Source organism: Callospermophilus lateralis, chromosome 3 (assembly GCF_048772815.1).
Source record: "Callospermophilus lateralis isolate mCalLat2 chromosome 3, mCalLat2.hap1, whole genome shotgun sequence".
Classification (NCBI taxonomy): domain Eukaryota; kingdom Metazoa; phylum Chordata; class Mammalia; order Rodentia; family Sciuridae; genus Callospermophilus; species Callospermophilus lateralis.
Genome location: NC_135307.1, coordinates 113,930,953 through 114,814,609, shown reverse-complemented (window position 1 = coordinate 114,814,609; position 883,657 = coordinate 113,930,953). Strand labels below are relative to the sequence as shown.

Genomic DNA, 883,657 nt, shown 5'->3' with positions numbered 1-883,657 from the left:
AAAGCTAAATATACCTGTAGTATAATATACTACAGTATAAATATATTACAGATATATTTCCACTGTGGTGCCCAGGTGGAAATAAAGATAATATTGCATTACAAACCAATACCCAAACTATCTTTAGGAAAGCAGCTTACTAATAAAAGTAGTAGAGATATCTGACCACCAATTACACAAATCTCAATGAAGGAACACAAGAAATATGAAAAAAGAATTGACACCTCCAAAAGATTGTAACTCCCTAGTAACATATTTCAAGGAAAATGACGAGTGAAATTTTTTTGAAAGGTTCTTTATTTATTTTAGTAAATTTATTTTTATTTTTTTAATGTGCTGAGGATTGAACCCAGTACCTCACATGTGTGAGTCAAGCACTCTACCACTGAGCCACAACCCAGAGGGTAAGCTACACTATATCCTTGTGTGGGAAAGACACAATGCATCTCCTGATTGTCCACGGAGAGCTGAGACAGGAGCCATATTTCTGCTGGGCTATAGCATCTGGTGTTTGTGGCCCAGGAGCCCAGACTTGTATAATCCAAGCTGGGTCCAAAAACCAGACCACATGACTCAAAGAGTATGCCTAGGAAACCAGGAGAAATTCAGGCATGAATACTGGTTTACCCAGTGGAATATAGGTCATTGAGACCAAATTAATCCTGAGTCCCTCTTATCTTTTGAGTCTGGAGGCTTGCAAGAACAACTAGGGCAGGCCAAGAATTTGATCAGGTGTGTGGAAGTGATTGTGCGCTTGGAGACTGAGCCCAGCAAGCTGGAAAGGATGGGATCTATGGGTGGTAGAGGGGGCGAAGGATTGGCTCCTCCACCACAGGAGTGTAACCCTGGGAGTGGAGACTCCTGGCATGCAGACTCCCAGTATGGAGTGGCAGCTGCCAGGCTTTTGAGGTGTGCTGATTTAAAATCTTCATACCAATCGCCATTGAATGAAGCACCTGGGGCCTACCTAGATCTAAACACGACCTTCAGTAGCTCCATCTATGGGAACTCCTCTCATAGAACTCTACAGTAACTCTACCTGGAGAGTGGAGCAGACAACACTCTCCAAACTGCCCCCACCTCATGCTGCTGAGATGGGAAGCCGAGAATTTTTGAACTCCAATCGGCAACTTGGTGAGCAACATAAAAAGAGTAAGGATTGATAGGCTGTGACTGATACTTTTGTGCATGATACATACCTCAAGAAAAAATGGAAAGAAAGCCATTTGGAAACAGACGATGAACATATATTCTCATTGACAATTTTTGACCACTGCAATAGGAAAAAAATTCCTTAATTTTTCATCAAGAAACTTTTTTAAATTAATTTTTTTCTCCCTCTTTCTTTTTCTTTGTGTGCTGAATGGTTCATGGATGTGTGTGTGTGTGTGTGTGTGTGTGTGTGTGTGTGTGTGTAACATTTATATATAAGCACATATTTTATATATTTGTCTCATTTTTCTCATTTCTAGATTTTTTGAAGGTAGTTATCTTCCATAAGTCTTTTGAGGGCCAGGGTTTTTGATTAGTATAGTTTGATTTTGTTTTCTGTTGTTTATCACTTGTCCATTTCTATTGATTCTTTCTTTTCTTTTGCTACCAAATTCTATTGTTCTCTCTTTCTGCTTTCTTTTTTTTTACTTCTCTCCTCCTCCTCATAATCCTCACATCCTAAATATCTTCTTCATTCTCCTTGTTGAACTTTTGAAATAGCAAACACTTTTACAAACTTACTGTTTTTACTGTTGTCAACTGTTTATTATACAAGTTTATTGTACCATTTCTGCTTATTGTACCAGTTAACATTGTAGATGTCATAATAAGAACTAAGTATTTAGTTTAATGCTTTATATTGTTTCCATCAGTTGTCATTATTTGTCTCCCCCCCACACTGTGAGGCACTAGAAACCTTCAGGGACGTGACAAGTTCATAGGGTAAAAGCTCTGCCATCTCAGATTCATACTGATAAGTGGGTAGACATACAAACAATATGAAAAAGGGAACAAACCATCCCAAACAAACCAAAATACCTCAATAACAGATCCACCCCTGTGGAGGAAATGTCAGAGAAGGAATTTAGAAAGTTCATAGTTAAACTGATCTGTGAAGTAAAATATGATGTAGGAAATGAAATCAGAGAGAAAATACAGGAAGTGAAAGATCACTTTAATAAAGAGAGATTCTGAAAAAGAACAAAATGAAAATCCTCAAAATGAAGAAGTCAATAAATCAAATTAAAAATTCAATGGGAACACCATTACCAACTGATTAGACAACATGGAAGATAGTTTCAGGCCATGAAGACAAAATATATAGTCTAGAATATAAAGTTGACCATGGAGAAAAGATGTTAAAAGACCATGAACAGAACTTTTTAAAAAATATGAGATAATATGAAATGGTCACATGTAAGATTCATTGGGATAGATGAAGAATCTGAAATACAAACTAAAGGAATACATAATCTTTTCAATAAAATAATATCAGAAAATTTCCCAAATCTTAGGAATAAAATGGAAAATCAAGTATAGGAGGCATACAGAACTCCAAATACACAAAATGTCAATAGATCAACACCAAGACATATTATTATGAAAATTCCTAACAAACACAATAAGGATAGAACTTTAAAGTCTGCTAGAGAAAAACAACAGGTCATATTTAGTGGTAAATCAATACAAATTTCGCTGATTTCTCAACCCAGACCCTAAGAACGAGGGGGTTTTTGAATAATATATACAAAGCTCTGGAAGAAAATGGATGCCAATCAAGAATATTATACCCAGCAAAATTTTCAGATTTGAAGATGAAATAAAACTTCCCATGATAAATAAAAGCTAAGAGAATTCACAACTAGAAAGCCTGCACCAGAAAACATACTCCATAAAATGTTTCATGAAGACCAAATGAAAAATAAAAATGAAAACCAGTTGCGGGAAGAAATAGTCAATCAAATGAGAAACTAAATCAAAATGACAGAAAATAAAAATCATCTCTGAATAATATCATTGAATGTAAATGATCTAAACACATCATTCAAAAGACATAGACTGGCAAATTGGATTAAAAAACAAGACTCAACAATATGCTATCTCCAAGAGACTCACCTCATAGGCAAAGACATCCACAGACTGAAGGTAAAAGGATGGGAAAATGGGACTGCAAATTGTTGCAACCACTCTGGAAATCAGTATGGAGATTCCTCAGAAAACTTGAAATGGAACCACCATTTGACCTAGTTATCCCGTTCCTCGGCATATACCCAAAGGAATTAGTGATGTGGCCACAATAATGTTTTTAGCAGTTCAATTCATAATAATTAAGCTGTGGAACCCATCTAGGTTCCCTTCAACAGATGAATGGATAAAGAAAATGTGGTATACATACATAATGGAATATTACTGTGCCATAAATAAAAATGAAATAATGGCATTTGCTGGTAAATTAATGGATCTGGAGATGATCATGCTAAATGAAATAAGCCAATTCCCCAATACCAAAGGTTAATGTTCTCTCTGATATGTGGATACTAATACACAATATGGGGGAGCAAAGGAAGAATAAAAGTTTATTAGGTTAGAATAAGGAGAATGATGGGAATAGAGGGAGGATGGGAATAGGAAAGACAGTAGAATGAGTCAGACATATGTTCACAAATGAATACATGACCTGTGTACTCCACATCATGTACAACCACAAGAATAGGAAATTATACTTTATGTATGTATAATATGTCAAAATACATTCTACTCTCATGTGTAATTAAAAAGAACAAATAAAAATTGAAAATAAGAAAGGATGGGACAAACATATCATTTTCATGGATCTCATAAACAAGCAAGGGTATCTATCCTCATATTAGAAAAAGTGGACTTCAAGCCATGATTAATCAGAAGAGATAAAGGCCATTTCATACTGCTTGAGGGAATTATACAACAAGAAATAACAATCATAAATACCTATGCCCCAAACAATGGAGCATCTACATACATCAAACAAACCCTTCTCAATATCAAGAATGAAAATAGACCATAACCCAAAAACATTGGATGACTCTGACATGCCTCTCTCATCACATGCATCTCTCATTCCAAACAAAACCTAAATAAAGATGGTGCATAATTTAAAAATACAATTAATAATTTAGACTTAACAGATATATACACAATATTTCATCCATCAATGACTAAATACACTTTCTTCTCAGCAGCACATGGGTTGTTTTCTCAAACAGGCCATATCTTTGGCCGAAAAGCAACTCAAAAAACTACAAAAAAAAAAAAAAAGAGAGAGATAATACCTTGCATTTTATCATAACATAATGGAATTAAATTAGAAATAAACAATAAGACTAAATAATATGCTATTGAAAGATAAATGGTTAGCAGAAGAAATCAAGGGTGAAAAGAATACTTAACAGGTAAATGAGAACATGACATAACAAAATCTCTGGGACATACTATGAAGGTGGTTCTAAGAGTATAGTTGATGACATTGAGCTCATTCATTAAAAGAAAGACACCAAATAATAATGTAACAACATTATTATATCTCATGATCCTAGAAAAACAAACAACAAAACCCAAATCAGTAGAAAACAGGTAATAATTAAGATCAGAGCTGAAAACGATGAAATTGAAATAAAAAAACAATTCAAAAAATCAAGGAAACAAAAGCTGATTCTTTAAAAAATAAACAAAATTTATAAGCCTTTAGCCAAGCCAAGGATTTTTTTAAAATGAAAAATAAATTTTAAAAGATAGTGGGGGAAAACTAATATTGTTAAAATCCATGATGAAAAAGGAAATGTCACTACAGATAATACTGAAATACAGAGGATAAATAGAAACTATTCTGAAAATTTATACTCCAATAAATTAGAATATCTTGGAAGACATCAACAAACTTCTAGAGACAGATGACCTACCCAGATTGAACCAGGAGGACCTAGAAAATTTAAACAGATCAATTTCAAGTAATGAAATTGAAGATACATCAAACGCCTACCAACAAAGAAAAGCCCTGGACTGGATGTATTCTCAACTGAGTTCTACAAGACCTTTAAAGAAGTACTAACACCAATCCTCCTCAAATTATTCCATAAAATATTAAAATAGGGAGCTCTGCCAAATATTCTATGAGGCTAGTATCATCCTGATAACAAAACTAGACAAAGACACATTAAGAAAACTTCAGACCAATATCCCTGATGAACAGATGTAAAAATTCTTAATAAAATACTAGCAAATCACATACAAAAACAAATTTAAAAGATAGTACACAATGATCAAGTTGGTTTCATCCAAGAAATGCAAAGATGGTTAAACATATGGAAATTAATAAATTTAACTCATCCCATCAAGAGACTTAAACACAAGAATCGCATAATTACCTCAAAAGATTCAGAAAAAGCATTTGACAGGAGAGGCATGGTGGCTCACACCTGTAATCCCAGCAGCTTGGGAAGCTGAAGTAGGAGGATTGCAAGTTAAAAGCCAGACTCAGCAATAGTAAGGCGCTGTCTCTAAATAAAATACAAAATGGGGGCTGGGGATGTGGCTCAGTGGTTGAGTGCCCCTGAGTTCAGGACCTGGTACCAAAACAAACAAGCAAAAAACTTTTTGACAAAACACAGCATCCATTCATGTTCAAAACACTAGAAAAACTAGAGGTAGTATGATCATACCTTAACATCATCAAAGCTATAATGCACCAATAAACCCAAGGCTAACATCATTCTAAATGGAAAAAAACAAAGCATTCCCTCTTAAACCTGGGACAAGGCAGGGATGCCCTCTTACCACTTCTATTCAACAAGGACCTTGAAACTTTAGCCAGAGCAATTAGGCAAAAGAAAGAAATTAAAAAGGATATGAATAGGAAAAGAAGAGCTCAAACTATATCATGTCATGACATGATCCTATATTTAGAAGTCCCAAAAAACTCCACCAGAGAACTCATAAATGAATTCAGCACAGTAGCAGGATACAAAGTAGCAATATACATCCACAAATCAATGCATTTCTATACAACAATGATGAATCCGCTGAAAGAGAAATTAGAAAACTATTGCATTCACAGTAGCCTTAAAAAATAAACACTGTAAACTACAGAACATTAAGGAAAGAAATTGAAGAAGACCTTAAAGGTGGAAAGATCTCCCATGTTCTTGGATAGGCAGAATTGATATTTTTAGAGTAGCTGTACTACCAAAATTGTTATATAGATTTAATGCAATTCCTATTAAAATCCCAATGATGTTCTTCATAAAAGTAAAAAAATCAGTCAGGAAATTCATTTGGAAAAAATAAGAGGCCCAGAATAGCCAAAGCAATCCTTAGTGAGAAAAGCAAAGCAGGAGGCATCACAAAACCAGATGTTAAATTATACTACAGAGCTATAGTAACAAACAGCATGTTATTGGCACCAAAATAGGTATGAAGACCAATGGAACAGTAGTCATAGAGATGAACCCACAAATATGGTTATCTGATACTAGACAATGATGCCAAAAACATACGTTGGCGAAAAGAACCTTTTTAACAAATGGTGCTGGGAAAACTGAAAATCCATCTGTAGAAGAATGAAATTTGATCCCTATCTCTTACCCTGCACTCAAAGTGGATCAAAGATTTAAGTATTAGACTGGAAACCCTGCACCTATTAGAAGAAAATGTAGGCCTAAGATTCCAACATGTTGGCTCAGGAACCAACTTCTTAACAAGACTCCTAAAACACTAAAGAATAAAATGAAGAATCAATGAAGGTCAGCATCAAATTAAAAAGCTTCTGAATAGCAAAAGGAACAGAGCATGGAGAGTGAGTGTGCAGAATGGAAGAAGATCTTTGCCACCTGCTCCTGAGGGCATTGATATCCAGAATAAAACAAAAATTCAAAAAGCTTAACACTAGGGGCTGGGATTATGGCTCAGTGGTAGAGCACTTGCCTGGCACGTGTGAGGCTCTGGGTTTGATCCTCAGCATCACATAAAAATAAATAAGATAAAGTTATTGTGTCCATGTACAACTAAAAAAAAATTTTTTTTTTTTTTTACAAAAAAACTTAACACCAAAAAAACCCCACAAATAACCCAATCAATAAATGGGCAAAAGAACTAAACAGACATTTCTTAAAAGAAGAAATACAAATGGTCATTTTCTCAGATGTTGAAAAAAATGTTCAACATCTCTAGCAATTACAGAAGTGCAAGTTAAAACTACACTTGTTGGGAGTGTGTATGAACTATGGATTTTGTTTGAGCCAGTAAGTCAGGGAAGCTGCTTTTCTGTGAACTCCTGGGTGAAATTCCCTGTTTTGAGAAATCCCAGATCACTCTGGAACCCTGCCTTAGCTCACAGCCACAGGTTCAAACACAGCCACCTGGAGATGAGCGTAACCTGCCAAGCACCAAACAACCTGATTTTTCCTGAAGGAGCTCCTTACTGATTCCCTTTGTGGTCTATATCGCTATCAATAAAGCAAGAGTGGGTTTTTCTCTTTGTTAGGGTCAGATCCATCAGATCTATCCACACATAAATGTCCTCACTTGTGAATATATAATTCTCATCTTTTGTCTTTAATTACTTAATATTACTTTCATAGCTTTTATACCATAGCTGGCCCATCTCCAACAGTTACTTACTCCCTCCCCACACAGGACACAGGCAGAATACACTGAGATTTTACCTCACTTGAGTCAGAATGGCAATTATCAAAAGTATAAGTAACAATAAATTTTGGCAAGGATGTGGGGAAACAGATACACTCATACATCGTTGGTGGGACTACAAATTAGTATAACAACTCTAGAAAGCAGTATGGAGATTACTCAAAACACTAGGAATGTAACCACCATTTGACCCAATTATACCAATCTTTGGTATATATATATCCAAAAGATTTAAAATCTGTACACTATAAGTGATGCAGTCACATCAATGTTTATAGCCGCTTGATTCACAATAGCTGATTGTGAATTCACAATTCACCAACCTATGTACTCATCAACAGATGAATGGATAAAGAAAAATGTGATTTATATATACAATGAAGTATTATTCAGCCATAGAGGAGAATGACTATGACATTACCAGTGAATGGATGGATCTAGAGACTATCCTGCTAAGTGAAATAAGACAATCCCCCCAAAACTAAAGATTAAATGTTCTCTCTGATGTGTGGATGCTAACATACGACAAGGGGTGGGGGGCTAGGGGAAGAATACAAGTTCATTGAGTTAGACAAAGGGAAATGAAGGGAAAGGGTAGGGGACAGGAATAGGAGAGTGGAATAAATCTGACATAACTTTCCTATGTACATATATGAATATGCCATAGTGAATCTCAACATCATGTACATCCACAAGACTGGGATCCTAATTAGAATAAGATATATTCCATGCTTATACAAAGAAATATGTCATGTATACCTAAAAAGAACACATTAAAATTTTTAAAAATGAAAGGTCAATTTCAAATACACAACATAATAAGAACTTAGAAGAGCAAGGACAAACCAAACCCAAAATTAGAAGAAAAGAAATAATAAACATAGAAGCAGAAATAGAGACTAAATAAAAAAATACAAAAGATCAATGAAACAAAAAATTAGTTCTCTGAAAAGATAAACAAAATTGACATACTTTTAGCTCTACCAACCAAGAATAAAAGAAAAGATATAAATACACAAAATTAGAGATGAAAAAGGAGACATTACAATTAATACCACAAAAATAAAAGGGACCATTAGAATTTTTTAAAAAAGTATATGCTTACTAACAAATTGGAAAATTGTGAAGAAATGGGGCAAATTTCTGGATATATACAGCCAACCAAAATTCAACCAAGAGATATAAAAAATCCAAATAAACCAATAACAAGCAATAAGAGTGAATCAATAATAAAACATTTCCTAAGAAAGAAAAGCACTGGAATGGATGGCTTCACTGGTAAATCTTACCAGGCTTATAAAGAACCCTTCCAAACTCATTCTATAAGATTAGCAAATAGCATCACCTCATCACCAAAACCTAACAAGGATTCGACCAAAAAACAGAAAAATTATAGAGCAATATCCCTGAAGAAGATAGATGTAAAAATCCTCAACAAAATGCTAGCAATCAAATTCAACAACATATCAAAAGATCATGATTAGGTTGGTTTCATTCTAAGGACAATTCTTCAACCAACACAAATCAATAAACATAACACACCATGTAAACAGAATGAAGGATAAAAATCATAGATACAATAGATATAGGAAAGGGCATTTGATAAAATTTAACATCCTTTCATGATAAAAGTCCTGAACAAATTAGGATCATATCTCAGCTTTATGTAAATGTATTATGACAAGCCAGTAGCCAGGAGCATACTGAATTGGATAAAACTGAAAGTATTTCCTTTAAGATCAGAAACAAGGAAAGGGTATCTTCTCTCATCACTTTTTATTCCACCTAATACTGAACTTTTTAGTTAGAGCAATCAGACAAGAGAAAGGAATAAAGGCATACAAATAGGAAAGGAGGTAATTATTTTTTGAAGATAATATGATGCTCTATATACATACCCTAAAAACTCCACCAAAGACTATTAGAACTGAAATAAGAATTCAACAAAGTGAAAGGATACAAAAATTGACATATAAAAATCAGAAGATTTTTCTATATGCCAATAATGAATTTATGAGAACTAAATCAGGAAAACAATTCCTTTCACAAGAGCCATAAATAAATGAATAACCTAGGAATAAGCTTATCTAGGGAAAAAGAAGACCTGTACAATGAAAAATTACAAAAGACTTATGAAAGGAATTGAAGAAGACATTAAAAGACGGAAAGACCTCCCATGTAGCTGGACTGGAAAAATCTTACTAAAATGTCCATACTTCTCAAAGTGATCTACAGATTCAATGTAATTCTATCAAAATACCAATAACATTTTTCACAGATCTAGAAAGAATTCATTGGAAGTCAAGAAGACCCCAAATAACTAAAGCAAACACAATTGTGTTAGTCTTTTTTTTTTTTTTTTTTGTCACTGGAACAAAATACTTGAGAAATAGAAGAAAAGGTTTACTTTGGCTCATGGTTTCAGTGAGTGGTCATCAGGCTCCAAGGCAGAAATGTTACAATAGAAGGACATGACAGAGGAAAGCTTTTCAGTCCATTGCAGCCACAAAGGAGATGGAGAAAGTCAGAGAGAAAGTCCATGAAGAAGACATACCCTGCCAGGGTACACCTCCAGTGACCTATTTCTTCTGGGAGAAGGGCTCACCACTCCCTCATACCAACCCCACCCTTAACTGCCTGCATCAGGACCTGCCCTGCTCTGATTCCTGAGCCTGCCTCATAAAAATCCCAGACTCCAAGCCTGTTTTACCTCTCTCCGTCTATGGAGAAATGGCCCTTATTTGTCAACTCTGACAACTAAACGGTCCTGTGTATCTCTGCCTGGTCTCTGTCTTTCATTCTTGCTCGCCCGTCTCCTGGTTCCTCCCTTTCCTTTCAGTTCTCTTATCTGGAAGTTAGATTTCCTTTCCTGGATAAGTCCTACTGACTCTCAGTTCTCAGTGTAAAGGGCACTGGGAAGTTTCTTGAACCTTGAACTGGTTTAGGTTTCTTTTTTCTTCTCAATAGGTGCTAGTATTTGCTGGCAGCTGTGTGTCAGCAAGTGTGTGCCTGTCTTGTTGACTCTCAGGTCCCTAGCACATAATGAAAGGTCCTGGGCACTTAGATATTGAATAGTATCAGTTCCCAAATGCCAAATCAGGTTTAAGGTGAAATGGGGAAAAAAAGGTAGTGAGTTTTTCCTTAATGCCACATTACTCAAACTCTAGAATTCAGGTTCCATGTGGCTATTCATCCCTGCACTCAACAGACACTGAGCACCTGTAGGCATTGTCCTTGGTGCTCGGTGCTCGGTTACAACAAAGAACAAAACCACAATGAAGGTCCCTATACCCTGTGGCACTTGCATTCCAAGTGGAGAAAAAATAATGATGTCCACTGAATGCAGATCAGACATCCACAGTGTCTGGGTTTGACTCTCAGATGATAATTATCAATTTCAACATTTCTTCATATCTTTAAGTAGTTCTCTGCCCTTCCTTGTTTTTTGGGGGGAGAGGTGTACTGGGGATTGAATTCAGGAGCATTTGACCACTGAGCCACATCCCCAGCCCTATTTTGTACTTTATTAAGAGAAAGGGTCTCACTGAGTTGCTTAGCACCTCACCATTGCTGAGGCTGGCTTTGAACTCGCGATCCTCCTGTCTCAGCCTCCTGAGTGGCTGGTATTGCAGGCATGTGCCACTGCACCAAGTCTGAAACTGCAGTTTCAGTTGAAAAGAAAGGGCTGTATATGCCCATGAGGATGACTTCTGTGGTACTTCCCAACCAGAGGCATTTCTGGCATTAAGGACAAGAAAGAAGAGACTTCAAATTATCCCCTCTCCTAGCAAGGGCCTAAAATGCAATAAAAGAGCCATTACCCATCAGAATTTCAGTAGAGCCCATTTATCACAGAGTAGAATCAATTCTGAAGTCAACTGTATCATATTAGTCAGGGGAAAAAAAAAAGTCACTCAGTATACTCCAGGTGAGAAGGATTGACATAGAAATTAGGAGCTGACATAAACACTGGAAGAACAGCAGTCAGAAAAGTTCCCAGGAAGGTCAAGAAAGCCAACACTGGATCCAGCTGAAAGTTGTGAAGTTCTTAAGTGCTCATCTAGAAGCTACTACAGCTCTAAAGAAGAGCTAGCAAGGAGGCTGAGGTGAAATCTCCCAGGGCCTCACAAAGCTGGTTGCAAACTCTCCAGAGTAAAATCAACTTCTCTTTTGTTTTCCAAACCTCCTGTGAGGGCCATCCATTAGCAAATCAAAGGGGAAGGGCATTCTGAGAAATATGATATGTTAGCTTTCTGGCATGTGACAAAATACCTAAAATAATCAATTTATGAGGCCACTGCACCCCACTGGGGTAAAATTTTGATGGGGAATGATAGATAATAGACCATTGGGTGATAAACCTTGGATGACCCAAGTAACCAAGGACAGTCTGATGTTTTTAGAAGATAGAGAATCTCAAGCAGCTTGCATGCTTTGGTGAGAGTTCACTGTACTCTCTGGGCCCAGCCTAGCTTGTCATTTGCAGAGTAGACATGATATTTCACTGCAGCTGGCAGAATTCAAACAAAGGCCAAAGGGCAGGGGACCCCTAGGATTTCTCACATGACTCTTTCCTTCTTGACTCATATATTTCTTCTCTGAAGGAAGAAAATGCAATGAAATTATTCAGCCATTTCCAGAGTAGAGGGGGAGAAGGGAGCAGGTAGTGTCAGTTAAGCAACATTAAGTCGAGACACACCTAGATGTCAGTCCTAAGTCTCTGTTTTTTATTATAAATGGCAGTAATCAGTTCCTCCCCTAGAGTTAATTGGAGATTAAATAAGAATGCCTATTAAGTGCCTGGCTCACTACCAGCTCACTACCTGCTGTATATTTATCATATGTTTGCTGATATATAAATATAAACATGTTTTGACTTTTTAAGTTATTTTCTAGGTCTCCTGAGGGATGAGGATTTTTCCTGAGCTTCATCTTTCCAAGAGGAATTAAGAAGTAATAGCCTTTTTTTTTTTTTTTATAAAAAAGTGCCTGTAACTGCCTTGAACTGAGTTGGACAATGTTCACCTTTTGTTTCTGAAGGGGATGAAGAAAGATAAGTGAGATAAAGATTGAGAGATGCTGGGAAAGGTGAGGTGCCATGCTGATTGTTGAATCCTGTGGGAGATTTTCCCACTGAGCTTGAATTCACTGCACCTGGACTCTGACTTAGATGAACTCATTCCTTCATTGTCTTTGAAGGGACAGGCTTGACCACATTCATCTTCCTGTTTGTTTGTTTTTTAACTTTTTTTGTTTTTAGCTTTTTTTAGTACTGTGGTTAGAACCCAGGAGCGCTCTACCACTGAGCTAAGTTTGCTGTAGCTGGTCTTGAACTTAGGATCCTCCTTCCTTAGCCTCCTGAGTCACTGGGATTACAAATGTGAGCCACCATGCCCTGCTGTCTTTTCTTTCTTTCTTTTTTTCTTTCACATTTTTATTGAGGTCAAAAGAAGTGCAGAGAAGTGCACAAGTCTTAAGTGCACAGCTCAAGGAATTTTTAGGTATGAATCCCTCTATGAATTTCCCACCCAGATCAAAACGAAGGGCATTTCTAGGACACCAGAAGGCTCCCTGGGGCCCCTCCCTCATCAACACCCACCCACCCATAGGTAACCACTATTCCAGCTTCTACCACTATCAGTCTTGCTCAGTCTTCAACTTTGTGTAAAAGGAACTTGTATCTGGTTTCTTTCCTTCAACTTTCATGCCTGCCTATGACATGTATCCATGTGGTCACAGATATCTGTAGTTCATTCTTTTTTATTGCTAGTTTCAGTATGAGAATACACCACAATATATTAATCCATTCTACTGTCATTGTGGAGTTTGGGGCTATCATGAATGAAGCTACTATTAATATTCATATCTTTTAGGGGACATTCCTGCTGGGCCCTCATACCTATTAGTGTAATTGCTGAGTCAAGGGGCAGGCAAATGTTTAGCTTCAGCAGATTGTTGCCCAGGGTAGTTGTGAACATTTATTTCTACTCCCACTAGTTTTTAAACATATCACAAAGGAGCTTCTCCATTGGCGTATTCCCTATGGTCTTGCGGAAGAAGAGGAGCTCAATGCGTTCAGAGGTGATGAACCTCAAAGACGGGAGGAGTAGGAGCAGTTTCCCAAACCTGAACAGGAGAGAGGGACCATCAGTTTTATCCCCAGCTTCTGAGCACTAATCCTTAGGGCAGCACCCTCCCAGGAAAGACAGGGAAGGAAGTTGGAGAGGATCTCCCAGAAAGGCCCCATTCACTACAGGGCTTGTCTCCACCTACCTGGAGCCCCAGAATGGGATGAAAACAGTGAGTGAGTATTGTATATCATGTGGAAAGATTATAAAGCAAGAAGTCATTTATATTAACTGTGTATGTGAATATAGTATTATGAGTATAACTGTATATTATGATAATTACATGATCAGTTTTGTATATAAGAATATAAATTCCTGCCCATAAAATGCATAGGATAATAGTAGCCATTACTGGAAGTGAAGTCCAGGGAGAATTTGGCTGACTGAGATCCTTGTCCAGAAAAAAACTTACTGTCCTCTTAAATCAGAGCCATTTGCCAAAGCAGGTGCCCTTAAGGCAAAAAAAGAGACAGATGGTGGAATCAGACCTTCCCTGGGTAGATGGCCTTCAACTGGGCCAATGCCCAGTGTCCAGGAGAAAGCTCCACAAGGGGCAACTGCTGGTTCAGCACCCACCTGCAGCTCCATGGGAAGACCCTCCACTACCCATGAGCCCCTGAGCTCACCTTGCCTACCAGGGGCTTTCTTTTGTCATCTCAGGTGAGTGACAGGGAGCAATGATATCCCTCCTATCTGCCTCCCTCTTATGTCTTTCTGATCCGAAGAGTAGGAAGAAGAAGTAACTGTATGATAATCAGATTATTGTTTTCAAACCACAGGTATCAGTCCACTTAATGGGTCTGAAGTTAAATTTAATGGGACACAACCCACCTTTTATTAAATAAAATAGAATCAGAGTAAATTGTACAGAGCAAAGGTAGGTATCACTTGGTAGAACTGTCTTTCAGAGTCTATATGTATATTAGGTTACAACAAAAATGCATTTCTTCTTTAGTCCTGAATTTTTTAAAACTGAAATGAGCTGACTTAAGAGAATCCAACCACTATCTTAACACTCAGTGCTGCCTACAGTAGGTAATGAACTGCTATTGGAAGTAACAGGAAATCTTAACCAGCACTTCAAGATTTGACACAAAATCAACAGGCCAGGCAGGACATCTCTGGGAGCTGGTCTCAACAGAAACTTGCCCTTGAAGGCTCAGCTGCTGAATGTCTCTGACTGTCAGGTCTCAAGGTACTAGTGATGAATTGTTCTACCTTAATCTTCCTGGGCAACTCAGTGTAGACCTTGTCTACTTGGACTCTTCTGAAAGGGAAATTACCTCTTCTTATGATCAGGTCTCAGATGAGAAGTGATTTGAGGGTGCTTCTATTAGCTCACTTCTTTAGTGACAACAGCCAAGAGCCCCCAGAAAATGCAGATAATAGATTTAAAATAGCCCACAGATGCCTGGTGGCCGAGTGGTTCAGCCACGGCTCCTGTGTGTGTCCTGGTGCTGGGTCAAGGTGGGCGGTCCCAGAGCACTGGCTTCTACCTCGCTCTCCTCTGCCACACTCAGCCTGCAGCTATTGTCTTCCAAGCCACTTTCCATGTGAGTGAGTGCGTTGAGTGCCTGCTGGCTTATGCAGTGCATCTCTACAGGATGTCCACTGTGCCTCCCTCAAGACATTGTAACCTCCCTCAAGACATTGTAACTTCCCTTTTACTTTCAAATTTCCTCTTTATTGTTTGAATACTCACTCCCAAAGAGTTCCTCTTCCCTCATTCCTTACCTCCATCTAATTGCTAAATCTGACTCACTCGAACTCCCACGGCATCTATGGCCACTCTCAAAGATCAGAACTCCACGGAATCCCTGGAAGGTGGCAGTAGCTGCTCTGGCCCCCTGGGAATACACTCTGTCCCCACTGCCATGCCAGTCTTTATGAGGTTCAGCCAGTATATGACACCTTCCTCTGAAAAACCTGTAGGGGTCCCCTCTGCCTCCCACATCAGATGTGGCCCTTGGGTGGGGGGCATTCAAAGTCCTGACCGGTCTGGTCCCAGGGGTCCTTTCTGGCCTAACCTCCTATCTTCTTGCTGGCAGGAATCTGTTATAACTTCTGAACTGGACTTCTAAGAAGAAGCCTCTCAAACTTTGTAAATGATGCGTTCTTTTCTGTTAGACCCTACCCTTCCTCCCAAATCCAGCCCTGCCTTCACCAAGTCCCTCCTGATTCTGCCTGCCACCTGCCACCCTTATGAGTCTGTGTGTCCCAGACACAGACAACCCTCTCTACCCGACTAGGGAAGTTGTGTTTTCAGTGTGGTCACTGTGTCAGGTGGCCCCTGGAAGGCAGCAGCTCTGTTTTATGAACACTTGGTCCTCTCTCAGGATCTGGCACTGTGCCTGGCCCACGGGAGATGTTGGGTAGATGCTGGTTGGATGGAGACCTTTGTCCTATTAGGGGACACTGGAGGTGATGTGAGAGATGCGAGCAGGGTAAAAAAGAGGAAGGATAGGGGGGTGGGTAGGCATGTGCTCAGGTCACCTCACGGGCTGGCTGGGGTGGTGGGCCTTGCTGTGCTGGCTCAGCATCACTTGGGACTGGTCCTGCAAGGCCTCCACGTGCTCAGGATCCTTTAGGCCCCGTGTCTCTGGGGGAGAAGTGGCAACCGTGAGCTCCCCTTCCAGGACCTCCCCAGCCTGCTCTACTCCTCACAGTCATGGAGAGGAGGCCTCTGGGGATGTCACACCTCTCTCCTCCGGCGTACCCCCCACCCCTTAAAGAAACTGGCACATCTGTGCACACATGTTGGGTTGTAGAGAGATAGTGAGAGGCAGAAAGAAGTCCCTGGAATTCCTAGTCTCCATCCCAACCATTTCTCTGGAAGGTTTGGGCCCAGACTTATTACCTGGTTTGAAGAGGACAAGGGCCTTCATACAAGCAAACTCTGTGGGGTCCACGGCCAATGCCCGGAACCGGGAGATGGTTTCCTGCAGGAAGCGTGTCTCCATGCTGGCCAGTGCAAACCGGCCCTGAGAGCTGCTGGTAGCAGAAACCTCTGGTGGGGCCAGTAGTGGGCAGCTCTCCAGGGGCAGAGACCACTGTATGGCTCCAAGGAGGAAGAGTTCACTCCATGCCTCTTCCAGCAGGATCACCTGTGCTCAGAGAGGGTGTGAATGTTGCAGGGCACACTCAGCTCCTCCAGACACCCTGGAGCCTCTGCCACCTTCTCCAGGAACAGAAGGGCTGGTCCTAGTTGCTCAGAATGCTCTCCTGACCTCTGTCTGGCATTTGGCTCTGGCATTTGGCATTATCTGGCCCAGATGCTTAGTCTCTGAGACACCATGGGTTCCATCCAGAGCTGGGACATTTGGAAAAGCTGAGAACCATGGGATGCCAGGCAGTCTCAGGGACATGCCCAAGAGTGACCAAGCTGAGTGTGCTCAAAGACTCAGCTTGAATCTTCTGAGTTGCTTCTTCCAAACACAGACTGGTTGAAGACTTAGCCCTCTGTGCCTCTTCCAGGTTCATCGAGCTCTGCTTGCCCATCCAAAGCCCAGAGGCCATACCAGATGTGGAGAGGTTGGGTTTACACTCAAGCCCTGATATCACGGGAACTCATGCTCTAAGGGGGCCTAGAGTTGGCCACTCGTGGTGTTCAGGACATGCATAGTGCTCTGTGCCACACAGAAAGTCTGTGGGCCCAGCAGTCTATCCAGGAGGAAAGAAGACTCTGGGAGCTACAGGCACTGCCTTCAAATCCTGGGCCTCTACGCACCCTTGGCCATCATTATCCCCTAGGTGTACACTAATACTGCCACCTTTGATTATCACCAACTCAATCAGAGAGGTCTCCAGCTGTCACTATCTGAGCTGTGCACACCACCACTCCTCACCAGCACAAGGGTGCTAGTGTCCCCAATCTGGATGACTCTCATGGCTGCTGGCCCCAGTCCAGCCAGCTCTAGCAGGCAGGCTGCACAGTGTACCTGATCCCGGAAGGGCAGGTTGGAGAACACGGGCAGGTTTTTGGCCCACTTGACAGCCATGAAGAGCAGGCGAGCTGAAGTCTCATGGATATTGTCCAGGCTACAGGGGGATGAGGGGAACTCAGGATCATTGCTGGTGACATCAATATTCTCATCAGCTGTTGGAGAAAGAAGTTGTGACCTTAGTCTCTGCACCATGGAGATGGGCGAGAAGACTCACCACCTGGTTATGAGGCTCTAGAATGAACAGAGGCCCCTGGTCCGTCCCTCAGTCGTCCTTCCACTTACCATCCTCTGGCTCCAGTTTGGCACAGGATTCGGCCGTTATGAGGCTGGCCATGAAGTGGTGGCCCAGGCCTCTGGCTGTAGATGCAGGTGTGGAGCCCTGTGGGCTGGGCCCTGCCTGGGCTGGAGACACCACCAGGGCCTGGGGGCGGGGCTCACCATCTGACTCCACACTGTCCAGCCGAATCTGGGCCGTGCTTCGGGGCTGGCGCTCGTTCTGCACGGCTGGGGAGGGAGGAAGTTTTAGAACACTGCAGTGGTCATGCTGCCTGTCTCTTCTGTCCTTCCCGGCTCCCTGTGCTCCCCACTCACCATCCTGGTTCATGCCCGCTTGCAAGCACTTCTTCAATCGGCAGGCCTGGCACTGGTTGCGATGGGCCTTGTCCACAGGGCACATTCCTGCCCCAACTTGACACCTGCAGGGGACAGGGAGCCCCAGGGGGTCAGTGTCCCAGGCTCTGGACCATGGATTTGGACATTTTGCCCTAGCTCTTTCATCCCTGACCAACCTCTACCTGTCTCAGGCACCCTAGTGGGCAGGAACCCAGTAGGGCTTACCCTCCTCACCTGTAGATGAGCCTCCGCCTCACACTTCTCTTGAAAAAGCCGCTGCAGCCGTTGCAGGCATAGATGCCATAGTGCTTCCCGCTGCTGCTGTCCCCACATACACGGCACTGGAGTGAGGGGCCCACACCTGAAAGGCAGAGGCAGTAGCTGGGCCCCTCAACCTCTCCACCCACCCTCCACCCCCACATCCCTCTCCCCGTCCACAGGTTCCTGATCTCCCACATTTAGATGTGCCCTTGTTGCTCCCAGCTGGAAAAATGTTTCCCTCTTATGCTTCCCTGCCCTCCTCCTTCCGTGTCCAGTTTTCAGCAAGGGCACACACCCTGCATCCACCTACCCAGCTCCAATTCCTTCCCTGTAGGTGACTTTAGATTCCCATAAAATAATTCTTGACCTCACCTCTAGGGACCCCTTTGCTGCCAAGTCCTAAGGGTGCTTCTTGGTTTTTCCCTCCCATCAGCTCAGTATCCTGTCCTCTCTGCCCACCTCCATGTGTCTAGGATTCTGGGTTCACCTCACATTTGCCCACAGTCCTTGGGGCTGGACCTAAGTTGGTCTGGCACATATTCTGTTCCCTAAGGGTCCAGATCTCATCTCCAAGAAAAGCCATACCTGTTGGATCCTCCCCCAGGCTCCACCTGCCTGGAGACTCCTTCCTGGAGGCAGTCACGGTGGCAGGCACAGCTGTGGCCACGCTGGAGCTCATCGGAGCTGCTAGCCTGGCCCTGGAGGCCCTAGGGCTGCCGAGGATGGTGGCTGAGTGGCTGGGTGGGCCCAGTCTCTGCCTCGCTCTCCACCTGCCCCTCTCTATTCTTTTCCCCTTCTATTTCTGCTTCTCCTTCTCCCAGGCCCTAGCAGTCTCCCTCTGTCTTTGGGTCTCTTCTCTGTCTGGACTCGGGAGCCTCCCAAACTTCCCCAGGCCCCTCACAGCAGCAGCTCTGGCTGGAGGAGATTTCTCTCAGGGAGCCGTTGGGCACAGTTTATGATCCTCTTAATCTTTACTGTCTCCACAGGGGATCAACTGGCCACACCTGCAGTGTTACCAAGGTGCCCCTGGGAGCCAGTAAGTCCTGCTGTCCCTATGCTAGCTTTGGGGTTATCCAATGTCCCCAGGTCCCAACTATGCTGTGCTCTCAGCTATTTGTCATTCAATATCAAATCCTGAGAGGTGCAGTTCCTCTAATTTTTTTTTTTTTCCTGTGTGTGTGTTGAGGACTGAACCAGGGCATTGCACATGCCAGGCAAATGCTCTATATCCCAACCCATTTTATTTTGACACAGGTCTCTCACTAAGTTGCCCAGGCTGGTCTCACACTGTCTCAGTCTTCTGAGTAGCTGGGATTACAGGTGTGCACCACCATGACTTTAGTCTTTTTGAGGTGCTTAGCATGTGTCTGAAGGCAAGTGTGTGTGTGTGTGCTTGTGTGCATGTGCACATGTATGCACATATGTGTGGCCCTGTGTTTGTGTGGGCCGCTGTGTGTAGGTGTTCACTTTTTTGTCCTGAACAGTTGAACCCTCTGCCCTGATGATTCTCACCTCAGCTTCTTGAAAAAAGACCTGCTTGGGGACCATGATTTGAGGATTTTGCCCCCTCCAAAAGGCCAGCAATCCTCAGATGCCCAAAGAATCAGGTCCAGTGTAGGTTTTGAGGCTAGCTGGAGGCTGGAGGCCTGAGAGGTGGCAGAAGAGAAGCTGATAGGCATTTTTATCACCTACCTGGAGCACTGGGCCTGCAAGATAGGAGGGAGTGAGGACAGAGCTGCCTGCACCTGGCTCCAGGATCTCAGGTAGCTTCCCCCTTCCTCCCTGACCTGGCCTCTAGTCCCTAGGCAAGCTGGTCTCTGCTGCCCCCCAGGCCCACCTTCCCAGCTCAAGACCAACAGCAGTTCTGAGGGGTGGAGCAGGGACAGACCAGATGCTGGGCCCCAGCAGGCAGAGGGGTGTGAGGGGAGAGCGTGAGGACTGACCCAGGCTCATATTTTTGCTCCATTACAAGCCACATGTTCCTGAGCAAGTGTCAGCCTGCCTGAACATCAGTTTCCTCATCTGTGAAAGGGATTGCAGCATGTAGTGTAGGTGGGACCAGTGGTTCTCACAGAATGCTTCAGTGCCTGGCACTTACTAAAAGCATTATAAATGGTGGGGCTCTTGCTATTACTCACATTTCTCAGGGTCACTGAGAAAATCAGAGCAACACTCAGGAAACGTATTTTCTTTCCTGCTCCTCCACCTCCACCTCCACCTCCACCTCCTCCTCAAGCCCCACCCCATGCCCAAGACAGATAGGAAATCCTCATGTTGGCCTAGGTGTCTGCACAGGGGATAGACATGGGGAGGAGGCTAGCCTAGCCTTAGAGCCCAGGGAACATGCAGCTTCTAGAAGAATGATAGAGTTAAGGGGACAGGCGCCATAGGGCATGGCCCTCATGTAAGCGGGGTTAACCCTCCCTGTGACACAGAAGCACTATTGGGGATTTGGAAAGTCAGTGTGGAGGCTTTGCAGGATAATCTGCTTTCTGGAGCCTCAGGAGATCGAGGCCACAGGGTGGAGGTCATTCACTGGCCCTTCTCTCTTCTGTCCTTGCCCTTCCTGCCCTCCTCCTGCCAGGAGGCCCCTCAGGACCCTCCATGGACAAGGTCTCCAGCTCCACCTGGCAGTCAGAGCCAAGGCAGTGTCTTTGAACTTGGTTGAGCACATCCTGCTTCCTGAAGGCTATCACTTGATCCTTCCGGAGAATGGGTCATCACCTAAACTTGTCATCACCTCCACATGCCCAGAGGTGGCCCCGCAAGTCGATCCCCCTCTCCATGGGCAATCTTGTGTACATCCACTGCTTCCAGGACCACATGATCCCAGACTCCCACGTGCTTCTCTGCCCTGAGTTCCCCTTCTTTAGATCCACCTGGGTTCCATTGTGAAGTCCAACTTCACTGGCCCCACAGCCAACCCATCCCCAACAGATATGCACAAAGATGGGAAGTGGGGTCCCAGGATTGAGGGATCACCAGTGCAAGGAAAGAATATCTAGGGATGAGCTGAGGGTCTGTAACTGAATAGGAATAGGCAGAGAGGAGCTCAGGACTCCTGCGCATGTGGGAGATGAAGGAGAGAAATCAAGATCGGAGCTTCACCAGCCAAGTGCTCCATGAGGTCCCTGCCAATAGTGAGATGCAGGAAGTGCATGTGAAGAGTTCTTACACAAACACTTGCAATGTGTTATTCAAACATTAAGCAACCTTAGGTGGGAGCTGCCCTTATTAGCCTCAACTCACAGCTGAGGAAACAACAGAGGAGGCTAAATAATTTGCTTCAAGTCACACCGTTATTGAGCGGTGGTAGAGGTTGGAGACAGAGATGGGGATTGCAAATTTGCATCTGATCCCCAAACTCCTGTTCCCCACAGAATCTTCTCCAAGAAGCAGCCTGAGCAGCTTCCTTTGGTGTTTGCCGCCAGAGTAGCTGAGCAGGGACCAGGGAGGAGAGGGAGAAACCAGAACGGCACACAGGCCATGAGGGAAGGAGACAGAAATATTTTAAAAGAGAAATTCATTTCTAAATAGGAGATACAAAGGAGAAGGCAAGGGAGAGACACAGTGAAGCCCCAAGAGGGTGTGGACCAAACGCTGATCCACCCTGCAGTCTCATGGGGGACAGAGAACATGCCTGGCAGGGGGTCCTATGAAGGAATTAGGGGACCCAGGGCCTTCGGGACAGGTGTGGGGCCAGCACACCTTCTTTCAATTCTAGTTTTGGTGGGATTAGAGGAGGTGCTCTGTAACATGGTGAGATGGAGGGGAGGAAGGGGTGAGGCTGGTCCAAGAGCAGAGGATGGAGTTTTTCCCTTTTCTGAGGCACAGCAGGCCTCTTTTGGGGGGTGGGGACACTGAGCAGGAGCTGAGGAGGAAGGGCAAGTTGTGAGGCAGCCTAGTAGGGAAGGGGCCCAGCAGAGTTTTGGGGAGCTTTGCGGACAGCTGAGGTTAGGGACCTTGACATTGGGGGTGTGTGGTCCTGGCAGGTGTAGGATTTTCCCCGAGGCCCTCAGCCGGGTGGCAGATACTGGGAGAAGGCTATGTGGGGACTGATCCATGGCACAGGAGACCCCACAGATGGACAGTCGGGAAGGTGTTGAAGTCAGGGCACGGGGCTGGGCAGAGAGAAAGGGTTTCTCCCACTCTTGCTTCACCTGCCCATTCTTTAAGACCTGTTCGGACCTCACCGTAGCTCACTTGTTCTCTCCTTCTAGAGAGATTCTGTCCCAGGTCAGGCTTCATGTTGAAATCATTCCAGGTCAACTTTCTCTGTCCAGATGGGAGATTGCAGGGATGGGTTTATTATTTTAGTTTAGCCGAGTATGTGGATCACAAAGCCCTTACTGGATGGGAGGTCTGTCTTTAAATTTGTATTTTCCTGATATTCTATAGTCAGTATGTATTACTTAGAATGACAAATAACAACAGTAAAACCCTACAAAAGAACCTGCAGGATTTGCCTGCCTATTCTTACTCTATTTTTATTTTGTCAACTCCTCACATCTTCAATGCCAGCTGAGCTCCTCTGTAAGCCTGGACCTCCATTCTGGGTTCTCTGGCAAGTGAGGCCTGGCCCCAGCTGAGCCCTATGCAAGGGAAAGCAGAGCCTGGAGGTTGAGGGGGGTGCAGTGGCCCTCAATCTGTGACCGCCAGCTGCTGGGGCAGACGCCAAAGGATTACTCAGCTCAAAGCCTTGAATCTGCTGACGGAAGCCACCAGAGGCCACCTTATCATTAATACAATTATTCCCCCAGGGGACAGGTCAGCAACTTCCTCTGACTCCCTGAAGGCCTGGGTGGGTGGGGGTGGGGAAGAAGGTGGTGTGCATGATAAAGGCTGCAGAACTGACCACCTTCTTGGGGCCATGGCAGGCAAATCACCTGCCCCAGCCAGCTGGGGCCATCAAACACAGCATCACTAGGTCCCAGGCATGGCCTGGGTCCTGCCAGAGGGAGTGGGGAGTGGCTCCTGGATGATTTGGCCAATGGTCAGGCAAGCTGGCCTCAATTTCCATCCCAGCAGCTGCAGGCTTTGGGTCTGGGACAAGTCCTGTTCACAGCATAGGGAACATGTTTCAATCTGGGAGTTCTTGAAAATGCTCCCTTCTGTACAGTTGTCTTCACTGCCTTTGACGCAGAGCTCATGGCAAGTGCACGGGCTTCAGCGCTGGCCACCCAGGAACTCTGCTTCTGGTAACTTTCCCCACAGACAGTTTCACAAAGATTTAATTAAACTTGCAGCTGCAGCAATTTTAGTAAAACACCCATCTGCAGTCAACTGGCTAAAACAGGCTCCATCCCTGCTGTGGCATGCCAGCAGCCATGGTGGCATTTCTATACTCATTTACATGGACGTATGCCCGCAGCGTTTCCACCTCAAAGCCAGTTACAAAACAGAGCTTATAGGTCGATTTCATGTGTCCCAGGGGAATTTCTGGCCAAGATCATGGGACGACTTTCTCCTTGGCAGGACCTCTGTGAATCAATGGCTTCTTTCTCTAGAGCAAGTTATAGAAGATTCAGAACTCTAAGAGGCAGACACCAGCAGGAACGCTTCTCAACAAAACCTCTTTATTCTCTTCTCAAGATAACATTTAGAAATAATCAGATACTTCCTTGAGCAATCTTCGCAGCCCTTGGCTAGTAAAGTCCCCTTGAAATTTTTCAAAGGCCTGAACAGAACTGGAGGGTTGCTGTTCATCGGACAGGCAGATACAAAGCAGTCTGTCCTGAGGCTTCATGGCCAGGTGACCCCCTGCCTCCTTTGCACCGGAAATGACTGGCAGGGACATGTCTAGGTCAGCTGCTCCCTCCTCTTGGGTCCCGCTTTCCCCAGAAGAGCTTCTCGGTTCTCTCGCAGAGCATTCTGAAGACTCCACTGCAGATTTTCTCACCACAAGCAGAAATTTCCCTTTCTCATTTCACAGTTTCATAATAAATATGTATTGCAATTACAGTCAGGGCAAAAGAAAGTTCATTTCATTTCTAGAAAAGAGAAAGGGAACTTGGAGTCAACATGACCTGTAATAAGACTAAAAGGAAATATGTATGAAAAAATTAAGGAGTGAGGATGCAAAGTTGGTCATGTCTCATTTTCTTTCCCTCATTAAACCAGGGCAGGGCTGAAGTCTCCAGCAGCTGGTCAGGCCTGGGCCTCCGCTGATGGGAACAGCTGCAGCCTACAGTGGGGGTGGGCCCATCCTGGGGATTCCCCTGCACCTGCTGTACCAGGCATAAAACCTTGGCTAAGGAGAGGATCTGGGTTCCCCAGGGAGTGGGGTGGGGTGGAGAGCTATCTGAAAACTAGCACAGAAGTATTTTAAAAATTGAACATGAGGCACAGCCATTCCAGTGCACACTAGCTGACTGACCCTTCTAGTTATGATATTTATTTCTTCCCAGAATGAAACAGCCTACGACAGGGTTTTTCAATCTTGGCACTATTGACATTTTGGGCCACTTTACTCTTGGTTGTGGGAGCTGATCTGTGTGGCATAGGATGTTTAGCAACAGCCCTGGGCTCTACCCACTCCATGCCAGGAGCACCCCAGTTGTGACATCCAAGATGACTTCAGACATCACCAAATGTCCCCTGAGGGGCAAAAGCAGCCTGGGTTGAGAAGGGAGATTTTGCAGGACTGGCCTCAGCTGTGTTCACAGGACATTCGCTGCATCTGTTCTCACAAATGCAGGAAGCACATGTCCCAGGACCCCTGGGGCTCTCCCTGCCCTGGGAGCCCCAGGTTCATGAGGCTGCAGCGCTCTTCCTCATTATGTTGTGCAGACTCAGGAGCTATCAGGAAGATTGATCAAAGTGTTCAAAGAGTTTTTTTCTGAAGGAATCTTGTACTATTTTTCTCTTTATAGTTTTCTGTATTATTTAATAATGACCATGTATAATTCTAATCAAGATAAAACAACTTTTCAAATTTTTGAACGAATTTCAAAAATTTTTTCAAATTTTCAAATTTTCAGTTAATTTGAAATATTTGTGAATAATACTTATAGAAAATATCTATTAAGAAAATTTAATAAATTTAAATTCTCAGGGTTTATATGTGTAAACTTACATTGGAGAGGTATTATCATTATTTTAATCTTACAGAGGAAACTGACAACACAGGGAGGTTGAGCCACTTACCCAAGGTCACACAGCTAGTAAGTGACAGAGTGTAAGTGACAGATCTGGTATCCAAATTCAATCACTTAAGTTGGCTATTTTATACTTTTATACATTTAATAAAGGAAATCTTCTCCAGATGCATCTTGTCTCTGGGTAGGCCTAAAGGATAAAGCAGATATTCTGGGCTTTATTTGTGGAAAGTCACTTTTTAAAAAAATATTTATTTTTTAGTTTTAGGTGGACACAATATCTTTATTTTACATTTATGTGGTGCTGAGGGTCGAACTCAGTGCCTCATGCATGCTAGGCGAGCGCTCTAACACTGAGCTAGCCCTGGAAAGTCACTTTTGAACTGGCATTTCTGTTCTCAGTTTTTCTATGAGATTGCACATTCTTTTTTTTTTTTTTTTTTTTTTTTTAATATTTTTTAGTTGTAGTTGGACACAATACCCCCACTTTATTTATTTTTATGTGGTGCTGAGGATCGAACCCAGGGCCTTGCACTTACTAGGCAACCACCCCAGCCACAGATTGCAGATTCTGAATGCAGAATATAATAAAATTCATAGAGAAAGGCTAAAGACATTCTGTGGGGAAAACTTTCATGTTTTCTGTGTCTGCTTTTAACGGGTAGCTCTGGGGAGGCACTGGGCACAACTGGGAGTTGCTGTGGTTGTGTGCATGTGCGTGTATGTGCAGGAATGCACACATGGGGTTTGAGACTGTCACATGACCATGGATGGCTGAGTTGTGCTGTGCTGGCACAAGGAAGCCACTGCACCTGTGTCTACTGTGGTTTGTTCCTGAGGTCCCAGACAATGTCATGACAGCTGCAAGGATAGACAGAAACTTCCCAAATGGAACTCTTAATCTGAACAGTATTCAAAGGTAATATGTGGCATATTTTCCTACATGACTTTTAAAAATATAAGTACATTAGTTATCGTTATTTTATTTATGTACTTTTATGTGGTGCTGAGGATTGAACCCAGTGCCTCACACATGCTAGGCAAGCTCTTAGCCGCTGAGCCACAACTCAAGTCCCTTGCATGACTTTTGGTATTGAAGTAAGTTCTGTTTTCTCATATTCTTTATTAGCTATATTTATTAACTTGGCAAAAATGCTAAATTGAGGTAACACATATCCAATGCCCCTCCACAGAGATGAAGGATATGTTCTTTAGAAAGACAGTCTAGAAAAAGCACATGCTCAAAGCATTTCTCCCTAAATCATAATCTGTAGGAGGGTCCTGGTGGCACAGCTGCATCCTGCCCTGCTCCGTGCTCTGGCCACAAAGGTCTCTAGGATCCCTGTACCTCGCACACTTCTTCCCAACACATGGCCTTCACATATGCTCTCCTTTCTCTTTTGAGCTATTTAGACAGAATTTCTTACATGAACTCTGCGTCATCATCAGTATTGAGAGTTGAGTTCAGGGGCATCCAGTTCTTTTTATTTATTTATTTTTTAATTTTGAAAGAGGGTCTTGCTAAGTTTTCTGTGCTGGCCTTGGACTTGAGATCATGTTGTCTCAGCCTTCCCAGTCTCTGGGATTATAGGCTTTGCCATGGTGCTAGGCTTTGGCAGTCTAATTTCAAAGGAAACTTCTAACAGTAAATTTGTGACCTATCATTGTTTGTTTGTTCTGGTGTGTGATTTATCAGTTCTTCCCAGAACATGATCTTAAGGCGAGGCTCCTGCATAAGACAGTGAAGCTTAAAATATTTTTCCTGGACGTGTGAAAATATTTTGAAAATAAATGTTTAAAACAAATACAATCAAAGCTCTTTAGTTTCTATGACGATGGCATTGCAGTTATGTCTAATAAAAAAGAATCCTTACCTGCTAGAGATTTATCCTGAACTACTTACAGGAGTTTCTCAGTGTCTTGGATTTGCTTTTGAAGCTTACAAGCAAAAGTTACAAAAAAAAAAAAAAAAAAAAAAAAAAAAAAAGAATGAAAGCAGGTGACTGAACTGAGAATAATTAAAACTGATGGCTGATGACAGTGAGGAAGACTTGTATTTTATCCACCTGTTATTTCTAATTTTGTTTGCCATTGAAATTCTACATAACAAAAATGAAGCAAGAAAAGAAATGTGGTTGATGACTTTGGACACACTCTCCAAATCTTTTCTCCTTTTCCCCTCTGCTTCCACCACCTCCACCCTAAGTCTGTCTTCACGGACAATTCTCACCTCTCTCTACGCAGTTTGTGAGGCGTCCGCCAAGAAACCGAAGAGGAGAGGAGAATCCGGGCGCTGGCGCGGAGCGCCTTGGCTATTGTGCCTCAGCGCCCCCTCCTGGTCGGAGCCAGGTACGGCGCGCCGGGGCGGAGCCGCGGTGGGCATTGTCCAGGGGAGGGAGGGCTTCGCTTCCTCTCGGTCTACTCCCGATGTTGGAGACTTGGAATGCCCTTTCCCTCCTTCTCCAGCTGACTCCTTCTCGCACCCCAACAGCGGCTCTGATGTCTCTCCTCAATCCCGATGGCTGCCCACATCCCAGTCATGATCAGAAACCAACAATCACTCGTGATGGCCTGGGACCTCCACCGAGACCACCAGCTTTATGAGAGCCGAAAATTTGTGTCTTGTTGAAGGGCCTGATAATTACCTGTTGAGATACTGAGTGGAGGCAAGGTAGCCAGCCCAGGGTCCCTGAAGATTGCCGCTCCAAGCTGGGCACCCCTCTCTGACCTGCAGGAGAGGGTCACTTGCCCCCTGGTGTCCACGGCTCCGGCCAGCACCCAGGCCCTGCACGCTGCTTTCCACTTCCCCACCGCCGGCACCACTGGCCATTCCGTCCTAAGAGGTCAAAACATTTACTTGCAACTGAAAACAAATCAATTTAGAGACTCTGGGAAGAAAGATGTGAAAATGAAGAATTGCTAATAATCGATATGTGTTTTAATAAAAGGGCTGAAACAGAAAACTGGACAAAGTGATCAGTTCCCTGAGATTGGAATGCTCTTTTCCCAGGGATGACTCTTGAGTTTCCAGTCATGTTTTTGTTGGCCAGACACACAGCCCCTGGTGTATGACAGTGGTTTTCAAGATGGGCTGGCAAGGGTGGTCTTTTTGTCACTTCCACCAGAACACCCTTGCTTTTGATCTTTTATACTTGCTAGAATTTTGATTACAGAAAGGTTTCTTTTTCCTAAAAAGGAGCAAGAGGATTGCAGGAACCTTGGGTAAGAGACCACCTATTAGCTGGGTGGGGTGGATAAGTCTCTTTCCCTCTCTGGGCCACTATAGTGAGTAAATAGTAAACAAGTCTTACCTGGGTGAGGGCAGAGAACTTAAATTAAGGACCCCTCAGGTTCTCTCCAGATGTAACACACGCACCAGTTAATTACAAAATATGAGTAGTTTGACCCACTTGCGACACCCAGAAAGACCACAAGATGGAAGCATTATCCCGTGAGAGAAGCTCTCCCCGGCTTTATAGAATGTTTTATTCCCCCCAATTCTAGCACAATCGTGGGGATTTGAAGTTATAGAAAAGAAAATGTCATCAGTACATACTTGCAACTTGAGGCAGAGGGTTTAAACTCAGTGACGAGTCTTGGCAAAGTTTTCCAGTGTTTAATGCACAATTTTGTTTCCTTTACCAAAGAACTAAAGAGGAGCTTATATAATGGGATCACGAGACATTGTATAACATTGTGGTGGCATTTCCATCCCATTGGAACATTTCCTAAATTTTGTTCTGATACATTGGTTCATGTGTGTTAGAGCTCCTAATGTTTCATAAACATCCAGAATATGGGTGTTGAATGGAATGGAATTAGATTTGTTGCATTGAATCACCGAATGGCACTTTGGCATTAAAATATACAGTATTTCCCCCCAAAAGGATTTCCTTTGCTACTACAAGAATTATTGAGATGGAGACAGAGTTTTGGGTTACACTTTGGTTTTTGTGTATTTTAGAGGTGATTTCTTTAAGGATCAGATTACTGGAAATTGGTGTGCAATGAGCTGGAGGAATATTACGGAATTAAGATGAGGTGCAATCATTAGGTTAAACCTGGAAAACCTGTCATTTATGAGGGTCTGTTACACCTGATGAAATTCTGCCAGTCATGCTTGGTCCAGAGTCTTTGTCATGCTACACTTTACAGTAGGAAAAAAAAGTATGAAAGCAACAGGATTAGGAAAACATTGTACTGAGAGGGCACCTTATCCAGCAGATGTTCAGAGTAAGGCAGGGTAAAGTAGAGGAGCCTCTTGAGTTAACTTCTAGCGGCCATGACAGGCAGGGAGCTCTAAAGTGCTTGGAGGAATAGCGGAGATGATGGTGGCTTCCTGGGAGCACCTGTCATGCTCGGGAGTAGATGCCCGGAACCTGAGAGCCTGGGAATTTTCTGGACACAGATCTGCCTGCTGCTCCCTCACAGTGTGGTCACCGGCAGAATAAATGAAATGACCATTTCTGAATCCAGGCTGCAGCACCTGACCACATAAGAGCCCTGGTGCGGTTGTGGACAGGCCTGGGCGGGTAATGACTGGCCTTTTGTCATCTTGATTGCTGCTGAGGCTTCCTGTGGCAGAGAGCTTACAGCACTTCCTGAGTAGAAGGGTCACTCTTAATATGATAGTAAAATCAAAACGAAGTTGCTAACTAAATAAAAACATGACTTCAAAGCAGAATTAAAACCAACATTGATGGGAGAATGTTTTGCTGAAACTCAGTTGCCCTTCACAACATGGAGATAGCAATCAACTGAATGGTGGGAGTTGCTTTGGGCTGGGCAGGTAATAACACTCTTCTGGGCCTGCTCTGCTGCATTCTTTTCATATTGGCTTAGCTCATGGCAGTTAAGGAATTATTACCTGAATTTGGTGCTGGATTAATGGTGGCACTGGGGTAAGGCGGTTTGTCATGCAGCCGTAGATGATACACACAGGAGCAGGACCTGAGAGTGTGGGTTGGTTGTGAGGGGCATGGTTCTGAGCTTCGAGGAGCCACCAAGCAAAACAATAGTGAAAGCCAGACTGACAGCACTGGGGGCTCATGTAGAAGCAGCAGCCAGGAATTCTATGGTCAGGGTGAGAAGCTTGAGGCTGGCACTGGCATCAAGTTCAAACAAATTGAATTCTTTGGGTCCCAGTACACTTGTCCCCCTTCCCCCTTTGGTTAGCCTCCAAACAGAATTGACCCTGGGCTTAGAAAAAAGAATGTACACGTTAAGCAGGACAGAGAAGTAAAGGTGGCTCCTTGGAGCATCTTCCCTGGAAGAAATGGGTGTATGTGTAAATGTCACAGGAGTGTGGGGCCCATTGTCCTGAGTCTCAGAGTGGGAGAATCTCTGTGAAGCCACAATAGTCAACAACAAGGTCTGCCGTGATCAACGCCACATGTTCAGGAAGCCAGTTCTGGCTGAAGTTCAGTTTTAAAGGGAATTTTGCCTCACATATGGATGTGTGTGGTGCTTTAGGACAGGCAGTCCCATTCAAAGGAACAAGACAAGCTCTGAAACCAGACAGATGTGGGTTCGAATTCTGCCATCATGCATGATCTATGTGATTACAAGACAGTTCCTTACCTGGCTGACACCTGGTTTTCCCAGCTGAAAAATGGAGCAGAAGGTACCCTGTTGCCCGGGGCTCTCTGAGTGTTAAAGGACATGTGGATGATGTTGCCCAGAGGCGCTACAAGTGCAATCTCCTTAACCATCTGATCAGGAGTCAAGTCTGTGTCACCCATTCCAGCTACAGAACACAGCCAGCCCCGTAGTGTTACTTTATAGTAGGTTCTTTGCAGACACCTAGCTGCATCTGCCTCTTCACTGGCCACTCATCCAGGGTGTCCTCTGTTTGCAAGTGTTTTAGGTTACACAGCATTTGTAGGATCTGTTGGAGTTATGCATTTCTAATGCCCCAAAAAAGTGCTGGACACATAGTGGGTGCTCAATAAATATTTGGCAGCCTAAACCTTCATTGGAGAGGCTCCCCAGTGGGTGGAAGATGATGGACAGACACTGCAGTGTTTGAAGTTCTTGGCTTCTATCTCAAAGGGTGTAGGGATCAGACATCCTTCTCATCTTCCTTCTGGGCTAACAGAACACCATTGTGTCCAGCAAAGTCGTGTGTCCAGAAACCAATGATGGATCCTGATTGGTTCAAGCTAATCAGGGCAAAGCTAATTTGGCCAATAAGAGGAAATTTGCTGGATATAGGAGGGGGTTCTGGGGCTGTTTGCTTTCTTGGTAAATGGAGACAAGTGCAACTGCAACTGCTCTTCCTGTATTCTTTCCTAAAGTCAGATGTGGTATATATACACAATGGAATATTACTCAGCCTTAAAGAAGAATGAAATTATGGCATTTTCTGGTAAATGAATGGAACTGGAGACTTTCATGCTAAGTGAAATGAGCCAGAGGTCGAATTTTTCTCTAATATGTGGAAGCTGATCCAAAATATGAGGTGGGATAGAGGGGAGAAAGAAAGAGAGAGAAAGAAAAAAAAAAGGGAGAGGTAATCTCATTAAAATCAAGGAAAGATCAGTAGTTAGACAAAGGGGATGGAGCCGGAGGAAGGAGAAAATGGGAAAGGGAAGACAGTGGAATCAATCTGACACGCATACATGAATATATCACAGTATCCCAACATCAAGTATATCCATGAGACACTATAAAAAACTATAAATAAATTGCAGAAATATCAGTAGCTGGAGGGGAGCAGAGGAAGGGAGGAGGGGGAGGTGCTGGAGGCTGAACTAGAGCAAGTTATATTCCATGCTTTTGTGATTATGTGAAAATGTGTCCTAATGTTAGATATAATTTAAAAGAATCAATTAAAAAGTCAATTAGGCATATATGTCAATAAAAGTTTTAATTGAAAAATCAATAAGAAAAAAAAGAATCTACATTTTGCAGAAGAAAGTTGTATAGAGAACCTCAGAAGTCATTTGCTTATCTTCCCAGTGGATCCAAGAAAGCCTGCAACATTCCCACAACACTCAGTGTCTCACTGTCCAAAGTGTGATCCTGGACCAGCAGCATCAGCCACACTAGGGAGCTTGTTTAGGGTCAGGGCCCAGCACAGATCCCTGAGTCAACACCTAAATTCAACAAGGTCCCCAACTTAGACACACTCTTCCCAGGGGCTCTCAGCCCCTGCTAATATTTCCTGAAGAAATATTAGTTGTTTGGTCCCTACCCCAAACAACTGAACTCTGGGATTGCAGGGAGGGGCCCCTCAAGATCATGATTCTTTTTGAAGGTTCATTTTATTTCATTACATTATAAGGCTTAAAAAAACACTAAGCCAGATCCTGCCATTTAATAGCTGTGTCTTCAGGCATGTTACTTGTTCTCTTTGAGCCTTCATTTATTTTTCCATAAAATGGCCACAGAAGAGTGCTCACTTCATGAGAGTTGTTGAGAAGATGAAATTAAATGATGAAAAGAGCCTGGACGATATCTGGCACATAGTAGGTGCTCAGCTAATTAGAGTTTCCTGGCCTCGATGATGATTACCAGATCATCTGGTATCTGGAATCCCATGCAGATTTCCAGGCCTGTTCTAGTGTAGGCACGGGCACCTGGCGGCTGATTGAATGGGCAAACCAGGTGATTCTTATTAGACAACTTAGGGAAAATTTGCCAAAGGTGGGAGTTCTCCTTTGCTTTTTTTGGTACTTTGTTTTCCCCCATAACTTTTTGTTTTGGAAAAATTGACACTTCAGACATGTATAGTATAAAGGATATATACCTCCATTAATAGGCATTTGGTCACCTAAATTCATTTTACCTTATTTGTGCATCTTCTCTCTCTCTCTCTCTCTCTCTCTCTCTCTCTCTCTCTCTCAAACACACACACTCGCACATAAAAGCAAATGGCAGACACCATGAGATCCATTGCTATATGTATCACATGCTTCAGCTTCCACACCCCACATCACATACAAGAAGTTTTACACAGATTTGATCATATTATATTACATACAATCTACATTCAAAACTTCCCTCTTCCCCAATGTTTCTGATAACTCCTTTTTTGAGGGTCTCACTGTCTGTTTTAATGAGCTTTTTTTTTTTTTTTTTCTGCTGTGACTAAAAGATTCTGACCAGAACAATTTTAGGGAAGAAAAGTTTATTCAAGGGCTCACAGTTGCAGAAGTCTTAGTCCATAGAAGATCATCTCCATTCCCTGGGGCTGGAGGGGAGACAGAACATCATGGTGGAAGAGTGTGGCAGAGGGAAGGAAGCAGCTCACATGATGATCAGAAAGGAGAGAGAGAGAGAGAGAGAGAGAGACTCCACCTCTAGATACAAATATATACCCCAAAGCCACAGCCCCAATTCCCACCTCCTCCAGCCTCACCTACTACTTCAGTTACCACTCAGTTAATCCCCATCAGGGGGTTCAATCACTGATTGGGTTAAGGCTCTCACAACCCAATCATTTCTCCCCTGAACATTCTTGCATTGTCTCACACATGAGCCTTTGTGAGATACCTCACATCCAAACCATAATACTGTCTCTTACTCTTTCCCACTGTTAAGCCTCTCTGATTGCTGGGAACATCTCATTTTGAACCAATCTGACTCCCTGTCACTTACCTGTTCTGATCTGTTGAGGGTATCCAGGTTCTGGTTATCTGTCCCTGATAGTCTTGAAGTGTCTGAAGGTTGAAGACACTCAGTTCCCCCATCAGGACCATTCCTGCCCTGGTTGTCATCCTCTGGGTTCTTTCCTGGTGGTCAATAAACCTGCCTGTCAGTATCCCCTATAACTGGAGACTGGTGATCTACGCTTGGACCTGGCCCTTATCACAGAGTGGACTTATTTACTCCTGGTGGCTCTGAAACTTCCATGGCACTCTGAGGTCACAGTGGTCATACTGAACTTGGGCAAACAGTGCTGCTCTTTTTCATCCAGTTCTCGTGGAATCTATATTCATTGGCTGGAACATGCGAATATATCTTGAGACCATATCATTTGTCAGGTCCTGGGGAGACAGAGATGGGGATGATACAAGCTCCAGCCTCTAGGGGGCGCTGTACGATCCCAGCACCACCAAGTATTGGCTGGGCAGAGGGAAACCTGGGTCTCTAACTTTGACCTATGGCTGTGAAGAGAAGCTAGTGTATTCATCATGTTCTCTGGCACATTGTGAACTTCGGATTTGGGCGCTGAAGAATAAATGGAGTTTGGGGGGATGGTTGCATAACATGGTGAATGCACTAAATAACACTTTGTTGAACACTTGAAAATGGTTTTAATGATGAATTTTATGGTAAGTGAATTTTACCAGGATAAAATATAGAGAACAGATGGAAGTTTTCCAGGTAGAAAAGGTGCATGGGAGCAGGAGAAGGTAGCATCTTAGGTAAAATAATGTTTCTGAGACTTATTGGTGAACTGTTGCACAAGACAAGAGTCAGGAACAGAGCTTGTAGGCATTCCACCAGAGACATGCTAGCCAAGGACAACTTCCAACTGACGTTAAGATCCAAGTCATAATTTACTTTATTATGCACCAAGATTAACTTGAAAGATTTGCCAAACATCCTGCTAAAATTGAGACCAAGGTGAGGTTAGCTCAAGAGGATTTTGAAGGAACTTAATTCAAGTGAGAGATGGAACCGACTGAACAAGGAGGGTGGTGTTTAGTCTTTCCTGCACAGTAGAATTACCTGGGGGAGGTTTAAGGAAATACATGTGAAATTGCAGTCCTGGGAGGTGGTACAAGTGCCCAAGTGTTTAAGCATCTCAGGTGATTCTGACACACAGCCAAGGTGCAGAACTTGGGTCAGCTAACAGGCTTGAGTTCTTTTTATCAAGGGTGTGTCCTGTTCCCCATTGGCCCAGTTGCCCAGAGAGCACCCAAGTCAACATCTGACAAGTCAACTCCCTCTGAAGGGCTCCATTCTTCTTTTTGGAGGGGGGTGGTATTGGAAATAATGTGGATAGAGCATGAGTAAGGTCAGAGAAAACTCATGTTACCAAAGCAGATCTTTTAACCAGTTTATTGTATTTTTACAATAAAAATAAATTAGTCATACACAAAAATAGTTGTCATTTTTGCTGAAGAGAAAAAAGACTGTATTTACTCATAATTCACCTTCTACTTACCACCTTCTTACATAATAATTTAACACTATAAAGGAACATGGAATTGATGGGAGCATTTAGTGAGCTTCTTGCTCTGAGTCATGTGGTTCACAGGACATCCCCGAGGAACTGGCCCCAGCAGTCCCCAGCAGGGACTGTGGAGGTGTCATCAGAAATGAGGAAACTACCACATCCTGCCAGGTGACCCTCCTCCTTCCCAGCTCTGACCAGTCCTCCTGAGCAACAGATGCTGGTGAGCCTAACAGAGAGGGCAACAAAGAAAGAACGAGAAGGACAAGACACTTGTCCTTCTCCAAATGTTGGGGGATGAGGAGAGAGCAGATTATATGAGGAAATATAATATTTAAGACAGAAAGGTGGCAATCCGGTTCAGATGCAATACCAGGGGTGAAAGTCCCTTGAACGAGTCAAAAAGCAGAGCAGTTTATACTTGACCTTAAACCCCAAGGAGTTTGGCTAATCAGTATTCTAAACAATTGCAAAAAATGGACTTAGAATCTCTTAGGCATTATTGTGTGCAACATTCCAGGGAACTGGGTTAGTATGATCAGATGATCTTACACAAAATGTGGATGGCATATGTAAATAAATACCTATTAGGTCCCTTTAAAATTAACATACTCTAAATAATAGAACTATTTTGGTGTAGTGACTCATTCTGCACATAGAGTTCAGAATACATATTTCCTATAAACACTTTGTATTTACAAAGAACAAAATAATAAGTTATAACAAATTATATCCTTCTGTCAAACTGGATGGCGGGGAGCTGGGGGTCAAGGCATGTGGGAGTCAGTTTGTGTAACAGAATGGGTTTCCTCTCACTGGGGTGAGGGACTCATTGTCCGGAAGATGCTGAGAAGGTTGGCTGGAAGTTTCCACCATCTCGTGGTCATTTTTCCATGGCATGATGGGAGTTGGATAGGACCAGGAATGGGGGACAGATGGTTCAGGGTGGACAGAATTACTTTGCACCACGCAAAGGTGCAAGAAATCAGAGGAGGCAAGAGAGTTCTGTTAGGTAAAGGAGCCCAGCCAGAAGGAGGCTCAGCCTCCATCAATGTGTGATCCCAGAGAGGCAGCTAGGGTCACAGCATGCCTGCACACTCCTCTGTGGCACAGGACCAGATGAGGCAACGCTGACCGTGTTGTTAGTGATGCTCTGAGATACGAGGCCACAACCAGCTCAGGGGAGTGATGTACTGGCGAGCTTGAAATGGCTGACAGGGTGGCAAAAGTCAGGAAGGGGGAGTATGTAGGCAGTGCACTTGCCATCCCAGAACAGATGGATTAGAGAAAACTGTGCTTCTTACAGAATCACCAAAGCCCAGAACTGAAAATGACCTTGAACATCATGGTGCCCAGCCAGATGTCTGAATCCCTCTCCTGCAGCCCAACACATGGCCATTTGGCCTCTGCTGACACCTCCATGACAGGTCAGTCACCACCTGCCCTAGAGTCCCTCTGCCTTCAGCAGGATCCAACTTGGGGACAGTTGGTTTTCCTGCAAGAGTTAAAATCTGGCTCCCTGCAACTTGTACCTCCTTGTCCTAGGATGGCTTTCCTGGTGCCTGAGTCTCTGCTCCAGGCTGCACGTTCTCAGGAGGTCCTTTCTGCTGTTTCTGATCATCTGCACTCTTCACTTGGACTCAACATTCTCATCTGAATGTTACACGTGATCAACAGTCTTCCTAAAGCATGGCTCCAGTGATCACAGACAAAACGGGGTTTGACTCTCGTCCATGTTTTCTCCTTGCATAGTCTAAATGTATTTTAAGTTTTGTTTATTTTTTTGGTGGCTTCCTCCTGCTTTCTCAATACACTGAGGTGAGTTACCTGAAACTCTTACATCTCTTGCACCCGTTACTTGTGTAGTTAAAAAAAAAAAATCCAAATGTAAACCTTTATGTTGCTTCCTACTGACTTGTGAAGCTTTGGGATTTATTCTAGCTTCCCTGATCTTATTTGATTCAGAACCTGTTACCCAAGCCATTAGCTCCACAATTTCATGTTATCCACAATTTCTATTGGTAGGGCATCTATTTTCCTAAGTCATATTAAAAAATGTCTTGTACGGCAAGGGATCAAATGCTGGTCTCTGCCTTCCAAGCTGATACAATAATTCAGCTTGCCTTACATTTATGTTTTCTTCCACATTAGAAATTGATATTTCAACTCTAAAATAGGTGTATTAATGAAAAAAAAAAAAAGACAGTTGCTTAGGAAGGCTGGCTTGAGTTTGAGATTCTCCTGCCTCAGCCTCCTGAATCACAGGATTATAGGCATGAGCCACCATGATCAGTAATAGTGGCCTGGAAAGGCAATATCTACATTTCTCTCTCTGCCTTACAGCTCCATGAAAATAAACCAGACTGGTGTCCCTTTTACTCCTTTATAAAGCCACACTTTCTAAAACAAAAAGTGCTGAATCTAAACACTTTGAGAATAAGTGGGAGATACATATTCAAGGACAAAAAGAAAAAAACAATATCCAATGAACTCTGGGCCAAAGAAGTGAGACAAAAGGACAGATATTGCAGTTCTGAGCATGCCTGCCACATACAGTGGCTCTTGTGACTCCCAAGAGCGGGAAGGAGTCTCCCTCACTGTGGTTTCCCACCAGCTGGCAGCTATGGCTTAATGAAGGGAACTGATGCCTTCTAGTGGCCAGGTTGACAACGTGTCTTGTTAGTGTTATTATGAGGTCCCTTTTCTGTGGCAAGAACTACAGGTGGTGGTGAGAACGTGGAGGATGGATAGGTCAAGTTGGCTCCTACCTAGGGCAGCAAGAGGCACCATTTCCTTTTCTGATAGTGAAAGAAACAAAGCAAACTACTTTTGTTGGAAGTTTTGCTTTTTTTGCAAGAAAAACATATCATAGCTTTAGTTTATCTAATTAAAAAACTCAGATCATGAAATGGGGCAACCCAATGCACAGAAAAAAAAACAAAACTGTTAAGATAAAAACTTCAATACCACATTATGGAAAGGTAGGAAAAATGGAGAGACCTGAGAAGGAGATGGCAGATAATAAAAGGAGAGGGTGAAAAAATGGGGACAGAGGAAGGAGACAGAGCCACCTGGAGGGAGAGGGTCATCCCAAGGCGGGCTTTTCTCAGACTTCCTCCCAGGAAAGTGGTCTGGAAACACCCGACGGTCTGACTGCATGGGTTGTGCGATGGAGAAGGGCATTTGGATACCCGAATAAAAAACTAGGGAATTAGCAAGAATTGGCTTTCTAAGACAAAAATGTCAACAAACCCTCTGTTCTATAATCTACAACCTTCCAAAGACTAACAAACTCCAAGAACATCTCAGTTGTTTGTTGTAAGAATAACAAGACCCCTTGCTGAGGTGCCCTTTTTCCTGGAAGACATGTCCCTTTGTTCCTACCTGGCCGTTATTGTGGGAGGATCATAGTCCTTTGAAGAAACTGTTAGGTAACATTCAGGATCACAGGACGCTGTTTCATGTCAAAGAGACAAAGCCATGTTGACCTCACCTGGTCATGAGATTCCTGAGTTGGAAGGACCAGCATGTGCCCCTTCCTTCTACTTGACAGAGAAGTCCCTTTGGGAACAGAGAGACCATGGGGTGTGGTGGCCCATGCCTCCGTTGGGCAGCTTTGATGGCTAGAACATTTTCCCTCACTGGAGCTAAAAGTCAGCCTTCCTCTCTTCCATTCTGTCCTGTCTCCAGCATGTAAACAAAACCTCTTCCAGATAATCTTTCAAATGACCAGCTTGTTTAGTGATACTTCCCTGTGACAAGAAGCAAAAGCAAGTGGCAAGAGGGAAACAGAAGGTACTGGACAGAAACTGTCCATATATGTGGCTTCTCACATCTCTTTTTGTTTGGTCAGCAGGGCAGGCTGGGCTTCTGCTGGGCTGTGGACCTGCAGGAGTCACATGAGCATCAGGGGAGATGGAGATGCTGTGGGAAGTGGTGCCTGTGCTCTCCAGGAAGAGGAGGTGGAAGGGACCCTCAGAAGGCTCAAGGCTGGTGGGAATCCTAGTGGCATGTGCTGGGCCAGGCTGGTGATATCACCTCCCAAAGCTGCAAATAATCATCAAGTTGGCAGAGATCCAGGTAAAGAGCTCATGGGAGAAATTCAGTTGCTAAAAATACAGGCTTGCTTTTCAAGGGTAACATGCCCAGGGCCAAAAATAAGAAACATTTTCTATAAGTTTACAGTTATTTAGCTTGATACCTTTCTTAATGGATAAAAGAAAAGAAAATGTTGCTCTTAAGTGGTTTTTCAGTTGGTTCATCTTTCAATATGTGCTATACCTTGCCGCAGGTGTGAGGTCTCTGGAACTACATAGTTGGATAAAGTAAGTCAGGAAATATGGGAGGGGCTTCACAGCTCCTTTTCCCAGGCTGACTGCACAGGTAAGGGTCTTCCTGGTCAAGTCTGGGAGGAGGTAAGGATTGGGAGTCATGTGATTTAGATGTTTTTTGGGGGGACCTACCGGCTTGACTTTCTACTAGGTGGTGAAGAGCCTGGGAGAGATGGTTGAGGAAGGCAGGAGCCCAGAGCCCAGAGCCCAGAGCTGTGGGCCTTGGGAATCTGCTTTGCCACATGGAAGGCCCATGATCAGAGGGACTTGTCAACTTGAAATGGAGCCAGAATTCCAGGCAATCACCTGGTTCTCCCTCTAGCTTTCTTGTTTCATGGGACAGTTCTGCTGAGGGTGGAGTTCAGCCAAACCTGCAGAGTCCTGTCACTAGGGCCTGTGACTTTGTGGGGAAAATGGAAACAGAAATCTGAATCCTGGGGATGAGGACTCGACCTCCAGGTGGAGGCCTGGGCTTTGTTGCTGGTGGAAACTTCAGGCTTTTGGTTAGAAATGAAGCTGCATCCTTCACACCTAAGACCTCTATAGTGGTAGAGGTGCGGTTGGGTAAGGGTCATGTGCAGGCGATTGGAACAGGCACTCAGTTCTGCCACGGAATGGCAGGTCAATGACCTGAGCTGAGCCTCAGATATTTCCTTGTCAATAAAGTGGGACGATTATTTATCCCCTGCTTCCCATTCTGGGACATTGTGATGACTAATGAACTAATATCTGTGAATACACCTGCTAAACAATGAAGCACTACATTCATGTGAGATATCTGTGTCATAAGGCAGCAAAACAGTCTAATGTCTTTGAGAATGAAAACAGGCACAGCCAGGCTGAGGTGACAGAGGGTGCACAGGTCTCAGCAAGGCTTGGCGGGTCTTTGGGACGGAGCACTGCCTCTGACTGTCCAAGGATACTAATTTTGGAAGGCCAGTCACACCAGGGATGAGGCAGTGCTTGGTTAGTGGCCTGTCTGCTTTCGTGCAAAGCACCAGGGCAGGAGTTGGGCTGAGAGCTATGGAGTTTCCCATGGCTTGGTTTTCAGAGAGCACCATTAGCAGATGCCAGGTCTTAAGGGATGGGTCATCAGTACATGACGATGACCCACTGTCGCTTTCTAACATCCGGGGCACAAAGCTCCTGGTTACACTTGACCAAAGGCAAGGGTGGTGATGAAGTTGACTGCAATGTCCTGGGCCAGGGAGCCAGCCAGGCACATTGCTTACAGCCCCCCGGAGGGCAGGGATGCTGCCCTGCTGACGAGATGCGGGATGTTATCTACTCCCCAGGAACCCCGCATGCCTATTGGCCACACGCGTGCAAGAGGCACAGCAGGCAGTCTTGTAGTAGTTGTAGACACAGAGGCGGGCCTGGACCACCACGTTGCAGTTGTAGTACTTGTCCTTGCAGTTCTCATCTGTAGCGGGAGAGAGAACACAAGACTCCTGAGCTCAAGAGGCAGTCTGGACCAGTGGAAAGAGGAAGGGTGGCGGATATGGCTTTTCGTCCTGTTCCTGCTATTTTGTTAATCTTGTAGTTCCCTTTTCCCTTAATTGGATTTTACATAATTGGTAAACAACCAAATACTTTTTCCCCATTGAAAAGACAGCATAGGGAAAAATAAATGAACAAATTGGAGGGGTAAAACAAAAATTCATATCACATCTTATTAGTTGGCAACTTTTGCCAAATGTGTGCCAGCTGAGTGACAGGCCTTCAGAACAGATGACTTTGTTATGCCAATCATTCCTGCTTTTGAAACCTGCATAAGCAATTCCAAGGATCTGGCAATTCAAACTGTCTTTAATCATCCATATCCATGTGCCTGAGACAAGCAGGCAACTTAACATATACAAGTATTCTTTTCAATCTTGCATTATAATATGACCTTAAAAAAAACAATGTGAGGGACAATTTGTGATCCAAATTTAAATTAAGTGTTCAACTCTGTGGTGTTGCCAAGGCAAGTGAACATGTTTGTGTGTGTGCACACACACAGTAATTGGCCACAGTAATTATTTCAAACTTGTTCCTCAGCTTCCTGGCTGGACATTGTGTTTTATACTGATGGTAACACATTCTCCTAAAATGTGTTTTGGATATTTTCTCATGATCTTTCCTATTCTCTTCCTCTCCCTCTTTGTTTTCCCCTTCCTTCCTCCCAACTTGGGCTATGACATCCTAAACAGGAAAACAGCTTTTAACTTATTGTGTTCTCATAACTAGCAATAACATCTAGGGTTTTGGGTTTAGCTTATGAAGGCTTTAACCAATTCCAAGCTATATATAGTTTTTTTTCCCTAGCATTTAATTTTTTAAAACTTATAGTAGTTGATAGACAAAATACCTTTATTTTATTTATTTATGTGGTGCTGAGGATTGAACCCAGTGCCCCATGCATGTGAGGCAAGTGCTCTACCCTTGAGCCACAACCCCAGCCCATTTTTTTTCTAGCATTTTTCTAGTGTTTTCTGTTAGGCTCTTTAATCTATTGGGCACTTGTATTTATTTGTATATGGCATGATGTAAGATTTAAGGTGTCTTGTTTAATAAAAAAACAAATTGTCTCAATACAATGGAAGTTTCTCCTTTCCTCAATTAACTTTCAACCATTATCCTAGTTAATTTCCCTTGGATAAAAAAGACTGTTTCAGAATTCTGTGGTGTAACAGTTGGCTGTCTCTGCCAGTAACAGTACTATATAGTTTTAGTTTTTGTAGCTTTATAACATGTATAAATAAATGGAGAAATACCATGGAGATGGTTTGAATATGGCTTGTCCCCCACCCTCTTGCAAATGTTTAACCCCCAGGATCATAATGGTATCGAGAGGGTGGAAACTTGATCTGGCTATAGTGTTTAGAGATTGGGTCTTGGGAAAGTGATTAGACTTGGAAAAGGTAATTAGGATGGAGTCCCATGAATGAATCCTGGTGGCTTTATAAGAAGAGGCACAGAGACCAGAGATGGTGTGCTCCCTGTCTCTTGCCACATGATGCCATGTGCTGCCTTGGGACTTTGTTAGCAAGAAGACCATCACTCAAACTGAGCCAATGTCAAGAGCTCAGCTTTGAGACTCCCAAATGGGAGATAAGTAAATCTCTCTCTTTCTCCGTCTGGTCCTGGGAATTGAACCCAGGGCCTGCATGACAGCCTACTGATGCATTACCATGTTTCCTTTAATGTTACTATGGTGATGAGGAGAGTAAATAGGTACCTAGGGACCCAGAAGAATTCTAACAAAGGGGGTTAGAGTTAGTCAGTTTTTCTTCCATGTGGACTAAAATACCTGACATGAACTACTTAAAGGAGGAAATGTGTATTTTGGCTCACAGTTTCAGAGGTATCAGTCCACGGTTGGCTGACTCCATTGCTTTGGGTCTGAGGAGAGGAAAGCTGCTCAACTCGTGGCAGCTGGGGAGGAAGGAAGGGGTCAGGGACAAGATGTCATCCCAAGGACACACCTCCAAAGACCCTCTCCCTCCATCTAGGCTCCACCCTAGAGTTTCCACCACCGCCCAAAAGTCCATTCAGATTATGAATTCAACAATGGATTAATCTTCAAATGAGGTCAGAATCTTCACAATCCATTCACTTCTCCAAAGCCCCACCTCTGAACAGTGATGCACTGGGGTCCAAGTGGTTAACACATGAGCCTTTGGGGGGATTCCAGATCCAGACCTTAATAGGGCGTTATGATTTAGATATGAGGTATCCCCCAATAAGTTCACATGACAGGTAAAGTAGGAACGTTCAGAGGTGTGTCAATCAGTGAACTAATTTATTTGATTGATTGATAAGTTGAATGAATTATTGGGTGGTAATTGTAGGCAGGTGGGGCATGGCTGGAGGAAGTAGGTCATTGGGGGGGGGGTGCCCCTGGGATGACATATTTTGTCCCTGGCTCCTTGCTCTCTCTGTTTCCTGGCTGCCATGAGCTGAGAAGCTTTCTTCCTCCATGCCCTTCTGCCATGATGTTCTGTCAGCTGACCATGGAAAAAACTCTGAAACCGGGAGTCCCGAGTAAACTTTTCCTCCTCTAAATTGTTCTTATCAGGCATTTTGATCACAGCAGTGAAAAACTGAATCATCATCATCATCATCATCATCATCATCATCATCTGAATAATAAAAGCTCAGCACATTTCTATTCTGGAGCCAGTCCTGGCAAGCCTGGCAACATATTCTGAGCAGACTGGGGGGCGGGGGTTGGGGGCATCCAGTATGCCTCTGGAGCTGCATCTTCACCCACCTCACACCTTCTTTTGCCCAGTAGATGTGTAAGTTACCTTCTTTAGTTTTCTCACTGTAATTCAGTTCTACAAGGATTGGGACCATTCCTCATGAACACACCCCAGGGAACCTGATTCCATTTCTAGGTTATAGATGGGGTGGGGCCTTCTGAATTGCAGGGCTGTCATTCCCTGCAGGACTCCAGCCATGTGGTGGCTAACTCTCCCACTGGGATCTCTCCATTCTTGATTTGAGATTCTGGACTGTGCCATGCAGACATCAGGTTGGACTCTCCATCACTGTCTCTATCTGTTCTTTAATCTCCCCTTCCTCCCTTCTCATCCAAGCTGCTGTGAGGTCTCAGCATTCCTCTTTATGGACAAGCAATACTGGTTTGCATATACAATTAAAAGTTGGAAATTTTACTACTTTGACTTTAAGAATGATAGAACTAAATCTTTGGATGCACTGTAAAGTTAATGAATTCACAGTAAAGTTTTTCTTTTGGCTGGGATAGCCATTCATGCTGTGAAGAGTTAACTTTTTTTAATATTTATTTTTTAGTTGTAGTTGGACACAATACCTTTATTTTATTTATTTATTTTTATGTGGTGCTGAGGATTGAACCCAAGGCCTCACATGTGCTAGGCAATCGTTCTACCGCTGTGCCACAACCCCAGCCCTGTGAATAGTTATCTTAAACCCTTTAACTTACAATGTCAAGAGTTTGACCCCGGAACTGCATGACTGCATGAGGTCACAGACACACCTACATCAGTTTGGCATTTTCAGAGTTTAAGAAAGATGAATATTTTCTCTCTCTTTTTTTTTTGGGGGGGGTACTAGGGATTGAACTCAGGGGCACTCAGCCACTGAGCCACATCCCCAGCCCTATTTTGTATTTTATTTAGAGACAGGGTCTCACTGAGTTGTTTAGCACCTCACCATTGCTGAGGCTGGCTTTGCGATCCTCCTGTCTCAGTCTCCCGAGCCACTGGGATTACAGGCGTGTGCCACCACGCCTGGCTGAACATTTTCTCTAAGACAGGAACTTAGGGGACTTACCAACTTCAGGGACACAGTCCTGGGGATTACAAGATTCTCTCTCTTCTGGTTTCAACTGAGGGTCACAGAGATTACTTAGAGTCATATCATCTGACAGACACCTCACTTCCCGGACCCGGAAGCCACCCTGGCAGCTCTTGGAGCACTGCACGGCAACAAAGAGGAAATGTCAGTCTATTAGGTCCACACACTGGAGAGGGAAGATATTGAGAAAGTTCAAACATTTCCAAAATGGAGACAGAATATTAAAGCAAACTCCCATGCACCTATCACCCAGAGCGCAACTCATGCCGTGTCCCACCTATGCCCCTCTCACTTCTACTCCTCATACTGTTTTGAAGCAAATATAGGGATCATATCACTCCTTCCATAATATTTTAGTTTATAGCTCTAAATGACAAGGATCCTTAAAAATGATAATACCATTGTTACACCTAAAAACTAACAGTTCCTTATCATCAAATATATATTCAGTGTTCCTATTTTCACTTGCCTTATGAATCTCACAGGTTTTATAAGTACTTGCTTTTCTTTACATTCTAGGATTCATATCAGGTCTGCACATGGCAATTAGTTGATATCTTTTTTGACTCTTAATCCACAAGTTTCGTTTCCAGTGGCTTTTCCCACTTTGTACTTCAAACATTTTTGGGTAAAAGAACTGAGTTATTTGTTCTGTGGAATTTTGAAAGAATGGATTTTGCTGAATGGATTTTACATGTTCCTCTGTTCTCTGTGTTTCCATCCATCTAGAAGAGGCCTCAACAGGTACAGGATTGATTCAGAATTGTGTGGCTCCCTCTCTCCTGGGGATGTTAGCAGCCACTGACATGTAATGCCCAGATCCTTAGATCATTTGGGGCTGAAACATGATACTGTAGTTCTCTCATTCTTTTTTGAATTTTTTAATATTTATTTTTTAGTTTTCAGTGGATACAACATCTTTATTTTTTAATTTTTATGTGGTGCTGAGGATCGAACCCAGCACCCCACACATGCCAGGCGAGCGCGCTACGGCTTGAGCCACATCCCAGCCCCTCTCTCATTTCTTCTTAAGAATCCCTTCCCCAGATTTACTTTTTGCTTACCCAGTGGTATAATTAAAAGAAAAAAAGAGTAAATGCTTGATTCTTTCTCTTTATCACTTTTCAGAATAATGAGGTGATTCTCTAACATCTTTTAATGGTGATCTATTAGTTTGTTTTGTTTTTTAAAAAAATATTTATTTATTGTGTTTTTTCTTCTTTTGCTTTTTCCTGTAGTGCAGGGGATCAAACCAGGGCCTTGTGTGTGCTAGGCAAGTGCTGTCTCTACCACTGTGCTCATCCTGCAGCTCTTACTTTTTTTTTTTTAAATTGCTATAAACCTATTACAAATTGATGGATTTAAACATATATAATGTGTTTCATTGAGTTAATTGTACTTATTATTCTTACCAATGCTCAAACTATCCATCAGTGTCTAGCCAAAGACAGTAAAAGTTGCCTCCTAAGTATTTTGGACATGAATTCAGCTGTTTTTGAGAAGGGCTGATGAAAAGCTCATATCTGCTGTCTCAGATCTGGAATCAGCCATTCCTTTAAGAATCTCTGGTCCCCACTTCTGGCAAGAGTATTTCAAAACTGCAATCTGGATGTCAGGAGTGCCCTTTGCACTGTATTTGTCACTGTTCCTAGGCTCTTTCAGTGGATGAAATGAGAAACTAGAAAATGCTCTTTAAAAATGTATTAATTTATAAGTTATAATATTAGTACCTTACTTTTTTTCTTTACTTTGTTTATTTTTATGTGGTGCTGAGGATCAAACCCAGTGCTCACATGTGCAAGGCAAGCGCTCTACCACTGAGCCACAACCCCAGCCCAGTACCTTACTTCTAAGTTATAATATAGTACCTTTACCAACATTCTTTAATCCAATCAGCTACTGTTCCTCTGCAGCAGTGTTTATCAGAATGCAGACCAAGATTGACTGCATCCTGCTTATTAAAAATACAATCTTTGTCCAGGATGGGCCCAAATTTGGTCTTTTCAAACAAGATCCCCTGATGATTCTTATGCACACGGAAAGAGTCACTGCTCTACAATTTAGAAACCAAGCTTCAGATTCACCCCCACTGAGCAGGGCTACCCCCAGCGGAGCTACTTAGAGTAGATTGCCACAGAGAGTCTAGAATCCACTTTTCAACTGAGCCCAGCCTGGCTCAGAGGTGGCTCTGGGGGGCCAGCAGAGGAACACTGTATTAAGACAATCTCTATGAAGAGCACCATGACTTACCATGCTCCATTCTGTGCTAAACCATTTAGCTCCACAAGGCTGGAGGTGGCACGATTGTTGGCTGGGGGGTCTCTCCAGGAAGGAGCATTCGTAGGGGTCCAGCACTTCAAAAGTGTCTGCGTTCTTCCTCACACAAATCACCTCCCTCTGCTGTGTCCCACTCCCACACCCGATGGAACACTGGAGAAAGCAACAGAGGAAGATGGTGCCATGTGAGGGAAAGGGGACAAGAACTACTGTCCATCGAGGGACAGCACCCACTCTGCCACCAAGTCAGTGAGAAAAACCCAAGGGAACCTGAAGATGTTTTTGGAGGAGGAGCTACATGTGGATTCCAATCTTCCTAATAGTTCTGCTCTGGAGTGCAGAGTCAGTGCCCTTGGGCTGGCACCACTCAGGGACGCTGGTCCCTGATACCACGTTGTCTTCTGTGCTGGGCGGAATAGTTTCTCTTACCCTAAAGGAACTTGCCAGCTAGTTAATTTGGCTGTTTCTATCCAGTAGACTCTGACACCTCTCAGAGATGCTAAAACAATGAGCTGACATTTTTGTTTTAGATTCTTAGAGGGTGGATAGCATGAATGAATTAACCTCCCAGAGCCTGCACACCTGTGGGAGAAGGGCTACATTAAAATTCTTTGAACACATAAACTGAGGAGAAGACCCCAGACGTGGGGCAATGTCCCCTATGGCCATTCCTCCCTTCCCAACAGGCAGGCCCCAAATCCTGCTCCCTTCCTCTCTGCTCAGCCTGGGCCACTGAGTCCAACTGAACTGTGTGACAGCTGTGATCTGACACTACGGTTTCACAGAGGTCTCTTCCATTGCTTGTTTGGATAGATATATTTAGAGTCTAAATTATTTGGGAATTTAGATCCTAGGTGCTTTGTGACCAATAAAGATTAAAAAAAAAAAAAAACTGGTTAAAAGTTGCCTCACCCAAGACTCTAGCTCTGAGCACCCTGATCTGGGCGTGGGGTCCCTTTGGGGTGGGACAGAGTCTCTTGGCACTTAGCCACCCTGGTCTCTCAGCTAAGAACTCTGAGTACCTAGCCCTGCCCTGGGGTTTTGGTGGGTCTGGGAGGTGAGTCTGGGGGTGGGCAAGCAGGGGAGTTACCCCAGCCTGTACTTTTCAAGTTCTTGTCATGTCTCTGCTGACCCCCATCCCTTGATTCACCTGAGAGGGACACTGGGCCTGGGACTTCAGAGAAAGGGATGAGGAAGGTGCTGGCTTGACAGGCTCCCCACCCCCTCATATCCAGCCTGCAGGACTTGGTCTCCCCGGGACTCAGTTCTGACAGCAAAGTTTACTTGGCTTGATGCAAGGTTCTAAGTGGGATCTCCACCCATCCGTTCCCCTCTCCAATTACAGATGCACGAAATGCGCCTCAGAGGACACACCCGGGGCATCATTTAGAGGCTGAGCTACTTCTGTTTGCATCAGGGCTGCAGAGAGTGCTCTGGGTATTGCTCATAAACCCCCGATCCATCTCTTTCTTGGGGGTACCCTGTACCTCTTCTCTTGCTGGGGGAGGGCTCATAACAATGTCCCCTGGCCCCTAAGACCTGAAAGAGGAAGCCACAGCAGCACTGTGGGAGGGTCCCCAACATGTTGCCTGTGTTTCTGTTTCTGGTCAGCAAGTCCTGGGACGCAGGCTCCATCAGGACCCTGAGAGATACACAGAGAGATCTCCTGACTGCCTCTTGTGCCCTGGGGAGCCGAAGGCCCTGGCTTGGCTATGCTGTCTGCCAACCCTGGAGATAGCAGGGATTAGAGAGATGGCAGGGAGTCACAGCAGAGGTGAGGCAGACAGGTTTGGTGGCAGAGGTCAGGAGTGGTGCATATGTGCTGATCTACCTTGGCACAGCAGCAGGCCTGGCCTCCGATGGAGAATGCTTTGTGGGACTGGGTCAGTGCCAAGGGCCAGAGGAGACGGGCCAGGGCCTGGGCCTCAGAGGACTCTGAAGGACATGGGGTTACTGCCCAAGGATAGGTCCATCTTACCCCATGGATACCAGATACTGGGGCCCCTGACTGCTTGGTGCTAGAGGTGTGGTGGCAGTGGTGGCAGCCACAGTGGGCACACTGTGACAGTCTCTGGAGCATGCATTTGTCTTTTCCATTCCACTGTGGCATGTGCCCCTTAGGGGGACAGTGCTGCAGCTGTTACTTAGTTCTGAGCTCTGGGTTTTATAAGCAATGCAGCTCAGGGCCAACCCAGCCTCTGTCACTTTGGGTCACCCAGGGTGGTGCTTCTGGCTTGCAGTCCTACGGCAGAGACCTTTCCCTGGCCAGTCTGTTCCTCCTCCTCTGCTGGTGAGCTTGGGCCTGAGACTCAGCCTCTCTGGGCTGGGGCAGGGGCAAACATGTGAAACAGCTGTCAGAAAAAAAAATTAATAAAAATGGAAACAGAATATTTATTAAAGATTCTCCATGTTCCATGCAATGAGTAACTCCCCATATGTGTAGCATCTTATGAAACCTGTTAACAGCATGAGGAGATTGGTGCTATCCTTATATTCAGATGAGGAAACATACTCAGGGGGGTTAAATTACCTGCTCCAGTCAGAAAACTAGTGAGAAGGGAAGCCGGAATAAGTTATCAATGTGTCTGACTCTGACGCTCACCAGAGTAGGCAATGGAAGTAGTTGAATTCTCTTTTTTTTTCCCTTAAATTTTCTGTAATTTTATGGATTATATTGTAAGAATATTAAAGAAAAATGTAAAACATTTTTCCACGCTGTTTACATAAAAACTATGTATTGAGATTTCGGGTTGACATATTTTCATGTTGTATTTTCACTTGCTATTATCTCACACATACTTTTTATATCCTTTAATGATCATTGTCATTGGTACACAATATTTTACTGAGTCTGACATCCCATAATATCCCTAGCCATCCTGCTGTCATGAACATCTCTGTTGAAAAAGTCTTTTTTCTTCTGTTAATTATTTCCTTAAAGCAAATCCCCAGGAGTAGGGTGACTGGGTGAAGGCAAATGAACATTTTTATGGGTCTTGACTTTTATTGCCAAATTGCTTTCCAAAGGGCTTGTATCAATTTACAAGGACAAGGCAGTCCATTTTTTTCCAAGGTCTGTTTTTAAAGCTACTTAAAAGGAATAAAATTCTATATGGAGCCAGAGGTCCTGATAATGTGTAAATCATGAGCATCAGCCAAAATGTCCTTGGAGAACCAGCCAGCCCCGGGAGCCAAATGCTAAGTGGTCCAAGAACTCCAATACCAAGGGGAATCACAGCAGGGCAATCAGAGGGGATGACCTGCTACGGTTTCTCAGGGGGGTCACCTTCAAAGTTGGAACAGTGAGGAAAGAATTGATTCATCCATCAAGTTACTTTTTTAAAGTATTCAGTATTCTCTGTTCTTTATAATGTACAACTCCAGCTTGTAAAACTTTCAGCTCTGACACTGTGGAGTGCAGACAAAGCTGGCCTAATTAACAGTAACAATACCAGAGCAGCAGCAGCAGCAGGAGCTGCAACTCCCTGTGTTTATAACTCCGAAGGCGTGGCCATTGCCATCATTTTATAGATAAGGAAACTGTGCCAGGCCATAGCTCCCTGAGAGCAGGGATGTTTGTTTTGCTTCCTGATGTAGCCTAAGTGTTGAAATGAGCACACAGTAGATGATTAATAAATACTTTTGGTGCATGAGGCACAAGAGCCCAAGTAACTTCTCCAGAGTCACGGGAGCCACTGCACAGCTGGGATTCAACGCTGGGACACCTGCCACAAAGTTCGGGTTCCTAAGCCCTCTGGATGCTGCTTCTTGCATGGGACAGACAGACACACCCAGTTCTGGCCACTCACCTGACTCCAGCTCCCAGCGAACCACTCCACCTTGCCAGTGCAGGGTCCATTGTCACATGGGGTGGCCTCCGCTGGCCGGTTGTTCCCGCAGCCCTCCAAGGGCAGGCTGCTGACGTGGTTGGTCATGCACACCACTGAGCGAGTCCTCACTCCGGCCCCACACTCAGCTGAGCACTGTGAGACAGGAGGAGGGCAGGTGAGAGAGGCAGCACCCCAGGCTCGGAAGCCCCTTCCAAATGATGCCAAGGAGGGAGGAACACCTCATTTCCCTACCAAGTTCTTTCCGTAGATACACCTGACTACTTCCCACGCACAGCCTGCCCCATTACAGTAGCCTCCCCTTATCTACTGTTTTGCTTTCTACAGTTTTGGTTACCAACAGTCAACTGTAGTCTGAAAATATTAAATAAAAAAATTCAAGATACAAGTCTCACATTTTAAGTGCCCCCAATCTGCTCCTTCTTTTAGACTAATGTTTCATCACTCCATCCCACACACTTCCCACTGCAGAACCAGGGTGGCTGTGATTCAGCAGTTGCTCAAGGTCAATAAGAAGTAAGTGGTAGTCAGCTGTGGTGGTGCACACCTGTAATCTCAGCAACTTGAGAGGCTGAGGCAGGATGATTGCAAGTTGAGGCCAGCCTCAGCAATTTAGCAAAGCCCCAAGCAACTCAGTGAGACCTTGTCTCAAAGTCAAAAATATAAAGGTCTGGGAATGTGGCTCAGTGGTTAAGCACCTCTGGGTTCAATGCCTGGTACAAAAAAGAAGAAGAAGAAGAAAAGAAGTGGCCACAGAGATGATTCCAAAGGCAACGAGCTGTCCCTAAACCCAACAGCATCTTCCTACCACTCAGCCACTCAGCCATTCTAAAGTTCTAAAGAAAGAATGGACATTTAGGGATAATTTTATATTCTAGAGGTAGACAAAGCAAAATTTATTTACTTACATCCTGGCACCAAACTTACATGTCTTAAAACATCTCCATAAAAACCAAAAAAAATTCTCTAAATAGAAGAATAAAGGGCCCATTCTTTGCTCTATTTTAATTGTAAGATAGGGGCTAGATGCAGCAATTACTTATGTTAAAATAAAAAGCAAACTGACATTAAGGGGAAATTTAGAAGTTGTTACTGGAGGGAAAATAGCCGATGTAGAAATCCTTGGAAAATTTATGTGTAGAATTTTACTACACTAAATAAATAGGGGAGACACACAGAGGAATGAACCATGGCAGGTTTTTTTTCTATCTACATAGTTGTTTTATCTCTGTATATATTGCAATCTGAGTTCAGTGCCTTTTTCAGAGAGTGGCAATATAGAGAGATTCAATTAAAAAAGTATAATGATTCATGGAAATAAACTGATTATTAAAATGCTCCTAGTTTCTGTTGGAGAGATTATAAATTGAAATAATCTTTATGGAGACAAGTTTGTCAAAGTGTATTGAGTTCATATTATACATCCATAACCTTTGGTCCAATAATTCCGCTTCCTAGACACATTTTAGGGGAATAAGAAAAGGCCCATATAAAGAGTGATACAAAAGAATATTCACTGAAAATCCTTTTGAAGGTTCTATTTAAAATAATAGAAAATTAGAAAAATAACTCAAACATTTAGAAATGGGGGACTGGTTCAATTACAATAGCTATACAATAGCTTATTCTTATTAAAAACCATGCATTAAAGACTTTTAATACTATGAAAATGTTTACAACGTGTAAGTGAAAAAAGCAGGTTATCAAATTATGCCTGCATTATGACTTATATCCCTAAAACATTTAAAAGTAGTATAAGCCCTATGTGCAAAGTATGTATGAGAAGCAAAAATATATATATATATATTAGAAAGTGTAGCTAAAATATCTCAAATTATTATCTTTTAGTGAAGAGATTTGGGGCCTAGTTTTCTGAATTTTTCATATTTTTTATAATAGTGTATTACTTTATGACTAGAAAAAATGAACATCCTTCAAAAATAATCCTCAATAAAAAAATGAAACCCAGTATGATTCTTCTCATCCATTTTCTTACACAATATATTTATCAAGTTTACTATGAATGCAAATAGATTCTAGGGTGGCTGGAAACCCAGAAATGAAGTCACTGAAGGATTAATTAAAGGAGCTAGGAATTTTTAGTCTGGAGAAGTGGAAGGGCTCTCCAAATTGGCACAGACTACTGTGCAAGCAAGGGCACTCAGATTCTGTAAAGGACAAGTGGGCACCAGCAGCCCTTTGGAAACCTCCCGACCCCTTGAGCTGTATGAGAAACAGATGATCGAGTCTGGACATGGGGAGAATTTCTGACCAAGGAATCAGACAAGAACCTGAGTGACCCTGGCAGGAAGGCTGCAGAGCATCCCTGTGCTGGCAGGGAGCTGACCAAAGCGACCTGGCCAACACCTCCCTGCACCGATTCCACAATATTGCCAGCTAATGTTTAGGCTGGGAAGCTTGGAAAGGGGCGATGTGCAGGCAGAATTGGGATGAGCTCCTCTGGACTCAGCAGTCTGAGTTGGTGGATGCCTTTCTGTGTGTTTCCCTGTGGGTGGAGCCTCCCAGGTGGCTAAGCTGGGGCTCCTTACTGTCTACCCCTGAGACCCAGGGCCCAGTTAGCTCATCCCAAGAGCTCAATGTTTACACCAAAGGCTCTCTATCTGGGGGCGTCCTGGGGCTAAGGGGCAGCAATTGTGTGCCACCAGGAGTGCTGAATCCACAAGAAGACAAGCCGCTGCATGGCAGTCTCCAGGACCATCTCTGAGGGTGGACCAAAGGCTGCATTCACAGGTTGTCCTTTCTTTCTGAATAACAAACTCACTGATGTGGATTATATGGTGAAGAGAGGGACAGAATTAAATGACCCTTCTCATCTCCTTCCCCCTTGTCTTTTCCCCACCCCAACGTACACTCTTCAATTTTGCTTAGTGTTTTTCCTTCAAAAATAAAAATAAAAACTTATTTTTTATTTTTTATGTATATTTATACATAAGACATGCCATCGTGACCATTTTTAAACTCCCTTCAGTGGCACTAGGTGCACTTCCTGTGTGGCCCTCACCACCCATCTCTAGAATCTCTTCCTTGTATAAACCCTATTTTTGCCTGTGACAGATGAACTCAGTCTAATGCTGGTTTTCCTGGACTCACAGTGAACTTTGCATGCCTTTGGGTTTTTCATGGACACCTGACACTTAGGAGGCTGAGGGAACCAGGCTCCTGGGGAGAGGGACAGTGTCTAAAATGTTTTTAGTTATTGAAAAGCATGGGAGGTGCTACCTTTTGCTGAATGTCTGTTATTTGCCAGACACTCACGAAACATGAAAGGTGTGATGTAATTATTCCCTATATTTAGTATTTCATTATTTAATCATACACAGTGCTAAGGAGAGTTAAGTTCATTTTTTTCTCACACCCACTTCTCAATCTTGAAGTTTCAGTCCTCGGATGAGGAGACAGAGCATATAATAATCAATCTCTGGTCCTTTTTTTTTTTTTCCAAAGTCAGAAATCAGCCTTGGGATTCTGAGCTGGTGATTTGTCTTTGCGTGGTTTGGGGATACCCTGTGACATACAGCTCCTGCCTACTTAGCTTAGTGGCTTGGTCTCAGGCTGTCTGCCACCATTACACTCACCCTTTCACTCCACTCGGTGAGGAACCAGCTCTTTGCACAGGGTCCCATGTCACAGTTCTCGATGTCATTTGGCCGGAGCTTCATGTTGCATTCCTCATCATCGACCACGTCTCCAATGTTGCTCACACACTTCACATCTCGGGTCCTCTGTCCCACTCCACAGGGCACTGAGCACTAAAACACAGCAAGCTTACATCAGTGGCATGTGTCCTCATTCTTCTGTCACCTGTGTCCTGAATGGATAACTGTGGTGAGGTCCCCAGTGTTGCTAGGTACCCCTGGGGGAGGATCTTAGCCTTAGGAAACTTCACGACTCTTTTTTTAAGATCTTCTTTGATGAAATCTTGCCTACTTTATTCTGATGGCTCTCAGTTTTTCCATCTATAAAATGGGAGAGTTGGCTGTGCTAGTGGTTGTCAACCTCACTCCACCACGACACCTGGGTCAGGTGAGGTCAACAGGCACAGGGCTCCCATGGGCTCACCCATGAAGTTGGCTGTGGGTGATGCACACCAGCCCGAACTCTACTGAGTTCTTGGTACATCCCAGGACCTGCAAACACAGCTAACCCCAAGGATGGGTTTCCTCCTGGGGAGCTGAGGGTTATCTTGTCTCAGGTCCTGGTGGGAGGAGGTGGGAGAGTGGTGGTAGGTCCTGGAGATGGGGGTCTGCAGCAGGCTGCCCTGCTCCATACCGAGGTCCAGTCAGTCCGGATCTGCCACTCGCTGCAGATCTTGAGCTGGCAGGTGCTGGTGGTCTCAGGCTTCTCCAGGTGCTGGCAGCGGTAGGGCTGCACCGTCAGGCTGCGGTTGGCGTACACCTGGCGGCATAGAACCTGACGGTGCTGCATGCCCAAGCCGCAGGTTTTGCTGCATTCAGACCACTCCCCGATGTCCCAGCTGGCTCCGAAATGAGGTGGGAGAGGGCATGGGGTGGGCGGGGGTGGGGGGGAGAGAGAGAGAGAGAGAGAGAGAGAGAGAGAGAGAGAGAGAGAGCCTTCAGAGGGAAGCGTGAGCCCAGCCCATTCATAATCATCAGAATCCCTGGGGGACCCTCCTCTTGGATCATTGGTTGCAAATCTAAGGTCATCTGACTCATAAGGGAAGCGAATTTAGTTTGACACACTATTTACCAGTGACCAGGGCCCAGATTCTATATGAAGTTATAGAATACTGAGAAGGTACAAAGGATTTCTATCTAGTAAACAAGGTAAAACAGAACCCAACCACTCCAAAGTGGAGTTTAATTACGCTGGGGAACATAACCTGGTTTGGAACTAAGAGACCTCCCTCCAGCAGCCCTTCCTTTGTAAGGTCTCCACATCCGTTTTGCATTCTCCTCTGTCCTCCCAACTCAGTGATTAGTTGCATGTGACATCAGCACATGCTCATTATGCATTTAGAAGAGAGTATTATTTTTATTACTCAGAGAATTAGGTTTTGACCTTTCAGGGCCTTTCCCCCAGTTCTTTTAGAAGTGTCTAAAGACCTCTCTTGAGACACTTTTTCTGAATTTTCCAGGCCCACTCTCAGTACCCTCTCTCTTTACTCAGCTCCCTGACAGCACTGATTTTTGTACCAGGTTCCCATTCTTTGCTTCCACTTTTTTTCCTTACCAGGCTAAACCCCAGTTGCCCCAATTTCCCAAAGGGTGGGCTTTCTTGCTCAGTGTGCCACTTGCTAAAGGCCAACAGTTCCCGGGTTTCTCCGGAAAGACAGGCTTGCTAAACAGACCACAAGGCATGCACAGTCCAATTCTGGTGTTTGTAAATCCGACTTAGACTAGTTTAATAACTAGATTCTATCTGCTATTAAGGTCTCATGCACACCAACCAGAAGTGACCCGACAATAGGCGATCTAGACAGAGGCCTCTTACAAGGCTGGGCAAGGGAAGAGGTTGCAGGGCTCCTCCTCTGGGGTTGGCTTCATGCTGGAGTCACAGAAGCTCTCTGGAACCTCTTCATGAGTGTTTCTGTGCACACAGCGGAAAACAGGGTACTGTGATCCTGTAAGGACAAGGAGAGCGCCAAGGTCAGCCTCACACACTTGAAGCTGGGCTCTGGGATGGTGCACAGGTGTTGAGGTGCCAGTGAAAGGAGGACCATCCCCACAGGCCCTCCTTCACCAGTGTGTCGATATGCACTTATTCACAGGACTTTGCTAGTGACTGTGGGCGTGCAAAGGAGAGTCCCACACAGCTCCTGCCTCGGAGAGTTTATATTTTATTTGTGGACATGGTTTGAATATATTCAAAGGCAGATAAAAGCAATTTTCACAATGGTTTGAAATAACAAAAAAGAACTCACTAGGTTGGGAGTGACTACAGAATGAACACAAATAGTTACTTTCTAAGGTTCTCTGGAAGCATCCAAGAGAAATTGTCCTGGAAGGGTGAAGCCATGTTTCAGAGAAAGGGCTGGGCTTGGGTAGTTTATGTGCACCTGTATTGGGGGAGGGACTGCCCAGATGGTTAATCTGGAATAAAAGTACCTGCTTGACAAACTGACTTTCTAGACTAAGTACACATGTGTGGCAGGTTGAAGCAAAGCAGGAAGAAGATTCAAGATTCAAGAATATCTGCTGTCTCCCTTTGTTACATATTTCTATATTACTCTAACAATGTCCGAATCCAGTGGTAATTCTGTTTCAGGTATGTCTGCTTCTCATGAAGACAGTGGGCTATTCAGGGACAAGACTAGTTCTTTTTCATTTCAGCAAATCCAGGACATAGGAAAGTAGCAGGTGCTCAATACAAGCTTGTAGAATAAACATTTATTAGAGGTTGTAATAGTTTGGATCTGGAATGTGCCCCAAAGCCTTATGTGTTCAAGGTCTGGTCCTCAATTGCAGCAATATTTAAAGTTGGGTATTTGAGACATGATTGGATAGTGGGGGCTCTAACCTAATTGGTGGATTAAACCACTGATAGAGTCATAATTCAATGGTATTATTGGGAGGTAGTGGATACTGTAGGAGGTAAAACCTAGTTGAAAGGAGTAGGTCCTTGGGGGTGTGCCCTTGGGGGCTATATTTTGTGTGTCCCCTGCCCCCCACACCCTGACATAAGCTTCCTGGCTGTCATGAGCTGAGCAGCTTTCCTCTGCCATGCCCTTCTGCCATAATATCCTACTTCACCTCAGGCCCAAAGCAATGGAGCTGGTTGACTGTGGACTGAAACCTCTGAAACCATGAGCCAAAAATAAATCTTTCCTCTTCTAAGTTGTTTTTCTCAGGCATTTGTCACAGTGATAAAAACCTGACTAACACAGAGGTATTATACTTGTTTTTGGTATTTTGGTATTTGTCTCATGGTTTTGTTTTAGAAACATAGCCAAGTTTCACTGGCTTAGTTAGGATAAAACTATTTTGAACAACAAGCCAGAATTTTTTTTTTTATTGATTGTTCTAAACATTACAGAGCTCATGATATATCATCTTTCATACATTTGACTCGATTTATGAATTCCCATTTTTTCCCCAAATACAAATTGCAGAATCACAATGGTTACACACTCACATTTTTACATAATGGCATTAGTGACTGTTGTGTTCTGCTACCATTCCTATCCCCTATTATCCCCACTCCCCTCCCCTCCCCTCCCATCTTCCCTCTCTACCTCATCTGCTGTTGTTTAATTCTCTCCCTTTTTTCCCTCCTCCTTTCCCCTCACAACCTCTTATAATATTGTGTAACATTGAAGGTCTCCTACTTTTTCCATATGCTTTCCCTTCTCTCTCCCTTTCTCTCCCACCTCTCGTCTTTGTTTAATGTTAGTCTTTTCCTCATGCTCATCCTTCCTGTTCTGTTCTTAGTTAACAAGCCAGAATTTGATCAGTGAAATTTCCAGCTCTCAATTCAGTTCTGTCTTCCTCTCTGCTGTCACCTGCTGACAGCACTGGGGTACTACTAGTGGAATTTTAAGAAGAGAGAATACTGTCTGAATCAAGCTTCTGAGATTGCTTCTTCACAAATAGGTGTCTACCTCCAGTCCCAGGTGGTGCACAATTCCTGCTGGGAAGAACACTATAATTTATTCTAAAACTACTTATTTCTGTTGCTAATTTGCCAGGCACTTATATTTTCTGGAGCTACGACTTACATGTCTCGATATGACATCAGTCATGCAAGTGTCTCAGATATCCTTCATATTGATTTTGTATGACAGAATGAGCCAGAGAATAGGTTGTTCTCATAAGAAATTTGTCAGTTTGTAAGACAATTTTGAATCTGAAATAATCATTTGTTTAAATGACTCTGGTAGTAAGATTTTACAGTGTAGCTATAACTTGAGACCATTATTTAAAATAATGTTCCAATTAGGCCCAATTATTAGCTCAGTAAAAAGCAGTACTGACTGTAAAATTAATGGGAAGCAAAAACTTTTGAGGAATTAAATTTTGTTCAACTACGTATCTCCTTCCATTAAACAGAAGAGATTTCTTAATTAAATTCAACAAACATTAAGCGTATTGTGCTGAGTTAAAAAGAAGAACAAGACTTAGCTCCCAGCTTGCAGTGCACCCATTTAGGACCTAGCTATTAAGGGCTTAAGTAAAGATCTTATTTAGCCTATTCCTTTCGCTCTAGACCATGTGGGTTTAACTTTTCCACTTATAAGTTTGTGGATTGGAAAGCAAAAGTCACTACCCAACCACTTGGCATTCACATAGGGGGAAATATAATATTTTTAGCTAAAAGGATACAGGATACCATAGGAATGCTCTTGCTTGGAAGGATGGGTCCTGCTTGGGGGGTTTTGGCAGGTGGCCACTGCTTGCCTTCCCCCACAATTTTATTGCATTTATGTGCATTGTCCATTGTCCATGGTCCAGCTCCATGGAAATGAACCAAGGAAATGAAATCAGAGGCTCTTTGTCTCTCTAATGGTGAGGAAACACTGGACCTACAATTCTTGACTCCAGCAACTGCAATGGTTTCTTTCTTTAGTTCAATTCTTACATCCACAGAAAGGGAGATTGTCATTCAGAAGGGCACCTGACCACCTCACATTGTCCAAGATTACAATCCAGTGATTCCTATCATTGCCCGCAAGCAAGGACAGGGTGTTGAGGGCAGGTGCTGGCTAGACTTCGGGCAGAAGAACAAATGTGGGGTTGGTTGGTCTGGCTGGTCTGTGGGAATGCTGGTCAAAATAGAAGTGTGTTATGTCAGAATTGGGAACTGTACCTCAGGTTATTAGTTTATAATAAATGGGGTTAGTGAATTCAAGGGATGGGGTGGAGGTCAGTGAGATATTATGGAGAGATGGATGTAAGATGGATCAAGTAAGAGGTTAATAACTCTAGCACCTGCAGGAATCAATTGAGCCATGCCAGGACTTTGACCGGGTAGTTGAGTATGGGCTACTCTTGGCTACCACCCTAAAAGGCTAATACCATGATTGGCATGCTGCTGCTGAAGCATTTACATAAAGGGAAATGTAAATGTGGGAGACACAGACATGTGTGGCTGGCTCCTCCAGGGAGGATAGGCAAGAGTGTGGGAGAGGGTTTATAAGGCACAGATGATGAGATCGAAAGAGGTATGGATTTGGGTTGTGCAGAAAAGGGTTGGACGATGCTGGCACTCTTAGAATTTCTTGGTCACAACACACTTGATAATTCTGCTGATGACTGTTCTATGCATCCACATTGTTTCCCTGGCCTTGCACATCTGGTGACATCACTTTAAAGGGTGCAGGGAGAGGCACCCATGGGCTGCTGGCATTTGTCACATGAAAGGAAAAGAGAGCTAGGATTATAAGAAAAGGGAAGGTAGGGAAAGAAACACCCCCATTTTTGGTTTATTCCCAATGTACCTCTGCATTATCTCTTTGGCTTCCAAACCAGTACTGTTTATCAGGGAAAAGAAGAGGGTAGGAATGTCACCTCAGATACTCATGAGTGGCAGATGCCAAGTGTGGGTGTGAACATGTGCAAGTGGGTATGTACAGCCTAAATATTTAAAATGGGTATGGATGTCAAATTCCAGATCTCACAATCTAGAAGACAGTGTGAATCCACAATGTCAAGGAGAGCGCTACCTTAAAGATTACATAGAGTCATATGGAAACATAGAGACACAGACTATTCTTTTTGTGTGTGTGTGTGTGTTTGGTGATGGGGATTGAACCCAGGACTTTGTGCATGCAAGGCAAACTCTCTACCAACTGAGCTATATCCCCAGCCCCAGATAATTTTTGAATATATGAATCCACATTTTTTATTTTACTGATAGCACATGGGTAAAGGCAGGAATAGAATCGTGTATCTAGGATATAATAAAGATATAAAAGCTGTTCTTGTATCTTTTCTAATAGCTCATACAGCCCACATTTGAAATATAATGATCTATTCACTTATCCTAGACACATTTGAGATTGGCTGCTGTGCTATGGTACCAGATGCAGAGGCTACAAACTACATACTCATGGAGCCAGCCCAGCCAGGCAGGGTGGGGACAGAGATGTGTCCTGAACTGCTGGGAGTCCCAGATGAAGAAGTGCCTATTTGCATCTTGCAGAATCAGGAAAGCTTCACAGAGGAGGTGGAATCTGAGGTAGGTAGGTCTTGGAGTAGGAATAGGAGTTTGCTGGTTCGATACCAGAGGATAAGAGGGAGAGTTTTTACCTCAGTGTGGATCACACATCCAGGGTAGGTTAGGGGCCAAAATAACTGGAAACTTTGGATATTAGGTCTCTCCATCATGTCAAGTATAGAATAGAGAAAGGCCTGCTGAATGGCTACCTAGACGAGTGAACAGCATCCATCCAGTTATTGCTGGACACATAGAGTATGGAGAATGTGTTGGCCAAGGGTACATACTTTATCCTTATCTCATTATGTCCACAATGCAATGCCTTATGGTGGCTGGGTGGGGTGGAAGAGAAACTTCTATCTATGCCACCCTTGATATGTTACCACATGATGAGCTGGACCCAGTGGTGCACACCTGTAATCCCAGTGGCTCGGGAGGCTGAGACAGGAGAATTGTGAGTTCAAAGCCAACCTCAGCAATGGTGAGGTGCTAAGCAACTCAGTGAGACCCTGTCTCTAAATAAAATACAAAATAGGGCTGGGGATGTGGCTCAGTGGTCAAGTGCCCCTGAGTTCAATCCCCAGTATCAAAATACAAAACAAAAAAATCCCACAACCCCACCCCCCAAACCCCAAATGATGATAATTTTCATCCTTTTAATGACTTTCTCTCATCTTCACCTAGTTCTGAGTGTATCTGGTTCCTTTTCACAGGCATCACACCACTATACAGATGGCAGAATATTTTAGAAATAATACATTTTGATCTTGGGTTCCTATGTTAATTACATTACATACTACTTATCTCTATAAATGTCATAGCCAGAGTCTCATTAAAATGATTTTGGCCTTAATGCAGAATTACTCCTATATTTCTACCTCTCTCAAGACACATTCTACAGGCATTTTCCCTCATAAATGTATTTTCCCTCATAAAACTTACAGAAGAAGTTGGGTTCAACGAATTGCCAGTCCACATTCTTTACACATGTATCAAGCATGAACACAATAAAATTGGAATAAAACCTTGTAAATTAATACTCTAGTTACCAAGTCTTTATGGAATTTCAGAGATTCTGAGCAGGAAGAACTCTAGCTCCCAGAAGAACCCAAAACTTAAATTTTATTCTCAAAGCCACTAAGTCAAAGCTTTAGAAGCAATTGTGAGAGATTTTTCTATGTTCGAATTATGTCAAGATTTCCAAATTTCATACTCTTAGATTCAAGTCTCTTGAAGAAAAGAAAAGAAAAAAAATCCCAAAACAATATGTTGGGTGTATCACATAGTGACACAGGTTGTAGGAAATCCTAGGGGCACACAGTCTTTTTGTTTCTATAATAACCTCCCTTCAGACAACAGCCATTTCAGGGACAACAATAGAATTTTAGTACAAATGAGAGGCTATTATTATATATGTGAAGGAAATGATAACTACCAGTTTATAGATGTATTCTTGTAATGAGGATCAAAGTTACCTTGAAGCAGAAGCACAGTTCATTTCCTATCAAGGGGACAATGTCACATAAGGAGTTTTTGGATATCATGTTCCATACCTATCCTAACTTTGGAGCTTCCAAGGAAATGGGATGCCGGGTCCATCCATGTTCAGGCCTCATGTTGGCCCCTTGACACAGCCATGCTTTGAGCCTGTCAAAACCCTGCTTTATTGAAATGACACCAAAACTCCATCCATCTCCCAAATCCTGTAACTCCCTTTTGTTTAGAGAGACAGGCCATGCCTCTTCAGGTTTCTAATCTCCCTTCTTGCAATAAGTTAATAAACCCGACTTTGTTGGGTACGGGTTTGCCCCTTGGAGGTCCTATCTGATTGAGTTAGGCTAATGGATGAATCTGGAATTAAGATTTTTACTGGGAGAGTATGGAAAGGAAATCGTGAGTATAAAAGCCAGTTAATTAACACCTCAAGCCCTCAAAGTATGTTTTACTCTCCTAAAATCATTAGATTTGAGAATGAGTTTCAAATGGCATTTGTGTAAAATCTTCTACAACCTTGACTTGTATATCAATTTTAGACCTGAAATGTGTATTCTGTAATTACTATGAAAAAAAAAAAAAAAATATATATATATATATATATATATATATATATATATATATATATATGCCCAGAAAAGGCTTAACTCAGCAGCCTGGGTTGCTCAAACCCTGCACATTGCATAGAAAGGTCTGTCCTCACAACTGGCCCTGAATCAGCTACTGGGAGATGACCTTGGAGTCCCTGGAAAATTCTGCCTGGTGAGAGTTTTTCTATGCCTGAGGTCTTGGGCCATGTGCATGGATTTGTCAGGATAATCTGTGCCGACAATGTGATTTACAGGGACTGTCTGTATTTGTATGCCTCAAGCCTTGCTACACTGTATTGGTTTGACCTCGGGGGTACTAAAGGCTATGTAGCTAATGCCAGCCATGTGGGAGCTATATGCCTATGTGACTAATGCCCAGTAAAAGTCCTGGACATTGAAACTTGGGTGAGCATCTCTGGTCAGCAGTACTCAGGGTGTGTTGTCCCACATCACTGTGGGGAAAATAAAGGGTATCCCTGTATGGCTCTACCAGGTATCTTCAAGGAGGGGACACTTGGAAACTGGCCCTTGGTTTCTCCAGGACTGTGTCCATATGCTATTTCTCTTTGCTGATTCTAAACTGTATCCTTTTATTGTTATAAAGTGTAAACATGAGCACAACAGCCTTTCTGAATCTTGTAAGTCCTTGTAGTAGATCACCGAGCCCAAGGATCATCTTGGGGACCTCTAACCCCGTCTGTTGTGCCAATGAACCATTTCACAGGTAGGTCACGGAAGTGAGGATTTGCCACACACCCTGGGACATACTTCCTTGTTTGGGTTCTGCAAGGACACTCTGTCCCACAGGCAGGCTCACCTTTCCCACAGGTTGTTGAGCATTCTGTTGTCCCCAGCTGCTTCCAGTTGTGATCCCGGCTTCTTCGTGGGGGCTGTGGCACTGGTGGTACCAAGTTGTCTGGTCGATGGGAAGAAAATCTATCTGGATGCCTGACGGGGAAGGTCTGCCCTGATTCTGAGGTGAAGATTTCAGATGCCTCCCCGTGCAAGTCTTCCTTCTCCCCGTTCTTCTCTTTCTCTTCTCCATCTTCCTGGCTTCTACCTTCTTCATCCAGCTGGCCATTGAGGGGTTCCCCTAGGAGAGGCCAGTGCACACACAGAGAAGGAAGATCATTTGGGACACTGAGTTGAAAGAGGAAATTGCTTCAACGTTAGAAATTACGTGGCATGAGATCATTTCTAATCTGCAACACTTAAGTATAGGATATTTAAAATAAGCAGATGCTTGCTTTCTTAATATTCAAAATATGAATTAAAAATCAATAAGAAAAAAGATGAACATCCCAATAGGAAAAGTACACAAGGGCCTTGGAGAGGCAGTTTCCATCAAAAGACATGCAAACAGCCAAAAGCCACACAAAAATGTTCACTTCACTCCTAACGAAAGAACTACACCTGAAAATATGAATAAAAACATCAATAGCTCCATTTACCTAATGATAAGGATCAGAAACTCGGAGTTTCTGATCAACCCCAGAGTCCCAAATCCCTGGCTGAAGGTGCATGAAAACACTTAAATCCACTGTTTATGAGCCTGCAAATAGATGCCAATTTTTAGAGGGTGATTTGACTCTAGTTATCCAAAATTTAAATTCACATACACCCTTTGACCTAGTGATTCAGCTCCTAAAATCTTTGTCAGACAAAGATTCTCATTCTTTGATGTAAAGCTGAACATACAAGTATGATTATTAATATGGTTATTATTTGAAATAGCAAAACAGTAGAACAGACTTCAATGTTCACAGAGAATAGTGATAAAAATATACTATGCTGCAACTGCGAAATGGAATACTATGTGAATTTTCTTTTTAAAAGAATGCAGCTCATACATGTTCTGACATGGAGATATTGACTGTGATATGTTGTTTGATGAACAAAAAAGGCATAGAATTCAGTTTGCACACACACACACACACACACACACACATGTGGCAGGTCACTTTTGGTATGTTAATTTGTGTTTGGTGGCCTATCTTTGTCTCCTGCCTTCCTCCCCTAGTCTGAAAGGGGAGCCATACCCTTAGATTTTTTTTGCTTTGTTTTTTTGCAGGAGACAAAATAAAGCTGCTTGAAGTTGATGGCTCTCCTTTAGCATAGTACAAGGCTGGGCTCTCAGGGAGGGCAAAGTGGAAGTTCTGTCAGCTAAGGATGAGGAGGAAGGGGAGGAGGAAGAGGGGGAGGAGGAGAAGGAGGAGGAGGAGGAGGAGGAGAAGGAGGAGGAGGAGGAAGGGAGGGAGGGAACAGGGAGAGGGCTTTTTCGAATGTAGGGAAAGTAGGAATCTGAGGTCTTGGGTTTCCTGAGCACCATGGACCCTTCCATGCATCAGGAAGAATAACCCAGGAGGAGACCACATCTGGAGTAGGGTTGGGGACTGGCTGTTGGCTCATGGGCATCCTTGTCCCCAGCAGAGGCTGGAAGCGGCAGAGCCCCAACCCATAGTTCCCATGCGACTGCCCTCAACCTACAGTTTTCAATGAAATTGGCATAAATAGACCTTCAGAGGGTCTAGCCAGTGCTCTGGTCCTTCTGAGATTCTGGGATCTTTCCTCATAGAGAGAGAGAGAGAGAGAGAAAGAGAGAGAGAGAGAGAGAGAGAGAGAGAGAGAGAGAGAGAGAGAGAGAGAGACCCCCCATACTGACATACTGAATTTTCTACCAGTTTCAAAGAAGGTTAACATTGAGGTTGGATTTAAATTGAGTGATGGAAAATAACATTCTGTGATATTCCTTGTATATTTGAGATTGTAGACAAAGATTCAGATTGTCTGCAAACATGTTTGTGTATGCATATAAAGGGGTGAGGCAGAGTCCCTTCAAATTGTTCTGAGAGATTCCCTCTGGGAAGGGGATGGGACTGGAGGCTGTTGCTTTTTTAAATAATATTATTTTTTAGAGTGGTTTAAGATTCAAAGCAAAACTGAGCAGAGGGTGCAGAATTCCATATGTCCGCTGTCCCCACATGTGCATAGCCTCTTTCACCATCAACATCCTGATGGCATACATCTATCTATGGTTTTGGACAAAAGCATAATGACATGCAAGGGCCATTATAGTGTCATAGAGGATAGGTACACTGCCCTGAAATCCTCGGCTCTTCTGGTCATTCTTCTCTCCTCCTAACCCTGGCAACCACTGATATTTTAAATTTTTTCCTTAATTCTGACTTTTCTAGAATTTCATAGAATTGGAATCAATAAGCATATAGCCTTTTCAGATTCACTTAGTAATATGTATTTTAGGTTCCACCATATCTCTTGTGTTTTCTTTTTTCTTTTTTGTATTGGGGATTGAACTCTGGGGGTGCTTTACCACTGAGATACATCCCCAGTCCCTCAGTTTTTAAATTTTTAAACACAGGTTCTCACTAAATTGCTAAGGCTGGCCTCAAATTTGCAATCTTCCTATTTCAGCCTTCTGAGTCACTAGGATTATAGGTGTATGCCACTGTACCTGGTTCTCCATGTCTCTTGGTGGCTTGGAACCTGATTTATTTCACCACGGAGTGCTAGTCCTCTGTTGGATGTGCCACTGTTTATATATTCACCTACTGAAGGACATCTTGGTTGCTCCCAAGTTTCAGTAATTACATGGGAGCTGTTTTGACTTTACATATTTCCATTTTGATTGAATATTGTTCAAGCATGTATCATTTTAGTATAAAATAAGAAGGCATATTCTAGAGTTACTATAAAGCACAGTTAAAAATATAGGGCTTTCTCCACCCCTTTACCAGTGCTTTTTTACTTTGTTGGTTTTAAACAAACCACTTTGTGGTTTAAAAATTTATGTGCAGATTAGGCAAACAGAATGAAGATCAAGACATATGGATATACATGATATTATGTAGATTGTTACTAGACAAAAAACATTTAAAAATCTTTTTAGTATCTTGTATGAAAGAAAAATGAATTCATCCAATATCCACTCATATCTCCAGAAAGACTACTTTTGAATGCAGTTTTACTTTTCCCCTTTATTGTTTAGACTGAGAATTTGTTCAGAGAAGTTACCGACTTGCCTGAGGGTGTACAGAAAGAAAGTGGCAGAGCTGGATTTAGACTCTGGCCTCCTGATTGTTGACATGGAGGATGGAGCCTGGTCCATATGTCCTCTTCCCTCTATCACCTTTTACAACTGCTCCCTTCTGGCCTGCTCTGTTCCTGGAAGCTGATCTCAGAATCCCCTGCTATCCATTTGCTGAGGTCCATTAGGCCTGTTATCAATCATCATGATCCTATTTGACTTCAGTCTATCCAACTGTCCCTAAAAATCAGCAACAGATCTCAGAAATCCCAGTATTTTGCCATCTGTGCTTGATTTCTCAGACTGTGTTTTGCTCCTGGAAATAGCATCAAATTTTGTGTGGGTGTTGTGCTGACTTGAGGTTTGGACAACACCCCTGTCCCATGTGCTGACCCACCACATACCCTCTCTAGGCAGCCAGGTGGCTCCTACCCAGACTGTGGCAATCAGAGAGCTTAGTTTTCCAAACTGTAGCCCACAGAAGGATGGATGGGCCAGGTCTGGCACCTGTTCCCTCTCTTCTTAGGACAGGTACTGGACCAGGTAACCTTCAGGCAGGATAATAGCACAGGATAGTCACACAGGCCAATCTGAGGTCACTGCTCAGGCATGGAACCTGGACAAATAACTCAGTCTCCTGAAGCTTCCATTCCCTTGCTCTTAAATTGAGGCTAATGATAGCAGCTGCCTCTGAACTCTATTGGGAGACCTCAGAGCCTGGACCCAGTGCATGTGAGAGATCAGTCTTTGGCATTTCCAGTCTCCTTCTGGGTGGTGGGCTCACTCATCACCTGGTGGGGCCATGTCTGCAGAGAGCAGCACCATACCCAGCACCACCACCCTGTCTACCAGCAACACCCCTAGGAAGCAGCAGGGTGGATCATTTGGTGTGAGCCTTGTGATCCTGTTTTAATAGGTCAACTGTTATTAACAGAAGCATCAGGGGACCAAGAGAAATGGCATGTGGAAGACAGGTAATCCACCCTGCCCCCATACAGGACCACGGCCTACTTCTTGGAACCTGTGATATATGTTACTTCATATGGCAAAAGAGACTTTGAGGATATGATTAAAGATTTTGAGATGAAGTGATTATCTGGGAGGGGGCTATCTAATCTTAAAGGTCCTTGAAAAGGAAAGAGCCAGGAGGATGAGACTTAAAGGAGATGTGATGGTGGAAGAGGGCTAGAGTCAGAGAGATCTGAAGGTGCTACTGTCTGGTTTGGAGGTGGAGGAAGGGGCCAGGAACCAAGGAAGGCAGTGGGCTCTTCAGGCTGCACAAGCCAAGGGAATGGGTTCTCCCCTGGAGCATCCAGAGTGAGTCTGGCCCTGGCCCTGCTGACACCTTGACTCTGGCCCAGTGAAATCCTTTTCAGACTTCTGACCTCTGAAACTGTGAGACAGTAAATTTGTCTCACCCCGAGTCACTAAGTTGGAGGTAATTTGCTTCAGTTGCTGTAGGAAATTAATGTGAGACATCTCAAAATGCCGGACTAGAAAGGCAGACTTGGATGTTTACCTTGTTTTTGAATCAAGTGAACAAAATGGTCTTATTAGTAAGGCTTACACCAGTGGTGAATTATGCTGCGATAGTAAGGCCCACTGACTTTGAAACGTGGGATCATGGTTTTCTACGTTTTTACAAAGAGAGCAAGAGACAGAGAGAGGAGGCAAGAAGAGGAGAGGCCTTTAAAAGGAAGTGTCCCAGTGCTTGGTGGTAAAACAAGGGATTTTACCTGGTCTCCTGTGAGGCGGCACCTGTGGGCTGATGGCATTGGTTCCCATGATGACATACTCATAGTGGACTCCTGGGTTGGGTTGCTGGTGTATCATCTGATGGCAGAAAAGTCAGTGTCACTGCTGTGGCACACATGTGCATCCCCTTTCCTGCTGACGTGGGTTACAATAGTACGAGTGGTGCTATTGCCACATGAGAAGGTTCATTCACATCTAGTAATGTTAGTGACCCTGTGGCAGATGAAACCAAACTATTTCCAGAGGGCTTCTCATCATTTGAGGAATGAAGAACTTGATTCTTGAGCAGATCTGGAGCAAACTAGGCTGAGAGTCAAGATTTTATAAATACCACATAGGAAGCCAAATCTTTTTGTTGGCTGCCAGCCATTCTAGGCCATGGCATTGCATTTGCTCTGTGCTCCCTACATGTCCCACATAGATAAATATGTTTCCACTGCAGGAGAACCTGTTTGAACACTAGGTGGTGAGACATACAAACAAGGATGAAACCTCCTTGGCAGAGCAGGCCTGGAGCATTAAGTTTCTTTAAAGTCCTCTACTTGGTCAGGGAGACTAGCTCAATCTATCCCTTGTTGGCTTTCTGCATCCCACCCCTTTTTCATTTATGGAAAGTTCTAGAATCACAAAGAGATGGGATCAGAAAACTGGTTCATAAGGGAAGTAAGTCTTCTTGGGTTATATTCTTTCAGGAACCAGTGACAAAGAGACAGGACAGCAAGCAGGAAGCTACTGGAAGTCAGCCCTGGAAGAGTATCTGGGATGGAAACACAACCTCTGTGAGCAGGGCCTGTGGAGTAAGCGCCCCCTATTGTCTTTGGAGCATAAAGTCCTAATGCCCGTGGCTGTCACGGTGGGGTGGGGGGAGGTGGGGGGAGGCAGGGCTTGGGCTCAATGAAGCAACAGAATGAGGATTTACAGTATTTGAGCCAAGCAAGGAGACGCTGCCATGTTTGATGAAGTGGCTGTCTATCTGGCCATCTGTGATCTAGAGCAAGTCTCTGAATCCCACAGTTTTTGATTTCTTCATCTGGAGAAAAGAGGAGGTGAGAGTCCAGTTGGTTTCTTAGGTCCTGTGTTCCTATGGTACTGCTGACTGGCTCCAGCACAGGGTGTGGGGAATGTGAGGGGGTGGGGGGATCCTGTGCCTGTCCTTCCTATTTATGTAATCATGCCATCATCTCTCACCCCCGCCTCCTTGTGGAGTGGGTCTCCATCCCATCAGTCACCCAGAGGTAGGCCGACATGAAAAGCACTGGGCTTCCTACACCACGAATCCATCCCAACTCATGAGTGTTGTGTGGGAATATGGTAGTGAGCACAGAGCCCTGAAGGACACAGTTGTGTGACTGTGGGTTCCTGTTCTCTACCCCATCCCCCTCACCTACACACTCTGTTATTGCCCCCATTCCTCTCCTGCCTCTTCTGCCAGTCCAAGCCTTGTCCTGTTTATGAAATTATTGTTGGCCGCCTTTCCAAGACCACCCACAGCAGGCCTTTCACAACCCCAGTCTCTGATACCATTTCAAATTTAACCAGAGTGAACCCACCAAGTGGATAGCTTTAAAAAAAAACCAAAAAAACCCAAATTGACTATAACAAGGCTTTCTTTGTAATTTCTAGTCCACTACATAGACCCAAGAGGAATGGACACAGAACTGTAGAGTTGAAGAAATAATCACAATGCAATTAATTATATTTCTAAAACTCTGACACAGCAAATATTATGTAGACCAGCAAGGCTTTGGGGACAGAGTATGTATATTTATTGGTGAGCTCATTCTTTTTTTTTTTTTTTCTTTTTTCTTTCTTTCTTTCTTTCTTTCTTTCTTTTTTTTTTTTTGTGAGCTCATTCTTTTTACCCAAACATAATTTTAAGCTTTTATTTCTGGTCATCCTTTATTTCCTGATCTTTTCAGGAGACTGGATTCTAGTTGTTTCTTTTTTTAAAAAACAGGGATCTTTAAAAACTGTTTGGCAACTTGATATTCTAGTTTTAAGTAAAGTAGATCACAGTTCTCCTTTGTGAAGTGGGGAACTTCTAGTAAACCTCGAGACTGTTGCTCTAAGCTTTATCGTTTCATCTGGAGGGGTCTGGAGCGCTGGATTCTTCATTTGCTTTAGCAGAGTTTGAAGAGGGCTGGGAGCTGTGAGCGGTCTTGCATTTGGCATTTGCTTTCTTTTGCCGTGAAAAGAAAACATGCCAAATTAGCTTGAGGAGGGAAGTGCCTGGAGGAGATCCAGTGCTCATGAAATAAAGGATATGTTTGCCTCTGATTTGGTTCAACAAGTAAAATTGGTTTTACTGGGTCAATAAACTCTGAGAGTACCAAGCATCTGGTAGAGTTTAAAGTTTCTATGAGCGGGGTACGTTCAGGGGTAAATGACAGCCATGAGTGCCAAGCGTTGAAGGGGTACCTCCAACAAGCTCCACGCAAATGATTTTATTGAGCCCGAGGAATGATTTATTGCTTATTTGCCCTAAGTGTGTTCTTTGGAAGCAACCAGATACAAAGTCTAGAGAACAGCCCAGCACCATCTGTACTCACATAGACATCTAAGATTTCGTTCGTGGGACCTTCGGCCAAAAAGGACTCGCCAGCCGTGCTCGAGATCTCATTGGGACGCTTGTAGGTGAACATGGTCCCTCCGCCCTCGTATTTCCCAGGACGGTCAATCGCCCAGTTCCCATTGATGATGGAGCGGCCAGAACGACTTCGTAAGGCTGTGGAGGAAAACGAGAGCCACTCAGATGAGTCCCTCAGATGGGTCCTCCAGAAACTGAGCTCACCCCCCCAGCTGCTGGCCTATTCCTCCGTCCAGGGTTTTGTCCTGGTCCCTCTCTGGGCCGCGTTCTTCCACACCCCCGACCAGCGCCAGGCGTGGAGAACACCTCCCTCAGGCTTCCCCGACTTTACCCGCTCCGTTTCCCTCTACCACTTGGAGTTAGTATAGGCCCGGAGGATGGGAGTGGTTAGGAGAAAAGGATGCAGAAAGGGAGAAGGAAAGAAGAAAGTTAGGGGTGGGAGACAAGAAGAGGGAGAAGGGCCACAAAGTTGAATTATATGCCATTATCTAGGTGAGAGGTTGCATGTGGGCCACCCAGTCGCTGATTTTAGCCTGTAGATGGGCTTGTTGTGGCTTATGTAGTCTTTCTTTCTTTTAAAATAAGCCCAAATTTGAGAATTGAGAGGTTTACACAAAAATTTAGAGTTCTGTTTTTTCCTGCGAAGCAGGAAGACATGTTAGCATTGGCTCCACGTTCCCTCCTGACAACATTGCTAAGCAGACTTATTCTCATTTTTTCAGATATGGGTTCAGAGATGCGAGGGGACTTGTTGTAGTTCACCAGGACCAGAGTGACAGATCTGTGCTTTGGAATCCACACTCAGGAAGCAGGTGATAAAGGAGAAAAGGGGCAAGGAACAAGGTGTTTAGATCAGTGGAGAAGAAAGTAGAATTTCCTCAGATGCATCTGACACATTGAAAATGGGAAGCCAATGGTGGATTGGGCTGAGAGATGTTCCTGTTTTAATTTTTTAATAGTTTTTTTTTTTTAAATTATTTTTTAGCTTTAGGTGGACACAATATCTTTATTTTATTTTTATGTAGTGCTAAGGATTGAACCCAGTGCCTCATGCATGCCAGGCGAACGTGCTAATACTTGAGCCATATCCCCATCCCCTAATAGTTGTTTTTTTAAAAATAGTTGGATAGAAAGCCTTTATTTTATTTATCTTTTTAATGTGATGTTGAGGATTGAACCCAGTGCCTCACACATGCTAGGCAAGTGCTCTGCCACTGAGCCACAACCCCAGCCACAAGATGTTTCAGTTTTAAAAGCCATATACATAGTGGCCCCAGGATGGCCACTGGTTCCTTGTACCTTCATTTTACAGAATAATTAATTTAACTTTTTATAATTTAGTATAAAAAATTTTGTCCATAAAAGTAGAGAGAATAATACAATAAATCCTTACATATACATCAACAAGCTTCAACAATGATCAACTCATAGCTTATCTTGTTTCACTTTGCAAATTCCAGATCTTATTTATCCTTAAATCTTTCAGTAGGTATCACAAAAATATAAGGATTCTTTCTTTGTCAAACCCACTTTCGGCAGGATTTCTATGATGGGTCTTCCCAGAGACCAGACCTGCACAGGCAGAAGCTTCATGAGGGTGCAGAAGGGTCTCCAAACTCAGGCATCTTCCCCTGCACACACCACCCTTGGCTGGCTTGTTGCCATGGATACTGGGAGAGCACAGGTAGGGAGCTCAGAATACTGTGTTATAAAATCAATTCAACTTATTGAGTGGCAAAGAAGAGTCAGGGGTGAAGATGAGGAAGGACAGGTTTGAAACTGTTTTTTTTTTTTTTTAATTAAAACAATTAAAAATAATGTCCCCATTATTTTGCTGAAAAAAATCAAATAAATGTCACCAAGGCCTCTATGCTGCTAAACCCAGTGGTTATTTTTGAGGTCTCATTTTCCTAGATGAAGGAGAGGCCTTGAGCTCTGCTTCATTCGACTGCAACACTCTCCTGTTGGATTCTGGGACCCTGCATTCAGCTTGCTTTCCTCCTGCTCTGAGCCTGTCTGGTTTTCTGTTTCATTGTTCTCTAAGTGTTAGAGTTCCTTAGGATTAAGAGTAGACCTGTCATGGGCACTGAATTCTTTTTCTGAGCAATTTCATTTATGCCACTGCTTTAATTAGTATATGCCAGTGACTTCCAAATTTAGTTCCCAGACTTTGCCTCTGGCTCCAGACTTTTACATCTAATTGCCTTCTTGACAGCTTCATTTTGGGTGTCTTAAGGCTGAACCCATGCTGGACCTTTCAGTTTCTGATCCGAGGAAATGTATCATCATCTGTCTAACCAGAAACTCAGGAAATATCATAGGCCCAGTCTCTCTTTTTAACATCTTGTATCTAATCCATCTTAAAAATTTTATTTAATCTCCTCCATATTGCTTGAACCATCTACTTCTCTTCATGTCCACTTCCATAATTCAGGGCCAAGATACTATTACATCTTATTCAGACTCATTCAAGAACCTAATTGTTCTTCCTATTTTCTTCTTCTCAGTCAGACAAGATTTCTTTATTCTTTTCAGAATTCAGATTGGATTACCAACTATGGCTTAAGCTCCTTGAATGACTTTCATTAAATCTCAGGGGTAAAAATAAAGCAAGCCCCACTGCTGTAGCCCCAGGCTCCCCTGTCTCTCAGTGCTCTGTTCTACTTATCAGCTCATCAAAGACATCATGTTTTCTCCACAGTGCTGTCCCTTTTTTCTGGAAATTCTGCATCAACTCCAAATCCAGTTCATTCCTTAGATATTGGCTGTCCTGGGGAGGTTTTTTCCCATCCTGTCCAGTCTGCATCTTCCCTGGTATGCTCTATGAGATGCAAGAGGCTTCCTTCAAGGCCTTTAACTCAGTTTGCATATAAATCTATCCGCATAACTATTTGATTAATGTTTATTTCCCAGGACATTGTAAGCTCCAAAAGGGCAAAGACTGTGGTGTTTATTCATTGTTACAGTTCTAAGGCTCAGCACAGTGCTCACATAATAGGAACTTAATATATATTTGCCAAAAATGGTAGAATGCTCAAATGATAGACAGGCCAAGAAAGATAAGTAGGCAATTCACAGAAAACCAGGTACAAGTATACTACAAGCAAACAAAAAGTCGTTTTGCCTTACATATAATTTAAGAAATGTAAATCAAAATCTTGTTTATAGCCAAAGCAATCCTTAGCAAGAAGAGTGAAGACATTTTGACCCACCAGATTGGCAAATATTAAAAAAAATTACTATTGCCAGTGCTGAACCTATCTAGCCATGCTGGAGATCAATTTGGTTACACTAGTAAAACTTTAAATGTCCACACACTTTGATGCAAGAATTCTACTTCCTCTAGTGATAACCTTTTGTAAGTATACAAAAATATTTTATTTCTTTTAAAAATTTAATTAATTAATTCTAATTATGCATATATGACAGCAGAATGAATTTTGATTCATTGTACATTGCAGCACAATTTTTCATTTCTCTGGTTGTACATGATGTAGTGACACCCATATGTGCAGTCATACATGTACCTAGGGTCATAATGTCCATCTCATTCAACCATCTTTCCTGCCCCCATACTTCTTCCCCACCCTCCCTCCCTTTGCCCAAAGTTCCTCCATTTTCTCCATCCCCCCCCCCCCACATTATGGATCAGCATCCACTTATCAGAACGTTTGGCCTTTGGTTTTTTGGGATTGGCTTACTTCACTTAGCATGGTATTCTCCAACTCCATCCATTTACCTGCAAATGCCATAATTTTATTCTCTTTTAATGCTGAGTAATATTCCACTGGGTATATATATATCTCAAGTTTCTTTATCCATTCATCTATTGTAGGACATCTAGGTTTGTTCCATAGTTTAGCTATTGTGAATTGAGCTGCTATAAACATTGATCTGGTTGTGTTACTATAATATATTGATTTTAAGTCCTTTGGATATAGACTGAGGAGTGGGATACCTGGGTCAAATGGTGGTTTTTCAAGTTTTCAAAGGAATCTCCATACATGCTTTCCAGATTGGTTGCACCAATTTGCAGTCCCACCAGCAATGCATGAGTGTGCCTTTTCCCCCCACATCCTTGCCAACACTTACGTTCATAACTGCCATTCTGACTGGTGTGAGATGAAATCTTATAGTATTTTTGATTTGCATTTCTCTAATTACTATAGGTGTTGAACATTTTTTCATATATTTGTTGATCGACTGTATATCTTCTTCTGAGAAGTGTCTGTTCAGCTCCTTAGCCCATTTATTGATTAGGTTGTTTGTTTTTTTGGTGTTTTTTGAGTTCTTTGTATATCCTGAAGATTAGTGTTCTATTTAACATGCGTGTGGCAAAAATTTGCTCCCAAAATGTAGGTTCTCTCTTCACTCATTGATTGTTTCTTTGGCTGAGAAGAAGCTTTTTAGTTTGAATCCATCCCACTTATTGATTCTTGATTTTTTTTCTTACACTTTAAGAGTCCTGTTAAGGAAGTCAGGGCCTAATCCTACATGATGAAGATTTGGGCCTACTTTTTCCTCTATTGGGCATAGGGTCTCTTGTCTAATTACTAGGTCCTTGATCCACTTTGAATTGAGTTTTGTGCATGGTGAGAGATAAGGGTTTATTTTCATTTTGCTGCATATGAATTTCCAGTTTCCCCAGCTCCATTTGTTGAAGAGGCTATCTTTTCTCCAATGTATGTTTTTGGCACCTTTGTCTAGTAAGCGATAACTGTATTTATCTGGGTTTGTCTATGTGTTTTCTATTCTGTACCATTGGTCTACATATCTATTCTGGTGCCAATACCATGCCATTTTGCTACTATAGTTTGAAGTATAGTTTAAGGTCTGGTATTGTGATGCCTCCTGCTTCACTCTTCTTGCTAAGGATTGTTTTGGCTATTCTGAGTCTCTTATTTTTCCAAGTGAATTTCATGATTGCCTTTTCTATTTCTATAAGGAATAATGTTGGGATTTTAATTGGAATTGCGTTGAATCTGTATAGCATCAAATCTATAGTTTTGGTTAGTATGGCCATTCTGACAATATTAATTCTGCCTATCCAAGAGCATGGGAGGTCTTTCCATTTTCTAAGGTCTTCTTCAATTTCTTTCTTTAGTGTTCTATGATTTTTCATTGTAGAGGTCTTTCACCTCTTTTGTTAAATTGATTCCCAAGTATTTTTTTTTTGAGGCCATTGTGAATGGGGTAGTTTTCCTAATTTCTCTTTCAGAGGATTCATCACTGATGTAGAGAAATACATTTATTTTATGGGTATTGATTTAATATCTAATATCCTGCTACTTTGCCAAATTAATTTATTAATTCTAGAATTTTTCTGGTGGAGTTTTTTGGATCCTCTAAGTATGGAATCATGTCATCAGCAAATAATGATAGTTTGAGTTCTTCTTTTCCTATTCATATCCCTTTAATTTCTTTCATCTGTCTAATTAATCTGACTTGAGTTTCAAGGACTATGTTGAATAGAAGTGGTGAAAAGAGGACATCCCTATCTTGTTCTAGTTTTTAGAGGGAATGCTTCCAATTTTCTCCATTTAGAATGATGTTGGCCTTAGTTTTAGTATAGATAGCTTTTATAATGTTGAGGTATGTTCCTATTGCCCCTAGTTTTTCTAGTATTTTGAACATGAAAGGATGCTGTATTTTGTCAAATGCTTTCTCCGCATCAATTGATATAATCATATTATTCTTATCTTCAAGTCTATTGATGTCATGATTAAATTTATTGATTTCCATATGTTGAACAAACCTTGCATCCCTGAAATGAACCTGACTTGATCATGGTGCACTATTTTAAAAATATATTTTTGTATGCAATTTGCCAGAATTTTTGCATCTATATTCATCAGAGATATTGGTCTGAAATTTTCTTTCCTTGATGTGTTTTTGCCTGGTTTTGGTATCAGGATGATACTAGCTTCTTAGAATGAGTTTGGAAGGGCTCCCTCCTTTTCTATTTCATGGAATAATTTGAGGAGTAATGGTATTAATTCTTTGTAGATCTTGCAGAAATCAGCTGTGAATCTGACTGGTCCCAGGATTTTCTTGGTTGGTAGGCTTTTGATAGTGTCTTCTATTTCCTTGCTTGAAACTGATCTGTTTAAATTGTGTATGTCCTCTTGACTCAGTTTGGGTTGATCCTATGCCTCTAGAAATTTGTTGGTGTCGTCCAGGTTTTCTATTTTACTGGAGTATAAATTTTGAAAATAGCTTCTAATTGTCTTTTGTATTTCAATAGTGTCTGTTGTGATATTTTTTAATCACAAATTTTTAATAATTTGAGTTTTCTCTCTTCTTTTTGTTAGGGTGGCTAAGGGTTTGTCAATTTTATTTATTTTTTCAAAAACCCAGCTTTTTGATTTGTCAATATTTTGAATTTTTTCTTTTGTTTCAATTTCATTGATTTCTGTCCTGATTTTAATTATTTCCTGTCTTCTACTACTTTTGGTATTGGTCTGTTCTTTTTCTAGGGGTTTGAGATATAATGTCAGGCAATTTATTTGTTGGCTTTTTATTCTTTTAATAAATGAGCTTAATGCAATGAACTTTCCTCTTTGCACTGCCTTCATAGTGTCCCAGAGATTTTATTAAGTTGTATTGGAATTTTCATTTCCCTCTAAGAATTTTTTTTATTTCCTTCCTGTTGTCTTTGGTTGTCCATGTATAATTCAATAGCATATTGTTTAGTCTCCAGGTGTTGGAGTAGCTTCTATTTTTTATTTTATCATTGATTTCTAATTTCATTCCATTATGGTCAGATAGAATGCAGGGTAATATCTCTATTTTTTTTGTATTTGCTAAGACCTGCTTTGTGGCATAACATGTGGTCTATTTGGGAGAAGAATCCGTGAGCTGCTGAGAAGAAAGTGTATTTGCTTTTTGACAGATGGAATATTCTATATGTCTGTTAAGTCTAAATTATTGATTGTTTTATTGAGTTCTCTAGTTTCTTTGTTTAGTTTTTGTTTGAAAGATCTATCCAGTGGTGACAGAGGTGTATTATAGTCACCCAGTATTATTATGTTGTGGTTTATTTGGTTCTCATATTTGAGAAGTGTTTGTTTGATATACACAAATGCCTCATTGTTTGGGACATAGATATTTATAATTGTTATGTCTTGTTGATGTATAAATCCCTTAAGCAGTATGAAATGTCATTTTTTTTTTATCCCTTTTCACTAGCTTTAGTTTGAAGTGCATGTTATTTGATATGAGGATGAAAACCCCTGCTTGTTTACGGGGTCCATGTGAGTGGTACCTTTTTTTTTTTTTACCACCCTTTTACCTCCAGTCTGCGGATGAATCTCTTGAAGGTAGAATATTGTTGGGTTTTTTAAAAAAATCCAGTCTGTCAGTCTATGCCCTTTAGTTGATGAGTTTAGGCTGTTTACATTCAGGGTTATTATTGAAATATGATTTGTATTCCCAGACATTTTGGTTTATTTTTGGTTTTTAACTTGACTTGGTTTCTCCTTTGCTTGACCTTTTCTTTATTGTAGTTCTTCCCTTTGCTGATTTTCATTGTTGTTTTTCATTTCCTCCTTGTGGAATATTTTGCCGAGAATGCTCTGTAGTGCGGGTTTTCTTGCTATGAATTTTTAAAACTTTTGTTTATCATGAAAGGTTTTTATTTCTTAATCAAATTTGAAGCTTAGTTTTGCTGGATATAAGTTTCTTGGTTGGCATCCATTTTCTTTCAGAATATGTTGTTCAGTATATGTTGTTCCAGGATCTCTTGGCTTTGAGAGTCTGAGTTGAAAAATCGGCTGAGATCTGAATTGGTCTCTCCCCCTATACATAATCTGTTTCCTCTCTTATGGCCTTTAAGATTCTATGCTTATTCTGTATGCTAGGCATTTTCATTATAATGTGACTTGGTGTAGATCTGTTGTAATTTTTACATTCAGTGTCCTGAAAGCTTCTTGTATTTGATTTTCCAATTCACTCTTCATGTTTGGGAAATTTTATGATATTATTTCCATTGAAGAGATTGTGCATTCCTTTGGTTTGAATCTCTGTACCTTCCTCTATCCCAATAAATCTTAGATTTGGTCTTTTGATCCTATCCCATAATTCTTGGATGTTCTGTCCATGGCTTTTTATCATTTTCACTTGTGTGGCCAACTTTATTTTCAAGATAGTATATTTTGTATTCATTATCTGATATTCATCTTCCATGTGATCTAGTCTGTTAGTGATGCTTTCTATTGAGTTTTTAAATTTGGTTTATTGTTTCCTTCATTTCAAGGATTTCTGATTTTTTTTTTCAGAATCTCTATCTCTTTCTTGAAATAATCTTTTGCTACCTGTATTTGCTCCCTTATCTCTTTGTTGGTGTGATCAGTTGTTGCCTGTATTTGTTCTCTAATCTCATTGATGGAGTGATCAATTTTTGCCTGTATTTGCTCTCTTATGTCTTTATTTAATTTGCAGATCATTTTAATTACATACATTCTGAACTCCTTCTCTGACACTTCAATCAACTGTGCTGTCAATGGATTCCACTATTGAAGTATCTTGGTTTGTTTGGGGCACTTTCTTTTTTTTTTCTTTTTTTCTTTTTTATTTATTCATTTATTTTTTTATTGGTTGTTCAAAACATTACAAAGCTCATGACATATCATCTTTCATACATTTGACTCAAGTGGGTTATGAACTCCCATTTTTACCTGTTTGGGGCACTTTCTTCCCTTGTTTTTCCATGTTGTCTATGTGTCTTCCTTTCTTGCAGTACAGATCTCAGGTATTACGTTTTTACCTGTAATCTTATAGTTTCCCTGAAGATTACCAGTACCTCCCCTTGGTGTTGGCTTCTAGTCCCTAGCCGGTGTCCCAAGATGGATGCTACTGTAACTAAAGGTGGTGGCAGCGATAGTAGAGGTAATTCAAGATAGCAGTGAGGGTGTCCCAAGATGGATGCAACCACTTTCAGAGATGGAGCTAAAAGGGTGGACCTTACAATGGCTTTGGGCTGCCTGTTTGGAGATGCAGCTGCTTCCAGGCCCTGAATGTTGTCCCAAGGTGGAGGCTACTACATGGGGAGGACTATGGCGATGGCTGCGGTGTCCCAAGATGGAGGCAGGCTGGGGGAGCAACATGTTGGTGAATGAGGAGTCCCAGGATGGTCTTCCATTCTGAACAGGGACGGTCTTGGGTCTGGGCTCTCATTCAGGTCAGTGGGGGAAGTTCTGGTCTGACCTGGGCCAGGGCTCTGGTGTGGGTCAGTGGGTGGGAGAGGTGGTCCTGGGCCTATTCTGGGCCTGGGCTCCTGCAGGTGTCAGCGGGGGGTGGTCCTAGGCCTGGGCTCTGGTGTGGGTCTTCAGGTTGGCAGGGGCGGTCCTGAGCCTGACCTGAGTCTGGGCTCCCATGAGGGTCTGTGGGGGTGATCCTAGCTACAAAAATATTTTCAATGAAGATGTTCTTTACAGTTTTTTTTTAAAATACAGAAAACCAAAAACAACTTAAATGCCCATCAATAAAAGAGTGCTCAAATAAATTGTAATGTTAGATATCCACAAAATGAACCAAGTGGCCTTAAAAAGGATGAGATGATATGTGGACATGGGTGTGGAAAGAACTCTGTGATACATTTTAAAATGAAACAGTGTTTTTGATATGACCCCATTTGTGCATACTTTTATATAAAAGCATATACATAATATAAACATAGAACTATTTAGAAAAGTCTGGTTATAACACTGTTAATATTTGGGGATGGGAACTGGTACTTAGGTAGGGATGGGGATGAGAAAGGAGACATTTATTTCCCATTTTGTCATTTTACCACCATTTAAAATTTTTTTCCTATATGCATGTATTACCTTCATTAAAACTTAAACATTTTTAATTGCTATAAAGGACATGGTCCAAGCAGAAATACTCCTGTGGGGTATAGTCATTTTCCCCCTTTTTTATAGCTTCTCCTTAAAATCCAATTCACAACATTAAAAGCTTTGAATTGAGGTAGTTTCTGGCTAAGATTTTATTGCTGGGAAAGGCAATAGTGTAGAAGAGGTTATTATTTGGAAACTAAAAAGTCCATTAAAGATCTATTTGAAATACTAACAGGAGAAAGCTGCAGGAGCTATCCTAGGAAATAAAAAAGTGAGACCCTGAACCTTCTTACCATTGACTACTCTTATCCACACATCCTCTCTAAAGGGTTAGATGAATATTTAGCCAGACAATAGCAAATGATTTTAAAATCACATTTTCAGCAAATGTGGTCCCAATTCCACATGCCATGGGCTGCTTCTGAAACCGTTCCAAACCTAGCCCCCACCTGGTCTTGCATATAGAAAACAGCTGCATCTATAATTTATGTGTCTGTAAGCAGTTCCAGGGCCTGTAATGGTGTCCAGAAAGTCCTCGCAAAAGATGCAGGTGGCCTGTGGCTCTTGCTAGAGGGTGTGTTCAGTGAAGACCAAGCTTTGGTACAGGCTGATCAAGAGGTAAAAATAGCTTTGTCAATGTGAGGAAATCTTTACTTTGGCTTGACATTTGGGTTTCATTCCAGTTTTAGTAGTTAGTTCTGGGCATATATTTTGGGCCTAAATATCTGTATCAACAGACCCCTTCTCTAAGAACCATATAGGAATAGTTTGTACATGTAAGCACTGATTCTCATACCCTTGATGCCACAATCTTAGTGCCCACTATAGATGATGACCAAACCCTTTGCTCCCACAGCCAGACGAAGAAGGTGATTTCCTTTTACAGACAGATCTTTGTGAACTAGCTATCTGTTTCTTCCTTTGAGAAATAAAGGTTAAATTCTTCCTAGTGACAAAAATCCCAAGCTTCTTAATGTTTCAGCAGTTCTATCAGGGAAGTAGCAGATATAATGTCCAAATCCAAGGTCAAAGTGGTCACACGCCACTGGCCACTGTCACAATGGTGACTGAAGTCCTGGAGCCTGGTTCCTTTGTCATTATGGTCTGGTCCACAAGCCCCCATGGAAGCCTACACATAGGCATGCACTCAAGTGACTCAGACAGCTAAACTGGGAAGCCTGAAAATGGAATATAACTATTAACTTCATATGACCGCCTTGGAGGGGTCTATGGATTCCATCTTTATTTTAACAACTTCCAACAGATATTTAGCATTTCCTTCTGTTATGAATGTCAGCAAAAAACTATAAGTATATGCAGTACTATGACTTTTGCCATCAGTATTAAATATGTTATAGATATTTTGAAATCTTATTTAAAACTCATCACTACTTTGAAATTACAATAATTATTAGACCCTCCAGGGTGACTCTTATTTTAATGTTAAAAAACCAAGTTAATTTATAGCAAAATTTCTTTTTAAAAATATTTTTATAATTATATTTCGATATACTTGGTTTCCTTTGCACTTTTCCATATTTTATGCTGTGAATTTGAGCATCGTCCATAGATTGCCAAGGAATCTTGGTCACCTGGGAACATTCCTATTTAAGAATTCTAATCTAAAAATTGTCCTCTTATCCTCTGGACCAACATGGTAAGTACATGCAATGATGCATAAAAATTCTTTTTAAGGCAAAAAAGCAAATGTATCTTCTGATATAGATTGGGTCCAGTTTGATATAAGGTCCAAATCATGGTTTCTGGTAAACATGTATGCACACCTATCACACAGCAATCTTTCAGTTTGGATTCACTTTGGCATCCTAAGTTAGGTAAACTTGAACCTGAGTGATTTTCTACACTGTGATGTCACATATTTGGATGGAAATCAGAGAGTACCAGAGAAAGAAGGTTGCCTTTCTTTCTGGCATTCTATAACCTTAGGTTGGGAGGGGTTGACTTAAAGGGAAACACCAAGGCTTTGTTCTTATTTCATTGCTGAATTAGAGCTAGGTATGGCTAGTTCTTACTCCTTAAACTATTTGAACATCTGATTTATTTTGTCTTCAATTTTCCTTTGAATAGTCATTGACTTTAAAGAAAGTTTGTGCATTTTAAAGTCTCAAATAAGATTCTGTGAAATAGATCCTACTTGTGGTTTAATTAAGAAAATAAATTATGCAATGAAGTGTTGGAGACTTGAAAAGGGGGGACACAGCCCATGTGTTTGGGAGCTCTGAGTCCTTGGAGTCGACACAGCATGAAGAGAGCCACGGTGACATTTCTAAGGGATGCAAAGGATCTTGGGAGGGGTGTCATTTGAGTCAGGATCTGCAGCATGGGATGTGGTTCCCCAGACAGAGGATGGGGCAGGGGCCCTGGGGACAGAAGAGACAAAGGTAGAGGCTGGAAGGTGCTGGCCTTGGAGGACTGGTGGGCTGGTATGACTGGAGAAGGTGAGTCCTGGGATGTGGAATAGGAGCCCCCGCTGAAGTGGAGGGGAAGACCTTGGCAGCCTTGATGTGTCAGTGGGGAGGCCTGGAAGGGTTTTAATCAGTGGCACCTGAGGTCTGGGTTTAGGAACTAACACAGGCTGCAGAGTAGGAAGATGGGTAGAATCTAGAGTCTGAAGTCTAAAGGTTCCTCATATCACACACAGGTCCTGGAGTAGGCAGCATCTCATCTCCCGCTCGCGGATGGCACTGTCTAGGCCACAGTCTCCTCTACAGGTTCATCTGTCCCTTGCCATGAGCAGGGAAAGTTACGTATGCACATTAGAAGTTCCAGGAGGATCATGTCTCTAATGGGTCTCTGATAGCTCAATTCCTTTAGAGATAAACCCAACATCTTTCTTGCCCCAAATTACCCTGCTTTCTGATCACCTGCTTTAAAAAAAAAAAGTTCTCCCATTCCTCAGACTCACGTTTTGGCCATCATCCTTGATGCTTCTCTATTTTTCTTCCTAGCTCGTCACCCACCAGACCATATCAGCTCCTTTAAACTGCTGCCACACTGGTCTCTGTTTCCCCTCCTGTCCAGTCACCTCTCACAGCCAGGTTGTCTTGGTTTTCCATGTGGACCATAGCAGAAGCCTTGCCATGGACCTCCCTGCATGATACCCTAGGTTAATCCTCCAGAAATACCCATTTCCTCTCGTCTCTCCTCTACTTCTAAATTTCCATGCCTAGAGAATAAAGTCCACCTTCCTCTGACTCATAGTCAAGGTCTTTTGTAATTTGACCCTAACCTGCAATCATTTCACACAGATCTCTTGTTTTGACTCAGTTAAGTATAGAAAATGATGGTGATTTATGCCTTTGCTTTTTCAAAAGTTCTACTGAGATTTTTTTCATAGGATAGGATCCTTGTCTCATTTAGTACTTGAAGACACTCAGCAGATGTTGCTGAATAATGCCCAACTCCCAGACTAATCCTGAGGGTCTTGTCCAAGTGCTTGTCATTTAACAGCACATGACTCCTGTGTCTCATGCTGTTCTCTGTTAGTGTCTATGCTCTGTCTAAGCCCTCCTGCCACCTGCTTCTAAACCTCAAGAGCAGAAAGTGGAACTCATCAGACTCTTCAGCTCATGGTGCTTTTGTTGAATGAGTTTGCCTCTCTTATTTTATTTCCCACTTTATTTTGGATTTCCTTGCCATCACCCCCTGTCAGTCTGAACAAGCAGCTATATGATGTATATAACCTACACAAATGTTACTGCTTTAAGATATGTCCTTCTGTGTCATGGACATCTAGGGGTAATCATTTTCTAATGGCTACAGGCTACTGCACAGGGTACACCTTCTTTGGTTGACCCATCCAACCTACTAGTGTGGGACTGGCTTTAAACTTTCTCTTTATGATCCCCAGTGTCAGGAAGGAACTGATACTTAATGAGAACTTGTTGGGTATTAGAAAATACCAGAAGCCAAGAGGGCTGAGTTTGAAAAACAGCAACCCCCCTCAATAGCAAGAGGAGAGGTATTTAATCAGGTTCTTCATATGCATACAAAATGCAGCAATGGATACCCAAGGAGGCCTCCTCTGGGCACCGTCAGGGAAGACAGAAGCTGTCTGAAAAATATGTCAGATATGTTGGAGGTGGGAATTCAGTTTCTCCTGCCTCCCATTCTGGTTAGTTGTGCCCCAGAGGTTCCCATGAAAGAACTGTATATTGGGATCCTACATGTGGGGATTCCAGGATTCTACAAGGTGATCAGATCACATCAGAAGAGGAAAGAAGCGCTCTGCATATTCATCAAGTGTTGAATCCCCGACAGGTGGGTGGGCCCTGCCTGACTGGGGGAAGAAGGTGATGGTGGTCAGGTGGATGGTACTCTCCTGCTGTCAGATGTGTACTTCAGCTGGACAGGGTAACTCCCTGGCCAGGCACCACCCCACAAGTACTGTCAGCTAAAGTTTAAAGTCATTTAATCGGCCCAAGAGACAAAACGACAACAACAACAACACACACACACACACACAACTTTACAAAATAGGAAAGTACTCTACCAAAACAAGAAGGAGACGGACACTCCTCACAGTTGTGCATGTTTATGTGTAACTGCAGAGCCACAAAGATACCGTACTGATTTGAATGGTGTCCTTCTAAAACTTGTGTCCATTCAGAGCCCGTGAATGTGACATTATTTAGAAACAGGGTCTTTGCAGATGAAATCAAGTGAAGATGAGATCCTACTAGATGAGTTCTAAATCCAATGTGGCTGGTGTCCTTAAGTAAGAGGGCAATTTGGACAAACAGACCAAGAGATGTACAGAGAAGGCCATGTGACAACACAGGCAGAGGCTAGAGTCAGGCAGCCGTGAGCCAGGGGTGCCAAGGGCTGTCAGTGAGCACCAGAGCTCAGGACACCCAGGACGGCCTCCCACCAGGGAACCAACCCTGCCAACACCTGGATTCCAGAGCCCTGGTCACCAGAACTGTGAGAAAATGAATTTCTGTTGTTTTAAGCCATCCACTTTGTGGTATTTTGCTATGACAGCCCTAGGAAATGAAACCAGATCCCTGTTATCTAATTTACGTGTGCTTCAGAGTTGTAATATTTGGTGGTTGTAGACTAATGGGTGTTGAAGTTGGCTTGCAACTGAGTAAAACACCAATATTTGAAGCCAGAATTTAAAAATTAAATAGATCTATTCCAAATAGAAAAAAACAAACCAAACAAAACAAAAAACCAAAACCCCAGGGCCTTATCCAAATCCTTAGCACCAATCCTGTGGCTAATTTGGGATGACATTGGGCAATAAGCAGAAGGGTTGATTTTCAACATCATGGGATGGCTAGTATTTTACATTTTATTTCACTATGAACCAAAATATTTCTAATTTTACTCACACACACACACACACACACACATACACATACACACACACACAAATACACACAAATGGCTCCCACATTTTACTCTAACTACATGCTTTAATTTTAAAGAATACATAAATATACAATCATACTTAATTCCATTTCTGTTCCAGGCACCCAAAAGCTACTCAATGCTGGGGATTTATGGATTTGTTTTTAATTACAAAAATTGGTGACTAAAAGTGGAGGTTTGAAGCATCAGCTTAAGCCCAATGAAAAGAGGCAAAATCATGAAGGAAATTCCAAACAATCTATTCAGAGTTGTAACTAACTGTCCCAGTCACTGAGAATCTCAAGATGATGGTACTAATTCATGCCAGATGAGCGAATTGGTCATGGAAGTGGCAGTCTATCTAAGACACATGGGATGTCCTTAGATGCTACCTTAATATGAGAATTAGTTGTAGAGATACAAATGAACACAAACTTGGGTGATTTTTTTGAGTATGAGAACTCCAAACAGTAACTGAATATCAATTTCAATGTCCATTTGGAACAAATGTACAGAAAGAAATTCCTGTTTAATTATTCTGTCAGGTTATGATTTTGCACATGATCCTCCTCTAAGACTGAACACTTATGTCTCTGTAGTTACAGGGTTACTATCCAAGGATAACAGTTCATCCACCAAGTTTGAATGGGTAAAGAACATTTTTGCAACAATAGTAGTTTAAAACATTATTTTTAGATTGAACCATATGGATGCAAACTAAAATGCAAAATCACATTTGGAAGATAATACACAAGATTTCAAGCAATGTTGAATTGGGGGTAGAAGAATCTTGAGTTAACTCTTTACTGCCAGGTAAGGATTAACTTTCTGAGGCTACTATGGACTTATTGGAAAAGTGTAAGTAGCACTCAGGATCAAGACTTTAAATTTTATTATAAATTATTTTTATTATAAATATTTTATTATAAATTATTTCCCATGCCTAGCACAGAACCTCCTTTAAGCAAGGCATCACCATGGCAACTGGGGCAATCTTGACCTGTACCTTTCCATAGGAAGTTCCCATCACAGGTGCAGCTCCTGTTGTAAGACCATGATTCAAATCACAGCTTCTAGCACTTCTCTGGGAGGAAAGTCTTATTCTTTCTTCTGGAAGTAATCACTCAAAGACTCCAAGAACATAGATTTTTTTTTTAACTTCTCTACTTTCATTCCATTTTCCAAATTGGGTTAAGGAACACAAGGTGAAGCTTGAAATGTTCTTTACTCCACCTGAGGACTGCAGCTGCCATTGGGGTACGAAGCACCAAGAGATAGAGGGGTCCAGTTGCAGTGGCCTAGATCTAGAGCCATGGTTTTCAAAGTAAGATCCCTATACTAACAGTATTGGCATCATCTGGGAACTTGTTAAAAATAAAAATTCTTAGGCTCCACTTTGGACTTTCTTAATCCTCTTGGAGTTGCTATAACAAAATACTTGATGTTGAGGGATAAATAAAGAAAAGAGAATTGTTTGGCTCATGATTCTGTGGCTGAAAAGTCCTAATAGCACAGCACTGGTATCTGGCAAGGGCCCCTGGTTACATTACAACATGGTGGAGAAGTGGAAGGGAGAGTGCATAGGTTTGTGAGAGAGACCAAGGGAGGAACCAGACTTATAACAATGCACTCTCACATCTCATGGTAACCAGTCCAGTCCCATGAGAGTGAGAATTTACTTCTGCAATAAAATTATTCTTTCTCCCCCTTTTTTTTCCTGCACCAAGGATTGAATCCAGGGATGCTTAACCACTGAACCACATTCCCAGCCCTTTTTACTTTTTATTTTGAGACAGGGTCTCCCTAAATTGCTGAGAATGGCCTCAAACTTGCAGTCTTCCTGCCTCAGTCTCCTGTAATCCCTCAGTCACTGGGATTACAGGTGGGGCCCCACACTTGTCTTATTCTTTTCTCTAAAGGCCCCAATATCTCTCAACACTGTTACACTGGAAATGGGTAAGGCAATCTGTTGGTAATTCTGCTGCAAACCAAGTTGAATAACCACTGCTCAGGAGACTTGGATAACTTGAGATGTGGACAACTGCAAGAATCAGCGACATGATACCTAGTCTACATTCTGTGAATACCAGGTACACACCATGCACGTTCACATAAGCATATTCTTACTTAAATAGCCTAACACTTCTACATGATACATGGAATATAAGCATGAGAAGGATATATATAAATGAAAATCCCAAGGCAAAACTTAAGCATCCTTACTCTATATTTTATCTTGTTTATTCTGTTTGTAAATTTTATTATAAATTATGTGCAACAGACGTCTCTGAAACTTGCTTATTTGAGATCTTAATCCATCCTGAAACCTACTCAATGGTCATTCAACAGATAGGTATTTAGTGCCTACTCTATTCTAGACTCTGTCCTGGGAGCTGGGGATATAACAGGGAACAAGCCACACACTGAATGTCTCCCAAATACTTTTGGCTGCATGGACCTTATGTTTCTCTTACTTGCAGAAGTAAATGTAAGTGTTTATGTAAATTATCTTATTTACTTTTCACAATCCTGTGGGACAGAGTTTTGTAGATGAGAAGACTTAAGTTCAGAAAGGTTAAGTACTATGTCAACAGTCACACAGCAAGCAAGTATCAGAGCCATGACTGACCTCTGGCCTGCTGACTTTTTCTATGCCCACTCTTCTATTTTACACTGGAATGAGGAAATATAGTGGGTGTGTAGGAAAATGAGCTACATAGCAGCTACTCATAGTTTTAGAAATATTTTTAAGTAGACATTCAGTGTTATCTACAAATATTCTAATTGGTTAGGGCCCCTAAAATATTAATACATTTTTTCTGATATAATATATCCAGTCACTTCCTATTTATTACTTAAGGTGGCTCAAATTATGTCTTTACAGCTTGGCAGAAGTTATAAATGAATTTACTTGGGGTTAAGGTGGTAGGAGAAACAATATCTAAATTCTACTTTAATCTCCAAATTGGTGGCAAAGTTTATAGTAATGGACTGATTCTTCTTTGATGATGCCCTGGTTTTCATGGTGATAGGAGAAGACTGCAATAGCACAACAAAACCTCACTTTAGTCTTTACCAAAAAAAAAAAAAAAAAAAAGACACAGTTCCATGCTAGATGGGAGACACTCCAGCATGGCATCAATGACACTGTAAGCCAGACTGCATCTCCTTTATAGAACCCAAGAGCAATGGCTATGGAGTGGAGCAACATGGGGGAGGCAGAGGGCTGTTGGGTACAGTGACCTCAATATAGCAACTGCTAGAGCCCTGGGGAGGACACTAGGAGCTCCTGAGGAGAGCAGTAAGAGAGACTTGGGCAGCTCATGAGGGCAGCTCCCAAGGGCCAGAGTGTGGCCACTGCACAGCCCTGGAATAGGGAAAACTAAATGCTTGGCAAAGAACTGTGTGAGCTGTCCTTCCCTGTGAGAGGTTTCACGGATGGGATCTTGGATGAAGACTTTTCCAGGCATTGTTTGCTATAGTTGCTTCACCCTTTTTGGCTAAATTTCCCAGGTTGCCTTGGCTCAAGAAATCTGGGTTCCTTTGTTATTGATCATAGGGTTAGACAAGGATCATAGCATTATGCTGGTTCAAAAAGTGATGCAACTTTTAAAGATATGAACTTGAGATGTTTTAAAATTCACGAGTCTCATCTCCCTGAAATATTCTCTTGGGTTACCACTTTGCAGTTAAACCCTTCCCCTACTTTTCTTCCCTGGCAACCACTTTTCTCCAGACCTCAACAAAGTGATGCCTGTGTTCTTTCACTGAGCATATTGCATTTGAGATTAATCCACGCTTATTCTTTATATTGTTGAATAGTATTCCATTGTATGGATGTGCCACACTTCATTCAGCTGAGGGATGGTGGGTTGTTTCTAGCTTTTGGTGCAGCAGAATAAAGCTGCTTTGAACATTCATGGGTAGATTTTTATGTGAATGTAATTTTTGTTTCTCTAGGATAAATACCAAGGAGTGGGGTTACTGGGTAATATGAAAAGCATACATGGCAACTTTATTACAATGCAATCCCCATCAAAACACCAATGGCATTCATCACAGAACTAGAAAAGAATTCTAAAATTCATCTAGGAGCGCAAAAGTTACTGAATAGCAGATCGGGCTTGACCAAAAAGAACAAAGCTGGAGGCACCATAGCACCTGATTTCAAGATACAAAACAGAGCATAGACAGCACAGAAAGAGACATAAGCTAGACAACTGAACAGAGAACCCAGAAATAACATATGCATCTATATCTAACTGATTATCAACAAAGGCACCAAAAATATGCAATGCAGAAGGGAGAGTTTCTTCAATCATGATGTAGGGAAAAGTGGATATGCACATGTAGAAGACTGAAGCTTGATCCCTCTCTCTCACCTTGTACAAAAATCAACCCAAATGGATCAAAGACCTGCATGTAACAGCTGAAACTCTGAAGCTACTAGAAAACACAGGGGAAACACTTCAAGACTTTGGTATAGGCAATGATATTCTGGATAGGACCCCTAAGCATAGGGAACAAAAGCACAAATTAACAAGTAGGGTTACACCAAACTCAAAAGTTTCTGCATCAGAGTGAAGAATAGGAGAAAATCTTTGCTAGTCAGATGTGACAGAGGGTTAATATCCCAAAACTGATTAAAAAACTTAACAACAACAACAAAACCCATACAAATATTCTAATTAAAAAGGGAAAATCATCTGATTAGTTACTTCTCAAAAGAAGGAATACAAATGGCCAATGAATACATGAAGAAAATGCTCAATACCACTTGGTATCAAGGAAATGCAAGACAATGTTATAATGAGACATCATCTTACCCCAGTTAGAATGGCCATTATAAAAAAAACCCCAAATTAACACATGCTGATGAAACTGTCAAGAAAAAGGAACTATTATATACTGTTGTTGCATTATAAATTAGTATAGCCACTATGGAGAACAATAGGAGGTTCCTCAAAAAACCGACAATGGAACTATCACATGATCTAGCTAGCCCACTTCTGTGTATATATCGAAAAGGAATGAAGCCAGAATACAAAGCAGACACTTGCATATTCATGTTCATTGTACCTTGTTCACAATAGCTAAGACATGGGATCACTTAGGTGCCCAACAACACAGATTAATAGTTAAAGGAAATTTGGTGTGTATGTGCGTGCGTGTGCACGCGTGCATGCACACACACACACATACACACACACACACAAGTATTAATCATGCATAAGAAGAATGAAATCCTGACATCTGCAGAAAAATGGATGGAACTGGAGGACATTATGTTAAGAGAAACAAGCCAGACTGAAAGACGGGTACAGCATGTTTTCTTTCATAGTGAAGCTAAAGACATTAACCTGAATGTAGAGGTTGGGAAGAGTATTTGTTGGGGGAGGGTGGGTAAAAAGTGGTTGGATCTGATCAGTGTAAGTTGTATGCGCATATGGAAATATCACACTGAACCCCATTAATGTGTATAATTAATATGTGTTAATAAAAAATAAGAAACTGCCAAATTCTTCCAAAGTGGCGGAATCAATTTTCATTTCTGTCATCAGAGTGTGAGAATTTCCATCTTCACCAGCACCTGATACTGTCAGATATTATACAGGGTTGCTTTTTGCTTTTGATCATTTTAATAGTTACACTGCTGCATCTCATCATGGTTTTAGTTTGCATTTCCTTAATAACTAACAATGTTGACAATCTTTTCATGTGCTTATGTGCTCTCTTCAGAGTTCTTTGGTGAAGTGCCTTTTACAACCTTTCCCCCAAGCTTTAAGTGGATTGTTTTCTTACTGTTGAGTTTCAAGATTTCTTTACATATCCTGAATACAGAACATTTACAGAGGCAAACATTTTTAATTTTGATGAAGTCTGATTTATCAATACCTTCTTTTTATGGATCTAGTTTTGGGTGTCACATCTAAGAAATCTTCACTTCACTTGAGGTTAGAAAGAGTTTAACTTGTTTTCTTCTTTATAGGTTTACAAGTAGTTTTGACATGTAGTTCCATGATTTATTTTAATTTCATTTCTGTTAAAGTGGGAGTTAAAGATTGAGGTTCACATTTTTGCATATGGATATTAAAGTGCCATTTGTTTAAAAGTTGACCGTCACTCCTTCTCCACTGAATTATCCACTTAGTAAAAACTCAATTGTCCATATCTGTGCAGATCTATTTCTAGACTCTATTTTGTTCCATTGATTTGTGTGTCTGTTCTTTGACCAATACCACACTCTCTTGATAACTGGAACTTTATAATAGTCTTCAGATCAAGAAGTATGAGTCCCCAAATTGTTCTTATTTTTCTAAATTATTGACTATTCCAATTTTGTTGACTTTCTGAACATATTTTAGAATCAATTAGTTGTTATTTTTAAAAAATCCTGTGGGGATTTTGATTTGGATTGAATTAAACATATTATCACTTTTGAGGGAAAACTGACATATTACCAACACTAAGAACAACATATAGCCATATAAATTTAAGTCTTTCATATGTTTTGAGTTTTCAGCATATAAATTGTGTGATGCATTTTGTCATATTTGTATCTAAACCTTTAATTTTTTATGCTATTATACATGGTATTTAAAGCATTTTTGATTTCCAATGGTTTCCAATTGTTCATTACTTGTATGCTGAAATACAATAGATTTATTTACGTTGTATCCTGATATTATACTAACCTTAATTACTTCTAGGAGTAGTTCTGGAGATTTCATAATATTTCTGCATAGATGGTCATGTTTTATGTATTCCTTTCCTGTCTATTTGCCTTTTCTTTTTCTTTCCTTAAAGCTTTTGGGAGAAATTTCCAGTATGACATTGAACAGGACTGTTGAGACTTGTTCCTGACTTATGGGGCATATATTCCGTCTTTTACCACTCTTTTGCAGATCCTTCTCATCAGGTTAAGGAAGTTCATTTCTATTTCTGATTTGCTGAGAATTTTGTGTTTTGTTTTGTTTTTTAACATAAATGGATATATATATTTTTTTCTTTTTTGCTGCACTGGGGATCAAACCCAGGGTCTTGTACATGCCAGGCAAGTGCTCTACCACCAATGAACTACATCCCCAGCTTTTGATTGTTGATTTTTAAATTGCTTTTCTGTACTATTTAAAGGTATGGCTTTTCTTCATTAATCTGTTATTACAGTGAATTACAGTAATTAAATTTTTAAAAATGGGCACAAAATTATACATTTTTATGGGATATCATATGATGTTTCAATACATGTAGACATTGTGTAATGTTCAAATCAGGGTAAACATATTTATTTCCTCAAACATTTATAATTTTATTATAGTAAAAGTATTCAAAATCATTTTTTCTAACTTTTGAAATATATTATCTATAGTCATCCTACTATACAATAGAACAATATAATTTATTTCTCTCATCTAACTGTAATTTATTGACCAACATTTCCCAGTACCTTTCCAGTAACTGAATTTTGAATGTTGAACCAGCCTTGCATTCCTAGGATAAATCCCACTTGATTGAGATACATTTCCTTTTTTATATATTTCTGGATTCTATTTGGTAATATTTTATTTAGGATTTTTACAATTATGCTCACAACAGTTAGTGGTCTGCAGTTCTCTTTTCTTATAATGCCTTTTCTGGTTTTGGTGTCAGGGTAATGAGGCCTCATAACATGAATTGGAAAGTATCCTTCCTTTTATGATTTCTGGACAAGATTGCAGAGAACTGGTATTATATTTTTCTTAAGTGTGTGATAGAATTAATGAAGGCTTATGTCTTCTATATTGGAAGATTTTAAACTACCAATTCAATATTTTGAACATATATGGGACTATTCACATTATTTGTTTTTTGTTGAGTGAGTTTTGATAGTTTGTATTGCTCAAGGAATTTACTTCATCAAAGTTATTCACTTTATGGGCAGAGTTCTTCACATTATTCCCATTTTTTCTATTTAATATTTGTAGAATCTGTAGGAGTATCTTTTTTTCATTCCTAATACTGGTATTTTATGTTTTTTCTCTCTCTTTTTAAAAAGCCTTGGTTAGTCTGATAGAGGCTTATCAATTTTGTTTTAACAAGAGATTTATTGAGATATAGTCCACATATCATGAAATTCACCTTTATCTAAAAGTACACACAGTTCACTTTTTTTTTTAATATTTATTTTTTAGTTGTAACTAGACATAATATCTTTATTTTATTTATTTTTATGTGGTGCTGAGGATCGAACCCAGGCCCTTGCATGTGCTACGACAGCGCTCTACCTCTGAGCCACAGCTTCAGCCCCATTCACTTGGTTTTCAAAATTTTTTTTTAGCTGTTGAGGGACCTTTATTTTATTCATTTATTTATAAGTGGTGCTGAGACTTGAACCCAGTGATTCACACCTGTGAGACAAGCATTCTACCACTGAGCCACAACCCAGCCCCTCATTTGTTTTTAATTCATAGAGTGGCATAATCATTGCTACTATCTAATTTCAAAATACTCCCATCACTCCAAAAAGAAGCCAATATCTTTTAGGAATCACTCCCTGTTCTCTGCTTCTCTAGCTCCTGGTGAACTACTAACATACCTTCCATCTCGACAGACTAGGCTCTTCTGGATATTTCATATGAATGGAATCTTACAATACATGGCCTGGTCACTACTTCTTTCACTTAGTATGATGTTTTCGAAGTTCATCCAGATTGCAGCATATATCATTATTTCATTTCTTTTTGGGGCCTAATATCGTTCATTGTATGGCTATGCCAAATTTTCATAATCTAATTAACAATTGGCTTGTTTTCACTTTTTGTCTATTATGAATCATGCTGCTCTGGATATCTGTATGCAGGTTTTTGTGTGGATATATTTTCATCCCTCTTGGGCATATGCCCAGGAAAGGGATTGTTGACACATATGGTATTGTTATGTTTAACATTTTGAAGAACTGCTGAATTATAATCCTATCTTCCAAGTGTAATGGCTCAAAATTCTCCACATCCTCTTCAACACCTGTTATTGTCTGACTTCTTTTTAAACTTATGAATTATTTATTTCTATAATCTATTGAATATTTTTAGATTGCAGTTAACTGGGGGAAACTGAAATTGTGAAAAGTGAAACAGTGGATATGGGGAACTGCTGTGCTTTCATTTTACATAAAAGACTCGAACATATCTTAGTTGGTGCAAAAATAAATTTGTAATCTGATGTTTTTTTCCTTGTGTTGAATTGGCTAGTTAAATAAAGGTCATATATGATCGAGAATTGCTCAGAATGGGTACAAGACTCTAATAGTCCTTTCCTGAGTCATGCTGTCTCTATATTAGATGGCAATGAAGATAGTTTCACTGTGATATTTTTCCTTCTTTTTTGGTACTAGGGATTGAACCTTGGGGTGCTTAACCATTGAGTTATACTCCACGTCCTTTTAAATTTTAGTTTGGAAATAGGGTCTTACTGAGTTGCTGAGGCTGGTCTCAAACTTGTGGTCTTCCTGCCTCAGCCTCCTGAGATTACAGATGTACACCACTGTGCCTGGCTTACTGTGATATTTTTCAAACCATTTGATATCAGCGCTTCTCTTCAAACTTCCTTTTAAACATTTAGTAATTCAGGCAGACTAAACCTTGGAAATAATTTCTTGAAACTAAGTAGTGGTACTTGATTTTTAAAAAAATTACTACTTTCCTTTTTGAAGACTATTATTACATCAGTCAGAATAGTGAATGTTATTTAATGGAGATTAAATTTTACTGGAAATAACTTCTATACTATCAATTCATTAATCTCAATGAAATTTGACAAAAAGATGATAATCCATGGCAGACTATAAATAAAAATTTCTTGTAAACAAGAGTGTCAGCTTTCAGATTTTTTTTCCTTCTTTGCAGTGTTGGGGATTGAACCCAGGGCCTATCCAAGTACTAGGCAAGTGCTCTACCACTGAGCCACATCCTCAGCCCAGCTTTTAGACTCCCTTAGTGACATATGTAACACATTCAGTTAACTTAACTGAAATGGAGAAATTGGGTCCTCCAATTTGGATTTGTCTTTTATTTTAGCCATGCTAGTGAGAGTGAAGTGGTGTCTAACTGGATTTGATTTGCATTTTCTACTGACTAATTATTAGAGCATCTAAATGTTTACTGAACTTTTTTTTTTTTTTTTGGTCTTTGGAAGAAGAGCTATTTAAATTCTTCACCCACTTTTAAATTGCACTATTTGTCTTTTTATTGTAGAGTTATAAAAATTCTTTGTATATTCTGTGTATAAGTCCTTTATCAGATAAATGATTTGCGATATTTTCTCCCATTCACAGCCTGTGTTTTCACTTTGTGATTGGTATCCTTTAAAACAGGAAACTTGTTAATTTTGGTGAAATCCCATTTATTATTTTTTTCTTTTGTTGTTTGTGCTTTGGGTGTGTCACATGTAAGACACTACCAACTGATCCAAAATTATGACTATCTACTCTTTAAAAAATTTTTTTTTTGGTATTAATGATTGAACCCAGGGGTGCTTAACCACTGAACCACATCCCCAACCCTTTTATTTTTTATTTTGAGACAAGGGCTCACTAGGTTACTTACAGCCTTGCTAAGTCGCTGAGGTTGGCTTTGAACTTGTGGTCCTCTTGCCTTAGCCTCTGGAGTCACTGGGATTAGAGGCATATGCCACTGTGCCCAGGAATCTACTCTTCTATTTTCTTTGAAGTTTATAGTTTTAGTCTTACATGTATGTCCTTGATCCATTTTATGAGTTGATTCTTGTAAATGGTAAGACATAGGAGTTCAGCTTCATTCCTTGTCATGTGGCTATCTAGTTATCCCAGCATTATTTGTGGAAAATAATATTCATTCCCCATTTAAAAATTTTGTTACCTTGGTTGAAAATCAATTGACAATAAATGTAAGGACTCTCAATTCTATTCCATTGACATATATGTCACTCCTTAGGCCGATACTACACTGTCTTGATTATTGTAACTTTGTGGTAGTTTTGAAATTGAGATTTGTAAGTACTTCATCTTTGTTTCTTTTTTGCAAGATTTTGTTGGCTTTTTTGTTGCATTTCCACATGAATATTAGTAGTAGCTTGTCAATTTGCAAGAACACAGCTGGGCTTTAACAAGGATTGTATTGAATATGTAGATTTGTTTGGGTAGTATTGCCATCTTAACAATATTAAGTTTTTCAATCCATGAACATGGATGTTGTTCCATTTTTTTGAGGCGGGGGGGGGGTACCAAATTTCTTTATTTGAAGGAATGGTACAAATTAAAGAGCTTAACTGGATGTTTTGGTATAACTTATAGAAAAGGTAAAGATAACCCAACATGCATGCACTACCTTGGTGACCAGGGAAGTCACTTCCACAGCTATGGGAAAGTCAGCCTAAGGTTTAGCTCTCTTCATCACTGTCTCCCAGGGTGTGCTTGTCAAAGAGATAACTCTGCCATGCCAGATTCTGGGCTCCCATCTTGCCCAAGGTGGTTACACAGTCTCCCAATTCTTTGGTGCATTTCACCTGCTTATTCAGGTAATGAGTCTCAATGAAGTCACACAAGTGAGGGTCATTTTTGTCAGTGGCCAGTTTGTGCAGTTCCAGAAGTGACTGGTTCACACTTTTCTCCAAGTGCAAAGCACATTCCATGGCATCGAGCCCACCCTCCCAGTCATCACGGTCTGGTTTCTTGATATCCTGAAGGAAGATTCGTCCACCTCGTTGGTTCTGCAGCTTCATCAGTTTCTCGGCATGTTCCCTCTCCTCTTGAGATTGGTGAAGAACATCTTTGGCAAAGTTCTTCAAAGCCACATCATCACGGTCAAGGTAATAAGACATGGACAGGTAGACACAGGAGGCTAGAGCTCCAGGTTGATCTGGCGGTTGATGGGGCCTCCGAGTCCTGGTGGTAGTTCTGGCACACCTGTGAGGGGGACATGGTCGTCGAGGGGCGGCTGAGGAGAGGCGCGATGGCCTTGGGGCGTCCGAGGGCACTATGCAGGGTGGCTGAGGGCTGGGACTCTGAGCGCCAGCCAGGTGGGGTCCAAGCATTGTCGAAGCAGGAAACTGCAGCGACTCTGGGCAAAGAACGTCTGTTTTTCCATTTTTAGATGTTTAAGTCCCTTAAAAATGTTTCAGAGTTTTTATTGTCCATGAATCACACTTCTTTTGTGAAACTTATTCCTAAGTATTTTATTCTTCCCATTGCCTTCATAAGAGGGATTTTTTCCCTTATTTTCATATTCTGATTATTTGACCTCAGCGGATATAAATACAATTGATTTTTGTATATTGAACATGCATCTTTCATTCTTGCTAAAGTCATTTATTAATTCTAATAGTGCTTTTTTGTGAGTTTGTGTATTACTTTTAAATTTTCTACACATAACATCATGTCACCTACACATAGAGAGAGTTTTATTTCTTCCTTTTCAATATGGATGTCTTTTATTTACTTTTCTTACCTAAGTGCCCTGACCGGAGCCTCCAGTATAATATTGAATAGAAGTGATGAGAACAGAAATTCTTGTTTTCTTTCCGATCTCAGGGGGCAAAGCTTTTGGTCTTTGATCATAAAATATAATGTTATTTGGGAGTTTATCAATTTCATTAATATTTTCAAAGAACCAGTTTTTTTGTTTTATTAATTTTTTAATTGTTTTTCCCTGTTCCCAATGTCACTGATTTTTGCTGTTTTCTTTATTTTTTCCTCTCTTCCACTTGCTTTGAGATTGGTTTGATTTTTCCAGTTTCTCAAGTTTAAACATCAAATTTTTGACTTCAGAACGTTCTTCTTTATCAATACGGAAAAACAACAATGGGGGAAGCCATGCGTGTGTGAAGGAAAGGAATTAAATGGGAAATTTCTGTCCTTCCGCTCAATTTTGCTGTGAACCTAAAACTGCTGTAAAAAATAAAATTCTATTAAAAATTTTGAAACCATATAAATTTCCTCTAGGTACTGCTTTAGCTGTATTTTACATTTTGACATGTTGTTACTCTCATTCAGTTCAAAATATTTTCTCAAGTTTATCTGAGACTTCCTCTTTAATGCATCAATTATTTAGAAGTTTGTTGTTTTGTTTCCTTGTGTTATTTAACTTCAAATATTTGGGAACTTTAGGTCTCCTTTGGCTACCAATTTGCAGTTATATTCCATTATGATAGAAAAGCCCCCTATTTACATGATTATAATTATATGAAATTTGTTAAAGTCTATTTTATGGCCAAGAATATATTTTATCTTCATGAGTGTTCCATGTGTACTTAAGAATGTAGTTTCTGCTGCTGTTGGGTAGACTGTTGTATCAGTTAACTTTGTCTACTTATTCTGTCAATTATCTTGAGACAAATACTAAAGTCTCCAATATAATTGTGGTTTGTTTATTTCTCCTTTCAGTGCTATCAGATTTTGCTTCATGTATTTTGAAGCTTTGCCCTGTAGGTTCATATGCATTTAATGTCTGTTTGTTTTCTTGGTTAATTCTCCTTCATCTTATTGTGTTATTTCCCTCTTTATATCTGATAATTTCCTCTTGTTTTGAAGTCACTTTGTGTAAGGTTAAAATAACCACTCTGCTTTTTTTGATTAGTATTTTCACAAAATATCATTTCCCCCTTAAATTTTTCTATTTTTATTTTTCATTGATTTTTTAAAATAAATGACAGTAGAATGCATTACAATTCTTATTACATGTATACAGCACAATTTTTCATATCTCTGATTGTATTAAAGTATGTTGATACCAATTCGTGTCTTCATACATGTACTTTGGATGATGATGTCTATCACATTCCACCATCCTTGCTAATCCCCTGCTCCCTCTCCTTCTCTCCCACCCCTCTGCCCTATCTAGAATTCATCAAATCTCCCATGCTCCCCCTCCCTACCCCACCATGAGTCAGCCTCCTTATATCAGAGAAAACATTCTGCATTTGTTTTTTGGGGATTGGCTAACTTCACTTAGCATTATCTTCTCCAGTGCCATCCATTTACCTGCAAATGCCATAATTTTATTCTCTTTTATTGCTGAGTAATATTCCATTGTGTATATATGCCACATTTTTTTTTATCCATTCATCCACTGAAGGCATCTAGGTTGGCTCCACAGTTTAGCTATTGTGAATTGTGCTGCTATAAACATTGATGTGACTGTGTCCCTGTAGTATGCTGTTTTTAAGTCTTTGGGGTATAGATGGAGGAGAGGGATAGCTGGGTCAAATGGTAGTTCCATTCCCAGATTATTACATTTAGAGTGGGTTTCTTATAGACAGCATGCTGTTGGACCTTTCATTTTCAATTCAGCCTGACAATATCTATCTTTTTTTAAAAAAAATATATGTATTTTAGTTATAGTTGGACATTTATTTATTTATTTTTATGTGGTGCTGAGGATCGAACCCAGTGCTTCACATGTGCTAGACGAGCACTCTACCACTGAGCCACAACCCCAGCCCCACAATGTCTGTCTTTATTTGATTATGTAGATCATCTACATATACAGTAATTACTTAATAGATATAAGTCTACCATTTTATAAGCATTATTCTTGCCTTCTTTGAAGTTTGTTCCTCTGATCTCCCTTTTCCTTTCTTCATTTGAATTTGAATGAGTTTTAGTATTCCATGTAATTTTATCTATTGGATTGGTCATAAATCTGTACTATTTTTTAATTGTTGTCTGAGGATTATACTATATAATTTATCACAGTCTACTTAGAGTTAATATTTACCATTTCCAACAGAATAGAGAAGCCTTATAAACAACAGTGGGAGAAACTATGCATATGCGAGGGAAAGGAATTATATGGGAAATCTCTGCTCCTTCTGCTCAATTTTGCTATGAACATAAACCTGCTTTAAAAAAAAAAAGAAAAAAGTCTACTAAAAAATCTGAAACCAAAACCAAACCAAAGGTTCTTCTACCTTCCCCTACTTATGTTATGTTTGCCATATTTACATGGCATACATTGAAGTCCTTTTAATGTTACAGGTTTTGCTTTTGATAATCATGCACATTTGATAAAACTTAAGAGGATATGACTTTAGCTGTTTTTTAATCTCATAATAATCTTGTAATAGATAAGAGAATGCAGAATTCTGTTTTTGAGGGGGAAAACCGATAACAGATGACTTGTCTGCACATATATATCCAGCTAAGAGCAGAACCCAGAACCCTACATCTCTTTATTTTCTATTTCTTCCTCCAATACTAGGCTGCCTTTTGTTAATCAGATGTAAGTTATGGTTTTGGTACAGAAACTAGAGACTGGGCAGCACAGAAGTTCCCATAATATTGGCAAAAAGACATTGGCAATGAGATCACCTGGGTTCAAGACCTGCTCTGTACACTGCAGGGCGTAAGGAAAGAGCTCAATCCAGGTGGAGCTTGGAACACAAATCTTGGGAACTTCCAGCAAATAGTATATTACAGCATTATTCCTGTAATAGCAAAGTGAACCAGACAAGGTGGCTTTTACATCTACATGTGGCACCAATGTAATAAGCAGAAATGGACCTGACTCATTTCTAAGGCACTGGGTCAACCACAAACTGGCTGATGCTATTCATGTTCCCAACTAACAAATAGCTTGGTTCCATGGTCATTTATCTTGGCTTTCTTCCATTTAGGATTTGCTACTTCTATTCATCAAAATAATCAAGATTCTAACTACAGATGGTTGAGTGTGGAATTCGTTTCTGTGGAAATTCGATTTCCCTTCCTTGGTGGTTTTAAAAACTGTGTTCCTTGGAGTTTAAGAGATTTTCATTAAGTTTCCAGATTTCTATGAGGTATTCTCACAGGTCATCATGGAGAAGAGGGTGGAATGGAGCAGGATGGGGGCCAATATTGTTTTAAATATTTTATTTGAACAAATAGTTCCTTGGCATTAAAGAAATTTGGAAGCCTCCACTTCAGAGCATTGACTTGGTGCTCCCAACCCTGGATGAGAAGGAACTTGAAGTTCAACTACTTTGGTCTAACAATCCTTTGAAGGTATGAATTAATCACCACTGAGTGACATCCAGCCTGGATCTAAGAATCTTCAGTGGCAGGGAATTCCCCAAATCCCCAGTAGCTCGTCCCACCCTTTGCTTAGCTTCGATGCCATTAGTCCTTCTGTAGATCACTGCTTCTCAAACCTGTCCATGCAATCATCTGATGAGTTTCTTCAAAAAGTGTACTGATGCCTGGGCCCCACCCCCCAGAGATTCTGGTTTAATTGGTTTTGGGTACAGACTGGACAATGGGAAATTTAAAATCTTACCAGGTGATTCTGATTTGTAGCAAAATTTAGAACCCATTGCTTTAGATGAGCTGAGATCTGTGCTTTTTAAATGCCACCTGGCACTTTTACTCCCCTTCTGGAAGGCTCAGATATAAAGGCAGATCTATCTTCCACCTAAGAACCTTTAAAGCACCCAAAGACAGTTTCACTTTCCTCCCAGAGTCTTCCTACTAAATCCTGGTGCTTTCTGAAGCCCTCCTCCTGCGACATTGTCTGACTCAACATTGTCTGACTCATTTCTTTCTGAGGATCAATGGGGACTGCCTCAGCCTACAGCGCACCAGGATGGATCAATCATTTCATTGCTGTGACTTTCTATGGTGCTACTGCATTTGGATACCAATTAGTGGCTGAGGGCTAACAACACCCAGAACACCAAATCAGAAAATCCCGTAGACAATTCACCTTTACATTACTGTAGCATTTTACAGCTCACAAAGTAAATTCACACACCTTATTTCAATTACTTCTCCCCTTAACTGCTCTTATTCCAATCCTGGTTTTCAGGTGAGGTGAGAGAGTTAGTTTTAAGGCAAAGTCATCCAAAGCTCTCACTTCCATATTTAGTGATCCTTATCCTGGGCCTCACTGTGTCCCACAAAACTGTGCAGTCCGTGGTGGGCCAGGGACAGGGCCTCACAGAACACAAACCTCCGATTAGTCCTGCTGTTTTACATGGCAGTTCTCCAGGGCCACCCAAGCTGTATGCACAGTTGTGTGCAGCACCATAACCGCAGGACAGGGGTCTCTGCCACAGTGCTGAGAAAACGGGCCAGGTTTCAGGGCAACATTATACGCTCTTCATTCTGGATGCTGATAGAAATGTGTTGTGACTTCAAAACCTCCTTGGAGAAAGGCCACAAGTTCATGGATAAACTCAAAACAAACAAAAACCAGGTCAGAGTGGCAAATTGTTCAGCAAAATTTCGCACTCCGTCTCAGGATGGACCCTTCCTGCATATCCATGAGATGCCTTATTTTCCTTTTAGTCCCTGACATACCTTTGCCATAAGACTTAAAAAAAAAAAAAAAAAAAAAAAAAAAACAAAAAAAAAACTCCTCTAGAAGATGACACTTTCACTATATACCCTTTCAGTTCTAGCTTAGCTCTGTCCCTGAACTTTGGTTTTCTGGTTGCACATTTAGAATATTCTCAGGACTCCCTCATTTCAAACTCCCCTGGCTGACCCCATAACAGATCTTAATTTCCCTTATTTCACTGATTGGACTGTCATTCTCTGTCTTTATTTAAAGAGTGACACCACTGGTAGGGGAAGTAGGCCTGGTGTGTTCCAGGAGCATTAAGGAGGTGCATTACCTGTGGGGATTTTATCAATCATAAAACTGTCTAGAAGTTGGTGCTTTTTATTTATCACTGTGATAAAATATCCCTACTGTTGGGTTGGAGACCTTGATCTATCCCTCCTTCTCTACCTTGGCATGCCAGGTGCTGTTCAATCATAGATGGCCATCCCAAGCTGACCTGGCTCTGGGTTCTGTTTTCATATGTGTAGTGTGTTGGGCAGGGCAAAAGTCTCATCTCACCAGGCTCAAGGAGTCCTTCTACAAAACTCTGTTAACAGTTCTGATAGAATGGAATTTGATAACTCTGTTAGAAACAGTATATTTCTAAAACATAGGGCGGCTGGCTGCTATGGCAGAACAGAAACCCAGAGAAAACTGGATTTTAAGAGCTCCAAGAATATGTCTTGCACAACACACTGGTTATTCCCAAGCACTGGAAAGTATTGTGCTGGAAAAAGAGGGCATGAAATTGTTTTTATTTGAAAAGCATTTGTTTGGGAAAATGATGCTTTCTCCAAGCAAAATGTTAGCTTGCTTGGTTAGAAGTTAATTACAATATTCATTGCTTAAAGCCAGCCTGGAATTTTGGCTTGAATTCTTAGAAGCCTGTGATTCAGGGTGGAAATTACCTATTCAACCCAAGGCCAGTGAGCTAAATGTTGATCTGATAACTGCTTGTTTCAAAGGGACCAAGAGATAAGAAATAGTCTCTGACAGATGAAAAACAAAACTGTGGTTTGAAATCCGGGAACATTATCATGGATATGCAGGAATGTTTGTTACTGAGATTGGAGCTAAATGAGGAAATGATTTAAAAGAATAAAGTGGTTAGTTGCCTTGATTCCCAAATTAATAATGTCCTTGTTCTTTTGATATCTCTCATATTTACATGTTGGTTTAATTAAAATATCTGGAGGTTGAAATCCAGTGCAATCAGAGAAATCATGCGTTTGATATGTGGCTTAATGGACTTTAGCGTTATCATTCTAATCTGACTTTAAAGGCAAACATTATCCTTGTTGGTCTTCAGCCCCATCTTCTGGGCTGACCAGCCTGTTTGGGCCTCTGAACATCACAAGTGTTTTTCAGCTGTCCCTCCTTAAGGCCTTTTTGACCCTTAACTTTAGGTTCTGAGCTTCCAGCTTTGATTTTCTTCCTGCTGCATGATCTGATCCTTGGGGGTTCAGGGGTTGCCCCTGCAGGGCTCTCGAGGCTGTCCCTCCCATCTCAGTTCAGGACTTTAATTCCACTTGTGGACAGGCTGCGTCCTTGCCCTCATTCCTCTAGCCTCTCTCAGGATCACCTTCCATCAGGCATCCCTTTTTTCTGTCTCTAATCTTCCTCTCCATCCCCCAAGAAACATGTTTAAAAAAAGAAAGGAGAAACCGCATCTTGCCTCAGTCCTGGCACCCCCTAATCTCCCTCCTCCTCTTCACTGTCAAACTTCCTAGATAACATTTACTCTGGCGGCCTCACACCTGCAAAGCTCATGAGTCATGTTCCTGGATCCAGCTGCCTGGTTCCTCAGGGGTCATGTTTGTGGCATGTGAACCTTTTGTGCTAGGACACAGGCTGCTCCTCCCTGAATCTCTCTTGCCCCTCACCTCCAGGACACTGCATCCTCGGGGCTCTGCCTGCCTCTCTGACTGCCTGCCTCTCTTCCTCTCCAAACAGACTTTGGCCACAGTCCTTGAAAGGCATCTCTGCTCACCACTGTGCCTCCAGAGCGGTTATCGTTTCTCATCAGTTTCTATTTATCCCTTGTAAAATACCTACTATTCACTTTGAAGAGCCAACTCTTAATTTATATCTTTGGTTCTGATCTCCTTTCTGAGCTCCAGCACCAGGTTTCCCATGCCTACTAGAACTTTCCCTGACACATTTCATAAACGCCTCCACTTCAACACCTTCCAAATCCAACACAACCTTTTCCCTCTCAGCCTGCTTCCTCCATTCACTGGCTCAGGTGTCCTTCTGCTCATCCACTACAAACCTCTGGTTTTCCCTGGTTCTTCCTTTATTCCTGGCATTGAAACAATTGAACTCCTGTCGTCCTCATCCTGCCACATGTGGTCAGGATGTGGATGCCCCCGGCCTGTACCCACACTACTTTCTGTCTGGAGGGCTCGCCCCTTTTAAGGAAGGTGCTGCTTGGAGAGATGGTGCATTTAGGTAAAAGCTCCATTTGAAGACCTTTCACATATCAGCATGGACCTCAGTTTTCTCACATGTAAAACAAAGCTTTTGACAGACCTTCTCTGAAGCTTTGTGGCTCTCTGGATGCAATTTCTTTCTGCACATCCAAATCCTATCAGTCCTTGAAGATTCAAGCAGTTGCCTTCTCCTTTCTAAGCACACTCGGAGCCCCTCTGAAGCCCACTCAACTAACTAGAAGGAAGGTCTTCTTGTTCTGGTTTCCTGTAACATTTTATATAGTTCTTTTAAGGGAATCTATGATTGTTTACTTCTTATCTCTCTCATTAGATAAACTGACCACTCTAAACTCTTGGAGGGAAGAGCCCACATCTCCATCTTCTTTCTTAAATCTCTATATACCACAGGCAACCATGACATAGTTGCATCACTTCTACTGATCACTCAGAAATCGACAGCCAGCAGGTGTCCCAGCTGGATCAAAGCTGGCCTTGGGCTACTTTCAGTCTATCATCCTTCCCTGTTCCATCATGTGTCGCTGTAGCTAGGGATTGTGCCTAACTGGCCTTTGCATGTCCAGACCTAAATGCCTGGTTCACAATGGTTGCTGGATAAATGCATAATAATTATATAATTTATTATAAACTTGCTATCTTTATCTTGTCATGTTGAGTTTTTCACTTAGGTGATGATGCTAAGAAAACTGGCTTCTTAGGGCAAATCCACTTTGAGTTCTGTTAAAAACTGTATTGACCAAAATTTGCCAAGATTCATGCCTCTCACCAGAGAGGGGGCAGAATACAGTCCTGACAAGGAAGAAATTGAGGAGGCTCCCTAGGAATCAGAACCTTTTCTATCCATCCCTAGACCACAGTAGAGTGGCCCATAGGGGAGCCCGATGGCTAGACTGAGCTCCTGTCCTTGCTCCAGACACACACAAGGCTGAAGACCAGCTTCTCTTGTTCCCTGTGCCTGCACTGCTGGCCTAGAGGAGCCATCTTCTGTGGAATGACCAGCAAGAGGCCCAAGGAATGGTCTGGCTTTAGCTATCTGTCAGTGTGCACTGAGGCCCTGCCTGGGGCCCTGTTCCTGATGCTCTTGAAGACCTCCATGAAATCTGTCCCCTCTCTGCTGTGTCTAGGCTCACCACCACACACAGGTTCTCCCCCTGCGGACTCAGGCCACCACCCAAGAATGACTGAGTAAAACAGGAAGATGCCAAGGAACAGCTGAGAAAATGCCACAGCCAATGGGAATGTGCTCCATCTCCAAAACCAATTAAGAATAATAAAACTTACAAGTTTTTGCTTGCCATATAGTTAAAAAAATGACAATATACATTTCATGTACTACAGGAAGAAACAATCATAGAAGAGCAGGGGCCAGAAAGCTTTCAAGAGTAGGTGTCAGATGTACTCATTCATTTGCTCAGCAAACTCTGTGATGTACCATGTGCTGTGCTGGGTGCAAAGGGTACATCAGCGGGCAGAGGCACCCACTGTGTCTTCTATGATGGGAGAAGGAATCTAGATGCAAGGGTCAGAGAAGGTCCCTCCAAGGAGATGCCAAGTGTGGGGAAGGAGCAGCTTTGTGAAGTACTGGGAAGCTCCTTGCAGAGAGGGAACAGCCCATGCAAAGGCTTCAAGGTTGGAAGAACTTGGGTCAAAGAAATTCCTGCAGATCTGGCTGATGGCTTTTATTCTCATGAATAGATATGACCACATTCACCCTTCTGGAAGTGGGCAGGCAGCAGGGTGACAATAACATTCTCAAATAACATTCTGCATAGCCGGGACAGGCATTGGCTCTGAGAAAAAGCAAGAAACGTAAGGAGACTGAGTCGCAACATTCAGGGTCTTAAATCTAATACAGTTGACTCATGGTCCTTCCCCGGGCCTCTCGTTCCTCATATTTAAAATGTTAAATTGAACAAGAAAATGATCTCTAAGGTCCCTTTAAGTGAAAAATTCTTTTAAAACATTCAATTTAATTAAAATAATAAATTCAAAATGATGAAATGAATCAGTTAATTCAGAGTTTAAATTTGATGACGAGCTCCAGAGACTTGGTGGCAATTTCCTCCCTCCTTTCCCTGGTCCTGTGGCAAAGCTCCAGGCTGCGGGTCCAGCGGTGTTTGGAGGCCTTGGATGAGGCTCTGCACTTGGGAAGAATCCTGAAGGACAGGGAGAGCCATGGGATGGGGCACCTGCTGCCTGTGGGGACTCACAGCGCAGTCTGCAGACAGTCAAGCCCTGGGTTCCGGAGACTCAGATGGGGAGGAGGCCTGGCAGGGGGCTTCTGGGCCAAAGACACTTTCCAGATTTGATTTAAAGTCTGTGCAGCAGTGTTACCTCTGGCAGTTTTCTTTTCCATATGTTTTTCATCAGGACAATTTAATTTTGTTTTATAATCACAGAAATAATTCATGATCATTAAAAAAAAATTAAGTGTCCTAAAAGAAGTGGAAGTTCTCCTCATCCTCTAGCTCACTTCACTCCCCTGGCATAACCCTAATAAATGATTACTGAGGATCCTTCTGGACCTTTCTGTACATATGAAGATGTAGACATAAGTATGATTATACATCCTTTCACATGGCGCATTGTTATTGCAGTATGGACTTTGCTGCACATTTTTTAGCCCACTATCACTTCAGGGTTCTTCATCCCACGATGTCATTTAGAAATAGAGATATTCCATTATTTTTAATGGCAAAAGAGGGTTTCATTTAATCATTTTCCTATTGTTGGTTAGTTAGATTACATTTGATTTTTTTTTCATTTTATAAAAACTGGGTGCAATAACATCTTGTACAGGTCTTTGTGCTCTCAAATGATTATTTTTCTTGATCAGGGTTTGCAGACTGAGGTAGATTATACTCTCAATAAGACTTGATGAGAGTTACTAACTTTCCCCCACTTCTCTCATGTTCTGTGTTTTACCAATATCTTAAATTTCTGCAATCTGCTAGGCATCATTTGTAATGTACTGTAGCAATTTGTATCATCCTGATTATAGTGGGGTTAAATACCTTTTCATATATTTTTAGGTTGTGGGCACATCCTCCCTGGGAATTACTTGCTTAAATCCTTTGCCTCTTTTACATAGGGTTGGTTTATCTTTTCTTAGAGAATTGAATTGTAGGAGCTTTTAAAAATACATTAGGGATATTGGACATTACCTCGTTGTTCCATGTTCAGAAATATTTCTCAGTCTTTAATGAGATCCTTTGGCATAAAAAGTCTCTCATTTTTATTAAACAAGATTTGTAAATCTTTTAAATGTTCACAGAGGTTGAAAGGGATCTTGTTAGAAAGTCTTGGGATCTTGTTAGAAAGGCTTAGGGTCTTGGTAAAAAGTCTTCCCTCCCCACATTATTTAAAAATATTTTCCTTGGGTATTTTTGTCAATTTCATTTTCCTCTGTTATATTATAGTTTTTATCTTGGCATATATTGTAAACAGAGATTTAACCTTATTTTTTCATAATGGTAACTAAATTACCCTAGTGCCAATTATTGAATTGTCTAACCTTTCCTCGATTATTTAAGATGTATCTTTTATCATGTACTATATTCTTACACATGCAGGGGTCTTTTTCTAGATGATTCTTTCACTACAACTTCTTTGGGATGCCTGTGTCTGTCCCATGTTGTTTTAATTGCTATGGGCTTATAAAATTTGGACATATTCTCACTGCCATCTTTATTCAGTAACATTTAGCTATTCTTAAACATTTGCTTTTTCATTTGAACTTCAGAATCAAATAATTTTCATTAAAATTTCATTGTAATGTTGATATGTTTTTAAAAATTTAACTTTGAGTTAATTTTGGGGAAATTCATGGCTCTTTCATATGGAATTGTTTTAGAAATATGATCAATTTTTCATTTATTTAAGTTTCCTTTCATATCCTCTAGTATAATTTCATCATTTTCTTCATATGGCTCTTGTATGCTTGCTCCATTTATTCCTAAATATTTAAGATTTTTGTTGCTATAGTGTTCAGTATCTTTTTAAACTTACATGTTCTGGTAATTGCTTATATATAGAAAACTATTGATTTTTGAGTGTTTACCTTGATCTGGGTTCTGTCATGAACCTATGATTAGGTCTGATAGGTTTTTGTAAGCTGTTAATATTTTTTTTTGTAAAAATGTAAGCCATATGTAAGTAAGGAGAGTTTTATTGATTTTCCACAATGCTTATACTTCATTTATTTTTCTTGTCTTATTTCACTCACTGGGGTTAACCTTTGCAGTAATATTAGGTATTCCTATCTTTCTCCTGGAATAGGATTGTCTCTTGTTTCATCATTAAGTATGATGATTACTGAATTTCAGTAGATATTTCTTATCAAATTTAGGAATTTCATCTCTGCTCCTAGCTTATTAAAAGTTTTATACAGATTGGTGTATGTTATCAAGTCATCATTTTATCATCTATTAAAATGTTATTTTCTTTGAATATATTAGTGTGGCAATAGGTATCCTAATATTAGCCATCTTTTTATTTTTATTTGGATTTTTAAAATTAACTATGTTTCCCTTGGTCCCCTGCAACAGGCTTCCTGATAGACTTGTCCGTGAAACAACAGGGACTGTCACTAATACAGAAAATGAATTCCATAAATGACAGAATGCTGGACCAACCATCTATCCACCAATTCCTTCTCTGTTTGGCACTTTTAGGCATGGAAGTGATAGACATGTTAGCTGCTTCCATGTCTTGGTTATTGTGGTTAATGCTGCAGTGAAGAAGGGAATGCACATGCCTCTTTAGATTCTGATTTCGAGCTGGAAGACCTGGGCATGCACTTGGAATTGAAGGTGGCTCTGGCAAAATTCTGGCCCTTACCTGTCAAGTAAAACGTGGAATATCCAACACAGAGGAACAAAGGGAATGGCTTTAAAGGCTAGAAGACCAAACCTACTTTATCTAAGTATGATTGACATACAAAAAACTATGTTTATACAAACCTATCAGTTTGGAAGCATCACTGCAATCTATGCCACAAACATATCCGTTACTTCTGAAGTTTCCCCTCAATTCCTTTAGTTATTATTATTATTATTTGTTCTTTTTAGATATATATGACAGTAGAGTGTATTCTGACACACATACATGGAGTATAACTTCCCATTCTTTTGGTTGTACATGATGTGGAGTTACACTGGTCGTGTATTCACATATGAACATAGGAAAGTTATGTCTAATTAATTCTACTGTCTTTCCCATTCCTGTCCCGCCTCTATTCCCTTCATTCCCCTTTGTCTAATTAAAGGAACATCTATCTCCCCCTCCTTATTGTGCATTAGTATCTGCATATCAGAGAGAACATTTGACCTCTGATTTTTTTGTGTGATTGGCTTATTTCACTTAGCCTGATAATCTCCAATTATTTTTATTTTTGATAAGAACACAATTAAGATTCATCCTCAGCAAAATTTAGGTATACAATACTATGTTGTTAAATGTAAGCCCTGTGTGGCTCCAAAGATTTCTGGAACTTAGTCATCTTTCATAACTAGCAGATGTGAGGTGATATTTCCTATGGTTTTGATTTGCATTTTCCTGATGAGTAGTAACGTTCAGATCTTTTCATATATCTATTAGCCCTCTATGTGACTATTCGGGTCCTTTGATAATTTATTTATTTATTTATTGCTATTGAGTTGTATGAGTTCCTTATATGTCTTGGATATTTATCCTTTATCAGATTATGGTTTGTAAACATTTTCTCCCATTCCATAGCATATTTATTTTGTTGATTATATCCTGTGCTGTGTAGAATTTTTTGAGTTTCATGTAATTCCACTGATCTATTTTTGCTTTTGTTACCTGTATTTTTGGCACCATATGCAAAAACTCATTGCCAAGGCCAATGTTGAGAAGCTTTCCCCACTATGTTTTCTTCTAGTTTTGTGGTTTCAGATCTCAGGTTTCAGTCTTTAATCCACTTTGAGACTTTTGTGTATGGCATAAGATAAGGATTCAATTTCATTTTTCTTTTGCATGTAGATATTTGACTATGTTATTTTTTAGAAAGAGGATAACAGACACTAAAGGCTAATAACATTATTAAATATTAAAATATTTGCAGAAATCTTGCTTTAAAAGTTGAAGAAAAACACTAGATTTGAAGATACAAGATTTAAGATACACACATTCTTAGCTATGAAAAAATCCCTAAATAATTAGTTTTATTGTCCCCCCTAAAAACATTTCCTGCTCCTGGGTTTTAGATAAGAGTCTTGCAAGAGTCCATAGGTTCAAATGCCATCTTGAATCCTAAAAAGTTAACTGGGCTGTACCCATGGGTCAATCCTGAGACCTTACCAGTCTCATTTCCACCTCCTTCATGGTTATTCTGTGTCCTTAGAAGTTCCAGACACTGGCTCCATAACACTTTTGGAACATCCTGTGCCCATTTCATGTTAATGTATTTGCCAATTTGTTCTCTTGGTCCTCAAAGGTCTTTCTCTGTTCTTACCTGGGGAACTTTATTTATCCTTCACAATCTTTTTTGAGGACTTCCTTCACCCCCTTTCTCTCCTTTCCACTCCCTCCTGGCAGAGTTTATTTCACCCCTTTGATTCCATCTTAGCACATACCTCATTGCATTTCCCAGCCTTCTGCCTTCCCTCCAGACTCTGAGTCCTTTGAGGGAAGGAAATTGTGTTTATTTATCTCTTGTGCTCCACCATGTATTATAATAGGCACCAGGAAGTGGCAAGCATCAAATGGTTCTCAAAGAGTGTGCCATAGAACCCTGTGGTCCTGGGAACATCTAGAAGGACCCTGGGGTATAAGCAGGGCTGAGCTGAGGACGCTGCAGATCCTTGAGTCCCCTTTAGTGACAGAGCTGCCTTTTGTGTCTCCTTTATGTACGAAGTGGGGGGATCTGTGCCATATACCATCTACCAAATTTTCACTGCCATAAAAACAATAAAAATGAGCATCCCCACCCCTGTCTACTTTCCAACTAGAAAAAAATACTAGGTATCCAGCTTTAAAAAAACCTGCAAAGATGTGATCCTACATCCTGCTGCACAAAATGGACTTTTGTTTTATAATGGGAAAGATGTGATATTGTACAAATAACCAGTAAAATTTTCTCTGTAAATACCAGTGCAGGTTTTGCAAACTCAGGGCAGGTTTTGAAACACTATAATTTTAAAATCCTCAATCAGTGCTACCAAGATTTTTCTCTCTTCCTTCTCACATTTATGTGGTGCACATTGGACTCAGGATTCTCTAGATTTTTCTTCTATGGTGTTTCTAATCATCCTACTTTTCCCCTCTCACCTTTCACCTGGGTCCCATATGCATACACCTTTATAGCAGAATCCCTCAGATGTCCCCTATTCCTTTCCCATGCTGGCTGGCCCTGGAAACCTCTGCAGGAGCTTTCTGGGAGACAAGGTGTCTATGTCCATGTGTTCATGAACTCACTTCCCCAATGAACACTAAGTTTAATGAAGGATGCTGTGTCCTATAACAGATGCTGCGTCCTACGGGCTCATTGCTGGCTCTGGATTTCACACACCCCTCAGATCTCATTCATGCCACTGTCCTCCACCGTTCTCTTCCACAGTGTCATCACAGTTATGGAACAGCTCCCCCACCTCACTTTTTGATTGGTTTCTTTTCAAGCTCTTGGTTGTAACATTCCTTTTGATGTTCTTCCTGTACACCTCTCTCCTGCTCCCTTATTCTGGATAATGACTCTTCTCTGTGTGCCCTTATCAGTGCCTACCTGAACTGCCCCCTTTTGCTCCCTCCCTTGTCCTCATTTCAAAGGCAACCTTTTCAAGTCACATTGGATCTCCTGCATGCTTTGTTTTAGCACCTTCCTGCGTAGAGTGGATTTATTTGAGCCTGGAAGTGGTTTTAGGTTTTAGATGGTTTTAGTTCTCTTTTTCACTCTTCCCTGTACCTCATCTCTTGCATGCAGCTAGGGCTGTCCTGGTCATCAGGTGCACATAGGCTGTGGGAAGGTGCTGGTGGGGTGTTGTGGGTGGTTTGTTGTCTTGTGGATTCTACAGATGTGGTGCTATGACAGGGCTGTGAACTGCCTTAGAGTTGTGTCAGCCTTCTCCAGACAAAGGTACCTATAGACAGTGTGACCTGATATTCGCACTTTTTCCTGGGACAAGATAATTATTTAATTTTCTTCTTTTTAATGATTCTTTTATTTAAGAGCAGATAGTTTCACTCAGATAAAATCTGAAATAATACTGAAAGTATTTCTTACTTGCATGTGAAACCATAATTATTTCAACTCAAATGTCAATTAAACTGTACAAAGAAGGGGAAAATTAAGGGCTGGGGATGTGGCTCAAGCGGTAGTGCGCTCGCCTGGCATGCGTGTGGCCCGGGTTCGATCCTCAGCACCACATACAAACAAAGATGTTGTGTCCACTGAGAACTAAAAAATAAATACTAAAAAAAAATTCTCTAAAAAAAAAAAAAAAAGAAGGGGAAAATTAAGTTGCTGAGCAACTTGCTGAACAAATTGAAGGTAAATATTCAACTCTTGGAAAGCTTAACGATGCTAAAAGAAAATAGGATGACCCAAAGTCACACTTAAAGGATGCCAGATCTTTTAAAGTCACTAGAGATAGCCTATCTTGGAGGCAAATGATGAAAAGCTAAACAGATTCAAAACTACATTAGGTTAAAATACATTATAAAGAAAAAAAGGAAAGAAATCTAAACATTCTGAACTAGATGAACAGACTGTGACATTACAAGAATAAAGTGACTAGTACAGAAGTGGATATCCATTTGATCACTGGTGGCTTTTCCAATTGGAGCATGTGACCAGGAGTATTTCTGTTCCATATGCTTTTCACCCCAGGGCTGACCTTCATCTGAAGGGGACCTTCAAGCTGGCCTCCACTGAATCCCACTCGGCCACTGGCTCATTCCATTGCCTCTTCCTCTAGCTCCTTGCTGCCAGTGGATTCAAGGGGACAGCCCTGAGATGAGGACCACCTTGTCCTCCCTCCTCCCGGACAGCACCTCTGCACCACCCAAGAATGTTGCCTGCCCAGGGTTTTTCTGGCTCCACACCCTTTGCTAGCAATGAGAAAGGCTCAGCCACTCAAGAATGTTCCTGATTTCCTTCTCCTGCTGGGTTTCCCTCTTCTGTCCCTATATCTTGAAATAGTGAGTTAACATCATAATTCACCCAGTCTACAGACAAACTGATTACTAAACATCCAGGATCACAGCAAGAAATCTGAGATGTTTGAGTCTGTCTTCAAAAGCAATTTTGACTTCACTCTTGTTATTGGTTTAGGAAACTGCTCTTCCTTAAATGACTCTTCTTTGCTCAATTAGAAGTTTTGTGGAATCAAAATTCCAGGATAGTGATGTATAGAGTTTACTTACCTAAAATGTAGTTTGAAACACTATACATTGCCTAGGTCAGCAGGTCTCAGTTGTCTTCAATGGAACATGAGAACAGGTATGAAGCAGGATTTCCTATTGCCAGGAATTGAGCCAGCAAACCTCCCCCGCAGCACCCGGGTGCCTCTCCCTCCCTTCCCACTGTCTCCTGCTGGTTCCCTAAGAGTCCCTCAGATGTCAGAGCTACACTTGAACTCAGGGACTCCTGATTTCCCCCTAAGCATGGAGCAGGTGATTGAACCAAGTTCACCACAGCTGGAAAAATTCAAAGACCAACGTGAGGCTCCACAACTAAGACTCTCTCCACTGCCCAGGGATGCTAATTCTGGAAGGCCAGAGCTACTAAGCATCCTGAAGAACCAGAGAAAGCAGGCCATGCCAGGTCTGTAATCCATCTTTGATCTGACTGTGCACATCTCCTTGAGGATATTGAGAAGTTTAAAAACAGTTTTTGAAGGTTAAAAATACTTTGTAGAAACTTCCAGTAGGATTCTTACTTTCTTTCAGATTTTAGACAAACAATTTTTCTATCATAATCTCATTGGAGAGGAAATAAACTGAAGAGTTCTGCAGGTCCTTGTAGGCATAGTGTCAGAGTGTAGGATCCTTGCTAAGATCCTAAAACTCAAAGATGGAAAAAATACCTTTGTGTGCTTCATTTGAAGGGCCTAGATGGAGAGGAGGCTGGTAAATGGCCTTGCTCTAGAGAAGGACCACAAGCATGTGGTTCTGAAACATCTGTCACAACAGCGAATGGAAATGTCAAAGTGAATGATTAAAAAAAAAACAAAAACCCTGGCAGGAGGTGATTATTCCAACATGTTAACATTTTGCTCTCAAGAGTAGGTTTTAAAAAAATTACAGGCATCTCATAAGAAAAAAAATCCACCTAAGGTTATTAAACAGGTAACTTAATAGAAGAGTGTTATTTTTAATTATGGCAGTTTTAATTTCCCTTTTTTCCTTCATTATTTCTGCTAATAAGCTTGTCATCTGGGCTGGAACTGATTATACAAATCTGGGAAAAGATTTTTACTACCTGGAATCATGGTTTTACACATTAGCATTTTACTTTTCAGTTTTATGAATCAACTGTAATATGGAGTCTCTTTAACAATTAGGACACAATTCAGAATATTACTTCAGGATTACTTCATGCAAGCATGTAAATGCACCCCTCTTTAGGGTGAAGTCTGGGTCCCAGTGATGACTAATTCCATACAAGTTCTTAAAGGCAGAAAGGAAAATGTTCTTTGCAACCTGTGGGAACTACAGGAAAAGTTAAGGGAAGAATTTTGTATGGGGCTTAAGATAGAACTGGGTTATAAAGGTTTTCTATCAGTCAGTAAATCAAAGCCATGCACTAAATATTTACTGCATGAGGAACATCTAGTTTGGAACTGTGGAGAATAATGAAGGAATGGGAAAATGCAAATTTGGGCTTACAGTTTTTGTTGTTTTTTAATCAAAAGGGAAGTAGAGGGAGCTGTGGCTGTGGCTCAGTGGTAGAGTGTTTGCCTAGCACGCATGAGGCATGGGTTCCATCCTCAGCACCACATAAAAATAAAATAAAGATATTGTGTCCACCTAAAATTAAAAAATTTTAAAAAAGGGAAGTAGAAGCAGTTGTTATGTAGTTGTTTGTTTTGCTCATATGTGAGCAAAACAAACTTTCACAGGAAACTATAATAAACATACAACTGTGACCTAAAACTGACTGGCTCATAACAGATTCTTAATAAATGTCCAATGAATGACTAAACGAGTGAGTAAAAGAATAGGTATCATCTGCATTTGTAATTTGCAAATATTTGCCCTCAAATATTTAAAATTTTTTTTTAGTTAAACATGAACACAATATCTTATTCATTTATTTATTTTTATGTAGTTCTGAGGATTGAACCCAGCGCCTCGCCTGTGCAAGGCAAGCGATCTCCCACTGAACCATAACCCCAGGCCGTCCTCAAATATTTTTGACTGATTAATGGTTGATACAGATGAATTTCTGAGATGGTATTTTTAAGGTTAATTTTTGAGTTTAGTTTCTTGAGTGGTGATTCATTTTCTCTTATGCCTGTTTCCTAAAAATACAAAGGAGGAAGCAATGATGGTCCTGCTTATGGTCTTCTGGACCAAATAGCCATGAATTCACAACTTTTAAAAAAATTAAAGCAGAATTAGCACAACTTATTCATATAAAGTAAAATTCCCATTTAAAACAGCAGAATGTTAAGAAATGGACTAAATAGTCCTACAGCTTAAGCAAATGTAGAAGGTGAACACTTAGTAAGAAGGTGGTAGTTTAGTTTTAATTCTTTAAAGGTTAAGAGTCTCCATTTAGCTTTATGCCTCAGATTTGACTGAAATTTTTCTAACTAAATGTTGGAAGAGGAGAGAGAAAGAGCTTTGGTACTTGCTAACAGACAGGATATATGACTGTCATTGTCCTGGTTACTCCTCATCTGCTGCTATGGAATTCCCTGTTAAGATGGTCAACTAGTAAAGAGTGACCATCTAACTAGTAAAGAGTAACTCTGACTTATCCATAACTCTTAGCCAGTTTTTGGAGCCACCAGGCCTTCATTTAGGGCAGGGGATGGCAAACTATCACCCATGGGCCACATGGGGCCTGCTGATTGGTTTTGTCAATGGTTGGACTGGACTCCAGTCACTGATTTTGCATTACAGATGGAAAGTTGAGTAGTTGTGACAGAGACCATATGGCCCATGGAGCCATATCTGGCCCTTGACAGGAAAAATCTTGAGCAGCATGCCTAGAAACCTTCACCTTATGTTATTGTGGTTCCTTCTCCTCCCAGAGGTTGAAACGACAGAATATACCACCCAGACCATTGTAACTGCCACCACACCACCATCACCACTACCAACACCAAAACCACCACCACCAACAACAACTTCACTTTCACAGCTTCAGGGATTCTTCCTCTTTCCTGACCCCCACAGCCAGATGCCTTGGGCGAGACACCGTGCCATCTCTCTCTACATCCCCAGTGTTCTGATTTCATAATTTAAACAAGAAGATGAACTGATGAGGTGATGAAGTAATTGTGCTCTGGCCAACTCAGAACAAAGGTGCTCCCATGTGGAAAAAACATGGCCTCCATTTTGTCTACTCTAAACCCTGCAGCACTGTCAGGAGACAGAGGTGGAACACTTTTTCCTACTTTTCTTGCTGACCCCAGTCCTTGAAATTGTACTGACCACATTCTCAGAAGGAATAAAGTCAGATCTTAACCACACAAATATAACCTTTCAAACATGTAAATATTAGTAAATGCCTTAAATAACTTGGGCTACAAGGTAAAAATTTATTTATAAAGGGCATAGAGTTTTAGTTCGAGAAGATGGAAAACGTTCTGTAGGTGAATGGCGGCACACCACATGAACTTACTTATTGCCCTGGAACTGGGCATTTAAATGGGAAATTTTATATTATGTCTATTTTACCAAAATTTTTATAAAAGTTCCTATCAGAAGAAGTTGAGAGAAGGGTAGGTCAATGGGACCTCTCTATACTATCTTTGCAACTCTTCTTTAAACCTAACATTATTTGAAAGTAAAAAGTTTTCAAAAAAAAATCATACATACTTCTATTTAGTTAGAACAGTGTTTCTTGAAATATGGTCTCTGAGACCCTTCCAGGGAGTCTGTGAGCTCACACCTATTTTCATAATAATACTAAGGTATTATTTGCCCTTTTCCCTCCCCTTCTGTCCTGAATGTAAAGAACACAACAAAATTGTTGCTACAGTTTCAGACTCCACATTACAACTAACATTTAAGAAACTACCATTTTTCTAGTTTGGTGTAATATCAAAGGAAAAGATCCACAATTGTCTGAAAAAACTGCTAAACTATGTTAATATTTTCCAACTATATACATGCAACCAGATTTTCTTCAGACACTGTAGCCAAGACAACATATCACAATAGATTGAATGCAGAAGTAGATCTGAGAATCCAGCAAAAATAAAATTGCTACATACTGAGTTTATGAGATATGCCCAAAGCTTTAAATACTCTTATTTCTTAAAAAGAAAGAAAGAAAGAAAGAAAGAAAGAAAAGAAGGAAGGAAGAAGGGAAGAAAGAGGAAAAAAGAAAACCAAAATAAAAATCTTAAAACAGGATTTTATGAATTCAAAAAAGAAAAATATTTAATAAAATCTAAGAACTGTTCTCCAAAAAAATATTTAATAAAGAAAAAAACCAATAAACCCAAATAAACAATATTAGCACTAAAAAAGAGACTACATCAAGGACACTTTAATTATAAGTGAATTCTATATTATTCTACACTACCACATTGGAAAGTCTCCTTGAAAAAGATAGATTTAAAAAATTATCAAACTAACTGGAGATGATCAAGAAAACATGATAGACTAACAGACATAGAAAGATTTTTTAAAAGTTACAATAAGTAATTTCTTCCAAAAAGATTCTAGGGCCAGATATTTTCTTCTTTTCTGAATTCCATAAAAAATCTAAAGTAATAGAATATTATGTAAATCTTTCCAGAACATATAAAAATTGGAAGTCTATCCTGACCTATTCCTTAGGCAGCACAAAATGAAAGCTAGAGGCTAAGTCTCATGAATGTAGATTTTAAAAATTCTAAGGAAGGTACTAGGAAACTAGATTCAAGAGAATGTTTAAAAAAATCACCAAGCAAGATCAAGCAGAGTATATTTCAGGAATGCAGGATGATTTAATATAGGAAACTGTTAGGAAAATAATTTAAATAGATGCCAAAATGGTATCTAAAACTCATCCTGGTAAAAAAATAAACATTTACAAAATTAGAAACAGACTTTTTCAACCTGATACTGAGCATAGAGTCATACATTCATTTAAAATATTTATTGAGCAAACATCTATCTTTCTTGATAGTGAAAAACAGAGGCATTCACATTAAAATCAAAGACAGATTAGGGATGTCTGCTGTTACCTACTAACCACTGTTTTGAAGTTTTGGTAACTCTATCATAAAAAAGAAATCAGAGGTATGATTATTGGGAAGGAAGACAATGTTATTATTTCTATATGATATGATTATATTATTAGAAAACCATGAGAATCAATTCAAAATATTCAAAATTTATAAAAGTTCAACAAAGGGTCTAGAGACAGATAAACGTAAGCAAGCTATAGCTTTTTTTTTTTTTAACATATTGAGAATAACTTTGAAGATAAAAGACAACCAGATTTCCTTCCCTATGGTTATCATCATATCACCACAAAATACAATTAAGTACCAAAGACGAATCTTCACAAGAAATGCTTGATGGGTAAGGTCCAAGCCTTATGGACAAATATAAACTATTAGAATGCATGGAAATAATGCTGTGTTCTTAGACTGAATGTTTTAATTCCATCTCTTCCTTCCAAGTTGGTTATAGAGCTAATGTGTTCTTGGCATGCCATGGGTTCAAATTCAAGCATCAATTCCTTTGAGAGACAGACCACCTAACTCAAATAGCTCCCCCTCCTCCAGTCAGTTGCCCCTTCTCTTCTTTCCTGGCCTAATTTCCTTGCCATCTGACATGATTTTTTGGTCCCTTTCTCTCCCCGACTAGAAGAAGAACCCAGGGGTGTCTTTGTACTCTGTGCTATTCCCAGTGCTCAGAACAGTCCAGCATACAGTAAGTGCTCAGTTCATGTTTACTGAGTATCATGCAATCACATGAAAACACTAATAGGACAGAAGGAGGAGGCAAGGGAAGGGGGAAATACTCAGGAATGATAATGACCAAATTATATTGCTATATGGTGTACGAAAATGTATCAACAAAGTCCACCATTATGTACAAGTATCATATTGCACCAATAAAAATATGGAAAAAAAAAGAAGAGGGAGCCTTGCCATGTAACATATTTAAACACATTTCACAGCTACAATAGTCAAAATATTCAGTGTGGTACAGAGATTATTGGGCAGATAAACAGAACAGAACAAATAGCCATGAAACAGATCTAGGCTAAGTATGAGGACTTAGCACATTGTAAACATTCCAGTGTTAAACAAATGAATTATTCAACGAACTGTTTAGAAAACTGACTGAATAATGGGGGGGGGGGAATCTACATCCTCATTTATTCTATACTTCAAGGTAGATGTTAGAAATGTTGAGTTCCCCACTCTGCCAAAAGAAAAAGAAAACACTAGATACAAAATAGTTCATATTGTATTATTCCATTCATTTAAGGTTTCTAAAACTGATCATGGTGTAAACAATCAGAGGTTGGGGGTTCTCTAGGGAATTGGCTGATGACTCTATTCAGATGTAAGGCTTTGGCACTAAACAGGTGTTTCTTTTTCACTTTTTGCTTTGAGAGAAGGAATAAAGTTCTGTGGTAAAAAGCTTAAATAATTTATTGTTACTCAAGAAACTAGGTAGGTCCATAAAGACCTTGGACTGAACCATGTTCCTACCAGGAGGGGTCGGGACTATAGGGGTCCCAAGGAGTCCCCTTCTGAGTAGCACTAAGGGTCCATACCCATGACTTCCACATGCTCACAGCAGAAATCCCATTGTTCTCTGGGTTTCCTAGGTGCAGCTGAACATTATAAAGACCGACTCATTACAGAAAAGAAAGTCAGTATTTGTGTTGAAAGTAGAACATCTGAAGCCCTCATTCCTCATCCCAGACCTTCAATGCATGCATTGATCAACCACTGATTGCACCTACAAAAATCATGGTACCACTTTGATCCAAGAACTGCATTGGGGGACGCCAGAATTACTGGGTACAATCCAAATAGCTCTAATCTAGTTCATCATCAATCATAAATGCATGTGCCATAAAACTTTGATTGCACTATTGGCCTGATATGGTTTTTTTTGGGAAAAAAGTCTTTTATTTTTGAAAGGTATTTATTGTCCAGACAAAATCTCAAAGCACAAATATTTGGATCAATAGTCATATTATCCTGGACTAGTTTGTATAATAGCAACAATAAAAATTATAATAATAACATCTGATACTCATTGAATAAGTATTTTTTCCAGTCACTATCCTATGTGTTTTACCACTTTTCTTATTTAGTCTTCCCAACAACCCTATGAGATGATTATTGCTGCCAATTCATTTTACAGATAAAATGATAAATGGAGGTGAAGTAACTTGACTGAAGGCCATGGAGACAGACATGCATGCTGAGCGTAGAACTCTTAACCAGCATGAGCCTGCTAGTATTGAAATGTTGAGACTTTGTACTTTAGATCTTTTTGCCAGTGATACTGATAACCACTACTTTTTCTTAAAATTCCACATTTGTCTTAGCCATGCCCAGTACTCTGCACTATTCCCAGCGCTAAGAATAGAGTCCAGTCAGGAGAGACTAAGGACACTATGAGGTATCCATTTTGAAGAAATCTCAAGTCAGTTGATTAGATCCTTTTCTTTTGATGAACTAATTAAAAATGATTTTCAGGGTTAATATTAGTTTTCTTATAGCAATTCTAGAAACTTAGCCAATATGTGATTTGTTCTGCATACTTTAAAACAGAGGAATGCAAGTTACAGCATTGATGCAGGTGAGAGTGGATTCTGTGCTGCCTGCTGAGAACTGTTCTCAGGGTCAGATCCTTCCTGGGGTGAAGGTCTGGACCCCATTAGCTCTGGTGGCCCCAGAACTTACCAACAAGGAAGGAAGGACTGGGCTAGGTTTCCAAAGTGCTCCTTCAGAAACAAGGAAAGGGTTTAGCTTTTCTCAAGTGCAGTGTGGATTTCCCTTTGTTTATTATCCCGCTCTCATGACTCTCTTTTTAAGTAGCACTGATTGCTTAAGCTCCCAACTCCTGAAGTTGATCATCTGTCTCTCCTTTTCTTAATTGTTCCAGATCATCTCAAGATGCCAAGAGCAGTTCATTATTTCACTTGGTGTTTTACATTCTTCTGTAAAAAGATGCTTAACCCATGTTTCCTGATTAAAAATGCATGCACACAAACTCTATTTTGAATGAAGGTTGAGATTATTATTTGGAATCACTAAGCTCACTGATAACACCTGTATTCTGGCTTACTCGTTATCCTGCCTAATGCAGATTCTTGGTATGGACCTGGCATTTCTGTAGCAGTTACTCGCCCTTCCCCACCTTTCCTAGTACTGCCCCAAACTGTCTTTGTAGCAGAGGCACAAACCTATCACAAGCCTCCTCTAGCCCCATGGTTTCAGTGGCTGACCACTGATCAGATTTAATCCAAAGGATGTACTTTTGGAAAAGTGTTCCACAGTCTGGCATCTGGCCACATCCTGTAGCCTCAGATGCTAAGGCCACCCTTACTTCATTTATAAGACACCAGGTCTAGAGCATGCCTCACATCCCCTTCTTCTCTACCTTGGCTCATGCCACTGCTTCAGACAGAAATGGTCTTTCTCCTACTTCTTTCTTATAAAAGCTGGCCTATCCTCTAAAAGGGGAGTCGACACTACAGCACGAAGGCCAAAGGGCATCGGCCTTTCTTAGACATTGAGTTTTATTGGAACATGGCCATGCCCAGGCATCCACATGTTATCTGTGGCTGCATTCTCATTACACAGCAGAGTAGTGCAACAGAACTAAATAGCCCAATGTATCTACTATGTGGCCTTTGGAGAAACAGGTTGTCACCTCCTGAGCTGAGAGCCCAGTTTGCCACCTCACCTATGTGGCTTCTCAGATTACCCTGTTAGAAGTAATTTCTCCATTTTCTGACTTGCCTAGTACTGGGTTGGGTCTCTTCCCAATGTTATCGAAAGATCCCCAGATGGACTGTAAATACTTTGCAGGGCAGGGACCTTGTACTATTCAACTCCAGCTCTCTGCAATCAACACATTGCACAGAGTAGGTGCTTATAAATGTCTATTGAAATGTTTAATTCTGTTACATAAATGTCAATAAAAGAGCAATGTTATACTTAAAGAAAGCAAATCAGTTCCCAACTCAGATTACATAAAAATTAGATAATAAATGAAAAGATAAATATGATCAAGGAGGCAAATTTTGTTCCTAAAGCATAAAAAAATACAGGTATGATGGCAACACCACAAGGGAATTGAATGGGTAGAGCTATGTGAAAATATATTTTTCAAGGAAGGACGTGAATATTCACTCAGTTCAGAGAGATGGAGTGGATCTTTCCTGTACTGACACTTACATGATTTCTATTCAAAGAATAGAGTCTGGTTTAGAGAAAGGGGAGAGTATAATGAGGAGATTCCAAAAATTATTCTTAGAGCTGTTGATGCTAAAACAGTGGGAGAAGAGCTATAAAGGCAGAATCCGGTTAGAGTTCTGCTCAAGAGAAGAAGGGAGAAGTGTGCTCACTTCCTATCGGAAGGCAAGACCTGGGGAAGGGAGAGAACGGGCTCTGAAGGCAGATCGTTGAGCTCCCACTTCTGAGGGAAGTGCACTGTCAGACACGAGGTGGAAAGTATGTAATGCAAAATTAAGTCCAAGGGGGTGAGGGAGGGCCAGGTGAGAGCAGTGGCCTTGGAGAGGCAGGTGGGCTGTCTCCACTGCACAAAGACATCCTTGAGACTACTGTTTTCCTCAGGTGTTTCTTCTCTTTCATGTAGTCAAATGTAGGTACTCAATGTCATTTAAACCTTAGATATCTCTTCTTTTGGCTTAATGTGTATTAATTCCCTAATGTCAGAAATTAATGATTTAACTCTTTGCAGAAAGCCAGACTTTGAGTCATACAGGGAAGGCTTAAATGCTCCAAGCAGGCGAGGGAATGGATGGATTTAGAGACAGCGCGGGACTCATAGATCAGGTGTTCTGAGCTATTATCCTAAGCCAGGTAGGAGCCCTGGGGGTGATCGGAGCCCTGCAGATGCAATGCTCTCTGAAGGTGCTGCTGGGAGACAATGTTACTTTTTCTGTAAGGATGGAGGTGTCAAATCACTTCCATAAAATCCAAGAGTCAGCCCACTCAATGGGCTACTTCCTATATTTGAGGAAAGTGTCCCATTAGGTGTGGAAAAGCAGGTGTAGGCACTTTACATATTTCTGAGACAGACAATACAAATGAAAGCAAAAAACAAACAAAATAAATAAAACCCCACAGCTTAACAGTTCCCCACAAAATAAATGCAAACACAAGCACAAACAGGCAAATGCAGTCTTATACTTCCAGGGGAGCTAGGTGCTAACTAAAAAGCAGAACTCTCCCACCCCCTCCTGTTCATTGAAGTGACAATGAACAGGAGGGGATGGGGGAGTTGATTTCACTTTGTTCCAGTATATCTGAGAGCTTTTCAAGGCAGAGCGACTGTGGAAGGAAAAAGAAAGCCCCTGTAAACAGATGTAAGGACATCAGAGCTTTCCTAAATCAAAGGGAAGTGCACTGTCAGACACCAGGTGGAAAGTATGTAATGCAAAATTAAGTCCAGGAGTGCTAAAACAAACAATAGCATCTTTCCAAATCACAGCAAGAGGGCATGGGCTCTTTGGCATGGGATCTTTGTTTTGCAAAGCCTGGGTTTTGGATAGGAATCATAAAAGCTTGTGCTGAAGGAAAGGACAGAGATGAGTCCAAATTAAAAACAAATTCTCAAGATCACCTTTCTCGTCTGCCAGTGTTGATGAGGAACATCCCGAAGTCAGACCATCCCTTTGAGTTGTTTGCAGTTTTCCTTGTCTTCTGAGGCTGCCATGACCCGTGGCAGGTAATCAGGAGGGTCAGAAAGCCTATCTCAGTTATCTTGTCGTGGATTCTGAAAGCAAAGCCCTAGCGCTTGCCATGTCACCCGATTAAATAATCTTTCAAGAACCCATCTGAAGTGCTGAGGAGGATGCAGAGAAAGTGGAATTCTAGGGGAAGGTAAAATGGTGCATCCATCATTCAACTGGGGAAAAAAGTTTGGATGCTCCTCAAGAAGTTAAATATAGAATTAACATGTGGCCTAGAAAGTCTACTTCTAGGTATATGCCCCAGAGAACTGAAAGCAATGGATTCAAATAGGAGTTGGACACCAAAGTTCATAACACCATTATTCACAACAGCCAAAAGAGAGAAAGAGCCCAAGTGTCCATCAACAGATGAACAGATAAACAAAATGTGGTGTGTACATAAAAAGGATACAATTCTGATATATGTCACAATGTGGCTGCATCTTGAAAACATTATGCTGTGTAAAGTAAGCCAGAAATCAAAGGACCAGTTTGTGATTCCACCTGCATGAGGTTCCTAGAATAGGCACACTCATGGAACAGCAGAACAGAGGCTTGGAGGAGGGAGGAATGAGGAGTCATTACTTACAGGGTACAGCTTTTGGGATGACATAAAAGGCCTGGAAATGTATAGTGTTGATATTTGCATAACATTGAGAAGGTACCTAATGCCACTGAATTAGCATATAGAATAATTAAAATGGTTAATTTTATGTTTATATATATTTTTGCAATAGAAAAAGTGAAACCACAGGATTTCTTTCGTTTCTCCAAAATGTTCTATTTTTTTTTTTTTTTTTTTTAAGAGCTGGATGTTCTTATAGAAGTAGTTCTAGAAGAAGTCTGTTGAGAAAGTGAAAGTCTAGTGACTAGGACATAACTATGGTGGGTCAGCCCCAAAGGTGGGACCCATGGTTTCAATCAAGTATGAGGGAATGGTGAGGGTAGGGACAGAGCTGGGTGTAGAGGCAAGAAGACTATAAGGAGCCCTGCAGGGCGTGTCTTTCTTCTAAAATGGAGGAGGAGAACAAGGACACCTGGCTTCATTTTCCTTGCTAAAGGCCATGGTAACACATGTAGAATGTAGGTCTTGAGCAAGGCCTGCACTTGGGTGAAGTTCGGACTCCACTGTCCACAAACCATTGGTTATACACAGGTCCCTCAATCATGCTGGCTTGATGTCCTCACCTATAAGACACAAGTGTCAGCACTGGTTCCCACCTTGTATAAATGTTGTTAGGACTAAATGAGGCTGTGGAACCAGGATTCCAACAGTGTAGTGCAAAATAACATGCATGGGGTCTCAGGACCACAGTGGGCTGAGAGTGTCCTAGCAGAGACCCTGAAGATGGGCCACACACAGCCTGCATGGGCCTCAGGAGAGCTAGCACTGCCTTTATCTCCAAATCCTCAATACTCAGTACATTTCCTAGCTTATGGTGGGTCCTTGAGAGAAGGGATGTCCAAGGCTGGCCTGCTTGTCTTCAAAGAGTGCTCAGCCTCACTGGGAAAAGCACAAACTTATAAACAGATAAGGTGCAATAAAATATGGTAAGTGCCAAACTGGGGATAGGATCAAAGTCTTATAAGTCTAAAGAAAAACTTTCTTTGCTTTTCCTTTTTTCCTTTGATTCTTCTGCCATGTATTAAGAAATCAAGAAAGACTCCAAATGCCAGAAGGGCAGGTTATGGAAAACATTTGAGGCTGGAGCTTCTGTTGCTGGGGCTGTTTCCCAGCTGCTGAGAGATAGAAACCTAGAGGTCCCAGCCAATCCATTGAGTGAAATCTTGAAAATAAACTGAAAGAGGGATCTTGGATTGGAAAATAAGAATTCAGAATGACTGGATGGATATAAACTTAATGGTAGATAACTAATCATTCCAACAGCACCAGATATTTATTATAATTATAACAGATATTTATTATAATTTTAAATTCTAATTTGTTATATATGACAGCAGAATGCATTACAATTCATATTACACATATAGAGCACAATTTTTCATGTCTCTTGAGTGTATATAAACTATATTCACACCATTTGTGTTTTATTATCATTTTTAAACCCCATTCCGAAATAAGTACCCATAAGGCTTCAGCACCAAAAGTGATCTTAGATGACCACATAGACCAGGGTTTCTTGACTCAGCACTATTGATGTTTGGGGCTGTCCTGTGCATTGCAGGATGTTTAACAGCACTCCTGGCCTCTATCCCCTAGATGCCAGTAGCACCTGCTGTTCCCCAGTTAGAACAATCAAAATTGCCTCCAGCCATTACTCAATATAATGGGGGGTGCAAAATAACCCCCAGATGAGACCCAGTGACATAAGGAAATGGTCTTCGACTCTGAAAGAATATTGAAATGATCTGAGAGATTAAACCGTCCTGACACTCAGGCTGTGCCCCACACCAAATTAATATGCAGGTGACATTCAGGTACTGATATATTTCAAACATGCCCCAAATATCATACCTCCTGTGATTCCAATTAGGAAGCCAGGGTCTAGGGAGATAGGGGTACTATCAGTTATGAGAGGCTATGTGTTTACATGATTAAAGTTCTATGAAATTATAATTGTTTTCTGATCATACCTATGAGGTTACTGAGTCTCAGGAAGGTTAAGGAATTTGTTCAAAAGAGAATCCCATCTGTTGATAGCAGTTCTGCAAAGGTCAATTTCAAAGGCCAAGAACTGGAGGCAGATAGATGCAAGAACCGAGAAATGCCTCTCAAAGCCCTGCTGCAGTCTGAAGTGAAAGGGAAAACACATCGCCATACAGTTATACCCCAGAGGAGCATTTTCTGATTGAAACAAGGTCAGCCCAAGTGAGACACCAAACAAGCAACTACTTTTGTTTCCTTTTTGTTCTGTGGGAAGAAGAAAGTCCCCCTAGACAGACACAGGGTGCAGAAGCCACCAGGATGCTCAACTAGAGCAATGAAGTTGAATCAGGTGGCTTTTATGTCTGAGAAGAAAGGTGTACTCTTGACCGGAGGAGGAAGATGCGCCAGGCGCCCAGCCAGACTGGAGGAGGAAGTCCGCTCCCCCCTCCCCCGCCCAGTGCTAGTCCGGAGGAAGCCCATCAACCCTTAAAACCCATCAAAGGGGGTGTGGCTACCAGCACGGTTCTGCGGCTGATCCAGTATGAAAAGACAAGGAAAGAAAGGACCACAAACAATACAGGTCAATTCAACATTAGATGAAGTAATATCTGCAGCTGATGGAATGTCAGACAAAGAGTTTAGGATATACATGCTTCAGATGATCTGGAGTCTCAAGGAAGACATTCTACATCAAATTCAGACAATGAAAAATCACTTTGACAATGAATTCCATAAACAAATCCAAGAAGCAAAAGATCAACTCTATAGGGAGATAGGATATAAAAAACAAACAAACAGAAATCCTGGAAATGCAGGAAACAATAAACCAAATTAAAAGCTCAAATGAGAGTATTAGCAGCAGAGTAGAACACTTAGAAGATAGAACTTCAGACAACGAAGACAAAGTTTTTCAACTTGAAAAGAACATAGACAGCTCAGCGAGAATGTTAAGAAACCATGAGCAGAACATCCAAGAATTATGGGATAACATCAAGAAACCAAACATAAGAGTTATTGGGATACAAGAGGGTACAGAGGTCCAAACCAAGGGAATGAGCAATCTATTCAATGAAATAATACTAGAAAACTTCCCAGACTTAAAGAATGAAAAAGAAATCCAAATACTAGAAGCCTACAGGACACCGAATATACAAAATCATAAGAGATCCACACCAAGACACATAATAATGAAGATGCCCAACATACAGAATAAGGAGAGAATCTTAAAAGCCACAAGAGAGAGGAAGCAGATTACATATAGGGGTAAACCAATCAGGATAACTGCTGATCTTTCAACACAGACTCTGAAAGCTAGAAGATCCTGGAACAACATATTTCAAACGCTGAAAGAAAAAGGGTTCCAACCAAGAATCATGTATCCAGCGAAATTAAGCTTCAGGATTGAAGATGAAATAAAAATCTTCCATGATAAACAAAAGTTAAAAGAATTTGCAGCTAGAAAACCAGCTCTTCAAAACATCCTTGGCAAAACATTACAGGAAGAGGAAATGAAAAATAACAATGAAAACCAACAGCGGGAGGTAGTACAGTAAAGGAAAAACTAAGCATAGAGGAAAAACAAATCATGTTAAATCGTACATAACCAAATATGGCTGGAAATACAAACCATATCTCAATAGTAACCCTAAATGTTAATGGCTTAAATGCACCAATCAAAAGACATAGGCTAGTAGAATGGATTAAAAAAAAGATCCAACAATATGCTGCCTACAGGAGATGCATCTGATAGGAAAAGATACACAGACTGAAGGTGAAAGGTTGGGAAAAATCATATCACTCATACGGACCCCGGAAGCAAGCAGGGGTGTCCATACTTGTATCAAATAAAATAGACTTCAAGCCAAAGTTAATCAAAAGGGATAAACAAGGACACTACATACTGCTCAAGGGAACCATACACCAACAAGACTTGACGATCATTAATATATATGCCCACAACAATGGTGCAGCTACGTTCATCAAACAAACTCTTCTCAAGTTCAAGAGTCTAATAGACTACAGCACAATAATCATGGGAGATTTTAACACACCTCTGTCACCACTGGACAGATCTTCCAAACAAAAGCTGAATAAAGAAACCATAGAGCTCAATAATACAATTAATAACTTAGACTTAATTGATATATACAGAATATACCACCCAACATCAAGCGGATACACTTTCTTCTCAGCAGCACATGGATCCTTCTCAAAAATAGACCATATATTATGTCACAGGGCAAATCTTAGTAATTACAAAGGAGTTGAGATACTACCATGCATTTTATCTGATCATAATGGAATGAAATTGGAAATCAATAATAAAATGAGAAAGGAAAAATTCTACATCACATGGAGATTAAACAATATGCTACTGAATGAACAAAGGGTTACAGAAGGCATCAAAGAGGAAATTAAAAAATTCTTAGAGGTAAACGAAAACTCAGACACAACACATCGAAATCTCTGGGACACTATGAAAGCAGTACTAAGAGGAAAATTCATTTCATGGAGTTCATTCCTTAAAAGAAAGAAAAGCCAACAAATAAATGACCTCACACTACACCTCGAAGCCTTAGAAAAAGAAGAACAAATCAGCAGCAAATACAGTAGAAGGCAAGAAATAATTAAAATTAGAGCTGAAATCAATGAAATCGAAACAAAAGAAACAATTGAAAAAATTGACAAAACTAAAAGTTGGTTCTTTGAAAAAATAAATAAGATTGATAGACCACTAGCCACGCTAACAAAGAGAAGAAGAGAGAGAACCCAAATTACTAGCTTACGGGATGAAAAAGGCAACATCACAACAGACAATTCAGAAATACAGAAGATAATTAGAAATTGTTTTGAAACCCTATACTCTAATAAAATAGAAGATAGTGAAGGCATCGATAAATTCCTTAAGACATATGAACTACCCAGATTGAGTTAGGAAGATATAAACAACCTAAACAGACCAATATCAAGTGAGGAAATAGAAGAAGCCATCAAAAGACTACCAACCAAGAAAAGCCCAGGACCAGATGGGTATACAGCAGAGTTTTACAAGAACCTTAAAGAAGAACTAATACCAATACTCCACAATCAATTTCAGGAGATAGAAAAAGAGGAAGAACTTCCAAATTCATTCTATGAGTCCAATATCACCCTGATTCCCAAACCAGATAAGGACACCTCAAAGAAAGAAAACTACAGACCAATATCCCTAATGAATTTAGATGCAAAAATCCTCAATAAAATTCTGGCAAATCGTATACAAAAACATATCAAAAAGATCGTGCACCACGATCAAGTAGGATTCATCCCTGGGATGCAAGGCTGGTTCAATATACAGAAATCAATAAACGTTATTCACCACATCAATAGACTTAAAGATAAGAACCATATGATCATCTCGATAGATGCAGAAAAAGCATTCGACAAAGTACAGCATCACTTTATGTTCAAAACTCTAGAAAAACTAGGGGTAACCAGGAACTTACCTCAACATTGTAAAAACTATCTATGCTAAGCCTCAGGCTAGCCTCATTCTGAATGGAGAAAAATTGAAGGCATTCCCTCTAAATTCTGGAACAAGACAGGGATGCCCTCTCTCACCACTTCTATTCAATATAGTTCTCGAAATACTGGCCAGAGCAATTAGACAGACAAAAGAAATTAAGGCATTAAGATAGGAAAAGAAGAACTTAAATTATCACTATTTGCAGATGATATGATCCTATACCTAGAAGACACAAAAGGGTCTACAAAGAAACTACTAGAGCTAATAAATGAATTCAGCAAAGTGGCAGGATATAAAATCAACACGCATAAATCAAAGGCATTCCTGTATATCAGCGACAAAACTTCTGAACTGGAAATGAGGAAAACCACTCCATTCACAATATCCTCAAAAAAAAAAAATAAATAAAACACTTGGGAATCAACCTAACAAAAGAGGTGAAAGATTTATACAATGAGAACTATAGAACCCTAAAGAGAGAAATAGAAGAAGATCTTAGAAGATGGAAAAATATACCCTGTTCATGGATAGGCAGAACTAACATCATCAAAATGGTGATATTACCAAAAGTTCTCTATAGGTTCAATGCAATGCCAATCAAAATCCCAACGGCATTTCTTGTGGAAATAGATAAAGCAATCATGAAATTCATATGGAAAAATAAAAGACCCAGAATAGCAAAAGCAATTCTAAGCAGGAAGTGTGAATCAGGAGGTGTAGCGATACCAGATTTCAAACTGTACTACAAAGCAATAGTAACAAAAACAGCATGGTACTGGTACCAAAACAGGCAGGTGGACCAATGGTATAGAATAGAGGACACAGAAACCAATCCACAAAATTACAATTATCTTATATTCGATAAAGGGGCTAAAAGCATGCAATGGAGGAAGGATAGCATCTTCAACAAATGGTGTTGGGAAAACTGGAAATCCATTTGCAACAAAATGAAACTGAATCCCTTTCTCTCGCCATGCACAAAAGTTAACTCAAAGTGGATCAAGGAACTTGATATCAAATCAGAGACATGGCGTCTGATAGAAGAAAAAGTTGGCTATGATCTACATACTGTGGGGTCGGGCTCCAAATTCCTCAATAGGACACCCATAGCACAAGTGTTAATAACTAGAATCAACAAATGGGACTTACTCAAACTAAAAAGTTTTTTCTCAGCAAAAGAAACAATAAGAGAGGTAAATAGGGAGCCTACGTCCTGGGAACAAATTTTCACTCCTCACACTTCAGACAGAGCCCTAATATCCAGAATATACAAAGAACTAAAAAAATTAGACAATAAGATAACAAATAACCCAATCAACAAGTGGGCCAAGGACCTGAACAGAAATTTCTCAGAGGAGGACATATAATCAATCAATAAGTACATGAAAAAATGCTCACCATCTCTAGCGGTCAGAGAAATGCAAATCAAAACCACCCTAAGATACCATCTCACTCCAGTAAGATTGACAGCCATTATGAAGTCAAACAACAACAAGTGCTGGAGAGGATGTTGGGAAAAGGGTACTCTTGTACATTGCTGGTGGGACTGCAAATTGGTGCGGCCAATTGGGAAAGCAGTATGGAGATTTCTTGGAAAGCTCGGAATGGAACCACCATTTGATCCAGCTATTCCCCTACTCGGTCTATTCCCTAAAGGCCTAAAAAGAGCACACTATAGGGACACTGCTACATCCATGTTCATATCAGCACAATTCACAATAGCAAGACTGTGGAACCAACCTAGATGCCCTTCAATAGACGAATGGATAAAAAAAATGTGGCATTTATACACAATGGAGTATTTTTCTGCATTAAAAAATGACAAAATCATAGAATTTGGAGGGAAATGGATGGCATTAGAGCAGATTATGCTAAGTGAAGCTAGCCAATCCCTAAAAAACAAATGCCAAATGTCTTCTTTGATATAATGAGAGCAACTAAGAACAGAGCAGGGAGGAAGAACAGGAGGAAAAGATTAACATTAAACAGAGTCATGAGGTGGGAGGGAAAGGAAGAGAAAAGGGAAATTGCATGGAAATGGAAGGAGACCCTCATTGTTATACAAAATTACATATAAGAGGTTGTGAGGGGAATGGGCAAAAAATAAGGAGAGAAATGAATTACAGTAGATGGGGTAGAGAGAGAAGATGGGAGGGGAGGGGAGGGGGGATAGTAGAGGATAGGAAAGGTAGCAGAATACAACAGTTACTATTATGGCATTATGTAAAAATGTGGATGTGTAACCGATGTGATTCTGCAATCTTTGTAATGTTTTGAATAACCAATAAAAAAAAAAAAAAGAGAAAACGGAAAAAAAAAAAGAAAGGTATACTCTTTTACACCTGAGCTGCCATAATCCTGGATGCTTCTCGCACTAGGATAGCAGAAGGGCTGTCTTCTATTTAGCCACCACATGCTAGGCCAAATTTGTGTTTGTTATCTTATTGAATCCTCACATCTCTTTAAGAGATGGTGGCTTTGCATCTGCTTGCCTGTCTGCCCCTTGCCTATGCACACTGGGAGGAAACCTGCCACAGCCTGCTCCATTGGAGGAAAGGCCTGTTGCAAAAACAGATGAAGGTACCTGTGGAGGAAACTCAGTGTATTGATACTAAGCAACATTCATTAATTTCATACATATCAACTGACAACTAAAGATCAATCATCAGATATTCAGGAGAAAACAAAAGCTTTCAATAAAAATACGTAAAAAGCTAGTAATAGAAAGGAAATTCCTTGCTTTGATAAAGGCATCCATCAGAGACCTAAGCAAACATCTGTTAGAAGCATTCTCAATGTCAGAAACCAGATAAGGAAGTCAATTATGATAATTATTACAAAGATGTTTTGAGTCTTAGTTTCTAAGTGCAACAAGGCAAGAAAGAAAGTAGAAGCAGAATAATAAGAGGAAGATAACGATACTATTATTTATAGATGTCATGATTGGCCACTTAAAATCTCTTAGTCAAACAACTAAAAATCTAAAAGAAGTATTAAAAGAGCCTAGAAGAGCATTCAGATAGAAAATAAATATATAAAAGAAACTGTTTCACATACACCCACATGACTAATTGAAAATATAGTGGAAATTAAGATGTATTATACCATATTAAGCAAAAACTATAAAATCCATAGGAGCAAACCTAATAAAAACAGATGCAAAGTTTAGATGAAGAAACTTTATTAAAGAACACATGATAGGAGACATACTATTCCCCATTTCAAATTAATCCATATGTTTACTGCAATCCCAATTAAAATCTCAACAGAATCTTTATGGATTCTGATAAGATGATTTAAAAGTATATTTAGAAACAAATCTTTGAGAAGTTTTCGGAAAAGAATAAAGTATTGGGCTGGGGTTGTGACTAAATGATAGAGAGCTTGCCTAGCATGTGTGAGGCACTGGGTTCTATCCTCAGCCCCATATAAAAATAAACAAATAAAATAAAAGTATTGTGTCCATCTACAACAACAAAAAAGTTTTAAAAAAAGAAAAAAAATATTTGGATAGAGAATTAAAGAGGGGTCAGAGAATTGATCTACAAAAGAATAAGACATATTACAAAACTATAATAATGCACACAATATGGTACTAAAGCAGAGGAGACAAATAAAATGAGCATACACTGACAGTCCACTAGTGTATCTAATTATATTTTGATTTAATATGTGGTAGAGATGGCATTTCAAATTAGTGGGAGAAATTTAATAAATGGAGTTGTGACAACTATCTATTTGGAAAAAGAAAGTTGGATTTCTACCTCACACCATACAACAAAAATTGATTCCAGATGCATTATATATTTAGATACAAAATACAACCATAAAGGTAATAGAATACTACTTAGAGAATAATTTTATGATGTTGGAGGTAGGTAGGTATTCCTAAATAATATAAAACCTATAAGCCATAAAAAATGACTGACAGACTTGACTTCATAAAGATTAAACATTTTCAGTAACCCAAGACAAAGACTATAATACTTTCAAAAGATATAAGCAGAAAGTGATTACTCATAGCGTATCTAAGTTCTTAAAACTAGTAAGGAAACTACAAACAACTTAAAAATGGCAAACTCAAATTATATTGTTATATCATGTACAAGTATGGGATGTAACAACTCCCACCATTATGTTCAACTATAATGCACCAACAAAAATATGGAAAAAATAAATTCTGAAAGCAACAAAATGGCAAGCTCATAGGAGTACAAAGAATGATAAAAGTCCATCAGAAAAATGCAAATAGAAAGAATTTACTGATTGAACAACTAATAATAAAAATTAAAAAAAAAAGAATTTACAGAGCTGGAAACTCAGCACATTCATGTTGAGTGTTGGTAAGGGTGTGGAGCAAGGGCTCTTTTATATAATTTTGGTGAGAATGTAAATTGGTACAACTACTTTGGAAAGGAATTTTGCTTTAGCTTTCAGATTTTTGTGTGCCATTTGACCTGTAAATTCTACTTCTAGGAATCTATCCTACAGAAATATTTATGTAAGTATGAAAGGATATATGTATTAAGATATTTATGGAAGCATTTCGTGTTAGAGAACCTTTCTTTACTTTTCTTCTCCAAGAACTCACTGTTTCTTCCAGAAACAACTTTTCCAGTTATTTACCTTGGGTTTTCTTGTTCATTCTATAGGCGTTAAAAAAATGTCTAATGACCCTTAGTTGTTCATTCATGCTATTTTCAGTTATCCACTGATATGTAAGACAAGAACCATGAGAAGGCTGCCTGAGAACTTCCCCCACCATTATTAGACCTTATTAGCAGGCCAAGTTCCAGAGAGTGAGGAAATGGGGTCCCAGTCATAACGGCTCCTTTTTCCAATTCCAGAACCAATACTGACATCTGTACTTGGAGCATCAACTCCTCACCCATGCCCTGCTTCCTTCAGTTTCTTGATGAGGAGGTAAATGCCACATTCTGAATGTGTGTGTGTGTGTGTGTGTGTGTGTGTGTGTGTGTGTGTGAGAGAGAGAGAGAGAGAGAGAGAGAGAGAGAGAGAGAGAGAGTGTGTGTGTGTGGGTGCCGGTCCCATCTTTAGTTTTTTTCAGAAGAAATCAAAGTTTGGAATGGCTTAATTGGTTCAGCTTATGAATCCTTCCACATTACCTCCTTCCTCCCAGGCTCAGTGGCTCCTAAGCTCTGTCCCACAGGTCCCGCCTCAGCACAATGCCCTCTGCTCACTGAGCCTGTGATGCCACTGCCCTGTCCTGTTAATGAACCTTTGTCCATCTGCTTTCTGAATTTCAGAAATTTGTTACAATCATTTGTGCATAGATGCCACCTTTCTGGGCAGCCTGCTGATTATAGGTTATATATCTCTATATTTTTTTCCTTTAGCCTTATTTTGATGGAATCTTGGGAGAAGAGGAAGAAAAACTCATGTGTTCAGCCTGCCATCTTGAGTCCCAAACTAAAATATTTTTGCAATATTAGAAAACTGAAGACAATCTAAACATTCCCCAATAGAGAAGAACCTAAATACATTATATTACATTTCCTATATGGAATACTCTGCACTCAAAAAAAAAAAAAAACAACACAACAATGAATCAGCTTTATATGTATTGATATGAAAAGATACCCAAGATATCAATGTAGCAATTTTAAAAAGTAGGTATAATAGTATCAACTTTAGAAAATATATATTTTCATTTGTATCAAGGGCTGGATAAGACACACTGAGCTGCTAACAGTAGCTATTTACCATTGTCTTTACAATTGAGGACAGAGAACAAGTGTAGGATTCCCAGCAGGAGGGATTTTATCTTTTTGCTCTAGATTGGCTGTATCATTTGAAAATTTAACAACACACATGAAAAAAAATGTCTTTGGGATGAATCATCAAACAGACTTATTATTTATTATTATTACATTATTTAAACCTTGTAATCTTTCCCCATATAGAAAGCTGCTCACCTAATAAAGTTTGAAAATAATAGGTGATCCATGATACTTCTTCCTTTTAAAATGCTGAACATTTTTACTGTTTAAAAAGTTTATGAGAACAGGCTTAAAATTAAATGTATTGTCAATTTATTTTTAAAAGCTTACAGACCTTCAAAAATTCCTTCCAAGTCTACAACTCTATGACAATGTAACATGTTGGCAGGTGGTAATGTTCTGAATAATCAATTTCTGCTTGGTATGCTTTCATGTCTGATTTCTTAACTGTTGCATAATGACATTAGTAAACTGAACTGACTGAACTATGTTAAACTTGGATAGTTCAGCTAAAATAATTTTAAAACATCTTATTAAGGAAGAAAAAAAGTAATATAAACTGTCAATCATTTAAATAATATCAGATTCAACTTTTCCCCCCAAATAGCAGGATTGAGAATAATTCACATACAGAGGGAGAATTCATAACTTAATAACAGAAAAAGAGAGTTCTAGAATCCAGAACCCATTAAACAGTCAGAATTTTGGAGGAGGTAGGTAAACAAATTCAAATAAGCACAGAATTTTGAAGCTCAAACGAGATGATTAAACATTCTATCTCCTAAAATGTGCATGCCACTAAATGCCAGCTTTGCTCAGAGAAAACATCGTGACATAGTGAGCTGACCACCTCCCCCAGCTCTGCGTGGCCAGTCCTCCTATAACAGGGCAAGGACCAGAATCTGAGGCTGGCAGGTCTGATTTTGTTGGCCAAACTCAAAGTAAAGTTTAATGTGCCATTGCTATTAATATATAAGCCAAGATCTCTGATGTACATGCCTCCTTCTATTTTGTTTTTGATTTTTAAATTTCAGTTTTCATACCCAAACTCTATAATTGTAACTTTAGTAACTCCAAATTCTTTTTTAATCAAGCAAAGTAAACAATGTTCAGTTTGAAAAGGCAGAAGATACACCTGAAATTGCTTTGGAGACTAAAGTATCATATATATATATATATATAGAAGATATATATATCTTCAATATGGTGTATGGTATGAACACTTGAGCACTATCATTATCCATATGAGTAGGGTAAGTTATTTAAATATTGAAAACTTTAGAAATCTTTTAAAATTGAGATGATTATACCTATATCTCTAGCACTAAAAATACAAGATACAAGTCAGACTGTTTTTATGGGAATCTATTTTCTATTGCTATCAAGTTTAGGGATTCAGTCACTAAAGAATATCAGCTAGTTCACAAGGAAAGTTTGAATGCTTTTACAAATAACTAAAGATAATTCTGGAAAACAACAGGGAAACTGAAAAAACTTGTTAATAGTTGTGCAATTTTTAAAAGTGACAATATAAAACTTGAACAATTAATATCCTAATAGATTGCCTATTCTAAAGAATAAACTTATTCACATGGATGAGACAATGTTGGGTATGAAATCAAATTTTACAGAAAATGCAATTTGCAGGTGCATCCAGGTGATGTAAGTTCAACAGAGCCTCCTGGGTGACATGGTGTTAGAATGGAAGCTCCACTTGTCACCTTGGAATCTCCTTTCTCTAGAATCCGCCTGCTGTTTCTGCTCTCTCCTAGCCCACATGGCATCCTGTAATGCTGTCATGGACACTATGGCTTTCTCGTGCATCCCACTGGTCTAAAGGCATGGAAAGTTCAACCTGATGTCCTGAATCACCCTCCCATTCCTTTTGCTACTTCCATTCTCTCTTTTCCTCTTCTTCATCTCTTTTATGGGGAGAGGGAACTTTTATTCCATGAAGTTTTGACGTCCTGACAGGGGCTGAGACAAAAGAAAGGCAGTGCCAACTGCTTAACAAGTGTCAGGGGCTCTGTCGAGCATCTGTTATCTTACTGATTCCCACGACTGCTAATGAGGTTGAGATTCTGATTCCCATACTCCAGATGGAAACACCAAGACCCCGAGAGCTGTTTCCATTCAGGCACCTAGTGGATAGTCACTCAGAATATCTATTTTGTCTTCAAGTTTACTACCCGAAAAGTGCTTATGGAATAGGAGTAAGTACAGCCAGGGAAAATCCGCTATCACACACAAAGCTAATCAAAAGCGGCATTGTTTGTGGGAACATTTGAATACAATCGCACTTCAAATCATCCCAGGAAGGTCAATTTCCGTTCTAGGAGACAGGATGTTTACTGAGATATGATCTCATAAAAAAAAGTACAAAAGAAATGAGTATTTTTTTTCTCTTGCTATTAAAAATAACATATGAACCACTCACTGGGAAACTAGGCATTCTGCCATTTTGGTGGCTCCTGGATTTGCCAGAGCAAATATAACAGTTTTCTGCTTTAATTGGGTTTGTCTCAGAGACACATCTGCCATCCTTCCTCCTCCAGCCAATAAAATCAAGTGGAGTTAGCTTTGTCTACATTTGGCTGACGGGGGAAGGAAGAGTTGCAGAATAAGGTGGAGGTCCTGGGTCTGGAATTATCTTCTGGGGTGATCCTGGTACTTGAAAGTTGAAAAATTAATGGTCTTTCAATGGATGCAATCAATATTGTATGCCCAATAGTGTACCAGGGGAATTGAGAATCTGAAACTGCTCTTGGGTGTTATCTTTTAGACTACCCTACCTGGGCTACTTGGGTTCGAATCCCAGCTCCACCTCTTTCTGGCTGTGTGAGCTTGGCAAGTTACAATAACCTACCTGTACATATTTCCTTATCTGTAAAATGGGGCTGGGAAGAGATCCTATGCCCTAGGGATGTTGAGAGGGTTCAAGATTTTATACATGGAAAGCCTTAAGAATATTGCCTGGCATATAGTTTGTGTTAGATAAATTTCTAACTAATGAATAATCAAAAATAAAAAATATTGCTCTTCACTTAATGACTTTAAAAATGGCTTCCTTATATTATCTCTAACTGATTTGTACATGCTTACACGAATTGGAAATCAGCAAAATCAAATTCTTATGACTGGTTTGTACCAGATGGAATGTAAATGGCCTGGAAACCCAGAAGTAAATATCAATGAAGATCTCCTTTGGCAGGAGTAAAGTAGATTAAAAACAGCCTTCCGATATTGATGATATTGCTCAACATGATTGCTGAAGGGTTTCACAGCTGTCAGGAAGATACACATACCACTAATGGCCCATGAAGCAGAAAGAAAGAAAAGAAGGACACAGCTTTAGACCTCCAGAATCTTCAACTGCCTCTGGCCACCTCACTCCCCAACAGAATGAAGACCAGCAGACCTACTTGTTCTATAAAGAGACCTTCCCATCTCAGAGGGTCAATGTAGTCTGTTACCCACTTCACCACCATGTTTCTCTCAGGCGGAATAACGGCTGGTTTAAATGTAATATGTCCTATTTAGTTGCAAGAAGGATTTTCCCTCTCTTTCTCATTTGGGGCAGGCCAGGTGGTGCTTGGGGGTTCCCCAGAGGAACTTTCTAAATGTCCCAAGGCCTCCGGATACCACCATGTCCATCTCACAACCCTGGAAGGAAAATTTCAACCTGCAGCAACAGATGATTTCCTCTGGAAAAAGACCAAGCTTACCCAAGTAGTTGTTGCTTTTGTGCATCTCGGTGATGTTGATTTTTGTGGCTCCTTGGGGAATCTCCACAACGCGGTGGTATCCCAGGCTGGTAAGGGCATGCTTAAACACCCCCGACACCACCTGACAGCCCGTGTTATCGCCTCCGCATACCCCGCATTTGTCCACGACTTTATCGGAGCCTAGGTAGTCATCACAGCCAATGCTCTGCAAAGAGGTAAGACAAAAGAGATTCTTGAAGCATGTACCAGAAGCACCCAGAAGACCAAGGGAGAGGGACAACTGAAGATCTACTGGCAGGAGTCAAACTGAGGTTCCTGCTGCCCTTGCACTGACAGATAAGCGAGTTCATGCTTGCTGTCACTCAACAGATATTCACAGAGCACCTACTCTGGGCAAAAACTGCCTTTTTTTTTTTTTTTTTGCTATTGTTGAAATATACATTCCAAGGGCAGGGTGAGGGCCGCAGACAATAAAGAAGTAAATAAAACAGTACATTTGGTGGTGGTAAGTGATCTGGAGAAAAATAACACAAGGGAAAAGAACGGAGAAGAGATAGGGGATAGAAATCTATTTTTTACAGGTTGGACAATGAAGTTGTTCTGAGAATCTTTACTGGACTATGGGAGGCCAAGGATGCTCCATGCTGTACATTTCAAATGAAGAATTTTTTTGGAATCTTTTTTTTTTTTTTAAGTACCACACTTAAAATTGAGGTTGGCCTCCAAATCTTCTGTTCCAAATTATAGACACTACAAGTACATAGCAAAGTATCCCACCCCCAAAGTCGTGTTCCCTGACCCAGTTTCTTAGGAAATTAAATAGTCTGAGATCTGAATCTTTACTGATAACTGGCTCTGGAGAGTCAAGCAGCAGGAATTTTGCTTGATTACCCCAAAGTGCTTTTCCTGGAGCAAAAGGCCAGAAACACCAACAAAGAAGATGGTAAGCTTCCAAATAATGGAGTGCTCTTTGTACAGTTAGTCTTGTTTAAAGGAACTCTGTCTTTCCTGAATTATCTCCCCAAAGAATTTCCATTACTCATTTTAAGATCTTTTGGCTTTTTCCACTCCCACCCCCATGTTCCTGTTGGGAAAATTTTATTTTGCGTTGAAAAAAAATCAAACTTTGAAACAGAATGGAATAATCTTCATAAAATATCTTTCTCTATTTCTGGAGCTCATTCCATAGGGCTCTCGATCATGTTTCCCAAACCTCAAATTGGGACTCATGGTCTGAGCAAAGAATTCTGTCACATTTCCATGGGAAGTAAGCCGACTGTAGTTTCGATGATGAAATATTGGGATTACAAGATTATTCACTGAGTTGTGGGGATACATAAAGATGCTTGAAATTAGAATGTTATTCTAAAACTTGAGACATATGTTTGCTGACTCACAGGTTTGTCTTGGTTCTTGAATTCTAAGTAATTATCAGACTATTCTGAGGGACAACATGATCATCAAACCATCCACAGCCCACTTTAGACTTGGTTAAATAACTCTGGATCTGTTTTTGTGGGTCCTACAGGTCAAATCCTGTAGGCAGGGTCAAATTAAAAGGGGTTCATTCATTCTTGCCCCTCTAACTTCATGTTTGATTGACATCTTTCTGCAGGCACTGTATTCCTGCATTATTGCTTCCATATACCTATGTGCACATCAATCCATCAATAATAACTGGTCTTGCTTCACAAATAGCCTCTCTGTAAAACATTATTTCTGACAATAACAGAATATCAACTCAATATGTTCATCCACACCCAATTAGCCTTTCAAAATGCCATATTTGCTATATATTTCTCCTCCCTCAAATATTTCTTGCCCCTGCCCCATGAACATTTTAACATGAAAATAAGGAAAATGTCTTCCGTGCATGATTTCCATACCCCCATTACCTTGGTTTCTCCCTTGCTTTGAAACAAAGAATTGTACCACCAATAGGGGTTTGGGAAAATAGAACCCATGCTGCTAAAGCAAGATTCTAACTTATTTAAGGAGACTGCTCTCACTGTGACAGGAGAGCTGATCAGCACTCCTTTTTACACTGTATGATTACATCTCACCCTTCTCCCCTTTCCCAACTTCTGTTTCATTCCTGCTAATCCTAGGCCCAATATCTCCCAGCCTGAGCTCATTCTCCTGGGACATGCACACAAGGCAGAGAAATCAAGAGCAAAGAAAGCTCACAGAATGACAAGGCTAACGGGTGGAGATGCTGGGAGGGATGGAACGAGACTGAAGAATTCAGCTGAATTTAAGAATCTTGTTTGCCAGGGTGAAGAATTAGAATGTTATCCTATGGAACCAACCACTGGATGTCTGAAGAAAGGGAGGGCCATGCTTAGACCTGGCTGCAGTGTGGAGGGTGTCCATCCTAATGGACGTGGTGGTGGGGTGGTAAATAGGCAGTTGAGTGAATCTCTCTCTTGTCAATGGGGTGTAGAGGATAATTCACAAATGAACAAGAGTCACCAAAGCTGAAACAGATTATCACAACAACCCTTGGCCCCAGTTCAGTTAGAATGGGATCATCACGAGGAAATCACACAAATTTGCATCACTTTAGACAACCACAGACACAGACAAAACGTTAGTTGATCTTGTGAATCAGATATTACATTCAAATACTGTGCAGAGTCTGATGGACACTGCACCAGATTTGCTATACCACATGGTCACTCTGGATGAATCTAGACATGGGGACAGAGGGCTGTAGCAACTTTCCCTACTCAATGTCCCTGTATCCTGGAAGTTGACTTCAAGAAAAGATGTGGCCCCACAAGTGATGCCAAAATCTAACAGTGATAACCTGTCTCCTCAGTCGCATCCTGGAATCTGATCACCCACATTTTGCTTCTCAAAACAGAAGTCGGATGAGGGGTATGCAAACTTTCCCTGAAGTGTGGAAATACCCTTTGAGTGTTCTAATGGCTGCCCAGGTCTCTGAGAGACTGAGTTACTATGAACTTACAAAATACCCAAATCCACTCCACAAAGCAGAAAGGACAACCCTAGAATGACAACCGGGAAGATGGTATGTTTTTAAGACCTTTATTTTTTAGCTGAGGCCACAGGCAATTTCACATGTGACAGTTGTCCCTTTGCACAGAGCTGTTATAAGGATCAAATGAAGAATTCAATCCGATATAATTGGTTATGATTTGGATTGGCTGAGAAAATTACCTTTGAGCTGAATGACAAGAAAGACTAACCATGACAAGATCTAAACACACAAATGTATTTTATCACTGATGATGTTGAGTGACTACATGAAGCCAGCCACCTCGGGACTCTCAACCTGAATCAGACACAAATCCTGCCTTGGGGAATTTGAGCCTAATAGGCAATTAGATAGATACATAGATAATTAGAAGCCATCAGGCACCAACCACTCTCTGCATCCTCTATGCCATGCTGGTGGAAGATCAGATCTCCTTTAGAAAGTTATTCATGAGTCACTAAGTACACATAGTCGGGAGGAGTTGCAATATCTCAGCCTAAATTAGGGGAATGGGGATGGAAGGAGAAGGTTTGAGAGAAGTTTGGGGAGCACAGTGAAGAGGCTTTGGTGACCCATAGGTCAGGACAGAAGGAAGGGAGCCTGACCCTTCCTCTTCCCCTCCCCTATCCCCTCGACTTTATCATGTCTAATGCTCACAGGGTCTTAACTATATATTCCAAGGTCCTTTAAATATCTGTCTTTCTCATTTAATCTTAAAAGGAGTCTTGAGAGGCTGAAAAGTATAAGTAACTAAGACTTAAAGAGAGAGGTTAGGTACCTTTCCCATGGCCAAGCTGCTAGAAAAGGGAGAGTCTGGATTTGAACTCAGGTCCCAAACCAGAGCCCACACTTTTAGCCATTATGTGAAGACTGGAGGTCAGAGAATCAGTGGTCACACTGAGGGTTCTAACTTTGTGGAAGGAGCAGATGGTGGCAGTGACCTAGGTGTAGAAAACAAGTTCAATGAGCACTGGGGAGAGCTTGGCCCAGAAGTGACTCTATCACCACCTCTTCTAGTCTTGGAAAGGACCTGCCACATCATGTATCTCTCCCACTTTGGCTGTTTTAATATTATACTCTACGCATAGTAAGTGAGTAAATATTTTAGTTCATCTTCCTATTACATTAATTTCTTATTTAACTTAATGGCATTGTCTAATGATGTACACCATTGACATCAGTACTAAACCATTAACTCAAAATTGGAGCTTATTTGGATTTTTCCAATTTTTTTATATGCACTTATTTGGGCATTATCACATGCCTAGATTATATGCTATGTTGTTTTCTTTAAAGCAGCTGATGTTCTCCTCTAGAACACTGCTATGTAATTGATAAGTGCAGCTGATGTCATTTAGCAGGGAAAGCAATTTAAAATGATGGAAAGAACGATGGGCCAGGAACCAGGAAGGCTGGGTGTAGTCCTGTCCCAGTGCCTGACTTGCCATGTGATGCTCTATGGGTCACTTCCCTCTGGGGTGCTGAAAACAGTTCCACCGCACTCCAGATCTTTCCAGGCACAATATTCAAAATTGAATCTGTCCTGAATTTTGGTTTGTGTTTCAGAAGACTGATCAACTAGCCTCTGATGTAGGAGACTTAATAATGGTGACCTATTTTCAAATTTTTTCAGGGGCACCACCAAAGCGTCTTCAATAGGTGCTAAAGTTTGGCACCAGAGTCTTCCAGACCCAGGTTGTTGTACTGGCTCTTGTAAGTGCTGCTCTTTGGACAAGTCAATGAGATTATCTGAGCCTCTACTTTTTAAAAAAATGTGACTGGGGATGGTATACTATCTACCTGTCCAGACTGTTGGAAGGATCAAATGAGGTAAACATGAAAGGTACTTAGAGCAGAATGCTTCAGTATGGTGGTTTCTCAGAGAATGCTGGGTTTAGTTATCATTATCTTCATAGATCTGATTTTGTCTGGGATCTAGCCACTTTTAAGTAAATATCATTATGAAATCACTGTGCCCGCCTCTATTTGCATAGCATTTCCTATTACTTCTCAGTCAGAAAAATTCTTTTTCACTTGGATAAATTGAGAAAATTCTGAAGATAAAATAAAAAGAAAAAAAAAAAGAAAAAAAGTCATGGTTGACTACTAAGGCAAGAACTTTATGCTCTTCCTGTTTCAATAATACTGAAAAAAGCCAGAGAGAACGCTATTCCCTTATCTACCTCATTTGAAGTTTTTTGCTCACCATGTATTTTAGTTCTGAAGAGGCATTTCTTGCTGTTGCAAAGGGATTGGACAAATATCAGATATCTTTAGTGTTTTTCCTGTGATTTTTTTTGCACTAAATTGTAGGAAATTTTTACATGTTGCAAGCTATCATAGGAGAAATTACTTAAGAATTACTCCCAATTGTGTGCCAAAATTAACCTAAATGAAATTTCCTGAGGGAAATGAGTAATCTGGATGACATATTTGGTGGTGAATTTCACAGGGAGGAGGCCTCTGTCCATCATGGTAGGCAGGCTGGTGCCAGGCAGATAGTGGAGGTCCCATTCCCTAATGGGAAGCAGATGTTTCTGTGTGTTCTCCATAAACACATGAGCCAGGGTAACCTCAACTGGCTGGTTAGATGACCTCAACAGGTAATACAACATGCATTAACAATCATGCCATTACAACAGTGTGGAAGAATATTAAAAGGACTCTTAGTTAACACTGATTTACTTTTATTTATGGTGAGAGAATTCATGGCAATACATATGGAGGCCAAAACTTCTATTCATAACCTTCTGTTGAAAGAAATCCTTTGCATGATAAATCTCTCTCTCATTTAGTGTTAGGAATGTACATCAATAGCACCTTTTTGGAAAGCAATTTAGCAATATAGACTGCTTGATGCAATCAATTCTTCTTCTAGGAATTCATGCTGAAGAAGTGATAAGAAACGATGCCAACAACTTAACTATAAAAGAGTACATCATAGTATTATGAATAATGGAAAATTGGAAGCATCCTAAATGTTCCACGTAGGGAAATAGTTAAACAATATACAGAAACTCCCTGAGAAGTACAAGATGGATCTTTTCCAAATTGTTATTCTCATTAGAATCTGCTAGTGTTTGTGCTTGTACAATTGACCTCAGTATTGTTTGGCAAATGTTTCCCGAGCCAACCCCAGCTGTGTGCCAATATAAGGTTAGGCAGGTCAGACAAGAAGGTGAAACAAACCTGGTTCCTACTCACAGCTGAAATCAGGGGTCAGCACACTACAGCTTCCAGAACAAATCTGGCCCACCGTTTGTTTTTGTAAATAAAGATTCATTGGGACATGGACTCTCCCATTTGTTTGCTTGTATGATGGTTTTTGGTTTACAATGGCAAGGCTGGGTAGTTGCAAAATGGATAGTATTGTCCACAAAGCCTAAAATATTTATGATCTGGCCCTTTACAGAAAAACTTTGCTAATTTCTGTTCTAAATGGAAGACTGACACAATCAAATCACTTCCATATAGCCTGCAAATGTTGAGAGGGAAGTGGGTACAGAGTCCTGGGAAGTCAAGATTGAGGTTCACGTAGATGCTGCCAGTTTACCTCTGATTGCCCCCATCCGGTCTCATGTAGGCCTAGTTTGATTTGTTCCAATTACTAATTATACAACAATGCAGAGTTAGCATCTTTTACCAAAGTGCTTTTCAACTTTTTAAAGTAGGAATATCATTCTTTTTTTTTTTTTAATATTTATTTATTTTAGTTCTAGGCGGACACAACATCTTTGTTTGTATGTGGTGCTGAGGATCGAACCCGGGCCGCACGCATGCCAGGCGAGCGCGCTACCGCTTGAGCCACATCCCCAGCCCCAAGAATATCATTCTTTTGAAACAAAACTTCATGTAGAAGCTTTGCATAAGCTTATAAATGAGAAAAGCAAAATAACTTTGATTGAAGAAGGGAAGACAGAGTCTGGAAGCCCAGAATCTCACCTCCCTGCCTGCTCTTCCTCCTCATAGCTAGGGTTTCTCAACTCCAGTTCTGCTGACGTTCTGGCCCTGAAGGCTCTTTCTTGTGGAGGCTGTCATGTGTGTTATAAGCAGCATCCTGGCTTCTACCTATTAGATATTATCATACTTCCCTCTCCATGAGGGAAAAAAATAGTCTCCAAATATTGCCTAATGTCCCCTGTAGAAGCAAAACCATCCTCAGTGAGAGCCACTTTCCCCCAGCTCATTGACATCTAGGAGCACACACTATATCCCCCAGAAGGCTTTGAAACAATGACAATTGTGAAACAATGACAATTCACAAAAGTGCAAAAACAGTCTCTGTAGAAGTCAGGGAAGCTAATGAGCTAGTAATTTAACCATCCAATTTTAAAAAATAGTTCCTTACTACCAACAAACTTCTAGAATTCTCTAAGATTGCCTTTTGTCTTAATTTTCAGCATTAGTAGGATTATGTACTGGAAATAGCATAGCATAGTATTTGGCACATAGTAGGTTCTTAACAAATATTTCCTGAATGAAGAGTAGCTGATTGAGAAATCAAGAGATCAAAGTTATGGGACCGTTTCCCGTTTTGAACTAGATCATCTCTAAGATTCCTCTGGTGCCAAATTGTTTATGGAAAGAAAGAGATAAAGCTCTGATGTGAAGAATCCTGCCATGTTTAAAGTCAAGGAAATTTGCTTTGTGTAGACAAAATTACACTGGAACCAGGATTCAGTGGAAAAAAAAACTGACAATGTCATTCATTTGAAGAGAAGAAATAGTCCATGGAATAAAAGGTATTTTGGCTTCCCTAATGAAGGCAATTTTGAGACTAGTGATCTGCTTCTAATTACATTTCAGTCCCTCATCCTACTTCATCAGGGAATAGCTCCTTACCAAGCAACCCAAAGGGAAGAAAACACTGGTGCTCCAGTAGGATAAATTTGGGTAGGAATCAAGGGCGGCAATGTTTACAAATCTGAAGAAAGGAGCCCTGACAGGCAAATCATTTTGTCTCTGTAAAAGAATCACCACCCCCTCCCTTCCCCCTAGGGTCATCTTTCTCTCAAGGATTAGGCGATACCAAACTCTAAAATTCCAATGTTTTCTTTCATGATCTTCTTCACTGAACTTCTACTTCATGTTGAAAATCTAAGACTGAATGGTGAATTCTGATTAAAGAGACCAGAAAGTATTTGGCCAGATTGTATTAATTTATTAGGGGTTCAGGAGAGGCCAGCACAGGAAAACCGATGTGGGACAGGTCTGTTAGAGGCTGTTTGGATTGCTCAGGGGCCAGGGCTGGGAAGATTCCTGCAGAAAGCAGCTTGGGGACCCTGTTTGCACTCCATGGGGCCTCCTGGGTGCAGGCAGTATGAGTCCACAGGGGTGGCTCACAGCCAGAGGCCCTGGGGGACCAGGTGAATCCCAAGACCAGAGGTCAGTAGTGGAGATGCTTGCTGGCATCCTGGTCATTTCCTTTCCAAACAGTCCACCCCCAAATACGCCTGTTTACATTTTTCTCCACAAGATGGCACCTATAAGCCTTTGTAAGTGATCATCATTTAAACAATTAGTTTAGGGATCAGAAACAGTGGCTGAACATTTAAAGGAATGGGCATACCTAGAGTTTCAGCTGATGGCATCATCTTTGTGTTCTTAGGTGCAAGTTAATGCCACGTTAAGGCAGATATTATTTCTTAAAATGTTTTTATGAAACTTTAAAAAATGTGGGTGGAATATGCAAGCCTTTTATTTTCAGAAAGTTTAAGAAATACTGTGAAAAAATCTGTGCAAATGAGTCACAACACTGGGGGCTGTATGGGCTTTTTAGATGTCACTGGGTGGTCTCCAGAGAGATGTACTAGCTGAGTTTCTGGGATGAGATGAAGAGAGAGAAAGCGAGCGAGAGCACAGTGTTTTGAATTCCGAGACTGACAAGCGGGAGGATGGAATGCTGAACACTGTTTTTAGATGGTGCTTGGCAGGCATAGATGCTGTACTGGAGACGAAGAGACTAGAGATTGAGAAGCACATGGTCAACTGCATTAGGATAGGCACAAAGTGATGAGGGCCTGGGCCAAAGAGATGGGATGAGAATGGAGGGCAAAGGCACACTGGTGCTGAAGGTAGGACCAACAGGACTGAAGGTGGAGGGTCTACTGCAGGTGAAAGTAAAGAGGATCAAGGTCATTGCCTGAGATCTGGAAGAATATCAGTGCCCTTTAGGTGGAAGTTCCAGTGGGGTGCAGGGTTTGAGCATGGATCTTTCGATCGTTTTTTCATTCATTGAATTCAGTCATACTAGTTCTCTTGCTCTCGTTCTTTCACTGGAACTTTCTTCTAAAACCAGAAACTTTTTGTTTTTAGCTCTTGTATGGGACTCCTTCTAAAGTATACTTTATAATCCTCAGTTTCTTTTACTTTTTATAAAATCAAGATTAGGAAGCATTATTTCATCTTCTCCAGGCCCTTGTAACTCAAGCTGTGGTCATGGGCCAGTCACATAGGCATCACCTCAAGACTCTTTAGAAATCTGGAGTCCCATCTCAGACCTACTGAATTGGAATCTGCATCATAACCGTGTCCCCAGAGAATTCCTGTGCACATCCAAGGTTAAGAAATGTTGCTCAGATCCAAGGGTTGGCCAGCTTCTCTTGTACAGAGCCAGATAAGAAGCATCTTAGACTTTGCCATCACCTGGTCTCTAGTGCAACCACTCAGCCTGGCACTGCAACCAACCAACTGCAGCCAACCACTGAAGTGTGAAAGCAATCAGGACAGCTGAAGGCCAATAAAACTTTATTTACACAAATGAGTGACAGCTTCATTTGGTTTAGCTACATTTGGTTCACCTGTCAGGTGTGCTAGACAGGATACAGCTTGCTGACTTCTACACTAGATGACTCCAAGACGTTCTGAGGCGTGAGGGATTGTCACTATGTTTAAGTGGTTCCACCTGCCAGAGGGGCTGTGCCGTCTCCCCTCTGGATGCTAGAGGTTACTTCTTGCAGCAGGCATGCCCTTCCTATCTTCCCAACTCACTGATTATTGTCACCTGGAAATAGCTAAAAAGCAAATGAAAATTTCCAGAACTTTCTGGACCCAAAGATGTGGGGGTGACACATCTATGCCACATCTTCTCTGTATGGTCTTGGGCAAGTTGCTCACTGGCTCCAAGTGTGTGTCCCCTCACCTTTAAATGTTTCTCATACCTCTCTGCTTACTAAACAGAAGTTCTGGGAGGACGAAGAGAGAGTATTTAAAAGCGGGGAGGTTGGAAAATCATAAAGCACTCAACAAAATCAGAGTTTTGAGTCATTTTCGTTACTCCTATACCATGGAGTTCCAGGACTGCTCAGACAGTCTATCCCTCGTACCATTTAATTCCCACAGCAACCCTCTTTGTTGGGAACCCAGGTCTTAGGGAGACTTAGGAACCTAAGTTGCCATAGTTGCTAAGAGGCAGAGCTGGCACCCTGCTTCTGTCCGTCATTGGCTCAAGTGCTGGCTCCCATCACTACACACACTTCCAGGTCAGTGAGGAGGTTATGGGGGAGATTTTGTGCTTCTTTATGGGCTTCCTGACAGCCAATTTAAAATAAAATCTTTCTCTTGTTCATATGCTCCTGGAAGTCTGAAGCTGCTGTAATCTGGGATCATTTGACCTGGTAGGTCACTTCTTGTTTACTGTATGTTCTTTCTCCTTTTCTCAAATTGCACCCCCCCACCATCCAGTCAAAACAAAGACAACACAACATGACCACCCGGAACATGGTTTCGTAGGGAAAAGAAAAATGCCTGTGGAAAGCTTTTGCCTGTGAGGATTTTCATGGGCGCAAAGGTGAAGAGAAGATGTCCACAGACTCAGCCTCCTGAGAATCCCCGTCCTGGAAGGGGAATGCTCTGGAGCCCCAGCCCCTCGCCTCACCGATGGAGAAACCAAGTCCCAGGCAGTGAAAAGACTTCTCCAAGTTGACTTCCTGCCTGGAGAGTCCTTTTCACGACACCGAGATGCCTTCCTGATTCTTTGGAGGCAGGTTTTTTCTATTTCCTCACATCAAATGATCTCTTTTCTCTTACTCTGTCCCTGTAACAAGGTGAGATCAGTTTTATCCTAAAGTGGAATACTAGCAACTCCCAGCAAACTGTCACTGTGAAAATACTTGGATAAACTGCTTGGGGTGGAAGATGGAAGCCTGAGGCAGAAACCAAGGCCCCAAGAGGTAATGCTAATAGGGCTAAGTAGAAAAGTCTGGCTTTGCTTCTAGGGCTGGTGAGGAAAAGAACTGAGAAGGAAGTCAGGAGAGAAAGTAGGAGATGGTGAGAGGGAGGGTTGCTCGAGATGGACCTTGAACCTGAAGTTTGCTTTAAACCTCTTTCTGTTCCCAGCCCTGCCAAATCTTTATTGTAGTTTTACACCTAGGTTTACACTTAATTTTCAGCCTTTAGATTTCCTGGTTTAGGTTCTTGTCACTCCCTTCCCATTTCCATAAATCCGAATTAAAAATTTCTGCAATGGTCCTGTAGGTTGTCCCTCTAGGTCTGTGGCTGTTCACCCAAAAGCATCCCTAATGCACCCGACACTTTCTGAACCTTACTTTCCTTACCTATAAAACAAGAGCATTCAAGGATAATTCATAAATCTCTTGTGAGGCTCAAATGAAATATGCAGATACAGGCACTTGGCTCAGAAATGGCATGGGGCTGACATGCCTTTCGTTCTCGAGTCTGCCTCTATCTGTCTCCGTAGCCCGTTCCTGGGCAATCTGGCCATGGGATCCCTTATCTCACACAAGGTACATACACTTCTGCCCCAGCATGGCAGGCTGGTCTGTTTGCACTGTCCCCTGAGACCCCACTTCTATTTGTACACAATTCTTGAGTAGTGTTCGAAGACAAAGCTGTAACAGGTGAACTGCTGCAATCTATTTGCATTTTAATAATGTTCTGGGGTAACAGTGATCAAGACTCCACAGATTTTTGTACAACCTTTCTACCTTTCTATTTTTAAAAATAGGTATTTTCTTCTGTTAGTCCTTCCTGGCTTATCTTGGAGGTCAGTTCTGGAAATTCTCAAGTGGGACAGAGGTCTATTCATTTTGAAATCAGCAAGAAAAGTTGTTAGATGGAGTCCATAGCTCAGGCATGTTGGAGCACAATCTTAGATAAATTGTAGGTGGAAATTAGATGCAAGCAGAGATTTAAGCATCTTGCAGGGATGCAGGCAGTAGGAAGCCTCTGGAATATATGACAGCTTTTGGCTAGAACCCTCACCATGTGCTCAGCACCTCACATATATTATCCTGTTTAATCCTCATGACACCCCTGGGAGGTGGGGAAATACTATTCCTATCTTACCAAAGCTCAGAGAAGGTCATATGTCAAAGCTCACATGGAAGTGGGGATGGTGGGTTTGAAGGAAGGGCTTTGTGGCTCTTTCTCCTTGCTAGTTGCACAGTCCTTTAGGACAATGGAAGCTCTTTCTTACCTGTAAAAATAAGGCCTGGTAGGCAGCTGATCAAAGCACATATATACCAGTTATATTTCCTGGATTGTTCTTTGACTTTCCCTTCCTGGTGGGCCCTACTCCAGTCTAAGTCCCCCTTTTCCATAAGGACTAACTGAATTGTTACAGCCTCTTCCACGGTGTCCCTTTATTTTCCCACTCCCCTGAAGACCTGTGCAGTGTCCATTCATCCAAGTGAAGAGACATCTCTACACCCTTCTTCCCATCATGAATTCCTATGTTCCAACTACCCACTGAAACAGTAGTGATTTTTCTCATTTGTCTTCCTAGGAAATGGAAATTGTTTGTTTACCAAGCTGGGAAATATTTATGATTCAAGGAAAAATATCAGGTTCTTTGGGAGATGTTATTAAATGTTTGCTCAAATTTGGGGCTAGAATGATTAAGAGATTAAATCAAGTTAATATCTTCTTATTCTCTTTTTTAACCATAGATGCATCCAATATGAATACTTATTTCACTAAGAAATAAAGACATTGTGTTTCATGCATTCTCAGAAGGAAGAAATTTGGCAAAAAAATATTTAAACACGAAGGCTCCTTCATGCTTCTTTTTAAGGATGGCTAAGAACAGGGTTATCTGTCAAATTCAATGTGTGCCATAACAATAAGTCAGGTGGCAGCCAGATGAATCATGCTCATGTTGGCACAGCATCTCCCTTCTCTTGCAACTTTAAACCAAAAGGTAGGGCAATAGCTGATCCGATGTCCACACATGGTTTCCAAGTGACCACACACTAACAATATGCACTTGTATGGATAAATATTTAGGATATGCAAAGCAGTTGGATAAACACTGATCCTTCACCTTCTTTGGTGGAACCTTGAAATTCTTAATTTTCACCAGTCCCTTCTTTAAGATCCAGGTCATATTTATGAGCTTTTAAATCATGCCCCCCAGATGTGTAAGCATGAGAAAGGCTAAATATTGTGGTTTCAGGTAATCTATCCTGCATGTGGCTGTGAAATTTATCTTCCCAAGATGTTGCTGTCATCATGTCATTCCTCTGGTTCAAAAGGCTTCCTGATGTCAGCTGTCACTTAAACAAGCTGACTATTTCCTCCTAAGCATTATGCATATATTTGAGTCCCTGATTTCAGTTGGAAAGGAGTGCCTGAGGCTGTAGCCATTTAAGGATAAGCCTTACCCCAGGTGTGGATAACTGAGTGAATGTAAAATAATAATATTTTACATTTGAAAATAATCTCACATCCATATGCTTTGAGAGCAAAAATACTTTGTTAAGGTGATTAATTAGCAATCGTGATTTTTAATTACATAGTCTGAATTCACTGTGTTAGTTCATAAGGATAATGGGTGCTTATGTTTGTAAGAAGCATCTGACACATGGAAGGAACTCACTGCATGTTTTATTTAAAGTCAAGTTCAAGATAACATTAAGAACCAATTCCAAGAAACACAAACAAATGATATCCATTCCTAGCTTAAACAATAGCTGCCCTGGAATGTTATTTAGCTAAAGAATGGCCTACGCACACTTTAAAGAATGTGGAGCGGCAGCAGATATGGAAGAAAGAAGAAAAGCATTTCTCCAGCAGAGTAAAATAAACCCTAGTTCAAAAAAAAAAAAAAAAAAAAAGCCAGAGCTAAAAAGAATCAAAGATTCAATTTTGGTATTTGATGGTCTCTGGTCTCTTTGGGCCCCACAAGTAATGCTGCTCTCATTGTTCAGAGAGTTCTATAGAGATGCTCATGAGCACCAAGCAAAGCAAGAGGAAGAGAGGAAACTGGCCATTTGTTGAAGATCGAATAGAATGGAAATAGTTACCTTCATCTTAATAGAGGAGGAAAGAAAAGGTTAAGTAACTTGGTTGAGATCACAGAGCCAAATACCAGGATCTGAACCCCAAACTTAAAAGCAGAATGATAAGTGGAAGCCAAAGAGGCAAGGTTATTGGGTGAGCACAGGGCAGGAGGTGGTGAGCAGCAGACTCCAAGAGAAGGGGTGCACTGAGAGACCACGGCAGCCTGGGTGGGTGGGGGGAGCCTGGCAAGGGGCTCTAGGAGCCTTCTGAGTGCTTGCTCTCACTGGTGTTTCCTAGAAAGGAGTCCTCTCACCACCACCACAGCCTTCCCCTTCTACTCAGCAGGAAATGCCAGTTTCCCAGAAGCCTTGCGTTCCTCATGTCCATTGCCCACACAGCTGCCTGCAGCCCTGGTATTAAACGCCCCTCAAACATTTCTTCCTGGTGCAACAAGGTGGGGGGCAATGAAGGCTTTTCTCCCCATTGCACACCCAAGGGCTTGGGACTCTAAATTTGGGGGGTAGCTTCTATTTTGTCTGGTGGCTTACTGTGCCTAAGGCCTCCAGAATGTTTTTTTGATTATTAGAAAGGGAATCAAGACTCATGGCATCCTACCCTTATAGGCCTGGATTTCCCCAGCACCATCTTTCCTTTGGGTTGACTGGAGTCATCCTAGCAACTCTGGAGTTCCCCTGTCTGAGGTTTAGGGTCCCCCTCTTTGAGGCTGTATTCTGTACACTAATAAGGGCTACAATGAAATCATTATATTATTTCAATATGTTCAACTTGTGTTTTAAAATAATGTTATTAAAATAGCCTATTCCCTTTAAGATAAAGGAACATGTAGAGACCTTGAGCAGGGGAAGGCTATAAGCTTATAGCTTTGTAGGACCTGTTGTAGAATATGGACTTTGAGTTGTCAATGCCTCCCGTGGGTTCCATAAGTGACCACATCATTGTTTTTGAGCAGAAGAATGGACTAAATTTTAGACAAAATTTACTGGAAGGGTGCTACTTGAACACTGGAAAGTCCTTGCCTCAAATAAGTTGATAATGGATATGTTTGCTACAAAGCTATTCAGATGATAACTGGTAAGGTGACTGTCTTCTTAGGTTAGCTGGAAAACCATGTCAATCAGCATAGGTGGGGGTGTTTGTCTACATCTTTGCTGTAACTCAGACATCAACAAACTGAACCAGCTTTGTTTGTTGTTGTTGTTTTAATAGACGCTAAATTGTCAAGGGAACATAATACAATGAATGGTGGCATTGGGATCTACCTAGCTGGCTGTGAAGATCAAATTTGGATTCCCTTGTAAATTTGGAGTTTACAAGTACAGTGTGCCTTAGTAAGAGCTACTAAGTCTCCTTGTTGAAGATCAGAGTTCTCTATTCTAAATAAACATCACTAAAAGGCACTGGAGCAAAAAATAAAAGTGAGGGGGCTGGGGTTGTGTCTCAGTGGTAGAACGCTTGCCTTACATGTGTGAAGCACTGGGTGCGATCCTCAACATCACATAAAAATAAATATATTAAATAAAGGTATCATGTCCATCGATGACTAAATTTTTTTTTAAATTAAAAAAAATAAAAGTCAGTTTGAAACAAAGGACATCTATCCTTTTCAGGAAATATAACTGTGAAATTTCATTTCATAATAGATTTCTGTAATATTAAGAAGAATTATATTTGTAATATAGTAAATTCAGGCTTATTGGTAAGATTTCTCACTAAACATAGAATGCTAGAATCATAGGGTCTCAGAGTAGAAGAAAACATGGAGGGTTTGGGGAGTGTAGCAAGTAGGACCACGGTTCAATCCCTACCACCACACACACACACAGAGAGAGAGAGAGAGAGAGAGAGAGAGAGAGAGAGAGAGAGAGCAAGGAGAGAGAGAGAAAAAGAGAGGGAGGGGGGAGGGAGGAAGGAAAGAGACAGAAAACATAGAGACTATCTGGTCTAATCAAGTTCTGTTAGACTTAGATGGCAGCCTGGTCCTGGTCCTGTTGTTCCCTGGAAAGCTTCCCTGAAGCTAATTCAACCCTCAAAATATGTTTGCTAAATGAGAAAGGTCAGTGGCTTTCAAGGTATTTCAAGGTCTTGCTTTAATGTTTCTATGATCTCTAAATTGTATTTTTTTAAATGTATTTTTATCGTGAAGAACTGTGATAAACATCCTCTTCCTCACCCATTGTACTGCTGAAGGACGATACTCTGGACATCACATTTACTCATTTTTGTGTAGCCCTCAGGGCAAACTGCTCCCATTTATACTGAATCCAAGAGATTACCTGTCTCTCATTTACATTGTGAATCAAGAATGCCTCAAGAAAAGGTAACTGAAGCAAAACAGAAGCAAATCGAATGCCAAGGCATGTAAATCATATTCCTTATTCCCTTTGCTAAATTTTTTAATTTTTATTTTTATTTGTACCAGGGATTGAACCCAGGGGCACTTTATGACTGAGCCACATCCCCAGTCCTTTTTTTTTTTTTTTTTTTTTTTTTTTTAATTTAGAGACAGGGTCTCACTAAGTTGTTTAGGGCCTCACTAAGTTGCAGAGGCTGGCTTTAAACTTGTTACTCCTCCTGCCTCAGCCTCTCAAGCCAGTGGGATTATAGCTCTGTGCTAGAGCTTCTATTTGACAAAATAGCCACCTGCTCACAAACTGCTTGCATAATAGTTAAAAGTTAATGTCTTAATTAAAAATCAACACATACTAATAAAACACATTAGTGGCTTTTAAAATTTTGTATTATGTACTTGGATTCCCTATACCACTTTCTTTGCAAAGAGCATTCCTGCTAAAACATATGTGATTCACCAACAACCTGGGCCCTGAGGGACTTGATGAGCAGAGCCCTTGCTGACTCTTTATTGACTACTTGAAGAAAGAATCCCTTTGTGTTAAGCCACAAATATTTTGTCATCATATGTCACTCAAGCATAACATAACCTATTCTGATGGACACAGAATTTCTGGTTAAATTCTTTTTGAGTCAAAAATTCGCATAGAATTTCATGCTCAGTCACAAAGACTAAACCATACTAATTTCCCATAGTCAATAAAGTCAAACTGTGCCCTGGATTCTTTCTTTCAAATGCCCCAATAAGAGCTGACAATCCCAACCTTCATGGTAGCTCTAAATTTGATGCAAACTCCACCTTTAAAATACACATAACTCAAAGATTACTATCTTAACCATTTTTCCATGTATAATTCAATGGTATTAAATTCATTCATGATGTTCAGGACTATCACCATCGTTCACCCGCATAACACCTTTGCATCCCTAAATCTAACTATACCCATAGAATAATAACACCCCGTTTCCTCTTCCCTGGTAGCCCTGGCAACCACTACTTCCCCTGCTACCCTCTCCACTGCCAAGATCTTGAGCAAGCATCGACTTTCATTGATCATTTTCCCCTTAGCCTTCTGTCGCAGGCTGTCACCCTCACCTGGTTACTGATATTTTTCTTCTTCAAAGGTATCAAAGGACTTCATCTTCCCTCTTGGAGTGGGGACTTCTTGCTTCTTCTTGTCCCTCACTTCTTTTTTTTTTTAATATTTATTTTTTAGTTCTCGGCGGACACAACATCTTTGTTTGTATGTGGTGCTGAGGATCGAACCCCGGCCTCACGCATGCGAGGTGAGCGCTCTACTGCTTGAGCCACATCCCCAGCCCCTGTCCCTCACTTCTTGACTCCTTCTCTGCCTCCCCTGTCAGAGGGCCCTCCATGCTCTCCTTCCCTTCCTTTCCTGTGCTGTGGCCTAACTGGGGGCTTCCAAAGGCTCAGTCCTCAACGGCATTTTCCAACTGTGTACACAGCACAAGGTGTTATTTTGAAAGCCAAATGCTTTAAGATTTTATGAAAACTATTTCAGTTTTGATCTAAAACTTTAAGTGCAGGTGCCCTGAAAGTAAATGAGCAGTTGAAGATCTGTAGACAATGGTTAAAAGGAGTCACTCAGACTTGAAAAGAACATCGATCCCTCTGGTGGGTGTTCTCCCAAGAGACCTGGTCACCTCAGAGCGTCACCTTCAGAGTGCTATCAGTGAGCTCAGCCAGTTGCTTCCTCCTCTACCCCAACTCCAAATCCAAAAGTTCTCGTATCTGAGGGAGCCCTTAGGGGCCCATGTTTTTCAGCTATAGTCCTGGAGTACATCGGAAAAGCTGCTACTAATAATTGTCCTTCTTCTTTTTTACTCAACCTCCAGGAAATTCAGAAAACATCCTATGCTGGGAATTCCAAAGTGTGTCTAAGAAATACAACTTAAACCTAGAAGGTAATTCTTTTTTTAAAAAATACCTTTATTTTGTTTATTTAGTTTTTTTTTAATGTGGTGCTGGGGATTGAAGCCAGTGTCTCACGCATGCGAGGCAAGCGCTCTACCACTGAGCCACAACCCCAGTCCCTAGAAAGTAATTTTGAGGGAGAAAACAACTGGGGTTCAGAGCTCTTCTCTTAGGAACCTGCTCACATGTAAGAAATCCTTGAACAACAGGGTTTGCTGGGCCCCCGCAGTCCACTGCGGACTTGGGGTTTCCGTGATGTCATGGGAACCTGAGAAGGGAGCTGGGACCTGCTGATTCCTGGGGGATTGTCCGGGGTCAGGGGGTCAAAGGCTCAGCTGTAGGCAGTGCTAGGGAGTATGGAGCAGTAAATGACTTCCCTGTGCTGCTGAGAATGGAGGGACCAGGGAGCAGAGAGTGGTGGGAGCTTCAGTCCAGGATCAGGAAAAAGAAAAAACTGGGATGGAGCGAAAGAGCAGGAGTGGGTTAGGGGTGCACTGGGGGCAGAACTCTCCTAAACTGTCTGAATTCACTGTCTGAATGCTTCTGGATTTCGTTTATCCTTGTTTAGTCCTTAAACACTGGCCCACGAGGCAGCTATTATTTTTTTCCTATTTCATTTCAGTTAAGGAATCAAAGTTTAGAAAAATTAGGCAGTCTGCTGAAGGTCGCAGGAGAGAAACCCTGGTCTGTTCCAACGGCCATGTGTTTCCCTCTGTGTCAGGATAAGGAAAGGTTAGGAGCAGGAGTGTCACGGCCAACAGACCTCACTGAGATCTGGGTGTTAAGTTTGCCCAAGCCTCAGCGTCCCTGTCTACGAGAGGAGCATATTAGCACTGACCGCATGGTTTTTCCAAAGTCAAATGAAATAATTCATAAAAATGAATGCATTTAAAGTGTCCCATTGTAAACATCTAATAAACATGAATTTCATTAGCATTATGACTGAATTTTTTAGTCTCATCTCCAGAACCATACTTGCTCCAAATCACGCCACTGGGAAAAGAAATCAGTATTTTAATTTCTTTGATAATGGGCAATCTTTGTGTAGTATGTTTTTCACTCACTATTAATTAAAGCATTCGATAACTAGATCATGTATTCGGACCAATCCATGATGCGTTCCCTTTGAGAAAGACACAAGAGAAAACACACTCAGTTCTTTCACTTTCTAGCAGAGAATTGTAAATTGGTCTATTCTTTTGTGCTTTCACAGAAAAACCAGCTGCTATCTTCGAGACCATCTTCTCACATGATTACTTTTCCCAGATAGCTTTTCAATTTTCCAGGGTGCCTCAAATACAGCCGTGAGTGTGTGTGTGTGTGTGTGTGTGTGTGTGTATGTGTGTTCCCACCCAATAAATTTCCTGCTTGGCAGAGAATGTTAATGGTTTCTATGAAAGAGTCTTTTTGTCCCTTTTTGTCTAAGAAGCTTTTTCATTAGAAGGCTGGAAGTCAAGGTAAGTGCCTCGGGGATACAAGGATCTTGGCTTTTCTCCGATGTCCAAATTATCTCTGGAAAAATGAAGTCCTACATTCCCTGTGGTCAATTAATGGAAGTGACAGCTCTGAGAGCTTCAAATCTGGCCTTAATTAATGGGCTCTGCACAAATGTAGACCAAAGCATATTTGTAAAGAAGGGGCTTTAAATAGCATCATATGTTTGTGAGCACAAGGCCATGAGATGGCAGGAAAGCACTGGCCATCTTAATGGGCTAGAGCTTTTGTGTGTTGACAATAGTGAGCAAACCGCAGCCCAGCTGAGAGCCATTAGGACAGTTATCATTGGGTGGTGTGTGGAGGCTCTTAGAGTGTCACTAGTCAGAACAGAAAAATAAACACTTGGCATGATGCGACAGTATTAACACTGGGCACCCACGAGAGTGACCCAAGTAGGTGTCCACGCAGCCTACGTGGAATGGTCTCCCACTTCACCTTGCTGCCTTTCTCGGCACAGGGACACATCCCCTCCTTCAAGACCCTCTTCCCTGACCTCTGAGGTGAGCTTTGCTCTTTCTTTTGACATATCTTTCCTCAATGTGTTCCTCCTGTCCCCTCAGTGAGGCCGTCCCCAGGGCTCTTCTCTGATCTGGTCCCTTATGTAAATGATTCCTCAGGGAAGATCCCATCTTCCAAATCACCTGGGGGATTTAAGAATGTCACTTGTCCAGCGATGGCCAAAGTACTGGACACGCCCCGGGTCTTGTTTGTGCTCAGGCTTCTCTAAATACTCATGCCGAAGACAGCGCAGAACCGAGGGTATGGCGTGATGCTCAGGGTTCCTCCCAGACACGTTCGTCCTCAGAGATTGGTCTAGAAGCTGGTGATGCAGACACAAGACTCCAGCTTCTCAAGGAACTCACACAAACCACTCATCACTGTGGCCATGGGTCATGTGTGTCAAGACCCCCACACCAGGTGCTTCACTCACTCTGTCCCACTCGATGCTCGTAACCACCTTATGAGGTGGCACCTACACTCCTGTCATTCAACAGGTGACAAAAATCAATTTTGCACAATCCAATAACGTTCCCAATCTAGGGAGCTGGTAAGCAGCAGAGGTAGGATGAGACGCAGCTGAGCTGCTGTGAAATTCCCACGGTGCTGCCCTGACCTTCCTTTCAATGGTTTGCCTCCCAGTCTGCAGAGGGAAACAGACAAATAAGTTCACAACTTGATTGTTAATACCCAGCAGGAAACCTAATTAATTGGAAGATAAATATGAATAATTTAAACAAATATCTAGGTGAGATGGCTAAGGAATCCAAATTTGTCCCTTTAAAAGAAACATGACTGACAAACACCATCATGCCCTCTCACTTACATGTGGAAACTAAAGTGGATCTCAAGGAAGGAGGGGGTGGGGTATTGGTTACAGAGCCTGGGGAGGGCCTGGAGGATGGAGGGATGAAAAGAGATGGTAATGGGCATGAGGGTACAGGTGGATAGGAGGAATAACTAAGTTCTATGGCACAGTAGGGTAACTATGGTCAACAATAATTAATTGCATATTTCCAAATAGCTAGTAGAGAGGGTTTTAAAAGTTCTTACTAAGGAGAAGTGATACATGTCTGAGGTGAGATGCTGATTACCCTGAGCTGATCATTACATATCGTATGCACATATTGAAATGCCACGTTATACCCTATACATGTGTACAAGTGCCATGTGTCAATTAAAAATAAAAATACATTATTTTTAAAAAGAAATAAAAAAGACAGGAAACACTGTTTCTAAATTCAAGGCACAGTGCTTCCCAATTAGACCCATCTTCGCCCTCAGTGGTATCATTCTCAAAGTTGGGGCTGGTCATCTGCATACCCCGTAGATGGCTGCTGACTGAGAACAAGAATCGGAAGACTCTGGCTTTTAGAACAATGCAACCAAATGTTTTTGGAAGCATTTTTCAGTTGAAGGTCAACCAATGCCCTGAAGTTCTGAAGAGTTTGGTCTTTTAGTTGCTTTCCTCCTTCCTCTCTTTTTTTCTTTCCTGTCCCCTCTTGACTCCCCCCAAAGGACAGGCTATGCCAAACTCAGGAGACCTGTGATAAAGTAACTGCCTTTCATAAGGCATGTCATTTAGGAGGCTTGTGGCCGTGACTGGCTCAACAAGGACTGAAAGAACCTGGATTTCAACTTCCTCTCACTCGGGAATTAGCCTTCATCATTGGCCTCTGTGTAGTCAGGAGAAAAACGTCACGTGTAAGCCGTCAGTGTGGTCTTTTTGTTAGTGTAAATAAACAAGGCCCTATGTGAGATGCAGAAAAGAAATTAATCAGGACCAGGCAATACTTCCAAATAACTTACAGCACTTGGTGGGAAAGCAAAACTTTAAAACATAATAAGAAAAAAAAAAGTGCAACACTTCAGTCCAAGGCATATAAACTGTGGAGAGGGAAATTCATTTGACCAACCCTTAGAGTGACTTGAAAACACACAGACGTTTAAAACACAGCAAGGGAAGCCAATCAGCACTCTCTGGTCATGGGAAACCAGACCAATGTGCTGGGGAACCACGGAGGAGCCAAAGAAGCAGGTCCAGCCCATATGGCGTTTGAATTTCAGCCTGTTGGTTGAAAACAACCCTGGAAACTTGAATTAGGACTCACATGATCCAAAGACACCTGGTGAGAGGTCAGCTGGGTGGCAGAGAAAGGCAGACATTCCAGAAGGGGTGAGTGGGAGCACAGACTTAGACAATGCCAAAAGGGACAGGAAAGTCGATTTTCAAATAGCATTTCCAAGGAACAGAGAACGGGACTTCTTGACCCGCTGGATGGTGAGGCCAAACTAATGCTGGTAACTAAGATTCAGAGAGTAGGACACCCAATGCTTGTCATGGATCATCTCATTTAATTTTTCTGCCAACTCAATGAAATAGGTATGATTGTTATTCCCATTTTACAGATGAAAAAACTGATACATAGAGAGGTCAAGTCGCTTACTTTTCTCTAATATCTTTCAGTTAGTAAGACATGGAGCCGGGAAGTGAACACACGCTCTCCCTGCTATAGTGAAAATAACAGTGCCAAATGACTAGATTGGGGACATAGTGTCCTGTGATAGAAACCCAGAAAGACAATACTGGAGCACCTTTCTTCTCCCCTTAGCATGCATCTGATGTGCGTCCCTGAGCCAACACTGCTGAAGGAAGCTCTCTCCTGTCCCATCAACTGGAAACAAGTGGCCAAGAAGCGCTGACCGCTGAGTGGCAGGGCTACTTCCGCCCCCCCACTCCCCTGTCTCTGCCTGCTTTATTCCCAGAGGCCTTAAAGGCTCCACCTACTTTTCCCTTTAAAATCTCCAAGAGCCCTTCTCCTCTCTCACAGCCCAGCTGTGAGGTGTCACCCAGTCTCACAGCCCTTCCTTCTCTGCTGTCCCTGAAGAGCGCAGTCCTTCATTTCAAGAGTTCTGACCATGAAGGAAAAACAAAACAGTGCACCCGAGGCCTCAGCAGGGCTGCATGTTGTCCTCAGCCTTTCTTTTCTGACTCTCTTGTTAATGAAATTGAGATGTCCCCAACCCTGCTCCTCTGTGAATGGAGGTCATGAGGCCAGCCTTGCCTTCCCAGCTCTCAACCCCGAGTGTGTCCTAGAATTGTTCTGGGGGCCTTTCAAAGGCACAGATGCCCAGGCCTTGTCCCCAAGATTCTGACTGACTTGCTCTGGCACGGGTCTGGCCATGGCACTTGGTTAAGTGCTCCTGCCCGAGTCTCAAGAACCCTGCCTCCTGTCGGTGGGCTCCTCTTTCCAGTTCACACAACACAGCATTTCTGAGTGGCAGAGATCTGCTTTCCCAGGGGACATTTGCAAAGGTCTGGAGGCATTTTTGATTGGACACTTGGTGGTAAGGGAGGAGCTGCTGTGGACATCTGGTGGGTGGAGGCCAGGGACACCGCTGAACATGCTAGAATGCACAGTGCACCCTCTGCCATGTAGAGTGGTCAGTCTGAAAGGTGAATAGCGCCTCTGCAGAGAAGCCCTGTAGCAGCAGAAACGGAGACTCAGAGACGCACATTCTTCATTCGAATCCCTCCATCTCCAAAGGGATCCTCAGGGCCGGGGGAGGCCCTGATTGGAGGGCAGCATCTATCTCTGTGAAGCCCCTCCTTGCCTGGACAGGCTGGGCTGTGGTTACTATTTGGATACGTGTAGGGAAGGTCATTCTGCCACGCTCTTGTGGACTCCGTGCCTGGAAAGGTGGGGAAGCCGCTCTCTGACCTCAGAGAAGGGAGTGAGCTTCGTGTTCTCCTGCGCAGTCATGCTCAGGGCACTCACACCTCTTTAATTACATAAAGAAATTTCTCAAGGAAGGCATGACAAGAAACAAGAACCCTGAAATTGGGGGTAAAATATAAACAAATGTTTTGGCTGATGTAACGCACATTTTTTAATCACAAAGTGTGTTTTCAGAGTGTTCTGAGCTCTGCCTAGAATGGCTCAAATTAAAGATCAAAGGCGGTGCCGTGACGAGCCGGAGCCGAGCTCTGTGCCAATTTACCATGCCCCGCTTCCCCTCCCTGGAAATATCCATGTGGTCATCCATTTGCCTAAGAAGTGCTTGTCTGAAGCACCAGTCAAGACAGCAAGCGATGATTAAAGCAGAGAATCTTTTTTTTTTTTTTCTTTTGGACTGTTTGTTTTCTTTTTTATTGGGGGAGCTTTGGAGTGTGGTTAGATAGCAAAGCAACAAATTTGAAGAAAAGGAAGAACATGATTGAGAGCCAACTTTCAAAGACATAAGTTTGAGGTTCACAGAGTGGAAAATATCGAGTGATTCCAACTTGAGGCAGGAGGAGGGAAGCTGGCCAAGGGGGACAGAGGCCCCTCTGAGCACACAGGGGGCCTGGCCACGTGCATTTGTGGGTAGGTGCAGAGGAACCTCCCTGGGTCCCAGAGCCAAACCATCACTGCTCACAGAGGGCTGGCTATCCTGCTCTGCAGGCACAGTGACCAGAAGCAATAAGATCTTGAGTGCTGAGGTTGCCAGCAAAAAACTCCAGAAGATGCACTAGCAGCTGCACACAGGATGAATTTATTTGGGATGAGGATGGGAAGGTAAATAAGCAAGGAGAAGCTTCCAGGGAGGCTGGCGAAACAGTAGGTGTGAGATATGGGGTGGGCTGGGGGCTTTACTGATCCCCATGGGGCAAGTCAGGCAACTGATGTAGTAAGAGAATAACTGTGTGTGTGTGTGGGGGGGGGTGGTTCAAGAGCAGTATATATGATTTCCTCTAGAGTTGAGCCTCTCAAAGTGTTTCCACAAACAGAATAAGTCTGAAGATGAAGCCAAGGGGTTTTTGGTGCTGAGAAGAAACAAATATGGAGTAGGTGAGGGCAGGTGGGTGAGAAGGCTGCTTCCTGGTGCGGCAGTCAGGGAGGGTGGTATTTGAGTGTGGCCCCAAAGACAGAAGGAACATGAAGGCAGAGGTACAGCTGGGGAAAGGCCCTCAGGGTCCTTGGGGTTCTTTTGCCTCAAAGCAGGATCAATACTGCTAGTTTATTGAACAGGGACATGGCCTCCTCCCCGTCTGGCTGCTTTTCCCTGGAAGAGGCCCAGTTTGTCACAGTTCCCGCCAAGAAAGAGGTCCTAATGTCTGAAGCCCGTCAGTGGTGCAGCCCTAGACTGACCGGCCAGGGGGAGCAGGACTGTTCCACGGCTGGTTCAGGACACTTCTGTTCATGCAGACGGAGCCTCGCTAGTTTCTGGCAGTTCCACTACACTGTTTATTCATGTTGAGCCAACCTGGTGACAGATTGGACATAGAGGGCGGCAGAGTGAGAAAAGTTAGGGTATTCTCCAAGGGTTTGGGCCAGGAAAATCATAAACTACACACGTTACCAAACCTCGTGATAACTGTTTTGGTTTAGACTCACTCTCGTAGATTACACAGATGTCTTGTTTATCTTCACAGCTCATGTGTCTAAAACAGTGTCCAAATCGCTGAAGGCACTCCACAGATCCAGTGGAACAATGAGATGACCGTCCCGAGATCCATCGTTTCTTCTCGTTTCCCAGGGAGGCTCTGCTGGTCCCCCAACAGTCAAGTGAAGGTTCCCCCAACTTGTATGGATTCCAGGGCCATTTCCCTCATTCTCTCACTTTTCTCATTTGGCAAACAATCATCAAATTCATGTGCAATTGAAGAATCCTGAACAACCTGATGAAGACTGATAACTCAATTCTCAAATGACTGACAGCCTTGATACCCAGAGCGTCACCTGTAGGCCAACGGCACCAGCATCACCTGGGAGCTCATGACAAATGTAGATCCTCTGGCCCCTCCCAAACCTCTTGAAACAGAATCTACACTTTACTAAGATCCCCATAAGACTTATATGTACACACGCCCTGGTCTCCACCAAAATGAGCCTAGACTCAGTGTGCCTTGGTTCAAATCCTGCTTCTTCTATTGCTGTGCAACTTTGGGCAAATGACTTAATTTTTCTGATCTTTGGTATCTTCATATATAACATGGAGTTAAAAAATGCACAGGGTTGTTATGAGACATTAAAGAGGTCATGGATATAAAACTATCCAGTGCAGTGTCTGGAATGTAGAAAAGCCAGTGAATGTTGGTCTGGTTGACCACATGTGACCCTTCATATAACATTATTTTCCTTAAGGCACAGTCTACCTGGTGTGGCCCTCACCTGAGTTTCCTTTTCATGGACGAAATTAAATTTCTGCTTCAAACTAGGAAATTCTCTTTTTGAATCCTCCACATAAACTCCTCCAGCAAAGGAGCACACACAGCTCAGCTGGAAAAATCTCTTTATTTTGAATCTCAATCTGCTTCCCCCACCACCTGTGCAACACAGTCACTGAAAACAATCTTTAAATGTAAGATGTCTATCACAAGGTGGTTCTGATCACAGGCTGTCCTCACAAGAGATTTCCGGCCCCCTCACAACTCTGGTCAAGCTCCTCCAAAGGCAAGTTATTGGCCATTTGATATCCACTGTCCTTCTCAATGATAAACTTACTTCTCATCCAATGAAAGGGTTGCCATTTACAGCCAAGGTGCTGACAATGTATGGCCTGAGCTTATGTAAACTCAGATTTTACCAAAGAAGTCATTGGGGGACCAATGGTTCATTACTACCTGGGGTCCAAGTCGGTGATCAAAAACAAAAAAAAAATCTAAAACAAAAAAAAACAACCCAATGACAGAATTAAGAATTATTGACTCTTGTCACAGGTGAAGACATCAGAATTTTTCATACTACACAAACCCACATGAACCAAACATTTTCCTCCTGAGAATTTCTCTTAGGACAAACATATACACTGATCAGAGATGAGCATGTAAGTCCCCTTAACAGACACTCCTTCTGCCAGCCTAGTGATAGGAAGGCTCCCCCTAGAGGGCCATCAGGGAACTACTTCCCTTCCTGGAACCCCACAGGGACACCATCCTTTCCTTCCAGGAATACCTAACAAATAAAATGGGCACCAAAGCTAACAAAACACAAACAGAAAACATGTAGACCCATATCCACTCAGTAAGGGAAACAGTAATAAGACAATCCACCTATGCTTTCTGCTCCCCAACACCAGGCCCAGAGAGTTTGACAGATAAGTCCTACCAAACATTCAAGGCACATGTGTCCCACTTTCAAAGTTGTTCCTGATTATAGAAAAAGGAAGGCTTTCCATCTCATTTAATGATGTTAGTATCCTTGATTCCAAAACTGGATAAAAACAGCGAAAGAAGAGGGAATGTTCCCTACTTTACAATGGCAAAATCTTGAATACTAGTTCATGAAATCCAGCAGTGTATTAATATAATACATTATATTCCAGTGACTTTTATTTCAGAATGTAAGGATAGTACAAAATCTGATAAAATCTATCAACATAATTCATTCACAATTTATTATATGTTATCAACGTAATTCATTCCACCATTGGTACTAAAGAAAAAAATCACATGAGCATCTTAAAAGATGCAATTTAAAGACAGTATTTATTAAAGTTCAATTCATATTAATATTAAAATTCTTTGAAAAACTTAGAAGGGTGTTTCTGGAACCCCAAAATTATTATTTACCAAAATGTACCCATTAAAAAAAAAAACAATTTTAAGAGAGAAAACTTTAGACTCATTCCTTTTAACCCATTAAATCCTATTGTCCCAGATGTGGGACACCTATAAAAACTTAAATTGAGCAACAAATATATCCCTTACAGTGATTTTTGAATAAATATCATGTTTTTAGAGTTTTATTTTGAGAAAAATTATAGGCAAATGCTTAGAGAGTTTGAAAAAATATATAATTTGAAAAATATTTTGCAAAAAAAATTTAAAAAAATATATATCAATATACATAATTCCATATGTAACTATATATAAAAGAAATTTATGCCCTAGATTAAAATTTTTGGCCTCCAACATGTACCTGTGTCAATTTTATTGACATATTCACAGAATTGAAAGCTTGGAATGTAATGGGTTAAGCTCTGGAAGAAAAGAAAGATACTCACAATCGCCATGCCATACACTTATGGAAGTCTGGCCTGTGCAATGGACACAGGAACGAAGTCAATAAATATGAGAAAATATTACCATTGTTTGCAAATGATATGTTTGTCTACTAGAAAACATAATAAATAAATAAATAAATCTTAAAACTAGTCAGAGAGGGCCAGCCGTGAGTTTGCAAGCTATGCAGTACCATACCAAAATCAACTGTATTTTCTATAACCAATGATAACCAACTGCAAAAAGAATATAAAATAACACTCTTCCCAATAACATCAAATTCTGTGAAGGATTTGAAATTAAGCTCACAGACACCGTATAAGATCTTTGTGGAAAAGGTATAAAAGTCATTTTAAATGATATAAAAAGAAGATCTAAAGAAGGAAGAGATGGGCCACAATTTGGAATGGATAATCCACTTCCTACTTGTCATTTCCAGTCCTGAAGATCCCTCTAGACATTCTCCAGGGAGCTTCCTCTGACCCTCCGGCAGGTCAGGGACAGCCAGCCTGTGCTACCCCAACTCCCCTGCCACTCACCTTTAGCACTCTATCATCCGTTGGTCCCTTCCTCTTCCCCAGTGTCTTCAGCCAAGCATTGACCACCCCCATCCTGAACTCCTAGTTTCCTACTTGGTGCTCAGAGTATGGTGACTGCTAAATTAATGCTTATTACATGAATAAATAAAAGAGACACAGATCCTTGTTTACATGTTCCGGCTTGTTTGCTATCCATCAAGAGAAACATGAGAGCCATTTTCATCTAAGTGTAATGGATAAGGTTATGAAAAGAAATAAAGGAAGTTTGAGAAGCTCTATGAATCTCAGAGGTTTTTCATAGTCCCTATCCCTGGTCTCTAGTTCTTAACTCTGTTCTATGTTTTCTTGTTCTTTTTTATTTAAGGGTAGAGTTTTTCAAACTTATCTTCACCTTCCTTTTCATTTCTAGATGATACTTCATACTTCCTCTAAGAAGATCTTTCATTTTGAGATTCAACCTGTTAAAGAGCCCCCAGTTTATCCACTGGGGGATCTCACCTTCAAGGACCTCATAGAACAGATGAATTATCAAAAGTCTCATTCACCCACTAAAGAGAGGCTCTCAAATTCTGGTGAATCTTACAAGCTGTAAAAAGTAAGTATGCCTGGATCCCACTCCAGCCTTTAAGATCCAGATCCCTTGGAGGTACAGCCCAGAAGCACCGGTGTGCTTAGGATTTGTCAAAATCCCCAGATTATTCTGACATAAGACAACTTTCACATGGCTTCTGTCTGTTGGCAAGGCTAGCCTGGCCTTTTCAATGGATTCAAAGGATGACTTCACAAGACCATATAACTTGGATACCTGGTCATGAAGACACTCTATGGCTTTGTTTTGACTGGAACAAGGAAGCCAGATTAGCCCTGCGTTTAAACAAGGCATCATAAAACAAGAGAAGGTGTGGAAACAGTATTGGATTTACACATTAACACCAAATGAGCCCCTAACGTGTTTCAATTAGGCGACACACAAAATGCCTCAATGACTTTCATGTAGAACTAAGGCCACCACTCCATGGCAATGAATGAATTGACATATTTATTGGAAATCTTCTCACCAAAAATGTACTTTAAAATATTTCCCCAAAGTGAAATTGAAGGCATTTACATGTTGAAGAGAGGAAGTTAACAATACAACATGACCTTGTATTTTGTTACTGTGGGTGCTGTTAGCTGTCGTCCAGATTCACTTCAGGGTGAAGCTGGAGAGTCAAGCTGAGTTCCTCCCTGGAAGCTGGCATCAGCAGAAGGAGGCGGCATTGCTCAAAAGCTATCCTCCCTTTCTGGGGGCAGCAGTGTCCATCCACTCACTGCTTGATGGAGGGGTGTAAAAGCCCTGCCCCTTTGCTGACCTCGATTGGGACAACTCTGAAAGGTTATTTTGGCTCCAGACTTCCACGTAGGATCAGGTGAGGTCTCTGCTGCATCTTCCCATTCCTGCATCTCTCACCCCATAAGGGTGTTATTCCTGGGCACTCCCTCAAATACATCTCTGCACACAAATCCCAATCCATGACATCTGCCTGGGTCATGAATTATTTCACCGTTGTAGAACTTGTCTGATTATAATAAATGCTTATGATAAAAATACTATTCTTTCAAAAACAACATAATACTCAATACAGTACTAAGTAAAATAAATGTTGACTAGTTTTCATTTCTACCTTTCAAATATTTCTAATGTTCCTCTTTGATAGCACGGGCTCAAGTATCAGATGGCAGAGTCAAGGATCTAATGCTACCAATCACCTAGGGGAAATCGTTTAACTTTGTTACATCTCATTTTTTCACCTGCAAAATGGGATTCAATTAAAATACATTTTAAATTTTATTTTAATTTACATATAAATTTCCATTGGAGAGTTGGGAGGTGGTTGTTGGAGGAGGTCTAGAAGACTGGCTTTGGAAATGGGTAAATCAAATAAGATTTTAAATGTGGTGAATAAAACATTAACTTGGGACACAGTAGTACCTCTCTCGTGAGATTGTGATGACTAAGTGAACTAAACCACACAAAGCACTTGGCACAATGCCTGACATGTGGCCCTGAATGAGAGGCCACTGCCGTTGTTGTTAAAGGCCTAACACTGGCACTACCCTGGGGACCTTAGTGGTCACCTTACTCCTTCATTATTACAGTAGAAACTAGTTTTCCCGCCTCTCAGTTTTGCTCACTATTATTCTTTCCTTCCAATGGTGCCAAATTAACTCTCTTAAAATTAGCTTTCACTCTACTGGAAATTCTCCACTGGAAATTCCTCAGGGACTCCTGGTCACCAAGACCATTATAAACGGTCACTGCCATAGCTATCCAACCATTGTTCTGATGGAGAAGACTCCTCTTCATTGTTCTGGAACCATCACTTGGTCTGGATCACTCTCTCCTATTTTATTTGTCAATCCAACCCTGCCCAGCACCAAGTGGACCCCCTCAATCAACTTCCTCTCAATTCCACAGCTATCCCTGTTTTAAGCTTTCACCTCCCTTAACCTTCTCCCTGACTCCTAACACTGCATGACTGAAGATGTCCTCTGGCTTTATAACTGAGTCAAAAATCTCCCCCGATAATCTCTTTATCAGTATTTCCCATAAAGATTGCTTTTCTGGGCTTTTCCATTGGTCCTTAAATACTTTCCATATCATTAAAAATGACAAATGGATGGTAGTAAAATAATGCGATGGACATTTCAAGGAAAAAAAAAAGAAAAAATTTAGAACATATTAGGATTAAAAAAGTGAATCTCACCCATAAATAACACAAAAGACCAAATGCTGAGCTGGGTTGAAGTAAGGAGACATATGGAATTTGTCTAAAAGGAGTCAACTGGCTTCCAGATTTGGGGGATTGATGCCTCTGAGTTATTTTTGCTGGTAGAGATTCCAGTTTATGAGTAATATGTGGGGCAGAGTATCAACAGTCAACAGTTCACAAACTCTTGAAAAAGTCTCTTAGCAGAAAAGGTTTAATTAAACTTGACAGAAACTATCTAGCAGCTTTCATAAGTAATTGCTATTACCCAAAATAGGACCAACTCATAAATTGCATGATTTCAAAAATGATGAATCAATAAAAATGCTTATAGAAATAGCATTTTGATTAATTCCTTCAGACTAACAAATTCATGGCACATGTGATAGAATGAGATTTCTACTGTCAATTAGGAAAACTCAGAAATCAAACCCAGCCCTTTGAATAAATGATCCCAGATTTTTCCACTGGGACTCACTTTCTAAGTAGCTTCTCCAAAATCAACTGTTCCACACTTCTGGGCCTTATTCCTGAGATGGTCAAGTTCAAAATTGCTTCAAATTTTCAGCCAGGCTAACAGTCAATTGACACTGACTACAAATAATGTGTCATGATCACTAACAAAGCTTGGTAACAAGTTAATTTATAAATAACCAATGGCTTCTTATTCTGCATAGAAGCTCAACCACCACAACAAAAAAGTCATTAGCAGTTATATCTCCTCTATTGCTAAGTGCAAATTCACACAGATGATTCATTTATTTACAGTATGAATAAAAATATTTTGTGTTATATGGTGCTGTGCTCATAGCAAAGGACTCTTGAGCTTCTACAAGAATCTAAAGACTTGGAAAGCCATCCACAAATAGGAAAATACTTTCACAATAGTTTCAGTGTACAAATATACCTATTTTAAAATAATTACTATGCAGTATCTTTGGTAACACTGAACTAATCTGATCATCAATACCTTAACACTCCAAAGGAAATTTACAAAGGATTGTTTAATGGCTACAATATTACCAAATAGTTCCCATAAACAACCTCCATTTTTTCCTAAAATGTTTTATACTTAACAAATGAGTATGCAAGACAGCTAACCAAATAACTGAAATAAAGTTAGCAGGGCATAACAAACATCTCAGGGTTGAAAGGGACCTTGAGGGACACCCAAACCAGTCTTTGCTTGGGGAAAACTGTCCTAGCAGATCCTCTTCTGTTTTCCATGTGGACCATCTCCACTGGAGTTAAAAGTATGGCATGCTTCCGTTTTCAGTCAATATTTTGACAGCAATCTTTATTTTTTCCTATATAAGCTCTCAATTTATATTTATTCTCTGCACCTTCATACATTTAATTATATATAGCATTTCCCAGACGTCTAAATTACCATTAACCCTAAGTTGCATCCCGACTTCCTAGATGTTAAAACATGAAAAAAAATGTACGTTTTAGAACCAACAACACGCAGTATTTTTAGTGTTTAATTATACATGCAAAGAACATGTATAATGTGTATCATCTCATCAAGCATCCTACATTCCCGTTTTTAATATCTAGAAATTTAGGGCCAAAGAAGATTTTTGCCCAAGAGGATACAATAGGGAGACTAGAAAGCAGGTTAGACCACCAGCCAGAAGTTAACTCCAGTGGTTGTTAATCTTTTAAACCATCCACCCTACTTGAGAACTCATGTGTCCCCATCAGCAATGGTGGTCAGTGAGGCAGGGCATCTGTGGAGGGAGGAGGTAGGAGGGATGGTATGGGATGTTTGCAGCTTGTATCCAACCACCCTAGGCTTTCCCTTCTTAGCCTTGCACAATGTTATTCACAGAATTCATAGATCTAATTGTGCTATTTGTTGCCACAGTTATCACTGGGGTGGCATCAGCTGAGTCACTGGGGCAGAACACTGAGCTCCTCTTGATGCCCTCCTTGGGACAAGTCATTATTTGAGAAGATTATCATCATTTTGGTAAGGAACCTATCTATGGTTAAAATGTCCAGGAAAAATCTGGGAATACCCATCTGGACCAATAATTTTTCTATGTTAATGAATGATGCACAAGTTGTGGGTCTTTATAGATAGGCACAGAATTCATATATCTCTACCTGTATTTTGTGTCAGGGACAAGGAAGAAGAAACTATGAAGCTTTCAAATATCAAGAACATTACTAAGTATTTGACATTACTTATCATCCTTAATTCCTACCGCCCCCCCCTTTTTTTCCAAGTCAGAGTTGGGATCCAAAGCCTGGTTTGCCCGATCCCAGACACTGGGCGTTCCTGCATACCTCCCCCTTAGGACTTTCAAAGACTTTGAAACCGCGGCATCAGTACAACTTGCAGGGTTTCAGACATTTTTCTCCTGACTAGTTTCTAGGCTGCACAAGAATTTCTTAAGAGCCATATGTAACTCTAGTATTAAAGGCTGGTCACCTTTGATTAAAAATATGTTGAATATCCACCCAAAACAGGCATTGCATTAAAACATATTTAAATAACTTCAAACCTTAGTCAGGATTTCCCATTAGGTGTTAACTGAATGAGTTAAAAAAAAAAAAAAAGAGCAATCACTCTCAGACCTCTTCCCACATGTGTGCACAGGTTGAGCACCTTTTATTCAAAATACTTGGGACCATGAAATGTTTTGGATGTCGGAGTCTGGAATGTTTGCATTTAAACAATAAGATATCTGTGGGGGAAGCATCCAAGTCTAAATATGAAATTCATTTAATTTTCATTTATACCTTACATACATAGGCTGAAGGTAATTCATACAACATTTTTAATGAGCCTGTGTTTTGATGGTGACCTGTCACATGAGGTCAGGTGTGGAATTTTCTACTTGTGGCACTATATCAATGCTCAAATATTTTTGAATTTTAGAGCATTTCAGATGTTGAATTTTTGGATTAGGTATGCTCCATCTGTATTAATTCCCACCTGTCAAATAAAGTTCTCCCTAAAATAAAAAGTGGGCCGTCCTATTTGTTTCTATGTCCTATTTGGGGCTCTACATTTGAATATCATGCACAGAGAAAAATTGCAAAGAGTCAGAATAGATGGGGACAAAGGAAATTTTAATTTATATTATCATCAAGTGGGATTAAAAACATTGTGCTGGGTAAGCAGGAAGTGAGCAGGATACAAGTCATTCAACAGTAAGCATTTATAGAATCTCTGGAGCAAACTGTTGAAAGGGAAAAATAATGAGTTGGTTCACGCATAACTCTCCTGGGACCTCTGTCTTCTGAAGATCAGGGTCTTGGCTTGTCTTCCCAGATGCCAATGAGTTCTGCTCTGCTGGGTTTACGGACAGCCCTCCTGGGTGCTCCACACTGCCTTCATTCTTTGTGTTTAAATCCTGGTTTGGCTTTATACTGTATTTGTAAAATATGTAAAGATGTAGAAAAGCATAGAAAATAATTCCCAAGTACCCATCAAGTTAAGTTATGGTTATATTTGCTTGGATATATTTTTTCTTTTCTTTCTTCTTTCTTTTTTTTTTTTTTTTAAGGAAACACATTAAAAATGTTAGAGAAACTTTTGTATCCTTCTTCATCCTCTCCTCTCTCCAGAGCAGCCTCTGAACCCAGGACATATCCACACACTCGGACGTATGTTTTGTGTTTTATTTAACAAATTGCATAATGGTAATGTACCTCGGGTAGCTGGCTCTCTTCCCTCTGTGGTTCTTGAGATCTCTCCATGTCCACACTCTGGACCTAGTTTATTCATTTTAACTGCTGTTGAAGTGTGTACATGTGGGACAGTTGCCTAAAAGACTCCATCTAGGAGGGGGCTTGCTTGCTTTTATGATGTGCATATTTTCAGTTTTACTAGAAAGTGTCTCTTCCTTTAAGTTTCACTGATGGGTTCACACTGTTCTACATCTAAATAACTCTACCTCCAATGGTACTAGGTTAAGAGAGATGTTTATGAAAATGGGGGTTAAAGGAGCATCATAATTTTCTTCAAAAGACCACTTTAGATACTTGATTTTAGATCTTTCCATGACTCAATGTGTTTCCAAGCTTTGGGCGAAGACCAGAGATGGAAAAGAAGGCCCTTGTTGTTCAGAGGTGTGTGCTGATTGTTTAGGGTCTTTGGACATCAGCTCCTGCCAGCCGGGTAGGGATTGGTAAATGGCTCCTTTGAGGGAAAAGATAAACAGAAATAAAGAAATGCCAGTGCTAACTGGAAAATTGTTTTCATAATTTGATTTTGTTTTACATAACCTTGCTCCCCAAATGTTAGCAATTTAGCTCAAAGAGCTGTTCGTGTTATTAAATAGTCACTAACTTTTGCAGAGACAGGTCAGCAAAACTCACGAATCGAGAAACCATTTTATGACCATTGTTTCACCTCTGGGGTGGCTTGCTGCATTTCATTCCAGATCCCCAGAGCCCAGAGGTAATAACATCTGTATTTTTAAGACCAGCTTTGTACCACACCTGCATATCAATTCCCTTTTTCGACTTTTGCCTCTAAACCAAAGCCAAATGTTTGGCTACAGATTTGGTTTCCAGGCCAGCTGAGTATTAAAGGCAGCAGCTCCAAGACTTTGTTGGTCCCCCACACAAAATTTTTAAGTGATGTTAATTGAGTCCTGGGAAAGTTTAAAAACTTCGAATGCTTAGAGGAAAAGAAGATAAAAGGAAGTGAAAGAAAAGAAGAAGAAAAAGAGCGGGCAATGAGAAATTAGGTCAAAAATGGAAGTTAAATCTAAATGATGGTGGAAAGTTTTCAAGCTGAAATAATTTAAGGAAAACTTTCATAGTTTAATTTCATGTGCTTCCTTTAATTTATTTCTGACTTCTACCTGATTTTATTTAAAAGATAAGATGATTGCTACTAAATATTCTAAAAGCAACTAGTGGAGAGGAATTTGTGGAATTTAATAAATCTTGAAGAGTTCATGTTAGTTGATTTATCACTATAAATTTCTGCTGATAGTCCCCATAATATCACGTGATCAGATGTTAATCAATTCTCTAAGCAACAAATTGTTTTCTCGTAATTAGAAGTAACTACAGCTGGGCATGGTGGCACACCTGTAATCTCAGTGGCTTGGGAGGCTGAGGCGGGAGGATCGTGAGTTCAAATCCAATCTTAGCAACTAGCAAGGCCCTAAGCATATCAGCAAGACCCTATCTCTAATAAAACATAAAAAAGGCTAGGGATGTGGCTTGGTGGTTAAGTATCCCTGGGTTCAATCCCTGGTATAAGAAAAAAAAAAGAAAAGAAATAATTATATATTGGCCACTCCTTGGTAACCAGAACAACTCCCACTTTTATATCTGTAATAATAATGCACTAATTAAAATAATAATAATAAAAGGGAGATCAGTAGAGCAGAGCAAGGAAGGGAGGAGGGAATGGAAGGGAAATGGAAGTTACTAGGGAATGAGATTGATCAAATTATATAATGTGGATGTAGGAATACAGTGTAGTAAATCCCACTATTATGTTTAGTTGTAATACACTGATAAGAATAAATAAATAAGAGAAAGTCACTTTAAATTAATGGTTAAACTTTTACTAGTCTTTCTAGTTTCTATTATAGATATTGGTGACTATAAGGAGCTGACCTAAAAAATAATGTGAATGGAGCATTCAAAGGGCTTTGCCACATAGTGGCCCTCATATAGAAAGGCTTCTTGTAGAGAGTTAACCCTGTTCATGTTGAATGAAGGGAATTGTTGTGGATGCTTGAAGTTGTAGATCACCGAGTCCAAACTTCTTACCTAAAGTAGGAATTCCACCTACACTTCTTGTATGTGTTATCAGCTGTTGCTAGAACATTTGCAATGAAGGGAACTCTTTGCATCTGGAGACAATTTTACTTTCTAGAAAATTCTACCTTCCAGTGCATTGAATGTTCCTTTTACTTCTACCCATTGCTCCAAGGTCTGCATTTCAAGTGACACACAACAGGTCTATCCTTATTTTCTAAAACTTTGCATTGTGGCCTCCTCCTCCTACTTTTACCTATTCTTCAGGTTAAACCATATCATTTTTCTCTCAACTGTTAATAATAGGAATAGGACTTATTGATATGTCAGTCATCTTTTCTTACTTCTGACAATATTGAGTCTTTAGTCAGAAGATACACATGGAGCCATATATGTGAGTCACAATCTCTTTACCCAAACCTCTTTTTCTTTGTTATAATTCCCCATTGAAATAATTCCCACATATACCCAAGCAACACTAGTCTGACCACATCTTCATGTTTCCCTCCACAACCTCTTTACGAACCCAGACTCTCACCAGTGATGGTGCTCTGTGGGTCTTCTTCTATCAACACACAGGAGCATATCTCATCTAAACAACTAAATCCATCTAGAACTCAGGTACTTTCAATAAACCAGTCTTGATTAGATGGAAAATAGTAACATATTTGGGCCAAATTCCCAAATGGCCATATGACTCTTTTATGTAGGTGTAAGTGTGGCTCATCTGGCTTTGCGTGTATGTACCTGTATCTGTCTGTGCTGTGAATGGGGGTCTATTGGTGTAGACTAGACTGTGAACTCAAGGAATAAATAGATCCTTTTCTCAGTCCTCCCTGTGAATCTTAATAAATGTTCACAGAGTATATTTATTAATACAACTTTTAACCATAGAAGCTTCCTGATGATTATTCTCTGAAATGCCTTATCTTTCCCCAAAACTCAGCAACTCTAGGTTAAATATTTTCCTATCTTGCTCTAAACACTTCTTTGAAAAGTGTTTGGGAAGAACTTGTCCTACTTCTTACTTCCTTGCCACCATTTATTTCTTTTTGTTACCCATCCCAATATTTAGAGGACACAGGACAATGGCTAATTATTAAATCCAATTGACATATTCCCAGCTTCCTTTTTTCTACCTCGTCAGGGCCTCCTTGAGACTTGTATTCTCCTGACTAAGAGGATTCTGAATTCTCCCACTCCTGAGAATTCAAGTGGAGCTTGTGCAAATGTTACACCCTTAACTGTGGTCATTAGCAAATGAAAATGCTTTTGCTCTTCCATTAGCCAAGGTGAATGTCACTATGCTTTATAATTAAGGAAACAGACTCCACAAACTCTTTACCCTGTTTATACATGTGATCATGTGGTAAGGACCTGATTTAAACAAATAATATCCCTCAAGATAGAATTATTGCACAATTTATGAGTTTGCTAACTCCTTCTTACTGATAGTAATAACATTCTGTCTTCAGCCACATTTAGCAACCATCAGAAATTCCAAGAAAGCAACACTTGTCCACTTTGCTCCAAGTTCTCTGGAGTATCCTGGATTGGACTTTGAAATATATCACCGCACTGACTCTTTGGGGAAATAATTTCACATCTGGGGCCTCTTTCTGAGTGTGACCCTTTCAATTGTCAAATTCAGAAGTCAGAGCAAACGTGAGAAGAAGTTGAATGGCCTCCCATTCCAGTCCCACAGCAACGTGTCGAAAGTTTAAGCAGCTGCATATCCCTCCTTCTCTGTCAACAGCTGTGCAGTGGAACCCATCCCCTTTCGGGGTGTCCACCTAGAAAAAAAAGTCTAACAAGTATTAGCTCACACTAACAATCTGAGCAGCCTCACAGAGCCTGGGGCACTGTTCCGTTTCCTCTGGCCTGCTCTTTGAATTCCAGATCCTGCATTTGAAATATCCATTTGTAGAAATCCTTTCAAGGTACTGTATTATGCTGGAGGTGTGCAGGTTGAATCTGGCATCGTTCCCACTGGAGAGTGAATAGTCAAAGTTATGAGCTCATCTGGCCTTAGAAAACCTCATTATCTCTTTTATGAATGGTATTAATTTGCCTTCAATGATTATACTGACAAATGCACAAAGATATTGGTCATTCATGACCCCTTTCCAATGGTCCTTAAGCCTCTTTGCCCTTTCCTGACCACCCAGCTAGTCTCTCCCAAACCTTTAGAGCTTATCCTTTTCCAGGGAACTGGCTTAGAGGGATGCCTTTCAAATAACCCAGAACTCCTAGGATCCTCACATCTTAGCTGCAGATGATATATAACATGCACTGACTTAAAGGCCTAGACCCAGCCGCAGTTCTTGGCAAAGGCACTCGCTGAACTGCTCAACTCAAAGCATCCAAGACCCAACCCCTGTCTAATTTTCCAGTCTAATTTATAGCCATTTCCCACTCTTCCCCAGACTTACATCCACGGCCAGCACCCTTGGGATGCAAGCATTCCAGACCTGTTTCTGGTCCTTAATCCTGCTGTGAATGCTCCTAACTCCAGGCTTTTCCCCTGCTGTAGGCTCTGCCCTAATTTTCATCATTGGGCTGGCAAGCAGCATCTTATAAATTCCGACAGAAATGTCACTTCCTCTGAGGCCCTCCTTGATCTCCCTAGGCAGGGTTCTTCCTTCTCCTTCTCCACAGGTAACACAAACCGCTCACCTGTCATCTTAGACAATGCTGGTTCTTATTGATCTGTGTCTTCTACAACTGGGTGTAAACTTCTCAGGGGTCCCCTGTGTTTAGCACAAAGTAGGCATTTAGTTCATAGGATGTTCACAGAAATAAAAGAAGAACTGTGGAATTTTCACTGTGGTTGGGCACAGGAGATGACAAGGGAGAGTCAGCTTCCCTAGGAAATGTGGGCTGTGGGAAGTAGGAAGCAGTAAAATGGAAAAGGCTGGCCTGGTCCCACCCTTAATCTATTTCTAAAGGGAAAATGGGAACACTTTCGTATTCATTGAAAAATTTGGAACTCTCCAAATACCTGATGCAGGAACATGAGGTCAGTACCGCAAAACTAAGGAACTAGAGAGGTAGCGGATGCAGAAGAGAATCTGTTCAGTGGAGTTGGCCCCTTTGGATACTTCCATGCTACTTAGTGAGTGCAAGACTGGTAAAGTGACATAACTGAGGTCAAGCATATTGGCTGTAAGTTCATTGCCTTTTCTTCTACAGTTTTTGAAAACACTTATAAAATTGCCATGGATTCTTAGTTTTCTGCTAAGAATAAAGAACAGCAGGCTGTTTATTCATGCAATCTTCTCCATACCTCAGTCTTTCTCCTTCTCTCCATACACATACAAATACATTTACATAAATGTAAATGCACACATACACCTAACGTGTAGATGTTACTCAGCTGGGATGTTCCTCTAGATCCCAACTCCCACGACACAACTCCCGCCTCTCTCGACTCCACTGCACCACCTTCCAATTTGTATGGAGGAATGACTCTTAGAGGTTGTCTTTCATTACGTAAACAAAGAAGTATAAAGATGGGCATTTTAAACATGGTGAAGGAGACTCTATTAAACATACGTGTATACCGCAGTAAATATGTATATAAATGTATATAAGTCACCCGTGTTTACACTTAAGCACAGTATGTTAGTGAATTATTGGAATGTTCCGTATATCTGACACCATGTGAAACTCATATCCATTGGAACCCACTTCCATTGTAATCTCCCTGTAGCTAATCTCCCTAGACACTATCAAATAGCAGTCCTTTTGCTAATTTGAGCTCTGATGCCACAGAATTTTTATTATGAAAATATTCCCATTACCCCAAGTGTACATCAGGACCCTCCTAAGAATTGAAATTCACCATGGGTGGCTCTCTGCTGTTCACACAATACTTTATGAATTGTGATGTCCTCTCTCAGCAATAGGAGTGAAGAATGGGGAGAGGTAGGAGAGGGCAGAAGGCCTCCTATGTAAAAGGGGGCCTGCAATGGGGATGACCCATCCCACTAGGTTCTCTGCCTCTCTGCAACATGTATTTCCTCTGAGAAGCATAAGTAGTCATTACTGTTAATTAGATGTTTTCCTCTTATTTAACATAGTGTGTTCTTGAAGTGAAGGAAGAAATGTGCATGACTGGATGTGTTGGAAACAGATTATCTAAATCTCTTCGCAAACAGTTTCCATCTCTTTATTGTGGATGACAGTATTGGATGTTATGCCAGGGAGCCTGTATTTAATTTGATTTACCTACTGGGCCCCAAACATGTGAGAGGGAATTCACTTTCTCAAAGCACCTGACACATAGTAAGCACTCAATAAATGGTACTTCTTGAATGTTACTTTTTTTTGCACTCTTTCCTTCCATGTGTGACCATGAGATTACTGGCCCCTATGGGTCTTTGAAAAGAGCAAATAAAATCCATGTGACTAATCTGGTCACAGCCCAACTTAAATCTTGAGGTGACCCTGGCCCCTGGAAGTTCATTACTGCTGACCTTCAGGTTTGAAAAACTGAAGAGATGAGGCGGAAATCAGAGTTGTGGCTGAGCTAAGAGCAGTTGAGCTTTATCACTGGTCACACGACCACTTCTACAATTAGAACTGCACAACACTCTTTAGAAAGTGCAGTGAGTCAGGTTTGTTAACGGATTTGTGTGAACTCACAGGTATGTTACTTATTAGCATTAATGACTTAAATCACATTTTTCTGTTCTTTGGTTTTCTTTCCCTCTCCAAATAGCCAGTCCTCAGTTGGTAAAAGCTCAGCAGAAGTACAGTATGCTCTGGGGTTAGTTGGCAGTGAATCTTCAGACTCATCACCAACAAAGAAGCTAGCACTAAGAAGAGCAGGCAGGGGACCTGGAGTTCATGCCACTTTCTGGATTTAAAATCCTCCAGAGGTCTGTTGCCTGAACAGGGAGAGAAGGATGTGGCTTGTGAGTTAACCAACACAGGCCTTGGCTCTGTCTCTGTGCCTTACAAGGTATGTGACTCTAAGATAGTGAAAGAATCTACTGGCCTTATCTTAAATTGGGATAACAGGACAACCCTGCATGAGATTACTCATTGCATGAGGATATAGTGAGGATTAATTGACATCACATTTTAAATTATGATTTTCAAGAGCCATTCAGCTTTGATATAAGTGATCAAGAGACTCCAAGTGCTCATGCCTTTGGCCCAGTCATACATACCTATTGTGGGAACTAGTTCTACAGACACAATCCAGAACAAGGCCAAGGATTTATAGATAGGGGTGTGTGTCACAGCTTTGTATTCACATAAAACTAGAAACAACCCAACTGTGCAGCCCGAGGGGAATGATTAAGTTATTGTATACTCACATGATGGAATAGCAGACATTATTTAAATGACATTATTAAGGAATTTTTAATAATATGGGAAATCCCCTTTGTAATATTAAGTAATAAAAGAAGTACATCGGATTTCTAAGAAGGGAGGACTGTTTCCTTCTTTGTACTTTTTGGGATTTATAATTTTCTATAATGATCACATATTTAAAAATATTGAAAGGTCATAACTAAAATGGAAAAAATTTGGAAACCTTAGCAAAGGGCCTGTCACTCTGTAGGCACCTAACAGTCCTTGGTTCTGTCTTCTTCCCCCTTAGGTTTGGTCTCTACTAAACAACGGATGATTTGGCTCTTACACTTCTTTCCTACTTCTCTAGATTCCAGGTACTTCCATAATTCTCAACTCCTCTGCCTCCCAGGACCTTTCATGCTCCTCCACCTGCCCTGGTGTTTGTCCACGCTGGAAAATGTTATAGGTCCCTCCTACCCACACCTGCTTAAGGCCCCTTCAGTGGGACTCAGATGCCACACCTGCACTGAGACTCACTCCACCAACACTGGGCTCTCCTGGGTGCCCTCTTCACCCCCCGCCCCCATTAAAGCCCTTATGATCTTGGTACAGTGATGACGCCACACTTCGGCTTCACCGAGATGACATGATCTAGAGTGTGTATGGACACTGTGCCTCTCTCACCTTTGAATCCTCAGCACTGGGCATGATACTTGGGACTTAGTAGTTCGTCGAATGAGCACAGGAGTGAGAGTCTCCTCTTCCAATACCTTAAGTTATTGCAGTCACTTCTCAAGGTCCTTGTCCTTTACAAATGCCATTCTTCCAACCTTTGCCTTGGAAGGTTCTGGGAAGCTAGCCATGTGCCTGTGATCTTTCTTATTCTCACATATTTCTAAGACAGGAAACTGCCTTTTCCCAACTTTTGGAATGGCTCCTAGGAGCCCATCTCTCCTTTGAAATGTGATTTTCTCTACTACCTCCTGGATCCACATTTAGCCACACCAGTTCTCTGCTCTTGATTGTGAGCAGGTGACAGAGCATCTCCATTTGCATCTTCTTCAAAGGTTCCAAACTCATCTTGCCCTGTGGCTCCCGCTGGTCTACCTTTCTCTACCAACACAAAATCTGCTGGAGTGCTGCTAAGGCTGTGGCTCCCCCCAAAGCTTTGGAATATTCTTTCTTTTCACCTCGCACATCCTTAAAAGCCAAGCTGTCTTCCAGCCCTGTCTGTTTTCCCCCTCTGAAATGTCTTCAGATTTTATCCCCATTTTCAGGACAACCACAGTACAAGTGTCATTTGAAATGTGTGTCTTCTGGGAGGTCTTGTTCCTTTGAACATTTTACCCTGCCTCCTCGCCGGAGTTTGCCCCCTCCAACTGCACTCACTCTGTTGCAAGAGCTTAAGTGACAAGGAACACAGAATGAGTTGTCACACTCATTTAGCCACAGAGTCTCCCCCCACCCCAGAAGCCAGACGCCAACAGCAGAAAACAACATAACTTCTGTGGTCTCTGGTCAGCCACTGCACAAAGTAGTTTAGAAGAGGTTTCGTGGAGAAATTTCTCTTGCCTTTTGCTTTTCACAAGGACCAAAGAGAATGCTGAGGATGGGAAAAAGAAAAACCAAAAAAAAGCCCAATGACGCCAGACTACTAAATACTAAATCTGATGGCCAACTCTGACACTCAGCTCTTGTTACTCCTTCTTTCTTGAAATACTTTCTTCAGTTGGTTTCTGGACTTCTTCACTTGGACTCCCTGGGTGTCCCCCCCTCCTCCGCCAGCCACCCCCAACACCGGCCCTCTCATTGCTACTTTTCAGTCTTGTGTGTTTCTTCCCCACTTCTTGGACTTCAAATATTGGAGACTCCCAGGGCTCAGTTCTTTGACCTACTTCTTTCCTGTCTATACCTGGTAATGTCATCCAGGTTCTTGGCCTTAAATATCACATTTACATCTCCAGCCTGAAGGTCCCTTTGAACCTCAGAACTGTAGGCTAGCTGGCTCTTTGGTATCTCTGCTTAGGGATTCAAAAAACCCCACAAACTTCATAATCCAAAATCTCAGTTCCCACTCTTCCCTCCCAAACCTGTTCTTCCTCGTCTCCCCATTTCATCTGTTAACTGAGATGCTTTCAATTGTTGGGGCAGAAAACTTTGACACCATCCTGCCCCGACTTGCATTGCCACCTTGTGGCCCTAGCAATGTGGGTTTGTTCAACAGTCAGCTAGCTGGAGCCCCTTCTTTTGTTCTGCCCACTCAGCATCTATTCTCCCTGTGACAGTCAGAATGATTTGTGGTCAAAACCGCCAGAGGCTTCCATCTCAACCTGTGTAGAGGCCCAAGTCTTGAAGTGATCTGTACTTAGGTGACTATCAAAGTTCTCATCTGAAGTAGGGCATTTTTGAGAACACAATAATATCCTGACAGTTAGTATACATTTGTCCCAGGCAAACAAGATATTTATCCTTTCTAGAATGTCCTACACAACCTGGTCCCCTGTTAACTTTAGGATGTCGTTCTTTTTTAGTCTCTCCGTTGGTCCCGCAGCTGTGGTCACACTGGTCTCCTTGTTTCTGAAACATGTCTAATAAACAGCCTTTTCAGGGCCTTTCTGTTCTAACCCCTCTGTCAACACGCTCACCCTCTCATCTTCTTCAGGTCTCTGAGCAATCACTGCCTCCCCAGAAGGGTCTTCCTTGTCTGTGCTACTTAAACTGAGACTCCACCCCCATGCATTTCCTACTAACCTTTCTTGCTTTATTTTTCTTCACAACATTTCTTCTGTCATCATTGGTGAAGAATTTTTTTTTTTTTTTTTTTTTTTTTTTTTTTTTTTTTTTTACCAAATATGGAGTTCTAGGTTACAGTTTGTTTTTTCTTTCACCACTTTCAAAGATGACATTCCACTGTCCTCCGGCTGCATACTATAGTCTACATTTTATACACCTTAAAATGGTGAACAAGTGGCACTAAATAACATATGCATTTCTAGTCCTTGATTGCTGGAACTTTCCCAGAGCTCCTCTCAGAAAGAGACATTTGTCAATTTTATGCAGATAATATATATATAGTTTGCTAAGTGACATTCAAATATTCAGTGCCTTTCTGATTCTTCCTCTTCAACTCCCTATGCCACTCACCTGAAGTCACCCCTTGGACTTTAGTACATTTTGTGTGAGATTCTCAAACTACTACATAGCAAATCCAATTATTCAATTATATATTTCATAAGGAAGATTCACCATTGTAAAAGGATCATGATAAACTGTGTGACAATAAATAGAACAAAAGATGTCGAAGCAATCTGAAAATTATAAAGTGCTAGAAAAGTGCCCTGGCTTGCTAGCATGGTTATTCTTTCAGATTGCTCTGTGCACAGAAATCAGATCTTGCCTTCCTAGGGTGGATGGAGAGAAAAGGTCATGCTTATCTGGGCTGAGAGTCTAGGTCATGATAGTAAAACTCTCGATCCGTCTTCCTGTGACACCACCCCAAACTCATTAGGTCCTAAACTTATTTCACGATCTTCTCCTCAGCCTGGGCCTCTCCTTTCCAGTCACAGCTGTGCCTACTGCCCAGGCTTCTAGCCTTCAGGCTGGAAACCTGGAGTCTAAAAGGAGAGAAGCTCAGGAGTGTTGAGTAGCTCCTTCCTCTTCATCTGCAGCTGAGCTATTCCAGGGGAGTCCTTCAGCCACATTTTGCCCTCTGTGATTTCAGTTGCCCACAGTCAACTGAGGTCTAAAAGTATTAAATGAAAAATTCCAGAAGTAAGCAATTTATAAATTTTAAATGATTTTATAGCTTGTTGTTAAAATATTCTATTTTATTATTAGTTATTATGGCTAATATCTTACTGTGTCTAATTTATAAACTATCATAGGTATGCATGGGTAGGAGAAAACAGTTTTTATAGGATTTGGTACTGTGTGTGGTTTCAGGCATCCACTGGGGGTCTTGGAACATCTCCCCTGAAGATAATGATCAATTTTTTCTGTGTTTTGTCTATAGTCAGCACCTCTTTCCATTTCTATATCAAACCCATGAGCTAAATTATCCTTAACTCATGCCCAAGAATCTATCTTCACACTAACCCATACTTGTTATACCTCCAGAAACTTGCAAAAATAATCTCCCTCATGCATCACTTCCTGCTGCATCAAAATTCCCTGACCAGAGCATAGAGTATTTCAGCCTATGTCACAACCCACCTCCCCATCACAATCTATCAACCGCTGACACCAAGAATATCTAATCACCAGGCTCTACCAGCCCCTGAACCTCTGCAAGTCCACAGACTAGCATCCCTATCCTGACTGACCAGGGGTGGAGTCCAAAATTGATCCTGTTGTCTTCAAAGCCAGTTTCCTGCATATACCTACAACTTGACACTTCACGGTGTGTCTCCTGCCCCACTGATCCCACATGGGGTCTGCCAGACAGCTTCACTGCATTTGCAACAAAAATACATTTCATTCTTTGACCAAAAGTTTCTATCTAACTTCCCTGAGAAGCCCTATAAGGTCCTGAAAGGACAGAAAGTAGCATTATATACAGGAAAGAGCACAACTTTGAAGCCATGAAGCCCTGTGTTCAAATCCCAGCCCTGCTTAACACCAGCTTCCTGGTCTAAGGAAGGTCACTTGATCTCTTTGAGTTCAATTTTTAACCTTTATTATTTTTTGTTATAATTCATACACTACACATATTACTCTTTTAAAGAGTACCATTCAGTAGTTTATTCAAAGTTTATAACCATCATCATTATTCCATTCCAGAATACCTCATCACCCCCAAAAGAACCCCAAGTCCACTAGTAGTCCCTCCCTGCCCCCTCCTCCTCTCAGACCCTGGACACTAACACTCTGCTCTCTGTCTCTATGGATTTGCATGATTCTTAGATTAATGATCTCTAAATTTACCTTATAAAGTTGCTGTGGGGATGGGGGTGGATTTTGTCAAGCTTCTAGGTCAAATTTGGCATTTAAGAGGACTTTATTAAATTACTAATAGCATGCTTTTTTCTTTTCCCACATTTTTTATTGGTGCATTATGTTGTACATAATGGTGAGTTTTGGAGTTACATATTCATACAGGCACACAATGTAACAATAGATTTTGGGCAATATCACTCCCCAGCACCCTCCCCACTAATGGGTTAATTACTCCTCTGGCTTCTGCTGACATGCAAGTATGGAACCCTTAGCTGCAGACAACCCACATTCTTTACCATCAGTGGTAAGCATCCACCTCTTTTCTTACCCCTTGGCTCATTTCTGACTCCTTGATGTTTGCTTCTCCAGTCCCAACATTTAAGACCCAGCGGAAATCCTACCTCCTATGTGCAAAAGCTTCTCTGGTATAACTCCGCTTTTCATATGGTTTTCCTAATCTACCCCGAAGAAGAAGGAAAAAAAGCCTTCCAGCTGAACTTTAAACATTCGCAATATAATGAGATTCTGGCCATGACTCCAGGCTAATCAAACTTGTGTTTATTCTAGATTTTGCTCTGTGACACATACAGGACTGCATATACAACAGCTGCTTAGTTACAATAAAGAGAAAGGGTGCTATGATATTTCAGGAGGGGTTTCTGATCTTGAAACTATACTTCCATGACAAGATGATGCCAAAGCAATAAATAGTGACATTTCAGTAGCTCCATACACGGCAGCTCTATTTTTCCACATTCTTGTGATTCACAAATTTGGAGCCATCAAAGATTATAACCTCTTCAGAGTTTATTTGTTTTGGAAACCTTTTTAATGAGTATGACATTTTTATTAGGCTCAAAGTCATCGACCAAAGCCTGGTGCAATTATAGTCATTTATAAAGTAGCCAACTTGAAAGAGGCTTGGCAGGCCCAAGACAATGCCTTGCGAAGTCCAGCAGCCTGGGAATACTCCCCTGTTTTCCATTCCCTTGTTTTGGAAGCACCATGGCGGTCTTGGGGGGCAATCCCTGGAGTCCAGTAGATGACTTGTACTGTTCTTTCTAGCTGCCAAGTGCTTCCATTCAGGGCTGATTTCACAACTGCATTAATTCTCCCCACTACCCTCAGCCAAGCCCTTGAGGGAATAGAGATAAGATCTGCTCCCACACACACAGCAGGAACTGTTCTGTGACCACCTTTAGTAAGACAGACTGGTTAAATGTTCTGGTGAATGGTTTAGAATAACAGTGGTTAATGGCTCTTGCTCTGTAGTCATATGGACCTGGGTTCAAATGTTACTTTTATCATGTATTCCTTCTAAAAATCTCATGGATTCCTTTTTTCTTTTTCTTTCTTTCTTTCTTTTTTTTTGGTATGGGGGATTGAACTCCAAGATGTTTACCACTGAGCCACATCCCCGTTGTTTTTTATTTTTTATTTTTTATTTTTTGAGATAAGGTCTCACTAATATGCTTAGGGCCTTGCTCAGTTGCTGAAGCTGGCCTTGAACTTGCAATCCTCATGTCTCAGCCTAAGAGTTGCTAAGATTACAGCCTCCCGTGTTGCTGAGACTGAGCTACCATGCCTGGCTCCATCTTGCAGATTTTTTGTGTGAGAAATCATTTTTATTGATGAAATTAGCAATGTTTAAGATTGTTTTTGATTGACTAGAGATATTAAGCCCTTCTTCTTTTTTTATTTATTTAAAAATTTTTATTTATTTATTTTTACATGAGCTCTATTATTATTATTATTATTTGCATTACAATTCTTAATACACCTTTATACCACAATTTATCATATCTCTGTATACAAGATATGTTGACACCAAATTCACATCTTCATACACGTATTTTGTACAACACGAGGGTCTCCTTCCACCATCCATTCAATTCCCCTTCCCCTCCCTTTCCCTCCCACCCCTCTTCCCTATCTAGAGGTAATCTTCTTCCCTTGCTCTTCCTCCCTATCACATTTTGAGTCACCCAGATTTTTTTTTAACTATTTGTTTTAGTGTAGATGAACATAATATCTTTATTTATTTATTTTTATGTGGTGCTGAGGCTCAAACCCAGTGCCTCACACATGTGAGGCAGGTGCTCTACCACTGAGCTACAGCCCCAGCAATTTCACAGATTTTTTTTTAAAGAGGGAGGGAGGGAGGGGGAGGTAGGGGGAGAGAGAGAGAGAGAGAGAGAGAGAGAGAGAGAGAGTGAGAGAGAGAGAGAGAATTTTTTAATATTTATTTTTTAGTTTTCGGCGGACACAACATCTTTATTTGTATATGGTGCTGAGTATCGAACCCAGCACCCCACGCATGCCAGGCGAGCGCACTACACTTGAGCCACATCCCCAGCCAATCTCACAGATTTTTGAGTAAATTATTCATTCTCTTCAAACCCAAGATTCCTCATGTTTAAGATGGTCATTATAATAGGGAATCCACGAAATAATATATGTGAAGGGCTTAACGTGGTATTTAGAATGAAGCAAGTGTTTACACTTAATGATGGCCATCATTACTATTTTAGTTGTCATTATCGTTATCATCAGACAACATACCCATAAACAAGTTGGGGTTGGGCATTAAAAATGGTTGGGAGAGATTAATTTAAATAATCCTTCATCATTCCTTTTCCAGGTCCATCTAGCTTAAATGTTTAGAAAGTGCCTTGTATATGTAAAAATACTATTGCACTGGTACCGTGGGCATGGTGACAATCAGGACACAGATTCTTCCCCCAAGGATCTTATAGAAGAATAAAAGTCAGGTATTAAGACAAAGGAAATGAAAGAACTCCAAGAGAATTAAGTCAGAATTAGACAGGCAGTCAATACAGATAGGTCAATTGAGTCAGGTGGATGAGGAGACCAATTTTTTGAGACTGTCCCCTGAGGGATTGAAACGTTAATTCCTTCAGAGCCCTTCCTCCACCCTTATCAAAACCTGCCCCTGCTCCAGCCTGTTGCCAGGGTAACCTGTCCCAGGAATTGCCCCTCCTACAGGGAGCATAAGGTTGTTAATTAATGTGTCCTGGGCTGCTCCGTCCTCCCTTCCCCCCTCAGCCCACCTTTCCCACCTTTTGGCCAGCCACCAGCATTCCAGGGCCTGGCCACAGTAGGCAGGAAGGAGAAAGATAAGGGGAAGAGGGCAGGAGAGCAAAGGAAGCCTGGACATATAAACAGGGCAGATCCCTCCCTTCTTGGGATGCCAGGATACCAGCCATGGATGGCCCCCTTCTCCCTCCCGGGAGAAGTCTATGTTACCCCTTTAAATATAAGTCCTGCTTTATGTGCTGGCCTCAGCGTGCTTCTGTAATGTCGTACTTCAACATGTGGGGAGCAGGACTTTTCAAGAAGAGCAAGCGAAACCACCTGGGAATTCAGAAGGGGAGTGCATGGAAGAACAGAAGTCAGAGAAAGCTTTCTAGAGGAGGTTTACCAGAGCCAGTGAGGCAATGTTAAACTTTGACCACGAGAGACAGGCACACCAGGAGGAAGGCAAGCTTTTGAAATAAGGACAGAGCTCTCTGCGTGAGTGACAATCCTGTATGGAATACAGTTTAATCCACAATATGGACTGTAGCTAATTAGTGGTATTTTCCCAAGGCTACACTGCTATAAAATCTTAATTGATGTTTTAGTCTTTAAAAAAAAAATGTTTTTGCTGCTCAAATCAGTCACTTTGGAAGGGAAATTAAACAGGCTTTCACCAGATGGAGTCATAATAGAAAGATGACACTAACTAAGCCGGGATGTTTCAGAATTTGAGATGTGAGAGCTTATAGACAAACGGAGAGCCAAAGTGTCTCTCGGTGAGATTTGTGGCTCTGCCTTTGAAAAGGAGCTTCCCATACCAGGGCGCATTGTGCGGAAGACATTGGGGCTTTATGCTGCTCCCAGTCTTCAGGCACAAAGCCGGCCTGTCCACACAATGAGGGAGACCGACATTTGCCCTTGAATGCACACGCATTCCTTGGGGCCCTGAGGCCAGAGTCCACTAGAGCAGCTAAGTGGCAGAATGTAACAGCTCTTACTTTATAAAATGCTCCTCATCAGGTTTTATGAAGAAAATGGAATGGGACTTTGCCAGGGGTGTGCATACCAGCAGACTGGTGGAGTGTGATCGGCCTGCGTTATGATTTGGCCCGGGATCTGGGTGTAAGGGCCTTTCCATCCTTGAGATACTCCACTGCATTTCTCTTGTTTTTCATATTTTTTTTATTGGTGCATTATATCTGTACATAATGATGGGATTTATTATTACATATTTGTACCTGTACACAATATAATTTGGCCGTTTCATGCTCCAGCACATCCCCCCCTCCTAACCTCTTCTCATCCTTTGGTCCCTTTCCTCTACTGATCTCCCTTTCATTTTCATGAGATCCTCTACCTTTCTTTCCCTTTTTCTTTTCTAGCTTTCACATATGAGAGAAAACATATGACCCTGGACCTTCTGAGTTTGGCTTATTTTGCTTAACATAATGATCTCTAGTTCCATCCATTTTCCTGCAAATGTCATAGTTTCATCTTTCTTTAGGGCTGAATAAAACTCCATAGTGTATGTATACCACGTTTTCCTTATCAATTCATCCATCCAGCTAGGCTGGTTCCATAGTTTGGCTATCCTCCACAGCATTTCTGTGACCTCACAGGTGGCCAACAACAGTGAGGAGTTTGAGCGTAACCTTCAACTTTAAGAGCTAAAGAAAACATCATGATGTATATGAAAGGACCTGGTGTCTCAGGGGCTCAGTCTCTGTTGCTAGTAGGTGACAATGTCAGTGAATACACTCACTGATAGGCACTGGGCCCTGTGTATGACATCGGCTCAGTGGACTTGGACCCTCCCCAGGAGACAAGCATCTCTTTTTTGGGTGGGGGGCGGCGCTGGGGTTGTGGTATCTCTCCTGCCTCGCACTCATGAGGCCCCGGGTTCAATCCTCAGCACAACGTAAAAATAAATAAATAAAAATTAAAGATATTGTGTCCATCTACAGCTAAAAATATTTTTAAAAATGAGTAGCTAACTACATTAAATATTCCTGCAGTTTTTTAAAAAAAGCATCTCTATTTCTACTTGAATAGAAAAAAATACAGCAGATCATCAATCAAGTATTTACATTGCACATACTGAGCAGCCATCACTGCACCATGCTAAACATAATGGGCTGGATTTGAAAGAATATACAACATAGTTCCTGTTCTCAAAGATCTACAGTATAGTTTGAGAGACAAAATTAACTATACAAAATACTTGTACCAAATATCCTTTAGGGCCTTAGGGAGGTTTTTAAGTGGACCTAACTGAAAATACTGACTAAGCTGCAGGTGGAGCTCAGAGGGAAAAAAAGAGCAATTCTGAGTAGTTAAAAACCTGTTGTGGTGGGAGCAGGGCTTAGGTTAGTTTGTTCCTAACATAGGTGACACATAGATTCATCAATCTCTAAAAAGTAATTTTTAAGAGAAAAGGTATGAATATTCTTTATTACATTATCTCTATACTCAGAAACTTTGTGAGGTAATTACTGACCAAGATTGTCAGTCAAAGTTGAGATGGATTTGAACCCAGGGCTGTTCTTGAACTTGAACCTAGCTGCACAAGTATTGTTACATATTTGTACCTGCACAAACTATAACATTGTGAAACTTGCTTAAGCCCTTTATAATTCTAGGAATTATAAAGGTAATTTGGTTCTTTGAGAAGCATAGTCAGATAACCATGGTTTTTCTGGATCCTGCATTATGTAACAGGAAGGGATTGAGAATGAAAAACAGCATTCAACAGAACAAATCTATTGTTCAGTGAGTACAAAATCATGAATGTATAAAGGAGCTTCATTCTCCCACTTGAGAGCTCAATTATGGAAATAACCATTCTTGGCATTGGCCTGAGACATCTGCCATCTTGAATATCAGCAATTCAATTAGAAAAGATTACGGAGAAGCTTACACAGCATAGGACAGTGCTCCTTGTAGTGCCATGTAGGATTTTCTCAAACCCTGAAGACCTGTTGGTTCCTGCCTCAAAAGAATATCTTAATGACTGTTAACATCCCTGAATCCCTGGCTTTGAGTAAAAGACTTCAGCACAAAGTGCAGGTGGTATGTGGCAGGGGTGGTAGAGGGAGGGTAGCAGAGCATGGGGAAACTAGACCCAATAGAAAGTGTGACTCCTCTCCCCAGCCTTCAGTCAAATCCTGGCTTTTACAATGCACCCTTGAGTGTATTTATACTTGATAGCATATATACCTTCTGGCCTTTCTTTTCTCTCTCTCTCTCTTTCTCTCTTTTATTTTTCCTGGGCTTTCTCTTTCTAAAACCTATCAATGCCTAGAGATTAAAGGTCAAACTCTTGGTCTTGGGGATGTGTCCTACTGACCTTTCAAATAACTTCATGTAGCCACACTCGCCTGATTAGCACTTCCATAGTTGCATCCCTTCCATCCGGGTTCTTGCTCTTGCTCCCTAAGACTAGAAGGCCCTCTCACTCCTCTCCTTGACCAACTCTTAGCAGCCACCTAGGGCGTAACCTAAAAGTGACCAGCTCTGTGAGACTTGGTCTTCCTAGTCCTACCCTCCCTGAGAGCCCCTCCCACCCTCTCTACAGGCCTGCTTCTTAATTAGTTTGTACTAGTTAACACTTTTTGTTCTGCCTGGTGGGCTGGGAGTGCCAGAACTATGGCTTATTCTTTAGGGGCCAGGGGCTAGCAGTCTCTTGTCCAGAGTGGGCACTCACTGTCTCAGGGAGGAAGAAAAAGGAGTTCAAGGGGGTATCTGAACCCACTTCCTTTGAGGCTGACACACAGACTCATTCCCTGATGAAATACAATATATATAGCCCTGGGGGCTTGGAAGCTGTGCTTGAGGTATGGGTAGGGGTCTGCTTTCCCTCCTGAGGAGGCCTTGAATGGAATAGACCCTTCTCATTGGGGCACCGCAGCTTGTTTAAAATCCCCAAGTGTCATTCAATAACTTGGGGGGAAGTATTAGTGATGGTGGGAGGGCAACTTGGACAGGACCTCCTTATCTTGTTCTTTCAAGTGAAACATGAAGGATATATTCTCTGGACACATGTGGGTTTTTTTTTTGGTGAAAAGCTTTTTCTTTTTAGAACTTAAGGTTATCATCACTTCTGTTTTTATGCTCTTTGCAATATGTATTGTCTATAAAAAGAGATGGTACAAATATTTTGTATTAGGAAGTCAAGAAGGGCTGTAAATAACCATAATCATTCTATTTTCTATTTAGCAATTCTTTGAAAACTTGCAAAATATCCATCAGATTCTAAAGAGTCAAACTTTCAGTTTTAGCCAGGTTGTTTTTACACATTCTTGCTTACTCAAGAAAGGAAATTCTGGGTAGCACCACGGAAGACCTATGATAGAAAGCATACCCAGGAATTTGAGAAATTTGATGCTACAATTTAGAAATAATCTAAATAGTCGATGGTTCCACCCAAAACAAGATTAAAAGCACAATATTGTTGGAACAATAAGAAAAGAAACAACTTCAAAGCCAGACTTTCAAGCAAAGAATTTGGACTGAAAGAAAAAAGTGAAATCTAACTAAATATTTTGGTTTAGCAATAGTTCCTCTTTGCCTCACCCAGTCCAGTTCCCTAAAGCTTGTGGCTTCAATGTTCCTTGGCTGCTTTCCTTTGTCCCCACCTCCCTTTCTGGCCGAAGCTCTTAAACAACAGCATTCCAAGCCTGGAGGGTCGGGGTCACCCCAGGGCCCTGTGAAGCATTGCCATTCTGCCATCTCCATCTGCTCCTGCAGGGTTCTGCCCCCCAACCCCCCAAACAGAGCAACACCCCCCAGCTAGGAGTCTGCAGAATTCTAACCCCTCCTGGCAGAGGAAGGGACAATGGTTTTATCACTGATGGATTGGCCAAAATGAGCTTAAAGACCTTTATCCAAACAAGTATCAACCTAGAACTTTTCAACAGTAGGAAACTTTAGAATTCAAAGAGCCACCCCTCTTCCCCTGCCAAAGTGACTCAATCTGGAGGAACTAGATAGAACTTAGAACTAAGTATCTTAGTTTATCCCCATCGGCCAGCCTTAGTTCACATTATGAACAATCAGTGCCTCGTGGTTTATAAAATACAAAGCTCTTAACAATAAATTTCTGCTGAAACTGAGGAAAATGGACACTTGGTACATTTATTGGGTTAGAGAAACAGATGGCTACTTCTGGAATGTGGGGGAAGATTTTCATTTAAAAAAAAAAAAGATCCTTTGGATAATTACCATGTGTTTGTCCTTGGAGGAGAGAGAGAGAGAGAGAGAGAGAGAGAGAGAGAGAGAGAGAGAGAGAGAGAGAGAGAGAGATTGATCACAATGATGTCATGATTTTGACTACAGACCCACCCATCACAGGGTGGCACATGCTTAGTTATTTAGACAAGGTCACTTTCTCCTCAAACCACACAATAAAAGTGGCCTTGATGCTTCACTCATCGCCACAGACACAGTGATGCCTCCAAAGGCATGTTTTTAATAAAGGAGGGAACACATATTCCTCAGTAACAAAAACACGGAAAGGAATACCTCAAGAAAATTCTGGTTATGATTTTATAAACATAAAACAAACCAAACAGAGTCTTTCCTGGGAAAGAAAAAGCAGCCATGAGGTCAGACAGAGGACTTGTGACCTGACTTAAGGGTTAGGAGATGCTCAAACAGTCACCAATAAAAAGGGGGGGGGGACTCTCTCAGCAAACTAATGCAGACAGACTCAAATCCTTCTGTCACTTATCCAGACAGTATGCAAGTGCCTTAGCTCTGGGTCTTGGTCTCCTCATCTGCAGAATGGGTATGACAGTACTTAACATCTTTAACTGGAGGGAGGGCATTGATCTTGGGGTGATGAAGAATTTCTAATAATTCAAGGAAGAATTTCTCCAGTGAAGTACATTTGTATTTCATTATGAACAGAAATCTTTGGAAATATAATAACTAGGAAAGGATGTATCTGCCTCCTCTGCACCTGCATACACATATATGCTATTTTAGGACCTTGGATTTACAGAGCTCTAATGATGTTGCTTGGTAAAACAAATTTTAGGATTCACAGTCTGACTTTGGGCCCTTTCTTCCCATGATGCCTAGATTCATCCTCCATGATATCTAGTACCAGCACCCAGTTTCTGATCCCAGTCTGATTAAAGAGGACACACACAGTTTTAGTTGAGTAAGAATAATCACCTGATTTTTCACATGTGCCTCATCTTTGTCCTCTACACCAAACTCCTCTAGTTCACACTGTAGCCACCCAGTTCCCGGCACTGAGACGGCCCCAGCCCTTACACAACTATAAACTCTTCCTCCTTCTTCAGTGCCCAGCTCAGACCTCATCTCTTCAGAGAAGGCGTCCCTAATTTCCTCCCTCCCAGGGGAATCTCTGCTACTCACTCACCTCTGCTCCCAGATCTTTGTTCGTCCTTTGTACATAAAACATACTATTTATTTCTCTCTTAACTGCAAACTCTAGACCAAGGCTAGATCTTATTTTCTTTATGCTCCAGGATGTCACATGAGCCTGACACACTGCAGGAAGCAGATTAATATTTGTTGGGTACCACAGACCTGGAATGCAGCCTTCACCTGTCTGCTGTCATAGCCAGGGAGGCTGTGGCAACTCCAAGGGAAAGGCCTAAGGTGTCCACCTGGGGCAGTGGAGAGCCCCTTTGATCTGGGGAGGGGGCATCACCTGGTCACACACAGGTCAGGCTGGATACTTCTGTGCTAGGGCAGAGACTGCCTTACAGAGGGTCAGAAAACCAGCTGGGGAGACCCATGTAGGCTTGGGAACAATGTTGGGAGTAACTGTCCAGTCGGTGCCTGTGCTGTAGAGGGTGGGAGGACAGTGGAGGCACTTGGCAGGAAAATGTGGCCCCCAGGCCATGTTGTACTCAGAATTCCCGTATATGAGTCCCCACATCACTACTCTCTTGGTGACTTTAAACAATCACTGGTTTGGGTAAGAAGAATTTCCAGCCACATACACAGGAGAAAGAGGAGATGAGACAGAGGGGCAAGGAAACTCAGAGGAGGTATGGTGCCTCACCATCCTGCAGTGAGTGCCACCCTGTCTCTAGCAAGTCAGGGTGGTTTTAAAAGCCACCTGTGAGGCTCTTTCAAGGGCTCTTTTTAAAATCACACTGATGCTAAGACAAGGCTGGCAACAGGATGAAAACCTCTCTCACTTCTTCATTCAACTTAGTTTTAGCCTGAACTCCCTCTGGAAAGAACTTGAGCTTCAAACCTCAATTCTCCCAAGTTTCACATCCTGGAAAAAATTAAGTGTCCTCTGCAAGATTCCATATCCTCTACACTAAAATGAGGACACTCCTCCTGACCTTACAGAGCTAAGTTGGAACTTGACCAGAGAGGGTACACAGAACACTCAGCTCAGCGCCCAAGGCATGTGGCTGCTAAATGTCACTCCTCAGCCCTCTCATCAGTGAGCCCTACAATGCCCAATTAGCAACACCTTGATGCTCAATATTCTTCTAGCACAGACTGCTCTCAACTGACTGACAGGCCATGTTCCAAAGGGTTATGTGAAAGCTGAGCTACCAACACATTTTCTTACAAGGTGATTGGGTTCCCAGACCTGCCCATGAAAACCACTCCAGTCCACAGTGGATTCTGTCACTGCTTGGCAGATTAGAATTCAGCTACCAAGGAGGACAGAGTTTCCATGGGAACATGTGTTCTGAATTACCCCTTGTGATGCCTGCCATATGCTTTTCCTGCTCCTCCATAGAGAGGTGACTGCTGACTCGTGGGTTGGCAGGGCCGTGTGGCTGTACACGTGCCCAGATGGCTCCTCAATTGGGGAGATGCTTGGAGAGCTGCTGGCAGCCCCCTTCTCTCTGTTGGGGTGGGCTGCAATTCCTGCCCATGGCACCTACAGTGCTGGATGGAACATGCAAGAACAACAACCACTCATCAACTATCTGCTCAAGAACCTTGAATCATTTTCTTGATGAAAGATCCAAATTTCCTCTTCCAGAATTCCAGGCCCTCCAAAGCCTGCTTCTTCCCATGATGACCACATGTTGGCTTACAGAACATGTTCTTTTTCCTTTTCAATTTTATCACCAAGTGCTTTAGAGGGAACATTGTGAGCTATGGAGCTAAACTCTAGTTCAAATCCTGGCTACATCGTGTAATAGCGGGCATTCTTGGACCAACAAGCTAGTCTGAGCTCTTTATCTCATCTTTAAATGAGGGATATCAACACCTGCCTCATAGAGTTGTTGGGAAAAACTATATGAGATAGTGTTCATAAATACACAACAAGGTGTCTGTCACACACGAGGCCTGCAAACATTTTTGACTTTTCTTCCATTATTTATACAGTGAACCCACTTCTAACGGTACCACTGGCTTTCTTGCCTTTTTCCTGTTACACGCCCACTTTTCTCTTTGTTAGTTTGAGGTATATGGAAGATATCTGAGTTTGTTGTATTTTTTGCTCGGGAAAATGTCTGGCTCCAGTCTAAACATCACTCCTCACAAATGGGCTGGCCACAAACATTCTTCCAGAAGGTTGCACTGGGCCTCATTCTTCCAACAGCAGCCCTCAGACATCCCCTGAAGTTCTGCCAACATGAGCCCACCAGGTGGTTGCTCTCGAAGTCTCCATTTCGGTGTCATCTGTCATACATGGAACATACTATACATGCCCCATGGGGAAGCCCCAGGGAATGGCTTGTTCTACATGGGAAATGAGAGAGAGCCAAGAGGATAGTTACAGTAATATTCTTGCTTTGAAAGAACTGAAATTGATTGTCTGCATAATCAAAATCTCATCATATGGCCTTGTGTTATGACATGCATAAATGAAAAACGGAAAGAGATTTAAAGAATGACAGTTAGGCTTGTGCCAACTCTGAAAGAGTGGAAATGCCCTGGCCAAAGGGTTCAATTCCCAGCTGCAGTACATGGTGCTGCCTTATTGGAGACAAGTCACTGAAATTCGCAGCTTTCTGAGATTAATAATAACAAATGACTTGGGCTGGGGTGTGGCTCAGGGCTAGAGCGCTTGCCTAGCATGCGTGAGGCACTGGGTTCGATCCTCAGCACCACATAACATAAAGTAAAATAAAGGAAAAATAAAGACATTGTGTCCACCTATAACTAAAAAAAATTTTTTTAAAAATGACTGCCCTGTCTATTTTGAGACCAAATGAGAGGATGTCTGTAGAAGTGCTTTTCTATTTTCAAAAGCTCTCCCAGAATGCATGGTACTGTTATTGTGGCTTTCATATGCACTATTGTGTGGGTACGTGGCCTTAAAGCTATGCCATCTTGAATCTCCAAATCATGCCTGCACTAACTCATAAATAATCCTATAATTCTGCTCTAAACAAATGCATTATGGAATATTTCAAGTCTGTAGAAAAAGATAGGAAATGATGCCACAAACACATAGCTGCTCATCACCTAGATTTGTTTCAACCCAAGAGCTGAGGCTGAAAGTCCTTCTTCCTGATCTGTTCCCCTCTCTCCATCAGCCACCATCCTCAATTTGACATTTATCATTTGCATACATATTTATACTCCAACTGATATGTACAAATCCTCAAATAGTTCATAGTATTGTTTTGCTTGTTTTAAAGTGTATATAATAATACATTTACATCAGAAATAATTCTTTCAATTCTGATTTTTTTTTGCCCATAACGATACATGTGGCTCTAGTTTCACTCATTTTTAAGTGTCACTCTGTACTTCATTACATGCATAATCCACAAACTATTTGTCTACTCTCCTGAGGAGGGATATTGAGAATGTTTTCAATTATTGGCGATTATCAACAGTGCTGCTAGCACCATTACTGTACTTGTCTCTGTGTAGCCATGTGCAAGAATTTATTTTGGCAGCATTTTAAATTTTATTTTTACTGAGACTCACAGGAAAAAAAAACATGCATTTTATGTCACATTTTACTACACAAAACATGAAAGCACATATACATAAATTGAAGTTATTTTAAGAAATAAGGCTTGTTATTCTTATTTCATATTGTGTCCTATGTTCTCTAATATATTTCATTCCATTCTATTCTATATTTTAAATACTTATTGAAATCCACTAAACTAATTTCATGAACCATCAATGGGCCTAAGATATATACCCAGAGACAACTGCTGAATGGATAGAAGGCTATGTGAATCTCCAGCTCCTCATCATAACACTATTTTAAATTGCTCTCTCACTATAAAAAACAAACAAACCAAACCAAACCAAACAACAACAACAACAAAAACACAATAGGTCCCTAGTGCTTAACACTCTACAGTACTGGGTCTCTCTCACAAGGCTATCCATGACTAAGCCACCTCCCTAATCAAACTGTCAATGCTCACCAATTAACCCTATGACAGGTTTTCCTTCTGCCCCATGACATAATTTGTTCCTGCCCTAACTCGGACTGTGTCCCCTGCCTTTAGTGCTGTACTCTGAATACCTGATACCCATCTCCCTAACATGTATTCCAAGCTACTCTAGAACCATGCTGCCCTTGAACTCAAGCTGCATTGAAAAGTGCCACTACTGTATCTTTTCCTTCCCCGGTGACAAGATTCTCGATGGTACAGAGGTGCCACAGTGAAAGTTCTTGCCTTAGAGTCACAGGATATCACTCTCCAGTCAAAAGTCCCACGTGCAAACAACTGGATTTTGCAACTTGGGTTAATCTTTCAAACTCTCTGGGCTTTTCAAACTCTCTGGGTTAATCTTTCAAACTCTTTGGGCTCACAAAGAGAATAAAAATGTAGCAGTTTTTCTTTTCCTTTTTTTTTTTTTAATGGGAAAATGAGATCACAACTGTGGAAGCACTCTGAAAACTGTTAAGGAACAAAAAAGGGATTATTCCCATGTGCAATTTATACCCTCCACAGGGCTTTGCCTGCAAAAGGTGTGACATATTGGTTCTAATAAGCAGCTTTCCTCCAAGGATGCAAACAGCTCTATGAGGGAAATTGGGAAGTGTGGAGGCAGAATTCTAGGATGAGCCCCAGATTTCCTGCTCCTGTTATCATACATACCATGGAAGTCTAAGGACTATGAATGTGATGGAACTTATTCCCATTATTAAGTGATAGTAAATGGCACCGCTGATCTTCAGATTTAGAGATTATCTGGGTGACCTGTCCTAATCACATGGCCCTCAAAAGCAGAGAGTTTTTCTTGCTAGTCACTGCTTTGAGCTAGAAAAGGATTTGTCCTATAGTTTCTGGTTTGAAGATGGATTTCAGTCCAGTGAGACCCTGAGCAGGAAACCTATCCATTATGTGACAGACCTCTGGTCTAAAGAAACTGGTATAATACATTTATGTTAAGTGCAGTGATATCAGCAGCATGGAAAAATAGGAGGTCCCCAGCCCATGTTCCCCCAGAGGGATAAATATTTGGCAGTCATGTGTGAATAAGTGTGCTTTCTTAGGAACTCTGTCATCCAAGGAGGTTATAAAACTCTGGGGCAGCCCAAGGATCGGGTGGCGCTGTTTTGAGAGGACAGGCCTGTTCTTGTTGGCAGGTGTTCCAACAGTGGTCCCATCTGTGGATTAGAAGTAGTATAGTCTCCTTGTGGACTCAGTCTCAGCCCTAATTGTCTGTAAAACTGCCACTATCCTTCTCTAACCAAGGACCTATAACCCACCCTGTAATAGGGTCTGCCAACTTTGGACCTGAATGTGATTTTTTTTCTTTTTCTTTCTTTCTTTCTTTTTTTTTTTAAAGGTGAATTCCCACAGCATTTAGTTGTTTTTTTTTAATCTTTTTTTTTATTTTATTTTATGTGGTGCTGAGGATCTAACCCAGCGCCCCGCACATGCCAGGCAAGCGCATTACCACTTAAGCCACATCCCCAGCCCCTGACTGTGATTTCTTAAGCAGTCTCATGACTTGGGTCCAGCCCCATTCTACCTGGTCTGGGGGCAGTTCTGCCCACTCAGGGACCTGTTCAGGGACCAGCAGGGTACGCCAGGGGTCCAGTGGAAGCCATACCTGTTTATACCTCTGGTAACAGGCTTGTCAAAACTTGACCTGCCTGCAGACCTGGCTCAAGTCTTGCTCTACCATGTTCCCAAAGGCAGTCCTATTAGCCAAGAGGAGGCTTTTACGTGCTGAAAACTGTCTTTAAAGATAGGAAGAGGTATCTACTCCTTCAAATGAACTGACACCAGTTCAGGTTTATGGATCATGACAAATCAGACACACATGATATCATCAAAGGAAACTAATAAAATGCCAGTAATCTATTTTAAAGAAACGGAGACCCATGAACTTCCCAACAAAAATTAAAAAACAATCATCCTAAAGAACACTATGATCTATAAAACCATGGAAAAGAAATAAAACCAACAATGTGCTTAATAAAGAAATATGAAATTGTAGAAATCCTAGAACAAATTCAGTTATTGAACTAAAAATTTGAATAAAGAGCTTCTATAGTAGACTTAACTTATGCAGAAGAACCAATGAACTCAAAGACAGAACATTTAAAAATTGTTTATCTATTGAAACAAAAATAATGAAAAAGAGTTAAGAAAGCCTACAGGAACTACAAGACACCATCAAGTGAAGCAATATATTCAATATTGGTGTCTCACAGGGGCAGAGAAAGAGAAAGGAGAAGAAAGCTTATTTAAAGAAATAATGACAAGGAACTCTCCAAGTTTAGAGAGAGTTGATGCCCAAAGAATGCTAACTATGCCAAACATTAAAAGATAATCACTAAGATACATTCAAATCAAAGTATCAAAAGTCAAAGACAACCAGCAGGTCGGGAGGCTGAGACAGGAAGATCACAAGTTCAAAGCCAATGTCAGAGAAAGTGAGGCACTAAGCGACTCAGCGAGACCTTGTCTCTAAATAAAATACAAAATAGGGTGGGGATGTGACTTAGTGGTCAAATGCCCCAGAGTTTCATCCTGGATACCAAAAAAAAAAAAAAAAAAAAAAAGAAAAGTCAAAGAAAATCAGGCATTATTATCCTATGTACATCTATGATTACACAGCTGGTGTGATTCTACATCATGTATAACCAGAAGAATGAGAAGGTATACTCCATTTATGTATGATGTGTCAAAATGCATTCTACTATCATCTACAACAAATTAGAACAAGTGAGAAAATAAAAACTACAAAAAACGTCAAAGACAAAAAGAGAACTTAAATGCAGTAAGAGAAAAACAACTCATTACATACAAGGAGACTCCATAAGAGTATTTGCAGATTTCTCAAGAGAAATTTTGCAAAAATCTAATAGAGTCTTCTGGACTACAAGAAAGTGAGAAGATATATTTTCAAAAAATGCTAACCAAGAACAGTATATCTGGTAAACTATCCCCCAGAAATAGAGAAAGAAAAACCTTCTCAAAAAAAGGTGGAAAGATTTCGTCACTATCAAATCTGCCTTACAAGAAACATAAGTCTCCAAGTTGAAAGGACATTACATAGCAACCTGAAAACATATTAAAGTATATGATACTCACCCATATAGGTAAGCATATAGTCAAATTCATAATACTATAATATTGTTATGGTAGTGCATAAATCACTTCCAACTCTATGTTAGAAGTTAAAAGATAATGTATTAAAAAATTATAGCTACAGTAATCTGTTAATGGATGCACAATATAAAAAGTTATAAATTTTGACATGAGTAACACAAAATGTGAGACGAAGAGAGAAGTAAAAGCATAGGGTTTTTGTATGAATCAGTTGTTATCAACTTAAAATAGACTGTTACAACTATAAGATACTTTATAAAAGTCTCAAGGCTCACAAAGATGAAGATTGTTAAATACACAAAAGATGAAGAGAAGGGAATCAAAGCATATTATACATACAAAAATCATCAAATCACAAAGGAAGGCAGCAAGAGAGGAAGAAAGGAAAGGAGTTAAAAAACAGTCAAAAAACCACAAAATGACAAATAGTAAATGACAATAGTAAATCCTCACATAGCAATAATTACATTAAATGTACATGGTTTAAATTCTCTAATCAAAAGACATAGAGTGGTTTAGTGGATTATAAAAACCAGAAAGGGGGGATCCAAGATGGCAGGCTAGAGGGAGGTTGCATTCTGTGTTACTCCATGGCCTGGGACTCAAGTAATGGGTATACTGTTTCTCTGTGAGTGAGTAGAGAACCCCCAATAGCTGCTCCTATGCAGAAATCATGGCTGCTGTGACCATGCAGGTCTCCAGGACTCAGCATCAGCCAAGAACTACTGGCTACTCACCCAAGCAGGACCTCCAGGTGCTAGAGCAGGACCAGTGACATCAGTACCCACAATGCCCACCCATGCAGGAATCCCAGCCACTGCTCCCGTGCAGGACATCTGGCTGCTGCCCATATGCAGGACCTTCAGCAGCTACTCCAATGTGGACCCACATCTACCAAAATGGGGATCACCTAGTCACCTCCATCTTGGGATACTGAAACCACTGCCATAGTCCCCTAAACATGGTAGCCTGCACCTGGAAACACTGCACAGGGTCTAGAGACAGTCGCCAGCCACAACACTGCATGCCACAGAGTTGCATCTCTGAACACACTGCCCACTGCCACCACGCAGCTCCATCCGATCCAATACCCCATCATGTAAGCAGACACCTCCATCTTGGGACATCTTCGTCACCATCTTTAGTTGCTTAGAAGCAATTTCAAGGTACCTGTAGTCCCCAACTCTCCCCTCTCCCCAGCAGCCGCTAACCTGAAACAGTCCTTGTGTCTACGTGACTGGTCTGTAGCTCGCAAAAACCTGGTTCTGAACTGCCCAATACAAAAGAGCTCTCTGCAACAGGTGCACAGTCCCCAGAGTGCAGCCCATAAGACCTCTGGAGAGAAATGTTTGTGATTGGGAAGTAGAAATGGAGGGAGTAAGTGAGATACAGTTTACAGACTAAATTAGAGAATCATGAGGTCTACAGGTGATATAAGGAGATAAGACCAGGTGCCCACATCACACAAGCAGGCCACTAAAGGGGATCCTTGGGGTGCTGTCTCCCATCATCTATACCTCACATCCAGGAGCTCTGCCCCCAATACAACCCTCCCACCCTAATAACCTTCACCATACTGAGGGTGGAGATACCAGACAACCCCACCTATTAGATGAGAAGAAAAGCAGGAAAGATACTGATCTCCAACAAAAACAATCCTTGTATCTTCCTTTGAGATTTTTTTCTCCCTCTCTAATAACTCTATATCCTCACTTCCTACCCCCTCAACATCTCATCCTATACTCACTCCTGGTTCTTTGTCAACCATCAGAAACTGTAGGCACTTTTGCAAACCTACTGTTTATATTGTAAATAATAATTGAACTCACCATTTCTGTACATTGTGACAAAACCATATATGTTTTAATAGCAGCTATTTGATTTAAGCCTGTACATTGTTTGTATTTGGATCGGTTAATATTGTTCTCCCCCTTAAGGGAGAGGTATTGGGATCCTGCAGGGACACTATAAGCCTATAAGGTAAAATGCCTTGGATCCACAGAACTAGAAGGGAAAACACACGAAGAACATGAAAAAAGAAGGGAAGAAAGTGCCTCAAACAAACCAAGATACTACATTATTAGAGTCCATAGCCATCACAGCAGAAGAAATTACAGAGAAGGAGTTCAGAATGTATATAATTAAAATGTTCTGTGAATTAAAGGATGATATAAGAGAACAAATACAAGCAGCAAAAGATCATTTCAATAAAGAGCTACATAAGTAAATACAGGAAGCAAAAGATTATTTCAATAAGGAGATAGAAGTTCTGAAAAAAAACAAACAAAGAGAAATCCTTGAAATGAAAGAAAGAATAAACCAAATTAAAAACTCAATAGAAAGCACCACCAACTGATTAGATCACTTGGAAGACAGGACCTCAGACAATGAAGACAAAACATATAATCTTGAAAAGAATGTGGACTACACAATGAAGATGGTAAGAAACCATTAGCAGAACATTCGAGATTATGGGATAACATAAAAAGACCAAATTTAAGAAGATTGGGATAGAGGAAGGCATAGAGTTACAAAATGAAGGAATGAACAATCTATTCAATGAAATAATATCATAGAGTTACAAAACGAAAGAATGAACAATCTATTCAATGAAGTAATATAGAAAATTTTCCAAACATAAAGAATGACTTGGAAAATCAAATACAAGAAGCTTACAGGACACTAAATGTACAAAATCACAACAGATCCACACCAAGGCACATTATAATGATAATGCCTACCATTCAGAATAAGGAGAGAATTTTAAAAGCCACAAGAGAAAGGAATCAGATTACATACAGGGGAAACCAATTAGGATATCTGCAGATTTTTCAAACCAGACCCTGAAAGCTAGAAGATCCTGGAACAACATATACCAAGCTCTGAAAGAAAATGGAAGGCAATCAAGAATCTTATATCCAGCAAAATTAAGCTTTAGGTTTGATAATGAAATAAAAACCTTCCATGATTAAACAAAAGTTAAGAGAATTTACAACTAGAAAGCCTGTACTACAGGACATCCTCAGTAAAATATTCCATGAGGAGGAAATGAAAAAAAATAATGAAAATCAGCAAAGGGAAGTATTACACTAAAGGAAAAACTAATCAAAGGAGAAACTAAGTCAAATTAAATACCAAAAATAAACAAAAATGACCAGGAAAACAAATGATGTGACAATAATAACCCTGAATGTTAATGGTCTAAACTCACCAATCAAAAGGCATAGACTGGCAGGTTGGATTAATTAAAAAAGACCTAACAATGGCTGCCTTCAAGAGACTCATCTCATAGGAAAATATATCCACAGACTGAAGGTGAAGGGTTAGGAAAAAACATACCACTCACATGGACTGTATAAACAAGCAGGGGTTTCTATCCTCATACCAAATAAAGTAGACTTCAAGCCAAAGTTAATCCAAAGGGATAAAGAAGGACATTTTCATACTGCTTAAGGAATCATACATCAACAATAAATATATATGCCCCAAACAATGGAGCATCTATGTCCATCAAACAAACTCTTCTTAAGTTAAGAGTCAAATAGACCACAACACAATAATTCTGGGTGATTTTAATACACCTCTTTCACCACTGGATAGATCTTCCAAACAAAACCAAAAACTACAGAACGCAATAATACAATCAATAACTTAGACTTAACAGACATATATAGAATATTTCATCCATCAATGAGTAAATAAACTTTCTTCTCAGCAGCACATGGATCCTTCTCTAAAACAGACCATATATTATGCCACAAAGCAACTCTTAGCAAATACAAGAAAGTAGAGATACTACCTTATATTTTATCAGATTATAATGAAATGAAATTAGAAATCAATGATAAAATAAAAAATAAAAATTACTCTAACTTCTGGAGACTAAATAATATGCTATTGAATGAACAATGGGTTGCAAAAGATATCAAAGAAGAGATTAAAAATTCTAAGAGGTAAAAGAGAATACCAATATGACATATTGAAATCTCTGGGACACTATGAAGGCAGTAGTAAGAGAAAAGTTCATTGCATAGAGTTTATTCCTTAAAAGAAGAAAAAGTCAACAAATAAATGACTTAACATTATATTTCGAAGCTCTAGAAAAAAAAGAACAAATCAATACCAAAAGCAGTAGAAGACATGAACTAATTAAAATCAGAACTGAAATCAATGAAATTGAAATGAAAGAAACAATTGAAAAAAAATGACAAAAAGAGTTCATTCTTTGAAAAATAAATTGATAAACCCTTAGCCATGCTAATGAAGAGAAGGAAAGAGAAAACTCAAATTACTAATATCCGTGATGAAAAAGGAAATATCACAACAGACACTACAGAAATACAGAAGATAATTAGAAATTATTTTGAAAATTTGCACTCCAATAAAATAAAAAATATCAAAGGCAAATTTCTAGAGTCAAATGATTTGCCCAAACTGAATCAGGATGTTATACACACGTTAAACAGATCAATTTCAAGCAATGAAATAGAAGACACCATTAGAAGCCTACCAACCATGAAAAGCCCAGGACTAGATGGATACACAACTGAGTTCTTCAAGACCTTCAAAGAAGAACTAATACCATATTCCTCAAGTTATTTCATGAAATAGAAAAATAGGGAACACTTCCAAACTCATTCATGTTCAAAATATTAGAAAAACTGGAGATGATAGTAACATATCTCAACATTGTAAAAGCTATCTATGCTAAGCCCCAGGTCAACATCATTCTAAATGGAGAAAAATTGAAAGTATTCCCTTTAAAAACTGGAACAAGGGCTGGGGATGTGGCTCAAGTGGTAGCACACTTGCCTGGCATGAGTGAGGCACTGGGTTTGATCCTCAGCATCACATAAAAAGAAAATAAAGATATTTAAAAAAAAAAACTGGAACAGACAAGGATGCCCTCTTTAACTACTTCTGTTTAACATGGTTCTTGAAACTCTTGCCAGAGCAATTATACAAAGAAATTAAAGGATACCGGTAGGAAAAGAAGAACTCAAACTATCACTATTTGCCGACAATATGATTCTACACCTAAAAGATCCAAAAGATTCCCCTAGAAGACTTCTAGAACTAATAAATGAATTCAGCAAAGTAACAGGATATAAAGTCAACACCCATAAATCAAAGGCATTTCTGTACATCAGTGACAAATTCTCTGAAAGAGAAACTAGGAAAACTACCCCATTTACAATAACTTCAAAAACAACAACAAACAAAACAAAAACAAAAAACTTGGGAATCACCTTAAGGAAAGAGGTAAAAGACCTCTACAATGAAAACTACAGAATGCTAAAGAAAGAAATTAAAGAAGACCTTAGAAGATGGAAAGATCTACCTTGTTCTTGGATAGACAGAATTAATATTATCAAGATGAATACTACCAAAACCACCATATAGATTTAATACAATTCCAATCAAAATCCCAATGATATTCCTCACGGAAATAGAAAAAGCAGTTATGATATTCATCTTTAAAAATAAGAGACCCAGAATAGCCAAAGCAATCCTTATCAAGAAGAGTGAAGCAGGTGACATCACTATACCAGACCCTAAACTATACTACAGAGCAATTGTAACAAAAACAGCATGGTATTGGCACCAACGTTGGTTGGTCTACTGTTGTAGACCAACAGTACAGAATAGAGGTTACAGAGACAAACCCACATAAATATGGTTATCTCACATTAGACAAAGGCACCAAAAACATATATTGGAGAAAGATAGCCTCTTCAACAAATGGTGCTAGAAAAACTGGAAATCCATATTTAGCAAAATGAAATTAAGGCCCTATCTCTTACCATGTACAAAACTCAAAGTGGATCAAGAACCTAGGAATTAAACCAGAGACCCTGCACCTAACAGAATAAAAACTAGGCCCTAATCTCCATCATGTTGGATTAGTCCCCAACTTTCTTAATAAAACTGTAGCACAAGAATTAAAACCAAAAATCAATAAATGAGATTCAAACTAAAAAGCTCCTTCTCAGGAAAAGAAACACTCAGTGAGGTGAATAGAGAACCTACAAAATGGGAGCAAATTTTTGCCACATGCATATCAGATAGAGCACTAATCTCTAGGATATATAAAGAACACAAAAATCTTAACACCAGAAAAACAAATAACCCAATCAATAAATGGGCCAAGGAACTGAACAGACACTCCTCAGAAGATGATATACAATCAATCAACAAATATATGAAAAAATGTTCAACATCTCTAGAAATCAGAGAAATGCAAATCAAAACTACTCTAAGATTTCATCTCGCTCCAGTCAGAATGGCAGCTATTAAGAATACAAACAACAATAAGTGTTGTGAGGATATGGGGGAAAAGGCACACTCATACATTATTGGTGGAACTGCAAATTGGTACAGCCAATCTGGAAAATAGTATGGAGATTCCTTGGAAAACTTTGAATGGAACCACCATTTGACCCAGCTATCCCACTCCTTGGTTTATACTCAAAGGACTTAAAACTGCATGCTACCATGATGCAGCCACATCAATGTTTATAGTAGCACAATTCACAATAGATAAATTGTGGAACCAACCTAGATGCCTCTAATAGATGGATGGATAAAGAAACTATGGTATTTTTACACAATGGAATATTACTCAGCATTAAAAGAGAATAAAATCCTGGCATTTGCAGGGAAATGGATGGAGTTGGAGAATATTATGCTAAGTGAAATAAGCCAATCCCCAAAAACCAAATGCTAAAGGTTTTCTTTGATATGTGGATGCTGAACCATAATGGGGATGTGGGGGGGGGGGTGTAACATGAGAAGAATGGAGGAACTTTAGATAGGGCAAAGGGGAGGGAGGGGAAGGAAGGGGTATGGTGGTTTGAAAGATGGTGGAATGAGATGGACATCATTACCCTAAGTACATGTATGAAGACAAGAATGGTGTGACTCTACTTTGTGTACAACCAGAGACATGAAAAATTGTGCTCTATATATGTACTATGAATTGAAATTCATTCTGCTGTCATGCATAATAAATTAAAATAAATAAATAAAATTTTAAAAACCAGAAAATCCTACTACATGCTACTTACAAAAGACCCACTTTAGGTTAAGGGCACACATAAGCTGAAAGTGAAGAAATGAGACACAGCATGCAAATGGTAACCAAAAGAGAGAAGAGGCAGCTTTACTTTTATCAGACAAAATGGAATTTAAGTCAGAAAATGTCACCAAGAGGTAAAAAGAGTCACATAATATGAAGTCAATTCATAAAAAGGATATAATAATTATCAATATACATATGATCCAATATCGTAACACTTATATAAAGCCAATAATAATAGGACTGAGGGGAAATAGACAGCAATATGATAATTTCAGGGATATTTCAAAAGTTGATAGATCATCTGGACAGAAAATCAATAAGGAAAATAGTGAATTTGAGTAACACTATAAATTAAATGGATTGAACACAAAAATGAAGAATATTCTATCCAACAGCAATGGAACACAACTTTTTTTTTTTTTTTTTTTGTACCAGGCATTGAACACAGGGGCACTCAACCACTGAGCAACATTCCCCAGCTCTTTTTTTTAATATTTATTTTTTAGTTGTAGTTGGACACAATATCTTTATTTTATTGATTTTTTTTTTTAATTTTTATGTAGTGCTGAGGATTGAACCTAGGGCCTCACATGTGCTAGGCAAGTGTTCTACTGCTGAGCCACATTCCCAGCCCCTCCCCAGCTCTTTTTTATATTTTATTTAGAGACAGGGTCTCACTGAGTTGCTCAGGGCCTCACTAAGTTGCTGAGGCTGGCTGAACTAATGATCCTTCTGCCTCAGCTGCCTGAGCCTCTGGGATTGCAGGCATGTGCCACCATACCAAGCAAGAATATGCATTTTTATCAAGTATACACAAGACATTCTCCAAGATATATCAGATGTTAGGAAAATATCTTCACAAATTTAAGGGCATTGATATTATATCAAGTATACTTGGGAGCATAATAATATAAGATGAGAAGTCAATAATAAGAAGAAAATTGGAAAAGTCACAAATATATGAAAATTAAACAACTCACACCTCTGGATACATTACTGAATAGTCAACAAGTCAAAGAAGAAATCAGAATGGAAATTAACTATATATAGAGATGAGCAAAAATGCAAACATGTTTGAAAATGTATGAGACACAGCAAAAGTGATCTAAAAAGTAAAATTTATAGCAAGGCCAGCATTACCTGGAAACTAGCACTAGACAAGGACACTGTTAGAAAGTAAAATTGCAGGCCGATACCCCTGATGATCATCAAAGTAAAACCATCAATAAAATATTAGTCAGTTGAATTCAACAGTTGAATTCAACACTAAAAGGATCTACAAAATAATCAAATGGTATTTATCCTTGATGCAAGGATGATTCAAAATACACAAATCAATAAATGTGATAGACCCTAACAGAATGAGGGACAAAAGCCGTATGATTATCTCAATAGATGCAGAAGAAGGATTTGACAAAATTCAATGTCGTTTAATGGTGAAAGATTTAAAATAACCCTGATGTATTAAACACAGAACGAATGTCTCGCAACATTATAAGGGCCATATATAACTAGTCCACAGCTAAGAGCACAATAAAAATCTTGAAAGCTTTTCCTCTAAAATCAGAAATAAAACAAGGATGCCCGTTCTTGACACTTCTCTTCAATTTGGTACTGGAAACCTTAGCCAGCACAACAATAAAATGAAATAACAAGCATCAAACTGATCGTATATAAATAAAACTCTAAGGACTCCACCAAAACAAACAACAACAGCAACAAAAACAGGAAAAATACCTTTTAGAACCAATAATAAAAGTGAAGTAGCAAGATACAAAATGAACATACAAATTAAGTTGCATTTCTACATAGTAACAAAAAATTATCAAAAAAATAAGTAAATAAAACAATACCATATAAAATACTTAACAAAAAATGCCTAGGAAAAAAATTAAACCAAGGTAGTGAAAGATCTATACACCAAAACTACAAAACATAGATTTAAAAAAATTTGAAGATACAAATCAATGGCAAGATATCCCATGTTTGTGGATTGGAAGAGTTATTATTTTTTATTGTCCATACTACTGAAAATGATCAACAGACTCAACACAATCCCTATCAAAATTCCAATGGCAATTTTCACAGAAATTGAAAAAATAATTTCTGAAATTCATATAATACAATAAAAGACCCACAAAAGCCAGGGCAGTCTTGAGGGAGAAGAACAAAGCTGGAGGCATCACATTTACTGATTTGAAAATATGATATGATGATACAACAATCAGAACAGTATGGGCACAAAAACACACATAGACTAATGGAACAGAACAAAGATCCCAGAAATAAATCTATGCATTTATAATCCGTCAGTCTTTTGCAAAGGTATGAAGAACACACAGTGTGGAAAGTAAAGCTTCTCAGTGATTGGTGCTGGGAAAACTGGGGGTCCACAGGCAGGAATGAAGCTGTCCTCCTGACTCACAGCATGTAGGAAAAAGCAACTCAGCATAGATTAAGGACTTAGATATAATCCAAAATAAAACCACACACTGTAAAATACCAGAAGAAAACATTAGGAAAAAAACCCCATTACATTGGTCTGGGCAAGAATTTTCTTTTCTTTTCTTTTTTAAAATATGACCCTGAAAGCACAGGCATAAGCAAAAAATAGACCAATAGGATGGCATCAAACCAAAATCCTTGTGCAGGCCAAGAAAAGAATTAATAAAACGAATAGACAACCTACAGAATGGGAGGGATATGCGCAGATCATTTGTCTTATAAGGAGTTAATATTCAAGATATATTCATTGGGATATATCCATTTGCTCAATAGCAAATTTAATTTACAGTGTTATATATTAAATAATCTAATTGACAAAAATGAGCAAAGGATATGAATAGAAAATTTTTTCTAAAGAAGACATATAAATATCCAGTAGGTATGTGAAAAGTCCTGTACTCACTATCAGGAAAATCAAAATCACAATGAGATGTCACTTAACTCCTGTTAGGATGACTGCTATGGAAAAGACGGATGACAAGTATTGGCCAGGACAAAGGCAAACACTTGTATACTGTTGATAGGCGTGCAAATTGCCATATGGAAAACAATATGATGGTTCCTTTTAAAATGACAAAGAATTACCACATGGTCCAGCAATCCCATTTCTGGATATATAACCAAAGGAAATGAAATCATCATCTTGAAGAGAAACTGCATTTCCTTGTTCATAGCCATATTATTCACAATAGCCAAGATATGGAATCAATTAATATGTCCATTAAAGGATAAGTGGATAAAGAAAATGCAACATATATAATGAAATACTATTTAGCCTTAAATGAGAAGGAAATTCTACCATGTGGAACACCATGAATGAACCTAAAAGACATTATGCTAAGTGAAATAAGAAAGTCAAATACAGCATGATCTCACTTGTATGTCAAATCTATAAAAATTGAACTCATAGAAGGAAAGAGCAGAGAATGGTGGGTAGCAGTGGCTGGAGGGTAGGGGAAATGGGGAGATTTTGGTTAGAGGGTATGAAATTTCAGTCTTGTAAGATAAATAAGTTCTAGAACTTTAATTTAGAGTATGGTGGTATAGTTTATAATACTATGATATAGAATTAAAATTTATTGAGAGTAGATCTAAAGTGTTTTCACTACACACAAAAGAGGTATCTATGTGAGGTGATGGATATGTTAATAAGACTCATTGTGTTAATCATTTCAAAATATATATCAAATCATCACACTGTATACTTCAAACACAATTATTGTCAAACATATCTCAATAAGCCTGGTTACAAGGGCAGTTGTCTGGCCATTCAAAGACTTCTGCAATTTGTATTTGGGGTAAAAATGGGAGTTCATAACCCACTTGAATCAAATGTATGAAAGATGATATGTCATGAACTTTGTAATGTTTTGAACAACCAATAATAAAAAAAAAGACTTAACTCCTTTTCCTAAGTCATTTCTCACACTATAATCTGGACAAGACTACATCTAAACATATCTCACTAGCTTTTAAAGTTCGGGTCCCGTATCAACTTTCCTACTTCCCTGAATTTATCCTCAGAACTGTCTCAGCCTGACACCTATGCAGCTTAGTACCTGCTTTGCACAAACTACCTGGGCTTTAAAACAATTATTCTAGGAAAGGATAAGTTTCCTGAGGTCAGGGTATTCTTTTTTTTTTTAAATATCTCCAATAAGTCACGTTGACTTGCAGACTGTGATTGTTTAATAAATGCTAAGTGAATGACATTGATTTATAGAAACAAGTCTGACACTGAGCATCAAAAAACTCACTAAAAACATTAAAGTTGATTTAATTCACTATATTTTTGGTAACTTGTTATACAGCAATAAAATACCAGTAAACAGAAAGTTGGGCAGGTTTTACTAGGTAGGTTTTCCATTTCTCTATCTGAAAAATAGGTGACTCTCATTGCTGTTGTTTTTACCTTCCAAACCATGGTGACTCCACTTCCCTGAAGATTATGAATGGGAAATAAAACCAGGGTTGAGGGCAGAGAGGGATGGAAGACCTGGAGGGAAGGCTCCACGAAGCGGGGACTTGCTACTGTGAGCAGAGGGGAGCAGCGCACTTTCCTAAGTGGGAAATTGCTTTAATAACAAATCTTCTGAGCTGGGCTAATTAGGGCTAAGAAGGGGAATCCCAAACATTGAATTATCATTTCACTCCTTCTGGGGACTTCAGATAGGTAGATAGATCATCAAGGTGACAGGGCTGGTTTCCTTTTTGGAAGGACATGCTGGCTCCAGGCGATGCTCTCTCAAATGCCAAGTGTTCTCAAGCAAGTTAATTATAGTCACTGTGCTCCTATGGACAACTAGATGTCATGGGGTGTACAAAAAAAATAAAGTAATAATAGTCTCCTTCCTAAATCAGTTTCTCCCCCATATACAATGGCAACTTGTGAAACTGAAAACATAATTACTACTAATCTCATAAGAAAAAGGTTAATGCAATCCAGAGTCCTCCCAAACTAAATACTGCAAAGAAAACACCAAATATCACTGAAATGGTCATAATTACTTTACTAATAATATTAACTAACAATAATTATCATCATAATATAACTTAACCAGTATTTTCTCTTTATTATTTAGCTTTATCAAATGGTTGTTTGTCAGCTCTCCTAGGCTATTACCTCCAAATACTTAAGACTATACTAAAAAAAATTGCTAAAAACTCATGTGTCTGATTCTCAAAGCTTATATAATTCAACCTTCAATTTAAAAAGGCAAATTCAAAAATCCAATGAACAGAATACAAATGACACCATAATTATCAAACCAGTTAACATCCAGAGCATCCTCACTGCTATAAACCAGCAAACCAGGGGTCATCTGAATGGACAGCATTCAGCCAGATACTGGTGCCAACCACCCCACTGCCCAGATGACCACCTGCAGGTCCCACATGTCAGCAATCCAAACTGGTTTTCATACATGCCAAGATAGCCCCCTCAGAGTTCAATGAGGGGCACAAGTGAAAAGTTTAGGAAAACTAAATGGTTATAAACCAAGTGGTACAATTCCATATCATTTTACAGTTTACAAAGCATTTCTCAGTCTTGGAAGCTTCTCCAAACGCCAATTTATTTCTACCTCCATGAATCTAAAAATTGTTACCACCATTCAGTCTCCCCTCTGCTCCTACTTTACAATGGTCAAGTCCCAGAATGTTATAGGACCTTAGCCATCATGTTAAACATGTGAGAAGCCAAGGATGAGAGAGATGAGCACCCTGTCCTCCCTTGAGCCCCTTGGACCTCTGCTAAGAAAGCTTTCCAAACTCCCAGAACACAGGGATAAGGCAATCAGCAAGTGTGCATTGAGCGTGTCTCAGGCCTGGCATGGATCTAAAAATGATGAGGGATTTAAAACAATACATAAGACAAAGTTGCCTCCTTCAAAAGTAATTACATTCTAGTCCAATAAACAAGGCGAAATGATTTTGAATATGAGAAATATTTAAAATGTTAAAGATTTTTTGTTAAGACAATCATAGAATATACTCTGAAGACATATATAGTTATATTGTATAATCCAGTACTTTCCCCAAATACCATTTATTATATAAAGAATCTTAGGTATTTTTGAAAGTATTTGTGTATCATTTCAACATAGGCTTTGGAATGTTTATAATAAAAATGTTATGCAGTTGGTTTAAAAAATATCATGAGGTTGGTTAAAAGAAGAAACTTGGAAACAGAAAATGAATTAATCTAAACGGCAAAAAAAAAAAAAAAGCTGTTCTGGCTGAGTATCAAATCTGAATCTGAGGCCACAGGCAGCCAAGTCAAAAAAGGTAAAAGTTGTTAGCTTCTTATCTAAAAAGAGGAGAAAAGGAAAAGTCACAGAACATTAGAAAGAATCCTAAAATGTCCTTCCATAGGGTTTGCAGGTATAGTGTGCAAAACAAGAGAAAGTATGCTTAATAACAGTTTTAAAATAAAGCAAGGTGATTGGTCATTTCCTCTATTGATCTTCATAAAAGCTAAGAACCCAATAGTAGAATGTAGTTCAATAGACATGATGTGTGGAAGGGGCTGAGCTATGAGGTCCAAGGAGTCTCACTTGCTCAAAGAATAGATTCAGAATTCTCAATTGGGGGTGGGGAGGACAGAAACCTTGGACTATTTTTCTAAATATCTTTCATATAGAACACAATTTCTAATGGGAGCCAGGCTTAAATGATATGAGGCTACGTAAGGCACATACATATTTGCATACATTGAGAAGGACTCAATGCTTCTATATTGGTGCCTGCTCTTACTTGACCACAAGTTTCCAGAATTTTGGATTTTTAAGTCAAAATTTCAAGATTTCCAAAAGGAACTTTAAAGGCACTGCATTTGCCCACTTTTTATTGTCAGGTAGAAACTTTAACGCGTACTTACCATTAAACTTTTACTATTATCTCATAACAGCACAAAAATAACAGAAAGGACATAATCTCAGAGTAAAAGAGAATTTATAATAATGAATAAATTTAGCCTCATGTAAAACTCTACAAATGGCCTTCTTTTTCACACTTTGCTCAGGGTCAGGATCAACTGCATTGAGAAGCTTTGGGAATCTCTGACTTTGATGGTAAGTTCTTTGCAGGCAGGCATCAGCTCACACACAGTGATACCATTCCAACTCTTTTCCTTCCCTTGACAAATATTTGTCCATCCAACCACACATAAAAGAGACATATGCTACATGGTAGTAAGGGCCATTCATAACTTCTCCACAGTCTTCTGGAAAGAGTCCATATAGCTGGATTCATTTTAGAGTTAAAACGATGTAGCGTCACCTAGTGGCACTAAAGGTAACTGCAGGCTTTCAAAAATTCTTTCTAGATGGTATACCAATTTTCAGGTATGAAATTTGGCTGTGTAGGACTTTCCATATTGCTAATTACAAAACAAAAAATGTCATGTTTTCAGTACATTTTTATGTATGTGAAGGCAATCTTCTTTCTAATTGATTTAATAAATTTTGTTTTTATTGTTTTTATTGATCCTATTGTATCCAAAAAGGATCAAGGCAACTTATGAAAATATGCAATGCAATAAAACAAAATAAAATTTAAAGTAAATGGGTAGGAGTTATATTAAAAGAAAATATAATATGAAGCCAAACATATGATCAGTACCAAAATACATGTCACAAGGTCTTTATGGTTGTCAATAGTGGATCACATACTCCACTTTAAACTTTATAGCAAACAACTTGAAAGAAACCAATTAGCTGCACAAGTCACAAGTACATAAAATTAAAAAAACAACAACAACAACATTGTGCAATGAAATGAACAACACCCTCAAAAAGAAGTTGGGAATAAATAGAGTATGCTGTCCAGCTCGGTTTCCCATAGCTTTCCCTTGGTGTGGGCTAACACATTCCTAAAGCCCCATCCGTAAAGGAAACTTGACAGAGGACCATAATGTACCAGTCCAGGTATGCAGCTTCTGTCAGTCCAACTTAGTTAGAAGATGGCAAGAGAAATTGCGTAGATTGTATTAGCCGAGATAGTCACTATGTTAGATTTCAAAAAGGGCTGCACTTGTGCATGTTTCTCTATATCACAACTGTGGTAATGTGTCCATGCTGGTCCTGCTACACAGAGACAGAGTCTATTTCCTCACCCTCACCCGGGAAGATCTTGCATACTTTTGCTCAAAATCTTGTCATGGGAACAAGTCTGGGCAAGCCTGGTACAGGATGAGGGAGGTGGGGTTTGTTCACCCTTGTCACCTGGATGGCCATCAATATCCAGCCATGTGGGCAAAGCTCTCTTAGATCATCTGGCTCCTGGCCAACCACAGACACATGAGGGCACGCAGCTGAGATCAGCCACACACAGCCTGGCTCTGCAAAACTATCCCAGCTGGCCCTGAGGCTCACGGACAAATCACTGTCATTTTAGGATTCTCTTTTCTGTCTCAGATTGCAGCAACCATCATGCCCAGATGACTTCTTAACAGCTCTTGGGTCCAGCTGTTCTTCTCTCTCTACTCTGGTGCCCCTCAGTTTATCAACTTTCCCCTAGGTATGACACAAAGAGGTTCAGAAAGAGGTAGGGACTGCTCAGGAAGATGCATAGAGACAGGGACTCAGACACATGTGGGACAGTCCCTTCTGACACTCCGCTTCATAGTGTTGGTGAGAGGAAACAGGGAAGCCAGTTTGGGTACCATGAGGACGTAGGTGAGAGCCAGGGTCCCCTCTGACTTCATGACCTTGAATACACAGCTTACTATTTCCAAACCTTTTCCTAAAAGGGGACGATAATGATATCCACCAGAGTTGTTGTAGGGTTCAAAACTTGAATACATCATGTATGTTCGCTGCTGTGTTCACACACCATAGGTGTTTCATAAATGCTGAGCACACACTTAAAGAGATGCATCCCTGCCCAGTGTACTGGCTTGAACTAAGAGTCATTGTTCTCCATCAGACACGAGGACAGTAGGGCTGGTCATTCATCTGCTACTCAACCAGTGCCTACTCCGTGCCAAGGTGCTGGGATAGAGGAGTGAGCTAGAGATGGGCTATGTTACTTCTTCAAGGATCAAAATCTTGGTTTCACATCTTAAGTTAATCCCATCTGAACTTCATTTCTCTCTAACCTCTCTGAAATTCCTCTGAGAAGCGTTTTTAAAGGACTAAAAGACCCTCTTCATTCAGTGGACATTTATTAGGCACCTTGCTTGTTTTAGGCACTCCAGTAGGTGCTGGGGATACAGTTGAAAATCAAAGGTAATCAACGTGACACAATTAGTATTGAGTTACTAAATGAAGTCACAACTATCGAGGCTGCAGGAAATCAATCAGAGCTCATATTGACATTTATTACAGGTCACAATCCTTCAAAAATGGCTGATTCATGACCTACCCCCACGGCAGTGGAGTGCACGTGAATGGCGCACATTGTAGAAGGGAAATTAGATTATCCTATTCCCTGAAGAATAATTAATTTATACAGTGGATTTGAGGAAATATTTTTACATTAAAACAGTATGGTGTTTAACTTATTTCACAGGTGGCATTTTGGGGAAAAAGAGACCTATTGAATAAAAGCAAACTATGTAATTCACAAAGCAGAGATTAAAGTTCTGAAAGGCCTAAAAACATTCCCCTAGCTGATTGGTGCCCGAAGTCAAAAGACCTTTTCAAAAGTCACATTCTCATTTTTTGCTCTTGGCTAAAACATAATGTATGTTGGGTTTAAAATCAATAAGTCTCATCCATGTTCCTTTTTAAACTTCCCTTTATTTGGGTTTCTGCCTTCTATTCTCACTGATGTCACCCTTGGGGTCCCCGCCTGGATTCTTGTAACAGCCTTTTTCAGATCTAACAAGTACTGAGCGTCCAGTGTGTGTCAGGTGCTGGGCAAGGCTCTGGGTTGAGGTCAGTAAACATCACAATTCCCCAAGCCTGGGAAACTCAGAGTCCTCACTTACCAGCTGTGCCCAGAAACCTTCAATCTGTTGCCTACCCCCCTGCCCCCCACAGAGACCACAGTGGACACCCTGAGGAGCACGTCTGCTGAGCTCAGGCCCACTGTGCTGCCCTTGGCAGCTTCACCAGCTTCTGTCCCTGGTATCACTTTGTCCTTCAAGAACTGGCTCAAGAGTCAGCTTTTCTTGGGGAGTTTTCTCCCTACCCCTTAAAACCATCTTTCAAACTTGGAAAACAGTAAAACAGACATAACACTAAGGTTATCCCAAGCATGACCTAGGACGTGATGACTCAGCCAGCCCTCATGGGCTCTGCGGTGCCACAGGGGCTGGCTCCTAATATTAAGTATCACTTTAGCAGATGCGATGCATGCCTAATGCCAGCGCTCCCCACCCTTCTCCCCAGGGGCACACTGGTGTCTTTACTTTCTTTGTCCACAGAGCCAGCTCTGTGCCAGGCATGCGCTCCACACTGTGAGTGGTCCCCATTCAACAGCAGCCACCTTAAAGCTGGGTTTGAAGCAAAAAGCTACAAACCGGCAAAAGACCTGCACTCAGGAAAAGGTTCAAATGACTGCTTTGCCTGCGCAACTGAATGTCACACAGCTACCAATAACCGAGGTTTTGAAGACAACTTAATGATATAGGAAAACTGCTTGCAATATGATTTAGTTATTATCTTCTAAATGGAAATTCACATCACAAGCAAGCGTTGAGGATGAAGGACTACAGAAAAGCACACTTCTGTAAATCTAACATGAACAGCAATAAACTCGTTGTGATGGCATTTGATTTTCTAAATTTCTCTCTGCAGTCTGCCTCTGTCTGCCTCTTTCTCTCAACAATGACTGCAACTTTCTTTTGTAATAAAAGATAAACATTTTAGGGGGAGAGCAGGTGGGATTGGCAGAGACACAAAGCAGAGAAAAAAAATCCATTCTTCAAGATGCAGGAAGAAAGAAAATATAATTCATGGAGACACAACCAGGGCACTTCCTAGATGTCAGGCTAGTGAATGAGAAAAGCCGTTTGGGGTAACCTTCTGCAGTCGAGTTCCACCGTTGTGAAGAAGAACAGATGGCTACACAGAGGTGCAAGAATGCACAGTATAAAAAGATCAGCGTGCCCGGAAGCCAAGCATGTCTGTAGACAAGAGCAGAGACCTCCTGTGTGACCCTTGCAAGGAAAGGATAGGGCGGATTAGTCTTATTCGGCTACTCTATCCCCGCCACGGGACTTACAGGAGAATCCTGTCCATGATAGGTACTCCAAGTGTGTTCCAGAGGCTAAAACAGGCTTTTTTTTTTTTTTTTTTTTGAAAAGTGTACCAGACATCTGAGGATTTGGTGAGGCAACCTTGCTTAATGCAATGGGAACATGGAAATCACATTTTGAAATATAAGCCTGGGGATCTCTTTTTTCCATTAAATAAAGAATTTCTTGGGATTTGCTAAACATTTCTGTCTTATTCAATACAGAAACTTTCAGGCAAAGAGATGCCAGAAACAAACCTGGAGCCTAGAGCTAGGACAGGGTTTGTTTATTTGGGCACAGGAAATGAACATGCAGAGTTCTCCCCCAGGGAAGCTCTTCCATGGAGACACAGTCAAGAAGCCAAGATGTGCACATGGGATCTTTGGACTCAGAACAGGTTTCTCTCTCTCTCTCTTTTTTGTTTTAAGTGATTTCTTCACCAGGTCTGGTGCCAATGTCAGGCAACTCCCAGCTCTGAATCTTCCTTAGAAAATCCACAGAAGATGAAACATGTCCATCAATACCATCAAGACATGTCCTGTGGATGCCAAGGAGACGCCCTGTGGAACACCTCGGGCTCAGAGAGAGCTCTGGCTTTTCTCAGCCTCGCAGCCCCGAGGGCTTCCAAGCAGGCTGAGGTGACAGCGAAGGCTAAATGATCCACGGAGGCTCAGAGTCCTACCACAGAGCAACTGCTAATGTGAAAATGACTAGGAACACCCCGGAGTGCAGTCTGGGAAACCGCCCAGAGCCACAGAGACCAGGAGACAGCAGGCTGTCGCAGCTGGAATGAATCTTCCCCAGACAAGTCATCCACGTTCTCATTTTGCAGTTGAAGCTCTGAGAAGAGAAGGGACTGTCCCAGCACCACACAGCCAACTCACGGTGGGCCGAAGAGTGGGATTTTAAGATCCTAAAGACAAATTCCTATTTCCATCATCAGGGTTTTGCCCCCCCCAAATCCTAATTGTAAAAGGTCTGTCTGAAAGTTCTGGATTTATATTCCAGGTCCATCGGTGATTAACAATGTGACCTTACTTTCCTTGTGGAAAAATCTCTTTCTGGCCAATATCTCACAGACTACTGCGAGTAATTAACACATACAGGAGAGCTTTCTGTAAAGCATAAATTCTACTTTCAGAACATAAGTAGCTATACATGCATGGTGTTCTTGTATCATGATTTGGTTAGGACAGTGCCTGGCAGATATGAAGAGTTTGACTGATGTTAGGTAGTATCGCTTAGGAGCCTCATAAATAGTGGTACTGACTTCCTGGGTGAAAGGGCTCATATTTTTTGTGCCCTTTGTCTTATTCCCCCAACTTACTTACCTCAATAACCCACCCCAAACAAATTAGCTTTATTTATTTGTTTTTTTTTTTTTTTTTTTTTTTGTCCTATGAATCACATGTTTGATCGTGTTTCCTTCTTTGCCTCACTTCTATGAAGCTCAGAGTAAAAATTGTGACCCCTTCCCAGTAGGATCTAAAGATGTGGATTTTTGGTTCCAGTCTTATATTCACGTCTTATTTTTCTACCCAAGTTTCCCCTGCACTCCATTTTCTTCCTGAATTTGTTTTCCTATACATTACATTCACTGAATTTTAAAAGGTTGTTTTAAATCCTTTTTAGAGTGAAGGCATCATAAATAAATAACTTTTGAGATAGGCTGAGTTAACAATATTGGTTATTAGAGTAGAAAAGAAAAAAAACAAGAGTGGGGTTTAGGCTTTCAACTTTCTCTTTCTCCTCTCTCTCCTCCCCTGTCTCTCTTCTTCCCTCTGACACCAGCCTTAATGTTTTCCTTGAGACACAAAACCAAATGGCAAAGGAACACTTAGTGTGGGGCTGCACCCATGTCTGTGAGTCTCAGAGGGCAGGATCTTCAGTTCAGGCCTCTGCAGGGAAGAAAATAACCAAGACCTTAGATTTCTGAGTGTCAGACCACATTTTACCCTGGATACCTGCAGCAAATAAGACTTTTAGAGAGATGTTTTTATAAAAAATACTCAGATATTCAAGTAATACATGCTCATTAAGGAAAATTTGTGGTGTACTCTACAGACAAGCATTAAAAATTAATCCATACGAAATATGCACAGGCTGGATGAGGTGGTGTATGTATACCTGTAATCCCAGTGGCTCAGGAGGCTGAGGCAGGAGTATCATGAGTTCAAAGCCAGCCTCAGCCACTTAGTGAGGCCCTAAGCAACTCAGTTGAGATCTTGTCTCTAAATAAAATAAAAGGGCTAGGGATGTGGCTTAACGGTTAAGACCCCCTGGGTTCAATCCCTGGTACAAAAAAAAAAAAAAAAAAAGCATGCATAGGAAGAAATATTTTAAACATGGGGAGGGAGGGAGGGAGGGGGGGAGAGAGAGAGAGAGAGAGAGAGAGAGAGAGAGAGAGAGAGAGAGAGAGAGAGATATTGAATACAGCTTTGAAAAGTTCTGGAAGCTACTTGTGCCAGTACTTGCTTTCATTTATTTTTCTGTTTGCTGTGTTGTGAAAAGGGTCCTGAATCCTGGCTCATGCGATCCAGTTGGGCCTTTGGAGACCTCTTATGGCACCGCCCATGTAATGCAGGGACCCTTCATTTTACAGCTGTTGGGGAATGATAGACATCCTGCTCCTGTGACCACTTGAAGAGCACATGAGTTCTACTTCCTTTGTAATTTTCTGGTGACTCACAGCACATCTGATGCATGGGCAAGAATCCTATGGTTTTCCAGAGCTGCCGAGACCTTCATTGTGGAGACTGGGGAATCCTGATTTTTAAAACAATCTTCTTTGGGTAACACCAGAGGAGCCAGCTGCGTGGCAGGTCTGTGACTAGTCCTGGGCTGGTCGTTTTTCACTGGGTAACTGGCTTTTGTGCATATCCATGCCCATCTATGGCAATGAAAGGCTTCTAGGGAGCTTTCAAAGGCATAAGCAATTAGGCTAAGGAAAATATCAAAGGAATTGAGGCAGAAGGAAAGCAAACAAGAGAAATAAAGGGTAAGTCGGTGCAAAGCTTTCATCCCTTTAAGGTGTGATGCAATAGCTACAGGAGGGCATTAAAGTGGTTCTGAGCTTCAAAATTGCCAAAACCAAGACGTGAGCTTGATGGCTCATCAAAATCAGGGTTTGTAGGTAAATCAATCACAAATGACGATGACAACAGCACAGGTGTTCGGGCTTCCCTGGTTTGGGTTATGATAGAGCCTCCTCTCGGGGATTGCTGTGAATGGCTCCGCTGACACCTGTGTCCCTTCCTGCCTTCCACACTCAGCTCCTGAGGGCAGCTTGCCGGAAGGCCTGTGACCCTCTTGCCTGGGGACTTTGTTCCTCTTGGGAGCAAGCTGGAAGTTCTTGGAGAGGTAAAGCTCCAGAAGCAGCCCTCAATTAATTATGGAGAAGGAGCTGGTGGACAAATATGCTGGTTTCCTTGCTCCTTTGCTGGATAATTCTAAGGTGGGTGCTACACTGACTCCCAGAAATTCCCAGCAGGATTGAGCCTCGGAGAACACAGTGGCCATGACTTGACGTTGCTCAAGGAGTGACGGGGGTCATCCCTCTCTAATTTCTCTCCCTTACTATTCCCCCTGGTAGGACTACTTGCCAAATGAACTAGGGGCACTCGGGTCTTTGGCTATGGTCTGTGCCTGGGAAATCCCAAACTGAGCAGGGACTGTGTGGGTTCCAGTAAACAGTGGTCTCATGACACCTCTAGTGAACACAGTGACGATTGTCACACATGGCCTCTCCTGAAGTCCTCTTGCACAGCTGAGGAAGTTCCCACTTCAGTGCCAGGCTATCTGGCAGTATCCTGGGTGAAGGGTCCACAGCACAGATGCACCTTCGGCATTGCTATGTACAATTGAGCCAATTACTTTTATTTGGCCCTCAGTTTTTTAATGTCTAACAAGACAGCACTGGTCATTTGTCCCTTCTGATTCTACAGTTCTTTCACAAAAATATACCACATAAGTTTTTAGGAAGGAAAAGAAAAAATCACAGTGCTCTCTGCTGATGTGTTTTTCAGAGAATCGTAGTCTGTTCTGTGCACGTCCTCAGGGTGGGAAAACAGGGAGTTGTCCCTGAAGGAATGACAAGCCAATGTCGCAGTGGCTGTGACATCTCTCAATGTGATGACTGAAGGGAAGGGTGTGGAGAGGGAGGAAGAAGGGGCCCAGGGGTAATTTGTGAACCAAGAGAGGAAATGACAGGGCCCTTTGGAGGCACAGTGGCCAACGCGATCTTCTTGCAGTATGCGGAGGGAGGGACAGGGAATGATGGGGCAAACAGTCCAGGTCTGTACTATGGAAACTCAGGGTGGGAGGATCATATGTCTAAGGCACAAAAAAGAATTCTAGCCCCAACTGCAACAAGTTAAAGTCAGCAAGTTACTTCTCTAACCCCAAAATGCATTAATAATCCTGATCACAGAGGGTATGATGGAGATTAAATGAGAATATCTAACACCTGACCACAAAGTAGATGTTGAGTAAATGCTGGTGTTGCAATCTGCTGTCTAATCCTGAATTCGGGAAACACTTTGACACCACCTTTGACCACAAACTTCTCAGCACTCTAAAAAGTAGATATTTTGACGCAGCTATTTCCAAACTAGTTTGCATTTTTATTTGATTAAATCCCTATAAAGAGAAAACACACACAACATCCAAATCATGCACTTTTATAGAATAACCATGCCTTAAGGATACTTGAATTCACTATTGAATTTCAGAAAAAAAAAATCTTAAAATAAAACCAAATGAAATGGTTTACTCGTTACTTTAAGAACTAGCTATGACCATATCAAGTGTTCCCCTCTTTGGACCTTGGATTTCCCAAAACTAAAATCACAGGGCATTGGGCCAGATGGACTTGAAGTGTTCTTTCAGGTCTTCGGTTTGTTTTAATTCTAGAACTCCCTGGGAAAGCAGAGAAATGAGACCTTTATGTGGTCATAAAGAGCTACTTCTGTCTGCCACCATAATGTTTGTGTTCAGAGTACCTCAGAAGCCAGTTTAGGGGGTCTTACCCTTAATGGGGCCTTTGCTTTTCTTTCCTTGTCAATACATTAGAGAATGTTTCCCCCTTGTTAGCATTCCCCTGTAATTTATGTCCTATGGTCTCAGAGGTTCACTCAAGGTCCAGGAAAATCTTTCTGTTATTCCCTACTCAATATTTTGATGTTTGCAATTAAAAGAGAGTCTCACCAGCAAAAGTCAGAGAGATAACAGGTCTCTACCATTATGTCCAACATGTCTTTCCAGGCTCAAGGTCAAGCTCACCCACTCCAACCCTCAATACTCCAGCCTACTCATTTCAACAAATGTTCTCTGTACTCCACATATTAGTATCTTATTATGCATTTTGCTAAGTTCTAATTGTCTGCATCAGATAATTGAGCAGTGGGTTACATAAGGGTAAACTGTGTTACTCTGATATCTGTGAGCAGCCTGGTCTAACATGGGCTCTGGAACCAGATAGATGGGGATCCAAATCCTGGTTCTGCTCTTAGGACTGTGGCACAGGTCATATTATGTGGATACATCTGTGATTCATATACAATGGACACTTATGATTTTTACCTACTTTAGTATCCCTTTTTCTGGAAATACCATCCTGACATTAATTTGTGATCTGGGCAGGTTGAATCCATCACCCAGTTCCAGGGCTGTGCCCAAGACTTGAGCTAGCCAATTGATATATTAATCCCCAGATGCTTGGAGATTTTCATATGGCTCAAGATAGCTTGGTGAGAGAGAGCTCTCAGAATCTGCTGGAAATGCAGCCACCATCCTTTCAGTCAAAAACCCCAAGTCCTGAAAAGGCACACTTATACATGCTGGTGGGACTCCAAAATGGTGCAACCACTCTGGAAAGCAGTATGGAGATTCCTTTGAAAACCCTTGGAATGAAACCACCATCTGACCCAGCTATCCCACTCCTTGGTCTATACTCAAAGGACTTAAAATCAGCATACTGTAGTAATGCAGCCACATCAATGTTTATAGCAGCTCAATTCAAAATAGCCAAACTGTGGAACAACCTAAATGCCCTTCAATAGATGAATGGATAAAGAAACTGATATATATATATATATATATATATATATATATATATATATATATACACACACACACACACACACACACACACACACATACACACACACACAATGTAATATTATTCAGCATTAAAAGAGATAAATTACAAAATATGACATATAAATTTATGGCATTTTCAGGTAAATGAATGGAGTTGGAGAATATCATGCTAAGTGAAGTAAGCCAAGCCCCAAAAACCAAAGGACAAATGTTCATAAGTGGAAGCTAATTCACAGTTGGGAGGGCATGGGAAAAATGGAGGAACTTTGGGCAAAGTGGAGGGAGGGACGGGGAGAAGGTATGGGGGCAGGAAAGATGGTGGAATGAGATGGACATCATTACCTTAGCTACATGTATGACTGCACATATGGTGTGACACTACATCGTGTACAATCAGAGAAATGAAAAGTTGTGCTGCAATTGTATACAATGAATCAAAATGCATTCTGCTGTCATATATACCTAATTATAATAAATAAATAAATTTTAAAAAATGAATCTCGCAAACAAAAAAGAATCCACTTAAAAACTTAAAAGTGTCTTTATTATATATGGGACATTTTTGTTATTTACTTAATTGTTTATTTATTGGTAGGCTTGGTATTCAAACTTACTTGGTAACAAACAATGGGTTAAATGATGAGACATTATTAGTAATACTCTTCATTAATACCACGTAGCATGTCTGTTAAAGCTTGTTCTGGATATATTCATATATTTCACTAAAACCTGCTGAGTGTGTTATATAATATACAATATATGTACCATATTACCATACTTACATCCAAAAAAATTAAACTTTGAAACACATCTGGGTTTTGCATAAGAAACATGAACCTGTACAGATTTTCTGCATTTGTACATACTATTCCCTCTGTCTGGAAAGTTCACCTGCCCACTCCTACCAATCTTCTTTAGCTGACAAATTATTCTATGCGCCCCAACCTAAATGTCCTCTCCTCTGTGAAGCATCCCCTGACTCTCCTCAGTAGAATTAGTCATGCAGTCACCTGGGTTCTCATGACCTCAATCCATATGCACCATAGTGGTTTTCACACTGTATTGTGGCTCTCTGTGTTCAAATCTGTCTCCTTCAGTGAGCTCTTTATGAAGAGCAGGGACCCATTTTCGAATCTTCAGTTTCTGCCATAATATCCAATATAAGTAAGGGGCAAAAGGTCATCTTACCTTTACTACTTTTTGGAGAAGGAAATAGGCAGAAATGTTATAGAATCATCAAAATACACATATCTAGTTCTGCAAATTGTGAAACAGAAGCTTGATTCTAATCTATTCTGTGATTCTATAAAAACTGCAGTTTCTATCAACATAGAAAGATAAAATTATATACTAGCATCAGCACACTCTAGAACTGGCCTGATGACACATTGACTAACACAACTCATGAGGGGCCCATCCCCCACCACCCACAAACCAGGGCTGGCTCGAATTTATAACTCAATCGACACTTCTGGGAGCTGGCACATTATGTGGCCTCAACACACATTTGCCACATGGGAAGAAGGGCTTGCTGATCAGTTATTTAATTTATGGGAGATGGGAACGCTAACTGGGAAGAAGGGGGCATGACTGGATAGCAACCTTTTTTGAGGGTGACAAGGTTGTATCTATGAAAAGCATCGATAGACATACTAGGAATTATAGAAAACAGGGGATATTATATACTAGAATCAGGCTATTTAGGCCCAATACAAATTACATGATTTCATTCTTCTTTATGGCTTAACAATACTTTCTTGTGTATATACCTTATTTTCTTTATCCAGTTATCTGTTGATGGGCATCTGGGCTGCTTCTATACTTCAGCTGTTGTGAATACTGCCACAATAAACATGGATATGCAGGGAGCTGTTTTGTATGCTGACTTCATTTCCATCAGATAAACACATAGTCATGGGATAGCTGAATTATATGGTATTTCTATTGTAGGTTTTTTGAAGAAACTCCATTTTCCAAAGTAGCTGCACTGATTTACATTCCCACCAACATGGTATAAGGGTCTCTTTTGCTCAGCATCCTCACCAGCCTTTGCTATTTATTTATTTAACAATGGTCATTTGACTGTTGGAATCTCAATGTAGTTTTGATTTCCTTGATGGCTAAAGATGCTGAACATTTTTTTTTTTTGATGTATTTATTGGCTATCTACACGTCCTTTGAGAAGGCTCTGTTCAAGTCACTTGATTGGATTATTTGTTCTTTTGTTGTTTCTTGAGTTCCTGAAATATTCTGTATATTAATCCTTTGTCAGGTGAGTAGCTGGCAGACATTTTCTCCCATTCTATAGGTTGTCTCTTCACTATTGATCATTTCCTTTGCTGAGCAGAACTTTTTAATTCAATGTAATCCTGTTGGTCAATTCTTGTCTCCTGAGCTACTGGAGTCCTATTCAGGAACTCTTTGCCTGCGCAGTATCTTGGAGTGTTTCCCTTAAGTTTTATTCTAGTAGTTTTGAAGTTTCAGGTCTTACATTAAGGTCTTTGATCCATTTGGTGTTAAGAATTTCTTTTTTAGTTGTAGATAGATACAATACCTTTATTTTGTTTTTTAATTTTTTTATGTGGTGCTGAGGATCAAACCCAGTGTCTCACACCTGCTAGGTGAGAGCTCCACCACTGAGCCACAACCCCAGCCCCTCTTTGATCCATTTTGAGTTGGCTTTTTTATTCAGGGTGAGAGAGAGGAGTCTAGTTTCAATCTTCTATGTGTGGATTCCTGTTTTTCCAGCACCATTTGTTAGAGTCTGTCTTTTCTCCAATGTATGTTCTTGGCACCTTTGTGAATAACCTGTTGACTGTAGATTCATGGCTTTATTTCTAAATCCTCTATTCCATTCCATTGGCCCTCAGGTCTGTTTTAATGCCAATACCATTCTGCTTTTGATACTATGATTCTGTGGTAGGCTTTGAAATCGGGTATTGTGATGCCTCCAGCTTTCTCCTTTTGCTCAGGGTTGCTTTGGCTAATTGGGGTCTTTTTTGCTTCCACATGAATTTTAGTATTATTTTTTCATGTTCTGTGAAGGGTACTATTTTGATATTTTGATGGGGATTGCATTGAATCTATAGATCACTTTTGGTAGTGTGACAATTTTAATTCTTCCAGTTCAAGAACTTTAGAAGAAATCTTCTAGTTTCTTGTTTCACTGTTTTGTAATTTTCATCATAAAGGTCTTTCACCTCTTTTACTTAGTTTATTCCTAGATTTTTATTTTTTGAAGTATTGTGAATGGCATTGCTTTCCTGGTTTCTTCCTCGGTGAGTTCATTATTGGCATGTAGAAAAGCTACTGATTTTTGTATGTTGATTTTGAATCCTTTTACTTTGTTGAATTTATCAGTTTTAAGAGTCTTCTGATGAAGTTTTTGGGGTTTTCAAAGTAGGAACATGTCATCAGCAAACAGGGATTATTTGATCCCCTCCTTTCCTATTTGTATTACTTTTATTTCTTTCTCTTGCCAGATTGCTGTGGCTAAAATTTCAAGTACTATATTGAATACAAGTGGTAGAAGTGGATATCTATACCTTGTTCCTGATCTTAGAGGAAATGCTTTCAGTTTCCCCATTCAGAATTGTTGGCTATCAGTTTTATATAGGTTTTATATGTAGCCTTTATCATGTTGAAGTAGAATTCTTCTATACCCAATTTATTCAGTACTTTTATTGTAAAGGTATGTTGGATTTTATCAAATGCTTTCTTTGCATCTATTGAGCTAATCATGTGCTTTTTATCCTTAATTCTACTTATGTCCTACATTATGTTTATAAATTTGCACATTCTGAACCGTCCCTGCATGATCTTTTTAGCATGTTGTTGAATTTGATTTGCAAGTATTTTATTGAGAGTTTTTGTGTTTATGTTCACCAGGGATATTGGTCTATAGTTTCCTTCTTTCCTTTTGTTGTTGTACCCTTATCAGGTTTTAAAACCAGGGTACTATCGGCTTCATAGGATGCATTTGGAAGGGTCCGTTCCTTTTCTATTTTATGGAATATTTGGAGGAGCCTTGGGGTAAGTTCTTCATTAAAAGTCTGGTTAAAAGTATGGTTTTGTGGTAAAGCATTAGCCTGGTATGCATAAAGCACTGGGTTTGATCCCTAGCACTTAAAAAAAAAAGTCTTGTAAAATTCAGCAGTTCACCCATCTTGTCCTGGGCTCTTTTTTTTTTTTTGGTTGGTAGATTTTTATTACTGCTTCGATTGCATCACTTGTTATTGATCCATTTAGGTTTTGAATATCCTTTTTGTTAATTTTTGTAGGTTACATATGTCCAGAAATTTGGTGGAGTTTATTTTTCTTGACTGTCTTTCTACTTCAGTGTGCTTTCTCAGGAATAAGAGCCAAAACGATTAAGTGTTATTTGGCTTAATCATTATGATGTGTATCCGGCTTTAAGTATTGGCTTATTTGTGTGCATGTATGAATATGTAACAATGAATCCCACAGTTATATATAATTACAATACACCAATAAAATTTTTTTAAAAGTATTGACTTAGAATTCTATTAATCATCAAAATGCTTCATAATTAGAGGGTGCCCTTCATCTGGAAATCTTAAAATGCTTACACATAGTTCTTACATGTTTTTAATGGTGTTTGGGATTTCAATTACCTTTGAATGGTTTTTTCAGAGCATCCATATGAAATGGTTCCAAAATAGCTGGCTTCATAGCGCTAGTTGATCTTCATGTCCTGAGGCTCACACTGAAGTTTCTTATAGTGGTTTTGCTACTAGATCTCCTAGCAAACCTCTGTGCCCCTTGTCTAACAGGTATCCCCATAAGTCATGACACAGCTTTTCTGTCTCAGTGTGATACGATGGTTCACTCAACATGTGCTACATGCAAGCCTGACACATGCAATGCTATGTATGATGATGTGGGATATGGGAGAAGGTTCCCTTGCCTTGGGTGCTTACACAGGTGCTCACAGGGGTAACAACAAGAAGGCAACTGTCAAACTAGATCTGAAGATTGATCTTATACAATATGCCAAGCAAAGGACCCTCTGAAACTAGAGATGGCATACTCCAGTGTCCTAGAAGAGGGGAAACGGGGGGGGGGGGGCAGAGTGCAGGAGCTATGATGAAGTGGACGTAGCATGGCAGCCAGACCCTGGCCTCAAATTCCTACCTCTCTGTTATATATACCTCCTGGGAAACATAAGCTGAATGTGAGGCCAGGATCTTTGTCTGTTTGGTCTAATTATATATGCCAATCACTTGAAATAGGCCCAGCACATAGTAGGCTTTTTGTAAATGTGTTGAAAAATGACAGTGGAGCCTTGGATCCACCCTCTCTTCTGCTTCCCTACCACCTTCTAACAGACGGTTGATGTTCAATCTAACCATCACTACAGGGTCAGCATACTTAGAGAACAAGTAAGTCTATACACTTGTGGTCTACAAATAGTTTGGAACACATTTGTTATGGTTTAGATATGTGTCTCCCAAAAGCTCATGTGTGAGATAATTCAAGAAAGTTCAGAGATTAAATAATTGGGTTATGAGAGCTTTAACCCAATCAGTGAATAATCCCCTGATAGAGATTAAGTGAGTGGTAATTGTAGGCAGATGGGGTGGGACTGGAAGAGGCAGGTCAGTGGGCATGCCTTTGGGTATATATTTTGTTCTTATTGAGCAGAGCTCTTTCTGCTTCCTGGTGTGATGTACTGAGCCACTTGCCTCTGAAATTCTGCCTCACCTTGAGCCCCAAGGAATGGATTTAGACCTCTGAAACTGTGAGCCCCCAAATAAACTTTTCCTCCTCTAATTGTTCTCATCAGTTCTTTGGGTCACAGTCATGATAAAGCTGACTAAAACAACTTTTACAGTATCAGGTTTAAATAATAAGTGATTTAAATCTACAGACCTTCTTTCAAGTATCCTCAAACTTTCACTTACCCGAGGGTCTCAGATGCCACAACTGGGCCAGTCGAGATTGTGTTGTTTCTAGATCACTCTGAGCCACTGTGTGGTCCTGGGCAGGCCACAACCCCTCTGAAAGATTCCTGAGCCTCCTATGTAAAATAACTGGGTTAGACTAGAAGACCTCCAACAGTCCTTCTCCAGTAATGATTCAAGAGACTGGAATTCAGGAATTAACACTGCTTATTAGCTCTCAGAAAGAGAAAATGTTTTTCATTCTAATCCCAGTTCTACCCTTTTGCTGAGAGAATCGGAGACTTCACAGCCCTGTCCTTCACCAACTGTGAAGGCATGGCCAATTTGTTGTAGGGTTAAGAATTCTGTTTTCATTCATTTTCCTTCCCGTTTTAAAACATCCTAGGTATTTTCTTCTCTATCTCTCCCATCAAGCCTTTGACTCCACCAGATTTGGGTAAGAAATTTGGAGCTGCATTTTAGGTTTCTGACTGTAAAGAGGAGCTCTGCAGCACCCTTTGTGTCTATTTCCATTCTCATGGATGCGTCCACCTCCTTCAATTCCATAAGATTTCCCTCTCAGTTCTCTCATTTCCATTCTTCTCTAATTTGACACATTCCCCCTGCCCCCACCATAGCATTGCACTAATACCTTGGCTCAACTAAAATTTTCTTCTCCATTAGACTTGAGATGTAAAAAAAAAAAAAAAAGATTTTTTTATATCAGTGATCACTGCTGTCCATTGAGCATGGAAAAAACTCTGAACCAAACACTTTAAGTGGAAGTCATATCCTTAATCTTTACTACAACTCTAGGAGGTGACATGAGCCTCCTGTTTTAAACATGATGAGAATGATGCTCAGGGAAGTTACTGAGCCTGCCAAAGCAAAATCATGGAGGCCCAGGGATTGAAGCTCGGGCCTGGTAGGTTTCTCCTACTGTATAAAAAACACTAATACTATCTATTCAGGGTTTCATGATATGCATTTGTAGCTTGGAGATCAAACCTAGATTCAGAGAATTTTTAAGTTGGAACATATTTAAGATATCATTTCATTTTAGTGAGTTCTTATAGAACATAGGAAATTTAAGAACATATCCAAACAGAAGAGAGGAATTAGATATAATTACATGGAAGAATGCACACATATTATATACATCTATATTTTTAATACACATGTAAATTATATTTCTTACAAAATTCCATGGAACATTTACAAAAAAGTGGTATATTTGGCCACAAAAAAGCCTCAATCCTTTTTTTTTTTAACAGCTGGAGCTACATTGTGTACAACATGTCCCCAGTGTTTTTTGTATAGTAGGAGAAACCCACCAGGCCTGAGCTTGAATCCCCAGGCCTCCATGATTATGCTTTGGCAGGCTCAGTACCTTCCCTGAGTGTCACTCTCATCATGTGTAAAACAGGAGGCTCATGTCACCTCCTAGAGTTGTACTGAAGATTAAGGAGCTGATTTTAAAATGTCTGGTGCAGAGCCATCTCACGTGAATTATCTTCCACTATGAGTACTTAATATTCTAGCCAAGAGTTTAGAAGAAGAAAGAAGGAAGAAGAAGAAGAATTTGCCACTATCTAAATATGCCTTTACCTTATCCAACTTAACACTCTCTATTCCTGTTCTTCCTGAGGCCTAGAATACCTTCTTCCAGTATCTGTCTAGGGAGTGTCTTAGTATTCTCCAGTCCCATCTCCAATGCTATTTTCTCTATAAGGCTGTTCTGATCCTCACTAAAGGATGTGATATGTTTATTAGAATAAATTATAGAATAGTCTTCACTAACCTATTTATTGGTGCCCACCTTAGAGGAAAGAGGGAGTCTTACCTCATGAATTCCACAGCACTTAGCACAAAACCTTACATACAAGATAGTACTCAATATGTAGCTTTTAAATTCAATTCAGAGTTGCTTATTTTGCCATAGTGGAATGTAAGAAAATGAAAAACATATAGATAGGCAGATTTCAGGACATTCTAATATGAACTACTCTACCTTTTACATCACTTACTCATTTTGTCCCTTGAATATGTCTGGGTTGAAATTTCAGCATTCTTTCTGTCAATTCATATTAGCTTTCCAAGCTAAAATAAATAAATTCATATAATATAATGAATCAGCAAATATGGCTTTTTAAGTAAAATAATATTATTTTTAAAGGAGGAATGCCTAATTGAGTATGCATTCCAATAGTACAGTATAAGAAAATAAGAAAAAAAAGGTCACCCACTGTAGCCCTAAATAATATTTCCATTTATAAAACATGTGACTTTCTATTAATGTACCCAATAGTTTCTTGGCAAGTATTTTTTCTCAAGAAATGTAAATAAAATTTTGTTTGAGCCTGTCATGATATGCCAACCACAATTAATCATTTTTTTTAAAAGAGAGAGTGGAGAGAGAGAGAGAGAGAATATTTTAATATTTATTTTTTAGTTTTTCGGCAGGCAGAACATCTTTGTTTGTATGTGGTGCTGAGGATCGAACCCGGGCCGCATGCATGCCAGGCGAGCGCGCTACCGCTTGGCCACATCCCCAGCCCCAATTAATCATTTTAATGTAGCTAACTCAAAGGAAAGCAAAGTTAAAGGAAGTAGTTAAAGGCTACCTTTTGCATTTGAATCAATCTTTACAGCTTGCAAAACACTTTCATTGACATGATTTTGTTATTGTTCCTTATGTTATTAAGACAAGCATTATTATTGTTCCCATTTTGTAGATGTGACAACAGAGGACTAGAAAATAATTTTCTCAAGAAACTTTGTTGGGAGAAAAATTAAAGGTGGGAAAAAAAGAAGAAAAATGTGTCTTGCAAAGGGTCAATATGGTAGACTGAGCAAAGGTATTTGTTTTTCTCTTTCCTCTCCAAAATTCCATTCAATTTTCAGAAAAGATACACATGTAACAACAACTATAAAACAAGAAAGAATATGATCAGCAGATAAAAATTTCTGAGGAACTTCTTGATGTTAAAAAGTTTATGTTGGCAAGAAACCACAGAAGAAGAAACCACCAAAACAAACTATTGAAAAAACAAAAAAAATCCTAAACTCAGAAACCAATGGTTCAACGAGCAGGAGAAGTGGTGGTACAAGAGTGGTCATTAACATCAAGGACAGACTGCCTGAAGACTGACTTCATCCCTTCCCATCCGCTCCACAGACCAACAAAGCAGCCAGTAGGAGATTTCAACATGTCTCCCTTAAACATTGATAGATGAAGCAGACAAACTTTAGTAACGATGAAGATTTGAGCAACATAGTCTAGAAGGTCCATTAATAGATTCATAAAAGTTTCTGTTTATTGTAGCACTATTCACAACAGCCAAGATATAGGACTAACCTAGGCATGCATCAGTGAATGAATGGATAAAGACAATGTAGCATATATACACAATGGAATATTATTCAGCCAAGAAAATCAAATCTGTCATTTGTAGCAATATGGATGAAACTGAAGGACATTGGGTTAAGTGAAATAAGTTAGGTACATGTTTTAGTCAGCTTTTTCACTGCTGTGACCAAAAGATAAGACAAGAACAATTAGAGGAGAAAAAGTTTATTTTGGAGCTCAGGGTTTTAGAGGTCTCCATCCATAGATGACCAGTTCCATTCCTTATAGCTTGAGATGAGCCAGAACTTCATGGTGGATGGGTGTGGAGGAGAAAAGGAGACCAGGCATGACACCAGGAAGGTGGGGCAGGGGGGGAAAAAGAAAGGGAGAGAGGGGGGCAGAGAGAGGTGCTTCCCTCACCACTGACAAAATATAAACGACCTCCTCTAGCCACACCCTACCTTCCTACAGTTACCACCCAGCTAATTCCTATCAGAGGATTAATGCATTGATTAGATTAAGGCTCTCATAACCCAATCATTTCACCTCTAAATTTTCTTGCATTGTCTCACACATGAGCTTTTGGGAGACATCTCATATATAAATCATAACAGCACAGATAGACAAATACTCCATGTTCTTACTTACACATGAAAACTAAAAAAGTTGATCTCAGAGACAGAGAGTAGAGTAGTGTTTTCCAAAGGCCAGAAAGAGTAGGGGAGGAGATACAGAGGTCAGGTAACAGATAGAAGGCTGTAGCTGGAGAGGAGGAATAACTTCTAATGTTCTATAACAGTAGGATTGCTACAGCTGACACCATTAATTATAAATTAATGTGTCATCCCCAAAAAGAGAATTTTGAATGTAGCCAACACAAAGAAATGATAAATATTTGAGATGCTGCAATACCAAGTACCCTGATCTGATCATTACACATTGTATACATATACATGTATTGAAATACCACACCATACCCCACAAATATGTACAATTGTTATCAATTAAAAATTTAAAATATATTTCAAAAAGTCCCTGTACCCAATTATATGCATCTAAGTGAAGAATCACTTGGAATATTTACAAAGACTGTCCACATGCTAAGCCATAAAGCAATTCCCAACAAGTCTAAAACCATCAGTAAACAGATACCATAGTTTTTGACCACAATATAACCATGTTATAAATTAACTTGGGATTAAAAAAAAACACCAAAAATAAAATTTAATAATGCATGGGTCAGAGAAAATACCACAAGGACCATTAAAAAAAAACTTTAAAACTGAATAACAATGAAAATACTATATATCAAAATGTAAAAGAAGGAGCAAAGGTGGCATTACAAGAAAAACTTATCATCTTTAATGCTTACATTAGAAAAGATTAAAGGCCAAAAATTAAAGTGCTACACATACGTTTAAAAAATTAAAGAAGGAAACAAAACAAAACAAACCCAAAGAAACCAAAAGGAAAACCAAAAATGGAGCTGAATGGGAGAGAAAAGAAAGCTTTATACAGAGGACCAACAAAGCCCAAACTTGACTTTTCATAAAGACAAATAAAACCCACAGGCTTCTGGAAAGAATGATTGATAAAATAAAATAGGGACTCTGCAAAAATGAACAGTGTTAGGGAAGGGAAGGGACTCTGCAGTAGATGCTATAGATAACCAGAGGACATGAGAAACATATTTATGTCAAGAAACTGAAAAATTCAGATGAAATGAACAAATTCCTACATATTTAGCTTTTGAATAGTTTCCACAAAGAAACAGATAGCCTTAATTTCATTATAATCATTAATAAATTGAATAAGTTGCTTAAAACTTCCCCAGAGTGGGACAAACACACAAAACCTAGCCAATTTTCTGGGGTGACTTTGTAGAAATACATTATAATAAGTTTAGGTACATTCTTCCAGACATTGGAAAATAAGGTGATACTTCTGAAATGAATTTGTAAGACTAGTATAACTCTTTGGTTGGTTGGTTTGTTTTTGGTATCAAGGATTGAACCCAGGGGTGCTTAACCACTAAGCCACATCTCCACTCCTTTTTATTTTATACTTTGAGACAAGGTCTCACTAAATTGTGAAGGGCCTCATTAAGTTGCTGAGGCTGGCATTGAACCTGTGATCCTCCTGTCTCAGCCTCCTGAGTAGCCGTGATTACAAGAGTATGTTTCCACATCTAGCAAGATTGGTAGAACTTTAAAACAAATCCAGAAAGTCTAGTGTAAGAAAGAAAAATTTATAGGCCACTCTTGAATAGATATTTTTTTAAAAGAAAGGTCTTAAAATAGTCAGATGTTATAAGGCTAATTTAATAAAAGTTGAAATGTCTCATAATTAAGTTAGATTTATACCTGGAATGCAAGGGTGGTTTAATATTATAAAATCTATTTTAGTAATTTATCATACTGACAGATTAAAGGAAGAAAACAAAACGATCATCTCAAGAAACATAAAGTGTATTAGATAAAATTTAACATCTATTCATGATTGACAAATCAATAACTGATTAGGAATAGAAGAGGGTTTATCAAACTGAAAAAGTATACAACCAAAAATTTACAGAAAACTTCATTTTCAATGGCAAAATAACACTGTCTCTATTCAACATTTTACTGGTGGTCCAGACCAGTGCAAAGATTAAAAAATAAAAATACATTTGCAAAAATACAAAGATATAAGATGGCAAGGAATATATCTAAAATAAAAACATATAAGACCTTTATGTAGAAAAACAAAACATTATTAAAAAATGTTAAAGATCTAAGTAAATGTAAAGCTTATAGTAAGCTCATAAATAGAATAGCTTGATGTTAGAAGGATGTTAGGTATTCTCATATTGACATACAGATTCAGTACAATTCTGATACAAATTCCTAAAGGATTCTTTAAGGAAAACTGGGACTATAACTTTAAATTTCATAAATTTATGATCCTTCCAAAGAATAAGAATAAGGTGAGGAGACTTTCCCTACATAGATTGAGACTCACTGTCGAGCTATAGTCATTAAGGCACCGTGTTACTTGTGCAGACACAGACAAATGACCAAGGGAGGGAACAACAGAGGTCAGACATATACAAGGGTGGGGGGTAGGGCAAGCACGTAGCTCAGTGGTAGCACTTGCCTTGTATGTGCGGGGCCTTGAGTTGGATCCCCAGCACCACAAACTCAAAAAACAACAAATGAAATCACACACATATGGAAACTTGATCAATAAATTCCGAGTGTATTAAAAATTTATACTTGAAATTAAAAGCTTCAATAATTTTATAAAACAAAATAGAAGGATATGCCTATAAACTTGGGACAAAGTATTTCTTAAGCAAGAAATAGAAAGTGCTAACAGAAAGAAAACTAATAAATAAAATAACTAAAGCTGAAGGCTTCTGTTTAGCATAAAACACTATAAAATTTTAAATACAAGTCACAAACTGAAGGAAATATTCCATGGAATAAACAAGCAAATGATTCATATTTAAAAGATACAAGGAACTTCTAAGTCAGTAGCAAAAAAGCAAACAAACAATTTAAAACCAGAAAATAGATATCAACAGGCATTTCACCGAAGAGGAAACATGGTGTGGACACAGACACGGATCACATGATGGCAAGAGTTAGGGAGCAGGAAAGTCAATCACCACAAACCAATACCATTCTATGCCTGATAGAGTAAAAATTAGCCTATCTGATATTCCAAATATTGAAAAGAAGATAAATTCTTGAGAATTTTTACACACTGCTAGTGGAAATGAAATGATAGAACTTCTGACAAAATCATCTTGACATTATCTCATCAGGGTTGGGCACACATGTATTCTATGACCCAGCAATTAGACCCCTAGGTATATACCCTCAAGGAATCCTGTTCATGCATGTGGGGAGGCATATTCCAAATGTTCATAACGGCATTGTTTATAACAGAAAAAAATCCACTGAGAAAAATCCAAATATGTGCCAAGGGGAAAAAAGGTGGTGTATCTGTAGGGAAGAATACTACACTGCAGAAAAATGTAAGATGCACAAGTACATACATCATCATGTGAATAACAATTCAGGTTGAATAAAGAGTTCAAGGTATCAGGTTTACACAACTCAAAACCAAACGATATATTCTTCAGAGACACATGCATGTATGCTAGTATTATTCTTAAAAGCAAGGAAGCAATGACCATTAAATTCTGGGTGATGTTTCTCTCTGCAGGACTGTAGTAAGGGGGACTTGGTGTGGAACAGCTTACAGGACTGGAAATGTCTGATTTCTTCAGTTGGGAGGTGGGTTCACTGATGTGTGTTGGGTTATTCCGCTTCATTATTTGCTTATATACTAAATATATTCTCATATATATTAAATATTACACTTTTTTAGAAACAAAAGAAGTGGCTACAAAGGTACTCAGAGATGAGGCTTTTGAGTTTATTTTACAAAACTATTAAAACTTTGGTCTAGCACAATAAAAGAGCCACAAACCAATAATACCTATTTACAAAGAAAAAAAAACTGAAAATGAAATATTTGGATATCAAATCCAGTGGCAAATTTAATGAATAATTCACCAGGATAAGGATAATTAAGTCCAAGTCAGCAAAAACAATCCAGCATGAAGAAATCTCTAATGGGGCTGGGGATGTGGCTCAAGCGGTAGCGCACTCGCCTGGCATGCGTGCGGCCCGGGTTTGATCCTCAGCACCACATACAAAGAAAGATCAAACAAAGATGTTGTGTCCTCTGAAAACTAGAAAATAAATATTAAAAAATTCTCTCTCTCTCTCTCTCTCTCTCTAACTCTCTCTTTAAAAAAAAAGAAAAAAAAGAAATCTCTATTATAAAAACCACCATTAACTAGATTAAAGGAGAACACTGGTGGACATTTTGATTGAGGCAAACAATGTCAAATAAAATTCAACAAAGATTCCTGCTCAAAACTCAGAAAGGAACTTATATCAGGAATAAAATTCATCTACCTAAAATAATTGGCCAGCATCACTCTCAGTGATGGAATATTAGAGTCATTCCCATGTAAGTCTGGAAGGAGTTGTGAATGTTGGCTGTCTTTGCTCTGATTCAACACTGCCTTTTGGAAAGCCCAGCAACTACAATATGACAAGGGTCAAGAAATAGGAGGCACAGGTATCAGAGAAGAAGAAAAAGGCTTGCCAGTTTTGAAGGTTGTACGCATTCACACAAACTCATAGGCAACACATAAACCCATGGCCTTGTGTTTATAAATGTGTAGGGATGGTTCTAGGAGGTGCCAAACTGTGAACCATGGCTTCATCTGGAGAGGGAAGAAGGAGCAGAAGGAATGAAGGTAAAGAGGAAACTTGAACTTTTATTCTTTTATAGTTTATTGTTTGTAGTTGTTTTTAAAATGACAGCTTTCATAAATAAAAAAAAAAAAGGATTTAAACATCAAAAGTTAGATTCAAGGCTCAGACTCAGGCCATAAGTTATCAAGTTAGTTCCACATAGTGGGTTTTGTATTTTAGAAATCAGAAAGCGAAAGAAAGGTGGAGCCACTGAGAATTGCCCACCAAGAATTAGTCATTAAGGGCATTGCGCTGGTCCTTCATTTCTACTTGAAAATAATACTCCAGGGATGAAGAGGGATCCCTAGCTTAGGAAGCAACTCTGCATTCATAATTTAATTTGACTCATTCCTTATCGGTGACAAGAAAATGTCTTAAAGCGGTGACCCAAAGGAACATCCTAAACAGATTATTTGAGACTAGATATAGACTGCCTCCAACTTTCAAAGCCACAGAGAACCTCCACTCAAGAGACCCGCTGACAGACAGATGGAATGGGTCCCTCCCACTGTATGCTTCCCAGCTATGCCTTCATTCCAGAACACACCAGGTTCTTTCTTATTTCTAGGGTTCTACGGATGTTTTCCTCTGCCTGGAATGTCCTCCCTCCCCCTGTTACACTTAAAATGCGCACCCACCCATCAGAAACAAGCTAACCAGCTGTCCTGACTGCTCCCCTTCAGAAGATCTGCTTCCAAGGTTGGCCCTTGGCTGGCATCTGGGAACATGGATTTGGGGAGGGTCCTGCCATTCCTGGAACTGCTAGGAGCAGCTCTCTGTGCCTATACTGTACAAATGGTTTATGCTGAACACCTGTTTTCCTTCTGGGTGTCTGGAAATTTGGCATATAGCAGGCAGAGGGTGCCTATGTGGTCAGTCCTAATAAAGACCCCCAGGCCCTGAGTCTCTTAGAAGCTTCTTTGGTTGCCAACACCTGCTCTCCTGCCCCAGCCACCCAATGGCCCTCTCTGTCTTTATATCCTTTCTCAGAGGCTGGACAAACACATGAACACATTTTGTGTAATGGCTGCATTTTAAACATGTTGTTCTACCACTTGCTTTCTTACCTAACAACAAATATTGAATTAAAAATATATTTACTTTTGACTTTTAATCTTACTAATGGAGATATAATTCACATCTTATAATATGCGCTCTTTAAAGTATGCGATTTGGAGTGGAGGTGTAGCTCAGTGGTAGAAAGCAGGGCCCTGGTTCAAACCCATCACAAAACAAAACAAAACAAACAAACATAATAAAAAACCCCAAACCAAACCAAAACAAAACAGGATACAATTTCTGTGATTTTTTAGTATAGCCACAAAATTGTGCAAGAATCTTTACTATCTAATTCCAAAACATTTTCATCACCACAAAAAGAAATCCTGTATCCATTAGCAGCCAGGATACTTATTTTTAATTTCGATAGGTTTTGCCATATTGCTCCATCAAAAATTTTTTAAAAATCCTTTTGACTAACTTCTGGGAATTTATTTCATACAATATATAGATCTGAATAAGTTTCCACTTGCCTCTCTTTCCCTCTCCCTCCATATAACAATATCTCACAGGTCTTATATGACAAAGTCCAGAAAAGAAAAGGCAAGTCTTCCACCCCTCCCCCCCCCCCATTATTTTGGGCATGCTGCACAGAAACTGGGTCCTGACAAGTCTCACACTCACAAGTTCACTGCAAGTCCAGCCTGACTAACCATTCCTTCACAGTTTTAAAGGATACATCCAGTCTGTACAAGTATTTGCCACCCTGACCTTGTCAAGGGCAAAGGCATTATATTGACCTCAGTGTTCTTAGTTTAAGGAAATCAGGGGCTGAAGCTATACCAGGTTGTCCTGTCCTTGTGATGGTGCCAGCCATCGGATGTCGAACAAGGCTTGCCCTCCTCCCCGCACCTGCAGGCCCCCACTTATCTGGAAGAACGGTGCACCCTAGAAAATGGACTGTGAATTGTTCCCAGGATTTGCTGCTTGGCTGCCAGCCCCAGTCTGAGAGCACAGCCAGCCAAGCAGCCCAAGGTGGACGACACCTTCTTCCCCTTTCTTCCTTTCCTCCTGTGTTTTTAGGAACGTCCAGAGGGAAGATAATTAAAACCTGCAAGAAATCTGGCTGGCAGAGAAAAAGAAAACCTTGGTGACGACGCCACATGTTTATGGGTAAGTTTTGTAAGTAACACGGCAATAAAAAAAAAAAGAGGCTCTTATAAATAAATGCCACATTCTTCAAAGCTCTGTATAAACGACATTCTTTTTAAGGAGGTAGGGGGGCTTATGCATACTCATGTTCCTTCTCCTCATTTCATTTCCAGCAATGGGAAAGGAATCCTAAATGTACAATTTCCTAGGAACACAGCAGTTGTAGAGCCAACAGCACAGAAATACACACACACTCATATATGCGTACAAACACCCCCCCTACACACACACACACACTTTCAAAGGGGGCCGGTAAAGAAAAGAGGAGAAGGTACTGGAAGATCTTTATTTCACAGAGCTGTTATCACAGAACCAAGGGGCAGAAGGGCAGGCATCTCCCCACTCCTGCTAGGGTTTTCTGACTGTTGAACACACACTTTTAACTCAAGAGAGAGAAGCTCTGCAATCCTCTCCAGTGAGTGTTGAGTGCTGTCTGACCAACATCAAGATCAGGGTGAGCCTGTGTAATCCCCTTTCATTATTCCTCTGCTTTAGTGATTGTAAGGTGAAACAGAGCCGGCTGCCTCTGGCATGTGACACAAGGCTCAGGGACTCACATTCCAGAGTGGCCCTCCCCAGGAACCAGCTGCGGGCAGGTAACTGAAGCAGCCCTTGGCCTTGCTGTTAATAAGAGTAATTGGCACGCCACTGAGGGGCTGCTGGAACACAGTGATTTTCTCAGTAAGGGGGTCTCCCTTGACCATATGTGCAGGCAGCGGTGATAGAAATATTTTCCATATGAGCTTTCCCCTCGCCTGCTTAAGTGCTCAGGGCTGAGTTAGGCCAGCCCATTTGTCATTTACTCTACACAGTAAAAAATCAACAGGGAAGTTGCGAACCTCAGCTACAACTAGAGGGCAATGGTCTGCTTTCAGCTTCCAGCATCACTAACCCATTCAGTTCCTCCAGTTCCCATTCAAAAGCTCGATCCCCCCACAGGCCCAGCCTGTATCTGGAGAGCAGAGGACATGGGTAACTAGTAGGCGAAAAGCCTACAACAAATGACCCGTTGCTGCACGCCTCAGAGCCGCATGTCTATTTTGAACAGAGCAACAAGCCTGCTGAAACCACAGCTGGCTCTGTAGCCGGGCTGGGGACTGCTCTCACTTCCAGATCTCTCAGAAAAGGGAAAGTAATTACATTAGGCTTTCAGAGCCAGCTTGGTCCCTGACAAGGCTAACAAAAGGCGAAGCTGTGAAGTGGCCTCGTGGCCTTTTCTAAGAGATACACTTTTCACTTGGCTTTTCAAAGAGGAAGACAGATTTGGGAGAAAGGCTGTCCCTTCATACTCAGGCATCGGTCTCTGAGCTTTTCCATCAAGGCAAGGAGTGACAGGAGTGGAGGAGGCAAACTGGTCACAGGCTTATTTGCAGGTGAAGCACTGAGTGCTTTCTCTCTGGGCTGAGGATCATCCCTTCCAGTTCTCTGCCTGTATCAGAAACTGGCTCCCAGAGGTCTCAGGAATGTTAAAAAAAAATGTAACCAGTAAACACATGAGCTAAACCAATAAGAGTAAATCATCTTCATGGCCTTAAAACATGCCTCTCTCTATGGTAGATCCAAGCACACTCCTAGCCCCACTGGACATCACTGTCCCTCTTCAAACCTACGATAGAAAGTTATGCACAGGTCCTCCAAGCACATCAAAGCAAAATAAGAGAAAAATGTGGTGTAGAAGCAGGAAAGAAAGACCAATCCCTCTTGCACGCATATTCTCTCTGCAGCACTGGAGAAAATTTCCCCAAAGGGAATTTCCTTTCCTGCCTTTATACCAGTCCCTACTGGAATCTGACATACCACATATTTTGTTCTGCAACAGCATCTGTCACCCAGGCCAGCTCCCCAGTGTGGCAACTATACAGACAGGCTCAGAATGAAATTTTAGAAAGTACAGGATTCTTCAAGAAGAAAAGAAGTCTTCATATAAGAAAAGGCAAGAGAAGCCTAAAAAAAGCAATAGCAAGCATTATTCTCTGCACACCATAAAAACCCATTGCCTGATCCCTGATGGTAGATAGAAGATGAAATTTAATGCTGACAAAAGTATAACTTCTGACAAGATATTTTATTTGGCTTACCTCTCCCCCAGGTCTTGCTAACATTGCTGTTTGAACGTGGAACAATGTTAATATCAGGTAGCTGACAAACATTATTACCCAAAGTTAGAGCTACCCTAGAGGAGAACTCCGTCTGCCAAGTGCTAACAGCTAGCAGATGCACTTGTGTCTCGGGATTCCAGCCCTGGAGTTCCGCTAGGCACCGCGCTGGTTCCCTCGGCTCTCCCTCACTGTACTACCCGGCGCTCCGAGCTCAGCCTCTGCTCTGAAGAAAACTGGTAAGCTGATCTCTTCATGTAATAACTTCTCCCGGCTGGGGGAGGGGACAGGAGCCAGCTGGGAGCTGGGGGGCTGCCTTTAACAGAAAGCAGAAAGGGGAGGGACAGAAATGATCAATGTGGAGGTCTGCATCTGGTCTCATTCATAAAAAGGGCTCCAAGGTAAGCACTTCACATGCAGGGAGACAGCCCCTGCCTCATCAATTGAGGTAGGCAGGAGGCAGCGAACTGCAGCAGAATGAGCTCCAGGCTGGGAGCTGGGAGGCTGGGGCCTTCCTAGTCCAGGATCTGGGGCTGACAAGAGCTGTGTGTACTGGGCCAGTTGCCATCCCTCTCTGGGTACAGTTGCTTGTTCTCACTAATACAGTCAAGCGTGGGTGGATGATTTCTGAATTCCCTTTTAATTCTGGGTTGATGGTGACAGAGACCTAGGCAATCTGAGTTATGCATTATGAAGGGCAGCCTCCAAGGGGAAAGAAGTCACCAGGGTGCTGTGTGTTTGTGCAGCAATCATATGGATGTGAATGGACCAGAGTTGGGGAATCCACTATATCTTCCTCTTGCTGCATTTCTAGGCCACTGTGTCTAATTACTGTTGCCTGTAATGTAAAAAATAAGTGGTAAGGTGGGAACAAGTGACTCCCAGGTATGAGGTAAGGCTAGCAGAATGCATGGAAATGCAGGATGGCTTTAAAGAAATAAAAGAGCTACCTCTTAGTTGGCTCAGAATGACCATAAAAATGGTGGTTGGGGACAGGAGGAGTGTGGGGAGCAGGATGGAGAACAGGCCTTGCTAAAGCTGACACAGGTCCACTTGAGACACAGTTCAGGGTCAACTCTGATTCAATGCCATAGCAAGGATCATGTTCAAAATGGGTTGAAAACTAAGCAAGTATTGGATTCTGCTAGAATGGGCATATGAAACCATTCTGAGGTTGTTGGTGTCTACAGGGGACAGAGTGACTGCATGGAGCAGTGGAAACAGCCCAAGAGTCCTAGAATCAGGCAGGTGTCACTTCAAACCCTAGTTCTCCTAACTCCCTGTGGGTCTCTGGGTGAGACACCCCAGTGAAGCCCAGTCACTCCTCCTGTGAAGTAAGACCCCCCAATGGTCAGGATGATTTACCAAGAGATCACTTAGGCACAAAATTGGCATTGTTCACGGCACAAAGTAAGTGCTAAAGACACGGGCTTTTCTCTTTGATCTGAAGTAAGTATTGGCACTCAGTCCCAGAAAGTAAATTAACAAACACTTGAAAAGCCTTAGGTTATGGGCATTTCCCTAAATTAATGAGAAAACTTTAAACCTAACTGCAGGTTTTAGTCATCTTAGAGTTTATTATCACCAGTAACATGATGATTTACTGGTGAGGAGTTTTTCTGGGGTCCTGGGGAGGCAGCTGAGTAAGGGGGACTCACAATCACTTTTTTCAAGTCTGTGAGAGACAGAAGGTATGGTGAAGGGGGAAGAAGGAAGAAATGCACCCTCCTCCCCTCTTCTTCCTCCTTATTCATTATTATTATTGACATTGGGTCCATTCTGATACCAAACCAAAGAGACACTGCTGTTGACTCAGTAACTTCCCAGAAATGAAGGAATTATTTAAGAAAGTTAAAGTTTTTGAAAGACCAGGGTGTTTCTTAGCCAATGGTTAGGAATCTTTCTAAAAAGGGCTGGATAGTAAGGATTTTCAGTTTCGCAGACCATATGGTTTCCGTGATGACTACTCAACTCCACCATCACAGCACACAAGCAACCATATATGGGTATAGTTGCATTCCAATAAAACTTTATTTATAAAGAAGGTAGCAGACCAGATTTGGTTGTAGTTAACCAACCTCTGGTCTAGACACTTGCCAATCACCCTTCAGTCCATTGCAGTGGACATCTCTGACATCTCTGCTCCACTACAAGGGCTCTGAAAGTGTCACCAAAAGCCCCTTTGGTCACAAAATACAAAGGATAATTTTTCAGCTTTTATGTAATTTGACTTCTCTGCAGCATTAGCATGCTCTCTTTTTTAAAAAAAATATTGTGGTAAAATATATGCAACCTAAAAGTTACCATTTTAAACATTATTAAGTGTACAAATCTGTGGCATTAAGTATAATGTTGTGCAACCATTACCACTATTTATTTCCAGAACTTTTTCATCATTCCAAGCAGAAACTTTGTACTTATTAAACATTACCTCTCTACTTCCCATGGTCTTTGGCCTCTACTAACTTTTAATCTTCTTTCTTTCTCTCTGAATTTGCCTGATCAGTATTTTACATATGTGGAATCAAACATTCATTGTCTTTTTTTGGTCTGACTTATTTCACTTAGTACAATATTTTCAAGGTTGATCTATGCTGGAGTGTATATCAAAACCTCAGTCCTTTTTAAGATTGAGTGATATTCCATTGTACAGACACATCACATTTGTTTATCCACAGATCTGCTGATGGATGCTTATATTGTTTCTACCTTTTTGGCTATCATGAATAATCCTGCTCTGAACACAGGTGGTTATGTACCGGTCTGAGTCATAGCTTTCAGTTCTTTTGTATATATGTATATGCTGGATCATATAATAGTCCTATGCTTAATTTTCTGAGGAACACCAAATTGTTTTATACAATAATGGCACTATTTGACAGTCCTACCAGCAATACACAAACGTTCAATTTCTCTACATGCTTGCCAACACTTATTATTTTCCATGTTTTGATATTAGCCATCTTAGTGGGTATGAAATATATGTTCTCCTTTTTGAACCACTGTGTTCCCATAGCTTCTTGGAAATCACTCTAGTCTTCTTTTGCCTCTGATTAGCCAACATTGTTTGATCATGTTTTATCCTTGGAAGGAAAGAAGGATGGTAAAAATACCATGACTCTCAAGTTCTCCACTCCATCCCAAGGACCTAGCCAAGTTAAGAGAACAATGGGATCAAGCCTGGGTCAGAATATCCAGATAAATGTTTTCTAGAAGGATGCCGGCTTTCTATCATGTATGCTGGTAATTAGGGAAAGTTAGTGTCATCTGTTGGAAGCTGCCTTCTCACATGCAGCTTTGCACTTGGGCTGCTGGTCATAGGGGGACAAAGCAAGGTAAACCAGTATTTCCACTGCTTCTGTGGCCCACCTTATAAAATCCCTCTTCCTGTGATAACTGGCATGAAACAGAACACCTTGACTGGATGCACACAGCTGGTTGCCACTGGATAGAATGGTGAGGGATGGGAGGCACTATTTTCTGGTGAAGCACCAGAGCCACCATGTAAACTAGAGGTGCACCTGTCCAAGCCCTTGCCACCAGTCTTCCTGTAAAAGCACCTCTCCAGCCTGTTGCCACTAGACTGTCCCCATAAGCATTTTTCAATAGACCTTATGTACCACATTTCATCTCTTGGTGTCTCCTTTGGTCTCTCAGCCACCTATTCCACTGGCCTAGCACAACTGAATCATGGACAGTATAGAGCACTATAATCCTAGCATTATTACAAGAACTTTTCAGATAGTATCTCCTAAAACACTGATAACAGCCTTATTGGACTAAATAACTTGCCCCACGTCACACAATGAGTAATAAATGGCAGAGTCAATGTTCTGCTCCAAGCAGCCTGCCCCAGAGTCAATCTCTGCATGGCAGCATTGCAATGCCACCATTTTCTGGACTCTCTCCATTCTCCTTGACGTCTCCTGGGCCAATTTCCTAAATGCCTGTGTGCTAGGCCCTCTTTTTCCTCTGTCCGCCTTCCTTGGGCCATCTCATCATTTCACTGTCCTTAGCCACCCTTTATATACCCATGATTCTGACGTGCAGGCCCACAGACCCAGGTACCTAGTGGATGTGAGGCTCTCTCTAATGTTCCAAATTCGATGGGTCTAAATCAGAGCTTGCCTTTCCCTGAAACCTGTTCTTTCTGCCATTCCCTCCATCTTCATGAATAACATCATTGCCCATGACTCCCAGAGGCTGAAACCAGGCTGTTGTCCTGGTCCTTCTACCTCCTGACTTCCTCACCCAAACCATTGCCAGGCCTTTTTACATTTCCTTCTCGAGTCTCTCCAGATTCCTTCCACCCTTGCTCCCATCCTGTCTTCTACCATTTCTTCTTAAGAAGAAATCTCCTCTCATCTGCAGCAACCTCCTTGTTCTGTCTTTTCTCTTTCCAGCCTCCTTTCCCAGCACAACCATTGAGATTCTTCTCAAAAGTGAGTCAATCATGTAACTCTTCTAATTTGTTAAATCTTTTTATTCTGAAATAATTATGTATTTACAGAGAAGTTGGGAAGATCGCACAGAGCGTCAATATTTTCAAGCAATCTCTTCCAATATTAACATCTCAAATGACTATGGCATATTTATAAAAGCCAAGAAGTTAATATTATTACAATAATATTAGCTAATTTTATGAGCATTTTAATACTCATCTGCAGATCTTGCCTGTGGCAATTATTACTATAGTGTTCTAATAGTGGTTTTCTGTTTCCCTCATGCTTTCTATATTTATTAATCAGAATTCATAAGAATGGAAGATTTGTCCCTCCTTTCCCATTAATTTATTAGTTCCATAATTTATAATTGTCACATTAAGCATGGGAGTATAAGACTGCAATGTGGTCTCCTCCTGCTCATCCAGCTTACTGTCCCTGTCTTCTGCTCACACACAGCCATTTTGAGCCTCAAGAATTCACCCTAAATGTCCATGTCCTCATGCTCCATGTCTCCTCTCACGCTAGCCTCTTCCTGTAAAGTGTCATTCTCTCAAACTTGCCGAGTTAGAGCTGGTTGCTCTTTGCCTCTGAAAACTCAGCTCAAACTGTTTATAAGCACCAATTATTGGAAACCACTTAAACGTTCATTGGTAAGGACTAATTTGTGACATCCTCAAAATGAGACACTTTGCAACACTTAAAAAGAAAAGGGACCAGGATTGTGGCTTAGTGGTAGAACACTTGCCTAATATACATGAGGCACTGGGTTCGATCCCTGGCACTACATAAAAAAAATAAACAAATAAAATAAAGGTATTGTATCCATCTACAATATATATATATATCCATCTAATATATATATATATATATATATATATATATATATATATATATATATATAGAGAGAGAGAGAGAGAGAGAGAGAGAGAGAGAGAGAATGGGCGGGGGGAGATTGCTTCCAGTGTAATGATAGGAAACATATCCAAGACTTATTTTTAAGTGAAAAAAAAAGTTGCACAACAGTATGAGTAAATCTTGTTTTTTGTGGGTGCATGTTTTGAATTGTTTGTATATGTATCAACTCTGTAGAAAAACACACTTGAGGCCATCAATAATGGCTATCTGTAGTGGGGAAAGTGAGTAGTTTCAGGGCAGACACAAGAGGGAAATTTACTACTACGTATCTGTGCTGTTTCATATGGTGGCGATAGACACATATGACTACTGAACACTTGAAACCTGGCCATTCCTACTCGCAATATAGTGTAGTTTTAAGATACACTTTGTACCAATTTGAAGGTCTCATTAATATGTTTTATGCTGGTTAATAGTCAAACAATATTTTGAATATGTTGGTTCAAATACAGTACTAAAATTAATTTTTCAATGTAGTCATTAGAAAAAATGTAAATCACAAATATTTTTATTGGATAGCCCTTCTGTATGCTCTTTCATACTGAACTGTCAAATGTGAATGTATTCCTATTGAAAAAATAAATAAAATAATAGTAATCCAAATGTATCAGTATGGAATGTTTTTCCCTCTTGTCCCACTTATTTATTAATTCCATCATTTAAACTCACCTTCTTCTCACAATTTTCTCCAAATTATATACTTAAGTGTTACCTTTTCAGGCTCCCTACCCAGCTGAGGGCAGTGCCTTGGCCTCAGTCCCCAGCCATCCTCTGATTACTTCCAGTGAAGACCTATCACGGCATATTGTAATTGCTAACTACTGTTAGCCATTCTTCTTGTAGAAGAGATCTCTATATATTGATGAAATCTGCAATATTGCAGATTGATGCAATCATCAATATATAGAGTGAGCCCTCAATGACAGAAGACATGCCTTTCTCTGTGTCCCCAGACTCAGCACATAGTCCACCTCACTCAGTTTGTGCTGAGTAGGGGAAATGTGTGCCAAAGTGGGGTCTGCCAGGAAACTCCTCTGCTTTTGATGGGAGGAGAGGCGTTCTAATGGTGCATCTTAAAAACCAGGGAGGGGACAAGGGAAAGGAAAAATTCCCAGAAGGTATATCTTTTAAGGAAATGCAAATAATTTCCACTTTAACTTTTGGGTAACTGAGGTAGGGAAAATATAAGTGAATGGGGGGAAAGTAAAAAAAACAAAAAATAAGGAAAACAAATATCTGAAGTCCAAAGCCACCTATGCCATGTAGAATATAATAATGCACTTTGTTTTACTAACAAAGAAGAATAAACCCACAGCAGATTTTCTTCTCTGAGGCTATTTAACTTTTCATAAAGAATGTCCATCCCTCCGTGAAGGATGAAGGAAGTGTAGCCTCTTCACAGAGTATATACTATACACTGAAACTGTACAAACTGTTTTTTCTTTAAATATGCTTACATTGTGTGGAATAGGTGGAAAAAGTCCTTGTCAGGGAGGCGCTGGGCTGTCCATTAGGGAGCTGGCCACTCTGCAGGATAGCAGGAGCAGGTGTTAGTAATTAACTCTCCCTTTGTGTGAACCAAGGAGCCATTAAATAGTCACAGAGGTGGGGAAGGGAAAGCACTCAGCTGCTGCTTTTCCAGCAACAGCTCTACAACAAAGAGAGTCATTGGGCCCTTACCTTTCTCTGGTTTAGACCAAAGCCTGGCTGTATTGGCACCTGTGACCAGCAGGTAGCCATGGGGTCATGCCCAGCCCCTCAAGGGTTCATTGAAAGGAAGCCTATGTGGCTGACTCAGCTGAGTGAGGACTTTGCAGTAGAGATAAGAGAGTAAGGCCAAAGACACCACCAGGAAGATGTCCACAGAAAGCACACCAGGTAGGATCCTAGCCATGAGAGCACACCAGGGCATTCAGAAGGTGTATCTGGACCATTCACAGGTTGGCCGTATTCTTTATTTCAAGTACTATCTGTAAGGTAGGGGGTCTCAAGATGTGGTTCCTGGATCAGCAGCATCTGAGAACTTGTTAGGAATGAGAATACTTGGGCCCCAACCCCGATTACTGAATCAGAAATTCCAAGAGTAGAGCCTACTGCTTTGTGTCATAACATCAGTCATGTGCTCACTGAAGTATTCTCAGCAATGATCTCTGCTCTGATTTATTACTATAAATTTCTGCTAAGCAATAATTCTTTGTCTAATAACCTTAATTCAAATTTAAAGTATTATTTCAAACTTATTTTGAAGTAATACTTTAATAATTTGAATTAAAATATTAAAATATAGCATGAAGCTACAATAATTAAAAACAGTACCAACAAAACTCAACTCCAAGTGGGTCAAGGACCTAGGAATTAAACCAGAGACCCTGCACCTAATAGAAGAAAAAGTTGGCCCAAATCTTCATCATGTCAGATTAGGCCCCTACTTCCTTAATAAGACTCCTATAGCACAAGAAATAAAATCAAGAATCAATAAGTGGGATGGATTCAAACTAAAAAGCTGCTCCTCAGCAAAAGAAACAATCAGTGAGGTGAATAGAGAGCCTATAGAATGGGAGCAAATTTTTACCACATGCACATCAGAACAGCACTCTCTAGGATATATAAAGAACTCAAAAATCTTAAAAACAACAATAACAAATAACCCAATCAATAAATGGGCCAGGGACCTGAACAGACACTTCTCAGAAGAGGATATACAATCAATCAAGAAATATATGAAAAAATGTTCAACATCTCCAGCAAATAGGGAAATGCAAATCAAAACTACTCTAAGATTTCATCTCACTGCAGTCAGAATGGCAGCTATTAAGAATACAAACAGGGAGAAGGGGAGTTGCACGAAGATGGGAGGAGAACCTCATTGTTTTACAGAATACATATATGATGTTGTAATGAGTAAAAGAAAAAAAATAGTGTGTTACATTAGATTGGATAGAGAGAAAGGATGGGAGAGGAGGGGAGGAGTAGGGAGAATAGGAAGGGCAGCAGAATAGAATAGACAATATGATTGATGTATGTACATTCCATGTATGTATTATATATCAAAATGCATTCTACTGTCATGTATGACTAAAAATAAATAAATAAATAAAAATTTTTAAAAAAGAATACAAACAACAATAAGTATTGGAGAGGATGTGGGGAAAAAGGCACACTCATACATTGCTGGTGGGACTGCAAATTGATACAGCCAATCCTGGAAAGCAATATGGAGATTCCTTAGAAAACTTGGAGTGGAACCACTATTTGACCCAGCTATCCCACTCCTTGGTTTATACCCAAAGGACTTAAAAACAGAATACTATAGTGATGCAGTCACATCAATGTTTATAGCAGCACAATTCACAATAGCTAAATTGTTGAACCAACCTAGATGCCCTTCAATAGATGGATGGATAAAGAAACTGTGGTATATATACACAGTGGAATATTAATCAGCATTAAAAGAGAATAAAATCATGGCATTTGCAAGTAGATGGATAGAGTTGAGAATATTATGCTAAGTGAAGTAAGCCAATCCCCAAATACCAAATACCAAATGTTTTCTCTGAAATGAGGATGCTGATCCATAATGGGGACGGGGTTGGGGGGCATGGGAGGAAACTTCAGATAGGGCAAAGGGGAGAGAGGGAGAGGGAGGGGACAGAGGGGTAGGAAAAATGGCGGAATGAGATGGATATTATTACCCTAAGTACATGCATGAAGACACGAATGTGTGACTTTACTTTATGTACAAACAGACATGAAAAATCATGCTCTATATGTGTACTATGAATTGAAATACATTCTGCTGTCCTATGTAACAAATTAGAATAAATAAATAAATAATTTTTAAAAAACAGTGCCAAATATGACTAGTGAAGAAACAGACAAATCGTTTACTTAACATGTAAAAGGATTTGGTGTGCAATCAATGAGTCAATTCAATTCAACAGGAAAGGATGGAAAAGGTTGGGAATATGGCTAACCTTTGGGAAGTAAATAAAGTTATTTTTCTAACTTATACCACATGCCCGTATAAATTGCAGGTGGATTAAAGATATTATGCAAATAATATACATATGGAAAGATTAAAGGAAAATAGGTCAATATTTCTATACATTGAGGAAGGACTTAAAAAAATTTTTTTTTTAGTTGTAGATGGACACAATGCCTTTATTTATTTATTTATTTATTTATTTTTATGTGGTGCTGAGGATTGAACCCAGTGCCTCACATGTGCGAGGTAAGTGCTCTGCCACTGAGCCACAATCTCAGCCCCATAGGGAAAAATGCAGAAATCATAAAAGGAAAGATTTATATATTTCTGTATATTTTAAAAATTCTGAAAGTCAAAATTACCATAGATAAATTAAAAGCCAAAATACACAGCATTAATGAAATCTGACAAATGCATATGAAATTGCAATGTGAAAACGGCTGCAAAGAAAAGATAGGTGGATATGTAAGAGGTTTGGCCTCATTAGGAAGATGGCTTGGGATAGAAGCAATAATGGCTTTAAAGAAAAACCAGAGAGCGAACAGGCTTCTATGAAAAGAGAGTGAGCAAGAGGGAGTTCAGAGTCTGTTTGGGCAGAAAAGACAAAGGGAGGGATGATGAAAAAGAGTTTTGTCTTGTTCCTAATAGAAACCTATTGTAAGGAAAGTGGCAGAAGTTACAGGACAAGATTTGCATTTTGCAAAGGCCACCATATTGTGTGGGGAAAGGATTGGAAGGAGACAAGAGAAGAGCTGGGAGACCAGTTAGATTATGCCTATAGTCTGGATGAAAACAGATACGAGCTTAAAGCAGGATGGTGGAAATAAATGAAAAATTTCAAAACAAACTTACAATAGACATAATGGAAAAAGATTCATGTTCATAATCTATCTTTTAAAAATCTCACAAATCAGATAAAGGCAATTTTAACAGTGAAATGTTGGAGGAGATGTCCGACCATAGGAGATTTGCAAACTCCACTATGGCATACTCCCCAAATGAAATCCTACCCAATCAATTAAGATGAATATGTCATGTATCTATTGATATTGGCACATTTTGCTGTAGGACAGAAGTAGGCCACATCAGTGGGGAAGTACAGTCTTTTTCAAGAAATGAGTTCACAAGTGAATATCCACATGCAAAAGAATAAAGTTGGACCCCTACCTCACACCACACACAAAAATTAACTCAAATTGGATCCCAGATTGTACATCACGATGACTGTAGTTAATAAGAATACATTGTATACTTGAAAACTGCTAAGAGTAGATTTTAAGAGTTTTCACCACACACAACAAATAAAAACATGAGGTAATTAGCTATTCCACAATGTACACATATGAACACATCATATGATAAATCATAAAATAGTTTTTATTTATCAAAAAATAAAACAAATTAATGGATCATGTATTGGGGTAGCCCCCAACGAGTTCTAGATTTATGAATATGTTACATTAAGTGGGAAAAGGGAATTAAGGTAGCAGATGGAATTAACATGGTTGATCGGATTACTTTAAAATAGGGAGAGTATCTTGGATTATGCAGATAGATCCTTAAACATGGAAGAATAAGACTGATGAGGAAGTTAGAATAATTGGACATGAGAAGAACACAACCTGGCATAGCTGACTTTGAAGATGTAAGACAGCTATGTCCAAGCACATGAATATGTGAGCAGCCTCTAGTAGCTGGAGGAGGCAAGAGGATAGGGATTCTTCTCTAGAGCTTTGTCAGGGCACAGTCTTGTGGATACCCTGATTGCAGCCTAGTGAGACCCATTTTGAACTTCTAACCTCCAGAACTGTAAGATGATAAATTTGTGGGCTGGGGCTGGGGCTCAGCTGTAGTGCACTTGCCTGGCACGTGTGAAGCACTGGGTTCAATCCTTAGCACTACATATAAATAAATAAAATAAAGGTCTATCAAAATTTAAAAAAATTTTTTAAAAATGATAAATTTGTGTTGTTTTAAGCCACTATGTTTGTTTAATTTGTTACAGAAACCATAGACATTAATATTAGGCCTAAATGTAAGAGCCTAAAACTTTAAAAACTGTAGAAAAAAACACAGGAGTAATTTCATTTCCTTGGGTTAGGTGAAGACTTCATAGGTATGTTACCATGAGTGACAGAGGAAAAAATAAAACTTTATCAAAATCACAGACTTGTGCTGCTCGTAATATTATCATGATATTGAAAAGACAACCCAGAGAATGCATAAAATATTTGTAAATCATGTATAATAAGGAACTTGTACCCAGAATACATAAAAATTCTTGCAACTTAATAATAAAAAAATAAAACAACAGCCCAATTTAAAAAAGGGAAAATATTTTGAGTAGACATTTCTCCTAAAAGAAAAAACAAACAAACATATGAATAGCCAAGGAGCATAAGAAAAGATGCTCAATATCATTAGTCAATAAAGAAAAGCAAATCAAAGCCACAATAAGATATTACTTCATAACCACTAATCAAAAGTACAGGTGTATGGAGAAACTGGAATTCCTATATACTATTGGTGATAATGTAAAATGGTACAGCTTGGAAAACAGCCTGGCAGAAGCACCATGAAGTGGGAGTTCATAATCCACTTGAATCTAATATATGTAATACGAGATGTCAAGAGCTTTGTAATATTTTGAACAACCAATAAAAATAAATAAATTAAAAAAATTTAAAAAAATAAACAAAAATATGGGGAAAAAAAAAGTTAAAGGTAGAATTACCACATGATCCAGTAATTCTACTCTTAGGTATATTCACAAGAGATATGACAACATGTGCTTGCACAAAACCTTGGACATGATTGCTCACAGCAGCATTATTTATGAAAGCCAAAAAGTGGAAACAACTCGAATGTACCTCAACTAATAAAAGAATAAATAAATGTGGTATATCCATACAACAGATTATTATTTGGCTATAAGAAATTAAATACTCATACAAGTCTCATGACGGATGAGCCTTGAACATGACATGCTAAGTGAAGGAAGTCAGTCCCAAAAGACGATTTGTTGAATCATTCCATTTATATGAGAGATCCAGAATAAGCACATTTACAGAGACAAAAAAAAAAAAAAAAAAAAAATAGACAGAATGGTTTCCTAGGCCTGAGACCCATGAGGAAGAACTGGGAGTAACTGCTAATGGGTATGGGATTTCTAATGGGTGATGAAAATGCTCTGAAGTTGGACTGTGGTGATGGCTGCAAAACTCTGTGAATACACTAAAAAACACAGAATGGTACATTTTTAAATAAGTGAATTATATAGTATATAAATTAGATATTAATAGAGCTTTTTTTCAAAGAAGGTCATAATATAGCACCCTTTTGGGTAAACATGTTCTTATTTTTAAAATTTCAGTTATTGTCTAGTTTTTTTATAGTGAGCAAAAAATAAATATAGTAATCCTCCCCCAAATTATTCATTTAGAAAAACAATGAAATAAATATGGGAAAGACTATGAATAAGCAACTGGCAAATGAAGATATATGGATGCAATATGAAAATGTGATATGAAAAACAGTTTAACATCGGTAGTAACTACAGAGATGTAAAATCAAATAACATGTGGTTTTGCTGAGGTAATACACTGAAAATAATTTCTTTGAGTGATAAATATACATTATTGGTAAGTGTTTAGGGAGGGAAGTGGGTGGTCTGACACAGGGCTGGCAAGATTGTCAGTATAGGTCCTTTAAGGGCCAGGCTTCTTTTATTGTTTTTGGTACAAGGGATTGAATCCAGGGGTGCTTACCCACTGAGGCACATCCCTACCCTTTTTTATTTTTAATTTTAAGACAGGGTGTCACTAAGTTGCTTAGGGCCTTGCTAAGTTGCCAAGGCTGGCTTTGAACTTTCTATCCTCCTGCCCCAGGCTCCTGAGTCACAGGATTACAGGCATGTGCCACAATGCCCAGTTTGTGTTATTTCTTTGATACTGAGTCTTAGTCCCTAAGGTCAGCTTAATTGAATGCAATAAGCACACAATTCACATGGAATCAAAACAGGATCTTAATCAACAGATCTGGGGTGGGGCCTGGGAGTTTGAATTCCAATAGACCCTGGTGATACTGGTGTCCTTGTTACCTGGTGTCCACACTTGGAGTTACAAGGCTCTAAGCAGGAAATATCAGAAGGTTCAATAATGTATAAACTTTGAATGAACATCAGTTACTTTTCTAGGAATGGCATGGAAAGTTTCCATCTTGGAATTGTTTATAATAGTGAAAAATTTTAATATACATGTTTAATTACAGTATCTCAGTTGCTTTATTGTATATTTTTTACTAAACTTAATTATAAAAGTAATGTGATATAATATTCATTGATACCAACTAGTGTTTACTATATTTATGTGACAATTTTGTTAAGTGAGGAAAAGTTACAAAAAAAGATTTTGTGGATAAAACCATTTTCATTGTAAATACATATAGAAAATATGATTAGAAGGCTATTCTCCAGCATGTTAATGCAAGCTACCTCTGAGTGGCGATTTTTACTTTCTCCCCATTGCTAATCTATATTTTTTTGGTGTTCTACCCACAAACACACAAAGTTTTTGTTATATAAGAATGAGTCTTCAATTTATTTCGATCCTGCTCAGATTGCTGGGGATTTGCCTCATGGCAACCCAGCCAAAAGATGCAACAGCTCCATCTAGAGGTTACTCACTAAAACTGCGGACACCTGGTCCCAGAAACCCAGGGAAGGTGTACAATATTGGTTCAGCAAATACAGCTCATATTGCAAAATGCACACACTTGTCGGGTGACTATCTCAGAGGACTAACTTTCCCATCAGCAAAGGTATTCATTTTCTTTGTAAAGGTATGACTTTAAAACCTTCACCAATAGGGCTGAGAAAATATTTTTAGTGGATTTGCAACAGGGAGATAAGCAATTCCTTAGTTTTCTTCTAAGGGTCTTTTCACCCCCCTCCCTCTAACATTAATTTTAATTAAATAGAGTTAATTCTCTGACTTTTGAACAGAGATGATTGTTATTTTCTGGTTTAAAAAAAGGAAAAAGCTTTGCATGTATTAACAAATTTGTCAACCATCTATATCACAAACGGATAGCACTGAATATTCTGTAGAAGAGCTCAATGAACATATGTAAAGCAAATTCTAGTTACACAGTCCTGCCTTTGAGTTCTGGCCAGTGTTAGGAGTCTTGGCATTCTGGTGGCTGAGAACCTCCTGGATCCTGTTTCTCTTCCTGCCTTGCTTCCTCCAGGCCACGGCAGGAGGGCAAGTACTAAAGTTTTCAGTAATCACCATTGCATTTCTGCCCATGACACAGCAACACTACAGTGTGACCCTGCGTGGGCCCTTCTGTTAGTCTGTAGAACTCACAGAAATTTCTGAGGATGTGGAGAAAGTACCGTAAACTGGAAAGACTGATGTTGCCATAAAAGCTCCAGGCTGGAGTTATGAGTGAGCTGGAGAAGAGAACAGGAAGGGAGACAGAGATGGTTTGCATGTCCATGGGGGGTTCTGATGCAGCCCTGGGCTCCCTCCCACCACATCATTCACCAGAGTTCAGGGTCCAGCTGTCGAATTTATGCTTCTCTTATTTGTCAACTGGAAAATATTTATGATTTTGATCTTACATATCTCCCAACGGCTCATATGCTGAAGGCTTGATCCCCAGATGTTGGTATTATTGGGATGTGGTGGAAACCTTAAGAGGTGGGGCCTCGTGGAAGGGAGTCAGATCCTGGGGGGCATGCCCTTGAAGGGGATATTGGGACCCTGGCCCCTTCCCCCCTCTCTCTTTGCTTCCTGGCCACTATAAGGTGAGCAGCCTGCTCCACCACACACTTCCCACCACAGGGTTCTGCCTGACCACAGGCCCCAAAGCAATAGAGCTAACCAACCATGAACCGAAACCCCTGAAACTGGGAGCCAGTTTATAAGTTAATTCTTTCAGGTATTTGTTCACAGCAATGGAAAACTAAGAATATATGAGGACCTAATTCAGAGAAAAGAGCTAAATAAGTGACCACTGAATTGAAATAATACCTCTCCCTGCATTTCAACAAAAGAATAATGATAACATTTAACGAGTGCTTCATTTATGCCACCATGTTGAGACCATGAACGACCATGTGGCATTCAAATCACATAACAAGTTAAAGTTCAGGTCTTTTTGCAGACGAACAGACCAAGGCTTAGAGAAGTGAAGCTCATAATCACAAAGCTAGTCAGTCAGTGGCAAAGCAGAGATTCTGATCCAGGGCCTCTGTCCCCACAGTTGAGACTCTTACTCATAGTGCAACAGAAGAGTCTTGCTGACTCCAGTTCTACCAGTCCCCATCATCTCCCCTCACTTTTTCAGTAGCCTCCTAACTGGTCTCCAAGCTGCTACCCTGAGTGACATTTTAAAACAAAAGTGGAAACATGTCATTTCCTTATTACTTCAAAGGCTTCTGATTGCCCTTAGGATAGATGAGAGGTTTTTAGTCCTGAGTTAGGAAGTCCTTAGGCAGGTTCCTGGGGCAGTAGGATCTGGCCCCTAGTACACCATTCACCACCCCCTTAATTTGCAGGTCTTTCTATAGTTTTGGCTTCTTCCTGCTGCAACATTCGCATTCACTTTTCCTGTAGCTGTAAACTCTCTTCCCTCCCTTTGCCCAGCAAGGCCTGCATGTCTTCAGGGTCTCAAATGCAAGCACACTTTTCCAGTGAGGAATTCTGACTCTCAAATCTAAGCACCCCTCCTCTGTCCACTACCCTGTTCCTTTCTCTCCTGGCCCCTGCTCTTCCTCTTTGGGCCCTTTCATTATCCACAACACAGATTCCTCATGTGTTAAATAATCTCCTCCACTAGACTATAAGGTTCACGCGGGGGTGGTGGGGGAGCACACCTTAGGCGCCAATACACACCTACTAGGCAGACACTACCCTAATTCACAGGGCTGAATCCCTAATCAAGGCACACTAGATGAGGATATAGTTTGGTGACAGGTCCTTTCAAAGGTTTCTCCAATCACTGACAAAAATGACACCACTATGTAGGAAGGGTCTGCTGCCATTTTTGTGCTGGGTGATGAATAATGGCTTTAAATACACACACATGTCATACTTACCTATAACCCATCCCTCCCCACCTCCCGGCAAACAGTAGCCCAAAGAAGACTGTTTGGCCTCCTCAATGTACAGCCAGCCACCAGGGTGACCTCTGACTGTGGGCTTCTTGTCCTTCTTCAATCTCTCATCTTTCCTGACCTCTTTCTCTTCCCCCTTCTCCCAGCCACAGGAACTAAGCTGGCAAAATGTGCAGCAGTGCCATCATGAGCAGGGAGTTCTGACTTCTGCTGACCTCCGCCTTCTAGAACCAGCCAGGGACTTGGACAGGGTGAAGGGGCATGAGCTGCAGAAGTGGCCATTTCAGAGGATGACCGCCTGTTCTGCTGGGGGCACCCCAGCTTGCATACAGAACTTGTTCACGTGTTCAGAATAATTTCTACTAAGGTATTTTATTTTATTCCTCCAACAAGGTTTAGAAGAAGATAATTTAAAGCCGGCAGCTACTAGCAAAAGTAGCCAGAGGGAATCAGTAAAAATGGCAGTAGATGCCATAGCAAAATCACCACCATCTAGCAGCATGGATGTGGGAGCCCCGGTCAGGGATACTGCTCTGAGGGTCTCTGAGGGTGGTAACTCATTCTTGTAGCACAATTTCAAAGCAGGCTCCCACAAGCCATAACCACAATTCATATTTCCTACCATCAATACACACAGCATGTTTGCGTGTTTTGAATAGATAAACCATATAATTTTTAAGGTCTTTAGCAAAAGATGGGAGGTTTTAATATTATTGTGCATGTTCTTTATTATTGGGTTAGGCATTAGGCTGAGAGGTAGATACGATCCCTATTTACTTCTCAATCCTATGGCTATGTCTCCCTCACTTCCCAGTTGATGAAGCTGAAGACAGGGAAAGGTTAAATTGTTTTCAGTGCACTTTAAGACAATATGGAAATGTAAAAAATAATTTGGATAAATTTTTAATAATTTTCTCACTTCTAAGTTGGGAATATTGTTGAAAAATAATTTCCTTTATTTCTCCTGTCTTTCTTTACTAAGCTCCACCTTCTCAACCCAGCACCTGGCATCCAGAGTGTTTACTCTAACATAAAACACAATACTGTAGTTAATCACTAACCCAAGCTCTCAGCTGAGTCTGTTAGGTGAAAAATCAAACAGACCTCTTGCTTACATAACCACAACTCATATTTCATATGAGCAACACACAACAGGTTTTGAACAGATAAACCATATAGTTAGTTTTCAGGCAATTAGGAAATTTGTTTTCCCGTGGTAACAAAGAACAAAATGGTGCCGGCACGTTCAGAAGAATGTCAGATGCTATCAGAAAAGGGGAAAGTTTTAAAAACTCATCTCTTGTTCCATCAAATTTATTAGTGAAGGTACAGCTAGCTGTTGTGACAGATAAACCGTCAAGTCTTGATGGCATGACACGTTCATTTCTTGCTTAGGTTAGAGAGTCTAATTGATACTTTGGGGAATGAATCAATGGCTCGGAACCTTTCTGTGTGTGTCCACAGGGCACTTTCAAATACTCAAAATTTTGGCTGTACATCTGAAAGTATTACAGTGAATACTGATTATAAAAATGAAAGTTTTGGGAAGTTACAGAAACTTTCTACTATTGTCACTTTATTCACTTTGTTGTCCTCCATTTGAGAACTGTTTACTGACCTGACCACATGCTTTTTTGTATAGTCATGAGAGGAAGTATTTACATATTTCAATAAATAGCTGTCTTCATGCATTTGTGCTACTATAACAAAACACTTGAGACTGGGTGATGTTAAAAAATAGAAATATATTTCTCATAATTCTGGAGGCTAGAAGTTCAAGATCAAAGTACCAGCAAGTTTGGTGCCTGGTGGGGGCCTGTCTCTATTTTCAGGATGGTGCCCTACTGCTGAGTTCTCACCTTGGCAGCAGGCAGAAAGGGAACGGTGAATCCTGTGTGGAAGCTCTTTTATAAGGACTCTAATCCCACTCACAAGGAGGGAGTCCTCGTGACCCAATCACCCCCAAAAGTCCCACCTCTTAATATGTGCCATTGGAGGTTAAGTTTCAACATTAATTTGGGGGGACATTTGGACAATACTACTAGTCATTTTTTATATATATTGTAACTTGACATGATACCTGTGTCTTACCCCATGGCATAGCACATTATACCTCATTCTGTGCTACACCCCTAACTTGTTCAGGTCAAACTACCCTCCATCCAATGCTATAAGAGAATCTATTTTACAGTGAAGCAAAAATAAATTTTCCATCCAGAGCAAAACTTGGTAGAATACCTGCGTGCCCTTGCTCTGCAATAACCCACCACTGGCTCTAGGGATTCATGTCATCTAATTGGAAATAAGTTAAATAAAAGCCACAACATTTGCACAAGTGATGTATTACGCTTCCTTTCACATACACAGTCCTTTGTCCAGCCCATAAATTTGTCTAGAGAGATTCAACATCGTGTTTCCAACATAGCATTAAGAAATAGTTTCTTTCAAGAACCAAAAAACTAAACACAACTTTTAAAAAAAGACCGAATCTAAAAACAGCTCCATAAAACTGCCAAGAATGCCTAGGTTTCTACTTGGTAGACCTTTAAGGGACTGTCTCCTAAAGAGAAAGAAGTAACTTGAAAATATTCTGCCTGTGCCAGTAATGTGTGATTTAAGAGAGGAAATACTTAGAGGCTTAAGAGACCTTTGCAGGGAGCCTGGAAGCTGGCTGCAAGTTTGAAGACATTTGCATTCCCTGGAATCCAGGCTCATTTCTCTCTGGGAACCACCAGGAAGTAAAGTCCATAAACTGAGATTTTAGAAGGACTCTGAAGCTGGCCATGAATCAGAACAAATGAAACTTGGTGCAAGTGGGTAGCAATTCATCGTGATGTTGTCCCAGTCTACAGGGAGAAAATTCAGACATTTACAGTGAAATAGTGATGGGTCAGTGAAAACGCTTTAGCATTTGATATCCGGGAACAGAACATAGCTGAACAGGGTTGGTTTCTATTTCCATGGCTCAATAGATTCAGCTATTGTTTACTGGGAATCTGCAGAGTGTCAGTGCTGGAAGCTCCTGCACAAATGACACTCAGCCCCTGACCTCCAGGGGCTCAAGGTCAACAAGGATTGGGGAAGGCTGTGAGTCTATAGGGATGTTATAGCAAAGCTACACTTAAGAGGCCAGTGAGATTTCTCTGCTTTTCAAAAACCCCAACAGATTCTGGCTTTTCAGGATGATTTAGGATGCAGACTTTTGAGTCCTGTTTCCTTTGAGCTAGAATGTTCTATCCATGGTCTAGGATAACGGCAGTCAGTTATTTCTAACTCATTACTTGGGAAAATATCCCAGTAATCCACAAAATCTTTGCATGAAGTTCTTTCTGCATTGTAAATCTCCCTGACTCTTGACTGCATAGCTTGCATGAACTTATCTATGGGCATCTTCTGACCATCTCCCCTGTTGGCTCTGTGCCCAGGCCTGATTTCATCCAGTTCCATCACTGCCTTCTGCATATTTCCATTGACAAGTCTTACCAATGTTTCAAATCCAAAACTTCTATAATTAAACCCACAGTCTGGTGGTTATGAGTGTCAGTTTTAACATTAGGCTGCCGAAAGTCAAATCCAGGTCATACCACTTAACTGGCAACTAAATTGATCTCTATGGGTCTTATGTCCTTTTTCCCTTCTTGGTACCAGGGATTGAACCCAGGGACACTTACTGAGCCACATCCCCAGCCCTTTTAATTTTTTTTGAATTTTGATATAGGGTCTCACTAAGTTGCTTAGGGCTTCACTAAGTCATTGAGGCTGGCTTTGAACTTGGGATCTTCCTGCCTCAGCCTCCTAAATTTCTGGGATTATAGGCATGCATCAACACCTGGCTTTGCCTCATGTTCTTTATCTACAGAATTAGGTGATTGATAGTCCCTATTCTTTAACACTATAAGAATTAATTGAGGTATTCCGTGTAAAATATAGCATGATATCTGATGCACAGTAAGTGATCAGTAAATATTATCTATTTTTATTATTCATTGCAAAATTGATGTCTGTATTTCTGACATTGGTAACAACTAGTTTTCTTGTAAATTTGGCAGAGTATGCTAAGGATTGGAGAGTCTAAGATTACTGTGGCCATGGCAGTATCTGCTCCTGGTTGGCCCCTTTTGATGCATGAAGAGGGATGAGAGGGTGGGTGGGAAAGGCATGTGTATAAAGCAAGAAAGTCTCTGATCTCACCCCTATCATCCTCTTCTACTCATGGAAGATACTGCTAGTCATTTACAGCACCCTTGCTCCCCCTTCCTGAGCTCAAGATCCTCTCAAGGCAGCATGAGCGTCAGCATCCAGTGGATCAAACTTGGCACACTGGAAGAAATTATCTGTCATACCTCCTCAGAAGCAGCAGCTTCTACTGTGGAGAAGGTAACAGAAAAGGAAGAAATCAAACCACAAGTCAGTTGCACAGACTATTAAAAATCAAAGAGTCAACTGGGTACGGTGGTGCACACCTGTAATCCCACCGTCTCTGGAGGTGGAGGCAGGAGGATTGAGAGTTCAAAGCCAGCTTCAGCAATGGTGAGGTGCTAAGCAACTCAGTGAGACCCTGTCTCTAAATAAAATACAAAATAGGGCTGGGGATGTGGCTCAGTGGTTGAGTGCCCCTGAGTTCCATCCCAAGTACCAAAAAAAAAAAAAAAGTCAAGGAGTCACTGTGTGAGTCTGCCAATGGTTTCTGCCAACTGGCAGTTGTGGGTGTTGGTCTCTCTCGTTCTCCTTAGGGCCAGCAGCAGTCTTAGGAAGCAAATCTGGCCCTCAGCATAACACTTGACTCAATTTTCTGCACTCCATTTTTCTGTCCCTCAGTTTTATTCTCTTTTCTCAGAGGACACGGAGCTACACAGCAGTATTTTCCAGAGGTGTGTGGACCATTTCTTCCTTGGAATAATCTAGATAAAACATGTCCATGGTCAAAGTCAAACAAGTCTGGGAGAGACTGTCCCCCAGGAAACTCTGTAAAGGTCACAGTAAACATGAAGATGTCAAAGGCTTAGAGAAGGCCTGCAGGACAGAAGCCTGTTGCCCTATTTAACCCAGGGTTCCCCAAATGTTTGTCATCAGAACCCTTTTCCCCAACCTAATATTTCTTCATATCCCAAGATCCAGTGTGCTATTGCACACATTTTTGGGAAATGTACCAAATTAAAACAATTTTTCTCTTATTCATCACACCAATTAGTCATCAAGTCCTGACTAATTTTTTTTTTTTAAACAAGTATCTCCCTTTTTTTCTTTTCTTTTTTCTTTTTTTCTCAGGGCTTCCACTCTGCTTTGTCCAGTGGGTCCAGTGCTTCAGCCCCCTTCCCCTGGCCATCCCTGACTCCTGACTCCCCCATCTACCACCTTCCTATTCCACTGTCAACTGAGTTGGTTGAATGGCGATCCCCAAAGGATATTCCTATGTCTTGATCCCCAGAACCTGAGAGTGGGACCTTGTTTAGAAAAAAGAGTCTTTGCAAATGTTACCAAGTTCAGGATCTCACAATGAAATCATCTTGGGTTATCTGGATGGGCCCTGAATCTAATGACAAGTGTCCTTTTAAGGGACACAAGGAGTCACAGAAAGAAGGCCTGGTACAGATGGCGACAGAGATGAGAGTGATGCAGTCCTGAGGAACTGCTGGGGTCACCAGAGTCTGGGAGAGGTAAGGACAGCGTTTCCCCAGAGCTGTAGGAAGGAACGCAGTCCAGCTGATACCCCGACTTGGGTGTCTGGCCTCTAGAACTGTGCGAGGATGCATTTCTCTAGTCGTAAGCCACCACCTGTGTGGTGACTTCTTGCATCAGCCATAGGAACCTCTGAAGTCCTCGCAACATCTGTTCACCCATCTCCAGAAGGAAGCAGCATGCGCCCATGCTGATTTGTCACTGAAGTGTTGACTCCCCGTTCCCACAACGTGCCAGGCAACACCATGTGGTCACCACTGTGATGCTGAGTCCATGTGCACTGTCCAAGTGCAAGGGGGTCAGCACGGAAGGCTCACCTGCCCCTGTCCTGGTGTCAGACTAGAGTCTCATGAAGTCACTGGCTTCAAGATCGCCGCCTTCTGAACTTACTCAACCCTCCTTCTCACCTCTCAGGTATATCCCCACAAAACCCACTCCCTCACCAAAAAGCACTGAAGGACACCCTGGAAGCCTTCCAATTATATTTAGAGACAGAGGGTTAAAGAGTGCATTCTGGGAAGTGCACCAAAGGTGGACGGCGATTCTGGTTTGCTTGTTCTCTTTGCTTTGTATTCCTCTCCCCACATTCTTTCAGTCAATCCGTCAGTGAATGTATGTTTGTTGACCACATGTTAAGTGACACTATGTCCTGAATTGGTCATATTTAAGTATGAGTTTCTGAATGAATCTCTTTCAGTCAATCAGCAGTATTTTCCAGTTGTCTGAACACTCAATTGGCAGGTATATTGTCCCCCTTAATGTCATTTGTCCTGGATCTCCTAACCCCGCACCTTCAAGGAGAAATATCTTTCATGGTCTATCCCGAGCTGTGCATGTCTGGGGAGGCAGCCCAGAGGACAGATTTTAATTTGCTTCTACTGAGGGCTATAGTCAAACATGTTGGCTAATCTAAATAGATATTGGCAATAATAACAATACTAAGATTTGGAGAGGTTTAAAGACATTCATAAAGTGTACACAGGATTTTAGTTTAGATAGAAGAGAGAAATTCCTCAAGTAGGAATTAGAAGTCTCAGGCCTGGGTCTGCCATCTCCCAGCTGGGTATCTCTCTGGTTTTTTCACTCCATCTCAAAGGCCTTCTTCATCTGCAAAGCCTGGTCCACACCAGGAATCACTGTGTGCGCCTATGACAGGCACATTTTGTGAAATGGCAAGACAAGAAGCCCCTAACTTTCAGGGAATTTGTTACACAAAGGGACACAGACTGGCTCACTAACAGGTGGCTACACATGCCCCTTACCAATTTTTGTAATCATTCCTTCAAACAAAGAGCTCTTAAGAAGAAAGATCTCATCTTATTCATTTTGATGTCTGGAGTCTGGAATCCAGTCGGCACCCAATGCACATCTGTAAAACTTCTATTATTCATGAAAATGTTTTCCAAAGAGTTACAAGGAACATTCAGTGATAGCAAAATCTGATCCACCAGGTGGATCAAAAAGAAGACAGTAATTTACAGGTTAATGATTATTTTGGAATACAAAAGAGACACTGGGAACAACCCAAGAGACCATCTTCTTACTCATGGCCATTTGGCAGAGAAACTCCCAGCCCTTCCACAGTGGTTCAGTTTTCCTAGAAGCCTAGGTGTTTTGGAATCAGAGTACCAGACATGTGGTTAAAAAGCAGCTTTGCCAAGATCACAGAGATTAAGAAAACTGAGATCTGATCATCCACCCATGTTTTTGGATAGGAATAGATGAATGTCAAAGAAAATACATTTTTTAAGTGATGAAATGGATTCAATTAAATATGATACCTAAAGAATCTTATGTCATTTATTGAAATAATTTCTTTAAAAAATACCCGCATATTTGTTTTCTTTTAAAATCATGGAAAACTAAAACCACCAAATTATCCACAATCCTACCACATTTTTTTTTTTTTTTGGTCTGGGGGGAGAGTGGGGAAGTAGACAGTTTTTTGGAGTGTTCATTATGTGAAATTTAAAGGAGGGAAAAGTGCCAGGTGCAGTGATACATGCTTGTAATCCCAGGGGCTCGGGAGGCTGAGGCAGGAGGATTGCGAGTTCAAAGGCAGCCTCAGCAATGGCAAAGCACTAATCAACTCAATGTGACCCTGTCTCTAAATAAAATACAAATAGGGCTGGAGATGTGGCTCAGTAGTTGAGGGGAAAATCTTATACCAATAGTGTTACTTTTAGAGTCAGAAGTGGAAGACAAGTAACTGATAACTTCTTTCCTTTCTAGCCACAATATTCTCTGTTCACAATATCCCATTTCCACCTTTATCTTCCCTGAGTCTAACACTTTAGGTTCCTCCCTGGCCTGGTAGTTGGTCTATCAACATTTCAAAATCAGTATAGTCCTGAAAGGACACCATTGGCCACTCATGCCCAAGATTTCTCTTCCAACTTTGTGTTGCTACAGTCATTCATTTGGACTTACCAACTCTTCTTGGGAAACACTCCCTGAGCCCAGCTTACATCAGCACTTCACTTGAGGCAGACAGCATGAGAATGTGACCTCTATCTAGTGTCAGGTTGCCAGGGTTCAAATCTCAGGTCTACTTATAAGGTGTAACTAATTTTGGGCAAATTGTGTAATCTATCTGGAGCTCAGTTGGTCTATCAGGAAAAGGGGAGCAAGAATAGTTACTAAGCATAAGATGGTTGTTTATTGAAGAAATAGTGTATGCTAAGTGCTCAGCATATTGGAACAAAGTCACTCCATCGGGGCTGTGGTGAGATAGTGTCTAGCACCTAACCCATTGCCTGGCAGAGTCCAAGCCCTCCATGAACACTGGTTATAGTTACTATTATCCAGAGAACAACATCAACCTGAGATCTTACTAAGATTAGGGATATCTACACTTGGATATGTTTATTTTTTTTTCAGAGTGGAGCAGTATACAACCACTCCCTTTCCAACAGGGTCTTCCACTTTTGGAAAAATGCCTCTTTTGTCTGAGAAAGAGAGCAGATCATCCCATCACCTTCCTGAGAATAATTAAGCCCATATTTAAGGGTGTAAGGCCAACAGAGGAAGGATCCCCAGGTATCATAACTTCTTGTATAAATTAGCAAGAGGAACAGCATTTTCCATACCCTAATTGAGTACATTAAGAACACGGGATTAAAGAGAACATGTTTCCCTGCAGGGAATAAGGTTAACTTTCAACTCTCTACTCCTAAGGAAGGGTTTATTTTGTGCAATCCAACAATGCATGTACATTCCCCAAAGCATCCTGCACTTCTGAGGTCTCACCGATCCACTTCTTTACTTTCCTGCCTGGGGTCTCTGGATAATTAAAATAAGAAGGGTCTGATCTGTTCCACTCCTCGACATTTGTGGTTGACAGAAGAAGCTGCATATGTCCACAAGTGTTCCCCTCCTTCCGGGGACCCTCCAGTAGCTTCAAAGCTTCAGCAGAAGTTCTTTTTTGTTTTGTTTTTCTTTAAATAGAAATGGCACCAAGCCTTCAAGGTAATTCTTGACTTCTCAGCCTGCTCAATAAAGGCAATCAATTACTCAAAGCGAAGTTTAGACCTTTGTCTATGGGCCTATAGGAAAGACTAACAAAGGAGTCATTTTTCAATTTTTGTCACAGAACAGTGACAGAGAAAGGAGGTATGAGATTGCAAAAATCTACCATGAAAGCAGAGATTTAGGGAACGCTAAGCTGAGCTCTTGGACCCATGTTGATGTGATTGGGTCACTTGGCACCAACTTTCTAGCTCTTGCAAATACTTGTTAGTTAAATTGTTAGGCCGAAATGGCAGCGATGATGCCAAAAGGGAAATATGTGTAAACAGCACGTGTCAACCGAGGCTGCAGCCTGAAGCGCACCAGATACAAATGTTCTTCTACTTCCTTCTGTCCTTACTTTGCTTAGTGTCATATCCTCTGTGCCTGTGTCTCACAGCTACTTTGTTACAGGAATAGGAATCACTATTAAACTTTTAGCCATCCTTTTCCTGAGATACACTGGCCAGTGTTTCTATTCAGGCCCAGGAAAAGTGCCCCATTAAAAGCCAAGGCCTCTGACTATTGGCTTGATTTGGATTGTAAATGTAGACAGTTGCCCTCTTGCAAGGAGAGCAACTCACAGGTCATTACATCTGCTTATCCTCTGAAAAAGATGCCAGGATTTTGCCAGAGTGTGCCCTGAAAAATAGCCAAGGCACAAATTAACACCCACTTTCCGGCAATGGGAATCATTCCTGAAAAAGCCACTTCCGCAAAACCCGAGGCAACTTGGAATAATCCAGGAGCCAAGACACAATTTATTACTTCACAAAAAACATAGAATTCTGATCCAGGAGCAAACTAGCTGCTGGGTTTTTTCCTTTCCCACACAAGCTGCATTTCAAAGGCCTGACACTCTCAATTTACAAGCCGAGCCTTTAAGAGGAATGCTTTAAATAGCCCAAGATTTATTAAACGCCATAACTGAAGATGAAGTAGAGACCAAGAGATGGGGATACTGAGTCCCAGGCAGGGCCAATGAGTCACTCACCCAGGATCACATGCAAAAATAGATGGTGAGCCCTAGAACCCAGGCTACTCCTCTTTCCAGCTCCCTGATTTTTCTATAGAACATCAATCATGTTCTAAATTAAAATCTGTTTTTTTTTTTTAAATTTATCTGATACACAAAAACATTAATTTTGAATGGGACAGAATAACAGTCAATACGTGCCTACATTGTATAGCACTGAAATCAGGTTAAACATACCTAGTTCCTCAAACGCTTATCATTTCTTTGTGGTGAAAACTTTCAAAATTTTTCTCGAGCTTTTTGAAGTGAACAGTACAGAATTGTTATCTATAATTGCACTGTGCAATAGTACCCAGAGTCAAATTAACATTTTTAGAGAAAGGTTTTCCATTTCAAGCTAGCAGAATTCAAAAGGGATTCAGCCATTACTTGGGAGAGGGAGCTGGACAACTTCGAAGGTTTTTTCCTATCCTGATAGATTATGTGTCTATGGAAAAAGGGAGTATTTAACATAGGGACCAAGGTATAGATCACATGTCAAGGTGACACCATTTAAAAAGAAAAACTGACAATATGAATTAAATGCCTTAAAGATATCAAAGGCTTTGACTCAAAATTTTCACTTCTAGAACTTTCCTTAAAGAAATACCGAAAAGGTGAGCAAACAAGATGTTCAAGATGCCTTCTTATCAAAAGCTAGTAGATAGTAGCAAAAAGCTTGAAACAACTATGTAAGAGCTGAGATTTGGGTAAACAGATTTGGATGTTATGTACCTAGTAGACACAACATCTATTTATAACCTTCACTGATTATTCTTTAAAAGGAACATTATTATCAAATGTGTATATGCAATGACCAAATTTTTATTAAAATGATGTATTTTTATTTCCCTAAAAATAAGAGATAGTATAGATTATCATTGAATTTTTGATTTAAAAAATGTAAAGTTCATAAGAATGAAACAGGTTTATTACTTACTACCCAAGGTGGTACCAACAGAAGAGTAACCTTAATTCCTTCCCTTCTGGCAGGCTCTACTGATCAGAGGTGATGCTTATCTCTACTCCAACATCTGTCAAGCCTTTTTAATTACTCCCACAGGTGGCCAAGATGGAAATGACTCTTTCCATCTCAGCAGGTGCCATTACAGATCTCCAGTCCAGGTCAGAATTGTGACCTCGGCAATTCTGCCCTTCGTTCCCCTAGTGCCTGCTTCCTTCTGTGCCCTGTTGCTGTACTTGGTCTTCCTCACCTCCCTTCTACACTGAGTGGGTGATGTAGCCAAAGGGCCTGGGCTGGGACATCAGGTGGCCTGAGTTCAAACATTAGCTCTCTGTTTGTCTGTTGCCTCTATTTATTTCCAAGTATCTTCACTTTTTTTTTTTTTTTTTTTTAGTTCTGAGGATTAAACCTAGGATCTCATACATGCTAGGCAGGCATTCTACCATGGAATTACATCTACAGTACTTTTTAAAATTTTATTTTGAGACAGGGTCTCACTAAGTTGCTTGGGCTGGCTTTGAACTTCAGATCCTCCTGCCTCAGCCTTATAAATACCTGGGATTATAGGTGTGCACCATCATGCCTGATTGTCTTCACCTTTGAGATTCAAAGGTATGATTTACACATAACATAATGCATAATGCTCAAGCATACAGTCGTTGTTTTAACAAACATTTACAAGTCAGACATATTTACACTGTGAATCTACCACTTTAATCAAAACAGAACCTTTCCATCATCCCAGAAAGTTCCTTCCTGCCCCTTTCAAGTCAACTTCCCTAAAATGAGGCAACCACTTTCTGGTGTACCTGACCATAGCCTAGTTCTACTTATCCTAGAACTGCATATAAATTAAATCCTACAGATCAGCTCTCTCATATTGACTTTTTTTTCATCAAGGTAATGTTTTGAGATTCATCAATGTTGTACAAGTATTTATGTCATTTTGTTGCTGAATACATCTATGGTATGCAGAAACTGCAAATTGTCCATTCACCTATTGCTAGCTGCTTGGGTTGTTTCCAGTTTTGAGCTACTACAAATAGAGCTGCTGTCAATTCATGTTCAGGTTTTCTGCATGTGTGCATATGTTTTGGTTTCTCTTCAGTAAATACCTAGGAACAGAATTGCCAGTTCAGTTCTCCAAAGTGGATGCACCCTGTCCATGCCTGCCAGCTGTGTGTGAAGGTTTCCTTCTCATTCTCACCAACACTTGCTATCTCCAGTGAAGTCACATGAATGACACTACAGGAAGGTTTCCACTTGCATTTTCCTGATGGCTTATGATGTTGAACATCGTCATGCAATTATTAGGCATTCATATATCTTTTCCTGCCAATATAAGCTTTTTGTTCATTTTATTGGGTTGTTAGTCTTTTTAAGATTATGAGTTCTTTATATATTCTAGACACTGGTCTTTTGTTATATGAAATGATTTTAAAGGTACTTTCCTCAAACAAAATGAGGAACAAATGAGATAATACTGTGCCAGTCTATGAAAATTTATCTGCTAGATTTAAGGGGCAGTAAAACTAGACTAGGAGCAATGCCAGGATGGCACATCTCCCATGTTGAGAGATGATGGAAGTCATCAGTTCTCACCATCCTGAAAAGCCTCTAGCAGTAGCGGATGAATGTACGTCTGCCACATGGCTCCTCTGATTCTGTGTCTTCCTCAGTACCACTTCCCATCAGCTCCTGTTAAGCTTATCATTCCTGAGTCACTGCTTAAATTTTGAATCAATTTTTTTTTGCTTTGATTCCTATTACTTTATTTCTGGAATATTGGGTTTTGAGCTTGCTGCAACTAAAATTTGTGTTTTTATTTTCTTGCATGACTTGCTGCTCATTCTGAGTCCTGTCCTTAAGCCCAGCTTCCCTTCCACCCACCTGGCTCCAACACACAGTCTTGCTTTAATTCCTCTTTCTATTCTGGACAGTTTGCATGGTTTCAGGCCCTTAGCCCTGTCTTGGGTCCAGCCTATTTTTATTTTCTGCATGTCCTGATTTGCCCATGAGCCACAAGATTTAATTGCACATTCCATACCCAATAAATAATATTGTTGAGTATGAGGTAGATTCTGTTCCCCAGGACAAAATATTAGCTTTTGGTGCTATTATTTAAGGTCTTTAATGATTAACTTCTTGCCAACTTTCCCTATCTCATTTTTGTTGATTTTGAAATAAATGTTCCAACAGGAAAATAAATTTGTATTTTTTTCCTCATTACATGGGGATCAATCAAAAGTAGAACCCAAGGATCATGAGAAGTGACCATCTATAGCTATTTCAATACAAGTTATTGTTAGCTAGAAGAAAGAATCTAGGACTCCTTATATGTTCATTCCTCATTCATTCATTCATGATGGATCACCTGCTTGATGTGAGGTTTTGTGCTTAGAACTTAAAATGTAAACAATTCACACACAAAAGCTTGTACTGAGGGGCTTATTAACTGGTAAGGAAATTTGAAAAGAAAAGAACTTTCCCTCTATTACCCAAGTGTTACAACTGTACAAGGTGCTTCAGGAATTCAGGGGAGGAATGGAAGATTGATTCCTGGAGGCCAGCAGGATATTGATAGCAGCAGGGATCTTTCACTGGAAAGGCAATATTTTGAGTTCTGCATACGTGAAGGGATAAGTAAGAATAAGAGAGAAGACAAGGAAACAGTATCAACAAAAAACATCCAAACTCTTAAATCTAGGATGCTAGGAAAAACTAGGTTCAGACATCATATCTAGGTAAGTTATGCTGCGGTGAGGTATGTCCCCCTGGACTGATACTTAAAGTGAGTACATGAGAAAATTGGTAAAACACACAAACATGGATGGTCTCAGTTACAGAGCATCCCAGACTGTTCCCTCTTAACACTGGCTAGTTTGATGGTTTGACTAATTTTGCCCTGACAAAAAACTCTGGGAAAACAAAGCACAGGTCTGTTTTAATCCTAAAGCCTATGCCTGGCACAGCACAGGTGCTTTGTAGAGAAAGATGTGTACAAGAGCCCCTGACCACTAGATGGCAAAAGATGGAATTGCCCTTGCAGGCACACTATGTACCCCAGGTGGCAGAGTGTTCTACACCCTGACTTCTATCTATCCACTGTTATCCAATGTTAACATTTTGATATTTGCTCTGCATATTTAAAATACTTTAAGCCATTACAATTTGAAGGTGATCTTAGAATACTGTATGATTGTTTTATTTTATTATTTTTTTAAAGAAAGAGTGAGAGAGAGTGAGAAAGAGGGAGAGAGAGAGAGAGAATTTTAATATTTATTTTTTAGTATTTGGCGGACACAACATCTTTGTCTGTATGTGGTGCTGAGGATCTAACCCGGGCCGCATGCATGCCAGGTGAGCGCGCTACCGCTTGAGCCACATCCCCAGCCCCCTGTATGATTGTTTTAGAAAGGACTTTGAGGGCTGGAGATGTAGCTCAGTGGTAGAGTGCTCACCTAGCATGCACAAGGCCTTAGGTTTGATCCACACTACTACAAAAAAAAACAACCAACCAACCAACCAGAAAGGACTTTGAGGGCAATTCTTTCGAAATAGAAAATTTTAAGTTTCCTAAGACATCTATGTATTTTCTAGGACTGTGTCAGATAGGTTAAACATCCCTAATTCAAAAATCCAAAAGTGGGGCTGGGGTTGTGGCTCAGAGGTACAGCGCTCGCCTAGCATGCACGAGGCACTGGGTTTGATCCTCAGCACCACATAAATGTAAAATAAAGATATTTTGTCCACCTAAAACTTAAGAATAAATATTTTTTTAAAAATCCAAAAGCCAAAATACTTTTTACTGCTAACATGACACCACAAATAGAAAATTCCACACAAGAAACAATGATTCATATACAAAATTATTAAAACCATTGTATTAATTTACCTTCAGGCCACGTAAATATGGTGTATATGAAACATAAATTAATTCTGTATTTAGACTCCGGTCCAATCCCCAAGATGTCTCATTATGTATATGCAAGTATTCCAAAATCCAAAGAAATCAGAACTCTGAAGTACTTCTGGCCCAAGTATTTTAGTAAAGGATATTCAACCTGTACTACTTTTATGAAACAGGGGCTGCTTTGAGGGGAAGCAGCCCTTCTGAGGAATCTGACCCAGAACAGTACAAATGTACTCAACATCCAACTTAACATGAAAATGGCTAAATACCACCTAAGGTAGAACTTGCTCTTTTCTTGCAAAAATGCATCCCCAGGGCAAATGTACCTGTAGAATAGGCCTGAGCAGAATGAATGAACAGGGGCAAAGAGCAACCTGACCATCAGGAAACTGCAAATCAAAACCACAATGCATTAGATATCACTTCACATCCACTGGGACAGCTAAAATCAAAAAGACAGATAATAACAAATGTTGTGCAGAATGTAAAGAAATTGCAACCTTAATCCATTGCTCATGGGAATGTTAAATTGTGTATCTGCTATGGAAAACAGTCTGGCAATTCCAAAAGGTTAAGCAGAGTGTTGTCATATGAACCCTCACAAAGGGAATTAATGCCCTCATAAAAGAGGCCTGAGGGAGCTTGCTGGCCCTTGTCACCATGTGAGGGTGCAGCAAGAAGGTGCCATCCATAAAGCAGACCGAGCCCTCCCCAGACACTGAATCTGCTGGCACTTGATCTCAGATTTCCCAGCCTCCAGAACTGTGAGCCATAAATTCCTATTGTTTATAAATTGCCTAGTCTGGGTTGTAGCAGCCGGAATGGACTAATAGAAGAGCTGAAAGTGAAATCGACTCAAATGATCAACTGGTAAATGAAGAAACAAATGTGGTCTCTCCATACAATGGATTTTTTTTTTCTTTTTTGCCACATAAAGGAATGAAAGACTGGCACAAGTCACAACATGGATGAGCCTTGAAACCCTTTGTCACATGAAAGAAGCCAGTTAGTCACAAAATACCACATATTAGATGATTCCATTTACATGAATTATTCAGAAAAGATGAATCTATGGAGACAGAGAGCAGAGTAGTGATGGTTGCCTAGGGCTGGGATGTGACAAGAAATGGGGAGTGATTCCTAATGAGCACAGAATTTCTGTTGGTAAGGAAAAGATTATAAAATTAATAGTGGTGGTGGTTGCAAACCTTGTGAATAGAGTGAAAACCATTGAATCATATATTTTTAATATAAAAACAATACAGTATGTGAATCTCATCTCAGTAAAGTTATCATTCAAAGAGAAAACACACAGCCAGGTGGAATATTGAAGAGAAGCAGGGACAAAGTTCAACCCTGAAGACGGGTCCAAGTAGCCCCAGGCCTCCGCACTCTGCAGGTGAGGGGGCTCCAGGGAACATAGGAAGCACTCCAGTTTTCAGCTGCACTTTGCTGTGTGCATGGTGGTATATGAATGATGAAGCTACCTCTTAGGAAACTATCCATCTGTGCTGTCTGACATGGTAGCCATGAGCCACACATGACTATTTAAATTTAAATTCTTAAAATGAAATAAAATTTAGAATTCAGTTCCCTATCTGCAATAGTCACATTTCAAGAACTCAACAGCCAGGTGTAGCCCAGGTAGCCATACAGCACAGTGGGCAGTTCTACTGTTGCAGGTTTTGCTTGTTATTTGGGAGGGTTTGGTGCTGGGAATTGAACCCAGGGCTTCCCGCATGCTCAGGACAGACTCTACCACTAGATTCTACCCCAGCCCCTAGAGGAAGGTTCTTATCAGACAGGGATGCTCCAGGTAGCTCCTGTGGCCACCGTGGGCCCCATCATTTGCTGCAAAGCCTTTTTACTATGTTGAAAGCCAAGAGTTAAAAGAACTCCTTCAAGAATGTGGCAGCTAGAACTCTGTATCCAGACCAGGGAAAGAAGCAGGTCACTGTAGAGAAGGGAGCCCCATCAAGCCCCACTCCTGTGTGGCTATATTGCTGAACACATGCAGTGGCTGTGACCTGCAGGGATATTGGATGCTTTTTGTTTAAACACATACACACAAACACACACGCACACACACCAAGAAAGAAGGAAAAGAATTCTAGTACTGTTTTTATAATACTGGTGGAATAATAAACAACTGTTTAATGTTCTGTGTAGCAAGATTAAGCCCCCAGGGGAACAGGAGGGAAGATAAATCAATATTTACCAGTAGTCTTTATCCTATGTTAAATATTAGCTTAAACTTAAAAACCCATGGTTTTGGTTGCTGCCTCTCCTTCAGGGCACATTTCACTGGTCCTTTGCTCTTGTAGAGAAATAATCATTTCAGAAGCAGTGGGAAATATTTGAACCATGTCCATTATATATGTTTTACAGTCGTCTGTAACAGCTATTGTAAATGTAGGGGTCACAGGAAAACATTGCCTGATTGAAATGGTTCAACCCATGCAACTCAGCCACCCATAAATCTCAGTGGGAGTCACGGGCAATACTAATAAAGCTGGAGGGTGAGCAAAATTGAGAGTCATTTGCTAGAATGCTCGAGAAAACCTGTGAACAGAACGGGAGATTTTGCATTTCACAGATTTTCATTAACCTTCAAAATCAGAAATGTTGGCAGTTGCTGTTCGGCTTCAACAGACAGAATTGGAACCTCCACACTGAAGAACACACTGGGCGTAGGATCTGCCATTCGTTCAGCTTGGGCAGCTACATCTCTGATTTCTTAGCTGTGAGGAGGGCAACCAAAAACCCAGTCTCCAAAGAAGCAAGAGGAAGATTTCTAGGGGGAATTACAGAGTCAAAATTATATAGGGCATTATATAACATTGCTAGATGGTCCAAATAACAAATTTCCCATTACATATTGAAATATACTCATGGCCATAGCCCTCCAGTGGTCTCCAATAAAGATCCTTTATAAACACTAACCAAATAAAATTCCCTAGAGCATTTCTGTGTGTGTGTGTGGGGGGGGGGGTGGTATATTAAATACTGAGCTTTTCTTATCAATGCTACAGCTAAGCCCTGAGAGGTGAAATAACTTGCCTTAAATCACTGAGTGCCAGGAGGAGCCCAGGTGTGCCCATGTCTGAACCTGCTTTGTAAAACCCCATTATAGCGGCTCAGAATATGACAAGAAACGCAGTCACCAGACAAAGAATTTTGGAAGCAAAGCGGTTATGTAATCAAAGTTGCTTAGATGATTTATGACTGGAAGGATCAAGGAATTAATGTTACAAAATGGAGCAAAAGCCAAAACAAAGAACGGGGATAAGTAGCGGGTAGGGGGTGGGGGGTGAGATTTGGTTTTCCCACATTTAGCTCTTTTGTGAAAACGAACCCAACAAATGCTTCAATATTTGCAGTGAAAGTAAAATGGTTTTCTTTTTCCCGGAAAAATGACCAAAAAAAAAATTTTATGATTTTCAATTCAGTGAGAGCACCCCAGCCTTTGAGAAATCCACTAATCCTGCAACCTTTATTTTCAACCTTAGCTATGGCAGGGGAGATAATCTGTTATGACTGTGTTATGCCAAAAGCTGAGAGAGAGGCTGATGGAGATGGCCTTAACCTCTAACACAGACCAATACCAAAAGCCCATTAAGACAAGGGCTTTTGTTCTTGAAATTATAAGAAAGTTACCATTTCACAACCAGGCCACAAAGAGCACAGCTACCCCATTTTTCCTGGTTCTCTTGGCTTCCCATTATTTGGTGCCCTTTCTATTTGATTGGCTCCCCTGAGCACAGAAGCCAAGTCCGATTTTTTTTTCTACCTGCTCAGATTCTTCCCCATGCTCCTTACACAAAACTTCACTTGACCGTACCATCCAACATAGACTCCTTATCCTCTGGTATAAGAGCCAAGCAGGTAGCAATATTCTATGTTCAAATAAAAATAACCATTTCTACTTCTCTGATGGCACCCTGGAGGTAAATCATGAGACTTCCAATCCTCCATTCACAATGCCAAAAACCCTGCCAGCTCTGTTTGTCTGCACAAGGATTATTCCCAGATTACTGGTGAAGGCCCACAGGGAGACCAGGGTCCAAAGCAGAAAAGAAGGGTAAATTGCAAAGAGACCTGGGTCCTCTTTAGGTCAATCTCATGCTTATTCCTGCTCTAAGGTAGTATGACTGCACCTCCTCTCTGCTTGCTCCCAAATCTTGCTTAGGTCTTAAGCAGATACCATATCCATGCAAAGGCCACCTCTTTTCACATAATCTAAAACAGCCCACTTATGTTATCTCTCTCTAGTCCTTTTCTACTTAAATTTTCTTCAACTGGGCGTGGTGGTGCATGCCTGTAATCCCAGTAGCTTGGGAAGCTGAGGCGGGGGATCACAAGCTCAAAGCCAGCCTCAGTAACGGCAAGGCGCTGAGCAACTCAGTGAGACTCTGTCTAAATAAAATACAGAATAGGGCTGGGGATGTGGCTCAGTGATCGAGTACCCCTGAGTTCACTCCCAAATACAAAAAACAAACAACAACAACAACAAAAAAAAAAAAGCAAAGAACTTCTTTAGAGAAGCTATTATTTCTGACATTCCATGTTCAAGTGCTTATTTAAAACATTACCTGACTCCCCTCTAGAATACAACAAGCTCCATGATAGCAGCAACTTTCACTTTGCTCACTGTTATATTCTCAGTGTATCATTTTAATAAATACTTATGGAATAAATTATTGGATGAACAAACAACCATTATTCATTGAGAAAACATTACTAACTACTAAATCATTACAATGTCTACCAATTACTGAGTGCTTACTAGATACTAGACACTGTGCTGAGTACTATCAGGAAGTTCACTGGGTGTTTTGTCAACACAACAACCGTGTCAATGGGCAATGTTCTGTTTTTAATCAATCAGAAGTCCCTTGCCCTAGTATAGCCCTAGTGACACACATCCTTAGGGTAATTCATTACTTTCTCTTCACTCCAGTTAGGAAAGTTTATAACTTCTGCAATATGGACATCATAATGACTCCTACTGTATTTATTTCATTCTTAAGAATATCTATCATATTTAGGTCCTGGAGCCTGGATAAAAAATGATTCCTTTTTAAGCCAAGAAAACACCACAATAACCAGATTTAAATGTTTTCAGTCTATATCAGTTGTGCAATTTGATAGTTGAATCCTCAAAATAGGTTTAGATGCTAAACTTTTCTGGGAAATATAGCTTCAGATTTAATGTCTAACTAAGATCAACTACTTTTCACTCATTTGAAGTTCTAGTTAACTTCATATCAAGTGGCTTCTATTGACTAGAGGGTAAAGTATGCAAAAGCTGCCAATAAAATCTGTAGGGTTTGGAGTCCAATTGACCAGGTTTGACTCAAGTTCCATCACTAGCTGTGCAAAGTTAAGCAAGATGTTCTATCTCTTGAAGTTTAAATGTCCTTGCTGCTTAACTACCACTGTATCATTTGCCTGTAATAATTTCATTTGGGGTTTATTTTAACCTATTTACAAGCCAGGTTAACCTTTTATGGTTCTACAGATGCTAGAAGAAGGTATGAGAGTCCTGGACAAGGACACAAAGGACTTTATTTTTCCAGGCACAGCATACAGGATGAGCATCAGTATTTGCATTGGTTAGCTTTGTCCCCAATTCCACAAGGTAAAGCAGAAAGGGCACAAGAGACACTGTACATCTAACAGAGTCTGCATTTCAGCCAAGGAGCATGGAGCTTGAGAATGCACTGTTTTTATAGCAAGCAATAAGCAAGGCTGCTTTTCATCCTGAGAGCACTTAACTCATTTCTAAACATTATTCACTGAAAACACAATCCTGAAGAAGGGCCAGGTGAAAAGCAGTCATGGCCTCATATTCTTAGCATATTCATCAAGACAGGTGGGAGCATGGGAAACCTGTGGAGGACTGCAGCCCAATACATAATAACATGATTAAATTATGCTCCCCCCACCTGCAACACTGCGCCCAAAGACATCACCTGCCTCTCTCCTTGCTTTTTTCAGACCTGCTCCTTTTCATTAAAAAAAACCAAAAACACATTTTCCCCCTTTTTGTAACTTCACTCAAAGAATTCTAAAATGTTTGTGATAGGAGTCATTTTTTCAAACCAAATGGTTTGAAAGTTTTAAAACACTAATAAAAATTTCTATAGGTTTTTTGGGCTGGGGTGGTGGCTCAGTGGTAGAGCTTATGCGAGGCACTGGGTTTAATTCTCAGCACCACATAAAAATAAATAAAATAAAGGCCCATTGACAATTAAAATTTTTTTTTAAATTCCAAAGGTTTTTTTTTAAATAATGCATGAAGAAGTGCTTCATATAATGATAAGAAGCAGGATCCAAAATGGTATTTATAATATCTACAAATACATTACATATGCATGGTTTTTTGTCTTAAAATTTCTGCATTGAAAATGTGTCATCTTGCTTTTCTACTCAGGAAAAAAAAAAAAAAAAGTAGAAGAAATGCTCTTGTTCAGCCTCTTTCCCGTCACAAACATGGAACGGAGGAGCAGGCAGGCTAAGTGACCTGTCCCAGAACCCCAGCAGGACCTTTTCCAAGTGGGTGCTGCAAGGCCCAGCCTCTGATGCTAATGCTGTGGCTTCTAATTGTCCTCTAGGGACTTGGGAGAAGCAGCAGGGCAGAGCAGGGTAGGAGGGTCTGGCCAAAGTAACCATGAGCATCTGAACTTTGGGAAGGAAGCCCTTGGCATATTGAGTGACTGCTGGCAGCTGGACTCCAATTTCCCCGCCCAGTACAACAGTGAACACAAGGGAGGAGATGAATCCCCTTAGGCCCAAGGTTCTCAAGGCAAGCTGCTCATTGTTAATAGTTGGCACCCAGTGGAGATGCGGCTTACCCCAAGGCAAAAAGAAAACCCTGAGACTGCAGCAGGCGGGGCTGAGGTTGGGCTCTGGTGCAAGCTCCTGCAGGGCTGGCTTCAGCCTGAGCTATCTGAATTACTTGTCTAGACAGTTCCCATTTCACTGGATCATTAAGTGGTCCTTTTGCCCCCTTAGCAAGGTTCACAAGTCATGTAAAACATCTTTCTCAATCATTGTCTTTAAGTGACCTTATTGCATCATGATGCTCTTTATTTTATATTTTGGTACTAATGACCAGGCAATTCCCTAATTGCAGGAGAACCCAACATAAGTTATTAGAAGATCTAATTGGAGGACTGGTTAATTGGCTCAGTGGTATCAGAGTGGACCCCTTGGAGCTTCATGGCATTTGTCTCTAAAAGTCTTACAGTGTAATTCTGGTCACTGTCCCATGGGGAGTACATCTGGGGAGGGAATGTAGCTTTCTGATGCCCGTGACGGGGAACTCAAGGTGACATTCAATACTGAAGTAGACTTTTCTCCAGACGCTAGGAGCATGGAGTCCAAAGATTTGGTCTTTGGCTTCAGGAACTTGAGGTGTTGAAGGAGGCAGATGAAATCCAAGGTGGCAATATGATGAGGTAACTGCCAGGAACTGCTGACTCCTCCCCTTCTCGCTTTAGTCCCCACCCTGCAAACTTTAGGGCAGTGGAGGGAACAGTGTCCCCAATTGAGAATATACCAGAGAGGGAAGGATCTGAGGGAGGCTGAAAGGAAAACACACAGTCCAGGACGAGCTTTCCAAAACGCTTCCTGCAAAAACTTGTGTTCCACAAAACAGTGCCCTAAAAATAGTGTGGTTTATGGGAAAATAACCATTTAAAACTTGTGCGACTTTGTAATCAGAAGCCAGCAAAACCAGCAACTGGATCCTGGGATTATAATGTGATATCCCAAGTAGGAAGCTTAGGACTCTGGAGTCAGCCTCAGGGCATATAAGAACATAACAGTGCTGGCAGGCTGGCCTACAGGTGTGAGGAAGTCCTGGAGCAGACCTTGGAGCACAGGGCTCGAGAAAGGGGCATGGGCAGGGGAATAAGCAGACATATCCCTGGAATCCCACCAAGCCAGAGGCAACCCCAGGCAGGTGCTCATTTCAAAGTGGCTTAAAATTGATCTGAAAAGGCTCCTGTCTATTCAGCATCCTTCTGAGGTAGGGGTGTGTGTGTGTGTGTGTGTGTGTGTGTGTGTGCGCGCACGCACACAAGCGTGAGCATGTGTGTGTTGACAATTCTATTTCCACTAGGCTTCCCAAGTCTAGGAAAAATTATGCATGAATTAACCTAACTACCATAGTATAACGATTGACATCATTCTTTGTCCTACCCATAACCTGTGAACTAAATAATGTTACACCACAAGTTACGTGGGAGCAGGCTATCCCTTAGAGGACTGCTGAGTCTGGAACAAAAACCCCAGGAAGCTGGCAGAAGTCCCTGCTGTGGCGGAGACCTTGACCAAGAAAGACAAGTCACAGTGATGGAAGTAGAAAAACTGAAATAATGGGAACTGGGGAAAATAGTGGGATCCCCCATACCTTTGTGCAACCTGAAGGTTTAATGTATTATTTTGTGTGAATGTGAATTGTTACAACTACTGTGCCATTCTTGTATAGGATGGGATGTCTGTGTGGGGCACTTGTGCTAGATGGAACTAAAGGTTTAACAAGCAGGCCACCTGCAAACCACGTGGTTTTGGTTGGCATAGCGGCTACAGAGTGAAGCCAACCTATGGAAACAAATTTACTGTGTCTGTACCAGGTGCATGGAAGGTTCCTCTTGCATGCATGTGGGAAAGTGTGGGGAGATCATCAGTGCCCTCCAGAACCTTGCTCCCACAGGGGTTGGAAGAAAAGGATAAGCAGATCACTCAACTGAAGGATGGTACCCTGTTCCATATACCATGGTGCACCACCTGCACTACAGAAGGAAACCAAAACAAAAAGACTAAAACTTGCCTGCAAAAGAGATTTGATTCCCAAGACATAAATCAGCAAAACCACAAAAAGGAGTTAAGGAATAAGATGGGCATAAAATAACTGGACCATAAACTCCTCATAGGCAGAAACCAGTTCCTGACACAGCACCTGCACAGAGAAGGTGCACAGGGATTTCTTCTGAATGAAAGAAAACATTCAGTATGACACTGCAGGCAGGAGCCACATGCAGAAAACATGCTCTTGCATTCCCTGCCTCAAAATAAACAAACAAAACACCATTTTTCCAACCTAATATTTTTTAAAGATTTCTTGCAGTTTTTCAAGTTCCTTTGTGTTTGTTTCTCAAAACAAAGCAACAAGCTGAATCTCCTGCTCACACAGAGAAAACAGGAGCCGTTTCTAGTCTTCTGGACCATTCGTAGACCTCTTCATTAAGCCTAAACTGATAGCTATTAATCACTCAGGGGCTGCCAAGAGTTTCTCACACTTTCCAAATTATAGCACTTTCCTTTTGCAAGATCAGATAACTGTATTATTTGGCATTTCATTAACATTTGCCTTACCTATTTGAAACTTATTTTTCCAGCGCTGTTTCTGTTCCTATACAAACTTGAACCACTTAAATTTCCTCTACTTTTGCAATTTTTATTTCAAAGTTGGAAACTTTTGATTATTTTTTAGCTTTTGCTTTTGACCACTGCTTTTCCATTTTTACATTTGCTATTTTAATCACCAATGGTGCCCCTATTTGGTTTGGCTCTCCACTTTGAGCTGCCATTTCCCTCCCATCTTGCATTTCGGTTCTTTAGTTTCCTTCCCCAAGCCCTAAGAAAATCTTTTAAAAGTGCATGTCTGTTTCATTCATTGTCTTTGACATGCTTAAGCAGATACTCAACAAACTCCCATAAAGAGAGATTACTATAATAAGGACGATAATTGTGGGAACAGGTCTTAGTGATGGGATGGGTCCTGGGTGTCTTGGAGAGTATTATAGAGTGTCCTCTATACCACTGCTATCAGCTTGCAAAAATGGCAGTTTTGCCATAAGGAGAGGAACATGCTGGGGTAAAGACAAGAGGTCAAAATGAGTTAAAAAAATTAATCAAGGCAAAAATGCTCAGCAATGTCATGTACATCATATGCCCCCTAAAATGATGTGACAAAGGTACTTTACCTCTGTGGTATTCATCCCCAAATCCTCCCCCCAGTATAACTGTGAGGAAACATCTGACAAGCTGTTGAGGGTATGAGAAATTGGAGAGGCTGAGGAGCTGTTGCAGAGCTGAGGAGACATGATGACTGAATATAGAGAGGGATTCTGGGTTGGATCCCAGAGCAGGAAAAGGATGGTAATGGAAAGACTGGTGAAATCCAAATAAAGTCTAGAATGCAGTTAATAGTCCTGCACCAATGTTGGTTTCTAAATTTTGACGACTGAACTTTGGTACATTAAGCGGTTAACATTTGGGGACACTGAAGCTGATGAAGAGGTACACAAGAACTCTCTACATTATCCTTGTGACTTTTTTGTAAATCCAAAATGATTCCAAAATAAAAAGTTACTTTAAAAAGTAAAACCAAGGGGCTGGGGATGTGGCTCAAGCAGTAGCGCGCTCGCCTGGCATGCGTGCGGCCCGGGTTCGATCCTCAGCACCACATACAAACAAAGATGTTGTGTCCTCTGATAACTAAAAATAAATATTAAAAAAATTCTCTCTCTCTCTTTAAAAAAAAAAAAAAGTAAAACCAAGGGCTGGGGTTATGGCTCAGTGGTAGAGCACTTGCAAGTGTGTGAGGCCCTGGGTTAAATTCTCAGCACTGCATATAAATAAATAAAATAAAGGTTCATTGACAACTAAAACATATTAAAGGAAAAAAAAGTTAATCCAAATAATAAATTATTCAACTTGTTCTAGTTCCTCAACTTGAGGCCTTAACCATAGGTTCCACTTTCTATGGGAAGTACTAACTCCCAAGGGGTGAGCTGAAAGTTCTGACGTGGAACAGTCCAGACGCAGGTCAGGTCACGAGGCCTTTGCCGTGGGGGGTGACAGGGAAGAGGGGTGTGCACTCAAGTTGGGTGAAAGTGCTTCCTTATGTCCTATGAGCTCATTGCCTGCCACTCACACATTAGCAACGCAGGCTTCTTTCTACTTCTCCCATAGCTGGGATCTTTCCTGATGCCTTGTGCTATTCACACTTCCTGAAATGGTCTTTCCAACGATCTTTACAAGGCTTCACAGAGAGGGATCGGAGAGGGCTTCAATCCTGATAATCTAAAGTGACCTCTAGTCACTGTCACATGAACCTGTTCCAGCAGCTTCTGAACATTCTTGGCTTATGGCACCCGATTACATCTGGAACTCTTTGCTGTTCTGAACTGTGTATAAGTCTATGCAACTAATATAGATTCCATATATATATATATATATATATATATATATATATACACACACACACATAAAGGTGAGGTGCTCTCAGAAGATAACTTCAGGCTCTTAGCTGTTGTCTATCTTCAGATCAAATAAAAATAGGAAATGTTTTAAATGCAAGTTGGAGATAGAAAACAAATCATTCTGTAAGTGGAGTCTTTCTGAAACATGGTCAAAATATTATATACATAATACTGTGTGTATATATATATATATATATATATATATATATATATATATATATATTTTATATATATACAATACATTATGATTTGTCCATTATTTTTCAAGTCAACAGTTCTAACCCTTTTTGTATTTTTCATTTCTAGTGTTTTAATCACTCCAAGTTCTTGCTTTTCTCTAACTTGTGAAGCACTAAATTTGATCCATTCTGACCATACATGGCTAATTTCAAATTGGAAGATCTTTAGTAGGTTTGTAACTATGAAAACATTTTTTGAATTTGCTTTTGAATCAATTCTCGGGCCTCCTTCTCATCTGTGACCCACAGTGATCTCTAAATTGTTTTGTACCATAAAAGGTCTCAAAGAAGCTCATCCATTATTTTCATCCATTTCCTGGCCCTAATTATGATGAACTTTAGTACTCCTTATTAGTTTCAATAATGCATAGAAAGTGTTGAGAATGTATTTGTAAATGCTTTCTGGACTGACCCCATATTATTACATTTGGGCATCTCCAAATAGCCCTGATATGTTAAGGAACAGATTTACCCCATTATGCTCCATTCCTTTCAGTAACTATATCAACTCTAATGACCATGCTATTTATCCTTGTACAATGGAGCTCTAATTAGGATCCAGTTCCCACAAATGTTCTGGAATTTTATGAAAATATTTCTCTATGAGATCAGTATCGTGGATTAGTTCTACTTTATTCCTAAAATCAATCAATGTCAAAGCCTTCATTCTCAGTTTTATATTTAAACATATTCCACATTCCTGGGCAGATCTTAAACATAGTTAAATAGGTGTGTTCTCTGCATGAATTATTCCTTCTTCGGTGGTAGAAATTATGTAACTTGTACTAAATGGAGAAAGCAGAGATGGGAAAGAGAAGTCACGAGATAACTCAAGAGCACCCAAACAAAAATCATCCCAGAGTTTCAAAAGGGTCTCTGGCATGTGAAGGGTTGTCTGCATCTTTAAATTGAAATCTGCCTTCAAATGTTTGCAGTTCAAAAGACACAGGCTTCAGTGAATCAAGTCAGAGGACACTGGGCTGGTCTATCTGCTCATCCCTGTCACAATGACATGCCTTCTCCAAATGACCTTGGCATCTCCTACCCCTGATATGAAGGCAGTCAGCAGCTCACAGTGGCAGAACTGGAAAATAGCTACATGGAGGAGAGACGTGGAGGGTAGAAAGGGAAGACTGAGAATGAAAATGAAAACGAACAGAACACAGGCTGGGAAGTCAGACAAGCCCCCGTTAGGCCTGCCCAGGCCCTACCAGGTACTAGCTTGCAACCTTTAATAACAGAGGTTACTAAATGTGAGTCTCAATTTCTTCTTCTTTTTTCTTTTTTTCAAAACAAGGACACTACACTCATAGGTTTATACTAAAAATAATATATATTTAAAAAGGTGTTAATTTCTTTCTTTCTCTTTTCCTGCCTCCTCTAAAAGAAACACACACACACACACACACACACACACACACACACAGAGAGAGCTTTGGTGGTTTTATTTTCACACCCTTTGATCATTAACAATAATCTCATTGTTATATATAAAGAACTGTTCTAAACAGAAAGATACATCATGTTTGTGGATTGGAAGATTTAGTATTATTAAAATATCCATACTACCTGAAGTGATCTACACAAGCAAAGCAATCCCTATCAAAATCCCAATGGTATCTTTTGAAGAAAGAGTTAAAGCAATCCTAAAATTTATGTGGATTCATAAAGGACCCTGAATAGCCAAAACAACCTTGAGGAAGAACAACGCTGGAGGCTTCACACTTCCTGGTTTCAAAACACATTACAAAGGTACAGTGGTCAAAATAGTTTGATAAAATAGCTTGATAATGTAATAAAGACAGACATAAAGAAAGGGTATGAAATAGAGAGTCCAGAGGAATAACACGTATACCGTCAAATGATCATCAACAAGGGTGCCAAGGCTACACAGTGGGGGGAAGGACAGTTTCTTTTATAAATGGTGCTAGACAAACTGAATTTCCACCTGCAAAGGAATGAAGTTTATATCTTACATTATACCCTACCCAAAAATTAACTGAAAATGGATTACAGATTCAGACATGAGATTTAAAACTACAAAACTCCTAGAAGGAAATTTAGGGGAAAAACTTTATGACATTGTATTTGATAATGATCTCTTACATATGACACCAAAAGCACAGACACACTCACAAAATTAAAAAAAAAAAAAAAGGAAAGAAAGAACAGTAGAAAAAGAGAATTACATCAAACTCAAACACTTCTGCTCAGCAAAGTAAATAATCAATAATATGAAAAGGCAAATTCAGAATGAAATATTTGCAAATATTTCCCCATCTCAGATATATGATTTGCAAATATTTCCATATATTTTCAAATCATATATCTGAGATACAGCTAATATCCAGAATACATAAAAGAACTCCTCCAAATCACCATCAACAACAAGATATTCCAATTTTAAAATGGCCAAAGGTCTTGATTAAATATTTCTTCCAAGAAGATATACAAATGATTAATAAGTGCATGAAAAGATGCCCAACATTAACAGCCATCAGGGAAAATGCAAATCAAAATCACAATGAGAAATGAGTCTCACATTTGACAGGACTGTTATTATCAAAAAAGTCAGAAAGTACAATATTAGCTAGGATGTAGAGAAATTTGAACCCTTATGCATTGTTAGTGGAAATGTAAAATGGTATAGCTGCTATGGAAAACAGTATGGCAGCTCCTGAAAAATTAAAATTAGAACTTTCATGATTCAGCAATGTCATTTCTGGATATCTATCCAGAATAACTGAAACCAGGATCTTGAAGAAATATTTGCATACTCATATTCATTACATTATGATTCACAATAGCTACAACATGAAAACAATCCAAGGGTCCAACAGTAGATGAATTGATAAAGAAAATATGGTTTACACACATACAATGAAATATCACTCGGCCTTAAAAATAAATTAATCCCATCACATGCTACAACTTGGATAGAATTTGAGGATCCTATGCTAAATAAAATAATTCAGTTATTAAATGACAAATCCTACGTGGTTCCACTTAGATGAGGTATTTAAAGGAGTCAGATTTCTAGAACCAGAAAGTTGAATGGTGGTTCCCCGTGGCTGCAGAGAAGGAAAAGGGGAGTTGTTCAATGGGTGTAGAATTTCTGTTTTGTGAGACGAAAAAGTTCTAGAGATCTGTTGTACAACTATGTGCATGTAGTTATCACTACTGTACTGCACACTTAAGAATGGTGAAGATGGTAAATTTTATGTTTATTTTTTTTACAGTGAAAAAAGGAGTAATAATTGTGTGATGCACTTAAGATATTTAAACATGGTTCTCAAGTTGCTCAGAAGATAAATGTATAGAAAACAGTGTATGATGTGTCCTGTGTGGCATAGCAAAAATGTATCAGGGGCAATATGTCCTTCAAGACTCAGCCATTGGAGAAACCTCTATTCCTTGAGCATACAGGGAAAAAGGAGAGTGGCTTCCTCTTGGGCCTTGAAGGAGGGACTGCTCAGAGGACAGCATTAGGCAAAACCACAGGGGGAGGACAGCACCTCTGGGGACTAGGAGTTCTACAGATTGGACAGATTAGACACTGAAACTCTGTATTTAGAAGTAATAAGAGACAAGGTGGGAAATGAAGGACCCATCAGATCAATGCCAGGCTACAATATGAGAGTTGATATGTCATCAACCAACACTAATAAATGTTCTTGAGTTTGGTGATCAGATAACCAAGGTCATCTCATATGAAGATGAACCTAGTTGCAGTGCATAGGATCCAAAGAAAATGCAGAACTAAGAGGCAGAAAGCAGCAGGGGCCTCCTGCCCTTTCTGGGCTTAGGGTGGTGGTGGGAGGGGAGGAAGGCAGGATTCCAGACAGACCACAAGGAAGAGCAGCACTGGGCGAGGTGGCCAGGGTGGTTTATTAAAAAACAGAAACAACAGACCATTGTTTCCCAACTACTATCAGCAAGACATCATCATACCAGCACAACTGGGGTGAAAAAATGTGAAATATTCCAAAATACATTTCAGGCACTTGCACACAGCAGGAAGGTTTTGTGGATCTCAACTTGCAATGGACCCTAAAATGTTAGCATTTTAATTAGGGAAGAAATAATCAGCTTTCTCAAGAGGAATGAGCTGTTTCCCTCTTAAAGCATGATAAATTACCATGCTCTGTGGATTAGTCCCATGGATTCTTTTGTTTAGAAAGTGTTACAAAACTTAATATTGTTTTGAGCAATTTAATCCAACAGCAGGGTTTCTATTTGTTAAAAATTACATAATCACGAAATTCAAGTATTAGTTTTTTATCACCAATCCTTGTTGGCTTGAAGCTACTCCTGTTAGGACAAGCACCTAAATCACCGAGAATCACCTTCTTCCTTGTAAAAATCCCATCTCCTTGAAATTCAACTTTAACCCAAACATGTTTAATTCCCCACTTTGAAAACCCCATTGGCATGAACCAGACCTTCCATCTACCAACTGCATTAAACGCATGATTCGAAAGCAACATTTTCATGCATAGAGCATCAAAAACACTAATATTTCTAAACAATGACACTAAAAACCTATTATGAGAAATCTTTAGAGCCCCAAAGGTTATATTCAAAGACTAACAATCTTACGTTGATAAACAAAGAAAAGAATTACACTAGATACTACAGTGTTCTGGGACCTGTGCCTTGGCAAGTAAGGCTTTTTTGTACAGTAAATATCAGTCAACCTTAAGAGACTAAACTCATCTCTGTAAACAGGATCCCTGGAGCAAGAAGTAAGATAGTAAGCACTGTAAAATAAAGTAATCAAAATATTTTATATATATATATACACACACACACATATATAAACTATTTGCATATGTTTACATATTACTTTATGGACATATATACCTTCAAACATATACCCAACTCTCTTTCTCTTCTTATTATTAATAGAACATTTTGAAAAATATTCAAATGTGTACAATTGTAGTCTTACCACAGAAGGATTTCATTTTGGGTACAAAACCTTCCGAATCTACAAACCATCCTTCCTTTTTGAAAAATGCTCTTCAGGGTTTAGAATCTACATCAGGACTGACATTCTCATTTCTTGGATGGGGAGTTCTGAAGTTTGCCCAGTATTCATGCATTTCCTTCTCTCTTGTGGTTATTAATCAATTTATTTATTTATTTATTTATTAATTCATCACCCTTCTCAGAGCTCACATTTTCCAGAAAATGCTCCTGGGTGGTTCTCTCATTGTCTCATTGTCAGCTGCTACCACCCCAAATGGAAAGGGGGTGGGAGGTCATGCCACAGTCTCTGAGTCACTTTCCCACACTCACCCTTCCCCTCTCCTTGTGGATACAGCCCCAGTTTTTGTTTTTTAGTTGTAGTTGGACACTATACCTTTATTTATTTATTTATTTATTTTTATGTGGTGCTGAGGATCGAACCCAGGATCTCGCACGTCTCGACGAGCGCTCCACCCCTGGGCCACAATCCCAGCCCTGAGCCCCAGTTTTATTCCACACACTACTGGGTCTGGTTAAAGACTATAGTTCCTACCCTTTCTTGTAGCTTGGGGGTGTCCAGTGGGATGTCAGTGGAAGTTGTACGGTGAGTTTCTGGAAAAGGTCTTTAGCAGGGAACAGGTAATCGTGTACTTTTGCCTTCCCCCTTTTCCTTCAGCCTGATGACTAGAACGTAGTTCTGCTAACAGGAGCTCCAACAGCCACCATGGGCCCTGAGGCCACCTGGATGAAAGCTGTATGCTGAGATGACAGAACAAAAAGACCTGAGAAACCTAGGATCCCCATTGTCTATGTGCAAACTTCTTTTATGTGAAAGAAAAAGAAAACCACCTTTGGGACTATAGACCACCATTAGCATGGTCATTTTCAAGTTTTCTGTCCTCCAAGCTGATTTTAATCCCAATTAACATAGTTTATACCAACAACTTTCTACTGTACATTGTCAACTTTTAGTATGAGAAACTCATTTTGTTATATCATGAGGTAACATTGGAATCAAAAACTATAATTCGCCAAAGTTACAGGTACAATCACCCATTCCTAAATTAGCTCAGCTTCACCTCGGATTCACACGGAACAAGTGATGTTCCAAACTGATCCCAAACTTAGGAGACCAAAGGAGACATTCCGTCATGACCCATCCCTTCCTCCAGGGAAGCAGCCTCTGCTGCCAGGCAGAGTGGCACTGAGCTGGTGGTGACTGTGCAGGGAAGGGATGTGTGGAACCCTGGCTGCCACTCCCAGGAAAAGCAGGGAAGGCTCTGCCCTGAACACTTCCAAAGCCTGTGCTTCTCCTGGGTCCCTCCAGTGACTCTACCAGGGTCCTGCCAGGTGCACATTCTTTTCTTGAAATGAAACCCTATGGAGAAACTAAAAACGAAAGGACAGGGAGAGGCCTTGGGGACAGGGAGATGTGTTTGTGAAATAAGAATTGTACCGGGATTAAGCTTTAGATTTAGTCCTCTAGAGCCCTCATGGGAGGCTTCTTAATGCACATTCTTGTCCGTTACAAAGGTAATAATATTAGCCCTCATCTGCAGCCTGCAGTTTCTGTGCCTGCAGAACTTGAGCTCGTCCTGTTTGATTGGCTGGGTATCAGAACCCTGAGCACGGGGGTGGGGGGGAGAAAGAAAGAAAGAAAGAAAGTTTCATTCGCTCCTATATCATTTTTCTTACAAGGAGAAACTCTACTTTTAGTGTTTTATTTCAGTTTAGCGTGTTATTGGGCTGGTGGCGGTGGGATGGACACTGGGGATATTCGGCCAGTCACCGAGGGCGGCCCGGGTCTGCGCCTCTATTGGGTCAGAGCTCTGCCCCAGGAGAGGCAGCTCCTGGCTCTCCGTTAAAGGGACATGGGTTTGCGGGTCTCAGCATTCGAGGGCAGGGCTGGCACTGCTCCAAGCAGTAGGAGGGGAGGGTTCCATTTTAGCATTCTCCAAAATCACCCGATGATTCGGATTTACGGTGAGAAGAGCGAGGTTGGGCTGCTATTGGCAGTTGTCAGCTTGAATTGCTAGCAGTTTCCGCCTTTCGAGGAAACCGTGATGAGGTCACTCGCACTTCTTCTCCCTCCTTTCTGAAAAGCAATAAACTGTCCACATTTCCTCGGGCCTCCCTCCTCTCGGCCGCCCCTGCGCCTGAGCCGGGTCAGCTGTATCAATACTTTGGAAGGTGCGGGGCCCATTAAGCGGGGAGTCAGAGGGGCCCCTTCTCCCAGCACCTCATCAGAGCACATAAATCACTTCCCAGGCCCTGGAAGGGAAACATATGCCCAAAATATGCCGATTTACAAAATGTTTTCATATCTTTAGGGTATTTTATTTCTCCTGCTTCTTGGGACATAAATAGCACATAACCCCTGACCCCGGGATTTTTTAATAACCAGCTGTGAAATTTCACTAGCACTGGCATAAAATCAAGAACCGAAAATAATTCATCCCCATGTATAGAGGCTTCTGTCCTCCTCTGATGGGTCTTTGATTTGGTAATGGTTTATAAAGCCACTCTTCTTCCTGAACTGCAACAGAACTTAAAAGAAAAATATCGAATTCATTCACAGGCACGATCCAGACGGTATTTCTCTTGGGATCCATCATCTGCTAGTAGGGAGGAGGGTCAGAATAGCGAACAGTAAAGAGGAAACCTTGTATAATACAGACTTAGATTACTTGAAAGTTTTGCTTAAAAATATTCCATTAAAAACAGTGTTGTGTTGGATTGGGAGCTGTTTGTGTTTTGTGGGTACCTTTGGAATGAGACACTGGGGCCAAAGGTGATTCAGGAAATCTGACAAATTTAGGGTACAAGTTTTCCCAGCTCAGAAGATGGGATTAGAAAGGAAAAGATGGGGTCAGAGATGAGTCTGGTCTTTCCCCTTTTTTTAAATGTTAGTGTTCATCTATTTTATTGTAATTTTAAAAAAACTGGCACCCTCCTTTATAAGAAGCTGTGCAAAGGTAAGAATAGTTGTTGTAACATTTTTCACTTACAAAGGTTCAGGTATAGCTTTTCAAATCTCCTCTTACTGAACTAGCACTATAATTTTCTTAAGAAGTAGATCCTCACAATTTCTAATCAAATAAAGTCAGGGTCCCATTATCAGGTGCCACCTAAAAGCAGTGTTATAAACTAGAAAAGGTCAGGGTCAAGACAGCTCAGGACAACCCTCCCCTCATTAGTGCTCACAGTGCCAGTGCCGGGACCACACGGGGCAAAGTTCATATCTAGTGCAAGCTCCAGCTAGCTGTGCTCTTGGGAAAGGTGACCGCTCACAGCCTCCCTACCCACGGCTGTGAAAATGGCAATAGCCCTTCCCCATAAGGCAATGATTCAACATACTGTGTGTGTAGCGGGGTGGGGGGGCGGTTGGCAGGGTAGGGGTAGCTAGCTGAGTGGTCAGAATACAGTGCTAGCTCAGGATACACCAGCTGTCTGAATGGAAATGTTGTCCATAGGACAAAGAGAGTTCTTGCCAGGTGATCCAATTGTGCTCTTGGTTCATGTTGAGTAGTACAGAGGTCCCAGAGTTAAACCAAACCCAGGTTCATACTCTAGTGCTGATGCACACTAGTCCAACACCCCATAACAGGATGGTAGGCATCTTGGAGACTCGGTTTACCTAGCCATCAAATGGGGACAATGCCACATTTTCTTCACAGATAATTAAGACTCTATGAAGGAAGCTCTTGGTATCCAGGTTCTTTGCAAACAGGGTTATTATTTAGTTTGAGATGGTTCCAGTTCTACCTTAGAGGAAAGGATTAAAATTATTTCTTAAAAATCAAAGAAATGGTAAGAGGGAGAGTTACACAGATGGAGCACTGGTTTGGCAGCCTCAGAAGAGGTTGTGGATGGTCAAGTTAAATGTCAAACTCTAAGGTTCTGTCACAAAACAACACCACCACAACCCTGCTACCATCGATTACCCAAAACACATGGAGACCAGAGAAGCCCAAGCTGGTTTAGTGTTGATGCTTTTATGCAAACCCAACTAAAATCTTCCAAATCATTGCTGCCCTGGGAAGCCTAAGCAGGGCTTCTTGTTTCAAGAATCAGGAACAGCCATATGTCTCAGAAATACCTTTGTGTCAACTCCTCTCAGCCAAGATGCCACCAGAAGTCACAAAATTTTATTTGGAAAGTCTGATATTTGGAGCAGTTTTCTGAAGGACTATTTCACTCATTATAGTAATGAATACTTCACAGAACTTTGTAAATAGTTCTTTACATGAACTACAAATAAGTAAAATGTTTCATGGGAGAGCAAAAGATTTAAATGTGGCATTCTTCAGAAATAAAGTTGTCTACAAACAAATCAACTTCTGCTTCTAGGTTCTGTGAGGATGGCGTTCATTTGAAGAAGGTGCTGGGTTAACTCTGGGCCTGAGCAAAGAAAGGAAGGGGTTTGCTTCCTCCTCTTTCACATTCATTTTCTGGAAGTTTTCCTTCTCTCAGATTTGGGAAGGTGAAGTCAGGTCTTCAGCAGTTTTGCTTTCTCTCACACATACGCTTCATGGGGTTCCCTTCAAAACAAAACCTAAAGCTATAAAAACCACCATAGACTAATGGGGCCCCATCCACTGTGACTGTGGATGCTGAGACAACAGTGTTTTAAGCAAATCTGTCCAACATCCAAAGCATCAAGTGGCAATATCCATAACCTATAAATAGGTCTTGCAGACTATGGAGAAAACAAGTCACCCAACAGGGAAATGTGCAAATTGCATGAGCAGGCAATTCAAAAAGGAACAGAAGTGACAAGTACACAGAAATATCCCATTCATTTCACTATTCACCAAGGCAGGCAAACAAAAATTTGACACCATTCTTCAAGTTTCCCAAATTTATAAAGATTAAAAATATAATTATGCCCAAAGTATGGGATAAAGGGCACATTTGACATTCTAGCAATAGCTAATAGAGAATTAACTTTTGTGACAGAAAATTTGGCAAGTACCATAAAGATATTCACATCCCTTCCACCAATGGAAATCTATTTCTTAGGGTTTCTGTTGAGAAAATATGCAGATTACCACACAAAAATAACATGGAAAGATGTTTACCATGGTGCAACTGGAGTTGGAAACTTTCTCTAAAAAGGGCTAGATGGTCTATATTTTAGGCTTGGTAAGCCATCTGGTCTTTGTGTTACTATTCAACTCTATCACCATACCAATAAAACAGCCACAGGAAATACATAAGCAAATGGGTATGGCTGTGTTCCAATAAAACTTTATTTATAAAAGCTAGTGCCAGAGGGCTAGATTTGGTCTCTAGACCGTAAATCCACGAGCCTATATGGTACAAATTATAATAAAATACCTAAATATCGAGTAATCTAGAAATAATAAAATATTTTATGCTGCTGTTATAACTTTTTCCCCTTATATAGTGATATAGGAAAATGCTTATTTGAAAAATAAAAACAAAACAAAAAGAGGACACAAGACTGTAGGTTTAGAGTGATCCTAATTTTCTAAAGCAAAGAAAAAAAAAGTGAACATGGAAAAAGGATTGGAAAGACATATACAAGGATTTTTAACAGTGATGGTGGTTTTAATTTTCTTTTTTACACTTCTCAGGATCCAAGTTCTCTGGATTGTGTATGGGTTTAATTTTTAAAATAGAAAAAAGTTTGAAGTGACAGAAGTGGACTTCTGGTGTGTGCATCATTGCATAAGTCAGCATTCTCTCCTCCTTTATGTGAAAAAAATCCAAAAATGAAAACAAAGGGGGAAAAATGCTTTCCATTTCTGGCAAAATCAGGAGACAAACACCCAATTTTTAAAGCAATACAATAAGCATGCAAATTTTCTCCAGAGCTATAGAGGGGAAAATGTAAAGAAAAAGAGAAGGGAGATTTTAGAGGCAGCATATTTCACAAAGTCCTAAAAGTCATGCACCTCTGGAGGCCAGGGGCACTGCAGAGGGCCCCAGGTCTATCCTTCATCTGCAAAGGTGTATCTGTAGAAGGCAGTACGTGGGGCAGCAGGCAGAAGCTCCAGGGATTGTGGCCTGAAGCTTCTACAATGTGAGAGCAGTTCCTTTTAAAGATAAATGATACTACATTTAAAATACAAAATGAGCTACAGACAAGAATAAGTATTTTGAATGCAAAAAGAAATAGCAATAATTAAATTGTAAAGCTGATCTACTCTTCACACATCAATAAGATTTAGAAAAAATATGATTCCAATAATTAACTTCAACTAACAGAGGTGAGTGCTTGAGCCACCTTTATCATACCCTGCTTCTGTAATACCCCACCTCCATATACCTTCTTTCCCTATTTTTAAATTTTTAGTTGCATAGCATTAATCAATTCTTCATAGGATAATAATTTTTAACATGCAGGAACTCAGGGAATATTATTCCCGTAACATTTTCTGGGGAAATTTCTAGAAGGTGAACCTTAGCCAACTGAAAGATGACTGAAAACCATGACAAAAGGAGTAGTGGGATGCTGTGATTACACTAACCACAAACCATAAATTTGGGTATTAGAAAAGGAAAAATATACAAATGGATGCAAGGCAGAAGGAAGGAATTAATAAAAATACAGCAGGTATTAATGAGGTGGAAAAACTCACAAATAGTAGAATAAATGAACTAAAGATTTTGGAGAGGAAAATAATAATCTGCCAGCTTACTTAATCATAAAAGGATGAAAACAGTAAACATTCAAAGAAATTCTATTAAAAAGAACTACAAAATCTAAGCAAATTAGAATCATAAAAGACTGCATGGCTAAACACAGGTAAATACATCTGAAAACCTAGAGGAATGGACAATTTTCAAAGAAAATATAATTTACCTAAACTGACTCTAAAAAGAAAATCTAAACAGACCAATTTCCATGAGGCAGGGGAGGGGGGATGGTGAGGATAGTTTAGGATCTCCTGAAAAGTACCAGATCCAACTGGTTTCATATAGGATTTCCACCCAGCATTACAGAACAGAAAGTCCCAAAGTTATTTAAGTTATTCTAGAATATAGAAATAGAGTAAATCTTGCAAATTCTCTGATGTGAGCAATAAGAAAATGCAAGAAAGATTTCAAAAGTAGCATTGCAGACCATCTCTTATGAATGCTGATGCAAAAATCCTAAATGAACTATTAACAAACAGAATCCAAAATATTGAGAGAACAATGCATCATAATCAGGTGTTAATGCCAGGAATAAAGACAATGTAAGACTGGGAGATGCTTTCATATATTTTATCATATTAATATATAAGAAAAAAGCATAAATCAACACCTATTTGTGATAGAAATATTCAAACACATAGAATGTTCCCTAAATTTTTAAAAAAAAAAACAAAAAAACAAAAAACAAAAAACACTGCCCTAGAATTTGCATTATGCTGAGAGATATAAGAAGTATCTTTGATGAAGTCAGGAAAAGGGCAAGAACTGAACTCTGATTAACTTTGTACTAGAAGTAGTAGCCTGTGTAAGTGGATAAGAAAAACAAACTAGGGGTAAAATATTTAACCAACAGGAGGTAAAATCACTACCTACATATGATATGGTTATACACCTGAACACTTGAAAGGGCAAAGAAAACCCTGTAGTAATGAAAGAATTTAGGAAAATAAAGTACAAAAATACATAGAATTCAATAGCAATAATAACCAGAGTGATGATATATTGGAAGAAAAGACAATTTACAAAAGTAATTTAAAAAGTTAAAATACACAGAGGTCAATTTAAGAAATATGAAAGCCACTTACAAAAAAAAGCCTTAAAATATTTCTGAAGGCCCCCAAAGAACATCTGAACAAATGTAAAGTTATTCCATGTTCTTATATGGTTTACTTGATATATATATATATATATATATATATATATATATATATATATATATATATATATATATCAACAGTTTCTCTCCTTGGAGCTAAACAGATGTCTACACGAAAGGTTCTGTGCTGGGTTCAGGGGGTACGCAGACACAAGTTAAACAGGAATTGCTCTGTACCACATTGCTTAAACTCTGGTTGACAATTTCTTAAGGTTCTACTATCAAGATACTTTAAAAAATCTATTATGTCTACCAAGACTCAGAAGAAGTAATTGGATTTAGCAATGCTGACCTTCCATAATGCAGTTTCCACCAAGTAGTGGGGCCGAAAACTGGTCTGCAGTAGTTAGCAAAAGCCACTCCTTCTAGTGCCAGAGGGAGACAATAAAACCTTTTACATGCTTACAAGAATGTGAAACAATGCATCTTCCTCCTCCAAACACATAGATAACTTTGATCTCGCTCTCCTTCTCTTTGTTTCATACACACACACACACACACACACACACACACACACACACACACACACACACGGTATAGCCAAATTCAGAATAAGAAAGGGAAATCTCAAGGTGTCAGAAATAAAGAAAAAACACAAAGTCAGAGTGCTCTAGCAGAAAGCTGAATGTCTTACAGACCCTAATAAACCCTGCAGGACTGGGATTTTGATGCAATTTTAATATAGTCCACAAGTGAAACTAAAGCCATTCACTTCCCTGCTGAAAGAGAGCTGGACCTGCGGGGGTTTCTCAGCATATAGGTGCTTTATGAACCAGTGCGGAGGAGTTCAATAGGCAGTGTCTTAAAAAGAAAGAAAGAAAAGAAAAGAAAGATAGGAAAAGAAAAAAACCTAGGATTTAACATAAAAGATGGTTCAGTAGGATCTTCAGAGGCAAATTCACATGTGTGTGCTCCTCTTGAACCCAGGAAAAGGACCCCTGCTAAACTAGCTTATACCCCAAAAGTATAAAGCATGGGAGAACCCGCACCACATGCCTCCCAGCATCAGCATATTCAAAAAACAACAACAACAACAAAGGAATTAACACCCAGGGACTGCAGGCAAGGGGCCCATCAGAAAAGGAGGGGAAAAAAAAAATTTAAAAACAAAACAAAACAAAAAAACAGGAGAGAGAGAAAGGGAGGTAGACAGCTAGTCCATTGCAGGCCTCAGGGAAATGTTAGTGATGCCTGCAAAGTACAATCACAATGGAAAAGCAACCAGTTAGGGGGAAAATGAGGGAGCTGTGGCTCAGGTAGCACCCTACATGTAACTTCCTCATTTCATTCACTTGACAACGACTCTGTGGGGTGAAATCATTATTCTCATTTTTTTTTTTTTAACTGGACCTGGGAGAACTGAACTTTCCTAAAGTCACATACTGGCATTAAAATTGGAATCTCATACTAGCAAACAGGGAGAAACTATAGCTGCTAAAGAAAAAAGTTGAGAGCTTAAATCTCCAAGGAGGAAGGAGAGAATGAATGAAAGTTTGATTTTAAAGGAAGATGGAGACCCCCCTTCAGCTCTGTGTAAAAAAGAGAAATAGTTTACCATCAAGGGAGGGGTTTATAAGAATATCAAGACTAAATATAATCCAGTATATAAAACTGCCCACGTCCCCAAACTGAAATCACCTCTTACTCATGCAATCATTTTAGCAAGAGAGGAAAAAATGATCTGACTTCAATTTGTTCAGCATTTATTTTCTAAAAAAAGGATATTTGCCACAAGTAATCACTGTGAAAAGGGAGCTATGCCTGGTTAGAAAGTTTTTAATCATGAAATGGTATTTGACGATGTAATTATTTCCACAGCATGAAAAACAAACTTGTCATTGAGCTGTAGCGCTCAGAGAATGAGCACAGAAAGATCGGTATGCAATGCTGATACACAGGGCCACTCATTTTACAGGAATAGCTTCAAAATATCTGTTAATAAAGATTTGCCATTATATGACAGGCATTATAAAAAGAATGTAGGAAACCAAGTTTAATTCTTGTGTTGTTTTTCTTTCTTTCTTTCTTTCTTTTTTTCCTTAAAAGCTGGGAGAGGGGGCCTTGGGGCAATTATCTGGGTTGTGGTCTCTTCTTCTGCAGAAGGCAGGATAAAAAGTGTAGGATCTCTAGGCATTTCTGCCTCCAAATTCCACTTTCCTCAGGCCTCCTTCTGCCCAGCAAGATTAGTAACATCAAATGCTCAGGAGGCAACGGTGAGCTCAGTTTTCTCTTAATGATTTCAAAACACTTTAAAGACCAATTTGCAGTAAGTTCCTTTCCTACCACTGAACCACAATAATTTTGAGCCAAAAATAGTCAGCGATGGAGAACTGTAACTCTACTCAGGGAGGAAAAGATATCACAGGAAAATTCTACAGGGGGTTTCTAGTTCTGCCTTAGCTTAGAATGTGAGGCCCAGCGATGGGGAGGGAAGTAGCCACTAGGGGCTTTCCTTGGCCTAGAACCCATCTCTTCTGCTTCCTCAACTAGGGGTCCATACTATGTGGGGGAGAATCAGGTCAGCTGAAGAATGTCAGAAATATATGCATGAACGTTGAGCCAATCAGTTCTGGAAAAAACCATTGATGTTGACGAGGATAGCAGAAGAGAAAGTGGGGTTACTCATTCAACACCCTTCCTCAGCCCAACACTCTTGTTCAAATCTAGAAGCCCTATCTGGAGGAAATGGGGGAAAGTGTTGGAAATAGAGTGTGTGAAGGCACAGAGTGGTTTTAACATTTGTGGAAGGTCAATAAGCACTGGTCAGGAGAACAGAGGGCTTGACCAGAGGGCAGTGTCTGAGATGGGATGACGTAAGTCACCTCAACCAGAATCTTATTTTATTAGGCAAGAAACATAGGGCATCTGGAAATCCCAACGCTTCCAAATGTTTTGGAGGGGAATCTTGGCTCCAGGTCTCACACCACCATGAGGTTTCATTCCGTCATGAATTCCACAGGGTCATAGGCAGGCCACGTCTTGTCCCTGAGCCTCAGTTTTCCCATCTGTAAACAGTGACTAATAACTCCTAGGTCCACCAACCTCACAGAGGTGACAAGAGGTAATATAAGATAAAGGGTATGCTTAAAAGATGAGAAGGAGGACAAGGAAGAGGAAGAGGAGGGATTCTGGGTCAACGATGTTACCTTTGACCCTTGATGGGCGCTGAGGTTAAGAACGCTGCATCGGGGTGATTCCGATGAGGTTTCAAAGACGAGGTTCTTATAATCATCTACTCTTTTGAACCTCGGTTTCCTCAACTTCAAAGTTGGAAGAATAACAGTTACCTATCTCATGGGGAAAACAATTTAAGAAGAGAGCCATGGCCAGTTTAGTCTCCTGACGTTACTCATGGAAACAGCAGCATGGGGGCCTTTCTGAAAGCTAATTTAGAAAAGCAGAACCATTCTCCGTGGAGGCTCTCCATGATTCAACGATGCCGATGGAATCAGTAAAATCAGCAGACAGAAGCTCCCTGGTGGTTAGAACTTTAGGAATTTCATAGGAAAATATTCTAAAAGTTTCCTTTGGGGACTATAGTCTTGCATCCATCTCAGTTTCAAAATCCTGAGAAAACCCAGATTTAGAGAAAAGCTGTTTTGATGGGCCCAATGTGAAATGTACACCAGCCGAATATATACTTGAAAGGTTCTGAATTCCCTTTACAGGACATTTTCTCAGTTCTTGCTCACAACTCTATGAGGTAGGCAGAGTGGATGTTGTCTCCACTCCCCAGAAGAAGAAACCAAAGCTGTGAAAGCTCAAGTTCACGTTACTTTCCTAAGTAAATTGCCAACCAGCCAAATGGTCTTCTCATGACACCACTTCTTTTACTCCACTTGACCAAGTTTAAGAACATTACTCTCACTGAAATAAAATGTCCAATCACAAAACAAATATGCTTCACTAGAAATCATCAATCTTTCACTTATTATGGAATCAACATGTAGAATTAAATTCAAATAAGATACAAGCCTCGTATTTACATATATTCACATATATGAAGCTTGGGGAGAGTTTAAAAAGAAGGTATTTGTATTAATTAGCTTCATATCTCTGTAACAAAATAACTGGCAATAATTAACTTATAAAGAGAAAAGGTTTGTTTTGGTTCACAGTTTTGGAGATTCTAGTTCAAGATCAGGCAGATCCATGGCTTTGGACTTCTGGCAGGAATGCAGCAAGGGCAGGAAGCACATACAAAGTAAACTGCTCACCTTGTGTCCAGGAAGCAGAAGAGAAAGAGGAAGGAGCCTGGGTCCCTCCATCCCCTCAGGAGCACACTCCAATGACCTAAGAACCTCCAACAATGTCCCTCCTACAAGTCCATACTACTTCCCAATGGTACCACCCTGGGGACCAAGGATTTAACACATGGACCTTTAGGGAACATTCAACACCAGACTAGGGCAACACCCAAGAGAATTGAGGGGCTGATAATATGTAACCAATTTAAGGCCCTGCAGCCTGCAGTAAGCCCAGATCACCTTGGGTCTCTCTCTTCTGTGTGTCCCTGGATGGTGCTTTTATGAACTCCCTCTTATATCACTCCCTCTTACCAAGAATGGGCACATCAGCAGTGCTGGCCAATGAGATATAAGCTGAACTCTGCTGCTGCGGGGGCAGTCATGTGGAAGTTGCAACACTGCCCCCGCCTCCTTCTGTTTGCTGTGAACCCTTACCATGGCTGGAACTGCAGAAGCCCTCTGGTGACCATGGAGGAAGGCTAAGAGCATCAGAGGAGATGACACCCTGTTAAACCACTGAGCTGATGTTGACATTGCCCACCTCCAAACTCCTTGTTATGATAGGACATAATCCCTCTTGGTTTAAGCTACCATAAATTGGTTATGATTACTTGAAACCAAATGCTGTGATCAAACCATGGTCAGAAAGAGAAGGGGTTATTTTTTCCCCATGTTTTCCAAGTTGGTGCTATATTTTGATGTTGAAATTTGGGAATTCTCAAGGTTTCACATGTTGTTGTTTTGTGTGTGTGTGTGTGTGTGTGTGTGTGTGTGTGTGTGTGTGTGGTGTTAAAAGTAAAAGACTGAATTACCAAGTAATAGCTGGAAACACAGCAAGAGTCCTTACTTTCTCAAAAGTCACTTAGTGGGGGATGGGGGGGTCACCCAAAACCTTCATTTATTAGAAACTACAGTGCCCTCTTGTTGTCTATAGAATGAATGATTCACTTAATGAGGAACAAAACTACTACTCCAACAAACATATAATGCAGGGGCTGCTCTCCCTAGCCGTGTGCACAAGCACAAGCTCTTGGCTTCTCCTTCTTTACTTCCCTTTTTCTTTTTGAGTAATTAAAGACTTAATGATGAAGGAATCAGAGGAAGAAGCTTTTTTCTTCTCTTTCTGGGCTGTCAGAAAAAATCATTCTCCAAGGTCGTTACTCTTTAGAATTTAATGAAGGTCCTTAGTTACCTAGAAAAATCCCTGAGAGTGCAATGAAAGACTTGATCTCCTTGAATTTTTCAAATGTTAATGCTTTTTTTTTTTTTAAAAAAAAATTCATTTTGCAGGAATTCTCAAGGTGCTCTGTGTGTTTGTGTGTGAGTGTGTATGAAAATATAGATATCAAAATTTATAAAGTACTTAGATACTAAGAGGCAGTCTGACCACATGTATAAAAATAAAAACTTTATAGATGCTTTGACCTTTGATCAAATTTCACTTCTATTAATTTACTCTAAAACACATCAATCAGGCATGTAAATTGCATGCATAGAGGTGTTCACGGAAATGGAGACAACCATGGTATTCTAGTGTTTGGAAATATTTACTGCCTTCTGTGTCCCTGTGGCCCATGACCTCAGGTTTGGTTGTGTAACTTACTTTGACCAATAGAACATTGGTGAGCTAGATGCAATCCAAGGCTTTAAAACATCTATGTGACTGGGCTTACACTCTTGCAATTTTGTGATCACCATGACAAACATACAGAGCACTAGCCATCATTACTGTGAAAAGATCCCGGGAGGGGGATGGGAGAATCATGGTGCAGCAGCCTCACCTGCCTCACTAGGCATCAGGGTCACCCCAGCCATCCTGCAAACTCATGAGCAAGGAAGAAGTGCTAATTTCTGTGTGTCACTGAGATTTTGTGATTGTTACACAGGTATGCCATGACAGTAGTTGACTGACATACAACCTAAATTTAAAAAAAAAAATTAAGAATTTAACAAATTGCAGTATATATATATACACACACACACACACACACACACACATACATATAGTATAAAATAGCCATTATCATTAAAGTTAGTGACCTAGTTAAATATATATTTACATATAGAGAGATATGGATTCTATCTGAAATATATTAAGGAAAAAAGCTAAAAAAGCTACTTTTTTTAGACTACTTTTTATATAAAATATAAAAGCCTATGTGTGTTTGCATGCACAGGGAAGAATCTGGAAAGAAATATACTAAATGTTAACAACGCTTTTCTCTGTGTGGGAAGAATATAAATATTTTCACTTTCTTCTTTATGACTGTCTAGTTTTGCATTAAAAAATAAACATACAGAAATTTTAAGTGAGAATAAAAATAATTGTTATTTCATTTAGAAAAACAATTAAAACTTACTGATAAGACTAGCTGTAAGTTACCATGTATTGATGGCCTTGTCAAGGAAAAAAAGCTGATTTATTTTCCCAAACCTCCTAAAGAGTTAAAGGTATGTTAGCTGTGTGTTTGTGTGTGTGTGTGTGTACGCACGTTTAAAATCTGGCAACCAAAGGCTGATACAGTATACTTTAAAAGTTTAACCAAATTCCATTCAAAATACAAAAAGAAAGAAAAAAAGAAACTCTCAGCCTATTTCTTTCTCAAATTGTCTGTTTATTACATCAACTAATGAAAATTCCTTGTTTCAGATTTTGAGTAGCATATCTGTGACCAAGGGCTTGTATTCTTTCCCAAAGGTAAAGTTAAACTTCTCTCTGTGTCTAACTCCTGATGAGTTGTCCTTGATCTACCCATAAAATCCCAAATCCAGAAGCAATGATTAGGAAACTGCAGACTCTAATAAAAATAATTTCATTAGTGTCAGGGAGAGAGAAAGGTTACCTAATTAAAAGGACTAAGGCTTGGCATCAAAAACAGAAGCTATGAATATAATGAGTAACATGGATAAAGGGACATGGCAAATGTTATTTAAGTCTACTTGGAATCTGTGTCAAATGTGTCCTCCTAGGACACCTTTCAGGTATAGGGCAGTCATTGAAAACATTTAGAAAAAAAAAAAAAAAAGGCAAAGAAAGAAGGGAAGAAAGGAAAATCTAGCAGTGATCAGCCAGCATTTGCAGATCCAGACGTGGCTTGCAAAAATTCTCTGCCTAATTTTCCCGCAGGTGTTCCTGTTCCCCTAGACTGCCACTGGACTCCTGGGGGCCCACTGCTCTCTGTGTTAAGGATTATAGTTGTTTGAGTTACAAGACATGAAGCAGACCTGTGGTTTCAGGAAATATTAAAGACCTGTTCTCTTGCAGAAAATGACAGAAACTTTCATCTCTGTTAACCAGAAAATAGTCCCTTTTTCTAATGTCCCATTAGGGAAGCCCAGGAGGAACAGGTTCTTAGGACATTTTTCCACCCAGCCCAGCATCTGGAAAAGGTTCATATGGCTCTCATCCCTTGAAACCACTCATTTGGTTGCCAAGGACCTCCCATTCTCTCTCTCTCTCTCTCTCTCTCTCTCACACACACACACACACACACACACACACACACACATACATGTATACAATATATATACAATATATACTGTATATTCACACCACACATACACATATGTTACATATTACTTAATTATACCCAGTGTAGGTATGTTTAAAGACACAAAAAAGTGACTTTGATTTTGACCTACAACTGAAATTCTACCTGCATACAACTGAAATTCTCTTCAGTTGAAGTCCAAGACCGAATTCTCTCTTCACTGTGCTGTACTGTTTTAAGACAGGTTACTAAATGTATTATTAACTGGATTTTGGTCATCCTTTGGGTAAAGTCCATTGAATTATGTTGTCTACAAAAAAGTTGCATCTTTCTATTAAATAAATATACTTCTACAGATACTATATGTTTGTGTTCATCTATAAAAGTACAAGAATGGAGATATAATTACATACATTCTATATTCTACATTAAAGGTAGCTTACATAAATATAAGTCATAATACCAAAAAAAATGCAGATTAAAATAAGTAGACGAGAACAATAAAGCCAGGAGCATAGAAAGCATAAAACAGATCGTTGTACCCAACCACATACTTGCTAGAGGTAGATGCTGGGCTTTCTTGACTAGTCAGATGACATGGCATCTGAATGACCAGGGCAGCCACTTGCTTGGGACAATGACATCTAATCCTACCTGGCCAAGCCTGAGGGAAATTTCTCCCATGAGTCCTCATTAAGATGCTCATGTGGAAAGTAATGAGCATGCCTTCAAAGAAAACAAGCAGCAAGCAGATGTAGGGGACTGTTTCTTCTAGCAGTGTCAAGCAGGCTAAGAGCCATCCTTGGGGACTAGAGCCATTTGATGGGGGACACAGCTCTGCGGCATGATGCCTGAGCCAGGGCCACATTTGGGAGCATGCAGAATAACTGTCTCTATATAGCAATGTTTGAAGCTGCAGAACTCAGTCCTCGAATGAAGACTTCCTTCAGAGTGGGAAATACAGGGGAAGGAAAAGCAGGCCAGGTGTGCAGGGTGACGCGAGCAGTTTTAGGGGTGTGGGACTTTCAGCTAGAGGTATGAGGTAGAAGTGGGGAGGGAGACCAGGGCTGCCTGGTGGTGCAGCCTGGAGAATCTCCAGTGTGGGGGAGGAGATATTGGAGAGGTGCTCAAGAAGCACAGGAAGCAGCAGCTTTGATTTCTTTTCCATCATGTGTAGCATAAGCTTCCCAACATGGCCTCCAGATCCTAATCCCACTCCTATACTTTTTAAGTGTCTGTTCTATCTGTCCATCTCCTCCTCCTGGGCACCAAAGCTGCCTTCAGTGTGGGGAAAATGAGTTCAATACACAGGGCAGTGGGTGGCACGTCCACTTCCTTCGCCTCTGGGAAACTTCTAAATGTTCTTAATGTAATTTTCCGCACATATGTGCAGTTTTGCTGGCTGTCTGTTTATGTCTTTGGTCACACCACACTAAACATAAGAAGAAGACAACTTTCCATGGAGCCAGCCATGTCACACCTGGCCTCCTCTTAACACCTTGATGCTTAGCCTTTGTTTTTTTTTTTTTTAATGTTGTTTTGTAAACCAGGATATGTATTAAAAACTATTTGTATTTTTGCCTTAGTGGATAGTGCTGTTTGGGGGACCCAATTTGCATATCAGGAACAGGCTATGAGGAATCCATACAGGTCAGAGTGGGTTTGGCCAAGTTCCTTAGAAACCTGAGTTTGTATCCTTTCATGTAAAAAATCATAGTTGGTGAATGGCTCAGTGAGGATGGGGATTTGAACCCACATCCCATCCCTTAACTTCCTTTATGCTTACTCCCTGACACCTGCTACTCACAGTGTGGTCCACAGGCTGGCAACAGCAGTGACATCTGGGAACTTGTTAAAAATGCAGAATCTCAGCCTCTGCCCCAGATCTCCTAAATCCGAATCTGCATTTTGACAAGATCCCCATGTGATCTGTGGGCACCCGAGTCTGAGCAGCATGGCCCTGACATACTGCCACTCTGTTTAATTATCACTGAAGTGGTAACACATGTGAAATAAATAGGCACCAGTTTGGTAAACAGTAAACTGGGACAAAAATTGGGGAACAATTGGCAATATATACCCAAATGTAAAATGCACATTCCTTAACCTAGAAATGCTACTTTGAGGAATTTGTTCTACTTGTAAACACACAGATGTGCAGATCTATAAACAAAGATGGTAATTGTTTGGAATAGCAAATGAGCACCCAAAAAGCCCACTCACAGGTGCATCAGGCAGAATTCCAAGAGGAGACATTCCAATTATGACACTCTTAGGAGGGCTGAATGAAAGAATCATTAGCAAAGTTGAGGATAGGGACCAAGAGGAAGGCATAAAACGGGGTTCTCAGACCCTGATGTGCATCTGAGTCACCCAGATGGCTTGGCAAACCAGAATGGTGGATCGACTTCCAGAGTGGTTCTCGGGTGCAACTGGGAATTCTCATTCCTGATGAATCCCCAGGTGATGCTGATTTTGCTAGTCCAGCAGTGACATTGTGAATCATCTGCTGTTATTATTTGGATCTTAAAAGTCCCCTGAAGTCTTGATCACCTGCCTGTGGCACTCCTGAGATATAATGGAACCTTTAGGGGGTGGAGCCTAGTGGAAGGAAGTAGGCCAGTGGGGGCGTGACCTTGAAGGGTTATCAGCACCTTCAGTTGCTTGCTCTCTACATCCTGGCTACCTTTAGGGGAGCAGCTTTGCCCCACTGTACACTCCCTGACATGATGCTCAGTCTCACCACAGGCCCAAGAATGATGGAGCCAAATGACCATAGACTAAAACCTCTGAAGCCACGTACCAAAATAAAGCTTTACTCTTTTTCAATTGTTTTTTCTCAGGTATTTTTTCATGGCAACGGAAATCTGACTAACACATATGTACAGTGAAATAAACTGGGACAAGCAACAGTGGAGGAGCTGCCCCAGGCCCATGGGAGACAGCGATGGCTGGAATCAAGAGGAGATGGAGAGAGAGCACCTTGCAAAGAGCAAGCCGGGGAAACAGATTCCCTAACAGGGATCTATGAGGAAAGGAGGCCTGTGATGCAACCCCTATGGAACACATTCTTGCAGGGAAGGGGCAGCAGGGAAGAGAGTGGCTGATGGATTGGGAGGGGAAGAGGAAACATCTGGTGTAACAGTGGACTGGTTTCAAAAAACCATGGCACAGTCTGCAGTTGAGAACAAGAACAAAATAGCAACATGCCAAACTATGTGCACTGTCCTGCTTCCATGTGCATGCAAATAATGAATAATATCCTTGTAAGGTCACAAGTGTGGCTGCCTCTTCCTCTGTAGAACCAATCAGTTCACTGGGATTATGTGATTGGGTAAAGCCTGAGGGGCCATGGGTACAGCTGACCATAGAGCCACATGAGGAGAAGCAGCAATAAGAGCTGCTTAGCAAGACTTGGCACAGAGACCCTCGGAAGCTTTGAAAACCAGCATGCAAGCCAGGCCCCCAGATGCACATCAGGGTCTGAGAACTCCTGTGGTTCCTCTTGGTCCTTGGTCCCTGTCCTCTTCCTCTTGGTTCCTGTCCTCAACTTTGCTAATGATTCTTTCATTCAGCCCTGATGTTCCCTGATGTTCTAATCTCACTGGTCTGGGGTAGGTCTGAGACTAGAAAATAAGAATGTCCCCAGGTGGTTCTGTTGGTCCCTGAGCTGGTTATTTTTTGATGTGGCTTCACTGGTGGTGGGCTATACAGCCATCTCTGCATCATATGGCATGCACAAGGGAATTGCTGGCTGTACTCCAACTGTTCCAAGCTTCAGTGTCCCTCACTTTTAGCAGACCCCCCCAACAGAGGGCAGTGCCCTTGATTCGCCCTGACCTCAGGAGCAGTGGCAATGGTGAGGGAATGCTCCCTGTCTCTTTTCTCTGTGCAGGAGCTGGGGCACAGTTGTGAGACCCCTCTTCCCACCTACAACCGCGTTTCAAGGGTATGAGCATGTTAGGCATTAGTGTCAAGGTTGTGACTATTATTAGAGCAAATAACAATTTTACCAACAGGTAAATTTGAAGGCTTGGGAACAACAACTGAGTAATTCATTCCTGAGTCTCAGTTGGGGTGTGGCTTGGAAAAAAATAAAAGGTTGTGGCTCTTAAAATAATATCAAGTGGACTATAACCAGGTTATGAACTGCAAATCTGAATACAGTTAATAAAGAGTACAAAAAGATTGGGTAACATTTGGGAAAAAAAAAAAAAAACCCTGAAAGTGTACATATTCAAAATGAACCTCACCAGTCACAGCATCTGCAACCACCAGTATACCTGCCAAGCCAGGTGTTCTCCCCACCAGAGTTATACAAAACAACTCCCACCACCTCCTCCACCGATTCAAAGGTTAGGCTTCCTCCCCCTGAGAGTTTTTCGAAAATTGGAATGCAACGTTTACCATTCACACAGTTTCGATTAAGAGGTCATTTGCTTTATGAGAATAACATGCAGTCAACCTCCTGCAAGATCAATCTCTCTTAAAATCCCATCCCATTTCCATGAAGGTCAGCAAGCAGGACTTCCAAAGATGCATCAAGAGAGGGGTTGTTTCTGGAACACTCATTTTGCAATGAAGGAAAATTCCTCAGGGAGACCAGCGCTGGTTTGTCTGCTATGAAACTCTGCCCATTAGGGAAGCAAAGCCTCTGTTCACTAAGAAATGTAAATGAACCTTCCACTGAGGGAATTCTAAGAGGGAGTTAGGAATGAGGACAGAATTAAAAGCTTACGGGGTGGGGGTGGGGGGGGGTGGAGTCTGAGCCTCATTGGAAAGTCTCTGCATCCAGATGGGCCTTTCACAGGTACTCCGAACAATTTCTCTAGAATGGAGTAACTCTTGATGATGATGATGATAATGATGATGATGACAATTAAACAACAGCAATTACTGTTGATTGAAGACCTAATATGTACTAGATGGTATTCTAAGCCTTGGACTGTATTCAGCTTGTAAGCATATCTTTACATCAATCCTGTAACGTAGATACTGCCATGATCTCCATTTTACAAAGGAGGATAAATTACAAATGTATTCAAGGTCACATGGTGAGATAGTGGCCAAGAGGGATCCAAAGCCACTGTCTGCCTCCAGAGCACAGATTCTGTGCCATTATCCCCATCTCATCTGTTTTCTCATCTGTAAAATGGGGAGAATAGCAGTACCTCCTCAGAAGGTCATGATGAAAATTAAATGAGTCAATACAGGTGAAATTCTTAAACTCGTACTACTTTCTGCCACATGAGTGTTAATAATTGTTGTTGCTATCTTCTAGCTGTGGTTCCTACTTCTGAGATATGGAAAGACCCTGGTTTCTCCCACCAAGCCTTCCCATCTAACTTGCTGCCTCCAAAAGAATGTCTCCACCAATGACCAGATTCAGGGGCTGCTGACTCCTCCCCCCAAGCTTTCCTGCCACCAGCATGTGCACAATATGACCAAACCTGATCCATCTGTGACCTTCCTGGTGATGGTAGTGAGCATGTCCACCTTGGTTTGTGAGCTGAGTGCAGACAATAGACATGAGCAGATGGCTGTGTCAAGTGCAAATCCTGGGGCTGAAGGAAAAGAACTAGCAAGACACGTGCAGAAGTCCTGGAATGGTGCAGGATGGCTGAGGACGCATTTAGTGAGCTCACCCTTTCTGCTTATATAAGCTTTACTCCTCAGGTCCCTGGGGAGCAGTCCCAGGATCCTGCCCCAGGTGTTTGCTGTTCCCCTCATACACAAGCATAAGCTCCAATCAAGCCTCATTAAGATGGTATTTTTTGCTTGCCTCTTCATGATGCCTATTTCAAATTAAGCAAAAGAAACCAAGGCTGAAATGATAACACTAATAGCTGTTGAGACCGGTAACACTTGGATTTTAAATGTTCTTTATATTGTGATTACTAAAATGAAGCATTCATGTGGCTCCAATAGGCTAAGCTCTCGGAAAGAAGCAAAGTCTTCAGGTTTTTTTTTGGTCACCCTGGGTGGGAGTTTGTAAGACTTCAACAAACTGTTTGATGTGGTGTGGTATATGCCTATAGTCCCAGCGACTGAGGAGGCTGAGGTGGGAGGATGGCAAGTTTGAGGCCAGTCTCAGCAACTTGGTGAGACCCTGTCTCAAATAAACAAACAAACAAACAAACAAACAAATGAGAAAATAAAAACTCCAACAGACTACTAGATTTTATTTCATAACCTCTGGATGCAAATCATTATTCTAAATCAAAGCTCTAACTTTGATAAACTATGAGTCACTTCTTGAAAAAAAATAAAGTTTGTTTTTATTTTAACTGCTTTATAAGGTAGGAAAACTCTTATAAGTATCTTCTGAACATGTGAGGCCATTCATACCTTGATACCTATGCACAGATTGGTTTTTCTTCCTGTAATACCTCCATCTCTATCGACCTGTGACTATCGAACTCCTATTTATATGTCAGACTCCAGCTGGGCATCTCCTCTGTCCTCCTTCCATGCTGTGTCTATATTTATTGCGAACTTTTCTCTACAGTGTAACTATGTGCCATTCCCCCACCTGAATCTCAACTGTCTTTGTATATCCATCCACCAGGTGCTCATTAACCTTAAACACAGTGATGGAAAGCCCACTGGACATCAGGCACCACCTGAGACACTAAGGGAGTATAAACAGTGAGTAGACCAGCAATACTGAGATCATGGGGAGGGAGATAACCAGACTCTGGATTTCCTGCCTTCTTCCCCCAGAAGGGCAGACTTCCAAAGCTGTATTTGATGCAGATGTGCTGAGCATAGGTTGCACACACATCTGGCTAAGCATATTCATGTGGGTGCTGTTTCACAGATAAGTACCGTCTGTGCCTCACCTCACTGGAAGGGGGCTGTCGGAGGACCAGAACACATTGGACGGCAGGTTCTGGGCCTCAAAACCAGCCACTGGTATGTATCCATGGGACTCCGGGGGTGGGGCAGGCACACCACGACATTCTCACATTGCTCATTGCTCTCTCCGTGACCTTGAGCTGCAGACACTCGAACTGTGAACCCATGGCTGCATGCTGAGAACCGCTGCATTGGAGACTGCAGCAGTGGTGCATGTGTGGAGGCCAGTCCATGTATACAATCTAAGGTGACCACTGGGACAGACCTGGGACAGCACCAGGGGGCCTGGGCAATGCAGGTCATTGCAGGAAAAGTTAGCATGGTTTATAAGACAGAGAAAAGTGTATTCAGTAGAATTCTCTTTGGAAGTGAGCTGTAGGTGTTTAAGAATGATATTCAAACAGGCTCTTAAGCTAAGTGTGAGGACCCGTGAGAGACTAATCAGATGTCAAACCAAGCAGAGTGAGAAAAGGGATGGGCATGTATTGTCACAGGTGTGACAGTCTGCTGGTTACCCCTAATATTTATTATCTTTCTTTCCTAGTAATGGAAACCCCAAGTTTTAGCAAATCAAATGACTTGCTCAGAATAACAATAACACTTCCCAGTCCACCTTGTATGGCCATGTGACTGAATTCTGGCAGTTGGGATAGAGGCAGGTGCAGTGCAGAAAACTTCTTACACATTCTTAATAAGTTTCTTGCTGGCTGGAATGTACATGAATGGCAGGAGCTGCAGCAACCTCTTTGGATGATGAAATCATCTTGAGAACAGAAGCCAGGCATGGAGGAAGAAGACAGAAGAGGTTTTAAACATACCACTGTCTCAAATTTTTAGTCCCAGATTTTTAAAATGTGAGACAGTTAATAAACTCTTTCAGATCACTGCTATCATTATTATTTCTTTGATTATAGCTGAAACTAATGTTGCTGGCATATAGGGAGAAGGGAGTGGAATGAGGGGTGAGTCTGTGAAGGGATCTATAGGCAATTCTTTATTTAAGTCACCCCTGTGGTGTTCAGGACATACCCAAAACATGGCACCATGTTGGATTGTTGTTTTGTTTTGTTACCAGGGATGAAACCCAGGGGAATTAACCACTGAGCCACATCCCCAGCCCTTTTTATATCTTATTTAGAGACAGGGTCTCACTGAGTTGCTTAGGGCCTTGCTAAGTTGCCAAGGGTGCCTTTGAACTCACGATCCTCCTGCCTCAGCCTCCTGAGTTGTACAGGTATGCGCCACCACTTCCAGCCATACTGGATATTTTAAGCTGCAGGAATCTAAAGGAGAGCCTGTGCAGGGTGGGGGTTTCTCTGACCTTCTGCCATCCCTCTCCCCTGAAGCAGGTCAGAACACCTAGGAGGGATTTTCTGACCTTTCCCTATAGCAGGTCCTAAGACGTACTTGTGAGAGGTGCTCTCCCTATACCCTGAGAAAAGGCACATCCTTCCCTCTGAAGACTCAGAGACACAAAGAAGAATCAAAACCAGAGGACCTCGCTGATTTATCTCAGTTCATCACCATTAGCGTATACTCTTTTGCCCTATTATATTTCTCTACAACTGTCTACTCTTCATCAAGCCTAACATGAAAATATGCAGATTTAACCACTTCTTTGGGTATTTATTTCCCCATGAGGGTTCTTTTTGTGGGTCACATAAAATCTATACCGAGTAAACTTTTAGGCTTTTCTGTTGTTAGACTGCCTTTTTGTTATAGAGACCTCAACTTTGAACCTAGAATGGTCAAGGAAAAGATATTTTTCCTTCCCACCACATCTCATGATCAACCTAATCTTTAGTAAAATGAGTCAACTTATGAAAAGTCAGCCAGCCATGTGGATTTTTGCCAAGAATGGATTCTGGAGCTTTGCTGATGAGGAGAGAACCCCAAGATGGTCCATGAGGTTGTTGATGTGGAGAGACAGAGAAAGCAAGCCCTGGAAGTCCCTGGAAACCATGGGGAATGCTTTGGGGTTTGTGGGCCTTTCCATCTGAGTTTAATGACCTGCTGGGGAGAAAGCGGCCCCCAGACGCAAGGTCAGCGTCTCAGAGGGGCCACCAAGGAAAGGTTCAGAGAGGGAAACTCCCTGGCAGACACAACTCTGTAGCTCAGACCAGAGGCCCCCGAGGCAGAGGTGGGAGAGCTCCTGTCCAGCCTGGTATGGCTGGACAGGGCATGAGGCCGGGCTGTGGAAGGCCTTAGCACTGGTCAAGATCCACCAGATTTGATGAGAGGAGTTGAGATCAGCATTACCTTCCAGAAAGACAGTCCTAGTGGCAGAGACCAGCCAACTGGAAGCAGAAAAAGCAATTATCGGGGTACCACAGGGATCTAATCAAGAGGTGGCAGTGGCTCTGACCAAGGGGGGACAGGAAAAAGAGGGACAGCAAGAGAGATCTAGGAGTAAGGAATGCTTGAGGGGTGAAGAAGAATGGAGACAACAGGAGGACCCTGAGCACTGCCCTGGGAGAGGCAGGTAATGGACACGGCCTCTTTGTGGGTGTTGTCCTTCCATAGGTCCTGGGGCTAGGGGTGGAGGTGGGCAGCATGTTCACATCTGACCCTTTATCTCCCCCTCAGGCCTCTGCCTCCCTTTCCGTTCCCCAGGTCTACGTGGAAGAAGAAAAGGAGGAAGAGAGGAAGACACACCTGCCCTCACTCTCCAAGAGGAGTCGGTCAGACCCTTTCCCTGCACGCTTTCACCCTCGGCCCTGCCACAGGGGTCCATGCCACCCTCCCCTGGGAGTGCCAGTCAACACCGTGAACAGGCAGTCTCTTACCCGCCATTATTTTCAAACCAATTAAGTGACAGAAGCAAGTTTGGGGAACAAAATGTTGGGAACAAAGCAAGTTTTGAGAAATAGCTCATTAGGTGGAGATTCTCCCGAGAGGAGAGGAAGGCACCAACCAAGCCACTGATGAAGTTTGATTTATATGTAGGTAACTTGGGTCACAGGGATTAAAAATTCTGGACAAATATAAATCTTGAGTTCAAATGTATGGTCTCCCAGACTTTAAATAATCAGTCCTCATTTCTTTGTCTTCCTTCCTTCCTTTTTTTTTTTTTCTTTTCCTCTTCTTTTTTTGGTACCGGGACTGAACCCAGGGGCACTTGACCCCTGAGCCACATCCCCAGCCCTTCTTTTTTAAAAATATTTTATTTTTGAGACAGGGGCTTGCTAAGTTGCTTAGGGCCTCACTAAGTTGCTGAGGCTGACCTTGAACTCACAATCCTCCAGCCTCAGCCCCTGGAGCTGCTGGGATTACAGGCATGCACCACCATGCCTGGCTAAGAGCCCTCTTTTCTTTGGACTCATTAAATATGGTCTCATTAAATATGAAGCCAAGGAGGGAGACTTGGGAGAAAATGAGGCATAAAAATATCATTTATCTTTATAATATAGAAAGAACTTCCAGACTATCCCCTGACAAAAGTAGTGGGAACAGCTTCCCAACCCTGCCTTTTCTCCTGCCTTCTACCTCTCACAGACACCCTAATTAACTGTGGCATAGGTGTCAAAGTAGGGAGCCATGGCCAATGCAGTAGGAGTCTGCACTGCTATTTTCAAAGGGGGCTCATTTGTTTCTTGCTATTAAGTAATGACTGACTCAATTGCACTGAATATCCTGTGGGAAGCCCTGCTTCAATTAATAAAAATCTTGTTTGCTTCAAAGCAAAATGTAAGATGAGATTTATAAGTTTAAAAGTGAGTAGAAACAGGCTAGTTTACTAAAGAATCTCAGTGGCTGAGATCTACTGAGTTCAAATGTATGTCTAGCTAAATACTAGCAAGCCTGGGGAGTTTGATTTCTATCTCAAACAACCTCACCCACCAAGGAAAAGTTAACTCAGGCAAGGGCCACACACACAGGTACAAATTTTACTAAATTTGGAAAGTTGGAGATGTCCAGTTTTATTTATTCATTTTGGAAAATAAACTGACACTGAAAATGCATATATTATTCGCTTTTCTAAGCAGGGAATTGAGGATTTAAGGGAAGAGGTGGTGTTTCCTCCTCTAACGGCAAATGAAGGTTGTAGTTTTGGAAGACCTTGGAACAAATGGGAAGATGGTAGCTGGGTACCTCATGGGGGCTTATGAATAAGTGTCCTGTGAATTCTTGGGCAAAAACAACAGTGGCAGTCTTTCCAAACTGGGAACATGATGGCTGAGGAATTTTTGATCTAGACGGTGGAAGCTTAAACTTTAGAGAAGAAAATGTCCAGGTGAGATGATGAGACTATAGTCAGAGATAATGAGTGTGTCCCAGGAGAAAGTGCTAATGCCCTACATTTTTAATGAAAAAACTAAAGTGAGCTGATGGTGTCTGCTCCATAGGAAAGGGCCTACAAGTCAGGTGTGGTGGGGCAGGCCTGGAATCCCAGTGGCTTGGGAGGCTAAGACAGGAGAATTGTGAGTTCAAAGGCAGCCTCAGCAACTTAGTGAGGGTCTAAGCACTCAGGGAGGCCCTGTCTCTAAATAAAATACAAAAAAAGGGCTGGGATGTAGCTCAGTGGTTAAATGTCCCTGGGTTCAATTCCCAGTACTCAAAAAAAAAGAAAGAAAAAAAGAAAAATAGACTGTAGGTAACGCAGTAACCTTGGATTGTGCCCCTTGGTGGTATTTTTTCCACTGGTATCATGAACAATGATGGTTGTGACTCAGTGTTACAAATATGGGGAGAAAGAGTACACCTTCTCTTAATTAATAGGCACTATACAGTATGGGATTGGTAGCACCTCAGTGGAACCCCGTCTTTTCTTCCACCACTGCCTTTCCAATGTTTCTGACAGGTGAAGGGCCCAGGGAGGGGGCAGTGCAGTGTGCCAGTGCAAGTCACACCCTGATGAGGACCAAGGCCCGATCCAGAGTGAACTGTCCAAATTGAGGTGCAATGTACAAAGGGCAATATCAGAGGTCCTAATGCATATGGCCAGACAACAGGATGGTGACAGAGGCCCGAGTTTGAAGGACTTGCTAAGATAGAGCAGAAGTGACCAGGGCAGCTTGTTACAGATTCATGTTAGGGAGTCTGGGGAGCTGCTCAGGGTGCACTGAAATACATTCACGTGGAATGGACATAACTTGCATAGAAACTTACATTGGGGAATCAAATATCTGGTGATTTCAATTATGAAAATTCATGAACTTGAAAATAGAAGCGTGGTGGGGAATGAGGTTAAAAGGTGAGGGTGCATGAAGCCAGGCCACTAGGAAAGTAGCTACTTGGGACTGAAGAGGCTTGGAGTCTCATCAGGATTAGAATAAGCAATGAGATACCCTCCAGTCCTAAAGGTCAGGGCAAGGAGTCAGTCAACAGCTCTACCTTCATGAACCTAGCATTCCCCTAGGCTGAGCCTGGAGGTTCTGTCTCTGAGCAGAGTACAGAACAGTTCCCAGGTCGCTCCATTCCCCTGCTTTCTCTGGAGCAAGAAGCAGGTCACTCCAACTGACAGCTGTGGATGTCAGAGACCCAGAATGTATTGATTAACCAAGGCATTTGGCAACGTCTCTCAGGAAATTCTTGTGGACAAGATGGAGAAATGCAGACCAGATGACAGTATAATTTGGGCAACTCGTAGTTGGCCGAAAACCTGTTCTCAAAGAGTGTTGATGGAAGGGGGAAGGGAGGGGTCCTGGAGCCTGCCAAATGGCTCGGTTGCGGCTCCTCTTCTACTAGTCATTACTCTGAGTGACTTGGATACAAAGATAGGAGGAATGCTGACCAGAACTGCAAATGACACAAAGCTGGGAGAAATAACTAATATGATGAAATCAAGATTTAAAAGTTAGTGAATCTCAAAGTAACTTCAATGGGCTAGAAAAATGAGCTAGACCCAAGAGAAGGAATTGGATAGAGAGATAAACCTTTCATTTAGGTTCAGAAAATCAATTACATGCACATAGAATAGGGAATTCCCAAACTGATAACAGTTCCCTTCAACAAAAACTGATTATTTTAGTTGATCATAGCCAAAAAATAATCCAATATTATGTCATGGCTGCAAAAACAGGCTAGTGCAATCTTTGGTTATATCTATAGAAACACAGCGTCCAAATCAATTGGAAGAAACGGTCTTACCCAACTCGGTCGTGTTCAGACATCTGGGCTGGGCACAGGGCCTTGCCAATAGACAGCTTTCAATAAATACTTGTCACACAAATGAATGGATACCACATTTTCAGATGGACCTTGAAATGAAGACAGTAAGGGATTTGGAGATTGTTCTAAGAAGAGAAGGCTGAACAAACACGGAATGTTTAGCCTGGAAAAGACTAACACGAGAGCCACATGAGAACAGATTTCAAATATTGAAGGAATTTCACGTTTGGTTTTGCTCCAGAGGACAAAAATGAAAGGTCAGTGGTCAGCAGATTACACAGAGATAAAAGTTGGCTCTAGTAGATAATAAAAATGGTTTTTAATAAAACACAATCAAAGGTAGAGGAAGTAGGTGTTTCCTCATCAAAGATATTAGAGCAGGACAATCATCTGTTGCATTTTTAGAGTTAAGAAGATGTATCTGCGCCCATTATAAGTTATGCCTGGAAGGTTGTTATGAGAGCGATGATACTGGGATGCTTCTGGTCCTATTCCTTCAGCTCCGAATGAGCTTCCAGTTCATTGGAGGTGGCTTGCCAACACACAGCTTCGCACCAGGCTCTTGGCTGTGGATTTCAAAGCAGCGGCTAACAGAAGAACTTGGCCCACTGTCCAGGATGGCAGCCCATGAACGGTAACTCTGTGAAAGCAGGTTCAGCTCTGATTTGTTTGTTTAACTTTCCTGAATGTGGACACTAGTGAAGAAAACTCACAGTGCCCATATGGTTTCATCATAGTGGAAGAAAATCCCACATGGAAATTGTGATCAAAAGTACACTCTAACCTTGACTCTTTGGGACCATATTAAATATTTAGAAAGGAACAGCTCTTTTAATAGGATGACATTTAATGTTGACATTGTTCAAGAGCTATATTTAATACTGATGGATCTTACAGATCCCAAAAGGACGTTTGGTGCTGCATTTGAACTAATACTATAAAGATTTTCTGCTAAAGGGGACTGGAAAATCTGAAAGGCCATAGAGGGAGTGGTAGCCCATCTCCAAGCTGTTCTCCAGTGATCCCTGCTTAATGGTATTCATGTCTGTTGTACACTGGATCTTAAATGCCCTCAAAGGCCTGTGTGTTAGAGATCTGGTTCCCAGCGTGGCACTATTGGGATGTGGTAGAACCTTCGTACAGTGCGTCACAGTGGGAGTCCTCAGGTCATTGGGCCATGCCCTTCCTCTCTTTTACATCCCTGCCATGAGATGAACAGCCTTGCTCTGCTCTGGGCTCCCTGACATGATGTGTTACCTTGCTACAGACCCAAAGCAACAGGGACCAACTGACTATGAGCTGAAGCCTCTGAAACTGCTAACCAAAATAAACCTTTTCTCTTTTAAAGTTGATTATCTCTGGTATTTGTTATAGTAACAGAAAGCTGACTTACACAATGGCCTTCTATAGTTCCCTCACACAGTGAGGAAAGCTAATAAGTGCAACCAATAAAATACTGCTGAAATAGTGAGGTATGACTTGCTAGGCTAAGTCATAAAATACACTGGGGCTGCTACCTGGTGCTTTCTTGTGCCATCTGGGAAAGTCAACGCCATATCATGAAAACACTTACACAGCCCCAAAGAAGTGTATGTGGTGAGGAACTGAGGTCTCCAACAGCCAGGACCAACTTACCAGGCACATGAGTGAACCTCTTAGAAGCAGACCTTTTAGACAAGGTCAAGCCTCAGGTAACTGCAGACATAGAGGACCTCCCCACTCCAACTCCACAAGGATCCTAAGTCAGAAGCCCTCGGTTAGGCTCCTCCGGGATTCCAGACCCACGGAAGCAAAGTGGGATAATAAATGCTCATTCTTATCTTTAGGTTTATAAGTCTTGGTGTAATGCTGAGCTATAACTGGTGAAACCTGGAGTTGGGGGATGTAGCTCATTGACAGACACAAAAAGGCCTGGGTTCAACCCCCAACCAAAAAGAAAAAAGAAAAGATAAAACTCAATTTTTCTTTATTATGCTTAAACATAGTCTATTGGGAACATAGAAAGCCCTACCAATGACAGACAACTTTTACCTTGTCCTGCTAGGTTTGACACCTTGTGCAGTGAATGCTTAGGTCCAGGTCTCCATCTAAAGATAAGACACCAGCAAGGCCAAGTGGCTTTGCTATTTATCATCAAACGTGGTGAAACAGGTAAGCTCATTGTCACAGGGACCTCTTTTTGGAGTGGTAATGATCTCTTTTCACCAGTCCAGGAAGAGAAAGTCCAAAACATGGACACTGAACAGGTCTGTTGGCTCTACACAGTCCTGGGTAAATCATCTGGGACAGCGCATTACTGCCGGCTTTGGATTTGAGTTCAGAACTGGAGGTGTCATAAACCAAACTACTGTTTCTAGAATGTGCAAATGTGTCCACATGCCATCTGTCCTGCTGGCAGGCAGAGGCATAATAAATTTACTGCAAAATGTACAATGTACATTCATGCATTAATTTTGGGAGAACAGGCATGTTACTGGAGCACCTTTCAATATACCATTTAATCTACTCCTGGGGTTACCTGGGGCTAATGGCATACTTTTAATAAACTTAAGACAACTTGTATGTCTTCTCTTCTTGTTTATCTACTTACATTTTTGTGAAGGTTGGAAAGCAGTCTATTTCTTCTCCTAGAACGAGTAGGCTCAGAACAATTGGCCTAGGAGTTTTAAACTCTGAGAATGTGCTGGAGAAAAAAATTATACCATCAGTATTGAGGGCCACAGAGATCAAAGGGTAAAGAGGGGACAGCTCCAGAGAAACACAGAAAAGGTCTGGGGCACTTATAGTAGAGACATCAGTGTGGTCATAAGTGACAATTCAGAGATATGTTCATATGCTAGTCCCTCCAGGGCCACAAAAGTCACAGCTGAAAAATTAAAAGTATAAAGCTTATTTGCTTAATAATACCTCCCTAGAATGTATTAATCCACCCTCTCTAGGTCAGAGTTGTGCACAATGAACTATTCCTTAATAAGACAAAATGGTACTTCAGTTATTATATATAACTCCAGTGTGTGTGTGTGTGTGTGTGTGTGTGTGTGTGTGTGTGTGTGTTTGGCATGCACGCATGCATACTTACAAGTTTATAAGTTTAATCTGAGAATTATAGGTGAATTTTTGCTTTTGGAGTGTGTTACTTCTTGGAGTTTTCAAGTTTAGAAATTATCTTTAAAAAACGCAACAACAAGCCTTGCTTTCAATATTCTGTTTCATGCAAGAGATACAACTTTTTGAGGAAAACCTACAGAAGAAATATTTCAATCCACCTGTACCAAGCAAAGTGATCAGACAAAACCCTGATCAGAGAGAGTTTAGAGGCCTAGTTCTGGGCACCAGCTCAGGAGTGTCCTGGCCAAAGGGGGAACGAGAAGGTGGGGACAACGGAAGATTCAAAGGGAACCAAAGAAGACCAGGTTTGGAGTTCACTGAAGAGCATCTGAAACATGCCTTCATTTCTCTCAAATATAATCCCAAACTATTTTCAGTAAAAGCTTTATCGGTAGGTAAAATGTTGGACGTTAATGCTGATAGAGTCAAGGATTCAAGCAGAAGAAGTCCAGCTAGTTAGAGAACTTGGGATTGGCCATCTGCCCTGGGTTCCTTTGTTTTCCAAGAACAAATAAGCTTTCAAAAAAATTCTGTGTGAAATATTAAAAAGTTGAGAAAACCTCACATAATAATGATGACCCTATTTCAGTAATACAAATGTCTCGAGTGGTTTTTCCAATAACATTTAAGAATGAACAAAATGTTTTGCCTTTATTTCCCTTTTAGAAACTTCTCGGATGTCCAGTGTTTTGAGACACGACAATCACATGACCAGTTAACTTTCACATTAGGCTTTCTAGTTCATGAAGTTCTTCTGGTGCCTTACTTTATTTGAGCTCAATAATACCCACTCCCCAGGAAGTAGGTATAATATTTTTATGTGTGAGAAAATGGGGTTCAGAAGTCAAAGCACATTTATCAAGCACCTGCCATGGTGTGCTGAACTCTGTAAAGTACTTTCTATTCACTATTGTAGATAGTCCTAATGTAGTCCTTAAAAAAAAAAAGACACACATTCTAGAGATTAAAAAAAAAACACTAACATTTAGAAAGGGAAGTATGTTGCCTATGATAACATTGCTACAAATATACTAAACCCACAAAATAAACCTTGGCTCCAAGTGCTAGGCTCTCTCCACTACATAACAATAGATTAACAAATTGTATTTCCATGTGTATTTATATCACAAAATCCATGTTCAAAGGTTACATAATTTGAATGAGTCACTGAATTTTCCTAAGATTCAGCTTTATCATCTATGAGAGAGAAATACGGATAACAATTATAATAATTTACCTATGTCATTTAAGAATTAAATCAATGCATATGCAAAACAGATATACTACAATAAGATTACATTTTCACAGATTGTATCACTTTTAATATTTTATCCCAGAACTGGAAAAGCCCACAAATCCTCTGGAAAAGGATTCTGGAAACTGCTGATTCCCAGATGCCTCGGATTCGTTTGTTCCTTCAACACAGATGTGCCAGGCACTGCCATGGTACTGGAAACCCCCGTGGTGAGCAGGCTGGACCCGAACCCCACTCTCACAAGGCCACATTCTGGTGGTGAAGGCAGTCCACAAACATACAGCCAAAGGAAAACCATATACTTAGATGGGGGAAAACTTAGGCAGTGTTCTGGGGTACAGTATGGCAGTGATATAGGGTAGAGGGACTGGCCTTGGAGACAGGTTGGTCGGGTCAGAGAAGCCCTGTAAAGACCCAGCGTTATGCTTTGGATGTGAGGTGTCCCCAGAGCTCATGTGAGAGACCATGCAAGAAGGTGCAGAGGTGAAATGACTGGGTTATGACAGCCTTAACCCAATCTGAGTGGTCACTGTAGGCAGGTAGGATGTGGCTGGAGGAGATGGGTCCCTGGGAGCCTGCCTTTTTGTCTCACTCACTCCCCTCCGCCCTCCTCTCTGTCTCCTTCCTGGTGTGATGTCCAGGGTACTTTCCTCCACCACACCTTTCCACTATGATGGTCTTCCTGGTCTCAGACCCTGAGTAATGGGGTCGGCTGTCTATGGATGAAAACCTCTGAAACTGTGAGCCCCCAAATAAACTTTTCCTTCTCTAAAATTGTTCTTGGCGTGTCTTTTGGTGACAGCAGTGAAAAAGCTGACTAAAACAGCCAAGGTCAAAGGCTCCAGGCAGGTATCACAGCAAGTGTCAAGCCCCAGAGGTCAGCAGTTTCAGCCAGACCCGAGAACGCAAGGCTGAGGTGACTGCAGGGTGAAAATGGGCACAGGAGGCTACAGCCATGGGAACAAGCCAGGTGACCTGTAGTCCATGGCAAGGAGTCTGCATTGAATTTCAGGGGATAATCTCTACCTCCCAACCCCATGTGGAATGGATAAGGTTGGAATCACCTGCATCCCCACTATCCCAAGGCCAATATTTTGCAGGGGGAGAAGGGCACCAGGGATCGAATTCAGGGGCACTCGACCACTGAACCACATCCCCAGCCCTATTTTGTATCTTATTTAGAGAAGAGGTCTCACCGAGTTGCTTAGCGCCTCGTTAAGTTGTTGAAGCTGGCGTGATCCTCCAGCCTCAGCCTCCTAAATTGCTGGGATTACAGGCGTGCACCACCGCGTCCGGCCCAAGGCCAGTTTCTTTATAGGGAGGAATTCCACACATTGGTGGGTCTTCATCCTCATCTAATGGGTGTTTATGATCCTTAGTGTGACAAGGTTCACAAAGCAGTCTGACAACCTTGGCTCTGGGATGTTAGAACAGCAATAGTTCATCAACAAATCCAAGTGTCCCAGGATGGCATTTTGAAGGGTAAATTTCTTGGTTGTTATATGAGAAGAAGTGAAAACAGGGAACCCACCTGCTGTAATACAAAGCACCAGTTTAGCTCTCATCAGTGCTCCTAAATCCAAAAGTAACCACCAACGGTGTCTCCTGCCCATTCCACCCCAACTCTTACAGTTTCTAGAATACGGGTCTGTTGCAACGGAAGCAGTGGAGCCTCAAGCGGACCTCGCAGACTCCGAAGTCCCTTGATGAGGTTCGATTTCTGATCCAGCCGCTCAACACTATGACATTTTAAGCAAACTGCTGTGTGCCTCAGCATCCCCATCTGTGAAATCAGGATTATAACAGGACCTACCCAACAAGATCATTTTGGGGTCAGGTGCTTAGCATAGCACCTCAGTCACTACCGGGGAGCATCCAGCAATGTTCTTCCTCTTTCTCTTGCTAAGTATGATCGCCTAGGCATGTCACCATCCACGGAGATTTTCAGGTAGCTCCTTTTGCTACTGGTAAAAATTCTCTCAGGAAGTAGAAGAAACTGCCTTGGAGAAGGACCTGGGGTGAAGAAGAATACATGGGGTGGAAAAATAAACAAATAAACAAGGATGTGCTGCCTTAGCACTCTTTGGATGATTAGCAGGGAATGCTTTCAACCTATTTATTCAAGTAATCCGAAAGTAAACAGCCTAAGGAAAAGAAAGGCAGACAAGTTCTTTCCTCCTTCCAAACTAAGCACTGCAAAGTAGCGCTGCCATTCATACTAGGGGAGTCTAATTAACCCTGAGTTGGTTTACAAAAGGTGGGGTCCTACAGGGCTGAGGTGGATCCTTGACTCTGGCAGGCTCAGAAAGAAAGGAATCTGACCACGGTGAATCAGGGCAGGATCAACAGCAGCCACTGTGGTTCCAGAGAAACAATAAAACCTAACAGAACTTTCAGGAAACGCACAAAGAACTGCACTCTTGACTGTTCCGTCCAGGCCCACCCGAGGTGAAGAGAGCAAGTTTGCCTCTGACACCTCCACCTTCCCTTTCAGCGTCTATTTATGTCAAATTTCTGCCCCCTCGGTGCTCCTAATTCCTCCCCACCACCTCTCAACTAAATTGGGGTTCCCCTGGAATGGACTGCATCCCCAAATGCACTTTCACACAGGCCAGGTGTCAGACTGGGGGAGAACAGCATTTTTATTGAAGGCCGATGGAAGGAGGTCCTGATGCTGGCATGAGGCTTCAGGTGAGAAGAGGGCCCACCTCAAGAGGCAGCTGCCCTGGAAGGATGCATGATGGCTGCTTAAGACAGGAGCCTCCCCAGCCAGGAAGCAACAGGGCCAAGGGCGTGGCCAGCAGAGAGGAAGGAAACTACCCCCATGGTGCTCTTCTTTAGACCATTCCCACCCTCAGACCAAACCCTCCAGGCCAACATACCATCCAAGCCAACACCTCTTGGTCCACCCAGCTATACAACAAGCCCTGGAACACCACCTTCCCTGCACACTGTCAGTCCACTCCCTTCTGATTTAGTCACTGAGCTGTGCTACTCCATCCAGTATGAAAACCTTCCAGCCACGAGGAGGACAGCAAAGTTCCGCCTGCTCCCTGCTCTGCAGACCTCCAATGAGCACACATGGCCACAAAAGATGACCTGGTTCAGAGAAACCAGGTAGGAACTAATTCATGGTAGAAAATCAACTCCAGAGGACCAGCAGGTCAGGTATGGATGGAAGAGAGAGGAAGCCTCCAATCCAACCAGAGAAGATCTGCACTGAAAATCAAGACAGAGCGTCCCAAGGGTGTCCAGCTTGGGAAGATGAATCCATCTACTACTCCCTTCCCGATCCCTTCAACTGGGCTTTGGAGACGTTTTTTATTCAGTCGATTTAGCAAGCCTTAGTAACAGATACGTGTTGATTTTGTCCCTCTTTGGAAGGACCTGAGTGTCAGGGAGAGATGGTTCCAGAGAGGTGGGCAGAGGAAGGGGAACTGGGCTACAACGTCTCTCGGAGAAAGCCTTCTTTTACATTACCTTCCTGGCCACTTAGAATGAATTTTAACAGGCTGTGCTTTTCCTGGGACATTTTTTCTTTGAACTCCCAGGCTTCTCTTTACTGCAAGTTGCTATAATATGAACCAGATTTTTTTTTCTCCCTCTTGTTTGCTTAAAAGGCGTTAACTATAAATTAGAGTATCTTAAGAGTGAGGTGTCACACGGGGGGCCTCAGGCTCCTCCGGCCCCGAGCCCCTTGGCTGGGAGAGGGGCCAGGCCGCCTCTGTCTTTGGCAGACAGACTCCAAGACCCGGGCCAGGGATGAACCCACCCTCCCTTTCAAAGCTATCCAGTTACATCAATGTACAGAAACTGCCTTGTTTGCCTTAAACATTAAGTTTTATTCCCCCCTTTTTTTCTTTCTTAGAGGAGCGAGAGAAGGAAGAGTTTGAAGGGTTTTAAATGTACGTTTCTTCTGAGTTATTTTCCACAAGATTCTTTCATTCTGATGAGCGTTCACCCACTGAGGACGCCAGGGTTCATTTGCAATGTGGCCATGCATGGAAGAGCTGCCTGGAGTCCCTCCTCTGGGGAGCTGCCAGTGGGCAGCCGACACAAGAAGGCAATGACCATACAGTTTTTTAATTTACCTATTCATTAGATTCTCATCAGTGAATCTTTACAACGGCACATAACCACTTCCCTCAGAGTTTGAGTATCATGCCCCAGAGTCAGCAACAGACAGACATTTCTCATTTTAGTGGAGTTCAGCTGTGTTTTTTATGACGCCCAAGTTCAAAGCTGTTACTCAATGTCAAAATTTAGGAAACAGTCACTGTACCAACTGTTCAGTGGGTATGAGTGAAAAGATAGAGCAAGCCCTCGGATATCCTTCCTCCCTCCCTCCCTCCCTTTCTCTCTCTCTCTCTCTCTCTCTTTCTTTCTTTTTTGGTTTGGTACCAGAGATTGAACCCAGTGGTGCTTTCCAACTGAGCCACATCCCCAGCCCTTCCTATTTTTTATTTTGAGACAGGGTCTCCCTAAGTTATTTAGGGCCTCACTAAGTTGCTGAGACTGGTTTTAAACTTGCGATCCTCCTGCCTTAGCCTCCCAAGTGGCTGGGATTACAGGCGTGCACCACCTCACCCAGCTCTGGTATCTTGTCTTACAAGGACACTAATACCATCACAGGGGTCCCACCTTTGAGGCCTCACCTAAACGTCATTAACCTTCTAAAGGCCTCTCCTCCAAATACCACCGCATCAGGGTTCAGGCCTTAATACAGGAAGGATAAATCCCTTTGAGCACTGGGAGGGAAGGGGAGACTGGAGGGCAGGGGCGAAAGGGCGAAAGGTGAGCTCTTTGCCTTCAGCACATGCAGGCTCCCATCCAGCCCAGGTAGAAACACCAGGGGTGGAATGAGAAACCTCCAGAACTTTGGGATTCCAAAGCCAAAGGGATTGTGTCTGCCTTCCCACGAAAGTGGGAGTAGGGGGACCACCCTACAGAGTGTCCCCAGCAACACACGCCAGCTGTAGGAGGAAAGAAAGAGTGTGTGGTGAGTTTAGGCAGAGAGCTGAGACAATGGCACAGAGGCCAGCGAGGGGCTGCAGGAGGTGTAGAGGCTTGAGGTGGACAGCCCAGCCCTGGGGAGCACAAGGGCAATCCCGGGGGCCCATGGGCATCAGCTGCACTCGCAAGGCCCAAGATGGCCCTGACCTGTGAAGAAGGGCATGAGATAGGCCTGGAGCCCATCAGCCCCCTACTATGCTCTGAAACAGACCAAGAGCTCCAGGTCTGGAGCAGCTGCAAAGAGCTGAGAGGGGCGAGCTCAAAGAGCAGGCCGAATGCACCAGTCACTTGGCCAGCAAGAACCAGCAGAGAAGGACGGGGACCAAGTCCCTTCCGCCAGGACGGCGGCACTGGGCAAACTCCTTCCTGCTCCACCCCAGCTTGACCCAGGAGAACAGATGAGAAAAGAAAAGAGAAGGAATCCTTGAGAAGTAGGGAGGAACTCAGAGCATGAGGCCCCCCCACTGTCTAGAAGATGGAGTGCCACCTCTGCCCCAGCCCTGCACCTCTGTCACCCTTATTGTGTGGAAATGGGGCTCAGTCATGAACAAAGTGGAGTCTCAAAGTGATATCCCACAGACTCCATTTGATGGCTGATACATACTTCTCATACTATGTTGGGTGCTCTAAAATTATCAATCTCCATTTTACACACGAGAAAACATGCTCAGAGAGTAGCAGGAGTACCAACATTACTCTCCTGGGCTCACGATCACAGCATGTACCGGCAGAGAGAGCCTCCACTTTCCTCCTGGCATAGCAATGCTGACCAGCTTGTGGAGCACATGAGGCTACAAGGACATGTAACTCCCACACTCACTAACTATGACCGCAACAGGTCGCCATCCCAGGAGTTCTCAAACACGCGTTGCTGGATTGATTATTTGTCCGACATCAACATCAAACCCTCCTTTCTTTGTTCCTTCTCTTGATTCCATCCAGATTTGCAAATCACAGTCCCTAGGGCCACCGTGTCCACGCTCAATGACTGGCCTGGGCCCCGCTCCCATCCACCTCTCTGCACCGTCACATCGTTTTGATATGGGGAGTTTGTTCTTTTCCTACTTTTAACCCTAAGTGGTTTTTCCCCCTAAGTGTCTACAAATATTATGAATCTGAGGCAAAATTTACCCAAAGAACTAGGCAGACTTCAATCATTAAATCTTACAGACAAAAGTTGGTGTGAAAATGACCTGCTTTTCATTTTCTAGTACTTTAGGTATTTGGGGTGCAAATCAATTTGCTCCTAATTAAGTCTTTATTTCTACAATGCTATTTTAACTTGAACTTAGGTTTTTACTGCATTACTTTACTTTTCATTTTGTCCCTGATACTTTTTACAACTCGTTATAGTTATTATGTATAGTTGCTATGTAATGGGGACAATTAACATCAGGGACCCCTGAGACTTTCATGTCAGATTTGATGGCAATACTAAGAATAGCTGATGTTGTTCTGCTACTTACTTACAAGGTGCTAGGTGGTTCACAGAACTGTCATTCAATCTTCATTTTTCTGAGACACAGAGAGGTTAATTAACTGACCAAGGCCAACAGTCATAGGTGATAGAATTGAAACTGGAACCCAGATCTCTCTGACTGCAAAGCCCATGTCTCCATTACAATATTGTACTACAGTATAGATATATTGTCCAATATACCCCCAAGTAATTGGGTCAGTCAGCAGAACCACCATTCTATATGAGTGATGTTGAATAATATGTTCATATTTGTTAGAGTAATTTCAAAGCAAGTCCCCTTATTACTAATTCAATGCACAAGGCTTTTCCCATCTAAATAGCAAAGTCTTGATGTGGTCACTGAGCCTCCTCTGTGATGACCAACTCTGGGTATGTGGCCAGCAGGAACGGGCTTCCCTGGGCACTACAGGGGCGCTGAGGCTGCCTGCAGACCAGGCAGGCAGGCTCAGGTAAGGCCAGCCAGCCTGTTCCCTGGTTCGCCTGTGCTGGTCCCTACAACGGAGAATGAACAGAAGGCAAGGGGATTTCTGTGTAATCTTTGAATGTGTTTACAACCAGTCCCCAGTTTTCACCACCTCTCTTCTGACCAATCCATTCACCCAGCCACGCCTGAAAGCCACTGATGCTTAACTTTTCACCACCTTGACTCAAGAATTTGTCAGTTTCTAGCAAGTGGTTAATAGAAGAGGAGGGTGGATTCCAGGTCAATGTGTGAGTGCCATCTAGTGGTGGATGGTGTAACTTCAGGCCACTGTGGGCACAATGTCTTTCCTACATCTTTCTATAAATGCCTGCAGACAAAGCATTAGGATCATCCTGAGGTGAGTATCTAACAAGAGAGGCAACAATGGTGTTTGGTTTTGGAGCCTTTGTTATGTAAAGCTGTAAAAAAACCAAGTTAGCTAAACTAATTTCTATCACTTCACGATCACTTGCACTGAAATCATCGAAAGCCATAGAATGTTACAAAAGTTAGACTTGGGGTAAGATTAGGATCTTTCCCAAATTGCCTTTACCATAAAAAAAAAAAACACCTAATTTTGTCTTGGAAAAATGACATCTCTCTAGGCTGTAGTCTTCTCGACATTATCTTCTCCATATTCTGAGTGAGGCTGGTGGACACACTATATATAGACGCCATCCTTCCTAAGGTCCATTTTAGGATAACATAAACATCCAAACAACTTTCAGCGGCTGCTGTTTTGTTTCAAGCAAGAAAGTGGGTGAATAAAGAATAAATCTTCTTGACACGCTTTGGAGGCGACAATGCCTAACTGCATTGTCCAGTCTTCCCATTTCCTAACGATGTTTGTGTGGGCAATGTCCCCATAGAACCATCTGGATAATGAAGTCAGCTAGCTGCCTCTGTTAATGCAGCTGTTGTTCATCTGAGGACAAGCACCTTGCACCCTTAGCCCTTCTTCCTATTTGGATAACGGGCTTGATGGAGAAAGAGCAGGCAGCTGATGCTCATGAGATCAGGTTGCCACATAGGACAGAGGGGCCTGGACCCTTGATGATGAAGATGCAAGGACATCCTCATTAGCCCAGGGCCTCTTCAACTGAAGCTGTTTCCCTGTGAAAGACAAACCCACTGATTACACCTGATTTGGGGTTTCTGTTGCAATCAGGACAGTTATACCCTCATTGGAACAACACAGGTTTGGTCATTTCTTTTCCGTATTTTTTTTTTTCCTTTGTGGTACCAGGGATTGAACCCAGAGGTGCTCTGCTCTACCACTGAGGTCCATTCCCAGCCCTTTTAACTTTTTACTTTGAGACAGGGTCTCACTAAGTTGCTGAGGCTGGCCTTGAACTTGTGCGCCTTCTGCTTCAGCCTCCCAAGTCAATGGAATTACAGGTGTGGACCACTGCACCCAGCTTATTTTCTTATTCAACGAATTTTAGAGCATGTGCCTATAATGATGTGCCAGGAACTGTCCAGATACTAAAAGACACTCTAATCTTGAGGACCTGTGGTCTGGTGGGATTAGTTCCAGGGCTGTGTGAGCTCTTCCAAAAGAAGGAGGTGGTCAGAGAAGTCACTCCCAAGGTGATTCTTAGCGGAACCTTCAGGTAAAGAAGGAGAACAGGGCAACAGCAGACATGATTGTTTGTCAACACAGCAGGTGCTTTCCCTTCCTCTGAGCGGATGGAGTCTTAGTTTTCATTCTATGTCCTTCTGTCCCTGAGCCCCTCTTGATTTCATTAATTCCCTCTGCTGGTAAATGGTGTAGAAATGGCTCTGAGAATATGATGGTAGGCACATTCTGCTTTGAGGGGTTCCAGAAAAGCTTTGTGTGTTCAGAAGAGAATGCTCCAGAAAGAATGGGCTCCTCCTTCTGATGAACCTCATGTCTTCACAAAGTGCAGCTGACACCCTGAAAACTGACAGAGTGAGTCTGAGTAGCCCACCCAAGGCCACCAGGGTGGAAAGATGAAGGGAAACAAGACCTCCACTGGCTGCACTAACTAGTCTTCAAGCCACAGATGCTTGCACTGTTATATGAGTTCACGGATCCTCCTCACCTTGAAGCCTAAGAACTGGATTTTCCGTTACCTGAAGCCATACATGTCCTGCCATGAAGGCATTCCAGGCTGAGGAAGGAGTACATACTGAAGAGCTGAGAGATCTGTCAGAAAATGACATTTTTTCCTGTATTTTTCGTTGGCGCATTACAGTTGTACATATGGTGAGATTCGTTGTTACATTTTCCATGCATGCAATATAACTGTATACTTTGGCCAATATCCTTCTCCAGGATTTCCTCCTTCCCTTTCCTGTTGGTCCCTTTCCTCTACTCTACTGGTCTTCCTTTGATTTTCATGAGATCCCCCCTTCACTTTCTTTTCTTTTTTCCTCTCTAGCTTCCACACATGAAGGAAAACATACAACCTGTGGAGAAGATAGCATGTTTTAAGAACTAGGGGCAACAGTCAGGCCCAGTGGTGCATGCCTGTAACCCCCACGACCAGGGCAGGAGGATCACAAGTTCAAGGTCAGCCTTGGCAACTTAGCAAGACTCTGTTCCAATATAAAAAGGGCTAGAGATGTAGCTCAGTAGAGGAGCATCTCTGGGTCCAATCCCCAGCACTGCAAAAAACAAAAACAAAAACAAAACAAAACAAACAAAAAAATCTAGGGGAATTATGGACCAATCAATGAGGTGAAAGAGTAAAAGAGTCGCGGGACAAAATGACCTGGCAAAATAACATGGCCACCTGAAGACCACGGGGGAATTATTGGCAGTGTCCTCGTAGGGTAGAGACACATTAAGATCCATAATTTAGAAAATGATACTCACAATTTTGTATGAGAAAAGGCAACATTGGAGACAGGAAGACCATTAAAGGTTTACTTTACTCATCTACACAAATAAGATGAAGACTTGAAGTCAGGAAGTGATGGTGGGAAGACAGACAAAGAGCATAACACCGAAAACTGCCAAGGAGCCAGTTTCCCTGGGGTCACATCACCACTGGTGTGGTGGGGTAAGGAAAGAGGAGTTGAGGTTGGCATTCATATCCATCCTGGCTGACTACCTGGACATCGTTTATGAAGACAGGAGAAAGCTTCTATGCTGGTAGGGATATTTTCTTTGGGGGAATTGAGGGAAATAAGGGTAAATTCTGTTTTAACTCTCCCAGGGGTCTACCCTGTTGCATGCAGTTGCTCAGGAGGGTAAAGGACAGACTCATACCCCCGTCGAGCTTAACAAATACGCTCAATACTTTGACGTGCATGGCAAACACAATACCATAAGAAACTCATGTACTTCCATGATGACATCTGAGTTATACAACCTGAAGAGACCTTTCTGAGACTTAACAGAATCATCACTTCTTTCTAGTGGCCAAAACAATGATCTTGACCAAGGCTTTGAGCTTCAGACTTGTGTATCCTGTTTGCTACCACCATTTGGAAATGACTTAGGAGGGCCATTTAAAGACATGGAGAACCTCTTGCTAATCAGGTTGATGTGGGGTGAGGACATGGTCTCTGGGGATGCCTCTGTAGGTGTGACACATCTGTACCAGGGCTTGTAAGGTCGGGGGTATCCAGTAACACCTGGTGAAGAATGAACAAACTGTGTGGGGCTAGTCACTCCAAATGAACAGTGCTGCTTCCCATGGTAATCTCAGGGCTTGCTGAATAGCAGGTTGGTTTGTTGAACATCTGAGTTTGTTAAACATCTAAGTAAGGACTATGTGTTAACAAGTTTGTTAAACATCTGAGTAAGGACTATGTGTTGACTCACTGTGTTAGATACTGGAGGATCAAAAATGAGTAAGACAGGGTTAGTTCTGAACATCCCTGGATAGGCAAATGTATGAATCAAAACGGTCAATAATCAATTACAGGTGTTTCCATGAATCTCTGATTGAGATACAGCAGGCAGAGGCAGCTGCCCACTCTGGAGCCTAAGAGTAAAGGCATTATGGGAGAAATGACACCCCATCTGAGACTTGCCAGGTGAGCAGCTCTTTGGCAAGTGTCTGGGGAGGAAGAGGCATTCTGGGTAGAAGCAGGGGCAGAGCCTAGCAGCATGCAGCAGAGGTGTGGTCTGGCTGCAGTGTGACCAGGGAGGCAAGGGCTAGGTCACCGAGCATACTGAATGCCATGCTAAGGACCTTGGGCTTTCACCTGCAGGCAGCAGGGGGAGGCTCAGAGGACACAAAAGCAGGGAAGTTGTTTACCCTGATTTAAATTTGAGAATCCCTCTGGCAGCAAAGTGAAAGCTCAACTGAAAAGGGTAAGAAAAGGGGTAGAAAGACCAGTTAGGAGCCCACTGCAAAGGGGCAGAGAGCCAGAGTGAAGAGCAGGGATGAAGCAATGGATGAAGAGAGCCAGGAAGGGGTAGGACTTCCAGGAGGTAAATGGAGACAACTTGGTCACCATGGATACGGGGAGGAGAGGGAAGGAGGCATGTAGCTGATCCTGCTTGGGATACTAGTGGAATGGAGGCACCACTTGCCCAAATCGGAAGACCAAGCAGGAGGGCAATAGGAAGGAGATATAATGAACGGGATTGGACTATGGTGGCCTGCGGAGCTGTGAGCCACGTAGACCATGGAGTGAGTGTGTGTCTGGAGCTCAGGGGACAGGTGGGGCTGCAGAGGACTGATTCTCTTGGTACATTTCTGTCTTCTGACCAAGGATTAAGTTGATATGTGACTGAGCAAAACTAGTAATGTCACCCATGGCCATAGAAGAGATGACATCCCTCGGGAACATACGAATTAATTCAGAGTTTCAGATGTTCCATTGAATTCTTCAGAATTTCTGAAGTGCCCTAAGGTGGATGGGAAGTGATCCAGCAGTGATCTTGTCCTACCTGCACTCAGTGTAAGAACACTTCTCTGGTATACGTTTATCCGGCTTGTCAGTTTGTCTACACTTATCTGAATCCCTGTCCCCATCCCACTGTTCATCACCCATTTTCTGGGAATTCACATCATTTTAAATAGGGAAGGCATTATCAGGAATGGAAGAGGCCATCTCATGCTAGGAATCTGATTTCTTAGGAATTTTTTCTGTTATCTCAAAAAATACTACCTTGGCCTTGAGTAATCAGGACAGGCAGTGCCTGTTCTTCAACAAAAGGGGCATATGGCAGTCCTTATGTCAAGGACTTGTCCTAGGACCTTTCTTCTAAAAAATAAAATAATATAAAATAAAATAGAAGCCTTTGAAGAGCATCTGTTATGTACCTTTGCTTCAGTTTTAAAATTACATTTGCCCATTGTGCTTCAATTCCATACAGAGCTTCACAATGTAAGCAGGGGATGCCCCAGAGGGAATTGGCTAGGATACAGGTTTGAACATGAACCTTTTAAACTTTTCAAAAAGAATAGAAATACAGACACTTATTTATTTATTTTTAAGAAGTGGTCCAGGATGACGCTGTTCTGCAAATGCCAGCAGGGGGACTGGAAAGTGACAAGACACAGGAGGTTTTTTTTTTTTCTTTTCTTTTTTTCTTTTTTGCCTCTGAACTTAACATGCATTTTCAAAGGACTGTTTTAATGTTTCCTCTTTGTAAAATTCAACTTTCTCTCTCCTTGCCCCAAATTCAGAAGTACACTGTGGATGATGAGCAACATCAGGGGAATTGCTCTCCTGTATATGCAGAGGGATCTATTTTTCTCTTAATTGTAGGGTTGAACCTCAATTGACTGGAGCCTATTTGGGTAGAAAGACCTGCCAGGGGAGGGGACAGCTTTGCCCTCTGGTTACAAGGTTTATGAGCACCCAGAGCAGCTCAGGGAGGCCAGGAAGGGGGGAAGGGCAGCATAAGACAGGTGTCAGAGCCCAATCTAATCTCCCTAAAAAGAAATGCTTTGAATGCAATAAGGAAAACGGAAGATCTTTCATTTTTTTCCCTCTCCAACTTTGTCTTTTGAAAGATTTCAAGCCCAAGGAAACAGTTGCAAGAACAGTTCACCTAGATTCAATTAACAGTTTGTCTCCTGCACCTCCCTCTCTCTCTGCTCCCCCTCCATCTATATTTCTCCACATTCATCAATTCTATCAACATTTTTTTTTCCTGCAGCACAAGGGGATTGAATCCAGGGCCTCACACATGCTAGGCAAATGCTCTACCACTGAGCTACATCCCTATTTTTTATGTTGTCCAGGCTGGCCTCAAACTTGGTGATCCTCCTGCCTCAGCCTCTCAAGTAGCTTGGATGACAGGCATGTGTATATCATAAAGACACAGATCCTGTTGCTCATTAATCCCAGAATCCAGTTACAATATCATGGATAACTTCATATCTGGTCACTGTCTGTCCTTGCTACCCTAGACATCAAGATGCACATAGATGAGTCCAGATGCTTCCCCCCACTGTCACCAGCAAGGCCACTTAGTATTCACGATGAACATCACACTGAGTTCAGATCTTTACACATGAACCAGTATCTCATTTAATTCTCTCAGAATTTTATACAGTGGTCTCAGCATCTTTAATTTACAGATTGGGTCTCAGAAATATATGACCTGCTCAAGGTAACCTGGCTAGTGAATTTACACACCTGGTTTTGGAAGAGCCAAAGGAGGTTTGATCTAAAAAAAATGAACAAAAAAAAAAATAAAACTAATTTGTAACAAAGACTGGATAGCAGTTGATTTTGTGTCTGTACACACCTGCCCTCAGGTGTCATTTACAGCTCTTGGCAATGTCAACAAGGAGAAATCATCCATTTAGTTCAAATTTCCCCCACTTTTTGCCCTGCACTGCTCTACTTCTGTTTAGTTTATTTAGGCCAGGGTATTTCCAGCCCTGATTTAAACAGTGATTCATGCTAATTTTCCTTAAGAGATGCTTTTAAAATGCTGTAATTTCAGCACTGAACACTAGATGGCACAATCAACCAGGCTTACAAAACCTTCCTGACCCATCCTTCCTCCATAAAGCATCAGGGGAAAAGCCTTCCACAACTGTCTGGTCTCACAGTGACTTGATATTTCCTACACATGTAATCTCTAAAGGCTGAAACACAGCACTAGCACACAGACTTTCACCTCAAAATAGGGGGTGATCCCTGGCCTCACTCTAAAGAGACCAAATGTCCATGGGGGAAGAAAGAAAAGAAAAAGCTCATTTTTTTCCAAGAGTACACCAAGTACCACTGAAATTCCAGGTATTGCACTTCAGTCACATCCTACATTTGAAACCTCCCATTGTATGTAAGGGGGATTTAAATTAGGCTTCTAGAAACTGGAAGCCCAAAGGATAAAAAGATTTTTCATCCCTGAAAAGCTTATCACAGCTTCACAAAGGAGACAAACACACATTCAGGTTTTGTCAAGTACGATTTTGAGAAAAACACTAGTATTTGGAAATCAAATATTTGACTCTGTGACATCTCCAGGACTTTTTTTTTTTTTTTTTTTTTTTTTTTTTTTTTAATTTTTTTTATTGTTGGTTGTTCAAAACATTACATAGTTCTTGATACATCATATTTCACACTTTGATTCAAGTGGGTTATGAACTCCCATTTTTACTCCGTATACAAATTACAGAATCACATCAGTTACACTTCCATTGATTTATATATTGCCATACTAGGGTCTGTTGTATTCTGCTGCCTTTCCTATCCATTACTACCCCCCTCCCCTCCCCTCCCCTCCCCTCTTCTCTCTCTACCCACTCTACTGCAGTTCATATCTCCCCCTTGTATTATTTTTCCCTTTCCCCTCGCTACCTCTTGTATGTAATTTTGTATAACCCTGAGGGTCTCCTTCCATTTCCATGCAATTTCCCTTCTCCCTCCCTTTCCCTCCCACCTCTCGTCCCTGTTTAATGTTAATCTTCTTCTCATGCTCTTCGTCCCTACTCTGTTCTTAGTTACTCTCCTTATATCAAAGAAGACATTTGGCATTTGTTTTTTAGGGATTGGCTGGCTTCACTTAGCATAATCTGCTCTAATGCCATCCATTTCCCTCCAAATTCTATGATTTTGTCATTTCTCAATGCAGAGTAATACTCCATTGTGTATAAATGCCACATTTTTTTTATCCATTCGTCTATTGAAGGGCATCTAGGTTGGTTCCACAGTCTTGCTATTGTGAATTGTGCTGCTATGAACATCGATGTAGCAGTGTCCCTGTAGCATGCTCTATTTAGGTCTTTAGGGAATAGACCGAGAAGGGGAATAGCTGGGTCAAATGGTGGTTCCATTCCCAACTTTCCAAGAAATCTCCATACTGCTTTCCAGATTGGCTGCACCAATTTGCAGTCCCACCAACAATGAACAAGTGTACCCTTTTCCCCACATCCTCGCCAGCACTTGTTGTTGTTTGACTTCATAATGGCTGCCAATCTTACTGGAGTGAGATGGTATCTTAGGGTGGTTTTGATTTGCATTTCTCTGACTGCTAGGGATGGTGAGCATTTTTTCATGTACTTGTTGATTGATTGTATGTCCTCCTCTGAGAAGTGTCTGTTCATGTCTTTGGCCCATTTGTTGATTGGGTTATTTGTTATCTTGTTGTCTAATTTTTTGAGTTCTTTGTATACTCTGGATATTAGGGCTCTGTCTGAAGTGTGAGGAGTAAAGATTTGTTCCCAGGATGTAGGCTCCCTATTTACCTCTCTTGTTGTTTCTTTTGCTGAGAAAAAACTTTTTAGTTTGAGTAAGTCCCATTTGTTGATTCTAGTTATTAACTGTTGTGCTATGGGTGTCCTATTGAGGAATTTGGAGCCCGACCCCACAGTATGTAGATCGTAGCCGACTTTTTCTTCTATCAGACGCCGTGTCTCTGATTTGATATCGAGCTCCTTGATCCATTTTGAGTTAACTTTAGTGCATGGCGAGAGAAAGGGATTCAGTTTCATTTTGTTGCATATGGATTTCCAGTTTTCCCAGCACCATTTGTTGAAGATGCTATCCTTCCTCCATTGCATGCTTTTAGCCCCTTTATCAAATATAAGATAGTTGTAGTTTTGAGGGTTGGTTTCTGTGTCCTCTATTCTGTACCATTGGTCCACCCGCCTGTTTTGGTACCAGTACCATGCTGTTTTTGTTACTATTGCTCTGTAGTATAGTTTGAAGTCTGGTATCGCTATACCGCCTGATTCACCCTTCCTGCTTAGCATTGTTTTTGCTATTCTGGGTCTTTTATTTTTCCATATGAATTTCATGATTGCTTTCTCCATTTCTATAAGAAATGCCATTGGGATTTTGATTGGTATTGCATTAAACCTATAGAGAACTTTTGGTAATATCGTCATTTTGATGATGTTAGTTCTGCCTATCCATGAACAGGGTATATTTTTCCATCTTCTAAGATCTTCTTCTATTTCTCTCTTTAGGGTTCTGTAGTTTTCATTGTATAAGTCTTTCACCTCTTTTGTTAGGTTGATTCCTAAGTATTTTATTTTTTGGGGGGATATTGTGAATGGAGTGGTTGTCCTCATTTCCATTTCAGAGGATTTGTCGCTGATATACAGGAATGCCTTTGATTTATACGTGTTGATTTTATATCCTGCCACTTTGCTGAATTCATTTATTAGCTCTAATAGTTTCTTTGTAGACCCTTTTGGGTCTGCTAGGTATAGAATCATGTCATCTGCAAATAGTGATAATTTAAGTTCTTCTTTTCCTATTTTTATGCCTTTAATTTCTTTCGTCTGTCTAATTGCTCTGGCCAGTGATTCGAGAACTATGTTGAACAGAAGTGGTGAGAGAGGGCATCCCTGTCTTGTTCCAGATTTTAGAGGGAATGCCTTCAATTTTTCTCCATTCAGAATGATGCTAGCCTGAGGTTTAGCATAGATTGCTTTTACAATGTTGAGGTAAGTTCCTGTTATCCCTAGTTTTTCTAGCGTTTTGAACATAAAGGGATGCTGTACTTTGTCGAATGCTTTTTCTGCATCTATCGAAATGATCATATGGTTCTTATTTTTAAGTCTATTGATGTGGTGAATAACATTAATTGATTTCCGTATATTGAACCAGCCTTGCATCCCAGGGATGAATCCTACTTGATCATGGTGCACAATTTTTTTGATATGTTTTTGAATCCGATTTGCCAAAATTTTATTGAGGATTTTTGCATCTAGGTTCATTAGAGATATTGGTCTGTAGTTTTCTTTCTTTGAAGTGTCTTTGTCTGGTTTAGGAATCAGGGTGATGTTGGCCTCGTAGAATGAATTTGGAAGTTCTCCCTCTTTTTCTATTTCCTGAAATAGCTTGAAAAGTATTGGTGTTAGTTCCTCTTTAAAGGTTTTGTAAAACTCTGCTGTATACCCATCCGGTCCTGGGCTTTTCTTAGTTGGTAGTCTTTTGATGGTTTCTTCTATTTCCTCAATTGATATTGGTCTGTTTAGGTTGTCTATATCCTCCTGCCTTAATCTGGGCAGATCATATGACTTAAGAAATTTATCGATGCCTTCACTATCTTCTATTTTATTGGAGTATAAGGATTCAAAATAGTTTCTGATTATCTTCTGTATTTCTGAAGTGTCTGTTGTGATATTGCCTTTTTCATCCCGTATGCTAGTAATTTGATTTCTCTCCCTTTTTCTCTTCGTTAGCATGGCTAAGGGTCTGTCGATTTTATTTATTTTTTCAAAGAACCAACTTTTAGTTTTGTCAATCTTTTCAATTGTTTCTTTTGTTTCGATTTCATTAATTTCAGCTCTGATTTTAATAATTTCTTGCCTTCTACTTCTTTTGCTGTTGTTTTGCTCTTCTTTTTCTAGGATTTTGAGATGGAGTATGAGATCATTTATTTGTTGGTTTCTTCTTTTTTTAAGGAATGAACTCCAAGCAATGAATTTTCCTCTTAGAACTGCTTTTAATGTGTCCCATAGATTCCTATATGTTGTGTCTGTGCATTCATTTATCTCTAAGAATTTTTTAATTTCCTCCTTGATGTCTTCTATAACCCATTGATCATTTAGTAACCAATTGTTCATTCTCCAAGTGATGCATGTTTTTTCCTTCCTTCTTTTATCGTTGATTTTCAGTTTCATTCCATTATGATCAGATAAGATGCATGGTATTATCTCCACTCCTTTATATTGTCTAAGAGTTGCCCTGTGACATAATATATGATCTATTTTTGAGAAGGATCCATGTGCTGCTGAGAAAAAAGTGTAACTGCTTGATGATGGGTGGTATATTCTATATATATCAATTAAGTCTAGGTTATTAATTGTGTTATTGAGTTCTATAGTTTCCTTATTCAACTTTTGTTTGGAAGATCTGTCTAGTGGTGAGAGAGGTGTGTTGAAGTCTCCCATGATTATTGTATGTTGGTCTATTAGACTCTTGAACTTGAGAAGAGTTTGTTTGATGAACATAGCTGCACCATTGTTTGGGGCATATATATTTATGATAGTTATGTCTTGTTGGTGTATGGTTCCCTTGAGCAGTATGTAGTGTCCCTCTTTATCCCTTTTGATTAACTTTGGCTTGAAATCTATTTTATTTGATATGAGTATGGACACTCCTGCTTGTTTCCGAAGTCCATATGAGTGATATGATTTTTCCCAACCTTTCACCTTCAGTCTATGTATGTCTTTTCCTATCAAATGCGTCTCCTGTAGGCAGCATATTGTTGGGTCTTGTTTTGTGATCCATTCTACTAGCCTGTGTCTCTTGATTGGTGAGTTTAAGCCATTAACATTTAGGGTTATTATTGAGATATGGGTTGTTCTTCCAGCCATAATTGTTTATTTATGTTACTATACATGGTTTGTTTTCCTTTTTGAATATTTTTCCCCCCCTTTACTGTCCTACCTCCCACTGTTGGTTTTCATTGTTATTTTCCATTTCCTCTTCCTGTAATGTTTTGCCGAGGATGTTTTGAAGACATGGTTTTCTAGCTGCAAATTCTTTTAATTTTTGTTTATCGTGGAAGGTTTTAATTTCATCTTCCATCCTGAAGCTTAATTTCGCTGGATACGTGATTCTTGGTTGGAACCCATTTTCTTTCAGTTTTTGAAATATGTTATTCCAGGATCTTCTAGCTTTCAGAGTCTGTGTTGAAAGATCAGCTGTTATCCTGATTGGTTTACCCCTAAATGTAATTTGCTTCCTTTCTCTTGTAGCTTTTAAAATTCTCTCCTTATTCTGTATGTTGGGCATCTTCATTATAATGTGTCTAGGTGTGGATCTCTTATGATTTTGCACATTCGGCGTCCTGTATGCTTCTAGGATTTGGGATTCTGTCTCATTCTTCAAGTCTGGGAAGTTTTCTCGTATTATTTCATTGAATAGGTAGTTCATTCCTTTGGTTTGGACCTCTATACCTTCCTGTATCCCAATGACTCTTAAGTTTGGTCTCTTTATATTATCCCATATTTCTTGGATGTTCTGCTCATGGTTTCTTAACAGTTTTGCTGAGCTATCTATGTTCTTTTCAAGTTGAAATACTTTGTCTTCATTGTCTGATGTTCTATCTTCTAAGTGTTCTACTCTGCTGGTAGTATTCTCAATTGAGTTTTTAAGTTGGTTTATTGCTTCCTGCATTTCTAGGATTTCTGTTTGTTTGTTTTTTATTACCTCTATCTCCCTGTATAGTTGATCTTTTGCTTCTTGGATTTGTTCATGTAATACATTGTCGAAGTGGTCGAAATGATCTTTCATTGTCTGATTTTGCTGTCTAATGTCTTCCTTGAGGCTCCAGATCATTTGCAGCATGTATATCCTGAATTCTTTATCTGACATTCCATCTGCTGCAGCTATAACCTCTTCTAAAGTTGAGTTGACCTGCATTGCTTGTGGTCCTTTCTTTCCTTGTCTTTTCATATTGCTCGTGTTTCTTTCTGCTTAGTGAAACTGTTGTGTTTTTGAAATTTTCCCCCTATATATTTATATTGCTCTTGTATAGTTGAAAAGTCTCCCTTGCAGGGGCGGGCGGCAGCTCTGCTCCTCCTCCAAATGGGGTGATCTGTCTACCACGCTGGCGGGCCGCTGGGACTGTTCTGCCAGTCGGTCGCAGGTCTGCCTACCTTGGAGGCGCGGGCAGCGGCTCTGCTCTGCCCTTCCTCCTATTGGTGTGACTTGTCTACCACGTCATCACGTCCGTGAACCCCTGGGCCTGTTCCACCAGTTAGTCGCGGATCTGACTACCTTGCAGGCGTGGGCGGCGGCTCTGCTCTGCCCCTTCTCCAATTGGGTTGTCGTGACTACCACGCCGGCAGGTCGCTGTGCCTGTTCTGGGCCCGGGCTGCAGCTCTACTCAGCCCCTCACCCAGGTGGTGTGACGTGTCTACCACGCCGGCAGGCCGCTGGGCCTGTTCCGCCAGTCTGTCACAGACCTGCTTACCTTGCGGGCGCGGGTGGAGGATCTGCTTTGCCCCTACTCCACTTGGGGTGTCTTGACTACTACACCGGCAGGTCGCTGGACCTGTTCTGGGCGCGAGTGGCGGCTCTGCCCTGTCCCTGCTCCAATTGGGTTGACGTGACTACGACGCTGTCGGGCCGCTGGGCCTACACCGACCGCGGGAGAAGGCTCTGCTCTGCCCCTACTCCAATTGGGATGACGGGTTACGTGTCTACCACACCAGCAGGCCGCTGGGCCTGATCCGCCGGTCGGACGCGGGTCTGTCTACCTAGCGGGCTCCGGGAGGCAGCTCTGCTCTGCCCCTCCTCCAATTTGTGTGACGTGTCTACCACACCAGTAGACCGCTGGGCCTGTTCCGCCGGTCGGTCGCAAGTCTGTCTACCTTGCAGGCTCGGGCGTCGGCTCTGCTCTGCCCCTACTCCAAATGGAGTGATGTGACTGCCACGCTGGCGGGCCGCTGGGCCTGATCCAGGCTCGGGGAGCGGCTCTGCTCTGCCCCTCCCCCAAGTGGTGTGACGTGTCTACCACGCCAGCAGGCCGCTGGGGCTGTTCTGCCAGACTGTCACAGGCCTGCCAACCTTGCGGACGCGGGTGGAGGATCTGCTTTCCCCCTACTCCAATTGGGGTTTTTTGACAACCACGCCGGCAGGTCACAGGACCTGTTCCGGGCGCAGGCGGCAGCTCTGTTCAGCCCCTGCTCTAGCCGGAGCGACGCGACACCACGCCGGCGGGTCGCATGGCCTGTTCCGGGCTCTGGCGGCGGCTCTGTTGGGCCCCTGCTCTAGCTGGAGCGACGCGACACCACGCCGGCGGGTCGCTGGACCTGTTCCGGGCGCAGGCAGAGGCTCTGTTCGGCCCCTGCTCTAGCCGGAGTGACGCGACACCACGCCGGCGGGTCGCATGGCCTGTTCCGGGCTCTGGCGGCTGCTCTGTTCAGCCCCTGCTCTAGCCGGAGCGACGCGACACCACGCCGGCGGGTCGCTGGACCTGTTCCGGGCGCAGGCAGAGGCTCTGTTCGGCCCCTGCTCTAGCCGGGGCGACGCGACTCCACGCCGGCGGGTCGCTGTGCCTGTTCCGGGCTCTGGCGGCGGCTCTGTTCGGCCCCTGCTCTAGCCGGAGCGACGCGACACCACGCCGGCGGGTCGCTGGACCTCTTCCGGGCGCAGGCGGCGGCTCTGTTCGGCCCCTGCTCTAGCCGGAGCGACGCGACACCACGCCTGCGGGTCGCTGGACCTGATCCGGGCTCTGGCGGCGGCTCTGCTCCGCCCCTCTGGCCTTCACAGTATTCAGCAGGACCCGGACCGAGAGACAGTTTCCGCGGGATCTTTATCCCTGGGCCAGAGCAGTTCCGGGAGCCAGAATTCGGCCTCTCCGGACTTGGTGCTTGCTCCGACAGGAGCAGGCTCCAAGAAGCAGTTTCCGCGGGTTCTATAGCCCTGGGCCAGAGCAGCTCCGGTATTCGGAGCTCCGCCGCTCCGGGCTCGGTGCGTGTTCTGATAGGAGCAGGCTCCAGGAAGCAGTTTCCGCGTGTTATTTAGCACTAAGTCTGAGCAATTTGTCTGCGAGACGCAGACAATTGTCAGCCTGAAATTACCTGATCTATAGCTGAAAGAGCTGCAATCAGTCAAAAACAAGGATGGTGACGTCAGCTCTCCAAGATGGTGGCCGCTGGCTTCCTCCGTGGTCTGACCGGTGTGGAGAACCGAACTGGACCGTTTCCTTCCCCGTCTCCAACCCAGAATTCAGCTCCGAGCTCAGCAAATGCCTAGCTGGCAGGAGCCCGCAGAATCAGCATCGCTGTATCTCTGCGGCACCAGCCCGTCGTTTCCCAGTGCGCGCCGCAGACTCCAGCCGCAGGGCGATCTGCCGAACAATCAGCGCTCCGTACGGACAAATCGCTCGCTTTTGAGCCCCTGAAGCTGATCCTCGTGCGATGAAAGTCCTTCCACTAGGTTTTGGAGCACCCCAATTTTGCTGGAAATTCCTGACAAGATAGCTTTTAGCCGTTCTAACTCATCATTTTCCCTCACAGTGACGCAGTACTCGGAGTTACTGCACTCCCTTCGCGGCCATCTTCTAAATCCTCTCTCCAGGACTTTTAAATGGCAATCATAGCCATTACTGATCCTCCTTCCTTTTTGTGGAGTCAGGGGGGAATAACTAGGCCTTTCTCCTGGTACCCAATCAAGGTTTTGTTAGAAGACCAGGTCCACAATATCCTCAGGCATTACAATTACTAGCATCTTCCTTGGAATCATGAAAATAAATCATGAGAAAAGTAGGTAGGAAAATAGTAAATTTCAAATCATCAGGAGATGGGTTGATAAATAAAAATTTGATATGATCCATATAAGATAAAACAGAATTCATGGAAGATACTATTTACTGAATGACAGAAAATTACAAAAAGAGCTATGCTGCCCACAGTAATTTTTCCCCTCTCAAATATAGTTTGTTCTAAAAGCAAACAGTCTCTTGAATGCTTATTCTGTGTTTTCCAATAAACTTCTAATTATTTTTTCTTTCTTATGCTTTTCCCCTAGGACCTTTATCTGACCTTTCATGGTTTTGTCACCTGGAATACTGTCCATGATTGTATTTCTGCCATTCCGACCCTGCGAGTCACAGAAGATTCATTTTTCAATCAAGTTAAAAGCATAATGTAAATCTGAAGTCTTTCAAAGGCTCCCAAGCACAGGTGGCTTTTCCAAGTGAAAAATGAAGGTTTCCATCTAAAGGTGTTAGCCCTAAGCAAAGAACAAACCTGTCATAACTAAATTTCAGTGTTTTCTTTCTCTTTCAAAATGTCTGTTCCAGTATGTGTGTATGAGCAGACATATAAACCAACAGACCAATGGATAAAACAGAAAGCCCAAATCTAATAATTCCATACAGTAGTTAAGATGGAGCCTCAAAATAATGGGGGCACTGATCAATTATGGTACAGGCAGTAATAGGCAGCCATCTGAAAAATACTAAAATTGAATCCACACCTTGCAAGATACACTAAGATGAATTCTAAATGGATTAATGTAAAATGTAAAAAAAAAAAAAGTATCAGGTGAAGAGGCCCACACCTGTAATCCCAGTGACTCCGGGGGTTGAGGCAGGAGGATCACAAGTTTGAAGCTGGTCTGGGCAACTTAGTGAGACCCTGCCTCAAAATTAAAAATAAAACTGGGGTTTGTAGGAGCTGGGGTTATAGCTCAATAGTACAGCACTTGCCGAGCATGTGTGAGGCACTGGATTTGATCCTCAGTACCACATAAAAATAAAAAATAAATAATAAAATAAAGGTTTTAAAAAAAAACTGGGGTTGTAGCTCAGTGGTAGAGCACCCTGAGTTCAATTCCCAGTTCCAGGAAAAAAATACATAAACACATAGAACCATAAATTTCTGAAAGAAAACACAGGGGAATGTTGCTGCTGTTGTTGTTGTTAACGATTTCACAGTGTAGAAAGTCTTTCTAAAGCACACAAATCCAGAATCAAAAGACAGAAAATTGCTCAGTTTGCCATTTAAAAACTGTTAAACTTCGGCACAGCAAAATAGTAAACCAAACCTCAGGAGCCCAGGGCTAAGTCAAAAGGCTTCCAGCTAACCAAAAACCCCAAACAAACACCTCCCCACGAAATTTATATCATAAATAACCTCTTTAATATATGAAAAAGTCCTGCTAGTTAAGGAAAAGATCAACAACTGAAGAGAAAAATGTGGGAAGATTATAAGAAGGCAGATCATACAAAAGGAATGTAAATGGTTCCTGGTCAGGAGGGCAGGGGGCCTGGGGCTGGCAGGTGAGGAGCCTCAGGCACACCTTCCAGGAGACCCTGAGAACTGAGCAGATGCCTCCTGAGGTTTTGTACCCAAGGCTCCTCAATCACCTGATCCTAGTCCAGGCCCCAGTGGTTCTTATATATCATTCAAAATAAGATAAAGACAACTGAGAACTACATAAGACATGATTTTCCACCTATCAGATGGGCAAAGATCCAAAAGCTGGATAACAAACCAGCCCCACTCACTGCCGGTGAGAGTGTGAGTGGCTCCAACTGTTCTGCAGACCAATATGCCACCTGCCTGCCAGCTATTAAATTCACAGACTCTGGACTCCCCTCTAGGAATTTATCCATCAGATACTCGCAAACATGTACAGAAACCCACATACAAGTAGATTTACTGCCCCACCGATGGTAATGGTACGACATACATGTGCATCACAGCTGAATTATGATTGATTCATACAGGGCAATACCACGCAAGTGTATAATGAAGGATGCTTCTCTTTAGATTGAAACAAAAGATCTCCAAGGTACATTAAGAAAGAAAAGCAAGGTACATTGCAGTGTATGAGATACGCTGCCATATGTGTCGATAAGAAAAGTAATAGAACATGAATAATTGACTTGTAGACACATAAAAAGATCTGTCTTAATAAAGAAAGCATCAAAGAGTAGCAATTTCCTGTTGGAACATGGGGACACTGGGTAGATGATGGGCAAGGGTCATACTTTTGATTTTAGAGTTATGTAAATATCTTATCTATTAAAAATACAAAATATGTGGTGGTACATGTTTGCGATCTCAGCTACTTGGGGTCTGAGGCAGGAGGATCCACAAGATGAGGAGCAATCTGAGCAACTTATCAAGACCCCGTCTCAAAATAAACAATAAAAAAGGGTCAAGATGTACCTCAGTGGAAGAGGGCCCCTGTCTTAGATCCCTAGTACTGCTAAATAAGTACACAGAACACAGTTTAAAAATTGTCCCATGTGTTTCCCCTCTAACACCCATGCCTACCTGGAAGCAGCACACCTCGGGCTGTGCTTTAAATGCCTTCCTATCGTATTAGTTGCTGCTCATTACAAGGTTTGACCTGACTTTTGGCAGGAATTTACAGGAGCTGCCCAAACTTGGTGCTAGGATGATAGATGCTCCCTTCACATCTTCACCCAGACTTCCCGGCTCTACCTGAGTCATCATTAGGCTTGAGCAGACTGTGTCAGTCCTAATAAGCGTGATGATGATAAAGGCTGACCCTACATTGAGATCACCAATAAATAATGAGCCGACTGAGCAAGAAGGCACAGGAACCAAAAGGGAACTGCAGCTTGCTTTGACCCTTGAGTCTGAATAGAAACTGCACAGCTTTCCACATGCAGTACAGGTTTCTGCACTCCTAAAACTTTCCTTTATGCCTTGGGGAATGGTATCTGTAGAGCTGACCTGGTATGTGGGCATTGCATAGCCCCACGCTGCCTGTACTATGATGGATGGTTCCCTGACAGTACTGGCCTGTGCTTGGTTGAGGGGCAGAGGTGAGGTAGGGGTGGACTATTTGACCCAGAAGAGTCTTCTCTGCTGAAAATTCCCTCATTTCTCCCTTATAAGTGCCAGTCACCACCCCTGATGGAAGGATTTAGGGAAAGGGCCCTTGAACCTCTCTGTCACTATGATCCACAAAGGACCAAAAGGAGGGCCAGGACAGGAGCTCTGTGTATCCTGTCCCAATTTGATGGACGCAGCCTCTCTTTTAACCGTTTTAATATTGGAGGTCCTGGCTGATCCCAAAGCCCATTCTCAACTCATGATATCATCCCTTCTCCAGGAGAGGCTTTCCGGGCTTGGATAATGATCTAATGGAGCCTTTCCATGGCTAAAGCCAGCATGTGTTTAGGAAGATGTGGGCTCTTGGGAGGAACCAAGAATGGCACCATCAGGAGGAGAGCAAACCAACCCAGGAGAGCGGGGCACAAGCACACATGGTCACCTCCTCGTCGGTCAGGCCCTGAGTACCTCAGTGTGCTGGGTCCTGGGTTAGAGGCCTCACTATTTTCCCCCCAACCCCTTGGGTCCTTAGTGTCACCACTTGTCACCTGGACCCAGCCCTCCTCAGAGGGATTCCTCTAATGCTCCATTTAACATGTGCTTCCTACCATCATCTGCTATTGAAGAATTCGGCTGCATACTGCTGGTCAAAATGTGTCATTCTTTTTGCTTATAAACCAACTTTTTGCTACTTTCCCTCCACCATACATTAAGCTCAATGTGTGGCAGGAACCATGTGAATCTTTTCTACTATTTTGGTGCTGGTGCCTGGCCCAGTGTACATCAAACAGCTGTTTATTAAATTAATAAATATGTGTAGTAATTAAGTGTTTACCAATTATTTAAATATTTATTAATCAAGAAATCTAAACAATTTTTATGTTAGGTAGTTGTTCCAATGGTTGAAAATGAAAAAAATAATAGGTAATAGGAAAAAAAAATGGGTTATATAATTAAAAAAAAAAAAAGTCCAGTTCTGGGAATTAAACCCAGGGAAATTTTTTTTGAATATTTATTTCTTAGTTATAGGTGGACACATTTTATACTTTTTTGGTGCTGAGGATCAAACCCAGTGTCTCACGCATGCCAGGTGAGCACTCAACCTCTGAGACATAACCCCAGCCCCTAAACCCAGGGAAATTTAACCACTGAGCCATGTCCCTAGTCCTTTCTTAATTTGTTTATTTTGAGACAGGGTCTCACTAAGTTGTTTAGGGACTCTATAAGTTGCTGAGGCTGGCTTTAATCCTCCTTCCTCAGCCTCCAGAGCTGCTGGGATTACAGGTGTGTGCCACCACACCTGTCCATTTCATCAGGTTTAAGTTCAGTTTCAATTTAAGATTTGAAGAGGTCCTGAGAGTAAGGACTGTGAAGGTTTTAGTGCTTGGTTATACCTACTTTTGATTATTTTCAGGAAAGGAGGTTTCACAACCAATTTCTAACTAATACCTTTGTTCATTCATTTATTGTATTTAAAATACATTTATTGGGTAATTTCATCTATTAATTACTGGGGATACAAACACAGTCTCTTTCCTTTGGGTGCTCAGATACATGTCCAAACAACTATAACACACGATGATGAGATTTAATAGTCCTAGATTAGATGGAAAGTACTTTTAGAATACAGTTTACTGGGGGCAGAAATAAGAAAAGGAATCCACAAATGGTCACATAAGGTTGGAATTCACGTATATTAAAACTCTCCACCCTATTTCAAGGCTGAATCATGCAACCACTTGGCAAAAGAGGACAGTTTATCCCATGCAATTATTCTCTTGGTTTCCTTCAGGTAACAATATAACTCTAAGCGAAGTCCACAAAAATAGAGCCAGTAAGCACAAGCAGAGAAAAAGCAATTTAGAGCAAATGGGCAGAGAAATGAGCAAGAGCCACTTGTTTAGTTCAGGAAGGCACAATAAAGTTTTTAAAGGGGGAAGATGGAAATTTGGCACCTGAAAACAGACACACACACACACACACACACACACACACACACACACACACATTATGTCATCCTTTCCTAGTCAGGGCAATACAATGGTCCAGAGCTTATCTCTGAACATTTGCAAACAGTTGCCTTGCTTTCATTTATTGAATAGACATGACCCTGTCTGCTGATGTGTCCTGATGGAAGCCAAGCGGTGTCCCAGCACATGCTGAGCGTGGGCAGATGGCGGAACTGCAGGAAGGGCCCTACAGCCCGGTGATTGATCACTGACTGTGGGGGTGAAGGGAGAAGGGAAGGTCAGTAGCAGGAGGGCTTCATGGAAAGCACGGGGTGGGGTGGGGGAGGATGCACTCGTACTTTTCTAGGTTTTTCCGCCATTAGCTCAGAAGGGGCTCAAGGCATTAATGGTGAACAGAAAAAACAAGGGAGGGAGGCAGGAACTTGAGGAGGTGCCAAGAGCTCTTGCAAACCTTCAAGGCCTTGGGCTCTGGGGACTCGGCCAAGGGGGTTTTCTCTCCTTGTTTTATCTACATTCAACTGCCCATCCCAGGTCTAAAACAGAAAACTGCACTGGATTCAAGACTACTTTCATCTGGGTGAAATCCAACACACTGAGTCACAAAATACCTTAATTCATTTCCACATTTATTTTAAGAATTCGTTCAAATGATAGGCATTTTGCTAAAGCCAAAAGTACACATGGCACTGGATTCCAGGCTGATGGGAAGCATATGCCTTCCCATGGAGGCCCACACTGTGGAGGCCCAAACTGGAGGCCCTGCTAGGTCAGGGATTAACTAATTGTAAATGTTTTGTAGTAAAGATGTATAGTGTTTACTACAGGAGCCAGGAGACCTGAACTTCATTCCATAGACGATAGGGAGCCACAGATGGAATTTAAGCAAAAGAGAGGCATATCCTGATTTGTTTTTTGGAAAAACAGTCATTTGGGAAAGAGGACATGAGGAAAATAAACCCAGAACTGTAGAGAGGACATGGATGTTTTTCCATTACAATACACTACCTTTTCTGTTCTGATGAGGTTCAGCCTGAAAAACTACCACTAATTGTAAACTACACAGAAGTGCTTAGTAGGTACAACTCTCTTCAACTTCACGATAGTCCTCGGTAACTTAGGGATATACAATTCCCACTTAACTGGGCCATTGTCAAGGTAAATGTATGAATGAAATCACTTGTATATAAAGTGTGCAGCACCGTGCCTGGTACATATTAAACTCTCAGAAATGGCTCCTTGATGGCTTGTCTCAGCTCCAGTACCTGTCCCCTTTGTGATTCGGAAGCCACCTATTCTTGGCAAAGCACCTACTCAAGAACTGTTCCTTCATAATCCCAGACTTCTTTTTTGTTTGTTTGTTTATTTTTTAAAGCAGGGCTGGAGATAGGTCTTAGAGTGATCCTGACTCTTTTAGGATCCTTCAAGTTGGGAGGCCTAAGATTTCTGACCGTTGGTCTCCAGAAAGCTAAGGATTTTTTTTTTTCCTTAGTCCTCGACCCAAAATGACCCTATTCTTTCAAATGCCTGATATGCCTTCAAGTTAAAGTTTCATCTATTTTTACTGCATTGTCAGCAAAAATAATAATACATACATATCAAGTAAAATTCAGAGAAAAAGTTTAAAGCTGAGATTAATTGACTGCTTAAGAACAAAAAATATGTTTATTGGTCTAATTGCTATTTCATTCCCATAAATGACATCATGACTGGGCAGGGCTGGAATTGTCTTTGAGGTGTCTCTGAAGACTGGTCATATATAACCATTTGATATCAAGAGGGCTGAGGGGAAGCAGGTGGAATCTCTGCAGCCTCCTATACATGCTCCTGCTTTTGGAAAGCCAGCGTAGGAGTGCTAGTGCCCTTCCCCTTCAAGGCCCATCTCTATGCAGCCAGGGACCTGGAGCCAAAGTTTGGGATCCTTCTGTCCCTGCCAAGGAAGGGCGAATGTCCCAGCATGGAAGGCCTGGAACGGCTCCTCCATATTCTTCCTTGCTCCAACCCCCACAAAGCCAGTCCTAGGATATTTGCTTCCTTCCCACGTCCTTCCAGCTCTTGGGTCCAACATGCAGAGGAGCTCCAGGGACTGGGCAACACACTTACTCCCAATCAGAATTTAGCTAAACTTGCACTGGGTGGGCACGGCTCTTTGTTAGCCTTGGTGTGGGACAGGGTGCTGCTCCCCTTCCCAGTCTGTGGGCTTATCAAATATTCTCATTTGATGCTCGCTACCTCTCATTAACTCCTGTTGCCAGTCTAGCTATTCTCTTCAACTTCACATGGTCTGGGGAGGTTTGTGGGACCATTGCAGAGACAAACATAACCCGGGATTACTCTCTGTAAGTGACAACTTTCTCAGCCACAAGGCAGGGGGACAGAGATATCAGTTTCAATTCCAGGCGTCCAGAACTTCAGCTTGGGAAGCAATGTACTTGTTATTTAAATTGAAGTTCTAGGGAGGAAGGGGTAGTCAGCAGCTCTGCCAACTTCCATAATGGGATTTTAGGCAAATGCTCAGAGAAAAATATAAAGAAGGATCAAAGTGGTCCTTGTAATATCAGATTCGTATTAAGATATCCATATCATATCAGCCTTTGAGCAATTATTATCTGCAAACTGTGTTGCCCTCTATTTTGAAAGTTTTTTTTTATCAGTTAGAAGAAATCTATATCCATCTTCTTGGTGTTTGTTTTTCTTTCATGTCGCCAGTCCAGAAACCCTTACTGCAACAGAGGAAAAAACACTTCTTCCCCAGTGAAGAGGCCACGATTCATCTTCCCTCCAAGTCGCCTCACCATCCCATATTGACATGCCTGGCCCTTTGTTAACTATATTTAATCAAAGGACCCCTCAAAACTTTGCTACTCAAAGTATGATCCAAGGACCAGCAACATTATCAGCACATGGGCGTTCTTAGGAAAGTGGACTCAGTCCCTTCTTCAGATCTACTCCCTCAGAATTCACAACACCCTGGGCATGCACATTACAATGTAAAAACACTTCCTCAGAAGATAAGGGGAATCTCACAAATCTATGATCTGCCACACACATGCCCCCCTCAGAAAAAAAGCAAGTACTTTTGCATAGAAAACTCAAGTACCATTAGATATACATGAGTGTAGACAGTGAGTGCCAGGTTCTGTTATAAGGGTCATCATGATTCTTCACTTCATCCTTCTCAATTTGTAGAGGGTAAACAGGGTGCAGAGAGCTTAAGCAGCTTTTGCAAGGTCACGCAGTAAATCAATGGAAGAGACAGGATTTGAATCCGGGCACGCCTGACTCCAGAGAGCAAGTTTCTAGCCATGACACTATCCCTCCTCCCAATAGTGAACTTGCATTCAGGAAATTAAATAATTGATCCAGGACCTGGGAGAAAAGGCTAGATTCTCTAAGGTGCCTCATTTTGGGGTCAGTGGCATTTAGAAGCAGTGAGCATTAGAAGTGAGGATCTCAGAACTCCCTTGGGTTATCATCTGAGGATGCCAAAGCTTAAAGAGAGAAAATGTGTGAAAACCAATGGTTTTCCCATAGGAGTAGAAAATTGGAGGCCAGGACATGTCTGAGCCTCTAGTGAACTCCCTATCAAGCTTCCTGCCTCCTGGGTGCCACATCTTAATTCTTCCAGGGTTTGGCTCTTCCAAAGGCATTTCCAAGTGACATTTCCTTTCATTCCAAATCTGAGAATATCAGTTCTGCTTCCTTGTATTCCATTTTGTCATTTTGTATCCTATGTAAAACCTTCTTTTAAAAGGTTAGTGTGAGGGGGAGTTTGTGCTTATAAATCACACTTCAAAAACTCTAATAACAAATAGATGTGTGATCTACAATCAAAGTTTAACAGGAACTTTCAGATGTTACAGCCAAAGCGCTCTCTTCCTTTGATGAAAGTCAGTCCTGCTAGCTATTGAGTGTTAATTCAGGTCGAATCTTAGTTTGGGCTCCAGAGTCATTTGCCAGCTAGGTCTTAGCTCTGCTAATGCTTTTATAGATGAAAGCAGGGTAGAAGTCCAGGACCAACGAATGTGGCTCTGGAACCTGGGCCATCCCATCTGAGATGCCTATATTTAACCAAATGGTACCTTCTGTCAATGTTGACTATCCCACAAGGAGTGTCTCCAACCCCAAATGTTTGCAGAATATGGGGCGGGGAGTTTCTGGAACAGACTTCAGAAGCCCAAGGAGGTGAAAAACTCTTCCTGTTTAAAGTACAATTTCTGCTATAAAAGGCATTAAACAACTTTCCTTTGGAAGACTGCCTCATCTGGGAGAGGCAAGATAAAACACGCCATCCCCTTAAAATGCCACCCTTATGATGCCACCATTTCTGAACTTACCCGGCAGCGCCCTCTCCATAACCTCTACTCCAGGGGTAAGGAAGTTGTTCCAGACCCCACCACTCAAGACTGCCCCATCTCTTGTGAGACGTGTGGTGTGAACATCAATCACTTAAATGCCTGAAATGCCAGAGTGGGTCAAAGACCAAAAGCAGAGAGCTGACAAGCAACGTCCACCTCAGCCCAGTTCTCCCAGAGCTCATGGTTCCAGGGACCCCGTGTGGGCTGGGGAGCCATAGCAGCTGCTCTGTGAAAACAAGAGACTGGCAGCCATGAAACAAACACCCTAAGATTCCACCCTGAACACCCTGTCCAGGGGACTTACCTTGCACTGTCCGGACACGCAGATGGCCGTTCCATTCTGGTCACATGGGGTTCCATCAATGACCTTCTCCGCTTGCCGTACATAGAAGCGGTAGCCCATTGCCTGGCAGTTCAGCTCACACTTGCGATTACCCTTTACTGCCCCAAACAAAAAAAAGATGTCAGTGCTGCAGAATCAATCAGCACCTTTTATCACTATGTTTTTATGTTTTAAAAATTCACATAACATAAAATTAACCATTAACTAAAGTTTACATTTAAGCACATTTTAGTATATTCACAAGGTTGGACAACTAGTACCACTGCCTAATTCCAGAATATTTCCATCACCTCAAAAAGAAACCTCCTGCCTGTTAGCTGCCACTCCAATTCCTCTCTCCCTCCAGATCTTGGCAACCACCAGCCTACTTTCTGTCTCTCTGGATTTGTCTATTCTGGACATTTTGCAAGCACATACTTTTTCAAGTTGCAAGGAAGTATTGATACTCTCAGATTTGACGGCTTAGGGAAGGGCTGTATCTTGGTCTACTGGCATGGTAGAGATTCAATGCTAAGTGAACATCATAAAGAATCTTCTCCATGTTCTGTTTATAGATCATCGTTCCACACTTTGTCACTGTCATAATTATATTTTGTATATCCGTAATCATACAACTTTTATAATATAACCTATGTAGTTATATGATCTTTGTGCTCTTCTTAAAGGCTGCTGTTTCCTGTAAAATTTCATCCACTAAGAGATAATTTAAGGGCTTTTTCCATCACCTTAAGCTGCCGTTCAAAGTCCTAAACAATGGACAAAACATCTTCCAAGAATTAAACCTCGCCTACTTTTATGGTCTCATTTCCTGCCATTGTTCCTCAAATCCACATTCTACATCCAACTAACCATTTCCTCTGTCTAGCCATTGCTCAGCTCCTTCTGCCCTTCCCTCACTTGGCTAGCATCCAAATTGACCTTGCTTTAGTGCCCAGGTCACCTCTATGGAACCTGATTCCACCTGTGCACCCACCCATCACAGGTTGATTTGCCTCCTCTATTACAGCATGAACCATGCTTTATTGTTGTACGGTCTGAGGGAGCCCAGGAATGTGTCTTTCTTCATCACTTTTGCATTCTCAGTACCTGGCAGAGATCTTTGCACATAGCAAACACTACAGATCACTGAGGAATAAAAGAAGGGATGAATACATGCATGTTTTCCCCCAATTTTTTGTTTTTTCCTTTTTCTCCCCTCCCTCTGCTAGATGCATTCCCCTTTGTCTAAGCCTTTTTCTATACCTTTGTTACTTCACACAGAGCTTGATACACAGAGGGACTCCATAAATGCTAACTTAATTAAGGAACAATTTAGCTGCTTCCAAAATAAGAAAGAGAAAAAAAAGTTTAGGCAAAATATATTTCCATATCCAAAAGAAACAGACAAGCCAAGTACACACTGATTTTTTTAAAAAAACTGTTTTTGGAGACAAGACTAGTGCTATGCTTAGCCATAGAGAGAATGTTCCAGGGTCGTGCCTTTGTCTAAACATCAGATTACTGGATTGGGCAATACTGACTTTTTCCTACACAACATAATACATCATATTTTCCCTCGTGTGGCTGCCTGACTATTACGGCAATGAACTTCCTTCTATTCCAAAGCCATTGGAAACCACTAACAGGAAAGAACATGGCACCTCCGGGACAGCATGTTCATGGAAGATTGAATTGTGTGTGCGCACTCTGAGCTCTATCTTAGAAGTTAAGAGAACTGCTTTCCTATCCTGGCTGTCCTAAAGATATAAGACGCGATCTTGGAAAAACAAAAACAAAAAACATACAGAATAAGTGAGGCCTTAAGTAACTTAGCAAGAAGGTGCCTCAAAATAAAAAAAAAAAATAAAAAGGGCTGGAGATGTGGCTCAGTGGTTAAGAGTCCCTTCGTTCAATCCTCAGTACGCAAAACAAAAAATGCTAAGAGGGAAGCGATTTTGGAAATGATCCCAAACCAGATCCTTTTGTAGACTTAGAAAACCTCAGGCTGGGGGCCTGATGGGTGTGAGGCTCTGGGTTTAACCCCCAACACTGCAAAAGGAAATGACAAGTTAGAGGCAAAACTTGCCTCTACAGCTTGCCTTCTCCTTTCCTCCATCAAGACCTTGTTCCTTCTCCTCTTAGGTCCTCACTCTAAGTGCTGGCTGGGGCTAGCCAGGCACATCACATTTCAATAGAAAGAACATGGCACCTTGGGGACGGCACGGTTCATGGAAGATTGAATTGTGTGTGAGCACTCCAGGCTCCATCTCAGAAGTTAAGAGACCTGCTTTCCGATCCTGGCTGTCCTGTGAAAGGCAGCCTCCCAGTGGGCAGGAGTTTGGGGTTCTCACTTCTGGCTTCCTCTCAACGACTTCTATCCTTTGGGATGATATCTGCTACAACTGCCATTTTATTTCTCAGTATTCGCAGCCATAATACAAAGGAACATTCTGGGGGGTCGGGGTGGTGGGTGGAAAAGCTAAACATGAAATAGTTACGGCAAAATCTCCAAGTGGTTAATGGAAAATAACCCAGAGGAATGGTTCAGACCCAGGCTCCTTCCTCCTGCGGCTCAAACCAATCACTGAGACTGACCCTTCCCTGTCCTTAGATGGTGTTCTTGCCTTCTTAGATCTGCAACCAGGAGATCACTGAAACTTGAGCTCATGTGACTCCGCGACAAAATCGACCAGAATCCTTTTGCCTTAAAGAAACACTCGCTGTAGTGTTTCTCAGATTACATCAGGATGCTACTAGACCCTGCATATACTCCCCAGCCTTTAGGGTTCCACAGTAAAATACAGGCAAGGGCCTCTCTTCATTCCTTTTGTTTCTCTCTCAAACAAAATTACATTTCTGGGGCTGGGTGTAGTTCAGTGGTAGAGCGTGTGTTTAGTGTGTACAAGGACATGGGTTCAACCCCCTGCACCATTAAAAAAAAAAAAATTACTGATTGCCAGAAGATGCTTCTCTAAGCGGACTTCATCACATTTTTATTGGTGCACAGGAAGGGGAACACAGGAGAGGAAGCACAAGCAGGGAGCCACGGTAAAGTACAAATGGGCACCTACTTCTCTTCCCTGATTTTCTCCCTCCTATTCCTCTCCCTCTCTGTTCTCATCTGCTTCCTAAAGTCCTCCCAGCCCCCAGAGGGGACACTTCACCTTCCACCCAGTAATCAGTGGTTCTCAGTGTGGTTCTGGGAGCAGCAGCACCAGCATCTCTTGGGGACTTCCAGAAAACGCAGAGTCTTGGCCTCACCTCAGGCTGCCTGAATCAGAAACTGAGGAACAGCCCAGGCCACAGTCAGGTTGGGAGCCACTGCTCTAAAGAAGATCAGGGAACAAAGAGACTTGGAAGCTCCTGACTATCCTTATTTAAATCAAAGATGTTCCAATCCCCACACCTAAATTTAAAAGATAATATAACCCCAAATATAAGCATTCTAAATAAATTGAAGATATTACCAAGTATCTGGATCCCCGATATTAAAGAAGCCTGTGATCATGAAAGAAATGTTGAAAAATATAGAAGCAAATTTAAGTTACTTAAAATAAAGCAGTGAGTAGCTACTTGATTTACCTACAAATAGAAATTAAAGATTTAAAATAGTCATTGAGGTCTGTTCCCTTGGGAAAAAATCCATGGATGTATTAATAAAGAGTTTTTTGTTTTGTTTTTAAGTAATAAAAAGTGATAGGACAAAAAAATATATAGAAAGGAGTTAACAGTTTCAAAATGTTGAAAGCTAGACAGCAGAAGGACCCATGGTAAAGATTCAGCCCAGGAAAGCTGGTCCCAAGCAAGAACTGAAGCAGAAATGCCACCTGGCATTGCAGAGTCTCCTGTTTGGACACAGGAGACAGAAGAGGCTTAAAACCAACAAAACCGTTGGGATGTTTGAGAAGTGGAGGTTCCGCTTTCCAGAATGGCTGCCTAATGCCTCTGGAAATCAACCATCCATAAACACAAGAACACTGGAGTGGTTATTCCAGTATCAGACAAAAGAGACTTTAAAAATGTTACTAAAGACAAATAAAGACATTTTAAATGATAAAAGGTTCTATCCCTCAGGAAGACAGAACAACAGAGCCCTAAAGTACATGAAATAAAAACTGGTAGAAGTGAAAGAAAAAATAAACAACTCAGCAATAGCAGTTTTCTACTTTTATAGTCCACTTTCAGCAATTTATCAACAATAAGAAAGAAAACCAACAAGGAAAGAGAATACTCAAATAACAGTGTAAATCAAGCAGGCTTTGAAGATACCTATAAACCACTCCACCCGACAACACAGAACACACATTCTTCTCAAGTGCACACCAAACATATGCTAGGAGGAAACAAGTAACAGCCATTAACAAGACTCAGGAAGTTTAAAGGACTAAGACAATAAAGGGTATGTTCTCTGTCCATATTAGATTGATCTTAGGAATCCATAGCAGAAAGAACTTTGGGACAAATACGTGGAAATTCAACAACATACTACTAATAAACGATCAAGGAAAACACACCCACAGACACAGACACAAAGAAAATTAGAAAAAAAACATCATTTGAAATTAATAAAAGTGAAAATACAACATACCAAAGTTCATGGGCTATAGGTATATTGGTGCTTAGAGGGAAAACTTAAAACTATAAATATCTATATTTAAAAAGATCTCACATCAATAATTGAGAGTTCAGAAATAAATCTTTACATTTATGGTCAATTAATTTTGACAAGGGTTCCAAGCCAAAATCAATATATCTTTGCAACAAATGACACTGTGACAACTTGGCACATTACAAGCAAAACAATGAACTTGGACCCCTACTCATACCATACACAAAAAAGAACTCAAGAAATATCATCGACTTAATGTAAGACTATGGCTATAAAATTCTGAGAAGAAAATATAGGCATTGGGCTGGGGGTATGTAGGTCAGTGGTAGAATACTTTCCTAGCATGCTCAAGGCCTGGGGTTCAAACCCCAGATTCAGAAAAGGTGGGGGGTTGAGAAGGAAGAGGAGGAGGAAAAGGAGGAGGAGGAGGGAAGAGAAGGGGAGAGGAGAGGAGAAGGAGAGGAAAAGAGGAGAGAAAAAAGGAAGGGAGAGGGGAAGGAGGAAAGAAAATATAGCATTAATCTTTGTGATTTTAGATTTGGCAATAGTTTCTTAGATGTGATATCAAAAAAAGAGAAAAAAACAAGTGATAAAGAAAAAATAGATAAATTAATTTTCACCTTAGAATTCGAAAATGACATGAAAACCCACTGAATGGGCCAAAAAGACATATATCATATATCAAGTCATATATCACATATGTGACTTATATCCAGAATTTATAAAGAATGCTCAATAAAATACAATAAGAATTTCTCAATAAAAAGGCAACACAATTAAAAAGCGAACAAAGTTTTTGTTTTTGTTTTTGGTTCTAGGGATGGAACCAGGGCCTTGTGCATGCAAAGCAAGCACTCTACCAACTGAGCTATATCCCCAGCCCAGACAAAGCTTTTGAATGGATGTTTCCCCCAAGGAAGATATACAAATCATAAATAAGCATGCAAAAAGGTATCCGACATCAACAGTCACTAAGGAAATAAAAATCAAACCACATTAAGAAACCACTTTGCATCTACTAAGCTAAATTAAAAAAAAGTAACAATAACAAGTATTGACAATAATGTAGAGAAATTAGAGCTTTTTTATAAGACCATGTAATGCTGGCAATGTTGTAAACTGGAATCGCTTCTTTGGAAAATATGGCAATTCTTAAACATGTTAAACAGAGTTACCTTGTGATCTACATATTCTACATCTAAGTTTATACTCACAAGAAATGCAAATATATGTCTACACAAAAATTTATATGTAAACATTCATAACAGCTATCTTAGTCCAATTGGGGTGCCAAAACAAAATTAGTCATTTATAAACAACAGCAATTTATCTCTCAGTTATGGAGGCTGTGAAGTCAAATATCAAGGCACCAGCAGATTGGATGTCCAGTGAGGGCTCTCTGCTTCCTACATGGGGCTTGTTACTGTGTCCTCACAAGGCAAAGGAAGCAGGGGGGCTCTAGTGAATTCTTTTATGAGGGCACTCATTCCATTCCTGAGGGAGGAGCCCTTGCAATTTAATCACTTCCTATCTTAGTCTATTTTCTGTTGCTATAACAGATTATATCTGAGACTGAATAATTTATAATAAAAAAAGTTTTATTTAGTTCACAGTTCTGGAAGTACAAGAGCAGGCTTCTTCTGCTAGGCTTCTAGTGAGGGTCACATGAGGCTCCATGCAGGGCAGAAAAGTGGGAGGGGAAGTAGGTGTATGAGGAAGAGAGGTAGGGGACAAAGAGGCTGACTTACTTTATAAGAACCTGCTTTTGAGAGAACTAATACATTTCACCAAAAACGAATCCAGTTTCACATTAAAGACATTATCCTTGTTAAGCTGCCACCTCCCAACACTACCACATGGGCAGTCAAATTTCAATATAAATTTTGGCAGGGACAAACCACAAGGAAGCCACAGCACTTCCTAAAAGTCCTCCCCTCTTCAGACCATCACACTGGGTATTAGGTTACAACATATGCATTTGGAGGGGACACCAATCTTCAGGAGCAGTATTCAGAATAGCTAAAAAATGGAAACAACCCCAATGACCCTCAACTGATGAATGGTTAAACCAACTAGGTTGTATCCAAACAAAATACGTTATATCCATAAAATGGAATATTATTTGGCAACAGAAATAAATGAAGTATTCATACATGCTATGGCATAGATAAATCTTCAAATCATTATGCTTCGTGAAAGAAGCCAGTCATATAAGGACACATATTGTATAATTCCATTTATATGAAAATGTTCAGCACAGGCAAATCCATAGAGAAAGAAAGTACATTGGTGGTTTCCAGGGATGGGACAGAAGGGAGAATACAGAGTAGCTGGTAATGGGGGTGGACTTTCTTCTTAGGGTGGTGAAAACTTTCTGTAGCTATACAGTGATGATGGTTATATAATACTCAAAATATATTATAAACCACTAAATTGGTGATTCTTATGATATATAAATTAAAACACACACACACACAAAAAAAAAAAAAAAAAAACAGGAGAAGCCAAAGCAGTTAGTTTCCCAGATCCAAAGGAAACCATCAAATAAATAACTCCAGAAAATTTGTTTCTAGATTGGAGGAGCCTATCTAGGGCCCAGGAAAATTGTGCCAGAGGTGGGATTTTAATTTTATCCTACTTAGAGTTAAGATGTTTGCCAATCACTGTTTCATGAGTACAAATAGAAGATAGAAAACTCCTGGGTCAGAGATAAAGAAACTTATCACTCATGGACGAGCAAGCAGTATGAACACTGGCATGTTTGTGGCAGTCCCCTTGGCTCCCAAGTCCTATCTGAGCAATGCACAGAGGCCCAGGTGGATACTGCACCGGCACTGGTGTGGCCTTGCAGCTGAGGAGCACTGAGCTTGGGAGACCCCACTGCTTTTTGTCCCGTTGGAGACTTATCTCCTCCCTCAAGATTGTTCACTGTGAACACAAACTTAAGAAATGATCCTGTTTTAGGGGACTTGCATTCTTAATCACACTTTACAAGACCTATAAGAGCAGAGAAGTGTTTACCAATAAGTGGATTAAAAGGAAACCCACACCAAGGACACATCTCTGTGAAATATCAAGGCATTCGGAACAAAGAAAATGCCAGCTTCCAAGAGGAATCAAATAAACAAAACAGTATTAGAATTCTCAACAACAACTTTGAAAGCTGGATGATAATTGAGTAATAATGAATTAAAATGTTGGAAGGGAAATAATTTCCAAATTGGAACTCTACATCTAGTCAAAGTGTCAATTCTTAGGAAAAGTTAAGCATTTTCAGAAAAGCAACTTGTGCAATTTACCTCACATGTACCATTATTGGAGGATGTGTTCTGCCACAAGAAAGGAGTAAACCAGGGGTCAGAAGATCTAACCCCAGAAAGAAGCAAAGAAAGCTTGAGGACCTTGATGAAAGACCCTGACAACCCAGCGGAGCACTGGGAAGGACTGGAGCAGGTCAGAAGGCTCCGGGAGAGACTTCCTCAGAAAGATGAAATGGCTCCATGTTGAGATTTCAAGATATTAAGTAATTGAAAGAAGATTTACGCAATTTAGATCTTGGGGTTGAATTAGTATGAAGTAGAGATAAAAGTAGGCACAATAAAAGCAAAAGGTTTTAAAAAAAGAGAAAGGATTTCAGGAAAGGAAAAGTAGTCACAGTATATGCAGTAGATGCTTCAGTGTGGTGCCCAAATAATCCACCTCCCATCACCCAATCCGACTCAGTAATTCCTCCAGGGGCTGGGAGTTTGCTCACAGGTGTCTTTCTGGAATTTGCTTTCAGCCTAAGGCTCCCTTAGGTCAAGCTTTGTCCCCAGGGAAAACCTCATCTAACGATTGATCGACATGGTACAAAGACAGACCCTCCCCGTCTCAATGTCAGATAACTCTGCAGGTCTCTCCCCTCACAGACCTTCCCATGAGACCAGCTGACTGAGTCACAGTTCAACAACTTCCCCACTGCCCTATCCTGCCTCCTACATCACAGGTGTTGTGCCCCAATAAACACTGGACGCAAACCTCAGGCTCAGGACCAGTGTCCTGGGGTCAGCTCCCATTGTCTACACTATAGAGTGGGCACAGTTGTTACCAATGTAAGCAACTATTATCCATCTAACCAAAATTACAGCACATCGCTATTTAGAGAGTGTGGGGCGGGTGTGCAAGGAGGTCAAAGGAGCAGCTGATGAAGAGGGCAAAGCCTACATTTTTAATAGAAAAACTTTTAAATAGAAAAATGTAGAAGTAATAATATAAGCATCACTTAGAGATAAGGTAAATATGGAAAGAATAACTAAAATAGGGAGTACGAAACATTAGGTAAGGAGCAAACAGAACTTTTTGAATCTGTAAGATATACATGTATAACTTTAAAAAATAAAAATTTTAAAAAATATTTTAAAATCACCTCAATAATTCAGGTTCTGAGAAATACAATCCTTCTGTGCAGTTACTATCAATGGTCTCTCCCAATTTTATTCAAAATTAATACAAAAGCATAAAACTCCCTGCTGTCTTTCCAGGAACTTTGCATAAGTGCAAGAGAAAAATGTTGTTTCTAAGAAAGCAAAACATGGGGAGGTTTTACGTTTTAGTGAGCTTTGCATTCACTCTAAGGAAGCAAGAGGGAGACTGTAGGGAGACTGGGTGGAAAAGCGGCAGGAAGCGAGGTTTGAGCTAGTCCCACGACTGCAGAGCTTATCCACTTTCATCAACTGGGGAGAGAATTTCAGGTAAGCTAAGAGGAGAGATTTCATGCCTGAAGATCGGAGTCTGTTCTTAGAGAATGGGTAACATCTGGGCCTACTTTCAAATCCATTCAAATTTCACAAGTTCACTCCAAGTTTAGTACTGAAGTCCTCATTTCTCAGGCTCAAGTTCCATTTTGGGGGTAGAATATATATGATATCCCTGTTCAAGAAAAGCAGCCTCGTAAACACAGCCCATAAAACTTGGACGTGGCAGGTTGCTTACCCAACACATGCTGACGAGTGAAGTGTAAATGAATTAGAAACATGTGGACACAGGTCACGAGTGTGTGTGTGTGTGTGTGTGTGTGTGTGTGTGTGTGTAGAGGGCTTAAGTTAAATAAAAAGCTATTTGCTCAAAGCAGAGCCACAGACTCAGGGTTTGCAGTATTTGGTCTGGGGAATAATCCAGAAGCAGGCAGAGCAGGAGCAGCGACTGCATTATCTGTGTGGCATGCCTCCTGTTTAGGACAAAGGATCTGCCTGCTATGGATTTCACGTTCTGCACTAGACTCAGATGATGATTCCTCTTTAAACTGATTTCCCCAGACTGCATTTTCCAGGACAAAGTTATGGAAAATAAGATGAAGAGAATTCTTCTAAGGGACCAGACTCCGCTCAGAAATTTAAAAATGGTTATGAAAAAGTCAGAAGAGAAGAGGGACGAGACTGTTGAATTCTTAGCTTTTCCTGTTCTGAAAAGGAAACTGTTTCGGGAGCATTCCATCACTGAAGCTTAAACACAAAAACATACAGTTTATCAATTACTTACTATCCCAGAGCTTCCATCCCACACTTGGAACTATGTCGTTTGAGCTTTTGAAGTTCACGTGCAGTGCCCTACTGAATCTTATTTAACTGACAGTCTTAATAGGCTTAGGTACCAGGATTAGAAACAGTGAACAAAAACGTCTTTTTTAAACCCTGAAAAATCACTGGCTTAATGTTCCATTCCTCCTGGTATTGCTCGCACTTAGACATAGTTCTGTTGGTTACAGTCTGATTTAGTGGTTCTCAAACTTAAGCAGACTTCAGAATCACATGGTGGGCTTGTTAAAATAGATTGATAGATCCCGGCCTGAGTTTCTGATTCTGTAGGTCTGTCCAGGAGCCTGAGAATTTGCATTTCCATCAAGTTTCCAAGTGATGCCAATACAGCTGGTCCAGCAACCACACTTTGAAAACCACTGCTCTAACTGATGCTAATGAACCCGGATGGAGGAAGGAGACCTACCTACAACCAGGTCCCTAGCTGACATCCTGGGAATGCAATGCCAAAACTGACATACAAAAAGATTTTTAGCTACCTAAATAAAAAGGTTACAGTTTTATAAGTGCAAGCCAGTCAGTCAAGGTTATAGCCGTTAGGAGGCTTTGCTAAGAGGAAATGCTTTGAGTTGTCACATATGGCCGGTACCTTGCAGAAATCTGAGAGAGGAAAGGAACTCCTGTTTCCCTAGCATCTGCATTTGAATTCAGCTGTCTAACCCAGATCTAATTTCACAGTTTTTATATGTCTTCTTCTTACTAAGTACTTACGATATGCTGACTTCTATATAAATCAACTCAGCTAATCCTCACCTATGAGGATGAGGGCACTGAGGTTAGGACAAGCTGAGTGACTTTCTCATGAGCATGTTGGTACAGTAGAGCCCAGCTCTAAGCAGGTCAGTGAGACTCCAAAGCCCTTGTTAACCCTGCATCCCACCCTCACTACCCCATGCTGGAACCCAAAGCTACTCCAGAGCTTCCAGCTGCTGTGCTGGGTGGCCAGTGTGTTGTAGCTGTGATGCCACCGGGACATGCCTCCACCACCCCAAAGTCACCTACTGGAGGCCAGGTTACCTATCCTGAATCATCCCAGCTAGATTTCCTGGCTGCTGGGGATCTCCTCCCCCTACCCCTTGGGGCAGCTGATTAAAGGAAGCCTGTTGTTCCCTGCCTCGCTCTCATGGCTCTCCTTTTTTTTTTTTTTTTTCCTGGATTTCTAAAGCTGCACCCCTGCCTCCTACCCAATTTCCTGGTCTATTCCCATCCATTCCATGACATAGTGTGGAACTGGATGGGTCTGCCCAGGGCTGGCCATGGGAGTTGGTTGCCAGTCCCTCCTCTGCCTCCTCCTTCTCCACCACTGGCTCCCAGCTTTCCACTGGCTTTTCCATCGGCTCCACCAGCTTTCCGCTGGTGGATCTGAGGCCCTCTGTTGGGTTGCCAACCACGGATGCACATTTCTAGGACACAACCCACTTTCTGAAGGACAGGACACATTTCTGGGAGTGGCAGCAAACATTCTAGACTCCTCTTGCACTCCTTATATCTGGTCTGACACCAGGCTGTGTCATTAATTCATTCTGGATTCTCCATGTCCCGGTTGCTCCCCCTGTCAGCCCCAGCCAGGCCTTCATCAGTGCCAGAATGCCTACGCATCCTCCCACCTCATTTCCCTGACTCTAAGCTCCCTGATCTCTCCCTTTTCTCCAACTTGATTCATAATCCACAAACAGCCCACTCTCCAGCTACCCTCCTTTCCGCCCCCATGCCCATGGTCTTCTCCACACCCCCTGGCCTTGCACAAACTCTTCTCTCCACCGGTATGCTCCACCTTCTGTTCTTGGCCTAAGCAAACTCTACCTGACCTTCCAGATGTGGCCTGGCTGCCTGTTCCTGGAAATTTCCTCTACCAAGTCACTCCCACTGATCTTGCCATCTCTACCTCACCCCTGGAAAGAACCCAACTATCACCTCATCCTCTCATGTTGCACAATAGAAAACTGAAGTTCAGGAAAATGAAGACTTGCCTGGAGTCACACTGTTGGTCAATGACCTCACCACACTTGAACCACTGAGCGCTGTTAAATCGATCACGATGACACCTAACATGGATAGAGTACTTGCATTGTACCATGTCCTGGGTAAGACACTGCATATATATTATTTCATATTAACCTTACAACTCGTTGTTTGTGTAACTCACTAGAAAACCACACTGCTAGAAGTGGTAGAGCCAGCAGGATTCAAATCCATGTTTGACTCAGATACAAAGGTCTTACACCCAGTGTCCCCATTGAACTGTTCATTCTTTCATCGGAATACATATTATCTAAGTAGAATCTCAACTCCTCAAGATCAAGGACATAATGTCATATAAGGAACAATGCTCATTTTTTCACCCCAAAAAACATTTATTGGGCACCTATGTTATGCCAGGCACTGTGCTGGGATCTAGATGTAACTGGATTTCTGTGACAAGAGTCTGCCTTCTTGGGACAATCAGCATTCATGGCATTTGTGATTTTACTCACTCAGAAAATATTTGAAAGTCTACCCTATTCCAGATACTGTAGTAAGTGCTGAGAAAATGACAAGAAAAAGGTATCAGGTCCTCAATTTCATATGTATAATCTCATGGGGAAGACAGATATTAATTAATCACATGAATAAATGTAAAATTGTAACTGTGAATGATAAGTGATTGCCTAGTGTGTGAAAAGAAGAGCATTATAGGCAGAATGTATTAGTTGACTTTGTGTGGCTGCAATGAAATACCTGAGGTTATTCAAAGCCATGATGTGAGAGTGGTGGATGGCAATGGTAGGGAGCATGTGTCAGAGCAAAAGGGTTACATTTCAAGTCAGGAAACAGGGAAAGAGAAAAGACGTGATATCAGGGTCCCATAATCCCCTTTGAAGGTACACTCCCAGGACCTAAGGACCTTCTGCCTCATGACCCACCTTCCAAAGGTTATACCATCTTCCAACAGCTCCACCCTGGGGACCAAGCCCTAACATATGGATCTCAGGAGGAATATCAAACCATGCCCAATCCACAGCATAGAGAGCTACCAAGAGGCGAGGACATGACCCACTCAAGGGGCCAAGAGACATTCTCCATGTCTGAAGAATGGACAGAGGAGGTATGGAGGTAGGTAGGTCAGCAGTCCAAGTCTTGCAAGAACATTGTTCTTGCAGAAAAAAAAAATAAAAAATAAAAAACAAATTTATCTCCGGTCCTGTGAATCCCTTAGCTTGCCTTCTGCACACTTTTCCAGAGGGACCTGGGAAGAGCAGTAGCTTCCTATTTGTAGAAAGTTCCAAGACATGTAGTTTCATGTAATTTCTTGGGAACTGGCTAAGCCAACTTTGTCCAAATTACCCAACGATCTTCTGAATGTTTCCTTTTGCTCTCATGTCATAGTAAATCTACAGCTGGAAAAAAAAAGACTGAAAACAAATGTCATTATGGAAAAAAAACACCATGCTGTTCTAACCTCTTCAAGCTGTGTGACATGTGGAGTTGCATTTTAAAATGTTATATTTAATAAAAAAATAAAAGTCTGAAAGGGGTTCTGTCAGTAGAACACTAGTTTGGCCAACTGTCAGGAAAGCAGCTTGACAGCATCAGTGCAAGTGGGAGTCGTAACGAGCTTCTTATGGCTGGGAAACCATATATCTATCGGAGCAGATATGGCTATGTTAAAATGCGGAATACATACATCTCCTCCAGAAAAACTCACAGGTTTTTTTCTTTATTTTCTTTTCTTTCTTTTTCTTTGTCAAGGATGAAGTCTGTCAAAAGCTGTAAGAAAGAACTGGGGAAAGTGAACTCTAGTACAAACTGTTCTATAAAATTCTCAGAAGCCAGAGAAACTCAGGCAGAGAAAGCGGTGATACTTCTAAGAAGCAATACCTAGAGGAGGATGGCTTTCCTTCCCTTCTACTACCACTTTGTATTTGTGCGTGAACATAAGTGTGCATGTGTGTATGTGTGGTGTGTTTGTGTGGGTTTATGAACTATGTGTGTATGTGTGCTTGTGCCAGTATGTGCATATAACTGCAAGGTGTACATGAGTGAATGTGCATGCAGGTTCAAACATGTATCTTTCAGAGTCTGTTGGTCAAAGTTGTCAACAGTAATGAGAAGTAAACATGGGGTAGCTCATCAGGTGGAAAAACTTAATGCAGATGTAGCAAATCTACATGCCTGAAAACCAACCAGTGGATTCTATCAACAAAGGCTCTCTGTCTCCTCTAAACACTGGAAAGCAGACACAGAGAGACATTAGGGGAAAAAGGTTTCCGCAGGGTGAAAGTCTGGGTGGCTTCGGGAAAGGAATGTTTTGAAATGACATCTCAGAATTCAGGGGGAAACCTCAAGAACTCCAGCTCACATCATCTCAACTCTGGACCGCAGGAGCCAGTGAGGTAGGAATCATCTGTGTTCCTGCTGGGGTCCCTGGGAATGGCCCGAGTGGCAGCCTCCTGGAGAGCTGACTCTGGGCTTTCTCTGATGGGGTTTAATAGAACCACCATGGAGCCGGGCACTGTGGTACACACCTGTAATCCCAGCGGTTCAGGAGGCTGAAGCAGGAGGATCACAAGTTCAAAGCCAGCCTCAGGGAATGGGGTTGTAGCTCAGTGGTAGAGTACTAAGTGGATTCGATCCTCAGCACCACATAAAAATAAATAAATAAAGATACTGGGTCCATCTACAACTAAAAAAAAATATTTTTAAAAAGCCAGCCTCATCAATGGCGAGGTGCTGAGCAATCAGTGAGATTGTCTCTAAATAAATACAAAACAGGGCTGGGGATGTGGCTCAGTGGTTGAGTGTCCCTGAATTCAATCCTCAGTACCAAAATAAATAAATAGACCCACCATGGAGTGACTTTCTCCAGGTCACCCCTCTCCTCACTATCTGCATACACTTTCACTCTCTGAGCACATCTGTGTCCAGCCACTAAGATGGCTTTGAGGACACTGCTCTCCACAGCTGGGTCTGATGCTAACCACTCACCAGCTCTCTTGCTGTGCTGGAAATGCACCATGTTATTCACCCCCCAGTGGCTCTGTGACTTTTGCTGGCCCATCCAGACACTCCCATGACACTCCAATCTCCCTCTACAAACCCTACCTTCCCACCAGACCTGTGACCCCTTGGAAGCCTTTCATCCTGTCATTTGTTTAAGGAATATCTGTCTAGGGGTGAGCAGAAGGAGGTGGAGAGGGACTGGCATTGATGTTATTAAATACACAAAAATGCAAACAGCCACATAAACTACAAGTTGTGGCAGGTGCCAAGCATACTGAGTCTCCCAGGGGATCTGTGACAGAGCAAGTGGCTTAGCCTGGGGCATCAAGAGGGACTTCACTGAGGAAGTGGTCTATGAACTGAAATGTGAAGGGCCAGGAGAGGGGGGGGGCATCCCAGGAAGTGGCACCTGTGCAAAGGGAGGGGCAAGGCCGGAGTTGTGAACAGCAGGTGGGGCAGTGTGGAGACCAGGCCCTCCTCCAAGTGCCCAGTTCAACAATCTCTCTGGATCAGAGTTAGGGAACAGACAGATGAGGATGGTGGGAATATGAGGTTATGAGAATAATTCTATAAAACCGTCCATGGTGCTGACCACCACATGCTTTCTTTTCCAAGAAGTAATTAACCGGCAGCCCTGCGTGGCCTAAGTGGACAGGCTATATCACATTCCTCAGCAAACTACCTGTTCACTGCAGGTGAAATGCAGGCCCAAGGTAATGTCAATGAGAGGAACCCGGAAGATTTTTGTGACCAGATCCTGAAACTAGGAGATAAGGACAGTTCCCACCATAAAATCTGCAAGAATTAGAATCCAATTGGAGCTCCTCAGCATGGGCCAAGGTGACCTAGAATTGCCATGGCAGTGGGGACTTGAAAGACTGATATCACCCTGCTGTCAGCTAAAAGTCAAGAGGACCTGGGTGGGAGTCACTGAAAACTTCTCTGGGATCCCCAGTAAAACTGGAGTGCAGGAGACCCACTCTTTCCCTTTTCAATAAAGTAATTCCTGTTACTCTCGGCGACATGTTGGAAATCTTTCTGACTTGATTGCAAGAATCAGGGTTGGCAGGGGGTGTCTTTGCACTGCCTCAGTTTCTCAGAAGGCCCAGCTCCGTAACATTGCCAGATAAAATGCATGAGGCTCAGCTAAATAGCTCACATGTGCAGTCTACAATGCATGGGACCTACTTAGCTAAGTGCTTAAAATAAAAGGTATTATAATCTAAAATTCTAATGTAACTGAGAGTCCTGTATTTTTATTTGCTAGCTTTCTGCTGGATACAACCAAAGAATTAATCTCTCTACATGACCCAACTGTATTCTTTATCACAATGGTTCTTATCTTTTATCTAGCCTGATATCTTGCATCTCACTGACTTCCTGCAGCTAAGACTCTAAGAGCACGAAGAGTCCTAAAGAAATCAGGAGACCTGGAGTTGTTCAAGGTCACACACAGAGACCCACTGGGGCTTTTTTCATGCCTCCCTGCGGTACATAGGACAGCCCTGAGCACATTAAAAAACAGCTTAATCAATTGCTTAGTTGAATTAACAAGCTCATTTACATGCCTCTGTACAGAGGGGGATGAATAGACACAATTCCAGATACCCAGGAGCTTTCAAAACCAAAATAAACAGCAAGCCAGACAGGCTAAGGGCCATCTACACATGCACAAACACAGGGACAGACACAAAGGACACCAGAAAGTGGCCGCTTCCACTCCAGCATTTTCCCTGAGATTGTACAAGAGCCTGGGAGCCAAGTCTCGACCCTCTCTGGTGGCTTGGTGAGTTTATTCCTGATGCCAATTGCATTTAGAAGGCAATTGTGGAAAATGAACGCTTTTACCTTAAAATGGAAACTGACCCTGAATGGACTCTTTGGCCAGCTTCACTGAACCCATTCAGGGCTCAGTTATTTGCTAATAGGTTTTTATTTCCCCCAGGCACAAATTTGCAGGCAGAACATGTTCCATCCAAATATGCACACCCACCAGAAGATAAAGGCGGGTGGGTCCCTCCACCACTGTTTACCAAACCAATGCAGCCCTCCACATTCAGCTCCACATTCAAAGGAATGCAGGGGGAATAATCCCCCAGTAAGCTTGGCTTTCATTCCTCCAAGGGACTTTAAAAGACGTCAATCCATCCCAATCACAATCAAATGCAGACAGCATTTCACTGCCCCCAAAGACAAACAAGGGTTTGGACAAATGAGAAACGGAGGTTCCCTTGAGGCAGCATGAAAAGGGGAATTCAGCAGCCCAGGCTCCCTCTCAAAGGAAGCACCAGGAAGGATGCTCTTGTCAGGGCCACACAAAGCGTGGCCTGAGCTCATCATGCCAGAACCTAATTGAAACCTCAGGCTGAAAACAGTAGTTTGTGATATTTGGGGGAAAGGATGGGCAAAGACAAAAAGGGAAATTAAAGGATGTGTACAGAAGAAGCATGAAAAAGCAGCCCACTTCTTGACTGTGGGACAATTTGGACAGTGGCCATTGAGTTAGATGAGGTGTAGCCTTGCTCTCAAATTCTCTGAGATCTACGATTGCTTTGCAAAAATTGGCTGCTGCCAGTGTTATGACTCTATAGTCAATGCAACTGTATGCAAAGAAATGCAGCAGGATAGATGCTAGCTAGATCTTCAGATAAACTACCTAGCCCTTGAGAATCTACTAAACTGCATACAAAAAAAAAAGACAAAGAGCACAATTTTTGCACAGTCCTCACCTGGGTTTGCATGTGAGTTCTGCCACTAACTAAGCCTGTGTCACTTGACAACTTGTGTCTGTGAGCCGTGCTTTTCTTATCTGTCAAAATTGCTATTACTATGCTGATCTCAAAGATCTGACTGAAAGTCAAATAAGCAAAGGCTTGTAAAAGCACCGGCACTCAATAAAAGCTAACTTCCTTTCTTCTGCCCTGAAACTGGATGCCCAGGGAAGTGGTGGAATGTCTGCATTTAGAAGCTTTGCAGACACAGAAACATCCACCTTTATCACAATGCTCCAAACTTTGGAGGGAAGAGCTGGGCCAGGTGGCAGTGCCCAGCAGACTCAGGCTTTATTAAAAATCGTCTTTCGCCCTTAGGTAGCGAATTGCTAGGATGTTGCCAGAGCCCTTCTGAGTTGTCTGTTCTTTTAATTTTGTTTGATAACTGTCAAAGGAGCATGGCCACATTAAAATATGCCTGGAAGAACAATAGGCAGGGCAGCTCCCTCGCCTCTGGCCACACTCCAGGGCTCTAGCTGCTAGATAGCCAAACCTAGGGAGCAGCACTCAGGGTCGCATTACTCTGTTTTCTTTCTCTTCATGGCCATTGCAAATAGCCACCTGCAAGTTCCATTTCATTATTGGATCCACTCACAGAGAGAAAGTTTTTGTCTTCTTGAAGGAGTCTCCTGTTTTCGGAAAGGCTCCAGTCTCCTGTGATTCAGCCATCCTCCACTGACAAACCCAAGTCTCAATGAGGAACTCACTACTCTTTCTTAGCAAATGTTCTCACCAACAAGCACACTCAGCTTCCCTGAAAAATGTGACAGCTGACTGAGGTAGCTGTAATGACACCCGCCACCCTACCATGTCCCCACTGTGCATAACCACAGTCAGCAAAACTGCGTGACATGGATCCTTTCCTGGATTCAGTTCCTAGCTTTGCCTTAACTATGTAGCCATAGCCTGATGCTCCACTTTCCCTTCTGCCGTAGTCCAGATGGGCTGCCTAAGTCCGGCTGGGCAAAATAACCGAGAGGTGACAAGCAACTTGAAGGTTGAAGCAGGAACTACTTTATTGCGAGTGAAATCAGCAGGAACTGAGAACTCAAAGTAGCGGGCACCCAAGGTATCAGGAGCCGCTTCTCTACCGGACCGCAGAGGTACATATACCCAACTAATTACACACAGCTTAACTTAATTGACATCATCTAGACACAGCAGTCAGTCATTAAGGAATCCTCATCATCTTAATGGCTCGCTGGCGTTGGCTCACAAACCACTCCTCCTGGCCTACTGCCAGGTGCCATCTTAACTTGGTTGTGGCCCTCAACACCCTTCCATAGACTTGGCCAGCCACCATGACCTAAAAGCTTGGTGGGGGGTGGGGGTGCAGAAAAAGAGAATTCTCTCCCAATGCCCTATGCACTTGCAATGAAAGAACATATTTCTGAGTAACTCCAGCTCTTTCCTATTCTCCTTCCCACTGTCCTATAAGATCAGGATCCAAGAGCTATTACTGGGTAACTCAAAATGGCAAGTGACTCCTCAGGACGGGGCTCTGACAAATGGACCAGCACCAGCTTAGATCCAGGACAGTCAAGGTCTTTCTCTGTGGGTTTGGAGTGCTGGATGTTGGAGGAAGGCTACATGACAAAGGAGACAGGGAGATACCAGATCCAAAGTTAGGTTTAAGCTCTGTAGCCTTAGGAAAAAAACTTTCTGGGGCTCCCAACACTTCTGCTCTTAACTGCTCTCTAATCCTTTCTTGGTTTCCTTGTCCAGTTAAATTCACACGGAAAATTCACCAAAAGCAGATAGTCCTGTGAAAATCAAATTAGATAACACATAAGCTCTCTTAAGCCTTTGGCCTAGATTCCACTGGGCCCATCCTGTTTGGGTTATGATGAAATTTGCTTTTTGATAGTGGGAGTCTAAAGGCCAATGTTAACATTTCCTGATTTGTATTTCTTTATCTGAGAATGGAGGCATTGCTTAGGATACGCTGTTCATTCTTGTTATCATTTCACCCTTAAAAATAGAACCAATATTGGACTGGGGTTATAGTTCAGTGGTAGAGCTCTTTCCTAGCATGTGTGAGGCACTGGGTTCAATCCTCGGCACTGCATATAAATAAATAAAAATAAAGGTCCATTGACAACTAAAAAAAAATTTTTTTTAAATGGAGCCAATACCTTACACCAATCAGGATGGCTATCATCAAAAACAAAACAAAACAAAATGACAAGTGTTGGCAAAGATGTGAAGAAATTAGAACCTTTGTCCAGTATTGGCGGGAATGTAAAACAGTACAGCTAGTGTGGAAAACAATGAGATGGTTCCTCCAAACAAACAAACAAAAAATAGAGTTACCATATGATGGTCCAGTAATTAATTCCAATTTTGAAGATATACCTCCCCCTCCCCCAATTGAAAGCAGTCTTGAAAAATATTGTATGCTCGTGTTCATGGCAAAATCACCCACATAGCCAAAAGATAGAAGCAATCTAGTATCTATCAGTATATAAATAAATAAATAGATTGTAATACAAATATGCAGGAGAATATTATTCAGCCTTAGAATTAGAATTGTCAAAATGGCTATACTATCAAAACTGTTATACAGATTGAATGCAATTCCTGTTAAAATTACAATGCCATTATTCATAGAACTAGAAAAATCAATCATGAAATTCATTTGGAAAAATATGAGACCCAGAACAGCTAAAGCAATTCTTAGCAAGAAAAGTGAAGCAGAAGGCATCACAATACCCAGACCTTAACTTATATTACGGAGCTATGGTAACAAAAACAGCATGGTATTGGCACCAAAAGAGATGTAGAGCAAAGGTAAAAAATAGAAGACATAGAGACAAACCCACATCAATACAATTATCTCATAGTAGACAAAGGTGCCCAAAACATCATCTCACTCCATTCAGAATGGCAGTTATCAAGAACACAAGCAATAGAGAAGAGATAGCCTCTTCAATCAATGGTGCTGGGAAAACTGGAAATCCATATGCAGCAAAATGAAATTAAACCCTTATCTCTCACCATGCACAAAATTCAACTCAAAGTGGATCAAGGATCTAGGAATTAAACCAGAGACTCTACGCCTAATAGAAGAAAAAGCAGACCAAATCTTTATCATGTTGGATTAGGCCCCGATTTCCTTAACAAGACTCCTAAAGTGTAAGAGATAAAATCAAGAATTGATAAACGGGATAAAAATTCAAATGAAAAAGCTTCTTCTCAGAAAAAGAAACAATCAATGATGTGAAGAGAGAGCCTAGAGTGGGGAGAAGATCTTCACCATATGTACATCAGACACAGCACTGATCTCCAGGATACATAAAGAACTCAAAAAAGCCTACCACCAAAAAAACAAATAACCCAATCAATAAATGGGCTAAGGAACTGAACAGACACTTCTCAGAAGATCAACAAATATATGAAAAAAAAAAAATGTTCAACATCTCTAGCAATTAAAGAAAGGCAAATCAAAACGACTCTAAGATTTCATCTCATTCCAGTCAGAATGGCAGTTATCATCTCATCCCACCAAAATTGTAGCTCAGTTGGTAGAGCATTTGCCTTGCTATTATACGCTGATCTCAAAGATCTGTCTGAAAGTCAAATGAAGTTAGTAAGAGGCACTGTGTTTGATCCTCAATGTTAGAGTCTGTAAACAAGTCAGGATGGCGCCTGGCAAATGTTAGAGTCTGTAAACAAGTCTGGATGGCGCCTGGCAAAATGCCATTAAGTGTGGAGATTTCTTATTGGTTGACTGCTGTATCTAGTTTATGCTAATTAAGATAAGCTGTGTGGAATGTATAAATACCTCTGTTGTCTTACAATAAACGGCTCCCTCTCCTGCTTTATCAAGGTACACATGTTGTTCATCGCCCCCCTGGCTATTTTGCTGCAGCTGGACTGCGGCACCTCAGCACCACATAAAAACAAATAAATAAAATAATGGTATTGTGTCTGTCTACAACTAAAAGAAAGAATACAAGCAATAATAAACGTAGGCGAGGATGTGGGGGAAAATCAAACTCTTATATTGCTGGTGGGACTGCAAATTGGTGCAACCATTCTGAAAAGCAGTATGGAGCTTCCTCAGAAAACTTGGAATGGAACCACCATTTGACCCAGCTATCCCACTCCTAGGTCTATACCCAAAGGACTTAAAATCAGCATACTACAGTAACAGAGCTATATCAATGTTTATAGCAGCTCAATTCACAACAGCTAAACTGTGGAAGCAACTGAGATGCCCTTCAATAGATGAATGGATAAAGAAACTGTGGTATATATACACAATGGAATATTGCTCAGCATTAAAAGAGAATAAAATTGTGGAATTTGCAAGCAAATGGATGGAGTTGGAGAATATCATGTAAAGTAATTCAACCCAAAAAACCAAAGGCTGAATGTTTTCTCTGATTACTGGATACTGATCCTTAATGGGGCGGGTGGAGAGGCGCATGGGAATAATGGAAGAACTTTGAATAAGGCAAAGGAGAGGGTAGGGAGGTGAGGGAGTATGGGGCTGGAAAGATGGCAGAATGAGATGGACATCATTACCGTAGGTACATGTATGATTGCACAAATGGTGTGACTCTACATCATGTACAACCAGAGAATTGAAAAGTTGTACTACATTTGTGTACAATGAATCAAAATGCATTCTGCTGTCAATGAATCAAAATGCATTTTAGGTTGAATAAATTTTAAAAAATAAAAGAAGGAATATTATTCAGCCTTTAAAAAGAGAAAATTCTGACACATGGACGAAACGTGAAGACATTATGCTGAGGGAAATAAGTTGCAAAAGGCCAATACTGTATGATTCTACTTTGATGAGGTACCAGTGCAATCGAGTTCATAGAGACATGAAGCAGAATGGCTAACGGTGGCCAGGGGCTGCAGGAAGTGGGGAAGGTGTAGCAATAGCAGGATGGAGTTTGAGTTTGGTGAGATGAGGAGAGTTCTGGAGATGGTTTGCCCGATGGGAATATAACACTGCTGAACGGCAGGCTCAAAAGCGGTGAAGATGGTCAATTTTATGCTTTGTTTCATAATTTAAAAACCCTAATATGCCAGAGTCCTTACAAACAGCCGAAAGCTTGTTCCCCCATTCCTGCATATCATGTTCCAAGGAATCTAATGATCGCTCTAACAAAACAAGTGACTAAAAGTAGTGTCCAAATTCTAGGAGCTGAGATGATTTCCAACTAGACCAAACTGCCATGTAGGGATTTGCTTTCTGATTTCTACACTTCCTACTCCATCTAAAGCTGGGCTTGCAGGAAGAGCTGATCAAGAGCAAACCTTCAGAACATGTTCTGTTAGATGGGAAAAATCAGCCATCCTTCACAAATGAAGAGGATGCGATGGGCCCTGGTCAGAAGAAGCCTGTGCAAAGGTTGCTGTGTCCCTGTTACTAGGAACTGGTTTCTGCCACACCATCGCATTCTCCTTTGATAAAGCACCTTGCACACCATGGGTTCCATACAGTTTTCATGAGCAAATTAATGAGTCACAGAAAGAATAAGGGGAACTCACCAAGCAGCCATCCAGCAGAAATCTAAGATACCTCAAGAGTGTTAAAAACCTAAATTAATGGCCTCTTTCTGGACAAATTCAAGGGTTGATTTATGTGAAACAAGGTAAAGTAAGCTCTTGTTAACGTGTGCTATCCTGAGAGTGACTTTGATTGTTCCAATGTGTACATTACCTGTGGAAACCCCCAAGCTGCTAACTGTTGACAATCAAATAACAAAGGCCTCTGGCCCTTCCCAGGGGGAGACAAATAGCTCTGGGTGGAGAAAAAGGGTAGAAGATCAAAGGAAAGTCCAGAGATCCCTGGCTGGCAAGCAGCAAGAGGTCCTGAGCCTGGGGGGGCGGGGGTGACCTTTGCTTGATCCCAGAGGAATTTAGAAGAGGGCAGTGGGATGGCAAGCAAATCTGTAAGGTGCTTCTTCTCAAGTGTGCTGATTAGGATTCTAAGCCACACGCTTGACATGCCCTGATGAGTGCACAAGATTTATTTCCAAAACTTTGCTATATATACTTACAAGTATATATAAGGAGAGATTTCTTTCCTTTTTAAATTAATGATAGCACATAAGGTAAGCTTGGCATGAACATGGTATCTTGGCACAACTGGTACAATGGCTTCAGAAAGTAAAGCAGATGCCAGGTGACACGATCCACACCCACTGACCCATCCACATCCTCCTCCTGGAATATATTCAACACAAAATGCTGAAAGCATCTTTCTGAAAATGTATCTGAATAAAGTTTGAGTTTTTGGAAAGAGACCCTAGGGAAGAAAACCAAGTTCTAAAACAACCCGCTTCCGGCCAAAGGCCATGTTGTCTGTCTATTGCTGATCCCTGTGTAAGTCCAGATTCTTCTGTGCCTTTTGGTTTGCAGTGAGAGAAGCCTGGAACCTCAGCATCCAGAGCAGATCCGAAAATGTTTCCCTACCACCTGCGGTCACCCGGACAACAGTGTCAAAAAGATCCCTCCCTCCAGCCTGCAGGCAGGTTTTTTAATGTTAATGAGTTAAGCTGGAGGGAGGCCGTGGCCGGTGCTCAGCTATTCAGTCCTTTACACACGTGATGGAAGCATCCGGGGAGTCCTCAGAAGCCCACCACAAAACACCAGCAAGCTGTGAAAACAACTTGACCCTCTGCCATGGCCACAAGCAAATCTCTAGAGACCAGGAAGAAAAAGAGAAAAGACAATAAAAACAAAAAACCTGAATGAAACCTTGACTCCCAAAGAAGTGAGCATTGTGATGCAAATACGGCGGAGGAGAAGGCAGGCAGGCAGAAGGCTCTTCTGCCCACAGTCTGCAAACACAGAGCTCAGAAAACAGAGGAGGAGGCCAAAGGCCCCAAACAGGGAAACAGCTGGCCAGTGCGTCCAGGATCCAGCAAGCAAACTCCGCATCAGAGACCTGAGGCTCACTTAAGGCTTCTTTTCAAAAGTGCTACTGATTTAAAGCTCGGAGTCTAGTTATTTTAGGAGTCCTCACTGCCTTTCACGCCTAAGGAACAAACCATCCTGTCTAGGGGGGGGGGGATTCTGGGGCTGGCCCACCACTCAGACTTCTCTTTCATGTGGTAACATCTCCATCTGCTGGAAATTCAGATGTCTGCATAAGAGGCCAATGATGGCAGTTTTTCTTCGTGTAAATCTATGTCGAATTTACATCTCTATTTTCTCTTTCAATATGTGTCACCATTTTATTGAAAGCATCTGCCACTTTGGCTTCTTCTGAGGTCCCCAATGGCCTTAGCCCTATGGTGGTTGGAGTTCTTCCCTCACCCCCTCTGGGCCTCCTCCCCACAGGTGGGCGGCCCCCTCTTCTTCCTTGACACCCTAACCCCTGGGCTGAATCTGGAAGCTGTTTACCTGGAGGTCAGGGCCTTCGGGTCCTCCTTGGGCTGGTTTCTTTGAACTTTGACCTTAGCTGTTCACAGCATGAGCTCCTGAATTTCGCTGGGTGAACTGTTAAATATCTGCCTGTTTCTTCTTTAGTTTTTAAACCTACAAACCTGCGGGAGGCAAGGACAACAAGGCTGTGCTTTCCACTCTCATTTCTGGTGCTGCCAGCGGTCTTGCTCTTCTGTAGCTGGGCATTCATTCAGTCTTGACCAAACGCCCACTCAGTAAACAGCCTGCCACAGTTGGGTCTTAACGTATCCCATGTGTTCAGAGTTTGGTACCTGAGAGGCGCTCCTGGGGGAGGTGGAGTCCTGGGGAGGTGGAGCCTAGTGGCAGGTCTTTAGGTCCTTGGGGAGTGCCCTGGAAGGATTCCAGTCCCCTCCTCTTCTACTCTTTGGCTTCCTGCCATGAGAAGAGTGGTTTTGTTCCACCATATACTCCCTGTCACCATGCACTGTGCTGTCATGGTCCCAAAGCAATTAGGCCAACTGGTCGTGTACTAGAACTGTGAGCCAGATAAACCTTTTCTCTTTCTAAGTTGATTACTTCAGGTGTTTTGATACAGTGACAGGAAGACGACCAACACACAGCTCCAGAAGATTCCAGTACATCCAGGACAGGGATCCTTTCTGTCCTCAAAAGTCACGAGTCCTCTGCTGTCATTTTTTTGTCTCTTCATTAGCTCCCTATTCATCACTTTCCTCGTCTTCCTCTGTAGCCCAGTCTCCATTCTGCCAGGCCTTTCTTTAAAGCCAACGAATGAGCAAATCCATCGATCAATGGTTGCTTCCTGGTGTTCAACTCACAGTTTGAACTCCATCGGCTCCCCGGGCCTCTCTTTCTCTGTGCAGTGAGGAGGTCGGGATGACCTGTAGTCCATTTCATTCATGAAGGTCAGAGGGCAGAGGCACAGATGCTTAAAGAATCTGCTTCAGAGGTCTCCGAGACCCCCAATATGGCGCAGTCAGAGATGGGCGAGAACAGTCCTCCTCCTAGAACGGGGGGCTGGTGAAGGACAAGCTGGGTGAGAGAGCCCCAGACCGAGGACACGGCAGCCACATAAACCCAAGAGAGCGGACCCCACCACCCTCTTCCCAAAGCCCAGGGAGACCTGGTGCCGCAGGGGTGAGCAGTGAGATTCTGAGCTCCCACCCACGGCACGATGGGGCCTGTCTCTCATCCCTGCCGCCCCCACACAGGTCCTCACACCCACAAGGGGTGGACCAACCACAGCCCATGCTAACAGCCCACCCCCGAAGAGAAGCTGACTCGCATGCGACTTGCCAAAGCCCAGCCCCTCATTCATGTGGTGGGAGCTCCCTAGGCCGCCTCCCTGGTATCCCTCCCTTCCTCAGCACACTTCACTTCCTCCTGACAGAAGATTGTCATAATGTAGTGATAGTATTAGACAAAGCCACTTTACTGCCATGTGGCCAGAAAGCCACCTTAGTGACTATGCAGATCATATGTCTTTAGATCCAACACAGTTATCATATTGTGAGATAAAGAGAATATACCTGCCATGTAATGCTTCCCCCTTGGGTGGAGTGCCCTGGGGCAGTGCACAACCTGGACAACTATGCAAAGCAAAGGACTTCTTCCTGGGATCAATGTGGTTGGACCTGAAAGACCAAGTCTTTAAGTAAGTGGCAAGAGGCAGAATAAGTTATGTTCTGCTACCTTCACATTGGCCTTAAGAAGAGTCACCAGTGGAAAGAAGAGGGAATGTGCATTGTGTGGGTGTGTCCGGGGGCAGGGAAGGGGGCAAGAGTGTGATTCCAAGTCTTCTGTCACAAAGTTCCTAGGCCCAGGGTGACCTGCAAATTTGTCAGCAGAAGGATCCCCCCGGAGATACGCCCTTAGATTAGCATTCCGGGTGCTGTTCTTTCACCCACAGGCACCCTCAGCGGGCCTGCTCTCCCCCTCCTCTTCCTCTCTAGGGACTTAATACTGCAGACCACACCCCTTGTCCCCACTATAGCCTCCTGGCTCTGCTCCCAGGTCTCGCCTGGTTCTGCTTCCTGGAGCCCAAAGCAGGCACTCCCCCGAGGGTCATTGGCAGAGTCCACTCTCCTTCCTCCGCTCTCCTCTCTCCTGCTGTCCCTGGAAGGGGAAGGCCCCGTCCTTTGATCCAGCCTGGGGTCCTGATCTCCACGCGCCTGCTCATCTTCCCCACCGGTGGATCCTGCTTTCTCCTCAAACCCACTGATCCTGAATCTCAAATTCCCAACTCCCTCCCCCTCGGCTCTGTCCTCTTTCTGCCGGGGCAACTATAACTCCAGTGTCATGGATTCCCCTGTCCCTTACCTGTCCTGTGAAATCGGCCATCCTGCTCAGCTCACTCCCTTTCAGGAGTGTCTCCAGCATTTCTTCTGCACATCAGTTTCTTTCCACTCCCACCACCAGTGCCACACCAGGCCTGGAGAGCTGTGCCGCCTCCGCTCCATCCCTCCCTGCTCAGCCCCCTGCGTGGACTCCATGTCAGCAGGCCCACAGCTTCTCCTGAATGCACCACCTGCCCCGGCACAGAGCCCCCTGGCTTCCTCCTGCAGCATGAAGTCCGAACTTCAGAGCCACGGCATTAAGACCCCACACAATCTGATCCTACAAACTTTTGCCAATGTTTTGATCCAATGTGCTCTTAACCCATCAGACCAGCCTAAGATGGAACCCAATCATATTTTTTCACACTGAGGATTCAGTTCTTTGTTTCTACTGGTGCCATCACCTGGGATCCTTTTTTTTTTGGAGAATTGGGGTTAAAAAGGAGGGGACAGCCAGGACTAGGGTGTTAACATTAGCTGCCTGATTTGGGCTAAGAGTTTATACGTGGAAGCAAGAGGGACAGATTTGTTTTTCTCAGGGTGGATCAGAATTACATATGTCCAGGGAGAGCCAAATGACCTAATCCGACCTGGCTAGAGGGTGGTTCCATGGGCAGCTAGGAGAGGCCACAACTCAGAACAATGGCCGAGGGTCTAGTACAATAGTGACAGGGCAGGCCATCAACCAAGACCAAGCGGGGTGGTGGGATGGAGCTCCAGTGGCTGGTGAGAAGGCCCAGTCGTGGCAAGCACAGCATTAATAGGAGGTCACCCAATAGGGGGCATAGGAGGACCTGGGTCCTGGGAAACCACAGCATGAAGGTCAGAACAGAACCCACAGCCAGGAAGACCCTCGGACTGGAACACTGCTCCATCACATCCTGCGTCCACTCAGGATCGGTGCTGGACTGGAGGCCGCAGCTGCAAGGGTGAGAGGAATCCTTCCCCCTGCGCTGTGGTAGGCCTTACGCATCCATTGTGACCGTTCTTCACCCTGGGTTCAGTCATGGCCTCAGGAGTTTGATGTGAGAGCTCCACATAGCCACCACCAATCAACCCAAAGTAGCACATGAGATCCATTCTGTTGGCTATGCCTGGTTCCAAAATCACAGGTAGGGCCAAATCAGTATGGGTGAGCCCGGGTGGTAATAACAGAATCATAGTAGCAAGGTGCTGGGCCAGTGGTTCTCAAACATGGATGTGCATCATAGCCTTGGGGAGGGCTTATTAAAAAAACCCAGACCGACAGGGTCTCCCTCGAGAGTCTCTGATTTCGGAAGTGTGAGATGAGGCCAGATTTTGCATTTCTAAAAAATTCCCAGGTGATGCCAATACTTCTGGTCCAGGGACCATACTCTGAGGTAGGTAACCACTTCATCTCTCTGTTCTTAACATAATGCCCAGGGCCAGCTGGGGTCCTTTCTCCTGGGCTTAAAATGTCCACATCTCCAATCTCAGAGAATATCATCGATTCTGTTTATAGAATCTGTCAACAAACATTTATTGTTCCAGAAGTGACACAGACAGGCAAAGTCCCTGCTTCTACAAAAGTCAGAGTATGGGGCTGGAGGATGGGGAGAAGACACAAACAGTTTAACAGGCAATTAAAACTCAGAGTGAAAAGTGGCACCAGAGGAAGTACAGGCGGCCTTTGGGATCGCCTAGCCAGAGCCCCTACCCTGGTCTTGGAAGGTCAGTGGAAGACACTGACCCGGGGCCTGAAGGGTCAGAAGGAAGCAGTCTGGAAGAGATGTATGTATCACTGGCATTGGGTTGTTTACCTTTTGCACACACTTGTGCCCACAGGTACACACTCTGCCTCATTGCCCCACCTAAACAGCAACCTACCTGGGCAAAGAGATCACTTTTACTCTCCACAGGCATTCCTCAGGGTGCTTGAACCCTAGCAGACAGTTTTTATTCAATAACTGAAGGCAGACCTTTGCAACCATCTGGAATTGTTCTGTATTTAAGAAAGAGCAGGAAAGGAGAAAAGGGAAGTGTGAAGAGATGTGGATTTGGTTGAAATCCCCTCAGTGGGCTTTCAGTGATTTCTGTGGCTGCAAAGATTTCACTAATTACTTGCAGGACAGGTGATTTGACATTGAGCCCCTACAGAACACCCGGCCTCAGATCAGCATGCTCATTTAAACCCAGCGGTGCATCTGCAGATGGTGATTGATGGTCTGTGGTCCTAGCCCTGTATCCACTCAGCCCAAGCCCATCTGTGAGTAGTCTCTAGCTCAAGTAATAGCTTGTCTACAGAATCGTTTTGCACGTTTATAAACAAAGATAGGGCGTTTTCCTTTGCTGCCTTAATTTCAAGTGATTAGGCTGACCTCATTCCTGCAAGCAACCTCTTTCTTAGAATTCAGAGATTGAAGGTCAGAGCCATTGCTCATCCTCAAGATTCATTCCACAGTGCAACTCAGAGGCAGCTGCAGGGAGTTCCAGAGCTCTGCCGAGGTCAAGGCAGCCTTTCTGACAACTAAGTTAGTAAAACGTGACTCCTTCCCCCAGAACTAACCCTTTCTCATTTGGAAACTCAGATGAGCATTCTCTTCTCATTTCCCCCCCTTTTTTTTTACTGCCCCCATTTGATCTTATACAGAATATGAATTAGCTCATGTCTAACTTTAGGTAGGATAAGAAGTGACAAATACCCACTAGCCCAGAATGCTTGTCTCTTATCCATCTATTTCTACCCTGGAGATAGCACATAGTCTGACTCATACTGAATGCTCAACAGAGGGAAAAGGCAGTAACTAAGGTATTGATTCAGTGGTCCATCTGGAATGAAGAAAATGAACTGTGTGTTTTGCAAAGAAACTTACAGCTCCCTCTGTATCCTCTGTTTGAATGCTTTCACCTCTCCATAGTCAAGGGCGTCGGGGGAGAAGGATGCAGCACTGAGCACCACAAACATGTGTCTGCACCACTTTGGGGGGAGCACACACGTCACGCAGCCCATGCACAGCTGTTCTAGATGAGAAAACATGAGCCGCAGTCTGCAAAGCATCCCAATCTACCCTCTGAGCTAGTTTGGAATTGAATTCCGTCCAGTGTTCATATAACATCCTGATGAAAGGGTTACCCTGGTGACTTCACAACGGATTACAGACCAACAGTTCTAGCATCTTTTAAAATAATGACTTTTAATTCCCAGGGACCAGGGTGCAGCAGTCATGTCTGCACAGTGCTGTCTCCAAGAAACACTAGTTCTCAGTGGGAGCACCCTCTTTCATGAACTGCCTATGACCCTCAGGCTGAAAAGCCAGAGACCCACCCGCCAGAGTCAGAGGCTCTGAGAAGGAGAACATCTGTCTGTACCCCACTATTCATTGAGAGGCCTGTGGTTTTCCCAGGGACAGGTCAGCAGCGGTGTTGGGCCAAGAACTCAAGAGTCCTGACTCCCCATCAAAGTTGTTTTAGAAGCAGAAGAAAAAGCTCACCACCAGCTCTTAGGGGTCTAGAAAGGGTTTCCTACTTGACTGGAAATGCAGTCCTAAACAAGTAGTTGGGTTTCAATATGCCCATGTGGCTCAGTGATCAATGGCTGTTCTAATTATAAGCACCTCCAAAATATCTCTTTGGCCACTGGGATCTCCCTGAACTAGGAGTCCTGAAAGTCTGAATTAAGAGAAAGTCCCAGAACTCTTCCCGAAAGCAAATACACAGTCTTTTCAAATATCCATCACTTACTACAGCTGCCCATGCGTCAGGCCCCAGCACAAACTCCACTACATTCTACAAGTCCGAATACACACAGGGATTTATTTATGATTACCCCCACACCACCCTGCCAATAAAAAGGAAAAAAAAACCTAGAAATTAGTAATAAAAGAATTGATTTTAATCCACCCATTTCCAAGTCACATCTTTCTAAATAACATCTTGATTAAAGAAGATTCCCAACCCTAACACTATCTGAATACTCTCAGATAAGTCCTTTAGACATTTTTTTCCCCCTCAATGTTCTTCTCCCTAAAAGGAAACTGTTACAAGGATAAAAAAAGAGAACAAGAAAGAGGACCTGGCAGACAGTAATAAATGTTGTGATAGCACAAAGGCCAAGCTTGTAGAAGTGGATGATAAAATAAGGCTGTTCCTGTCTCATTTTCAGTTAAGATACTGAAATCTTACAGTGGAAGCTCCATTTTGGGTTTTTTGTTTATTTGTTTTTTTGGTACTGGGATGAACCCAGGGGTACTTTACCACTGAGCTACATCCCCAGTCCTTTTTACCTGTTATTTTGAGACAGGGTTGCTGAGGGCTGGTCTTGAACTTGTGATCCTCCTTTCTTAGTCTCCCAAGTTGCTGGGATTACAGGCGTGAGCCACCACACTTCAATGGAAGTTCCATTTTGAAGTGACAAAAACTTCAGAGTTGACAAGCCAACTTATTACATGACTCTTGAACCCCTTATTTGAGCTTTGAGATAATGGAGCTCAAAAGAGCATTTCTTTGGAAAGAGCTGTGTTGGCATTTCCTCTAATCAGGGCGAGGAATGGGTCCTTCTCCCTCACGGTAAGAGAAAGGGCTTTGTTGAGACCATCGGAGGGCTTGACTTGGTCTCCTTACAAGTATTGGAACACAGAGAATGACGGCGTCAGGGGAGTCTCCTGCCCAGAAAATTTTAGATTTCTCCTGGAAAATCTAAAAGATTAGAAGCTTTGATGGTGTAAGCAAAGGGGAGGTGCCTACTGAGAGCTTTTTTCCTGAATGTGGTCAGGGCAAATGATTGGCAAGTGTTTCTTGCAGACCAGGTAGAAGACATGCTGGGGAGACAGTCTGGATTCTGTTTCAAATTACAACTAAGAGGATTCTATGGGAATGACAGAACCCCAATTAAGAGGCCGAATAGAGTGCACTATTGGGGAAAACAGGAGAGGAAGGGGTGGCCAGCCAGAGGAATGCAACAGGTGGGTCAGCGTTGTTAGTCCGGGCCTCTGGAGAACCAGAACAGCCCATGGGAGCAGGAGTCAGCTCTGAAGGCCTAGAGGTCCATCCAGTGAAGACCCTCACATTGGTGTGGAGAGCAGGCTCTGAGAAACTCCATGATGTGCAGAACAGTAATTTTTAGACTGCATCCAACCCTGAGTTATTGCGCGGTGACCAGCACCCTGCCAGGGTAGGTTCCTGCTCAGGGTGTGAGCTGCCTGAGAAATAAAAAGTCTGAAATAATTAGTAAGAAGTAGAGAAATTAGAATAAAAGGGGAGTGCCTGATAGGTCTTCCAGTCCCGACCGGAGCTAGAACTGAACACTGAAAAATGGCCTGGATTCTTTATTTAAGGGGGAGTACATCAAAGGCAGGAGGAGTCTTGGTAGTCTTGCTTCAGTGCTTTCTTCTCTGTGTGGCGGGGGTCTTGCAGTAAACAGGCAAGCCAACCCCGTCTCCCAGAGGCTGTGTGGTTCCAGGGGGTCTCCGCATCTCCATGCTGTGCTGAGCTTCTGATGGAGCTGGGCAGGAAGTCACATGAATTGGGCTGCTCTCAAACCAGGGTTGCTGCTGGGAGCTCCTGACACCAGGCTTTCCTGCCTAATGGCTTCCACGTCGTTTTAGTTCGCGCACAGTTCATGGGGGCTCCTGGACGGCTTCTGGCACTGAGTTACTCCATTTTGTAAAGCAGCTGTTTGCAGGAGTGTTTCCATTGTGAGCCCAAGGGCCGAGGTAGAATGACTCCACATCTTGTTTGTACCAGCCAACAACCACCATCTGCCTGGCCCCACGATAAGCCACAAGCTGATAATCACGCATGCTAATAAAAACGATCACCTGTCGTTGATCAGAAGCACATGGATGAATGGGCATCCGAAAAACCAGGCCCATGGACTTATTGAAACTCACAAGAAACCCCCTCTTGAGACCCATAAAGGAGGAGACCCCTGAGACCAGATATAGCAGTACACTGACCCCATTGCCTGGTCACAAGTCTTGCGCTGGAAAGTCATCCCCAGCAAGAAATCTCTGAATCTCTGTCCTTCGACTTCAACAGAGCATGGTTTCTCTTGCTTGTGACATCCAAGCATGACACATTCCAGGCTGACCATCTGAAACTGCCAGTCTTTCTGGATCCTGACCTAGAATAAGTTCCTGTGCTTTACAGCTCTGCTCCCACAGCTGGTTCACAGTCTTATCTGACCACCTACAGAGACTCTCTGCATTCTTATCTGCTCTCTGCCTTTGATCTCAGTTCTCCCAGCTCCTGTGGCCACCTTAACCCTTTCTTAGACTTTCTGTTTTACATACGTATAAAACAATCATACAAATACATAGACATATATCTAATTATAATATGTATAATTGTGAAGTGTGATGTATGACTTGAGTGTTACAGATATTGATAGTTAAGATTGGAATAAAAGAACCTGTAAGAACCTGTGATTGCCCGGTTTATGACTATCAGGTGATGCCCAAGTACTTGGGGAACTGCCACCGGCTGGAAATGGTGTGGCCTGTGAATTTTTTCTTCTTATTGAATGAATTCTGACACTAGAAAGACACAGTGTGTTTGGTCTATGTTAATGGCATAACTTGCTAATGACGGTAGGAGAGAAGAAATTGAAAAAAAAAAAATAGGTAGACAGGAGACAAAGGAAAGGAGAGGGGAGGAGACCTTGTGCCCACGTTCCTGGTACCTTCCCTCCGGAGCCAGCTCTCTCTCCCAGGTCTGCACTCCCAGATTTCTGGGAAATCAACACATCTTCACTCACAATCTTAAAACTACTGGAAGTTCACCCACTTATGAAAATCACCCTGTGTGCTCTTAAGTAGTCCACCAGTGCAGATATTTTTAAAACAGATGGAGCAAAGGGAAATAGGAGGCCTACAATATAGTTTACTTCCCAATGGTATCTATCAACCTAATTATCACCAGATCACCGTAAATCGTCTTGTGATCGCCTGACTGATGCCACGCCCACACGCCCTCCTGGGCATACCCTCACCAAGCTTCCTTTAAAAAAGGAGCCCCAGACCCCAAAAGTGCACCCTGTTCTCAAGATGGCCCACAGTCTCCCTTGAATGTGTACACTGCTTATTTTCCTAATAAATCTTTCTCGGTATCTGACACATGCTGAAATTCTTTTCTGTCATTCATGATAAAGTCCCTTCTCTGGGACCTCTTTGAATCCCCTCCAGTGACACTGTCACACTGGTCACCAATTTGAGGGAGGATATGTAAAAGGAGAGCAAAAAGGAACCCACCCTGTCTTCACAGAGAATTGGTTGTGGCTTGAAGAGGAAGCTAAGTTTAGAGCGAGTCAGAAGTTTTGATTGTTGTACAGACTAGATACCCCCCACCCTCTGTACTGAGGACGGAACCCAGGGGTGCTTTACCACTGAGGCACATCCCCAGTCCTTTTTTGTGTGTGTTTTTTTAAAATTATTTTTACTTTGAGATAAGTTGTTGCCCAGGCGCCCTTGAACTTTCGATCCCCCCATCTTAGCTTTCTGAGTCATCCGTCACATGTGCCAACAAATCAGGCAAATGGACACTCTTCACAGTCAAATTGAGATGCTGGCAAGTTCCTGTGGGTCCTGGGAATTTATGCTACTTGGGAATGATGAGAAGAGTTGTGGGACTACCTGAGTTTTCAACCAAGGGCAGGGAAACACGTCCTTCTGAACCACTTTTGGTGGGGAGGTGGGAGGACGGGAAAGAGAGAGAGAGAGGCGTGTAATTCTGTTCCATGAGTTTCTTGTTCAGTTTGCCGGTTATACATATAAGCTTGATCTCCATCCCAACCAGCGCTCTCCTGAGGATTCTAAGGGCTCCAAAGAAAGCAGGACATTAGATCTCCTTTCATTTTATAAGACCTCTTCCCTGCTCCCCACTCCCCTCCAAGATTTCTATAAAGTATCTGCGTGTTGTGCTGTTACGGCTCTCTCTCTGCAAAGAGGAGAATACCCCACACCAGAGGGATTCCAGGATGTGTGAAAAGGCTGGAAGGAGGCTTTCTAACAGAGGGGACAGAGATGGCAACCATGGCTAAAGAAAGGAGAGGACAGGAGCCCTAAGCAGGCAGAAAGAGGCCGAGGCAGGGGAGCGTGCCTGGCGCTGGGGCTGAGGCTGAGGCTCCGGCTCTGGAGTCATGCTGAACCACTGTTTTGTCAACCTTATTAGTGCTACATCAGGCACGGTGACAAGAGGCCCAGACTGACCACTCCAAGGCAAGATGAGGGAGTGGGGAGCAACGGCTTTGCTTCACTGCATCTCAAGCAAGCCCTTCAGTGTGGCAGAGTCAGCGAAGCAGTTCAGGAACCTCTCTTCACCATCAAAGGGGTGGGGCAGGGGGATACATCTCCATGACTCAAGTAAAATGAGCATCATTTTCCAATGATCTGATAATTTATTTTGTATTGTTTCCAAAGGAGAGAGAAAATATGGGAGATGTAATTCAGGTGCCAAAATTAAAAAAAAAAAAATTCCTAGGATATTTCATTGTTTAGGTGGAAGCAACAGCTGAAAATATTTGTGATTAGGGCTATACCAAAATACCAAAAAGGGCTGGGGATATGGTTCAGTTGGTAGAGCACTTGACTCGCATGCACAAGTCCCTGCGTTCGAATCCCAGAACACACACACACACACACACACACACACACACATACACATACACACAAATGTATTGGGCTGGGGTTGTGGCTCAGTGGTAGAGTGCTTACCTCACATGCTGGGTTAAATCCTCAGCACCACATAAATAAATAAAATAAAGTATTGTGTTCATCTACAATTAAGCATTTGAAAAAAAAATGACAAAAGCTGTACACTCATACACTACTGGTGGGACTGCAAATTGGTGCAACCACTATGGAAAGCAGTATGGAGCTTCCTCAGAAAACTTGGAATGGAACCACCATTTGACCCAGTTATCCCCTTCCTTGGTTTATACCCAAAGGACTTAAAATCAGTATACTGTAGTGATACAGCCACATCAATGTTTATAACAGCTCAATTCACAATAGCTAAGCTATGGAACCAACCTAGGTGCCCTTCAACAGATGAATGGATAAAGAAAAGGTGGTATATATACACAATGGAATATTACTCAGCCATAAAGAAGAATTGAATTATAGCATCTGCTGACAAATGGGTGGAACTGAAGATTATCATCCTATGTTAAATAAGCCAATCCCCAAAAAACCCAAAAGCCAAATGATATGCAGATGCTAACTCACAGTAAGCAGGTGTGTAGGGGTGTGTGTGTGTGTGTGTGTGTGTGTGTGTGTGTGTGTTGGGGGGGGAACAGAAGTACATTAAACAAAGGGGAATTAAGGGAAGGGAGAAGGGAAGGGAAGGGGAAAGACAGTAGAATGAATCGGACATAACTTTTCTATGTTCTTATATGAATACATAACTAGTGTAACTCCACATCATGTACAACCACAAGAATAGGAAGTTATATTCCATGTATGTGTGATATGTAAGAATACTTCCTACGGTAGTAGATTTTTAAAAAGCTTCAATTTAACGATTTTAAAGAATATCTTATGCATGTTCACACACATAACACACATTTCATGATAACCCACCTCTCCAAAATGTTTGAAACAATTTCATAGTGTTTCTCATTTACTCTGACACAGTGCGTGGCCCTCATCCTGACATGCTTTAAAGCTCAGTGCTCTACAATGGCCAAGAAGAAAACAACAAACGGTCCAAAAGTATGTGATGAGAATCAACGAAATCTTAGGAAACCTGGAAATGCAAATGTGCAGAACATCTGCTCATCCATCCAGACTTGGCTTAAAGGCTTCCTCCTCCAGGAGGTCCTCAGAAGCGACCTAGCACTCACTGGAACCACTGCCTCTCAGCTCCCCAGCTGCCAGTGGGGCAGATATCAGTTTCTGCGTTTGAATAGATGAAGAAACCAAAGTTCAGAAAGGAGAAGTAGCTGGTCCAAGGGCGGTGAGTACTGAAGTCAGGCTCTAACAAGTGTTCCAGATGGAAGGTGAGAAATGGACATGGATCACAAATGGCTGCAGCCAGGCCAAAGGCTAGGTGTAAGTCAGGTGCCATTTAATACAAAGGTGAGGCAGTTAAGATCCCTCAATCACAGAGAGCAAACTGGCCCCAGCCTGCCCAATGTTGCAAGTGTGGTAAGCAGAAGGCTGGGACCACGGTAGGCTTTCTGACTCCAATCTGATGGGTTTCTGTGTCACCATACTAACCTTTCTGTCACAGTCCCTGGAATTGTCCACTGCACCCCACTTCTCCCAGTCAAACCTCAGTCCTCACCTGGATTGCTGCTGGTAAATGTGTCTCCCTCCTGAACTTTGACCTTGCTCTCTCAGGCTCATACCTACCAAACCAAGTCTGAAAACTTTGTGCTTAGATTTCACCATTTTCTATAATTTGTATAACATAACTGCATTGAATGCTACTTCTAAAAAAGACAAGATTGTGAAAAACTTTTAAAAAACTGGGTATAGTGTTGTACACCTGTAATCCCAGCAGCTTGGGAGGCTGAGGCAGGAGGAGCTCAAGTTCAAAGCCAGCCTCAGCAATTTAGTATGACCCTGTCTCTAAATAAAATATAAAAAGGGCTGGGGATGTGACTCAGTGGTTTTAGTATCCCTGGATTCAATCCCTAGACAAAAAAAAAAAAAAAAGATTTCGGAGTATATTTTCCAGGGAATAATAAGGTATCGTCTAAGGAACCCTTTCTGAATCATCAAATTTTATAGGTCTGCTTCTTTCATTGTCTTTTAAACTGAGCTACTTTTACAACTCTATAAATTATAGGCAACTGATAGTAATGCAAATAGTTTTGTCAGGGGAGATGAAAATGTAAGCCTTTCTTGTTCCCCAAGAGGTCAGTTTTACTGAGGGGGCAAATTCCTTTCAGCTCTCCTGATGGCCCTTGTGTGAGCCTGCTCTCTCCTCTGAGCCAGTTAGAACACATTGGTTCCCTCAGTAATTAATGAAATGGAATCTTTGATATATGTTAATTTTATATTTGAAAGTGAGTCATGATTTTATCTTTTCTAAAAATACTACTCCCTAACAACTTCTACGGCTGCCTGAGATCACCAATCTGTATTATTCCATTCCATTCCATTTCTGTAATATGTTGGCTCCTCCTTTCCCCTTCAGGTATATTCTTCCCGGGGACCACAAACACACATTTATATACCCACAAGAGACACATGTACACAGATACAAGTACACACACCAAGAACAACAGCCTTCTTCCAGGGAGAGACAGGGAAAGGCAAGAAATCTAAAAGGGAATAAAATAATGAATTAGATGAAGGTCAGCAAGCTTTGGTCCTAATGAAAGAGATCCACAGAATATTATTCTACCCCAGATCTGAAGCTCCCCATGTTGATATTTTATTGGTTCTAATTCCTTGTTTTTCTTTTGTTTCATTTTTTTATTTTTTAAAATAAGATTCAGAAATTCTGAAACTTCAAAAGATCCAAGAGTCAACAGTGAAATGTTTTCCTACTTCCGTACCCTAGCTACTCATTAAGAGGAACAATTTTATAAATTTCCATTTCCTTCCAGAGATACTTTATGCATATTTGAGCAAAGATGAGTGCATATTTATTTTTGTACCCCATTCTATGGATTTTTTTTGTTCTATCAACACTTTGCTTTGGAAATTCATCCAGATAAGCAGGTACAGAAATTCTCAATCTTTCTTCAAGATTTCATAGCATTCCTTTGTATGGATGAAATGTAATTTATTTGACTGGTTTTCTTTCTATGGCATTTAGATTGATTCCAATCTCCTGCAATTACAAACAAGCCTATAATGAATAATCATGTGCATTCATTGCTTTCTCCAAATATAAGAATAGCTGTGGACGGAAAAGTAGGATTGCTGGATCAATGAATATATGTACTCATGATTTTGATAGATTGCCAAATTGCTCTCCCTAGAGGAGATCCCAAAATTATAGTTTCACTAGCACCATCTGAGGAAGTCCATACCTGGACCACCACTGTGATCAGGGTTTTTGATCTTCAGCACTCTGAGAGGGGATGAATGTTATCTTAGTGTAGTTTGAAATTTCATCTTTCTCATAATTAATGAAGCTGACCATCTTTTCACACAGTTAGAAAAAAATTGTGTTTGCAGCTATAAGAACCATATATTCATGTATTTTTGGGTCCATTTCTTTTGGGTGATTGGTCTTGTGGCAGAGAAAGGAGTAGCATTTTAAAGTCCACCCAAAGTGACATAGCCATGAGAGTGTCTGGGGACAGACAGGTAACTCAGTTAATAGTTACTTAAAAACTCTTCCCCAGATAAATGGTCCCAGTTAAAGGACAACATGTAGGTCTTATCCTTCAGCAACTCCCTATTTACTACATAATCAAGTCCAGGCCCCGTGGAATGACATCCATGGACCTCCAGTCTCTGGAAGCACCAAATAGCACGCACTTCCACGTCAACAAAGTCCAACAAAATCGGACCCAATAAATGTGGCAATAATAGAATAGAGCTGCCAAAGTAGACTTTTAGCAGCAAAAACGTTTATGGGCTTTGGTGACTGCTAGGATAAAGATGGTCACAATTAAAGCTTTCCTCACTATATACATCTGCCGCTTCTTATATCAAGAGATTGAACCTAATAACCCATCCTGTTGAATCTGGGTTGGCCCTACTAAGTTGCTTGGCTAATAAAATGTGGTGAAAGTGATGGGCTGGGGCTTCCAAAGATGGCTCATTAAGAAGGCTTGCAGCCTGGTACAGTGGCACACGCCTATTAATCCCAGTTATGCAGGAGGCTGAGGCAAGGGGATCACAAGTTCAACACAAGTCTCAGCAGCCTAGCAAGGTCCTGTTTCAAAATAAAAAATAAAAAGAGCTGGATGTGTAGCTCAGTGGTAGAGTGCCCTGGGTCCAATTCTCAGTCACACACACACACACACAGTCTCTCTCTCTCTCTCTCTCTCTCTCTCTCTCTCTCTCTCTCTCTCTCTCTCTCTCTCTTTTTCTCTCTCTCTCTCTCTCCAACTTCTGGTTGGATCTTCAGAATGCTTGCTCTGGGATGCCACTGAGTCTGTCAACCCTAAAACCACCATATTTAGGAGGAAGCTCAAGCCAGCAAAATGGAGAGGTCATGTGGGGAGAGAGAGAGGGGACCAGTCAGCCTCCAGTTCCTCCCAGGCTAGGTGCCAGACACATGATGAAGGAACTTTGGATGCCTCCAGCCCCAGCCACCACCTGAGTGTGGTCAACCTCCAGGACCATGACAGGTGATGATAATAAGCAGTAAACTGTTGTTTTAAGTCACTCCATTGTGGGGTGGTTTGTTCCACAGAAATGAGAGCCAAAACAAAGGAACCAGCAGACTCAATGTAGCAGAGTGGGAAGTACAAATGACGGATTCTCACAAACTCAGGTTTCAGTCCCAGATCAGCTTATAATTGAGTGGCCGCTGGCAGGATTCTTAGCCTCAGTAAGCTTCCATTTGTTCATCTATAGATCCTACCTCCCAGGGTTATTGTGAAAATGGATGAGACAACATAAAGGAAGTCACTTAGTATGGTGACGACAGAGGTCTTATAACAATAGATGGAGAATCAAGGATTATTTGCTAATGGCAGCATGGGGATACCAAGGATGCAATGGGGTCAGGAAAGAATTTTAGGCAGAAGTCTGGCATCCAAGAAGAACGTCTCATACATCCTCTGTGACACTAGGCCTCCTAGCACCAGGTTGGACATGCACAAGGTCCTGGAGATTAACCACCGGACAGATTCTACCAGAAGACAGAATGCAAAGGGGAGAACTGGAGGGTGGGAAATGGTAATGACCATTTAGACTGAGGATTATGTCAACTTGTGCCAAATTAAAATTAGGATCCTTGCCATTACACAGCCAGAATGCTACAGTATGAGCCTTTAACCTGGAAGCTGACAGGATCAGGTACACTGAGGCAGGCTGTGTAGGGGAGGGACATGGGAACTCGTTTTCACCCCTTCTACTAGGGGTCAAATCCTGAGCTAAGTGTCTTCACAAATAGCTTCTCTCTTAATCCTCTTGACAGCTCTATTAGTATCATATCTATTTTACACCAAGGAAGCAAAGGCTCAGAGGAGCCAAGTAACTTGCACAAGCCCACCCAGATAGTAAGTAAAGATGAAAATGGCCATGACTATGATGATGCTAGAGAGAGTCACGTGTCACTTAACCATGGGGATAAGATCTGAGAAATCCATCCTTAGTTTCATTGTTACATGAAAACCACAGAGTGTACTTAACATAAACCTAAGTAAGCAAAATCGTGGAAGGTATGTTACTCTCCAAACAGTCCTTTGCTGCACTGGTACAGCAATTTAGGAGAGCATCTCGGGAGAGAAGGGGGTCGTGCATGATTTCTTATAGCTCCTGGTGAGTACTGCAATAGTGCTTACTGGTGTGCTGAAGGCCCTGAGTTCTCCCTTGCAGGCTCACAAAGGGCTTCAATTTGTTGCCAGCAACACCACCCCCAATCAGAGTGGTTATCCTTCCTTCAAAGCCTTGCAACCCAGCATTGACATGGCCTTCTTTGGACAAAACTCCTTCCAGGCACCTGTTTCCACAGTAGGCAGCTTTCATCCACACTGAAGATTTGCTCTGGCAACTAATTTTCTTCCACAGTTAGCTTCTGTAGAATTTCTAAAACTGCTCCAGCTGCCTCCCACCAGCATTCGCAGACACCACTCGCATTCAACAATGCAATGAATATCAACTTCTGAACCCTTTCAACTACCAGAGCTGGCAGCGAATTCAACACCATGATCAGGTCTGGCCTTTTCTTTCAACATGCAAACAACCTTTCTGCTTTGGCAGTGATCCTCATGGTGCTGAGAGAGATGCGCTTCTGTGTTTGGTCTTCAATCTAGGTCCACGTCTGACACAGGCCCTTCTCGAAATTCTGATGGTCTCATTGTCTTCATTGAAGCAGATTCATTCACTGCTTCCCTCACTTTGTTCTTGTCTTTCAGTTTCACAGCTACCGTGAGCTGAGACATGCCTGACTGTCCAGGAGTAACCAGCACTGATGTGCCACCTGCATACGCCTTAATCACTTTTACCTTCGTTTCCAGGTCAATCACTTTATGTGGCCTCTTGCTGGCAAAATGAGCAGTGGATTTTATATACTTAGGGGCCACGATCAACAAAGCAACAGGAAATTAAACCAAGTGAGAGAAAAGATGATGCAATCAAGGCAGTAAATGGGTCTTATGAGGCCGCCACAGCCATAACTGTTCGATACTAAACTTTTTAAATAAGCAGGAGCACACTCTGAAGTAAAGATTAAATTTTTAGTATGGTACATGCAGAAATCAGGAACATGGTCATTTATTATTGTCATCAAGTACCGCGTTGTACACAGCGCTATGCTTGCAGGGCAGGTCTGTTTACACCAGCATCACCGTGAACATGTGAGTACCATGCTGTGCTACAGTGCTAACAAACACTCAGCCTCCTTCCTGTGGTGGTTTCGGGAACTGTTCAGCTCCATCACGATCTGATGCCACCACCCTCAGCTGTGTGTGTTCCATCGTTGACTGGAATGCTGTTAGATGACGCATGACCATCATGTTGATCGAGCAGCAGCAGACACTGTTTTGAGGACTTCATGTGCATGATTTCATTCACTCTTGATGGCAACCAGAAGAAAATACTATTTTTGTATCTATTTTACAGTCGGGGAAACCATGGTACAGTGAAGTCTTTGCCCAAGATCATATTGTTAATAAGTGGCTTAGCCAGGATATCAGTTTTTGAAATCTGGCTCCAAAGTTGAAGCTCTTGGAAGTCCCATGCTTGTTCTTGTTTGTCACCCAGGGAGGACAGGACAGTCCCATCAAGTGGGTCTGGAGACCCATCTAATGGGATTTCTTTCTTTTTTGGAGGGAAGGGGTTCTGGGGATTGAACACAGCTACTTCCCCGGTCCTTTTTATATTTTATTTAGAGACAGGGTCTTCTGAGTTGCTTAGGGCCTCACCAAGTTGCTGAGGCTGGCCTTGAACTTGCGATTCTCCTGTTTCAGCCTCCTGAGCCCCTGGGATTACAGGTATGTGTTACTTTACCAGGCCCTAATGGGATTTCTGTTGGATAGAAAGTCCCAAGTCCCATCCTATCCCACTCCACAATTAAAGTAGAGTTATTCACAGTTACCAAATATTTCTTGGGTGGCTAATAAAAAGGCCTCACTGCAAGGGCAAGCCTACCGTGAGACCTACCCCGTGACCTCCATGAAGAGAGGTCAGGGCAGAGTTAAAGGAACAGCTCTGAAGGAGGGCCAGGAGGTGAGGCAAGACAGACAGCCCCGAGGGCTCCAGCCAAGAGTAACTACACCCTTCAAAGCTGAGAAAGAGGGACAGCAGCAAGGCAGTATGATGGCCCTTGTCTGGAAGGGAGGGATCCGCTGCCTCTCCCAGAGGAAGCCGGGTCTCCAGTTCTCCTTCGGCAGCTGAGCCCCAGTCTTAGCAGACAGCAAAGCCACCTCTTAGAACCTCGCCCAAATTTGAGGTATTTGGTAGGAATCATAGCACAGGGCCCAAATGAATGCTTTTTTCCCCTCTTCAAATCAGTAAGACACTTGGTAGTATGATGGGGAACAGGAAAAACCTCAAAACAGATTATTTTACAAAATAACATAACTCAATTATTTTCAGACGGCAGAAAGGGAAAATCCATTTCTCGCCACATTTAATTTTCTCACTCTCTTTCCTTTATCCTTCCCAAATCTCCATCCCTGCATCTGGAATGTGATCCTGATGTGCGCTCCCTTTCCTCTGCCAGAAAGGACTCTGGTTGCTGGATTCTGCCAAGACACTTAATCCATCCCCTGCCCTTATTAAAACTGCAGGCAGGCCAGTGAGGGGGTGGGGAGCAAGGGTGTGGGGCTCTGCTCAGGCCTCCCCAGCGCCTCGAATACTTTTCCCCAAACCTGGCAGCCACACCCGCTGCTCTGGCTGCCGCAGCCCACGCCCCTCTGGAGAAGCCGCCGACAGGGAGTCCCAAGGGCTGATGTGCTGAAATACACGCTGAGCAGCCAGCCTGTCAGCCCCACCCGGGCCAGGAGTGGTAGCCAAGGAAAAGCACGCTCCCTGGAAGGCCATCCCAATGACATCCCAGTGCCAGTGCAGATGTCCTGGGTTAGCTGCCTGCTGTGCAGTAGCCACCAAATCCAGAGACAGTGAGCAGTGAAAGCAGCTAGGGTGGGAGTCAGGGAGGCCGGAGGAAGAGCGACATTCCTTTGCATCTTCTGCACCTGTTAGCTAACAATGAGCCACCCCTGCAGGGCAGGAAGGGGCAATCCCTGGGCAGATGTGCAGGACACCAGCAGAGGGGCTGCCATCTCTGTACCTACTAAGGGCTGGGAACGTGGCATGAATAGGCTCTTTTTTTCCCCCAAAGCCACAAGGAAAATGTTGTTCACACTTGAGATGTGCAGTCCCTTTGTGCTGCCAACCCAGGGTGGGGCTGACTGCCACCCTGTACATTGTCCCTTGATGTCTTCGTGGTATATGGTACTACAGAAGCGCTGGGGGGAAAAACTCCCTGGGGAAAGAGCCGTGAATGTGGAGAAGGTTGGGGAAGGGAGAGAAGGGCACTTCAGACTCCTGCGCGCTAGACGAGCAATGACAGACCCCATCAGACCTAAGACACAGCTGTGGGGCCACCTGAAAAGAAGATACTTCCATGAGCTTTGAGGTCTTTGTCTCTTCAGCCCCAGTTTGCTGAATAAAAGAGTACTATCCTGCTGAAGCGCCCTTCCTCCTTTCTTCTGTCCCTCCCTCCCTCCCTTCCCTGTTTTTCCTTCCTTCTCTATTTTTCTGTTCATCTATCCAATAAATTTTCACTGAGCACCTATTATGTACACAGGAGAGAATGAGGCTGATGGGTCATTCTTGGCTCTCAGGGAGCTTCCATTCTATTGAGAGCAGAGGAGACAAACAATTCCTAAATAACAAAAACTTGCCTCCCCATGTGGCACTGTAGTAAGCATGAGAGACCTGAACAGGGGCAGTAGGCAGAGAGGGACCTAAGGGCCACTTCAAGCTGGGTGTTTATGGGAGGCCTCTAAACCTCAGAAGCCACCATCTACAGAGAGTAGTCGTCAGCCTCACTGGCAAAGAGGCTAATTAGAACAAATAAGGAAAACCCAAATTAGAACTTGTAAGACTCCTTTTTTGACACATAAGGAAAATACTGCATGCCCTGCCCTGGGTCCTGTTGATCCAAACTCAGGCAAGCAATGGCATCCTCCTTGGACCCTTCCCACCTTAACTCATCTCTCTGAGGCCCTGACCTGACTGTCTCAGAGCACCTTCCCAGCTGAGCAGCTTCCCTCCACTGGACTGTCCAGCAGCAGGACAGTGCTCTTTACTTCCTGATCCGTGCCTTGGGCACCACCAACCAATGCATGACCCGGGAACCCTTGGGACTACAGGTCCACACTTGCCACAGAAACAAGATGCAAGCCACTGGGCAGACAGGGAAATGCAAAAACCAAGAACTATCCCTCCAGAGCCTTCCTTTGGGGCACATTCATATGCACAGTGCGTGTGTGTGTGCACACACACATACACCCACATCCCCACCCCCCCAAAAAAAAAAAAAGAAAAATTTCACACCAGCCAGAGGAAAGCATGTCTTGTTCAGAGAGTCATCAGGTTTGGAAGCCAATTTCAAGTAAAGAAGAGCTCCTTGGTGAGTTGGATGCAAGAAGGCCAGGATTAACACTCACCTTCAGTCTTTTATTACATGTGGTTTTGCACCAGGAAAACCTTTACTTAAACATGATTTGATCTGCAGTGCACTGAAATCTCCATAGACAGGATTTTTACCCCAAACAAGGTCATGGATGTGAAAGAATCTAGCTGGGCCCTGGATCATGGTTAGCATTTGACATATGTGATTTTTTGCTTTTTAAAACGTGTGATTTTTCCACATTAAAACAACAGAATTCCACTGGGTGGGCGGGGAGGGAATCCTCAGATGCCACAGATTTATCCGCTTAGCCCACGGGAGCATACACACCATTTGGGCACAAGAAATGCAAAGATGAACAAGAGGATTGGGGAGTTTCCTGGAGGGACATCATATAAAACCAAGTGCTTAAGCATAACCAGAGGTGAATGTATTATGTGAAAGGTATTTATTGACCACCACCCACTACTCTCATCTTGTCTGGGCAGTGACACAGGATTTATAATACACTGGTGACACTTAGGAAAATTTAGTCTCTGTTCCTTAAGCCTGGGCAGGTCATGTGGCGTGCTCAAGGCTACACAGCAAGTCTGTGAGTTGTCCAGTCTGCTCAGTCTATGCTTATTAGCAACTGCAGGTGTAGAAATAATGTTAGAACCCAAAGTAGCTAATGGTGGGACCCCAGAAAGGCATTAATGGCTTTGCCTGGCACATAATGGGCACCCAGGAACTTTATGTTGAATTAATGAAGGAGGGTCTTTAGTTCATCAAACACTTCCTGAGCTACAGTTTGCAAAGTAATGACCTGGGTGTAAAATGAAAAACCAAAGGTGGCTTCTCCAGCCTTATCTAACAGGTCAGCCTAAAGCCACTATGGTGGCACCCTGCTTGACACTCCCTTTCCTTGGCTTCTGGATGCTTTTTCCTCTGGTGTCCCTTGGGGCTCCCTGGCTTCTCTTCCTCAGTCTCCTACATTGGCCCAAGTTTCTGGAAGGATCCATGGTACTTACACTCTTTGGGGTTCTGCCCTTGACTTCTTCCCTCCTCCATCACCCAACAATCTCATCAGCTCTCTGTACTTCAACAGCTGTTCGACTGTCATCTGTTCCCATATTGCTTTTCACATTTTTGAGGGAGGGAACTGAAGCTCAGAGATCACTCTGCAGAAAATGGCAGAGGCAGCATTTCAATCCAGCTCAACCTAATCGTTCAGTCCATGCCTCCCAGGAAACGAAGCTGGGAGTTTATCACCTGGGCATTGAAGATGTGCTGGGGATATGATGTTACACTGACAGCCTATAAATCAGGGGCTCCTATTACATTGGGAACTAAGCGGCCCTTGTGAGAATGATATAAAAGCAAGTCTTCTCCATAGGCGTGGCTCATATGTAATTATCAGCAGAGAAAAAATTTTAGACACCACCTAAAGAGTGTCCTGGATCTCCTGGAAGCTCATCAGTGACTCCTCTGGGTCAGGAGCCTCAGTTCTGAGAACTCAGTCTGTAAAGACTCAGAAAACACTTCTGAAGTATTTTAAAGAAAACCACAGCTTAGGTGTTCCTTCTCACCTGCTCTGACTTGCTCTAGGAAAGCAAACTGAAAACTGCATCACATTTTGGATTTTTTTTTTTTTTGGATCTGATTGTTTGCTAATTAAAACTGAACAGTTGATTTTTATTAACATAGCCTATTTATTATCGAAACCAAATCAGCCCAACCAACCACAGATGCTGTGTCATATGAAGATTTTATTTTCCACACTCCCTACTGCTCTGCTAGGAGTGACATCCCTGGATGAAAATGGGGTGGTCTTCAAGTGTAGGAACTTTATGTGTCATGCATCTGTTGATCCCTGTTTTTGGACTGGGATTCTGTGATCACAAAATGAAGCACCAAGTGTAAGCTCAGCAAAGTGTCTGGTACGTGAGATGATGTTGAATGAATGTGAGTTATTGCCAGCAAAATCCTTGGAAAGCTGCCTTGGCCTTCTTGCCAGTCTCATTTCCTGGTCCTGTCACCTACCCGACCTCTAGAAAAGCCACATAGGCCAAGTGGCATTACCCCAAGGATTTGGGCTTCTCAGTCATTGTCCATGCCATTTCCTTCATCTAGAATGTCCTTCCACCAATGTGTCCAGATGGAAAACGCCACTGAGACCCAGCTTACATGCTAAGATTTCCTTTACCCTCTCCCAACACTCTGGTTGGAACTCATTTTTCAATAAGGGCTCATAAGAGTACTATGGAAAAACCTCAACCATAGCACCCAGGACATGGTGTCACCATTATTTATTCCTCTCCTCCTAGTATCTCTGAGCTTCTGAGGCAGGACCCATGTGCCTAACATTTATATCCCTAACTGATCACATAGGATCTCCATAAATGCTTTTTGCAATAAACCTGATTATGCCAACAGATCCTTTCTAAGAACCCAGGGTATCCAGAAGTCTTAGTAAAGTTTCACCATGTTCCAGTTTACCTGGTTTTTAAAGACCCATACTTCCCAGCCCCAGAACACACAGTAATGATTGCTACTCAGCTATGGGGCCATGACTATGTGAAACATTCTGCAATTTATCTCCATACACACTTGTTGCTAAGGGAAAGAAACAGGTCTCCTTCTCAGAAAGAATAGCTGGCAACAAGCAGGGCTTTGGATAAACTCAGGCCATGCATCTTCAGCCAGAACTTTACCTTGTGGACCAATCTCCAAACCTGGCTGAGAACTGCATGTAACAGAAACAGGAACACCAGGAGTGGTGGGCCTGGAAACTTCAGTCTTTCCAAATGAACATTCAACATGTCTCTGGTTGGGAAAGGATGCTAAACAAAGAGGGAGAGGACAGGAAAGGAACAACTCTGTTCAAATCATGGACCTGCCAAACAAAGGCAGGAAAGGTCTGTAACCTTTTCTTTGGTTGAATGACTAGGCCCACTTTACAAGCCAAAGAGGAGAGATGTATGAGAATTGGAGGGTTGGCATGATTTTCTTCAAAGGGGATTTTATTGAGTAGCTGCATGAATGTATTGAGAAGTATTAAAGAAAACACCAGGGCTGGCAAACTGTGCATGGAAAAGCCAAATGACAGAAAGAACAGGGTTCCTAATGCGACCAGAGTAAACAAGTTTCAGTTACTTGGTAATTGACTCCTGAATCTATAACGACCCCAGGAAGGAGTAGGAGATAAAAGCCTGACACAGGCTGGGACACTGGATTCCATGTTGTTTCCAGGCCAAGCTGGAGAAAACCATCACCAGCCCAGGGAGGGCCAGTCAAATGCCACCCCCTCTCCTTGGGGAGAGTCTACATAATACACCAGAAGTAGCCAGGACCAAGAGCCTGCAGCTCAACCCAGGTAATGAAAGCAGAGAATCCATGAGAGTAGCATTATTATTTTGCGGTTACAACAGACTTTCTTAGTTTGTGTAAAAGAAGGAACTTAAGAACAGGTGGCTGGGAGAAGCTCTGGGGTTGGAAGTCTCGTGAAATCTGCAAATTGAGAGCAAAATCAGTATTGAGAGGGCACAATCAATCAATAGAATCAATATAGTTTCAGGGGCCTAGAGTTCATGTGTATTTTTCTTATGCATACTTTCCCTAAAAAAGGGATTTTACTTTTCTTTTTTATCTGGAGAAATGATGTCTTTATAGTGTTCTAGTGAGAAATGCAGACAGTGGGGCTCAGGTCAGGGATCAGATTGACCTTGCCCCTCACTAGCTGAGGTTGGGCCTCTTGCCCCTATTCCACAAAAGGCAGCCTGGGCCAGATGATCCCCAAGAACTTGCAGGGCTCACATGCTGTGATGGATTTACCACGCAAGGCTGAACTGCCATGCAAGGATGTTCTCCGACAGGGCAGGTGGACTTCCGCTACTCTCCGGGGCTGATTCCCAACCACTTACCTGATTACCGCAGGACCACAGCAGGCCTGCAAAGCACTTCCCAGAGACCACTGGTCCACAGCCAGTGCCCATAGGAAAGCTGTTCCAACTGCAGCATGATGACAGATTGGGCTCCTGGAACACAGGGACCTGGGTGGCCTTACATATCAGCTCAGCTTTAAGGCAATAAACCACCAACAGGCTGAATTCATGAAAAGTGTGACAGTGTGGCCTGGGCATGGCCTACAACTGCAAGTCCTCCTATACAGAGGAGGCTCCCACATCTGGGGTGGCCTGCCCTTGCCACCAACTCTGGGTTTCCTCCCACCCCTACCCAGGGCCTCAGCTTATCCCTCCTGGACTCCTCTGTGACCTGCTCCTAAACTTTCATGGCCATCTCAGTCTTGTGGGTCATTCTGTCCAGCTGAACTTCTTTGAAATTTAAAAAAAAAAAAAATCGACTTTAGATTTCTATAAAGGGCTGTGTTGGGAGAATTTTATTTTAAGGGATGAAGGAATAAAAAGAAAACTTGAGTCACAGTATGTTCACTCTAAAAGTTACAACACCGTGGCTCCCTGTGTGCCAGATATCCAGAGGGGAGGTCACTCTAGCAGCCAATGGCAGCTCCAGGCGCAGAGCTCAGGGCTCCTGAATCCCAGCAAAGGCCCCACTTCCTCCTGCTCCACTTCTTAACGGGGCGGGGAATGGCTGTCTGAATTCTAGGGTGCTCGGCTTCCCACCAAGAACAGGCGCTTCAAAGCAAAGGTGCCAAAAAGAAACATTAAACAGAAACCCATATCCCCTCATTTCATATACTGGAAAGCATGACTTTGGGATATTTTTAGTGAGTGAATGTGGTCAAGCTCAAGGACAAAACCGAGTTCAGCTTATAATAATGAAGCTTAAGTTAATGTACCCCATCTTGTTTTTGGCATCACAATCCCCACTCTACTTTTTTTGGGGGGGGGATACTTTGCAGTTTATATAATTATAAGGCTGGAAATCTATCACACCAGCTGGGCAAGGATACACTATAAATGTGCTAGAATAAAATATAGATGGAGATTTAATTATCATGCTACTCATGCTTTTTAAATAACAGCATGTCAGCACTTCCATAAACCGATTTGCATTGCGTTAAAATTAATGGACTGGAAACCTGTGCTCCCGCTGAAAAGGACCCTACCCGTCTTCCCTCCTGCTCTCCACCTCCTTCCTGAGACCAGCTGTGGGTCGCCAACACTGACTCTCCTCTGCAGTTATAAAGCCCCTGTGGCCTCTAAGAGCAAAGACCCCTATCCTCTCCCAGACCCACTGGCTCAGACACGCAGGGCTGACTGGTCATCTCAGACAAGCAACAGCAGCAGCAATTGAGGCTCATTAAAACACAGTATCTCAGGCCCACCCAGACCTGCTGAATCAGAACCCACGTTGTAACAGTTTTAGGAGGCTTTTCTGCATATTAAAGTTTGAAAAGCACTGGTCTAGAGGAGGAGGCCCTAGGCCAAGGGTTGAATGTTGGGGAACTAAAAAGATAAACTGGAATTGAGGGATGACCTAAAAAACAAGCTTTTCAAAAACTCGGGCGAGCAGGAGGGATTAATCTCATTTTATAATTACTGTGGTTATTGGTCCAACATTTTCCAAAACAGTCTCAGTTTTGAAGATGTGTTCCGTTTGCAGCCCATGTATTATGGCTATTATGGCTAGAGCAGTTGGGGTGGACCCAGGGGCATTGGGTCTGAGTACCTAAAGGTGACATTAGTGGTGAAATTGCTACCATGCTGGTAGAGACAGGTTAGTTGGCACAAAGGATTCCCAAGGGTTTGGATGACCCAACTGATCACCTAAACAATGAAACTAAGCTGAAATACAGATGAGGGAAAATGAGGAAGGATCAATATAAAATTAGGGGAAAACCAGAATAGGTTTATGCAGTACATACCAGAGCTGACCGAATTCTCGGCAATAATGATATGTTTTATGTGTGTACTGTTCAATGTGGTAGCCAGTAGCCAAATGTGGCACTCAAACTTATATTTTATTTAAATTTAATTAGTTTATTTTATTTAAGTTTAATTAGTTTAAAGAGTTACATGTGAATATTGGCTGCCTTTTTTTTTTTTTTTTGGTACAGGGATTAAACCCAGGGGCACTTAACCACTGAGCCACATCCCCAGCCTTTTAAAAAATATTTTATTTAGAAACAGGGTCCTGTTGATTTGCTTAGGGCTTCACTAAGTGCTGAAGCTGGAGTTGAACTCACAATCCACCTGCCTCAGCCTCCGGAGCTGCTTGGGATTACAGGCATGCACCACCTCACCCTGCTTGGCTGCCATTCTTGACAGCACAGGTATATAAACACACCATGGCAATCTCCTATGCCTGCCTCTGGCCTGGATGGACCAGCCGGGTCCCCGTCAAGGAAATGGTTATTGATGGGACTCCAGGAGTACCAATCAAGTAAGGCAAAAAGGCTTGAAGGAGCAAATTTATACATGTAGAAAATGGAGACCTTGATGAAGTCAAACTCTTTGCCTTTAAAAGGATGCGTTGGGGGGCCAAACAAGGAAGATAACCATGTGGTATTAGTCCAAAGCAAGGTGGCAGAGTTCTACTGGGAAGAAGATGGTATTCAGATGAGAGGGTAGCCTGGCCCTAAGAGGCATTTCCACAGGGTGGGATAATGGGGACATTGGAAACCAGCTGCATTCAGGTGATTGAGCAATAAATAAACATACAAAAATAAAGGGAGCTGGATTTCTCATCATCAAAGAAGGGATTTATAACTATGGAAAGAGAGAAAAGTACAATCATAGCTTTCTACTGTCAAAAAAGACACTGGAGTCAGCCTGAAATGGCTGGTCAAATGCAGGATAACTGAATCTCTAAGTAATGACAGTAATGGATGACAATCCATTGAGCAAAAGAAAAACCGTGTCCACACCGTACAAAGAAATGAGTGATACAGGAATCAACTGACATGTACCTTCAGATAAGATACAATAAGAACCCACCTTCACTTCTACGATTTTCTTGCCCCCAAAATTCATAACCTAAATGTAATCATGGAGGAAACATCAGACAGGCCCAAGTCAAGGACCACTCTGTATTTTAAAGGTCTGTACTCCTCAAAAAAGCCATGGTCCATGCCGGGTACGGTGGCGCATGCCTGTAATCCCAGACACTTCTACTATAAGACATTATTAGAACAATTGGTTAAATTAAATGCTTGAGGTTAGATGGTAGTAATATACCAATATTAATTTTCTGATTTTGACAGCTATTTTTCTGATTTATGGACTTTCTTAATTGGAAACACGGTATGAGGGGTTATGATGAACAACACTGGCAACTTACTCCCATATAGTTCGATCAAAAAGAACTCTGGGGGTATAGGGCTCCCACTTTTCTATAACTCTGAGACTTTTCAAAATAAAAAAAAATATTAAACTAAAACAAAAGACTATATTTACCTCTCTGTGGCCAGTGCACTGTCAGGTCTTTAGGGGCATCTCAGAAAGGTGCTCTTCCCTGGCCAGAAGAACCACGCGAAGGAAAAGCACTTCCCTTCCCTGTGACACAGACATTTCAGTGTCAAAGCCGAGGCCTCTGTGGCAACCACCTTCCAAAGTGGGAAGACACCACTAAAAACTCCCGGAAGCCACCCAGGGACCTGATATTGTCAAGTGACTAAATTAACAAGGCCTCAAGTTGGCTACATCCAGCTTTCTTGTTATATGTGATTTATTACCAAACCCAATTGTTTAAAAAAAGTATTTATTTATTTATTCATTTGAGCTAGTGTTCAAACAGCACTGGCTCTCTTATGTGAAGAAAGGGGTCAATCACGGAGTTCAGACCTCCCGTTACAGGTGTCTTTGGCTCCTGGGCCTCCCTGTTCCAGTTTCCCTCCTACACCTCCCCCCACCCAAGATAGGAGCTGCTGGCATGGGAAATGCCCTTCCTGTTTGGCAGGCTCCTTACTCACAGTCAAGCCCTACACACACACACACACACACACACACACACACACACTCACCTGCCCACTGAACACAAGAATACTATATATAGATATGAGAAATCACATATATTTTTACAGCCAGTGTCATAGACACTGGTTACGCTAAGAAAGGGTCAAGGTTGAAAAGAAACCTGGAAAAGTTTTTTTTTTTTTTTTTCTACTTCATCTTTTGTAGTTCATCCCTGAATATTTCACCCTCTTCTCTCTACACTTCTCCCTCCTGACCACCCACATACTCAGAATTCTTGGCTTGCTTTCCCACCACCACACCTAAAGGGCACCTCCCCCCTCAGCAGCTCTTGCAATCTGAGAAATAGATGTCAATACCACACCATTTTCGAAATCCTTCCCACAACCCCAGATTCTTTTTTTTAACCACCTTTATTTTTGTATTTGTTCTTATTTGTTACACATAACAGTAGAATGTATTTTGACATATTATACGTGTATGGAGTATAACTTCTCATTCTTCTGGTTGTACATGATGTCGAGTTACATAGATTGTGTAATCATATATGCACATAGGATAGTAATATTCAATTCATTTTACTATCTTTCCTATTCACATTCCCCCTCCCTTCCCTTCATTCCTCTTTGTCTAATCCAAAGTACTTCTATCCCTCTCCCTGCATTGTGAGTTAGCATCCGCATATCAGAGAAAATTTTGGGATTTTTTTTGGGGGGTGGGGTGGGATTAGCTTATTTCATTTAGCATAATAGTCTCCAGTTCCATCTATTTACCCACAAATGCCATAATTTCATTCTTATTTATGACTGAGTAGTATTCCATTGTGTATATATACCACATTTTCTTTATCCATTCATCTATTGAAGGGCACTTAGGTTGGTTCCATAGTTTGGCTATTGTGAATTAAGCTGCTATAAACATCAATGTGGCTGCATCACTGTAGTATGCTGATTTTAAGTCCTTTGGGTATAAACCAAGGAATGGGATAACTGGGCCCAAATTTTCTGAGGAAACTCCATACTGCTTTCCAGAGCACTTGCACCAATTTGCAGACCCACCAGAAATGTTTGAGTGTTCCTTTTCCCCCCACATCCTCCCCAACATTTATTGTTACTGTATTCTTGATAATTACCATTCTGACTCGAGATAGAATCTCAGTGTAGTTTTAATTGCATTCCTCTAATGCTAGAGATGTTGAACTTTTTTTTCTTATATTTGTTGACCAATTGTATTTCTTCTTCTGTGGAATGCCTATTCAGTTACTTTGCCCATTTATTAATTGGGTATTTGGTTTTTTGGGTGTTAAGTCTTTTGTGTTCCTTATGTATCCTAGAGATTAATGCTCTTTCTGAGGTGCAGGTGACAAAGAGTTTCTCCCATTCTGTGGGCTCTTTCTTCACATTCTTGATTGTTTTCTTTGCTGTGAAAAAGCTTTTTAGTTTGAATCCATTCCATTTGTTGATTCTTGATTTAACTTCTTGCACTTGAGGAGTCTTGTTAAGGAAGCCATGACCCCAGATTCTGGTGGGCAAAGGCCATGTTGATGAGCAGATCTCAGAATGCACAGCAACAGAGCATCCATAGGGTAGAGCACAAGAAAACTTATTGAATGCTCATGATATCACATAGTACTTCCATATTTTTTCTTATTATGAAATAATTCCCCTACTTGAGGTCAGAGAAACTTTTATACATTTACTCCCTCCCCCCCCCAAAAAAAACTAGCATGTCTAGCAAGAAACAACTGAAGATAAGCTTCCAGCATGATACTAGGTATCAAGGAGGATAGAAGGATAGAGTTCATGAGGGTTTTGGAGCAGGCATCCAGCTCCTACCCTGTGTGTGTGTGAGGGTGAGATGGCTCAAACATTTTTGGAGTGGTTGCCAATGTGGTGAGTTGGATGATGCCCACTTCCCCAAAATATGCCCACATTTGAACCCTGGATCCTGTGAGGATAGCCTTCTTTAGAGTCTGCAGATGCTGTTAAGAATACCTAGCCAGGCTGTTAAGAATACCTGTTATCCCAGTGGCTTTCGAGGCTGAGGTAGAAGGACTGTGAGTTCAAAGCCAGCCCCAGAAATTTAGCAAGGCCCTAAGCAACTCAGTGAGACCCTGTCTGTAATTAAAACATGAAAAAGGGCTGGGGATGTGGCTCAGTAGTTAATCACCCCTGGGTTCAGTCCTCAGTAAAAAAAAAAAGGAATGCCAAAAGAAGATCATCCTGGATTTAAGGTGACTTAAATCTAATGTCAGTTGTCTGTATAAAAGAAAACCAGAGGGAGATTTGAGTCAGAGACACAGAGCACGGAGACGGAGGCAGAGATCACAGTGATGAATCCATAAGCCAAGGAAAGTCCAGGGCTGCAAGAGCCCCCCAAACTGAAAGAGGCAAGAAGTCTCTCCAGACAACCTCCAGCAGAGACCAAATCTGCTGACACTTTGATTTTGGACTTCTGCCCTCTGGAATAGTAAGAAAATCATCTGTTTTAAGCTGCTAATTTGTGGTAATCTGTTATGGAAACTAACATGGTGGACAAGGCTGGTCATTTTGGAGTGGGCTTAGAAGAAACAGTTTTTCCTTCTAGTTATGGTACCAAGAGACCATTAGGCACAGAAGCCCTGGCCTACGGGGCGATGGAGCCTGTCATGGGCTACACAGCGATGGCTGCTTCTCTCCAGACCCATTTTTGTATGCAGAACTAGAGAGAGGGAGGAAGAGAGCAGAGATCTTCAGAAACAAACCTGGGGACCTCAAACACCTTCTGAAACGTAACACTTGCCACCTCTCTGAGATCTGGTAGGTCTGAGACAGGAAAGCCCAGAAGAGAATTCACCTTGAGGAAAAGGGGACATCTATTGATGTTTTGGGCCCCAACTGCTCCTGCAGGTAGAATGGATGGCTTGGGGCAGTGCCGGTGGCCAGGTGAGGCTCCCACCAACACAGCTGCCAGGGATGAGCATGTGAGCTAGGGAGCATCAGGAAGCCAGGGGAGGAAATCTGGAGAGGGGACAACATTAAACTGTGTGGGCAGTTCAATGGGAGGTCAGAGGAGGAAGGCCAGAAGCCAAGACTGCACCTCTATGATTTCTTCTCTCCTACCAGGCCTTCTCAACACAGGGTTCTCCCAGCATCCTGGGAGGGGGCCAAGGCTGTGCTGGGGACACACCTTGCTTTTTTTTTTCTAATTGGTTCTTTTCAGTTATACATGACAGTAAAATACATCTATTTTATCTATTTATACAAGTAAAGAATATATCTTCTTCTTCTTCTTCTTCTTCTTCTTTTTTTTTTTTTGGTGGTGCTGGTGCTGGGGACTAAACCCAGGGCCTTGTGCATGCGAAGTAAGCACTCTACTGACTGAACTAAATCCCTTAGGATCCCAGTCCACATCTTACATGATGGTGAGATTTCACTGTGGTGTATTCATATATGTACATAGGAAAGTTATGTCAGATTCATTCCACTGTATTTCCTATTCCTATCTCCTCTCCCTTCCCTTCATTCTCCTTTGTCTACTCCACTGAACTTTTATTCTCACCTCCCTCCACACACACCTTGTGGGTTAGCATCCACATACCAGAGGAAACATTCAAACTTTGGTTTTGGGGGGACTGGCTTATTTGACTTAGCACGACAGTCTCCAGATCCATCCATTTACTTGAAAATGTCATAAAGTCACTCTTCTTTATGGATGAGTAATATTCCATTGTGTATATATACCGCAATTTCTTTATCCATTCATCTGTTGATGGGCATGGAGCTTGGTTTCATAGCTAGCTATTGTGAACTGTGCTGGTAAAAACATTGATGTGGCTGTGTCACTGTAGTATGTGATTTTAGATCCTTTGAATATATACCAAGGAGTGGAATAACTAGGTCAAATGGGGGTTCCATTCCTAGTTTTTTGAGAATCTACATATTGCTTTCCAGAGTGTTTGCACTAATTTGCAGTCCCACTAACAATGTACGAGTGTACCCTTTTCTCCATATCTTCATGAATATTTATTGTTTCTTGTGTTCTTGATAATTGCCATTCTGACTAGAGTGACATGAAATCTCAGTGTAGTTTTAATTTGTATTTCTCTAGTTGGTAAAGATGTCAAACATTTTCCATGTATTTGTTGACTATTCATGTTTATTCTTCTGAGAAATATCTGTTCAGTTCCTTTGCCCATTTATCAACTGGGTTATTTGTTTTTCTGTTGATAAGTTTTTTGATTTGTTTATATACCCTGGAGATTAACACTTTATCTGAGATGCAGATGGCAAAGATTCTCTCCCATTTTGTAGGCTCTCTCTTCATGCTCCTGATTGTTTCCATTGCTGTAAAGAAGCTTTTCAGTTTGATGCCATCCATTTATTGGCTTTTTAATTTTACTTCTCCCCCTTTAGGAACCTTGTTAAGAAAGTTGGTTCCTAAGCCGACGTGTTGGAATGTTAAGGCCTACATTTTCTTCTGGCAGGTTCAGGGTCTCTGGTCTAATTCCTAGGTCTTTGATCAACATTGAGTTGAGTTTTGTACAGGGTGAGAGACAGGAGTTAAATTTCATTCGACTAAACATGAACTTCCAGTTTTCCAAGCACCATTTGTTGAAGAGGCTGTCTTTTTGCCAATGAATGTTCTTGGTGCCTTAGTCTAATATGAGATAACTGTATTTATGTGGGTTTGTCTCTGTGTCTTCTATTTTATTCCATTGGCCTTCATGTCTGTTTTGATACCATGCTATTTTTATTACTATACCATTTTTATTACAATACCATGCTATTTTTATTACTATAGCTCTGTAGTATAATTTAAGGTCTAGTATTGCAACGCCTCCTGCATCACTTTTCTCACAAAGGATTGCTTTGGCTAATCTGAGCCTTATTTTTTTCCAAATGAATTTCATGACTGCTTTTCTATTTCACCTCTCTTCTATTTGTGCACAGGATGAAAGTCTCATACTTCCCATAACAGTCTCTGTTCCAATGGCCTGTGTTCCAGCTGCCCAAACGTTTTAAAACCTCATCAGCCATGTTATTTTTAAACTCCAGAAGGAAAATGGGATTTGGTAGATGTTATTAAATAAAGTCTACTGCCCCTTTTATATATATATATATATATATATATATATATGTTCATCTACCGTTAACATGTTAATTATCATGGTGAGATTAGGAGTAATTTTTTTTCCTTACTTTTTTTCTCGGCTCTCTACTGGATTGTTTAAATTCTTTATATTGAACACATGATATTCCTAAGGAAAAAAAAAATGATGAGGACTTTAAGGTCATTATTCTAAAAGAAATATAGTAAGAATCTAGGGAGTGGAAATATATAGGAATGAAGAAAGGGAGAAAGGAGGAGAGAATAGAGGAAAGAAGGAAAGAGAAGGGGAGAGAAAATAGAGAAAGCAGAGTTAAGGAAAAGAAATACAACATGAGGAAGAGGAAATGCTCCACAATGGGAAGCATGGAAGAGGCCACTCCTGCATACTCACCTTAGGATCTGCAGGGACAGTGCACAGCCTCCTCCCCATTTTCACTAGTGAACCCCCAGGGAGAGCTATGAGGAATCTCTAGCAGCTCATTAAGGCCCAGACATCAACCCACAACAGCCTGGGAAGTGGGAGGCCAGCACAGCCCAGCAGCTCCGAGTGCAGCAGCACAGCAGGCTGACAGGAAGGGGGAACAGCTTCACACATAAAGCCCACAGTTCATGCCTCGAGGGCTAGGTTCAAGAGGAGTGGGATAATTAGGTCAAATGGGTTGTTTTTTGTTTTTTTTGGGCAGCTACAGGGTGGATGGCATTTTAGACACTCTGTTCAAGCCCCCATGTGGAGTTCCAGGACTTCTACCACATCTTGGTCTTTAAAGTAACCTTGAGCAAGTCACTTAACCTCTCTGAACCTCAGGTTCTTCATCTATGAAGAGGGACAAGAGGCCCAGCCTAGTGAGGTGTGAACCCAACATGCACCGCACAACCAGGACACGCTGCCCTTCCCTGCCCCGTCAGAGCCAACCAAGCAAACTGGATCAAGTGCTAGATTCCAAATGTTGAAAGGAAGCCTGGAAATTCAGATCAATGTCAATAATAATTAAGACAGAGAACTCATGTGCTTTATCCATGTCCACCATTTAATCCTCCTAACATCCCTATGAAGGGAATGTATACCTTTATGATTCCCATTTTACCCATGAGGAAATTGAGGCTGCTACAGTTTGGGTGTTGACTGTCCTTCAAAGGCCCATGGTTAAAGACTTGGTTGATAGGGTGGTGATGTTGAGAGGTGATACAGCCTCTGGCTGTGCATGGTGGTGCACACCGATAATCCCAGATACTTGGGAGGACGAGGCAGGAGGATCACTAGTTCAAACTGAGGTCAGCCTCAGCAACTCAGCAAGACCCTGTCCAAAAAGGTCCCCAGTACTAGAAAGAAAACAAGTGAGACCTTTAGGAGGGCCTTGGTTTTTGGAGAAGTGCCCTTGAAGGGGACCGTGGGACCCCGCCCCTTCCTCTTCCCACTTTGCTTCCTGGCCAGGAGGTGAGCAGTCTGCTCTGCTGTGTGTTCCCTGCTATTGTCATCTGACCTGGCTCTTCACTGACCACCCAGAACTCTGACTCTGGTTTTCAGACCAGGGTCAGCCTCCGGCCTCAGTTCTGACAGCACCAAGCTGGAGATTTTGGTCCCTCCTAGGCCCCTCTGTGTCAGGTGGAGGGTTTTCCCTACCTTGTCCCATTCCCCCCTTCCCACCACCCAGCAAGTGTCTGTCACTGCGAGAGGCTGGGTAAGGGCACCTCTTCCTTCAAACAACCTCAGCTTTTGGTCACAGATTAGCTAAACCCAAATAATTGAACTAGCTAGAAAACAAGAGCCAGGCTCGAGTCCTGGTGTGCTGAATGTGTTTGTAACTTCTCAGTCAACTGCTTCCCAAACCTCCCTGCCTTTCTCTAAAGACACCATAAAAGGAGAAATCAGAACAGAAAGAACTTCCCCGCAGAGCAGAGCCACATATTAATTTATAACAGTCCACATACTCTCTGCATTACCTCACGGCCGAGTCGAGGTTCCACACGTGAGGATAAATTGGGACAATGTCAGACTCCCTGTTATCTGAAGGTGGTTCACACCCAGGTCCAGAGAGAATTGATCGTGTGCGGCCTAAGAGGACTCTTGGCCTTCGGATTCTCCTGTGCTATTCTGGAGCGTCCGGAAAGAAGGGCAGGGCAGGGGGTGTCTGAGGCGTTGCCTGAGGAGTCATCCCATTTCATGGGTTGCCAAGATTGTAGGATCTCACAGGTAGGAGGTCACAGAGCTTGTTTAAGTCAGCTTTTCTACTGCTGTGACTAAACGATTTGACCAGAACAACCACAGAGGAGGAAAATTTTATTTGAGGGCTCATGGCTTCAGAGGTCTCAGTCCATAGAAGGCTAGCTCTAGTCCTCAGGGCTTGAGATGAGGCTGAACATCATGGCGGCAGAGGGAAGCAGCCCACACCATGGTGATGGAGAAGCAGGGAGAGAGACTCCAGCTCCAGATACAAAATATAAACCCCTTAGCCACGCCCCCAACTAACCACCTCCTCCAGCCACACCCCACCTGCCTCTAGTCACCACCCAGTTAATACCATCAGGGATTAATCACTGATTGGGTTAACACTCTCAGAATCCAACCATTTATCTTCTGAACCTTCTTGCATTGTCTCACACGTGGGCTTTTGGGGGACACCTCATATCCAAACCATAACAGAGTTGACTAGGGAAACTCCAGGATGCCAAGCTCAAGATTCTAATTCTCCAATGTCTAAAACCATGGTGTTCTTTTGTCCAGGAGAGTGACCATAGTTAACAATAAGGTATTATATATTTCAAAATAGGTATAAGACAGGATGCTGAGTGTTCTCACCACAAGAATGATACACGTTTGGGTTGATGGATATGCTAATGAACCTGATTTGAACACTATACAACATGTACATGTATTGAGACATCACACTATACCCCATGAATATGTGCAGCCATGTGTCAATCAAAAATAAAATAGAAGCCAGGTGTAGTGGTGCACACCGGTAATCCCATCTACCTGGGAGGCGGAGGCAGGAGGATGGCAAGTTTGAGGCCAGCCTCAGAAACTTAGTAAGGCCCTAAGCAACATAATGAGAACTTGTCTCAAAAAATAAAAAGGGCTAGGGGTATAGCTCAGTGGTAGAATATCCCTGATTTCAATCCTCAGTACCACACACAAAAAAAAAAAAACTTAAAAAAATAAACTTCAAACTCAGTTTTTGGAGAATCTTTTTGAGGGAGGAACAGTTAAAGAATAGGGAAGAGAAATGAGATTAAGCACAACCTCTTGCTAGCTACTGCTGGGTGTTTTATACAGATTTTTCTATACAACCCTCACAGTTCTTCAGGGAAGTTATCAGCACTACGAATTTACATGGTGAGAAAACTGAGGCTGGAGGAAAAAAATCCAGAGTACAGCCCAGTTTGACCGTCAAATCTGCTATTCTGCCTGTGTCACACTGTATTCAGAAATCACTTCCCATCCCTCAGCCTTCCAGGAATGTCCCCCAGGACTCTCAGTCCTTGACCAGGCCCTCTCGCTGTGCTTCAAAGGCCTTTCCCAGGTGCCTGGGCAGCCTCCTCTTCCATCCCAGCTCAAGGCTTCTCTCCTCCAGGGCACAAATTACTGAGAACCTCCCAGAACTTAATAAGAACTTGCTGAGTGAATGGCTGCCCAGGCAAAAGGGCTCCATCACCGGGTCCTGGCTGAGAAGCCTCTTAGAGATTCAGCCAGCCAGACCAGTTCATCCAGTTTCAGTGTAGGACAACTTTTCACACCTTAACTAGTGATCCTGGGTTAGCTCACAAGGCAAGTATTTGTGGTTTTTCCCTGTGGCGGACACTGAGTAAGAACGCCCAGCCCTCCAAGGACAGGTTTCCTCCCAGATGTTTTGGACGCGTCCTGCTCCTCACTCCTGGCTCCCCCAAGGGTCACTATGCCTGACTCTCCTCTGGGTTGACAGGGACTGTAGTGCATCCACCTGTTCCCTGGGCCTCCACGCTGGAGGTCCCTGCAGGTTCCACCTCTGGCCTAGCTGCTGCAGCCACTACCACCTCAAACAGGTCTCTCTTGGGTTAGAAAATGACCATTTTAACTTTTTAAATAGATTTTAGGCCTGTATCTAGGAAGGGACTTGGCATTGTACCCAGCCAAACCTCATTCATATGTCTAGCCCTCCTCTGCCTAGCCAAGGACTAGGGTGGTCATTATAGTCCCTTTTCTTCCTTCCCTCCTCTTGTCCCTCTCCACCCAAACAGAGCCCCTGCACAGAGGTGTCTGTATATGTGTACACGCACATACCCCAACACACTGATTGACCTACCATCTGGAAGGGCTTGACAAGTAAACAAATAGGCAAATAATGCCCTCACGGCACCCATGCAAATAATATCCTTGGCCTCTAATATAAGATAACTGTAATTATGTGGGTTAGTCTCTGTGTCCTCTGTTCTGTACCACTGGTCAACTAGTCTATTTTGGTGCCAATACCATGCTGTTTTTGTTACTCTTTCTCTGTAGTATAGTTTAAGGTGTCTAGTATAGTGGTGTCACCTGCTTCACTCTTCTTGCTAATGATTGCTTTAGCTATTCTGGGTCTCTTATTTTTGCAGATGAATTTCATGACTGCTTTTTCTATTTCTATGAGGAATGTCATTGGGATTTTTATAGGAATTGCATTAAATCTGTATAGTGCTTTTGGTAGTATGGTTATTTTGACATAATTCCGCCTATCCAAGAACAAGGGAGATTTTTCCATCTTCTAAAGTCTTCTTTAAGTTCTTTCTTTAGCATTCCATAGTTTTTATGGTAGAGATCTTTCACCTCTTTTGTTAAGTTGATTTCCAAGATTTTTTTGTTTTTGTTTTTGTTTATTGAGACTATTGTAAATGGGGTAGTTCTCCTCATTTCCTTTCCAGAGGATTTGTAAGCTTAAATGCGATCAATGTTACTTCCAAATGACCTTATTAACAGAATTGTCCCCTGAGGAAAGTGTGCAGTTCTAGTTCACTTTTACAGGTTTGACAAGTTTGTGTGACATTCTTAGATTCTCTCTTTCTTCCTACAGAAAAATTAGATCAGGGTCAAATCCATTCATTGCTTCAGAAATTGCATCAGAGTTACCAAATAAAGGGAAATAAGTCATGAATTTAAAAAAATGTTTTAAGAAATAAAAATGATGAATTGCTAGATGTGGGTTTTGAAAGCCCGTCTTATAGAAAATTAATGTTTTACACCTTTTAAAAAGTTGAATTTGTTGAGAGCTATAGTTTCTCTAAACATGTGATGCTTTAAACAAACTGAGATATGGTTAGACATGGAGAATAATTAATGGCTAGTGATAACTCTTTAACTCTTCCAACTATGGACTTCAACCATAAGAAAAATAATTGTGCCTAAATTATCATTTTCCTTAAGGCTAAAATGCTGAAGTATACAATTCCTTGCTTAAATAATGCTAATTGGAAAAATAAATATAAATAATGCTAATTAGAAATTTAACTATTCAGTAATTTGAATTCTAATTTCTCATATGTTTAAGTAGAAACTGAATTTCAGATTTAACCAAACAGGACCTTGTAATAAAGGGTATTAAAGCATTGGCTAACTACCACTTCTTTCCATGTATCAATAAATTTTCACCACTCAGGCCAAGGCCAGAACATTGATTTTTATTTCAAAAGTTGAAAAACAATTGTCCTGAATGACTTAACTGGTTAACTAGGTCCTAGAAGCTTGAGATTTATAGGAGGGAGGGAACAGTGTGTGCCTCACACATGTTGGTGGAGGGGACAGAGAAGCCATTGCTTTATTTACTTCTCCTAATAGATTACAGTGCAAAACCCCATCCGCTGAGGTGGTTTCTCTTCAGTTTGAGAATTTTCTTGCTGCTTGTGTTTTGTTGTGGCCCAGCTTCAAGCCTGAAGCTTCCACATCATGCCTCTGCCGCCCAACCCCATATCCTAATAGGAGATGGTGAACTCAAGTGGGAAACAATCTCCAGCATCTGCACAGGGCTTTGATTTTGTGGGTTTACTTTACACATCCTAATTCTGCAGGAAACTCCCTGCAGATGTGGGGAGCCCTCAATCACTGACCTCCTGTTAAGAGACAAACAGCCAGAAACCAGAAACATGACCGGGAAGATAAACAGCTGCTCAGATCTCAGCAGCTTGCCAGAATGGCAGTGTCTTGGAAAATGGGTCTCGGACTCCTCTTCACCAGGAAGGCTGGGACCTGATTCCTTCGTGATGGTAAAACAGGGCACATAGGCCACCCACCCTTCTCCCACATGACAACAGACATCACTAATCAATCACTACATCCCTTACCTCTGAGCCTGAACTCAACCCCAGAAGTCCTCCCAAGAAGGATTTCATCCAGACTGTGAGGCCATATTAAATCCATTTGCCATCCTGAGAAACTTGAAGGCACATCTTGCACAAATGTAGTATTTTACGCCTTTTTAAAAAAACAGTCTAACTCATTGAGAATTCTAAGGAATTAGGATTCTAATATCAACAACACAAATCTGGGGATTTGTTTTAGGGGATTTAGTCCTAAACAGAGTAGGAAGGTCTGTCACTTTGAAATATCACGTCCGAGCCCAACAGTCTTGATTTAAGCAAAGAGCCGTCAAATCAATGAGGAAGATGGTGGTGCTCGCATTTCTTGACAGTGAGTCGTGTGCCACGCACTCCTCTGCGCATCTCACATGTATTGTCTTGCGTAATTAATAAAAGATGATTCTGCCGCTAACGTGACCAGGGATCCAAGACTCATTCCTCAGATCCAACGTGTTTCCCAGATGCGCTCAGCCCAAGCCACACAAGACAGCTGCGTGCCAAGAGTGTGCTCACCCGCCCAGGACCTGAGCACCATTAATTCTGCTCAGGAAGGAGGGCCTTTCTGAAATCCGTCACAGCCCTGGCCCATCTGTTCCATTCTGTCATTTAGCCACATTCTATTTCTGAATGTGCAGCTTCAAAAAGAAGCAGACTTGTAACACACTCTCCCTTTGTCCCAGATGGACTGTCCAGCTTCTATGAGTATATTCATTTTCCTTCTTCTATCTACCACATTTGCCAATAGTCTTGAGAGCTGTGAGGGCTACAAATCTATGTAGCAATAAATCCAGATGATGCCAAGGGCATAATTCAGAGGGAGAGGAGATGTTCTGTCCTCTCCTGAGCTCAGGTCAGATAATGGCATGCTGAGTTATTTGCCCTGATGGGCTAGTATTTGGCATAACCTTGGCCAATACCAGTCCCAGGGTTGTTTGGCCCTTGGGAGTCCTTGGCTCCATGGATCCTGGGTGACAACCTTGCCCAAGAAGCCCCTATAGCTGGGGAATGAGAAAATAACAATAATGATGAAAATAACAATAAAAATGAGTGCTACCAATTATATTGGATGTTAGTAAGTACATAGGAAATATACCAAATGCTTCGCACACACTCTGACACCTCCTCCCCTAGCCCTCCTAAAACTTCTAACTTAGAAAGCCTGCTGATGTTTACTTCTTAGAGAAAGGGCTCTGGAGTTTGATTAGCAGCTTTGGTTTTAGGGCTAGGATTTTGAAGAATTCTTAACAGCCGCCACGTTTGTGAGAAGGAGAGAATTCCCTTGTTTTTCAAGATTACAAATCATGAAAAAAAATGATCCCATGAATATGCTTTGGATGGTCTTGTGGAAAAGAGCTAAATAAGTTCTCAATTTATGGCCATTATCGTTGTTGATATACTGTTCTAGCTTCCTGTTCGCTGGGTGTATCTTATCACTCCGTCCTCCATAACGTGCAAGCTGCAGCTTCACAACAGTCTCTTTAAATAATGCTTCCATGAACTCAACTCCACAGGCTTGGAGGCAGTGCGTTTCTTGAGGGCAGAGGTTGTGTCTTACTCATCTCCAAATTCCACAGTTTTGGCATAAAAGAAACCCCGTTGATGAATGTTATTCAGGGATAAAGAACCAGAGGGAGGGAAAGAAAGAGGGAAGGAAGAAGCCACAACCTTCCTTAGCATCAATGGAAGCTGACATTTTTCCAGTGTCATCTACTAAGCCCTTTAAGAAAGATTTGCTGTCTGCTTGGTACGACCTTAAAAACTGTGTCTGATGCAAATGGCGCCTTTATTGAGCTGGAGTGGGGGTAGCATTGAGTCAAGTGTGAACCAGAGGCTTACTGTGAAAGTCTGGCTGGTTCTTGGGAAACTGATGGCATGGGAATGGCCCCTCACATCTCTGCCCCTTCTGCCCTGTACCAGTTGCCAGCCACTCAAATCCAATTTTTCCTGTTCAAACTGTAGATGCCAGAATGCCAAGGCTCCCAGCCAAAGAAAAACAAAAGCTCAGCCTAATTAGAGCATGTTGAGGGTGAGAAAGCTGAGGCCCGGGAGGCCACACGTCAGAGACGGAAAGCTAAGGGGCAGCTGTTTGGGATCTGGATGGGCAGTTCTCCACTGCCATGACATGGTAACAGTTGCAAGAAGAGTAACAAGAGGGCTCTAGGTTGGCTGGGACCCACAGAATACATGCCTGATCTCAAAACCAGCCCTCAGAATGCTCCTGCCAAGACCCCTTTCAGCCCCCAGACTCTAGAGCAAGGAAGCTCATGTCCTCGGGCTGAGCTGCTAACTCTTGCATTACCTCCTCTTCAGTTAGAAAGCATAATGCCCAAGTGGCTCTTTCCATCATAACCTCGTGGGCAGCAAAGAGAGATGTCCGTTTTACTCACACATCCCAGGCTCCTCAGAGGAGTGGCACTGTTATGGAAGATGACTGGGGCATCTTCTAATGGAATCTGGGTGATCGAGACTAGACAGTCGATACATTGATTCATTGTGTCAATACTCAGAGAGGACCTTCTGTGCACAGGCTCCATAATCAATGCTGAAAATACAGCATGACACAACCGACAATTGCCCTCAGGGTTGATGATGTTGACCTTATCCTGTGACAGCAATGGGTCTGTAAAATGTTAATGTCAGAAAACTTTAACTAGGGTTCATTATCCCAGGTACGGCTGCCTTCTAACTTGCTAGCCTTAGGCACCTGACTTCCCTGAGTTCTGGAGCAGATGAAATTAAGGAAAGTATCTGGAATACCTGAACTGAGCTCTTTCCTCCCCCTTGGCTCCCTGGTTTCGTGCCTGACGGTCTTCCTTCTACATTCCACAGCCGTGAATGTCCATACATACACGTGCCCACACACATAGATGTCATCCTCACAGATGCATCCTGCATTTTTCATCTCTTATTATTCTCACTGCCACCCGCAGGGTGGGTATTTGTGGTATCATGAGAACAAATGCCCTTTGCAGACAGGCTGTGAAAATGACCAAGAGCCCCAGCTGCTGTGCTCTGAAATCCCTCATTACAGCAGCAGTCCTGGCACCAGGCTGTGCTTCCCAAGGTCTGCTCTTGGGGCCATGGCTGATCTCAGCAGGGGTCCTGGGGCCGTTCTGTTCCCAGGAGACTCAGGATTATCCTGACAGGCAAATTTGACTGCAAAACTCCTAGATGGCTTTGCTGATCCTCCTTGGTGATGTAGGACCCTTCCCACCAATCTCCTCTTCCTCGCTCCTTTGTTCAAGGTTAGATTGACATAACGGTTGGACCATTCTCCAGTCTGTTTCTCCTAATAAAACCCTGGCATAGTCAATCCTACCTTGGTGTCTGCTTCTTGGAAGGCCCTGAGAAACAGAACTGTACTGTGTCTTACTACAGACAGGGAAGCTGAAGTTCAAGGGACAGGTAACTAGCTCAATGTCACACAGGAGATATGGAAAGAGCTATAATGCAGAATGAGCAATTTCGAATCCAAATGCCACAGTGCCTTCTACCCATTCCATAAGAAGCCCTGGAGATGGGTCCCGAGGTGTTTTCTGGGAAGCAGCAAGCCTATCCCCAAGTCCCCAGCTCCCACAACTGATTAGTGGTGGGCCAAGAACAAAGCCTAAGTTTTCATCGTCTAAATCAGGGCTCCCTCCTCCCACCCGCCACGCTCTGGAGCCAGACCACAGCGCAATCCCAGCTAGAGCAGACCTCTGTGGTGACCCCGCCCCGTAGAGCCTGTGGAGCCACAGCAGGTTTTTGCATTTACTAAGTGTGCTTAGAGACAATCATTTCATAAAAGTTAATCCACTCTGAGTTGGAGCCAGCTGAGACTGATAACTCCAAGTCTCCCAAAATGCAAAGTTCAAATGCAAAGCCACATTTCTTCCCAGTGATCTTGGCCGCCTGAGACCTGACTGTCTTCAGATGAAACCAAGTGTTCATGTGGCCACATCCAAATTTTCTTGGCCTACCCCAGTAGGAGACTTCAGAGTTGCTTCCCTAAAGCCAAGAGGAGTCCAAGGAAGGACAGCCACCCCTCCGTCACCATAGCAGGCCAAACACACTCTCTTTTTGTACCTAGGTGGCTGGGGAGACGCCCAAACACCACCTCAGGAAAACCAATCAACACTGTCTAAATGGTTGTAGCAGAAAAGTGGAACGGGAGACAGACAGCTTTGCTGGCCTAAGGCCACTGAGAGGAGAGCAGGAGAAATGAGCTTAGTTCTGTCCTCGTCCCCAGAGGCATACAGGTAGGAGAGCAAATTAGCAGGACCTTTCTCCCCACTCGCCAAGGCCACATGGCCAGTGACACCGCAAACAGGCTTGGGTCTATGGCATTCACACCTCTGATCTGTGAGCTGATGTCTGCTTTATTATACCAACTAGCCTCTCTCACTCTTGGCAACCAACAGGGAGCAGTGACAGCAGCAGCAGAGACAGAGGGAGCAAGTAAGAAAAGGAGAGTGGGTTTATAAAACCATATTTTAGGTCAGCACAGGACTGCTCTCTTCAGCTGAGTCCCAGATGAATTGAGAGGTCAAGAAGGACAAGGCTAACAGTTATGGAGCGCTTGACTGCCGCCAGGCACTGTGTGCTAACTGATTTACATGCATTATGTCATCTAATCCTCCCAGTAACTCTAGGAAGCTGACACTGTTATTATTATTTCCACCTTACAGAAGAACAAACTGAAGTGCAGAATGGCGAGGCAAGTGTCCCCAGGCCTCCCAACTAATAATAATAATCTGAACTTGGATTTTAACAGCTTCAGTCTAACATTAGAATTTACTCTATTGACTACAACAGTGTACTTACTGTGCTTATTGACTACCCACCATGCACCAGGTCTCGTAATTATATGACTTCATGTAAGTCTTATAATATCTTTACAAAATATGTGTCTTACCTGCTTCTGAAAACTGGACTCAGATGAACTTAATAAAGTTCATAGAACTATACGTGGGGGACTTCAGATTGAAATCACAGTCTGAATGGCTGCAGTCATTCCTTGTGTGGTCCAAGAGGGCCTAACCATACTAGAGCAATAATGGGAAGCACTAACAATGTGCTACGCACCATCTTGCCTTTGCCTTTATAATCGCACTGTGGATTTACCTCAGTTTCTCAATGCTCAATCCGAAGCTCAGGAGGGCAGGGCCATACCTGAACAAAGCTGGAGTTCTAATGAGGTCTGCCATATTGCCTGCCCACATGGTATCTCAAAGGAGATCACATCGACCCAATCTTTACCTTTCCACTCGATTAAAATAGGCCTTTTGACTGAAGGACTCTTTAAGGCAAGTAATTACAGAAGCAGCTCAAGGTTTCACCCTGAGCAGCATTTCCTAAAAGAATCTTCTAGAAGTTCTGGGTAGAGTGGCTCATTCGGAATCTGGCCACCTCTCCCGCGGATTTGAACTTTCCTCTGGCTGAAGCCTCCCACGGTCTGCCTCAGCCTTCCCAGGAAATGTCTCTGTCTTTTCAAGTCAGCGAGATTCCAGCCGTGGCCTGACCTCACCCTCAGCCTGGCCCAGCCCCTGTCGCCAGGCAGCTCGTTCCTTGTTTTTCCTCCCATGATGATGGATACAACCTGTCAGGAAAACTGGGAATATTTTTAGCTGCTAACTGATTTTTATCTAAATTTAACTCTGGGCCATAGCACAGCACCAGCAGACTCACACCGAGGGCAGCCAACATTTTCATGGTGACACATCATAATGGAGACTTAGGACTTCTCAGATGCCCTGGCTCTGCCTCAGCTAAAAAAAGGACAGTGGCTCTTAAGGAAAAGGATCTTGATGATGTAGTACTAACTAGGGACATTGGGTTGCAGGATTAGAGGGAACCTCAGAGGTTACCATCCTCCCTGTCTGACTGAAGGGGAAACCAAGGGACAGAAGCCTAAGTGATGTGAGCCTCAAAGTTTGGTCTTGATTTTTCTGGGACAGCACATTGCCCGCAGGGGGCATGGCGAACAACTCCGATGAGACCTCTGCAGAGAGCCATAACTTTTTATTTTATACATCCTGAAATCGAATGTGCTGTGTCACGGAGCTCCCCTTTGTTGAACCCTGATCTCCAGTAAGCAGCGGCAATGGTCTGGCTCAGCATATTTAATAAGCCATGGAAAGTGGACTTTTTCCAAGGTTCAGAGTCTAGAAAAAGTTCCAACTAAACAATGCGGTGAGTCGTTCTTCCCTGCTAGCATGTCAGCTCCTGGAGAGGAGGTGTGGTCAGGTGATTCACTGTCATCTCCAGATCCTGGAACAGCACTTGGCACATAGGGGACCCTTGATACTTATAAAATGGCAGACTGGCTGAATGAATGAACAAATGAGCACCCAGGAGGAACGGAACCACCAGGCCTGAACTGACTGCTGGCAGGAAAGAGAGCAAAGCCACAAACAAAATCAAGCCAGAGGAGCTCTCCCTTCATGCCCACCCAGGCACACAGCAAGGTGGTCATTTAGGAATGAGATGAAAGGTTTTTGCACCACCAGGCAAGAAAAGGCAGATTGCGATCTCCAAATGGTCACAAGCATTTACATAGAGGGCTTCAGTGTAAGGCTGAAGATTGTCTCAAGAAAGAAAAGAATAAAGAAAGAAAAGGAAAAAATATATATATATATATAGGAATCACAAAAAAATAGAGCTGATTAATAACAGAGGGATAACATGGGTCCCCTAGCCACATGCGGCACTTGATAGAGGCCTCTCTAGCTAGGGTTTTGATAATTTTAGTCAGATAACCTCAGGATTTGGAAGTCGGGGGAGGGGGGACATGCCCTGTCAATCAACAAGGCAGGACAGAGAGTGTCTCATCCCTCCCTATAGTAACTTTGTGGTTTCTAGAGTACGTTTATTTAAATTAAGAAATCACCATTCCCACAGACACCACTGAACTGATTAACACATTCTGAGGCTCAGATGGTATCAGGTGTCTCAGGCCCCACATCATAACGCATTTCTTTTCACAAGTGGGTCACTAAATACAATAACAGAAAAGCTTGTTTTTTGTGTATATTTGAAGGCACATGATATGGGGATTGGAATAAAGAAAAGAGGCCAAGAGAAAAAGCAGAATTTATGCAAAAGAAATCCAAATATACAATTTTATTCATTGCATGCCCATTATATGTGCAGCATTGAGAAGAAAGTAGGGGCATATGAAAAGAGTAGGAGTAAAGGAAAGGCAACGAGATTCAAAACATACACACATTAGAATCTCTTGACTTCATAGAGCTTTAATTTGCAAGGGAAATAAGACAAACAGTGAAACACTCTTAGATAAGATAAATACTATACTTCTTCAAATGTAATCAAGCATAGTATGTTGCTCTTGTGAATTGTGTGATTCAGGAAGTCCTAAGAAGGAAACTCTAGGTGGATCAGGATGGGCAGGGAGGGCTTCCTGAGGGAGGAGGTAAGAGAGTGGGAGCAAAGGGGTGGCCAGTGGGGAGCTGTTTACAACAGTGGCGGGTACCAGACAGTGTGAGCCCCTCCAGAATGATGGGAATTTAAGACTTCACAGGAGGGAAAATGCCGCCATAAACAATTACAAGCAGGAAACGTTGGAGTGTCCGAGCGTTTATTGAATGCCCCCATCATGAATGAAATGAACACGTACTAGACCTGCCCACTGCCACCAATTTCACACACACATTTTGTCCTTTGCTCAGCACCATAACCTCGGGAGAAGGTCCTGTTCCCATTCCACAGGTAGACACTGAGGCTCTCCAAGATTCAACATCACAAAAGGCAGCTCTGGGTCTGCTGGCTTCCCATGGTTCTGCTCCTTCTACTCCACCTCATTGCTGGATGAGTCTCATGCTGTCCACAAATAAATTACTATTCGCTTTCCCTGCCACTGAATCTCAGCCACGACCGAAATGCAGACAGAAAGGCATTCTCTATTTAATTATAGTCAATCACACTTCCATCACAGCTAATGCCACTACCACTATTGCCATCATCATCTTCATAGCCACCATTACCATCACCACTATCAGTCAGCACAGCTGTCACCACCACCACCACCACCACCATTATCTTCATCATCTACCATTTATTGATGGTTCACTCTGGAGTAGGTACTGACATTAGCTCTTGAAATGCATTCACTCCCAGAATCCTCATGAACCCACTTAGGGTATATATCATTTATTATCTTCACTGTGTGGATGTGGAAACTGAGGCTTGGAGAAGTTAAACCCCTTGCCCCAGATCACATTAGTGGCTGAGTCTGGGTTCAAACCACATCTTTCTTTCTCCCACGCCATCCGCTTCATGCTACATCCAACTGACTAAATTCTACCCCTGGCAGCTTTGCAGAACAGTTACATGGAATTATTAAGCAGATGTTCTTGCTCTACTAGAATGCAACATTTATTGTGGAGGCGGAAATAGTTAGAGGGTTTGCCATAATGTATTTCACATGCATATCATTAGAATTACTCAAGGGTGAGAAGAGAAAAAAAAATCATTCCCAACAAAATCTTTCTTTCTGGCTTTGATGTCATCATAAACCTACATTGGACATTGGACACTCTCTAGAGTTCCTGGAGATTTTCTTGTTTAATTGGTATCACACTCAGAAGTCAAATGAACTCTGATTTAGCATTTCCTCTGACTACTCTGTGATCTGGGCTTGGCATTTCACCAACTGAGCCCCAACTATAGAAAGTTTGAATAAGTCACCGTGCAGTACTTCTGGCCCATTATACAGATTTGGAAATTGAGGTTTGCCACAATCACACATCATGTGATTCTGTGCCCTGATTTGAGTTCCAAGGAGGAGTGTGGCTTAGGACATCTTCCACTTTGAGCCCCCTTAGGTCATTCTGTGGACCTCTTCAGGTTCCACATTCCCCATGTCCTTTTCATCTCTGTTCTTGCCTCCTTCCTTTCTTCCACTGGGCTGTGAATTCTGCACAGATAAAATTGATTCTCAGTCATCTCTCTCCCACCAGTGGCAGCCTCAGGACTGGCTGGTACCAGGAAAGTACTCGGGTTGTCTGACGTGAGTAGTAAAGAGAAAACCAAGGGTCTTGAAGTCAAAAGGAAAGGAGGTCACATTGGAGCTTATAAATAAAAGTCTCAGTCTTCTGAATGAAGGAAATGATTCCTGCACACATATGAGGGCTTTCTTGTACAGCTGTGTGTAATCAGTGAGTTCTGAAAATAATCCACAGCTTCAGTAACAGGGGTCAATTATACAAGTCACTTCACCCTCATCTAGTGAGATAGCCTAACGCATCATAAAAGGAAGCCATGGTGCGTGCCTTGTTAAAAGGGCAAACAATTGTTCTTGGGGGGTAAAAATGAAATCTTGGCCATTACAGTATTTGCAGTCCTCTAAAGAACTGCCACATGCAAATAGACGTTCAGTATAACTATGGTATTAAAATTTCATGGTGGGATTAAAAGGCCTCCTTAGCAGAGCAATAATGAAAAGAAGGTCGAGAAGCACTGCTTTAGTGCAGTCACCGGTGACCAGGGAACACGTTAAAGCTGAGCACTGCATGGGAAAAGCAGAGAGGAGCAGCTCGACACCACCTTGGCGAAAAGCTCACTCAGATACAATACCCACAGAGAGATGGTGAGACTCCACGCCACTAGGAAAACAGATCCCATAAACCTTAATAGTTTTCTTTGAGTAGTGGGGTTACAGATTGTTTTTTATTGTTCTTCTCCTTCTCCTCCATCTTCTCTTTCTTTATTGAGACAGGGTCTCTAAGTCACCCAGGTTGGCCTCAAGCTTGCGAACCTTTTACTTCAGGCTCCTACATAGCTTTATAGGCATGCAGCACTGTGCCAGCTTGCATTTTTAAAAAGTTCTTATATTCCTTACGAGAAAAGGGCTGTGTGTGTGTGTGTGTGTGTGTGTGTGTGTGTGTGTGTGTGTCTAAGAAGCACACTATTGCGGAAATCTGCTCTACCACAGAGCCAGCCCTTGATTTTGGCTCCTTTGTTCTTTATTTCTTCCTAGCTGGCTTTCTTCTTGCCACCTTCGGTCACTCATTCAACATAACAGTAGGATCTGCTGTGATTCTGGTAGCTTTCTGCTCAAGATGACCTTCCCTGAATCCCAACCAGTCTGAAGCTCTGCAACCAGTTTCAAGGGGAGCTGAGAGGTGGGTGGGGCTCTTCCCCCTTCTGCAAGGCTGGCCACAGGCAAATGTGGGCTTTCTCAGCTCTCTTTATGATCTTTAGCGCTTAGTTGTGGTACTGAGCCTACATAAGGACCCCCAATGATCAGCATCTTCTAGTACAGCTGCCCCTGGTATCTGTGTGTGTATCAGTGGGGAGAATCAGTGGCAGGAACCCCTGTGGACACCACATCCTTAGATGCTCAAGTTTCTTGTGCAAAAATCATGTAGTCTTTGCATATAACCAGTATATATCCTCCTGTATACTCTAAATCATCTCTAGATAACCTATAATACCTACCACAATGTAAATATCATATATATGTGTATATATACATACCCACACATACATGGATGTATGTACCTGTTATATTGTTTAGGAAATACTGACATGAAAACAGTAAAGTCCACACATGTCTAGCACCAATGCCGTTATTATCCTGAATACTTTGATCTGAGGCTAGGTGAGTGCACTGGAGATACGGAGGCCCACAATATTCATGCCTTCCTGCATCTCCTCTCACGAAGCATCAGGACAAATCTGTATTCCTAAGAGAGAACCACAAAGATAACAAACAGCCCATGATTTTTGAGACTGGATCTTTAAGGAGGTTGCACACGCTACTCTGATTGCCTGTTTTAAGGAAAGCCAGCCACCATGTCAGGAGGTCGGGTAAGCAGCCCTGGGTGAGGCCCGTGGGGACAGGAGCTGAGGCCTACAGTCCACGGCCAGTGTTAGCACCTGACTGCTGCTCCAAAGAGAGAGGGTGACCCACCCAGCCAAGCCACTTCTGAACTCCTGACCCAAAGAACCTCTGTAAGATAAATAAATATTTATTATTGTTTTTAAGCCACTAAGTTTTGGAATGATCTGTCACGTAACAAGGAACAACTAATACATTCATGTTTTTAGAATTCTACTACCCAATACCATATGAAACAAATAAAATTTAAAATAGGAGGAAGTCACCAAGATTCAACAAGCCTAATAAGTTATTCTGGTCTGTTCCTTGGACTAAATTTCCTCACTTTTTCCTGTTCCTTTTTCCTGGATGGTTCTTATAACCAAACATCCTCCAGCAAGGGCTGAGTTTATGGGATCACCTGAAATCTTAGCCTCCCAGTCTCTTTACCTCATAGATACCCGCTTTGCCAGAAGAGTGTCAGTGCGACAAACCAGGAGACAAGGGGGGCATTTCTTCAATATTCCCAAAGAGCCATCAATTCCTTCCAGGCTAATTCCACTGCACTGTGTAACCTGCAGTGGATTTTTTAAAAAAGCATTATGAGGTGCATTTTAATATACTGCCAGCTTGTTCTCAACTCAATTTGATCCATATTAAAAGAAAAAAAATCTGTGTTATCCTTTTATTCCCTTCTAAATTTGCCCATTAGTTTTAATGGTCTTTGGTTGTTTTTATGTTTTTGCATTTGTTGACTCTGGCATTTATTTGTCTTCACTGCTTTTCAGAGTTTAAGAAAGTTAAAAAAAAATTGCCCCTATTAAATGGACTATAATAATTTAAGATTCTTTTAAAATTTGCTCACATCAGCCCATTTGTTGTTTTTAACAGGTCTTAAGTTGTTTCAGCTGTTTTTCAGTTAAATCATTTAACTTTTAAAAAATTATCACCCAATGTTAGAGCATTTCAAGAATGCAATTACATTTATTTCAGTGCTCACACGACGGCTTTTGATTTTTAATAACTTACTTAGTCCTAATCTATTCTTGGAATATGGTTTCAAATGCTGCAGGGAGGAAAAAAAATAATTTTAAGAGACTGTATTAGCCTTGTGCTTTCAAGGAGAGACCAATTCAAAAGTTTTAAAGAGAAGGGTACAGGAAGATGCCACAGGTCCCGGCCCCAGGCTTGGCGATCTCCAACATGCTAATGACGATGGGCTGTCCCTGTCCCATCCCTAGTCAAAGGCATGTCACCTCTCCAAGCCTCAGTTATGCACCTGGACAGCAATCAGATATTTAGCGTCCACTTCAGAAGGTGACAGGGTTGCTGTTATGACAATAGTTCTAGTCATCACAGTAGATTCCTGTGTGTTTCCATGTTGTAAAGTTTATTTTCAAAAGAAATGTTTCACCATGGTATGTGGGAAATCTGCATATTGATGCAGGTTGCAGGAGAATAAATACAAAAGAAAGCAGAACAGCATTAGTGAATCCTACCTATGCACTGTTAAAGCCCAGCTCAGTTTGAGAATAAAGACACAACTAGTGCAACAACATTTTTCTTAACGTTTTTTTTTTTTTTTTTTTAAAAAGAAGATGCAGTTGGGGTTGAAACAGAATGAAAAAAGGAATGACTTAGTCACTCTAGGATTTGTGTTTCTTGTTTTCATTAGTTTGTTTGTTTTGGTATCGGGGATTGAACCCAGGGGCATCCTTTTTAATTTATTTGATTTTTTTATTTTGAGACAGGGTTTCACTAAGTTGCTGAGGCTGGCTTTGAACTTTTGATCCTCCTGCCCCTGCCTCCTAAGCCACTGGGATTACAGGCATATGCCACAGTACCTGGCGGATTTGTTGAATTTAATCTTGGTTCCACCTAAAAATCAAGGGTCTGTTGTGTGAGACCACACTTTCTAGAAACTGACATAGTGATAGAGCAAAAAATTTCCAGGGCTGGGGTTGTGGCTCAGCAGTGGAGTGCTCACCTAGCATGTGCAGGACGGTGGGTTCGATCCTTAGCACCACATAAAGATAAAATAAAATAAAGGTATTGTGTCCAACTACAACTAAAAAAAAAATTTTTAAATTTCCATAAGACTTCAGGAATAGATTTTTTGCACTATTTAGATCTTCTCTTTAATGTGTTGTCCATCTCTTTACCAACCTGAACTGAACTGCATTGTATTAAAAGGCCCCAAAGGTGAGCTAATCTATTTGAAATGTTAGTAACATTAGGGACCTCCAGGAGGAGGGAGGAAATCATGGTGCAAAGGGGATTCCACTTTGCTGGAGGACAGTGTCCTAGGGAAAGGGGAGGCCCAGCTTGGGGTGGGGAGTGGCTGCAATATGGAGATGCTCAGAGGGTGGCAAATAATCCTGAGGTTGTTTTCATCTGGGTTAGCTGGTGGCTTTGAGTACATTCCAAATGTACAGAAGTGATTTGCCAAGCCAGATCTTACGCAGAATGTAAGGTGCGATGGAATGATTTCCTTAGACTGTGAGGTTATCACGGGTGACTAGGAGTGACCCTAACACAGCTCATGCCGCAGTCTCTGGCTGGGCACAAATCACGAGTCTCCACCCAGCTTGTAGATTCAAACAGCAATTCTTTATTCCCGAACTCACACCGGCCGTCTACAAACACGCTCTGGGGGAATCCACGTTCTCTGCCCAAATCCACTTCTGCCCAAATCCACTCTCTGCCCAAATCCACTCCGCATGGGCTTCTGTCTCCCAAAATATACTGTCTGACCCTAAGCACTCAAGAGGAACTCAGCAGCAGGATACGCCCTATTCCAAAAGAGGAACACCCTAATCTCCTATTATACTAAACCGCCCTATTCTAAAGGGGAAACACCCTACTCTCCTATTATGCTAAACTGCCCTATTCTAAAGGGGGAACACCCTAAACACGGATCCTGCCCTGGTCCTTGAGCAAGGTCACCTTTCAGAAGTCCTTCCACTAGACAGCATGGGAGTAAGCTGGCAAGGAATTTGTCATACCTACTTGGCTGATGGCTCCCAGCAAGCTCACCCTGATATGGGAAGATGACTCATTAAAAGACCAACTTGGGGAACCAGGAGTTTACCCAGGACAGCTGTGAGTAGACTCTTGAGTACAGCAAATGAAAACCCCTAAGTCAGCACTTCCCAAAGCACATTCTCAAGAATGTTAGCACCTAGAAGTCTCTGTTAAAACAAGAAGAACAACAATCACCCAAGTTCTAAAATGGTTCTATGATTCTCTTAGTAGATACTGGTTACCATACCTTCTCTTTGAAGCTCTATAATTCACATTAATATAGTAAAAGCTCTGAGAATTCCTGCAATAAAGAATTTGTTTATACCTTTGTTTAATCACCTATTTGTAACACTTGTTGGCCAGATAAACTTTCATTAACAGCTAAGCAAAACTCATATTCAGGGATGTCCTGATTTCTAACAGGACACCACTGTCAATGGGGCAATATAAATTCAGAACAAGGATAGTGCTCTATTCTCTTGAATGCTTTAGGAAAGAGTAGGAATTAAAAGAGGATTTCCTGGAGATCTTAAGATGGTCTCTGGGACATTTTAATGAGAATTTGGACTTCTTGTTTCATGTGAACATTTTAGTGCTCCTAATGTCTTTGTTCAGACCTAGTAGAAGTGTCCTAAGGTGACCAGTGAGGCTCATAATGTGCTGGAAACAGTCCTGGACTGGTCATCAAGTGTTGTCACTTAGGAGAAAGTATGTTGTAAGCAGTAATGCAATGCAAGTGCTAATTGTAACTCCTCAGAGATCTGATTCTAAGTCAGGTTCGGCCCCTGACCAACATTATAAACTAGGGCATTTTGCAGTTAAGGAAACTGAGACCCTGAGAAATCAAGCAAGTTATCCAAGGCTATACATAAAGCCAAGACAATCTCAGTGGCACCCAGGGCTCCAATTCTCTGCTCATTGTTCCTTCCTCTCTTTGTGTTCTGGCTCCCCTGCCTGACAGTATCTGACTCTTCTCTAGCTATCCTGGGTGTCTGTGTTCCTTCTGCTCTAAGTCTTGGATTCATTGATTCTATTTTCTCTAGGCTCTTGACCTCAGTAGCTTCCATCCCAGAATGGAATGCTCCAATGTGGTCTGGCCTCTCTGAGAGTCCTTTGGATTGCTGATGGGCTGCTCTCCAGCCTCTGCTACAGCCCCTTGGCTCTGTGTCCATGTTTATCTGAATGACCTTAACAATTCTTGTCCCATCAATGCCTCTCTGGCCAAACCCTGAGAGCCTTCCAGAAGCTTTGGCCTTTTCCATCAGGACACATACAGGAGTCTCTTTCTGAAACTACAAACCTTGTGACCAAAGGAGGTTGATGAAGATGGAACCCTACCAAGATTCCATCTCTCAGTGTGATCCAGGACCGAAAAGGCCCAGGTGGAGAGGACATTGAACTAAGCTTGCTTCAACCCACACTCCACCTCATCCCTCCTGCAGTTCCTTGGCTCTCTGCCTTCACCATTGACCTCCTAAGCCTTCATTCCAAAGGCCATCCACAGATTCTTTCCTCTTTCTTGTTGACTTTGGAGACTTGGTTGTCTTGAGTTTTTGTCTTCCCAAATCCACTGCATCATCTCTGGCTCATGGTGTGCCTCCTGGGAAGAAACTAGAACTTCTCATGAACCTCACCCATGGGTGGCCTAGGCAGATTAAGGACACAACTCCGCACTCCCTGAATCCTTCCTCCCTCTCCCACCACCCAAAAACTACTGGTCAGTTGTGCTGGGCAAGAAGTACACTACTCCTGGGCATATGTTCTAAGCTCCACTACTCCTTCTTTTAATAATCACAAAAATGGGGATCAGAAGAGCCACTAACATTCATTGAACATTCCATTGCTTTTCAAGTTTTTTTAGGTCATTTATCTCATATAACACCACAAAAACTTTATGAAGAGAGATACCTTGATTTTCCCCATATATACAGATGTGGAAAATAAAGCTTGAAGAGGCAGAGTATACTGTCAAATGTCAATACTAAGTGGTATATCAGGATTGGAAACCAGATCTTCCCCAATCTTTGATGATTCCACCATTTCCCTACATAGACAACTTCTCCTTTGGAATTCTAAGGAAAAACAAATTTCCCAATAGACATATTTTGCCATCTCCTCAGCACAGAAATGGATTTATAGAAGACAAACACCTCTTTACTTTTTCTGGGACCCTCACTTCTAATTCTCTCAATCACAAAATGTGTTTCAGAGGTACAAGAAGTATTTAGGTTCAATCACTTTCATTTCAACTATTTTAGAAACCAACATTCAACTATGAAAATTCTCCCTCAGCAGTAATTCAGCTATTCACATACAAAGCAAACACTTGGGCAATCTAATCTGTCTAAACATTTATATTCCACCCAATCGTTTTAAAACTGTGGGTCCTGCCAACACTTTCTGAGGGACCTTGAAAGACGGTTCCCATGGCATATTTTGTGTTGCATGAAAATATAAATGTCAGGATTGGCAATGGTTTATTAGGTCCCACTGATAACTACAAGTATAATACTTTGGGTCTTTTCCCAACATGGGTTCTCCCACAACAAGCAAAAAAAAAAAAAAAAAAAAAAAAAAAAAAAAAAAAGTCTTATTTGAGAATTCCTAGATTTAAGCCCTAACATCCATTACATTTGACTTCTTACAACTTCACTGAGATACTTGGAATGAAACTGCCAGCCAGATTCTAATGTTCAGCATTCTCCAGGCATATGGAGTTCCACTCTGCTCCTCTGTTGGAATGGAGGAAGTTCATCCCCAGGTTCAGGTCTATCTAGTCCTTCAGCTATGAGGAGCCAAGCCTAGAAGCATGAGGAGGGCCCCTCCCTAACAGCAATGGACTTATGTTGAGGGGTACAGCATTTAAAGAGCCAAGATAATATCCAGGCCTCCTGCAAGGTCACAGATCTGCATTTCTCATTCTCAATAAAAGTAGATGGGTTGCTGACCTACCAATTCCACAAGAGTAGACAATCACCTCAATAACACCCTGGGCTTTCCCATTCATTCCCTCCCCTTTCCACTCTCTCTCCCTTCATCTATTTTCCTTTCACTGAACACCTCCCTCCTTCTCTCCCTACCTTCTTTTCTTCCTCCCTCTCTCTTTTTACATTTTTATTTGTACTGAACCCTTATCATACGTCAGGCACTGTGCTATGTGCTAAAGAGATAGCAGGAATACAATAAACACCATCCTTTTCTCATGATGAATAGTTTCTAGATCTGAATGAAGGGAGCCCTATTGCTCATCTAATCCACTTTATCTCCCTCCTGAACACATAGCTAGACTACATTTCCTGGATCCCTTGTACTCAGGTGCAATCATGTGACTAGACTGAGTTCCAGCCAATGGAATATGGGTAAGAGCAAGGTATGCAACTTCCAGACCTGGCCAATAAAAACTCCTGCAAAACTCCATATGTGTCTTCTCTTTCACCATAAACAGCCCCATGGCAGAGGATTGACTGAGGGTCCCTTATGGATAGTGGATCCATAAGGAGGAAGGAACTGAAGTCCTCAAATGACTCTGTGCATCAGAGCATACCCTCTTACTTATTCACTCTGATATGGTTTTGTTTGTTTGTTATAGTAATGAGCCTAGCATGATAAAATCCAAGTCAGAAGATTAAATTAATATATTCTGGTTTTCTGGCAAGCCTCCTAAGTCTCCTATTCCTATTTGCCTGAGAGTATTTAAATTTTTCCCAACTGAAGGATCTCAAACTGGGCCTGATTCTTCACATGAGTAGTAACCAATAGGTAGCAGCTGAGTGTTGTTTCTGCAGTATTTAACAAGGGTTATTTTAAAAATAATTCATATATGCCAAAGGCATTATGAAAAACAGTGGGTAAACTTAAAAAGTGCTAGAATAACCTAGTCAGTCAAGGAAAAGATAAAAATTATATCCATAAGTTAGCACTACACAAAAATAAATTGCATGTGGATTGAAAGTGAAATATAAGACACAAAACTTTAAAGTTTTAAATAGGAAAGAAGTGTTAAATATAGACAGGTACAATGCAAAAGGAGAAGACTGGGAAAAATTGAGTATATTTAAATAAAATCTCAGTTATAACAAAAGACTTCATAAACAAGAGGATAAGCAACAGTTAAAATGGGAGTTAGCAAATTATGGCCCATGGCCTATAATGTGGCCCACAGCCTGTTTCATAAAGTTTTATTGCAACACAGTCATGTCCATTCATTTATGAATTGTCTATGGCTGCTTTCAAGCTGTAATGACAGAGCTGAGTAGTTGCCACAGGGACTCTATGGCCTACAACACCTAAAACATTTATATCTGGCCCTTTACCACAATGTTCCTAGGCCCTATGTTTGGAAGAAGTTATTTGCAATAAATATAACTTACAAAGGGGTGTGTGTGTGTGTGTGTGTGTGTGTGTGTGTGAGACTCATGTACATGTGAGGCAAATAAGAACAGCCTACATGCTCATCAATGTGAATCTAACAAATTGTGAAGTACTTACATTCTGCAGTGTCATATCTTAGGAGTGGATTAGATTTGCATGTATTGACAAAGATAAATTTCAAATGAAAGTTGTAAAGGCAAAATACAATGTGATTTTATGTTAAGAACACATTGAACAAATATTATTTGTTTAGGTGCATACTTATGGCACCGAACTATAAGAATATGCAGGGAAGGATATTCATCACCTTCAGTAGTAGTTTATGCTCAGGAGAGTAAAAAATATGAATATGGTAAATGGAAGCATGCATTCAAAATTAGTAGTGAGTGTGCTGTGATTTAATATTTCCTATGCTTTTCTAGACATTTGCAACATTCTAATTTCAATGATACTATAAAAGTAAAGCACAAAAAAGCCCATATCTCTAATCCTGGGCAAACCTGTATTGCTACCAAAATTAAAAGGCCAAGATACTGTGCCCTCCAAAACTTAAGAGGAGTGCAGCTTTGAAATAAGATGCACCTAAGTTTAAATACCAGCTCACCATTTACTAGCTACCATTTCAACTCAAAAGCCTCTTCTTCCTCACTTTGAGAATAAAGATAATACCTATCCTGTAGGTTTATTATGAGAATTCAATGAAATAATCTGAGGCAGGAGGACTATGAGTTCAATAAAGCAGTTTGTACAACACTGACATAAAAAAACAATTGTTCAATTAATGATAGATATTATACTTACTATTTTTATTCTTATAAATAAGGTCCTCTCTGAGCATACATTTGAACAATCAATATGAAAAATGAATAAGATCAATAATAATTAGAAGTTACCCTAAAACATAGGAAGTTTGTCCAAATAGATAAAAAAAAACCTTGGCTAGAGTTTCTTAAGTATGGCCTGTGAAAAGTAATTCATAAATGTGAAGAAGTACTGCATATTTGGAAGGGGGCCATCTGCACAGTCTCAAAAAAGGAAGTCCTGAGAGCATGAACTATCTCAGCCCAGGAATAGCATGTCCTGGACAAATGGGATGAGTGCTTAGCTTTTGGACATATGCAATCTGTTCATTAAAAAAGTAATATCAGTCTCTCCAAGACATTAAGCCCTCCTAGGCTACCTCTGTTCAAATACAGTGGTCAATCTTTCAATAAAAATGTGGTAATATCAGTAACTACCATTGTGCTTGGAACTTTTACATATTATGTTGTGCAATCCTTATAATAATTCTTTAATAGGTCATGATTACTACCCTACTTTATGAATAAGAAAACTAAGCCAGGCATGGTGGCACATGCCTGTAATCCCAGTGGCTCAGGAGGCTGAGGCAGGCTTTGAACTCACAGTCCTGTGAGTTCAAAGCCAGCCTTAGCAAAAGCAAGGTGCTAAGCAACTTTGCGAGACCCTATCTCTAAATAAAAGGGCTGGGGATGTGGCTCAGTGGTTGAGTGCCCCTGGGTTCAATCCCCAGTTCAAAAAAACAAAACAAAACAAAACAAAACAAAACAAAAAAACAAGAAAACAAAACTGAGGTTCTGCAAAGTTTAGTAAGATTATATGAAGTCATACCCCATAAGTAGAAGGACTGAGATACCAATCTGTGTTTAACTCAGCCTTCGTCCAAATTATGTGCATTACACCGTATTACCTTACTTTCTCTTCAATTGGAATAATAACTGGCTTCCCCTATACATAATCCTTTATGGAGAAGAATGTTGGGACCAGCTAATGAGTCTCTAGGTTACCAGGTGATTGTTTTTCTTGCTTTTAATAATCTAGAGCTCCTACAACTCTAATTGTGCAGAAGGAACAATGGACTCCTTAATGTTGGATTCAGACAAGAGTTTCCCCTTTGGGGATGCTGCGGGGTTGGGGGGCCTCTCTCTCTTCTCTCACTCTGCTATTCTGACATCTCTATAACTTCTCTGTTCAAGTTCAAAATATTGACTGTATGATTAAGACAACTGGAGAAAGAGAACACAGTTCACACACAAGAGGCTGGTTTCGGAGGGAACATAACTGACGATTCTATGATACGGTCACTTAGCTCAGTAAAGCACGGAAGTCCTCCCTGAACACTTCCAGGGCACACCCACAAACCTGCAGGAACTTGACTCAGCAAACCAAATAGGAGTTGGCACAGATTATCTGGCACAAGTATTAACAGGCACCTCATATTTCTCCTCGACAAGCTCATAGTTCCACCATTGCTAGAGTAAAAGTAGAAAGGTCCAGTTCTGACCCGGCAATCTTTGTTAGCCAAGGTGTTAAACAAAAGCTTTTTCCTAGTTCCATGTCTTTATCTTTATTCTGATACCGTTTTAAAAAAGACAATTCATCCCATAACTTTTCAGCAGGCTTTCAAAATCTCTCTCCTATCTATGCACCTGATCCTTGACTCCAAAAAAATAAAAAAATGAAATAAAACAAAATAAAAAACAAAACAAACAAACAACAACAACAACAACAACAACAACAAAAACCTATTAGAAATTTGTCATATAAGCTCTGGGGCTAGTTTTTAAACAGTAATTGTTCAAAACACAAAGTGAAGATGTGTTACTAGGTGCCCAGCAAGCTTTATTGTCAAAAAATACCAGCCAATCCATCATGTAAATATTTAAACATTTATTTCAGTAAAATCCTTTCTTGGAAGACTCATTCAGAGATAAGAAGGGTCACAATATGATCACTTAAAGTATGGGCACCATCTTGAAGGTCTACAACATAATGCACAATTGTCATGTAATTCCAGCACAAGATATTTTCACAAGGATGCAGTAGCCTAAATTTTACATTTTCATTCCTTATGTTTCCATTTTCCTCAAAGCTCTTCACCCCCTGAAGTAGAAGCCTCTACATCCTCCCTCACAACAAGGGCAGACACAGCCTGAATAAAGTCTTTTCACTCCTCCTTAATGGTTAAAATAGTGTCTTCTAAATCCCTGATCCCAGAAGTCAAGGTGGGTAGGGAATAGCTCTGGACCATGAACTGACTTAAGTTTGAGCCTGATTCTTCAGAATGTTTATCCCACAAAGACTGTTTTTTAACTAGACCAGAGAGAGTGAAAATGTAAGTACACTTGAATGTACAGTCTTATATTCTACATTCTTTTAAAATAAGACTCCATAACAGTTATATTTTTAGGAAGCCCAAATTCTGTTCATCTAGGTCTATTGCATCAATTTCAAGCCTGCTTCAAGAGGCATATTCACCATTTAAAATAACTAAACCTAAATCTATAATACAGTACACATCAGCCAAGTGGTGGTGATGATTCTGATGCAAAGAAGATTATGCTGTAAGCATGCTTTGCCTGAGGCTAGGAATATAATTATTTTGCTCTTTTATAAGAAAAAAAGAATAGAGTATTTTCTTATAGCAACTGATCGAAATTGACATTACCAAGCCTAAGTTTTGATATAAGTTGTTCTAGCATAAATCAAACAGAAGAAAAAAATTCCAAGCATAATTTAACCCCTTTCTCAATGAACTGTGACTGTTAACAATCCTTTAGAAAAAGAACTCTAATCATATGACTAAATGATCTTTCCTAACTCACCCAAAAACATTTCTGAGGGCCAGAATTCTCTAAAGATGAGAGAGGCTATAGTACTATCAGTACATTTGCCTTCAAATCACCTCCAGATGGAAGAATCCCTCCAAATAAAGTATCCATGTGCCTTGGTATTGGGTCATGGGGGTTAATTTAACTGATGGCTTTAATTGGCTTTTGCTAGTAGAAGCCGAGCTGTGTTTTTTCCTGAGTACCTGTGTCCTTGTTCTGTTAGAGACAATTAACATCAGCAACAAACCAGTCATGGCATGAAAGTCATGGAAAGCCAATGCCAGTATAGGTCGAGATCCCTAATCCCAAAATCCAAAATCCAACATGACAGTTTGAGTGGAAAATACCACACCTGACCTCATGTGCTAGGTCACAGTCAAAACACAAGTGCAGTAAAAATACTATTAAAAAATTACCCTCAGAATATGTGTATAAGGTTCCTATGAAACACAAATAAATTTCATATTTAGACTTGGGTCCTAGGACATCCCTAAAATATTTTGTTATATATGTGAAAATATAGTTTTTAAAAAACATGAGATCCCAAAACACTTCTGATCCCAGGCAGATATAAGGGCTACTCAACCTGCACTACTCTGCTGAGATAAAGGGACACTATGTAGATTCTGAGCCACAGGCAGGAAGTCAACCACTCTGGAGCAGGGACGAGTATAAACAACCAAAAAGGAAAACTGGCACGAGTGCTCCCAAGAAACTCTGTCCCTCACCCCAGGCAGACTCTATCTTCTCCTTAACACAGTATTTTTAAGAATTTATTCCTTGTTCACTCCAAGGAATAGATATTGAGCCCTGCTGGGTGCAAGGCACTGTCCCAGCAAGGAAAGCCATGATGGACAAGACAGAAGAAGTCACTGTTCTTATGAAGCTTTCATTCCTGGGAAAGAAATTAACCAGCTCCACAAATTCCTGATGCTTACAAATGCTGTAAAGACAATAAACAAGGGTAATGTGATAGAGAGTGGTGGGGGGTGACAGTGACACTTCTCAGAGGAAATGGCAATTGGATGTGGCACCTGGATGACAAGAAGGGGACCACAGGAAGATCTGGGGGTCAGATCATTGCAATGAGCGCTGCTGGAGGAGTGGAGAGAGCCAGTGTGCTGGCAAGGAGTGAGCAAGGGAAAGGTTGGGATGAGGTCAAAGGTCAGACCACACGGGGCCTGGGAGGTTTTATTGGTTTGCTAGAGACACCATAACAAAATACCATACACTGGGTTGTTTACACAGGGTAAACTTATTTTCTTGTAATTCTGGAGGCCGGAAGTCCCAGATCAAGATGCCAGCAGGGTTGGTTTCCTCCGAAGCCTCTCTCTTGGCTTGCAGATGGCTGCTCTCTTGCTGCCTCTCTTCCTGGTCATTGCTCTGTGAGTATGCCTCCCTAGTATCTGCCTCCATATGTCCTAGTCTTATTTTAAGGACACAGATTGGACCGAGGCCTTTCCTAATAGGCTTCTTTTAACTCAATTATTTCTTGAAGGACTTATCTCCAAATACAGTCACATTTTGATATTCCCTGAGGAAATTAGGGCTCAAATATACCAATTATAGTTCAGTCCTTAACAGAGGTCATGGAAACAAACAAACAAAAACTATTGGATTTTTTCCTAAACACAATAGGAAAGCAGAGGAGGAAGTGAAGCAGGTTCACATCACTAATGGTAATTGCCTGCTCTGCTGTGTGCAGAGTGGACCATGAGAAGTAAATATAGGCAGGCCAGGTGAGGTGGGAGGGCGATTTTCAGCAGCCTGGGCAACAGGTGATGGTAGTACACACAAGAGATAGTATGGATGGGAGAAAAGAGTACAGACACAGGGCATGCCCAGGAGGAAGAGAAGACAGGACTTGCTGATGGATTGAACAGAAGGGACAAGAAAATAAGGATGACTTCTAAGCATTTGGTTTGAGCACCTGGGTGGACTGAGATGGAAACAGCTTGTTTTATCATACACGAGTACAAAAGAGAAACAAAACGTCCATGTGCAATGTTATGACCATTTTTAAGTCTAGGAAAAGGATGTGTGGAATTATAAAGCAAGGCTAAGTGCACAGTTGGAAGGAAAATCAGCAACTGCACTCTGTAAATCCTAGAAACAGAACAGGAAGTATAGGGAGCAAAGCACTTTTCTAATTAGTTCAAAAAACTTCTTGGAAAAGGTCAGATGCTAGGAGCTATTCAAATGATGCACCCATGCCAGAGACGGTTGGATGTCTTCCCAAACCCAGCATCTTTTGTAATAATAGAATTTTTAGCTGAGCTGATGGTCATCTCCTTCTAAGATTACATTTCCAGGCCTTCCTTGTGGCTAGGTGTGCCCACGGGAGGCATGTGTGGCCAATGGAATGTAAGCAGAAGAATCTTTTGCTGACTTCCTGGAAATTTCCATTAAAAAACAAAAGTTCTGTGCCCTTTCCTCATCACCTCCCCCTTCTTTTTCTCTATCCTGTCTCCTGATTAAATATGATGGTCAAAACACTGGCCGTCTCTTGGAACCTAAGGATTGGCACTAACTCTAGGGATGGGAGTGATGTGTTGGAAGGCTCCAGGTCTAGAGCACAGCATCATTCCACCACAGAGTCATCTTCCTATGGGTTTTTAACTAAGCGAGAAATTCACTCTGCCTTGTTTAAGCCACTCTGTTTTGGGTTTCTGCTACTTTAACAGTGGACTGAAGAGGAGCTGATGCAATAGGCAGGAGATAATTGGCACCTTGTGGTGGAGAAATTACACAATGTTCCAGGCATTTTTTAAACTTAGTGATAACTACTTTCTAACAGATCTCTCCCAATCCCATGATATAAGAGAGTCATAAAGTCTGTGTTGGTTTCCTAAGATGAAATCATGAGAGAGAGAGAGAGAGAGAGAGAGAGAGAGAGAGAGAGAGAGAGAGAGAGAGAGAGAGAGAGAGAGAGGTGTGTGTGTAAAATTGCAGGAGCAGAAGAACTTGGGTTAAAGGAGACAGGGTTGTAGGGGCCATTGTTTGAAAACCACTGCTCTAAATGACAGTGACGCGTTGTCCAGCTGAGAGCCTCCTAGGGTCTACCACTTGAAATCCTTTCTCGAACTTTTAGGGGTTGTATGAATAGTAAGTATTTGCAGGGTGAAGGCAAGCTGTACACGTGGGGAACCATCAATGCTGGGCAGCAATTTGAGGGTACATGTATTAGAGAGTCAAATAGCAGAAGTCAGTGTGCGGGGCTCCAGCTAGCCCATATTCTCAGTGTAGCAGGGCCTGCATGCTACACCGCCATCTGTCACGCCTATCTGTTTGTTTAGAATCAAAGGAGAAATGCACACATAAACACATACACACACACACACACACATACATACACACACATACACACAATACTCAACAATGGTGTCAAGGTCATTCAATGGGAAAAAAATAGTCTCTTCAACAAAGAGTGCTGGGATAACTGTACATTCATATGAAAAAGAGTGAAGTTGGACCCCTTCCTCATACCATTTATAAATATTAACTCAAAGTGGATCAAAGGCCTATATGCAAAATCTATAAAATTCTTAGAAGGAAATATAAATCTAAATTGTCATGACCTCGAATTAGCAGGTGGTTTCTTAAGTCTGACAACATGCAGCAAAAGAAAAACCAGATAAATTGAACTAAAGTTGAACACTTTGGTGCTTGGAATACCATCAAGAAGGTGAAAAGGCAAACCAAAGAGTGGAAGAAAATACTATCAAAGCATATATTTGATAAGTACCCAGAATATATAAGAAGAATACTTCTAATTTAATGATAAAAAGACAACAAAGGATTTGAGTAAACATTCTGCCAAAGAGTACATAAAAATAGTCAGTCAAATAGTTAGTCATAATTAGTCATTAGGGCAAAACAAAATAAAACCACTATGAGATACAACTGTACTCCAGACTAGGATGGCTAAAATTTAAAAGATAGATAATAACAAATGTTGACAGGGATGTACAGAAATCGAAATCCTCATACAATACCAGTGGAAATGCAAAATGGTATAGGTGCTATAGCTCTTTCCCAGTTCCTCAACAAAGTACTATATTACAGAGTTACTATATGACCCAGGAACCCACTCCTAGGTATATAACCTAGGAACTGAAAACTTGCCCACACAAAAACTTGCACATGAATGTTCAGAGCAGCAGTACTCATAATCTCTAAAAAATAGAAACAACTCATAGGTACATAGCAGATAAATGCATAAACAAAACAGGATGTATCTATATAATGGAATAGTATTTGGCAATCAAGGTAAGTGAAGAACTAATGTACACTATTATGGGGAGGACCCTTGAAAATATATTAAGCTAATTGAAGGACTCTAGTCACAAATTGCCATATGCCATGTGATTCTAGTTATATAAAATATCCAGAATAGGAAAATTCACAGAGTAAAAAAGTAGATTAGTGGTTATAGGGGATGGGGGGGTGGTAACTGGGAAATAAGAGGATTTGGAGAGATGATGGCAATGTTCTAGAATTAAGTTGTGGTGATGGCTACACAACATTGTGAATATACTAAAAACCACCAAATTGCACACTGTGAAATAGCCAAAATGAGGAATGTTATGGGAACTTTACTTCAGTAAAAAATAAATGAAAATGAAAAAGAGAACTATCTTGACCTTTTAAACCAATACCAAAAAATTGTTTCTACCCTATTTCAGTATGCACTTATGCAGGGGGCGGGAAGAGTCAATGTGAAATCATGTTACTTGACTTGAATCCAATGATTCTGAGAAAGTAGCAAGTTAAAAATATGATCTAAATCTCTATAGGCAGGAAAGGGTTAAGGAAGGAGTAACGCAGCAGGCCTGTGATGTGCAAACCCTGCATATTCCAAAGAAAGGTTTGAGCTAAGGATTGACCCTTGGTGGTCTCCTGGGAGATAACCTCCAACCCTCAGAACAGGGTTGCTTTGGTATGCCTGAGAATCCCCCACACCCCTGTTTACAGTAGATGCCTGTTTAGTATGCCCAAGGCCTAAACACACTGGACCAATGTGACCAGTTAACTTTATACGAGAAATGTTATTTATGGTGAATGATTGTCTTACTATGGGGGCTAAAAGGGATGCAAGTCTAAGTACCTGAGGCAAATCACATGAGTGCTGTATGCCTGTGTGACTGACCCCAGTGAAAACCCTGGACATCAAGGCTCGGGTGTTCTTCGCTGACCCACACAGTTCACATGTATGTGTGAACTAGGCATGTCCCTCTGCAATATCACTACTAAAAGACACCTGATCTTGTGCTGGTTTCTCCTAGACTTTACTCCATGTACCTTCTCCCTTTGCTGATTTTACTCTGTATCCTCTCAATGTTATAAACCATAACTGTGAGTATAAAAAGTTTTTTAAGACCTGTGATTCCTTCTAGAAAACCATCAATCTGTGTGGTCTTTGAGACCCCTGACACACTTAAAGGTTTAGTACGTTGGATATCCGGTGTATCTAACATACAAGTCAATCACATGGATGCAGAGACTGGGCAAAGTACTAAGTCACATGTGGGAAAGATGGAACCAGCAGGCCATATGGTCACTGCTATGACTGGGGCAAGATGGCAGCCAGCCCACTGAGTGCAGGACTTGAGTACACTGGCTGCCAGTCTTACAAGAGGCTGCGGAGGAGGTGTTCAGCAGCCCACAGGCCAGAGAAAATGGACTTTTGGTTAAGAAGAGCAACCCTCAAGGCAGGAACCCTGGGTAGGCCCCTTGAACAAAGGAGGCAGAGTGGTCCCCTCCCCTGGACAAAGATGGTTTCAAGAGGAAGGCCTCAGAAGTGGCTGCAGAGAGACCCTTGGAGAGAGGTAAAGGGAAATAATTCTGGGATGGTGCTTAAATATCCTTCCAGACATGAAAATGCCAGCTTAGAAATTTGAGAAGTTTATGCTTCTATTTCAGACTGATATTTCCAAAGAATGCTCTGTAAAGAAGTGTAACAGGATATTTTTAAGTGTTTCACATATCACACAAGGATCTACAATAAGTTTAGGAGACATTGGGTTAAGCAATTTTAAATAGTTTCTTTATTGTTCTTTCTTTATAACCACAGAACTACTCAAAGCTTTAGGATGCTAATTCACTAAGGCTCAGGTGTGCTTCAAAAGCAGGAGCACCAAGAATATGACAAGCAACACTCTCAACTTTATTTGGTTATCAAATTCTTTTTTAATATTTATTTTTGTAGTTGTAGTTGAACACAATAACTTTATTTTATTTATATGTGGTGCTGAGGATCAAACCCAGAACCTTGCACTTGCGAGGCGAGCGCTCTACCGCTGAGCCATAACCCCAGCCCCACCAAATTCCTTTTTAAGCAAAATATCAGAGATGTGCCGGGCATGGTGGTGCAGGCCTATAATCCTAGTGGCTTGGGAGACTGAGGCAGGAGGATCGCGAGTTCAGAGCCAGCCTCAGCAAAAGCGAGGTGCTAAGCAACTCAGTGAGACCCAGTCTCTAAATAAAATACAAAATAGGGCTGGGGAGGTGGCTCAGTTGTTGAGTATTTGCGAGTTCAATCCTTCAGTAACCACCCCCCCCCAAAAAAAATTCTGGGATGTACTATTTTATCAGATAAATTGCTCATGTAGTAGAAATAGAAAAACATACTCTGCAAAACCCATACGCCTTCTCTCCTGAACACTTTTTGTGTTTGCCCTGCTTTATTATCTTAATTTCTTAGTAGATCACCCGAGAAGCAATCACAGGCTTTTAAGAAAAATAAACCTGGGGTGACCTTGGTTTCTCCCGACGTGGTAATCATACTTCTCAAGGTTGTTATGAGGATAAAATTGAAATAAAATATTTTAATAGCTTAGCAAGGGGCTGCCATAAGAGAAGGCATCAATAAGTGTGTAGTCCCTTCCTTTCTCATCTTAATGCCTTCAAACTCTGATGGCTCCTACCCTGGGGAAGGCAGGCGTCTTCACACTTCCTGCACTGTCAACAGAAGGACACACACTCCAGTCAGCCAGACAGTGGTGGTGGCCACCAGCCGACCCGGGATCAGGGACCTGGAGTGCTGGGAAAGCAGTGAGAGGGAACTCAAGAAGGTAGGACTTGGAATGGACTGTGAGGGAGGCCCTTCCCAGCAGGGCAGGCCCTAGGCTTAGTGGCACATGTGGCCATCACTTGGCTATTCAACAGCTTTCTCTCTTCCATCTACTTCTCCTGGACTACCTCACTCCCCATCAGGGGTGACCTTGCTAAGAAGGGTGATGACAGCTACCATATCCCAGGTTAGGTATCAGATAATTTATTATAATAATCTCTTCAATCTTTCCATCAACTCAGATTAACAAATAAAGAAAATGAGCTGAGAGTGGTTGGATGTCTTTGAAAGTCACAACTAGTATGTGGCAGAGTCCAGATTGGAACCTCCATGTGTCTGGCTTAAACCCATGTTAACCATTGCCATGGACTCACTGTGGACCCCTCCTTCCGCACAATGGGCCCTTCTACTTCCAGCCCTGCAGCCAATCCCAGGGGTGGTCTTGGCAAGGCAGCTCCCCCACATCAAGAACCCATGGTTTGAGTGTAATTGAATGTCTCCATCTTCCCATCATTCCATCCTCATACAGTAAATTGCAGGGGGTCCTCTCAGACACAAGTAAGGCCTCTGGAGACTGGTAACAGTTTGGGTTGGAATTTGAACTTTGATGTGTTGGGCAGGAAGATAAATCGAGCAAAATGTTCTGTCCCAGGTTGGTACACAACTGACCATGGGATCTCCATTTTCCCCTCACCCTTTAGCTCTGGGTTGGAAGAAACGTTTCCTATCTCCTTATAGTTTTCCCTAGAATCCTTATCAGAAAACACTTACCACCTTTCACCAGCAGCTGAGCAACTGGGGAAAGAAGCTAAAGGAAAACAATGTAGGACCACTGGTGATACATGGAAAAGAGGTGTCACAAAAAAGCTTTGTGTGTTTATTGCCTTGGCCGAGGAGAGAAAATAGTATTTATTGGAAACGTGTATTTGATAGCATCTGGATCCATTTAGTAAGCATATTTATTTCATAACAACATGAGCTCATGATGCCAGGATGATTAATGAGCTTTTATATTCTACCACTTTTTTGCATAAATCTGCAAGTCCGTTAGGGAGATTAATTATCTGAGATGGAGCAAATATGCATTTTGGTTTCTTCTTTGTAGCAGGGATCTCCTACATAGAATATACTTCACCACAGAGGGGCTGGAAAACACTGGAACCCCTTTGCACTTTTTCAAAAGCAGGAGCACCTGAATCCTCTGAAAATAATGCTGTGGTTCTTAGGTAATATACTTGGGCTTCCCCAGGGGAGATACAGAATCTTCAGGTTGGACAAGAAACAAGAAAGGAGGAAAGAGAATTGGGGCTGAAATTTTAGTGATAAGACTGAAAATTTTAGTGCCAAACATATTTTTCAATATGTGGAACACTATCCTACATTTCAACTACACTGGAAATAGAACACACTGGAACAGAAATGCTGTCCTACAGCAAACATCAATGATGTCTCTTGAACTCCAACCAGAAGAGTTTCGGGCCTGGAGCATGGGTTGTCATGGCACTGTCCAACTCCTGAAAGGAGCACAAGGCCCCTCCTTCCCCTTCACTCCTCACCTGGTGAGGGGCAGCAAGGCAATCCCAGCCAAAGGCCTGGCTACTCACAGCCAGATGGGGCAGAGCTCATATCCTCTTTCACTAAGAGGAGAGAAGCCCTGGCCTTTGTGTGGTACAGCCCTCTAGGTCACCACACTCCCCGGGTGGTTTCTGGGATGAGGTGGTCACCTCAGGAGGCATCCTACCCATGAAAAGACCAGGAATGCCCAGCTTGAGCCAGTTTTGCCCTCTAGCACCTTAGTGCTCTTTCTTGGAGATGGGTCTCTCTTGGCTTCTTGTCCTGTGATTCTAAAGGAAGTAGCTAGTGTGGACCAGGGAAAAGCAACCAGGCAGGTCTACTTTGGGTTCAGGCAAAGCAGTGTCAGAGGACTCACATTTCCTGGTGGTCTGTGACTGACCCAGGACACCAGTAAAATATCTTTCCCTGAGGACCCAAGACACCAGTATAGGATCCAGTTATGAGGAAATGTCACCAAGATGTATAGCATTAAATGTAAGATTTCTGTGAGGGAGTATCAGTAGTAAGATGGAAAAGTCTTAAATGGAAGACTCTAGAAGAGGCAATCCATTCAAGATCCAAAACCCAGTATCTACCAGGCCTCCCAAAACAAAAAAGCAGAAACCTCATCTTAAATGTGTTCTATTCACAGAACTGGCTTGCCTGAACTCCACATTTATAAGTCAGCAGATAATCTTAGAAGTCATTTATCACTTACCTCCTCTTTCCCTCTTTAGCTAAAGCAGACAACAGTGTTGGACAGGGATTTGTAAAAACTGAGCCCATGCTGACTGCCCACTTCCTGCTCTTATCTCTAAATGGTGTCTGGGAGAACCCTACTTGATGGTTCTGGCCGTGATGGGAAATGTATGGTGTTTGGAACTGGTGGTAGCTGTCAATCTGTACTGACTGTCAGTCACTTGTGGAGTTTTTAATAAACACATTTCCCAGTGTTTCCCCAGTGTCTCCTCCTTAGGAATCAGAATGGTGAAGTTACAAGAGACTGAAAATAAAATCCAGCTACGGGTTCTGGTTCCAGTGCCATAAATGCAGACCTTATAGCAGGGTGTACAGGACCTTGTTTAGGCTGCCTTTTCTGGGGACCAAGCCATGAACTCCCAGGGAAGCTTGGGGAGGGGCTGCAAGGCCCTCCTGAACTTGGTACAATAGGAAAGGAGGGCACAGCCAGCAGGCCCAGCATTTGTGGGGGACACAGCGTAGAAAAGGGGAAAGGTGGGTATCATTCAGCTTTACAGCTGATGATCTCAGTCAGCTCAGGGGAAGTGGATGAGAGATCAATACATATCACTTTCCCACGAGCCAAACAGTGGCCCCAAAAGGGATGTGCCAGCAAGCTAAGCAAAAGCAGGAGTACATTTGGGGACAATAAGCATAAATCTACACTACTTGCTTTGCCAATTCACTCTCTCAGCAAACCCTCCTGCAAACCATCCTGCTTGGATCTTGGGTGGGAGTAGAACCTTTTGGAGGTGGTGTGGCCCCATCTCATACACCAAGCCAGTCATGCCTGCTCTGAGCAGCAGTCCAGAGAAGCAATGGGCTGCGGCTCTCTGTCTCCCTGACTGGCATTTCCAGCTACGGTTCTGGCTCCAGTGCCTCCTTCTGGCCTCTTTGGTTCCCGGGACCCTGCGGCCTACCCTCCTGAGCTCAGTAGGACTTGGCTTCCCTATTTGGGTGTCGATGTTGCTCTGCCTGCCCCCACCCTCCACCACTCTGGCATTCCCTCCAACATGGGGTGCGATGCTCTGTCTGACCCCAGGATGATGGCTGAGAAACTCTGACAGGGACAGGAGATAGTGACACTTGGCAGCTCACCTCTCACATGTGGTAGAAGTCCCTGTGTGTAAACCTACTATGACTTTAAATCACAGGCTCTGAAAATGTCCCCAAACAAACCAACTCTGACCTTGCTCTCACAGACAGACCCTCCAGTTTTTACTGAAACCAGAACATTTTGAAGTTGCTGTGGTGGACCCTGTGAGCATCAGGCAGTGGAGTTTAGGCCCCCAGAGGACCCCCACACAGGAGGGATCACAAGGCATCCTATCCTATCTTTCTAATGGCATATTCTGCAAAGAATGAGTGGCGTTTCCACCCATCCCCCAAGTTCCACTGCTTAGAAGAGAAGATATTTACCTTGTAGGTATCCAGGCAGGACACAAGTTCAAATAAGTTAAAAAAAACAAAACTCAATTTTAGAAATTCTGCATTGTAACTTCAATTTCAAATTACTGGAAGAAGTCTCCAGGTAGCTCAGAGACAATAGTTTTCAAGAGATATTAAATTATTTCTCAAGAAAAAAAGCCCAAGAATAATTTAAATATTCCTGTGGAGAAAGGACAGCACAGTATAGCAAGGAGAATCTTGAAAAAAGTAGACTATGAAGGAAAACTAGGCCAAATATGAATACATACTACAATACTACAATGGAGTTATAATGGAATCTTACTAGTAGAATACTATAGTTGTACAATATATCTTAAAATACAGAGTGCTGCTAGAGTTATTCTAAAAATTTTTTATAATACTTACTGATCATTTGATAACTGAGAGACTGCTCAAAATTATTTGCATATATTCACTTTAATCACCTGTGAAAACTAGATAATAGTACCTATGAAATGGGTACTATTTTATCATTCCAATTTACAGATGGGAAACTGGAGTCTATAAAAAAGTGAGATCAACTAGACCAAGGTCATACAGTCATAGAGTTAGGAAGTCAAATCCAGAATGTCTAAAATAGAGTTAACAACTGCATTCACTACACTTGGCTACCTCCATAACAAAATCAACTGAAATATTCATTGACAGGAGAAATTTTAAGTGAGTTATTGTTGATACACTCAAAATAATATTATGTAGGCCTAAAATGAGGTCTGTTGAGAAATAAAAGCAATTTGGAAAAGTTCTTGTGATATAATATGAAGTTTTAAAAAGGCAGAATAAAAGATATACAGAAACTTGGTAAAATTATGAAAAATATACCTATGCTATAGATCAGAAGAAAATATGTATCTATGGAAGCATGCATGATGACTGGTCTGGACCACAGCAGAAGTCCCATCCAAGCCAATTAATATCAATATCTAAGACTAGAAGCCAGCTAAGACATTTAATTTTTTAAATTTTCATTGGTGTATTATGATTATACATAATGGTTGGATTGATTGTTACATATTTGTACCTGCACACAATATAACAATATAATTTGATGGATATTGAGCCCCAAACTTCAGTCAGTTTTCAAGATCCCCAGGAAATTGACTCCAACATTCCATCACGTTCAGAGACCTCTGAGAATTCAGAGCCAGGTGAAGGAGTCTGAAGGAAATAAAGCTCCCTCCACCCCCAATCAACAATGGCAAGTAAAAAGGTTTAAAAAATCTGAAAATAGTTTTAATGAGCAAAATATAATACACGATTTATAAAGAGAAACATAAATGATCAAAAAATTCAAAAATATTTTAAAAATTAGGATGCCATTTTTTACCCATTGGAAAGGCAAAGACGGAAGAGAATGATCATTCTCAATAAAGGTGTATTCAAAGACAATGACTAAACCATCTTTTTAAAAAATTTATATATGACAGCAAACAACTTTTTAAATAGCAAAAATCTTATAAACAAGCTAGAGAGACAACAATAGGTGACTGACAAAATGTAACTATTAAATGGGTAGGACTTCGAGCCACTAAAATTCACAATTTTAGGTCTTTCTTTGTTGGCTTAAAAGCTATTTACCATATATTGCTAAATGCAAAAAGATATCATTAAGTGAAACTGGACATAGCATGATCCCAGTTTTTGTTAAAAAATAAAATAATGTGTAAAAGCAAATGTTAATGGTAGTTAACCTGAATGATGGAATTGGAACTGACTTTTTTTTCTCTCTTACTACCATTAGTCTCTATTTCTGCTTAAAAACAAAGAAACACCCTCTACCCCCAACTTTTAATGAAAAGAAAATTTTAGGTAGTTTGGGGAAAATGATCTTAGGATAGAGAAGTGTCCCTCTGTTCTGCAGCAAAGGCCCAGATTATCTTCAATAAAACAAGTTCTATCTACAGCTCCCCTTCTCCTTCAGCAGATTCTTAACCCTAAAAGGGAACTAAACAAACTTTCTTTTACACAATGGCAGAATTTCAGAGCAAAAAAGTCCCCTGGTGATAATTTCAGGAGCTGGGAGTGGATTCCTCAGGAAGATGTTTATCAAAGGTACTTTGATGCTGTTTTAGAACTTGCCAGCCCAATCCATTTATTTTATGATCTTGCTTGTAATTTCTTAACTTTGGAACTTAATTGAGTTCTTGTATACTGTTCTCCCGCGGCCAGACATTACACGAAGAGTAGAAGCCAGACAAAGCAATCAAAAAGAACACGTTATACCCTCTAGATTTTTACTGGCAGCTTTTACTCGTATCCTAGTACCTTCATGGAGAATTTTAGAGGAGAGGAATTGATAAGTGTTAGGAGTTTAAAAAGCTGAACTCTGCCAATTGATGTGCTGGGAGACTTAGTGGGAAAGGTGATAAGAAACTTGTATAAATATAGCACTATCCAACTATCCCAAGTCTCCTGATGTCCCTGTGCAGTTCTGAAAGCTCCTGAGTTAGGAAAACCTAACTGGAGAGAGAAGAAACATGATTTTCCAGAACTCCGTTCAAGGAGGGCTTTGCAAAGGGTTGGAAGGCCTCTGATGAGGGGCTTATGGTGCTCATGATGACCACAGGAGGTCTGCTGAAGTGACAGTAGGTGGTCCCTCAAATGGCTTCTAAAGTGGGTTCCTGTTGAGGACATTGTTTTCATTCTGCTCAATGTGGCCAGCAAGTTCCAACCAGAGGTGAAATATCCAAACTGACAGGGAAGCTGCTGCCGCTGCCCCCAGAGGTCCTCCTTTCTCCCTCTTCCCAGCATAATTCTCCTCTAAAGACTGTAGAGCAAATATTTAAAGAATATGAAGCATCTGCAGTCCTTAGCTTGCCCCTATCAAGCAACCAAGTATTTTGAAAATAAACACTACAAGATGACCTCAGTTTTAAAGCCTCAAAATATGGTAAAACATTTAGAACAGTTCCATAAACAGTCAGCCTTCCCCAGCCTCCTCTTTTAATTACTCTCCTCTGTGCTTCTTGTCCCTGAGGAACAGCTCAACAGGCTGGAACACAACTAAGACCAAAGACTCGTGAAAGGCCAGGGAAGAACCAGAGAGCAGCAGGCAAGGGCAGAAGAAAGGGCCGGTGCAGATGCTGGTCCAAGGTTGAAGGCCAAATGAGGCTCAAGGAGTCAGGACTAGGGAAGCCACAGAGGGGCAAAGGAAACAGGCTCTATGCCACTCAACTTATTTCTGGTAGATGAGGCCTGTCTACCTGCAGCTGCTTCTGACAACTTGTTGTAATGTATCTGTCTGTCTGTCTATCTATCTATCCATCCATCTATCCACCTAGGAAATTTACTGATATGGCTGAGGTCACACATCTATCAAACAAGTCTCGGTCTTTTGACTCTCTGCCATTGAAGCATAACCAAGTTGTAATTAGTCTACCTAATCTCAGGTTGTCTAAGAGATGATGGCCCAGGGGTGAGGGCTAGGATATCAGAGAAGGTACATAACAATCCAAGGGAACCTAGAGATTGCCCACAATGGGAGGCATCATTGCAAAGGAGGTCAGAAGCTCTCAAGGATAATGAGCACCTCTGACAGGTACGGGGTTGAGCAGCTTCCATACTTCGTCTGATCTGAGCATCCATCTTGCAAAGTAAGCATAACTATTCCCATTTCACAGAGGAGGAATCTGAGGCTCATGGCATTTAATAAATGTGTTCAAGATCACATAGTTTGCAAGGAAATAAAACCTGTATTTGTTCCATAGCCAGGCTCTTTCGGAGAGTCATATAGAAACCACAGCCAGCTAAAAAGAAAGTCATCACTGGCCTTGAAGTCAGGAGAAAAGGGTTCTAGACTGGGTCTCAATGCTTATTACCTAATCTCCCTGTAGGGATTGCTGATGAGACCATCAATATGCATACTGATGGCGTGGGAGAGGGCAAGGGCAATGACAGCCAAAATGACAATTTCAATAACTCTGAAGGGATCATTGAGGTCGAATTCAAAGTTATCTAGTCCTCAAGAAGGGCACCAACATCAGGGTAAGTGAGGAAGGTAGAAGAGGGGAGGGCCCCTGGGCTGAGGACCCCAACTGGCTGGCTGGTCTCAGGAGAGAGTGGGCCTCAGCCAGGGTCATACCAGGGACCCAACAACAAAAGTTTTGCTTTTCCAGCCATGCCAGAGATTGAAATGAAAAGTTGGCATTGGCCCAGAGTTGAAGAGAAATTGGCCATAAAACTCCAGACTGGGAGAAGTAGAATCAGTCACATTTAAGGAAGAGATATCTAGGAAGGAGTGGAATCAAAGAAATGAAGCATCAGCAGATAAAAAACAAAATAACAAGAACATACAATATGTGGCTAATTTCACAGTACACACAGCTGATACCCTGATCCAATAGCAAAGTAACTGATGTGCTTTTAAGTGGGTAGTGCACAACAGTAGTGTGGGTGGTTAATAATGGAAGGGTTTTGGGGGAAAAAAAATCTCTGTTATGATATTCTGCCTCATCTTAGGCCCAGAGCTATGGAATTGGCCAACCAGGGACTGATCTTCTAAAGCCATGAGCCAAAATAAAATTTTTCTCCTCTAGGTTGTTCTTGCCAGGTCTTTTGGTCACTGTGACAAAACAAAAACAAAACAAAACAGTTAGCCAATACAGAATCTAACACCAAAGTCTGAAGAATAGCATCAGGGAAAGGCAAGAGGATTTTCAAGGATAGGATGGCAGGCTATAAATTTTTTGAGCATCAAAAGATACCATCAAGAAAATGAAAAGACAAACAACAGAATTGGAGTCGAAAACATTTGCAAATCATTTATCTAATTAGGGTCTAGCATTCAGAACTGTCATGGATGCATAAAAAAGCTCTGGTCAGTGGCAGACCAGAACACATAAACTTATATCAGCTAGTGACATCACAGCCAACTTAATTTCATAGCACAAATTATGATCTTTGTGCAATGGTGAAATCATCTAATGATGCATTTCTCAGAATGAACCCCTGTCATTAAGCAACACATGACTGTATAAAAAATTCTTATAACTAAACAATGAAAAGACAAAACAACCAATTTTTTTAAAATGAGCCAGAAACTTGAAAAGGCTTTTCTGCAAGAATATTCTTTTCTGAAGAAGAGCAGTCAACAAGGACATGAAAAGCAGCTCAGTATCACCAATCATTCAAGAACTGCAAATTAAAACCACAATGATATGCCACTTTATATCCATTGGTATGGCTACGATTTAGGAACAAGAGTAGAGAAAGGGAAAAGACAAAGGTGTGGAGGAAACTGGCTAATCATTCATTGTGTGAATTCCAGCTCAATAAAAATTAGAAGATGAACAGAGGCCCAAAAAGGACAGGAAAATATGATACTGGAAGAGAACACAAGGTAAGAAACAGCAGAGTAGGAAGGAAGGAAGAGCACTCGGTGTATTCTAATGACATTTCACAGGTATTCTCACTGAATTCTCACAAAAGACTCCAGGATGTCCATGTTATCCATTCCATTTTTCAGATAAGAAAATGGAACCTCAGAGCCATTAAGAACCTACTCACATCCTAATATAAATGGCAGGGCTGGGAGGAGGCTTCTCCACCAGTTACCCAAATAATAGCAACCAAGATTAGGACTTCAAGGATTAGGATGGTTTCAGATACACTGAAAACTGGACCCTTGATTTTATGGCACTTTTACAATGTGATAACACATAAAAACCTGTGATAAAATTTTATGTCTATGAAGCCAGGGACACAAAGCCTTGGCCTGCGCTGAGGATAATGCAGGACAGGTGCAGCGCAGATTTATGCAGGCTGCTTGGCCAACTCCTTCAGCCCTGCTCTGCATAACAGCTTCTCTGATCTAAAGACAAACACTAAAAATGGCTTGGCAGGAATGTGTGTCTAGCCCTAGAGGCACAAACTAATAGGGACAACTGGTCTCAGGAAGGCTTCACAGGTCACCTGGTCTGAGCGAGTTCAAAATCACACCCACTGAACAGATGTATCTGAATCACCTGGGGAGCTTGTTAAATGCAGATTCCTGGGCCCCACTCCAGACATCGGGGGAGGGGGTGAGGCCCCAAAATGAGAATTTCTTAAAAGTTCCCCAAGGGAAGCCCTTATATATTATTTGTGAGATTGTAAAATGGTATAGCCATTTCGGGAAACAGTTTGGCTGTTTCCTAAAAAATTAAACCCAGAGTTACCATATGATTCAGTAATCCCACCCCTAGGTATGGACCCAAGAGAAATGAAAACGTTAAGTCCTCACAAACACTTGTACTTCGATATTCCTAGCAGCATATTCATTGCTTGCAAAGCCCATCCAATGGGCCAAATGTCCAACAACTAATGAATGGATAGACAAAATATGGTAATATCTTTACAATAGAATAGTATTAAGCAATAAAATGAATGAACTGAGGATGCATACTGCAACATTAATGAACCACAAACACGTTATATTAAGTAAAAGAAGCCAGATGTGAGAGACCATATATTGTATGATTCTACTTATACAGAATGTCTGGAAGAAGCAAATATGTAGAAACAGAAAGTAGATAGATCACTTGTTGCCTCAAATGGGAATGAGAATTAACAGACATGGAGGATATCACTGGCATAAAGAAAATATTCTAAAACTGATCTATGTGATAGTTGCACTAAACTTTACTAAAACTGAATGAATTGGACCATGAAATGGGTGAATTTTATGATGTATAAAAATGTTCCTCAATAGGTTCGGGATGTGTGTGTGTGTGTGTGTGTTTAATTCCTTAGATGATTCTGATGCCCTGGCTGATTTGGAATCCACTAGATTTCAATATATTCATCTTACAATGAGGAAATTGCAGTTCAGAGAGGAAAATGATTCACCTAGAGTCACAAAGTGAGTTTATACAAAGGCAGAACACCTCTGATTTGTGTCTTCACAAAAGGAAACAGAGTGCTGGGGGATGACCTGCTGAAATTAACCCAAGGGGCCTGCCAACCTCAATGAATCAGTCCCCACTAAGCCCTTTTACCCCTTTAACAGCAGGAAGTGGGCTTGTTTTGCTTGAATGATCCAGGAAAGGGGCTCAGGAAGCAGCTGTAGGGCAGTGAAAGGATCATAGGCTGGAAGTCAGGAGGCCTGGGTTCAAACGCAGCCCTGGGAGTTCAGGGTGACCCTGGGCTGTCCCCTTAACCTGCCGCAGTCTCAGCTCATTCATCCATCTGCAAATAGCATCGATGGCTTCGTACTCACAGGATCATGGTAGAACCAGTAAAGAAGACATCAAATAATCCATACAAGAGATGGTTCCAGATGATTTCCTTCCTACCTGATCTGAAACCACAGGCATCCAGCTCATCTGTTTATCTACAAGCCACAACTGGAGCATCCCTTCCCTCCTATAGGGCAGTCATGTTCCCTGATGCAGGCGCTGCACACCCACCCTAATCTGGTCCCAGTCTGGGTTTGATCTAAGTTCCCAGGTGTCATAAAACTCTGGAAAGGTAGAAACAGGACTGTAGTTTTGCACAGATATGAGAGCCCCAGACTGTGAACAATATATATTTAAAAAATAATAACCTTCCAAATGAACACCGACACATCAAATACTGGATTGGGTGTGGTGTTATTACAAGACCAAGAGAATGTAAAACATCCTGTAATATATCTCAGTAGGAAATCTTTGCCAAGGGAAAGAAATCTGTCTTCTATCTAAGAGGAATGTTTGGTAATTGTTTGGGCCTTGGATAAACTCAGGCCATACATTTTGGCCTGGCGTTTACATTACTGGCTAATCATAGAGCCTCAATGTGAATACAGACATTGTGGGGCAAGAAGAGTCACCTACAAAGTTGAAGTCACGGCAGCTCGAACACTCACAGAGAGACGTGCAGGCTGTGTCAGCACAGGAAACATTTAGACCAAGAAGCTTTCACAGAAGGAAAACTGTAAACACGGAGCAACCCACCTACTTGGATTCTGAACTCTCAGCCGGTGTCATCCACGTGACACCTTCGGTGAAGGTGAAAGGGGACCTGTCCAATTCTGTGTGCTTAGGCCACATTTTATTTGCTTCATTAGAAGAAAGAGAAATCTGACTTCTTTGAGGAAGCTCTTAGTGCCGATCCTGATTAGCTCCTGGTAACTGAGCTGGACAGCGACTCACAGGAATTCACTATAAAAAGTCACTTGGGACTGAAGACAGAGCAGACAGAAGCTCGCTGATGCTGTGACAGCAGAGCAGGCGCAGGCTGGGAGAAGGGAAGGTGAATCTGAGAGCCTTCGGTTCAGAGAGGTGTTAGAGACTTGCTGAAAATGCCATTTTGAGCTGCAGCAGAGGACAAATGAGATAGAGGAGACAGACAGGGCGGGGGCGGGGGGGTTGGGGGGTGGACTAAGGCCAGGAAAGCACAAAGAAAAGCAAAACAAAAAGGCGGGAGAGCAAATATCCAAAAGAAGAATGACAAATATGAAGCTCATGTGCTGCCAAGGCCTGCTGCTGCTCCAAGGGTCATGGTGGTCTCCATGACCACAGACCAACTTCCTTTCAAGTGCACCTCTCAAACCTCCAGGGAAAGCACGGGTTTTTCCTTCCAGCTAAACATGCAGGGGTGACCATCTGCCTTTCCCTCCTCTCCTTCCCAAAACGCTACTGCAATTTAAGATTTCAACAATATTAAGGGAAAGCAGATAAAGGAGTTGTAATAGTACGAATAGCAAATGTAGTATCCACCATGTGGGATACCCTGGAGACCAGAGCCAACCAGCCTGACAGAAACCCCAAGAGCCCAGCCCTTGAAGAATGGGGAGTAAGTTCACAATAGAAAACAGAGCTACAAGGCTTACTTTACACAGCCAGGGCACTAGTTACCCTCAGCCTGTCTCCAGCAGGTGAGAAGTTAATTCTCGGAAGAAACTGAGAAGGGGCTGAAGATGCAGAAGGAGGCACTGTGGAGAACAGAGTTGGGTGAGGGGCACTCAACACCAGCCACCCATTCATTTCCCAGGTAGGACACCAAAGCATTCTCTTCTGGAGAAAGACAGTAGCCTCAGAGGAAAGACATCCACACACTGATATTGTGTCTGGGGTCCCAACAAAAAGGGCAGCTCAAAATCTGTTCTATGCAAGAAGAGGTCATCAGCCCACCATACCACCCAAGCACGTAGAACTTTCAATCTGGCTTTTAGTGCCTTACTATCAAATATGAACGCTCACTACACGTTGACAGATACTTGGAGAAAGGTCTGACATGAAAGTCAGAGTCAAACAGACAGGAAAATAACATGGAGGTGGGGGAAAAGGCAGGGAAAATAAACCTTTGAAAATTCTGTTATATTCTTAATAAGTATATTTAGATAGCACATCTATGAAGAAAGAATAGGATGTCACACTGAAAATAACAACAACAACAAAAAAAGCGTTCTTGGAAATTATATCACCATAAAAATTAAAGAGTTTAGCAGAAAATCTAGAGGAGTCAAGAAAACTCCCCAGAAAATAGGACCAAAGTCAAAACATTGGAAAATAGGAAAGATGGGAGAATTTTAGATGCTATCCAAAGAGGAGTTCCAGAAATAAAAAAATAGGAAAAAATACAAAGAAGGAAATTATCAAGAAACTACCCAATATGAATTTCTAGCTTGAAAGGTTCCATTCAAAGGTAAGCACAGGACACATGGATTTATGAGGGCCCTCTTCAAGGCACCTCATTGTGGAGTAGAAGAATCCCAGAGATTGAGAAGACCTTAAAAGGATCAAGAAGCAAAACTGATGTCACAAAAATAGAAGCAAAATAAGAATGACATTGGTCTTGTGCCATTCTTCAAGCAGAATGCTGAAGACACTCGGAAACACATTCAGAATTCTAAGAGACAAATTATCTCCAACATTGATTTCCAAAACTAATTTAATTATAAGTCAGGTGCGGGGTGCAGTAAACACATTTTCAGAAAGCTAATACCTCCCTTTACCCTTTCCTTGGGAAGCTACAAGGATGTGCTTCAGCCAAATAAGAGAATAAACCAAGAAAGCAGAAGATATAGGATGTGGTAGACAAAGATCATCAAAATGGACGATGTTAGCAATGCCCCCCGCCTGGAACATAACCAGTCCAAACTGGAGCAGGAAGATGGAAGACCAGGGGTAGAACATCTCTCAGAAGAAGCAACATGTATGTGTTTGAGCACTTGGAAAAATTCATGTGGTTGAGCATTTGGAAAAATTAATCAATGTCAGAAAGTTGTTGCAATGGTTAATTTTAGGGGTTAACCTGAGCAAGTCACAAGGTACCTAGATATCTGGTCAAGCATTGTCTGAGTGTGTCTTTGAGGGTGTTTCTGGATGAGATTAACACCTGGATCAGGAAACTGAGTAAAGCCAATTGCCCTCCCCAGTGTGGGTGGGCCTCTTCCAATGAGTTGAAGGCCTGCATAGAACAAGATGGCTGGTCCTCCCTTGAATAAGGCAGAACTCTTGCCTAACAGCTTGAGTTGGGGATATTGATCTTTTCCTGTCTTCAGACTCGAACTGACATAGCAGCCCTTCCTGAGTCTTGGGACTACAGGTTCAAACTGGAAGGCACATCACTGGCTCTCCTGGTACTCCTGCCTTTGACTTGGCCTGGATCTCCTGCTTGCTGGGATCAGTTCTGCTGGGTCTCCTGCTTGCCAGCTGCAGATCTTGGGACTTCTCAGCCTCTATAATCATGTGGGCCAATTCCTTATCATAAATCTCCTTCTCCATATATACGTATTATTAGTTCTATTTCTCTGGAGAACCCTGGCGAATTCAGATATATTGAGTTATTTAGAAAGAAATGTGATAACATATGAAAGAACTACAGTGAACAGTATGTTCATAGTCATAATAATGTAAACAATGACTATTCAAAAGTTCAGCTGAATCTACATGGGGACGATCAGGGAGGGGAAGGGAGGCCAGAGGACTGGTTGATGTCAGAGAACCCAATCCACAGTTATCTTACAAGAAGCCAAGAAGGAATATTCAAACTGGAGAGTTCATATTGTCTAGAAATATGGAGGTCAATGCCAGAAGAAAGAGCTCCAGAAGTGGAAGAGAGTTGCCTCTGGGGAGTGGGATGGAATTTGGGGGAGTACTGTTTCTCATTATAAGCCTTTTAGGACTATTGGATTTTTAAATTATATGCATGTGTTCATAAATATAAGATAATTTAAGAAAGGGAAAAAGAAAGGAAACCAGATTTTCAAGACAGATCAATTATGGTATGATTATACATGTTAAGAAGGATTTGACTGGAATTGGCAGTAAAGGCAAACCTACTTGCCACCTTCAGTGTGCGATGACAAGCTTATTTATCTGTAACCAGCAGTTCTATATGAAGTTAAGTATTTTATAGGTTATAAGCAAAATACAAAGGTAGCTAATTTATATGGTAATTAGACATTTCTATAATCAAAGTATTTTTTTTAATTAAACACTAGCTAATGATGTATCTTTGTTCTTCTGAGTAATCGAAACCTAAAATAAATCTAATTACAATGTATTTCACTTCCTCTTGGCAGTAAAGGACAAATGTTGAATGTCACTGTACACAAGATATTTTTTCCAAAGCAATCTGATTCATTGATAGCTAAAGAGATCCCAAAGAGACACTAATGGGACAAATGGCAGAGAAATCTAAATGACATCCAAATGAAAGTTTAGGGCTTAGAATAACATTTCCAACAGCAGCATCACTCAGGGATTTTAAAGATGCTTTATTGTGCTCTTGCAAACACAGAACTCACCCTAGCTGACTTAAGAGGAAAATAAATGTAAAGGACATTATAGGCAGCTCACAGGAGAATCAGCTTAGAAGCTACCAGGAACAGAGGACACGTGACTACAGTACCAGGCTGACAACAGACTCAGGCACTACCCACATACAGGCACCAGTAGGACCCACAGGGCAGGAAAGGGACTGATGCAGTTAGATCCCAAACAGGGATTCCAATGCCCCCCTCCCTTCTCCATCTACCACTGGAAAGAAAGAACTGCTAAATGTTCTTTGGGGTCTGATGCTACCAGCTTTGGGGAAAGGTGAGCATGGAGGTATCCAACACATGAGAACACTGGCCCCATGCTCCAGTGTTATCACCTCATTCTTGATTCATCATCAGGGAGGGGTGGGTCATTCAGCTAGAAAGACAGAACAAGGAGTCCTAGTCACTTCTCCCTTCTCAAGTAGAAGAGAGTCATGTCCTGTGGTAAATGAAGAAATGATCCCCAAATGAGGGTTGAGAAGGCATCAGGAAAGGCTGAAAAGAAGTTTAGGACTCTGCACACTATGATTCTTAAAACAGATCATCGTTCATTTGTTTTCTGAGTCAAACTGGGGTCCAATCCCCAAGAACAACCAGAGGTCCACTTAAAATCCTCCATACTTATTTCGCAGTTGCTTAATCAGTTCCCTTGAAAATTGAACTTCAAAAAGAGAACCCATGAAGGCATCACCCTGGTATCTCTCTTGGCCTGGGTTCCTAAAGCAGAGCTACTACTTTATTCAGGGAGGGAAATGGGGAATGAGAAAGAGAAGGAGGGAGAGAAAATAGGCTGGGATATGTTCCCAGCTGACCTCTTCTGGGTGTCCAGTGCATTATCCCTGGGATCATCATGTTTCCAAATTCCTGGAAGCATGAAGTACTGTGTCTTAAGATAGTCCATCCAGATGGGAGAAAGGGACAATAATTCAACTAATTTCCATCTCTCATTAGTGAGAGCTATTCTCTCATGAGTGTCAAGGGGTCCTTAGAGTCTTGCTTCTCACAGTCAACAGGGAAGTTCCAGGGGGCACCAAGAGACTAGGAGCTACTGGATTTTGTCCATAGAGGATAGTTTTGGCAGTGAGTGAGTCAAGATCCTTAGGGTCAGCTAAGTGGGTCTGAGGTAGCATGCAAGAAGTACCTCGATACAGAGTCTAGGTCATAACTAAAATTCTGGCAATATTTAGCTATTTTCCTAAAAGAGTTATTTTCAAAAGGCAACAGTAACAAATAGAGACCTTGCCAATTGGGGATTTGCCCATTGAGAGTGGTTTCTTTGTTTTCTGTATGCAGAAATCCCCCATGCAGAAGACTGTGGAAGGTCATGGTATCATTGTAAGAAAAGTCTAAATTCATAAATTCACCAAATGTTGTAACCAGACTTGTTATTTAAACAAGCAACACACATGCATACAGGCACTATTTTTAAATAAATGTGTGTGGATGCTGTTGTGATTAATAAGATACTGAATTTACTGAATGAGCCAGGAATGGTAGCACATGTCTACAACCCCAGAGACTCAGAAGCCTAAGGCAAGAGGATCTCAAGTTCAAGGCCAGCCTGGGCAACTTCGTGAGACCCTGTCTCAAAATGAAAAATTAAAATAAGAGCTGGGCACTGTGATGCATGCCTGTGATCTCAGTGGCTCAGGAGGCTGAGGCAAGAGGACAGTGAATTCAAAGTTGGCTTCAGCAAAAGCAAGGAGCTTTAGAGACAGAAACCCTTTCTCTAAATAAAATACAAAAATAGGGCTAGGGATGTGGCTCTGTAGTAGAACATCCCTGGATCAACACCCAGTACTGCAAAATCAATTAATTAAATAACTGAATGAAATCATTCGCTGAATTTATAAGGATCTTTTAAATCTGGATATAGTCACTGTGCTTGTTGTTGTCCACTCTCTCAGACTGATTCTCTGCCTTTATCTGTCCGGCTCTGATTCTAGAAGGGAGCCCTTGCCCCCAGGCTTCCAGCTGGGTCTGACCTACAGGAGATGGGATGGTGAGGTCAAGTCAGGGTACTTATTTAAACTCCCCGTCTGCTCTCTCATGTGTGTGGTCCTTTGACCTTAGCAGGTCATGAGACAAGCCTCAGTTTTCCCACATGTACAATGGGGGAATTAATCAGATCATCTCTATCGTGATTTTCAGGTGCTGTCTATTACTTCTGGAATCCTCAGAAAGAATAGTCATTAACATTTGTCAAACCAAACAGGTATGAATTCCAGGCTGGTACTTTCTCATTTATTAGAATGTTCTCTTTCAAAGGGGGGATCAAAATGACAGGGTAAGAAAGTTTCTGATTGGTCTTTGTCTTGTCTCACAGTAAGTATTCATTGTGGACTGATTTCTTTTATCAACTAAATCTATGGGGCTTGCTGTATATATTGCACAAATTTACTCAAATACAAAAAAAATCAATTTCTTCTCAAAGCTTTTTAACAAACTGATTTTGAGGAGTGTATTAGCCCTCAGCTATAGAAACCTTGTAATTTCAGACAGAGAAGGGTTAAAAATTCCATCTTGAGCTCCACTTCTCCTAACACAGTTTATCAATCTACTGCACCACCTCCAGCAGCTCAGATCATTGAAAACAAATAGGAAGCATTTGAAATATGCAAGTTTGTGCCCTTGGCACTCGCCCACAGAGTGGTCCTTGACTCCTGGGTGGCAGGGGGTTTGTTCCAGTTTCAAAAATGTGCAAGATGATTTTCAACAAGTTATGTTTACCTCACGAGAGGCTATTTTAAAAATCTTTATCTGATTTTAAGCTCTCTAGCTGGGGGCTTTTTCTAGGAACATATTCATATTTCTTTTCGCCATGTGAAGCTTGATTGTTTTTTCAGTTAGTGTCTGGAACTACTTTGGATATAAAACATCTAAATTTAAAAATATGCTCATGCATATCAAAGAAGAATGTAAGAACATTAATATTATCCCATAATGCTTATTACAGATATAGCAATGGGTAAAGTCTAGATCTGTAGTTTTTAAAAGAAACACTGTAGGATAATAAGAAGATTATATTCAGTTTTTCTTGGATACCAGTATAATTTTCTAAGTATTAAATATTAACATGGTATTCAGTAAAATGATGAACTTTGTTCCATTTCCTTCTGTAAATACAAGCATCTGACACTGCCATATTCAACCATCCATAGGCTCCTCTGATACTTTTCTTTTATTTCCTAAGTATTACATTTTCTATGGTATATTTTCCAGGCAGTCAATTTTTAGTAGTAATCTGCTTGTCACTATGACTTAAACTCAAATATCATGCTTTTCAAACAGGAGTATTCCCACTTATAGGAATGTTAGTCATTTGCTAAAGACTGGAAGTTTGAAGAATAAATGATCAAAAATATGGAAGATAATAGGCAAAATTCAAAATAATTCAAAATCAGCAAAAGTTATTGTGAAATCTCCCCACAGTAAAATTGACAACAAATAACAACAACAATAATAGTATGACCCCAAGTCCAGTTTAGTGTTACTGGTCACTAATGCATATGTCAAATAAAGAGTTTGACATAGTGGAGATGAACATGGGCCTAAACCTTGCTTTTAAAAAAAAAATGTTGGTGAAAGCTGGATGGGGTGGCACATGCCTGTAATCCAGCAACTTGGGAGGCTGAGGCAGGAGGATCCAAGTTCAAGGCCAGCCTGGGCAACTCAGTGAGACCCTGTCTTGAAATTAAATTTTAAAGAGAGCTGGGGATATAGCTCAGTGGTAGAGCAGTTTCCTAGCATGCGAAAAGCCTGGTTAAATCTCCAGAGCTTCTGCCCTCGCCCTACTACACACAGTGTTGGTGGAAGAAAACTGAGAGTCAGTTGCATTAAAAAAATAAAAATAAAAATCTTGTAATGATAGCATAATAAAAAACCATGCAAATTTTTTAATAAAAATCCCTAGAATTCTTTCAGTTTAAGGGAAAAGTTGAGTTGAAAACAATTCATTAGAAAATACAATTAGCACAGTATTGTTCATAAATTTCCTTGGGGTCAGTTTCAGAAACACCTTAGGAGAGGAAGCTCAGTCAAGACAACATTTGGTGAAGCCTTGAAGTAAAGAGATGCATTATTTGGGTTTGGATCAAAAAGAAATAGCCAAGCTAAAAATTAGTGATGCCATAAAACAACAACATTTGAATTATTCAATAGACACAAGTGAAGGAGTAGCTGAGAGACCTCCTAGCTAGCTGGGAAGTTTTGTATAATGATAAGTCCATTTAAAGGCCTTTGCTTATACTGTTTGTAATATTGTTTATGAAAACTTGTTAACATGCAAAATGCTTAGCTAGAACATATCCAATGAAGTCATTTAAAAGAAGGTGTGATTATCCCATCTGAGTCTATTTACAGTAAGAACAGTGCTGACATCTGTGAATATGTAGCAATGATGACTAGCCTTGAGTCTGGCAGCTGACATGGAGTCTGGTGACAACCCTGCTTCTGCTATAGTTTTAGAGGAGTACAACATACTCTTTCTAAAAAGAAAAAAGCAAACAGTGGTTGAAAATTCTACTTTTTAATAACATTGCAATATGTTTAGTAACCGTGCTCCTGAAAGTCTGCTTCAATATCTCTTTGAATAGTGACTATGGGGACATGAAGCTAGCTATTTTGATTGTGGCCAGCATTCTTAAACTTACTCTTGAATTATTGTTTTCCTTAATGGAGAAACAAATGTTCTCAAAAATAAAGGCTAAAGACATGGATATGATGAATTCTTTGGTTATTCACAAGTTGACTTATTTAGAAAACTTTTCTCCTATAACTGAAATCTACCACTGCAAAGCCGAGCTGACTATTATAATGAAAAACTCTTGAGAATTATCTGAGGAGCTTGGATCCAGGTGTCTAGGAATCTTTGAGACAGTCTGTTTACATGTGATGACATGGTTGTCATTTACAGGGTAGCATTAATACTCAAAATAAAGAACAACAGTTTGTTGTTGTTGTTACAGAAATCAGAAACACTTTGGGTCTGCCATATTACACCAGTAACTTGGCCTCTCAGAAAGAAAAGTACTTATTGAAATTTCTATCACTCAGAGTCTGAAAATGTAGCATGAACCTTTTCTTTGGCAAGGCTTGGGCACCTCCCCACATATAATACCCAACACTTATTTCTATGAGTTCATGTCTCAAAACTTAAAAGCAAGAAAGAAAAGCAGCTGCTGGGATCTAGAACCTATTATTATACAGCATTAATTATCTTTATCAACATAATTTTAAAATATCCAAGCATCCCACTTTTCCTCTCGATGGTAATATAAAAAGCCTTTTTCTATTAAGAGAACACACACACACACACACACACACACACCACACACACACACACACACACCACACACACACACACCACACACACACACACACACACACACACACACACACACACACACACACACATATAGTTATGCAGACTGAAAATCCCATGTGCATTTGTAAGAATGTACAGACATCTCTAGTCTTTCTTTGCGTTACTTGGGACCACATTTCCAGGGTTCTCATTCATCCAAGTCTGGAGTTTAGGGAATATAAGAGGAAAAATACTAAATACTATTCCTGTACTTTAAGAATAATAGTGTTGACATAACACAATCAAATTAAATGTAAAATTCCAATAAGAGAACCATGGGCTGAAGGACCCAAACAGGACAGAGGGCAAGATCCTTTTCACCCAGCTTCTCCATTTCCCATGGCTGGGCCTTGTGCTTTCAACAGGGCTTATCCTCTACCACCCATCTACCGTCCAGCAATAAAACACGCAGTCAATACTGCCTTCCACTTTTAAGCTATGAGGAAGTCTAAATTTAGAAAATAAAACAACACACAAAAAACACCTCCTGTGATTACCAGGTGATAAGTAAAGGTCACCACCTACTAACTAGCTGCTTGATCCATCTGATCTTAGCAAAGTTGTTAAAACTCTCTGAACCTGACTCTAGGAATGGCAGCTGTGTTAGAGAAGTGTTCTCCCATAGGAGCTACTTCCTGTAAGGAAGTGTAGCACAATGCCTGCCACATAGTAACCATTAAATAACTGTCACTATGACTAGGCAACCAGTCTTTGGTGAGCTGGGTACAGGGCCAACTACTATTAAAGTCATCTTACTGGACATCAAGAATGTCCAGGACTAGCTAAGGAGATAATGTCAATATACAGGAAACAACAGTGGTATAAAGCTATGTTTGGGATACAGGGTTGGTGGGTTTGATGAGTCCATCTTCTTCATCACATTGGACTTAAGGCTTGACCAAGGAACCAGGCACAACAGGGTTAAAAACATCTGACCTGCTGACCTTGGGGTTTGTTAGGAAGGTCAAAGAAATAGTGTAAATTAAAATGTTCTGGGCATGGAGAACTTCATGTACGTGTTTGTAGTTGTTATTATAATCACCACCAACCATAATAGGGTGCTTTGTAAGGGAGCCAGCCCAGAAAGAATACATAAGTATAATAAAGGAGCAATTGGTGAGTGACTAGGATGCAGAGGATCCTCAGGGATCTGGTTAGCTTTGAGTTTGGCCCTGAGAATGAGAAGAAATTTGGATCAGTGAACAGGGCTGCTGGGCATCCTGAGCAGAGTCAGCACATGAGCAGGTTCACCAGGATGCACCTAGTGAGAGTGAAAAGTATGAAGGGGAAGAGTGGCGGGTGAGCGTCAAGTACTAGACCATGTGGACCTGCCAGTCGAGGAGCAGAGTTCAGATGTAATAAAGTCGAAACCAAGGCACCCTGGACAGGCAACACTGTCCCTAAACCAGGGCTGCGACAGGGACCAGGACCAACCTAACGCATCATAAAATAACATATTTCCCTCCAGTCTTTTTCCTTTTACTTCTTCCCTGTTCTGTTTTACTTCTTTCTTACAATGGTACCAGGCTGCAGCACAGTTGAACAGAGAAATAAATCACTGAACCTTAAATACTTTAAATCCAAGCACCAGATAAGGCAGGGCCTCCTGATACTGCTGGACACCAGTTGTTTGGGTTTGATGCCAAACATTTCCTCATTTTGGAAAATATGCAACAATCTATATGAAGCACAGAATCAAAATGTGAAAAGTTGAATAGAAAAAATTCCTTCTTTGGGAAATAACATACCACTTGGCTTAACTGATCTGATCTTTGGAGCTAGAAAAATAACGATATGATCAGCAATGATAGAAGACATAAGACTTATTGAGCAGGTGCCAGGTGCAGAAATTATTTCATTTAATCTTCTCTAAAACTTTTGAGGAAGATGCTATTATTATTCCCATTTTACTAATGGGGAAGCCAAGGCCTGTGGTCCTGGGGCAAGTAACCCTCAGAATCAGAGCTTTGATGCCATTCCACAAGGGCCTAAGCCAAACCCCAGGGAAGATGGTGATGACTGAGCATGCAAATAAGAACCTTTGGTTTTGGGGGGACTGACTTATTTCACTTAACATGATATTCTCCAGTTCTATCTATTTTCTGGCCTATACATGACCAGGGTAACCCCAAATCATGTACAACTACAAGAGTGGGATCCTTAGTAGAATAAGTTATACTTTATGTATATATAATCTGCCAAAATGTATTTCACCAACATGTGTAACTAAAAAGACCAAATTTTAAAAAAAGTACCATTGTTATCAAACAGCTTTGATAATTATTCATAATACAAAATTCCTATGGTAAAAAATGAATCTCTCAATCAAATAAGTCCATTTCACATATGCAATCTCAGTTTTCAAATGGAAGAAAGCTTTCCTTAAAAATTTCTAATGCTATGGAAAAGGGGATTCCATTTAACAAAATACATGAATCCAAAATACAATTGCATATGCTGAATTTCTATAAATTAAATACTAACTGTATTTACTAAAGGACTTCTTTGGGGTAAACATGCAGTAAATATTTAATAAAATGAAAAATCATTTTGCAATCTGAAGAGTCATTCAATAATTTATCTGTTTTGTAAATCTGGATTTATAGCAGACTCTTGACATTCCTGAGGCATACATCCGGAACCTTCTCAAATTCCCAGATTCACAAATATAAAAATGTTTATAGAGGCTCCCAGTTTTCTCTTGAATCACATTTCCATGGAGAGTCGCATGCATTTCCTGTTCATAGCCTGACACTACACACTATAAGTTAACCATACTTTCAATTTTCACTGAATATTTATCTCTCACATGATTGCCATTTTTCACAGACACAAAAGGATTTTTTAATAAGTTAACAAGCACTGTTGCAAATGCACAAATGAGAACAAAAAAGCTAAATGGCCCTTTTCCATATGTATATCTTGGAAAATAGATTCTTCAAATTCATATCTTAGCCAAACTATGTGCTACATACAGACCCACAGGGGAACTCACACGAGACACAGCCTACAAGTGAAATACCTGAACACCGACGTCTAAACACATTAATTGAATTTGCTTGGATAAGGGCATATAGCCTATCCACAGAATCCATTGACTTTGCAGTGTTCTTTCTGATACAAGAATTACAGAGGTTGATTGAGCCTTTTGGTAGAGTTCAGAGAGTTTGACAATAGAAACGTTGGTCACATTAATTACAAGAATTCACCTTATCATTCAAAATACCTATGTTCACAGGATTGGGGTTGGTAAAAATCACAGTTGCTTTTAGTAATGGTGCCCAATCACAGGTGGCACACTGAGCATAGAATCCCAGTAGCTGGACCTTTGCAAAGCACCATCCTGGAACTCAGTGCCTGGCTGGGTTTGAACTCCACAAAATACCACTGACCATGAAAGGCACAGGAGAGAGGCAGAGAGGAAGAGAGTAAGTGAATAAGTAAGAAAGGATGAAAAGAAGATAGAGAAGTAAAGAGGGAAGACAGAGTACAAAAAAAAGGGGGGGGAATAAAAAAGGAATTTGGTTGCCAGTGAGAAAAAGAACAAAACACATTATCGTTTAAAAATATACAGCTTATGCATTTTAGAATACATTTAAAAACACTACTGCCAAATTTTTGAATTATTTATTTATTTATTCCCCTTCTACTCCAAAGAGGTTTTGCAGTATTTTGCTGCCAGATTAATTTTCCTGAAGCTCAGCTGTGATTGTGTTACTCGCTTTCTCTTCACTGCCTATAAAATGAAGTCCAATTTCCTTAGCCTCCTATTTGAGGACTTGCATAATCTGGCCCCCAAATTCCAGGCCAAACTTATCCGGCACTTCTTCCCTTGATATACTCTTGTTCCAAAGTATGCTTGGTGGTATTCCCTAGTGCATTCTGTACCTTCTGCCCAAGCCCCTCTGCTTATTCCTTCCTTCAGCCTCGATTGCCCTTCCCAGCTCCATGTGCACATGTCCAGTCCTACTTACTCTTGGAAGCCGGGAGGCCGTGCACATGGCAGACACAGGTCATTATTAGTGGGGTTTACAGCATTTATACACGTGCTTTATCCACATCATTTAACTGGAACCTCATGATAGAAGGAAGTAATTTCTTAATTTTCTAGTTAAGAAACTTTTCCCAGGAGGCTGTGGTTTGTACCTTCTGCCCAATATTCTTCCTTCTACCCCAAGTGTATCTCTCACACTAAAGAAGAGGTAGCCCCAGAAATCAATGCCAGCGTGTCATTGCAGCCATTTGTTTTTAAACGGAGAGAAATGCACCTTTCCATTCTTAGTGAACTCAGATTCACTTGTCCAGTCCTGAGTCACAGTTGCATTTGGCAGCCCTTGGGCAACCCTTGCCAGGTTCCATGAGGCAGGACATTAGCTGACTCAGAAAGGCAGAGGCCCTAGAGGGCCAGGGAGCCAGGGTGGGTGCAGACACCCCACACTCTCCACCTGGAGATGCCATGAGAACATTCACAGGAGACTGACAACCACCATAATTAACAGTGGATCACGTTCTACTCCTTCACATCCTAAGAACATGCTGAAGGATTTTTAAAAGGTGCTATTTATCACCAAGGGTGGGAGAGCACGTTGCTAACACTATTTATACAACCTCCCAAGCGGGCTTAAACAAACAAGGCAACTGGTGTAGGACAAGGTGTCATGACTGATTGATGGGGGTCTATTAACATGCAAAGCCGCCAATATCTACACGCTCGCTGGACAAGGGCCAGAGCTATTACACGATGAGCTGTTACGTAACTTTAAGTACAAATGGAATTTGGGCTGTACTCATCTGATATGCTTCGCCTTTCTAATGTTTGACATCAAGAGGGTACATGAGCTGACTGGAATGTAAGAGTCCTCTCCCCCATTTTCTCCCTTTTCTAATGACAGGCCAGCCTTGTGGTCACAGTAGAGACAGCTCATGAGAGTTCCTGATGTACTCAAGTTCGCCTCCACCAGAAGCTTCACTCTACTGTTTAAACTGGTCCTATTTTCAATGAGCTGCTCAATTTAACATCAACACCATTTGCTAGAGCATGACTTTAGATGAAAGCTGTTTCCTGGGATGAATCCAAACTTCAAATCAATTCCCTGGACGAGACTCAATTTAGCTCAATAAATTATGGCTCACATGATAAAAAGTTTAAAGCAAAAATATATTAATCCAATAACCATGTGAAATCTATAGTTGCCCTGCCAGTTCCTAGCCTCTGGTCTGTTGTTGACTCCTCGCCTCACTAAACTCCTGGCAAGGCTCATCAGCCTGTAGTGTCACCCCTGCAATCCCTTGGCTCTCTCCACCCCTGTAATCTGCTATTTGGTCCCTCCCAAAAGAAACACCTTGCCCCTGTCAAAGACCAAGCCCTGTCCTCATCCTGGCTTCAAAAAGAAATAATATCCCCACCAAAGTTTTAGAGAAAACATCATCTGAATACAATTGTACAACTGTTTCCCTAAACTTTTCTTATTAATTACCTAGTAGCAATCCTGAGTGGTAAATTCTGTTGACCTGTTCCAGAGTGGCTAGTCTGTTATTGATCATTTTCATTTTAAAAATGTCTGCTTCTAGAAATCTTTAGTTCAAAACTAGAGTTCCTAAGAGGTCTTTCTCTGTCTTATTTCTGAACCACATGCACATAATACAGTGGTCAACAAAGTTGCGCAGTGGATGGTGGCAGTGGTGGTGGTGAGTGTTTTTTTCTGGAAGTCCAAAAGAGAAGAAAAAAATACACATAAAAAACCCATTACTGCTTATGGGAAGGTGTTGTAATCAGGAGCAATCTAATAACAATGGAGTAGCCATGACTGCTTCTGCTTTGCTTGAGGGAGATGCAGAATCTGTACCATCTTAGACCTTGCACAGAAAGGGCGAGAAACGTATAATTACTTCAGTGTGCCATCCAAAGATCAGGGAACACTGTCAGGGACCAATGGTGAATGGGATGGAACAGCGACAGTCACAGAACATGAAAGGGGGGAAAGTTGAATCCCCAGAGGTATCTCCTGTGTTCAACAGAAATGGTTGTGCATAAAAAACTTCTGTTTCAGGTTAATATACATCACAATTAGTAATCTTGAAACATATGTTCCTATATATACAAGTTACTAAGTATTTGGGTTGAGAGTATTGCAAACAGTTTCTAGTGAAGCCTTAGTTTGCATTTAGAGGTGTGCTGATCATGCATGTGGCTACAGGATATGATGACAATTGCTTTCCACAGAGCAAGTTGAAGACAGCTGGGTTGAAAAACAGAATAGTTCCCATATAAACAATTGCCACTATCTCAGTTTTCTTTTGCTGCAATACACACAGCCTCAGATGCAGACCGGAAAGATAATCTAAAAGCAGAATGCAAACTAGTCAATGAAGACAGGCCAGACTTTAAAACTATCCTTGATTTAGTCCCTCCACCTCTAGATACACTGCTCCCATGAAAGAATTCCTAAATCTAAAGGATCACTCTTAAGAAACAAGGCTTGTCCCTGACTATGACAGCCATCATAAGACTTCTCTAGGAAAATTATGGTCAGTTACATAGTTTGATTTGTATTTACCTCTTAAATGTGAACATGTTAGACAATGTATAATGATGTGTACTCATTATTTTTATTCACATCAACCCCATTGCTGTATCTTTAATATTAGAAACTTAATACAGGCATTTGTGGGGAGACCTAAGGCATTGTTTGGAAATTTTGTGAACGTTTAAGAATCTCATCCCTGTTCAATAAAGAATGCAGATTGATTCCATTTTTTAACCAACTAGAAGAATTAGTTGGTACACATTTAACCAGGATTTGAAAAAACCATACAGTACAGATGGCAGAAGCAGTGTGGTGCTATTTCCCCTTGTGGTGTCCATGCAAGACATCAATAATCCATCCCAATGACATTCCTTGTTCCCAAATACAGCACATCAGAGTCACACTCAATCAGACTGTGGCACAGGCGAAGAGCCTGCTTGTTATGACCCATGTACTCTACTCTAAAGAGCACAGCCAAAATGATGAATAAAGAGCATGCCTAAATCATAAGAATCAGTTGAAGGAAAGAGAAATATTCACAGGCTGGTGAAAAGTAGATTCAGGATGAAAAATTGAATGCTTTCAAATAACTGAAGGGACAACCTGGATCTTTAGTTCAACATGTCTCCAAAGGGTAGCCAGGCCATAAATAATCATTCCAGGGTAAACTACAATGACATTATAAGAATGCAGAGGCAGGGCTGGGGATGTGGCTCAAGCGGTAGCGCGCTCGCCTGGCATGCATGCGACCCGGGTTCGATCCTCAGCACCACATACAAACAAAGATGTTGTGTCTGCTGAAAACTACAAAAAAAAAAAAAAAAAAAAAAAAAAAAAGTTAAAATTCTCTCTCTTTCTCTTTCAAAAAAAAAAATGTGGAGGCAGATAAAGAAGGGGCAGGGAGGGAGTAAATTCTCTTCCTTCTTCCCACCTTGGACTAGATATATAAGCAAATTTTCCTTGGAATCAAGTCCCACTGTGATCCATACAAAGTTCTCACTGAAACTTCTAAGTAATGGAGACTGACAATTATGTTTTCTATCTAACAGCTTTTAAGGGAGGGACTGTGTGGATGGAGAATGTCTTTGATAAATATGCAAAGGAGGGGCTGAATTTGCAATTTAAATATAAATTGCACATTCATGTATAAATTGCTAGCTGTAAACCCTCTAATTCTAAAAGCTTCTTAATGTTGGTCAGATACTAATTTCTTGACATCCATGTAAGGTGCAATAACGTGTCCCACCCATTCCTTCAGGATAATTTACAACACAGTCACCTCAGCAGAGGGTGGAAGAAATGTGCTACAAGAAATTAAGATAGAGTCCCAGGATCTCCTGGAACAGTGTTGGAAGCCTTGATGCAAAAGCACATCTGATTGTTTTTAAAGGAAATGAACCCGTCACAGCTTGGTTGCAGGGAGAAAGAAATTCTGTGGTGGCCCCTGTGGCAAATGTCTGTCCTCCGCTCAGTTGACTGTGCTTATAAAACTTCTCATTGAATTGGAGTCTTTTGTTTTATTCTTCGACCTGTGTTGACCACCTAAACCCCACGAGTCTGGTGCCCGCATCTGTAGAACAGGAATGCCATGGAAAATAACCTGCCCATCCAGAGCTGCTCTACCAGGACTGGGCAAGGCGGGCTTTGTAGAAAGCTGAGTTCTTAGGAGAAAGAAACAACAGGATTGGGTTTCATTATTCAGTATTTTGCAATGAGTTTAAGTTCTATGCTTGGTTTCAAATCTTTACAATTATTCATATTCAAACTAATCTGCTTATTAGATGTTGAAATATACCCAGAGGCTTTTTTATTTTACTAATTATCCAGAATGACACTGATTCAAGTGCCAGGAAAGAAACTGCTTTTACAAGAAACTTTACATCTTCCAGAATACCCTAGAGCAGAGGCAATTCTCTCCCTCAAATCATCTCTCCCTTTCCATATCCTAAACTTCCGGGTAAAAAGATTTCCATGTGTGACAACCACTTGCCCCATCTGGCACTCTCCTTCCTGTTCAGCAAGATGCAAGAAGCAGACATGTTTTAGAGGCATTTCACACATATAATCCTACTCTAGGAGTGACAGGAAGAGAGCTAAACCATTGACCAGAATTATGGAAATCAGAGGCAAGGGAACAGAATCACTGCTAACCCCCTTCACTTTTCCCTGACATCGCCCCCTTATAAACGACGCAGTGGTCCCCATGTAAATGCACACTGTTCAACTTGAATCATGCCAGCATGATGATTGGAAGCAAAGGGGATCCACAGTCCCACAGTCCCGTGCCATACACACATAAAGAGGCCTGCCTGTGCAATCTGTAGAAATGCAAACATGAAGCCGGGCATGGTGGCACACATGCCTGTAATCCCAGTGGCTCAGGAGGCTGAGGCAGGAGGATAGTGAGTTTAAAGCCAGCCTCAGCAATGGCAAGGTGCTAAGCAACTCGGTGAGACCCTGTCTCTAAATAAAATACAAAATAGGGCTGGGGATGTGGCTCAGTGGAGAGTCTCTGAATTCAATCCCTGGAAGAAAGAAAGAGAGAGAGAGAGAGAGAGAGAGAGAGAGAGAGAGAGAGAGAGAGAGAGAGAGAGAAAAGAAATGCAAATATTACAAGAAAGAAGATATGATACTAATGTGTTAAATTACAATTCCAATCCCCCCAAAGTGTTAAGAAGCCCTCCACGCCTGATGATGAAGTAGATACCCTTACTTGTCATGAGTTTCTGCCATGGACACTGGTCATTTAGGGCCAACCAGTATGTGTGCTATCTTTTGTTGGCCCAGCATCTGGATTTCCTTTTTAGGAATTTCTTCTCCCCTATTCTGTGTGAGTTAGGATGTCGCAGCCTACTCTGGCTAAGGGGTGGGCATGTGGCCTAAGCAAATCAATTAAGTCTTTTCTCCAGGATTTGAATTGTGGATGGAGAAACCTGTCATAACTTTTCCCTGGTAGCAGCAGCACACTAGGGACACTGGGTTCTGTCCACCTGGACTCCCACAGCCATGCCAATTTCTGTCCTCCACCAAACCAGGATCTCCACACTTTCTATTGATTCTTTGTGCTACTAGGTTATCCTTCCAATAAAATGCTTCTGGGTTTGAAGAATCAAAACTGATATGTGTTGCTTACAGAAAGAAAATAAAGAACATTAACTAATACCTATACCTAGATTCTGCTTCCTCAGATTTGAGACTGAGGATTCCTATTCCATGAAGCCCTATGGTTTGTCTGTTTATGAGGCTTAAAATGATACAGTTTTTAAAATTCTTATTTTTGACAAAATAATTGTACATGTTTATGGGGCAAATGCAATATTTTGATACATGTATACATTGTGCAGTGAGTAAATGAGGCTAATGAACATCACCTGCTTACCATTTGTGAGACAATGTAGTTAGAATGTTTAAATACACTCTTAGCAATTTTGAAAAGCACAACAATTATTAAGATGACTATAATCAACTTACCGTTCAAGAGATCACTACCTATTCCGTCTGTCTGAAACTGTACTCTGACCATCATTTGGCTTTTCCTCACTCATCCCCTCTCCTCTCAGACTCTGCTAACCACCCTTCCCTTCTCTCTTTACTTCTGTGCTTCTGTGAATTTGAATTTTTAGATGCCATGTGTAAGTGAGATCATGCAGTAAGCTGTTCTGTGCCTGGATTACTTCATTTACTTCACTTAGAACAATGCTCTCCAACTGCACCCATCTTATCGCAAATGACAGGATTTCATTTTTTTTAAACGGCTGAATAGTATTCCGTGGTATATTTGCACCACATTTATTTTTTATTCACTCATCTGATGATGGGTACTTAGGTGTTTCCATATCTTAGCTATTATGAATAGTGCTGCAAGGTGCACAGGAATGCCGATGTCTCTTTGACATACTGATTTCAATTTCTTTGAATATATACTCAGTAGTGGGATTTTTTTTTGATCAAATGGTAATTCCATTCTTAGTTTTTTGAGGAGGCTCCATATTGTTTTCAACAATGATTTTACAAAATTACAGTCCCATCAACAGTGTACAAGGGTTCCCTTTCTTCCATACCCCCACTAATGTTTGTTATCTGTCACCTTGTTTGATAACAGCCACCTTAATAGGTGTGAGGTCACACCTTGTTATGGCTTTAACTTGCATTTCCCTCACGATTACTGATGTTGAGCATTCTATCATATGTCTGTTGTCCTTTTGTATGTCTTCTTTTGAGAAATGTCTATCAGGTCCTTTACCTGTTTTAAAATAGGGTTGTTTTCTTGATACTGAACAGTTTGAGTTCCTTAGGTTAGATATGAGCTCCTTATCTGATACCATGATTTGCAAATATTTACTCTCAATCAGTGGGTTGTCTCTTTAGTCCATTAATTGTTTGGCGACGCAGAAGCTATTGAGTTGAAGCTATTAAGTTTGATGCAATTTCATTTGTCTGTTTTTAATTTTGTTCCCTGTGTTTTGGTGTCATATGCAAGAAATCATTACAGGATCAGTTTTCCCTACATTTTTTTTCTAGTGATTTTGCAGTTGTTGCTATGTGCTATCAAGTCCATCGTCCCTGAAAATTTCTTGTTCCTCCATGCAGCAAGAGAGAGTATTTAAAATAAAAGAGGTAGGAGTACTAGCAAATCTTAGACTATTTCTACGAGAGTGAAATTTATATTGGATTCAAATCTCACTTCCAGATTTGATACAGAAGGAGAGAGGGAAAATAGATAAGAGAATAATTTTTAAAAACTTTATCATTTATACATAATAAAATGTGTGGATCATAAACGTGCAATTCCATGAGTTCTGACAACTGTATACACCTCTGTAATAGCCATGCCAATCATGATAGAGAATACTCCCATCAATCCAGAAGGTTCCACATGCTCTTTTCCAGCTAATCTACTGCCCATACCTGCATAGGCAACATTGTTCATATTTCTATCATCACAGTCTCATTTTCCTGTCCTAGAACATCATATAAACGGAATTGGACAGCATGTACTCCTGCATGCAGCTTATTTTGTTCAACATAATGTTTTTGAGATTCATCCAACTTTTTATAACATATGTACTTTTTTACTGTTGAATAATATTCCATTGTATAAATGTATCACAATTTGTTATCCAGAATCCTGTTGATGGATAAAAGAAATTGCATGTTTTGCATCTTTTCTTCTAGGATAAAGTAAGCAGATACTTTTCTATTAACTCCTTACTTCCTCTCTACAAGCTTCATTCTCTCAATCTACAGACATCCTCATTTCTCGACCATTCTAAGCAAACCTTTCCCTTTCCCCTTAAGCTAGCCAACACCCCAAGATGCCTGATTCAAGGCAATTTCTGATTTTTTTAAGAGATGGCTATCCTCACTGGCTAACCCTCTTTAACTTCTTTTCAGTAGAGAAATAAGACGAGAATGGCCATGCTCCGGAACATTCTAGGATGGGCAACAGCTCATTCCACTCTCATTTTCCTGGTTCCCGGTCTCCCTAACCTCTTGCAGTATTCAGCAATGCTGATGACCTTGAAACCTTTCTCCTGACTTCCTTATACCAGAGTAGAGAGTCTGCAGCCAAACTCTGGGTTTCAACCTGGCTCTGTCACTGACCCGCTGGGTGGCCTTGAGCAAGTTGCTTCACTTCTGCCCACCTTTTTCTTATTAAATGAGGATGATATTATACCTAGTTTATGGATCACTAGGAGGATTAAATGAATTAGCACTGAGTAATGATGCCTTGTATGTAGGAGATGCTCAATAAGTAAAAGTGATTTCTATCATTTCATTCAATCTTCATTGTCTTAGCTCAGACATGTCAACAAAATACCACAGGCCTGGTGACTTAAACAGCAGAAATTTATTTCTCACAGTGATTTCTCATGATCTAAGATCAAGGTGAGGGTAAGGTAGTTTCATTCTGAGGCCTCTTCTCTTGGCTTACAGGTGACCACTGTCTTGCTGTGCGCTCATGTGATGTTTTTACAGTGTGGCCTCTGGTGTCCACTCCTCTTCTTATAAGACACTTATAAGAAGGGTCAAAATTTCAACAAACAAATTTTGAAGGCCAACAATATTCAGTTCCTAGCACTCATTGGGGTGTATATATCAGGAGAACTTTATAAATTATAAAGGCCTGGAATGATGTAAGAAATGATATATGTCTTCCACTAATGCTTGGGATTATAATGCCCGGTACCTCTCCCACTCATTGGGCCTCCTCCTCAGTCCCCTTGGATAGTGGAGCCTCTTTCCTCTGCTTCCTTAATGTGATGTGTTCCAAAGCTCATCCCTTGGTTCTTGTACAATTCATTTTGTGATTCTACATTCTCTTGAAGTCTTTCTCCAATTATCTCGCTGAGGCAGATGACTCTGGTGTGGATTTACAATCCTAAGGAATCTCCCTGAACTTTAGAATCTCTCATCCTCAACGCTCTGTATTCATTCAAACTTGACATGTGATAAGTCAAAATCATGGTTTCGTTTCCACAAAGAGGTCACCCTCTGGACTTTGCTTTTTCCTCAATGATACTTCTTCTTTTTGTTTTTTGGTATCAGGGATTAAAGCCAGGGGTGCTTAACCACTGAAAATCCTTTTATTTTTTATCTTGAGACAGTGTCTTACTAAGTTGCTGGGGCTGGATTTGAACTTGCGATCCTCATGCCTCAGCCTCTTGAACCACTGGGATTACAGGTATGTACCACTGTGCCCAGCCTCAATGATACCTTCATCCCCAAAGCAAACATGTCCTCATCTTGCCAGGTCTTCTAGACACATTATAGACACACCATCAGTGAATTGGGACCCTCCTTCTGCTTCCCTGAGGCTGCCCTGGCCATTGTGAAGGTTCCTGAGGAACTAGGACGATGATTTGGATAATGCAGTGTTCTTGTGTGTGTCAGAGCAGACTGCTGGACTGGTGGGACAATCAGCAGCACACCTGGGTACCCACATTCCAGCTATGCCCCCACAGAGCTTTAATCAAGGGGAAGAATCTGATGGAAGTGCTTCAGGGCCCTGTGGATATTAGAGACTATGGTACCATTAATATTCTCTAGAGCAAAAGCTACTATCCTTACAAGCAGTCTAATAAAAATTGCCTGGTCTTAAGAGGAAGGCATTCAGGGAATTTCACCAGTGCTTCCTGCCTGTGCTAGTCATGAAGGCTGGTCACAGATATTCCAGTTCTCCTTCTTCTGAGCACTTGGTACGATAGTACCTCCATGCTCTCTCTGAAGTGAAGAGAGACATATAATTTGCTTTGGCCAATGAGATGTGAGCAGAAATAATGGGAATCACTGCTGGCAGAAATTCTAAGAACTCCAGCACGATTCACTCACTCTCTTACTCTGCCCCAGTGGTGCTGGAGGGGAGATGCAGCTTGCACCAGCTTGGGTCTTCAAATGTGCAGCACACACACTGCAGAGCCCATGTAGCTCAGGCAAGAAAAACTTCGGTGTATTAAGTTATTAGTATCTGGGATTATTTATTAGGCAGAATAAGCTAGTAACTTGATATATGCAATTATCACGTTTATGTCACCAGTGGGCAAGTTCCAATTTGACATAGCCTCTCCTCTGGATTTTAGATACCTACTTTATTTAGCTCAGCTCTCAGGGACCCACAGTGCACCTAGGCTGCCCAAACACAAAATGTTATGGATTAAGACTGAGACCTGCTACTGAATAGTCTGCAGTGACCCAGGAAACCTCTAGATCTGGGACTAGCAGCCCCAATACCCTGGGCATGAAAACAGGTACAGTAGTCCCCAATGTTTGCAGTTTTGCTTTCTATGGTTTCCATTACCCAGGGTCAACTGTGGTCCAAAACTATTGAATGAAAAATTCTATAAATAAACAATCCATGAGTATAAAATTGTGTGCCACTGTGGGTAGCATGATGACATCCTGAACCATTCACACTCTCTGCACTACCTACTTGCTGGTCACTTGGTGGCTGTCTCAGTTATCAGATCGACTACCCTGTTCTATCATAGTTCTATCATAGTTCTCAGTTCAGGGAATCCTGATCTCTCGTAATGGTCCCACAGTGCAAGGGTGTGATGCTGGCAACTTGGATGTGGTGAAGACAAGCCCTAAAGTGCTTCTTTTATGTGAAAAAGTAAATGTTCTCAACTTAAGAAAAGAAAAAAAGTTTATAGACAGTTTATATCTTACTGTAAGATATTTTGAGAGACCATATTCAGACAATTTTCATGACAGTGTACTAGTTTATTATTATAAATGTTCTATTTGGGGCTGGGGATGTGGCTCAAGTGGCAGCGCACTTGCCTGGCATGCGTGCGGCCCAGGTTCGATCCTCAGCACCACATACAAATAAAATAAAGATGTTGTGTCCGCCGAGAACTAAAAAATAAATATTAAAATTCTCTCTCTCTCTCTTTAAGAAAAATTGTTCTATTTTATTATCCTTGTTAATCTACTGTGTCTAATTTATAAACTAAACTTTATCATAGGTGTGTATACATAGGAAAAAACATAGCATATATAGGGGTTGGTGCTATCCTCTATTTCAGGTGTCCAACCAGGGGTCTTGGGATGTATCCTCCATGAATTAGGGGAGACTACTGTATAATTTTCTCCAATGCCAGCATGTAAATGAGAATCTTCCTATTAAACTGTTTCATTCTAGCTGTGTTGACCACACAATTCATTGTCCAAGCTAGTTTCGAAACTAAAAGAAAGCTGGGATGACAGGACTAAGCCCCCAGTCCCCTAGGAAATCAAGGATGCACCCTGGTTCTCCTCCATTCTCTTACAACATTGGGTCGAGGGCTATGAGAAAAATTCTTAGAGGCATTATCTAAGGATAGGTTGCCATATCCAGGAAATATGATTAAAAGCCTAAGAAGAAACATCTGGTGGAATTAATGTGTTTCTCAGAGCTTGAGCTCTGCTTTTACCGTCCTATGTGGCACTGGACTGAACGAGTGCAGCTGTCTCCCTAAGTGGGCACATGCAAGCAGCAACAGACTCCAAACAAAACCAAGAGGCCAATGCAAAACCCTGCCGCAAAGCATGTTCACCCCACAGAAACATGAGCGCTGTCTTCCTCCCACTGGTCAGCCTGGGAGTCATTTAAGAGGAAGAAGAATTATGTCAAGAAAACAATCCTAGAATTATTTCAATGAAGCCAAAGTAAATGCAGCTCCAGTGACCATAGGCTCCTTCCAGGCAAGTGAGAGATATGGATGTCAGTGAATATTTTAAAGATTGCTAATTTTCCTAGTAACTACATTGTAGAAGATGGGTGATTAATCTATAATTATTCTAAATTTCCTTGTACTTGGTAATATACCAGAATTCTAATTAGTTCATTAAAATTCTCAGTAACTTATGGTCAAGAAGCACATACTAATTTTTGTTAACAGAATCTGTTTTTCAGTCTACCCCGAACTCCACTTGCCCATCTTCACTTTATTTGACATGGGTCCCCGTGACAAGGATGGTCACATGACCTGAATCAGGTGTGGCCATAGTTTTCCTGAGATTGAAATTGTCCCTGGGTATAATTTTTCTAACACTGTAGTTATGTATCTCCCAAACTAGCTAGCAATAGAAATTTATTCTTTCATAGTTCTACAGGCCAGAATTTGAAATCAAGGTGTTGCCAGGGTCACGCTCATTCTAAAGTCTCTGGGGGAAGACTTCCCTTGCCTCTTCCTGGTTTCCAGTGGTTGTCAGCAATCTTTGGTATTCTCTGGCTTACAGCAGCATCACTACCATCTCTTCCTCCATAATCTGGTGGCTGTCTCCCTCCATGTATATTCACATGGTATTCTCTCTGTGTGTCTATGTGTCTTTTCTCCTTGCAGATTAGAGCCTACTCTATCCCAATGAGACCTCTTCCTATCTAACGTCTTAATTATATCTGTTTCCACAGAAGGTCACATTCACAGGCTAGGACTTTAAGATATCATTTGATACAACTCAACCCAAAGCACCAGGTAAAAAAACAATCTCCCCCACTATGATTGCAAGCTCAAAACCGTGCAAGCCTGCTCATATGTTTAAGAGAGAAGTAGGCAGAACCAAGAGATGGTGAAAGATGAAAAGGCAGGGTCCTGATGCTTTTGACTCCCTGGATTGCAGCCAAATCAGAATCCCAGTCCACTCTGGGAATTCCCAGTAGCATGACCAACAAAATACCCTTCTTGTTTAAATGTATTTCATTTAGTTTCCTGTCACCTACAATCAAGAGATCTAGTTGATACATCCAGAAATGAATAATGCTGTATAATATGAATTCAAATAGTCTTCCATAATCTGGGTGGGATTATTATAAAACAGATTAGTCATGAGTTGAAAACGGTTGAGATTAAGTGAGGAGCATATAGGAGGGCCTTATTAAACCATTATACAATTCTCTCTATTTTTACCTATGTTGGAAATTTTCCACACACAAAAAAGAATAAGCTAAATCACATGTTCAATAAATAAACCCTCTCATGGATTATCCTTAAAGCCCAGCCAAATCAGGTGGGAAAAAGAAGAGAATCACACCTAACCCAGACAATAGCAGACCTCCACAGGGAACAGTTGGAACGGTGTTTTTCTTTGTAGCCTTCACAGAGCTACCAATATTGGACCTCAGTCTACCAGGTCTTGAAGTCTGACAGGATGGTGAGGTCTTGGGGAATGGCAGCTGGATGATGGCCACCCCAATCATGCAGAGGAAGTCCAGCAATGCAGCTTCAACCCCTGGGCCATGATGGCATGTCACTGTGCCCTGAGCAGTGTGCTGTGCTGGGGAAATCCGTCCCCCCACCCCAGTTAGTTACAGGAAAGCAGCCATAAAACAAGGATGAGGCTCAGAGAAGAGACATTCACTACTCCAGACGTTCACCAGCAAGTAGTGTTGTTCCGACAGGAGGATGAGGTTGTGGTTCACAAGACATCCATGACTCTGTCCCTCAGTCTGGTCTGTCATCATCACCTCTTTGGGATCCTGTTTCCTCTTGGAGTAGAGGTTCTCACTCCAGGTGCTCATTAGAATCACATTCGATCCTTAAAAAATCCTGACGTCCAGCCTGCACCCCAGACTACTTAAATCACAGCCTCTGGGGGCAGAGCCCAGAAATCAGTATTTCTAGAATACTGATTTCTCAGTTTTAATCCATAACCCTGGGGACATTTTGTGTTAGGGCTTCGGTGCACTGTGGGTCCCTCAGTTATTCTAATAAGCAACCAGGGCTGAGAACCACTGCTTTGGGTAGACCTAGAGCCACAAGGTGGTCACTCACTTTGGATGTGTGCCTCATTTCTCTAAGGCATCTCCTGGCCCTTGTCAGATCAACCAGCTTCCTGAGCTACTCCCATGGGTACACCTCAGTCAATCCACAACCTAGCTCCTTTTCTTTATTTTAGTTTTCTAGAGTTGCCATGATAAAATATTACCAAAGTGGAGGCTTAAAACAACAGAAATTTATCCTCATGATTCTAGAGACTGAATGTCCCGAAGCAAGAGTGGGCGGGGGCCATGTCACTCTGGAGCCTCTGATGGGGACCCCGCCCTGGCCCTTTCCTAGCACCCAGCAGTTGCTGGCACTCTTTGGTGTTCCTTGGTTTGTAGAAAACTCTGCCTTCATCATCACTTTGTGTCCCCCTGTATGTCTGTGGCCTTTTTCCTCTCCTTACGACAATGCCAGTCATTCTAGAATAAGAGCCCACCCTGCTCCAGTGAGAACTCACCTTAGCTAATTATATCTGTGACGACCATATTTTCAAAGAAGGGCACATTCCAAGATTCCAGGAAGGAAAATTTGGGGAGATACTCTTCCCCACCCACACCGTCTTAGACTTTGTCTTTACCAGAACACACGTGAGACCTAGCTAATAGTGAGTACGAAGCCTTTTCTAAAATGTTTTTTGAAATAATTTCTGATTTATAGAAGAGTTGCAAAGATAGCCCAGTCAGTTCCAGTACTGCTTTCTCCGAGCTTCCTCTAATCTTATAAAACTATAGTACATATATAAAAATTAAGAAATTAGCACTGGTATAATACTTTTGACTTAAACCACACACATAATGTGAATTTTGTCAGGTTTCCAATAATGTCCTTTATCTATTCTGGGATCCCAAGGGAGATATCACCTTGAACTTAGCATAATACTATTAAGAGTGAAAAAGGTCCAAACCAAGATCTATGCACAGAATCAAAACTATCCCTTTAGGCTTCTCTTCCTTGCTCACCCTCTAACCTCCCACACACCCTTGTATCTGCACTTAGCTGGCTCTAGTTTTCATCTGTACATCTTTCTTACTTGAATCTGATAGTCCCAATTTTTTAAGTCAAGCTTGTTCTTAATTATATTGAGGTCAACGGCCCACTCAGAATTTAATAGAATATACGGATTCTCCTCTGAGAAAAATGCCCAGACTATAAAAATTTTCCATCCAATTTCAGAGCAGTCAGATGTGGATCTCCCTTCCCCATGCCCAGGGGCTTCTACTGAGGCCCTACCTTCCATAGTTTGGCCTCCCTGGGCATTGATTCTACAAAACAGTCAGCACGTCTCATTATCAAACCCTCTCCAAAAACATTTTCTCCAGATCCTGGACACAGCTGACAGGGCCCCATACTTTGGGTTTTGGCCAGCACCAGATGCCTGGCTACCGCCTTGGGCTAAGGCTGAGAAGCACTGACCACCAAAGCCCTTCAGCTGGGCCCTGATAGCAACTGGACTCACCTTTTAGCCAACTGGGCTGTCAGTATAGAAGCCCCAGCAGCTTTGCCAACCCAATACCACTTCTGAGCTTATGTTTTCTATAATGATAAAAATGTCTCAGAACTCAACACTTTTCAGTCCCAATGCTGTATTATCATCTGAGTTTTAATAAAGAAAAACAACAGCAGTGTGCAAGCCAGGTTGACCAGTGCTACCAACTTCAGATCTTCTGTCATTTTGAAAGGGCAGCAATCTTGGTCCCAAGGACAATGCCTGCCTAATCTGCTGTATCTTTGAAAAGAGCACGGGAAACCCCCCCCTCATGAGAAAACCACAAAACTGTCAACTCTACAACCTACAGACTCTAAAGCTCCCACACCAGTGCTTGCAGCAGGTTCCAAAGTAAAAAGAAACTCCACCGTTGCTCACTACCACATCGGGTCTGAACCTTCTGTTCCAACCGATTCCTCAAACAACGTTCTGCCCTACTGGCTTGGGTGCTTGTTTACGTCAAGGCCCCGTTGGTGAGAAGGGCCCAGATGTCATCTGATCTACGCAACCGCTGGCAAAGACCCCTCTGCCCTGGGGTCACACTTTCTCCTCCACTGACATTCCAGCCAGGATCACCACCATGCCTCCAGCATCAACCAGAAAGCCACAGGGTTGGGGAACAGACAAAAATAATTCTACAGACAGGGCTGGCTCTGTTCTTACCTTCCGCAAATGGTTCCCATTCATAAAACCGGCCCATGAATGGCTTGTTGTTGTAGGATGCACACTGTACCTCCCGGATACTTCTACTACTTTCTGGACATACCTAATAAAGCAGACATAAAATATGCAGTGAGTGTCCATAATTTCCATAGCCCCAGTCAAATCCCAGGATACCCTGCAACTCAAATACCAGTCTTCTACTTAAACCAAGTTTCTGAAATTTCACTGATCATTTGCATCAAAAATTTTAGGGCTGAGGGTATAGCTCAGTGGTAGAGCACGTGCTTAGGATGCAAGTGCTGTGTTTTACCCCCTAGCACTGCAATCATCATCATCATCATCATTTAATTAAATGCAGATCCCCAGGCTTCTCACAAAGTCTGGTAACTCAGAATCTTTGTAGGGACACTGAATCTTTCACAAGCTCCTTGGGCTAAGTTTTTTGCACACTGTAATTTGAAACCCACTGACTCAAACCCTCTGATCCCGACAGATGGGTCTGCTCCCCTCCCTCACAGAGGCCATCCGTTTCCATCTGTTTGTGCATGCCCTTCCTCTTGCAAAGAATAATATCCACAGCAAACACATCCAGAACCCTTACCATGCGCCAGGCATTACTTTAAACATGTCATACATATTAATTAATTTAATCCTCACAATCACCAATGAGGTAAATATCCTAGACTCATAGATGAGCAAACTGAGGCACAGAGGAGTCACATAGCCAGTGCGAGACAGAGGCTGGATTCAAATCCAAGCAGTCTGGTGCCCACCATCTCTCTTCATTATCTTCCCCATCTTTTCTAACTCTGTCCACCCTCTGAAGCAGGAGTTCTAGAAATTTAGTATGCAAAAGAATCACCCAGAGATCTTGTTGGAAATGCAGACTCCTGGGTCCCTCCCTGCAAGATCCCCATCAGTAAGTCTGGGACAAGGTCCAGAAATCTGTACATTATCAAGTTTATCCAGGTGAATCTGACACTCGAGAGTACTTTGAGAAAACATGCAGCTCCTCCTGGCTTATTTCTTTCTAATTCATAAATGGTACATAGAGCAGAGCATGACAAAAATAAATGTGAAAAATAAAGTAGTAAAATAAGAAACTCTTGGGCTGGGGATGTGGCTCACGCGGTAGCACGCTCGCCTGGCATGCGTGCAGCCCGGGTTCGATCCCCAGTACCACATACAAACAAAGATGTTGTGTCCGCCAAGAACTAAAAAATAAATAAATAAATATAAAAAAATTCTCTCTCTCTCTCTCTCTCCCCTCCACTCTCTCTTAAAAAAATAAAATAAAATAAGAAACTCTAATTTGACTTGTGAATGGATCAAATATGATTTACCTTTTTAATATATAGCTACACCTTTTGCTTTTTAAAACATGTGGTGTGCATTTTATCAGAAGGAAAGGGTCCTAACCCCTTAACCATTAAAAAGCACCATGTATAGGAAACCTCTAGAACAAACTGCTAATGCAATAGGTCAAATTCCTCAAAGATTTATTTTTAAAAAATATGCATTAGAAACACCAGGTTTCCTGGAAGATGAAGGATCAGAGGGAGGAATGAGACCTGGTAGGAAGGTGAACATCCCTTGCTTGGTAGGGGACAGAAGAAGGAGGCTGCAGGCACCAACCCGGAGTGGTCAGAACCCTGCTGCAGCATGAGCCAAACCATATGGAGCTAGAAGCCATGTGAAGCAGCATATGATGATAACTGGTGGGGAAAAGGACTGGGTGGACAGGCAGGGTGGGCTGAGCTCTGACAACCTGTGAGACGCTGACAGGCCAGGCAGCCTGTCTCCAGGGGTTTGGAGCCTACCTGCTGGCGGCCCTGACTCTGCACCCATGTAGGCCTCCTGCAGCACCAGCTGTCCCAGGAAGAGCTTTGGGTTAGAATGTTTTCCATGATCTTTTGCCAGAGCTAAGTTCAACTAGGATGTGATCAGTTGGGCAGCTTGGAGAAGGCACTGGCTCTGCAGCCACATCTGAAGCTGACTTTGAGAAAGAATCACTAAGAGTTTTGTTAAAAATACAAATTCTCCAGCCCTACCCCAGTTGGAGGGTGGGAAGAGGGCCCAGGGATATATGGTTGTAATTCCTCTGGTGCAGCCAGCCTGGCACCAGGCTGCGCAGGAGTGATTAAAAGCCACACCCACACCCTGTCTCCCCAACTACTTAACTCAAATTAGAATGTAAGAGCAGAAGAGAATCAAACCCAGCCTCTTTAATTTATGGATGAGGACACTGAGGCCTGGAGAAGTGGCTTGCCTCACTTAGGGTCCCAGAGGGACAAGAGGCAGAGCCCAGAGGGTTGACCGCCCACCCTGACCATAACCAGAAATGGGAGCCCAGTTGCTGGCCTGCAGCTTTCACAACAGGAACAGAGAAGGCCTAGTGGGCTAAATGTCCCATTTCTCAAATAACTATGTAGAGCCAAGCTGCTCCACATCCAGGCTTTGACCAGAAGCCACCCTTAATTAACCTGGTGGCACTGACCAATATTGGAAGCTATAGACTACAAGGACATTCAGTGGTCTGCTTACCCCATTTCTCTCCATGAGCAAAATACTTCTAAGAAGCTAGACCACAAACTGGTGAACCTTCAGAATCATCTAGAATTGTTCAGCATTTGACAACATAAATATATGTTTCATAACATTTAACATTTAAATGAAAAGTATTAAAATAATTGGTTATATGTATCCCCCATATACACACATGTATGTGTCTGTGTACACAGTTTAAAAGTAGCTCTCTCTGGAAGGTAGGGTTATAGAAGTTTTCATAATTTTTAGTCTATTCATATGTCTAATTTTTGTAATAGATAAGTATGTAAGCAATAAATATGACAATTTATCAGTATTGAGATCCTCCAAATACATTGGCCCTTAACCAGTTCTGCATGTGCTTGCAGTTTATCATCTTGTGATGTGTCTTAACACCACACTAAGGCCTGGGACTCCTTACTTCCATCCAAGTGCATCTGCCAAGGCAACAAGTTATCTGTGATGGGTCATTCGAGATATCCTGCACCCTGTTTTCCAACAAGTTCTTTATATCTGAGCATGGCCCAGTTACCTCCTGAGATAGGAAGGCTTAATGTGGCATCAGACTCAAAGTGGAAGGTCAGGTGCTGAGGCAACAAAGTCAGTCACAGTGACTAGAGTCTGCCAAGTCCAATAGGTTGACTGTAGTGTCCAGCAAGCAGTGGCACTGGAGACGACAAGGTGCCCTGGCAGATCATCACATTGTATATGTGACCCCAAGAAGAGTCCTAACATGATGCTAGGCAAACTGCTAACTGAAAGCTGGGTACTACTTCCTAGGGAAGAGAGGGACCTGGCAAGAGAAATCCAAGGCTCACCAGGTCCAGAGGTAGCCATGGGTTATGAGACAGAATTATGGTACAAGCAAGGAATGCTGATGCCTACAATGATAAGGACGAGGAAGAGTAAAAAAAAAAATAGTATTTACTAAATGCAGAACTTTACCATGTGACTTATGTAGATTAGCTCATTTCAATCTAACAATAACTACTATACCCATTTTATAGATGAGGAAACCAAGACTAAATCAGCTGCTAAAGATCACAGGCTTAGTGAGAGAAAAAGTCAGTATTTGAACCAGACACAGGGCCTAAAACCTACATTATTGTGCTACCTTGACAACGGTGCTATTGTGTCCCTCATGGCTGTGTGGACAACAAAATCAATTTGTGATGGGCCTTCAGACAAAAAAGCCTCAACTGCTTTCTGCCTTTGTTCAGGTCAGGTCTAGAGGCCAAGATCAGATTCCACCCCAAAGACCTGGTGAAGTGTCTGGCCCTGGCTGTAAGGAGCAGGGGCACTGTGAAGTGAGGATTAAGACCAAGCAGGCCTGGGAAATCCTGTTTCGTGTTTCTTTTGTAGATTACATCTGTTAGTACTTGTCTGACTATTATCAGCATATAATCTCCTCTCATTTTAACAGACTCTCTGAAGTTAAAACTTCCAGGTTACAGAGCACTTTACATTTGTTATATTTTAAATTGGTTGTTTCCTGATGTCTTAGACGAGTCACCTTCACCTTGTGGGTAATTGACTCTATATTACACTGTGAGCCAGCTTCGGCAGTTTTCCTGCAGACAGCTGATCCTTTCCATGGGCACAGATTCTTATAATCTTTAGGCCAGAAAACTGAGACAGAGGAGAAAGCCACATAGAAAAGAATGAGTCTCATTTGGGATGTGAAATGCCCCTGAGAGATAATCTCCCTCCAAATGACTCCCACCCCAAAGAGGGACAGATGTTTCCATTGGACTCTTAATGGGAGAGAAATAAAGAAGTATTTTAAAAGGATGAGCTGAATCCTTATAAAGCAATACAAGCCCTATCCAAAGTTCCATCTAGACAATTGCCTGGGGTTGCTATGAGTCACAAAGAGTATTATGGAAACTCCAGCTACATTTCTAGTGACCCTGGTTAATCTGAGATGACAACTGTGTGTTCCCAACTTCATTGCTTAAGAGGCCACCATCAGTGATCAAACACTTACCTTTGGGTAATTAATTATGTTAATTTCCCCTAGGAGATGAAGAGTGCTATGCCCAATGAAGGTGGTGCCAAGGAACGTGACCTTGAAGTCAGCTTGGGTAGGATATGCATTTTTTTCTTTTTTATCCTTTGTGTTGCTCTGGATTCAATCAAAAGATCAGCTACCATAGCAACATATGATGTATTTAACATCACCACTGAAGTCTAAAAACAGAAATCTAGAAAATGTCCCTCACTGCCACGAGAAAGTGGCTATGTGACCTTGTCAAACACTTAAGCTTCTCAAATCTAAATCACCGCCTCTGAATGACAAGCCCCCAAACCCAATCACCAGGGATTCTGGTGAGGATTATATTAGCACACACGAAAGCTGCTGCTCACAGGAATGACCCACGTCTGAAGGTCCCGAAGAGGACTGCAATTGTTCCAGAGGGTGCCAGGTGGCCAAAGGTCCGTGTTTTGAGCAAACATTCTCTTCTTTCCTTTCTCTTCTATGGCAGGAAAACTGGACATATTTTCCAGATATAGATAACCAGGCACCAAAGTTTCTTTCAGGTTACCCAGCACACTCTCCAAATGTTTACCATCTCCTTTCTCAAGTCACACAGAACAAATCCAACCATATGAAAAAGTTGTTTTGCCACCTCCCAGGACTCCTACAATTCTCTAGTCAGGGAAATGATTTGCCCAAAGAGTCGGATCAAGCCTTTGGATTAAAAAAAAAAAAAAAAAATCTGAGTTTTTTTTTTTTTTTTTTTTATTCTCACACTTCTATTTTTTTTCCCACACAAGAGAAGCTCATAATGTTCCCCTAGAGAAAGGTGTTTCCCTTCCATTCAACACACAGGTCAAAGTCCCAAAGGATGTGAAAATGACTAAGTTTATCCATTCATCCAGAGAATCCCAGACTTTTAAGTACTCTGGACACACATCCATACAAACGCAGTCCTGTCCCAGGATGCTTATTTATTTCTGCCTCTTTTTTTTTTTTTTTTTGTATCTCCATTTCTTTTATTTTTATTTTTTGCATTACAATTCTTTTTTTAAATTAATTTTTATTGTTGGTTGTTCAAAACATTACATAGTTCTTGATATATCATATTTCATACTTTGATTCAAGTGGGATATGAACTCCCATTTTTACCCCGTATACAGATTGCAGAATCACATCAGTTACACATCCATTGATTTACATATTGCCATACTAGTGTCTGTTGTATTCTGCTGCCTTTCCTATCCTCTACTATCCCCCTTATTTCTGCCTCTTAAAATTAAATTATTGACATATCTCTATGTCTAAAAGAAGGTCTAAAAAAGAATGCCTTTCCCCCTAACTAAGCAGTATATGGCAAAATATACTTATTAAAATACCCCAAACCTTTAATGTCCTAAAGAATAAATTTTCTTGTGGCTACTTTAGGTATCCTATTAATAAGAATGACTTCCTTCCCCTCTGCCATCTGCCAGGGCAGGGTGGGATGTTTCATTCAAAGATAAATCATCTCTGTACTGCTATAGGTGTTAGGTGTTGTGACTATGAGGAAGCAGAGAAGAATCTGTCAAAACAGCCTCTTGCAGAGACCTCACAGGCCTAGGTTTAAAGAAGTACATAAAAATGTGGAAAAATAGGGATTGAGTGAGCCGGATGCTAAATTTCTGATCTTGCAAAGCAAGAAGTTAACTGAGCCTTTCTAATATTGATAAACTAAGAACATAAAAGTTATTGCCATACTATATATAGCCAAAGATACAAGTAAAAATTAAAATATGGCAAGCAGAAAGAAGAATGGGGAATGAGGGGTTCATTTCTTTATCTTTCAGAGTAAGGAGGTGATGGGGAGATTTGAAGTTGATATTAGTATACCATTTAGAATTATGAAGAGAACGATTATAGATACTAAAAATTCAAAATGACAGTGAGTCCATTTTGAGAGAAGGACTAGGATATACCTGTCTCTACTACTGTGATATTTCTTATTATTCATACACTTTTTTCATAATCATGAAAAGTGACAATTATAAACAGCTCATATATAGGCATGATTCGGAGAACTTTCTGTGGAAATTCCAAGTGGTTCAAAAAGACAGAAAACAGAGTTGCCAAGACACTGGCATTAACACGCATCGCCCAGCTAAGAAGGCTGGTGCTAAGCTCATAAGAAGGGATACGTATGTGGAGACCCAAGTCAGACAGCCTGTCCATCCAGTAACTGGCTCCATGATTCCTGGCAAGCTTTACACCTTACAGAATTGCACTGAATTTTCTAAGTCTGTCCTTCAAACTGTAGTCAGGAAGTTGTTTGTCAGCTCCTCTTTCATTCAGTATCAGATCAGACATGGAGTAGGATTAGAATCTGCCTGTAGAGAGTATGCTCAGCTACATTTGTGATCTGTCCAACATCTTCCCTTCACTGTCACTTACTTTGAAGCTGAAACAACTCCACATGGATAAACCCATTGTCAAAAGCCAGTCCCACCCCAGGGAAATATGCTGGAGAGTAGTGATATCAGAACTCACCACACCTGTGTTTGCTAAAGCTTCTTTTAGCCCCAGGGGTTCCCCCTTGTAACACTAAGTGCACTCTATCTAAACTCAGGATCATGCTTCCTTTGACAACAAAGCCCCCTAAAAACTCATAATCTTGTTCTTGCCTCGCACCAGGTGACTGATACCAGCTCAAAAAAAGACCACAGGGTGGTTTATCTATACCAGGACCTATATCTTAACTTCCTCATACAACACAGTGTAGGTTTAAAAAACTTATTTTTAAAATCTACATTCAGAAGTCATGAGTACTAATATTCATCATTGAATTTGCAGTATTTTATAGATGTTGTCATATGAATCAAATAACGTGAAGACATGCTAGAATGCTTAAAATTCCAAGATGACATCATGACAAGGTAGGGCTTACTATTAAGCACAAATACTGGAGGGTGTAAAGAATTCACTGGCATGAAGTCGGTTATCTGTAGTTTCTTTCTAATCATTTTAGAACTCTGCCCCAGGGATGATTACATTGAAGCTGCATGGCAGCAGAAATGTTGGGTCTCTCAGCAGTCTCATCATATCATCGGGCAAAGGGAAAGGACTCTGAATCACATTTTATGCAGAGGGCAAAGGGGGACTGGTAGAAAGTCTGGCTATTTCATCCACAAGTTTCGTGCATTACCACTTAGAACTTGGACCATGCTCAGACATGGAAATGTTTTACTCTATTCCTGTCTACAGAGGTAGGTAAGTCATGGCCAACTATCCAGGTCTAACTTATTTACTAACAATGTGTCAGCACTTTGCCAAGCCTTAAATATATAACAGTATCTGAACCTCACATCAACTCTATGGGGCAGGGATTATCATGATTACATTTTACAAGAGACCTACAAAGGTTAAGTGATTTGCCAAAGAGATTCGGCTCCCCATTGTAGAAACTGGAGTTTGCATCCAGCTCAAGTGCATGGGCACTATCCCACACTGCCTGGCAGGTCTAACATCCAACTAAACCAGTTAGTTAGAATGGCCTTCTGATTTCTCACTATGTGTAAAAAACGTTTCTCATTAATCTGTCTCATGTACAATGATGAAATGAGGTTCATGTGACATTTCTGCATTGTGAGATGTTAAAGAATAAATTCTGCATTAATTGTGTGATTATTTACAATGGAAAGCAGGTGGGAGGGAAAGGCTGGAGCGTTCTCTACCTCCCAGCAGACATGGCTGCTCTGAGATCATGACACCATTCTGCCTTCCTTTCTTGGACTAAGCTGTCTCTTTTGCTCTCAGATGCTCATTCCTTTTTTTTGGACCATCTTGTAAACCTAGCTCAACTGTTTCCTCCTCAGTGGAGTCCTCCCCAGTCCATGACCCCTGCTCTGTGCTCTAGCACAGCATGGTGACCAACAAGTAGCTACATGTGGAACTCTCTCGGCTCTGGACTCTTGGTGGGGGAGGGGCTGTGACCAGTGATGACACACTGCACAACACTGACCCCTGAATTAGAACACTCCTCATGTTCATCCCCATACATGTCAGAACTGGACTCTCAGCTGTTGGGAGTGTTATAAAGGGGGTGTCCCATCAAAATTGGAGTGGGATATACCAGGCACTAGTTTAAGGGATGGAACCTGTGGATATTTCCAACGTGCCCTGGCCTACATCTCCATCTTTTCCTGCTTCCAGATAATAGCTAGGAGAGATATATCTAAGTGCATACAATTTTAGATTATTTTTTAATCTTTGGAGAGGACATACATAGTAAACTGCTTTTCCTGTTAGATCAGTAGGATTTTTCACATTATTTTATACTTTTTTTCTTCTTTGAGTAAGATTTCTATAATTTGGGAATTCATGTCATCTCTTCCTGTTGGACACTTGGGAGGATATGGAAATGTCCACACGAGGTCCTTGATGCTAAGATGCTACAGCATGGTCCATCTGGGGAGGGTGTAAAAAAGACTTAACACAGCAAGACTGAAGCTGCTCCCCTTGGAAAGGCCTGTTGGCAAGATTGGTCCATGGCTGGTGTCTGGGAACTTGGATTTCAGGAAGGCTTTTGTCACTCTCTGAATGGTAAGAGTGGCCCACTGTGCCTACACTGTATTGAACAATCTAGTTTATGCAGAACATCTGCTTTCCTTTGGGGAGTCTGGAATTTTGTAATATGCCAGACAGACAGCACCCATGTGACCAGCCTCCAGTAAAAACTCTGGATACAGAGAATGAGTGTCACTAGTAACCATTTCACATGTGTTGAATCAATCTATTGTTGCAGGAGTGTGCTCGTCCTCACTAGGAGAGGACACTTGGGAACCTGTGCCTGCTTTTCCTCTGGGCTTGGGTCCTGTGTGCCTGTCTCTTGGCTGATTTGGCTTCATATCTTTTCACTATGATAATTCATAGCCCTGACCATGTGCTGAGTCTTGAGAGTCCTCCTAGAGAATCGTCAAACTCAGGAGAGGTCTTGGGGACCCCTGGCAGAGTTTTAAAGTACTCACAGAATGTGGCCCAAGTCACAAGAAGTCATGGGCTTATAAAAATATATATATAATAATGGGACCTCTAAGGAATGACATATCTCAATAAGGGTAAAAAGGATGTGGACCTGGGGCAGTGGGGTGCACTGTTAAAAATGTGAGTGAAAAGCAGCCTCAACATGTACTTCTTTGTTTTGCCTGCTTTGGAAACACCAGAGGACCTCACAAACTCACAAGGAGCATCTGAGATTTCTTGAAATCCAGTCTCCTCTACGATGCAACCACCCAGCACCCAGGATGTTGGCAGCATAGGTCTGGCAAAAAGAGCAGGCTTTAAAAATGCAAGTTAAATGAAAGAAGTGCTAAGCAGATGTCAGACACATTATGCCAAATGTTCTGTCTCTTTTCCTTTCTCTTTATGGTTTACTTGGTTTTCAAAATTAAGAAATGTACTCGTCAATGGGAGAATGTGTTCTACATTATGAAAGAATTCATTCAATTTTAACAGAACAACAATGGAAATTCAAGAACAAGGACCATGTCTGATCATTGCAAGAAATTCCTTACTTTTTGACTTAACAAAGCACTTTTTTTTTACACCACCTCATTTGATCCTTATAATAACTCTGTGAAGTAGAGAATATAACTTTTTTTTTTTAATCTCTCATGGCACCTCATCTGTTAAAAGTAAAGATGTTCGATTAAGACTTTTGGTTGACTGATTAGTGATGGTTTTAAAAAAGTTACTGCTTTATGAAAAGTAATAATTTCTGAAGTCTTTCAGGGGAAGAACAAACTACAAGCAATTCAGGCATTCAGAGGAATTATTAAGATCACAAATTAAGTCATTTCTATGGACTCTATAGCAGGAAATATATTTTTAATGAGGAAATTGAACCTAATATATAACAGCTGTCTTGTTACCAGGTAACAGAGTATTAAGGCAGATTAAATTATTAATGAAAAATATAGCAACTCAGAAATTTAACCTCTCAACACTCTCTCATTCCTTTCTCTTTTACCCATGGCCTTTAAACTGATATTAAAAACAACACATTTGCTCACCTTCTATAGTTTACATTGATAATTAGCTCTCCTATTCACTAGCTGTGTTATCTTCTACACGTTATTTAACCTCTCTTTGCAACTGTAAAATGGAAAGAGAAGCAAACTCATAAAGTTAAGGACAGGCTTAAATAGGGTAAATAATAAAAGGGCTAAGCACAGATCCTGGCTTCTTATGAGTTTTTAATAAAAGTAGATATTATTAATGCATGAAGATGGATAAATATTTATTGAATGTCCAAAGTGTGTATTCAGCCTAGATACAACAATACAGCTATACAGGTTCTTCAAATATTTAAATACTCCTATCCAGTTAGTAAATAACTGCTGCTAAAGGACTGTGAGTGCCATCTATTACCCCAAACGTCCCAGCTCCTCCCCTAAGATGAGGAGACTCTTATACCCTCACTATCAGAAGCCTTGATGGTACAATACCTAAAGTCCATATGCCTGGAAGAGCAGGGAGTCTCCAGGAAATATACTGGGTTGCACCTCCCCAAACACCCGCTTCCTTGGCACCACTGCTGGTTGCCATAAGTCAACCAAATTGCACTTGACCCACAGACTCATGAGCAAAGAATAAATAGTGTTGATGCGAGCCTCTGAGAATTTGGGAGTTGATATTTGTTACACAGCAATAGCTCTCACCTCACCATTAAATGATTATCGATACATGATTCCATAAGCTATGCTTACGTTTCTAAAGTGATAACTTTTAGAAAAAGTAAAGAACATGGGGAGCTTATATGAAGATAAAAGAGAAGGAAGGTGGTATAAAAAGATCTTTTTGGTGGGGAGGTGTGCCAGGGATTGAACTCAGGGGCACTTGACCACTGAGCCACATCCCCAGCCCTATTTTGTATTTTATTTAGAGACAGGGTCTCACTGAGTTACTTAGTGCTTCACTTTTGCTGAGGCTGGCTTTGAACTCACGATCCTCCTGTCTCAGCCTCCTGAATCCCTGGGATTAGAGGTATGTGCCACTGTGCCCAGCTAAAAAGATCTTTTAACATGGTCCCAAACCTCATGACTTCCCTGTCTTCCACATGCCCAGAGCCAACTGGCTGAAAGGTAAGAGAAGCAGTACTCACATCGGTATTGCACAGCTTGTACTGTCGATAGGCCCCGATGCACGAGATTGCTGTAGATCTCAGAGGCTGGGAGAAGCTCTGAGAGGCTCCATGGGACCCCATACCATGATTGTTGCTTGTTTCTGGGCTCTGGAAGAGACTTGAAGCTGCAGGGAAGCCTTGGTCATGGGTCAAAGGCAACTGGTATATGGAGTCTTCTGAGGTCTGCAGTCTAGAGCGAGGGCCACTGTCACTTTGGTATAATGGTGCATGATGGGGGAGTTGGTGGGCTGGTGAGCTGTAGCCATGCCTGGGAGCAGATGTCCCCTGGGACCTGGAATGCCGAGGTGAGGGCCTCTGTCTCCGAAGCCTCTGTGGCGTCGTGTGTGTAGTGTCGGTCTGCAGCGGTAAGATGTATGGGGCCTTACCATAGCCATACTTTCCAGGGCCAATGGGACCTCGGTTCCTGCTCCTAAAGACAGACATACAAGAGAAGAGATAAACAGGGTCATCTGAATTTTCATGTTAACTCAGAAATTCTGGCACATAGTTGAAGGGACCAGGTAAGAACAGAGGCTTGGGAGAGAGCCTATGGTGGAACTGGGAGAAGAGTGGGGATCCCAAGACAAGGGAATGTAATGGAGGCTGCAGAATAGAGTGGAGGTGGGTGGGTGAACAGTGGATGATGTGACTGGTTGGGGAATGAATCTAGAAGGATAAGCTGTAGTCAGTGTATACTTATGTTAGGAAGTTTGGGCATTTTTGTAGATCACAGGGAGCCATGAAGGTTTTTGCGGAAGCATAAAGATGTCATTGCAATTACAGCCATTATAATTGCCTGTTCACATTTTTTGGAAAAAAAAAATTTCTCACTCAACATTTCAGACCCTGTTTCCTTTATTTTCATGCCCAAAGAGCTTTTCCAGGGGAGTGGAACTTAGTTGAGCAACCACCATGTTCTAGGGCAGTCCTAAGGTCTGATGTGCACTGTCTTGAATCCTAAAAAGATGAGAGTGGGTCAAGAAATTGACTACTCCATCATTCTTTTTTTTAAAATATTTATGTTTTAGTTATTTTTAGTTAATTTATCTTTATTTTATTTTTATATGGTGCTGAGGATCAAACCCAGAGCCTCACGCATACTAGGTGAGCACTCTGCCTCTGAGCCACAACCCTAGCCCATTCCATCATTCTCGAAGCAGCCCATGCTAAGCAACAGGTAAATGGTCATCTTCATGTTGGTATGGATCTTACAATTTTGTAAATATTTTCAAAAGGCCTCATTGCCTTGTGAGACTTTATGAGAATCATGCCAAGAGTGGTGATTGCTCGTCCATGTTTAACTACTGCACTGCCAGGGAACCAAAAGCCTTGAAGTATTTGCCCATCTCTATGGCAAATAGAACCTGCGCTTTGCATGTGCAAGGCCTTGGGTACCATTTCTGGAGGAAAAACAAAACAAAACCCAAAGTAACAAACTAGCTCCAAAACTTCACACATTTCACTTATCCTGCAAGAACAAATGGCTAAATATAGAGCTAGGGCTGGAGTTGTGGCATGATGGTAGAGCACTTTCCTAACATGTGTGAGCCCTGAGTTCGATTCTCAGTACCACATATAAATAAATGAATAAAATAAAGGTCCAGCAACATCTAAACAAATATTTAAAAATAAATAAATAAATACAGAGCTAGAACACTTGAAGAAATACAAAAATGAATCAGACAAAGTTCCCAAGACCCCAATGTTATAGTGGAAAGCAACTAGACTGTGATGTAGCGTGGATTAAGGGCCACAGGGGCAATACAACAGTACTTGGGGAATTCTAAGGCATCAGGAAGCACATCTGTCTGAGGGGATCTGAAAAAAGTGCAAGAGTTGCTGTTCTGAGAGTTGGGACAGCCTGGTTTTAGTACTCTGTGGAAGGACTTAAGTCATCCGACTCTCACTTATTTGTAAAATGACTGAACTAGATTAAATGACCGCCAAGGTTGCTCCAACTTTAAAATTATATGCTTCCGTAATAATTAATTTTACATTTACGTAAAATTGGAAATGTGCCCAAGGGTTTCTACAGGATGGCCCCATTAAAATAAGCACATTAAAATAGCAATCAAGGTGAAACATTGATTTCTGCCCTCCTGCAGAAATTCTTTCTTCATTCTACAATAACCTCTGAATATAAAATTTAACAGAGCACAACTAATTATTAACATCTTTATCACTAATTGCACCTCCATTCTTAGCTGATATGGTTTTGAATTAAATCATGAGGCAGTGTTTATTTTGCCTTTAGGCATTTCTCAATTAATCTTGGCAGCATTGGGACTCTGTTAATGATGGGGGTTTTAACAGATGCAATTAAGAAGTTAGTGTGTGTGTGTGTGTGTGTGTGTGTGTGTGTATGTGTGTGTATAAAACTTGGACGTCATTTGCCTTTTTCATTCTTGTGGCAGGCCAGGTAAAATGAATGACATCATGCAATGGCAAAAGAAGGGATTTCTGAGAATGGATGTTTTTAAGATCTGAAAGCCTACCCAAAATCCCAGCCTCAAGGAAAGCACTTGGTGGAGATCTTAGCCCAAGCCAATGGAGAAATCAAGACACATGCAGTATTGCCTCTCAAACTTGACCATGCCCAGGATCACATGAGATTTGTTAAGCTGCAGATTCTGGTTTAGGAGGTCTGGGGAGCAGCCTATAGTCTGCATTTCTAACAAGCTCCCAGGAGATGCCCAGGCTGCTGGTCCACAGATCACAGCTTTGAGGAACAAAGCCACAGAACAAAACTGAAATTCGAAACAAAAAGGTCATTTCAACAGGAAAAAAAAAAAAAAAAAACGTATCATTTTTTAGTGAAGAGTGATAGTAATGGCATTAAAACAAAAAACCTCTGGGTTTGTGACATATATAAAAGATCTGCTGCCTGGGGAAAGGCTGCCAAGTTCTTGCTCACCTGGAGGGCACTGATGAACCAAGTCTGACTTGATTTTACCTTTGGGGAGCGGAGGAACAACCTTACACAACCTGGCTGGTGACTTGTGTAAGCGTCTTCCCCAGGGCTGCCCATCATCCCTGGTGGGTAACATATACACTCACAAATGTCTACTTCTTTATTCGCATTGCCTTGTGGGAGGTTCTGCCTAATTCCAAGAACCATTCAAACCCTACAGCAACATCAGTGAAAAGATGATAATTCCAAAGCAGATGACCAGTAAGTTCTGATAAACAGACTAAAAGCAATAAACAACCAATTAGGGTATGATGATGGAGATTTGATTTCTGAGTCCTTGAATCAGAACACTTGAATGAGTGACAGATTTGTTTCTAGTTGACCAAAAGAATGCTTGTTTTCCTTATGACATCAGAACAAATAATCCTGGTGGTTCAGAGTGGCCTCTTCCCCACCAGGACAGAGTCCATCTGGCCACTTGCAGGGGGCCTCTGTAGAACAAGGCAAATTTATACAGAGTTCTGACAATAAGCACAGATGTGGTCAAGGGGACCTGTGTGACCAGTTAACTCTTCCCCAAGCGCACGCAGTAGGTGCCCAAGACGGCTGTTAAGATGATTCATTTGGCCTGATCTTCCAGAACCTGGCTGTGGAACTTTATTTTGGGTTACCCACTTGTCAAAATAGTAGCTAATTTCCAAAAGTTAGGCCTTGAGAAGGAAATAGAAAAAAATAGAGTTTGGGGATCAGAGACATGGAAGTCAAAACATTGAAGTGGTTTCTAACATAGGCTCTGGAAGCCAAAATTCCTTGGTTTGAATCCCAATTTCTGCAGCTTACTAGTTTGGAAACTGGTTAAATTACTCAATCTTTGTGTAACCCAGCCTCTTCCAACAGTGCCAGGACTAGGGTGTTGCTAGTGAAGCACCCAGGAGGCACCATTTTGGGAGATAGTCTCAGGGTCATGCAACTACTGGCCAGAATCTGAGAGTGAGGTCAGTCTCCTTAAACATTGCACCCTATAGGCCCTCTGCCTCACTCCAAGCCCAGTACTCACCTTGTACTCACTTATAAATTAAGGTAATAAGATTGGGGAGCATTCCTTGTCTGAATGCTGATAGTAATGGCATTAAAACAAAAAACCTGCTTAGAACCAGAACTGTTTCAGATTTCAGAGTTTTTTGGACTTGGGATATTTGCACAGACTTTATTGGTTGAGCAGCCCTAATCTGAAATGCTCCAAAATCTTAAACTGGTGGTACCCTCCTTATAGGTAGTTATAAAGATTAAATAATTTAATAAGATCAAAAGTCTTTGAAAGGCTGGGGATGTAGCTCAAGCGGTAGCGCGCTCGCCTGGCATGAGTGGGGTGCTGGGTTCAATCCTCAGCACCACATAAAAATAAAATAAAGATGTTGTGTCCACCGAAAAACTAAAAAATAAATAATAAAAAAAGTCTTTGAAAAAAATTAAAGGGATACAGATAGGTAAAGAAGAACTTAAATTAGCACTATTTGCTGACGATAGGATTCTATAGCTGGAAAACCCAAAAAATTCCACCAGAAAATTCTAGAACTAGTAAATAAATTCAGCAAAGTAGCAGGATACAAAATCAACACCCATAAATCAAAGGCATTTCTATATATTAGTGACAATTCCTCTGAAAGGGAAATGAGAAAAACTACCCCATTTATAATAGCATCAAATAAATAAATAAATATTGGGAATCAACTTAATGAATAGTGAAAGACCTCTACAACGAAAACTACAGAACATTCAAATTAAAGAAGACCTTAGAAGATGAAAAGATCTACCTTGCTCTTGGATAGGCAGAATTAATATTGTCAAAATGACCATACTACCATATACAGATATAATGCAATTCCAACCAAAATCCCAATGGCATTCCTCATAGAAATAGAAAAAGCAGTCATGAAATTCATCTGGAAAAATAAGAGACCCATAATAGCTAAAGCAATCCTTAGCAAGCAGAGTAAAGCAGGTGGCATTACTATGCCAGACCTTAAACTATACTACAGAGCAATTGTAACAAAAACAGCATGGTATTGGCACCAAAATAGACTTGTAGACCAATGTAACAGAATAGAGAACACAGAGACTAACCCACATAATTACAATTATCTTATATTTGACAAAGTCACCAAAAATGTACATTGGAAAAAAGATAGCCTCTTCAACAAATGATGCTGGGAAAATTGAAAATCCATATGCACCAAAATGAAATTAAACCTCTATCTCTCATCATGTACAAAACTCAACTCAAAGTGGATCAAGGATATAGGAATTAAACCATAGACACTGCGTCTATTAGAAGAAAAAGTAGGCCCTAATCTCCATCATGTAGGATTAGGCCCCAACTTCCTTAATAAGACTCCTATAGCATAAGAATTAATATTAAGAATCAATAAATGGAATGGATTAAAACTGAAAAGCTTCTTCTCAGCAAAAGAAATAATCAGTGAGGTGAATAGAAAGCCTATTAATTGGGAACAAATTCTTACCACACGCACATCGAATAAAACACTTAATCTTTAGACTATATAAAGAACCCAAAAAACTTAACACCAAAAAAACAAATAACCCAATCAATAAATGGGCCAAGGAATTGAACAGACACTTCTCAGAAGAAGATATATAATCCATCAACAAATATATGAAAAAATGTTCAACATCTCTAGCAATTAGAGAAATGCAAATAAAAACTACTCTTAAGATTTCATCTCACTCCAGTCAGAATGGCAGCTTTTAAGAATACAAACAACAATAAGTGTTGGCGAGGATGTGGGGCAAAAAGGTACACTCACACTGCTGATGGAACTGCAAGTTGGTGCAGCCAATATGGAAAGCAATATGGAGATTTGTTGGAAAATTGGGAATGGAACCACCATTTGACCCAGTTGTCCCTCTCCTTGGTGTATACCCAAAGGACTTTAAAACAGCATACTACAGGAACACAGCCACATCAATGTTTATAGCAGCATGATTCAAAGTAGCTAAATTGTGGAACCAACCTAGATGCCCTTCAGTAGATGAATAAATAAAGAAAATGTGGTATATATACACAATGGAATATTATTCAGCATTAAAAGAGAATAAAATCGTGGCATTTGCAGGTAAATGGATGGAGCTGGAGAAGATAATGCTAAGTGAAATTAGCCAATCCCAAAAAAACAAATGCCAAATGATTTCTCTGAGTTAAGGATGCTGATTCATAATATGCTGTGGGTGGGGGGGCGGGATGGGAGGATTAAATGAACTTTAGATAGGGCAAAGGGGAAAAGGAGGGGAGGGGAAGGGAGGGGGCATAGGGGTAGAAAAGACAGTGGAATGCAAGATGGTCATCTTACCCTAAGTACATGTAAGAAGACACAAAGGATGTGACTCTACTTTGTGTACAACCAGAGATATGAAAAATTGTGCTCTATATGTGTAATATGAATTGTAATGCATTCTGTTGTCATATATAACAAATTAAAATAATTTTTTTAAAGTTACTTATATTCAAATGTAATATATTTATTATTTTTCAATGAATAAGTACATATTCTAAATTTTGTTCCAATTTCTTTTTAGGGGGGAGGTGGTGACAGGATTGCACCCAGGCTCTCAAGCACGCTCTACCACTGAGCTACACCATCAGTCCCATTTGTAAATTTCTAATTCAGTAAATATCCAAATATATAATCTACATGCAAATAAATAAATAAATTAATAAAAGATCAAAGTCTTAATGCCTCCCACAGAGTATGCACCATACAAATATTTGCTTAAAAAGAAAATAAAAGTTCTAGCTTGGCCAGTTACTAGCTCTACAAACTTTGGCAAATAATGCATCCACAGTTTTCCTACCTATGAGTTTTATGACTATTTCATACTCACTAGGAAGGCTATAATTAAAAAGACAGATAATAATAGGAGTTGGAGAAGATAAACTGAAATTCTCATACATTCCTGGTGGAATATAAACTGCTATAGCCACTTTGCAAAACTATCTGGAAGTTCCTCAAAATATTAAATGTAGTGTTACTATACACCTCAGCAGTTTCAATCCTAGGTATACACCCAAGAGCAATAAAAATACACCTTCACACATACCTTGCACATGAATATCCACAGCAGCATTATTTATAATAGCCAAAAGGTGGAAACAACTCAAATGTCTAGCACCTGATGTACAAATAAACAAAATGTGGTCTATCCAGAGTGGATTGTTTTTCAGCCGTAAAAGGAATCAAATACAAATATATCCTGCCATATAGATGAACCCCCGAAACATCTAAGTGAAAGAAGCCAGGCATATTGTATGAGTCCTTTTATACAAAATGGGCCATAACAGGCAAACCCATTGAGACCAAATGAGTGTTTGCCAGGGGTTGTGGGGAGGAAAGGGGACAGACTGTCTGCTAACAGAGCATAGGTTTCTTTTTGGGGAGATGGAAATGTTCTGTAATGAGACAGTGGTGACAGTTGCTTATTCTTGTGAATATGGTAAAACTTCTGAATCATCTACTTAAAGTGGCAAAATGTATGTAAATTACATTACAATAAAGCTGTTACTTTATATATATATATAATTTATATATATTATATATATATATAATATATATATATATAATATATATATATATATATATATATATATATATATATATATATTTAGTTGTAAGTTGGACATAATATTTTTATTTCTTTTTTTTTATGTGGTGCTGAGGTTTGAACCCAGTGCCTCATATGTGCTAGGAAAGCACTTTACCACTGAGCCACAATCCCAGCCCCTAAAGCTGTTACTTTTTAAAATTGAGAATATGAGTAATTCCCATCTTATCTACTTACAAGGATGTTGCAAAGATCAAATTGAGGTTACTGATGCGAATATATTGTTTGAATCTGAAAGTACTCTATCGTGTGTTTACTACTGTTTGTTTCAACACAATTTAACATATCTTTAGTGAGCACCCTCCATGGACACCTGTTGAGAACTACTTATGATTGAATTCTACTTGATCATGTTTCCAGTCTGGACAACATAGTGTTGTCAGCAAACTTCCAGCTGCCAGCAAACTTCCAGCTGCCAACTAATGATTGGCTCACAGCGGTCCCAGCAAGCTTCTAGCCGCCAACTGATTGGCTCCTCTGCGTTGATGCTCATTGGGCTGTTTCCCTGCCCTTTCAGACCATGGAGCTGCTCATTGGGGGACTTTTTTTGGCTCAGCCCACGTGACCCAGCCAATCAGCCTCAAGAGCAGGAGGAGTGGGGGAGGTGGAGAGGCTTGTGGGAAGCCGGTGGTGGCAGTTGGGCTCTGAAGGTTTTCCTGAAGAGCTGTGTGGTGCAGTGTGTGTGTGTTCTAAAAATAAAGTTCGTTTCCTTTGACAAGTGGCTCCTGAATTGTGCCCAGCCAGACTGTGGCATTTGGTGGCCCATACAGGGAACGACTGAGGGTAAGTGATAAGGTAAACTGCTCGCCCCTGAGGGCAGGGCGAGAGGATGGGTAGCCATTTAAAGAAAAAGGGGTTGTTAGGAAAAAGGCCACAACAGGAGGCTGTTACTAACTCCGTTTTATCACAAGAGGGTTTAATTCAACCAACAGCCCCACCGATAGAGACAGCTGAGTGGCCCTCAAACCCCGTAGTTGATAATTGGGATCCTGAGACAGGACCTCGAAGATTAGCATGCCCTGTACTTGAGCAGGCAGGAGGGCAGCGAATTCACCGTGCTTTAGATTTTAAAACAGTGAAGCAGTTAAAGGAGTCTGTAACAACCTATGGTCCCCAAGCTCCCTTCACAGTAAGCATGGTCGAGTCCATTACTAACTTGGACATGACGCCAGCAGATTGGGCTAGCATGTGTAAATCTGTGCTAAATGGAGGACAATATTTGTTATGGAAGGTTGCCAATGAGGAATTTTGCGCAGAGACAGCTAGGCGAAATGCAGCAGCCGGTTACCCTCAAAGAAATCTAGAGATGTTGCTAGGGAAAGGACCTTATGAGGGTCAGCGGCAACAAATTGAATATGATCCTGCTATATATGCACAAATTGCTGCAGACGCAGTTAGGGCATGGAAGACTTTACAAGGACATGAAGATTTACAAGGTCAGCTATCTAAGGTAATACAGAGAGCTAATGAACCTTACGCTGACTTTGTAGATAGGCTAATTCAAACAGCTGTCAAAATATTTGGGGATACGAAACAAACAATGCCATTGATAAAACAACTGGCTTATGACCAAGCAAATCGTTGCTGCAGACAGGTTATTAGACCATGGAGACATGAAGATTTAAACACATATATTAAATTATGTAGAGATATTAATAAACAAGGGCAAGTCTTGGCAGCTGCAGTACAACAGGCTTTAGATGCCAGGCCAAAAACATGCTATGATTGTGAACAAACAGGACATTTTAAAAGCAGTTGCCCCATAGGAGGAGGATTTAACAAAACTAGGTATCAAAGAAATAGAATACCGGGTATTTGCCCACGATGCCGTAGAGGGAGATATTGGGCTAATGAATGCCGTTCTCAAACCACCATAGAGGGTACTCCCTTATCAAAAAACGGACAAGGACCAGGTATTTACCCACGATATCGTGGAGAAAGGCATCAGGCTCCATTGCCAAAAAACGGACAAGGGGGCCCAATGCTCCGGGGCCCACAACCACAAATATACGGGGCAGTGGAGGAACCCAGCAACGCCATCAGAGCAGTGCCCAGGACACATTATCCATTAAATCCCTCATCAGACAAACCCGAGGGAGCGCAGGGTTGGACATCTGCGCCTCTGCCAGAGCAGTACTAACTCCAGAGATGGGAGTTCAAATCATTCCTTCAGGAATAAAAGGACCTCTTCCCCAAGGGACAGTAGGCTTATTATTGGGACGTAGTTCATCTACATTAAAAGGACTTATGATAAGTCCTGGGGTAATTGATCCCGATTATGTAGGTGAAATAAAAATTAGAGCTAGTTCTCCAAGAGGTATATCAGTAATTTCACCTGGAGATAGAATAGCACAGTTGTTAATAATACCCAGCCTACATAATAAATTTCCTAGTCATAGTGTAAAAAGAGGTTCCAGGGGATTAGGCTCCACAGGTGTAGATTGGGCTATGTTGTCTTTAAATTTAGATTCTCGCCCAATGTTAAAACTAAATATTCAAGGACACGACTTTAATGGGCTACTGGACACAGGTGCAGACCTTAGCATCATATCTAGTCAGGAATGGCCAAAACATTGGCCATTACAACAAGCCACTCAAACGCTTCGAGGCCTAGGAGTGGCTACTAATCCCCATAGAAGTGCAATGGTATTAGATTGGAAGGATCCTGAAGGATGTGAGGGAACTATACAGCCATATGTATTGGATCATCTTCCTATAAATTTATGGGGACGAGATGTCCTAGATCAATTAGGTTTGACGTTAACAAATAACATCAATCCTAATGCGCCCACTACTAGGGCTAGACAAGGTTTTAGGAAAGAAAAAAGATTAGGAAAACAAGGACAAGGTATAGCACCACCAATTCAAATAGATCAAGGAACAGACAGACATGGGTTGGATTTTCAGAAAGGGCCACTGAGACAATAAAAATTACTTGGAAATCAGAAAGACCAGTGTTGGTTCCTCAGTGGCCCCTGACTAAGAAAAGATACAAGTAGCCCATGATCTGGTCAAACAACAATTAGCGGAAGGACATATACAACCTTCCATATCTCACCATAATACTCCCATTTTTGTCATTAAAAAGAAATCTGGTAAATGGAGATTATTGCAAGATTTAAGAGCCATTAATAATGAAATGGTTATTATGGGACCTGCTCAATCAGGGATTCCTCAATTGTCTGCTTTGCCAAAAACCTGGCATGTTTTAGCCATAGATATTAAAGATTGTTTTTTTTTCAATTCCAATTTCATCCCGAGGATAGTCCACGTTTTGCATTTACTATCCCTGCATTAAATCATGAAGGTCCTGATCAGAGATATGAATGGAAAGTACTCCCTCAAGGGATGCCTTACAGTCCAACTATGTGTCAAATATATGTTAATAAACCAATCCAGCCACTTAGAAATCAAAATCCTGCACTACAAATATTTCACTATATGGATGATGTATTATTGGCACATAAAGATAAAAACATATTGCTGGAATGTTATGCCACACTTACAAACTTATTAAAAAATTATAATCTAGAGATAGCAATAGATAAAGTACAATTAAATTTTCCAATTAATTATTTAGGAGTTCTATTATCCTCAACCATGGTCCGTCCACCAAAAATTCAAATACGAGTAAATCAACTCAAGTCACTTAACGACTTTCAAAAGTTATTGGGAGACATAAATTGAATAAGGCCTTATCTAAGCATACCAACAGGAGAGTTGGGACCTTTATTTGATATTCTAAAAGGTCCATCAGATCCAAACTCACCTCGCATGTTAACTCCTAAAGCAAGAAAGGCATTGAAAATTATTGAAACATATATGGAAAATATACATTTGGATATAATTGATATAAGTTTGCCTTTATTATTTATTGTACTACCAACAAAAAATATTCCTACAGGAGTATTTTGGCAAGAAGGTCCATTATTGTGGATACATTTATCTTATTCTCCTAACACTATTCTTACTAGGTATCCTGAGGCTGTAGGACAATTAATACTCAAAGGAATAAAACCAGCGAAGGGAGTGTTTGGAATTTCTCCCAATAAAATTATTACTCCATATACTATGGATCAAATTGATGAGTTAGCTAATGAGTTAAATACTTGGGCAATAATCATGTGTAAATCTAATGTTTCATTTGATAATCGCTTACCATCTAATCCTTTGTTGTTTTTTTGGTCTAAGCATCCTGTAGTTTTTCCAAAAATGACAAGAAAAATCCCTATCATGAATGCTCCAAATATATTCACTGATGGGTCAAATAATGGTACAGCAGCAGTAGTTACTCCTGATCAAACTTTTACATTTTTAGTACCCAAACAATCAGCTCAAAAGGTAGAGCTTAATGCAGTTTTACAAGCCTTTTTAATGTTTAAAGATTCTGTATTTAATTTATTTTCTGATAGTCAGTATGTAGTTAATGCTATACTATCTCTTGAAGATGCTGGTAGGATTTCCCCTTCTTCTACTGTTTTCTCTTTGTTTTCCACTATACAAAGTCTAATCTGGGACATAAAAGATCCATTCTTTATAGGACATATTAGAGCACATACAGGATTGCCTGGAGCCCTTAGTTTGGGCAATGATTTACCAGATAAAACTACACATGACATACATATTTTCTCTACACTAGAAGAAGCTACGAATTTTCATAAAAAATTCCATGTTAATGCTAATACTTTACAAAAGCGTTTTAAAATAACTAAGGAACAAGCCAGACATATAATAAAACAATGTCAAAATTGTGTGACCTTTTTACCACAAGTTAATCTTGGAGTCAATCCTAGAGGACTGATACCTAACCATATTTGGCAGATGGACGTCACACACTTGCCAGAATTTGGAAAATTAAAATATTTACATGTTACAGATGATACCTCTTCTGGATTTTTGATGGGCTCCCTTCATGCCGGAGAAAAAACTAAAGATGTTATAGCTCATTGCTTACAAAATTTTGCCACTGTGGGCGTTCCTAAATAGTTAAAAACTGATAACGGTCCTGGCTATACCTCTACCTCTTTTAAACAATTTTGCTCATCATTTGGTATTACTCATATAACAGGAATTCCATACAATCCACAGGGACAAGGCATAGTTGAAAGAGCTCATCAAACTATTAAAACGTACTTATTAAAGCAAAAAGAGGGAATTGGAAAGGGGTATATATCCCCCAAAGATAAACTTAAAATAACGCTTTTTACTCTAAACTTTTTAAATTTGGATTCATCAGGACTTAGTGCTGCGGAAAGGCATATGTATCCAAAAAATGTGCATAAGCCTAAAGTTCTTTGGAAAGATATTCTAACAGGACAATGGAAAGGTCCTGACCCAGTAATTGTCTGGAGTCGGGGCTCTGTTTGCGTGTTTCCACAGGGAGAACAGCAGCCTATTTGGATTCCAGAAAGACTAACCAAAACGATTTCTACAGATCGAAAAGAAGATGATTTGACTCAAATCCATAACAGCTGATATCCAGAACTCCAGCTTGGCCATTCTTACATCTGCAACTGTGATTAACCAGGATGCTTTTTTCAATATCTATTTTATTATTGCATTTTTCCACATCATAAGGCTCTATTTTTATTTTTTGAGCTCATACAAACCTAGGTTAATGTTTTTTTTTTTTGATCAGCTTTATTTTTTGACTATAGAGTTTTTAAACATTGCAATGGAGATTTCACCTAGGTAAAGCTACAAGGCCTTTATTATTATCTTATGTGTTGTACGTTTGTTTACACATTTGTGTTTTGTGTTGTATGTCTGTGTGTGCGTATTTCATATATGAGGAGCGCTCATGAGAAAATGGATCCAAATTATTATTTTTTTTATTCACGTGATTTAAATGGCTTAATTTAAATTAGGTAAACAGCTGTTAAAGATTGTTTTTAAAGGTGGTTAACAGATCTGCTTGTTTACTAATTTAAATCAGGTAAACAGCTGTTAAGGATTGCTTTTTAAGGAGGTTAACAGATCTGTTTGTTTACTTTCACCTTTCCTTTTCATTATATTTAATAATTCTTTTCAGGATAATGTCTTTTTAGCATCATTGCCAGAATTCCTATCTTCATCCCAATAAATATAACTCAACAAGTATGCTCAATCAAGGAGCCAACTTACTTTGGGAGGCAACGAACTTTGGGAGGAAACGGACATATTGATAGATTCCTCCACTTTGAACTGCTTGCAGAACTTGCCTGGACTATGTAACTATGTTTAGTGCAGCTAATTGTGGTAATGCTGGCATATATTTGCTGATGGTGTCACCAGTGATGCAATTTTTATTTCCTTGCCAGCGCACCACATGTTAATTGTGGTAATGCTGACATATCTTTGCTGAAGGTGTCACCAATGATGCAATTTTTCCAAAGGAACTGTCAATTGGCTTGGTGTCGTGGCATTTCTGTATCCTCCTCCCTTCTGCTAGTGATGGTCTAAATTTGGGGGCCAATGGCTATATGCTGGACTGGTAGTCAGTGACGGGTATGATCCAATTACAGTGGTATCAACCTAAGACAGGAGGCTGATGCCTAAAGGTCAGTTGCCTAAAGGTCAGTTTTCCGATGACGGGTAAGAACCATATGTTGAATTGGACAACCTACCAGGCACGGTCCTTAAGCCACATTAACCTCACTCCCCCACTGGCACCAAGGCCAAATTTGGGGGCCAACAGAGGTGAGGCAAAGAACCTCACCCCCCCACTGGTGCATAGACCTATCCACAAGTATGGCTGTATGCTGGACTGGTAGTCAGTGACGGGTATGATCCAGTTGAGGGGTATCAACCTAAGATAGGAGGCTGACGCCTAAAGGTCAGTTTTCCAATGACGGGTAAGAGCCATATGTTGAACTGGACAACCTATCAGACACAGTCCTTAAGCCACATTACTTGTTGTTTAATTAATCAGAAGGGGGGAGATGCTGGGAGCCATCAGCCAAGTAGGTATGACAATCTCCTTGCCAGCTTACTCCCATTCTGTCTAGTGGAAGGACTTCTGAAAGGTGACCTTGCTCAAGGACCAGGGCAGGATCCGTGTTTAGGGTGTTCCCCCTTTAGAATAGGGCAGTTTAGCATAATAGGAGATTAGGGTGTTCCCCCTTTAGAATAGGGCAGTTTAGCATAATAGGAGATTAGGGTGTTCCCCCTTTAGAATAGGGCGTATCCTGCTGCTGAGTTCCTCTTGAGTTCTTAGGGTCTGACAGTATATTTTGGGAGACAGAAGCCCAGAGGAGTGGATTTGGGCAGAGTAGTGGATTTGGGCAGAAGTGGATTTGGGCAGAGAACGTGGATTCCCCCAGAACGTGTTTGTAGATGGCCGGTGTGAGTTTGGGAATAAAGAATTGCTGTTTGAATCTACAAGCTGGGTGGAGACTCGTGATTTGTGCCCAGCCAGAGACTGCGGCAAGATTCTTCTTTTGTTTTGTTTCGCTTCTGTTTTAAGTTGCCTGTCCCTGGAGATGTGTAAGATGGAAGAAAAACCACTCACATCTGAGGAACAGATAGGGAGAAAGGACGGATGGACATTTCAGGAGGATAGAAAGGCTGATATAATGATTCTTTGTTGTTCTGTTTTTGTTTCACTCTGTTTCAGTTTTGTTTGGTATCATCTTGTTGGGTTGTATAACAGTTATAGTAGAAAAATTCAAGTAAAAGAGAAAGTCTCTCGAGCTAGTCAGACAGAGGAAAAAATTCAAGTAAAAAAGAAGGTCTCTCGAGCTAGTCAGACAGAGGAAAAAATTCAAGTAAAAAAGAAGGTCTCTCGAGCTAGTCAGACAGAGGAAGAAAGTTTAGAGCAGAAAAAGCCATCAGGGGGAAACTGCTATTAACACCTTTCTATCACCAGAGGGTGTAAGTGTCCAACCAACAGCTCCACCTCCATATGCTGGGAGGCCCCCAACCCCCCTAGTTGATAGATGGGATCCTGAGACAGGACCTCAAAGATTAGCATGCTCTGTATTTGAACAAGCAGGAGGGCGGCGAATTCACCATGTTTTAGATTTCAAAACAGTGAAGCAGTTAAAGGAGGCTGTAACAACCTATGGTCCTCAAGCACCCTTCACTGTAAGCATGGTCGAATCCATTACCAACTTGAACATGATGCCAGCAGATTGGACTAATATGTATAAAGCTGTGCTAAATGGAGGACAATACCTGTTATGGAAAGTTGCCAATGAGGAATTTTTCAAGGAGATGGCTAGGCGAAATACAGCAGCTGGTTATCCTCAGAGAAATCTAGATATGTTGTTAGGAAAGGGACCTTATGAGGATCAGCAGCAACAAATTGCATAAGGTCCTGGCGTATACTCACAAATTGCTGTAGATGAGGTTAGGGCATGGAAGACTTTACAAGGACATGGAGGTTTACAAGGTCAATTATCTAAGGTAATACAAGGAGCTAATGAACCTTACACTGAATTTGTAGATAGGCTTATTCAAACAGCTACCAGAGTTTTTGGGAATACAGAACAAGCAATGCCATTAATAAAACAACTGGCTTCTGAGCAAGCGAATCGTTGGTGCAGAGAAGTCATTAGACCATGGAAACATGAAGATTTAAACACATATATTAAATTATGTAGAGACATTAATGAACAAGGGCAAGTCGTGGCAGCTGCAGTAAAACAGGCTTTAGATGCCAGAGACATTAATGAACAAGGGCAAATCATGGCAGCTGCAGTAAAACAGGCTTTAGAACAAGGGCAAGTCGTGGCAGCTGCAGTAAAACAGGCTTTAGATGCCAGGTCAAAAACATGCTACAATTGTGAACAAACAGGACATTTTAAAAGGAATTGCCCCATAGGAGGAGGGTTTAACAAAAATAGGTATCAAAGGAGTAGAATACCGGGTATTTGCCCATGATGCCATAGAGGGAGAACAGCAGCCGATTTGGATTCCAGAGAGATTAACTAAGGTCCTGACCCAGTGATTGTCTGGAATCGGGTGTCTGTTTGTGTGTTTCCACAGGGAGAACAGCAGCCGATTTGGATTCCAGGGTGACTAACTAGAGCGATTTCCACAGACCAAAAAGAAGATGATTTGGCTCAAATCCATAACAGCTGATATCCAGAACTCCAGTTTGGCTATCCTTACATCTGCAATAGAACCAGGATGCTTTTTTCAATATCTATTTTATTATTACCCTTTCCCACATCATGAAGTTCTATTTTGTTTTTTGAGCTCATACAGACCTAGGTTAATGTTTTGCTGATCAGGTTTATTTTTTGACTATGGAGTTTTTAAACATTGCAGTGGAGATTTCACCTGTAAAAAGTTACAAGGCCTTTACTATTAGGTATTGTATGTATTATGTGTGCATACTTGTGTTTTGTGTTGTATGTTTGTATGTGCATATGTCCATATATCATATATGACGAGCGCTTATGAAAAAATGGATCTAAATTTTTTTTCTTATTCACGTGATTTAAATGGTTTAATTTAAATTGGGTAAACAGCTGTTGAGGATTGTTTTAATATGTGAACAAAAAAGGAGGTTAACAGATCTGTTTGTTTACTTTCACCTTTCCTTTTCATTATATTTAATAATTCTCTTCAAGATAATGTAAATTGTTCAGAAAATTGTTTTCTTTTAGTGCCTTCTGGAATGTTACATAATTTTTTCTTTAGCCACTATTGCCAGAATTCCTGTCTTCATCCCAGTGCCGGTGAAGACAAAGATAAAACCAATCTAAAGCTTCTGCAATAGCTATCACTGAACTGCTTGCAGAACTTGCCTGGACTATATATCACTTGTATGCATTGTGAACTCACTTGTATGCATTGTGAACTTGTATGCATTGTGAACTCACTTGTATGCATTGTGAACTGTTGGTGCAGCAACTTGTGGTAGTGTTGGGGTATTTTTGCTGATGGTGTCATCGGTGGTACAATTTTTCCAAAAGGAGCTGTCAATTGGCTTGGTGTATCTTTCTCCCTTCTACTTGTGATGGTCGTTCAGCTAAAATTTGGGGACCAACAGAGGTGAGGCAAAGAACCTCACCCCCTGCTGGTACAAAGACCTATCCACAGGTGTGGCTGTATGCTGGACCGGTAGTCAATGACGGGTAAGATCCAATTGCAATGGTACCAACCTAAGACAGGAGGCTGACACCTTGAGGTCAGCTCATCCGATGACAGGTAAGAACCATATGTACTATTGGACAACCTAAGGCAGGCACGGTCCCTAAGCCACATGCTTGTTGTTTAAACAGAGAGGGGGAGATGTTGAGAGCCCCAGCAAACTTCCAGCTGCCAGCTGATGATTGGCTCACAGCGGCCCCAGCAAACTTCTAGCTGCCAACTGATTGGCTCCTCTGCGGTGATGCTCATTGGGCTGTTTCCCTGCCCATACCATAGAGCTGCTCATTGGGGGACTTTTTTGGCTCCACCCATGCAACCCAGCCAATCGGCCTCAAGAGCAGGAGGGGTGGGGAGGTGGAGAGGCTTGTGGGAAGCTGGTGGTAGCAGTAGGGCTCTGAAGGTTTTCCTGAAGAGCTGTGTGGTGCGGTGTGTGTGTTCTAAAAATAAAGTTCGTTTCCTTTGACAAGTGGCTCCTGAATTGTGCCCAGCCAGACTGTGGCAATAGTGAGTGCAATCCCTGCCCCTAGCATGACTCAAGGACAGCTGGTCAGCAATGGTGGGTGATATGGGTCTCACACCAGGCCGCTGCCCCAGCTTACACTGTGGGTGTCTGGGAAAAGTGTCTGGGGGAAGTTCTTGTCTCTTGAAGAGATGGCTGTCAATGGCACTTCCTTACAACATGCTGGCTGCCACCCAGGGACCCATTCTGTGCTACATGCAATTATGTGACATTAATGCTGAGCAGTGTGTTGATCTCAGTCTCCTTCTCCTAACTTCACACTCACTCTGGAAATGTGTCACCTCCAACCATCCCTATGACAACTTCCACATTTCCCTTTGCTGCCTGGACCCCTCTCCTGAGCATCAACCTTATATGCCCAATGAACCTGTAGGCCAGCGCCTGTGAGGTGCACAGGGATCACCAGGGGCTCTTGTCAAAATACAGCCTGCGTTTTGGCAGATCTGGAGTAGGGTCTGAGTCTGCATCTGTAGCAAGCTCCCAGGGGCTATGGAGGCTGTGGTCCTGGCACAGCACTGCGAGAGCTCCAGCTACACATCCCCACAGACACCTCCAACCCAATGCCTTCAGGCCCGACTAGAAAAATCTGCTCCTGCTCTAGTTCTTCCTAGATGCCCCAGGAGTTCTTTTTTTTTTTTTAGAGAGAGAGAGAATTTTTTTAATATTTATTTTTTAGTTTTCAGTGGACACAACATCTTTATTTTATTCATATGTGGTGCTGAGGATCCAACCCAGCACCCCGCAAATGCCAGACGAGCGCATTACTGCTTGAGCCACATCCTCAGCCCCCCAGGAGTTCTTAAGTGTGAGCAACCATCAGAATCTCCTGATGGCTTGTTACAAAGAACTAGGAGCCCATTGCCGAGAGCTGGATTCAGGTCCATCAAGGCCTGAGGTGGACCTGAGGGTGTTTCTTTCTAGGCTGCTGATGCTCTCGGTCTGGGGACCACAATCTAAGAGTCGCTGCTCTGTCTCATATTGAAGTGCCACTGTCCCCCGAAGTCAGTTGGACCTTCCACTCACCCCTTCTCTCCATGGGAGGTCCACACTCTTCTGCTCAGTCACCATGGCCTGCATGTCGTGGCTCCCACTGCTCCTCAAGTCCACGAGGGGCACCACATGGACTACTCCAACCACTTCCCTTGCAGTTTCCCCCCAGGCTCTCCCAGTTTATCCTCCAGGCTTCTGTCCTCATGGTTTTCTCCTCCCCAGCTGCCTTCCCCTGCACCAATGCCTACACCTACCTGCCCCCCAAGACGCTGCTGAAGCATTTTATGTTCTCAATGACATTATTCCTGGTCCAATCCCCACCACGAACTTTCACTCCACAGAATGGATGTTCTTTTTCCTTCTTCTGAACCCCACGTAACTGTCAGAGCACGGTCATCTTTTGTTATGTATACTTGTTTACATACCTGCCTTAGTTTACTAGACTGCAGGCTCCTTCCTGGCAGGGGCCACATTTCATTTATCTTATAATTCAATAATATACTACAATGACCAGCACAAAATAGGTGCTCAATAATCAGTATGGAAAAATTGAAAAAAGGGATAAATGGTTCCAACCACTGTTGCCAAAGGAGGAAAATCCCCTTTACCCACTACTGCATTTGATGTCTGTGACATGAAATACTGTATTTTATTAAAAGACAGACTACTGAAGACTGAGCACAAGGCCACCTCCCTCTACATAGGAATCAGTGTTATCTATTAGGTGAGAACATTCTTGGTATCAAACACCTAGAGAAGAAAGAGGTCCTCAGACTGGAAAGGGAGACCCCACAGGGGCTGGGACTTAGCCTTTGTTCTCCAAAGGAGCAAAGAATTAAGAGGTCCAGGGTGCTTCGTGCCTGCCTGCAGAGCTGGAAAGCCACCCAGGGGAGGCTCTCAGCAGCCTGTTACTAGAGGATGGCTTCCCATTTCTTTTCTTACTTTCCTATATGGAATGGAATGGGAGAGTGAGAACCCTGCCTTCCAGAAGCTGGGCTGTTTGTAGTTCTTAAACTTTCCATGTTTATTTCCATTCTGTCTCCCCTCAGAGCCCAGTCACGTCCCTGTGAGAGGCCCAGCCTCTCTCAGCTGTGCTAACATGAACCACACATAGACTGTAGCATCCCACCCAGCAGCAGCCCCTGGCCCACCAGCCTGCAGGAGCCACAAAAGGGGAACCCGAGGGCCCCAGTGGGGCTGGGAACTCAGGGAAGGGAGATGGTGAGGAACTCAGTTGCCTGCTGGTGCAGAAGGTCTCCTAGCACTGCTTCGCCTGGAGGGTCTGGGTTTTCTAGCAGTGAGGAGGGTGGCATTCTTTGCATCCAGGCATCTGTGTGGAGCTGCTAGGAGAAATAAGTTCTTGCACAGAGAAGATGGGGAAGAGGCTGAAGGAGCAGAGGACTATTTATTACTGGAGATAGCTGACCACATCGGGGCGGATGTACGTTCCTGCACGAGATTCCTTTAAGTACACTAAAGATCCTATCATCTCCAACTATAATAGATAGTGTCCCCATATGATTTAAAGAGTCCTTTATGGCACATTTTCACATTTAACTGTTATTATGAATCAAAACTAAACTCTCATGAAGCCAATCTTTGGTGCAAAATTTGCCTGCCCAGTCTTAGCACTGAAGAGAGACGTGGGGAAATATGAAGCTCAGTGTCACAAACTCCCAATTATGAATGGGGTGGGGTAGGCAGGGGATGAGGGCAGGAGGATGTGGAACACTGCATCTGAAGGTTGTGTCTCTACCAGGCTCAAAATGTGCATGTGCTCCCTCTCCTTCTCCTGCCAATGAGGAGACAAAGCAGTTCCTTCCACTCTGCAGTGTAAGCTAAGAGGAGGGGTAGGGGGTGCCGTTTGCAATGCCTACCATCAAAGTTCATTAATATGATCAAATGTATCTCTTTTTGGGGGGCCTGGGATTGAACCAAGGGGCACTTACCAACATTCCCAGTCCTATTTATTTATTTATGGGGTGAGTGTGTGCTGGGGATTGAACTCAGTGGCCCTCAATCCCTGAGCCACATCCCCAGCCCTATTTTGTATTTTATTTAGTGACAGGGTCTCACTGAGTTGCTTAGCACTTTGCTTTTTCTGAGGCTGGCTTTGAACCCACCATCCTCCTGCCTCAGCCTCCCAAGCCACTGGATTTTAGGCATGTGCCACTGCCCCTGGCCTTAGTTTCTATCTTGAAACAGTGCCTCACTAAATTCCTTAGGGCCTCACTACATCAAATATATATTTTTAAAAACTTTTTACAGAAGCTGGGAAAACCCAAACTGGGTGGTGGTAATTACTCCTAAGAGTTATTCCTCTCAGTGCTTGTAGAGATAAAAAGACTTTGGTTTCAGGAGTCCTCGTTGCAGCCTGGGGAACCGGCAGGACTCTGAAACCCTAGCATAACAATGGTGTGAAGAACTAGCCAGTACATTTCTCTCAGTAATCCCTTCTCTCTTCTCCATAATTCTTGTAAACCAACATTGAGGATTATAATGCCAGGAAAGGGAAGACCTGAAGACCGTCACCAGGAAAGCAAAGGTTTCTTTAAATTTGAAACACTGGCTGGGGTCGTGGCTCAGTGGTAGAGTGCTCGCCTAGCACACATGAGGCACTGGGTTCAAATCTCAGCATCACATAAAAATGAAATAAAGATATTGTGTCCACTTACAACAACAACAAAAAAGAAAAACTGATCCAAAGTCAAAGTCTAGGGCTGGGCACAAGGCTACCTCCCTCTACATAGGAATATCTAGTTCATATTACAAGCAAAGAAGGAGGCATGATGACCTGGGAATGATCCTTCTAAGCTAAAGGAAATTAAGATTTTGAGTAGAAGGCAGATGAAGGAGGAACACTGAGGTCAGAGAGACCTGCGGGCTCTGTGGAAAGCCTGAACTCGACATGGTTCAGGTCAGGAAGTGTGGTGAAGGGGCAGCCGAGAGTGAGTAAGCCACTCTGAAGGTCTTGATGATTCTGGTGAGGACACAGAGCACATGGCCCTTGGGAACTGAAAGTCAGAGGCATCAGCAGCAAGAGTGGACAGTGAAGGTGAGAGCCCAGGCCACCCCTCAAAAGAAGGAAGAGTGGGAGGGAGAAGGAGCATCCTGAGTGGACTGCGCATAGACCCCGAACTGATAGCATCCATCCTGAAGCATCTCAGGATCTCCTTCCTGGAGTTGGAGGCATTCCTGCAGCAGAGACACAGGCGCAGGGACCCATCTTGGCTATGGAAAAGTAAATTGTGCTGTGATCTGAGTTGTGGCTGTGAATTATGGACCTGATACTGGAGCACTATGAAGCTGTTCAAAAGAATGAGGCAGATGTGCATATATTGATATAAAATGGTCTCCAAAACACAGGCAAAAGGAACAAGACACAGGACACTAAGACACTAAGCTGACGGCACAAGTATGCTCCCATTGTTTAAAAAAAGAAAGAAAGAAAAGAGAAAAATTGTCTGCAGTAAATATATGTCCAGGATACATTTTTGGAACCAATAAAAATGAAACTTGGGCCAGGCATGGTGGTGCATGCCTATAATCCCAGTGACTAGGGAGGCTGAGGCAGGAAGATTGCAAGTTTAAGGCCAGCCTCAGCAATTTAGTGAGACCCTGTCTCAATTAAAAAAAAATTAAAAGGAATGGGGATATAGCTAGTGATAATGTACCCCAGTTTCAAACCCCAGTACCCGCCCCCACCAAAAAAAAAAGAAGAAAGAAAGAAAGAAACTGAAGCACACTGTGAATATTTGTTAAAATAACACTTGTGAGAGACCAGAGCTTAATTGTTCAGCATTTCTAATTGATAGTGCAATAAAGGCTATTGCTTTGGATTAATCAGTAGAGACAAAAAGGCTCTAAGTTCCAATAAGTAAGTCGAGGCAGCCTCACACATCTGGGTGAGAAGCGAAGAAAGCTAGCAAAAGTCCGTCAGTCGCCCGTGGCCATCTAGACAGATCTAAGAGCTGACATTAAAGGGAGAAAGAATAGGAAGGGGCAGAGTTTAGGACCAGAAATGTGTGTGTTCCAAGGAGTCACAGATCTAAAGCGAGCTGGACGGGAAGGAGTTTGCAGCCTGAAACTGGAAAGAGCCTTGTTTTCCTGAGACTTGCCCTGATTCACTGTGACCACCTGCCAAAGGGAAAAAGGATATCATGTGCTCAGTTCAAAGAGCTGAGAGCAAATGGTTTCGGCTGAGTGCAGATGTCTACTTAGAAGTTCAGAAGACTGAAACTCCTGCCAGGACCGTTCTAGGCCATAAATTATCTGGTGTCTATGGAAGATAAGAGGCAAAACTCTGACCACATAGGGAAATAAAAACTAAGATGATGAAAACAAAAACTCTCCTGGTTGACTACTGTGCCGCACATGCTGTCACATACGTTGGCCATGGGTGTGACCAGACCTGCTGCCTCTGCTCCCCAAGAGGTGGGTGACATCTGGGTTTAAAAGCCAGAGTGAAAATCAGCTGACACAGTTGCTCTGAGCCTTCAGGAATGAAGGATCCCAGGGGCTTATGCAGGGCAGGGAGGAAGGAGAGGGACGTGGAGGAAGTGATGAATTTGTTACATTAAAGGGAAAGATGTCACAGATGAATTCTGGGCTACTTCAGAAGTTGGGAGCCAAGCTACGTAGGTGAAGGAAGCAAAGAGGTGGCTTTGGTGGTTTATGACTGAGTTTAAAAGGCCCTTTTGTACCATTTGTACTCATTGTCCCAGATGTGGAGTATCTAAAAACTTAAATTCACTTACACTAACCTTGAAATTATTGTTTGCAGAATTGAAAACTTGGGAGTTAATGGGTTAAGAGACTCCATCTTCAATGACCAACCCACTGGCACTCAGGAGGTGAGGTTCATGGGGCTATTCCCCACTTCCCACATCATCCCCCGCACACCAAGAATAAAACTGAGCAATAACCTGCAGAAAAAAAAAAAAACAGTATTCCTGGGAGCAACGACCCCAGTGGGTGACAGACTCTTACTCCCGACACGGCCATCGGGCTTCTTTTCTAGGATCGTGTTTGAGAAATCATTCAGAGTGCCCACCAGTGCTTCTGTGCTTTGGAGTGATGCTGAGGTTTCAGGGGTCTTCAGGTGCCTTATTCTGTGTGGGCCCAGAGAGGTGGAATAAGGACAAGTGGGGGGACACTGAAGGAAACCAGTTTTGGTACAACAGAAAGCAATGGTCCAACGGCAACAGGGATGTTGTTAGTTGAGCAGGGTATTCACTGCACAAGGACACCTGGGAGTTGCAATCCAGGGTCCCCTTAGTGGAGAGATAAATGGACCAGAGAAAGAGGCACCTTTTCAGATTTGCACAAAGGTGAGAAGTGAACTAGCGGAGGGCTGAGAGAGAGACAGGTCCAGCCAAGGCTGAGCTAACATCAGAGAGCTCAGAGCAGACCACCCTCACCTTATGTTGTACCAGGCAGAGCACCCCTAAAGGTGAGGAGGGTAAGAGGTCAACTAAGACATGGCTGGTAAGAAAGAGCCTTGGTTTCCCAGCAGGATTACTGAAAGAACAATCAAGGCTCGTAGTCGGAGAAAATGCCTTTTTATTGAACAGCTCTGCATATTTATAGAGCCGGGGGTGGTTTGACAGTTATGACAGTTTAATGGTTGGAGGGTTTGACAGTTGGCATGGGGTGCTTTCTGATTGGTGGGTAAGGATCATGTGAGCCAGCAGGGCTCACCATTGGATGGCTCTTCTCGGGGGGATGGGGAAGTTAGTCTTTGGAGCCAGGGCGACTCCCAACAATTACAACCTGCACAATCCTGGGCCAGTCACTCTGCAGCTCTTCTCTCCAGCAGTTAAAGGAGGACCACCATGCCTATCTCACCGGGCTATTGTACAGTGGGTGAAATAAACAGCTGTAGTGCCTAGCAAGGGTGGGCGTGGCCTTCAGGAGACATTCTGGAAACATGGCTCTCATGAAGGCTGCACCTTTCTGAAGGTGAGAGTCGCAGAGCCTCCAACTTGACAGGTAAGGACCGCCGCGGGGGCAGACTGCCAAACATGGGGCTGAGAAGCACAGAGACAGCTTTGCATGAAATAACAGTCAATGCATTCATTTCTCCAGCATAAGTAAGAGGAGCCCTCTTGGGACTCAAAGCTATTGCTAGTATGGTTGTAATCTGAACCTGACTGGCCCTCCAGGACTACAGAGGTTTAGGGGAGACCAAATGAGATTACCTGTGGGGCACAGTGCCTGGCCAGAGCAGATGCTAAGCAAATGTGGGTTCCTAACCCTTCTCCCCTGGAGACTCTCAAACAGTGCCCCCTGCCCCAGAGGCTAAGCCTTCACAGGTTGAAGAAAACTGAAGAACTATTTTCTGCAAGTTCTGCTAAATTCATTAACACAACAGCGATAATGATTCTAACACGACTTAGGTTTGGGGGGCATCTTTTATGTGAAGGGCCCACGGAGGAAGCAATGGTATTTCTCTCCTATTCTGGATGCCTCTCCCACTCTTGAGTTTTTATACCGCTTTCTATGTACCTATATACAATATATCACTTCATCCTTTATTATAAATGTGAAATATCTCAAGCATAATAATCCTCTTCTCTGCATTAGAGGAAGTTATTTAGGTGATCTGTCACCCTCAGTTAGTTGAAGGAGGGATATATTCTAGAGTTTAATCTACCCCAAAGCATATTTAGCATAGTGTTCTTAAATAATGTATTCAGTATTCCAGTAGCTACCACATTAAACACCCACTAAGTGCTTTACCCATGATCTCCCAGATAGCAAAGTAAGTCATCATTCCTATTTTATACACAAGGAAATTGACTCTAAAGGACATTAAATAACCTGACCAAGGTAGCACGTCTGTGTGAACAGATAGTATTGTAATATTAACAAATGTTGTTGAGCAGATGAATGCTAAGCTCTTAATGAACTCAAACAACTGCAAGATAGTATAGCATCTGAATACCGAGTTCACATTCATAGAGGATTACAGAGATGGGCAATTTGGAAAGAGGATTTACTGGACTAAGGGGAAATGACTCTTTTCCCCCAAATCCAGGAAGAAAAACTTTTCAGCAGTAGGTCACGGTGAACTGTGCTCCAACCATAGAGGAAAAGGGGAAAATGTCAGCCAGCTGCTGCTGGATCCATAGGGCCACACAAGGACCAAATGTTTCCATAGGGAAAAAAATTCATGAGCAATGAAAGAAAATATTGTGTGCCTGGAGTGCAAACCATAAAGGTGGAAAGAAAGCTCTAGGGGCAAGGCCTGGCCTGGGGCATTAGGTGAGAATGGAGTCAGGGGCCAGGAAGGAAGAATAGCTCAGTGGTTAAGATAGGGACTTAGAGGCAGAGTCTGGTTCAAATTCCTGTTGTGCAACCTACTAGCCTAGGACCCAGGGCTCATCACTTTGTTTCTCCAAGCACAGAATTCTTCTCACATTATAAAAGGGACACTATGGATTGTTCATGCAGAAGAGTCCCATGAAGTTCAGCTTAGAGCCTCATCTGGAATGTCGGTTTCCTCTAGCTGCCCCAACAAACCCTCATAAACTTGGTGACTTACAACAACAGATATATTCTTTCACAGCTCAGGTAGCCGTGCATTTGAAATCAGTGTCACTTAGCTGAAATCAAGGTGTCAAAGCGCCATGCACCCTCTGGAGGGTCTAGGGGACTATAGTCACAGGCTGCCTAACATTTCTGTGAAGGACACACACCACAGCAGTTTCCCCTACTTACATCACTGTAGCCATCTCAGTCTGTATAAGCATGCTCCATGATGCTTGCATGATGTGTCCCCATCACAAAGCAATGCATGAATGTATCTATTTGTCTCTTTCAGCTTCTGGTGGCTGCCAGCAATCCTTAGTTTATACCCACATTGCTGTGTCTTCAAGAGCAGCATGTTCAAATCTCCCTCTAGCCAACCTTCACATTATCTCTGGTTCAAATCTCTCCTTGCTCAATTTATTTTTTTTAGATACAGTCTCAACTGTGTTGCCCAGGCTGGTCTCAAACTCATAAACTCAAATGATTCCCCCCCATCTCAAGACTTTCAAGTAGCTGGAACTACAGGTATGTGCTACGATGCGTGGCCACTCTGCCCATCTTTTATAAGGATACCCATGATTGCATTTAAAACGCACCTGAATGATCTAGGAAAATCCTCCCATCTGACAATCCTTAACTTAATCACACGTGCAAAATCCCTTTCCCCAAACAAATTAGCATTTTTAGTTTTCAGGGATTAGAAACTGGTATCTTTGGTGGGAGCAGGACTTATTTAGCCGATTACACATAGCAACATCAGTTGTTGTTGCCCTTGTGTTGTTAACAAAGATGAGGCAAAAGGGCTACACATACAGAAAAGGGCTTGTGGGTTAATAAGAAAGCAAGAACCTGAAAAGCTTTCCCGGGGCTGTGAGCACCCTATCCTTAGAACCAACAGGGAGGCTGACAATGATACAACTCAACCACAGCAGCTGCCCCCAGCCCTCTCTTGTGACAGTAAATACCTGCATACATGTCGTAAGCTCAGGGTGGTGAGAAGCAGATATGCTGGGGTCGGACAATTCTGTAGCCAAGTCCCACTTTGTCCTGTACCGGAGCAGGATGCCAGGACACCTTTACCTCATTTCAGTGTCCTCCACTGTAAACTAGATCTGGCTGAGACTAAAATAATCCATATAAATGATGTGGCCCATACCAGCTGTAAAGATGACTACGACTATATCCACAATATGTGCAGGCTCCTGCAAGTGGGATGAGTAAAGGAAATGCCAGGAACTTACATTCAGGAAATTCTCTGCCCCAGCCTCATCTGAAGGCAACCCAGGCTGCCACCAGGTGTTCCCTGAAGGAGAAGCCCTAGAGGAGTCCAGATGCAGAGCTCGATCCCCCTTCTGGGGCACACACACTGTAGTCAGGCTTTTTCCATTGCCCATCATATCTTTCTTCCCGAATGAGAGTTATGAACGGCTTGCAGAGGGTTCAATGCAGCATTCTTTCGGCGAATGTGATCTCTGTTCTGATAACTAATGAAATACTTGTGACACTTAATGAAATGCCACAAGAAATGAACAAGGACTCTTTGGAGGCTTGTCTGAGATCAGAGTAACTCAAGCTTTAAATCTGGCTCCAATCTTTCCTAACCTACAGGCAGAAATGTACATACATACCAGTGGGCCCAGCTCTGCTGCAAACCCTCTTGCTGAAAGGGCTAAGGTTTCCGATTTAGAAACTGAAGCACATTAAAACACCATTTATCTGGTTAGCATCAAGCGGTAACTTCTTGTCAGACAATTCAAGGACTGAGTGGAATTCCTGCTTCAGAAAGGAGGGAAGCACAATTTTTCTTTAAGGAGGAAAACAAACAAACAACAACAACAACAAAAAGAAAACATGGAAGATATGTACCTTGCATTTCAAATAGATGGACTTGCTTCTCTTCTAACTACCCAGGATGGCCCTAGAGGTTTTCCAAAAAGGAAAGGAGACAAGGCCAAAAATTCCCTTCTCCTTGCGATGTGGTTTCTGCCCCCCTGTGTGTAACCAGACTCCCCAGGTAGCCATGGAGGGTCATGAAATCAGCATGTGACCCTGTGAAGTTTAATTAACAGAAAGTTCTCCTACCCAGCTCCACGACTGGGCCCACTCAGCTCTGGGCGCCCTCAGGACAGAAGTAACATATTGCTGCAGAGTTATTAATAATGAAATACAAACAGCCTCCAACAAAGTGGGCAGGAAAGGAGAAGCTGGAAAAACAAATGATTCCAACCCATAGCCAGGCGCACAATTCCTGGGGGAGGGAATGGGTGGGACAAGCCTGTGATGGAGGCCTGGTCCTGTCTGACCTAATTTAAAATGAATGATCCTCTCAAGCAAAAATATACATGTAGGCATGCACGCTAATGCATACACATATTCACATGTACACGTGCACATATGCACATACCAAAAAACACGGAAAATATGGACACTCATGTGAGAAATTACAGAATTATCCTCAAAGAGTGTCTGGTCAATGATAACAAAACAACTGAGCCATGTTATTTCTGAATAATATCTTGTGATTTTCAAAGAACTTTTACAGCTGTTACCTCATTTGACCCTCACAATAGGTCTGTGGGGTAGACAGAGGACATATAATTACCCATGTTTTATAGATTACATTAAGTGATTCCCCTAAGACATCCAGTTAGCAAATGATGGAGCTGAGACAGGAAGTGTGGCCTAATGACTCCCAGCCAGGGATCAGGGATTTCTACAAGGTAAGACATGGGAATCCTTCTACTGGAAGAGGGCTGAAACCCAAGGGGAGAGCAGCAAAAGAAACAAACAAAATGTGGTCAGATGTGTGAATGACAATTTTAAATAAAATTCATGTGATGAGCTAAAAGTATGAAGAGAAGGATTTAAAGAGTTGTGATATCGATGCATCTGGAGAGAAGAGGAAACCAAACATTCCGGAGAGATGTTAGAAAACATGCCTGAGAGCTGTTTCTCCAGCCACTTCTCTTCCCATTATACCAGTGGCAGAAATGGTGGTGGGAATGCTTCAGACAGCAACCAGCCTCAATAGCAGCTTGGATAAAGAGCAAGGGACCTGTGAGTAAGACCTTAGCTTACAGTTGTGGAAACTAAGGCCCAGAGAAATGAGGTTACTTGCCCAGGATCAAAGCATTCATGAGAGTCTGGAACTGAACTCTGGACTTGAGATACAGATCTCCTTGTCCTATGCCAGCTGCCTCGGGCATCTATTATCTTTAACTTCATTACCCTCACTGTCCCTAATTAAAACCAGAAGTCCAAATAAAGACCCTTAAGAATAGGGTGGAGAATGCATGCTTTTTTCTCTTAATTTTTCTGGGAAACAGAATTGTGTAATTCCATGGACAACAACCAGGGATGATGTGAGAAAGGGACAGGAGGTCCTGGTGGCACAGAAACTTCTCATTACTTGGGAATTCTTAGGACCCCCAAATATAAGTATTTTACTATTGCAGTAGGCTGATCAGGCCCAACCCAAATATATACATCAGAATCCTTGGGACCTGTCAGTGCTACCTTATATGGTAAAGAGACATTGCATTTATGATCAAGTTAAGAATCTTGAGACAAGTTGGTTGCCCTCAGTTATCTGAGTGGCCCAACATAATCACAAGTGTCCTTTTAAGAAGAAGGTAGGCAGATGAGAGTGAGAGGAGAAGAAATGACAGAAGCAAGGGGTTGGAGTGATGGGAAGAAGGGCCACCAGCCAAGGACACTTCTAGAAGCTGAAAAAGGGAAGGAAACAGATACTCTCCTGAAGTCCCCAAAAGAAAGCAATCTTGCCAATACCTTGATTTTAGATTTCTGACTTCCAGAACTGTAATAGCATAAATTTGTGTTGTTTTAAGCAATTAAGTTTGTGGTAAGCATTCCAGTATGGACAGGAAACTAGCACATCTATCCCAAATCTAGAGGAGCAGGCCTAGCTCCCCAGCCAATGAACGCTGGCTTCTTGAGGTTGATGGGGTGATGTGTGGCTCCAAATACTGAAAATCACAAGGACATTAAGGAGAAACTTAGATGGACTATTCATGGATACATCATTTTGCTTTAAAATGGAAAACAGTTGGCCATCTGTGTTTATAGGGCTTGTCTTTCTTGAAGGATTTCTAGTTCAATACCCTAAGGACTGCTAGAAAGTTCCTCCCTGGAAAGGAGCCTGTGGACTTCCCCAGGCTTGCCTGCACACTCCCCCATTCTCAGCCTGTGCTCTAGCCCCGTCAGACTATTTACAATTTCCACAGCATGACGCGCTCACTCATGCCGCCAGTGCTCCACCCCGGCAGTTTGCTCCTGAGGGGAATGCCCTCTACTCCTGGGCTCTGCTCTAATCCTTCTTCTTCTAAGTTGAGCTCACTTACCTCTTCCTGTGTGAAGCCTCGTCTGCCTCCCTCTGGCCTCTTCTGCCTACCTGTCTCCTCCCCACACCCTGAGCATCCTCTTACTAGATACAGCCCTGGGCACTTTGTCTCATAAATGTCTGTTTGCTTGTCTTTCTCCTCCACTCCACCAGCATAAGCCCCTTGGGGACAAAAAAAAAACACTTCTTCTTTTGGCCTCAAACACCTGCCATCCCCCATCTATATCAAGTCATCTCCAATTCCTTCCCAATATTTCCTCCTGAAAAACACAAACTCATCTTCTACCATGAAGTTACGTCAATCTCCCAAGAATTAGTCCCACCTTTGCTCTCAGCCCTCTGTTCCTCCCGCAGGTAGAATAACTCATCACACTCCATCATGTGGACTGTTTCCTCATCAGACATGGAGGTCCCTGAAAACCCTGCCTCCTCCCTAGGTCCCTCCCTGCTAAGTCCAGCTCCACAGGAAATACGAAGGAACACAGATTGAATGGAAATGAAAACCAAATTTTTTTAAAAAGCAATGCTCAGTCATCTCTATTAATTAAGCCCTGAGATCCAGAGACAGCTTTAACAAGTAACTTTATGCAAAGGCTCTGCATGGCCACTTTGTAATGACTGCTAGTTGGTGTTTCCTCTGGGCTTCCCACACAGGCTTTGGAATTCATGGTAGAATCATTTTCAGTGTTACTATATAGGGGCAAATATTGGAGGAAGGTTCATTTGACATCTCAGATAAAGAGGTATTTATCAAACAACTTAATTAGCAAGTGTTAACTGCTAACTTTAACTTTGAAAAAGACTTTCTAGAAGGACAAATCAGAGAGTGGTATAACATAGTACAGACTTGTGTTTAAATCTGACTCTCCTGAGTGCCTTCTGTGTGGTCTTTTTTTTAAATTTTTTTTAAATTTTTAAAATTTATTTCTTACATACATGTAATGGAGTGCATTACATTCATAATTATCCATTCACAGCACAATGTTTTTGTAATTCTGTATATAAAGTATGTTCACACCAAATTATGCCATTATACATGAGCTCTCTTATTTTTTGCATACAATTCTTAATGCACCTTTATACCACCATTTATCATATTTCTGTTTGTATATAAGGTATGTTGACACCAAATTCACATCTTCATACATGTATTTTGTATAATGATGACCCTCTCCTTCTACCATCCTTGCTATTCCCCTTCTCTTTCCCTTTCCCTCCCACCCCTACTCCCTATCTAGAGGTCATTTTCCTCCCATGCTCTCCCTCCCTACCCCACTTTGAGTCCCCCACCCCTTATATCAGAGAAAATATTCGGCATTTGTTTTGGGGGGATTGACTGACTTCACTTAGCATAATCTGCTCTAATGCCATCCATTTCCCTGCAAATGTCATGATTAGACATTTATGACACCCTTCACTTTGTTATCTGAAGTGGGAATAACTGGTCTACCGTACAGATTGTGATCTTACAGAGATGAGATAAAAGGCTACCTGTGAAATAGCTGCAGATGAGCTTGGCATGTGGAAGGCTGTCCTCCACCTGAGGTGCCCCACTCTGTGCTAAGCACTGTGTGAATAACTCAGTTCAGACCAATGTAATAAGGGAGAAAAAGTTAACAATGGCAGTATACACAGCTAGCAAAGTGGCAGAGTCCAGTGGAGAATCCAAATCTATCAATTCCGGAAGCTGAACTCCAAACCATCATGCAGGTTACCGCCTCTCAGAAATTCCCAGCTCCTGGTCTCCCATGCTACAATGAACAACTATTTTTTCAATCACCTATGACTGAATGCTAACCATGAACTGCTCCTGTGATGTGGGTCTGTATGGCCTGGTCAAGAATGTCCCTGACCCAGCCAGGCAGCTCCCAGCAGAACTAGCTCCACTTATCTGAATACTATGATTTTTGCAGCGGGAACCCTCAGGTCCTGGGCACCCACCTACTTTCCAGTAGGTGATAGCTATGATTTGGCAAAATCTGCTAGAGTGTGGGGAAGGCTTGCTCTCTCTCTCTCTAGAAAATTACTGAATCAAAGCCATGGAGCATCCCATTCACCAGATTCCAGCTGGGTCGGCATAAATTAGGAAGCCCACAGGGAGGGAAATACCTACTGTTAAATAGGCAAACAGAGTGGTGAAAAAATTACCTGAGACTCTCAAATAGGAGTGGGCACTGCTCTCCTAACCTGTCCTTGCAGAAACTGAATGAAACTTGCCAACAGACATTTCCAATACATCTCTATATGGTTATGTACTTGGGCTCTGAGCAATGGGGACTCTATCTGAATGTCATTTTCACTAGATATTTTGAAAATGGGAGGAAATTCATCTTGGTTTCAACATTATCAAAGAGCAGGTCCTCCAAAGACTTGGGTAGGCATTTCTACAAAGACAATAAAAGAATAGTCAGTGAGCATAAGGTAAATATACATTACTAACCATCAGGCAAAACAAATCAAAACTACACTGAGATGCTTCTCCACAACCATTAGGATGGCCACTAACCCCAAATCAGAAAACAGGTGTTGGTAAGGATATAGAGAAATTGAAACCCTTGTGTACTGTTGCAAGAATAAAAAATGATACAGTGCTATGGAATACAGTATGGCAGTTTTTCAATTAGAATTACTGTATGATTCAGCAAATTGACATCTGGGAATCCACTCACAAGAAATGAAAATGAGGTCTTAAAGAAACACTGGTATACCCATGTTCAAAGCAGCATTATTAATAATAGCTAAAACATGGGAGCGAGCCAGGTACTCATCAATGAATGAATGGGATAAGCAAAATGTAGTATATATATATAGAGAGAGAGAGAGAGAGAAACAACAGTATATTATTCATCCTTAAAAAGGAAGGAACTTCTGGCGCATGCTACAACATTGATAAACCCTGAGGACATTATGGTGAATGAAACAATTCAGTCCCCAAAATGCTAAATAATTCCATTCATATGAGATACTTAGAGTAGTCAAAATTGTAGAGGTAAAAAGTGAGATGGAGGTTGTGCAGGAGCTGGGGAAGAGAGAAAGCAGCAAATCATGGTTTAAAGGATGCAGAGTTTCAGTTTTAGAAGATGAAAAGATGTTTAACAAGCCACCCCACCCCACTGCAGGAGATTCTACCACGTGCTCACCAAACTTTGAAACTTCTGCTAACTGACAGTCAGTTCTCAAAGTATTTGCCACAAAAACTTGAGGTTCCAAAGAGAGACCTTCAGACCAATGATTCCCAAACTTGGCTGGACTGGAATCCTATAAATGTCTAAGGATGACCCGCAGATTCTGAGATTGTGTTATGGAAGTCAGGATTTCTGAAAAAGGGTCCAAAGATTCTAACATCAGCCAAGGCGAAAAACTACTGTTGTGTTTGGGTCAGGATCCCAGGTTTCTACAGAAATGCCTCTGAGGCTTCTATTAGAGCAGCACAGCTTTTATTTGTGCTATAAACTCCACCTAAGACTGAATTTGCAGAAAGGATTCTCACACTTAAAGAAACAGAAAGTTTGCAAACAACTGCTGCAGTCTGCCAGTAAGAGCCTTGAGATCCCATAACCTGATTTATATTTACCTTTGTGTCTGTCCTAGGGCCTTATGACATAGTAGATGCTTAATAAATATTTGTTGGAAGGTCAAATAGTTGTATTTGCTATCTGGCTCCAATTAAGTTTTCAGTTGCCTGGCATAGCAACCTAACCATTTCTTAAACATCTAAACCCCAACAGCCTGTGCCTCAAACCTCAAACCTGAAACAGAGAGCGGAGCAGACAGCCATCCAAAGAACATGCCGGCGTTTCTCCTTGGGGTCAAATACACTGTATAAGTGCCTAATGACTGATAAATATAAGCAAATGTGATTCTCATCAGCCGGGAAGAGCATGACATTCATCGGCAGCTCAGGCCTCCCTGGTTAATATTTGGACTGTTCCATCTGAAACTGTCAAATTATAAGAGCATGATAAAAACGTGTAGGAACCTCATAGTAAACAGTAACTGGCCCTTTGTCAATAAGTTAGAAGAAAAAAAAAAAAAGCCTGCTGCCAAAACACATGGGCCAGAATGCCTGCAGCACAGGCCTGTGGCCAACCAGAGCCTGCTCCCGGGCAGCTCTCCTAGGTTCTCAACCACAGAGGCTTTCAAAGAAGCTTCTCTCCCACCCAGGCGCCACGGACCCCAGGCCTCCACCCTCACAGCCGCTGCGGCAGGAAGCTGAGTGCTGTGGGGACCTGGGAGTCAGCCACGCCACCTTCAAATCTCAGTTCCTCCACTGGCTTTAGGATTCTGGGTAATGATTTCATGTCTCAGGTCCCCAGATCCATCATGCTTCACATCTTCATCGGGTCCTTAGAACAAATGAGTACCTGGGTTTGAATCCTGACTCGTCGCCTACTAGTGGTGTGGTCTGGGGCAAATTACTCTACTTCTTTGGGCCTCTATTTCCTTACCTAAAAAGAGAATGATAGTAGTCTCTGTCTCATAGAGTTGTCAGTGTAAAGTTATAAGAACAATACCTGATGAGGTATAGACATTCAATAAACCTTAGTGATCATTACTCTGCAATTTTGAAATCAGGGGATTTGAAAACCAAGTTTGTGTCTCTTTTCTTTTTTAATATTTTTTAAATTTATTTATTTACTTAGTCAGTTTGGTGACAAAACTCATTGGGCAGCAAGCCTGACCTTCCCTGACCATAAATAAAGGCAGTTATTTATGGGCTCTTTGTTATCCTACTTAGGTGAACATTCATGCTTCACTGCTGAAATAAAACGGTTTGATTATGGGATGCTGTCCAATACCAGAGGGAATGCCATTCATATGTGACTTATCTCTCTCAAATTTGGCTGGCTCTGAATTTTAAAATACATTGGCCATAAGCATTTCAGATAAAGGACTGAGGAGCTATGTTTTGAGGGTGTGGTTAGGATAAAGGGAGGAGCAGCCAACAAAATTCCAGAGCGCAAAGTTGAAGAACATTCCAGTTTCTATGCAGAAAGAGAGGAGGTATCTTCTCTGGGCTGGTCTTTCTTCTTGCTCTCCCATGCCAAGCCACACTGTTCTTGACTCCTATCTACCTGAACTTGGTTCCTCCTTCAGAATATATCTGATGCACCTTTCTCTGTGAAATGGTCCTGTCTCCAAACTTTACCAGGTCAAGTGCATGGCAGGATGGATGGAGGGTGGATGGACTGCATCTCCTTTTTAACTGCAGGTAGTCAGTAGCATATCAGCCTTTGGCACTGGGCAGCTCTCATGCAGCATCTGGCTATTGTGGGGAAAAGTAGCCAACCATGCTGTGCTCAACTGTCAGAGTAGCAAGGCAACTGGCTTGATACATGCTCAATCCCAGACAGAAGGGCATTAATATGACTAGATAACCAAGGCACACATTTCTCAATCATAGAGAGATAGCTTAAGCTTTTTGTTCTTGTTGTCCATGTTTACTTGTTTTTGTTTTTGTTGTTGCTACTGTTTCTGTGTTTTCTCATAATTGATCAGGGACCTAGGAACTAGCATACCCCAGTATACTGCTGAGTGAATGAAAATAATCTGTAAATATATTTTGATTCATTCACTGATAAGCTCCTTTCAGTCCCTATAAATGCCAAGGGCACTGCCTAGTTTGGCATATTTATGCTTTTTAAAGTTGTATAGCTATTTTGATGCCACTATGCCATTACTAAAGTTTATATTTTATTGACTTAAAAATATTTAGGTTCCTAATTGGACACATCCTTAAAATATTATGTTCACTCAATATTTTGGAGAAACTTTCTAATGAAATTCATAGAATCCTGAAATACACTCCAAACATTCAACTTGTCCAGAGATTGGCTCTTGGTTTAGATGCTTCTGTGCTTGTGTCATCAACTCAAATCCACACAACCTGGGATCAGGGATCTCTTCTCCTCTCTGCACTAGGGCAGCACTGGAACCCAGGTCTCTCTAAGCCCAGCCCAGCTACCTCCCTTTACCCTTCCATGCAGGAGAAGCCTCAGCACTTAAAAAGCTTGCAAAATAAATCAAAAGATATGTAGAGCCAAGAATTCCTCCCCACTGGGCAGAAACAATTGCCTTAGTTGTGCTTTCTGGGGTACCGAGCACAAGGACAGGGACAGGAAAGTGCAGGTCCTGGTGGACACATACCTTCTTTCGGTGGTGGGTTGGCGGCCCCTGGCCTGCGGGTGCCGGCTGCCGCGCAGCACAGGCAGCACCGCAGATACCTGGCGGCCAGCATCCGGCACAGCCGGGGCGCGCAACTCCTCTCGGCTCAGGTGCAGCGGTACAGACGTGCGCACTGCGGACACGACGTGGCCTGTGTAGGTGCGCGCTGGCGCACCAGGTCGTGGGCCGCCTCGCGTGCGGTATGAGCTGGGCAGGCAGGGCCGAGTCTGCTCCATCACGCCGCCGCTGCAGCTGCGTGAGCAAGCGGACCAGGGACCCCAGGCGCCCCACACACCCGGGGCACCGCCGCTGTCCTCCAGGACGCCCTCGGCTGTCGCCACCCGCTGAGGGACCTGCAAAGACACAGGCCCATTAGGAGACCAAAATCGACAAGGCTTTCAGCAGGGCTGGTTCATCTACTAGGCAGAGGTACGCACAGATTCTGTTTTTAAAATCAGAACAAGATGAATATAATCCAGCCTTGATCGTAGTCATTTTTTGTGAATTTAGTCATATAATAGAATTATTATTATTATTATTAACAACATCATCATCATCATCATCATCATCATCATTATTTTAATGAAGGAAAGGACCTACAAAGGCAAAGGAGCCTAGGACCCTGAAAGCATACTGCAGTTCTGGCTTTGGGTGCCATGGCCTTGGAGAGCTCCACGTGGTGCCCTGGCCTCTTAACTGTGGGCTGCCCTCAGGAGTCCTCTTATGGTCTAGACCGGGCTTCCCTTTAGCTGGGTAGGTGTGCCTTGTTTCTCCCTGCAGTACAGGTAATGGATACATCAGAGCAGAGTCCATGTTGTACAGCCAGGCTACCTGTGGTCACATCTCTGCAGCCACTTTCTAGCAGCGTGAATGGGAAGGTTCTAGCCTCTCTGAAGTCACCGCATTGGAAGGGAGGATGGTACTGGTACCTTCCTCATAGGTTGTGAGGAGATTCAGGTTAGGTCATCGTGTTTCAGGTCACAGCAGAGCTTAACGCTACATAAATGTTTGTTAGTAAACATAGTGATAATTTTCTGCTTCATACAAATCAGAAGAGATTTTTTTAAATGTCAGAAAGTTTACAAGTTCTATCCAAAAAGTGATTCTACGCTCTTATTCATTTAACTGTTCATTTTGCAGAGACCTACAGTGCAAGGCACCATGGCTCCTTTGCTATGCAGATGTGCTGCAGCACCAAAGGAAATCTCACCAGGCTCACTCAGGTAGCCTGAGCCCAGCAGGAGCAGAGCTCTATGCAGTCAGGGCACAAGGGTAGGAGGAGGCTCCTGGGAGGGCCTGGCTTTCTTGGATAGATGTGGGCAGCAGGGGGACTAAGAAGGCCTCAGAGAGGAGCTAGGAGTGATAGTCACAGCTATGACTACTCAGGTATCTGTTTGATGCCAGATTACACATGTCATCTGCATCCTCACAACAGCCCTCACCACCTTGCAGAAAGGAAACAGGTTCAGTGACATCATATGACAGACACCCCAAACACCTAGCTGCAGTAGTCTGGACTCAGATGCACCCTGCTCTCAGTGACTGCACTTTCCGGTAAGTACTTCTTGCTCTCTCCCCAACAGACAGCTGCTACTGCCCTTCTAGAGCTTCTCCTGCAACGTCCTCCCTGCCCTTGGAACACTGAGCAACTTCATGACTTTCCTTACAATGTGGGGTTTCTGTGAACACCATGGGCTTATATCTGCAGTGCAAAAGTGCCTCCAGATTACCTTGGCTTCTTCTTTTTTTTTTTTTTTTTTTTCTCTTAACAATCTTGGTTTTTGACAGTACTGTTTGGCCCAAGAGCTCACAGACTTGCACAGCTGTCCCCACAGTGGACCCGTGAGTAGCAAGACAGCCCAGGGATCATCTTTCTCTTTGTGCAGAACAAACCTGAGAAGGCTAAACTCCTTGACACCCAGGCAGACTGAGTGATGGTGCTAGGCCTATGGCTGTGACCAGGAACTGGCCCTGATATCTCTTACATAAGTGCCAGGAGGTGTTCACCACTGCCATGGCTGTTACTGTGGTCACTAGAAGCCAGGGCTCAGTTCTGGCTGTGAAGCCATGACGTTTGTATAATTGAGATCACCTTTGTTCCAGTGCACAGAGTGGACTCTGGATAATCTTTGTAGCTGAAGTTGGGTTCCTGATGGTTCAGGGAATACGTAGGGCAGGAGAGGTGAGGAGACCAGGGAGCCCAAGGAGCAAACCAGAAGCCAACCAGAGTAGCAGCGGCCTCAGCCTGGCCACACTGAAGACAGTCATGGTCTACAGCCAGCATCTGTCAGCCAGTCCATGGGAGCTACTTTCAGAGAGCCAAGGCGAGGTTAAAGAGGACCTGGGCTGGACCAGCTGGAGATGGGGTCAGAGCAAGAACAAGATGGATGTGAGAGTCCTGGGTGACAGCCGGAGGCAGTGATTGGAGGGCTGGGTTCCAGGTGTCAGCCAGGATGCACACTCAGCCTCTGCCTGCTTAACTGGGTGCCCATGAGAGAAGGCTTTCTGGCTGCTTATAAGCACAGTGAAAAAACAAACAAAAATAGGCATGTGCTCTTTCTTCTCCTCCCTACCACAACCTGATTTATAATATTAAACTGAGAGTAGATTTACTGAGGTGGCTAGGAAAAAATGTTCCTCAATGGGCAGGTCTGGATTTATAAAGTCACACCTAAAGTGTATTCAGTGGGTTGATCTTTCCAAAGATCATTCTGCATGCTTAACCCCAGACCCATATTTGGCAAAAAGGGTCATTACAAGTGTAACTCAGTTAAGGATCTCAAGATGAGATCATCATAGATGATCTGGGGGCGGGGGGCAAATACAAGTGATGTGTCCTTATGAGGCACAGAAGAGAAGACAGACTTGGAGGGACAGACAGTGTAACTGCTGAAATGTAGATGGGAGTGACAGCCAGGAGCCTGGAGCCACCAGATGCTGGAGAGGCATGGAAGGAGTGCTCCTCCCAGGAGTTTTGGAAAGAACTCAAGTTCTGATGACGTCTTGATTTTGAATGTCTGGCCTCCAAAATTGTGAGGGAATATGTTTCTGGTAGTTTGTTAAAATAATACAGTTAAAATAATAGTGTTGGACATTTGGGTCAAAGAAGAAAAGGGTACCAGCATCGGTCAGGCACCGCCTCCATGTGGGGCACAGGTTGCAGGCACGTGTGGATGGCCAGACTCCATGGTAGAGGCAGTATAAGGACAAGGTCACACTTCCCAGAGCCCCTCAATGCCCTACCCAGCCACTGTGGGAAGCTGATTTTGTTCTGCTCCTTTTACAGAGCAGAAACAGAGGGCCTAAGAGACTGCATCACTTGTCAGGGTCGCAGGGTAGTGAGAAACACAGACAGGACTAAAATCGAGGTCTCCTTGCTCCTGTTCTCGTGCTTTGGTGTTTTGTCTCCCCCTCCTGCAGCATGTTGTGCCCCTGCCTGTGTTGCTGTTGGACAACAGAAGGGAAAAATGAATGGGACTAAATCCGCTCCTAGAGTTGTTCTAGTGGAAGGATAATTGGGATAAATGAACAAAGGCAGAAATATGTTTCGGGCACATTTGGGGATTTCAATATCCACCACCTCCTGATCCCTTGGTAATGCAGATAACGAAGACAATGTCTGTAATAGTTGGATTAGGCATGCAGCTATACTAAAACTCCACTTCCTAGAACTAATCCCACCCTTAATTTAGTTTCCTATTGCCAAATTGGGCAGGGTCCCTGGGGGGGAAAAACACGAAACCACATTCCATCCTATTCTATTCATAAAAATTCTCTCATTTATAGTTGAATTATGGTGAGTGACTAGAAATTCCATCTGAGTCCCCATGGTGGGACTCCAGCCACATGCTCCAGGGCTGTGTTTTTATAGTACACAGACGAAACAAAGGGGGAAAGTGACAGGAAAACAGAAAGAAGGAAGGAGAGAAAACAGAGAAAGAAAGGAAGGAAGAAAAACCAAATCAAAGAAAAACTACAGGGAGGAGGGCTGGGAGTCAGCCTTCTGGTCTCCTTGATCCCCCACCCTGCCTCCCCTCCTACACAGCCCCCCTCCTTTTTGCTGACAGTAAGTTTTCTGTGAGGTCAGAAGCAAGGTGGGGAAACTTTTGAGTATTTTGATTGAGATGAATAATGTTCCTAAAATTAGGACTAAGAGGATCTCTGTTAGTTGGTGACAAACACAAAACCAAAGAATACAATCACAACGAGACTCAAAACAAATAATTAACACTGAAAGCTTTGTCATCTGTGACACGCTGCCCTTCCCCCATGTGGCACATAGGGACTGGGGCAGAAAACCTAAGGCGCTTCTAAAGTGCACCCTAAACTGTGGGATTCCTTCATTTATAAAGAGTGTTAACAAATTAGTAAGAAAAGGACAACCCAGTGGAGATGGGAAGAAGGGTGTGAACGGGTGATTTATAGGTATTGTGAAGTGAACAGGTGTGTGTTCCCCAAATTCATATGGTGAAGCCCTGACCCTCAGGATTTGGAATTAAGGGGGCCACCCTCATGATGGGATTGGGGTCCTTATAAGGAAAGGAAAGAAGACTACTGCTGCTCCCTCTGGCTGGCCTTCTCTCTCTCTACCTGCCTCTGCCTCCGTCTCTCTCTCCCTTACTGTCATGAAAGGGTGCAGGGAGAAGGCATCCCTGTGCAAGCCAGGAAGAGAGCTCCACTGGGAAGCCAAATCAGCCAGCACCTTGATCTTGGACTTTCCAGCCTCTGGAACTATGAGAAATAAATTCCTGTTGTTTAAGCCACCCCGTCTGAGGTGTATTATTATGGCAGCCCAGCCAACTAATACAACAGGAAAATAAATAATATATGAAAATGGGTTAACAGTACATAGAATAAAATAGACACAAAACACCAAGTTTTTATTTTATTCCTATTAGGTTGGCAAAGATTATATAGTTTGACCACATTGATATGGCAACAATATTCTCTGCTGATGAAAATCTAAACAGGAGCAATTTCTTGGGAGAAAACTTTGCAATCCCTATTAAAATTTGAGACATATATACTTTTTTAGCTCAATAGCTGTACTTTTAGTAGCTTATCCTACTGGCACACCCCAAGCCAAGGTATAAAAAGTTATACATGTAAAGATTTATATTGCATTATTATTTGTTTTTGTTCTCCCCAGGGTGCTCTACCACTGAGCTACACTCCCAGCCCTTTTATTTTTTATTTTGAAACAGGGTCTTGCTAAATTGCTCAGGCTGGCCTTGAACTTGGGATCCTCCTGCCTCAGCCTTCTGAGTCACTGATTACAGGTGCATGCCACCATGCCCAGCTGCATCATTATTTATAAAAACAACAAATGGAAACAATCTAAATGTTCATAAATAGGAGCTTGACTAAATGAAACCTAATCTCTCCACACATTTATCTGTTAGAAGAGGTAGAATTAATTTTATTAGACAGTTCCACATAATATATTAATTTATGAAAAACAAGACAAGCAGGAGAATATAAGCAAACAAACCCATTTTCAGATATCTTTCTTTAAACATGAGATCAAAATATTAAGACGCCACTGATACTTGATCATTTTGATCTCTAAAAAAAGCCATTACACATAATTCAACCTAATTTGAGTCGTTCTCTGACCCTGGCAACCTGAAGTGCTCAACTGGAAAATTTCCCACCAAACACAGCAGGAGTGATGAAAAAGCAGAATGCACTGTGGACTGTCACCCACCGCTACTCTACAAGGATCCGGCTGCCCCTGGGAATCACGTCAACACCTCTCGGCAGATGTCAGGCCAGCCCTATCTGCAGAAGTTTAACAAGTGACATAATAACAGCCATCATTTATTCAGTTCAGAATAAACAAAGGGCTAATTTTATTTTAAATGTATTATTTAATTTGCTCCCATAACAGCCACATGAAGAAGCTACTAGCATCCTCCTTGCAGGGATGAAAACCAGAGGACAAATTGCAGAGTTTGCAAAATTCTGACCAGGATACCTCCTGTGGAGATTTCCAGCAGTGTCTGGAGTGATCTTAGGGGTCATGCCCATGCAAGCAGAAGTCACTAAAATTGGAGTGATTGCTTTTAAATGACCTCATTCCCATAGACCAGTGGGCTCTAAGGAAATTTAGAGTAAAGTTACTTAAATGATTAAAATAAAAGAAACAACACATCTTCCATCGTGGAAAACATGCAGGAACAAGGAATGCAGTGAATGACGAAGTTCACAATGGATAGCTTTGAAAGGGGAACAAGCCTCCACTGAAAGAAGGGGAGAGACAGACGGGAGGGTCACAGCAAGAAGAGGCAACAAGGATGGCTCAAAGCAGCCTCTTCCTGAAGTGCTTTAATTCAAACCCTGGCCCGATCCTCACAAGATTCATTTCAGGGTTATTTACACTTTGCAGATGTGGTCCTGGTGGATCAGAGTGGCTGGCAGTGTGGCCCAGAGGATGAGGCATAGGGTGTGAAGAAACAAAATAGAGTGATTCTGTCCAGTGTTGTTGGGTAGATGGAATGGAATAAATAAGTGGGCATCTAACACGACATTTCACCAGAAGGGACAGAGAAAATCTTCATTTTGTCCCTTTCTTGAGAGAATACACACTTAATTATAAGTTTTATAATGCACAGGAAGCAGATCCAACCCTGGAACCCATCGGTGTTCTCTCTTTTCCACTGGAGGGCTTCAAGGCCAGGGATAGGGTGGATGCAGGAGAAGATTACAGAATTAAGAGACTTGTTGGCAGTACATGTACCAAGCAGGGACCCTTTAATTAGAGAGTACAATGTGCCATATCTAGGGTGGGGCTAGAGTCAAGGGAGACATGTATTTTGGATAAAATCCTCCAAAGTGTCTGATATCACCTTCCTATGGAGGGGTGGGGGTGGAGGTGGCGGCTCAGAGGTAGAGCATTGCCTAGCATGCGTGAGGCACTGGGTTCGATCCTCAGCACCACATAAAAATAAAATAAAGGTATTGTGTCCACCGACAACTAAAAAAATACATGTTTGTTTTCTTTTAAGTTGATTGCTGCGCATTATGGCCCCTCTCTAAATAGTCACTATGGGGCACAAGCTAGGGAGCCGGGGGAAGGGGGTTGGGATGATATTCAGAGGAATAAGAGAAGCAGGGCAGACACATTTCCATTTAACTCAGCTTGGTCTGTGCAAAAGAGGCTGTGGCAGTATTAGAGGAAACTAGTATCCTCCAAATATTTGGGTTTTGGAGACGAACACTGTAACTGAAAACACTTTGGGATCAGCCCTGCAACCATGTTGGTAATGTTAGGCAAGGACGATCGTGTAAGTAAATATTCATGGAAAGATGTGATGGAGGGCAACCTGGTAATCACTGCTGTGCCCTTTGGCCTCAGGAAATCACCTCTCTGCATTGGATAAAGTATATCAGGATATATTCAGGGGCTCTGCCAGCTGAAACCAAAGTGGACAAGGTAGGTCAACGAGAGACTTTCTTCCTGACCCCACCATTTATGCTGAGTCCACCTCTGTGGTGCTGCTCTCTGGTTTGCCCACTTCCCACTTACTTCTGAGACTTGCTGAAATAAATTCACCATTGCTTTTGTTAGTTTCTGTTGTTTGCTATAAAGAATGCTAAATGATTTCTAAATGATTGCAAATATTATACACATAAAATGGGAAATGATTTCGGTCTGCCTTTGGCACAGGACTTGGAAAAGAGAAAGCAGCTATCAGGATGAGCAGAGGCTAGGAAAGGTGGTTGGTCTGCACTTGGCAGAAGTCTTGGGATTTAAGAGAGCCCAGGGCTGGAGGAAATGTGTGGAGACAATAGTTGACCAGAGCCAGAGTAACCAGAGAACTAACACTGTGAAATACCCAGGGACAAATCAATCAGGGGTTCCTAAGACAGCCAGCAGGTAAGCTTAGACAAGAGCAGGAGGAACCATCAGAGTGACTATGGCTGTGTTTTATAGCCTTTTTAAGGGGGATGAACACATGGAACCAAATGCAAAGATGGTCAAATAGATTGGGGTCTAATGATTCAACAAAATATTGTAATCATGAGCAATACACAGTGCAATATAGAAAAAGTCTGATTATACAATATTAAGTTAAAAATGCCAAACGTAAACTTATACCATGATTATAATAATGTAAAGATTCTGTGAGCCTATGAACCAAGCCTGGAAGGGGATGTGGAAAAATGAAAACATCTGATCTGTTACTGAAGCTGAGCCCAGGATAAGTTTTCTTGTAATTTAAAAAATTTCAGTCATGGTTACAATACTGCTTGCTCAATAAATAAAAATAAGTAGATTAAAGGGAGAAAGATTCAGAACAGATTGGGGGGAGGGGGCGAGAGGCACAGAGGAAACCAAGAGTAGATGGTAGTCCCAGTCCCAGAGAGCCCCGGGAATTCCTTGTCCCCACCAGTAAGCCCATGACTAGGCGCAATGCTAATGTTTCGATGTATTTGGTTTCGGTACTAATGTGAAATCATGTAAGATTTCACTGGTTTCTAATTCTCTTCCTACAAAATTAAACCTACCATCTGTTCTTCATAGAAAATGGGTCACGTGCAAAGTCTGACATTCTCAAATCTTGCTTTGGAAGACACTGGAAAAAATAGGTTTGGTTTTAGCCACATAACCAAGTCAACATCCGAAAGCAAACGTTACCAAAATACACCTTGGAGTTTGAGTCCGGAAAGCAAAGTTCTGGAAAGTTGAGAGCAAATGGAAACAGAATCACAGAGCCGGCAGCTCAGCTAGAATGCTCAGCTACAGGGTCCTGGGACCCTGTAGGGGAGCCCAGGGAGGAATGCATCTCCACAGGGGTTCTCCAGCAAATCAGATCTAAATCAAGGACACTGCTATGGTTTTCTCTGAGATGGACGATTCAGTGTCACATCTTGATCACCTATATTGGCATAACACACTGCAAAAGCCCCCAAATCTCAAGAGCCTCACAGATATGGAAGACTGGAGTAAAACACACCTGCCTTGACTATTGGGTCAGAATTCCCCCCAGTGGTAATCGATCATAGAAGTGAGTTCTATGAATGCACTTCAGAAATAATTAAAAATGCAGTTGCATAGAACCCAAACAAAGGAGGAGAGGCAAATGGAGGCCAAGGAAGAGAAAGAAATGAGGAAAGAGAAAGGCCAAGGCTCATGGAAAGCCTGGGCCACACAAAGGAAATACCACTGACACGTACCCACCCAGGAGCCAGCAAGCAGGCCGGTTAGGATGCCCTGCAAATGCCAGTTGTGTCCATCCACCATACCCTGAGATTCTTTTAGTACCTTTGTCCTTCCAGGTGGAGAATCATTACAGTCAGTCATCTCCTATACAAAAACTGCCAGATTCAGCCATGCATACATTACTCCTTACGTGTCCCAGGGAGCCCCAGATACATCCTCCAAACCAAACACTGGAGAGCAACATTAACACACCCTTGTCCTCTGAGTCTCCTAGTCCCATGCCGTGTTTCTTAAGGCATGATCCACAAGATTATGTGCAATACAATCCACCTCACAAATACGGAGGCATGCAGATTCCTGATTCCCTCACCAAATCTCTGGGTCAGGGCCCAGGAATATGCATTTTCAAAAAATCCCTATGATTTGAATGGTTTGAGAATCACTGGGCTCACCCTTCAGGCTTTGGGCCTTCACTGTGGGCTGCTACTTCCTTTACCCCCAAATGCTCTAGCCAAATTGTTTTATGACCTTCAAGTTCCCTGCTTTGGGAACTACCCCTTCTACCTCTGCCATTCAAGCTAAAGTCAATTCAGAGTCTATCAGGTGAGACAGGAAAACATTCATGAAATGACACCTGCCTAACATGATGTCTACACTAAGCAGATTCCATGTGAAATATATATACCTTTAATAAAAGACCTGTAGCTGCAAACAGGAAATGCAGAAAGATGAAAGAGGGAAGGGCAGACTCCTCCTAGGAAACTCTGGATTGGACCCTGCCTTCTGGTCCCAGGACTGCGCTTATTCACTTTGTGATTTGGGGCCAGTCAGTCTGTGGCTCTGAACCTCAGTTTCCATATCAGTAAATGAACCAGTCAGACTGATGGAGGCTGAGGTTCCTTCCAGTGCTAGCAGGCTTTGATTTTTCCTGGAAAAACTCCTACATTCCTTGCCACTTATTGATTTGCTTCCAGTATCATAAGAAAGAGGCGATCCCAGGTTGTGCCCAGGACTCCCTCCTAAGCAAAGAAGAGGCTCCAAGCACAGATCTTCCTTAAACCCAGTGCAAAGGAAGCCCGGATGATTTTCCCCCAAAATTCAAAGGCAGGGTCCAGTCAAAATGACACAGTGAGGTCAATATTTGGATACAATCTCCATAATTAGAAACACACCCCCCTTCTGAAATTGACCTCTTTCATCGCCAGCCACATGGAAATCGTCCTCACTTATAACTAGAAAATAACACAGAGCATGTGCCTGGGTACCCAGTCCACCCTGTGTTGCTGTGCAGTTACTTGGGAAACAGAAGCAGATGTTTCTGTGCAATGCCTGGGTGTGTTCTTTTGTGCAGTGGCTAGCCCATTTGGCCTCATGCGCTCAACAGCAATTGCCTATTTGCAACCCAAGCCAACCAGGACAGTCAAAATAATGTGTAATGCACAAAATATAGAGTGCCGGCTTCTGGACCCAGAAACTGATGTGGGGAACAGCAACCTTCCAGCTGAAAATTCAGCATGGGGATTTGGCCGTCTGCATCCCTATTCAGCACTCTCCAGAAAGCCTCAGGGATCAGCAGGCTCCCATAAGGAAGGCAAATGGAAAGCATTTTGCTAGAACTTGTCAGCATCCACCGTGGAGCAGAGCACAGAATAGGTGTTCAATAAACATTTGCCAAATGAGTGAGGTTGCCAGTGGATCGAGGTGGGATCCTTCCTGTATTTCCCACCTCCATGACTCCCTTGCCTCCTCTGGTCTCCCTGTGCCACCAAAGCTATTTTCTGGAAACCTTAGCACTACTGTTTACTCTCTTCCTTACCAATGTCTTGTTTTTCACTCTTCAAAGGTTGAAATGCAAAGGAATTTGCCATAGAATTCTAAACCTCTCATAATGTGGCCTCTCTTCCAGCTTCAACTCTGCTGCCACCCCAATCACACACCCCCACAATATGGGTGAAGTAGGATCCACCCTTTCTCCTCGCCCACCTGCACCCTGGCTGTTCTCTCAGTTCAGATGCTCACTCTCCTCTGCCTGCGGCAGACCTTTCCCTTTCACATCAGATGGTCTCATTCCCATTCTCCAGGCTGTTGTGCATGTCCTTTTCCGTAGCACTTACCACTGGGCACTGTAATTATCTTTTGTACCCAACTGTCTCCCCAACAGCACTGAGCTCCCCAGGGCAGGGATTAGAACCTATTTTATCTTTGTGTTCATACACTCTAATAGGATCCCATCCACAGTCTGTCACCTGGCAGGCCCTCAGGAAATACTGGATGGTTGGATGGATGGATGACATTGACCAACCACCCTCTTGGTCCTTTTACCCATCTGTTTGTGCAAGGTCAAACACCTCCTTTCTCTATAGCAGCACATGCCATGGCTGCTCAGCTACTTGGCTGATGATCTATGATGCCTCCAATGTTCTCCATACTCCATGTGTCTAAATGATAGGAAGTTGATAATCCAAATGACAATTCTCTCTTTAAGCCACGTCAATCAGTATTTGCCCCCTGGCTATCCCCTGTTTGAGAAAACTGTCTCTCCCTTTGACTTCTAGGACACCACACTGCCCTGGTTCTCCTCCTAAACTCTGGGCTCTCTCTCTCTCTCTGCTGGCTTCTCCTCCTCTAGCTGCCCCTCAAATGTTGGGGTCCCATTCTTGGTCTTTTCACATCCAAGCCTTCTTTATGGGAAAACACTGTAGCATCAGCAATGATCTCCATGCTCAAGTCTCCCTGTTAACAGGTACCCCAAACTCTCCCCGGCTCCAGACTTCCATTTCCAATGAGACATATCCACCAAGATGACCCACAGGCTTTTCATGCTCAGTATGTCACCTAACCAGGACCTGAACACTGGTCTATCTTCAGACCTTTGCAGATGTGTCCCATCCCCCAACACCTCCTCCCAAGCTGGACACAAAATCCTACCAGTTCTACTTCACTGTCCCCTTTTCTCCATCCCCACAGCCCATGGCTTGGTTAAGTCCTCACTCCTATTTGCTTTTATTTGACATTTATCTATCTCCCACTTTGAGAATTAAATTCTTAAAAATCACACCATCCAAGTTCCATGTTGATTGACCTGAACTGCCCTCTGCCTCCAAGACTGAATTCAGTTACCAGGCCCTTTAGTCTTTGGCCCGATGAATTCCTACTTATCTTTTAAGACTCTCCCCATGTTGGATTTCATACCCTCTTTGCAGAGTAGCCCAGTTCCCCAGGCAGGGAGAATTGCTCTCTCCTGTAGATGTCCACAGCATTTTAAGCACACTTCACTATGTTCCACAATAATTTCTGTGTTTGTGTCTCATGTCTAAGGTACAAATTAGTAAAGCACAGCATTTGTGTTGACTAGATTCTTCTGAGTCTGAGTATTAGACCACCATTTGAATTTTTTTCTTTTAAAAAAATGAATTTGCTTCAAACCACCTGTCCATTTTTTTTTGAAGGGTCAATCTATGAGGTTGATAAATTTTTAAAATGATGCTTAATGATGCTACTAATCATTACACTTACTGCTAATAAGTTATTGTAAACAAAATCACAAAACACAAGAGCTATGCAACAGAGCAGCAAGACGGGCATGACCTTGATTACTACAGGAAAGTCTTTGGAGACTGAGACATGATGTGATATCTCATTTCCCCACCTTTCTATGATTCAAACACTTAAAACCTTTTCTCACTGACCTGGACATATTCGACTAATAAATTATCATTCCGACTACCTGGAATAGATTTATATGAATATTTTCAAGTTATTATCAAAATAAATTTAAAATACAACTAAGTTGTAGAACACAAAGAATCTACCCAAGACTCCAGGGGCAGATGTGTCCTTGGCTTACTAAACACTCTTAATTACAGATGAGGCTCAGAGCTAGGATTGAACTCAGCTTTGGCTGATTCCAAAGCTCAGATTCCTCTCACTGTCCCATAGTGTTTAATTCTCAAGGCTTCTGTTAAGCCCAAATGCTGGTACAAAAGGATTTTGTGAAAGATAAAGTTCTATAGCATTTTTAGTTTAGAGTTTAGCTATTACTTATATATGAAAGAAAATTATAAAATGTTTCTTGAAAGTACAAAAATACCTTATATACTCTTAAACCTTATACTTTTATGAAAGGAGTTGGCCTGTTTGGGGCAATGCCATGTCTTGCAAAATACAATGCCTCTTCAAAAAGAAAATAATTATGTCAGTTCTTCCCATACAATTAACAGGTTACAACACAAACTTGGTAATATTCGATTAAGGAAGTGAAGACACTATTTACATGCTCTGTTGGAAGCAGGCTGTTGCAATAGGTGAATGGAAAACCAAGGCTTCTTCAACAAAGCAAAAGATGCTGATTATCAGGGGAAATTCAATTAGGAGGGTCCTCCGCTTTCTCAGGAGTACCGTTGAGCAGCCATCCTTGAAAGAGGTGCAATAATTTGGGCTGCAAACAAATTTTCCAGCTGTACCATTTCCAAAATCCAGTTGGATTCCCTGGTTACGCTTCTGAGATCTTTCCAATCACATCTAACAAGCCATAAAATCTGTTTTCCTGTGTTCAAATAATATTTATTTTATTCTTGAAGAAAGAGGCAATGTCTACTAAACCTCTACTATGTGCCACGTGCTTTACTAACTTAACTTATTTTGTTTAATCTTCAAAGTTGGCTCCCTCTTGTCAATCAGACTCTGATTCAAATGTCACCCTCTTATAGAGGACTCCCCTGGCCACACCATCAAGAATACTGAGTGTATGTGGGTATGTACATGCACACATACACACACACACACACACACACACACACACACACACAATCACATTGCTATGTCAACTTTCTTACAGTAATTATTAGAGGGTGAAATGTTCTCATTTGCTTACTTGTTTATTGTCTATTCTACCCCTCTGGAATAGTGATGCTTGCTATCTATAGGGATCTTTTGTATCTTAGGTCTCAGTCCCTATAACAGAGCCTGGCATGTATAATAGGTGCTTAATGGTTGTTGAATGGCTACAGCCTGCCAGGTAGGAAAATTCTCCCTCTGTTATGGCCAAGAAGTTGATGTAATCTGCGTAAGGTTAGGCTGCTAGGAAGCCACTCAAAATTCAAACTCCAACCTCCCTGCTCCAGAAGCCAAGAGATGTCCGTGGTCTGGGCTTCTCTAACTGGCACTGCCAGGGGCACGGGACATTCAGGGAGAAAACATGGCATCTCCTAAACTATTGATTACTTCAAGGTTTTTTTTTTTTTTTAATTTTTTAAAGGGTAGGAAAGGGTTGAAGTTTTTCCTAATGTTAAGTAAATTAAGACAACTATATTTTGAGACAGAATGTCACGCTCTGATTAATGTCTAAAAAAATTTTTACTGAATGTGTGCTGATGTGCTGATGTACACCTGTAATTCCAGTGGCTTGGGAGGCTGAGGCAGGGGGTTTGCAAGTTCAAAGCCAGCTTCAGCAACTGGGGACACTGTTCAGTGGTTAAGCACCCCTGGTTTCAATCCCTGGTACCAAAATACCCAAATAAACAACAATAAAATAGTAGACTTCAGGAGAGTTTTGAGACAGCAGCAGGACACTTTGGGTTCCCTACAGGCCATATTTGTACACTTGTGAGTCCATGTGCCCACATTCACACTCCTGCTGGGGGCATTTTGGGGGAGGCATCTGAAAACCCTTGCACTCAACTGGCCAGCACCCAAAAGCACTGAGATTGAAATTATTTAGCAGAGAGGAGAGGAGCCAATGGATGATCACCCTCAACACCGTTATTCAAGGCCATGAGGGGTAGTTCGTCCGAGAGAAAGGTAAGAGGCAAAAACCAGAGACCATTATAAATAGACTGTGATCCCAAGAGTTGTTGCAAAGTCTCTTTCCCAGAGCAGTTCAAAATAAAGCAGATCTGGGGCTGGGCTGGTGGCTCAGCGGTAGAGCGCTTGCCTAGCACATGCAGGGTGCTGGGTTCGATCCTCAGCACCACATAAAAATAAAACAAAGGTATTTTGTCCAGCTACAACTAAAACAAAATATTTTAAAAAAAATAAAGCAGATCTGTCTTTCTGGGATGGCTTGGGTGTGGTCTTGCCTGAAAGAGAAAATCTCTGGAAATTATTTCCAACTCAAGAAACTCCGGGGTCCAGACCAGCAGCAGCAGCCAAGTTGGGAGCTCCCACCACTGTTTCTGGAATGAGAAGAAGGGCCCCTCTTAACAGGCGGGCTTGATCTGAGACTGCTGGCTCCAGCTACTCACAGAAAAGGTTACCCAGCCCAGATCGCTTGCTCGGGCCGGGAACCTAGTACTCCAGCCGTGCCTGTCCCACCAAGGCAGTCTCCTTCTACCACTATGCCCAGGTTGGTCCCACTCTGGGCCATGTGTACAGCAGGAAGGAGCCCTCTCAGCAGCTCTCATAGGCTTCCCCAAACATTTCAAGTCTCCCTGGCTCAGAACCAAGAATCCCGCTCAGAGCCAAAAGCTTACAGCCCATTAAAAACCCTGAGCAAATGCAAACACTCTCTCCATTAGACAAGGAAGAAACAAAAACCATGTCTTGGGACAGAACTAGCAGTTGTTGAAACTAGACTAGGGGCCAGAGTCCCTGAAGAGGAAATATCACTGTATTAAAAACCACAGCTATTTCCAATACTCAGAGTCAATTACATGGGAGACCAAAGGTGCCCTTGGAAGGGCTGCAGAGGCAAGCCGACTCTCTGGGTTTCAGGCAGCCCAATCTGGGGAAATGGCAGGTAAGTTTGGATTTTCTAGCTGAAATCCATGGAGACCCACAGTGTTTAACAATAAGAATCCCACATTAGTACATATTCAAAGTCATCTATTGCATACCCTGAGCCTATGAGATTCAGAGCATCCTCATTTAGGAGAGCTGCTAATCTATTTGATTGGACTCTAGACACTAAAAAGACCAACTGAGCAGAGGCGCCATTTTGACAACCTCCATCCTCTGACCTTCTCCTCCACCTCAGGGGGTCCTCCTTCTCTTCCTTCTTTTCTTTCTTTCTTTCTTTCTTTCTTTCTTTCTTTCTTTCTTTCTTTCTTTCTTTTTTTCTTTCTTTCTTTCTTTCTTTCTTATTAAACAACCAGTTGAGAATGTTAGTCATTGCTTTGGGCTTAAAGAAGACAGAAGGCTCTATTTAGGTCTCCAAGTCCAAGCTATATATTATACTTGAAATTCTACAGGGCTCTGCACTGGGAGTCATTAGGCACCAACCCAGATGAAGTGTTTCCAGGTATTTCATTCACCACACAAGTTTTCACACTGTGAATTGGATATAACAAGAAAGATTCAAAGCAAGCACAGCCACCATCACATAGATATTGGCCACAAAGTGATTCCAGTGGGAAGCCAATCTGGAGTCCAGGTGAAGTAGCCACTCCCATGAGTTCCAGAGCTGTGTGACTGGCCACGGGTATGGCATCTTGTGCTTCTGTGGTCCCTGGTGGCTGTGGATGGAACTGTACTGTGTTTTTTGTTTGATGCTCCCCACACCACCGCATTTCAATTTTATGCTTGACTGATTATAATCCAAGCAGCTTCAGAGGCTGAGGGAGAAAGATTTCGAGTTCAAAGCCAGCCCCAGCAATTTAGCAAGGTACATAGCAACTTAGTGAGAATCTGTCTCTAAATAAAATATAAAAGAGGGCTAGGGATGTGGCTCAGCGGTTAAGCACCCCTGGGTTCAATCCCTGGGACCAAAAAAAAAAAAAAAAAAAAAAGAGAGAAGAAAAGGATTATGATGACGATAGCCTATAGTTTTCACCAAAATATAATCTGTAGCTATTAGAAACACTTTATTAACTAAATTCTTACAAAAATATTTTGTTATCCAAATATAAAACTCTCAAACACACTTTTTTTCTATTTGGAGCAATGATTTTGATCACTTACTTGATGGGGAGCAAAAGATCTCCCCGGAACATGAAGCATTAGAACAAGACACAGCATACTTTCCCGCTTGCTGCTCTTCTCAGAGTCTCTCTCTGCCTCAGGCAGGATTCAGGCATTTTGGGGTCCCTGGCCATCGTACCATCTGATCATGTAAAATTCTCATATGAAAATTTAGTGCTAACATGACACAAGAAGTGCTCCTAGTCCCACAGCCAGCGGGAAGCCAAGCCAGAACAGCAGCCCAGGATTCCAAGCTCTGCCCACCACCCCTCCCCCAAGCCAACTGACAAGCAAGTCAGAGAAGCTGCAGATCAGCCCGTCTGGGACAACAGGGACACAGTAAGCAACAGACCCATGTGAGGAGCTGCAGGCTTCTGGCTGAAAGAACAGTCACAGGAATGAAAGAGAAGCCTGCTGGCCCAGGAATGCGGAGGGAGCTCTAGAAAATGCCCTTCAGCACCCCCAGCAGGAGTTGCCTCTGAAATCCCAACCAAAGGAGAAATCTGGGGATAGTTCCAAAGACTTCTAAAATACCTAAATTGTTGCTGCTTCAAGAACCAAAGATCTCAGCCAGAGGCAGTTTTGCCCAGCAGAGGATGCTAGGCAAAGCCTATGGACAGTCTGGTGGTCACATCCAGGGGTAGGGGTGCTACTGGCATCTAATGGGTAGAGGCCAAGGATCCTGCTAAACATGAAATACAGCATCACAGAGAAACCCCTCCCCCAACTTTACACAATTATGGGATCCAAAATGTCAATGATTTGGATCTTTGGATTTTCTCACTGGTGAGAAACCCTGCTCTAGAGTAAGCTAAAGGTATCCTTGACACCCCTCAGTCTTTTTCTCTGCAGAGTCCCAGTTCTGACAGTTGTGAAGGAGAGAAAGGCAAAGGTCCCCGGAGCACTGGCATCATAACTGAGAGGAGGAAGAAAGTGCAAGAGCACTTCTAAGAGCACAAAATCCAAACAGAAAAGCCTCAAAGGGAATGGCAATGTGGAGGGGACCCTGAGCTATGTCCCTGAATCTGCATCTAATATGCAGTGGCACCCATGCAAAGCACCTCGGTAGTCCACTTTGCTTCTTAATATTTCTCTGGTGGATGCTGATATGGGCTATTTTTCAATTAAGTCACCAATAAAATGATACAGCAGGGGATTCCCAGTGAGCTCATTAAAGAGGGAACATCTTATGCCAGTTGATTAAACTTGATACCACTGAAGTCAAACTGTGAAGATGTCTCAGACCCGAGTTGAACAACTGGGATGAAAAGAAAGACTCTTCTGATTCATGAAATTGCTGAGCAGGGATCTTCATAACCGGTTATATGTGAAGTTTATTCAAAGGCCACCCCTCTCCGGGGAAGGCGGTACATGTCCATGGGCATGGTCAAATTAGGTCTACTTAGGGCCAACACATCTCAGCTGGGATTCCTGAATGCCAAGGATACCTGGCCAGGTAGACAGTACAAGATTAGCAAGCTCCTTACCCTAGTTTGGAGCGACCTTCTGGCCAATTCCACCCTTTAAGCCCAAAGTGACTCTAATTTATACCCTCCAACTATTTGGGTAAACTGTGGTCACTGTTTCACAGAGGAGGGAGGGGTAACCCATGAAGGTCCTCCCAGCTGACATGAAAGAATTCTCCTTGTCTCTGATATGGGCTTAGCACAGACAGATCCCAAAGAGAGCGGGCAGAGCTGCCGGGAGAGGGGTTTGAGCAGCACAGCCTTCCTGTGCCAGCCCTGCAGCCACACACAGTGGCTTTTCCTGCCCCTACTCTGATCTCTTCCCCTACCATATCCAGCTTCTAAGTCACCCTCATAATCCTCTGGGACTTTCTCTTTGTGGCATCCACCCCCACCCTCATAGCCCAGTCTCCCGAGGGTACCAAACACACATCAGGCCAACCTACCCGTTCCCCACCTCCCAGATCCCAGTGAGGGAATACAGGGGGCAACAGGTGGCAGGTGGTTAGCAAAGACCCTTTGGCAGATAAACACAGAGCCCTGTGGTCAAACACAGGCAATGGACACAGCCTTCTTCTTGTTGACTCCAGAGGACAAGGGCCAGTGCCCACAGCCCATGGAGCACGGAGCCCAGCTGACAGAGCCCACTCTGCTCTCTCAACCCTTGGAGCAGTCTGGGACCCTTTCGTCTGCTATGGAGTACACCCTGTGCTTTCCCAGGGCACAGTGAGCCAACCAGTGAAGGGGGCTCTGGTCTCTGAACTTGGGGAAGGAAAGTGAAACAGAACTCTGTGGGAACCTGTGGGCCTGAAGCACATTAAAGGTGTAAGTTCTAGAAACAGCAGATTCTTTAGAGTAGTGGAAGGTCACATGAGGCAGCAGAAAGCAGGGGTGACAACCAAACAGCCCAAGCCATTGAATAGAGGGTGCCACTCCCAAGGAGGCAGGCATCCCAGAGTCTGGCAGGGAGACCCCAGAAACAGCCCTGCATTATTGTACTGGTCAACATGAGTTCCCAGCCAAATTAAACTATTAAACTCCAGGTACGAGAGAGAGCTGTGTGGCCTCATCTGATTCCCAGGACGACCCAGCCAGGCAGGTATTATCATGCCCCCTCTACAGGTGAGGACAGAGGCTCTCAGAACTCTCTTACACTAAGTAGAAAAGCCACTTGAACTCAGGTCTGTTTGAAGAAGGTTTCCTGAGGCCTTCAAGAGCAGCGACTTGTCTCCCTCCCTCCCCTGTTCCAGATGCAAAGCCAGGCATGTGGAAGCTACCTAATGGGCATGCGGTGAGCTGACCTGAGCCCTCCCAAACTCCTGCAGCAGCACTAACTCTTTGAAACATTGGGCAGTCCTGACAACCCACTTGGAAACAACTCCTCTGCTGGTTGTCATGCACACTGCGATGCCACCTCAGCCCTCTCCCTGTCTTTCTGATAGCTGCTCCTCTGCCTTCCCTCAGGTAACTCCCTCCTGTATCTCCCTGTAAGGTAGCATGTTTTCTTCTTCCCATGATCCTGCTCATCCACATCCACAGCTTATCTAGACAACATGATTGACAGTTGCTACCTGGCCTGTCTGCCACCATCTTCATGCCACATTTTTGAATCGCGTCTCAATGCCATCTCTCCTGACCCCTCAGGATCACCTTCTCCTCATGACCCTTGGTGTCTGGTGGATGTATTGCCACTCTCCCTACATCCAAAGCTACAAAGTGGAAGCATTATTTTGCCTGTTGGTCTCCTTCACCCACAAATCTGGTCAGTTATCAAGTCATCTTGATTCTTCCAATAATCTGTCCCTTCTGACTCTTCTTTTCAATTGATCAGAACTCTCCTAGTCAGAACTCCAGAGTTCATAGTAAAAAGCTCCACCTACTTTTGCCTGAGCTTTGAAAGTCTTGAGTCCACGTGGTGGTCTGGGATGTACAAGCTTAATGTCTCTGTGTGGGCTCTTCAGCATGGATAAGTCCTTGCTTTCTCACTGGTCAAGTGTACCCATCTTGCAGGGTTATTGGTTATGGCATATATCACATGTGCACAGTGTCCAGCACCTAGGAGATGCTCAATAATTGGTTATTGTTATTATTATCACCACCAGCTGGTCTCTCTGTCACCCATCTGTCCCCCATCCCTATCTACCTCCCACCCATACTTCCAGAACATCCTATTCCACCATCATCCCTCTGGCTCAAAGGGCTCAATGGGCCCCTAAGTACCCAGAAAACAAAGCCTATCATGCCTAACCTGGTATCTAAGGTGTCTCCATTTGGACTCCACCCTCCTTTTTAACTGGACCTGCTAATGGCCTCCCCTAGCCACTCACTTCCCGCAGCTTATAAATACAGTCTTTCTAAGCACCCTAGGTGAGTCCATGTGGTGTTGTCAGAAAACCTCATTTATTTCCAGGTTCCCAGTAGACCCCTTGTGATAGTCAGCTTTCTCCCACCATGATGACCTAAGTAATTAACTCATAAGAGAGAGGGTTTATTTAACTCACAGACTAAAGGTTCCAGTCCAAGATCAATACCCATTGCTTTGGGTCTCTGGTGGCAGTGCCAGATGGCAATGTCAGGGGCACCTGGCAAAGCAAACCCACTCACTTTATTAAGCCAGAAAACAGAAGAGAACGATAAAGGACCTGGGTCCCACAATCCCCTTTGAGGCACATCTCCACTGACCTAAGGATCTCCCACTGGGTTCCATCTCCTAAGTGTTCCATCACCTTCCAATAGTGCCACTCTGAAAACCAAGATTTTAACACATGGACCTTTGGGGAATAGTTACCCAAACCATAGCACCCCTCTAATAGAGAAAACAAACATCCTCTTGCCTGCCTCCCTCCTGTTGAACTCTTCCCAATTCTGCCTTCCTGAACCATTTTTTATTCCAGCAGAAAGCTTATCCTTTGCTAAACTCAGTATAGCTCAGTTGTATTTTTATGTTTGGGGCTAGAAAACTATATCTCTGCAAATATCCCTATAGATTTTAACATTTCTTAGCACCTCCCATGGACCAAGTTCTGTTAGATTCATTCAGAAACACTGCTTTTCTACCTCCTACAATGGATTAACACAATGCCTCGCACAGAAATGTAGTCAATAAGCATTTCCTGATTTAAGGAAACAGCTACCAGTGGGAGTGTGGAGGTCTCCCCACACCGTGGAATACAGCAGCCATGGTGCCAGCCCTCTCCTGGGACCTGCTCACCAGGTGAAGTCTCATTCCTGTTCTAGTCTCTGGCAGCTCCCAATATCCCCAGAGCAGCTCTTCTCATTGGAATTCCAGGTGTATCGTCCACAGGATGATAACTGGCCAGGCTTTCATGATCCTCCAGAGAAGCCACTGGCCTGGACTTAGTGTAAGAGCTGCTTGTGGGATCCCCTGGGGTAAATGTACTGCAAACCCAGAGCTGCTGATGTCTGGAAGCCAGAGGTGTGCACATGTTTTGGGGCACTGAAGGGACACCACAAACCAGGTTCAGCTTTGGAGAGGAGACAGATAGGATCTGATTAGGTTCATGGGGGCCTCTCTAAGCAGAGCCACACTCAGAGCCAAGCCTTTTCTCATAGAAAAGGATTGAAAAACAGGAATCAGGCCCAACAGGCCATCAGGCCACACAGGATGGGTCATTAGAGAAGTTGTACCTTTACACTCCAACAGGTGCCCAGAGAGGCCAGATTCACCTCCCAAGAGAGTATGGACGTGATAGACTGTTTCCAGAGCCCCCTGCAGTGTCCTTAGCACCAAGGACTTGAGGAACAGGTTGCTGCTACTGCTAGGAGCTGGCTAGTACTAAGATAGAGGAGGCAACTTCTATTCGATGGCAAAACAAGTAGAAGAGAGGTTACCACCTATTGAAGAGAAGCAAGAAACAGAACATACACAGACTGTGCTACAGTGCCCTTACCGACCCCAACAGTTCTTCCTTCAGATAACCATGATTCCATAGCAGTGGCCTAGAACCAAGTCAAGGAAGGATCTAGAAATTCTAACACTTAGTGGTATTCCAGTTATACCAATTGTTTCCAGGTTTATTTCACTGGCTGTGAGATCTCACAGTACAAAGTGTCAATGCTATACTAGATGACATGACGCTCATGGTTCTGTGTGAAGCTCATCTCCTTTGCCTCCCCAGTCACCAACCTGTGCCAGTCAGTGAGGGGCAGGCTTTAAGCAGGGCTGGGGTCCCCTCTGACTGTGGACACCCTAGCCACCCCAGAAGACCCAGAGCAGGGAACTCTTGAGGGTAGCACTAAGACTCTTGGCCAAAAGCAGGAACTGCTGGGTTCCCCCCGCCCCCAAGGAGTTCTGCCCATCCCACTAAAAGTCATTTGTATTCCTGTGCAGTCAGCAGTTTGCAGCCAGGTTCGGCTGGGGAGGTCCCACTGCTCATTTCTCTCCTAAATCTCCCTGGTGTACAGCCAAGTCTCCATTTTACTCAAACTTTAAAAACAGAAATGTACGAAGAAAAACGATTCCCAGGAAGGATGGAAAACTAATCTAACAAGCAATTGCAGCTGTGCAGAGGGCTGCTGGGGATCTGGGCACCTTAGCAGAACAGCGCCCTTGGGATGGGGCGGTGGCTCACGTCCTTATTCCCATCACCCAGTACAGGGACAGCTGTCACGGGCAAGAGGAGGAAGTTGAAATAATCAGCACCAATTTGCAGGACACTGTGGATGGGACGCAAGCTAGAGCTGTGGGACACTGAACCAAGTCTACTATACAGTTCCCAGCCTCCAGGGCTTATGGCCTACCTGAAAAAACCATCGACAACAGGTTCACATTGAAATTCAACAAAGGAACTTAAAACACAAGTTGTAACACCAAAAAAGGCTTTGGGAATTCAGTTTAGAAAAGGCAAGATGCCTAAGCATGAGGAGTGGTGTCGCCCCTAGGGTCCTGGATGTCACCAAGGATTTGCACAAAAATGTAGAGGAGGAAAAGAATGACCCAGCAACAAACCCAGGAGTGCATTGGTTCATCTGGAGCTCTTACATAGAAGGATAAAGGAGACTGCAAAGGAGCCCTAGGGCAGATGCAAGAAAGTCCATGTGCCAATTGAAGGGACAGTCTTTATACGCACTGGGCAAACACTCTGGTGTAAGAAAGTGACATCTGGGTCTAGCACTTAAAAGTGAGGGCCCAGAAGTCCAGAGTGCACTGTTATTTCTGGTCCACCACTCACCAGTCAAGGTTCCTAATCATCTTTACCTTCTCCCCCAAAGTAAAATAGAGATGATGGTAATATCATCCATTGATTCCTAAGGATACCATGAAGTTTTAATGGGAAAGTAAACATGTGGTGCTTAGTACTGTGCCTTGCATACAGCATATACTCAATAGATGTCTGAAGTCAGGCAAAGAAGTAAGAACATATGACATCTCTTGAGAGAAACTCAGTGATGGAAGGAGATGAGGCTGGGGGCTGGGAGGCTCGTTGGAAGGTTTCCATAGTGACCCAGCACTAATGCAGCTGAGGCCAAGGTTGGGGTGGCCAATGGGAGAGACCAAAGGCAGACAAGGTCATGAGCTGGATAACAGGACTTAACCCAGCCTAGGTCCCATTCCTGGGAGATTAGAAGAGATGTTGGTACTGGAATAAAAACAGAGAAGCTGAGAGTCAGGGCCAATTCGGTGGAGGCAGGAGGGAGTTCTATACAGGCGCTGTTGGGAGATGGACTCAGAGCCCAAGTCAGGCCAGCGTACAGACCCAGGGGACTCCAAGGGAAAGATGGTGTGCAGAGAGCTGCTGAGGAATACAGAAGGCATTTGGGAAAGGCTCCCATTCCAGGGAGGGAGAAGGTAAAGAAGTTAGTAAGGGAAACAGAGAAGGAATAGAGAGGAGGCAGAAACATTAGGATCCCAGGAACCAAGAAGATGGTCCACAGAATCAGATGGCCATAGGCAACAGAGAGAGTAAATGCTGCCGAGGAGGATCCCAGTGACTTCCACAAAGTGATTTTAATAAGGCCAGATGGGGAAGCCATGGAAGACAGACTGGGTTGGCATCAACTCTGGGGTTGAGCACTGGGGAGTCTCTGTGCCAAAGTGCTTTCCCATGGGATGCCATGCACCCTGAGACTCACAAAACTGCCAGGCAGTAGAGGGAGCAAGGAGAAACACTATCTGCTCTTATTTGCTTCCTCTGACTCTGCTCCAAGAACAGGGCTTCCTTCTTCAAGTTCAGGGATTGGAGATGTCACCCATTTCAGCCTCCTGTCAGAACTCCTCTGAGAAAACAGTGGATGTCCACAGGCCTTTGGTTGGCAGAAAAAGAAAGGAGGTGTGTGAGAAGAGAAGGGGGGTGCTAGGCAAAGCAAATCTTCAGGGAGAAATCAGGAGTCGGCACAGCACTTAGCTCTAGAGTTTGCACAGCTTCTACCTGCATAGCACAAGGCCTCTGACCCAAGGTCCCCAGCCCTGCCTGTAAACTTAAGTTACCAGCCATGTGCTTAAAGCTGCAAATACCAAGGCCCCACTGCCATACACACACATCCATCTGGCCCAGGAAGGACTCAGCATCAGTAGTGGGTTTTATTTTATTTATTTACTTTTTGTAACTTCTGAGATGATTCTAGCATACAGTCAAGGTTAAGAACCACTTCCCAAGGGGTTTCCTCTAGTGAATACTTAAGGCACAAGTTCCACAGACTTGTAAAATGATTGATTTTGGGAAGTGCCAGTTAGCCTGTCTAAATAGGTGTAGCTTGTGAGCCAACACTATTTGGTTGGTATTGATGAGCTGCAGGGAGATGTCAGGGACCCTCAGTGAGGATTCAGTCAAAGAGAAGCTCAGTGATCAGTTAATGAATGATGTCTGTCCCTAGTTGGCACAGAGTGAGGGAATGGCTGGGATGTGGCCCAATTAAGTGTAGCTTCTTTAGTCCTATCATAGCCTCTACCAAATAGAATCCAACCAGCTGAGCATTTGGAGTGCAGAAATCCACCATTCAGCACCTGGTTTGGATGAGCACCACCAACTCCTAGGACAGAGTTCTGAGTGTACTCCCCTGGCCAGCAGCATCATGAGACCACATGAGATGCAAACTCAGAGGTCCATGCTGTAGGGGTGGGGAGGGACATCTCCAGGAGAGGCTGCCATCTACTAGTTTACTCTAGGGGCCTTAAAATCCTTGCAAATCATTAAGATCCTTCAGGACCCACTAAAACAATCTTTGGAAGTGCCATGAACCCAGCTCTGCTCTTTAATAGTCTGTTTCCTGAACAGCATTCCTAGAAATAACCGTCTGAATATCCATGGAGACCTGCCCGATGATAATCACCCAGGAACCTGCTCAACAGCACATAGAACTGGTCACCTCCAGCTTCTCCCTTCCCTCTCCAAAGCTCATTTTCTTCTTCTGTAAAATAGGGGTGCTCTGATCTCAAGGGACTGAATTGCTGCAATGATATGAGATGAGAGCATCTCACTTGGGGTGTGGCCAGGTACTGGATACTCAATGATTTTAGTGTGAAGGAAGAAGGAAGAAGCAGGCACAAGAAAAAATAAATAGCTTCACTGTAGGCATAGGGCCCTGCTTTCATTACCGACATTGGTCAGGATGACACAAAAGATGCTTACCCACATGAAGCACAGGTAACACCCCAAGCCAGCCATTCTCTGATGGCCACTGTGCATGTCCTGACTACACTGTGAGCTTTTAGAAATATCTTCTTTGTTTGTTTTTTTTCCTATCAAAGTCTTGCTAAAGTAATTATTTCAACTGATATTAAAGAGGCAAGCTCATGACTCTTGGCTAGAGGCTTTTGCTTGGCAGAAAACAAGACACTAGCACATCCATTTGCCTCACCTTCATGTGTGAACCTCTTTAATGGGCTTAGTTAATGGGGTGGGACATGGGCAAGGGTCCGGCAGAATGGCATGTAGGTGGGGCACAGTGCGGAGGCAGCTTGGCAGGGCAAATCCTCTATCTGCCACTTGGGGTTGGGCAACAGGTCCTAGGGTGGGATTGAATCTTCCTGTTCACCTTGGAGGTTTCATGCCAGCACTCCCATGGTTTTCTTCTCACCTCTCCAGGGCTCTCCACTCTTCTCAGAGGAACCTCCGTCGTGAGGCCCCTGAAGATCCTGAACATTCTCCTTTCCTCACACTGTTCCCACACCTTGGTCTAGCCACCATCTCCTCTGTATCCTTCTCATTCTTTGAAGCCAAGGCTAAGCCCTGGGCCTACGCAGGCCTCCCCTGTCAATCTCAGCCCTGGGTGGTTCCCTTCCTCCTCCAAAGATCTATGTCCCTCTATCTTGCATCTCTACCTTGTTTTGAAATTATTTGTGACATATTTTCCACCTCTTCTAGCTTTTAAGCACTTGCCAGGCATGAGCAGGGTAACCCTGTGATTCACCATTAAGCGGAATCACTTCTGCGAGGGAAAGGGGGTGTAATTAATCATTATATCAGGATAACAAGCATAAACAAGAAATGTCCCAGACAAAGCCGGATGTCTGGTTACTTTATTGAGTCCCATCCTATGTATCCTTATAACTCTCTCGGCACCTGGGCCTTCTGAACAAGAGTTGACCAAATGAAACGCAGGGAACTCCACTAACTCTGGGTGGAGGTTTAGACGACTAATCTGGTGATGCTGTGCGGGGAAGAGGAGAGCTAGAATAATAATAGCTCAGTTATGAATAGAAATGAGTAAGAGACATGCTGCTTTTATTTCTTTCTCTATAGAAATGCAAATGTAGCTCAAGGGCTGATGTAAGGTTGAAACAAGTCTTGCATGAGAAATGCGGTTTGCATAGTTTAATACAATTTAATATCTACTCATGGCCAGCTAAGCATCTGTCTCTAATTCCACAGCCATGGTCCTTTCAAAGTCACTGCCTTTGGATATAAGTTTCTCAGAGAGAATGAGCCTGTGTCCAATGCCTGGAAAGCAACAGCATTTGGCCACCAAGTTCCCCTCCATCCCCACCAAACAGCTTTTCCTGTTTTGTTTTAGCTCCAGGGGAAGGACAATAGACAAGTCAATCAGTCCAGATCACCCTGCTAGGGGAGGAGTGACACCTGACAGCCATACCCTTCATGAAGTCCCCAGGGACAAAGGCACAAGGGTAATCGGGGCTGCATGGAAAATCCAACTCTCATCAGCCCTTGGGGTTTCCTATTGTTTTTGCTCTGTTTTCCAGAAAGTACTTTAGTGGAAGAGAAAGGGTGTGGAGGAAGGGAGGCCCTGGCCCATCAGCAGATATTTCAATGCAGTCTTACCCTCCCCCTATTTGATGTCAGGATCAGCCCTTGCAAAGGAGAAGTCATCAGACAAGGGGCACAACAGGGGGGCCCAGGCTTTTCTCTCCCGCAGCATACTCCACCTAGGCCGAGAAGGCTGCTTCCCACCATCCACGTCCCATGAGTGAGACAAGACTCTACCTCTGGTTTACTCTTATTGTACCCAGCCCCTAGGTACAGAAAAAATTGCATAGAGCAGAAGCCAGGATCGTTTTCCTAGTGCAACTACCACCTGCCAAGTCCAAATAGAAGAGCTTAGATCAGCAACGACTAGTTAATGAAGGAAACTCGAGAAGTGGGACTATTTATCTATTCCTTAGGTTTCACTAAGCAGTTAGAGGCTGTCATTTGAAATATAAAGTGGTTCCAGAAATGCCTTAGTAACTGTTATCCCCATTTTACAGATGATAGGGGACTAGGCTCTCCTGTAGGTTCTGGGGATACAAGCTTGAACCAGACATAGTTGTTCCTTTCAGGGTCTATAAAGGACAAAGCAAATGTCACAGAGGTTAAGTCACTTGCCCCAAGCCTCCTTGAAGTCCAGTCTGGAAGAGTGAAAACTCAACACCCTGAAGATCCTGCCGGCCCTCACTTTCCCAGAGAGGCCCAGCTGTTATTTCCCCTTTGGAGCCAAAGCCGGAAGGTACTTGAACAACCACTTCCCCAATCACATGGCAGCATTACATAATCAAGTGGCCCTGCCACCTGAGTGGGGCGAACTGGAGTGCAGTGGAAGGAAGCACAGGTGGCTCTTTCATGAAAGTGGGTCACATGATTGCAATCCCTTAACCACAGGCAGAGCCAGATCCTGTAAATGAGGTTCAGCTACTCGAGGTGACACTGCCCTCCGGCACACAAGGCCTCTCATCCATTTGCTCTGTTTTACTATTTGCTATTCCCTGGTCCCAGAATTGCCTTCTTCCTTCTTACCCCTAGGTATTTTTTTTCCATTGCATTTTCTAATCAGTTTTTTTAATTGCACTCAGATAATTCCTACTAAGCTTTTAAGAATCAGCTTGGAAATCTTCTCTTTGAGCCTCAATTTCTTCACCTGTTAAAAGGGAGGAACAGTAGCTTCTACCACACAAAGTTGTTGTGAGGGATAAAAATTAGATACTATGGGGGCTGGGGCTGGGGCTCAGTGGCAAAGCGTTTGTCTTGCACATGTGAGGCACTGAGTTCGACCCTCAGCACCACATAAAAATAAATTAACAAAATAAAGATATTGTGTCCCTCTGTAACTAAAAAAGAAAAAGAAAAAAAATTAGATACTATGTAGCAAACACAGGGTTCAACATGCAGAAAGGGATCAATAAATGTGGGTTGTCACAATTATCATCCTCATTCTCCCCTGTGATCCCAAACTCTCTGGCCAGACTGGACCACACAGCACCTCCTGTCTGCACTGTTTTTTTCCTCTCTCCCTCTTTAGGCTCTGAGCTGTCACATCCCCAGTGCCTTGGGTACTGCCTGGCACACAGCAAATGTTCAATAACCCTCTTGCACTGTTTGAACCGATGAACAAATCCAAAACAAACTATAAGGCCCTGTCCTGCAGGCCCAGTTGTCTCTGTGACGCATCTTCCATGTGAAAGGCACAGGAAGAGAATAAAAGAGCAGGAAGAGAATGAAGAGAATGAGATGTTCTCAGTGCTACTTAGAAATATTCTCAAATACTACATAATTTATTTGTACTTTGGCATTTTATGTTTCTGAGTGCTTTCCCCAGATACCACTTTTTATTTTTTTTCTTAACTATAAAGGCAGTGCTGTCAAAGACAGTTGTGACACAAAGTGGAAATTAAAGCAGCCCCAGGTGGTCCCAGCAAAAGGAAACCAAGGCAGGCCAAACAGAAAGCAGATAATACAGGGATGTAGGGTCCAAATCATAACCTGTTAGCATAAATAACAATGTAACGGAGGTAAAAAGTCACCACACCTTCTGAAAGCCAGCACATTTAGAATAATATTCAATACAATAAAATTTTAGTAAAGGATCTTTTTAGGTATAATTTTTTTAAAATTGCTTTGTTTTATTTTTTGCTGTACTGAGGATTGAACCCAGGGCCTGGCAAATACTAGGCAAGCACTCTACCAGTGAGCTACATCCTCAGCTCTTTTATCTGATTTTATTTTGAGACAGCGTCTCACTAAATTGCTGAGATTGGCCTTGAACTTATAACACTCCTGCCTTGGACTCTCCAGTGGGATTACAGGCATGTGCCATGATATCCTTTCCACCCTAATTCTTTATATTTGGCTTACAGGGAGACCTGTGTTAGGACAGAATGAATGTATGTTAAAAGTGATCACTTGTTATAGACTTAATAGTTTTAAAGAAGTTGGTCTTAAGGAAATATGGACATTAGGAACCCAGTAAGGTTAAATTCCAGGGCCTAAAGGCCTAACTTGAAAGTTTCCATCCAGTTTAAAAGGTTGCTTTATACCTCACATGAACCATGACAATTAGCAGAAACTCAAAGTCTGGCTAAACCAGGTAAGGAAAGGATGCAGTGTTCAGCGTGGGGAGAGCCAAGAAATGGGGGCGGGGGACAGATGGGTCTCAGCTGTGACATCATTTCCATGAAAACAAAACAGAGCAAGACCACTTCCAACACTTTGCAGGTCAGCAAGAGGCTAATGCTGAATGTATACAACCAGGATGGAATGTGGGAGCCCAAATCTAACTAGAGCACAATGAGGCGTTCCAAGAAATGAGTTGCCACTCTCCAGAGACCAAAGAAAACGGTGGTTATGGTGCTATCTGAGATAACAGGACAGGCATCTCTGGGCTTAAGCATTTTGAATTCAGGCTTCTGTCATTTGGTACCAGTGAACTTCACATCTCCAAGCTGAGGTTTCCTTATTGATTATTTGGGGATAAAAATATCTGCCTTAGAGGGGGATCAGAAGAAGTTAACAGACCCGTGCTTAAGAAGAGCTTAGCACAAGGCCTGGCACACAGCAAGCACTTTCCTGTGATAAGCTCACCGGCAGCGTTCACTCTAGCAGGAGAGCAGGAGGCCTGGACCAAGGACTATGGCTGTCCCACCTCACACAGCAAGAGGTCCTGTGTATGGTCATGGACCCTTGTTGCTTTTCCACATTGATAAGCAGTGATTCCCTAAGCTATAAAGGACAGGAGGCTGTCTTCAAGGATGGCCCAAACTCTAAGAAGTCTGTGGCTTCCTCTTCTTTCTAGAAAAGCCCCCAGGTTAAGGAGGAGGAGAACACTTTAAAGTGGAGCTCCTCTTGATAAGGAGATCTCAGCATAAATCAGAAATGACCCAGCATTTCCACTCGTGTGGTCTAAGAAGAGCGTGCAACATGATTCTTCAAAAACAAGCCAAGGGAAAGATGAAACCGTGTAGTCAGCGGCCTCCGCAGAAAGCAGAGGCCATGGGCTGCCTCTGCAGAAGCATCTACCAGCTTAATTAGGTGGTCACCAGCTCCATGCGATTCTTCCCCTCAGGACACATTTGTTAATGCCTGGAGACACTTTTGGCTGCCACCACTGGAGCAGCACCTTACCAGCATCTAATGGGTAGAGACCAGAATGCTATGAAACTTCTAACAGCACATAGTACAGATCAGCAAGAAAGAATTATGTGGCCCCAAATCTGAATGGGGCTGGAGATGAGAAACTCTGATGCAGATAAATCAGGCTTGGGTAGATATGGTGCATGTGACATCAGAAGGGAAGAAATGTGAGAAATATACTTGAGTACTCAGCTTGCAGAATGGAGCTGACATTTGTCAAAATAGCAGAAATACTTACATAATATTTGCTATGGGCCAGATTATATTCTAAAGACTTTATGTTGACACAAGACCTTGCACAAGGTCCAGAATTATGAAGCAAAATTGGGATATCAACTAGGCAGTCTGGCTTCAGAGTTCAAGATCACATGACAGGCATTTACTTGATAAATTGACGAGTCAATAGGGAAGGGTAAATGGGATAAATGGACCTGGTCTTAAGTAAAAACATGCATTACATATATTAACATCAAGACTAAGACTATAAAATTAGAAAAAAAGACACTAACTTCTCTATATCTTCAAATGGACCAAGGAATGAGAACCCCTAGTAGGAAAGGAAGACAGCCAGCATATGAAGACCGTACTTGCCAAATTCCCCCTTCCCCAAGAATCAGAAACACATCCAGCGCTGGGACCACTAACATATGCTCAAGGACAGTGACCTGAAGACTATACTGTGATTCATATTTTCCCCCCCAAAGTCTATGATTTGCGGCTTAAGTGATAAGTTATTCTGTCTGTCAAAACTTTGTTTTAACTGTAATCTGGCCTGGAAACATAACATAGTGGGGAATTTAGAAGTTATTTTAAAAACACCTTTTTATGGTTTGGATTCTGTGTGTATAAGTGTGGGAGGGAATGGAAATTTTGAGGAAAAAAAATTAAAGCACATAAAATATTCATTTTTTTCTTAGAACCATTTATAGTCCCAAAGTCACTTTGTTAGGATCAAAACACACAAAAATATCTGCTCTGTATAACTTGGCTTGTTTGTAGTAAGATCACATTTGAGATATGGGCATTACAGTTTGTTCAGACAATAATAACACATTTATAACAGTATTTATTTTTAAATACTGTTATAAATGGAACTACAAACTTCCAAAGGAAGGAATTTATATTCATGGGTTGGGAGTAATTCTGTTAAGCAGGCAAAATACCTAGGTGAAAAAAAAAAAAAAAAAGGAATATTCCCATATTAAAAAAACAGAGGTCTTTTTTTTTTTTTTTTTTTTTTTTTGGTTTGGTTTGGTTTTGCTGTTGACTGGGTTTTTTGTTGTTGCTGTTGTAATTATTTATTTTGCTGCTTTTTGTCTTTCTGAACTTAGTGGCAATTAATAACATAAAAGAGTTCCCTAAGAAATCAGGGCAGTGCCTCCTTGATGGATTCTTGGACATCAGAGCCCTCTTCCTGCATGGTCCACTACAACTCTTCCAGCAGGTCTGTGCCAACAACTTGTGAGTACAGTCACACCAGATTCACAGAAGGGCAACTAAAAATCCTCATCCACACCTTCATCCAAAGACCTTACCCAGGTTGTGCTACCAAATAAAAACTCTCATTGGAAATTAACATTGAAAAGTCAAGAATCCAGATTTGGTTTCAGAATCAAAGAGCTTTTCTTCCAGAAAAGACCAGAACTTATGAAAGCTTTAGGTCAAGTTAAGGCCATGGACAAAATCACTACTCAAGGACAGATTCGAGGGAAGTTGTCCAACAGTGTCATAGTAGTTGCAGCAACTCTCAGTTACATGCCCTCTTCAAGGTTTTCATGAACAACCTTCACTGGAAGATGGATTCTAGAGGGCAACTTGCTAAATAAATTGAGGTTCTTGAGTCAAAAGTTCAAATTTGGTTTCAAAATCAAAGATCCAGATTCTGTTTCCAGAGAAAATGAGAACTTGTGGAGTCTTTGGAAGACCAGAGACAGGATTTCTCACATAAAATGGAATCAACTTCACCAGAAACTCTGGAATTACAATACGATGGACACAGAGATAAATTCAGTGTATCTGATATCAGCAAACTGGGCCATAAACCTCTCTCTCACAGTCTTCTTGGGAATTTACTGTCCTGCTACAACTTCAAGTTAAGCCTTCCAGAGATGATAAACAGGACTTTGGGAGGCAGAGAGAGGGACCAATGGCACCACACAGACCTATTGAACCAGCCTGCTGTCAAAGTTCAACAGAACTTGAGAAGAAGAAAATAAACTTAGTAATAATAATTTTTCAGTTATCACATAATGATTGATTTAGGCAAATATCATCAATTGGTGTTAAAGCTTTAACATCACTTCTTCCACTTTTTAATTTTTTAAATTTGTTCCAATTAGTTACACATAACAGTAGAATGCACTTTGATACATAATATAATGGGAGTATAATTTTTCATTCTTCTGTTTGTACATGATGCAGAATTACACTGGTCCTATAGTTATGTATGCACATAGGGTAATGATGTCTGATTCATTCAACTAACCTTCCTACCCCCACCCATATCCCTTTTCTTAAAGTGAAAACTTGATGAAGAGCATGATATATACATCACCTCAAAGAATCCCCTCACAGTACTGTTTTTAATTGACACATAAGTGTTGTATGTATTTATAGAGTATGATATGATATTTCAATGCATGTATGTATTCTGTAATGTTCAAATCAGAGTAAGCAAATCTATCTCCTTGAACATTTATCATTTTTTGTATGTGGTGATAACATTCAATATCCTTTTTTTTTCAGCTTTTTTTGAAACATACAGAACATCATCATTATGCAACAGGATGCCAGAACTTATTTCTCCTATTTAACTGTAACATAGTATGCACTGACCAACCTTTCCAAATTCCCCTCCTTTCCTGCCTGTCCCTAGACTCTGGTAACCATTATTCTACTCTCAACTTCTAGAGAATAACTTGTTTAGATTCCACATATAAGTGTGACCATGTGGTATTTGTCTTTCTGTGCCTGGCTTATTTCATTTAATATGATGAACTTCATCTAGTTCCTTCCATGTTGTTTTAAAAGACAAGATTTCATCCTTATATATGGCTAAAGTAGTATTCTACTGTGTGTATACACCATATTTTCTTTATCTGTCTATCAGTTGGTGGACATATAGGTTGATTTGATTTCTTGGCTATTGTGAATAGTACCACAGTAAACATGGGAGTACCAGGGTCTCTTCAACATATTGTTTTATTTCCTTTGGCTATATACCCAGTAGAGGGATTGCTGGATTATATGCTAGATCTATTTTTATTTATTTTAAGGACCTTCCACACTGTTTTCTTAAATGGCTGTTTCAATTTATATTCCCACCAACGATGTGTAAGAGTTCTCTTATCTACATTTTTGCCAACATTTGTTACCTTTGACTTATTGATAATACCCATCCTAATAAGAGTGAAATAATATTACATTGTAATTTTGATTTGTGTTTCTCTGATGATTAGTAATATTCAGCAGTTTTTAAAATATATTTGTTGGCTACTGGTATGTGTTCTTTTGAAAAAAAATATATCTATTTAGGCCTATTGCCTATTTTTAAATTGAATCATTTGGTTTCCAGTTTTTGCTATTGAATTGAATTCCATCTGGGTTTGTGAAGGTGCACTCTGTCATGTTTGCACAATGACAAAGTCACCTAATGATACATTTCTCAGAATGTATTCCCATCATTAAGTGATATGTGACTGTTTATATATTTGTATATATTATATACCACATATGAGTTTTTTCCACTTTTTGGCTGTTATTAACAATGCTGCCACGACGTACACTAGTATACAAATATCAATTTCTGCTTTCAATTCTTTTGAATGTATACCCAGAAATGAAATTCCTAGACCACATGTTAAGTGTGGTCTAGGAATTTCATAGACCCTTTTTATATGAAAAAAATTGTAGTTGTAGATGGACAGCATGCCTTTATTTTATTTGTTTATTTTTATGTGGTGCTGAGGATCAAACCCAGTACCTCACACGTGCTAGGCAAGCACTCTACCACTGAGCCCCAGCCCCAGCCCCAGCCCCTTGTTTTCTTTTATTTAAAATTTCTAGAGTTTTATTGAGGCATATCTAAGATATGATGTATTCTATATATTTAAATTACACAATTTTATGAGTTTTGATGTGTGTATTCATAAAATCATCATTGCAATAAAGATAATGAACACATCCCTCCATCCATCAATCAATCAATAAAATAAGGCAGAGGTTATCATAGGGAAAGAACACTCAAAACTCAATGTGTACAATTTTTGCCAGAAAAAAATGTGGGATGATACTCCAGTTTCTCCAGCTTACTTTATCCCAAAGGTCTGCTCCCCATGATGGACCCTTAGCATCTTCTGCAAACAAAATCTGTGACACAAATTATTCTAGGTCTCTCATGTTTCTCTCTAAAAAATTTTTTTAAGTATCTCTATTTCTGTTCATACTCCTTAACTTAAAGTTAATTTTGTCTGATATTAATACAGCTACTGTAGCCATTCCAACTCCACTTTTCTTGTGATTAGTATTTTCTTGGTATATTTTTGTCCATCCTCTTCCTCTGCTCCTTTTTTGTTTTTCTCTTTGGAGCTGGGGTCTTGCTATGTTACCCAAGCAGACCTCAGATTATTGGATTCAAGTGATCCTCCTGCCTCTGACTCCTGAGTAGCTGGGAGTACCGTGTTTCATTTCTTGATTTGGAGCTTCCCATTAGAGAACAACTCTTCTCACAATCCAGAGATGCAGAGATTGAAGTAGGGAAGAGTTCCCAACAAGCATCTCCGGCAAAACCACTATGATGGGAAGGGAAACCGCTAAAGATTCCTTCCAGTCTTTCCGCACCAGTTTATCACCAGGATGGTTGGAACCAAGATTCCTCCGCAGGAGGACAGACCTTGGAAATTCCCCAAGGTTAGAAGAATAGAAAACCAAATCATATGAAGTCAGCCACAGTTGGAAGGGGTTCAGGACCCAAGATATTGGGCAGGCAAACCCTGTCGCAGTCAAAGAGTTGGTAAGCATTGGCAGAGACGGTTGTTCTGTGTTCCCCTTTATGCCACCTCTCATGAGTAATAAAATACTCAGAAAATATATATATCAAAGGGAATCCTGGCCTTCAACAAGAGACAGGCTAAAATGCCAGGTCTACCCCATTAGTGCTAAACCAAGAGACTTCAGCACCTCTTTCTGCAACATTATAAAGGACTTCCCAAAAACCTTTGGTTTCATGTCCAAGTTCTAAGCTTACTGCTCCGATTATAGTAACAGCATATCTGATTTTTCTGCCATTGGATTTGAATCTGAGGTTTTACAGCATGAATTAAAGAACATTGGAATTCTTCCCTTATCAAGGTCTTTTTACCTTAGCTTCTTCATTTCTCAGAAATACTCCTAATTTTTCAGAAGCAGCCAGTTGTATTTCTGCCATTAGAAACAAAAGGCCTGAGAAATACCAGCTAGAGGAGGCACAGAGCTGCTTCGGAATCAGCTTCAGATCCTGTACAGCTCTGGGGCCGGACACTCCCAAGCACCCCTCCTGCTGCTCTTTGAAGAGCATCTTTCTTTCCTGTTCACTCCCAAAGGACAGTCAGCCCCACATTGCTCCAGGGACACTAACTGCCATTTCAGTACTGACATTAGATTCATTGCATTGTCTTCTTCCTTCCCTTTCTCCTCCCTTTTTAAATACTGATTTATAGCATGTCTAAAGTTTTAAAAGTGCATAAATATGCTCATTTTAAATCTACGAATTCTTGCCCTTTTAAGAAGCAAGTAACCTCCTACGTCAAGATTTAGAATAATATTTCCAACACCCTGGAACGTTCCCTCATGCCCCTTGCCAGTCAATAGCCACCTCCTCCATTGGTATCCACTGTTCTGATGTTATTTTCATTGCAAATTATCTGCCTATTCTTGAACTACATAGGAATGATTTCGTACTATAGGTTCTTTTGTGGCTGGCTTAAGGTCAACATAACCACTGAAATTCTTTCAGTTGCTCTTCATGTGAGAAGCTTATTTTTTAAGTTTCATTGAACTATAATTGACATAAAGTAAACTGTACATATTTAAATTGTACAATTTGTTAAGCTTCCTCATATGTATTCAGTCATGAAGCCCTTACCACAATTAAGATCATGTGCCTATCCATGACACTGAAAGTTAAAATTGCCCCTTGTTAATCCTCCCTTCTTCCCTTACACCATCCCACAAACAAAGACCTTGTAGCCATTTGTGTGTTCTGTTTTTAGAGGAATGCCTAATCAAGTCCTTTGTCCATTTATGAATCAGGTTGTTTGATTTCCTGTTGTTGAGTTTTAAGAGTTCTTTATATATTCTGGATATCATTCCAGATATATGATTTGCAAATGTCCCTCCCATTTTGTGTTGCTTTTATGCTTCATCATACGTTTTTTGAAACACAAAATTTTAATTTTAATGAAGTCAAATTTGTCAATTTTTCTTTTGTTTTATTTACCTTTGGTTTCATATCCAAGAAATCACTACCAAACTCAGTGTCTTGAAGATTTTTGTCTTATGTTTTCTTCTAGAAGCTTTATAGTGTTAGGCATTATATTTAGGTATCTAATCCATTTTGAGTTAATTTTTGTATGTGGTATCAGGTAAAGGTCAAGTTTCATTCTTTTGCATGTAATATCTAGTTTTACCAGAGCCACTTTCTGAAGATTGTCCATTGATGGTCTTGGCACCCTTGTAAAAAATCATTTGACCATGTATGCTTGAGTTCATTTCTAGGGTCTCCATTCTGTTGGTTGATGTTTATGTCCTTTTACCACACTATTTTGATGACTGTAGCTTTGTAATAAGTTTTGAAATCACAAAGTATGAATCCTACTGATTTGTTATATTTTCAGGATCCCTGGTAATTCAATCTGAATTTTAGGATGATTTTTTTTCTCCACTTCTACAAAACATTTTGAAGTTTTCCATCGAATCCATAGATTGCTTTGGGTAGTATTGACCTAACAATATAAAGTCCCCTAGTACATAAACATGGAAAATCTTTACATTTATTCATGTCTTTCTTTATTTCTTTTAGCACTATTTTATAGTTTCCATGGTAAAAGTCTTTCACCTCGTTGGTTAAATAAATTTCCAGGTATTTTACTCTTTTTGATGCTATTATAATGGAATTGTTTTCCTACTTTCCTTTTTGGATCATTTTTAGTGCATTAAAATGCAACTGAGTTGTGTTGACTTTATATCCTGTTACCTTGCCAAATTCATTTTCTAGGTGTTTTAGTCAGCTTTTTCATTGCTGTGACTAAAAGACCTGACAAGAACAATTTTACAGGAGGAAAAGTTTATTTGGGGACGGTTAAGTTTCAGAGGTCTCAGTCCATAGACAGCCAGCTCCATTCCTCGGGACTCAACGTGAGGCAGGACATCAGAGCAAAAGAGTGTGGTAGAGAAAAGAGGCTCACAGGATTATTAGCAAGAAGGGAAAGATATTAAGCTCAGATCACCAAATACATACCCCAAAAGCACTCTCCCAACGACCCACCTCTTCCAGTCACACCCTACCCACCTTCAGTTACTGCTCCCTTAATCCCTGATCGGGGGATTAATTCACTTAAGGGTCTCATAAACCAATCATTTCACCTCTGAATGTTCTTGCATTGTTTCACACATGAGCTTTTTGGGAGATGTCTCACATGCAAACCATAACATTAGATCTAATAAGCTTTTTGTGGATTCTTTAAGGTTTTCTAAACTTAAGAACGTTATCATCTGTGACTACAAATTAGTTTCCTATTCTTTTGCAATTTGGATGCTTTTTCTTCCTTTTTCTTGCCTAAGGGCTCCTCCTAGAATTTTCAGTACTGTGTTGCATAGAAGAGGCAAAAAATGGGCATCTTTAGTTTGTTCTGGCTCTTAATGTGAAACTTTTCAGTCTTTAATCATTAGGTGTTTGCTGTGGGTTTTTTCATACATAGCTTTTATTATTGAGGCAATTTCCTTCCACTCCTAGTATATTGAGTTTAATTTTGTATATGTTATTATACAAAAATATGATTTGAAGTACACTTTTTTTTTTGCATGTGAATATCCAATTCTCCCAGTATTGTTTGTTGTTGAAGACTATCCTTTATCCACAGATATTTTAAATCTTTGTCAAAACCAGTTGTGTACCAGAACAGAGGTACACACCTATAATCCTGGCTACTCAGGAGGATGAGACAGTAGGATCGAAAGTTTGAGCCAGCCTCAGAAACATATCAAGATCCTGTTTCAAAATAAAAAAGGCTGGGAATGTAGCTCAGTGGTAGAATACTCAATACTGCAAAAATAAAAATATTAGTTGTCCATATATGCCAGGTCTATTTCTGTCCCTTTATGTATTTGCTTATCTTTATGCCAACAATATGCTATACTGATTGATGCAGTTAATAATGTAAATATTATATAGTATGAATCTTCCAAAATTGGTTTTTTTTTTGAAATGTGATTTGGTCCTCTGCATTTTCACAGGGTTTTTAAAATCAATTTGTCAATTTCAGCAAAAAAAAAAAAAAAAAAAAAAAGTCTACTGAAAATTTCCTGGAATCATGTTAAAACTGTAGATTTAGAGAAACTTGTTATCTTAACAATAATAAGTTTCTCGACCCATAAATATGCTATGATTCTCCATTTGAGTACTTTTAGGACTCTGAATTATTTCCTTTTTCTGTCTTTTGAGAAAAAGTTCTGATGTTACTTTGGTAGTTGCTTTAGAGCATATAGGATATGTTTTTAACTTATCACAGTATATCTTCAAGTGAAATCATACCATTTCACATGTATTGTAGGAAGAACCTTACAATATTATATTTCCATTTACCTTTTCCTGGCATTTACACTACTGTTGTCATACATTTTACTTATGCATATGTTTAAACCTTACAACACATGATTATTATTTTCATTTAAAGGGTCAATCTTTAAAAGATATTTAAATAAAAATTAAAAATTCTTATATACATTCATGTGCCACATAATAATGTTTCAGTCAAAAACAGACCACATATACAATAGTGGTCCCATAAGACTATATTACCAAGTGACCTCATAGCCACCTCAGTGTGTGTAAGTAAAGTACATTCTATGATGTTTGCACCATGATGAAATCATCTAATACATTTCTCAGAACATATCCCCAGTGATTCATGACTGTATTTGCCAATGTAGTTATCATTTCTTTTGTGTGGATTTCATTCTTTTGTGTGGATCCATATATGTCCATCTGATAGTTTCCTTCTGTCTAAAGAACTTCCTTTAGCAATTCCTGTAGGGTAAATGTGATACAGTGTTTGAATGTCTGAAAATATCTTTATTTTACTTTGACTTTTGAAAGATATTTTCACTGGGTATAGAATTCTAGGTGGACATTGTTTATACTTTTAATACTTTAAAGATGTTGCTCCTCTGGCATGAATAACAGAAAAAAAGTAATCTGCTGTCATCCTTAACTTTGTTCCTATAAATTAATGTGTCTTTTTTCTTCTAGAGATTTTAAATTTTTTTCTTCAATACTGATTTGGAGCATTTCGGTTATTATTGGTGCTCTATTTTTCACATATCTAGTGCCTGGAGTTCATAGATACTATTGAGTTCATAGTTCTCATCAATTCGGGAGATTTTCTAATATTATTGTTTTAAATATTCTTTCTGACACTCCACTTCCTTTCTTTATGATAGTGCAACTACACATATATTAGACTACCAGAAGTTATCCCAAAGCACAATGTTGCTATCTTTAATTTTTTCTTCTTTCTATGTTCCATTTTGGAGACTTTTACTTTGTATGTCTTTTTTTTAAAATTGATAAATTTAATTGTATACAATTTTAAGAAAATAGCAGAAACAAAATCAAAAGGTACTCAACTACAGAGAGACAAACAATCAAAGGTTACCCCTTCAACTAATTTGAAAACTTCTACAAAAGAGAAAAATTTTTAAAAAATATAACCCCCTAAAACATGAAAGAAATTAAATTTATAGCTAAACTACCATCCCCACCCTATCCTACCCCATACACATAAACAACATTCTTAGGTTTTAGAGGTGAATTACATACCAAAAAAACATGAATTACATAATTCAAATATTTAATATCTCTAGAAAAATATGGAAAATAGAAAATGTTCCTTAATAATTTTATTAAACTCATGTAACTTTCAAAATCATACAATGGGCTCTGAAAGAAAGAAAAAAATACATGTTACTAGCACTTGCACTGTGATATCATGTGTATGAAGAAACATAAGAATCCTAACTAAATATTAATAAACTTATTAAACAATGCATATGATTTTTTTTTGTACCAGGGATTGAATTCCAGGGCACTTGACCTCTGAGTCATATATCAAGCCCATTTTTGTATTTTATTTAGAGACAGGGTCTCACTGTGTTGCTGAGGCTGGCTTTGAACTCGCTATCCTCCTGTCTCAGCCTCCCAAGATGAATTTTTTATTTGTTCTTTTTAGTTATAAATGACAGTAGAGTCCATTTTAATAAAATTACACATTCATGGACTACATTTTATTCTTATTAGGGCCCCTGTCTTGTGGATACACATGATGGTAGAATTCACTATGGTGTACTCATATATTTTCATAGAAAAAGTTACATCAGATTCATTCCACTTTCTTTTTCCTATACTCTTCCCTTCCCTTCATTCACTTTTGTCTAATCCACTGAACTTCTGTTCTACTCCCTACCCCCATTATTGTAGGTTAGCTTCCACATATCAGAGAAAACACTTAATCTTTGGGTTTTGGGGATTGGCTTATTTCACATAGCATGATAGTCTCCACATCCATCCATTTACTTAAAGTCATTCTTCCTTATGTCTGAGTAATATTCCATTGTGTATATATACCACCTTTTCCTTATCCATTCATCTGTTGAAGGGCACCTACATTGGTCCCATAGGTTAGCTATTGTGAATTGAGCTGCTATAAACTTGACGGGGCAGTATCACTATATATGCTGATTTTAAATCTTTTGGGTATAAACTGAGGAGTGGAATAGCTGGGTCATATGGTGGTTCCATTCCAAGTGTTTTTTTTTTTTGTTTGTTTTGAGGAATTTCAATGCTGCTTTCCAGAATAGTTGCACTAATTTGTAGTCCCACCAACAATGTATGAGTGTACCCTTTCCCCCACATTCTTGCCAACATTTACTGTTACTTGTATTCATGATAATTGTCATTCTGACTGAAGTGAGACAGAATATCAGTTTTAATTTGCATTTCTCTAATTGCTCAAGATTTTGAATATTTTTTCATATATTTGTTGACCATTCATATTTCTTCTTTTGAGAAGTGTCTGTTGTTTTTTGCCCATTTATTAATTGGGTTATTTGTTTGTTTGGTGCTAAGCTTTTTGTGTTCCTTGTACATCCTGGAAATTAATGTTCTATCCAAGGAGCAGGTGGCAAAGTTATTATCCCATTCCACAGTTCTCTCTTCACATTTGTGATTGTTCCCTTTGCTGTGAAGAAGTTTTTAGTTTGATGCCATCCCATTTGTTGATTTTTGATTTTCCTTCTTGGGCTTTAGGCGTCTTGCTAAGGAAGTCGATTCCTAAGCTGACACGTTGGAGTGTTGGCCTACGTTTTCTTCTAGTAGGTACAGGGTTTCTTGTCTAATTCTTAGGTTTTTGGTGGATGTTGAGTTTTGTGCAGAGTAAGTGATAAGAGTTAAATTCCATTCTACTACATATGTATTTCCAGCACCATTTATTAAAAAGGCTATCTTTTCTCCATGTATATTTCTGGTGCCTTTGTCTAGTATGAGATGACTGTTTTTATGTGGGTTTGACTCTGTGTCTTCTATTCTGTTCCACAGGTCTACATGTCTATTTTGGTGCTACCACGCTATTTTTATTACTATAGCTCTCTGGTATAATTTAAGGTCTGGTATTATGATGCCTCCTTCTTCACTTTTCTCCTTAAGGATTACTTTGGCTATTCTGGGCCTCTTATTTTTCTGGGCCTTCTTCTATTTCTATGAGGTATGTCATTGAAATCTTAATGATATTGCATTGAATCTGTATAGTGCTTTTGGTATTATGGCCATTTCGCCAATATTAATTCTGCCTATCTAAGGACATGGGAGATCTTTCCATCTTCTAAGGTCTTCTTCAATTTCTTTCTTTAGTGTTTTTAGTTTTCATTGTAGGGATCTTTAACCTCTATTGTTAGATTAATTCCTAAGGTGGGTTTCTTTTTTTGTTTTGTTTTGAGGCTATTATGAATGGAATTATTTTCCTAATTTCTCTTTCAGTTCATTCATCATCGGTGTATAGGAACGCAGTTGATTTATGGGTTTCAGTTTTGCATCCTACTACTTTGCTGAATTCACTCATGAGGTCTAGAAGTTTTCTGAAGGAGTGTTTTGGGTCTTCTAAATATGAGATCATATCACTGTCAGAGATAGTTTGAGCTCTTCTTTTCTTATTCATATCCTTTTAATTTCTTTCTTTTGCCTAAGTTTCAAGGACTATGTTGAATAGAAGTGATGAAAAAGGGTATCACTGTCTTGTTCCAATTTCTAGAGGGAATGTTTTTTGTTCTTTCCTGTTTAGAATTATGTTCGCATTGGGTTTGTCATATATAGCTTTTACAATGTTGAGGTATGTTCCTACTATCCCTAGTTTTTCTAGAGTTTTAAATATGAATGGATGATGTATTCTGACAAATGCTTGTTCTGCATATATTGAGATAATCCTGTGATTCTTATCATGTAGTGAATTACATTTATTGATTTCCATATGTTGAACCAATCTTACATCCCTGGGATGAAACCCACTTGCTCATGGTAGACTATCTTCTTAATGTGCTTTTGAACTTGATTTACCAGTATTTTATTATGAATTTTTACATCTAAATTCACCAGGGATATTGATCTGACGTTTCCTTTTCTTGATGTATCTTTATCTGGTTGTGGTAACTGGGTGATTCTAGCTTCATAGAATGAAATTGGAAGAGTTCCCTCCTTTTCTGTTTCATGGAATACTTGAGGATGATTGGTGTAATTACTTCTGTAAATCTCTGGTAGAATTGGGCTGAGAATTCATCCTGTTCCAGGCTTTTCTTTGCTGGCAGGCTTTTGATGGCTTCTTCAATTTTATTACTTTAAATTGATCTGTTTAAATTTTCTACATCCTCCTGGTTCAACTTGGATAGGTCATATGTCTCTAGGAATTTATGAATGTCTTCAAGATTTTCTAGTTTATTGCAGTAAATTTTCAAAATAGTTGTTGATAGTCCTCTATATTTCAGTAGTGTCTGTGGTGACATTTTTTATCATAAATTTCAATAATTTGAATTTTTCTCTTTCTTTTGATTAGCTTAGCTAAGGGTTTATCAATATTGTTTATTTTTTCAAAGAACCAACTTTTTATTTTGTTGATTTTTTGAAAGTTTTTATCTGTATTTTATTGATTTTTGTCTCTGACTTTAATTATTTCCTGTCTTCTACTGATTTTAGTGTTGATTTGTTCTTTTTCTAGGCCTTTTAATGTATTGTTAGATTATTTATTTGGTATCTTTCTATTCTTTTAATGTATGTGCTCAATACTATTAACTTTCCTCTTAGAACTGCCTTCATAGTGTCCCTTAGATTTTGATATGTTGTATTATTATTCTCATGTACCTCTAAGTACTTTTTATTTCACTCCTGATTTCTTCTGCTATCCATTTCTCATTTGAAGTGGATTACTTAGTCTTCAAGAGTTAAAGTGGTTTCTATTTTTTATATTATCATTGATTTCTAATTTAATTCCATTATGATCTGATAGAATACAAGATACTATCTTTTTTTTAATATTTACTAAGATTTGCTTTGTGGCCTAAAATATGGTCTATTTAGAAAATGTTACTGAGAAGAAAGTGTATTCAGTCATTGATGCATGAAATATTCTATATATTTACTGATTGTATTTTAAGATCAAATTACTAATTGTATTTTTTTAGTTCTATAACTTCTTTATTTTTTGTTTGGAAGAATCTATCTAGTGATGATAGAGGCATGATAAAAATCACCCAGTATTATTGTGTTGTATTGTATTTGGTTCTTAATATTGAGAAGGGTTTGTTTGATGTACATATATGCCCCATTATTTGTGGCATAAATATTTACAATCATTATTTCTTATTTTGTTTGATTCCCTTAAGCAGTATGAAATCCCCTTCTTTTTCTCTTCTGATTAATATTGTCTTGAAGTCTTGAATAGTAACCCCTGCTTGTTTATGGGATCCACGTGAATGATAGTTTTTTTCCCATCCTTTCATCTTCGGTGTGTAGATGTCTTTGCCTATGAGGTTAGTCTCTTAGAGACAACAGTAAGAGACCCATATTGTTGGGTCTTGTTTTTTACTCCAATCTGCCAGCCTAAGTCTTTCATTTAATTATGAGTTTAGATCATTTACATCCAATGTTATTATTGAGAGTTCATTGTTTTTCCTGTCATTTTTTATTTATATCTAGCTTTTAATTTGAATCCATTTCTCCTTTAATTGACTATTCTTCTAATGTAGTTCCTCCCTCTGCTGGTTTTCATTTTTATTTATCATTCCTTCTTCATAAATATTTCATTGAATATGTTTTATAATGCCAGCTTTTTAGTTGTGAATTCTTTTAGTTTTGTTTATTGTGGAAGAATTTTACTTCATTTTGTTGGGTATAGTATTCTTGATTGGCACCAATTTTCTTTCAGAACTTGGTATATAATATTCCAAGATCTCCTAGGTTTTAGGGTGTGGGTTGAGAAATCCTTTGAGATCAGATTAGTTTACTTGTAAATGTGACCAGTTATTTTTCTCTAGCAGCTTTAAAAAATTCTATCCTTTTTCTGTATGTTAAGCATTTTCATAATAATGTGTCTTGGAGGGGATCTTTTGTGAGTTGGCCTCTTGTATTTGAATTTCCATTACATTCTTAAAGTTTGGAAATTTTTCTGATACTATTTTATTGAAAAGATTATGCATTCCTTTAGTTTGTATTTCAGAACCTTAATCTATGCCAATGAATCTTAAATTTGTCCTTTTAATGTAATCCCATATTTTTTTAATATTCTGTTGATGGCCTCTTAATATCTTTTCTGTATGGTCAACTTTATTTTCAAGATTATATACTTTGTTTTTTGAGGCCTGAAAGTCTATTTTCAAAGTGGTCTAGTGATACTTTCCAGTTACTATTTATTTTGTTTTTTTGATTTCTGCATTTCCAGGATTTCTGATGGGTTCTTTTTCAGAATCTCTATTTCTTTATTGAAGCGATCTTTCACTTCTTGTATTTTCTCTCTTATTTCACTCCTTACATCATCTTTTACCTCACAGATCAGTTTAACTATGAACTTTCTAAGTTTCTTCTCTGACACTTCCTCCACTGGTGTGTCAGTGGAGTTTGTTATTGAGGCTATCTGGATTATTTGGGAAGGTTGTTCCCTTGTTTTTTCATATTGTTTGTGTCCACCTTCTATCAGTATGGGTCTGAAGCAACAGAGTTTCTATCCGATGAGTTTATAGTATCCCTGAAAGTTTCTAGTACCTCAAAGTTCAAGGGGGCAAATAATAATGACAACCAATGCAAACAATATACTGCATTAAACTAAATATGTAGCTCCTACTATGACATCTACAATGTTAAATGGCACAGTAAATAGAAATGGTATGATCAGCAATTTCCACCAGTAAAAACAGTAAACTTGTGAAAGAGTTTGCAATTTCAAAAGATGAACATGTAGAATTCAGAAGATATGTCGGATGTGATGTTTATGAGGGAGGAGGAGAGAAAAATGGAAGTAAAAAAATAAAGGAAGAGTGAAAGAGAAAAAAGTAGAATTTGGCTGTTAGCAAAAGAAAAGAGAGAATCAAGAGAAATAGACAAGTGAAAAACAATACAAAACAAAATCAAAATATACTAATCAAAAACCCTACCCCTCAAAAGACAGAGCCATGAAAAATAATGACCTTCAATAAATGCTAGAAATGAGAAAAAAGCAACAAATATGTATGTGTATAAATGTCCACGAACCACTCAGTACACACACACACACACACACACACACACAAGAAAGAAAAAGGAAACAAGAAAAAAAAACATGGGTTCTTGAAAAAATTAAGGAATGATTTCCATTGCAGTGGTCAAAAATTGTGAGAATATACATTTATTGTTTCTGTTTTTTCTAGAGGTTTGTACTGTGCAGGAGAATAGAGGCCACGGACTATCCAATCTTTCTTCTCTTTGCGTTGCTCATTAAGTTGACAGAGGGAGTTCAGAATTCTCAGCTTCCCTCTTGGCAGTATGAGGTGGGGAAAGTTAGACAGTATCCTCGGCTCCAGTCTCTGGGTGGGCTGGGGAGCGCTCTGTGAGAGGAGTTCCACAGGAGGAGCTCCTGAAGGCCGAGCTTAGGTCTAGGCCAGCCCCAGGTGCTTTCTTCAGCGGTGATTGGTCTGACGATCGTAAATCACCACGTCTCTAGGGCCCTGCCACTGATGATCTGCAAGGGAGACTTCACCCCAGGAGTGTCCCCTGGGTTCCACTGGAGAGGCAGAGGAGCCAATCCCTTGCCCCTCTGCCATCAACAGACCCTGCCCTTCCGGGCCTCCGGGGCTCTGTCCCCACATGCAGTCACACCGCCCATCTGTTCCAATTCCCAACCTGCCCCAGCTGGTCCTACGGGCTACCACACTCAAAGGTGGGGAGGAACCAGGCTCTCTCAGGCCTCCTTGCCTGCTGTTCCCTGGGTAATACACTCTCCATGCCTGATTTTTCTCCCGGTCTCTTAGGCACAGTCTAGTTTGTGGAGCAGACATCCCCCAGGTCTGTTTTTCAGACCCAGCTCAGATTTCCCAGGTCTCAGCTCCTACTCTCCACAGCCGCTGGCCACCTCAGGATGGTGGCAAGATGGCTCCTGCCTTGGTTCTCCGCAGACGACTAGGCAATAGGAGGCATCAGTCCAGCAGTACCCTTGATCTCAGATTTTCTGTACCAAGACCCTCGACAGAGACACCTGAAACGTGACTTCCCTTTGCCTGTGGTGGGTCAGCGCCAGCAGTGGACTTTCTTCTTAATTGTACTGTATCCAACCTTCTGGGTCCCCAAGGTGCTTTGGGTGCCCAGTATTAAACCCCAGTGAAATCCCTCTTTCACCCACCCCACTGAGAAACTGTTTATCTGCTATCTTGTTCTCATACCACAGAGCAGCTTGGAAAGCAACCTCCTCTATTCAGCCATCTTCCTGTTTTATATCTTCCAGCTCACTGATCTTTTTTTTCCTGCAATATCTCATCTACTGTTAATACCATCCAATGTATTTTTCATCTTAGACCCTGTGTCATTTTCATTTCAAAAAGTTTTATTTGTGTTTTTTTAAAAACTGGTATGATTTTAATTATTTTTGAATATATTGAATATAGTTCTTATAACTTTAATATCCTTATTTTCAAATTCTAAAATATATGTCACTTCTGAGTTGGTTCCAGTTGATTTGATTATTCTCCTCATATGGAGAATAATATCAATATTTTTCTGCCTCTGTGTATTGCCTGGTAATCTTTGATTAAATGCTAGACATCTTGAAACAAACAGACCTTTTCAGTATTGCTTTTACGATTTGTTAGTCAGGTGTAAGCCATGCATGGTCTAAGGTTAGTTATGCTGACATGGAGGCAAGAAATTTCTCACTACTCTATTCAGTGTCTCCTAGGTTGTGTTTTAAAGTCCGATCACTGAGAACAGTTACTATGCATGGTGTGGCACGAATACAAGGCATTTCATTCTCTCAGAGGACTCTTTCCCAGCCATGGATTGTTTTTTCACATGCACGCTGATCAGTCCTGTGCTACATCCTCCAGGATCAGTTTTTCAGAGGAACTCTGTAGTCTTCTCTCTGTGAAGTTTTCTCCTCTCTGGTATCCCGTCCTGCAGACCTTCACCCCTTTGGTGTAACACAAGGAGTTCAACAGGTTCTGCCTGGAGTACTCCCTGCCCCCTGCACTGAGGGCAGGAAACTCTCAAGGCAGTAACCTGGGGAAATTTAGGAATCAATTCATTGGTTTCCTATCTCTGAGTAATCACTATCTTTTGTTGCCTGAAGTCCGCAGTCTTGGAAAAACATTGTTTCACGTGAGAGGGTCTATCTTGTCCCTCTTATTCTATCTTGGTCATTGTGGTGGGGTTTCAAGTGTAAGGGTAAATCCAACCCATGATGCTCCATCTTTGCTGGAAACAAGCTTATTTTTGTTGTTCTCATTGCTGTGTGGTAGTCTCATCTTACAGATGAGCTTATCAATTGTTTCCAGTTTGGAGTTATTGTAAAGGCAACTGCTATGAACATTGTTCCACACGTTTTGGTAGATTCTAACGGTTTAGATGATTTATCCCCCGAAAGCTCATGTGGAGACAATTCAAGAAAGTTTAGAGATAAAATGATCAACTTATGAGAACTTTAAACTAATCAGTGCATTAATCCACTTGAATGGATTAACTGGGTGATAGGCAGGCAGGTAGGGTGTGGCTGGAAGAGGTGGGTCACTGGGCGTCTCCTTGGGGATTACAGTTTGTCTGCTGGTGAGCACAGCAGTCTCTCTTTGCTTCCTGGCACCACCTCCTGAGCTGCTTTCTTCCTCCACACTCTTCTCCATGTTGTTTTGCCTCACTTCCCGCCCAGAGCAATAGTGTAGGGTGTCTAAGGACTGAGACCTCTGAAACCATGAGTGCCAAATAAACTTCTACTCCTGTAATTGTTCTTGTTAGGTCTTTTGGTCACAGTGATTAAAAAGCTGACTAAGACATGAATTTATGCTCTTCTTTTTTTTGGGGGGGGGGTGGGGAGAAAATACCTAGAGTAGAATAGCCAGGCTACAGAATAAGGAGTGCCCCTCATGATGACATGCTGCCTGTTTTTCAAAATGGTTTTTAAACTCCCACCAGCAATGTATGAAAGTTCCTATGGCTCCTTATCCTCATCACTCTTAACGCTGTTTCTCATTTTATCCTTTCTGGTAGTGTAACATTGAGACTTTAATATGTATTTACCTAAAGACTATTTATTGAACATATTTTCCTGTGTTTATTGGCCACTTGGATACCCCTTCACATGAACAGTCTTTTCTCCATTTTTAAATTGGATTGATGTACTTTTTCTCAATGATCTAGAGGGTTTTTGTTTATATATTCCAAATATAGGTCTCTTGTCAAATATACCATCGTTAATATCTTTACCATGCCTGTGATTTATCCTCTTACTCTTTTTAATGTGTCTCAATTTTTGTAAGTCCTTAATTCTCTTATGGTTAGAGCTTTGTATGTCTTTTTTGGGGGGAAGGGGGCTCAGGGAGATTGAACTCAAGGACACTCAACCACTGAGCAACATCCCAAGCCCTATTTTGGATTTTATCCAGAGACGATGTCTCACTGAGTTGCTTAGAGCCTCACTTTTGCTGAAGCTGGCTTTAAACTCACAATCCTCCTGCCTCAGCCTCCCGAGCTGCTGGGATTACAGGTGTGCATGCTTTGTGTATTTTTTAAAGAAGTTTTTGTCTACCTCAAATCATGAGGATATTCTGATATTTTTCTTCTAGAAGGATTTCCTTTTCTTGAGTACAGCAGCAATAATGACAAGCTTTGTGTAACCTAAAACATCTTTTTGCTCTTGTGCAGGCTTTCTGTTCAATATCCAACTGTGAGACACTGTCAAGAGGCAATTTAAAGTCATTGGTTGCACATCCTACTGCACTAATCGTGGCTGTAACCCATCACGAGATCCCCTGATATTTGCATTGTGACCTGCTTATCAGTTAGCAAAACAAATATTTTACTTTACCCCTACTTCATTCTGTAGTGTCTCTGTTCTCTTTGTTTGAAAGCTTCTATAAATAACATGCTGAAGAGCGGTTCCCTTTGGCTAGTAGCCCTGGCAGTGAGGATTTATTTCTTTCTAGTTTCCATCATTTTCTAAATTTTCTATAGTAAACATGCACATTTATAATTTTTAAAAAGTAAACTTAAAAGCTGAGCAGTTGTGATTAAAAATGTATACATTTCTATTTGCAGTAGCTAAAGAAACAATGTTTCATAGCTCTTTTCTGCACAGAGTATTTTGGCCACACACATTATGACTTTCAAAGCAACTTAGTAAATGCCTGTAGAGCAGACAGTTCAACCATTTCGTTTATTTAAAAGTTTTCTATCATCTACATATTTTTCCTTACTAATTACCTAATATTTTTATTAAAGTTGTGGCCAAGTTTGTTTGTTTGGTTTTTTTCCATGCTCTTGGTCTCACTTTATCCACAAATGAAGCCACAAAAAGTTTTGAAAATATAATCATCTCCCAAGTGTCATTAATTAATCACCAAGAATGGAGGCGGAGCAATCTGTGATACTGCTCCTATGACAGGAGTAAGGGAGGACTTCTGGATAGAAACGTACGGAAAGAACTACTTACATTCTGTGCCAGGGTCCTCTTGGCTGGCACTATTGTGGGACAGATCTACAGAGCTGTATCCAGTCACCCGAGCAGCATTTAGAAATGCATAGTTTACTTGACAGCATTTGCAAATTACATCTTTTCCTCGGAGGCACTTATACTAGGGAAATGCTTCCATATGCTAAGTCTGGACACATCATTGTGAGGAGGGAGAAAAGAGATGTCTTTTAGTAGCTACTTTTCATATACATACTAAACTACAATATGCACAAATTAATAATGCTGTCCCGTAAGAATTTGCCATAAATAATATTCTAATCTTTCTGCTAAAGATTGGGAGTAGATTTTACCACGAGACAATGGGTCAGCAAGAAATCAACTATGATATATCTAAGGAATGAAAACAATTTAATAACAATCATAAATCTTATGTTAATGAGAACTATATCCTTTCTCTTAATTCCTTTGTGTTTCTTAAAGTCCCAGGAGGAAACAATTTCCAACTTCAAATTCTAAAACATATACTTCTGTCGAACTTATTTCTATCTTGACTGGAAAGCAGGTGTTGGCAAACTGTAGCCAGTGGGCCATATCTAGCTCACCACCTGATCTTTACAAATAAAGCTTTATTGGCACACAGTCATGCTTGTTTATTTGCATATTGTTTCTGGCTGCCTTTGTGCTACAAAGGCAGAGTTGAGTGATTGTGACAGACATTTCAGCCCAGAAATCCTGAAATATTAAATAGCTCTTTATGGAAAAGCATTGCCTGATTTCTAATTTCTCATCTTGTTAGAATAAACAGATACTACTACTGCCAGCACTGCCTTGCACCAGGATGACAGCCACATTGTACAAAGCTCCAAAAACATTAAAAAGAAATCCACCACCCAAGAAAGCATTGACTGTTTTCTTCTCTTGGATAAACAGCAATGACCTTGGCAGCCCAAAAGGTATACATTTATTATATTCAACACCTGTTCTAAAATGTATGTCCTCCAAATAAAGAGATCTATAAATAACTTTTTAAAAAGTTTTTTCAAAATCTTCCACTGAAAATTTTTAATACTATTTTGACAAGGAGATGCTATATAACAAAATGTGGTACTTTTTACTTGGCGTTTTAATTCAACATCCTACATAACTCAAAAAAATTTTTTTCATTTCTTGGAACACTTTAAGAAGGATGAAGGGAACTTTTGCTCCAGCTGTATCATTCAGGTCAACTTGGAAGAATATGAGAGACAGCAAAAGTCACTTATAAAATATTTTTAGCTAAAAGTGTCTATTTGAGCAAGAACAACAAAAAGAATATTGGTTTGAGGAGTCACTTATTAACAATCACAATAATTCTAAACATGAATAAATGACTTAAAAATAAAAACGGACAGTTGTCTTTTTTGATTATTGAAATTATGAATGGAGATGAGGCAGTGGGTGATACAAATTTCCAAGCAAATCTAGCAAATAATGCTTAGACCTTGGCCAAGTTTTTCATTCAGTCAGTCAGTTAATCATTAAACAAGAATTTTATTGAGCACCTACAAAATGCTAGTCTCTATCCCAGAACTAGGATTTGTGGCAATGAATGGTACCAGTAAGATTCCACCTTCATAGAGCTGATTCCTAGTGGAGGATACAGAACAATAGAAGATTATTCCTGGCTAGAAAGAACAGAGACAGAACATAATCCATTGACCTAAAAGAAACAAGACTAAACAAACAAGAACACCAAGAACTGCTCTGGGAAGGGTCATGTCTGGCCACACCTGTGCGAGTGATCCCTTCTCTTGGTTCCCATGTTCCCCCAAACTTCCCACATGAAAAGACCCAGCACCTCATCTCTGCTTAGATATAAATGGCTGCTCTTCTCTCCGGAATCTGGATTTCCCCACAGGTAGATAACAGGGAATCCCAGTAGCAGAGGGGATTTTAGGACATCCTCTGAGTCCTATCATCATCTATTTCTGAGGAAACACTGGTCACATAGGTGCTGTGTAGTGGGACATCATCAGGCGTGCTGGGCTGGGTGGAGCGCTCACTCACTAAACAGCACACAGAACCTGAGGGACGCTCAGCAGGTACTGTCCATGTGCGTCCACCCTTCTCCACCGGGCCCTGGGACTAGGAGGCTGGCCTTTGGGGACCACAGCAGGGGTTTCTTTGTCTTCTGGTCAGATGTGGCCAAAGGGAGTCACCAGCACAGCAGAGACGGGGTAGGAGGAAAGAGAAGGCCAGGTCCTTCCTTCCCAGCTCCCTCCCTGCCTGGCTCTGTGCCTCTACCAAAGATCATGGCTGCCTGTTAGGGGGTCCTCTCACATAGTCACAGCTCTCTCCAATCTTCTCATGCCCTTGACTTGAAGTTGCCCCTGGAAGAATAAACACTCCCCCATGCCTCGGTGGTTCTTCTATCCCTTCCAGTGCCTTCAACCTGCTCTCACTGTCCTCTCTTGAACTGTCCCTTCTAGGAACGCAGGCGCAAAGCTGGCACTGCCCTCAGGTCAGAGACTGATTCTGGACACCAGGTCTGTGTTTAAGCTCCAGGGATTTAGAAAGGATGGGTGAACTGGTGAATATTCTGGAAATGGTGCTTCCTCTTAGAACCAGCAGTAACTCACCTCCAAACAGAACAAAACCCAGGAAGGTAACCAGAGTGACTCCAGAGCCTCCGGCAGAGAAGAAAGGGCCCAGGATGGCCGTGACCTACCTTCCTGTGTTCAGTGGAGTGCTGCGGGCAAACGAGCTGGAGTCCAAGCAGCAGAAGGGAACCCAGGACCCTGGGAAGAAAAAAGAGCAAGAGGCAGGGCTGTGAGAACACAGTTGGCAGTGGCACCAGAGCGAGGCAGCATCCCCGGCTACCACTGCAAGGGAGAAAACAGTCCCGTCTGGTCCTTGGAAAGAACCCCGTGAAGATGCAAAGGACATGCCCCACACCAGGGAGGCGGCCTGTGCTGAGGCAGGGCCATGGCATGGGGCAGATGTAGGATCAACGCCCAGCCTACCACTCACCAGCCAGGCCCTATTACATTTAGGCATTTAACTCTCTTTTAAAATGGGGATGACCACAGAAGCCGGCTCAGAAGCGTGGAGGAGGTATGGACAAGGTAGTCACCATGCTGGAGACAGAGGACGTGCTAGTGCATGTGTGCCCTGTGAGGGGCAGTGAGATCAGCCTCAGAGGGGGGGCTCGGAGCCTGACCAGGGAAGCTCCCCTCCTCACAGCCCACGCTTCCTTTGGAGCCTATCCTCGGCCCATTCTTAGCCCTTTGGTATCACACATGTTCTCCATGCATTAGGATGGGATTAGCTGTGTTAAGCCCCACTGTCACCAGCCCAAGTTAGGACCTGTCATCACATACAGAAAGGTGTAGAAGTAGGAGCCGGCTGGCCCAAGACAGCAGTGTGCCAGAGAGAGTGTGAGGCTTTGATTACACATGAAGACGACAACCGCAACACCCCGACTCCCATCTGGGTGAGCCTGGGTAAGTTAGTATCTGTAAGCCTCAAACACTCTCATCTTCTGTAAGGGTCACTGAATGTGGCAGAGGTGAAAACACCCAGCACAAATCATCGGTGTCCTTATTTTAAGCATCCCTGAAAAGAGGCATATTTTGAAAGGTTTCTAGGGCTTAACCCTGAGGGCAATTCAGTTAACCACCACAGTGGTTCCCCTTTTGAGGTCTCCAACAGAGCTGAGAGATACAGAAGAGGGCCCGGTCCTGTGGGACTGGAGGTGAGGAAAACCCACCTGAGTCTGGGAGGTAAGGGCTGTGGAGTCAGGTGACGCTTCCACCCACCTCTAGAATCCAAAACTACCACCTGACCCCCCCCACACACTTTAAGGCTACAATCGCAACACCACCACTGCCATCTCATGTAAATGAATCGAGACCCCAGAAGAACACACAGGATGGACACAGATAGACTGATAGACTAAAGGGCATGTGATGAGGAGCAGGGAATGAAGGGCACAGTACCAAGGTGCCAAATGCATCCTTCCTGTTCTTAGAGCTGTGGCTGAAAACCAAAGGCACTAAGTATGTGCATTTTCCAAAGAGAGGGGCTGCCTGTCTATTCAAGACCTTCAAAAGGGGTGTCCCCATCCAAAGCTGCAGCCCCTCACCCACCTTTAGGCACAAGAAGGACGTAGTGATCCCCTAAAAAGTGGGAGGTGCCTGTGGAATATAGGAACTGGGGGGGGGGCAGGATGGGTCAAAAGGGGTTAGCCAGCCCTCACACTTATGGCCCCAGGGCATGTTGAAGCAGGGAACCCCAGTGAGGGGGTGGGTCTCCAAAGGACAGGCAAAAGTGCCTGAGAGGAGAATCTGGAACTTAGATGTCCACCAGCCGAGAACAGCAGCACCATATCCCAACGGGCAACAGTCCCACTGGGATTGCCTCTGCCCAGCTGCCCCTCCTCTCCACCCCTCTGCTCCATCCTGGAGGAATTAACATGGCAAAGTGAATGGGCAGGGCAGGGTGCAGTATGAAGAGCCCACTTCCCCACTACAGGCTAGACCAGGTCCAGCTCAGAAGATGAGAAACTGAAAAGCTTTTATCTGACCAGACTTCTTTTTTAATGTAGAGCATTATAATTATAGACAACACCCTTCTAGTCAAAGGATCTATTTGCAAAAATTTAGTGTGAAATTAGAGGTGAAAGAATCAAGACTCTGTAACTTGCTGAGGTTCTACACCAGTGCTATGCAGTAGAATTTTCCACAATGATGCAAACCTCCCCCTAGCCTGTCCAATGCACAGATACAAGGAGCTGTGCAGTTCAGTACACAGAAAGCTAATGGTGCAGGTCTACATGTTAAGTCCTGGGTTAATTCAAAAAATGACTTACTAAAAGGATAATTATTGAACCAACTTTGAACTTTTTAATATTTGAAAATGATCCCATTAAGCCTGCAATGGATCAGAAGAGTTGCCCAAGATGTCCTCCAGTGACAGGGCAGGGGCATCTAAAGAGAATGGATCTCCAGGCGGTGGTGAGAAAAATTAAGTTATTTTCTAGTTGTATCCTTACTAGACCCAGTTTGTCCCCTAAGGCAAGAACATGTGCATCATAACTTGGGAATATATACTCCTAGGTTGCAAGACCTCACTTGGGCAAATCATCTTCTCACCTCAGTTTCCTTATCTGTAAAACAGGAATATGATATAAGCTGTCCTGCCAACCTGAAGTGATGTAATGTTTGAGCAAGCACATTATGAACCTGTGCCTATAAATCTGAATCATTTGTAACACATTCTGGCACTGGGTACTCATTTAAAAAGAAAACCAGATTGGTGTGGTTTCATTAAAAAAACAAACAGCAGCTCCATAAACGCGTTACACCTCGGCCCCTCAAAGCTCTTGGCACACGCCATAGCCACATATTTGTAATGTGCTCAGGAGCAGCTTTGTGCCTCCACTGGCCCCAGGTTGCATCCACAGCACTCAGGAGGACTTGGGCAGAAGAAGGAGTGAAAGGTCCTCTAAGACACACTCCAGGTTTCCCTCCGTGTTAGAGGAACTGCGTTTCACGCTGTCAACTCTATGGCTTCCCTCGCCTCCTTAAGGTCTCTGCTCAAATGTCTGTCTCCAGAAGCCTTCCCTGACCCTACATAAAACTGCTACCTCTCCCAGCCCTACTTCTTTTCCTCCATAGTACTTACTGTCTCATATGCCGTGTCTTCCCATATCTTTGTTTAAACTTCTCCCTTTGCCCACGTTGAACATAAGTGTGACGAGATTGGGGAGTTTATTTTGCCTACTACCTAGAAAGAGCTCAATGCACTGAGTGTACACCAGTAATCCCAGCCTTGGCAACTAAGTGAGATCCTGTCTCAAAATAAAATTAAAAGGCTGTGGTTCCACAGTAGAGTGCTTGCCTAGTATGTGTCAAGCCCTGGGTTCAATGTCAAGTATCACCAAAAAAAAAAAAAAAAGTACAGAATTAATTAAATGATGTTTTACTATCCTGATGACCTCGGGAATCTCAAGATAACTGGATGCATATATTTTAAAATTCTAAAGTAACTTCATCAGAAGCTCTTAAAAGTTTATTTTTTTTAAATGAGGAATTTGTAAAATTCAGTTCTCCTTTTCAATTTCTATGTGACCCCCTCCCCCCACAACAATTCTAAGATTCGGCAGCAAAATGGTGCCTCTTGCTGGTGCTCTTGTTGCAAAAATGCAACACGAGTTATAGTTCCATGTTCAAACAGTCCTTTTCTTCATGGAACTGGGACCCCGGTGGTGCTAAAACGCATAGAGGTACCCAACAAAATTCACTCTGGGATAAAATCTGAGTTATTCAATGGGCTCTGCTCTAAATGGAATAAAATAAATTCCCCCAGAGGGGAAATTATTCTTCAGGCTGCAATAACAGCAGCCAGAGCAATATATAACCCCAGGGGCCAGAGGAAACCCTGCCAGAGGCTGAAGGTTTCCCACCCCTGCTTGGCAGCTCCTCTCTGGCTACCCCACCCTGCTCACACATACCTCGCTAATTGGTAGTCTGTAGCCATGCCCACACCTCTCCAAAATACCGACAATCTAGCCCAAATCCTTGTTCTTCCTGACCCAATTTGAAATTACTGTTGGGGGAACGAGAGTGCGTGTGTGTGTGTGTGTGTGTGTGTGTGTGTGTGTCTATGCGCGCAGCTCGTGTGTTATTTCACTTGGATAGTTTGCTTTGGCACACAGCTCCCAGCTTGCAACGTTTTGACAGATTGAAGGCTACCAGGGCCTTTGGCAAACAAATCACACCTCCCCTCCAAGCGGCGGGGGAAGCCACATTCCTACCAAGACTTTCCGATTCACCTTGCAGTCGAAACTACCCAACGTTTCACACTGATCCAAAAAAAAAAAAAAAATAGTTACACCATTTACCCACTGCTATTCTAGACTTTAAGCACTCTATCATTTCATTTCCTCATGTAGAAAATAATGCTCATTGAAATCTGATACAAGATTTCCATCATGGAACCAGGACTCTGGGCTTCTGTATTTGCCTTGGCCAAGCCCACTCCCCTCGTCCCCCACACTCAACCATCCTCAACTCCAGTGACCATGTTACAGCCACTGTGTACCTCAGAGGCCCTTGATGAACTCAACACCACCTGAGTGTATCAAGTATCAAAATAAAGAAAAACAGGGGAAAAAAATCTTTTTTTTCTTCAGTTAATACATATAAAGAGGGGCTGGGGTTGTAGCTCAGTGGTTGAGCACATGCCTTGCACACGTGAGGCACTGGTACCATATAAAATAAATAAATTAGTAAAACAAAGGTATTGTTCCATGTTCAACTAAAAAAGTTTTTTTTTAAAAAAAGAAATACATAGAAAGAGATATTTTGAGAGCAACCTGATCATTAATAAAATTATGCCGACCATAGCAAAGGAGAACGAAAGCCTTAGCATTGAAGTGCTGAAGTGATATCCCCCTTAGTACACTCTGAAGATAAAAGGTTTTATTTGCTAAGCCTGCATGCTTTACCGTGTTCAGTTCGGCCTCTGCCTTCCGGGCAGCACTTAAAGAGTAAATGCAGTGAGGGAGGGAGATGGGTCACAGCTGGCTATAGCCAGATGACTTGAAGGCACCTCTGATCTCAAAGTTTGCAAGTAGTATTTCATTTAACCTTTACGACCCTTCTCTAGAACACTTATTAGACCGATTTTGCAGGTGAGGAAATTGAGGTACAAAGAGGCTAGACTTAGATTTATCCAAAGCCCATGTGCCTATTAAGTGGCAAAACCTGATTTCAAATGCCAGCAGTCAGACCCTTGGCCCCAATTCTCAAACCGCTGTAGTTGGGGGCCTCATTAGAACACAACATTTTTTTTTAAATAAACCAAACATTTGCCATTTTATTGCATTCATTTTCTTTCCCATCCTGTATGAGGTTGTGGCTTTAGTACCCCCCACTACCCCCCACCCCCACCAGCTATTACATATAAGAACCACCAGGAAATAAAATAGATGGCAATATGGCCTCATTTGTCCAACCTCACTAAAGGACATTCCAAGTTTCAAAATAAATGAAGCAAACCATGTAAATCCCAAATGTTTTTTTTAAAAATGCATTCTGTTTATTTCCTCGGCTCTCTTATGCTGGGTATCTCGAAGTTAAGTAACTTTTCACCAGTGTGCACCCAACGTGTGCAACACCAGGTTCTGGTTTTTAGAGCACAGGTGGTCTCTAAGCACAATGAATCCAGGATCCAGAGTCTCAGACACCTGGAGCTTTTAAATCCTGTAGGCACTCTGCTGTTCTGTCCCTCTCTTCCCACTGTCAGGGATTGCTGACTGCACCCTGACGCGCCTGCATCCCCAACTCCCTTCAATCCATCTTTAGAAAACCAAGCTTCTGCCAAACCAAGACCAAAGAGGCTTTGGGGAAAGGCCTGCCTAGCCCATGTGCAATAAAGTGTTTCTATTTTACAGGACTTAAAGATACCTATTCTAACTGCATACTGGTTTTTATTGCTTATTTCCAGGTTCTCAATGCTTGCAGCCATTTGTGTTTCCTGGACCAGGGCCTCGGGAAATGTGAGGCATTCTGTCACAGCATGGCTTGTTCAGATGCGACACCCTTTGGTCAATCTCCCTGCTAAGTGGTAAATTTCCTGAGAAGCTGCTTTCTGATACATCTTTGCAGTGAGAGGAACAATCAGCATAGTCTTGGTCCAACCTCAGGGTTAACAGAGATCAAATAAATCAAAGAAGGACAGAATGAAATGAAGGGAGGAAAAAGAAGAGAGAGGGAAAATATTATTCACACACAGTGATGCTGTGCTAGGGACACTTTTTTCCCAAGAAAGTGTTAAGTGTGTCCCAGGATTCCCTGCTGGAAAAACAGAAGACATGGGCAAAGGAAGGCAATCCTAAAAGAAAGATTTCTACCAGCTGGAGCTACTGGTTCCAATCTCTGGGGAGTCAAGCCAGTGTTAACCTGATGCATATAGATCCACCTGGAGATGGAATAGGTCACTGGCAGTCCAGTGATCACACCTTGACTCCATTCAAGCTGTTTTGGTACAGAATGTTCTAGCAAACCCCACAGTCAAGTACTGAGTGATGAGGACAGGGTCCAGGTACAGGGTTCTGCCAGGCAGAAAGAAAAATCAATATAGTCTGGATGCTTGCCGTCATTTTATAGGTAGGGGTTTGCCAGGGCAGTCCTCCAAAAAACTGTTTTATTTCCTCCTGGTCTCTGCCTACCCTTCAGATGGCTCCTACCAGGCTTCCCACAGACAAGACCCCAGCAGGTTCTTCCCTTGTGTTCTTGTGTGCCTTTCCCACCTGAGTTGTGCTCCGATGGTGCCATCCACATTCCCAAACCTGTTAATGCCAGTTGCTAGTGCTTTGTAATTACATGAAATACCCAGACTCAGTACTCAGACCCATGAAACAGACCAAGAAAGAAAGAGAAGTTGTTAGTTGTTTTTGCAAAGTTGAATGCTTTGGAAAGACTCAATAAGGGCAAGAAGCCAAGAAAGAAAGAAAAAAAAAAAAAAAACTGCTGGCAAATTAGGTGTGGATGAGACAACTGCAAATAATTAGGGGCAAAAATAATAAAAACCTAGATTCATTCTGTAGTCAGATTGCTTTGCAAATGTCTTTAAATTTTCACCCCCCTCTAAAGAAACCCAAGTGGAAACCTCAGATGGTGCTTATGGGTACAGTTTGCGCAAGAAAGACAATCAGGGTTTCATGCTCAAAGAAAAGCCCTTGGCCCCACATCAAAAAATTGGTGAGTACATGTACATGTGTTTTAAGTTAGAAATAAACTGTTTAAGGTGTGTGTGTATCACTTGTATGATTTCCATGCTTTAACCTTCATCCATAATTAACTAACATCCTGGTCAAGATAAAATTTCTACCTTATTTCTTTCACATAAAAGGTCATTATTTATTCTTTCAATATTCAACCAATGTGTATTGAACACCAACTGGGGCTGGGGGCGGGGGGTGGGTTAGTTGCCAGCCACACAAATTCTGACCTGCCTCTTACTATGTGAAGTTCAGTATTTGACGCCCAGGCCTGGCCTCTTCCCCGATTTGCTCTCCCCCTTCTCTTTCCTCCCTTGTCCTCTTCCTCCTTCCTGAATTGTTCTCCTCCTTTTCCTTTCCACCTCCGGATCACTGTCAAAGGGACACTGATTGACCCCATGACCCTTCTAATTATCACATATTTCTTTACCCCTGGGGGGGAATTTCAGTTTTCACAAATCAATTATACCTCAAACATCACGGCTTTGGACTTGCTCACACATGCAAACACGTTTTCTTAGCCCCCTTCTCTCCTCCCTTCTGTCTTCAAGGTCTTTTGCAATGGCCCCAAGAGCGACCACCCCTCTCTGTCTCTCATTTCCTCAATCCCTTCTGGTTGTATTTCTAAGTGCAATAGCTGACAGGCATTAAAGTAATACTTTACTGAAGTATATATCAAGGAAAGGAAAAACCTTAAGTTTTCTAAGACTAAAACCAGACACTTGACCTAAGGCCATCAACTGTAAAACCCTTAAAATGATCCAGAACTTGCTTTCCTACGATCTATAAAAATCACCATCTAACCCTGTAATCGCTCTAATTACATCTGTATTTCTTCAAAAACTACTGTTCGAAATAAAAAAATCGCCAAATCAATTTTATTTCCTGCCAATTTAACCACCTCTTTGGCATTTAATGGTGTTGTTTTCCTCTATGTTTTCATTGGAAACATAAAATACGTCAGCTCTACTTAAGAACGCTAAGAGGCAAACTGAAGGGCATCTAACCAGGCTGGCCCTGGATATCTCGATGGTGGCCGTGGTAGGCAGCTATCATACTGACCATTCAGCATCTAGTGAGAAAGCTGTGTTTCCTTTCAATCAATTGCTGAACAAACAGATAGATATGATTGTGCCTACAAAAAAGGGGCAGGATTTGGAGCAAGTTTTTAAGAAATATAAACCCTTCTGTACCAGTTAGTGCCATTTCCTCCCTGAATTGTGACAGATGACAAACATTCTTAAATCAAGCTTTGACCTACCTTTTGGTCTAAGTGGATTTCACTCTCCCTGGAATTTTCATGGCATCCTGAATTTACCCAAGATTCAACGACCCTCCATCCAGCTCATCGAGAATTAAAATCTTTGTGTCTCTTCTGCTACTGGGTTAGACTGGGATTGTTTTTATTACTATGGACTCTGAGCAGGGCAGAACTACCGTTGCTACATTAATACTCAGGCTCTTCTGTCTCTTTCAATGAGGGGGAAACTGACTTTCTGCTTCTCTGTGGTTTGGCAAAAACTGGGGAGGGATTTTTAAACTAAATTTCTGCATATCAGAATCGTGAATCCCCTTAAAAGTTTTTTCCTCTCAGGGATTTTCTTGGCAGCTAACTCCTAATTGCAACCTGCTTTCTCTATAGGTAGAAAAATCTTGCAGCTTTTCCAATTAATCTTTAAGCATTTGGGTACATTGATTAAATAATAAAAATTCCTTAACTTGTGTTTGTGTGGGGTGGGGTATTTCTCAACTACCAATTTTGTCAAAGACCTCTCAGTCTGAAAGTAGTCACAGCCCTTTCCCCCAAGACATTTTGGAAAATATTCAAACAAAAGACCTCCTCTGGTTTCATTTTTATGTTTGTTTTTCTATTTAAAATATATTTACATGGCCCTAGAAACAGAGATGCAAAATGGTTAATGTGTACCTGGCTCATCAAAAAGGGGATGTTATGGAATCTCCTGTAGAATCCTCCAGCCTCATAATTCACATTTGCTTTCTGCAGCCCTGACAGCAGGACTCTTGGTGAAACGTCCTGCTGAGCCACTCTTTTCAAACAACCTCTCCAGTAGGACTCCAATGATGAAGGCCTATCAGGACTTCCAGAGCTCCACCACAAGGGTGGCAAGATCACATCCCCTTTCTGTTACTCCCACCCTGCTCATTTCTAATCTGTGGACATTTTTTTTTAAACAATGCACAATTGGAGGTGAGTCCAGCCTGTGGCTCTCAAAGGAAGATGGGCATCATATCCCATGCATGCTCAGCTCCTCATGGAAGGCTGTTTGCAGGGGCGTCAATTAGAATTCTAGGACATCAAGGGAAATTTTGCAAAAAAAAAAAAATTCCCAAGAAATGCCCTTCCCATTCAGCCTGGATTGCCACATTTTTGAGGATCCTTAAGTATTCTTAGGAATCTTTTTTTGATGACGGCCAGATTTCTACCTGCTTACCATATAGTGAACCCACCTCTCATCCTATGCTGGCTCTTTCTGATCCCATTCAATATCTGAGTGTGTCCTCTACTTTTCTGGGTTCACTGGGTCATAGTGTTGTAATATACTGTGGTCCTGAAGCTCCAAAGGATCCAATGACATTTCTCACTGCTCTATGGTTTTATAACAGTATTTTGGGACTTCCACAAACTAGATGCATAGTTCATTTCTTGAAATGTATTTTAAATTTTTTAAAACTGTAGTTTTTAAAAACACACAAACAAATTTATATTATACAGCAAACATTAACCTTGAAGAGAACACCAAGCATTAACTTGGGCTGCCTGTTGATGGGTACATATACACAGGCCTCAGAGTGAGATTGTCCTGCCTTCTCTGCATGTATCTGATAATGCAGTGACTACGTCATTGACGAAAAGATCTATTATTCTCTGAAGGATTTTGGATTTCAAGCCTGCACATATCTGCTCATGTAAAATTATACAAGCAGGTACATACTAAGGCACATACATGAACTCTACTTGGTTAAATGTCAGGTATGGGCCCCAAAGCATCTGTTTGGGTAATCACATGTGATACCCTCATAATAACATGCTATAGACCATTTTAGTTTTTGGTGTAAGTTCCAGGCATTTTAGACTAATGCGTGGTCATAGGGTGGAGAAAACTACAAGAAGCCAGGCACGGTGGAGCACATTTATAATCTCAGCAGGTTGGTAGGCTGAGGCAGGAGGATCCCAAGTTCAAAGCCAGCCTCAACAATGGCAAGGCACTAAGCAACTCAGTAAGATCTGTCTCTAAATAAAAAAATACAAAATAGGACTGGGGATGTGGCTCAGTGGTCGAGTGCCCCTGAGTCCAGTCCCTAGTAACCCCCTACCCGCAAAGAAAGACTACAAGATATCCTAAATGATTCCACTTTGAAAAAGAAAGTTCTTCTTCCCTTCTTTCAGTATTCTCAATCAATTTATTTAAAGAGCATCCCAAGTAGAAGAAGGGGATGGGGGAGGGAGAGACAGGATAAAAGGAAAACAGGGGAATGAATCTGACCTAACTTTCCTATGGACATAAATGAATATACCACGGTGAATCTTACCATTATGTATATCCACGAGACACTCATTTAAAACAAACAAACAAATGTAAGTAAATAGTGGAAAGATCAGTAGAGTAGAGGAAAGGGAACGGGGTGGGGGGGAGGGAGGAAGGAGAGGGTAAGGATAAATACTGGGGACTGAATTGAAGCAAATTATAGTCCATGAATTTACAATTCTGTCAAAATGAATCCCAATGTTATGTATAACTAATATGAATCAATAAAAAGTGAAGGGAAAAAAATAAAGAGCATCCCAAGATAGTAAAATGACCTTCATCACAGAATTGTTACCAACTGCTGCAAATGCTTACCTGTATGCACACAGGTTTTCTTAACGCTGTGAGGCTAAAATGAATGCAAATTAAACTAGACACTGAGGCAGATGTATAAGCTGTTATCCAGAAATCTGACTTCAAATTTTGGTGTTCATCACAATAGATTCACGAATCTCAGTGTGCCCATGTTATAAATTTGGATTTATGTTAATAAAATTGTTAATAAAATACTGTCATTGTCTATTTTATATACTGAGAACTTATGTGGGATTTTGACCAAAGAATCTCAAACAGCCTGTCAGCTTTTTTAAAAAGTCTGAGGGCTGGGACTACAGCTAAATGTAGCATATCTGCCAGCATGTATGAGGCTCTGGGTTCCACGCCCAGCACCATAAACAAAAAAAGTCTGAAAATAACCCAAATAACATGGGTTACAGTTCCAGTGCTTGGAGTCTTTAACCTGATTCTGCACAGAAAGGAAGGTTACGGGCAAGATTTAAGTTCTCTGAGCACTGGTTTTCTGATGTACAAAGTGGGGATAATAATACTTGCTCAACTTACTATGCAGTGTTGATACAAGAATCAAATTTTAAAATGCAGGTGGAGGTCACAGAAGTTTGATCAGAAGGGACCAGAGAAGGCATCTTTTAATAATACCAGATGGATTAGGTCAAAATCTGGCGGGGGTTGGTGGCGTGTAACCAGGACTATTTTGAAAGTTTTTCAAATAATTCTATTATACAAACCATAAGAACTCACTGATCTGATCCCACTTTTGATTTAAAAAAAAAATTGAGGCTTAGAGAATATCTTCTAGAAAATAGCAGACCCTTTCCCTAGCCACCAACCTCAGCATATCAACTACCACACATATTGTCCATATTGTATCAAAATATAGTGCCAGGCTCACTCTTAAGACCAATACTTTAATTATTGTAAGAAGCCATATGAGAAAACACAAATGTCAAACCTCTTTTTCTCCTGGAGTTATTTCCTTTGTCTTTTTCTGTTTTTTTGTTTATGTGCAGTCCTGGGGAGGGAACCCAGGGCCTCATGCAAGCTAGGCAGGTGACCTACCACCAAGCCACACCCCCAGCTCCTGTTTTCTCTTTAAGAGCTTCTTCACTTACCCAAGAGAGCCCTTGAAATGGGAAACCATGGTGTTAAGGGTCCAGGCTGATGCAAGGGCTCCTCAGAGGTGTTGCCAATTCTCCTCCACAGGTGGGAGCGCTGTTCAATTCCTACAGAAATGAACAATGTTATTTTTAGCATCATATTCTTAGGAAGATTCTAGAGCCTCACCAGGTCAATGAAACCAGAAGTGAACTGATGGAAGATACTGAGATAACAATAATGCCACTACCAGTTATGAGTACCAGGATTTCCCAGTCAAAATATGCCTATGCATGAACATGAGGTGGCAGGTTTACAGAACTTCAGCATGGCACCTGACCCCCAGAGGATGGTCAATAAATTGCTCTCAGTATGATTAGCTCTGACTTGAAATGACAGGGGAATTGGTATTAGGCAAACCAGCACTGGAAACCTGGCTCTGTCATAGGTTACCCGGCTATAGAGAGCCATTTCTCATCTTGGTTGTCCTAACTGTACAATGTGCATGACAATAAAAAAGTGCTGATACAATGCTATGAAGTGGATGAACACTGAAAACATACAAGTGGAAGAAAACAGGCACAAAAGAGAATACATCATATGATTCTATCATGGGTAATTCCCAGGGGTTAGGGGATAGGGGGAGTTAATGGGAGGGTACAATATCTGAGGGTAAAAAAAAAAGTTCTAAAGTTATTAATGATGGTTGTTGCACAATCCTGTGAATGTACTAAAACCCACTGGATTATATACTAAATTGGTGGGATGTATAGTATATAAATTATATCGAAACAGAATGACTTAAAAAATATATATGCAGACTAAGGATGCAGCTCAGTGGTAGAGAGCTTGCCTTGCATGCACAAGGCCATGGGTTAAATCCCCAGCACCAAAAAAAAAAAAAAAAAAAAAAAAACAGCAGCAGCAGCAGCAGCAGCAGCAGCACAAGTACTGCCAGCAGAACTACTGCAGATCATTGTGAAGATTAAATTAGGGGACACACGTAACACGCTTAGCCAGTAGCTGGCACAGAGTGGCACTCAGTAAATGGTAGCCCTGATGATATCAATGCAAGAAAAGAGAAAGTGACATTTAAAACTATGTTATCACAATAAAGATAGGCAGGTAAAACTTCTCACCTATAAATACCACTTTATTCGGATGCCCTCACTAAAATTTCCAAACATTGTCAAGCAAGCCACTAGTTTCAAAGACAAATTATAAATAGCATCAGAAAGCTTGGGATGGGGAGTTTAGTTGAAATGTAATGGAACTTGAGAGTAGAACACAGCATGGCCCAGCCTCCTCTCCTCCCACTTCTTACAGGAAAAACAAACAATCAAAAAAATGAAGCAAGGTTGCAAGGTGTGCCAGGGATCCTCTCTCACAAAGGCAGAGCTTCCTAAGACCATTGCTTTTGCATTCTTCCCAGGACTTCAGGGGTGGGAAGATAAATTACAAGGATTTACGAAAAGACAGTCATGAGAATCAGACAAGTCCATTCACAGGGGAAAAGAATCCAGATTTTAAAAGTTACCACCAGACCTTTCTGAGGGTTATTAAGAAAGCAAAGCCTCTTAACTGCAATCACCCCTAATTAGCCATCAGCAACTCATGAAATTACTCATGGCATTGAAGACCCTTAAATTCTTGGTTCTCAGCCAGAAGTTACACTGAGAATCCAGCAGGAAGAAGGCCAGCAAGTGCAAATTGGAACAGTTAACTTCTCTGAATCCAAGGCGTAGTCTTCTTGCTCTTGGCTGCAGAGCAGGTATGCAGAGAGCCAGGGGATTTAACTTGGAAGTCAGATGAAGCCTTTGCCAAGTTCCTAAGGACCATCGGCTAATCAATAATTATTCACTCATTAGGAGAGGTGCTCAGGTCCTCTCTGAGGTGCCATGGATTCAAAAGAGGGATGAGCCAATTTAGGTTCTTACTCTTACAGTCTAGCTTAGGTGGATTAAACTTAGGGACACAGATTGTCAGTGGAAAAGGATGGTGTTACCCAAAGCAACACAGGTAAACACTGTTAACTTGGACCCCAAATCCAAATTGAGCTAGTTCAAAAGAAGGGGAATCTCTGTTGAGGGCTGGCTTGGGATCAGCAAGGAAGATGGGACACTAAATCAGGCCTTAGTCTAAGCAGGTTGTAAAGGAACATTCTAGGCTTGTTGGTAAGAGCGTGCACATTGTGATCTGAAAGACCTGGAAGTGAGACCAACATCCCCATTTATTAACCAGGTGGCCTTTGACAATTGCCTGTCTTTCATTTTCCTCATCTGTAAAGACTGTTTCTAACCATCTCATTGGGCTATTATGAGTACTAAAAATTTATGGATTTCTGGAATTCATGACCTGCGTGCTACACACATACACAACACACACACACAGCAGGCGTGTGGAACTTACAGCCCAGATGCTAGAGAGTTATATACTTTAAGCAAACAAAAATCCAGGTATAAAACTACAATTGTGGTAAAAGCCATGAAAGAAAGTCCCAGGTGTTTCAGAAGGATATCCTGGGTAGTGGTTAGAGAAGATCCCTCTGAGGCAGGGACAGGAGGAGTAAGCTGAATGAAGTGGGGCGGGGGCACCCCAGGAGAGTGGGGAAAGGCACAGGAGGAAAGGAAGGAAGAAGGAAGTGATGGGGTGGGAAAGTGGGGACAGGGGGGAAGGAGCTCAGAGCCCACTCTGCATCCCCAGCACATGGTAAAGGAACGGTGGAGGGTGACAAGGGAAAGAGGTGTCAAAAGTGACACCATACAGATTTAGAGTGGACCCAGGAGGTGGCCAAAGGAAGTGGTCATTAAGCTTTCACAGTTTAGTCAGGAAAGGACTGAAACTGCTAGAAAATACATTTACAGCTGTTGCTGATACCACCAACCCCGTCCATCCTCTGTGTGTACTATACCTCAGACACTTGGTGATAACAGAAGGAAGCCATTCTGATCAGCATGTCCTTTAAAATATGGCATTTATATTTCAGAGGGATCAGCAGAGTGGAGGAAGGGGATGGAGAGGAAGGGAGGAGGGGAGGATATGGAAAGGACTAGAGGAAAATCGATGAAACTATTCTATGTCCATGTATGAATACTGCGTGCGTGCGTGCGTGTGTGTGTGTGTGTGTGTGTGTGTGTGTGGTGTATGCTGTATATACATATGATTCTATTAGTGCATTATAATTAATATGTAATATATGTATATATTGTATGTATATGTAATTAGTTCTATTAGTGCATTGTAATTATGTATAATATATTGTAATTATATAAAATAATTAACGTCATACATAATCTTATTATATATAATATAATTATATATAATTACAATGCACTAATTAAGATAATAATAATAACAGAAGGGAGATCAGTAGAGTAAAACAAGTGGATCAGGGGAGGGAAGAGAGGGAGGAAAAGGGAAGTTACTGGAGAAAGAGATTAATAAAATTATGTACATGTACAAATATGGCATAATGAATTCACTGTTATAATTACAATGCACCAATTTAAAAAGTTTTTAAAAAATATGGCTTCTTTCATCTTTGTCTTATCATTTTAAAATTTATATTCTGGGTATATTTTTATGTGATCAAACAGTACATTAATAGGTAAAAGTAACCACATATACATGAGTTGTATGTTCCAACATTTTCTGATGTAAAAATTTTTGACAATAAGTACAAATTCAAAACTGTTCTTGGAGGCCGCTACTCTAGTATGGTTTTTTGACTCACTTAACTTCTGGTCACTTTAATCTGACAACAAGGTTAAGGAGCTTACTCTGGGAGAATCACCGGTTCTGCCGTTTTCTCAGGGTTCACCTAGGCTCCCCCATGAGCATGTTAAGTCGGCTTTGCTTTTTCAAACTACAGACCCCCACCCATGAGTCTGTCCTGAAATGATTTTTTGTGGCTCATGACCAGCATGTATTTAAAGGAGCAGAATGAATGACAAGAAACACAGGGTTTTTTCCCCATAGGGAGGGTACCTATTTCTTCCTGTGACTCAGAGTGAGAAGTTCAAAGTCCTTGCTCTGGAAGACCAGAGACAGTGAAGAATTCTAACTGTGATTGTGGGGACTAAAACTGAGACAATGAGGCAGAGCCTTGTTATCCACAGTATGGGGTCAATTTTGATGCAATGGGCAAGAAAGAACCATGGTCAGCTCTGGAGGAGGCAGGGACCTGATAAAATGAGGTTTCCCAAAAATCTGTTTGGCAACAGTGTGCTGAGCAGAGTGAGTAAACACTCTTATCCGTGGGGCTGAGTCTGCCTCCTGAGGTCTGCTCCAGTTGATTTGTAGCCTCCACAACGAACAAAACCCTAACCATCTAGTCTGGGTAGCACGTAGGCTCCCTGGGGAGTGGAGGCCCCATCTTCTCTCTGTTCCACTAAGGCTCTGCATGAAAACTGAGCACGTTGCCTAATTTGGTCCCACAAATTTGCTTCCATGGCACTTTCTACTCCCTAGGAGGTCTCAAGACTCAGGCCCACCAAGGACCAGGATGGATTTAAGCCAGGGCAGAAAATGGTTCCCTTGGCCGCAGAAAATGCCTCTGTGCCCGAACTGTGGCACCATGCAGCTGTGGCTCTCTTACCAGCCCACCTCTGAGGGTCTTTCCCACCCCTTCTCCTCAAAGCCTGCACAACTACTGAAGACCCCACCTGACTTCAACTAGCACTTCTAAAGCAAAGGACCTGCTCAGCCTCTCAAGTTTGGGTCAGAAGGGCCCAACTCCAGAGGATGGTTCCTCCCTCCCCCTCGCACACACATGCCTGGAACTCCCACAGTGCAAAGCCACCACCCAGACAAACAAAAGCACTAGGCCCTGGGGAGAGGAAGTGACTCACCAGCAAAGCATGAGGGCCAGAGATTCTAGAAGGAGGGGGTTCCAGCGCCCAGCCACTTGGGACAAGGACAAGTTCTCAAAATCTGCCCATTTCTCAGCAAAAATTGCCCCTCAGGGTCCTCACAGGATAGGAGCCTCTACATTGGGTCAGAGTATGGCCTCCTCCTCTCTCCACCAACATCTCCAACAAGCCCTCCTGCTCCTGCCACCATTTATGACAAACTGCTTCTCAGGACATCTTCACCACAGCTTGTGGTACCACTTCCACCCCGTACCTGTGGTTCATTCTAGCTGTCTGTGTCAGGATGTGGGTTCCCAACATTGGGGTGTGTCCTGGCCACCTTTGTCTCCCATTGCTAGGAAAGTGGAAAGAGCCAGGAATCAGCTTTCACTAAGCCCTGAAACGGGACACAGAGCATGCTACCTGATTCCCAGTAGAGCAGGCCACACAGTGGCCGAGGGTGTCACAGACACAGGGCACCGCCACCTGATTTAAGAGCCAGGTTTGGAGAAAGATGATTGACTGAGAAGACAGGAAAGTTTGTGGTGCCTTAAACAAATTTAAAACCAAGGGCACTTGTGTGTTTAGACATGAGCAAATCCTGTCCTGCAGAATGAACACTGTGAATGACTCAGCTGAAGACAGAGAATCCCACGGTGCCCCTTGTGTCAAAGGGGTGTATGGATGGGCAGAACAAGCTGGCAGGTGGAAACCAAGAAGGAAGAGACCGGGAAAAGATTGTCCTATGCTGTGCTGAGGTGGTGGGCAGACCAGAGCAAGGATGTGCAGGGACCCCACACCCCCAATCAAAAAAACATGGTGGACTGGGGAAGGAGCTTTGGATGGAAAGGGAAAAAGCGACAGAAAATAATGGCTAAAAAAGCAAAAGGCAGAAAATGGGGTCTTCTGTTGAGGGCCACAGCCGAGTCGGGATGACGCATGGCATTTTTGCCAGAAGTAGTGGTAGAGAGGTGACGGCAGGGAGCCATTAAGATGATGACTTTTGAGTTCTCGCAGAGTTCCCGTTGAGTTCTGCTTGAGCTCTCGCGGGGATTCCTGAAGAGTTTGCATTGGTTGGTGAAGTTCCAGTGGTAGGAGTTGCGGTTGGTGTGGTGTGTTCCTGGAGGAGCCGCGTAGGTGGCGTTCGGGAGAGTTCCCGGGGAGTGTGCTGGTGGAGTTTGGAAATAAAGTTTGTTCCTGCTTGAGTGGCTCGTGATTTGTACCCAGCCAGACTGTGGCAGTCTTCCTCAAGGTAACTGCTGCTTACGATGAAAAGATTATCCAGAGCCGGTGGGAAAAGTAGAGGGGAAGCTTTTAAATAGTCATTATTAACAATATAGAGGGCAAGGGTGTCAACTGACGAGAGACACAGGAAAGGGCCTGGGAGCTTACAAGGGAAGGGATTGTCTTCTCTTTTAACAGACACCAGACTTTGTAGGTCTACACTTGATCCTCACTGGATGGGAATCTTCTAAAGGCAAAGGATTGTTGTTTTGGTCACCTTTATAAACAACCCATCTCCAGACACCCTGCCCGATATCAGGTGGGCATGCAATAAATGTTGAATGGATGAATAAATGAAGCAGGAAAGGCATGTGTTTCCTACAGATTTCTACATCTTAGGAAGCAGGAATCCTGACTGATTTCTGTCCAGCTGTGGTTGCTGGTGTACAGCGGATGTCTACACAGGGACCTAGAACAGAGGGAAGGACTAACTTGCCACAGATGCAAGCTACCTCCATGGAGGCACCGATCCTCCCAAGTCCTCTGGTACCAGTCATGAATCCCCACAACCCTTTCAGGAAATCCTGCCCCAGCCTGTGTGGTATTTAGGGAAGCCGACCTTGGAGACCCCACGGTATATTTCCAGCCCCTTCCTACAGCCTGAGGATTGCTTCCCTGACATGGATGACATGGACCCGTCACTGGCTTAGAGTCTCTTCTCCTACCCTCGTCAGGCCCGCCCTTTTTTCCCCTGTCACCTTCAACCTCAGCTACAGAACTCACTTCTTGCCTTGGAACCCCCATACCACAGCCTGGCTGGCTTACCCGAGCAACGAGAAAATACACAAAATCCAAGTTAGGAAAAAATGTTGAGATCTATTAAAACTCCTTGGGCCAGTTTCAAGCAAATACATTACCATGGGATTTGTTACTCATTAAGGAAAATGCCTTGCGTCTCCTTCTTCACCTGGAGAAATTAGGTAATCAGCACAGATTAGTTAAGGATTTCAATGCAAATTGCATCATTTTCACGGTCATTAACTTTGGTGTGGTTTATATTTGTTTTCGGATCCTAAAAAAACATTTCCCAGGTAACTAAGGAGAAGATTCAAGGGCAGAACTATCCAACAGGCAAGATATTTAAAATAAATGAGCCATTAGTTCCTGCTACTGTACAAAGTTGCATTTTCAATTTGTGATGATAATGAGGGTCAAAGGAGCGGGGTGGGTAAGAGCACTTTCTCTCCCCCAGCTAGTACTTAGTCATATGACTTGCAGCAGTTGATAAGTCAAGTCACATTTCTCCATTCCTTTGTAACTCTCAGGTGCAGAACTTCAACCAAGCAATTGTCAAGAATGTCATTATCATTTGGACTTGTCTTTCTTCACTCACAACATGGGACATCTTCCTCAAAGACTTACCTTTTTTTTTTTTTTTTTTTTTTTTTTCTGGTACCTAGCACAGAGCCTTGGGCATAGTAGCTGTTTGGGGATGACAGAGAGGCCTTCCAGTCAACCTCAGGAGGAGGGTCTTTGGTTGAAAGCAGGAATGTGCTGTTTCTAAGATACTAATACGCGGTTCACCATCTGAACAGCAATGTTACTCTTCTACAGAAACTGCTAATTGCTTCTGAGTACTGATGACATACTCCATCCTACTCCGAAAGCCATGACATCCCATAAACAGCCCTAATGGGATGCAGGCTACCCTACCTAGGAATCAAAGACACCTGGAGGCAGATTTCTCCTCTCTGTGGCTCAACCTCTTCCCAGTTTATAATCCCTGGGTTGTAACTATTAAAGGGAAAGGATCAGACTACTACAGACAAATGCTGGCTGGGAACCAGGGCCTTCCCCAAATGATGATCCATCTCATGCCAAAAACCACTGTGTTCTCCAGCCACCTGAGCCAAAGGCAAGTGAACACAGGACAGAAAGAGGGATCGGCATAGGCCACTTGCCCTTCTGATACAAGGCTTTCCTTATAGTACAGGGCTATGTCCTCCTATCCATAGCGGCCCCTACAGAAGCGTGGCAAGCAATTGCGTACATCTGTGTGTGCATACTCGCGCACTGACACACATGTACATGTGTGTGTGTGCACACGTCAAGGAGGAGGGTGCCAGGTGCATTAACACTAAGAACAAACTCAAAGAAAGCAAGTACCATATTCATTTTCAAAACAGAGCCAAGTAAGACTTCAGGGCTAAGTTGAACATAGCTAATGTGGTTTACTTTTAGGAAAAAAAGAATGAATTAATGAATGAATTAATAAATAAATAAATAAATAAGTATGGGTGTGTGTGTGTGTGTGTGTGTGTGTGTGTGTATAAAATTATGCATGTTCCCTAAATTCAATCCCTAGCTCTACAATAAAATAAAATATCATGTTTATTGAGGAAAGTCTAAGAACTATGGAAAAATGTAAAAAGTCATAATTATTCATTGTCTCATAATCCACATTAACCATTATTAAATTTTTGGTGTTCTTCTGTTTAATTTTTTTCTATGCATAATGCTTATACATATTATCTAAATATTTTACATATATTTCTTTCTTTCTTTTTTTTTTTGGAAGGAGGAACAGGGAATTTAACCAAGGAGCACTTTACCACTGAACTACATCTCTCAGCCCTTTTTATTTTTTTAAATTTTGAGACAGGGTATCACCAAGTTGCTGAGGCTGGCCTTGAACTTGCAATCCTCCTATCCCAGCTTTGGAGTCTCTGGGATTACAGGCATGAGTCATCACACCCAGACTTACATATATTTCTACAAAGACAATAACACATATAGTTTTGTATTCTATTTTTCACCTTAAATCCTAAGCATCTTGTTAGCAATATTAAAAATAAATTTTAATCACTATATCATAGCCCATCTATAGATGCCAAATAATATATCTAATAATATTCTCTTATCATTACTGTCACAAGATACCTAAGGCAGGCTGCTTATGAAGTAAAAAGAGACCTAATGTAGCTCACAGTTTTGGAGTCTGGAAGTCCAAACAGCATGGCACAGGCTCTGGTGAGGGCTCTCTTAACTATGTCACATCATGGCTGGAACTTGTGTGTGTCTCTGTCCACATGGTCTCTCACTCTCCTTACAAAGCCACCAGGATTCAATCATGGGGGCTTCACCCAAAGAATGTAATCTAATCTAATCACTCCCCAAAGGCTCACCTCGAAACACCATAGTCAATTAAGCCTTTATCCTCTTAATACCCTGAACTTAACACTCTGGGGATTCAACGTCTGCATGAGTTCAGAGGTACAAACCATATTCAAACCACAGCAAGCATCTTTATATAAAATCATTTATCTGTTTCTCTGCTTAGTTCCTTAAAATAGATTACTAAAAGTAGAATCCCTAAACCAAAAAATATGGCTACTTAAGATCCTTCATACACATGGATTGTTTTCAAAAAGAATGTATCAACCCCAAATCTCACATGCAGTGCATGAAAGATTATGATTTTTATGGTTTAGGTATGAGGTGTCTCCTAAAAGCTCTTGTAGGAGACAATGCAAGAATTTTCAGAGCTGAATTGATTAGATTATGAGAGGTGTGACCTAATCAGTGGATTAATCTACTATATGAATTCAATGAGTAGTAACGTAGGCAGGCAGGGTGTGGATGGAGGAAGTGGCACTAGGGGTGTGCCTTTGAGGCTTATGTTTTGTCCTGGGTGAAGTGAGCTCTCTACTTCCCGGCTGTCGTGCCCTGAGCTGCTTTCCTCTGCCACACCCGGCTGCCACGATGTTCTGCCTCACCTCAGGCTCAGAGCTAGGGAGTCAACCAACCATGGACTCAGCCTCTAAAACCACGAGCCCAAATAACCTTTTCCTCTTCTAATGGTTCTTATCCTGTCTTTTGGTCACAGTGACACAAAGCTGGCTAAAACAATGATTATGACCTGTCCTACTCTGATAAATAATTAGGTCAAGTAGAATAACTACTGCAACAAACCATGCTAAAATTTCAATGACTTATCACAGTAAAAGGATTTTGTTGTTGTTGTTGTTGTTGTTAGTCCTATGGGGGAACTACCTGCAAAGGAATGCGGGAAATGTGGCCTACCTAGTTTCCCAGGAGAAGGGATTTCATTATTTTGCAACCATGATTCAAAGATGAATAAAGACTGATTGATACACACAAAAAATGAGATGCATGGAACATGGTATCACAGCTAATTAGGGGCAAAAGCTAGGATTAGAGATTTTAAAAAGCAACACTTGTTAAGTGGATAACCTGTGACAGGTCATGCCAAATACTTTTCAAACACTGTTTTAGTTAATTCTCAAGACAACCTTATGAGGTAGGCGCTATGGCTATCCCCTCTTTACAGAGAAGGAAACTGAGGCTGGAAGCAGTGAAGCACAAGGCCCAAGGTCAAAGTAGTAAGTGACAGCAGCATGACTTGAAGCCAAGCTCACTTGATTATTGAAATCGTGGCCATACATTAAACTGCCCCCCAGGTCTCCTGACACAGGGCATCCATGTGCATTTCCCCAATGTGCTCGTCCACAGTTACCTGTTGTAGAGCACGCAGGCTGCAGCCTTGATCCAGCCAGGGAGAATGCAAGTGAACTGTGCTTTGCCCGGTTCTTCCCAGGACAGCTCCTTCCTTGAGCTCAAGATATTTCCTTGGTGCCCCATGCGTCTACCCACCCAGCCTGCATCCCGGCCCACTGTGCATCTGCCACCATAAAACAGCCTGCCACACTCTCTGCCCTTGATGCTTCTAAACACCAGGGAAAAGGATTTGCCTCTTCCTGCTCTGCTCCTGAGGCTTGGGCCTTGACATCTGAGTTATATCGTTATTTATTTAAGTGACAGAAATCTAGTCCATGATTTGTGGCAATCCCTGCTAAAAGGCTCTGTATATTACAGAAGGAAGCAGAAGACTAGCAAATTGCTGTTATATCCTCGACACAATTCTGTGACGAGCCACTATTAGGTCAAGCTGAATCAGGTGTGGTGATTAAAAGATTATGACAATGCAAACCAGACAGTCGTCATGTAAATTAAAAAAAAATATTTTCAAGGAAACCAAGAAAGGCAAGTCATGGGGAACAAAGGTCACCCAGAGGTCAAGGAGGACAGTAAATGCAACTGGGCCTAGAAAGAGTTGGTGTATTTCCAAATCCTTTTCGTTGAACTCCCTGGGCAGGCTGGGATGCACACCAATCTGCTCTCTTTCTATGGCATCTATCCTCCCTGTTGGCTCTCCCCTTTACCAAACCAGCCCAGAAAAATGGCAGCTATAGCACAGGCCTCGCTAACAAGCTGTGCACCCTGCTCCGACTCTCGGCCCTGACCTCTCGGCTCAGAGCCTCACACTGAGGTCTAGAAAGCCCACCCTCCTAAGATCAACCCTCCCCTCACACCAGACAGCTTCCTGTGCTTCCCACCTCCTCCTGTCGACGCCCACCTCAGAGGGCGGACAGGCCCAGTCACCAGCTGCGTGCCAGGCCTTGCTCCTGCAGCGGTGACATCACCGTCCCTCTAGCAAGTCAAGCTGGAAACTTCCTCGGGGCTGTGAACCCCTCTTCCTGCGGCTTAGGTCCCATCTTTTGCCAATTCTCAGTTCTTCCTTTGTACTCTCTCGGATTACCTCTTCTTCCCACCATCTTCCCTAGTCTCATCCAAACCAGCAGCTAGACAACTGCAGTTAGTGCTCTTCTGACTTTTCTATGCACTTCTCTCAAAAATAGTGGGGCCAATTTCCAGGCTGAGCATCCTGTCCCACTGTCCTGCATACCAGTCCCTCCACCCTACCCACCATTCAACTTGTCTAGAAGCCAGGGAGACAAATTCCTGCTACTTTATTCTTTTTCAAAATTTTGACTGTGATGTGTCTTGGTGTAGACTTCTCTGGGTCTATGCTACTGAGGGCTCACTCAAGTTCTTGAATCAGCCAGGATTCCACCCAGAACTTTTTGGACCTCACAGACACAAATATAGGACCTTTTGTTACAGTCCTACAGGGCCCTGAGGTTCTGCACTTCTTTTCCTAGTCTATTTTCTCCTATTGTTCCATTTGAGTAATTTCTATTGTTATACCTTCAAATTCACTGATTCTTTCCTGTCATTTCCATTCTGCTATTTAGCTTAATCCAATGAGATTTTATTTCAGTTATTGTATTTTTCAGTTCTAAAAATTCCATTTGGGATTAAATATCTAAAGACCCCAAAACTGTAAAACTACTAGAAGAAAACATAGGGGGAAGAACAACATTGGACTGGACTGGGCAAGGATTTTTTTTCTTTTCTTTCTTTTTTTTTTAATCCCTAAAGCACAGGCAACAAAAGCAAACTGAAAAGCTTCTGCAGAGCAAATGAAACAAATAACAGCGTGAAAATACAACCTACAGACTGGGAGAAAATATTTGCAAACCACATAGTCAATAAGGGACCAATAGTCAAAATATACAAAGAACCCAAAAAGTCAATAGAAAAAAAAAGAAGAAGAAAAGGAAGAAAGTAAAAGAAAAAATGGGCAAGGGACCTTGGTAGACATTTCTCAAAAGAAAATATATACAAATGGCCAAGAAATACATGGGAAAATGCTGAACATTACTAATTATTAGGAAAATACAAATAAAAACCATGATAATATGTCATTCATACCTGTCAGAATGGTTACTATCAAAAAAAAACTCTAGTCAGAATGGCAATTATCAAGAATACAAGCAACAATAAATGTTGTCGAGGAAAAATATACACTCATACATTGCTGGTGGGAATGCAAATTGGTGCAACCACTGTGGAAAGCAGTACGAAGATTTCTCAGAAAACTTGAAATGGAACCACCATTTGACACAGCTATACCACTTCTCAGTTTATACCCAAAGGACTTAAAATCAGCATACCATAGTGATGCAGCCACCTCAATGTTTACAGCAGCTCAATTCACAATAGCTAAACTATGGAACCCACCGTGGTGCCCTTCAACAGATGAATGGATAAAGAAAATGTGATACATATACACAATGGAATATTACTCAGCCTTTAAAAAAAGAATGAAATCACAGCATTTGCCAGTACCATGTTAAACAAAATAAATAAACAAAATACCATGCTAAACAAATAAATCAATCCCAAAGAACCAAAAGATGCATGTTTTCTCTGATATGTGGATGCTAATTCACAATAAAGTGTAGGGGTACTAAGGAAGAATAGAGGTACTTTGGATTAGACAGAGGAGAGGGAAGGGAGGGGAGGGAGTATGGGAGTAGGAAGTATAGTTGAATGAATCGGACATTACCACCCTATGTGCATATATAATTGCATGGCCAGTGTAATTCTACATTACAGAATTACCAGAAGAATGAGACTCAACTTATGTATGATGTGTCAAAATGCATTCTACTGTCATGTATAACTAAATAGAACAAAGAAAAAAAAAACACTAAAGATCACAAGGTCTGGCTAGGATGTTGTGTTTTTTGCTGCTGTGTCTAAAAGACTTGACCAACACAGTTGTAGAGAAGGAAATGTTTATTTGGGGAATCACAGTTTCAGAGGTCTCAGTCCATGGACCTCAGTCCAGGGTTCGAGGTAAGGCAGAACAACAAGGCAGAAGAATATGGTGGAGGGAAGGAGCACACATGAAGATCAGGAAGCAAAGAGAGACTCCACTGCCAGATGCAAATATATACCCCAAAGCCACACCCCTAAAGCCCCACTAGTCCAGCCACACCCCACCTGTCTCCAGCTGCCTGCCGCTCAGTTAATCCCATCAGGGATTACTTTGCCGATTGGTTTAAGGCTCTCACAACCTAATCATTTCCCTTCTGAACCTTCTCAAATTGTCTCACACATGAGCGTTCGAGGGACACGGCAAACCTATATGGAGAAGAGGGAACTTTTGCACACTTGGTCGGAATGGGAATTAGTACCACCATCCTGGGAAACTTGGGAGATTCAAGAGATCTTGATGGATTCAAGAGATCCATCATGGGGAGATTCCTCAAAAGATTCCTCAAAAAGCTAAAAATAGAATCACCATATGATCCAGTAGCCCTGCTTCTGAGTATTTCCCCACAACATACTTTAATCAGTTGGTTGAGGAGCTGTCTACACCCTGGTTCACTGCAGCACTCTTCACAACAGCCATGTTACAGAACCAACCTGCGTCCATCAACAGAGGAATGGATAAAGAAAATGTGGTACACACACCCAAAGGAATTCTATTCAGCCATAAAAAGAAGGAAATTCTGTCATTTGCAACAACGTGGATAGAAATGAATATTACGCTAAGTGTAAAAGGCCAGGCACAGAAAGAAAAATACATGTTTTCATTTATAAAACAATCGAACTGGTAGAAGCAGAGAGGAGAAGGGCCGACACTGAGGCGACAGCATGGCGGCCTTGGGAGGGGACAGCCAAAGAGCACAAAGCCTCAGACAGGAGTAGTAAGCTTTGACTTTTGCACAGCATGGTGAGGACAGTCAGTGACACTCTACTGCACATCTCAAAACTACTCAAGAGATTACATTTCAGATGTCCTCACTACAAAAATTGAGAAGTATCTGGGGGTAAAGGATATATTATTCTCTTGCTCAAGTAATCCACGTTGTATTCATAAGCCATCACATTGATTTGAACCCATAAATATATATAATTATAAATTGCCAGGTTTATAATAAAATTGGTTTGAATTTTTAAAAATATAATTTCCAGAGCTGAGAGGTAGCTCCCTGGTAGAGCATTTGCCTAGACATGGGAGGCCCTGGGTTCAATCCCTTACAATGCAATAAATCAATAAAATTTACATTTGCCGAGCCTTTTTTCTTCCATTTCTTGGCTGAAACTTCCTTGTCATTTGTTTCATGCATCGTCACAGAGGCTCACTGAAGCACAGTTATGGCGGCAGCTTTAAAATCTTCGTTAGATGACTCGCACACTGTGTCATCTCGGCGTTGGCGTCAGTTGTCTTTCCTCCGGCAGCTGGACAGCTGCCTGGTTCTCCTGTGGTGACAGAGTTTCTACTGGAACCTGGGTATTTTTGGTACCATGTTGTCAGTGCTAGGTCTTTTTTAACCTTCCACTCCAGCCGATGTCCTCTGACACTGCTCCAGCAGGGAGAGGGACCCACATGATTGTGGCCAGATGGGGACAAACGTCCAAATTCTCCATTTGGTCTCCACGGACACCAGAGAAGGAAAGGGGAGCCCATCACTCTTCTGGGTAGAGGTGTGGGTTCCAAGTCCCCAGCAGGTCTACACTGAGACCTCCCTGGCAGAAGGGTTGTCGAGTCTCACTACTGTCCCTCACGGGGTTCCACTGGCACCAGAGGGGAATCTTAGTGGGATGCATGGCCTCATTACTGTTGGGTGGTGGTAAGAATCCTAATTGTCCACGGGGCCCCCTCTGGCCACCCCACTGGGGAAGGAAGAGACACTTTATTGCTCTTGCTTGAGAGTAGAGGTCCAGGCTTCCTGCGTGTCTCAGGTGAGAAATGAGCCCTCAGAAGTGTTCTACTCTATCACGGTTGATTTAGGAATGAGGAATTAGTGACCCCGAGATGAGCAATGGCCACATAGCAAATTAGTGCCAAAGTCAGGACTTGACACACAAGCCCTTGGCTCCAAGACCACTTGTCTATAAACCAAAGAGCTCCCAGCCCACAGGAGGAATGCCAGCCCCCCACCCAACATCATAATGAAAACTCTCACCGGCCAAAGGATAGCAGCTGCCTCCCTTCACATCCTGCCAGACCCCAGGCCAGAAAGCACACATGGCTGCAGGCCATCACCCCCTAAACAACACAAACACACGTCTGCTCGAGACGGGCCTCCCATCCAACACACACAGCAAAAGCAGGCTCTCGGGCCAAGAACCACAGCATCACAGTCACCTTCGGGGCTGGTGGTCTTCCATCTGGAGAGGATCCTGGCTTTCCTTCCGCTGGAATCGCTGCACCAAGATACACCCAGGAGCTGTGGAACTCAGAGCAGCCAGCAGGCCAGGCGCCCTCCTCCTGGCTGAGAGCTGGGTCTGCACCCAGCGGGAGCGGCCTTCCTTGGACCTGGGGGCCTCTCCTCTGGCCCCGGCCACCAGGCTCAGCACAGTGCTGCTTATTCTCTAGTAAGGGAAAGCGGGTGACCCCAGAGGGGAAACTCTGCTTTCTAACAGTCTTTGTTTTTGTTTCCATTTAAAAAGGTTAGGGACTTTATTGCATGTGGAAAGAACCAAAGTCACAATTTCAAAGAAGCTCAGCATGTTTTGGAGCTGACCAAATATACACACAACTTTGGAGTGGGGTGGAGAGGAAAGGGAATAAAGGGAACAAAAGTTTATCCCACATTCACCATGTGCCAGATACACACTTTGGTGCTCCCCCTGTGTCCTCCCCTGGCTTTCACAATAAAAACTCCAGCCAGATTCAAGCTCCAAGTTCCTTACCATAGGCCATCGGACTGTTGGGAATTGGGCAGAGTTGCTAGACTCCAGGATGGCATAGAATAATAAACAAGCGCAGGAATACTGTTTCAAACATGAACTAGAATGACATGCAGTGAGGTCCTCCCTCTGCATCCTCAAGAGAATTGGCTCCAGGAGCCCTACAGATAAAAAAAATCCCTGGATGCTCAAATCCTATATAAAAGGGCAGCGTTTGCCTAAAACCTATGTATATCCTCCCGTGTGCTTTAGATCATCTCTAAGCTGCTTACAATGCCTACTTTCGATGTAAATGCTACATAAATTATTGTTACACTATATTGTTAAAGGATAAAGACAATTTTAAAAAGTGGGGAAAGTATGTATATGTAAAGCACAGTTGCAACTTTTAACAAATATTTTCAACGCTCAGTTGGTTGAATCCGTAAAATTTGTAAATACCGAGGCTGACTGTCTTAGTAAAGTCAGGGGATGCCAAATTTTTGAAATAATATGATTTATAATTTTATTTTATTTTTATTTATTTACTTTTTGTAGTTGTAGATGGATAGCATGCCTTTGTTTATTTTTATGTGGTGCCAAGGATGGAACCCAGTGCCTCACGCATGCTAGGCAAGTGTTCTGCCACTGAGCTACAACCCAGCCCAAAATAACATAATTTAAATTTTTTTTAATTCGTTAAACTAACTACTTAAAGAATTACAAACTGGGTTAAAATGATCACCTATGTTGGTATCATGCAGACTGATAAATACCCACAATCTTTTGCTAGAACTTGTGAATTGAGCTATACTCTCATGAGCACTGGAACCTCTGTGATTTTGTTGATTATTGGGATATTTTGTTAGAGGCTTAGTCCACAGTCTGTGGCACTATGGGGGGTGAGAGACCCCATTCTTTTTATAATTTAAAACAATTTTCAAATATCATAATCACTGAGACCAAGCATCAGCTAACTAGCCTGTGGGCCAAACCTGACCCATTGTAGGTTTTGTCATATTTTCAAATGGTTGGATAAAAATCAAGAGAAGAATATTTTACGGCATGTGAAAATAATACCATGATGATGAAATGCAATGTCATGTCCATAAATAAAGTTTTATTGGAACACATAAATGCCTGTTTGTTTATGGATTGTCTGCGGCTTCTTCCTGCTCAAAAGGCAGAGCTGATCAGTTGCAACGGGGACCACACAGCCCGCAAAGCCGAAATAGTAACTCTCTGGCCCTTGGGGAAGAAAAATCTGCTGACCCCTGATCTAGACAGTCCATCAAATGGTGGTGCTGGTGCCAGATTGCAAACACGCTGAGACGATGGTGATAACAACAGAAACAGCCAGGAAACCACCACATTCTACCAAGGGGGCAGTTCATGAGGGAGCCCACTGTGCAATGTTGGAGGTTCCGCTGTCAAGACAAGAAGCAACATTAAAGCAACGTGATGCATTCTGGGACCGCACCATACACACGCGCCCGCTTCTCATGTATTCTGTGGGGGAAATGGTCTGAATTACAAGAGATCTGAATTCTGTGAAGTTCTTCAAGAATGTAGCCTTCCCATCAAACACAACTGGCTTCTCCCTGCCCCTCTCCTACACTGTTTCCTCCAGGTGGGATGTGGGCCCCCTCAAGTTTCTTTGAATTCCCACCAATCTGAGTCCCATTCCCTTTCTCTGGGTCCCCCAGAGGAATATTCTATCACAGTGACTTTCCTGTCACCCACCCCATCCTAAGGCTGTAAGTACCTCTCCCTCCAAGGCAAGAATGCCATCTTCTTCATCTGACAGATGGACAGTTCTGAGGCACAAATAGTAGGCACTCCAGGTATGCTTTGGTTTGGGTAAGTGTCCCCCAAAAGCTTTGTTAAAGCCTTGGTCCACAGTCTGTGAGAGACCCTTTAACAGGTGGGGCCCAGTAGTAGAAGTGAGGCCTGTGGGGGTGTGTCCTAAAGGGGATATCTGGACCTTGGCTCCCTTTTCTCCCTTTCTCGTTGCTTCTCAGCCACCATTTCATATGCTCCCACCATATGTATGAGGGTGCCACAGGCCCACAGTGACAGGACCAAGCAACAACAGGCTGAAAGCTCTGAAACTATGAGATAAAATGAACATTTCCTCCTTATTAATTGATATCTTCAGGGTTTGGTTTTGTTTTATAGTGATGGGAAGCTGACGGACTGAGCACACACTGTGCATACACTGTCTCCACCTCTTCTTAAGGTAGGTACAAAGATTATTAGCCCATTTCACACAGGAGGAGATGACTCCAGGTGAAACTGTGCGCAGCCACACAGGCAGCCGCAGGACCGGAATGCACACACTTTACAATGGACCCGGCCTTCGCCTGAGGCACAGTAGGGGCTGGGAGAAAGCAGGAGGCATTAGTGACAGGACACACAGCCAGGCCCATACAGAGTCACTCATACTGACTGGTGCAACTGCAGAAGCCAAGACCTTCTACTTCAAGGGACCTCTATGAACACGGACATCACTTCCTTCTATGGAACTCAGAAACCCCACCCTACGGCACCTCTTACATCCCTGGCTAAGAGGGAGGTGTTGAGTTCCTCCAACCTGAACCTGAGGAAAGAACAGGAACTAAAAAGGAAAGGAGAGGGTTGACTGACAGCAAACACCTGTTCTGTTTCTGATACGCTCACGCAGGCCTCCAGGTGCATGCTCTCTGTGAGCCCTTGAGCATCTCTTACTTTTAAACCTGGAGATCACATGGCCTTGAACTGAATTTCCAAAATGAAACATCATTTCAGAAACGGAAAAACAGCAGCAAATTGAACATTCGTGTTGATGGTACTAATTTTCAGGTTAGGGAAAAACTAGAAACAACCTAGATCCCTAACAGAGGGTGGGGAAGAGCTAAGGGAACCATGAAGGAGTGAATGATGGAGATCTTTATGCTTAAAAAATGAGTAGGTCAAAGGTGGGAAATGTTTACCCAAAAGCATATGAGGTTCAAAGATGAATGTGCACATGCTAAGTTAAAATATAAACACATATCAAGGAGAAAACAACAATACAGGCAATTGGTGTATTATGCATATATGTAAGAGAGAGATTTTTTGTTGTTGTTGTTACTGAGGAACTCACTGATTTGTTAGGTGCCCCACAGTACCTGTTTTAGAGTCAGATGACAGAATTCAAACATTACTCTGATACCTACTTGCTATGTGAGCCTGTGCAAGCACCTTAATTCTCTGAGCCTAATTTTTCTGGGATATTGAATAGAAAATAATATCTTATTCACACAGACTGAAGAGAGGATTATATAAATTCCCACAGATAAATCCAAGCACTTGGCATGGATCTCTGCAAATGGCAGCTCTTTCTCCCTTAGAAGACCCTTTGAAATTCAAGCAGAATAAAATATTGGTAAGTTAAGCAGGCTGAGGTGCTGGTCTGTTCCATGTAATGAGATTTCAAAGCAGGACACTGCTCTGCCCTCCCCCACTACCCCAGGCTCACAGATGACCAACAAGAAGCTCTCTACATGATCTCAAAAGGGCTCAAGTACACTGTCAGGTTTGATCCTCCTACCAATCGCTAGTTGAGTGTAACTCTTATCAGCTGTAATACAGGATGAAGAACCAGAGTGCAGAGAATCCAGAAATGGGCAGAGCTGGGATCTGCTCCAGCCCAGACTCCCCATGGCTGCTAGTTTTGCAGTCTTTACCCTCAGCCATTTCACTTGGGGCTGCTGGGTCACAGCAAAGCTAGCATACTTAAGCTGGTGCAGAATCAGCATGTGCCACCAGAAGTCCAGGCAGATGTCACTACCCAGCCCACCCGCAGTCTGCCTATCTAGTGTGGAGGCTGGGCTGAGGGGCAGGGTGGTGTAATCAAAAGGGCAGCAGGAGGTCACCAAGCCTGCAGCTGGAGGAGGAGCCAGAATTCAAGGCATGTAGAGTCAGAGGTCAAACAAGTAAGATCAATCAGAGTTAAGTCCTGGATTCACCCAAAGCAAGCCTCAGAGCCCTGTAGGAGGAGCTGCTTTGCATCATTTGCAAAAGAAGATGATTCTGGGATTCAACCCGATAGGCAAGGAAAAGATAGCTAACATTCAAGTGGCCCTTGAACGTGCCTGAGACTGTTTTCAAGCATTTTTACATTCTCGTGAACCTCACCCAGGGTATGCATTATTTTTTACCCTCATTGAATGGATGGAAAAATTATAGCACATTAGTTAAGGAAATTGCTGGAACCTAGGCTTGAACTCAGGGAGCTGGTGAGGCAGGGCAGTCACATGAGCACTACTGAGCCCAGCCTGACCTGGGAGAGGAGGCAGACTCCACTGCAGGAGAGGATGTCCAGCCAGGGCCAGAGTCCTTCCTCCAGATGACAAGCAGTCTGAGGAGCTACACCTCAGGGGGAAAGTACATTTGGCAACTACAAACTTGTAACTTGCTGATATGATCGGAAGTTTTCCAAGAAGGAAGTGAGGTAGGGCAGCCTCCCAGCAGGCCATTTATCCACTGTCACAGGAAATCAATCTTCTTCTCTCTCCTGACCATGCCTCTCACAAAAATGGTTCACTCAAAGACATGGCTCGTGACCACCCCCCCCCCCATAATCACATGGCTGCATCCCCATCATATATCAAAGAAGATGCTCCCCTCTCATCAGATACCTGCAGATAATTCCCCTGCTGTTTCCCTGCTGGGGCTCAGAGGGCCATGGCCTAAAGGGTTAACATCTCATTTCCTCTCTTCTTTCAAGCCTTAATCCCCATCCTGAGCTGGGTACATTCCAAGCCCACCTGGAGCAGGTCAAGACGAGCTCCCAGCCCATGGCTGGCCCTTCATTTCCCCTGGCAGGAGATTAGATGAGGCGCCCATTAATCACTCATTACTTTGGTCCTCCCCGCTGGCCAGCCCTTGGGCAGCTGGCCAAGAAGCCCGGAGGGTGGGGCAGCCTACCCTCGGCCCACCCCATTGTGGGTTGCCTGATGCCACCCTTCCAGGACAAGACACAGAGGCACAAGTCTGTCTCACTGTCCTGCAGACCATGGAACACACCCAAGAAGACTGGGGCTCAGGATCAGAAAGGCCCACTGGAGAAGACCCCATGTGTGGGACCCTCGGCTGAAAGATGAAGTGAAAAGAAGAGGAGATAAACAGAAAGAGACCCCCTCTTCCAGGATGACTACACATCAGCAAGGAAAACTGCTCTGCCTGTTTCTTAGTTCTTCCTTAGGAAATGTAAAAGGAAACTGGGGACAGGAGGGGATGTTGGATGGATAGTCATTAATTCTGCACAGCTGGGAGTGCTCATTTGATGGCTTCAAATATAGGATTAAAAAATTCAGCCTTTCTGACACAATCCCCTGGACTGACAGTTGGCCAACTGCAAATCTGACCAATCATAGAGTAGACAAGAAGAATGGTATGAGAACTGACCCTGAGCACCTACTATGTGCCAGTGCAATGCTTCCCACCCAGCCCTCAAGGCTTTGGCTATCCCCTTGTTACATGTGGGGAGACTGAGGATGGGGTGGGAAGAGGACCTTTTGAATGAGAATCTATCAATGGCCAGACTCCACTCTGGGGAATGAGAGGGTAGCTAGCATGTCAAGTCCCATCCTATTTGGTAAATCCTGACCGCCTTCTTATCCCCAGAAATTTGGGGCTCTCAAACCAAGGCAGCCTGATCTTTCTCCCTCAGCACTTGCTCAAGCCCCAAAAGAAATTCACAGTGAGTCCCATGGGGCTGAACTTAGATATCTTCTGGTAGGATGAAGGGTGAAGGGGGTGTCTTTGCTTTCAGGACTGAACTGAATGCCCTTTGACCAAGCAAGAACAACCAAGTCTCTATTGCTCACTCCTTAGAGTCAAGGTAAGGCCTCTGTAAAAAAGGAAGGTGCCATCTGCAATAAATAGCAGCACCTTAACTCTGTTCCTATCACTAGAACCTCTCTTTTTAAAGACAGCCCAAGCTAACGGGTTTCAAACCCGAGTTCCCTGAAGAATTACCTGAAGCAGCATTTAAAATGCCAATTCTCAGGCCCTGGCTCCACCCTAGAACCTGTTCATTTTTTTTTCCACCAGATCCTAATTCTGATTCAGATACGGAAAAATGGGCTGGAAGATAATGCCTTGCAACATTTAGATTAGTAGAGGGCAATCTAAATTGCTCTCCAGGCTAACACTTTTATCCTGATGAATTTCAGGGGTGCCTGGAGAGTAGAGAGCAGATAAGATGGAGATAAAGAGAATGGGAAATGGAGTGAGGGGTTTCAGGCACAGAAGAGTTGAGCAGCTCTCATTTCAACAAAGTAGACTTGGGTTAGGAAACGTCTGAAAGGTCCAGATGAAGGCTGGCCTTGGTTCAACATTGGCACACACAGTTCTGGGTCTTTGTTTCAGCTCTTCCCACTGGTCAGCATACCCCGCGTCTCCCAGTCTTCCCATCTCCTTGAACTCCTGCTTGGACTGCAAAACCCAATGGTAACTGACCTAGGTTCTCCCTTGCAGAAACATTCTCTCCCTTATCTATCTCCTTGATGTTTTGCAAGACACACACACACACACACACACACACACACATCCTTGTTTTGCTTTGTAGTTATTTCTTTGCTTCTCTTTCTCTCTCCAATGGTCATTTATCATCGAGGAGCCTGCCAACTCCTTGAGGGCAGTGGTGTGGTCTTGTTCATAATGGAAGCCCCAGCACATAGTGACAGTCCCTGGCACAGAGCAGATGCTCTGAAATAGCTGCTGGAGAAAAATTCGACAGAAATGAATTTTGTGGAGCCATTGTGATGTCATGAGAGGAATGATGTGGTGAAATCAGAATTTTAGGAATATTAATCTGTCAACATGAAAGAAGATGGATTTAAATGAAGAAAGCAACTCATGGTGAGAAGTCAAGAGGGGAGATTATTACTGTAATTTGGACAAAGCTTAAGGTGGGAGCAGGAAAATCATTCCTTGAGATATCACAAAAGAATGTAGAAGGGACTTTGTGGTGAATGAGTTAGCAACTTAGGGGACACTCCAACATCAAGACAATTTCTCTGCAACCAGAATAAAAGTGTTACCCTGGAGAGCAAAGTGGGGGATGGAGAGGGACAGGGCAATACCCAACCTCTCTCTAGGACATTGACTGCATTATAACAAGCATTTGCAGGTAAAAACAAAAACTCCAAGTTAAAATCTTCAACCCTGATCTTATGTCCAAACTCTGGACTGAATTGTTCTTTCCCTGACAACCAGCTAAAAATACTTCTTCATAGCACAGGGTGCTAAAAAGAAGATAAGACCAAGTTGGTACCTTGCCCAGGGCTGGGCACCAAGGGGATCTCCCATGCAGAATCATGGGCACATGAGTTCAACTGGCCAGCCCTCCCCACAGGAGGTCAGCATAATTGCTTATTCAGTAGTGGCTCCTCTGTTCTGATCACCCAAACTCATTTTCCAGGCCAGGACCTCTGGGAAACCCCTACTGCAGCACTGCAGAGGTTTATAGGAAAGTCCCAGGACTCCCATCTGCTTCCTTGCATTAATTTCAAGGGCTAGGATTTTGTTTTCTAAAGGAATTCAACTATGGTGCCAACAAAAATCTATAGGAATTGAGTAGGACTGTATTTAAATTACATTCATAAAATGTTTATTCTTTTGTATACTGAGACCAGTATACAAGACCCTATTTAGCCCAGCAACAACTCCATCACTTCCAACTCAATCCAGTCCAAGTATATCAATGTAGCAGAAGACGCAGGTTTCAAAAACTGAGTGAGCTTTGAAAAACATCTTTAGACCCTGCCTGGGTGCCTTCAGCTGTTAAACGAGAGTTGGACAAACTGATTCCTTGGACCCCTCTCGGATAACTACTTATTCCAAATTCCAACAGGCATCCAATGATTGCTTCTGCTACCCAGGTCCAAGTCTTCAATTCACTTACTCCCAAAGAGGTCATGCGCTGTGCGGTTGGGGGTGGCAAAGGCAGGAAAAGACAGATGCTCTTTTAGTAGACAATAGTGGAGACTGGGGACAAGGTGCTGGGTGTGGACTGCTTAAAAACTCACTCGACCCATAGATTCCAGATGCTAAGTGGGCCTGAGAACGCCCTGAAATTCCCTTCCTAAGTCAAAGCTGATATTATTTGAAAGAAAAATAAAACTTAACTTCCAGATCTCTAAAACTGCAAGGTGAAAATTGTGCAAAACTTAATTCTGTACTGTGACAAGGGGCCACAGGTATTTGGGCTTCACTTGAGAAAAAACCCCAAGCGGGTGTAAACAGCCCAAGCACTTAGGCTCCCAGAGGCGCAGGGTTGCAGCGGTTTAGCAGAGACTGACATACGGATCAGAGGCTTTCTAGAAAACAGCTTGGCCAAGGCCCCACGCTGAGGCTGGATGAGCCCCAGACGGGAGGAAAGGAGGCTGGGGTGGGGGACGCACTGGCAGCATGTGTATTTGCAGGTCCCCTTCCAACCCGACTTACGGAGCTTCATGCCCCACCCCAAGGACGCAAAGTTTGCCAGTCCCTAGACCTTCGGAGTCAAGAGGGTGGAGGGGTGAGTGCTGGAGCCCAAGCTGAGCAAAACTCCCGGGAAAGGAAAAGAAGGATAGAAGCGGACGCAGCAGTCGGCACGGACCCGGCGCGCACTGGCTCCCCAACCCCGAGTGGGCGCAGTCCCACTGGACCCCAGACACACCCACTGCGCCCGGACGCCCACGCCAATCCCCCTGCAAGCCAGCGGGCACCGGGCTGGGGCAATTGCCCGACCCGGCCGGGCCGCGCGGGCGGCGCGCAGGGAGCGCGGGGCGCGCGGCTCTGCTCACCTGGCGGTCCGTGTCCCGGAGCGGCCAGAGGCCGCCTAGCCTCACCTCGCCCCCGCGTGGTTCCCGGCGCCGGGCAGCCCCAAGCACCGGCGCAGGGACGGCCACCCCCGCGCCGCCCCGAGCCCGCCCTCCACGGGCTCTCGCTATGCCCGGATTCCGTGTCGGGCTGCGCGGGCGGCCAGCGTCTGGGGCGCGCGCCGACAGCTCTGGCTCGGAGTTTGCGATCCGGAGAGCGGGATCCGCGCTCCCTCGATCCCTCCTCCCTCCCCCACTCGCGGCCTCCCGCTGTCATCTGGAGCCGCTCCTGCCGCCCCCTGGCGGCGGCCTCGGGAAGGACCGGCCCCCAGTCCACCCCCTCGACCCCACTGGGGGGGTCCCCTTAGACCATGATCGAGGTGGATCTGTGCGCAGCTGGAGAAGAGGCATCATCCGGTAGAGGGGAGGACCATAGACAGAAGTTATGAGGGCAGGACGGTGGCGACTGTGGGAAAGAGAGAGGTCCAAGCTGGCCAGGACCTTCGTAGGGAGGATAGGAAGAGGACAGCAGAGACCAGGAGGTAGGTTAGAGATTAAAGGTGGAAGGTTTGGATTCCCCCTTAATCTTATCCTGAGATTTGTGGGGAGCCATTGAAGGACGGAGGCACACGAGGGACAAGGGCATCCTTGAATTTTGGGACAGTCATTCCTTCTGCAAGAGGATGGGGTTACAGTTGGACCAGAGCAGAGGGTAGTAAAGAAGGACCCCGCTCCCCGACCGCCAACCCGCCACACACACACACACACACACACACACACACACACACACACACACGATAAGACTGGGCTCCTTCTGAGGGCAAAAGGAAAGAACAAGAACCTCTATATGAAACTAGGATTAACAGACGAAAGATAAAAGCATACTCTTTTACATAAGGCAAAACAATTTGGCATATAACTTCTTAAGGTATTCAAGGCAATAGCTTCTGCAAAAAATTAAAAAAATCACATTTCAATCTCTATTTCCAATCCCTTCTTTTTAATAATTGGGAAATACTGTTCCACAAAGGATATGACCAAAGTTACATAGCTAGTTAATGGCAAAAAAAGAAAAATTAGTAGGGCCCAGTTTCTTCACTCCTAAGGCAGTGCTAAATTCTTCAAATTCAAATCAAGGTGTTTAGAGCTGGGAAAGTAGGAAATAGAGTGACTGTGAGAAAATGTCCCTCCTTTCCAAAAGGCAGACAGGAGTGACCCTAAACATTTGAAGAGGTATGGGCGTCTCCATCCTCAAGATGACTCAGCCTGTTTGTTTATTACTACCACTAAAGCCTGCCCACAGGGGATGTTTGGAAAGTGCAGGTGTTACCTGTGCCATAATGAAGGTGGTGGCAAAATGCAGGCTCCTTGTCCCAGAGCCAGGCCACACCAAGCATGGGTGTGGTGGGCTTTGTAAGGGCAGAAGAACAAGCAATGGGAAAGAGAGCCCCAGGAAGAAATTAACAAAAGGTAAAAGGGCAACCCAAGAGGTCAAGCCAAAGAAAGAGAACCAACTCCAAGGGCCTGCAGCCTGGGCATGGCTCATGCTGAAAGATTCAGGCTGGCTCAAATGGATGAAATCATTCCACACTTGATGGAACAGATTTTGCTGTGAGGGACCTAATGAGAGTGGGATTAAATGGATTCTATAGGCCATGGGTCCCCCAGGTCCAGAGCCAGTGGATGGAACAGATCTTGTAAATTCTGACCAGTTTTTATCATTGAAAACCAGTAAAACACTCCACAATATTGGAATGGGTTTTCATCCCACTGAATTGTAGACTTAAAAATGGTAAATTTTATGGTATGTATATTTTTAAGCCACCATTTAAAAAGAAGAAAGCAAAGCTAATAAAAAAAACTTGTTTACATTGAATTGATTTATTAATTCATTGAAGAGACATTAATTATAGAGCTTAGTGTGGCATTGGTCCTGGGAGGAAATGTGAAATGGAGAAAGCAGTACAGTCTAAAAGGGGCTTAGGGAAAAGTGAGGTATAGCCAGAAAACCATATTAGTAATGATAGGTATAAGTGGGGAATATGCAGGAACATCTGGGGACTCAGAGGAGCAATCCCTACATCAAGACAGAAAATCTGAGATGTTTGTGTGAGCTACGCTGAATCTTAAAGGATGAGGGAAGGTCCTCAAATAGGTGTGACATGAACAGAGCTCAGGAGCTTAGGATATGAATTTATTTATTTTTAATGAATTTTAGATTTTAAAGTTTCAAAAACATTCCAGAGAATTCCCTTATACCCTGACCATTTTCCCTTAATGTTAACATCTTGTCTAACCAAAGTATAATTATTATCGATCAAACTTAATCCAACTGACCTAGGCTGGATGTTTAGAACTGATTCTGATCCACTTCAAAATTAGCCAAATTATTTTGACCATATTTTGTTTATATGTCACAGAACATTCTCTTTAATTAAAGTCAAGACTATACTTATTCTAAATAGAAATTTACATTACGTAGGAGCATCAGTGAATATTTATGGTAAAACAATAAATGTTTAATCTTTCAGTCTTGTGATGTATCTACTTTAACCAAATGTATATGTATAGATGAATCAAATTTTGGGGAGGATTTGATCCTTGTGTATAAATGAAGCTACTATCCTCACCAAAAGGGAGGACAAAGAAGGGTCAGAGCTTCTGATCACAGTCAGAGGCCAGTCCAGACCTGCCTGACATGTCAATGTCACTTCTATACAGAGTCTTGGGAGAACCACCCTCACATATCCGCAGTGTCTGCTCCTACCGGCCCTAAATGACAAAACACAGAGTCCCTCTGTTATAGGTCAGATCTGGATGTATAGAAGAGTTGTGTTCACACCTGTTGTCCCAGAATGATTATGCGTTAGTTATTAATCGAGGCCTCCTCACTCCATCACCCCAGATGGGATGGTGAATGATGTGCTTGCCCTGCAGAGGACTCCACCACCCCAGCTCACGAAGCCTGCTCTCTGCGGACAGCCACATCCACAGAGTCTTCAGCCACTTCTCCTGTGGTTGCCAGGCCTAAAGCCTGGTGTCCAAACATGGTGAGGGCTCCCCAGAGTGTGAGGAAGCACCCCATACAGCCAGGTGCAACTGCCTGGGTTGTCAGAACAAGCACAATTGAATGTGCATCCAGGCTGCAGGCAGGCAGTGTGAAACCCAGCCTCTCACTTCACTAAAAAAGCAGAGCTTGCCCGTGAAAAGAGAGGCTATGCAGAGTTTCCCACATTTATTTAACTATGAATCCTTTTACCAGCAGAACATTTCTTGGGGCCAGAGTTTAAAAAATTGCTCTTGGAAAAAACCCTGCTTTTGATACACCCTAGTATTTTCATCCAGATGGCACTTTAGGGGGTTCTGTCCTGGCAGGGAAGGAATACACTATATCATTCCCTACTCTGCTAGCATTTGGAGGTGGAAAGAAAGTAGACATATGTTCAAACCCCCTAATTTCAGGCTCTAGTTGAGGTACTAGGATCCCTCGAAATGCTTGTAAAATTGCTCCTTTCATTTTTTAGGTTGTAAACTTATGTACACGGAAAAGCCAAGGCAAGCTTGTGCCCAATGAATGAGTAATAAGGAGACTAGAGGAGCAGGATAAACAAAACCCAAAATGCTCTGAGAGCTGGTGAACTTGCTGCTGTTGTCAATTTAAACTGTTTCTAAGCATCTAGGGGCAAATTTCCTCCCTTGCTTCTTCCCTTAAGCCAGTTATTTTTCTTCCTCCTCCAGAGGACTGGGATGTTGTCCTATAGACTGAGTTCATGCTCCTGCCTACGCCTGGTCCCCTACTTGACCTATAACCCAAACTGAGGCCAGAGAATAAATAATGTACAGCCACAAGCTCTGAGGACATCAGCAAACTGGTTTCTGGATGGAATGTCACAGATTCCCATGAGGCACCCCAGGGTCGTCAAACACATTTCAGGTTATCTACTTCTCTTTTCCTTTCTTGCTTCACTCTGATTCTCATCCTCTTCCTCTCCCCACATCCAGTCAGAGGAGATAGGAAAGTTCCTGTTACCTGGTACAACACAACTTTTGGAATTCCAAATATTTAGATTATTTTTCTCTTTCCCCTCTGCACTTACAGCCAAGAAGCATCCTCTGGATCTGAAGCCTTTCCTTTCCAAGAGTAGCACCATTGAGCAGAGAAGGTAATAACACAGTGGCCACTGGACTCACAGTCCAGAACAATGGCCATCTAGGGAACAGATCAGTCAGTCACCCATCCACCCATCCAACCTACATGTGCTGAAGGCAACTACACATGATTGAAGGGAGAATGAGAAATAACACCCAAAGTACAAAGGGGACATAATGGGAGTGAGACCGTTCTAGACAGAAGAAAGTGACTTGTAAACATCCCAAGAGAAGCAGTAGCCCTGAGTGTCCAGGAGATGCCCAAGGGAGAAATGAGGGAGGCGAGACAGAAGGGTCATGGGGTCCGATGTGCCCAGCCTTCTCACTTGACAACCACAGAGACATGGCTTTGACCCATCACAGCAGACACAGGCCGCAGGCTAGAGCTCCCAAGCCCCTGTTGTCCTGGATGCTGAAGTTAAGGGAGCTCCACGGTTCCCAGAGTGGAAGGACGGGTGGTCCACTTGGGGTAGAGGCTGTCAGCCAACAGACACAGAAGTGTACTGTTTTCTGACAATTGAGAAAGCTGCCCTGGGCAAATCCATTCCACGTCAGTGGTGCTGTGGCCATTTTTATGAGTTGTATCATTTTCAAATGAGCAAGAGGAAGCCTTGAAGGATTTTTAAACAGGGGTTGACATGATCAGATCTGTGTTTTCCCAAAAAGAGAGAGGGGAAAAAAAATCGCCTTTGTTATTAAAAGGGAAGGGGTTAATGCAAAAACACCATTCCACTATTCTCTTGTAATGAAAAAAGTAAATGTAAAATAAAACAAATCCATCATTATAAAGGAATGCCCTCTGTTTGCCTTTCCCCTGCTTCCTGGGAGACTGTCCTAATAAGGTCTGTCCTTCACCCGCTGCACATGCTTCTGCCTGGTACCTCCTGTGACCGGTTCTGCAAATCTCCAAGACAGCCAGCAGGCTACAGGTCTCCGCCAGGAAGCAGTTTCTGTGTTTGAAGCTAATCAGCTTACAGTGTATTTGAAATTGCTGTTACCTTGAACACATTGGCAATTTTCCCTCTTTAGCAAACTGGTAACTTGTTCAATAAATTGATTTTTATAAAGTCTCAGAGATAAGGCCTATCTAACCATCGTTGGCCAGACAGAGCTTGCATAAAAAATCAGGCAACTACGGAAATGAGAAGCTCAAGTCCTCTGGTTGACCTTGCTTTACTCACCTTCACTTTGCCTCTCCAGTAGGTGGAGTGCCTACTGAGTGTGGGTGGTGAAGTCTCACCAAGCTTGGTGGCCCAGATTTCTGATTTTAACCCGTTAGTGTTTCCTGTCTGTGGCTCTCTTCATAATGGTGGAACTTTTGCTTGTGAGAAGCAGTTTGGTGTAGTAAAAAGAAGGCTGTCGGTCACCCAACCACTGTACCAGTGTCACCCTCTGGCCATTCCATTATAGAAACCACCAACCCTGGAACTTTAGTCACCTCATCTATAAAATGGAAAGAACATAGTTACACCTGTTGGCAGAAAGGGGACCAGCTCACACCATCTTTTGAAGCCCTTTCCAGCTCTCAGATCTATGGATCTCTCAGACACTCTGCAATAGGGAAATTAAATGACTCGTTTTGGATCCATCTGGGAAAAGATGACATACACAGAGAAGTATGTGAGCCCTTAAAAAATTTTTTTTTCTCAAAGTGTATTTGAAATAGCTTCTTTCATTCCTGGTAATGTAGAGGATTACCATGCAACTATAGCACCCTATCATGGCTTCTGAGAAAACTCCCCACAGTCATTAAGACTGATTGATAGAACTGTTCTACTCATTGATTTGGGTAGGACCAAAGAGCACCATGTAGATGACTCTGAATGGTTCCTGTACTTCTCTTGAATGAGGTGCCATTCCAAAGCTAAAGGATCAGTGTCTGTGGCCAGCTTCTTCCTAAGCTCATCTTTCCCTACTGGAATGGAATTCTAGAGGTGAAGAGAACATTTTCTCCTATTCAGGTAAGGAAAAGAAGGCCCAGGAAAAAAATGATGGTTTCCCATCAACCACACAGTGCAAAATTTTGCACTGTGTGGTTGATGGGAAACCAGAACCCAGCTGGTTGTCTTTGAGCTATTTCAGTGGGTCCCCTTCCCATGGCTCTGCCCCTCCTAAGTCCATGGGGGGAGAAAACCAGTTCTCATGCTGATAGAAGTAGGCATTAAAACTACTAAAAGCATCTTAAATTTCACATATGATGGACAGGAAGGCTGAGCATTTTAGGCCTCACTTGAAACACATTTCATCTAATCAAGGTTTTAGGGTTGTTCCCCCCGACCCCATGCCCGCTTCTTTGCCAGCAATATGGACTCAAGTTTCTACTGCTATCTTGTCTTCTCATAACTCATCCTCTCTCCAGAATTCTTCTACGAACCATAGGTTTGCTCGGGAAGAGTTCTGAGGCCTGAGAAGTATTTCTTCTATGCATCAGAAGGGTCCCACGTCCAGCCCCCAGCAGCCTGAACCCCCAGCCTGAGCCCCAGGGTTGCCTCCTCACCTCACCTCTCCACCAGGATGAGCTGCGCCTGTTCCTGTCTCTGCCATCAAGCAAGCCACTGTGAGGTGGAAGTCATCAGATGTCTTGATAGAGGGCTCTGGAGGAGCCTTCCTTATCACCTGGTGTGTGTCAGGGCAGGCTTCCTAGCGCAGAAGGGTAGAAGGAAGGGTGCAGAGTAGAATGGACAGAAAACGAAGCCTCGATTCAGGAAAAAAAATAATAGCTGCTGGTTTTAAACTGGGTTCCAGCCACGTGACCTTGAACAATCACCTACCTCAGTATCCTCCGTGGCAGAGCTGGCGCCCTCACTTACTACCCGCTTGGCTCAAGTGGAGAAAAGGGTAGAGGTGCTCCTGTGCCCGCCACCTTCCAGCTCAGCATTCCAGTCTAGGAAAATTTGTATGTAGGCTGGTTCATCCCTTCTGTCTGTCTAGCTATACTGCCACTTTTCTACCGTCTCGCGAATGTTCCAAAGGATGAATTAAGTGTATGGAACGAAGTAGAGAAGAAACATGAGCAAGAACAAGCATGTAGATTAAGATATAAGCTTCTCCTGACCTGGTCCCAGGAGTGGAAAATAACTCACTGGGGAAAACCACATCAGCCTGATGCAATCAGATATTGTGTGCAGGTCACAAGTGGGCCAGAAGGACCTTTTCTTTTTATTTTCCTTTCTTTCCCTCCCTTTCCTCCATGTCCTTACTTCCTGCCTCCCTCTCTCTCCCTCCCTCCCTCCTTTTCTCTCTCTCTCTCTCCCAACAGGTGTTGCCAGAGGAGAAAGGAAAGAAACACATTTTCACAAGATTAAGTTTAATTGGGAGGTCAAACTTTTTTCTTGTCAGCATCTGAAATTCCCTTGACGCTAATAAAAACTATCTTCTAGGTAATTGTTTCGTGAAGAGGAGGCATTCAGATCGTGGAAGGCACATGGGTTTTACAGTCAAGCGAGTGTGCACCTGGATCCTTCCTCTGCTAACTAACTGCATGACTCAGGAAGAGTGACTTTGAAGAATCTGAGCTTTTTTTTTCTTCTATTCTCGAATGGAGATAATGATCCTTGAGGTTTTGGCAGTTTCACCATTTCCTCCTCAAGGACAAGGGAGGATTTCACTTTTTTGTTCCCTTGAAGTTAAACGTGGCCATGTGCTTCACTTTGGCCAATGGAATGTCACTTATCTTTTTTAAAAAGATATCTTTTAAAAATTAAAAATGAACAACTAAAACCTAGCAAATGCTCTAAGATTCAGTGTGCAGATAAGGATGTTCCCTTTCCATTGGAGCTGGGACTACTGGAAAAATTGGTTAGCCTGAGTCTCAGAGGACTCAGATCAGCAAGTCACCCTCATTCCTTGTTGAAACTTTTGTTGTATTAAACTGCTGAGACTTGAGTTTGTTTGTTACTGCAGCAAAACCTAGCACACTATGGATGATACAGTGGTTGTTACCATAAAATATGATGACATTTGTAAATGCGACTTGGCAATGCCAAATTTGCTTGGAAAGCTTTGTTATTTCACTATGCAGAGGTTGCTGATTAGGATGTCTGAGGTAAGGGTAATTTTTGCATAGGTCAGGTCAGTCATAGAAAGCTGTGCTGAAAGAAGATTTCTGAGATGTAAATTTCATTTTGAAGAGATAAGTTAATCAGTTAATAGTCATAACTAAAAACAACAAAAGACTGTTCCCCCTTCCTAAATGTATGAGGAAACCCTGACTTACAAACCCTGGTGGCCAACCCGCAGGTGCCACTGCTTCCTGCTTACACATAAGTGTTTTGAACTACTACCTCCAACCAATCCAGAAGCAACAAGTACTTTTTATGGATTATCTGATTCTGAAATTGTCCTTGTCCTGCATTATCCAACCTTTTACTGGAGCCAGTGCAAGTTCAATGTAAACAATTTATGTTCTTCTTCTCCAAATTTGCCTTGTGAAACTGCTTTCTGCTCTTACCAGACATTTTCTCAACTGCTATCTAGCTCTGATGATGATGGTTGCAGAATTTGTCCCAGGACTTGGTCCTTTTCTGGCTCACATCCATAACTGTCCAATAAACCCTTTATTTCAGAGGTCCCTTGGTCTCAAGAGCTTGGGGTTTACTAGCTATAATTTTACTCCAGACTATTTGTCTCCACCAGGGGCCAGAATCAGGACAGTCCTGAAAAATCTCCAATAGTTCTGCTATGGCACTTAAATACCACCTTTGCCTTTGAAGAAGTTTCAGGTAAAGGACCAACCTGGGGGAGGTTAGGGAGACTGGTCAGGCTATGGAAAGTGGAGGAAACTCAGTCGGGGAGGCTAAAATAAACCTGATTACCTCCTGCCTCTAGGCCTGTCTGTGTATACCATGAGTAGCTATCATTTGTCATTTTATGGCCTCCAGTTTTTTTATGGCCTCAAGTTGAGGATGTGTGGTTCAAAGAGCAGAAGGAGCAAGACAGGCACCAAGGAACCCCAGAGAGTCAGAAACCAGGTAACATTCAGCAGAACCCTTGAACCATGTTCCAAACATCCTGGCAGGGATGGCTGGACTCCAGTCTTGAAGCCAGGTTGCCTTTTCTAAGAGCCTATAGGCTCCTTCTTCAGTTCCGCTAAGGTTTATGTAAAAATCACAGAATGTGTTGGATGTCCATCACTGTGCTTGATTTGTCTTAATAAAAATAGATTGTTACCTTAAAAAGAAGCCAGATGCTTAATCCCATAATAAGAACCATCATCAGAAACCATAGGGCATGGGATAGGAAGGAGACCAGCAGGAAGTCAAAGGAAGATGCTGAAGACAGGGAGGGAAACCAACCCACAGGACCAGGGAATGAGACCACCTCTGGTAGGCTGGCAAATTTGTAAGTGTGGCAGGTGTTACGTGCAACTGTGCTTTGTGAGGAGGTAATCAAGAGTAAAAAGTCTTGGACACCTGTTGGTATGTTTGTGGTGGCCTCTGTGTGAACTTGTGTCTGGCACAGTCTTCTCTGATAGTTATTATCAGCAATTATGCACAAGGACCCTTCTTCCCTAACCTCCTGGCTCTGTTTATTTTGTAGGGTTGGCACAAGTGACTCCATTTTGATTCTCGCTAGGAGTCAGTGTCAAAACACTTTTGCCACATTTGATCAACAAAAAGGATTAGAATGAGTGGTTCTTAGGCTAAACTTACTTGGAGTCCATTGTTAAGTGTAATCCTATCTGACCTGAAAGTGATCTCTGGCATTTTAAACATAAGGCCAGATTATCTTGTTAGGAGTTGTACTTCTGCAGAATGTTAAGAGGCAACAGTTACAAACTTATGTAATGAAAATAAAAGCAAAACTAACAAGAGTAAAACAAATTCAGTTTGTGTAACTCTATAGCTTCAGTCTTAAAAATTATTTTAATGTGTTTACAAGAAGATATTAAATTAGGCTGATCAAAACAAAATAACAACCTAAGCACATAAAACCCAATAGTGAATTTGCCAGAAAATATGCCATAAGATATTATCATAAGCTTGATTTTTAAAAAAGTGCAGGCTAAATATCTCTGCCAAAAAAAAAAAAAGGAGCATCAGCAGGCATTCCTGCCAAAATTATGTATGTCTAGGCAGTTTATCTTGATGATTTTAAATTAAATTCTGCCTAAACTGTCTTTAGGACACATTCAGAGAGGGCTTTTCTGAAGGCTAGAACTAGAGTCAGTGCTCAAAAAATGTTTTGGGTCAGTAATGTGCTGTCAGTAATGGAGATTGCTTTCCAGAAAGTCAGCAATGGGTCAGATACCTGCCTTTTATGTGTCTGGGAAAATCCTAAATACCAATGGGTATAGGGCAAAGTATAGGTTGACCATTCCCACCCATGCAGATCCTAGATGAGCTATTAGAGTTCCTTCCAACCTGGAATAGGTTCTGTTCTTCTGATGTGGTTTCCTATGAGACTATTCATGTCAAGCCAGGCATGGTGGTGCACACTTGTAATCCCACCCCTTGGGAGACTGGAACAGGAAGATCATAAGTTTGAGGCTTGCCTGGGAAATTTTGCAAGACCCTGTCTCAAAATTTAAAAAATGAAAAGGGCTGGGGATGCAGCTTAATGATAAAGCACCCTAGATTCAATTCTCAGTAAATAAGACCTAGTCACCTAGAAGCTACCCAGAGTGAGTATTTGTCTCTTTTCTTCAGACTCTAAAGATCCTCATGTAAATAATTTCTAAAAGAACAGTTCTGCAGCCAGAAAATCAATCCCCTAGGTTATATCAATCAAATTATCAAAAATACAAACCAACAACCAAATTAATACACAAAAGAGTGAATAAAATAATTACATTAAGTTTGGCATGGTGATGCATGCCTGTAATCTCAGTGTTCAGGAGGTTGAGGCAGGAGCATTGAAAGTTTGAGCTCAGAGTAAGTTACTGAGTGACTTGGCAAGAAAGAAAAGTTTATTTTGTGCTCAACAGAGGTTCCATCCCATGGTCAGCCAACTGCATTGCAATGGGTGGGCCTGAAGTGAAGCAGACCATTGGGGCAAAAGGTGTGGTGGAGGAAAGCTACCCAACTCCTGGTCGTCAGGAAGCAGAGAAAGAGGGAGTGAGGAGCCAGGGGCAATTTATAGTCCCTGAGGATATGCTCCAGTGACACCTCCTCCTGTAGCCATACCCAGCTGTCTACAGTCAGCATACAACAGTCTACTCAAATTATTACTCTATCAAATAGACTAATTCATTGATGAGGTTACCACGAAGATCTTAGCTGACAAGGAAAAAAATAATCAAAAGATGCTAACACAGGAAAGATACAGATGTTAGAATTATCAATGATTTTTAAAGCAGCAATTATAATCATACTCCATGAAATAAAGGCAAACAGTCTTGAAACAAATGGGAATATAGAGTATTTCAGCAAAAACAACAATAAAAATGGAAGATACAAAAACAAACCAAATGTAAATTTTCAAAAATAAAACTAACTTGAATAAAATATTCATTAAGTATAAAGGAACTTAAAGATAGATCAGTAGAAATTATCTAATATGAACGACAGAAGAAAAAAATGAGGGAAAAAAAAACTATTGGAGCCTCTGAGACTCACAGGAAAATACCAAAAGTTTAATCTTTGTGTCACTAGACTTCCAGAAAGAAAGAAAAAAAAAGGTTTTTTTTTAATATGAAGATTAGTTTTTTTATTAATTAATTTATTTCTTACATTGATGACAATATTGGAATGCATTACATTCATAATAGGAAAAAGGGTTTTGAGTGAGAAATTTTTTTAAAGCAATAATGGTGGGAAAACTGGACACATTTCCCAAAAAGAAAATGAACAAATAGATTAAAGAAAGTTAATGAATCCCCAAAATAATAAAATCAAAGGAATTTATACATCATAATCAAACTTGTAAAAGCTAAAAACAAAGTAATATTACTAAAAGCAACTAATGAGAAAGATTCATTTCATGTAGGCAAACACTGATTCAATGACATTTCCCATCAAAAGCCATGGAAACTGGAAGGAAGTAAAATAGCATTTTTTAATGTGCTGAAAGAAAGAATTGTCAATCCAGAATTCCATATCCAGTGAAAATGTCCCTCAGAAATGAAAAGGTAATAAAGATTTATTTATTTGTTTTTTGTTTATTTATTTTGAGACAGAGTCTCGCTGGCCTCCAATTTGTGATCTATCTTTAAATTCATTTATACTCAATGAATATTTTATTCAAGTTAGTTTTATTTTTGAAAATTTACATTTGGTTTATTTTTGTATTTTCCACTTTTATTGTTGTTTTTGCTGAATTATCCTATATTCCTACTTGTTTCAAGACTGTTTGCCTTTATTTCATGGAGTATGATTATAATTGCTGCTTATTACCCTGGTCTCCCAAGTTACTGGAATTATAAGCTTGTGCTACTGCATCTGGCTAAGACATTTTCAGGTAGAGGGAAAATAGGAGAAATCATTGTCATCAGACCTTTTCTATAGGTGAATTCTTCATAATAAAGGGAAATTATACCAGAGGAAAACTCATAACAGTATAATAAAGAAAGAGCAACTGATGTGCAAATATCTGGGAAATGTAATAGAATTTAAATTCTTTAAGATACATGTGACCACTGAAAGCGAAAATTATAACAGTGATGATTGTCTGATGAAATTTTCAATGTATACAGATGCAATACGATGATGACTACACAAAGAAATGATGCCAAAGGTACCTACATGTTGGTAGGTTTCTACTCACTTGAAATTATAAAATGAAATTATTTATAGACCCTGAAAAATTAAGAATGTATACTATAATTCCTAAAGCAACTACTAAAATGTTTGTTCAGAAATTTAGTAAATATATCAATTAAAAATTAATATGGAATACAAAAATCATTCCAGTCATTCAAAAGAAAATAAGCGGAAAATGAAAGCAGAAGGAAAAAAACATAAAATAGATAATAAAATAATGATCTAAGTGTAAGCATATCAATTCTTATGTTAAACTAAAATGGTAAAAATATATTAGTTATCTGTTGCAAATTACCACAAACTTAGCTTAAAACAACATACATTTCGTATCTCATGGTTTCTATGGGTCAGGAATCCCAGCAGGCCTTACTTCAATGCTCTGTCCCAGGGCCTCTCATGAAGTTACAACCAAGATGCTGGCTAAGGCTGAGGTCACATTTAAGGATTTAGCTAAGGAAGGATCCAACTCTAAGCTTTGCTTATGTGATGATTGGGATAATTCAGATTCCTTGGGGCTGATGGACCGAGGGCCTGGGTTCTTACGTGGTGTTGGCTGGAGGCCACCCTCAGTTCCTTGCCATCTGAGCTTCCCCAACATGACAGCCGGGGCGGGGGAGTCTACTGAGAGAGTGTACTAGCAAGATGAAGTTACAACCTTAGGTAGCATAGCCAAGGAAGTGACATCCCATCACTGTCACCATTTTCTATTGGTTAGAAGCAGTTCACAGGATCTGTCCATACTTAAAGAGAAGTGATTAAATAAGGACATAAATTCAAAAAATAAAGATCAATGGGGTCCATTTATCTGGCCACCTGACCTAAAAAGACAGAAATTAAAGAATAATTTTTTAAAAACCACGATTACCTATTACCTAAATGAAACTCACTTTACTTTAAATGTCATGATATATGTATGGTCAAAATTAAAATATGACAAAGATAAACCATGTAAACATTAATCAAAAGAAAGCTTGATTGCTATACAATTATTAGACTTCAGAAAAAGGAAAATTACCAGTGATAAAAAGGAAGCGTTGCATGATGATAAAACCAGTTAACTCACAAAGAAGACAGGGCAATCCTAAATGTTTGTGTACCAAACAACAAAATTCAATAATACAAAAACCAAAAGCTGACATAACCAAATGGAGAAATGACAAATCCACCAGTAATGTTGAAGACTTCAAAATTCCTCTTTTAATAATATAAGCAGACAGAAAAACGGCAAAAATATAGAACACCCAACAAACTGAACGAAATTGACATTTATAGACCACTCCACCCAAAGCAGAATATACATTCCTTTCAAGTGTGTATGGAACATTTGGGTCTTCCAATCACAAAATAACCTCCCCAGCCTGTTAGGAAGCAAGGCTTGTGACCAGAGAAGCAGTGGGTAGTGAGAGTGGAGTTGGGGGCAGCATTTTCATACCTCATAACCCAGCCAAGGCCCACCCCTCCTAAAGGTCACTGTGGGACCATGAAAAGGCTGTTCTCATTTTAATCCAATTGCAACCAGTTTAAACAACTGGGAACAAATTTTATTTGCAGAGAATTGTTTGAGCACGTTTGATCTGATTAGACCTGGAGTGTAGGCTTGTAGGGTCTGGTTTTTAAACACAAAGTCCAATATTTTCTTTCTGTCTGGGAAATACACTTTTTAAAATGTGGTTCATATGAATCACCTTTCCACTTCAGTTTAACTACAAATTGCTTTGTAACTCATCTTTCCTTTAGCCTCTACTTTCTGCACTAGTTTTCTATTTATGTACTAGTGTGTCATTTGGATAAATAAATATGATTATGTATCAGACCAGGTGGTTCCTAGACAGTCAACATCAATCTGAATTCATTTCCATACTGTCCATCAACCAGAAAGTCTGCAACTACACAACTGATGAATTTCCCTATGCCAAATGATGATTTAGTTCAGAAAAATTTTAAGTTGAAAACAAAAGGTTTTTATTGAAAAGTTGTATTCACATCATATAAGGGCTGTTCAGCAATTCATATTGTCACATATTTAACATAAAGGTAGCACTGCCTTGGTGTTCCATGTCCTAGCAGATCAGGAGAAAGCCTTTCTCTTTGAAAATGGATCTGGTTCCTTGTGAATTATTTTTGATGAAGTAATGCAAATGCATTGTCCCCAGGAAAAAAGAGGTTCCCAAAAAAATATCTTGGTGAGAAGTTCAATATGAAAACGTGAAGTTCACTTCTACGCAGGGAAGCTCATCTCCAGATAACTGGGAGAAAAGTAGGTTTGGGCAAATAACCTGTCCTGAATTTGATTAAAACTTAGGAGTATACAGTGTAAGGAATAATTTTAGTGCCAAAAGTAACCTATAGATCAATCAACATTATAAATTATGTCCTGGATCAATAAAGAGCTTACTTTTGATCTTTTAAAAATATAGACAATAAGGGGCTGGGGTAGGTCAGTGGTAAGAACGCTCACCTGGCATGCGTGAGGCACTGGGTTCGATCCTTTGCACCACATATAAATAAAAATAAAGATATTGTGTCCACCTAAAACTAAAAAACATTTTTTAAAAAAATATAGACAGTCAAAGCCAAGTGCAGTGATACACACCTATAATCCCAGCTACTTGGGAGGCTGAGGCAGGAGGATCACAAGTTTAAGGCAAGCCTAGATAATTAGTTAGATCCTGCCTCAAGATAAAAAATAAAAAGGATTGGGGATGTAGCTCAGTGGTTGAGCATCCTTGGGATAAATCCCAATATTGAAAACACATACACAGAGTACCTTCATATCCACAGATTCTCATCTGTGGATTTAGCCAACTGTGGCGTGAAAAATTCTGGGAAAAAAATAATTGCATCTGTACTAAATATGTACAGACTTTTCCCCATGTTATTATTACATAAATGATACAGTATAACAACTATTTATATAGCATTTACATTGCATTGGGTATCATAAGTGATCAGGAGAGGATTTAAAGTACATGGGAGGATGTGCATAGGTTCTATGCAAACATTGCATCATTTTGAGCATTCATGGATTTTGGTCTCCTTAGCACCAAAAAGAGATAAAATGTATAACAACATCTATAATCCATCCATATTTTTTTCTCATTATTAAATGGTTAATAATATATTTGTGAAGTCATCTGGCAATGCTACCAGATTGATCAAAACAGTTTGAGTTGGCTTTCTCCAATTCAGTTGGGAAAGGTTGGACTTGACTTGATTGGAAATCAATCAGTTGCTTCTTAGAGAACCAGTGATTTCCTTTAGAAATCTGAGGTTCTGAGTGGCTGAGTTCTTTTGGGCCTGCCCTGAACCACACTGACTCATATTGAACCACTTAGAACTCTTTCATCTGATCTGAAGCGCAAAAAAAGTGGGTACTTCAGGAGCCCAGGTGACCTAGGATTATGAGTAAAGAACATGACAAGATGGAGGTATTCTGCCTGTATGCCTCTGGACACAGGCCAAAACAGAGACTCAGAGTCAAGATAGCATTTTTTGTCTATTTTGAAACATGGATGAAGATCCCAGAAGAGGTAGGAGGGTATAGAATGGAGGGACCAGGTGAGAAACAAAGGTATATTGTAATTAAGCTGGGAGATTACATGGATAGGATCATGGGTAGTTTTAAAATCATATGAAAAAATATTTTATCATAGAACTATAACTTTAGTTAAATAATTTATGTAGTTGATTATATTCTTTTGACAATTCTATTGGATTTCCAATAGCTGGTCCCCCTCCTTGAAACATCTGGAGAACATGTGTACTTCTGTGTCCTGTCCTCCCCATCCCTCCCCTATCACCACAGAAGGATGACCGTGGAGAAGGGAGGGACTCCTCTGCCAGTCAAGGGAGGGCAAGGGAGGCCCCAGGGAAGACACCGCCAAAGTGCCTCATGTTCAGGGCTGCATCCAGCGACTGCCCCTTTCCCACTTCCTGTTGTCATGTGATCAGTGTCAGGACTGTGGCTAAAGTCAGGCAGTCATCACCAGCCTCCTCAACAGACTGACCCTGCAGTTAGTGTGACCATGTATCCCTGCGTGCCATGACAGTCCTGGTCTACAACTGATCCCAGTGTTATTATCAATAGTGGTTTCTGTTGCTCAGTTTGGCAACAAATTATATGATCCACCCACTTAGTCCCTGGCTCCTTTGTCCTTCTACCCTTCTCTTTCTGCAACCACAGAGATTTTACCCATTTTTATGATTGAAAAATTCCTTCCTTTGAAGATAACTTCAGGATTTTCATCTACTTTTCCTGAGCCCATAATTTCCATGTAGATATTAAAACAATGACCTCAGTGCGGGTAGACGTGACACAGACTGACCCTCCCCATCACCCACTCTTGCACCCACGAAAGTGTCAGCTGAGTACTTATTGAACCCAGTCCCAAAACTAAAGAAAGATAGGAAATATTTGTTCTCTTGTTGGAAAATAGAAGTGTATTTGCACACACTGCCAGGGTTCCTCTGGAAAGCCTCCAGGGATCGTTCCCAAAATTCCATTTCCAGGTGTGTGCTTCTTTAAGGAAATATTGTGCGGCAGGGAAGGAACATGCTGTGTGCATGGTGCCATTGGCTGTAGGCATTGCTATGGTAGATCAGCCTTATGCACATAGCAAAGGGAAGAGTCACAGGGGAAACACAACATGAACAGGTGGCACGCACACTCCACCACCTGAAGAAGCCATAACAGGTAACAGACATTTCTAGAGTGTGGGCATTGAAGTCTGGCTCTCTAGGTTGCAGACCTGCAGTAAACCAGCAAACCAGAGGTACTCTGTTCTGGGATTGGGGAACAAGTCCATATTTCTGCTGGGTCCCGGAGCTCTGCTACAGCATATTTTGCTCCAATCTTAACCCTAGAGAGAATGGGGTTCCTGCTTCTTTTGGGAGCCTGAGAAGCTTGGCCATCTGGCAGTTGCAGTGTCAATGGGTACAAAGGAGACAAGCCAGAAGCTGTGGTTGACAGAGGCCGACTCGGCAGCCCCTGGAGATGGGAAGCTTGTTCAGAGTGAAAGCTTGGGCTGATTCATAAATTACACCCATGAGGAGAAGAGGGACCAAGTCCCGTGGGAATTTCTGTACCAGTGTGCACATACTCACCCAGCGTGCACAATGCTAGATATTGTTCAGCTCAGATGGCAGAGCAGCTTAGAAGAGGGAGTCTGTCTTGGGTCAGATGTCCCCAAACACAGACTCTGGGATGGAAATTCTGGAAGATATGATTTACTTAGGAGGCAATCTCAGAAAGCAAGCCCAGCAGCGGGCAGTTGAAATGGGGAAGGGGGATAGTTGTTAAAGGGTGTGCTAGGGAGTGGATTACTGCTGTGGGCAATGGAGGGCCCTCTAGGAAATTCTGGAACATGCCTCAACATTGCCTGTGAGGGGGTGGAGGAGGAGTTTTTATCCATCAACTCCTGCCCCTCCTGGTATAGGATGCCCCCTACATCCTTAATTTCTGGCATCCTGGCCTGAAAAACTCTCTCCAGGTGACCTCTGGGGTGGGCCAGGAGATACATTGGAGGAATAAGAGTGTCTGTAAAGGAGAGTTCCAGTCTGCCTTCTGGAAGAGGAGAGAGAGAAGGCAGCAAGAGAAAAGTGAGGCTGGGAGTTTGGTCTAAATCAAAGACCAGACACGCGGCCTGGGATGCATGTAGCTCAGCTATAGAGCCTAGCATGTGTGGCGCTCTGGGTTCAATCCTCAGTTCTGGGGGTGGGGGAGTCTAGACATGAAAGACTGGAAACTTAGGTTTCCAGGGGTGGGGTGCTTCCCCTTCCCTCCTCCTCCACTCATACACCTGCTCCCTCCTGCCCACCCACACTACACACCCAGTTATAGGGGTGGACAGGAGAACCAGAGGTGAAAAGCTTTTTTTTTCGATACTGATAGACACAGAAAAGACTATTTATGGTAGCCACTTACAGAATTTTAAACAGGGAATCCTAAAATAATTCCACTAGGGCTTCATCTTATAAGCTGCTTTCATTGGGGGCAGTGTAATCCAGAGGCTAGAAGAAGGTCCAGTTCCCCCTTGTGTTATAACTGTAAATTTAGACGAGTTGTTTCTCCTTCTTCTCCTTCTCCTTCTTGTTTTTTTTTTTTTTTTTTTTTTGTGGTACTGGGGATGGAACCCAGGTCTTGCATGCTAGGCAAGTGCTCTGCTGAGCTTTACCTCTGATTATCTTTTTATGTTGAAGTTTCCTTACCTAAAGGGTAAAACAATAGCAAACTTTCCATTGGCTGGTGTGAGAATCAATGAGACAATGCGTTTACCATAACATCTGGCACACAGTCAATACACAATGAATTCTAGCTATTATTATTTCTCACTCATTCAACAAATACTTATTCAGTCTCTTCCACATGCCAAGCCTTATTTCAGATACCAGTGTAAATCAGTGAACGATATGGATTTCATTGTTGACATGAAATTTAGATTCTATTGTCTTAGAGATAGATAATGAACAAATTAATACTATTATAATTTCAAGTAACATATATGTAAATATATATGAAAAACTATATAATGTGAAAAAGTAAGAATGCAAAGATCCTGGGGAGAGCATTCTAGGCAGCAGGTACAGAAGACATAAAAGCCACCAGGTGAGAATAAAGCTAATGGGATGAAAAACATAAGAAGGCCAGTGTGGTGAGAATAAGGAGGGCACTGGAGAGAGGGTGACAGCGAGAGGCAGATGAAGTGGAGCCACCTGAGTCATTTAGATTTCATTCTAAGTTTTGAATAGTGTTGACAAGGTTTGGTTGGCCTTTTTAAAAACTTAAGAGGCAATGGTGAGAATAGACTGGGGGAGAGTTGGCAGAAGAAGCAGCAGGAAAATGAGTTGTGAGGCTATTGGATATGCAGATAGGAAGTGACCAGTGGATGAGGCAAGATGGAGTTGCTGGCAACCTTGGGAACTGTGGTTTCTTCATTACTGTGGAGACTCAAGCCTGTTGGATGTGGGTGAAGAGAGGAACAGGAGGAGAAGAAGTAAAGAGGGCAGCAGATGTTGAGTGGTGTTTTGCTATGAGGAGAGCAAAATAAAGTCCTAGGTGAAGGAAGGAGTAAGGTGGTCAGGGAGAGAGTATTCACTTGTTTGTTAATTTTGAATATAATAATGGATGCCACCCCATGTTGGTATGCCAATGGGGTAGAGCATTAGAAATGGGAAAATTGAAACGAGAAAGATGTCAAGTCATTGAACTGAAAAGAGGGACAAAACACCTGTGCATAGATGGTAGGTTGCCCTGCACTGAGGCAGCGGCAGGTCGTCTCTTTCAACAGGAAGAGATACAGAGGATAGAAATACAGCTGCACAAAACATCCCTGGATGCTTAAGAAAATGGCTATTTCTCTCTAGAAAAACTCCAAACATTCAACTTAAGCATCTATTAATGGTTCAGCTGGAGATTGAGGGTTTCTACTGCCTGCAAGTGATGATTTGGGGTTCACAGTCAACCCCAGGAGGGTACAAGTCGGGGTTGTGAGGTCAGAGGTGGTATTATTTTCAAACTATGTAGGTCTTCAGTAAAGGTTGGTTGACTTGGATTATAAGAAACTCAAATCGTTTGTTGAAGATCTTCTTAATAGATACAAACAGTTGGTAGAGAAAACCATCATTTTAGGGGGTGCATACAGCATCCACAGACAGTATTTTAAGTTTTCTGAGAGGATCGGATCGGTCTGCAGATGGGAAACAGGTAGAGATAGAGCTATCCACCACTGAGAGCTGCGATTGGTCACTAACATGGCCTCTGTTCAGCAAGATGACCTCCTCTTAGCCCTGTACTCATCCCACTGGGTTAGACTGCAGGTGACCTGAAGGAGGTGGCTTAGTCAGTACTCAGTGGCCTTCCTCTACTGCTCCAGGCTCAGCCAATGTGCATCAGTGCCAACAGTGATAGGCCTGCTCTCACGGTCCTCAGACATGGACAGCAGTTTCCCTAGATACTAATCATGTTCTTTTATAGGCTTCTCACCGACACTTGAAGCCTGAACCCCTAAATACCTATGGTACAAAGTCTTTTGGAGTTAATCATGAGGAAAGCTTCCATATGAGGTCTGAAGTTCCAGTATATTCTACCGGTGATGTATAGTCCCTTCCTGCAATAGTTAAGTGTAGGATTTTCAAGATTATTATGTTGGAAGGATGAGAAATAGCTTTTCTAAAAGTCCTAAATCAGTTTATTAATCATATAGAGGCAAAAGAACATGTTCCGTGTTTTTTGTTTTATTTTGTCTTGTTTTTACTTTGGACCTGAAGGCACTTATAACAACCTCTGATAATCCTCCTCCTAATACACAGTGGGGAGGAAGCTTTTGTTCACCTACCTTTCCCCTTCCCTAGTGCCTCCCCCACCATGAACACTCTCTCCTGTTTTCACCTTGAGCCCTCTAGTCACCTGGATATTCCTGCTCCTCAAGTCAGAAGTCTATAAGATAATCAAATCTTCCAGACTTCCAAAAGTGTCTTTATGTGTGTGTGTGTGTGTGTGTGTGTGTGTGTGTGTGTGTTGCTGAGGATTGTGTCCAGGACCTCACACATACCAGGCAAGCACTCCACCACTGAGCCACATCCCCAGCCCAAGAATGTTCTCTTCTTGGCATGACTCCTGTGCTCATCTTCTTATGACTCCTGTCCTCCCTCTCATCTTCCCAGTGAGGTCTGTAGAAGGGGTCAAGGGTGGAAAAATAGACCCTGTCTGTGGGGCAGCCTCCTCATATGAGTAGCTGTCTGGGAACCCTGAACTTAGTACATGAAAAAATTTCTTAATACAATAAAACTTGTTTTTCTCTTTGGGATGATTCAGAATGGACATGCTTCAGAGCTACTCTGCATCCCAGGTGGTAAACACAGTTAGGGAAAGAGATCAGGAGTGAGGAGGATCCCCAAACTTTTATTAAGGTGCTCTTGGGGAGCAAAACCAACACATCAGGTTACAAACCTTTCTTTGCAGAAGCTTATAATAGGCCTCAGCAAGACTCTGTGTTAATTAATTAACTAATTAACATATATAAAGAAGAAATGTGTGAAAACCAAGTTGAAGTAGGTGAACTTGGCATCTAGGAAGAGCACAGGCAACCTCGGCTTACCACTGTCGCCTTTTGGCTGGCTCAGGAACTAAAGTGTATCTTTATCTGTGGAGTCCTGAGCATGGACCACTACTAGATCAAAACACTCCTCCTTTGCCTCTGCTTCCAAGACTGAGATTAGGGTGCACCCAGGAGTGAGGAGCCTGGTACATGGAAGCAAACATTCATGAGATGGGGCGTGCATGAGACAGGAACACCAGACATGGGTCAACAGAGCTATCCACACTCAAGTAAACACCTTTCTTTAACCTCACATTTTACCAACTACAGTGAAGAGGGATCTGAACATAAAGGTTCGGGCCCTGTCCTATAGCTTGAGTGATTTATTTGTGTCAGGGACCCCCAGAACCACCCCAGGTTCAGCCGTTTGTCAAGCATTTAGTCATAAGATTATTGTGAATGAGTACAAGGCAAAATCAGCAAAGGGAAAAGGCACATGAGGAGTGATCCAGAGGACACCAAGAGCAAGCCCCCATATGCTCTCCCAGTGGAGTCACACAGGACAGCATTATTCCTCCTACACTTGTGAAAGCTTTCTACCAGGGACACTCAACAGAGACTCAATGCTGGTGGTTGTACTGGGGATCAGTCACATAGGTACCCTTTGCCTAACAGGTACCAAAATCCCAGACTCCGAGAAGGAAAGGTGCTCAGCACGAGCCACACTATTTGTACAAACAGCATAGGCACCATGAGCAACCATTAGTATTGATGAAGGTTTTGTGACAGTTTTGAACTGTTTATTGACCAATTTCCCACAGACTAGCCAAAGGACCATTTTTCAAGTGGGTCTTTCTAGGCATGGCGTTTCAAGCAGCTGTGTGAACTCCCTTCTGCACAGATGCAAAAGGTCAACATTACGTTATCCATCGTCTACTGACACTGTAAAGTTCTCATTCACAAGCACAGTTTCAAGTACTAACAAATCCTTTGTTCTCTTCTCGATGTCTTTTTTTTTTTAGCAATTAAATTGTGTCCTTTTTTTATTGGTTGTTCAAAACATTACAAAGCTCTTGACATATCATATTTCATACATTAGATTCAAGTGGGTTATGAACTCCCATTTTTACCCCGTATACAGATTGCAGAATCACATCAGTTACACATCCACATTTTTACATAATGCCATATTAGTAACTGTTGTATTCTGCTACCTTTCCTATCCTCTACTATCCCCCCTCCCCTCCCCTCCCATCTTCTCTCTCTACCCCATCTACTGTAATTCATTTCTCTCCTTGTTTATTTTCCCATTCCCCTCACAACCCCTTATATGTAATTTTGTATAACAATGAGGGTCTCCTTCCATTTCCATGCAATTTCCCTTTTCTCTCCCTTTCCCTCCTACCTCATGTCTCTGTTTAATGTTAATCTTTTCCTCCTGCTCTTCCTCCCTGCTCTGTTCTTAGTTGCTCTCATTATATCAAAGAAGACATTTGGCATTTGTTTTTTAGGGATTGGCTAGCTTCACTTAGCATAATCTGCTCTAGTGACATCCATTTCCCTGCAAATTCCATGATTTTGTCATTTTTTAGTGCTGCGTAATACTCCATGGTGTATAAATGCCACATTTTTTTATTTTTATCCATTCATCTATTGAAGGGCATCTGGGTTGGTTCCACAGTCTTGCTATTGTGAATTGTGCTGCTATGAACATCAATGTGGCAGTATCCCTGTAGTACGCTCTTTTAAGGTCTTCAGGGAATAGTCCAAGAAGGGCAATAGCTGGGCCAAATGGTGGTTCCATTCCAAGCTTTCCCAGGAATCTCCATACTGCTTTCCAAATTGGCCGCACCAATTTGCAGTCCCACCAGCAATGTACAAGAGTACCCTTTTCCCCACATCCTCACCAGTACTTGTTGTTGTTTGACTTCATAATGGCTGCCAATCTTACTGGAGTGAGATGGTATCTTAGGGTGGTTTTGATTTGCATTTCTCTGACTGCTAGAGAATGGTGAGCATTTTTTCATGAACTTGTTGATTGATTGTATGTCCTCCTCTGAGAAGTTTCTGTTCAGGTCCTTGGCCCATTTGTTGATTGGGTTATTTGTTATCTTATTATCCAATTTTTTGAGTTCTTTGTATACTCTGGATATTAGGGCTCTATCTGAAGTGTGAGGAGTAAAAATTTGTTCCCATGATGTAGGCTCCCTATTTACCTCTCTTATTGTTTCTCTTGCTGAGAAAAAACTTTTTAGTTTAAGTAAGTCCCATTTGTTGATTCTTGTTATTAACTCTTGTGCTATGGGTGTCCTATTAAGCAATTTGGAGCCCGACCCCACAATATGTAGATCGGAGCCAACTTTTTCTTCTATCAGATGCAGAGTCTCTGATTTGATATCAAGCTCCTTGATCCATTTTGAGTTAACTTTTGTGCATGGCAAGAGGAGGGGATTCAGTTTCATTTTGTTGCATATGTATTTCCAGTTTTCCCAGCACCATTTGTTGAAGATGCTATCCTTCCTCCATTGCATGCTTTTAGCCCCTTTATCAAATATAATATAGTTGTAATTTTGTGGATTGGTTTCTGTGTCCTCTATTCTGTACCATTGGTCCACCCGCCTGTTTTGGTACCAGTACCATGCTGTTTTTGTTACTATTGCTCTGTAATATAGTTTGAAATCTGGTATCGCTATACTGCCTGATTCACACTTCCTGCTTAGAATTGCTTTTGCTATTCTGGGTCTTTTATTTTTCCATATGAATTTCATGATTGTTTTCTCTATTTCTACAAGAAATGCCGTTGGGATTTTGATTGGCATTGCATGTCTTAAGATAAAGCACTCCTCCAAATATTGATATGGATATGTTTCTTTTTTTCTACCAAGAGGATCACATGTATAACTACCATTTAAGATTCTAGGCCCTGAGTTGGCAAAACAGATCATACCCCTACCCACCACCCACCTCCACCTTCTGCCACCACATTGCATCATTGCCTTTCCCTGAATTGGCCTTTGATTCAGCCTATTTGATATGGAGGGCTAAATATTACCCAATAAACAGTCCTTTTCTCACTTGCCCTTGCCTAAGCCAGAATGGACCAGCATAGACCCCCCAACCCCTAGTTCCCAAACCTGGAAGGGTTCACACCCATAAGCCTGGAGAATTATTGGAGGGGTCTTTTGGAGGCAGCACAGAGAGGAGCCCTCCCTTCTGAGTCATTGGGCACCTCCCCTTGCAACCTCCTCTCTCCTTGCTCCACTATCAACCTCCACCTCCTTCCACAGTTGGGACATGAGTGACTTACCTTTGCTTTTCAGAAGCAAACTCCCATCCTCGCTCAGGCTGGATCAAAGTGGAATGTTCTTCAGACATTTACTCAATCATCCTGTGATACATGAACTTCACCACCCTGAAGTCAATTTGAATCCATGCAAAGGTCATGACTCAGTTGCTCTTGAACCCAGGGAAATCCAAATCCTCAACTCTTTTTCACATAGTAATGACTTTGTCTAGTTTATTTGTCTTGTTTTAAAGGACAGAGTTTAGGGAAACTGTGAGGGGAAATTGTGTCTAAATAGTTCAATTGGTTCATTCACTGAAGCCAGATTTGGGTGTCCTTTTCACATCCAGAACATTACTCCAGTGGGAATTCCCCTTCTGGGATCTTTTCCCCTCCAAATTTAGAATCTGGGCTGTCTCTGTGTGGGGCTGGAGATATTTCAAGACAAATGACATCATGAAGACCCACAGAAACAGATGTTCAGACTTTCTGTGCCCCATGAATTCAGTTTCGTGCCGTCTACTGGAATGGAAACTCTCCAGGCCAGCCATTTCTAAGATGAATGGGTGGGAAGGCCTGCTTTCATTTCATTAAATGAGAGGGACCTGGGCTGTTACCAAAGCGATGCAGAAATGGGGATGGAGAGCTAGCTCTTGAACCCACAGCAGGTAAGGACTCCAACTCCGCTGAGATTTGTAACTGAGATGCTGAAATTATTTTTCCACTCCATTCCCTCTCCTCTACCTCCAGAAAGGCATGAGATATTTTTAGCGGGAAAAATTAATGTCCCATAAAAAATGATCATAAAAATACCATGCTGGGGACAGGGCACCTTCCCATCAGTTTCCAAGAGATCCCTGGAGTGACCATTAAATAGAATCTGAAGTCAATATGGAGAACCCCATAGGTGCAAGCCAACACTGGTCTGAAAAGAGCTGGGAAAAGGAATAGAAAGAAGAAACTGACCAAAAGACCGCTGTGTGTAATGAAGGGGAGGGTGGGCTGGGTGCAGATTCACAAAGCACTTGCTCCACCTCTTCCGTAATCTCAGGACACGAGCTCTCCAGGCACATCTTTCCTGACCTTTCTGTGGCGTATGACACATTCTCCCTGCCCTCGGCCTCTGTGGAACCACCCTGTCTTCACAGGACAGTTGTACTGCGAGTTGAAGCATTCTTATTCAGTGCCTCGGGCCCAAACCTGAGTCCCCTGTCCTGCGACTTCTCTCTTACACCCGCATCCAGTCTGTCACAAAGCCTGTTGGCTCAGCTTCCCAAATTGCCTGGAACTCTGATGGCCTCCCCACCTGCACTGCCCCAGCCTGGCCCTCGCCCCCACCCCCACCACCCCCCCATGGCTCTCCTGGTTGTCGACTGAGCCCCCTGCTTCTCCCCTGGCTTTGCTCACACCATGGCTCTCCACTCAGCACTTAAGACTGACTGATACTGTTAAAATGAAGGTGAAACGATGGCAGTCTCTGATTAAAGACTTCCAATGCTTTGTGGAAGGGAAACCCAAGTCCTCGGGAAGGCCTGCGAGGCCTGGAGTGGACCAGTCCCTTGCCAACACTCCTCGTTTCCTCATTAACCACTCGTTTGTGGTTGAGACCTGCACAGGCTCCATGCTGGGTCTCACACTCACCAGCCCCACTCTTGTCTCCTGACCTTTGCCTTGCTGTTCCCTCCACCAGAAATGCACGTCCCTCAGATGCCCTCCCTTCGCCACTCAGTCCTTCGCTTCCTGCAGGTCTTTACCCGAATGCCATTTCCTTGGCCTCTCCAGCCAAAGCTGCACATTTTAGGTGACGTGTTTTTCATTCCTTTCTTCATCTCTCTCCCAGCACCTAGCACCATCTAAACTACTACAGAGAAAACTCTCCTATCATTTATTTCCTACCTTGCCTCCAGAAGGCAGGGGTGGCTCTGTAAAGGCGTGGCTCTGTGGGGCGTGGCTCCCCATTCTTGATTTTGCGCTGCACCTCCAGCAGAATCTTTGAATAGGGACTGAATGAATGGCTAAAATCCACAAAGCTGCTGGCTTCCCTTCTCTAAGCAGGGCGTCACTCAGTGTCACAGGTCCCAGCTCAGAGAGCTGTTTGACGCCTGCCTCTCCTGAGCCCTCACATCTAATCAAATATTCGATTGCTGTGCTTTTTCCTCCACCATGGATCTGACCTCTGGGAAACTCCACAGTGGGCTAATGTCACACAGTCTCTGCTCCGACAGGAAAAACACGACAAACCTCTCAAAGCCATTCAAGGCAAGTGGCTTTGACAAACTCTGAGCCTCTGATTATGTTTTTGTAGAGTGGGCTCCATCAAACCGACTCCTCTTCAGTCCCTGTGAAAACCACGCAAGGTGACCTGTCAGCGACATTTTCCCAGGTGCTGATATTAGGCAGGTGTTCTGTGGACACACTTCCCTCCCCCACCGCATTTGTGCCTTCCCCCAGCCTCCAGTGGCTCCCTTCACAGAGCAGCCTACCTCCTCCACCGGTACATGATTTCTTCAGATTACACCCTGGTTCCAAATTCTTCACGCTCATTGTCAAGGTGGAACATTTCATCAAATGCAGCCACACAGAAACAATCACAGTAAATGAAATCATAGCACTTGGTGGCCCAAGTCCCCAGGGAGCATCTGGACTGAGCTTCTTGGAGACCTCCAGGCCCCACAGGCTCTTCTCTATCTCTGAGTCACTGTGAAAGCTGACCCCAAGTCTTCACCTCTTCTCCAATCAAATAACAATGCACCCCTGAAGACCCTCACTGAAGGCAGGCCCTCCCCTGGAAAGCCCACTGTGACCCTCCCCAAGGTGGACTTAGCCACCACTGAGATCATACACATTATGGCACCAACTATGCTGAGTTGTCCTTGGCTGCTTAGTCATCTGCCTTCCCACCTAGAATGTGAGCCGTGGTGGGCAGGAGCCATGTCCTATTCATCTGGTGAACTCTATGCCTAACATGAATATTGGGCACACAGAGGTGCAGGATCAACTTTTGAATGAATGAGCAGGTGAAGTGGTGGAAGAATGGATGAGTAGATACTTACATGAAGAAATGCAGCACTCCTCCAGCCCAAGTGGAGCTCTTAAGTTTTGCCCGTGTGAGAGGTGGGGAAAGAAAGCATGCCTGTTGGGAACAGACCCACATCCTCTGGCCTCTGCCTTGGGTCCTTTCCTCTTTTCCCTGCATACACTTGTTCTCTCTGAGCTGCCTCGCCCAGCCATTGGCTTCCATTCCCATCCAAGCGTCATTGATTCCCACAGCAATGATCCTGGATTCTGTGCCAAAGTTTAAGACAAGCTTTTCCAAAAATATGTTTTTCGCCTATGGCTTTTCCATTTGAATTTTTATAGCTACTGTTTCCTCCATGAGATGACTTGTCTCTCTGGATTTTGGAAGTGTTTACCTTCCAGCAACTTTTCTCTATGCATAGAGTGTGTATGGGGTACCCTCCGAAATTCTTCCTCTGAGAGGCAACTTCTGCTGCATCCTGTTCTAAATAGACTGAGAGGCTGGGGATATAGCTCAGTGGTGTACAGAGCTTACCTAGCATGAACAAATTCAATCTCCAGTGCACCCCCCACACACAGCCACAAAGGAATTTGAAGGAAAATGTATCCCCTGTTGCCATAGAGACATGGTGTTTTACAGTGACAGAGGAAGAGAAGCAAAGTTATATTCACTTGCCTTGCAATATGGTAAAAAATGCAAATACTCAGCCTGGGCATGTAAGGCTGGTATGGGGAACTTCTGGCCTCTATCTCCTAGCTCAGTGTTCTCCCAACCTTTGGCAAATGTGACAAACTGTGATTGCATTAACGAAGAAAGATTTTTATCAGCCAGGTATCACCCAGTCTGGAAATCACCCAGAGCCAGTTGGAAGGCACAAGGGTGGTGAGACATTTTACAAGCATGCTCTGGTTGTTCTACTCCATGAATCAGAATTCACTTGGGCTTCTTCCCTTTCAAGTCAGCTCTTTCTGAAATGCCTGTCGATTCTCCAGAACCTGTGCTAAGTTTTCAAGGAAGTGTTTTGCTTTCCTCTCTTGTTTTATACTGTCGACTGAAGTCATAAAGTTATAAGACATGAGAGAGGGAAAGACCCTGAGAGATCATCTGGTCTAACCTCCTCGTTTTACAGGCAAGGAAACTGTCAGAGTGACTTTAATTTTGTATTTTATGAGGTCTATTTGTGTTGACATGATTGATTGCTCTGCTTTGGAGACTGAAGATTTGCAAAGGGAAGCATAAAAAGTCTCAGTGCACTTCCTGATGAGAGGGCGAAGAGGTGGCAGCTCTCCTGTTCTAACTTCCTATGCCACACCCTCCACCGGATGTAAAGCAAAATCTTGCTACAAGTCTTAAGCCTTCCGGGTTGGAGTAGCTGCAGCTGTAGGACAATGCTACTCCTCTTAGGAGAATATGGAATAATATGAGGTCACTTCCTGCCAACATTAAATCCTGGAGACCACTGAAGCAATATCATATTCAAGCAGTTCATAGCCTCCACTGTTTGCAGAGATAGTTTCTTGCAGGGGTTCTGGATGATTGGGTTTCTTTAAATAGATCTCATCCTGCGCACTGTAGCCTTGCAGTCTCTCTCCTATATTGAGTAGTTACTAAGTGTTAACAAAAACTGTTCTTTGACCGCAAGACATGGTTTGGTGTAGGAGTCGGGTACACCTTTGGCTATTATGCAAGAAGCTGGTGGCCTGAAACTTGGAATCATTCTGGATAAGACACAAAATTTAGAGCTAGGAAAACAAAATTGAAAGCTGTTTGGAGAGCCAAAGGATAATATCAGGAATGGAAAACTGGTTTCACATCAGTCTGGGATTGCCTACCTAGAGTACTGTACTTAGAAGGGCCACAAGACTGTCAGTGGAAGGAATACCGTTATGGATTAGGGATGCCAGCATTAGGCCCAGGATGGGGAGGGGCGGGGCGGCAAGCATACTATGTCTTTTCTTTTTCTTTTCAATTTAACATCGTTTTACCCAAGAATGACATACACACAATTTTAAAAGTTGAATAGGGTTTCCAAGGTTTTTAATGCAAAACAGCAGGCCTGGTCCATAATCTTGCCAGCAGGCTCTCTCTCCTCATTGAAGAAACCATGTTAACAATAAACTTTGGTTAGAGAATGCTGTGGAAATATTAAAGTATGAAGATTATTCTGTGAAAAATTATGGGTGATTTGAGAGTAAAAGCAAGGAGCCATTGGCACCAGTTAGAATTATATAGCAAATATAATATAAACCCCCTTTTGTAATCCATCCAGGATGGCATGGATTGAATAGATTGAAAAGGGTGAACTGAATGGTAAACACTATTCAACCACCAGAGCAAAGCCCTGTACTGAACCCCTATCATTGAGAGAATGGTGCGGGGGGGTTGGGGGGGTAGGGGGGGCTGGAGGTGTCAATCCCAGTAGCTGGGCAAGTAGGAATGAATAAAGTACCTGGCATCAGAAATCCTATTGTCACAGCTCAGGTAAAGAATTCAATGGTTACAAAAAATGGTGATGTAAATGGATAATTATGATTGTAATGCCTTCCACTATTGTCCCATGTATGTAAGAAATTTTTTTAAAAGTTTAAAAAATAAAATTTACCTATTGATGCTCTCAAAAAAAAAAAAATCCAGTGGCCTAAAATGGGGAATAAAACTTTGCTGAACCAGGTAGCAGGCAGGACCATCACAGAGAACAGATGTGAGATGTCCTGAAAAATACACTCTAATCTTATTCAAGAAAATAGAAAAAGAGCAAAAATTTCCTAGCTCATTTTAATATCCTAAGAGGATTTGGATGAAACTGATAAGAAAAATACATACAGACATGTATGTATATATTTATACGTACATAAGTATTCATATTTATAGCAAAACTTGCCTTTATGTATGTTATGTTTAGTTATAAAAATGAAATAAAAAATACTCCATAAATAGTAGTTAGATAAATCCAACAGAATACTTAAAAAAAATACATCATGGATAGATGCTTGTTATCTCCTGCCATTTTGGTTTGTTTGCTGCAATTAATTCAGCCTTGATGGTGGAGCCAGCCCAGGTGCAGGAACCCAGAAGCAACCTGGGTGTCTGTGAGAGGGATGACTCTCACTGATTGTCACTTCCTTAACTATCCAGATTTCCCCACCCCCACCCCACCCCTCCCCAATCCCTCTGTGGTATGTGGGTGGCAGAGAGGACTGACCACAATATTCAGGATCATCTGGTTTTCCTTTTCTAGTCCTTAATATGGAGAATTACATCCTTTGATTTTTCAAATGTTATGCCAATCTTATATGCAGGGATGAAATCCCCATGGTCATGATGTATTATCTTTTTATATGTCACTGGATTTGGTTCACTAAGATACTGTAAAGGATTTGTGGGTCTGTTCATGAGGGGTTTCAGAATGGGGTTTTCTTCCTTATATAGTTCCTGGTTTTGGTATCAGTCATGTTGAACTTAAGAATGAGTTGGGAAATAGTTCATCTTCAATTTTCTGGGAGAGTTTGTGAACAAATAATATTATTTATTTCTTAAATATTTGATAGTTACTACTGATGCCATCCAAGCCTGGAGTTTTTCCTCGTGGGAAGGATTTTAAGTAAAAAGGTCAGTTCCTTTCGTGGATATGGGAGTATTTGGCCAACCTATTTCTTCCTGAATGAGCTTTGGCACTTTGTGTGATTCAACCAACTGGTTCATTTCATCTAAGTTGCTTAATTTGTGTGAATAGAGTTGTTCTTAGTATTCCCTTGTTATCCTTTTAATGTATGTTGAAATTGTAATTATGCTACTTCCTGTTTCTTGACACTGGAAAATTAAATATTCTATCGATTTTAACCAATCTGACTACAGATTAATCCATTTTATTATTTTTTTTTTAAAGCAACTGTTTGGGTTCTCATTGGTTTGAGGGGCCTATTGTACTACTGAGTCCTGAACTCCAAAACAAACCCCAAAGCTCTAAAAGGATGAAGCTTATTAACTAAATGAAAGTCAAGACTGAATTAAATGTAGCAAACAAACCAAAATGGCAGGAGAAAACAAGCATCTATCCATGATGTATTTTTTTTAAGGATTCTGTTGGATTTATCTAACTACTATTTATAGAGTATTTTTTATTTCATTTTTATAACTAAACATAACATACATAAAGGCAAGTTTCGTCTATAAATATGAATACATATGTACATATAAATATATACATACATATCTGTATGTATTTTTCTTATCAGTTTTATCCAAGTCCTTTTAGGATATTAAAATGAGCTAGGAAGTTTTTGCTCTTTTTCTATTTTCTTGAGTAAGATTAGAGTGTATTTTTCAATCTTTTTAGTTTTTCATTATATCATCTTCCCCCTGGAGCCTTTTAAAATATATTTTATTTCTAATTGCCTCAACATAAAATTTTAATATTATAGATATACTGTATATCTTGGAGGGTCACAGACTATTTTAATATCTGAGATTTTTTTTTTGTTCCCTCCCACAAAGGGTGATTTAATCATTTAGTAATTTAATCATTTTGCATTTTGCAACTCCTTTCAGTCTCATCAAGTTTGTACAGTGTTTATTATGTGCAGTGTATATTTTGCTCTTTTGAGTGGAGCTCTTTGTCTCCTGATGTGACATCACCTGGAAAGCTTTCTGGACTTCGATTTTTTGAAAAGGAAAGCTTTGATTGCCATTTCACCTTTATAATGCTTGCTGGTCTATTTGATATTTATACATACTTTTTTTTTACCCAGTGAACACTTAATTTTTATCCCAGCAATACATAGCTCTTCTTCAGCCAGGACACATCAGTATGGCCTCCCGGCTCCTGGCAGTAGCCTTTCTGGTGTAGGTCAGATGTGCATCTTAATTAGTAACGCCTGAGCTCTCCCTTTCCCTGAGTCATTTAAATACTACCTTCTAGAATAAAATCGATCTATTCTAAGGTTGCAAACACATTAAAATACATATATTGACAATATTCTTTTATTATTTTTAGATTTCTTATTCATCTGCCACTTACTTCCCTTTAATCATTTTGCATTTTATTTACATGTTCTCTCCTTTATCTAGACCAGTCTTTCCAGAAGACTATTTTTTTATCTTTTTCCAACTTTGAATTTTGCTGATCTACATTATCATTTGTTACTCTGATTATAAATTGTATTAAGAGATTTTTGTTGTTGTTGTTAAATTCTGTCCTTAATATGTTCTCCTTTCTAATTTGTTACTTTGTTCTAATTTCCCCCTTCATCTGGAATTAAACACTTAGTTCATTTGTTTTCAATCTTTTTTTTATTCCCGATAAATTTGCTTATTGTTATAGTTTAGATATGAGGTGTCCCCCGGCCCCCAACCAAAACTCCTATGTGGACAATGCAAGAAAATTTAGAGGCAAAATGATTAGGTTATGAGAACTTTAACCTAATCAATGCTTTAATTCCCTGATGGGGATTACCTAGATAGCTGTGGGCCAGTTTGATGAGGACATAGGTCCCTGGGGACATGCTCTTGGGGCATATATTTTGCCCGTGTTGAGTGGAGCTCTCTGTTTCCTGATGTGATGTCTTGAGCTGCTTCCCTCCACCACTCTCTTGTAACATGATGATCAACCTCACCTTGAGCCCCAAGGAATGGAGTAGGCCATTTATGGACAGAGACCTCTAAAACCATGACCCCCAAATAAACTTTTCTTCCTCTAATTGTTATTGTCAGGTCTTTTGGTCACAGCAATGAAAGAGCTGACTAAACCCCTTACATTTATAAACTTCCCTCTAAGTACTGTTTTGGTTGTGTCAATAAATTTTGGTTTAATATGCTTTAAATTTATTCTGTTTTCTATAATATATTCATGAATTATTTTTTAATCTGAATATTATCTAATTGTATACTATTTCATATCCACACTTGTGGGAGTTTAAAAAGTTATTATCAAGAGCTGTGAAGAGGAATGGATTTTGTCCTACTTGAAGGTTAACAAGTTAACCAGCCTCAATTTTGAAAAAAAAAAAAAAAATTGCAGAGAACTCCTTGAGACTCCTGGATCAGAGTCAAAGGAATTAGCCACTTCATTTTCTCGTTGGTTCCCCTCGCCTCCCCCAAATCCCCGTGAGATGACATGAAAATAGAAGAGAGACTATTAGAGAAGAGGAAAGGGATAGGAGAAGGAAAGTGGGGAGAGGAGGGCAAGGGAGGGTAATGGGGTGCGGGTATGATCTAATGCATCTATGGATACAGGAGAAGGCTGCAAGCAGGTGTCAGTCACAGCCGAGGGACCCTGAGCTTAGGCAACTCCAATTTATTCCAAGGAGCCAACACACTCAACTCTTGCTCCAGAGGAAATGACATCTTCATTTTCCTGGACAGCAAACAAACCTGATCTCTGCCACAGAGGGAGATACTATCTTTATTTTCTAAGGCTATTTCTGAAAAGAGTCCAGAACAAAACCCAACAGTGCCTCTACACATGACAATATACAAACACTGGAGACTCATGGAGAATTGTCTCCTGACATTTATTCTTCTGTAATTTATTTCTCCCACAAGTGCACTATAATCAGAGAGTGTAATCTGTGTAATATCCATCTCTAGAACTATTTATGAAGCAGCTAGGGGAAGGTCTCCTGGAGTATAGGTACCACACCACAGAACCTCCAGACCCCCTCCATGCCCAGCCCCTTTGCCAGAATCTCTTTCATTCATACTCTTACCAAAATTCTTGGAAAGAAGCAGATTAGCTCCAAGAAATAAGAAGTGATAACCTTCTTAGGTTGTAGTCTTCTTCACTAAAGGTGAAGAAAGAGAGGGACTGAGAAGCCACAGGCTTTAGGAAAGCTAGTCATACAGGTACTCGCAGCAGATTCTCATCTTCAGAGTGTTTACTCTCCTGATTCACTGATCCCCACCTTCCCAACCCTTCCATCCCCTGCCTGTCCGCAGAGCACACACATCTGGCATCTGCACTGCTGTTGCTAATTTCTCTTCTGCAGAAGTGATGGGGCAACAAAATATCCTGCCAAAGCAAATGTGGGACACAATTTTCCCTTCATTGCTGCACCTAGTGCCCCACTGTGTCCCAATTCCAGACCCCAACTTACAACTCTTAGCTCTCTCTTCTGGCTTTACCAAAGTTTTTTTTTTTTTTTTTTTTTTTTTAATGTGAATTCCTCAGACTAAGGCTTCCCACCCCATTTCATTTTCTCTATCCTAGCTGCACATTAGCAGGATTGGAGGAGCATTTTTAAAAAACAGTGCTTAGCTTTTGCATCTGAAAATCCTTCTACAATGGGTTAAGGAGGACCTTTGATTATCAATGAGTTTTAAAGCTCTCCCAGGTGATTCTAATGTGCAAGGAAAGGTTTTTATCACCGTCTCTAGTTTCATCTGGGTTGATTTGAGGGGGATCTCATAGCCTAGATATCTAAATTTTCTTATCATGGACTGAAAATCTGTATATTGTTTAATTGCTCAAATTATTGAATTCATGAACTTAATAAATATATATGTTATACTGTAGAAATGTCTGCATACCTGTGTTTATTGCAGCATAATTCACAATAGCCATGTTATGAAATCAGCCTAGGTGTCCATCATATATATACAATAGAGTATTCTTCAGCTGTAAAGAAGAATAAAATCATGTCACGTGCAGGAAAATGGATGGAACCGGGGATCATCATGTTAAGTGAAACAAGTCAGATTCAGAACAATGATACTGCATGTTTTCTTTCATTTGCAGAATGGAGAGGGAGACAGCATGAAAGTAGAAGGGAGGCTATTAGAGAAGAGGAAGGGGATGGGGGAGGGAGAGATAATTTAGGAAAATGGGGGTGGAGGATATGATCAAAGTATGTTATATGCATATACAAATATGCCAAAATGAAACCCAATTTTCCAAATAATTGAAATGGACTAATAAAAAGTAAATATATATGTCAAAAACAATATATATGTCATCTTAATATTTAAGGTGATTTGATTAAAATTTTTCAATCATTTAAAATGCAATTATAAATTCTCCATGGATGATTTTTTGAACCCTTCAAAATCATAAAACTTGCACAAATGAAATGACTACAAAGCTTATTATTACACTTACACTTGAACCTCTTCTAAAGCCTCAGAACAATGGACTTATTCATTTCTTTGATAATTTATGTGCTTGTTTTATACCTTCCTGGGGGATATTAGTATACTTATTTTAATATCTTACTAGGGTTTCAGTAATATATTTTTATTTCTTCCCAGGGGTAGAGTAATATTGCTAGACCCCAAAGTGCAAGTCCATGTGCTCAGCGCCTCAAGACTGCAGGATCTGGATTTGTGGCAGATCCATTTTCAGTCTGGGCGCAGGACTCATCGTCAGGCGGAGTTCACTTCCATTGTTACCACAATATGATTTTTGGGGTCACACCTTCACTTAGGTACTATTATTATTTTTTTTACAACCTGGTGTCTTTCAGGAAATTATGTACTTTTAAAGTCTCACTTTGCCTAAGTTACAAAACCTGATGTTCTATCAATATGATGATTTGTGTGTGACCTTTTTAAAGAATTATGTATTCTGCATTGGTGTTTTATTAAAATGAATAGGATCATCGAATGTTTTCATTTCCTGTGAGATGAAGCATTGGGTCTGGGTAGTATACCCTTTCTGTCTGGCACTTTTGTCTAATTTATCTCTTTGGAAGAATCTTGCTATGGATTGAATGTTTATATTTCCCAAAATTCATACACTGATATCTGAATCCCCAAGGCAATGGTTTTAGAAAGTAGAGCCTTTGGGATTGGGTTATGACCACTCTCATGAATGGGATCAGTGCCCATGTAAAAGAAACCCCAGAGAGCTCATTTGTCCCTCTCACCCCAGGAGAACACAGCGAGGAGACAGCCATCTGTGAGGAATGGTCTTTCACTAGCTCCAAATCTGCTGGCATCTTGATCTTGGTTTTGGTCTTCCTAGTGTCCTAAACTATGAGAAATAAAGTGTTATTTCTATTATTCAGTTTATGGGACTTTGTTAAAACAGTCCAAATGCACGAAGAACTCTATTGAAACTTTTTCTACTCTGTAATTTTGTGTGATCACTGATTCTGATTAAATATTGAGATTTCTGTTCACTTAAATTATTATGTGTCATCTCAATACTAACCAAACTGGTCATCTCTTTTTGATGGAGTTCCTAGTATTATCCTGGATTACTGGTTTATTTGGTTCCTTAATTTTATTTTTTCCTCAGAAACAAATATATACATATATATTTATATTTTCACAAAATAGTAATTTAATGGGAGAAACAAACTTGCTATATAGAAACAATGCCCACTTGTTAAAATTCATTAATAAGAAATATATCCATAATTGGTTACACATTTTTATCACAACCGTATTTTTCTACTAATGATGTTAATTTTTTCTTTTTTAGGGTACAATTATGAATCCATGACCCTTCATAGACTTACCCTGCTCCAAGTACCCATAAAAAAGATAATTTTTGCTCAAATGGCTACAGCTTAGTCAATGGAAACATTAAATTGAATTCTTGGTTTATTTTTTATATTGCCCCCTTTTTTTTTTTAAATAAGGCTCTTACTTTCTGGTACCAACAGGATATTTCAAGCTCATTCTGATACTTTTTTCTTTTCTTTTTTTCTTTTTTTCATCCTTTCCCAGCACAAGGAGTCAACTTCCTCTGAAAAGTCCTGTTTCTTTTACTTGACAATAGTATTCAACAATGGGCCCGACAGGATGCCACTAAAAGGAGATGGGCAAACCTTCTGCCAAGGCTGTTGAGACATTTGCATTGGAAAATGTAACTTAAAAAAAAAATCGTGGTTTCCAGTGATTTTTTTCGAATTTCAAGATGCTATATTGCTCTACCTACTTTTGTTAGTAAATTGTATCTCCTGGCACAGGCACTTTCTACCTAGTAACAACACTCAGTTCAATAAACACTGAACTAATAAGGCCCAAGCCCGCCCCTGCCTTGAGAGCTTCAGGATGGTAGGAGATAAGCTAGACACAGCACACATCTCTATCTCCTGGCCTTATGGTATTGGCTACTTTTTGTCTGAATACATAATAACACTGGGAATAATTTACAGAGATACAAATAAAACAAGGAATTTAAAAATTGTTCATGGAGGTCTTGGAAGACTGAGACACAAGATAAAAAGACTGAAAACTGGAGATGTTCAGACACAAAGGGATGAAAACAAATTCAATGATTAAAGTGAAGTCCAAGGCTAGCCCAGAGTTTAGCATGGAAAAGCACTGGCAAAGGTCAAGAATAAAGAGTGCAGAATAATACACATTTACAAACTCCATGCATTTGATACTCTCTTTGTTTCTTACAATAAATAACTTTTAGAGCCATGTTCTTCCTCTAAATCTAATACTTTTCTAAATCTCCATTTCGAGTGTTCTTTTCATGTGGGTTTTAGAATATTTGGCAGTTTTTTGAGAAAATAATGGGGGGGGGGAGAGAGATGTGGGTTTTTTTGTGATGAGAAGTGTCGGGGAGAGAAATATCTAGGGTATGGAGCAGGAAAGATAGCAAGAGGATTAGGGAAAGATTTGGGAACAAAATCTTTGGGAACAAAAACAAGGAGAGAGAATACAGAGACAGAGACAATGATTGATGCTGAGAAAGGATTTGCAGCAAGATTTGAGAAGCAGTGAGCAATGTGGGGAGAGGAAAGAAGGACAAAAAAACAGAGGGAAATGTTCACAGTTTCTTTCTTAGATCATAAATGTAAGTCACAGATTTACAGACTGAAACAACCAGCAAATTTGGATAGTCTTAACTGAATTCAAATCCATTGCATAGGATATAGAGTAATTAGGATCACTGTCTATGGGAGTAAGTACATATTTCTAATCTCTGTTTTGTTGGATACTGTTGGGTATCAGTCATTGGGCTTCTCACGGTTGGCTGCAGTATCTTCATGGCCATTGTGGAGGGTTAGACTTTGTTTACTACATCTAACTTCCTGTCAATCATGGTGCCAAATATCTCTGCATTTTGACATATAGTGCTGGGATTCGCCGAAAGTCAAAGGCCTTTCTTGCTAGAGAAATGGTTGGTCAGTCGTCAGTCCTATCCTGTCACCATCTCTATCACCATCAGGGTGGAAGCCAGAAACATTATTCTTATAAATACTTAAAGCCTTCAATCTCTGCATTACAACTTTACAATATGCTCTGCTCTTGGTTATCTGTCTCTTCCTGTTGTCCAGTTTCATATTCAGCTAGATCACATGACCAGTGTTTCATAGAACTCTGTGGAAGAATGACTATACAAATCTGCTGCTCCACTTTCAGCTTGGGGAGAAAGGCATAGACTGAGGACATCTGAAAATGTGTAAAGTTAGCGTTTCAAAGCCCATTGAAAAATCTTCCATTTTGTTCTCTTGTTGCAAAACCATTTCTTCATGTTACAAGGGGCTTATATTATGTAGGGTGTGATTGGGTGATGAGGCTAACATGGATTCTTCTTCAGATCACAGGCACAGGCTCTTGGTTTCAAGGTTAGAATCATCCAAAGCACTGGCCCAAAACTCAGTAGGGAGAAGAGCCATCTTGGAGCCTGTTAACATTGCTGGTACCCACCCACAGAGATTTGGTCTGAAAAATGCCAAGGCTACATACCCTACTGTTACCATCATCAACGTAAGTTCTCAGGCCAGATACCTGATCTCTGTTAAACTTGACCTACCGAGATGACATAGATTTATTATGAGTTTCATACTTTACTTGGTGGTCCTATCTTCCTTATAAGCCTTCTAAGAAATCAAGAGTTCAACAGGAACAGTTATATATTATGGGGGTGGGAGAACTTTGATTCCCAGAGAGCTTAAAAAAAAGAAGACTAAACTCCATAGTTAATGCCCTAAGTTTCAGATTTCATCTTTGATGACATGTTTCCAGCATTTTGTACATGTTCTTTACATTTTTTCTTTTCTTGTTCTTTATGACAATTTCATCATGTTTAATGGCTTCCATTTTTGACTCTATTATATACCTGTGAGGACTTCTTATCACTAGTATCAGAATTTCATTTCTCCTTTTCTATTTGCTTTGCTGTGCACACATGGTGATTCTTATAGGACTGAACAGTTGGCTTCCAGGGAAGGCCACTATGGGATAACTTAGAATGCTCTTGATAACTGACTAGCAAAGTCAGAACTTTGCATTTGGAAGGTGCATACATGTGTCAATGCTGAGGGCTTAAAACTGGAGGATGTAGGTTGTTCAGAGACAGAGATGTGCTGAGAGCCATTAGCCAAGTAGGTATGACAATTTCCTTGCCAGCGTACCCCATGTTGCTTAGAGGAAGGACTCGTGGAAATGGACTTGCCTTGGACATTTGCAGTGACATTGCATGTTTGAGAAAGGTGACCTTGCTCAAGGACCAGGGCGGATCCGGGTTTAGGGCGGATCAGGGTTTAGGGCTCTCCTTGGGTTTAGGGCGGTTCCAGGTTTAAGGTATACCCTCCTGGGAATAGGGCGTATCCTGCTGCCTCAGGCGAGCCCCGCTGCTGGAGTTCCCGTTGAGTTCTCACCGGGATTCAGAGAGTATTTGGGATCCAGAACGTGGAACTTGGCAGAGAACGAGGATTTCCCCAGAACGTGTTTGTAGAGGGCCGGTGTGAGTTCGGGAATAAAGAATTGCTGTTTGAATCTACAAAGCTGTGAGTGGCTCATGATTTTGTGCCCAGCCAGACTGCAGCAGAGATGGAGTACTATCTTTGGAATGGGAATCAAATATAAATAAAATTGGTTGTCTTACACAAAGCCCAAGGTAAAACTTTAGTACTTATCCAGATATTTTGCTAAATGCTGAAGATATAGCAGTAAAGGGACAGACATTGCCAGGGAACTTATAGGCTGAAGGAGGAGACAGGCATGTAATTAGAAATTACCAGGAAATCTTATAAAAGAATTCCAGGTTCTGTGTGCATGCTGATGAAGTCACCTCACATAGACCAAGCTGAGTATGATTCAATGAAGTGACAAAGTAGAAAGAGATGTTACAAAACACCCAAGGCCATAGAAACAAGAGATAGCAGAGCAGATATGACAAATGGTAGTTTTTAAGATGTCTACAATATTTCCCATTTCACACACTCTTTTGACAATGAGACTTTGATACCCCACTTAGTTGAGAGCTGGGCTTATATGTTCTTGGATCTGAAGGGAATGTTATGTGACTTCTGAGGCTAAGTTGCAAAAGATATTAGAGTGTGGGATGCTTGCTCTTGGAACTCAGCCACCATGATATAATGAAGTCCCTGCAGGGGCATGTGTAGGTGTTCTGGGTGACAGCCCCAGCCTTGAAATTTCAGTCAGTAGCAAGCATCAACCACCAGAAATGTAAGTGATCAAATCTGATTATTCTAGACCCTAGCTTTTGCATGTTCCTTGCTGAGGCTCCAGATCATGAAGCAGAGACTAAGTTTAGCAGTGAAGAGAACCTTGATCATGGTTTAGTTCAGGCTTCTCCTCCGTTTCTTTATAATTTTTTACCTCTCACCTTCTAGGCGTGGTTGGTTTCTTTCATGGTATTAAAGGAGTTGCAGGGCCACAGGATTCATATTTGTACACCTGACATTCACAGTAAGAGAGGGAGAGTCATACAAACAAAACAAAACAAACAAACAAACAAAACCCCACTAATGCTAGAGGAATTTCATATGCGGATTGGCTTAGGCCTGATTTGCTGTGCGATGACGATGACTGTAGCAATGGGGAGGCTAGGTCAATCAGCACCGGTCAATCAAGGCCTACCCCTAGAGCTAGGTAGTAAAGTTGACCCCGCCCAACCAAGTTTCTGATACATTGGTAGAGGAGAGTATTAAACACAAAAACATAGCTGGGTGCAGTGGTGTATACCTATAATCCCAGCAACTCAGGAGGCTGAAGCAAGAGGATCACAAGTTTGAGGCCAGTCTCAGCAAGAACTTGTCTCAAAATAAAAAAGTAAAAGGACTGGGGCATGTATTCAGTGGTAAAACACCCTTGAGTTCGATCTCTAGTTACACCCCCCCCAAAAAAAAACACCAAAAACAAAAACAAAAACAAAAGCCCAAACAAAATTCAAAACATGAGCTTTTGTGTATGTTCCTGAAACCAATTTCTTCAGACCACTGGTGGACCCTGGCAGTCTAAATGAGTGGGCTGAAAGCAGTTTGGCCAAAACTACCTTTTTACATTCCTTTTGCCTAGATCCCACAAATTTGGAATATAAATTAATTCTAATTTTCATTGAAGTATGGACATGCTCTTATTTTTACATTCTTTAAGATTTTTTTTTTTTTTTACTCAGAAAGTCAAGAGTTGAATGTTTTCTCTTATGTGAATGCTAGAGAGGAGTAAGGCATTAAAAAGTGGGGGATATCATGACAATAAAAGGGTGAATAGTGAAGAAGAGGAAGGGAGGGAGGAGAAATGGGAAAGTCGAGGAACAGCAGAGTGAAATTAATCAAACTGTCATTTGCAGGTATGAACATTTCACAATGAATTCCACTCTTATGTCTAACTATAAAGCACCAATTAAAAACTAAATCAATAAAACAATTTTTCCATGTTCCAATCAGTTGTTTTCTGCTGAGAATCAGTTAGTCTAGCTCCTCTAGGGGTAGTGTAGCTTCTCACCATTGACACTCTACTGTCCATTTGACTATGACTTCTATGAGGCTGCATCTAATTATTGCTCATTTTTATAACTCCAACCACAGCACAGTGCCTGGCAATGTATTAAGTACTTGATAAATATTTGTCAAATGAATGTTTCCCTAATTTACATGCTTCTTGTAGTGTTGTGTCATCATTCTCAATTCACAAAAATGGTTTGTTGAAGGTCAATTAATCCTAAAATGCAAATAATATAAACTTAAATAGTGAGCTTGTTCCAGTGCAAATACAGAATGAGAAAAGTAATGTGAAAATGTGAAAAGAATCTGCAAATATGATAATTTTGCACAAGAAGATGAAAACTAAAAGTGAAAATGGGAAGTGCAAGTATAGTTTATTTTCTGGAAAAATCTGAATTTAATTTAACTGGTTATCCTTTCACCCCCAACTCTCAGATTTTTATCTATTGTGGAACTATTAAATAGAGGTCCCAAACCACTGTAGGCTTTACGTAATTGTCAAACAAAGCAACACTTTGGTAAATAAATTGAATTTTTACAGAACAAATGAAAAGTAGTGCTTTTCATGTGAAATTGATAAGCTTTTCTACTAAAGGTGAAGCAGAGACTAAAACTGCTGAGCCATAGATGTTATATCTCAGCGTGAAACAGATAGGAGCCATATTATTATCTAGAAATTATAAACTACCCATAAAGTTAATGCCAAATATTTTGCTTGAATAGAAAGTTGGAATTCCTATATCGATTGTTATTGTTGGATGTTGCATAATATCACTGGCATACAATGTGGAGACCAATTAATCTCACGTGTACGTACAGGCAGATATTTATGGTTCTGTTAAAGCCAGGCTATGCAGTATGAATCAGAACTTGGCAATCCGTGTGGTATGTAAGAGGGAAAGATGCTCAGTGACACTTTTCTCAAGGGAAATATCAAACTGAAGAACATTTTCTTTATTTGCCTAGTTACTATTTTGTGAATCATGCCATAAACCAAAAAGGAGGCACTCAGATTGTTGTGACTGATCGTCAGCTGTGTTTGCAGCAAGGAAAGTTGCCAGTATGTTCCAATAAGTTAATAAAGAGATCCACTGCAGCTCTATTCACAGAGAAAACATTGGTGGCTTATATTTTCTTTATGATAAAAATAAAAAATAATTAAAATGAAGTCACTAGTTATATGACTTTCTATCATGCTAGGGGAAGGACCAGGTAACAACTTGGGAGGCATGAGGATGATGGGGTTGTGTCCCCTGGAAATAGGTGACACTCAATGGTTCTGACTGAGCACAAAGAAGGGAAAGTCCATCAATGAGGTTATCTCCTTAACTTAAGCTGATCTTGAGAACTAAGGTTCAGTATCAAAGAAATAATATGAAGCCGATGAGGTGGCACATGCCTATAATCCCAGAGGCTCAGGAGGCTGAAACAGGAGGATTCAAAGTTTGAAGCCAGCCTCAGCAATTTAGTTAGGCTCTAAGCAACTTAGTGTCTCAAAAAATAAAAGGGATGGGGATGTGGGTCCGTGCTGAAGTACTCCTAGGTTAAATCCCCTCTGTGATTAAAAACAATGGGCCAGACATGAGGAATACATCACCCAGTCCCCTAGGCACTAAAAGGGGATAAAAGGTCAAATCAACCAAAACAGATTGTAGCTTTCAGCATAGAAGGAAATGTTGAAGATGAGGATGATTGTTTTGTCAGGAAGAAAGCATGATTTTGAGGACCATTCATTAGCAGGCTCTTGCTTTGCTCCAATTACCCCAGGTAGTTAACACTCAGTAATAATGCAAACTAGGGAGGACAGAGAAAAACTAGAGCTCTTATCAAACATTAGAAGCAGCTGGAATTTTTCTACATGCCATCATTACTTGATAAGCCAATTCAGCTAGTGAGGAAGGAAATGACATGTATAAACTTCACAGGGGACCAATGTTGCTTCCAACATTGTATATGCAACCCTATTACCAGTCTTTGTTTCCATTCCAGAAAGTCAATAGTATAATACTTGGGCAACAGAATTGAAAAATCAAGAAGAGATCTGAGATTCCCCAAGATGAACTATCAAGTGAAATTCCTCAAAGAAATCAAGAGCTGTGGCAAAATGTGAAAGACAGAACTCATTTTGAACTTATGGTTGGGTCATGTCAAACTTTTTAGAATTTCCAAATCATGGAATCATCTTTACAGAGTCCAGATTCACATGATATTTGAGAAAAGTTTTTAAAAAGGCTAAGAAAGTTTAAAAATAATACAAACCAAATAGCCTCTCTTTAAAACAGAGAACTAAGAAAAAAATGCTGATTCATGACCCAACTGGAGGATACAATTTAAGAATTACATTCAGAAAACAAACAAAAACTCAGCTCTTGGAAGTAATATAATAGCAAAAATTTAAAATTCAATATGGAAACTTTCTGTTATTTGAATTAACTATCAAAACTGGATAGAAATTTTGAACAGCTAGATAAAATACATCTGAATATTTTTAAAACATCAAAGACAAGATGAGACAATAAGGAATTTCAAGATCAAACAGAATGGAAAATCCAGAAAGGGAAAGAGCACAGAAGCAACACAGACTGTGATAATACTTGCCAATCCTGAAAACTAGGACCTTTGTTATGATAAATCACAGAGGGGTGGGGATAGAAGTGGAATTTCAAGCTCTGAACTTGGTGTAAGGTAATCTCAGACTAGCAGTGATCCCACTGGTCTACTTTGCTGGATGAATATTGTATTTTAAGGAAACTTTAAAAAAAAAAAAAAGGTGAAATAAAGATATTTTCAGATTTAAAAAAATCTGAGGGAATTCTCTAGCAGAACAGCACTAAAAGTTCTTAAATGTTATAAACCAATATGCTTAAAAAATGTAGACATAAACACAAACAAATATTAGCAAATAAAATCCAGTAATATGTAAAAAGATAATATATAGTTATATTATCCTAGGAATACAAGGTTGATTTAACATTTGAAAAGCAACCAATATAGTCAGTAACATTAACAGAATAAAGAAATGCTATATGATTATGTCAAAAGATAAAGATATTTCACATCAATATCTTTCAAGATAAAACAAATTGTCTGTAAACTTGGAACAAAAAGGAACATCCTCAGTCTGATAAAACCTGTCTATAAAAAGTCTACAGATAAGTTTATAATGGTGAGAAACTGAGCACTTTTAAGACTAGGAAAAGCGAAAAGAAGCACATTTACACTTCTTTTAGACAATAACATGTAGTGTTAGTCTGTGAATAAAGCAACAAATAAAGAAACAAAAGGTATACAGACTTGAAAGGAAAATATAATACTGTCATTATTTGTAGAAAATGATTTCTAATATGAAAAATACCCCCAAATCAATATATCATGATTATAGAATATAAAGTCAATATAGTAAATTATCATTTATGGTAGTTATCTTCTGTGAAGTTGCTGAAGACACTGTATTAGCAAATACAGAACATTTGCTTGCTCCTTCGGGAAATGCATAGTTATATTCTCCGAAGCAACATTTTTTTTCCCCAACAATACACTATTCTGTTTTATAGGTTCTCCTGTTTGAAGATGTCTTTTAAAATGTATATTGTTAATGAACATTGAGTCCGTGAACAACAACACTGTAGCTCACACCTAAACAAAGCTTACCTAATATGTGTATATTTTCTATAAGAAACATCACAACTTTCTTGCACTTCAAAATATTATATTTGAGAACTACTTCTATGGGAATTTTTAACAGCAAAGTCACCAAAAAAAAAAAAAATAACAAAAATGCTATAAACATGACACTAAATAAAAATGAAAAGCAAACTTGTTTACATTATGAGAACTGAAATAAGAAGGTAGAGTGTGTCTTACTTGGCCCCAGCTGGGAACACAACTGTGAAATTTCTTAAACTTTCCATAATTCTGGGCATGTCTACAAATAAAAGTGAAAGTTTCATGAGTATTGATTTTGGAGTTACAAAAATTTTAGCTAGCAGGCAAATTCAAATACAGAATGGCAAATCAAAGGATCAACTGTACATAAAAATATACTACTATATAATTGGAATTGAAATTTTAATATGCCTTCAATATATCCAAAATGCTGTGTTAGTCAACTTTCTATCTATGACAAAATACCTGAGAAAATCAACTTAAAAGGAGGAAGCACAGATTTTGGCTCATGGTTTCAGACGTTTTAGTCCATGGCCATTGGCCTTGTTGCTTTGAGCCCATGGTGACCCAGTACTTCATTTCAGGAGGGTGTGGGCAGAGAAACTGTTCACCTCATGGCATCTGGGAAGCAAAGAGAGAGATCAAAGAGCCAGGGTCCCCATATTCCCATCAAGGACATGCCCCCAAATACTTAACTCCCTTCCACTTAGGCCCCATCTCCTAAAGATTCTACCACCTCCTAAGAGTGCTTCAGGCTGGCCCAAGTCTTTAGCATTCCAGTCTCTGGAGGAAATTTAAGATTCAAACCATTAATAAATGGTAAGGAATAAATTTACTTCCAAATAAAATTGAAATTGAAACCTACAACCCTGAACAATCTCTTCTTTGCACAAAAGCCAACAAGTGTTCTCTCTCTCAGCAAATTGAAAAAAGGGAAAACTCTAGTTGTCAGAAAAAATAATTTAAAAAAATTTAGAGATATATAATATTTCATGATAATCAGAGTTTATTAAATATCTTCTCTATTCCTCTATAGATTCAACAGAATCAAAATAAAAATCCTAATAGTCTTTTTTTTTTAAGAGAGAGGAAGGGGGGGGAGAGAGAGAGAGAGAGAGAGAGAGAAAATTTTTTTAAAAAAATATTTATTTTTCAGTTTTCAGTGGATACAACATCTTTATTTTATTTTTATGTGATGCTGAGGATGGAACCCAGTGCCCCACGCATGCCAGGCAAGCACATTACCGTTTGAGCCACATCCCCAGCCCCCTAATAGTATTTTTTAAAAAACATATTGGCAAGCTAATTTGTACAGAAATGCAAATATATAGACTACCTAAAACAATTTTTTAAAAGAACAACAAAGTTGAAGGAGTTATATTACTTGATTTCAAGACCTACATACAGCTACAGTAATCAAGACAGGGCAACATTTGTATAAAAATAGAAAAAGAAACAGAATAGAAAGTCTAGAGAAACCCACAAGTATATGGGTCAATTAACTTTTTTGAAAATATTGTCAAGGCCATTCAATGGGGGAGAAGAAACTCTTTGAACCAATTTATACTAGAAATTTATACTAGAATAACTGGGTTTCCAAAGGTAAAAGAAGATGGAGTTTTATATCTACCTCATGCATTCACAAAAATGAACTCAAGAAGAATCATAGTTCTGAGTATAACAGCTGTAACATGAAGCTTCTAGCAGAAAACAGAGAGTATCTTTGCAAATTTGGGACAGAAAAACTATTTTGAGAAGATTATAACAAGCACTTGGCATAAAAAATTGGATGAATTGGACTTTTGTAATTCAAAATGAAAGTATTGTGTTTAGAAAATAACCCATAAAGAAGTCATACAAATCAATAAAAAGACAAGTAAAAAAATAAAAAACAGACCTGAAAATTTATTTCACCAAAGAGGATGTAAAATGATCACACAAAAATGCGTTCATCATAATTAGAAATTAGGGAAAATAAGATTAAAGCAACAATGAGATGACTGAAAAAGCCATGAAGAGGGCTACATTTTTTTTTAATGCTTAGAACAACTAATGTTGGCAGATAAAACCACTTCGAAAAGATGTATGGCCAAGTCTTATAAAGGTAAACTTACAACTATTCTCTGACCTAGCAGTTCCACTGCACAAAAGAACTTGCACAAAAATGTCTTTATTAATTAGTATCTCAAGTTGGAAACAACCCAGTGGAATGGATGAACAAACTGTGATATCTTTAAACCAAGCAAGGAAAAAATGAATTATTTATACATACAACAATATGGTTGATTCTCAAAAACATTATGTCTGGTAAAAGAAGCCAGGCACAAATGAATGCATACTGTGTGGCTGCATTTGCAGGAAGTTCCAAAAAGACAAAGCAATGGAGACAGAAATTAGAACAATAATTGCTTGTAGGGGAGGGCAGGGGTGGACTAAAAGAGCTTTTCTGAAGTGATCAATATGTCTTATATCTTCACTGGGATGTTGATTATATTTTCAAAATTAATAAAATTGTACACTTAGATGCATTTCTTTGTATGTAAAATTCATCTTAAGGGGAAAAATAAAAACGCTGAAAAATCTCTTCTTTGCACAAAAGCCACCAAGTCCCCCCACCCACTTTCATACATCGAATTGCAAAAAAGGGAAAACTAGCTTTTAGTGGGTATGTGAAACAACTGGAACTTGAATTCTCTTGCTTGTCGGAGAATTTGCCACCAGTCATTTTAGAGAGCATTTGGACAACACTGAATACAGTTGAATGTGTGCACATGGCCCCAGCAATTGTACTGCCAATTGTGTACCCTGCAAACACACATGGGAACAGGTATAGTTAAAGCAGCAAATCTGTATTAGTTTTAAAGTAGAAAACTTTTGATGCACACCAATAGGAAAACAATCAAATCAAGGACTGGCCATGCAACTGAATATCAAATAGCAGTGAAAATGAAAGATCTACTTTCATCAATGAGGACGATTCTCAAAATAAACACAGAGTTAAAAGAAGAAGGTATACTGCATCATGCCACTTATATAAATTTGGAAAATATAAAAGCTCAATTAAATAACCTCCCTATTCATTTATGCATAACAAGCATAGTATGAAAACATGAATGAATAATAAGTATGAAATTCAGTACCTTGGTTACCTTTAGGGAGGAAGAGAGGGTGCACAGGGGCTCCATTTCTACTTGAAATGTGTTATTTTTAAAATCTGAAGCAAATGTGGAAAATATTAAGATCTGTTATGCTTGGTGGTAGATGCAGGGTATTCTATTTGAGATACTACTCTGCATACATTTCTGCATGTTGAAATATTTCAAGATAAACAAAGAGAAGTCAACTCTGACTACTGAGGCTTACAGGCACTGGTGAAGGAATTAATAGTTTCATTGTCTCTTGAAGAGAAATTGCAAACTATTTCACTCCCCAAGAAGTGGATTTCTTCTTTAGGAGTCATTTATTCTTTAGCTATTTGAATACACTTTAGCTCTTTCCATAAAAGATTTGAGGTAGCTAGAAAAAAAGAAGATACCTACAATGAGTAAGGAAAACATAAGGAGAAAATCAGGATCAAAGATAACAAATATTCCATCAATACCGGTGGATCACAGTTGCTGAGATCAAATTTCAAACTTGGCTCTGAAATTCTTGGCAATAGTAACCACATCATCTCTAGGTGACCCATAAAAGCAGGTTAGAAAAACTAACCTTTGTTCTTCAAGGCTTAAACTTAATGTTTTCCTGAGCAGTCTCTATTCTATTTTGTATTTTGCCTTACTAACTAGCCAGGTCTCTCCTTCTCCTTCCACCCTTCCCTCTCTTGTTCCCTCCTTTCTTTTCTTTCCTTCCTTCTTTCCCTTTTCCCTTTCTTCTTTCTTCCCCACCCCTTCAAGAATATCTTATTAAACAATCTGGAAGCTGAGAGAATCAAGCCCAGGTTTTGCCAAAAAAAAGATAACCAGGTCATGTTTTGATCTAGCCACAGACTATTAATAGAAGCATGGCACCAAAATGTGGAAAGACATAGGTGAATTATTATTTATTCTATGGATAAGCTTAATCACAATGAAAGAAATCATAAAGAAAAACAATGAAAGATTTGACCACATGAAAAAACTTAGATAAAACTAAAAGGCACATAAACTATAAATATCATTTAACCAGTGACCATTTTGTTCTCTTAAAAATAATATAACAAGAACTCCAAATCATAATAATAATAATAATAATAATAATAATAATAATCACTGTTATTATTATCATCATTATTTGTGGTACTTGGAATGAAACCCAGGGCCTCACACATGCTAAGCAAGTGCTTTACCACCAAGCTATATCCTCAGTCTGATGACTCCAAATTTTATAATCTAGCCCAGCCCACACTTCTCAACTCTCAACTCCTATATCTACACCTGCTAAACACCTGTGCTTGGATATTTAATAACCATATTGAGATCAATAAGTACAAGACAGACTCCCTGATCTTCTTCCTCAAAGATACTCCATTCATGCTCCGGTCTTACTTGATAATAACTCAATCTTTTTAGTTGTCTAAGCTCAAAACCAAAGCACTATTATTCACTCCTATCTCTTATATCCCACATCCAGTCTATCAGGAAATCTTGTTGGTTCTGCCTCTAAAGTATATCCCACATCCCATCACCTCTTGACACTTCAGCTGCTACCACCTTGATCTGAGTCAACATATCTTTTGCCTATATCAGTTTAATACCCTTCTCCCTGGCCTCCCTAATTTGATATTTGCTCTTACCCCTTCTTCATTTCGATATTTTCTCTCTCTCTCTCTCTCTCTATATATATATATATATATATATACACACACACACACACACACATACATACATATATAATACATATTTCCCTTCTCTGGAAATTCCAAGTAGAAAGGACATGTTCCATGGATCATCCCTCACTCACAATATAAGGCAGTCCTATAAGTCCTATATTATATGTATATATATGTGAAATATATATATATATTTCCCAAATATATGGTGCTGTCCATCTATTTATATGCATTTTACATTAACATTTATACTGTACTTTATGTTCTTCAATGTGCTGTACATGTAGGCACATTTGTGAAATTCTCATCTTCCATTTGGTATCCTACAGTGTAATAGCAAAACATCAAAACAGATTAGGAAAGACAATAGGTATCATAATTTTCCCCCAATGTCAAATCCTTAAGACTAACAGAGAAGGCGATCTCTGTTCACTATTTATTGACTAAAATATCCTTGATGAGTTATTTAACACTCTGTCTCAGTTTTCTAATGCTCAAATAGGGGTAACTAGCATGCATATATTACAGTGTTAGGAGACTAAATGTGATGACGCACATAAGGAGCTTATAATAGTGTAAGACACTTCTCAAAGAATCTTTGTTTTTATGGTTATTATTATTCAGCATGGAGAATATGTATCCCAGTGTGCTCTCTGCTCTGATCAGTAACAGATAAGGAGCATGGCAGGGCTGTACTGGCTCACATGCCAGGACTTCAGTGGAGTGAAGTGGGGAGCTGATACCATCCTCAGATTAAGTAGCACAGTTAACTAGCCATAGATCCAACAGTATTCTTGGTACCAGCCAAGATCCAGCACTTACCATCCAATTGCTGAACTAGAATGTGGGAATATTATATCCCTGACTAGGGGATACTAGATGCTTCTACTTTTGAGAAAGCCACAATACTCTGTTTCTGCTTGAGATCACTTTTGCAAACAAAGCAGAACTTCAGCACACCCTAGAACCTCTTCCCCTTCTCTGGAAATCCCAAGTAGAAAGGGCATGTTCCATGGATCATCACTCACTCACAATATAGGACAGTCCCTTAATACCAGATCCAATAGACCCAGGTCCTCCTGCTCATTTAATCTGGGGATTTATCCTCACCTAGGAACTCCAACAAGCAAATTGAGTTTGGAGGACAGAACTGGATGGGAGGACACAGCCACTGGGAATTTAGGACCAGACAAAACAAGGATTCAAGAGTAGAAATCAGTATGGAGAAGGGGTATCAAAGAATAAGAAACTTAGGTACAAACAAAGGAGAGACCAAAGTGAAGAATAGGGAGGCTTCGTTTCCCAAACAAGTCAGAAACCCTATTTCTAGGCCTGAAGCAGGTGTGCATGGAGCCAGCAGTGGCTGAGCAGGTTTACTACCAACTCAATCACTGCTGTGACCTTGGGTCCCTCAAGTTCTCAGAAGAACTGATGAGGGCTGAGGAACAGATCAGGAATGGGAGGATTAGGCAAGGAGAGGAAATAAGCTGGATAGGTTGTTTATTAAACAGCCAGGCTATCCACCTGCAAAGCCCAGAGCCAGGAATAGCTCCCCACATTCCTGAAGAGGCACAGGTTCTTTTATCTTTCCTATGTAGTAAAAGTACATGAAGTTTTTCTTTCCACATCACCTTCAAGCCGGGATCTTTTCTATACCAAAGAAGATTTAAACCCTATGAGAGATCATGAGTCACTAGCCAGATGAGAAATGGTCCTTGTTCCAATTTGGAGAGGCTGAAGGAATACCAAGCAATGCTAACTAACAGCTCTTGCTGTTCTATGGCACAAAATTTATGGTTCAACTGGTGTCCAAAACAGTTAAGAATAACAGCTCCATTTATTGGTTGTATGCTGAGTGCCAGGCATTGTGAGAAATGCTTTGCATGCACTATCTCCTGTGGTCCTCATGACAATCTTAAGAAGTAAGTACTATTATGATAAAACTGAAGATCAGATGGGTCATAAATTAGTAAGCTTATAGCTTAGTGCCAAAATGTTAACCCATGACAGTGTGACTTAAAGACAATGTTCAGAAAAATTGTTTCACCTACTAAACTTGAGCACTCCTTCTAGGGGAGGGGAACTTAGATATCTTAAGGATATGGCTCCTTCTTGGGTCTGCAACAGCAATACACCCAGTGTTCTTCCAGGCATCTATGTATGATTTTGCTGTCTTGCATCTTATAGTTTTCACACAGCCTCATGGTCTGTTTACATGATGGCTACTGGGCAAAATCTGAGCAAAGTGGAGAATTCCTATTTATTGACCTGTAAGATTATTTTTTTCTGAAATTGTATGTCCTATCTCCAGCTCTGGAAAAAGGCTGCAATCCCCTGTTCATTAGCATGAATGAGGCCCAAGCCCTGCTCACATCTTGATTATATATTTGATTTTCCAACGGAATTTTAAAAATTAGAAACTTTCACTCTTATATCCTTAATACCTCTAAGATACAGGTACACATACATGCCTATAAAAAGAGCCCCATGGCAGTCAATAAGAAGGAAACAACTCTCATCAAAGCAGACTACTGATTTGCGATTGCATTTTATATTCACTCAGGATCCTTTTAAGATCAAGCATTTTCTTTCTATCCCAGTATTAACTCATTTCAATATTCTCTGCCCATAGTGACTCCCAGGTCTCCCTGTTGTGCCCTGAAGATACATCCCTAGAAGAATGGGGCCTCCTCCCACGTAGGTGAACAGCAGGGATCCTACCCAACAAAAGCAGATCATAAAAATACATCAAATATGACAATACTGACTGGATTAAAGAGGCAAAAAAAATTTTTTAACTAATGTATTAAGTTTATTCTTCACTCATAAAAAAGAACATATTTTTGGCTTTGAAATCATGACATAAAATAAAAAGGCAAACAAATGAAAACCATCAGCTGAAAGTAGGTAGAAGCAACTCATGCTGACCCATCAGCAAATGCCATGTGCTTTGGGCTATAGCGGGGGCTCTGATCAGAGCAAGAACGGAAGATGCATTGCCAACCTAACATCCAAGCCATCTGGTCAACACATATATGAAATGAATCCTCCCTTCTTCCTGCTTTCCTTCTTAATCTTTAACTTTGAGAACAATAGTCAATAACATTTTGATGCTACTCTTCCTAGTCTGTAGGATAATGTTGTTTTAACATATTTAATCTGCATATTTTCAACCTTTAAAAAAAAGTAAAACTGCCAAAATCAACGGTAACTAAAAGCCCTCTCTATTTTTGGTCAGTTATCTGCTGTAGGCAGAGCTTCATATAGGAATTTTTATTGCGGATTTCTATGACTGCATCCCTAACAAGCTCAATGAACATCTGCGGCCAAAGCTTCTGCAAAGCTTCATTTTTCATATTGATTTCTGTGGCTTCCTTCACAAGGTCTTCTATATACATCTTGCAGAATTTCTTTTTCTCCTTTATTTCCTGTTTTAAAAAGAAAAAATAATGTTTTAAATCATAACCAATCCAAAAGCCAAAGCAGTGATTAGCTGAACCAAAGAAACCTGAAATTAACTATTTTGATCCCTTAATCCCTTTCCCACACATCTCTCTCTCTCTCTCTCTCTCTCTCTCTCTCTTTCTCTCTCTCTCTCTCTCTCTCTCTCTCTCTCTCTCTCTCTCACACACACACACACACACACACACACACACACACACTTAACTGTAATCACTAGATTGTTACACTATTTCTCCTATCTCAGTTTGGAGGCTTAGCTCACACAAGTCAGCTGAATGCACACAGTCTCATGGCTTTCAGTGGCTAATGTGGCAGGGTACAGACACTGAAAATTTTGTTGGTATTTATTTAGTTAATATCCACATATTTTAAATAGTCATACTCTGAATTTACTCTCTAGGTAGGAAAGCATATAGTGGAATATTACACTGAAATATGTGGCCTTGATCTTTGGATAAAGTTGGAGAAAAGTGTACAAAGAGGAAGAAAATATATATAAGCTCAGGACCTGAAGGTGGCCTTCTAAATAAATAGTGTTCCCTTCCCTCTCAACTTCTGAGTCTAGCAGTCTACAAATGAAAAACCTAGTTCTAAACATGACAGGGGAATTTTTGGGCCAGAAGATATTTGGGAATTAGGCCCCAATTTCATCACAGAGTCTAAAAGAAAGCCATTTTATTAGGGCTAGAGGTATAACTCAGCGGTAGAGGGCTTGCCTAGCATACATGAGGCAAAACCAAATGATCCACCCCCAGCAAAACCACACACACACACACACACACACACACACACACACACAGAGTTGAATTTAAGAATTCAACATTTATTTTGACTATTGATACTGCTGTAGAGTGTCAAGGCTTGATCATGAAAAATGTCATTATATATAGAAAAAATCAATATATAGAAAAATCAATGTAATATCACATAATCAGAATTATAGAGAAGTAATTCATATCAATGAAGAAGGATGGAAATAACAGATGTTGATAATAGATTTAGGAAAAAGATCCACTACTTAGAATCAACTTAAATCAGAATACCAAAATAATATCAAGGTTAATTAAAAAGCTAAATTTAGAATATTATAAATATTGTCATTAAAATTATGAAGATTTTTAATTTAAAAAATGCTTATATTATAATATTAAGTACAAAAAGAAGAACTGAAATTTTGATAGGGATTGGATTATATGAGTATGTGCATTTGTCAAAATTCAACAATAGTACACCTAAGGTTTATATTTCAGTATATAAATTTCATTTCAAATTAAGAAACTATATCAAATATTGAACTCTAATCAATTAAATGCAAGCTGAATTATTTAGGAAGAAGCATATGAATGTCTACAATTATTCTGAAATGATTTTTAAAAACAACATGAACAGATGGATGGATAGAGGGATGGGAGATTCATCAATGAAACAAGTAAACTAAACTGGATAGTACCATGTTAATGGTAAAACATAGGCTTGGGTGTATGAGTATTTACCATTAAATTCAACTTGGGTGTACGTTTGAAATTTTTAGTAAAAAATTGGGAAATAATACATAGAAAAATATTGAAAAAAAGTACTGAAGTATCAGTAAGAGAGTCTTCAGGTATTTTTTCCTCTTTTTTCTATTTTTCTTATTTTTTAAAATTCCCCATTTTTACAACAAAATGTTTTTTTAAAAAATTCTTCATTAATTAATATAAAATTAGTAGATCCAAATTGCACTTTCCTAGGAGAGGCAAATTGTGGAAATTTTCTTATGTCATGTAAGACATTTTAAAATAATTTCAGCATTGAGGGGTTAACATACTGATGTGATATTGTTCATGGGCTAAAGCAACGGATCATGAACTGACCTATCCTAAAAACATGCACAAGATTTTGATAGATTATAAACAATAATGGGTCCAGCTGGCTGCTTCTTTGATGAGTCTAACTTAGCTCTGACTCTGAAACACAGTCTGGAACTCAGTCACCTGCACTAAGTTAGCTTGATGAAAACAGCATGAGCTGCTTCTTTTTAATACTCAGTGAACCTGAGCTACACAAGAACCAGCAGCATGAAGGCCAAGTGTGATTCACTAGAGATCAGTAACCAAAAGAGCGATATTTTATAACAAGCAATGCATTTACACAAGTAGAAGGTACAGAGCCTATTTAGTAAATGCTCTTGTATACATTTCCAAATTTCTTATAATAGATTTTGAATTTAAAAAAATAAAAACAAAGTTCCATCCTTAAGACTAGACAAAATTTTATAACAGTTTAGAGATAACAAAAATAAAAATTTTAAATGTTGCATTTTGTCACATCACTTACACATAATACAAATTAAAATTAACTTTTGATATTTGACATAAGTACAATTTTTGGTGTTTTAAAATTTCCTGCTATAGTTGCTTCTATTGTTCCCCTACGACATGTTGAAACAGAATTATATTTGTTATAATAGCCCTTAATTTAGCAATTGTGTTTGAAAGAATTTTTATTTCTTCATTTCTTCTCTCCTCCAAGCCAGTTACTCTGTGTGCCTGTGAAAGCTCATCAGGTATCTGCCAGGATAACTCACTCTGCCTGTCCAAATGATCCTGTGAAGAGCACATAATAGATAGCTCTCTTCCCTGACCCATCAAGGAGTTCTTACTCTTTGAATTAGTCTTTTCTTTCTCAAATGCATTGATATACTTATTTCTTTTTATCCCATAATATTCCTGGGGTTCATAAAGCAAGTATTTTGCAAGTTCAAGCCTGATGAGATGAACTCTATACAATATTATTTATACTATTTCATGGAAGTAGAAATGTGTTGTTACAAAGATGGCTGGGGAGGGCAGGGGATGTGGCTCAAGCAGTAGCGCCCTCGCCTGGTATGCGCAAGACGCTGGGTTCGATCCTCAGCACCACATAAAAATAAAATAAAGATGTTATGTCCACCACGGAAAACTAAAAAATAAACATTTAAAAAAAAGATGGTTGGGGAAAATGTCAATGGTGGGATTTGTTATACATTAATTTTAATATCATTATAGTTGTATTATTTGTATTAGAATTTAATCTGTATCTCCATTTTACAAATGGGAAACAAGGTCAATGAAGGTTGAGACAATTTCTCAGGATTAGATATCATGTATTAAAACTTCCCTAGAGAAAGAATTGGCAGTCTAGTTGGGAGATGGCCTATATATATAAACAGCTAACTAAAAAATAAAATAGTAATTTAAGTGCTGAATGAAATGGTCATCCATTAAATATAATCAGTACTCTGAAAAAGAAAGCATTCTTTTCATTGGATGGTCAAGAAGTCACCACAATATATTGTAAAATAATCCATGATCAGAAATCAGAAGGTCTCAGTTCTAGAGGCAGATCAGTCAAATGTTCACCTGTGACCCTGAATAATTCACTTGTTTCCAGTTTTCCTTATCTAAGAACAGGGCCAGATTCTTTAAAGTCCTTTTCAGCATTGGAGGTCCATCTTGAATCTTTTGTAGGTGAGTCAAGAGAATGGATGGACAACTACCAAGTAACAGAACTTTGCCAGGAACAATGAAAGGGTCCACTTAACCTGTTTTGTGAGAAACTCACCTGAACTTATTTTCTCAACAACTCAGTATGTACAGAGAAGAGAGACTGAGAACTTTGTGCTGTAGTGAGTTAAGTATTTTTCAAGATGTGGGGAGCGTGATGTAAGTGAAGGAATGCTGGCCTGTGAGTTAAAAGAGAGTGATTAAGGGACTTGGGCAAGGTCTCTCAGGTAATAAGTGGTAATCAGAGGCTCAAGTCCAAGTCTCCTGACAGTAAGCCTAGTGTTCTTTTCAAAATACTATGTGGCTTCAGATTTCTTCTTTTCCCTTTGAATTTCCTCAAAACAAGAGTCAATATTCCTTGTCTTTACTTCTTCATTGCTTATTTATTGATCAAACCACTTTAATCAAGACTTTGCTTATATGACTCCACTGCAGTTATTTATATTTAAAAATAATCTCAATGACCTTGTCTGCTAAATTTATCAAATTTTTCCTTTACAGTTTGTGCACTTGGAGTATTAAAAAATCATAACCTATGCAACCAAGGTCATACAAATTGTCTCCTATTTTTAAAATAAGAACTTTAAAGTTTTGCTTTTTGTACTTGGGTTTTTATTTGATCTGGAGTTAATTTCTTGTAGTATAGTGTGAATGTGTTCAATATGTTGTTCTGATTGGAGATCCCATTTCTTCAGTAACACTTATAAACAGACTGTTGTCAGTAGTTTGTAATGCCTACTACCTGCATACATTTCCCTCAGCAGCATGGCATACTCTGGCCCTCTGTTTTGTTCATGAGTCTATTTGTTTATCCCTATATTGTTTTAATTACCATCACTTTATAATAATGATTGATGTCTGCTAAGGCAATTTATTCCTGCTTTCCTCTGGAGTATGATAGTTTCTTTGCTCTATCAGTTTTAACTTTTAGGATCAGGTGGTGAAGTTCCACAAAAACCACATTTACACTTGAATTAGAACTGGCATATATTTATAAATGATTTTAGGAAGAATTAACATCTTTTTAATGTAGAACATTTCTGTACATTAACAAACTATTTAGTTTTTCCCTAGTGACTTTCAACTAGAAAGTCATAATTTCCCCAATGAAGGGCTTATATATATTTTATTATCCACTCCTCAGTATTTGTTGTTATAGTTAATGGTATCTTATTTTAAATTTACTTTTGAATAGACAATACAACAATTATTAGGCTGTTGGCCCTTTATCTTTTTGATTTATTTTCTAGAATTTTCATGCTTTCACTTTAAACTTTAAAATCTCTGACCAATTTGGAATTTCAATTGATATAAGATGGTATGTCTGAATCCAGTTTTTTTTTCAGATAGTTCTTCAGTTATCCCCAAATCATTAGTAGATAGTCCCCTTGACTTATTTGAAATTGCTCCCTAATTATATGATGTAATCTTCTATATTTGGAAATAAACCTGAATTTTTCTTTCTATTCCATTAGTCTATCTCTTCACAACCACTCTAGTTTAGTTGATAAGCCTTTAAAATATGCTTTAATATCTAATAGTGCTAGCCTTCTTCTCATTGTTCTTCTTTTTCCAAGTTTTGGCTATTAGTTATTATTTTTCCACATGCACCTAAGGATCAATGTGTTTATAAAAAGCCTCAACAAAACATTTTTGATATTCTTATTTGGTTCATATTATACTTTTAAATTAACTTAAAGAAAATTGACATATTTTGCTTGAGAGACTTCTTATTTAAAACATGGTAGGTTTTTCCATTTGTATAAATATTTTGTGTGCTTTGTTAATGCTTTAAAGTTTGCCTTATATTCATCTTGCATATTTACATTTGGTTTATTATATGTTTATTAGTGCATTTTACATTACTATAATGAAACATCCAAGGTAGGCTACTTTATAAAGCAATTGCTCACAGTTCAGGAAATCCAACATTCAGGAGTACATCTGGTGATGGCATTCTTGGTGGCAATGTCCTGAGGCAGTACAGGGAATTACATAGCAAAAGTCAGGGAATGCACATGTCTATCTTTTGGTCTTTCTCATCATATAGTGCCACCAGTCAGTTAGTTATACGGATTCCACACGATGACTTTATCTAAACATTTCTCTAAATACCATGGTTGGATCAAGTTTTTGCCATCTTAATATCTCACAATAGAGATTAAATTTCAACACATGAACCCTTTGGTGACAGTTCCATCATATCTAAACCACAGCATGAAGTATTTTACTTTTTTGCATTGCTACTATAAGAACTTTTCTTCCATTATATCTTCTTTCTGCTTATTATTTGTAATGTGGAAGCTGTTCATTTAAGCTCTGTTACTGAATTTTCTTACAGATTTTTATAGTTTCTCAATTAATTCTCTTGGAATTTTCAAATATTCAGTAATACTGTCTACTGTACTAGTACGTTCCTATCTTTTGAAGTTACCACTGATTTCTTTCTTTTACCTAAATGTATTGTTTGTAGCAACAAATAATGATGATATTAGATGTTCTTGTCTTGATATTGACTTCAATGGTGTATTAGGGTTCTATTTCTGGGTGACAAATTAACTCACACTTTGCAGTTTAAACAACATACATCTATCACCTCAGTTTCCATGTATCAAGAGTACAGGAATGGCTTTGCTGGGTGGTCTGCTAAAGCATTCATGAGGCTGTAGTGAAGGTGTTGGCCAGTATGTGTTCCTTTCTGAAGCCCCTCTTCTAAGCTGAAGTAGTTGATGGCAGAATTTAGCTTTATTTCCTTGCAGTGACAGGAATGAAGTACCCATTTTCTTGCTGGCTGTTGGTCCAAGGTTATGCACACCTCCTAAAAGTTCTTGTAGATCCTTGCCATGTGGCCCTCTCAAATCATGGCAGCTTTTCTCTTCAAGTCCAACAGGAGAATCTTTCAGGGAAAGCTTGAATACTCCTTTAAAGGACCTGCCAGATTAGGTTAGGCTCACTCAAGATAATACCTTTTTCCACTACTCAATTCCTTCTTATCTGTGGTTCTGCTTTCTGTGGTTTTAGTTAACTGTAGTCAACTGTGGTCTGAAAATATTAAATGTAAAATTCCAGAGAAACAATCCATAACTTTCAAATAACTTTCATTATAGTATATTATTGTGATTGTTCTGTTTTTAATTATCATTGTCAATCTCTAGTTGCCTAATTTATAAATTACATAGGTATATATATGTTTGTATAGGAAAAACATGACATATATAGGGTACAGTAGAATCCAATTTTTAGGCACTTACTGGGGGTCTTGAAAATTATCCCTTGAGTATAAAGGCAGACCTACTGTATCTGCAAAGCCTGTATACTCTGCTACATTCCATTGGTTAATAGCAAGTCATAGAGTTTACACATCCTTAGGGGAGGGGATTATACAGGGATAATGTGGATACAAGGGGGCAGAAATCATGAGGCCAACTTAGAATTTTGCCTGCTAGTAATGCTAATGTTTCCAGAGTTTCCCCATTATTATGACAGTTATTATCCATTTTTTCTGGACTCTATTTAAATAGAGTTAAAGAAGTCAAGAATAAACGATAAATTGTGTGAACTTTATTTCTTATGTACATAGAAATAATCATGATTTTCACTTTAGATTTATTAATTTTCTCATATTAAATCTTTCTTGCATTTCCAGAATGTACTATATGTGGCTATAAAGCTTGTTAGCCATTTAATGTTCTGCTGCAATCTACTTGATGACATTTTTAAAGGATTTTTGCAACTATATTCTTAAGTATCTGATCTGACTTTTCTTATGCAATCCTAGGAGGTTTTATAATAAATTTAATGATGTTTGTCTTGAAGAAATGGAAGTTTTCCTTCTTTTAAAATACTCTTAAACTACTTAAAAATCACTGGAATTATTTGTTCCTTAAATACTGGGTAGGTTTCTCTATGAATTGTCCTTGTTTTATATGCAGCTCTTTGACATTTTAAAAAATCTCCATTATAAAAATTTGTACATTTAAATTATGTACACACACACACACATACCTATAATTTAATTCGTAGAACCAACTGTATTTAGGAAGAAGGCTCATAATCCTGCCAGATTGTCTTTTCCTCTTCTAGCAATATCAAGAAGCCTCTAATGGCCAACAAATTATGTTCATTCTCTTTGAGCATGATTCTCCCAGTACATTCCAGTTTCATCTTTTAACATGTCTTTCTCAACCTCTGTACTGCAACAATTAACTGCCTTGTAATTTCTGTCACTCTTTGTCTGTTTTTTATACTTTTGTGCCTTTTATTCACATCATTTTATTTGCCAGAATTGCCTTGTATCTATATATCATCACATAGCTCTATTTTATCCTTTTTAAATATTAGGGAACATCTTCTTTAGAATGCTTTCCTTGATTTGGGTTAGTTATCTCTCCTCTTCTCTTAATAAATAATGATTTATAATAACCCCTATATAAATCTATCTCCTCCATTAGAATATGAGATCCCTGAGGGCAAAGACAGTATCTTTCTATAACCTAGTATTATCACACAGTGTGTATGATAGGTGCTCAAAGATGATTTTTTGAATGAGTGAAAAGTACAAATGTCAAGAAGGCTGAAATGAGATAAGGTAGTTGACTTCAAGTATTTGAAGGGTTTCCACATGGAAGAGACTTGTTCTACTTACTACATAAGGTAGTATTAGGATCATTAATAATTGGAGTTGTTCAGTTTTAGTCAACTATCTCATTAAGCACTGACCTTCCCTTTTTTTCTTTTTGTAGTGTTAGAGATGGAACCCAGGACCTTGAGCATGCTAGGCAAGTGCTCTGTCATAGAGCTATACCCCCAGCTCCTTCTTGTACTATAATAATTTAAAGGAGAATAGGAACATTTTCTAGGATGCTCTAATAATATTATAGAATTGAGTTTTCAAATGATTTTTAGGATGTAATTCTTAAAGGATTCTGTTAAGGTTTGATCTTAAATGTCCCTTAGAAACCTCATCTATTGAAGGCCTGGTCCTAGCTGATAGCACTACTGTGAGGTAGTGGAAACTGTAGGAGGTGGGAAGGGAGCTGAAGGAAGTTAAGTCATGGCCGGGGGGATGCCCTTAAAGGGCATGCTGAGACCCCAGCCCCTTCGCTCTCTCTCTCTTTTTCCTGGCAGCCATGCAGTGAGCAGCTCTGTTCTACCATATATTCTTTGCCATGATGTTCTGTCTGGCCACAAGCCGGAAACAACAGAGCCAAGCCACCATGGACTGAAACCAAGCTGAAACAAATCTTTCCTCCTTTTAAGTTCTTAGAAAATCTGACTAACATAGATTCCAAAGAGACACTTCAGAACTAGGAGAGGGGTGAAGGGAAATGAATAGAAAATCTAATCAAATGAAGTTCCGAGTCCCCTACTTTTCCTCTATAACAACAGTTTCCACATACTGGGTTTTCAGCTACAATATGGCATCAATAAAGAGTTCATAATTGTTTAAAAGACATTTGAAAACCACTTATCTGGCTGTTTCACTTTCAAATTTGATGAGGATACAGAGCATGCATGCTTTCTCTCTCTCTCTTTCCTTACATACACACACACACACACACACACACACACACACACACACACACAAACCCTGTGTGAGGAGATATAGAAATACATCTATCTTTTTGGGGTTTTTTTGGGTAGTGGGGATTGGACTCAGGAGTGCTTAACCACTGAGCCACATCCGCAGTTTCTTTATTTTGAGACTAAATCCATTTTATTTTTGAGATAGTTGCTTAGCACCTTGCTAAGTTGTGGAGGCTGGCTTTGAACTTGTGATCCTCCTACCGAATCCTTACAAGCTGCAGAGATTATAGGCATGCACCACCTGTTCAGTGATACATCTATATCTTTAGATATTTTATTTATTTTTTTGATATTGGGGATTAAACTCAGGGACACTCTACCACTGAGCTGTTTTGACACAGAGTCATACTAAGTTTATCTGGCTGGCCTTGAACTTGCAGTCCTTTTGTCTCAGTCCCCCAAATTTCTGGTATTTCAGGACTGTGCCACAACAACTTAGTGAGATTCCATCTCAAAATAAAAGAGTCAGGGTATATAGCTTAGTAGTACAGCAGTTGTTTAACATATGCAAGGCCCTGAGTTCAATTTCCAGTACCACAAAAACAAACAAAAATTTGGTTAAAGAATCTTAAAACTCTACAGTGATTTAGATGACTGTTTCTTCTGCTTTCCTGTAAGCTTCATCAAGGCAGGAACTTTGTAGGCTTTTTTTCTTCTTTGTAGCTCTTGTAGTGCCATAATATTGTATTACCCCAATAAACCTCTGAACACATAAAGAACTAAAAGACTGGTTCCAGTTTTCCTGGCTAAGTATCTCTACTGGGAACACAACAGGTTAAATTACATAATTAAGAACACAGAAGTTCAAGGTGTATAATGAAATATATAAATTAAAACATTAAGAGCCTAAGACAAGAGAACAGAGATGGAGATTATGCTGTGTCCTCTCCTGGTTTGGCACAGGCTGGTTAACTGCCCACACAAGCCTATGTTTCTTTTCTTAATTCAGATAGATGAGGATTTTTAGTCCAATTTTGATCTAAATTTTTGGGAATAAATTTCTTTTAAATATTCTTTTCTACTAAAAAAAAAAGATGGAACCACATGCTCTTCTTCATCTCAGAGCTCTCTACTCCTTTCTATTTCCTTGGTGTCTACTGTCCTCAGCTTTGTATGTAAAGGAAGGTGAAACATGCAACATTCAAACCTCAAGCCACATGGAATATATCCAGGGGCCAGATTTCAAAGATTAATGGTATTTTACCTCTAGCTTTTCATGATAAAATTCTCTTGTGGTATAATTGAGTGTAGCACGATTTGTGTTTTCTCCTACAAGTCTTTTGTTATCATTATTTTCTTCACTGACAATGCCAGGTTTTTTTCCTTTGGTTTCTAGTAGATACCGGAATTGCTTTTTCCTGTAGAAAAATAATAAAGAGATTTTACCATTTGCATCTTAGATAGAGCTCAAATCTCCAGAATATATGAAGAACTCAAAAACTTAACACCAAAAAATAGCCAAATAATCCAATCAATAAATGGACTAAGGAACTGAACAGACACTTCACAGAAGAAGAAATACAGTCGATCAACAAACATATGAAAAAATGTTCATCATCTCTAGGAACAAGAGAAATGCAAATCAAACCTACTCTAAGATTTCAACTCACTCCAGTCAGAATGGCAATCACCAAGAATATAAGCAACAATAAATGTTGGCAAGGATGTGGGAAAAAAGGTATACTCATAAATTGCTGGTGGGATGGCAAATTGGTGCAACCACTATGAAAAGCAGTATGGAGATACCTCAGAAAACTTGGAATGGAACCACCATTTGACACAGTTATCCCACTCACTGGTTTATACCCAAAGGACTGAACATCATCATAGTGATTCAGCCACATCAATGAGAAGTTGTGCTACATTTGTGTACAATGTATCAAAATGCATTATACTGTCATGTATAACTAATTAGAACAAAAGTAAAAGACTAATTATTATGCTTTAAAATCAATAGAAATAAAGTGGCTATTTTATTGTTAAAAAAGAAAAATAATAAAGAGATTTTGAGAGTTGCTTATCTGACTTAAAAAATATCTATTTTTTGTTGACTTTAGAGGGGAGCCCTATGCTTTTCTGAACATCTGCTTTATGAATCTGTGTTTATTATTTATTTGTACTCAGTTTGGTATCCATTCTATAAATTAACATATTCTACACATTTTTCTTTATTCTATAATTAACAACCATTAAAATATGCCTTAAGTATTTCTAAAATGAAAAAAAAAATCTTTACCTTAATAAAAAACAACACACATGCACACAAAATAATCAGAGCACAAAACAATCCAAATAAGGAGGTAGTAGAACAAACTTTTAGTCTTTATATTCTATAAAACATGTTAGTTACCCTTTACAAATTACACAAATACTTCATAATGTCATTTATGTAGTTCAGTAGTTTTACTCATAGCTAGAAAATGAAATGGAATACTGATTAAACTTTTTTTTTGAAAAAGCAAAAAAAAAACTAAAAATCTCCAACTGTCAGCATATCAGGCAAGGTCCTAAGTAGGTGGTTAAGTAATTAAATAGGAAGCTGAATTCCAGAGGGCTGCAATCCATCATAGGGTATATCTCTGAATGAAGTGATACTAACACTTTACTGTGAACTGAAGACTGGGAACAGAAGAGGGATATATCTTTAAAAATCCCTTCTTTTTTATTTAAAAGTATAACAATTATTTTAGAAATTTTGGGGAAGTATAAATTTTAAAAAATATAAAGAGATAAATGTCATCCATTAGCCTATCCTGCATAAGTCCATATAAATCTGTAACTGTTCACATTTGACATATTTCTGAGAAGCTTCTCCTATAAATTTTAGAAAAGATAAGATCATACCATATATACCATTTTGTATGCTTTATTTCACTTATTTTTACATAATAATAAGCATTTTCTATGTAATTAAATATTATAATCAGTGAATGAATAAAAAGTTAATTGTGATATAAATCACAATTTTTTTATTAGAAATTTGGTTGTATAATTGTCTCACTTTTGTAAAAAATATAAAAGGGTAGCATAGAGGTCTTTATTTGTATTTACATTTTATTTTGATTGTTAAATTATAAAAGCAATGTCCACACATTATATACTACCCTTTTTTAGTCTTTTCAAATAATTAACTGTTTTGAATATTATATCTTTAACTTTATTCATGATTATTTTGCTGTTCTTTTCCTAATTTTGTGAAATACAGGTTTAGTTCCATAATTTCAGCCTTTAATCTTTCCAATGCACCCAGTTCATGGCTAACCTGTTTCCATTTAGCACCAATTTAGTGACCTCACAAGTTTTGAAATGTGGCACTTTTATTATATTTCAACTCACAGTAGTTTCAGTTTTCCATTATGAAATTGTCTTTAACCTATAGGTCATTTATAAATGTTTCTTAATTTGAAAATATGTAGGAATTTTCTGGTTATCTTTTTGTAACTGGGTTAAAGCTTAAACACATTTTGTGTAAAGAATTAGTCCATGTGATTTCAATTCTTTCAATCTGTTGACATTTGCTTTATAGATAGTACTTGATCAACTTTAATAAATGTTTTGTTTATACCTGAAAAGAATGTACATTGGAGATTATATTTTTTAAATGTTAGGTCAAATATGTTGTCATATTGTTCAAGTATTTTATGTTCCTTTTCTCTTACTTGGAGGTGATAAAAACATCTCGCTCTAACTGTAGACTTGTAATTGTGTCAATTTGGGGTCATAAGTTTAGAAGGCTATGCTAAAAATGCATACAAATTTAAATTTAAATTGAACTTATTATTTTGAAATGATCTTATTTATTTCTAGAATTGCTTTAATCACGGAGTCTACTTGAATCTTTCATCTGATTGCTCTGGCTAGTGTTTCAAGAACTATGTTGAATAGAAGCAGTAAAAGAGAGTATCCTTGTCTTGTTCCAGTTTTTGGAGAGAATACTTTCAACTTTTCTACATTTAGAATGATATTGCCTTGGGTTTAACATATATATAGCTTTTACAAAGTTGAGGTATATTACTACTATCCGTAGTCTTTCTAGTGTTTTGAACATGAATAGATGATGTATTTTGACAAATGCTAGTTCTGCATCTTTTGAGATAATCATGTGATGCTTGTCTTTCAGTTTATTGATTAATGAAATATGTTTATTGATTTCCATATGGTGAACCAACCTTACATCTCTGGGATGAACCTCACTTGATCATGGTGTACTATCTTTTTAATATGTTTAATATGTTTCTGTATCAATTTGCCAGTATTAAGAAATTTTGCATCTATGTTCATCAGGAATATTGGTCTGAAATATCTTCATTATTTTCTAATTTATTAGAATATAAATTTGCAAAATACTTTCTGATTATCATCTGTTTTTCACTAGTGTCCACTGTGATATTTCCTTTTTTATCACATATTTTAGTAATTTGAGTTTTCTCTTTTCTTCTCTTTGTTAGCTTGACTAAGGGTTTATCAATTTTAATTATTTTTTCAAAGAACCAACTTTTTTTCATTGATTTTCTGGATATTTTGTTTCAATTTCATTGATTTCAGCTCTGATTTTAATAATCTTCCATCTTCTACTGCTTTTGGTGTTGATTTGCTCTTTTTCTAGGGCTTGGAGATGGTTATTTATTTGGTGACTTTCCATCTTTTTAATAAATGAGCTCAATGCAATAAATTTTCCTCTTAAGAAGTGCCTTCATGGTGTTTTGGATATGTTATACTACTATTCTCATTTACCTCTAAGTTTTTTTTTTATTTCATCCCTGATTTCTTCTGCTATCCATTGGTCTTTCAGTAGCATATTATTTAGTCTCCAGGTATTAGAGTAGCATCTATTTTTTATTTTATTATTGATTTCTAATTTTATCCCATTATGATCTGATAGAATGCATGGTATTATCACTATATTTTGTATTTGCTAAGAGTTGCTTCATGGCCTAATATATGGTCTATTTTAGAGAAGGATCTTTGTGCTACTGAGAAGAAAGTATATTCAGTCATAGTGGATAAAATATTCTTTATATGTCTGTTAAGTCTAAATTATTAATTGCATTTTTTAGTTCTACAGCTTCTTTATTTACTTTTTGTTTGGTGGATCTATCCAGTGATGAGAGAGGTAAGTAAAAGTCACCCAGCATTATTATGTTATGGTCTCTTTGATTCCTGAAGTTGAGAAGGGTTTGTCTGATGTACAGAGATGCTCCACTATTTGGGGCTTAAATATTTATTTTATGTCTTGTTGATGTATAATTTCCTTAAGCAGTATGATATGTCCTTTTTTGTCCCTTTTGATTAACTTTGACTTGAAGTCCACTTTATCTGATAGAGAATAGAGACCCCTGCTTGTTTATGAGATCCATGTGAATGATATATGATTTTTTTCCCATCCTTACACTTTAAGTCTGTGGATGTCTTTGCCTATGAGGTGAGTCTCTTGGAGATGGCATATTATTGGGTCTGGTTTTTTAATCCAATCTGCCAGTCTGTGTCTTTTCATTCATGAGTTTAGGCCATTTACATTCAATGTTATTATTGAGAGATTATATTCATTCCCTGTCATTTTGATTTATTCTAGTTTTTAATTTGAATTAGTTCCTCCTTTGATTTTCTTCTGTACTTCCTCCCTTTACCAGTTTTCACGTTTATTTTTCATTTCTCCTTTATAAAATATTTTCTTGCATATGTTTTGTAGTGCAGGCATTCTGGTTGTAAATTCTTTTTTAACTTTTGTTTATCATGAAAAATTTTTATTTCGTCATCAATTCGGAGGCTTAATCTTGCTTGGTATGCATTTTCTTTCAGAGTTTGGTATAGAGTATTCCAAGACCTCTGAAATTTTAGTGTCTGGGTTGAAAAATCTTTTGAGATCTGGATTGGTTTCCTCCTAAATGTGACCTGTCATTTTTGTCTGGTAGCCTTTAAAATTCTATCCTTATTTATGTAACAATTTGCCTTGGTATGAGTTTGTCATAATTTTGAACCTTTGGGGTCCTGTAAGCATCCTGTATCTGATTTTCCATATTATTCTTTAGGTTTGAGATATTATTTCATTGAAAAAATAATTCATTCCTTTCATTTGTATCTCTAAACCTTCATCTATCTCAATAAATCTTAAATTTGGTCATTTCAGGTTACCCCATATTTTTTAGAAGTTCTGTTCATGATTTCTTAAACATATTTTCTCCATAGTCAACACTATTTTCAAGATCCTATTTATTTTTTTCATTGCCTGAAACTCTGTCTTCCAAGTGGTCTAGTCTGTTGGTGCTTTCCATTGAATTTTTATTTATTTATTTTTTAGTTGTACACAATACCTTTATTTTGTTTATTTATTTTTATGTGGTGCTGAGGATCGAACCCAGGGCCTCACACGTGCTAGGTGAGCGCTCTACCGCTGAGCCACAATCCCAGCCCTCCATTGAATTTTCAATTTGGTTTATTGATTCCTCCATTTTGAGGATTTCTTCTTGATTTTTTAAAAGAATCTGTATTTCTTTATTGAAGTGATCATTCACTTCCTGTATTTTCTTTCTGATTTTACTCCTTACATCACCTTTGCCTCACAGATTACCTTAACTATGTATATTCTAAACTCTTTATCTGATATTTCTTCCATGGTGGTATCAATGGATTCTGTTATTGAAGTATCTTGGTTTGTTTGGGGTGATTTGTTCCCTTGCTTTTTTCATATTTATGTGCCTACCCATGTAACTGTATGGATCAGAGGCAGTAGAGTTTTTACCCTGTAGACTTATAGTGTCCTTGAAGGTTTCCATTTCCTCACCTTTTAGGGGGAGACAAATAAACCACCACAAATGCAAACAATATATAGCATTAAACTAAACAGTTCCTGCTATGACATCTACAGTGTTATAACAAACAAAAAGGATATGATCTGTTATTGACCACAAAAACAAAAAAAGTCTGCAAAAGGGCTTACAATTTTGAATGATAGATAGGGAAAGAAGAGAAGTGATAAGTGTTATAATTGTGAGGGAAGAGGGCAGAAAATAGAAGTAAAAAATTGAAGAAAGAGTGAAGAGAGAAAAATAGAGATTGGTTGTTAGTAGAAGAAAAGAGAGAAGGGAAACAGATAAGAGAGAGCAAAAGTATAAAGTAAAAATTTTAAAAATAAAAGAATACAAAACAAAACTGAAATAGACTAATCAAACATCTTAGTCCTCAAAAAACTGACCCATGAAAAATAACTGGTTTTAAAAATGCTAGAAATTAAAAAATATGAATATGTATAAATGCCCATGAACCATTAAGGTCACAATTAAATAAACAAATAAAAAAAGAGAGAGAAAAGAAAAAGAAAAAGAAAGAAAGAATGAAAATGAAAAAAAAAATCTCTACAAAAAGTTAAAGAATTGTTTCTTTTGGAGTTCAAAAGATTCCTGGCTTTCCTTTTTTAGCAGTGTTAGGTGGGGTCACCCGGGGTATGATGCTTGCTCCAACCTCAGGATGGGGTTGCCAAAATGAGAAAGTTAATCCTGTCGGTGGAACTCCTAGATGTGGGGTTTAGGCTTAAGCAGGCTCCAGGCTCTTTCTTCGATGAGTGTCAATTGGTCTGGACATTTTAAATCAGTGTACCTCCAGGGCCCAGCAGTTGCCAGTCTATGCTGGAAGACTGAACCCCAGGGATCTCTTCTGGGTTCCATTCATGTGATAGAGGAAACAATTCTTAGTCCACTCTGTCACCTGCGGACTCCACATTTCCTGGTCTAGGGTTTAGTCTCCAACCTCAATCTGTCCCCCTCCTACCTTTTCAAAACCCTGGCCAGGTGCATCTCTCCCAGCCAGTCCTGCAAGCAGCTGGTTTGGAGGGGAAGGGAGAGAGCTGGGTGGGTTTCCATGACTAGTTGTCCCCTGGGTAAACCTCTATCCACCTTTTGATTTTCTCCTGGTCACTTAGGCTCAACTTACGTCGAGAATTGTGGGTTTGCAAGGAATTGGTTACCCCAGCTCTTGGCAATACTCAGCTGTGAAATGGTTCCTTCCTCTGTCTTCCACACACAGCCAGGAGATATGCAGTTTCTTTCCCTTACAAGGACATTATGCAGAGTGCCCTTCAGTTTAGTTGGGAAGTGTCTTTGATCTCTAAACTCTTTGTACTCAGACATGCCTCAGTCTTCCTAAAATTTCAGGTTCCTTTAATTCCCTTATCCCTCCACTTTGCTTGTGGAGAGACTGCTTTGGCTGGTACCTCTGTCAGTGGCAGAGGCTGAGGCACTGAGGATTTCTTCCTTATTTTATTATATTCAACATCTTGAGTTTCTGATATGCTTTGAGTGTCCAGTAATGAATTCCCCCCTGCAATCCCACCCCAGCCGTTTTTGTTCATGAATTTTGCTGAGAAGTTGCCTGTCTGATTTCTTGGTTTCTTGCCATGGAGCAACCAGGAAAGGGGCATTCTTTCTCTATTCTGCCATCTTGAAAGCCTCCCCTCCATTAGTTTTTGTTGTTAATTAGTATTTATTATCTCTCCTGTAGGAAAGAAATTCAGGATTTGGGGGGATTTTTATTTCCAAGTTATTAAATTTTTAAAATACTATGCACTGTAGTATAGTATTTTAAAATGATGTAGAAAGAAATCAGTAAAAATTATCAGTATAATTTTTACTGATTTCTTTCTACATCATCATTTCTTAAATTCAATAAGTCCCTTAGTTCCCCCACACACAGAATGGTTCTATGGGGTTCTAGATGGAATAAACAGATCAATCAGATACACCTAAGTTAGATTTAAATTTAGAACTGGGCTAAGTGGAGAAATTGGGGTAACATACAAGGTATTCACTTTGTTGATGTGAATTATAGTGGGGCAACATAGCTCTGGAGCCAGGTTTTGGGGAAGGGGCAAGCAACTTTCCAATTCCCAATACAGTGAATGAAAACGGTGTGACAGTGGGACTCAGCTGGAACAACAATCTCCTATTATCCATGATTACAGCAAGGTGGCAGCTTTCTTGGTGGGCTGCTTCTATGGTATCATTCTGGAAATAATCTGGAGGCCCAATCTAGAGACTGCTTCCTCAACTTTTCTAAAGATTTTGTAGATATATAATTCCTGTGTATCAAGTTTCCTGCTTATGCTAGCCAGAGTGACTTCTATTATCTGTAATTGAATTGTGGCTGATATATCATCCTTGACTATTCTTCTCCCTACCATATTATGCCCTGTAGGTCAGTGTTCTGTCAGGAAAACCTAAATGTTTTTCACATAATCCTCTTCTCCATTCTCACTTCCTCAGTTTGGCTCTTCATAATCTCTCAGCTAAACTATAAGCCATCCTCCTGATTGTTTTCCATTCCTTCAACCTCTGTCTTTCTCGATATAATCAACTTAAAAACATGATTATTGTGCTTAATTACAAAGAATAACTTTCCATTTTTGTTTTGTATGGATTGCAAGGTTCTCAGATCATAATCAATTTTTCTAGCTTCATATCTTATGACTTATGCATAATCATTCAATGCTCCAATTACATTGAACTATTTACAATTCTTTGTACTTTTATAGATTTCTTTCCCCTATATGCCATACCTTGAAAATTCCTAGTTATTTTCTTATGAACTAGATAAAAGGTTACTTGTTTTCCCAATGTTGTTCCAAAACATGGTTAGTCTCTTCTATACTGAAAGATTTTATGTTGTTGTGTATCTTTAACTTGTTAGACTCTAAGCCACACAAGAACGAGGACTTTGTCTTATTTGTCTTTATAGCCCCCATACTTTGAATGAGGCCAGCCACAAAATAAGTCTAGGATACATGTTTGTAGGATGCATAAATGGAACAGTTAAGAGGTATGTGGAATTTCTTTCTAGTACGACAGTAACCTATAAAAACTGTGAAAATAAAAGGTTACCTGGCATCACCCAGAATTGAAATCATACGGTACTGAGGTAACTCAGAAGATGCTACATGTGCTAGGATTCCAAAGAGCCTTTCAGCCATTATCATGTCATTCTGTGTCACCTGAAGAGAAAAAATAGAGAGATGTCCAAAATGACATTGTTTCTTATTTGGATACAATATAATTCCAAAGAAATATTTAGATTAAATATTTTCTTTTAGCCCAGGAAAGCACATTTCCCTGAACTACAGGGAGAGGAGTTTTCATTGATATTTTTCTTTCTTCCTTGAACCTAATTAAGGTGAAGATATTCAAATGTGGGCTTATGGAAGTTAATTGGAGGATGATAAGTTAGCTCTGAATTAGAAGGTGTGTTTCCTCAGAATTATGCCTGAGAAGTCTTATATTCTTAATGAAAAATTCCCCCAGAAATCCTATAGCTTCCTAAATTAGAATGATTTAATGGGAAAATTCCCATGTGTCAATGGAAGAGAGTTATTTTAATAATGTGTCAAGGGGAAGCTGTACTGTTGTTTATAGCTTGCTCCTTCCTATAAGGATAATTTGGTTCCTTCTTTGAGAGATGGAATTCTCACAGGATTAGCAAAGATGCTGCTATTTATTCTAAATTTACATCAGCCTTTCTCCAGAAAAAGAATAGCATGTCACAAGTAGATCCTGTGAGGATTCACTCCTGGGTCAACCAAGATAGTACTAAAAGCTGAAAGCAAGACTTGAGTTAATTTTTATTGTTTTATTTAATATAAAATAGGGTTGTTTACATTTAAACAGTGTCAGTTTGTTTGCACTATATAATTCATGAGTCTCATTCAGTGGCCATTGTGCTCCCTAAGGAACATTTGGCATTACCTGGAGACATTTTTGGTTATCAGAACTGGTGGAGGGGTGCTACAGAGTGTAGTGACCAGGGCTATTTCTAAACATTTTATAATACATAGGATAGTCCATACAATAAAGAATTATCTAGCCTGAAATGTCAATGAAACCCAGGTTGAGAAACCCTGGGTATAGTTAAATTTGGATCTTTAAAGAATTTAGTCCTAACATTAGCTGTTAAATTAATACTACATAGGCATCTTCTGAAAAATAAACCCATAGTTCATATACATATAAATGAGTACAGAATGACTTTCTTATCCTGGCGCCTCAAGTTCTGCTTTAGATGACAACTAAGTTATTTAGTCCAATATAGTCACCTAGTGGCCAATGTAGGCCACTACTCCATCTTTTCTTCTTGATGCTCATAATTAATTCTACCTCAAGTAATATCATTCTCTCTTATACAAAGAGAAGTAGAAATGTTGTGTATATTATTATATAATATCAAGAATTATATTATTACATGTTTTAATAAAGTATCAAATATTCCTGGAACTGACATTTTCAAAAATTTAAATCAGAGTAAATTATATTGGATTTTTTTTCCTGGTACAGGGATTGAACCCTGAGTAGCTTAACATCCCCAGCCCCCTTTTTAATTTTTTTTTTAATTTTGAGACAGAGTCTTGCTAAGTTGCTTCGAGTCTCACTAAATTGCTGAGACTGGCTTTGTACTTGCGATCCTCCTGCCTCAGCCTCCCAAGCTACTGGAATTACAATATCCGTTCTAGAAATTCTTCTCTACTTTATATAATTATACTATCCCTTTTAATTTAAAAGCTTCATAAGAATGCTTATTCCTGTAGTAATAATCCATATCTGAGCAAATTCCTATGAAGGGTTAATTGGGGTAACAGTTTGGTCATTAATGAGGGACAATTGCCTACCAATAACTAAATAACCATTCTATTTTCAGCTCAGACTAATTTCTGAAACCTTTGGGACTATTTACCAGGGCTCACCAGGGACTCATAATTTCTCTTTGGGGAAGTACTGAAGGGTACAGAAGCATATACAAGACTGAACAAAATCTCTTGAGAGCTGGCTGAAGAAAGGTCACGTGAAGATTCCAGATTTGCCTGACATCTTCTATAGATGGCTGATACTGTGGTCATGAACCTACCATGGTTGACGTAGATTTCATATGGTTGCTTTTACATCAACAGAGAGATCTCTATTCTCCTAATAATATGCTAGACTTTGAAGTCTAGGCTGGACATAGCTGTAGTCTATCAGTTGTAGGGAAATATAGTTATTGTGCCAGCAAATTTGACTACAGTTCATTTTATAGTAAGGAAGTTTTCTGAATTTTGAGAGGTATTCTAATATGACCAACATATATGAAAGGCTCTTAGTTATTTTGAATAATTATTTAAACTCAGTAGATGTGGAGGAATAGCTTCTTTTTTCTTCCAAATTAATAATTAAAGAGAACATGGTCATTGAGTAACTAGGAGATTACCCGTGACAGCAGAATTAATCTAAAAATAATTTTTCATTAATAATTTTCCAACTATTCAGATTCAGGTCTGAGTTATCCAATATAGTTATGATACAGGTAGCTGTTACAACTATTAACAAAGCAGTCCAGATGGTTGTTTACACTTTATTTTCTCCTCTCACATTCAAACAGTTATTCTTCCCCTGTCCCCATTTTATTCTTCCCTTCCTCTACTTTATTAACTGACATTTAAGTTTCACTTCCTCATTCCTTCTTGCATGACAGGCAGTGTGAAAAGCACTTTGAAAAACACAGAGATCACATTACCTGTTGAAGATTTACAATTTTTTTTTCTTTTTTTTTATTGTTGGTTGTTCAAAACATTACATAGTTCTTGACATATCATATTTCACACTTTGATTCAAGTGAGTTATGAACTCCCATTTTTACCCCGTATACAGATTGCAGAATCACATCACATCAGTTACACTTCCATTGATTTATATATTGCCATACTAGTGTCTGTTGTATTCTGCTGCCTTTCCTATCCTTTACTATCCCCCCTCTTACAATTTTTTTTGTTTAAAACTGTTAGTCCTGAGAGCACAGCCGCCGCCCGCGCCTACAAGGTAGGCAGACCTGCGACCGACCGGCAGAACAGGCCCAGGGGCCCGCCTGCATGGTAGACACATCACCCCAATTGGAGGAAAGGCCCAGCTGCCACCCGCAAGGTAGGCAGAACGCACGTCCCAGAGAACTGGCCCAGCGGCCAGCCGGCCAAGTTGAAAGATCACCCCAATTGGAGGAGGGGCATAGCCACTGCCCGCGCCTGCAAGGTAGGCAGACCTGCAACCTGGAGAACAGGCCCAGCGGCCAACCAGCGTGGTAGACAGATCACCCCTATTTGAGGAGGGGCCCAGCCATTGCCCGCCCCTGCAAGGGAGACTTTGCAACTATACAAGAGCAATATAAATATATAGGGGGAAAATTCAATAACACAATAGTTTCACCAAGCAGAAAGAAACGCGAGCAATATGAAAAGACAAGGAAAGAAAGGACCACAAGCAATGCAGGTCAACTCAACTTTAGAAGAGGTAATAGCTGCAGCATATGGAATGTCAGATAAAGAATTCAGGATTTACATGCTTCAGATGACATGGAGTCTCAAGGAAGACATGAGACAGCAAAATCAGACAATGAAAGATCACTTTGACAATGAATTACATAAACAAATCCAAGAAGCAAAAGATCAACTATACAAGGAGAAGGAGGTTATAAAAAACAAACAAACAGAAATCCTAGAAATGCAGGAAGCAATAAACCAACTTAAAAACTCAAATGAGAATACTACCAGCAGAGTAGAACACTTAGAAGATAGAACATCAGACAATGAAGACAAAGTATTTCAACTTGAAAAGAACATAGACAGCTCAGCGAGACTCTTAAGAAACCATGAGCAGAACATCCAAGAAATATGGGATAACATAAAGAGACCAAACTTAAGAGTCATTGGGGGGGCTGGGGATGTGGCTCAAGTGGTAGCGCGCTCGCCTGGCATGCGTGTGGCCCGGGTTCGATCCTCAGCACCATGTACAAACAAAGATGTTGTGTCCGCCAAGTACTAAAAAAAAGAAATGTTAAAAAAAATTCTCTGAGGGACCCAATATGGCTGCCGGCAAGGAGGCAGCACTTTCAATGCCTCCGCAGTAACGGGAGCAGAGAGGACCATTAATTCACCTGCATGCGGCCTGCTGAGGGACTTCTAGCAAAATTCCGCTGAAAGGAGACCTGCCGGGAATTAGTAAGTCTATTAGAGGGGTCACTTTGTCCCACACGAGTGAATCTCAGCGAGTGAAACTCAGCAGGAACTCACGGCCAATGCCGAACTCCCGCTGCTGCCCACACTTTGCAGCGTACTTACAAACGGCCACAGCCTGCTTGGGCCCCAGCCGGCCTAGCGCAGAGGCGGTTCGGCGCTGCAAACGACCACCCCCCCCGACCACCCCCTCCCCCCGCCGGCTCGGCGCTGTGAACAACGACCCCCACCCCCCCACCCCTGTCCCACCGCGCTCGTGTGAACAGCTCCCGCGGGGGGCGCAGTCCCGCCGGCTCAGCCGAAAAACCGCTGCTCACACATTGCAGCGAGCATACGGAAGGCTGGGTCCTGCCTTCCCAGCTCTGTGAGCCGCCTTTGGCGGTTTGGCACTGGAAACAACCACCCCAACCCCCAACCCCGCGCTCGTGTGGACAGTCCCCGCCTGCCGGGCGCTGCTAAAGGCCCCGCCCGCCCGGCTCTTGCACGGTGGAATCAGGAGTGGCGCGGGACCCACGGCGCGGAATTCCGGCTACCGCTATCACCAGTGCTGACAACTGAGGTCTCTTGCACCAGCTTCCAGGGGCGTGGCTACCAGAGGGCAAGCAAATTCGCTGGGGGTTCTCAGCCCCAAGCTCTACAAACTTAGGGTCCAAGGGAATGGCAAACAGGGAGAATGTGCCCAGGCGTTCTTGAAAACAGGGCTCACAGGAACAGCAGACTTGGTGTGTAGCCAATATTGTGGTGAGCATCACCGGTGCACTCAGGATTAGAGACCCGCCCAGTCCAGGAGGAAGAGCTGCTGCACAGCGATTGGCTCCCGCCTACTGAGAGGAGAAGCGTGGCCCGGTGGGCACAGCTCCACCTACTGGAAGAATAGTGAATCGAACTCTAAGACTGCATGTATTTTTTTTTCCCCCCCCCTCTGGTCTCCTGTTTTATTCACACTATGGATGATCTCTCTCATACCAGAATTGTAGTTAACAATCTGAATTGATGAGTCTAAAAGACTGCATGTATTAAAAATTTTTTCTTTTTTTTTTTTCTTTTTATTGGTTTTGTTTTGTTTTTGTTGTTGTTTTCCCCCAATTTTTTTTAATTCATTTTATTTTATTTTTTAATACTAATTTTCATTTTTATTATTGCGATTATGATTTCTTTTTAATTCTTTTTAATTTTCTGTTTCCTTTCTCTCTCTCTTCTTTTCTTCTGTCTTTGCATTTATTTTCAATTCTCATATTCCCCCTTCCTTGAATTCTGCCTGCTTACTCTCATTCTCTTTGGTGACTTATTCCCTCCCCCTATAATACCTTTCCTCCCAAGCAGCAAATAAATTTATAGGAGTAATCAACAACTCAGTAGTCAAACAGAACAAGAAGCAATATGAAAAAGCAAGGAAGGAAAGGAGTACAAACAATGCAGGAAGGCCTAAATATCCAGGAGAATATAGATTCATCAGAAAAATGGTCATATAAAGACCTCAAGGAATACCTTAGACAGATGGAATGGAACCTTAAAGAGGATACGAGACAGCAAATTCAAGCAGCAAAAGAACACATTGAGAACGAATTACAAAAACAGATAAAAGAAGAAGTTAAGCATCTTTATCAGGAGATAGAGATTATAAAAAAGAATCAGACAATAATCTTAGAAATGAAGGAACTGATAAACCAAATTAAAAACTCAAATGAGAGTATCACTAACAGAGTGGAGCAAGTAGAAGCCAGAACGTCAGATAATGAAGACAAAATATATCATCTTGAAAAGAGTCTAGCCAACTCTGATAGGCTGGTTAAAAATCACGAGAGAAGCATCCAAGAGATATGTGATAACATTAAAAAACCAAATTTAAGAGTGATCGGGATAGAGGAAGGCACAGAGATTCAAACCAAGGGAATGTGTAATCTACTACATGAAATAATTACAGAAAACTTTCCAGAAATAAAAAAGGAAACAGATATACAAATTGTAGATGCATACAGAACACCGAGCATACAAAATCAAAGTAGACCAACGCCAAGACACATTGTTATGAAGATATCCAATATACAGAACAAAGAGAAAATATTAAAAGCTACAAGAGAAAGGAGGCAGATTACATTCAGGGGTAAACCAATAAGGTTAACAGCGGATTTTTCATCACAGACACTGAAAGCGAGAAGATCCTGGAACAACGTATTTCAAACACTGAAAGACAATGGATGCCAACCAAGAATTCTGTATCCAGCAAAATTAAGCTTCAGGTACGACAACGAAATAAAAATCTTTCATGATAAACAAAAGCTAAAAGAATTTGCAGCCAGAAAACCAGCATTGCAAAATATCTTGAGCAAAACACTACACGAGGAAGAAATGAGAAACAATAACCAAAGCCAACAGTGGGAAGTGCCCCAGTAAAGACTGACGGAGGGGGGAAAGCTAATCATGGAGAAATAAACTAAATTTAAAAAAAAAAAAGAGAGAGAGAGACAAATAATCAAACATGGATGGAAGTACAAACCATATAGCAATAGTAACTCTAAACATTAATGGTTTAAACTCTCCAATAAAGCGACATAGACTGGTAACATGGATTGAAAAAACAAATCCAACAATATGCTGCCTCCAGGAGACACATCTGACAGGAAAAGACATACACAGGCTGAAGGTGAAAGGTTGGGAAAAAATATACCATGCACACGGTCCTCGAAAACAAGCAGGTGTGGCCATCCGCATATCGAACAAAATCGACTTCAAGACTAAGTTAATCCAAAGGGATAAGGAAGGCCATTATATACTGTTAAAAGGAACCATTCACCAACAAGACATAACAATTATCAATATTTATGCACCAAATAATGGTGCTGCGATGTTCATAAAACAAATTCTCCTCAAGTTCAAGAATCAAATAGACCACAATACAATAATTATGGGTGACTTCAACATACCTCTCTCACCATTGGACAGATCCTCCAAACAAAAGTTGAATAAAGAAACTATAGATCTAAATAACACAATCAATAACCTAGACTTAACTGACGTATATAGAATATATCAACCATCATCAAGTGGATATACTTTTTTCTCAGCAGCACATGGATCCTTCTCAAAAATAGACCATATATTATGCCATAGGGCAAACCTCAGTAAATATAAAGGGGTGGAGATAATACCATGCATTTTATCTGATCATAATGGAATGAAACTGGAAATCAATGATAAAAGAAGGATGGGAAAATCCTATATCACATGGAAAATGAACAATATGTTACTGAATGATCAATGGGTTACAGAAGACATAAAGGAGGAAATCAAAAAATTCTTAGAGATAAATGAAAATACAGACACAACTTATCGGAATCTATGGGACACAATGAAAGCAGTTTTAAGAGGGAAATTCATCGCCTGGAGGTCATTCCTCAAAAAAAAAAGAAAAACCAACAAATAAATGAGCTCACACTTCATCTCAAAGCCCTAGAAAAGGAAGAACAAAACAACAGCAAATGCAGCAGAAGGCAAGAAATAATTAAAATTAGAGCGGAAATCAACGAAATTGAAACAAAAGAAACTATTGAAAAAATCAACAAAACTAAAAGTTGGTTCTTCAAAAAAATAAACAAGATTGACAGACCCTTAGCCATGCTAACGAAGAGAAGAAGAGAGAGAACTCAAATTACTAACATACGGGATGAAAAAGGCAATATCACAACAGATGCTACAGAAATACAGAAGACAATTAGAAATTATTTTGAAAACCTATATTCCAATAAAATAGAAGATAGTGAAGACATCGATAAATTTCTTAAGACATATGATTTGCCCAGACTGAGTCAGGAGGATACACACAATTTGAACAGACCAATATCAATGGAGGAAATTGAAGAAGCAATCAAGAGACTACCCACCAAGAAAAGCCCAGGACCAGATGGGTATACAACGGAGTTTTACAAAACTTTTAAAGAAGAATTAATACCAATACTTTTCAAGTTATTTCAGGAAATAGAAAAAGAGGGAGCTCTTCCAAATTCATTCTATGAGGCCAACATCACGTTGATTCCGAAACCAGACAAAGACACCTCAAAGAAAGAAAACTACAGACCAATATCCCTGATGAACCTAGATGCAAAAATCCTCAATAAAATTCTGGCGAATCGGATACAAAGGCACATCAAAAAAATTGTGCACCATGATCAAGTAGGATTCATCCCTGGGATGCAAGGATGGTTCAATATACGGAAATCAATAAATGTTATTCACCACATCAATAGACTTAAAGATAAGAACCATATGATCATCTCGATAGATGCAGAAAAAGCATTCGACAAAATACAGCATCCCTTTATGTTCAAAACATTAGAAAAACTAGGGATAACAGGAAATTACCTTGACATTGTAAAAGCTATCTATGCTAAGCCTCAGGCTAGCATCATTCTGAATGGAGAAAAATTGAAGGCATTCCCGCTAAAATCTGGAACAAGACAGGGATGCCCTCTATCACCACTTCTATTCAATATAGTTCTCGAAACACTGGCCAGAGCAATTAGACAGACAAAAGAAATTAAAGGCATAAAAATTGGAAAAGAAGAACTTAAATTATCATTATTTGCGGATGACATGATTTTATACCTAGAAGACCCAAAAGGGTCTACAAAAAAATTACTAGAACTAATAAAATGAATTCAGCAAAGTAGCAGGATATAAAATCAACACGCATAAATCAAAGGCATTCCTGTATATCAGCAACAAAACTTCTGAAATGGAAATGAGGAAACCACTCCATTCACAATATCCTCAAAAAAAATAAAATACTTGGGAATCAACCTAACAAAAGAGGTGAAAGATTTATACAATGAAAACTACAGAACCCTAAAGAGAGAAGTAGAAGAAGATCTTAGAAGATGGAAAAATATACCCTGTTCATGGATAGGCAGAACTAACATCATCAAAATGGCGATATTACCAAAAGTTCTATATAGGTTTAATGCAATGCCAATCAAAATCCCAAAGGCATTGCTTGTAGAAATAGATAAAGCAATCATGAAATTCATATGGAAAAATAAAAGACCCAGAATAGCAAAAGCAATTCTAAGCAGGAAGTGCGAATCAGGCGGTATAGCGATACCAGATTTCAAACTATATTACAGAGCAATAGTAACAAAGACAGCATGGTACTGGTACCAAAACAGGCGGGTGGACCAATGGTACAGAATAGAGGACACAGAGACCAATCCACAAAGTTACAACTATCTTATATTTGATAAAGGGGCTAAAAACATGCAATGGAGGAAGGATAGCATCTTCAACAAATGGTGTTGGGAAAACTGGAAATCCATATGCAACAAAATGAAACTGAACCCCCTCCTCTCACCATGCACAAAAGTTAACTCAAAATGGATCAAAGACCTTGATATCAAATCAGAGACTCTGCGTCTGATAGAAGAAAGAGTTGGCTACGATCTACATATAGTGGGGTCGGGCTCCAAATTCCTTAATAGGACACCCATAGCACAAGAGTTAATAGCAAGAATCAACAAATGGGACTTACTTAAACTAAAAAGTTTTTTCACAGCAAGAGAAACAATAAGAGAAGTAAATAGGGAGCCTACATCATGGGAACAAATATTTACTCCTCACACATCAGATAGAGCCCTAATATCCAGAATATACAAAGAACTCAAAAAATTAGACAATAAGATAACAAATAACCCAATCAACAAATGGGCCAAGGACCTGAACAGAAACTTCTCAGAGGAGGACATACAATCAATCAACAAGTACATGAAAAAATTCTCATCATCTCTAGCAGTCAGAGAAATGCAAATCAAAACCACCCTAAGATACCATCTCACTCCAGTAAGATCGGCAGCCATTATGAAATCAAACAACAACAAGTGCTGGCGAGGTTGTGGGGAAAAGGGTTCTCTTGTACATTGCTGGTGGGGCTGCAAATTGGTGCGGCCAATTTGGAAAGCAGTATGGAGATTCCTGGGAAAGCTGGGAATGGAACCACCATTTGACCCAGCTATTGCCCTTCTCGGACTATTCCCTGAAGACCTTAAAAGAGCGTATTACAGGGATACTGCCACATCGATGTTCATAGCAGCACAATTTACAATAGCTAGATTGTGGAACCAACCCAGATGCCCTTCAATGGATGAATGGATTAAAAAAATGTGGCATCTATACACCAAGGAGTATTACGCAGCACTAAAAAATGACAAAATCTTGGTATTTGCAGGGAAATGGATGGCATTAGAGCAGATTATGCTTAGTGAAGCTAGCCAATCCCTAAAAAACAAATACCAAATGTCATCTTTGATATAATGAGAGCATCTAAGAATAAAGCAGGGAGGAAGAGCAGGAAGAAAAGATTAACATTAAACAGAGACATGAGGTGGGAGGGAAAGGGAGAGAAAAGGGGAATTGCATGGAAACGGAGGGAGACCCTCATTGTTATACTAAATTACATATGAGAGGTTGTAAGTGGAATGGGAAAATAAACAAGGTGAGAAATGAATTACAGTAGAAGGGGTAGAGAGAGAAGATGGGAGGGGAGGGGAGGGGGGATAGTAGAGGATAGGAAAGGCAGCAGAATACAACAGTTTCTATTATGGTATTATGTAAAAATGTGGATGTGTAACCCATGTGATTCTGCAATCTGTACTTGGGGTAAAAAAGGGAGTTCATAACTCACTTGAAGCTAATGTATGCTAATGTATGAAATATGATATGTCAAGAGCTTTGTAGGGTTTTGAACAACCAATTTAAAAAAAAAATTCTCTATCTCCCTCTCTCTCTCACTCTTTCTACAAAAAAAAAAAAAAGATTCATTGGGATACAGGAAGGTATAGAGGTCCAAACCAAAGGAATGAGCAATCTATTCAATGAAATAATACGAGAAAACTTCCCAGACTTGAAGAATGAGACAGAATCCCAAATCCTAGAAGCCTACAGGATGCCGAATGTGCAAAATCATAAGAGATCCACACCTAGACACATTATAATGAAGATACCCAACATACAGAATAAGGAGAGAATTGTAAAAGCTACAAGAGAAAGGAAGCAGATTACATTCAGGGGTAAACCAATCAGGATAACAGCTGATCTTTCAACACAGACTTTGAAAGCTATAAGATCCTGGAACAACATATTTCAAACGCTGAAAGAAAATGGGTTCCAATCAAGAATTGTGTATCCAGTGAAATTAAGCTTCAGGATGGAAGATGAAATTAAAACCTTCCACGATAAACAAAAGTTAAAAGAATTTGCAGCTAGAAAACCATCTCTTCAAAACATTCTCAGCAAAACACTACAGGAAGAGGAAAAGGAAAATAACAATGAAAACCAACAGTGGGAGGTAGTACAATAAAGGGAAAAAATAATCAAAGAGGAAAAACAAACCATGTTAAGTAACATAAATAAACAAATATGGCTGGAAGAACAATCCATATCTCAATAATAACCCTAAATGTTAATGGCTTAAACTCACCAATTAAGAGACACAGGCTAGTAGAATGGATCAAAAAAAAAAAAAGATCCAACAATATGCTGCCTACAGGAGACGCATTTGATAGGAAAAGTCATACATAGACTGAAGGTGAAAGGTTGGGAAAAATCATATCACTCATATGGACTTCGGAAACAAGCAGGAGTGTCCATACTCATATCAAATAAAATAGATTTCAAGCCAAAGTTAATCAAAAGGGATAAAGAGGGACACTACATACTGCTCAAGGGAACCATACACCAACAAGACATAACAATCATAAATATATATGCTCCAAACAATGGTGCAGCTATGTTCATCAAACAAACTCTTCTCAAGTTCAAGAGTCTAATAGACCACCATACAATAATTATGGGAGACTTCAACACACCTCTCTCACCACTGGCAAGATCTTCCAAACGAAAGTTGAATAAAGAAACTATAGAACTCAATAATACAATTAATAACCTAGACTTAATTGACATATATAGAATGTACCACCCAACATCAAGCAGTTACACTTTTTTCTCAGCAGCACATGGATCCTTCTCAAAAATAGATCATATATTATGTCACAGGGCAACTCTTAGACATTATAAAGGAGTAGAGATAATACCATGCATCTTATCTGATCATAATGGAATGAAACTGGAAATCAACGATAAAAAAAGGAAGGAAAAATCATGCATCACTTGGAGAATGAACAATAGGTTACTGAATGATCAATGGGTTATAGAAGACATCAAGGAGGAAATTTAAAAATTCTTAGAGATAAATGAAAACACAGACACAACATATCGGAATCTATGGGACACAATGAAAGCAGTTCTAAGAGAAAAATTCATAGCCAGGAGTTCATTCCTTAAAAAAAGGAAAAACCAACAAATAAATGATCTCACACTTCATCTCAGAATCCTAGAAAAAGAAGAGCAAAACAACAGCAAAAGAAGTAGAAGGCAAGAAATAATTAAAATCACAGCTGAAATTAATGAAATCGAAACAAAAGAAACAACTGAAAAAATTGACAAAACTAAAAGTTGGTTCTTTGAAAAAATAAATATGATCGACAGACCCTTAGCCATGCTAACGAAGAGAAGAAGAGAGAGAACTCAAATTACTAGCATACGGGATGAAAAAGGCAATATCATAACAGACATTTCAGAAATACAGAAGATAATTAGAAATTATTTTGAATCCTTATACTCCAATAAAATAGAAGATAGTGAAGGCATCGATAAATTTCTTAAGTCATATGATCTACCCAGATTGAGTCAGGAGGATATAGACAACCTAAACAGACCAATATCAATTGGGGAAATAGAAGAAGCCATCAAAAGACTACCAACTAAGAAAAGCCCAGGACCGGATGGGTATACAGCATAGTTTTACAAAACCTTTAAAGAAGAACTAATACCAATACTTTTCAAGCTATTCCAGGAAATAGAAAAAGAGGGAGAACTTCCAAATTCATTCTACGAGGCCAACATCACCCTGATTCCTAAACCAGACAAAGACACTTCAAAGAAAGAAAACTACAGACCAATATCTCTAATGAACCTAGATGCAAAAATCCTCAATAAAATTCTGGCGAATCGGATACAAAAACATATCAAAAAAATTGTGCACCATGATCAAGTAGGATTCATCCCTGGGATGCAAGGCTGGTTCAATATACAGAAATCAATAAATGTTATTCACCACATCAATAGACTTAAAGATAAGAACCATATGATCATCTCGATAGATGCAGAAAAAGCATTCGGCAAAGTACAGCATCCCTTTATGTTCAAAACTCTAGAAAAACTAGGGATAACAGGAACATACCTCAATATTGTAAAAGCTATCTATGCTAAGCCTCAGGCTAGCATCATTATGAATGGAGAAAAATTGAAGGCATTCCCTCTAAAATCTGGAACAAGACAGGGATGCCCTCTCTCACCACTTCTGTTCAACATAGTTCTCGAAACACTGGCCAGAGCAATTAGACAGACGAAAGAAATTAAAGGCATAAAAATAGGAAAAGAAGAACTTAAATTATCTCTATTTGCAGATGACATGATTCTATACCTAGCAGACCCAAAAGGGTCTACAAAGGAACTATTAGAGCTAATAAATGAATTCAGCAAAGTGGCAGGATATAAAATCAACACGCATAAATCAAAGGCATTCCTGTATATCAGCGATAAATCCTCTGAAATGGAAATGAGGACAACCACTACATTCACAATATCCTCAAAAAAAATAACATACTTGGGAATCAACCTAACAAAAGAGGTGAAAGACTTATACAATGAAAACTACAGAACCCTAAAGAGAGAAATAGAAGAAGATCTTAGAAGATAGAAAAATATACCCTGTTCATGGATAGGCAGAACTAACATCATCAAAATGGCGATATTACTCAAAGTTCTCTATAGGTTTAATGCAATGCCAATCAAAATCCCAAAGGCATTTCTTGTAGAAATAGATAAAGCAATCATGAAATTCATATGGAAAAATTAAAGACCCAGAATAGCAAAAACAACTCTAAGCAGGAAGTGTGAATCAGGCAGTATAGTCATACCAGACTTCAAACTATATCTACAGAGCAATAGTAACAAAAACAGCATGGTACTGGTACCAAAACAGGCGGGTGGACCAATGGTACAGAATAGAGGACACAGAAACCAATCCACAAAATTACAACTATCTTATATTTGATAAAGGGGCTAAAAGCATGCAATGGAGGAAGGACAGCATCTTCAACAAATGGTGCTGGGAAAACTGGAAATCCATATGCAACAAAATGAAACTGAATCCCTTTCTCTCACCATGCACCAAAGTTAACTCAAAGTGGATCAAGGAGCTTGCTATCAAATCAGAGACACGGCGTCTGATAGAAGAAAAAGTTGGCTACGATCTACATACTGTGGGGCCGGGCTCCAAATTCCTCAATAGGACACCCATAGCCCAAGAGTTAATAACTAGAATCAACAAATGGGACTTACTCAAACTAAAAAGTTTTTTCTCAGCAAGAGAAACAATAAGAGAGGTAAATAGGGAGCCTACATCCTGGGAACAAATCTTTACTCCTCACACTTCAGATAGAGCCCTAATATCCATAGTATACAAAGAACTCAAAAAATTAAACAATAACATAACAAATAACCCAATCAACAAATGGGCCAAGGACCTAAACAGATACTTCTCAGAGGAGGACATACAATCAATCAACAAGTACATGAAAAAATGCTCACCATCTCTAGCAGTCAGAGAAATGCAAATCAAAACCACCCTAAGATACCATCTCACTCCAGTAAGATTGGCAGTCATTATGAAGTCAAACAACAACAAGTGCTGGCGAGGATGTGGGGAAAAGGGTACATTTGTACATTGCTGGTGGGACTGCAAATTGGTGCAGCCAATATGGAAAGCAGTATGGAGATTTCTTGGAAAGCTGGGAATGGAACCACCATTTGACCCAGCTATTCCCCTTCTCGGTCTATTCCCTAAAGACCTAAAAAGAGCATACTACAGGGACACTGCTACATCGATGTTCATAGCAGCACAATTCACAATAGCAAGACTGTGGAACCAGCCTAGATGCCCTTTAATAGATGAATGGATAAAAAAATGTGGCATTTATACAAAATGGAGTATTACTCTGCATTAAAAAATGACAAAATCATAGAATTTGCAGGGAAATGGATGGCATTAGAGCAGATTATGCTAAGTGAAGCTAGCCAATCCCTAAAAACCAAATGTCAAATGTCTTCTTTGATATAAGGAGAGTAACTAAGAACAGAGTAGGGAGGAAGAGCATGAGAAGAAGATTAACATTAAACAGGGATGAGAGGTGGGAGGAAAAGGGAGAGAGATGGGAAATTGCATGGAAATGGAAGGAGACCCTCAGGGTTATACAAAAATACGTACAAGAGGAAGTGAGGGGTAAGGGAAAAAAAACAAGGGGGAGAAATGAATTACAGTAGATGGGGTAGAGAGAGAAGAGGGGAGGGGAGGGGGGATAGCAGAGGATAGGAAAGGCAGCAGAATACAACAGACACTAGTATGGCAATATGTAAATCAGTGGATGTGTAACCGATGTGATTCTGCAGTCTGTATACAGGGTAAAATGGGAGTTCATAACCCACTTGAATCAAAGTGTGAAATATGATATATCAAGAACTATGTAATGTTATGAACAACCAACAATAAAAATTAAAAAAAAATTTAAAAAATAAAACTGTTAGTCCTTACAAGATCTCTAAGCAATTCAGTGAGACCCTGTCTCTAAATAACATACACATAAACAATAAATATATATATATAAATATATACATATACATATATATATATGTATATATACATATACATATATAAATATATAGAGAGAGAGCTAGGAATGTGGCTCAGTGGTTAAGTGCCCCTGGGTTCAATCTCTGCTACCCAAACAAAACAAAACAAAACATAAGAAATAAACAAACCAACCAAAAATGGTCACTCCTACCAACTTTTTATCTAAGTATTTACTAACAGTAAAGGTGCATATTATGGGGCTGGTGATATAGTTCAGAGGTAGAGCACTTACCTGGCACATGCAAGGTGCTGGGTTTAATCTTCAGCACCACATAAAAATAAATGAGTAAAATAAAGGTATTGTTTCCAATTGGAAACTATTCACCATGAACTTATTACTATTTTATTTTAAAATTTTGTCTAGTGCTTTAGAATTTTAGGGTAGAGTTTTAGATTTCTGACATTTCAAATGTAAAAATTAAAACAATGAATTTTTCAAAAGTTCTATCATGATTACCTAGATTCTTAACCATTTTTAATCATTATTTTCCCCAAAGGGAACATTTTTATTCTGCAGTTTGCATAGTCCTTTACTTACCTCTGTTCCATTTATTTTCTGCATACTAAAATGGCTTAGCCTAAATAGTACATAGTATTTCCATAGTGTAAAATTGACAACTGGATTTCCTTGAGGATCAATTGTCAACTGGTCAATACGACGAAGTTGGGCTAGTGCATTAAATTGCTGCAGCATTATAAGATTTGTTTCCTTAAATTTAAGGTGCTGTAATAATAAAACACACACAAAAAATCTGAATACTGAGTTTAACCATCTTAAAATATTAACATTAAAGCTTCACTGAACATTAAAGCTTCACTGATCATTTCCTAACTAAATCCACAAGCTTCAGGCTTAGCAAATATGTCTTCAATTACATTAAATCAACTGGATTATATAACTTTAATCCCACTATTACATCATTGATGGAATTCATCCAGTATTTAATTCTGGATGATTCCTTCTGCAAAGGATATCCTCATTTATTAACAAACTAGAATTCTTAATAGTTATATAAACATGAAAAAGTTTGGACTCTTTCAGATGTTACATTATACATTTTATATTGAAATAAAAGAAAAATTGGAAAGAAAAAATTCAGAACTTTATAAGGTTTACAAAACTTCTAAGAATTAGTTTTAATCACTATTACTTGTATCTTGCCAAATACAGTGTATGCTGGTTAAGTTGGTTATAGAAAAATCAAATCTCTACAACTGAAATATTAATGCAAGTGTTTTGTGAATTCGGAGGCTCTTTTCTAACATACTGTCTGCACTTCTACCTATCTTATTTAAGAAGGAGGAAGTAAGGTACAAAAGGGCAAGTGAGGAAAATCAATCAGCAAAGACAGAAAAACAATAATCAAAAACTCAAGAGGAAACTCATCATAAAAATTACAGGTTCTGAAAATGCTTAATAATAAATAATATAATAACACCATAATTGGGAAGTCTAATTTTTCAAAGCAACTTTAATATGCTACTAAATTTGTTTTCAATGTTTTTAGAGGACTATTGTAGATATAAATTACTGTATAATTTACATAATACATACCTAGTATTGTCTCATAAGTGCCAGATACAATACCTGGATACATAATAGGGCTATGCAATTTTATTGAATGCTTTATAAAATAGAAATATAATTTGAATAAAATTGTTGGTCTTTCATACTACATAAAGGCTCATTTTCAGAGATGAAATCTCTAATACAAGATCATTTATGACTACTAATTTAAATCCTAGCACCAGAAAATCAATACAAAAGCTTAGTCTCCCTTCCTGCATAAATAAAAGTTTGGCTTGAACATACAAGTCATGATTAAGAATAATTCAAAGATATTACCAAAGGGAAATGTTTACCAGAGAATTAGGAAACTTCATCTTCAATTTGGGGAGCACTTGGACAATTTCGTCAAACTCTATGAATGTGAAGGAGACTGTCGTGACCATTCCTGCTGTTTGGACACTCCAATTTCGATCCAGAGATTCTAGTGCTCCTGAACCATACAGGGAAAGTGTATCCCCATCCACTTCAACAAGGTATGTGTCTGTGACAGATAAACCTAATAAAGCATTGTTGAGTCCTGAGTCTAGAGACCTGGAAAAACCAAAGCATAATTTTAAGTGAAAGTCTTATCATGCAAACCAAATAAAAGAATTCAAAGCCACATTGGAAAAGCTCCTTTGATACTATATTCACTTTTTTCAATTCTGTAATTAATTTTCAATAGACTATGTGGAAGATTTATATTATTCTAATCATATATTTTAATTAAAATAGAAATATTGTGAACAAACCCAAATTAGTTATATTAATGAAAGAATCATTTATTATATTTTTGTGTATGTATACACGTGATTGTGAGGATTGAACTCAGAGTACTCTACCAATCAGCTATATCACCAGATTTTTTTTTTAATTCTGAGAAAAGACCTTACTAAATTGCCCAGGTTGGCCTTGAACTTGATGATTCTCCTGCCTCAGCCTCCTACACAGCTGGGATTACAGGCCTGTACCACCACACCTGGTGCATTTAATATATCTTTAATATGTCATGAATCTTTTTTTCATGTCAATACAAACAGGTTTTTCTAATCTATGAAACTATCAGGGTAGAAAAAATGTCTTTTACAAAATAATATTTTTATAGTAAAAATTACATAATACATAAACATGTTGGAAAACATAATAGCTATTAGTTTACTTCTTATATGCTAGATTAAGTAGTATCTTTGACTTTGTATTTTTGAATTCCTCATGTGTTTTGAAATTCCATAAGTGTATACAAAATATAATTGTTAAAGTTCTTGAAGATTTCCTCCCCAGTTTGAAATAAAAAATAATGAAAGCAATCCATTATTAATATTATATATTCACAAAATCTCTTCATATACTTTACTGAACATGGTAATTGTTAGTATTTCCAAATTAGAAGCTACATTATCTATAAAAGGCTACCTAAATGATAATAGCTAAGGAATAAGTAAAATACCTTGATCCAACTCAAAATTTTGTGAATAGAGATGTAAACGATGATGGAATGTGATGGACATCATTATCCAAAGTACATGTATGAAGACATGAATTGGTGTGAACATACTTTATATACAGAGATATGAAAAACTAGTGTCCTATATGTGTAATAAGAATTATGATGCATTCTGCTGTCATGCATTTAAAAAATAAAAGCGATTAAAAAAAAAAGAGAGAGATGTAAGTATTTACTCAACCTCACTGCTTGGCTTTTTTTGTGGGGTGGTAGATACCAGGGATTGAACTCAGGGGCACTCAACCACTGAGCCACATCCCCAGCCCTATTTTGTATTTTATTTAAAGACAGGGTATCACTGAGTTGCTTAGCACCTTGCTTTTGCTAAGACTGGCTTTGAACTCTCAATCCTCCTACCTCAGCCTCCCCAGCCACTGGGATTACATGCATGTGCCACTGCACCCAGCTTACTGCTTGGCTTTTGTTGTATGTGTTTTCATTCTGTCATTTTTTCTTTCAGGCATTATTTACTAGCCTGTGTGTTGTTTTCCTTTGTGCTGCTGTGCACGTTTGCACACTCTTCCAATATGTCAATTCTCACACTGTATATATGTTTACAATTTTGCCTTTTCTTACAGAATGAATTCATCGAGGCTAAAGACCATATATAAATATTTTTAACTTTGGTGGCTCTGAAGTTTAGTAAAGGGCTTTACATAATTTATAGTATATTAATGTATTATTAAAGATCCTCAACATTTTTATAATGCTCATGTTGGGAAATAATACTGACAAACCATTATTACTCTATTGATTTATCATACTTATTTTGACTGTACTACTTAACCTTTTACATGTTTGTTTATTCAGTAACAACCAAAGTAGTAATGTCAGTATATTCTAAGTGAATATGCAACCAAGAAAATATGAAAAGGCTTAATTTCTACCAGACTTAAGGCTGAAGAGAGATAATATCCAAACATTCAATGAGCAGTAGTATATGAACAGTCTCAGATGATAGTCTTAGAAAGGTAAAGGCTGATAGCACAAAAATAAGATAAGGATCAGTTCCATTTATTGTACTTTGGGTAATACATGGAGCTAGGTAGAGTGTATAAGCATCACTGGAATAGGACAAAGGATGGCAGTTTGAGCATTTCACTGCCACTAAAATAAAGACGACTTGATGAAGAGTGCATACTCTTACTGTAGCACTTACTGCACTGCATTGCAATTATCTGTTGACTTGTCTATTTCTCTTACTAAACATTGTGATACTTGAAGGCTTGAATTTTGCCACATTTGCTATGGTGGAGCCAACCACAGCTCCTAGCACATACTTTCTTGATACATATTTCTATAATGAATTAATAAAGTGAGAAAAATTTTATAAGAATATATTGAATTTTAAGAAAGATGTTCCTACCATAGCTATGGTTTCACAAATGGGGTAAAATCAGTGTTATAGGCACAGAAAAAGGGTATTATTAGCAAGAAGGTTGTCTCAGGTTTGGCAAAGACATATAATGAAGAAAGAAGGTGAAGGGGAGAAAAAAACTAATTGGCATAGGGATGCCTTATGACCACAGCAAAAGAAGCTTAACCAGCAAAAGAAGTTTAGTTTTAATGGGTCACTAGAATTATATAAAAAATATGAATAAATCCTTTGGGAAGTGATGTCTTATATATTTGAAAATGTCTTTATTTTCTTTGTTTGTGTGAGTAAAATTTTTTAAAAAGAGACTCCAAAATAAAAAGTCTATCATTAGAAAAGGATTAGTTATTTTGTGTAAACAATGACCAAAGAAACTGCTGAGAAAGAAGTGAAATAAAAATTGTCTACAATCATCAGAACAGTAATATGGTAATAAAATCAGAAGAAAATTTTCTCCAACTTATATAGATCTCACATGGATATTTGGCAAAAACAAATATAAATTTGCTGGGCTACAGACTAACTCATCCTTTTCAATAGGACATGTAGCATCTGTTAACCCATTTCAGTTATTTTCTGTGTTAAGTCTTTGACTTTAGCCTCAAACCCTGGCCAATATTAATAAATTTGCTCCTCTTGGGAGATATGTCCTGATTTCCCTAGAAAAGACTTAGACGGTTGGGGATATAGCTCAGAAGTAGAGCACACTATGTGTCTATCACACGAGATGTCTAGCATGCTGGGTTCAATCCTCAGCATAGAAACAAAACTAAACAAACAAACAAATAAAACTTAGTAAGTTTTTAAACAATGTTTTTATGTTGGAGGTTGTCCATCCAGTTTTCCTTGTATGTACAGTAGATACCTTTTTAGTCATAGATACGTATATATTAATTCATTCACTCATTAATTTATTGAACATCTGAAGATGTTCACTATATACAAAACATTGTGCTAAGAATTCTGGCATAGGCCACTAAATTATGTCTATTGATAAGGGCAATCAGTATAGAGATCATGTGCAAATTTTTGGATATATTAAATTTACTGCTCACTTTTATTGGGCTGTGGTTCCAGAAATATAAATTCCCTAATCCTACCCTGAAATCAACCCAATAAGCACAGGAGACATAATTTCTCAATTGAAATGACCTCAACATTTCATTAAATCAATAGGTTTTTTGTGGAGAGCTTATTATGTGTCAGATATTGTGCTAGGCCCTGGAGATTTAAAAATAAATCAAGATATATTTGCTCTCAAGGAGCTCCCATTCTGGATGGGGGATGAAAAGGAAGAGAATATATATATATATATATATATATATATATATATATATATATATATATATATATATATATTATGTGTAATATAATGTGCTTATTGTCATATAATGAATATTTAAACCATATGCTATAGAAATACAGTAAGAAATGACTAATTCTTCTAGAGGGGAGAAATCAGGTTTCAAAAGGAAGTAGCATTTAAACTGATTCTTGAGTGATGAACAGTAGAATTTCATAAGAAGTAGGAGGAGAGGGGCATAATGAAGAAAGACATAGAAGTCTGATTATATGTAACATATTCATGTAAGCACAATTTAAGTATGGCTGGAACACTGAAACACGGGACTAGAATGCTGAAACATACAGGCGAGTAGTAGCTGGAGATAAAGTTGAAAAGTCTGATTTTATCTTGTAGGGTTCAGGAACAGAAAATGTTTTAAAAAATGTAATAAGACCTTACAATGCATGTTTTTAAGCAACTTCAAAGCACCATGCATGGATCTAAATACTGGTGCTGGGAATACAAAGACGAAGGAAATAAGATGAAATGGACCTTCAAGGATCCACTTCAGATAGATAAGTTGATCAAAGGTTGATAGAGCAGAGAGAAGCTAGTTGACACTACTGCACTGTAAGAATACAAGTACAATAGTGTCAACTAGTCCTTATAAGAGTACAACAGAAAAAAAATGACACAGTGTAGTAGAAATGGCACTGGCAAGAAAATCAGCCCTTCATTCAAATTTTAGATGATTTGAGGGTTAGGCTTTTCAATTTCACTGAGTTTCAGTTTCTTCATATGTAAAATATAGCGGACAGTGAGACATCAAATAGGAATAATCTTCAAGATTTTTAGTGGTTAATTTCAAGTCCAAATGTTCATCTATTTGACTTGATCTATATATAAGAAAGAATTAGAAAAATACTGTATTCCTTCTCAATTAGTGGATGACCCTAAGAAAAGACAGGATGCTTAACTTAAAGCAATAAAGTAATGAGTTCCCGAAAGGCAGGCTAAATGTAAAACATACAACTAAATGTCTAGATGGAAAAAAAGACAGCATTTCAGAGGTTTAATATTTTTTTTAACCTTTAGGCTTTTTATAACAGGCTAGAAAAGAAATACTTAAAATCTTTCGGAAGATTCTTTTCCTAGTGAATAAGTGGTGCTGATTCCTATAATAACTTATTTTATGAATTTCTATTACAACATTCATAGGTGTGGAAATTCATTTTATGCATTATATTTTATTATAGTAGTGTTGGCTAAAATACCAGTGTTCATAGACAGGAAATGACCAAAAATAAACCAGTTTCACTGCACACATCCAATGTAAGCAAAGAAAACATTACACCAGTATTTTCCAATTTCTGCCAGGCAAAAGAAACCTGCCATCTGTCATTTCACTGTAGAGCTGTCCAAAGTATAGTGAACAGTGAAATCATTAATGGGATATAGCAAAGTTTTAAAGAATTTCTTCCCTTAATGTGTCTATAATGTTTTCATGGACATTTGTTGCCAGGCATTTAGTTACACACCCATAGGCCAAAGGTCACAGACACTGTAACACAAGAATTAGCCACTTCTTTGGCATTACAAAATACTAAAGACTACAAATGATTATTTAAAATGGAAAATTTCATGCAGTATTAAAAAACAAATTGAAACACTAAGGAAGAGACTTTGTGGCTCTCTAGAGTAGTCTTCCATCCTCAAAAAGAGTAAGGCTCGCATCATCTTCAAAAGATAAATTTTAATTAAATTTTTAAAGACTTACAGAAAATGTATTACTATAACCTCTAACATTTAAAACTCTTTACTTTGCACTTCTATAAAAGAGCAGATTGACACAACAAATGTGTTTAAAAACCTATTAAAGAATGGAGAAGTAATTGAAAAGATTTAAACTCACAAGAAGCACATCAGGGGAGGTAGCAGGAGATTTCAGCAAATTTATGAGAGCTGGGACATAAAGACTAGTAAATGATGAAAAGGGGGGAAAAACTGATGTCCTTGAATATGCAATGGAGATAAAAACAAAGACAGCAGTCAAAATGCTTGAATGAACTGTGGAAAAGGAAGAAGAGTAAATATGATAGAGGATGGGAGGCACAGGGGCATTAATTGAAGATCTGTAAAAGACCACTCCCAACTACCTCTCTCACTGACAAGAAAACACTCAGAGTGGCATTACAGAGCAGTGGAAAAAGAGAAGAATACTTGATAAATGCCATTAGGGTAACTGGCTATTCCCATGGTGGTGGTGGTAGGGAATCAGACCTTAATCTCAAAAATAAAAATAAATTCCAGGTGTAATAAAGACTTTGGAAAGGCCAAATTTTAAATCTTTAGGAAGACAAAACGAGAGAACATTTTTAGAACATTAATTTGTCAAGAACTTTTTGTATGTACATAATATAAAGGTAAAATATAAAGGAAAAAATATATGTTATGGTATTTTCAGCATATAAATGTTATTTAAAGTCAAAGGAGTGTATAACTTTGGGGAAAATCAGAGAATAGTAAGAAAGCCCAGGAAGGGCCCAAAATCTGAGGAACTCTACCATTTCTGTTCTGCGAAAGAACAGAGGTATTCGAGAACATGAGAAAAAAAAAATATAATACCAGAAAAAATGTCAACAGTTTCTAATAATATGTTATAAAATAATAAACTATAAAAAATGACCCAAAAGGAAACAACAGACTTCAAGAAGAGTAGATTCTATTCAACAGCCAAATAAGAAAACCCAAAACTGAATGTTCTCTCTGATAGTGGATGCTAAAACACAATAAGGTGCCTGGAGAAAGAAGTTCATTGGATTGGATGAAGAGGAATGAAGGAAAGGGAGTGGGGATGGGAATAGGAAAGACAGAAGAATGAATCAGACATAACTTTTCTATGTTCATATATGACTACATGACCAGTAAGATTCCACATCATATACAACTGCAAGAATGGGAACCTAATTAGAATAAATCATATGTATATTTGTACATGTATGTATAATATGTCAAAGTACACTCTACTGTCATGTATATCTAAAAAGAACAAATAAAAAAGAAACTAGGAGAGTACAGGTAGTAAATTTATTTTTCAATTTTTTGAAAAAAGATAATCAGAAACTCCAGAATAAAGCAATCTTTGTAAGAAAGCCACAGCTCAAATATAAAGCAAACTAAAAAAGGACAAGTGTTGGGACAACTTTTGAAGTATAATATAGAGGTCATTTGAACTTTACACTTTTTTCCCTAAATGATTTAGGAAGTAGAAAAGGAGATATAATCATAGTATACTGCTTAACTCTGCAGTAAAAAATAGATACAGCACAGAAACTTAAACTCTATTAATGACTTTTCATTTTTTAAATGCTACCAATTGACAAAGTTTTATGATTATAGGATAGATAGAAGTGAAATTAATCTTGAAATGTAAAAGTATAGCTCAAGGAATATAGAAATATTAGAATCCTAAAAAGGGTGCAGATATAGTATAGTAGGGAACTCCAAACTCCATCCCTCCACAATAACAACAAATATCCTAGCAAAAATTTCCAAATCAACTTTGTTTTTTTCAGAATTCTGAAGTATAGAAATTATAATAATCAGGGGAAATACTTAATGAAGGAAAAAAAACCCTGCTCAATTTCAATAAGACAGTTCTGGGGCATTTTAACATACCTTGCTACCATATTGCCTTTCCTGCTTGGTGGTGTCCATGAAGATGACATCCTACATTCCTGGTGCAGGCATATGGTTAACAGAGAAAGCAATACAGAATGTTTTCACATTTCTGGTGGTTCCCTGAAGGATAGCTGAAGGGCTTGCCTTTGTTTTACTTGCATTGAGGCTTCCTTAGGGTTGAGGTGGCTTCTGGGTAGCATTTTTTTCAGAAGTGTTTAAAGGTAAAAATGAATTAGCCGCTGCCACATGGAGCAAGGGATAAAAGTTGGAGCAAGCAATAGGCAGACTGAAAGGAGATATTGGGGAGGATTAGGGTTTTGTCCCTAAGTATCTCAGGATATCTAGAAGGCAACTTGCATGACTAGGGCTGGACACATGCCCAAAAAAGGTCCGAGAAGACCCTGGCCCTGCACAACAGGAAGTGAAGGCTACAGACTTGTAGGTGCTTATTGAAATAAAAAGCTTTCTAGAGAGATTCAACAGCAGATTTGAGCAGGTAAAAAAGACAAAGAAAAGAATCAGTTAACCTAAAGGTAGAACAATTGAAATTGAGAAGCTGGGAGGACAAAAAAACAACTATAAGTAAACAGAGATCTAAACAACTGTGGGATAACTCAACATACCAACACAAACATAAGGGAAGTTGAGGAAGGTCAGAAGTGAAAGAAAAGGGCAGAAAGAATATTTGAAGAGGAAATACTGGCTAGAAAACTTCCCAAATTTGGTGAAAGACATATACCAACACATTCAAGAGGCTCAATGAGTCCCAACTAGGAAAAGAGATCCACACCGAGACACACTATAATAAAACTGTTGAAATATAAGATGAAGAGAAAATCTTGAAGCAGTGAGAGAGGTGACTTATCATACCCAAGGGATCCTCAATAAGTATTAAATGATTTCTCATTAGAGATCATGAAGGCTATAGGCAGTAGGAAGATATATTTAAAGTGCTGAATGAAAAAAAAAAAGTTAACCTAGAGTTTTATATCTGACAAAACTGAACTTTGAAAATAAGAAAGAAATAAAGATACTTTCTGATAAACAAAAGCTGAGCAAGTTCATATCTGGAGACCTGTTCTATAAGAAATGTTAAAGGAGTCCTTCAGGCTAAATTTAAAGGACACTTGATAGTAAATGAAAGTCATATGAAGAAATTTTTTAAAAATCAGGAAATATAATTAATATAAATATTAAGGCCAGTATTACTGTATCTTTGGTTGATAATTCCTCTTTTTTCTATATGATTTAAAAGGCAAATGCATATAAAAATTTTAAATGCATGTTAATATACATACACTTAAAGATGTAATTATAAAGATAACAACATAAAGGGGAGGATATATCCAGAAGCAAAGTTTTTATATATGACTTCAACTAAATTGGTATTAATTGAAATTAGATTGTTACACATTAAGAGGCTAACTGTAATCTCCATGGTAACAAGTAAGAAAAAATTTTGCAAAAATACAATAAGATAAATGAGAAGGGAATAAAAACAGTACACAAAAAATTAAATATAAATGAAGAAAGTTATACAGGAATTGAGGAACAGACAAAAAACAACAGAAAACAAATAGGAAAATGATATAAATAAGTCCTTGACTATTAAGAATTGATAAGATTAAATTTTTATAATTAAAAATCAGAGATTAGCAGAGTACAGTTTTTAAAAAGATCTAAGTATATGTTGTCTACAAGATTAAATAAATAAATATGTTAAAATTGAAAGGATGGAAGTAAATATTTCATGCAAATAGCAGCTAAAAGAGAGCTGTGGTGGCCACTGACATCATACAAAATAGATTGTATATAAAAATTTTTCTAAAAACCAATTTTATATTGAAAAAAGGGTCAATCCATAAGGAAGGTATAGCAACTACAAACATACATACCTGATCATTAAATTATATGAAACAAAACCAGAGAGAAATGAAGGGAGAAATATTTCTGTAACAAAAGTTAAAGACTTTACTACTCTACTTTCAATAATGGACAGAAGATCAACATAAACAGAGGACTTGAAGAACACCAGGAACTAAGTAAATCTAACAGACATACCACTCTATCCAACAAGATAATGTACAATCTTCTTAGTACATGAAATTTTCTCCAGGACAGACCATATGTCAAGTCACAAAATAAGTCCCAGTAAATTTTAAAAGGATTAAACTAATAAAAATATCTTCCCTGACCACAGTGGAATAAAACTAGGAAACAGCAATTGCAGAAATATGGAAAATTCACAAATAGCAGAAATATTTGGAAATTAAACTCCATACTGTTAAAAAGACAACAGGTTAAAGAGGAAAGCACGAGTGAAATTAGAAAAATAATAGCAATAGAAGTTGTAATGTACAAAGAGAGAGGAGAAGTAAAAGAAGAGTAGTGGACTTATATGGAACAAAAAATAGAGATTTAATTATATATTATGAAAGTTACAAGTAAATGAACAATAGATATATAGTTTGGGGAGGAAAAAGAGCTGAGCTGAATCTTCATCTATTATAGCAAAAGTGTTACATCTAAATCTCATAAATTAAAAAACAGCATCAAATAATTTAAAGACTTGATAGAAAAGGAGTCTGTAAAATAAACCTTTAAAAAATGAGTAGCCGGGGTGGGGTGGTAGCTCAGTGGTAGAGCACTTGCTGAGCATGTGTGAGGTACTGGGTTAGATTCTCAGCACCACATATAAATAAGTAAATCAATTAAATAAAGGTCCATCAACAACTAAAAAAAAATTTAAAAAATGAGTAGCCACAAAGAAAAAAGGAAAATCAGTTGAATATGGTATCAAGAAAGATGAAGAAAAGAGTCTCAACAATGAACAGTCACCTATATTAAATGCTATTGGGAGGTCAAGTAAAATGACTTAATATTTAAAAACCAACATAGATATTTTGGTTAAAAGTCCCTGGCTGAGATAAATTCAAGCTTCAAACTTTTATATGTAAGAGATTTTATAGGACTCAGATAACCACAATTAAACTGAACAAAAGTCTACAAAAGAACCACAAATTATAAATAACTGATCTTGCATTAAAGTCTGTATCAATTATTTAGTATCTATCCCTAAAGTTTTATTTTTCCACCTTCATATATAAATGTCTTGAATTACTAGTTCTTAGGTCATTACAAAGGGGTCAGACCAAGAGTGTGTAATAGTGTTGCCATTGCACTTTGAACTTATATTTATTGAAAATAAATCTTTTGCCAGAAATTGTAGATCCCTTTCCTAAGGATTCTTTGCTACTTAAATAATAAAGATAATTTCATTTCTTTTCCTCCCTTTGTCATTCTTGCTCAAACATTCTATGTGAGCTTTCTATTTCTTCTTCTAAGGGAGAGGGAAAAGACAAAGTGTGGGACTTGGAAGAAGGTGAAGAATATGATGACATTGGTGGTTTTTCTTTTCTTTTCTTTCTTTCTTTTTTTTTTTTTTTTTTTTTTGCCAGGGAGATATCTCTTCTTCTCTGTGCCCCTGGTCAAGAAGGTACCAATCAGACGCCCTTCCAAGCTTGAGTTCCCCTATACTTTCTTACTTCCTTTCTACTGAACCTATACATCACTTTTTCAAACTTTCTCAAATTCTTCCTCTGTGCTTCTTGAGTAAAAGCCTCTGACTTTGTAGAATTCCCAATAAAAATTCTGAAAAATTTGGCAATAAGGCACAAGGACTTTCACTAATAGATATTTCATCTTTCTCTTGATTGCTTATTTTTGAGACCATAAAAATGAACACTTTGTAATTTTAAATCATTTTAGAGAGTCACATAAGTTTTGGCCAAAAGCTAAAAGTTCAAATGTAAGAAAGAAACATTAGTAGTATGAAATCCACCTATTAGAGATAGTTTTTTTCAGATAGAAGAGCCATTTAATAAAAAAGACACTTTTGCACTTACTGTAGCTGTCAACACTGGTAAAACCTGAATAGCGAGCATCCCTGAACAAGAGCAAAGGATACATGGTAGACAACAGAAGATAGAGATGATTATTTGTTAAATATTTGGGGTCCTGTTTCTACACCCAGTTATACCATCAGTAACTTCAGTCTACAATAAAGGGTGTTTCAGTTGATCTCTCCTATAGTGATCTTTACTTTTATTGTTCCAATAACCTACTTCCAAGGCCACCATGTTGTTCTTTGAGAGAGAGAGAGAGAGAGAATTTTTAAATATTTATCCTTTAGTTTTTGGCGGACACAACATCTTTGTTTGTATGTGGTGCTGAGGATCGAACCCGGTATGTGGCTTGAGCCACATCCCCAGCCCCCACTATGTTGTTCTTAATGTTATTGTTTAGCTATATTCTACCTTTAAAATTTTCAACGTCAAAAACCCAGGCTGGGTGCAGTGGTGCACGCCTGTAATCCCAGGAGCTCAGAGGCTGAGACAGGAGGATCATGAGTTCAAAGCCAGCCTCAGCAAGGCGAGGAGCTAAGTAACTCAGTGAGACCCTATCTCTAAAACAGGGCTGGGGATGTGATTCAGCAATTGAATGCCCCTGAGTTCAATCCCTCAATCTCCAAAAACCATCGCTCTCCAAGCCAAAAAAAAAAAAAAAAAAAAAAAAAAAAAAAAATATATATATATATATATATATATATATATATATATATATATATATATGTAATTTTAAATATATATTTCCCCCCTAGGAAACTCAAGGGGCTGAGAAAGGAGGATCCCAAGTTTGAGGTCATCCTGGGCAACTTAGACCCTGTCTCAAAATGAAAAATAAAAAATGGGTTTGGGATTATAGCTCAATGCCCCCTAAATTCAATCCCCAGAATTGAAACAAAACAAAACAATACAAAAAAACAAACAAAAAACTCCCCCAAAACCAACTCACTCTGACCATAAATTTCCACTATTCCCATTCATTATAAATCCTCTCATTTCATATTCTTCATGTTCAACGTCATATAGATTTTTCAGTTGTAGGAATATAAAATTTTCTCTCAATCTGTTGACAAATCTACACTTCAATTCCTTAAATCTAGCCTAGAACACATGACCATCATATTTTTATATTTTATTTTATTGGTTATTTTTAGTTATTTATGAAAGTAGAATCCATTTTGATATAATTATACAAGCAGGGAATATATCGAATTCTAATTAGAACCCCAATACCTCTCCTTCCCCTTCTCTTTCACCACCCCCTGTTCCCTTCTCTCTAATGATCTCTCTGCCATTACCCACAATTATTTTTTAAGTTTTTTTCAAATTTAATTTTTTTGTGGATGTACATGATGGTGGGAGTCACTGTGCCATACTGATACATGTACTTAGGAAAGTTACATTAGATTCATTCCACTGTCTTTCTTTTTCCTATATCCCTCCTTTCCCTTCATTCCCTTTTGTCTAATCCACTGAACTTCTATTCTTCCTTCAAACCCCATTATTGCAGGTTAGCTTCCATTTAGTAGTATCTGTGGTAATATTTAATAATGTGAGTTTCTCCCTCTTTCTTTTGGTTAGTTTGGCTAAAGGTATGTTTATGCTTTCAAAAAACTAACTTTTTGCATTGCGGATCTTTTGTATTATTTCTTTAATTTCAATTTCTATGATTTCGTCTCTGACTTTAATTATTTCCTGTCTTCTATTGATTTTGGTATTGATTTGTTCTTCTTTTTCTAGGGTCTTGTGATATATAATGTTAGATTTTTATTTGGTATCCTTATATTCCTTACTGTATGAGTTCAATGCCATGAATTTTCCTCTTAAAATCACCTTCATATTGTCTCATATTTCTTGAAAATTCTGTTCATTGTCCCTTAATATCTTTCTCCATGATCAACTTTATTTTCAAGATCATATACTTTTTCTCCATTGCCTCAAACTCCCTTCTGAGTGGTCTATTCTACTGGCAATGCGTTCCACTGAATTTTTGTGTTTTTTTAAAATATTTTTTTAGTTATACATGGACACAATATCTTTGTTTTGTTTATTTATTTTTATATGTTGCTGAGGATGGAACCCAGGATCTCTCACATGTGAGGCGAGCGCTCTACCACTGAGCCACAACCCCAGCCCCTTTAATTTGTTTTTTTACTCTCATTTTGAGTACTTCTTGGTTCTTTTCAGAATCTCTATCTCCTTATTGAAATGATCTTTCATTTCTTCTATTTTCTCTCTGATTTCATTCCTTACATCATCTTTTACTTCATATAACAGTTTAATTATGAACTGTTCTAAATTCCTTCCCTGACATTTTCTCCATTGTGGTGTCAATGGAGTCTGTTACTGAGGATATTTGCATTGTGATGGTTCTCCTTGCTTTTTCATGTTGTTTGTGTGTCTACCTACCCAATTATCAGTACAAATCTGAAGCAGTAGAGTTTCTACCCTATGAACTTATAGTATCCCTGTAGGTTTCCAGTACCTCACAGATTAGGGGGAGACAAATAATAACAAACAATGCAAAGAATATATAGCATTAAACTAAATATGTAGTTCCTACTATGACATCTACAATGTCACAATAAATAAATGATATGGTCAGCAATTCCCATCAGTAAAAACAGAAAGTTATCATGTATTATGTCTGGCATAAACTCAAACATCATGTGTCATCTATGACTTCTATAGCATTAACAGTTCCTACAGCATTAGCAGGCATTATATAAGCTAGTTATTGCTTAAAGATGTTAATAATAGAGTTAATGAAAAGGAAAGAATAACAGAAAGGTGGGTAGAAAAGAGTTTGCAATTTCAAAAGATTAACAGGGAGAATGCAGAAGTGATGTAGGATGTTATAGTCATGAGGGAGGAGGAGAGAAAATAGAAATAAAAAATTAATGAAAGAGTGAACAATAGAATTTGGCTGTTAGTAAAAGAAAAGAAACAAGGGAAATAGACAAAAATACTAATCAAAACCACTAACCCTCAAAGACAAAGAAAAATGACTACCTTACAAAAATGCTATAAATGAGAAAAAAGAAACAAATATGAATATTATAAATGTTCATGAGCCACTGAGAGAGAGCGCACAGGCACACATACACACAGGAGAGAGGTGGGGATAGAGGGAGAGAAAGACATCCTTGATGAAAAATTAAGGAATCATTTCCATTGAGGTTGTCAAAATAGTCAATGAAAATATATGTTCCCTGTCTGCCCAACTATCTTTCTTTCTGTTTCTTCTTGAGATAGGTACTGAACACGAGAGCAGGGGCTGTCGTTTTTTTCATGTTGCTCATTAAGTTTCCAGGTGGAGTTAAAAAATTCTCAGCATCCCTGGTTAGTAGCATGAGGCAGGGTGGGATGGGAAGTACTTTCAGCTGGGTTTGGTCTGCAACAACCTGATGGATGCAGTCCCAGGGTGGGGCTGCTACAGAGTTCTGTGAGAGGAATCCCATAGGTGGAGCTCCTGAAGAAGATGGGGCTTAGGTCTAGTCAGTCCCCAGATGCTTTGTTGGGTGGTGACTGCTCCAGAGATATTAAATCAACAACCTCTAGAGCCTGGCAGTTACCAGTCTCCACTGGGAGCTGTATCCTAGGAGATTCTCTGGGTTTCACTTGTGGAGCGGGGGAGCCAATCCTTTGTGGCTTCTGTTGCCCACAGATACTGCCTTTCCAGGCTTCCCGGGCTTAATCCCTGAGTGTAGTCACAGCTCCCATTCAAATTTCCGACCTGCTTCAACTGGTTCTGTAAGCTGCCAGACTCAAAGTGGGTACAGAGTCGGGCTCCCCTTGGCCTTTCTGACTTGTGTTACCCTGAGTAAAATACTCTCCAAGCCTGTTTAACTCTCATTTTCTTAGGTACAGCCTAGGTCATGTGGCAGGTGCCCAGCAGGACCATGTAAAGGAAACAGTTTAGATCTCCCAGTTCCCAAAGCCTTGGTGAGTCACCTCAGTATGGCTCCTGGCTCTCAGGGGAAATTGGGAAACATGAATGTGAAGATGGCCTTAGGCCTGAGCCTAAGCAACTCCATTTTAAAAACTCCAGTTTGAAACCTGCAGTCTAACCAGGCACACTTAACGGAGCCCTCCAGTATGGCCCTCAGGCACAAACAAGTCACTTCCCCCCACCCTGATAAATTCAGAATGAAGTCTCTGGCAGGCTGTCCTTGCCAGATAAGAGGGAAAGGCGAAAATATCAGGGTGGGGACCACCAGACCAGATGTTTTAACCCCAAGGCAAATGACCCAACATTGGAAAAACCCAGTGGCAGCTGATAAGGACTGAAAGAGGGGTCAAAAGCCCCCAAATTTAGTATAAATAATGGAGCAAATGAACAGACATTTAGCTAACAATGATGCCCTCAGACTGAGAGCCTGATGAGGACCTGGACTGACATCTCAACATTTAAATCAGCATTTGCTAATCCTCTGCATTTTCCTACAGCCACATCTTGACCCTGGTGAGAGCCGCAATTTCCCCCTACTACCCCCTCCTCAACCGGACATAAGCTCCACCCCAGGAGAAGCCTGCCTTGGTTCCTGACCCGTGATGCAGTCTGAGTGAGCATGCATCTGCTGGACTTAAAGCCTAAGGCTTGAGACTTTTGATCTGATACTTGAACTTGCAGAGGGAACATCTGTCATTAGTCTGTCATGATTAAGTGTGTTTGCAGTGCTTAGAATTAATCTAGAATTGTTTGCTGTGAATTGATTGTCTATTGCAGTGCCTAGCATTAAGAATTGTCATTTTCTTGATTAAGAACCTATGGAGTGAAATTGTATTTGGTGATTTGATTGAATAAAGCATTGACTAGGACAGAAGTGCGTGGACATTCTTTGTTTCTCCCCCTACTGCATAAGTCACACCTTTTGCCCATCTCAACAATGAGGCACCTTTCATGTACCAGTATAATGTGCAGTACAATCTCTGGATCAGCCTAGGGCAGACTGCCCCTCAGATCTCAGGATTTTCCACACTAAGTCTATCCTTTGTATTTCTCAGCACTTTCCCTCCTTCTGTGCTAATGCTACTGCTACTGCTAGTAGCTTGGCTCCAATGTTGTCTTTCTTCTTGGTTTAATGTACCCCAAATTTCTAAGTCTCTAAGACACTCAGACTGCTCAATATTGAGTTTTAGTGAAATCCCTTTTTTCACCCACCTGGCAGAGAAGCAGTATTCCTGCTGCTTGAATCCCGGGGCATGGAGCAATAATAAATACAGCTTTCTTCTAATCTGCCTTCTTGTGGCTCCAGACCCATCATTGTTATCCTTTTGTCATCCCCACTGGGGCTTTTTATTTCTCATCCTCAGTCCCTTACCTCCTTGCTCTTTATCAGACATTGTCTTCTCTACTGTTATCCCAGGTTACTATGTGCTTCCAGATCAAACTCACTCAGCAATTCAGACTGTAGTTGCTATGATTTCAGCATCTCTAACCTGATTTAGTTCTTCAGAATTTTCCTTTAACATTTCAATATTTTGTCACTTAGCTCCCTCTGAAATCAACTAGACCATGAAAAAATGGAGAGACATTCCATATTTCTTAAAGTATGCTATCATTGTAACAAGGTTATTCTGAAATTAATAAATCAATGTATTTAAAATAAGATTCTCAACATTTATGTTTAGATTAAATGATTGTTAAAGTTTATATGGAAGAGCAGGTGTGTGAGAATTGAAAATTAAAAAGAACTTCCCCTATTAGTTATTAAAATTTACTGCAAAACTACTATAAAAAGAAACTGATGCCATAAAAAAAGAATTTTGATGCCAAAACAGATAAGTACATTAATAGAATGAAATAGGCAGTACACAAATATATTCATATATGTATTTAACATAAAGACGGTATTGTCATTAAAAACATTAAATTAAGAGAGACTACTAGAAAATTGACTTGCTAATTAAAATAAATCAGATTAGACCCCCATCTAACTACCAGTACTATAAAAATAAATTCAGTGTATTAAAGAACTTTCAAAAATCTTATTAAAATTTTAGGATAACACATGGCAATATTACTTGAATAAATGCAGAACTGGAAAACCTTAAGTAGAAAAAACATTTAAAAAATCAGAAATAGTACTGATGTGTATTATTTTATAAATCTAAAATCTGATGCTACAACATTTAACATTATAAAATGTTACAGTTCTAATTCAGTAAAATTATATTTTGATATTTAAACGGTGTTAAAAATAGCTTGAGGGCTATTTAGAGTGGTATATTACATAAATCATCAATCAGAATTTCTTTTTTAATTTCAGCCTTATTTTTTTAGCTGACACAGCTCTTACATGTGGTTTCCCTACTGAGCTGGAGGAAATACATTGATTAATATGATAATCCTATAATTAAAATTTAGAAATTTTGTCTAAAAATATGGTAGACTCTCACTCCAGAAAATTTGAAAAACATTATTTTAATGCCTCCAAAATTATTTCCTTTGATACATTCTTTGTATGTGAATGGCTTTAAGAAGTCTCACTAAAACTCTGAATGAAAGCCATACTATATTTAGTCTGAAATGTGTTTCAACATTTGGTTAAGGTAATAAAACAAATGTACTTCACTAAATTAAAACTTAAATGTATTCTATCTTTTATTTTTAGTTTTACTGTTAAATTATGTATATATATTTAAGTTATATATACACCATAAAAAATATGGGCACGCGTGCACGCGCGCGCGCACACACACACACACACACACACACTCACACACTTTATGTCCCTCTCATTTACTTGATTCTAATATGCTTTCTTGAGAGTAAATTAAATATGTAGAATCCAGACAATGTAGTTAGAACTGCTCATTCTATGATACAAGAAAGAGGTGTGGAGCCACTAGAAGAAACAGAATATACAGGCCACAGCTGGAGTAAATACTCAAGATTTTATGCTGATTTGCTTACTAATACTTGTTAAGGAGTAAGATTTTGTGCTTTCTGCTAGGGATACAACAAGAAAATCAAGATTTCCTTTTCTTATGAAGTTTGTATTGACATCACTGATATGAACTAACTAATTACCAACTAGTTATTTAATTGTGGCTATAGTAAGTACTAAGGAAGAAATAACTGATCTAGTCTCTAAAGTTAGAGAAGGTATTTGGAGAATATAAGGATCAAACAGACCTCTGTTGGAGTCAGGGCAGGATCAGTGAAATGGGGCAAGGAAGTAGTATCTGGACAGCAGAATACCGTTCCTATAAGAAAGGTTCTGAGGTAGGAAGTAAATGGACCAAGAGAAAGTCAGCAAGGCTGCAGCCCCAGAAGGTGGCTAATGGTGAGGGATGACACAGGTGAGGTGGGCAGAGTGCCTTATAGGATGTCCTAAATAATCTAGACATTTTTCTATGGGAAACAACCAAAGGGTTTTTATTTTATTTATTTAGTTATTTATTCTTGTAAATCAGGAAAATGCTAGAGTCAGATTTATATTTTTAACTTTTCCATTGTACAAATTTAAATGTCCCCTTTCAGTAAGTTTTCTTATGAAAACTACTCTTTCAAAATAATTACACATGAAAAGTTTCCCCATCTCCACTCCAAATTCAATTCTCTAACGACACTAGTATCTTGAGAGAATACCATTTCATACCCTGTTTCTTCTGGAAACGCAGAAATGGTGCTTCCATCACTTTGACAAGGGTCCTGAGGAGGAGAATCAGAATCTTTTCTATCTGGGTTTGTAGAGATATTGGCCACTCGTTGTTGCAAGTCCCACTTTCGAGCTACGTTGTTAATTGTTAATCTTTTCTTCTCCTATTAAAAAAAGTTAATTGTGACAAGAATTACATAATATAAATTTTTAAAAAGAGAATCCAAGGAGCATATTGTTGCACCTTCTTACAATACTTTTGAAAACAAACTATTCCTTAAACATAGTTACCCAATACACATTCTAAAACAAAGTTCAAGACACCTGTATTTATCTTGTATATTCAAATATATTAATAATAGTTTATCATCCTCAAGAAAAAATTACATACAAAATATAATTAGTATGTAGGAACTGAATTTTATTAAAAATAAACATATAACCACTGGACAGTGAAAATTTACTACCTGAAATTTTGATTTGACAAAAATGTATATGCCTCTGTCTTTAAACATAGCAAGAAAGACTAATAAGCATTAAAGTTTTCCTACCCAATAATTAGGACAAATAGGGTAGAATAATCTTTGTGTGTGTGGGGGGAAGGGGGTTGATCAGTGTTCCAAGTTTCACAGTATAAACTGTTGTGTCTGAAAATGAAAAAAAAATATTGTTTGGACTACTAAAAGAAATTTGCTAGGCTGAAATTCTTCTAGACATCTAGTACCATTCTAGAAGACAAGGAAAGAAATTAACTCATTATATGCAATGGATGCTTTACAGTAGTGGTTCTTAAACTTTAGAGTGCCTCAAATCACCTAAAGGGCTTTACAATCAGATTGCTGAATCTCACCCCATTCTGATTTAGTATCTCTGGACTAGGACCTGTGAGTCTGTGTGTCTACTTCATGCTAAGTTTCTAGTTCACAGACCCCATTTTGAGAACTACTGCCTTGAGACATTAGAGATCAATTTTCTCACAGAAACCCTGTTGAGAAAAGCAGTTCTAAGTTACTGAAGGAAATTATGATAGATTATAATATTTTAATTCCATTTATGTTGTCTGTATTAACTGGAATAAAGAATTCTTATTCTAGTTATTTTTTTTACTACCAAATGTTATCATTTTAAAATGGTTTATCAATTAGATCAGAATGCCAAAAATAGATATTTTCTCTTTCCTCTTTCCTAAGAATATAACCGTCCAATGAAAAGTCAGCTGAATGTGATACCGATTGTTTTTCTTCACCTGTTAGAAAGAATCTCTGCCCATTTCCTCAGTGCCTATATACATATGGAATAATTATTTTTAGTTGTGCCTCTTTATATTTCTTTAAGATTCTAGCGTGTGTGTGTGTGTATGTGTGTGTGTGTGTGTGTGTGTGTGTGTGTGTGTCTGTGTCATTTTGTAGGAATGAAAAGTGATGTGGCTGGCTTAATTAAAAATTAAAAATTGAATGAGGGCTAGAACCTAGGTCTACTGATTCCTCATGCTTCTCCTATTATTAAAAAAGCTAACTAATCTTTATAATTAATTAAACATTTAAAATTTCTGTTTCTCTATTTAAAAATGTTTTAGGCATGGGTTCTTTTTTCTATTATTTGATATTTCAAATTTGTATAGTTAATGGATAACACTTATTATGTATACAATTTTGAAATATCTTGATATTTTTAAAATGTCCTCCTTGTGTAAAGCAAATAGGATTCTGCTATTCTACTGGAAAAACAATATCTTCCTAATCTGTAATAAAAAGGCATCTTACCTAAAGGAATACCATTTTAGTTATTTACTGATGACTGTGCCAACTTAATTCTTAATCTAAGCAATGCTGTTATTTTTACTCAGTACCAAGGTCACTGGACCCATGCATTTGGCTTTCTGTATGACAGGGCTTGGCAGAGAATAATATACTTACTGAGGTTTAGATAACAGAGCTTAGAAAAAAGGCACTGAAATAACTTTACCCTATTGGATATGTTAACAAATTTGTAACAAGATAGTCTCTGAAAATGCAAACATTTTCTTATACCCATAAAAGTTAAGCTTCTTTTACTTGGGCTATTAAAATCAAATCAATACCAGGTAGACAAAGAGAATGGGTAATTTTATTGGGGCCAGGAAAAAGGAATGTAGGACAGGAGTATATCCTGAGGTTAGGCAGGGTTCACTGTCTGGCCAGGAGGCCACAAGAGGGCTCTCTATATATATGGAGCAAGGGAAAAAAAAAAAAAAAAAAAAAAAAAAGCAACCAAAAAAAAAAAAAAAAGCTAGATAATGCTATAGATTCTCGGAGGCAAAAGGTGGCAACCAATGCATAGTTTATTTTCAAAGATCACTGAAGCATTTGGCATATTAGCTATAATTATGGTGTAATTGCTAGATTTTGGTAATTGCTAGATTGTTATCAATTGCTAAGTCTATGTTAAAGTGATAAATATTTTTGAAGGTGCCAAATTCAACTTCTTCCATTTGAGTCTATTTACAGTCCAGGAGGTAAGACCACACTGGTATATGCCATAAATACCATTTATCTTCATTTCTAATAATAGAAAGAAAAGAAACAAGGCAGAAGATGTAGGTCTATATAATCTTTTCCTACTCAACCCATCCCATTTTCTTAATGATCAATATACAGTATTACATGAAAATAATCCTTAGAAAAGGCTAAATATCTGTTTTATCATGACTCCAATTCTGAATGAGGGCTAGAACCCAGGTCTACTGATTCCTCATGCTTCTCCTATTATTAAAAGAGCTAACTAATCTTCATAATTAAAGAGTTCTACTTAGTGACTTTTAAGAGAAACATCAGCTATTTTCCAAAGTTTTCATTAAAACTTCCAAATTCTTTTAAATGTTTGCTAAAAATTTAATGGCACATTTCCCCACATGCTGGTGGTAAGATGCAGCTGAATTGGGTACATAACAAAATTTTTTTTGAGTTGAAAGGTGAAGTCAAGTATGATTTCTGAAACTGGAAGCTCTACTGAAACTGGAAGCCTTATAGTTAAATAATCAATAGAATTTCTTTGTTCATTCTTCCTTTCCATACTCTAGAGCTCATACAATAGTGTTCTGTATTTTATGTATGCATGTATTTTCTTCATTCATTCATCTATGTACTTTTTCACTTATGTATCTGGCGGAAGCAATTGCATGACAGGGAACACTACTTTTTCTAAATGAACATGGCAATGAGAAATCTCGCTCTTATAGATTTTTAAAAATACTGTCTATGGCTTTATTTCCTATAAACTAGGGTATTTGGGGCAAACTCTTAGGAATATGCCAATATATGAAAGAATAAGTTTCATTGGCTGAATCAGTAAAAAGGCAGAAACATGTACCAAAACTCATTAGGCACTGGGTTCAATCTTCAGCACCATATAAAAATAAACAAACAAAATAAAGGTATACATACATGGAGTACAACTTATTAAAGAAAAAAACTATATATATATATATATATATATATATATATATATATATACACACACACACACACACACACACACACACATACATACATACGGTAAGCCAGTCATGGCAGTATATGGCTGTAATCTCAGAGACTCAGAGACTCAGGAAGCTGAGGCAGGAAGATTGCAAGTTCAAGGCCAGCCTCAGCAACTTAGTGAGGTCCCAAGCAACTTACAGAGATCCTGTCTCAAAAAATAAAAAGGGCTAGGATGTGTCTCAGTGGTAAAGTGCTTCTGGATTAAGTCCCCATTACTAAAAAATTAAATAAATAAATAAATTTGTGTGTGTGTGTGTGTGTGTGTGTGTATCAGTAACATTTATCAGTGAAGATGACAGTCTATTACAGTGCCATTCAAGGTGAATTGCACATGCCATGGGATGGATACACAAGGTAATACACTGATATAAAAACAAATACTACAAATTCTATTATATTTATTTTCATCTCTCAAGTTCCAGCTTTTGCATTTGTTTTATAATGTTTATTATATTACATTTCCTAAGTACAAGTTTATTTATAGATAGTAACTTATAAAAGTTATAGGAGTGTCTAGTAATGCAAAATTTAAAGTTTAGAAACCAACATTCCAATAGATTAGCTAGCTAGCTTCAGTGTACGCACTGATGGATTCAGGCAGCGGAAAAAATACCTTAAGCAAAGATTGTTTATGACTTTCCCGCTTCTTCTCTTCCTCCTTCTTGGCTACTACAGATGCCATACGCCTTTCTTCTTCCTAAAAAAAAAAAAAAAAAAAAAGTTTTTACAAAAATATTATGATGTATGTAACCGTTTTTTAATGCTAAATATCTTTGGTCTTGAAAGTCTGAGTTTTCTTCTTAAGGAGTACATTACTTGCTAACAGGAAATATGCCCTCAAAGAAAAAGTCAGTATGTCTTTCTTTCTTTTCTTCTTTCCTCCTAAGTCTTAAAAAAAATTCTTCTTAAAAAATTATTTATTTATTTATGCTAAAAACACAACATTCTTAACTCTACTTCAAACTCTGCAGTTGAGATGAACCTAGGTAATTAATATAAACAAACAAAAAAGTAAAGAAAGGGGGAGATCTTTTCTTTGTATAAACTTTCTTTGAAATTTTTTCAGTCATACCTCAATAAAGTTGGAAAAAAATAAAGACTATGAAGTATATTACTGTTGAGTTCACAAAATTTTTTTTAAAAACCAGTCATAACTTCAATACTCTCACAATTTCTATGTATAGCTTTTAATTTTTTACAATGAGTACATTTTATAAAGTTGTAACCTAGTTATACAGATTTACCTTTTCCCCCTGAAGAATGTCAAATTTTAATAAGTTACAACCACTTAACTTTTTACTTTTCATTACCATAAGATCTATAGGTATTGAAAAAGATGTCCCAATTTGAGGAAACAATTTCTTCCTTCAAGATAGCCTTGAAAATACTCTCAGAAATAGGAAACTATGGCCATATGACTTGCTTTGGCCAATGTTATATAAACAAAAGTGACATATATTTACTTCTAGGTGGAAGTTTTCAAAGGCAGTATAATGAGGCTGTTTTCTCTCTAACCTCTACTCTAGTAAATAAAGCAAAGCTCTAGATAGTGGGTACTTTGAAAACTGAGCCCTCCAAAGACAAAAACAAAAAGCACAGATCCCAGACTACATACCATGGCAGACTATTAAGAGCCTGAAATAAACTTGTTGATTTAGCCCAATGAGGTTAGAGAAGTTGGTGCCAAAGCAAAATCTAGCTTGTCCTCACCAATATATATTAAGGAAGGTCAAAGAAGACATGAAAATATATTCTACAAGGTGGGCCACTATATTTGTTCTGAAAACAAAGACTTAAGATAGATAAAGAAATACACTTAAAACATGCACAAACATTAATTATCACAGAGTTAAAAAAAGAAAACTAGAAAAGAATCCACTAAAAGATTCTAATTTTAGAAATGAGGATACTATGCTCTAAGAAGTTAGTAACTTATATGAGATAACACAGCTAGTGACAACACCTGGATAAGAACCAGAAGTCATGTCTTGCTAGAAATGATAATTGTAGTGTATTTTTATAATAAATTTATATTTAAATTTTAAAAAATTAATTTTAGAAATGAAAAAAGTGAGATTAGTATTCATTAGAAATCTACCATATGATTTAGTTATTTTATTTTTTAAAATATTTATTTTTTAGTTATTTTAGGTGGACACAGTATCTTTATTTTATTTTTATGTGTGTTGAGGATCAAACCCAGCTCCCCGCGCATGCCAGGGAGCACATTACCGCTTGAGCCACATCCTAGACCACTGATTTAGTTGTTTTAAAGGGAATGGAAATTTAATGTGATTTTTGACAAATTTCAAGTGCTTTTTCTCAAAATGGGAGATAATTCTTATTAACTTAAAAAAACTAAATAGAGGTAATGAGGAGAAATAAACTAAATAAAAAATGCAGAACTCTGATTCCTAGCATCACAAAATAGCTGGTTTAATGATTATATTAAATTCTTTTATTAAATAAATACTAATTTGGTACCTATAGAGTATAACCTATTTCAGAACAAACTTCTTAAAAGATAAAAAAATATACTGATGTTCAGTGTTGACTCATCTATAAAATGTGAACTAGAAACAGATTGGTTATTCAAAGAGCCAATTTCAAGCAGTACTGGAAACTGTATGGATCACGTACTACACATACTTAAGAGATGATTTCATCAGATTTTCAAAAAGAATTTCAACTTCTATTAAAGGCAGTAGGGCTTTAAAAGGAAATCTAAACCTTGGAAAACTGGATTTTTACCAATCAATTTAAATATTGAGTGTTTTAAGGAATTTTTACATTTGATGGCTGCATTTCAGCTTAAATAATTATGAAATAACTAAATTTAGAAACAAAAATAAACCTCTAATTATGAAGATAAGCTATAAATCTGTTGGTAAGAAGGAAAAAACCTGTAAAATTCTGGCACCTTCATGATAATAGTCCACTCCAGTATCTGGGACAAAAGCCATACTCTTTATGTAGCAAAAGAAAGGGAAAAGATTTGGACAAAAAAAACCAAAAACAAAAAAAACCTACTTTTTTCCTTATTTTAGTTTGACCATGAAGACCCAATATAGAAATAATTTCAAGTTAATTAAGCAATGCAATGATTTAATAGGTGTTTGATAACCTAGATTATACTTTGCTAGCAGATTACTGCAGCTCTCAAACAATGTATACGAGAAGTTTTGCTCCAAAATAAATAGTAGTCCTTTACTATGTGGAATTTTTAAAATAAAGAGGCAATGCATTTTAACCACATACTCTAGAATAACTGCCTTTGTTTTCCTTGAATATATAAAACATTGAAATAGATTTAAAAATCATAGTGTTTTGGTCTAGAAGAGATAGCCTTATTTTTCTTTTAGCAGAGAAAACTGATTTTTCCAGGATCATAGGTAGTGTTAAAGCAAGGATTAGGAGCCACATCACCTGACTTCTACTGGGCCAGGAATTAGCTGTTAAATACTAGCAGGAGGTTGAAAAGCCCAAACACAATAGGTTATGCTGCTGTAACAACTTTAAAACTGACATTGGATTATAATAAGAAATGTTTATTTTTGAACATGCAAACACTACTGCAAATGTCTTCAATGTAGTGGCTGAATATTCCTGGGTACTATTATTTTGATGATATCTTCAACCCAACGTATATTTCCATAATGACCACAGGAAGAAAGCACAGAGAATCTTGCACAGGCTTTTAAATGCATCTGCCTGAAAATGAGATATAGTACTTCTGCTCATGTTTCATTAGCCAAAGCAAGTTACACAGCAACACATAACTTCAAAAGGGTGTAGAAATACCACATTTCCACATGTCAAAAAGATAAGGAGAGCTCGGTGGCATATGCCTGTAATCCCAGCCGTTCGGGTGGCTGAGACAGCCTCAGCAAAAGCGAGGTGTTAAGGAACTTAGGTGCTAAGTGAGACCCTATCTCTAAATAAAATACAAAATAGGGCCAGGGATGTGGTTCATGGTTGAGTGCCCAAGTTCAATCCCCAGTACCAAAAAAAAAAAAAAAAAAAGGAAGAGAAACCAAATCATCAGTGAGTATTAGTAATGTCTACCAAAAGAAGAAACTTACTTTTATCTGAAATGAGTTATTCCATTTTTCTTGGGGGGGGGCGGTGAGTAAAATGTAAACATGTTCATATTAAGTCAATTAAATGTGCATTTGAGGTAAAAACTTTGACATTGTTTCTCTTTCAGAATTGTGAGAATTGTGCTTGCATTCCCAAAATGCTGCCTTAGAAATTAAAGGAAGAAAATTTGACTTCTCAGAATTTTCTGTATAATGACCCTTGTTCTACTCCTCAGACTGTCTGAATCAATCTCCCTCTCTCCCCCCCCTCTCTCTCCCTCTCCCTCCCTCTCTCTCTCTCTCTCTCTCTCTCTCTCTCTCTCTCTCTCTCTCTCTCACCCCTCTAAAACTAATAGTTCAGGTGTAATCTGACTATTGAAGAAAAAAATGGAATGACTGTCTTCATTTCCTAATTTCTTTATTTCTATAAATGAATATTATTTTAAGCAACATTAGCTTTTAACAATCACATCTTGTAATTAACTCAGGTTGAGCTTATCAATTCTAATGCATTATTTTCACACAACTGCTAAATCTCATTCTCCACAACCCTGCATTTGTGCTGAAAATTGTTCTGTCAGATTGTTAGTATGAGGTAAAGCTCAATATTTTCAATTTATCTTTTTTTAAAAAAATTATTAAATTCTGTTTATTTTTCTAGATGAGGGGTCAGTAAACGTTTTCTGTAAAGGGTCTGATGGTAAATATTTTAGGTTTTCTGGGCTATCTAAGATTTCTATCTTATATTGTTCTCTGTTCTCCCTTAAAAAAACAAAAACAATGTTTTAAAACTATAAAAACTACTTAACAGTTAAACAAAAGCAGGATGCAGAACAAATCTGGCCTGTAGGCTATAATTTGCCAAGCCCTATCCTAGACTATTGGGTTACTTTTGGATTCTGATTCTGATTTGATCAAACAATATAAGAGGATCTCTAATGTCTTCAGTTTCTGTCACTTACACACTTTAACAGAGTAACATTAAAATTTTCTTATATTGACCTTAACAAAAATGTTGAATAAAACAGGCAAGAGGAAAACCCCTCATCACATGTTGGTACAGATTTTCTAAAGGCTGGCACCAATCCATTCCTTCATGTTTTGTAGATAAACTTGAAAAATTGTCAACTTAACCACGTTGTCATACAACTTATTAAAAATGATGTCAAAAAAGACTTTTCCAAATACTTTGCTTAAATATCAAAACACAATCAGCAACACTTCTCTGAAAGGGTCTATTAATAGATTACCCTGATTTGATCATCACATGGTATGTATGCCTTATAATGTACTCATAAATATGTCTAGATACTATATCAATTTTATAAGTTTTAAAAGTTTAAAATAGGAAACTAATTGTTTTGCATGGATTGCTTTTAATGAACTAATGCTGCCTCCTAGTGATCAATTCCTTAAGTACTTAAAACCAACTTTTAATAATTGAGTTTATATTTTTTATAATATTGATTGTCATAATTTGGAGAGTTTATATTTTTTCTTTTGTGATTAAAAAACAGATTAGTTCACCTTAATCCTTGGCTACTCTATTATTATCAAAGTTTACCTCTCTAATGGTCTAGCAATTTATTCAGTGCTCTAGATCAAGGATTGAAAAATTCTAGTCCACAGGTCAATTGTTTTTGTAAATAACACTTTATTTGAATAAAGCCATGCTCATTAAATTATGTATTGTTCATGTCTCCTTTTACATTGCAATGGGAAAGTTAAGTACTTTCAACAGAGACTGTATTAGCTCACAAAGGATTTGAAGGTAAATATTTCAGGCTTTGTGAGCTAATACAGTCTCTGTTGAAAGGGTTCTCTAGAGGAACAGAGTCAACAAGAAGTATAATTATAAAAAGGGGACTTATTAGGTTGGCTTACGTGACCAGAAGCTGGATAGTCCACAATGGCCATCTGCAGGCTAGAGAGCTGGAAGAACCAGTAGCTGCAGCAGTGCAAGAGACTAAAGCCCCAGAACAAGAGGGATCAATGATGCTACCTTAGTCCGAGCCCTAAGGCTTTTGGAAACTCCTTGGAGAATCACTAGCAGAGTCCACTTTGAAAAAATGAAAAAGCAGTAGTCTGATATCCTCAGACCATCACAGCAACAATCAAGAACTCATTCAATAAGAACTGAGCTTGCATCTGCTGCTTCTTCCTACTTCTATTCAATCCAAGCCATCATCCTATGGATGGTGCTGCCCATGCTTAGGGAGGGTCTCCACTTCAGTTGGTATCCCACATGCCAATCATTCCTAGACACATCCTCATTGACACACCCAGAAGCCTTTTAATCCAATCAAGTTGACAATTCAAATTAACCATTACATCTTTTATAGATGAAGTTTGTCAACCCCTGGTCTAGATGGGCCTGGATTCAAATTTATTTATTCAGCTCTCCTAGGCTTTACTTTTATCTTATTAACCTTTATTCTATTATTAGTAGACAAAGCCCCTTCTTCCTAGAAGAAATAACTAAAGGAAGATAGAATTTGAAGCCTTAATAGATAGCATCATCTTATTTCTTATTATTCCGCTGAATCAGATGCCTAGAATCTCTTACCCTGACTAATCTCTTGCTTCCTGTCACCCATCCCATCCTTCCAAATTCATCCTTCAGGCTGCTACCCATCTGGACAGTATTTTTAAAAGGCAAACTATTTTACCTACCTCAAACTCTTCAAGGGTTTCTTCCTATTATGATTAAGACAAAAGTATAAACTATATAATGATATAAAATGCCCTATCCCTTGCCTGTAGTGGGCTTGCCTCCCAATATTCTCCGCATGTACACTCAACTCTTAGCCATATTCAACTTCCATCAGTTGCTATATTCTCTCAGCACCCCTTTGCATTTTGCATACCTTTGTTCTCCACAGATATATTCTCCTTTGGTAATTTTCCTGTTTCTTGGGCAGACTTAGGAGTTGCTTTGCTCTTCAATATCATTTAGGGTGTCCATGCATGTACACATGTAAGAATATGTATATAAGCATATAAGTGTGTATGTAAGCATATGTAAGCATGTGCATATATATACATATGTATGAATATATCATATATATAAATATGCACAAACATGCACACATGTGATCTAGCTGTCTTATCCAACTTGGATTGTCATTTTGCATCATCATCTGGCTACAATCCTGTCTCTGTAATAGATCAAGGAGTGGCAAATTATAGCTCAATGGCTTCTTTGGAGGACTGTAATTAATTCTAAGGCACAAACTATGAATCTGATATTGTCATTTTTAGTGTCTACTACAACCCTATTACAGAACCTCTCAGTTCATGGGGCCTAAAAGTTTCATCAGGAATATTTTCACAGTGCTTTTAGGCCAAATGAATATTAGCAGCTCCACTTACTAAGTAGAGAGATCCAAACAACTAACTAAGCAACTTAGTAGCCATTTGGAAAAAATAATATATGTGAATCAAAAGAAAAAAATATTAAAACCATTATTAAATAATCACAATTATTTACCAATGTAATGTGTGTAATCTGTAGGACATTTCATAACTTCTCAAACATCAGATCTAAGCATCAGATTGGACATTGCCACCCTTATTCCCTGTTTCCACACTGGTTTGGGCATAGTTTTTGTCATAATGACACTGAAAACTCAGCTTTGTAAGGGTATGATGTGATAGAAAAGAGTATAACATGACCTAATGTTAAAATGTTAAACCATCTTGAGCTAGTACTTTGTTCTATCTGACAGATATCAAATCTCACTGTTTAATTTGAAAATTAAAAATATTCCACAATGCCTGAATGAGTTCACACAGTTAGGATCATTACATATTTGTGTAATTCACCTCAACTAAAATGTTTATACAGTAAATTTATACCAAAATTGAATCAAGATTTTTTTCTTAAGAAAAAAAAATTTTTATAGAATGAATATCAGAAAATTTTTTTAGCCAGATGTTAAATATTTAGGGCTTGTAGGCATATAGTCTCTAGCAACTACTCAACATTACCACTGCAACATCAAAGCAGACATAGACAACAGATAAATGGACACCATCAAATGAATAGGAATTTGTTCCAATAAACATTATTTACAAAAACATGTAGCCAGCTCCAAACACCTGCTATCAGGAATCCTTTAAAAGGGCCATTGTTTCCACACTCAACTAAAAAGGTGAAACTAAATATCATCAGTTCACACTGATATGCATAAGTTAAAATTTCTTTGAGGAACGGGATTACAAAGTTATTAATAATAACTTCACAAGGAAAAAACCTGGAATACATCATCAAAGTAAACGTCATCAGTAAAGGGATAAATATGAATAACAAATCTCTTGATAGGATGCAATGCAAACATAAATTCACTTTTATGACATTTAAGCCAAATCTATAAGTAAAAATTTATCATGAGAAAACAGTAGAAAAATCTGAATTGAGAATCATTCTACCAAATAACTAATCTGTAATCTTAATAACTATCAAAGTTATGAAATTTAAGAAAAAGCAAGGAGCTATTCCAGGAAAACAACAAATTATATGCACACACATGTGCACACACACACACACACACACAGAGGCATGATAACAAAAGGCATCTATAGCACTGGAGCATTTTGCTACGGAAAACATTATTAATTTAATTGGTGAGAGTTGAATGTGGTGCAAGAGTTAGATGCTAGTAATATTTTAATGTTTATTTCTCATTTTCATTAGTTGTAGTGAGGTTTTATAGGAGATGTCTTTGCTTATACAGTTGTTGGAGAATCAAGTCAGCATTTTGCTCTCAGAGTTCAAGAAAAAACATTCTTTGTTCTGTACTTTTTTTCTGTAACTTTGAGAGTGTTTCCAAATTTTAATTGTTAAAATTAAACCATGAAGGAACAGATATGCTCTATGTTTATATTTGTATGCTCTATAAATATTGCTGCTCTTTAATTATCAGTACAGACGCCCCCAATTCTATTCTCATGACCTTCTCTCATTTCCTTACCAGGCAAATACATCTTATAGAATGTAAAAGAACAATATATAGTATGATTCTACTTTATTTAAGAAATGAAAGTAAATTTTACTCAATTAATAAGGCTTTATTAAACATTAGTAAATTCAATTACATTCTCAGAATTAGGCAAGAAAGAAAAGAAAAAGGAAAAAATTATAGAGTATCTATATGTGTCAGGAAAAGAAAGAGGAAGAATGGTTACTGTCCTAAAGATTATATTGGTCTTCTTCAATTTCTTTATTTAGTGTTCTGTTGTTTTTCTTATGGAGGTCTTTCACCTCTTTTGCTAAATTGATTCCCAAGTTTTTTTTTTTAAGCTATTATGAATGGGATGATTTTCCTAATTTCTTCTTCAAAGGATTCATCAGTGAGTTATAGAAGTGCATTTGACTTATGGATATTGATTTTATATCTTGTTACTTTGCTGAATTCATTTATTAAATCTATAAGTTTTCTGGTGGAATTTTTTGTATCCTCTAAGTATAGAATCATGTCATGGGCAAATAGTGTTAGTTTGAGTTCTTCTTTTCCTATTTGAATCCCTTTAATTTCTTTTGTCTAATTGTTCTGACTAGAGTTTCAAGGACTATGTTAAATAGAAGTGGTGAAAGAGGGCCTCCCTGTCTTGTTCCAGTTTTTAGAGAAAATGCTTCCAATTTTTCTACATTTAGAATAATATTGGCCTTCGGTTTACAAATAGATGGCTTTTTACAATGTTGAAGTATGCTTCTACTATCCCTAGTTTTTCTAGTGTTTTGAACATGAAAGGGTGCTGTATTTTGCTACTGGTATCTCTGTATCTATTGATATAATCATATGATTCTTATCTTTGAGTCAATTGATATGGTGAATTACATTTATTAATTTCCATATGTTGAACCAATCTTGCATCCCTGGGATAAACCCTAGTTGATTATGGTACACTATCTTTTAAATATGTTTTGGTATGTGATTTGCCAGAATTTTACTGAGAATTTTTGTGTCTATGTTCATCAGGGATATTGGTCTGAAGTTTTCTTTCCTTGATGAGTTTTTGTCTGGCTTTGGCATTAGGGTGATACGAGTTTTGTAGAATGAGTTTGGGAGGGTTCCCTCCTTTTATATTTCATGGAATAATTTGAGAACACTAAAGAAAGAAATTGAAGAAGACCTTAGAAAATGGAAAGATCTCCCATGTTCTTGGATAGGCAGAATCAATGTTGTCAAATAGCCATACTACCAAAAGTGCTATACACATTCAATGCAATATCAATTAAAATTCCAATGTCATATCTCATATAAATAGAAAAAGCAATCATGAAATTCAATTGGAAAAATAAAAGGTCCAGGCCCGGTGAGGTGGTGCACGCCTGTAATCTCAGCGGCTCAGGAGGTGGAAGTTGGAAGATTGTGAGTTCAAAGCCAGCCTCAGCAATTTAGTAAGGCGCTAAGCAACTCAGTGAGACCCTATCTCTAATAAAATACGAAATAAGTCTAGGAATGTGGCTCAGTGGTCAAGAGCCTGTGCGTTTAATCCTGGTACCCCAAAGCAAAAATTAAAATAAATAAATAAATTAAAAAGCTCAGAATAGCCAAAGCAATCCTTAGCAAGAAGAGTGAAGCAGGAGGCATCACAATACCAGCCCTTATATTGTACTACAGAGCTACAGTTAAAAAAGTAGCAAGGTATTGACACAAAAACACAAACGAAAACCAATGGTACAGAGTAGAAGATGCAGAGACAAACCCATATAAATTCAGTTATCTCATACTAGACAAAGGCTCACAAAACACACATTGGAGAAAAGATAGCCTCTTCAATAAATAGTGCTGGGAAAACTGGAAATCCATATGCAGCAAAAATGAAATTAAACCCCTATCTCTCACCATGCACAAAACTCAACTCAAAGTGGATTAAGGACCTAGGAATTTGACCAGAGACCCTGCGCCTAATAGATGAAAAAGTAGGCCCAAATCTTCATCATGTCAGATTAGGCTCTGACTTCCTTAACAAGAGTCCTAAAGTGCAAGAAATAAAATCAAGAATCAATAAATGGGATGGATTCAAACTGAAAAGCTTCTTCTCAGCAAAGGAAACAGTGAGGTGAATAGAGAGCCTACAGAATGGGAGCCAATTTTTAACACATGCATATCAGATAGAGCACTAATCTCTAAGATATACAAAGAACACAAAAAACTTAATCCCAGAAAAATAAACAACCCAAACAATAAATGGGCTAAGGAACTGAACAGACATTTCTCAGAAGAAATACAATCAATCAACAAATATATTAAAAAACGTTCAACATCTCTATCAATTAGAGAAATGCAAGTCAAAACTACTCTAAGATTTCATCTCACTCCAGTCAGAATGGCAGTTATCAAGATTACAAGCAACAATAAGTGTTGGCAAGGATGTGAGGGAAAAGGCACACTCATACATTGCTGGTGGCACTGCAAATGGGTACAACCACTCTGGAAAGCAGTATGGAGATCCCTTGGAAAAGTGGGAATGGAACCGTTATTTGACCCAGCTATCCCACTCCTTGATCTATATCCAAAGGACTTTAAAATAGCATACTACAGGGACACAGCCACATCAATGTTCACAGCAGCACAATTCACAATAGCTAAACTGTGGAACCAACCTAGATTCCCTTCAATAAATGAACAGATAAAGAAACTATGGTATATAACTCAGCAATAAAAGAGAATAAAATTATGGCATTTGCAAGTTAATGGATGGAGTTAGAGAGTATCATGCTAAACGAAGTAAGCCAATCCCAAAAAACCAAAGCCAAATGTTTTCTTTGATAAGTGGATGCTAACCCATAATGGGGGTGTGGGGCATGGGATGAGTGGAAGAACTTTGGATTGGCCAAAGGAGAGGGAGGCGAGGGGATGGGTCATTGTGATGGAAAAGATGGTGGAATGAGATGGACATCATTATCCTAGGGGTATGTATGATTGAATGAATGGTGTGACCCTACTTTATATATACAACCACAGAAGTGAAACATTGTGCTCCATTTGTGTACAATGAATCAAAGAGCATTCTGCTGTCATGTGTAACTGATTAGAACAAATAAATTAAAAAATTTTAAAAAGAATATATTGGCTCAGTAGACAAGTCTGCCAAACACATTCCCTATGAAAAACACATAATTATGAACTAATTTGTGTAAATCTGCTCTACAGCTGTCTTTCCCCACTCAACTCAGCCTCATGGGAAGAGCAATTAGAAGTATCAAGAATGCTTACTTAAGAAAGACATGGAGGTTAGGGTAAAGAATTATGCCTAAAATACAAAACAATGTTGATAGTACAGATATAAATAATCTGAGAGGACAAAGAATCATATGTCCATCCTGGAACAAAGAAAGAGGGAGAACCCTAGGAGGCTCTTGATATTGAGTCTTTTCATCCACACTTCAATATTTGCTAACCTGCCTCAATGTCCATAATATGGCTGAGGTGTAAATGAAAAAAAAAAATAAGTGCACACACTGCGAAGATGGTATACAAAGAACAAGTCACTTGGCAATTGAGTAAACCTAGGTGACAACACAATCCACATCAAAATTAGCAGACGCTAGAAGAGAAAAAACAGAGGCTTGGGATTTTTTCTTAGGACACAGATAATCAAACTAAGGTTATTAATAGATATTTCTGAGAAAAATAAATAAATAAGGAATGCAATGAAACAAAGTCAGGCAAGTCTCTTTCTTAGAGAACTTCTTAAAGCCGATAATATGCTAATGTGCACTGTGCACCTATAAAGAAGGGGCCACATTTGCATGATTCACTTAGATGAGCAGCCATATCAAAATATTGAAGTACATGAAAAAGGGAATTAATTTAAAAAAGAGCTATTTTGGAAGGTACAACATTAACATAAATGACTGCATACAAAACTTTCTATGAGCCTCATATCCCTCCAAAGTTTGATACTTTATCTTCACAACAACTCTATGTCACAGGGCAATTATGATTCTTTTTTTACTTGAAGGAAAATGAAATATAGAAATATTAGTCAAATTGCCAAAGGTCACATGGTTGAAAATAGTCAAGCCAGTATTCAGACTCCAATAGTCTGGCTCCTGCAGCCAAGTTCTTAATCATTGCACTATGTCATTCACTTAATGAAGTCCTTACCATGCATTCCAAAATAAATTGTTAGTTGGATATTAAGCAAGATTGAAAAATAAGCATGATAATTAATTTAAATAGAAAGCAAAATTTATAAATTTACAAAAATCTTCAAGGAAATTGGAGATGGGAGCAGGTAGTAAAAATTGGAATTATAATTATGAAGTATACAGTTATGATAATGCATAGTTCCATAATTAACTAAAATTAAGAAGCATTTCAAGCAAAAGGTAGGTATCTCAATTTCCTAATCCACATTTAGGAAAACAATATGGAAAACACTTTGAAAATGTTCTCACCGTGATTCTCTTCATATCTAGCTGGCGCAGCTGCATCATATTCTGAAGGACAGTGTGTTTGTACCATGACTCTTGAGCTATTGGGTTGCCATCAAAAGTGATGTCTGATAGGGAAGTAGAGTCAGCAAGACAGGAAACACTGTCAAAACTACAGGAGAGACAAACCACTGGATTATTCTGAGGCCTTCAAATAATGCTTTTGTAATAGACTTTTAAAAGAACAACTTAAGAATTATAGAAAAATTGAGAACATAGTATAAAGAGTTCCCATATACTCCACACTCAGTTTTCCCTATTATTAACATCTTGTATTAGTACAGTACACTTGTTACAATTAATGAGCCAATATTAATACAGTTGTACTAACTAAAGTCCAAATTTCATCCAGATTTCCTTAGTTTTTACTTAATATTCTTTCTCTGTCCCAGGAGCCCATTCAGGATACATTATATTTAGTTGTCACGTTTCTTTAAGCTCCCCTTGATCGTGACAGTTCTCAGACTTTTAATATTTTCAATAGCCTTGACAATTTTAAGAATACTTGTCAGCTATTTTGTAGGATGCCTTCTATTAGGATTTGTTGGATATCTTTCTCATGACTACACTAGGGTTAAGGAACCTATGCTAACATGGCTTACCACTGTTGATAATTTGCCTTGATCATCTGGCTCAGGCTGTATTTTTCAAGTTTCCCCAATGTAAAGTTAGTATTCCTTTTCTTTTTTTTCATACTGAACACTTTGAAAGGAAGTCACTATATGATGTGCAGCCCACACTTAGGAAAGAGTTAAGTATTTCCCCCTCCTTGAGGTTGTAGTATCTAGTAATAATTTAGAATTTTTCTTTTTTGTATTTGGGGGTGCATTTATTTATTTCTATTAGTTAAGACTTATGTGTATTTATTTTATGCTTTAGGTTACTGATCAATACCACCTTACTTATTTTCTTGTTCTAATTGTTCCAGCTTCCGTCATTTTGGAAATTCTATCAATTGGCTCCTATATATTCCTTGACCATCAATATAGATTATTATTACTAGTAGTAGTACTTCCTTAATTTCTGGTTCTACAATGTTTTTTAGATTGAAATATTTCCTGCCTTGTTCCTAGACTCTACCATTTCTCCAAGGAACTATGGCTCTTTTTATTGGAGAAGATATTAGAAACAAGATCTAGGGGCTCTAAATATACTTTTTGCTAACCTAGTATCATTTCTTTTAGGCCCTCTCAGCTGAGAGAAAGAAAAAAATTACACACACACATAATATATATTATATAATATATATCATATGTATATTTATTTATATATATATAAATATCTTAACATTTCTCTTTATAACCATCTGTATCTATATTAAGCTAATTCATGACAATTCATAGTGATGTCTCCAAATCTAAATTATTACCGAATGGATCATTTTAGCCTACTGCCCTTGCTTGTCTGATAATTCCTACTGCAACAAGGAGAAAATCTGGTTTCTACTATCTGCTACCTATTTACTTAATTATTCAATTCCAATATAACTGAATAGAGGTATCAGAATTTATAAAAGTACTCACAATAGAAAATAATTTTATCAACTTAAATACAATGATTAAGTATAATTCCTTTTGCACTGAGTCTCAAAGATTCACTTCCAATGTTATATAAGTCAGTGCCTCTGTCCCCCACCCCTTCAGGGAGATTTCTTCATACATTTAAAAATCTATAGTTAGATTTTCTTGCTATAATTTGCATTCCTTTCATGGATCTTCCAAGCTCCTAAATAATAAAATTTTTAAAAATTTGCACACATTGAGGTTTATGATTTATCACTGTAATGTTCTACAGGTTTTGACAAATGCATAATGTCATATATCTACCATTAAAGTATCATATAGGATAGTCTTCATGCCCACCCCCCAAAATGGTTTATCTATTCAATTCTCCTTCTGTTCACTCCAATTCCTGGAAATCCCAGATCTTTTTACTGTCTCTATAATTTTGAAATTTAAGAAATGTCAAATAATTGGAATTAAATACGACTAGAATTTAGCCTTTTCATATTGGCTTCTTTCATTTAGTTATATGCATTTAATGTGCATTCATCTATGTCTTTTCATGGCTTCATAGCTAATGTTTTTATCAATGAGAAATATTGCATTGTATGAATGTAGCACAGTTTCTTATTCACTTATTAAGAACATCTTGGTTGATTTCATTTTTTGGTGAAAATGAATAAAATTGCTATAAGTATTTGTCAGCAGCTTTTAAAATGGACATGTTTTAATTTCAATTGAGTAAACACCTATGAGTGCAATTGCTGGATCATATAGTAAGATGGTTTATTTTAGCTGTGTAAGAAATTATCAAAACTATCAAACTGTCTTCCAAAATGGCTATACCATCCTGCATTCTTATAAGCATCCTATTTTCACCAGCATATGGTATTTGTCAGTGTTTTTGGATGTTCTTCCAATAGGTGTGTAATGGTATCTCATTTTAATATGCAATTCCCTAACAATGAAGGATATTGAGCTATTTCATATGTATAATGTGCCATCATTATGTGGTTTCAGCTCTTTTGCCCATTTTTAATTGGATTCTTTGTTTTATCTTATTGGTTCTTTTAGTTTTATATAACAGTAGAATCTATTTTGACATAATTATAAAAGCATGGAATACACCTTGTTCTAATTTAGTCCCCAATACCTCTTCTTCCCCTTCCCTCTCACAACTCCTGTTACCTTGCCTCTAGTGATCTTTCTGTCATTTACCCATAGTTTTTATTAATTAATTTCTTGTGGGTGTATATGATGGTGAGACTCAATGTGTTATATTCATGTGTATATATAATTATGTCAGATTCATTTAACTGTCTTTCCTCTTCCCATTGCCCCTCCTTTCTCTTCATTTACCTTTGTCTAATCTACTGAACTTTTTAAAAATATGGCCCCCTCCTCTTACTATTAGCTTCTACATATCAGTGAAAATATTCCACCATTGGATGGGGAGATTGGCTTATTTCACTTAGCATGACAGTTACCAGATCCATTCATTTATCAGCAAATGTCATAAAGTCATTCTTCTTTATGGCTGAATAATATTCCATTCTGTATATATACCACATTTTTCTTATCCATTTATCTGTTAAAGGGCACCTACCTTGGCTCCATAGCCTGCCTAGCTATTATGGAGTGTGCTTCTATGAACATTGATGTGGCTGTGTGACTGTAGCATACTGATTTTAAATCCTTTGACTATATACCAAGGAGTGGTATAACTGGGTCAAATGGTGGTTCCATTCCTAGTGTTCCATACTGCTTTCCAGAGAGTTTGCACCAATTTGCAGGCCCACCAACAATGTAGGAATATACTCTTTTCTCACCATCTTCATTAACATTTATTGTTATTTGTACTCTTGATAATTGTCATTCTGGATGGAGTGAGAAGAAATCTTGGTGTAGTTTTTTTTAACCTCCTCAAAATTTATTTCTTCAAAATTGATAACAATACCTGATATATATGAAAGACTTAACTAAAACAATTCCAGAGTGCTACTAGCAGAGGTCACACAGAGGTGAAATGTGGTACTTCCAATGCTGTCTTCTGTGAGATCAGACAAGTTTTCAAAGCATGAAAACTCAAATAGGTGCCATGTATGTTGGCAGATTACCAATGCCTAATGTATTCATGAGAGGCCTGTGAGAGAATACTCAGTGATTAAGTGACCTCCATACACCTTATGGCTTTTCTGTAAGGAAAAACACATTTTAAAAGTCTTTCAGGTATTTTCTACAGTATCTGAATTGTCTGTAGGAAGTTCTGACGTAGTTGTATATAGTTTGATATATGTGTCTACCATTACATCCAGATCATGTTTTATATCAAAATTTATGTTAAGCAAAGTCAAGTTACTTGACTTTTGGTCTGTCAAAGTGTTCCTCAAGTATGTTTTGAGATGCTTTCGTCCATTTTCATAGTGTTTATTCTTAAACTTTATCACAGGAGAATATACAGGACCTTCAGCAAGGCATATACTTTAGGAAAAAACTTGATATCAGGCAGATGGAGGGCTTCATAAATGGTGGATGGAAGCTCTATATCTTTCCCTTGTGTTTCCATTTGATTCTCCAACAGTGAAGCTTGACTGAGAGCATGTCGCAATTAGGCAAGTCACTTCTGTTCATGTCAGCATGGTGCGCCTCTGATGTACTGACTTTGAGCTGTCCCATGGCTAAGAGTACCAGGGATAAGCATTTAAGAGCTTTGAGGAACTGTTCTGAAAGTATCTTTAAGTTCCTGAATGATGTGCTCCATTGTTGGAACACTTAGGGTTTCTTTATAGTAACTTTCAGAGATTAGTTGAGATTCCAGGTTACCCTGATGAGCCCTACGCAATTTTCCAGGTAGTTTAATCTGAATATCAAGTTTGGTTGCCAAATTTGTTGCTTCCTCAAACCAAAACTCATGATAAACTTTAATATTTTCCATTACTGAATGAATAAAGCACTGTGATCAGGCAAAGAAGACATCAAAAATTTATCCCTAGAGATTTTCTTATAAAGGCTCTTGTAAAACATAAGACATTTTTATGAACAACAGTGGTAACAGTGTAATCAAAATCTGTTATTGCACTACAGAGCACAAATGTTCGACCAGTTATACCATCTAATATTTGTGTCACTATTTATACAATCTAAAACAAGTGCTTGCAGGAGATCCACCCAAATTTTGAAAGCATCATGCCTGCCTGTCCATTGAAAACGTCAAAATTCCTTCAGTTCTTTACCCCTTTCTTCACTGTTCTAAAAAAGAACAGAAATTACATTGTCAAGTTCTAATAGCAATTGTGGTGATGGATGGAAAAAAGAACAAACTTCCTCAATTGTTCCTAATGCAATAGGCACCTCATTGCAGGCACTGATTTTGTCAACCACATATTCAAAGCATAGGAAGAGCAGAGTGTGTGAATAGCTTGAGGATATTTTTATAAAAGTCTAGAAGCAACAACTTTCATTTTGGAAGAGAATCCACTAGATACAATGTAAACCTGGCCATGATGATACTCCATATTTAGTCCCCATGTCTCAGTTATTGTAGTATGAAACTTCACAGCCAAAATTTCTGCATTAGTTTCATAAGACAGGAAGCCCACAAATTCTTCTCAGGCTACGAGATTCATCTATAAACCTCACCAACACTGGAAGGTGTTCTTCCCCTTCTGTGTCCACCACATCCTCAGTGATAATGGAAGAGAAGTGTGAGCCTTTCCCATCCCTGAGGGTTTCTTCCTGAATGCAGATCTCACAGATCTCTAACATCTGTTTCTGCTATGTTCTTGAACAGAACAACATGTTAGCTGCTGAGTATTTTCTAAGGACCTCTTCACCAAAATTTATCTAGCACTCCAAAAGGGCCTGAAAGTTATCAGGAGTGAAGAGACCTTCTGAGGTTTCATCAGCCTCATGCCCATTCAGAGGTGTGTGTGTGTGTGTGTGTGTGTGTGTGTGTGTGTGTGTATATATATGTATATATATTTTTTTCCCCATAATATTCAAAACTTCAAATGAAGACTTTAAGAGTATTCTTTGTAACTCAAAAAGTTAAATAACAAAAAAGCAAATAACCCAATCAACAAATGGGCCAAGGACTTGAACAGAAACTTCTCAGAAGAGGATATACAATTCAATCAACAAATACATGAAAAAATGCTCACCATCTCTAGCAATCAGAGAAATGCAAATGAAAACTACTCTAAGATACCATCTCACTCCAATAAGAATGGCAGCCATTATGAAGTCAAACAAAATAAGTGCTGGTGAGGATGCAGGGAAAAAGGTATACTCATACATTGCTGGTGGGACTGCAAATTGGTGCAGCCAATTTGGAAAGCAGTATGGAGATTCCTTGGGAAGCTGGGAATGGAACCACCATTTGACCCAGCTACCCCTTCTCGGACTATACCCAAAAGATCTAAGAAGAGCATACTACAGGGACACAGCCACATCAATGTTTATAGCAGCACAATTCACAATAGCAGCACAATTCACAATAGCTAGAATGTGGAACCAACCTAGATGCCCTTCAATAGATGAATGGATTAAAAAATGTGGCATTTATACACAATGGAATATTACTCAGCACTAAAAATTAATAAAATCATGGCATTTGCAGGCAAATGGATGGCATTAGAGCAGATTATGGTAAGTGAAGTTAGCCAATCCCTAAAAAACAAATGTCTTCTCTGATATAAGGGAGGTGACTCAAAATGGGATAGGGAGGAAGAGCATGAGAAGAAGACTACCACTAAACAGAGAAGAGAGGTGGGAGGGAAAAAGAGGGAGAAGGGGAGTTGCACAGAAGATGGAAGGAGAACCTCATTGTTATACAGAATACATATATGATATTGTAATGAGAAAAAGAAAAAAATGTGTCACATTAGATTGGATAGAGAGAAAGGATGGGAGAGGAGGGGAGGAGTAGGGAGGATAGGAAGGGCAGCAGAATAGAATAGACAATATGATTGATGTATGTACATTCCATGTATGTATTATATATCAAAATGCATTCTACTGTCATGTATGACTAAATAAATAAATAAATAAAAATTTAAAAAAGAGTATTCTTTGTTTTCCTTCTCTTTAAGCTTAAAGGTAAAATATCTTCATCTGGCTCATCACCCTATTCTTCTGCACTGGGGTTCTGAGCATTGCTGTTGTTTCTTTGTTTTTTTTTTTTTTTTTTTTTGTTCCTGTTCATAAGTTTTGTCAATTTTTTTTCTATTTCAGTGTCCTGATTTCATCTTCACTCAATTATTTTATTCATTTTCTGTGTCTACTATGTGGATTGTCAAATGACTGGTAAGATCAAATATTGTTGGTATTGCATTATCAATCAAAAGTTGATTTTGTATCCACTTTGACTTCACAAGTATCTGCTTCAATTAATTTTGGGAAATAAAATAACACAATCATTCTTTACTTTTCTGATGCCCCCTATGAAATGTAGAATTCTACAGATCATAGATGTCTTGAAGTGTTTGGCACACAATCCATAATGTTTATTTGGTTGATCAGGTTGTTTTCTTACCTTCCAAGTCAGCTCTCCTACAATTCTCCACCCACTTCTGGCGTCTGACCAGATCCCCTAGGAAGCTGAAGAAAGCCAGGTCAGACTGCATGCTCTTATGCATGCAATTGGGGGCAGTGCTGAAGTTTGGCATCTAGTGCTACCTTAAGACCTCCTTAGGGCAGCCACCAGCCCATGGAGCACCTATTTGAGTTCTCATGCTTTGAAACTTATCTGATCTCACAGAAGACAGCATTGGAAGTACCACATTTCACCTCTGTGTGACCTCTGCTAGTAGCACTCTGGAATTGTTTTAGTTGAGTCTTTCATATATAAAATGTATTATTACCATGGATCTGGTTATCAGGTATTGTTATCAATTTTGAAAAAATAACTTTTGAGGAGGTTAAAAAAAAAACTACACCAAAACTACTTTCTTCTCACTCCATCCAGAATGATAATTAACAATAAATGTTGTATGATTCCCTTAAGTAGTATGAAATGACCTTCTTTGTATCTTCTGAATAACTTTGGCTTCAAGTACATTTTATCTGAAATGAGAATAGTAACCCCTGCCTGCTTATGAGATCCATGAGAATAATATATTTTTTCTCATCGTTTCACCTCCAGTCCGTGGATGTCTTTGCCTATGAGGAGAGTCTATTGGAGACAGCAAATTGTTGGGCCTTATTTTGTGTGTAATGATGACCATTGCATTCCAACATCTTTCCTACCCCTATGCTCCCTTCCTTAACCTCCCTCCCCTTTTCCCCTTTGCCCTATCTAAAGTTCATTTAATCCTCCCAACCCCTAACCCTTGTAGCATATTATGAATCAGCATCCTTAAATCAGAGAAATCATTCAGCATTTGGTTTTTTGGGATTGGCTAATTTCACTTAGCATTATATTCTCCAGCTCCATCCATTTACCTGCAAATGCCATGATTTTATTCTCTTTGATTGGTGAGTATTGGTCCATTATGTATATATACCACATTTTATATATCCATTCATCTACCGAAGGGCATCTAGATTAGTTCCACAGTTTAGGTATTGTGAATTGTGCTGCTATAAACATTGATGTGGCTGTGTCCCTGTAGTACGCTGTTTTAAAGTCCTTTGGGTATAAATCAAGGAGTAGGATAGCTGGCTCAAATGGTGCTTCAAGTCCCAGTTTTCCAGGGAATCTCCATATTGCTTTCCAGAGTGGTTATACCCATTTGCAATGCCACCAGCAATGAATGAGTGTGCTTTCCCCCCACATCCTTGCCAATACTTATTGTTGTTTGTATTCTTAATAGCTGCCATTCTGACTGGAGTAAGATGAAATCTTAGAGTATTTTGTTTTGCATTTCTCTAATTGCTAGAGATGTTGAACATTTTTTCATATATTTTTTGATGGGTTGCATATCTTCTTCTGAGAAGTGTCTGTTCAGTTCCTTAACCCATTTATTGATTGGTTATTTGTGGGGGGGGGTTGGTGTTAAGTTTTTTGGGTTCTTTATATATCCTAGAGATTAGTGCTCTATTTGATATGCCTGTGGTAAAAACTTGCTGCCATTCTATAGGCTCTCTATTCACCTCACTGATGGTTTCTTTTGCTAAGAAGAAGCTTTTCAGTTTGAATCTATCCCATTTATTGATTCTTGATTTTATTTCTTGCACTTTAGGACTCTTGTTCAGGAATTCGGGGCCTAATACAATATGATGAAGATTTGGTTCTACTTTTTATTCTGTTAGGTGCAGGGTTTTTGATCTAATTCCTAGGTCTTTGATCCACTTTGAGTTGAATTTTGAACATGGTGAGAGATAGTGCTTAATTTCATTTTGCTGCATATGGATTTCCAGTTTTCCCAGCACCATTTGTTGAAGAGGCTATCTTTTATCCAATGTGTGTTTTTGGTGCCTTTGTCTAGTCTGAGATAACTGTATTTATATGGGTTTGTCTCTGTGACCTCTATTTTCTACCATTGTTCTGTAAGTCTATTTTGGTGCCAATACCATGCCATTTTTTCTTTACTATTGCTCTTTAATATAGTTTAAAGTCTGGTATAGTGATGCCATCTCCTTCACTCTTGTTGCTAAGGATTGCTTTAGCTATTCTGAGTCTCTTATTTTTTCAGATGAATTTCATGATTGCTTTTTCTATTTCTATGAGGAATGTCATTGGGATTTTGATTGATTGGAATTGCATTAAATCTGTATAGTGCTTTTGGTAGTATGGTCATTTTGATCATATTAATTCTGCCTATCCAAGAACAAGGTAGATCTTTCCATCTTCTAGGGTCTTTTTTAATTTCTTTCTTTAGCATTCTGTAGTTTTCATTGTAGAGATCTTTCACCTCTTTTGTTGATTCCCAAGTATTTTTTTTAATGCTAATGTAAATGGGGTAGTTCTCCCCATTTCCTTTTCAGAGGATTTGTCACTGATATACAGAAATGCCTTTGATTTATGAGTGTTGATTTTGTATCCTGCTACTTTGCTGAATTAATTTACTAGTTCTGGTGGAATTTTGGGGGTCTTCTAGGTATAGCATCATATCGTCAGCAAATAGTGCTAATTTGGGTTCTTCTTTACCTATCCATATCCCTTTAATTTCTTTCATCTTTCTAATTGCTCTAGCCAGAGTTTCAAGAACTATGTTAAGCAGAAGTGGTGAAAGAGAGCATCCCTGTCTTATTCCAGTTTTTAGAGGTAATGCTTTCAGTATTTCTCCATTTAGAATGATGTTGGCCTGGAGCTTAGCATAGACAATCTTTATGATGTTGAGATATGTTCCTGTTATCCCTAGATTTTCTAGTGTTTTGAACATGAAGTGGTGCTGTATTTTGTCCAATGCTTTTTTTGCATCTATTGAGGTGATCATATGGTTCTTATCTTTAAGTCTATTGATGTGATGAATTACATTTATTTATTTCCATATGTTGAACCAGCCTTGCATCCCTGGAAGAAACCTCATTTGATCATGGAATATTATCTTTTTGATATGTTTTTATATTCAATTTGCCCGAATTTTATTGAGAATTTTTTCATCTATGTTTCATTAGAGATATTGGTCTGAAGTTTTCTTTCTTTGATGTGTCTTTGGTTTTGGAATCAGGGTGATACTGGCCTCATAAAATGAGTTTGGAAGTGCTCCCTCTTTTTCTATTTCCTGAAATAAATTGAAGAGTATTAGTATTAGTTCTTCTTTAAAGGTCTTGTAGAACTTGGCTGTGTATCCATCTGGTCCTGAGCTTTTCTTGGTTGGTAGGCTTCTAATGGCATTTTCTATTTCATTGCTTGAAATTGATCTGTTTAAATTGTATATATCATCCTGATTCAATTTGGGCAAATTATATGCCTCCATAAATTTGTCATTGCCTTTGATAGTTTCTGTTTTATTGGAGTACAAGTTTTCAAGATAATTTCTAATTATCTTCTGTATTTCTAAAGTGTCTGTATGATAGTACCTTTTTCATCACATATATTAGTAATTTGAGTTTTCTCTCCTTCTCTTCCTTAGCATGGCTAATGTTCTGTCAATTTTTTAAAATTTTTTTCAAAGAATCAACTTTTTGTTCTGTCATTTTTTTTCAATTGTTTCTTTTGTTTCAATTTCATTAAATTCAGCTCTGATTTTAATTATTTCCTGTCTTCTACTGCTTTTGGTGTTGACTTGTTCTACTTTTTCCTAGGGTTTTGAAATATAATGTTAAGTCATTTATTTGTTGCCTTTTTCTTCTTTTAAGGAATGAACTCCATGCAATGAACTTTCCTCTTAGAACTGCCTTCATAGTGTCCCAGAGATTTCAAGATGTTGTATCTGTGTTCTCATTTACTTCTAAAAATTTTTTAATCTCCTCTTTGATGTCTTCTGAAACCCATTGTTCATTCAGGAGCATATTATTTAGTCTCCAGGTGTTGGAGTAGCTTTTATTTCTTATTTTATCATTGATTTCTAATTTCATTCCAGTATGATCTGATAGAATGCAGGGTAGTATTTCTACTTTTTTATATTTGCTAAGAGTTGCTTTGTGGCATAATATATGGTCTGTTTTAGAGAAGGATCCATATGCTGCTGAGAAGAAAGTATATTCACTCATTGAAGGATGAAATATTCTATATATGTTAGAGTTAAGTTTAAGTTATTGATTGTATTATTGAGTTCTATAGTTTCTTTGTTCAGCTTTTGTTTGGAAGACCTATACAGTGGTGAAAGAGGTATATTAAAGTCACCCAAAATTTTTGTGTTGTGGTCTATTTGACTCTTGAACTTGAAAAGAGTTTGTATGATGAACATAGATGCTCCATTGTTTGGGGCATATATATTTATAATTGTTCAGTCATGTTGGCATATGGCTCCCTTGAGCAGTATGTAGTTTTCTTCTTTATCCCTTTTGAAGTCTAGACTTTAGCTTTAAGTCTACTTTATTTGATATGAGGATGCACCTGCTTGCTTCTGCAGTCCATGTAAGTGGTATGATTTTCCCCAAACTTTCACCTCAGTCTATGAATATCTTTTCCTTTGAGATGAGTTTCTTGGAGGCAGCATATTGTTGGTTTTTTTTTTATCCAATCTGCTAGTCTATGTCTTTTGATTGGTGAGTTTAGGCCATTAACTTTCAGGGTTATTATTGAGTCATGATTTTTATTCCCAGGCATTTTTGTTTATTTTGGTTTTTAACTTGACTTGATTTCTCTTCTGACTTGATTTCCTTTAGTGTAATACCTCTCTCTGTTGTTTTTAATCATTTCTTTTTCATTTCTCCTTCATGGAATATTTTGCTGAGGATGTTCTTTAGTGCAGGCTTTCTAGCTGTAAATTCTTTTAACTTTTGTTTTTCATGGAAAGTGTTTATTTCATAATCAAATATAAAGCTTAATTTTGCTGGATATAAGATTCTTGGTTGGCATCCATTTTCTTTCAGAGGTTGTTATATGTTGTTCCATGATTCTCCTGGCTTTGAGAATCTGTGTTGAAAAATTTGCTGAGATCCGAATTGGTCTCCCCCTATATGTGATCTGATTCCTCTCTCTTGCAGCTTTTAATATTCAACCCTTATTATGTATACTAGGCATTTTCATCATAATGTGCCTTGATGTAGATCTGTTGTAATTTTGTACATTTGGTGTCCTGTAAGCTTCTTGTATTTGGTTTTGCAATTCATTCTTCATGCTTGAGAAATTTTCTGATGTTATCTGAAGAAACTGTGCATTCCTTTGGTTTGAAACTCTGTGCCTTCCTCTATCCTAATAACTCTTAGATTTGGTCTTTTGAGGTCCCATAATTCTTGGATGTTCTGTTCATAGTTTCTTACTGTTTTCACTGTGTAGTCAACTTTAATTTCCAGATTGTATACTTTGTCTTCATTATCTGCTGTTCTTTCTTCCAAGTGATCTAGCCTGTTGGTTATGCTTTCTATTGAGTTTTCCATTTGGTTTATTGTTTCCTTCATTTCAAGAATTTCTGACTGTTTTCTTTTTCTAGAGTATCTCTTTCTTGAAGTAATCTTTTGCTACCTGTGTTTGCTCTCTTATCTCTTTGTTGGGGTGATCAATTCTTGCCTGTATTTGCTTATTTAGGTCATTTTTAAATTCACAGATCATTTTAATTATGAACCTTCTGAACTCCTACTCTGACATTTCATGGACTTCACTGTCCATGGGTTCTGTTATTGTAGTATCCTGGTTTGTTTGGGGCACATTCCTCCCTTGTTTTTTCATGTTGTCTATGTGTTTTCCTTTCTTGCAGTGTGGATCTGAGATATTACCGTTTTCACCTTAAATTCTTGTAGTATCCGTGCAGATTTTCTATACCTCCCCTTGATGTTGGGCTACCAGACCCTGCTGGTATTCCTTAATGTATGCTACTGCAACTAAAGGTAATGGTGGCAATATCTGAGGTAATTCAAGATAATAGAAGTGCCCCAAGATGAATACAACATCTTACAGAGATGGGGCTGAAAAGATGGACCTTACACTGTCTTTGTGATGCAGCTGTTTCTAGTCCCTGTCTGTTGTCAAAAGGTAGGGGAGCATGGGGAAGGCTATGGTAATATCTACAGTATCCCAAGATGGAAGGGGGATAGGCTTGGGCTCCCAGGTGTGTGTGGGGGGGTGGCAGACTTGGACCCACCCTGGGCCTGGGTCCCATGTATGTTGTTGTAGATGGATCTGGGCCAGGCCTGGGCTCCAGCAGTGGTCTGCTGGTCAGAAAAAGCGGTCCTGTCCTGGAGCCTGAGCTCCAGCGGGTGTCTGCCAGTGGCAGGATGGACCCGGTCCTACTCTGAGCTTCAGTCCCACACAGGTTGATGTGGGAAGATCTGGGCCAAGCCTGAGCCCCGAGCCTTATTTTTTAATCCAATCTGCCAGCCTATATCTTTTGATTGATGAGTTTAGACCATTTACATTCAATGTTGTTAGAGATAATTTTTATTCCTTGTCATTTTATTTCTAGTTTTTACATTGATTTAAAGTCTCTGATTGACTCTTCTTCTAGTGTAGTTTCTCTCTCTGCTTCATTGTTATTTTTCATTTCTTCTTCATTAAATGTTGTATTGTGTATGATTTGTAGTCCAGGCTTTCTAACTGTGAATTCTTTTAGCTTTTGTTTATTGTGGAAGGATTTTATTTCATCTTCAATTCTGTAGCTTAATTTTTTTCTGGATATGGTATTCTTGGTTGACACTCATTTTCTTTCAAAGCTTGTTATATATTATTCCAAGACCTTTTAGGTTTTAGGGTCTGGGTTGAGAAATCTTTTGAGATCTGTATTGGTTTACCTATAAATGTGACCAATTATTTTTCTTTAGCAGCTTTTAAAATGCCCATTCAGTTATTTTGCATTTTTATTAGTGCCTTGGTGTGGGTACACTGTAATTTTGCATATTTGGAGTCCTATATGCCTCTTGTATTTGATTTTCCATTTCAATCTTGAGGTTTGAAAATTTTTCTGACATTATTTCATTTCAAAAATTGTGCATTCCTTTAATTTATATTTTAGACTCTTCATTTATCCTAATGAATCTTAAATTTGGCCTTTTAATGCTCTCCCATATTTCTTGAAAATTCTGTTGATGATTTCTTAACATCTTTTTCTCTATGATCAACTTTACTTTCAAGATTATATACTTTATCTTTGCTGCCTAAACTCTTATCTTCAAAGTGGTCTAATATATTGGTTATGCTTTCCATTGAATTTTTATTTTGCTTATTGATCCCTTCATTTTGAGGATTTCTGATACATCTTTTTTCAGAGTCTCTATCTCCTTATTAAAGTGACCTTTCACTTCGTGTATCTTCTCTGATTTCACTCCTTACATTATCTTTTACCTCATATAACAGTTTAACTAGGAACTTTCTAAATTCCTTCTCTCACATTTCCTACACTGTGTTGTCAAAGAAGTCTATTGTTGAGGCATTTGGAATTGTTTGGAATGGTTTGTTGCCTTGCTTTTTTATATTATTTGTATGTGTCCCCATCTATCGTGTTATGGTTCTGACTTCATCTACATGAAGGACTAGTTTGTGAGCTTCTTTCTCTTAAGAGCCTGTGTTGGGTGATTATTCAGATGATGATATTTTAATTCACTATGTGATCTCTGCTGATCCTAATATCAGCCCCATTTTAAGCAATACCACTGAGCCCTATACACCTATAGTTGCTTTGGGGCCAGATCTCATTCTATTCAACCTCATAAGAACAAAAACTTTTTGTAGTTGAGCTCTGCTGTTCCTCAAGTTTGTATATACCTATAGTAAATTTCTCTCAATTTTGGTTTTCCTTCACTGCCTCTCCCTTTGCTGCAAGGAGATCCAGGACTGCTGCCTTGCTCACTTCTGCCATCTTGAGCCTCCCCTCTTTGTTTTGTGATTGAGTTTTAAGAGTCTCTTAATATTATGGATATGTGATTTATCAGATTTTTGTTTTGCAAAAATTTATCTCAGTCTGTGGCTGGTCTTTATACTTTCTTAGCAATGTCTTTCACAGGGTAGAAGGTTTTAATTTTATGAAGTCCAACTTAATTGATTTTCTTTCTTTCTTTTTTTTTTTTTTTTTTTTTTTTTTTGGTACTAGGGATTGAACCCAGGGACATTTATTTTTAGACAGGGTCTTGCTGTGTTGCTTAGAGCCTTACTAAGTTACTGAGGCTGGCTTCAAACTCACAATACTCATGCTTCAGCCTCCTGAGCAGCCAAGATTACAGAAAGGTACCCCCATGCCTGGCTGATTTTCTCTTTAATGGATCAAATCTTTGGTTTTGAATCTAAAAGCTCATTGTAAAATCCAAGCTTGTCTATCTTCCAGGGGTGCTTAACCATTGAGCCACATCCCCAGTCCTTTTTTATATTTTATTTAGAGATAGGGTCTCACTGAGTTGCTAAGTGCCTCACTTAGTTGCTAAGGTTGGCTTTGAATTCACTATCCTCCTGCCTCAACCTCCCAAGTCACTGGGATTACAGGCATGCACCACTATGCTTGGCTCTTTCAGGATTTTAATATTTTGTTTTTTACATTTAGTCCTATGATCCATTTTGAATTAAAAGATGTAAGACCAATATCTATGTTCATTTTTTCCCCACATCAACATACAATTGTTCCAGAAAAGACTATCATTTCTCCATTGAATCAACTTTTCTTTGTCTAAGATACCTACCTGTATCTGTGGGTCTATTTCTGGGTTTCTACTTGGTTTGGTTGATAAATATGTCTATTGTTTTACTAACAGCCAATGCCTTGATCATTATAGTTTTTGTAATATAGCTTTGAAGTTATTCCAAATACACAGTTTACTATGTGAATAGCATGTTTTCCTGTGTTAAGAACATGGAATGTGGGGCTGATGTTGTGGCTCAGCGGTAGAGCGCTCGCCTAGCACATGCAAGGCACTGGGTTTGATCCTCAGCCCCACATAAAAATAAAAATAAAGAACATGGTATGAAACCACCATCCCCATGAAAACATTATATCATATCTTATCAGATCATATATGTGAGTTATCAGCTTCAACTAGAAGACTCCAAAACATATATAAATCTACAATTTTGACAGACATTGAGAGTTTAGCTTATGGCAGGGCTACCCTTTGTTGGCCTTTGAACAATTCTACAAAGCCTCACCCACCAACAGCAGCACTGCTTGCTACTGTTGAGCATCCTTGAGTGTGGTCATGGATTTCTGATATGTTGATCAAATATCTCTCCCCAAGAACCTCTCATAGGAAGGTACTGCTCAAATTTCAATTTGACTTAACATCTACAAAGGTATGCTTGCATCCTACTGGAGCAATTAGGTTTTAACACTTTGGACTTTAAGTTAAATTATATCTCACTCACTTTGCAATATCTGTACCTCATCTATCAAGCATATTCTCTTGAGATTTATTCTTGTTATTTGCCCCATTTTGAGCATTGTAAATAAAAAAAAATTAATCCCTTTGAATGACAATAAACTGTGATTAGAGAAATTGTAGTTTTATCACCTTCTTATTTTAACCATACAAAACATTATTGAAAGGCTAATGTGAGTCCTCCATTTGTGTTCTTCTTCAGTATTATGTCAATATTCTAGGTCTTGGCCTTCCCATTTGAACTATAAATTACATTTCTTAATATTTATAATAACTTTTCTGAGATTCTTATTGGGATTTTCATTTTTAAAGAAAGGAATAATCACTTTTCTAAATATTACAGCAGCTTGGTAAAGCTTATTTATATTGGAGGTCATTGACTCAAAATACCTAATATGTACACTTAAGCTTATAAATCTTTCATTTATCCAGGCTTTATATTGAAAATTCCTTATTATGTATTAAGAAAAACTAGAAGACATGGAATATTTATGGTACATAAAATAACCTAGGTAATGACAATTAAAGTGGAGGCAAGTTTTATAACAAGAATGAAGTTCAGGGGCTGGGGATGCGGTTCAAGTGGTAACGCACTTACCTGGCATGCGCGGGGCGCTGGGTTCGATCCTCAGCACCACATAAAAATAAAATAAAGATGTTGTGTCCACCAAAAAGTAAAAAATAAATATTAAAAAATTCTCTCTCTCTCTCTCTTAAAAAAAAAAAGAATGAAGTTCACTGTTTTTTACTGTCATATTTAAATACCTACATTTTCATCACAATCAATGTAAAAATGTACTCTGATATTAATTCTATTACCTCACACTTTATCTTTACTGATCTAAGAGGTAAAGTTACAATTTGTATGCACTACATCGTCATTTTTTAATTTATTTTTAAATTGCACTAAATTGCCTTTGAGAAATGTTTTGATAATTACAAGAAGACATTTTAAAACCAGGTTAATGTACGTAGGTGAGATGAGAGATTGCCCCTCTACACCAGTCCCAATCTCAGAAACTAAGGTTTCAGACAGAAACTATGAGGAGATTTTAAGCCAGGGACACTAATATGATCAGAACCGCACTTAAGAAAATCACAGTTCAGTGACATTATAGAGGGTATAAAACAAAGGAAAGAGGTCAGAGTCAAAACTAGTTCTAAATTAGATTGTAGTAATAGAGGTGAAAAATAGGGCCAAAAATATAAAAAAAAAACTATAGTAGTTTTTGTAAGAGTAAAAAGGAGATAGTTTATTTGGAAGTTTAGAATGTAGAATGGATAGAAATTAGAATCATTTGGAGTTGATAAAAGGAATCTAGAGTATCACCAAGATTTCTTCCTCAGGAAGACACTTGCAGTTGTGGTTATAAGAGCCACTCTTTGTCAAAATTAATTGAACTCTACACTTAGAATTAAGTGAAGAGCAGAAGCAACAGAGCCAGAAGATGATCTATGTTGAAGATTATTTTCTCTCGATGGCCCAACATAACTGAATAGAATTAAACTATAAGCTTCTTGCAGTCCAGAAATATACCACAAATACCACCAGAACACCTAACCCATCATTCAATAAGTGTGTATAAGGTTTTGGTGAATACATGAAAGTAAATAATGACTTGAAATTATTCCAAAGGGCTTATCCTTGATAAAAATTAATATATGCTTTCTTATGTTGTTCTTGGAATTATCACTTAAAGAGATGATATTAAAGATTATTACTAGCTATATACATAACTAATCAGGTAAATGCACTAAAAAATGGAAACCATAGGTCCAGAAGCACAGTAGGCTGGATAATTTCATTTTATTGTAGGAAGATTGTAATTTTATTGTTATTTACTATTTATATAGATTAGACTACAGAGAGTCTATGATTTGAGTCTACGATTTAATTCTTATCACTCAATATAATTTAAAACCAAAGTTATTATAACTATTCCACCTCTATCTCTCAAATATTACTTTGGGAAATAAAATTGATCTAATAATCACAATTCTAATTGTCTAATATGGGTGGTTTTACACCTAAAACTAAAGAGTATCTTCAGTGAATTCAAATCATATTTGTATAATAGGAGGAAAAAAGTATGCCCAATGAATATAATCAATTTGAAGCATTTTAGAGGTTTAAAAGACCTGCAGGTGCCCACCTGATCTATATCTACAATTCAAGCACAACAGAGAGGGCATCGAGAATCACTGAAATCCTCAGCAGGTATTATCGTCACAGCAAGCTGCCAGGTTAGTTGCTAGTGCAGATGATGATTTAAGTCTTTATGCTTTGAACAGTTTTATTAAAGTAACAGTAAATTTGCATTGGTCCAGAAGATTTCTCACCAAATGTCATTTCCATCTGCCAGGCATTTGACCAATAAGCATGCCAGACATTCCTAGAAGCGCACTGACAAGACATTAAAGATATTATCTAACCAAATAGAACAATATTCTTAAGTATGATACAGGGTAATGAAGGGTTATATTCCAACTAACCAAAGCAAATAAAAATCAGACTATTTTTTAAAATCTGGAAATAGAACAGTAAGTATAGTGGAATACTGGCAACAGTCTACCCCTCTACCCTCTCTCTTTGTTAAGAACATTGAGTTGCTCATCTCTTCAGACAAGAATGGAAAAGTTTTGGTCCAAAAGCTGGGCTGACATTTAATTCGTGATTTGACTTTAATCTTTTCCAGATTACTCATGTATTTGTTCTTATCCCGTAGTCTCCTCCCAATGCCACATCTGCTTCCTATCTGCTAAAGAACCTATAGAAGAACATCTGTCCCTCCTGACTAAAATTTGCATCTCAAAGGGAAAAGAAAATATTTTATAGCATTTTGTACTTACTTAATAAAATACAAAGAAAGAAATAAAATTTCCATAAATGCATGTATGCTACATAGGTATTTAACTAACAATTCCCAAATATTAGTCAAATATCTCAAATTGGAAAGTTACCTCTAAAAGTAAGCTATGTACTTTAGAAAAGGAGTTTTTATTCTTTTGTATCAATAATGTATCATGAATTCTGAAATAATCTTAATGAAAAGTTCACTTCTTTAATATTGATCAGTGAAAATTTTACTAAATAGTTTCTATGTACCTAGCAGGCTGAAAGGAAATGGAATTATTAGAACAAATCATCAAGTGTGCTTTTAAAGCCTGAAATGTATACAGCTGATAAGCATAAAATAACTAGAATCACCTGTAACAATATGTAAGTAACTTTTGAAGAGTGAAGCACAGTTAAAGCAAAGAGTATACAATGCAGGTGTTTGCATTGCTGACAGAATGACTTAAAATGCAAGATAAAATATATTTGGAAAAAAATCTTTTCAAATGCATTCATGACCTACTAAAACAAATCAGGACTACATGAAGAAAAAAAAGATAAAGGAGAGTAAAGATGGAAGCCCAGAGAAGCGAACAGAAGGTTGGCCTTTATGGTCTGAGGGCATCTGCTGAAACCTAAGCTTTGGTTTCTATGATCTTCAAGGCTGGAGGACAGAACCAAAAGAAAGACACACAAGTCTAACCACGCTCCTGTCCATAAATTTGGGACCTCAAGAGCTAGATTCTCAAAATGGAATGAAATAGTTATAAACTTTCCTACTTGCTACTCCAGAAATATTGCCTACTTCAACACTTGGGGCTAAGTAGAAGGGAAGGAACATTATTCCCTGATTACTTTGAACCACAAACCACAACTTGAAGCTGGAATCCACACTAAATGTGTGGTCTGAAATATTTCAAAAGGAGAAACAATTTTTTGAAGAAGTCCAAATATGCATATGCCTATGAGAATACAATAAAAGCAGATTAAATTTCTCTATGGAGGAAACTATCCCAAAGGATTCCCAATGATAAAGTACCAAACAACAATAGCAAAACCAATTCATAGTTCAAAAAGAAATGAAAACACACTCTGATTGACAGCCAGTAGAAACAAGTGGCATAGTCAGATTGACTAAGACTTCAAATAATGAGATTATCAAACAAAATATTTTTAGAAACTACATTGCAAAAAATAAAAACAGGCTTGAAAATAGGAGCAAAATACAAGCAGACAGGAAAAGATACTAAAACTCTGGAAATAAAAATGTATAATTAAAATTCAAATTCAAAGATAGTGAATAGAGATAAAGGGAATAACTTTATCCTGACTTTCCTGTACCAACTAATCTTTGGAGTGAGTAATCAAATGGATAAGAAAAGTTTTCTCTACAGAAGAATTATAGGTAGAAAACTAGGCAGATGAGAAGAAGGAAGAGGAGAAAAGGAAGACAAAGAGGAGGCTAGAATATTACAACTTTGTAATCCCTAAGTACAGCCCAACAATAATTACCAATGACTGCTAAATACTCAGGTAAAAAGTGATGGGAAACTTTATTAATGTTACTAATGGAACCAGTTAGCAACAGCTTAGCCTAGAAATCAGTTTTAACATTACAGTAAGAAAAATTAACATAACTTTTCTCTCTTCCTGTTTTTAAATGTTTTATTTAATTTTCATTATCCTTGGTGTTGAATAACAAGCAATCATCCATGTGATGCATGTTCATTGCAATTAGTCACTAGAGTTCTTTTTAGTGCCTCTTGGTAGTAGGGGTTCTTAGACACTAACAGGTTCTTCTAAGGAATTTTTAAATGTCATCTAATAAGAAGTCGTTCTTTTAGGTTACAAATTAAAATTATGATTGAGATTATTTTTTTTCACATTCATGAAAAAGATACCCTAATTTCCCTTGTGGAAAATATGAAAATAGTTTGTAGTTATACATAACAGGTGAAGTTCATTGTGACATAATCATATATGCATAGAATATAATTTGCTCCATTTCAGTCTCCAGTATGTCCTCTTTCCCTCTGCTTTTCCCTCTCCCTCCCTTCCTTTACTTTACTGGTAGTCCTTCTATTTATTTAGTGTTTTTCATATTGGAGCTTTATAGATATACATAAAGGTGATATTCACTGTGGCACATTCAAATATATACATAGTGTGATTTGGCCAATTACATTCTGTAGTTCCTCCCTTTTCCTGTCCCTCCTCCCTCCCCCTCTATAACGTTTAAAAAGTCACAGGCACTTGAATATTTGAGAAGCTAAAGTCATATCAGAAAGAAACAAACAGAAGGCTGTAGATATAGATTGTAACATAAGGAACATGTTAAGGGAGGAGATAGAGACATATAAAGTTAGCCAGAAGTAATAATGTTAAACTGAGTCTTTAGATATCTTCTATTATAACAGTGACATTGACAACAATTCAATTAAGAAAATAACTATTATTTCTGTTATGCAAAATGTAATAAGGATAATTCTAAAAGGCATACTCGTTTTAACCACTTTCAACATCTTAGTTAATTGTTTAGTAATTATACTGGCCATAATGCCAGTTGAATAATCCAAGTGTGCAAAGAAACTAGGTAAAGTAGTTATTGTTATATCTATTATCTGAGTGAGGAAGACTAAACTCTGGAGAGCGTAGTGACTTACCCAAGAACACCGGCTTTTGAGAATTCCACTCATTCCACACCACAGTTTTATGATGTGTGCCTGTACACCTTTACAGGAAGCATGCCCTGTCCAGTGCTTATTAATTTTTTTATTATCCCCTTGCCTACCTCTACTAATAAAAACATCTATATATGGTATATTTCTAAGTGAAAGAACAGGCTCTCCAAAATACAGTCACATTCTGGGGTCCTGAGGCTTAGGATTCTAATATGTGAATTGTGAAGGGATGCACAATTCAGCCCATAATACTTACACATAATTCACTATGTATATTTTAGGTTTGCCCCCCCATATCCATATCCATCATTTTCTTCTTTTTCCAAAGCATAAATTGTCAAAGGTATTGATCTCTAACTTATTATTTTTAAATGGCAGTTATCATGAGAAAGTTATATCAAATTTAACTTGCTGCATGACCCAAACAGAATGGTTGTCATCAAGATTTCAATGTGAAACTGGTTTTGGTGAACACAGAATAATTCCCTCTAAGATTTCATTAGAAATCTTAGACATTATTAATCTTAAACATTAAATATTTATTTATACTTTTGACCTTCACAATCAACTTTTAATATAACATTATAATGTAGCATTGCTGTTTATCTCTTCATACTGTGAATAAAGATTTGACATTTATTTCATATAATAGTGAAGTGACAAGAATAACAACAAGAATGATATATTAATTTGAAAGCCAGGGACCTTCCCCCTATATTTAATAACATCATTTTATAATACATATAAACACACATATGTTTACATATATATGTGTATATATATCATATTCTTTCACTTATGGGCAAGATAGCAATATCTATATATTCAGCTTCTCAAGTAATAAATGATTCCATGTACTGGCTACCTAAGCCTACACAGGCACAGTAACAAAGTTAGGCAAGTTTTAACTTCATGTTATAATCTTTTCGGTATCAGTAGCCTTGGGGAAGGGATAGATAAGATAGTCTATAAACAGGCTAACATTTATACTAAAACTTTGTTTTAAAACTCAATAAGAAAAGGCCCTGACATTACTGAAAAGGCAAAAAGAGGAGTAAAACTGATTTCTCTCTTTAAGGAAATCACATTCTAGTAGGAAAAAATAGAAATATACACATAATATGTAAATACATAAATATATGCATATGAACATACATGAGGAACAAGCAGAGGCATAAACTGAATGCTCCAATTCACCTCCCCTCAAAAAAAAACCCCACACAACAAGAACACAAAATTAATGTCTATAACATAAACTAAAAGACAGAGAATACCCAAATATCAAGTCACTCAAAAGCAAAAAAATAAACACTAAATCCCAACAAACTCTCTTAGGTATATCTACTGATAATTTGATAGACAAAAAAGGAAATATGAGAGAAACACTATGTGAAAGGAGAAGAAAGGAACCAGCAGTGACCTAAAACCAATCTGAAATCATCATCAGAAAGAGTCTAAAAATACAGGAAAAGAAGAAGTAGATCAGAGTATGTACTTTCAAGGGCATGTGCTATTCAAGGTAGTAGTCTTCAAAAGTCATTGCTTTTGACAAGGTAGAAAGGGAGGTAGAGGAGCCCTTTAGAGATTGGATGGTGAAGGGGGAATAGGTGAAAGAGCAAAGAGGGAAATAGCCCTGTAGGACAAAAGAGAACCAAAAAATAAAAGTAGGACTAATACACAACCTCCTCTTCTCCCTACCACAAAAAGAAAATGAAACATTGAAGAAACTGTACATTGTTACACTGTCAGAAGCATCATCCTTGAGCCTCTGAGATTCTTACAAACCATACACATCTGTAAAATGAATAGGCAAAACAGACTAGACTAAATCTATAAAAACCATTTTAAGAATAGAAAATGAAATTCAATCAGTTTCTCTCAAAAGTAACATAAAGGAGGAAACTGTAACATGCAACACAATATTCCAAACTGAATTAAACACCCTCAAATATGCATCTGAAGTAAATAAAAAACTATCTTGAAAACGAAATTCAAAAATTAAAAGCAGAAATTAATAATATGAAGGAAGAAATGAAGAGTTGATTGAACCACAGGAAAGAAATGACAAAAAAAAAAAAAAAAAGCCAAAATCACCTCAAAATCAAAGACTGAAATACAAGGTTCCAAAAGAGAGTACAACCAAATAATATTTTACCAAGTAGCACTGAAGAAAGGCAGAGACATAATCAAGAGAATGAAAATGAGGTAAAGAAGGGAAGTGGCTGAAGTAAAAGGAAGTCAAGGAAGAAAACAAATATGTGTAACTAGAGATCCTAAAGAATAACAAAACAACTGAACATAACAAATGCCTAAAACTATAATCCAAGAAACTTTCTGGAAATATGAAAAGACCTAAATAAACATATCAAAAATGCCCAACAAATGCCTGGTGAAACCAATCCATGCCAATAAAACTATTAGACTTTAAAAATAAAGGCGGAAAAAAGCACTAAGGTCTTCTAAGTACAAGGATCAAACTCTAATTAAACTGGTATCAGATAACTCTAAACACAACTCTATGATACAGAACAACAGTGAAACAGTATTTTTTAAAAAATCCCCAAGGAAAGAATGAGTGAACCAAGAATATTTAGACAAGCTGTCCTTCAAGTGTAAAGGTATAGAAAACCAGTTTTAAACAGGCAAGATATCAGAATATTCTATACTCAAGAATCTCTGAAGACTATACCGGATGAGCTACATCTATTGAGATGACTGGGAAAACTTGAGCAATGGACTGACAATGCGCCTTTAACAAGAATGTAGATCTAAAACTAAAATAAAGACAAGAACTCGGAAGGAAGGACAACATGTTATGTATTGTATAAAATTTATTGTACTTTCCAGAAGGTAAAAATGCAACTAAATATGAAAGATGGAAGAAGGAAAGAGGAAATTAAAATAAGTTCTTGATTATTGTACATGCAGGGCAAGAGTTAAAGAACAGCATTAAAAATGACATGGAAGTAAAGGAGTTAATAATAGTGAACTAAGGGCATTTAAATGATATTAGGTATAAAGAAAAATTCTTTAAATACTCTGGATATTAATCTCCTGTTAGAAGAGTAGCTGGCAAAGATTCTCTACAGGTCTCTCTTCACATTCTTTGTTCCTTTGCTATGCAGAAGCTTTTTAATTTGAAGTCATTTCACTTATTAACTTTTGTTTTTATCTCTTGAGCTTTAAGAGTCTTAATAAGAAAGTTGGTGCCTGTGCCTATATATTGTAGTGTTGACCCTATGTTTCCTTCCTTCTAGCAGTTGAAGGAAGTATTTCTGGTCTAATCTCTAGGTCTTTGATCTACTTGGAGTTGACTTTTGTGCAGAGTGAGAGACAGAGATTTAGTTTTATTCTTCTACATATGGATATTCAGTTTTTACAGTCTTTTTTCCAATATATGTTTTGGCACCTTTGTCAAGGAACAGATGACTGTCTATGTGGATTTGTCTCTGTGTTCTCTATTCCACTGGTTGTCATTCAACATTCATCTTTTGAAGAAAACAGAAGTTGATGAATACTTTCTTTTTTTTTTTTCAATGAACACAATACCTTTTTAATTATTTTTTAATTCATATATGACAGTGGAATGCATTGCAATTCTTATTACACTATAGAGCACAATTTTTCAAATCTCTGGTTGTATACAAAGTATATTCACACCAATTTGTGTCTTCATACATGTACGTTGGGGGGAAAAAGCACTAAGGTCTTCTAAGCAAAAGGATAATAATAATAATAATAATAATAATAATAATAATATCCATCACATTCCACCATCATTTCTAACTCAATGCCCACTCCCTTCCCCTCCCACCCCTCTGCGCTACCTAGAGTTCACCTATTCCTACCATGCTCCCTCTCCCTACCCCACTATGAATCAGCCTCCTTATATCAGAGAAAACATTCAGCATTTGTTTTTTTAGGATTGGCTAACTTTACTTAGCACTGTCTTTTCTAACTCCATCCATTTACCTGCAAATGCCATGATTTTATTCTCTTTGATTGCTGAGTAATATTCCATTGTGTATATATGCCACGTTCTTTTTTATCCTTCATCTAATGAAGGGCATCTAGATTGGTTCCATAGTTTAGCTATTGTGAATTGTGCTGCAATAAACACTGATTTGGCTGTGTCCCTGTAGTATGCTGTTTTTGGGTCCTTTGAGTATATAGACTGAGGGGAGGGATAGCTGGTTCAAATGGTGGTTCCATTCCCAATTTTCTAAGAAATCTCCATACTGCTTTCTGTATTGCCTGCACCAATTTGCAGTCCCACCAGCAGTGTATAAGTGTACCTTTTCCCCCACATCCTCACCAACACTTATTGTTGTTTGTATTCATAATAGCTGCCATTCTGACTGGAGTGAGATGAAATCTTAGAGTAGTTTTGATTTGCATTTCTCTATTTGCTAGTGACGATGAACATGATGAATATTTTCTTAACATGATCAAAGATAACTGCAGATTGCCCTAAAGCCAGCCCACTATTTTATTTAATGGGGAAACATGTGAGGCATTTTCACTGTGATCAAGAGTAAGGCCAGTGTACCGCGTCACTGAGCAGGAGAATGATGAGTTAGAACGGCTAAAAGCTAGCTTGTTAGGAATTTCCAGCAAAATTGGGGTGCTCCAAAACCTAGAGGAAGGATTTCCATCGCATGAGGATCAGCTACTGGGGCTCAAACGTGAGAGATTTGTCCGCACGGAGGGTCACGCTGCTTACTCAGCAAATCGCCCCATAGCTAGAGTCTGCGGCGCGCTGGGAAACGATGAGATAGCAATGCAAAGATACAGCGCTGTGGATTCTGCGGGCTCGTGCCAGCTGTGCAATTACTGTGCTCAGTGATGAATTCTGGGTCTGAGATGGGGGAAGGAAGTGGTCCAATTCGGTTCTCCACACCAGTCAGACCACAGAGGAAGCCAGCAGCCACCATCTTGGAGAGCTGACGTCACCATCCCTGTTTTCGACTGATCGTAGCTCATTCAGCTATAGAACAGGTAATTTCAGGCTGCCATTCGCCTGCGTCTCGCAGACAAATTATTCAGGCTCAGTGCTAAAGAATCCGTGGAAACTGCTTCTTGGAGCCTGCTCCTATCAGAACATACACCGAGCCTGGAGCGCCCGAATTCCGGCGCCCGGAACTGCTCTGGCCCAGGGATAAAGAACCCGCGGAAACTGCTTCTCGGTCCGGGTCCTGCTGAATACTCTGGAGGTAAATACCAACCGAGCCTTCATAGGCAGTGGCAACAGGATTGAGACGGGGCTTGTGAGGGCCGGTCAGGACTCTCACGTTGCTTTGGTCACCCGGCAAAGGGAATGAAATGCTGCCATTTGCATGGGATACCAACATGGCAGAGATCTGATGTCATCAGAAAGTGGCGGAGGAGATAACTTCATCGATACCAGCGGCGACAGAAACAGTTGGTTTCTTGGTAAAGAAAGTGAGTCACAAACACTCGAGTCTCTCTCATTTTGTTATCAAGCCAGAGGGGCAGAGCAGAGCCAGCGCCCGGAACAGGCCCAGCGACCTGCCGGCGTGGCAGTCACGTCACCACAATTGGAGTAGGGGCAGAGCAGAGCCGCCGCCCGCGCCTGGAAAAGGCCCAGTGACCCGCCAACATGGTAGTCACGTCACCCCAATTGGAGTTGGGGCCGAGCAGAGCCACAGCACGCATCCGGAACAGGCCCAACGACATGGTAGTCACGTCACCCCATTTGGAGCAGAGGCAGAGCAGAGCCGCCGCCCGAGCCCACAAGGTAGGCAGACCTGCGACCGACCAGCGGAACAGGCCCAGCGGCTGGCCGGCGCGGTAAATACGTCACCCCAATTGGAGTAGAGGCAGAGCAGAGCCACCGCCCGTGCCTGCAAGGTAGACAGACCTGTGACCGACCAGCAGAACAGGCCCAGGGGTCCACGGGCGTGGTAGACAAGTCACACCAATTGGAGGAGGGGCAGAATAGAGCCATCGCCCGCACCTGCAAGGTAGGCAGACCTGCAACTGACCGGCAGAACAGGCCCAGCCGCCCGTCAGCATGGTAGACAGATCACCCCAATTGGAGGAGGAGCACAGCTGCAGCCCGCCCCTGCAAGGGAGACTTTTCGACTATACAAGAGCAATATAAATATATAGGGGGAAAATTTCAAAACCACAACAGTTTCACCAAGCAGAGAGAAACGCGAGCAGTATGAAAAGAGAAGGAAAGAAAGGACCACAAGCAATGCAGGTCAACTCAAATTTAGAAGAGGTAATAGCTGCAGCAGATGGAATGTCAGATAAAGAATTCAGGATATACATGCTTCAGATGATCTGGAGTCACAAGGAAGACATTAGACAGCAAAATCAGACAATGAAAGATCACTTTGACAATGAATTACATAAACAAATCCAAGAAGCAAAAGATCAACTATACAGGGAGAAGGAGGTTATAAAAAACAAACAAACAGAAATCCTAGAAATGCAGGAAGCAATAAACCAACTTAAAAACTCAATTGAGAATACTACCAGCAGAGTAGAACACTTAGAAGATAGAACATCAGACAATGAAGACAAAGTATTTCAACTTGAAAAGAACATAGACAGCTCAGCGAGACTCTTAAGAAACCATGAGCAGAACATCCAAGAAATATGGGATAACATAAAGAGACCAAACTTAAGAGTCATTGGGATACAGGAAGGTATAGAGGTCCAAACCAAAGGAATGAGCAATCTATTCAATGAAATAATACGAGAAAACTTCCCAGACTTGAAGAATGAGACAGAATCCCAAATCCTAGAAGCCTACAGGACGACGAATGTGCAAAATCATAAGAGATCCACACCTAGACACATTATAATGAAGATACCCAACATACAGAATAAGGAGAGAATTTTAAAAGCTACAAGAGAAAGGAAGCAGATTACATTCAGGGGTAAACCAATCAGGAAAACAGCTGATCTTTCAACACAGACTCTGAAAGCTAGAAGATCCTGGAATAACATATTTCAAACACTGAAAGAAAATGGGTTCCAACCAAGAATTGTGCATCCAGCGAAATTAAGCTTCAGGATGGAAGATGAAATTAAAACCTTCCACGATAAACAAAAGTTAAAAGACTTTGCAGCTAGAAAACCATCTCTTAAAAACATCCTCGGCAAAACATTACAGGAAGAGGACATGGAAAATAACAATGAAAACCAACAGTGGGAGGTAGGACAGTAAAGGGGGGAAAATAATCAAAGAGGAAAACAAACCATGTTTAGTAACATAAATAAACAAATATGGCTGGAAGAACAACCCATATCTCAATAATAACCCTATATGTTAATGGCTTAAACTCACCAATTATGAGACACAGGCTAGTAGAATGGATCACAAAACAAGACCAAACAATATGCTGCCTACAGGAGACTCATTTGATAGGAAAAGACATACATATATTGAAGATGAAAGGTTGGGAAAAATCATATCACTCATATGGACTTCGGAAACAAGCAGGAGTGTCCATACTCATTTCAAATAAAATAAATTTCAAGCCAAAGTTAATCAAAAGGGATAAAGAGGGACACTACATACTTCTCAAGGGAACCATACACCAACAAGACATAACAATCATAAATATATATGCCCCAAACAATGGTGTAGCTATGTTCATCAAACAAACTCTTCTCAAGCTCAAGAGTCTAATAGACCACCATACAATAATCATGGGAGACTTCAACACACCTCTCTCACCACTGGACAGATCTTCCAAACAAAAGTTGAATAAGGAAACTATAGAACTCAACAACACAATTAATAACCTAGACTTAATTGACATATATAGAATATACCACCCAACATCAAGCAGTTACACTTTTTTCTCAGCAGCACATGGATCCTTCTCAAAAATAGATCATATATTATGTCACAGGGCAACTCTTAGACAATATAAAGGAGTAGAGATAATACCATGCATCTTATCTGATCATAATGGAATGAAACTGAAAATCAACAATAAAAGAAGGAAGGAAAAAAGAAGCATTACTTGGAGAATGAAAAATAGGTTAATGAATGATCAATGGGTTATAGAAGACATCAAGGAGGAAATTAAAAAATTCTTAGAGATAAATGAAAACACAGACACAACATATCAGGATCTAAGGGACACATTGAAAGCAGTTCTAAGAGGAAAATTCATTGCTTGGAGTTCATTCCTTAAAAAAAGAAAAAACCAACAAATAAATGATCTCATACTTCATCTCAAAATCCTAGAAAAAGAAGAGCAAAACAACAGCAAAAGAAGTAGAAGGCAAGAAATAATTAAAATCAGAGCTGAAATTAATGAAATCGAAACAAAAGACACAACTGAAAAAATTGACAAAACTAAAAGTTGGTTCTTTGAAAAAATAAATAAAATCGACAGGCCGTTAGCCATGCTAACGAAGAGAAGAAGAGAGAGAACTCAAATTACTAGCATACGGGATGAAAAAGGCAATATCACAATAGACACTTCAGAAATACAGAAGATAATCAGAAATTATTTTGAATCCTTATACTCCAATAAAATAGAAGATAGTGAAGGCATCGATAAATTTCTTAAGTCATATGATCTGCCCAGATTGAGTCAGGAGGATATAGACAACCTAAACAGACCAATATCAATTGAGGAAATAGAAGAAACCATCAAAATACTACCAACTAAGAAAAGCCCAGGAACGGATGGGTATACAGCAGAGTTTTACAAAACCTTTAAAGAGGAACTAATACCAATACTTTTCAAGCTATTTCAGGAAATAGAAAAAGAGGGAGAACTTCCAAATTCATTCTACGAGGCCAACATTACCCTGATTCCTAAACCAGACAAAGACACCTCAAAGAAAGAAAACTACAGACCAATATCTCTAATGAACCTAGATGCAAAAATCCTCAATAAAATTCTGGCGAATCAGATACAAAAACATATCAAAAAAATTGTGCACCATGATCAAGTAGGATTCATCCCTGGGATGCAAGCCTGGTTCAATATACAGAAATCAATAAATGTTATTCACCACATCAATAGACTTAAAAATAAGAATCATATGATCATCTCAATAGATGCGGAAAAAGCATTCGGCAAAGTACAGCATCCCTTTATGTTCTAAACTCTAGAAAAACTAGGAATAACAGAAACATACCTCAATATTGTAAAAGCAATCTATGCTAATCCTCAGGCTAGCATCATTCTGAATGGAGAAAAATTGAAGGCATTCCCTCTAAAATCTGGAACAAGACAGGGATGCCCTCTCTCACCACTTCTGTTCAACATAGTTCTTGAAACACTGGCCAGAGCAATTAGACAGACGAAAGAAATTAAAGGCATAAAAATAGGAAAAGAAGAACTTAAATTATCACTATTTGCAGCTGACATGATTCTATACCTAGCAGACCCAAAAGGGTCTACAAAGAAACTATTAGAGCTAATAAATGAATTCAGCAAAGTGGCAGGATATAAAATCAACACGCGTAAATCAAAGGCATTCCTGTATATCAGCAACAAATCCTCTGAAATGGAAATGAGAACAACCACTTCATTCACAATATCCTCAAAAAAAATAACATACTTGGGAATCAACCTAACAAAAGAGGTGAAAGACTTATACAATGAAAACTACAGAACCCTAAAGAGAGAAATAGAAGAAGATCTTAGAAGATGGAAAAATATACCCTGTTTATTGATAGGCAGAACTAACATCATCAAAATGGCGATATTACCAAAAGTTCTCTATAGGTTTAATGCAATGCCAATCAAAATCCCAAAGGCATTTCTTGTAGAAATAGATAAAGCAATCATGAAATTCATATGGAAAAATAAAAGACCCAGAATAGCAAAAACAATGCTAAGCAGGAAGTGTGAATCAGATGGTATAGCGATACCAGACTTCAAACTATACTACTATACAATATACTACAAACTATAATACAGACTTCAAAATAGCATGGTACTGGTACCAAAACAGGCGGGTGGACCAATGGAATAGAGGACACAGAAACCAATCCACAAAACTACAACTATCTTATATTTGATAAAGGGGCTAAAAGCATGCAATGGAGAAAGGATAGCATCTTCAACAAATGGTGTTGGGAAAACTGGAAATCCATATGCAACAAAATGAAACTGAATCCCTTTCTCTCGCCATGCACCAAAGTTAACTCAAAATGGATCAAGGAGCTTGATATCAAATCAGAGACACGGCGTCTGATAGAAGAAAAAGTTGGCTACGATCTACATACTGTGGGGTCGGGCTCCAAATTCCTCAATAGGACACCCATAGCACAAGAGTTAATAACTAGAATCAACAAATGGGACTTACTCAAACTAAAAAGTTTTTTCTCAGCAAAAGAAATAATAAGAGAGGTAAATAGGGAGCCTACATCCTGGGAACAAATCTTTACTCCTCACACTTCAGATAGAGCCCTAATATCCAGAGTATACAAAGAACTCAAAAAGTTAGACAATAAGATAACTAATAACCCAATCAACAAATGGGCCAAGGACCTAAACAGATACTTCTCAGAGGAGGACATACAATCAATCAACAAGTACATGAAAAAATGCTCACCATCTCTAGCAGTCAGAGAAATGCAAATCAAAACCACCCTAAGATACCATCTCACTCCAGTAAGATTGGCAGCCATTATGAAGTCAAACAACAACAAGTTCTGGCGAGGATGTGGGGAAAAGGGTACACTTGTACATTGCTAGTGGGACTGCAAATTGGTGCGGCCAATATGGAAAGCAGTATGGCGATTTCTTGGAAAGCTGGGAATGGAACCACCATTTGACTCAGCTATTCCCCTTCTCGGTCTATTCCCTAAAGACCTAAAAAGAGCATGCTACAGGGACACTGCTACATCGATGTTCATAGCAGCACAATTCACAATAGCAAGACTGTGGAACCAACCTAGATGCCCTTCAATAGACGAATGGATAAAAAAGAATGTGGCATTTATACACAATGGAGTATTACTCTGCATTAAAAAATGACAAAATCATAGAATTTGCAGGGAAATGGATGGCATTAGAGCAGATTATGCTAAGTGAAGCCAGCCAATCCCTAAAAAACAAATGCCAAATGTCTTCTTTGATATAAGGAGAGTAACTAAGTACAGAGTAGGGACGAAGAGCATGAGAAGAAGATTAACATTAAACAGGGATGAGAGGTGGGAGGGAAAGGGAGAGAGAAGGGAAATTGCATGGAAATGGAAGGAGACCCTCAGGGTTATACAAAATTACATACAAGAGGAAGTGAGGGGAAAAGGAAAAATAATACAAGGGGGAGAAATGAATTACAGTAGAGGGGGTAGAGAGAGAAGAGGGGAGGGGAGGGGGGATAGTAGAGGATAGGACAGGCAGCAGAATACAACAGACACTAGTATGGCAATATGTAAATCAATGGATGTGTAACTGATGTGAGTCTGCAATCTGTATACGGGGTAAAAATGGGAGTTCATAACCCACTTGAATCAAAGTGTGAAATATGATATATCAAGAACTATGTATTATGTAAAAATGTGGATGTGTAACTGATGTAATTCTGCAATATTTGTAATGTTTTGAATAACCAATAAAAAAAGAGAACTATGTAATGTTTTGAACAACCAACAATAAAAATTTAAAAAAAAGGAAACCAAAAAAAAAAAAAAAGAATAAGACCAGTGTGTTCACTATTCCATTACTATACACTTTATTTTACTGAAGGTAATAGACAATGTAATTAAATGTGAGAAATAAATTAGAAATATAAGACTTGGAAAGCAATACTATCTTTGATTGTAGATGACATATAGTATACATGGAAAACCACAGAGTTGTTCTATCCAAAATATTATTTCCCAGCCACATGTGGCTACATCTGAAACATGCCTACTATGACTGAGGAAATAACTAGTTCATTTTATTTAATTTTTTATTTATATTCAGATAGTAACATGTGGCTTGTAGTAACATACTGGTCAGAGTAGGTATAAAATATTTCCACTAGTAAAGAAGGTTCTATTGGACAGTGTTGGCATAGGAATAAAACTAACCCAAACAATATAAGAATTGTTTATAAAATTAACATAGAGAAATGTTGTTGTTGTTGATCTAACAACAACAACAACAAAAAAAAATCCTTTTGAATACAGTCTTGACTGTGTGTCTTTAGACTAAAGACAAATATAATATGTATATAACATTGAACTCTACCTAGTTAGGCATCTTTCTTAAAAGTATGGGTTAGTAACTGCTATGTATGATAGTATGTCTACTATTATCAAAGACATAATAGTAGAGAAAATCATAATTTAAAAAGATTAAATACTTAGAAATAAACTTAGAAATGAGTAAAAATCTATATGAGGAAAACTTTAAAACATACCTGAAAGATACAAAAGTAGATGTTAGTGAATAAAATATGTTGCTTATTCTTGCACAGAATTAGTTAATGTAAGACAGATCAGTTCCCTAATTTATAAATTTAATGTAATCCTAAGAAAAGTACCAACAAGCTTCTTAATGGAGTTAGACAAGTTGGATTAAAGGTAGCAATTCAAATCATTGGGATAAAGATAGATTTTTCAATAAATAGCTGAGGGACAACTGGATAGCTCAGAATTCTCACCATCCAAAAGTTTCAGAGAGTCACTTTTCTCAAATACATATAAACATGTTATGGATAGCATAAAGGCAATGCATATAGCTAGTGGTCGAACACTTGTACAGCATGCACAAGTAGAGCAGATATCTGAATAATATTGAAACCACATAGGAAACAGAAGAAAACATGTGGATTTTAGTATATATGTACTTGCTTATTTGTGCAAAATAAACATAGGTAAGGATAAACCAGAAACGTATAAGATTAGTAATATAGAGAGGTGGGTAGAAACAGATTGGAAAAGAGAAGGTTGTGGAACGGGTACAAGGAATGGAGGAGTGACAGATCTCTGAATGATACCTTTTTGTATAGTTCTGAGTCTTAGAACCATGCTATTATTACATAGAACAAAAATAAAAATATTAAATTAACCATGTTGAGAGGAAAAATCAACAAAAAATAGAATGCAAAAGATAAGCAAATAAACCTAGCTGTTCAAATAACAACCATATTGAAAATGGCTGAGAAGATCTAACAACAACAACAACAACAAAAAAAAAAAACACCTTTTGAACACAGTCTTGACTGTGTATCTTTAGACTAAAGACAAATATAATATGTATATAACATTGAATTCTACCTAGTTAGGCTTCTTTCTTAGAAGTATGGGTTAGTAACTGCTTTTTACATATTCAAGGACTTTTTACATATTCAATCATTACATATTATCCAAGAAATGGGATTTAATTAATAGTTGTTTTTTGTTTGGTAGGAGGAAAAATTTTTCCTATTTACTTTTTGATACATTTATTTAAATGTTAATTTATTTGATATATCAAAACATTGTCATTATCACAATTAATATATTTATCACCTTAATATTGTGTGTGCGTGTGTGTTGGAAACATTTAGGATCTACTTTCTTAGCAATTTCAAGTATATAATGTGTTATTGTTGACCACAGGTACCAAGTTGTACATACATTAAATCTCTAGAACTTGTGCAGCCCATAGATGAAATTTTGTGCCCTCTCACACAGTTTTATCATATATACAGATGAAGATGTGTGACACATACACACACACACACACACACACACACACACAATTTCCTAATACAATCTACAAAGACTAGAAGCAACTATATCCCAGTAACAATGAGCATACCTAACATTCAAATTTGGTTTCTAAATACCATCTTCCATTAAAGGGAATTAGAACTTGCTGAAATGGCTGATTCAAAAATACAAGATGAGCCTGAAACATCTTGGTACCCTACAAAGTAAAGAAGTGCTCAAACATCAGGACATATCAAAAGATGAAAGAAACTAGCTTGACATATCACAGAAAATTTTGGTATTGAAATAAACAAAAATAGCAAAGTATCTTTATTTCCATGTAAATAATTTTTACTGAAAGAATTACAATTCCAGAGTGCTAAAAATATGACTCACTCTAGTAAATACAAATGCATTTTTAACAGATACTTCACAAGTTTAAAAGGCAGAACTCCAAAAATTAATGCTTCAGTGACAGAATGAAAGTTGTTCAAACAAACATAAATTACATAGTGTGTAATGAAGTGAAGTCAGACTTAAAAGTTGTGTCTAATCCTTTTTTGAAATTTCTGTTGGGGTTGGGAGGTGAAATCAGGGCCTTGTGCATGCTATACAGTGTTCTCCCACTAGCTATAGGCGTTGCCATTATGCTTATCCTAAACACGTTTATGTGTATTTTAAAAAAGTGACTCTGAAAAAGGACAGGAGGACCATGCTGTGGAAGAAGGGAAAAGCTTTGATATCTAGGTCAGGCAGACAGATGGCTTTGCGAGGTGAGGGAGAATGGAAGGAGAACACACGTGAACACACACGTGCCTGTGCATGAGCATGCACACACACACAGAGGAAACTGGATAAAATATGACCCTAAAAATGAAGGGCTAGTTAGCTTTAATATTAATATGAGCAAAGAATGAAGAAAGAAATAATTTATTGATTATATGTTGTTGTTAACTTCCTACCCAGTTTCCTTTTCCTCGGTAATAGAACACTTATTTCCTATAACAAACTCAATCCATAAACTGATCTCCCTGCCTCATCCTAGGGGTAGGGAACATATGTCCCAGGATTGAGCATTCAGTATGCCCTGTATGTCTTTGGCCAGGGTGATTAGTTCCAACTGGGCACCTGACCTAATTAAGTATAATCAGAATCTTCTGCAGCAGTGCCTCCCAAATGGTAATGTATATTCAAATCACCTGGGGATCTTTTGATCCAGTAGGTTGTGCTTGAGATTCTGGACTTCTATTACACTCCACTGTGATGCTAATACTACTGATCTAGGGACACAATTTTGAACATTAAGCCTCTTCAGAAACTTTCTATCAGAACTATCAGGGATAAAGTACTGATATCAGAAATGCCAAGTGACAGACTATGATTCTCAGGCTGTTGAATTTCCCACAAGTCACAGAGTATATTTTATGTTTCTGTCACTTGTAGCTTATGTGTTCTTAATCATTAGAATACACAATCATAGAAAACAAAAGCCATATGTTTAACCTTTGTAACTCTCCACAGTGTTTTATTGAGTGTTTTACATGAAGAGATACATAATCAAGGTCTTTCAACAATCAACTGGGAAAAAAGAATTCTTTAGATGAAACAGATGAAGAAGATATTTTAATGAAATGATAAAAATTATGAAGGAGGAGAATCAACTGGCTACCACTACTGAGGTAAAAGTAACACATTACCTGGATATTCCTAAAATAGTCTTATATCTATTTAAAATATAACTACTATATAACCCAGAAAACCCATTTCTGGGTTTCTATCTAAATGAAATGATAACATCAAAGAGACATCTGCCCTCCCATGTTCACCACAGCACTATACACAACAGACTGACAGATGAATGGAAAATGAAAATGTGGTATATTTTACAACATAAGATGATTCAGCCTTAAAATAGAAAGAAACCTTGTTCTTTGTGACAACATGAATAAAATTGAAGGACATTATGCTAAATGAAATAAACCAAACATAGAAAGACAAATATCATATGATCTTATTTATATGTGAAATTTAAAATAGTTGAACTCATACAAGAAGAGAATAGTGGTGACCAGGGGGTTGGGGGATGGTGAATGGGAGGTGAATTGAATACAAATTTTCAGTTAGAAAAGAAAAGTGAGTTCAGGATATCTACTGTACAATATGGTATTATCGCAAAAGTGATATGTACATTAATGTACATTAATGAAAGAGATGGAGAAGATATTTTAATGAAATGGTAAAAATTGTAAAAACATACATAAGTTAGCTTGAAATAGTCATTCTGCAATGTATACATATACCAAAACATCAACTTGTATACCATATGTATGTGTGTGTGTGTGTGTGTGTGTGTATGAATGACAGTTTTGAACAATTCCCTAGGGTTTACAATTAAGTCACTATGATATCTTTTTATGCATGTAGGGTGAACAAACCTGTTTCATTTCCTTTCAAAGCAAGAATACAGAAGTATTCTACTTATTGTAGAGAATCCCAACTCCTTTACTTATATGCAAGTAAGGTTTTTTTTAAAAGGAGAAAATAACTCCTGCTTTTAACCTATAGTTTCCATCAAGATCAGGCATTTATTTTCCTTTTTGATCAAGTTAAGTTTCAGCACTCCAGAAGTGTTTTAGTATTAAAACAATATTTAATACTAAAGACAAAATGGAGAAAGAAAATAATTTAACCCATCTAATAACCTCCCCACATACTCCTCTTAAAAAATAAACACCCTCCTAAAATTTATTCAGAAGAACAAAAGACCCAGAATACCTAAAGCCAATTCTAAGCCAAAGTATCAATGTTGGAAGAATCACAATACCTGACTTCAAATTATACTACAGAGCTATAGTACCAAAAACTACATGGTACTGGCATAAAAACAGATACATAGACCAATGTTATAGAAGACACAGAGACAAACATACATAGATAAAGTCATCTGATCCCTGACAAAGGTGCTAAAAACATATATTGGAGAAAATACAGCCTGTTAAAAAATGGTGCTGGGAAAAGTGATTATCCATATGTAGAAGAATGAGGCTAGACCCTTATCTTTCACCCTGCAAAACGTCAACTCAAATGGATCAAAGATCTAGTAATTAGACCAGAAAATATGCAACTCTCAGAAGAAAACAAAGTCAACACTTCAACGCATAGTCACAGGTAACAACTTTCTTAATAGGACCCCTAAAGTTCAAGAAATAATGCCAAGGGTTAATAAATGGTATGGCTTCAAATTAAAAAGCTTCTGAATAGCAAAAGAAACAATTAACAATTAAGAATGTGAAGAGAGAACCTACAGTATGGGAAAAAATTTTATATATACATACACATACACACACACCAAAAATCCCCAAATAATCCAATTAATAAATGGGCAAATGAACTAAACAGAAACTTCTCAAAAGAAGAAACACAAATGGTCAACAAATACATGAAAAAAATGTTCAACATCAATAGCAATTAGGGAAATACAAATCAAAATTACACTGAGATTTCATCTCACCCTAATCAGAATGGCAGCCATCCAAAATACAAACAAGTCGGGTATGGTGGTGCATACCTGTAATCCCAGCAACTCAGCAGGCTGAGGCAGAAGGACCTCAAGTTCAAAGCCAGCCTCAACAACTTAGAAAGTCCCTAAACAACTTAGCAAGACCCTGTCTTGAAATAAAAAATAAAAAGGACTGGGGATGTGGCTCAATGGTTAAGTATCCCTGGGTTAAATTTCCAGTATCAAAAAAATGCAAATAATAATAAATGCTAGAGAGTATGTAGATAAAAGGGAACAGTTTTACACCATTGGTGGGACTGTAAATTTACAACCACTATACAAATCAGTATGGAAGTTTCTCAAAAGACTAGAAATGGAACCACCCAGACTCAGCTATACCACTTCATGGTATTTATCCTAAAGAATTAAAGTCATCATACTATAATGAGATACTATAGCAGCACAATTCACAATAGCCAAACCATGGAACCAGCTTAGGTGCCTACCAAAGAATGAATGCATAAAGAAAATGTGAGATAGATAGATAGATAGATAGATAGATATAAAATACAGTTTTATTCAACCATAAAGAAGAATGAAATTTTGTCACTTGCAGAAAAAGGGATGGAACTTGAGAACATTATATTAAGTGAAACAAGCCAAACCTAGAAGGTTAAAAGCCATGTTTTTTCTCATATGTGGATGCTAGAGAGGAAAAAGAAAAAGAAAGGTAGTGGGTGGGGATCTGATGAAAATAGAAGGGAGATCAGCAGAGTAGGGGAAGAGACCCATGGGTGCAGGTGGGAGGAGGAACACTGGAGAATGATAATGGCCAAATTATATTGTTGTATTATGTGCATGTATGAATATGTGACAAAAAAGTCCACAGTTATGTACAACTATAATGCATCAATAAAAATATGGAAAAAAGTAAACTCCCAAAAGAAGTAATTATCTGACTGGAAAGCCTAGGAGAATGCAGATTGTCCATGTGTAATAATCCCAGGTTCTCTTATTTTTGTTTCAAGTCATCCAGTCTCCAGAATGGGGATGTTCTATTCATCTCCACTCCACCCAGAGAAGTAGCTGTTTCCCAATTCCTCTGTCAGTTAGTGACAGAATGAGCAAGAAATCCAATTCAGGAAAGATGTATTGTGAAGACTATTTATATGTAAATATCTAAATGCACTGAACTCCAATTGTCTGATTCCTGAATCTTTCCATTGATTCTAAACTTAGAGCAGAAGAAAAAGGGTATGATAAATTAATCACCCTTTCAAACATCAGGTCAGTAGTTTCTACAGAAATATCAATCTTTATAAATTTATTCCCAAACAATTTAACATGGCTCTTACATTACATGTATTTCTGCATCACAAATAAGAAAAAGGATTCATTTTTTGAGAATAACATAATTTTGCAGTCTTAAAAATAATTTCTGGTTTAATTAGTTATTTCCTTAATCTCTTCAATAAGGAATAGAATATACTAATTGGTAGTTTTTTAAGACATTTCTACACGAAGATAAAGTAATAAAGACATAAGTATGAGGCCTTCTGGACAAATAATATAATATTTGAGAGGAGTTTAAAGAATCTAAATAGATTTTTAATTTTTAAGATTTTTAATTCATTTCTAAAATGTTCATTTTCTGATGGAAAAGCCAATCTGGCAATAAAGGATAGAATTAAATCATTAATTCTTAAAATATATATATATATATATATATACACACATACATACATACATTAAAATTTAAAAATCTGGCAGACAAAACTTACAATTTTGGCCCTGAAAATACCAGATTAACTCTTCCAATATCGACAACTATGAAATGAACAAAATATGATACAAGTGTCGAAAAAACAGCATAAGGCTATAATCCTTGAAAGAAAAGAAATACGAGAAAGTCACATTCATCTTGGCCTTCTGCCCGGTAGCACTTTACAGATCACAGAACATGGAAATGTTGCCAAAGAGAGAAGACAGGTTTCACTGGGTAGATCAAACAGAGGTTGGATTTAGGGTCTTAAGACTACTGTAATTTGGGTGGTTGGGAGTAGAGAGGAGGGAGCTATGCAGAGATAGAATTCCAGAAGCCTGCAAAGGGGACTCCTGAATATCTGGCTGAACATTAGGATGTACATGCACAAGGTGAGATTTCACAAAACCTAGCACAATGTAACTATTGAGGAGCTATAACATGAAAAGAATATCTATAGTCCAAATGAAGCTGAGAAATGATGGAATTCCAATCAAACAGAGATAAAAGACCTCCCTGAACACCCAGAATATACACTGGCAGTCCCAGAAAAGCCATGCTTCATGTGTAGGGATACTCTATGTTGATAAACATGTGAATACTTTCATATTTCTGCATGGTGAGGGCTTTCTGAGCAAAGAAAATTAGCACCTAGATTAAAGGGTGGTTCAATAGATAAGAGACTTTGAGAGTGATAAAGAAACTTATCTTCCAGAGCTGTGTATTCACATACCAAAGTGTAATAAAATCTGGAACCAATTTTTTTATATTCCAGTTGATAATTGGCCAAGAGACCTTTCCTTTTTCACGTCTACATTAGGAAGAGAAGGTGCCTCCCCGCTTCCACCCCTGTCTCTCTCTACTCTGGAGGAAAGAAGGCACAGATGTGTAAGCAGCTCCTATGTAAACACTCTGAGATGAATAACTGGGGATTCCTCTTATGTGTTAGAGATTCCCTACCATCACTATCAATACATGTAGATGACATCTGCCTTTATCAATAACCCTTGAGGGACAAAACAGCATGGCAAATGTAATATACTCTGTAGTAGATAATCAGTAGTCCTCTGATCCAGAAATCTTGTGTTTACTGTCAGGATAAAATAAATGTAGATATAAAAATATATTACTTTAGTTTTAGAATAAGTGTAGTACATCTGGCCTACTCAGTTAAAAAAATAAACTAAAAATATGCCTCAGCAGGATTGATTTGATTCTCCAAAATAAAACTTTATACTTCTAAATTAACACAACAAAACCCATACTTTCAACAATATAATATCCACAATGCCAAGAACACAATAAAAAATTGCCAGATGAGGAAGAAGCAATAAACTTAAATATGTATTAGTGAAAGACAAAAAAGAGATTCTAGAAATGCTACCAGATGACAGATTTAAGAATTAGTAGATAATATTTTTAAATATTTTTTAGTTGTAGATGGACACGATATCTTTATTTATTTTTATATGGTGCTGAGGACCGAACCTAGCGCCTCACACGTGGGAGGAGGGTGCTCCACCACTGAGCCACAACCCAGCCCAGATAAATGTTTTAAAATACTTATTTTATATAGATAAAGGCATCTATATAAATACAAATTAGACATTAAAAAATTTTTTAGTTGTAGATGGACACAATATCTTTATTTTATTTATTTATTTTTATGTGGTGCTAAGGATCAAACCCAGTGTCTCATGCATGAGAGGCAAGCACTCTACCACTGAGCTACAACCTCAGGCCCAAACTAAACATCTTTGCATTAATAGAAAGTTATCATATCTTCCTTGGTCTATGCCCAATAGACTTTAAAATAGCATACTACAGGAACACAGCTACATCAATGTTTATTGCAGCACAATTCACAATAGCTAAACTGTGGGAACAACCTAGATGTCCTTCAATAGATGAATGGATAAAAAAAATGTGGCAAATATACACAATGGAATATTACTCAGCAATAAAAGAGAATAAAATCATGGCATTTGCAGGTAAATGGATGGAATTAGAGAAGACAATGCTAAGTGAAGTAAGCCAATTCCAAAAAACCAAATGCCAAATGTTTTCTCTGACATAAGAAGGCTGATTCATAGTGGGGTAGGGAGGTGGAATGCAGGAAGAATAGATGAACTCTAGATAGGATAAAGGGATGGGAGGGGAAGGAAGAGGGTATGGGGCTAGAAATGTTCAAATATTCAAATGTTCAAAAGTATACCATTAAAATCTTAAAATCACTCACTGAAGATAGCCTTTGGTCTGGAAGATCTTAAGACAGTTGTTAACCATAATCCAAGAGGAATATGAAACAATCTTAATTTGGTTTCTTTGTCTTATTTACTTTCTAGCAGATTTATGTCCAAGGGATAGTCATGATGAATTAGCTGCAAACTGAATCCTCAAACAACTAAATAAGATAATCTGTTGAATAGACTGTTAATGATTATTTATAAATATTTAAAAGCATTGAATTAAAATTTCACTTTATTTGTTCATTAATTAAAACCAATAATTCTGTGCCTTCGCTGTGCCAACTTTGATAGATACTACGGTAAGTTGAACATGGCCTACTTGGACACATATAAAACAGACATTATTGGACTGTAAGAGGTAAAGATAGTAGAAAAAGGAGACAGTTCTCTTTGGGATTTGGATTGAAAAGAAAATAATGTTTGGGGTTTCTGTTTTGATCATAAAAGACAAAGGTTCTGCCAATAGATCAAACTTTAAAGTTCTGCAGACAATAATATATTTGGGGTGTTTTGCCATGATTGATTTTGAACTTATTCATGTCTTTAGATTAACTGACCAATTTGTCATTTCAGTATTTTGCTCTTGCTAATGTACTTCTGCTTTAAATAGTTACATTTATTATATTTGAGGTTTTTATTATGCAGTACTTCAAATTCATTTTGGAAGTAATTGTACAATGTTAAGTGTAAGCAATCACACTAGAGAAGACTTCTTATATACTTTAAATTTATTTCTAAATACAATTTATATTTTATCTATACCTTACATTTGTTTCTGAATATACTCTGAATTTCCTTGCATTTGTAGAACAAAAAAAACAGACAATAATAAAATACATATTGGTCTCAATTTATTGTACTTGTTTGTTTCTGAACCTAGGGAAAAAAAAATCCAATATTTAATCAGGTCTAATGTTAAAGTTCAATCTAGTCCCTTCCTTTTAGTAATGTGTCACAAAAATTTTCCTGCAACTTCTAGAATCTTCACATTAACAAAACCCCAGAGGGCCTTTGGTATATCACTACTTTTAAAAATGTGAATTCATTACCATGAATAGTTACCAGCCTCTCAACTATGTATGTGTGAACCCAGAATGAGACAAGGTGTGCAAACAGCCCAGGGCCTTAGTTTAATTTTAGTTCAAGAATCCTTCTTTTTAGAAAAGCTTAGGTATAAATACAAACTATCTTTGTACTCATGAAAATAAAACTTAATAATAAAAGTACTAAGAAAATTTCCTATTGTGAAGAAAAAAATATGCACACATAAATATATACATGTAAATATATGTATGCATATATATCACATATACCATATACATGATAGTCAGGTTTTTGCTATTGTGATAAAAAAAATGCATGACAAGAACAACTCAAAGAGGAAAAGTTTATTTTGGCTCATTGTTTCAGAAGTTTGGTCCATGGTTGGCTGATGCCATTGCTCTGGGCCTGGTAGAGGACTGATGTTCTAATCATGGCAGCCAAGAAACAGAAAGCAAAATGGGGAGAGGAGCTGCAGGGAAGATGAATTCTTTCAAGGCACACTCCCAGTGATCCACCTCCTCCAGCCATACTTCACTGGCCTACAGTTATCACCCAAACTAGAATGGACTAATTAGGTTACAGCTCTCATAATCTAATCATCTCACCTCTGAATATTTCTGAGTAAACACAAGAGCTTTGGGGGAATACCTCATATCCAAATCATAATGTCTGTCTGTGTGTGTGTGTGTATGTGTGGGTTGAGACAGATGGTACAGATAGAGAAATCCTTTAATTTGGGGAAGATTAGTTTCAATGACATTTTATAAAGGGGAGTTGTACATCTCATAGGGTATCACTCCCCACATTTCATAATGTTATAAATAAAATCCGTGACAGCATTTGTGTGTCTTTTTTATTACAGAATTAATTCTCTAAATGACTATAAATGCTGATATAAAAATAATATAATAAAATAAGGCATATAAAGAGTTTAAAAAATAACTGTTACCCATTAGATTTTCCTGCCTTTCTTTTACTTAAAAGTAATACCAAGGAATAAAACAAACAAGATAGAGTTGCCTTGAATCTTCGTTCCCTTTTCTTTTTTTTTTTTTCCTACTACCCTGCTGTATGAAATCTGATTCATCAATAAACTGCAAACTTTTTGCCAAATCCGTCCTCAGAAAACATCATGCTGAAGCTTAAGACAATAATCAAAAGGCATGGAAATGGAAAATTAAAAAAAAACAAACAATGGAGTAAAAAATTTCTGTGAAAACTGCTTCTTAAATTAAAACCCAAGGTCATATACCCTACTTTGCAATATCCTAGAAAAACTCTGGCCTTGCTTTGAAAGGAGAGTTACCTAGTTTCCAAGTGCTCTCCAATAACATATCTAAATGAAGCCTTTAATCTATTCATACCACTTAAATGATTTCCTCTTGGCAATCAACTCTACGTGTCATTTAGTAAATTAGAACACATAAGGCAAATATTCATTTTAAAATGCTAGTTCAAAGCAAAAAATTATTTATATATTTATAGAGCTTATAAATCTATAAAATAGTAGAAAGATTTTAAAAAGGTATGTGAAGAAGTTGTATTCTAATGTTCATTTATCTATAGAAATACTCATAGAATAATCTTTAAATTTCAAAATTCTGTGTGGATGGCAGTAATCTTAGTTACCTTAAATCAGAAGGAAATCTCCAATGTCTTCAATAACACTGCCACCTGATAAAAGTACATGGTGTAAATATCCATCTATATCATCAATATTATCTGTTTACTATGAGATCAACAAATATACTCAAAACTGCTGAGCATGGTGGTACATGTCTGTAATCCCAGCAGCTTAGGAGGCTGAGGCAGGAGGATCCTGAGTTCAAAGCCAGTCTCAGCAACTTAGTGAGGCCCTAAGCAACTCAGTGAGACCCTGTCTCTAAATAAAATTAAAAAAAAAAAAAAGGATTGGGGATGTGGGTTCAGTGGTTAAGTGCCTCTGAGTTCAATCCAGAATACTAAAAGTAAATAAATAAATACAATAAACCACTTGAAACTAACAAAAATTAAAGCTCTTTTTGATTGCAATTCAAACATAAAATAGTAAACAGAAGAAATTAGTCAATTAAACTGTAATTCTCAATTTAATGGACAAAAATTAAAATAAGACCATATATTAAAGTGCAAAATATCAACCAGAACACAATCATCTAACAAACTGAATGTCCTAAAACCAATGAAGGAATGAAGTTGATTCATTTAAAGCATTTTTTCTATTTTCTATTCTACAGTAATTTCTACTTTTGATCCCTATTTTCTACTTGAAGTAGCACATTGACAAAGTAATACAGAAATAAGATGAACAATGAAAGATTACATAAAATAATTTAGAAAAAGTTCTGTTTTAAATAAAATAAATTTGATTCAATAATTTCATCAACCCTGAGCATAATAAAACAAATTTATCTTACCTTAAAGTCTATTTTTCTAAAATGGTAGAACAAAATTAGTTGTGGATATATATTTTTACCTATTTTCTGTCTAAAAGAATTCAAAAGCTGAAGCAAGGCTCTGCAGTCAAGGAGTTTTGTTCACAGCAAAAAAGTAAAACCATAATGAATGAAGAAAAATGTTCCTATTTTTAAAACTTGTTTGTGGGTCCTCTTTAGATGATATCCATCACATTAAGAAAAATTCAATTAAATGTCTGAAAGTCAGTCACATTAGGAAATACCTCAAGAGGATTTAAACAGATTAAGTGTGTGTGTGTGTGTGTATATATATATACCTTTTTTATTTATTTATATTCGATGCTAAGAATGGAACCCAAGACCTCACACATGCTAGGCAAGCACTCTACCATGGAGCCACAACTCCAACCCAAGTGAGTACTACTTATAATGAAATATCTACAAGTGTGTAGTTATTTATCATATTTAAAACTTTTCTTAGCAGGTAATCAAAAATCAGCTGCCAAAAACTGATTTTCTCTGTTTAACTCAGTAAGAAGATTCACATACTTTTTCTGTTAACTTGAGCCACCAAGGAAAAGTGAAGGTATTCTAACAGAATGTTGTACACTAGAACTGCAGACAATGAATTTTCTTCAAGTCAAAACAGCATAAGTGACAACTGCAGGGCCATCTGAGGTTCTCTGACTTTCCCAAGAAGAAATTGTGTTTTGTTTTGGTTTGGGGAATTAAAAAAAAAAATTTTATACAACTCACATAGACCACAAAAGTTGAAAATAGCTTTGGGAAAATTACTTCCTTATAAAGGTAACATTATGAAACAATTTTCTTAAAATTTTGAAAATGACCTGGAAGATAATCTTTCCCTGGAGAATGATGATGAAGGAAAAGTTACACCCAAAGCTTGTGGTACAGTGACCTTTAGCCATACTATAATTACTAACAGAAGACAGTAGAGACTTTACAACAGCATTGCTTTCTCAAAAAACAAATGGAAATTAACTTAAAAGTTTCAGTGAAGAGGGATATTGGCCAAATTATAGTTATATTATGTGTATATTTGAATATGTAATGAAAAAAATTCTCATCATTATGTACAAATGTAGTGCACCAATAAGAAAATGGGGAAAAAAGTTTCAATGATATCATAAAGAGAAAGCTGGGCCCAAATAGCAATGTCTTACTAAGAGAAGGAAGGAGGTATGAGATTTCCCACCCTGGCATAAAGGAGTACTTCATCACTGACATGGTTTTAAAATTCTAGGGCATGGTGATAAAGCAACATTGTTTTGTTTGTCTTATCATTGTTTATAAATATCTTTTTAAAATACCTTTATCTGTTTATTTATTTATTTTTATGTGGTGCTGAGGATCGAACCCAATGCCTCACACATGTGAAGCAAGCGCTCTACTGCTGAGCCACAGCCATAGCCCCTGTTTATAAATGTCTTACAGATGCCACAGCTCCAAATTGCCCACACCTGGAGCAAACCATGCCCACTACCCTACCCTTAATATACCCAATTGCATAACTAAAAGGTTTTGTCTCTGTATATTTTTTTCTTACATGTAGAAGTTCTTGGCAAGATCATTACTGACAAATCAATAGATTAAATGGAAGCATGAAAAAAAGTCAAGAGGGACTGAGATTGTGGCTCAGCAGTACAGCACTTGCCTAGCATGCCCAAGGCCCTGGGTTCGATCGTCAGCACCACATAAAAATAAATAAGTAAATAAAGGTATTGTGTCCAACTACAACTAAAAAATAAATATTTTTTAAAAAGCCAAGAGAGTTTTGATTTCGTATAGCTTTAAACCTCACAGGTCCAGGCATAAAATACAAATCCAAATAATCTAGCAATGACATGAAAGAGGACCCACCAAAACAAGTTCTTCAGCTGCACAGGAATATCTACCCGTTTGTGGGATTAAATTCTTCCTGAAAATTTTTAAATATGTTAGTAATATTTTTACTAAAAGGATATGTCTGCTAGATGCCAGAGAGGATGTAGTAATCAGTATACATCTATTCCTCTGCCCTTGCCAAGTTTACAATCTTGGGGTGGGTGGTTAAAAATTAAAGAACAATGAACAGTGAACACTGCAATAGTAGTAGAAACACAGTAAACTATAAAATTATGTTGCAAGATTTCGTCCTAGTTTTCAAACTTTTTCAACCTAATCTATTATATGACACATATTTAAATTGTAACACAATTCACATATCTCCATAGTAAAACAATAATACACACACAAATGCATGCATAGACACATCTATAAACAATCAAAAGTAGAAAATCTTCATAAAACAGTATTTGTCCTTACAATGTATGACAAACTCTGATAATTTCTATTCTACTTTAATTTTGCTGGTCTTGAACCCATGACAAGAGAGTCCAACTCTCCCCAAAAAGAGATTCTTTATTTTCCTTTAATAACCAAAGCTGCCGGGGGCCTGTAGAAGCAGGTGTCATCAGCTCAGCTGCATGGATGACAGCCCTGCACCCCTCCTCCAAGCCTGGCTACTCAGCTGCAGCTGCTGCTGCCCTGAGGTGCAGCCAGGGGGCTGTGCTGGGCCTACAGAATGGGGTAGAAGTGAGGCAGGGATCTGAGCTGGGGCTGTGCCACCTGTAATACAGGGAGGGATCAGAGAGGAAACCAGGAGGTGCCTGCAGTGGCAACCACTGCTCCAGTCCTCCTGCTGAGAGCTCTAGCCCTGAGCCTGGGTGGGCTATGATCAACAAACATTGCTTCTTCTTCTAAAGTCCCATCAGAAGTGGGAGCAGCCAGGACTTAAGCACCACTGCTTCACAGAAACCCTGGGAGCTGTCAATCTAGTGGCCACTTCTTCAATGATCAGGCACAGCTGTCATCATGACAGCTATAGACATCTACAGATGCCCACACAGCTCAGAGAAATTTCACTCAGACGGGACAGCTTTGGACAACCTGTGGCCACCTTTGATGACTCCACCTTTCTGCCACTCAGAATATGTCTATCCACCTTCAGCTTCCCCCATCCTGGTGAATGAGGAGTACCTCCTCCATTCATTACTCCAGGACAGGCAGGCCGAGTACGCTTGCCCAGGCTGACATGACAAAACAGAAAATCTGCAGTTAGCCGGCAGGAGAGAATGTACAATGTACATGTGTGGTCCACCTTTGCATATATAAGCAATCCTTCCCTCACTTTCATGAGGCCAGTCTGGAAATTATGTATACTGTACCTTATGCTACAGAATAAGGTACAGTATACATAAATAAAGCCTTGTTCAGATAGTTTTATTTTGCCTATTTTATTTTTTAAAATATTTATTTTTAGTTGGACACAATACCTTTTATCTTATTTATTTATTTATTTATTTATTTTCATGTGGTGCTGGGGATCGAACCCAGGGCCTCACACATGCTAGGCAAGCGCTCTATCGCTGAGACACAACCCCAGCCCACCTGTTTTTATTGTTATCTCAAAAACAGCAGGCTAAGCTGGTTGCACCAAGAGATGGCAACACCAAGGGCTGCTAGCCCTCAGATCACCTAGCAGTCAGAACAGAGAATGTCTAGAAAAAGCTAGATAAGCAGCAAAAGCGCTGCTGAGAACTGTGAGCTTCAAGTACAGAAAAAATGCTGGGAGCTGTTAGCTCAAATAGCAGAAGAGCTGCTGGGGGCAGTTAGCTCTTTCTGTGGAGAGTTGTGAGTAGCTTCTAGATCCAGATGCTGAGAGCAGCTGGGATAACTGCCAACACCTAAGGATCAAGAGCAGCTGACACTCAGGGCTCAGAGCTGCTAAAACTAAAGGATATTCACTTTGGTTTGTCATTTTTTTCTAAGTTGAGCAAAAGGACCCTTAGCCATCTGGTAACAGGACAACTAAGTTGAATTTAGGATCCCTGTATGTGTTTTGACTTAAAGCTTGGAAAACACAGAGAACAGATATTTTTAAGTTCACTGTATTACTAGCTAAAGATACAAATTCCTGAACCAGACCTAAAATTACTGAATTAGAATCCATTGAAGGTAGAGTCCACCTGCATTTTAGCAGATGATGATTATGTATATTAAGGTTTAAGAACATTTGATACCATTTAATCTGAGACCTAAAGTATGATCAGGAACTATTTAGACAGTGAAAGGGCAGAAAAAAAAAGTTATTTGCCAATGGCCCAGGTGTACAATGACAAAGACTAAGCAAGGAGGCATATGATATGTTTAAGGAAGTTCAGTAGAAAAGGAGTCAAAGGCAGTATGAGAAGGCAGTGAGGAGGGAAAGGCAAGGCTGGCTCATTCTGTAACCTCCCTCTTCCATACTACCTCAAGAATAATATAAGAGGACTCAGCTTTAAACAGGAAGACAATCCTGACACATCCTACAGCACAGATTTACACTGCAGAAAACAAGCTAAATGAAATATGCCAGACACAAAAAGACAAATACCGTAGGATTCCATATATATTCCATATATATATGAATATATATCATACGAGGTATCCAAAGTACTCAAATTCATAGAGACAGAAAGAATGGCAGTCTCCAAGGGCTATACGAAGGAGGTAATGGAGACATATGTTTAATAGGTATATAGTTTCAGTTTTGCAAGAAAAAAAGAGTTGCAGAACAATGTGAATATACTGAACTACACACTGAACTACATTACTGAACTACAAACTTTAAAAACAGTTAATGTGGTAAATTTCATGTTATGTGTATTTTAGTTCAATTAAAAATAATAATAAGCCAGGTGCAGTGGCACATACCTGGAATCCCAGTGGCTTGGGAGGCTGAGGCAGGAGGATAGTGAGTTCAAAGCCAGCCTCAGCAAAAGTAAGGCACGAAACAACTCAGTGAGACCCTGTCTCTAAATAAAATACAAAATAGGCCTGGGGATGTGAAATAATAATAATACATGAGATCAAGAGTCCTAAGTTGATATTTGACTTGATTAGTGCTTTACTCTTTTTCACTGACGCTGAATTCCCTGAGTTCTAGAAACAAAAGCAACCATTCCCTTCTGGACAATCAATGCACTATAATTATAAGCTCATTTTTCCTTTTGTTTAAAAAAAAAACACCAAAGTTGTAAAAGTTTTCCACACTGGAGAAAGAAAAAGAGAAAAAAATAGAATAAATTAGCACTTAACTATATAAGAAATAGCAAACTGTCTCATGAAAAAAATTTATGAAACACCTCAGTTTTGGCTATAGATCACAAAATATCTGAAGAGAACAGTTAGCCCTGAAAAGTTTTTGCTTCAAAATCTTTTTCTTATAAGGGCTTGATGAACTTTTTCACAAAAGAGTAATCTTTTTTTTTTTAAAGACAGAGTGAGAGAGAGGGAGCGAATTTTAATATTTATTTTTTAGTATTTGGCAGACACAACATCTTTGTTTGTATGTAGTGCTGAGGATCGAACCTGGGCCACACACATGCCAGGTGAGCGCGCTACCGCTTGAGCCACATCCCCAGCTCTTAAAGAGTAATCTTGAAGTTAATAAATAGTCTCATTTTGGGGCAATGTAACTCAGTAGTTCCCAAATCAAACACTTAGAATCCTCTGAAATTAGAGTGGTCCCACTGTAAGTCTATCAGAGCAAATGATTCAGCAGTGAAATAGGAACTATATGTTTTCTTTTATTTTTTAAATATTTATTTTTTAGTTATAGGTAGACACAATATCTTCATTTTTATTTTTATGTGGTGCTGAGGATCAAACCCAGTGCCTCATGCATGGTAGGCAAGCACTCTATCTCTGAGCCACAACCCCAGCCCAACTATGTTTTCAAAGCCTCCAAGAATATTTTTGTGCATAGCCTATTTGGGGAAATCACTCAAGGAAAGTCAGTGATGAGCACGGCTTCCTGAGTGCATGCTCTTATCTCTCTCCACCCTTTAATCTCTTTGAAATGATCGAACACAAAAGTATGAAAATGTCCATAGCAGTACTGGAAAATCAAGATGAGTTCTATTGGTTAAACTATACCAAATAATTTCTGGAGAATATAAAAGCAGGTGGAATCAGTAAAACCCCAAATTGCTAAAAAGCCTGTAATGGACATGATTATTACATTATAATTAAGGGTCACTGGCAGAGCCTCAGAACATTCCCTTGATCAGAGATAGCAAGCATTAGGAGCAGAAGTGGGTCCACTGTCCAGATAATTATTGAAGGTAACAATTTGCTACCTTTCCTCAGAGTGGCTGACTCCCGAACTGTCTCCAGGTTGAAAATAATAAGAGAAAATGACAGTGTGGTAGGTAAGTTCTGTTGGCCATGATAAATAAAGGAATCAACTCCCAGAAGGCAAGTCTCTGGGGTACACATATTCTAAAGAGAAGTCTCACTACTGAGGTAGACATCTTCCTCCCACCTTTCTCCCTACATTCTCTGCAGGCAGAGATTCTGCGTTCCGAATGATTTGCATTCTCAAAGATTTTAGAACTTAAGTTGAAAAATAAATACATTAGTCCCTCATTTATAAATATGAATTGCCAGTCAAAACATTATAGAAATAAAGAACAAACTTTTCTTTTTGTTTGTTTTTAAAATAATATATCACTACATCTAAGTTTAACACTTCATTAACTGTATATATGTAAATATATATCATGTATAAACATACAAATGTATATATTAACTGTATTATAATTCTTTATTTGTGTCTGTCTTCCTCATTAGATTGTAAATGTTCTGAGGATATTTAATCAGAAGCACTGGTTCTATTGAGATACACAGATAGACATGGGCATGTCATTCAGTCTCTAAATATATCTTGCATGCCTACTGATAGAACTAAGCACATCGTTATAATATCTGTAGGCAAGCATACAAAGAGGTCTGTCTACCATGCTCACAATGAACTCTCCATTCAGTATAGGTGCCTATTCATCCTATGTTGGAGCACTATAAACTCTATTGGGTGTCATTAAATTTTGTGATTTTCTGTATTTTCACAGGGTACCTAATAGTTGATGTGAATGGACCACTGAAAATCCAACTAATTTAATGAAAACTTGGAAGTTCTAGAACAATTCAGTCAACTTATTTTTGTCCCCCCAAATGGTTACACATTTGGATGTTTTCATTTATTGGATGCTATCTGAGGGTTCTCTAGAGAAAAATCTTAGAATGTATTAGGTTTTGGCTTTACACTGCTGTTTCTACTCTTCTTGACTTATGTTATTTCTGGGCAACTAAACTATAAAACATGGCAACTCTACTATGCCAGAACCTAATAAGGCAATGGGTCCCTGAAAATACATTACAATTGTCACTCCAGGTTATCTGCCCACTCAGCTATCTGAAATATTTGTGTCTTTAGCAAAGTTATAGAAATATTATTAAGGCTTGCGCTCTCTGATTTTCCCCCTTCAGGCCTAATTTATTCACTATACCATCTCCTGGACCACATGTGTCATCAGGAACAGAAAAGAAACATACTTTGTCTCAAAAGCAGATCAGCTAGAAACACTAGAAGAAGGTATGAGACTATGCCAAAACATAGATAAAGTAATTAGTAAGAGAAAGAGAGCCTTGAAATTGTTGACTCATTTATGTCTCAATTTCTTAAGAAATCATGCTTTATTTTAAAACTTACAAATATTTAACCCATTAATATTTTTATTTTTTATAGATAGTGTCTTGCTGTGTTGCCTAGGCTATCCTCAGAATTGTGACCTTCCTTCCTCAATCTCCAAAGCACCTGGGATTATAGTGTGTACCATCATGCCCGACAAAAGAAAAAAATATTTATTTATGGTTCTGGGCTTCTACTGCTGGGTAGATGAAACTCTCCTCCGGATTTTGAGAAAAAAGTTACACACACACACACACACACACACACACACACAAAACACACCACAGTTAAAACCAACTCCCTACAGAGCTAGAAGTTTAAAAGTGTAGAAGTTCTCTCCTAGAGACTTGGGAGCATCATGAACCTATAAACTCAAATTTATATCTCTGTTTAAATTGCTTCCTATATACAAGGCAAAAAGTAAGGTAAGTGATTATTTCTCTCACATCACAGTTGAATAAATTTAACGGTTTGAAGTACCTTAAAAATATTTTCTCTTCTCTAAAGAGTTGTCAGTGCTTCAGGTAGAAATTCCATAAATGAAAATTGAGTATTTCTTTCATTCTTTTTATTGAAAAGAAACCCTATCTCAGCAAGAAAATCAAAAGGCAGATAGAATACTGCATTCAATAGAGGCTGAAAACAATATGAAAAGTCTTTCAGAAAACTTTTACCACAGAAGAGAAAAAAAAAGATTAAGGACATTTTTTGGAAATAATACCTCTACAAAGATCACCAACTTGAGATAATACCTGTCTTTCAGAGATAAAGTGCAGGGAAAAGGTTTGTTTTAACACACGGATGATGGATGAGGAAAAAGGTGAACAGAAAAACAAAAACGAAACAACATTAATTTTTAATAACCAGATGCAAAGAATCAGAAAGAGATGTACTCTAAACTTTTGTGTTTTCTAATTTTCCCTCTTATAAAAGCAGGTTTAAAGAACAGCCTTAAAGTGAAACTAAAGAACTGGAGACAGTCATATTAGCCTAGTTCAAACAAAGTAGTTACAGGGAAGAAAAAGATGGAAAGAATTAGGGAAGAAGTAGTGGTCTTTCTGCATTGGAAAATCTTTATGCCTCAGTTTGAGTTTTGAAATTTGCCACATTGACACTGAATAAGATATCATCACAATATAAAGAATGATAATACTTTAAATATCTGAAACACAAAATTTATGCATTTATATATATATATATGCTATCTCTTAACAGAATAAATTCTAAGTAGAGATACTAAGTTGGAAGGCAGTTATGGCCTAATTAACATGCAGCTCAGTGACAAATATAGCCTGCTTTATCAAAATTGCTTAGTAGCTATAGAAATTATAGATTATAATTTATGAAAGATTCTAATTCAACTGACTAATGCAGTGAATGTCAAACAAAGGACAATAAAGTATATACTGAAATTTCCATATACAAATGTTTTACTCAAGAATAACTAACTCTAAGATATAATTAAATAAAAAGCATATGCTATATCAATTTCATCATTGTAGCAATAGAGGCAATAATATACAAAAGAGCTTCTTTTTTCTGCAAAGAACTTTGTCATAAGATTGTCCTATCATTTTCAAATTTAAAATCTTCCTTGTCAATAAAATTCTCCAAGGTATTTACAATTTCAAATTAAGGTACTCAAACCCACACAATCAAGTTATTAATAAATGACAAGTTGGGAGTTTTCACTTACCTAGATATATTATTGAAGCTGAGAAACAGACGTTGGAGGCAGGGCAAAGTATCCACATCTCTCTAGAAGGAAAGAGAAAGCAAAAATATATCAATTGAAAGGAAAAAAAACTATTATAAATGCCTTCTTGCCTAGCTGTTAAAATATATAGTCATTTCTATTTCTTGCAACCTTGCTACACCATTGATTTCTACTGGACATTGAGCTCCATTCTTCTCCACTGCAGATTAAATGGGAGGGTTTCAGTACATCCGCAGAACAAGCTGCACCACTCACAAGGTAAAAAGCACTGAAGAGAACAGAGAGAGAGAGATGCTGCAGCTAGCCTCTTTAAGCATGCTTTTGGGAAAGATGCCAAAATGCTACTTCAGCATTTACTGTAGCACAAACACAGAACGATCAGACATTTGTTAAAAGTCACTTTTAAAGGAAATCATTCAAAGTTTTATATTTTATATTTGTACAATTAGCCTTTCAAACAATAGTAAGAATTTCAGAGCTATTCACCTCATTATCCTTAAACCTTTGGAAATACACCACTCGGTTATAAATGAAACAATACACTGACAATTCCCCCCATAAAACTAAAAGCAGGTCATAGTGTTACTGAAGGGCACTATAAGGGCAATTTCCAATCTAAGCACACATCAAAGGATCTTGTGGTATGATCAAAAATTTGTTAAAAGCACATCACTGCCATTTAAATAGTTTCCCTCAGCAAATACTGAAATGCTTGGGCCCAAATAATTTTTAAAAATAAATACAAAATGAATACAAGCAAAAGTACCTAATTTCATTAAGCAAAAAGACACAAACCTTCTGAAATGAAATGGATACAGTAACAGAATTGTAAAGAGAAAGCTTAGTAATTACCTAATCTACAACCTCATAAATATGAGAAAAAGTGAACAGTTGAGGTTGATTATAGGAGCAGGAAAAGGCTGAATGGGAAGGTGAAAGCCTCTACTGTCCTAGAGGCTGAGATAGGACAAGACTCCAGTTAACCTCAATTCCAGAGCTCTGATCTTTAGAACACTATAGTGCTACTTATCATATAAAATACATTTCATTTTTAAGGATAGCATCATTTATAATGATTCCTAGTTATATGAGCTATTTAAACTTTTCAGTAGTGGTACATATATTATTCCTGTCATACCAGCCACTCAGGAGGCTAAGGCATGAGGATCATAAATTTGAGACTAGCATTGGAGATTTAGCAGGACCCTATCTCAAAATAAAATAAAAAGGACTGGGGATGTAACTCAGTAATAAAGTGCTTGCCTATCATGGGCAAGGCTCTGGGTTCAATCCCGAATACTGGGGGGGGGGGGGGGGGGCGGAATTGTTTTATAGTTTCCAGAAGTGATTATCTTTCTTCCTCCCTATCATTTCTAAGACCTTAGTAAGAGATTTGGTAAGTGCATTGAAATTATATGAGCTTAATTACCTTTACCCCAAATGCTGCATTTGTTTATTTTTAAAAATTTGTTATACAAAGAAAATATGAAAGTGATAGAATTGTGGCACGTTATTTCTTAATGACCACAGAATTTCCCCCAGTGGATAATGGGTTTTACATGTCAGCAAACTTCTTAAATCATTACTTCCAGCAACCTCTCTCAGACATTCCCCAAATGGAGGAGTGAATAGTGGTAGGACTCATTTTTATCCACGGCCCTCTTTCCCACAGAAAATGGCAGCTTCCTTTTTAACTGGTCTCTAGAAATGTGCAAGCCAAACTATAAGCCCTCCCTGTACTCTTGGAAACCTCTTTTCCCAAATTCTTTCTGAAATCTATTCCTGAGCATAAGCACCATTGCTGATACCTAACTGGGAGAAACTGAGAAACTGTAGCCTAGATGTCCTTTGAATCAAGTAATCTTTTTTAAAAATTATATTTGTTTCTTTGATCTCTGATATACCTCCTTCAGAGACTATAGACATAATTTTTGCAATTGAATTTCAATCCAAATTATATTTATGATTTGTGAGAAAAGGTTTTTAAAAAAGTTTATTTGATAAAATTATAATGCTTTGAATTTATCTTCATTTACAAAACAAAATGTTATCAGAAGTCCTTATCAAATCTTCAAAATCAATAACTGTCATTACCTGATAGCTATATAAATATTCACAACAAACTGAAAACTAAAAATCAGAACTAAAACTAAAAATCACATATAGTTAGCCTTTCCAGAAATTTAAAAAGCAAACTAATTGCCCATAATTATTTTTCTTGTTAAAAATTTCACTTCTGTGAGGAAAGAGCTTTATTTTTTTCTAGCAATCCTGAAACAATCTTTTGTTAATAAAATTCTAGTACTATAATAGATAAAAAGAATGCCATATTTATTGCATCAATTATCTATGTATAAATTCTTTTTAGAAAAAAAAAGACTTGCTAGAAACTACTAAAAGATGGGTCCTCTGAAAGAGTAAATCATAGAAGGGAAAAAAAATGTACAGTTCAGTCAGTAGGCTTCACCATCCTGGACAGGCAAAGAAAAATCCAAGAATGATGTGTATATGGCAGGCCTGAGAGCCCCCAGTCCATATCAGAGGTAGAGAACATAGGGCTCCAGAGGGAGAACTTCAAATGGGAAAATTTAGATTACCTGATGTCTTTGTCTATACAGAGGGGGATTTTATTATACTGTTGGAAGTGTGGATATTAATCAATGATAGCTAAACAGAATTCTCCATTAATAGGAACATGAGATTTATTAATCTCAGGGAAAATGAAAGTTTAATACCATGATCTCTCACTTTAAAACTTCACCTTGCTGTATTCTCCAACCCTAATCTATATCATAAATTTACCAATTTTAATTAGGCTCTTACATTGAAAGACCCACCCTAAACTAGAATCTCAAGAAATCTCAAAATAAATGTCCTGCCTTTGTCCTCAAATATATGACTAGATTACACCAAGGATTCTGCTTGAAGCTTGGCTTTATCAATGCTATTCTGATGGTGAAACTATCATTCTTCAATCTGCTTATCACCAGAATGTAACATAATTATTTTTGGAAGATAGAGAAAGGAGAAATGGGGATTAAGGATTATGTAAGGAAGCTACATCTTTTAGTCAACATATTTATTTCACCATCAAGCATTAAACACTCCCAACATCACTTCTTCTCCTTCTCCTTCTTTTTGTAGTTGTAGATAGACAGAATGCCTTTATTTTTGTTTATTTTTATGTGGTGCTAAGGATCGAATCCAGTGCTTCACACATGCCACTGTGCCACAATCCCAGCCTGCAACACTTCTCTTGTGGAGGTAAATATTTCACAGGCAGAGAAACTACTACAAAACAGTCAAACTGTTAACATCCCTGAGAAAAAAGAAGATGAAATAAAATATTTACATATAAGGGAGCATTTATAGGGGAATGTTTATAGCTCTGATTATTAATCCTATTAAAATTGTCGATTTTTTTTGCATTTAGCAAAAGGATATTGAAAAATCACATTGAAAATATTTTTTGAAGTAAGACTTAGAGCCATTTTATTTATTTTCAAAACATAATCCTTTTAAAAATAGACTTAAATAAAAAATATTTGCTATAAGGTTGTTGAGAAGATTTTAATTCTTTAATTTTCAGGAGAATAATGACTTGCCATCTGAGGAACACATTTGTCTAGTCTGCTTAGACACTGTTTTCCATATTCCTAAACTTTGTAAATGAACTAAATGACTCAGCAATTTGACCATGTTTGGAACATCTATTACTAGAGCTATTTTTAGAATAGCTCCTGTAGAGGAATAAGGAAGAAGCAAGGTGAAAACACATGGGCATACACCAAACTGGATAAAAATGGCTATAAGAAAATCATAAGTAAAAAAAGAAAGAAGAAAATCATTAGTACTCTAATTTTTTATACAAAAAAAGACAAGAGTAAAAATACATAGAGGTAATTATTTTAATTTTAAGAACCATAAACAGATTCTTAATCTGAAAATAGAAAAAAGTATTCCTTTTCATAAAAAGATTTATTAAATTAATTCCAAGATAACTGCTTGCTCTAGTCATTACTTTGCAACACAAGCACATATGAGATGAAGAATAAAAACTGTAAGCCATCTTATCAAATATTCTATTCATACATTTAAATGCCAATGAAAAAAATCCACTCTCTGCCCCTGTTACCCAAAGGCATTAATGGGCTTCTCTGCTTTTTGTACTTCTCTGCTTTTTGTACTATTAAATGGCTGTGCATATCAGTCAACCCAGCTGTATCCTATTCTTCTAATCTGATTTTCTTCTATACATGGTTGTAATCCCTGAAGAAAAATTAAAGGGGAACTAAAAAGAAGACTAGTAAGCAGGCATTGATACACTAAATAGGAAGATTTTCAGTCTTTATAATCTAGGACAGCTAATTTGAACAGTTATGAGAAAAGAAATTTAATAATAATAAGCCTTCTTCACTTGAATTTGTAGTTTGAATTTATATTATGGGAATGATCTAAGAAAACCCCTTACAAAATGATGGAACCCTAGCATTTATGTCTCTAAGACTTCTAGCAAAACTGTTTGGAAAGATACAAACTCAGGTTTTGCAGTCTTCTGACTATCCCAAACTACTGACCTATAAAAAAAATTACCATGAGCAATATTCAGCAGAAATTTTAGGCATCAAATGCAGAACTGCGAAAAAATTAAAAGAATATAATTATCCAATAAGGACTATGGGATATCTATATTTAAAATTATTAAATACATGAAAGAAACCAAAACATGAGAAAAAATAAGGCAACAGAACTAAACAAATCAGGGCATTTATGAAAAAAATCAATGCAAAACTTTTAGAAACAAAAAAAGTGGTCATTATTAAACACTCAATATACTGTTAAGGCTGAAAAAGCAGATTAAACAAGCTAAGGAGAAAGTGAATTTGAGGGTAGAAACAAAAAATTAATGAGAATGTAAAAATGCAACATACAGAAATTAGAATGGTGGAAATTTTATAAAAGAGAGATTAAGAAACAAAGGATAGGGGATCCAAGATGGCAGGCTAAAGGGAGGCCGCATTCCTTGTTGTTCCATGACCTGGGATTCAAGCAGGAGGATAATAATGTTTCTTTGTGAGTTATTAGAGGACCCCTGACAGCTGCTCACACCAGGTCCCCCAGCCTCAGCATCTGCACAGGACTCCCAACTGCTTACCCACGCAGGACCCCTGGCCACCACTCCCATGTGGACCCACATCTACCAACGTGGGGCTCCTCCCACCATCACCTCCATCTTGGAACACTGAAACCACTACAACACAATAGTCTCCACCTGGGGACACTGGACAGGGTCAGGAGACAGCTACCTGCCATGGCACTGCATGCCACTGAGCTGCATCTCTGAACACACTGCTGGGCCTGTCCCGATGCCTCATCTTTGAAAGCTTCCACCTCCATCTTGGGTCACCTTTGTCGCCATATTGGGTTATGCTCACTACCACCATCGCCATCTTTAGTTGGGGCAACTACCAGCTTGGGTCACTGGCTGGGATCTAAAAGCAACATTAAGATACCTATAGTCCCCCAACTTCCCCCTCTCCCTCACAGCCACTAAGCCAGCACAGTGCTTGCAGCTACGTGGATGGTTTGTAGCTCGCAAAGCCTGGCCCTGATCTGCCTGATACAAAACAGCTCTCTGCAACAGGTGTGCAGACCTCAGAGCACAGACCTCAAAGTGCAGCCCACAAGACTTCCAGAGAGAGAGAGGTTCCTGACTGGGAAGTAGAAAGGAAGTGGGGTGAGTGAGATACAATTTAGAGACTAAATAGAGACAAGGAATTGCAAGGTCTACAGGCGATATAAGGAGATATGGCCAGGCACCTACAACACATGAGTGAGCCCCAAAGTCTCCCATTGGAGACTAGCAAGCGCTATACCCCACCCTCTAGGAGTTCCGCATCCAAGACCAACCCTCCCACCCTAATAATCTTCACCATCCTGAGGGTGAAGATACTAGCAAACAACAGACAAGCCACCTACTGGATGAGAAGGAAAACAGGAAAGATACTGAACTCCAACAGAAACCATCCTTTAATTTTCCTTGGAGATTGTTTTTCTTTTCTCTCTCTCTCTCTCTTCTCCTGCCCTCTTATTCCCAACATTTGTGAAACCAAGTACTTTTCATGCATTAGGCTACTGAGGACTAGGACGTCTGAATAGTATATTACAGTTGTATTGTATATTCTTTTTTATTTTTACATTTTTTCTTAATTTTGTTTGTTTTTATACACTCTCTATTGTCTTCACACTTACTTGTCTCCCCCAAATCCCTTTCTCTCTTTTCTCCTGCTACTAGCCAACTTCTTTGATTCCTCTTTCATGCTTCTAACATCTAATAAAACTATATCCTCATTTCCTGCCTCCTTAATATCTCATCCTTCACCACCACCCCATTCTCTCTTTGTCCACCATTAGAAACTGTAGACCCTTTTGCAAACCTACTCTTTATATTGTAGATAATAAATGAACTCCCCATTATGACAAAACCACAAGCATTTAATAGGAGCTATTTAGTTTAAGGCCATACATTGTTTGTACTGGGAACTATTAATATTGATCTCCTCCTTAAAGGAGAGGTATTTGAACCCTGCAGGGACACTATAAGTCTATAGGGTAAAAACTGTAACATCTTGGGGGCTAGGGGTGGAGGGCCTGCCTCACGTGTGTGAGGCACTGGGTTCCATTCCTCAGCACCACATAAAAATAAATAAAGATATTGTTTAAAAAAAACTAACACCTTGGATCCACACTGCTAGAAGGAAAGACACACGAACAACATGAAAAAACAAGGGAAGAAAGTGCCCCAAATAAACCAATATACTACATTATTAGAATCCATGGTCAGCATAGAAGAAGAAATGTCAGAGAAGAAGTTCAGGATGTACATAATTAAAATGTTCTGTGAATAAAAGGGTGTATAAGAGCAAAACACAGGCAGCAAAAGATCATTTTGGTAAAGAGCTACATAAGCAAATACATGAAGCAAAAGATTACTTTAATACGGAGATAGAGATTGTGAAAAAAAACAGAAATCCTTGAAATGAAGGAAATAAACCAAATTAAAAACTGAATAGAAAGCATCACCAACATATTAGATCACTTAGAAGACAGAACCTCAGACAATGAAGACAAAATATATAATCTTGAAAATAAAGTTAACCACACAGTGAAGATGGTAAGAAACCAAGAGCAGAACATCCAAAAATTATAGGATAACATGAAAAGACCAAATTTAAGAATTATTGGGATAGAAGAAGGCATAAAGCTACAAACCAAAGGAATGAACAATCTATTTAATGAAAATAATATCAGAATATTTTCCAAACCTGAAGAATGAATTGGAAAATCAAATACAAGAGGCTTACAGAAGACCAAATGTACAAAATTACAACAGATCTACACCAAGGCACATTATAATGAAAATGCCTAGCATATAAAATAAGGAGAGAATCTTAAAAGCCACAAGAGAAACAGATCAGATTATATATAGGGGAAAACCCATTAAAATATCTTCAGATTTCTCAACCCCAACCATCAAAGCTAGAATATCCTGGAATAACATAAACCAAGCTCTGAAAGAAAATGGATGGCAACCAAGAATCTTAAATCCAGCAAAATTAAGCTTCAGATTTGATGACAAAATAAAAACCTTCCATGATAAACTAAAGTTAAAAGAACTTACAATTAAATAGTCTACACTACAGAACATTCTTGGCAAAATATTCCATGAGAAGGAAATAAAAAACAACAAGGAAAATCAGCAAAGACAGGTATTACACTAAAGGAAAAGCCAATCAAAGGAGAAACCAAATCAAGTTAAAAACCAAAAATAAACAAAAATGACTGGGAATACAAACCATGTCTCAATAATAAGCCTGAATGTTAATGGCCTAAACTCATCAACCAAAAGTCATTGACTGGCATACAAGATTTACAAAAAAAAAAAGACCCAAAAACATTCTGCCTACAGGAAACTCATCTTGTAGGAAAAGACAGCCACAAACTGAAGGTGAAAGATTAGGAAAAAAACATACCACTCACATGGACTGCATAAACAAGCAAGGGTTTCAATCCTCATATCAAATAAAGTAGACTTCAAGCCAAAGTTAGTCAAAAGGGATAAAGAAGGTCATTTCATACTGCTTAAGGAACCACCCAATAAGACATAACAATTATAAATATATATACCTCAAACAATGGAGCATCTACGTTCATCAAACAAATTCTTCTCAATTTCAAGAGTCAAATAGACCACAACACAATAATACTGGGTGACATTAACACACCTCTTTCACCATTGGATAGATCTTTCAAACAAAAACTAATCAAAGAAACTATAGAATTCAATAATATAATCAAGAACTTAGACTTAACAGACATATAAAGAATATTACATCCATCAAAAATTGAATACACGGGCTGGGGATGTGGCTCAAGCGGTAGCACGCTCGCCTGGCATGCGTGCGGCCTGGGTTCGATCCTCAGCACCACATACAAACAAAGATGTTGTGTCTGCCAAAAACTGAAAAATAAATATTAAATTTTTTTTTAAAAGTGAATACACTTTCTTCTCAGCATCACATGGATCCTTCTCTAAAATAGAACATATATTATGCCATAAAGCAACTCTTAGCAATTACAATAGATAGAATATCAGATCATAATGGAATGAAATTAGAAATCAATAAAATTAAAAAAAATAATAAAATAATAAAAAAAAAATAGAACCTATCCCAACACCTGGAGACTAAATAACATGCTATAAGATGAACTATGGATTGAAGAAGACATCAAAGATGATGCATAGAGTTTATTCCTTAAAAGAAGAAAAAGTCAACAAATAATGACCTAACATTACATCTCAAAGCCCTAGAAAAAGAACAAAATAATACCAAAAATAGTAGAAGAAATAACTAAAACCAGAGCTAAAATCAATGAAATTGAAACAAAAGAAGCAATTGAAAAATTGACAAACTGAAAAGTTGTTTCTTTGAAAAAACAAATAAAAATGATAAACCCCTAGCCTATGAAGAGAAGGATAAAGAAAACTCAAATTACTAAAATTTGTGATGAAAAAGGAAATATCATGGCAAACACTACAGAAATACGGAAAATAATTAGAAACTATTATGAAAATTTGTACCCCAATATAATAGAAAACGTCAAAGACATAGAAAATTTCTAGAGTCATATTATTTACCCAAACTGAATCAGGATGATATACAAGTTAAACAGATCAACTTCAAGCAATGAAATAGAAGACACCATCAAAAGCCTACTAACCAAGAAAAGCCCAGGACCAGACAGATTCACAGCTGAGTTCTAACAACACCTTCAAGAAGAACTAAAACCAATACTCCTCAAATTATTCAATGAAATAGAAAAAGAGGGAACACTTCCAAACACATTCTCTGAGGCCAATATCACCCTGATTCCAAAACCAGACAAAGACACATCAAGGAAAGAAAACTTCAGACCAATATCTCTAATGAACATAGGTGTAAAATTCTCAATAAAATTCTGGCAAATTGAATACAAAAACATATTTAAAAGATAGTGCACCATGATCAAGTGGGGTTTTTCCTAGGGATGCAAGGTTGAACCAACCACAAACCAACCACAAATCAATAAATGCAATTTATTACACCAATAGACTTAAAGATAAGAATCATATGATCAAATCAATAAATAGCAGAAAAAGCATTCAACAAAATACAGAACCCCTTTATGTTCAAAACACTAGAAAAACTAGGGATAATAAGAACGTATCTCAATGTTGCCCAAGGCCAACATCATTCTAAATGGAGAAAAATTGAAAGCATTCCCTCTAAAAACAGGAATACCCTCTTTCACCACTTCTATTAAACACAATCCTTGAAACACTAGCCAGAGCAGTTAGACAGATGAAAGAAATTAAAAGGATACAAATAGGAAAAGAACTATAACTATTTGCCAACAACATGATTCTATACTTAGAGGATCCAAAAAATTCTACCAGAAAACTTCTAGAACTAGTAAATGAATTCAGAAAAGTAGCAGGATATAAAATTAACACCCATAAGTCAAATGTATTTCTGTACATCAGCGACGAATCCTCTGAAAGAGAAATTAGGAAAATTACCCCATTCGCAATAACCTCAAAAAAAAAAAAAAAAAAAAAAACACGTCGGAATCAACTTAACGAGAGAGGTAAAAGACCTCTACAATGACAACTATAGAACACTAAAAAAAGAAATTAAATAAGACTTGGAAGATGGAAAGACCTCCCCTGTTCCTTAATAGGCAGAATTTTAAATGCTATACAGATTTAATGCAATCCCAATCAAAATCCCAATGACATTCCTCATAGAAATAGAAAAATCAGCCATGAAATTCATTTGGAAAAATAAGAGACCCAGAATAGCTAAAGCAATCTTTAGCAAGAGGAGTGAAGCAGGTGGCATCACCATACAGACCTTAAATTACACTACAGAGCAATAGTAATAAAAATGGCATGATATTGACACCAAAATAGAATTATAGAACAATGGTAGAGATTAGAGGACACAGAGACAAACCTACATAAATACAGTTATCTCAGACTAGACAAAGGCACCCAAAACACACATTGGAGAAAAGACAGCCTCTTCAACAAATGGTGCTATGAAAACTGGGAATTCATATGCAGCAAAAATGAAATTAAGCACTATCTCTCACCATGCACAAAACTCAACTCAAAATGAATCAAGGACCTAGGAATTAGATCAGAGACCCTGCACCTAATAGAAGAAAAGCAGACCCAAATTTTCATCATGTCAGATTAGGCCCTGACTTCCTGAACAAGAGTCCTAAAGCACAAGAAATAAAATATAGAATCAATAAATGGGATGGACTCAAACTGGAAAGCTTCTTATCAGCAAAAGAAACAATCAGTAAGGTGAATAGAGAGCTTATAGAATGGGAGCAAATTTTTACCACATGCACATCAGACAGAGCACTAATCTCTAGGATATATAAAGAACCCAAAAAACTTAACACCAAAAAAACAAATAACCCAATCAATAAATGGGCTAAGGAACTGAACAGACACTTCTCAGAAGAAGATACACAATCCATCAAAAAATATATGAAAAAATATTCAACATCTCTAGCAATTAGAGAAATGCAAATCAAAACTGCTCTAAGATTTCATCTCCAGTCAGAATGGCAGCTATTAAGAATACAAACAACAATAAGTATTGGCAAGGATGTGGGGAGTAAAGACACACTCTTACATTGCTGGTGTGACTGAAAATTGGGTATAGCCAATCTGGAAAGCAATATGGAGATTCCTTAGAAAACTTGGAACGGAACCACCACTTGACCCAGCTATCCCACTCCTCGGTTTACACCCAAAGGACGTAAAAACAGCATTCTTCAGTGATGCAGCCACATAAATGTTATAGCATCACAATTCACAATAGCTAAATTGTGGTACTAACCTAGATGCCCTTTAATAGATGAATGGATAAAGTAGTTGTGGTATATATACACAATGGAATATTACTGAGCATTAAAAGAGAATAAAACCATGGCATTTGAAGGTAAATGGATGAAGTTGGAGAATATAATGCTAAGTGAAGTAAGCCAATCCCCAAAAAAACCAAAGGCCAAATGTTTTCTCTGATAAATGGATGCTGATCCATAATGGGGGTGGGAGGGGAGTATAGGAGGAATGGAGGAACTTTGGATAGGGTAAAGAGGAAGGAGGGGAAGAGATGGGGCACAGGGGTAGGAAAGATGGTGGAATGAGATGGACATCATTACCCTAGGTACATGTATGAAGACACAAATGGTGTGACTCTACATTGTGTATAACCAGAGAAATGAAAAATTGCACTCCATTTGTGTGCTATGAATTGAAATGTATGATGCTGCATGTATAATAAATTAGAAGAAATAAATAAATAAAAGGATAGAATGAGAATGCCCACACTATATCTACTAGGTATCTAATTAGCAGAGAGAATGTGGAAGGTGCAATATTTGAAAATATAGATGCAGATCACATGAAAGTACTCCTATAAAAATCACTGAACTATTCAGTTGTTAAGATTTTACAATTTATTGCACCTAAATTATACCTCAATAAAGTATGAAGCAAAAGTTCCACATTTATAGTTAAACTTCCATATCACTTTTCAAATAATGATGTCTATGCCTTTCACACATTATTGTCTTCTGTTAAGAACACTGATGATGATAACCTAAGTGTCCTACATTATTGCCTACAAGATTTTCTTCCAAGCTACTGATATTCATTCTGTATATGTTGCTATTACAAGATAAAGCAAGTGTCAACATGAATTGTTCACACAGCTTCTTACTTTAAAATTTCATTCATGTATTTTGAAGAGTTTTCTCAATTTCTCCTGCCTATAATCATATTGATTAGCATGTAATAGACAACCTCTCAAAACATAACTCTGTAATAAAATGTAACCAGAGTTCTATCAATACATGATTCTCTTCTTTTTAAAATATTTGATTTTAAGTTAACTAGCCAGACGAGGTGGAATTGCAGTCATACTTTCAATGAAAAAAAAATATTAGTTTCACTAATAATAAATTACTTTCTTGCTCTATTCCCATGCCTTTTGGAAAACAGAGTAATGTTTCATTCCAGGGTCAAACTATGATATGTTCTTTTAAAATACATTCCAAAATGTGATTAAATTCAAAACCATTGAAATGACAATAGCATAAACAAATATAACCAAGTTCTGTCAAACAGTGATTTTAAGATGCCACTGAGTCTAAGACAAATCCAGATTTCAGACTTATTGAAATATGGAAAAACATATGCCTCAAACTGGTGAAATATGATAGTTTCACATGTAAACAGATTATTGTGAACTGAAAGACTTTAAAAAGAAATTTTATAATCTCAAAAGCAACCAGGAAAAGAAAAAGACCCCCTTCTGGGGGAGAATGGGAAGATAGTAGACATTTTAATGACAATAACAGAAGCTCAAAGACAATGGAATATGATCTTCAAACATCTGGGAGAATAATAACTGTCAACCAAGCCAAATCACCAATCATGAATAAAAACCAAATAAGTTATTTTTTATAAGCAAAAACTTGAGAGAGCTTATTATCATAAGAGTAGTGTTAAAGGAATTTTTTATAAATGAAATCTTTTGGGAAGAAAAAAAGACTGCAATAGTGAAAAGAGTAATAGGCCCAAATAGGCATGTGGATTAACCCAAACAAGCACAGATTGAAAATAACAATTAAAATGTTTGATTTGAGGGTTAAGAGGTAAAAAGAAAATATTAGGCAACACTAACATGAAAGAGGGGAGGGGTTACTGAATTAAATGTTTCTAAGGTACTGATCTGAGAAAGGATAGAGTTGTGTTAATTCTATGGTTTAATCAAGTGTGTATTTTAAAATATTTTAAAAACAAAGTAAATAAGAAAGAATAGAAAAATACCATCAACCCAAAATAAGGCACCAGGGGGAAAAAGCATAAGAAAAGCAGAACAAATATGAAACATAAATACTGAGCTAATAAACCTAAATATAACAGTAATCACAAGTATGCCCTCTCATTTAAAGACAGGTTCTCAGATCATGTGTTTTTTAAAAATGGAGGTGTGCATCCTGTGTAATAAAAAGGTTGAAATTTAAATAATATTTCATGTCAGGGCTTGGTTTATGGCTCAGTGGTAGAACGCTTGCCTAGGATATGCTGGGTTCAATCCTCAGCACCACAAACAAATATAAATAAATAAATGAATAAAATAAAGGTACCACGTCCAACTATAACTAAAAAAATTCTTTTAAAAGAATATTTCATGGAATACACTAAGAATAAACTGGCATCACTTTTGTAATATTCCTGCCAAGAGGATATGAGCTAAATCTAATCATGAGGAAACATCATTAGACAAGCTCAAATTATCTACAAATTGTCTACTTCTAAAATGTCTCAAGCTAGTACTCTTCATAAATGTCAATATCATGAAATACAAAGACTCAGCTACTCTTCCACATGAATAAGAGGACATGTTTAACTGAGTGTTATGCAGAATCCTGCATTATTCTTCTGCTATAAAAGGCACTAGTAGCAGGACAAATGGAAAAATCTGAACGGGACCTACAGATTAGATAAATAGCATAACAATGTTAATTTCCTTATTTTGATAATGGAACTGTGTTATATAAGAGAAGTCCTTATTTTTAGGAAATATGTACGGAAGTATATAGCAATATAGGGGCATCCTGTCTGGAACTTACTTTTAAGTGGTTGAAGAGAGAAAATATATATAAACTGACATAAAGGGAAAAAAAGACAATAAAAGCAAATATAGCAAAATGTTAACAGAATCTGGGTTAAAGGTACTTTATAACATTATAATATTTTCTGAAATTATGTCAAATCAAAATTTTTAAAAAGATTATTAAAAAATAAAAGATATACCAGGAAAAAAAACACCAAAAGAATGCTGGTGCTAACATTAAATTAAATAAATACTAAAGCAATAAGTATATATCCAAGTGCATGGCACAGAGCCCATTCTCATAAAGTTCTTGCTCAGTGAGAAGTTAGTAATGTTAGCATTATTACATAATAATAAAAGGAATTTATCAGGAAGACATATCAATTTCAAACTTGTAGGCACCTAGAACATAGCTTCAAATATACTGACAGGAATAGCCAACTGTGCGACCGGAGATCCGGGCTGACTGATCCCGGCGGCCCGCCCCACGGCTACAGATGGCAGGACACCACCCAGAAGCGACCAGCAAGCAGGGAGAAATGTTGCTGCAGATTCTGTGGAATCCTGCCGGCTGAGCCCCCACTGAGCCCCGGGCTGAGTCTGGGATTTCAGACAGGGAAGGAAGCGGTACAGTTCTATCCCCCACAATGGAAACTCCACCAAGGAAACCAGCAGCCACCATCTTGGAGAGCTGAAGTAACCACCGCCACTCTCCAACAGATTGCAACAATAAAACAGGTGTGTGTTACTCAGCTCATCTCCCATACAGCGGTGAATTCGCATAAAATCTTTCCTAGGCTTTCCGGGGGAGGGATTATCAGAGCCAGCCTGCATAAAGACTCGGGGAAAACTAGAGACACCTGACCTTCAACTCCTCCTACCATCAGCAGCGAAAATTAAACCTGTCTAGCCAGCGCTGGGGGAGGGGCAAGCGGAAAAAATCAAAACAATAGAGTGCTGGGGTTCCCAATAGACACCCTCCACACCCAACAAACGGCAGGCCAAGAGTACAGTTTGAACTGCCGAGAGGCATCACTCAGGGGAAATCTGGTCTACCAGGAGAAACCAGGACTAGTAGGAGAAACCAGGGGACTAGAGGCCAGGCCCTTGAGACTGGGCGGCTGGAGAACGCACGCCCACCGGGGACAGTCCACCTGCTGCCCACGTGACTGGGTGGCTGGAGAACTCCCGCCCACCCGCCAGCGACCGATCGCCTGCCGGCTGCCCGGGCAACTGAGCGGCTAGAGATCGCCCGCCCGCCGGCGACAGCCCACCTGCTGGCCCTGCAACTGGGCGACTGAAGACTGCACGCCCGCTGACGACTGATCGCCCGCCGGCAACCGACCACGCAACTGGGCTGCTAGAGATCGCCCACCCACCTGCGAACAATCACCCGCCCGCTGCCTGCGCGACTGGGCGGCTGGAGACCGCTCACCCGCCAGCGACCGGGAGATGAAACCAACCAGAGAAAGTCCAGTCCCACCCCCCCATTCGAACACCCCGGCAAGGAGCCTGGGGCCTGCCATTGCAGAGAGGTGACGTCACTGGAGCTCGGCCATCGGAATTCTTTCCCAACGGAATCCACTTTAGCAGGCATAGTCTACCAACACAAACGAGAGACAACAGAGATATACAAAACCAAAACAAATCCATAGAAGAGAGCAGAAACACAGCAATCAAATAGAGCTGGAAAGTAACGTAAACATCATGAAAAAAACAAGGGAAAAAAAGGAGTACAAACAATGCAAGACAACTTAATTCTACAGGAGGACCTAGAAGCATCAGAAACAGGGATAGGGAAAGAACCCAAGGCATACCTAACTCAGATGGAAAGGAATATTAGAGAAGACATGAGGCAGCAAGTCCAAGCAATAAAAGTATATTTTGAAAATGAATTAAACAAACAAATTCAAATGGCAAAGAAGGAGCTTTACCAGGAGATAGAGATCTTAAAAAAAAATCAAACAGTAATCCTAGAAATGCAGGAAACTATAAACCAAATTAAAAACTCAAATGAGAATATTACCAATAGACTAGATCAAGTAGAAGTCAGAACATCAGATAATGAAGACAAAGTTTATCAACTTGAAAAGAATATAGTCAACACAGAAAAGATGCTTAAATCCCACGAGCAATCTATTCAAGAGATATGGGATGTCATAAAAAAACCAAATTTGAGAGTCATCGGGATAGAAGAAGGCATAGAGATTCAAACCAAAGGAATGGACAACATATTAAATGAAATAATTCTAGAAAACTTCCCAGAGATGAAAGATGGAATGGATTGCCAAATCCTGGAAGCCTACAGGACCCCAAATATTCAAAACCATAATAGACCAACTCCAAGACATATAATTATGAAGATAGCCAACATACAGAACAAGGAGAGAATATTAAAAGCTACGAGAGAAAGGAGGCAGATTACATTCAGGGGAAACCAATTAGGTTAACGACTGATTTTTCATCACAGACATTGAAAGTGAGAAGATCCTGGAACAATGTATTTCAAACGCTGAAAAAAAATGGATTCCAACCAAGAATACTGTACCCAGCAAAATTAAGCTTCAGATTTGACAATGAAATTAAAATCTGTCACGATAAACAAAAGCTAAAAGAATTCACAGCCAGAAAACCAGCACTGCAAAGCATTTTGAGCAAAATACTACAAGAAGAGGAATTGAAAAATAGTGTCCAAAACTAACGGTGGGAGGTATCTCAGTAAAGGGGGAGGAAAATAACCAAAAAGTAAAAACTAGCCAAACTAAAATAAATAAATAAATAAACATGACTGGAAGTACAAATCATATTTCAATTGTAACCTTAAATGTTAATGGCCTAAACTCACCAATCAAGAGACATAGGCTAATAACTTGGTTCAAAAAAACAAATCCAACAATATGCTGCCTTCAGGAGACTCATATGATAGGAAAAGACATACACAGGCTGAAGGTAAAAGGTTGGGAAAAATCATACCACTCACATGGCCCTCGGAAGCAAGCAGGAGTGGCCATACTCATATCGAATAAAATCAACTTCAAAACCTAAGTTAATCAAAAGGGATAAAGAAGGACACTATATACTGTTAAAAGGAACCATCCACCAACAAGACATAACAATTATCAATTTGTATGCACCAAACAATGGAGCTGCAACGTTCATAAAACAAACTCTCCTCAAGTTCAAGGGTCAAATAGACTACAACACAATAATTATGGGTGACTTCAACACACCGCTCTCGCCATTAGACAGATCCTCTAGACAAAAACTGAATAAAGAAACTATAGAACTCAACAGCACAATCAATAACCGAGACTTAACCGACATATATAGAATATATCAACCATCATCAAGTGGATACACGTTCTTCTCAGCATCACATGGATCCTACTCAAAGACAGACCATATATTATGCCATAGGTCAACTCTTAGTAAATATAAAGGCGAGGAGATAATACCATGCACCATATCTGATCATAATGGAATGAAACTGGAAATCAATGATAAAAGAAGGAAGGAAAAATCCTACATCACATGGAAAATGAACAATATGCTACTGAATGATCAATGGGTTACAGAAGACATAAAGAAGGAGATAAAAAAATTCTTAGAGACAAATGACAATACAGACACAACATACCGGAATCTATGGGACACAATGAATGTAGTTTTAAGACTGAAATTCATTTCTTGGAGTTCTTTCCTCAAAAAAAGAAAAAAACCAACAAATAAATGAACTCACACTACACCTCAAAAACCTAGAAAAGGAAGAGCAAAACAACAGCAAATGTAGTAGAAGACAAGAAATAATTAAAATCAGAGCGGAAATCAACAAAATTGAAACAAAAAAAAACATTGAAAAAATCGATAAACCTAAAAGTTGGTTCTTTGAAAAAATAAATAAGATCCTAAGAAGAGAGAGAGAACTCAAATTACTAACATACAGGATGAAAAAAGCAATATCACAAAGACACTATAGAAATACAGAAGATAATTAGAAAGTATTTTTAAACCCTATATTCCAATAAAATAGAAGATAGTGAAGATATCGATAAATTTCTTAAGTTATACGATCTGCCCAGATTGAGTCAGGAAGACACACACAATTTAAACAGACCAATAACAAAGGAAGAAATAGAAGAAGCCATCAAAAGACTACCAACCAAAAAAAGCCCTGGACCGGATGGGTATACAGCGGAGTTCTACAAAACCTTCAAAGAAGAATTAATACCAATACTTTTCAAGTTATTTCAAGAAATAGAAAAAGAAGGAGATCTTCCAAATTCATTCTATGAGACCAACATCACCCTGATCCCGAAACCAGACAAAGACACTTCAAAGAGAGAAAACTACAGACCAATATCTCTAATGAACTTGGATGCAAAAATTCTCAATAAAATCCTGGCGAATCGAATACAAAAGCATATCAAAAAAATTGTGCACCATGATCAAGTAGGATTCATCCCTGGGATGCAAGGAGCTGGTTCAATATACAGAAATCAATAAATGCTATTCACCACATCAATAGACTTAAAGACAAGAACCATATGATCATCTCAATAGATGCAGAAAAAGCATTCGACAAAGTACAGCATCCCTTTATGTTCAAAACACTAGAAAAACTAGGAATAACAGGAACTTACCACAACATTGTAAAAGCTATATATGCTAAACCTCAGGCTAGCATCATCCTAAATGGAGAAAAACTGAAGGCATTCCCTCTAAAATCTGGAACAAGACAGGGATGCCCTCTATCACCACTTCTATTCAATTTAGTTCTTGAAATACTAGCCAGAGCAATTAGACAGACAAAAGAAATTAAAGGCATAAAAATAGGAAAAGAAGAACTTAAATAATCGCTATTTGCAGATGAGCAAAAAGCTTCCAGGAAAAAAAAAAATGTGTGTATGTGAAATATGTTCCATAATATATGACCAAAAATGATAGAATGACTTAAAATTTATCTTGAGAAATAATTTACAAAGTTAGTAGACTAAATAAGAAAAATCTATATGATTAATCTTTTTATTTAAAGAGAGAGAGAGAGAGATTTTTTAATATTTATTTTTTAGTTTTCAGCAGACATAACATCTTTGTTTGTATGTCGTGTTGAGGATCGAACCCAGGCCGTATGCATGCCAGGCAAGCGCGCTTCCGCTAGAGCCACATCCCCAGCCCAATATATGATAAATCTTAATGTGTAAAAAAAAAATGTAAACTCCAAGCAAGCCTAAAATAGAAGATAATTTCTGGCATCTAGTGAACATAGGTAGTGATGTGTTTCCTTTAAATTCAGGAATAGGGAAGAAGGTCCATTTTTACTTCTCTGTTCCACTTTGCATTAGAGGTTTTCCTAGCTCAAACAAGTAGAAACAATAAAACTGTCTTAATTCTTTCAAGCTGCTATAACAAAATACCTTAGACTGCATAATTTATAAGCAACAGAAATTCAGTGCTCAACAATTCTGTAGGCTGTAAAATCCAAGATAAAGGTGCCATCACATTCAGTGTACTGTGAGGGGCCATCCCTCATAGAGGGAATCTTCTATGTGTCCGCATATGAGTGAAGAGATGAACAAGCTCTCTCAAACCACTTTCATACAGGCACCAGTCTGCGTAATATAAGAGAAGTCCTTATTTTTAGGAAATATATACTGAAGTATATAGCAATATAAGTGATTACCTAATCACCTCTTAAGGTACTACCTCTTAATATGATCACATTGGTGACTAGGTTTCAACATAATTAATTTGGGAGGGAAACATTCAAATACATAGCAAAAATGTATAATGATTAAGGGGAAACTCATTATTTGCAAAAAGTTACAATAGTTTAGACAGAAAATCAAAGATAATCTGCTGGTGTACTATTAGAACTAAGTGTTCACAGCAAGGTTGTTAGACATAAGATCAATGAGCCAAAATCAACTGTGGTTCCTTACACTAGCAATAGTAAGAGATCTATTTCTTACCAAAAAATTTACAATAATACCAAAAAGCATAAGCTATCTGGAAAGAAATCTAACAGGAAGCATATAAGTAACTATGGAAAAAAGTATAAAAATCAATAAAGAAGTTGTAAGACTCAGTATCCTAAACGGATTCATGTCATCAAATTCAAATTCAAAGAAATTCAAACAGAACAGTAGAGTTTTTCATGAAAATTGATAGGCTATTTCTAGGCTATATATAGAAAAACATAAAAACAAAGTTATTATTCTTTTAAAGGGTAGGAAAGAAGGGAGATAGGAAGGAGGCAGAGAGGGAAGAAGAAATGGCAAAAAAGAAGGGGAAGGACAAAGGGTAAGGCAAAGGAGAAAGGGTAAAGGGAAGGAAAGGGTAGAGAAGGCTGGGGACCTTACTAGCTTTGAAGACATGATAGAACAGGGAAGAAGATGGCAGATTAAAGGAAGGATGCACTTCCCAGCAGGTCCCCAGCACAAGACTTACAAAGTGAAAATACTGCTGTCCTCAGTGAGGTGGGTAACAAAAGGAACTCACTGAAACTTAGTACTAGACTGTAAGAAAAACTGTAGACACAAACTCAGAAATAAAAGAAATAAAATGTTACAGATATACCAGCTTAGCAGGCAGCCATGGCAGTGGCCACTGAGAGGAGATGGAGAATAGGCAGAGCAGTTTTAAAAAAAAATTTTTTTTGGCTTGGAGGAACCTATGTAAGAGAAACTGACTTTTTTTTTTTTTTTTTTTTTGTATCAGGACTTGAATTCAGGGTGCGTTTAACCACTGAACCACATCCCCAGACCTTTTTTTTTTTTTTTTTTAAGACAGGGCCTCACTAAGTTGCTGAGGCTGATTTTGAACTTGTAATCCTCATGCCTCAGCCTTCACACCCAGCAGGAGACTGACCTTAATGAACAAAGTCTGCCAAACAACAGTGAATCTCACCCCACACATGATCTAGCCCCATCTGAGCCTTAACATTACTTCAACTCAAAGAACTGGAGAGACAAATACCCCAGACTAACAATCACACCCAAGGAGGAACTCAGGTTCCATCCCTTGGCTTGTACTCATACATCAAGAACAGAGAAAAATCCGAGAACAAAAGAAATAACTACACACAAGGATGTGTGTATAAGAGAGAAAAGGAAAACCCAAAAATCTCAATTGCTGCCCAAATCTGCTGAGAGCCACAGCCGAATGGCCCCTGGCATTTTGCCAATAGTACTGGTTGAGAGGCGAGCCATTCAGATGATGCTGGATTGATTCAATTGTATATTAGACCTTTACTGTTCACCTCGGCCCGCTACTTTGGAGTTCTCGCACTACTTTGGAGTTCTTGCAGGGATTCCTGGAGAGTTTGCATTGGTTGGGGAAGTGCCAGAGGACGAATTTCCGGTTGGTGGTTCTTGGAGAAGCCACATGGGTGGCATTCAGGAGAGTTCCCGGGGAGCGTGTATGGAGTGTTCTGGTGGAGTTTGGAAATAAAGTTTGTTCCTGCTTGAGTGGCTCATGATTTGTGCTCAGCCAGACTGCGGCACATATCCAAGACTTATGAGAACATGAGGAAACAGGCAGACAAGTATCCCTCCAAAATTCACAATTCCTTAACAAAGGATCCCATAGATATGGAAGGAGATGAAATTTCGGAGACAGATTATAAAAAATGATCATTAAAATATTCAATGAACAAAGAAGACCTAATGAATGAATCAAGAGAGCAAATACAGGAGATTAAAGACCATTTTAATAAGGAAATAGAAATATAGAAAAAAAATAATAATCAGAACTCCTAGAAATAAAAGACACAATTAATCAAATTAAAAATTCACTTGAAAGCATTTCTAAAAGATTATATTGCATAGAAAATATAACTTCAGCCCTTGAAGACAGAACATTAGCCCTTGAAGCTACAAAAACTTGAGTATACAGAATGCAATAAAGGGGAAAGTAATAAAACATGATCAGAATATAAGATAACTGTGGGGCAACATCAAGGAACCAAACCTTAGAATCACTGGAATAAAAGAAAACAAGTTAAAGTCATTAAGAACATTTTCAATGATATAGTAACAGAAAACTTTCCTCATATCAGAAATTAGAGACATCCACATACAGGAAGCATACAGAACCACAAGTAGATCAAATCAACAAGAAGCTGCTCACGATAAATAATAATCAAAATGCCTAACATAGAAAATAAAGAAAGAATATTAAAGCTATCAGAGAAACATCAGGTCACATTTAGAAACAAACCAATAAATCTACTCTGACTTCTCAATTCAGACCCTAAAATCAAAGAGGGCCTGGAATGAGATATTCTAAACTCTGAAAGAAAACAACTGCCAAGCTAGATTGCTATATCCAGCAAAGCTCTCTTTCAAATTCGAAAGGGAAGTAAAAAACTTTCCATGACAAGGATAAGCTAAAAGAATCTATGACCACGAAGTCAACACTACAAAGAATACTCGAAGATAAGCTTTACACAGAGGAACCCAAAAACAAAACCCAAAGCTCCCAAATAGAGGTAGATCAATAGAAGAATAAACAGGGTTAACACTCCATCATATTGGTGTTAGCACCAAGTTCCTTAACAAGACCCCTAAAGTTCAAGAAATAAAATGAAGAATTAATAATTGGGATGTCATCAAATTAAAAAGCTTCTGCACAGCAAAGGAAACAATTAAGAGCATGAAGAAAAAGCCTACACAATGGGAGAAAGTCTTTGCAGATTGGTTCTTTGAGAGGGTATTCATATTCAGAATATATAAAGAACTCAAAAACCAACCCAAACAATAAATGGACAAAAGGCTAAACAAAGACTTTTCAAAAGAAGAAACACAAATGGCCAACAAATATACCAAAAATGTTCAACATCTCTAGCAATCAGGGAAATACAAATCCAAACTACACAAAGATTTCATCTCACTCTAGTTGGAATGGCAATTATCAAGAATACAAACAGTAATAAATTCTGGCAAGGATATGGGGGGAAAGGTATACTTGTATATTACTGGTGGGACTGCAGATTAGCAAAACCACTCTGGAAAGCAATATGGAGACTCCTCAAAAAACTAGGAATGGAACCACCATATGGCTCACCTATTCCACTCTTTGATATTTATCCAAACAAACTAAATTTAGCCAACTATAGTGATATAGCTATCTCAACATTTAAGGAAGCACAATTCACATCAGCCAAATTATGGAATCAACCAGATGCCTGACAATATAGATGAATGAATTAAGAAATTGCAGCATATAAACATACACCAGGGCATTTTTACTTAGCCATAAGAAGAATAAAATTATGACATTTACTGGTCAATGGATGAAAATGAAGAACATCATGCTAAGTGAAATAAGTCAGGCTCAGAAAATCAAGGGTCGAATTTTTCTCTCATATGTAGAAGGAACCATACAAGCTTAAAAGATACTTAGTTTGACATGTATAAAATTTTCAAGAGAAAGATTGGCAAATGAACAAACAAACAATAACTATTCTATATCAAAAACATCAGGCCAGGCACAGTGGTACATGCCTGTAATCCTAGTAGCTTGAGAGGCTGAGGCAGGAGGATTGCAAGTTCTAAAGCAGCCTCAGCAACTCAGAAAGGCCCTAAACAATTTAGGGAAACCCAGTCTCATACCAAAGTTTTTTTTTTAAAAAGGCTGGGGCAAGAGGTGCTGGGGATGTGGCTCAATGGTTGAGTGTCCTTGGGTTCAACTCCCAGTATTAAAAAAAAAAATCAAAAGTTTCTCCTCATGATGGTGAAGTAGGCAATGGGTAAAGAAATATAAAACATACTAAAATCAGTAAATTCACAAAAATCATGAAAATAAAAGATGCCTTCACAGGCCAACATTTTTGATGAAATTTCAGTTAGCTGGAAAGCTGATGGGATCTTAGTACAGAGACTCTGAGTGGAGAGAACTGTGGTTTAAAACTGCAGGGAGATATTGCACTTGTTGCAGACATTCTTTCTTGACAGGAGGCCATCTTAATCTATGATGAGAGTAAGGACAGACAAAGAGTAGGCAGAGATTGTAGTTAACTATGACAAATCAAGTAGGTGTGTAATTGAAGGTCTGTCTACTCAACAGCTATTCCTGGAACACCAACAAATCTACCCGGCTCCCACTCATATCATCTATATAAAGCACATACAGAGAAGCTCCCTGAAGAACTCCTTAGCTGAAGCCTCAGAACTGTCTCTAAACAAAATGAATTATTTGTAAAGATTGGTTGGGAGAGTGTGGGTATTTTACCTATGGAGATAATTAATGACTTTACAACACAATCAGAGGGAAAAGAAGAAGAAATGGCAGTTTTTCCTGGTACAAGAGAAACTAAAGTTCACTTATCCCCCAAAGTCAAATCTTTCTTATTTGGGCAATTACACAGTGAACCTGCCATTCCTCTTTCACTCACCCTAAAGGGAAGGCCAATGTGTGGGATTCAAAAGTCACACAATCCACTGATTATTTTAGAGAGTATTCTCATGGTAAAAAAAGAATTGTTCAGCTGCACAGAATATTCAGCCACTACTTAACGTGGTCCTTCATTTAAGCATTAGCAGTCATTGAAAAAAATCAAAATCATGAAAGAAAAAAACATTAAGTGTGATAACTGCCCCAGAGAAAAGGAAAGGAAAAAATATTATATCCTCAGATTATATTTATATTCACAATTTCATATAATTAACATGTATCATACCCATCACTGACAGCTACGTAATATATACAATACTTACTACTGTCTGTTTTTAAAATATTTTTTAGTTGCCAATGGATTTTTTACTTTATTTGTTTATTCATATGTGGTGCTGAGGTTCAAACCCAAGGCCTCACACATGCAGACAAGCGCTCTACCACTAAGCCACAACCCCAGTCCCATTTTTTTTTTAATTTTTAGAAATTAATACAATTCCCTTTCCATAAGACATTATTGCTGCCTAAGCTATAACAGTAATGATTAAAGATAATACTCAATGGGAAATTTAGTAAGCAATTTCCAGGATGTGTATTATGTACTTTCCAAAAGAAAGCCAAAATATAGACAGGAAAGTGCTAGGGCTAATAGATTTCTGTTTTGGATTCTTACCAGTCCCAGTGTTCTGAGGACAGATTAAATCCTGATTGAGCAGTTTCTGGAGATCTAGAAATGCAAAAGATTAACCTATATACATGTCTTTTCAGATAAGTAGTCCTGTTCCAATATTCATGCCCTATCTAGGGAGGGATAAAAAGCATTTATAAGTTCTAGAATAAATCCATGTCTTAAAGAAGGATCTGAAATTATTCTAACCTTCTAGAAGATATAAGCATTACATGGCCTGAATTTTCTGAGAAAACTTCAAAATGAAACTAGAGATTAGGCATCTTCTGTCTCAACCTTTTCCAGTATACTACTTATAGCACATTTAAGTCTTGACTAAGGAGCTCAACATCTTGAAAGAGCTATGTTAGATTGTGCCTTTACAAGGTGCTTCAACACTACCAGAGAGTAGTTTTTTGGGGTTTTTTTTTTGACAGTGTTTAAATAAAGAAAACATGTTAAGTGTTTTTTCAGAATCAATAAGCCAGTAAGACCCTAAAGACAATCTAGCCCAATGTCCTTGTTTTAGAAAAAACTAAACTGAGGCCCAGAGAATATGTTATCTACCCAACATCACATAATTAGAAGTGAAGTTGAGATCAGAACTAGGCCTTTTATACCCTCTACAATGCTCTTTCCACTCTATCAAGCAGCCTCTTAAAAAAACCACAACGCATGTTAATGTGAATCTTCACAACCCCACTTCTCCTCTCTGTGCCTTTTCTTCCTTGTTGCAAAAATTTCTTAATTCATCAATCCTCTCATTCACCAATAACCTTCCTTCTTTCTCATTCTTACCCATGACAAAACAAGAAAGGATTCAGTATTCATTTAGTGATAGCTGATTCATTTAGTGATAATACTTCTGTTTCTAGTTACATACACACACACACACACACACACACACACACACACACACATGTCCTTTAAAATAGGAAAACTTACTATTTTCCAAATCAACATATTTTAAAACTTAATACTTATACCCACAATTTAAATTCAGAAAAATAAATAACTTTGTGTAAAGCAATGCTGTAACGTTTGTATAATTTCCTTAAAGGGCACATATTGATTCCATTTTAACACTCACCACAGAAGTGATTTGATTGTGTCGCAGGTTAAGTTCAGTTAGTGAATCCAGTCCATTAAGATTATCAACTTGACCCAAAAGGTTCCTGGCAAGATTCAAAACTCTCAAATCACACAAATGGTTGACATTTTCAATTCTGGTAATCTGTTAAAAAAATAAGGGAGGAATGAATAGCAATATATATATATATTAAAACATTCAAAGTCATTGTATTTAGTGACATTTAGTGACAAGTTCATATGAAGACATTTTAACTCTATTTTCAATTTCCTATGATGTAGATGACATTCACTAATAGATAAAAGAAATCATTCAACTAAAGGATCACATTTTACAATTTGACCATAGTAAATATTTCAAGTAAATTTCATCAAAAAAATCAATCGGTCTACAATTGGGAGGAGTTCTAAGTGCCCAACACTGCCAGGTCCTGTAAAGGCTATGTACTACCTGCCAAATAGAAACTTACTATGAGGCCAAGGCATAAGCTCACATGGTTTTTACAAAGAAGTCTTCCCTCTTAGAGAAAAGGCAAGGAAAAGAATGATATCAAATTCCCCTTGTTAACTCTATTATACTATTATTATACTATACTATTATTATACTATACTATTATTATATTATACTATACTAATGTTAACTCTATTATACTACAAGATCCTGAGAGCAGTCAAGCGTCTGAATGGAAAAATTCAAGGAATCATGATCCCTAGTGGAAGGTGAGAATGGATACTGTTTTATTAGAAGTGTAAGAGAGGAGAGAGATAGTACTTAGTCAGGGTTCAATATGCTAGACACTAAATATTTAGAACAAGAGGACTTGAATCATGGAATATGCATATGTACATCAGCAATGAACTGCAGCAGAGGAGTCTGAGTTCATCACCATGAAGTAATAAGAGGTCACCAAGATTTAAAACCTCATTATTTACAGATAGCAAGTGTAGCACAACAGGATATGTTTTTGCATGACACAAAAAAGGAATCTTCATCAATCTCTTGATATAATGTATTTAAGTAACAATGAGTCATCATGATCTTTTTATTATGGACATTAAAAAGAATTCAGTCACTAGAGATTATTCTGTCCATTTGTACTGCCATCATAGTATTATCTGAATTTTTTATCTAACACTTCAAAAACATGTTAGCTATGAGAACTTTTTTTAGATTTATAATCCAGTTTCCATGTTGTTATCTGGATGTTTTTACATTCAAGAAACACCATCTAAGTTCCTCTAGTTTCAAGAGAAACATGACGTGTTTATTGAAAATTCACTAATAGATAAAAGTAACCTGAGATTATGTTTAAAATTTGTTTTGATTTTTTTCTAATTGATATAAAATGAATGGAAAAGAACAAACAAGGTTATAAATATTTGTAGATGGCACAACTATATAATAAGATGTAGAGTAAAATATATTAAAACTAAATACGTGATACAATTTGAAATGTATGGAATTAGAAAAAATGCAAAATAGACATTGTAGAAAAAGATATCAGTAATCATAATACAAGTTTGAGAAATTCTCCCAAAATATAAAGAAAAAACAGAGACAGGAAGAAAAAAGATAAGATGGGAATATGGAAAACAAGCAGTGTGACTATAATAAACATAAATGGAAAAGAAGCAATTTTTAAATATGTAAAATAAAATTCTATGAATTCAAGAAAGATATAAATATATAAAATGAAGGTACTAATTGTTTGATCTGTGGCTGTGGTTTAGGAGTCCATATGTAAAGGCTTGGTCCCCAGGGAGGTAGTATTAAGAGGTACAATGGATCTTTAAGAAGTGGGGCCTAGAGGGAGATCTTTAGATCACTGAGATGTGCCCTGAAGGGTGTTTTGAGTCTTCACTTCATCCCTAAGAAAGATATCCCTGAAAAAATGGAGTCTTATTGAAGCATCTGTGCTTTCTTAAAGCATCCCTAAGAGAACAAAATCAGAAAGACCAACACCATTATAGTTTAGAACTGGAATGTCCCCCAAAGGCTCACGTGTTCAAGGCTTTGTCCCCAGTGGCTGGTGTATTGAGAGGTGGTAGGAAACTTTAGGATGTGGGCCTAATTGGAGAAAGTAGGTCAGTCACTGTGGAAGTGTCCTTGAAGGATATATTGTCCCCACCCTCTTCTTTTCCTCTTCTTTCCTTCTCTTGCTGGCCACCATGAGGTGAGCAGCTTGGCTTTACCACGCCTTCCCTGCCGCAATGCCCTTCTTATCACAGTCCATGAAGCAATGGAGCCAGCTGACTATGGACTAGAACCTCCGAAACCATGAGCCAAAATAAATCTTTCCTTCTTTAGAAAGTTAACACAAACACAGAATACAGATCAGAACTGAGAGTCAACCTACTCAGATTCCTCAAGTCATATACCAAATGCAATCTCTCAATTTTTCTACTTTTAAAATACTTATTCAATTATGTCCTTATTATATGCAATCTCTCAATTTTTCTACTTTTAAAATACTTATTCAATTATGTCCTTATTATATCCCCACTGAGACTACTTTTATGCTACCATCACTTCTCACCAAAATTACTATGATTATCCTCTTAACTGTTCTCTGTCCGAAGACAGATCCTCTCCAACTTTTCCATTCTCCAATCCATTTCCTGAATACCATCACCTCAGAACATCTTTATATCCACATATCAAATTTGTTTTATTTCATAATGTGCGCTAAATGATTTTTATTTCCAATGGAAGTAAATTCAAAAGAAAAAATTCACTTAATTTCTGTTCATTTTTTTATTATGTGATGCTAAATTTTTAGAACCAGACATTAATTGTGTCAACTTGAATAGTTTATCTTCTAACTTTTTAGAAACTAAGGTCACTAAGACTATTCATCGTTGCATTGAAATATTCCAAACTTTTGCTTTTTGGATTCAGCTATTTTGAAACAAGACTCAGATTTTTCATTTGAACCTTGAGAAATAATTCATATAGTACAAAATTTATTCTTAATACACAGAATATCATAAACATGCTGAAATATAAGATATATAATACAGGTGAGCTAACAAGAAATAGAGCATTTTTCATCAACATAATGGTTGGTAATGTTTAGACTAAATGATGGCATTTATTTACCAGGTGCATTTTTAAGATCCTGGATAGTTCCTATGAATTCTGAAAGATACACACACGGTAATTTGAAAAACAGAAATATGTCTTATATTTCTCACATATATAATTTAAAATAAACCTAAGAAAAAATTGCTACTATAAAATGTTTCATTTATGTTATAGTTTTTAAAACAGTGTGGTATAAGATAAAACACAAATTCCTTCAATTCCTTACCAAGAAAAAAACAATTAAAAGCCCACAAAGGAATGGTAGTGTGAAATCCAAAGTAGTGGTTACCTCTGATGAAGAAATAAGGGTATAAAATGAAAGAAAAACACTTAAGTAGCATAAAGTCAGTAATATTCTAGTTCTTGAGTTAGGGTTGCGTAATGTGAATATTAAAATTAAGTTACTAAAAAAATAAATAGAAAATTAAGTTGTAATCTTAAGGATTCCAAATGTTTTTGTAATCAATTAACTGCTAATGAATTTTCATATCTTGCAAAAATAAGCTTAATATCTTATTAATTTCAATGACTCAGTAAAGTAACTCTTGAAAAATTCAGTGTATGATTCTTAAAACTTTTACAATACCAAATTTCTCGGGCATTGTTTCAAAAGAAGAAAAGGGCTGAACAATACCTGATTTCCATGAAGGTCCAAAACATCTAGGCTTTTTAGATTCTCTAAGTTTGAGATTTTCTTGATTCTGAAAATCAAAATAAGTACAATAAGTTGAAGAGAAATACGTCAATGTCACATCTATCAGTAAAGCAAAGCATGCTTACATATACATTTTAATATTTTAATTTACTCTCTTCTCTCTCTAAATACATATAATAGTTACAAATGTATATATTAAACAACATATTTCTCTTTGGTTTAATTATATTTTAAAGATGCAGTGCATTAGGAGGAAAGATATAAAAATGTACATTTAGAGAAAAGCAACTCTACTTCTAAGAACCTTAGGTCAAAGCTCTGACTCAAGGTAGTTCCCTTCACCTAAGAATACAATCTGAACTCCTCACTTCTGCCTATAAGGCACTGAACGATCTGGCTGCTGACTCTTCTGCCAGCTTCTTCTACCACAGGCTCACTGTCTCACTCTGTTCCAGTCACAGGGGCAATTTCTCCTGTGCCTCTAACCTGACAGGTTTATTTCTGCCTTAGATTATTTACCCTTACTGTTTTTTCTGTTTTAATGTTCTTCTCCCAGAATTTCACATGGTTCATGACCTCACATTATTCAGGTCTTAGCTCAAACATCTCTGAAATGATTCTATCTAAAATCGCTATCCTTCCTATCCCCATTATGCTCTCCTTCCCCAGTTTTAATGGACTTTATAGCATTAAGCATTGCCTAAAATTATTTTATTTACATGTATACTATTTTATCATCTCTGTGACCATATCAAAATGCGAGCTTCAAGAGGAAAGAAAGCTGGATGCAATGCTACACGTCGGTAATCCCAGCAGCTTGGGAGGCTAAAACAGGAGAATGTCGAGTTCAAAGCCAGCCTCAGCAATGGCGAGGGCCTAAGCAACTCAGACCCTGTCTCTAAATAAAATAAAAAATAGAGCTGGGGATGTGCTCAGTGATTAGTGTCCCTGAGTTCAATCCCCAGTACTCAAAAAAAAAAAAAAAAAAAAAGAAGAAGAAGAAGAAGAAAGAAATTTTGACATGTTCTCTACTCTAGCCTCAGCACTCACACAGTAAAGTACCAAGTAAGTGCCTATAAATATTAGTTTAATAAATGAATGACCACAATAACTAAATGGATAAGTTTAATGTTCAAGGTTTTCCATTATAGAATTATTTATCACACAAATTATGCACCATCTAAATGCTCTCTATTAGACCTGCTTTGTTTGTAAAACACTTAAATTTAATTAGAACTTTTTATTTCAGAGCCAGTCTTGACAATATAGCAAGGTCCTATTTTTAAAAAAGAAAAACACATTTTTACCTTTAAAATGCCTCCTCTATCCCCTCTTATAAGCTTACCCATTACCCTCTCATTCCTGTCCTATGTCTACTTTACTTGTATAACTATCCCCAACTGGACTCTTCTTACAATCAGAGTAAATAATATGGGCAACTTTTTCTTGTTCCTAGAGACTCTATCACATCCTACCACCATTGTTCAGTACAGAGATGGAGAATTGGCAAAGAAAGGACAAAATCTCACACAATCTATCCTTCTTGTCATGTGTCTATCTTTACTCATTGTTGTTGTCATTATTTACTGCCTCAAAAAACATTTCTACCTTACTAAATGTTTCCAGAATCTGGTGGGAACCAGATAAAAAATTCTACAAAAGTTTTCTTCTTCCTACTTTACTCTTAAAATACCTAGACCATTTGGAGAAAAATTACATTATCCAACTAAAATGGCTTACAACAGAGTCGAGCTTTCTTAAGTCAATCTGACCTCAACTATTAACAAAGATTTTTATTGGGTTATGTAATGTTCCCAAGCTGACATTCCCTAAAACAATGGTTCTCAAGGTTCTTTGTATATCATATTTACCTGGAGGGCTTGCTAAAACATTGACAATCAGTTCCTCCTACCCTTTTTTGTAGAGCTAGTTTAGTCATCTTGCTGGTTTTGCATTATAGAACTAATTAAAATATTGGTCTGTGATTACTATCTATTTTTCTGAGAATTATATTTTATCATTTTGAAAACTATGCACCAGGGATAATAGAGATTATTTTAGCTCAAAGTTCTCACATCTACAGAATCAATGTAGTCTGTTACTCAATAAATAAAACTAAAGACCTGGGAGACGTCGTGCAATCTTCTCATTAGTTGCCTTTGTTGTGGATTCTCTCCTCACCCCCAGTACCTAAAATATCCTAAAAATTGATCCAATTTTAAAGACTTCAGAAGCAAATGAAGGTATTATTTGACCTAAGAGGCTACTGGTCAGATTAGGTATTAATGTGAAGAATTTTCAAAATCCTAGTCAGTTGCCAAATTGCTAAATATTTTCACATAAACAGCAATGTAACCTGAAAGGGTTTTTTTTTTTTTAATTCTCCAGGACAGAAATTGAACCTAGAAATAGACTAGGTTCACCCCTCACCTTGGTAGCTACAGACCTACAGGAATATATCACAGCTTGAGGCCACATTATGTTACTGATGCCAGGATGAAGGCCCTACTACAGGACTATATGAAGGCTCAGCTGTTTAGGTGTCAGAGACAAGTCCTCTCATGAGAAATTTCAAGGAGTCAAAAGGAAAGGAACACAGGTCCCAGAGTCTGACAGAGTTTTATATCTATAGTCCTAGGTGATCAGAAGAAGACAGAGTTCTATTCATGAGTCCTTGATCATGAGGACACCAGAAAATTTGGAGAGGATAAGCAGAAAGTAGTCAAGGCAGAAAAATTAGAAGGCAAGAACTTTAACAGCAAAGTAGGGTTGGGAGTTCTTTGGTAATAACATCAATTTCACACACAAAATCTGAGCAGGGGTCTTTCTAGTTTTAGAGAGTTTTGTTGGGGCTGTGTGAGCATAGAGGCACGTAATTGCTTGAGATTTTTGTATGTAGTTTTACTGCTTTGGACTAAAATATGGTACAGTGGCTTGCAAGGTAGGAGGGAGACACCTTCATGGACTTGACCAGGAGGGGCAACAAGTCACCTGAGACAAACAGGAAGAGACAGAGTGGCTGATGTGCTTCCCTTTTCACCACAATTTTCTGCCAGGCTTCCTAATATCCTCTTCAGATCTGCATCCTAACTGTTCACACGTCCCTTACTGTGACAGTCAGCTGGCTAGAGGGCACCTGACATATGTCTTAGGGATCAGAAATAAGCAATTTAGGAGGATATGGAAAGTTATCTTGACTCATTTTTTTTCTGACTCAAGAACACAAACAGTTCTAGAACTGTTTACTACTATTTAGAAGTACTATTTAGCTACCTTACATGAAAAATAAAGTAAAAGATGACCAAAAGCAAACAAATAAGCAAATAATAACAACAAAAGAAGATGGAAAATTAGAAGGAATAAGAGTTGGTATTGAGTTGCTTTTACTTCACTGAGATAAGGATACAGTAAAAGGTCATGAAGTCCCTTACAGTTAGAATGTAAAGGTAAAATTTTTAAGCTGATTCTAAGCCGCAGAGCCAGAGTTAAAGTGTAAAGGACTGGACACTGTGAAGTTTCTAAAACTGCAAGGCTTGGGTTGTAAAGTAAGAGACCATTGATTTGTAAGAGACCATTGATATGTTAAATACCTCGGCTACCCCAAAGCCTTTGATCTCTGTAGCTGTTAGGACAATAGCGGAGCTGCCCCAGTAAACATTCTCACTGACTCCTCTGGTGGTCTGATAAAACTTGGGACTTTGAGTCGCCTGGCACTAGGCACCACGGGCCCAGAACCAATCAGTTTAAATATTCCCCCCCACTTAAGAGTAACCAATCACCCCCGTCCAATCTGTTCCCGCCAGTAAATGTGCTAATCTTGACTCAGAGTTGTTGTTCAATTTTCCCCGTCTCTTGTTGATTTGTTCTGATGTATGCAAAGCCCCGCCCCCTGCCCCCTCCAAAAGGTGTACTTAAGCTCAGCTTAACCTCTGCCCTGGGCTGCTCTTCCTTTTTGTGTGAGCCAGCCTGGGGACTCAGCGCGCTGAACCAGATCCTAATAAACTCCCTCTTGCACATTGCATAAAGTTAGTCTCTTGGTGGTCTCTTCCTCCGAAGCTTCGCAGGACCCTTACAAGAAGATCAAAGGGACCCTAAATAAGGGAATGCCGCAGTCTGGCTGGGCACAAATCACGAGCCACTCAAGCAAGAACAAACTTTATTTCTGAACTCCACCAGCACACTCCACACACACTCCACGGGAACTCTCGCGAACGCCACCCACGCGGCTCCTCCAGGAATACCACACACCAACTCGAACTTCCCCAACCAACTTGAACTCCCTAAGCAATCCTCTCCAGAACTCCAAAGTAGCAGGCACCGGAGGCGGACAGTAAAGGTCTAATACACAATTGAATCAATCCAGCATCATCTTAATGGCTCACCTCTCAACCAATACTATTGGCAAAATGCCAGGGGCCATTCTGACTCGGCTGTGGCTCTCAGCAAGGGCAGACAGATTTTGTCTTCTAGGCAGGCACGAGTTATCAAAACAAACAAGTTATTTCTTAGAAGCCAGAGAAGCAGAAAAGTAGAAGTAGGAAAAAAACAAAAGATGCAGAGATGATTTCAAATTGTTGGAAGAGATACTTAGATATTGCTTAAAACCAGAAAAGAAGATTTAAAATATCTTTAGAAAATAACTTGACCCCAGGGCTGGGGTTGTGGCTCAGTGGTAGAGCACTTGCCTAGCATATGTGAGGCACTGGGTTCGAGTCTCAGCACCACATAAAAAAATAAATAAAGAGCCACCAACAACTAATAAAATATTAAAAAGAAAATGACCCAAAGACTAAATCAAGGACATAAAGACAGTGGTACTAAAGAATCAATATAAGCTAGATAAAGAACTCAGAAAGTAGTAAAGAAATGTTGGTGAGAAATAACAGCAGTGCCTGACAGGGAAAGCCATATAAATGCATGATAAGCTAACTGTTCTCACATTTCCCAGTGAAGTGCTATGGTGGCACACTCCTGCTGCATACATTTTGTACACATCTGAATTTGCCAAATTCACTTGACCTCTCCATTTCTACATCTGCAAAATGAGAAAGCTAATCTCTGAGGGTCATTTCAAGCTCTAATATTCTATGATTCTATAATTCCTCCAGATTCTCTCAAACTACATAATGCTTAAAATTTAACACTTGAACTAATTGTGGGTGATAAATCACAGAGGACAAAGGGGATCTTAAAACTATGAAACATGATCTTGGAAAAAGTATTTTATATTATCATTGGGCAGTGAAAATAAAGAGTGCCAGGCTAAGAACACAAACATGGCACTTTGGTATACTGAATATGTTAAAACAAAGGAAACAGAAAACTATAGAAGCAGGAAGATCACTCTCTGACATTCTCTCACTTTGTAAGGCCACAAAAAAATACCTGACCTACCTCCCCTGAAAGGATATAATAAGACTCTCAATACAGATGGGTCTGCCCTATAACCAGAAGAAAGGAATAAAAACACAGCACCAAGAAGAATCTGAATAAAAAAGTCTCACTAATCTCTCCCCAGTTTATCGCCATTGTATCATACCCCATCACACTTCTATATGAGTGTCCACTTGCCATTAAACCTAAGCATAAAACTAAATACTTTTCCCTGTTTCTTTGGATCTTAATTTCTGAGGATTATTGTATCACACAAACTTATATTAAGTAAATGTGCTATGCTTTTCTCTTGATACTCATCTTTGTTATCAGGGTGTTAGTTGTAAACCTTGCAATGGGTGAAGAAAAGATATTACTCATTTTTGGACTTTATTAAACAGCCCTTCTTTGTAGGTATTTATCATGTTAAGTGAAATAAGCCAGACTCAGAAAGTCAATGGTTGAACATTTTCTCTGATATGTGTAAGCTAATCAAAAATAAAGGGAAGGGGATGGGGTTGTGGCTCAGCAGTAGAGCGCTGGCCTAGCATGTGTGAGGAGCTGGGTTTAATCCTCGGCACCACATAAAAATGATTAATTAAAATAAAGGGGAAAAGAGAAGGAGGGATTCCATCAAAATAGAAGAAAGATCAGTGAAGTAGATGAAAGGGATTGATGGGGAGGAAAAGCGGATGGGATAAGGGAAGAACAGTGGAATAAATCTAACCTAACTTTCCTGTGTACATATATGAAAACACCACAGTGAATCTCACATTATGTATATCCACAAGATACTAACTAAAAACAAAAACAAAACAAAACAAAAACTAAAAGTAAATAGCAGAAAGATCAGTAGAGTAGAAGGTAGGGAATAGGGACAGGGAAGAGGGGAAGGAAAGGAGAAAGGGTCTGAATTAGAGCAAATATTCCACGCCCTTACAATTATGTAAAAATGAATCCCAATGTTATATATAATTTTTAAAAAACAAAAAAGGGGGAAAGCTATTTAGTAAAGAAGAATAAAGAGAAAAGTCATGAACAAATCTCAAGGAAATGTGTTAGGAATTGTATAGCTATACTATATAATAGAGCTGTATAAAAGGAATAGGAAGTATACAAAATGTAATATTAAATAACTCATACTGAAATAACCATCTGAAAAAAATCAATCACTGATTTGACAATCACAAAGTAGTGAGTATCCAACTTTAGTCAAATACTAAGAAGTATGGCAAGTGAAACACAGAAGGCTAAAGTGAGCAAACATGCTTAAAACATGTCCTAAGAAAGCACAAATTCAAGGCCAAAGTCTTTTTTATAAGATAGGACACTGGAAAGCAATGAAAATAAAATACTCAATGAATGTTTGTTATATGACACATTTTCAGAATGAATCTCATAAAATAAATTAAAATTTAATCTTTTTTTTTCCTAGTGATACTAGGGACTGAACCCAGCCAGGCCTCACACATGGTAGGCAAACACTCTACCACCAAACCACAATCCATTCAAAAACTCTTTCAAAAGTTTAGTCTAATAATTTCTAAGATCTTATTCAATTCTGAACTGCCATCTAAACACCACAGGACTCAACATTAGTCCTATACATAACTTTATATTACAAATAAAAACATCTCTATTAAGAATACCTGTTTTTCCCCAAGAGAAGGACACGGAGGGATCTTAGAGTAGAAAGCCCACTAATTTCTTCAATCTGGTTATCATATAAATCCAAGAATATTAACCTCTGTAGATTTGAAATATTTTGGATCCGAGTTATAAAATTGTGCTGAAAGTTCAACAAACGAAGATGTTCTTCTCCATCAATGATAGGGCAAACCGTTAGCTTTTGCCTAGGAGGTAAAAAAAAAAAAAAAAAATTAAGTCAGTAAGATTTGATTTAGTAGCCAGTCTCCTGTCAAGTATTAGTATCTTTGCACTCCCATAGTAGGAAGAAAAAAAGGTAAGCTGGACAACTACCAGCTCCCACATACTATGTGTTTTATATTTAAGAAACACCAATAAACATTGACAAGGTAATTATTAAAATTAAGTCTAAGCTCTCATCATATTAAAAAACCTCCAATGTCAGTTATTTCACATGAAACTGACTTAACATCAGAAAACTTTCAACTGTCTTCTGTGATAGATGTTTAGATGGTAGAAAGAACCATGGCAAATTACCATAGAAATAAATGCCTTTGGCATCAATCCACTAAGTCATCAGAACAAAAACCACATGAAAGAGTTTCTTAGATTCATAGGCTTATAAGCTACAGGAAATTTTCACAAGAGCAAGAAATTCAGCCAACTGAAAAAAAAATTAAGCTGAAATTTCTTACTAGTAAGATAGTCCTTAGTGAACATTTTCTCAAAAACTTAAATGTTAAATTTAATTAACTCTAAATTTTGCCAAACATTTAGAGTGCTATAAGGGTAGGAAAACTTTCAATAATATTTGTCTATAGTTGTATTTAAAACAGTAAGCCTCTTGTATGCACAAAGTTATAACATATCACATGTGAAGTAAATAAGTACAAGGCCCTTCAAGAATTTTACCAATAAAATAATATGGGCAGATAGTAGTTACTGATGATTCTACTCTTAGAAGTCCAAAGGAGACTTCAAGGAAAATACAGCTTTGTATGTAGACAATTCTAGTGGGGAGGCTCATTAGAAATATTTCCACTTAATAAAAATCAAGTTAACATAAGCTTTAAATAAAATGTATCAGACTGCTACAAGCACAAGTGAAAAATGGAAGTGAACAGAATCATTCTCATATGAAAAAAAATTGATACACATAAAAAAATCAGTGAATGTTAATGATTGACAAAGAAAATATTTTTTTAAAAAATAAGCTTAAGGAAATTAGTTCAAAATAGAAGAAAAGTGAAAATACTAAGTGATAGTTGAATCCCTTGAATGTGCAGATAATAGTTACATTTTATATAATACATTAAATTATACTTCCACAGTTGGTCCTTCAGGCATATAAATTATAAATTAATAAATCATAAGTATTCTAATTTAAAATTTATCTTTGGGAACCAACTTAGCAAAAACTTAAATTATTTCCTTTTTCCTTTTTCTATGTTTCTCCATTTCTCAGTTAAACTTACTGATACCTCACAACTTCTATTTCATCCAATTCTTGAATCAGATATTGCTGAGATAGGAAAAGTAAAAACCTCCTACCCTCCCCTTATATAAACTGCCGAAGCTTGAAATAAAATTGCTTGGTTCCAAACACAATGTCAGAGTCCCAACTCCAAAGCTCACTCCCTGTAACCCTGTCACACTCCACCAAAAGAAGCAAGCAAACAGACACAATAAGCAATGTCCCAGCGCCCTTCAAGGGAGCTTGTTATGCCCATAAAATCCATGGGTTGCTACATCTCCTACCCTTACTGCCACATCATGCACTGGTACATTACACATGCTGGTAATGCACAAGTACTGAATTATGCTTTTCCTCCTGTTTTCTTCTTGGTGTTGACAGCATGTCTTCCTGGTATTCCAGACCTGCCCTAACAGCCAGAACAGCCAGGGCCTCACTCTTTCTTAGGGCTAGATTCTGTTCTTGACCCCTTAGTCTCCTGGCTAAGAAGAAGCCAGGATATAAGGTGTTTTCAAGGAACAAGGAGGTGGGTGTGACTGCAGAAGAGTGAGAGAAGGAGATTGGGCCTAATAAATCCACATGAAGACCATAAGTCTTTTTTTTTCCTATTTAAAAACCCATTTTCATCAATGTCATTGCTATGGTTTGGATAAGTGTCAAAGGCCTGACAGATATCACTGCTGTTACCCACTGGTTCTCAAATAATCAATCCTGAGTTAGTTCCTTGCTGCTGGCCCAACTTTCTTTTACTGCCCATTCTGGACTTGGCCAAACTATGCCTAAATTTATGACATCTTTATGATGCCAACATTTCACAACCAGTCTCTGAAGCAATGACTTTCCCAGATCCTAACTTTCTTGATAAGCAAGTCTCCACCTGATCAAAGTTTTCTTCTCCACACCAGAAGATATGCTGCCAAGGATCCATCTTCACAATTGCCAAGTCACCCAGCTACAACAGAAGCACTTAACTTGTTATGTAACAGTCTTACTGGCACCTATTAATATGAAGTAACATGAAGCTGAGATACTATTCTTGGGAAGGTTTTAAAGACTAAGAGGAAAATTACCACAAAATACCTTAAAACATTAAAATGATATTTTGAAAGTTACAAACATTAGGTAGTATTAGTATCTCAAAATCCATTAATCTTCCAAAAATGCCTTAAGAGACCTGCTTAAAAAACAACAGACCCTCTTGACCCTCCAGAGAGCTTTTTTCCCTGACAACAAACAGGTGGTCCATTACAATTTGTGTCAGGTGTGGACTGCTAAATGAACAGAAACACAGCTGGTTACTGTGCTGGTTATAGCACTTGGATAGGAGTTGGGATCTCATCTACCATTCTAATATGGATACATTCTTAGCTATAAAGATGGATATCAAGACCTAAATATATTTATTCATTTATTAACTTTTTTATCAAAAGCCTATTTTGTACCAGGCTCTGTTCTAGGTGCCAGGGATACAGAACTGAATAAAAATCCCTGTGCTTGTAGAGCTTAAATTCTAGTAAGAGGAGACAGACAATAAACATAAGTAAATATTTAATGTGTTATTTAATGTGTTATAGAATGCTAAGTGAAAAATAAAGCAGAGAAGAGGGCTGAACAATGCCAGGGTGGAAGGGGTTGTACTTTTGGAGAAGGTGGCCAGAGAAGTCATCCCTAAAATGAGAAATCTGAGTAAAGACCTGAAGGAGGTAAGGGAGTGAGCCTATAGATATAAAGAGAAAGAGCCTTCCAGAAAAAGGGAACAGCAAGCACAAAAGCCCTCAGATGTAAGGTGTTTTCAAGGAACAAGGAGGTGGGTGTGACTGCAGCAGAGTGAGAGAAGGAGATTGGGCCCAATAAGTCCTCATGAGGACCATAAGTCTTTTTTTTTCCTATTTAAAAAATCCATTTTCAGGGCTGGGGATGTGGCTCAAGTGGTAGCACGCTCGCCTGGCGTGCGTGCAGCCCGGGTTCGATTCTCAGCACCACGTACAAACAAAGATGTTGTGTCCGCCGATAACTAAAAAAAATAAATATTAAAAAATTTCTCTCTCTCTCTCTCTCTCTCTCTCCTCTCTCACTCTCTCTTAAAAAAAAACCCATTTTCATCAATGTCATTGCTAGTTTGGATAAGTGTCAAAGGCCTGTGTGTTAGTGGCTTGGTCCTAGTCCCCATCTTATGGCACTATTGGGAGGTGGTAGATCCTGTAGGAGATGGACCCTAGTGGGAGTTCTTAGGTCATCGAGGGCATGCCCTGAAGGGGATATTGAGACCCTGATCCCTTCCTGTTTCTCTCTTTTTCTTCTCACACTCCATATGGTGAGTAGCTTGCTTTACCATGCACACACTCCATGATATACTGTGTCATCACAGGCCTAAAACCAATGGGACCAACTCACCATGGAATGAAACTTTCAAAACTATGAGCCAAAATAAACCTTTCTTCCTTTTAGGTCGACTATCTCAGGCATTTTGATACAGTAATGCAAAACTGACTAACATAACTATATTTTGGAATCACTATAGTACTCTTTTGGAGTATAGTCAAGTCCTTTTATATATAGATATAAAATTCCTCACCATACCTCTGGCAGGATAAAAAAGTGGTTTTAAAAAAGGACTATATTTAGCAGGACAATGGGACAGCTGAGAAATATAAAGGAAGATTTTCACATCTTTCAAATCTTGTACCATGTCTATGTATTATCTAGAAAAAATAAATAGTAAATTAATAAATAAATAAATAGATAGATAAAATTGTCCTCACCTTTCTAGAGTCAATCTGTCTGAGTAAAGAATTTTCTCTTCAGAAGAACGGTGGAGAATAGGAAATGATGGCATTGATGAGCTCACCAAATTAATATGATCACCTATTGAAAATGATATACAAATTACTTGATTATGACAAACCTTTAAAATTTTGGAAATAAAGTTACCTTATATTTGGAGAACTTTGACACCTACAAACATCTTTTCTAGGAAGTTTCTATGGTTTTCCATATTTGAATTAATTACTAAATTTGAGCTTATTTCTTTCCTCCTCAAACCTAAACTACATGTTAAGTTTTTCCCTTGCCTTACAGATTGGTTGAAAATACAGAACTACTCTAGTGCTATCTTTATCCCTTTTTAATTCTGAACCCTAGTAATAAATTTTAACTCACTAATAACTGAGATGATAGTCCCTCATTACCAGATACATTTGGGCCAGCACTATGACATCCCTGCCGAATTCTGGACTTTGAAGGTGTCTGAATGGAAGAATCTCCAAATGCTGATAGGGAGGTTGTGGCAGTTTTCATTTCCAGCCCACATAGTTCTGTCACGTTTGTTGTGGATGAGATGCATGATGATTTATAACGAAGCGAAGGACTTATTACTCTTCCATCTCCTTCAAAATATCAAAAAGTTTATCACAATGCTTCATAATGCAAGACTTTGCTACATAAAATACACAGAAAGTAGTTTTGTATCACAGATGTAACTTCACATCATCACTTTTTCTTTATGTGTTCAGCTAATATTCATAGATATTATTTCAAAGATACCAAAATAGATGTCAGTAAATCTAGTGCACTTGTAATTCAGGTCCATAGCAGATATGACACCCCTGTGAGGTTTATGGGTTCTTGGCCAATTATGTCCCTAACATTAAGCATCTTTTAATCTAGTAGATATATACATATAAAATTAATAAATAAACACACAAAATGAAGAATAAAAATAATATATTTGCACATAAGTGTTTCTCAATGAAGAGGGTTACAGACAGATTTTAAGGGAGGTGGATATTAAGAGATACTCAAACAAGTAGAAGAATGTAGGAGGGTTAAGAAGAACTGATGAAAAGTTATAAAAATGAAGTAAGACTTAAGTGATGGGTCAAAGGTGACATTGTGACTACTAGAGGAAATTGACCATATTTTCCTCTATAAAGAAAAAAATCTGAAAGCAGCAATTGATGCGGAAGTGCTTGAAGGAAGCAATGAGCAATAAATAATAAAACTTGAGGTGACCACAGAATTCTACTTCTCAAGCTAATCAAAAGAGGAAAACCAAATCTAGGAACCTAAAGTTCTCTTTTGGAGGCCACCAGACAATATGATAACGACTTAAAATCAAGTTCCAACCGGATCATACTAAAAAGCTGTAAAGGAGCTGGGGCTGGGACTCAGTGGTGGAGCGCTTGCCTAGCACATATGAGGCACTGGGTTTGATCCTCAGCACCACATAAAAATAAATAAAATAAAGATATTATGTCCATCTACAACTAAAAAAAAGCTGTAAAGCTTTTAACAAATACCATTGTATTTGCTAACTTCTTCAGATCTACAAGACATAAACTAAAATATCCCCCACCTAGCTTCTTGAACAAGATAATCAGCACTCACATCTTGCTTTTTTGGACAGCATAAAATATCAAGATGATTAATAATGGTGTTCCAGAATATAAGCATTCAGAATTGATATCATGTTTACCAACAGACTGATCTTCTGACATGATGACCTTCTAGTACAATACCTAAGCAAACATGATTCAGTAAAGTGGTGTGGAATAAAAAAAAAAAAATCAGATGGCTAAAAATGAACAAAAAAACTGTCTAAGAGTCACCTGCAGTACAAGATTGATTAAAGATAACCAGTCAGCTAAAGATGATAAAAGAAAAACTCAAGACAATAAACAACCTCAATTTCTCTTGTTAACATTAGAGTTGAGATTTTTTAATTATTTTTAAGCCTTCAAGCTAACCATGAACTTAAGAAGTAGACTAAAATTTTATAAGACTTGGAATACAGAGGCAAAAAATAAAAAAATAAATTCATTTATACTCAGTGAATAAGATACTTTTATTCTCATTCCTTTCAGCTACTATCATACACAAAATTCATAATCACTATTGGTGTGATGAGCTTACTATCAGCAAGAGACAAAACTGAGTCAGTAGAAAGGCCTGAAAATCCACACAAAAAATATTCTAGGGTTAGGCTGCCTTCTCAAGTATGAAATGATTTGCTGTATGATGTTGTGGCACATAGAGTACCCCCCAAAACTATAAAATCTCACTAAACAAAGGACCGGGACTTATTCCTCAGGACCTCTGCATCTGAAATGGTTGTGAGTCCAGGCTCGAGTTTGCAATAAAGACTCTTGTGTGACTGCATCGGATTCAGCTCCTGGAGGTCTACTGGGGTCCCACGAATCTGGCATAACAGTACATGATGTGGAGTTTCACTGATTGCATATTCATATATGAACTTAGGAGAGTTATGTCCAACTCATTCTACTGTGTTTCCTGTTCCCATTCTTTTCCCCTTCCTTTCATTCTCCTTTGCTCCACTGAACTTCTATTCTTCCCTCCCTCCCTATTGTGTGTTCCAAGAGAACAATCAGCCTTTGGTTTTTTGGAATTGGCTTACTTCACTTAGCATGATGTTCTCCAGCTCCATCCATTTACATGCAAATGCCATAATTTAATTCTTTTTATGGCTGTGTAATAGTCCATTGTGTATATATACCATATTTTCTTTATCCATTCATCTGTTGAAGGGCATCTAGGTTGGTTCCACAGCTTAGCTATTGCTAATTGAGCTGCCATAAATATGGATGTGGCTGCATCTCCGTAGTATCCTTTGTATATACTGAGGAGTGGGATAATTGGGTCCAATGGTGGTTCCATTCCAAGTTTTCTGAGGAATCTCCATACTGCTTTCCAGAGTGGTTGCACCAATTTGCAGTCCCACCAGCAATTATAAGTGTACTTTTCCCCCCACATCCTCGCCAACATTTATTGTTGCTTGTATTCTTAATAATTGCCATTCTGACTGGAGTGAGATGAAATCTCAGTATATGTTTAATATGCATTTCTCTAATGGCTAAAGAAATTGAACATTTTTTCATATATTTGTTGACTATTCATATTTCACCTTCTGTGAAGTGCCTGTTCAATTCCTTTGCCCATTTATTGATCAGGTTTTTTTGATGTTAAGTTTTTTGAGTTTTTTATATATCCTGGAGTTTAATGCTCTATCTGAGGTACAAGTGGCAGAGATTTTCTTCCACCTGTTGGCCCTCTTCACATTCTTGATTGTTTTCTTTGCTGTGAAGAAGGTTGTAGGTTTGATTCCATCCCATTTGTTGATTCTTGATTTTACTTTTTGCGCTTTAGGAGTCTGGTTGAGGATCCTATTCGTTTTCTTTGTCTTAAAAAAAATTTAATTGCTTTACAAATAATCTTGTGCTTAGTCTTAGCTTTTCTAATCTCATCCATCTTCTTATCCTCCCTGTTTTTCCAAAATATTTCCACCATTGCCATTCTGACTGGTATAAGATGGAATCTCTGCGTAGTTTTAAATCGCATTTCTCTAATTGCTGCTCATCAGTGAACACCTATTCCCATCTCTGTTCCCGTCCCTCTAGGGTTGGTCACAATGCAAAGCCTACCAGGTTTGCCCCAGATCTTAGATGAAATGCCTATCTTACAAATGTGTTTTGTCCCTAAGTTAGTTTCTAATTCAGCTTGGAATTTCAGTTCCATTTCCTAATTGAAGGAACAGTATAAATGGTGGTCTGTTTCTAGGCCAAAAACCCAGGAAAAAAGCATATGCAATTCTTGAATTAATTGTAACACTTTGTACTTGTATAACAAGGACTTGGATTCTTCACTTTTCTAGCAAATGTCCAATGGATTAAAGACATCTCTGTCTCCAAAAAAAAAAGTCTTCTAAATGACTGAGGACCAGAGAAATATTCAGTTAAAATTTTTTCATTCATATACATACGTGTGTGTGTGTGTGTGTGTGTGTGTGTGTAACCACATCACTATGCCACATCACTTGGTAAAATTTTTCATTGAAATGTTTCCTCTGTTATTGTTTAATCATATATTACTGTTTAACTTACCAAATACAGAGTCTTTGTTTTCCCAATTAAATTTTTAAGTACCTTAAGAAATGAACCTCATTTTACTTTACTTCTTCTTGGTAGCATCTAAATTCAGAAGGCAATCAGTAGCTAAATTATTGTTCCAGTTTACTAAAACTTAATTGGAAATCTAGTATATGTTATTTCTTTTCAAAAGAAAATCAGAAATTCTTGCATTTTAATACAAAGATGCTGAATTAATTCACTCATAAGTAGTATCTCAAAGTGTTAAGAGGCATAATGGTCCACAATTGGTAAAAATGTTCACTCTGTTGTATGTACTCTACATTCATGGGTGGATAGACACACAAGAGGACGGTAGTCAGATGGTGACTGAATGGATAGTATAGTATATTGCCATAAATGTGTACCACTTAGCCTTATCTTTCAGATTGTTTTAGTAGCCAAAGTCCTGATTCTATTTCCCAGTGACTTATTAGGATCTTAGCAACCAAGCAGTGTCACTTTCCCTTCACACACATAGTTTTAAATTCTTAATTTATTGATTTTGAATAAAATATTTCAAGGAAAAGCTAAATTGGTTTATACTTCTCTATATAAATTTTTAATTTGTACTGTATGGGTCATTACTTACATATAAAACTGTTCACTTCTCAGGTTCACAAAAATCAATACATCCATATTATTTCCTCCTTAGCAGACACATGGTAATTCTTTATCACTAAATAAATTTATGGAGCCAGTCATCCACAAATCAGTATATCAACTCCCTACTATAACTCAAGAAAACTTGGGAAAGTATTTAAGTATGGTTCATGATTTACAGAAAAAATAATTAAAATACATTTATTAAAAATGTGAAGGAAATTCACAATGAAAGCATAAAAAACCCTGAGAATTTCTAGATGACATACATATCTTTATGCCTAAAACAGTGCCAGACACATACTACAGCCTCTATAAATACACACTGAACTGAATCAAAGTTGGAAAGAAAGATGCTTCCTGTATTAAAGAACTATAATTAGGTTAGTACCAGGTTCAGTAATTGGCCAAGAAAAGAGCCTAGGACATATGTAAGAGAAAAGACAGTCCAGATTAGACAGGTCCAAAAGGAAAGCTCAGGAGTTCCAAAGCAAAAAGAGAAAACTAATTCAAAATCGCCTTATGTTCATTCCGTAATGAGATAGAAAATCTAGGTACCTCTACTGATCAACCCTCTCATACAAACTCCTAAGAGATAGAGGTAGTACTGTATGTAAGAATTTGAATTGTCTAACAATGGCACATCATAGTAGCTAAAAACCAATCATGATTCAAAGATTTTTTCCTTAATTTAAAAATACATTTCAGAAATATAACCAGATCATATTAGGCAGAACTTATTGCAGGGTGGTTCACAAACCATCTCTATTAGAATCACTTAAGGCATCATTAAAATGCACATTTCAAAATCCTGTCCAAGACCTACTAAATCAGAATGGGGAAGATGAAGGGGGAGCACTAAGAATCTGCATTTTTAACAAGATCCCAAATGGTATACACCGAAGTTGAAGGCCTTTGATAGAAAATACTCATGATTATAAATGATAGTAAAGAGATTGTTTCTTTTTCACTCTTCTCTTTACATTTTGCACTATTTCCTTATTTCCCAAATGTTTGAGTTCTGAAATTCTTAGTCTCCCTAATTACCCAGTTTTTCTGTTCTACTATAGTATTTGGGACATTCTCCATTCTCTAGTGTAGCCTACTCTCAAACTAAAATAACATTTTTTTCTGTATTGAAAATAACGTATTGTGCTACATATATCAAACCAGTTCTGATTTAAACAAATACCAAACCAATTTGATAACTTATGAAACTTCCTTCTTTCCTTCCTTCCTTCCTTCGAAACTTTCCTCCCTTCCTTCCTCCCTCCCTCCCTTCCTTCCTTCCTTCCTTCCTTCCTTCCGATTGAACTCAAGGCCTCACTCATGCTAGGCAAGTGCTCTACCTCTGATCTATATCCCCATCCCAACCATTTCATTTTTAACTGAAATTTATTTCTATCTAGAAATTCAACATTATTAAACAATTAATATTATCCCCAAAAGATGAACTATATCTGATCTCTACTCAACTGACAATACCTTGCCTACTGGAGTAGTTTCTTTCAAGGTCATGTTGTAAGAGTCTTCCAGGAAATGATGATGTTTCTCTATTAATCTTGAATTCAACCTGAAAAACATTATTTAAGGAAAAATGTCTGGAGAATAACTCAATAGTAATTAATAAGCATAATTATAAAATAATAAAAAATTAATAACATGCTACAACACAGATGAACCTTGAAAACATCATGCTGAGTGAAAGAAAGCCAAACACAAAGCCACATATGATTGTATGATTCCATTTATATGAAATACCCATAAAAAGGTAAATCCATAGGAATAGAAAGCATATTTGTTGCTTCTATGGAATTGAAATAGCTGGGGAATAAAGAACAACTGCTTAATGTACATCAGATTACATCTGCAGTGATGAAAAAGTTCTGGAACTAGATAGAAATGATGGTTGAACGACACTGTGAATATACTTACTGCCACTCAATTGTACACTTCAGAATGTTTTAAACTGGAAACTTAATGTTATATGTATTCTACCACACATAAAATTAAAGTCATTTCATGAGATCAGACGAAAGCAAATTCCAGTCTGAGGCACTTCCAATGTCTTTACATTATCACCAGAAATACAATGATTAAAAGAATCATTTGTTCAATTTAAAAAAAAAGAAAAACACACACTAAAAATAAAAATTAAATGATGTTGAAAAATCACTTTGCTTCTATCATAACATAATAAAATTGCATATTTAAACCTCAGAATGGTTTTCACTAAATTAATTTTAAATTATCTGGTAGAAGAACTGAGAAAAACAAAACCAAAACAACCTCGTTGATTAGATAGACACCAAAACCCTTAAATATTTATCTTAAAAGAATTGTGATGTTTCTCATTCATACATAATATAAACATTATATTAGCATTTGCATTATGTCCTAAAGAATTATATGAGCTAAAGGTATTTTCCCATAACACGTATCCACACGAGAGTAAAGGAATGGTTTGGAAAGGACCTGGATGAAACACAAAATTCCTAGAAACACTACAGTGATAGAATTAAGAAAGCTTTGGAGGGAATTCATTATGTCCCATTATAATAATGAAAAAAAGTTAATGGGTGTTTATTAGAGATAATCAAATGGTTTATCTTCCAAGTGTTCAACCATTTTCACATATATACATAATGTGTTCAACTGCTGCCTTCTTGAATAATGGTCCTTCCACCCACCCTTCTCAAACTCACTCCATTCGTTACCCTCTTCATCTTGTTATTTGTAAACTCTGCCCTTTAAAATTTTTCCAATGACATCAATTTATCAACCTTTCAGGAAATAACTGAATTGTGATGGTCAAAGGTCTCCAATTTGGTTAAAGGAAACATGATGCAGCATCTTGAAAACAGTGGCGTGGGAGGTAGGTAAGTATTTTTGAGTGCTGAGGTAAGACAGGAGGGGTAGACAAACAGAATTACCTCAAAATCTTAGAAATCAAATAAAAAGCCAGAAATTCTGGAAAGGACACAGGTATCATGGGCAAATAGTATGGCAAAAAAAAAGAGTCTCATTTTCACAACAGTCTAAAAACATTCTAAGTAACATTAAGCCTAACATATTTCCAGTTAACCTAGTTCTTCTTTCCTGTTTTAAAAAGGAATGCGTAGTTATATGCTCCCAAATTACCACATTTTAACCAGTGTAAGATGTCATCAGTAATAAAACATATCCTTATTTCATCCACTGTTAAAAAAATTCTCAATTAAACTGACCTGATACCAATTTTTTTAATTGCTTTTATTTTTTAAATACATGATTGCGGAATGCATCAAATTCTTATTACACATATAGAACACAATTTTTCATATCTCTGTATATAAAGCATGTTCACACCAATTCATGTCTTCATACATGTACTTTGGATAATGATGTCCATCACATTTCACCATCATTGCTAACCCTCTGCCCCCTCCCTTCCCCTCTGACCTGATACCAATTTTAAGAAGGATCTTCATTTCAGAAATATTTAAGTGTCAAAAACTTACCTCATGTAATCAATGAGATGACATTAAGTTTTTAAAATAGGACAAATTTTGGTTTTATGCAGGCAGAAAAAAAAAACTTTACATTAGAGACTAAAGCAAATATACTTAAGGTTCCAGTTAAGAATATACTCTTGGGGCTGAGGTTACAGCTTAGTGGTAGAGCACTTGCCTGGCATGTGTGAGGCACTGGGTTCGATTCTCAGCACCACATAAAAATAATAAAATAAAGGTATTGTGTCCATCTACAACTAAAAAAAAAAAAGAATATACTCTTTAAATCACAGTACTAAATACCAATACTATTGGTATAGAACATAAAATGATTTATCTTCAATTGAAATATTAATATGCTTAAATCTTACTTTGTTTTTTTCAGGAAGCGATGATGTTTGAATAACCAGATGAAGCCCACAGTTCACCTGAAATATAAAAATTAAACCATAAAATTTGCTCTTAAATTATGTACATACACACACACACACTCCCCAAAATGGGATAAAGACTCTACCAAAAAAAATAGAATAGAATAGAATGCTCCATTTTTGTTTGTTTCGGTAATGATAATTTTCTGAGGTTTTGCTGAAATCAATAAAATCACATGTAAGAATTAAAAGGTCTCGCTGATTTGTTCAAAATGTCGGCACCAATTTAACCCTCCACTGAGGTATCCTGGGCTTTCGACAGTTACCATTTCAGATCTAAATAAATAATAAATGGGGCAGGTGAAGGAAGTAGACGTACCTAGTAATAGATTCTTTTATCAATTTAAAAAGAAAAGAAATTGACTAGTAAAAGAAATTTAAATGAACCTGCGTCTTACACAGCAGACCAGCTCCACCTTCTGGGGAGCCCAGATCCAGGACCAGACTTCATCATACACAACATTATACACTCTCCAAGCGCCTTGGTCCAGCCCAGGAACCTCAACCTCGGTCAGACAATAGCTTGAGTAGACCTAGCGGTCCTGGTCCCAATAACACAGCCCATCACCTAGGACAAAGACGCCAGTCAGAAAGGACAATACCAGTGAGAAGAAAGACCAAATAGGAAGGCCCAACCTACGTTGTTTGCAGTCCGGCCAGAAGCAGAGCGGTATTTCCCGGGAATCATGGCAGGAGACAGATCAGGATGTTAGATCTGCCTTCTAGGTGACGCTACAGCGGGGATTCAGAGAGACCACAAGAGGTCATCTCCCAGGCAACCCACTCAGGGGTTACCATAGAAACTACCATTTCCGGTCTGGTCCCCTCCCAAATCCCCTGACCGAAACCGTCGTTATAACATCTGGTTGTATTTGTAAGGGTCCGGTGCGTCAGCACTTCCTGGTTCTGTTTTCCTTGGCTTCGTAAAAACGGAGAGAGAGAGTACTGGGAAGAGGATTAGATGGGGAAAGGCTGGACACTTCGGTGGCTATGACAACCACCACTTCCGGTCCGTTGCTCTTTAGGGCCCACCTCAACACCGCCCGCGCGAAATTTGTATCCCTCTGCCTGTCTACCTGCTGGCGGGGAAGCATTGCGGGAAGGAGAAAGAAAAGGAGGAGGAGGGAGATATCAAAGACCTTCGCATTTGGAGCCCAGTTCGGCACTTCGGTTGACCCGAGGCAGCGAAGAAAACTGCCGGACCCAGAGTCTACAAGTGACAGGGAGCCCGCCGCGCTGAGGCCCCAGCGAAAAGCGTGTTCAAGTCGGGAGGGCCGCCGACCCCGGCTACCCTGCACCAGGGGCGACCAACAGGCCGGCCCACTTTGGGGCCGCCCACTGTGGCAACACCACCAAGTCTGGGAAGTCCTTGTTCAGCTTCTCCAGAGACATGGCCGTGCGGCTAGGTGGGATCCCTTCGTGTGCGGCTGCCAATGACGGCTGGGGCCAATGACTGCTCGATCAACTGCCCCCGCCTTATTTGATGTCTCCGCTTATCCAGAAGAAAACTGCGCTTCTCCTAGCGCAAAAGGCTCGTGACAGGCGCCGTGCCCACCTTGCACCAGGTGCCCTTGCCTACCCCAGGGGGAGAAAGCGGGAGGAGAGCTACAAGCAGCCAGGCGTCCTGAGGCTGCTCGGAACCAGCCTCCTGAACGCGCCAGGGAGAAGTAAAGGGAGTCGTCAGAGTCCAGCCAGGATCGTGGAAGGATCCCCAGACTGTGACTAGGCCTCTCCACTTAGTATCACTTTGGGAAGGGCACCTCACCTCACAGGTTTCTGTGCCGTCATCTGTAAAATAAGGAGCATGCCTTAGAGGTGATTCCCAAAGTCCCATTTAGCTTTCACACTTTAATTTCTACCTGCCTCTCCTCCAAAACACACACACAAGCCCTGTCCTTCAGAGTGTAGGATGGCCTTCACGCATTGCTCCGGAGTTTTAAAATAGAAAGGGTTTAATTTGAGCAAATCTCTCAAGTATTGAGATGCTTAAAACTGTAATATATTACATAAATGTGAAGAACTTCAATTACATATGTTGAAAATGATGGAGGAAGGATGCTGAAGGGCTACTGTTTGAAGATAAGGATCGCTGATAGACAGTCCCTTCCCACCCTGTTTTTTTACTGAGACTAGCTGCTTTAATCGTAAATGTACCTGATGAGCTGAATTTCCCCATCTTGCCCCCTTTCTGCCTGCTTTTCTAATCCTTACAAACATTGATTACACTTAATTAGATTAAATTATGGCTCATAATTAGATATAAAAGGTATTCATTTCTAGATATGGACAAATTTTCCCAAGAAGTCAAGTGACCTGTAACATATTTTGGCTTGAGACATTTGTGAAATTTTAGAGCCAAAGGAAACTTTAGTGCTTATCTAGTCCAAATGCACAATTTTATGCATGAGGAAGTTCATCCAGCAGGTCATGGGCCTATAATCCTTACTCTAGGACCAATTTGCCAGACAAACTCTTTGTACAAAAACAAGCTGTTTCCAACATTGGAACAGGTGCTTACAACCCTTTAGTGATATTCTGCAATTTTTTAGATGATGAACAAAATTATTAACACAATTTGATGTCCCTGCATCCTTTTTGCCCTGGGTGTGGTACACCAGTCTTATTCAAATCCACTATCTTTGAATATCCTTGTTGTTCATTTATAAGTGCAGTGCTGACCTCTTCAGTTTGGGGACATACTGTATTCCTTCCTACCAAGAAAACTTTTTTGCTTAACTGTTCCTGTAATGCCCTAGAATTATACCTCCCCCACTCCCCATCATCTCCCATTAAGTTCTTCTTTAGAAATAAGCTCAAACATCTTTCCCATTAATTATATGATTGCTTAGTTATTTGTTATCACTCACATATTATATATACTTCAGTAGCACAGATCACAATTGTCATGAAATACATGTGTAATTTATTTGTCTCACATTAGAATGTATGCTCCATGAGAGCAGCGTTCATATCTAATTTATTTACCATTGTATTGCCTATGTCTTGAACACAAGGCAATTTCAAGGAATTCAAAAAATATATGTGGTGTGATTACTTGACTATAAAAGCACTTTTTTCACTGTATAATAGAAATTTCAATTCTCTGCCAGTTTCCCTTTACCAGGCTATATACATATCAAGACACCTGCCCTTTCCTTGAACCAGCTATGTACCAACAGTACCTTTCCAAACATTTTCCAAACATGTACGTGTACGTCCATATATAAATGAATAAAAGGAAGGGCAGCAGAATAGAATAGATATTATGATTGATGTATGTACATTCCATGTATGTATTATATGTCAAAATACATTCTAATGTCATGTATGACTTAAAAAAATAAAAATAAATCATATGGCAAAAAAAGAACCTCTAAAAAAATAAATGAATACAGATTATAGTAAGAGATAGATATTAAACATACACTACACTTCCCATACCATTTTAAAGCCCTGTAATTGTGCCACCAAATAAAAATTTGGGAGAAGCCAGGCTAGTTTGAAACAACAGAAAGTGTTATAATACAACAAAGAATACCCACTGAGAAACAGATCCAGACTACCAAATCTGTTTTCCAATTAGTAAGAATAGCCAGCCAAAATTTCTAACAACCTATATTACATTGATATACTCGCTGAGTCAGTAGGATACTATATAAAGTTCTAATTATAGTCAATTTAAAAATATATGAGGGAAAAATTTAACTCAAACTGATAGCAATAAAATCTATCCGAGTCTGGACGAGAAAAGTAATAACATCACGAAGAAAGTTTGCTTATGTTGACTCTTTTTCTTCACAGTCTGAAGATCAAATGTCTGATACTCTACAGCATTATTATTTTTAGTGTGACTTAGAATCCTATTTTAATACATTCTATGTTTGACAGAACCTAACATGATGCCAATTGACAAATAGTTTTCAGAGTCCCAGCCCCAACTAATAGAGCAGAGTATAAAAGGACAGATATGCAATCGAGGGATACTAGGTAAATAACTACCCAACCATGGCTTTTTCTATTCTTCTAGTAGAGTATATATGTACAACATTATTATGGAACTATTGCAAACAATCTCCTGGGTGCTACGTGTTTCAGATAGAAATACAAATGTTCCCTGTTATAGAGACTTGAGAAAAATAAGAGGCCACCTCAGAGGAAAGAAAGGGGCTCTCAGGGGCACTATACATTGGCTGACATTTTTTTCCTCATAAAGCAATGATTAGTTTTCTTTGACATAATTTTGTGTCCTTTTAAAAAACTGCATTTTTAAAACTGTTTAGGTGAAGTGTAGCAAAAATATAGAAAAGTAAACAAATCTTAAGTCAGCCAGTCATTAAATTATCTCAAATTGAACATAATGTAACAACAACCCAGGACAAAGAAATAGAACACTTCTGGTACCCCAAGAGTTCCTTTATTACTTCAGTCCCAGCGCTTCCCCCCACCCCTCAAAGGCAGCCAAGTTTATTTTTTGGATTTCATGTAAATGTAATACTGTAGGCATTTTTCTTGTGTGTGTGCATCTGACTTCTTTTGGTCAACATGTTTGTGAAATTTATCCATATGGTTACAAATAGCTATAATTTGTTTTCACCTTTATATAGAATATTCCATTATATGAAAATACAAAAATTTGTTTACCTGTCTCCTGTTGTAGGACATCAGGTTGTTACCAGTTTGGGGCTATTATAAATACCACTGCAATAAACATTCTTGTGCATGTCTTTTGATTCACTTGTATATACATTTCTGATGTATGTCACCCATAGTATTATATTAAACTTTACTGAATTATACCAAAAATTGTTGTAACAGTTTGTATTTCTACTAGCAGTATTAGAGAGTTCACACTGTTCCACATTCTTACTTAAATTTAGGATTGCTAGTTTTTCACATGAGTCCATGTACAATATGTGTAGTAGTGATTTTACTTTGCATTCCCTGATTACTAATGAAATTATTAAGGATATAAAACACACTTTCTAATGTTAATTAAACATTTGAATAGCTTTTTTGATGACAGGCCTGTTTAAATCTAGCCCTACTTCAGATATTTTCTAAGTTACATTAGATTAATACATCCTGGAAATTCTGCTAGAATTCAGTAGAGTAGTGTTGCTAGAGAGAAAATCTTGCTCTGCAATGAATAGATTTTAGAGAAATTTTGTGGAATAGTTCTCTGCATAATGTTAATAATGACAATATATCAAGTCTACCTAATTTTTTCAAACTAACATGTGCATTAAAGACTATAAATTCCCAGGCTGGTGTTGTGGCTCAGCAATAGAGCACTCGCCTAGCACATGCTAGATGTGAGGAAAAATAAGATCCTCAGCATCACACAAAAATAAATAAATAAAATAAAGGTATTGTGGCCAATGGGGGGAAAAATATTGTGCCCGACAACTGAAAAAAAATTTTTAAAGATTATAAATTCCTATTTAAGCATGCTTGACTGAATCCTACAAGTTTTAGATATGGAGGATTTTTATTATTATTTAGTATAAACATTCTAGTTTCCATTGTGATTTTCTTTTTAATTGAAAGGCCACTTAGAAGTACATTTTAAATTTGAAACATTCACATTTTGTAGTCATTATTTTATAATGGATGACTAGGTTGATTATACCATAGCCAGAGAAAATAAAATATATGATTTAATCTGTTAAAATTTGTATTGGGCCAAACAGAGGCTTTTATGTGTTCGATATGCATTTGAAGTGTGTGTTATGCAGTTGGTTACGGTGTTCCATATTTGTCTTTTAATCATAAATTTCCTATATCCTTTTGGTATTTCTGTCTAGTTATTTAATTAGTAAGAGATGTATGTTACAATTTCCCACTGTGATTCTAAATTAATACATTTAATATAATATGAACAATTTTGTGTTATATATTTTGAGGCCTTGTTATTAGGTACACAGTGCACATAGTGGCACTAGCTTTCTTTTGGTTAACATGTACATATTATTTCTTTCACCATCATTTTACTTCCAGTCTTTTCTGTATTCCCAAGATTTGAAACATTGTCTTACGATTGCTCCTTTGAAGGGAATATATCTTTGCCCCCTCTGGCTACTTTTTATTTTCCAATTTAACCATAATACATAGATTTAGTTTTGTTTTCGTTTTGATAAGTGCAAAGGGTTCATAATACTTTTGCAACCGTGTTAATACCTTCTATTCATTTGGATCAATTCTTCGCTGTTATTTGTTCAGATACTTCCTCTACCTCATTTTCTCTATTTTCTGCTCTTGGACTATGCAAATATTATGTTATACCTTTTGATCTTATGCCCTATGTCTTTTACAAGAATTTATTTTCCATTTTCCTTTTGTTTCTCTCTGCTTCACTTTAGATATTTTCTTTAAATCATGCTCCATTAGCTTAATACATCCTGGAAATGCTGCTCCTAAACTTTTAATATGAAGAAGAAAACAAATATGCACCCAGGAAATTTATATTCAAACATTCCTAGTAATAAGGAATGTTTTAGTAAATTATACCACATCTCTACAATAGATTACTGTACAGCCATAAAGATTATGATGCATTTACTTCTAAGTATTTTTTATTTCTTCCCTGATTTCTTCTACTATCCATTCATCATTCAATAGTGAGTTATTTAGTCTCTAGGTGTTAGAAGTTTCTACTTTTTGTCTTATCATTGATTTCTAATTTTATCCCATTGTGATTTGATAGTATGCAGGGTATTATCTCTATTTTTTTATATTTGCTAAGAGTTGCTTTGTGGCCTAAAAATATGCTTTGATGTGCTATAAATTTTCAGATCTTGCCTCTTTTCTGTTGTAAATATTTCACTTCAAGATAATTTGAGAATTGAGTATCAGAAAATTTTGCTCTGGTCTAACAAAGTTTGCCTAATCAACAAGATAATGAAGACAATCCTGGCCACAAACTTCCCTTCATCCTACTTTCACCCTTGTTCTTTTGCTTTTTATCCTTTTGGTGGAAATCAGGCTTTAAAACATAATCATATCAGTAACATTTCCAGATCAAGATTAAGCCTAGATCGAGCCCGACATGGTAATGGACACCTGTAATCCCAGAGGCTTAGGAGGCTGAGACAGGAGGATCACAAGTTCAAAGCCAGCTTCAGCAACTTAGTGAGGCTCTAAGCAACTCAGTGAGACCCCGTCTTAAAATAAAAAGTGCTAGGGATATGGGACAGTGGTTAAACACCCGCTGGGTTCAATCCACAGTATCAAACAAAAAAAAAAAAAGAAAAAAGAAAGGTTAAGCCTTAAGTGTGGGAGCATAGCCACACCTAACATTAGTAAATGATTTGGGAGTAAAGCCAGGACATTTTCCCTTGGTGATTTATTTTCTATTTATTCATTAGTTTGTTCTTTTGTAATACTGTTTGATTTATAGATCATTCCTTCTAAGCATTTCAGGTGTAGATATGACTCTTACAGAAAATTTGTGAAGGGAATCAATTTTGAGATATAGTTTCACATATTAGATTCTAAGAAAAGTATTTCATTTTTTGCTGCTGTAACAAATTAGTTAGCTCAATTAATTTAGATTTGACTTATCAGCATCATGTACAAAAACAGCATTACATTTCTAATGTATTTCCATTACAAGAGCCGGAATTTCCTCCATCAGTTCCCCTCTTTTGAATCCCACATTTGAGAGACAAGCATGTGAAACTCAGTTATTCCATCTACCATTTACCAGAAAAAAATTCTATGGCAATTTTGCACCACTAACTAGATTGTTGTAATGGTTTCTGAGAAACTTTCCATAATTCTGATCTTCATTTGAAAATAACAAAAAATAAATTCACTTCACAACTAACATATCTCGTTAGTCCTACATGATTGAAAAAGTTGTATGCTTTTTTTACTTCAAGGTTTAAATATAATACCAAAATGTTTTTCTTCCAAAGCTAATTTCAAGACTAATTAGAATAGTATTATTTTAATTTTAAGAAAAAGAATAATAAAGTATTAGTAAGAGTTGTGATATTAAACAATGATTTTGTGAACTCAGCATTATTATTTTTATTGATATCATATTGTTGTTATTGCTACTTTGGCTTGAATTTCAAATGGCTGTTTTATTTTTATTATTAAACATATAATTCTTCTAAAGCTAATTACCATCAATAAGTATCTATTGTCCCTTGAGTTTTTTTTAATTTGTTCTAATTAGTTATATATGTAAGTAGAATGCATTTTGACACATTGTACACAAGTGGAGCACAACTTCTTCTTCCTCTGGCTATACACTGTGTAGAGTCCCACCAATCTTGTAATTATACCTGTATATTGATGATAATGTCCTCATTCCACTGTCCTTCCCATCCCTATTCCCCTCCCCACACTCTCCTCTGCATAATCCAAAATTCCTTCATTCTTTCCTACCCAACCCCCCCCCCACACACACACACTATGGATCAGTGCTGAGAGCCATAGCCAAGTAGGAATGACGCATGGCATTTTTGGTTGAAAGGTGACCCCAGCAAGCATTGAGATGATAACGATTATGTTAAGATCTGCATTCAATTGGAGATTAGACCCCTGCTGTCTGCCTAGACCTGCTACTTTGGAGCTCTCGAGGGACTCCGGGAGAGTTCCCTTTGGTTGGGGAAGTGCGATAGGAGGGAATTCCGGAGGAGGGAGTTCCTGTTTTTGGAGCGTGTCCTGGGAGAAGGCCGCGTGTGTGGCATTTTCTCGGGAGTTTTGGAAATAAAGTTTGTTCCTGCTTGAGTGGCTTGTGATTTTGTGCCCAGCCAGACTGCGACATTTGGTGGCCCGTGCGGGGAAGGCCTGAAGCTCGGAGGTAAGTGAAATTGCTTGCCCCTGAGGGAAGGCGAGAGAATGGGTGACCATTTCAAAAAACAGTGCGTTCTTGTTTTGATTTATTTTGTTTTTGTTTCAAGCTGCCTATCCCTAGAACTTTCACAGGTAAACTGGGAAAAATGGTTGGCTCAAGGTTTGAAGTTGTTCAGCCCTGAGGAAGAGAAAATTGATACAATAATTTTATATTCTGTTTCGGTTTTGTTTTGTGTTATCTTGTTGGGTTGCATTATCTTTACAGTAGATTAGAAATTAGTAAAAGACATCTGAAAGAGTGTTAAGTAAATTGTTAGAGGTCCAGACTATGGTAGAAAACATGTTAGATCAAGCAAAAGAGAAGGTCTCTCCAGTTAGTCAGATAAAGGAAGAAAGTTTAGAGGAGACACAGCTATCAGGGGGGAATCTACAACAGGAGGCTGCTACTAACTCCGTTCTATCACCAGAGGGAGTAATTCAACCAACAGCTCCACCTATAGAGACAGCTGAGTGGCCCTCAACACTTGTAGTTGATAGATGGAATCGTGAGGCAGGACCTGAAAGATTAGCATGCCCTGTACTTGAGCAGGCAGGAGGGCAGCGAATTCACCGTGCTTTAGATTTCAAAACAGTGAAGCAGTTAAAGGAGGCTCTAACAACCTATGGTCCCCAAGCTCCCTTCACGGTGAGCATGGTCGAGTCCATTACTAACTTGGACATGATGCCAGCAGATTTGGCTAGCATGTGTAAATCTGTGCTAAATGGAGGACAATATTTGTTATGGAAGGTTGCCAATGAGGAATTTTGCAAGGAGACAGCTAGGCGAAATGCAGCAGCCGGTTACCCTCAAGAAATCTAGATATGTTGTTAGGAAAGGGACCTTATGAGGGTCAACGGCAACAAATTGAATATGATCCTGCTATATATGCACAAATTGCTGCAGATGCAGTTAGGGCATGGAAGACTTTACAAGGACATGGAGATGTACAAGGTCAATTATCTAAGGTAATACAGAGAACTAATGAACCTTACGCTGAATTTGTAGATAGGCTTATTCAAATAGCTGCCAGAGTTTTGGGGGATACAGAACAAGCAATGCCATTAATAAAACAACTGGCTTATGCCCAAGCGAATCGTTGCTGCAGAAAGGTCATTAGACTATGGAGACATGAAGATTTAAACACATATATTAAATTATGTAGAGACATTAATGAACAAGGGCAAGTCTTGGCAGCTGCAGTACAATAGGCTTTAGATGCCAGGCCAAGAACATGCTACAATTGTGAACAAACAGGACATTTTTAAAAGGAATTGCCCCATAGGAAAAGGGTTTAACAAAACTAGGTATCAAAGGAATAGAATACCGGGTATTTGCCCACGATGCCATAGAGGGAGACATTGGGCTAATGAATGCAGTTCTCAAACCACCATAGAGGGTACTCCTTTATCAAAAAATGAACAAGGACCACGTGTTTACCCACGATATTGTGGAGAAAGGCATCAGACTCCATTGCCAAAAAACGGACTGGGGGGCCCAATGCTCCAGGGCCCACAAGCAAAAATATACAGGGCAATGGAGGAACCCAGCAACACCATCAGGGTAGTGCCCAGGACACATTATCCATTAAATCCCTCATCAGACAAACCAGAGGGAGTGCAGGATTGGACATCTGCGCCTCCACCGGAGCAGTACTAATTCCAGAGATGGGAGTTCAAATCATTCCCACAGAAGTAAAAAGACCTCTTCCTCAAGGGACAGTAGACTTATTATTGGGACGC

The 883,657-nt window shown here is 40.2% G+C and overlaps 3 protein-coding genes and 1 pseudogene across 5 annotated transcripts; all 4 read right to left on the bottom strand.

Annotated features, from left to right (window-relative positions):
* Positions 1 to 13,664: 13,664 nt before the first annotated feature.
* Nr2e3 (nuclear receptor subfamily 2 group E member 3) lies at positions 13,665 to 19,295 on the bottom strand. Its single transcript, XM_076848676.2, has 8 exons — positions 19,202 to 19,295; positions 18,590 to 18,716; positions 18,335 to 18,438; positions 18,026 to 18,247; positions 17,738 to 17,895; positions 16,657 to 16,903; positions 16,293 to 16,398; positions 13,665 to 13,797 (listed from the first exon to the last, which is right to left on the bottom strand). The coding sequence occupies exons 1-8, from the start codon at positions 19,293 to 19,295 to the stop codon at positions 13,665 to 13,667; spliced, it is 1,191 nt and encodes a 396-aa protein (XP_076704791.2).
* A 22,155-nt stretch (positions 19,296 to 41,450) lies between these two features.
* Thsd4 (thrombospondin type 1 domain containing 4) lies at positions 41,451 to 639,610 on the bottom strand. Of its 2 annotated transcripts, XM_077109034.1 has the most exons (18): positions 639,583 to 639,610; positions 614,318 to 614,428; positions 602,302 to 602,371; positions 547,811 to 548,181; positions 510,572 to 511,022; positions 498,909 to 499,011; positions 363,622 to 363,758; positions 142,862 to 143,066; positions 72,191 to 72,366; positions 69,623 to 69,719; positions 64,659 to 64,934; positions 57,096 to 57,225; positions 55,914 to 56,118; positions 55,220 to 55,393; positions 51,585 to 51,758; positions 47,749 to 47,928; positions 45,475 to 45,619; positions 41,451 to 41,593 (listed from the first exon to the last, which is right to left on the bottom strand). In XM_077109034.1, exons 2-18 carry the CDS (start codon positions 614,344 to 614,346, stop codon positions 41,451 to 41,453), a joined length of 3,066 nt encoding a protein of 1,021 aa, XP_076965149.1. In that variant the 5' UTR covers positions 614,347 to 614,428; positions 639,583 to 639,610. The 2 variants fall into 2 exon arrangements, with proteins under 2 accessions (XP_076965149.1, XP_076704790.1); XM_076848675.2 differs by lacking the exons at positions 363,622 to 363,758; positions 498,909 to 499,011; positions 510,572 to 511,022; ... (2 more) ...; positions 614,318 to 614,428; positions 639,583 to 639,610 and adding an exon at positions 250,430 to 250,501.
* A 54,168-nt stretch (positions 639,611 to 693,778) lies between these two features.
* Lrrc49 (leucine rich repeat containing 49) lies at positions 693,779 to 873,876 on the bottom strand. Of its 2 annotated transcripts, XM_076848673.2 has the most exons (17): positions 873,714 to 873,876; positions 873,014 to 873,070; positions 870,637 to 870,724; positions 864,817 to 865,014; positions 864,391 to 864,493; positions 860,157 to 860,360; positions 853,114 to 853,180; positions 849,396 to 849,539; positions 822,980 to 823,041; positions 767,205 to 767,352; positions 754,327 to 754,410; positions 750,196 to 750,359; positions 731,153 to 731,390; positions 729,828 to 730,013; positions 713,348 to 713,457; positions 704,683 to 704,836; positions 693,779 to 694,334 (listed from the first exon to the last, which is right to left on the bottom strand). In XM_076848673.2, exons 1-17 carry the CDS (start codon positions 873,759 to 873,761, stop codon positions 694,131 to 694,133), a joined length of 2,259 nt encoding a protein of 752 aa, XP_076704788.1. In that variant the 5' UTR covers positions 873,762 to 873,876; the 3' UTR covers positions 693,779 to 694,130. The 2 variants fall into 2 exon arrangements, with proteins under 2 accessions (XP_076704788.1, XP_076704789.1); XM_076848674.1 differs by lacking the exons at positions 853,114 to 853,180; positions 860,157 to 860,360; positions 864,391 to 864,493; ... (2 more) ...; positions 873,014 to 873,070; positions 873,714 to 873,876 and having other exon boundaries at positions 767,205 to 767,308; positions 849,396 to 849,477.
* On the bottom strand, positions 770,968 to 774,408 carry LOC143394135 (52 kDa repressor of the inhibitor of the protein kinase-like; annotated as a pseudogene).
* Positions 873,877 to 883,657: the final 9,781 nt, after the last annotated feature.

Bases quoted from the DNA above. Each gene is read 5' to 3' on its own strand.
- Thsd4 (XM_077109034.1), bottom strand. From the start codon at position 614,346: ATGGTTTCCCATTTCAAGGGCTCTCTTGG. The intron at 499,012-510,571 runs GTGAGTACTGCT...CTGCTTTATTAG, and splicing joins ACAAGCTGTGCAATACCGAT to GTATGTCCAGAAAGTAGTAG. The intron at 72,367-142,861 runs GTAAGCTTGGTC...TTTCCTCCACAG, and splicing joins CAAAAGCAACAACTACTTGG to CCTTACGAAGTCGTTCTGGC.
- Lrrc49 (XM_076848673.2), bottom strand. From the start codon at position 873,761: ATGATTCCCGGGAAATACCGCTCTGCTTCTGGCCGGACTGCAAACAAC. The intron at 873,071-873,713 runs GTAGGTTGGGCC...TTTATATTTCAG, and splicing joins CTGGCCGGACTGCAAACAAC to GTGAACTGTGGGCTTCATCT. The intron at 704,837-713,347 runs GTAACCTTTTAT...ATTTTTCTACAG, and splicing joins TCAATTCTGGGTGATGCCAG to GAAAAAGCAATTCCGGTATC.
- Nr2e3 (XM_076848676.2), bottom strand. From the start codon at position 19,295: ATGAGCTCCAGCGTGGCCACAGCTGTGCCTGCCACCGTGACTGCCTCC. The intron at 16,904-17,737 runs GTACACTGTGCA...CTCTGAGCACAG, and splicing joins ACCTGCCCTTCCGGGATCAG to GTGATCCTGCTGGAAGAGGC. The intron at 16,399-16,656 runs GTAATAAGTCTG...CTTCTCCCCCAG, and splicing joins CCTTGTCCTCTTCAAACCAG to AGACACGGGGCCTAAAGGAT.